This window comes from Xenopus tropicalis, chromosome 4 (genome assembly GCF_000004195.4).
Source record: "Xenopus tropicalis strain Nigerian chromosome 4, UCB_Xtro_10.0, whole genome shotgun sequence".
Taxonomy (NCBI): Eukaryota; Metazoa; Chordata; class Amphibia; order Anura; family Pipidae; genus Xenopus; species Xenopus tropicalis.
The window spans coordinates 62,688,851-63,842,283 of NC_030680.2; the positions used below are offsets into that span (position 1 = coordinate 62,688,851).

The 1,153,433-nt window shown below is 37.3% G+C and overlaps 3 protein-coding genes across 6 annotated transcripts; 1 reads left to right on the top strand and 2 right to left on the bottom strand.

Moving 5' to 3' along the window:
* Positions 1 to 2,328: 2,328 nt before the first annotated feature.
* Positions 2,329 to 79,059, bottom strand: top1.2 (DNA topoisomerase I, gene 2). 4 transcript variants are annotated; one of them, XM_018092952.2, is made up of 19 exons: positions 78,994 to 79,059; positions 64,318 to 64,599; positions 63,378 to 63,430; positions 63,016 to 63,126; positions 62,684 to 62,750; positions 56,602 to 56,750; positions 53,076 to 53,191; positions 50,962 to 51,083; positions 34,475 to 34,597; positions 32,233 to 32,420; positions 20,013 to 20,157; positions 15,610 to 15,753; positions 14,423 to 14,608; positions 13,457 to 13,525; positions 11,351 to 11,465; positions 10,466 to 10,593; positions 7,802 to 7,896; positions 6,544 to 6,693; positions 2,335 to 2,653 (listed from the first exon to the last, which is right to left on the bottom strand). In XM_018092952.2, the coding sequence occupies exons 2-19, from the start codon at positions 64,579 to 64,581 to the stop codon at positions 2,551 to 2,553; spliced, it is 2,328 nt and encodes a 775-aa protein (XP_017948441.2). In that variant the 5' UTR covers positions 64,582 to 64,599; positions 78,994 to 79,059; the 3' UTR covers positions 2,335 to 2,550.
* Positions 79,060 to 99,342: 20,283 nt separating this feature from the next.
* mlycd (malonyl-CoA decarboxylase) lies at positions 99,343 to 151,579 on the top strand. The gene is given in 5 exon segments (NM_001126941.1): positions 99,343 to 99,946; positions 113,144 to 113,256; positions 117,089 to 117,245; positions 124,842 to 124,991; positions 149,867 to 151,579. Coding segments are annotated over 5 exon segments (1,530 nt in total). The 5' UTR covers positions 99,343 to 99,364; the 3' UTR covers positions 150,395 to 151,579.
* Positions 151,580 to 386,171: 234,592 nt separating this feature from the next.
* cdh13 (cadherin 13) lies at positions 386,172 to 898,772 on the bottom strand. The gene is given in 14 exon segments (NM_001103078.1): positions 386,172 to 387,604; positions 403,914 to 404,132; positions 406,644 to 406,877; positions 419,945 to 420,087; positions 460,329 to 460,582; positions 462,967 to 463,149; positions 492,570 to 492,710; positions 538,937 to 539,115; positions 586,383 to 586,527; positions 624,489 to 624,641; positions 659,643 to 659,759; positions 704,173 to 704,381; positions 784,286 to 784,397; positions 898,687 to 898,772. Coding segments are annotated over 14 exon segments (2,142 nt in total). The 5' UTR covers positions 898,732 to 898,772; the 3' UTR covers positions 386,172 to 387,596.
* Between the last annotated feature and the right edge of the window lie 254,661 nt (positions 898,773 to 1,153,433).

The window sequence follows — 1,153,433 nt, forward strand, 5'->3', positions numbered from 1 at the left end:
TGAGAGAACAAGCAGTTTTATTTTAAAAAGCACAAATAAAAGAATGATGGTGCATTACGAAGTTGCTTGCTTTGTTCCATAGTGGCAAAATCTGCATTTTTTTCTGACTACAAATCCTTTAACAGCTTGCTTTCAAAACATACAGGAAGAGTCCTGATAAAATTAACCATTGTGTGTATAAAATACGGACATTAGACTGTAAGCTCCTCTGGAGTAGAATAATCCCTAAAGTGCTGCAGAATATGTCAGCGCTATCCAATAATTCAACAGCAATAATGTTTTCAAAAAATATCCACCATACATGCAATAGAGGGCACTGTACACTTTGTGTGAGTCATTTGGGAAGCCAGGATCAAATATAATCACAACTGAAAGGTCTATGCTCACTCCCACTCTTGCCACATACTGATCTGAGAGCGGATATATTTATACAAAGTGCAAAATCTAGAAATAATGCCACTGGCAGTTCTAAGTATACAACAAAAAAATAAGTAAAACTCACTTGATCCCTTCAAGCTCTGCCTAGAAACTCTGTGCAATAAATCCATCATATTATCAAATAAAATATAGTGTGGTCTTTTAATTAAATAAAATTAAATGAAATATATAATAATAATGAATATTTAAGTAAAACTGGTAGTAAAGGTAGAATAAGGTAGCAATAAGGTAGAATAAGTAGCATGTTCAGAATTAGACTGTTGCATTAATAATGACAGATAGGATGGACTTTTTCGAGAAAGGACAAGCTATGTTCCCAACCAGGCATATAAAGTGTGGGAATGGAGAACATTTGTTGACCCACATTCAATGTACTTGTTTATTGTGTGTATGTTATGGTGCAGTTATAATCCCTATTACCTATATGTAATTTGTAGCTTGATTGTTCAGCAGGATTAGTAATATTTCTTCTCATGTTTAACACAACATTCATAGCATTACACTGCAATGAAACAGAAAGCAAAAGTAAACTGTTGGGAGAATTTATATGGAACATTACAAGACCCATTCCTAAAGTAAAACATTGAATATCTTTCTTTCTGCATTATGTTTCCCACTTTAATAGCTGTGAAATGAAATCTCAAACGGTGTCAGGCACATACATTTATAAGCCTATTTTATGGGCTTATCGGCTAACCTAACCGTTTTTTCCCCATTGAGCTTAAATCAGATCTTAGGCATGATTGTGCTTCCCATTGGGCACCATATTACGGAGCCCATTTCATCTAAACCCAAAGTGAAGACTTAAGTCTTAAATAAAGCTCCTAGGCACACAGAGAACACCTCGAGGTAACACTACACAACTGAGACATGTAGAGGGATCAGTGATAATTTGCTACTCAAGACCTTGGGTAAAGCTCAAAATGGATAATCCACCCAATGTGTCATGGGTAACTTCAATTACTTTTTATGTATTAGTACAAACAAGACTAGTTTTAGTAGCATTATGTCACAAATGCATATGCCTTAATGTTTCCTCATTTTCTCAGTCTCTGCTTTACAGAAATCACCACAGGCACAAAAGGAAAAGGCATATAACAGTGTAATTCCTTCTTTAAATACTATATGATTCAAAATACAATCAAATAGATACCCAGAGTGTTTTTTTTCTATCAGGGGGTTAATTGAAGCCGCATTTGAAAGACTTTAGTGGATTTTTCAGCTATGACTTTACACAAGCTCTTTCTATGTGTCTCTATAAAGGATCTATGGAGTTATAGGGAATAACCCCTAGGTCAGTGATCTCCAACAGGTGGCTCGGGGGCAACAAGTTGCTCACCACCCCTTTTGTTGTTGCTCCCAGTGGCCTCAAAGTAGGTGCCCATTTTTACATTAGAGTCTTGGATGCATAGAGATGCAGTTTTACTCCAAGCTTAGGCTTGCTTTTATTTATTTTTTATATAGTCGCCCTAGGCACAGGCCCTGAGTGCCTCTATACAAATACTCCTCTGATCCCCAAAGAACCTTTCTCATGCTTGTGTGACTCACCAACACTTTTTACATCTGAATGTGACTCACAAGTAGAATAGGTTGGGATCCCTGCCCTAGGTTGTGCCGAAAGGTTTTCTATGTGCACTTTCTCCTTGAATCTGTATTTCTTTTAGCTGATACTATGTGCGTGCTGCATTTTTTTTGAGGGAGCTGCCAAGTAAAGAGGTGCTGCACTGCACATCTGTATTTTGGGGTTTCTTTTGTTGAAAACAAAATATATAGAATATCAAAATAGATACAAAATATTTCTGCATGTCCATTTCTCTCTAACACTTTTAAGAGACGTACATTTAATCACCAGTCCATAACTATACAATAAAAAGGAAAATAATGGACAAATTTACATAAACCTTTGGGGAAATTTATTTAAAATTACGTTTACACAACACAACACATAACAGAAAGTGACTTTTTTTTATAAAGAAGTGCAATAAAATAAACCTCATGACTGCTTTGTCAAGAAGCAATGATCTGTAGGTTATAAAAACAAGATTACTATGCATTTGTACCATACAGCATAGCAATAGTGCTTTTAAGAATGAACAACATCTAAAAATGTATTTAAAATATAAAATCGGTTTCGGTCATGTCAACGGCCCAAGCAAACTTGTCCCGGTACGTCTTGTTGTAGATTTTTTCCAGTCCAACAGTCCATTTCTTGCACCTTTGAAAGAGAAAAGGTAGATGTATTAAGTGCATTGCACATATTAGTGCCACATCCAGGTAGTCAGACACTGCCAGTACTATTTAGGAATCTTGTATCGTATGACAACAGTGCTTGTTATTGTTACAGTAACTGGGAAATCTATGTATTTAGACTGCATAGTGGTAACAAATTTAATTTTATTTTATTTTAATAACTTGGCTTAAATAAAGATTTCCCTTATAGTTTGGTTTATATAATACAGTTATAGAATCTGTCATCTAAAATGCTCAGGACCTAGGGTTTTCCAGATAAGGAGCTGTTCCATAATTTGGATCACCATACCTTAAATCAGTAGACTTAAACATAAAACAAAAATCAACTAGGATTGTTTTGCCTCCAAAAAAGAGTAATATCATCTTAGTTGGGATCAAGAACAAGGTACTGTTTTATTATTACAGAGAACAAGTAATTAAAAAAACAAATTAAAATGATTTGCTTACAATGGGCACTATGGTAGATGACCTGTAATTTGAGGCTTTCCAGATAAGGGAACTCATACCTGTTTATTATAATTAGCCTTCCAACCCGCCCCCCACCAAAAAAAATATTCTTTTTGTTAGACCTTTCTATACAAGACTTTGGTTTTGTTGTACCCATATAATATTGTTGTCAGAATCATAAGTTGTGTAATGACCAACGTGCCCCCTCTTTAAACATATGGTCCTATTCTACCTGGTGGCAACCACTGGTTATATGGTTAAAATAACTTTACTTAGGATTTGAGCACCCCAGTAATTTGTTATTGCACAGTGTAGGTGGGCATATTGTAACATATTTAATTGTCTAATGTTCTGTAATAATTAAAACTAACGTTTTCCATATGACATATACATAAAGATATACATTGTGACTAAAAGAATGGTAAGTTCTTTCCTGTGAGGCAGGGTTCAAAAACAGGTTGGGTGTTATAGCTAAAAACAGCATAGCATATATAAGACATAAGAGCCATGAATATCCTGTAAATTATATGCTTTTAGATGTTGCTTAGTTATGTCATCAGTTACAGTATAATCGATGCTTAGTGATCTGTAATCTGTCACATGATTTACTGACACTTATTGTTATAATAAAGTACTCCCTGTTGGAAAAATATGAGGATATTAAAAGTCACCTCAGCGTTTCATGACCTGTATAAAAGCACTCCACCGTTGGCCTCATGCTTTTATATGGTCATGGGACTCCAAGGTGACTTTTACAATAGGGGGTACTTTATTCACTATAAAAATTATTTTACCTTCAATAGAAATGTATCTAAGGCACAATCTGATTTCCATTTTGGGATCAGGAAGGAATTTCCCCTCCATGACACTTAATTGGCAAATGGCCTGCAGTGGTTCCCAAACAATGGGGCTGTCCCATCTAACAAGGCCTGGATCACTTAATGGATAGCTATCTATGGCCAGGTTTGTTCAGAATACCAATGGTTTCCATATATCGTTAACCTTTTAATGGGCTTAGGGGGGTCCAGGCCAAGTGAAAAAAAAGACCGAAAACCACTGGTCTAGATCAATTTGTGGAGGCTTTTAAAAAGTTAATCATGATAAATGTGAATTTCTTCAACTTAGCTTTCTATGTTCCCAAGTAGCTCTGTAATGTAAAATATTTAAGTTGTGTTCCAGTTTGAGTATTATTGTAGAATTTTGATAATAGTAATTATAGAGCGTGTGTGTAGATAAAGCCATTTTTATTAGCATTCTCCAGTACGCTGGCTTTCAATGAACAAAAAAAAAAAGTTTTTAAAAAATGGACAGACAAAAGAGAAACCTGTATTACTTGACCTAGTGTACTACAAGCACAGTGAACTGGAATTCATTTAGTAGAGACAGAAGCCCCAGTTACAAATCATACTGTATCCCTCCTGTCACTGTACTCACTTTGAGGTACAATTAACTTTTCTGTTAGCAGAAGGTCAAACTAAAAGTACACTTGTGTCTGCTGTGAAAAATCATCAAATAGCTTTTATAAACCATAGGAAAGTTTCAAAGAAACCAATGTTTAATACACTTCAGATTTAGTATTGCTGATAGCAACTGTCAGTACAGACTGAATCTCAATTTGCTTCATTTTTGGAACTATTCTCCAGTTTATTTTTCTCTACAGAAAATGCTTTTCTACCTGAGTGGAAAATGCTTGGGCAGGGGGATTTTTTGTGCCAGAGTGTTTTAGATTTTTATCTGTTAATCTGATTAAAATGAAGTAATAGAGTGAGGAAACTATCCTCCCTGTTATATTTGTGGAGGACTTGTGCTTTGTTTGTACTGAGAAGATAACATGGAATGATACCAGTACCCAAGTAGTACTGAAAGTGCTTGATAGTGCTTGACTGCAAAGCTACGATGTTAAAGGGTGGGGGTGTAGGAAAGGAAAAGCTGTCTGAGAACAGAAAAACAGGCAGCTTGCAGGACATTTAATAGTAGTTTTAAGGTGGGACAGAATTGATGGATTGCTGGAGGAATAGGTCTTTGTGTACTGTATATAGTCAGTGTGCCCCTCCTCAGATATGTGTGCTGTCACATGTCTAGTCCTATTAGTAAGAGATAATTAGAGACTTAAAAGCTCATTTACTAACATAGCTGTTAATTGCAGACATCCAGTTGCCAATAACAACCAAGCAGCAATTAACCTTAAACAAAGTACTACAAGGTAGAAAACAAAAGCAAATCTCTAATTAGTTGCTGCGGGTAGCTGCTAATGCAATTAATTGGTTCATACACCAGCCCCCAAGCTTCTAGTTAGGGCTTACATTAATGATAGTCTTATGGTAAACTGCTAGTTTAAATGAACAAGCTGGACTGGGGAAGGCCCAGGTAATTAGTGGATGCACACAAGGAATACATATGTAATGATACACCTGAAGGGCAGCTATTGAGATTGGCCAGTGGTTGCTGACAAGGAATGTGAAAAAGTTAGATGTGTCCATTAAGCTCTGGAGAGTACTCTCGATTACTAGGGGTTACACTTAATACAGGGGACTTGTTCCAAGCAAATTTAATACAGGGGACTTGTTCAAAGCAAATTACATACTGCTAGGGCATATAGTTTATGAAAAAATGGAGCATATTCAATGATGCATTCAGGGTCCCCAGCACATTAATTTCAATAGCAAACTTACTGTGAGCAATGCTTCAATAAAGCTAACTCTTATGTTTGTTAATGGTTCTGCTACGGTTTCCTAAATTAAGTTTACATGTTAGTATTCCTCCTTAAACATATAGTACCTATTAACCGACAGGACCAAAAATGCTACTGGGTCTTAGTCTTTCACCTAAACACTGTGATGAACCCCTGGTAGATCACTGTATCCATACAGATAAAACAGTTTCTGCCACCAATGCAAACATTCTTTTTATATATTTTAAAGCCACCAGAAGCATAATTGATGGACTATAGATAGTGCTGCGGTGCTAGACTGGTTTTACAGAAACCATCTCATGGTGAACATCTGTGTCTCCAATGTTGTTCTTGATATTGAATTGAACCAATGTTTGTGGTCAAAATAGCAATGTCAAGAGGGCTTAGCTCTTATTTGTATAGAAGATTTGGTATGCTGAATACAATTTAATCAGCAAAGAGGATAAATGTGGGAGATAATGGCTCAATAGTAGTGACTAAAGGCCAGGAAAGGCACAGCTTTCTGTATTGCTATACTTACCTTACCTTGTAAAAAGCTATAACTATGCAGTGTTTCACCTCCCTCCATGATCTCTCACATGGCACCCCATGAAGGACACACAATGCATTCTAATAATAATGTATCACTCTTACTCCAGTGTTGCTAACATTTCTCTTTAGACAAAGACACACCAGTTAATATAAATGTGGAAAGTAAGGGAAGTAATGACACTGACCAGGCCACAGAGATCCTGGGATCCAGATAGTTTAGTTTGGAGGTGCTCAAGGCAATCTGTTTATTCTCTTCTCGGTCAGTTGCCTGCACCTCCATTCTCATGAGTTGCTCCTCTGCTCTCTGCACTCCTCTTTTCTTAGACTCTACAACTCTGCATGCAAACAGTAGTTCTTTTTCATTTTAAGTTTCATAATGAGAATATACAGTAGAAGCAACAGACTCAAAATAAGCACATTTTGCAATTACATGTTACAATAGGGTTGGTACCCTATCTTAAAAAGTTGGGGCAGATTTATCAATGTGTGACATTGAAAAATGTACCCACTCCATTCCTATCAGATTTTTAGAAGCAAATTTATCAATGGCTAAAAGAAGTCACCATTTGATAAATACACTTCTAAACATTCCATAAGTATTGACAATGGGTGAATTTACTGTGGTGAGCTTTTAATTTCACACTTTGATCTCTCCCTTTGGTTTCCACTACAAAGAATATACAATATTCCATCACTTAATTCAAAATTAAATTTGAATCTTTCCTCTTGGAACACTAGCATGAATATAAATTATTTGTGGCACATACAGATTGCCCCAAACAATATAAATAGCTGCACTTACCTCTAGTTTTTGTAAGTTACATGCTCACCTATACTGGGGCAGGGGGGTCACCTGTGCCTCTTAACACTTGGCTATTAATAATTTGTAAGATGGGTGCAAGCCTATATTCAGGTGACACCACATAAAATATACATACATGCATTAGTCTTACATTATAAAGCATAGGATGGTTTATTTGAAAAAGGCTATTATAAAGGTATCTGCAATAAATTTTAGGGAATTTAGTAAACTTAAAAACCCTTACCAGGAATAAAAAGGAACACTTGTAACTATACTGTTTTATTAATAATCTTCACAGACACAGAATGGAATATCAAGCTGTAAACCAAGGTAATGATGGATAACTAGATAACGGCATATCCCAGCATTCCTCACAGTATGTGCTATACTGGATGTTGTACAGGTCAGCAATGTCTAAAGTGCTGAAGGCTGTTGGTTGTTCATATATAGAACAAAAATGTATATAAGTTTGTCCTCTAGACCTGGCATATGCAAGCTAGTGCTCTCCAGCTGCCATGAGGCCAGCCAGCAGGGGATGGACAGTGTTGGGAGCTTAAATTCAACAGCTGGGGAGCTTCAGGTTGCTGACCCATGCTTTAGCTAAATGCCACTATTGTGACAAGTCATAAAAAAAAACTTACTTATTAAGCTTCTCACTCTCTTTTTCTTTGGCCTCTTTTTTGGCTTCTTTCAGCTCTTTCTTTGCCAGTAAAATCTGTTCTTTCTTCGCATCAATCTGAAAGGAGAAATCTTGACACTTATAAACCCCTCACAAACCATTAGGAAAAGGTGCACAATGCTTTATGTGCTGCAATATCACTAACTGAGACTGTAAAATAATATCTTATTTTGTTGGCTAGTAGTTAAGAACATCAAATGCACACTGCAAAATAGAGAGATTTTGCTTTCACCCAGCAGTATGATTGCCCTGTACCTGAAACCGGCAATGCCAAGAAATAACTCTTACAAACTGCCTCCAAGGTAATGGAGTTGCTTAAGACAAGTAGCGCTTTCCACCAGCATTTTATTTGAAGGGTTTTTCATTTTTTTCATCATTAACAAATGTGCACAATTTCTTTTGTAAAGTTGCAGATAAATCTTCCATTAGTTTTGTTGTTTGTACTAATTAATGGGATATAAAATGCAATTTATTTAATGGATTGTGTTGTAAAGGGGCTTTTGCAGGTATACAGCTCAAGATGCTCTCTTTTATTGTATTTTAGTGTCATAGAAAGCATTATACACTATAATAGCATGCAAAAATGATCTTATTTATCTTCAACGCTGAACAAAAAGCAAACAGAATAATGCTGCCAATACCAAAGAACAATGGAAAAGATGTGAACATTCCATCTTGTCAAGTGCCTACATTTAAAAAGGGGTTACAGCCTGGAATCATTGTTAAAGGAATAGTTCAGTGTAAAAATGAAACTGGGTAAAACAGACAGACTGTGCAAAATAAAAAATATTTCTAATATAGTTAGTCATAAATCTATAAAGGCTGGAGTGAACGGATGTCTAACATACTGGCCTGAACACTACTTCCTCCTTTATAGCTCTCTATGCTGTTAGCAGTCAGTAACCTATAGGGCATAACTGTTTAGTAAGTTTGCTTTTGAATCTGCCCTGCATGCTCACAAACTAAGTTAACAGTAATGTCCCATGTGGCTGCTCCTGAAGTCACTGACTAAGAGGTTAGAGAGCTGAAAGCAGGAAGTAGTGTTCTGGCTATTATGTTAGGCATCGGCTCACTCCAGCCTTTATAGATTACATTTTTGCCTAGCTATATTAGAATTTTTTTTATTTTAACACTGAACTGTTCTTTTAAAGTACTATATGATTAGAGTGGGCTGTAAAAAGAATGGGGGGGGGGGGGTCAATGAGATTGGCATAATGAGAAAACAGAAGGTTGCTTGTTCAACAGCAGTTATAGGGAATACTAGAAGGATTCATAAGGTTGCCGGTAACATGCTACTATGTACTAAGGTGGCTATATGTGATCATGGTACGAGACATTTACTGCACCAAGTACTCAGTGTGATGAAAGCAGGGCCGCCATCAGGGGGGCACAGGGGGGACAGTCATCCCGGGCCCGGACGTTTCTAACTTTAAAGGGGGCCCGGCCGTGCTAGAGTTTTCTTAGCTCGGGCCCCCTTTAATCGAGTCCGGGCCCTCTCACTACTGGCGTCCGCCGCTATGTCCCGCTGCTCTCTGCTCCATCTGCGCTTATATAAGGTTGCGCCCCGTGCGTAGTGACGTCACACGCACGGGGTGCAACCTTTATAAAAGCGCAGATGCCGTAAACAGCAGCGGAACATAGCGGTGGACATCAAGGAAGCCGGAGGAAGTAGCAGGGGAACTGGAGGAAGCAGCAGGGGGACCGGTGAGGAACTGAAGGATGCTTGGGGGAGCTGAAGGATCTTTGGAGGGCCTGGAGGAAGCAGGAGGACACTGGGGGGGAACTGGAGGATGATAGGGGAGCTGAAGGAAGCAGGAGGACACTGGGGGGGGAACTGGAGGATGATGGGGGAGCTGAAGGAAGCAGGAGGACACTGGGGGGGGGAACTGGAGGATGATGGGGGAGCTGAAGGATCTTTGGGGGGGCTGGAGGAAGCAGGAGGACACTGGAGGGGGGAACTGGAGGATGCTTGGGAGGGCCCTGGAGAAAGCAGCAGTATGCTTGGGGGGCCTGGAGGAAGCAGGAGGACACTGGGGGGGGAATTGGAGGATGCTTGGGGGGGCCCTGGAAAAAGCAGCCGTATGCTTGGGGGGCCCTGGAGGATGCTGGGGGGGAGCCGAAGGACACGGGAGGAAGCAGTAAGCAGCGGGGAGCGGGCCATAGTATGAGTAATTTGGGTGAGGACCAACAATGTTTTAGGGGGCCCTGGCTACCAATGTTTTAGGGGGCCCTGGCTACCAATGTCTGTGTGTACTTTGTATTGATGGGAGGGGTCACTGGGGGAGGGACCATTGGGGGCGTGGGAGGGCCTAGAAAATTTAGTTGTGAGGGGCCCCGTGATTTCTGATGGCGGCCCTGGATGAAAGGATTTAACAGAATTATCCAGTGATGAAAAGGTGGGTGCCTTGTGTTCTTATGGTCTCTGCTGCAGGAATTACTTTAAATAGATACACTCAAATACACTGCTATCACAATAAGGGTTTGTAAAGTCCTGATAGCTTGTAATATTTTCCTATTCAATTAGCCATTAAAAGTAGCACTTCAATTCCATTTTGTAGGTTTCTTTGTCAAATTAACTGTACCACTGACACAAATATTAACACATGTAATGACTTTTCTCTCTTACCTTAGATTTAAGATTTGCCATAGATTGATCAAAGGTTTTTGGTGGTGCCCTCTGATGGTTGCACAGAATTGCAACCGCTCTGTTAGCTCTGTTATATGATAAGATCTTTGAAGGCATGCTTTCTTCAGCTGTGGGAAAAACAGGATTTCCAATTCAAATTTACATTTTCAACATAACCAGGGAGATTTAAAACATTCAAACACTGAACAAAAACTAAAAAGGGCAAGTACAACCTGGTCTTATCTTATTAGTCATCAGGCATAGGGCTGTGCCTGAGTCAAGAAGCAGCCTGGTTACTGAAGTTACAAGCCCCTTCTGGGTTCAGCCAACTACCCCAAGCCTCCAGCTTAACTTTTGTGAAATTCACTACACAAATTATATTGGTGCACCCAGACATTGGTGTCCTGTATCCTAGGGAAATACAATGCAAATAGAAACAAAAACAGAAATGTTTTGGTCCCATTTTTGCCATTCATGATTGCTTCATGAAACCAAGACAGTTGTTGGGACATACTAAGCTTATTTAGTTCTAGTACTTTATGAGCAGAGCTGCAAAGTGCCAAAGATGTTAAACAAAGTAACTTGTGCTAAGAGTACAGAAGTGGGCATAGTACCTAGGTGCGTTCATAAAAAGTGAAGACTTTGGGCAGATAATAGTCAAGGGTCAGGTTTGGAAGAGCATTTTCACTTCCTGTGTGGCATCGGATGAGGTGTTATGATATTAATACCATGTGGGTGCCAATTTGGGTTCTGCTTGGGTGTCAGTGTAGATCCATATGGTCTCTAAATGTTGTTGTAGAGCTGGCTGCAACTCAAAGCCCGCTGCTAGAATACATTTTACTTTATAAATGGTGCTAGACAAATAAATAAATCATGGCTTCTTACGGTCTGTGAGCTCCTGGAGCTGCTGCTGCAGTGTAATCGATGCGTTGTATGTCCTGAAAACCTTTGCAGTCAGTCCTTCCATCAGTGACTGCAGGTGCTTGTTAAGCAAAGGTGTCTATGGCAGAAGAAACAATTTATGAGAGCAATGAGCTCATATCAACCCACACACTGGCATGGTACCAATAATGTTAATGGTCATTTTTTGGGGAATTTTACAAAACCCCATCAATGAAAAATTACCCAGCAGTGCATTTTGCCTAGGGTTTTTATATTCTCCTTTAGTATTTTACATATAGAAACAAATCAATGCCCTTCACTATCCATATTTTAACCTTTATATTAAGGAACACCTTACATAAAAAGTAGGTGTGCCATAGGCCTTATTATTGTAAATGAGAGCTAATTCTGGTACAGATTTCAGCTTAGGTTAATATCACACATGTAAAAATTATTTTTATGGTTTAGTTAACCTATTATTCCCCAGTAGATATGATAAAAAAACAATCTGTATCAAGATACAAGTAAAGGTTGGCACTCTGATATTGCTCTCTGATAATCAGCCCATGGACTGAACAGTGTGTGTGTGAGGGGCCATGATTGTTTGTACTAACTGCACAAATGATTAGAAGATTCTCTTTACAGCCTCATCTGCAGATTACATTTTCTAAACTGCCCATACCAATCAATATTCATGTATTATGGAGTGATGGGACACCATACATTCAAAAAAATAATTGAACAAAACTCTTTGGCCACTTTAAGGTAGTTGGTAGTAATATTCCCTGGTGGCAAAAGCCATGAGGATTTTCGGACAATGTAAAGGAGAACTAAAGCTTAACTAAAGAAGTAGTCTAGAAATGTTATACATTATGTTTTGGGCTTCTGTACCAGCCCAAGGCAACCACAGCCCTTTAGCAGGGAAGGTCTGAGCCCCCAGAGATGCCCCAGTAGCTCCCCATCTTCTTTTCTGCTGCTTCACTGCACATGCTCTGTGCTGCTGTCAGTTACTGAGTTAGGGACCCACTCACAATATACTGTATAGAATATAAATGTCATAATACAACGCGGATTAGTAATTATAATTATTAGTACATGGCAGCTCTGAAACCAGTGCAATTAGCATCAGCCCTGTAATGTCCGCTTATGACAGGCCAAGCTCATTTTCTGCTTGATAATTTGTAACAACCCCTAAACTTAGCTTATCAACAGCTGCCCAGAGGGCACTGAGCATGCGAGTGTCACTAATAACGGAATCCAAAATGGGGAGCTCCTGTGACAAATGTAAATACCTGAATCATTACTACTACAGAGATGCTGAGACTTTAGACTGAAGCAATCAGTTCAGTTTAATAATCTGCCATTTCTAGCCATATTCATTTTTGGGGTTTAGTTTTCTTTTAAGTATTTCTGATTAAATGTAATACTTTGGTCTCTATAACTTTATTATGTGCACTGATGCAATTAGAAGCTACATTTAGGCTTACCAGTTTACAGTGTTTTCTAAAGTCACAGCTAGCGTTCCACTAATCTCCACTGCCAGACTTTATTTGGATAGGTAGAGCTACAAATTCCCAGCATAGTATAAGAGATACTTAACATAAAGAGAACACATTTCCACAAAAACAATTCTTTTGAATGGCCTCAAGTGTGTCTATTTCGTCTGCCAATAATTAATTTGATGCATACCAAGCAAATGGCTAAATTAATTGCTAGAACAAAGCAAATTAGGAGAGGTTTGGATGGAAGCCAAGCATACTTATATCTTTTGAATGGAAAATGTCTTTTTCGTCTCCATAAGCCATCTATTATGGTTCAACTTGTTTTATGACATAATGGGAAAATAAGCAAGCTTTTGCCTGTCAATGCATAACTTACAGTTCTGCAAACGTCCAGGAAGCCTGCATGCAAAAGGGAGATTTCTAGCTTCTCATATAACTATCTATAAGCTCTGTTATCAGATCAGACAGCAGGTGTTGAGTGCCTACTCTCTCCATGGGACCTTTATAGCCAGCTGCTAAACAGGGTATTTAGCCAAAACTGCCAGGTTCAATATATCTTTGTTAATCAAGACCTCACAGGAAAGGTCTGTAAGGGGCTTATACTCACAGACAGCCTGTCAAATAGATCATCTCCTTCCTGCTTGTTCTCCATAAACAGCTGGAGGTTTTTAAAGACCTGAAAAAAACATAGCAGATATACACAAGTGAGATTTTAGTTTAAGATGGGGAGGGAGTACTGGTTAAGTTTTCCTGAATGTGGTGATAAGTCTATTTTACTAAACAGTTGTTGCTATGAAGTGAAAACTAGTATACTGCTCTAGGAAAACATATGTGCATCATAAGAACATCTTCCCCACAGCCAATACACCTCAGTGTTCATCTTAGTCTCTTTATACAGCTTGCTTGCAGGCAGGCTTCTCCCTACCCCTTATGTTGGTGTTTTTACTACATTTTGTGCATCACATGCACAAATCCACTGTTCTCGGATTTGGCCGAACCCCTCGAGGATTTGGCTGAATACCGAACAGAATTTGAATTTACGTATGTAAACGAGGATGAAAAATCTGTAACTTCCTTGTTTATGTGACAAAAAGTCATATGATTTTAAGGATGCGGTTCGGCTAGGAGCATCGTCCAAATTTGAATCCTGCTGAAAAAGGCAGAATCTTGGCCAAATCCCAAACTGAATCTTAGATTTGGTGCATCCCTAATTAACATACTAGGTTTATGTTAACTAGACATGCCATCATATAATACCCAAGCACAATACACCTATACCTATACTTATACCTATTATAATACCTAAACACAGTATACCCATACCCATTATAATACCAGATACAATATATCCATACCCATTTTGATACCCATCACAATATACTTATACCAATTTTAATACCCATTATAATACCCAAACACAATATACCCATAGGCATTATATCAAGCACAATTTACCCATACACAACATACCTATATCCATTAGAATACCCAAAAACAATAAATTCATACTCATTATAATACCCAAGCAAAATCTACCTATGCTTATTAAAAAACTCAAAGAAATAAATTTTACCTGCTTTTCCACAGGAACTTTGTTATAGTATCGAATAGAGTCTTTACCCAGGAAGTCAAACTCAACTACATACTTGTCTCCATCAAGTTCTGGGTAAAGCTTTATGTGCTCCACTCTTAGGGAGCAACAACCAACTGTATCAGCAGTCTCTCCTTCTTCCTTTTCATTACCTGCTCTCAAAGCCAGCTAGAAAAAAAAAGACAATATAAAACAAAGAAATAGGATATGTAAAAAATCTACTGAAGTTAATTATATCTTAGAACTGTTTTTTACATGCTGTAATATAATCCAAGAAGTTAAGGTGGAGGGTATTGTATGTATAGAAAATGTGAATATTCTTCTTTAAAATGAGATAATTGTAAAGAGACAAAATACACTCACACAAAAATAAATGCAACATTTCAATTCTTTTGAAATTTGTCTGTGGACTACTTATATTTTGTATCAAAACATTTGAATATTGCCCCATAATTATTCTTCTAAATGAACTACTTATAAAAGATGACATACAGAGGCTGATTAGCCAGCATATGTGAAGGTGTTTTTTTTTTGCACAACCATTCCTTCCTCAAGGAGGCAGAGGAGGAGTGGGATTTGGTAACTTGTTGGCTTTATTAGCTCAGATGATTTTCTACAAAAACACGGTAGAGCCCTTTCAGACATCTACTTGTTTTATACAAGCAGTATAGCTTATTGGCATTATATAAGATTGGCTCTCACAATAAGGTTAGATTGTATACAGATGCAAGATTTTGAATTCATAGTTATTACCCAAAGACGTGTTTGTACATTCAGAATGGCCTTATCTATAAACACAAGGACAGAACCCAAAACTGCCCTATAGCTCCCACTGACTTCACCGACAGCCTGGCATTACTAGTACAGGTGGTTCTTTGAGATTAGAGAGCCTTTACTAGCAGTGTCAGGTGATTTCTATTGAAGTCAGTGGACGACAGGTGTGGATTCAGGCACTACCCTGCCAGATGAAATACCATAGCCATTATAATTTACACCAGTTGTATCTAACATTTTACACAGTTTACTAATTACAACAAATTATATAAAAACGATATACAAAGTTATCTATGGACCAATAGGCAGTTATATGAAGCATACATTTATTTCTTGTAGATTGCAGAGAGAGAGAGTGAAATTACCTATTTTATGGCTACCTGCCTATATCATACCTTATCAATGAAGTACAGAGCCACGGCCCGCTGACGCACTTTCATTTCCTTGGATTTAAAATTTTCCCGGTATGTCTTCCTAATTGTTACAACATGATGTTTCAGCTTCCTAGCAACTTCATACTTCTCCCAGTCTTTTTCTCCCTGAACTCGCAAAACATTAGTAACTGTATATTACAACACACAAACCATATATCCACACACAAACATATATAAGAAAGGTACCTCATTCCTTGGCTTATGTGCATACCTTGCAAAAAGAAATCTTGCAATACTCTGAATCACACTTCTAAGGATCACATGTAGGGACATATGATCAAAATTTTACAATCTCCCCTCACAAAAAATAATTACATAGTTACTATGATAACTTATACCCTCCATGGACATAAAGACATGTAAACAAAAATACCAAAAAGCCAAGATTTTTATATTCTATTTTTTTTCACATTCAAAAAAGTGTTGACCTTAAACAACGTGAAGGAATGGGAAATATATGGCAACACTAGATGCATAACAAGCAGTCATATGAATATTAACTGTAATGGCTGGTGCATCTATTAAGCACTTGTACTACTCTCTGGTCAACAGTCAAGAAACATGATAAAAATTGATTTTGTTTTGTTATTGATTTAAAAAAAGTAATAGAAGTCTACTAAAACAAATGACACTTTCATGAGTATGTAATGGTGAACCCAGCTATAGATATGAAGCAAGGAGCATGCACAATAAGAGATTTCTTCCCAGCTACACTAACTCTTGTCTCGACTCCTTTACAAATGGCCTTCTGAACCTGTCAGTTTGGTGGGAGAAGAAAAAATGAAGCATTATATCTTAAAAACAACATTCTTTAGCCAAGTGCTAAAAGCAGCAAGAGTTTCCAAATTTTCAAGGGGAGGGTGGTATAATATTTTGAAACATTTCAACTAGATTAACCTGAACACAGAACCTAGGATATATAACAATTTCCTGCTCCAGTACGTTTCTTTTACAGTCTCAACAATTGTAATATTTCTCCTTTACACAATCAAAGTGTAATCATAGCCTGTGCTTTAAAATGATGACCATTTTGCTCCCATATCATCCAAATGCTATTTACTGTATGTTATTTGGCTTCTCCTTTCTTTACGTGTCAGCAGATGCTTATTTCGGCCAGTTTCCTTTAACAGCTGTTTGCTATTTATTGGCATTTGAAAGCGATTTTGGACGTTCTCAACAATGCGTGAAATAAAATCGTATTTTATTACCTGTGGCAACAAGACTAACCAGTAAATGTTCAAGGTTGCCAGCTACAGCAGACAGTTTCGCACATTCTGAAGCTTAAATCACTGTTCTCTGCCAGCAGAGATTTACTCAAATAATGAACATTAAGCATTCATGAGTAGTAATAAAAGCTACACATTGCACCTCTCTTGCGCTTCTTCACTATATATTTTTTGGCTGCATACAGTTAAACAGTTTATATTGCTGCCACATTGCAGCACAGTTCTTGCATGGCAGTTTAGCTGAGGCATAGCACCTACAACTATATCTAGTCTTTGCTGCTTATTGTAAAGGCAATTCAGAGGAAATAAACTGGAATTGTCTTGCCAAGGCTTATGCAGTCCAAGCAACCAGGTGTGCTGACTGGGATTTGTGCATTTCACACTGTCCTATATGCACATTCAATAAATGTGTAAATAAAATTTGCATTGTATAATTGCATGTTATTTACATGGACAGCTGACTGGGGTTTTCCAGTTAGGGGGGTTCTTTCTGTAATGTGGAGAACCATCCTTCAAATATAGAAAGATTGTCTGGATTTATGCTAGCTTAGGTAACAAATGCAAGGTACTGTCTTGAAAAATGAATATGTTGTTTTAATAGGACATGTTGGGAATTCTTATTGCTGAGAGCTTTCTATAAACTTGGCAGTGATTTCAGTTTCAGCAGTATTTTATTGGTGCATATGCAACATGTTTTGAGGCACAAAGAACTTTTTGAAGTTTAAGAAAGGGCTTTCTGTAGGGCTTTCAAGTACGTTTTTTTGTAACTTGTATAATTGTGTTTCATGATAGGGTGAGATATCTTGTAGGTATTCTGTTCTTCTACCTTAACTTTGCTTTATTCCTAAAACCTATTCATTTTCCATGTGCCATAATCCATAGGCATATTTATAACATCAGCATCTACCTGTATGGAGTGTTTTTCTCAGGCTACTCTAGTTCTCTCCCTCACTTTTTCTCCCACAAAAAATATACAGGCAGGTTAACTAGTTACTTATAAATACCTTTTAATAAAGTGCTGTGGAATGTGCCAACACTATAAGTTATCATTTAAATTTCATATTATATATAATAGACAAGATCCATGAATATCTTGGAAAAATTATCCTTGCAAAGGTGCTTAGTAACGTCATGTGTCACATGACTCACTGCAATGTATTGTACTCCTTGGTGACTCATAAAATCCTTATACTTGACAATAGGGGTGCAATATTCTCTATATAATAAAATCTGTGCTACATTTTAGGAGTTCCTAATAATATAGTTGGCAGTTTGTTATGTACTTATTATGTAGTAATATAGAATGACGATACCCAAAATGTGTTACCTTTGTGATATGCAAATAAGTATAGGTTAAGATCCCATTCTTTTACAAAACCTCTGCTTAACTGATTCACTGATCACACCTTTTTCCATAAATATACATGCTATGTCATGTCACTGTCAAATAAGGTTCAGTGTTGATGAATGAGTTATGCACTTTGGTAGAAATAATATAAACTTGAGTAGTAAACTAAATGGTAATGTGTTGGGGGTCTCCTGAAAAAAAAGAACAACATGTTGTATACTGTAACTCCAGGCAGTAGCTACTAAAGCAAATAAAGTGCTGTCTTGAATAAAAAAACAGCATTCATTTGAGTGATCACAACACAAGTTTGCTTTTTTATAGGTCCCTGGTAAGGCCTCACCTTGAGTATGCAGTGCAGTTTTGGGCTCCAGACCTTAAGAAGGATATTCATGGCCTGGAGAGAGTGCAACTAAACTAGAAAATGTAATAGTGTATTTAAACTAGGCGGTTAGACTGTCATGGTTGGGGTTGTTTTATTCTCTGGAGAAATGTTGCTGGAGGACAAATATTAGGGGGATCTTTGTTCCCATTGTAAAAAAAAAAAGTCGCTCACGTCAAAAAAGTTGTGCAGTAGCCGTATTTTGCTTATTTTTTTCAGTATTTTTTCAGCAGTTTCATGAATTTTTCGCCAAAGCAAAACAGGGCAGACTTGCTCTTCACTGCAAGCCACTGAGCAATACTCTATGGAGTCAAAGTATTCTGGTGCAAGTAATCAGCAGCCCTGAGTTGGCAATAAAAAGAAGGAAACTTCTAAATAACATGAATTTTTGGTGGGTCATCAAGCAGGACCATCCTCAGTGGAAAATTCCTATGAGATTGTCCAGCAACCTGACATCCTAAAAAATGTCCACATCCTTCCTTGTAAAGGTAAAGTAAACCTTTAAATTCACTTCATTTTGGATTTTTAATTACTTAGCCTTCTTTTTTGTCATTCAAAAACTGATTGGCATTCAATTTGTACATTGTTGTTTTTAATGTTAAATAGCTGTTCTTCATATTGAGACCCTTTCCTATTTGTTTTCTGTTTTGTTTACAGTTGTCTGGTTGTTAAGGAAGTAAGCCCATCCAGAGTAGATGCTTAATTCCAAACTAAAGAGTTAAAAGAGAAAAAGAAAACCCCACACAAAATAAAATATGAAAACCAGCATGTAAAATTTAATATAAAATTGTCCCTTTTGGATTAAATTCCTGGTAGAAATTTAGAGAAAGCAACATGGGGGTAATTTAACACTGGGCAAATTTGCCCATGGACAGAAACCCATTGAAACCAAATTGTTGCATCTTTTGTTCTACCTGCAGTTGGCTGTAAAAAGCCAATCACCGATTAGTTGCTATGGGTCAATGCCCATGGTTTCCTTCTGCACAGAATAGCTCAACTATGTTTGTGGCTTTGCACCATTAGAGCTTCCACAAACATTAGTTAACAAAGCACACACTGCCAGATAATAAGAAACAGTCAACTATTAAAATAGACTTAACCGCAAATATGAATTAATTATCTGATATAAACAGCGGTCCCATCCTGCTAAGGACCATAGTGCACATATGGTCATCGCATATAGAGGATGCATAAAGCCATGTGTGAACTCATCAGAACATGTTTTAGATTTGTCAAACTTTATAGCCTTTATCATGTTAATACATGTAAAACTGAAAGCCAGCTATTGTCAAACAAAAACATCACACTTATCAGTTTCTTTAAGTAGGATGATTTGCTTCTGTGTGCTTACTAATAAACATTCTGCCAGTAGGACAGCAATCTAAGTGGCTATTGCATGAGAATAATTTACCTTCAACTTGGAGTTTGCATTGAGCATGATGTACTTCACTGATCCTTGTACATTTTCTGTCCATGATGCCAACCAGGTAACAGTGTTGTCATGGCGCACCTCTTTCCATTTGTGCCCAGGAGGTGGCTCAGGGATTTTTGAGTCTCTGAAAGAATAAAAAATATATGAAATATGAATATTTCAAATACAGATATAGGATCTTTCAGTAATTTGGATCAACTTGCAAAAATCATTTAAACATTAAACCCAATAGGATTGTTTTTGGATACGGATCCATGCAGTTTAGTTTGGATCAAGAACAAGGCACTGTTTTATTATAACAGAGAAAAAGTAAATCATAAAAGTAATCAATGTTTGCTTGAAAGATGGTCTATTCATAGATGGACATCCTGTAATTTGGTTCTTTCTGGATAACTGGCTTCTTGATTGAATTCTATACCTATAGTTGCTTGGTTTAGGCAGAAGGTTTTGTGCCAGCAAAAACACAAAACTATGAATGTACCTAGAGAGAGAATAAACCTATTACTGCAGAGAGAAACCCTCCATTATTATTCTGCTTTTTTTTTTTCTAGTCGAACAGCTTATGCTGTAAAGCTTTATAAAAGCCAAAAGCAAGTTTATGGCCAGGAGATTCTGATAATTCTGTACGGAGATAAAATAACAAGAAAGTACATTCACCACAAGATTGGAAGTTATACAAAACCTCAGAAAACCTTGTGGTTTTCAAATGGCCATATAAGCCATTAAACAACATTTTTCTTTTCTTTCTTTTTTATAGGAAGCAGGACTCCAGAAGCAAGATCCAGAAGCATCAATATCACAAGCTATTACATCCCTTCACAGTAAAAGGAAACGCATTTCAAATAAATTCGACCTTGAAGCTTAGAGCAGTGAACTGGAAGTTCAAACCACGGCCAGGCTGAACTGAGTTGCGGTAAGGTCACAGGTTCAGGATTTGGCTGGGAGTGGGAGAAATGAGCAACAAATATATATATTATATATATATATCAAAGATATAAAGAGAGAAAAATGTTTATTTATCCTCTGTTATCAAAAAACATAAATACGGCAATGTGGCAATCTGCCCTGTAGATGGAGCTGTTGCATATAAAATATAATTTTCAGAAAACATTTAGGACTTTTCTGTGTGTAAAAATGTATATGCTATCTATTGTCCTCTTTTATTAGTTATTATAGAAAATAACGAAGCAAATACATTTAAAAAGAAAATCATTTTTATCCTTCCACCACTTATTATTTGGTAGACTTTTACACTTGGCAGTTATAGTAAAGTTAAAGTTAAAGATCTAGGCAAACTGGAGGGTTTAACACAAAAGGTTAACTGGTACCCAGCAAGAAAATGACTAACTGGGCCAGAAATAATTACAGTCAGTCTCAAGAATAAGTGCAAAAACGCTATGCATATTGTTTATTACTGGGCTGCCCAACCATTACCTTGTACGGCGATTGTGCATCACCACATTGTTGCATATTGGAACCCTTGGGCTGGTTGGAGTCGAAATGCTTTGGAGGGCTACAAGTCTCCAACAGGACAGTCTTTATATTGATATTATACTGTATATTACAGATTTCAGATGTTTAACAGGTATTTATGAGTGCATCAGTGGAAAAGTATGGTGTGTCTATTATTAGGGCACTTTAGGTAGAGTAGGAATATGTTCTAAATGCATTTAGAGTTACTGTTCCTTCTATTGTGTGTATGCACAATGGATCCCTTAACTAGATATGGCATCAAATGTGATTATTTCAGGAAATATGTCCAGTGCATACCTAATGACATCCAGTGGCTTAGTTACTATGTGCATTAAAAGGGCATTTAGAAATGACACTATAGCCTGGCATTAAGGAAGGGAGCGCAGCAGATCCAGCACCCCACAAAATAATCCCAATGCAATTCTACCCCATACCTAGTTTTCTAAAAGATAGGATTTCACTACTTACAGTGAAAATAAATTAGTACTGGGGCAAACTTTGGGGCAAGCACTTGCCATAAAATGTCCCATCATACTTTGCAGCTGAAAAGGGTGTTAGAATGATCTATTTAAATGAAATGACATCTGAGCCAATAATGTTTTTTCTATTTACATCAGCATAAGTTAGTATAACATTGACAGGATGATTATGTTGGAATATGAGTATAACTGGATTAGTGCCTGACAAAATCAATGTACAGTTTAATTATTCCATCATTATCATCATTTATAAAGTGCCAGCAAGTTACGCAGTTCTGTAGAACAATTAATAACAAATGGGGGTCTTATAATAATTTAACAAACAAGCGTAACAGAATAAAATAGGATCATGATTATGGATTGGGCTGTGCCTAAAAAGATGGGTAAGTGAACACAATACCACAAGATGTGCTTTTGCAGAAGGTCAGCATTTGGGGTTTAAACTATTACTGTCTATGGGATGCTTCTGACTGGTTACTCACCAAAATAGTCAGACTTCATAATGGAATAGAATATGTGCTGTACATATGTGTATGGTTTGAATAACTTGGTTCAAACTTGGTTCAAAGATTCTTTAGAACTCAAAGGGGGTTATGGAATAAAAGTCATAAAGTTAATGTAATAAATGGTCTTAAGTTTCTACTATGTTAGTATCAGCAGATAGAATTTTTTGGTCACCTGTTTCAAAGAAAACATCTTATTGGTTGCTGTGAGTTACTGCACCTGGGCAAACTTAGTGCCTTTTAATACATGTGAGTATGTCAAAAGGGGGTTAAATATTTTAAATGCATCTTTTTTTTAAAAAAAAATATTTTAAATGCAAGATGTGTGTTCTGGTAACTTAATTGATGCTTTTAATTGTGTAATTTGCTTGTTGGGTTAGTGAGACCAAACACGGTAAGTCACATTGTACTAGCTGGGATCTCTACTAAGTGAAGGCACACACAAAGGAGCCTGTTAAAAAAAAAAATGAATCTAAAAATAGCGAAGTGAAGAAATAGAGGATTTATAACTACACCCTTTACTGCATACTGTAGAACTGTAAACAAAATAAAATGACTGGAGACCCAATTCTGCATTTCTCTACGTGAGCAGTTAGCCTGAACCTGGGCCAATCATTTGGACCTGTACAATCAGGCCATTCCCTATGTGTAGCCAAACTGGATCAACAGCCATCAAATTATTGCACAGGATGATTTGATATACAGTAATTCAGCCCATGTGTGCCCAGCTGTATTTTGCAGCTGTCACTTGCTTATATACCCAGGTCCCTGACAGGCCAGGGGCTGCTGTAGGATGCCATAGACAGTCACTATTTATTGGGCTAGTGGGGGGCTGGGGCTGTTTGGGCCTCTGTGTACTTGAAATGCCAGGGCCTATTTTTTACCCTAGTCCAGGCCCAGTCCCTAAAGAACATTGTATATCACTTCAGTTGCTTTAATTTATTCACCAATAGAAAACTGGTCCTATTGTAGCAATTTTTTTTTCTATATCTAATTTTACAGTAAAAAAAAATCTTAAATATGTATTCTGCAAATAAAGATAACAGCCAAACAATGAATTATTAACCTTTAGCATTATCAGAACTGTAGTCATTTTCACTGTACTGTTCCAACATAAACACTAATATACTACTTTTTGGTGACTTCAGTAAATTTATTTGCTTCTGACTGTTCACAAGGTCAGGCTCTCACTTTGGAGTAATCACAGTGTTTGGAGAAAAAAAAAAATTCAGAACAGAGTAATAAAAGAATGCAGACAAAATGCAAACATCAAATGGCTCCGATAGACCTTTATCATTCTCTGCAATGGATGTCCGGTATCCGAGAGATGACAAAATTACTTTCTCTTGCTAGTCTAACAGATTCTTTTAGAGATGAACATCTAACCTATCTCCTGTAAGTATTGATTCAGGAAGGACAGGATTGTTAGATAAGTTTTTTGTGAGAACTTCTTGCAGCCGTGTAGCTAAATTCATTGTATATTTTATACACTGTTTAGTTAAAAATTAAACAAAGCATATTCATATTGTCATACAGCAATGGCAGTGAGGGGAGTATACAGTTGTTTGCACACTGCCTTAAAGTGATACTGACAGCCAAGTAAAACATTTTTTACACCTGCTGTTGTGTTTTAATTTGTATCAGCTTTAAATTCCTTATAAACTATATCTGCAAAGTTTTTTCGCTTCATGATTATGGTAACACGAATTACAGACCCACGGAGCAGCCATGTTTTTTCCCCTCTTCCGGGTTTTAATTTAAATGCCTCCCAAGTGAATAAATATGCCCAATCACAAACCTGCAATGCCCCTTCTGCTTTCTGCCGGTGTTTGACAAGCTCAGCTCCACTGTTTATGTGTAATGGGGAGGGGGAAGGGAGAGCCCTTAGAAGCAGGCAGGCACGGGAAAGCTATTTAAATTCTTCGAGCAAAGAGCAGAGAGGGGGCACAGCCCTTTGAAGTAGGCAGGCAATGGAAAGATCAAGCCTGCCTGCTATCTAGTTCACAATGCGAGGAGCGAGGGAGGGAGGGGGAACTCTTTGAAGCAAATGGCAAGCTAAATCCTCCCAGTTTATGACGTAGTCCTTTTGACAGATTGAGAGGCTACAGTCGGGTTGCCAGACAGTCGGGTTCAGGATCTTCAGTAAGATTTATATAGAGAAACAGGACTTTTAGGAAAAAACAGTCAGCATGGCCTATAGGTAGGTTTGGAAGTAGGTTTGGAAGTAGGTTCATATTTTTAAAAGAAACTTTTTGGTGTCAGTATCACTTTAAAGCATCTTCAGGACAATAACGTTTACATATAGAAAATCAAACATTTTAGGATTTCAAACACTGACAAACAGTGCTGTAGAAGAATCATACTTATTTAAATGTATTGTTTATGCTGTGTTTGCTTTACCTAAACTATTTTAGATATTTATTCAAAAAAAGGCCAATTTGATCATCTAGCAATACTTAAAGGACATGTAAACCCCACACACAAAAATGTAATCAGTGAACAGCCTCTTTGAAATTTTTCAATACCTGCAACTCTGGTTGTCCAGAGGTTAATAATAAGGCTGCAACATCTCCTTAATCACTTAGATTTCCTTCTCCTCCTGTAACCCACTCGCGCCCCCCCCCCCCTCGGGAATTTGCTTTGATTCTGGCTTGTCAGGCATGGTCAGTTGTTCTAAACTCAGATTACTAAACACGCCCTCCAGTCTAGAACCAGTGAAGACATGGCATTGCTGGTTCCCATAGAAACTCAGCTCCTAACCCCCTCTCGTCAGCTTAGCTTAACCATTACAGTGCTCAAACAAAGTAGAACTTTTATAAAAGACAGTTCTGCCTGTGTGAGCCTTGACCCTTGATGAAATTTATGCAGAATAAGTGTCTGTGTAACCCCTTTTTGGCTAAAATTTGACTAACCACGGCTATGGACAGAGCATGGGGTACATTGGGACTCTCTTTCAAAGGAATGGGCCTTCGCTATGTGGAAGGAATGGGCTGGATGGTGTTGTTGTACTACAACTCCCACTGGTACTGTGTAGTGTATTAGCTCAAAGTAAGTAAGATGGATGCCAGGAGCTCTTGCAAATCAAGCTGGTAACTCTTTATTGTCCAAGACAAATGTTAATGGTACAAGTAGCAGTCAATACTCACAGAGACATGCAGATATAGCAGAACCCACTGAGGATAGTAAAGGAGGGTACCACCGGTTTATTCCACCTCTTTTGGAGTATGGGCAGGGTAAAGCACCTGTCAGCTCAACACCACTTTGGAAGGCAGTCTGGGTAGTTATTCCAACTTTGCCGGCTGGGCAAAGAACAGGGTTTATACTAACCTGTATCCTGTCACTAGTCCGTGGCCCTAAGCTAAGGGAACATTGCCTAGTGGAAGAAATACTTCCAGCTGTCTTCTAGTTGGGGCTGAGCTGCCCTTACTATATAGATCTGACTGAACTCACTCCTTCTAGAGGGTGCTATAACAAGGACTGCTATTCTGTCTAAGCCTTGTTCACGGGGCCCTGTCCCCGACTTCTCCGGATAAGATAGTGGTATCTGGGGTGATAATGGCTGTACTGGGGCCTGTTGCTGCACCCAGGCTCGATGGACTGTTTCCTGGTAGCAGACAGGCAGCCAAAGAGGAAGCCACACCACCTTGCTAGACAGTATATGAGGCTGCAAGGGGTGTGGACAACCATATGGGCCAATAAAGGATAAGAAATAACTATAAACTGTTACAAAGGCTTCTGTCCAGTAACAAGGGAATATGTGAAGAGGCAGGGATATCACTCCATAGGGCACATAACCCTATGGGTCCCTACAATTGTGTATGCTCTTTGCAGATTTGTAACTGATGATGTGTCAGAGAAAAAATGGCTGCTGGGTGAAAGCCGTTATTTGCTTTAGCAAAATGTGATGGTGCTGGCAAACGAAAGGGGATATATGCAGTATAAATTATGCTATTTGGGTGGGGAAGACCTGCTCACCTGATATACATTGTAGGAAAATGTAGGGTTTACATGTCCTTGTTTGCAAAAATACAAACTAAATTCAACTTGCACTGCCAATAAATTAATTGGCCCCATGGAGCACATTTTCTACTGTGTACTATTTGGTCCACAGTTAGTGGAAGCACTGGCCTCTTCTGCAGATTACCGGTAGAAATCCCCCCCTTCCCCACTGGGCCCCAGAACAGGATCTGCAGAGCAAGAGGAGCATTTCCTTAGTATAAGGATGTCAGTGCAGTTGGAGGTGCTCTGTACAGAGACGAAAAGAATATGTGCTGGAGTATGGGTTTACATTTGGGTTGGGGGCCTCAGGGGCCTTGGAAGCAAGTTTGCAGTGAAGGCCTCAGAAGCGGGTTGGACACAGGTAGGGGTCTCGGGAGCAGTAGTGGGGACCCTTAAGGCAAGGTTACCGGTGGGCCCAAAAACCCCAGTCCGACAAAGCCCAATACTAAGTAAAAGTAGGAGGTAAATTTATTGTATAATAACCCTCTACCAACTTAATTCTACCTAAACAGTACACACCTCTTTTCAACATGAGCTCAATGAATAGGGCTTGTGCGGAACATAATTTTTGCCAAATTTTTTTTTTTCATTTTTTTTTTCAGTTCTGGCACTTTACAAGAATATGAACCCTGTTTCACTTAAGTATTTCCTGTCACTTCCTGATCCCGAAGAACTTCAAAAGGAGCTGATAAAACTAATCACCAGTCCACTGGGAAGCCCCTGATAATGAGCTGCTCAAAGGCTGCTGCTTTGATAAGGGAGGGATTTGTTCAAAGATAAATAGCGAAATCCGAACAAATTGTCCTTATCATAAAAAGGGAGTTATAAGGTCAGTAAAAATAGTCTAACTTTTCAATCAGTGCTTTATAATGGCAAAAAATAGGAATAGATTTTTTTTTATAAATTAAAAGAATAGGCAGAATGTAATTTTAAAACACATCCTATTTATTGTGTTTATTTTTAGTAAAGGTGTTTTTAGATGTATAATGTCCCTTTAAACCAACAGGTTCATAGGTGGATCGTGGATATGTAAACACACCTGGTTAATCCAGCCCTGTGGCCATTTTAAAAAGAAAAGATATTAAGTGTCCGACATTGCAAAGTATTGGTACTTGTATGCAATAATTCCTTGCAGTGACCATGGCACCACACCGATCAATTTAACCTTTATCATATATATTTCCTGTATATAACAATTTAGGGACGCTTACTGGGGAACATCCTATGCAGCATAACTTTGCAGTGTAAGGTGGCAGTTATGAGGTGAAGCATTTCTTCATGTAAGTGAGGTTTTTTTAGGCGATAAACAAGTGCAATAAATATTGTCAAAAAAAAGGCTGTTAATACTATTTGACTTTTTCAGAGAAGACACAATATGATGATATAATTCCTTTCTATAAATATGCTAGAGGATTATACTGGCAAAGGATGAAAAAGGTCACACAATCATTTTTCACCTTCTGCAACATAAATATATCTACATACTATGAGAGCAGCACTGATCTTAAATATGAAGGTAATTGCCCTTTCTAATGCAGCCACTGATGAGTAGGAAGGACTCTACACCCCAACACAAGACTTAAAGCACACAACAGATATTTTTGCAATGCAGCACATGGTGTAGGATTTAAGGTTTTACTTTTGGGCAGATGAATCTTAGAACCAGGATTAGGCGTCAGATCTGATTTGTTATGAAAACCTCAACTCTAAAACCTTTCTAAAAATACCGGCTTTAAAGCCTAGTACCTACTGGCGATAAAGCCTGGTTCCTACTTGTAAAACCGCTTTAAAATCACCGGCCATAAAGCCCCTGCTTCCAAAGGGGGAAAAGCTTAGAATTCTCATTTGACCACAAAACTATCAGAGTTACAGTATGCACCACAATACAGCATAAGAAAAATTATTATTATGCTCTATTTCAGTGCTGTCCAACTGGCGGCCCCCTCTGTGTGGCCCCCCCACCTGTCTGGCTGCTTTGATGGCTTACTCTTGTGTAAGCTTTAAATGGTATCAGTACTGTCATTAACTGGTCCCCTGCATGGTTCTCACCTCAGATTCAGGCTGTAATCCCTCTGTATTGTTTAAATATGTAATCCCCTGTGTTGTTCACACCTTTTAATCTATGCATTGTTCACCCCCTGCAGTGTTCACACCTCAGGCTCAGGCTGTAATAACCCCCATTGTTCCCCTGTTCACACCTCAGGAGGAGTAGAAACCCACAAATAATCCCTGCATACTACAAAAAGAACATATACTGAGGTGGTACTGCAATTAAAAAGTTTTTTAATATATAGTTATTGTGCAGACTGTAGGAGCAGTGCCAGCATTGTGTCACTGTATGCTGCCTGTGTGTGCCATACGCAGAGTATGGCACACACAGGCAGGGTAGGGAAGGCAGAGTATGGCACACACAGGAAGAGTAGGGCAGGCAGAGTATGGCACACACAGCCCAAGTTTGGCACAAACCAGCCAAGAATGGCACACACAGTGAAAGTATGGCACACGCAGGCAGGGAAGGCAGAGTATGGCACACACAGGCAGAGTAGGGCAGGCAGAGTATGGCACACACAGGCCAAGTTTGGCACAAACCAGCCAAGACTGGCACACACAGTGAAAGTATGGCACACGCAGGCAGGGTAGGGAAGGCAGAGTATGGCACACACAGGCAGGGTAGGGAAGGCAGAGTATGGCACACACAGGCAGGGTAGGACAGGCAGAGTATGGCACAAACCAGCCAAGAATGGCACACACAGTGAAAGTATGGCGCGCAGGCAGGGTAGGGCAGGCAGAGTATGGCACACACAGGCAGGGTAGGGAAGGCAGAGTATGGCACACACAAAGGCAGGGTAGGGCAGGCAGAGTATGGCAGGTTTTTGCTGTACTACAACCATTAATATGGGTATGGTCATGTGATAACATGGGTGTGGTTTCAAGTGGGTGCGGTTTCAAAAAGGGGAGTGGTCAAAACTGGCTTCCATTATCGGCCCTCCACCACGTAGGTCGGAAAAATTCCGGCCCTCGGTACAACAGAAGTTGGACAGCACTGCTCTATTTAATTGAAAACTATAGCAGGTGTGCTACTTCTCAGAATCCATGCTATGTCTATTGGTATCAACATTTACCAGTAATTCAGTAAGGACTACAGATACATTATTTATATACAATTATACTGTATAATATAATAAAGAGCTTTAGTTACAAAGTCATGCTATAGTTAAAATGAGTCACAGCACTTGAGTGGTACATTAGCAATTGTCATTCCTTCAGTCTGGGCTATAATAATCAGGCATCATTTCTCCACATTGTGAGCCATATAGTGTAGTACAGATGCACACAGTGTTACTTGGGCACACAGTTATTTGCACGAACCAGACCAGAAACAAAGTGACAAATTAACAATGACCACACAAGTGTACAAAGCATAAGAGGCACATGTGCAAGTATAGAGTATCTATAGTTCTAGCAAGCCATAAATCACAAGTCTAGCAGTGAAATCCACAGCCTTATCTTTAAGCACCCAGACTGTTTTGCAGTGAGAAAATAACAGATTTTAAAGACCACTAACTAAAAACCATAACAATCTATTAACCTGTTCATTGTCTTGCCTCTAACAATGGCTCAGAACATACTCTGTTCTGGCTGACAGCTATGGGGCTGCATAAATGTCTTTGTGCTTTGATGTTATAGCATCAGTTAATAGAATTTCCTGACCTCTGCAGAGTCACTGATAAAAGGGGAGTATTTGCTCTGATTTGCAATGCAGTGTGTTAGAACATGAGGGAGAACCTGTATTTCACTGAAAACATTCATGATATGTTAAACATGAAGAAATACCAAAATAATTTTAGTATCCGAATACATACTAGATGCATACATTGAAAGCACATTTTAAGTTTTCCTTATCTCATCCTTACCACCAAAGGACAGTTATTTTTTCTAGTCCTAGCAGATTACCATGTGAAGTTCCATTCTAAAAGAAGCAAAGAGCCTCACCTTAGGTCACAGCAAAAACAGGGAAGGGGATTGCATGGTAGCACTTATGAACAGTTGCCTGTTTTTCCAATCAAAATTATCACATGATGTAAATGCATTTTTGCACCCCTTTAGCCAAAAGATTAGTGCCACAGAATATGAATCATGTATATCCTTGTAATCCCATTTGAGAAGAGGGCAAGAGAGAATGGATTCATTGATAGTAAGAGTAACGGGGGGGGGGGGGTGCTCCTACAGTTTGGGAGTATGTTTCCAATGCCTGGAAGAACTGAGGAAATTGTCAGTAGGGATAAATGGCAAATGTATCTGAACATCTGTTCATCATTTTTAGGCTTATACTGGTAGACTAGTTGAAGAGGGTTTAGTATTCATGGGCTCTTATCAATATAATGTCTAGTAAGTAATATATCATGACAATATAAAAGGCTCGTCCCAATGCCATGCTGAGTGTTCCCCACACATAACCATAGATATTAATAATGCTTCAAGCCATTTTACACCTTCAAATGCTGCCAGCACAATTTCATATACACTTTTATAAGATTATAGCAGATATAGCAATTTCCAAGCATTAAATTCAAAGATAGATCTCTAGTAAACCTCTTAAGGGAAAAATGAATAATATTTCTTAATAGATTGAATTTGTAAGGGCCTAATATGACAGAGGGGGATGAAAATTATTAAAGCACATACTGTACCTTGAAATGTACAGTTATTTATTGGTATTGTTTTTTGACAAAAGGAAAAGGGACAGCAATTTCCCAGTTAAACAAATGGTATAACTACACAGGGACCAAGACTAAATAGTTCAAGCAATGGTGATTGGTGAATATATATGAGTATAAACAGCGAGATTATTAACTATAACCATAAAAAACCTTTAAATTAAATTTAATGTGCTGTAAGCAGTTATATTGACTCTTGAAATAGCATTAACAGCAAAATTAAGTTATCACTCATTGAATTGCAGAAAACTGATTCTCCTGTGCACCATTTGCCAAGATACGCTACTAAAGAGATGGACCCATCTGGGACAGAATCTCTCTATTTATTATAAACAAAAGGGTGGGAAAGCAAAGGACCAGGTTAATGTACACTCAAAACATATGGGATGCTTTACCATGTTCTTCATAATGAAGTTTTAATTTTGGTTAAATAGTTTATTGATGTTGTTTAATAATTCTCTGCTCCAAACAACATAGTCAAGCTGTTGGGATATGTTCAAGAACCTATACACTCCTTAAAGTGATACTGACACAAAAAAAACCTACTTTTTAAAATATTAATCTACATCAAAAGTTACCTATAGGTCATGTTGATCGTTTTTTGCTGAAGTTTTTTTTATGGTAACAATATGGTTATAACTGATACAGAATAGGTAAATGTGTTAAATCAGTCCTTTTTTTCAGTGTACACAATAGAGGAGCCAGAGTTCCTAGGCCCACCCCATAGCTGCACTTTTGGTTTAGCTCATTCTAGTCAGTGGGTGACACAGGATATGGTACATGAAGTTACTCAAAATGAGTGTGAACAAGGCACAAGGGCCAGATAGGAAACACCCTAAGCTGAGAGAGCTTATTTCAGTGCAACCCACTGTAGTACGTAGGAGGCTAGGGAAGCTTCCCCAAACCTGCTTTAAATCAGAGCACAGCTCACATTTAAGTCAGTCTATGTATGGTCCATCTCCTTTTCCGCCTCCCCAAATGAAAAAAAATTCACCCTCCGCCTATGATGTAGTAAGAAATGACCTACTTGCTACAATTGATTATAATATCTTCAGGGAGTATCCGCTTCTTCAACATCCCCTGTTTGGGGTGGTCTCCTCGTCCACGGAATAGTGCTGGAGGCTCAATCTTAAAGTTTCCAATTCTCTCTCGATGGTGATCCATGCTACAGTAACCATACTCTTGCAACAGTTTTTCATTTTCCTCTTTGATTTTCTGCCAAAATTGTAGGTGGTCAGAAAAGGAACACAAGTGCAGCACTAAGGTAATCAAACTATGTTTGCACATTAACAGAAACCAACTTGTCCAGCAGTTTTTTTCTAATTACCAAATTTTACATTTCTTGTAGTCTTAAGATGGCCACATACAGTAAGATTTGATTGTTTGGCCAGGTAACCACACAAGCAAATCTTTAGCATCTTTCATGCTAAATGCAATTGCTTGGTCCTAGGGCAAAATGATTGCATTACAATAATGGGGATATGAAAAGTCAGAGCGATAGCTGCATCAATAAGCAGATGTGGTTCTCGATCCGTCATAAAAATCAAGCCCGCCCAATCAACATCTGGTTGATTTTCGGCCAGATATCAGTTGGGGAGGCCTTTCGAAGGGCCCTATACACAGGCAGATATACTGCTGAATGAGTCTGAAGGACCCGAATAGGAAGCTTAAATCTGCTTGTGTATGGCCACCTTAAGGCTGTTAAATTATTTTGGTTAGTTCATTTTAGAATCCAAAAGGACCAGGAAAAAAATGCAGAATGATAAGTTTGCCTTATATCAGTCAAAGATGCATGTAGTAATTGAAGCAGTAAGAAAAAATGATAAACCATGATATCTTTATTACATAACTGCATCTACATTTTGGACTACTCTTCAAAGGAAACTATTAAAATGACTGGGAACTGAAGTTTGCACAAATAAGCAACCCCTCGTGGTTTCGTTTTAGTAAAAGCATTCCAGACTAATAACATGCTCTGGAACCTCATAGGGACTGAAAATGTTGTACAGTGCCATAAATAAAGGCTATACCACTGTTATACCTTTGCTCCAGAACTTCACGTATTGCCTTTTAAATTGTGCTTGCCAGATGTGATAACTGAGAAGTACAGAGAAAATTACCAAATACTTTTTTCTGCCTTTTATAGTCTTTTAAGTCATGGGATTATTCTAGGCAATATGTGCTAAATAAAGGCAGTGTAGGCAGGGAGATCTTATCTAAGCTCCTGTTATTTATACATTAGATTTCATGATAAATGGTTGGTGCTGTTTTTCTTCAAAATTGTGATATGATGTATGCAACCTATACAGCAGAGTACAAAGATCAACTAGAGGTGGCTGCAGCAAGTAGTCTATTCTGTGTATATTGCTGAAAACAACACACACTTAGGTTATGATGGTGCATGGAATAGGAATCTTCAAAAATACCGCCATCCTTTGGCTCACCAGCCATTTTAAACATTGAAAGAATGGCATATTGGACAAGACAAATTATAATTTAAGTCGGTAATGGTCACAGAAATTTGTGGAAAGGAAAAAATATATACAGAAATGAAGATAACAGTAGTCCTTTATATCCGAAATATTAACCTTGTTTTTTTAGTAACTTTACTAACTGCGTTCTGTACACTTGAATACCTTCAGCTGCTGTAATCTGGAGCTGGAGAACGTGTTAGTAATTTGGTCACACACTTTCTCTGCAGAGATCTTCCCCTGTTTTCACAGTGCCCTGATAAGATCACATTTAAAGCTTTGGACACGGTTCCTTATGGACATTTGTACACATTAGAAAATCATGGACAGAGAACAGTCGATGGGCTGCGGAATTAAGTGGCAGGTGTTGCCGCTCATCAGGATTTAGCAGCGTTGGCAAAGCTTGTTTCAGAAAGCACACAGTGCCTGGCTTTATCTAGTCTGGCTGTAATCAAAGCTATTAATCATATAGCCTGAAATTCACAAATTCCAGCAACTTTTTAACATTGAGACCATTTATCTTTGGGAAAAGGAAAAATACAGGTTTTGTTGCATTTGGAATGGCATGTTGCTGATCATAAAAAAACTTGACTTTAGCTTTGTACTGTAGAAGTAATAACCCCCCCCCCCCCCCATTTACAAATGAAATTTTCCAGGTACTCTGTTTACCTATAGAAGGGCAACTTGCAGTAATCGTATGTAATGTGTAGCTCTTCCAAAACCCTTTATTTTTAAGCCATCTCAGTGGCATAAACCAAGAAATAGAATCTTTACTGCCATTATGTAATTAGTTCTTACTAGTTTATCTTCTTTTGATTTATTTTTCTTTTCCTCCATTTTTCCTTTGTAGTAAGTAAACATTTCAGTAAAATCACATTTGGCCAGGTCAGTAATCACCATCCTTTCTTCCAATGTCATCTCCTTAAAATAATAAAAATATTAAATTTACACATCTATACATGTATCCTGATCGCAATGCTGTATCACTTAGTGCAGTGTGCTACAGGCCAATAATTTTTTTTTTTTTTTACGGATTAACAAGCACGACATAGTCTAAGCATTTTTTTCTCTCTTTTTTTGATTTTCACAAGATAAGTGAAAAAGTAAAAAAACTGAAAATGTCAGATAAAAAAAAAGAACAAAAATATACAAAATCTTGAATAGATGTATGGAATTGCGAGGGGTAGTAACTGTATTTTTACAATTGTATTGATGCATGGGGTTAAGTAGTAGGAAATAAGGAGTTATCCTTGTATAAGTCCCAAGGTAACCGCACATTATATTATATCTATAAAGCCAGGCAGTCATCTAATGCATTGATTGGATATAGCCCCGCCCTAACCCAGTGGCTCTCAACCTTCCTAATGCCGCAACCCTTTAATACAGTCCCTCATGTTGTGGTGACCCCCAACCATAAAATATTTCCTAAGACCATCAGAAATATGTGTTTTCCGATGGTCTTAGACGACCCCTGTGAAAGGGTCATTCAACCTCGAAAGGGGTCCTGACCCACAGGTTCAGAACCAGTGCCCTAACCTGTCACTACTTCAACTACATCATAGGATTGGCTATATCCATGACCTGAAGGCTAAGGGTACACTGTTTTGACTGCCGCTGCTGTCTGATGGAAATCAGAAGCAGTCAAAATAATCCTGTCGGCCTGGTACAGCTTGTAATATTAATGAAAAATGTTCCTGTATGATGCACATCATATAGACAGACCTCCATGCTCAAGCAAATGTTCTTGCAAGTGTGTGTTTGTCAGCCAGAAAGCTTTCATGATTAATATTACAAATAATGACAGGTGTATTGGGACATTTTGACCATGTTCTCTGTCTGGCAAATGTCTACATGCCAAAGGCCTAAAAAGTGAATAAAAGAATCTGCTCACTGTTATTGTGTTTATAAAGAGGAAATTAATAAAAAATTCTGAGAGGACTAGATATGTTGTTCACAGGGTTATTTGCAGAAATACCATTATCAAAGAAAAATTATTTTACTAATAGTGTTGAGGAATGAATGCTTCCCCTAATCGGGAGTGCAGATTTTATTAATATTGTAATTAAGCAAATAAAACCTGACTACCTCTTGTCAGCATAAAAATTTTACTCCAGCTTTGGCAGGTGTTGCTTGCCTTTCTGTTGCCTTGCACTGGATGTTACACTACCTAAAAATTAGTCTCCTGTAATCTGAATTTTTTGTATTTCCAACACAATTAACCTCATTCCCATCCAGTTTCCATTTACTTTTAATCAACCTGCATACAAACTATTGGTAACCCTGGTACTTTCATCTGCTCAACATTGCTAAAATTCCCCCTCACCATTGCTTATAAACAGTCCAAACAACCATACACTACCATATATTATTTTCTGGCTAAACTACTACAGCTTTGTGCTTTTAGGCATTTTGCTTTAAATCACATTAAATCTTATTTTCTTCATTCTGCTTTAATTGCTGCTTGACTCTCCCAAGTTATTTCACTTTTCATATCAGCATTTTATATTTCAACAAGTTTATGTGTCAATTGTTCTCTATCCTTTTAGATTGTAAGCTTCTGTAGTAAGGCCTGTCTAATAATACACTCTTATTTTTAAGCCGTATTTGTTATGGATATGTTTCTATACATTATAGGAAATTACAGTGTTACTAGTAATGAAGAAATACAATCTGCAATAGTCTCCTAAGCCCCCCTCCAGCCCAGCATCATGTAATAGTTAGACATATTACTACTCAACTGTAAGGAAAGTGTCAGTTTAGCCAATATGTTAGATATACTTTAATTGTAAAGTAAATGGTGATGAAGAACTACTGTATAATCTTTACCAACTAGAATCCCACTACTCTGAGTAGCACATGTAGAACCTACTTATCACCTATAGCTACAGTTATAACTTCAGCTTAACTATCAGAGGATTCACCAAAAATGGGTATTGGTCATGACCACAAATAAAAGCCTTTTTTCATTCTGACCATACAGGCAGCACTAAACACTATAAACCAATGAAATTTAATGGGTGGAAATGGATTGGCTGTTGGTGGCTCCGCTCACTTGTCTAACCTTGAATATGTAGTCAGTCAGTGTTCAAAGTTTGGGAACCCTGACATAAATAGTGTGAGAAAGGCAGCAATTTAAATTTAAACCAAAAAAAATAGGTGATTGGCTGTTGGTGGCTCCACCCACTTTTTAAAACCTAAAAATGCAATCCCCTAGTGACCCTGGTGTTAATACTGGGGGAATGGCAGCAGGTTAAATTTCCCCATTGAAAGTCAATAGTTAAAATCTGATTGGCTATTGTTGGCCCTGACCACTTTTCTAAACTTGGAACATAGTCACCCAGTGACAAACTGTGCAAAGTTTGGGGACCCTGACATTAAACATGTGAGAATGGCAGCAGTTAAAATTTCCCCACTGAAAAATGAAAGTGATTGGCTTTTGGCGGCCCCACCCACTTTTTCTAACCTTGCGTATGAAGTCACCCAGTTACTGACTGTGCAAAGTTTGGGAACTCTGGCATCAAACCAATAAAGTTCAATAAGTGAAATCTGATTGGCTGTTGGTGGCCCCACCCACTTTTTCAAAACTAAAACTGCAGTCCCCTAGTGACCAACTGCACAAGTTTGGGGAAGAATGGCAGCAGGTTGAATTTCCGCCAAGTCAATAGGTAAAATCTGATTGGCTGTTCACAGTTCCGCCCACTTTTGGGCATCCAACAATCATCATATTTTCAGGCTGAGCCCATGACTATTTGATTCAAGTTTAGGGAGTGTAGCCTCAAAGCTGTAAGATTGGCAGCAGTTTCAATTTCCCCATAAAAGTCAATGGGTGAAATTTGATTGATTGTTGTTGGCCCCTCCCACTTTGGGATCATCCAACAAATGTCGCTGTTTCATTTGGGGTGACCCCATTATTATGTAATTCAAGTTTGGGGGGTGTAGCTTCAAAGCTGTAAGCGTGGCAGCAGTTTGAAATCTTCCCTGTCAAAGTCAATGGAAAAAATGGGGGGTTCGGAGCCGTGCCACATAAAGTCGGGGGGGCCGGATTGCTTAGAAAAGAACAAGCAACCTGCTCCGCTATAGGGTGAAGAAGTGTGGGGAGTTTGGGTGTTGTACCCCTAGAACTTTAGGAGGAGTAGCGTTTAGAAAATGGGGGGCACTAAGAATTATAAGAAGAAGAAGAAGAAGCAGAAGAATAAGCTGAAGTCGAAGAACAGTATGTAACTGTAACACAAATAGAAGAGCCCAGCCCCTTCTTACTTTTAAAATGTATACAGCATGATGGATAAAATGGATAAAACAGATCTTATCAGTGGCATCAGACTGTAGGGAGAATATGCCTTTAGGCTTCTTAGGGCTGTGGCACACGGGGAGATTAGTCGCCCACGGCAAATCTCCCTTGTCGTGGGCGACTAATCTCCCTGATATACCATCCCACCGGCGAGAATGCTGGTTTCAACAATTTCTAAAATTGCAATACAAATGGTTACTAATGCCACATAGGTTCTGCATGGTAAATAACCTGCAACGGGCAGTTTACTAATTACCCAGTTCTCATGAAGTAAACAATATTGGAAACTGTGACAGCGCACTGCCAAAAATGTGCATATTGCTTTAAGAACCCATTTGTGATGGAGGAATCAATTTAAATGGAATCAGCTCATTAAGGAGTTTAGGTATTTTCCATTCCCGGTCTTTTTATTATCTGCATAAATTAATTTGATCAGATTCTAATCTTGCTTTAATAAATTGTCTCCTGTTATTTCTTATAAGAATATAACGTCACAATTTTTTCTTTAACACTTAATCATTTCACTTTTCACTAACTCACTTCAAAATTATTTCATTAAATAGATATTTTGATGTAGCCTTTCATTCTATTTTTGATAAAGATATGACTGTAGAATTTATTACTTTGTTTTATAATAAAAGATTTAAAAAACTAATAACCTGTAACTATATAAAAATGGCTGAATGTGAAGTCACAATTTCCTTTTACTACAAATAGTTGACTGTGTTTGTAAATGTTATTTAAAATGTAAAGCCACTTTAATCAAGTGAAAAGAAATGTTTTGGGGAAAGAAATTCTATATTGCATAATATACAAATGTATAGGTCCCAGAATAAAAGATACATTAAAAGTCTACAACACATTACTTAATTGCAAACGGCTTGGGCTCTTTGATCACTTTGAAGAGCTCACAGTTTAATAAGGTACCATTCTTTGAAGCTGGATACAATTGAGATGAGCCAATGAATAATACTACGGCCAGCAGATTTCTAAATGGAAATATCATAATACAACTCACAACTCTAAAAACAAATGCAAGGAGAATGGGTATTTCAATTATGTTTTGAATTGTTGCACTATACTTTCAGCTTCTAATTACAGATGAGCTAGATGACACTTATTAAGTTCTGGGTGGCTTTTTTGCATTTTTAATATTCTATGATGATTTCTATTCCTTCTATTTTGAATGGGTCTTAAAGAGTTCCCAAACTAATGAAACTGTAAACAGCAACTTGAGCATACTGTGTTGGAATAAACATTTTGCTCTAATATTAAGCACCATGGAGCCATTTCTGCCACTTAGGGTGACCACTTAACGCTACAGGACATAAAGAACAGAGCAACTGAGTAATCCTTTAAAGTTTTACTAAACAGAATGAGTAAGATTTAATGCAGCAAACCTCGAACATCATTTGAATGATTGTATGCTTCTGATAAACCTGATAATTGCTTCAAAAGGCATAACAGCAGAAAATGTGTTTGCAAAACAAAGTGGGACGAAGAACCGGACAGCCTATTGAGATAAGATGCATAAATCGTCTTGTGCTTACAATTTTATGGTTTCCCAAGGAAAAAGTACAGCTGGCAGGCAATTACAAATCTCTCAACTCTACAGCATTTCACTGGTTGCATTAGCGCTTGGAGATTGCAACATGCCATAGGCAACAATACTTTATATATCAGAAGACTGTTCAAGATCTTAAGACATCATAACAATCAAATAACCCAGAAACCATTTGTTTACCTAAAGGAAGGTAGGGGAACTTGAACAAAAATGTTCAAGTGCAAATTTGTTAACTCATTGATAGACTTTTTTTTTGTGTTATATATACATACTCACACTACTGTATGTATATTGTAGAAGCATCAATATTTGCCTTGTTTTCACTTAAATAACCTTGAATCACTCACAATGATTGTTTTAACAAAATAGTTCATTTATAACAACCAAAACTTTTAGAATTCTATCAGTTTTGGCACACAAATTTTGCACAAGCAGAGCCAAAAATTGTTTTGGCTGTACATTCAAAACTAGAAGTCAACTGGACGTGATGCACTGCTTTCTGCCCAGCAAAATGATTGTTTCACTAATGAGCATTTGTTTCCACTGAAACAGCCGACCCTGAAATAGATTCAATCAAAAATCTACTGGTCCCCAAAGTTATTGCTCCAAAATGACTTTTTATAATGCTTTCTTGTCAGCTATTTTTTTTATTTGTATTCTGTATTTCTTAGCTCTTGGATACTATCAAGTCTGTAATAGGTACATACCTTTGTCCCAAGTCTCATCATCACAGGGGACCTCTCCTCCTTGCTGAGGAGGTAATTGGTAGATGTTTTTAAATATTTACATCAAGGATGTCCAGCCAGCAGTTGTTGGCCAAGACATACCTGATATATGTATATTTTGCCACAATTAGCTGGGAGTTTAACTTTCCATACAAAATTGCTGGTTTTAATGCTTTCTAACAGAGCAATTGCAACAGAACATTTAGTTATCATTACATTATTATGCAGAAAATCAATATTCAGTCCAAACTTTAAGAATAAAAAGGCAATATTCAGACTGGTTAAGCCTAAAATAGTAGTCAAAAATAATCAGTCAAACAGATTTTAGGTTAAAAAAAAGTTGTTTGTCCTCACATTAAATGAAGAATATGTTTCAAGAGACCAACTGACAGGTATACTTTTTTTACATCAGTGGAATTGCTTCAATGTGGATGCTGTTGAACCTTGCCACAAATGTGCCTATAGAATGAATTTACTTTTATCTTGCACCCAAGCAACAGCTACAAATAGCTATTTATAGCAGCAAACCATTTTATGGTGATTTAAGAACATGCCTAGGGATGCACCAAATTCAACCCATGCATCATTATGGTCCTCGAGACTGACCCTAAAAAGTGTGTATTACACTCAAATTTTCTAACACTAGAGAAGACTTCATATGCCAAATGTACAAAAGGGATTTTATTATTCTGAACAAATAGGCGCACATTTATGATTGCTGAAGCCTTTCAGCTTGAGCATTCAGAAAAGAAACCCTATGGAACTCAGGGTAAAACCTTGTCAGAGCCGACTTTCTTGAATAAAAAAAAGTTTGGCAGCTTTTAAGTACAAACTTTATATTTAAAGGGATACAGTCATGATTTTTATGGAATACTTTAAAAAATAAAATTTTATGCTTGAACCAACAAATGTATTTTTTGTTAGCTGTAATATTGGTGTGTAGGCAGCCATCTCAGTGCAATTTTGGCCGAGTCTGAGATTTCAGAAGGAGCCAGCTCTACACATTAGAACTGCTTTCAAGTAACCTATCATTTCTCCCACTCCCATGTAACTGGAGGAGTCCCAAGCTGGACTTCTTACTATTGAATGCTGTTCTGATATGTACTGGGAGTTGCTCTCTTGCTACCTTCCCATTGTTCTGCTGATCGGCTGCTGGGAGGGGGGTGATATCACTCCAACTTGCAGCTCAGCAGTAAAGTGTTGCAAAATGCTAGAGTGCACACCTCATCAAAACAATAGGAGAGGTGCAGAACACTGGAGAAAACCCATTCAGCATCCCCAAAAATAATCACAAAAGCAAAGAAGTATCTGCACACTCAAAAGAATAAAACACTAAATACAAAAGAAAAATTTATTGATTACAGAAACACAGAAAATATAGCCCGACGCGTTTCAAGCCAATAAGGGGTCTTTGTCAGGGGCATTGGGTTGAAAAGCATTGGGCTTTATTTTCTGTGTTTCTGTAATCAATACATTTATTTCTTTTGAGTGTGCAGATGCTTTTTTGCTTTTGTCAGCTGTAAAGTGTGACTGAAGTTTATCAGAGCACAAGTCACATGGCTGTGGCACCCTGGGAAACGAAGAATATGACTAGCCCTATATGAAATATCAAAATTAATATTAAAAAAATCTATTTGTGTTTTAAAAAAATGGATTTTACTGCAGGATTCTGCTGGAGAAGCTCTATTAACTGTTTTGAAAAAAAAAAATGTTTTCCCATGACAGTATTGCTTTAAGAAAGCCCGCTTTGGGAAAATAACCACAACTAAAAAGGTATTTTTGCACAAAACCCTACGTCAATTCCTAAACGCACACAGGGTTTCCTTTATGAGCTGAAAGGCTCAAGCACTCATATGTGCACCTAACAGTTCAGCATATTAGATACTCCTGTTTTTGGGATATTTTATATCTTTTGTATCATACTTAAAAATACTGTTTTGTTTTTTTTAAAGAACAGGCATTATATAAATGCATATGTAACATTCACAATAACCTCTGCAATGACCTGCTAGCAGTATCTGCTATGCAGTGACAGGTATATGATCCCAGATGCTTAGTCTATGGCAAGCAGCCAGTAATTTCTTTGACCCAAATAATTCAAAATCCATGGGGCAATAAATAATGTCTTTCTGTGCAAAAAAAATGGCAAGTTTTTTTTTAGAAGTCATCAGTTCTTTTCATATTTATTCTCAAAGCACATTTTCCCATAGGATATATAGGTTGCCAAGTCTCCTGATAAAATAGGCTTTTCTTTCCATAGGGCAGGTTTAGTACACTTTTTACATGACATGATAAAAAAGCTAATCCAACAGCATAAGAGTATACTAAAGTGAGTTTGGTATATCATCTCTGCAATGGGATCCAACTTCAGCCAAAAGGAAAGCATCTGTCTGCACAAGGTATTGAGGAATTACCTGTTGTGATGAGCTGAGAAACAATTCCATTAGACTGATGTAGTGCAGAGAGATTGGACGGATCTTTTATAGCATATTCTGCAATGTGTAACACTTGTATGTCTAAAGAAGCTTGTGACCACACAAATAAAATGCCTTATTAAAATAAAAAAAAAACTAGAAGCCTTAAATCAAAAAACCACACTATCCCCTACTTGGATCAGTGATTCATTTGCTTGTCTAGGCCTCTACCAAGAGTAGGTTTTCCTTCCATTTTATTTTTCCCCCAAAATGCTGATAAACCACATGGTCTGCAGATATATTGCATCCTTTTTATTTAATGCTTGCATAGCAATTGACAGAATAAATGTAAAAAAAAATCCTAAGATTTGCACAATATCAAGGAGGTTTTTGTGAATGACTAGGTGGGCAAAATCCTCACATTAAGCAGAGCTGTGCCACATTGGCACTATAACTTATACCACAACTACCCTCTAGAGGGCAGAAGACATGGCTTAATGAGGGGCCTTTATTACAGCTTTGTCTTAATGAAAAAAAAATGATGATGTATTGCTGTATTGCTATCTTACTGTTAGCCAGTATTGAAAACTTGTGCAAAAAAAAAAAAATGTGAAATGGAGTCACTGGGTGTTTTTTTTATTCATGTTTTCCCATTGTCAAATGCATTAAAGTCAATTGTCATTTTGAATCTGTATCAGGAGGAAAAATTCACTCATTAGTTGTCAGCAATCTGGCCAGTGTTTGTTTTATTGCCCCCTTCACACACTGGAAAATATAGCCTTTATTAACCCATCTGCTTAAAGGCAGAAATTGTGGAGGTCCAGCAGTGCTTGGACATAAAAAAAAACTAACTTTGTACTTTTGTCTGTTGGAGAAATTATGCAAAATTTTGAACTAAAGAAACAGAAAATACACACATGATCATGGCACATGGGTTTGATAGCCTTCCAACTGGTTATCATGCAGAAGGGATACACTGCAATTTCTGTTTCCTTTAAAGATTAGTGGGGTTACCAATGGTGTGTGTATATCTATTTGCATGTGGTGGTGCTATTCTTTTGCCATCTATGAAAGGAAATTGCCATAGCAAGGGATGTTTTTCTGAATGTTATATTGAAATCTATTTCACCCTCAATAACATTTGAGTTTCCAGAAACAGCAGACTACTTGTTTACTTTGAAGTGTTGGATGAGCTATACTCAACTTTCAAGTAATGCTTAAAAATCAAAAATACTTTTACTTTAAGAAATACCAACTATTTCAAAGATTCTCACTAGTGCAAAGGTAGAGCAGAATAATAATTAGAGACAACTACTTGGGCATAGTAATTATCCCCTAAATGCGACTGACCTTCCAAAGTGTGAGCCGCTCTACTGTCATTTAGCAAAGTCATTTATTTACAGCTTGGGAGCACTTTGATAAGGGCAAGCATGTGTTATATAAAATAATTTAACTGCCAGAAATCTTTGAGTAAGATTAGATGCATTACATTATTTTGTCTGGATTCGCCAAGCACATCATAAAAGCATGAAAATTTGATTAGGGATGGGACCAGCAAAGATAATCAAATCCCTATTTCACACAGTAAGTTATCATAAAAATATTGTCAAATATATATGCTGCCTCACAATAGCCCTTTCAATATCTGGAGAGCTGCTTTTTCTCCCATGTATTAAACCAACACATCTGCTCTGAGCATTATTGGTCCTTGCTTATTAAAATGCAAGATGGCACATGGTCAGGATCGCAGGCGGTCTGTTTTTACACTTTCGTTATGTACAGATGAAGCAGATTATAATAATGCAGACAGTTCAATTAGCTCACCGCTTAAATGGGAAAATGATCATAGCTAACTGCTGCAAATAGTTTGGTTAATACTGCTATCTAAAGAAAGACTAATTTCAAGAGAGGGTATGTTGGATACAGACATGGAAGGCCTAATTTTGCTGATCAGACTAATAACAATGGGTCAGCTGGTCGTGCCACTACATTGAAGTGTGGGTCTATGCGCTTCAAGGTATGTTAAACCCCATAAACATGCAAAAAGTGATCACCTGTGGTGCAAGTGCACCAGTGCTCAATTTTGCCATACTGCAAAGTGGCTTTCCTAAAGACTGATGGTATATTTTAGTGAGGAAATGCCGTATGTTAAGCGAGTGTGTGTGGTCAGCTTTACAGATTATTTTAATAAAACAAACTTATGCTGTTTTAGTATATTTTGGGAGCACGGTAACTCAGCCTCTTGGTAGCCTTCGGCTTATTTTTGCTGTTATTTATCAAGAGCTGGAATGTCCCAAGCTGGCTGTGCTTACTTTAAGGCTAGATACACACAAGCAGTTCTATGCCGCTCATGTCCAGAATGGAAGACAGATTAAGGGAAGGGTCTAGTAATTTCCCAGTGTGTGTGCACATGCAGGATAAAAATCCACAGCTCAAAAACTTCTGAAGCAGAAAAATTGTTTTAGAAGTACCCTTTACATTATTATTTTGTTCCCGTCCACCTATATATTAGAAAATAACTAGATCCTTAACTCAAAAGCAGAGGACAGAAGCTAAGGAGCATATAGCACACATGTACAATGTATGTAGCATCAAGAAAAACTAGAGCATGTTACATAAACATTTTATTACATATAAATGTGTTTGTTTCATGCCTGTGCCTGTAAAGGCTCATCCTTAATTTTAGTCTTTCATTTTAGCAGCAATCTACCCTGTTGTTTTGGCCAACCAAGTTCTTTTCCCTGCATTTCATGAGTTACATTATGCTATTTCATATCTTCTCTGTAACATGCCTTTGTTAATTGGCAACAGTTGAGTCATTTAGGATAAAAAGGCAAAATGTAAAAAATATATGAGGACAGAAGCGAAGGAACAGAAAGAAAAGCACTGCATACATTTTTCATAAGCAAATTTTAACAAAGCAGATGTCTGGCAACAGGCGTACTGTGAAACCATGCCCTGAACTGGCAGTAGTATCATCAATAGAAGGACAATAAAGACAGAAAAATCTTAAACAGGTCAAAAGACGAAGCAGAGAGATTATATTTGGCTCTTGAAAAAGACACTAGCTAGTCATGTATCCCAGCCCAGCTGTGGTAGTGAGTGCTAATTCAAGAGGTAAGACTTGCTTAAATCACAATGCACACAAGGATAGAAATAGGAATGATTATCTGATATAATTGCTAAATTTGGTTCCTGTTCTTACAAAATCCATATTTTTATCGGGTTCTTGGATAGCTTTAGCCCTCTAACTGTAGGCGATGTAGGCCACAAGACATGCCACACACTTCTAGGCAACCTTTTGGGCTTACTGTATACAGTGCAATTTTTTTTCTCTTTTCCAGTAACCTATTGAAATACCTTATGGTCTCTTACTATTCTACCTCTGCTACAGCAATTTAAACCAGGTGTCAAAATCATTACCACATTATTCACCACCTTATCCTCTCATCACTTTTTTATCACCTTTGGATGGCCGCACAGTATTGGGAGAATTTACCGTAAATTTCTTTCTCAGATTGGCCCTGCATGTAAATCCAACAATCAATATCATGAAATTTCACAATCAAGAAATAAAGTTAAATGAGTTTCACCAAAATTACCAATATAGCTGTATGTTACCAGTGCAGTGTTGACCTCACCTTTGGGTGAGAAAGAAATGAGAATAATTGTTAACAAGACATAGCAGGGATTTGTACATTTGCCTAGAGGCAGCACAGAATGTTTTTTTCCCCCCTCTGAGGCTTCGGTGGGATTTTTTTGCCTTAAGATTGGCTAGCAGGAAGTGGGTTTCATTTAGACATAAAAGGTTGAAAAATAGTTTAATGCGTCTTTCAGCCTAAATTGCTATGCTAACCCAGAAAACCCAGAAAATTAAGCCATTTAAAAGCCTTTAAATTAAACACTTCCGCAATTTCCATTCTTTTTTTCCCTAAAAAGCAACTAAGCAATATGCACTATGTTAATATAATAAATTTGGGGGGAAATTGGTAAGAGGAAAGTCTTGTGATATTGCTTTGCTTTGAAAAAAAGTAATCTGTTGTGGGGACCAGCAAAAAAATTTGAGAGGTACAGTTTTGCAAGTGGTAATATTTTACCATGCTGTTTTGCTGGAAAAAAAAATTCAGCCTGTTATGACTGCACCAAGATCAGCTCACGAGATGTCCCTGCATCAAGATTGGCACATCCTACATCTCTGCATAAAGATCGACAGGTCTGACAGCTCTGCATCAAAGTCAGAACATCAGAGATATTATGTTGCCTTATGGCCAGTGACAATCAGAGTAAGCATGCACAAAACCTGGCACAAAAGTCCTTTGAAGATTAAACAGGAAACCTAATTTATTTTTTAATTAAATCATCCATACCTGATATAAATGTATTTAAAGATCTGAGCTATCAATCATATATTGCCTGCCCCGCCTCTATGCCACAGGCATAGAGGCCGGGCAGGCAATATATGATTCACAGCTCAGATTTTTAATAACAATTACTTTAACTTTCAATTCAGCACTTTCTATAGATCACCTGTATGGCAAATGCATACGATTTTGGGGGGGGATACAAAGCTTGCCTTAATAACAAGTGCACACAAAATGGCGCTGGCTGTGACTACTAATTCCAAGAATGAAGGGAAAATAAATTGAGTAATTGATATAGTGTAAAGTTTATTTTGCTCTACTAACAATATACAAAAGGATTTGGAATTATTTCTTAGGGTGACAGGTCCCCTTTAACCACAAGGTAAATTCGCTTTCCCATTGACTTCAGTGCATTTTTGGGAAGTTTCACATTTCAGAGAAGAGAAATGGGCCAGTTCATGCGTCAAAACATTGGAATACAGTACTTTCTACTTCTGAAACTTTAGCTCGACTGTCTGTGGGCAGAACTTACCAGCAGATGGTAAGAAAATTTTAAGAAAAGTTATAAAAAAAGAGTTAACTTATAAAAAGAGTTAACAGATTGATACTTTGGTGTATAAAGGCATTTTTTAGCCATGTTGGCTTTGTCAGAATGTGTACTTTCCAAAATGTCTCTTGGGGTCTCTGTACAGTAAGGATCTTACGACACATAATATGCAGTCATGGGGCTCTTTTTGCAGAAACTGATTTGGCAGCTGAGAAAAATACATTTTCACTATTTTCATTTGAGGTCTGTACATACCACATACATGGGTATATCTATGCATATTGGGTATCAAACTATTCATTAGACCTCTGGTGTTGGAATGTGTACTTTCCAAAAATCCATGGTTTCCAGGGGTCACCTTACTTTTTTTGCAACCCTATGACCGCATAAAATTTGTTTATCAATTAGGTAAATGAAAGCCATGAAATTAGTATGAAAAGGTATATTATGGGGTCATATACTTTGATAAACCTATGCACATTGGCCATCAGACTGTTCAGTGGACCCCTGGTGTTCATATTTAGTATCTTGGTATCTAATGATATGTAGGAAATGTTGCAAAGTGGAAACTTTGAGGTGATTTTCAGGAAGAATCAAAATCACCAATTTTAGGAAAGCTTTGCAGCTAGGTACATTAGAGCAGAAAGACTTGTATACCCATTTTGGATTTAGGGGAATGTGTACTTTCCAAAAGTATATGGCTTTCTGGGGTGAGCATACCTTTTTGTAGCTTCATCCCACATAAAATTATGTAAATGTGTTGATTTTGCAGGAGCTAAAATTACAGAAACATGAGGTATCTTCACCTTGGGGCCCCAAAAGCCACATACTTAGGTAAACTTATACAGATTGGGTATCAAACTGCTCAGTGGACCCTGGAATTCATATTTAGGATGGTTAATCTTGATACCTAATATGTGGGAGAAAAGATGCTGCAAAGTGGAAGCTTTGAGGTGATTTTTGGAAATGCCATCAAAAACACTAATTTTAGGAAAGCTTTGCAGCTTGGTACATTGGAGTAGAAAAACATGTGCAGTCATTTTGGATTCACTGGACTGTGTACTGTACTTTCTAAAAAATATATGATTTTCTGGAGTGAACCTGCTTTTTTTGTAGCTTTAGCCTACATAAAATATGTTGATTTTGCAGGAGCTGAAATGACAGAAATGATAGATCATATAAGGTATCTTGGGGCACCTAAAAACCACATACTAAGGGAAACCTATGCAAATTGGGCATCAAACTTTTCAGTGGACCTTATTATCGGATTACCTTATGACCCGTAGGAAATAAGATGCTGTAGAATGGAAGAATTTATATTTTTTTTATAAAAACCGATACATTTAGGCAAGCATTGCATTTTGATAGTTTAGAGTAGCCAGACAGTTTTACCTATTTTAGATTTGTCTATCTGTTCAAAAATGTATAGTTTTCTAGGGTAAACCTACTGTTAGTGGAAATTTTGGAATCTAAAGTATGCAGTTTTCTGGTGCAGTGCTTTGAAAATTTGGTAGTGTACTGCTGGGAGTTTCTGACCTATAAAAATGAGAAATCTCCATAAAACTATATATGCATTCAGGAGACATAGGACTTTTCAGAGCAGTTAAATTTTCATGCATAAAAAAATTTATATATTTTTTCTTATTTTTTAGACATTTTGAAAGCTTAGGTTGTTCTCAAAATAACAATATATTGTTTTCCTGGATAAATTTAAAGCACCCCAAGTAAAGGCCCCTAAAGTGAAAGAGAAAAAGTGCAAAATGTTCAAATTGTTTTGCAATAAAAGTGCCAGAAGCGCCAAATCGACTGGCAGTGAACAGGTTAAATTTCCTTTAACTCCCTTTTACTGGATAAAATCAACACAGGATAATATGTCTCAATGGTTTCCCTATAAGTGGATTACATCCCTTATACAGTATTTCATTAGAAAAGTAATATACTACAAAAAGCAGCTAACCGATTGTAAAACAAATATATGAACATGCAGAGCTAATTAACAATAGCAGTATATGAAAACAGCTGCTTCAATCCACAAAATAACAGACCTTTTTAGCATGTATGTGTGAAAATAAATGCTACAGTTCGTATATATCATAAAATGCAAGTTCAGAGCCCAGAAAAGCTTTAAAATAAACACTCAAGTCAGAAACCCTAAAATGAAAGATAAAAAAAGCCCTATTTGAAACCAGACTCACTGCACAGCTGGTTGAACATATTTTTCATTTATATGACAAAGAACATCAGAGATTTGAGAACGTAAAAAGGTCTGCACCTGGAAAGAAAAATAAACCAGTTCTGAAGAGAACGACCTTTGCATCTACGCAGACTTCATCATACTTGGGAAAAATTGGTTTTCCACTCAGAGTCTAAAACATACTGCATAATTTGCGTTATACTACAAGAAACTAACAAAGTTCATCAGAAAGGAGGGAAAAGGTGATTTATTCAATGCCACCTACATTTTCAACATTTCAGTTAATTTCCTCTAGGATGTATTTTTCAGTACAAAAAGGAAGATCAGGGTAAGAAATTACATTTACAGTGTATTCACAGATTTGAAGACGCTGCTGAATGTTTGGTGAATCACCAAATATGATAACAAAATAGGTAGGACATAATGCAGTGGTTTTTCCAAAACATTGATACTGTTGTCAAACTACTGTATATGCTCTTACTTTTAGCACATACACAAATGCACAAAGACTACAATTTGTATAACAAAAATAATCCTGCTTATCAAGCCCTAAAAGCTTTCCTTTCTATATTTCTACTGAAATCTACTCTCAATAAAAACATGGAGTACTCATCTCCATGGATCGTACCTGTCCATTTTACAAAATTGCAAGGTTGGTTGCAACATGGGTAAATATGCCAGGCTCAACAACACAAAATTAATTGATAATCACAAATGTACAAAATAGTGGAAAGGTTGGGGGTGGGGAAAGTTTATCAAAAGTTATGGTTATGACACATGTAAGCAAAATTGTGTAGAGAAATTATGTAAAGAAGCAGGACACATCAAAATAACAATTTAGACCTAATGGTTTTTTAGTTTGTAATTAAAATACCCATTTTGCCTCTAGGTGGATTAAGCTTGTAATCAAATCCTTACATCTTATTCCATCTTTTAGTCTATTGGTTCCTTTTACTAGTAATTTAATGTATCCTCCATCAATATTGGTGCCAACCCCTCCTGTGAAGTGTTCACGGAAGCTGTGGAAATGTACTGTAATGCTGGAATGCGTAGCATATGACAACCAGATATTTGCTTGCACTATTATCCAGAACTAGACAATAAAGAAGTTGATCCCAAAGCTTAAAACTACAGTCTTTCAAGTTTCTGTATTAGGGAAGTAGCAGTTTATTTGTGATTGTACTTTGGTTACCTTTCTCCAATCCATAAAGTAGTTATTGCGAAAGATTTCCTTGGTTGTATACTCGTGGTCTAACATTTTTGCAAAGAAACTAGCCACTTCTTCTGCTTGTAGACTTAATGGAAGGGGTTTACCTGTAAAAAATGACCAGAAACAACTTTTAACCTTATAGTTCAATTGATGTGCTTTTATTCAAAGTATTGCCCTGTCCATTGGTACCCTCATTTCCTCTTATTCACAGTGGTTCCTATTTAGCATGAATCTTTACCTTCTAAAAGATAACCCAATAGACAACACTCGTACATTACTGACAAGAGATCATAATGGGATTCAGAATCGAACTTCACTTTATTCAGCAATTCTGTTGCAATGTGCTGAAAAAATGTTGTAGATATTGCATGCCTCTACCCAAAATTCCTTATATAAAAGGTCAACATCGTTAACTTTTTGGTCTTAAGGCAATGCAATACACACATTAAAGTCAACTGGTTCCACTGTTGAGATTATGTGGAATGCAGTGTCAGGACTGGCTCGTCTGGACACCGGGCTTTCCCCTCCTAGCATCTTGTGGGTTAAAACAGTGCCTTTTAGGCTATATTAATCAGTTAAACAATTAACTTCTCAAACATGGTTTTCCTCAATAAGAAGCCATGGTTTTACTTGGCTGGTGGGCCCTCGATATCAGGTTCTCTGGTGGGCCCTTGGCTCAGCTGGTGGGCCTTTGGTGTCCCAGTCTGACACTGGTAATATGTAACTAGTTATTGCTGCAGTATGAAACTATTTACTCCAGACCTACACCATGGAATATGCAGTGTCAAGGGTACACTCCAGAAAAGTTAATTATGTGTCGTTCACATTGTCAGGCTAGCTATACACGCTAGTTTGGATACTAGTTTGTACTTTCTGCCATTACTCTAGACTGACATGTTACAAAGCAAAACAGATTGCATAAATCAGCATTTTAAATGATAAAGTTGCTGTGTTCCTCCCTTTAGATGTCAATTCGTATTAATCTGTTAAATGAGGCACTAAATTGCGTTAATCTCTAGCTCGTAATTACAGAAAAGGAAAAGGAAAACAACAAATCTTTAAACTTAGTTTTTCAATAACTCTTTAAATATTTTATTTTGCCTTTCAGGCTACAAGTCTATGGATTACATAACCAAAACAGAACTATTCAATGGATGGCAGACTAATGGACGTGCCATGTCAGTGCCCCATAAGGGTCCATTACATGGATACCAAATTCTAGAGCAGGGTGAATTGAATTTTTAGGTCTCTTTTTGAAAATGAAATTTCCTAGTAATAACCCTGATGTCTCAATTATAAGGCACAGAACAACAAACTGGAATGTTCTTAAAGTGAAAGATATCCAGGAGTGTTTTATAGCAAAATTTAATTCTGCTTAATTGTACTAGGAACAATAAGTTCTCGTTCTGCAAACAAAAACATTTGCCTCTGGTGTTGCCTCTGGAGCTAAAAGGATACCTGAAAAACAATTGTAATTAATACATAATTTACATTGTAAAATCAAAGTGCTGGTACTAAGTGGTACTGCAAGCCGGCATTGCATAATCTAGTAACAGAAACACTAAGTAGGTGGAGTTACGCTACAAAATGGGGCACAAATCTATATCAGAAAAGACGTGAAGATTCTTAAAAATAATTCTTCTCTCCATTTAATAGAGAGCCAAGGCTTTTCTTTACAGTAATCACCCCAAAAAATCAGTAGGGGTAATACACAAACATTAATTCTAGCAGTCAATCAAATCTTTTGCTTCAATTTTCAAACTTGTAATAGTGTTTTTTTATTACAGGAATCCCTTCATAAGAAATGAAAGTATTTTAATCATTTATTATTGCTAGATGAAAAATGTAAAGCTCATTTGCCCTTTTTATTGGAAACTTTAAATCTAATTATTTGTACAGTAAGCATTTTCAATTTATTTTTGGTTGTAGTAAAATATTTGTCCCAGATGGCTAGTGGTCAGATTTAGCAAGGGCCTAGTGTTTTTCCTTTACCTGATATTGCAGCCAGAGAAACCTGGATTAAGAATAAGTAGTTTGCAAAATCATTACACAGAACATTAAGACCAGATTAATAGCATTCAGGATGATTAATTTACCATCATAGTAAAATTTCACACTATCCGGCAATGGCTCATAGGGTGGAGCAAAAACAGGACCTTCATGTTCCAGAAACTTCCACTTTATGCCATCTTCGTACTTTTCTTCCTCCCACCTGCCAAAACGAATATGAAGCATTATTACATTTTGAGATACCTGCTGGGACACATCCATAAGACAAACGGCCTTTCACAAAAAAAGACAAGATGGATTTGGGCTATGTTAAAGCTTTCATACTGCAGATCCATCTGCAGGATATTTTTACAATTCCCAGGAAGATCGTTGGCACATTTTGTAGTGGCTGGTGGCATGATATTTTTGTGCAGACTATATTTTTTTACTCCCACATGGAAGGAGAAAATGAATTCATAATGGCGCAGTTCCATTAACCCTGGCATCAAAGTCTCTGCTGTCAGTAGTAATCGAAAAGAATGTTGCCTAACTAGTTGTTTCACTAATTTTATGCCTTTCTACAAAATATAGATTATAAAAACAACATGTAAAAAAATGACCATGCAATACAATGAAATCTGATCTTTTGGCACATAGGCATAATTATTTGCCAGTAACAGCTTTGCACTTTAGCAATCTTTGTTTCATTGTAGTCAGAGTTCCATACTGAAAGTATCGCTAGAATAGAAAACTTTAGTCTGTCCTGACAGCAACAGGGGTTCGTCTAAACTCTGCAAGAAATAATGTGAACACATGAGCTCAAGCAGATTCAATAACAAACCTTACGTTTTACTTAACTAGATAATTTATGACTCTAATTCCATTCCATCTCTTATTTGACTTAATATTTGGCATATGTAACTGGAGATGCTTGCCTAACAGCAGCAGCAACTTTTTTTTTGCTCCCCAACATAAGTCAGCTCCTGCACAGTCTCAATTAGTATCCAGTCTTCCCTCGGGCAAGACTTTTTTAATGGTATCATGGCCTTGACCATACCTATTTAAAGGCTAGTATACCCTCTTGTTCAACAACAACTTGTCCTTATTGTTTAAATCAAGAAAATGTTTTTTTGTTATTTTAGAACCAAAGAGGGCAAATGGAGAAAGTTCCAACTTTCAGGGTTTACAAGATTGTTTTCAAATGCGATAGCACAGATAGATACTTTATTATGAACATCTGCTTATCTGTAAGAAAGTACAGTCACAGCATAAGGGTGAAGATAGAGGGCTGCTTATACAGATCTTACCTCTATACAAACCTTTATTATATCTTTATTATAGGGGAGGTGGTGATTGTAAAAGTAAAAAAGAGTGCTCTGATTTTACACAAAAAATAGTATGTTTAAATTAATAGGCAGGTATTTTTTTTAGCATAAGTGCTGTATATTTTGTTCTTGCACAAGCTTGCTCCTGCATCTCATTGGGGAAACTGTGATAAACTATATGATAAGATGGAACAGCTGCCAAATCGCATACCTTTATTTCAAGAACATTTTCATTTGCATTTTGGGAATCTTTTGCAACACATAATTAGCAGTTTTCTGGAATTGTACCTTTTTACTTTGCAGAAGAAAAGCGAGCGTTTATGTTGGGTGGCACAGTGGTGTTTGGAGTATAAAAAGGGAGAATTGCTTATCACACGTTTAGGAAAAAAATCAGATGGTCCAATTTTAAAACATACTGTAATCAGCTCATCACAGTAATTGGATATTGAAAACAAATGCAATCATTCTGAAATCAGAAATGCTACTTTACAAATTAACTTTTTTCCTGAGGTTTCTGTACAAGGGAAGACGGCATAGCTAATTTCACTGCTCCTGAAGCTTAGGATTTAGCTTTGTGATTCTGCCGCTCTCTTTTTTACAGTTAAAACAACCTGTATGATCTGGGGTCCATCCGATCCTATCTTGTCAGACTTGATATTGAATCTGCTGAAAGCCTTTTATCTCAGCATTGCTATAAAACAGCAAAGATAATAATTCCTTTGCTTCATAATCCAGAAACAATGCCCAGAAGCTTCAAAGAAAAAGACAAATTCTGCTGTATCTAACACAAAGGAAATGGAATAAAACTTGTGCAAGCCATCTCAAAATCCTTTCACTGCCCGCTGCCAGACCTGCATGGCTTTGGCAAGTTCAGCCATTATCCACAGCTGTGTTACATTTGGCTAACAACGCAAACAACTGTATCAAAGTCACACATTCTCTGAACAGCCCTGAATGAAATGCAGATTGCTAGGAAAAATCAACTTTGCCATGATTTCAATTTGGACAGTACACCTTGAAATGGAATCGTCTTTTAATTGAAGTTTACTTAATACAGGTCTAAGGAGACCAACATGGACAACATTTTACAAAATTTCCAAGTTTCATGTTTCTTTATTAAACATGATTGTTATTGAGTTTAAACATGCTGAATACTGAACAGCTTCTACAGGAGGAGTGTAATCTTTCACCTCATAAAGAAGAGATTGCAGTGTGAAAGGAATAATAATAATAATAATAAGTCGAAAGGGCTTGAGGGGGGTATAGTGGTGGAAAGGGGGTGGCATTTAATTATTTGTGTTTCAGGCAAAGGAGAGGTTTCAGGAGATATCTTTACACTGGCTGCAATGGTTTGGGAGAGGGAGTTGTTTGGAACTCTAATGGCATATTGTCTTTGCTCTTGTAAATATAATACAATAGGAATGCAAATTATATATATATATATAGGTTTAAAATAAATGCATATTTTGACGTTATTTACTTTTATACTAAACAATTGTTAGTAAATCAGGCAAATCACAATGATTTCAGGCAAAATTCTTTGATTACTACTGGTGCCAAGTTTTCCTCCTCCTGCCCCTATTGAGACTTTTCACCAGCTGTCAAAGGAAACTCCTAAAATATGGCACCTAACCTAATAAAGCAAAAGTCACAACAAAGTGTGAAAACTGGTTGCTATTATGGCAACTACAAATTTTCTTTATATATAATCATTATTCTTCATAAGAATTAAACCAATTGATCACCAGGCAACTAAATGCATGACTTGCAAGACTTTTCATTTCTGCTGCCAAGGGAGCACTGACTTCCTGAAAACCTTCATCGGTTGCCAGGGTCAGTGACCTTCACACCTTATTGATCTACACTTTATATAAATAGCAGCCATTTTTGTATACTGGGCTCTAGGACCCAAGTGTACATACAAAGGTTGATGGAACTCAAATGCCTATCATATAAGAACAGGACATCAGTTTCCAATAAATGGTTTATTTGTAGGTGCTGGTTGAACTTTAAACTTGACGAAAATATAATATTTCACTTTATATCTTTAATAGTCTTACAGTACATCTGACCCTATGGTTATATAAATCAAATGTGTGTATTATACATACACTTTTATTTATGCATTATAGTATAATACATATAAAACAAAAAAAATAATAAGTCACCTTGGGGTTCAACAAATAGTATGAAAAAACTTGAGAGTTATTGCTTATATGACAATGCATGGAGATAGCCATCTCTATTAAGGGAATACTTCCCTATTATACACAGTATGGTATCTTTATAATAAGGAGAATATAATTACCATCTCCAACGCATCTGCTCTTCTTCTTCTTTTTTCTTTAATTTCAAAGCAGCTGCTGCTTCCTTCTCCTCTTGTGTTTTCTTTTTTGCCTTGATTGCACCTTCTTCCTTCTTGGGTTTTTTATTACCTTCTTCCTTTTTAATTTTTTTCTGCATTGGAAAGAGACATGTCATTTAGCCTGCGATCTCCAGCAAATAATTATGTTACATTATTGTTGCCAACAGTGCTTATGTAATAACTGATTTTTGTTGTTGTATGTCATAACAAAAAATGAAAATATTGCATGAAAATCTATACTTCTATTAAACATTGACTGGACATTGGTAGATAGATAAATAGTATAGTATGAGCAATGACATTACCGGAAGCCTACCAGAGATTTAAAAAAAAAAAAAAAAAACTACCACAGTTTTTCCCCCCATTTTCCATAGACTACAAATAGATTAAAAAATTACTAAACTAGCTGCTGCTGTCCCTGCACTCCTTGCGGGTATGCTTATTTGCAGTCAAGAAATAGCTGGGGCGCAAATAGATTCATAAATGGAAGTCAAAACTGTGCGGTTAGAGGCCCCAATTAGGAACAGATGGCTGAGCCTATAGACCTATACATACCCACTAGTGGCCTAACTAGATGCCACACATGAACATTCTCATCTTCCCACACACAGAACATGCTAGGTCAGTACTAAAATTAGTAAATTGGCATTCAACCAGATAACGTAACTATGCCCATACATTTGACCAGATGAACAAGCCCTGAGCAATACTCTAAGAATAGCTTCAGATTAGTACCTCAAATTTGTACCTCAAATCCTATGGCACACCAAATGTTCTGTTCATTACCATATTTCTTCCAGTGGAGAAACGTGACTGCCCATTGACAAGATTATCAAAAAAAGTACTTTTCATATGTTTTTATAGAATGCTCTGTTTTGACATTGTCACAAGGAGTTTAGCTGCCAGTTGTATGCTATAAACACTGCAGGTTTCATTGGAGACATACTATATTTCCATTACTTGCCACTGAGACAATAAAATCTATTTCTAGTTAACTACATGCAGCAGTTACTAAACTCCCTATGTGACATAAGCCTTTTATATATTGCAGTAATGCTTCTCTTTTTCTGCTTCAATTGCTTAGCAAAACTTTACTGTATTTAACAAGTCTGATCATTGGAAAAATCAGAGAGATTTAAAAGTGAAAGGCAAGCCTAAGACACTGCAGGTGCCAATTTGTTAGGAACCCCACAGTGTATTAAATCGCTTGTCACTGGGCTTTTGCTTCTCTTCAGAAGATAACAAATTGTACAAGCCTGGTGTGCTGTCTCTTTGCCATGTTGATATCATATACTTTTTCCCCCCGGGGGAACCCTGACACCTATAGACTAGTACCCCCATATGTAATATAAGGCACTAAGTTTGCAAGGTGCAGAAACCCACAGCAACAAATTAGATATTTTCTTTTAAACAGGTGACCAGTAAATGTTGCTATAGGTTGTTATATAATCAGTAGCAAACTTTGCAAAGTTTATTACATCACTTGTGCCTGCGCAGTACAGTACATTTTTAGACATTACTGTGCACCAGTGCAAGGGATCCCTGGGAATAAAGAGTTAAATGGCTGTGAGGTAATCGTTAGGTTCCTGTGATTTGTCCAAAGACAAGCACCAGCCCAGTAAAAATGTTGAGATAATTCATGTTAGTCAATACCACCCCCCCCCCCCCCCCCATGTATTGGGCTTCACTTGGCTTTTTAAAATACAGCTAGAAGCACTGCAATATTTTTTTTTTTTTTTAAATTGTTCATGATTTTTTCAATGATCGGTTACCCATATTATTAATATATTCTAATCTCCATGTAGTCTCCAATCTCCTGCAATCTCCATGAGGGAGGGATGTTGGGTAGCAGCTTGAGTGTTCAATGTCAGGTCAAAAATGATAGGGATGACTACAGACCTGTCTATTGCAATGGGCAGCCCAGATTAACCCTGTGGATAGCTTTATTATATTGGCAAACCCAGTAAAATCTTAATGCACGCTACATAATATTTTGTAGGACAGGAAATCTTTGTTAAAATGCATATGTTAAGCAAGTGGAGAAAAAAAAAAATCAAAATATGTTGCTTTTTTCCTACTCATTGCTACAATAGTGTGCCTTAGCTGACATCTAAAAACTGAAAAGAACAGCTAGGACTGGCATTGTAAATGTGAAAATAAACATTGAAAAACTGACAAGCATTTCATGTCTATAGAATCTGAAGATTGAAGGCTATTCTTTCGCCTGAAAGGCTCTTGTATGCAGGATAGCATTTGCTGTTTGTGTGTATGCGCATTGCCTTCAGTGGCATATTCATTCCTTAATGCCTCACACCAGCGCATTGCCATTAGTTTCTAGAAAAGCATTTACTCCCAGGGAAACTAATAAGCCTTCTGGCCTAAGGTGAAAAACAGTTTGGAACAAACTAAACAAAAAATACGTTTTGCAGGGAATGTCAGTGGAAAGGTTTTACAACTCATTATGTAATATCTATTTTCTTTTTTCTTGTGTGTCTAGTTGCTTGTCATTTGTATACTAAATAACCTGTAGTTCTAAATTTGGAGAGATTCTTTGATTATACACAAATAGACTTCATAGTGAAAGAGAGGTGCATGTTGTTTGAGGCAGATTTTGGGGGCAGAGATTAACCCCAATATGGATAAAGCAGAAAAACACAAAAACTATTCATAAGTATTGTAAAAATAGAGATTTTTACTAAACTAAGGTCCATCTGTAACACTGAATAGGACTTATTTACTAATGGAGCCAAGGTGTAAAGTCCTATGTATTTTTCCCACAATGCAGCTTTCCCCACTGTATTTGCACCAATGCTGTCAGCTGCAAATCTTTTGTGTCTGACAAAGTTGGAGCTCTATGCTTATGGCTTACCTGAGGCTCTCTTGTGCCTTACCCTGGGTGCATTATTAAAGGCACATTTGGCACAAGTATGCAAATCACAGTTTGTGTGCAACAAGATCAATGCACCACGTGGGAAACAATGCATATTCTGTCTCCGAAACAGGCCAGATGCACAGTGCTTTTAAGCAAATCTGAATGCAATTGGTCTGGCTGTGAGTCCACCATGACTATGTACATAGAATAACACCATACAGAAAGCGCTTGTGTCCTATATATACAGCACTGTGTAGACCTGCAGTTTTGTAGGCATAAAATATACATTGCACCCATTCTCATTAATATGCTTAAGAAATGGTGTGCAATTGAATGGCATGTAATAGAATGTCCATGCCTTACCCATGTAGTGGCAATCATATAGGTGCAACTTGTGTGACATTTACACATTTTGCCTGTATTTTAGCATTGCTTGTAGCCAAGCAATGCTAGCCCCCATTTTAAATAAGTCTAATACTATATATACAGGTAATTCATAATGTTTCACGCACTTGCTTAGGTACACTATAAATGTAGTCTATCATTTGCAATTTCATAGGTCAAGAAATCATTCTGAAGACTTTATAGTTCGAAAAAATCAATTGTATAAATCATAAGCAATAAGTTCTGCTTCGGTCACTTGAATGGAGTGTGTGCCAACAATCACCGACAAGTGGGGCATGTTGGGAAGCCTTCAGGTTTGATATCTGTGGTGTTGCTTTCCCTGATTATTCTTGATAGGCACTCACTAAATGCATCAACATATGCAAGAATTACAATTACAGGATAATGTTATTTATATATTCCTGCATTAACTACAGTAACAAATGTTAGCAGGGCTTGTATATCACTGTCTCACCAACAGAAACTTTCCCTTTGCCACATTTTTATTCTAAGCAATTTTATTTTATTCCATTATTCTGAGGCAGTTTACAGTTTTGTTCAAGATGTCATTCTGTTGTTATGCACTATTTAACAATACAAAACGCATGCGGCATAACATTCTGCTGGAGAGAAAAAAACACCAATACTTTCCAAATAAACCTTTCACTGTTTCCAGTTATTTAAGAGATAAACAACTTTGTACTACAGTTGTGATTGCTTTTTCAACAGAGTCCTAAGGTACATGGCTAATGAAGTGATGTCAAGGACAATCATATAAATATAAATTGTTACGAGGACATTCTGGTAGCATATATCAAATAAGATTCTTTAAAAGTGCATGGTGAAAAGAAATCCAAATTACCAGTTTTAACTATTCCCACTTAGACAGTTCCAGTTTTGTTAATGGAGCAGGGAGGACTATAGGTTACCTAGCCCTGTTCTAGAAGGTTAAACTAAAAACAAAACAAAACAAAAACTCTTTAGAGTTAGATCACCACACAAGACAACTATGATTTTTTTTTTTTTAAACCAAGAGTGAAGCTACATATGACCGATGTGTATTACAAGTATGATTAAACATGAGAATTCTCTATTTGTAGCTCACAACATGTACTATTCAGCTTTGATCATGCAGCAGATCTCCACAATGCGTATGTATTAAGGTGGCCATACACGGCCCGACTATAGCTGCCGATATGGGTCCCTTGGACCGGTTCAGCAGCTAATCGGCATGTGTATGGGCAGGGCAGAGCGGCCTGGCCGACCGATATCTGGCCTGAAATTGGCCAGATCTCGATCGGCCAGGTTAGAAAATCCGGTCGGATCGGGGACCGCATCGGCTCGTTGATGCGGTCCCCGATCCGACTGCCCCATTGCCGCCCACATAATCCGATCGTTTGGCCCCAGGGCCAAACGATCGGATTATTTTTTTTTTTACCTAAATGCTCCCCGATATCGCCCACCCGTAGGTGGGGATATCGGGGGAAGATCCGCTCGCTTGGCGACATCGCCAAGCGAGCGGATCTGCTGGTGTATGGCCACCTTTACTTGTATGTTCTGATGTATGTTTCAGATTGAAAAGCAGATCTAATTTACTAATCAGCTCTGTAAAAGGTTAATCTTTCAGGTGTTTTGTTTGAAAGTGACATGATTGGAGAGATCAAGCATACTGCTTGGCTGTTGAAAGTATAATTTAACATTCCTAACTGTTGCACCATGTAAGTCTACTACAGGTTTCTGATGTGTATAGGGATGCAATAAATCCAGGATTCAGCATAGATTCAGCCTTTTTCAGCAGAATTTGAATTTGGCCAAATCCATGACTCTGGAAGAACCGAATCCTTAAAATCAATAGACTTGAGACTTTCTGTCACATGCAAATTAGGATTTGGTTTGGTATTCGGCCAAATCCTTCGTAAAGGATACTTGGTTGTTGCACAATTCTTTAGGGTAACACATAACACAATGGGGGCATAGAGAATTTAGTTTTAATACACATATTTGCACTTATTTTGCCCTGTTTTCTCTGTGCACACCATTTTTAAAACTGCATACAAAAGAACTTTTGTGCAGATGGCCAAAAAAACAATTTTAATATAGGTTGGCTAGATCAGGCCATCCTTTAAACTTGCCAAACTACATAGTTGGTCTTGCTTGAACTGCAAGCCAAATAAATCACAAAGCTTTTTGGTAAATAACTGCTTCTGCCACACCAAAAGAACCAAGTGCAGCTGAAGCAAGACTAGTTATATAATTAGATGGTCTGTTAAATTTTCAAAAGGGACTCAAATAGGATGAGATAGATGGCCAATGCCACTAAATATCACTCAGACTAATCAGTCATATTAGTCCATTTGTGGCTAGCAGAGTATTGCTATGGTAGTTAATCCAGTCATACACACCTTGAAATCTAAGTAATTTTGTATCCCATATTTTATGGAGGTGGTCATTTTTGATTAGTGGCAGAATTAGTACTGCCTGGTCCGAATAAAATGAAACTCTTTGTAGCAGTGATGTTATTTGGATTTAGCATTATTGGGATCTTAAGAAGCCATGCTGGGCATACACAACTACATTTCCTCTCACTCTGGCACTACCAGTCATCAAGTGAAAGACTGTGGGAGTGGTCAATGCATGAACCCACCCCATACATCACACTACTGCTTATTGCATAATCAGGACCACAAATGAACACACGCCCAAACGAGAAATTACAGCAGCTGTTCTAGTATTTCTCCCCCCCCCCCCAAAAAAAAAGTAAACCTTTACCTTTTTTTGTGGTTTAGTTTCTGTTTCAACTCCATCTGCATCTTCCTCTAGTTTCACTTTCTTAGACCTATAAGATGCAAAAAAGTTTTATTAGCAATATCTTCCAAGTCATTTTATTACATACATAAACTACGTTGCATTTAATACATTTTATTTTAACAGGGATACGATAAATAGAAGCAACGACAAAACATATGGGACTAAGAACTGTACTGTAGAGGCAGGTTTATTTACACTGCACAGGTTTTTTCTGCATTGCAATATACATGATGCATTCTGAAGGTATATATTTGTTTTTGATGTAGGATAGGGGAGGCATATGCCAAACTTACTTTGACAATTCTCCAGCTTCCCCTTGTCTTGCTCGTTTTTTCCCTTTACTTTGTTTTTTAGCAGGTGCAAAGTCTCCATCTTCATCAGGTTCTAATTTGACAATCACAGAACTAAAATGAAAATAAGCTTTAAGAATAAGTGGCAATTCCAAGTACTGCAAAGCAACTATTACTTATCAGTATTGTTAGACTTGTGGCCCACTGGCAACTAGTTAACTGCACCTAACTATTTGCCAGGCAAAGTTTTTTGTCTTAGTTGGGTTAAAATGTAACAAAGCAAAACTATTCATTGTGTAACAGAGCCACATTCGTTTTTTAATAACAAAATGTAGTTTGTACTTGGAAAAAAATAATAGTTATACCTTGTCTGAGGGTCTTGTTGCTGAATTTCATAGTGCTCAGATGAATTCTTTTCCTAAACGAAAATAACCAATTACCTAACAAGCTATAGTAAATATTGATGATTGCAGCTCCATAAAACAAGAATTTAGCAACAATTTAATGTACCAGTGAGTTATGCTGCTGTAACCTGTGTTAGTAGTTGATCAACAGACAAAGCCCAATACATTCATCCCTATAGAAGAGGCTTTCTTAATAGGGCAAAAAGAGAAACAGTACAGGCAAGCTAAATTGCTCACCATGTCTCTTCTTTTACTTTGGAGTCCTGGCTTAAGAGAAGAGAGACTATTTAGCGTTACTGTGAGGAAGTAAGTTTGCTTGTACATGTTCTCTTTTTTCCTGATAAAAGGCCATTTTCCTATGCCTGTTACCTTGTTATTAACTAAAGGGTACCCTGAACAAAGCGTGGGCCTAATGATAATGTTCAACAACCACTGTCTTACAGTGATCGACAGCTACACAAATATATTTCACTGTGTAAATGCTGTATTTTGGGGTTTGTCAGTTGCATCTATACCCCCTGCACATCTGCATAAAGAGTGTTTTGAGGAAATGTTGCAAAAAAATGGGAACATAGAAAAAGCCTGGCCAGTCAGTTAGGTAGAAAGCAACAGAGATTAATGTGCATGTGGGGTTTGTCCATTGGGAGGAAAACAGCAGCATTCTGGTGCATTTTTCTTCTCATTTTATGCCATGTAAGAACGGCATAAGTAGATGTATAAGCACAAAGAACCTTCTGGAAGTCTGAACTTCATTGTATTAATCTAGGACTTCTATAACCCACTCAATATAGCCTCTGAATAGCCTGGTGACCCATTTATGAATCTCGACAAAAAGATTACATTTTTGTAATATAATATATAAAGATAGGTTATTCATGGAGAGTGCTGAATTAGTATTTACCTTTTTTTTCTTGCTATCTTTTTTCTTTTTTTCTTTTCTTTTATCCGATTTTATTTCTCTCTCTTCAGCTACTGGCATGTTATTCTCTTTCCCCCTTTGTCTTTGAGTTTCGCCATCCTGCACTGCTGCTTTTCCTTTGTCCTTCTTTTTGGCCTTCCCTTCAGGTTTTGGCTCACTTTTTAGTTTCTTTTTTTTGTCTCTTGCTTTCTCAGGTAGATTATGAAAAGAAACAAGATCTTCAACTGGCAGCGACAGCTGTGTCATAATATCAGAGGCCTTTTACTATAATGACAAAAAATTACACATTAGATATTAAAGTGGATGGATCCACTAAAAAACATACAGTACAACAGGTAGTGCAAATGACAAAATGAGCTTACAACTGCTTTTTGATCTTTAAAATTTGTCTATTTGTTTCTATTTATCTGCAATTATGTTTTAGCAAAGTTTTACTGTTAATGTCTCACTTGATTTATTAAGTACAGTTGATATTTAGATTTTAGATCATAAGCTCTACTGATCAGGACCCTCTAACTGCTGTTGTACACCTTGAAAAGGTTGGCCCTTCATAAATAAATAACAATAAATAAGGCAGATAAATACTCTAACAGTGCACACAGTATCTGGACTTGAGTTACCAATACTGGATAAGCAGCTCATTACCAAGATTTTAAGAACTTTTAATTGCAGACCCCATCAGGCACATTTGCTCTTGCCAGGAACATGCTTTTAGTAGTAGATATAAATTACTTTAATAATTGGAAAAAAAATTGTTATCTTATGCCCACTAGTTTGCGCTATTAGACCTTATGATTGCTAGATCTCGAGCGCTTAATGTAGAAAAATAATGTTTTCACTAAATTCACAAGACATCACTGCCCTGTGCTTGCAAAACCATAAGACAATGGGACCAATTAATAATAAATGCAATGGTGCACAGCCAAGTCCCATATAATGCATTGCAAATGCTCTTCCAAGCACCCATGGGTACAAAAGATTGGGTATATGGGGCATTTTGACTGCTCCCCTGCTCTGGTGAAACAGCTCCTATCCCCTTGCCTAAGTGAGCATTCCATAGAGGTGATACAACTTTCACTGTCACATATGCCAGTGTATGCAGCATGCTTCCAATAGTTCTCTATAGAAACCAGTGAAAGAGGGATAGGGGAAGTTAGACTGCCCTTGTCTTCAGCCTGAGCATACTAGTGGTCAATATCCCCTGTGTGCCATTAGCCTTAATGGAGAATGCAAGTCAAAATTTAAAAAGCATACTGCCCAATAGTCCTCCTATTGTTTAGTAAAAACGCCACACTTTTGGCTCACCTAATCAAATATTTACTCAGTCACACTTACTTCACATTTTCTAGAACAGGCAGCCATCTCTAAAAAGGTATTCTCCCTTCCTTTCCCTCCTTGCTTCATACTGCACGTGTTTCTTTTTTTTGTTATTTATTGTTTTTATTGGTGAATAAAATGAAATTAACATCAAAAAAGTTACATTGATCTTACATTATACCGTATGAAGTATAAAGAAACAAGGTACAAAACGTGCCAAAAGCACTAGAATATGAAGTAACACTGTTGTGTTGTTTCCATAGCAGGTAGGTGAACAATAAACACAGTTTCACCAGTTTTTTATTTTTTAACTATCTACAACTAAACAGATCTAACAGAAGGATAGGGTAAAGAAGTGAAAAAGAAAATGAGAAGGGCAAGAAAAGAAAAGTAGTCAAGGCGCATAAAAAAGCATATCAACAGATAGTGTATTAATTATTTAGCTGCATCCAAAGCCTTACAGCAGAGACGTTTTTCAAAGAAAATTCCTAATTGGATTTTCCCCTACGTACTTGCTGTTATTCCATAAGTCCCATTTTGCGTGGTACTTGTGCAGAAGGTGATTATTTCTAGCATTGAAGTATTCCAAGATGCTGTGATTATTGAGAATTATAGTTACCTCTTTTAGTGAAGGAGTCGTGGTCGACTTCCAGCATCTTGCTATCAATAAACGCGATGCAGCTAGGATATGAATTAGGAGCCGTTTTTTGTTCCAGGGAATATGGTCTAAATCTAGATTAAGGAGGGCCAGTCTAGGAGAGATTGGAATATCGATCCGAAATAGCTCTGAAAGGATGGGGAGTATTGTAAGCCAGAATTGCGATATCTCAGGGCAGTCCCACCATATGTGAGTGAGCGTTCCAATTTGGTTGCAATTTCTCCAACACTTGTTAGATGCGGTAGCCGGGAAAATTCCGTAAAGTCTTGCTGGGGTCATGTACCATCTGTACATTAATTTCACACTGGTTTCCAGAAGACGGATTGAGCTGATTGAGGAAAAGAGAGTGGAGAAGGCTTTATTCCAGTCAATAGGCTCTATTGCTGTATTAATTTCAGATTCCCACTTTTTCATGTAGGAACTTGTCTCTTGGGGGTTCATTTCCAGAAGCAGAGCATAATATTGCGAAATTTTAGAAGGATGCTTTAATAAGTTAAAAAGTCTTTCTTGGTCTGTTGATAAGGCTTTAAGTTTCTGTAGCGAATTGGTTTTTAAATAACTAGAGAGTTGCAAGTAGGTTAAAAATGTAGTATTTGGGACTTTGAACTTGCTCCGAAGGTATGAGAAGGGCTGGTATATGCCCTTTTGGAACAGGTCTGCAAAGGCTGTAATATTTGTTTGCATCCATGCATTTAGGTTCAGATTATCTATTAATTGTTGAAACCCTACCATAGGGAAATGTGAGTAAAGGCCGTTCTTCAGGTTGTCGTTATGGATTAAAGAGTCCCAAATTTTTAGTGAGGCTTCTGTAGTCGGTAGGTAATCTTGTTTCCCCTGCCGTAGTTTAGGGGGAATCCAGATGACAGAAGTAATTGGAGTACCTGTAGTAGGTGTAGCTGAAAATTCTTGAGATAACCATTGGGGGGGATTGATGGTGTCAAAAAATCGTTGTAGGAAATTGAGATGACAAGCCTGGTAATACTTTTTGAGGTTGGGCAATGCTAAACCACCATTCCTTTTTGAGTTTGACATAGTGCTGTATGCTATCCTGGGTTTCCGTTTTTGCCAAATAAATTTGGTTAGTAGACCTTGTAGCGATGTGAAAAATTTGGCCGGAATATGGATTGGTATAGTTCTGAATAGATTTTTAGGTAACAAGTTGCACTTAATTGCTGCCAGGCGTCCTAGCCATGAAATATCTTTATACATCCAGTCCTGGGTAAGTTTTTGGAATTTAGAAAACATAGGTGCAAAATTATCTTTATACAGGTTTTTCACAGAAAAACTAACATGAATACCCAAATATTTAATGGAAGACTGCTGCCATTCAAATTTGTATAATGACTTCAATTTCACCAAAGTATGGTTTGGTACCCATATCGGGAGAGCTTCTGTTTTAGTAGTGTTGATTTTATAGTAAGAGACAAGGGAAAATTGTTGGAGTATTTGAAATAGGGCCGGTAAGGAGTTAATAGGATCTGTCATTGTGATGATAACGTCATCTGCAAATAATGAAGTTTTACAAACATGGGTGCCAATTGTGTATCCTTGGATCAGTGGGGAATTACATATAGTTTCAGCTAAGGGTTCCATAATAAGGGCAAATATCAGTGGAGAAAGTGGGCATCCTTGTCTGGTTCCATTGGTTAAAAAAAAGGGGGCTGAGTTAAAACCGTTTGTGAGTATTTTAGCGGAGGGTTTGGTGTATAAGGCCAGGGTGCTATTTAGGAAAAAGTCAGGGAATCCAAATTTAATTAAAACCGTTTTAAGGTATGGCCAAGCTACACGGTCAAATGCTTTTTCAGCATCTAATGATAAAAGCAGGCATGGTATTTTATTAGAATTGGCGTGGAGAGCAATGTTAATTATTTTCCTTGTATTGTCCGGGGCTTGCCTGGTTGGAACAAAGCCCACCTGGTCGTTCACTAAAGGCGTCTTTAATAAAGGATTTAATCTAGTGGCTAATATTTTTGCGTAAATTTTTATATCTGAGTTTAATAGGGAAATTGGCCTATAGTTGGTTACTAAATTGGGATCTTTCCCTGGTTTCGGTATCGTAGTTATAGTGGCTTGGAATAATTCTGAGCGAGGAGAACGGTTAGTGCTTAAATTGTTAAACAATTGCGTGAGCAATGGGGAGATACTGGAAACAAGCTTTTTGTAAAAATTATTAGAAAACCCATCAGGACCGGGGGCCTTGTTATTTTTCAAAATTTTAATTGCTTGTAAAACTTCATTTGCTGAGAAGGGTTGGCTTAAGGTATCTTTATGTTGTTGCGTTAGTGTTGGTAGAGAAAGAGAGGCTAGAAAGTTTTCAATATTTGTTTGTGTCGGTTGAGCTGTATGTGGGTCCTTGCTGAGATTATAAAGAGTAGAGTAATAATTAGCAAATTCTTGTGCAATTTGTGTTGGGTTAGTTAATGTTTTGCCATCTTTAGTTTTGATAGCTTCTATTCTTGTTTTCGCTCTTGCTTCTCTAAGTTTATTGGTCAGCAGTCTTCCACATTTGTTATCATCTGAATAATATTTTTGCTTCAGTATCAATAATTGGTACGCCATTTTTTCAGCATTTATGTCATTTATTTTCCGTTTTAGCATTGTCACCTTTTGGGAATTTGCCTCCGTGGGTTTTTTCTTAAGTTGGGATAATTCTGTAGAGAGTTGAGCATTAAGATCAAATAATATTTTTTGTCTCTTTTTTTTTTGCTCGGAGGTTAGGGATATAATATGACCTCTTATAAAAGCCTTATAGGTACACCATAATAAGTCAGGACTATAATCCGATGAAGGGTTAAAGGATTTAAAGTCCTCAGTGAGTTTAGTTAAATATTCTAGATTTTTTGGGTTAGATAAAATTGAATTGTTTAGTTTCCATGAGATATTAGGAGAAGGAACTGCTGATAAATTAAGCCGCAAACCCACGGGGGCATGATCCGACCAGGTGGCAATGCCTATATACACTTTGTCCATATTTTGTAAAAGGAAAGGATCTAACAAAATCAAGTCAATACGAGAGTGAGATAAATGCACATGGGAGAAATATGTAAAATCTTTTTCAGCGGGATGAGCAGCTCTCCATGCATCGTATAGGCCATATTTTTTGATCGCTTGCTTTAGACCTTTTGCTAAATTCAGAGGCGTGCGTAATGCTTGTCCTCTAGGGATTGGGAATTTATCTAAGTAGGGGTCTGGAGCTATATTAAAGTCTCCTAAGACTATTACTTGTCTGTGATCTAAAAAAGCGTCTGGGAGTAGTTTAAGCGCTTTATTTACGAATTTAACTTGGTGTGCATTTGGTGCATATATATTGAGAATAGAATACTTATGTGTATATAGTTCAAAATTTAACAATAAAAATCTACCCTTAGGATCTTGAAATGTTTCCTTGACTGATATCGGAATCGAATTTCTTATTAGTATGGCAACACCGTTTTTTTTGACTGGAGCGTTAGCATAAAAGGCTTCAGTATAAAAAGCAGATTTAAAGATTGTGTGTGAATGGGCTTTGAAATGGGTTTCTTGCAGGCAGAGGATATCGATTTTTGAATCTCTTGCCCAATTGAGCACAGTTTTCCTTTTCTCAGGACTGTTAAGTCCTTTAGCGTTTATTGAAACTATGTGAAGTTGCATGTCTAGTTGGGACAGGAGAAATGGAATAAAATAAAAAGATATCACAATATTTCAGTAAACTAATATTACGACTTGACCTCTTAAGAAAATGCAACCGACAGAGAAAATAAAAGTAATAAAAGAAGAGGAAAGAAAAGAAAAAGAAAGACTTTAAGTAAAGCTCTAAACAGGTAAGTAACTGCCCAACTGCAGCACTAAGGGCTTGCTTGGGCGCTCTGTACAGCCAAATCAGGCTGGTGCTATAGCTGCACAATCCAGCCAGTGGGGGGAGAAATCCAAGTTAGGCCCGACCTACACCTATCCAGATAAGATAATACATCCAAGAAACCAAACATATAGGGAAGGTTGGGGACCAAGCACAAATATGTAATATATAAAACAGAAATTGCTACCTGAACCTTATTAATAAAATCACATCGTTCATGTTATCTTTAGTGAAAGAGGTTCACCCATTTTAGTTAAACAATGCGCATTATGAACTAAGGGTTTCCTCAGGTTGGAGCTGGTCGCTGCTGTTGCTTATCCTTACGAGGAGAAACTGTTGACCAGTCCAGTGACCTTTTTTTAGGTATTTTCGGTGTAGAGATATCCATTTGCAGGTCTGTTAGGCCCCAATCCGTTAAGGCTGCTATGGCTTCTTTAGGGGTTGAAAACAGATGTTGGGATCCATTCCTGAGAATAATAAGTTTCACTGGGAAGCCCCATTTGTAAACTATGCCATGGTTACGTAGTATATTTGTAGTCATTGAAAATTCTTTCCTGCGGAGCAGGGTGTGGGCTGATAAATCAGCATATATGTGTAAATTTTGGTATTGCGGGGGCAGTTGTGCTTTGGACCTGAAATGGTTAAGTAGACGGTCCTTAGTTGTGTAAAAGTGGATCCGGACAATTGTATCCCTTGGAGTGTCAATAGGGAGATTTTTTGGTTTAGGAATCCTATGGATTCGGTCAATCATAATTTCAGTGGGAACGAGATTCGGCAAAACTGTAGATAATAAAGTGTGGAAGTATGAAGGTAACTCTTCTTGAGTTATTTGTTCTGGGATACCTCTAATGCGCACATTATTCCTTCTTGCGCGATCCTCTATGTCAGCCATTTTATCTTTCATGGCTAGTAATTGCTTATTAAATGAGTTTAAACAGTCAGAATATTGGTTTTGGGTGCCACGCACCTCATCTACTGCTTGTTCCAAACTGTTTACCCTTTGGCCAATACTTTGCACATCCGTGCGTAGTAAATGGATGGCTTCATTTATATCTGCATTTAGTGAGCTTTTGAAATCAGAGAGTAGCTTTTTCATTACACTCACAGTTACTGGAGCCAGGTTTGCCGTTTCCGTATCTTCCGATTCAGAATTACTCTCCTGTGCAGTAAGCTCAGAGGATTCGGTGCCATCTTGTGTCTTAGGCGGCGTCTGTTTTGCTTTGGCCAGAAAAGGAGTCAAGTCCTGCTGGGGCGGTTTCTTGTTCCCCCTCACAGGCATCGCTGATGTGAGTATAAGAGGATCGCTCTATATTCGCCGGTTCTTTTCCTTTATAGCCGGTTTAGTAACGGTTCAGGGAGCAGAGCTACACTCACGCGTCCGGTCTCATCCGCGTCTTGGCCACGCCCCCTCCTGCACGTGTTTCATTCCCTCCCCCCCTCCCCTCTGCCAGATCCACTTCTGATTGGCTGGTGGGCATGTGTAGCTCAGAACAGGAGACAGGATCAAGTTACACACATGCTCAGAGAATAGGAAGACTGCCGCTGGCAGCCTACAGGAAGGGGAGAGAGATTTCAGTGATGTCACTGTAGTCTTCACACTGCTGTAGGCTGTCAGCACCATATCTCAGAAGCAAGCAGGGATTAAGATATGCAGTAAGTACTTAAAAAGAATGCCTTTAGACTTACTTTTAATTTATATTAACCTTTCATTGTACTTTAAGCTGTCTGCATGTTCAGAATATTAAAGTAATTGACTTCATAATGTGCAGGGTACTGAGCTTTTTTTTTTTTTACTTATATTTTTCTGTTTATTTTCTTAATGAAAATAAGAGCATGTTACCAATATTCTAGTCATAATTACCAGAAGCTATCAGTCAAATTTAAAATATATTCCTCTATTAATATCGCATTTAAAAATATACAAACTTTAAGACTGAACAATTTAATTCAACAACATCTTTCAGAAGACCTTTGTCTTATTCTATTGCAGACATGAGATAAATCTTTAAATACTATAGATCATTAAGAACTTACTTAAAAAGGCATCTTGAGGGTTACAGACATGTTTTAGGAATTCCAATCCTTATTATATCAAAGCAACTAGTAATATTAAAATAGGTTAGGGCTATCATAAACTGAGACTTCTGATAGCTACTGTGCAGAGACAATCTGACTTTTTTGAACCTCGATTACAGCGAATAGCAAGCAGTGTAAGAGGCCTTGTCCAAAATTATAACCCTAAAGTAAGCCAAGTATTGCTAACCCTGCTTCATTAATGTGAAGCACACACCAGCAATGCATGGCATTTTTGATTTTGATGGGACATGTGAATTAAATCAGTTTCTAATTCCAACCCAAAATCCAATCTAAGTGTATATATATATATATATATATATATATATATATATATATATACATACACATACATAAAACCCACATGTGTTGCTATGTTACAGAGTTTCAGTAACCACAATGGAAATCAAATGCTTATTATACATCACAAAGCTTTTTGGGATTCATCTAGGAGCAGTAATGGCTTTCACCAGTCTTTAGGTGGTAGGCAGCAGTTACATAAAGGCACACTGTACCATATTAGAACTGCAGAAATATAGTTACTTCAAGTTATTTCATGGGTAATTTAATTTCATCTAATTCTCAAGTTGTTCCTTTTCTTTTATTTACTGCATGCAGTTTATGTGCTGATTTCAATTTGAGTAAGCCTTGCACAAGTGTAGGATTATGCAGAATTCTTGTGGGCTAATACCACATGGGGCAGATCCTCAGCCTGCAGATAAGCGGAGGCTGAGAATCCACCACTTTGCTTCAAAAATCTTATTGTTGTGTCTGCATCCAGAGCATTGCAATGGCCTGGGTGCAGACACACTATATGGAATTTGGTGTGAAACTGCTTGTAAATGCAGTTTAGTGATAAATTCCACCAAGTCTGCCTACATGCTGAGCTATTGCATCAGCCCCGTGTGGCACTAGCCTTATACTTTTTAAAGCATATGCTGAGGATTGATTATAACTGTCCCTTTCTAAAAAGCATATTTATCGTTTGTAATCTTTCTTAAGATAATTCTGTGATGATCTTGTTAAACTTGATATCTTGTGTATTATTTCCCCTCATGGTTTAAGTTCTTGCCCTAGGATAGATCAAAGCCTATACATTTCTAATATATCACACAGATATGGTTTTGCCTTTGAAGGAAAGAAAGGATTATTTTATTCTCAGCACACGATTCCAATGAATGAAGATTTCCATTAGTATGGTAATAAAACTGTACAGCCCAAGAACCGCTTTATTTGGTAACCCTTATTAGGGATAATACTAGGATACAGCATATGTGTTCCAACAGAATTGTTAATTGAAATTGTTCCCTTTGTATGTTTGGGGGGTGAAAATGGTTTACAAGCTATGTTTATTTAAAAAAAAAAACATAATTAAAAGACATTAACACCATCAGAATTAACCGATATCATCAAGTTACATTAGCCTTATGTATGCCACTAACAACAGCAAACAAACAATAGAATAAAAGATATGGAGAAATAATCACAAAAATCCAGTATGAAATTTCCAATCAGTGTTACAGACTCAATAGGACAGTTATAATTTTTCTGTGTGATTATGCTTATTTTTGTTGCTGTAATATTATATGGGCCAAGATCTCCTGCATCCATAATCGTCTGCCTGGATTCGAAGCCCCCCTTGAAACCCCTCATGCCATCTTCTTCTGTTTTTTGTTCAAAAAAAAAAAAAAACTCTGGTATGACAGGAGCTAAAGCTCCAAGTTAATTTGTAATAGCTGTTCTATCAGGTCTAATCTGTATTTGATACAGATTTCTGAGAAACTCTTCAGTTGGTACAACCGGGCATAAAAGGTCTGCTACACAAACACTGCAGACCATACTGTTTATCTTTGACATTCCTTGCCCCACTGAAACTTACAATCTAAAGTACCTACTATCACAGTCATACATATATGGTTGATTTCATCAGGAGCCAGTTAACTTGCCTGTATATACAGAATATAAAGTGGGAACTTGCACAGATAGGAAGAATGTACAAACTCCTTACAGATAGTGCCCAGAATCAAACTCACAAACCCAATGCTACAAGCCAGCAACGCTAAATACTTAGCCACCTCTGTAAATTCTGCCACCCAAAGGCTATCTTTTGGTATATCCAACTGATAAACTGAATTTCACTGCAAAACTGAGTGAAAAAATTGGCTCATTCCTACTTCAGTAGTGTACAGCTATGTGACTTACAGCTGTTTGTAAACTATGACTCCCAGTATTCCATTGCATATCTTCGTATGCCTGGACATGCTGTTTTTGGTCTAAACATAAAAACAGTCACATATCCACAAATACATTGCATAAAAAATATGAAATCACATTTTTGTTTCTTGACAAATGTGATCTTATATACACGTTAAATTATGTATTTGTTTTTAATCAATTGCTCATTTATACATGTGTATGTTCGCACTCACATCCCACTAGCATAATACAGGTCTTTCAAGAAGTATTCCCAGTAGTAGATACTTGATATATGTTAATTGGTAATTAATTGTTTACGGCAGATACATGAATAAAATTCCCTGATGTTTGCCCTTGGGTGCAGAAATTAGGGTTTTTTCTATATGAAAAGATCATTATAAACCCTTATTAGACAATTACTAAATGCAGTTTTGTTTTTTTTTTAGATTGAACAAAACAAGACCAATTTAAGGTAATTGCAGTAAGAGGAGAAAAATTAATTGGATTTTCAGGAAGACATAAAACAAATTTCCCTTGGCTGCGGTGGAGACCAGAGAGACTTTAAGTGACTACACATTGTCAAGTCATTCAAGCTTTTCAAAGACACAAAATCAAACAAATAGCTGGAACATAAACTGATAAACTGCAATTCTGCATCTTGCTTGATGAGCGTTATAAGGAGTCCAGTGCATTAAAGGAGCAGTATGTCTCTCTTGTAGTTTTTTTTTTTCTTTTTACAAAATGAAATTTTTAAGGCACTTTGACTATTACAAGTCTTGAGATTTATAGAGCACTGGTTTCAGAAGCCCTATTTTTGAACAAAGGTCCACAAATAAAGATGAAGACCAATTCCAAATTGTCTCAGAATATTACTACGTTATACTAAAAGTGAATTCAAAGGTGGACAACCCCTTTAAGTGCTAAGTGCAGCCAATCAGCAATTAGTTCTGAACAGACTAAAAGCTGCAAAAAAAATAAATATGTGAAGTTTAGTGCCTACATACATTCCGCGATGAGCAATCTACATTTTTGCTATTTCAGATGAGATGTGTGCCAGATGTGTGTGAGATGAAGCAACTTGGACAAAGTCAAAAACTACGGGTTAATGTCAAACCTACTTTCCCTAAGATATATGTCACCTAGACAAGTCAGTGCCGAGATGTAACAAAGATTCTTAACAGTGGCATAACTGTAGAGGAAGCGTACCATGTGAATGCAGATGGGCTTGGGAGACAGGGGGTGCTGGGCACACAAGCAGGCAGGGGGTGGGTAGAGGGTCCGTGTAGGGTTGGCTGTGCACACCAAGCCCCTCTGAAGATATTTTTGTTGGGCGGCTGGCACCACCTAGTTACACCGCTGATTCTTAACTTTGGGTTGGGTCCCAAATATGGGTGCCTGTGCTGTTTATGGTGTACTTTCCTCTTACAATAGAAAATAGGAATAAAAATGAGGACACAAAGTAATTTTAACGTGGCAAAGCCAAGTCTCAAACTCATTTTGGATCTTCTGAGAAAAGGTTAAAAAATACTAATCTGTAATATTTAGCTTGTACTAAATTACATTAAATATAGACATATGGAAATATAACCTCATACAAACCATATCCCATTACCTGAGGGGCTTTTAAAATACTGGCTCTTTCGAAAGGAGCTATAGAATATTTGACTCTTAAATATTGCTCTTCATCGATATAATGTAATAAAGACTAATGAATAAAGAACATCAATTGTCAAAAAAACAAAAACAAAAAAAGCTCAGGAATACTCCAGGACAAATTACAAATTCAAATATATGCAATGTAACTAATGAAAGCCCTTGCAGTTTCCCCCTTAAAGGTTTATAGATAATTATTAAAGCTTAACCAACACCAGTGATCTTGAAGTCAGGTTACAACATTGCAGATACTGTGTTTTATGTCTTGACATATTCCCATATGACCTAGGCAAACCAGTTATCCAGAAAGCTCTAAATTATGGGAAGGCCGTCTCCCATAGACTGCATTTTAATCAAATAACTCATTTTTAAAAATGATTCCTTTTTCTCTAATAAAAAAACAGTACTTTATCCTAAATAAAATACAATTAATTGTTAATGAAGGCAAAACAATCCTATTGGGCTTACTTAATGTTTAAATAATTTTTTAGTAAATGTAAGATATGGACATCCAAATTACAGAAAGACCCCTTATCCAAAAAACCCTAGGTCCTGGGCATTCTGGATAACAGGTCTTTTACCTGTATAGGCATGTAACAACACCAGTAGTTCCTTTATTTGCCTAAATCTTGTAGATCATGCAATCGATTGTTTAGCTCAGGGATTCCCAACCTTTTTTTTACCTGTGAGCCACATTAAAATGGAAAAAGTGTTATGGAGCAACACAATCATGGAAAAAGTTTCTGGGGGTGCAGATAAGAGCTCTAATTGGCTATTTGGTAGCCCCTATGTGGATTGGCAGCCAACCAAAACTTGCCTCCTTACCAAAAATTCAAAAATGGGCACCTAATTTGAGGCCAATGAGGGCAACATCCTCGGGGTTGGTGAGCAACATGTTGGTTACGAACCACTGGTCGGGGATCACTGGTTTAGCAAAAGCACAGTTGCAGTAAAACAACTTACTGTGGGAAATTCTCTCTCTCTCTCTCTCTCTCTTAGGGTGTACCCATAGAATTTTCATTTTGCATTTGCTACGTGGAGCACTTTTATGCATTCCACCTCACAGAAATGCAAGTATTAACTGTACAGTGGGTCCTTAGCCATAGATGTGGGAAAAATGCTAAAAGCAACAACATTGGTTTAAAGGACAATGAAAGGTTAATATAAATTAAAAGTAAGTCTAAAGGCATTCTTTTTAAGTACTTACTGCATATCTAAATTCCCAGATCCCTGCTTGCTTCTCTGAGATATGGTGCTGGCAATTAAAATACACTGCATGACAAACACATGTAGGCATATGTCTTTACATAGGTGCAGTAACCCCTAGCCCTCTGTAAATTGGTCAAGTGGTATAATACTAAAATGGATTCTACACTGCCTGCTATCAGAATTGATCAAATAGAACCGCAGCACCAAGATTCTGTGTGTCTGATTGAAGTAGATAAAGAGGCAGCCTTTACAACAGTGAGATAATCAACTTGTGTGTGCTGTTACTGCTGGATGATTAGAGCAGTAGAGATTAAATCTTTTCTTTAACTCGCCTTCAAAAAAATAGCAAATACTTAGCTGCAGATGCAAATGATACATGAGGTCACCGTTTATTGCTTTTCTTATCTAAAGAGCTTTCCCTAATTTTTTTGGCACGGAAATTAAAAGTGTGTTATTTTTTGTTACTAATATATATTTTGTTACTAATACATATATGTATATATGTATATATGTGTATATGTGTATATATATATATATATATACATAAATAGATATATATAGCAAGACAGTGAGCCGCACACACCAGAACTGTGCTCTTCCTCAGTGGTTTTTTCCCTGAGAAAGAGCACAGTTCGTGCTCGAAACGTTGGATTTCTTTTCATAAATAAATTTGTTATTTTTTCTGCAAAGTCCCGGTGTGTGCGGCTCACTGTCTTGCTGTATTTTTTTGCTAGCACCCCGGGCATTTGAGCTTTAATAGGGTGTGCTCAGTTTATATATATATATATATATATATATATATATATATATATATATATATATATATATATATATATATATATATATATATATATATATATACACAGAGTACCGCACACATAGGGACTTTGTGAAAAACAAAAAAGATTTATTGAAAAAGATCTTTTTCAATAAATCTTTTTTATTTTTCACAAAGTCCCTATGTGTGCGGTACTCTATCTATTGAATTTTTTGACCAGCACCGAGGGCATTTGCCTCTGCTTGAAGGGTGTGCTCCTTTCTGTTTCTTATATATATATATATATATATATATATATATATTATATAACACATACATAATTCTATATAATACACACAGCACTGACTGCCAAAGTAAGGAATATGTGACCTGTAGCGGAGATTTGAACTGTTTTTAGTAGAAACAATCTACACTGCATGGAGTGCCATAATAAAAAAAAAACACATTTTCAGTTTTCTGCAAGTCACTAGTGTTGTATAATAATGTAGCTTATGCATGTAGCAAGTTAAAAACTGATTGCATGGTTTGCTTTAGGCGAATATCTGCACAATGATTTGTGCATTGTGCTGTTAACCCCAAATAATACAATGAAACCTAACTTAAGTTCCTCACAGGGCCCAGGCTTAGTAAACTAAATCTGCAGCACAGACATTTGTCATAAAAACAAATGAAACCCTATCTAGCTTACTACAAGTAACGTGTACAGCATGGCCCTTTGACTTGCAGTCTAGCAGTGAAAATTACTTGAAGTGAAGGCTTGGTGTGTGTAGACAATTAATTAGAAAAAATATAACTTTAAACTAGTCTTTCGCCTTGCTACCTGTATGCATCTTACCTGGAGCACAATATATGGCTCCCATGTGAATAACTTATAGAGACGGTTTTATTTAATGACTGAATGATTAAAGACAGAGTAACATATCAAATGAGCATACTGACCTATTTTGCAGAGAAACAAATGCTTGGGTCTCTGACTAGGGACATGTGGTGGGAGGATCCCATTTATCACCTCTCCTGATGAATCAGTGGGATTTCATTTTTAACCATTTCCTGCCAAAAATTAAACTGCCAAAAATTTTTTTGGAGATATACCTAAACAAATTTTGCAAGTTCATTTTATACAGTTCACAGAAAATCAAAGGATTACATTAGGAGACCTTAATAAAATCTACCAGTTATCTTTTTAGCTAGTTGTATTAGGCCGTTTCTAGACCTTGGGCTAAACTCCACGGGACATTTTGTAGGATGGTGTTGGATCGAAAAACGCATCCTACCTAGGACCCAAGGGGGATGTTGTTGCATGGGTAAAAATATAATTGGACTGATAGAAATATCTGATGTGTAAACTACAAGAAAGATTTGCCATCTTTCATGTAGTTTACACACGCTGTTGGAAGGAATTCTGCAATAATTTTGAAAAAATTATTTCCTTTTTCTCTGTTATAATAAAACCGTACCTTGTACTTGAGACAAACTAAAATATAATTAATTCTTATTGGAGGCAAAACTATTTTATCAGGTTTATTTAATGGTTACATTATTTTTTAGTAAACTTAAAGCATGGAGATCCAAATTACAGATAGATCCCTTATATGTAAAGCCCAGGTCTCGAGCATTCTGGATAACAGGTCTCTTACCGGTACATGAATATTGCATACACCAATAAGCCCACCAGTTTACATGATGAAGCTGTCTGGCCAGTTTAAGCATCAATTACTTTTGCATTGTTTTATCCAGAGAAACACACACTTTCTTCCTAACAACCTATTCATTGATTCAGATATGACAAAGCTGGTTACTACACATTGCTCCACAGGCACAGGCTTAAGGTAAAACAGTGATTTTGATAGAGAAAATGATCTCTGCACATTGTAACACTTGCAATGTAATTTTCATAGGCCTATTTAGTAGAATGTTGGCACGTAATGTGCTGCATCACAGAGGTACCTGGCAGCATACAATATGGACAGCCTTAGGAAGGGCTAATACACAGGATTTTATCTTAATAAAAGACAGAGATGTTTTACTTAGAAAACCTGGAAAGTTCTTAGATGGTACATTATCCATATTATTTAAGAGAACATTGATACACTGCCTTCAACATATGCTGTATATTATAGGTACATGCCACAGAACCATACTAACTCAACAGTATGTCTGTTATATATTAAGGGGACAAATGATCATGCCCCAATATTTTGTACTGTGTGACAATAATAGTTATTGCTCAGTAAAAATATAGCAGTCAAACTGTACTAAAATTACTCCCCTAGACAACTGTTTACCCCAGTATGAGTTCATAAAGGGCAGAATGCACAATGGGGTTTACGGCCACCATGTTTGGAAGTAAACATGTTTTAGTTTTTTTCTGGTTCTCTGTCTCTCAACTCAAAGCATCTGATCCTGCTTCCACTGCGCATTGTGCATGCCACTTCTTGGCATATTGATAAATGGGAAAAATACATTTAAAGGGAATGTTCACCTTTGAGTTAACTTTTAGTATGATGTAGGGAGTTATATTCTGAGACAAACTGCAATTGTTATTCATTTTTTTTTATTTGTAGTTTTTTAGTTATTTCACTTTTTATTTAGTAGATCTCCAGTTTGGTGTTTCAGCAGCTATCTGGTTGCTAGGGTCCAAATTACCTTAGCAACCAGAGAGTGGTTTGAATGAGAGACTGGTATATTAATAGGGGAGGACCGGAATAGAAAAATAAGTAATTAAAAGTAAAAATAACAATGAAACTGTAAAATAATTAGAAGAAGAAGGCAAATAATTAAAAAAATAAATAATGAAGACCAATAAAAAACCTGCTTAGAATTAGCCGTTCTATAACATACTAAAAGTAAACTTAGGGCTCTGGAACACGGGGAGATTAGTCACCCGCAACAAATCTCCCTTTTCACGGGCGACTGGTTGAAATCTTGGTGCCGCGTATGCCATCCCATCGGCGATTGACATTTTTGCTGGTGGGATAGCAATTCGGGGAGATTTGCGAGTGCCAGAGCCCTTAAAGGTCGTGTTTTTGGGTTTTTACTGCAAATTTTTTTTCATTAATGCTTTTTAAGTTTGCATTTTTTGATAAATGCCATTTGTGAAAATGAGTTTATTTGTGGTTTTAAAAAATATAAAACCATGAAAATCCAGATGTTAATAAATCCCTCCCCAAAAGTGGGGGGTCTGATGGTCACATATTAAATGCACATTCCTTATCACATAATTAAGTAAACTGATACTTTAATCAGAATATATAATTCACTATGAAACTGTAATTTAGGGAAGGGAAGTTTAACTATTTGAAGCTTGCCATTGTGACTTTTGCTAGATTCCTTGTATCACTATATAAAACAATATTGTTTCCTCTTAAGGTTAAAACAATGCATCTGCCATTTCTGGTAGACACTTCATTCAAAAGTAATTGCATGTCAAATATAGGCTTGGAAATGTGTCGCTTCTCACTAGTTTTAGCAGGCTGCAGATTTTTCCCAAAGGCTACAAAGAGAAAAGCACAACAATTTGAGTTACATATTCCTGAAATCCAACATTAGAAAGTAACAAAATTTGTTGGTCTATACCCACTATACCTAAATGTAAACAAAAATGTGATACATGCTCCTGTTTCACTTACCTTTAACCCTTTTACTGCCAGCCGTTTTGGTCAAAGCGGAACTTGTATTGCCAGACAGTTTTTGAACATTTTGCACTGTTTCACTTTAGGGGCCTTTCCTCGGGGGGACTTTTAGTTTACCCAGGAAAACAATATATCGTTTTTTTTCAGAATAACCTAAGCTTTCAAAATATGGTAGAATTTTTGTGTAATTCCAATTCTCTAACAAGATATAGGCTTCTAAATGTCTAAAAATGCAAAAAAATCAAATTTTCCATAATATAAACACACATACTAGAAACAAAAATTATTTTATGCATGAAAATACAACTGATTTGGAAAGTCCCATGTCTCCTGAATGTGCCAATACCAAATATATATAGTTTTATGGAGATTTCTCACTTGTATAGGTCAAAAACTCCCAGCAGTACACTACCAAATTTCCAAAGCACTGCTCCAGAAAGCTGCATACTTTAGATTTCAAGGCCAAAAATTCCACTAACAGAAGGTTTATCCCAGAAAATTGTACATTTTTGGAAAGAACAGATGTGGGGAATCCAGAATAGGTAGAACTGTCTGTCTACTCTAAACTATCAAGTCGCAATGCTTTCCTAAAGTTATTGGTTTTTATCAAAATTTGTGATTTTTTTTTAAAAATCGCTTCAAAGCTTCCAGTCTATAGTATTTTATCTCCTACAGGTCATAAAGTAACCAAATAAAACACCCTAAATATGAACGCCAGTGGTCCCCTGAACAGTTTGATGCCCAATATGTATAGGTTTACTTAAGTATGCCCCAATGTGAACATACCCCCATATGATCTATATTTCAGCTCCAGCAAAATCAACACATTTTCATCATTTATGTGGGATAAAGCTAGTAAAAAGTAAGCTCACCCCAGAAAGTCATATATTTTTGAAATGTACACATTCCCCCGAATCTAAAATGGGTACCCATGTCTTTCTACTCCAAAGTACCAAGCCGCACAGCTTTTCTAAAGTTAGCAATTTTGATGACATTTCCAAAAATCCCCTCAAAGCTTCCAGTTTGCAGCATCTTATCTCCCACATAGCATTAGGTACCAAGATAAATTTGAACGCCAGGGGTCCACTGAACAGTTTGATGCCCAATATGTATAGGTTTACCTAAGTATGTGGCATGTAGGGGCCCCAATGGGAAAATACCCCCATATGATCTATCATTTCAGCTCCTGCAAAATCAACACATTTACATCCTTTATGTGGGATAATGCTACAAAAAAAGTACACTCACCCCAGAAAGCCATATATTTTTGAAAAGTACACATCCCCCCGAATCTATAATGGGTAAACTTTTCTTTTTGCCCCAAAGTACCAAGCTGTAAAGCTTTCCTAAGTTTGCAGATTTATATGACATTTAGAAAATCGCATAAAAATGTTGCAATTTGCCGCATTTATCTCTAACAATTTCTTGATAAAGATCAGATAAAGGCAAATCACCCAAATAGGAACATCTATGGTCTACTGAACAGTTTGGTGCCCAATATGCATATATATACCAAGGTCTGCGGTATGTACTGAACCCAAAATGAAAATAGCGAATAAGGATTTCTCGCCTGCCAGCTCAGCTTTTGCACACAGAGCCCCCTGTCAGTGTATTATGTGCCGAAACTTCCCATAACTATACACAGACCCCACAAAACCATATATTTTTGGAAAGTACACATTCTGACAAATCCAACATGGGTAAAGAGTCCTTTCTACACCAAAGTACCAATCTGCAGAGTTTTCCTAAAGTTATTGGTTTTTATGACATTTCAGAAAATCGCGTAAAAATGTTGCAAAATTTGCAATTTCTTGCATACAAAGGCAAGTCACCCCAAATAGGAACACCAGAGGTCTACTGAACAGTTTGATGCCCAATATGCATAGATATACCAAAGTCTGCGGTAAGTACTGACCCCAAAATGAAAATAGCGCATATGGATTTCTCGCCTGCCAACTAGCTTAGGCTAATGCCGAAAAGCGCTTGCTGAAAATTACAACCTAAGCCTCCTACATGTGCCTGCACTCGAATAAATGGAATACGCTCGGGTGCAGGCACATGTAGCCGAAATACGCATAAAAACGCGAGACTTTCAAACTCTCGCGTTTTTATGCGTATTTCCGCTACATGTGCCTGCACCCAAGCGTATTCCATTCATTTGGGTGCAGGCACATGTAGGGCAGAATTTTTGGCAGGTGTTTTTCTGCTTGCCGAAAATATCAGCCCTATGCCTCATCTGACATCAGCCTTAAGGTGAAACCTGAGTGTTCACGAGTGTGAGTCACTGTGGATGTGTGAAAGTCACAGTGAGAAACCCCGTAAAGGTTCCAGAGTGTGTAAGTAACCTTGGAAGTTGAGAGACCTGAAGAAGGAACATAACCCTGAACTGTTTATGAACTGTCTTATGTTAATGTTGGGAAGAATTGGCCCTAAATAAACCTGTGTTTTGCCTGAAGAAGTGGTGTCTCTGTCTCTATGCTCCAGATCCTCTGCAGGCCTGCCTACCATTGCTAATTCCCCCAAAATTATGTGTACAGGCAGTCAGCGTGTCACAATAGATATATATTTTTTTTTATCCACCAATACAGAGCCTTGTGTGCCCATTTTCTAGGTATAAAAATAAATAAACTCTACCTGAGGTACAGGGTTTATGTGATTCATTTATTTGTCTCTAATTTTTTCTTTCCAGACAAACAAACCCTATGCCCCTTTTTCATTATGACAGAGCTAAGATGATATCAAAAATATTGATATTGCATGGCTGATTAGAAATGAGTTCAGCTTCTTTCCAAGAAAGAAGTACATTCTACAGCATGCACCATATATCATATTTAGTAATCATATTAGTCTGTGTGAGTAATTAAAAGAAGGCTAATGCAAAATATTGATATATGGCAGCATTAATGTTCCTGCAGCATTTTTTTATATGCCCTTTAGTTAAAGAAGTAAATATGACCAATGTATTTCACATATGCCATGTTTTAACATGATGTTCCAGCTACCATAGGGGCCCTTACACATGGCCACGTACATGTGTATTCACACACAATGGATTTCTTTTTGCATCCCACTGCAAAGGTAAGCAGGTGTTAATTAACCACAGTAGGGTCAGTGCTGAGTGGAACTCTCTGAAATTCTGAAAGTCAAATGCCGCTTGTTGGTCTTTAGCCTAGGGTCCTGCCTATAAAATAACAATTCTGTTACAGCCAGAGAACTTGGCAAAACATGATGCAATATAGGTAAATCTGCAACCCAAAACAATACGATCTACAGCATAGACACACTGAGACATATATTTCTATCTCTATGCATTTACGATTCCTGGCACTTAAGGGCTCAAATATAAAATTGCAAAATTCTTTTATATAATTTAAACATATCAATTTTTAATACTGTGAGAAGTAAAATGCACCAAAGGAATTAATAGATTTTGTGTTTTAAGGCGGTATTTACAAAGACACAATTTTTTGGGTTGGAACTTTTTTTGTCGACATGCAGGCCATTTTGTACAATTATGTACTGTAATACCTATCATCTCTATTTGCCACTTTCCTAAAATAAAGCCAAATTATAGCCTCCTATGGTCCACTAGTTACTCTGCTGTTTAATTTCATTATATGCCTCTGTACCCACTGGCACTTAAAAATTGCAAAGGGGCTGAGAAATATGAAGCTTATCAAGGGTCTTATATCTCCAATATCTTTATTTGATATTGATATTTATTTTGTACAGGTATGGGATCTGAATTACAGAGAGGTCATCTTCACAAAACTATCACAAAAACTCTCAGTAATCCAATATAGCAGGGCAGAAGATACCATTATAATGCCATTATGTACAATCAGCTTCAAATGCCTGCACTTAAATGATCCCCTCTGTTTTCTTCCATTTGCCTAAACTTTTCCTTGTTTCCCCAACTAGAAAAAAAACTCTAAAAATAATCAAGAAGCCTAATGTTCTGGAAAAATGGTAATTTATTAAGAATGTAAAAAAAAGATTTAAAAATGACTCCATTTAAGTAAATGTGTTACTATGTTAAATTATATTTTTCTTTTCTAATGTAAAGTTCTTTAGGCTGAATGTGGAGATTTTAATAACATCCGTATCTCTGTCTTGAGGAACAGTCTATTTCCATTTCACTCTTGTTAGGGATGATTGCAACACACATTATAATTTAAACAGTATGAGAGTTTAATCTCCCATAAATTAGACAGATTATTACAATGGACATATTATACTGGTTAAATGAATGGCTTTGTACCTTTACAATTACAATTACAATCAGTATTTCTATTCTATCCTTTTAAAATTAGTTTATGAGTAGTTATTTGGTGTGTGGGAGTTTATTAAAATCTTCTTACCTTGTAGTGATTTTGATTAGTTCATGTTCCTTAGCAATAACAGTATTTTCATCTGTATAGTCTTGGTACCAGAGCTATTATGACTTCATAGTGTCCTTCCTAAGGTTGTAGTAAACTTATATAGTAATGACATTTTCTAAAGTCTCTGTATGCAACAATATAAATTTTGCATGCAATGCACTATGAACAGTAAATTGAAATGACTTGCCTTCCATGGTGCATTGCACACAAAAGGCAAAAGTCAATTGATCTCATTCTGCCCTGGGGGTCTGTACCCCAATTAATAACTACTAATACAGGAATAATATAGTGTTTTTTTTCTGCCTGAAGCACTGGTTTCTCCTACAACAGATATAAACTCAGATTGTCACATGGTGAAGCTAAAACACCTGTGGGTATAGAGCACTGATTTCTCTTCTTTGAGTTAAGCATTAGGTATAATAATGTAAGAACAGTTTAACAAAAAAAAAGTCTTTCAAAGACTAATATGTTTTTTCTTCCACATGAAACTAAGTCAAAAGTTTCAAAGGAATTTGGAATCTGATTAAATGCTTTGGTGGCACTCCTTGGGATATGACCATCGCATAGGGAATAAGAGTTTGTGTTGGGTCTGTTCCATTGTTACATACTATGGGAAGGGTGAGAGGCAACCTGATTCTAGGCAGCCCAGAAATGTAATTCAGCACAAGGTACAGGATATCTGTTGAGTGTTATTATGTTACTTTAGTCAATTTTTTTTTTATCTTGCAGGTTTCACAGAGGGTTTACAGGAAATATAATAACTATATACATTACTACAGTATATATTATCTGACCTGGAAAACCATTTAGATAATACTGTGTTAAGCAAATATAATCACGATACAGAGTTAAAGTTGACACTGTGTTACAATAGTAATTTTATAGATAACAATTGTTCCTGTTGTCAGTTTGGGGATCATAATATGGAAGTACTAGCAGGGCCGAAACTAGGGTTAAGCAGAAAAGGCACCTGCCTAGGGCACAACAGTGAGGGGGAGCTAGGCAGGTACCGCTTACCCCCACCACTGATTTTCTGTGCTTCCACATCTGCACGCTGTCTGTGTGATTTATGCGTTGCGCTCGCCCCCCCCAACGATGCAAGAGATCTCGCACACAAAGAGGGGAGGAAGGGGGGGGGCGCAGCGGTGGGCGTGAAGTGTCGACTGGGTCGCCTAGGGTACCTGGCCGGCTATATATTAATATAGTGTATAGATTCAGTGTGTTTGTTTACTTTGCCTTATCCAATGTAATAAAAAAATAATGCAAAGTTTGATATAGGTCTAGTCACCTATAGCCATCAATTAGCAAGTAGCATGCACTGGTTATTTAAATGAAAAACAGCTGATTGGTAACTATACTGGACAAATTTTGCACATTTTTTTACATTCCCCCATTTATCTATTTTACTGTCAGTGCTAAATCAACCACATAAATTCTGAAGTATTTTAGACAATGAGTATTTGATCTTGCATTGTCCTATATGACACAAACTAAGTAACATAGGTCTTCTGTTTTTTGCCAAAAAGGATCCGAAAAACAGCCTTAAATGGTTTCCTCCATATAAACATAGAACATAACAATACCTTTTGCGACAAAAAATTTCTATTCTACATAATATTAATGTTTTTCATGACTAAGTAAGCACTTTTGCATTCTTACGATAGTATCCCTTTAAGTATCTGAGTAACTGAAAGGAAAAATACTAAAGTATATTTGTGAAACCTGGCAGCTCCCCTTTAATGCCCTAACACAACATTTGTACCTAATAAGAATTAATTGCAGACAAGCATACAAACAAAAAAAACAAATAATTTATCTTTTCCTACTTTTAAAACAGAAGAATGCAGCAGAACATTGCATCTTTCAAAAGAAGCTAAGTATGGTTATTTCTACCATGTTGACTGCCATAATACATAAAACAAAATGAAATGCTGGATTAAAACCGTGTTATATAAGAAGTCAGACTGTAGCTGTGCTAGATATTAGGGAGACCTTTACTCAGCTTCGTGCCCCTGTTTATGTGAGCAACTTAAATTACAGACCCATATCATAAGTCACTTTGTAGTACTCTGGCAGGCCAATAAAAGCAATTTTGAAGCAGTATTTTTTCTACCATCCATATATTGTTATAGTACTCATAAAAGAGCTCAATAGCAGCGTTCTGCTGTAAATCAAAATAGGTTGTAGGGTAAAGAATTGTAATGGTTAACCACAAGAGGAATTTCACAGAGGGCTGCAGTAGATAGTGTAAAATATATAGCAAGCCTTTGCAAGGAGCAAAAGTATTAATTTTCAACCCAAGGGCAGAATATGAAATTCCCTGACTTTTGCTCTTTTTAACAGTCTAAATTCAATTTTAGATTTCAGCAAAATCTTTTTAATGTCCCAGCTAGTTACATTCAAATCTCTTCTTCCCTAAAAATGTTTGTGAGGAATGTTTAAAAATGTGCTACATATGAAAATACCTGATTGCTGCACTTGTGCAAATTAGTATCTACCAGTTGTAAGATAATGAGCCTCTAAGGTCTTTGAATTAGTCAGTAATAGTGCTTAGCAGGCTCCATCATTGCCATTTGTGACACAAATGTTTGTCTAATGAATGTGTTACATGCTCATACATAGTTCCAAAGCACACAAAAATACATAATGAATTACATTGAATATTAAATACTATGGGGCACATTTACTAACCCACGAATCCGAATTGGAAAAATTCCGATTGGAAAACGAACATTTTGCGACTTTTTCGTATTTTTGCGATTTTTTCGGCGCCTTTACGACTTTTTGGAAATTGTCGCGACTTTTTCGTTACCAATACGATTTGCGCGAAAAAACGTGAGTTTTTCGTAGCCTTACGATGCGCTCGTATCTTGTCGCGACTTTTTCGTATTGAGCGCTCGTAAGCGGCGGGCGAAACTTTCAGACTACAGCTCCAACCTGCTCCAACCTGGCCCAAGAAAAGTCACCATACTGAAGCTTGAATGAATCCAAATCTTTCGTACTCGGCACGAAGGCTACGAAAAAGTCGCGACTTTTCGCGCAAGTAGTAACGCTACGAAAAAATCGCCAGATTTTGCGCAACATTCGGAATGGCAACGAAAAAGTCGCGACAATTTTCAGAAAAATCGCCAAATACCGATCATTACGAAAAAAACGCAATCGGACGCATTCGGCCCGTTCGTGAGTAAGTAAATGTGCCCCTACATGTTAGAAGACAAAAGGAAGAAAATCACTGCCCCACAGAGCTTACAATCTAAGTTTGTGGGTATCTTACAGATGGAGGATAATAAGAACTGCAATTTGCAGTGGCTGAGGCATTGGCGCATAGGGACTAAGATTAAGTCCAACACTATTTTAATGGTCAGAGATGTAGTATTTCAGTTTAGTTCTGAAGAGATTTAAGGAGGATTCTCTTTGGAAGAATTTAGCGATTGAATTCCACAGCAACACCACAAAATGAAAATGTTAAACTATAATGTACTGTTGCTGTGCACTAGTAAAATTTGTGTGTTTGCTTCAGAAATACTACTATAGTTTATATAATCAAATCTGTTGTGTTGCAATGGGTGCAGCCATTCAAAATGGAAAATAGGAGAAAAGGGTCATGTTACATAGCAGATAACAATAATCTCTGTAGAATATAACGGAAATCTACACAATTTACATGTTAGCTGCTATGCAACCTGTGCCTTTTCTCTTCTTTTTTCAATTTGAATGGCTACCCCCATGGCTACACAGCAGCTTATTTATATAAACTATAGTAGGGTCTCTGAAACAAACACACACCTTTTATCAGTGCAGGACAACAGTACATAGTATATTAATTACTTTGATACACTTTCATTTTTTGGTGTTACTATTCCTTTAAGAAAACACAGGAGAGAAAGATAGGAAAAAGCAGTGAGAGTTTCTAGTGTAACAAGGTGGTGGATTTGAGAGGAAATGAGGAGTGTATGGAGACACAAGAAAATAGTTGTATTAAGGGGAAGAGTAATGAAGGGTTTTGGGGGACTTCTGCTCCTTAGTGAGAATTTTTAAAGATGGCACATGCGGCAGGAAAAAGCCAGGGGAAGCGCTGGACAAGGTGCACATAAAATACGTATGATGTACTATGTAATGGGCTAATGCTAAATATATACTATTTTTTTCTTTAACATTTACATCTCCTTTAATCATGAAGGGTTTTGTTAATCATGAAAAGGATTTTGTAAGTTACTCTTTACTTAAAGGGGTGATTCACCTTTAGGGTAACTTTTAATATTATAGTATATAATAGTTATAGAATGGCCAATTATGAGCAACTTTTCAATAGGACTTCATGTTTTATATTTTGTAGTTTTTGAATTATTTGCCTTCCTCTTCTGCACCTTTCTAGCTTTCAAATGGGGGCCAAAAACAATTGCTCTGTGAGGCTACAGTTTTATTGTGTACTTTATATTACTTATATTTCTACTTTGTCCCTCTCCTATTCATATATCAATTAATCTCTCAAACCACTCCCTGGTTGCTAGGGTAAATTATACTAAAGGTTAACTCAAAGGTGAACAGCCAGTTGAACTGGTAGCCATGATAACATTTTCAAAAGTGAATAGGCCTGATCTCTCCAAGATGAGAGTAGGGGGATTCTAGCTCACACTACAGTGGAAAAGGTGGAAATTACAAATGTCAGTTGGTAGTAAATTGCAGTCATCTAGGCAGGATAGAATAAGGGTAAGAATGATAATGCTGTTGCCAATTTGCTAGGGTAAATTGGATCCTAAAATGTAATATCTTCATCATACTAAAAGTTAATTCAAAAAGGGAAACAACACCTCTAATGAGCATGCCATCAGAGGTATAAATATGATGTATTTTGTTTGTTAGTTTCCGTTTTGAGATGGTATTGATTCATCCAGGAGTTGATTGCAAGGAGGTTGTCAAAAGTCTGACAGTCAGAAAGTATACAGTGTTTTTGTTATTCATCTTAAATAAACAATATTACATTTATTTGGTTCACCCATTCCCTGAGATGACATGTAGGATAGATTGACCTGAACCGGAAAGAGAATTATGTTAATTCTGATTGTCCTACCACATACTGCGGCAAAATCTGCATCTTAGAGTTGTCTGTATCTCATTCATTAAAAGCAAAACTAATTAATCATTTCCACATTATGCTGAGCATTCGCTTTATACTCATTTCTCAACATTTTAACAAAACAGCACTATATTTAAGCTGTAAACAGTGAGCAATATTATGATTTATGAGTTTTTAGAGCTGAAAACCCCATAAGGACAGTTATGCAATCCTTACACATTACACAAGTTGTCTTGACTTTTGACATACTTTAATAAGTAAGGTGCAGTAATGTTGTAAAAGTTGCAAAGTTTGCAAGAGGTCTAATTACTGTTGGACTGGGACACCATGGGCTTTTCCGAGGATCTAATATCAAGGGCCCACGAGCCAGAGCTCTCAAATCTTTTCTTCTTTTTGAGAAAAAAACCCCTGATATTCCCATGTTTAAATGTACGTGATTAATAAAGCCTAGAAGGTAATGTTTTTGCCCACTAGATGCCAGCTAACTGGAGAATATGGAAAACATTTCATTCTATTATTATAGAGATATCAAGCAGAGTTGCTGCCTCCAAAGACACATTCAAGACTAATTTGTATGGGCAGCTGTGATCCCCTGCATATTCTGTTTAATGCATTATTGCTAGTACAAGCTGAGCAAGAGCACACAGCAATGCAGTGGATACAGACAGACTGCAGAGTGTCAGGAACACACCACTCTCAGATGCACATGACACCGGGACAGGGAAACAAGGGGTTATACTCAGTCACCTTTCACACAGGTTAGACTAACATCAGACACCCCCAAACACACCACCGCCCCAAATAACTATTCACTGCCACCATCTATCATTAACAGGTGATAGAAACCTAATCTGAATATCTCCCTGCTCTTTACAACAGGTATAATTTCTTAATACACAAATGTATCACACACTCTCTCTCACTGTAGTTAGGGTTAGCTTCTATTAATTTAACAAGCACTCTAGCAGCCAAATGGTTAAATTACAGTCAAATACACTCTCCTGCTAGCAGTCAACTAGTTAATTAGCATTTACACAGACAATTTGCCCTCTACCCACACGGACAAGCAGTTAATACATTTTAGGCCCAAACATCATACAAGCACGTGAGTCTTAGAGCCAAAGGACATAACTTATTAAATTTTATATTTAATATTACAAGGGTAAACAGTGCATTTATAAAGATATTACAAAAAGAGACATACACATTATTGAAAACAGTAAAAAAAATAAAAGGGAATAAAACACAGAGAAACCCTATGTTCGTTACCAAGTTAGGAATTTCCTTTGTGTCCTCCTGAGGCAAGAGTTTGGAAACCTGAGCACACAGCCCAACAGAATTGGAACCTCAAGTATGAGCTATCAGTAACTGGGTCTGTTGCCCTTTTATCCCCTGCTGGGACCCTTCCTCATTACCATATGCATGAGATGGGAGTGTCCAGGAACTTGTGCCTTGTTACCCCATGTAGAGAGCTTGCAATTCTCAGGCCAGTGTCTTGTCATGTAATATTGGCACTTGCCCGTATGCAATATTATTATGAAAATATGGACTTGCTTTAACCCATTTGTGGGCGATCAGAATGATACCAAACATGAGGGGTGTGTCATGTTTCAGTCCCCCAGAAACTATCCCTCCAAACTGGTGGGTACAGGCAGTCCCTGTTTGGTATCATTAGGAAGCATGTGACTTCCTCATTACCAATATATGAGGATGTGAACCCTAAAGCAAAGGAGATATGGATCCCTTTTTATAATCCATATTTTCTCATAGCTGTTCCCTCCTGCTGTTCTTAGGTCCACAATTGCCTTTCTTTGATCAACAGATCAAAGAAACCAATTGCCCCCACTTCCCTTGCACAAATGGTCTGGCTTCGAATTGTCTGCTAACCCTGATAAGTTTGTCGCCTTCCACAGTCCCTTGTTGCATATTTAATTAATTAAGGGTCTTTTGTGGACCCAAAGCCAAATGTTGCCAGGTTTAACTCTGGACATGCCAGGGAAGTACAATGCTGGGGTGACACAGAGGATAAGTCAGAGAGATTGTGCAGGCGGAACATCTCCATCCAAGTACCGTTTTCAGCTCAGCTTTTATGGTTGTATGCAAATTCTTCCCAAAAACTCCCCCCTGCCAGCCCTATATTATTAACAGCCTCCCTGACTTCTCCTGCTTATCTATAAGGCAATACATTTGCCTTCATTTATTTCCCTGACCCCATCACAGACATCTATACTAACTCTTTCCTGTCTTTCTCACTGGTAAGAATAAATGAAAACACAAGCAGAGCCTTGTGAAAGTAGAAAAGTTACTATTCTGCACTCTACAAAGAAAGTCAGGGCCCACCAGGGAAAAGTCCCCAGGCCAGTCTGACACTGGGTCTAATGACCCATAATAGTCAATAAAGTGTTTGCTTCAAAACAATTGACTATGAAATCTGATGATTGGTTCTATGGGGTATTAGGGCTGTGACACACGGGGAGATTAGTTGCGGTGCGACAAATCTCCCTTGTCGTGGGCGACTAACCTCACCGTGCCATCCCACTGGCTAGAATGTAAATCGCTGGTGGGATGGCATACGCGGCGGCACGATTTGCCGAAGTCGCCGAAATTGCCTTGAGAATCGCCCGCGACAAGGGCATTTATTATTTCCTAGTTTCTCTGGTACTGATGGAACACGGAGAATGGCTCATTGGAAGAATAATTTTAATATACTAAGACCACTTTTATTCAAGATTGGAGTTTATTTTTCTCTTTACACTATAGTAATATGGATCTTTTAATAACCAGGGAGGGCAGTTTTATGCTTTTGATAACCAGCGAGGACGGTTTGTCCATGAATATAGGCTCTGATGTAAAAAACATTTCACAGACTCAGTCAAACAAATAGTTCTGAAACAATACTAATACCAAGTATTAGTCTACTTTTTAACCCTATCATGATGTTAACTCTATTTAAAATATTATATGTAATTATATGTTGTTTAATGTTAGAAAAATACTTTAAATAAAAGCACTTTAGATCCTTCCCTTAAGTCTGGCAAAAAGGAAAAGGCTTTAGCCTCACTCTTTTATCATGTATTTCCCGTTTCATGGCTGGAGTAGCAAGAGGCAAGTAGGCAGTGCTTTTGTATGATGTAGACATCAGTGTTCCAAGACAATATACAAGTAATCTTAAGTTTAAATGTATGATATAGTTACATTTTTGTACTGTGTTAAATGTCTGCATAGTTGATCACGGTTATCATTTATATATAAATGACTAACTTTCTGAATGGCAGCAACTTACTCAGTGCTTTACAATATTATATAACAAACAGGGGGTCTTACTGTGATTTAACAGCTAAGCTTGTTTTAAAGTTGCTAGGTTATGCTCTAAAATCACTCATACCTGCACACCTAAGATACATGACATTCCAAATAGGTACGATTATTATATCAATTTGGTGAGAAAAACTTGTCTTTTGGTTTAGCAAGTGAAAACTCCATTGATGTCTATGGGAAAAGCTTTAATTTAAGTAGGAGATATGGTTTCTTATCTACAGTATTTGCATCCAGCCCATTATGTTTCATGCACCAGTTTTTTTCTAATGAAAGTTTGCAAGTGAGAGTCTTCAGCGAGGACTGTAATATGGTCATATGAACACAAAATGTCAGAGGACAAAAACTTACAGAAACAGAGAACAAAATCATAGGGATTGTGCTTTAAAATTAGGGCCATTTGGTAATTATTCTAAAAAATTCAAATGTGCTTGAAAACTTATTGAGTTATCGTAAGTATAACATCAAATGGTTTGCAAATAAAATACAAATGCAGAATGGATATTTCAAGTAACTAAAGGAATATATGCTGTTTTCTCCTGTCTACATAGCCAGTAAAATGTCAACAGCGATTTAACAAATGCCTACCTCATCTTGCTGAATAAATCTCACCATATGTGGTAACAATTACAGAAGCAAGGTTATCTGAATGTGAAGACATGGCAACTGCTCTTCAGCAGTCATGTGATTAAAATATCTTGCTGTAAGGAAAACAGAGAATAGCATTAATACCCTCCTGGCATGAAGCTGTAACCTTTCCTCTAGTCCTGTGTGCTGCCAAGTAGGTTTGAGGTTAGGGAATTTACACTTGCTTAGATGAACCTTGACAGACAAACAAATGTCATAAGTAGCAAGTCTGCAAAACAGACTCATTACACAAAAAAGCTTTGCTAACTGAACAATTCTTACATACACTTTTTATGACTGATTTTGTTTTCTCTAGCATATATATTTATATCTGGATGATGAGAGTACTGTCATGCCTAAACACTTTCATTTAGACTTGCAGGGGTTAAACTAGAGAAGCTACTCCATAAACATTCTGCCAGAACTAGAAAACAGATACCTAACAGGACTGGATATGGGTTCAAAACAGTATTAGCTGTCAAAGAAATCCAAACATGACTGGCTCTGGGTACTCGGTTTGTCAATTTGGAATATCTGGGCAGGGGCAGGTCACCCAGCATTGGTATTTGGTGTGAATGGAACCACTGGGAAAAAATATGACCAATAAATATGATAAAAACACTCTCTATTTTGTTACTGAAATCTCTAATAGTCAGCTCTTCTGACTAATAATTTGGATTTACTTTGGAGGACCAATTTAGATTGGAAGTTCATCCCGTTTGTTTCCCCTTGCCTTCAGGAAAAAAAAGATTTAGTATTCCGGTACAGTATTGGTCTTCTATGCTTTTTTCTTTTTATTTTAAAACTGTTTGTATTATTTTACTGTATGTCTTTTTTAAATATTGTTGTATTACTGCACTGTTATACCTTTTATAAAATTAAATATTAAATGTAATAAGTTTTGTCCTTGATGGTCTAAGAGACCCCTAGCCTAAAAGTGTGTAACAGTAAGCCATAGCTTTCTGCATGCTTGCTTTATGTGGATTAACTATTTGACTGCGGTTTGAAAGATTGAAAGAGTCTGTGTGTCAATTACATTGACCCCTTTAATACTAGAGGGCTTGGGATCTCTCATCGCCAGTGTGAAAAGTATGAAAGTGGTGGCAGCAAGTTTTGTGTAAATTTAGTGGGTATGGTTGGTCTTTTGGGTACTGGGATGCTAGTCTAACCTGGGTGAGACTGAGCTGGTGACTAGTGATGAGCGAATCTGTTCCGTTTCGCTTCGCCGAAAAATTCGCGAATCTTTAAAAAGATCCGCGAAACGGCGAAAAATTCGCGAAACAGCGAAAATGTTGTGCGACAAAAAAAATTTGTCGCCCGCGGCTATTATTTTGTCGCGCAGCTATTGTTTCGTCGCCCGCGGCTATTATTTTGTCGCCCGCGGCTATTATTTTGTTGCGCGGCTATTGTTTTGTCGCCCGCGGCTATTATTTCGTCGCGCGGCTATTCTTTTGACGCCCGCGACAATCCTTTTTTGACGCCGGCGACAATTTTTGGACGTGCTGCGAATTTTTCCGCGGCAAATTTTTTCATCCGTTTCGCGAAACAATCCGCCAATGGCGAAACGCGGAAATTCGCCGCGAATCCATGCCTGGCGAAACATTTCGCCCATCACTACTGGTGACCCATTATAGCCATGCCTAAAGTCATGAAAGTGACATAATTGTGACAACTACCTTACAATATAGTTCCTTCACCACATCAAAGGGTCACACAGCAACTCTTGTGATGTTTTAGCTACTCAGGAAATTTTCTAATTTAAACTCCCATAGTTTCCAAGGAAGATAAAGTACTTGCCTGAAAATCCATCTGCTAACAACTTCCCACACTCACTTGTTACTGAAAATGTCCAGGCAGACTAATAGTCAAAAGCTCACATAGACACTGGTTAAAAATGTATGTTTCAGGATTTACAGTACATTAACTTTTTCCCAATTTATACTGCCTGCAACCCAAAATACACAAAAATACACAGTCATACATAGTGCTGGGCGGTAAACCGGTTTAACCGGTATACCGGTTTTTAAAAAAAAAAACGATATGGTTTTTAAACATACCGCTACACCGGTATGCGCGCCTCCTGCTATTTTTCTTCAATTATATCCGGGTTGCGCCCGTGCGCATGTGACGTCAGCGTGCACGCAACGTCGCTAGGACGCATCGCTGGAGGAACCACAAGTTGGGTAAGTTCTGCTGGGGGGTTGTGGTTGGAGTTGTGGGGGGGTTGTGGTTGGAGTTGTGGGGGGTTGTGGTTGTGGGGGGGTGTTGGGGTTGGGGGGGGTGTTGGTGTTGTGGGGGGGGTGTTGGGGTTGTGTCGGGGTTGTGGTTGGGGGGGTTGTGGTTGGGGTTGTGGGGGGGTTGGAGTTGTGTGGGGGGGTTGGAGTTGTGCGGGGGGGTGTTGGGGTTGGGGGGGGTGTTGGGGGGGGGGTCGGGGTTGTGGTTGGGGGGGGTTGGGGGGCCACCAATATTTATTATTTATTTTTTATTTATATACCGTCAAATACCGTGATACCGATATAATTTTGAAAAATACCGTGATATAAATTTTTGGTCATACCGCCCAGCTCTAGTCATACATACAAAAAACACACAAGTATCATACAAACTTCCCATAAATTGTGCCCTGCTTGGTACTGAAGCCTGTGTTTGCTTGTAGGCTGTTTGTGGTCTAGCAAAAGCACACAGGTGAAAAACCACAGAACAACTTCATATGGAAATGCATTAACGCATGACAAAAGTATGGATGCTTTTGTTCAACAAATGATGTAATTTACATGCTACAAATCATGTGTTATACATATATGCACCAAAAATCAGCATTACAACTTTCATCCTAAACACTGGCAGTCCCCACAGAATACAATATTGCAGGGATGCTTACCCCGACAAGCTAAAGAACCCAACCTACATATGTTTGGAATCATTTGACAGGCAACTTATACCCAGTTTTTGATACTGTTGGTATAGCAACAGTATCAAAAACTGGGATTGTTGGATGATAACTGTGTTATTTAATTTGTTTGAGTTTACGTTACTTTGTGACTTATACTGATATTTTACAATAGGAGATATATTGTTCACTATATATTTTACAACAGAGGGTACACTAGTTACTATTAAACACAAGTTTCAGAGTCATGTGACACAAATGAAATCACTAAACATTGACTATAGCTGAGCTGACATCAATAAACTGTGTATAATGATATATATTTGTCAAGATAATAGCTTGTCTGTAATATAGAGTAATAAACTTGAAACTAGCCCCATATTAACTATCCGTTTTTTTTTTTTTTATTTCTGTACTGTATGGCCCAGGCGTGGAGGGCAGTTGGATTTACAAGTGAGGTTTGTATTGTTCAGGTACTTTCTACAAGGTGGTGTGAGAAAACTGATTCTCTGACATCTCAGAATTAGGGAAGGAGGGACACTTAGGGGGAGATTTACTAATCCACGAACAGACCGAAAGCATTTTTTTCGTAATGATCTGTATTTTTGTGACTTTTTTATTGCCGTCGCGAATATTTCGTATGTTCCGCTCCTTTTTCGTCGCCGTCGTGACTTTTTCGTATATTTTCCCCGACTTTTTCGGCGCCGTCGTGAAAAAATCGGATTGGTTATTCCAATATTTTGCGCGACAATAGTCGCACAAAATACGACAAAATGGCGTGACAAATACGAACAAGTCGCGACGGCGACGAAAAGACGGCAAAATTTTCATTTCCAATCCGAATTTTTTCCTTTCGGGATTCGGATTCGTGGATTAGTGAATCTCCCCCTTACTAAATGCCTAACACTTGACATGATTGTATCATGCCCATAAACAGATTTTTACTAAGCCCTTCAAACCTTTTTGTTACATTGAAAAAGGCAGTACAAAAGAAAGTCATTAAAAAAAAAAAACACATGCTTAACTAAGGGTGCAAATGACTCTGCTTCTGGTAGGAGGAAGGTAAGCCGTCTGGTTTCTACCAGGCTAATTCCCTAGTCCTGAGGGGTTAACTATCAGTCACTGCTCCGGGTCGCACCTCCTTCTGACCGGCCTGGACTGATTGGCTCTCTTACGCGAACACGCTACTTAGCTCCGCCCCCTGCAGCTCAAGCTGACTTTGGTGCCTGCCTGCTCTCTGTTCTGTGTGTCCCTGCTGGTCGTTCTTTTGGCAGTGACGCATGTGACTTCTGCTTTCGGATTGGTTATTTTCTGTTACTCCTGACGCCAGCCAAGAATCCCGGAAATATCTCACTGTGTGACAACCTTTGGGAACCCGAGCCTTATCATGCGGTTGTTGTCCTTCCTGAAGCCAAAGTACTTGCAGCATGTTGCAGATTTTGGGCTGCCTTTTCCCAATTGCATGAGTCTAGGGCGGCGTGGTCTTGGCTGTGTTCATTATCCCCGCCTACATCCTTATTGTCCAAAAATCTTTGCCAGACAGGCAAACTCACTTACTCCCACCATGGATGAGTTGCTGAGCAGGTCTGTGCCCCCTCTGCCCCCCTATGAAACTAAAGAAAAATGCCCAGCGCCCTCTGAGATCCAGAGCATTAACTTTATGCAGTATTACCGGGCGCTGGATAAGGGGGACAGGGCTTCCTTTCTTGGCAAGTTGGCTACTGAGTTTGGGGTGGACCATACGCAAGTGACCGAACTAAGCAGCAAAGTGGTACAAGCCCAGCAGAAGAGGGATATGGGAACTGTTCTGCAGGTGGAGGACAGACTAAGATACTACCTCACTCCTCAATACAAAGTATTGTTTTCTCATATCAGTAAGCTGGAAGGGGGAATGAAGTTTCTGGTGGATTTGAGAGCTGACATTTTAGAGAGCTTAGCAGCTAAACTCGCAGATGGTCCTCACATTAGGGTAAGAGAACAACATTTTTATTCTGCTAGCAAAAAATAAACCTCAGAAATCCACAGTATGCCACAGGGACTAACTGAATAGGGGTACACGTACACATTCATACTAGGGGTCTTTATAATCATAGAAAGCTATTGCCATGATCTTCAGTCAGTTACGCTCAGTTCTAGTCATTTCTATATTTTCCTATGGTGATGCCCTTAATGAAACAGTATTCTACCAGCATTGAATGCACAAGGCTTTTATTTATAAAGCAGGCTAACATTTTAAAGGGAAAGAAGGCAGGATTTTTTATTTTTTAACATCCAGAAAAAAAGCCAAAAGCCCTACAGACAATCATAAAAGTTGGGAAACTATAAGTATGAGAACTTTGGAGGACAGCTGGAAAGCAATGCTTAGGACTTCAGTAACCACCCCCACGACATATGTACCTTTTATACATCTAGCATAAAGTTATTTAATAATGTCTTCTGACTTACAGTATGTTGAAAGAATTCTTTGACCTAAATTATGCCAGCTTGTCCCTGGTAAAGTATTGCATTCATATGTATATAATCTTTTGTATTCAAATGATTTCAGATTTCAGTTAAACATGTCATATTTTTTTCCAAAATGTTTCATTAAGCCCCTGTAGGAAATGTTCTTTAATGTAAACCATATATAAATTTTATTTTATACCACACTGGGGGTTATTTTCTAAAATGGCATTTTCCCCTGATGATGTAGTGTTTCTAATACTTTCTAATGTGGGATTATTAAAGTGTATGAAAAGGTAGGACATTTTAAATTACCCTTTGGTTTTTGTCTCTTTTTTGTTTATCTTAAGAATACCTACCTATTAATAGAGGTTGATAAAGCCTTAATAAAATGCCATCAAGAAGTCACAGAAACACAAAAGTCATGCAATATAAAACAATGAAACATGTAAAAGCCCGCTTCCCCAAAAATTACCTAATGTATGTGGCATACAGTATACTGAAATCACATTTCCTTATAATTTCTGCATTGCACTAGTATAGTACTTATGACCGCCAATAGCTTTTTTGCTTTCATATTCATACATGTAGACTGGTCAAATATAACCACTGATTATTGACTTATGTTAAAGGGGAAGTTCACATGTAAATAAACTTTTTTCCTCAAACGGGTGAGACTGGGCTGGTGGTGCACTGGAAGAAAACCCTGTAGTGTCCGGCCCTCATGGCCCTGATGACCCAGGACTGCTGTCTGCATGGGGATCTGCAGGCCCCCCTCCATTGTTTAAAAGTGACTGGAAGTTTTCAGAAGGAGGTGCATGGTGGTTGAGGTGGAGGTTGGCCTTGGACACCCCAGTGTGGCTCTGCCATCATGTATTGCAAACAAAGTAACCCATAGCATCCAATATAACATTTGCTTTTAAGGTGACTGGTATGTTCTACCTGCTGATTGGTTGCTATTGGGCCAAGACCTGTAGTAAGCTTTCCACTATTTACTACATATGTCTATAACTATATTATATATGGGACGGACCCATTCAAAGCAACCTCTTTCGGTTGGTGTTTATGGTTTGAATTAGTAGCCTTCCTATTATTTTTGGACTGAAAAAAAAAAACTGACAAAGAATGATTGCTTAGAGAATACAGGTATGGGATCCCTTATCCGGAAACCCGTTACCCAGAAAGCTCCAAATTACGGAAAGCCCGTCTCCCATAGACTCCATTTTAATCAAATAATTCAGAATTTTAAAACTGATTTCTTTTTTCTCTGTAGTATAAAAACAGTACTTTGTTATTGATCCCAACTAAGATATAATTAATCCTTATTGGATGCAAAACAATCCTATTGGGTTTAATTCATGTTTTATTAATCTTTTAGTAGACTTAAGGTATGGAGATCCAAATTACAGAAAGACCCCGGAAAACCCTTGGTCCCGAGCATTCTGGATAATGTGTCCTATACCTGTACCGAGAATGGCCTCTCCTTAAAAATGTATTAACAATTACCGTATTTTCCGGGTACTTGCTTGCAGGGCCCCCCCAGCGTCCTCCACCACCCCTCCCTTTCACTTGATTCATCCGGCTTTAAAGGGAACGGCTTTATCCACCACCCCTCCCGCTCGCCTGCTGCTTCCTCCGGCTGCTTAGGATGCGCCCCGTGCGCGCTGACGTGACGCGTATGCACAGGGCGCAACCAATAAAATTAACCACTGACCACCAATGAGCCTGTAACGCTTTAAAGGGGTCAGCGGTTAATTTTATTGGTTGCGCCCTGTGCATACGCGTCACGTCAGCGCGCACGGGGCGCAACCTAAGCAGCCGGAGGAAGCAGCAGGCGAGCGGGAGGGGTGGTGGATGAAGCCATTACGTTAAAAGCCGGATGGATCAGGCGAGTGGGAGGGGTGGTGGAGGACACTTGGGGGAGATGAAGTATGTGGGGGAGCTGAAGTATGTGGGGGAGGATGTTGGGGGGAGCTGGAGCATGTCGGGGAGGACGCTAGGGGGAGCTGGATGATGTTGGGGAGGACGAGCTTTAGGACGCTGCAGGGGGGAGATTGAGGATATTTTAACTGCAAAAGTTGGGGGTTGTCTTATACACCCAGTCGTCTTGTACGCCGGAAAATACGGTATTACTGATCAGATCTATAGAAACATCTGCATATGGACACTTCTTTAGGGTGAAGACACACAAGGCTACTTAGCAGCTACTTCTCACGGCAACTAAATGCCAGAAAATACCTGCCATAGACAATAAAGAATTTCCTCTTCTTAAACACATGTAGAGACTATTATCATTAATTATCAGCATTGTGTATTTTGTAGCCACGGCAGGTAGCTGCTACTAGAAGCTCTGTTTGTCTTACTCTTAGGGCTCTGGTACACGGGGAGATTAGTCGCCCGCGGCAAAACTCCCTGCTCGCGGGCGACTAATCTCCCCGAGTTGCCTTCCCCCTGCCATCCCGCCGGCGACTTACATTTTATTTTGCTTTTGAACTGTAGTGTTGAAAAAGGTAAGAGACTAAAACGTTGGTTTTAATTCAAATAGCTTTTTTTTTTTTTGCTAGTTCCACGAGTGCAGTGTTTTTTGCCGATATTCTATAATTTTGACTCTTGCACGCGGGCTACATGTTGTAAATGTATTGCAGCCGGCACTTAGTACACCTTAAAACAGCACTCTCTCATCAGTTTGCAGTTAAGTTTTGCATAATTATTTATTTGAAATAGACGTCCAGAAGATCATAATCAGTGTCCCAGAAAAATTTGACTATTCTGTGGCTAGTTGCTAAGTAACAGCAAAAATGTGTCCAGAACGTGAAAACAAAGATTAATATTCAGGAAAAGTCATTTTCTAAAAGATGAGTAAATACTATATATAGTGATACAACACTAATTTATAAACCCCAGTTAAAAAAGCATATTGATGGATCTGATTTTACCAGTGTTTTTAGGGGAGTAAGTTTAGACAGCCTTTTGGGGGCCACTGGTGACGTAGACTAGTATCATGTGAATAGTATGTTTCTGAGAGGATTCGCTCTGCCTGTACCATTAAGTACGTGCAGTTTCTTGGTAGTTTTCTACTGCACAAAGTCACAGTCTTGGAGAGAGACATCAGAATTTTGGAAACTTATCTTCCACTACTCTGCGACACTTGAAAATGTTTTTTATTGATACAAGAGAACCGGTACATATTGAGCTGAATTGGGAGCACATGACTTATTATAGATAAGTCCAACAGTTGCTGCAAAAGAGTGAGCCCTAGGAAACTCCTTAAACCATTATTTTGTCCGATGGTCATTCTAATGAAATAATTTGTCACTGTTTGATCTATTGCTAATCTGGGTATATTGGTGGATCAAGCAGGACAAGAATCTCCTGCAGTCTAGCTATTTAGAAGTAAAACAGACCTCCCATGTTGCAGAATTGATTATTAATCAGCTCTGATGAATACAGCCGGATGCATTGAGTTCTCTGCAGCAAATGGCATTATTTATACTGCATATATCCCCTCGCTTGCCAGCACCATCACATTTTCCTAAAGTAAATAGCAGCTTTCACCCGGTGGCCATTTTTCCTCTGATACATAATCAGTTACATTTAAATCTGCAAACTGCACTTACACACAGACCCTTATTCAGCATACATTTCATCAAGAATGCAGGCTCACACTGGCAGAACTGTCTCAGATAAAAGTATACCTTAGCACCAGACAGTGGTTTTAATGAGAGACAGATGAAGATAAATATGAGAATCCTAAACAGAAAGATAAGTAATAAAAAGTAACAATGAAATTGTAGCCTCACAGAGCAATAGTTTCTTGGCTGTTGGGGTCAGTGACATCTGACAGCTGGAATGACATAGAACAGTTCTGGGCCAGAGTTTTTCCCATTATTGGAAGGCCAATAATGGAAGCTAGTTTTGATCACTCCCCTTTTTTAAACTGCACCCACTTTAAACCACACCCATGTTATCACAAGAGCTTTTAAGACCATACCCACATTAATGGTGGTACCACAGCAAAACCCCAAATGGTTGGTGCTCACTGTAGGGATATCACCCTTCATTCATAAGTAAAAGAAGTTTATTATGTCATATTAAAACATTCCCTTAAATACATATGCCTCCTCTGTGGATAGCACAGTAACCCCAGTGTGTAATAACACACCTTATGGACCATATAATGACTATTTCCAAATGCTAACAAACTCCCAAACAAAACCCCTGCCAGGTTGACCTGCCACAGGCAGCATAGGGCAGGCAGAGTATGGCACACACAAGCAGTATATGACAGGGAGAGTATGTCATACACAGGCAGCATAGGGCAGTCAGAGTATAACACACAGTAAGAGTATAAAGAGTATGCCTTTTTTTGTGGAATAATGAACGTACCACGAAAAAGTCGTTAAATTTTAATGAAATTATTGTGGATATTACGAAATGTTCTATAAGTTAGAAAAAACATTTTCTCAATCGTGCTTTAATGAATGGGCCCCAAAGTGTTTGAAACAAAATAACCCCAACACATCCAATGCTACCCTTTACCGTCTAGTTCATAATACACAGATCGGAACAGTTAATACATTCTCATAAATAGCAAAGGAAAGAAGGAGCCTACTTTGCTTAATTATTCCACATACATTTTGTGATTCTCTGTAGCCACTGTGGATATAAAAGTGAAAATATAATACATAATTAAAAACAGTGCACTGGACCTAATTCTTACTCTTTATTCAGACCCCTGGGTATTAGTGTTCCTATCCTCCTAACCCAACTTGCTTCACATTTCAGAAGTTGTTTAATTAATTAATCTCCCCCTCCTGGGTTTGGGGACATGCTGCAACACCTGAAAATGCAATCGTGTATCCCACATCTTCAAAATGACTAGCCACGGGGCTTTGTCTCCCATTTCTTCTAATGTCGGACTTATGTTCCCCTATTCCATCCTTTAGTTGCCTGATTGTTTGACCCACATGCATAAGTTCACGTGGACATTTAAAGGAAAACTATACTCCCAAACAATGTAGGTCATAAACAAGCTCATATGTAAAACCCTGCTTTATCTAAATAAACCATTTTCATAAAAATATACTTTTTTAGTAGTATGTGCTATTGAGTACTCCTAAATACAAAATTGCCATTTTAAGAATAAAGGGCCGCCTCCTGGGATCATAAGATTTACAATGCACACAAACAAGCCAAGGCACACATACATGCTAGGCCACATCAACCAATGAATGAACAGAGTTTTGCATTTTGCTTCCACATTACTTCCTGTTACTGTTAGAGCTGCATTATTCCTGGTGATCTCTGAGAGAGCACACAGCCCATCACTAAATGGTGGATCAAGGGAAAAGATGTCAAAGGACAATATTTACTGATATATATTCCAGTTTGGTGAGATTCTTTAATAGGTCACTTAACATAATATAAACTATCTGTTGGTTAAGCATTCATTCTGGCGGTATACTTTTCCTTTAAGGGTATGCACAGCATATGAGGACAGGAAGGTGTGATGACCTCTTATTATAATCGTAGCCCCCTTGTGGGGACGGTACGCTGTATTCCCATTTAAACAACTATTGCAATGTTTACACGATAAACAGGGGAAAGTACCACTTTTTTGATCACATAATGTACTTTGTCTTGACACTCTACCTGGATCAACATCTGCCCTAACCAAATTATCTTCAGTGATCTTGCCTTTTTATATGAGATTAATGGTGGCTTTTGTAATGCTGTCCCACTAAGGAATTCAATTCACTCTATTTGTCTGGAGGCTCCCAGTCATTCCTATGTATGTATGTATGTATAACTTTATTTATAAAGCACCACAAGGGTACGCAGCGCTGTACAGTCTTACAGAATACAAAATTACACACAGGGAGGACAAGTGATGTAATAAATAAATACAAAAAATACATATATGTATATATATATATATACAGTGGTATGAAAACCTATTTGCCCCTTCCTGATTTCTTATTCTTTTGCATGTTTGTCACACAAAATGTTTCTGATCATCAAACACATTTAACTATTAGTCAAAGATAACACAAGTAAACACAAAATGCAGTTTTTAAATGAGGGTTTTTATTATTTAGGGAGAAAAAAAATCCAAACCTACATGGCCCTGTGTGAAAAAGTAATTGCCCCCTGAACCTAATAACTGGTTGGGCCACCCTTAGCAGCAATAACTGCAATCAGGCGTTTGCGATAACTTGCAACGAGTCTTTTACAGCGCTCTGGAGGAATTTTGGCCCACTCATCTTTGCAGAATTGTTGTAATTCAGCTTTATTTGAGGGTTTTCTAGCATGAACCGCCTTTTTAAGGTCATGCCACAACATCTCAATAGGATTCAGGTCAGGACATTGACTAGGCAACTCCAAAGTCTTCATTTTGTTTTTCTTCAGCCATTCAGAGGTGGATTTGCTGGTGTGTTTTGGGTCATTGTCCTGCTGCAGCACCCAAGATCGCTTCAGCTTGAGTTGACGAACAGATGGCCGGACATTCTCCTTCAGGATTTTTTGGTAGACAGTAGAATTCATGGTTCCATCTATCACAGCAAGCCTTCCAGGTCCTGAAGCAGCAAAACAACCCCAGACCATCACACTACCACCACCATATTTTACTGTTGGTATGATGTTCTTTTTCTGAAATGCTGTGTTACTTTTACGCCAGATGTAACGGGACATACACCTTCCAAAAAGTTCAACTTTTGTCTCGTCAGTCCACAAGGTATTTTCCCAAAAGTCTTGGCAATCATTGAGATGTTTTTTAGCAAAATTGAGACGAGCCATAATGTTCTTTTTGCTTAAAAGTGGTTTGCGCCTTGGAAATCTGCCATGCAGGCCGTTTTTGCCCAGTCTCTTTCTTATGGTGGAGTCGTGAACACTGACCTTAATTGAGGCAAGTGAGGCCTGCAGTTCTTTAGATGTTGTCCTGGGGTCTTTTGTGGCCTCTCGGATGAGTTGTCTCTGCGCTCTTGGGGTAATTTTGGTCGGCCGGCCACTCCTGGGAAGGTTCACCACTGTTCCATGTTTTTGCCATTTGTGGATAATGGCTCTCACTGTGGTTCGCTGGAGTCCCAAAGCTTTAGAAATGGCTTTATAACCTTTACCAGACTGATAGATCTCAATTACTTTTGTTCTCAATTGTTCCTGAATTTCTTTGGATCTTGGCATGATGTCTAGCTTTTGAGGTGCTTTTGGTCTACTTCTCTGTGTCAGGTAGCTCCTATTTAAGTGATTTCTTGATTGAAACAGGTGTGGCAGTAATCAGGCCTGGGGGTGACTACAGAAATTTATATTGAAATTGAAAATTGAAATTGATAAACCACAGTTAAGTTATTTTTTAACAAGGGGGGCAATCACTTTTTCACACGGGGCCATGTAGATTTGGAGTTTTTTTTCTCCCTTAATAACGTAAACCTTCATTTAAAAACTGCATTTTGTGTTCAATTATGTTATCTTTGACTAATAGTTAACGGTTTTTGATGAGCAGAAACATTTAAGTGTGACAAACATGCAAAAGAATAAGAAATCAGGAAGGGGGCAAATAGTTTTTCACACCACTGTATAAGTGCCATGTGGTATGAGACACAGTAGGAAGGAGGTCCCTGCCCCGTAGAGCTTACAATCTGAGTGGTTGGGTAACATACATGCACAAACTGGAAGGTAAGAGTGCATCAGGTAGGGGCATTTTGCCCTATTCACTTATATACTTATGTAGTGGTGAACTATAAACTTAAACTTAAATTTAATGGTTTCTTATAACAAGCCAAACGCTCACCAAATTAGACTACAGGTCTGGGTGCTTATGCCCCAAACCTCTCGCTCTGTAGGTATTCAGTCTTCATATTAGTACAATTAATATACTACATACAGTTGTGAACGGTTAGATATACACTCACCGCTTCCTCTCAGTGGCCCATGTGCAATGCCCCAGACCCGCAGCAAGGGAAAACACGACCTCAAATCAGGTGTAGAAACATCACCGGCATGCACTCAACGGACTCCAGGACAGCGGTTGTAAAACTTCAAAAAGCTTTATTCAAGGATCCAGACCTGATACGTTTCGTGTGTTGCCACACGTAATCATAGGTACAAAGTCACTTCCTATTTTCCTTATTACATTTTAATAAAGTTTCTTTGTATTATAAAAACAATAAGAACCAATGAATAAAGCAATGAATTACACAAATCTCATTTTTTCTATCCACCTTAGTGTTATCTTTAGGTTACATTATTTGTTCTCTACAGGAGAAAGAAAGAAAGAAAGAAAGAAGGAAAATAAAAAAAGGGGGAAGTAAAGTGAGAAAAAAGAAAAAGAAAGGAAAAAAGAAAAAAGGGGAAGTAAAATAGGAAAAAACCTATGAATACGCGTGGCAACACACGAAACGCATCAGGTCTGGATGCTTGAATAAAGCCTTTTTGAAGTTTTACAACCGCTGTCCTGGAGTCTGTTGAGTGCATTCCTACACTAAGGAATTCAACCTTTAATATATTTCAATGTTTACTAACTATCTTCCCAATTTGTCTAGACAGACTATTATACCCACTCACAAATGATAAACGATCACTAGTCTAAAAATTTGCCTGGGAGGCTTTACTTTTCCTTTAAATAAAAATGTATACAATATATTCAATTACTGTCTCATTCATTAAGCTAAAACTAGCATAACAATGCAAATATGAGGTAAAAAACTTTTTATATATAAGATATAAATTAAACTTTTTTTTAATCAGTGTTTTGCTCGTTTGTAAAATTTTAATGAGGCTTTTTGCACCTATTGTTCTAGGGTTAGACAGAAACTTGTCCACCAACAAAAGGCTGCTAATCCCCATTAATATGTTATATATGTCATATATGATCCCACAATGGGGCCCCTACCAGAAGAGTGAATTGGAGACTGGGTGAAACTATAACAATTTCTGCGTGTGAATCTGGAGAAAGTGTTTTCCACCACTTTTACTCCAAAAAAGGACTATCTCCACTTTTGTGAATTCTCCTCATGTGATGGTTTCAAACACTATATAACTCGATAACCACTAGGAGGCAATGTTATATTTGAATACTAGAAGGCTATGGTGTACAACAGTGATCCCCAACCAGTGGCTCAGGGGCAACATGTTGCATCGCCTTTGGATGTTGCTCTCAGTGTCCCCAAACCAGGTAGTTATTTTTGAATTCCTGACTTGGGGGCAAGTTTTGGTTAAATAAAAACAAGATTTACTACAAAATAAAGCCCCCTGTAAGCTGATAGTGTGCAAAGAGGCACCTAATATCCAATCACAGCCCTAATTTGACTCCTCCATGAACTTTAATGGTGCTTGTGTTGCTCTCCAAGTCTTTTTTATATTTGACTGTGGCTCACAAGTAAGAAAGGTTGGGGACCCCTGGTGTACAAGGACTGGGGCCCACTGGGATTTTACCTGGCATAACGGTGGGCCAGTCTGACCCTGTGTGTTGACAGAGAACTAAGTGGGTAATAAAAAGCCCTACTTCAAATTTTTTCTTGCACCACAGTTTGCTGTGTGTACCTCAAAATGTGCCTATTCAGGCATATTTTCAAGAATATCTATAACAGCAAATATATATATATATGGAACATCTGCACCACCACCAATATATTTTGCAAATTTGTATGTGGGCACACCTCTAACAACTGGACTAACTTTTACTGGTCTCAGGTTGAATTCCCCCACCCCCTTTCCTTCCAAATTACAAAAGGACCCTCTTATCTGGAAAACCTCAGGCCCCCGAACATTCTAAATAACAGGTCCTATACCTATATCAAAGTCAATACAGTGAAATACTGTTAACTTGTGTTAACTTTGAGAAGATAATCTCTTTAATACAAAAAAAAAATTAAAGGAGAACTAAAGCTTAACTAAAGATGTCGGCTATAAATGTAACTTATTATTTTTTTTGCTTTAGTACCAGCCCAAGGCAACTAAAGCCCTTTAACTGGAAAGTTCTGTGCCTCCAAAGATGCCCCAGTAGCCCCCTATCTTCTTTTTTTTTGTTGCTGATTTGAAGCACATACACTGGGCTGCTGTAGTTTCTGAGCTTACAGACTGACTAATAATATACTTTAAATACAGAATATAAATGTCACAATATAAGGCTGATTAGTAATTTACACATATGATTAGTGGATGGCAGCTCTGAAACCAGTGCTATTAGCGTTAGACTTTAATCATCAGCCTGTTAGGATCAGTTTATATGACCAACATGATTTTCTTTGCTTGATAATTTGCGTTGACCCCTAAGCTTAGCTTTTCAACAGCTGCTCAGAGCACACTGAGCATGTGATTGTCGCAGACACTTCTAACAGAAGTGTCCAGTTTGGTAACCCCCTGTGACAATTTTAAAGGCCTGGATTATTACTACTGTAGAGATGTTGAACTTAAAGACCGGTTCAATAAGTTTATTATATAAAATATGGCATGTCTAGCCATATTAATTTTTAGGGTTTAGTTCTCCTTTAACTTAACTATCTTTTTAAATGAGGTTTATGGTACATCTTTGTTCCTTGGTGAGTCAGTGTAACATGCAAAGCAATTTTATACTTTTCTGAAATATCTAATTACTACCTCGAGATACAGCATCATTTTTCCCACTGTACTGGTAGATTATTTTAAGTCTAAATTAAATTTGGTATGGGCTACCTATAAATCATTTTCTGTATTGTCATATTTGTACATTATAAATCTTTTTTTTTTATAAAATCAGAGAACAGTTGGCATACATAGAAAAGACTGAGGGTGCTTTCCCACTTACTTTACTCAACTCTTCTAATCTCACTGCATTGTTCTCCATTCATTTGCATTCGGTAGATGTACTTCAGCTCCTTATCGCTGCACTGAACACAGCTTCCTGACTTGAAAGCACCCCAAGGTACACACAATTAAATCTTCTGATTTAATTGAGCCCAAACATAAAAAGCTGTGAAAACATTTCCCACTTGCATTGAATAAGTAAATATTCTAAGCCAATAAACTCTGCTATGCTTGAAACATTAAAGGAATGTAGCATTTTTTCTAAACTGTTCTGGAAGAACTATTCATTTCAGTCTTTGCTATTCAGTGGTTTAAATTTAGCTAAATCCTTATTATTGTAAATATATGTTGTCATAGTTTTGATTCAAGCTTTATATTTTTAAAATATCAATAGATGTTGCACATTACATTTTGAATACATCCGTGATTTTATTATTACTTTGAAAATATCAGATAATCACTTTTATTGAAAAAAAGTGGAAGTGCCCTTTATTGGGGGCACAACTGTATTGTAGGAAGCAAAACACATAGCAAGTCCTAGAGTTTAATGGGCTTTAGAAGTTCTATCAGCTTTTCTCTCATCCTCTACAGCAGAGGTCCCCAAACTTTTATACTCGTGAGCTTAAATTCAAATTAAAAGTGTGTTGGGGAGCAACACAAGCATGAAAACATTTACAAGGGTTCCGAATACTATGATTGGCTATTTGATAACCCCTAAGTGGATTGGCAGCCTACACAAGGAGCTGTTTGGCAGTATACCAGGTTTTTAATACAGCCAAAACTTGCTTTCAAGCCATTAATTTAAAAATAAACACCTGCTTTGAGGCCACTGGGAGCAACATATTAGGAGTTGGAGAGGCACATGTTGCTTACAAGCCACTGGTTGGGGATCACCGCTCACCTTGTTATTTTAAGTGCCAATTACTATTGAAAAGACTGGATAAACCTGTCTTTTCCTGTGTTTTGTGCTTTGTCATTAAGCTCCTTAACCCTGATCCAGCTGTATTATTAAATCCCTGTGTTCCTTCAGTCTTTCTTTTCTTGATTTTGTGTTTTCAGGTCCTATGCCAAGCTTCCATCTGTAGTTTGCCATACCCGTGTAATGGACTTTTGTCTGTTCTAACAAAACTGCCTTTCTACCATTAGGCACTGGACTCCTGTCAGTCTGTGTCCTTCGTGCCCTGACAGGTCCTTATGGCAACCCCCTGCCCCCTACGCCTTTCAGATGTGATATGTATTTGGTTTTAAGGGTCAATTAGTCAAAATGTGACTTTTTCAGTGGGGGTGGCTACTGTTTAAAACCAATTATCCCACTGCAGGTATTGATTACATTTGTGTTTTTAATGGTTCAAGTATCTACTGAATTAAAAAACTGACCTGAAACTAAAAAGGTCCCCTGTTGCAGTTGCCTTCTAATTCTTTCTCTTCCATCCCTGCCTTCTTTTTTTTCTTTTTCTTTTTCTCTAATTTCATCTGGCAACCTATCAATCAATATATGTTTAAATTTTTTGTGATAATCTCAAGAAACTAAACCAAAGCCAAAAATCTGCTGTGTGTGGCTGATGATTATTTTAATAATTACTGCACCTTTTTTGGAGATGGGTCTATACTAGGCCTTTTTTTGCTAACCATTAGTTGCACAGAAAAGTATTATTCCCTTTTAGAGCCCATTTTATGCCTTCAATCATCACCATGAAGCAGAGTTACCTTCCTAAAACAAAGTTAACTGTTACTACCCTGTGTATGATCCTATCTCATGCTAATAGTGACCTTAGTGGACTTCTCTTTTGCTTTTTATTTACTTTTAGAGAAATTAAAATGTTGTAAAGAATAAAAAGGGGTTTCACTGATTTATATGCTTTAATCCTGCTACTAGTTATGTGTAGATGAGCGCCAGTATGTTATTCATATTCATACATAAACTTCTGTTTCTTTATTTTTATAGGAAATGAATGGGGTGCTAAAATGCATGCTTTCGGAGTGGTTCTCTGTAGGATTTCTTAACCTGGAGAGGATAACCTGGCAGTCCCCATGCGAAGTGTTGCAAAAGATCAGTGAGTAAGTCACCTGAACAGAATAGATTTATTTGTACACTTAAACACCAGTTAATATACCCATTGTTTCAGTAAGGAATTAATGACTGCTGTAATTAAATAAAAGTGCCTAGCGTTTGATGCTGATAAAGTGTACTAAATACTTTGTCTAAATGTTGTAGTAGTATACAAACAATAACATTTTCTGTTCATCTTAATTTAAAAAAAAAAAAAAAAATAGCTTGTGAAGATTGATCTAATATAATTAAAGATAAAGTAAAACCTCCAAGGCTAATTTTCCATTTTGCATTATTGTGCCCTGTACAGGTATAGGATCCCTTACCCGGAAACCCATTATCCAGAAAGTTCGGAATTACGGAAAGGCCATCTCCCATAGACTCCATTCTAATCTAATAATAAAACAGTACCCTGTACTTGATCCCAACTAAGATATAATTAATCCTTATTGGAGGCAAAACAATCCTATTGGGTGTATTTACTGTTTACATAATTTTATTAGCAGACTTAAGGTAGGCGATCCAAATTATGGAAAGATCCCTTATTTGGAAAACCCCAGGTCCCAAGAATTCTGGATAATGGGTCCCATACCTGTAATACATTCAGTTTTGCAGAGCTGCATCACTTCCATTGATAGCTTGATCAGTTACTGGTAGCATGCCTACTAGCTCAGGACCACTGGTCGGCTTTTAGACTTTCTGTTTGGAATCCCACATAAACCTGAAAACAGGATGCCAATCTATTTTTAAATTCGAGTTTAGTTTTTTCTTGATTTGAGAAAAAACACAATATTTAAGAGTATTTTTTAAAACCTCCTATAGTTACAATTTAGCATAAAAAAAAACAGAAAAAAATCGGCAAGTATATATATTCTATAGAAGTCAATGGAAATTGTCTGTAAGAACTTTACTAATGTGTTTATTTCCTAGTTTATTAAAATATTATAGATTTTCAGCCTCATTAAAAATCTATGAAATAGTATGGTTTTTGCTTGTGTGCTTGTTTTTATTGTTGTTTTCTTGTTTTTTTTTTTTAATAAGCTAGTGTAATAGTGGGAAAACGTTGGTATCTTTTGGTCTTTTCCACGGTTGCAGGGGTTTTTTTTTCATTGACTCTGAAAAAGAGTAAATCTGCCTGCCCTTGTTCTAGGGTAATACTCTCATTATGGCACACTACAGGGCAGTTTGTGTACAGTTCATCAGAATGAGGAGCAGGAGCAGCTTTAAGTTGGGAGGAGTTGCAAACATTGTTTGCTATTACCCTTATCCAACAGGCAGATTGTAAATTGAACATAGTAATAGGCAACATACAATAAGGTACATAACAACAACAACAAACATTTGTAAAGCGCTTTTCTCCCGTGGGACCCAAAGCGCATACAGACAAAATACAAACCGGATTCCAAAAAAGTTGGGACACTAAACAAATTATGAATAAAAACTGAATGCAATGATGTGGAGGTGCCAACTTCTAATATTTTATTCAGAATAGAACATAAATCACGGAACAAAAGTTTAAACTGAGAAAATGTACCATCTTAAGGAAAAAATATGTTGATTCAGAATTTCATGGTGTCAACAAATCCCAAAAAAGTTGGGACAAGGCCAGTTTCACCACTGTGTGGCATCTCCCCTTCTTCTTACAACACTCAACAGACACATCTGGGGACCGAGGAGACCAGTTTCTCAAGTTTAGGAATAGGAATGCTCTCCCATTCTTGTCTAATACAGGCCTCTAACTGTTCAATCGTCTTGGGCCTTCTTTGTCGCACCTTCCTCTTTATGATGCGCCAAATGTTCTCTATAGGTGAAAGATCTGGACTGCAGACTGTCCATTTCAGTACCCGGATCCTTCTCCTACGCAGCCATGATGTTGTGATTGATGCAGAATGTGGTCTGGCATTATCTTGTTGAAAAATGCAGGGTCTTCCCTGAAAGAGATGACGTCTGGATTGGAGCATATGTTGTTCTAGAACCTGAATATATTTTTCTGCATTGATGCTGCCTTTCCAGACATGCAAGCTGCCCATGCCACATGCACTCATGCAACCCCATACCATCAGAGATGCAGGCTTTTGAACTGAGCGTTGATAACAACTTGGGTTGTCCTTGCCCTCTTTGGTCCGGATGACATGGCGTCCCAGATTTCCAAAAAGAACTTCGAATCGTGACCCGTCTGACCACAAAACAGTCTTCCATTTTGCCACACTCCAGTGAAAACGCCTGAGCTTGTGGATCTTGTTTAGAAATGGCTTCTTCTTTGCACTGTAGAGTTTCAGCTGGCAACGGCGGATGGCACGGTGGATTGTGTTCACTGACAATGGTTTCTGGAAGTATTCCTGAGCCCATTCTGTGATTTCCTTTACAGTAGCATTCCTGTTTGTGGTGCAGTGTCGTTTAAGGGCCCGGAGATCATGGGCATCCAGTATGGTTTTACGGCCTTGACCCTTACGCACAGAGATTGTTCCAGATTCTCTAAATCTTCGGATGATGTTATGCACAGTTGATGATGATGGTAACACCTTTCTGATATTGCTCCACTATCTTTCTGCGCAACATTGTGGGAATTGGTGATCCTCTCCCCATCTTGGCTTCTGAGAGACACTGCAACTCTGAGAAGCTCTTTTTATACCAAATCATGTTGCCAATTGACCTAATTAGTGTTATTTGGTCTTCCAGCTCTTCGTTATGCTCAAATTTACTTTTTCCAGCCTGTTATTGCTACTTGTCCCAACTTTTTTGGGATTTGTTGACACCATAAAATTCTGAATCAACATATTTTTCCCTTAAAATGGTACATTTTCTCAGTTTAAACTTTTGTTCCGTGATTTATGTTCTATTCTGAATAAAATATTAGAAGTTGGCACCTCCACATCATTGCGTTCAGTTTTTATTCACAATTTGTTTAGTGTCCCAACTTTTTTGGAATCCGGTTTGTAGTTGTAGATACATTTTATGTTCACTAAGATGAAACTGTTCTTTGCCATATACAATCTATTTGTTTATTTAAGGCAGGGAGTGTGCAAGCATTAAATTGTAGACATATCATTCAGGGTATGCGATTTCTGGATTTTTATACTGCCTCTTTCCCAGGAAAAGAGTTACTGCTAGGCCTGGGCTGGCAATCTGTGGATTCTGGCAAATGCTAGAGGGGCTACTGTAAGATGCCATATACAGTAACTATTTATTGGGCTGGTGAAGGGCTGTTTGGGCCTCTGTGCACTTGAAATGGCAGGGCCTACTTTGAATCTCCGTTCAGGCCCGAATACCTCGAAATGTTTATTGCAGAGTGCAGGCAAACATATAGTTTCCAGGGCTTCTTGCCTCCTTCCTTACTGGTAAAATGCACTGGTAAATACCACATAGGAAGGGGGAGAAAGTCCCTAAAAACATTTGGTTTGCCTTCACTCTGCAATAAACAATTGGAGGGATCTGACTACACCACAAAAGTTGTAAGTGTGCGCCCTTCCTGGATTTTTCTGGATATCCTGCATACTGGGCCTTGTAAGACTTGAATGGAAAACGTGTTTCTACAACAACCATGAGTGTGTTACATTCCATTTGTCAGGAAAAAAAATGGCTAAGGAATGCAGTCTGGGTTCGGAGCTCATCAAAAAGCAGTGGGTTAAGGTCTGTCATGGGTTAAAGTTATTTGACCTGATCAACACTACATGCAATAGTAAGTACCTTTAGCCTCTATTTGTTGATTTTAATGACTTTGTATTTATAGCGATGAATTCAAAAAAGAAAGAGGACATATGGACTTCTTCAGAACTTGACACCTAAGGTCCACTTGATTGTTTAAATTTACTGTTTCAGTAATAAAAAATATTTCTGCAGGTATGAAGCAGTCCACCCTGTTCGTAACTGGACGGATATGAAGCGCAGAGTCGGCCCATACAGAAGATGCTATATGTTTGCTCACAGTGCAATGCCTGGAGAACCACTAATTGTATTACATGTTGCTCTAATGCAAAATATTTCTGGCAGTATCCAGGTAATTTACTAATACATCTCAAATACCTGCTCAAACTATGTAAGCATGCTTTGCAAATAGTTTACAAGCTTCAATGATTACAATTTTTTTGCCTTAAACATTAGAGTACAGTGTATAATAACAGGAAAAAAGACCTACCTTGTTTTTTAGCCATTCATTATATGCCAGTCATTTCTATTTATTTTTGTAAAACATTGGATATTTAGACTTTATGTCGTTGATTATTTCAAAGACTGATGGAGAGTGGTACTTGTTACAGGAAGTAATCCATCATCCATGTCCCCTTTATGTGATTGGTTAAAAGATGTGCCTTGCTTTAGTTGGTTTTATCTGAGCTTTTTTCTTATCTGGATATGCAGCCTTTCCAGGGTGGATAAAGGGTTATCCCAAACTAGAGGTGGGTAGAAAGAGCCCAGTAATAGAACAGGAATAGATTAATGTATCTGTCGTTCTATCGATCTATCTACTGTAGATATATCTACAGTATCTGTACTTCAGTTGGTTGTATTTGAGGGAATAAAGCTATTTAAATGCACCCCTCCCTACCTCTGTTCCTCCCATTGTGTATTTTTATTTTCTTGGTATTTGCCTTTTTTTTGCCTATTGTTATTTTTCACCTTCCCTTCAGAGTAACTTTGGAGGCACAAGTATTCACACTATAATGTATGATGTCTCAACTGCTAAAGAAGTTAAGCATATAAGTCACATAATTTCTAGCCAAAGTCTTAGTTTTGTTTTGTTTGTTCCTCTTTATGCAATATTCCCAGCATGTCTTTATATGTCAGTATAGATCTTAATCATACATACATTGATTAATGAGCAACTAAAGCCTTGTAAAAAATCCTGACCGCTAAAGTGGGGCACTGCTGCTATGAGGTGAGCCAGGCCTGGATTGGTAATCTGTGGATTCTGGAAAATGCCAGAGGGCCCATAGACATTCACTATTTAGTGGGCTGGTATGGGGCTGTATGGGCCTCTGTGAACTTGAAATGCCAAGGCCTAATTTGAATACCAGTCCGGGCCTGATTTCCCCTCAGGTGGCAGCACCCCACAAGTTACTAGGGGTGGCAAAAAACTGCTTCTGGTATCTTTAAGAAGCAAAATTCTGATTTTTAAATTAGAGAAGTAGCACCTTCTTCTATCCTAGCATTGTGTTTTGATCCCCACTGCTACCATGTACCAGTCGCTGATCTCACATGCAGAATTTACAATGAAGTACACCATGAAACACACTTTTTTTAAATTGTGCAATCTTTGTTGCAACATACCAGGGAAGTGGGAGGGTATGCGACAGCTGTCAAAACACAGCAATGGACTTGTAGATGGAGCAAGACCAGGGTGAAAAACTGATTGAACTAGGGTCAGAGGCACCATATGCAGGAGGTCTTGTACCTCATTTCTGCCATAAAAGAGTTAAAAGGTTTTGCTGGTACAGGTATGGGACCCATTATCCAGAATGCTCGGGGCCTGGGGTTTTCCGGATAAGGGATCTTTCCGTAATTCGGATCTCCTACCTAAAGTCTGCTAAAAACATTATTTAAACTGTAATTAAACCCAATAGGATTGTTTTGCCTCCAATAAGGATTAATTATATCTTAGTTGGGATCAAGTACAAGGTACTGTTTTATAATTACAGAGAAAAAGGGAATAATTTTTACAAATTAGAATTATTTGCTTATAATGGAGTCTATAGGAGATGGCTTTTCCTTAATTCGGAACTTTCTGGAATTACCGATAAGGGGTCCGATACCTGTATATGCTGGTGTGCTTTTTTCCTGCATAAGGCTCAACTGGAATGCTCATCTTGGAAGTGGCCTGGAATTTGAACGCACCCTATACAGTATAAAAAAGTACTCAGTAGACCACCTTTATTTGTTGTTTAAATGGAAGCCATAGCTAAAATAAGAGCTATCGCTAAATAATCATATTTTGGGGGGGCGAGGGAAGAAAATGTACTTGGTTTGGTTGGTGTTAATTAATACAGAGCCTCTGATTTAATAAGGAATCAAAGCCTTTGAAAATATTGAAAAAAAATGTTTCGAATTTGCTATGAAGAACATTTTACTTCAGTAACACTTAAAAGTATCCATGATAAATTTAAGCAGTGAAGACAAAACCTGCAAAATACATACAAAGGGATGCAAATTTTTAACAATAAAGGTCCGGATCCTTACTAAAACAGAAGACTTCAGCTTAGAATCAGGCACTTAACCTGAAATCATTAGCTCTTTTTTGTTGTTTTATTTACTTGCTTAGGCAAGCAATACAGACTAAATATGTGTTAAAAATAATAACAAAAATCATAATGTTTAACCTTTTTAGTGCCACAGGACGTAGAATCTACGTCCTAGGTACTAAAGGACCTAAGTGCCACAGAACGTAGATTCTACGTCCTGGTGCACTTCCGGTTTTGGGAGCGGAGAAGCGGCTTTTCAAGCCGCTCCTTCGCTCCCCGCTCGTTCCCCAGCCTCCAGACAATAGTCAGAGGTGGGGAACTAGTGGCCCCTGTGGCGCGATCGCCCAGGGGCCCCATAAGAAAAGGCAGGCACGTGAAATCCATGCCTGGATTTCACGATCGCCTTCTGCCTTTCTCTGCTCCCCCCTCTGCTGGCCCCCCTGCTTCCTGCCACTCCTACTCACTGCCGGACTGCTGCTGCTGCTGCTGTCTCCCTGCAGATCCACGATCTCCTACACAAGTAAGTGGCAAATACACACAAAAACACACACATAATACACTAATAATACACACTTATACTCACTGTGGTAGAATGGCCCAACAAATGAGAGAAAAGGTGAGTTTTCCCTTCAAGTTCTCCATAGTGGGAGATGTAATCTCTAAGGGAGAGGATTATAAACCGAGAAGGGCTGCTCTGTTTAAAAGGTTGTGCTGTTTGGCCCTGGAAGCCATAGGGTTCTGGATAGAACAAGCGGATCAGGCGATCCATTCCAGCAGTCCAGCTCGCCTATTGGAGCATACTTTCCACAGGAAGGCTGTCCTATGGAAAAGGTATTTAATGCTATAGAGATTGTGAGACACTCTCTCAGTGCAGGGCACAGAGCAGGAAGGATACCTCTCTGTGTCAGGACTCCCAGAGGGGCTGGGGGTGCTGCCTGCCATTGCACGGAGCAAAGGCAGCCCAGACTTGAGAAAGCTGCCAAGAGACTGAGGATCTAAGGAGCTAAAAGGAAAGCCAGGAGGCTGAGCTAATCCCCACAGTGTTGTGAGTACAGGGGTGACCCCAACATTTGTGTTTTCCCACTGGTAGTCCAAAAGGGGCCCAGGTTAGTGAGGTAACTAATCTAATATGTGAAGGTAGCGCCCAGAGGGCAGGATTTATTTTTATGATTTGTTTTTGTATGCTGAAATGGGCACCCCTGTGTAAATAAACTGCCTTAAAGCCAAGAAAGTGTCTGTCCTGGATCCCGCTAGTTTACATCACATTTACACGCAAACACATACATTTTAGGGGAGTTGGGAGATTTCAAACATTCACAACACTTACACTTACACACACTTACTTGCATACATGCACACAAAACACATTTTACCTTGTGTACACACTCACTTACATACTTATGTAATTTTGTTTTTTTTTGATCGCATCGTTTTTATTCTTGCCTGAAAAAAATGTTTTATTGCCATTGCGGATAGCTTATTCACTAACCGCACTGCGCAATACCTTTTGTGTATTATTTTGGTGTTTCTACTACATTTTCTGTGATTTTGGTGCATTTTTAGGTGTTTTATTGGATGTTTAGCCATTTCATTACATTTTCAGTTATGCATAGTTGTTGTTCGCTTGCCTTTGTCTGTAAAACTTATTTGGCCAAGCCAAAATACTCAAAAAAAAAAAATGATTTTAGTGATTTTTTTTTATTTTTATCAATTATATTGAATTTCACATTGTTTTTTTATTACTTGACTTTGCACATGCATATTTTGTCTGCTGTATTTCAATTTGGCATCCTGTGTACCCCACATAGTTTTGTAAATCTATGCATATTGGGCATCAAACTGTTCAGTAGACCCCTGGCATTCATACTTAGGGGCACATTTACTAACCCACGAACGGGCCGAATGCGTCCGATTGCGTTTTTTTCGTAATGATCGGTATTTTGCGACTTTTTCGTTACCAATACGATTTTTGCGAAAAAACGTGAAAAAATCGCCAGATTTTGCGCAACTTTCAGAATGGCTACGAAAAACTCGCGTTTTTTCGCGCAAGTCGTAATGGCTACGAAAAACTCGCGTTTTTCTCGCAAATCGTATTGGTAACGAAAAAGTCGCAATCATTTCCGAAAAGTCGTAAAGACGCCGAAAAAATCGCAAAAAATACGAAAAAGTCGCTAAATGTTCGTTTTCCAATCTGAATTTTTCCAATTCGAATTCGTGTCTGAGTAAATCAGCCCCTAAGAGTGTTTTATGTTGATACATTACAAAATGTGGGGGTACATAATGAGGTAACATGCAAGCTTTGTGACAATTTTCAGAAATGTCATAAAAACCGTTCTATTTAGCATAGCTTTGTAGTTTGGCAGTTTGCAGTAGAAAGTTGTATTTGCTCATTTTTGTTTTGTCAGAATGTGTACTTGCGGAAAATGTATGGTTTTCTAGGGTCTCGGTGCTGTTAGGGGGTCTTATGCCACATAATACACGTACCGGGTGCAAAAATTGCATGAGCCGGAGTGTTTTTATTTGGGTGCCCCTGTACGGCACGCAGTTTGGCCAATATATGCATATAGGGCATCAAACAGTTCAGTAGGCCACTGGCGTTCATATTTAGAAAGTTTTATGTTGATACGTTACAAAATGTGGGGGTACATTATGAGGTAAAATGCAAGCTTTGTGACGATTTTCAGAAATGCCATAAAAACCGTTCTATTTAGCATAGCTTTGTAGTTTGGTAGTTTGCAGTAGAAAGTTGTATTTACCTATTTTTTGTTTTGTCAGAATGTGTACTTTCGGAAAATATATGGTTTTCTAGGGTGTCCATACTGTTAGGGGGTCTTATGGCACATAATACACATACCGGGTGCAAAATTTGCATGAGCCGGAGCGTATTATGTGAAAATTCATATGCACTATTTTTATTTGGGTGCCCTTGTAGTTTGGTAAATCTATGCATATAGGGCATCAAACTGTTCAGTAAACCCCTGGTGTTCACATTTAGAATGTTTTATGTTGATACGTTACAAAATGTGGGGGTACATAGTGTGGAAAAATGCAAGCTTTGTGACGATTTTCAGAAATGTAAAAAAAAAAACGTTCTGTTTAGCATAGCTTTGTAGTTTGGTAGTTTGCTGTAGAAAGATGTATTTACCCATTTTTGTTTTGTCAGAATGTGTACTTTCGGAAAATGTATAGTTTTCTAGGGTCTCCTTGCTGTTAGGGGGTCTTATAGCACATAATGCACATGCCGGTAGCTTATATTGCAGCTTATACACTTTGTATGCACTAACTTCCTTTTTGGGTCTCTAAATGCCAGATACATCGGTGATCCTATGCACAATGGGCATCAAACTGTTCAGTGGACTCTTGGCTTTCATATTTAGTGTGTGTTTTCTTGGTACCTAATGTTATGTGGGAGATAAGGTGCTTGAAAGTGGAAGATTTAATGTGATTATCAGGTAATTATTGCAATTTTGGGAAAGCATTGCGACTCTGTAGTTTGGAGTAGAAAGACATGGGTACCAATTTTGAATTCGCCCGAATGTGTACTTTCCAAAAATATATGGTTTTGGGGGGTCAATGTATTTTTTTGTGTTTTTACCCCACAGAAAATGCAGTAACGTCTTGAATTTTCAGTAGCTAAAGAGACCTCTGGGGCAATTTCTATGCACTAACTTCCTTATGGGGTCTCTAAATGCCAGATACATTGGTGATCCTATGCACAATGGGCATCAAACTGTTCAGCGGACCCTTGGCTTTCATATTTAGGGTGTGTTCTTTTGGTACCTAATGCTATGTGGGAGATAAGGTGCTTGAAAGTGGAAGATATGATGTGATTTTTAGGTATTTCATCAAAACTGGCAATTTTGGGAAAGCATTGCGACTCTGTAGTTTGGAGTAGAAAGACATGGGTACCAATTTTGAATTCGTCCGAATGTGTACTTTCCAAAAATATATGGTTTTGGGGGGTCAATGTATTTTTTTGTGTTTTTACCCCACAGAAAATGCAGTAAATGTGTTGAATTTTCAGTAGCTAAAGAGATCTCCGGGGCAATTTGTATGTACTAACTTTCTTTTGGGGTTTCTTAATTCCAGATACATTGGTGATCCTATGCACAATGGGCATCAAACTGTTCAGTGGACTCTTGGCTTTCATATTTAGGATGTATTTTCTTGGTACCTAATGTTATGTGGGAGATATGATGCTTGAAAGTGGAAGATTTGAGGCGATTTTTTAAGAATTTTCATAATTTTTTATAGAAAATGCTAAATTCAGTAATGCATTGCCGCTTGGTACTTAGGAGTTGGAAGACATAGTTACCCATTTCGGATTCGTCAGAATGTGTACTTTTCAAAAATGTATGGTTTCCTGGGGTAAACCTAATGTTCCAGGATTTTTGGCTTTGGAATGTAAAGTATGCTTTGAAAATGTAGTAATTTACTGCTGGGAGTTTTTAATCTATAGAAGTCAGAAATCTCAATAAAACTATACATATCAGGTATTGGCACATTCGGGAGACATGAGACTTTCGAAATCAGTTGATTTTTTGTCCATAAAATATGTTTCTGGTATAAATCCCTATACAGGTATAGGACCCATTATCCAGAATGCTCGGGACCTAGGGTATTCCGGATAAGGGGTCTTTCCATAAACGTCTGGCACTGAGGGGAACTGAAATGTCAAATTCTGCTGGCACTTAAAGGGTTAAAAGCCTCCATGTCTGGTAAAAAAAACAAACAAACAATTTTCTGTTTGTTTGTTTTTATTTTATTAGCAGTAAACAAAAAAAAGATGAAGTACCTGCCTCTAAATGCAGTTATTAAATAATAAAACACAATTTTATACATCAGAATTTTCTTACTTCTTACTTTATCAGCCATCGGTTATGTCATGTGAAAGAATAGGAACTGGTCATTCACATTTTTTATTTGTAAATTAGTTGTACATTATGTCTATAAAGATGTGTCATGGAAAGTAAGCTATGCTTTGAAATTTAAAGTGGGATGTGTTCACACATCTTCTCCAAGTGTCAATGAAATCACTTTTTTTCACTTAAGTTCTGTAATTTTATTCATACTTAAGCTCCATACATGGGCTGATAATAGTCCCCATGAGGGTTGTTAGCTTATTGACCTGCATATGGAGCCAAAAAGCTGCCTATCCTAACAAAATCTGTCTGAAAATCAGCTAGGTGTGTCTTAGGACAGGTTACATTTAAGGAAGAAGAATATCTCATTGGCCCCTTGATGCAGTGCCCATTATGATCTGATTATTGCAACTTTGCTTTATGTATTGGAATGTATTACTTACTGTACACTGTCCTAATTATCGAAAGACATGGCCAGTTATTACACCCCGACCTTTTTACATAGAAAGTAGAACCTTATGCATATAAATATGTTGTTTTCATTTTTACATTTTACAGGCAATTGTGAAAGATATTCCTTCTTCTGAGGCTGAAGACGGAAACAAGATACAGTCAGCCATATTTTATTCTATAAGTTTAACACAGCAAGGCCTGCAAGGAGTGGAACTTGGGAACTACCTTATCAAGCGGGTAGTAAAGGAGCTGCAGGTTGGTGAATGTACATTGATATTTGTTACATACTTAAATAAAACGCATAAGTGGATGGTATTAATCAGACATTTTGTAAATATAAATATGTTTAATATATATGTATGTAAATATAACAGTTAAAAATATGAAATATAGAAATTTGTTTCCACTTCTTTTACAAAGTGTTGATGATGCATACTGCATGCAGATCTTTGCTCACAGGTACATAATAGGTATTTACATCTCTTATGACATAAGACATTGTTCTCTGGCATGATTTTGTACCTTATTTTACCATAAAGTGCTCTATATTGTAATAAACCACCCTCAAAATGCTAACAAAGAGCCCCTTTCCTAATTTATACACACATTAGATTTGGTAATGTCGGAGGAGATTTGAAAATATTGGGGATGTCTGCAAGAAAATCCAGTTGTAACAAGGAATCATTCTGATAAATGAAACATCCAGGCTATAGTCCTGTTTTTAGCATTTTTTTTCTAATCACAATGATTATTTTTCCAAGCCACAAACCACTATAACCACTATATATTGGTCATAGAGAGCAAAAATGTAACACAGATATTAGATATATATATATTTCATTTTATCCATTCATACTGTGTTGTGCATACATTTTCTGGAGCTAATAACCAGAGATCAGCTAATCTCATCAGATTTGCTTCTTCTGTGATTTTGCGAAAACCAGTATATATTAAAAACTCAGGACAAATAATTGCATCTAATCATGTTAATAACAGTTATATTGTATTTTTTAGCCATTTAACCATTTACCGGCCTGATACATCTTTTTTTCCCTTTAAACAAAATGTATTTTTTGGTGTTACTGTTCCTTTAACGATGCCAACTATAGCAAAAACCTTGGGGCTGATTGACAAACATAGTTAATAACTTTGTGGTACAGATGCTAGAAGCAAGTCTCATGGATCTTTCATTGTGTGTCACTTGTCAGTTGCTTTTCCATAATGCTGTGGTGCCTTTGGCTACTTTCTAGGGCATACTGGATAGATTTTAAGCATGTTCAGCCCATACCTATGTAGGGACCCATAGGTTTAAGCTCCCTATGGCTTTATCCCCTACCTCTTCACAATCTTTACTGTTATTGGGCAGAGCCCTTATACTCAGGTTTCAGTTATGTAACTGTATTCCCTATAGGTTTATACAGGTTGACCACTCCCCTTGCAGACTGATATAGTGTCTAACACGGAGGAGTGGCTTCCTCTTTTGGCTGCATGCTGTGTCCCAAGCAGAGCTCCATCTGAGCCTGGGAGCAGACTGTAGGCCCCAGAAGCATTTGTACCCTAGGGGACCATTTACCCTAGTGAAAGTCGAGGACAAGGCCCCGTGAATGAGGATAAGCAAGCACAGCAGAATATCTAATAGCACTCTCTAGGAGAAGTGAGCATAGTCAGCTTTAGCTAGAAAGGGCAGCCATTAGCCCCACCAAAGGAGACACTAAGGGGCTGATTTACTAATCCACGAATCCGAATCCTGAATGGGAAAAAATCGGATTGGAAACGAACATTTTGCGACTTTTTAGTGTTTTTTTCGTCACCGTCGCGACTTTTTCGTAGCCGGTACGACTTGCGTGAATTGTCGCAACTTTTTCATAGCCATTACAAATTTCGTGAATTGTTGAGACTTTTTCATAGCCATTATGACTTTCGTGAATTGTCGCAACTTTTTCATAGCCATTATGACTTTCGTGACTTGTCGCGACTTTTTCATAGCCATTACGACTTTCGCGAATTGTCGCAACTTTTTCGTATTGAGCGCTCGACAATTCACGAAAAAGTCGCAAATTAGTTAAATGCAGCACTAACTGTTTTTTGTTATTGTAATGCTGTGGTTAAATTATCTATGGCAGTATAACCTTTGAGAAAACTTTGGGCACTGTTTATTTTGTTGACCCTTATGCTTGCTTTAAGTTGCTATCTCAGTTATTACTGTGTTCAGAATGCCTTACATTTTTTAAATTTGTCATGGTTATAGTCAAATTCAGCCACATACACGCCAACTCAGACGTTGGAATTTGTTAAAACCAATGCTATTTCTTCCCTTGGCCATTTTCCCCAATTACTAAACACTTTAACTGCCAGCCGTTTTGGACCAAAGTGGAACTTCTACTGCCAGACAGTTTTTGAACATTTTGCACTGTTTCACTTAAGGGGCCTTTCCTCTGGGGGACTTTTAGTTTACCCAGGAAAACAATATATTGTTTTTTTCAGGACAACCTAAGCTTTCCAAATATGGTAGAATTTTGGTGTAATCCAATTCTTTAACAAGATATAGGCTTCTAAATGTCTAAAAATTAAAAAAAAATCACATATTCCATAATATAAACACACATACAAGAAACAAAAATTATTTTATGCACAACAATACAACTGATTTGAAAAGTCCCATGTCTCCTGAACGTGCCAATACCAAATATATATAGTTTTATGGAGATTTCTCACTTGTATAGGTCAAAAACTCCCAGCAGTACATTACCAAATTTCCAAAGCACTGCTTCAGAAAGCTGCATACTTTAGATTTCAAGGCCAAAACTTCCACTAACAGAAGGTTTATCCCAGAAATTACACATTTCTGGAAAGAACAGATTCCGGGGAATCCAGAGTAGGCACAATTGTCTGTCTACTCCAAACTATCAAGTCACAATGCTTTCCTAAAGTTATAGGTTTTTATCAAAATTTGTGAAGTTTTTAAAAAATCGCTTCAAAGCTTCCAGTCTATAGTATCTTATCTCCTACAGGTCATAAAGTAACCAAATAAAACACCCTAAATATGAATGCCAGGGGTCCACTGAACAGTTTGATGTCCAATATGTATAGGTTTACCTAAGTATGTGGTATGTAGGGGCCCCAATATGAACATACCCCCATATGATCTATCATTTCTGTTCTTTCAGCTCCTGCAAAATCGACACATTTACATCATTATATGTGGGATAAAGTTACAAAAAAGTATGCTCACCCTAGAAAGCCATATATTTTTGGAAAGTACACTTTCCCCCGAATCTAAAATGGGTACCCATGTCTTTTTACTCCAAAGTACCAAGCCGCACAGCATTTCTAAAGTTAGCAATTTTGATGACATTTCCAAAAATCCGCAATTTTGATGACATTTCCAAAAATCCGCACTTTGCATCTTATCTCCCACATAGCATTAGCTACCAAGATAAAAATTTGAATGCCAGGGGTCCACTGAACAGTTTGATGCCCAATATGTATAGGTTTACCTAAGTATGTGGCATGTAGGGGCCCCAATGGGAACATACCCCCATATGATGTGTAATTTCAGAAAATCAACACATTTACATCCTTTATGTGGGATAATGCTTCAAAAAAGTACACTCACCCCAGAAAGCCATATATTTTTGGATATATGATGTCACTTCCTATTACATTTCCTATTACATTTTAATAAAGTTTCTTTGTATTATAAAAACAATAAGAACCAATGAATAAAGCAATGAATTACACAAATCTCATCTATCCACCTTAGTGTTATCTTTAGGTTACATTATTTGTTCTCTACAAGAGAGAAGAGAAAAAAAGGGGAAGTAAAGTGAGAAAAAAGAAGAAAGAAAAAAGGGAAGTAAAAAGAGGAAAAAGAAAAAGGGGAAGTAAAATGAGAAAAAAAGGGGGAATATGAGAAAAGAGGAACAGAAAAGACCCTTATGAAATAAAGGGACTCCATTACAATTATATATGACAGCTTTAATCCCATCTAACATTGAGACCTTGTGGCTCCCGTGTGGCAAGTATGAAGATCCATTTTGCTTCTAATTTTAGAAGCCTTTTTAGTTTATCACCACCTCTATTTGGCATGATTACTTTATCAATTCCTTGAATTCTTAACATGGACACATTACCCCCATTACAAGATGAAAAATGTCGTGCAACTGTGGTTGCTTCACTTTTTGATGCGATTTTTGAGCCTAAAAAGGCTTCTAAAATTAGAAGCGAAATGGATCTTCATACTTGCCACACAGGAGCCACAAGGTCTCAATGTTAGATGGGATTTAATTGTATATATAATTGTAATGGAGTCCCTTTATTTCATAAGGGTCTTTTCTGTTCCTCTTTCCTCCTATTCCCCCTTTTTTTCTCATTTTACTTCCCCTTTTTCTTTTTTCTCTTTTTACTTCCCTTTTTTCTTTCTTCTTTTTTCTCACTTTACTTCCCTTTTTTTTCTCTCTCTCTCTTGTAGAGAACAAATAATGTAACCTAAAGATAACACTAAGGTGGATAGATGAGATTTGTGTAATTCATTGCTTTATTCATTGGTTCTTATTGTTTTTATAATACAAAGAAACTTTATTAAAATGTAATAAGGAAAATAGGAAGTGACATCAGGCGTGATGTCATCTCCACATGCTTTTTAAACTTGTATCAGTTCACTACTGACTTTGTACCTATGATTACGTGTGGCAACACACGAAACGCCTCAGGTCTGGATCGTTGAATAAAGCTTTTTGAAGTTTTACAACCGCTGTCCTGGAATCCGTTGAGTGCATGCCGGTGATGTTTCTACACCTAATTTGAGGTCAATACGCATAGATATACCAAAGTCTGTTGTATGTACTGACCCCAAAATGAAAATAGCGCATATGGATTTCTCGCCTGCCAACTCAGCTTTTGCATACAGAGCCCCCTATCAGCGAATTATGTGCTGTAACACCCCCTAACTATACAGAGACCCCCAGAAAACCATGTAGTGATTTCCTAATTTTCCATGATTTCTAAGTGGGTTTTTCATCGGATCATGACGTGCATGCACCCTGTCTCTCTTTTTTGTATTAATAGAAGCTATCAATTTTTATGAGGCATATTGGATTGCTTTAATAATTAGATTGCATTAATAATTTTTTTTCTTTTTCAAAGAGATTTGTTTCTCTGACAAAAAGCTCTTGTTACTTAACCCCTTACTTAACTTTAGAAACTGCATTATCTTAAGTCATGTTAACTCATTTAGCACATTTATCCTTTCAAAGAGCACCATAGTTTACATAAGACAACTCCTTAATTAGATGGTACTCTGTGATGCAAATTCCTGTGAGTTTAATAATTCTGTTTTAATCGCACGAACAAAAGTGGCTTCTTCTGTATATGCAGCAGTCTACCCCCTTGTTCATCAAAAGTTCCGTTAATAGGGGTTGTGCTAAAAACATTATTTCCCTATTGATTTAACCGCAAAAAAATGTTAGTTTTCATTTCTTGAGCTGGGTTACTGGAACCACTCCAGGTTTGGTCCTTATGAGCTAAATAATTAAATTTCCAGTGCACAGAAAATCCCACTTCATAAAAGACTTCTGCTTATATACCTTTTAAGAATTACACTTTATCTGGAAAAGTGACTTATTATAATAGATAATGTACCCCTTATTAATATTTTTAAATTATATTATAAAATATACTTTGCCGATTATTTGGGTAACAAGTTTTTATTATACATGTTAATATCTTTTTATCTCTATATTACCAATGTTACAACTATTAATTATGCTATTCTCAGTTATATCCATGCCCCTTTTGTTATTCAGATATTCACATTCTTATGTGTCTGGATCCTATATTGTGGTTGTAGCTTAGCTTCACGATATAGCTGCATTCAGATCTGCATTGTCTGTGGATGTAAGCTGTAATTGTAATTAATGGTGTTCCACTATAATTTGAAGGTTATGCTGTGCAGGAACACAAATAAAGGTATGTGCATTGTCGCAACATTGTAACCACATATTGGTTGTTATTTCCGTTAACTGTAATCAAAAGAGAAATTTTGTTACAGTTACTTTTCTTACTTTATGATATTCCGCAAAGTAGATTTTTAGCTTTCGATTCAGCTACTGGATTTAAGCTGAGACCAATGGATTTTCCTGTCAGCCAAACTGATATATGAACCCTTGTTAGATATTGATTAGGAAGGTGAATTTTTTCTTCTTTATGCATCAGCAGCCAATATCTAACTATGTATGAGCACCATAAGGTAGTAGAGCCAGACACATAATAAGATCCAGAAATACCACTACCCGAGCTTTATCTGTTTGCATTTAACCAGAATTTCTAGGATGGTTCCTAAAGAGTGAATGCCCAACCAGTGTTAAAAACCAGTATTCTACCCCAAGTTGTCAGAATAAAGCATTATAAAAATGTGCTTTTTATTGCTATACTTTTAATTGCACTGGGCCTTATTAATTATGTTGTATTAAATATGTTATGCTTAATAATATCTATAGGACCTGGTATGCTGCAAATACTTATGATCATAAAAATCTGTTTATGTTTTATTTAGCTTTGAATTGCTCCCACAATCCCATTTTTGTATAAACCACTTTTACATTGTGTTAAATCCCTCCCCTTCCAGTATATCGAAACTGGATTTGTCCCAGACCAGTTAGGATTATACTAAGGTTGCTCATACATGGCAGTGTATTAACTGGTGACTCTGCCTCTCTATAGCTTTGGCACCCCCCCCCCCTTCCCCCCCGAAGTGATTTTTAACTTTTCGTCTCCTTTAACTGGAGCTTGTTCAGATATTGATTGACTGCATATGGTCCTCAGTTTACGACTTCCACAGTTGTCTATTTAGATGACCAAATTGGGCAATGATAAGTTTGTTTGGCAACACGGCGAGAGAGCCTTTTTTAAACAAATTTAAAACAAATTGCAACTTGTAAACAAATTACAACCAGTACTTTGGGTTTAGGCTTTCTCTGGGTTTCAGTTACAAATGAGAAGGATTCCTTTTTTCCCCCGCAATGCAGCAGTTTTTTCAGAATTCTAGAGTCATCGTGGATGCAAAGTGCAATACTCTTGACACAATTGTAGTGCGCCTACCACAGTTGCATTAAATTTGCTAATTCGTCACTTATCAGGTGTAATTGTGGTGAATATTTTCAGTCTGTCTTTCGTCATTTCCGGAGTTTGGTGTGCAAGTGATACGTGCATCTTATTTTTTCAGTGCACCGTAGCTGCAACAATTTATACAGGGTGCTGGGGATAACCCTGGAATTACTGCCTAGTTAAGAGGTGCTGGTAGTTCCATGGTTCCCATGTGTCTATAGGCACGAGTTAGCACTAAAGGCAAACAGAACTATACAAGAATGATGCAAGTACTTTCATTGAAAGTGGTTTTAAGCACAACTGATCGTGTAAATTGCAGGGAACACAACTGTACTTGGGAATGTAATTGAGCCCTATAATTTCTATAAAGCAACATTATTCTGTAGGGTAAAGATGGCCATACATGAGCAGATTTAATCAGTCAATTTAGCTCATTTAGACCCATCTTATCTGGCCATGTATCGGGCCTGACCCATATCTGGGCGAAAATGAAAAAGGTTTAAAAGATTCTTTTCAGGGAGAGGATTTCATCATCTAATTAATGCTGCCCTTGTGCTGGCTATGCGCTAATGAACAAATGCGTTCAGTTTCCACTTATTCCACATATTCTTCTATTGTTAATCATGAGGTCTAACTCATGACATGCATGCTCTCTGTCCTCTAGAGGTTTTTGACTACTGAAGAGCTCAATAATTTTGGAGGTAGGGCGAGTGACCTGTATCATGAACACATAATATTACATTAAGTTGACAGTGCCCATATTTTGAACATAATGTAAGCTAATCCATATATCTTTTGAGTTAGTCTATTTTAGATGTCTATTGTCCATTTCCCAGGAAGGGAAATTAAAAGGGCAAGGTTAAGGATTTTGAAGAGATTTATTTTAAACATGATATATTTGTTTTGTCAAACTTTATAACCTTTTACGTAAGAGGATTTTGCTTTGTATCATTCACATGTAGGGCTAGATTTAATGTTCTTTAGTCAGTGTTATCGGATGAATGATTTTTTTTAACCATATGAACCTAATCATTGATAAGATTCTTTCACCATGCAACAGACAAACTAGATTTTTTCCCCCTAAATCTTATCTTTCAAACACAGGACTGAGATATTCATAAATCAAGAAGTTTTATAAATAGCATTGGGATCCTTTCTTTTCTTTTTGAAACCAGGTTTTACAGTTGGCTTAATGCTTTCTTAAAGAAAGTAAAGTATAGCACAGATTACCCATCATCTATCTTTTTATTTAATAAAAAATGGACTGATGCCTGAAATCTGTTGAACTTTTAACCTATTTTATGAATTACGTTGTTAAATAAAGTATGTATATATATATATATATATATATATATATATAAAATATTGTACAGATTAATTGTGTCCTTCATCAAGAGTATTTCAGGAAGGTTACAAAATGTTAAGGTAATATTAGTTTAAACAGGTATGGGATCTCTTATCCGGAAACCCATTATCCAGAAAGCTCCGAATTACGGAAAGCCTGTCTCCCATAGACTCCATTTTAATCAAATAATTCAGAATTTTAAAACTGATTTCCTTTTTCTCTGTAGAAATAAAACAGTACCTTGTAATTGATCCCAACTAATATATAAAAAATCCTTATTGGATGCAAAACAATCCTGTTTAATTAATATTTTATTGATTTTTTAGTAGACTTAAGGTATGGAGTTCCAAATAACAGAAAGACCCCATATCCGGAATACCCTTGGCCCCGAGCATTCTGGATAAAGGATCCTATACCTGTATCTAGATATCTAGAATATTTTTTCTTTTCTTTGCCTTTATGCAAACTACACTCTGCTTCTGACCTTTGCCTCTCTTCTCGTCTCATCACTTCATCCCATTCCCATCTGAAAGACTTCCCTCGGGCTATTGCCTAGAATGCTCTGCCTCAAGCTATCTGACTCTCCCCTTCCTTCCAATCTTTCAAACACTCCCTAAAGACATACCTGTTTAGCGAAGATTATTCAAGGTATCTTGATTGATTAGACATTAACTTATAATAAATCCCTTATGTTTAAAATGGGGAAATTCAACCTGCTGCCATTCTCCCAGTATTAACAGCAGGGTCACTAGGGGACTGCATTTTTAGGTTTTAAAAAGTGGGTGAAGCCACCAACAGCCAATCAGGCCTATTGAATTTTCTTGGTTTAAATTTAAAATGCTGCCTTTCTCACACTATTTATGTCAGGGTTCCCAAACTTTGCACAGTCACTGACTGACTACGTATTCAGGGTTAAAAAAAAGTGGACGAAGCCACCAACAGCCAATCCATTTCCACATATTAAATTTCTTTGGTTTATATTTAAACTGATGCCATTATTAAAGTATTAATTCCAGGGTTATTAAACTTTCCAAAGTTTAAATTTAAACTGCTGCCGTTCTTTAACTATTAATCCTAGGGTCCCTAAACTTTGCAGAGTTAGTGAATGGGTAACTGCAGTTCCAGGTGAGGAAAAGGTGGGCGGAGCCACCAACCGCCAATCAGATGTCACTTGTTGACTTTCAGTGGGGAAATTTAAATTGCTGCCATTCAGACAATATTAAAACCAGGGTCCCTAAACTTTGCACAGTGGTTTTTACTATATAACTGTGGCCCAAGGTTAGAAAAAGTGGGCCAAGCTAACAACAGATCAGATTTCATGTGACTTGTTTTCAAACCAACATGAAGTTTGTTCTCAAACTTCCCTTTCTAGTTTTAATCTGTAATCCTTGTTTGTTAAATATTGTAAGACCCCTATTTGTCATAAATTAATGTAAAGACTGTGTAACTTGCTGGTGCAATATAAATACATTATGATGATGGTACTGTGTGGATCCTGTGGGATGTGGGGTAGAAGCAGTATAAATAGAAAGGCTATCATCAGTACATTTGTGGTAAATTGTGTGTAGCTTCTAATAGGGTGCCGAAACAACAAGCACTTACATCTTGTAAATAGGTAATAATAAAAAGTACTGATGTAGAAATACCAACACAACAGCACAGCATATTACATTTCCAGTTTTACTTTAGCCTCATGGATCAATGTTTTTTTGGCTGCTGGGGTCATTGACCCCCTTTTCAAAGCTGCAGAAAGTTAGATGAAAAAGGCAAATAGATCAAAAACTATAAGAGATAAATAATGAAGACCAGTTGAAAATTTGCTTAATATAGGCAATTCTACAACATACTAAAATTTTATTTAATGTGAACCACCCCGTTAAGTGCCCTGGTGTACAAAATGCATACGGATGTTTAGTCTTATGTATGCTTTAAATAAAGTTTGCTATGGCACCTGTCCATGGTACAGGTATAGGACCCATTATCCAGAATGCTCGGGACCAAGGGTATTCCGGATAAGTGGTCTTTCCATAATTTGGATCTCCATACCTTAAGTCTACTAAAAAATTAATAAAACATTAATTAAACCCAATAGGATTGTTTTGCATCCAATAAGGATTATTTATGTCTTAGTTGGGATCAATTACAAGGTTCTGTTTTATTTCTACATAAAAAAAGGAAATCAGTTTTAAAATTGTGAATTGTTTGCTTATAATGGAGTCTATGGGAGACGGGCTTTCCGTAATTTGGAGCTTTCTGGATAAGGGGTCCGATACCTGTATATAAAAGTGTCTGCTACTTTTCTTTGTTACATTTTACATGCCCTTTAAGCAAAGAGAAAAATTAATGAAGAACCCAAAGTTCAACCTTAACAAAATAAATCCGGCAGTTTATGATGAAATATTTACTAAATTATTACATTTATACTGAACATGACTATTACAAAAAATGTGCTTTTGTATTACATGAATATGATCAAACATTACAGTGTTTTCTTGTTTTTATGTTATGGCATCAGTCTGGAATTCCCTGTATACTTAAAACATTAACATAGCATTTACTTTTAATTTGCTTTTCATTTTATAATGACACTTTCCACAGGGGAAAGCAAATCTTTGTAAAATTTTAAGCAGAATTTAAACTGTGTTAATGCCTAAACTTCTGTAATAGTTCTTTTTTTAAGCATCCCATATAAATTGAAGAGTGAGACATATTAATAAGTGGCACTTTCCGGAGAACATCTCCAAATGGGACTAAATTGTTATGGACATTATATTGAATGATACATTGTTTAATGTACAATATTAAAAGCTAAATTGTTCTGCACAATATATAGAATGCTATATATACAGTGGAGGAAATAATTATTTGACCCCTCATTGATTTTGTAAGTTTGTCCAATGACAAAGAAATGAAAAGTCTCAGAACAGTATCATTTCAATGGTAGGTTTATTTTAACAGTGGCAGATAGCACATCAAAAGGAAAATCGAAAAAATAACTTTAAATAAAAGATAGCAACTGATTTGCATTTCATTGAGTGAAATAAGTTTTTGAACCCTCTAACAAAAAATACTTAATACTTAGTGGAAAAACCCTTGTTTGCAAGCACAGAGGTCAAACGTTTCTTGTAATTGATGACCAAGTTTGCGCACATTTTAGGAGGAATGTTGGTCCACTCCTCTTTGCAGATCATCTCTAAATCCCTAAGGTTTCGAGGCTGTCTCTGTGTGTCACGACTAAGCAGGAAACGTCACTGGAAGAAGTCGTTGAGGAAGGACCTCTCCTACACCTCCCACTAAGGAACACAGCCGCTGGGGGTGAAACAGGACTGGAGCCAAGTGAAGGAGTGGCAGGAGTGCCGAACCAGGCGTCTAGGCAAAAACGGAAGGCAATCGGATGGTCAGGCAGGCAATAGGTCGGTACAGGCAGCAGGATTCAGAATCGGAAGTCAGGCCGGGTCAAAATAACAAATATCAATCAGGAAACAATGCTTGGCGTCTTTCACAAGGAAAATGATCACTTCGCAGTGATCCTAGGCCTCTGGCGTCTTTTTAAGCGCAAGGCGCATGCGCGGGCGTCAAGACGCACGCCGGCGTCAGAGCGTGCGCGTGCGTCAAGGCGCGCGCCGGCGTCAGAGCGTGCACGTGCGTCAAGGCGCGCGCCGGCGTCAAGACGCGCGCCGGCGTCAAGACGCGCGCTGGCGTCAAGACGCACGCCGGCGTCATAGCGTGCGCCAGCGTCAGAGCGCGCCCCCTTGCGACCAGGTGGACGGCCACGACGAGCAGGTACCTTACATTGCCCCCTCCCAAGGCACGGCCTCCGGACGTGCACCGGAGCGGGCTTTCCAGGACATCTCCTATGGAAAGATCGAATCAGCCGAGGAGCATGGACATTTCTTACGGACTCCCAGGAATTATTCTCCGGCGAGTAACCCTTCCATTGGACCAAGTACTGCAAATGCCCTCTATGGAATCTGGAATCAAGGATAGCCTGGACCTCGAATTCCTCCACACCCTGCACAGTTACCGGCTCCGGAGGCATCTCCACACGACCAGGGAATGGATTTCCTACCACCTTCTTTAGTAGCGAGACGTGAAAGACAGGGTGAACCCGAAGATTAGCAGGTAATCTTAATTTGAAGGTAACGGGATTGATCTGTTCAACAATCGAGAAGGGTCCCATGAACTTTTGGCCCAACTTCTTGGTAGGACACGAGAGCTTAAGGTTGCGAGTGGATAACCAGACAAGGTCACCAACCTTAAATTCGGGATTTGGCTTCCGTCTTTTATCAGCATGTCTCTTATAGCTAAGTTGTGCTTCTCGTACAGCTTGTTGAAGAAAGTCAAAATTGTGATTTAAAAATAAAAGTCTGTCTTGAGCTGCAGGAACCGACACTTCAGATAGACCTGGCAGAGAAGTGAGGTGAAAGCCATAATTGGAGAAAAAGGGAGTCTGTTTGGACGAGGTATGTATAGCATTATTATACGAAAACTCCGCTAGGGGCAAGAGTGTAGACCAATCTTCTTGAGAATAAGAGGAAAAACACCTCAAGTATTGCTCCAAGGTTTGGTTGGTGCGTTCAGTCTGCCCATTCGTTTGAGGGTGGAATGCGGAAGACAGAGCGAGGCGAATATGAAGCCCTTGGCACAAAGATCTCCAAAACCGAGAGGTGAACTGTGATCCCCTGTCCGAAACTACCACCTTGGGTAGGCCGTGGAGCCGGAAGATCTCTCTAATGAACACCTCCGCCGTTGTAGCAGCCGATGGTAAGCCAGACAAGGGTATAAAATGAGCCATCTTAGTCAGCCCGTCAACCACTACCATAATCGTGTTAAACCCAGCAGACTTGGGAAGATCCACAATAAAGTCCATAGAGATCCTTTCCCAAGGTCTTTCAGGAACAGGGAGGGGCTGAAGAAGACCCATTGGGCGTGAATGTGAATTCTTGAACCGGGCACACGTTTGACAGGAAGTAACATACTTAGCACAGTCTCTCATCATCCCAGGCCAAAAAAAATGTCTCTTGGCAAGTTCCTGTGTCTTGTAAACACCCAGATGACCAGACACCGGGTGGTCATGAATAAACTTAAGTACCTCAAGGCGTAAGTCTTCAGGGACAAAAATCTTATTATTTGCTATGAGGTACTTCTCTTGGCGGACAACATCCCCCGGGGGGTTGACGACAGACTCAGAAGCATACTGGATCTTTTGTAGTAGTTCCGCCTGAAGTAGGAGAAAGTTGGAGGCGTGTAGAATCGTGCTGGAAGACGAATTGTTTTCAGGAGCAGGGAACAGGCGAGATAAAGCGTCCGCTTTCCCATTCTTGGAACCAGGTCTGAAGGTTACATGGAAATTAAATCTGGAAAAGAAGAGCGCCCATCTGGCCTGACGAGGCCGAAGTCTCTTTGCGGATCGTAGGTATTCTAAATTCTTATGGTCAGAGAATACTAGGATGGGGTGAGCAGCCCCCTCCAACAGATGGCGCCATTCTTGGAACGCCGATTTAATGGCGAGTAACTCTCTGTCTCCCACATCATAGTTCTGCTCAGAAGAGGATAGTTTCTTGGAGAAAAATGCAATAGGGTGAAGCAGACTCTGTACGTCATTTCTTTGTGACAACACTGCTCCAATGGCATACTCCGAGGCGTCTACCTCTAGAACAAATGGACGAGTGGGGTCAGGATGCTTCAGAATGGGTGCCGAAGTAAAGCGACTCTTGAGATCAGAGAAGGCTTGCTGGGCCTCAGGCGTCCAACAGAATTTCTTTAGCGAGCTGGTAAGGGCGGTAATAGGAGAAATAATCTTAGAAAAGTTCTTGATGAATTTTCGATAAAAATTGGCAAAACCAACAAACCTCTGCACAGCCTTGCGGCTATTTGGTGTGGGCCAATCTAGAACCGCTGAGACCTTACGAGAGTCCATCGACATTCCCTCAGGGGAGATGATAAAACCCAGGAATTCTATAGTTAATCTCTCGAATTCACATTTCTCCAGTTTCGCGAACAGTTTATGGGCTCGCAAACGAGAGAAAACTTGTTTGACATGGCGTCGATGTTCTTCCAAGGAGGACGAAAAGATCAAAATGTCATCTAAGTAGACGATAACAAAAAGATCCAAGAAGTCCCTAAAAATATCATTCACGAAGTGTTGGAAAGTTGCTGGAGCGTTACATAGGCCAAAAGGCATAACCAGATATTCAAAGTGTCCGTAACGTGTGCGAAAGGCCGTCTTCCATTCGTCCCCCTGTCGAATACGGACCAGATTATACGCCCCTCGAAGGTCCAGTTTAGTAAATACTCGGGCGGAGCGTAGTCTCAGGAACAATTCCGGTATGAGCGGCAAAGGGTATCGATTCTTAATGGTAATTTTGTTCAAATCTCGATAATCAATACAGGGGCGTAAGGAGTGATCCTTCTTTTCAACAAAGAATATACCTGCTCCGGCAGGTGAGGTGGATGGACGAATGAACCCCTTCTGCACTGAGAAGAACTGGTGCTGAATTCTTACTATTAGGTCGCACAGGACAACTGCGAAGGAGGTGGCCCGAAGCACCACAATAGAGGCATAAGTTCATACGTCGTCTGCGTAGTCTCTCCTCAGGTGTTAATGGAGAGCGGATGAGGCCGATCTGCATGGGTTCAGGCTCCTCAGACAACGAAGAAGCGGCCATGGGAGGTGTTGAGGTAGATTTGGGGAACAGGGGTGCTTTGGGGAGCAACCAGCTTGGTTGCGAGACCCCGGATTTCTCCAGTCTCCTCTCCCTCAAACGCCGATCAATTTGGATCACTGTCCCAACAAGCGATTCTAGTTCGTCAGGAACACGAGCTAGCTCATCCTTCAGAACTTCCGACAAGCCAATTCTAAACTGGTGTTTCAGAGCCGCTTGGTTCCATTGGGTGTCCGCAGCGTAGTTGCGGAAATCTGTGATATACTCCTCAACCGGGCGTCTACCCTGGAAGAGGGATCTGAGCGCAGCTTCAGCTGAAGCCTCTCTTTGGGGGTCGTCATACAGTACAGCCATCGCCTGAAAGAAAGCAGTAGAGTCACTGAACAACGGGCTGTCTTGTTCCAGAAGACGGTGGGCCCATGTCTGAGGCTCCCCGGATAGAAGCGAAATGGCAAACCCCACCTTAGACTGTTCAGTCGTATAAGTATAGGGGTTCAAAGTAAATTCCAGCTTGCAGCTATTCATAAAGGCCCGAAACTTCTTGCGGTTCCCAGAAAAGCGCTCTGGCAGAGAAAGCTTGAGCTTGGGCGTCGCTGGCTGAATAGCCCCGGGTGAGGGAGCAGCGGGGACATCAGCGGGATCTCCAGGCAAAGGCTGTAATTGAGCCTGGACAGAATGCAGCCCGGCTTGGAGTTCTTGTACCGCTTGAGTGAGGGCGGTCATTTGCTGAGTCAGCAGTTGCATGGCCGGGATTTCCTCAGCTCCTTCCATACTGGCGAAGTGATACTGTCACGACTAAGCAGGAAACGTCACTGGAAGAAGTCGTTGAGGAAGGACCTCTCCTACACCTCCCACTAAGGAACACAGCCGCTGGGGGTGAAACAGGACTGGAGCCAAGTGAAGGAGTGGCAGGAGTGCCGAACCAGGCGTCTAGGCAAAAACGGAAGGCAATCGGATGGTCAGGCAGGCAATAGGTCGGTACAGGCAGCAGGATTCAGAATCGGAAGTCAGGCCGGGTCAAAATAACAAATATCAATCAGGAAACAATGCTTGGCGTCTTTCACAAGGAAAATGATCACTTCGCAGTGATCCTAGGCCTCTGGCGTCTTTTTAAGCGCAAGGCGCATGCGCGGGCGTCAAGACGCACGCCGGCGTCAGAGCGTGCACGTGCGTCAAGGCGCGCGCCGGCGTCAAGACGCGCGCTGGCGTCAAGACGCGCGCCGGCGTCAAGACGCGCGCTGGCGTCAAGACGCACGCCGGCGTCATAGCGTGCGCCAGCGTCAGAGCGCGCCCCCTTGCGACCAGGTGGACGGCCACGACGAGCAGGTACCTTACACTGTGCAACTCTGAGCTTGAGCTCCCTCCATAGGTTTTCTATTGGATTAAGGTCCGGAGACTGACTAGGCCACTCCATGACCTTAATGTGCTTCTTCTTGAGCCACTCCTTTGTTGCCTTTGCTGTATGTTTTGGGTCATTGTCGTGCTGGAACACCCATCCACGACCCATTTTCAGTTTCCTGGCAGAGGGAAGGAGGTTGTCGTTCAGGATTTCACGATACATGGCTCCGTCCATTTTCCCGTTAATGCAAATAAGTTGTCCTGTGCCCTTAGCAGAAAAACACCCCCAAAGCAAAATGTTTCCACCCCCATGCTTGACGGTGGGGACGGTGTTTTGGGGGTCATAGGCAGCATTTTTCTTCCTCCAAACACAGCGAGTTGAGTTAATGCCAAAGAGCTCTATTTTTGTCTCATCAGACCACAGCACCTTCTCCCAGTCACTCACAGAATCATTCAGGTGTTCATTGGCAAACTTCAGACGGGCCTGCACATGTGCCTTCTTGAGCAGGGGGACCTTGCGAGCCCTGCAGGATTTTAATCCATTGCGGTGTAATGTGTTTCCAATGGTTTTCTTGGTGACTGTGGTCCCTGCTAATTTGAGGTCATTAACTAACTCCTCCCGTGTAGTTCTAGGATGCTATTTCACCTTTCTCAGAATCATTGACACCCCACGAGGTGAGATCTTGCGTGGAGCCCCAGAGCGAGGTCGATTGATGGTCATTTTGTGCTCCTTCCATTTTCGAACAATTGCACCAACAGTTGTCACCTTCTCTCCCAGTTTCTTGCTAATGGTTTTGTAGCCCATTCCAGCCTTGTGCAGGTCTACAATTTTGTCTCTGACATCCTTGGACAGCTCTTTGGTCTTTCCCATGTTGGAGAGTTTGGAGTCTGCTTGATTGATTGATTCTGTGGACAGGTGTCTTTTATACAGGTGACTAGTTAAGACAGGTGTCCTTAATGAGGTTGACTAATTGAGTAGAAGTGTCTAACCACTCTGTGGGAGCCAGAACTCTTAATGGTTGGTAGGGGTTCAAAAACTTATTTCACTCAATGAAATGCAAATCAGTTGCTATCTTTTATTTAAAGTTATTTTTTCGATTTTCCTTTTGATGTGCTATCTGCCACTGTTAAAATAAACCTACCATTGAAATGATACTGTTCTGAGACTTTTCATTTCTTTGTCATTGGACAAACTTACAAAATCAGTGAGGGGTCAAATAATTATTTCCTCCACTGTATATATATATATATATATATGTTATGTTATATGGACAGCAGCTGCCATTTTAGCTTGGTCTTCGTAGCTTCCTGCTTGCAGCTCTAGCTCAGATTACACATTCCTAACGGTGGGGGAGGGGGTGAGTTTCATGAATTCTTATGGAAGGGGGGAGAGAACTGCAGACTCTGGCCCTTGGAATGAAAGATTGTTCTGAGAGAGGAAGTCAGATACCGTAAGAACATGTTTTACAAAAAAAAGGAGACTAGAAAAGCACATTTATTATTGAACTGCAGTTTTATCCCTGTTTACTTAACTGCTATATCTATTTTAGATTTTGCAGCCATCTGACACCATGCTGCCCAGGTGTACAGCCCATGACATTTGCTTTTCCTTGATGTTTTTGGTCCTGCACATTGGGTGCAAGCTTGCAATTTCTGTTCTGAGCACTTTATGTCTGTGCAAGCAGAGGAGAAAGGAATGGCAACGGGGAGCACAGATGTTATAGGAAGCTATATACTGAATTTTACTTCAGGTCTGAATTTTTTAAATGTCCTAGGACATGTAAGGCCAGATTCAGTTTAGTGAAAAAAAGTTATGCCATGTTTCTCACATAAAAAAAAAATCATAGATGAGATTCATTTCGAGAAGAAACACCTTTTGTCCTTATTCAATTCCAGCTCTTTCCTATAGACTATTATAAGTTTTTCTGAATTGAATTTCCTCTCAAATTAAATCTTGTCAATGAGTTTTTACATGATAAACATTTTTCTTTGAATTAAATATAGTTCTATATGACCCTTATGAAAAAAGTTTGTTTCTAGACTGACCTGCTATCAACTCTGGGCTTCCATTCCCACTTAGCAAAAAAGAGAAAAACCACACCTGAAGTTTTGCTGCTTAGATATTGAGACAGCTATCCTATTAACATACATTTTTGTGATTATTTTTATGCTAGCAGAATGCTTGAAATCAGCTAAATAGCCCATATACAGCCCTGGCTTTTGATGACTGACAAATGTTTGGGGCAATATATAAACCCAATATACAAGAATATTATTTAGCAACCGATACAGATATGTGTGGACTCATTAATAGTGGATTATTGATGAATCTAGTCAGGTAGAAAAAGAACAATGACCCCAAGAACAATGAAACCATGCATAGTATTTGTCATCTTTGAGATGCATCTGACATTTTTTAATAAACTTGATTAAAATTCTGAGAAAATCAAAAATTAGCACTTAGGTTTGATACTAGCCAGGGAACTATGTGCAAGGAATGTGTATGTTCTTCCTGTGTCTGTGTGGATTTCCTCCAGCTACTCTGCCCTCCTCCCACACTCCAAAAACATATAGGCAGGTTAATTGGTTCCTGAACAAACTGACCATAGTGTGTATAAATGTGATACAGAATTAGACTTTAAGCTCCCCTGGAGTAGGAACTGATTTATATGGTGTATATAAGGTGGTGTAAAGCACTACTGAATATGTCAGCATGATACAAAAATAAAAAGATCATTATGACACTTAACTATTTTAACCCATTTAAAAAATTGTCTTTGAGAGCAAAGATTGCATTATTATTTTTTAAATACAGAGAGCACATTCTTGAACTCTTACTTACAATTTCCTATAATAAATCATGAAGTATCACTCAACATTCAATGCAAATTTTATCATTTACTTTAATCCAAAATGCATCATGTCAGTGTCAGCAGAAATTTGCTTGAAAGTTAAACAAAGGAATATAGATCTGGTTTCTGAGGCTAAAGCTCATTGTACAAGAAATACTTAAGTTTATAGCTCTTTATACATTGCAAATCATTATGCTTCCCTGTGATAATTATGCCGATTCTTAACAAAATCTGGTCATGTTCCACCTGCTCAGCAAATACAAAATGTGACACTTAGAGATAGAAAAGGAGCTGCAATCTGAGGTCAGGCCTCTGTGAATCTGTTTTTAATGGTGGCTGGGTTTTTGACAGGCAACTAAATATTTATGGATCTCCACCAGAAGCCTTGTCAACAAATGTGCCTACCACATTTGCTGGCCATATAACAGTATACTCTTGTGAATACTTCTTGCTGAAAATGTCTGCCAAGGATAAATGACTTCATTCAAACATGCAATGCAATGTACTTTCTTTTCCATGAAAAGAGATAAATCTTCTGTTTTTTCTTCTCTCAAAGCCATCACAACTATTGTACTTCCAGTTATACCAAAGGCAAAATCAATTGGGATTCTGTAATCCTCGAAGTCACAGATTATTTTAAATCTTTGCCTAGTTCAGATAAGTGACTTTAACTGTCTACATGCCAGCCATGCCTTAGCATAGTAAATGTGTGCATTAAATTCAAATTACTCAGAAGGTGGAGTCTGGGTTTGCCAAAAAATATTTTTTGCCTAATTAAAGAAAAAAACATAATTCTAAGCAACTTTCCAATATGAATTTATTAAAAAAAAAATTAATACTTTAAAAGTCCTTTATTTTTAAATGTAATTGCTATTGAAAACAGTGGCGCTTTTACACAATGTTGCAAAAACCAGTCTCCTCCCTCATGACAGGCCTGTCAATCTGTTGGTTTGTGTTACATTGTTTCAAAAGTCAGAGCCACCAGTGCAGAATATAAAAACACTGCTATATATATATATATATATATATATATATATATATATTGACTAATAATCAATACAAGAACTTTTTTAATTACACATTTTGCTGTTTTTTAAAGTGGACATACTCTATGCCTGAAGGAACCTTGTTTTCATTTAAAAAAAAAAAAAAAATGAAAGGGGCATGGCAGGCCATCAGTTTGTCAGGGTCATGCAGTAAGAATAAGAGTAATCTTAAACATGAAAGAAACTCAAGAGCATAATGGCTGGGAGGGGGGATTATATGTCCTAGTTAAAGTTCAAAAATGAATCTGATTAAGATATTTGGTAAGATCTGAAAAGAACTATTCATGCTTGAACTTCAATATTACATTGTAATAGTGGAAAATAGTGGTTTGTTTGAATTGGGTGTTTTCTGTATTACCATACATTAAAGGAGACATATCCTATAAAAATTAACAATGTACCAGGGAATTGTACTCCTCTAGATATAGAAGGATTGTGCTAAAAAAAGTTGTGTTTTGGACTGATTTATTGAGAAATTCACCCAAAACCCCACTAGCCCCGCCCATCTGTTCCACTTTCTGCTGGCTGAATTCTCTGGATGAGCTGGGGAGCCGGCGGCCCTCAGTACACTGCACTGTAGGATAGGAACCAATCAGCAGCTAGGCTGACCTGATAGGGAACTGAAGCCTGCCTGTGCTTGTGTGAGTGCAGGGCTGTGATTGGCTCTCCCCCTCCTACTGTGCTTCTGGCAGTGACCGTTAGGACACGCCCACCCCTCATTTGAAACACAGACAGGGACCTGAGAGGATCTATAGGGAGCTCCAATAAAGGGGCCATTTTTACAGATAGGATTAATTTTTAGCACAAAGTGAAACCAGCACCGTATATTATTCATAATTGCCTACAAAATTAGGCGTTTTCCCATTTATCCAATATGTCTCCTTTTAAATACTGCAGAGCAAAAAAAATAAAACATTGTAAACACCTAATAGGGTTGTTTTGCAACCAACATTAATTTACGTTAGCTTTGCTGTCATCAGGTACAAGGTATTGTTTTACTGGCATTGCATGCTTCAAGGGGGCGCTATATGAAATGCAATAAACAGGTTTTGCCATAATTTACCCATATATGTGGATCTAATTTAATTTGGGGTAGAGGTCTGTATGAAACCCTTATATTTGATATACTCCTCAGAACCACAGAAATCTAAAGAGGTCTATATTACTTAATGATGCATTTCACAACTAAGTATTAGTACAACTTCTTGCTGATTGGTTATGTCATTTTTCCAAACTGCATTGTCCTCATTAATTTGTTGCTGTCTGGACTGAAAAAAGCTGAAGGCATTAATAGTTATCTAAGATCCTTAAGTGGTGTAGAATTGTTGCTACATTTATATATATATATATATATATATACAGTGGTGTGAAAAACTATTTGCCCCCTTCCTGATTTCTTATTCTTTTGCATGTTTGTCACACTTAAATGTTTCTGCTCATCAAAAACCGTTAACTATTAGTCAAAGATAACATAATTGAACACAAAATGCAGTTTTTAAATGAAGGTTTACGTTATTAAGGGAGAAAAAAAACTCCAAATCTACATGGCCCTGTGTGAAAAAGTGATTGCCCCCCTTGTTAAAAAATAACTTAACTGTGGTTTATCAATTTCAATTTTCAATTTCAATATCAATTTCTGTAGTCACCCCCAGGCCTGATTACTGCCACACCTGTTTCAATCAAGAAATCACTTAAATAGGAGCTACCTGACACAGAGAAGTAGACCAAAAGCACCTCAAAAGCTAGACATCATGCCAAGATCCAAAGAAATTCAGGAACAAATTAGAACAAAAGTAATTGAGATCTATCAGTCTGGTAAAGGTTATAAAGCCATTTCTAAAGCTTTGGGACTCCAGCGAACCACAGTGAGAGCCATTATCCACAAATGGCAAAAACATGGAACAGTGGTGAACCTTCCCAGGAGTGGCCGGCCGACCAAAATTACCCCAAGAGCGCAGAGAAAACTCATCCGAGAGGCCACAAAAGACCCCAGGACAACATCTAAAGAACTGCAGGCCTCACTTGCCTCAATTAAGGTCAGTGTTCACGACTCCACCATAAGAAAGAGACTGGGCAAAAATGGCCTGCATGGCAGATTTCCAAGGCGCAAACCACTTTAAGCAAAAAGAACATTATGGCTCATCTCAATTTTGCTAAAAAACATCTCAATGATTGCCAAGATCAATATCTTGTGGACCGACGAGACAAAAGTTGAACTTTTTGGAAGGTGCGTGTCCCGTTACATCTGGCGTAAAAGTAACACAGCATTTCAGAAAAAGAACATCATACCAACAGTAAAATATGGTGGTGGTAGTGTGATGGTCTGGGGTTGTTTTGCTGCTTCAGGACCTGGAAGGCTTGCTGTGATAGATGGAACCATGAATTCTACTGTCTACCAAAAAATCCTGAAGGAGAATGTCCGGCCATCTGTTCGTCAACTCAAGCTGAAGCGATCTTGGGTGCTGCAGCAGGACAATGACCCAAAACAAACCAGCAAATCCACCTCTGAATGGCTGAAGAAAAACAAAATGAAGACTTTGGAGTGGCCTAGTCAGAGTCCTGACCTGAATCCTATTGAGATGTTGTGGCATGACCTTAAAAAGGCGGTTCATGCTAGAAAACCCTCAAATAAAGCTGAATTACAACAATTCTGCAAAGATGAGTGGGCCAAAATTCCTCCAGAGCGCTGTAAAAGACTCGTTGCAAGTTATCTCAAATGCTTGATTGCAGTTATTGCTGCTAAGGGTGGCCCAACCAGTTATTAGGTTCAGGGGGCAATTACTTTTTCACACAGGGCCATGTAGGTTTGGATTTTTTTTCTCCCTAAATAATAAAAACCCTCATTTAAAAACTGCATTTTGTGTTTACTTGTGTTATCTTTGACTAATAGTTAAATGTGTTTGATGATCAGAAACATTTTGTGTGACAAACATGCAAAATAATAAGAAATCAGGAAGGGGGCAAATAGTTTTTCACACCACTGTATATATATGCTTTGGTTAATACTTTGCACTTTGCATTGCTTTGACAATCTACTATTTATCACCTTGGTTTGAATCCTCTAAGCAAAATGAAAACAAGGTTGGGAGGAAGTCTGCACATAAGACAAAAGGCATGTAAGTATTGGGTAGCTTGATATAAATGGCATTTTTAATAAGCACTTATGACATACAATAATTTTCCCCCCACTGCAGCTGTGGCAGGCAGCACTAAGCTCTTACTCCTGGTTCAGGTGGCCATGTCTAGCAAACAAATGTTGCACTACATGTCCTACAACTTGGAACACATGATCAATACATGTCTACATGTGATGTAGAATTTAGATAACCCTTAGTATGCACATGTCTGTCACTTGGATTCTGCGGTGGAGGGGAACAACTGCCTAGTCTCTAAAGCAGTGATCCCCAACCAGTGGCTTGCAAGCAACATGTTGCTCACCAACCCCTTGTATGTTGCTCTAAGTGGTCTCAAAGCAGGTGCTTATTTTTGTATTCCTGGCTTGGAGGCACATTTTTGTTGCATACAAACCAGCTGTATTTACCAGCAGAGCCTCCTATAGTCTGCCAGTCCAGTCCAAAAAGCCAATCACAGCCCTTATTTGGAACCCCCAGGAATTTATTTTATACTTGTTTTGCTCCCCAACTCTTTTTACAAATGTGACTTATGGGTATAAAAGGTTGGGGACCTCTGCTCTAGAGCATTTTCCCCTCATGTTGCTTGTCTACAACTCCTAGAATCAGTCACCAAATAACTAAGGGTTAAGCCATGGTCGAATATATTAAGTTTAGAAGCCTCTAAAGCTTCTTTAGTTTTAAAGAAATTCACATAGTAAAAACTTGAATTCACTTACTTATCTAGCATTAAAAAGAAAGTAGCAATTTTCTTACATCAACATAGAAATCATCTTAAAATGATTAGCTGCAGTAGTTTTTATCCACTCTATCCTTTATCTCACTGTCTTAGATTGCAGTGCTTCAATATGCTTGCTATTTGCTATGCCTATTCATGTTCGTTTGAGGGAGGTTCTTGGCAGCAAAAATATGCTTTAAGATTGGAGACCTTACCTGTAACTGATTTCTTCTGTTTAGAAAAGGGCTGCTTTTTTTGTTTAGAAAAGTAAACAAAGTGCAAAATGAAGCTTTTAAGCTTTATATCGTACTGTTAAAAATATTTTTTTAGAAAATACACACACACACATATATACCTTTGCAAGTTATAAAGTAGACAACACAGCCTTGGATATCATTAGTTACTTCTCCATATTTTAGCATATACAATTCTTGTTTTCCACTAATTCTGTAACAATATAGCTTAAATTTGTTTTCAAATACATTCGTGTCTATACGATATAAAATTTTGAAGATTATCTCACTAATCTGCTTGTCATAACTGATGAATGAGCCATAGAATGACCTTCTGGAGAGTCCTGTTATCTGTACTCTGTAGACGACTTATCATAACTGAATTGCTGATTTACAGCGTACCACTGCATAAATGGGAGTCTTATATTATTATCTTTGTTACAGGAGACCATGCAAATATTTTGGATATTATGATAGTCTTGGTTTTGGTATGTTGTGCCTGTTTTGCTATGATTACCCCTAAGGGAACTGATTTTCATTAGAGCATTATCTTTAGCGATGTCATATTCCATGACCTGAATATTAAAATACTATTTACCATATTACCCTATTTGGTTAATAATGACATGGTGAAAAATTAAAATTTTTTGTGTTCAGCATCAACTAAAATATATATATATATTTGTTGTATCTTTCAGGTAGAGTTCCCTCAGATTCTAGAGTTTTCAAGCCTTTCTCCAATCCCGGGCTTTACAAAATGGCTGTTGGGAGCTTTGAGCTCTCAGATTAAAGAGTCTGGTAGAACAGAGCTGTTCACTGAAGCAGAATGCAAAGAAATAGAGGACATTACAGGAGGACCGCTTTCCGAATCTTTAAAACGTCTTTTTACAAGCAGTGAATGGATGAGGTGTGAAAGACTTGTGAATGCTTTAGAGACACCTCTTATGCGGCTTTGTGCTTGGTACCTGTATGGAGAAAAGCATCGAGGCTTTGCCCTAAATCCAGTTGCTAACTTTCATCTTCAAAATGGCGCCGTCTTGTGGCGTCTTAACTGGATGGCTGACACCAGTCCTCGTGGAGGAACTGCTTCCTGTGGAATGATGGTGAATTATCGCTACTTTCTGGAAAACACAAGCGCAAACAGTGCTAAATACTTGAGAATGAAACACATAGAGGCCTCTGATCAAGTCCTGAATCTGGTGTCTAAGATGAACAGTAAATTATGATTACTACTAAGACTAAAACATATATTGATATTAAATTAATGGTAGATTAATGTATTTTATCTATAGTTGTCTTCTTCTAAACCTTCTAACTTGTAGAGCAAAATGCTTTGCATATAACAGAAAAAAAACACATTTACATATTGTGCCATATTTTTTCATCAGCATTTATCATGTTGTGTGTCGGCTTGTCGGTGCTTAATCTGTTGCTCCTGAGGCAGCATGTGATACCCTGAAGTAAAACAAGATCCAGCCAATCTGCTTTACAAACTGAATCCATAAGTAGCGAGGAAAGCATTATATTCAAATATTTTTACTTTTCCCATGTGTGGAATTGATTTTACTATAAGGCCGAGGTTTGGTTTACAATCTCTGTTACTGTTTAGAAGTTTGTTGCTGAATAATTGGCAATTCACCTTGGACAACACATTTAAATATATAACTACAGGTATGGGACCTGTTATCCAGAATGCTCGGGACCTGGGGTTTTCTGAATAAGGGATCTTTCCTTAATTTGGATTTCCATAACTTCTACCTACTAAAAATCATTTCAATATTGAATAAACCCAATTGGCTTGCTTTACCTCCAATAAGGATTAATTTTATCTTATTTGGGATCAAGTACAAGGCACTGTTTTATTATTACAGGGATAAAGGAAATTATTTTAAAAAATTAGAATTATTTGCTTATAATGGTGTCTATGGCAGATTGCCTTTCTGTAATTCGGAACTTTCTGGATAATGGGTTTGCTGATAAGGGATCCCATACCTGTACCATAACTGTGTGAGATATTCTTTTGTAGACAAAAGCTTAAAACTTTGCACATGTATTTACATGTTGAAAGTGCCAGAGTTTTAATTCACTTCTGAAGGTTTTAATAAATCTGATATGTGTTAAATGCAAATATTTTTTTAAGTGCAAATAGTAAAAATGTGAAGTTCGTGTTCAAAAAGCAAACTTTAGTAGTTGCTGATTCAACAAATGAGCCACAGCATGAAGGGACTGCCGTGAGGCTTTGTGTTACTGCAAAATAAATATGACTCTTTATAAGCGTCTGATCAAAATGGACATTTGCGGCTTGTGATATATCTGCAAATACCCATGAGCAGATAACATTTTTGAAGATACAATACAAACAGTAATTTATTATTTCATCCTTCTGTAATAAATCAGAAGTCAGCATAAAACTCTGTTCTGTGTGCTGCTTTGTTCATTTTCTGACTTGTGCTGTTTTTTGACCAGGTATATAGTATTACAGTCACAGGGGGAATATGTTGCAGTAGTAAACACACTTTGCGGTATCCAAGGGGTTAAGAAAGCTCAAAGTCATATTCAGGCAAAAAAGGTTGTGGCTAGCAGCAAACAGTGTGGTCAGGAACAAAGTAGGAAGTCGGAAACCAGGAAAACAAGATGAAATAGCAATTTAGACGCACTCAACAAGGAAAGACCTATATTAAGGCATTTGAACCTGGGTCTTTGGCATCTTTTTATTTTTAATGTGAAAGAACAAAGATGACGTCACATGGCATTGGCGTGATGTTGTGCAATGCCATATTGTTTGAGAAGCGGAGTGCTCCTTACCAGAGCGCTCTTGACAAAACTGTAATAAACATTACTGGAACTGTAATATAAGGCTGGATAAATTATAATTCTATTGCATTGAAGTTCTTGTGCCAAGTTTAAAGTGGACCTGTCACCTTTCACAATGCCAAAATTAACTTTAGAAATATAAACTACATTGTTTAAGAACTTATTCTAGATCTCTGCTACCTTTGTAAGCAAAGCCGTTGTCTCCCAACCCGCTGCTGCATTTTAGCTGGGTGCGAGCCGCCATATTGATCCGCCATCTTTATGTTTCACGTCAGTCCTGCTCTGTTTAATATCGCGCATGCGCTGTAAATGAAGGGACGCGTATAGTTCCTTGCATCCAAATTGAGAAACTGTCACCCTCCTTTGCGAGTCTGTGTGCCCCCAAGAATCTGAACCAGTAGCTGAATTTTCAGGTGAGAGTGACAGGTCCGCTTTAACTTGCAAATAGTCCTCCTTTACCAGTGTTAATCTGAAGAAAAGTTCTGCTACTTCTCTGCTGGCAAGTATATGACTTTAATTTGATGCTTGTGGCATCCCTAAAAAATTTTTTCTCCCTCTACAGAAGTGAACATAGCCTTACAGTATAGGAAGGACTGGTGTAAGCAATGAGTTTTGAATCCACATAGGTGAGAAAAGTTCTAATGGTAAAGCTTTTTTCTTTCATTGAGGATAAAAGTAAGTTTGTCCAGAGGATTGTTACGGGCTTAGGATTCATTTACCAACATATCTGCACCTGGGCAGTCACCAATTAGCAATTAGACCGATTCTAATTGGACTACTGCCCAGATAAAAATGGACCAAGTGTTGAAAAATGAGCCTTGGTATTGACAGCCTTCACTACAAATATTTCCAGTCCTTGTCATTGAGGGCCTATCACACTTACATACAGAACAATTGATGGCCTATATATAGAGGGACATAGGTCTTCAGAGTAGGGTTCAGTAGTATGTCGTTCATGGAGAGCAAGGTGGGTACTTTGCAGTTACAATTAAGTTAAAGCTATCTAGAGATATGTATAAACACACACCGAACACTATGCATCTGTGCCATGCCAGCACAGAACCATCATGTAAACATCTGTTCCTATCCACTGTTCATTGTGGAAATAACTTTTGCTATAAATTATGAAGGCATTGTGCCTCTGGCAATGCAATACACTGTATTTCACCCATCTGTATATCTGACTGTTCATCAATAGGCATCTACAGTGCTGCATGTATAAGAAAATCAAAGAACAAAAGAGAATATAAATTGCACATAACCATTTATAAAACAAGCTGTGCCTTTGATTTCCAATAAATCAGATTGCTGTATTCCTGGTGTACTGGTGTAATGCAGCAATTTGGATTGCAAGTTTTGTATTCCATCTGTAGTTCCAAAGTATTTTCTCCTGCTCAGGGTTGGAACAAGATTAATTTATTTCAACCATTGAGCAATAATATTGAAACCAAGCTCCCAGATGTCTGTTACTGTGTCTCCAGATTAACTTGCATTCCTGCCTGCTCACTTTATCTAGTGAATATTCACTTCAACATTTAAAAGCCTTTTTTTGTGATATCGAACAAACAACTGCTGTAGTTTTAGAAAATACATTTAAATTGAAGGAGGCATCTTCATTTGATTAATGTTACCCTATTGCACTGACACAATGGGTACAGCAAAATATGCTGACTGGGAAAATCAGTTACCTAGCCAAGGGGCCATGTAAGCATTTTAAGAGGAATATTAAACTCGTTCCTAAAGCAACTTCACTATAACATAAAATCCCTGAATTCAGCTCTTTACAGGATAAAACAATGACATTCAGGGACAGTGTGATGTTAGTTGCATAGAAAATACATCACAGGCTGGTTTTTATCTCTGTCTTTCCATAAAAGAACTTTACTATTTGCAAAATTGCCTGGTGTGAAGGTTTAAAAAAAAAAAAAAAAAGCACTCTATAGGACTGTCTCTCTTTTCTCCTAATGTTCTGTTTTTAGATTACAAAGAAACCCAAAGGAAAATGTATTTTCCTTTGCACTGATCCTTTTCAATAAATTGACCCTTTTACTACAGAATTTAACTATTTATAGGAAGAACTGCATTCTTAATGGCAATTGTGAAACCCCTTAAACCCTGCAATTACTTCCTCAATAGAAGATGTATAATAAAGTTTGTGTTTTTATTTTAAAGGGGAACTCCCACCCAAAGTTAACTTCAGCTTTTTGAAAATTAAATATGAATATGATAAGCCAGGCCACCTGTTTTCCTGCTGATCTGGCTGACTAATTTGGGACATTGCAAACAGAAATAACCAAATTAATGAATAAAATGTGGCATCCTGGGGGAAATTTAACAGTAGGCGAATGTCCTCAGCCTGCATCCTCATAATCCCACAATTCCCTTCACACATGATGTCAATAAGGAAAGGAACATTGTAGTACAATGCATTGTGGGTTATGTAGTTCCTGCATGCTGTCTGTAAGCTGTAGAGAAGTTGTTACAATTTGTAACATCAGGGTTGTAGTCCCTCCTCCCCGCCAAGATTTTAAGTGATGCAGAAAGAGAACTGTTTTGCAGCTGGATTTTAGCAGCTCTATATACCTGCACTGAAAAGTACAGCTTCTGCTTGAGTGCACATATGCGGAGCGAAGCAGAGATTGCCTTGAAAAACACAAAAGCAGGAATTTTACATCCGGCCTCCTCTCCACTCTGCTCCGTGTACCTGTACTTTTCAGGGCAGATAAACATACCTCCCAACATTTGAAAAATTCAAAGAGGGACTAAAAGAGATGATTAGTTAAATGTTGTTGCAAGCCACATAAGCCAATTCTTTCCCTTCAAGAGATTGAGGGAGCTTTTTCAGGAACAAAATGGCTTACAACTGTTTCTAATGTGTTTGCTGTCATGAAACCACTAATTAAAAGACTATTACACACACATTGTCTGGCAGAATAGCGCTTAGCACAGGGGAATACCCACAGTATGCTGCCAGATAGTCTAGAATCTTTGTACAGGTTACAAGAAAATGCAGGACATTCCATTAATGGACTCATTTGATTAACCTTGTCCCCAGGCTGTCCAGTGGTATTCAACTATTTTTTGTTAGTTCACTAGAAACTTTCTTATGTTTGCCCTGAAAAGCAGATGCCTGATGATGATTCCCCAGGTATGGTGTAATGATAACAATGTGACCTTACTGCCTAGCAAACAAAGAACAGGATCATGTGCTACAACTCTCTAAGAACTATTCTGTTGCGAGTTCTAGACAAACCATAGGTTAGCAAAGTTGTACTTTCAAATTGCAGTGAAATGATGGTACATTTCTTTTGCTCTATATGAAAAATGTTGTAACTCCTACTTCCTATTATTAAAGGTTTTGTTCCCCCTATCATTATGCTGTGTTCTAACTTCTCACTCAATAGCATCAGTCCAGATATTTACTGTTATTTATTTAGCTGTTTACATACATCTGTCTGTATACAGATTCATAAGTAATTATATTCTGTAATAAAGGAGCTGGGAACCCTTTATCTAATAGTAATAATGTCCCTGCGTTCATAGCTAATAGATGGGGGAGTATGTTAATGGGGATGTATATGACTTAATGTAAATATTGGAAATAGTGCAGTGCATGAAACTGAGAGAAAACATAACAAAGAATTGCATTCTTATTCTAAACCAAATTATAATAATTTAAAGAAAATGCCAGATAAAATATCACATCACAAGATTTACTGCATACAAAAGGCTACAGTACATTTTTAATGAAACAATATGCCAAAAGAACAGAACAAAAACCATCACTCCTCTGTGTACTGGGGTGCCCAAGAGAGCCAATAATGGCCATGTGTAATGGAGGTGTTTTGCAGCCAAGCTGTAGTCTGGCTGCCGGCAAGTGACTTCTAAGATCATAAATCACAAGCACGACTTAAAGGAAACATAATATTACAGCAAAAGTTTTGTTTTATTAAACATTTACAAATTCACACTTAGCCTTGGGCTGAAATAAATGTCATTCTCGAGCTGTTTTACTATTACTGTTTGGCTATTGCTTAACTGAAATTGCAGTACTTCTCCATGGTAAAAGAACAGTTATCTTTAATTAAAACCTGGTATATACTTTGCAAGATGTAAATGAACTTACTTAAGCACTTCTCTATTCTTATAAGGCCTGTGAGTGCAGTTCCATTTTGTTTTTTGAGGGTAATAAACAGGATTTCTAGCCACACTTAGGGGCTGATTTACTAAGACACGAATTCCAACCGAATTGGAAAAATTCCGATTGGAAAACAAACATTTTGCGACTTTTTCGTATTTTTTGCGATTTTTTCGGCGCCTTTTCGGAAATTATCGCGACTTTTTCGTTACCAATACGATTTGCGCGAAAAACCACAATTTTTTCGTAGCCATTACGAAAGTTGTGCAAAATCTGGCGATTTTTTCGTAGCGTTAAAACTTGCGCGAAAAGTCGCACCTTTTTCGTAGCGTTAAAACTTAAAAGGCGCGACGTTTCGCGCAAGTTTTAACTCTACAAAAAAAAAAGTTTTAACGCTATGAAAAAATCGCCAGATTTTGCGCAACTTTCGGAATGGCTACGAAAAACTCGCGTTTTTTCGTGCAAATCGTATTGGTAACGAAAAAGTCGCGACAATTTTCCGGAAAAATCGCAAAATACCGATCATTATGAAAAAAACGCAATCGGACGCATTCGGCCCGTTCGTGGGTTAGTAAATGTGCCCCTAACTGTAGGTTAGATTTAAATTGTCAGTCCACAAGACTAGCCTTCTTTTTCTGATTGCAAGGGTGTTTTTCCTGCATTAGGGTCTTGCCCCAATAACTTACCCTGGTATAGATTCTAAAGTTGAATAGAATTTCTGCTCTGCAGGTAACCTGGGAGGGGGCTTTTGCTGATTTTCACCTTGACTCTGGGTAGAATTTTACCTGTTGTTTCATGTCTGAATGGAAGTAACATGGAGCAGAAGCACTTTTTTGAATCATATTATTGTAGCATAAGTGCTGGGACTTTTTAAATGTGTGGGCCACAGGCCCAGATTTGTGGAGAGGCCACAAAGGGTGGCAGAAATTTATGGACGGCATGCCGCCCCACCGCAACTACATTTTTGAATTTAGGTTGGGGTACGCACGTTCGCGCATGCGCACAAGGTGAGGGGGGGTGGCGGCCTAGGGGCGTTCTGGAACAACAGTCCGGCACTGGAGGGCCAGTTTGCTGACTGTTCTGATTTATCTACTGAAATCCAACCTATTCAGAATGTGATTGTTTGTGCAGGGCTGAAAAGTAATGAATGCCATAAGTAATTAACTACTGATCAACAGGAAATTTGCAATATGCCCTTTCACTTGTGTAGACAGATTGCACATTGTAGATGTTCTACACAGCAATTAAAGGATCATCAAGAGTCTCAAACAATTAGGGGACCTATCACCCAGGCATAAAAAGCTGTATAATAAAAGTCTTTTGCGCCCCCCTATTCCCCCTTGAACCAAGTGCATGGGCATGACACATACACAAAGTGGACTGCCTGCTGCTGTGACTGAAATCCAGGACTGAAGAAAACACAATGTAAAAACTGTATATACTGTAAGTATGGTTTATTTTGTCCCTCTAACATGAACAGAATTTGAAATTATATTTTTAGGTTGCTAGGTCCCCTTTAACAAAAATGGCTGGCTGGCAATCTTTTTATTTCTGCTATACCTATCTGCTATAGCTATTCTGCTATAACCTTCGGCATGCATTTAACGTACAAAGTGGAGCATTACATAACATTTTATATGCTTCCACTATAAATATATTCAGTTTCTTCTCTAATCTAGAGGGATAACCATATATCCTTCATACATTTCTGTGAACAACTCTTGTCAACTCCTTGTCGATGGGAATATTCTGATATATACACCTTATTTATCATATCTCGTGAATGTTTCAAGGGCACTCTGGTTCAAAACTGTTTGCTTGTCACGAGTTGTTATTCACTGCCTGAGGAAGGTACTTTCAAAAGTACTGAATGCTGTCAATAAAATACTGCCAAATCTCCCAACCATTGTGCTCTGCAGATCCTCAGATTTCACTCTCTGGTCTGCATATTTTCACTCAAGGAAAACTCAATGGGAAGTTTGAAAAACATTGTGATTACACCAGATATATGAAACTAAATATATTTCTTCATTAATACATTTCAATATATTTTATAAATATATATTCTTATAATAAAATTAAGTGCTGATTTGTTGGTATTGACAGCTGCACTTCCTACTCAGGTGGGAATCTAAACATGTTAATATATCCCCTGAGCACTCTTACTTTACTCAGAGGTGGATAGGTCAGGCAAGCTGAGAGCAACATACAGCAATGCTTCTTTATAGAATTATAGGGCATTTATGGCCCAATCAGAATAAGAATCCTTTGCAGCACAATACTCATTGTATCTGTAGGGAGATGTTACGATTGTCACCATAAGTACTATAAGCACAGGAGAAAATAGATTTTTTTTTGTTGCTGTGGAACAGTGATTCCCACAGCAGTTTTATTGAATTTACCATATAAATATATACCACTCTATGCAGATGAATATGACATATAGCCCAACATATAATAACAGGCACTAAGTCCCCAGCAGCAGTAACCCATAGCTTTTAAACAAGTGACTAGTAAATTCTTTGTGCTGATTGGTTGCTATGGGTTACTGCACCTGGGCAAACTTAGTGCCTTTTATTACACAACCCCCAATGCAGCCTGGACAAGAAATAAAAGTGATCAGGAGAGTAACAGGAGAGTATACCAAAACTGTACCAAATGTCTGTACAGGTATAGGACCCATTATCCAGAATGCTTGGGACCAAGGGTATTCCGGATAAGGGGTCTTTCCGTAATTTGGATCTCAATACCTTAAGTCTACTAAAAAATCAATAAAAAGTTAATTAAACCCAATAGGATTGTTTTGCATCCAATAAGGATTAATTATATCTTAGTTGGAATCAATTACAAGGTTCTGTTTTATTTCTACATAGAAAAAGGAAATCAGTTTTAAAATTCTGAATTATTTGATTAAAATGGAGTCTATGGGAGACGGGCATTCCGTAATTCGGCGCTTTCTGGATAACGGGTTTCCGGATAAGGGGTCCGATACCTGTACTTGCTTTTAATGACAGTCTGATAAATGCGGCCACATATCACTTCTGCTGATGTCATCGATTGCTCAGATCTATGTGCTTGGTCTGTCACATTCCTGCAACTGACATCGCCTAACCAGACATATTTGGGTCAATTGATAAGTGCATATGCCGTCTTTTTAATACTTCCTAACAGATGGCGCAAACTCTTTGGTGGGGTATCCTTTTGTTGTTCACCTTTTAGTGTAATGCAGCTCTCCAGTTTGGAATTTCAGCAGCTACCTGGTTGCTAGTGTCCAATTTAAGCTAGCAACCAGACAGTGGTTTGAGAAAGAGACAGGAATATGAATAGAGGAGGGTCTAAATATAAAGATACGTGGTAAAAAGTAACAATAAAATTATAGTCTCACAGAGCAATATTTTTTGGCTACTGGGGCCAGTGATCCACATTTGAAACTGGAAAAAGTCAGGAAAAGAAAGCAAATAATTTAAAAACTATAAAAAATAAAGACCAATTGAAATGTTTCTAAGAAAAGCCATTTTATAACATACTTAAAGTTAACCTGAAGGTGAAGCACCCCTTTAACAGCTATGTCCTGTCATGCCTCACATATCACTCACAAGTGTGCTGTGCCTTTTGTCACTGGGCGTGTAGGGAACTAAAACAATCTTAACTGGCAAACCTGTAGAGATTCTTAAGCTACCCCCTACTTACTATATGCCTTATAAATATAAAACAGACATGTACATTTTATTTTGCTCCTTAACACAGCAAAACAATCCAATTAAGTTTATTTGATAAATGATTTTTTAGTAGACAAAGTATGGAGATCCAAATTACAGAAAGATGCCTTATTCGGAGAACCTCAGGTCCCGAGCATTGTGGATAACAGGTCCCATACCTGTACTAAATATGTGTATAATCACAAAACCTTTTCCTTTTAATGTTATACTTTTCAGCTTTGGGACAGTAGGGGACCCTTTATCCAACCCTAATGGATTCACAATGAAGCATCACGTAGACCTCCTTTTGATGCAAATAATAATGGCTGAACTACTACAGTATACAGCCAGAACGAAAAAAAACATCTTCTTTCACCTGCAGCTAGTTTTGTTGGTATTTCAACTTGTTGTCTGCAAGAAAAGTTTGATACTGCACCTTGTATCCATTTTGGTACATGTCAGCTTAACCTAATATGAGATGATTCCAATTTTCCAAGCTCTAAAGGTTCCAAATTGAAAAGATGTCAGACATGTAATGTAATGGTACTTTTAAAATATATTTTTCTTATCCCCTTGCCAGCAACAATGTGTCTCAAAATATAAACACTAAATAAAACAGGGTTACAATATACTGGAATTATTGTTCTTCTTTATAGAAGGACACTAAGGGGTAGATTTTCTAAGAATGTGAAATATTTTTTTTTTCCACTGTTTTTTGCCAGAGGTAGAAACTAGTGGTGGAACTATAGAGGAAGTAGACCCCATAGTCACGTGAGGCCCGGACCACGGGATCTGCTTCCTCTATAACTACTAAAAATGTGTGCGCTGGCTATAGATGCACAGCCTTGTGCAATTGTGTGTTCACTTAAGTTATCTGTAATAGAAAATACAGATATAACCTCCCTTTTTGACATGAGGTCATTCAGCTGGGCTTGTATTAAAAAGGTGCATAAACACTTAAGTGCAGAAAAGCAGAGGGAACTTTAGCTTTCAGAATCCATCGCTTCTACAGGGACTAGGGTTAAGAAGGGGTGGAAGTGCCTAAAGGGGCTGCCAGAGAACTAATGGTTTACTCTCAGACTGAGGAAATAATGTATATCTATGGAAACAAAATTTAAAAGTGAATACATTTTTGACAGCTTTATAATTTAAGCCTAACTGAATGAGCTCATGTCAAAAAGGGGGTCTTTTTTTCTGTTTAAGTCCAAATCATCAATGTCCATAAGAATATTCTGCCTAAAAAGTGACTGCAAGCTGTGTTCATGTACAGTTGCAGTTGGTTACTCACTTGAGTTCCATGTACAACAGGGGACTATTTGTGGCATTAGCCTTAAAAGTGTTTCTTTATGCAAACTTATCTAAACCAATGGGATATGCTCTCATTGAGTTCCCACACGGGCGTCTCATTAATCTCTTTCCTCAGTGAAAGCCACACTATCCATCATGTTGTATCCTCTCCTATTCCTATTTCCTTTTACTTTGTAAGTATTACTGTTTAACTGTTTCAGTGCTAGTAACCATTTACAACAATATATGGTAGCCATTTTGTACAATACAAAACACACACTGCATTATTCAAAAGTTAATCTCCAGAACAGCTGATACATGTAATATAAGATGCCATCTCAAAATAAAAAAGAAAGATTTGCTAAAGATCACATGCATATAATTCTTTGGTGATCAATCTAAATGATAAAGGAAAAGATTCTTGTTCACAGCATAAAACAGTTTATTGATAAGCGCTGTTACACTTTTAATTAAAGGGTCTGCGGCAGAGAGAATTTATCTGTGAGAAAATAGTGTTTGTCAGCAGTTTGTCTGGATGTGAAAATGACTTATCAGTAGCAACATGTGGCAGCCACAAATTAATAGTCTATGTAAATAGCATAGATCTATGAACAGCAGCTCTCTTAACACATAGCTAGGCTTTTCTGTGGATTAATGAGGAAGTTTCTTAATCCATAATATTGATAAGTGATAAAGCATCATTTTGGCCTAGGAGAGTCTGTCATGTATGGAATGTCCATGAGAGACTCTTTTCATAGTTATATTACTATTTATGAAGGAAGAGATGGCAGATCTTACAAATTCCCTGAAGAGATATGCATAATTAAAGGGCTTATAACCTTAATAGGCTCATGGATTTTTAAATGTGTAAAAATGGTCTATACACTAATAGTACATAAGTGCTGGAATAAGACTAGGCTGGTTAACTCAGCCTTGCCCTGTTTACTATACAGTGTACCTGCCTCACATGAATAACATACAGAAAGCTAATTACGAGATATAAATTAGCCATAGTTACATAGTAGTTAAAGCTAACTATTTCCTAACTTCTACCTGATTCAGAGAAAGGCGAAAAACACTGAAAGGGGAACATTTCTTCAGGTCTCCAAAACAGCATTCATAGCAGTCTCTCATTTTCTCACTCTCTAACAATGTACCCAACCATTTCTCAAGTGTAATATATTTTAAAACATTGTAATAGATTACTGCCTTCGAACTTAAGCAAGGATAAGTACATCTTAAGCTGTACTAACCTCCTCTTATGTCCTTACTGGTGCTCCCAGTTCTGACACCCTCCAGCTTCACTGTGACTATGTAACAGTAAAGGTGGCCATACACGAGCAGATCCGCTCGCTTGGCGATGTCGCCAAGCGAGCGGATCTTCCCCCGATATCCCCACCTACGGGAGGGCGATATCGGGGAGCATTTAGGTAAAAAAAAAAATAATCCGATCGTTTGGCCCTGGGGCCAAACGATCGGATTATGTGGGCGGCAATGGGGCAGTCGGATCGGGGACCGCATCAACGAGCCGATGCGGCCCCCGATCCGACCGGATTTTCTAACCTGGCCGATCGAGATCTGGGCAATTTCAGGCCAGATATCGGTCGGCCAGGCCGCTCTGCTCTCCCCATACACGGGCCGATTAGCTGCCGAATCGGTCCAAGGGACCGATATCTGCAGCTATAGTCGGCCCGTGTATGGGGACCTTAGAATGGAAGAGGCCACACCGCATAAAAGGAAGGTGCAATATATAAGCCATATTTATTATGAAGCCAATGCAAAGAGAAATAATCCCATTACTTCACAGGTCTTATTATACAAACTCAATTTGAACCTCAAGATGGAAACATCAGTCTTCTAATAACAAGAGATTCCCTTGTGTGCTTGTGACATTTCTATTGGCGAAAGAACAGTACTTCTACTGTAGGCAATCGCAACAAGTCCAGCCTTGTGTCAGGTATCTTTTTCTTCCCTATCATATTCAGCCTACCTTCTTAAAAAATTTGAAAATAAAGTGAGAATGACAATTTATAATTTTGCTACCTGTTAAAACATCTGTATATGTATATATAATTAATCTTTTGGACCTCCATATTCATTATTTCATCTCACTTGCTTTGTTTACATTTCCTGTTGTCAGATTTCTCCCAACCTGTTCCCATACTTCTTTCCGTAGATTTACCAGGAATTTCTATGTTCATATGTTTCCTCCTTCTCCTTGCCTCATTAGTTGGTTTTGCAGTTTAGTCTCAGTAGAAAAGTGGTGATCCTTTATATTTTAAATATACACTGGCAATGATTAAGTCTTCTGATGTACTGCTAGTGAGCAATAGTAAAATGAAATAGACTTACTTAGCTTTGTATGGTGGTGATTACAGGAGTTTCATTTCAATTTAAAATTACATAGGGAGCCAAGCAATTGTTGGTGTATGGCCATCAGGTTTCTTAAACCAAGTTTGATCCAAAATTCTTGCCACCCATTCACAGGTTCAAGACAAAGCTACTGAACCCTGGTGAATGTTCTCTTAATATGGAAACCTCCAACTCCGTACTGACATGTGCAATGTTATTATTATTAGTTAACAATTGAAACAGATCAGCATGAGCTTTGTACCTCTTCAGTCAAGTCATATTTGAAGAGTGTTTTGTCTGATTTTAATGCTGTCTGTTTGCTAAAACCTGGTTATTCTTAAAAATGTATCCTGGGTAACCATACATGTGTTTAATATTGAATGTTTTCCCAGCCATTTATGTAGATAAGGGATCTTGGACTCCAAGATTTCACTGTTCTACCTGATTGTTAATTCCCCGTTTCCTTACTGTATAGCCGCCTGGCCCTTTTCACACCCCTTTTGTTCTTCCTCAATATTCCTCCCTTTTTTCCTACATTTCTTCCTTATTTTGTACCTACTTTTGTCCAACTACCTTTTCAGTATAACCTCATCCCTAAAGCATTCATCTGCATATCCCCACACACATTTCTTCTGTCTTTTACAACTGGCTACTCCTTTATCCTATTAAATCCATATTTTAAACCATTTTCTATTTCTTTTTCCTATCCCTATTTTACACACATCTTTATTCACCTCTAACGATGAGCGAAATATTTAATCCAGGTTTCACTGCAAAAAAATGCCCATAGACTCAAATGCCCGCTCTGTATGTAAAAAATTACTGCGAAAAATGCCCATTGACTTTAGTGCATTTTGCAAATTTTTTCAGTTTCACAAATTTTCCAACAAAGCAGAAAGGGACAGATTTGCTCTCCACCTCCCAGTTTTATACTCATTCTATCCCACAATCTTTCTTTTTTTTCACCCTGATCTTATTTTCCCTATCTAATCAAGCTTCTATTGTCCCTTCCGTTTCTCTCCTTCCACATCTGTCAATCAACAGCACTTGTGTTTTTTTCTCTTTACTATTTTTTTCCAGTTCTAATTTTCACTTCCTTCTTTTTTTATTTACATTTTAGCACTTTTTTACTATCTGCCTTTTCCTTTTTCCCCATTATATTGCCCCTTTTTATCTCACCTTTACTTAACCAACCTATCACGTTCTGTCACATTTGTATTTTACATTACTCACTTCAGCCACCCTCACCCCTTGACATTTCTTTGAGCCACTTTCTTGGGGCGGAACACATTTCCAATAAATTCAGCACTCATAAGCTGTCTCACAAAGGATTTAAAAGGTCTTCTATGCATTGGATGCTCAGTACTTCATCTCCTCAAAATGATACATAAATCTCACAGATGCATTATCTATCCCAAGTACCTTGTTCCCTTCTCATGTGCTTTGTAGAATCTTGAACATCATCTTGGCTATTAGTAAACTTTTCAGTACCACTCATCTGCCTGAGCCCAAACGTCTTGGTTTTTCTACTATTTTGTAGGAAGACTGAAACCCGGATACATTAAGGGGCAATTCATCATCTACAATATAAATCCGATAAAAGCCAATTAAAGAATGCAATAATGGCAACATTATGGCAACATATGGCAACATATGGCCATCTCCATGGGAAGAAATAATGGGCAAGTAACTTTTGTTACATATTTGCTTTGTTCTTTGCTTTTCTTATAGCATTTCATAGGTAGAAGGATTGTCTGCAAAAATATAAAGGACTAATGGGTGTCTGATTAGTACATCTGGATGCAAAGGCTAACATTTCATATCTGAAAAAAGACAGCTTGTGTAGCATTATTATGTGTTATTTGTACAGGCTCACACATTTCAAATAGCACTTTACAAAGACATTCACATCAATCTCTGTTTAGAAACCTATCACACATCAACACTAGGGTCAATTTCATCAAAAGCCAATTAACCTTCCCGTGTGGATTTGGAGGAAACCAAAGTACCTTGAGGAAACTCCATGCATATATGCTGGGATGAAACTCAGGACCCCAGGGCTGCAAGGCAGAAGTGTTACCCCCTGAGCCATCATGCTGAATCCTCAACTGTTTTTACATTATTAATTCATTAATAAACTGATAGTGACTGCATTCTCTTCTATGCTATTTAGTGAACCTGTTTAGTTCTTTCATTGATAAGCTGCAGAAAGCTTTTATAATTAATGTGTAGCACAGTGCAGGCATTATTGTTGAGACTGCCTATTATTGTACATGTTGGTGTACTGATGAATACATTGCCTCATCTTCATTGTACAAATAAAGTGCATAATTTGTGTTCAGTAACTCCAGGCTGTCTCATACAGTGTTATAGGAGAAGGATAAGTAAAAATCACTGGGGGGTGCCAAATATTAGGCACCCCCCAAAGATTGTAATCACTTCCTCTTCCTTCTTCTGTCTTCTAAATCCCTGGGCTGGCACATGCAGTAAAGTAAAAAAGCTGACTTTTTTTATTAAAGTTAAGCTTTTCACTCTACTGCGCATGCGCAAGGGACACAAAGACAGAAGAAGGAAGAGGAGACACTCACTCGCAGCTACCCCGGGCTGGTGTGGGTTTTCTTCTAATAGGAGCACCAGCCCGGGGTAAAAGGTACCTCTTCCACACCGCCTTCAGATATCTTAATGTGCATGGAATGTAACAATTCTATCTGCATCTGTGATTTCCTTCAGGAACTGCCTCCTCTATCCCCATATTGGTGTTTGCATACAAAGAATTTAGAACTGCTCAGTTTGACTTTATAACAATAAAATGCATTGACATCACTGCCTAGGAGTTTATGTTAGTCACAGCTGCCCCTAGATGACAACAACAAATGCACAGCTACAATGGCCACTCTGTCCAGATACTTAAGGTCACTTCTTTCAGGCCTGGTAGTAAATGTGTGGGCTGCTTATGAAGGCACCTTGGAACATCTGTCATAAATGTATTTCATTTACCATATTTACTTGTGGTTATCCTGTGATGGAATTTACCATCATACTGTACATAGTTCACTATTCAAGGAAAAATAAATGGATGCCATCTCCTATTTATACAGTGGAAGGAAATTACAGTACTACCTTGAAACTGCGGAATGTGGTTAACTGCATAACAAACAGAATAGTATTGCTTTTCTATTTCTTGAGGTCACTATTCAATGTAGGGCACAATACAAATCTCCCTGAGAAGCCTTCTCTCTAAAAGATTGCTGATCCCTTCTGCGCTAACCTCTGATCCACAAGTGACCTTATAAGGTGGCCCATAATTCTAAACTGACTCTGGTTCATAGGGCGATTGTCTCCCTGCCATGCTGCCCTAATCTGGATGCAGTGGAGCAATGCTATTCACTTTGCATTACATTTCATCCAGCATACTGTAGCTGCATCCTAAACCGTGAATTGTCGATTTTTATTCATAACATGAACCTGTATATAAATTGCTACTTCAGATTCTTTTGTAGAATTCCTCATGTGAGGAATCAAGGTTTAAAGGGAACCATGCATAAAACCATCTTAGCTTTAAGACTTCAAGGGAAATATACATGTTTTAACTTATTTTGTCAGAATGTTTTCAAAATATTAACACATTATGCTCATTTCCAGAGTCAAGCTTCAAATATTATGGCTAATATCTGGTTATGCATATATTGCATTTTCTACCTTTGAAATTGTTTGATACAATTAATTTCTTTTAGGACTAAATGTGTAATTATGCTAGTAATGTTGCATGGACCATGTTTTAGTGAAAGGATTTTGAGTGATTATCCGGTCATAAACAACAAAATATACAATTTACTCTGTACACTTAATAAAGACAAATACACAAAGGTGGCATATCAAAAATTTATTTTTACTTATAAATAGCAACAATGCAATATAGTTACATATATAAAAAACCATTTCACAAGTGGATAACAGTACATACAGTATATACCACCTAGGAAATAGAAAGAAAGCTACCAGAAAGCAGATACCATTAGGCAAATGAGAATCACTCCAACGCTCCAGCCTTTATCAAGTGGAATTCTAAAATGAATTCTAAGGAGAATTTCCCTGATAAAAGGCTAGTGCTGAATCCATCATTGAAAATATACCCCCTGCTTAAAGAAGTCAACGTCTAAAATATCCCTATAATATTATACAAGAACCATGAACACTCTGATTGTGCCCAATTTTTACATTTTGAACCCTACCTTCAGTGTTGTAAATGAGCCCTATAGCTATAATTAGTGCTTAGTGATATCACTTCTACCATTAAACGCTAGTTGGATGTATTTATGTATAACTTTATTTATAAATCGCTACAAGGAGCACTGTACAATCTTACACTATACAAAAGTATACACAGTACACATAATAAATACAGTGAATAAGTATAAATACACAGAGATTAGGTGCCAGGTGGTATGAGACACAGTAGAAAGAAGGTCCCTGCCCTATTGAACTTACAGTTTAAGTTGTAGTATTACAAAATATACTTCTATACTTCTGTGTACCCTCTATATAGTACATTGTTCCTTCTGAATATATACATATATATATTGGGTTTATATTAATACAGGATTCCAGACTACAACACTTAATTAAGGGATATTTCACAATACTGCAAAATATGGTAAATTTATTTTAAAGGTATCCCAAATCGGTGCTGCCTTTATGATACATAAACATTTATCAGTGCTGTTACCTACAGTATGTTGTGCTATTCTTGGCTGTAGATCATGTCTGTAAGAAACAGATACAGGTAATTGCCACCTCGTTCTTGTTAATACAGTTGCAGATTTTGATCGCTATATTCTGATACAGTGAAAGAACTGTGAGTGAAAATGCCAGTGTTAGTGCTGTTTAAAAATGCATATTTGTTTTAAAATCTGGAGCCAAATCTCTAGCAGGTAGTGGCAGAACTACTGAGGAACTGGGGGAGTGACTGCACAAGGGCCCTGGGCTGTCTCTGATAATGCTGGGGCATGTTAAATGTGCTGGAAACCTCTTTATTGATAAGGAGAGGGGATGGGGTGTGGGTTCTGGGTTGTGGGACTGGGGCAGTGCAAACTTTGCACTTGGGTCTGTTTGGCTTTATTTATTTTACTGATATCAATTTATTTCATGAATTTATGTGGCATATTTACATACCAGTTAACAAGCCTCTTGTTAATTTGCCCTCATTGTATTAGTGATATATAAAATAGTGACTTTTTAAAATATCTGCAAAATGATGGTAATCAAAAAGCTAGAATAACATATACAGTACTGCAGGCCCCTCCGTCATCCAAATCAAGTAACATGACACAGACTTCACTTGCAGTGTTCTGACATAGAATAGAAAATGTCATTTTTCTGATACTGTATGCTTCAGTAATGCTATCTTCACGCAAGAAGTGACCCTTGAGATTTAGCTGTCCCCTCAGCCCCGCTCTTGTTCATCAGCTAGTCATAATCTAAAGCATGATAGAGACATATAGATTTCCTGAGATGGTCGGTACATAGGGTACAAAAACTGCTGAGATGAAAAATCTAATTTACAAAGAGGTCCTGGGGGCAGATGCAAGATATCATATTATTTCTATACAAGCACAAGAAATGGTTAAAAAATAGACTTGAAAATGATTTAATCTAGATACATTTGTAATAACAGTTATCTTTGTAGGACAGCTTGCAAGTGATGGTTAACCATTCTTATCCTGTGGTACCGTTCTGTTCTTTCAATTCCGGAGCCTCAAACAACCTTCTTGAAATGAAGAAAAGCAAACAAGATTAGAGAGCATTTACAGACAGAGGTGAGATTAACATAAAAAATTGTCTTCCAGAATGAATTTCCATATCATTAGAAGAATAGAGCTCCCACGCTCACATCCTTTTTATGCAATTTTATTCCTCGCACACAAACTTGTCCTGCAATCTCCATGTGCATTTACAGAATGAAGTATTATTCAAAAAGAACGTGAAATCGGTGCTGCTTTGTATTCAGCTTCGTGGGTGCAACAAGGATGAAAAAGAGAGAGTGTTTTTTAATCAAATCATTTTTATGATGAAGTTATTATTCTATATTCTGATGTGCAAAGAAATCAAAGTGTCCACACTAAATTAAGGCCTCCCTGACCTTTGTAGATATATTTTCAAATGGGGTTCATGTTTAATGCTTCATATTACTGTCATATCATCTTCTTCATCTGTGTGTGTTCTCCATATCTTCTCTTATCTTTCAGCAATCTTCTCCCCTTTTATCTTCTATATGCTCTTTTTCCCTGCACATTTTATCCTCTCCATTCTATTTGTATGCAGAAATGGAGAGAAGCAAAACAAATCTCCGGTTTTGCAATAAAAAAAGTTCCAGGATACGAAACTGTTGCATCCCCCCTGACAGGATGCTATTTCTCAGACATAAAGCAGTGGAGAGATGGCATCCCTCTTCAAATCCAACACTATTTTTTAACTTATAGAACATTTTGGAATGTATGCGAGAAGTTTGTAAAAATTCCACTAGTTTTTTGTGGTTTTCATTAAATTTCAACGAAAAAACGTACTTTGCGTAAACAATACGAACATTCCGGAATTCAAGAACGCTTTGGTTACACTTTCCTCGGAGATATCTAGGTTTGATCTGTCGAGTGCCATTGAGTCCTGTGGAAGGCTTCCAAAGCCAGACATGGAAGGCATCAAAGCCAAAGAAAGGTTTTCATGGCATAACTAACTTTTCGGCACAAAAATATCGTGACTTTCAGAACGCAATTGCAATATTTTCATACAAACAATAAAAAGGGAAATTTCCTATCATACTTACCGTAAATTTCTTTTCCTGGCCACTACTCATGTCAGCATTACTACGGGTATTTACCCCGCCCCCAATACCCTGTTAGCCCTGTCCCTCCCCCACCAAAGTAATAAATGAACCACACCCCCTTACCACCTTGTCTCATAATTTAGTCCAAAGAGGGTGGGTCTGCTGACATGAGTAGTGGCCAGGAAAAGAAATTTACGGTAAGTATGATAGGAAATTTCCCTTTTTCCTGGCCACCTCATGTCAGCATTACTACGGGATGTACCCAAGCAATAAGACTCATGAGGGAGGGAACAAGAATTTAATCAACAGAAACAGACCGCAAAACTGTGGAAGCAAAATTAGACTGCGAAGAATTCTTTACATTCAAACGATAGAACTTAAAGAAAGTACGTGCGGATGACCATGCTGCTGCATCACAAATCATCGATTCTGGAACATTTGCCTCCGCTGCCCAGGAGGTGGCTACAGCCCTTGTCGAGTGAGCCTTAAGCCCTGCCGGTGCTTGCTTGCCCTGGAGGTTATAGGCTTTTTGGATAAGGATTACAATCCATCTTGCAATCGTAGACTTGGCCGGAGGTTCCCCTTCTCGTGGGCCCCCCGGAATAACAAATAATTTGTCAGTCTTTCTTGAAGACTGCGTCATTGTTAGGTAATGTTTAAGCATTCTGACTGGGTCTAGATTCTTAAGTTTCTCAGGCATGTTGGGACTCTCCGGCAACACCGGTATTACGGTCTCCCGTGTAAGGTGAAAAGTAGAAACCACCTTTGGCAGAAAGGAATCTACTGGCTTCAGCACTACTTTATCTGGCCAGAAAACAATGTCTTGATCTTTCATAGACAAAGCATGTAGAAGGCTGACCCTTGCTGCCGACACTATTGCCACCAAAAACAATGTCTTTAGTGTGACCATCCACAATGATGCCTCTTGCAAAGGTTCAAAGGGGGTTTCGCAGAGAGCTTTTAGGACCAGAGGGAGATCCCAGACTGGAGACAAAGTCCTCTTTGGAGGACAGATTTTAATAATGGCCGAGAAGAAACGTTTCACAATCGGATCCTCTGCCCATTTAATTCCTGTCATCGCCGACAGAGCTGCTACATGAACTTTTAGAGTTCTGTACTGCAAGCCTTTGCTTAATCCCTCCTGCAGAAAGTCCAGAATTTGTGACAAAGGAGGAGGAAAAGCACTGATCTCGGACTGCCTCTGCCACACAAGAAATCTTTCCCAGATTTTGTAATAAACATTTGAAGTAGACTGCTTTCGTGCTTTAAGCAGGGTCGCTACCACCGAGTGGGACAGACCCAAATCTAGGAGCCTCTTGCGCTCAGTCTCCATGCCATCAGAGATAGAGCCCCTGGGTCCGGATGAACTACTGGACCTTGAGACAGTAGACTTTCTGTCACTGGAAGAGGCCACGGATCCGCTATCGCTAATCTCCTCAGCAGCGGAAACCATGGGCGCCGAGGCCAATGAGAGGCTAGCAGAACCACTTCTGCCCTCTCCTGAATGATCTTCAAAAGAACTTGCAGAAGTAGAGGGATTGGAGGGAAAATATAGGCCAGACGAAAATTCCATGTCTGAAGGAGAGCGTCCGTACCCATGGCTAACGGACTGAACCTTCTTGTATAAAAAACTGGCAACTGGGCATTCTCTGGGGTTGCCATAAGGTCTACCTCTGGAAGACCCCATCTTTCCACCAGTATGTGAAAAACTTCTGGATGCAGTTTCCACTCGTGCTTTGACAAGGCTATTCGACTGAGATAGTCCGCCTGTTGATTGTGAATGCCCGGAACATGAACCGCTGTCAGAAGTTCCAGATTCTGCTCCGCCCAGGATAGGATTGGTTGGACCGTCTTCCATAGGGAGCGGCTTTTGGTTCCTCCCTGTCTCTTCACATACGAGACTGCCGAGGAGTTGTCTATCTTTAGTTTTACTGCCATTCCCTTCAAGTCTGGGGCAAATGCTAACAGCGCCTGAAAAACTGCATTCAGTTCTAGAATATTCGATTGTGTGCTCTGCATCGGGAATTCCCATACCCCTTGTGCCACACTGTTCTCTAGGAGAGCTCCCCAGCCCTGAGAGGAAGCATCCGTTGACAGAATTTTCTAATTGACTGGAGTAAGGGGAAACCCCTTGGACAAATTCTCTGGGTCTAGCCACCATTGAAGGCTGGCCTTGAGCTGAGGGGATAGGAAGATTAACTGATTCCAGTCTTTTTCCCACCGATCCCAATGGGCTAGAAAATAGAGTTGGGCCTCCCTCATATGGAACCTGGCCCATCTGGTCATTGGAATGGAGGCTGCTAGCCGACCCAGGAGTGACATGAACTGCCTTGCTGACACTGAACTTTGTTGACAGAAGCACTTTACTTCTTGTAAAATACGAAGTATCTTTTGCTGTGGCAAATTGACTACATTGTCTGCCGTATTGAACTGAGCCCCCAGGTAGATTAGGGATTGAGATGGCTGTAACTGACTTTTTTCCCAGTTTATTAGCCATCCGTGAGACTGAAGAAAAGAGATGGCCACATCCCTGTGTGCCAACAAAACCTCTGGAGACTTTGCGGATAGAAGAATGTCGTCCAAATAATGCCAGATAGCCAGACCTTGCTTTCGTAACTCGGCTATTAATGTGACAAGGACCTTGGTGAACGTCCTGGGAGAGGTTGAGAGGCCGAACGGTAGAGCCTGAAACTGAAAATGCCTTTGACCAACTGCAAAGCGTAAAAAACGCTGGTGTTGTTCTGCTATCGGGAGGTGGAGGTAGGCGTCCTTTAAATCGATTGACAAAAGCCAATCTCCTTCCTGCACAGCTGCAATGATGGTGTTGATCGACTCCATTTTGAATTTCTGCACCCTTACAAAGACATTCACTTTCTTTAAATCCAACACTGGTCTCCACCCTCCCGAGGTCTTCCGGACTAAAAAGAGAAGGGAATAAATGCCTCTTCCCCTCTCCCCAACCGGAACTGGGACTACGACTTCCTGATCCAGAAGCATCTGAACATATGTCTCCATAACTTCCCTTTTATCCCTGGAACGAGGGATTGGAGACACAAAAAAAACGTCGGTATTGACAAAAACTCGATGCGGTATCCTCTTCTTAATACCGCTAAGACCCATTCGTCTGTAATTGAGCGCTCCCAGACTGGATAAAATTTTGAAAGTCTGGCACCGACTCGAGAGTCCTTGGGGAACTGATAGTCAGGAGGACTTCTTAGCTGTCGGGGAAGACTTGATCTTCCCTCCTCTGAGGATTGTGGACTGACCTCCTCTCCAAGAGGATTGTCTGGAGCTGTCTCTGAAGAAATATCTAGATCCAGAAGAGGGGCCTCTCGCCCTACCTGAGCCCCGAAAAAGAAACCCCCTGAACGGTTGGGATTTCGACTTCTTTTTCTCTTGTGGGAGAAAAGAGCTCTTGCCCCTTGTGGCTTTCGAAATGACTTCATCCAACTTTGGACCAAAGAGACTACCTCCCACATAAGGCAGATTGCAGAGGCTTACTTTAGACGCTGTATCTGCCCCCCAGGCCCTCAACCAGAGAGCCCTTCTAGCCGAAACTGACACTGCCATGGATCTGGAGGCCAAACGAGTCATGTCTACGGCCGCTTCAGACATAAAGGCCACCGCCATCTTCACTTCTGATAAGCCGGCACTAATATCCGCTGCATCTGTACCGTCGGACACTGCCTTATCTAAGCTGTCAATCCACAAGGAGACAGCTTTTGCGACTGACACAAGCGCTACTGCCGGCTTACATGAGGCTCCAGCCACCTGATAGACCTTGCGCAATTCAGTCTCGACTCTTCTATCCATCGGATCTTTCAAGACAGATGAATCATCGATGGGTAGAGTTGTCTTCTTAGACACATGGATAACCGCTGGATCAACCGCCGGAGGTGAGTCCCAATCTTTAGTCTCCTGTTCCTTAAATGGATATAACTTTGAGAATCTCGTAGCCAAAGTATTAAAGGAAATTTTCTTTGCTGCCTTACTCCACTCTGAAGAGATAAGCTCAGACACTTCAGGAAATAGGGGAAAAAACTCCTTCGATCTTGAAGAGGAAGGAAGAACTTTTGCCTTTTGTGACTCGATCGTGTCTTCGACTCCAAGAACGAGTTTCACCGCCTTAATCAAGGGGTACACCAAAGATAAGTCAAAAGCTGTAGACTCCTCCTCCTCATCCGAAAATAGATCACAAGTTGAAGCCCCCCCTGAAGCTCTCGACTTCTGAAGAGGATGAAGAAGCTAAATCTTCCCGGGACACTGAAGCTCCGGACCCCAAAGGTACTCCGCTACTTGAGCCTGCGTTTTCCAGCAGTAAACCAAAACAAGACTTGCAAAATTTCTTCCCCTGCAGAGGTGGATCGAAACAGCCAGCACACTCCAGAGGTGAAGCACTGGACTTCCTTCTCTTCCTTTGCGCCGGCTCCGCCATGAAGAGGGCAGGATAAGCTGAAGCGATAAGCAGAGAAGAAAAGAGGAAGAAAACATTAATACTGGGTTCCAAAAAACCCCTGAAAAAACGACAGGAACCCCCAGAACAAGAGGGACCTACCAAGCAAGAGGGCAGCTGTAAATTGAGGCTGTAGGACCACAGATTGAACTCCTTCTTTCTCCTGGTATACTACAGGGACAAAGGTATATAGGAATTAACATCCCCTAGACACCCTTCTATAAGCAAGCTTCACAAGCCAAAGAAATACCTGAACTCCACACGAGCAATGGCAACAGCAAAAACCGCATTTCAAAATGGCGCCTGCATCTTTAAGGAGTACCAGGAGTGTTTGCGTCAATTGCGCGAGCGGCGCGGCACATGCGCACGAAAAAACGCACGTTCGCGGCAAACGTGCGCGCGAAAAAACGCGTGTTCGCAAACGCGGAATGCGGGTGTGCGTACACATATGCGCCTGTGTGAACACACGCGCGATCAACAAATGCGCCCATGCCAAACGCCATCAGTTGGATGCTGGCACGCGCCAAACTTCTGCTAGGCAAACCTCCAGCAGGGCTTCGTGGTCCTACATGCCCAGAAGCAGCCTCTTAGACCACTAACCTGGACAGCCTCGATTCTGGAACTGCACGTCCCAGCTGAGGGGGCTTCATACAACAGTTGCCCTGAATGAATAGCCCTCAGAATCGACCAACCTTTTCAAGCGTCGGCATACGGAAACAGCTGCCCTGACTAACAGATCTGAGGACAAAGCAAAAAAGACAAGGTGGTAAGGGGGTGTGGTTCATTTATTACTTTGGTGGGGGAGGGACAGGGCTAACAGGGTATTGGGGGCGGGGTAAATACCCGTAGTAATGCTGACATGAGGTGGCCAGGAAAAGCAATTTCGAGACATTTTAGAACTTTTTATATGTAATTTGTATATTTACTTCCATGCTAACATGCTTTTTTTTTTGTAGCAGTCTTATCTTTTGATTCTTATAAACACTTTCGGGGGCATTTTCTAATGGTCAGATTTTTTGTTTCCAATTCTGATTTTTTTAAGTCACCAAAAAAGAGAATTCGAAGTTTTCGCAAATTCTCTGCAACTTTTTCACGTGTGCTTTTTCAGGTCAGATTTTTTAATAAATATCAGTCTACTTTGTTGTTAAATCATATTATTATTATTAATAATAATATACTTATCCCTACAGCACAAAAAAAGTGTTATTGTGTTGGTGTTTATGCCTAAAAGGGGTGATTCACCTTTGCATTAACTTTTAGTATGTTATTAAATCGCTGTTTCATAGCAACTTTGCAATTGTTTTTCATTATTTATTTTTTATAGTTTTCAAATTATTTGCCTTCCACTTCTACATTTTTCCAGCTTTCAAATAGGGGTCACTGACCCCAACAGCCAAAAACTATATGACTGCGCACTTACAAATGTATTAATATTTTTACTTTTTATTACTTATTTTAATATTCAGACTCTCTCTTGTTCAAATTCTAGTTTTTCATTTAACCCACTGTCTGACCCTAGCAACCAGATAACTAGTGAAATTCCAAACTGGAGAGCTGCTGAACAAAAAGCTAAATAACTGAAAAACCACAAAATATGAAAACCAAATGCAAACTGGCTCAGAATATCAATGTCTACATCATATTAAAATGTAATATAAAGGACAGCAACCCCTTTAACAGGATCCCAGGAATGTTCATGTTAATCTAATGAGGCACTGGACTTTGGAATTGAGTGTTTACTCTTAACAGGTGGGTAGCTCTTCATTTAAGAATGGGAGTATTGTTTCTGACACTGCAGACTGATCATCTCCTATTAGTGAGTCACACTCAGATGTAAAACTTATTGGTGAACCACACAAGCATAAAGAAAGTTCTTTGGGGCTGCCAAATAATGGCTGTGATTGGCTATTTGGTAGCCCCATGTGGACTGCTAGCCTGCAGGAGGCTCTGCTTGGAGTAAAACTGTGTCTTTCTCCTTCTAAAACTTGCCTCCAAACCAGAAATGTAAAAATGGGCACCTGCTTTGAGGCCACTGGGAGCAACATCAAAAAAGGTGGGGAGCAACATGTTACTCTCAAGCCACTGGTTGGGGATCACTATATACATCATCCAAACCATTATGAGCATATGCTCAAGGACATTATTGGACAGTACTCCTTGCATGTCTTATGTTTTTTTATCTCTTTTGTTGAAAGTTAAATCAAATTTTAAAACATGTTCTGGAACTACATGTTTAATTTGAATATAAAAATAAAATGAAGGTGAATTTTGCTTCTCTTGCTTATAGATGTGGGTACTGTGCCAATATTTTCTGGTGTCATATTACTGTGATAATATGTGCAAAGTATCCCTATGCTGGATTGTGGTAAAGATAACTGTGCCAACGTATGTTTGCAATAACTTTGCTAGTACCTGTTGCCAATATGTCCCTGGATCACACAATAATGCAAATGATCATTTTCAAGCTTGTGGCTTCAAGCAGCGTGTGTAATGTTGTCTGTAATTATTTATATATTGGCTTATTCTTTTTTTTCCCTTTCTTTTTATTGCAGCTTGTGAGAAATTGTATCATTCAGATGGAAAAACCACGGTACTGTGATGAAAGAGCAGAGAAAATAGATGTAGATTAATTAAAGCATGGCATAAACACATTTTGGATTCAATGAATAAACAAAAGAGAGAACCAAGCACCATGTTGTAGCTGTAGGGTCTGTTTTCCTTCAGTGGCTTTTGATAACATAACTGATTTTACATGACAACCATACTCCCTGTTCTACGCATAAATACAACTGCACTTATACCTAAGATGGCGATCAGCATATTTACATGGAAGCCTGCTCTGTTCAAACATGTGAAAGATCTGCAGGGACAATTTAATGTAATTATTGTTTATACATTTGCCGTCTAATTGCCCTACACCCTTTTATAAAACAAATTACACTGTTAATAAGCATGTGCGTCTATGCTTTGATGTATGCTATGGCTTTATCTGTAATCTATGTGATCATACAGAACAGCATGTTCATTATTTCTGAGCGAAAGGATTCATGCAAATCAATATTCATTTTCATCTTGACTACTGTAAAGGGAGAAGAATTAGGTGGCTCCCAAGCTGATGACATCACCGCCTGTTACTGCTACAAAAAATATCAACAATTCTCTTCATAGCAGTGCAGATTGGAAGCTACCAAATGATACATAGCTTATTCTCAGATGCATGTCATTGATTGTTCTAAACGTGCCTATCATGGCTTCATCTAGATTTGCAATTTCTGAATCAATATTTTACATTTGATTTTTACCCTTGATGTCCCTCGTTTCCAAATATAGTGCAAAACACATCAATAGTTACATTCTGGACCTGTAAAATCATTTAATGTTATTATGAAGAAAAAGTAAAAAGTTAAAAATGCTTTTTTTTTTTTTTATAATGAGCAGTAACAATGGTACCTAAATAAGCCCCTCAGTTGGGAACCATTAGAATGTTATTTTGTTGACTACAATGATTACTTGTAATGAAATGTATTTTTTAATAAACAATTATATATATTAAACACAAGAGCCATGAATATCCTTTAAATTATATCCTTATAAATTGTGCTTAGTGATGTCATCAGTTACAATCAGTGTCCAGTAATATAACTTCTGCCACTTGACTCACTGAATCTTGTGTATTACAACCAATAATATATAGTATATTATATCCAGTTTGGTCATTCACATATGAGACCAAACTGTAAATTATATCCTTATAAATGGTGCTTAATGAAGTCATCAGTTATAACTGGAGCTTAGTGATGTAATTTCTGTCACATGACTCACTAAAACTTACCCCCTGTTATTAAATATGAGGATATTAGAAGTCACCTTGGAGTTCCATGACCTGTATAAAAGCAGGTTTTATACATTATACTGTCATGGAACTCCTCAGTGACTTATAATATCCCTATATTATATACTTTATTCACTATATAATAAAATATAAAAATATTAAAAATCACCTTAGAGTTCCATGACCTACTGTATATAACAGCATTCGGAATTCCTCTTTACAATACACAAGCACCATGAATATCCTGTAAATGATATCCTTATGAACGGTGCCTGATGATGACATCAGTTATAATCAATGCTTAATATTATCATTTCTGTCACATGACTCACTGAAACATTGTGTTGTAAAATATGAGGATATTCACCTAGAAGTTCTATGACCTGTATGAAAACACTTGGCCTTTGGCTTTGTGCTTTTATATGGTCATGGGACTCTTTAATGACTTCTAATATGCTTATTTTTTATGATAGGGTTACTATATTCACTATCAATTTTACAATAGTGGGGGCATTATTTATTATATAAATTCTTTTACTTGATTGCATTTGTAGAAAGTACAAGAAATACATAATTTCTAAATTGACTTAATACATTGCTAACCAGAATGCCTACCCAAAAAAGCCTAACTCTGTTCATGTTGGCTTGGCTAGCAAAAGGAATAACAAAAAGTTTATAGCGCAGGACAAGTTTGGCAGCAGTGGCAGTAAACAAACCAGTGTTAAATATAAAAAGTAGCCTAATATGCTCTTCGGCATTGAGAGGCAATAACTAACTACTGGCTGAGAATGTGAGGATGTTAGATTTTGCAGTCAGCTCTTTATATAGACTTGATATACACTGTATGTCTTTTTATTTTTTGAGACGGGAGACTCCATTATGTTATTTAGACCCATTGTATGGCAGCACTAGATGTCAGGTTATAGCTACTCTGTGGTATAGAAATTGTAGATATTCCTGTAAATGTCCTAGTGCCAAGCTGTCAAAAGGTTTCAGCAATTTAACTAAACTTCCACTCAAAAATCTGGGGTTAACTGTTAGGGACAGTTTTTTTAACAGCATAGTAAATAGCTCTAGTTCAGAAATACTAAGAAAAGAGATCAGTTTTCCTTTTATGGTTTACAAACAAGTTTCTGTACTACAACTTGGATTTATTTTAAAATGAGAAGGTTATATAGTTTTTGACTAGTTTAGAGATAATCATGGGAGTTATATTTCACAGCCTGGACTGTTCCTTTTTGCCATCTTACTGAAATATTTCTGTTCCCTTAGAAATTTGTGCTTGACAAGACCTCTGCTGAATGTTACAAAGCGCTTATCAGTTTTCTGTCTTTGTTATTTGCCTAAGAAGAATAAATCATTCTGGGTTAGGCCTTGTGGCTGCATATTAATACATTTTACCACTGTCAACTGACGTAGCCTTAATAACCTGAATAGCCTTAAACCGAGCGCTGAAAAGGTTAAGATGAGGAAATTATTAACTTGGCACCAGGCAAAATAAGCCTCAAAAGCCTTCTGCTGCTTGTGCCTCCGTTTCTTTGTGAAGCTTTATTTAGGCTAGAGGTGCTATATTAATATTTCATAATCCTGGGGATCTTGCTAAAAACAAGGAGATTGAAAAGCAAATCACATTTCACTGCTAACACAGTATTCCAGTATTAGGCTCACGATGGTCAATGGGGAATTAGACTTTTCCATAAGCAAACCATTAAAAATGTGTCAAGGAAAAGAAAGTTTTTTTCAGCAGCATAGCAATTTATCACATTGTCTGGATGTTAACAATATCTTCATGGACAATAAGTCCAGCATCAAGCCCCTTATCTCTGGAATCCTCTGGCATTTTACTGTGTGGTCTAGCAGAAAATACAGTTACAGACATTAGAAGCACAGTTTAGCGTTTTCTTGGTTACATAAGTAAATGCGATTTGTATGTGATATATATCCAAATGAATTTATATGCTCTGCACAGTCAACATGTATTACAGTGTTAAGTGTTTTTGCAATAGTTGTTGACAAGGGATACAGTTGCTGAACAGGTAAAATGAATTAGGGTATAGAGTGCCTAGGACCTTTTAAATATAATAAAATAGGAATCATACAGGCTGATTTATCATGCCTCGAGGATCCTTGTCGGGAAAACTATTGCAGAAAAGGCAAGTGACGTCCTGTACTTGTTTTCTGAAGTTGATTGTTTTTGTTTCCTTCAGATTCTGTTTACAAAATGAGTGTATTTATTTCCAACTAACTGGTTTCTGCAAAAACACCTAAAAGCTGGGGAACTTTTTATTTTTTGCAAAAACAGTCCATGGAGAAATAAAATATATAAACAGGATCAGAAGCAATTCAAGCACGCACAAGTACTCAGTTGCAGAAAATTCAGGAAGTCACTTGCCTTTACCAATTGTTTTACCTGAAAAAGATCCTTGAGACACGATAGTCTATTGTAATGAAATTAAGGGGGGCATGTATTAATGTTCATAATGTTCATATTTTGTTTCATCATAACTTATGTTTTTTTGCTCAGTTTTTTGTGTGGAAAAAACAGACCTTTTTAGGCATTTATTATGCGCCAAAACTGCAACAAATCTGAAAGAAAAAAGTTGCCATGTAAAAGCTGTCGAGGTCATGTAGAAATCAATGGGCGGATCTCCTGTTTTCAATAGGAAGATCTACTTTTGCTTTGTAGCATTAGAGGTTTTCAGATTTTTCAGATGCTCCCTTTGATTAAAAATTTTATTTTTTTTCGTGAAAATTTGCACCAACAAAAAATTTGCAGAGAATAAAAAATGCCCATTGGCTCGGATGTATTTAGAGTGAGAAAAAAATTAGCGTGTCAAAAAAATAGCACGCTTTAGAAACATTCACCATCTCTATTACTACTACTAATCACAATGTTTAAAAGAAAATGATTTTTATTAACAAAAATCAAATTGATCGAATTGGTTAAAAACACACCCTAACCCATAAAAGCATCAGCAGCAACACAGGAGGGGCCTCTCATTCTGAATTTCCAGTATTAAATGTTAAAGTTCCACAGGTATATCTCATATAGAACCTCCTTCACCAAGGATAAATAATGAATATGTAACTTCAGGAATATAACTCCACATCTATTAGTTATTTATTCTGTTTGTATCTGTGGCAAACAAATGGTTTGAAAATTCTCTACAGTGTCTTTAAATTGACTGAGGTTATACCATTATGGGCTGCAATAAATGAATGATTTGTAACGTAGCTGAGTTACTTTTAGCACTACATTTATTAGCACTGATTTATATTGTATCATCACTGAGAGGAAGGCTAAGTGTTTATGCCACACACCAATAATTTTTTTTGCGGATAATTATTTTCATAAAGTATTTATGAGTACTGACGTCCTCCAGCATCAAATAATTAAGAGCATAATGTATACGAGCAGTTCCTATAACATACAGATAAACATGAAACATGATGACATATATTCTTTCTGTATTCTTGAGTTATTTTTGCTGATATGCCAGCATCTGTTATAAGCACAGCAGTTCTTATTTAAATGAATAGGAAGTGGCTGTAGGTGGGCAAAAGTGCTTCAACAGCTGCGGTACTTTCTGAAAGGACTGTGACAATCATGTGCAAGTAGCCTCAGTGTTAGGAACTAACAAGACTTGAACCCTGCATGGCCTGTTTTGTGGTTGTGCAGGTACCCCTGAGCCACAGGACACTAAGCTCCTGTTGTGCCATTACTATTCTGGGAGTTCCTTGTAGCCTTATTTTCCCCCCTTTTGCCAGGTGTTAGCAATTATTCATTTTGTTCCCTTTAAAAGGTCCCTCCCCATTTCATTTGCTCCTGGCTGAATCATTTTGTTCATTTGTGGGTTGTTCCTGAATTGGTTACCTTGTTATGCAAAATGACTATGAAGATTTTCATTCATCCAGGTCATGGTATATCTAGTATAAATCTAAGGCAACTGGACTTGTTAAGTAATCATTGAAGACGTTTCACTGCTCATCCGAGCAGCTTCTTCAGTTCAACTGACTGGTATGGGAAATCCTCAGCATATGAACTCTTCCACTAATCCAATCACAATAGCACTTTGTAACTCTTCAGACAGGTGACATCTGAAACTCACAGAGGTGTGAATGCTGTGTTATGCAAAAGTGTTGTTCCTGAGTTCTTGGTAAGCTGGGTTCCTGTACCTTGAGTTTTTGTTAAAGTTCTCAAGACTCCCTGTTCCTGTCTCCTGGTAACCTGCTACCCCTAACTTGCATAATACCTAGCCATGGGGCTCCAAACTAATGGTGTTAACCTCACACCACCATGACCACTCTGACATTCAGGATAGGTGAATACATTGCAAAGCTCTGCTGTGTCAATTGTGCATGGGAAATATACAGTGCCAAGGGTCTAATGACAGGCACGATCAAGAAGAAGATGGAAAGCAGGATAGTCACATGGGGTTGGTATGTAGCAGTAGGCTCTGACATAAATTGACTGAGAGATGTTTTAGAACTTTACTGAAAGCAAATAAGAATTTGAGGTGGCCTTGATTTTGTCATGATATTACCAGGGTGAGAGAGTAAAGTGGTACTGAAGTGACTCCAGGACTTGGGGTGGGGAAGGTATAGTCTCTCTGTATATAGTGTAATATTTGCTGGGCTTACAACACCATATATAGTGCTCTAGATCAGTAGAGAAATGTTTTTTTCCCACAATATGAGAATGTACAGTGCAGCCACAGTTACCTGCTGGGGTGGGCAAGCAATGAAGTTACAGTGGTGGTAGGGGTAGTGGAGGGAGACCTATCGGGAGAGGAATGCATTAACTTGCCAGTGTAGTTCTCATCCAACTGGACAGATTAACTGCATCAAATTCTGAGAAAAGGACAAAGTTTGTAACATAACACAAATGTGATTACATATTATAAATTTTGTACATTATTTACTTGTCACTAGCATTTACTCATTTCCATGCACAGTACTTGTAGGTAATACATATCATTGTGGCATCTTAGATGCAATTTATCACTAATTTGCCTTAGAATGGTAACAAATTGAACATTTTAATACAGAAACATAATATGGTTCCAAGAAAAGTGTTTGCCTGTCCTTAGAAAATCAAATAGTGCAGTACTGTATGTGTAACTAAAGCAGCATGAAGCAGCATTTGGTAGCAGGAACATACCATTTTTATGATGCATATTTTTTCCAGTAGATGTCTCTCTCTTCAATACAATTTACTTTACATGTGAACAATTCTAATGTGATTTTTTTTTTTAAAATCCAGGCATATACAGCACCTTTAGTTCGAAAATGCTAATTATATTGATACAGTGAAGCTGATTTATGCACCTTGCTATAGTGGTATCTATAAGTTCAATTTTTTATAGGCCATAGGATCATGCTTATTTAGGGGTAAAGACCTTAACTGTGTGCAGCAGCACCGTGCCTGGTGGAGCCTTTCCCAATGAAGGCTAGCCATATGATCTAGGCTTTTTCTCCTCAAAGTTCTGGCTTGGTAATACTAAACGCCAATGCAAGGCACGGTACCCTGCACCCTTTGGCGACATACTGAGGCCCCAAAGCTAGGACTGGCCTCTACAGGCCAAGGGCTCTAGTAACAGGCTTGGGTGCTGCTAGCTGTTGAAAGGAGTGATTTGTTGTAGTACACTAAATAAAATAAATATAAATCATAGCTCATTATGACTATAAAAACATTTACATTTATTAACTGTATATTTCTCCAAGTTAACTAACAAACAGGATAAGGTTATAGTTACTTTGTATAACACCTGTGAAAAGAAGTACTGGGGGTGTCAGTTTGTTAGACACCCCAAAGTGACCATAGTTGCTGACCTTTTACACCAGGACACTGTGCCTCTAACTGGCTTGGGGTAATTTTCTGCAGAGCAAGGTAACTCCATGGTTCTTGTGCTCCTGGGTGTCAAGCAGTATAGGAGGTGTGGGCAGTATTGCACTTCTTTAAAATTTGCGGTACTGCTCATGTCCCTAAACTAAACCTAGACTTTCACATTTGAGAGCACAGGGAGGATCGTGACTCCACCCTCTGGACTGGCCTAGCGTAAAAGTTTGGTGGCTTTGGTAAAATTTAGGGTGGGTTCCTAACATTTTGGCACCCCTAATTATTTTTTACTTTTCTTGCTCTTTGAAGCTCTTTAAAGCCAGTTTCAGTGCTTTGCACATACAGTACAGGTATAGGACCCATTATCCAGAATGCTCGGGACCAAGGGTATTCCGCATAAGGAGTCTTTCCGTAATTTGGATCTCAATACCTTAAGTTTACTAAAAAATCAATAAAACATTAATTAAACCCAATAGGATTGTTTTGCATCCAATAAGGATTAATTATATCTTAGTTGGAATCAATTACAAGGTTCTGTTTTATTTCTACATAGAAAAAGGAAATCAGTTTTAAAATTCTGAATTATTTGATTAAAATGGAGTCTATGGGAGAGGGGCATTCCGTAATTCGGAGCTTTCTGGATAACGGGTGTCCGATCTGCCCTTTTTCTAGTTATTTCAGCAAAATGATCTGCTGCCTGTTTGCTTTATCTTTCATAATAAAGCAATAAGGGGCAGATTTATTCCGCTGCGTTAAAAACGGCAACAAAATTTGCCACATATCGCCAGGCTTTGGCGTATTAAAAACAGCACAAAATCAGCGTAATTCTTTTACACGTTTTTTCTTCAGCTGGAACTTATATAAAAGAACAGCTTAAAATATGGCATTCGGACGGCAAACTTTATTTTCCACAGCTTTTTACACCATTTTTTCGGCAAATTTTATTAGCACAATAAATAGGCCCCTAAATGTAATATATTTCTTATGTCTAGTCTGTTGCATGTGTACTTTTGTCTTATAGGCTTATAGCACCCTACCACAACTGCTACAGCGTTACAAGTCGGTGAGTGCAGATAAATTAATGTTGAAAACAACCTTTGTACACCTTTAAAGATATGGCCAGCTTTATGCCAAAGGTGTATCTCAGTCTTTAACAGTTATGTATGAAGCCATCAGCAAAAGAACAACATCATGGGGTAATGTAATGACTAGTATGTTGTAGGTTTAGTAGCCCATAGCAACCATTTGGATGTTTGCTTTTAAGCAGCAGTAAATTCTACCTGCTGTCTGGTTGAACCAATAAGCACTATAAATATTGATTTGATTTATTCTATCATTTTCTAGATGACCTAATACAGCACACCAGCTGCCCCACCACTCTATATACTTTGACCTCTTTCAGGCACCTGATGTTTATGCTTGTATCCATTCTCAGTTAAAAGGGTACTTTAGTTGGATTGCAGGTCACTTGCCTAGTGCTTTAAAATCACATGACTTTGCGTTTGGATTTGGTTCAGCTGAGCACTTATAATTTGGCTAAATCTGAATATGGAAACAAAGTGCTGAGATTTCGCTAAATCCTGAACCAAATCCTGGATTGCTCTCGTACTATTAATATAGAGCTTTCCATTAGATAAGATATAATTATATATGAATATATAGCAGTCTTTTTGGGGGGGAAGTCTGGGGAAGTCGGGAAGTCTGGAGTCTAGCTGTCCTGGTATCTCCCCTCCCCTGTTTGCATGTCCTCCTGTTCCTGAGATGGGCTAAGGGTGCAGGGACTTCTCAAGATTATAGAGCAAACCTATGGAAATGAGAAAGCTCAAAAACTCAATTGCTCTGTGTGAGTGAATGCAACCTTTCCTGTGGACAACTGTTTGCCACTCCTACCAAACTGCCACATAAGGTAGCCATCTTGTCTCATGGCAGAAATACTCCAGACACTTATATTAACAGCAATGCTTTGACAGAGAAGAGCACAATGGTGCATAAAAGCAAAGCAGAATTTTAAAGACCTTGGTAGAAGCCAGAGAAATGCTGCATTGGATACAATGCAAAATAGATACAAATACAAATGCAAAGTTAGTAATGGTGGAGGTAGTGGACTAAGGGTGAAGAACACACGGAGCTACTAGAGAGGCAATTCTCAGTATTGTCTATAGCAGGGTATTTTCTGGTGTTTAGTACCCATGAAAAAGTAGCTGCTACTAGTAGCTCTGTGTGTCTTCACCCTAAGGATTGTGTGATTTATAGAATTTGTATTTATTATTATACAAGCACAACAAATATACACATAATATATACTGCCAAAACCTGCTGCTTTTTTTCTCCGCAATATTGCCAAGATACGCCCCTTCCTTTCACAAGTAACAGCTAAAACACTAATCCATGCCCTTATCCTTTCCCGCTTAGATTACTGCAATCTCCTACTAACCAGCCTCCCAGACACCCACCTCTCTCCCCTGCAATCAATCTTAAACTCTGCTACCAGGATCCTCCTGTTCTCTCCAAAGAGGGAACCTGTTCATAGTTACATAGGGTTGAAAAAAGACCAGAGTCCATCAAGTTCAACCCATTCAAGTAAACCCAGCACACACAACCTATACTTACCAATCTATACACTCACATACAGAAACTATATATACAACCACTAATACTAACTGTAGATATTAGTATCACAATAGCCTTGGATATTCTGCTTGTTCAAAAACTTCATAAAGGCATTAAAGGAACAGTAACACCAAAAAATTCAAGTGTATAAAAGAAATTCCAATATAATGTACTGCTGCCCTGCACTGGTACAACTGGTGTGTTTGCCTCAGAAACACTACTATGCTTTATATAAAGAATGCAGCTGTTTAGCCATGGGGGCAGCCATTCAAAGGCGAAAAGGCACAGGCACTTAGCAGATAACAGATAAAACACTATTGTATTCTACAGAGCTTATCCGTGATCTGCTATGTAACCTGTGCCTTTTCTCCTTTTTTCCAGCTTGAATGGCTGCCCCCGGGGCTACACAGCAGTTTATTATAAATAAACTATAGTAGAGTTACTGTAGCAAACACACAACTTTTGCCAGTGCAGGGCCGCAGTACATTATATTTCATTTACTTTAAAATTCTTTAATTTTTTGGTGTTACTGTTCCTTTAACAGAATCTGCCATTACCACATCACTAGGAAGGGCATTCCCCAACCTCACTGCCCTCACTGTGAAAAACCACCTACGCTGCTTCAAATGGAAGCTCCGTTCCTCTAATCTAAAGGGGTGACCTCTGGTGCGTTGATTGTTTTTATGGGAAAAAAGAACATCCCCTATCTGCCTATAATCCCCTTCAGCCTCACTTAAGCTCTCTAGCATGGCTGCCTGTTAAGCAAAGGATAGCTTACAAAATCCTTCTGCTAACATTCAAAGCCCTTCACTCCTCTGCTCCTCACTACATTTCTTCATTGGTCTCCCTGCACGTTCCTGGTCGTCTCCTCCGCTCCTCTCAGAGCCTCCGTCTTTTTACACCATCCACACCCACTGCGCTCTCTCGTCTTAAACCTTTCTATCTCGGTGCTCCTTACCTCTGGAACTCTATCCCTGAATCCCTCCGTAGGGAACACTCACCCACTCTCTTTAAGAAAAAGCTCAGCTGTTACCTTCTCGAGCACTAAAACATTATTTTGCCGCTTAAGGGCAAATGCCCATACCTGGTGCACTCTTACCTTCCAGTTTGTGCCTGTATGTTACCCAACCACTTTACACAATTACACAGACTGTAAGCTCTACGGGGCAGGGACCTCCTTCCTACTGTGTCTCATACAACATGGCATTTATTCCCTGTGTATTTATACTTATTTATTGTATTTATTATAACACTTGTCCTCCCTGTGTGTAATTCAGTATATTGTAAGATTGTACAGTGCTGCATACCCTTGTGGCGCTTTATAAATAAAGTTATACATACATACATACATACATACTTACATATACAGTATACATAGTGTGAAACCACACATCGCAGTAGAGAAAGGCACCTTTTATGTGCAAATACAAATGATTGCAAATGAACTTAATATATACAATACTGCAGCAAAGACATAGCAAGCATTCAAATTTACCTGAAATATTCTTATTTCTGTGGGGTGAAACGTCTGATTACCTGCAGGTAGATTTATTATCCTCTAAAGCAGCTGTTCTTCCAGGAGTTCCATGGGAAATTTTGGCTACAGTGACACAAATGGCTGCTCCAGATGATATAAAATCTCTCAGCTGAAGTTAATATTTAGCAAGGTCACCTTAAGAATATGAGCTACAGAATCAGCCATTTCTTTACACCTTGTGATTGACTGGTCTGCCACATCTTGGTGAAAAATTCAATATTCATCAACTTAGCAACAACTCACATTTTATTTAAAACTGCATTTCTTAGATGAAAAAGAATGAATTTCTATATAAAAATGAGAAAAATTAAAGCCCGAGAAACAAGGCTATACATAAAACATTCTCCAGAAATAGACTCATTTAAGGGAACTATATGGAAACCAGATTTTATTTACAGAACATTATTGATACCATTGTATAACATATGAAGTAGTAGAATAGGTTCCAGAAGGTTTAGATAACCAGATTCCTGCCTGGGACACTTATAGACTGAACAAGCTGTGTAAGTGACAAATAGATAGATGCCTTTAGACTACTATTCTCTACATTTTATACTACCTTAATTTATAATATAAGACTACCTTAATCCACTGTGTCCAGCACTTCCCCCTGGTGTTTTGCAGTCACATTTGCCATGTTTGAAAGTTCTTCAGAAGGAGTGGAAGCCCCCACCCTCCTGGGAAAAAAAAGCCTGCGTAGGCAATCTGGGAAGCTGTTTAGAGTAATTTTAAAAATAGAAAAAAAGGTTTACTTATTCTTTAACCTATATAGAAATGGCAAGTAATCCATTATTGGCTGTTTTTATGAAATAATAGTTTATCCCTGGATTTATATTGGGTGCTATATATATTCTACTGCAGCTGGCAGGATGCCCTATGGGGGCTGCATATTTTTCAGCTATTCAGTTAATAGGATATTATATGGAAGCATGAAACTGCCTGTAAACAGGGGTAGGGAATTGCACATTGCTCTGTTTGCCTTTAATATTAGCCTACTGGTCATGTAACTTTGCTATTGGTATTCTGCTTGTACAAGTGTAGGTAATGCTTTCAATCTATTCACTGATCAACTGTCATGTCTGGATTTAATGGAGTGTTTATTGGCCATTTTCCAGTGATCTTTCTTGCATATCTTAAGTTAATGGAATGCTTAGTGGACATTTTTCGGTGATCATACTGGCATTTCTGGAGTTAATGAGTATTTATTGTTCATTTTCAAGTTTTATTACCACCATATTGGGACTAAATGGAGTGTTCATGGGCCGTATTTTAATGATCTTGCTTGTCTGGGATTAGTAGAGTGCTCATTGTCCATTTCTACTGTGATTATACAGCTGGGGTTGATATTTATTTTCTGTAGTTACTGGCACTTCTTGGGATAATATGCTGATTATTCAATTTGTGTAGTAATTACACTGGCACATCTATGGTTAATATGTCCTGCACCTGTGTTACTTAGAGATTATATTGACATGTCTGGGGTCTATATGCTCATAATCCATTGTCTCTAGTAAATATTCTGGCCTGTCTGGGTTATGTTTTGGTAAAGTGAATGGGGTTTCTAGGGTGTGACCAAAAAGTGGGTGTGGCTTTAAAGAATGTTGCTGCATTGTGCATGGTAGTATGATACAGGACAGCCAGTTCGATCTTGGACCAGGGCTTACCAAGGCCTTAAAACAACTCTGGCTAAAACCCACAAACTCGAATTAGAGTTTCCAAAACTCAAATATTTACCATCTAAAAACTGGTGAGTTTAAGTAGAAGTCAATTGGAGCTGTCCTATGCAAAATGTAAGCAATTTTAAAGATGGTAGACTGAATGAAAATTATAAGTAGAGTTCAATTTTGCTGTGTTCGTATATTTTTTATATAATTTAAGCTTAATAGTGACTGCAAGATGAATTCGCGAAAAAAACGACAAAACTAGTTATGGGCGTATATTTTGTGGTGGAACAAATGTTGCATGCCAACCAAATATTACATATGTTCCATTTCTTTTTCAATGAGACTGAAAATTTCAACTGTTTTAATAAACTGGGAAAAAAACGAATTAAATTGCATGAAATTTCCATTGACTTCGATAGAAGCTTTAACTTGCCAGGTTTCTTTCATGTAAATTATTGCTGTTTTTTTCAATAAATAACAAAAATAACAACTATTTAAGTCTTCCAAAAATATTCTTGAACATATTAACGTTTTTTATACATATTTTTTCAATATCTACCCCACTGTGTCCAACATCTTAAATACTGTATCCAAACAGTGAGGCAGAAGTACTTTGTTTGTTATGCCACCTTTAAATGCAGTTTCAGAGCCCTTAGAGTCCTGCCAATTGAAGCAATTCAATTCTAAGCCGCAGCACAAGGCCTGTTTCGCTTGAGTTAGAAATCACATTAATTCAAAGATTATTCCTCTGCATACTGCGCAGCATATTCACAGGTACGTTATACAACTGACAATTTGTCAAGCCCCTCTCCAAGAATTTTTACATGGGGAATAAGATCCAATTTGGATCGGTTACAAGTGAATAAACATAATAAACTTCAAAACTATGCTTCTGTAGCAACAAAGCAACACGCACACAAAAATATCACTGTATGATATAAAAAAAAAAAATTCCAACAAGCGGAACTCAGAATACATAATGGTTATCACAGCACTTTAAAGCAGGGATGCTACAGGTTAGCAAGCACTGCTGGATACCAAAGATAATATATCAGACTAAAGCGATGTACAATTATGTTCATTTCTGCTTCAAAAAGCTTGTAACTAAGTTCTTTAAGTGTGTGAAATGTATGCAGGAGGAGAGCCAAGCCCCTACAATACCGCAGACATAATAGCAGTGATTGCTTGTAAATACAGTAATAATCAAAGCAAGACCAGAAGCGCAACTGTTTCAGAGAGAAGCAATAAAAGTTGGATATGTCTTAGAAGAGAGGATTTATGCCCATTAAATCACAGCAATTATTTTTATTATCTGAAATAATTATTTTGTGATCTATTAAGGGATAAGTAAGCCTTTAAAATCCCCTAAAATTACTCTAAACAGCCCCTGAATAACATACCTTTCTCCCTGCATGCCAATTTATTTTGTTTCTCTATTACTAGCAGCTGAATAGCAGTTTTTAGCTACTTATTTGTCTAGTTACATAGTTACATAGTTACATAGTTACATAGGGTTGAAAAAAGACCAGTGTCCATCAAGTTCAACCCATCCAAGTAAACCCAGCACACCTAACCCACACCTACCAATCTATACACTCACATACATAATCTATAAATACAACCACTAGTACTAACTGTAGATATTAGTATCACAATAGCCTTGGATATTCTGATTGTTCAAGAACTCATCCAGGCCCCTCTTAAAGGCATTAACAGAATCTGTTATTACCACATCTCTAGGAAGGGCATTCCACAACCTCACTGCCCTCATGTCTACTGTGAAGCTTCTTCCCCTTTGCTTTCTGAGCACTCTCTGACTATGAAAACCTCAAAGATTTGCCAACTGGGCATGCTCACTGCCTTTAAAGTGATCATAATCGGAGAGAGGATACATGCTTAAGAAGCAAAAGGGGGCAGGGCTTCGCGCTAAACAAGGAAGTACCAAAAAACTGTAGTTGAACTTGCTGTAATAGAGAAACTAAATAAATATGAATGCAGAGAGAAAGGTGTGTTAGTCTGGGAGCTGTACAGAGTAATTTTAGAGAAAAAAAAAGGTTTACTTATTCTATAAATGGGCATTAAATGGGTCTTTTACATTTTTTTCCCTATCTGCAAAGGTTTATATTTTGAAAGAGTTATCTTTTAATGCCTACCTCTGCTCAGATACGTTTCTGGCTTCTAAAATAATAGCCACATGTAGTATAGGTGAAATTGTGTTGCCACTGACTGCAATTTCTGACCTGATCACACCTATCAATCGATCAAATACTCCAATTTGATCCAAATAACAGTCATTGCCCATAGACTCTATTTTAAGTTTATAATTCTAATTCTAAAGAATGATTTTCCTTTTTCTCTATAATAATAAAAGAGTATGTTGTAAGAAATTACTATCTTAGGTGCCATTATTTGTGTTACATTTGTGTATACATATGTGTTTGTGTCTTTATACATATTTATGTGTTATACACTGTGTATGGGGGAGTTCTACTGATTACTATAAACCAGTTGTCCAAGTCACACCCGAAGCCAAATCTCCATATCAAAGGATTTTTATGTAGATGGTGGTGGGACAGTACATCTGCTACAGGAGCCATAAAAACTCATTACTGTATGTGAGAAACCTTCTCAACAGTAACTGAACAAAGGCAAAGTGTGGTTTTTATCAACTCCATCTGATCAGTTGGTATGTGGGCGCAGTGGCTAAAAAGGTGTATAAAGGTAGAACCTGGAAGGAGCACTGGGAAGGAGCACCTGGGGGAGCATCCAGGGAGAGCATCTGGGAACTGCATCAGAAGTGACTGGGGCAGGATGTGAAAGCTGCAGACCAGAGGAAGCCATGATCAACTGGTTAGAGAAAAGGAACCAGGCCACCATGTTCTGTGTTTGTTGGTAGCTATGATGATGTAGACTATGTGATTAATCTGTGAATGTAAATAATGTATATATATTGTTTTGTGTTAACTAATTGTAACAATCAATTGATTTGCTGTTCAATATATTCATTTGTTCATTGGTGTGGATTATTTGTCTGCTTCTCAAAAGAACCGTAACCCTAGTAAGAGGGGTGATTATTAATATGATAATATTATATTATTATTATTATATATAGTAAAAAATCTTACATTGTACTTGATGATAACTAAGCTGCATAAATCCATATTGGTGGCAAAACAATCCTATCTAATGTTTAAATGATTTTTAGCAGACAATTCTGCTGATCCAAATTACATAAAGATGTTTGTTAAGCAACAAACCCCAGTTCCCAGTTATTACATATTGTCCATCCTATACCAGTATTAACTGTACCCTAAAAATATCAAAGATAATAGGTAGATTTAGTGTGTTTAGGAACCTGTGGCCTTGCTTTGATCAGCATAATAGATATATCATGGCTTTAGGTCTTTGTCCCCCTACTTGGAGTTGTTTACAATCTGGCCACATGGGGGGGGAAAGGCATATTACTTAGACTACTCCTACATACAAGAAGACCACACGGCTCACTGGGGAGAATATGTCTATCCATGACACATGAGGCATAACTAACAAAAAGCTAAACCTCTCAAAGGACCCTGGGATGAGTAGGTCTATTTATGACATGCCAGTCATGGATTTAATGGAAAGTCCCCAATGCATGGGTAGGATGGTGGTGAGGCTTTCCGGCAAGGAACTATCTGGAAGCAAACTAGACAGACTGCAATGGGAGAAAACAGGGCCAAAGAAGAACAGGAGCAGGTTTGAGCAGAAACAAGACTGGAGCAGGAACAGGATCAAGGCAAGAGAGGGATATATATAAGAACAAAAGGAGCACACCCTCCTAACAAACGACTGCCCTAGGTGCTGGCTAGAATTGTAATAAAAGAACAGAATGCTGCACACAAGGGGACTTCTATATAAAGTATATAAGAAATATTGACTAGAGTATAAACCCAAGTGTATAAGAACATTGACATGGACACTGGTGGTCCCTTGATATGGGTTGTTCACACATGCCATTTTCAGTGTGGGCAGTGTGCCTATGATTACAAAAAGGGAATAAACTTTTACCTCTAAATTATTTAACATTTCATTATTTAACATGACAGTTTTTCTATAGATTACTACTTAAAAATGTGACATAAAAGTGAAGTAATAATAGGTTATCTAATCTGGCCTATAGTGTGTAGTTTAACTGATTAAATCGCATGGAAGAAATGGAAATCTCTGTCTTCAATAATGCAGAGCTCGAGTGGGCGACCTTAGAAAGCGTACAGGAAGTAATCATGATTCTCTTGTGATCGACATAACTACAATTCACTTTGACACCAACAAGTCTGATTTCCGATGAATACGTTTCTACATTTGAATATAAATTGAATGCGCAAAATTAATTCTTCGGAAATTGTACTTCACTACATTTTCTTTATGTTAATTTCTACTGGTGAATTTATAAAATACTTGCCAATGAACCTCTGATTTCTAGTATTGCAGTTAAACATGAATTATAAATTAGTATGACTTGAAAGCAGTAATAAAGAAGTACTAAAAGCGCAGAGATTAGTCTTTTTTTGCTTGTGCTTTAATACCCGCATAGTGGTATAGTGCAAACCTACTGTCGGTATCAGTATAACTAACAGTGATTGCTTTCAACAGAGATTTGACAATAATGTGATAGTATTGTAATGTTTATTTTTTTTCAATTATAGAAATCTAACATTTAAGAATAATAATTATGTCCTTTATACATAACCACTAAATTAAGTTACTGTTACTTCAGAACTGGTGATTTGAGGAACGACACAAATTAATTTTCCAATTCATACATCAGAAAGGTTCTGGTTACTGCAAAATTCACTGTTGCTTTCTGCAACTCCTATAGGTGCTATAAAAAAGGCAAATTGGCTTTGGTTCCCATAGAAATTTGATGACAGAAAAAAGAGTAATTTTGTCTTGTCTTCCCATTAAGTTTTCTTAAAAATTGCATCCATGTATCTAATATTTGAATTCCTTTAATGCATTAGTGCCCACCACTTATACAGCAAGGCTATTTCTTGTGTTTATCACCTTACTAGAGAGAAGTATAAAGTTTTTCCCTTCATTAGGTCTATACAGTGCTGTCACACTTTAAAAAACACTTTAGTTAAGATGTTATATGTATCCAACTAGAACAACCAGTTCGGGCAATTAACACTATAACAAGGCCTAGGAGTTCTACACAATCTTGTGTGAGGGAGATCAAGATTCTGACCCAGTAACTGACTTGAAAATTTTCTTTTGACACCTTCTTCAGTCATGTTGAGCTGTTTTTGGTGCTTTGGAAACTTTCCACATCAGTTTTAGTGTTGGGATAGTGCAAAGGGTCTCAGGACTACTATACCAAATGCACAGCAACAGCATTACTGTACATTGGTCAAAAAAAGAAAAAAAATGGTTCCCTGTGGTATCCTGATACCTTTTATTGGCTACTAAATCTTTTTCCAAATATTATTTAATAAAGGCATGCATTAATATTTAGATTTGGAAAGCTTACACTTTCTTTTTACCAAAATCAGCCAATAAACAGCATGATATTACCAGACAGAAACTTTTTATGTTTACTTTCCTAAACTATGACTAGTATGGTACATCTCACTACTAGGTAACACAAAAATAGAGCAGAATAACTCTGCTGCTTAGCTTTACTGACAATATTTATTACTACTTACTGCACACAACAGTACAAATATTAAAGGACATATCAACCCCCCAACCAAAAATGTTATCAGTGAAAAGCCTCCAGGCATTCTTTAAATACCTGCCAAAAGCAAACAGTGAAGCTGCAGCGATCGCTTTATGTGTCTCCCTCTGCACGGCTCTGTAACTCCCTCTCCCCCCTCCCTTCAGAATTCTGCTTGTCTGCCTGGCATGGTGCACATGCGCAATGCTACACCGTTTTTATTGAGCATGTGCATATCAGCCAATATCTGTCTATTTGGCGTGTTTTAATAAAGTTTGTTCAAAAAAAAAAACTCTTCAAGAGATCAGACCTCCTTCCTACTGTGTCTCATACCACATGGCACTTATATATATATATATATATATATACATATATGTATTTATTGTATTTATTTATTATATTACTTGTCCTCCCTGTGTGTAATTTTGTATTCTGTAAGACTGTACAGCGCTGCGTACCCTTGTGGCGCTTTATAAATAAAGTTATACATACATACATACATACATACATCAGGCAGGAGGGGCATGAGCATTTGAAAGAGATACAAGTGCTTGATGACGTCACCACAGCAAAATGGCTGCCGAGTGAAATGCAAAGCAAAGAAACAGAGAATGCTATGGTGCTGGCTGTACAAGGAGATTGTGGGAGCGCAACTAATGCGGTTAAGGAAGGGTAAGGCATCCTATACATTACAATTAAAATAAAAATTCGAGTTGACATCTCCTTTAAGAAATCCCTTAGAACTGTGTTATATACCTAGAAGATAATAGGGTGCATTCACTGTAGTGTGCAAAGTGCAATTTTGAAATCTTTTTTTTCCCACAATGCACTCTTTTTCCCTAGGATTCTTGCATCACTGCAGACACAAACAGGTGATTCTTTTGATGTAATTGTGCTACACCTATTGCAGTTATGTCCAATTTGCCAAAAAGGACACATCTTCATCTGTGCTTAGTAAATCTGGCACAGGTACCCTGAATACTTTTGAAATCTGTCTGGTTTTCTGTGTGCAAAAGACATCTACACCCGGTTCTTTAGGTGCATGTGTGCTATTGATGCAGGGCACTGAGGGGACCCTAGAGCTAGTGCCTGGTCATACGGAGGCGATAGCTCCAGGACTCCCCTGCATCACTAGGCACAGCAGTGATTTGGAACGGAAGGCAGGAGGAACTGATCAGCGCCAAGTGGATTATAGGTAAGTACAAAAGGGATTTCAATGCAAGTAACTTTCGTGGGGACAAGCCCAATTTGCCCACTGTGGATGTAATTTATGCCTGATATGTCTAAATTAACAATATAATTAACGAATACTATACAGACTATGAATTTCTGTCTAACCATGTCAGTCGTATGCATAGTATACCTTTTGTTAAAATGATTGTATGAATGTGCAGAAATGCAGTGTAGTTATTGTATGTAATGATACTGAAAGCTAAATAACATGCTGTAGCAATTCAGGTTTTTATGTCATCAACTTGCTGAGTGAGTCAATAAATTATTTTCTTTTTCTACAGAATATAATGAAAAGAAGCCTTTTGTTTTCCTGATGGTAAAACTCTCTCCCCTCATTTCTCTCTCTCACTATTTTTCCGTACATATCTATATCTATATATGTGTGTGGCACATTTTTACTGTGAGAGAAAAACTGTAAAATATACTTATCTGTCTTCCCCTGTATAATAGTAATAATAATAATAATAACCTTGATAATCTTGCAGCAGTATCTCAGCGTGGTTTCCATTTAGACATGAATCTCAAACTAGTCAGAATAACAGAAGATACATGAATTGTTCATACCATCTGTCAATGTGCTTCCAGCTGAATCTAGTGCCTGCTGCTGGAATATTCTTCATACTTTAAAAACATTTTCAGCCAAGCATTTCAATGTAGGAAAGACTTTGAGACTACAGAATAATTTAATGTTTACAACTCAGAAATGCTTTGCTAATACTGCTGTTTAAGAATAATAAGGTATTACACTGGTATGTATAAGTACCCAGTCCACATTGAATACAACAACACAAAGCAGCAGTCGGCCTGGCATGTTTGTTAGTATAGTAAGATGGGCATGCAATGGCTGTACTCTATGGGGCACATTTATCAAAGTACGATTGTTTCCGAATACAAAAAATTCATATTTTTTCCAAGTTTTATTACTGTGCGTATTTTTTGCGACTTTTTCGTTAATTTGCGCAACTTTTTCACGGTAATTTGTGCGACAAAATCGTATTTGTCACGTCGAGTACGAAAGTTTTGGATTCATTCAAGCTTTGGTATTGTGACTTTCCTTGGGCCAGGTTGGAGCTACAGAGTGCCATTGAGTCCTATGGCAGGCTTCAAAAAACATGCACAGAAGGATCAAAGTCAGAAAATTTTGTAACTTTCGGATTGCCAATATGATATTATCGTGACTATTACAATTTTTTTGTAAGCATTTTCGTGATCATCAGAATTATCGTATCTAATCCGAATTTTACCCATTTCGGGATTCGAACTTTTACTTTGATGAGTCTGCCCCTATGTGAGAGCAGAGAAATGACCATTAAAAGGAAACTGTCATTACTACTAAAACCAACAACACTAAAGCAAATATTTAATAAATCTGTTTTGTATAAATTATGTCCATGGTCTAAACATCTGACTTGAATGAGTTAATGTAATTAAATTTAATTAAACAATGCTACTACCAAATACTAACTAGCAAAATCTAACTTCATCACACAGATTAGTCTGTTAAGATTTATTACACATTAAACCATGCTGGCACAAACCCATTGGATTGTACTGTATATTGAAATGTATTCCAGCATCTTTTCCCTTGATACCTTATTTAAAGCTTTCCTACCACAGTTGTCAAACTAAAACACACCTTTAGTTTTCAGACTAAGAATCAGTCGCTTTTGAATAATGGTAATAAATATTTCACAAACTTGTAACAGGGGCATTTATCCAAAATGTGCATCATACTGGGATCCTAATATTCTTTTTTTTTATCCCTAAGGCTGATGGCAGACATGGCGTAGGGCTGATATTTTTGGCAAGCGGAAAAACGCTTGGAGAAAATACAGCCCTACGCCTGCTACTTGTGCCTGCACCCGAATGAATGAGATACACTCGTGTGCAGGCACATGTAGCCGATATACGCATGAAAACGCGAGAGAATGCAAAGTCTCTCTCATTCATTCGGGTGCAGGAACAAGTAGCAGGCATAGGGCTGTATTTTTGCCAAGCGTTTTTCCGCTTGCCGAAAATATCAGCCCTACGCCATGTCTGGCATCAGCCTAATGCAATCTCATTTGATGGGATGGTGTCAGATTTCTGGAGCATTTGTGTTGGGAGTTTGTGGCAGTGAAGTTATTGCCATGCATACTTCCCTTTTCTGGAAGGCTAAAGGTAATTAAATATCACTAGAATATTTGGAGGTAAATGGACAGACAAAAGTGGTGTTTGGGTTGTATAACCAAAATCTGTAGATTTCATGTGTTACAGCTTTGTGATGGACTGTGCACTCTGTACATCTGTCTAGGGTCCACAGAAAAAATAGTATTGAAATTAATTATATCAGTTAAATAACTTATGGCCCCTAAAGCTTTCATAAGAATGGGCAACCAAAGAGATTTATCTGGTATATGCTCAAGATAAGCTAATTATTGATGGATGAAACTGTCATGTTTTTTTCTGTTTTCTAGTGCAATAAATAGATATTTTTTTTCCAGTGAACCCAAACACTAAAAGAAATTCTAATAATGCCATTAGTGGTTTTCCTCTTGGTATTTCCCACATTTTTTTCCAGAGTGGAATCACAAAATAGCCTTCTTGTCAAAAGCCTGCTCCAATATGTGAACTGGACTAATGGAATGGCCTGCCTATTTTCTCCAGAGCACTCGAGCTTCCTTGACTGGACAACCAAATTATTTGGAAGAGAAAACATTTTCTGTTTAGCAATACCAGGTTCTTACATTTCTCTTTATGGAGAACATGAAGGCAAAACTTGCCTTTTAACATATCCCTTTGGTTACTCCCTCACAGTAGCTAGCACAGTTTCATTTAAGCATAAAGCCTAGCTCTGGATAACACATTTGCTTCTGATGCTGACTTAATAGAAATCAACTGATAAAAATGTGCTTCAGAGATAAATGGGTTTGAAAGGAAGACTGTTCTAATATCCTGTTTTTTTCTCTCAATTTATGACAATGCTGAAATCATTTGTTCCATTTTATTTCAGTGTATAAGATGAGGTTAATTTGCTGTTCATCTGTAATTTAACAATATATGCCCCCACTTACACAGCATATCTATATAAGAAATCATGTATAGAAAAGCGGAGCACACTCAAACAATAATTTTGAGGTCTTACCAATCAAACAGCAATTTTGAGGTCTTACAAATCAAACAGCAAATTATTAAGTGCCCACTTTAATGGCTGTTTGATTTTTGAGATCTTACTGATTATATATATAACATTATTTTTCATCTTTTACTTGCTTACAAGTTTTAATGGCTGAACTAGTATTGTGGGAATCATATATAGGGGCTAATTTACTAACATGGGTAATAAATTGCCTTATGCAGTTTTAGTCTTGCATAGAATAGAATATATCTTGGGGAATTTTTGCATGGAAAATAATATTTATTGTAAATTGGGGTGGTGAAACTTTTTTTTGTAAACAAAGACACAGATAAAAGATTAAGATTTGTCCCTCGGTGTGTGCGACCTGCATGTTTAGGTTAGCTTTCTATTTAATTTCACTGAAGAGGACTGTTGGTGTAAAAAGACATTTTTCTTCTTGAACACTTGAAAAAACCATGGACACTTCTAATGGAGTCTATGGGAGATGGCCTTCCAATTATTCAGTGCTTTCTGGATAACTGGCTTCCAGATTACATATCCCATACCTGTATTTCTGTCCACTGACCAGAAAGAACAGGTAGTATCATACAATTATTTCTAAGAGCAAAAAAGAAAGAAATAAAAGCAAGGTCAGTTCTATAAAACTATGTAATATAATAAAAAGCTTGACTTTATTAATATAAGTCGTGGCTAAAACTACTCTCTGCACTTTTTAAAGTATGTGTTAAAATGATGCTGTAGCTGTTGTTATAATATATATGTTTTTGCAGACTGTCAACGCTATTGGCTCCGTTTCTAAACATTAAAGTTTATTTTGTTATATGTGTTTCAAAATATGCACTCAAGTTCAGCCTCGTGCACATTACTTCTCAACCAGGCCAAGTACAAAACTTACAGTACAATACATAGCAGGTATAAAGGTCAAACAAAACCTTAGGCTAATATTTATGAGCAAATTGGAAAAAATGGTAATTTTTAAAAATATTTTTTAAAGGTTGTAACATCGAAGAATACAAATAATAATATACTGTTTGTGTTTCTCAGGCATGTAGCGCACAGAAACAGCCAGCAATCTATAGTAATAAAAAGAAGTAACATTCACATTTTCAATGTTTATGAAGAAATAAACTTTCCAGAATGGATTTGGCCTATTAAATGTGTCAGAAGTATTTTACATTTAGGACCACATTACCTTTCATTTTCTTATTTACCTTGCACCTCTTCTTATTTACCTAATTTTCCAGAATTCCTGACCATAATTGTAATCTTTTATGGACAGGGTCACAAATATACATGAAATAAATATATATATTTATAAACAGTGCTTAGAAATGTCATCAGATATTATTGCGTAGTTATGTAATTTGTGTCACATGAAACAATAATGTACTCCCTTTTGTAAAACATGAGCATTTTAGAAGTCATCTTCTCATTCCTTGACCTATATCAAGCACTAAGCCTTTAGCCTTGTGCGTTTATATGGTCATGAAACTCCTCAATTACTTCTAATATCCTTGTCCTTATAATATTATGTGATATCACCAGAGTAATGGACTAAGTCACTACAATGGGTTGGAATAAAGAGATTGTTAAATTTTATATTTATCTCTAGTTACAAATGCCCTTTAATCCTTACTTGACCGAAAATATATTGATCAGAATCTCTCTGCTGTCCAAGCAGCAAAACTATTTCAGTAAAATGAGATTAGAGACTATAGACGATTATTCTTTAAGCTTTTTGAGGCCTTTAATTGCACAAATTAATTTCAGGAAAAGAGAAGGAGACCTCAGCGCAACCATCAAGTTGAGAACTGGCCTTGTGGACAGAGTATAGATTTTTAGAAGTCTAAGGAGCAATAAACTCCCTCAGAGGGTCAAGTTTAGGCTGTACGACAACAGATAGACAGTCTTGCTCAGTTCTGTCCACTTACTATCTTGGCCTGTATTAAGTGGAATATTTAATATATACAGTACATATTAATTGAGCTGAAGTTATTCGCATATCCCTTTACTAAACCAGGGGGTGTTAGAAGCACTGGTGTCCTTATTAAGTTTAATCATAACATGCTCCTATTTAGCATGTTGGCTTGGCTCAGTTAGGGCCTGAGGTGGGTTTGCTAATTGACAATAATGTCTCTAAAGGTTCTTTTAATCAGGCATGGACGCTAGTTATTTAAATTGGTCCTTTGTCCCTGTGCATATTCCTTATACTATGGGTCAAAGTTAATTAGAGATTGGATTTAAAAAGTAATTGGACTTTCCTTCACTTTTCCTTGCTAAGAGCTTAGATAAAAATAAATGATAAATCAGAGACATACAAAAGAAGGTCAGGGCCCAGTATAGTTTGAATAGAATGTTTCCAAAACAATAAAATGTTAAAATTATATTAAGTTCTGCCATGATGGTAACCCAAACTCAGTAACGAGACTCATCTATAATTTGTAGGCATTACATATACAGGTATCGGACCCCTTATCCGGAAACCTGTTATCCAGAAAGCTCCGAATTACGGAAAGCCCATCTCCCATAGACTCCATTTTAATCAAATAATTCAGAATTTTAAAACTGATTTCCCTTTTCTCTGTAGTAATAAAACAGTACCTTGTAATTGATCCCAACTAAGATATAATTAATCCTTATTGGATGCAAAACAATCCTATTGGGGTAAATTAATGTTTTATTGATTTTTTAGCAGACTTAAGGTATGGAGATCCAAATTACAGAAAGACCCCTTATCCGGAATACCCTTGGTCCCGAGCATTCTGGATAATGGGTCCTATACCTGTATATTAAGCATGCCTTCTATGTGTCTTTCTTGCTAGTTTTTTGAGTTGAGTAGAGTTTGGCTCAGAAATTCTAAAATAGACTCACTTTACATTTATGTTCTAAGTTATGTGGGTTTTTTTTTACCAGATTTGTCTATTTATAACTTTTTCTTACATTATAACCTTCGTCCCTTCTATTCTTCTCTAACTCATTTCAGCACAGTCTTTATTCTATTTTTTTCTCTACTTTCACTACATTTTTCACATGCTCCCTACCCATTTTCTCTTGATGTCGTTATAAATCAATATTCCTCCTTTCATCTTTCTCAATTATATTTTGCCTTTTCCCTTTCTGCAGGTCTGATTTTTTTCTCCTTTTTTTGCTTCATGCTCCAGACCCATTTTTCCACCCATAGTACACTCTTCTTTATTCTCTTTGTTGCCCACCCATTAGGCTTTCTTGTTTCCTGTTCTACACATTTTTCTTCCTGTTTATCTTCTGTTTATCTTTCCCTCAGATGGGGACAATGGGAGTTAATTATAGCCAACTAATAACATAATGGAGAGTTTAATTTTATTAAATTGCTGTGAACATTTGAAGGAAGCTGGGGAAAGGTTTATTTTTTCAGGGAGCAAATATGACCCACAGTTTTGTGCTGTCTTTGGTGCAGGAGTACTTGTCATCCTGCAGTATTAATGAAATGATTATAGAATCATCAATCTTTTCAAAGTTTTCTGACACTAGATGATTAATAGACTATTTTAATAGTCATGTAGATGCATAAAGGTTATGAAACATACATTCATCCCTGCCAGCACTATTTACAGCATTTTGTCTACTTTTTGCAAAGTACAGTAGGACTCTATATTTTGATTGTATCAGTTTTTATTTATGGGTTAAACGTTTATTGAAAATGGCAGGGTGATGCACTACCATTGGTAGGAAATTCATGGAATGTTTTTCTAGGGCTGTATTTCCAATGCCTTTGCACTGTTAATAAGCATTTAGAATAGAACAATGATTAGTTGTGAAGCGCATTGTATTTTTGTGAAGCGCTGTGAATTTTTGAGTGGATTTTTTAGCAATATTTTTTTTCTCATTACATTATTTTTGTGCTTTCAAATGCATCATTTCTGGTTTTCATCTAAAATGGACCCATTATATGTTTTCAGCTATAGTGAGAAATAATTCTCCACTAATGCAGCTCTGTTATAAAGTCTTTGATACTAATAAGACATTGCACACAGTAAAGTAGAAGTTGACAAATAGTGTGTGAAAACACCAAATCTCATATACGGATAATGCTGACCTGTTTAGTGATGAAGCAATCTTCTAACCAGGCTTGAGATAATATAAAAGGTCAGCAATGCTTAAAAATATATTGCTTTTCTATTAAAATCCAAACTCTAATATTGCCATTCACGGTGCTTTATTACCGTAAATGATTTAATCTGAATTTCCAGTTTATTAGGGAATTTTGCCACCACAGTTTAAACGATCATAAACGGCGCAAAAAAGTTTCTGACTTTGCACCTTCAGTGCATGTTTTTGGAAGCCTCCCATAGAACTCAATGACATTCTGCATCTCCAACCTGGCCAAAGGAAAGCCATGATACCTAAGCTTGAATGAATAACAAAACTTTTGCACTCGTTGCGACTAATACGATTTTGACGCACAAATTGTCGCAAAGCACGAAAAAGTTGCAGAAAAAATGCAGAAAATACGCACAGTAAAAATTTTATTTTTACATTAATGAATAGGCCCCCTAAACTAGCTCTTTCCTACCTTTCTCACCGTTGGGAGTAGATGAAACACAAGCAGAACCTGGAAAGGTAGAAAAGACTTACTCAGTTCTCCAAAATAGGCAAAGGGTCCACTAGGGTCAGGGCCCACCAGGAAAAGTCCTGGTACATTGGCTAGCCAGTCCTACACTGAACATAGGTTAATTGGCTTCTAATGAAATTGACTCTTATGTGCGTAAATGTGATAGGGACTTTAGAATGTAAGCTTCACTTGGGCAGGGCCTGATGCATTTTAATCACTGGAAATCACTGCAGATTATGTCAGAACTACATAAACATGAAGGGTAAAAATAATCAAAACCATCCACACCCCACGCCATGTGAAACTACATAAAATTGCATACCTGTTAAACTATTTTATTTAAAGTATAAAGGAATCAGCATGCTTTACTCACATGTTGATTACTATCAAAAATAAAAGAAGTGCAAAAGTTTTCTAAGGTTTCATCTTCACATAAAAGGAGAACATTTACCTTTTATCAAAATATAATTAAAATCTGCTGGAAAATGTAGTCTATTATTAACACAAAAGTCACCAGACTCCTCAGGTCAAAAGACTAAAGAAAATGTCCAGCCCTGTCTTAAAAGCATTTTCTTTTTAACAGCTTGTCTTGGCGGAGCCTCATACAGAAACCTTTTCACTTTTCCAACCTTTGCGTGACATTGACATCTCAGGATGTTAATAGGAGGGGCAAGCCAAACCTCTGATTTCTTCATAAGGGATGGAAAAAAAAAATAACAAAAACTGTTATTGTAAGAAAGACTTCTAGCTGGAGATGAATAAAACACTAGAGTTAACGATTCTTGTTACTTTGTTCAAAATGTTCAAAGAGCTGCTTCACAAAGAAGCATAAAACGCACAATATGATTTTAGAATGCACATCATATGCCCAGTTTACCATATGGCAAAATGGTTTAAGTACCCCTAGGATCAAAAGCAATGGCTCTAAAGCTATGGATCTGCTTCGAAGAACAATATAAAGCATACACAATTGTTTAAATCTTTCGGTGCGATAATGCCCTTATAACCGTGGTTCTTGTACAAACTTCTAGTAAAACAGTTATAGAAGGCATCTAGTATAGAGGAAATATTAGTTACTGTTTAGTTCTTTTGTATGGATAATAACTTCCCTTCCCATGAGATTAATTATTGCAAAGGCAGCAAAATAAAGTTTAGATTTTAGCGTTAGAGTAGATCCAGTTTGTATACCATGGGGCTTACTAAAATGGCAGAAATCAGGAAGAAAGGAAGAAATAGCGACACCTAATGTAATGTCAAGCGATTATTGGCCTGCGTTTTATCCACAGCAGGGTTTTGCATAAGACCGGGAGCTTTCCATTTCTATATAGCATATGCAAACAAACACAGTTGATTCTTCTGAAAACCGAACAGTCTGGCCCACTGGCAGTGTGGTTATAGGTAACTTGCTCTTGGATTGTGTCTCAGCAACAATTAGTGCAAATTAATCCAAATAACAAAAAGTATTTCATGCATAATGTTCTCTTTTTCTTGACAGTTCTTTTGTAACTAAAATTAAAGCAGACAGCTAGCTCAGCCCAAGCCCCACCCTTTTCACAGGTGGTGACTAATCAGACCCAACACCTGTACTGACTTCTGAGCCATTTCCTATTCAAAAGGTTCCCATACAATTAATGGTAGAGAAGCTGCAACTGCTAGAAAGATTTCCATCCAGGGCCGGATTTCTAATGGGGGCGCCCCGAGGCCGCCCCCCTTCTTCGGCCCCCAAGCGCCCCCCCCCCCGCGCGCATGCGCAAACCAACGGAACCCCCTCGTCGCCGAGTGCGCATGCACAAACAGTAAAGGTCCCATACGGAGCATTGGGGAGATGTCCCCATTGCTCCGTATGGGAGCAAAATGTAAAAAGTGCGCTGCGGTGGGGCGGCATGCTGCCCCTAAGTTTGTGCCGCCCTAGGCCGGGTCCTTTGTGGCCTCGCCACAAATCCGGGCCTGTTTCCATCCAACGCATACTGACTCTATTGAGAGAGAACACAAGAAAAATGTATAAATATCTTAAAATCTCAGTCTGCCAAGGCTACACTTGCTCAATATTTGATAATCAGTCCCTTAACAATGGAGGACAGCATATATTCTAAAATAACATTTTTTGTTTCTATGTTACAATTTTCACTTGCCTTTTTATAAACAGGGATTCAAACCATTATATCATTTACAAGCCAGTAAAAAGAAGAGAAGAAAGCCTATATTTGGGTCTGGGCTTACTACATTCTCATCATACATTGGCATTAATGACTCTACTCAAGTGTAAACACAAAATCAGTAGCACAATATTCTAAATGTAGTATATTTACATTTTGCTTGCGATAAAGTAAATCAGAATGGAAGCTTTATATAAGCTGGTCACATTCCTTGGCTGATATTAATCCCTGCTTGCCAGAAAACCCATAGTGGTAAGCACCTAACTTGTAAACAGACTCATGCCAGATTGAAAGCACTACCATGTGCATTTATTACATTTATTTTGATATAGAAGACAAATATATTAATGCATTAGGTTCATTTTTCTTATTTTTTTAGAGGCATGTCATACAAGGTATACAGGAGCAGGGGAGATTGTTGTTGAATACATTTAACCATCCAAGGCTATAAAAATAGCTTATTGTGTTTTAATCATATTCAGTTTTTTAAAATATTAGAACAGTTGTTCTATCATCCTTATTCTATCTGTTGATCATACACTGCTCGAAAGAAACACAAATGACAGACTTCAGGAATTAATTATTTGATTCCATTGCCAAAATGAATTTGCAGTAAGATGAAATAAATAAATTAAAGAAAAGGTGATAAAGAAAGGTCTTAGCTGCCATTTTCGCTTCTTTCCAGTACTGCTATATCTGAATGCTTGCGGCATTTATATATGTATATATATATATATATATATATATGTATATATATCCTTGAGAAAGGTCCTAATAAGGAACGAAACGTTGGTTTTAACAATATATCTACAATAAAAAAATTTTGATAAAACATTGAAGGGTGTGCTGGCCACAGATGATTATTTTCTATATATATATATATATATATATATATATATATATATATATATATATACTGTATATAATAATTAATATGCAATGTAGAAGCTGTAAAACAGCATGTATGAAGCATAATCAACTTGAGAAGTAACTGGATAACTCTGCACATTTACTAGGCTTGCACAGCTTTTCTTCCCATGCACTTCAGATTCACTGCAATGTGAATTTTTGGTGTAAGTCTTGATATAACTCTGGTATATTCATTTGTTTAATAGTTCATCCAAAGCCTTCACATAAACAATGTATGCCAAAGGGGAGGTGTGGCCTTAGTTTACATTTTTGTAAACACATTTTACACAAAGACTACCCTACACTAGTGATGGGCGAAATGTTTAGCCAGGCATGGATTCGCGGCGAATTTCCGCGTTTCGCCACTGGCGGATATTTTCGCGAAACGGATGAAAAAATTTGCAGCGGAAAAATTTGCCGCACCTCCAAAAATTGTCGCCGGCGTCAAAAAAGAATTGTCGCGGGCGTCAAAAAAGAATTGTCGCGGGCGTCAAAAGAATAGGCGCGCGTCAAAAGAATAGCTGCGCGACAAAATAATAGCCGCGCGACGAAATAATAGCCGCGGGCGATGAAATAATAGCCGCGTGCGACGAAACAATAGCCGCGTGACGAAATAATAGCCGCGGGCGACGAAACAATAGCCGCGCGACGAAATAATAGCCGCGTGCGACGAAACAATAGCCGCGCGACAAAATAATAGCCGCGGGCGACGAAACAATAGCCGTGCGACAAAATAATAGCCGCGGGCAACATTTTGATAAATCTGCCTCTCAGTCACATACCTGTAGGTTGAAAAAAAGCCCATTGAGTTGAAACTCTAATTGAAAGCAACTGGAACATCATCTAGGCAATTTTAAATAATATATGGTGGCTAAATTAATTTGTTTTATAAAATCAAATGTTGCCTAAATTACAACTTTATTGAAACCACCATAGATCCTCTTTGGTCTGAGCAGTGGGTGTGTCTTAATGGTGTAGTAGTATGGTGTAGGCAACCAATCACAGTTCTACCTTCACATAGTAAAAGGTAAATTGCAGTTCTCTGCCAAGTCCACCTGGCTGTAAGCTGCCTCACCATCAGATGGGGATTGTTTCTGGCTTTCCTTTGCAGCCTAGAAAATAACAATTGGAAGTGGAATGGTTGGGTGGTAATAAAAAAAGGTTTTTGTGGAAATTTGTATAAATCAGTAGTAAAGGCAACTTTAATGGCATATTCTTATATTTGTAAAGGTGTATTTTGCAATGGCAAAAAATAGCTTTTGATAATTGACATTTTGACAGTTAGGGAAAATGTATTAAAATTTGAGATACAATTTTTTCTGTCTTAGAAATATTTGACTGTTTTTTTTCAGTCTCAAATGTTTGATTCATTTTAATGATAAGCAAAATTTTTCAGCAGGCATGGATCTATGGTGAATTTCCACATTTCGCCATTGGTGGATTGTTTTGAGAAATGGGCGCAAAAATTTGCTGCTGAAAAATTCTCTAAAAAAGTGTTACGTGCAGTAAAAAAAATGTCACATGCATCATTTTCTGCATTACGCACATTTTTCACCATTTCACAAATTTTTCTGAACAGACAGATTGCTCATCACTAATTAATACCTCAAGTCAATGGGGTATCGGTGTCTGAAGCATTCCAGCAAGTTTTTAAGGATTTTTTTTATAACAGTCAAGATTTTACATCATCATTGAAAATAAATGGAACAGTGTGGTTTGATTGGCTATTTTTCCATCATTAAACACAATTCCAATTTACCCATTTGATATTTTGAACTATGCTAGTAGTCTTGTAAACAAATCTGGTTGATATTTAGTCCAGATTTTTTTTGTGAATGTGTATTTTAAAAAAAGAATCTAGGAAATGTAGAATTGAATTACTATTTTTGAATGTATATTTAATAAATACTTATTTTTAACCACTTTTTGTGGTATTACGCAATTTAAAAGATTTTAAATGTAAGTAAGGATTTCCTAGTCACTTCTTTTAGCTTGAGGACTAGAACATAAAAATTATTCTATTTTAAACTATTGTTTATCCCCAGCTATCAGGCTGAGTACACCAATGTGTTTTCTCTCCTGACAATGAGTCTTTAGTGAAAATTTTGACTTTTGCCTTTCATCGAAGTGCTTAGCATATTCCTTTGTGATTTTCATAATGAGCAAGTTAATGTTGAGTTCCTGCTGTATACCAGAATCCCTACAGCCAGGTGACTTTCTGCTGTATAAATTCTAATAAGCTTAGTGGGTGGCTGGAGACAGAAATCTTTTGACATTTCTGATTCATTATCCACACAGCCTTTTTGTGCCCTGCTGAAGTCAGTTGGTCTCTGGGGGCTCAGAAAAGAAAGAAAACTGACAAAAAATAGACGAAAACAATAAGTGCAGAGCTATTCTGATATTTGTGGCTCTGCATTAGACAATGTATTCTTAGAAAACATTATTTTCTTATCAACAATAACTCCCAACAAATCCATCTGATAGAAGAAAAAGGGCTTATTTACTTTTTTAAGTCTCTTGGCTGCAAAACTGTGATAAAATGGAAGCATAAGAATATGCAAAAAAAGTGAAAGTTTTCAATAATTGAGGTTAAGCACTAGGTATTTTTTGGCACAGTCTTTGCAGAAATTGCATTAGAAATAATAATAAATAAATGTTATTTTATTTACAGACTATTGTAACACAAGTCTTGAAACAACATTCTTTAAAATGTAACAAGCGTATTAATACCAGTCACACTGGCTATTTAGGGATTAGTCTCAATGGAATAGTTTCAAATGTTCCCTGGGTATAAATTAAAATGTGTTGGCTCCATTAGGTCTTATTATAATGGTGGTGTAGAATTGATGCTTAAAGATACATTATACACCCTACATTATACATACCTTCTACCTAAATTTTTAATTAGAAAATGTCAACGGTTTTAGTTATTTTTTGCACTAAATAGGGAAAATGTAATATTGAAAGTAATGTCACATTCTACTTCCTGGTTCCAGTGAGCAAAGTCTAACAAATCAGCAGTTCACTGAAAAGCCTCTTTCTAACAAACCCCTCTTTATCTAAAAACATAGCAGGCTGTAATTGGGGGGCTCCTTAACAGACTGCTGATTTGTTTGACTTTGCTCATTGGGACCAGAAAGTAGAATGTGACTTAACTATATTTTCAAATTTTGCCCTGTTTAGAGCAAGAAATTAAAAAAGAAAACAAAAAACAACAACAGATATTTCCTAATGAGAATAAAAGTTCCAAAAGTATGTCCATCATAAGTCCTATTCATAGTAATTTGTAGTAAAAGGAGGTGCAAACAGTGGAGTACTTATATTGGGGTAGGTAATGAATCTATATCAGAGCAGTCAACTCCCCTTTATTTCTTCTGGAGTTATCCAGATTTGGTGGCTCTCCTGCATTCTCCGTTGCCCCAATAGCATTCTCACAATGTTTTCAAAGTCTCACGAATTCCTGCAGCAAATTTTGGGCGGGTAGACTTTTTCGGCTTCAGCTGCGCTTTTGTGCATGCACGTAACGTCACATCCACAAGTGTGTCAGGGGAATATGTTGGCGCCGCGCTGAAGTGACGCATTCCCCTGTGTAACAGGGCGTTCAGGTTGACAGCTCTGCTATATGCAACATTATTTCTTTTACCTCTGATTACATGTTTGTAAAGTTCACAAATGAGGTATGGAAGGCGTGAGCTCTTATTTGTGCATAATGGTTGCACTGAACTCCACTTAATTCCCTCAGGTTCTTCCAGGCCTAGTCTCTCCCTACCAGCAATTGCTTCTTTCCCTGCCACTAACACTGCCAGACTGGCCAGCCCAGCTAGTTTTCCTTTTATTACTCCACACTCCTCTCATGGTCAACTTTATAAGTTGCTGCCACTTAATGGCCAGACCTGCACATTGTCAACTATACACATTAATAAAATAATCCTTTTATTTCACCAATTTACACATTACAAAAAGTAATTTTCTTTGGTTATATATAATTTATATTTCACATTAACTCTCCAAATTATTTAACGAAGATATAAACCATTAAAGCAAATAAAATCACTTGGTATGCTTTCTATAAAGGGTGGACTTTTTACAATATTTTGTTTTAAGGGTTTACATTTTTTGCAGACAACAGTGACCATTTTTAGGGCCATTCATTGATATTTTACTAATGTCTAAGGTACACACAATGAGCCATGGCACTACCCACTGTGAATTATGCATTTCCACCTTTGTGGATTCAATTACTGTCAGCAAAAATAATGTGCTTGCATGGCCAAGACAATGTACCAGGCTGTTTTTCTTTCGCACTACTCATAATTATTGTTGCCAGAATCCTCCAAATTAGTTGGGTAAAAATAGTTCATTTCTATAATAATCTGATCCTGAAACAGATCTACTTTATTCTTTATTATACAGACAGCAGAGCCACTTTTAACAAAACAAACAGCGCAGCAAGTGATTGCTGCATATTTAACAGTAGACACTCTTCGGTTCACTTGATTTCTGTGGAATAATTTTCAATGGAGAAAAAGAAGGACTATTAATTGCTCAAGCTTGGTCATATTGTTTCAATCTAAGGGGCACATTTATCAAAGTATGATTGTTTCCGAATAAAAAAAAAACATATTTTTTCTAAGTTTCCGACTGTGAGTATTTTTTGCAAGTTTATTTGCGCAACTTTTTCGTACTTTGCAACAATTTACGCGACAATTTGTGTGACAAAATCATATTTGTTGCGCCGAATACGAAAGTTTTGGATTTATTCAAACTTCGTAATCGTGACTTTCCTTGGGCCAGGTTGGAGTGGCAGAGTGCCATTGAGTCCTATGGGAGGCTTCAAAAAACATGCACAGAAGGATCAGAGGATCCTCTGATCCCACCATTTATGACCATTTTGGATACAAAAATTTTGTGATTTTCGGATCGCCAATACGATATTATCGTGACTATTACGATTTTTTAGTAAGCATTTTTGTGATATTTGTGATCATCAGAAATGATCATATTTAATCCGAATTTTACCCATTTCGGGATTCAAACTCGTACTTTGATGAATCTGCCTCTAAATGTAATATCAGTAAAATTGCCCATGAGCGGAGAAAGACATTAGGGCTCATTTATGATGGGGCAAGAAGCAAAGCACTATGATTTTTTTTTGCATTTTGTACCTATGATATCTCCTGGTTTCCCATGCAGGAGCAACTCTTAGCTTTTTACAAAATGGAGTGCACTGGTGGGCTGTAATTAACCCTGTGTTAATAAATCGTAACTTTTCAGATGTAGAATAAAATGGAACTAATAATGTTCCCTTAACATCTTAACTAGAAAATATCATGGTTTTGCTACAAAACTGACCTATCTAAACCCACCTAGTCTTGTTTCAGACTTCCAGACTAGCATTTGTAAGGCATAAAGCACATTTGAAATATCACAACTCTCATGTAATAAAAAAACAAGTTAGTTGGCTGAGAGATTTCCCTTATTTTCATAATTAATTGATTACTGTGTAATCAAGAGACTGTGAGCTGTATAATTAATCTGAAAAATTGCAGCAGCACCAAAAAAAACCCTATTAATGTCCTAGCCATTGTATTACAAATTCTATAAAACTGACATCAAATATAATACTCAAATCAGTGATAATAGGAATAAATTGCACTGAAATTACTTTGGGATCAAAGTATGTATATTTTTTGTTTTAAAATGTTTGAAGCTCTAGTGACATCTGAAACAGAGCCTTATTAATATACAGGTAAAGTCTATCTCCAATAGACTTCATTATAAAGGAATAATATTGCAGTGTAACACACTGTAACTGGCAACATTAATTACCCTCCTATTTGTGTCTGTAAGTTACCATCCCATTTAGATTGTAAGCTCTATGGGGCAGGGACCTCCATCCTCTTGTCTCTAATTCTTAACTTATTGCAACCATACCTATTTATTTGTATTATTATATTTTGTATTCATCTATTACTATAATAACCCCCTGTTGTATTAAATTATTGTTCTGCTGTACATAAGTACAGTACATAAGTAGCACTATATAAAGATGTACATACATACATACACACATACATAATTCAGATTTTTAAAAATGATTTTCTTTTTCTCTGTAATAATAAAATTACCTTGTATTTGATACCAACTAAGTTATACTTAGAAGCAAAAAATCATGTTGGGTTTAATTAATGTTTATATGATTTTTCAGTAGACTTATGGTATGGAGATCCAAATTATGGAAAGACCCTTATCCGGTAAAGCCCAGGTTCTGAGCATTCTGGATAAAAGGTCCCATACCTGTATTAGATTATAAAAATACATCCTTAAAGGGGAAGGAAAGGCTAAGTCACTTGGGGGTGCCAAAATGTTAGGCACCCCCAAGTGACTTAGATCGCTTACCTTGTACCCTGGGCTGGTGCCCCTGTTAGGAGAAAAAAGCACCAGCCCAGGGTACCTCTTCCTTCCTTTCTCTTCTGGCGACGAAATCCGCCGGCCGGCGCATGCGCAGTAGAGTGAAAAGCCGACTTTAATGTTTAAGTTCGGCTTTTCACTCTACTGCGCATGCGCGCGCAAATGAAAAGGAAGTAGGAAGTGCTCGCTGCTACCCCGGGCTGGTGCTGTTCTCTCTGTACAGGGGCACCAGCCCGGGGTAAAAGGTAAGCGATCTAAGTCACTTGGGGGTGCCTAACATTTTGGCACCCCCAAGTGACTTAGCCTTTCCTTCTCCTTTAACATTTGATATTTCAACTTATTTAAAGGACCAGTAAAGTAAAAAATGAACAACTTTGAACGCAGTCATCTAGATCACTATGTGACATGTAGGTGGGGCGGTGTGTATAACCCTGAAGTTTACAGTCACAAAGATACATAAATTGCCTGTGCACCTTTCACCGGGCATGGTCAGGACATTTCTGGATAAGGGATTCCATACCTGTACTACTTTGGGTAAGTCAAACAGAAAGAAAAATGTGGCTTGGAAAATCTCACAACTGTTAAAGGTATTTTATTCATTCTGTATTAAATTAATTTAATGACATTTTAATTGTTTGCTTATATCATCCAAAAAGACATGGTTAAGTTCTGATTATAGATTCAAACTTACAGACAACCTATGAGTTTGCTCTTTTAAGGCTGAAAATAAATGACTGTACAAAGCAGATGAGAGACCACCGGCCAGGAGGATTTTCACTGTTGTTCAGAGCCCCACACACCATCAAACTGAGTAACTAGATTATGTCACATTTTGCTTACAGGGAGTTGAAAGTAAATAAACTTGAATAATGACTTTACCCTACAGGTGATGAAATATACTCTGCAGTAAGAATTATAGCCAAAGACACAATTGGGTCTTCTGCTCATCTATTCTGCAGTGCCTCTGCACTTTCTATTTATTAGGCAGAGAGAAAGTACTGCCAATATAAGCTTAATATTTCTCTTATGACAGAGCAGACCCCCCTTGGGTTAATACATGCTGCATTTTTGCTGTTTACTTCTCATTAAGCTAAATGTTTTATGCAAATGGGCTGACATGAAGCCAGGAGACCAATCTAGAAGGGCTGTGATTTTATCTGATGAGTTCGTTCAGCTGAAATCTGTACTTAATTTCCATAATTACACTGCCCTGTTCTCATAATGTGAACTGATTGCTGCAAAAACTCCAAATAACAGAAAAACGCGCTTGATTTAAAAAAAAACAAAAAAAAAAACATGAAAATGTTCCGTCCCCAGGGTATTGTATTTTGTTTTACAAACATCGAAGTAATTCCTTTCTGCAGATGTCACCTTCGTTGTTTGGGCTGCCTGAGCTAAATTTCTAAAGAATACTTTACAGGCAAATGCGTTAATTTGCTTTATTAACTGTTATGTTGTCTATGGAGTCATGCAATTTAAACAAAAAGCACTTTTTTTCCCCAGCGCGTTTAGTTTCCGTATGTTCTTAATTCATTGGCTGAATTGGTGGGAAAAAAAAAAGGTTGATGGAAATGATAATTTTATTTCCATTGATTTTGTTTAGAAACCATGAAGTGCTAATGCTAATTAAAAGGTTATTATTCTACACAAACACCAATTATGCATTCTTGTCTATTCTTATAGCTTATTTCCTGCCCTACAAACTTCACCAGCAACTGTTCACTGTACACATAAAGAAATGCACTTATTTTCTTGCATGGATCAAATGTAATAAACAGTTTCTGTTATATAAGTATATATTTTTAATAAGCAGAGATTTCAAAGTCAAATAAATGTTAAAGAGCAAGTAGAGAAAATATAAAGGGGCGCTTAAACCTTTATCACCTTCATCCATCATCTGACAAGGGACAATACTGTGCAATTTTTGCTTGGCAAAATTACACTATAATCGAATATCAGAACAGAGAGCATATTGTTATTTATGTGTATGGAGCTTTAAGAATTAATTCTAATGCTTCCAGCAGCAACTGTGTAAAAAAGAATAGGCATTCTTAATGGATGATTTTCTTTAATGGGGGCACTTGCAATAGCTCAGCAATTTTTATGGGAAGAAGCACTGCTATGAAACATGTATGACCCATTTAAAGGAGAAGGAAAGGTTAAAACTAAGTAAGCTTTGTCAGAAAGGGCTATGTAAATACAGCCATAAACAAGGCATAGGCTTCAGCATTCTCCTCTCTCCCTCTCCCCTCCCTTCTCCCTCTTCCCCACTTTCTTCCTTGCTGAGACTAGAGGTACCAGACAACAGCCTGCAAGGAGAAGGAAAGGTTAAAACTAAGTAAGCTTTGTCAGAGATGGCTATGTAAATACAGCCATAAACATGGCAGAAGCTTTAGCTTGCTCCTCTCCACTTCCCTCCTCCCCTCTCCCTCTTCCGCCCTTCCCTCCCTGCTGAGACTAGAGGTACCAGGCAACAGCCAGCAAGGAGAAGGAAAGGTTAAAACTAAATAAGCTTTGTCAGAGATGGCTATGTAAATACAGCCATAAACATGGCAGAGGCTTTAGCTTGCTCCTCTCCACTTCCCTCCTCCCTTCTCCCTCGTCCGCCCTTCCCTCCTCCCTTCTCCCTCGTCCGCCCTTCCCTCCCTGCTGAGACTAGAGGTACCAAGCAAGCAGCAGCCTGCAGGCAGGAAAGTAATGTCAAACTGAGCTAAATGGAAGCAGCTATCTTAAACAAACAGAGAGATTCTAGGGCTGTTTATTCAGGTATGGTAAAGTATTCTACAGAATAAATATAGTGTTCTAACTTGCACTTTTTGGGCTAATCTATTGGCAATAACCTGCCTCAGTAGCTTTCTTTCTCCTTTAAACACATTTTATAAGCCATAAATTATATACCATACCATTCTGATGTTTGATTACAGTGTAATATCAGCAAGAAAAAACTGTAAGGTAATCTCACTATGTTAGATAACATATTTAACATTTGCACTGGAGCATATTCTTGCATATTTAATTTAATTTGGAAAGCCTTCTTTAAAGCAAATGTGGGAGTTTTAGAAATTATTTATACCCTTTTTAAATTTAGTTTTTTGAAAGGGAGTACATTTCTTCTATAAAACACTTTTTCTGTATTATCTCTGTCTGCATTGAATGTAATGGATTTTTGGGAGTCCGTTTACTTTGGCAGGGATTGGCTTTGGACATTTACATTAGCTTATTTAGCTAGGGAGAAGCGTCAGAAAGGGGTACATGGGATTTTTTAGGTCTTCTGTGCAAAAAAACCTCCCATAATGCATAAAAGCCAACAGGAAAAATTCAAGCAGCAATGTGTGATGAATTTGGTCACTGTTTTGCTTTGCATAGCATTATAATTAGGCCCCTTAGGGGCACATTTACTATGGGTCGAATCCGAGTCCGAATTGGAAAAATCCGATTTGAAAACGAACATTTTGCGACTTTTTCGTATTTTTTGCGATTTTTTCGGCGCCTTTACGACTTTTCGGAAATTATCGCGACTTTTTCGTTACCAATACGATTTGCGCGAAAAAATGCGAGTTTTTCGTAGCCATTCCGAAAGTTGCGATTTTTTCGTAGCGTTAAAACTTCCGCGAAAAGTTGCGCTTTTTTCGTAGCGTTAAAACTTAAAAGTTTTAACACTATGAAAAAATCGCAACTTTTTGCGCAAGTTTTAACGCTACGAAAAAATCGCAACTTTCGGAATGGCTATGAAAAACTCGCGTTTTTTCGCAAAAATCGTATTGGTAACGAAAAAGTCGCGTCAATTTTCCGAAAAAATCGCAAAATACCGATCATTACGAAAAAAACGCAATCGGACGCATTCGGCCCGTTCGTGGGTTAGTAAATGTGCCCCTAAGTGTACAGAGAGAATCAAGAAGATGAGGTTAGCATAAGAGACAGTAAAGGATCAGTTAGAAAGGTAAGAAGAAAGCCAGAATGCAGCCTGATTACAGATACCAAGCGAATACAGAATTTGCATCAGTAGGGAGTGAACAGCCGTATCTACTGCAGAGGATAGGCCAAGGAGGCTTTCCTGAGGATCAACCTGAGGATCATATGAAACTCTGAGCAATGATTATGCAGGCCGGAAGCCTGATTGCAATGGGTCTAATAGATTATGGGTGTGTAGAAAGTTAATACATTCCATTATTTTAGGTGTAAGCAGGAAAAGGGAGACAGGACAGTAATAAGTGAGAGGTATGTATAACCAAGGAGGGCCTAACTGCAGTAAATGTTGGACCACAAAGAGGGATGGCAGGTTTAGAAATCAAAGTATTGATTGAATTATTGATAAGTAGCAGGATAGGTGTTTATTAGATCTTTTTGGTGTTTTATTTCTTTATGAATAGTTTTTTAAACTGATTATGTTATTTGGTATTACTTTTTTAAACAATATACACTAATGGAAAGCATGGTTATCTTGGAGAGAGAAAACATCAGACAATGTGGGATCATACATATATTACATACAAAGATGCTTGAGACGTCATTATGTTTCTTTGCAGTCCCAACACATCATACTGCATTGCTTTATTGTCATGTCATACTTGAGTAAAGTCAAATAATACAGAATTCAATTATAATTCTAAACAAAGCCTGGAGGCTTTTGTATCTACAGCAAGCATTATGACATCCGTCAGGATGACAGTGAAGAGTTCTGTGTCAGTATATCAGCTCTAAGGGGTGCCATCAAGGTCATAAGAGGATGACTTTTATTTATAAATATATTTTCAAGGCTTGTAAACAAGACTAGAGGTGAAAATTCTTGTGCAGAATTGTCAAAACTGACTGGGAATCAAGTATAGTATGGACTGCCTGCTTTCCTTGAATCCTGGTAAGTCTCTCAGCATAACAGAATACAATGCAATATATTAGTTTGTTCCATATTGCTGTATCTTCATGCAAATGCCAGTAAAACACAAAAATAAAGGGGGCAACATTAAAGGTGTATTGTTCTACACCTTTTAATGCCCCAATGTCCTGCCCTCCTGTCACCTTTGCATTATAAGCATTCAAATTATATGGGAATATGTATATATATGTAATATATAACTTTATAGTAGTTGCACAAAGCCAGTGTAGACAGAGAGGATATAAAGTATATTTAAGTGGCTGGAATGACAGTATCAAATTTACATAGAATGGAAATACAATACAATGGAAACTGAAATAATATAAATATTAATAGAGTAAGGGGCTGATTCATAAAAGTACAAGTTTGAATCCCGAAATGGGTAAAATTTGGATTAGATACGATAATTTCTGATTATTGCAAATGTCACGACTTTTGACTTCTGACTTGTTTTCATTGACTTGTATTGCCTGCTGATCTCTCCCTTCTATCCCACCCCCCTTTTTGTTGCCTACTTCTCCTGTTGTTACAGTCCCCAGGGCTCTTTGGACACAGTTCTTACAAAACCACATACCACAGCATGATTCAGGGTGTACATGATTTCTTGGCATTAACTTGATAACCTCTTTGGTGTAAACTATTCTACTCAGGCATTTAATTAGCTCCCATTCCCTATTCTATTCATTATCGGTTGATTGGTCCTTATATGCTTCATTCAGGGGTCTTTTAGACACTCCCCTCATCTGCACAGCATCCAATTCTTATCTGCTTACTACTTTTTACTCCTTCTCCCTTACTTGATGGTATAGCTACACTGTATTCTCCCCTTTGCACTCCTTTTACCTTTTTTATCTCTTATATCTGAGATTTTATAATTTCCCAAGGGGACACTTTTAAATAACTTAACTTCTTTACATAGATCTTTGTAACCAGAACTGCAAGCAGAACATTGCATTTACTGCATGGCTAGCCAGGGAAGTGTATCTGCATTGCAACTGAGGCAACCAGCTCATCATTTAATTGCAGAGAAGATAGAATACTGTGAAGGAAATCCAGTTTTGCTCCCAAAATTTCAATTTCCAGGCATACAATGAAACCTGGGTCTTCTCACTCTAATAAAGTAGATGAAAGCAAGTATAAGACAGGTTAGACCAGCAATGTCTTTGATATAGTTGAAAGGTTTAAAGGAATCAGAGAGAGTTCAATAAAAATAAAGATGTCCACTTTTTCATGTCATTTTTCGGCATCCATTACTATTCCCTGTAAAAAACAAAAAATTGATCTGGGCATGACAGTCTCCTTAATTCCAAGCTTTTAGTACTTTGCATTAATGTTGATAAACATTGTGCATAAGGACATTCACACCAAGCCAATGTACTAAATACACATAATGTTCAGGAGACATCTGCTTTAAAATAACTTCCTTATAAATCCCATGATGTAGGGAATTGTTTTTTTTCTATAAAGCCAAGTAAAAATGTAATAATTCAAGGTATTGTTGTTCTGTAAAGGCCACCTTCAAAGTCATCATATTAGATATTGCATTTCATATAGTCAGGTGAAAGTGCTATAGTGCAAGGGATTCTACAAAACATACCTTCCCTGCAATCATCTGCTTTTTTGTATATCCAAGTAAAAAAATCATAATGCAGTCCCTCTACACACCAATGATACATCTATTATATAAAAAGTAACCTTTAGATAAATCCAAGCAGCATTTCTAAGGCCTGGCTATATTTAGAGGGATGATGTTTGGTAAACTCAGTTTCTGTTGTGGAGTTTATTTCTTAAAAAGTATTAAACAAATTGCTACAAATTAACATTTGTACAGCAAATGACACGTGTAGACATAATAGTCTATGAGAAAAAATTAAATTATATTTAAGTGACCATACTGGCAAAAAATGCAACAACCTTCCTTGCCTAAATGAACTGTACCTTTTAGATGATACTACAATCCATAGCCATATAGGCTCCTAACTCACTAGTTCATCAAAGATAGTTCTATCATGTTGCTCAGCAGAGACATGAACCTCAATAGAACCATTTTGGGAGGCTGAAGGAATGCTGCCTGCAAGGGTTTCTCTTGAAACCCATTTTTGCATCTGTAAACTTGTTGCACCTCTAATAGTGAATATTCAGATATACAGTAAAATACGTAGGACATTAGTGAAAGCACTAACTGACTTGTCCAACAATTAATGTCTGCTGCCACTATTTTGACGTCAAAGTAAATATTTCTTGTGAAGCACTTACTGTATCTTCCAATATAGCTCACTCACAGGTATCTAAATAAATACTTCTGGTATTTAGCCCAGCAAAGGTTCTACTTGTGCTAATCTCACCTTCCCACGTACAATACAATTCTCTATTTAATCTTTTGAATAAAAATGGCGGCTGGAATTGCCCCAAAACTGCATTTTCTGCATTTTCTCAGGTTCAGGCAAACCATAGCTCCATGTAAAGAGACTAAAATAAACACCTTACAGCAGTGATCCCCAACCAGTGGCTCATGAGCAACATGTTGCTCCCCGCCCCCTTTGATGTTGCTCCCAGTGGCCTCAAAGTAGGTGCCCATTTTTACATTTCTGGCTTGGAGGCAAGTTTTGGAAACATTGAAACACAGTTTTACTTCAAGCAGAGCCTCCAACAGAGTATATTAGTCCACAGTCCTTATTTGGCATCGTCAAAGACCTTTTTTATGCTTGTGTTGCTCACCAACATTTTTTTACATCTGAGTGTGGCTCACGAGTAGAAAAAGATTGGGGATCCCCTGCCTTACAGGAACATATCATAGTTGCCCACTCAGAACCTAAACACTACACTACCTATTTGGCAACCAGTTGCAAGATGAGGCTGAATGGGCCACTTGATCAGATGAGTGTAACTTATCAGCCATTTTCTAATGTAATGCTTGCTTAAGTTGATCAGTGTCTGATTACATTTTAAAATATAGCATTCTTTTCGAGGCAATCTAGAAAAATATATTTTACTTCTCAATGTAACCTAGTACACTGGTTTTAGTCCTGATAAAAAGTAGGGAAAGCATGGAATGGACAGCACAATTTATCAATATTTTGGGGAAAATATTGATAAATTTGGGGCAAATAATCTCTGTATGTGTATGGTAAAGAGCATTCTCACTGGTGAATACTCTTGCATATATAATTAACATTAGCAGAAGTTTTTCTTTTAATCAAGATTTACTGTTATTACTTCATTGAGCTGACCAGTAGAACATCTTATAGTGTTGAATTTACTAAACTGGAAACTTAAAGTAGAGGAAAGAAAGAGAGTTGGTTGTTATTTAGAGATAACAGTTCTGCTTCTGATCAGCAGAACCCCAGAAACAAAACCGTTTTCCATTAACAACTTTCCTGCTCCAAAGCAAGAGCCCAAGAAACACTGTAATTGCCATAAAAAGCTGCTATTGTGTTATAAGTATAGAAGGGGAAAAAAACTCTATCCAACAAAAAGGCAATCAATTGTTAAGTGCCACGTCTGCTATGCAGTTTCGGAATAATAGCTGTTAAGCAGTTTTAAACAATTAGTTGGATCTGTTGGCTACTTTTGCTAAGTGGAGGAGTAGGTGTCCAAGTGATGGACTACAAGTCTAACACCAATATTTTGGATGTCATTCTAAAATAGTGCCTGTCAGTGTATAAAAAAGGTGTTGAATACTGGGCATTGTAAGGAACAATCATTTTTATGAACAGTAAAGTCATTTTGGTGCCTTTGTAGGAACAGTCGTTTGAATAAAAAGAAGAGCAATTTGAAGACTCTTTATTAGCACTTTTAAATGCTTAGATAAAAATTCTAACTTCTAAGCCTGATCCCATAATGACATAATTAATGTACTGCTGGAATAGGGACTGCTGGCATAAACTCTGCGTACATTTTAAAAAGCTATAGAAAAAAATAAAAAGAATCTTTTGGATTCATTGTTAAGAACTGAATACACATTTAAAGCAGGTGGAAAATGTATTATTTATGAAAAAAGGAAGCCCTTCTTTTCCAGCCGAAATAATTGAAAGTTGTCCAATGTGCACTGCGTGAGACAGGTGTGCAAACAAACATACTGTAGCTATACTTGCAGAATGAGGGTGATGCTACTTTGCTCTGGGCTCACTTTTACCATTTATAATTGTACCTCAGAATAGTGTTCCCTTCCTAATTTCAGTAACCATTGGCCATTTTCACCATTTTTCAAATTAATTTTTGGTGCTTCAGGTAACGTAAAGTGAGCTGATAGTTGCCTTTATATACAATATATACATATAGGTTAATCGCAGTTATCAACACTTATTCAATGTCTTTGACTCTGCACCCCATTTAAAAAAGGGGGGAAAGGGATTTAGGAAATAGTCTTCCAAAGTAGAAACCTCTTCCAGCTACATGTAAGCTCTAGATCAATCATGGCAGCTTTTTTTTTGCTAGGACACACACACACACACGTAAAGTCAGTCCCACACTCAGCACAAAAGATCACTAAGGAGTCACTAGGTACCACAGCATATATTACCCAGTACACCACCACCTATGATTTCTGGGGAAAAAGGGCATTGCAAGAGACTTTAGACTTGGGGAAATCCACACTTTCTTGTGGAATAACAGCAGTGTCATTACACCAGATGGCCTTGTCTGGATGGAAAAAAGTCACAAGTGGCATAGCATACACTCGGTGGAGTTCTAAGAAAACTGCATTTTTTTAAAAGCATATTGATTATGATGATCACCGACCATAACAAATAGGCACTAATTTGAATTTAAATATATTTGCATGATCAGTCAGCAACCATAATTTAAGGCTCTGCTAGGTTTTAAACCAGGGACCTTCTGGTTGCAGGCTGCTCTCCCTAACCTCTTGACCTTTTATCTGCCTACGTTCTCAAATTATATAACCTTTATGAAACCAATTAAACCATTCTCCTGGTAGTTATAAGGCTACTATCAAACACTGCATGAAAAAATCTTATAGATAAGACCACATGAGCTGCTGGACCAGGAAAGCAGCCAGCAAGAACTCATCTCCTATTCATTTTCCCTCTTGTCCTTTTATCTGTCTATGTTCTATCTCTCCTGCAGCCTTATTAGTGGGTTGGGGTTGCCCTATATAAGCATAGCCCTTTTCACAGGCAGTGCCTGAGCATTGGCCTTGTGTTGAGCACTGAGGCACCATCCATAGCTCTAAGTCTTCACCCACTTCATCCGCACTCCTGCCAGGTTCCAGTTTCTTCACCCTCTCCATAAGATTATGGAAAATGGAATTTATTAAAACAACACAAAAAAAGGTTGTTTAGATTACCCACTGCCATATTGTAGTAAAATTGTACGAGGAAAAAACACAAACACATGAACTTAAATTCACATTTAGATATGGAACTTTTCTTTATACTATAGTTATAACATTGTGAATTTTAACTAGCACATTTTTAAAGATCTGCTTGAAGTTGGCATATTTTTTCAGGTGCAAAACAACCTTTTCAATAAGAAGTTGTATGTAGGCAAACTTTGCTTTTTAAATTGATGTATTAATATATACTTCTCTAGAATTAAGCCTGACTGCAAAAAAATCAAAAACAAAAAGACACAGCACAAATCCCACTTTCCACATATCAATACAAATGGGATAAAAATGTAAAAGAAAGGAGTCATGTACACTAAATTGATTCTGTCGCAGCCCAAGTTAATGCACAGCCATTTTACACCTCAAGCAATTGCTTTGTATCCTCTACATGCATAGCTGAACAGCCAAGGCAGAGATTAAATGTGCAATGTGGTCATATTGCATGTGATATAAACTGACAGAATGACAGAGTTCAGCGTCTCCACATGATGCGATCTAGCATTTCTTCATTAAAGCTTTAAAACTGAGCAAATGTATGAAATATAACAATCGGTACAACTGATTCTCTTTTACATGTTGCCCTGATAGAATCTGAGCTGCCACTTGCCAGGTTAGCCTGTTTCTGTCTGATAACCTGTATAGAGAGATAGGACAAACCATACATTAATTTAAAGGCTTTGCACATTAAAACAGAAAACATAATATTTAAAAGTCAAGTATAAAAAACTATAAAAAAAAGTAAGGTTTCCTATCTGCTTCCTATCTGCTTGGGGTAAGAATCACAAGGGGAGACTTCTAAAAAAAATGATAAATGATCAATGATAGTATGCTGGGTGTTATCATCCAGCAACATAAAGGTTGTGTATAATAAAGCTTTTCTTACGTTCAAAAGGGCCAGGTGTCAAATTAAAGAGCAAAAGGATTCTAAAATCTGGACTTCTGTACATATGGCTAGATGTGAATAAAATGAATGTTTAGCAGGATAAAGTCTTCTCTATGTGGAATTTTATATTAGAAAACTCAAAAGTAATTTTTTTTGACAAACAAGGCCAATGTTTATGCTTCATTTACATGATGGTGGCACTGTGTGTCCTCATTCCCATGTAAACCAATTTCTACAAATAGAGTGAAGTACCCATATATTTAGAAAAAAGTAAAATGATTTGTGTACAGATGTTTAAACTTAAAGATAGGCCAGACATTCTCATTCTTTAAAACCTTTACCAACACACGTGCAGCCTTCATTATGAAGGGCTAGACACAGACTGCAGCCCTTAGTGCCACATATATAGAGCACTGTGCATTGAGTTCAGTTTTCTGTGACATACTGCACTGACAGCCACAAGGTAACCATATACTTAGGGCCTGCCATAAGCAGAAGGTAGGGCTCCCTATATCCTCACATCTCTTGGCAGTGTGGCACTCCTGCCTTGCCCTTTGGTACTGAGGTTAATCTTTTAACCAGTTACACATAACATCACAGTCAACTAAAAGGCTCATTAACCATTACTAATACTGGCAGTTATCTTGCATAGGAAAGATATTACATGGTTTTGTCCCAACTAAAGAGTCATGTAGTAAAGAGGATAAATACATCGGGTTGGCAATATCTGGCAAAGAAATATAGATGAAAGGATGAGATCAATAGAAAGAGAGAAAGAAAATGAAATACTTCGTGACAATGCATAACAGAATGGGATTTGGGAGCTCCCTTTCTCCAGCTGCTCTTAGAAAAAGCATTGGAAAGTTATTACTCTTCTATAGGGGTAAAAATAGCACATAGTTAATGAGGAACAATGGTTTGGAGAAGAAAACATTTGTGTGAATGTGGGCCGAATATATATCTTTAGGGATGTTTCTGTCATCCTTCAAGTATATCCCAAGTGATCTTACAGGATAAAATGGGGTTATTTATTTTTAAATAGATGCAATAAGCTTTGTGGGCTGAAAGTCAGATGGGATTAAAGAACTGCTGATTCAATAATTTAGGTTTACTTTACCTTAGCATGAAATAAAGCAAAGTCGGATGCAGTGGCATTTAAACCTTGCTCTGGTCACGGCTTTTAAGACTATTTGGGAGTTGAGTGCAACAGATGTGAGAGGCTGGAAAGAGAGCTGGGAATGTCATTGGGGATTGTGAAGCATCCAAGTTAGAAGATTGCTTTGATGTAGAAAAGAGATTGTTTTTTTTTTTACTTTACAGAAAGCAAATATGTTGTTGATTGGATTTTCTGGACTTTCCCTGGGTGGGAATAGATGCTTGTTAGCTCAGCAATGACTGCATTATATTTAATGTATTTTATGTCCTAAACTTCATGTTTGCACTTGCACTTGTGTTTTTCTGTAATATCTTTACTTTTAATGCTTTATTGATTTAAACAGCACCTGAGAAGACAACAAGTACATAATAATGACCTTTTTTATGATCATTAATTGCATTATATAATAAGTAGCTGTGGTATGAAGCAGTTTATATTTTGGTGTGCCGTTTCTATACACGTTGGCAACTTTTAGTAGCAGGAATATACAGAGAACAAAGGAACATTCATTAACAGAAAATAGAAATTGTTTAGATCCACACAGTGGATTAGTAGGTTGTTGGCTAAAAATAGGTTTTTATATTTTCTGCAGGGCAAGTGTTATGGTTCCATGCAAAACAATATAAAGCTCTTTCTAGCCAGCAGCTAAGTGTTATATTTCAGCTTTATTTACTATTTATTTTCCTAAAAAAGGGCAGTATAAAGGCAGCATTTAGACTGTGAACATATTAAATCATTTAATAATCTTGCTATATATAGTGATCTAAATACTGTCCATGCTCGGAAGTATGCAAAATAACATACTATGACTAGGGTAGTGTCAAGTAGACCTATGCAGATAAACCCCAATTACTTACCATAGCTACCCTTCTGATTCTTTTTCAGCCTGCTAAGTAATAAATCAGAGAGAGTCAGGTTTTGGGATTGATGAAGGCCACAACTTTAATGAACAATTCATATCAATTTAGAGTATAAACGTAAATAGCAAAACCCAAAATGGATTTACAAGGAATGCTTGCCACAAGCACCATCAAGCCATGTCTTTTTGGGCTACCTACCTTGCCGGCCATCCAGCCCCGAGAGGTCCAATAAAGTAGGCAACCAGTGGAAGACTCAATGGGACTTGTGCCCACAGAGCATATAACACCTCCCAGACAGCTACATAGCCATAATAAATTTGGGCATAGTCCCCAAGTGGCAGGAATACATAATCAACATCCTATCAGGGAGGGTGGGCAGGATGTTGCTTAGATAGAGTTGATACCACTTCTGTCACCGCTCTCTTCCTCTTCCAAATGTACTTTGCTGCCCCCTTCTCTTCCAGAAACCTGCTCACAGCCTGCACCTAGCCCTGTCATCCCTGGCCTATGCTACTAGGGAAATATAGTAACTATGTGGTTGTGTGCAGTACATAAACTGGTGAAAAATTGTATTAATTGTTTCCACAGAATGGCTTTAAAACTGTCAAAATAAGTGCTCTGCTCATGCCTTTTATCCATATATGATATCTTTATATGTTGATAGTTTATACTGGATGATTTGTGTAGAGACAGTTTATAATTTAATGTGCTTGATTGCACAAACAAGCATTACATCTACTGGTTCAATTCTTTCTCTCTGCTGTATAATAGAAATATATTTCTCCTTGTTCCTTGTTTTAAAGCTGATATAGTATATGACTTATAAAATATGTTTGTAGAGGATTTGGAACTACAGTAAGATAGGTAAACTTAAAGAATATAGCACTTATTCCAATTAGAGTTGAATCTAATGCCTGACATACTAAACACTAAAGGTGCCCATACACGTGCTGATTTTAACTGCCGATTTGGGTCCTTTAGACCAGGGATCGATCCCCAACCTTTCTTACTCGTGAGCCACAGTCATATGTAAAAAGACTTGGAGAGCAACACAAGCATTAAAAAAGTTCATGGAGGTGCCAAATAAGGGCTAAGATTGGCTATTATGCACACTATCAGCTTACAGGAGGCTTTATTTTGTAGGAAATCTTGTTTTTACGCAACCAAAACTTGCCACCAAGTCAGGAATTCAAAAATAACTCCCTGGTTTGGGGGCACTGACAGCAACATGGAAGGGGGGGGGGTGAGCAACATGTTGCCCTTGAGCCAATGGTTGGGGATCACTGCTTTAGACCAATTCAGCAGCTTATCTGCCCGTGTATGGGCACCACCAATGGCCTACCTGATGAGATCTGCCTAAAATTGCCCAGATCTTAATTGGGCATGTTTGATTTTCCTTCGGATTTGGATCACTTCAACTTTTTGATGCATTCCTCGGTCTGACTGCGCTCGGTCTGGGCTAGGGCCAACTGACTGAATTAGCCCAATATTGCCTGCCTTAGGTGGGCATATCGGGAGAAGAACCTGCATTGTAGCCTCATGAAGCTCTCTACTATATGGTATGCAAATACTGTATTAAATAATTGGATATGACTGCTTCTATGGCAACTCATAAATCACAACCATTAATTTCTACTAAAGTTCAATGCAATTTCTAAGAATACAATAGTGCTTTTCTACATACACACCCTTACCAAAACTGCAGATTAAGCAATAATTGCTAAAGTTTTCACAGTTATTACTGCATTCTGTTTTTATTCTGTGAATAGATTTGAGCTTGGTTTTGAAATTTAGTGACATATCTTTCATACCTTTCACTTATAGGCAGCTGAAGGAAGGTGAAGTATAAAACTACCTTTATTGCATGGGGAATTCATAATTTATATATTTTTCCCTTCTTCAACCTGCAGTTGAAATGGGCTCTCTGAAAATGGGCTGTGCTTTTCTAGGATCTGCACATACATGCTCTAAACCAATTAGCCAGGGTTTCTTTAGATGTCAGAAAAGAGAACAAAGGCATTTGTACCACTTTTTATGCATACTGTTTAAAATAGAGACTGTTTCTTTTTCATGTACATTTTCAGAGGAGTCATGGCATGAAATTTAGCATGGTTCATTGAAACTATTCATTTTTTGTAATAATATCCCATGGAGCAGTATAAATCAGAAATCTGTTATTTTAAAATAGAGCCTCCAACCTAGAACTCCTGTTGGCAACTGAGCAGGTGAGATTCACTGTACCCCTTGCATTTCTCTTAGTGGTTCCAATAATATTGTGTCCTAAAATGACCATATACGGACCATCTACAAAGCCTTTTCATGCATTAGCAGAATATCATTTATTACACTCTTATATTTCACCCTTAAGAACATACAAATACTAATTGTGAACAAATTGAAATATAAAATTTGATTTTTGCTTGTTTATGCATGGGTAAGTGGGAAGAAAATTGTATTTACACCAGCTGTCCTTTCAACATAAATCCAAGCTTGCTTTGGGGTTTCATAGGTTTATTAAGGAATGGTTAGGAAAAGTCTTAATGGCCAGACTGGGGATGATGTTGACGTAGTTGGCTAGCTTAAAGAATATTGCAGTATATAAGTACTGTTTCTATTTTTGCTGACGACACTAAATTGTGCAAAACTATAAGTTCCATGCAGGATGCTGCCGCTTTGCAGAGCGATTTGACAAAACTGGAAAACTGAGCAGCAAACTGGGAAATGAGGTTCAATGTGGACAAGTGCAAAGTTATGCACTTTGGTAGAAATAATATAAACACAAACTATTTACTGAATGGTAGTGTGTTGGGGGCATCCTTAATGGAGAAGGGGATGGAAGATTAATGGGATGGAAGATTTAAACTATGAGGTGAGACTGTCGAGGTTGGGGTTGTTTTCTCTGGAAAAGAGGCACTTGAGAGGGGACATGATTACTCTGTACAAGTACATTAGAGGGGATTATAGGCAGATAGGGGGTGTTCTTTTTTCCCATAAAAACGGTCAACGCACCAGAGGCCAGAGTGTATAGATTGGTAAGTATAGGTTGTGTGTGCTGAGTTTACTTGGAAGGGTTGAACTTGATGGACAACCCTATGTAACTATGTAATATATGGACATAAAATCCCTGTTTTGCTTAAAGGGGAGGACATTTCTTAGTAGTTTATTGCACAGAATATCCTAATGTCCTTTATATATTGATAATGGGTGAGTGCAGAGGATCTCTTGTTCTTGTCTATATGAATTTTGTGGTCACAACCTCATTGCACCCTGCCTAATCTATTGAGCACACCTTCCCCTTTATTGAAAAGTCTTAATGGTAATAATCAAATTTTAAATTCAATTTTTTGTATACTGAATCAAAATGTAATTCTAATCAACTTTTCCATATACATTAATAACAAATGTATGTGGTTTCAGATATATTTGTAAATGTAATTGCTGAGGAAAAGCAGCATCATTCTGGTTGTTTATAGAATCTGAAACTGCAAACCAGCTGATGAAAGCAGAAAGGAATAAAGAAACACTGTTTTAACTGCAATTACATTTACACATATCTTTAAAACCATTAAAAATGTATAATGAATATGTGTTGGAAAGTTGCTTACATGATTTATAATTAGAAAGCAAACATTTCCCCATGCCTCCTAAATACAGTATGCCCAAAAGGCAAAGGTGATGAGTGAGGGGTGTCTTTATAGAGACCTTTTTATGAGTAACAAGTAAGTGAATGATCAATTTTTTGTATTTAAATAATGAATAACAGATTTTGCATAGTAAAATGCTACTTTTCTAATAACATCTAAAAAAAGTTGACGATTGCTGTTTTTAACTAATGAATTGCTCTTTTATACAAATACCGTAGAGAGCAGTACCGGTTTGGGATCCCTTGTCCGGAAACCTGTTATTCAGAAAGTTCCGAATAGACTCCATTATAAGCAAATAATTCAAATTTTTTAAAATTATTTCCTTTTTCTCTGTAATAATAATACAGTACCTTGTACTTGATCCCAACTAAGATATTATTAATACTTATTGGAGGTGAAACAAGCTTATTGGATTTATTCAACATTTAAATGATTTTTAGCAGACTTAAAGAATAAGTAAACCTTTTTTTTTCTATGAGTAAAATTACTCTTAACAGCCTCCAGAATTACCTACCTTTGTCCCAGCATTCTCTCTGACCTCGTTCCTCAGTCAGAAGGTTTTCTTTTTCTTTGCTTCCTTGTGCAGAGTGAAGCCCCACCCCCACTTCCTGTTCAGTTCTTTCTTCAATTCGACAAGGTTGTTGGAGTGGAGAGCCTTCTGCGAATGCCTGGAGGCAGCAGGAGCCAGTCTGTGCATTAGCAGGGTTTTTTTTTTTTGATGAGAGACCTGAACAGGAAGTGGGGACGGGGCTTCACTCTGCACAAGGAAGCAAAGAAAAAGAATACCTTCTGACTGAGGAACCAGGTCAGAGAGAATGCTGGGACAAAGGTAGGTAATTCTGGAGGCTGTTTAAAGTAATTTTACTCATAGAAAAAAAAAGGTTTACTTATTCTTTAAGTTATGGAGTTCCAAATGATGGAAAGATCCCTTATCCCGAGGTCCCGAGCATTCTGGATAACAGGTCCCATACCTGTACTACAATTAGTAAAAGCCCAGGGTGCCAATCTGAATGAGTTACAATTCAAACAGAACTTTATGCTGATGCATTCTGTATCTCACAAGGCAAGTGCTAGTCTATCTTACTAACCAACTGCCTAGTGAGATACACTAGCACTTCAGCCAGATGACCGTTACTGTTTATTTCTTATGTAAAAATGTTTCTGGCTGTCCTAAAGTGGGGGACACATTTCCTAGGGTTTTGCAAGACCGCTGCGTATTAACCTTTCTCTAAATATTAAGGTAATTAAAGGACATGTAAACCCCACACACAAAAATTTAATCAGTGAACAACCTCTTTGAAATCTTTCAATACCTGCCACTCTGGTTGTCTAGAGGTTAATAGTAAGGCTGCAGTGTCCCCTTTATCACTTGGATTTCCTTCTCCTCCTGTAACCCACTTGGCCCCCACCCGGGGAATTTGCTTTGACTTTTGGCTTGTGGGCATGCTCAGTTGTTCTAAGCTCAGATTACTAATCATGTCCTCCAGTCTAGCAGCCAGTGGAAAGATGGCATTGCTGGTTCCCATAGAAACTCAGCTCTAGCTGTCAGCTTCATTTTTTTCCTCCTAACTTTCTCTCCTGAACTCAGCTCAAACAAAGCAAAACTTTTATTAAAGAAAAAGTTCTGCCTGTGTGAGCCTGCATTCTTGATGAAATGTTGCTGAATAAGGGTCTGTGTGTGTATGCTGCTTGCAGATTTAATTGTAACTGATTTATGTATCAGAGGAAAAATGGCCACTGGATGAAAGCTGCTATTTTCTTTAGGAAAATGTGATGGTGCTGGCAAGCGGAGGGGATATATGCAGTACAAATGATGTCTTTTGGATGGGGAGACTTGCCCAACTGATATACATTATAGGCAAATGTAGGCTTTACATGTCCTTTAACTAATTTCCTTTAACTAAGAAATTATCTAATACTATCATAGGCATTACTGCTTGTTACAATTTATACCAAATTTCCCTAGATTAGCAGCTCATTTTGCTGACTTTAGAAAAGGAAAACATTCTGTTACGGCTGATGATCAGCAGATCATAGATTCTCAACATTGGAGACATACAGCTTCTGTAGTACATTCCTTTGGGCTCCTTTCTTTTAGGATTTTTAAAACACTGCTTTTAGTTAAATGCAGCACTAACTGTTTTCTGTTATTGTAATGCTGTGGTTAAATTATCTATGGCAGTATAACCTTTGAGAAAACTTTGGGCACTGTTTATTTTGTTGACCCTTATGCTTGCTTTAGGTTGCTATCTCAGTTATTACTGTGTTCAGAATGCCTTATATTTGTTAGAATTTGTCATGGTTATAGTAGAATTCAGCCACATACACGCCAACTCAGATGTTGGAATTTGTTAAAACCAATGCTATTTCTTCCCTTGGCCATTTTCCCCAATTACCACACACTGTAAATGCACTTGTAATCTTTTTTCCATTATTTAGCAAACAAAGTACCTTCTATCTGCCAGTATAACATTATCCCTAATCCTCTTTGGTGACAATTTTATGCCTGTCCTCCCTAACATACTGCATATGCACAAAATACATGCTAAGCATTAGTGGAACTTGGAATATTATCAAATCATGTGTAGCTAACATCAGCAATGAAGGCATATGTTATTAGCTATGGTATAACTACTATCCTAATGTTACAAGCTAATTTATATATATATCTGTGCAAAGAAAACACTGACACTATCCGCACACATTAAAATAAGTGAATGTATCCTTTGTAGCAGTTAATGGGCAAAAGGGCTTTTCTTTTTACTTGGTCTAATTTGCTGTTTCTATGTGGGGGGGGGGGGGGGGGGTCTACTAACCTGAGTTTTCTCAAGTTTGTATCCTCAGATGCAATATTTTAATGTGTTTGAATGGATACATGTTCAGTGTTTATATTATTATAAAACCACAGTAAACCTTGTCAGACCTATTTGATTCATTGATTCTTCTTTGAACCACCACATCTGAAAGTTCATTTTACATAATAAATGTTTCTCTAATACATATAAATATAATTTATTATTACCCTATATGTGTTTATTGCATGATTGTTGTAGGACCTGTAATGGCATTTATATAGTTACGCCTCATTTTTTCAGCAAAGTATCAGTGTTTTTAGGGTCATGGTACATATACAGGGGTGTCAATATATACACCCTCTAGGGAACTTGTGTGGATAGGTTGTTTAACACTTGTGTTAACACTTAACTTATTTTGTTTACATTTTTTGGTACTGAGCACTAATCCTGTATTTGAAAGGTGTCCCCTAACTCAGCAGTGTTGAGTCTGACAGGTTCACGGTATCATTATTTACTGTGCCATTTGTTAACTTCTACCTCAATTCCCTCCTATCACTTTCCCTTCTATACTTGTCCAGCTGTCTCCTGGGCCTGCCCTTCAGCTATACAGCTCTGAGTAATGCAGTCAGTGCTGTATTTGTATGGCAAGAGTAAAAAAAAAATATACATGTATCCACTTGCAAATCTAACAGCATGTGTTTATTTCATGTTGTTCAGCTTGACGCCAGTTCAAACCATACACAATGTTTTTTCAACGGCGACAGGTTTCGCCGTGAAAAAATGACCATAGACTTGAACACAAAGTCGTGACTTTGAAAGCAAAACAGGACAGATTTATACATTACAAGTGTAACCCAATACCTTCCTCAGGTGTAAATGCCGAAAAATTCTTATAGTTAAATGTACAAGGCAACACTGCTTTGTACAATCAGAACAAACAATCAGAAGCAAATCAAATTGTTACCTTATGGCTTTATTTAACTTTCTAAAAAACAAAAATTTCTATCTTTTGTAATACATTAAGCAAATACAAAAAGCACTTCGAATTTATGTTCACATTTAACACTTTATTAGCAGTATTTAATTTCATAATGCAAAATAATTCCCTTTATAATAACGTATGCCTGTTATCTCCTTTATGCCAACTCAGAAGTGCCTACTAATACTTATGCCACATTTTACTGCATTTTTATTGTTACTCCTCTGTTCATTAAGTCGCATTCCAAGGGCCCACAGGGGCATTTAAGGAGATAAATTATATTTTTGGGAAGATATATGTAATAATTGCAAGCATGGGCTTTAGGAACACTTGGACGGTTGCATCCTTGCATGCAACTGGCTTTGCACTCGAGTTTGCCATGGATGTTTGCGTCAGGCACATTTATGTAGGGTCGTGGATATTACTATTGCAGCAGTGGGGCAAATTATTATTTATAATAAAAGTTAATACTTTTTCTTTGATTCAAAGAAATCACTGAAACCCCCCTCTCAATCGTGATTATACACAAGTTGTGTTCATCAGAATGGGTTGGGGCAATAGTGGTGCTGCAAGTTGTTAGTGATGTGTTTGGACATGTTTTGTGAATTGCATCAGTGAACACTTATATTTGCATCCATTCAAATACTTTTTTACGTTTGCCATTGCCTTCATAAATTAAACTTTAGATTTATGGGCTTATATATCAATCTTCGTGTTTGTGAATTTGAGTGTTTTTGTTCTAATACTAATAAACTCATATTTCAATTGCTTGTATATTTATTAATAAGGAAAACTTGTTTGAATTAAAAAAAAACTTGAATATTTTGAATTTGTGAGTTTACAAACTCAAAAAACTCAAAAATCCCAAATTGAAAATATGTCTTGACTTTGCGTAGAAAGTTCAATTGTAGCAAACAAAAAAATTCACAGCTGCACTCACCAATTTTCTGTGGTGCAAAGTCTCCTAGACGTGTGGCAGCACCCCAACAATGTTTAGAACCAAGCAGAAATAGAGACTGCACTCAAGCAAAATTTCAACTGGGGAGCTTACCCCATTTATTATGCCGATGTACCACAAAAAAATCAACGTTTTGCTCACCACTGTGAGCCTTGATGTCAATGTATTTTGATGACAAGTTGTATACTGTCTTATGTGTAGCCATATCCTTGCTTGTCATCCTGTGTTGACCACCCATTTCCCACCACCCTTTGGTCTTTTCTAGCATCATCTCTCTCTGTCATTTTTTTTTGCTTTGTCTGCTGATGTTCATCCGCTTCGCACCGCCCTTCTTTGATTTTTGCCATTCATCTTTTTCTTACCTTTGTACCTTACACCCTTGCTTTTCATCTTCTGCTGATGTTCATCCACTTCCCACCACCCTTCTTTGATTTTTGCCATTCATCTTTTCCTTAGCTTTGTACCTTACAGCCTTGATTTCATCTTCTGCTGATGTTCATCCGCTTCACACCACCCTTCTTTGATTTTTGCCATTCATCTTTTCCTTAGCTTTGTACCTTACACCCTTGATTTCATCTTCTGCTGATGTTCATCCGCTTCGCACCGCCCTTCTTTGATTTTTGCCATTCATCTTTTCCTTAGCTTTGTACCTTACACCCTTGATTTCATCTTCTGCTGATGTTCATCCGCTTCGCACCGCCCTTCTTTGATTTTTGCCATTCATCTTTTTCTTACCTTTGTACCTTACACCCTTGCTTTTCATCTTCTGCTGATGTTCATCCACTTCCCACCACCCTTCTTTGATTTTTGCCATTCATCTTTTCCTTAGCTTTGTACCTTACAGCCTTGATTTCATCTTCTGCTGATGTTCATCCGCTTCACACCACCCTTCTTTGATTTTTGCCATTCATCTTTTCCTTAGCTTTGTACCTTACACCCTTGATTTCATCTTCTGCTGATGTTCATCCGCTTCGCACCGCCCTTCTTTGATTTTTGCCATTCATCTTTTCCTTAGCTTTGTACCTTACACCCTTGATTTCATCTTCTGCTGATGTTCATCCGCTTCGCACCGCCCTTCTTTGATTTTTGCCATTCATCTTTTTCTTAGCTTTGTACCTTACACCCTTGCTTTTCATCTTCTGCTGATGTTCATCCGCTTCCCACAGGGGTGGGCCAAGCCGACCGGGTGCCCTAGGCAACCCGGTCAGCCAACTCCGCTCACCTCCCCGCCCCCCCCGAACGGCGCATGCGCACCAAAGCACAGGAGGGGGGGGGCGGTGCGATTCGATCGGTCATTGCCTCCACCGCTAATGTTAAGCGGCGGAGGCAATGACAAAGTAGCACTAGGGGTAGGCAGGAGGGGCTCCTGCCTGGCGCCCCTCAATCATTGCGCCCTAGGCAGCTGCCTCTTTTGCCTACCCCTAGTTCCGGCCCTGGCTTCCCACCACCCTTCTTTGATTTTTGCCATTCATCTTTTCCTTAGCTTTGTACCTTACACCCTTGCTTTTCATCTTCTGCTGATGTTCATCCGCTTCGCACCGCCCTTCTTTGATTTTTGCCATTCATCTTTTCCTTAGCTTTGTACCTTACACCCTTGCTTTTCATCTTCTGCTGATGTTCATCCACTTCCCACCACCCTTCTTTGATTTTTGCCATTCATCTTTTCCTTAGCTTTGTACCTTACACCCTTGATTTCATCTTCTGCTGATGTTCATCCGCTTCGCACCGCCCTTCTTTGATTTTTGCCATTCATCTTTTCCTTAGCTTTGTACCTTACACCCTTGATTTCATCTTCTGCTGATGTTCATCTGCTTCGCACCGCCCTTCTTTGATTTTTGCCATTCATCTTTTCCTTAGCTTTGTACCTTACACCCTTGCTTTTCATCTTCTGCTGATGTTCATCCGCTTCCCACAGGGGCGGGCCAAGCCGACCGGGCGCCCTAGGCAACCCGGTCGGCCAACTCTGCCCACCTCCCCGCCCCCCCCCGAACGGCGCATGCGCGCCAAAGCACAGGAGGGGGGGCGGTGCGATTCGATCGGTCATTGCCTCTACCGCTAATGTTAAGCGGCGGAGGCAATGACAAAGTAGCACTAGGGGTAGGCAGGAGAGGCTCCTGCCTGGCGCCCCTCAATCGTTGCGCCCTAGGCAGCTGCCTCTTTTGCCTACCCCTAGTTCCGGCCCTGGCTTCCCACCACCCTTCTTTGATTTTTGCCATTCATCTTTTCCTTAGCTTTGTACCTTACACCCTTGCTTTTCATCTTCTGCTGGCGTTCATCCGCTTCCCACCACCTGTCTTTGATCTTTTCCTTAGAATTGTCTATTTGCTCTGTGCCAGTCTTCTGTTCACATTAACTGGAATTCTCCTTTAAAGGAGAATTTGGAAGCATTTGTAGTGATCCAGAAGTCTTCACTCCGAACTTCTTTTCAGGTACAGTGCAATGATGAGAGCAATAAATAAAATTACAGTAATAAGCAGTTTTTCAAAAGATCTTCCTTTTGATGCTTTCTCACAGCTTTGTTTTTTTGGTACAGGTAAAGCTGCCATCACTGATTGCTGAGTGTTGGTCTCATCAATCTTTTCGCTTTTTAGCGGTTTAAGCCCTAAGGAGCTTAAATCTTCTTTGAATTTATCCACATCTGTAATGAAATATAATAGCTTGAAATCATTTGCTTATTAAAATATTCCTTTGGACACATATACAGTTGAGACATCTGCAAATTTGGTTTAGAGCTAAGAATGTAGCAGGTAGTGAAGAGACCATAAGAATACATACCAAGTTTCTCTTCCTTTTCTACTACATCTTCAGGTTCTAGTTCAATGCCTGAAGGCACTGAATACTCTCTCTGGCTTTCGTCTCCTTTAATAAAAAAGAAATATAATTTTTGATAAAATTAAAGGCTTAAGGAAAGATACTTAAAGGCCTTAGTGTAAAAGAAAACTTACGGAGTACTTCTCTTTTCTGTGTTGCTCCTGTTTCATGTTGCAGCAAATGTTCATCTGGTTTTTGGTCCTCTTCAGGTACCTCTACTACAAATTGTGGTTGTAAGAGGAAGTTCAATTGTTCCTCTGGCTTTTCAGCCTTTACAACCTCAACTGACTCTGATGAATTTAGGGAAGATTCCAATTCTTCTTTCTGAATATCATCTAAACAGATATTTAATGTGTTTTTACAGATCTTTTAATGACATAAAACAAGTCTTTAGGGGTTATGTACAAACAGCAGGGCAGGGTGCAAAGTGCAAAACAGCAGGTACAAGTCACCATGGCACTACAGTTGAGATTTTGGATTTTTTTTCCCTTAATAAATATCAGACATTTGAGTTTTTAACCACAATTTGAATTGTGTGATTTTTAGCACTAAAAAACTTTTGTGTTTGTGTTTAATTTAATTTAATATGATGTAGACATTGAACTATTTTCTGTTGTTTTAAACTAAACCTTAACAGATGATACTTTCCCTTAAACTATTGTGTATGTCTTTTGTGACTAGTAAACATGTTTCATTTTTAAGGATTTTTCCTGGGTTTCTCAAACAGGTGAGTATAAATTGGTGCTACTTTTGATTACATCAATGATCATACACTCAATTATCTTACCTTGAAGCTGCTTGTAGTTGTTCATGTGTTCTATAATTTCTCTTTGGACGCACTTCTTTCGAGGCTGTCTCTTTAAAAATCTATGCCTCAGAAGCTCCTCTGCTGTGGCTCGATAATCAGGGTCTTTCTGTAAGCACCAGCTTAAAAAGTTCATAAAATCTGATGACCTGGAAGCAGAAAATTCAATAACTATTACACTGCAACAGTTGCCTAGTAAAAAATTTGAAATCATCTTTTCAATCAGGTAATTTAGTGAAATAGTTTAATGTTAAAATGCTTTTAACTTTTCTTGTATGAACATTTTATGGACCATTTAGTATGTACACAAAAAATGGCTCACCATTTGCCATATTGCAGAGTTGGTGGTTGGTCTTTGACAATATGATAGTAAATCATGTCCCTTGAAATCTCGCTGAGTGCTAAATTGGAAAAACAGTTTTATGAGAACCTTCAAACTATTTACATTACAAAATTTCACTCGTGACAATTTCTTTCCCCAGTAAATATGCACATAGTATGTTAATTTAACCTCGGAGGCATTTATATGTTAAGCCAAAGATTTAAACAAGTGACAATAAATGGTACCTGTAGACGTGTGTGTATTGTGTGGGTGTATCTTTGTTAGTGTAGTATCAATATCAAAAAGATGAATGTTTGGTCACAGTAAAGTTCTTGAAAAAACCGCCCCCAAAAAAAGATAGGATACATATAATTTAATTTATAGTATACTTTGATATATTGTTCCAAATGTATTGCTTCTATATTGACTTTAGTGCACTAAGACCAGAAGTGGTCAGGTTATACTTACGGGCATATCCTTCAGCCATTTCGATGACTGTGATGCCAAAAGACCAGATGTCGCACTGTAACAAAAAATACAAAAAAATTAAATGCGGGTGTTATCCAACAGTTACAAAAATTTCCAGTGCTGTCAATTAATTTTGCATAAGCCTGTACTTCACATGTAACAATGAAAATTAAACAAAGAATGTATAGGTAAGAAAGATATAACACACCTCAACTCCATATCCTATGTCCCGTGAGTATCTAGAGAGCACTACTTCAGGGGCCATAAAGCACGGGGTGCCTTTAGTTCCTCTGACTTTTTCTGTAGGGTCACTCAACTGTGTGGCAAGGCCAAAATCAACTGAAGAAAAACATTGTACAGCGGTTAATTTTTACTAAGTATAGAGAAATAATAAGGGTGCATAAATATAGCAACAAAATAGAAAAGACAGGAACCACTTTTTTTGTAGTCCTTCTTTAACCATCTAGTCTGATGGCAAATGTGGTACATTTTGTTTGATTTAAAGTCACGTATGCTATAGCCCTTGGCGATGCAAATAAATATGGTAGTTGATTTGAATGACATATTGAAACATTCATGGTTCCATTTTAAGCTTAAAATTTTAAACTTTACTCACTTATCTTAATTTCTGCTTGTTCTGTGAGCACAAGATTCGATGCCTTGATGTCCTGGTGGATCAAGTTGTTTTCATGGAGGTATTTCAATCCCTGTGGACATAAATTACATGCATAAATGGTATAGTATATGAAAACAGACAAACAAACATAGATGTTAAAAATGTAATACAATATACCACCTCTCGGTGCAAAAATGTGTGTTAAAACTCTACATACTTTTAATATCTCCCTGGAGATGTATTTGATCCAGTGTTCTGGGAGAGATTGATTTTCTGTGCTCATGATAAGATCATCCAAGGAGCCCCCTCCACAATAATCCATAACAGTCTAAAATATAAAGAGAAAGTAAGAGTCAATTTATTATAATTTACAGAGACTGCTCACCATTCCATCAGTCACTGCTCCATACAGTTTACAGTTTAACCCCAATATGTAATAAAAGGCAATACAGTTTCCCTGGAGCAATAACTCATAGCAACCAATCGGCAGGTAAAATTTACTGGCCACCTGTTTAAAAACATCTTATTGTCTGCTATGAATTACTGTTACTGTGCAAACTTACCCCCATAAGTTATAAAAGGCACTAAAAAAAGTATTTCTAAACTTTCCCATTCCAATAATTATCTATTACATGCACTCTGCTGAAGTACCCATCCCATCCCAAAAAATATTTTGATAGTGGGTAACCAATCATACAGTTCTTGTTGAAACTGGATTGTACCAAAAGAAGATTTTAGGCACAGGGTAGGCTCCCAAATTTCCAGTTTTCCAAAAACTACGTATTAGTGCCCCCAGCAGAGATCTCAGTTCTTTTCACAAGTTTTATTAATACTAGGAAAAACGAGAACAGTTACTTCTAATATAATTAAAAGAGTCTTACCCATAATTGGCTCTCTTTGGTATGGATCATTGCACAATGAAGTGACACAATATTTTTGTGCCCAGAATACTTATTTATAAGTTGGACTTCTTCAATTGCCTGGGCCTCTTCACCCTGAATAAAAATAGTTGTTTTTTTTAAAAAAAAAAAGCTAAGGTCAAACTGCACTATTGTAGGTGCATTTCATGCTGTAAAAAACAAATACTTTTGTGTATGTAAATCTTTTTTGCTACTGCTCTGTGGAATTCTCTATTGCACTCTTTTTAAGGCCATAAATACATAAGAGTGTTTGCATAAGGCTGAGGGGTATATACTTTGCAAAATCTTCAGCCTGCAGCAGATGCATGTTGCCTATTGATCTGTATGGCCAGAAAATAACCAGACCTATCACCAGCACAACTGTAGAATTAAACCTAAGCTGGTACAGCAAGTTATATATGTTATCTCTTTAACGCTGTTTTTGGCACAGTGTAGAAGTCATAATTAAGTTTTAAGAAGCTTTGTGGCCTTTTAGTGGCATTTTATGGCTGGATAGCAAGTTTGTTTTGCCTTTACTGATTCATTTATGGTATATGCCAAAATCATGCAGAACTGTATCTTGAATGTGAAAGGAACTTGATTTAAAAGAAAATATAGACAAACTATTGGTTTAAGTGATCATGACAAGTCTCTCACCGTGATCGAACTCAACTACAAACGGTTGCTAACATTTAGGGGCCCATTTACTTACTCATGAACTGGCCGAATGAGTCCGATTGCGTTTTTTTCGTAATGATCGGTATTTGGCGATTTTTTCGGAAAATTATCGTGACTTTTTCGTTGCCATCCGAATGTTGCGCAAAATCTGGCGATTTTTTCGTAGCGTTAAAACTTGCGCGAAAAGTTGCGCCTTTTTCGTAGCCATTCCGAAAGTTGCGCAAAATGTTGCGATTTTTTCGTAGCATTCGGATTCATTCAAGCTTCAGTATGGTGACTTTTCTTGGGCCAGGTTGGAGCTGCAGGGTGCCATTGAGTCCTATGGGAGGCTTCCAAAATCATGCTAAGTCTGAAAGTTTCGGCCGCCGCTTACGAGCGCTCAATATGAAAAAGTGGCGACAAGATACGAGCGAATCGTAATGGCTACGAAAAACTCGTGTTTTTTCGCGAAAATCGTATTGGTAACGAAAAAGTCGCAACAATTTCCGAAAAGTCGTAAAGGTGCCGAAAAAATCGCAAAAAATATGAAAAAGGCGCAAAATGTTCGTTTTCCAATCGGAATTTTTCCATTTCGGATTCAAATTCGTGTCTTAGTAAATCAGCCCCTTAGTGGTTTTGAAATAGAAGAAATGTGTTACCTGTTTGAGTTCGGTGACTTTAATAGCCAAGTCTTCATCCTGGCCTTTAAAACGACCCTGTAACATAAGTATGATTATGAACACCATTCCACAAAATAAATAATAATAACAATGATAAAATATATATTTCAAAGGTTTTGGTTGAATAAGAAGTTTAATTTACATTTAATAAAGTTGTGGAGAAAATGGAAGAACAGAATTTTGTATCATTATAATTGGATAAGGGTGCCATTCTCTCTTATGTTACCAATCGCTCCATCATATAAAAGAACAAAGTGAGTTATTCTTTAATAAGTAAAAAAAAAATATCATGAAGTCTTTTAATAAAGTAGATAGGATAGTTTCCATATGCAGGGGCATTTTGGCGGTGTATGCTGCCCTGAGGCGTCCTTTTGAATGGGGTGGGGTGGGTGGGGAGGGTGCACAACTAGCTAAGCTGAAATTCCCTTTTAAAAATCAGCTCTTCAGCTCTTTAAGTTACCACAAGTGGCTTTTTGCCCCCCTGCTAACTTGCAAGCTGCTGCCGCCTGAGTTTCTCTGGCAGCTGAACCCCTGCCCATATGCACATCAGGGATAGCCTATTGCCCAGTCATGCTGGGATGTCTACTTACCTTTAGGACAACTCCATATCCTCCTTCTCCAAGGACTTTTGAAAAGTCAAATAATTCAGTTGGATCCTAAAAATAAATAAAATATTATTTACATGGAAATAATGTAAACATTACATTTATTGAGATAATAGGTGGGTAAATGACAATGGGGCATCCTTTCCAAGTATAGAAAGAATAAAAACATGTGAAGAATGTCCATGTAACTTTAGGCCCTGTTGCTTTAACAGTGGAGCCAATGCATGGCTGCATAATATATATATTTTTTTTTTAGAAATCCACTGAACATTATAATCACACCACCATGCAATTGCTGCCTTGGCAAATAACAGGATACATATAGATGTACAAAAGTGGGAGCCATTGTCAGGAATTCTTAGGACCTTGACTTATTCAGACAATTAATTTTCCCAGATTTGTAGGAAGGATACAAAGGCCTGGGCTAGCATGGCATGCTGGCTGCATCTGATGGTGCAAGTGGCAGAGTAGGTGAAAGTGGGGGGCATGTGTAAGAAAAGAAATGTTTTTATTGTAATATTTTTTACTTACGTCATCAACCACTGTTATCAGTTGTGTTTTGGACTTCTGAAAAGAAAAAGTTATATTATTATTTTTTAACAAAATGACAATTAGAAAGGGGTTGTTCACCTTGAAATTAACTTTTAGTATGATGTAGACATTGATATTCTGAGACAATTTGCAATTGGTGTTCATTTGTTTTAGTTTTCAAGTTATATAGCTTTTTTGTTTAGCAGCTCTCCAGTTTGGAATTTCATCAGCTAACTGTTTGCTAGGGTTTTGCTTACCTTAGCAACCAGGCAGTGATGTGAATAAGAGACTCGAATATGAATAGAAGAGGGACTATATAGAAAGATAAGGAATAAAAAGTAACAATAATGAAGATGGCAAATAATTAAAAAAACTCTAACAAATAAATAATGAAGACCAATTGAAAAGTTGCTACAAATAGTTTATTGTCTAAGATGCAAAAAGTTATCTTAAAGGTGAACCATTGTACTGTATTCAGTAAAAAGAAATATTTTAAAACTTATCTTAAAGGAGAACTACACCCCCCAGCTATAAAAGCCCCCTTAACTGGCCTGCCTCGACCCCCCTCACCTCTCCCTCGCATACTCTGTAACATGAGTATGTGCAGTTGGGGCTATCAGGAAATCAGCTTCAACTGCGCATGGCCAAGCAGGGTCCGTGTCGGCAGTGAGACCTAAACCTTTTACGATGGCGCCCAGGTTCGAAGCTGCGCTGCTCTACATTTTTAAATTGGGGTTTGCGACAGGGGCAGTTTTTTTTAAGTTATAGAGTGTGCGATAAGGGAGAGGTGAGGGGGGTTGAGGCAGCCCAGTTAAGGGGGCATTTATAGCTGGGGGGTGTAGTTCTCCTTTAAAAATATTCACCTTCATGATTGTACTGTTCTAAGAGCTAAATTTTCTGCTTAATTTTGGCCCACCCTAGACATCATAGCAATCTATATTGGAGTTTCGACTAAATTTAATTTCAAATCCCTCCTAAACCCTTTTTACTACCATGGTGTGGTGCGTCGTTCAAACCAGCACAGGTATAGTTAACCCCACATGTACTCTTCTTCCCCCCTGCTCTCCCTAAACCAGGCACAGAGTGCTAGTGTGGACACCTCAGTGTGTCACCGAGCCTACTTTTAACTATTTGATATATTTTAATGGTTAATCAAAGGTTAAGTTTTAACTTGGCCAAGTTAAAAGAGTTAAAAAAGTTAGAAAACCAAAACCAAAGGAAAGACTACTGGCAACTAGCGATGAGCAAATCTGGTCCATTTCGCTTTGGTGAAAAATTCACAAAAAAAAATAAATTGCCATGTGTGTAATTTTTTCGACACGTGCATCAAAAGAAATTATGCGAGTGACTTTTTTTTTGTAGTGCGTCCATTTTTTTATGCGTGTAACAATTTATTTTGACACGGGCGACAATTTTTTGTCCATTTCATGAAAAAATACGCCACTGGCGAGATGCTGAAATTCGCCAAGAATCCATGCCTGACAAATTATTTCGCCCATGACTACTGATTTTTAGTGCCTGTAAAACTGTTCTGAATTCTTACCTTTCGACGTTTTGGAAAACACGAAAATAAGCGCTTAAAAAACTTTGCAGCCATTATCGTCTGATTTCTCACACTGTTGGTTGAGATTATAGAGAAATAGAATAAATTAAAGATTTTTTATCCTACCATTTAAATAGCTAATCAAAGAAAGAACTGATATTTAATAAACTACTAGAGATATTTGCTGTAATTCATATGGTTGTAAAAACTATTCATAACCTTACAAATAGATGGATAGAGTTCTTATGTAGGTCACATTATCAGTTTTACTACAGATTAAATAAAGTAAAGCTGTAAATTACAGTGTATAGTATTATGGTGGTAAAGTGTTAAATATGCGCACTTTCGTGTCTGCAAAGCAAAAGAAAAACCACAGTCTGAGTACCTTTGGAACAGTATGTGATGTCAAAATTGGTGAAATCACAGCATTAAAACAGGAAGTGATGTCACAGTGAGTTAGTGTATATAATGCTTTTATATTAGGAGACTGAAATTTTAGCTAGCTCTCTAGCTTTTTTCAAAGTGAACATGCAAACACAAAGGTGCTTAATAAAAAGATAATGGCAGGAAAGTGCTATGGATGACATAATTGCATGTCTTTATGGACAGACAGATCGGCAAACACAAAAACATCTATATCACACAATAAAACAAAGATTAAAAAATGTGAACAGAGTGAAAATCAAAGGTGCAAACTATTTAGAATACATGGATAACATATGTCATATGATATAACTCCCTGTTTTAAAATAATTTGTAATGTAACAACACAAGCCAGCATATTGACAATCCTGTCTGCCTGGAGGAGGCTGGCTATCACTACATTGTTTAAAAAATATAACCAGGATTTTAATAAATGCTGCTTTCAATAGCAATTATATTTACCAACAACTTTTAAAGCACTAGTATTTTTTTTTGTTTGACATTGTTCTTTGAATGAAATTATTAAATTTGTAAAATGTGTAAGATGTGCTAACCTTCTTGTCTGCAAAGCATATTAGAAACTTAGATAAAGCTTTGGAGCAGGGGGTGATGTCACAGTGATGTCACAATGGGTGATAAGATAAGAGTAATTTCAGAAAGTGTGTTGTCATAATGAGTGACTTCTAGTTATGTGGATCTTGTTGAACAGTCAAAATTTAATAGATAATCTTTAGGCTTTTTCTTATATGAATTTCATTTTGGGCCTTTTTAGCAAATATTTATTTGTATGTATATATTTGAGATTGATGGTCTACAGAGAATTATTGTTCAGTCATTATTTATCTTCTGTGATCAAACCTTTCCTTAAATTTACTCTATTGGTAATGATTATTGGTAATCATGCTAGACCCCAGTTAACTATTTTGGGGCCCAAAATGCGTACATTCAATGAAGTCTTTTTTTTCAAAGCTGCTCCAAATCAGTGATACCTTCATGCCAAAAACAAAAAACGAAACACTGTATTAAATCAACCCCAAAAATATTTTTTGCCTAATAAAAGAAAACTTAATTCTAAGCAACTTTGCAATATACATTCATTATATATTCACCACTTGCTCTCTAGACCCCATGCCTTCTTATCTGCTCAAACACTGTGCTGCTGAGCTTACTCCGGCTCTTACTCATATCTTCAACTCTTCTCTGTCTTCTGGAAGTTTCCCCTCTTCTTTCAAACAGGCCTGTGTCAAGCCCATCCTTAAAAAGGCCACGCTGGACCCGTCCTGTCTCTCTAACTACCGTCCTGTCTCGCTTTTACCGCTTGCCTCCAAAATCTTACAGCGCATTGTCTTCTCCCGTATAACTAACTTTCTTAATGCACATAATTTACTGGACTCGCTGCAGTCTGGCTTTCAGCCTGCGCACTCTACTGAGACAGCGGTGTGCAGAGTTACGAATGATCTTCAGGTTGCCAAAGCAAATGGTCACTTTTCCGTATTAATCCTCCTAGATCTATCGGCTGCGTTTGATACGGTTGACCACTCCCTCCTGATGAAAATTCTGCATTCGATTGGTCTCCGTAGTCAGGCTGCATCCTGGATCTCTTCCTACCTCTCTAACCGTTCATTCACTGTCTCCTGTGCAAAATCTCATCTCCAGTTCCTCTTAATGTGGGGGTACCCCAAGGCTCTGTACTTGGGCCGTTGTTGTTCTCCCTTTACACGCTGTCTTTGGGAGATCTTATCCGTTCATTTGGCTTTAAATATCATCTGTATGCTGATGACACCCAAATTTACTTTTCGACCCCTTTGTTAACAGTTGAAACTGAGACTCAAATCTCTAACTGCCTCCTGGCTATCTCTAACTGGATGAACCATCGCCACCTCAAACTCAACCTAACAAAAACTGAACTAATGATCTTTCCACCTAAGCCTGGTCCTACTCGCCCCTTTTCTATCTCTATTGAAGGCACCCTCATCAACCCTGTCAATTCCATGCGTTGTTTGGGGGTGATCTTTGACTCCAGTCTCTCCTTCTCTGACCATACTAACACCACTGTCAAAACCTGTCACTTTTTCTTACGCAATATTGCCAAAATCCGTCTTTCTCCTGTAACAGCTGAGGCTACTCATGCATGCCCTAATCCTATCCCGACTTGACTATTGTAACCTGCTGCTAACCGGCCTCCCTAACTCCCATCTTTCCCCCCTACAGTCTATATCAGTGCTGTCCAACTGGCGGCCCGCGACCCCCCTCTGTGTGGCCCCCCACCTGTCTGGCTGCTTTGATGGCTTACTCTTGTGTAAGCTTTAAATGGTATCAGTACTGTGATTAACTGCCCCCCCCCCCTGCATGGTTCTCACCTCAGATTCAGGCTGTAATCAGGCTGTATTGTTTAAATATGTAATCCCCTGTACTGTTCACACCTTTTAATCTCTGCATTGTTCACCCCCTGCAGTGTTCACACCTCAGGCTCAGGCTGTAATCACCCCCATTGTTCCCCTGTTCACACCTCAGGAGCAGTAGAAACCCACAAATAAATCCTGCACACTACAAAAAGAATATATACTGAGGTGGTACTTCAATTAAAAAGTTTTTTAATATATAGTTATTGTGCAGACTGTAGGAGCAGTGCCAGCATTGTGTCACTGTGTGTGCCATACACACAGGCAGCATAGGGCAAGCAGAGTATGGCACACACAGGCAGGGTAGGGAAGGCAGAGTATGGCACACACAGGCAGAGTAGGGCAGGCAGAGTATGGCACACACAGGCCAAGTTTGGCACAAACCAGCCAAGAATGGCACACACAGTGAAAGTATGGCACACGCAGGTAGGGTAAGGAAGGCAGAGTATGGCACACACAGGCAGGGTAGGGAAGGCAGAGTATGGCACACACAGGCAGGGTAGGGAAGGCAGAGTATGGCACACACAGGCCAAGTTTGGCACAAACCAGCCAAGAATGGCACACACAGTGAAAGTATGGCACACACAGGCAGGGTAGGGAAGGCAGAGTATGGCACACACAGGCAGAGTAGGGCAGGCAGAGTATGGCACACACAGGCCAAGTTTGGCACAAACCAGCCAAGAATGGCACACACAGTGAAAGTATGGCACACGCAGGCAGGGTAGGGAAGGCAGAGTATGGCACACACAGGCAGGGTAGGGAAGGCAGAGTATGGCACACACAGGCAGGGTAGGGCAGGCAGAGTATGGCACACACAGGCCAAGTATGGCACAAACCAGCCAAGAATGGCACACACAGTGAAAGTATGGCACGCAGGCAGGGTAGGGCAGGAAGAGTATGGCACACCCAGGCAGGGTAGGGAAGGCAGAGTATGGCACACACAAAGGCAGGGTAGGGCAGGCAGAGTATAGCACACAGGCAGGGTAGGGCAGGCAGAGTATGGCAGGTTTTTGCTGTACTACAACCATTAATATGGGTATGGTCATGTGATAACATGGGTGTGGTTTCAAGTGGGTGCGGTTTAAAAAAGGGGAGTGGTCAAAACTGGCTTCCATTATCGGCCCTCCACCACGTAGGTCGGAAAAATTCCGGCCCTCGGTACAACAGAAGTTGGACAGCACTGGTCTATATTAAACACTGCTGCCAGAATTCTCCTCCTCTCATCCAGGAGAGTTCAGGCCCTTCCCCTGCTAAAGGCCTTATCGTGGCTCCCTATTAAACAAAGAATAGTTTACAAACTCCTTCTCTTAACCTTCAAAGCCCTCCATTCCTCTGCTCCTCACTACATCTCTTCCCTTGCGTCTCCGTACGTTCCTGGCCGACTCCGTTCCTCGCAGAGCAACCGTTTGGTTGCGCCTCCAACTACTACTGCTGTTTCCCGCCTTAAACCTTTCTGCCTTGCTGCCCCTTACATTTGGAATGCCCTCCCCGATTTCCTCCGGAGAGAATCCTCCCTCAGTCTTTTTAAAACTTAACTTAAAGACTACCTTTTGGAGCACTCACACAGCACCTGATCTGGAAACTGGCACTTATACTGTAATGTCACCCACTGTGACCTACAGCACTTACATTTGCCCATTTTTGTCTGTTAGTTACCCTCCCATATAGATTGTAAGCTCTACGGGGCAGGGACCTCCTTCATCTTGTGTTTTTGACTCTTATTGCAACTGTACCTTGTATTTATTTGTATTTATTGGTGTACTTTGTATTTATCCATTATCTTTAACCCCCTGTTTGTATTAATGTATTCTACTGTACAGTGCTGCGTACATAAGTAGCGCTTTATAAATAAAGATATACATACATACATACATATTTGTAATGTGTTTCGAGTTATTTTATTACCATCCAAAGAGCACAGTGTATAGAACCCTTGTTAAAAGCCTTCTCTGAAAAATAATATTACACTGACTTCTCCTACATTGCCTGGACATTCACAACCACCCTTGTCTACAGCTTGCCCTGGCCTTTACTATGAACATGACTTTATCTTGACTGCAGGCTGCTCTGACCTCTTGACTCTTCTTTAGTTATTTTAAACTTGCTGCCAGACTAATATTTTTAGTAGTGGCATTGCTTTCAAGGGCAATATAAACTTCTTTTAACCATGGTGTTACATTTCCAATATTTTTGTTTATTTGTTTAGAACTATTGTGTTTAAAATTAAAGATGGGGTATCCCTTTTCCTTCTGTGTGCAGACAGGGCCGGATTTGTGGCGAGGCCACAAAGGCCCGGGCCTAGGGCGGCAGAAACTTAGGGGGTGGCATGCTGCCCCGCCGCACAAATATTCTGACATTTTGCTCCCATATGGAGCGCTGGGGACTTCTCCCCAGAGCTCCTTATGGGAGTTTAAATGTCCGCGCATGTGCGCTTGCATCGGCGCGGTGCGGGGGGAGGTGGTTTATTCCCGCGTGCGCAGGGGGAATTAGGGGGCGGCCTAGGGGCGCCATGGATTTGAAATCTGGCGCTGTGTACAGATGTTAATTTCATAGGGCCTTCACACTCAGCCCTATCCTTCACAATAATATCTTTCAGAACAAGAAGTGGATACAAAGCCATTCAACAGAGGGCAAAACACCACATAAAATCTGAGGCTCATAAAGCTTACAAGTGGAATTTATACTAGTAATACAGACATAAATATTAATGACTATAAAGTTTATATTAGAGAAGAATATTAAGCAGCATTAAGTCATGAAAAAATATTCAAATACAAAATGAAGAGGAAATTGATATTGCAAACAGAGTTAAACTAACGAGATAAGGAATTAATATCCTCAAACATATCAGAACAACAGCAAATTTGTTCATTACCCGTTACTTAAATCTTTAACGAGACAGTTCCGACTGAAATATGAAAACAATAAATTAACTAAAGCTTCTGCCTGTTAAAAGGGATGTTAAGTAATTACATCTTATTTTCTATAATTGCATATTTTAGAAAGTATAATGAATTAATGACTTTGTTTAGTACAAAATATAACATTTTAATATCCCACCTACAGAAAAGTGTCATAACATACCCTATTCCTTTTAGAAGTAGCATTTCTTCTCAAAATCTAGTCTTTTCTGTCATTGAAGACTTCTATGTTTAAATTGTTCCAGTCTCCGAATTGCTGTACTTTATGGTGCCAGTAATTGCTCAATCATAAATATAGAGAGAAAGTGTGTATAAAGGAAATATGGAGGACATGAAGAAAATGTACGCAAAGTGACTTGCTTTGAAAGCTGAAGGCTTGTAATGTAATTATTGTGTAGGTTTTGGAAGTGACTGCTATTTCACTATGCCATGCTAGTCTACTGAAAATCAATAGCTCAAGACAATGAGAAATCATTACGGTCAGCGGCTCTTTGTACTGCATGGTATTGTTCTAGTCAGAAATAAAAGTATTTCTTTAGATGGTCTGCTGGTACATTTCCTTTAAATATGAACCCTATTATTTATATTATTATACTAATAAAGAATTGACATATTCATCAGTGCTATACACTGTAATCTGCATGGTGCTGCTAGTGGTACATCAATGGGGAGATCAACACGGTCAACTTTTAGGGCTGATAAATTATCTGGTAGCTGGTAGTGTGTTGTGACACTAGGTCAAGTTATTATTTAAGCAGATAGAAAAAAATGATAAATACAGTGTAATGGTGATATTGCACATTTTAGGAAACTTCAAGCATCTGTGCTACTAAACACTGCAGTGAGCTGCTGCAAAATACTTTGCTGCTACACACACATATATAAAAATATTATAATCTACTACTGTGCTCAAGTAAAAATCTTGTTGTTTTACACTGCCTTAAAATGATGTGATACATTATTTCTGAAATCAACAAGTTTGTTTGATAATATGCTATAGTAGAAGTATACAGATATGATATAGGTTGCCACCCCTTTAAGATTGCATGTCTTTAGTTAGAACATTTGCTGTCGAATTCCAAACTGCTTCTAGAAGCAGCATCAGCACAAAACATTGGTTGTTGGGAGCACAAGTTTTTCTAGATAAAAGCAGCATAAGCTCAACATCATCAGTAGCAATGCCAGATATCAGCTAAAGAGTTGTAAAGGTCACTGCCATTGAACTGTGGAGCAGGAGGAACATGCTCTTTGGAGTGATAAATCATAGTTTAACCTTCTGGATATCTGGCAGGTGCAGGAAAACTCTACTTGTCTCAACAACCAATTGTGAAGTTTGTTTGAAAAGTGATAATTTTCTTTCCAACATATAAAGCAAATTTGAACTCTATGGGGCTGATTTACTTACCCACGAACGGGTCGAATGGAGTCCGATTGCGTTAAGTTTTAACGCTACGAAAAATGCGCAACTTTTCGCGTAAGTTTTAACGCTACGAAAAATGCGCAACTTTTTACGCAACTTTCGTAATGGATACGAAAAACTCGCGTTTTTACGCAAAAATCGTATTGGTAACGAAAAATTCGTAAAGAATCCGAAAAAATCGCAAAACATACGAAAAAGTCGCAAAATGTTCGTTTTCAAGTCGGAACTTTTCCAATTCGGGTCGGATTCGTGGGTTAGTAAATCAGCCCCTATGAGTTCTGTACTGAATTTGCTGCAATTGTGGAGGAAAGAACTTAACTGGTCTGCACAAAGCCCTGACCTTAACATCAAGTTTTTTTTATGACTGAATGGAAGCAAGCTCACCAGATATCTTCCCAGAAGACTACCAAAGGGAAGACCAGCTTCATATTAATAGTTTTGGTTTTGAAATAAGATGGTTGACAGATGTATATATGCTTTTGGTTCTACTGCGTATGATTTATACAATATGCAATATATTGTAAAAATACTTTATTGTATTAGTGATTCTGTGGGAAAAAAAGAAAATACAAAAATGTTTGCAGTTGATAAAACTAGCATTTTAAAGGAACAGTAACACTAAAAAAAGGAAAGTATATAGAAATAATTAAAATATAATCTACTGTTGCCCCGCACTGTTGAAAGTTGTGTGTTTGCCTCAGAAAGACCACTATAGTTATACAAACAAAGCTGCTGTGTAGCCATGGGGGCAGCCATTCAAAGAAGAAATGGCACAGGTCAAATAGCAGATAACAGATAAAACACCATAATAGTCTACAGAGCTTAACTGTTATCTGCTTTGGAACCTGTGCCTTTTCTCCTTTTTTCCAGCTTAAATGGCTGCCCCCATGGCTACACAGCAGCTTATTTATATAAACTACAGTAGTGTTTCTGTAGCAAACACACAACTTTTAAGTGGAGGGCAACAAAACATGATATTTTTATTACTTTAAAGTATTACAGTTAACTGTAATACTATGGGGAAGATTCATCAAAGTACGAGTTCGAATCCCGAAATGTTAAAATTTGGATTAGATACGATAATTTCTGATGATCGGAAATGTCACGAAAATGCTTACGAAAAAATCATAATAGTCACGATTATATCTTATTGGCGATCCGAAAGTTGCGAAATTTTCCTATCCGAACAATTGTAAATGGCGGGAAAACCTTTCTGACTTTGATCCTTCGGTGCATGTTTTTGGAAGGCTCCCATAGGACTCAATGGCACTCTGCAGCTCCAACCTGGCCCAAGGAAAGTCACGATACCGAAGCTTGAATGAATCCGAAATTTTCGTACTCGTGACAAATACGATTTTGTCACAAAGTATGACAACTTTGCGCAAATTAATGAAAAAAACACAGAAAATATGCACAGTTCTAGAAATTAGAAAAAATACGAATTTTTTGTATTCGGAATCATTCATACTTTGATAAATGTGCCCCTATATGTACTGTACATACTGCAGGCTGATATCATTAGGATAGCATTGCAGCATTGGAGATTCTGTGCTGTTTGTCTGTACCATAAGAGGCTAATTGGCTCATTTACTAAAGAAGTGGAGCACACACAGAAATGCTGATATTTGTCAACTTTTTACCCATAATGCAACATCCCTTCCATAATTCAAACCTAACTGCAACTTTGCAATCAGGTGCTCAGATACTGCAGTCATAAAGATTTTTACTGTTTATTAAAATATGGCAAATGAGCATTGATGAGCAAACTTTTTTGTCAGGCATGGATCAGGAGGGAAATTCCGCATTCACCATTGGCAAATATTTTTGTGAAACTGGCGAAAATTCACCGCAACAAAATTTGCCAAGAAAAATGGTCATTGGCTTTATTGTATTTGGAAAAAAAAGATGTGCACGTAATAAAAAAATTGCTTCTTTAAAAAAAGACACACAAGCATTTTGTGAAATTTTAGTTGTTTTGCAATTTTTTCAGCAGTTTTGCAAATTTTTCAACAAAGCAAAATGGGACAGACACTGACATAAATGAAAAAAGCCACGGTTATAGAATATTACCATCTTAAAATTCATAGGACAAATAATTCATTTTTTAAAATGCAAAACCATCAAAATCCAAAATGTTTAATACTTTTTTTTAATTCATTTGAACTTGAAGGGTTTCTTCTCAATGATTTAACTATGTTTTCTGTCTCAGGTAAATAGCCTTTATCACATACAAAAATAAATGACATCTTGTACAGCCTTTGATTCAATTAAAAGTTATACAAGAGGCCTGGAGCCTGAGCCCAGAGTATTGTTCTGTTATTAAATGAAGCAGCCACAATAATGAATTGTATCAAAGATCACAAGCCTCAGAGACAAACAGCCCTGTACATTTTGCTCCTTCCTGTATTGCTGCAAAGAAAAGTTTTAGAACCCTCACCATCTCCGCATAGCAATAAAATGCGCGTAAGACTAGCACAGAATGTTCTCTGTCCAACAAAGATACACTGTCATTGAAACTGAATAAGTGTATAATAAGGCCATACTTTAAAAAAAATCACACCGCAAATCTCATTTTTTAAGGTTATCTAATTAAAGGGTTTTCTTATAATCACTTATGGGATTGTAGTAATGGTCTTATTCAGAATTCATAAGAGAGAACATTCCACTTAAGAGCCTAAATTGAATTTAAATTGATATATGAACTCCTGGGACTGTATTTCTAACTAAAATGAAGCTCTCCTGGACTGAACCATTTTTTTTTTACAGAAAAGGATGATAGAATAAGAAGCCAGGGCTTTAAACTTTGTAAACACTGGTTTCTCAGCAAAAGTTTGATTTTCCATCAAAATAAAGATGCTTTTTTAACTATTATTGTCCTGGGAACAGGTATGGGATCCCTTATCCAGAAACCCATTATCCAGAAAGTTCCAAATTACGGAAAGGCCATCTCCCATTGACTATATAATAATTCTAATTTTTAAAAATGATTTCCTTTTTCTCTGTAATAATAAAACAGTACCCTGTACTTGATCCCAACTAAGGTATAATTAACCCTTATTGGGGGCAAAACAAGACTTATTCAATATTTAAATAATTTTTAGCAGACATAAGTAATGGAGATCCAAATTACGTAAAGATCGTTTATCCGGAAAATCCCAGGTCCTGAGCATTCTGGATAACAGGTCCCATACCTGTATCTTGTAGTCAGCTTTCACTAACTTCAGTTACAGACATTTAATAGATTTGTGTCTTACATGTTTTATTTGCATAGCAAAACTGATTTTGTTTTCTTAGAACAACTTTCTCATATGATAAGGAGTGGACTTATTTTTAGAGAGACAAGAAAACCACAGCCTTTTGCAGGGAAGGTCTGTGCCTCCAAAGATGCCCCAGTAGCTCCCCATCTTCTTTTCTGCTGATTCACTGCACATGCTCTGTGCTGCTGTCAGTTACTGAGCTTAGGGAACCACTCACAATATATTGTATATATAGAATATAAATGTCACACAATATAAGGCTAATTAGTAATTTATTTAGATTCACATTAAATGGCAGCTCTGAAACCAGTGCAACTTGCATCAGAATTTAAAAATCAGCCCTGCAGCATCAACCTATACTGTATGACAGTTAAACCTGGTCCCAAGCATTCTGGATAATTGATCCAATACCTGTAATATGAAATGTATTAGCAGCTTTATTTAAAGTGGACCTGTAATCTAGGCATTAAAAGCTGTATAATTAAAGTCCTGTTTAGATAATAATAAAATCCAAATTTTTTACACATCCATACTTGTTATAGATGTATTAAAAATCTCAGCTTAATCATATATTGCCTTGCCTGCCTCTATGCTGACGGCACAGCAGTCCCTTTCTCTTTCATTTCTGTGCAATCTAGCTGTCGCTGCACTCCTTACATTCACCCTCCCATCTTTCTGTCTATAATTGTGTAGCCTATGCATGGGCATAAACCTAAAATCCTCCTGTCTTGTGCAGTCATTAGATTTTTGGATAATGAAACCATGGCCTTGATAACAGTTTCCACATAATGGCACCTCTCTGTATGATCTTACTGTGATTTCCAAAAAAAAATTAAGGAAACAGGATTTTAATAAGTTATATAGTGTAAGTAAAGTTTATTTTGCTCAACTAACACAACAAAACAGAATTTGGACTTATGTCCTAGGGAGACAGGTCCCTTTTAAGCCAAACCTATATTGACTTGATTCTTACAGCCAATTGCAATACATAGAATGCACAATGTCATTAAACAGACGCTGTAACCATATAATTCCCTTAATGTTCATGGTGACATTAAATATTATTATACAAAATAAGTATGCTGTTTTATTTTTACAGCACATCAGGGGTTTCAATGTTGTGTATTTATGTATCTTGAAACCTTAATAGGTTTGTAAAAGTTGCTACAGTTATGCTTTCTTGAAATCATTCCCAATGCCTAATTCAGCCATAAATTCTAGGAAGTGTAATAGTAATAAAGTACAATTGAAAATGCAATGTCTTCTCTTGGATATTTGCTCTGGTCAGAATGTTTTTGCCAAGGAATCAGTCCTATGTCCTATGGGTTTTTGTTCTGCCCTGGCAGGGTCGGACTGGGGGGTGCAGGTGCCCCCAGCCAGGCACGTCCCCTAACCCCCCCCTGCAGGGGCCTCCCTAACCCCCCTCGCAGGGCCCCCCTCCCGACGTCCTCCTCCAAGCGCGTCAGGGGAGGAGCGGTCTGGAGGGGGAGCACCAGCAAGGGTCGGGTCTGGGCCGCTGGGGCCCACCGGGATTTTCCTGGTGTCCCGGCGGCCCAGTTCGACCCCGTGCCCTGGATATTCTTGGAACTATGGTTGACTGGCAAATATACTCATGCCTTTCTATATCTTTAGTTTTGTTATACACTTACAATATGGTATGAATATTGCACATTGAGGACATTACAATGTGCAGTGATGCAAAATAAAACCGTTTAAAAAGCATTTTACCTCTAAAAAACATCATTATATATGAGCTGCAGAGAGAGCCTCTCTCTTTGGAGGCTACACTGAAAGTAGAGCTGGGTGTGTATCTTCATTCTCCCACAGGAAATTGTCATAGTATTGATTGACATCTTGTACACTGTCAGGTCCCCATTTCCAATTTGCTATTTCACAGGAGGACAAGAATGGAAGTAAGAGAAAAGGGACAGGACCCAGGCACTTTCCAGGGTTTTAAACTAAGAATATAGTGCAACTTTTAATTATAAACCATTTATTATATATTTAAATAATTTACAAAATTAAGGTATATGTCCCCTTTAATAACTTTTTTCAAGTGTAGTCACTTTCATTTCATGGAAATTATGACTGAGAATTCAGAATTAGTATCTTATTAAGTCTTATGGACCATGGGATTTGAAAGTGTGCAGAGCTGCATAAATATAAACTCAGATCATTTTACCACTGTCTGTACTGCTTTGTCCATCCCTCTTGCAAACTGTGAGCTCAGCTTCCATTTTATTTTTAAGGACAGACAATAAATCTCAGTTAAACTGTCTCTTCTTTAACTCAGTCTGAATCTGAATGACTAAAGGCATTGCTGCCATAATACATTCTTTACAGGGAAACCTATTTTCCTGCGTGAGATGCAGACAATTTTGTACAGAGCAAAGTTTATAAGGGGCAGTTTATAAAATCTGGCCTGTACTGAATAAAGATGAATTTTCTTTTGTTATATGATAGGTCTTCTGTTTGATATAGTTGGTCTTCTGCGACTTTTATTCCTGAAGGAATTAGGTATACAAATAAGACAAATGGGATTTTCCAGTTGAAAAGCTGAACAGAGTGATGTAATTCTTCCTTTTATCTTAATATATGTGTGTTAAAAACCATCATGCTTTCTATTAGAGGGACATTTATAAATATGTGTATTTTTACCATTATATTGATTGTTTTCCACTCTCATAAGTCAAGGTGCCTCACAGCGTGGATAAAAAGGTATAGGGCCCCTCATCCCACAACTTGACTGACTTTGGCATTCTTCCCCCCTCTCCCCATGATGTACTATTTGATTTCTTTTCTTTTATTCTGTCCACGTGCCACCTTTCCTTTCAGTCCCTCCCCAGCCTCCCCAGTTATCCAGCATGTAGAGATACAGATTGCTGAGAGAGGGATACTGAGGAGCAACTTGGTTATTTCAGCAATATTACAGAATATTGTATTGTTTATATTTAGAAAGTTTCTTATTTCCAAGGGATAACAGTTATTGTTATTATTAAATTTTCATGATAGTTCCCTTTTAACAAAGCAGCCATTGTGTTCAAACATAATTTTATATTGTATTCACTGTATTCCCAGCTAAATATGCACAATTCATGCCAATTCAGCACTTAGCACAAGTTGCCCTTAGCCTGGGATACAATTTCATCTTTATTTATTTATTCATGCAGCAGTTTGTCTGGGAGACATGCAAATACAAACATATTATCAGTTATCCACAGCAAACAATCAGCAATTAGGGTTCTTCTGTCGCGGGCAGTAAGAAAAATGTTAATGAATGTCTAAGTGGTCACACTGGGTTACTGCATAATTTTGCAGCCACATTAAGAAATAGATCAAAATGTCTACATATTATATGTAAGATCAGTTTTGCATATAAGGATGATTGTTTTACACTATCTTTGAGTTAATGAGTTTTCTGCTATACCATCTGCTATCTACCTTGTAATTTCCTTTATGCACTATATCAGGGCTGTCCAAATGGAGGCCTGTGGGGTGGATGTAGCCCTCCAAAGCATTTTTATGGCCTCTAATCTACTCAAGGGCTCAAACTACTTTATTGTATGACTCTATCATTTTAATATAATCTGACCCTTGAACATGCTGCATGAGTAATCGTTAGCTTACTTTATGTAAGTAGTGGGATAGCCCTGCATGATATTATACTGGTATGGGACTTATTATCCAGAATGGGATAATCTTGGGACCTAGGGCTGTCCAGATAATTGGTCTTAATGTTATTTGGATCGCTATACCTTAGATCTATTAAAAATTATTTAAGCATTCAATAAACCCAACAGCATTGTTTTCCACCAATATGGATTCATGCAGCTTAGTTAGGATCAAGTACAAGGTACTGTTTTATTATTACAGAGAAAAAAGAAACCATTTTAACATGTTGAATTATTTATATGAATTATTATATATTTAAGTCGTTGGGAGATGACTTTCCTCTAATTTGGAGCTTTCTGGATAATGGGTTTCTGGAAAAAGGATATCTTACCTGTGTCATGGATCTGACATTTGTTGTCCTTATTCAATAATGTTTTTGTAGCAATCTCCTCTAGAATGTCTGTGGAGAGTAAGCCAGGAACTGGAAACGACACGGACATGACAGGGCTAGGAAGGAGGGAACCAGAAGAGGGTGTTGGGGATTATAGGTGTTACAGTTTTCCAGGCTGATGTGGGGATAGGAGGAGACACAAGGGGTTAAAATGGGAAGAAAGTATAGGGTAGTGTCTTTTTAACCTGAACAGCTCATGGTCACCCTTCCCAGAACAAGGGGGTTAGTGGTGTAGGGGGGAAGTATTGGAGTGGTGTCCAATGGGAGGGGCCCCCCTGGGGGAAAAGCTGGTGATACTGGTATCAAAAGTGATGGAAGGGGCGTGAGTTACAGAGGAAATCCGAGCCTAGGAAGGACAGCAGGTGGGCCCCTCGCTCTTGGGGACAATGTGATTGTACATTGACCTAAACTTAACTGTTGTTGGTTTATGTTGGTCATTATTTTCAATAAACCCAAGATATGACATGGTTGACACATGGTTTGGTTTGTTATGTTAAGGAAGGGGAGAGCCCATCAGATCCACCTGTGCCATGTGTTTTAGCCATACTGATGTGAATAATTATTAATAATTCAAATAAATGTATTTTTCCTTTCTTCAAAGTAAATCAGATGCAAGGATATGAAGTTAGCTTACAACTTCATGGCTCATAGCTGACATACTGTATGCTGCAGCTCTATCCTTAAAACGTTGGTGGAAGCCATCTATCCTGCACAGGTACTGTGAGTTTAATTTTGTAAATCTTCACCTTTATCAGACCTCTATTTCTTGGTTCCCCAGCAGCCATGGCATGGGGTCTACTGTCTGTATGGTTACACTCCCGCAGAGTGTTATGTGATGAGCTCTTCTTTCTCTGCTGTGTTTGTGAGATTTCTTTTTAAATAATAATTCACTATACAACTTTTTTCCCTGTCCTGCCTTGAATTTCCTTGTTGGTAAAAAAAAAAAAAAAGCAGATTTAAGATCAAAGTAATGATTACATACCCATAGCTAAATCTAACCAAAAGGCTTTTTCCATGTACTTATTTGTTTCTTTTACGTTCCTTTTTCTACAAGTTATTAGAGAGGTACAAATCAAAGTAATAGAATTTTTAGACAGTATTCAAAATGTTTTATATATTTGAAATGTTGACATTTAATTTTACCTGTTATCAAAGAGAGTTTATTTTACTATTACTTTTTTATGGGATTTATATTTGATGTCTTGTGAATAATAAATTATTTGGTTTAATGGAAAAAAGATTGCTTTTATTACAAACATTATCTTTTAGAGAGGTTGCTTCAAGCATCATTTTGTTAATGAATTTATTTGTAACGATGTAAAAATGTTTTTATTTTATATAACTGTCTCTTTACATAAGAAAAAATTGTAACATTTCTCATAATTGTTTTGAAAGTATTCACTTTATAATTAATGACAAATCATAATTAAGATAATCATATTCTAAGCATAAATAAGCTGCCAGGTTAACCATCAACCTCACTATATAATTCATATCTCAGAGCTCATTTACTATTCATTGTAGGTTGAGTCTGCTAATATCTACGTGCTTAATTCCTGAATTTGCTGTATACAGGTTCCTGATTCCTGCCCTGCCCCTTTTATTGAGATCCTTGTTTTAACCCTGCTCTGTTTCTGTTTATATACAGTATCTGCCTCATGATTTTATGGTTATATCTGGTTCTGACCCAGTTTGTCTAACTATGTCTAGCTCTGTGTTTATTGGCTCCTTCCCTGAGTTCTGTGTTTGGATCCCACACTTGCCAGTCGGAGGGTGGATGTTTAATAAGACTTGACAGCACCTGAGCAGCTGAGCTCCAGGCTCAAAGCCAAAGGTGACTGCTACAGACAGACCTAGACTGGAATACAATTACTTTAGGATTGCCTTACATGACACTTCAATGGGCCATGGATGCTGAAAGAGCCTCATTGCGTCCTGCTCCAGCCAAACAATTGTTTTGTGATCTTTTCTGCATTGAATAAGCAAGAAGGCAAACAACTAAATTCTAGGTGCTATGCAGCAGGCTTCTACAACTACACTGGCAGTGCCTACCAACACACCTGCCACTTAAACGAGAACTAAGGGGTAACAAAGAATTAAGCTAGAAATGCTGCACTTTATGTTTTGAGGTTCTGTACCAACTCCTCTAAAAATGTCCCCAGTAGCTTCACTTCTTTGTGTCTCCTGATTCACAGCACATTCTGCTGACATTACAAGTGCAATTTGCATTATAACTTATAATAATCAGCCCTGTAGCTTGAGCTTCTATGATATTTTCTGCTTGATGATTTGCTAAGCTTTAGCTTCTCAGCAGCTTCCCAGACCACAATAAGCATGTGCAGTGTCACTGACACTTCTAAGAATCTTCCTGTGCACAACTTTGAATGCCTGAAACATTACTATTATAGAGATTCTGTAACTTTAAGTTGATACAGCAAGTATATAAAATATGGAATTTCTACCCATATTTAGGCTTTGAATTTAACAACTTTTGACTATGCATTTTTTAGGTCATGGCCATACACGGAGCAATTTCGATCTTTTGTGCGACCATTGGTCGCAAGAAAGATCACCCCCACCCTCCTATGATGTTCAGGGCTGAATCGTCAGATATGGAGGTAGAAACAATAGATATTCAACCTCCTTCTGCCGATTCAGGCCTGAATGTAGATTTTGCTCAAAATATTTTAACCTGGCCAATCGGCAGGTGGACTGATATCTGCAGCCTTTTGCGATATCGGTCACCTCGTCGAGCCGCCATACACGCACTGAATATCGTACAAAACAAGGTTTCATACAATATTGTAGATGCATGTATGGCAGGCTTTACTCTATTACTTTATGATAAGCTAGACTGCTGTGCTTCTACAGATTTTGCTATCTGCACCCTGGCCAGGGTAGGAGATACTGGTGAACCTCTTGCAATAACAGGAGTGCTGGACTTTCCAAAACATCATGTGACATCTGGGGTTCTTTGATAATGTGGGGTGATGGTAGGTGATTCAGCATGTTCTTAAAATTATAGCAGATGAGCATTTCTTTTCTGTAAACTTATATTAAATGATCAAAACATTTTTTGCAACTTCTTGCTAGTTCTAGGGCTTAAATATATCAGTAGGCCTACAGCTATTATGTCTATAGTTAAACCTGTCCTCACGGATATAGAGAGTGGCATGAGAAAAAGGTGTAACCTGTTTATCTACCTGTCAGCAAGGTCTCAATTCCCTCTATATCTATTCCCTTCTGCATGATGAAACCATGCAGCTTGGGGACGCTCAACTAATACTAATTATTTTGCAAACATTCCTAGGTAGGGATGTAGCGAACCTCACAAAAAAAGTTCGCGAACCCGTTTGCGAACTTCTGCCAAAAAGTGCGAACTTTTGCGAACTTTGCGAACCCCATAGACTTCAATGGGAAGGCAAACTTTGAAACCTAGAAAAGCCATTTATGGCCAGAAAACTGATTTTAAAGTTGTTTAAAGGGTGCCACGACCTGGACAGTGGCATGCAGGAGGGGGATCAAGGGCAAACATTTCTCTGAAAAATATGTTGTTGTAATCATTAATCAGAAAATAAAAGCAGTCCTTACAAGGACTATTGGATTACAGCAGATGAGATCAGAAGGACAGCTGCCCACAGCAGCTACATACAGAGCAGTAGAAAGTAGATTACTAGTCAGCAAAGCAACCTAAACTGCCCCTCAAACCCCTGCACAGCTCTCTCCCTATGCTAACTCATCAAGCACACACAGGCAGAATGTAAAATGGCTGCTGGGCTTCGGTTTATATATCGAAGGGAGTGGTCCGGGGGTGGTCCAGGAGGGAGAGCTGCCTGATTGGCTGCCATGTATCTGCTGGCTCTGGGGTGAGAGGTCAAAATTTGGCTCCAGCTAAGGCGAACCCAAAATTGCGAACCTCGCTAAAAGTTCGCGAACTTGCGAACTTGCGAACACCCGATTTTCGTGCGAATTAGTTCTCCGGCGAACAGTTCGCTACATCTCTATTCCTAGGGTCTCTGCATGTACTGAAGGTGTTAAGGCCACTTTTTTTGTACTTGCTCAAAGGGAAACACCTGTGCTTGAATGACGTTTGAAAAACCCAATTGTGCTGAACTGGAGAGGTCTTGTGGAGGCACAAGTTGTTAGGAAATGGCTTTTTACTTTATCTAGTATGCATCCTTCCTGTAATTAGGAACTTTCTGAATAACGGGTTTCCAGATAATGGATCCTATACCTGTAATTTAAATTCAGAATTTTATTCAGAAAACCAAAGTTCCAAGCATTCTGGATAACAGGTCCGAAATGGATATATGATATGTTGCATGTGGATGTTTTTTTTTGTCCTGATCTCAATTATTGGACATACTAATGTTCTATATAGACTATTGTGTTTTATTGAGCATCAGTTTTACACTATAATTGTTACCATTTTCTTGGATAATGATGGCCCAATGATTTTTAAAGAAATAAGGCTATGCTGTTTTAAAGAATGAAAAATATAAATATATATTTCCCCTGACCACTCCAGCAGTCTACAATGTCCTAAGCTGATAATCACTGGCTCTCAGTAGGTAAATATAAAATGTGAAGCTGGGAACATTTTTCATTAGCTCTAAACTTACTGAATAAAAAATAAGTGTTTATGGTAAAGCAGCATCCTAGCTGACTAGAAAGCCCTTCATTCTCGAAAGTGCTTTAGTACACTGCATTAGGTGTGAGTTACAGTTATTATACTCATTGATCATTTTGATATACTGTGTCCTGCTTTTCATTTCCCAATTATCTTTTTTGCCTATCATCATTATGTTAGTGTCATTCAGGACATTTATAGAACATCCAACTCTCAGATTCAGATGGCTATATCAAATACATGATCTCCTAACAGCAGTCGTGTTTTATTTTGCTGTCAGTTTGTTTTTATATCTAAGAAAAAGTACAGTTGTTTTTAATACTGATACATTTACAAGTGAGTAATTGCTACAAGACAGTTACCGAAGTAAGAAAGTAAGGATGAATTAATTAAATGAAACTAAGCACAAACACTTATGTACACTATATGGCCTAAAGTTTGTGGACAGCCCTTCTAATTATAAGAATAGGTTATTTAACTACATCTGGCAAGGCCCGGACTAGCAATCTATGGAGTCTGGCAAATGCCAGAGGTGCTGCTGTAAGATGCAATAGACTGTCACTATTTATTCGGCCTGTTGGGCTGTTTCTGCCTCTGTGTACTTGAAATGCCAGGGCCTATTTTGAATACCAGTCCAGGCTTGCTTCCAGCATTGCTGACACAGGTGGCACTACAGCATTTTATAACAATCTTGCATGCTTCCTACTCTGTGGTAATAGTTTGCAACAGGCTCTTTCCCTTACAGCAAGGTGATTTCCCTATGAACGAAGCTAGGTCCATAGAAAATTACATTTTAGAAATGTGAGTGGAAATTCTTGGACTGGTCTGAGCAGAGCCCTAAGCCAGGTTTGATCACCCAGCATCAATTCCGAACCTCCCTAATGTGCTTCTGACAGAGAGTAGAAGGCTTATACCTTTGACTTTTTTGGTTAAGAAATGTATTTACCTCTTTTAGGGGCAGTTTGGGTTTTCTGATTTACTCTCCTGCATAGGTGAATGTATAAGTCAGCACTAGGGACACCTGAAGAAGCAAAGTAAAATGGCTGCACAGTTCTCTGTTAGCTTTTCCCTTGACCAGTGCATTTTTTCCTAAAAGTAGCACTGGTTCAGGGCAACGGCAAAGATAAAATTTACTGAGCAGATTATCTATGAATTTCCCTTACAGCATGATGAGCTACTATAATGGTCTGCACAAATATATAATAAACTCTGAAGTTTTGTAAAAATATTCCCTAGATTTCAAAGTCATATATCCAAACACAGGACAAAAAAAAAAGTATTCATTAATGCTTTAATATTTAGAACTTGTTGTTCTTAAAACGTCTGTGCCTGTGGCTACTTTGACTTAGATCATTAATGCAGCAAGGGAGAGCTTGATCTTCTTCAAGATAAAATATACTCCTTTGATACACTGAAGGTCACAGCACCATGTCATAATTTATTCTACCAATGACAGAACAGGAAATAAAGAAAAAGGTGCAGAGATACATACAAATAAGTAAAGAAGATAAAAGTTATTGTTTTCCAACCTAATGTTTTGAAGGATAAATTCCATGTTGGACAGTGTCTTTAAAAATCAATTTGCACTTGCTTCCTCCATAAAGATTTATACCAGTGAAAAAATCCATTAGTATTAAAATGCTTAAAAACTTGGCAGAGTATCTCTGAAGGCATCAATTTCCAGTTCTAATTACAACTAATTATTCACTCAGCAGTTGTACGCTGCTTTGAGTCCCTCGGGGTAGAGAGGTTTGTCTGTATACTTAGTGTAGCATGCATTATATATATTTGTTTTAAAGTTTTCATATCCAGACACTGAGGCAATAAACACATGGGTTTGCAGAGCAAACATCTGGGTGTATAATCAAAGTCACTAATAGCTGTATTGGCAGAAATGCATCCTCAGGAAATAAAATGACATGGATTTTCTGTTTGTCTGCTATACTTTATATTCTGGCCATATTTATCTTCTGTAAAGTTGCAGTTATTACAAAAAGAAAAACTATAGTAAAAGTAGGAGTGAACAGAAGTCCTATGTCACATTTAGCTAAGTTCATACAACTGCTTTAAGACAACTTAAAAATTAACCCCAGGGCATTTAAGAAGTCACAAATTAAGAGGCAGAATACACTTTGGCTCACTTTTATTCCCTGGAACTTTCTAATTGTGCAAACAAATCTTCCTGAATTGAGTAACATGGACGGGCATCATCCCCAGCTTGAGCAGGTCCAGCTCCAAAGTGTATTTAGTTTGGATTATATATGATGCTCTATGGCCAAGGGCTGCACGTGTGCATTTTTCTAAATATGTGATTACTGTGACCCCCCCCCCAAACCCTCTTGAACCCCATAAATGTATTTCTCCCCTCTGCAGTGAACAAACTGTACTCTGTACTCTGCAGTTTGCAATCTATTATCCAAGAATCTGACAACCAAAGGACCATCATAAACAGCATAGGACAGTGTAGGACTGGCTAGAAGGGATGACTTTGATGTAGTTGGCCAGCTTGAAGTATATTGCAATATATGGACAAAAAAATCCCTGTGCTTAAAGGGGAGGGCATTTCTTGGTAGCTTAATGCACAGAATGTCTAAATGTCCTATATATATATTGATAATGGGTGAGTGAAGAATTTTGTTGTTGTGCATTTTGTGGTCACAACCTCATTGCACCCCCACTTAATGGTTTAAAATGTATTTGTTGAGCACAACTTTCCCTTTTTAACTATTGTTTATACAGGAGCAGTGGCCAGCTCCATGTTGTAGCTCCCACCCTTCCCAGCTACAGTCAGGTGATCCCAGTGGAGCCAATAAAAGTGCAACCATATGGGGGTTTTAACCTTGAAAGCAAGTTAGTTGCAGGTAAAACTTAGTCCCTTTGCTAAATGTATATTGAAGCAGTAGAATTCTTAATGAATCACATTCAGTGTAGGACTGGCCAGAGGGGAGGACTTTGACGCAATTGGCCAGCTTGAACTATATTGCAATATATGGACAAACAACCCCCGTTTTGCTTAAAGGGGAGGGCATTTCTTGGTAGCTTAATGCACAGAATGTCTTAATGTCCTATATATATATTGATAATGGTATATATATATATACTAGTGTTCGAATATATGTTTATTTGTACATTTCTGCTAAGAAAACTGCTGAAATCGTCTGAAAATTGTATAGTAGCAAGGACTCAGCATTCTTATCACTCTTCTATCTAGATTTAACTAAAGTTTAAGGCTCAAAGGAAAAGATGAAAGGAAAAATGTACTGGTATGTATTTTATTTGGCACCAAATACCACTGATATAGACGTTTTCTAGCAGGTTCTTAGGATATTTGCTTACTTTTTTGGAACTCTCCTGGATTAGTTAATGATAAAATATTGACAGTATCTTTGGTTCCCCTGGTATAGAGCAAAAAACCACCTCATAGTAGGTGAAGAACAGGCAACAATCTTACACTTTCTAAAGTAATGCAATATACAGTACACAAATAACTGTATTGCTCATTCATAGGTAAACAGAATCAAAAAGAAGGTTTCAATCCTTCCTTAGAAAATAATTGGTTTACTTTTAGTAAACCTCTTTGGTGCCAGGTGCCCAGATCTATATCTGGTATATTTTACAACTGCCCTGTCAACAAACAATACTCTCCAGTTATTACACTATTAACTAATTGTAAGGTAGCATCAAGTGAGGCAAGATCATGAGATGCCATTGTTGAAGAGAAAATGGCAATACAATGCCCCTTTTCTAATACAACCCAGCTTGGCAGATCTGATATGTTATAACATGCTGATGATTGTGCCATTAAGTTAGCCAAATAAAAATTCCTAATATTTGGTACACCCAAACCTGCCAATTTCTTATGCTGCTGTAAAAGCTGATATCCTTGGCTTTTTGTTTGACCAAATATAATTATTCAAGATTTGCTGTAAGCTTTTATTAAAGCAAGCAGTCTATTAATAGGAAGTGTATGGAAAATGATAAATAATATGTGGCAATAATAACATTTTAACCACTCCAATTTTACCTAAACATGAAATATAGACTAGACCCCATTTACATATTTCTTGCTTCAATTTACTCAACAAAGGGAGAACATTGATTTTAAATACCTCTAGTATTATTTGGTATTTTAATTCCCAAATAATTCAAAAAGTATCTTACTAATCATATCCATTCTGTCCTTTCCAGTTTTTTTGCTGATCTGTATTACCTACTGGTAAAATCTGTGTTTTAGAGGCATTTCCTTTATGGAGTGAGTCCCTGTCAAAATCTACCAATACATTTGTAGCATTTGAGCCTTTATATGTAAGATTTGAGATTCTGGCCTTTATTCATGCTAAATTGGCCCCAGTACTTTTTTAAGAGCTGTCACGTGTTCTTTCATGCTCTTTTTTTTCTCTCCCTTTTTTCTTATGGTGCTGTTATTATTTCACTATTTAGTGTACTTAGAAAGTGGTCTTGACACCTAATCTGGAAGATTTTTGTAATGCCTTTTTGGCTTGATTCTACGTTCTTATAGAACTTAGAACGTATGATGATTTTCCATTTCACAAATAATTTTTTGAAAAAAACACCCCTTCTTTAACAATAAACCTGTTAAAGCTAGTCTCAGCTCTTGAAAGCAGCCACTAATTTGCACCCATATTGGCCATTGAATGTAGGTTGCGACAGACAGTACTTATTATGTTCCATAATTCTGCCGGAGTTCTGAGGAAAAAAAACTCCATGTGACTGGAAAATATGTGACTCCAATATGTGTACTTTTCACATTGCATTGCATTTATGACTGAGTGCCCCTTAAGGTGGCCATACACGGGCCGACTATAGCTGCCGATATCGGTCCCTTGGACCGATTCGGCAGCTAATCGGCCCGTGTATGGGGAGAGCAGAGCGGCCTGGCCGACCGATATCTGGCCTGAAATTGGGCAGATCTGGATCGGCCAGGTTAGAAAATCTGGTCCTCGATCCGACTGCCCCATTGCCGCCCACATAATCCGATCGTTTGGCCCCAGGGCCAAATGATCGGATTATTATTTTTTTTACCTAAATGCTCCACGATATCGCCCACCCGTAGGTGGGGATATCGGGGGAAGATCCGCTCGCTTGGCGACATCGCCAAGCGAGTGGATCTGCTCATGTATGGCCACCTTTACTACTTTCTAGTCCTGCGTTATCAGTCCATGTAACAGGTAAAGTTGGGTCTGTTTACACTGGAGAAGAGGCGCTTAAGAGGTGACATGATAACTATGTATAAATACAGTATATAAGGGGATCATATAATAACCTTTCTAATGTTTTATTTACCAGTAGGTCCTTCCAACGGACACGAGGGTACCCACTCCGTTTAGAAGAAGAGAGGTTCCATTTAAATATTCGGAAAGGATTTTTTACTGTGAGAGCTGTTAAGTTGTGGAATTCCCTCCCCGAAACAGACTTGCTGGCTGATACATTATATAACTTTAAGAAGGGGCTGGATGGATTCTTAGCAAGTGAGGGAATACAGGGGTATGGGAGATAGCTCTTAGTACAAGTTGATCCAGGGACTGGTCCGATTGCCATCTTGGAGTCAGGAAGGAATTTTTTTCCCCTCTGCGGCAAATTAGAGAGGCTTCAGATGGGGTTTTTTGCCTTCCTCTGGATCAACTAGTAGTTAGGCAGGTTATTTATAGGCATTATGGTTGAACGTGATGAACGTATGTCTTTTTTCAACCCAACTTACTATGTTACTATCTAAAGTAACCCTGAATTGCCTGGCTTTTCAATTTCCTTTACTAAATTACTAATAGAAATTAACAGAAAGGTAGTGAATTTCAGATTTGTCTTAAATGCATGCCATGTTTTACACAGATTTGTTCATCTCAAGTCTCTTTTCATGCAATTAATATTCCATAGCAGCATTATGAACTATTTAACAACCTGTCTGAAGTCCATTGTTCAGCAGTTTGCTTGTAATTTGGAATCAGCAAGGATTTATTATGCTCCCTCAAGATCAGTGTATTATGGGTGTTACAGAGATTGAACACAGATCTTAATGGGCCTAGACACTCTTTCTGCCCTGACATGCCTTGTTGCAGAGTCTCTGTGGCCCAACTGTTGAATACAAAATGCAGTCACCTTTTCGTAATGCCAAGTTAACGGCATCTTCAATGAATGGAAGCCAAAAGCTGTTCAGAATGGATTAAAACCGTAGAGCAGGACTGATAAGGACTTAAACAATCTTGTGTTGGCAGTAAATGCAACAATTTAACAATTCACAAGATTCCCTCTAGAAATTTCCATTGTTCATTCTGAAAATTGTTGTTACAATAAATGTTCCTTTCTCTGCAGAACATGTTTACTCTTCACATTCAAGTTAAATGTTCTGGATACAGTCATATTGTCAAGGCTTTGTTTACTATCCTTTGTAAAAATAAAAATGACAATTTTTTCTTTTTATTACAATTCTATTGTTTCTAAAATAAAAACTAAAATTCAACAGAAAGAAAAGTCAAATTAAAACTTGCATAAAAATGTACTGCACTTAATTATATTTTGCTGGGGAATTATGCTTACTACAAGTAGTTACTATATGATATGCATTGTATCTCTGTACAGGCTTTGAATAATATAGGGATTAATATAGGGGAAAAAAACAAAAAAAAAAACACAATGTTTATAATGCTGCTTACCCCCTCCAATAATTGTAATATTGCACTATGTACTGTACTGCTTATTCATTTAGTCATTTTACCACTGCACTGATTTTGTGTTTCACAGTTCTGTGCTGGAATTTATTTTTTTTTTAATTTTATTTTATTTTCTATTATTATAGTAATTATAGTTATATATTGCACCTTTTTGATTCAGGAGGACGATATTTTCGTCCCACTGTGTACTTGTAAGTATATTGTTGGGATGATAAAACTCTACTTACTTACTTACTTACTTACTTATTTGTACTTGTTATAAAAAAGGGCAATATGTAGTCCTGCTTTGCTTGCCATTCAATCAGTCACAACTGGGCAGTAACCTCCTTCAAGATTTTCAAAAGGGATTATAACAAACGTGTCCATCGAAGGTGATAATGATGCTATTGACCTGCCTGTCAGATAGACAATTACTGCTTAGGTAAGGGTAAATCTGGAAAATCTGAGTCAATGAGACCTTCTTGAGGGAGAAATAATCAACTCTTTAGCTCTTAATACAGGTATGAGATCTGTTATCGAGAACGCCGTTATCCAGAAAACTCTCTGTAATAATTAAGCAGTACCTTGTACTTGAAATAATTTTTTGACTTAAGACTTAAGGTAAGGAGATCCAAATTACAGAAAGACCCCTTATCCGGAAAACCCCAGGTCCCAAGCATTGTGAATAACAGGTCCCAAACCTGTATTTCAGTTAGACAAATCTATTAAAAAAAACCCCAAGGTATAGGACCTTTATCGTTGACTCCTGTCAATTTGCTTAGAAAGTGCAAAACTGTTCAAGAAACAAGCAAACACAGATTAACAGTAAAGCATCAAGCACCTGCATAAATATTACATACAGGTCAGGAAAAGATAATTTGTCACCCTTTATATGCTGCTGTCATTTCAAATACACTTTTATTATGTACATGCCTGATTAAAAGAGCACCGAACCTCCACATATTATAGTTTATAAAAGCTAATTTACACAGGGAAAATGTGCAAATTAAGTAAAATGTAACTTGCATTAAATAGCTCGTAAATACCTCTGTGAAATCCGATCAATGCAAGAAAAAAATATCAGCATCAATGCATATGATTAGTTTGACACATCAATATTATCCAAGCTAATTCCATAACTGGCATTGCTAATGAAAGAGGCACATATTCAATTTGTGCACTTTGACTTAAAAATTAGGACCAAATCCAATCTTAATATCGCAACCATACCGCGTTTGAAGAAGGTCATTGCAGATATAACCTTCCGCAGAGATTTCAAGTCACATTGACTCACCAAAACATGTTAATAATGGATAAAAGCTGATTTCAATAATACATATGCTACATAATTCATTGTATCTGACAGAACAGTATTTTACAAAGTACTGATAATAGTTCCATGTACATGAATATGGAGTTATAAAGCCTCTATTTCAAGTAAATTGTTTATGGTGGACTCATTGCATAGATTCATGTTTATAAGCCAGAAAAAAAATAACTAGCAAAAAAGTGCTGTTTTATTTGTTCGGTTTATACTTGTAGCTTTTGTCAGCAGCACCTAAATACTATGTATATTAGAGATGAACTCAGGAAAACTATACCCCTAAACAATGTGGGTCTCTATAAAATATATTGCATAAACAAGCTCGTTTGCAAAACCCTGCTTCATCAAAATTAACCATTTTCATAAAAATATACTTTTTTAGTAGTATATGCTATCGGATACTCCTAAATAGAAAACTGCCATTTTAAGAATTAAGGGCCGCCCCCTGGGATCATAGGATTCATAGTGCACACAAACAAGCCAAGACACACATACACGCTAGGCCACATCAGCCAATTAATGGACAGAGTTTTGTCTTTGGCCTCCACACTACTTCCTGTTACAGTTAGAGCTGCATTATTTCTGGTCATGTGATCTCTGAGAGAGCACACAGCCCATCACTAAATGGTGGATCAAGGGAAAAGATGTAAAAGGACAATATTTACTGATATATATATTCCAGTTTGTCGAGATTCTTTAACGGGTCACTTAACATAATATAAACTATCTGTTGGTTAAGTATTCATTCTGGTGGTATAGTTTTCCTTTAAAATATGCATGTAACAGACACATAAATGCTTTTCTTTTATTAAACTATTAGCAGTTTATTTAGTTATGTCACTGCAGTACCCATGAAGAACTGCAGAATTCAGTTCATGGAACACTGTTCCCCCTATGCTAAATGCTTATGCGTGTGCACACAAATTGTAAGACCAGAGCACACATTAAGATTGTGTTATAAGGAATTGTACATTAAAACACAGAGGGTCCTATTTGTTGTGCTGCGTAAAATGAAATTAGCTGAAAAAAATGGTGTAAAATGAATGGAGCGGTTCGCCGTCCAAATGCCAGACTTTACGCCATTATATTACATAAGTTCAATCGAAAGAAAAAATGTGTACAAAAATGACACCGATTTTACATCTTTGTACGCTGCAAAGCCTGGCAATGTGTGACTATTTTTTTCACTGTTTAAATCTGCATAATAAATCTGCCCCATAGTTTTGTATTTTGTAAGTGCACACATGGTTTTAAAAAGTGCGCACAAAAGAAATTTTTGGTGCACTCAGTCAAGAAGAAATTTGAGGGAACATGGTCATGAAATATCATTTACTAAAGAGGTCACATGGTTTTCTAGGTTCATTGCATTAGCTTTCTTATCAGACAACATTACTTTACCTGGAATGGGAAAAGGTAGAATAGACCAAACAGGGAATCTCTTTTCTGGTACCTTTTCAACAGTAGAAGGCAAATTTGGGCTTTTTAGATGGGTTCTGAAATGGTACCAGGGTAAGTGGTAGGATTACATATATACACCAGCAGCTCCTAGAGGTCTCCTGTAATTCATTTTAACACATGAGAAAAAAAAGGATACAAAAAGAGATGTCTTCAGCTTTATCTTGTTGTTTTACACAGTATGATAAATAGGCCCTCAAATGTACAAAGGAGAGAATTCAGCTGTCTGTGTTTTCTTGTAGCAACACATAGGGGCACATTTACTAATCCACGAACATCCGAAAAGCGTCCAAATGCATTTTTGTCACAATGATCGGTATTTTGCGATAAACTTTTTTATAGCCGTTACGACTTTTTCGTAAATTGCCGCGACTTTTTCGTAGCGTTACGACTTGCGCAAATTGTTGCGACTTTTTCGTAGCCGTCGTGCCGAGTACGAAAGTTTCGGATTCATTCAAGCTTCAGTATCGTGACTTTCCTTGGGCCAGGTTGGAGCTGCAGAGTGCCATTGAGTCCTATGGGAGGCTTCCAAAATCATGCAAAGTCTGAAAGTTTTGCCCGCCGTTTGCGAGCACTCAATACGAAAAAGTCGCGACAATATACGAGCAAATCGTAACAGCTACGAAAAAGTCGCGACAATTTGTGCAAGTCGTAACGGCTACAAAAAAGTCACGACAATTTACGAAAAAGTCGTAGCGGCGACGAAAAAAACGCAAAAAATACAAAAAAGTCGCAAAATGTTCGTTTACAATCCGAATTTTTCCCATTCGGATTCGTGGATTAGTAAATGTGCCCCATAGTAAAATGAAGCCAATCCCTAATTCAAACAATATAGGCTCTTGATTGGGCATCAGAATGGCCAAAAAATCCTTTTTATTGCAAACCATGGGAATCACTGTGTCCAGACCAACAAGATTGCAGAATAATGAAAAAAAGTAGACAGAGGCTTTTTTTTTTAAACATTACATGATTCTATTGGTTTGGACATGGCGATTCCTGCAGTCACATGATGGCCACTGTCCGAGATACCTAAACAGATAAGCAATTTAACAGGTAGTTTTACTTTTTAGAATAATGCAGACAGTGATTTTCTGGACAACTTGCAATTTTAATACTTGAAATCATAATATTTTATTTTTTTAGCTATCTAGCTTTTTATCCAGTTTAAAATTTCAGCAGTTATCTGATTTCTAAGATGTAATTGAGACTGAAATTAGAAACTAGAAAATGAATAGGCTTATAAAAAAAGGTAAGTAATTCAAATAACAATAAAATTAAAATTGTAGCTTCACAGTCCAATAGTTTTTTGCCTGCCAGAGTCAGTGATCCTCATTTGAGTCAGAATAAGAAGGCAAATAAAGTGTTTTTGAAACATAAAACGCATTCACATATATATATATACATAGATTTCTGGCCTCTGATAGAATTGTATTTTAATATGTGTCTTAATAAAAGATGATGTCATGTTGTGTGAGGCAGGAACACTCAGAATGCTGGGAGCTTGGACTCTTTAGTAAGCAGGAGAGCCCTGCCAGAACCAGTTTTCACTGATGCCCTTTTGGACACATGAACTTTCTGCTGTGGACTGACAGGGAGAACCTGAACACGACAGAGTGATCCAAAAAGTGTGGTAAAGACAAGGGTTTAACAGAATCATGGTCAAAACTGACAAGGGGTCAGGGAAGGGCAGAGTCATGGACAGGCACAAAGGAAAAAATCAGAACATCAGATAGGAACAAATACCTTGGTGGAACTGTAGGAGCCCAGAGCCAGCTTGGGTAAAGAATACAGGAAGAAAGGGCCTTTAAATTGAATCTGGCACCAAAGTAACATCACAGCATAGCACTGTGCATCAGGACACTCACCCAAATGGATGTTTGCCTCAGGATGCCAAGAAGTCAAGAAGTCAGATGTACACAGAGCATTGTCATGGGAGAACACGTTTTAATTTTTGGGGCTGGTGCTGCTTAGAATGGGGCATAAACCTTTCATAGCATTGTTACTTCACCCAAATGTCGCTGGGCTACAATCTGCTATTGACCAGTAATTTTTTGTCATGGTTAAAATATGTTGGAAGCTGTAAATGCAGCAATACTAATGTTGAAAATTGAAAGCAATATGACTAAATAAAACTTTTTCTCAGCTCCTCAAGGCAAGAGACCCAACTGATGCAGGAGCATTCCTCAGTAAGAGCCCTCTCTGTATAGGCCAAATTTCCTGTTAATGTTTATATATAGTGATGATCTAATTTTTTCTCCAGGCATGGCGAATTTCCGCATTTTGACATAAAAAATTTGTGGGCAAGTCAAAATAGGCGTGGCCTCCCAATGTCCTACACAGACTGAAAGATCTCACATTACCCTGTATAGCTCTGCCCCTCCAAGCCAAAGCCTAGGAAATTCAAACCAACCAATCACAGCCATTTAAAACATGTGGGAGGGGTGCCTATCCTAGCCCAGTCAAGCCCTGCTTCCCTATGCTGCGTTACATGTCATTGGGCCCCAGGTGGAAATGTCAGTCTCCTTTAAGAATCAATCTCTGATATTGCTAGATCCTTTAACCCTTAATAATATGTTGGAGCATGCTGGGAGGTTTATGTACAGCATTTGATTGAAACAATACTACTGAAACAAACTAATTCCCTTTATATTATCTAGAAGCAAGGCGGGGAATGATGTATAATCTCTATAAAGAACTGCTGAAATGTGTTGACGCTATATACAGTAAATACCCGGAAATAACAGACTCGCAGTCTCACACTAAAATGAACTACAAAAATAATCATGTGTAGGTGTCTGTACATATAAACATGCCAGGTACTTTATCTTCATTTTTTTATCTTCAGCCTGAAGAAGGGACTTCTAAATCCAGAAATTTTGCTTTGTAATATTCCTATATCATTAGCCACTAAAGGTATTGCATTTTTGACACTCTTCTTTTGTTTAACCAAAATTACTTTTTCTATCTCACAGTCTAAAACAAGTTTCCATAATTATTACATTTTGTTTTGGTTCCACCATTTCATTTATCGAAAAGCTTTTACCCCCTCAGAGAAAAACAATCTTCATTACATATAAACGCAGCCTTTGGGCCCATTGCACTATTAGTGAAGGTTAATTCAAAGAAACAACAATCACAACTGACTTGCCAGAAGGCTCCACAACTCAATATGTTTTGCTTGAACAGAACCAATTTGTCTGTGTTTATTGTTTGAAAGCTACACTTTAGTCTGTAAGCACCTTCTTAAGCTATTCCCAGTATCATTTACATGTAGCTTAAAACATATTGAGAACATTAATTAAATAGAATTGTTTTTATGTGGAAGGCTGCACCCATGCCTGCACAATATCCCTGCAATAATGACAGCTAAGTAGAGTTACAAACAAAGCATATTGCACATTAATTAAGTCTCACTGATTTATTGTGTAAAGGGGTAACTTAATAAAAGTAAATAATGAAATAAGCCAAAGAAACAGAATTTCAGAAGAGTTATTTGATTTGCATATACAGATGTGGACAAAAAAATGAACAAATGATATATATGTGGCTCTAATACCATAAAATGTACTTCACAACTGTTGTGCTCATACAGACACACTTTGTGCAGAGTAATTGGAGGAGGCTACTACTCTGTTTCTTATGGCTTGTGGCAAAAAAAAAAATATTCTCAGACAAGTGAATTTCTCAGATTTCCAAATTTTCATAACAATGTCAAGTGTATGGATGAAACTAGAGCTGGGCGGTATGACCAAAAATTTATATCACGGTATTTTTCAAAATTATATCGGTATCACGGTATTTGACGGTATATAAATAAATAATAAATATTGGTGGCCCCCCCCACCCCCCCAACAACCCCAACCCCAGCCCCCCCAACCCCCCCAGCCACAACCCCCCCCAACCCCCCAACCCCAGCCATAACCCCCCCAGCCCCAGCCACAACCCCCCCCAACCCCAGCCACAACCCCCCCAGCCACAACCCCCCCAACCCCAGCACCAGCCACAACCCCAGCACCAGCCACAACCCCCCCAGCCCCAGCCACAACCCCAGCACCAGCCACAACCCCAGCACCAGCCACAACCCCCCCAACCCCAGCACCAGCCACAACCCCAGCACCAGCCACAACCCCCCCAACCCAGCACCAGCCACAACCCCAGCACCAGCCACAACCCCCCCAACCCCAGCACCAGCCACAACCCCCCAACCCCAGCACCAGCCACAACCCCAGCACCAGCCACAACCCCCCCAACCCCAGCCACAACCCCAGCACCAGCCACAACCCCCCAACCCCAGCACCAGCCACAACCCAGCACCAGCCACAACCCCCCCAACCCCAGCACCAGCCACAACCCCAGCCCCAGCCACAACCCCCCCAGCCCCAGCCACAACCCCAGCACCAGCCACAACCCCAGCACCAGCCACAACCCCCCCAACCCCAGCACCAGCCCCAGCCCAACTTACCCAACTTGTGGTTCCTCCAGCGATGCGTCCTTGCGACGTCGCGTGCGCGCCGACGTCACATGCGCGCCGACGTCACATGCGCACGGGCGCAACCCGGATGTAATTGGATAAAAACTGCAGGAGGCGCGCATACCGGTATAGCGGTATGTTCAAAAATCATATCGTTTTTTTTTCAAAAACCGGTATACCGGTTAAACCGGTATACCGCCCAGCACTAGATGAAACCACCATTTATATCACTGAAATAGTACAGGTATGAGATCTGTTATCCAGAAACCTATTATCCAGAAAGCTCTAAATTACAGGACAGCCATCTGATATACACTCCATTGTAAGGAAATAATTCTGACTGTTAAAAATGATTTCCTTTTTCTCTGTAGTAATAAAACAGTTGCTTTTACTTGATCCCAACTAAGATAGATTTAATCCTTATCCGGGGCAAAACAACCCTATTGGGATTATTTAATGTTTAAATGTAGCGATGAGTGAAATTTTTTGCCAGGCATGAAAAAATTTGCTGAGTGAGGAAAAAGTTGCAATTGCGTCAAAAAAAGTTGCGGTCACGTCAAAAAAGTTGTCACAACAACAAAGTCATTCCAAGTTTGTAGGAAATTTCAGTGGAAGGTCTGACAGAGCATGGCCATTACAGGTATGGAATCCATTATCTGGAAACCCGTTATCCAGAAAGCCCCGAATTACGGAAAGCCCATCTCCCATAGACTCCATTTTCATAAAATAATTCATATTTTGAAAAATGATTTCCGTTTTCTTTGTAAAAATAAAACAGTACCTTGTAATTGATCCCAACTAAGGTATAATTACTCCTTACTGGAGGCAAAACAACCCTATTGGGTTTAATTAATGTTTTATCGTTTTTTTTTTAGTAGACGTATGAAGATCCAAATTACAGAAAGATACCTTATCCAGAATACCCTTGGTCCCAAGCATTCTGGATAATGGGTTCTATACCTGTACCAAATTTCCCTGGAGGAAGACCAAGGGTTTCTCAAAACTTACTGCTGTACCACAGAGGCAGGCTGTATCCAATTAAGTACCAATGCAGTCTGTGTTCCAAGCTCTACTAACTGGGATCAGTTGTACTCGTTATGCAGCTCATTGCCACAGACCTTGCCATGCATTTCCTTTGAAAACTGCCCTGCTGCCTGCCCTTGCCTGACTGTAGGTCCATATTATTATATTGCTGGAAATTCTGCCTGTATTGTTCCCATGTATCCTGCCTGTATTTTTCCCATGTATCCTGCCTGTTTCTGGATTCTGCCTTGTTCCTTCATATCCTGACTGTTCCTCAATTCCTGTGGGAAAACTCACCTGTTTCCTAAACTTTGCTTGCCTGGACATTGTCTTGTTTTTGTTACCACAACACTGGACTTTTTCTGTTTGCCTCTCCTACCTGTTTATTATCAGCGTAGCTTGCCTATTCTTCTACTAAAGTAAATCCTGAACTGATTTCCTTCTTTTTGGTGCTACAGGAGTCCTGTGCCTCTGCTACATTGGAAAGCAGGTACACCATAATTTGGCATGCCTCCACATAGGGTCAGGACAGACTGGGTTTTAATACCCCTCCCTGGGAACTTCTCCGATCCACAGTCACACAAGATTAGAGATGAGTAGTCACAACTCCCCTACACCAAAATCCAAATCACCGAATCCAAAGCAAAGCAGGCCTCACTAGTCGATAGATGGAACAGCTGTAGGGGTCCTGCCACCTTTGTCCCCTGAAAATATAGAATTTTTTTATGATTGGGTATGTCAGAAGGGGCTAAAATATTAAACCTGTACATGGTCTCATGGCCAAAAGTATTCAGATGGTAGTGCTGTCCCAAAGCAATCAATCCAAATATTACTATTTCTATTGTATATTTATTCTTAAGAAAAGCTAATAGCTAATTGATTTCTCTGGGTTACAACTACATGTTTAAATTACACAAGTTATTTATGGGGAGAAAGCAGTGAATAAGAAAAACTGAAGATGCAAAGGGTCTGTAACAAGACTACAGATATTCCAAAAACAGTCTTAGCCACACGCATATTATTATTGGATGGAAAGCTGGGCAGGGTTAAATATATAGACTGGCAGAAATATATCTATGCAGTAAAGTGAATGTTTTTTTTTTTATATTTTATGATGAAATATATGTGTGTGTGTTAAGTACCATAGAGATGCAAACTGGTACATTCTAGCATATCTCTTTGCTAAGAGTCCAAACATCAGTTAATGTACCCATTAAACCAATGCCCCATTTCTCGAACACAGGTGAGCACCACAGTAACTGGTCTGCCTACAAGTAGTAAACATTTGCAATTAACAGTCACAACTTTCCCTTTTTTGCATTTGTGTTCCTTGTTATGCTGCCAATAAACTCACATTTTACAAAGCAGCTTTTGAAAAGGCATTTTTGCCTCTGAGATTTCTAATGATCTTGCACGCTGGCCATCATTGCATGATAATGTTTTCACCAACAGAGCTTCTCACTGCCAATAAATCATTCTTATATCTGTCATCTCTATTACATTACTTTTTGCGTCATGTCTGACAGTGACAGATTCCCCAACCAGCCTTTATATTTATTTCCTTTGAAATCATCCAAATCAGCATTTCTCTGAAATTTTATGATGTATTTTTGTATTACTGACACAGCATAAATACTGCATCACTTTCAGTTCAGTTAAATTCTAGTATTTTGTATGTGATAGGTGATTGTCATTGTTTCCCCTTGAATGCTAAAAAGTGATAAATTTCCACCCTGGTTATGACTGTATCATACTGTTACCTTGTACAATGTTTACCAGTTATCTGCCATAGAAAGGGCAGTACCCAGCACATTTTTCTGCTAATTAAATGGTTCAATTAACAAATTTAAGAACATTTTTATACATTTTTACTATTGTAGGCAAGATAAAGACTGGTGTCTTATTTCTTCATATTGTTAATAGCCAATAAATCTGCATTTGAAATGAAATCAGAGCTAACAAGGTTTTATTAGGAGATACATGTGGGCATGGAAGAAAAAAAAAAACTCATTACTGATAAGGATTTCATTACCATAAAATACGTTCTGTGATAGTTATGAAGATTTATTGGATAGATAAAGATTTAATTTATGAGTATTTGGAAGTTAGGCCATTTATTCTCAGTGTTAGATATCTCCAGTGAGTTAAAGATTTGGATGGGTGGAGAGATATTTGATTTAAACGTTTGGGGGGGGGGGGGTTCTTGCTAAAGAACTGTAGAGATTGTATGTAATTTATAAAGGTAGTAATTTATAAAGGTAGACTATGACTATATTTTATTTTCCAAAGGCATATGCCTTTGTCTAAATGGAATAGTAAAGGGACAATGAAGTTCACTAAATGTATAAGTTATAAGGAAAAATAATAAATAATATAAGCAATATACTTCCATAGAGGGATATATAAGATATATATTTAAAGGAGACGAAAAGGCTAGTAAAGAGTTAATCTCAAGCTGCAGGCATACCTTCAGTTCTCACAATAGTGCCCTTAAAGGACAAGAAAAAATTGTCGCGACTTTTTCGTAGCCATTACGATTCGCTCGTATCTTGTCGCGACTTTTTCGTATTGAGCGCTCGTAAGCGGCGGCCGAAACTTTCAGACTTAGCATGATTTTGGAAGCCTCCCATAGGACTCAATGGCACCCTGCAGCTCCAACCTGGCCCAAGAAAAGTCACCATACTGAAGCTTGAATGAATCCGAACACTACGAAAAAATCGCAACATTTTGCGCAACTTTCGGAATGGCTACGAAAAAGGTGCGACTTTTCGCACAAGTTTTAACGCTACGAAAAAAATCGCCAGATTTTGCGCAACATTCGGAATGGCAACGAAAAAGTTGCGATATTTTTCCGAAAAAATCGCCAAATACCGATCATTACAAAAAAACCGCAATCGGACGCATTCGGCAGGTTCGTGAGTAAGTAAATGGGCCCCCTAATGTATGAAAGATTGCATCTTCTTTTTATAGTTTTAATGTATAGTATATCAAAAGGACAAATTAAATTTTATCGGTTTCTTAAATGCCAAGACCTTTTGTGGTGAATGTGTTACAAAGTTAAATTTATAGCTATAAGTAAACTTCAGGGAAATGCCCCGGTGAAGACTTGATTGCTGTAATGAAACGATTCCTTTGTGCAATGTACTGAAAATATTAACCTTTCTGCTGAACTAAATGATTTGTTTAGAATTACATGCATTACCTCTGTAGTTATAACTCACATATCTAATTGCATGATGCTTAAAAAAAGAATTTTCCCCAACAGGTGTTTCCCTCAACATACTTTAACAAAAAATGTCTGTAGATGTAAAGTATATTAAAAAAATATTAACGATAAAAAAAAAAAAAGATAGGCTGCAGTCTTTGTACATGGGGTCCCTCAACAATGACACTATCAATTATGTATAATACATACAGGTTCTGCAACTCAGACACTTACTATAAAACCATAACATCTGTTCAACATTATGGCATGTACCTTACTGTTGTGATGTCAGAACATGCATGCAAAAACTGTAGGAATTCTACTTGAAAGGTACAGTTTTCCACTGGAAACCTTGTTATATGGTATTGACATTATAGTTACACTCCTGACAAACTCTTGTAGTACATTACATTGAATTTATCCTTAGGTAAGCCATCACTCAGTGTAAGAGGCAGGATATCAGCTTCAACTGTGCATGTGCAAGCAGAGTCTGTGTCGGCGGTGAGACCCCGAAGAGTCTTCAGTTGGTAAGAGGATGTTGGCCAAGTACGCTGCTGCGCTTCTCTCTATTTTTAGCTAGGGGTTAGCGATAGGGACAGCGTTTAAAATTAGGAACTATGCCATAAGGGAGAGATGAGGGGGTGGGGGGGGGGGCCTAGGCAGTGATAGTTAAGGGGGCTTTTTGCATCCAGGGGCATAGTCCTCCTTTAAGCTTTAAGTCTGTTATAGAATTGCCAGTTCTAAGCCAGTTCTTTTTTTTAGAGTTTTTTTTAATTATTTGCCTTCTTTTTTAAACCCTTTCCACTTTCCAGCTTTCAAATGGGGGTCACTGACCCTATCAGCCAAAAAAAACTATTGCTCCGTGAGGCTACACTTTTATTGCTATTGTTACTTTTATTACTTATCTTTCTGTTCAGGTCCTCTCATATTCATATACCAGTCTCTCATGTAAAACCAAGCCCTGGTTGCTAAGGTAATGTGCAAGCCCCTTTATATTTCTGTCTGTATAGCTTGTTAAATACATTGCACTTATTTCTTCAGGCGACATCTTCAAATCATATTTTGATATTAAATCATTATTTAATTATTAATCATTTATTAAACACCCAGAAAGTCTATAGGGATATTTACAAAGAAGCAGTAAAAAGTGCACCTGGAAATGAACGAAGAATAATCCTTTAAAAACCAGATGTATCTGGGCTTCCTGAAACACTCTAGGCTGATCCATGTATTCTTTGATTACAAGCAGTTCATGTATGACACAGCTGGGTTGCCACACAAAATATGATCATTAACCTTTATAATAATATAAACAATTCCTTTACAATAACATAAAAAACCTTTTTATGGTCACCCTGGACCTGATAAAGGAGTTATGGTGTCACCCATTTCTAGGGTGGCAGAAATGGCAATTCAGCTTCTTTAAGATCCTTCAATCTTTAAAGTTCTGAGTAATTGCACAAAGTGCATAATGTGGAACACTGCAAGATGGTGTTTGTATGGTGGATGGAACAGGATATCTCCAGAGGAATTCTTAAATTGCTTTTTAAGACAATTGTAAACCATAAGTGTCAATACAAACAGTCTCAGCATGAGTAACAGTGGTAATGCTTAGAACAGTGCTTTGCCGCTGTGAGTTATTGATCTACTGCATCCATATGCTTTTTTTTCTTTCCCAAGATAACATCTGGTACAAGGTAAAAACCCTGCTTCTATCTAATGCCTTGGGGTGTAGGAAACTCACTACTGATTTGTGCTGATGCTGTGCCTTGCTCTGGGCCAGGGCTTTGGGAATACGACAGCTACTGAATTGCAGTCTCTTCTGTATAGAAAGATCTGTAGACATGGTCCCCAGAGTCTTTAGTTAATATATGAGCAGCCACATAGGGCTTTGTTAGAAAGTGTTTTGAAAATGGTTTAATGAAGCAGAAATGCAGACTCTACTTTTGATTAACACATTCACAGTTCTTTTAAGATTGTCAGGTTCACCTCAGTCTAAATGCTACTGTATGCTGTAGAAATGTTGATTTACATTACTCAAAGATATTTTTTTTATCCATTAACTTGTGCTATGGCTTTATCAAGGTGCTTAAATTTAGCCTCATACTTGGTACTTGGTGTTTCTCCATTTCTTCTTATTTGAACTTAGTTGAACTCTCTTTTTTCTGTTACAGTCAGTTGTGCCTATCATCAAATTTTCAGTAGGTTTTAAACATCCCTTTTTATCCTACATTGATTAACACCTCAGTGACATGTAATAATAATATTGCTGTCTGCTCCAAATTCCTTAACTTAGACATATATTAACTCAAATTTTCTTCTATTCTCCATAGTGATATATTTTATTCCACTTTTGAGCAAACGCTTCACATTTTCATTTTCGCCTCCAATGAAAAAAGTTAAAGGTATTTTTAGAATAAAAAAGAACTAGATATAGTGTGAGTAAGATGTGAAGTTACAAGATTACAGTGCACCTAAAACTATGGGGAAGAAATTCTTCTTAAAATGCATTTAACAGAATGAATTTAACACTACTTAACAAGCTCAATTATTTTAAAAGAAAAATAAAATAAATGAAAGGGATTCTATCATGATTTTTTATGGTGTACGTTTTATTTTTAAATTACACTGTTTACATAGCAAATAATTTACTCTAAAATTTAAATTTTTGTTCTTAAACCAACAAATATATTTATTTAGTTGTAATATTGGTGTGTAGGCGCCATCTCAGTGCATTGTGCCTGAGTCTGAGCTTTCAAAAGAAGCCATTGCTACACATTAGAACTGCTTTCAGACTACCCTTTTTTTCTCTTAAATAGAGGAGACCCAAGCTGGACTTGGATTTTTTACTATTAAGTGCTATTTTGATATCTATCACAGGTGTCAGGTAGCTGCTATTTTGCTCCCTTCCTATCATTTTGCTGTTTGGCTGCAGGGAGGGGGTGACATCACTCCAAAATTGCAGCTCAGCAGTAAAGTGTGACGCAAGTCACATGGCTGCGGCACCCTGGGAAATGAAGAATATGGCTAGCCCCAAGCAAAGGATTTCAATGCAGGATGCTGCTAGAGAAGGAAAAGTAAAAACTAAGTAAGCTTTATCAGTAAGGTCTATGTAAATACAGCTATAAGCACTAAGAAAAGCTGCACTAAGTCCTCTATCAAAAGAAACACAGAATTTCTTGTCTCCTTTTTTGTTAACATGTTCTTCAGTATCTGACTTCCTCTCTCAGAGAAATCCTTAATTCCTGGTCCTAGTCTGCTCAGTTCTCTCCTCTCTCTATTCTCCTGCTCCCCCTTCCTATGAAAATTCATAAAACTCCCCCTACCCTTAGGAATGTGTAATCTAAGCTATCAGCCCATAGAACTAAAGCAGCAAGCTACAGTATGAAGACCAAGCTAAAATGGCAGCTGCAATCTTAAACAAATAAAGAAAGGTTCTTTACTCAGGTATGGTAAAGCTTTCTGCAGAATAAATATAGTGTTCTAGGTGGCACTAATGTGGCGAATCTATTGGCAGTAAAATGCCAAAATGACTTTCCTTCTCTTTTAACTAAGCACTTTGAAAAAAAAACATGTTTTCCCATGACAGTATTCCTTTAAGCATAAATATAAGTATATATTCAGTTTTTGCTAACTTATCTCTATCTTTAGAATGCTTGAATGTTCTCTTTTATCTTCTATATTTTCTTTCTCCTATTTTATCACCCCACCACCTGCTTATTCTCCTGCTTAACCTTGATGGCTATCTAACAGCATTCAAAAAATACAGGACATGTAAGTAATGTGCTACATTCATTATGACATAAGATTGCTTATGTCTTTCCATCTACTGCTAGACTAAGGTGTAACACTGTTTTATATTATACTGTAGATATGTATTTTATATTTGTTTCACACTAACTTTATATGCTTCAAAAGTTAATGAAAAAATTAGGATCAATGTTACTATAAAGGCTAGATATCCAATCGTTGCCATAATTATTGTTTTTATTAATCCATTAATCCATTTAACAGTGGCCTTTTACATCTTGAAATTAATATTAGCAAATATAATATTAGCAAATAAAATGTAATTTAGAGAAAGCCATATTGATGTTTTATTCATAATGACTGAAGAACATTAATATAAAAATGAGGGAATAAAGAATAAGGATTGGAGATAAATTATTTTATCTACAAAAAATTTAAAATAAGCACAGTATATGTGCAAAAAGAATATTATCCCCGTATCTAGTAGCACATAACAACCCCACAAACAATTCTTTTGAAAAATGTACTAAAATTGTCACAGTCATTTATTACTGCCACCCTGATTTGGGAATAAATGATAATATCATAACAGGCAAATCTCCCTTCTATTGTAGGCAATAATGAATAAGATATGTGCCAGCTAGTGATGGGTGAAGCTATCCTTTTTTGCTTCGCCAAAAAATTAGCAAAACTGTGAAAAAAATTCTCAAAATGGTAAAAAATTCGCGAAACTCAGCTATCGTGCAATCTTTTTCGATGCATGCAACTTTTTTGACATGTACAGCTTTTTGACACAGGCAATTGTTTTTTTTTTAGACACGACCCCAACTTTTTCCTCACTTGTGAATTTTTGCGCCCTTTTCACCCAAACATCCGCCATTGCTGTAACGTGTAAATTTGCAGCAAATTCATGCCTGCCAAAGAAAATTCGCTCATCACTAGTGTCAGCTTTTGTTCTGGCTAGTGATGGGCGAAATGTTTCGCCAGGCATGGATTCGCGGCGGAAAAATTTGCCGCACGTCCTAAAATTGTCGCGGGCGTCAAAAAAGAATTGTCGCGGGCGTCAAAAGAATAGCTGCGCGTCAAAAGAATAGCCGCGCAACGAAATTATAGCCGTGCGACTAAATAATAGCCGCGGGCGACAAAATAATAGCCGCGTGCGACGAAACAATAGCCGCGCGACAAAATAATAGCCGCGGGCGACAAAACAATAGCCGCGCGACAAAATAATAGCCGCGTGCGACGAAACAATAGCCACGCGACGAAATAATAGCCACGTGCGACAAAACAATAGCTGAGCGACAAAATAATAGCCGCGGGCGACGAAACAATAGCCGCGCGACAAAATAATAGCCGCGGGCGACGAAACAATAGCCGCGCGACAAAATAATAGCTGCGGGCGACGAAACAAAAGGCGCGCGACAAAATAATAGCCGCGGGCAACAAATTTTTTTTGTCGCACGACATTTTCGCCGTTTCGCAAATTTTTTGCCGTTTCGCGGATCTATTTAAAGAAGCGAAACGGAAAAGATTCGCTCATCACTAGTTCTGGCCTAAAAATGATCATTAACTTTAAAAATGGACCCTTTATTGGAGCTCCATCTGCTATGGTCCCTGTTTCTAATGAGGGGTGGGTGTGTCCTAACAGTCGCTGCCAGAAGCACGAGTGCCACTGGCACAGGGAGCAGGAAGTGGCAGTGGAACAGATGGGTGGGATTAATAGGGTTTTTGAAGAAATTTTCAATGCATCAGCACATTTCTCCTATATTTAGAGGAGTATAATGCACCTTTAGCAATAAGCAAAAATTATCTGGAAAGAGAGGCGGTAGAGATGGGGTTGCAGATTTAGACAAGGGATAATGTATACTAGAATTCATAGTACTGTGATGTTAGAAACAAGGTGCTTAAAGAACAGGAACTCACACACGCAGCTCATATTCTAAGTAATTCTATGATCTTTGGGTGTTGGTCTGAAACAAAAGTAAGCAGTTGAAGGAGCTCCATGCTCCACCAGACAACGGAGTTTGCTAAAACAGGGTCTTTATTATTCGAAACGCGTCAGGCACCTTGGTTTTAGATGGAATAATAAAGACAGTATTTAAGCAAACTCCGTTGTGTGCTTAGAGCTCCTTCAACTGCTTGTGTTTTCCCCTTCAGCAACGGGTTCCGTGCCTTGAACACCCGAACCACTTTTGGATTCTGGTAAGCTATTTAAATCTTGTTTGATCTTTTTGACTCTCTTTAACTGGTTTGGGATCAGATAATTTGGAGATAGTCTCTGGGTTTATACACCCAAGCCTCCATGTTTTACTGGGTATGATCTGTATTACCATCCCAATACTAACTTTATAATTTACTTATCATTTTACTTTTGGAGTCTATTTTGATTTGGGGCACGTTTTTGAAACAAAAGTAAGAAATTGTTGAATATGTTCGTTTTAAAGGATAAACTGTGTACAACTCAGCATGGCCTAGCTGTGTTCCAGAAAGTTCTTGTTTTTACACTAAATTAGATTCAGGATAAAGTTGGTAGAGGAAACCACAAAGCTTGGAACTTTGGCACATTACAAAATGGAGAAGTGAGCCACTCAGTTTGGAAGTGAATTCCTCATAGCACAAAATGTAAAACAAATAAAATAATGTATTATAAAAGTTTTTTAGTTAACCGAAAATTTAGAATGAAATAAAAAGTGATGCATGGGTCAAATAAATAAATATGTAAGACTTGATCCAAAAGCTAGGGTAGTATGTAATGTAGACTATAATGATATGCTGAATTGTAGAAGTAGCTCTTGTAAAGATTTGAGACTCAAGTTGCTGCTGCATAGCTACTGTTAGATGGAAAGGGGTGTTGTTAAAGGGGTTGTTCACCTTTGAGTTCAACTTTTAGTATGATGTAGAGAGTTATATGTTGAGGCAATTTGCATTTGGTCTTCATTTTTTATTGTTTCTAGGTTTTTACAACAGCTCATTAATTTGGAATTGTAGCAGTTATCTGGTTGCTATGATCCACATTACCTTAGCAACCAGAAAGTGGTTTGAATGAGGGATTGGTATATGAATAGGAGAAGACCTTAACAGAAAAAAGCTATAAAAAGTAACAATAACATTGTAGCCTCACAGAGGAAGAGTTTTTTGGCTGCCGGGGTCAGTGACTCCAATTTGAAAGCTGCAAAGAGTCAGCAGAAGGAAAATAATTAAAAAACCATAAAAAATAAATAATGAAGACAAATTGAAAAGTTGCTTAGAATTGGCCATTCTATAACATATTGAAAGTTACCTTAAATGTGAAAAACCCCTTTATTTAATGAATCATCAGAAACAGTCTGCTATAGAATAAATGCTTACCGACTATTGTTCAACCAAGGAAATGTACAGAATATTTTTGCCCATTACAAATATTATCCTGAAATGATAAAAAAATGGTTTATGTGTTTGTCATTGAGCAGGTAAGGAGCTGCTAAGAACCATACTTGTTACTCATAACCAGCACTGGTACATTTGCAATACGTCTAATACTCTGCTTAATGATGCGGTCCTGCATTAAACATTTCTCTAGTGAGGTACCCAAATTATTTCAGCTGTACATTCTATAAAAATGTAGGTCAAACCTCGTACCATTTATTTCATCTGCAAGCACATTTACCTGGCTAGTGTGTACATCTCACCGCCAACTTTGCTGCTAATGAATGTTTAACGTAGCTCAGATATACTGTGTTTCTGCCATTAGATGACCTTTACTCTATTTAGCATGTATTCTTTTTTTTATTATGCTATAAATATAATGTGAATTAGTGAGAATATGGGCTTTTTTCAGGCTAGAATTTTGCAAATTCTTAAAGGTCTGTGACAGTAACTACTAATTTTCTGCAGAGTTTGTTGGTTTTTGATGTTTATTGGTTTGAAAAAATACACATTTCAACTTGGTTCATGTACTTCTCCAGCTTAACTTGGTTCATGTATTTATCCAGCTCTTCTTTTTGTTTCCACTAAAGAACAATGCACAATACAATACAATTTCACATACAATTGAGATAGAAAGTCTCCGAGTCATTAAACAAAATTTGTAAATCTACAGATTTCCACTCCTCTCTGTATTGTATCTATTACTTTTACTGGATCAGTCTTATTATAAGTCACTTCTCTTTTCTATTTCTATACTACTCTTTGCCTCTTCATTCACTTCTTGGGCATTTAAATATTAAACCCAATAAGATGAATTTGTCTCTAAAAAGGAGTAATTATATCTTAGTTACTATCAAGCACAATGTGCTGTTTTATTATTACAGAGGAAAAAGAAGAAGATATGGTTTAAAATTTTGATTTCTTTATTTAAATGGAGTATTTGGGAGATGACCTTCCTTTAATTTAAAGCTTTGTGGGTAACTGGTTTCCGGATAAGCAATCCCATACCTGTATAAGTAGAGCAACATTCATGTGCCAGCCAATGTTACTGTATAGATTTAAGACATCAGTGCTCATTTCCTATAACATGATAGGGGGCAAGGGCAGAGTGTAAAAGATGGGCCTCCTGCTCAGAAGCACAACTCTTTGCACTTCCATAATGGATAGCTGCATCCGTATCTATTTTAAACACAGGTAGTATGCTCTAAGCCTTGAACTGGTGCAAGTTTTTAGTGTATGAGCCTTAAGGAAAGCAATGTCATCCTTGTCTCGGGCCCCATAGTGAATCAGCACTGTAGACTTTCAGACAGTCAAATTAATATCTTGGATTAGAAGAAGAAATACTGTGATGATTTAATGAATAATAAATATTTGCCCATTTTCAGAACTAGAATTGAGTGCATACACACTCAAGGGCAGAGTATTACAGTTAATAATGCTGATGCCATTATAAATTGTAAGAAAAATCCATTAGACATATCCAACAGAGCCTAAACAAATCCAACAATTTTAAAGTACTGCATGAATGAAGTTAATAATTTTGCCATTTTACACCATGCCAAATGCATTGGCAGATCTGAGAATACAGTAAAGAAAAATAATAGTAGCTAGAGAGGTTTAAAGGAGAAAGGAGTTATTATAGCTCCACAGATGTCTGTCTGTGTGAACTAATATTATATGCACCAAGCTGTTCACAGTAGGAAGCATTCAAGTAAAAATGGTACATCTGAACTACAAGATGCTGATGCAGTGACATTAGGTAAGGATTACCATGGAAAATATAAGGAACCCCAAGCTGGTAGAGGACACTGATGAAACACACTTTATATAAAGGAAGATTTGCAAGAAAGACCGAACACAGCCTAAATCATTTGAACAGAGAAAGATACCTACAGGAACCGGAATCCCAACCACAAAGTAAAAACCCCAGTTGAGTAATTGTAAACTATAAGATACCACATGTGATCAAGGCGGATAGTCACAAAAGATTATGGGTGTACTCAAGCATATTCATGTACATGTTATAAACAGCTCCAGAATAATCTCAAGTGTTCCCCGTTGGTCAATTAATAGCATCAGATAATGCTTTGATCCAACAATACCAAAATTACTTTTCGTCTTATTGGATATATCTGCCATACAATAGTATTTTTTGTTCTGTAACATATAGCTGGTGTTGCTTATATTATTAACACTCAGTTTACAGTCTGTAGGGCTCCCAGACAAAATGTTATGCAAACAACAAATCAAGGCAATATATATTACAGAATCATTTTTAAAGGGGATGTTCATCTTCAGACAATAGTCTGAATATGAAGAGCCCCTGTCAGAAAAAACATTTTTGTAATGCATCTTTATTATTATAAATGTTTGAAGCTACAGACCGGGTTCACTGCTCTGTGCTCTCTTTTAGGAAGAGATCACTAATACCAACTTGCATTCTGCCTAAACAGGAAGTTGACACTGAACTGGTTACTGCTATCTGATTGGCTGAATTTTGTCATCCAATTGTAACAAAATATGAAAATGAAGCAGGAGAGGGAAGGCATGCAGTAACCAGTGAACATCCCCTTTAATTGAAAATCTGTTTAAAAATGTGACATGGAAGTGAGCAATCCGAACCAAATGTCTAAATTAAATATGCTCCATTTATAGTTTAGTGGCCTCTCTCTGTATAGACTATAACTACATCAGTGAACTATCCATATATCAGTTATGCTTTTGGAAAACCATTTTTGGATATGCTCCTACTGACACTAGATCGCACATTTGTGTCATAAAGCAACACTATTTGCTGCAATTTTTTTGTAACAACAATTATGACCCTAAGGGGCACATTTACAAAAGCACGAACGCTCGAGCGTTCATGCGAACGCTCCGAACGTATTTTTGCCGATTTTTTATTCGGGCGTCCGCACGACTTTTTCGCACGGCGCACGACTTTTTCGTACAGCGCACGACTTTTTCGGACGTTTGTACGAAAAAATCGGAAAGGTTTTACCGCTGTTTACATATGTTTGGTACGAAAATTTCGTGATTTTCGGATCACCAATACGATATTATCGTGACTAATACGATTTTTTCGTAAGCATTTTCGTGATATTTGCGATCTTCCGAAATTTTCATTTCCAATACGATTTTTTCCCGTTCGGGATTCGGATTCGTGGATTAGTAAATGTGCCCCTAAATGTTTCCATGGGACAAAATGGAAGATTGTGGCCAAACAGACAGAAAATGTAGACTGAGAACAGGAAACAGAAAGAAAATCAGAAACTCAAGTTGTCAAGTGTTATAAACTAATAAATGGATTTCCTTTCTGTTAACAAAAAATTGGCAAACATGCAAAAAACAAATTTGTGTGAAAATACAGTGAAAGATTAATTACATAAAAATAACATCTTTTATGAAATGTCCAAAAAAATTGTGTCAACATCAATGGTGAATGGCCCCCCTTCTTTGTAAAATCACAAAACTTTGATTGAAGTAACTAACAATTATTGATCTGACAATGCTTTAAAAAACCAAGGCTAAATATTTTGTATCCAAGCTAATTAGTCAGTCAGTCATTATAAACCTTTCCGCAGATTAGGAGAGCTCCTGCCTTATTATGTGTGTGCCTAGTTATGAATTAATCATTTTAAATTATACCTGAGAGACTGAGAGGTACGACTATACAATAGTGTTGATTGGTGTTCTACCAATTTAGCTTTGCACTTGAGATGTGGGTTGGCTCACTTCCAATCCATTTTAGTTGCAGGCTAATGCAGTGAGTACAAGAGCACTGGAGATGCATTCAATTCTACAGTTCATGAGATAGTGGCTAAACAGCCTCTTTGCCAGGTTATGCATTTGCCATAGATTTCAAATTCATAATGTAAAGATTTTGAAAGAAAATTAGCTTATTGGTAAGTTTTGGATTGAAGAATACACACAGCCATATGACTGTATTTAAAACAAATCATTAATTCCATGCACCCTTTTCATTTTATGGAAAATTTTGGAACTAAATATTATTGCTTGAGTAATGAGAGGTCAATAACCATGCCCCTGAGTGGAAGTGGAAGAGCTCTAAGGGGTACAAGAGTGCGCCCTAAGTGTTCATCAACATAGCACTTGTGTTCCAGGGGATGTGCTGCTTTCTGCAAAGAGCTGGATCAGTTCTACAGTATCAGAAGGCACAGCTCAGCCCGACCCTACCACCTGTCTCAGGGCAAGCAGTAAGTACCAGTGATGATTGATCCGCACTCCCAATCTCATCTCCCATGTCTCAACCAAAGTTTAAAATTTAAAGGGTAAACAGCACTGGACTTAAGACCTGGGGGCACATTTACTAATCCACGAATCCGAATGGGAAAAATTCGGATTGGAAACGAACATTTTGCGACTTTTTCATAAATTGTTGCGACTTTTTCGTCGCCGTAATGACTTGCGCGAATTGTCGCGACTTTTTCGTAGCCGTTACGATTTGCTCGTATATTGTCGTGACTTTTTCCTATTGAGCGCTCGTAAACGGCGGGCAAAACTTTCAGACTTTGCATGATTTTGGAAGCCTCCCATAGGACTCAATGGCACTTTGCAGCTCCAACCTGGCCCAAGGAAAGTCACGATACTGAAGCTTGAATGAATCTGAAACTTTCGTACTCGGCGCGACGGCTACGAAAAAGTCGCGCCAATTCGCGCAAGTCGTAACGCTACGAAAAAGTCGCGTCAATTTACGAAAAAGACGTAACGGCTACGAAAAAGTCGCGACAATTTACGTAAAAATTGCAAAATACCGATTATTACAGAAAAAACGCATTTGGACGCTTTTCGGACATTCGTGGATTAGTAAATGTGCCCCCTGGTGTACTGAAGTCATATCATCCTGGTCCCAAGCCCACACAGTTACTCTGGCGGTAACTCCAGAAACAGGGGACAAGATTTCAAATCACAGTTATTACTGAGGGCAATAGGCTATATCGGCAGTATATCGTTACCATAGGCTTAGATTGCCACAAAATACAGATTGAACTGTCTGCTCATATCCCCCATATTTTACAAAAGCCTAACACTGGTTCATCGAATGTACAAAAAGCAATTATTAAGATCTTTTGGGGACAGCATATTGAATTCCTTTATCCAGAGAGTCTCGCGCTAAAAAAGCAGCAGTGATCTGTCTCCCCTGAATCGATATAATAAGATCTATAGCTATATATTTAAAGGTTATATATTTAAACTGTATTTTGCTGTCACAATTTCTGTGAATTTAGTCATATCAGAACACTGATTACATTCATCAACCCTAGACACATTAATTCACTTTTGCCACCTTTCCACAAGATGAACACTTCATTGATGAACAATAAAATATTATGGCCATATTTAGATATTTTCATTCTCAAATTGATACATGAAAAGATGAATGTATGAGAGACCCACTGACCCATTCACCTGTTGCTAGAAGCATGTTTCAAAGCAGAAATAATTATGCTTGAGGAGCATCTCCAATAACAGGAGGTCCACTATACCTATCACTAGTGATGAGCGCGGCTATTGTTTCGTCGCCCGCAGCTATTATTTTGTCGCGCGGCTATTGTTTCGTCGCCCGCGGCTATTATTTTGTCGCGCGGCTATTGTTTAGTCGCCCGCGGCTATTATTTTGTCGCGCAGCTATTGTTTTGTTGCACGCGGCTATTATTTCGTCGCGTGGCTATTGTTTCGTCGCACGCGGCTATTATTTTGTCGCGCGGCTATTGTTTCGTCGCCCGCGGCTATTGTTTCGTCGCACGCGGCTATTATTTTGTCGCCCGCGGCTATTATTTCGTCGCGCAGCTATTATTTCGTTGCGCGGCTATTCTTTTGACGCCCGCGACAATTTTTGGAAGTGCGGCGAATTTTTCCGCGGCGAATTTTTTCAGCCGTTTCGCGCAACAATCCGCCAATGGCGAAACGCGGAAATTCGCCGCGAATCCATGCCTGGCGAAACATTTCGCCCATCACTACCTATCACTATCAATAAGGCATTCTGCTGAAAAAATTGCACAATGGCAAAACATTTACAAGATGTAATAAAATCACTCCAAAATGCTTTGAATTACATTGAGAGTTTTTTCAAGATTTTTTACCCACTTCTTCATTTATCATAGATAATTGCTTGCTTTTTAGTGTTTTCTCTCATTATTATCTCTTTTCACTTTATGGCAGTGATACCCAAGTGAATGTTTGACACTCCACAGTTATGCCAAAAACGCCCAGAACATTAGCATATTTGTAAGTTTGTAATTTCTTTTCAGCACATCAACAATCTTGTACTATTTAGAAGAGCCTGTCAATTGTCACTGTATGGTGGTTTTATAGAAAAAAAAAAAAAAGAATGCATACAATTAGTTAAAATGTTTTTTAACATTCTTTCAACAGCAAAGCAATCATTTTCTAGTAATTATAAATTTGATTTCTGACAATTTGTTTCCCTGCAGCATTTTTTTAAAACTGTTTTTATTGCTTATTCTATTAACTTTGGTTTTACTATGCCAGAGATAACATTTATTGCAAGTACAAGCCACCCCAAACTGCTGAAATAATGGCAGATAACAATATTGTTTTTTAAATAGTCTATGGAATAAGAGTCCTGTAATTCTATTTTACAGCTGCATCCTAGCTTATTATGAATCTTTGTAGGTGGCTGTTAAATTCCTTTGGAGATTCAAATATCTGTATTAGTGAGCTATTCAAATGATATAGATAACTGTCATACTGCACAGTAATCATCATTGGCTTGCTGTACAATTTGCCACTGTGAAGTTTATATTTAGTTTTCTTTATCTTAATATAGTCAGTTAATTTTAATGTTCCCAGTTACATTGGTTTTATTTATCCCATAAGCACATAGCTATTTGAAAACTTTAACAATTACGCATTGCAATTTTTGGCTTTCTCAGAGGGTTTTAACATAAGTGCTAAAAGGATAATTCAGTCACCATCCACAGTGAGGCACAACCCATAATTATCGAGTGATTCACTGATGTGTGTCCGGTGATCCAAATAGGAGCTGCAGTAATGTTATGTCAAAAGGGCTTGTGTGGGCCAGTGTAATCTATCTCCAAATCCAGCATTTGCTCCCTTGCGCTGAAAATGCATAACTCAGAAATACTGCAGAAAAATGACATCTCAAAGGAACTGCTGTTTGTGCAACCAACAGAAAAGGGAGTGAGCACATATAGGTTAAAGAGGATTTAATGTATGTTTCTGACAATAAGAACATAAGAATAAGGCTCAGCTAGGATCATTTACTAACTCAAAGTAAATGCGCCCCTGGACATAACCCATAGCAACCAGTCAGTGATTAGCTCTGTTCAGCCCACAGACGATGGCAGCAATAATGTTATTGGTTACCATGGGTTACTAACAGTGCTTAAATTTGGTTGAAAAAAGTGGTGGAATTCTAAGCGCGGCATGCCAAAAAATAAGCCACACCACTGTTATAATAAGTCCTCCTGCTAACACTTTGTGGTTTCACCCAAGTTATTTTGCTACATCTACTGAGCCAAATATGTATAGATTTATAAAAGTATGTGGCCTGTAGGGACTCCAAGATGCAAACAGTGCATGAAGGTTTTTTTTTTTATTTATCCTGCTTTTTAACCTTTGTTTTACTTTTTTCATTTTAACTTTTTCCCACCATTGTATTTATATTTATTCAAGATTTTTCTTTTTCTGCTTTTAATTTTATATTTTAATTTCCTCCCATTTCTTATTTCACCTAATTGAGTTTCTAATTCAGGCATAACTGTCCGTGCTGCTATTTTTATAATTTCTACAACTTCTACAACATTCTCAAAGTGTTGCAGTACAGCCATGTGGGCATAGGATAGACCAGTGAGCCCCAAGCAGTGGCTCATGAGCAATGTGTTGCTCACCAACTCCTTGGATGTTGCTTCTAGTGGCCTTAAAGCAGATGCTTATTTTTGAATTATTGACTTGTATGCATATTTTGGCATAAATAACAGGTGTACAGATATGGGACCCATTATCCAGAATGCTCGGGACCTGGGCTTTTCCGGATAAGGGATCTTTCCATAATTCGGATCTCCTACCTAAAGTCTGCTAAAAACATTATTTAAACAGTAATTCAACCGAATAGGATTGTTTTTGCCTCCAATTTTTATATCTTAGTTAGGATCAAGTACAAGGTACTGTTTTATTATTACAGAGAAAAAGGAAATCACTTTTAAAAATGTTAATTATTTGATTAAAATGGAGTCTATGGGAGATGGCCTCTCCGTAATTCAGAACTTTCTGGATAATGGGTTTCCGGAGAAGGGATCCGATACCTGTACTAACAAACAGAGCCTCATGTAGTCTGTAAGTCCATATAGGGGCTACCAAAAAGCCAATTACAGCCCTTATTTGGCACCCCTGGGTGTTGCTCACGGGTAAAGAATGTTGGGGACCCCTGGAATAGACTGTAGTTTATGTATGTTAAGGTATGCAGAAGTGCAGAGGAGCAAAAGAAATTTCTGGAATTAAAATAAGGAAGTTCTAGGATTCAAAACGCTTGCATCTCTCCCCTGAAGCGATGCCAATTCACAGAAATAAAGTAGTGGAGGAATGGCATCCCTTCACGTCCATCCCTAATTCCAGCACTATTCACCTAATGAATAGTTCATTGTTTGCCATTTAACAGCTAACAATATATATTCTGGCACCTAGGTGTTAAAGGAGTTAATTGATTTAAGAGCCCGGTGTTCTGGGTGACTGGGGAGCTCTGACAAAATTTTACCAAGCATATAGTAGTTACTTTTAGAATCCAGTGCTGATTTTGATTTGCTATAGCTTTAACCCTCAAGTACTAGTCCACATGTATTGGAGTGTGCTGGGTTTCATACTTTAGCAAAATCTTGGTACAAGGTAGCAAAACAATTAAAAAAATATATATCTTTATTGCAGCAGTCCTGTTTTATATCATAAATGGTTTATCTTTATCAAAGATGTGTAAAGAGACATCACAAATGCTATTTTTTTTATTAAACCTCAACAGGCAGCTGAAAACAGAATCTGTATGACCAATTTCTTTAATGTCTGACTAAAAGCTTCACATTCTGTAGGAACCCAACTTTCAAAATGTTAAAATTGGGCCAGCGTTCAGATCTCCTCAATCCAACAGCAAAAGCTAACCTGCCCTATAAATATCTGCCCAAATTTTGGTCAAATATTAATTGGGCAAGATTGTTTGCCAATAAGTTGCTGTCTTAGTCCGGAAGGATCGATTCACCAAGTTTTATCAGCCCATGTATGGCCACCATAAGCTCTTTGGAATGGGAAGTCATTGTGGGGCTTTTTTGCAAATGAAATGAATGCTTCTAGCCCACCCATAGCAATCATTACTATTCGTTACTACAAATGTTATCAATATTCCTAGAAAGCCCATTTATTGATATTATTGACTGATTACACAGAAACTAAAAATGAACATATAGGATTCAACATCAGAAACCAGTCATTATAAATGATTTGGAATAAAGAATACAATAGGCTTGGACAATGTAAAACACTGATTCCTAAAGATCCTAAAGACAAATTGAATACAATCGATTCAAAATTAGTTTTATTTTGTAATAAATAAAACATTTCATATCAGATTTCAGCCTATGATTACTAGCACTAATTAATATATTGATAATAATTACTGTGAATAAACCTAATAAAATACTGTTACTTTGATAGTCATATCATATGAAGTCATACAAATGATCAACAAAGGAAACTCTATGGCAGCTGGAAGATATGCTAACTACTGTATATACCTTTTAAATTCACATTTTACATGACTTTATCGGAAATGAAGTAAACAAATGTCATTTTACTGATATAGTTATTTCCATCAGTCTGCAGCAGTGTGACATGCATCACTCCCTGAATTATCCGCAGCCTATTAGTTGTCACATTGTTTCACCAGCTATATAAAGAGATGTGAATGTCAAATGCTGTCATTGTTTATCATTCAGAAAAGTTGACTAATGAATGGAATAGGGGGCTAGATGTCAATACAGATTCAGTCACAATTTATGAAACCAATCCAAGGCACTAGGTTGCAGACAGGAACTATTTACATCCGCATACATTAAAATTCAGTTTTTCTGAAGATCTAAAATTTTCTTGGACAACAGTCAGGTCCGCAACAAATGATATCATTATAATTTGGAAAAAATGGCATTTCATTCAATTTCAAGGAAACACTCACTGTAATTGAATAATAAAGTTCGCTTAATCTGATCCACACGAAAAAAGGAAATAGGAATGCTTTGATATGTATATGGAAATTATCAGTAAATATAAATACAGCAAATATCCATAAAATGGCAGAAAGCTTATAAGGTTAAGCCTGCTTATCAACAGATCTGTAATTGCTCCATAAATATTGGAAGCCAAATCCAGATGTGTCTCTTGAAGATCATTACGTTTTTATACCTACTAATCATAAACCCTTTGGTGATTACTTGAAGGCAGCTGCTATAAACATGGGTGTTATGATACAATTTAGGGAAAGAATTTTTTAACCTGTTTGTAGCTTTCCTTTACTGCTTATAATGTTTGCCGTGGTTAACCCAAATAACACATTTTCCTCCGCATTATAGGCAAATAAATGAATATTTTAACCTGCTGTATTATTGTGCTGTCAGGTGAATAAAGGTTACTTTGAGGTGTTGCATAAATTTAAGATGGTAGCAGACTTGGATTTTGGAGGTCCATGTAACAAAGCAATGGAAATGACAATCTCAACACCCCTTACTGGTGATTTTAGAAGGAGGATTCAATAATTTTCAAGGCCAAAGATTTTCCAAATCAGCTTGACCAAAGCCCCCTTTTATTGTTCCATTAATTATGTGCTGCAGTTAATGTGGCTGTCTTTATAGCACAAAGAAGCAGTAGATGCCGAAGGCAAGGTATACAAATGATGTCTGCTGGGAGGGTTTTTTCCCACAAAAAATACAAAAACCCACTGTTGCCCTATGCTAGTAAGGAAATAACCAAGGTGTGCAAGGTACTGCGGGAACTGGAGTCTTGGCTGGAAAACTACTGCTTCATTCTTTAATGGTACATGTAGTCAAAACCAGCAGTGCAAAGAGTAGAAATGGGCAGACAGATCAGTGATGTAACTGCAGTGTCTACTTCCTCTATAGTTGCACCACTGAAACAAATACTGCTTTTCAATTATATTTGCCAAAACTGTATATTTTTTTAGGTGAGAGTTGCTCTTTCATCATACAGAAGCAGTAATAGAACATGCAGTATATACATATTATTTAAGGCAAATAAAATAGATGCATCAGTCACAGTTTATTAATTACATGTAATACAATTGCTAGGTTCAAAATGTGTCCATCAGTGTGAATTTATATAAGAAAGATGTGCTGTATACCAACAATTTAAATATTTTATAGCTGTATTTCTCTGAGAACGAGGTAAGCGATAATGGACGCATTTTGTATGCGATGGGATAAAGACGTAACTGAAAATGCATTGAACTCTGGTCCCTAAATCTTGGATTACATCTTCACAGCAAAGAATGAAAAAGACAGCAATCCAAACACACTCAGCTTGTAAAGACACGCAGTATCCAGAGAAACAAAGAGAGGTCACTGCAGGTAACATATCTAGTCACAGCACAGATAATAAGATGTTGTGCCCAGACAAAAGCAATCTTAAGGCTCACTGAGGCTTAAAGATCCTACTCCCTGCTGCCTTGATGCCTTTAAGCTTTGAAAGTTTCAAAATGTTACCTTGATTTCAAACAATTCCCAATTGGGACCGTGGGAGACTAGCAGAAAATACAATGCCGTTATTCAGGTAAAAGGCTCATTTTTCATATTTTGTCGCTCCAGGAAAATGAAACATTTTTAAAATACTGTAAATTACAGTTGTATTATCATTACCTATTCATTATAAGAAATAATGGGCCATGACAGAGGCGCAAAAACACCACTCAGCAGTGGGTGAATTTTGGTGTTGTGCTGCCAGTAAAAAACTTTTAATGTATATACAAAGAATTTTGTGGAATTGTTTTGCAGACACTGATAGCCAGCCCTGATCTGCACAGGGCTTCCAATTTTCCAAATACTTTTTCCACAGATGCCGTTTATCATTATCTCCTAGTGGGAGATAATGGTGGGAAAGCTAGGAGCATAAGAACAGATAAAAGTCACAATCATCTGCAGCATAATACATAGGGCTATATAAGGATGTATTGAGAACTTGAAATGGCCATGCATGAACCCCATCAAACCCTCAAGTTAGTCTGTCTTATTAAATGTAGCAATAAGACAATGCACATTTGCATTTAAAGATGACCTGATAACCATACACTACAATTTATAGCTTAGGGATAGCCAGCCTGGCTATTTTCAGTATACTCTGTAGCCTATAGAAAAGACTAAGATACATTAGAATCTAATAACCGATAAAACTTGAAAAATGTCCTTAATAGTATCAAATTTTATTTTTGACCTTTTTATTGAAAATTGTAAAGCATATAAATAAATATGGATTTCAAATGAGTGCCGTAGATAGAAAAATCTTTGGCAGTATAATGGGGATTAAAAAGAGAGATGGCTGGAGACACTGATAAAAATAATTATAGGAAGCTGAGAAAATGGCAACATTCTCATTTTTTATAGGCACTAAAAGTCTTAAAAATTGGTTTTATGGAGAAACATTTTAATAACAGTCAGCAAAGTAAATAATAAAATCAGATACATGGATTAATTAATTAAAGGTGCAAAAATTGTTAATGCATGTCTATTTTTTTATTATTTTTTTTTAAACTATTTGGCTCATTTTCTAACACAGTGGCAATTATAGATTTGATTGATCAGGTATACTGCAATGGAAAAATATACAGTATAGATCATATGCTTTCAAGGGCTTCTTTTTTCTCTGTTTTAAAACTGTAGTCATTTACCTGTGATTACACTTTATTTTTGCTTATTGCAAGCTTTATCATCACCTAAAATGTCAAATCGGTTTCCCCTACTGCAAGGTTTAATGTGAATGTGCAGGGTAGTGGAATATTTATGGCACACTTTTTCCCATGGCACAACATTTATAAGATTTAAGGGGAAAAATGTAATAAAAGTCGGTAACGGAAAAATTATTCGCAATACGAAAATGTATGCCTCTGTGTGAAAAAATGTGCCTGTTTAGCGACCACTTCCAACAATGTAAGAAAGTTTGCAAATTTTGTTGTGTGACAGTGTGCAGTGTATGTAATAAAACTTCTTAATGAAAAAGTTGTTAAGTTTGCTTTGTTAAGATTTTCCATAGTTAGGCTGTGTGACTTGTCCAGTATCACAAAGAGTTGCCAGTGGGATTTAAACCTGGATCCTGTTTTCAAAGCAGACTTTATACCTCCCATTGCACTTTTAGTATTTTCGTTGTTCTGTTTAAATAGTGCTTACCATCTCCCCTTGGCCTTACCTATCACTGATCTATCACAATATTAGAAAGCTTACAGTTATACATGATCATTTAATTCAACATTGCAATGGGAAAATTGCTTACCTTTACCATACCAACACTAGCTAGGGGCTGATTTACTAAGACACGAATTCGAATCCGAATTGGAAAAATTCCGATTGGAAAACGAACATTTTGCGACTTTTTCGTAATTTTTGCGATTTTTTCGGCGTCTTTACGATTTGCGCGAAAAAACGCGAGTTTTTCGTAGCCATTACGACTTGCGCGAAAAAACGCGAGTTTTTCGTAGCCATTCCGAAAGTTGCGCAAAATCTTGCGATTTTTTCGTAGCGGTAAAACTTGCGCGAAAAGTCGCGCCTTTTCCGTAGTGTTAAAACTTAAAAGGCGCAATGTTTCGCGCAAGTTTTAACACTACGAAAAAATCAAGACTTTTCACGCAAGTTTTAACGCTACGAAAAATCGCAAGATTTTGCGCAACTTTCGGAATGGCTACGAAAAACTCGCGTTTTTTCGCACAAATCGTATTGGTAACGAAAAAGTCGCGAAAATTTTCAGAAAAAATCGCAAAATACCGATCATTACGAAAAAAACGCAATCGGACGCATTCGGCCAGTTCGTGGGTTAGTAAATGTGCCCCTAGGGATATTCAGCATGACAAATGCTGAGCCTTCTAGAATTAAATTAAAACAAAATTGTCATTTAATTAAATGAAAGTAAAATAAATCAGAATTATGATCAAAACATCTTGATCTCAACTTTCCTGATCATTTGCAAAAATGTATAGCCTTTCGAGAGCGCTGAAAAGAATAGAGAAATCGCAGAGGGACTGGGGAGCTAGCAATATGCTAATGACCTCCAGCACTTAAGGGGTTAATTCACCCAATCCCACATCCCTGCGCAGAGCAGCATATCATAAGGGTCCCCTCCTTGCCCCCTCCTCTTCCGCCTGACTTTCTCCCACGCTGTACTCCTGCTTCCCCACTGCTGCGACAGGAGCTGCATCTCCCTCCCTCCCACCCTGGCAATAATTGTTAAATATAAAAAAAAAAAAAAATTGTATAAACCATTGCTTTGTTATACTTGTTTAAAAAATTGTCACAGCATATGGCGGGTGATAGTCCTTGGCCATTTACTGTAATTTCTGGAGTTAATTGATGTCTGTTACATGCCTGCTGCTTTTTGCAGTGGCCGGCATTCGGTTATAAAACAGCTATAAGTTCAGTAAGATATTTTGGTACATGTGGAAAAACAGATGGCAAGGACTAAGGAGGATGTGTTTTTCTAATAAAGCTGTGGCCGACCTGCACCCCACTTATGCGTCCTGGTGTTTTTTGCTTGGTTTAGTTAGCTAAGTTTCAGGAAGAGAGGGAATAAGTCTCCACAGTCCAGCACTGTGACTTTTGCCTGACTGCTCATTGACATTACCAATTCCATCAGTTCTTGCCACACCACTAAAACCATCGGGCACAATCTATTACTGGCACACCATTCATCATTTTACATTTGCACAATTATATTTTATAGGATTTTCACACAATGCATGAATTATCAGAAAGAATTTGGGATGCAGTATAGAGAAACAGAACAATGAGTTATATAACTAAGGAAGGATCTATTTGCATAGAATGTTAGGAACGTGGGATCTGTATTTCAGTAAACAAATAGTTAAATTCATCCCCTTGTGTATCAGCCAATCCTCTGTCAGGAGAAGCCTTTTATATCTCCTGATCACCTGCTCTTACTGCCTGAGTTACAGGTTTCTGTGAAGAGGGTTAGTTGGTTAAACTGGTGCTACTACCCTGCTGTTAAAATCAGTAATAATCTGTTTAGTATTTAAGCCTTAAAATTCTAGATTTCGTTATTTGGCAAGTTTCTTGATGCTGTGCCTGTGATATTAGTTAATACTAATGTTGCTAAGTTTGCTAGTAAGCGGTTTGTACTTGTTAATTTTTGCTGGTGTGCAGATAGAAACTGCTAAACTTTAACTCTCTGCCACCACTTGTGTTTACCTCTCAGCTTAGACGGAAGTGCTGCATAGGTGCTCCGCTGTTACTATTTAATTGTTACCTTTGCAGACAATTGGCTAAAATCAAACTCCCTGTGAAGCGTAATGTCACCTCCTCTAGCTGTATCCACGCTGTTCACTCACTGCCACCGGAACCTTGTGGTAACAGTGGTAGAAAAACCTATATTGAATAAGGAAAACTACAAAGGAAATGCAATATTCTTCTATTAATAATATATTTCTTTCTATAACTACAAAGGTAAAATAATAAAAACAGATTAGTGAAAAGACACACAAGCATTCACTGCCATTTGATTTTAAAATGCATCATGAAAGGAGAATTATATTGAAAATTATATTGAAAAGATGACAATGTAAAAAATTAAAAGCTACAGTATATATCATTACAAAGTTATTCCTGATTTTTTTAAGGATGAAGACACACAGAGCTACTAGTAGCAGCTACTTGTCGTGGCTTTTTATTTATTGGTCTCTACATGTGTTTTAGCAGAGGCAATTCTCAGTATTGTCTATGACAGGGTATTTTCTGGCATTTAGTATCCATGAAATAGGAGCTGCTACTAGTAGCTCAGTGTGTCTTCACTTTAAAACAGCCTCTCCTGCCTCAGCCTACAGAGTTCCTTTGATTTGCCGTTATATGCAATTAGGCCACACCACTCCCAACAGCAAAAAGGTGGAGAGGTAATGAAATGGAGTAGGAGCTGATGATGTGCATTTTGACATGCAACATTAATAGGAATTCATATTAAAAAAAAAAAATTATAAAAGAAAATATTTTCCCATATGTATCAAATTTTACCCCGCTTCTATTGCTTATTTAAAGCTTGTTACTGAATAAGGCTGAAGATAATGGGAGGTATAGTCCCCCTTGATGAAGCCTATGGAAAATGTTTAGTAACATTTGACTGTAACATATAAGTTGTAGCATCTAAAATACCTAGGAATGGATTTCCTTATCTTATAACTCTAAGAATGTTGTATTTTTGGAAATAAACAAATGTTTTTTTTTATTGAAAAGATAGCTTAAGCAAGGGTGGGATTAAAGAAGTTAGAGAAATGCATACTTGGTTTAAACAGTGATAACTGAAGTTTATAAGGCAGAAAATTTTTGAGAACAGTATTTTGTTGAACTATATAACAGATCATTAGTGATGAGTGAATTTTTTCATCAGGCATGGATTCACAACAAATTTCCACATTTCGGCATTGGCGAAACATCAGCAAAAATTTGATGTGGAAAAAATTTGCAGCGCATCAAAAAAAGTTGCGAAAAATTAGCGTAACCACTGCAAAATAGGCGTGCTCGCACCAAATGGGCGTGGTGATGTCAAAGTAGGCTTAGATTAAACATCAAACACAAGGGGTGACTAAATTGCAATGTAAAGACCAATGTAACTCCAGACAGAAGTTAGGCTCTAAATAGTTAAAGTGTTAAAGTTGAACCAAAGGCTGTACATGATTATTATCTCTGCGATACCAAGGAGCATATAGGGGCACATGCTGGCAGGATTTCTTAGTTATTGTTTTACTTCCCAGGTTTATGAGGACAATGTGTGTTCTGTCAACAGCTAGGATATTTTTATTTAACTTTTGGTGCAGTAAACTCGCTTCCTTACCATGAAAAATAACTACTTCTTCTCCAAGGTTCTGGATACCCAGGTACATTCTTCTGCAGCCAGAAAACCTACAGGAGGCTATGCATAACAACTTGTAAAAACAGCACTGGAGCCAAAGGGTCCATCAACTCCATGTCCACTGCTTAAAAATCACCTGAAGACCCAGTAACCCTGTAGTAAAAGCCATTACTAAGGGGCTATTCATGCTGTGATGCATACAGTACAAGGTATTAAATAAGCTGGCGATTGTAAGGTAGACAGATGCATAATGAGCGAGAGCGTCAGCTCTCTAGTTTTGCACGTGTGTCACACAGGATTGGGAAAGAATTGATCAGTCCTATGAAGGTGCATCAGCACAGAGGGAGGTACAGTATAGGTATAGAGTCTATTATCTGAAATGCTTCTAAACTGAATGTTTCCAGATAAGGGATCTTTCTGTAAATCTTTCTTAAGTATGCTAAAAATCATTCAGATATTACATAAACCAATAGGATTGTTTTGCCACCATTATGGATTTATGCAGCTGGTTTATTATTACAGAGAAAAGGGAAATTATTTTTTAAAATTAAAATTATTTGCATTGAGATAGAGAAGGGTGGATGCTATGTGGATGTGAGAAGTTGGAGTGTGTGGCTGGAAGTGGATTCACGTAACAATAAGTGTTATGTTCATATACATTAGAAAGCAACAACATAATATGTTAAGGATTCTTCTAAATACCAAATCCAAGATAAAATTTGAATATTCTAATTTGAACTAAATTGCCCTCCAAATTAAAATTGTCATCTTCAGCTGTTTAGTCCTTTACGTTCATGTCATGTTTATCTCTAAGATACATATGAGTCTATGGTTTGTCAGATTAAATTTCTAACTAAACTATCTTCCGGAGTAACATGCCATTTTCACCTCTTTTTTTATATCAAATATTTGTAGAGATTTGGTAAAGACTGGGCTCTCCGAAACTTTGTTGGTTACTGTGGGGTGGTAGGGCTTTTAAACCTTCAGACTGTGCCAGAGAAACAGGTAGCAAGATTGTAAATTATTGCAATTATTTATTAGCTGTTTTTTTCTGCAAAAATAATAGATCTGAGAAGTTCCTGAATTGTATTACAGCATTTCATATTGTTCTCAGAATTTAATGGAAAACAGAAATATGTCCTTTTGGCACCGTAGTTTAATAAAGGACATGGAAAGCTACTTCACAAGTAAGGATGGGGACAAAAGAAAAGTACTGAAATGGTTACATAGTTACATTGGGTTGAAAAAAGACCAGAGTCCATCAAGTTCAACCCTTCCAAGTGAACCCAGCACACACAAACCTATACTGACCTATCTATACACTCACATACATCAATCCTATATACCAACATTAATACTAACTGTAAATTTTATTATCACAATGGCTTTGTTTCATTTTAATTTCATCTGCTGAAATGGGGACTGAACAGGTCCATGATATCCTGTATATAAGACTAGACTTTCCTAGTTTAATATAGTCATATTTCTTTTTACGGTTGCTTCTAGCTAATTACTAAATAACAGTTATTTCCCAGACATTTGCCATTGGCTAGCCTATTAGATGCAAACCTTTAGTTAATTTAAAAAGCTGTTAATTTTTACAAAATACAATTAATAATGATGTGAAATTGATAGCACAGGCTATAGTTATGACTTAGTTACCTTATTTAAAAACATACAGTTCAAATAAATTAGTTTACACACCCACAAGTGCAACATTGTAAATATAGTGCTTAATGAAAATTTGCAGCAGAACATTTGTGGGAGATTTGCCAGTCATCCCTTCTCTACTAAATAAAATAATTATATCAAATTAGACAGAATGGGACTTGATAACTCCTTTCTAAAAGATTCCGTTGCAACAAATATATTCGTTTTTATGTCTCAGAGGATGAAAGTTGGATGCTAGTGTTGTTACGAAACATGTTGGAATATTATTGGGGTTAAAACCATAATAACCCCCAATAATACTGAAAGATAAAAAAAAACATTAATATGGGAACAGCACAATACAGTGCCAAGCAAGCAATGTAATATAATAAGGGTGTTATGAAGGTCTAATGTCTAAAAATATGCACTATGTAGAAGGAGAAAATATACGAATCTTGTAATCATTGTGAGTCACTGAAAGTTATAAAATGATCAGTATGAGGTCAATTTTGAACACCATAAGGTATTGAAAAGAGCAAAAAAAAAAAAAGGTTTTCAGGCTTAAGCTTGTGTTGATTTACCAAGAATAATGAGCATGATAGAAAACTTTCAGTACCTTGGACAACTTCCTTCCCATGCTGCACATGAAATGATATGATTATATCTGGAAAGTTTGCCACTAGATGTTGAAACATTGCTAATGGAATTTGCTTCCATTCATATGTAAGAGGTTGCACACTAATCAGGGCAGACTGACAGTAGACATTCCAATTTGTCCAACAAGGACTCAGTTGGGTGAATGCCAGGGTTCTTTGCAGGCTGTTTCAGGTTCTTCTATTCCCATCTCTCAAACCCATCTATATGGACCTTTTTTGTGCATATTGCAGAGAACTGGGAGAACAGGATTTTTTATGATGACATTGGTGTGGTTATGTTATGATAGTGATGGGTGTGGCTTAAATAGTTTATTCCAATAATTATTCAGATACTTTTGGTCATATATAGAAAGAGTATCCAGTGTTTTTTTGATTGACACTATCAGTTTTGCACATGTCCCCTTCCAACTGTTGGTCATCCTAACATCTCTGTAGACAGACTGGTAAAGGCAATGGTTAGCGAGCTGACCAAGCTTCACATTCAAGTACCATGGTATCAGAGCATGCTGTACCTAACTTTAGTTTGCTTGCTTGGTTTGCATGTCAGCTTTTTATGGACTCACTGACAATGAGTCTTTGTTCAAGTAAAAGGTACTTCTATGAAGTTTTAATAGTGTTGCTACACTTTGCTCTTACAAGGGACGTGGAGACATTCCAGCTCAGTATGTTGGATTTCTCTCATTCAGCCCACCCAGTAGGAGAAACAAGTTCTTCTAGATGTATATAGTTCTACTTTTTCATCATCCTTTTCAGGAAATCAGTGGCAAAGACATGGGGGCTTATTCATTAAAGTATGAATTTCGGATTGGTATAAGTACGATTGGCAAAAATTCATAGTAACAACGATAATTTCTGATGTGCATAAATTGCGTGAAAATTTGTGTTGTGGTCGTACGAAAATATTGTGGTTGCGATCTGAAAGTTACGAAATTTTCGTATCCGAAACGGCGCAAAAACCTTTTGGACTTTAAAACTTCAATGCATGGTTTTGGAAGCCTTCCATAGGACTCAATGGCACTCTGCAGCTCCAACCTGGCCAAAAGATAGTCACAATATGAAACTTGAATGAATAACGAAAGTCTTGTTGTAGTTGCGAAAAGTACAACTTTTTTGTTGAATAACGAACGTATCATGAAAAAGTTGTACTTTTTTATCAATATTACTTTTAATTGTACGAAAAGTTCTAAACTTTAGATAAAATAAATTGTTTTATGGCTTACCTGCACTAACCCTGGTATGAAAAACACAGTGGGTTAATTATAGAAATCTACTTACAATTTTTTTCTGCTTTGTATTGCTGCCTGTCTGATGTACTGTGTGAATCTGCACTAAGCTAACCCCTCCTCAAACTAGATGGTAAGCACATAGTAAGTGAGCAGTAACAAACATTATTACATTATTGAAGCATCCAAGGCCAAAAACATACAGTCTTTCAGGCTGATTGTAAAAGGTTGCTACACTTGTGTATTTGCTTTGTTGCTGCTAATTTAAAAACTTTCCTCAACTGATCTAGAATCTCAGTTTATTTGATAAAATCTGACATCTGGTATAAAATGACTAGGAACAGTACACCACTATCAAAATCCATTTTTCTATGTACAGCATCATGCTTTCTAGCAGAGTCACAAAGTACTAATTTTCATCCAATTAAAGGTGATAGTGAGTTGAACACCTGACAAGTGAGCATGAATTATATCAGAAGCACAATCTACACAGGGAATCCTGCTACCAATACCATTATGTATGACCTTGGGGAAGAATTTTGACATTCGTTTTACATAACAAGTTCCATCCAAACAGCATGGCTAATAGACATTTCATGCATCTACAGTTAAATAGACAAATAACCACATAATCTGAACTCCTGTTGCCAATATAATTTAGTGTAAAGATGAGCTATAGCTGTAGAGAAACAAAATTAAAAAGGCTTAAAATGATAGGGTATAGAAATTAACATCCTGACATGATGATTTTAGTGAATGACATTGAAGTTTAGTGGCAAAAACATTGTGAATTCTTAATGCTGATAACCACTGTGACCACTCTAATTACTAGAAAGGAAATGGAAAAGCATAAATTAGCAGAACCTAGATTTGCTGTGCTATGTTTAGGTCTCTTGCCCATTGCATTCTGCCAACAAATCGATGCACAAATTTCTGCTATTTCAAGAGCCTCTAGAGCATATGATGATTAAAGTTCCAATGGTCTGGAACCTTCCTATTCAGCAAATGCTTTGGCAGGTGGTTGATGTAGTGAAGCATATTCAAAATGTGTTAGCTTTGATAAAGTGGCTATTTGCAGTGCACAAGACTAAAATAACAATTAGATGTTTTATAAGTTCTGGAAATCAGTGACAAGAACAAAAACGAACATTCTCTTCATGTGCTTTAGAATGAGGGACGTGGGCATGCTGGTTCCAAGAATCTTTGCCATGTTTTCATCAGTAACATGCTGTTGATGGACATTCTCTTCTAACTGGAACAATCTAGCTAACATATTGCATAGGTTTTACTTAGGCAAATTAATCTCACTGAACAAGGTATCAATAAACACTTAGAGAAACGGAAAAAGAGGAGAATTAAAAATCAGAAAATGGTTCAAACACTTACAGAAATTGGGTTTGTGTGTATATATACTATGTATAAGGTTTTGATTAAACTTAATAATTGGCATGGAATCAATGTTAATCTAGAGAAAATTAGGGGTTTATGGTTTCCATTTCTGATTGCAAGAACGCTATGGGGCACATTCAAGAAAACACGAGTTTGAATCCCGAATGGGATAAATTCGGATTGGATACGATAATTTCTTAAGATCGTAAATATCACGAATATGCTTACGAAAAAATTGTATTAGTCACGATAATATTGTATTGGCGATCCGAAAGTCACAAAATTTTCTTACCAAACGATCATAAAATGCAGGAAAACCTTTCCGACTTTGTTCCTTCTGTGCATGATTTTGGAAGCCTCCCATAGGAATCAATGGCACTGTGCAGCTCCAACCTGGCCCAAGGAAAGTCATGATAATGAAGCTTGAATGATCTGACTTTCGTACTCGGCGTGACAATACGATTTTGTCGCACAAATTTTGTCGCAAAATATGAAAAAGTTGCACAAGGTACGAAAAAGTCACCCCCTATGTGGTGGAAATGGTTGCCCCTCATTCAAAGAGAGGTGCCTCATAGGGCAAGGGTTAAGCACAGGGCCCTGTTGTGGCTTGCACTGCTGGCATTCCCCAACTTGCACATCTAAATGACATGCAATTTAGGGGTTGGGTAGGAGGTAGGATGGTAAGAGGGGGATGCCCACGTGTTTATCACTGCTAAATGCACTGTATTCAAAGATTAAAGCAAACTAGTGTACACAACAACTAAAATGGAGAAAATCACTGCTGTACTGTATTTAGAGATAGGAAAATTGGAAATGTATCCCTGGATTAATCTACTTTTCAGCAGCGAGAAATAAAGGTTTTATTTTTCGAACTATTTTTAATTTAGAAAAGTACGCCCAAATTGTTCAGCTTTAGGAATGAGTACATTTTTTCTATGGATACAAATTAGTGGTAAAAATGTTCACAATTTTAATGCATTTTCCATGAGAAAAAAACAGCCACTGACTTCAATCCATTTGTCAAAATTTCAGCAAATGGGGCCGTTTCCCTTATCATTATTCAACTTATTTCATTCAAACAAATCAAGGGATTTTTTTCCCCAGAGCCACAATATCAGTTTATTCACATGTTTTCTTGCCCTTTGTTCTGTGCTCACTATGTATTACCCCGAGGTAGTGTGTAGCTTGACATACAGCTAAACTCCTTCCTTTATCAATTAACTGAGACAGATTGTTGAGCTTCAGCTTTATTAACAAAGGGAAGGTGTGAAACTGGGGAGAAATAGAAAATGACAGTGCTTGCTATACAGCATAATACAGCATAGCAAAGTGCACTGAAACACTGCAGTCAGTAGCATATATAAACCATACCCCCCAACTGTCCCGCTTTTCGCGGGACAGTCCGGTTTTTACAGTGCGTCCCGCTGTCCCAGATTGTTCAATGAATGTCCCGCATTACGGAAATGCATAACATTCATTAAACTATCCAGGCCAGCGGGATGCGCTGGCTGCAGCCGAACCGCTCCGACTCCGTCTCTTCTTGCGGCTCCTGCTTCTTATTCGGCTCCTCATATGGCGGCGACAGGTCCTTTTATAAGGTTGCGCCCGTGTGTACATGTGACGTCACAAGTACGCACGGGGCGCAACCTTATAAAAGGTCCTGTCGCCGCCGTACGAGGAGCCAGATAAGGAGCAGGAGCCACAAGAAGTCTATGGGGGGCACTATGTATGGGGGGAATTTTCTATTGAAGGTTCTCTCTATGGGGGCAATTGGGGGGCTACTGTGTATGGGGGCACTGTGTTTGGGGGGGCTCTGTGTATGGGGGGCTACTGTGTATGGAGGCACTGTGTATGGGGGGCACTGTGTATAGGGGGCTCTGTGTATGGGGGGCTGTGTGTATGGGGGGTACTGTGTATGGGAGGCACTGTATGGGGGGGACACTGTAAGGAGGGCTACTGTGTATGGGGGCACTGTGTATGGGGGTACTGTGTATGGGGGCACTGTGTATGGGGGGGCACTGTGTATGGGGGGGCACTGTGTATGGGGGCACTGTGTATGAGGGCACTGTGTATGGGGGTACTGTGTATGGGGGCACTGTGTGTGGGGGGTACTGTGTATGGGGGGCACTGTCTATGGGGGTGCTGTCTATTGGGCCATTGGGGGCACTATTTTAACTATTTTAAAAATGAATTTTAAAAATGGGGTGTGGTAATTGAGGCGTGGCCACAAAGTGGGCGTGGTCAAAAACATTTGCCCCTCTTTTTGTCCCTCTTTTCGTTTTTCAAATGTTGGGAGGTATGATAAATGCATAACAGAAGAGAGGCATCTGTAAACCAGCAAGGCTTAGATGTCTGGCCAATAACTGATGATCTATGATGCCATATAACATGAATATAAACTCACATAGAAACATGGAACACAACAAAATAATGCTATGTACTTATAAACTAGGGCTGGGAATTAGTAATACCTACCACGATGCTACCACAAGGCTGGATGGGGTAGTTGCTTTTGACACTGTAAAGATGGAAACTTATTCTGGTCACTTTCTAAACTTACACCTGGTCAGATAGTAAAGTATGGTAGGTTAGGAAGGACATTTATCAAAACATATACAGGTATGGGACCCATTATCCAGAATGCTCGGGACGAAGGGTATTCCAGATAAGGGGTCTTTCCATAATTTGGATCTCCATACCTTAAGTCTACTAAAAAATCAATAAAACATTATTTAAACCCAATAGGATTGTTTTGCCTCCAATAAGTATTATTTATATCTTAGTTGGAGTCAAGTACAAGGTACAGTTTTATTACTACAGGGAAAAAGGAAATCATTTTTAAAATTCTGAATTATTTGATTAAAATGGAGTCTATGGGAGAAGGCTGTTCTGTAATTCGGAGCTTTCTGGATAATGGGTTTCTGGATAACGGATCCTATACCTGTACAAATGAACATTAGTTAAACCAGTAGGTGGCGCAACAAAACAATGAAACAGCGCTGGAGGCATAACACCCTCATCATGAGCGGCCAGTTGTATATTTTGAGGACCTTCCATCGATTACCATGATGTTATAATGATGTTATAAATGTAACCACTGTAGGATTTGGTATGAGGATGAACAATATTTTTCTATTCTGATCATTCCAAGTTCTTATGAAAACATTTTAAATCTCTTTAAATGCTTTGGCTTTTTAGAATGTAGATGCTATTGTATTATATCTTGAGCTTTTATCTTAAGAACCTCCTACATCACACTCTTCATGTGCGATTTACCACCTGTCTCTCCTCCCACCCCCACCAGCATTTATACACTTGAGGCACAATCCCCAGCTGCTTTATATTTTTTCCATTCATCAACACTTTTCTGACAGTTTAAACATTTTATTTATACACACTGACACATTTTTCAAAGTAGATTGATGTGTTTAACTGCCTTATGCATTGAGTGCCAAATTGATCTTTTTGGTGTTAGAACTTAGCAGCTCAGAACCATCTGAATCCCTTAAGGTGGCATTTCCTATTCCTATTACTCTATTTTTTGGGTTTGGGTTCTTTGTCACTGAAAACACAATTTTGTCACAGAAAAAAAGCTAATTTATTATGCAACAAAACCATGGATTCCAATTTTTTAATGAATGACATTCATGCAAATGAGTTTATTGTGGTTTTACAAAAATAAAAAACTATGAAAATCCGAATGTAAATAAATCCACCTCAATCTTTGATGGAAATTGCAAGCAGGGATTCATTCTTCAATATGTTAAACATGAAATGCTCAATATTTGTGTTACATATAAAAGGCACGTTTTTCATTATTCATTAACAATATCAAATCTGTTCGAATTTAGCAATTGAAGTCTTTACATATTTATCTTCCACTGCAAATTTGTTTTTTATGTGGCTTAAATATAGCTATTTACTCATCCCCATGGTCCTGCATATTTCTTTACTATGAATAAGACAGAAGTGACAAGCAATAAACCTCTTAGTTTTAATTCCATTTACTTTAAACTGCCATATTCTGAATATTAAGATATTTCTTTTAAAATATGCAGAACAGCAAGTGTTTATTTGGCCCTCGAGTATTTGTAGCGCAAAGTAATTTGTTGCTCCATATTTGTTAAACTAAATCTTCTATTGAATGTGAATGTGGCTTCGTTAATTAACACAAAGCAATTAGTTTGATTTACCAAAACCTAACACTACATCGTGCTGAAATGAATTCAGCTGAAATTAAGGTGTTTGGTGCAAAGATTTATAGAAACCCAAACCTACCCTCATCTTTTACAAAAAAAACCCCCAAAAATACAAAATCCGGTTACATAGTTGAAAAAAGATCAAAGTCCATCAAATTCAACCCTTCTAAGTAAAACCTATACATACACTCACATACATAAACTATATATACAACCACTAATACTAACTGTAGATATTAGTATCACAATAGCCTTGATACTATGCTTGTTCAAGAACTCATCTAGGCCCCTCTTAAAGGCATTAACAGAATCTGCCATTACCACATCACTAGGAAGGGCATTCCATAACCTCACTGCCCTCACCGTGAAAAAACACCTACGCTGCTTCAAATGGAAGCTCCATTCATCTGATCTAAAGGGGTGGTCTCTGGTGGTCTCTAGACACCCCATCTGTCTATAATCCCCTTATATCATGGAGTTTGCAACAGCGCTGAAAGCTTTGTTTTTTTGACCAAATTCTCACACTTTTCATTAAAGGTAACCCAGTGAGAATGTTTCAATTTTACATTTGCTTTTAAAACCTTTTCTATCCAAGGATAATCTGTATGCATCAGTGCTATGTCCCTAAATATATCTGTGTTAGTTTGTTATATCAAAGAGCATTTGAAGCATCTCAGTGCACACGTTATTTATAATTAATATTAATTCAGTAATCAAAAATTACTTTGCCAATTTTTCGACTGTTGCAAACGGCAAACCTCTCCAATACTAGCTGTGCTTCCTTAATTTAGATTGGGGTTGCGATTTAATTTCCCCTACAGAAAGTTTTTTTATGCCAATGCAGGGTTTGTTATATTCTCTTTATCAATTTGAGGAAAAGGTAGAAAAGAATTTAAAATGTCTACTGTGCTTCTTGCTCCATTCATGAGTACTTTCAATTGTAATTTAATTTACAAATAACATTAAAATCATTAAGCCCTTTGCATTATCAAACAGGAATGGATTACCCTGGATCTGGAAATCTTCTGTCTAGAAGGCTCCAAATAACAGCAAGACCATTTCCCATAGAATTATTTGTTTAAAATGGATTCTAACTTAAAAAAATAAATAAATTCCATAAAGTATAGAGATCCTAATTACAAAAAGATCTCTTATGCAGAAAACCCCAGGTCCCAAGCATTTCAGATAATAGGTCTGTATGTATATTACAAAGTAGTATTACACTTTTGAATTAATATGAAAAAAATTGTGGCCATGGCCTTTAAAGATGCTTGAATAGTAAAAATGGCTGAATTTGATAGTTACATAGTTAATTTTGGTAAAAAAAAGACCAAAGTGTTAAGATCTTAAGGTCTCAATAGCCTTGGATGGTATGCATGTTCAAGTGATCATCAAAACCCCTCTTAAAGGCATTAAAAGAATCTGCCATTACCACATTTCTAGGAAGGGCATTCCCCAACCTCACTGTCCTCACTGTGAAAAACCACTTACGCTGCTTCAAATAAAAGTTCTGTTCCTCTAATCTGAAATGATGACTGAATCAATTAACATTTTTAATAATGCACTTAATAATGCACTTGTCACCACTGTGACTCATGTGAGCTTCCTTAAAACTAGCCCATGTATGACAGGTGCCAGTGCACCCACTACTAAATTAATAAAGGATACGCAAAGTCCTCACAATGTACTGTAACCTGTAGAAAGGTACCCAGAAGGGGGTTTGTGCCTTTATGCTCTTCAATAACACATCTTATCGACACTGAATATTCTTGCAATTTACTGTACATTTGAAGGTCTATGATGCCATGAAATATGTTTCGTTGTTTCTAAGTGCAACAGGGAATATTTTATTACTTATATAAAACAGTACAGCTGGTTCTCTCCTTTATGAGATTTCAAGAATGTGGATATGTATGTTTTTATGGACTGAAGTTTCATGAGTTGCTGGATACTAAGTTTTACTTCTCAAAGTTTTTACTGACATCCTGCAAGGCTGTAAATGACTTAATTTAATGTTGTACCATATTTAGGCAATGTGGGTTAAAATAGAGGAAAATACATTTCCAAATTCTTGTTTCATTCTGGTGAGCGTCATTATCTTTTAATGTAGTTCTACCATTTACTGCATTGGTGCAAAGGCTTACTAGTAGTAGAAAGTAACACCAGCGTGTTCACAGACCAGTAATAACAAAAGGAAGGGAAGTTAAAATGCCTTTAGAAAAACACACATATAATATTAGTGTTAGGTTGGTTTGCAAATAAGGAAGAACCTTTCTTAGTTAATATACATACAATTATTTTACCTCTGTTGGGCCTGCTTTATTTTTGGGTGTTTAATTATTGAACTGAGACAGTCTGATCTTTAAATAAGTGGTATCTTTATTTACAAAAGTATAAAATAAAAAGGGAACTAACTAAGATGGAGGGAGGATGAAAGGGTGCAAAGGGGGGAGAGAAAAAGAATTTACAATGCTCATATATATATAGAAGAAGAACATTTAACCAAACATAACTCATACTACTGTGAAGTTGTGGAATTCTCTCCCCGAATCAGTCGTACTGGCTGATACATTATATAGCTTTAAGAAGGGGTTGGATGGCCACTTAGCAAGTCAGGAAATACAGGGTTATGGGAGATAGCTCTTAGTACAAGTGAGGGAATACAGGGTTATGGGCAATAGCTCTTAGTACAAGTTGATCCAGGGACTGGTCCGATTGCCATCTTGGAGTCAGGAAGGAATTTTTTCCCCTCTGGGGCAAATTAGAGAGGCTTCAGATGGGGTTTTGTGCCTTCCTCTGGATCAACTAGCAGTTAGGCAGGTTATATATAGGCATTATGGTTGAACGTGATGGACGTATGTCTTTTTTCAACCCAACTTACTATGTTACTATGTTACTCTGTTTTCAGGACAGCCACACCCAAAGGACAGTCTCAACCAATCAGGTCAATGTTAGTTGCTTTTGAGATGACATATCTCTTCTCAGTCAGGGAAGGGAGTCACCACAGATCAAATCCCATAGATTCCAATGCTCCAGGTATACCTTTGTTGATCCAGTTGGGTCATTTGCATCTCTTTAATATGAATGTTTGCTGTGTAGTTTTATGGAAGGATGTATTTTGCCCAGACTTACACCTTAGCAATTGCCATGTGATGGCAAGATATCTGATAACCTGTTGTGTGCATGTGGACCCACTATGGAATATCCAACATGCAGTACTCCAGCCTCCAATAAGAATTAAATGTACCTTAGTTGGGACCAAGTCAACTGTTTTATCATTACAGAGAAAGGGAAATATGTTTAAAATTTTGAGTTACTTAAATAAAATGGAGTCTTAAGGGAGATGGTTATTCATGTGATTTGGAGCTTTCTGGGTAACAAGTTTCCAAATAATGGATCCCATCCCTGTATTAATTTTGAAAAAATGATTCCCCTGTATCTTAAAAGTTTTGAAACCATTTTTTGACTTTAGTACATCCAAGATATGCACATTTGAACTCCCTACAGTTTTGATTTTAGCAGAATCTTAAAGTTTCAGGAAGCTTAGAATATAATCTCTCAGTTAGGTGTACTCTCCAGATTGACTTTCCCAAATAGCTGCAATATATCTCTTACTTTGCTGTACTGTGAATATTTGTATCATAAATTCTAGGCTGTGACAATCTTTGTTATGATAGAATGATTTATTATTCCGCTCCTCTAGCATTTTACAACTGTCTCACAATTGCACGCTTCAACTGCCTGTCACCAGCGCCAATATATTCCCCAGACAATAAGGTGCAAAGTTTTTTTTGTGGATGGGAAATGAAAGAATACAAAATGATATGCACAAATCATCCTGCGTGGATTAGCTAATGCCAAGGAAATTATCTGGAAAGCCAGGGATAGAAAATGTATTGTTATTGAAAACATTACTAAATCCTATTTAGTGTTTGTTTGTTTTTAAATATTTTGTTAGTGATCTTATTTTCTTCCATGTATATAAAGATTCTCTGCCAGTGAAATAACTATAAAGAACCTTGTCTGGACCAACAGTACCCAACCATATTCATTGACTCCTCCCTTTGGGATCGTATTCTGGACATTCCATTAAGCAGTTTTATTTGGGGGAACACTGCAATTGTTTTCTTGTTCTTTCCTGTTCAAGGTGCATGTCGTGGGCAGGTTTAAATGCTGTATTCTGCATGTGATTAGGGTGATGTAAATGTGCTATAATAGATGCTTTTATGGTATCCCTTTGAGCATAATCATTATCCATATCAGATTACAATAATGACAAAAGAGTGCCAATACCCACCACAATAACTAAACAAAATATCCATAATTGCTTTTACATTGTCCCCTTTTCTCTATGCCATAAACTACTTTATATAGTTGATGAACACAAGACAACTTAAGACTGTATGTATCTGGATTTGTTTTTTTTTACTTATACCAGTATGAAATGTTTACCATTATTCTTACCATCCAACCTCAGGATTTAGTAAATTCCCATATAATTATGTAAATTCACAAATGAAGCTTAGTAGTTTTCTTGTTTTGCCCACCTCCCGGTATACTGTGCATACAGTACACTTTTGGGGTCATTTATGTAGGACCCAGATGCAAGTGTACTCCTTAGTGCTCATTCATATACTACTTTCATCTGGGGTCTGGCTGCATTGTATAGGGACCTGTACTTCATTCCTGCCCTATGACTACATCTGACTGCACAAATTGTAACACAAACTGGGGAAAGGGATAAAAAAAAGTCGGGGGGGGGGGGGGTGTAGAAGAGCTTGCCAGCATATATGTGCACATGCCCCAGACCTACAGTCTGAGGAGAAGATATACATGTGCATATGACTGCACCTGTACTTCACACCTGCCCTATGACTGCATCTGGCTTGGAGTGCAGAGTGCAGGCAAAAGGCAGGCATGAAGTAGAGGTCCCTTTTGCAACCTGCACCTGCCGGTGCTCCTTAATTACATATCTGAATGATACGCAAGTTAGAGAATGGGTAAGAGGAAGAAGAGGATATATCTGTGTGTCTCCCTCTGCCCAACCGTCCTGAATACAGTGATATTGAACACAGGCAGCACATTATTCATCAGTGAACACAGGAATCGGTGCTCCGTTTTGAAAAACAGAGACAACAGGGGGCCATAAAATAATAGATAAAACATATGATAATAAATACAAATACATAAAAAGTATAATTGCAATAAAGGTTCCACAGAGGTACGTGTCAAAGAAACAAGAGGATGGAGGCCTTACAGAACTTATAATGTTAAGTTCATAGAGCTGCTTTTACTACAGGATTTAAACAATGGCTTATTGGACAAGTTTTTTTTTCCCTTAGACAGCAAAACTATCAGTCAAATGAATTGTGGCACATGCACTTAATTTCTGTAAAGCTTTTATATTTCTTTTCCTAACGCCAAAGGCTTATTCCTGTCTGCAGAATCAGGCTTATCGCAGGTGTAGCTAAACAACATAATTTATACTGTCTTGAAAGAAGGTAGATGTAGAACAAAGCAAAAATCCACTAAGCATTTTCTCCAACACTGCCAATGGCACAGATAATATCAGTGCTTGCTGAAGTACTTTATTTTCAATAAAATTAAAGACACCTCTTTTTGGTGGATGCATCTCAGCATTTGTTTCTTTCTTTGCCTCCAACATGAAACTGTTTATCAACATGAAACTGTTCTGATAAATGCTTAACATTGCAGTGAGAGTAAGCTGATCACAGTTTTAGAATTTTACCATTTGCTGCTGACATTCGGAAATTATCTAATAGAGATATATTGTGCCTCTATTTTTGGTTTGGTTTTGTGAAGCAAAAGATTTATGTGGTATTGAACAACATTGGGGGTAAAAGTAGCTCACCTTTTAATTAAAGTACATTCATATGTATATATACATACATTGTGTAATTTAAAATGCAGTTTGGTTGTTGGGGATCCTGATCCAGACAGCCTTTAAAAAACTCTTCTCTCTAATTAGCCCATCCTCCACTTGGACCTAGTCATTGCCTATTCACTATTAAGTATGCATACTAGCTAGCTAATTACAGTCCTATCTGTCTGTTTCTTATAAACTACAGCTCAGCTATACTATTTGCAGCTCTGTTTATGACTTACTGCTATAATACTATGTTTAGAGCCCAATTACCTATAGGGGAACCTAGGAAAGCAGGTCATAATGTAGTGATTGAATGGAAGGGGTCCCAGGTGTGGGGCAGCAAGAGTGCTTCCAGAAGTTGCCTTCAGTTGCCATCAAGCAGGTGAAAGACCAAGATTACAGCAGCATCCCTCCCTATGGAGGGGTTGGCAAGTTGATGGAGGTGCCCTTGACTTTGAGCCTCAGGGGAGTTGAATTGAATGGGCAGTGGGCAAAGTGAGTTGGTAACTAGTTAGGCCTAGAGTCCTTGTAGGACTCTACCAGCAACCAATCAGCGATTGGCTTTTTTCAGCCAGCTGAAGTATCTGCAAAAAAGTGTTTGTATTGTTTTATGGAGGGAGTGAAAGTACAAGACTCCAGTGCAGCAAGCTTCCACTAAGCATTTTAGATGCAGGTTGAACAATTAAATCACATTTTTGGTTACCATGGGTTACAGCTCAGGTGCAAATTTGCCCAGTGTTTATAAATGAGACCCATTGTCTCCAGACTAAAACTTGCTGAGGAAAGTGAATGGGGATTCATACACAGCCTAGTTATTATAGGCATAGAGTACAAAGAAACATTGAGTTTTATTCAATATATTATGGAAAACAGCAAGGCTGGGAAAAATATAATGGGCTATTTACCAAGTGCAGTTTGTAAAGTACAATTTTTGAATGCAATTTTGCATGTTTTTGTAGCAAAGAAATCCAAAATCAGACACAACTAAGGAGTCAGTTGAAGTAACCATGTATGCAGAATTACAATTACAAGTACTACTAACCAGTTTATAATTGTAATACTTTTTATTATTTACAATTTACATTATGAATACACATTTTACAAAAAAACTTCACAATGTTTCCTCAGATTTAAAATTAGAACCATGGCTATTCTAGGTACATTCCTTACCACCCCATCAGCTGGCCTTTGGGCAAGGTGCTCTCCATGTGCCTATATACCTTATTTCTGTAGGAATATCAAAATTGTGCATAATTGTGGCCTTGGACAAGGGGTATCTAGTGACCCCAAACCTAAATACAAATATGACTGTGGGAAATACATGTCCATTTAAAAGTATTGAACAAATGTCTATTTGATCTGTTCCACCAAAGGACATGCATATCATATCCATTTGACAAGATACAAAAATGGAAAACATTTTATTTTTGGGCTTTAGTAGGCCTACTTCTTTACTGCATTATGGTATCACACTTTTATTCAATGAACACCGTATGGATGTATCTGAACCTGACAATGGATTGCATATAGACTCAGAGCAAGTTTAGGTAGAATCAGTCCAGAGGTAATAGGCCATTGGCTTTGTAGGATGTGGGCAACAAAGACTTAGAATAACTGGAAATCCAATACTTTACCTCCAACATATGTAGAAAAGACATCCTGTTCCCTTAATCCCACATTGCCTTGATGTGAGTAGAAAGGTGGGTAATTCCAGTTGAATGTTACTAGTATCCCATTAGCTGTTTTTAAAACTACTGCCAACCCATGACTGCAGTGATAGTAAGAAATATCACCATTATTCCTTATAACCCCAACCTCTCGGGTTGATCATTTTTCCCCATAGACCATTGACTACTTACACTCCTGCTTATTCATGGTGTAAGATACAACAGGTCAGATGGTTACCTTCAGGCCAATACCATGAAACACAATATACAAAACAAGACAATACAATCACATATGGGGAAAAATCATTCTGCCCATTGCAAAGGAAAACAAAATAAAGGAAACAATTTAAGAAGTAGGTAATTGGGAACCGTACTATCTATGAAAACAATTACTCAGTTACATTTACTGTAGTTGATTAAATATGTAAACATAGTTAATTTTGTGAAATAAAGTTGGGTGACTCCACAAGGTGGTTGTTGTCAAGATTTTGAATTAAAAAAAATGTATTAACAATAAATAAGGAAGGACTTCAGTCATTAGCACAACCTAAATAAGATAATAAAGATGCTTAGCCTGCATGGGCATGAATGTAGAGGTTCCCAGACACAAGCAGCTCCCACAGATGAAGAAGGACAGGGTGGTCTAATAGTATGTTCCACAACTTCTGATTAAACATTATCCAATAGAATTTGTTTTTTAATAAGCATTTTAAAAACATTTGCATAGGCTAAATTTACTAAAATGTGCTTTTATTTTAAATGAAAAAAGCTTGTTCAGGTCCAGTATACCATGAATTCCAACCAGATTTTAACCTGTAAGCCTGCAGTCTACTGCAGTTAAAACAATGAAAGAAAGCATTAGATTGTTTAATATGGGTTATTGCCAGTGCAACCTTTTAGACTTTACCCATGTTTTCTTTCCCATATGTTACAAATCATGTCTATCTTCTGTACACAGTGTTTCAACTTCACAACCTTGAAGCCAACTTCAATTATGATGCTTGCCTGCACTTCTGGTAAGCTCAGCTTGGACATAAATGGCTTCACATTGAAAGCAAACATATGTTTCTTCTGTATATGTTATTGCTGGCCCAAACTTTTAATACCATTATATATAAATGATGATGTAATGTTCCACTGTTAGAATATAAAGATGTGTATGGTCAATGATAGTGCCACTGATAATAACACAGTCCAAACCACAAGTGGTTTTAAAAAGACCTAAAAGATCAGTAATGGCATTCACCACATATAATCTTTAATACATTTTCATTAAGTAGTGCATTATCTTGTGAACTGACAATCAATAACAATAAAAAGACAATTTATTAAACAATAGGCATACAAATAGTACTGCCATAAAAACACACTCGCTCTATACAGGTACTCAGGTCCAGATGCATCCAGAGCGTACCTCCCCCCCAGCATACTGATCATGCCATTGCCAAATGCATTTGATCATATCACATTTCTTCATTATCAAAGCATCATGTGTGTATGGCAGCCCAAGTTTTGGCAATTAATTGCTTAGTTTAGCAATACCACTTTGCATTCCAAAGCTGAACACATATATTGGCCTCAGCCCACTATCACTATAAACGAACATTATAGTTCAACATTATCAAATTGTGCATGTTCAGTAATATGAGTTAAAAAATAGCACTTTTAACTAGTTCATAGTTTAACGCATTAGAAATTGGTGTAATAAGCATGTAATGTTCAAAGTTCAGTGGATTCCATCAATGTTTTACTTAGGGCTGCCTACATGCCATTCATCCTCAATGGCTTCCTCTATGCTTCCTTTAAGAACTTGACCATATTTTTACATAACATTCTACTAAATATCTCAAGCCTATCTGCATACCTTGTCACACCCTATAAAATGTGTACATTCAGTACAATAGGTGGCTGAGAATGATGCTACATGAACACATTTGAACATTTTTAAACATTAATTCATTGATACATTAATAGTTTGTTAATGACAAAAATAACATATTGTAAATTTGCCACTATACAGTAGTGGTACAGTATTTTATATTAAATTGTGGAAGTTAGCAAATATATGTTAATCGATTACAAACATAGTTAGCATCAGTTGACTATTTAATGTATATTACCTAGCACTTTTTTCTACTCATTAACAGCTTTAAATGATTTGCATTAATGAGACTTAGTGAGACAGACTTCCTAAGAAAAAAAATATACTAATGAAATGCTTAGTGATAAACCTAAAGGAAGTGAATCAGAATGAAAAGAACACACAATCCCACATATGTAATAAAAGACACTAAGTTTACCCAGGAGCAGTAACCCATAGTGACCAATAAGATGTTTGCTTTGAAACAGCTGACCAGTAAATGCTACCTGCTGATTGGGATGGATTACTGCTCCTGGGCAAACTTATTACATAGGTAAGATCTTCCTTTACCAGGCAGCTATGGACATTTACTCTTTTTTCTCATTTATTCTTGTTTATCGACCATGCACAGCCATCTTCAGTCTAAAGGCTTCTTGCAATTTAGTGATACAGCTCTTACTGTGCAAAAGAGATGTTACAAAATGGATGATGCATTTACCTAGGCAGTCCTTCTGTTCTGTAAGTGATTAATCTGAAAATGCTTTTTTTTTTTTTTAAATCAACCTTACTTTTTACAGCCAGAACCATAGCCTTCTACCTGAAATAATACAAAAGTAAATGATCAAAATACTAACCTGAGTGGGCATGACTCTAGAAAGGATAACTTCCAAGTGTTTCCTGTCACCTAGTTTTCCATATTTTTTACCCCACCAATACATATCTTTAAATCAACATTAAAATGGCAGTATGGTTACATCTATTTGGCCACAAATTCCTACCACTTAACGGACATTTTTAATTGTTCTTTTTATTTATACGGCAATAAAAAAATTGGTTGGCTTGCTGTCCAGCACTTTGTTTTTCATTTTTGCTGCTTGATATCTCTGCATTTAAATTTCCACCTTTACTGATTTCAAACAAAATCCACAGTACAAAAAGGCTTGAGGGAAAATTTTAATGAACAAATCTGGTAGAAATCTTTCTGAAACAGAATACAAAAAAGGTGATTTTGAGGTGAGACACCTTCCTGTGTGTAACATTCATTTACAATCTTTTAGCAGAGCATATGTTATATTACCAGTGATGAGACAAAGTAATTGGAATGCTAAGGGATACAGAGTTTTACTCTGTTGTTCCAAGCTAAAACTGACATCTACATTGTTTGCCACTTTGTAAGAGTTGTACATTTTCTAGTTCTATTACTAGGGACAAGTAATATGTGATGCATTATAGGAATTTGGAAGAAGCAACACATTTACTTCTGATAATTCCTTCTGTATATGAGTATGTGTGTGCTTAGGGGTGTGATAAAAAAACCAATAAGTTTATAGGTTACGTTTATTTGATAATTTTACACTTGAGAATTGTTACCAAAAATAAATAACCCAACTGTATAAGTTTATTTTTTTTGTCTGAAATGCTTTACCACACTGCTGTGCTTTAAAAATGTTTTACAGTTATAAAAATATTCTCCATGGCAATCTAAAATGTAGTACTTTTTTCTGTGAAGAATATTTTTCTATTCTTAATACAATTTCTTTACTGGAAATAGGTCAATAATTCATGTAAACCCAGAAATAAAATGTTAGCAGTACTGCAATTAGGCAGATTTATTTTAAAAACGATTCCTTTGATTTTTAGAGTCTGAAACTATTTTTATATATGGTTGCTAGATTAGAACTGGCCTCAATCCTGGCTTTGGTTTATTAGACTAATCAGGTCTGAATTATAAAGAAACTAGCTTGTGTGACTTACGTTAGAAAAATACTTCTAGGGGCTGATTTACTTACCCACGAACGGGTCGAATGGAGTCCGATTGCGTTTTTTTCGTAATGATCGGTACTTTTGCGAAAAATGCGCAACTTTTCGCGTAAGTTTTAACGCTACGCAAAATGCGCAACTTTTTACGCAACTTTCGTAATGGATACGAAAAACTCGCGTTTTTACGCAAAAATCGTATTGGATCCGAAAAATTCGTACAGAATCCGAAAATATCGCAAAACATACGAAAAAGTCGCAAAATATTCGTTTTCAAGTCGGAACTTTTCCAATTCAGGTCGGATTCGTGGGTTAGTAAATCAGCCCCCTAGTGTTAATTTAAATATTTACAGACTCAGGGAAGATAATCCTTTAGGTATAGTTGGTGAGATGTTCTAAATAAAGGGGGCTTAAAATGTAAATTAAACATGATTTTTCTGATGCTGGATTCTTTAAAAATGTCAATGAATTAGCCACAGATTTGTAAGTATTATATGATATACTGCTATACCATAGAACACATTTCAAGTTCCAGATTAAGTTTATTTAGTCGCGCACTCCACTGTGGTTCCGTTATCAGCAACAAGCAAGTAAGCAGGCAGTGAAGCAGCTGGGGAGAACTACTATACAGCAGACCCTGAGTTCTTGGCCCCTTGAGACTGTTGGGTCTGCTATATGGTGGTTACATCATTGGTGATGGCAGTAAGCTGAGAGTTTTACTTTTGCAGCATTAGGAGTGTGGAAGAATGGCTGTTTCATGCCCTACCCTGTTTCATTGACATCTATTTCTCCTCCAGCTTTGTATTTATTTTTCACAAGGTATTTGTGCAGTATAGTTAAACTACACATTTAATACATGCTTAATAATGCTGAAAAGCACATATCTGTTCAGTTCAGACTGTACCTTTTTTCATTGACCCCTTGCTACCCACAAAGTACATAAAGCTCATCAAGGAAAATTTCACAACTATCAAATGTAAAGAGTAGTGATCATTTTTGTTTTTTTAATGGAGTAATGGAGTGGGATATGGGGAGGTAGTTTAGCCAAATGTTTAGAAAACTAAATTCTGAAATGTCAGCAATAAAATATTTAAACTCTTAAAAAACCTGAGTAACCTAGTGAATGCTGCTTAGATGGAGTGCTCTACCTGTTCATCATCAGCCTTCTACCTCAGTTGCATTATGATAAGCAAGCTTTGAATGACTTGAATGTTTTGAGATAATCCAAGTTATTATGTTTGTTTTGGAAACTCTTTTAAGAAGAACAATCATCACAAATATAGGTTTATATCATCATTACAAATTCATATGTTTTTTTGTTGCTGCTGTACATCTTTACTGTTTAGTACAAAAATCTTTAAAGCACTCCTCAGATCTCTGTTCATTTTTAACAGTCAGAACTGTGTGTCTGATTGGTTTATGGTCTTAGTTTTTAAGCTTGGGTTTCACATTTAGGAAGAAATATTTGTTTGGATGAATCCAAGCCTAGCGGCTAGAAATTGGTGAAAACGTGACAGGAGTTGCAGTTAAATTCCATGAAGGATTAGGAAGATATTTTGTGGTCAGGAGATTTTTACCTGAACAATATTGCTGCCTTGCTCCCTCTCCAGCTTTCTCATTTAGCTTAACTTGTCACAGCTCAGTGATTATGCAGTGCTTGCCAAGCTTAAGTGACAGTGCCGCACAAAAGCAAATAGTTCTAAATTTCACATTTCACTTTATATAAATATATATGTGTGTGTGTATGTGTTTGCGTATGTGTAGCATAGGATATGTTTTAGTCTTTGCTGTTAGTTAACTTATATATTTATGTGTTCTTTTGCAATATACACTACCACTTATCCATACATCTCCAACCCATTCATTTTTTAATTTTATTCTTTCTGTGGTTCTTTATTTCACAACAAGGGATGAACGTTTTTTTTTTACCTGATATAGATTTACATTTTTTGTGACTGTCAATAATTTTCATTAATCTGCGTAAGAATTTTGCACAAAAAAGCTGTCTGACTTCATGCATTTTGCAAACAGACAAAAAGGACCATTAATTCCAAAGCACTTGGCATGAGAAAAAAATGCTGATTGACATCAATGCATTTGGAGTAAGAAAAGAGTGTCCATTGAATCAAATGCCATTGGCGTGAGAAAAAACTCAAGAAAAAACACCCAAACTTTTTCACCGATTTCACAAGTGTTTCAGTGAAGTGAAATGAGCCAGTTTTGCTTATCACTATTAGGAGTTAGTGCTAACATTTACATGGATAATAGTCCAAAGAGTCCTAATAGTCCAAATATTCATCTTTAGTGAGTGCAGAAATGGCCTCTATGATATTCTGAAAGCTAATGTTTGATTTGTTTTATATGACATTTTATTTAGTTACACGTCTCAAGTGTTTTCCAGAGTAAATCATACAAAAGCTCAAAGCTCTTATGACAGCAGGTAATAGAAATCATTCTGAAGGCAAAGAGAACCAAGATGATATGCAATTATCAATCTCAAATAACTGCACAAATTGTAGAGCACTGTCATAGATGAACATTACAACTTCTGATGTAAAGTGCTTTTTCTCGCAAACAAAAATGTTTTAATTTACCTACTGCTGTATAATGAATATCTACTATGTTACATGTGATATGTTTTGAGAAGTAATTTGTACAATGGGACTTTCAATAAATGATATAGTTTTTATATTGTACCTGACAAAGTTCAACCTTGTAGTGTCCTCTTAAACGCTACTATATTTATAAGAAGATTAAATTGGCACAAAAAAGTATAACTTTAAGAAAATGAAGACATTAGCTTGAGCATGTAAAAAGTACTTCAAAAAAGTTCCTAAAAGAAGACGGATCATCAATGCAACCAAAACTAGCGTTAAAAAAGACCTTAGGTTGCAAAAAATACAGTTCACCACAAACATATCCGCTTTTGGCCTTTGTGGTGTCCAGTCAGCATACGCCTCAGGTTTGGGCAATATGTAGGATCCTCTCCTTTGCAGTTTGTGGGTGGGCTATTACTGACTGGTAGGCAGAAAGTGATGCTGACGGGACAGCAATATCTCCTACCTGTCAGAATGGTGAACTACCCAGTAGTGATGAGTGATTGTGACGCATTCCGCTTCACTGTAAAATTTGCAAGGCTACTGCGCCTATTTTGATGCAACAAATTTTTTGTGGCAAATTTTCTCTGAAGTTTGGCGAAACAATTTGCCAATGGCAAAATGTTGAAATTCGCTACAAATCCATGCCTGGTGAAAAACCAGTCCAACGGTGGGGCTCTAGTTTACCCATCTGGTACAACCAGCCACGTACATTTTTCATACAAATTAATTATGTGCTATGTTTTATCAGATAAGGCTGCTATAAATATGCATATCAATCTATCATATACAGTATATTGGGGTTGGGAAGCTACAGTTGGCAATATAACAAACCCATATTAAATTATCTTGTCCTCATGACTATACTATAGTGACAAATATTCCTATATTCTTAGCAACGTGGTGAGTCTATTACAAGAATAAAATAATGTATAAGTCTCTCCTCTCAATTCCTGTGTATCAACAGTTCCTTACAGCACAGAAATACTTCAGTGTTTTTTGTACAGCTTGAATGTGGGACTATAGGGAAATCAAATATCCCATAAGGATAAAAGCAAATGATTCATTCAATAGCAGTGGCAAGAATAGGGCTAAGCAAATGGTGTCATGTTAAACATTCACAGCAGGAAGACAGCAAGGTACTTGCACTGACATGATGGATTTCCCTTTCCCCTGCTGTTTCTGTCTCATTAAATAAAGTGATTAAAGAGTTATCAAATTTTAATACTTCAAATTGACTGCAGCAGGCAACTTTCTGTATATGTCAAATCATCCTTGAAGATACACAGGCTTTTATTTTATTAAAATTCTGGCATTGACTTTTAGGCAGCAAGGGGAAGCACTAAGAAACATTTTGCTTAATTACATAAAATCTGCAAGTCTATTTTCTTTTTTCATTATATTCTTTGTTAAATTATGTTTTTACTATTGTACAAAGCAGGGGCAGGCTGGTAGACGCATGCAGAAGAGGACACGCCTAGAGGTAAGAGCACACGCCGGTCTCCTGGCACTTGTAACACCATGCCATCAAACCACTCATTTAATGTGCTTTGATTTTAAAGAAAAACTATACCCCCTGAAACAAGACTTAACCCACAGACAGTTTATATCATATTAAGTGGCCTAATAGCGAATCTTACCAATTCTTATAGCAGTTATACAATGCTCATTAATAGATAACAGATAACAGATAACATTCTCATAAATTAAATTTGTCATTTTAACCCAGACTTCTAATTTTACAGTAAAATCCCCTTTTTATGTTTTTCAGGGGACCATGAAAAATGATGTAAAATCAGGGTAATGAGTATATATTCATTTTTTGGACCACAAAAAAATGCTGTAAAATGGGGGGAATCCTAAAATTCGGGTATGTAAAATTGATCTTTCACTGTATGTTGTCTTCATTTCCTATATAAAGAGGGTATAATATTAGGTGGTATTTTTCAATGAAGCAATTTACTGTTAGTATCTGAATCACAATCATATTAATTAAATTGTATTAACAAATACAATACTCACACATTTCCTGGGGTTTAACAATCTAAGGGACTGTTAGAGCAAAATGCTTGGAGATTGGGCAATGGATTGTATTGAATGGAATAAATGTTTATCTTGTGAAAAAATATTTGTTTACAAAAATGTTTTTATTTATGTTTTATATATATATGTATATATATATATATATATATATATATATATATATATGTATATATACATTTTACATTTGATCTAATCAGAAAAAAATGATAATTTGGTCAAGAGCACTATTTCATATTGGGTTCAAAGCAGTTATGAGTACTTCCATTTATATAAATAAACAGAAATATGGGGGGAAAATTCTCAGTATACTCAGTATACTTAGGTTATTTGTCCTTTTAATGCAGTTTTACTGTTGTTAGTCATCTATTTTATATATATATATAAATTTCATTTCTGGGACATCTACATATTTCATTCCAGAGGAAGCTGACTTATAATGACCTGTTAATGTAAACAAATGTGCTCTGTGGAGACAAGTATTCCTGATTCCTTATTACCATATGCCAGCCATCTGACAATAGGAATGTCTGCAAATAGAAATGATAAGAAGACAATTAAGGCAGATGCACATGAATAGTGGAGAAATATGTATTAGCATTGGAAGGGAGAATCTTGCTTTTCACTTTTTCACTCTGCAAAAATATTCAGTTTCATTGTAAAGGTTTTTAAAGCAAAATGTCCACACAATATATAATGGACAGAGAGGAGCACACCCTTCACAAAACTAAATGCCCTGGGTCCAAGTAAAACATAAAATATAAAGAAAGGGTACCGCACACACAGGCACTTAATGCAAAGAAAAAAAGTGTTTTTCACTTAACAGTTTTTTTCTTTGCATTAAGTCCTCATGTGTGTGGTACCCTTTCTTTATATATATATATATACTGTTTATATATATGTATATATATATATATATATATAATCTCCAGAGAATCGGCACTCACCACTCCATAGATACCGCCGGGTGCTGATCAAAAGTACACAACTACTATGTAGCAAGGACTCACGGCAAAAAATATATAAGTAGTCAGTTTATTAAATCATTGCAATTTTGCGATGATTTAATAAATGGACTACTTATACATTTTTTGCCGTGAGTGCTTGCTACATATTGGTTATATATATATATATATATTATTTTTTGTTATTATTATTTTTATTTTTAAATTGCGGAAGTTGTAACAACTTTGTAAGCTAAAAAACAACTTTAAAAAAATTCAGTTAAAAGTGACAAAAATACATGCAAATATCTGCAGCTTTTCAAAATGGGTATACTTCCCCTGATGTTGACTGAGTCCTATATCTTTCTAAATACAGTTAAAGGGGTGATCACAACTCTTTTGTGTATATAGTAAATCTTACTCGTGGTAAGGATAGGTCTGGGTGCTCATGCCCCAGACCCTTTCAGCTTAGGGAGCCATCATGGAACAGCAAAAAATAGCAGGCAGGCACTCCGGATTTCCAAAAATGTAGAAAAGAGCAGCCAAAAAGGAAACGGTAAGCCTTACGCGTTTCGTACCAAAGGGTACTTAATCATAGCCTATGATTAAGTACCCTTTGGTACGAAACGCGTAAGGCTTACCGTTTTTTTTACGTATGGATTGAATACAATTTATACCTTTTTACATTAACTTCCTTTTGGGCTGCTCTTTTCTACATTTTTGGATATCCGGAGTGCCTGCCTGCTATTTTTTGCTGTTCCTATATCTTTCTAGCCCACTGTTGAGTGCAATAATTGTATTGTATACAATTGTATATTGTATTTAAGGCCTGGCCCATACATAGGGGCAGATTTACTTGTCCACGAATCCGAATCCCGAAAGGGAAAAAATCGTATTGGAAACGAAAATTTTGCTTCTTTTTTGTTGGCGTCACAATTTTTCGTATTTATCGTGACTTTTTCGTAGCCGACTCGACTGTATCGTATTTTACGTGACTATTTCGTCACTGTCACGATTTTTTCGTATTGAGCGATTGTAAACGGCAGAAAAACCAATCTGATTTTTTTGTGACGGCGTCGAAAAAGTCGTGGAAAATATACGATCAATTGTAGGGTTGGTTACAAACTAGGCAGGTGGATTGTAAATGCTGTAAAAAAAAAGTACAAAAAAATACACACAGCTATTTTTGTTTTTATTATTTATTTTACAGAGCTGTATAATAAATGGGTGTATATATAGAACATACATGGTACATTCATAAATATAACATATAACTGATACAAGTGCTAAAGAGGGCCCAGCTTACAATCTAAAATTTGCTGTTCAGAGAAAACCTGGAACCAACATTTTTCTTTCTGAGTCGGCTCTTCATTTCTCATTTACACGTTGATGGTCTTCACAGCAATGGTTCAAGTCATCTCAAAGTACCCACTTTAGCCACCCATATCCTTCAGTCAAAATTCTAGGCAGGGAATATATTTCCAAAAAGTAATAACTAATAAACACATATTATTCAATACAATTATATAACTATATATATATAGACAAAACATACAGTACATAAAGTTCCAAAAAATTAGATGCATTTGCATACTATAAGCAAAATGTGACAGATTTCAACCACTTAATTTATAATTGGTAATTAAACTAATTTACATTAGGTTTTTCCAAGAGAGTTTTTGGCTTCTATTAGATAAACTACTGTATACAATGTTTCTACTCTTATTTTGTTATTGTAACTCATATTTAACCAGTGATCTCAGAGAAATTTTAATTAAGTGCTTCATATGGGTTTAATGATACATAATGGACTATTAATTATACATTGTTTTTATATAATTCATGATGTCGCAGTTATGTTTCACTGAGAGTTTATGTTACAGGCTGCTGAAACATAATACATTTTGTGACATTGAAAGATCAGTAATCCTAATTAATCCGTTAACAGCAATTGGCTATTTCTTCATGAATTTCTGTGCCACCATAAAGTACACTACACATCCCCCATGAGAAGCATGGGAGTTCAGCTTATTTAAAGATGTAATCAAGCATGTGCTAATGTACAGTAGCACAATGAAAGGGAAAAAACATGGCAATGTTTAATACACTTTTTTAACAAAGCTTCTTTCAAGGCACATATTTTTTTTATACATATATATATTATTTGTAAGCTTATTAGCTTAATGCTAAACTTTTGAATTCCAAATGTTTAAAGGGAGACTGTGCCATCCCATTTCTATGCTTAGTATAGAAAACATTTATGGCATTTTTCGATGAACAGCTTGCTCTTGCTGAAGCTTTCATTGGTCTTCTATACTAGGCTATTTTTACCCAGCCTTGCACCCACCGATTTTAGATCTCACACCTTATATTAAAGGGTTAATATGATGAAATGGCTCAAATTGTGTTTAACTCATTGCTATAGTATTTTTTTTATTAATTTTAATCAAATTAAATGTAAAATATATACCAGGTATATACCAGGAAATCAACTGGCAAAAATATAAACAGGACTTCTGTTAGAATCACCTACTGAATTACCAGACAGGAGCAAACGTGCTGAGTAAAACATACTGCTTTACAATAAATGACTACTTGATTAAACAATAAGATTTAATAAAGAAAAACTGAAAAACAGTAACAGGCAGAAAACATTTCTTAAGAATGGGCAATTGGTCTTGGTAGGTGACAGGCAAACAGAATCTGAAAGCAGGCACAGGGCCAGGGCAGGCAGCAAACAATCAATTTCCAAATAACAGGCCACGGTCAATTGCAGGAAATCAGAATACAGGGGACATGGGCAGGAACACAAAATCAGGAACATGAGCCTCAGTCATAGAAGATAAGTTAATGACCCAGCTTAGGTTGTTGCAGTCTAGGAAAATGGACATAGGAAAATGTTGTGGTTTCTGCCCACAGCATAAGACCTGCAGTGGCTAAACAAGGAGGAGCTGTGGTCAGTAAACAGCAGGTCCCTGGTTCTAGACCAGGGAGTTCCTGACAACTCAATGTTCTTGACAACTCTATGTTCTTTGACCTATAATATGATTTTGCTCCTGTACAAATTCTCTTCTGCTGTTGGATATATACTCTGCTTCCCTAGTGTATATACCCCAGAAGATACACCTGAATAATTAACCTTAAAGCAATATAAAAGCAGGATTAGGGTTTCAATTGTTTTGCTAACATGTAATATAAATAATAATCCTGGCGTTTTCCAATTTTCCATTTTTATGCAAATATTCGGTTTATCTTGTATGATGGGGGAGGGTATTTTTTCAATGGATTGCTATTGAACATCTTGTTAACCTGAATATGCAGATGTTTTTGTGTTCTTTCCCAAACACGGGTGTAAATATGTGATAGTTGTTCTTTTAGGATTTCCAAACATGCTTTGGTGGTTGTTAGTGAACATTGATATATACACTGATAGATCCTACATAGATCTGGGTTAAGTTATTTGTGTTGGTTTACAAAGAAAAAAGCACAACACATAAAAGTAAAAATTGGACTAGAAGTGGCATCTGGGCAAATTTGTTCTTCTACTTGCATACATGTATATGAACATTACAACCTGAAGGCTTCAGTGAATACAAAGTGAATGTTTCAATCTCTGAATATTGTCTCATTTTGCACCTATGACATGCCACACTAGGGAATGGCAAGCAGTTGAGAGGAAATTGCAGTGTGCAATGCTTTACTGAACCTAGTAAAGTAGACAGGATGAATGACTGAATAACAAGTGTCTGCATACAGGAACACACATGGGGGGAACCTTTATTTTTCCTCTCTGACAAGACAGCTATTTTTACTGGTATAAAAATCAAAATTATTTAAAGTCATCTTTCTATTGATGTGTTTTGACCTTGGTGAAGAACCTCACTCCCCAGTGCTTTGCATTTGATGATGATGCTGCAGGATAATTTTTAACAACCTTTTGTAAGTTGTTGTTTTCATACATATATGTATATATATATTTTTTTCATGGCAACCTGAATAAGAACTTTGTTAAATTAGAAAAAAATGGATCAAAGAGGGTAAAAAACTACCATAGAAAAAAAAAATGAATTAATAAAAACAAGAGCACTGAACAATTAAGTTGCATAGGGGTGGCTATGCTCTCAATCTTAAAGAAAGGTATTAGATGTTAGTAGGGATAAATAGGAAAGACTAAAAAGTTGTAACTTTGTAATTTCATTTAATAAAAAAACAACTAATGAAAACAGTGGAGAATGATGGCAAATGTAGTTTATTAATGTCAAAGTGATGGTGGGAGAAATACTCCACCAGTCAAGTAGTTTATGCTAAAAATCACATAAGCAGCAGCTATAATTTGCCTCCTACTGCTGATGCCATTACTACAAGGCAGAAACACAGAGTGGGAAGTTGCGCCAGAGCCAGAGGGAAGCAGATTTTGGATGGAAGGATTTAAGAGGAGAGGTTGCAGCTCAGTCCCTGAATAAAAGCAATAGACCCTATACCTCTGGCAAGGATTACAGGCTGAGAAGAGAAACCTTTATAGACAAGTAAAAGCATTAATTCAATGTTGTTTTTAAATAATAATGGCACAATGTATTGCTAATGTGTGGCAAACAAAGAAAAAAATATAAATAATACACTGGCAAGTCCCATTTAACTACAGGCAAATAATTAATATCAACACAATGTAAGTAATGTCACTGTTAAACAAGAATAGAGAGATTATTGTGCAATTATTGCTTGTGTAGTGAAATAATGTAAGGGTGGATATACTGCTGTTTATCTGCTTGGAACTCAATAATCATATGAACAAAGAACAGGAAAGCAGGCAGGATATTGGAGGGTCTTCTTGCATTAAGTGGGATGCTAGCCCTGGGAGCCTGAGGAAATGTTTTATCAAGCAGTGATACTTTAAATAGATCTAGGGGCTGATTTACTAAGACACGAATTCCGACCGAATTGGAAAAATTCCGATTGGAAAACGAACATTTTGCGACTTTTTCGTATTTTTTGCGATTTTTTCGGCGCCTTTACGACTTTTCGGAAATTATCGTGACTTTTTCGTTACCAATACGATTTGCGCGAAAAAACACGAGTTTTTCGTAGCCATTCCGAAAGTTGCGATTTTTTCGTAGCGTTAAAACTTGTGCGAAAAGTTGCGCTTTTTTCGTAGCGTTAAAACTTAAAAGGCGCGACGTTTTGCGCAAGTTTTAACACTACGAAAAAATCGCAACTTTTTGCGCAAGTTTTAACGCTACGAAAAAATCGCAACTTTCGGAATGGCTACGAAAAACTCGCGTTTTTCCGCAAAAATCGTATTGGTAATGAAAAAGTCGCGATAATTTTCCGAAAAAAACGCAAAATACCGATCATTACGAAAAAAACGCAATCGGACGCATTCGGCCCGTTTGTGAGTAAGTAAATGGGCCCCATAGTGTTTTTAGGTGTTTACATTGTTCAATACCTTCTTTGGTGATTGTGTAAAACCAAAAAAGTGAAAAAGAGCAGACATGATTCTCACCGTAAGATTCTCTTGTATTACTTGGAGCCTGAAGGATTTGGGAAAAAGTTTTGTTAAGGCTTTGCTGAGTGCCCAATGTTCCTGAGAAGTAATGAAGTGTTTGTTGCTATGCTAAGCAGGAGCTTATACCATTTTTTTCCTTTTTGCAGCCATATGTGGTAACCCTTTTTGCAAACCATTTTTCTTTTAAATAAAGAACCTAGGCTGATCCAAGATTTTAATCTTTGAGTGATAAAGTGTATAACATTTTTGGGTGGTAAACTGATTTACTTTTGCAACAAAAAGTTCTTCCCTCTTATGTCCTCATTTCAGTGCAGGGTAGGCAATACAAATTAATAACTTGTGATGACCCCCTAAGCTTAGTTTTTCAACAGCTTCTGAAAGCTCACTGATCATGTATGTCACAGAATCCAAGATGGGAAATCATGTGGCAACTTTGTAGGCCTGAATCATTACTGTTGTAGAGATGTGGAACCTCTAGGGCGGGGGCAATACGCTTTGTATATAAATTATATATTATATATATATATATATATATATAGCCATATTTATTTTTAGGTTCAGTTATCCTTTTAAAGTCTGATCTGAGCTGAAAGTCAAACAAGAGTTAAATAAAGCAATAGGCTTCCCAAGCAAGTTTATGTTAAATGTAAAGTGTCTTCTATAATTGGGAAAGCTGAAACCTGTTTGTGTTCCAGTCAGCAAGATGAATTGTCAGCAAAATGTCCCTAATTGTTGGAAAATGGTTGGGAACATTAAAGTCATTTGGCCCTTACACAAAGATGAAGATATTAGCAAATGGCTATAGCAGAACACATTCACACTTAGCTGAATAGTTTGTATTTTTAATCAACTTTGTTCCACAAAGATGGAGGAAGACTAAAAATTACTGTACATTTGTATAGCAAAAGGGTTGCTCTGTTAAGAATGTATTTTGGGTAAACTTCCATAGTACATCTAGTGAGCAACTACATAACTCATATACATATATATTCCATAGAAGAGCTCATTGTTAAATTCCAGCCTCCACTTACACCATTAATCAGCTTGCCTCTTTACTTCCTTCCTTACTTCCTTATACTCAGTGGAGAGCAAAGCTCCCACATTCGAATACAGCTGTAATTGCCTAAGGTGCCAGAGATTTCAAATACTACTAAAAGATTGAACATGGAAAATATATATATATATATATATATATGGGACTGAGAACCAAATGTACGTAATTGAAAAAAATGACACTTGTCTCAGTCAGGCATTAAATATTTGTAAAATTTGCTATTGAGAACAGTGTTTGTCTCTCATTTGCTATTCTCTGTATTGCTGATTTGGATTTTTAAAACAACATAACAGAACCAAGCTGCTTACATACTGCAAGAAGCATGCAAGGTACAGTAATGTGGCATTGCATTGATGGCTAGAAGAGACGTGGCTTATGCTACATTGTTTTAAGAGTCTTGAAAGTGCATATTTAAAGCTTTTGGTTCCACAGGCATTGTTACAATTAAGCTGATTGGTTGGGAGGGAACACAATAGCCTTGGGAATGCTGGGAGCCCCAGAAGGCACCTGAAAAAAGGAGGACCTGGGAAGCTGCTGGTATTGGCACCAAAAGTGAAAGGACGGCCATGAGAGGCTATAAACTACTCCTTGCAGCATTCACATAAGAAAGACGGTCCAGGAGAGCAGGGAAAATTCTGTCCCTACTGAGCTTGGACAAGTATAGTGGTCAAGAAGACACCCACCTGCTCCCTGCCAAAAAATAGATTGACCCACTGTTGGTAGTGTCAGCTCTGAAGTCCTGTGTGCTCGCTGTGACCTCCAGAGAGCCAGTCCCTGTGAATAGGCCAACACTGAGAGAATATTGGCACAATACTGAGAGAATATGTGGCCCCTTAGCGATGAGAGGTCTTGTAATATGTTTTATAAGTAGTCCAATAAGAAGTACTTTGGGTAGAAGGTAGTGCTGCCTGTGTTAAGGTCTCTCATGAAGGAACTGTGCCAGGAAGTGAACTATGCCTTTAAATATCCCACCTGAAACTGTATTGTCACTTTAAAAAAAAAAAAAACACTGTTACTCATGTACTGTTTTGCTAGTAAGTTAGATACCCCTTCCTCAATTGCAGACATTATTGTACTGTGTTAGATGCCCCTATATGAAGTTCATTGCTGTTGCAATATTTATATCGCATAATTTTATTTCTGTGTGGAATTTGCTGAGGTGTATTGCTTAGATATCATTTGGTGGTACAGTTAAGTAACAGGTTTCCTAGTTTCTCCCACTTATACTGTGGAGGGTTCCCAGGTTTGACTGATAGTTAGCCAGGAGGCAGGCACCCTGTGTATAATGAAGTGTGATCCTGGATGTGAGGGAAGAGGGTCACACTAGCTATACACATAGATATAGAGAGGTATAGATATAAACAGTATATATAACAAAAAGCTAATGTATTCGCTCAAAGGACTTGTAAGCACTAATGAATATTTATAAACTGACATTTTGGTCTGGACACAGAAATTTATCAAGCAAATGCCTTTTTCCACAGTGGCATTGGGTTGATATTAAATATTTATAATTTCTTCTAAGAATGTACATCTTGTTATGATACCCCTCTGATGTTGTACAGTTGTGCAGGTATGCTTAATGTCTTTGTAGAATGAATACATAGTTATTAGTTTTTCATCTAAATATTCTCAGTTGTGTCTGTGGCCAATCACAGCATTTAAATGTTGACAGGAGAAGAACAAGCCCAGGGAAGCCTTAGAATGTTTAAAAAGCAAATATCAGAAGCAATTTCAGTGGTAACAGCAACAAAATGCAAGAAAGCCTTGTATTTGACAAATGGAAATATTATCGTTTGCCAACAAAGAAAAAGTGGGGGCTAAATTATTCCTTATTTGTTCCATGCATGGTTTTGCTTAAATGTGAGCAAAGTACAATTTTGCACAGTTTTTTTCCCACAATGCACTTTCCCCCAGAAATCCAGCATCATTGGGGTCACAAGGGGATGCTAAACTTGACGCTATTGTTTCCAATTGACCAAAATTAACACAACTGTGCTTGCTTTTCATTACAAATCAGACACAATTGTGTGGAAATCCGTATAATTTCCCGTGAATGGCGTGCAAGTGATGTCTGCATCCGGTTCTTTACACACAAGTTTGCTGTGCCTATTGACACTGGGTGTTAATGGAACCCTGGAGTTACCACCAGGTTAGGAGGTGGCAGTAGCTCCAGGGTTCTCCTGTGGCAATAAGACAGCGCTTGAATCAGAACAGAAGGCAGGAAGGACTGCCGAGCACATCTATACAGAGGTATGGAGCACATTTTGACCCAAATAATTTTAATGAAAGGGGTTTCATGTGCAGCTGACTTAGGAGACAGTTGCGGGCCCATTTGAACTTGCGAACGCAGCTTAGTGTCTGCAGGCATTAAATGAGAGTAAAAATATATTTCTACAAGTAGTTAGTAAAGATCATGACTGCAGTCACAGTCCCACAAATTTCCTCACAGTGATCTGTGTTTAAAACCACTTTCATTAAGGGTATTTGTGTCTGCATGCACTCCTTGTGCTTCTGTATAGTTGCACTCAATACTGCTCAGTCCTTCCTACCTTTCTTTCCAAACTGAGTGTTGCTGCACCTAATGACACCTATGTGTCAACATGGTAATTGGCTCAAAATTGCACTTGAAACTGCATTTTGCTCACTTCACTTGTGGCAGAAAATTTCCCTGCAGTTAATTGCATATGAAACCATTTTCATTAAAGATATTTGCGTTAAAATGTGCTGCTTGCACTTCCATACAGTTGCACTTGACACCACTCAATTCTTCCTGCCTTCTGTTCCGAATTGAGCAATGCTGCTCTTATTGATGCCTATTGCGCTAGAAATTGTACTTTACTCACTGTACTTGCAGACGAAAGGGAGCCCTTTAAACTCTGTAACACATAGCTTTCCCATTAACGGCTTTAATTAATGTTTCAAAACACAAGTTGCTAAAAATGTACATAGACAAAAGGAGCATGCTTGAAAAGGCTGAAAAGAAAGATCTCCCCTAGACTTGCATATGTATTACAAGCTGCGTGTTCTCTAACAGCCTGTAAAGATTCATTCAGTATTTATCAAATCTGCAGAGCAACACATTAGATCAAGACCAAAACATGCAATATGGTGAATAATTTATCATAACTGATTTGGGGTGCCAGAGCATTTCCTAGTGCAGCAAAGCCAGAAGTCACATTGCTTCTAACTCCATAATGAAATGCTCAGTGTGGAATTGATATAATAAGATTTAACGTATGCCAAGTAATATCAACAGCACAATAGGCAATCTCAGTGAACCTTGAATACTAATCAGGCCGTCGGAGCTTGTGGTGTTGAAAATCAGTCCTTTCCGTCACAAATCACAGATCATGCAGATTATTTGCTAATCTCCAATTTGCACCAAAAAAAAAAAGGTTTGTAGAACTCTTTAGAACAACTGTTTTTACAAGAAATGTAATCTAAAAGCACTAATGCAACTAGTCTGGGCTCTGGTATTCCTTTATAAAGTCACCCACTTGTTCTCTAAAAGGTTTGTGTTTTTGTGGTATGCTAATGCTCACACAGTTAGCATATTGCCAAACAATGAAAAATGGTTTTTATTTTGTGATACTTTGTAAAGGCTAGAGATGTCTTGTGTATGGTTCTGTGCCTTGATCTTATTTAGAAACAAGTATATTATTTATCCATTCATAATCCTATAAGGCAAGGGGAATATCACATAATGGTACTCAATATATATAAATAGTGGATGGTGAATTATACAACCAACAATCAAATTAAATCTGTAATTCCATTAAGTAAATGGCCTATGCCTAAGAGATTTTCCAAGTAAATTATGTTTTTAATTTAGGTGGGCATCTTAAGCATTATATCAAATTATGAAATAAATAATATCAATTAATTAGAGCGACACCAAAGAACCAAAATATATTAAAAAGGCAAACTTTATTACATGCGGGCCTAACAAATTCAGAAATACTATTAAAATCATGAAAACAATAACCTCCAGCCACAGTATATACATACAGTATATGTGCACAGATGCCCAAAGCACAGTATAATAGCACCACAAAGTAATCACAATAATGAATAAAGCACTGACCACTGCTATTACAATCATACAGTACATTAATTGGATCCCTGTGTTTAACACTAAGGTTCTACAGGGAAATAAAATTAGAAAACCAACAATATAACATGCATGTCTAAAATCATTATATAGAGACAGTTTTTATCATAACAAGGAGAACGCTGTACATCAGACAAGGCAACAAATACTGACCTGTATTTAGTCCATAAATTGAGCACCTAAAGCAGGGGTGGGCAAACTACTGCCCGCGGGCCACATCCGGCCCCTTGGCCTTTTTAATCCGGCCCGCCGAAGGGGGCGTAACGCTGGCCTGGCCCTGCCCGCCCTGGCCCGGTCTGGCCCGGGGGTGAGTAAATGTGGCCCGTGAGCCAAAAAGTTTGCCCACCCCTGACCTAAAGGCTACTGAGCAGTTCAAAATGAAGTGTGAAGTGAGTAGTTACAATGCCCCTCTGATGTGGCAAGCTATGGGTTATGAAGAGAACTGACACAGTTTTTCACCTTATGGTGCTTTCTGCGGGGGCAAATGTTTTGCTTACACAGTACATTATTAAAGTCATTAAGACCTTGTAACTATTAATGATAAGGGAGGGCAAAAGATGTTAAATACACAATACATATATATAGAGACATATTTAAGCATGGTCTTATGAACCAGCAAGACAAGGATTTATAACCTATAATAAGACATAAGTTGTGCATCCTCTGCATATTAAAAATAAATATACAATGTGTCCTACATATTGCATAGAACCAAGGAAGTGTAGCCCATACATATAGAAATTGAGAATATTAAATGCTTCATATACACTTCATAAACAAGAACAAGGCCATATTATCTATATTGGTACCTGAGTGTCCATGCCTAGGGTAGCTGCTTAGGGGGGCAGATAGAAAAAAAACTGAGAACCCTTTGCCTGCTGTGAAATCCAGGAGGGGAGGACAGTCTTCCAATTTATAAAACAGGAGAAGGTATAAAGAAAAAGAAGGGGCTAAAGATAAAGGGGAGAGTGATTGGGGTGGCTGAGAATTGTTTCATTTTTAGTTATGGAACATAGGTAGTTAAGGGACATATTGGAAGGAAAGTTAATATAGCAGCCTTTCCATGCACTCTGAAGTGTTTTGTTCTAGTGAAATGTATATTAGATGTAAGAAATGCTCTGACTTCTCATTGCAGGAGTAGCAATGTTCTAATGATGCTATACACTTCAGCCTAACTCATGATATTTCACAAATAATTTCTGCTTTCAGTTACTTAGACAACACATCTTTCTGTTTCATTTTCTTCTTTGTTTTTCTCCACTGATTACTTTGTGTTCCCCTTTAAAGGCTCTATAATCATTTTTCCGCGAAATGAAAGGCGCTAACATAATTTTCTTCATTTCTTAAAGAGCATTTTTTTGGCACTATAAAGTATTTTGCACTGTAAACAACACTAGAGAATCAGCGACAGGGATTTGTCTGTATGCCAGTCACATTGTGTCTGTATTCTAAGCACTATTTGCAGCACTGAATATTCTTACAGTGCATTTAGAATATAAAAAAGGGAGTAAGCACTGGAGACATTTAAAAATATTCTTAAATAATTGTTCAGTTAAATTGAAGTTTAACCCCTTCTGTGTCTGGTCTTATAACAAGGTTAGTGAAAAGTCAGATGTACTGTATCAGTCATTCAGCCATTCATTAAAGAATATCTAGGACAGCAAATAATATTCGTCTCATACCTCAACCTAATGCTGGATAATGCTGGATTTCAGCTGTAACTAGGACCAGGGGAATGACCATGAAGATGGCGAAAGACATTCTTACTGTGAAAATCACACCAGCATCCGGATTCCTCAATTACAATTTCAATAATTCTACAACATTTACACTAGATCATTACTTTTGCTTACAATTGCTTTCCACCTTTATATTAATCACATTTAAACATGCATCTTGAATCTCTGCATTTGTGCTTGATGCAATGCTAATGAACTACAATTCCCAAGACCCAGAAGTGATGTGTTTGTACTGTATGTCCTTGAGAGGGATAAGCAATGGTCCTTTATATCCTAGTAATACAGTAATACACATGACAAGGCGACTCCTCAATTGACCCTTTGCCTTGAGGCACCCCACTGAACCCCCTTGTTACATACCTTAATGAAACACCAGGAGACAGAGATGGAGTAAAATGGCCACAGCATTTATTCACATTTTATCAAATAAATAGCCCTTGCCAGCCTAACCCTAGGCAATATTCTAAAGCCATAATTCCATAAGAAGTCTCTACTATGCTCTGCAGTCCCTCGCTAAAGACTTGAATGAGTATTAGACTGCTTCTACCTACACAGAGGATGGCCTCAAACTCTGCTACCAGCAGGAGCTGCATTACCAACCATGAGAGAAGTTCAGCAGCCCTGCTGCCAGTCCTGGATCTGCAGTGTCGCGATGATAGGAAATCCAAGCAGGCTGTCACTTAGCACAAGCAGTAGTAGCGTCTGTATCTATCATTCCACCAGGCAGTCACAGGAGAGAACTTCCTTTCTCCCTCTGCTAAAATTACCTGTGCAGTACTCTGGCAAGGTCCTACTGCTGTTGTGACAAATAAAATTTAAAATTCATTATATTCACTGTTTTGATCCAGAGGAAGGCAAAAAAAAACCAACCTGAAGCCAGTGCCAATTATGCCTCAAGAAGAAAAAAATTCCTTCCCGACCCCATGGCCATCAGAAACATTCCCTGGATTAAGCAATCGTAGTTAACATGAATTAAATACAATGCTGACTCTCAAGTTTATACTGTATATAGATAAAGGAAGCACAATATAACAATACATTCAGAAAAAAAATCCACATTTAGTTATTAATAGATAATATGAGAACAAAAAGAAGAAAAACTCCTGACATTTTGCAAAGTATGCAAAAAGGGGGAGGGTGGGTGGGATGTTTCTACCTGTTTAGAAGATAAGGAAGTGAGTGCTACTTTTTCTGACATCATATCCCTTTTTTTCTCCTGCCTTAACTCCTCCCTCCTCACCTAATCAGTTGCACCTGGTTCTGCCAATCTCCAAATAAACCAGTGCAATCTGGCTGTTGGTTATTTGGATCCCTTGTCATGCAGCCCCTGCGCTTATAGCTCCAGGGCTTTCCTTCAACAGACTATGGGGGAAATGTAATAAATGTTAGTAAAGGAAAAATGTATGCCTTTGTGCAAATTTTATATTGGCTTTGCTAATACAGAAGTTGTCTAGTGACCACTTCCAACAGTGGAACAATAAAATTTGCAATTTATATGCACAGCATATATAATAAGCAGTGTGTATATATAATAAGCAGTATATACTGTATAATAAGCAGTGTATATAATAAAACTTCTTAATGAAAAAGTTATGTTTGCTCCAAAAGATTCTGCCATCTTCAAGCATGGCTTAAAAAGTTCACAACGCGCAAATTAAATTTGCAATGCAATAATATGACATAGCAAAATGCAATATTTTATTCTTATTTGTGTTTATTATATTCCCCAAAAAGTTTTAGAGTTTCTGTAAAAACTTTTCTCTCATATAGTAGCACTCTGATATTTTACTTGATGAACAGTAACAAAAATACAGAGAGAAGAAAACTACAATATGTAATAGCAGCACAAAGTAACCAGTGTTTCTTAAATTCAGTTCTCTGTTGAGTTCTCATTTAAATTGCTGTTGAAAAAAATTTCCGACAGCTATGAAACTTTCCGTACAGTAAAAAGGAGATGTACTGCTCTAAGTGGTTATGATGAAAATTAGAGGGAATAAGACAAAATAGGAGGCTAGCATCTGTCTTTCTCAGGTTGGCAAATGAAGCTGCAGTAATGGATATTGGTTGGTTTCCCTTCTGCTTTCTCAGTGATATTACATTATTGGATGTGCAGGACTGTAACTGAAGTGTAAAGATATCAGAGGAATACAGACTTTATTCAATTTTCTCAGCAAAGCTTTGCACAATGACTTTGAAATTAGATAGCTGTAGAATCGTACTTCCCAGAAGAAGGAAGCAATGAAGATTTTTTTCCTTTAATTACCCATCTTTTGTATATTCATAGATGCACTCTGAAAGCATTCAGCTGCTATACTTTATTGAGAAAAAGATATGTCAAAATCTGTGTAATAAAGGCAGCCAAAATTGTCTTGGACTGATTTTAAAACAATCTTACCTGTAATTTTCCATGTTTTGTTATTGTTAAAGATGATGTATTAGTAGTCATGTTAATAGGAATGAATTCATAGAAGTGACAGGTCACAAGGCAGATTTTTTCTTTACTGCCCCCTAGTTTCTGCCTCTACAGGTAATGTGACAGGAGCAATTTGGCAAACGGCTGAAATTGTGCCCCATTCACTTCTATATCAATTGCCAGCAAGCATGAAAGCAATTACATGTCAGGCATTTGTCTTTTGGAAACATGACTGCATTTGCCGTCATGCTGGAAATAAGCCTTTTGCAAGTGACAAATGACATGCCACTGTATCATATCTTGCAACCAATTGCTATAGAAAATGGGTAACTAACTAACTATTTCCAGGATGACGCATGTAGTAACAACAGGGTCTAGTTGTGGTCTGCATCCTATACTACCCCCTAAGTTAAACATCTGAATGATGCACAAGTTAGGGGACCTGTAGTGGGCAAGAAAGGGAATGTCTTCATGCCTCCCACCTCCCATCTTGCATCAATACAAGCCCTGTTGAATAGTGATGGGTGAAATAATTTGCCAGGCATGGATTCACGGTGAATTTCCACATTTCGCCATTGGCGGATTTTTTGGTGAAACGGGCGTCCGCGTCCAAAAATTGTTTGTCGAATAAAAAAAAATTTGTTGTGCGCATACAAAATGTTGCACGTCAAAAAAAGGTCACACACGTAATTTTTTTTAACACGTGTCTAAACGACACAAGCAAAATTTTTTTGACGCAAAACATTTTTCACTGTTTCACAAATCTTTTATAACATTCACAAATTTTTTGGCAAAGCGAAATGGGACAGATTCGCTCATCACTACTGTTGAAGGCAGTGTGTAATGTGCAAAAAATTGGCATGTCACAACTGGTTTCTGCACTGCTTACTGCCTTGAAGGCCATTTATGACCCCTTCTATCTTGTGAAACTTTGAGCAGAAGCATTAAATGTTTCTGGGTTGGTCAACTGCCACTTTTATCAGTAAACTTAGGGTTATGCAATCCACACATCTACTGTAATAAAAATAATAAATAATAAAGGGAATAATCTTCCAATCCTCATATTATAGCAATATTGTACTATTACTTTGGAACTTTTAAGCCATCCCTATTACCATTTTGGATATATCATTTTTATAGGGGATCTTCAAGTTCTCCATGACCAACACATGCAAGCGTCTCCAAAAGAGCTACAGTATGTAGGACAGGCATAACTGCTGTATGGTTTACACCAGTGCTGTCCAACTTCTGTTGTACCGAGGGCCGGAATTTTTCCGACCTACGTGGTGGAGGGCCGATAATGGAAGCCAGTTTTGACCACTCCCCTTTTTGAAACTGCACCCACTTGAAGCCACACCCATGTTATCACATGACCATACCCATATTAATGGTTGTAGTACAGCAAAAACCTGCCATACTCTGCCTGCCCTACCCTGCCTGTGTGTGCCATACTCTGCCTTCCCTACCCTGCCTGTGTGTGCCATACTCTGCTTGCCCTATGGCACACACAGGCAGCCTACAGTGACACAATGCTGGCACTGCTCCTACAGTCTGCACAATAACTATATATTAAAAAACTTTTTAATTGCAGTACCACCTCCGTATATGTTCTTTTTGTAGTATGCAGGGATTATTTGTGGGTTTCTACTGCTCCTGAGGTGTGAACAGGGGAACAATGGGGGTGATTACAGCCTGAGCCTGAGGTGTGAACACTGCAGGGGGTGAACAATGCAGAGATTAAAAGGTGTGAACAACACAGGGGATTACATATTTAAACAATACAGGGGGATTACAGCCTGAATCTGAGGTGAGAACCATGCAGGGGGCCAGTTAATCTCAGTACTGATACCATTTAAATCTTACTCAAAGGTAAGCCATCAAAGCAGCCAGACAGGTGGGGGGCCACACAGAGGGGGGTCGCGGGCCGCCAGTTGGACAGCACTGGTTTACACTGACTTCATTTTCCTTGCAGTGCATTTATTTAAGTGTATATATTTTGTGTATATTTGGCAAAATATGTTTGTGTTTTTACCAAGCTATTAGAAATATACTTATGTCTAAAAATCATGCTTGCATGGATATTATCAAAATGCAGTAAAGTTAAATACTGTGATAAAAAGGAATAAAAAAATCCCATTTTCCTAATTTCCTCATTTTGAATGGAAAATGAATCTCATGTCTCTAGATATGCTGAAAATAATTTTTTAATAATTGATGTTTCTGAGATGATCAAACATTCTATTTTATGGCTTATTTATGCTGCTTAATTTAATATGGATCTGATGAATTTTTAGTTTCAAAATATTGTTGCTTTTGAGTAACTTTTGCAAAAAAAAAAAAAAAAAATACCCTTATGGTAATTTAGCACACATCAGACACCTAATAATAAGATGCAAAGGAATCTGAATTTCAATTAGAAAGCATGCAAACGTGGTTTAGCTTCAAAGAAATTGCTCATTAACTTTCTAGGGAAAAATAACAGGTTTCTCCTGTTATATTATACAGCTTCTTTTGATATGAAAATGCAATAGTAGAAATACACTGATGACAAGGACATCTCAACAAGTCCTCAGCTGAAGAATGAAGAAAATTTGCTAGGGAGGCTATAAAACCATGGAATGCAAAATGTGGATAAATAGAGCGGAAAAATATTTGGGGTATTTAATAGGAATCTTTTGCATTACAGTATACACTGCATTACATAAATTGGCAATGTGATTTAGTGAAGAAGTAGTTTAAATGAAAAAAAATAAATGTTACCAATGCATGCATAAACATTTCCATTTATATAGCTCCATCCATGTAAATAGGGCTTCAAAGATGTATTGGATATAGAAGAGGTTATAACATATATAAACATTTAATGCATTATTAACATTCTGTAGAAATATAGGAATGGTGCAAATGTCTCTACAGATATTAATAATATTGAGCAGTTGCGGAACGTTATTATAGTATTTCGTAAAGGAAAACTACACCCCCGAACAATGTAGGCCTGAATAAAAATATATTTTATAAATCAGCTCATATACAAAAACCTGCTTTATCTAAATAAATGGTGTTTAAGGTAAACGGTTTACTGACATATATATGACTTGTGAGGATTTGTTAATAGGTCACCTATTATTATATACATTTTATACATGTATAATTTTCCTGTAAAGGAAACATAGAATATGACATAGCTTTCTTTCCCCAAAAAGTAACCTACTTGGAAGTCCACCAAGAACTAATTGCTAGGTTAGCCACTTTAAAATGTGCTGCTATGAAGGTGGGCCAGGTAGAACATCTGTCAGGGGCTTGGAGGAAACAGTGGGTCTAAACTGTAGAGAGAAAAGTTTTGGTTTACCTTAAAAGGATCAGGTTTAGATGAATCAGGCTCTATAAGCCATGCCAGAATGCTAGAATGATATGACCTGGCCCTGGACCTAGGTTGAGGATTTAACATGGGTCTAACAACTCCATCTACAAAAAAATCTGTGCTAGAATTTTGCCAGGTCTGTTTTGCAGGAATAAAAAAAGGAAGCTGTTGCACTAAAAGAACAAACAAACAAAAAAATGCAGATGTTCCTTGCATTCCAAATCAACCAATTGCATTGGAGCCTGATTTGGAGAATTTGTGCCTGAGCAACTGGTAGAATTGATAGTACAATATTTATGGAGAAGTCATCATGCTTTGAAGCAAGTGGCAAATTACGAGGCTTTTCTACTTTGAGGAATGGTTTAAGCATAGTGGAAAGAAGATTATCTAACAATGTACACACTGTTGCAGAGTTTGAAATGCCTTAACTGTAATGTAATTTTGCCTTCCCATGATGCTAATGTATGCTGGTGAAATTTTTCAGTTTTGTGAATGTGAAGTGCAAGTTTACTTATTACTATAAATGATCAAGGAATAGGGATATGTATATAGTAATGCAGCATGTAAAGGCCAGTGCCCTACAGAACCTAAAGGAAGATCAAGGAGCAACGCAGAAACTGAAATGTAGAGGATTGATGGAATTAATCTGTTGTCATTATTACTTACAAGAATTATACTTCCTTGAAGTTAATGACTATATAACATGTTGGCTCAATTTAAATAATTATTAAAATACATTGTTTACTCATTAGAGATGCTCTTGTGTTGTGTCTGGCTTGTGCTAGGTCTCTGAAATGTTATGGAGGTTAGTATTAGAAAACACATAACACAGCATCCAGTAAGCAACTGATATATCTCTTCTGGCACTTACGTATCTCTCACTTCACACTCTGTCTGTTGCTATTTTAGCCTTTCATTTTCAAAGTAAATTTCAAAGTATATTTATCATTACACTGAGGCTAGGCTTTTTAAATGAGTAATCAAAATAAGACGTTCACGGCTTTGGTAATCTAGTCTTGCAATTAAGGCAATGGCTTTTGTCAAGAGTGCCATTTGGTCCCAAAGTTCCTATGTCCTAAAGTGTTGCATGCCATTGGGTGCTTCATCGGGGAAACACAAAACATTAGGAGAGAGAGAACTTGAGAACCATGGGGCACTTGGTATATGTTTTTAGTAAATATTTAATTTGAATTTGTCTGTAAACAAGTAATGTATTTGTGCATGAAACGGCTAACATAGGCTGTTTATTTCTAATATATTGAGGGCCTGGGCAGGGAATTGCACACATAGTTGAGTTTTTTTCAATATAAATGATTTACAAATAAAAATAGAGATGAGCACATTTTTTTTGCCAGGTATGGCTTAGCTGCAAAATTTAGCATTTTGTCACCAATTAATGTTTTGTGAAACTGCTGTGAAAATTCACCAAAAAATCCACCAAGAAAAAACGGCCATTGACTTTAATGTATTTAGAGTAAGAAAAAAGTTGCAGTCACATTAAAAAAGTTACGGTCACCGTTGAAAGTCAAGTGTGTAAAAACATTTGCATGGTTGCCGCATTTTGCAAATTGTTCAGCTACTTTGCAAATTTTGCAGTTAAGCAAAATGAAAAAGATTCGCTTATCACTAGGGATGAGTGAATCTGTCCTGTTTTGCTTCACTGGAAAATGGTGAAAAAAATCTGCAAAGCGGTGAAAATGTCACATGGGCCACAATTTTCTGCTACACTGTGAATTTCTATGTGGTGACTTTTGTCGCCCATATCGCTAAATAATCCACCAATGGCGAAACGCGGAAATTCGACACAAATCCATGCCGGCAAATAAATAATAAAACATAATGGACCAGATTTAAAAAGTCATCTCATAGTTTATAGATGAGATTCAATTTGAGGAGAAAAAACTTTTCTCTGAATTCAGTTTTTCCCATAGACAACAGAGTTTTAATGGGATAAACTTTGGGATAAGTTTTTCTGAATTGAATTGCATCTTAAATTGAATCTTATCCATGAGTTTTCACTTGATAAATCATTTTTATGTCACTGAATTGAATCTAGCCCAATAAATTTTAAATACCATAGACGTTTGCATATTGTTAGGCCTAAAAGCTGACCTGTAGATATTCTGATGTTAGGGCAGTCTATTCGCTATTATCTAAATGTAGATTACAGGTTAAATTTAATCTGTATTGTTTTTCATTTGCTTCCCATATCCCATTTCAGTCTTTTTATACAAGGTAAAAAATATGTTGCTGGATTATACGATACTATCATCAAACAGTTTTTTACCTTAATTTTAAAGAATTGTTCTAGCGGGTTCAAGAGAGAAGAGGAAAAATTACATTATGCTTCACAAGGAGGAAAATATAGTTTAATCTAAAGCTGTTGTAATTTCAAAATGATATAAAGTGGCCTATTTATCAAACTGTGTAAAAAACGGTGATTGAATACATCACAAATCACCATCTGAGAAAATGCACACCTTTATACATTTACCATTTGCTTTACACTGCTTTTTACATCATTTTTCTGAAGTAAATAATGTTACGCATCATGATAAATAGACCCCTTGGTGTCTTTATTGCAGCATGGTTGCACTGAACTTCTTATGAAGGATTTAAAAAAATGCTAAACCTTATTTTTATTAGGGAAGAGGAAAGTGACGTTTGAGTTATCTGCTATAAGCATGATGGAACTTGACATTGTGGTTTATACTGTGCTTTGAGAACGTTTCCGTCCTGACAAATTCTTACTAAAAACAAAGCTAAGAGCAAAACAAAGAAAATAAATATTAACAATAGCCATATTTACCTTTACAAATCAATACCAAACAGTTTTGTGCACATATTACTTTAGGGAAATAATGTGACTTTTCATATGTAATATGATTTATTCCAAATGGAAGGAGAATAGGAAACCTTTCTGAAGTCGAAAAATCTATACCTTTATTCATAATTCATAAGGGCAATTACAACACTTGGGAAATGTTTATCTTTTTTCTTTCACGGATAAAACACTTCAAATGTGCATTAAGAAGCAATATGTGCACATTAAGTATGTGCAGTTTGTTCCCTTGGGTGCTTTACAGTTTTTAAAGTATGCCAGGAAGGGCATTGTATTGATCAAAATTGGAATAAAGGGAACTTACTGTATGTATGTACTGCACATCCTCTGATAGATTTTTTGCCAAAGAACACTTATTTTAAAGAAAAAGGGGAAAAAGTTGGGTGAAGACCCCCAGACTAGCAGATGTTGTTTTTCTCACTGATTTTAGTGAATTTGAAGAATTCTCCCCTAAAATGGGCTTTGGATATGCCTTTAAACTCAGCGCTGGTTGGGAGACACAGGCCCAGGATTTGGCAGTTATACAGGGCTGCCAGCAAATATACACATTTTTCACTGGGGACCCCCATATAAAATGACAACTGGGGACTCCTGTGCCAAACCATAAAGTACTTCATTTTTGCTCCCAGTAGTTTCTTAGAGTTTTGCCCCTCTACCACAGGGTATATGCCCTGCTCTTATCACATAACTGAATTTAATGGAATAAATGGCAATACTTTCTCCTTTTACAGAATAACATTAATTAATAGTTGTAATGCACTTTCCTCTGAAATACCCCAGCTATTGGGGGCAACAGGGTACTTGGTAGGGGCAGTATTGAATAATATAGTGTTTAATTGTTCCCTCCTTACCCTGTTACCCAGTAATACAGACTGACATAGGCCTTACTGACACTTAGGGGCACATTTACTAATTCACGAATCCGAATCCCGAATGGGAAAAAATCGGATTGGAAATGAAAATTTTGCGACTTTTTCGTCGCTGTTGCGTTTTTTTCGTATTTTGCGTGATTTTTCTGTCCCCGTCATGACATTAGCGTATTTTGCGAGCCTTTTTCGTTGCTGTTGCGATTTTTTCGTATTGAGTAGTTGTAAACAGGGGAAAAACCAATCAGATTTTTTCGTGACGGCGACGAAAAAGTCGTGACAGCGATGAAAAAGTTGCGACAATTCGCGACGGCGACGGAAAAAATGCAAAAATACCGATCATTATAGGAAAAACGCATTTGGTCGCTTTTTGGACGTTCGTGGATTAGTAAATGTGCCCCTTAGTTTACGTTTGGGGCTACCCTGAAGCTGGGGGGGGGGGGGGTGTAAATTTCCTTTTTTACAACCTCAAATCCAGACTGACCGTGAGCAGAATATAGATCCATTTAGTACTGTGTCCCTAATGATCTTTCCTTTCACTTACAAGCACTGGAGGAGTTAATCGAACAAGAAACCAATTTTAAAGCCATGGTTTCCTATTATGGTAAAATCCTATATGAATCATCAATCCTTTGAGTGGTTCTGCTTTACAGCATTTTTCCTAAAATTTGTGTCACGCCAAGTATTGCCATTTATATTTAGCACCTTTGTTTTCCTTCACCTTGATTCACTGATTCACCCAAGTATTTTATAAAATGGCCTTTTCTAGCAGCTTTGCAATTGGTTTGCATTATTTATTTCTTTACAGTTTTTTAATTATTTGCTTTCCTCTTCTGACTCTTTTCAGTTTTCAAAAGGGGGTCACTGACCCCTGCAGCTAAAAAACACTATTGCTCTGTGAGGCTACAATATTGTTATTGTTACTTTTTATTACTCATCCTTCTATTCGGTCCCTCTCTATTCATCTTCCAGTCTCTCGTCCATGCCACTGCCTGGTTGCTAGGGTCAATAGGACACTAGAAACAGATAGCTGCTAAAAAGAAAGTGAAATAACCAAAAAATAAATAATAAAGACCAATTGAAAACTGTCTCAGAATATCACATCATAACAATAGTATATTTAAAGGCAAACTATCTCTTTAAGTTCATCTAGCTTACCATTAAGTTACAGAACAATCTATTGAAATTTTCATCTTAGGATTCCAGTGACCCCCTGTGTAACACAGAAAGTTCTTCTGCACTTAAACTTTAGTATGCCTTAACCCTACATATCGTTTGACTGAAAACATTATTTCACTGTAGGAATGTGTTCTGCTTTGCTTTAAACTTATCTTAACTCTCCTTATTTCTGTAAAACATTAACATTATGAATGCAATATGTATGAAGGTTGCATCTCAATAAGGGAAATGTAAAGGTTTTGAAAGGTTTTTTAAATTATAGGATTTGTATGTTAAGCCCTTTGTTACTTTTCATTTGGTAAACATATTCCAAAAGGAGGTCAGGTTATCTTGCCCTTTTCTAATTTAAGCAGCAAGGGATAGCTCTTCATTACAGAAATAGGTATCTGGCAGACCTGTAGGTTAAAGTTCGACTTTAGGATAACTCTATCAGTAATCAATAAGGGGCCTTGACATGAGATTTGTGTCCAAGGGTGGTACTAGCACCTCATTTTAATAACAATTATATTTACAGTTTATATATATATATATATATATATATATACACATTCCAAATTGCACTGTGGGATAGACTGAGCACTTACAGTATCTTTCTTTATTTTGTCCATGGGGTTTTTAGTTTAGGCCATAATGGGTTCTAAAATATGTGTTTTAACAATTAATGTTCTCCAGTAGCAGCTCAAACTTTCACCATAGCTCAGGGATTTGAAAAACTTAATTTCCATCAGCAGCACATAGATGACGCACGAGCACGATCTAATAAAGGAAGATACTGAAAAATATGCAGCACAACGTGGTGTGGCAGATTGCCCCAATCTAACGTGCAGGGCTGCATTTGTGCTTTAAACATCTTTGATGATGGACTCTCCATTTTCTGTTTTTCATTCTTCGTGGTGATTTTACAACTTGACTATCAATTGTTACTATTACTCTACCTCGTTTCATTCTATGGAAAAAAAATACACAAAAATAAATAATGTACACAATTTACTTTAGGAGAGTGTTTTATACTTTATGTCATTTAAACCTGCAAGTACAATCTTTTAATATTAGGCTCTTAACCCTTGTTTAACAAATATAACTGGCAGTTTAAATCTCAGAAAAATTAAGCTAGATATGGTGCACTTTATGCTTAAGGCTACTGTTTATGACTGGAGCTACTGGAGCCCTTAAAAAATATATGTCTCAAAAATATTTTCCCAGAGCTCTCGAATCTCAGATGAGCATCCTGATATTCCCTCCAAGAACATACAGCTGTCCAGAATACAATAAACACATATATGGGTTTAATACATTATGTAGACGCTAAATCATTTGTTGTGGAAACCTTGTTTGCCTTTAATTTATCCCTTTGGCCTAAAAGCACCATTTTAAAAGCTATAGTACACTTTAAAACCTTATTTCATCAAGAAGAACACAGAACAAAGTATGGCAGTATTTGGTTTATATAAAAAAGGGGTTATTTGCTTTATTTATGAATTTTTACAATACTTTCCTAAATATTATAGGAGTATTGAACTTATATAATATCTGTTTTAACAGTACAATACTGTAAATACTAAAATATTGCAGTCTGTTTTTCTTTCTGAATAGATATAAAATATTTACTAATTAGGTATTTCCAGAATTTCCCACACTATGTGCTTTTATTATCACTGTACTGCAATGCTTTAAACATATGACCCACATGTATAAGTGCTTGCAGGTGCAGTTCATTGGCTAGGGGTTGGGTTTAATGAAGCAAGGAAGTCTCACCAAGTGTCTGCTTGGCGCAGGGTATCTAGCCAGCTGGCAGATATACAAGTGTTTTCCACACATCACAGACAGCAGCATGAATGCAATGATGCCTCTTCACTAGCAAAATGAAATGACACAGTGCTTCTGCACAGGGTACCGTCTACATAAAAATGATTCATGATTATTATGGGCTGGGGAGGGTGGTATTATACTATAACTGCCTCCTCTCATGAGATTTTCTTGTTATCATACTGGCCACCATTTTTGTCATAACCTCCTTTCCAGCAGCAGCTGTTTTTATGTACGGAGTAAGGACACACCCAATCCGAAGTACCAGGTAGCGGTACAGGAACAGAATCAGTTTATTTACAGATTTTGACTAACAATGAACAAGAGACAAATCTTCACCACACAAAAAAGAACTGCAGTCTCTTTTCAGCCTTTATTAAAGAATGGATGTACAAAGGGACTGAATATATTGGGTGGTTGGATGATTAAACATCATCCCTCCTACATTGAAAAATCACTGAAAAATCACATTTTCTTTTTCCAGCTCCAGATAACCAGCTCCTGTAACTTCATATGCTTCATTTCAACTGCAGTTGCTCATTGCAACCGGTCAGCCGTTAGTTCAAAGGGCTGATTGTTTCTATGGGCAATATAAGGGCAGTGTCCATTATAACATAAGCTGTCCCTGATCTCTTATAGCTGTACAAATGTAAACAACAACAAAACTGCTATGGAAAAGGATTTGTGAAAGCATTTAAATAAAAAAAATGTTTCACAGAGCAGCAACAAAAAAATTATCTTTTGGGATTTGCTTACATGCCTGAACCAACCAGCATTATATGGAAGGCCATTCTATCAAAAGCTAATGCACAGTTATGTCAGGTATGGCCTGATTGGCTGTATATTTTGAGCCACGCTCATGATCTACCCAAGCCACTAATTGTTGTTAAACAAGACTATAGCAGCAGCACACTAGTACTTTGTGTCACTGCCGTGGATTATTTAACACCTAAGGGTGGCAGCCCTGCAGCTCCTCGCATATCCGCTATCTGGTACTTTGTGCAGCTGTCCCTACCATTACACCACAAAATGTTTATATAAAATAATGCAGCCCCTGCTCCAAGATATTAAGATAGTTAAAGTTATGTGGAAATATTCCAGGAAGTGTATTTTCATTCTATTGTCCTGATGTGCTCTGAACATAAAGTACATCTCTGTGTCTTACAGGGGTTGTTACCTTTAAATTCACTTTTTGTATTAATGTAGAGAATGCCATTCTGAAATACTGTAGTTTGTAAGTGGTCTTCATTTTTTATGGTTTTTGAATTATTTAGCTTTATGTTTAGCAGCTCTCACGTTTGGAATTTTGGCAGTATCTGTATGCTAGGGTCCAATATATCCTAGCAACCAGGCAATGTAAGAGACTGGTTCTATACATACGTTATTTATCTGGGGAATAATGACTTTCTGACAAGATCATACCTATAAACTACTGTTCCTTTTACAGTAAAGATGAACATTAGGGTAGGTAAAGGTCCCCAAGGTTGGATGTCAGACCTGTCTCTGGGGGCAGCATATGGGGCATAGGCACCATACTGGCATCAGTCAGGATACAGGATCACTTTGTGCTTCCCAAGATGCAATAGCTTCTACTTAGAGAATAGTTTAAGGCCCAACAGCCAACCAGCCTGGTCACTGCCAGAGTAATGAATGATTTGTGTTGCTGCCCCACCCATCTGCTCACTGACTAGAAGAAACATGCCCACAATACATACCTTGTATAAAGCATTTCCCCAATTTAAGACAAAGGTCTTCCTATTGCTGGGGCTGAGTGTAACCCCCATCTCTACTCACTATTCAGGCAAAGGAAGGGACACCCTACAAGCTAAGGACCCTCTTGTTTTCACCAGACTAAGCAACAGCAGCAGCACTGACTGAAACCATGGCTGGTGAGCAGATCTTGCCAAGACATATTGCAGCACAGTAACTGCACTGACTCAATAGGTCACACATACAAAGCAAAGCTCTGTGTACATAATAAGCTACATTCTGATAGCCTTTTAATTATGGTACTAAAAAGGCAAAATTGGATAGTTTATCTTGTCCTTGAAATCTGCTTTCATGGGCAGACCAGGGTAAGAACATAACACCAAAAGGTATGTTACCAGAAAACTGCCCATTGAAATAATAATGATATGCACTCAAAGGGGATGCAAACATGCCTAAACAGTATGCCAACATGCCTAAAAAAACTCTTTTGTGCACCCTAAATCTGCAAAATAGGATTTCCAAACTTAATTAACGACTAAATGACAGTGGATCCATATGAGTGCAACATTAGTAACCTTCTTGCAGTGCAATTTGTATCAGTAGTATTTATGTGTGTTGGGGGGACGTGGGGAGCGATTGGAAGACCTTTATGGCCAGAAATGTACTTTTTAAAAAAAGTTTCAAAAAGTTAGAAAGACAACTGTGGAAAGGCCCTTTTTGTCTCTTTATTAAAGCAGCCTTGCAAACCATGCATGATTTCTGGATATACAGTAAATAGACAACCTGTGCCACTACTAATTGCCGTCAGACATTTTCAGAAATAATTTCAACAATAAAATGATTTCCATGTCTTCTACCCAGATACATACTGTATACTGTATATAGTGGATGGTGTATATTTGCTTAAAACAAACTTTCCGTATTGGTGGTTAACTTATATTATATTATGCTTATTTAAATATAAATTACAGGGTGTTTGCTCAGTACAGAAAGATGACTGTATTGTTATATAACAGTTAAATGTGAATAAAACTTGCACATGTTGGTAACAGTATGAAGTCAGTGATTTCTAAGTAAATTGGGCAAATCAATGTACAATATGAAATACAAAAGCAATTTTAGACAGCAAGATTGTAGCACTACAAAATCATGACAGCTGTCTCATAAAAAGAAAATAATATAGATTTGAGTGGCACAAACAAAAGCCTACCTTTGTGTATAGTCTGCATGAGCTGGTTACATGCCAAGATGAATAAGGACTAATATTTTGGGCACATATTTGAACAAACAAGTGAGATATTTTATATTGTATATGCACCACAGAGATACAAAGATTTGTTTAAAGATAATATTATAGTTTGCACCAGCATGAAGAGTATGGAACAACTTACTGAAGCGCTCACAATGAAGAATGTTGTGTTCAAAATATTATTTTTTATCTTATTTATGCATTTCCCCAGTAATCAGAGGCACTGCTGCCATAAGGCAAGTTGGTAACTTTACCAAAATTCAGAATTTTTAAGCAGCCCCACCTTACCCCCCTCTGAAGCTGGACACAGACTCTGGGCAGCGGGAGACAAATGGGGCAGCATCTGAAAAGCTGCCTCAGGCAACACAGTATTGCCCCGGCCAGTAATAATTACTGGGATGTCCAACCCTAGGATTTTTATCATCTCTTTTTACTCATGGAGACCAAGAAAGTGAGGATCACTTCTTCCCTGCCTTATATTTGACCAGCACACCCAGTATTTAAATCACTAATGGGGCTACCAAAAGATCTTCTACTATCTCCATCCCTTGGAAAATCATATCTTGCATGTAGAATACCTTATGCACACATTTTGTCAGGTTTTTATTTTATCTCTATTTATGTAAAATACATGTGCATTATAAAATCCATACTAAACAATTCAAACATAGAGCAATGGTTTTGCACCAGAAATAATCCATCATAGCTTTTAAATATGTTGCCTTAAATTTTAAAGAAGGTTATGATGACTGGTCCTTACTATTAGGATTGGCATACTGTGGATTACCATACTTATTAAAAAAATCATTTCAACATGAAATAAACCCATAGGGATTGTTTTGCCATTCATGCAGCTTAGTTAGGATCACGTGCAAAGTACTGTTTTATTACTGAATAAAAAAGAGAAATTATAATTGATAATTTGAATTATTTGATTTAAATAGAGTCTATGGGGGATCAAGTTCCCATAATTTGGACCTTTCTGGGTAACGGATTTCTGGAAAACCGATCCCATACCTGTATTAGTTAAAAAACAAGCATGATATGTTAATGTTATTTATTGATAATCTCACATATTTAAAAATAGTTGTAATTTATCATGTTAACCTACACACAACCCTCTTGCTTACAATGAATTGACAAAGGGGTAGTATTTAGAAAAAAATGACTTTCTACCTAGTGGTAGGTTTATTATTATTATGATGATGATGCACGCTGTGTTTAATAAATAAGAATGCACACTGGGGGTGTATTTTATAGCCAAAAGTGCTCATTTGCATTTTATTATTGATATTGCTTGCACATTAAATACAAGCTTTGCCATTCAGTTGTGCTATGCATATTTATGTTCTCTATGCATTGCTCTCTGTAGACAGCACAGGGTTTAAATCCAGTATCCCCCTAGGGAATAATAAAATAAAAAAGTTGTAGCTTGCTAAGTCTCACTGAAATTTCCACTTAAGCAATGGAAAGAAATCTCTAGTCCTTTTTATGTTATTCTTTTGAAAACGTTTACAATATTGGCTCCAATTAAGCAGTAAGGTTCCATTCAATGTCAGCATTCGATCAAAAACATTTTTCATCAACATACTAAAGGGGATTAGTGATTTTTTGTCAGCAGGCATGGATTTGCAGCAAAGTTCCTCATTTCGCCATCACAAATTTTTTTGCGAAACTGGGGCAAAAATTTGCTGCCAAAAAAAATGTTGGTGAGACAAAAAAGTTGGAAAGATAAAAAAGTTGCAGAGACAAAAAAACACCCATTGACTTTAATGCATGTGGAGTAAGAAAAATAGTTGTGTGCAAAAAATGTTGCGCATAAAAAAAGTCGCCCATTGACTTCAATGCTTTGAATTTTTTGCGGTTTCACTCATCAACTTGGTTGAATGAGTCTCATGACTGGGCAGTTAATATTGGGGGCTATACATTGTTTCGGAGGGACAGGGGCAATAGAAAAGGAGGAGGAGTGTGTCTGTTCGTTAAGCAGGAATTAAAAGCAAATATTAAAGAGGAAGTGATGGGGGTAACAGAGGGAGCTGAATCCTTATGGGTTGAGCTTCTCACAGATAGTAAAGAATCTACCAAGCTAATTGTAGGGGTATGCTATAGACCCCCTAATGTAAATGAGGAGGAGGAGGCCCAGCTCCTGTTGCAAATAGAAAAGGCTGCTAGTTTGGGGCAAGTAATAATAATGGGGGATTTAATTATCCTGATATTGACTGGGGCAATAGTACTGCCAGGACAGTAAATGGGAACAAGTTTATAAACTTGCTGCATGACAACTTTATGTCACAGGTTGTTGAGGAGCCAACCAGGAACCATGCTATATTGGATCTAGAATGTATAGCAAATGTGCAAGTGGTTGAACCCCTGGGTAATAGTGACCATAATGTTATTTCATTTGATGTTTGGTGCAGGAAACAAATTTACACTGGGGCAAAAAAGACACTGAATTATAGGAAGGCAAATTTTAGCTCCTTAAGGGCAGCGCTTCAGGGCATAGATTGGGGCATTATGTTTTCTGATAAAAACACAGAGCAGAAATGGTTGTCATTTAAAATGATATTAAATCATTACTGTTCTCAATTTATTCCATTAATAAGAAAAAGTAGAAGTGTTAAGAATCAGGATGTGGCATCCTTGCAGCAAGATCTTGACCAACTGGCAATCTGGGCGGCTAACTGGCAGATGAGATTTAATGTGGATAAATGTAAGGTCATGCACCTGGGATGTAAAAATATGCAAGCCCCGTATACCCTAAATGGGACTGCACTAGGCAAATCCATAATGGAGAAGGACCTTGGAGTCCTTGTAGATAATAAACTTGGCTGTAGCAAGCAATGCCAGGCAGCAGCTGCAAGGGCAAACAAGGTTTTGAGCTGTATTAAAAGGGGTATAGATTCACGGGAGGAGGGGGTTATTCTTCCCCTTTACAGAGCGCTGGTAAGGCCCCATCTAGAATATGCTGTTCAGTTTTGGTCTCCAGTGCTCAAACGGTACATTATTGAGTTAGAGAGGGTCAACTAAGCTGGTAAAGGGTATGGGAAGTCTCAGTTAAGAAGAAAGACTGGCCAAGTTGGGTCTGTTTACACTGGAGAAGAGGAGCTTAAGAGGTGACATGATAACTATGTATAAATATATAAGGGGATCATATAATAACCTTTCTAATGTTTTATTTACCAGTAGGTCCTTCCAACGAACACGAGGGCACCCACTCTGTTTAGAAGAAGGGAGGTTCCGTTTAAATATTCAGAAAGGATTTGTTACTGTGAGAGCTGTGAAGTTGTGGAATTCCCTTCCTGAATCAGTTGTGCTGGCTGATACATTATATAACTTAAAGAAGGGGCTGGATGGATTCTTAGCAAGAGAGGGAATACAGGGTTATGGGAGATAGCTCTTAGTAAAAGTTGATCCAGGGACTGGTCCGATTGCCATCTTGGAGTCAGGAAGGAATTTTTTCCCCTCTGCGGCAAATTAGAGAGGCTTCAGATGGGGTTTTTTGCCTTCCTCTGGATCAACTAGAAGTTAGGCAGGTTATATATAGGCATTATGGTTGAACGTGATGGAGGTATGTCTTTTTTCAACACCACTTACTATGTTACTATGTTACTATGTTACTTACTATCACTAAAGGGGATGTAAAACTTCTATTAACAATTCACAGACTATGACCTTTATCCTATTGAACAATATGTTGAAACAGTACACACAATAGTATATTAAGTATATTTTCTTTGTGAGTATTTTTTTGTATATTTCTGCAGCACTGACTATCCATGAGATATCAATATATGGTGAAGTTTAATAAGACTGATATCATACATTCTTTGATTTTGCTGAGGCATATCTTAGTACAGTGTCTGGTAAATTGCTGTACATGGCTTCCGTTTCATTCTCTTGGTACCAACCACTGTGCACAGCAAGCATTCAATTAATTCACACTTCCATCTGCTCATTGAAATTCAGGATTTTGAGTGAAAAGCAGTATCATAAAGTAATATGAAACGGGCTAATAACTGGCACTAATATGAAAGACATCCTTCTTTGGAAAACCATAATAAGTGGCACATTGTTTCCGTTCTGTACTAACAGAGCAACTTATAAAGAATAAAGGCTTGCACGTCTATAATATTTCTGCAGTCAAGTGAACTGGTTCAGTAAACAAGATAAGGATTTTGAATGAACTATGTTTTTAAGAACTGGCTGTATGAGCAGTTCGGCTTTAATTACCACTTAAATCACACTGTAAATGTCAGGAATTTATTTCATTAGCTCTGGAACATTAAAATAAAACAAAACAACCAAAAAATAGAAAACTGAATGTACAATATAGGTGGTTGTGGTTATCAGACAGTGAACTTTGCTCCTTGGACCTTTCATTATTTGTTCAGAAAAGTTAAGAAAAGCTAATTAAACACAGTAAAAAATAAAAATGAAGAAACTTAGCCAGTATTTAGGACACTGGCAGTGAACAGAAATATTGCTTTTCTAAAATCATATATATCTGCTTAGCAGATAGAGAGAGGGAAAGATAGATTATTTTGAAACATTCCAGTTAAAAACATTTATGCACTTTGATAATAATTTCCATTTGTTTAACTCCCCCACAGACAGAAGACACCCACAGACTCGAGGTCTCCAAAGGAGCGGATCTTCTCTCCATATGCCCACCTAAAGGTGTTACATATCAGGCTAATTCGGTTGTTTGGCCTACAACGGCAGGCATCAACAAGCTGATGTGGTCCCCAATCCAACGGAAAATCAAACCTGCCCAGTTGAGATCTGGCCAATTTTAGGCTGGATATCAGTTGGGTAGGCCCATCGGGGGACCCATACACTGGCAGATAAGCTACTGAATTGGTCTGAAGGACCAGAATCGGCAACTGAACTCTGCCCTTGTATGGCTACCTTTACTTTAAAAACATGTCTTAAGGTCATCATACACGCTACGATCTGCCCGCTTGGTGAGGTCGCAAAGTGAGTGGATCTTCCCCCAATATCCCCACCTAGTGGTGGGCGATATCGGGCTAATTTGGTAGTTTGGCCCTGGGGGGTATAGGTGTCCGTTATTTCAGGGACCACATCAACAAGCTGATGCGGCCCCCGATCTGACTAAATTTCGAACCTGCCCGATCAAGATCTGGTGATTTCAGACCAGATGTCTGTTGGGAAGGCCCGTCATTAGTGCCCATACATGGGCTGATGAGCTGCTGAATTGGTTTAAGAGACAGATATTGGCAGCTAGATTTGGCCCGTATATGTCCACCTTTAGTGACAAGTTTGTAAAAACAGTGAGGGATTAAACTAGTTTGTGTAAAGTACCAGTTTTCTGGTGCAAGCATATCCGCACCATCAGCAGAGTCATTTATAACCACTGGGCAGTAACTCAGGGCAACCAATCAGATGATTGCTTTCAGTGTTCAACCTACAACTGAATGAGGAAATCTAACCATTGATTGATTGCTCTTGGTTACTGCCCCACCAGCCAACCCCCCTCCCCCGAACATGCATAAATTAAACCTACCTTAAGCACTATGTGCATGATGTTTAAATGGACACAGTTATATGCCAATTGTTGCACCTAGCTTTGCACCTTTGTTTCTTAATTGATCCCTTTAACCCTAAAAGGATTTTCCTAGGGAAAACAATGTGACTTTTGATAAAGCCGCCCCTGCATTTCAGGTAGGATAAATTCACCAGTGTGCACGTCATGCTACACAGTAGAAATTGACTCTACATGCTCGCAATATAACAGTTCTTTTCGGTTTTTATGAAGTTATCTAAACTGATCCATACAACAGGCGGAGAAAGTTCTGTCAAGTTTTATAGTTGCTCATATTGCAGGTTCTGAAATCTACAATAATAACAACATTAAAAAAATATATAGAACAAACTTTCCCATAGGATGCAGTGAGTTCTGACATGTGTAACTAGCCAATGACTGCAGTGCTTCAGCTGCCCCTGTGACAGCTCCAGGCTAGACTAGGTAAGGGAAAAAAAATTATCATTTTATATTGTTTGCACTGATTTTATGTGGCTGTACAAGCTGTCCTTTAGAATAAATGAATAGTAAAGCAAGTGAAAGTTTTAAATAGAATGTTGCTATGAATCCGAAAAAGCAATAAACTTTATACAGACATTTTCATAAATTAGCATGCCTATTAAACTTAAAAAGCAGTTTTACTAAAAAGGCAATTTAAAATGTACATATAACGCAAGTAAATGATGTTAAATTGTTACATATCCAGATTGTTAGAAAGGGATGAGATAAGACTCAGGGGGATACATGTGCTGCAAGCAACAAGATTCACAGAAGTGAGTAAATTAAAAAGTATTTAAAGATAGAGTAAACAAGGAATATTTGATTACAGCTAAATAATTATGAAGATGATAAAGGTTGCTGGGTATCAGGGTTGGTCTATATGTGCATGTCTTTGGGTATCAATAGTAGAGTGGCAGCTATTTGGTGTTAGAGATGAAGCATTTTGGGTAGATAAAATGACCAAAGTCACTTGACAATAGAGGGAAAATGACAAAGTCTAGCATGAATACTGGTCAGTAAATATAAATGAAAAAAAAGAAAAAAGATTATAGGACTGTATATGCTTAAATATATATTTGGACAGGGTATAAAATTAGCTCTTATTATTGTCATTACAATTGTAAAGTGTATGTATTTAAAAAATGGGTTGATAAATCTCATTACTATTATTATCAGAAGTACATGTAGCAGAAAAATCTAATTTCCCAGTTGGTTCTACCATTTTCCAGGCTGACTTTGACTTTGTGATTTAAGTACAGCGCTTTTTAAACTCCATAGGTCAATTTTCAAACAATTCATGTATATCCCCCAGCCATATGACAATCAGCATGCTAATTTCACAGTAAAACTCAAATCTCATTTAGCATTTCTATTGTTCCTTGTAGCTTCCAAGGGTACACTATTTCCGCTGTGCATTTGAACTAGAACCTTTTTAATCTTTAAAAAAAAATCTCTTATGATATAATTGACAAAAAATTGTAACTACAAATTTCCCTGAGACAAACAGCTTCAGAAACCACTTTCAGTGAGTATTACAAATACTTGGTGATCAAAAAAATGTTGATGTATGCTTATACAATAACCACCATTTTTTTTTAAACAACACATCTTACATAGATGTTGAACAGATAGAAAAAAAAGAAAGAAAGATGATAGATAATAGATAGATGATAGATAGATAGATAGATAGATCACTAAAACACTAAACAAACCAACGTGCAAGTATAGAAAGATGTCCAAATTAACCTCTTAACCACATAATCCCTAACAGTACACCTGGGTATTCCATTACGGCTGCATATTGTAATAATGCAGACCTTACCCTTCTGTTTAAAGTTTGTTTTGAAATTTAACAAGTTAATGGAATTCCTAATGCACCTTTCTTTCATCCTACTGCTTTCCTATAGCATCTAGACTGGAATTACTCTGTACACACCTTATATAACAATATTCACAGGAAGTGAATTTAAAATTGGGCTATGGGGAGAGGAACAGCATTACTTAAGAAGGTTAATTTAGGGGCAAGCTGTAAGGGTCAGGTAGTTACTGTCACAGAAAATTATGTTCTTTACAAAATGCATCAGTTAATAGCACTACTCCAGCAAAATTCTACATTGAAATCCATTTTTTCAAAAGAGCAAACAGATTTTTTTATATTTAATTTAGAAATCTAAAGAGATGCTATACATACAGTAACTGTCTCGAGGCTGCAATGGTATCTTCCAACCTTTGCCAGGCTGAGATATGTAACAGTTTTTGTGCTGCAATGGTATCTTCCAGCCCAGCATTTGCCCAAGCTGAGATATGTAACTGTCTCTAGGCTGCAATGGAATCTTCCAGCCTTTGCCCAGGCTGAAATATGTAACTGTCTCTAGGCTGCAATGGTATCTTCCAGCCTTAGCCCAGGCTGAGATATGTAACTGTCTCTGCGCTACAATGGTATCTTCCAGCCTTTACCCAGGCTGAGATATGTAACTGTCTCTAGGATGCAATGGTATCGTCCAGCCTTTGCCCAGGCTGAGAAGATATATAACTGTCTCTAGGCTGCAATGGTATCTTCCAGCCTTTGCCCAGGCTAAGATATGTAACGGTCTCTGCGCTGCAATGGTATCTTCCAGCCTTTACCCAGGCTGAGATATGTAACTGTCTCTAGGCTGCAATGGTATCTTCCAGCCTTTGCCCAGGCTTAGATATGTAACTGTCTCTAGGCTGCAATGGTATTTTCCAGCCTTTGCCCAGGCTGAGATATGTAACTGTCTCTAGGCTGCAATGGTATCTTCCAGCCTTTGCCCAGGCTGAGATACTGTATGTAACTGTCACTAGGATGCAATGGTATCTTCCAGCCTTTGCCCAGGCTGAGATATGTAACTGTCTCTAGGATGCAATTTTATCTTCCAGCCTTTGCCCAGGCTGAGATATGTAACTGTCTCTAGGCTGCAATGGTATCTTCCAGCCTTTGCCCAGGCTAAGATATGTAACTGTCTCTAGGCTGCAATGGTATCTTCCAGCCGTTGCCCAGGCTGAGATAAATAACTGTCTCTGCGCTAAAATGGTATCTTCCAGCCTTTGCCCAGTCTGAGATATGTAACTGTCTCTAGGCTGCAATGGTATCTTCCAACCTTTGCCCAGGCTGAGATGTGTAACGGTCTTTGCACTGTAATGGTATCTTCCAGCCTTTGCCAAGTCTGAGATATGTAACTGTCTCTAGGCTGCAATGGTATCCTCCAACCTTTGCCAAGGCTGAGATATGTACCGGTCTTTGCGCTGCAATGGTATCTTCCAGCCATTGCCAAGGCTGAGATATGTAACTGTCTCTGCGCTACAATGGTATCTTCCAGCCTTTGCCCAGGCTTAGAACTGTAACTGTCGCTAGGCTGCAATGGTATCTTCCAGCCTTTGGCCAGTCTGAGATATATAACTGTCTCTAGGCTGCAATGGTATCTTCCAGCCTTTGCCCAGGCTGAGATATGTAACTGTCTCTGCGCTGCAATGGTATCTTCCAGCCTTTGCCCAGGCTGAGATACTGTATGTAATTGTCACTAGGATGCAATGGTATCTTCCAGCCTTTGCCCAGGCTGAGATATGTAACTGTCTCTAGGATGCAATGGTATCTTCCAGCCTTTGCCCAGGCTGAGATATGTAACTGTCTCTGCGCTACAATGGTATCTTCTAGCCTTTGCCCAGGCTGAGATATGTAACTGTCTCTAGGCTGCAATGGTATCGTCCAGCCTTTGCCCAGGCTTAGATATATAACTGTCTCTAGGCTGCAATGGTATCTTCCAACCTTTTCCCAGGCTGAGATATGTAACTGTCTCTAGGCTGCAATGGTATCTTCCAGCCTTTGCCCAGGCTGAGATATGTAACTGTCTCTAGGCTGCAATGGTATCTTCCAGCCTTTGAAACAGACAGATAGCAACGGCACTCAGGAGCTTAATACAGGGCTGTGCCCTTCAAATATTTTATTGCAATAAAGCCCTGTATTGTAATAAAAAATATTGTAATATTGTAATAAAAGCCCTGTATTAAGCTCCTGAGTGCCGTTGCTATCTGTCTGTTTGGAAGTTGTGGGGAGGGTGCCGATCCCTCTGAGCACTGTGCACCGAGCGTTGAGTGGTTTTGGAGAGCGGAGGGAGTGCGGGTGAAGGTTCATTTTGCATCTTCCAGCCTTTGCCCAGGCTGAGATATGTAACTGTCTCTAGGCTGCAATGGTATCGTCCAGCCTTTGCCCAGGCTTAGATATATAACTGTATTTAGACTGCATTGGTATCTTCCAGCCTTTGCCCAGTCTGAGATACAGTATTCTTAGTTTCCCAGGTACTCACAGCCATGGGACTTGTGGTCTGATAAACTTCAGTCACACTTTACTACTGTGCTGCAAGTTGGAGAGATGTCGCTCTTCCCCCCCTCCAGCAGCCCATCAGCAAAACAATGGGCAGTTAACAAGAACATTGCTAAGTGTTCCCAAGCCCCACCTAGTTTTATATTTGAGAATAGCCCTCATGGCCAACACTCCACCAGTTACATTGAGTAGGAGTAACAATAGTACATCTGAAAGTAGCTCAGATTTAAAGTGCTTGTTTCTTCTGAAAGCTCAGACACAATGCACTGAGATGGCTGCCTACACACCAGTATTACATATATAAAAAAAAATTGTTAGTTCAAGAATGAGATTTTAAATGGTAGAATGAATTATGTTCAATGTACAAAGTGAAATTTAGTAATAAAAACTACACCATGAAAATTGTGACAGTAAAAGTACTGACTTACTGGTACAGGTGTGGGATCCCTTATCCGGAAACCTGTTATCCAGAAAGCTCCGAATTACGGAAAGCCTGTCTCCCATAGACTCCATTTTAATCAAATAATTCAGAATTTTAAAACTGATTTCCTTTTTCTCTGTAGTAATAAAACAGTACCTTGTAATTGATCCCAAATAAGATATAAATAATCCTTATTGGATTGAAAAACAGTCCTGTTGGGTTTAATTAATGTTTTATTGACATTTTAGTAGACTTAAGGTATGGAGATCCAAATTGCAGAAAGACCCCTTATCCGGAAAACCCTTGGTCCCGAGCATTCTGGATAACAGGTCCTATACCTGTACTAGTCTTGATGCTGAAAATACAGTGCCAAAGGATTCAGCAAGCTCAGTTAGTGCTATAAGCAGCTTCTGTCCTCACTGTCCTCATATAACTGCATTTTCTTAGTAGTATCAGCCAGTGTATAGCACCTAATCTCCATTGGTCTGAACAAGAGATTCATGTGATGAATACTAGGGGGCAGAAGGAAAAACTGCCAGAATTCCCCAGACAGGGTAGGGAAAGGAATACATAGTGAGTTAATAAAGACACTAGTTCATACAACAGCTGAGCATAAATGTAGTGCCAAATCTAAATGAGGAGAGGACTGGCCATAGTTAGGGCTATTCAACAATGCTAAAAGCCTATGATGATATTGTCTTGGATGTTGTGTTATAATGATCCACTGTCCCTTGGTGTTGAATAAACTTGTTGTAGCAGGGATAGAACCTTTTTGATCTCGACTAACAAGATGTATTTTACATTGTCTGCTTTTATGTTTTATATGTAAACAGCAGGAGGAAACCAGAGTGACAAGCCCCTACATGCCCCTATGTATCAACTCAGGAATATTGAGATTATAAGTATCCATGCTTCATACATACATATGTGTAGGTATGGGTAGGTGTGTGTCATACCTCCCAACATTTGAAAAATGCAAAGAGGGACAAAAAGAAATGCTAGAATGCTAGATTTGTTTGGCCACGCCCGTTTTTGTGAACACACCCCTAAATACCACTCCTATTTTCTGGGGGTTTTGAGGTCTTGTTTTATGTGTTATTACAGTTTTGCTAAAAAAGCTGAAATTGCCCTTTAAGCTGCAATTCTCAGTTACCCCAGGAGACCTGTTTAGCTTATTAGTTACAATTGTATCTAAGTGCTTGTTACATTTTCTGGGCTCTCTGCCAAAAGCTACTTTTTTAAATTATGTTTGAGAAACATTGTATCTTTTTTAGCATTCAGTGCAGGTTCAGTGCAGGAGATCAAAGGGAAATGAGAGACTTTTCAGTTATAATCCGGGACTGCAGGCTGAGCTGTCAAAATCGGGACTGTCCCATGAAAACCGGGACAGTTGGGAGGCATGGTGTGTATGTACTCTATGTGCAGCACACCTTTCTCTCACTTTTTTAAATAGGTTATTTCAGGTGCTATGGCTTTCACCCAGGATGTCGATATCATCGATAAACATTTCTTCTTCTTGTCATCTCTGTGTCTCAGAAATTCTTTTAATGATGGCAAAAACTGAATTCCTGAATTACATCTTATTAAATCAGTTAAATGTTTTAGCTGAAGCATCTGCAATTGATTTATAAAGTACTGCAAGAAATGTCAGTGAGTGCTTGTCATATTGCTATTGGTTTAATGGTAGCATAGGTAAAATGTTTTTTGTTTTTAACAGAACTGGTGTGTGCAAAAACCAGTCAACTGAAAAGCTCATAAGGCCTCATTTACAAACTCAGTGCTATGTACAAAGTGTGCTTGAATTGCCAATATGGACACAAATAAGTGCTACTTTTGGTGCACTGCAACAAAGTTACAGCGCACATTTTTTATTACAGCATATAGGCATGAATAATATTACTTCAGTAATAATTATAGGTCCGGACTTGGATTCAAAATAGGCCCTGGCATTTCAAGTACACAAGGGCCCAAACTGCCCCCTCACTGACCCAAACAGCCCCTGCTAGTTTAATAAATAGTAACTGTCTATGGTACCTTACAGCAGCCCATCTGGCATTTGCCAGAATCCCCAGATTGCCAGTCCACATGCACAATGACATCATCAGGGTGGTGTGCCCATCTCTGGCATGGCAGCGTTCTAAGTTGACGGCTCAGGTTAATAGAAGTTGTCCTAGGAAAAACTAAAGGGATTTTTGGAGAGTTTGTAGACCCATTTAAAGTGATGAGTATAATACGAATCTGATGCACTCAAGATTTATTCACTTAAGTTTTTTTAGATTTACATTTTTAAATAAATAAGCAAACATTCAAGTTTGGGGAAATATTCAGTTTATTCAAATAAAAAAAACACTATAAAAGCTCACAAAATCCAATTTTGATAAATTGTCCTCCCCATGTACTTTGAAGGGGATATCACCCTAAAAACTGTTTCTTGCAAATTGAAAAATGTGAAATCCTAAGCAATTTTTAAACACACAATATTTGAAAAACTTCAATGGTTTGAACATTGTAAATTGAAAGCAGGATCTGCCAGGCTGTTTATATTCTCTGCTATAAAAATTCTAAGCTCAGAAATACAATTTACAACTTTAAAAGCCATTTACAATACTTGGTACAGTATTTTGTTTATTTCATGCACAGAATGACACTTTCATCATGTTAAACAAAAACTTTTGTGTACAGGTATGGGACCCATTATCCAGGATGCTCGGGACCTGGGGTTTTCTGGATAAGGGGTCTTTCTGTAATTTGGATCCCCTACCTTAAATCTACTAAAAAAAAATATTTAAACAGTAATTAAACCCAATAGGATTGTTTTGGCTCCAATAAGGATTAATTATCTGAGATCAAGTAAAGTTTTATTATTACAGAGAAAAAGGAAATCATGTTGAAAAATTTGAATTATTTGCTTATAATGGAGTCTATGGGAGATGGCCTTTCCATAATTCGGAACTTTCTGGATAATTGGTTTCCGATACCTGTACCTGATCATTTTAAGATTGATAAAAAAAAAAAATACTACAATCAGCATTAATGATGGGCGAAATAATTTGCCAGACATGGATTTGCGGCAAATGTCCACATTTCGCCATTGGCGGATTTTTTCACAAAATGGGCGAGAAAATTAGGTGGGGAAAAATTGGCAGAGCATAAAAAAATTGCCGCCCGCATCAAAAAATTGCAGCACATGTCAAAAAAAATTGTTGCACGCTTAAACAAAAATGAAGCGCGACAATTTTTTTTGATGCACAACATTTTCGCTGTGTCGCAAATTTTTCACCATTTCGTGAATCTTTTAAAAGATTCACAAATTTTCCGGCAATGTGAAATGGGACAGATTCGCTCATCACTAATCAGCATAGTTTATGCAGATATGCCCCATCTGTGCTTTAAGCAAGCAAAAGGTCAGGATTCCTATTGTTATTACATTGCAACACTGTGTCTGTACAGGTACCACAGGGGACATTTTTAGACACACTTTTCTGTGGAAACTACTTGTGCCCCTCTCAGCACATGGATAAAGCATAATTAGAACTTGCGTAAGAGCTGCTGCTGTTCTCTCACACATACTCTCAAAGGACAATGAGCTAAATGAAAGGATCATTGCTATTTGGTCATGAAAGGGTCAGACAATACTTATTATTACCCTGAATTTGGGGTGTCTTTAATCATGCGGAATGATTACTAGGGATGCCTCGAATCCAGGATTCAGTTTGGGATTCAGCCAAGATTCCCGCTTTTTCAGCAAGATTCAGATCTGGCTGCATGATGGCCAAACCAAATCTGAATACTTAACTCAAGTGTCACATAAACACAGAAGTTGAAACGGTTTCTCTTTAGCTCCATCACGGTGTAATTAGTAGAGTATTTGCCTGAATCTTTCCCAAAGGATTTAGGATTCAGCTGGATCCCAAATTATGGATTTGGTGCTTCCCTAATGATTAAATGATAAAAATACTCTTTAATAAGGTCACATGACTGGACTACACAAAGGGAAGCCAAATGAAAATAGATTGGATGATAATCACAAACATGCAAATGAGATCATTCACTAATTAATCAGTCCAATAATTTTGGACTGATTAATTTTGATGAGGGTCAGAAGATGCAAATTAGAATTGATCTGGAGAAATCTTGGCATGCAGCCATCTTACCTCAAACTTCAAGATGTTTTGAGCTCTTAACTACTAAATACAGTGTCAGTTTTTGAGTTTGATGGAAAAAAAAACATGAAAATAATCATACAAAACTTACACAACTGGTTCTCTGCAATCTGCAATCTTGTTTATTCCTGAGTACTAGCGTATTAATGGAAAACCTCAAATAGAATGATCACAACTGCATGTTGTTGCTAAAAGAAAAGTCACTTGCTAATGAAAATTGCAGACATTTAAGGCTGATGCCACACGTGGCGTTTTTCCGCTGCGTATTTTCTAATTCTCTCAGCGGCTGAAAAACACCCAATATCATCATCCATAGAAATAGCTTGAAAAGACTCGAGGCAAACCACACAATGCGGAAATACCCTAGAAAACGCCTTACCACGGATTTTTCAAGCATAGGCCGAAATACGCCAGTATTTGCACAGCAAGCTATTCCTATGTATACGCAAAGGCAGCTGCCAGACCTAGCGGAAATATGCGGAGTTTTTTGCTATTTCGCACTATTAGCACCATGGAAACGGGATTTGCTTACGTCACCAGTACTAGGCTGAAAAACGCCATAGTCTCGGGCTGTGTGGCTTGTACGGCGTTTTTAGGCTGAGAAAAAACGCAGCGGAAAAACGCCACGTGTGGCATCAGCCTAAGGTTGCAAAATCTAGAAAAACTTGCTTGAAATCTTCATAAACACTTCCCACTGACTCTGCAGCTTTTAGCTGTGTTTTTCTTTCAAATGTACCCATTTTTTAAAAACAGATTCAAGTATAGTCGTGATTTTGTTTTTTGCTGCACTTTTTTCTCAGATCGCTTAAAAGACACATCTCAAGTTTTAATTGTTTAGTATTTTTATGGTACAGCTTATCCAGAAACCCATTATCCAGAAAATTCCTAATTACGGAAAGGCCATCTCCCATAGACTCCATTATAAGCAAGTAATTCTAATTTTTAAAAATGATTTCCTTTTTCTCTGTAATAATAAAACATATCTTGTACTTGATCCCAACTAAGATATAATTAATCCTTATTGGAGGCAAAACAAGCCTATTGGGTTTATTTAATATCTAAATTATTTTTAGCATACTTAAGTTATGGAGATTCAAATTATGGAAAGATCCCTTATCTGGAAAACCCCAGGTCCCGAGCATTCTGGATAACAGGTCCCATACCTGTAATAGCATGAAAATCAGACTATGAACTAGAAGTTAAAATGCTTACATTAACTTGTAAATAAGGAAGAGTAATTTCAGCATGCCTAATCCAAATGATTTTCTCCAATTTACATAGGCCCTTATCTTCTGTTGACAATATATATATATATATCAGAAAGGTATTGCACTCACTAATGAAGTGCAACACTTTGTTTTTCCCTTGAGAAAGGTCCCAAGTGTAACCGAAAAAGTGGGCATTTAGTTCAAACCTTTTTGCTTTACTTATATAAGTCCTTTTGAGTGCAATACTTTTTTGATATATTATCTTGTTTATTTGCACCCAGGCAGCTGATTTATTATGTGTGAGTGCTTCTTTAGTGATCATTTATAAGACAAAAGTACAGCAAATTCCTCCATAATATTACTACTCCATGGGAACTATTTATCAAGCTGGTAAAACTAGTGTAAAATCAATTTTGAATTTCTATAGCTGTGAATTTCTCCATCCATCACAATCGCTCAAATCAACCATTAAAAAGAACTAGACTTTATATTAATAAAGGTGTTTATTTTCTTTTATACTGCCTTTGTAGCCATTGTTTTACACCACTTCAGACATGGTGTAACCCATTAACCCATTACGCCACTTCAAACATGGTGTAACCCATTACACCACTTCAAACATGGTGTAACCCATTAACCCATTACACCACTTCAAACATGGTGTAACCCATTAACCCATTACGCCACTTCAGACATGATGTAACCCATTAATCCACTGAACCACTTCAGACATGATGTAACCGAGGTGCATGAAGTGGTATTAAAAGTGGCATATGAAGTGGCCATGGTGATCACTGGTTCTTATACAACATTTCCAAAGTGAAATTTACAATTAAATTGCCTTTGCATTCCCACAACTTGCTAAACAGGTTCATAGTTATAGTGGATCAAACCTTTGGGTTTAGTGCAAATTAAAAGTACGCTATCTTTTTTTTATTTAATGTTCCTTAGTTTGATTCTAATTAATTGGAGTAATGCATAATTATTCTTTCTTTACTTGCTTTACATGCTTTTTATGAAGACAGTCTGACTTGGCACAATTTTGGATATCACCTCTTTTAATGTTAAAATAGTTTAACATGTCACATGCCTCAGACCAACAGAGGCATGTGACATTGCAGGCTTGTGGGGTGGAACTATAAAGGGGTGCACAGTCAAAACCAGTTACTCAATACTCCATAACTTTAGCTTCAGCAACACTAAGCACAACATACCATTAAAGCCTTTTTTAATCATTATAGTACTAATTATTCAGTGGAAGATGAGGACAATTTGATAAAAGTTCATAGTTTATATGACTGTACAGTTTCCCAGTACAGAATCTGCTGCCAGATCCATTTAATCACCTATCTATACATAGACCAGCTTGAAGCTATTTACCTTATTTGGTCTTTAACAAATAGGATTTTTATTGTTATAAAAAGGAATAATTAATATTATTATCAGTAATAGGCTCATTAACACAACAATCATACATAATAATTTGTGCAATATTTTTAATCTAATCTACACATGAAAAAACTCTACAAAGTATTTAAGGTCTCATAAAAGACAATAATTGATGCAGCTAGAGAAAAAAAATGACAGTTTCAATTATTTTTACTTTGATTTGATCAGTGGCTAATAAACTTTGTTCAGGGTATTTGTGATTGTGAAGAATTATGTTCATAGAACAGCAATAATTAAGTCGCAAAACCGATTCAATTTGGCTACATTAATAGCAAATATGATGTCTGTTGTTGGATAATAAGTTCTGGATTTATAGTAATTGCCCCCCTCCCTTCTTCAGAGTGATATGTGAATATATACCAATTACACTAAAGCTAAGGGAATATATAAAAAGACTGTGAACCAATTTCCACATTCAGGAAATCATCGGAAGAATTTATCACAGTGCTGTCAGGGTCATAAAGTGCTGAATTGCTAAACAGCTCATTATAATGAGTCTGTAACATACTAAATAGCTGCAGTATGCAATAAACAATGATGGAATTGAACTTTTTTTGTTTCATCGGATACAACCTAACAACACCTTCACAAGATAAGACCAGAAATGTATTATATTACCTTGTTGACCTTAAAAAGAAACTTTAGACAAAGTAGGTAAAAGTCCAGAGATCCTTTATTTGAGCATTTCACAAATAAATTACAAGTTTCTTTGCAACCACATCATAAAATCAAAATGCTTATTTACACCTCAGGAACAGCAAGCAATTCAGCAACTAGGGCCTAACAGAGGTGTTTATATGGAACCAGTAGCTGAATACCAAGTTGAGAAAGAGATCATTTAGATGACTGCTGCATGAAACAGAAGAGCAAATTAACTACAAAAAGTTGCATTAAATCACACACATAAAATATGGAAAATGCATCCGGATGTCTATGAAAATTTGCTTAAACATTCATCTTCTCAAATTCTTTTGATTTAAGGTGCAGAATTCAATGGGTGAATTCTTCTATTGTTTTGTTGTGAAACATTAATACAATTATCCAATATAATGAGAGGGGAAATATTAATCTCAAATTAATATAAAAGTGCAGTCAATCAAAAGGATTTTTAGTTACCTAGAATATATCTGTAGACTTTTCTGCAAACATCATACAAAAAAATACAGGTATTACCAGCTTTTAGGTTGAATTGTATCCACATTTGAGAAAACACAATTAGAACAACCACACTCCACATTGTATTTCTTGATTTTGCCTCCTTAAAATGTGTCTTCCCCAAACACACCAATGACACATTAAATAAGGAGGTTTCATTATTTCCTTTTTACACATTGAAGAAAGAGGTACCTATGTTATGAAAAATGCCTTAGCATATGTCATAATGGAATTAATGTTGAAATATTTGTGAAAAAGTATCTCCTAGCTAGTGATGAGCGAATCTGTCTAGTTTTGGTTTGCCGTAAAATTCGTGGAACAACAGAAAAATCCACGAAACCTGGTTATTGTGCAAATTGTTGGTCATGCGCGTGTTTTTTTGTCGTGTGCGCCAATTTTGACGTGACCCCGGCTGTTTTGAAGCAACCCCTACTTTTTTTGACACACTACAGTTTTTCGAGAGGAATTTATGTGAGAGTTTCGCAAAACAATTCACCATGTCAAAATGTGGAAATTCGCTGCAAATCCATGCCTGGCGAAAAAATTTGCTCATCACTACTCCTAGCACTACAGTTATATACTTAAAAAGGCAAAGAGACACAAGTAAAAAAAACAAATTCACTGTGCATTTTAATTTAAAAAGGAAGAAAAATTAATCATTTATTCGCAAATCTAATCTAGAAAAATTCCTTCATGCCCAATTCTGCAGTGGATAAAACTCAAAACATTTACTTTTTATCTAATGATATTTTTGTTGTCTATTATGTTATTTTATGTTATTAATATTATGTTTATAATTTTTAATCTTAACAACAGTCCCAAAAGACTGATATTTTCAAAAATGTAGAATCTTTACCCTGTACAATAATTCATCAAAAATAATTAATTAAAACCAACAGACTAGGTGAATTCCTACTTGAAATGAAAAGCTATGAGAACTATTTAGTATATGAGGATGTGTCAGCTGCAAATTTTACTGAAGCCTTTCTAAATATACTTGAGAAATATTTATATTTTTTGTGTCACTGATCAACCAGCTTAAAGTAGATGGTAAACCTATTGGCTTTACACTGGTATTGACCCCAAGGACACAACAGAGATGTTGTCACAATATAGAGTACATGCTAGTAATGCTACAGGTACATGTGCATGGAAATTATTAGTTTGACCAACTGTTTCTGAGCCAAATAATACAGGAAATGTCTAGTTTTTGGACTCTCAGGTCCCATTAATGGCCACAAAAATGGCCATTGTCTTTGGGTTCCATAGACCAAGTGCACCATTTTGAACAATTTCATCTTAGTTAGCTTTGTGCCATTTTAATAACAATCTGAACAGGTTGGACATTCTACCAATCTGTTTTGGGTAGGTTTAGAAAATTAGGAGGCCAAGCGGCATAGGTCAGATATCTGTATTGATATACAAGGTTCTGAAGAATTTCAAACATGCCAGGTGCTTAATCATCAAGCCTGGAAGTTGTTGCTCATTGTGCCACACTCTACATGTTCACAAAAGGCAGCCTGATTAGGAACAGCTTTTAGTAACTTTATTGTCCAAAAAGCTTTAAGAGGCATCAAATATTGTGTAGCTGCTCTTAATACATTAGGTATTTTAAATCCCCTATGCAACCAGAAATTGTTAATTGTTATGTAAATGTTTTGCTGTATTGACATCACTACTCTTGGGTCATATTACCTCCATCCACTGAACATTGTATACGGCAGGTATGAGTATATGGCATATTACAAGACCTTCATGCCAAGCAGAAGCACACCCTGCATTAAATGCTAGCTGTTTTGTTAGCAGGCATTTAAGAAAATTTAAAATTGAGCTCCCTACGTCTTTGCTATATGACAAGTTATACGGTTGTTCAATGAGAAAATATTGATGAAAAATTCAAGTCTGTGACTTATCCAATCCTTCTCTCTGATAAATATGCTCCATAGTCCTTACCTACAAAAAAAACCATATAGCAGCAGGCCTTGGGAACATGATTAGCTATTAGTGTTCTGTGGTATGAACTCACACGCTGAACTTATGTAATGAATGTCTATTTATCTGCCAAGATCAGAGGAATATCTTAGTACCAGTATGAATAAGTGGTAAAGGAGACGGCTATAAAATGAATTGCAACTATAATTACAAAAGCAGTACACGTTCTCTAACAAACAAGAGATCTGAACTTGTTATTGCCAAATTGTGATGCTGTGTCAAGTGGCTTTTGTTTTTTTTTCAAGGAGTGTTTTGCCAGTGTGTTGTCTTTGCAATAGCAGAAAAAGTTACCGCCCAGTTATACAGCATTGTATCTTACATTGTAACATATTATAACTGAAACAGAGAAGACAAAACAAACCTATAGATAAGTAATTTATACAAACTATTTATTTTTTAAATGAAGTGGTTCATAGAATCTATTTACAAAAATAGCAACATCTTGGGTGTTCCATATTGTCCTTGGGGGATATTTTCCATTAACATAGACATAGAATGCACTGATCCAGGCGCTGGCACACTAGAAGGATATAAATTCATTACCATGCAATCTATTCCAAATGTTTTGTAATACAATGTTCAGATAGGTTTCTATCTAAGTGTGTAACCTTACATATTTTCTGTTTATTACAATCACCTGCTTTGCAGCCACTTTATTATTGCATGTAACTGTGAAGACTGCATTACTGTCTCCATGGGCACAGTAAATGGCCTTTAATTCCCAAGTGTCTTAATGCTGCTTTATGCATACTAGCATCTTCATGTTTAGCTGTTTCAAGGACTTGAAGGTGAAATAACAGTCTTTCAGTTTTCCCAGAGCTAATGATGTGTGTTATATTCTTTTCATTCTATTTCAGTTTAGCAGAAGGGATTCAAAATGTAAGAGAAAAAAATAAAAAATAATTGTGTAACATCAGTGCAGCGAATGGGACCTCATTTATGTATTTGAAAATGTGATATCTTGTGATCTTCAACTCCATTATACCATTATATTAACACATACTAAAAATGTAGCCATCATCTACCTTACAGCATAAGGTTACCAGGTAATGTGAAAGACCAGAAAATCTGACTAGAAGTGCTGCACTGATTGCATTTAACTTATATGCAAGCACTTTGCAATAAGAGTATATTAACATCTGTATTTAGTAGAACTGGTCCTGATTTTTCAAGTGATCTATTAACCTTACTCTAGAAGAGAAGGGATAATGGCCATTTTGCTGCAGATGGAGCTGTTAAAGCTGCTTTTTCTAAGCATTAAGTAGATGTATCAGAATTGACAGAAAGATATAAGGGCCCATAAAAAGGCACAAGGGCAGGCTATTAGTACTCCATACAATAAGTATTTGCACCCATTGCTTCTGCAACCTTCACTTAAAATTAAATTTGGTGCGAGAAGCAGGCCACAGCGCTGTCAGCCGCAAGGGAGCCCTGTACTTAAAAGGCAACTATTGTGAAAATAAAAATGTAATATAACCTTCATCATACTGAAAAAAACAAGTTACTTTTCACTCACTTTTTTTCAAATCACCAGAACTTCTGTCTCTCTACAAGCAGGGTTTGTGCCAAAGTCAGAGATTTTGATATTGCTGGAATCAGTTATTTGAGTCAGCTCTAGTTTATCTGCTAGGAAAGGGAGCCCCCCAAAAAGATATATTGGATCTGTCAATCAAAATCTGACACCCAACTCCAGCATGAAGAGAAAATGAAAGTTAAATGAAGAGAATAAGATATAGGTGCAGTTTAAACGTGAGGGAACATCTTGGAAAAAAGTGCAGAAATGAGAGCACTAGCCTCATGTTACCCAGTTGCAGTTGCTGCAGTTGTGCCTCATATGTTAAATCGGGAGCAATTTCCACAGCTACTACTGTGAGATTCTTTTGGTCTATAGTAAAGTTTCAAATGTATGTCCTTGAAAAGCTGGAAGCAACTGAATGGAATCCACAATGAAAAGTAGATATTTATAGCATTGTTGTAGATTATCTTGGTATTGTAAACGTACCATGTATACTATGTATTGTTTAATTACACAACGTTTTTGTCATATTTACATTATTTGCACCTTTGATTATCTTAAAGTTTCAGGAAGGACCTATTTCTAATTACATTATTTGCAAACCTTCTCTAAGATCTTAGTTGTGCAACCATAGCAAGTGGTTTAAAGAGAGCTATAAGACAACACATTCTACATCACCAAAGCACATTGCATAATCTGTGAAGTGCTAGATATAAAATCTATCTGGATTTAATGCACTTCAAAGACTACCATTTCTTTAATCAATTTTAAGTACAATATGTGGCCTAAAGAATAACGAGAAAAAATACAGTAGAAGTGCTAATTAAAAATGCATCTGTCACTTTATTTTGAAACTAGCTCATTGAATCCAGTAATGCAAAAACACCATCACAAATAGGGTAGATAAGTCTAGTGTGGACTGTAATTAAAGGCACAGACTTTGCACAAGGATTAATACCCATAGCAACAGATCAAGAGGGGGTGGCCAATTTACTCATTTTCAAATTCTAGTCTTTTCCAAAACTCAATTGTGGCTAAAAATCTTGGCTTAACTTGACTGAGTTTTCCTGTAAAAGATTTTGAGGGGGAAAAAAAGCCTCAAATACTGGACATTTATGGAAAATTTCAAATTAGTCACAACATGCCATACAAAAACCTTCTATTAAAAAGTCGATTAAGAAAAAAAAATTAGAGAATAGCTTGAATGCTGAAAATACACCTCTAAATAATTTTTCATTAGCTCACCAGGTTTTAATGTCTACATTTTGAAAAAATGAAATTTTAGTTAGAAATAAAATTTGAACAGAATCTGGATTGCATTTTTTCCCGTAATTATAATTTTCAATTAGTGATGAGCGAATCTATCCTGTTTTGCTTGGCCGAAAAATTAGCGAAATGACAGGAGAATTTGCGAAACAGCGAAAAATCAGCAAAACACCTTTTCTGTCACCTGAGTCTTTTTTTGTCGCATGTGTCTTTTTTTGTTGCCCGTGTCTTTTTTTGGTCACCCGCATCTTTTTTTATGCGACTGTGCCCATTTTTATGCAACCTTGCCCAATTTGATGAGACCATGCCTATTTTGATGTGACTGCAACTTTTTTTGATGCACATTTTTCTGCAGCAAATTTCGCTGAAATTTTGCAAAACAATTCAAATGGCGAATCACTATTTTCAATACATTAGCCCCATAGAATTTAGTGTCACCTTTTTAAAGGCAACATTTTGATTGGCTGCCATGGGTAATTAAACTTTGTACAAACTTTGCACAACTAAAAAAGTTGCCAAAAATACTTTCCTAGGTTCTGTATAATTTAATGAAAACCAATATCTATCAGTAGAGATGAGTGATATTTTCATGGATTCAGTTTACCAGCTTGAATTGAATCATACAGCCTGCACTGACTCATAACATGAAGCAAATCAGTACAAAAAAGAAAAAAAGAGACGGAGGACTCATTCCCACATCACAAATACTAGGATTCTTACAGAATTAAGATCCAGACAAAATTACTTCATTTCTATTCACAATATTTTTTTTTTTATAAAAATTTGTCTTCATCTCCGATAACATAAAATACTTATCTCAACACGCACAAAATTTTCCTTTTTTCATGCTTACAGAATAAAAGATATTTTAAACTCGATGCCTTTTTTTCTTATTTCTCAAAGACTATTAAAAATATTTGTTATTTTTGTTCTTATGTTAAATAGATGTGTGGGTGACATACTGTGGTTTGATATCATGTACTTGCTATAATTATAGACCTATCCCCAAGGAGAAAAAAAAATCAAAAACAGAAATATACCCAAAACAACATACAAGCCTGCAAGTTAGTGGGTGGAGACATAAAGTTTATTACATTAACCTTAAGATAAAGGAGAACTGATTTTAGGTCAAGGAGATCTGTAATACATTGCACACCTCTTTGGCAGAGAATAATACAGAACACCTGCCCTGTTTATATAGTCATATTTCTGTGACGCTCATTCTTTTCTGGTTTTTTTGTGTGGGGTATTTATGTAGTTTTATAGAACAGTGTACAAAGGAGTTTTATTTCTAAAACAAGTTTTTTTTTTTTATCAAATTTCACTCAACATGTAGTTTATCTTTATTGGAGGGAACATGCAAACCAATAAAAAAAGAAAACCAACATCATGAAAAATAAAATTCAATATTTCTGCATTAACATTATGTGTAATGTGGAGTAAAATAGTGGAGTCCTGTGAAAAAATATTTTTTACTTATTAATCCTTATTTTTTTTTTAAACAAGGGCACAGCAGTTCTTATATACTTCATGACTGAGCACCTAGCAAACAGCAAGCATCAAGACATAAATTACAGATTTTCTAATGATACTGTTTTGCAGCCAGGCCTTAAACATATTCTTTTGGGAGCAGCTGACATTAGGTGGCTGGTTTATCAACATTTCATTTTGATTTTTTTTTTTTTGCGCTAAAACTCATGGATTCAAATTTGGGTTTCCATAATAATATTCACTATTTATCATGCTCAAAAACTTGAATGCAATGCTTCAGCATCTGAAAGCTTGTGAGTTCATGTAGAAGTCAATTGTTGTCCTACCCAAATTTAATTTTTTTTCAATTTGAGTTATTCCGGTTTTTTTGACCTACTGAAATGATAAGTAGAATTTTTTTTCACTGTTTAATTTGATTAATTTTTTTATATTTGAGTTTTTTTTAATAAATGAGGACCCATTCAAGTTTGGTATGTTTTAGAGTTTATTTGAATTAGGAAAAAATTAGAAAAATTCACAAATTGGAATTTTGATAAATAGGTAGTGATGGGCAAAATAATTTGTCAGGCATGGATTTGCAGCAAATTTCCACGGTTTGCCATTGGCGGATTATTGTTCAAAATGGGCGACAAAATTCACTGCGGAAAATTTCGCTGTATAAAAAAAAAATATTGCGCACGTTTTTTGACGTGTAAGTAAAAATGTTTTTGCGTGTGTCATTTTTTTTGACTCACGTGAAAAAAATTCTTTTGACAATTTTTTTTGATGCGCAAGAATTCGCAGAATGTTTGAGAATTTTCCGTCAATTTTTTGCAAAATTTGCACATTTTCTGGCGAAGCAAAAGGGGACAGATTCTCGAATCACTATAAATAGGCCTCTAATTGTTGAAAATTAAAGAAAACCATGTCAATTTTAAAATATGTTATGTAGCAGCAGCTGAAAATGACAGCATTACTGTGCAAAAAAACCCAAAAGGGAATATTTAAATAATTGATGGGATAATAATTACTTTTAAAGATGTAGTTTAAACATCCCTATGCAGGATACCTGTACTGCTCTCTTCATCTACCAATTATACATTATAATGTATGTAACAAATATCCCTTTGTGGCTGAAAGTATTACTACTTTTTTTTTATGCTTCCCAGCAGCGAAGCAGTTAAGGTACTTTAATTATTTCTAACAGGCTTACAATGTGTTTAAGCATCATCTTATTACATATTAGTTGCACCGTGAATGTATCTTTAATCTGTTACTTCAACATTCCAGCTCTGCAATGCTTTCTCCTTGTCATATGCTGATTGGTAATCTTATTAACATGAACTCATTAAGAAAGCCTTTAGAGTATTTCTCTAAGTGTCTCGGTTGAGTGGACACAACACGAGTTCTTCAGACACGTTGGTTACAGCCGCAAGTTGTATTTTCATCTGGGAAAATCTCTGGCCTGTGTTGAAATGAAAAACACCCACACAAATCTGACGGATAAACAGTTTAAGGTTTGGTTATGGGTACTATAACATTAAAAGAAAAATATTTACGTTGCTGTAAAAGTAATATTTCTGCCTTGAGAAGGACAAGTTCATACTAATGTTCGTAAGCCTTTAAGCCAAAAAGGTTCATAGTGCTTCTTCAGCAGGGATCCATTTATACAAAGAATGCAGGAACAGATGCTGCCAAGGACTGGTGTGCCATTTCAAAGACTTATGAGGGTGCAAATTAAACTGAATCTGGAGCAGTTGAGGCCTAGTCGCGAAGTAACTGTAAACTGACTTCTTCTGAAAATGTTTTTTTTCTCATTCTGTTGCCATGGCAATGCAGTAGTCAGCTTATAAAAGTCACCAGTACTTACAGATCTAAGTAAGACAAAGAAAAATGAAAAAGCAAAATGTTATCAAATATACATAAAGAGAATGAATTGCATTATTAAATATTTTTTTACATACAGATATACAAAAGTTCTGTATTTTGTTTCAGAGAGATGATGTTTCTTTTTATACCTCAAACCCTATTAGATTAAGACAAAATATGCCTGCTGTAGAGGCATGGTTGGCAAAATCTTAGGGCCTGGGTTTCCTCACCTATCTCTCAATCAAAACCTTCTACAGTAGAGGGCTGAATTTGATGATCATGCTTTTTTTTAACACATGTTGAATGTATAACTTTATTTGTATACAGTAGCTCTCCTGTGCACACAGCCCTTTTCATTTATAATACAGTAATAATACAGGTCAGCAAACAATGCAATACATATAAATTTATAGAGGCCCAGGCTAATGGTTTTCCCTTTCCCACAGGGGTTTAATATTGTTTTGAGTTTACAATATTACTGGGTGAATGGCTTACAGGAACAAATAAGGGTAATACATGCTACTATTCCTAGTGGTTTTTGTGCTGGCCTATTAGTGCCAAGACTGGACCAAAAACCATGCTGGTAAGATCTGAATTTAGTTTTAAAGAAGCTGAGGGAGATTTTCCTTAAGAAGGAATTCAGGGATTCCAGAAGCAAAGAATAGTAAGGAAAATAGGTTTGATATGGGAGATGACAGTAAATATGAAAGTAACAAGATGGAGGAACACAGGAGACAACCAGAAACAGGTGGAGACACAAGTGCAATCAGGAAGTGATGTTTAGAGTAGTGAAGAGCACTGAATGTTAGCTAAATGATTTTGTAATATATCCTTTGCTTGACAGAGCATCATAATATAGATTTGTAACAGTGGAAGGGTTTTTTTTTTCTTAGATAAAAGCAAGAGGATTCTAGCAATGGAGTTTAATTATGACTGGGGGGAGGTGAGAGGTGGACTCCCCAAGAGACTAAAGGTGTAAGTAGTAGGCTGCAGTAATCTAGGCAAGGTAGTATAAAGACATTAATAAGTTGTTTAAATACTCACGATGGAGAAAGGGATGGGCCTAGTCAACAGAAAAAAAAGGATACCTATCGGCAGTATCATTAATAGGATAAACAAAGGTAATGCTAATTGGTTGCTATGTCTTATAAATTAAAAGAAAACAGGATTAGGTTTGTGCATAAAACCAAATCTATTTTCAGAGAATGCTTTTATATAAAAAAATTTATATTGACAATGGCAGTAAAAAATATTATTCAGAATCAAAGAATCAATTTACATTATTGCAGATAATCATTCTTATGTGAGGCTGTTTATCACGGCTTGATCTACTGTAGTCAGTAATGGAAAGGGTGAAAAAAAGGGACTTAAGTAATATCCCTCATACTCCTTATTTTGCAAAGACAGCTATTAATTCTAACCTTACAAAACAATTTCTAAATTCCTACTATTCCATTCCTATTTTTTTATGATTTTGATCTACGGATTGCCTTTTTTGTTTATAAATTAACATTGTATAGTCCATATTAAAGAAACAAGAACCAAGCACATATTTAGATATTATATATTTTTGTTATATTTGTGTGAGTATGATATATACAAACACCTAAAATGTTACAGTTACTGGAAAATGGGATTCTGGGTTATAGCTACCATTGTTGTGTAAACCTTTAACCACCTGCTGTGGTTGGGTTTTCTTTTCATAGCAATGACAAATATTAATGGATTTTAGCTTTTAGAATTGATAGTGAGGCGCTTAGAGAAGTTCTTCTTTATGGGATCCTGTAGTGCTGGTGGCAGGTATACAGATAAAAGACAAGGCATGAAAGGTATTCCATATTGGCTGAGTAACCGATTTCAATCCAACCACTGTATCTAGCAGAAATCATGATTCCAGTCAGCAGGGCAAGGTTTTACAAAGAAAAATTAAATAGAAAACAACTTAGCTGGCTGAAGAGCAGCCAAGAACCTGTCATATTATAATTGCGTTATTAAAAAATGTTTGCTATAGTAATCGTGTTTAAAGAGTATAAAAGTCAAAAAAGAACTAGGACACAATAAGATAGAATTATTAATTGTAGGTGCCAAAAAAAAATTTTTTTTTTTGTGTCTGATTTCACGTGGCTTAGTTACATGAACCAATAGTCTCACTATACAACACACTACTTGATATTAAAAAGAGTAATTACCCATAATTAATTCAACAAAGCATTTAAAATTAAGGTCATATTATGGCACAGCCTTCCTTGTTCTGAGCATAACACCTCATGCTTGGGGAGATCTTATTAATTTTACAGTGTACAATAGGTTCACGTGTCATTCGTGAGAAACAGCAATTGCTGACAAAATTAAAAGGGAAGTATAGGAGTTAATTTGCTCCGGTTCGTTCTAATTTCACAGCCAGTAGACTTTTATCCCTAGAGGAGCAAGCTTGAAGTCAAACACATCAGTTAATTCACATATTAAAGATTGGCAATTAAGAAGAAAATGCATTGACTAAAATGAAAGATTTAAAACTAGAATACTGTAGACCACTGCAGAACTGTTATTAAAACTAATTATATATATATATATATATATATATATATATATATATATATATATACATAGATACAGTTACGCTCAGGGTTTAAGCCACTCAAAATACCACAGAAGTTGTACATTAAAAGGCACAGATGATAGTTCAGTTACAGGACAATACAAATAATTGCAACATGAAAAATACATTTATTTTGCCTCTGTCGCTGTCCCTATAAAATAATCAAACCCCACACCCATGCATGGGACTGCACCTCTGCATGAAGAATGGTTAATCTGCTAATGATATGTATTAAGAAAAGCAATGTTAACATTTCTAAATTACAGCACAACTGCACATTATTGGACTTCTCATGATTTGTGTTTGCAATAATCTTTAATGCATGGACATGAATTTGTGCTGTTAGCAAATCCTTCTAAATTACATTTTATTTATTAATGAGAACCTTTTTCCGATGTATCTTAATAAACCCTATGTCTGCAATTAAATACACATTGTCATTAACCTCTTAATGACCAATCATGATGTTTGAGATCCTGTGCACTGAACATAATATGTATAGTTAGTACAAAAATAAAAAGTAAACCTTGTTTGCTTTGTAAGCTTACATTTCTTTATTAAAGATGGTAATATACATGTATGGGATCTATTACCCAGAATCCTTGGGACCTGGCATTTTAGGATAAGGGATCTTTCTGTAATTTGAAAAACCATAAAAATCATTTAAACATTAAATAAACCCAATTGAATTGCTTTAGTACCAACATGGGTTCATGCAGCTTAGTTACCATCAAGTACAAGCTACTATATTATTATTACAGAGAAAAAGGAAATCTTTTTAATCAAAAGTATTTGCTTAAAATAGATTCTATAGGAGATGACCTTCCCATTTTTGGAGAATAGGTTTCTGGATAAGGAGTCCCATACCTGTATTTATATAACTGCACCTGATAATGAATGATCAACCACCCACAAGAATTGGGGCAAATACCCTGAAAAAACTTTATTTTGCATTTAGCCAGTCTACTGCTGAGCTACAGTTATGTCAACACAGCATTCAGTACAAAATGTATCCTTTGCGCTTGTTATCCCAGGGCTGCTTAGGAAAGGAAACCTAATGGTTAATAAAAGTAGAAAACAAGATGCAAATTGAGGTAGATGAATAAAGGAGGCAAGGGTTTGGATTATTTCTAATTTAATTCCAGATTTTCCTTAGAGCCAATCAGATGCAATTTAATTAGAAAAACATATCATAAGAGCTCCATTGAAGTCTATGCCAAAACTGGGAACTGAATTAACTGAATTAATTAGTGGAGATTTTTTTTTTATTTATTTCATATTGAGTCTTGCCCATCAATTTTTTCAAGCTAAACCATAAAATAACATTTTGCCATGGAATTAAATCTGGCCCAAAATGTGAAATAACTGTCAATGTTAGCCCAGGTCTTGATACCAAAACCAACCAATGAGATGTCTGTTTTAAAAAGCTACTCATCAGCTGCGGTGGCTTACAAGGCCTGTAGCACACTTAGCACCTTTCACTACATGAAGCAAAAAGGGACACTGCAGGAATTATAAGTTTTAGTCAGTCTGACCTTTGTGATTACAAAAAAATGTCATACAAAAAATGAAGCTGTGTTAAGTAACAGTAAACCTTTCTGCTTTAAAAAAATGTATATACTCCTAGAATGAATACTTAAAGGGAAACTGAACTCTCAAACAATGAAGGTCTTTATAAAAATATATTGCATAAATATAAATATATTTCCCTTTAGCCACCATTTTGTGATGGACTATGTAATCCCTCAGAGATCACCTGACAGGAAATAATGCAGCTCTAACTGTAAAGAAGTGTGAGAGCAAAAGACACTACTCTTTCCATTATTTGTCTCATGTTGCCTAGCATGTATGTGTGTGCCTTGGCTTGTTTGTGTGCACCATATGATCCCAGGGGTAGCCCTTAGTACTTAAAATGGCAGTTTTCTATTTAGGATTTCCCACTTTCACATACTACTAAAAAGTATACTTTTATAAAAATGATTTATTTAGATGAAGCAGGGTTTTACATATGAACTTGTTTATGCAATATATTTTTCTAGGGGCCTACATTGTATGGGGTATAGTTTTCCTTTAAACAACATTCACGTAAACAGACAATCCTATTTACAACCATCTGCATATAAAATCATTTTAAAATTAACATCTATTCCTCTTAAAGACTCAGCAAAAAGTGTCAGTTATGAACCCCACTTCATTCAGATTCAGTACACAGACACGGCAACAATCACTTTCTGCTTCTCTTCATCTAAATGCCACACTACGCTTATGCAGTACACTTGTCACAGATCCTGTTTTTAATAATATTTTAGAAATTGTGCAGCAGTCAACAACAATATCAAGAAACATCAAAGTGAGCACTACATCATGCAGCGGTATGCCGGCATTTGGAAATAATTGCTAGGTGGCAGAGAGCACAATAAATTTGGGAAAAATATCACTTTCCTTACAAAGTGGTAATTCAGATGTTTGAACTGTCTGCTTAAAAGCTCTGCATTGTAAGATGTTGGCACTGTGGCATTAGACCAGAATACTAATGAAATAATATCTGTAATGGGTGAACAAGTCTTTTCTTCCAGTCAAGCATCGGAGTATGTAAAAGAGCGAGTATCATTTCTTATGTGATATTCTGCAACATAACATTAGCACTCAGAACAAAATAGCTTTCATCATAGAGACTGAACAAAATGTCAGAATACATTTCTCGCCTTTTCTTTTTGTGCATTATAAATTTGTTTTGAAACAGATATTTAAATGCACCTTCTCAATGAAGACAATTTCGCGGCACCTACGCAAAACCTTCCCAAAACTTTTCACGTCTGACACTTCTCCTAATGTTGAACATTTCCCCCACTGCGCACAACAAGCAAGTTCCGGCAGCCGTACAGGATACATTTCACAATGCACCACTCAGCTTTTTAACGCTTCAAATCATACTCAAAGCATACAGCTAGATTCTAAAAAAGGTCATATTGAAATAAAGAATCAGTGGTAAGTTACAGAGTATGCACGTTTGTCTCAAGGCTGTCTTCAAATATGTCAGGAGATATAGAAGAAAATGGAGAAAGGGAGGGCAGGAGAAAGGGTTGAAATGAAGGCAGAAGATGTGAAGATACTTCCATAGATGTGTGTGTTGAAGATAGATTAATACATGTGATCAGCACATTGCAAAGATAGTGTGCTCCAATCCATACTGAAATGTGTCTATTTTAGCTACACTTTTAGGTACTAAGCACTCCAAGGCTAAGTCAAATTTACAATGGAATTCAATGAAGTTGTAACATTGGTGTGTAGGCAGCCATCTCAGGTCATTGTGCCTTATCCTGAGTTCTTAGAAAAAGCCAGCACTTTACTATGTAACTTCTTTTAGATAGGCTACTACTCTACTCTAGCCATGGCCAGACTGTTTTACTGTTGAGTGCTGTTCCTATATCTACCACTAGATGTGAGCATTTTGGCAATGTACTGTGTAGTTGCAGCTAGAGTCACTGACGTTTATCACCTACAAATAAGTACTGTAAAGTATGAAATGTGTAAGGTAAAGAGTCATGGAGTTTGTATAAGCTTTTTATTAAGGATGAGCACATGTTCTTGCCTGATACAGATTTCTGTATAAGCTTTTTAATTAAGGATGAGCAAATGTTCTTGCCTGATACATCTGCGCTAGAATTCCGCCATACGTTTTGTTTTGACAAAAATGCCAATACTTTCATTACCTCCGCTACTAATCCCCATGAGTTGGATGTGGTATGGAAGTCAGATTCTGATTTCTAAATTGAAATGGAAAGTTTGTCCCTAAAAGCTGCATGTGTTCAATGAGTGCCCACCTGGAAGGAATAGCTTTTACCTTGGAAGAGAATGGTCAGTATTACATGGAAGGAAACGTCTGATTCTCCATGAGCACTGGGGGCAATAAGCCAGTCTCCCACCCATCACTTTGTCTCTCTGCACAGTAACAGGTGTTACAAAGCTGCACCATTCACACAGAAGATCAAATACAGATAAACAGTTTCAGAACCTGACAATTCTGATGCGACTGCAAAATATGATACATTTGTTATAATAGAGCTGGATCATCAAAGAGAGTTTATAATATTTTCTTTTGGAGGTAGATGGTTTGATCATCACTAAACAACGTATTAGCATATAGAAACAAACTATAACAAGTTCTTTTTCACAGAGGCTTTCAACAGGGGTTTCGCTGACAAAAGATTAAAAGCATATTTTAATACTTAACGTTACTTATTTACATTTTATTTTTTTTAATGTCACTTGCTTGTTAATTGTTATACATAAATATATATGCCAGGTGGTAGATACCTTTATTCTCCTGCCAGCAAATTATGAACTCCTCTTTAAATTGTTACATTTTATTGCTATAAGGGGCATTACATAAAGTTCAAAACAACTGCAACTAATAAGCAACAATAATACATAGTAACATAGTAAGTTGGGTTGAAAAAAGACATACGTCCATCACGTTCAACCATAATGCCTATATATACCTGCCTAACTGCTAGTTGATCCAGAGGAAGGCAAAAAAACCCCATCTGAAGCCTCTCTAATTTGCCGCAGAGGGGAAAAAATTCCTTCCTACAAATCTGCCAGATAACAGGTTACTACGATGCAAGCACAACGAGGTTATCTGTTATTGGGTTTATTTGTAAAAAGCTGGTGTACTGAAATAAATATACAGTTCCTGCAAGATGTGGAGGTTTCTTAGCCTGGAGATAAACGAAGTCCAAGAATCTGCCCCTATGCTCCAAAAAGCTTGTTGATGTGCCTGCATTCCTATAGTTCCTCCTTTAAACTTTGAATCAACACCAAATATTTGTATACATGTTATTCTATATAAATATTTTTTAAAAGATAAATATTACATGGATAATTAGAAGTCGGTTAAGCTTGTTGTGGGAAGAAACTCTCAGAGGCTCAGGGATAACCTACAAACTCCTTAAAGATAGTGCCCTGGTTAAATGGTACAAATAGTACCATTTAAAAAACACAAAGCAGTTTAATAATATTTTGTCCTGCATTTTCAAACTAAGGGGCAGGTATATAAAGATGTAAACATGGGAACCTTAATGAATTCCCAGGATTTCAAATTATATCCAGTTTACTAACAATTTTCTATTAGTTGGGGAAGTATTGTAATGAACTGGGACATTTACAAAGCATTTATTGCAGTGACAACCTCAGATTGGCCTACCAGGATAAGGGCCCAGACCTTAGTAAACCCCTGTCATCCTGTTATAGGCCTACACTGTATTATTTCAGATGGCTCACTTTGTCCCAGTATGGCACTGCTCATGATAAATCACGTTTTATTTTCTATTGAAATGAATGACAGGACATGTTGTGCCATGGTGTACAGTGGCCTGCAAAAGCATGTAATTCAACACAATCTGTATCAGCCGAAAATATTCCTTCAGTTATGGAGGCATATGTATCATCAAATAATATCACATAGGTCTGTGTGAGGCTAATTGTAATTGGCTCTGTTTAACCTGGCAGTAGCACCCTCCTTCCAAAAAGTGTATCGAATGGAAAACAACAATTAAAAAATAACAACAAAAAAACCCAGTTATATCTGGAACTCTGCCTGCATTTTTGGTGCATCCCTCAGCAGTAATTATTTGAAAAAAAAAATGTCAACTATTATTATTATTATTATTAATGCTTTAAAGGAGAAAGAAGTCATTATGGCATTTTACTGCCAATAGATTTGCCACATTAGTGCCACTTAGAATGCTATACTTATTCTACAGGAACTATTGCTATACCCGAGTAAACAGCTTTAGAAGCTTTTTCCATTTGCTTAAGATTACAGCTGCCATTTTAAGTAACTTCCTGCCTGCATTCTTGTGGGAGGGGGGAGCAGGAGAGAGAACAGAACTGCGTAGACTCTGGCCACGGGAATTAAGGATGTTTCTGAGACAGGAAGTCAGACACTGGAACATCATGTTTACAAAAAAAGAGAAAAGAAATCATGTGTTTCTTTTTATAGAGGACTCAGTACAGCATTACTGTAAGTGCTCATGGCTGTATTTACATATACCTTTCTAATAAAGCTTACTTAGTTTTCATCTTTCCTTCTCCTTTAAGAATAAACATAATTATTTCAAAACCTTTGCAGCAAATCAGTATTTTATACAGTATGCTAAAGGAGATGACTTCCATATCGCACTATTAGAAAGGTAGGAGTGTAAAATCAGATACTCTACATACAATGTCTTTATATGCTGCGACACTTGTTAATAATAGAGGGTGACTTTGTGATTGATAGGCATAGAATAGCAGTTTCTACATAACAGACTGCTGATTCATTTCCTACTAAAATTGCTCAGACTGACTGATGGCAGATGCTTTGAAGAAGGCTGAACAGGGAGATAAACTTATTTTATTACAGTCCAGAGCAGAATATCTTTGATAGAACGACTTAATACTTGGCTAATATCTATGTCATCTCTGCTATGCAGCTATACAGTAAAAATTCAATTTATATTAATGAATCTGTGCAAGAGCCACTTACACTCACGACAGTTGTGTTTTTTTTATATATAGGCTACTAACATTGACTTTATATTTCTAACATCTAAAGAATATTGATCAGTACCAGCAGACCTTGCAATCAGCCCTAAACATACTATTGAGATTCCAAACACTATAGGGCAGTGATCCCCAACCAGTGGTTTGTGAGCAACATGTTACTCCCCAACCCCTTGGATTTTGCTCCCCGTGGCCTCAAAGTAGGTGCTCATTTTTGAATTTCTGGCTTGGGGGCAAGTTTTGGTTGCATAAACCCAGTGTAAAGCCAAACAGAGCCTTCTATAGGCTGCCAGTCCACATAAGGGCTACCAAATAGCCTATCATAGATATTATTTGGTACCCCAGGAACCATTTTAATGCTTGTGTTGCTCCCCAACACTTTTTCCATTTGAATGTGGCTCACGGGTATAAAAGGTTGGGCATCCCTGCTATAGGGATCCCCCATATAACGAAAGTAAGTTTTTAGACTCCAGGAAACACATGAAAACATTCATAGAAATAATTTTCCCTCTACTTGCAGACAATGGCAGAAGAAGAAGAAATAAAAAGTGTTTCAGTAATTCCTCTCTTTCAAAAATTAAAAAGAATTCACAGAAAATAAACCAAAGTGTTCTGCTCTTGCAAACACTGGGAAGCATTTACTGGGACCCCTGCTAGAACTGCAAGAGCACTAAGGGGCACTCAAAAGCAACTCATATTGTTCTTCACAGTGAGGGAAGCAAGGTTGTGGAATGCTCTGCCAATGATGTTCTAATGTTAAATCCCATTAATTGTTGAGTACTCCTGCGCAGGGGGACAACTGCACTCTGCACCTCCTGCTGGTGGGTGCAGGCCAGCCCTGCCCATACCACCTGCCCTAAGACAGGCCCCAGTTGTGGCCTGTGCACAGAACTAGGGTTAGGAACCTGCCTAGGGCACAACGATGAGTGGGCACCAGGCAGGTACCTTTTCTGCCTAGTCCATGCTCTCTTGCCCCCACTTTGCTTGTCATTATGCAGTACCCCCAGAATGTCACTGTGCATGTATGCATTTCTTAACAAGCATGCAGATGAGGGGGCAAAGATGGTGGCCAGGTATCCTAGGGTGCTCAGTCAGCTTGGCCTGGAGAGACCTGCTGCAATTCATTTTTGCAAGCTGACAGAGGATGATGTGCAAAAGAATGGTCTACTGTGTCTGTGTTTTGCACTTTGCACACTGCCTTCCTGACTGTAAATAACCCCTATTCTCAACAGACATCCTCTGCATGTAGTGAGAGAGTGGAACCACTTTGGGTATATGTGTCTTTAGTAGCCCTTAAACAAACATTATGGTATATTTCCCAAAGTAATCTTATTTTCTGCTGTACCCTTTTGGTCTAGTAACCCATAGCAGCTAATCAGACGGTTTCTGGTCTAGAATAGAGTAATCAAACGTCAGCATTAGCTAACATGGGTCTAGACCTGGGTCAAACTACATGCCTTATTACATTAAGACTAGTGTCACACAAGGAACCTTAGTTATCTGATATAATTGCTGTGTAATGACACATGTTCTAGAGAGAAGTAGTGATGAGTAGTGATGGGCGAAATATTTCTCCAGGCATGGATTCGCGGCGAATTTCCGCGTTTCGCCATTGGCGGATTGTTTCGCGAAACGGATGAAAAAATTCGCCACGGAAAAATTCGCCACACGTCAAAAAATTGTCGCGGGCGTCAAAAAAAGAATAGTTGCGGGCGTCAAAATAATAGCCGCAGGCGACGAAACAATAGCCGCGCGACAAAACAATAGCCGCGGGCGACAAAACAATAGCCGCACGACAAAACAATAGCCGCGGGTGACGAAACAATAGCCGCGCAACGAAACAATAGCCACGCGACAAAACAATAGCCGCGGGCGACGAAACAATAGCCGCGCGACAAAACAATAGCCGCGGGCGACGAAACAATAGCCACGCAACAAAATAATAGCCGCGGGCGACAAATTTTTTTTGTCGCACGACATTTTCGCCGTTTCGCGAATTTTTCGCCGTTTCGCAGATCTTTTGAAAGATTCGCAAATTTTTCGGCGAAGCGAAATGGAACAGATTCGCTCATCACTAGTGATGAGCGAATCTGTCCCATTTCGCTTCGCCATAAAATTTGCGAAACAGCATGAAGATTTGCGAAACAGCAAACAATTTGCATAACACATTTGTTGTGCGATTTTTTTTGTTGTGCCAAATTTTTCCACAGCAAATTTTCATGGAAGTTTTGCAAAACAATTCGCCAATGACAAAATGCGGAAATTAACTGTGAATCCATGCCTGGCAAAAAATTTGCTCATCATTAGAAAGAACAAGCAGTATTGAACATAAGGTTGGTTAACCTTTGGAAAGTCACTGTAAAACAAAGGTAACAGCATGTCTCCTAGGCTTAACATGGGGTTTAGGTCCATAAGGGCAGAGATGCTTCCCAAATGTCTTTTTTGAAGATCATGCAATTGTCTTAGGCTAATTTTTCAGAAAATCCCATAACGCTGGGCTGATTCCAAAGAATTAATAACAATGTACAACGGCTAATTTGCAGGTTTAAAGATTGTGATTCTTAGATTTACCAAAGCTTGCAACTTTGCATGATTTGAATCTGGACATTTTTAAGAAAAGCAACTCATTGGTTCTCCAATAGCATCACAAAAACTGAAACATCTTTGCCAATTATGCAACTAAGATTTTCAGGTGCCTTTGATTAACAGAAAACAGTATACTTTTCTTTTATTACATTTGAAAATGTCCTAAACTGCAGCTCTCACTGCAGCTTTTAAATTGTTTTATTATTGAACATTCTTTTGTCCACAAAATTACTGCCATTTGTGCAACTGGTCTCTTAATCAATAGGCACTGTATGTGCCAATCTGAAAAAGAGTGAACATAAAAAAACAAGAAATTATACTTTATTGCTACTTATTCTACATTTATGTTGTAATAAATACAATTCTTATGCCAACTTGTCACTTTGTGGAACAAGTAGAAAATTTGGTTTATATGGCTAGAGGGTTAATATGGCACACAACAAAATCTCAAATATAAAATGTTTGTTTGTATTGCAAAAAGACACATGTGAGTCAGATGGGAGTGGTTGCAGCTCTAAGCCTGACATTGTCATCTAGTCTCTGATTTACTTACACTGCAATTAAATATAATGGCAGTAAAACAAAGCTAAGGCCAGCAGCTGGTTTTCATTCTCACTCTTTATTGGCTATCACCAATGTTTTGGCCATAGCTGTGCTCTTTGGAAACACTACAGCAGTCACTTCTTTCAGACTGGGAAACACTTTGCATATGGCAGACAGTGGTGGTGACACGTGTGCATTGCTTAGATCAGTGCTGTCGGTGCAAGGGCTGGCATTTCTCTAGCATACATAGTGGAGGGCCACTAATGGAAGCCATTTTTGACCACTCCCCTTTTTTAAACTGCACCCACTTCAAACCACACCCATGTTATCACAAGACCATACCCACGTTAATGGTGGTAGCACAGCAAAAACCCAAATGGTTGGTGTTCACTGCGGGGATATCAACCATCATTCATATGTGAAAGAATTATATTATGTCATATTAAGACACACCCTTAAATCCATATGCCTCCTCTTCCCCTGTGGATAGCACAACAACCCCCAGCACATACTTGCACACCTTAGGGACCATTTAATGGCTATTTCCAACTACTAACAAACCTCTGCCAGGTTCACCTCGTACAGGCAGCATAGGGTAGACAGAGCATGGCACACACAGGCAGCTAAGGGCAGGCAGAGTATGGCACACACAGGCAGCTAAGGGCAGGAATAGTATGGCACACACAGGCAGCTAAGGGCAGGCAGAACATGGCACACACAGGCAGCATAGGGCAGGCAAAGTATGGCACATACAGGCAGCATAGGGTATGTAGATTATGGCACACAGGGGCATCATAGGGTAGGCAGAGTATGGCACACACAGGCAGCAAAGGGCAGGCAGAGTATGGCACGCACTGGCAGTCTATGCTGCATGTGTGTGCCATACTCTGCCTGCCCTGTGCTGCCTGTGTGTGCCATACTGGTACCTATGTTGCCTGTGTGTGCCATACTCTGCCTGCCCTATGCTGCCTATATGTGCCATACTCTACCTGCCCTTAGCTGCCTGTGTGTGCCATACTCTGCCTGCCCTATGCTGCCTGTGTGTGTCATACTTGTACCTATGCTGCCTGTGTGTGCCATACTCTGCCTGCCCTATGCTGCCTGTGTGTGCCATACTCTACCTGCTCTTAGCTGCCTGTGTGTGCCATGCTCTGTCTGCCCTATACTGCCTGTGTGTACATACAGTGACACAATGCTGGCACTGTTCCTACAGTCCGTCTGAGGTGTGAAGAAGTGAACAATGTGGGTGATTACAGCCTGAGCCTGAGGTGTAAACAATGCAGTTGGTGAACAATGCAGGTATTACAAGGTGTGACCAGTAAAGGGGATTACATATTTAAACAATACAGAGGAATTACAGCCTGAATCTGAGGTGTGAACCATGCAGGGGGCCAGTTAATCTCAATACTGATACCATTTAAATCTTACACAAAGGTGCACCATAACAGCAGCCAGGTGGGGAGCCACACAGAGGGGGGTCGCAGGCCGCCAGTTGGACAGCACTGGCTTAGATAGTACAGTTATATAGTTATATTCTTCTTTAAGCATAGCTTACCACAAGTATGCGCAGTAGTGTTTTCAAAAACTGCCTTGTATGTCATTGTTTACAGGTAACCATTTGTTACATTTTGACACATCCCATTGTATTAGTAAGTCACTCCCTCTGTTGTCATTAATTTACACCACATTTTCTGGGTTTCAATTTGTCATTTTTTTCTTTTTTACGTGGGAATCATTGCCTGCCATTTGCAGTACCCTATGCTTCATTGTGGTGAAATGTGAAAATTCATAGCAAATCAATGAAGGACAAAGTGCAAGAAGTAACATAATCACATTGATGTTTGTTATATTTTATGACAGATCATACAGATCAGTAAACTACATTTAAAACATAAATGTCTCTGTGCATTCTATATCTAATGTTCCTTTGGCTGCGTTCATGCACACCAAAGCAAAGGCGCTAATTGGCTGCATTTGGAAGATTCTGATTAGAAATCATCAGAGTATGCCAGTGGAAATATGGTTCTGAATTTATAAGTGCTAGTTTTCCCTAGTTATTACAAATGGCATCTTTTTTGTACTAAACACAGCAAGTGAAATTTTAACTTTTACGTGCTTTACTTTATTTCTCTTCATTATGACCCATTATCAGTGGTACAAAAATCCAAAATCTCACTTGCAGCTAGCAACTGTAGTAAAGAATTTGCCTAAGTATAAATAATAGAGGGTGTTATCATAACAGTCATTCAGACAAATGTATGTAATCCTGTAAGGGAAAAATATCTGGTTTAAATCATAAGGAACATTTTTAACCCTGAGGTGAAGGCAAATACATATTTATTGTGTTGTGTGTAGGATAACACAGCTTTGTGTTCTTAATTAACAACATTTTAGAAAGTGCTCCCGGGCTAGGGGCAAAGGACTGGAGTAGCTTTCAGGCTGGCCAAGCTTTGGGCAAAATGACTGAATTCATCCCAGGTTAAGAACACTTTTGGGATGAAATAAGCCCCTCAGAAAACAAATTTGGCATACAGTTATCCATAAAAGTATCATTTTTTATGCCATGATCTAGAGGATGATTACTGTTACATATGCATGAACAGAAAGACTGATTAAACACTAATACATTTGTTTGGAATTTAGGGTCAGTATCCAGAAAAGCCTCACACTGCATATCATGGAGATTCTTGCAAAGGTGAGTCAGTAGATAACAGAACATTCAGAAATGTCTTGCTGCTGTAGAACTAGCTATGTGATGTGCAATACTCTGCTTCACTTGTTCTTGATGTTTGCAAGTTTAAATTTCTAAATAAAATTCATGGGTTGCGGTTGCCTGGGTTTCATATTGAGAAAAAGATTAAAGCAGACAGTGCTCTTTTAATAAGAACCAAAGTACTATTCCTTTTTGGGAGGTGGGGGGGGGGTTTGAATTGAAAGCTAGTTGGTACATATAAAGCAAATGAGGCCATGCTATTGAAGCTATTATATTGTTTAGCCTATTAGGGTTTTTAATATGTATATTTTTGGGGAACCTTCTGAAACAATACAGTGGGGTTCTCATAGCACATAAAGGGGTTAATGCAGCACACAATATGCTTATTATATATCTAAGTCATGTCTACATTTATTATCTCTTTCTAGTACTGGGGATACAAGATGATGACCAAGACTGCATATATACTGTTTTATTTTACTGTACTCCGTATACTATAGTACATACTTGGCTAGATAAGAGTAGCATCACTTGGGAAATACACCATGCTTTCATTGGTTAAAGGCTGCAATTTGACAATAAATGCTACTATCGAAGAGAGTGCATTTTGCATCATGAAAATATAATTTAAACACACTAAGTTGTCTTTCAATGCAGAGCAGGTCTTATATGAATCTGAATGTAAAGCTTGTGCTATTACAAAGCAACTCTGATTTGCAATGAATATGTATACTCTTTGTTTCACTTTAAAATAGCAGACTTATTATTGTTCTCTCCACACAGTGTGTCCCTCCCCTTCACTTCCACTTCCTGTGTCACAACCTTTCTCATTACTCCACCTAGTGCTAAGCTGCTAATGCATGTTAAAATGAACAGTTAACATTCATGCAGGGATGGATGGAACAACATTACACTATACAGCTTTACATACTCACTGTGCAGCCTCTAATGTATAGGTCAGGTGAGGTTTGGCCAAATTTACAATGCATGAAGCTGTGTCTAGGATCTTTAAGATTTTTTATTATTATCTCTATTTTAATTTACAATAGTTAGAATTATATGTAATTTAAGTTTTTTTTTCTTTCTCTTTACAATTTGGAGTTGACACTTCTTATTTCTTGGAATAACTGCTCCTACAGTAGAACCTTTTAGCTGAAATAAACCTCTCACTTGTAATTTGCTGACATTAAGATGATTACAGAAAAGAGAAAAAAATCATGCTTTTATATTCCAACTGTTACATTCAATACTGAAGCCTTTTCTTTTGGCAACCTAGGGCATTTTAATGACACGCAAGTCATCGGAAAATTGCACTATAACAACTTACAAAACAAACTGGAGAGTGAAAATAGGAGGAGGAGGAACATGCTGACATGGGGAGCATCGGCTGAGCTGCAGTCCATTTTGCTCTTCTTGCAGGAACACACTTGTACTTTTAGTTCTGTGCTGTTGCTCAAAGGAGGCTTCCCAGAATCTGTTACCGTGACCGGCAGATTGTAATTGGCTCTCTTCAGGTTATGCAGAAGACTGACCTTGGCATGGGTATCTGCAGAAAGTCATAGATAATGCATTAATTAGAAGGTACTCTCATATGAAATGTATCCTATACTAACTATAATTACTGCTATAATTGTCACCTATATCTGGGCAAAAAAAGAAAGACATCTACTGCCCAAGGTCCGAGTTTTAGTTACAAAGTCAGTAACTTAGTGCCATGCTGTCAGATACAAAAGGAAATATTAAAGGGGAATTCCACCCAAACATAAGCTCTTTGAAAAGTAAACATAATTTCAAGCAACTCTGCATATACATAATTTAAAAAATATGCAGCCTTTTCATGACTTTAATGTAATAATATAATTTGGAACAGTTACCTAAGCCTGGCCTGCTGATCGGTTTGACTACTTTCAGACTCAATGCAACAGTAGTCAACTGTCTGCCTGCCTTCAGCCTCCATCCTCCAAATCCCACAATTCCCTGCACATGTGATGTCAATAAGGAAAAGAACATCACAGTGCAATGCATTGTGGGTTATATAGTTCCTGCATGCTGTCTGTAAGCTGTGGAGGAGTTATTACAATTTGTAACATCAATGTTTTAGTCCCTCCTCCTCTGCCAGCAAGAGAAGAACTGTTTTGCAGTTGGATTTCAGCATATAAAAATGGTATTTATTTATGCTTTTTGAAGGAACAGATTACTGTGATATTAGGGGTTTGTGTGTTGTTTGGGGATCTTCAACAAATATTAGTTCTGAAGCCATAGCCAGAGTAAGTTGATAAATGTGCACAATGAATATATAAGCAGTCCTACAAAATACACCTTCACCTCTTCAGAGGATAATGCTCGATTACCAAGCTTATTAATAACTGACAGAAAACAGACAGAAACATCTGTTGGGTAAAGTTAAAAATACAGCTTAACAAAATGTTTACATACAATGATGTATTATACAATTAGCTAATCTTAAAATAAAGTGCTTACCTTATACAGGCAGCTGCTTTAAAAGTGTGTTTGCATGCAAGACTATATCCTTTCAGACTGTTTTGTCTATAGTCTTTTCTCCATATGTGATGATTTTGTTGGAACTAACTACCAGATGCAATAGATATTTTCAGTTAGCATGCTGCAATTTAATAGACGAGGACACTATATTCTAAATATGAATTGTTTATTTAGTACAATATCAGCTGAAGGCATGCTGTCATGCATAGCGATGAGTGAAATTTTTCGCCAGGCATGGATTCGCGGCAAATTTCCACATTACGGAACTTTTTCAAGAATGGGGCGAAAAACAATTTTGGGTAAAAACAAAGCAATTTACATGAGTTTTTGCACTTGCACTATAAATTAGACCCTATTATTTTTAAATATGTTGTCTGGTATTACTTAAGCCATTGTATTGAGCTTTCAATCAGTATGTACAATATAGCACAAATTCAACAATGTTCTGTTACAGCACTATGTAAAAATTGACTATTTACTGAAAAGTGGTGAAAAGCAGAATTACATATAATAATCTGTTATTTTGAATCTTTTCAGTCTGCCATGACTTCTAAATGAAGTATGACCCAGAAATGTCATTTTAATCAGATGAAAAATCTCTGCAACATAGGTCATTCTAAGAAATTAATCAACATGTTTGAGGACAGGCAGTAATACTCCTGTACAAACATGAAATAACCTTAGTAAAGGTATAGGATTTATTATGTGGAGTGTTTGGGACTTTTCTGATGAGGGATCTTTCTCTAATTTGGATCACTAACTTTAAGTCTGCTATCATTTAAACATGAAATAAGCCCAATGGGATTGTTTGCCACCAATTTGGATTAATTCATTTTAGTAACCATCAAGTGCAATCATTTTTAAAATGGACATTATGTGAGATTCACGTAATTTGGGGCTTTCTGCATAATGGGTTTCCAGATAAGGGGTGCTATTCCAGTAGTATTTTTTGCTTTCAGAGTCCAGTTTGGTTGCTTAAAGATCCATATGTGGGCTTCTGTGGCAGATATGTGCTTCTTTGGAATTTTTGCTGTCCAAGGTGGCAGACCCAATCCTGTCCTACTGTCCTGTCCCTTTGCTTTCCTTTTTCATGCCATGCCTTTTCAAACCATGAAAGGGGACAGCACCTTTAGTACACAGAGTGGAATTGAACTCTCCTAAACTAAATTCTGGGGATGACTTTTTGCCACCCCTGTCTGAAGTAAAACTTTTTCCTTGCCCCCTTACTATGCATCCTTGTTCTAACCATGTTTCACACCGTTTTGTTAATTAGTAATGATTGATTTTGATTAATGATTAATTAGTATTGATTGATTTATTATATATTATCAAAATAATAGTGCAAAAAAAAGCAGATTAATGATTTGGATCCAATCAAAATGTACCCAAGTACATAATTTATGTATAATAGCAAGTTACAGTACATATTTTTTCTACAATTCCATTTTCTGAGTGCAGATGAAACTTCAATAAAGAAAACATTATCTGCCTGCAAATATTTATTTAAGTTATTTCTAAACAAAAAGAGAAAATAGAATGTTTTCTCCTCACTCACGGTTTAATTGGGTAATTTTCCATGCCTTGTCGGATCCTGTCTGTTTGCTTAACTCAAATTTGAAAGGGTCAGAATTTGGATGAAGGTCCCGGTCTGATGCGCTCAAGATAACAACAGTTAAGTCTTTTGAGTCTTCGCACACATATGCAGAGGTAGGATGTATGAATGGTGCATTGTCATTGATATCCTCCAGTGTAATCTGAAAGGTTCCTGTTCCAGTTGCAGGAGGGCTGCCTGAAATATGAAATTTATCTTCACTAGAACATTATAATAGCTACAAAGTGAAGAACATTTTTCAAAGATACTAAGGTTCCACCCATTCTACCGGTACTGCAAAGCAACCAATTAGCAAGTAGTGTTTTTACTTGAGTACTCTTTGCAGTCAAACGTCTTATTGGTGGTTATAGGTTGCAATGCTATATTCTGATGATGCTATAAAGGTATGTTCTGTAGTACATTGGCATAATATTACATCCACTGTATAACTGTATGCTGCTATTTGCTGCAAGCTTTAGTAGAAATTGCAAGTTGCAGTTTATACAGTATACTATTGTTTTGTACTTCATAACAGGAAGTATAGATTTTTAGGATTTCTTTAAAACCAGGTTAACAGTTAAAACATGGATAGGTCTCTTCCATAAAAAATGAGCCTCCAGGCAGGAAATGAATAGGGAACAGCAGATAATTGTCTAAATATTTATCTGCAAAAAATTCTATCATTCACCATTCTTATCAGCTCAACAAAATTCTAAAGCTCTAAAGCCCTTATTCGCCTTGAGCATGTAGTCCCTGGTGGCCAAGTACAGCTAATTTTCTTCTTCAAGACACAGATTAAATGGATACCTTTATATATTTCTTATAACAATGCTCATTTATTAAAGATTGCTCCACCCTCCACCATATATGTATAGTTGGATATCCATAAATAATAATATCAACAGAAAAATGTCTAATTCTAAAAGGCTGTTCCATTTCTTACTTGCTTGTGAGGGCCATTGAGCATTACATTGTTTTAATCTGACAAAGTAAAGATCACAACTGATACTTTCAGTTGCTGCCATTGTTGTTGTTACAGTTTGCAGACTATAGTACACTGTTGTGGCATAACATGCCTGTGCTATGTGTAGGTTACCTGCCAACATGGGCGTCCGCAGAAAATTTTCCAAGGGGGGGCAAGTAAGCTAGCATCATCCTGCAACAGATAAATATATATATATTTTTTTTTTTTTTGCAGGATGATACTAGGGGAGGCTAAATATGGCCCATACACAGACTGACCTACAGCTAATGTGACACTTAGTGGATTCGCTGCTGACGTAAAAAGTTAACCTCCCAACTACCTCTTGCCGTTCCCACTGACTTCCAGGGATACTGTACAAAAGTGCGGGTGGGGGTGCTTTTTTTTTTTTACCCTAAAATGTTTAGTATTAGTAGTAAAAGTATTCATACGCGCACTTCTGTTAGGGGATCTGCAAACATTTGTGTTTGTGATCAGTTAGCTGAAAGGGGTAGTTCGCATTCGAATTCACTTTTATTTTTAATGGTTTTTCAGTTATTTAGCTTTTTGTTCAGCAGCTCTCCATTTGGTATTTTAGCAGCTATCTGGTTGCTAGGGTCTTATTTACCCTAGCAACCAGGTAGTGATTTAAACAAGAGATGGGAATATGAATAGTTAAGGGGCCTACTTGGAAAAATAAGTAATACAAAATTATAATAATAATAAAATTGTAGCCTCACAGAGCAATATTTTTTGGCCCCCATTTGAAATCTGTATAGAGGCAGAAGAGAAAGGCAAATTATTCAAAAAAATTAATTAGGAAGACCAATTGCAAAGTTGCTAGGAATAGGCCATTTTATAACATACTAAAGGTTAACTTAAAAGTGAACCACCCCTTTAGATGTGTTTATGTTAGTTTTATAGCAAGAAAGGCAGTGGGTACTGACTCCCCATTATATACAGTGAGACGCAGTCTGTATTTACAAACCCAGCACATTATATACAGTGAGAAGCAGTGGGTACAGATGGCAGATATTCAGGCCCTGGCACTATAACACTGGCACTGATACACAGCATTGGCCCCACTGTAACTTACTATAAATGAACAAAACAATGACAAAAAAAAAAAAAAATAGTAAGTGCAAAAAACAACACCACATATATAAACACACAATGAGCTTTTTCAGAGGGAAAGAGTTAACTTACCCTCCATCTGTTAGGGTAGGGGATAGATTATATATTATTATAGATGTCAGGTCAGGCAAAAAACAATTTAATGTCAGCTAGTGATTCTTTAGAACTGTATAGTGCCTGGGTATAGTGCCTGGGTATAGTGCCTGGGTATAGTGCCTGGGTATAGTGCCTGGGTATAGTACCTGGGTATAGTGCCTGTGTATAGTACCTGGGTATAGTGCCTGGGTATAGTGCCTGTGTATAGTGCCTGTGTATAGTGCCTGGGTATAGTGCCTGTGTATAGTGCCTGGGTATAGTGCCTGTGTATAGTACCTGGGTATAGTGCCTGGGTATAGTGCCTGGGTATAGTGCCTGTGTATAGTGCCTGGGTATAGTGCCTGGGTATAGTACCTGTGTATAGTGCCTGGGTATAGTGCCTGTGTATAGTACCTGGGTATAGTGCCTGTGTATAGTACCTGGGTATAGTGCCTGTGTATAGTACCTGGGTATAGTGCCTGTGTATAGTACCTGGGTATAGTGCCTGTGCATAGTACCTGGGTATAGTGCCTGTGTATAGTACCTGTGGGATGAAAACTGCAGCAAAAGTTGAGAGTTGGTTCTTAGGTAAAGTTACAGGGGCAGATTCTTCTTTTCAGTCTTTATTTCTGTTTCCAGTTTGCAAAATCTCCCGATCCCTGTGTGCATGTGTGCTCTGATTGGTCAATTTTACTGTCTGTCAAGGAAGCTGTGCTCTGATTGGTGAATCCACAAGAAGAAAGATCCAATCGGAGCACAGCAAAAACGGGCTTGAGGGGACTGCAGAAACGGAGTAAGGTTTTTGGTTTTTTTGCTACTTTTCCAGGGGGGGGCAAGTGCCCCCTCTTGCCCCCTTCTGTGGACGCCCATGCCTGCCAATTAATCAATTCCTTAAGTGCCCTGTGGACACCATGTAAGAAGTAATGCTCAGTTCCAGGGGTTTAAGAACCATAACTGATAAGCATATGCTCATAAATTCCTTTATTCAGTCATTGCTTAATAGCCTATTAGTATAGTACACTCATAAGAGATATAATATATTTTGCTAACTTACTATACTTTTAATACATGATGCTACATAAACATCACCATATTGTGTCTCCACACAATATTGTATTGAGCATGGTGACTATATACAAAAGTGTTTAGAAACTATGAACATAAAGAAGTTTGATCAAGGGTTTTATCTGCAACTGTAAGCACTGTGCTACAAAAAGTCATTTTGTTTCATATTTCATAAAAGTGTAAGATTTGTATGTTTGTAGGGCAATCTTCTTTAATTACAGTTATAGAGCTACTAAATTATAGTTGCAGGAAACACAGAGCTTCAATATGAAAGAAACATTTGGAATATTCATAAATACTTACTTACAAATTCCCTTTGCAGAACCTTAACACATTTGAAATCTATGAGCTTTCTATGTTATAACAATCTGCAAACTTTGCTGCCTTAGAGTTGCGCAGTGATTAAAGGCAGACTTATTTATCTGACCAAAAATGGTCCCTCTGATTGTCTCAAAACAAAAGGGCTTTCTTATAAACCCATACAACTAGTCATTATAACTACACAGTTCCTTAGAGTGATTGTTTTAGCTTCCAAACAAAATTAATCTTTTTTTCTCTTCATTTAAAGTATTAGTAGCTGGATTTCTGCAAAGCTCTGTGTAAAATATCCTGAGAAAATAGACAATATGCCCAAATCCTTATACCTACATAATGCTCCCATTAATTCAAATAGAATTTTTGATTTTTCTATTAAATGTACATGTTTCTTCTTTACTTCCATTTCCCAGATATATAATATATATATAATCCACAAAAAGACCAGCAACATCGGGATTTTTTTAGTGAAAAACCAAGTGTGTATTTAGTAGGAACATACAGCCAACGACCAACTAAATACACAGTTGGTTTTTCAATAAAAAAATCCCAGTGTTGCTAGTCTTTTTGTGGATTCTATTGTGTAGTGCTGGCTCCTTGTGAAAGCTCAGAATGAGGAACAATGCACATAGGAAAGGACTATCTAGTATAAATAAATCTAAAGCAACTGGACTTGTTAAGTAATCATTGAAGAGTTAAGTGATTGGATTAATGGAAGAGTATATATGCTGAGGACTTCCCATACCAGTCAGTTGAACTGAAGAAGCTGCTCGGATGAGTAGTGAAACGTCTTCAATGATTACTTAACAAGTCCAGTTGCTTTAGATTTATTTATACTAGATATACCACAACCTGGATGAATGAAAATCTTCATAGTCATATTGCCATTCATTTTGGAGAGAATACTCTAAAACTGGTTCGGGAATATGAAAGAACAGCAAGAAAACTTGCAGACTATCGAAACCATCTACGCTTTAATCTCAGATGCAGACATCAGGGAATCACTCCTTGTAGCCTGGGTTCCACTGTAAAAGGTCACAGAGCTACCAATATCTTACAGAAGGTCCAAAAACATCTACTAAATGAACGGGTTAGACAGATCAACTTCACCATTGAGGCCCTTAAACAGAAAATTGAACAAGTGAAACAGAGTCTGACAAAACAGCTACCTGATATAACTCTGGAAACGGTGGTTCAGTTCATTAACCATGCACAGATGGCCCAACACATTAAGGAGTAAAGAGAGGCAAATAAGCAAGTTCACCAACTTACTGTGACGTAGCAGCAGTTTGAAAAAGACAGAAGAACTAACCTGGAGGCAGAAAGATGAGACAGCCAAGAACACCAAGGATACATGGGTTAAGAACCTATCAGACAGGGTACTTACTCAGCCAGAAAAGGATGTGCTAGCCAAGGGGCTAAACTATGCAGTGACACCACAACTCATCACAGCCACAGAATCTGCCATCAATAAAAACCATATAAAGGTGGAGGAAGCAGAACAATTCCGATTAAAAGTGTCAGCTGCCTTGTCAAGTGCCAGAACACCCCCCTCTAACCTTACTACACAAGAAAGGAGAGCTCTCACATCTCTTAGTAAGGACCCGAACATCACCATCCTGCCAGCAGATAAAGCGCGATGCACAGTTGTGCTCAACACAACTGACTATCACTGCAAAATGACCTCGCTACTCAGTGATAGCAATACATATGAACCTTTAGGGAGAGACCCAAGTAGCAGTTACAAGAAAAAGGTGATAGATTGCCTACAACAACTTGAAAAGGAGGAAGTCATTGATCAAGCTTTATACCACTGCCTGTACCCCAGAGAAGCTACACCTGCTTATATGGACTCCCCAAGATACATAAAGATGGAGCACCACTCAGGCCTATTGTCAGCAGCATCAATTCAGTGACTTACAGCATTGCAAAATACTTGGCCAACGTCTTAGCCCCATTGGTAGAACAGGAACACCAAAAAAGGAATAACCGTCCTGAGACAGAGAGAAGGCGCAATATAGTCATCCCATATGTAGCAGGAGTGTCGGAGAAACTCAGGAGAATTTTCAACAAACACCACATCCCTGTATTTTTCAAACCTAGCAACACACTGAGACAAAAACTTGTACACCCAAAGGATCCAACACCAAAGGAAAAACAAAGCAATGTTGTATACACAGTCCAGTGTAGCGAGGAGTGCAGAGACCTTTAATTTGGGGAGACAAAGCAACTGCTCTCCAAGCGAATGGCTCAGCATGAGAGGGTGAACACTACAGGCCAGGAATCTGCTGTATTTTTTACACCTAAAAGACAAGGGACACTGCTTTGAAAATAGCAACCGCTGGTTTGAAAGAGGTGTAAAAGAGGCCATTCATGTTAAAGTGAAGAAACCATGCCTAAACAGAGGCGGGGGACTTCAACACCATCTGTCTTCTACATACAATGCTGTTCTAACATCTGTACCCTGGCAGTTTCAGAACTCTTCACACATCCATTCATGCAACTCTAACAAGTAACACCTGTTTTGAAGAGTTGCATGATACTTTGGTAATCCTTTCAAAGTAACTCCACAGCATTCACACCTCTGTGAGTTTCAGATGTCACCTTTCTGAAGAGTTACAAAGTGCCATTGTGTTTGGATTAGTGGAAGAGTATATCTGCTGAGGACTTCCCATACCAGTCAGTTGAACTGAAGAAGCTGCTCGGATGAGTAGTGAAACATCTTCAATTATTACTTAACAAGTCCAGTTGCTTTAGATTTATTTATACTAGATATACCATGACCTGGATGAATGAAAATCTTCATAGTCACAGGATATATGGATAAAGGATGACCTCCCGTAATTTGGAGTCTTCTAGATAACAGATTTCTGGAAAATGGATATGTGTGTGTGTATGTGTGTGGTTGTGTTATGTCTCAAACTATTCTTGAATTCTAGCTTTGAATCTCTTTGATGAAAACAATTTTTTTTTTACCTTTGATAGGACTAATTGAATTTGTAATTCCAATGCATTCTTGGAAATAATATTAGGAAATGTTGTGTGCCAGAATGAATATAAACACAAAAGAGTATTTGAAATAGGATCATAAAAGTTTTCATGCATTTAATTAAATTGCTGTTTTTTTTTTTTAATTCTAAAAGCATTATTTTATAATGGATTGATAATGTCTGAACCACTGTTATCTTTTTCTTTAGTTCATAATATAAAAAAAAAAAAAAAGATAAAAGAAAAAACATATATTGCTATGTTTCAGAAGCGCCAATGTTATTTATTATATTCATTAAATTCTGGCAATCTGCACATAATATTACTTTTGAAATTTCTCCAGTTACACATAACATGAAAAAATATTACTATAAATAATTACTTCATTATCTACATAAGAGCAGTTGGCACACAGGGTAGCCAAAGAGCTTTAAATGGGCAAAATACCCCATTGTTTAGCATTGGTTCATTTAATATAGATTGACATTAACATAATTTTTGCCTATTGTTTTAATCATAAAAAAAAATCAATATTTTTTGTTAAGAAGCATTGTAGAGATCAAATGAAATCAGAAATTGTTTGCATTGCTAAACATACTCACCTTAAACAGTACCCAGGCCAAAAGATACTCTGCATTATGTGACTTGGGTCATATTAACAGTACATTGGTAGTAGAAACAGTAACTTATCTGAAAGCAGTTATATTGTGTAGTGCTGACTCCTTGTGAAAGCTCAGAATCAGGCACATTGCACATAGAAAAACACTGTTTATATGGATAAAGGATGGGCTCTCGTAATATGGAGCTTTCTGGATAACGGGTTTCTGGAAAATGGATACCTTTGTGTGTGGGTTTGTGTGGTTGTGGTATGTCTGCTTGGGGAATTTTAGAGTAAGGTTTCCAGATTTTTTAAGTGAAATCTGGGGAAACACAGTAAGATGCAGCACACAAAATTTTACATAGGGCTCTCCCACTTATGGTCACAGCCATGCATATTTCTGCAATGTAATGCATGTTCTTCCATATTACCACACAAAAACAGTTATTCAACTAGTTTTTATGGTTTATGCATATATCTTTATGGCCCATGTTTACAAATTAAATATATAGAGCCTTATATATGCAATGGCAACTCTATGTTTAATGCAATAAAACATATTGATTACCTTTTTCTGTTGTTCATTCCATTCACTGTTGTAATTTTGCTCACCCATTCTATCTTTCTGCTTTGATTTACATTGGCAGTGTGCAGATCAAGGAATGTGTAATGAGGGCAACAGATACTCTTACAGATACTCTACGCCATAAAGTAGCTGAATTATAATTCAAAATAGCACTGCAAATAGTTCAATTATACTCTTGGGTCTTTACATGTAATTATTGCAAACCTTATGTTTTCTGAGTTGAGAAGCTACTAAATGCACCCACCTTGAATTCAAAATGGCAGCAACTAAAGCATAAACAATAGTGAAAACCAGCACATACTTCAGCTTAATTTAGTGCTCACGTTCAACCGGATCGGCTCCTTTTATTGCTCATTGCCTCCCTCCACTGACTTGTACCTCCCCAAGGAGCCCCTAGCCTGCTATTAGATGCCTTTGGATGTGGTTTTACAGGGTAAACTTTTATAACATGCACATAGTTAAAAGAGCAGATGAGTTTCTTGGCTATATCAGTTTAAATGGACTGTACCAAAGCAGGCTGCCATCATTAGTGTACAAGCCCTGCCCAACTTCATAACCAGAAGTGGCGAGTCTCTCACTGAGAGTTTATCACATGTGGATGTGCCATCCTGATGTAGTGCGCAATGCTGCTGCTGCAGCTCTAACCATATAGCCACTTGAAAATAAAAGTATTTTTGTATTTCTATCGCCTCCTAAATTACTTTGTTGTATTTTTCTCTGGGTGTAGTAGAGAAGTACAGATCTGCACTATGAGAAAAGTACCTCAAAGTAGTTTAAAAGAGCATTAGAGCCAAAAATATAGTTTCATTTTTGAGCATGTATATGGTCAGGATCGCAAAAGCATTGTGCAGTGTTTCTCTAAGCAGCCGAAGGAAGTACAATTTAAAACTACAAGCTGCAGCAATATCACTCCTGTGTATTTTTATTTTAAAATTGCCAGAGCAGCTTGCATGAAATTAAAGTACTTGCCATATTGACGCACATCCCTAAGCCCTCCTTTTCTGTCTAGCTCTCCTGGCAGAGATACAGAACCACACGCCTTTTACACTACTGACTATCCTGCAAACTGAATGACATTTTTCTTAATCAATAGGAAAGTGTTTTGTATTGGGATAATTACGTTTTAGTGGGGGGACATTAAGAAGCAATACCAATGGGCAGAAATGTCTCCCAGGGACAGCTGTCCAAGGGGCACAGGGTCCTGAAACAGGGTCTTTCCCTGTGGAACGGAGACAGATGGGAACCTTATTTTAAAGCCACAATTTCAGGATACTTAAAGTGGCCAATAAAGCCATTGACCTAAGGGACTATAATGGTTATTGTTTCATATCCTGAGTCATGTTTTTATAAGGGTGATTTTCCACAGCTCATTTAAATGTTACCAAGCTATTAATTTTAGTAATGCATTTGTCCCACTGGAGCAATTCACACCATGAAGCAAAGATTTGAACAGGTGTTATTAAATAAATTACCCCCTATGTGTATCTGTTACATCTTTGCTTCATTTTTGCAACAATTTGACACCACCGTAAGCTTGCATCATGACTAATACTATAGTGACTCCAAAAAACAAATGTGAAATGCGAAAAAAGCAAGTGCAGTCTCCTGAGGACACCAAGCCAAAATAAATTGTCCAAGTGCAGGTTGAAAGGGTTAACAAACCAGAGGCCACCCACTTAGACTTCAGGAACATTATTTCATTTAAAGCAGAGTAGGTGGTTCTTCACAGTGAGGGCAGTGAGGTTATGGAATACCCTGCGGGGGATGTTGCAAAGGCAGATTCTGTCAATGCTACAGATATTATGCATATCTATTGTAATTATAAGTATACTTAATTTATACGTATGGGTATATATAAAAAGGTACTGGCTATCATTTGGAATGGCTGAACTTGGTGAACTTAAGTCTTTTTTCAACCCAAATTAGTCTCAGTTGTCTGCACCCACTTGTCAGCTTAGTGTTTACTAGTTTTTATATGTATCCAACAAAACATCAGTTGTGTAGGGCCCGTGGTTACTGCAATGACTTGGCCCTTGGTTAGTCATAGACTTGTGCAGGGTCAAACTAGGGCCTAGTGCCAAAAGGCCATGCTGCCTTTGCTGACATAAAGAATTAATTGGGAACACTTATGTTAGGTTATTATTGATCAGTACATTTTACAAACAGTAATGATAGTTTATAGGGCTAACTCCTTTTTGTCCTTTAATAAATGTGTCCCTAAATTGCCTGTACAAGTAAATAGAGAACTGAGTAGTTCTGGGTTGAACTGTGACAAATTTGATTTTAACTCTTGATAAATATGCCACCTTAAGTCAAAACAGATAAAGGAATGTAATAAAGTAAAAACTAGAAAGAACATTTGCAACTATAAGAAATAACATGTGCATGTCCTCTTCATTTGACAACTGCAGTGCAAATAATAGACTTGAAGGAGGCATTTTTGGCACAAAAATAATGGCATATACTTTGCACTACAGCATACTTTAAATTGTGCATTTTTTCTGCTAACCGATGAGACACAAAGGGTTTGAAAAACTCATATTGAATGGTGCAAAAAATTAAAAGTGCTCTCATTGGGCATATTTATCCAACTTTCATTACATTATCACAACAGAGCCTTATTTATTTCCTCATTTAAATTCAAAGGAGAAGGTTACCATTACAAGTATATTATAAATGGAAATAACCTAAGTAACTCTGACTAGATTTAGCAAGGCTCTGCTATACTTCTGCCAAAGTAAAACGGAATATCATCCATGAACTCCAATTAAAATGTGCCCTACTGGCTGCAAAATTATAAAAATACTATAAAGCACAAACTTGGGTTAAATTAGCATTATTTTTAAATTTCTTCCCCTCAGATATTTAAATCTAATCTTTGTTTTATTTTCAGCAAGAAAGCCGTGGCAATGTATTAAAAGTAACAATATATGCACCAGGTCTAGTAACTCCACCTGATGTATTCACTTTAGGAAGCAAAATGGGAATTACTTGCTATAGGTGTGGACTCCATCACCCATAAATGGTTCTCTTTAAACACATGTAATGTATTCCTGTAGCAGGTCAGAAGATAAAAAAAACCCATAGCAATCTTTCTGTGAAACATTACTTAAACTCTAAACAAATAAATATCCTGTGTTTTTAAAACTGTACTCATGTTCTTATAGATGTAATTTAGATAGGAATTCACTATCGGATTCGATAATAAGCACTGGAGTACAGCCGCTGTATTAAACGCTGATTTGATCATTTACATTTTTAATCAAGTCTGTGTGATGACATATTAAAGCAATATTTTGTCTGTAATTTAGTTGATTAAAATGGTAAAGAGTGATGCATCTGGAGAATGATTCTTAATTATGGCAGCGGTGACTAACAGATAAGACGATTAATTTTGGTGCTTCAAGTCAAATTGTCTGCTTTATACCAAAACAGGTACAGGCAGAGTGTGCTAATTAATCTGCATGCTCCAAAATAAAGAGAAAAGAATAAAGACTCCTGGATGTGTGCAATCCTGCACATAATACATTGCTACGAGGAGTGGTGCAAAATATATTTCTAGAAACAAAAGTTCTCAAAAAACAATTGACGTCAGCATATAGTAGGTAGGTTTCCTACCAAAATAAATCCACTGTTGAGGGAAGCATGGAGTAACTACATTTTTATAATTGTTAAGGAAAAAGAATAGCAACAGTTAAGGAGAAAGTTTCTAAAATTGAGAGCCTAGTGAGAACATTAAAAGGCTTATTTTTTATGACTTAGGCACAGATTTAATGATAACTCGAGCCTTCCAGCTTAAACAATTATAAAGCAAACCCTGTATGAGTTAAGGAACTCACCCCGAGTTTTTTTTACCCGGGTGGCCTTCCATAAATAAGAAAAAGTTTGACAGATTTTAGGTGCTGAACTTATTATAATTTAAGAAAGATCACTCAGGAAAAAATACCTCAACTAACAGGGTTTTCATCCACAAAATCCCTTGAAACCCATGGGATTTCCTTTATAATTCACTACGACTTTATATCGACTTTTTGTTTACAGAGTAATTGCATTATAGAAAACAAAACAGTTCAGAACATAAAGACTAGTGCTTTCAGCATAATGGAGTAATATAGTAAAGGGCGGATTTATCAAAATGTGAGTTTAGAACTTGATACATAAGAACTCACCCACGTTGTATTCATTACTATAGGAATTTCTTTTTAGAAACGTATTTATCAAATGGTGAATTCCAACTTTCACAGACTGATAAATACAGTTCTAAAAATCCAATAGAAATGAACAGAACATGGGAGTTTATATGTATTAAGCTCTAAACTCACATTTTGATAAATCTGCCCCTAAAAGTATCAAAGGTTGTTCTAGGACTGGTAATTCACGTCAACCATTCAGTCACTTGTATTTAATGGCCACCTAAAGCAAATACCTGCTTGCTGCTGAGAAAAGCATGCATATTCTGCAGTTAAAACAATAGACAAATAAGGTAAATCCCTATTCATTAAACTCATGCTGAACAGGAGGGTATAGTAGCCCTTTATGTCTAGGGCAGTTTAAATTCATCATGATGTATACTTTCCCCCAGCTTTTGTTAACTACTTAATACCAATCACAGTATGAGTGTGAATCTGAGCAGGATGATACTTTCTCCCTACTGCTATTGAACACAGTGGAAATCATTTTACTGTCCAACATCTACCAATAACATTACCACAAGGAAGAGGTGTTGGTTAGCCACCAACAGCAGCTGATAATTCCCCTGCAGGCATACATGTGCCCTTTTGTCTTTGATTACCCGTATTATACTGTAATTCGATGTCTGATTTCTGAAATCATTCATTTTTTTTTTATTTAAAAAAAATCTCATTTTTTCATAAGCTTTGCTGTAGACACAGCTCCTGAAGTATAAAGAGCTAAGCCAGAAATCCACCTTGCTAACATTGGTTCATTTACTGGTTATTAATGGGAAGTTACTTTGGGCAATAAATGTATGAGATTCATACATACAAAGATATTATTTATAAACAGGCTCCCTTTCTGGGTTTTAACTCTATTATTCAGATATACAATACATTTAAAAAGTTAAAACATATACATATTCTTACACACATTCATATACACACATAGAGCATCTTGTCCTTTCCCTCATTTATTATTCAGCTTGTACGACTGCTTGATATTTAAAATCATTAATCATCCTTCAAGGGTTTGCTGTAAAGCAGAGGGATAACTGAAAGCTGCACCTGTGCATTTTTTTTAATCAACACTACACTTCCAATGTCTTCCTATAAATGGTAACCTTTTCTATCATGATATCTTGTCTTCTATGCTCCCAAATGGGAATAGGAATTTATTGTATCCTGCTATTATAAGGTGCCCTATATAAACCAGGTTGTTTAACTATGTGCTATGAATAATATTCAGCAGTGATTATTGTTAATCAGTATGACGGCACTCTAGATTCCTTTGATAGTATATTCTGATAAGTACGGCTGACTGAAATATAAGTTTCTGGGGTATATAGAAATATAATGTGCAATACTTACCATTGTCAATTGCTAAGATGAGTGCAGTATAAGTGTTGTTCAGGACAAATGTTGATTCGCGGTCCAAAGGAGATGTTGTATTGATTGTGCCATTCAGAGGATTAATGTACAGCCAGCCTGCCTCATCCTTCAGTATGGAGTACCTGAATAAAGCATTTATCAGATCAGACAAAAGGGTCTATACGAAGGACTTTCCTTTTTCCAGTTTGCTTAGGACTAATGAAAGAGTTAGCGGGTATTTTCTGTTTTATTTTCATCATGAACACTGTTGACGCATCAAAGAAAGCACATTTTGCCTTTGGTGTAAGAAAAAGACATAGATAAAAAGAAAAAAACACTCTGAAGTCATCAATAGCTATGTAATGACCTTGCTTAATAAAACAGAATGTTAATAAATGTGCACTACTACTTTAAAAAGACAATATGTTCAATAATCATTGTTAAATTAACTGATTACCAATTGCTCGAATACTAGCTTATGGAATATTTCAATATACAACAACAAAGGTGTCCTCTTGTACATTCATAGTCTGCAAGGAATGCTGTCATGCTGGCACATCAGCAAATATTTTATATCTATATTAAGCATGTTCTTTAGGGGCAATTTTATTCAGGAATGTGAATAATAACATGATATGGTGCTTAACGTCTGAGACATCAATATACATATGAATAATATCAAGTTAAGTTTCAAGAAGGCAGTTCCATATATTCAGCCTCCTGTGGCAGTTAGGGGACAATAACACTAGTAAATGAGCATGTCTCTACATTTTTCACTTAATGGGTTTATAATTGCAGTATTTTCATTAGCCCAAGCAACAAGACAGAATTAGATAGTTTGAAAGCACTGTAAGGCTGAGGGCACATGGAGCATATGATCTGCCTCGCTCTGCTCTGCATTTTTCCTTCAGGCAGAGAAAAGCAGATCCCCACTGAAAACTACAGTATCGTCCTGAGTGCAGGCACATGATACAGAATGTAGGTTGGCCTAAAAGACGCAAACATTTGTAAACAGCTTCTTTGAAGTCTTTAAATACCTGCCCTCTGGTTGTTCAATATTAATAATAAGGCTACAGCATCCCTCTAATAACTTAGGATTCCTTCTCTTCCTCTAACTCACTCGGCCCCCACCCTTAGGAACTGACTTTGGCTCTTGGCTTACTGCATGTGCTCAGTTCTTCTCAACTCAGGTTACCAAACAGCCTCCAGTCTATAAATACTTTGGCTCTTGGCTTACTGCATGTGCTCAGTTCTTCTCAACTCAGGTTACCAAACAGCCTCCAGTCTAGCAGCCAATGAAGAGCTGGCACTGCTGGTTTCCATAGAAAATCTGCTCTAGTCGTGTTCTGCAGGAAAAACATGTTTTTTTTCTGTTAACCTCCTGCCTTGAGCTCAGTTTAATCATTACAGAGCACAATCGAAGCAGGACTTTTTATCAATATAAATTCTGCCTGTGTAAGCCTGCATTTGTGATGCATATGTGCTGTTTGCAGATATAAATAGCACTGAAGATGTGTGAGAAGAAAAATCGCCACTGGGTGAAAGTGGCTATTTGTTTTAGGAAAATGTGATGGTACTGGTGAACAGAAGGCATATATGCACTACAAATTGTGTGGTTTGGGTGCCCAATGGTATGAAAATGTAGGGTTTACATGTCCTAATGGCACACAAACCTTTTTTTTTTTTGCTGCTGCCATGCAATGGAAAACAGTGGAGGTCAGCTGCTGACAAATTCCTGTGTTTGTCTGCCACTGTTCCTAATGTTTACTAAATTAACTATTTAGACATGGTCACTGTTTTCTGTTGGACAGCAGCTGTTCTTAAAAGCCCTGTGTTACATTGGCTTTAAGAAGGGGGGCAGCAGTGGAAGTGAGCAGTGTGAAAAGGCTGTGGCAGATAATTTAATGGATGAAATAACAGGAATGTATGAAAATACTGTAAGGTTTTACCCAGACATTTGAATGATGCAAGCTTGCATTAGTTAGTAATGTACGATCCCTTTTTTAATGCCAAAATGAAAAACACACAGTACATGTAAAACAGGGATTATCCTTCCTTTAAACTTCTGCAATAAACTTTTACTGGGAGACTTATATAATATATAAATTAATGTGGATACTTCTTTTTAACACTGACAACTGCACAGAAGAAATTAAATGCGCCATGGCCATGTACCATGCCATTATTCCGTAGCAGGTGCAAACCATAGAATGATATTTTAGTTTATCTGCTTTAGAAACTGTATTCAATACTGTGTTGCTTATCCAGGTTTGGGATATATTATCCAAATAGTTTGGGAACTAAGGGTTTCCCAGACTATGGCCAAGAAGTACGAGAAAGACATTGAAACAAGGACCAACATTGAGTCACTATAAGCAGGGATTTATGGTGGATTATTTAACATCAAGTATGAAGAATAATTTTGTAGAAGAATAGAAGAAAATGTAACACAAGCTGATTTAAATCCTGCTCTAATGTCAAAGCAGAACAGACAACAAGGCAGAAACCCAGAAAATCATGGGGTAACATGCCAGAACATTCCTGCTGCTAGGCACATTGATTATGTGGCAACTGAAAAGTCTGAATAAAAGAAACAGAGGAAAATAATGAAGCATATTGATATGACCAGCAATAAGAACCGATGCCAGTGTACTACAGAAATATAGATTTACCAATTTCATTTGTAATTTTCTTCTGTTTATTGGAGGCCTAGATCGAATGCCCTGCAGTTTTCATCCCTGTACAATGGGATGCTACCAGAAAAGAAAAGAAAACTGGTCACCCGGGAAGGTGGAATAAAAGTAAAGCTGTTTTAGACAAGCTGGAAGTAATCAGTTTAGTGCTCTAGATTAACTACTATCAAGCAGGTGGGGAAATTCAGTTACAATAAAGCAATAAAAAGTGAGAATTTTCAAGAAATATTATGTGAGAAAAGTGCAGAACAGAACAATAAGAGCGATATCCTGGATAAAAGGTAACAGCATATCAAAGACAACCTGAAAATCTCATGCTGACTACCATATCAGGGGATTCATTTTTAAATCTTTTTCAGTGTTCTGTAGCAAAAGGTGCATTACTGATACCGCTGTCTCTGAAAATAATAATTTGTGCCTTGTTTCTCTGTTAAACAGTGAGATTATAAATTCTTCACATTTTTCAGTTATCTTGTCATGTAAGAACAATAAAAAACACACACACAAAAAAAGGAAAACAATGGGCAATTATGTATTCTAACTTCATCCTCCTTAACAGAGATAAAATACAGCAGAAACAATGCAAAACATTTCCCTTGTCAAATTCAGATTCTGACACTAAGAAATTGAAATGCTGGAAGTATCCTTATTTTGCAAAATGTTCAGCTTGTTTGCTTTGTCACGGATTGTCCTCATGACATGGCTAGAAAATTGTTTACAACTGTGCACTGTCAATCACCTATAAAGACACTGGCATAGAAAATGTGTCTTTTCCAGGCAGACATTAGTAATAACAGCCATGTATTGTCATCAGCTCTCTAATTCTCCTGGTAATTTAATTTGTAGCATTTCTTTAGAATCTACTGTGCATAAAAGATCAAATGTATTAGAAAGAAAGAATGTGCTGAGATGTTGGGTATCAAATCATGGCATTGAGGAATGAGATTTATGTTGGACTATGGTCATCATCCTCATTTATTAAAGGGGTGCTGTTTGTACCCCCTAAACTTTTGCAGACCAGTGTTTATATTTATAAAAGCTGCTAAGCATTTTCCTACAAACAAAAGATAAAATCTAGGTTATACATAGATTATTTAGATTTTAAGTAGGTTATATATTTTTACTGGTAGGTGGTAAAGATCATGACTATTAAACCAATAAATGTGTATGATATCTCAGACTTATGTTCAAGCTGTGCATTATTTACTATTCATTCACTAACAGAAAAGTCTACTTTGAAACTGCAGTAAAAATGCAGAAAATAATAGTTTCCAAAAACAAATGACTGATGAACTCAATTATAACCGCAAATGTACTCATATTCAAAACAACTAGGGCAAAATGGGGATTCAAATGAATAAAGCACAAGGAGCAAAGTACAGAGCATAATGACACAAAGCAGCACTAAAATTAAGACCTGTGTTGAGATGCATCTTCCAGATTTTCCTTAGCATCTTGGGTTAATGCAACTGACCTACACCTAGTGAACTGCAGACCAATGGTGTTATTGAGCCTTTATGCATCAACATGCTTACAGTAATGCCATTTATGCACACAATGACTAGAAAATAGTGCACCAATGTGGGCTCTAGTTTGTATCTGTATCAATGAATTGTGCCTAAATTGTTGTACCCACTATTTAGCCCCCATTATGCTTTATTGTAAAGTTAAAGCCTGGTTTGGGGCCTTGCACTCTTACTTTTCCTAACAATATTGTTGGTTGCACCTGCCTTCCACAGTTAGTTAAATAGACTGTTAGTTAAATAGAAAATGCTAGGGGCGTGAGTCTCAGATAAGTAGAGTAGATTGTGACCTATATTGTGACCTACGCATATCACCTATATCTAAAAATACCAGTAAGCAAGTTTTTAGAATAATTAAACTGTACACTCAGTTGCTAAAACATCATCATTCTACAGATAAATCTTATAAAATATTATATGCTCAAAACTAGTGATGAGCGAATCTGTCCTGTTTCACTTCGTCATAAAATTTGTAAAACGGCAAGAAAATTTGTGAAATGGCGAAACAATTGCAAAACGCATTTGTCGCACGTTTTTTTTTTGTCGCCTACGTCTTTTTTTGTTGCCCATGTCCTTTTTTTGTTGCCCGCACTTTTTTGACGGAACCGTGCCCTTTTTTGATGCAAACATGCCCAATTTGTCGCGCAACAAATTTTTCTGCGGCAAATTTTCACAAAACAATTCGCCAATGGCGAAATGCGGAAGTTCGCTGCGAATCCATGCCTGACAAAAAAATTTGCTCATCACTACTCAAAACTTCTTAAAGCTGTAAAAGACAATCCTTTCCACCCAAAGTTATTTTCCAAACACATATCTGGGTCAGCATATCTCTTATTCTTTTGAAAATGTGAAAACATCTTCTCAGTTCTGATCCTTATTACCAGATGACCTGGGATAAATGCAAAAGAAAGAATGCAGAGTATCCTTTCTTGTGCTGATCGGCAGAACAAAAGATGAGCTAGAAAATACATTATTCTAGTTATCTTAAAGCAAAGAAGATTGAGTGGGAATAAAACATATACCAATGCTGTATGTTAGACAATGCTGTATAAGAGCTGGTTATCCTTATCAATAAAGACCAAAGGCAGATCATTGTTGATAGTACCTATTATTTGCAGCTTGGCTGAAATGGAAAAGAGAAAGATTGGAATTCATTTTAGAAAGGCAGCCATTATTGTATAGGAATTGATGTCCCCTGCATGTTTAGTAACAGGTGCCTTCACAGATAGATCTGACAAACAACCTAGCTCGTCTTTAAATTTTCAAAGATTTGTTAAATATACATTTCTTAGATATACTATATTGCTACATGCACTACACCATTTTTAAAAAGAACACACTACAACTATACTGTACAGGGAGACTCAGCTCTATCAGATCCATATTTCTGACTATACGCTGTACCTTGTTTATAGATACCCACTGAAAAAATTGGGGGGGGGGGGTCATGTATGAAATGGTTAGAGTATTCATCAAAGAAAGTTGCCAGTACTCATCTAAATCAATTATTTTGTGACTAGATTAGTTTGCACAGAGTTGTTGTTGATACAATTTCAACTGGATATACAATCCTTTTGTCATTTGACAGTTTTTATAAGAATATAGTGCTTTTTACAAATCATTTTTGTATGGCAACTTTTTATATACAATGCAATGTAGTTAAACATATATTTACGCAATTTCCCAAATAACAGCAAATAATGCCATAAGATAGGGCTGTCCATCTGAACAGACACTGGATGTCCTTCTAAGAGATTTTTATGGAACCCAAACTACTCAAGAGCTCTAATGGCCTATTTGGATTATTTAATAATTTGATCTTAATCTGACCCCAAAACATGTAGAATAGGCCCTGTATATGGAAATACATAAACAGTTGTATAGCATAGGCCTAGGATAAAAAAAAAATCTTTACTGACTGCTTTGTAGTCTTTCTAATAAGCAAACCACTGTCATACAGCACAGTAATGACCCAAAATCCACCTAGGATCTGCCTGCTTTTCTGCCTATAACTAGTGGTGAGCAAATTTTTTGCCAGGCATGGATTTGCAGCGAAATTCTGCATTTTGCCATTGGCAAATTTATTCGTAAAACTGCTGCAAAATTTCACCATGAAAAATTCATGGCCGTGTTGGCTCAGAAAAGTTGGGCAGTACCTGAATTTTGTGATTTTTTTGCTCATCGCTACCTATAACATATCTAGATGTTTTGGATGTATATATACAAAGAAAATGATAAGGGTGTAATTTTACAGACCAGAGGGACACCACAGATAAGGATAAGTCAGAAGCCAGGTAAAGGTCAAATTCACCAAAGCAAGCACAAGTAGGTACAATAGCCAGAGTCAAAAACCAACCCCTCATTATCTGAGACCTATCATGGGCAGGGTGCATGTTTGGGGATTTAAAAAAGTAGACTAACTATGGACTAGTCAGAAAGAATTGCCAAGTACTGTGTATCTCATAACCAAGATCAAAGTTGTTTTCAAGCTTCACACTACAGATGCAATTGAAATGTCTTTCAATCACAACTGATATGGCACAAATCTAAAAAGTTGTGAAAAATTTGACTTTTCAGTTTCACACAAAATCTCGTAACCTACAGCAAAGGGAAACAAAACTGCATTTTAAATCAAACACGTTTAATCATTGATGTTTTGCAATGCAAGCCTTCTCGTACAAGCTACCAAAATGTTACTGAATTTGAATGCCAAGCTTTGTGCATAACCAAGAAAGAATATTTTCCACAGGGTAGAAATAAATGAGAGCTGGCAAACAAGTATTATTTCTGCCAGTAGGATCAATAGAACTTCAGTAGGACAGCAGGTAATGCTGCCAGAAATAAGGATGAAGCCAGCGGGAAACCACTTACAGAAGCAGCAGCAGGTGTATAAATTCTGCTGTTGTCTCCTTTGTATTTTATAGACAAGTAGAGAAAAGGGGACAGCTAAAGAAAAAAAAGTTGACAACTTGATGTATATTAAAATAATTCCATTGAAGTTTAAAGTAGCATAAAAAATAAAACAATAAAACATAGTATTGCAAAAGTGCCTGATTTTGTGCCCCAGTGCTGTGATTGCCCGAAAAGGAAAGCCCTGGAGCAATAAGCGTAGGGACTGCATGACAAGGGATCCGAATGGCCAGCAGCCAGATTACACTGTTTTCTGTTTAAAGATTGGCAGAATCAGATGTAGTTGTGATTAGGTGAGAAGGAATGAGTTAAGGCAGGGGAAAGCTGGGGGGGGGGGGGGGTGCAGAGAAAGGGGAAGGATGTGATGCAGGGGAAGAACTCTATCCCTGAATCCCTCCGTAGGGAAAACTCACCCACTCTCTTTAAGAAAAAACTCACCTGTTACCTTCTGGAGCACTAAGACATTATTTTGCCCAGTCCTGCGCTTAAGGGCAAATGCCCATACCTGATGCACTCTTACCTTCCAGTTTGTGCCTGTATGTCACCCAACCACTCAGATTGTAAGCTCTACGGGGCAGGGACCTCCTTCCTACTGTGTCTCATACCACATGGCACTTATATATATATATATTTATTGTATTTATTTATTATATCACTTGTCCTCCCTGTGTGTAATTTTGTATTCTGTAAGACTGTACAGCGCTGCGTACCCTTGTGGCGCTTTATAAATAAAGTTATACATACATACATACAAGAAGAACTTCACTTTCTTTTTCTGAACAGCTAGAAATATCCCACCCAGCCTCCCCTGTGTGCATATTTTGGAAAAATGTCAGCAGCTTTCTTCTTTATGTTCTCATATTATCTATAAACTAAGTGTGAATGTTTTCTTGAATGCATGGTTTTATTGTGGTTTCTGTAACTTTATACAGTATAAACTTGAGAGTCAGCATTGTATTAATACTATGATTGCTTGATCCAGGGAATGTTTCCAATCACCATGGGGGTCAGGAAGCAATTTTTTTCCCTCTTGAGGCATAATTGGCACTGGCTTCAGGGTGGGTTTTTTGCCTTCCTCTGGATCAAAACAGTGGATATATGATAATGTATTTTAAATTTTATTTGTCACAGCAGTAGTATGACCTTTCCAGAGTACTACACAGATATTTTTAGCAGAGGAAGAAAGGAGGCTCTCTCCTGTGACTGCACTGTGAGTTGATTGATATAGATGCTACTACTGTTTGTACTAGGTGACAGCCTGGTTGGTTTTCTTATAGTCGAGACACTGCAGATCCAGGGCCGGCAGCAGAGCTGCTGAACTTCTCTCATGCTGGCAGAGACAGCTCCTGCTGGTAGCCATCCTCTCTGTTGGTAGAGTCAGCCCAATACTCAGTGGTGGATATAATGACATATGTTGATCTCAAAAGGAAACTATGGAAGTCAAATTCAAGTCTTCAATGAGGAACGGCAAAGCATAGTAGTGATCACTTAAGGAATTATTCCTTTAAAATATTGTGTTGGGTTAGGTTGGCAAGGTCCTATTTACTTTATAAAATGTAAATACATGCTGTGGCCATTTTACCCCATATATGTCACTGATGTTTCATTACAGTATGTTACCTTAGCATGGCTCAAGGCTAAGGGGCTGATTTACTAATCCACGAATCCGAATCCGAATGGGAAAAATTTGGATTGGAAAACGAACATTTTGCGACTTTTTCGTATTTTTTGTAGCCGGTACGACTTGTACGAATTGTCGCGACTATATCATAGCCATTACAAATTTCGAGAATTGTCGCGACTTTTTCATAGCCATTATGACTTTCGTGAATTGTCACGACTTTTTCATAGCCATTACGACTTTCGCGAATTGTCGCGACTTTTTCGTATTGGGCGCTCGAAAAAGTTGCAAAATACCAATCATTGCGAAAAAAATGCATTCGGGCGCTTTTCGGACATTCGTGGATTAGTAAATGTGCCCCTAAGGGTCAATTAATGAGTCCCCTTGTCATGTGTATCTTTTCTAATGCAGAAATAAATTCATCTGTGTAAATGCAGTGTAACTGCAATAGGTCTCCATCTCTATCCTTACTACACTAATGATGTCCTTCCAGAGGCAAACAAATACTCTGGAACACAGCCCCTTTCACTGTCTCCCAAACTCTTGTTTACATACCTCCAAAAAGAAACACTACAAACACATCACTTCTATAGGAAATTTTGCTCCTTATTGTGGCCAAATTTATGCTTTTTATAATGTCATACAGCAAGTGATTGCCTTGTTTTTGTAGCTAGGTTTATTAGGAATTAGACGCAAAGTGAGGAAACCATGTACTTTAAAGGAACAGAAACACCAAAAAAAAATGAAAATGTTTTTAAATAGACCTGTCAACCTAAAAAAGAATACCAAATTATTTTCTATTGTGTTTGTTGAGCAAAATTAACTTTACTTACACTATTTAAATTATTTAAATCTCGCTTCATTCAGCCTGGGAATTTTCAATCACAGCAAGTAGGCAGGCTCCATTTTCTGAACACTGTTATTATGGCATGCTTTGCATTATCCCAAAATTTTGTTTATGTGCCAGAATGGGGGACCTGCTGCACTGGCTTTTCATGTATAGATGCAGAGAAGGTAGGGAGAATTTGAGGAGTATAGTGACATGTAGGAAGTGCTATGAAAAGTGAAAGTAATTGCCTGCTCCACCCTTTATGCCTGAGGCATATGACTGACAGCTGAGATTTTTAAATACCTTTATAACAGGCATGGATTTTTTTTGCTTGATTCCTACTTCACCTTTTATTTTGTAAGCTCTTTTGGGCAGGGCCCTCTTCACCTCTTGTATCGGTTATTGATTGCTTTATATGTTACTCTGTATGTCCAATGTATGGAACCCACTTATTGTACAGCGCTGCGGAATATGTTGGCGCTTTATAAATAAATGTTAATAATAATAATAATAATAATATTTTCATTATTTCACACTTTCCTTTGGAATTTGATATGCTTGCACACTCTGTTCACCAAATGTGGGATGTATGTTCCAAATTGTTTACAGCTCCTCCAGCACTGATTTGAACTATTTGGACATGCTGTGAATCAAGGGGGCTGATTTACTAAGACACGAATTCGAATCCGAATTGGAAAAATTCCGATTGGAAAACGAACATTTTGCGACTTTTTCGTATTTTTTGTGATTTTTTCGGCACCTTTACGACTTTTCGGAAATTGTCGCGAGTTTCTCGTTACCAATACGATTTGCGCGAAAAAACTTGAGATTTTCGTAGCCATTACGACTTGCGCGAAAAAACGCGAGTTTTTCGTAGCCATTACGATTCGCTCGTATCTTGACGCGACTTTTTCGTATTGAGCGCTCGTAAGCGGCGGGCGAAACTTTCAGACTTAGCATGATTTTGGAAGCCTCCCATAGGACTCAATGGCACCCTGCAGCTCCAACTTGGCCCAAGAAAAGTCACCATACTGAAGCTTGAATGAATCCGAACACTACGAAAAAATCGCAACATTTTGCGCAACTTTCGGAATGGCTATGAAAAAGGCGCGACTTTTCGTGCAAGTTTTAATGCTACGAAAAAATCACCAGATTTTGTGCAACTTTCGGAATGACTACAAAAAAGTCACGACAATTTTCTGAAAAATCGCAAAATACCGATCATTACGAAAAAAAACCGCAATCGGACGCATTCGGCCCGTTCGTGGGTTAGTAAATGTGCCCCTAGGTGTTTGCTTTTGGGCAGCAGGTGAATTTTCCAGAATTTGCAGTAGAACGTTGTAGGCTAGGGTTATACCTATAACTGTTATGATTTTCATACATTTAGTTTCAAACCTTGTTTTAGGTCACAGGGGTGTATGAAGGGTTGGTTTGTAAAAATTATTTTATGTAGCCTTTTCATGCAATCTTGAAGAGAAGGTTAAAAAGGAAAATGTAATGGGCTGTTTATCTTGCATCATATGTAATACATTTTTAACCCCTGTATTTTGGAGATATGTGTAAAATGACCTTGCTTGTGTTCTGAAAACTGGATGTAATTGTGCATGCTACTCTTTTTGCCTCATGCACTAATGTGGGCTAATTGGTGCAGGTCGCTTGCTTGCACAAGCACAAATAGGTTCAAGTGCTATGTATATGATATTTAAATTTGTGCACCTAGAACTGCACCTGCTTAGGGTAAATGAGCTTGGAGTCATAGCTTGGAGATTCTATTTAGATATTATTTTCTCTAAAGGACACTGACGGCATGTCATTTTTCACACACAAGACTTTTGGCATTTTATCAGCCTAGATAATTCTGGAATGCTAATGGCAGTATGAGATAAGTGCCACTTATTGTGGGGAGACAATGTGGAAATCTCAGATTTATATTAAAGCTATTACTTATTTCAAAAGACACACTAAAATAGGAAAAAAAATGATTCCAATAATCATCCCAGTGGCTAGTTCATTTTACTCTTTGATATTCCTTGGCAGTTTAGTCATTGTTGAGCAATGTAATAATACAGCTCAGGACTGTTCTGTACCAAAAATGTATTTTTTTTTGTATTACATTTAAAAGTACTTAAACCCTTGAACATTATTAATATAAATGTTCTTGAATCACTGTTGTGAGTGCTTCTGCTATTTGTTTTGTTTCTGGGTTTTATTATCTTATGTTTTTAATAGCATTTTTTTTGCTTAGAATTTAGTACATACATAATTCATTGCATGCTAGGAGCCCACTCGCTCAACTGTGCACAACATTTTTTTTTAAGTGCTCACAAAAGAAAAGTTTTGATCATGTGTCTTTTAATAAATTAGAGGACACACTGGCAGTGGGTCACTTCTGCAATGTCATATACTACATGCTGCAGTTGCTTGAGACAATAGTTACATAGTTACATAGTTACATAGGGTTGAAAAAAGACCTGTGTCCATCAAGTTCAACCCATCCAAGTAAACCCAGCACACCTAACCCACACCTACCAATCTATACACTCACATACATAAACTATAAATACAACCACTAGTACTAACTGTAGATATTAGTATCACAATAGCCTTGGATATTCTGATTGATCAAGAACTCATCCAGGCCCCTCTTAAAGGCATTAACAGAATCTGCCATTACCACATCACTAGGAAGGGCATTCCATAACCTCACTGCCCTCACCGTGAAAAACCACCTACGCTGCTTCAAATGGAAGCTCCGTTCCTCTAATCTAAAGGGGTGACCTCTGGTGCGTTGATTGTTTTTATGGGAAAAAAGAACATCCCCCAACTGCCTATAATCCCCTCTAATGTACTTGTACAGAGTAATCATGTCCCCTCGCAAGCGCCTCTTTTCCAGAGAAAACAACCCCAACCTCGACAGTCTAACCTCATAGTTTAAATCTTCCATCCCCTTAACCAGTTTAGTTGCACGTCTCTGCACTCTCTCCAGCTCATTAATATCCTTCTTAAGGACAGGAGCCCAAAACTGCACTGCATACTCAAGGTGAGGCCTTACCAGGGACCTATAAAGGGGCAAAATTATGTTCTCATCCCTTGAGTCAATGCCCTTTTTTATACAAGACAGCACTTTATTTGCTTTAGTAGCCACAGAATGACACTGCCTGGAATTAGACAACTTGTTATCAACAAAAACCCCTAGATCCTTCTCCATTAAGGATACCCCCAACACACTACCATTCAGTAGATAGTTTGCGTTTATATTATTTCTACCAAAGTGCATAACTTTGCACTTATCAACATTGAACCTCATTTTCCAGTTTGCTGCCCAGTTATCTAATTTTGTCAAATCGCTCTGCAAAGCGGCAGCATCCTGCATGGAACTTATAGTTTTGCACAATTTAGTGTCATCAGCAAAAATAGAAACAATACTGTCTATGCCCACCTCCAGGTCATTAATAAACAAGTTAAACAGCAAAGGCCCAAGGACTGACCCCTGCGGTACTCCACTAACCACACTGGTCCAATTAGAAAATGTTCCATTTACAACCACTCTTTGTACTCTATCCTTCAGCCAGTTCTCTATCCAATTACAAATATTATGTTCTAGGCCAATATTCCTTAATTTGATCATTAACCTTCTGTGAGGTACTGTATCAAACGCTTTAGCAAAGTCCAAGTAGATGACATCAACTGCCATTCCAGCATCAAGGTTCCTACTCACCTCCTCATAAAAGGCAACTAAATTAGTCTGGCAAGATCTGTTACGCATAAAACCATGCTGGCACAAACTAATAGTATTGTGAACTGCAATGTATTCAAGTACCCTATCCCTTATTACCCCTTCCAAAAGTTTTCCTACTACTGATGTCAGACTAACAGGCCTATAGTTTTCAGGCTGAGAACGGGATCCCTTTTTAAATAACGGCACCACATTAGCAATCCGCCAGTCTCTTGGCACCATGCCAGACCTCAATGAATCCTGAAAAATTAAGTGAAGAGGTTTGGCAATCACAGCGCTCAGCTCATTTAATACCCTGGGATGAATCCCATCCGGCCCTGGACCTTTGTTTACCTTTACATGTTCAAGTCTCTTTTGAATTTCCTCCCGAGTGACCCATGCGTCAGTAGCTAAATTACTAGCACTGGGCATATTACAAGGGAAGCCTTCATTATCTGGCTCCTCAGATGTATAGACAGATGAAAAATAAGAGTTCAAAATTTCAGCTTTTTCCCCGTTTTCATCAACCAACGTACCCCCCCGTGATAATAAAGTTCCCACCCCTTCTTGCTTCATTTTTTTACTATTCACATAATTAAAAAATAATTTTGGATTCTTTTTACTCCTAGCAGCAATATCCCTTTCCATCTCTATTTTAGCTTGCCTGATAGTTTTTTTGCATGCTTTATTTGCTTCCTTGTACCTGATGAAAGTTTCTGCTGTCCCAGCTAACTTGAATGCCCTAAAAGCACGTTTTTTCTTACCAACCTCGACAATAACACTTTTATTCAGCCATAAAGGTTTTGCTTTGCGATGCCTCTCCTTGCTTACTAGGGGGATATACTGTTGCGTATACCTACAAAGCAATGTTTTAAAGATGTTCCATTTTCCTTCTGTGTCTAACCCCATGAAAAGCCTTTCCCAGTTGACACATTGCAGAGATGCCCTTATACTGGCAAAGTCTGCACGTCTAAAATTGAGTGTTTTAGTTACTCCCTCATAGTGCTGTCTCTGCAGCATTATCTCAAAGGAGACCATGTTGTGATCACTGTTCCCCAAATGCTCACCCACACAAATGTTAGAGATAAGTTCAGTATTATTAGAAATCACCAGGTCCAAAATAGCGTCATTCCTAGTGGGTTCTTGAACTGCCTGAAATAAAAAGTTGTCATTTAGCATATTTACAAACCTACTAGCTTTTTCTGACTTAGCCACCCCATTACTCCAGTCAATGTCCGGATAATTAAAGTCCCCCATAACAACAACTTGACCCAGTTTTGAAGCCTCCTCCATTTGCAACAATAGCTGGGCCTCATCCCCCTCATCTATACGGGGTGGTTTATAACATACACCAATGATCATTTTCTTTGTGACCTTCAGCCCTACTGAAATTTCTACCCAAAGAGATTCGACGTTTTCATTGGTAATGTCTTTATTACATGGCTTTAAGTCTGACTTTACGTAAAGACAAACCCCTCCACCCTTTTTAATCTCTCTGTCCCTCCTAAAAAGTGTATACCCATTTAAATTCACAGCCCAGTCGCATTTATCATCCCACCAGGTCTCAGTGATACCTATTAAATCATAATTTTCAATACATGCAATAGCTTGCAGCTCCCCTAATTTACCCGACAAGCTACGCGCATTAGCCAGCATGCAGCGGAGATTATTACTTCTCCCTCTGATGTTTACATTAGCTAAGGGAGAATTAGAGCTAAGGCAATTATGAGACTGCTTTCCTTGTAACGGAAGCTCCTTATCTGATAAACTATATGCCCCCCTCACTCCTCCCCCACAACCCTTTGCTAGTCCCCCTACCCCGTCTACACTAATTTTCCCATGGAATTCTAGCTCACCCACCCCCCCCTTGTCTAGTTTAAACACTCCTCCAACCTCTTAACCATTCTCTCCCCTAGCACAGCAGACCCCCTTCCATTGAGGTGCAATCCGTCAGGGCTGTATAGATTGTACCCCAAGGAAAAGTCAGCCCAGTGCTCTAGGAACCCAAACCCTTCCTTCCTACACCAAGACTTTAGCCACGCATTTAGCTCCCTAAGCTCCCGCTGTCTCCCTAAACTTGCACGCGGCACCGGCAAAATTTCCGAAAAAATGACATTGGAGGACCTTTGCCTAATCTTAGAGCCTAGATCCCTGAACTCACTCTTTAAAGTCCCCCACCTACCGTTCATTTTGTCGTTAGTACCGATATGTACCAAGACAGCCGGGTCATGCCCAGCCCCTCCCAATAATGTGTCAACCCGATCAACCACATGCCGAACCCTGGCACCAGGAAGACAGCAAACTGTCCGGTTGAAGCGATCCGCTCGACAGATTACCCTGTCCACTTTCCTAATGATCGAATCCCCTATAACCACCATCTGTTTAGGCCTAGCTCTGCTCTCCTCCCCACCACTACTAGTGAAACTGGTCTCCCGGCTGTTAGAGAGATCAGCCTCACCTAGAACCGCCAATCCAGAGTTCACACTCCCATCTTCTTCACACAATCTGGCAAATCTGTTGGGATGCGCAAACCCTGGAGCAGCCTCCCTTTTCCTTTTCCCCACACTAGATTTTCTAACTGTCACCCAGCTTACTGCCCTATCATCCTTTTGCTGCTCCCCTCCCCCCCTACTATCTGACCCCACTAGTTCTTGTTCAGTTAACAAGAGACCCCTCTCAAGATTGTTGATTGAACGCAGTGTTGCAACGTGTTCCTCTAGGACTCTAACGCGAGCCTCTAAAGTGGCAATTCGCTCACATCCACAACAGAGGTATGCACTTTGGAACTGTTGTTCCACAACTGCATACATGTGGCAGGCTGTGCACTGTGTCAGACCTTCAATGTTGCTACCACTCATTCTCCCAGTTACAAGAACAGTTAAACAAAAATAGGTGTAAGGACTTGTAGTAAATACCTTGTTTTACCTTATTTTTAACTCCCTTAGTGTTTAACTCCTGAGTTTATAACTCCACTTACAGAGTCCCCACTTCAAGAGCAATCACTTACAGAGCACCTACCACCAGAGCAAGCTCCACTGGAGTGCCTGTGGTTCTATTTATGCAGTCTGTAAAGGTGAACTAATCAAACCCCACCCTCCTCAAGCTGAGGGTAATTACAAGGGAATGTAACCTGCTGTAAGCCTATGGATCCCACAAACTTTGTAAATTAGCTCCAAAAACAACAATTACTTATGAAAAAAAATAAATAAAACCCAACAGTAAAAAAACACAATGGTTTTGATAAAGTTAGTAAAGAATACTTATCCCTTTTTAGTTGAAATGAAAGCAAGTTGATTCAACCAGCCACCAGCCTGTTAGTAAGCAGCTCACTGGACTGCCTGTGGTTCTATTTATGCAGTCTGTAAAGGTGAACTAATCAAACCCCACCCTCCTCAAGCTGAGGGTAATTACAAGGGAATGTAACCTGCTGTAAGCCTATGGATCCCACAAACTTTGTAAATTAGCTCCAAAAACAACAATTACTTATGAAAAAAAATAAATAAAACCCAACAGTAAAAAAACACAATGGTTTTGATAAAGTTAGTAAAGAATACTTATCCCTTTTTAGTTGAAATGAAAGCAAGTTGATTCAACCAGCCACCAGCCTGTTAGTAAGCAGCTCACTGGACTGCCTGTGGTTCTATTTATGCAGTCTGTAAAGGTGAACTAATCAAACCCCACCCTCCTCAAGCTGAGGGTAATTACAAGGGAATGTAACCTGCTGTAAGCCTATGGATCCCACAAACTTTGTAAATTAGCTCCAAAAACAACAATTACTTATGAAAAAAAATAAATAAAACCCAACAGTAAAAAAACACAATGGTTTTGATAAAGTTAGTAAAGAATACTTATCCCTTTTTAGTTGAAATGAAAGCAAGTTGATTCAACCAGCCACCAGCCTGTTAGTAATGATCAATATATCACTGAAATAAACCTTATCAGTAGGGAGTTAAGCGCCAGCATGATGTTTGTAAAATGGCCTATCATTAATGTGCAGCTGAGCTCAGTTTCATCAAGGATAAATGCAGTTGCCAGGAAATAAAGAACAAATAAACAAAGATAGAAATTTGGCACATTTGTTAAGAAAGGTGCCTGGTTAGATTAGTGATGGCAAATAAGAATATTGACTGTTAAATAAATAATGGGATTTTTGAAGTTATCTCACAACCACCGGTGATTGGGCAGGTAGCATGGTAGTAACACAATGCAGAGGGGACTATTATGCATGTGCATAAGCTCTGTTATGTTTTATAAAGTTATTTGCTTTTGAAGGATGTTAAAATGTTGCAGCCTTGGGAAATAGTGGGAGGAGACTGGGAAGCTAGTCTCTGTGTGTAAGAAATAAAGATGGTCAACTGTTAACAACCTGCCTGCATTACTGAACTACATCACTGACTATAACAGGGACCCACAAAAATGTAGATGGAGCTGTGAACCTTAAGTTACACAACCAATTGTTAATAAAGTTTACTGAGCCAATATATAGCATGTACATAATATTTTCATTTTTGCCTCCACTGTTCCTCCTTGACCTTTGCTTCCATGCTACTATTCTTCTATTTAACCAGATTACAGCAATGCATATGCTGATAATTCCACTGGATTGCATGGGACAAATACTGTTTGCCATACTGAATCTTAAAAAAGAACAAGCTGATAACATCAATGTTATGTACTGTAGAACATCTGAATAATATTTTTCAGGGGACCAGAAAAATATGGTGGAAAATCCAGGAAAATGTAAAATCAGTGAAATTCCTTACACATTATATGTTGGTGGGACCACAAAAAAAGGTGGAAAATGAGGGTCAATTTAAAATCAGGGGATGTAAAAGTTAATTTTCATCCGTACTTAAAATGTATTCTTAATATTCTTAATACAGGTATGGGATCCCTTATCCGGAAACCCGTTATCCAGAAAGCTCCGAATTACGGAATGCCTGTCTCCCATAGACTCTATTTTAATCAAATAATTCAGAATTTTAAAACTGATTTCCTTTTTCTCTGTAGAAATAAAACAGAACCTTGTAATTGATCCCAACTAAGATATAATTAATCCTTATTGGATGCAAAACAATCTTATTGGGTTTAATTAATGTTTTATTGATTTTTTAGTAGACTTAAGGTATGGAGATCCAAATTACGGAAAGACCCCTTATCCGGAATACCCTTGGTCCCGAGCATTCTGGATAATGGGTCCTATACCTGTATATATATAACAGAATCGACTATATATTTTCATCCCATAAAGCACTAGATAACATCCAAAAGGTAGCTCCATTACATGGTCCGATCATGCCCCCGGTATACCTAGATATCTCCCTTAACACTCTATATCAGAAACATTTCTCTTGGAAAATTAATGATAGCTTTCTGAGAAATCCGGATACCTTGGAAATCCTAACTAAAGCAACTAAGGAATACTTTAAAAATAACACAAACACTGCTAGCAATGCCATAATAGAGTGAGAAGCATATAAATGCTTCATCAGAGGTATAGCTATACAACAAGGTACAAAAATAAAAAGAGAAAGAGCCAACAAGAAACAAGAACTACTTCTCCATATTAAACAATTGGAACTTACATACAAAGCCTCAAGAGCACCTCAAACCCTCACAGACCTAACAATAGCTTGCCATAAATTAAAATCTCTATTACAAAATGAAACAGATAGGGCCACATTCCTTTTAAGAAAACTGTTTTCTGACCATGGTAATAAATGCAGCAAAATGTTAGCCAGAATGCTTAAAACTAAAGAACAAAAAAAAAATCACATATTTAAAAGTAAGTCACCAAACGGGCAGATCCATGAGACACCTAAGGAGATACATAAGATCCTGATAGATTTCTATAGAAAGCTCTACCAGATTACTAACCAAAACATATCTCCACCCCATTCTAGCAACCCGAACATCCAATATAAAATTATTTAGCCGCTTCTCAGATTAGCCAGGGCGACCAGGAGTGGATTATGTCTATGGAATCAGATATGTCTAGTCTGGAATTAGAGCAGGTTATAAAAAACTCCCCTTATGATAAATGCCCAGGCCCAGATGGATTTTCAATGGGATTTTTCAAAGCTCTGAAACCACATATTTTGCTCCCCTTAACTAAAGCATTCAATGAAATAAAAAATGGACACTCCTGGTCCCCAGCTTCACTGGAAGCTCATATCAGCCTGATATTAAAAAAAGGGAAAGATCCAGCCTCTCCAACTAGCTACAGACCTATTTCACTAATAAACAATGATATGAAACTCCTGGCGAACATCATAGCAACACGAATGAAACCCGGACTTTTTAAACTTATACATATGGATCAGGCTGGTTTTCTCCCTCGAAGGGAAACTAGGGACAATCTCAATAAGGTATTAAATGTCATTCTATCTGGAGAGTGTAGCAATACCCCCCTCTTTCTCCTCTCCACTGACGCCGAGAAGGCTTTTGAGAGTGAGGTGGGATTTTATGTTCCAATGCCTGAGGCATATAGGACTAAGCCAGAATTCTTTAAAGTGGATTGCTTTACTCGAACCCCACAGCCAGACTAAAAATAAATGGCACCTTTTCAGAACCCATAAACTTACAAAATGGAACAAGACAGGGGTGTCTGCTTTCCCCACTGCTATTTGTGCTCACACTAGAGCCCCTTCTCTCAACTATCTGTAACACTCCAGATATTCAGGGCATTAAGGTAGGAACCTCCCATCATAAAATATGTGCTTACGCTGAAGACCTGCTTTTTACTCTTACCCAACCTACAACCACATTACCTAGTCTCATACCAGAAATAGAACACTATAGCCTACTAAGTGACTTAGTAAACAAACAAATTAAGTGCACTTAACATTAGCCTTCCTCCCCTCACTGTGCTAGCCCTAAAGGACAAATTTCATTTCCCCTGGACTGTAAACAAACTGACCTACTTAGGTATTCTCTTGACAGCTAACTACAAGGAATGGGTTAGTATCAGTTACTATGCTATCATTCAGGAAATTAGAACCAATATTACCATTTGTACTAAAATGTCATTATCATGGTTTGGCAGAGTCAATACTCTCAAGATGAACATTTTGCCAAGGCTTTGATACATCTTTCAAACCATTCCACTGAAACCACCATCAGACTTCTTCCCCATGATAAACAACTTAACCTGTAAGTTTGTATTGAATAATAAACATACCATTGTCCACCGCTCTGAAACGGAAGGCGGACTGGGCCTACCAAACTTTCAGCTATACCACCAGGCATGTGTACTGCAACACATTACGGACTGGACTTATTATGAACATTGCAGAGCTTGGATACCAATTGAACAAACATATGCAATACAGCCCCTAAAATTGCTTCCAGGGCTGCAGCTCAAAAATCAAGATGGCTCATGGGGCAAGCATCCATTACTTTTCTATGCTTTGAATACCTGGGACTCACTAAAGAGCAAATCTAAGCTAATGGCAGAATACTCACTACTTACCCCCTTAACACACAATCCTGCTTTCCCGCCTGGCTTACAAAAAGGATATTTTGCTGAATGGCAACATGGCACAATATCACAAATCTTCCACTTATGCCCCCAAAGCTTCTCTACCCCAGTGGGAACAAATGCAAAATACACTCGCCTTGCCGAACTCGGAACACTTTAAATATCTACAAATTGCAAGTTTCATATCATCCATCCTCAAAGGTATCACTGGCGACCAAATTTATACAAGTTTTGAAAATATATGTCAACAAAAACTGCCTCCGTCACGCAGCATTTCCTCCATAGATCAAATTGGCTTTCAGTACCACCTCTATGCTGATGATACTCAGATCTATCTTTCCTCTCCTAATATCAACCCAGAGCTTCTAACTCGTGTCTCTTCCTGCCTGTCCGCTATCTCCACTTGGATGTCCCAACGTTACCTTAAATTAAACCTCTTATAATATCTCGCCTTGACTACTGTAACTCTCTATTAATCGGTCTTCCCCTCCAAAGACTGTCCCCTCTCCAGTCCATAATGAATACTGCTGCCAGGCTCATAAACCTCTCCAACTGCTCCTCCTCTGCCATGCCACTCTGCCAATCTCTGTACTGCTTCCCCTACCATCCAGGATAAAATTCAAACTAATGACTTTCACATTCAAAGTAGTCCATAACTCTGCCCCACCCTACATCTCTGAACTTATCTCTAGATACCATCCAACCTGCTTGTTAGGCTCCTCTACTGACCTGCTCCTCAACTCCTCTCTCATTTCCTCACACACTCGCATTCAAGACTTTGCAAGGGCTGCACCCCTTTTCTGGAATTTGCTCCCATAATCTGAGACTTTCTCCCAATCTCTCTGCCTTTAAAAGATCTCTAAAAACACATTTATTTAGAGAAGCTTCCCTTATTTAGATTAACATAACCTCAGTGTGCTGCTAAAAGCAATACCCTGTGCCACACCTCTCACAATTCTGGTCATGCCCATTCCCACACTTTGTGTCTCAACCCTTTCTCCTTGTAGATTGTAAGCTCTTTTGGGCAGGGCTCTCTTCACCTCTTGTATTGGTTATTGATTGCTTTATATGTTACTCTGTATGTCCAATGTATGAAACCCACTTATTGTACGAGCACTTTGGAATATGTTGAGGCTTTATAAATAAATGTTAATAATAAATAATAATAATACCCTACTTCATAAAGAGGGAAAAAACTTTAAATAAGCATTTCACAGAGCTAGAAGGAATACCACTCAAATCATTCACCAGGCAGAGGAGCTGCAGAATATTGGAAAACAATTACAAAATTATCACAGGATGGTACAATGCACCAGTTAAACTTAGCAAAATCTTCCCAGGAACATTGGATAGCTGCTGGCGATGCAGATTGTCACCGGGCACCTTACTATGGGACTGCCCTGAGAAACAAAAGTTTTGGACCAAAATGATAAATTACAGATGAAGATTGACAAAGAAACAGCAACAGTTCTTCTACATCACACTGCCCAGTCTGTCCCATCCTATAAGTCACTCACTCAATACACACTCTTGCAGCTACACTTCTAATTCCCCGCAAATGGAAATCCACAACATTACCTACCATCGCGGAATGGACTCTAGAAATGGAGGACTCATATAAAGCTAAACAAAATCACTGGGCCACTTGGTGGCCCTGACGAGCATACCTGGAAACAAGGACAACAAGTCCAACTAACCACGATGGTTAATAATTAATAGAGAGTGGACTCTGCCGGACCATGTTCCAATTATAAATGTTAAGGGTCACAAGATTACTAAATGATGATGTATGTCGTGATCAGGCTCTCGCCAAATAGAAACTATTGTCAGTTGTGGGCTATTGGCTACTGTCTTCCTATCTAACTTTAGATATTTTACTCACCTGGAACCCTCCCTTCCCCCTTTCCCCTGGTTATTAAAACTCAATCCATTAATCACAAGCAGTTTTGACAACGGACAGTTTGATTCTTTCTTTTACGTTTCTCTTTTTTTTTCTTTTTCATTTTTCTTTTTCATATGCTTAGTACTATAAATGACAAGAGCACTGTAATTTCACTCTGCATCTATGCTCAACGTCACTCTGCTATTATTGAAACACTGTTTTGATATTCTTGTCATTCAAAGCTGGATTGTTTATAAAACCCAATACAAATTTCAAAAATTAAAAAAATATATATATTCTTCCCCTGGGATTATAAGAGTTAATTTTGAGTGACAAAATAAGCTTGGCATAATAACCAACCCCCTTTGTTTTGGTACTATTGCATTGTATTTGAAATGGATCAGTGGATTTTATTATAAGCTTTAACTATTGCCCCTGATTTTAGGGGATGGGAAGAGGCTGTAAGTTTTAAAATTGGTCAACTGATATTTTTCCAAAGGAACTATCAAATTTTAACTTCAAAGAAGTGAACTCAAGCGATGTGTACAGAATCATTAAATAGATGTTCCTCCTAAATAAATGCTCCTGTTCTCCTTTTCTCCTTTTTGATTTAAAATTACAGCAGATCTCAAACAACTGTCTCATTAAAACATTACCAATCTACAGTATTGCCTTAAACAGTATAGGACTATTGGAATGCAAAAGTAAGTGTAAAATTGGTTGCCTGTCTTTCTATTCAGCTAAATAATACATTATAACACATTTTTTCTTCAGTATTTAAGTACAGTTATTGGACCCTTTATCTAGAATGGGACAAGTAGTTTTTTGCATAACCTGTCTAATTGGGATCTCCATACCTTAAGTCTACTAAAAAAACATTAGCACATTAAATACACCTATTGGGATTTTTTGACTCCACCAAGGATTAATTATATCTTAGCGGGGGTCAAGTACAAGCTATTCTTTAATTATTACAGAATAAAAAAAACAATTTTGAAAATCTGAACTATTTGATTAAATAGATAGAGTCTATAGAAGATGGCCTCCCTGTTATTCAGAGCTTTCTGGATAATGGGTTTTAAGATAACAGATCCCATACCTGTGCTGGTTTTCATTCAGGGCAGTTGTAGATGTCTGGGTAGAACATACATAAGCATAAAATGGAACACGGATAGCACCCCTTTAATTAACTATACAATTCCCTTTGCATATTGTACCTAAAGGTAATCAATAATGAACTGCATGTATTTCCCACACCCTCCATCGCTAACCAAGGCATATCTTTCCATTGCTATAACACTGGAACTCTCTAAGAGAATGTTGCATTCTGGGTTATAAGCCCTGTAATGCACAGGCAGATAAATGCCTAAATTTCATGCCATGAATGACAACCAAAGGTCAAAATTGATTAATACTGCTGGAATCATTAAAGTGAATGCACTAATGGCATATGCTAACCCATCTTAACAAAACAGATTATTCATGTTATTAAATTAAAAGCACTATCTTTTATAAATGTTCTACATCAATGACATATTTTGAAGCTTGATAAATAGCTGGGCAAGCTATAGCAGTGCATTAGATAGTGGGTTAAATAGGTTAGAAGCACATTTTTTTTACAGTGAGATAAACAAGTTAAAGTACAACATTTTTTATGTTTCTTGTTTGTAAAACTTTTCTTTCATGCCATCAATGCATTTAATAAATGAGACTCTTTAAACAGACATTATAAAGATCAAGGGATTTTACGAAGAAAAGGAGAGATGCTGTAGATATGGCTTTTTATGGTGAGTAAAACAAATGTGGTCACATTCCTAAAAAATGCTTATATCAACACGTTTTATCCAGCCAAGGATGTTTTTAATTACAATTTTCTCCTGAAAAAGAAAAACGATTCACTGAAAATATTAAACTTTTTATATTTTTCCTTCCCAGGGGAACAGCATGATACCTTCCACTCTTAAATAAAGGCACATTCAAAAGGTTCTGTCAGTATAATGATCCATGACCAGTAAAATAGAAAATGAACCACTATTTATACAAAAGGTACATTTTCAATGCAAAAAAATTGTTAGAGTAGGTCAACATAAAAGTCACATAATATAATATTGTAACAAATTTCCCCCAGATAGCCAAGCCCTATGAGCCTACATTTAGCATTAGCATCAAGTCACTGAGCTCCCTTATTTCATATCATCTATAAATTTACAGGTCCTGTAACTTATTGAAGCAGCAATTAACCCACGATGTTGCCAATAGCCTCTATATTGGTCACTGCATCAAAAATGAATTGCACTTAAGATTCGTTTCTCGCTATGGGACCCAGATCAGTAGTATTTACTAGCCTACATACTGCTGCATAGGGTACAACCACATGGACCAATCATGGTGCTGAAACAGAGAACACTCTGTCCCCATTTTGTAATAAAAGCTAGTGATGAGCAAATCTGTCCCGTTTAAAATTCCAAAAATTTGCGAAATGACAAGAAAATTTGCAAAAAGGCAAAACATTAGCGAAAAGCATTTGTCACCCACGTCTTTTTTTGTCAGCCACATCTATTTTTGTCGCCCGCTGTTCTTTTGACATGACTGCGCCTTTTTCCGGCGCCCAATTTTGCCGCGACGGCGCTCGATTTGACTCGCCTGTGCCCAATTTGGCGCGCAGCAAAAAAAATCTGTGCAACAAATTTTCACTGAAGTTTCGCGAAACAATGGCGAAATGCGGAAATTCGTTGTGACTCCATGCCTGGCGAAAAAATTCGCTCATCACTAATAAAAGCCACTAACTTTGCCCAGAAGCAGAAACCCATAGCAACCAACACGATGTTTGACCAGTAAATGCTACCTGTTGATTGGGAATAGCTAGGGAATCCTTTATTTGTATAATAAGTGTTTTATCAAACATGGGTCAGCATATTAGCTTACCTCTATTCTATTTCCACTGTGTTGCAATATGCAATCACACAGCTCAGCAGCATGAATGTAACAATATTATTTGTATAAATAATTAAACCATCCTCCCCTCCGTAATCATCCTAAGTAGAAGAAATTGTTTTAACTCATTTCTTTCCATGAACTTCCCGTGAGGTATAGATTTGAGTTCTTTAATTGGCATTAAATATTTTACAAACAAATCTTTCTACAAAAATTCAGTGTACACAGCCATACATTTTTTTAATTAGGTGATATAAAGTGAGGGATTGATGGCACAAAACGAATTTTAGGCATCAATAATTATACTTACGTTTAATTAAGATCCAGACTAATGCACAGAGTTTCTCATGGTATGATTTCGTTAATTTCCCAGGATACAAGATCCTATTAAATTTGGCCTTTAACTTCTCTCTAACAACACATGTTAAGCCTCTGATTAAAAATTCAGAGGTGGCGGAAAGACACCCAAAATTAAACTCTTAAATCTGAACCTGAATATACATGAACACCTATAATTAAGCAATCAAAATTTAGAAACTTCATTATAGGTCTATTAATAAATAGTGGCTTATAATTAATAGGGGGCTCCTTTTTCACAGAAAAAAATGAAGCTGGTGAGGGAATTAATTACATCAGATTAATATAGGGCAGTAAAAATTAGAGTCCCTACTATTACTTATTCCTCAATTATTTTAACTAAATGCTCACTGAACGCATGATTAGACAAAGAAAAAGTTTTGAAAGGCACACTGCCACCAACACATAATAAATGAGTATATGCAACCTGCACAAAATGTACCTGAAATATAAAGTGCTTGACTTTCCTATATTATATCACTACAGTCAATTAGTGAAAACTTTAGACGGGAGTTGAGTCAACTAGACAACAAACATGATATATCTAAATATAATAATGGTGCTCATTAGCTGTCATTTTGTAGAATTCTGTCTGGTTTGTTTGCCCCTGCTGTAATGGGAAAGGGTTTAATTTATGAAGATTGTTACAGTGATACAAACTAAATAAAATATGAGCATAGCATGTTGAGTGTCTATGGTTATTTATTTTTTTTAAATAAAATCGAAACTAATAGTAAATTGAGTTTTTCTCTCACTAATACTCTCCAGGAGAAGCATGATCATAATATCATTCCTTCTTGCTAGTGACTTGCCATGCACTTGGATTGGAAATGGGTTGTCTATTGTATATGATTATGTTGGCAGGCATGTATCAATCAGTAATATTAGTCAGCATATTAGACTTAGGGAGGTCATTTACTAAATGGTCATTTTTGTATTTGTCGTTGTGACAAATAAAAAAAGTTGCAGTTTCACAACTTTTCTATGACTTTTTTTTCGCAAGGAGTTTAATTATGGCTTTTTAGTAAATGTCAGACATTCGTTAAAATGTCAGCCTTAGAGTTTTAGTAAATGTGCCCCTTATAGTCACCTGTCAGGTCATGTACCATAGACATCACATTTACACTAAAATATATGGAAAACAGCAGATGGAGAGAGGGAGGACAATTTGAGAGGTCAGTGGCAATCAAATTGCCAAAAATGTGCCATCAGTCTTAGTTAAGATATTTTGAGTAGACAGTTGCATTAACTAAGTGAATTTTAACATGTTGCCAGTGCTGTTAAATCAAATGAAAGATTAGAGGTTATTTTTATTACTGTTAAACAACATGTTAAATGGTATCTAAAAGACCACCTCAGCTTGACATCTATGGGTGCCCAGGACCACAAAGAGGATGCCTTCAAAAATCCTACTTTTTCTAGCCTTAAGGCTGCCCCCTCTCAGCTACTTAGGGAGCCAGCCCACAACTGGATGCTACTGCTCTAAATTATAAAAACATAAATAGTATCATATTCTTAAAGCTGGATTTTAAAAATGTTTGCATTTTTACTAATGGATCTGGATTATCTTGTTACTTTTGATAGTCTATAATAACATGCAATGTATATATGTTAGGGATGCACCAAATCCAGGATTTGGTTCGCAGCTCACAGCAACCTTTAACCCTTCCCTAACCTAATTTGCATATGCAAGTTCATCCCTAATATATGTATCTCTCTCTCTCTCGATACGATCCTTAGAAAGCACTCACGGCATAAGTATCTCGGAATTAAGTCCTTTATTCAGACATAGGGGCACATTTACTTACTCACGAACGGGCCGAATGCGTCCAATTGCGTTTTTTTCATAATGATCGGTATTTGGTGATTTTTCGGAAAATTGTCGCGACTTTTTCGTTGCCATTCCGAATGTTGCGCAAAATTTGGCAATTTTTTCGTAGCGTTACTACTTGCGCGAAAAGTCGCGACTTTTTCGTAGCCTTTGCGCCGAGTAAACACGTTGACACTATAGGGCTGATTCACTAAAGTGCGTTAATTTTTATTGCGCGTTTTTTGCGCTAAAAGTGACGCGAAATTAACGTGCGATTCACTAAAGTATTACCGCATGCGTTAAGTTGCATATCGCATGCGTTATTTGCACACTGAAATAATACTAATGCATGATTCACAAACACTTAGAAGCGCTAAATATCGCATTAGTCTATGCGAAAATGAACACCTACTTGGGGCAGGCGGTAATTATAGAAAAGTACAGTTCATGAGCTTTTGGCAACACAATATGGACTTTGCAGTGGGATTTATTCAAGTCTGTGTTGGCCCTAGAGTGATGTAGCCTCCAGTTTGCAGGGAAATGGTCCTTTTCAGTACAGTAATTTTCCGAAAGTAATGGCATTTATGGCTAACATGGCGTGCATTTTTCGCACGCGGCAAATATTTGTATGCGGTGCGTTGATTAGCGCTCGTTCCGTCAAATGCCGCACGAAAATAGTCTTTGTGACTAAAATAACGCAAGCAGCGTCGCGCGTAAATTAACGCAAATATGCTTTTAGTCAATCGTGCGCTAAGACGTGAAAAATTAGATGCGATAAAAATTTTAACGCATGCTATAAATAACGCACGTTTTAACAAACTTTAGTGAATCAGACGTTATGTCTGAATAAAGGACTTAATTCCGAGATACTTATGCTGTGAGTGATTTCTAAGGATCGTATGTATTTTGTGGGTCAGCACCCGACCTTTGTTTTTTAATTGGTGAGTGCCGATGGTGGAACATTATAAACATATATATATATATATATATATAAATACTACAAATATTATAAGTGCCTGTGTATGATACTTGATTGGAAAGTTGACATAAACCTACTGCGCAGGTGAAGGATTTGCAAATGTCACATATTTTTAAAGAGCTCCAAAGTTTGAGACATGTGCATTATATGACCATGAATGATAAAGGTAAAAGTTGTGTATATGTTAAGTGGTTTTACAGTTGAAAGAAAATTGGCAGTAAGCAAGCTAGAGGCACTGTATTCTGATGGTCCTTGAAGAAAACAAGTGCCCGGGGCAGCAAATCCTTCTATCACACTTTTCAAGGACTGATTGCCAGAAAAATAGTGCTAGGGTAGAGATGGTTAAAAATGAAATGTTTTGTTAAGAGAGAACATAAGTAAGTGCACTCTGAAGTTAGAGTTATATCTGGTCTAGGCAACTTATTAGATTATCTCTATTTTATATAATTTCTGTTTTATGAACCTTCATACTTGATTTTCTTCAGTGATCAAATTAAAATGCTAAATGGTTATTGTGGTTACAGACCCCAGCTATCAGCCAATAAAATCAAATTCACTGTGATGCTTCAGTTTTGTTGTGATTCTAATAGTTACTGCTTATCTTCTTCTCCAGGTCCTCCCATACTCATATTATGGATACCTATATAATGCTTAATTGCATGGGTAATTAAGCCGTTAAAATAGCAAGCACAGAAAAAAAAGCTCATATAAGTAAGAAACCAGAGAATTAACCCTTTCCCTGCCAACAACGTACGGCGTACGTTGTTGCAGGGAAAGAGCTTATCTGCCAACAACGTGCGCCGTACGTTGTTTGGCAGATAAGCATTCTCTCTGCAGAAGCGGCATGTGCCGCTTCGGCAGAGAGCTTTTAAGCATGACAGCCCCCTGGGCAACGAGCCAGGGGGGCTGTCAGGCCGGCCCTGCAACGCGATCGTCGCAGGGCCCCCCCCCAAGCAGCAGACGCATCGCGTCTGCTGCTCTTACCTGCCGGCTCCCTTCTGCTTCCTGCTTCCTCTCACGCCCACGCGTGTTCACGCGAGATGGAGGACAGGACTGCAGCACCAGGACCAGGCAAGCTTCAGGACAGGTAAGGGTCATTATTCTTTGCATTTATACACATTTATACACACTTATACACACTTACATACATTTACACACACATACAGCATACAATTTTGCATTTATTTTTTTTTGTTTTTTTTTTTTGTTTTGCACACATATACACCTATATAGACTTTTATACACCTATACACACTAATATACACACTTACACACTGTCACACAACTTTTACACATGTACACACATGTATACACAAATATTTTTTATTTATTTATTTATTTTTTTAATTTTTTTTTTACCACTTTGTTTTTAGTTTCTTTTTCTTAAAAACTGTTTATTATGACAGCGTGACTATTGGATCAGATATTCTGACCACTGATTACACTGTTGTGTGACTTATTTTGTTGTTTCACTAATTTGCACAATTTTTGTGGTTTTATTGCATTTTTATCCCTGTATTAGTATTCCTGATCTGTTTTTAGCGTAGCTTTGCCAGGTGTAACTTTGGTGTAGAAAAATAACTTTACCTATTTTGAATTCCTCAGAATGTGTACTTTCCAAAAATATATGGTTTCCTGGGGGTCTCTGTATAGTTTGGGGGTTTTACGACACATAATGCGTTGACAGGGGGCTCTGTGTGCAAAAGCTGAGTTGGCAGGCGAGAAATGCATGTGCGCTATTTTCATTTTGGGGTCAGTGAATACCACAGACTTTGGTATATCTATGCATATTGGGCATCAAACTGTTCAGTAGACCATAGGTGTTCCTATTTGGGGTGACTTGCCTTTGTACGCAAAAAATTGTGTGAGATAAATGCGGCAAACTGCAACATTTTTAGGCGATTTTCTGAAATGTCATAAAAACCAATAAGTGTAGGAAAGCTTTGCAGATTGGTACTTTGGTGTAGAAAGGACTCTTTACCCTTGTTGGATATATCAGAATGTGTACTTTCCAAAACTATATGGTTTCCTGGGGGTCTCTGTATAGTTTGGGGGTGTTACAGCAGATAATATGCTGAGAGGGGGCTCTTATGCAAAAGCTGAGTTGGCAGGCAAGAAATCCATATGCGCTATTTTCATTTTGGGGTCAGTACACACCACAGACTTTGGTATATCTATGCATATTGGGCATCAAACTGTTCAGTAGACCTCTGGTGTTCCTATTGGGGGTGATTTGCCATTGTACTCAAGATATTGTGTGAGATAAATGTGGCAAACTGCAACATTTTTAGGCGATTTTCTGAAATGTCATAAAAACCACTAACTTTAGAAAAGCTTTGCGGCTTGGTACTTTGGTGTAGAAAGGACTCTTTACCCATGTTGGATTTGTCAGAATGTGTAATTTCCAAAAATATATGGTTTTCTGGGTTTTTCTGTATAGTTTGGGGGTGTTACTGCACATAATACACTGACAGGGGGCTCTGTGTGCAAAAGCTGAGCTGGCAGGCGAGAAATCCATATACTCTATTTTCATTTTGGGGTCAGTACATACCACAGACTTTGGTATATCTATGCATATTGGGCATCAAACTGTTCAGTAGACCTCTGGTGTTCCTATTGGGGGTGATTTGCCATTGTACGCAAGATATTGTGTGAGATAAATGCGGCAAACTGCAACATTTTTAGGCGATTTTCTGAAATATCATAAAAACCACTAACTTTAGAAAAGCTTTGCGGCTTGGTACTTTGGTGTAGAAAGGACTCTTTACCCATGTTGGATTTATCAGAATGTGTAATTTCCAAAAATATATGGTTTTCTGGGTTTTTCTGTATAGTTTGGGGGTGTTACTGCACATAATACACTGACAGGGGGCTCTGTGTGCAAAAGCTGGGTTGGCAGGCGAGAAATCCATATACGCTATTTTCATTTTTGGGTCAGTACATACCACAGACTTTGGTATATCTATGCATATTGGGCATCAAACTGTTCAGTAGACCTCTGGTGTTCCTATTGGGGGTGATTTGCCATTGTACGCAAGATATTGTGTGAGATAAATGCGGCAAACTGCAACATTTTTAGGCGATTTTCTGAAATATCATAAAAACCACTAACTTTAGAAAAGCTTTGCGGCTTGGTACTTTGGTGTAGAAAGGACTCTTTACCCATGTTGGATTTGTCAGAATGTGTAATTTCCAAAAATATATGGTTTTCTGGGTTTTTCTGTATAGTTTGGGGGTGTTACTGCACATAATACACTGACAGGGGGCTCTGTGTGCAAAAGCTGAGCTGGCAGGCGAGAAATCCATATACTCTATTTTCATTTTGGGGTCAGTACTTACCACAGACTTTGGTATATCTATGCATATTGGGCATCAAACTGTTCAGTAGACCTCTGGTGTTCCTATTGGGGGTGATTTGCCATTGTACGCAAGATATTGTGTGAGATAAATGCGGCAAACTGCAACATTTTTAGGCGATTTTCTGAAATATCATAAAAACCACTAACTTTAGAAAAGCTTTGCGGCTTGGTACTTTGGTGTAGAAAGGACTCTTTACCCATGTTGGATTTATCAGAATGTGTAATTTCCAAAAATATATGGTTTTCTGGGTTTTTCTGTATAGTTTGGGGGTGTTACTGCACATAATACACTGACAGGGGGCTCTGTGTGCAAAAGCTGAGCTGGCAGGCGAGAAATCCATATACTCTATTTTCATTTTGGGGTCAGTACATACCACAGACTTTGGTATATCTATGCATATTGGGCATCAAACTGTTCAGTAGACCTCTGGTGTTCCTATTGGGGGTGATTTGCCATTGTACGCAAGATATTGTGTGAGATAAATGCAGCAAACTGCAACATTTTTAGGCGATTTTCTGAAATATCACAAAAATCAGAAAACTTAGGAAACCTTTGCGGCTTGGTACTTTGGAGTAGAAAGACATGGGTACCCATTATAGATTCGAGGGAATGTGTACTTTACAAAAATATATGGCTTTCTGGGGTGAGTGTACTTTTTTGTAGCATTATCCCACATAAAGGATGTAAATGTGTTGATTTTCTGAAATGACGCATCATATGGGGGTATGTTCCCATTGGGGCCCCTACATGCCACATACTTAGGTAAACCTATACAAATTGGGCATCAAACTGTTCAGTGGACCACTGGCATTCAAAATCAGGGTGTTTTATCTTGGTACCTAATGCTATGTGGGAGATAAGATGCTGCAAAGTGGAAGCTTTGAGCGGATTTTTGGAAATGTCATCAAAATTGCTAACTTTAGAAATGCTTTGCGGCTTGGTACTTTGGTGTAGAAAGACATGGGTACCCATTTTAGATTCGGGGGAATGTGCACTTTCCAAAAATATATGGCTTTCTGGGGTGAGCGTACTTTTTTGTAGCTTTATCCCACATAAAGGATGTAAATGTGTTGATTTTACAGGAGCAGAAATGATGGATCATTATGGGGTATGTTGACATTGGGGCCCCTACATGCCACATACTTAGGTAAACCTATACATATTGGTTATCAAACTGTTCAATGGACCACTGGCATTCAAATTCAGGGTGTTTTATCTTGGTACCTAATGCTATGTGGGAGATAAAATGCTGCAAAGTGGAAGCTTTGAGCGGATTTTTGGAAATGTCATCAAAATTGCTAACTTTAGAAATGCTTTGCGTTTTGGTACTTTGGAGTGGAAAGACACGGGTACCCATTTTAGATTCGGGGGAATGTGTACTTTCCAAAAATATATGGCTTTCTGGGGTGAGCGTACTTTTTTGTAGCATTATCCCACATAAAGTATGTAAATGTGTTGATTTTGCAGGAGCTGAAATGACAGAAATGATAGATCATTATGGGGTATGTTCACATTGGGGCCCCTACATGCCACATACTTAGGTAAACCTATACATATTGGTCATCAAACTGTTCAGTGGACCCCTGGCATTCAAATTCAGGGTGTTTTATCTTGGTACCTAATGCTATGTGGGAGATAAGATGCTGCAAAGTGGAAGCTTTGAGCAGATTTTTGGAAATGTCATCAAAATTGCTAACTTTAGAAATGCTTTGCGGCTTGGTACTTCGGAGTGGAAAGACATGGGTACCCATTTTAGATTCGGGGGATGTGTACTTTCCAAAAACATATGGCTTTCTGGGGTGAGCGTACTTTTTTGTAGCATTATCCCACATAAAGTATGTAAATGTGTTGATTTTGCAGGAGCTGAAATGACAGAAATGATAGATCATTATGGGGTATGTTCACATTGGGGCCCCTACATGCCACATACTTAGGTAAACCTATACATATTGGGCATCAAACTGTTCAGTGGACCCCTGGCATTCAATTTAGGGTGTTTTATCTTGGTACCTAATGCTATGTGGGAGATAAGGTGCTGGAAACTGGAAGCTTTGAAGGGATTTTTGGAAATGTCATCAAAATTGCTAACTTTAGAAAAGCTGTGCGGCTTGGTACTTTGGAGTAGAAAGACACGGGTACTCATTTTAGATTCGGGGGAATGTGTACTTTCCAAAAATATATGACTTTCTGGGGTGAGCGTACTTTTTACTAGCTTCATCCCACATATAATGATGTAAATGTGTTGATTTTGCAGGAGCTGAAATGACAGAAATGATAGATCATATGGGGTATGTTCATATTGGGGCCCCTACATGCCACATACTTATGTCAACCTATACATATTTGGCATCAAACTGTTCAGAGGACCCCTGGCATTCAAATTTAGGGTGTTTTATCTTGGTACCTAATGCTATGTGGGAGATAAGGTGCTGGAAACTGGAAGCTTTGAAGGGATTTTTTGAAATTTCATCAAAATTGCAAACTTTAGAAATGTTTTGCGGCTTGGTACTTTGGAGTAGAAAGACACGGGTACCCATTTTAGATTTGGGGGAATGTGTACTTTCCAAAAATATATGACTTTCTGGGGTGAGCGTACTTTTTACTAGCTTTATCCCACATATAATGATGTAAATGTGTTGATTTTGCAGGAGCTGAAATGACAGAAATGATAGATCATATGGGGGTATGTTCACATTGGGGCCCCTACATGCCACATACTTATGTCAACCTATACATATTGGGCATCAAACTGTTCAGTGGACCCCTGGCGTTCATATTTAGGGTGTTTTATTTGGTTACTTTATGACCTGTAGGAGATAAGATACTATAGACTCGAAGCTTTGAAGCGATTTTTTAAAAACTTCAAAAATTTTGATAAAAACCTATAACTTTAGGAAAGCATTGTGACTTGATAGTTTGGAGTAGACAGACAATTGTGCCTATTCTGGATTCCCCAGAATCTGTTCTTTCCAGAAATGTGTAATTTTCTGGGATAAACCTTCTGTGAGTGGAAGTTTTGGCCTTGAAATCTAAAGTATGCAGCTATGTGAAGCAGTGCTTTGGGAATTTGGTAGTGTACTGCTGGGAGTTTTTGACCTATACAAGGGAGAAATCTCCATAAAACTATATATATTTGGTATTGGCACGTTCAGGAGACATGGGACATTCCAAATCAGTTGTATTTTTGTGCATAAAATAATTTTTGTTTCTGGTATATGTGTTTATATTATGGAAAATATGATTTTTTTTAAAAATTTAGACATTTAGAAGCCTATATCTTGTTACAGAATTGGAATTACACCAAAATTCTACCATATTTTGAAAGCTTAGTTTGTCCTGAAAAAAACCAATATATTGTTTTCCTGGGTAAACTAAAAGTACCCCAGAGGAAAGGCCCCTAAAGTGAAACAGTGCAAAATGTTCAAAAACTGTCTGGCAATACAAGTTCCGCTTTGACCAAAACGGCTGGCAGTGAAAGGGTTAATACTAATTCAACATAGAAATGTAACTTTTAGATATATGATCTATTTGCAAATCTTTGTTTGCATGGTCTGTTTTTTTACAATGTTGCCATATATTATATATCCACCTTGTTTCTATAATAAAGACATAAGAGCAAAATGATGTTTATAAATATGATGACAGACCATATTGGAAGGATTCATTGTATACATTTTCCATACCTTAAAAGAAAAGGAAAGGTACGATCACTGGATGGATGCCAAAATGTTAGGTACCCCCAGTAATTGTAATCTCTTACTTTATACCCCGGCTGGTACTCCTCTTCCTTCTTTCTGTCTTGGTGATGCTTGTGCATGCACAGTACAGTGAAAAGCCAAACTTTAACAAAAAAAACCCCAGCTTTTTCACTATATTGCCCATGTGTTGGCCCAAGATCATAAAGAAAGAAGATAGGAGGAAGAGGATCACTCTTTTGCAGTGACCCCAAGCTGGTGTGGTTTTCTTTGGCCTGCAACCGTTATCATAGCCTTTGTTTCCTAACTTCCCCTTTAAGTATACTTTTTTTGTGATTCATTTGCAGGGTGCCCTTGCCCACCCTCTCTCATTTTCTCCAGTTTTTTTCCCAGAGTGTGTGATTACATTAGCAACTGCTTTGTATGCCATGTTAAGAAGGATATAGATTCATAATTATGGATAAATACAATGATAAAAAAATATATATTTAGGGCAATGCCACACAGATAGATTTTCACCTGTGGCAAAAATTTGCTATCAGAGGCAACAGATGTCATAAAAATGCCATCAACATTTGAATTTAATTGTGGCGATTCTAATGTTAGTGAAGGGGATGTAATTTTTGAAAGAGCATCTCTGGGAGATATGTTGACCAAAGTAGCACATTTTTACAGCAGGTGACAAATCTCTCAAATACCATTTGCTTCACTAACATTAGAATCAGCGCAAATACATTACATTACTCGTGGTGATTCAGCTTAATCATGGGAAAATGAGAAATAAAATAGGTAATTTACTTGCAGCAATTCAAACATTAGCGAAAGGAAAGGCATTTTCATCATATCTCCTGCGCAATATTGCCAAAATCTGTCCCTTTCTTTCTACTGCAACAGCTAGGCTGCTCATGCATGCTCTCATCCTATCCCGACTTGACTACTGTAACCTGCTACTAACCGGCCTCCCTAACTCCAATCTCTCCCCCCTACAGTCTATATTAAATACTGCTGCCAGTATTCTCCTCCTCTCATCCAGGAGAGTTCAGACCCTTCCCCTGCTAAAGTTCTTATCATGGCTTCCCATTAAATAAAGAATATCTTAAAAACTCCTTCTCTTAAAGGAACAGTAACACCAAAAAATGAAAGTGTATAAAAGTAACTAAAATATAATGTGCTGCTGCCCTGCACTGGTAAAAGTTGTGTGTTTACTTCAGAAAGTCTACTATAATTTATATAAATAAGCTGCTATGTTGCCATGGAGGCAGCCATTCAAAGGAGAAAAGGCACAGGCACATAGCAGATAACAGATAAAACACTATTGTATTCTACAGAACTTATCTGTTATCTGCTATGTAACCTGTGCCTTTTCTCCTTTATCCCAGCTTGAATGGCTGCCCCCGTTACTACACAGCAGCTTATTAAATAAATTATAGTAGTGTTACTGTAGCAAACACACCAGTTTTACCAGTGCAGGGCAACAGTGCATTATATTTTTATTACTTTAAAGCTGTTTCATTTTTTGGTGTTACTGTTCCTTTAACCTTCAAGGCCCTCCATTCCTCTGCCCCTCACTACATCTCTTCCCTTGTGTCTCTGTACGTTCCTGGCCGACTCCTTTGTTCCTCGCAGAGCAATCGTTTGGTTGCGCCCCCAACTACTACTGCTGTTTCCCGCCTTAAACCTTTCTGCCTTGCTGCCCCTTACATTTGGAATGCCCTCCCTGATTTCCTCCGGAGAGAATCCTCCCTCAGTCTTTTTAAAACTAAACTTAAAGACTACCTTTTGGAGCACTCACCCAGCACCTGATCTGGGAACTAGCACTTATATTGTAGTGTCACCCACTGTGACCTACAGCACTTATATTTGCCTATTTGTGTCTGTAAGTTACCCTCCCATATAGACTGTAAGCTCTACGGGGCAGGGACCTCCTTCCTCTTGTGTCTTTGGCTCTTAACTTATTGCAACTGTATTTATTTTGTATATATATGTATTTATTGTTGTACTTTGTATTTATCTATTATTATCTTAATAATCCCCTGTTTGTATTAATGTATTCTACTGTACAGCACTGCGTACATAAGTAGCGCTTTATTAATAAAGATATACATACATACATACATATCTGTCACCTGTGGTAGCGACAAATCTCTCAATGTGCCATTATATTATATAGTAGACCAGTCCACAGATTTAAAGCCTTAGTAGTAATGTAAACAGAGCTTTGGCTATTCTTACTTAGTAAAAGAAGATCCTGAAAGAAACAAATCAACTTCACAAACAGTATTGCCTAGCATAGCCTGAACTTAACTACACAACCAGCTTGTTTCTGTGGTAACATAACGGCACAGTTATGCAAATTATTAGAATAAAACTCAATGGGGGTTCTCCTAGTATTACATTTTCTACATGAAAACTCAGGTGGCAACCAGTTCTATTTCTATCCCTAAGAAACACTGTTTGCAAGGACCATTAAGTTAAACTGGCCATATTTTAACCCAGTAAAACTTGGGGCAAAGTCCATCAACCCAGTAATTTAAGTGTATTTATTCATGAGGAAACAGTATGAAAATCACAACAATGCTCACTTGTTTATCATTACTACTACTACTGTACTACTAATAATAATAGTAATAATATGATCACTTTGATTGGAGTTACCGTTGGAAACCAAGACATACTAGGGAAGACCTGAAACAAAAGGTCTTGAAACAAACCATTTCTTTAGCATTTCTTTTAAGCACCAGGGTGTTTTTTTTGTGTTTTACCTAAAGGTGTTCTCTCATACAAACTGTCTGTCTGTCTGTCTGTCTATTTATCTGTCTATTTACATATATATCTAGAGAGAGAGAACAAGAAAAAGATGATAATATTCCAAATCTGCAGCATTCATTAGAGAGAATTACTGCTTCTAGCAAATGCAGTTAATTCACACACCTTTTCTGTAATATTATATAAATTTATAGCTGTATTTTTTAGAGAGCAAATTCTGCTTTTTTAATGAGCGAAACTTTAAAATCCTTATATTTTAAACATATCACTGGGACCTAAAAGGCATTGCAGAACGTTACGTTGTAACCCTATCAACGAAGAGGTTAAAGAACATTCAGGTTCAGGTAATCTAAAATTTATTACAGCACACCTCTAAATGGCTGATGTCTCAAAAAGAGAAATTAGTAATTTATAAAATCATGTGACATTTTTAATTGATTAATTGATTTTTTATTCTTAAATGTTTTTTTATTACAGCTCTTAATAATTAGTACTCATTCCCAAATATATAGCAAACTGAAAAATGCATTTGGAGAATAAAATATTTGAAGTATTCTCTCACAGCTCTTAGGAAACAGACAACTAAATGGGAATAGAGTTCAGTGAAAAACAGTGGTAAAATATACCATTTTGATAAGGTCTCTACAAAGTTAAAATAATGAATTTCCCCAGGTCTGAGCAGCAGAATAAATTTGATATGTTTTGTCTTGTTTCTAGGGATATTGTCATTTAAATAAAACCTGTTTAAAGATAAAACAGGGTTTAATATCCTCTAACATAGTGTAGTTTTGCATGAGGTGAGTATATTTCTAATATTCATATCAGTGGTTAATACTTTGCCTTTTGGCAAAAAGAGATATTCTTTTTTACTTTTTTTGCCAGGACTCCAGATATACACTTAAGATAAGAGAATTAGTTGCAGAATTCACAGATCAAATTTCCTTTATCAGCATGACTCATTTCATTGTTCTGCTCTTCTACCCGAAGAGATCAGGCTCAACTGAATATAAGCAGAGTTATTTTAAAAAAGGGGAGGCATTATTATGTGATCACAGATCCCTCTCTGTATTATACGAGTGCACCAGAAATGACAGTGCGCCAACTAACCAACTTACTGGCTTTTGATAGGTTGTTTCTGAGTGGTCATGGATGATGGCTTTCAGCACCATGACCAGTGCCCTTTTAAATAAGTGTTGAAAAGGGGCTCATTTATCAACACTGGGCAGAATATGCACCTGAGCAGTAACCCATGTCATTGTTCCCACTGCAGCTGAATGGTTGCTATGGTTTACTGTCCAAGATTAGCCCACTATTGATTAATGACTCCCAATGACAGTAGATTAACCGTACGGCAAGGTGCAAAGTGCAAAAAACATATTTTTTATATATCAAAAGCACTCTAGCACTGTATATCAGAAGCACCTAGTGGTTTACACTGTAGCTAACTGAGGATGTCCAAAGCTCTACGACATCAACAGAGAAGGAACTGAACATATTCTCTAAGTTCTCTAAGATACCTACATAACACTATATCATTATTAGGGGAATGAGCAAGGCATGTTTAACATGCTGTGTTAAGAGTTGGCCATCTATTCCTTTGAAGACAAGCAAAATCATCCTCAAACTAATTGAATGTTGTAAAAAAAGATTAATTCAGGCTGCTAAAAATAAGTGCTTGCAATATGATATCTGGTATCCTTTATGGAAACAATTTGCATGGATGCACTTTTTATAGTTACCAAGATCACTGGATGATACTGATTCTTTATGTAAGAGCAATTTGTTATATTGGGTTGATATTAAGAGTGGATCAAAGGCTAAAAATCTTACCTTATGGACTGATGCTGTAGTGTGTCTGGATCGGTTGCATTAACTGTGAACAACTGTGAACCAATCTGAATATTTTCCTTTTTTGTTACAGTCATTGGATCTGGGTGAAATACTGGGCTTTCATTAACATCCAATACAGTTATCTGAACTGTTGCAGTAGAGCTAGATCCATAGCCAACATCAGGGATCAGGGGGTCTTCATTCTCAACCTTGATCAGCAGCGTATGAAATGCAGAAATCTCATAGTCCAGTGGCTACAATACAATGAACACATAATTAACATGAGCATTAACACTATGCTACTTTAGATGACATCTAAAGCTGGTAAACTAAATAGATTAGCTATTATATAACTATGTTCTATTAGCCTAGAACTCTCTTGTGGAATCTATGTCTGACCTCCCACACACAGCTAAGAAGTCAAAAGAAATGCCCATAGTACTTTACACTCACCATTAGCATATAGACATAGGGCCTGATTCACTAAAGTGCGATAAAATGTGCGCTATTTTTAGTGTGCGCTATAAATTTTACCGCGTCTTAATTTTGGTGATTTTTCACACGATTCACTATAAGTATACTTGCGCTTTTTTACGCGCGATATTGCATGCGTTATTTAACTCGCGAAGACTATTTCAATACACGCCAATACTTGCGGAAAATTACTGTATTAAAAATGTACATTTCGCTGCAAACTGGCGGCTGCGTCACTCTAGGGGAAACACAGACTTCAATAAATAACACTGCAAAGTCCATATTTTATTGCAAAAAACTAATTTACTGTACTTTTCTATAATTATCGCCTGCCTGTAGTAGGTGTTAATTTTGAGTAAAATTGAGTAAAAAGACACATACTTGAATAAATAACACTGTAAGTCCATATTTTATTGCAAAAAAATCATTTACTGTACTTTTCTATAATTTTTCGCCTGCCTGTAGTAGGAGTTAATTTTCGCATAGCCGAATGCGATATTTAGCGCGCAAAAGTTATAGTGAATCATGCGATCGTATTCTTTTCAGCGCGGAAATTAACGCATGCGGTAAAACTGGCGTGAGAAATAACGCATGCGAAAATGGCGATTTATCGCACGCGATAATACTATGGTGAATCGTGCGCAAATTATCGTGTCTTTTTTTACCGCAAAAAAGCGTGCGATAATTTTTATCGCACTTTAGTGAATCAGGCCCATAGATCTATAAATGAAAGCTTTGGAGGCATATATTTCCACTACCTTAACATATGTACAGTATAGGTTTACATCATCCTACCCCACTTTGCCTCCTTTGCATTGAATCACCCCCACTGCCTTCCTTAAATCCTTCCCCCTGCTCCCAGAACCTACAATCCCCACCTTTGCACTCCTACATGCACAGGTCAGAAACCTAGTAACAGCAGAGTAAGGAAAATACCAACTGAACAGTACATAGTTGCATGGTTACATACTTAAGTTAGGTTATGTTGAAAAAAGATCAATGTCCATCAAGTTCAACCCCAGTGTACATGCTAAAGTTAACATCTCGGCTTGCGACCTTCTGATTTTATATGGTGACGTCTAATATCTGTATAAATTACAATAGGGGTACATTGCCCTAGTGTGTGTGGTGTGTATGTAGGGTTGGACTGGGCCAGTGGGACACTGGGAAAAAAATGGTGGGACACTGTGAAAAAGAAAAAAAGGTAGGTCCCGCCCCTTGTGGGCCCCACCGACCCAGACACACTCCCTGTTCTTAGTATCCTCCATCCACAAAAAGTAAGGTGGGGTGTTAGAAGCTGGTGAAGGGTTAGATACATGAGATAGGTGTTTGCAACTGGGGTGGGGGTCACTGAGGTGGCAACCCCAGTGGGTCCTGAACATCCCAGTTTTACATTGTGTCTGTGTGAATATGTAATAAAAGACTGAGAAAAGCACAGTTGGCAAAAGCTAAGGGAGTTTCCTTTTCTACTAAGTGATAGTGATATTGGGTACTACTATTATCAATTATAAATAAAATTAAAAATAACACTGGCAGAAAATACAAAACCTCACTGCTACTGTAACCTCTTTGTGTGAGTACTTCTATTGTATTAATAAAGACATATACTTTAATGATACATAATGACTAGGAAATAAAATCATTTGGTATATGGCTAATAAAGATCTGCCTGTGATAATATATTTTAAGTCTAACGCTGTAGTGACAAAGATGAAGAGATGGTTAGTAAGAAATGATGAATATTTAGACGTAAATGGATTCTTTATAATTTTTTTATAAACCTTGAATACTTTATTCAGCCATTTTTATTACACTGCTGTTTATCATAATCATTTTCATTGCAGATGAAATAAATTGGTCATTACTATAATAGTGTAGATCAGTGCTGTCAAACTTCCCCATGTACGGGATGAATAATTAAATATACCACATTTTTGTGGTCTGGATTATATTGAAATGATTTTATATAAAACAAGTCTACAGAGCATCTAAGCAGGCTTGGAGCCAAAAGAAAAGCACCTTGAAGGGTCATCCATCCCACAGGCCTCCTAGTGAATAAACCATATGCATATAATAGTTATAATAATCCTGTGTTTATCATAATAATATATAATATCATATAATACAATACAATTTAAGCTCAAAAAACAATATGATGACTTACTTTGACTACAGAAAGCATGCCTTCATTTGTCTTTGGATTGGTATGGATTTCAAAACTTTGGCCTGGGTTCCCATTGATGATTGTATAAACTGCCTTCCAAGCTCCAGTGGTTGGGTCATCTTTATCTTCCACAGTTAGGTTGACCATGACACCAGTTACTCCTTCTTTAACTGTTGCTTGAAACTAGAAAAATACACAAGTGCTGTATAAAATATGGAGAGTGAAAAGAGATTTTTTTGATTGCTTTCTACTTCAAGCATTAAAAAGTTAAAACTTTTAAAACCTGATCTGAATGTTAATTAGAAAAAAAGAATGTACAAGGACTTTGCTGTTCAGCCATTTTTATGTCAGGAAACACTTTAAGACTGTAGTTCTTGTCACAAATTTTAGTTTAAACTTATCCATTATGTCAATACTCATGACCATTCTTACACTAGGGGGCAGATTTATCAAAACATGAGTTCGAATCCCGAATGGGAAAAATTCAGAAGCTATCTGGTTTCTAGGGTCCAATTTATCCTAGCAATCAGACAGCGGATTGAATCAGAGACAGAATTATAAATAGGAGAGTGACTGAACAGAAAGATAAGAAAAAGTACCAATAACAATAAAAATGTAGCCTCACAGCGCTAAAGAACCCACCCCTAAAGTAGTATCTTAATTACAGGCATGACTTCAAACATTTGTGTGTTTTTACTAGTAGTCCGCAATGGGAACAGTGTAGTGAGGGACTCATCAAAAGGTAGAGCCCATTGGGCAGGAGTTTTTTCATAATTTCTGTTTTTCATGCTTAAATGGTTACCCCTGTGTTGGAAAAAAATGCCTTAAGATGAAGAGAGTGCTGTTGTATATCTCGCAAGCATACAATATATACAAGTACAATGGAAGTGCAACTGATCTGACAAAATTAACTAGAAGAATACAAGAAAGTATAGACTGATCAGGGTACATCCTGGTCCCCTGTTTCAAGCAGGGAGTAAGAAGTCTGACACAGAAGATCATGTATACAGAATAGAAGAAAGGGAATCCAGAGAAAGGGAGAGCAGCAGTTCTGTGAGTGCTTATGGCTGTATTTATGTAGACCTTACTGATAAAGCTTATTTGGTTTTTACCTTTTCTTCTCCTTTAAGCCTGTAGAACCAATGCTATGGTCTTGGTAATCTCTCTTATAAAACTAATTGCAGTGGGGTGGAATAAAGGTAGCCATACATGGGAAGATCTTAACTGGGGATTCGCTCCTTCAGCCTGAGTCAGCAGCATATCTGACTGTACTGTATATAGGGAACTACAACAGCCTACCTGTCAATCTGACAGGTTTAAAGATCTTGTTGGGACCATGATAGCAACAGCTTGCTTATGAAGTCCTTACCACTTTCCATCACTGTGATCTGATTGTTTGACTCTAGGACCAAACAATTAGATCAGCCCAGCCAGTGAAAGATCCAATTGTTTGGCTACTTCACCAAACAAGCAGATCTTTCAATGTATGACCAGGTTAAGCCCTGTGACTGGAAGAAATGCCCTGGTCACTTAGCCAAAGAAATACAGCCATGCTGGAATAAATCTGACCCTTCATATAGTGACCAGTAATTTTCTTTTTGCTTCCATTCCTTCCTTTCCAGGTTTTATCCAAGCCCAGGTCCTTTGGATCAGAACTCTTCTTAGTCAAAGTTTGAAAAATAATCTGGTTACATATTTCAGCATTTTGTTTTTACTTTAAAGTCTCCTATGCATATTTCAAGTTAATGTTCGATCTCTGCTTATAACTGCAACAGTCTCTTAAAATAAAATTTGTCAAACCAATACATTTGTTATCACCTTAGTCATCGCCTTAATCATTTTTTATATACCCAGTTTTATCTTAATAACTGCACATTCAGCATTACCCAGTCCCCTGCCCCCAACATTCAGCATCTCAAAATCACCGCTCAAAAGCAATCTTGTTTAACTCTTATACACAGCCCACATCTCCCATCTAGATTCTTGCAACCCCTTTATAATTGATTTTCTGGTCAACTTTGTCTATCCATACAAAAGGCAACAGCTAGGATTTAACATTTCATTCTCCTGCCTTGGGTTGCCCTTTTCATTCTAATTCAGTATAGAATTACATTTTAACTGAGAAAGAAATTACACTTCACTTTTACTCTGAAATTTTAAACATTGTTCTGTAAGTTTCCCTTCTGCACCCTAAGGGGCTGATTTACTTACCCACGAACGGGTCGAATGGAGTCCGATTGCGTTTTTTTCGTAATGATCGGTATTTTGCGATTTTTTCGTATGTTTTGCGATTTTTTCGGATTCTTTACGAATTTTTCGTTACAATACGATTTTTGCGTAAAAACGCGAGTTTTCCTATCCATTACGAAAGTTGCGTAAAAAGTTGCGCATTTTTCGTAGCGTTAAAACTTACGCTTACAACTTTTTACGCAACTTTCGTAATGGATACGAAAAACTCGCGTTTTTACGCAAAAATCGTATTGGTAACGAAAAATTCGTACAGAATCCGAAAAAATCGCAAAACATACGAAAAAGTCGCAAAATGTTCGTTTTCAAGTCGGAACTTTTCCAATTCGGGTCGGATTCGTGGGTTAGTAAATCAGCCCCTTAGTGCTGGAATTTTTTTGTAAACTCTCCTTCCCAGGAAAGACCTGTTAGACTTTCAATTACCTTGTTGTTACTCTCTGTAAATTGTCACATAACCAGTCCCTCAACTATCCCTAGTTTTTCAACCTGTGGACAATATCACTAAATGCCACCTACCTAACTTTATTATATTTACACACAGAAGGGGAGACTTGAATTATACATTTCTGCAGTTTGTGGTAAGGTGAAAAAAAGAAAGACTTAATTTCATTCCCATGATTGGTGTAAGTTCTTAGAATTAGAAACATGTTTTTATGAACATGGAGATTGATGTGGTTTCTCCCTTTTTTGCAGCTATATGTGATCATAATGCTTACTAGAACAGAGCCTGGGTATAGTAAGAAAGATAAAGCATTATACTAACCCTTGTGCTTCATATTAACTTGCATAGCAGACCACATACAGACTAATTTAATAAGGAACACAATCAAATATGACTGTGGCATAATCATGGCCACCATCATGATAACCTCATGCATAATCAAGGAAAGCTGCAGTTAGCATTTGCTAACTACTGTAAGTAAAAACCTGTTGAGATGCCATAGAAGTCAATGGGAAGTAATTGGGTAAGTTGAAAATTGTGTTATTTTACTGCAATTTTGCACCATTTATAATAAACTACCCTTTTAAATATTAGATCTGCGCTTAAAATTCCATAATTCCTAAGTCACTAATACTTACTGTATGTTTAAGCCTTCACTATCATCTATAAGTTTATATAGATACAGCAGTAGAGAGTACTTTCTGATTTACATTGTATACCTCTGTAGGGTTCAAATTGTTCATAATACTGATTTCTATACCTTTTTATTTATCATGTCACTATGAAGGCAAAAGATGTGGTGCTGAAGCATTAGAAATTTACATCTTAAGGTAAACTTGATGGCTTAGAGCCACAAAGGCTTAAAGCAAAATACAGCAGAGTTTATTATAATTATTTATTCAATATTGTTTGCTTCTAATTAGATCTTTCTGAACACATTTATTCTTTCAGCTTCAAAGGGCACAATCAATATGGGTGAAATTGAGCTTCCAAATTCCAACTGCAATCTTTTCAAAAAGCACACTAATGCAAGTTGACTGAAACAGTCACTTTTCATTTAAATGTATATTTTGAAAAAGGGGCACACATGGGGGCCGATTCACTAAAGGTCGATAACGCTTACCACATGCTTTTTTGCATTAAAAAGCATGCGATAATTAAGTCCTGATTCATCAAAGTCATTTTTCATGCGTTAAGACAGATATTGCATGTGCAAAAAAACGCATTATTTACCTCGCATTGCGTTAATTCTCGCATAGAAATAATACTAACACACATGAAGCATTAAATGCGCTAAATATCGCATTAGTCAGTGTGAATATTAACGCCTACTTGGGGTAGGTGGTACTTAAAGAAAATTGTGGTTCGTGAGCTTTTGGCAACACAACATGGAGTCTGCAGTCGGATTTTTTTCATGTATGTGTTGGCCCTAGAGTGATGCATCCTCCAGTTTTCAGGGAAATGGTCATTTCAACAGTAGTTTTCTGAAAGTAATGGTTACATGTGTAAAATCGTGCGCTAATATAGCAAGCAGCGAAATATATATTACGCACAGCACGAAATAACGCACATGGCGGCAATTAACGCAAGAAAAACACTCATCACGAGTTAAATAACGCAAAAATATTATTAATATTAATGACGCCTGTCCTTTTAGTGAATCAAGCGTTAAGTCACAAAAAATAAGAAGCGATAACATTTTTAATGCATGCTATAAATAGCGCTCGTTTTATCACCCTTTAGTGAACCCCATGGTCAGTTAAAACAAGATAAATTAAATAAAAGAATATGTACCCCATGAATTTCAAAGAATTCAATACATTTCAATAGATTCCATTGTTAACATAGTTGCCTTTACAACTTTAATTCCATTAACATTAGTTATGGGATTCTTTTCCAGGTTACCTGAATTTATCCATAAAGAATTAGGGTAAATCTCTCATGGTCCATTATAAGCTAATAATTATACTTTTTAAATGATTTCCCTTTTCTCTGCAATAATAAAACAGTAGCTTGTACTTGTCACCAATAAAGTTGCATGAATCCATATTGGAGTCAAAACAATCCTGTTGGTTTATTTGGGGGAGATTTATCAACGGTAGAGTTTGATTTTTTATCTTGATTCAAGGTTTTTTAGTGCAAAAAAACTCAACTTATGGTTTAAAAACTCGAATGTCTGGTATTTATTAAGTGCAAAAAAACAGAAACCCAAAATCTTGAATGTAAAAGCTGGAGTTTCTATAGAAGTCAATAGCAGTTGTCCTAGGCAAAGGCAACCATATTTTCAAACTTGAGTTTTCTATATGAACAAGTTTTCCTTGTTAATAAATAAGGTATGCAAGTTTATTTAATTAGAAAAACAAACTTGAAACCCAACGACTGTGAAAAAAGCCCAATGATGTTTATATTAATTTTAGCAGAATTAAGGTAAGGAAAAACCCAAGAATTCAAAATAATAAATCCTATACCTGTACTACAAATGTATGCCATGATTATTAGATCAAAGCCATGACCCTAATTTTAGCCAGGCAAGGAACATTTTTAGTATTTTGATCACAATAAATTAAGGGGTGTAGCCAAGTGGTGGGATTTTTAGCTACAAGAGATACTAAATATTGCCCATTTTGTTATTTTGCAATTTTGTATTTTTAATCAAATATTCTTTTTGTAATCTCTACTTTCCCTTTCATCTAGGGGTAGTTGTAACGACATGGGTTCAATGACAGATCTATAGCAATTTAAAGCATACTGATCCCACTATTACATTTTAGGTGCCTTTGCCGGGATTAAGGGAGAAAGTGTCTTTGTGCCAAATATTCTTTTGAGATGGAGAGCTGACTAGAAATATTAAATAGAACACAAGAGAAATATTTTCACGAAATATGATGATTGGCTTTACGTCGCAAGAATTCAGAGCTATATGATTGCCTGTCAGGAGAGACGATTTGTGATTTACCTTGTGCAAATTAGCATATCAATTCAGTTAAAATATATACTAGGATTCCCAGTTCATTTCTAATGCACAGAAAGCAGTAGAGATTGAGCCCAGAGAGCCAGATAAGAAAGAGAATAATTTTTCTCCATACCAGTATGAAGCCCACCTGTTGGGATAATGAATGCCTACTATTGTCTCAGCTTCATTAATCCGTCTATTGAGCCATGAAACATATATGGGGAGAGATGAAACTGTCTTGTAAAAAATCATTTCTTGAAACAAAACATGATTTTATTATTTTTTAATAAATATAATTAGCTTTCCAAGGGCTACAGAATATACATAAAATAATTCATTCAATGGCTAATTAACCATTTTTATGCCTAATACTAAATGTGTTTTCCACAACCCTGTGGAACCAAAATTCTCTGGGATAGCATGACCGAATATCCATGTGCCTCTTCTTGGTAGGAAGGGTTTACCTATGCAACACCATTTCTATTATGCTAATTGTTAGCTACAGGTATGGGATCTGTTATCCTAAAACCCATTATCCAGAACTTTATGAATTATGGGAAGGCCATGTCTTATAGACTCCATTATAAGCAAATAATTAAATTTTTTAAAATTAAGATATACTTATTCCTTATTGGAGGTAAATGTATCCCACTGAGTTTAACATTCAAATAATTTTTTAGTAGACTTTGTGGTATATTTATCATGCTGTTTAAAAAGTGGAGTAAAACATTTTCAACAACAGTTGAAATCTAATCGCTGATTGGTTGCCCTGGGCAACACCATCGGTAATGCTTCACTCCACTTTTTGCACAGCATAATAAATATACCCCTTAAGATATGGAGATACAAATTATGAAAAGACCCGTATACATAAAATCTCTGGTCCTGAGCATATTCTGGATAGGTCCCATACTTGTATTTAACAATTGCCACCATACTTTGCAGCTAGTGATGAGCGAATCTGTCCCATTTCGCTACATCAAAATATTTGTCAATCTTTCAAAAGATTTGTAAATCAGCAAAAAAAAAGACAAAAAATTGACACACATGTAATTTTTTTTGACAAGTGCTGCATTTTTTTAAGCACACAACAATTTTTTTCTTTACACCGGCAACAATTTTTACGAATTTGAACTTTTACGCAGCGAATTTTGTCACCCGTTACGCAAAATAATCCCCCAATGGGGAAACTCGGAAATTTGCCATGAATGCATGCCTGCCAAATTATTTCGCCCATCATTAATTGCAGCCCTTTACCAAGAGTGTAGGGTGTGTACAACAATATGTACTATCTCAAACTGGCATGAAGTAAAGAATCATTGTATTACAGCTGCTTGAATTATAAGCAGAAAAACTGTGTAGTTTTCCCCTTGTTACAGATGGAATAACATCCAATTTTGACAATAAACCACCTGTTTTAAATGAATTTGTAATACAACATATGTGCTTTTGTGACAATTAACAACTTTATACTACGGACTCATGCCATTTGTTTATAGGATGTAAAGATGAATCCTTTAAATTCCAAATTAAAGGCAGTGGTTTATATGCCACAAATGAATGCACATACCAGAGAACGGCATCCTGTTCCAACCCAGGAAAGCCTATACACACAATTTCACAAAGAAGCAAAGAATACAACAAGATCAGATTTGCTTCTTGTCATCCAAATATATTTTTCATGTAATTACTGCTAAAATGTTTTTGTACTGTAATGAGAAATGGCAAATGATGCAATACATGTTTTTATTTTACTTTGAAGGAGCTTATTTAGGTTTGAGACAAAAAAGGCAGAAGAAAACTAAGGGACAGATGTACCAATGGTCATATTTTTCTCCCCAATTCACTTTTTTTTGTGAATTTTATTATGGGGGCCATTTACTAGTGCTCAGATTTTATTTTCCAATTCATATTTTGGTAGCGCTAAAAGTCACAGAAAAAATGGCTAAAAATCTGAATCCAACAATTTACCAGCAAAACTTGCTGAGATCATGTAGATGGCAGATGTCTCTTCCCTGGGGATCCTTCTTTTGCTTCAAAATTTTAAAGGTTTTTTAAAAAAAAAGTAGAGGTATGTTTTGTGACCTTTCTGCAACTTTTTCCTGTACAGACTTTTTCAGTTCAGACTTTTAAGTAAACGTCAGACATTCATGGACATGAGTTTATTCAAATAAAAAAAAAATGAATAAATAAAGAATATGTTAGAGTTTTCGTAAATGTGCTTCTTTTAATATTTTCCCTTTAGTATATATGTTTTCAGTGGAGAAAGAAATATGGTGGCATAAAGTTAAGGCTTCGTGGGTCTATTAATATATTTATTGGTTTCCAATTTTTATTCCTCCAGCTGTTGCTAAACTACAAACGCACACAATATGAAATGAATAAAAATGAAACAAAGCTTGCAAAGTCATTTTTAGTTGCCTTAGTTATATTAGAAAAGTTCACAGCTTCTTATGGAATTCCCTAGGATACAATATGCAGCTACAGCACTTAAAAAGGGCAGCCAAGCTAACACGTTTTATAGATTGTGTTTCTGGACTGTATTTTTAAAGTGAACACAAATCAGATTGGTATTCCGCATAAAGGCATCACATAAAATTATTTATAATGATCACTTTATTCTTTGACCCTTTTTTTCATCTTGCCAACCAGTAAATTGCAGCAGATGTTTTTGCAGTCTACTGTATGTTAGAAAAGCCAACTAAAGAATAGAATAGGACTCTTTAAAAATATGTCAACTTATACACAAGTTAGTGGCTATTTAACCTATATTTTAAAAAACATTTTTGATCAGGCGCAAGCATACAAGCTGTATTAAAAGAAACACAATCATCCTTCTTTTTCATCTTTTTCCACTAGACTTCTACTGACAAGAACACCGAATCCTAATAATATTAATCAAGGATTGTGCCTATATATATGCTGGGTTTCTTTTTACTTGTTTGTATTGTTCTACAAATACTTCTTATCTTGCAAAGATTAGCAACTTAAAAATGAATGAATGAATAAATATAAAAGTGGTATAGCTTATAAACCTAAAAATGGCAATATCACTTTTTATGCCCATGAAAGTGAAATGCAAGTATAAAGTATGGAAATCCTATTGTATAATACTATATGGGGATAATGTTGGGAAAAAGTCCAAAGTTTGCTACTGGTCTACAAGTCCAAAAATCAAGGAAGACGTATACTTAGGGGCACATTTACTAATCCACGAATGTCCGAAAAGCGTCCGAATGCATTTTTTTCGTAATGATCGGTACTTTGCGACTTTTTCGCGAATTGTCGCGACTTTTTCGAGCTCTCAATACGAAAGCTGCGACAATTCGCGAAAGTCGTAAAGGCTATGAAAAAGTCGCGACAATTCACGAAAGTCATAAAGGCTATGAAAAAGTAGCGACAATTCACGAAAGTCATAATGGCAATGAAAAAGTTGCAACAATTCGCGCAAGTCGTAACGGTTACGAAAAAGTCGCATCAATTTACGGAAAAGTCATAACGGCAACGAAAAAATCGCAAAAAATACGAAGTCGCAAAATGTTCGTTTTCCAATCCGAATTTTTCTCATTCGGATTCGTGGATTAGTAAATCAGCCCCCTAGTTGCAGCAGTCTAGAAATCAAGTCTAGAGTCTAGAAATCAAGGAAGGACATTAAGAGCACATTTACTAAAATGCGTTTTTTTCTGGCTTTGAAACGCAATATGGTATAAATTCGAAGTACCACGATAATTTCTGTAGTTCTAAAATGCCTTGACAATGCTTTTATCGTTTGTATGAAAATATCGCAATTGCAATATAGTCCCCATGAAAGTGTAACCAAAGCGTTAACGAATTCCGAAATGTTTGTATTTTTTTCGCAAAATATGATTTTTTTTCATGAAAACCAAGAAAAACTTGTGGGATTTTACCATAATTTTTGTATACATTCCAAAATGTTCTATCATTTAGAAGTATATCTCAAAATTGTTTAGTAAATGGGCCCCTTAGTTGCAGCATTCACAATGTGCCTTAGCCCTTCAGATGCTTCAGATTGCAATGTTCATGTGGCACACTGGTAAGGAGTGTCGGCAGGTAAAAATTTTAGCCCTTATGAGATGACTGCCACACCTTGCACACAGTAGCCCTCTCTGGATGTGTGTTTTTTTCCTAACAGCTTCAAAAGTAAAGTACTTGGGGCACAAGGTCCACTATTGCTGAAAACCATGAGACTTTGCACCTTACCCCTATTCATAGACAAATCCTTCTGTTAAAATTGAATATGGCTTATAATGTTATTATAATTAATATACTAAACATACTGCACCAGCATAAAGGTTCAGCGTCTCTATTATAGTAATGATCCAGGTCTTTACAGTTGTCACAGGAGCATCCTATCCTGGAAAGTGTCCGTACAGTGAAAGTGAAGTGAAAGTGCTCCGTGCAGCTGTTGAGAAGCTGAGCTTAGGGGTCATTGCAAATTACCTAGCAGAAAATTAGGTTTGTCATATTAACTGATGCTACAGGGCTTATGACTAAATTCTGATGCTAATTGTACTGGTTTCTGAGATCATAAAGGGCTGCAGTTGCCTTAAGTTGATACAAGTGCCCAGAACATAATGTGCAGCATTTCTACTAGCGATGAGCAAATGTTTTCACCAGGCATGGATTTGCAGGGAATTTCCGCATTTCGGCATTGGCAAATTGTTTAGCGAAACTTCCGTGAAAATTCACCTCGGAAAAATTTGTTGCGCTGAATTTTTTTTTGTTGCGCCTCAAATTGGGCGCATCACGTCAAAAAATGGCGCGGGCATGTCAAATTGGGCGCGGTCAAGTAAAAAATTGGACGCGGGCGTATCAAAAAATGGGCACAGTCGTGTCAAAAAAGCGCAGGCAACAAAAAAATAGATGCCGGTGACAAAAAATTTATGTGGGTGACAAAAATAGATGTGAGCAACAAAAAAAGATGTGGGCAACAAAAAGAAATTCTGCAACAAATGCGTTTCGCAAAATTTTTGCTGTTTCGCAAATTTTCCATTTCGCGAATTTTATGATGAAGCAAAACGGGACAGATTCACTCGTCACTAATTTCTACCCTACTGATTTGTTAAGGTTTAGTTTTCCTTTACATTCTCTAATATGAACATAAGTTTGGTTTGATGTAAGATCACAAAATAATTTATCCAATCATGTTGTCTGGGCATGCCTAAGGAAATATATAAGGAATATCAATCAACAGCAGGTGGCTAACACTGATATATGCTACATATTAATGAATGTTTGATGCCTTGCCACGTGTTATATCTGTGTCCTTCAGTGTGTGCTTTATGCATAGCTTACACATACAGCCTGCAGTGGAGATCCAGCTTTATTTATTGTACAGTTCCAATTCTTTCCTCTGCTTTCTCACTCAGGCTAGTACTCTTACTTGTTCCTGTCTTCTTTCCCAGCCTGCCTCTCACCCATAAAGGTATAATTCAATTTAGACATACAGATACTACATCATCCGTTTCTTTTAAACATGCATAAACTCCAACATTAACATAACAGAATGTACAACACAATAGATAGGCTAGAAATGGAATTAGTCAGATATGGTATGGGAAGAGATTAAATCTATCCAATCAGTCTTGATATAGGGCACCTTGGCCTTCTGGGATACCACCTTGTTGAACATGGTTCCCTATTTTCCTGAGACCCACTATCTCTCTTTTGAGATGAAGAGACAAATGGAGGGTTTGAAAATTAAGAAATATCTATGGTTTCTGTTATTTCTGGCACTAAACAAGAATATGAAGCCATTTTCCCTGTCCACTGAGAATCTCCTGATAATGAGTTGCCCAAAGGCTGCTGCATAGATAAGGTAGAGGTTTGAACTTTGAAATCAGTACCTTATAATGGCAAAAAAATTCAATTTTTTCAGAAAGTTCAGTAAAGTTTTAAAATTATACAATTATTTTTGCTAACTGTATGTGTAATGTATAGTAGTTTTGGAAAAAATCTGATTTGATGTATGTATTTGATCTTTAGGTTCTTTAAAATGAGATATAATATATATATAAGCATGCCACAATCAGCTCAAAGGCTTGTGACATTCAGATGGTATTAGCGAGATAGGAAAGTCATTAGATGTTTGCTTTCAGGAGAGGTGCTGACTGGAAAGCACTTGCTGCTGTCTTTTGATTATTTAGTCACATACATCATCTGCTGCAAGTGCATCTCACCTTTTCACTGAGCCCTCTCTGGGTTTGATTAAAAGAAATACTCAGCTTGTGTGATTTGGCAGTCAGAGTGTCCTTGTAGTAAAAAACCCAGAGGTTCCATTTTACAAGCTGCCTTTTATCAGTGGATTCCCAAATGAATTCATATTTTATCCAGACCTGCACAATCCCTGGAGGGAACATTAAACTGTTTGAAGTAGAGTACAGTGTTACATTTCATACAAACACAGGGTCAGGGATTTTGTTCTGGCATCCCTCAGATGTGTTTTTGACAACATCACAAGCAGTCTACTGTAGCAAAGGAATTTTCCAGGCTCCATTAATTTTTTTATTTGAATCTGTTATCTATTGTATTATTAACCATACAAAAACCGTAGGTATATTCACAAAAATATATGTACTCAATTGTTCAGTTAGTGTTCCAGAAAAAAAAGCATTGTCACATTTTTTTCTGCCCATGTTTCCCCCTCAAACTTGAATTTTAATATGCCCCTAAGTCAAGTACCTTTTCTGTTACTTATAATGAGAAAATGCTTACAGTATAGGGGGAGTAGCAACCACATACTTACGACCAGGAAAATAAGTTTTATGACATTTTTGAACATCAGAAATTATCATGGTTACTCCGGATTTTTTCCAATTGTGCTTTTAACCAGCGAAAATTTGTGCTTTAATGAATGGGCACCTTAGAGGCCCATTAATCAACATTCTGGTATTAGTGGTTTTGAAACCACAAGAAAAACACATTCTTACTAAGACCACAAATGCCAAGTAATTTATTAAACAAGCCTAATTAAAAAGCACAAACAAAAAAACAGCAGAAAGTCTTAGAATAAGAGTTTGAAAACCTCAAACTCCTTATTGTCATAATGATTTTTTGTGCACTTACAAACGAAAAAAATGACAAAAACCTCTAAAACCCCAAATTAAATAGAGATTGTTACAATTTGCCTAGGAAAACTCCCATCGACTTCTACATGATTTTGACAGCTTTTAGATGCCAAAGTTTTGCATTAGTGTTTTCCATGGTTTTTACACTTAATAAATTATATTTTTTCGAGTAATTCGTATATTCCATGATTTTTGGCACCCTCCAGGGCCTTACCCTTGGGAATTTCTCTTAACCTGTCTATCCAAGCTGACCATTTTAACTACCCTGTCTGGCTCAGGTGCTACAAGTTCCTTTAATAAAGGTTACACCTTACATAGCTAAACCTATCAAATCTTTCACATGGAAAGATGGCTGAAGGTTTGCCTCATTCAGCTGGCTTCTGTCTTCATGATTCACAGGGCTGGTTTACTTTTTTCATACTCTCTTATGACCCTCCCTCTTAATAGACATGTCTCAAGATTTCTGCACTACCACCGAGAGGAAAGCAAGGAATACTCCATAAACATAGATGTTTAATGCTCATCCAGTCTTTTACTGGATTATTTAATTAATGTGTGGGCTGGTGTTAAATCCTCCAGGGGCTTCATAAATTGCAGTTACAGTGGAAGTTGCCACTATATGTAAAATATATAAATACCCATTAAGTAATTTTTACCCACAATGCATCATGTTTTCCAATAATTTGAGTTGAATTGCAAGCCACACAGTAAGTTGCACTCACCACAATTATGCTCTAGGCTAGGAGTCAGAATTGTGTCATTTCTAGGTAAAATGGCATTACCATGTGATTCTCTTGGCACAAGTTTGCTGTGCCTAATGATGCGACCTGCTGGGGTAGGAACCCTGGAAATACCACCATCATTCAGAGTAGAGGTAGCTTCAGGGTTGCACAAGGTCAATAGTTATACTTGCTCACAATTCAGCAAAAGAGGCAGGGTGGACGCAGAGGCGCTGGGTACAACTATACAAAGGTGCAAAGAGCATGTCTATTCATTGCTATTGTATTTTTAAAAGTCTATTTATTAATAAGTGAAATTAGAACTCACCATTTGATAAATACACTTCTAAAAATCCCATAGTAATGAATAGAATGCGGGTGCGTTTTTATGTATTAATCTCTAAACTCACATTTTAATAAATCTACCTCCAAGTGTATCTGAAAAAAAAACCCAGGTTTGTGGCTTTATATGTTATATTTAGGTACATTTTATGTAAAAAAAAAATTAATACTGATGCCTTTCTATTATGCTGAGGTCCTCTTTAAAATTAAAGGCAAAGTAATCAAGTCTATAATGTAGTTTACATTCACTATCCTTCTGTCAGTATCTCTTTACAGTATTTTACAGAAAAAGAGACCTTTGTTTTACTCAGCCCAAAATATTAAATATTTACTGTTTTCAAACTCTAGATTTGTCAGCATAAAAGACATCTTGCAATAGTTGAATTATTTATTCCACAAACATCAGATAAAAATGCCTATTATTTCCATTTCTTTATAAACTGTATTTGCTGGGAAGTGAAGTAGTGCATTATGTATAATGCACAAATTTTAACGCTATTGATACAGGTGAAAGAAATTTGTCATGGAAAATGAAGAACGTATTAAGGGCACAATAAGTAGATTGTTAACAGGTGTTTTTTTATAGAGGCTGAGTAAAGGGGATCTGCTCTTATGTGCACACCCCCCTGGCTCCATTGGCTTAGCTTTCTGAGATGAGATGTTGTAAAAGCAGTTGCTAAATAGGGCTACATACCTAAAAAGCACTAGTATTCACAGCTGGGCATTAGTGATGTCAAGGGACCCACGAGAACAAGGACCTTATTATTTATTACGTTATGATTACTGTAAAGAGCTGCAAATATATTAAATGAGTTGCTCTTGAGTTACACATATACATTGTTCTTGGGCATTTAATAACTTGTTAAAAAGTAGATAGGAACTCCTAGGGGCTGATTTACTAATCCACGAACGGTCCGAAGGTGTCCAAATGCGTTTTTTTCGTAATGATCGGTATTTTGCGATTTTTTTCGTAGCCATTACGAATGTTTCGCAAAATGTCGCAACTTTTTCGTAGCGCTACGACTTGCGCGAAAAGTCGCGACTTTTTCACAGCTTTCGCGCCGAATACGAAAGTTTCGGATTCATTCAAGCTTCAGTATGGTGACTTTTCTTGGGCCAGGTTGGAGCTGCAGAGTGCCATTGAGTCCTATGGGAGGCTTCCAAAATCATGCTATGTCTGAAAGTTTCGCCCGCCGCTTACGAGCTCTCAATACGAAAAAGTTGCGACAAGATACGAGCAAATTGTAACGGCTACGAAAAAGTCGCGAATTTTCGCGCAAGTCGTAATGGTTACGAAAAAGTCATGACAATTTACGAAAAGTCATAACGGCGACGAAAAAATCGCAAAAAATACGAAAAAGTCGCAAAATGTTCGTTTTCCAATTCGGATTAGGGTTCGTGGGTTAGTAAATGTGCACCCTAGAGTAAAGCTTTATGCATGGTTCCATTACACCAGTTTATTTTAGTTTATTATATACGTGTAACGGGTCTAAGCATAACCCATACAGCAGGGACCCTCAACCTTTTATACCCGTGAGCCACATTTAAATGAAAAAAGTGTTCGGGAGCAACACAAGCATAAAAAATTTCATGGGCGTGCCCATAAGAGCTATGATTGGCTACCTAATAACTCCCATGTGGACTGGCAGCCTACAAAAGGCTCTTTTTGGCATTATACTTGGTTTGTATGCAACCAAAACTTGCCTCCTTCCCAGAAATTCAAAAATAAGCACCTGCTTTAAGACCACGGGGAGCAACATCCAAGGGGTTGGTGAGCAACATGTTGCTCATGAGCCACTGGTTGGGGACCACTGCCATACAGTATTGTGAAGCTTGCTAGAAGGGTATTAGGTCCCCTATCTTAGCAATACTGTTGCATTTTTTCAAATGTTTTAAGGTGTTTGATGCGCAAAATGTATTCTAAAGTAGGTCAATAATATACTTGATATTGCAGGTTATATATTAGGGATTCTGGGAGATGCAGTGCATAACCAATAATTTAAAAGGTTTAATGCCAAATCAGATGGCCCCTGCAGTGTCTGTGGGCTGCAGGTTGTGTCTTAAAAATAGAAAGGCTTCTGAGACTTTTCTTATCATTCTTCTTGGTATAGATGGGAATGGATCCAATCAGATACTGGGTGTATCAGTGCCTGACTTTTACTGAATAGCCTTGAAGAGAGGGGATTTAAATTGTGCCTGGGATATTAGTCTAAACTGAATGAAGTGGAGAGCGTGTGGTTCTCATTTATATCCCCCGAGTGATGAATGTGAAACTATATTTTTTTCTGAAGCAAAGGAAATGGGAAACCAACACAGATTTCTGACACATGAGAAATAGCTTATGAATTTAGATGATGGTTTGACAGAAATAAATTGTACATGTGTTCATTCATTTTAATAAAGCCAGGAAATGACATTCTGCATTTGCTTCTGAGGAGCATGCAATCCTAAAATTATTATCCCATAATAGTATCATTAACATTTGTAATGCTGGAGGCTTGGAGTGAATTTAGCAGACAAATCCAGATTAGAAACATACAAAACTTTAGAGATGTTTTAAAATGTAACCCGGTTCCAGTGAACTTAAACCCCACATTTAAAATACAGGGTTGTTTCCTGGGTAGCACTAGTGCACCAGTTAAATGGAATTCATAAGGTTATTTAGGTTAAAACTCTTCATATCTGCTAATTCTCACAGTTTTCTTACTGATGAACTAACCCCCATATGTAATAAAAGGCACTAAGTAAACCCAGGATGCAATAAACCTTACCAACCAACAAAATGTTGCATAATTACATTATTACATTATGATAGCCCGTTGTATTAATTAGTTTATGTGTTACTCTGTGTCTGCCAATAAATTATGTATGTACTTATATATAATATAATGTCTTTAATATATATATATATATAATTGAAATTATTATTATAAATTGACCAAAACGTTGATATTTGCACATTAAAGGCATTTTTTTATTTTTTTCTAAAGTCCTGTGAGTGTTGAGGTCTTTGTTGTCCACACACACACACACACACATATATATATATATATATATATAATCAAAAATATAGTTGCACACCAGGTATTGTTAGTAAGAAAAAAACTTAATTAGCATCATTAAAAAGAAAACAGGCCAACGTTTTGGTCCCCATCTCGGACCTTTGGTCTTGAGAAAAGGTCCTAGATGGGGACCGAAACGTCGCCTGTTTTCTTTTTAATGATGCTAATTAAAAGTTAAGTTTTTTTCTTACTAAAAATACCTTGTGTGCATCTGTATTTTTGATTTTGTGTATTGGTGGGCTTGGATAGCACCCAGGCTTAATGCTTTTTTGCTTTTTTGTTTTTTTGTTTGGTGTGCTTGAACTTTCAGACTTTATATATACAGTATATATATATATATATTCACGTCATGTGACTAAATAAAGTAAAGTCTCTTTGATTTCTTATGTAAAGTCCTGCGGGTGCGATACTTTCTCTCTCTCTCTCTCTCTCTCTCTCTCTATCTATATATATATATATAGATATGTGTGTGTGTATATGTATTATACATTTCATTTACATTTCTTGCATTGTAATGCAACAAGCTTTTAAGCTATTACTCTAATAATGTTCTTTTTTTTATTGTTAATTTGCTTTAACTAATCAGTTTTACTCTAGAAGTAGCCTACTTCATGCTGTAGTCTAGGTACATAACTCCAGGTTATGTTTTATCACCCATTTTAAACCCAGTCTTCTACCAAATCCAGCAGTGATTCCTGTGACAATCAATTCTGTATGTATGCCAATAAACAAAGCTTCCAATTTGTAACCATATCCAGGTTGTGCTTATTTTAATACTGTCAACAGATAAAGGTGCTGGTTAGGGAAGTATAAACGTTGCATTCTATGGGGTTATGTAATAAAAACTGCTAAGTTTGCTACAGATCTAATTACCTATAGCAGCCAATTAGCAAGTAGCATTTACTGGTCTCCTGTTTCAAATCATCTTGGGTGCTATGGGTTAATGCACCTGGGCAAACGTTGTGCCTTTTTTTTTATATAATATATGAAAGGATGCATGTATACAGTTGTTGAAAGAGACATCTGTCGATCAACCTTGATGTTTTAACAGAGTATGCATATATGTGACACACTGTAAAATAATCTAGTTTAGTACTTACTTCCTGATAAGTTAATATACTTTTTTCTATTTCTATCAGACAATAACAATCAAAAATGCCATTCTTCATGTACCATCTCACGGTGGAGAAAATGTTTCCTTCCTCTAGTCACATAGCATCTCATCTCTAGGCTCTGTTTTCTACTTGTTGTGGGTGGTTTCCCTAGTGTTTTTAATTTTAGTTAAAGAGTAGATAGAAAAATAAACCTTATTCTTCAGTTCTTGCACTCTGTTATGCCCCCAGGTGACACAGGTATCATCTAAATTTCAGCAACACTGTCAGTCTCTGGATCATGGAAACAAGGATTATACATACTAAATAAGTAAAGGGGATTTTGTACTGAATAATATTCCCAGAATATTGTATATATTAAGTAAGGTCTGTGCAGCTGAAAGCCTGCAGGCCGGAGGTGACTTTCCGAGAGATGTTCATGCCCCCACTATTTATACCCCCACTACATAGAGAAAAATAAATAATAGTATCCCTGCATGTAAAAGGTTCCACAGAACTGTATTAACTAATAGCCATAATTTTTGAGAGAAGAAGATATATGCTCATATGCCTCTGTGCATGTGTATAATGCATTGGCCATGGCCAAAAAGAAAGACTAATTTAAAAAGATAACTGTGCTAGTATCTTTATATGTATTTAAAGTCATGGAAAGGAGCAATACATTCCAAACGTCCATTACATAAATAATCTAAATTTATATTCTATGGACAAGATAAATAAAATGTGCTAAAAAAATGCAAAAATAAGCACAAAAGAACTATTAAAACCATGTTAAGGCAATTGATTGTGTAAAGGCTCTGTTTTCTTTTGGTGAAAAATTAATGGCTTTAAAACTTTAAAATGCACAAAAAGAAATGCATACATTTTTTCCTTGATTGACATTTATTATATTGCCATATTTAAGCCCTGAAGAAATATAGCACTGGTTTATGATGCTTCATACACAACTTATAAATATAAACAACCTTGTCACTAGATGCAACACTATATTTTCACTTATTCCTCCACTCTGAGCCAAATAATAATGGTAAATGTCAAAGTGTATAATGCAATAAAAATGCAGGTCATACTTGGACAAATAACATTCAAATTCCCCAGTGCAGATGTGCAGCTGAATAAATGCTGTGTCCTTTGCACTTTATATTAAAAAAATCCTTTTGCTAGCTCAGGTACACGTACTTCAGTACTTGGTTTGTATGTAGAGAGATGAGTTGCTTATTCTCAGAGCAGCCATGATGCTGGCCACTCCACAAACTAAGTAATTAAATTAATGGCACAGTATAATGAGTTGTCATCTCTAAGATCCTTATTGATGCCCATCTATTCTAGACATTCACTGCATTATTGCACAATATTATGGAAAGCTCTCTAGGAGGAATCAACAACACAATGACTGATGGAAATAAGAAGAATATTTTACATGCAGTATAGGAAGGGTACCCGTGACCCCTATTAACTTGCATTGCACACAGTTTAAAGCAATGCTTGTTAATGTCCTGGGTATTAAGGATTTGTTGGGGTGTAAGAGCACAGCACTGCCACAGAGCTCTAACACCACATACACAAAATGGCAAGAGCAAGGGGAGCAGCCGTGAGCTGAGGGGGGAGGGGAGATTAAATGCACCTTGGGGTGTCCCACTTTTAAGTCTGGCCCTGACCAGTTCCAATGGATTTCATGTTCCTAACACATTAAATAAATTATCCTGGATTGAACAGTAAATTAACTCTTACTTAACTCTTATTTTATTAGCTCAAATATAATGCTTACCTTTTTAGTAAATACTAAGGATGCACATCAAATGGATCTTTTAGTGACCCAACAACTTCTATCTATTGAGCCTCTTAATGGACTATAGTTAATTTACTAACACTGTTGCTGAAGTTACAAACTAAAAGCAAATATCTGAATGGATGCTAAGGGTTATGTAAAACCTGTGTTAGTATATCAACCCATATGTGTTGTTAAAGCATGCATTGTTACTGTAGACAAGAAAGCTAAGTAGTTGAGTAATTTAATAGTTAAAGCATTACAAATTAAATACTTATTGATTCATGCATCAGCCTGGTTATTAGAATATCTAAGAAATGGAAAGTCAGCTTTGCAAGATTGTTAAGAAGAGAAAGAAAAGGCACATCTTTTATATGATCTCAATGTGAATTATGCCCAGTGTAAGTGATGGCATCAAGATTTTTTCAGTCCACAGACACAATGATCCCCAGCCTCCCTGCTGAAAGAGCACACAATGTTAACCTTAATTATATTTCCTCTGGAAACCAAATAGTTCAACAGATTCTACTGGACATCTTGGGCATCAGTGTGTGCAATGATAAAGTATCTCTAGAATGTAATATTGTTATGAGGCATAGATGTAAAATGAAGACAGCCAGGGAAAAAAGGAAACTATGACTGTTCTGTTTACTTTATCTTATCATTATTCATTGCTTAATAAAAACCACTGAGGTTAGAGCTATTTTCTCAAACAGGATGCTGTATCATTTCTAATACCTTGTTCTTTGCATTAAATATATTTTTGTTGTGTATTGCAGCTAAATAATCAGTGGTTTTTGGATTACATTCTTTAGCCTTTAGCCAAGTCTTTTATGCTTGCATTTTCCCACATGACAGAATATTTGCTCAGGGGCTGAAGGGGTTGTTTACCTTTGTAAAATATTCACAAATCTAACAATTTGCATTAACAGAATCTTTGCCATATACACAGTTAACAAATATGTGCATGGTCAGTGACCCCTATAAACACTACAGTTGCTGTTTTTGCTTCCTTATATCATGTCACACATAGTACTGGCAGCAGACTTAACTCCGATTGGCTGTGTCTCCTGTCAGTCTGACACTGCTTCCTGTGTTTGTGACAGATCAGCTATTATCCTGGCTTTTGCATTGAAAACCCAGTGGGTCAGCATTAGTCTATAGGATAAACCCATGTAAATGGGACTTTTCTAAGAGCCTAAAGGAATTTTCTCCCAGAATCCTGTTATGACTTATTTGCACACGTATGAGGTGGTCTCCTCAACCCTTTTAGCTTGTTTGTGTATCCCCACTCCTGGCTCTACCTAAGCTGATCAGAAAACCTTGCACTACACTGATGAGCCCCAAGAAGGGTGAAACCTGTCTGTAGTTGGGAATCTGATCAGCTATTATCCTGGCTTTTGCATTGAAAACCCCAGTGGGTCAGCATTAGTCTATAGGATAAACCCATGTAAATGGGATTTTTCTAAGAGCCTAAAGGAATTTCTTCCCAGAATCCTGTTATGACTTATTGACAGAGTGTTGCAATACTAATATATAATATATTATATAAAATAATATAATATATATATTATATAATATAACAGCATGTTAGATTTGTGATATGCTGAGTCTGTTTGCCTATGCCATTGAAAAGGAGACATTAACCAATGACCTTTCAAATTATGCAACTGGTCCAATAGGAAAGAAGTAAGGGCAAATCCTGGACATGATGATCTAGGCATATAGGAGGTTCTCAGTGTGTCAGGTTCAAAAAAGGCCACTCCCATCCCTTCAGAAAACTGATCAGAGAGACAGAAGAAGGACTGATTTAACAGGTATAAACGGTAGATTTTACAGAGGCCTTATTAATTTTTTATGTAAAATAAATTTTCTAATATGCTAAGAGCATTGTTGGCGGTTTAATACGATTCGAACATTGAAGGTGTACAGCCCCTTTAATGTTATATAGTAATTTCGCACATCCACATCTTTTTAAAGTTGCACAAACTAGCAGATCCTAAGTACTAATTGTCCCACATTTCTATTGCTATTATTACTACCATCTGTTCCTAATTTTATGCCTCTTGGTTTGAGAAATTTTATTGCCCTGATAATGCCCGATTTTTTCCCCCTAACTGGGCTATATAATGTGGGGATTCTAAAAATAATACAGAAGGAATAAAGCAGACACTTTCTCTAACAGACAGGTCATTTTGTCCCCTGCTTTGGTGGTGCAATGTGTTGCTGACCACCAATGGTTCAACCCCACAGACACAATCCTTATTATGTTGGCAAGCTGGTCAAGAAGGAATTACATCAGCTGTACAGTATGTATTTGACTTTATTAAATGGGTTGAAGGCTCAACTCACTGGGTTTTACTGTCTTTTGTTGCATCTAAGCCAAGGCTGCAGTGATATGACACATGTTAGCTTGGTCAAGAGAAAGATTACCTTCAACTGGTAACATCATTAAAGACCTAGATGGAGGCAAATATTTCCAAACCTTGGTCTAAACTTGGGATATCATAAGCTGGAGCTCTACCCCAAATCCATGTACATCACAACATTTAGCACACATGTGTTCAGAGTTAAGAGGCTAGATTATCAGCTGCAATCACTTTTCAAAATGTTATTAGAGAAACACTGTCTATGATATCTTCTATAAAATCAGCCAACCATCTCCAGAACATTAATAAAGTCCACAATTTTCTTGAAGTTGTAACATACTGTGGCCATATTATACCTTTCCAGTGTGTCAGTAGCCCTGCAGTAACAAAAAAAAATGCTGTTTGCACCACTGAGCATCAAAAGTCTAGACTGACTAGTGACATCAAGTCTAGACTGACTAGTGACACGGTTATGTCTTATTCCAGTCATTAAAGGAGAAGGAAAGGCTAGTAAAGAGTTAATCTCAAGCTGCAGGCATACCTTCAGTTATAGGTAGTGCCCTTAAGTCTCCCCATATTTCTCCTGTTCAGATGATCAGAAGCCAAACAGTAAGGAAAAACGTTGAGCAGGGTAGAGAAGATTCCCATAATGCATCGCTCCTCCCCAGACTTGGTGACTTGGGACTGTAGGCGGTGCATGCACAGAAACAGGAGTCTCCCCCTAGCGTCCGGTTGCCATGGCAGTGGCAGCATGAGACACAGATGCTGGTAGGGGGAGAGGCAAGCGGAGCGGGTGGTGGCAGTGGACGCAGCTCCAGGCAGGTGCTGGGGAGGCACTGTGAAGCTAGAAGCCGGCGGTGCCGGTGGGTGCTAGAGGTGGTGCTGGACACAAGCCGAGCACACAAGCCGGCAAGATGATGCAAGCGGGGGGGGGTGCTAGTGGTGTAAACAGGACACAGCTGCTGGGGGGGAGACACAGAAGGGCGCAGGGGGGAGCGCGGCAGCGTATGGAGGATGTTGGGGACGCATGCGCAGTAAAGACAGTGAGGAAAGCGGAGTGGGCATCCCTTGTTAAAGATGGCGGTGCCGTTCACTGAAACAAGTATGTAGAATGTAGCAGGTGTATCTCTGTAAATCTTTCATTAGGCAAGCCAGGAATATAGTGTTTTTACACAGCAATAGGAGTACTATTTAATAGTGTGCTTAATAGATTTTGACTTTCCTTGTCCTTTAAGAAAGGATGTGGACATGGGAAGGGGAAATGAGGAATGGGAAAAGCAGAAAAAGTGTATTTTGTATATTGTGTGTAATTTACAACTTACATAGGCTTTATAGATGGGAGAATAAATTCCATACTTGCCCTAGGCCAGTGGTGAAGTTAAGCAGTTTATATAAACCATCAACAAAACTTAGGCTTACTCTCATGGAACATAAGGACTGACAACATGAATTCTGCAAGTTCCTTAGACAGTACAGAGCAACACCTCACTCCTCTGTTATTACACCACCTGCAACTGCAGTCTTTATCAGACAGTTGTGTATCAAACTCCCAAATTGATAATGGTGATCATAACTAAAGATGGGTAACAATAAATGTTAGTGATCAGACTCTTGTCATGAGGTTGAAACCTTATTTTCACCATATTCTCATATAAGTTATTCTCACCATATTATCCTGAACCCAAATCAAGGGTACCATGGTCACTGCTCAACAAAATGGCCACCAAGTAACTAGCAATGTATTCTACTTTAAGAGGCTTTAAGGCTATACATCTGAAGGAAGAGACCAAGCAGATTGTAATGATGATGATCTAAACTGGACACCAGTTGAAATTCAAACAACACTAACAATATGGGGCATATTTATTATGCTGTGTAAGAAACGGCGAGAATATTCGCCACACATCGCCAGGCTTCGCCGTGTAAAAATGGCGTAAAATCGGCGTAATTGTTTTACGCGTTTTTCTTTCACCGGAACTTATGGGAAATAATGGCGTAATATACCGCGTTCAGATGGCGATCTTTTCCATTTATTTTACACAGCTTTTTACTCCATTTTTTCGGCGAATTAGTTTTACACAGCATAATAAATACGCCCCCTGTAGAACCATCAAGCACCAACTGCACCAGGGAATTCACAGATAGCTCAATGCTATTCAAAAAAAGGACATAAGGGCCTGAATCATTGCTTGTACCATACAGATTTTGGCCAACATGGAATAAAGGACTTTGATCTTAAAAGACATTCTCCTGACTGGTGCTGTTCATTATGGACTTGGTAAATACTGTAACACATGATTACTGTTGACATTTGTACTGAATAATTGCAAATATTGGTGTGGAAGAAGTGTGCTGTTTCGCTTTGTTTTTACATCATGTGACAGCACTGAAGCTAAATGCATATGTGACAGATGAACAGTGTATTGGGAATTAGAAGGTGTAAAGCCCACTTTCAGCTCTTCCACCTAAGGATACACTTTCTACCTAAGGAAACACTAACAACTCAAGAATGTTGTTGTCTGGACTTTAATGGCCCTTTAACTTAGATTAACTTTTACATTTTTACATGATCTTCATGTAATTTTCAGCACACTATTAGTCATATTTGTAACAATAGATTTCTCACATCACGCAATTTAGGCAACATAATCCAGATTTGTAGAAATGAAAAGTGTAACTGTCCCGATCTTGCAGTAGCGAATGTTAGGGTACTGTTTGTGAAAATGAGTCTAAATATAGACATACGAATTGCAACAAATGTGGAGCCGCAATTGCAAATAATCTTTGTTAGTAATTTTACTGCAATTAGCAGCCAAATTGCAGCTGTATATTCATCAAGCCATATCAGTTTGTTTTTTTAAGTAAATTAGAAGATGATTCATGACTAAATGGGCATTTCTCTATTGTAATGGAGCGTAAATTAGGCACTAAGAAGTGTTTTATTTATTATCCTTTATTTATATAGAGCTGACATATTTACAAACCCATTTATATGTGTTCATCATTCTTATCCTTCCTCTATGTCAAGATGACAAAGATTTAGAGGAACCAGCCATAAAAGCTGGTTTGCGGGTTGGTCGGTTTACAAAAACTATTACATTTGCGTAATGGGAATTTTTTTTGTGCAAATTTTAACTAATCAAACCTAAATTAAACTTCCTGTGAATATTTAGAGACATACTGTATTTAACACTGACAGATGTGAAAAGGCAATTTACTCAGAAACAGATTATCTGAAAGCAGTTGCATAGTGAAGTGCTGCCTCTTTCTGAAAGTTTAGACTCAGGTACAATGACCTGAGAAAGCTGCCTACACACAAATATTACAGCTAAAAAATTACATCTATTAGTTCAAGAATAGAAATTTAAATGGTAGAATAAATCAAACCATCAAAAAATAATGATATTAACAGGGGCTAGGGGAGTGTGATTATGTTATTTGGTTTCCTATTCAGTAGGTAGATACAGAGCAACTAGTTATTTCCTATGCTCCCTTTAGTGGTCAGTATATATAGCCTACAAGCTTCTCACCTGAAATATTTAACCTTTCCTAAATGTCTCATCATCAGCATTCAAAGACATGATTCCTAGCTTCCTCCTTAATTAGAACTAAGTCCAGAATATTTATGTATTTAAATTACGCAGTAACAGATTTGCAGGGGAAGTATTTTTTTGTGTGTATGTCAATAAGATGGGAATAGTTGCCTTCTCCAGCCAGCCGTTCAAATTCATACTGATGCTGTCTTACATAGGTTAATGTAGGCTTAACTTAGCTTTTTTTCTTGATGGTTCCCTTTATTCACTGATATAAGAACACAGGGTGCAAAATGAAATTAATTATCATAATGTGGCTGATTTGTTAATTATTTCACAAATAATTTATTATTACATGGATTTTTTTTTTGTATACAGCTCTGAAGGAAACAAGTAAAGATTAGTAACCAAAGGAAACACATATATGACTATGTTGCATAAAAAAAACACACTGTGGCTCAGGGTTGGACTGGGGGGGGTGCAGGGCCCACTGGGGCTGCCACCCCAGGGGCCTTGCAGCTCCCAAAGGGCCCCTGCCACCTGCCCGACATCCTCCCCTGAGTGTGTGTAAGTGAAACGCATCAGGGGAGGGACACCGGCAGCCAGGGAGCACAGGAATCGGGTGTGGGTCACCGGGGCCCATTAGGTGCTGTGGCTCATTTACAACTATATACAAAACATTTATAAAATATATTGAAACTAACTATAGATTCATTATTGTACTAATAATTTAGCTCTACCCTCATCCCATGCAAAGCATCTTAACCTAGCAGAAGGATTAAAGGCATGACTTAGTAGAGTGTTTATATACCTCATAGAGAACTGGAAGCCAGGTTGCTGCTGGTTATTCCCTGTGAGAGCATCCAGAATTCTAATGATAGCTGCCTCTGTATCAGTTAAATATTCTATAATAGGCTGTCAGTATATGTTTTTTTAACAATAACAAGAAACTTAAAACTAACATAACATTGTATGAAGATTATTATCAGCTGGAATTGCTCTTTTTACAGCATGGGAGCAAAATGTTTCACTCATCATATCCTGAAATATAACATAATTCTTCCTATAATATAGACTGGTGTAACACCATGATGCAGTATGTTTTCAATTGAACACATTTTGAAAAAGAGAAGGCAAAAACATTAATCTCCAGAAATATTGACATTCTTAGAATTGTGTATGAAAAAGTAAAATGAAAACTTGACCTCACAGCAGCTGTTGCAATATTAATATTCTTTTGCACATTCTACACATAATAAATCCATAAATGGTGGGGATTTCTAAGTCCTCTAGCTTAAAGTGTGTTTTTTCTGAATAACCATAAAATTTTGTGAAACACTTAACTTTGGTTTTCGATTGTACAACTGGAAAGGGTAAAATAGTGTAAGGTTTCTAAGAACAGTATTCATGTAAACTAAAAATCTCATTTAAGCCAACATTTTTGCCAAACAGATTTTTTTTTATGTAAAAAAAAACATGTATTTCATCTTGGAGAACAAGAATAAACTCAAAATGTTATGAAACTTGCTTATTGAAACATTTGACACAATATTAGACTCAAACACCACTTATGATAAGTAAAAAATATTGTACATTTATTTTAATCCATTAAAAAACATGTAAAGGGTCTCTTGGTTTTTATTTAAATAGATTGAAATAAATGTACAATATATTTTACTTATCATGAGTGGTGTTTGAGTCTAATGTTGTGTGTAGTAGTTTTACCCCCTTTTGGTCACCAGGGGGAGCTTTGTCTCACACCACTACATATTTTTTGCCCATTTTTTACTTTTGAGTTCCGGGCATCCTCATTGTTCTGACATTTAATTGAAAAATTTGAATCTAAAAAGTCAAATAAAATTTAAATAAAACCATGAAAAAAACCCGAATGCACCAAGTTTGTATTCTACTCATCATTTTCAGTGGGTCTACAAACTCTCAAAAAAATTAGAAACATTTCAAAAACTTTGAGCTTAATAAATATAAAACATTCAAGTCTTGAATTTAGAGCAAAAAAAATGAAATCATGGCACAAATTTGAATCTGAATGTTGTGAAATCAGCCCTTTTTTTGATTGGTTTATATGTATATGTAACATATATATTTTCTGCTCTTTGAATGAGCCCCTTAGTGCTCTGGGGTCTAACTGAATGTGGAGAGTGTAGTGTCAGAGGGGTGCAAGGTAGCCCTGTCCTTAAGCAGGCAGATCAGTATTTATAGGGGCAAATGTAGATCTTTGTGATCTTTTTTGGACTGGAGAGAATAGCTGCATGGTGGAAAGTGCCCAGTTTGTTCTGCACTTGTTAAATGTTTTGTGTTGGGTGTGTTTTTTATGACCCACACCCCTTGAAAGAACCTATGTGCATTACAGGGTCAAAATCATTGCATCATATGCAGTAAAATATTTCCAAGTATGTATAAGATAGCAATAGCTTTATTAACCACACTGAAATTGGTGAGTCTTTTGTGTTTTGTTTGTCAGTTTTATGTGCCACAATTTAGCTTAAAAGAAGGCTAAACAAGCAAGTGTTTTAGACACTATACAATCCATTATGCCCTTTATACTTTACCAATCTTGTGGTTATTGTGAGAGCATTATCCAGCTAAAGTTTAGGAGTAGCAAGCAAAGTCAACATTTTTCTTTAAAGTTATACGTGCTTTTTTTTTTGCACACATTCCTTTTGATTCTTTTTGGATACATTTTTATCAATACTTTGAAGTTTTATGGGACTAAAAAGTAACACTTAAACAACTCATTTCATAGAGTTCCAACATAGGCTGACTATATACAGTTCTGTTCTGAAAGTTGAAATTTCGTAATTTGTACCAGTGTCAAAAAAAGGTTGCGTAAAAAAAAAAGTGCACAGTACCCGCATTTCATGAATTTTTCACTGTTTTTTCAAAATTTTTGGCAAAGCTAAACAGGACAAATTCATTCATCAATAGAGGTAAACCATAGAGATTATTCAAGGGCAACCAGCACATCCTTATTCATACCCTAAAAGAATTAGAATTAGCATCTCCCCCTTGTGAAACACAATATCCTTAATTTGTATTTAAGCATAGTGCCTTAATACCAGAAGTAGCACATAAAAAAGTCACTTATATAATAATCATAATACTCATCACTGAGCAGGAAATGTTTTCATAGCTGTAACACATTTGGGAGCAAAATATGGTATCCAAATCAAACTCATTTTACAGTTATATAAGTTATATGTGGCTATTTATGAACAATTCCCATTTAAATGACCATGTCTTATAATCACAGCTCTTTGACTTACAATTCACAGAGGTAAAACTTAAGCTAATTATAACTACCTTATTTCATTAGAATTCTGCTTATAATGACCTTTGTCCTCACAGAAAGTACAAAACAATTATTCACATTTTTATCAATCCTTTGAAAATCTAAAAGGATAAATCAAGACAGAAAAAAAATCAAAGCTAAAAGTTTGAAATAGCCATACAACACTTTACATTTCCTGCACTGAGATTTATCATCTGCAGTGATGAGCAAATCTTTCCCATTTCGGTGAAAAACTCTGGAAACAGCAGAAATGTTGCATGTAAAAAATAAATTGGCACGCACAACAATTTTTTGACACACAAAATTTTTTTGACAAGGGCGACAATTTTTGACATGCTGAATTTTTCTACAGCCAATGGTGAAACACTGAAGTTCGCTGTGAATCCATGTCTGACGTATTATTTTGCCCATCACTAACCATCTGTCATCTACCCCAGCAAAGAGCAAAAACATAGCAGTATACACTATAATAGCAGATAAGACCCAACTGCATTATCTGGTCTGCTCTCCAAAACTGCATCTTATCAAACCATTTATCTTAATATATTTCATAATAACAATGTCCCTTTATTTCATGATTTCTATTATAACATTTTCCTGACCATTTTATACAGTAAGAGATGTCAAACTTTTTTTTAAATATTTCCCATGGCCTTACCTCCTTTTTTGTGAATTCAGGGGGATGATCATTTTTGTCATCAATGACAATCGTTGCTGTGGCTGTTCCAATCAAACCAACATCCATACCAGCCATATCTTTGGCTTCAACTATCAGTTCATACTGAGGGGTGGAAAGAGTCTAAAGATAAAAAAATATGAAATAACATTGAGATCAACATGGCTTCTTAGCATAATATACTTTTTCATGTATTTTACTGTAAATAAAAGCAGGTACTACAGATTTCTTCATGGGGTTATATAATGAAGGTCAATGTAAAAAACTACAATAAGCCCAAATAAAACATCTACCACAATGTTTTACTGTCTGCTCCATCTGTATTTTATGTATGAAATATATCGTGAAGAGTTTAAAAATATAACAAAGTTCAAGGTAGGATAAAAAAAAATATTGCCCTTCAACAGTTTCCCTATCCTGGACCTTCCAAGTATAATGCAAAGGAAGTTTTAATTCTCACAACTAAAAATAAATACAAATTTATTTAAAAAAACAACACATTATTAGGGAATCAATATACCTAAAAAATTACCAAAAGCCAAAAATACTGATTCACTTGGAGCGGTGCGTGATTTACTAGAGGCACATTTATTTATGATTAAGTAGATTAAAGTTCTTTTTAATTTGTGTCTTTATATAAGCTTTTCAAATTTGTTTTTTTAAATAAATATGATCTAGCTCTAGTAGTCTATTTCTAGCTTACAGTATATATTTATTTGTTATATTTGTTAGTTTTAGTCTGTAATAATGTCATAATTATCTGTCTTGATGTCACTTTGGAATCAACAAAGCCAGTGCAGGTATTTTCACTCTACCTTATTGCCCAGGACCCCCTGTAAAAAGTGTGAAGCTGAATCAGGTAAAGATAAACTAGCTTGAAATCATCCCCCCCTCAGCCTTACAACTTTCATATGCCTGCCTACGGATAACAACTTTCATAACAATTTAAGAACTTTTGCTTACAATTTTGTGAATGTTACAAAATGCATTTTCCTTTCATATTGACTTAATTTTATGGTTAATTGCCCTTTAAAGGGAAATCAAGACAGAAATGTCTTAATAGGTTTTAAGCAGAAATCAGAAATGTATGAAACTTTATAAGGCTGTATCTGAAGAAAAGGTATAATGTAAAAAAACACAAGGCTTTGTGAAAACAATTCATGCTCAGTAACCATGAAAAAAACTGCTATCTCAGCTATTCCAAAACATTAGTTTTCAAATTACAATGGAAGCATTGAGGATACATTAGTCGTATTTCACAGCGGGGACTTTGCATGCCCGCCGAGTAGGTTGTTTTGTTAAGAAAAAAACTCTTTAGCTTTACTCTATCCAAAAACAGAAGAAAATAGAGCCTTTGCTCTTGCTGTTTTTCATCTTAGTTTTTAATAGATTTCCCTTTCTTCAAAGTAGGGTACTTTTTGAGACAACAATTTGAATGCCAATTTGCTGGCTAATGTTCTTCCACTCAGAAATAGCTGCCATTATTTACCGAAAAAAAATCTTGGGATTGATTCTGGTGCAGATGCTTGAATCTTGTCCATACAATGAAGGAGTAAGAAATAATAAACTATCCTTCCTACCCTTATGACTGGGGTTAGGGAATGCATTACATGCTTTCTTGGAACCTGATTTTTGGATAGGTTGGATACATACTGTAAGTGAGAAAATTGTGCATGAATAAACTGAAAAACCAAAGGGATTTCCTAATTTCAAATATGTATATTTAAACTCATGCAGATGTTATTTTGCATTCAACCATGTTGTATGCATTTTACTTTGTATAAAACATTATAGTAATAAAAATATAATTAAATATAGAATATCAATTTCCTCCCTACGGGTCAGTATTTCAGTTAGCTGACCCAGAAGATTTCTCCTGTGGTGCTTAACAGCAATAATTCAATTAGAGCTGCTTCTCTTGTATTTCGCAGCCAAAAATTACAGATAAGCAAGCACTTGTTTTTTAATGCCCCTATGTTAAATTGGTACTGATATGATTCTGTCAAAGCTATTGATCTTGCTGCAGACATCAACATTGGGCTCTGATGTCCAACCCATAAAATCAGTTCAATAACGCTTTTCAAGAACTACAGGTAAAAGCTTATGGCTACTTGCTACAAGCTGCCTTTGGAAAGAAAAAAATCTCATATCTCCGCAAAATGGATCCACATTCCACAAAAAGTGTGCCTCTTAGTGCTCATTCAAAAAGCACATGTCTGGAGTCTGGCTGAGCTCTGCATGTAGTGCCAGATTAGAAATCTGTAAGTAGGAGCAGAGTGCAGAGCAGGTGGGTGTAAGGCAGCCCTGTCCTTACCTTCAGCCTTTTAGCACAGTGTTAAGTTCCAGCCTTCATCTGCCAGAGCTTAAAAACTTGAGTATTTTATTGAAGCACAAATAAGGGGATGAAAGTTGGGGTGACTGTGTTCATTCCCTGCCTCAACCTCATGAATAGCACTGTAATCATTTGGCACATGATGATCTCTGGACTCAAATTCAGAAACAGGGCAGGGAGCAAATATTCAAAAAACATGGTGCACCCTGCCCTGTACTTGTAAATTACCCCTTATGTTACAGGCTAAGCCATATTTCTTCAAAAATCTATATTTAATCTTCTATTTATCATTCATATACACAATTTGATAATACATTTGATAATAAAATTAACCAATGGTCAAATAATAGAGGTGGAGTCCAATCATTCTGGCTCTGAAAAGGACATCTTGGCAAGGCCTCATTAAAAACAAAAGAGGTCAAACTGAGCTGCATAGCTTTTCTTATTTCAGGCTGTCACTAAAAGTAATAGACATTTAACACTATGGACCATTGTCTTCTGACCTCTGGATATTTAACAATATGGGCCAAATTTTAATTCTGACCTCAACACTTAAAAATGGTGCAGGTAATAATTAACATACACAATACTTAATTTAGCTACCCTTGCAGTAGTGGATGTAGAGCTGCTGACCTACAAAAATGGAACTTTTGTGTTGCTGCCTTTAGTATCACAAATTAGTACTTCAGAGCAAATTAAAGCTTACTTTGTAATTCTTTGTAATTCTATTGTACACCAGCTCATTTCATAATTATAAATAATGATTATGACCTGTTAAATACTAATTCTCATTAACAAGGTGACATATCACAGAATATCATGAACTAAGAAAAAGCTTTTTGACAAGCAAATGAGCAGCTTCTGACATTCTCAAAGAGAAGGTTCTTTTACATTATGGATTAAACTGGCCAGGTAAATATTTCTACAATTGTTGATAATAACTATAGATATGATATCACAACAAAAAGGTTGGGTAACATTATAGAGGGCCATTTACAGTATCAACATTCTCATGTTCATGGTTTTAGAGGTTTTTGAAACCACAAACAAGCTCATTTTCACAAAATCTGCTAATTTTTCATACTGACAAACGAAAGCGTAAACCCCCCCCCCCCAAAAAAAACATCTAAAATCATGAAGCAAAAAAACAAAACAAGAGCTGACTTTTACATGACCTCAACAGCTTTTAGATGGTGTATTTTTATATTTTTACTTTCGGATTTGTCATAGTTTTGTCACATAATAAATCAGAAAAAATCATATTTTTTTTGCACTAAAACGTACATTTTATTACAAAAAAAACATGAATTGATAAAAAAAAATAAAAAATACAAATGTTATTAAATGCCCCCTCATAGAGTACTGTAAAGCTCCGTTGCCTTAACCACTCAATTGGAAATTTATTAAGGTGAAAAGGTCTCTGAAATTGTGCAGCATATCTTCTTCTGTTAGAAAACAAGCCACACGGAAATCTGATTTTGCCTGGACGCACAGTAGATAAAAAAATACTGCAACCCCATTTTTGTTACAAAGATTGAAGGAAGATGCTGAGGAAGGGAATGCTGTTCTTAAAAATAATTTACATTTATGTGTTATTCCCTTGGTAAGTTAAGCAATTGCTTCTGGAGATACTGTAGAGAGATACTGATATTGTTATACAGGTATGTGTCATGTTGGATTGTATTTGTGTTTTGCAGTTATATGAAGCATTGAACTCTGTCACCAAAACACAGAGAGGCAGATTTATCATTATTAGAATTTTTGTATTTTTTGAGATTATATTTCAATACAATATATTCTACTATTGGTGCTATGTAAATAAATTATCATACCTTCTCAATTTTTTAATATACTTAACATTTCTAAGTTTACTACAGAGAGTTTGCAAGATCAGCCTTTATAATTTAGGTATGGAATCTATTATCCAGAATGTTCTGGACCTGTGGATTTCTTAAAAAGTAATTATTTGATTAAAATGGACTCTACATGAGTACTTTCCTTAATTCAGAGCTTTCAATACTGCTGATCAATAGTGATGTGCAAAATTTTTCAAATTTTTTTTTTTTTACGAGAAATTGACGTCCAGGTCAAAATAAAATGTCAAAAAATTACAAGTTTTTTTACGGAGGTGGCAATTTTTTTTTTGGACGCGCAATATTTCTGCCGTTTTGTAAATTTTTCACCATTTCGCGAATCTTTAGAAAGATTTGCAAATTTTTAGGCGAATTGGAAAGGGACAGATTCACTCGTCACTAGTGATCAAAAATCAATTAGTATTAAACCTCTTCCAGACAGATTTCCACGTCAATTTATACGCAATATTTCTGCCGTTTTGTAAATTTTTCACCATTTCGCGAATCTTTAGAAAGATTTGCAAATTTTTAGGCGAATTGGAAAGGGACAGATTCACTCGTCACTAGTGATCAAAAATCAATTAGTATTAAACCTCTTCCAGACAGATTTCCACTTCAATTTATACACATTTATTGTATTATTCAGGATTATGCAGAAACGGATTTCTACAATTATTTGTTTGTACAAACATCAATTTAACTGCCTGTTAGACTTATTTTAAACAATGCTTTTACTGTAAATGTATAAGTAGAATATTTAAGCTAAGGGAAGCAATATAGTGACTTACTTAACTCACAATAAGCTGTATCCCTCTTGCTTTACTGTCTACACAGTTACAGTAAAAAAACAAACCTACACACAGACATAAAGTAGAAAATATGTTTTCCTTTAAGTTATTTTTGAGCAAAAATATACATTTGTTTGAAACTGTTCAGTCCTGTAATATTTCCCATAAATACGTATACTAACACCATTCAACTCTGAGTGCTTCCAATAATTAGGTCCCCAGGATCAGAAAGGACATAAGAGAAAGTTAGCTAATGGGACTAAATTGTCCTGTATAATTTGTTGTTTCCCTCAAACACACATATGTCTTGGAGGACAGGATCTATCTCTAAGGCACTAGACAGCAATGTGAAAGAAAAATACGAAACATAGTTACAAAATATTATTTGGATGCTATTGCTCGTTTTTGATGTTTAACATTCTCATTTCCCCAATGAGATTCTATGATTTATTGTCTGTGAGCCCAGATTTGTATCCCCAATATTACAATCCCTAAGTAATAGAGTAACTCTGTACTAAGAGGTCAAGGAATATCTTGATAGCAATCTGAATATATACCTAACCCATTAGAAATGTAAAGGCTGAAATAAATACAGTAGGGCCCAACATGCCAATGCTACTTGGATTTCAGAATATCATTGCATAGCACATACACCAATACATACAGTAAATCCCAGGGGCAAGCTGAATTTGAACATTGCTTGCTCAGTATTCTTGCTGCAGTTCATAAGAATAGAGTGTATTCTATGCTGTATATTGATTTTTTATTGAAAAATATTTTACCCAATCTTTCTATCCAAAACTTTTTTTATGCAAATTTAAAAATAAAATCATTAACTACTTATCACTAGCGATGAGTGAATCTGCCCCATGTTGCTTTGTGAAAATTCTCAAAACTTCGGAAAAATTCACTACATGGCAAAAAATTCACAAAATACCACGCAAATGCTTTGGCGAGCACACCTTTTTTTTATGTTTTTGCAGAAGTTCCACAAAACAATTTGCCAATGGAGAAATGCAGAATTCCAATGCAAATCCATGCCTGGCAAAAAGAAAATGCTCAAATAGCCATTTAACCATTAATCTTAATTGCTGTACTTTGGTTAAGAAAATTATAAGTTTTTAAATTGTTGATACTTCTTGTTTTTGTACTGAATCTTAAAAAACAAAACAAAAAAAAAGAACTTATTGTAAATATTAAGCTGGGGCTGGATTCAGTAAAATCCTAAGAACAAATGTGCAATTGCAAAGCTTTAATGCAATGTTCACTTATACCTGTGCTCTATTTTGCGAGTGCAGTATGTCCAAAATAAATAACATATATTTGTAGTGATGAAAAATGTTTCCCAGGACTATGATTACCAGACATCATAAAAGTTCAAACACTGCTCATAATACCTTTGGTGGACATAAATTTCACTCCTTATATTGTAGGATAGGCATTCAAAATGTTCCTTTTTAATAAATAAAAAAGAATAAAGCTAATAGTAAAAGGAAACTTAAAGTCCATATGTTCCTTCCTTTGTGGAAAGACTACTACCATTATTTGATCTATAATACTGTATATTTTAGGTAACCACATAATTATAGTTTTGCTATAATGAATGGCTCACCAACAGAGTATACAGTTTAAAGGAACAGTAACACCAAAAAATGAAAGTGCAGAAAAGTAACTAAAATATAATGCACTGATAAAACTGGTGTGTTTGCTACAATAACACTACTATAATTTATATAAATAAGCTGCTATGTAGCCATGGAGGCAGCCATTCAAAGGAGAAAAGGCACAGGCACATAACAGATAAAACACTATTGTATTCTACAGAACTTATCTGTTATCTGCTATGTAACCTGTGCCTTTTCTCCTTTTTTCCAGCTTGAATGGCTGCCCCTATTATACTACCTAAAACATTCTAATTGGCAATTATTAACATACAGTAAATGTTTCTGATATCATCATGTCCAAAATTTGACCCAATTTGCTTCGCCGTAAAATTTGCGAAACTACTGAAAAATTTGCAAAACGCAATTCACGGAATGCGGCCACATTCAGCTGCAGCTCTCCAACTTTTCATTTAATGGTTGAAAAATAGACATACGGTGTATGGGTCACTAAATATATATTTTTAGGCTTTTAAAACATTTATAAAATTAGTGCAGAACATTTTGCATATTTTCCCTGATTAGAGTTAAATAGAGCCCAAAATCTTACCCAAAGAAGTTGTTGGGCCATACATGTGAAGGTTATGTTTTTGCACTTTGTACCTTGTCTTCTTGCATAAATAAACTGCTGCAAGGTCTATGCTCCTTTTCAAAGCAGAGAGATATAAGGCTGCCATGCAATTTAGCACTTATTTTAGTAAATATGCCATGCAATCTGCCATATTTTTTTTCTGCAATCCATTGCAGTTTTTCAGAATTCATCATTTCTGGGGTGGCAATGTTTGTAGCACACTTGTTAAAGTCAGACAAGTTGGGACAGAGGTGATAAATAAATATGCTTATTATAAAAGCAAATGTCTCTTCATATGGGACCTTGTGTCAATCAGATCACTCTCATTCATTCCTTAATAAACATTTGATGGCATGGACTCCCATGGGTGAATATGGGAGGTTATTGTCATACAGGAAGCACCATCCTGCGTAATTTTTAATTTCTCTATCAGTCACAGTAGCTGCTCATTGTAATTGCACATAGCATGATTAGTTAGTGCACAAGTCGAGTTATTGGGTCATACAGCAATTGCTCCAGAGACAAGACAGTTTCGGGGATATTGGCTTGGGGCTTAAAAATATTCTGGAATTCAACTAAAAGAAATAATCAACTGTGACAATTAGGGGTTATGCACATGGGGAGATTTGTCGCCCGTGATTAAATCTGTGATACTGCGGGCGACAAATCTCCCTGTGTCTCATTAGCCTAATGGAATACTAAATATAAGCCACAGTGCACACTGCTCCAATTATAGGTCAGGACTATCCTAAACCATATAGTAAAATGCCAGCTACAGCCACCACAAGCCATCTTTCTGACATAATTCATATCTGTTTTCTAAATAGCTAATATATATATAATATAAAAACCATTCTCATTGTTAGTAATTGTTATTAGTAAAACACAAAACGCAAAATGTAACAGGATTTAAACCAGCTAGGTCCATTTAGTTTCTCAATGTAATGCTTAATGAAACTTAGCACAAGCTATGTGTGCTTGAGATTGGTAGGCAATGGCATATAGAAAGTGTTAAACATCATGTGCTAGGCAACTGATTAACACTCCCTAATTTGTGCAATAATTTCAATGAATGCTGCATTTTTAACACGCATAGATGAAGTAGCCAAATAGAAGATGCGGTCATTTCGCTTGGTGCTGGGTCAGTAAAACTGACAAAGTCATCTAAAGATAATTACAAGTAAGGGAAAAACTGTAAGCATGACAATTTTTATTCTGCAAAATAATAATTTTCTACAATCTTTTTCAACCCTACATGAGCCTTAATGTCTTGCATACTCAGCTATGCTATAATGGATACCCATCAAGCTAAGCACATGCCAGGAATCACTGCTCTCTGGAATGCATATTAAAGATTTAAAAAAGCAAATGTTGGATGCGTTGGTGGACTTTCTTTTCAAGAAATGTATTATATATGTATATCATTTCTTTTACGTTTACCTTAATTAATATAAATTGTATCACCGGCATAAAGTATAAGTGTAGCCCTTATTGTGGAATAAGGGTCCAATTGTAAGTGCCCTGAAATCTTGAATATTGCCTTTGCTGATGTAGAATAACAGTAATATAATATTATCTCTGCCCATACCATTTGATCTTACATTACATTGTGTCTTGTGGCCAGATGCACAGATGCCATTAAGCGAGTTGAGATACTCGCCTCAGGCTGCAGACCCCCTAAAGTTAAAAGGTGTGGCCAAACACTGTAACTGGTAACTTAAAGAGCCAGAATTCCCCTAGTGCCCCTGGCACTAGGGGCCAGAAAGCCCCTGCTTTTACTGATGTAGAATAACTGTAATAAAATCAAATGGTGCAGGCAGAAATAAGGTTATAATACCGTGTCTTGTGTCCAGGGGAGCCGCTGCCATAAAGTGAGATGAGATACTCGCCTCAGACTGCAGCAACCCTAAAGTTGCCAGGGGTGGCAAAAATCTGGACCTGGTAACTTAAAGTGCCGCCGGCTTCTGGCATAGATCAAAAGGAAGCCTGGTAATGAACCTGCAAGCACAAGTATATGTTAACGTAAGCAATGTAGACTCTATGTTTTCTGGCACAAGGAAAATTAAGGTTAATACTACAAATAATGTTACTTGGTTTTCGTTTGACACCTGACAAAAAGGCAAGCAAATGTGCTGTTTAGGTCAAGAGTATTAATTTATTAATGACTGAAACCCATCAGGGTTAAGTACAGATATACAACAACCAAGAATTATTTGGAAATGACATTTAATCCCAGGATAAAAACTGGGTTACATCTGAAGTTGCTTGCTATCAAAATGAAGCAAAGGTAAAACATTATACAGATTTAGCTGCACTATTTATTTGATATCTATTCAAAATTGTTAATGAAAATACTTAATGAAATAATGGTCAGTTGTGGTCAGTATACCCTTGAGGTTTTATTACCTGATGAAGTTGTCATCAGAGTGGAATATTTATTATACAGTGGTTTAAAATAATTTATGCTAGTCCTTTGCAGCTAGGAAATTCCAGTGCTAGATGCTATGAAGTGGGCATGGTACATTGTGAATTAAATGAATGTATACCAATCAAAAGATTTGTTTCCATAATGCTCTTAAGTGACATGAGTGCTTTTCCCCAATGGCAAGCTAGAGGTTTAAGGTCATAGTTACAAAACATGTTTTAATTTTAAAATAATTTTATACTAGTCCTCTGCAACTGTGAAATAGACAGTAAGTAGCCGTGCTATGCAAGTTGTTCCTGTTCCCTGTTGAGGTACAATATGTGTTCCAAATGTATCTTGTACCAATATATATTGAAATTATTTGACCTCAGTTCTAAAAGAATAAGTTACAGATACAGATTCCAGTATGAAAGAAATAAAACAAATACAGTATCAAAAGCTGGGGTGCTTGAGGGGACAAAATTGATCCCCTTATAGTGACTTTAAAATATGTGCAACAACTAGTGATGAGCAAATCAGTCCCTTTCCACTTCTCCATAAAATTAGCGAAACTGCTGAAAAATTCACAAAATTGTGAAAAATTTGTGACATGCAGCTACCACACTACTTTTTTTGTCCTGACTACAGCTTCTTTGCCCCGGCACTACTTTTTGCCTCACTCGTGAATTTTTGTTGCAGTGAATTTTTGCTGAAGTTTTGTGAAAATTTTTTGAGATAAGCTTCAGATAATTTTGCTTTACAGGGAATATACAGAAAATCTTGTTAAGTTAGACATTAAGACATTTATCTGCTGAGTTAAATCCTTAGTATGGTCTGGAGAAATATACATCACCTCATAAACTTAACTCTTTTTCAGTTGTTACTATTTTATATAACTGTCTCTTGGGACATATTCTCAAAGGAGATCATGGTATGATCAGTAATCCTCAATTACTCACAGAAATGCATGCTATACTATGGGGCTGATTTACTTACCCACGAACGGGTCGAATGGAGTCCGATTGCGTTTTTTTCGTAATGATCGGTACTTTGCGATTTTTTCGTATGTTTTGCGATTTTTTCGGATTCTTTACGAATTTTTCGGATCCAATACGATTTTTGCGTAAAAACGCGAGTTTTCCTATCCTTTACGAAAGTTGCGTAAAAAGTTGCGCATTTTGCGTAGCGTTAAAACTTACGCGAAAAGTTGCGCATTTTTCGTAGCGTTAAGTTTTAACGCTACGAAAAATGCGCAACTTTTCGCGTAAGTTTTAACGCTACGCAAAATGCGCAACTTTTTACGCAACTTTCGTAATGGATACGAAAAACTCGCGTTTTTACGCAAAAATCGTATTGGTAACGAAAAATTCGTACAGAATCCGAAAAAATCGCAAAACATACGAAAAAGTCGCAAAATGTTCGTTTTCAAGTCGGAACTTTTCCAATTCGGGTCGGATTCGTGGGTTAGTAAATCAGCCCCTATAACTTTTCATTTTTCAAAAAGTTATTCAAGTTCATTCCTGGACTTGGAGAGACCAAAAGTCCCCATTTACCACTAAGTATATAAATGCTGGAGAATGAATCTGATTTTACCATTTTCCCATAACACAGTTTAAGGTAGAAATCTTGAGAGAGGTATAAAGAATTGACTCAGAGTAAGATAGTGATTCAGAGTAGCAAGATAGTAAAGGTTTAAAGTAACAAATGCCAAATGATGAATGTTCATAGATGATCTGGAAAAGTGGTAATGATGCAAGGAATAAAGAAGGCATGCAAGAATCTATGGTGCAGAGATTACAATAATCCACACATTTGTAATAATGTATAGGTTATTCGAGATATCTAAATTCAAAAGAGCACCTTTTCTGCATAGCAGTTTTACATTTTTGAGATCTTAACTGAATATTTAGCTACGTAAAAACATCATAGGGCTGATTCACTAAAGGTCGATAACGCTTATCGCATGTTTTTTTGCATTAAAAAGCATGCAATAATTAAGTCCCGATTCATCAAAGTCATTTCGCATGCGTTAAGATGCATATCGCATGTGCAAAAAAACGCATTATCGCAATGCGTTATTTACCTCGCATTGCGATAATTAGCGAATAGAAATAATACTAAAGCATGATTCACAAACATATATGAAGCGTTAAGCGCGCTAAATATCACATTAGTCTTTGCGATTTAAAGAAAATTGTAGTTCGTGAGCTTTTGGCAACACAACATGGACTTTGCAGTGGGATTTTTTCAAGTATGTGTTGGCCCTAGAGTCATGCATCCTCCAGTTTTCAGGGAAATGATCACTTTCAGAACAGTAGTTTTCCAAAAGTAATGGTTATGTGCGTAAAATCATGCGCTAATAGAGTGCCCAGCAGGAAATAACGCGGCGGAAAATAACGCAAAAAACCCCCCCGCTCATCACGAGTTAAATAACGCAAAGAACATCACTAATTATGATGCGTGTCCTTTTAGTGAATCGAGCGTAAGTCGCAAAAAATAAGAAGTGATAAAATTTTTAATGCATGCTATAAATAGCGCTCGTTTTATCGACCTTTAGTGAATCGGCCCCCATGTTTGATCAAAATTGTGCTACTGTGAATAAAACGTTATTAATTTTCACTTACTTTCCTTTTAATCATTTCATCTTTATTGCAATCCAAATGAATGAATTCTGCCAGACTTATAATGTATTATTTGTTATTAAAGTCTATATGGTAGCCAATTCCTATATGATCATTTTAGTTGGTGATTTAATGCATCTTTAGATTCTTCACTTTTACAAAATAAAATAGAATAGTTTATGTGTGCACTTTATCTGCCCCATTAATTGCTATTTATGCCTAACATTTTTATATTTTTATTCCATTTTTAACATTGACTTTAAAGCACTTTATGGCTTGTATGATTCACTCTTTTTTTTAGACAAATCTAAAAAAAAAATGTATTAAGATATACTTTAGATCTATGCTATAAGTAGACACACTGTATTTTGCTTTAATTTGTGCAGTTTTTATACCCAAGCTATTCCTTCGTATTTCCTTCTTATATTTATAGGCAAATATGTAAATAAAGCTAAAGGAGCAATTTATCTTCTGTCTTAGATTCCCTATAAACTACAGTTGAAAATGCGTGTGTGTGTGTACATGTATATTCAGGGAACATGGGGCTGAAATCATAAGCCTCTATAGTAGGGGGGTTGCTAATGCTAACCTCAAGAGGTTACCTTTTCAAACATAAGGTTATTACAGTCCTATTACCCTTGTCCAGACTAATAAGCCGTAAGAAAGTAGAAGTTGCAACAGAGCTAGTGTGACACCTGTGTGGAACTTTGTGACCTCTCTTAATTTCCCCATAGACTTCAATGGAGTTTTTTCATGATAAAACAGGGGTTTAATAATTTTCTAGAAAAAAATGAATTTGAGCTAAAAGGTAAAATCTTTTGGTTTATACATTGAAAACGCTATTGCTGTCTATGGAAAAACCTGAAATTGAATTAGACAAATGTTTTGCATTAAAATGATTCTGGTCAAAAATGTTAAATAAGGCATAAACATTTCTAATACATAGTGATGAGCAAATTTTTTTTCACCAACCATGGATTCAGCGTGAAAAATTCATGGTTGCGTCAAAAAAAGGCATGGTCGCAGCATAAAAACAATTGTGCAGTAGCTGCATTTTGCATATTTTTAGCCATTTGTGAATTTTTTTAAGCAGTTTTGAAAATGTTTCGGGTAGGCAAACGGGAAAGATTCACTCATCACTACTAATATACTAATAAAGCCACTAAACACAGTGCAAATTCCATCCTGAATAACATAGCTTACTTGTAGATCAGGCCACAAACAGAGAAACATAAGAATCCCACTGGGATCTTAGTCCTTGCGGGGGATTAGGAAATGATCCTGGGGACTGAAAGAACAAGCTCTTTCGAGAGTTGATTTGATTTTTTCATATAGAACACAAAAACAAAATTATATATCATTGTAGCCACGTAGGGTACATTGCATTTCATTTTCATATTTACAACTTAGTTTAAGGGGCACATTTACTTACTCACGAACGGGCCAAATGCGTCCGATTGCGGTTTTTTCGTAATGATCGGTATTTAGCGATTTTTCGGAAAATTGTTGCGACTTTTTCGTTGCCATTCCGAATGTTGCGCAAAATCTGGCGATTTTTATGTAGCGTTACTACTTGCGCGAAAAGTCGCGACTTTTTCGTAGCCTTCGCGCCGAGTACGAAAGATTCGGATTCATTCAAGCTTCAGTATGGTGACTTTTCTTGGGCCAGGTTGGAGCTGCAGGGTGCCATTGAGTCCTATGGGAGGCTTCCAAAATCATGCCAAGTCTGAAAGTTTCGCCCGCCGCTTACGAGCACTCAATACGAAAAAGTCACGACAAGATACGAGCGCATCGTAATGGCTACAAAAAACTTGCGTTTTTTCGCGCAAATCGTATTGGTAAAGAAAAAGACGCGACAATTTCCGAAAAGTCGTAAAGGCGCAGAAAAAATCGCAAAAAATACGGAAAAGTCGCAAAATGTTGGTTTTACAATCGGAATTTTTCCAATTCGGATTCGGATTCGTGGGTTAGTAAATGTGCCCCTTAGTGTTGGACTGCACCGCTGGGACACCTGGATTTTTTTCCAGTGGGCCCTGACCTAAGTGGGCCCTGTGCTAACTCTTTTAATCTTTTTCTGCTTATGTTTTCATTTATCTCCAGCAGTGGAAGAGATATAAAACAATTTGTTAGGAGTCTGTAATGGGGTCATAAATGGGGGGAAAAAGACAGGAGCCACATTTATTTCCACAGATAATCAGGAAAATCCAGGGAGACTGTTAATTATTTAGAACTGGGAGAGTAGGGAGTTTCTAAGGAAGAATTTGCATGGTAGAAATGGGAGAGCAAGAGCTAACAGGTTGCCATAAGCAGCCATATAACTGGATATAGATGCTCAGCCTGCACACTGTCTGGCCTTATGTAAGTGCTAAAGATGACATTTTTTTCTTCTTATAAAAGCCTTCACAGCAGATAAATTGAAACCAGGGCCTTTGAGCCTCTGGCAAGCTCCTTAACCGTTAAACTGCAGAGAGGTCTTGTGTACACAACCTTTTAATAAAGCTCCAAGTTGATATATCATTTTTTTTCCAATTTTTTTTTTTTTTTTAGTAACAGGTAGTCATTTACAAAACCATTTGAAAAGCCAGAAGCAAATGTAATGGCAGATGGACCTTCATCAAGAACCAAGACCATTTTAACCATACCATGCAAAAAGTCAGATGGAGGAATGAAATTCTCAACATTCTTCATAATAATAAGCTCCCCTAGCCACTACATCAATAAAGCTACCCACTTTGAGACAAATCTAATCGTGTATTCTTTTTTACAAAACACTAAGGTCAGTGTAATCAAACTATTCCAAAAAGATAGATGCAGAATGCAAACTCTCAACCTTTGCCTTATAAAGAAAAAAAAACAGATTTAGTTGTAGGCATTCCTACAGAAAGCACAAAATCCATTTACTCTTTGGGATGGTTTAATTATACTGGCCTTGGTACTTAATGAAGGACACTTCCACCAAATTTGCCTAGCCAAGTGTGGAGGTTTGACAGTGTAGAGGTTAGGGGTAGTAATGAGCAAATTTTTTTGCCAGGCATGGATTCGCAGCGAATTTTCACATTTCGGCATTAGTGAATTGTTTCTCAAAACTTCCGTGAAAATTTGCTGCAGGATTTTTTTTTTGTTGCGTGTCAAAATTGGGCGTGGGCGCATCAAAAAGAGCACGGGCGACAAAAAAAAACACGGGTGACAAAAATATAGATGTGGGCAACAAAAAATAGACATGGGCGACAAAAAAATAGACACGGGCAACAAAAAAGATGTGGGCGACAAAAGAAAAATCACGTGACAACGGGACAGATTCGCTCATCACTAGTTAGGGGAGCTGCCTTATAAGAAGTAGGTTGAGGGTTTCATTCCAGCATCTGGCTTTTTGGTTAGGTTATTCATGAATGACCATCTAGATTTCCCAACCAAAGTATAGAGCCTCAATGCTGTTGTGGTTAGGGGAGATGGCATATAAGTGGAAGGTTTCATGTTAAATTCTAATAGGAGTTTTAGGATGGCTTATAGTGGCCATGGATATGCATGAAGGACCATCTGCCACTACATTTGTCTATCAAAGCAGCCAGTGCTGCGTCAAGCCGGCCCGGCGCCCTACGCAACGTGGTTGGCTTGGCCTGCCCCCCCCGTGAGTGTACGATGCATGCACACAGAGCGGCAGGGGATACTGCAGTGAGGGGAAAGGGCCAGGAACTAGTAGTAGGTGAAAGAAAAGGTACCTGACTGTCATCCCCACCCCAACATTGCACCCTAGGCAGGTGCCTCAATAGTGGGAGTGCAGAAAGTTATACATTTGGGCACAACTTGGGTGCAAACTAAAAAATGCAAAAATGCATTGTCCCTGGTTTGTGCCATTTTGCTAATATGGATTCTCCCATATTGAAATGCTACTATTTTAAGTATTAAAGTCTGTCTCTTTTACCCCCACACTTCCAGCTACAATTAGAACCTGCTTCTTTTACACAAACTGTTGGCTCGAGTTAAAAGATTTCAAAAGTAAATACACTATAAAATTGCTGACATGCATGCTAATATGAAAACAGAAAAGTCCACTCAACATTCCTGCCAGATCTAGGCCTGCATGACCACCTCAGAGAAGATCAATGCCGTTGCTGGCAAAATCTGAAAATATTCAACTTTCTTCAGACAGATCTATTTAAGATTTAGCAGGCAAAACCCATAACGAGCAACTTAAGTTTAATTACACAGTCACTGTAATCTTGAATGTTTAGGTGGTAGTGCTGAGTGCTGATGCAGAAGAGCAGGAGGCCACTAATACTCATAGGAAATGAATGTGCAAAGTAATCAAACACATTCATTTTCATTTTGATCATAAAACTTGTCCTTTAAAAATAAAAAACAAGTCATAATGCCTGATGCTTTTGAATACATACAGCTGCCTGACTTGTTTCATTTTAATAGCGTGTGCTTGCTAAAGCTCACTTTAAGCCCTTCTGCACTCAGAAGTAAATGAGACTATACAGTTACAAATAATTAATTTCTTATGTTACTTTTAAATATCTTATACTGACAACCATTTGAATTACATTGCAAGCATTTGTGACAGTGAAGAGGTTAATGTGGCACCATACAATATTTATGGATGTCCATGGAGCAGATATCAAATTCCTTTGAATTAGTGGTAGAAATGTATTATACATCAGGAGAGAAGTTATTACAGGGAAAAGCATACTCTGACACAGCAGAATTTGATTTCATAAATCACTCTTGCATGTTTTAAAGTCCCAACGAGAGAACTTTGGTAGTTATTTGCATTATTTTTCTTTCATCCTTCATAGAGAAAGTTTTTTCAGCTAGTTAATAGCCTATACAGTTGTCACTTTAGTAGCCTATATATCCATTCCACATTAAACAAATAATAGATTAAAGACTATGGGGGTTATGTAATAAAAGACAGTAAGTTTGCTCAGGTGCAGTAACTCATAGCAACCAATCAGCAGGCCTAATTTACTGGTCATCTGTTTCAAAGCAAACATCCTATTGGTTGCTGTAGGTTACTGCTACAGGGCAAAATTAGGGGTATATTTATCGTGCTGTGTAAAAAGTGGAGTGAAGCATTACTGGTGATGTTGCCCAGGGAAACCAATCAGCAATTAGATATTAGTTAGTAGAGATGTAGCGAACTGTTCGCCGGTGAACTAATTCGCGCGAACATCGGGTGTTCGCAAGTCCGCAAATTTGCGAACTTTTGGCGATGTTCGCCATTTTGGGTTCGCCGCGTTTTTTTTTTGCGCCGCGTTTTTTCGCCTCGGTTTTTTCCGCCGCGTTTTTTCGCTTCGGTTTTCGCCTTTGCGTATACATAGGAATAGCTTGTGGTTTTTTTTGGCGTTATTTTTTGGCTTTTTTTTTTGCGCGTTTTTTTTACAAAGTATTTTTCAGATAAATTTCTGCCCTTGATCCCCCTCCTGCATGCCCCTGTCCAGGTCGTGGCACCCTTTAAACAACTTTAAAATCAGTTTTCTGGCCAGAAATGGCTTTTCTAGGTTTTAAAGTTCGCCTTCCCATTGAAGTCTATGGGGTTCGCAAAGTTCGCGAATATTCGCGAGTTTTGGCGAAAGTCCGCGAATGGGTTCGCGAACATTTTTGGCGATGTTCGCTACTTCCCTATTAGTTAGAAAACCAAAGCAAAGCATTTGATTGGCTGCTATGAGCAACTTCCCCGGTAATGTTTTACTCCACTTTTTACACAACATGGTAAATATACCCCTTAGGGGCTGATTTACTAATCCACGAACGGATCGAAAGCGTCCGAATGCGTTTTTTTCGTAATAATCGGTATTTTGCAATTTTTTACGTCGCCGTCGCAACTTTTTCGTAGCCGTTGCGAAAAAATCAGAAAAGTTTGCCCGCCGTTTACTAGCGCTCAATACGAAAAAGTCGCGACAATTCGCGCAAGTCGTAACGGCTACGAAAAAGTCGCGACAATTCGCGCAAGTCGTAACGGCTACGAAGAAGTCGCAACAATTCACAAAAAAAATCGCAAAAAATATGAAATAGTCGCAAAATGTTCGTTTCCAATCCGATTTTTTCCCATTCGGGATTCGGATTCATGGATTAGTAAATCAGCCCCTTAGTGTCTTTTATTTCATATGGGGGCAAGTCTCTACACATGACCATAGGGGAATGTATGTGTATGTATGTGTGTGGGGGGGGGGGGTTAGTAGTTCAACAGCTGAAAGTCCTAAGGTTGAACAATAATATAATGCATTACTTTCACCATCTTGCCATGATACGTCTTCTACCCTTCTCACATCTTGTCTACAATTGCTACCCTGCAGATCTGTTCTGTGCTGGGCCCAGCATGTGACCATATTTGGTGCCTCTACAGATAGGTCTGCAATTTGATATAGTTTTAGAACAAACATATATAAGAAACCCAGGCACAGCAAATGAAGATTATATAGTCTTGAATACTGTACAATGCTGACTATTGATGAACCAATGTATTTGTGTGTTTACCATTAGTCCATAGCAGTTCCATTATGTAGTGCTGGCTCCTTCTGAAAGCTCAGACTGATGGCTGCCTACACACCAATATTACAACTAAAAAAAAAATACATTTTGTAGGTTTAAGAAAAAAACTTTAAATGACAGAGTGGATTATTTGCAATGTAAACAGTGTAATTTAGTACACCATAAAAAAGTCATAACAGAATCCCTATTTTTTTGTAAACTGTACGTCCATGCATTATATAGCACTATGGCATATGGTGGCACTTTATAAATAAATATTATTTCTTTATATCACTGTGCTCCTCTCATTTCCCCCCACCTTACAGTCTATAATTGTGTATCCTGGGCATGGGCATGTGCATCAGGGCCCCCATTCTGGTGCTTATGCAAAGCTTGTTTTAATGACAATGTCCACAAAATGGTGCCTGCCTGTCAGCCTGCTATGATTGTGAATTTCAAGATTTATATAATTTATATTGTGTAAAGTAATGTTTATTTTGCCTGACTCGCACAATAGACAAGAATTTGGAACTATTTCATATGGTGATATGCCTCCTTTAAACCAAGAAAATTAATTAATTAAGAAAATCCAGTTTTTTCCACGCTCCTAAAATTTATAGATAAACTGACTTCTGAAGTAATGGTCCCTAGTGAGTATGGGGAGGTGTTAATAAAATAAGACTGATTCCCATTAAGCCTAATGTGGTAGATATATTCTCTGCAAACTATTAATTAATATGTTTGTGCTAGAAAATTAAAGAATAATATTAGGATTACCAATAATTAATTTTACCATGCCGTGTGCTTTAATGAAAGAAGACTTGTACTTCCAAGCTGCCTTTCTTGTTTACAGTTTGTGCTGTGCAGTGTTAGGGTCCCTGGATAATAAGATTACACTGTAGTACTAGTAAAAGTGCCATAAACTCTTTCATGAAAAGGACCTCAGGCTGTTTAAAGGAGAGGTTTGTTATTCCTAGGAGGTGTTTTATTCAAACGTTATTGCAGGAGAGTCAGTGTGGGCTGAATGTATTGCTCCTTTGTGGGAACATTTGTATGCAACTCTGATAATGGGGTAGCAGAAAAGGGTTAATGGGGGTGGGAACGTAAAATCCCATAGGTTAGTATAGATAATATAGAAGCAAGATGCAGTGCATTGCTTTCCTTTTCTCCCATACAAATGTCCACAATGGCTCTATAAAAGGTTTCCTCTTTACAGTACATAAATCAGCCAAAAATAATGGAGCTAGAACAAAAGGCTAATAACTGGCACTATTGTTCCTCCTAACCACAACCTATTCCCCTTCCTGATCACTTACTAAGATGTGGCATAACATGGTAATGGCATTGCTGGAAGGGTCATTTGATATTAGATTGAGTGCCAGAATAATGATGAAATGATATAAATAGCACCCATCACCCTATAACAATAAGGAAAACCCCACTCCTCTTTAAAATAGTTTTTCATCACAAATATGTAATAATAATAATGTAATATTTGGAAACATGCCAACTTGTTTTGCATATTTTTCTTTCTAATGTTTATTTGAATGTTTTTGATTTAAAGAAAAAAAAGTGGTTCTGTGGGTTGCAAATAAATGTGATGTGAGATTTCAAGAGTTGGAATGGGTTTGAAGTAAACGTCTATAGGAAGACAGAAATAAAATATTTCCTACATAACTTTCAGTCGCATTTATGTTGCAATCAAAGGCAATAAACAGGATGTTTTTACGTTTGTGAGTCTAAATTATGTACCAACCTACAGAGCCCTTTATAGCTTGCTTGTAAGCAGCCTTCTCTGGACATAACTAACCATGAAATTTATAAGCAAAATGTTTCTCAATTATATTCTTTTCATGCACTTGGTTGCTCCTGTCTTTTATCAATAAGAAATTCCTACTGCAGACAAGTAATTTTAAAATGGTGCCGTGGGTCAAATGTTCACTGAATGTGCTTTAGTCAGTAGAAATGACAAATAAGGACACTGAAAATATAATGTACTTAAACGTGGTCGGTACATCTATTGACTGGCTCATTAATAACCTAAGCATAACACACTAAACATTTGTAATGTGTAGCAGCAGGCTGTGGTGGCAAGATGCCTGTTTGAGTTTAAAGACAACTGAGCAAAATATTTTAGGTGCATATTCTCGAAAAAATGTTCATTTGTAGCAATATTCAGTATCAGATACAAAAAAGTGGTGTGAAAAGTTTTTTTTAATATTATCATACACTTTCCAATACATTTCTGATGTGCAGACTTGAAGACAGAGGGATATTTAAGACAGGATAACTTAACTTTATATAGTGCATTTCATTTTATCATCTATAGCACACAAATAGTCACAAAATAGATGGAAAAAGAACACTTCTGTGTGAAACATTACTTCTTTATAGGTTTCCCTGTAGCCCTGAAGCTTTAAACGTAGGGGCTGCATGACAAGGGATCCGAATGACCAGCAGCCAGATTACACTGGTTAATGTTAAAGATTGGAAAAATCAGATGCAGCTGTGATTGGGTGAAAAGCAATAAGTGAAGGAGGGGGAAAGCTGGGCTGGGGGGTGGAGAAGGATAGGGATGTGATGTCACAAGAGAAGGAGTTCACTTCCTATCTTCTGAACAGGTAAAACATCCCACCCTCCCCTCTTTTTTGCATATTTTGTAAAATGCCAGGATATTCTCTTCTTTATGCTCTCATATTACCTATTAATAACAGAATGGGAATGTTTTCCCATATGCACTGTTATATTGTGGTTTCGGTAACACTATACAGTATGAATGTGAGAGTCTGCATGGTATTATTTATGTTAAATGAAAGTCAAATCCTTGATCCAGGGAATTTTCCGATCGCCAGGCGGGGTCAGGAAGGAATTTTTTCCCTCTTGAGGCATAATTGGCACTAGCTTCAGTTTGGGTTTTTTGCCTTCCTCTGGATCAAAACAGTGTATATTTGTTAATGTATTTTAAGTTGTATCTGTCACAGCAGTGGTAGGACCATGCCAGAGTACTGCACAGGAAATTTTAGAAGAGGGAGAAAGGAGCTTCTCTCCTTTGACTGCACGGTGGGTTGATTGATACAGACGCTAATACTGCTTGTGCTAGGTGACAGCCTGCTTGGATTTCCTATCATCGAGACACTGCAGATTCAGGACTGGCAGCAGGGCTGGTTGGTAATGCAGCTCCTGCTGGTAGCAGAGCTTGGGGCCATCCTCTCTGTAGGTAGAGACAGCCTAATACTCAGTGGTGGATATAATGACATAGTGCTGATCTCAAGTTTTCAATAAGGAACAGCAGAGCATAGTAGTGATCTCTTATGGAATTCTGGCTTTGAATATTGCCTTGGGGTGAGGCTGGCAAGGTCCTATTTATTTGATAAAATGTAAATAAATTCTGTGGCCTCTTTTTACCCATTTCTGGCTCCTGGTGTTTTATTAAGGTATGTCACAATGGGGTTCAGATGGATGGCTGAAAGCGAAGGGCAATTGAGGAGTCCCCTTGTCATGTATAAAGGTGTTGTTCACCTAGGGGCAGATTTATAAAAATTCAAACAGTTGAATTTTAGCAGTTGGAATTTAAATACAATACTTTGTGAGGATAATCTTTATTCTTTGCCAAAATGTCAATCCTTCAAGTTCTAGGTAGTCAAATTAAATTCTTTCCTGTAGTTCAAAAACAGGACTGAATTATAACACCCTAGAACAGGGCTGTTTAAAAATTTAATCCACTGTGTTGTTCACACCTTTTAATCCCTGCATTATTCACTCCCTGCAGTGTTCACACCTCAGGCAAAGGCTGTAATCACCCACATTGTTCATCTGTTCACACCTCAGACTATAGGAGCAGTAGAAACCCACAAATAAACCTTGCACACTATAAAAGAACATATACTGTGGTGGTACTGCACAGGCAGGGTATGGCACACACAGGCAGGGTATGGCAGGCAGAGTATGGCACACACAGGCAGGGTAGGGAAGGCAGAGTATGGCACACACAGGCAGGGTAGGGAAGGCAGAGTATGGCAGGTTTTTGCTGTACTACCACCATTAATATGGCTATGGTCATGCGATAATAGGTGTGGTTTCAAGTGGTTTCAAAAATTCTGGCCCTCGGTACCACAGAAGTTGGACAACACTGCCCTAGAAAATCAAAAGCTCCCTGAAAAATGATGAACTTTGCATTTATTTTAATGCAGCGCAAGTTTTTAGATAATTTTATAATAATTTAATTCAATTTGGGAAACTTCTTTTCTAACCACTTCTGTTCAAAGTAGTATGTAGAGTTTGCTGCACTACTATTTTTGTGAGGTATGTTCCCAGACACAAGACATGCTCACTTTTGCAAATGTTGAATATTGTTTTGTGGTATGTTGTATTACTTCTTGCTCCTTAACTACAGTTCATATGCGGTTGCAGAACATCAACACCACTCCTTCAAAACTGGACTACCCACTATGCTGCACCTAGTTACAAACTGACCCTTCTGATTACCCAGTGATCACCTTTCATACTGAAAGAAAGATTGTGCATTGTGATGGAAAAAGATGAAAATCCACCTTGTATAGGTAATTTTCCTTAGTATGTTAATTTTCCATAGCCAATCAAAATTAGTATTCCTATCCACAGTCTAGGCAATTCAGCAGTTTTCGTGCTATGACTTAAATCTTTAGCCCTGACAGTCTTTAGGTGACGAGGGGCAGACAGAAATGTATTTTGCTAGAGGAGGCAGAATTTTAAGGTATTCCTTTGCCTGTACTTTCTCTTGAAATAAAATACATTACGGACAAAAATGGTCCATATTAAAGGAGTATCCTTCCCCTTCGTTGATAGATTACGAAAAGGAGAAACTGGATTAGAATTTCTACTGTTACTGCCAAAGTGCTAGATTTAAGAGATTTTATACCAGAAGCTTTAAAATAAAAATCAAAAATGGATGTGTATAATGTGCCAAGAAAAAGAACTTAACCACCTGTCAGAGTTTTCAGTATCCAGCAAAATGTACAATTATTTCAGCTTGTTAAACTGAAATAATAAAAAAAGAGCTACAAAATGTAACAATGGTTTGCCTTTAACCTCTTTCTTTACAGAGAATGCACCAGCGCTTCATGAATCATTCAGGCCTTACTGGCCTTAATATAGCAATTTATTACAGTATTATCTAGGTTTCTCTTTTTTTTATAAGTGGCCCTACATCTCGTATACTAACCTAGCTAACCTACTTTTTTAAAACACTAAAATGGAATTAAATCCCAAAGCAATATATGTTTTTTTTTTCTTTTTAGCTATTTTAGAAGATGATTGTTTTATTTGCCTTATTTTAGCACACACCTAATTCTCTTTACAATTCACAATATAATAGTGGCAAATGATACCCTTAAAACATTCAGAGCAGAGATCAGCATGCCATTAGAACCAGTTTCTATAAAATGATGAAGCCAGAAATGTATTCTATCATTTCAGCCGCAAATTGGCACCTTTACTCAACAAATGTATAACCTACAGAAATGGAATAACAGGTGGGTTTGATTCCGTAGAAAGAAAGTGAATTGAGAAAATGCTCCTGACATTTTTAAGAAACAGTTACAGAAACAGACAAAGCTGTTAGTGCTGCTGAGATCCAGACTATTCCTTAGGAACTCATAGGCATAGAGGTTATACGAAGACATTTGTTTATCAAGCCAACCTTTCCAAAACACTGTTGTGGTTTGTAAACTATGAGCTTAGCTTCCCTGGTGTGTTTAAATGCTATTGATAAAGGGCCTGTTAAAAACAATTTAGTGAAGTTTGGAGCAACTGCTTATTTTCCTGGTCTGGATACTCCAAGACCTATTTAGGATGGTGGGTGTTATTTATAGATAGGAAGCCGTTATTTATAGAACAGTAAGTTTATTTTTTTACCCATTTGTCACTTTATTGTACACTAAGTAGGTCTGCCTATTCAATGGACTGCAACGAGAACAGAACCAAATCAGTGGAAAAAAGCCAAGTCAGCATCTTACAAAGGCAAGATCCTTTCACAACCCAAATACTTATTTAAATTTCATGACTTAGCTTCTGCCAATTGCTTGTTTCCTTCTAGAAGGGCATCCAAACCATTGAAACCAAGTTATTATTTATTATACCTTGTAGAGAAGGCCAAAACTATCAAACATTTCAAATTGGGTATGAATTGTGTGGGAAAAAAATTCAGGCCATGTGTTGCCAACATTATAGATATTGGTATCCAACTAGGAATATTTATTTTTATCATTTATTATTACGTGTTATTTAGTATAACAGATGCAATTACTAATATATATTCTGTTGGGTACAAAATTGTGTTTACATGCTGTATTTCAAAGCGTGCCAAAACTTTGTGATTCTGGTAAAAAGAGCGCATTGTGAAAAAAGCATGGTAAAACATGGCACCTGTTTATCCACATTAAATCTGGGTCACTGTCTGGGGGCACAAGACCAACTAGTCTGACACTATCTAATGTATCTGTCTCTGTTGCAGAAGGGAAACTGACTACACTAATAAGAATCATTATGCAGTCAGACACTTTAGTGTTTAGTGTCCAGCCTACACAGCCCACAATTAGTGAGGAGCGAAATTTCTCAGCAGACATGGAAATGTGCCCTTTTTTTTTTTTTTTGCGAAACCACAGCAAATTTTTTCCACCATGCAAGAAATATGCACCTACTACCTTTAAAGCATTTTGTGTTAAAAAGAACTCTGCAAAACCTCGATTGATGTTAGTGTATTTTGTGCAGACAAAAACACCCCATGCCATAAAAATCAACCACAAACATGCTAAAGCTGTTTCACAATTTTTTTTCAGCAAATTGGGGCACATTTGCTCATCACTACCCACAATGAACAACAACAAACTATGCACAATAAAGAACTTGGACTTGGTAACTAAAAGGTGTGTAAGGTATATTATTCATTCCAACTGGAAAAGAAAACCTATTTCCTTAAATAAATAATGCATTAACACATTAGATGATTTGTAAAAAATGTTTCATTTCACAAAAGACACACATGCACAAAAAAATAAATAAAAAAAAAACCCCTACAATATTGATTTCAACTTCCCATTCATGATAGCTGGTTAAAGAAGATTCATTTATGTTAATTAACAACAAGAAATGCAGACCAATCATGACAGTCTATTTTGTCTAAATGTCTTTGACAGCTGTTGCTACAGGGACTATTTTAAATGTAAAACAGCTTTCCTGATTTGCTTGTTAAACAACTGTCTTAAATTAGATTAAAACACTTGGATGTAAAATCTCTAGAGAAGCCTTCATCTTTTGGACTGACAGAAGAACAGAGTAGATCTGAAGACTATACAAAAATTTTGCTTGAATTGATGTACTATTTTATGCTAGATTTTACTGCAGTAAAAAACCCCAGTGTTCACTGCTCAAAAAAGGGAATCTTTCACATTGTTCAGTTTTACAGCTGGGTTGCATACAGATATTTATAACCAGGGGCAAACTGCTTTATGGGTCACCTCATGGGATATAAATGAGAAGGCTGCAATCTTTTCAACAAAATGTACTGAATACACATAACTGTATGTCTAATAAGTGCCTGCATGCTGCACTGTTGTTTTTCTTCTTCTATATTATTGGGCACATTGCACATTTATGCTTCAATCTAAATGTATCTAACATTCATTTATTCACAAAATACATTTGCTATGAATTTGATTCTTAATGTTCACGAGCTCAGTAGAAAGCCATTTTCCACTGATGAGTTGTAATGGAAGTCTATGGCTAGAATAATGTTTGCATTGTTCTTGCTTCCACCCCTTATACTGGTATAGTTTTTAATACATTATTCATGAAAATGCAAGCCTTGTATAAAAATGACACATTTTGAAAAGCAGCAAGGACCAGAAAAGTTTCTAGGCAATTGGGTTCCCAAGGTATGACTACATAAAGCGACTCTCTACAAAAGTCAAACCTCCAACAATTTGATACACAAAGCTGACATTTTCAGAGATTGACAGTCAGCTGCCAATTGACATTTACATAGACAAAAACCTAGCTCTATTAGCTTCCACACTCTTAGCTGCTCCTCTGTATCTCTCTTCTCGCCAGAACTATTTTAGAGCTGTCTTTCTCTACCTACTATCTGCAATCACAATTTTCCACACCCCTTAAAACTATTACACACACACAGTCAGACTGGGGTACCTGGTACCCGACTTAAGGGCCACCACCGCTCCCTACTCTACCCCCAGCTACCATGACTCCCTGGTCCCACTGCGCTACTTTTCTGTCAATTAGACAATGGGAAAAAAAGTAATGATGGCCATGCATTCCACATTGGAATGCACAGCCTTCTTTAATTTTTCTTTAATCTTTCCAAAGTTTTGGGCAGGTGGCAGGGCCCAATAAACTCAAGGTCCATTGGGGGTTTTCCTTGTATCCAGGTGAGCAAGTCTGACCCTGTTGTCTTTTTTAAAAGTCTCTCCTTTGCAGCAGGCAGATAAAGACCCACAATACATTTTATGCACATTGATTTAAAGATGTTATAGTGTTTGTTCCTAAGCATTGCTGGCCTGTGTTTACCAAGTATAGCTATTAGTAGGAAGTGATAGGAGATCCACTGCAGCAATAGGTGAGAAGTAAAGGGAAATGGACAAGGGTAAACTTACAGTAAAATACACAAAACTAGCCTAGTGTACTAGATTGATTTATTTTTAATCTGCAACCCTTTTTATTTAGCTTCGTATATTTGTCAAGGAGTTGCCGGTCAAATACATTTCTGTGAAATTTGTTCTTTGTCGGAGTGTAAACATTAATAGACATTTGTGGAGTGGATATTGTTTTGATGCTGTTAAGAATAAAACACCATGGCTATCCATCTATCACGGATTGCCTTTTACTCCGGTAATTGAAGACATGGCTGTCACACTGCGGCTGCGGCTTTAGGGAATTTAAGATGAAATTGCATGTGATGCGTGAACTGAGGCACATATGAAGTCACAGGGCACAGGAGGTTATGTTAAAGTTCTCTACAAATAAATACCTATTCCTTTAAGTTGTTCTGAGGAAACAATTCTAGAAGGGCAAGCCACCACTGATTGTTCATATTTAGAGGTCAAAGCTATTCCATGACCCTTGTTCCTTGGGTCGGTTTTGTTTACTTACCACAATCAAATAAGAGATAGTAAGAACTGACTGAGATAATACTGTATTCTTACTGATACTTTTGTTGCAGTATATTAGGGCTCTGGCACACGGGGGAGATTAGTCTTTGAAAAAAGAAAACTTGGGTTTGTACATTAACACGCTTCTCTTGTTATGCATAAAGTACCTGTAACAATTATGCACAGAGCTGTTCATTTGTCTGACTGCTACTGACTGCTTATATGAAATCATTAGAACAGCATTTAAAAACATGTCTTAATATCAAATATTTTATTTAAATCCCCAAATCTAACAACTAACCCTGCACACTGTATCTGGACTGACTTTAAGGGCTCTGGCACACGGGGGAGATTAGTCGCCCGCGATAAAACTCCCTGTTCGCGGGCGACTAATCTCCCCTAGTTGCCTACCCCTGCCATCCCACCGGTGAACATGTAAGTCGCCGGCGGGATGGCAGACGCGGCAGGGCAATTTCAGGGAATCGCGAAGTCGCGCCGCCGCGTCTGCCATCCCGCCGGCGACTTACATGTTCGCCGGTGGGATGGCAGGGGTAGGCAACTCTGGGAGATTAGTCGCCCGCGAACAGGGAGTTTTATCGCGGGCGACTAATCTCCCCCGTGTGCCAGAGCCCTTAAAGTCAGTCCAGATACAGTGTGCAGGGTTAGTTGTTAGATTTGGGGATTTAAATAAAATATTTGATATTAAGACATGTTTTTAAATGCTGTTCTAATGATTTCATATAAGCAGTCAGTAGCAGTCAGACAAATGAACAGCTCTGTGCATAATTGTTACAGGTACTTTATGCATAACAAGAGAAGCGTGTTAATGTACAAACCCAAGTTTTCTTTTTTCAATTTTGTGAGATGTTTAAATCCCCTGGTAATCAGAGTGTGAAACTGAGCATTATTTATTTATTTGTCTCTCCATATACAGAATCTACACTTGAACATTTGAGGCAGTCATTCTAGTGATACACAAGAGAATCATCATTTAGAGTAGCTATCTGAAAATAATATCTGAGATGCAATTTTACATCCCATATTTCTGGGCTCTTGGGTACACACAGCTCATATACTGTAGCTATAGAAACTAAAGCGAATGAATTGCCTGATGTGACCAGCATCATAAATTTGGATAGGTTGGCCATGTAAGCAACTGATTACCAGGAGTAGTATAAAATAACTAAAATGTAAAAACAGATCCATCTGCCTATCTAAATTTTACATTTTTCATACTATTTTAGAACAGGGATCATTATATTACTAGACTAGAAAAATTATTCAATTAAATGTCTATCGTCTCTATTTTTTAGAAAGATTTGGTATATACAGTAAATGCAGTCAAACCAAAGCTCCGAATTATGGAAAGGGTATCTCCCATAGATTTTATTTTAATCAAATAATTCAGATTTGTAATCTTGTGCTTGATCCCATCTAAGATATAATTCATCCTTTCAATCCTATTGGGGTTATGGAATGTTTAAATATTTTCTGGTAGCCTTAAAGTGATACTGACACTAAAAAAAAAAATGACTCTTTAAAATATAAATGTACATTAAAAGTTGCCTATAGGTCATGTTGATCATTTTTCACTGATAGAGCTGCTTTTGTAAGTAATTGTTACTTGAAGTTCCTAAACCTGACTGTTTTGTCAACCTGACTATCCCTTCTCAGCCTGTCAGTTATAGCTTCTAATGCTAACGGCCTCCTGCTGCACAAATATGGCAGCCCCTCATAGAGGAACATGGGAGATCAGATAGGTAATGTAAAAGCATTGAGCAAATATGTTAAAGGAAAAATTATGAATAGTATGCAAAGACAAAGTTATGGCAGATGTCAAAGAAAGATTTATTTCTGGTGTCAGTATCTCTTTAAAGTATAGAGACTAGTGATGAGCAAATGTTTTTGGCAGACATAGATTCACAGTGAAATTTACCATTGCTAAATTGTTTCGCGAAACATCTGCAAAATGTTGAAGTGAAAAATTTGCTGTTGTGTCAAAAGAGGCATGATCACATAAAATAAGGGCATGGTCATGTAAAAAAAGTCAAATCTGTCAAAAAAAAGTTTGCGTTAGATGCATTTCGCAATTTTTTTGCCGTTTCACAAAATTTTTTGTGAACTTTTCAGTGAAGCGCCACGGGACAGATTCGTTCATCACTAACTGAGATCCAAATTATGGAAAGACCCCGTTTCCAGGAAAACCCCAGGTTGTAACATTCTGGATAATGGGTCCCATACCTGTATCATATAATAAAGCACTACAAATTTAGTGTATACGTTTTACACTAATCTGTGGAGAATTCATTATTTTTCATCACCATTTTTGAATGTTCAGTTTATTTATTTATGTATTTATTATTATACATCTTTAGTTAACAGTTCTGGCAATATTTTTTGGGCTGCTGATGTAAAATACTTTTAAATGGAATTAAAAATTAATTATCGCACTTCTGCCCCCGGAGTTGTAAATGACCCCTATTTTCTGTCATGATTTAATTTTGTGTTCTGTTTAAATGTGCCTCTGGAGAGTCCCAGATATTTTTTGACCATCAACCATCTGAGTTCCACCACAGTTATGTAGCAAAAAAGCATTTAGCATGCTGTCACTATTAGGGGCACATTTACTAACCCACGAACGGGCCGAATGCGTTCGATTGCGTTTTTTTTTCGTAATGATCGGTATTTGGCGATTTTTCGGAAAATTATTGCGACTTTTTCATTGCCATTCCGAATGTTGCGCAAAATCTGCCCATTTTTTCGTAGCGTTAAAACTTGCGCGAAAAGTCGCACCTTTTTCGTAGCCATTCCGAAAGATGCGCAAAATGTTGCGATTTTTTCGTAGCGTTCGGATTCATTCAAGCTTCAGTATGGTGACTTTTCTTGGGCCAGGTTGGAGCTGCAGGGTGCCATTGAGTCCTATGGGAGGCTTCCAAAATCATGCTAAGTCTGAAAGTTTCGCCCGCCGCTTACGAGCGCTCAATACGAAAAAGTCGCGACAAGATACGAGCGAATCGTAATGGCTACGAAAAAGTCGCGTTTTTTCGCTAAAATCGTATTGGTAACGAAAAAGTCGCAACAATTTCCGAAAAGTCTTAAAGGCGCCGAAAAAATTGCAAAAAATACGAAAAAGTCGCAAAATGTTCCTTTTCCAATCGGAATTTTTCCAATTTGGATTCGAATTCGTGTCTTAGTAAATCAGTGTTGTAATCATCATTTAATCAGCTAAGAAAACAATCATAAAACATTACAAACTTGTATTATAACCATTTAATTCTACACATCCCATGCAGATATTTATTTAGTTTCTGTGCAAATACATATACATAGATAAATGGATCAACATTTTTTATCCTGCGTATTCCCATCAATCACTTAAAAAAGTTATGTTAATATTTGTTATATTGAATTGTGAATGTATTTTTATTGCAGGCCAATACACTGACCTTGGTGAGCCTGATGTGTAATACATGGGGAAGAAATCTCAGCTGTGGGAACACTGTAAATTGTTCTTTTTCACTAAACAAACAAAACTATTGATTTTAAATAGAAAGGTCAAGAGAGAAGGAAGATGGAAAAATTGTAATATGAGGTCAGCCATGAGTGAAGTACCCTGCAGCTTAAAATGTTGATAAACCCCACTATATATGATTATGAGGCATGATTAAAGCCCAAAATAAAAAAACAAGAAACAAGTTTGTCCTTGTCTTAAATTCATTATATGCAAAACTTACAAGGTCCATTCCCTAATTAATTTCTCAGTAGGTATAACAGCATTAATGGGAGCAAGTCTTAGCATGAACTAGATACATTATTCTCATGATTAACGCGTATAAATTACATTATTGTGTAGTAAACATATTAATGGTACAGATATGGGGCCTGTTATTCAGAATGCTGGGGACCTGGGTTTTCCAGAAAAGGAAATCTCCATATCTTAAGTCTACTAAAAAATAATTTAAATATTAATTAAACCCAGTAGAATTGTTTTGTCTCCAATATAGATTCCTGCAGTTTAGTTGGGTTTTATTATAACAGAGAACTCATACAAGGAAATTATTGTTTATAAACAATGTTGCTAAAAAAGAAGTAAAACTGTGATTGGAATCTTCCATTATAATGTAAATGAGGCCATCACCAAATTCATAACATGTATGGGACCTGGGGTTTTCTGGATAAGGGGTCTTTCCCTAATTCCCTACCTTAAATATACTAAAAAAATAATTGAAATCCTAAATAAACCCAACAGAATTAGTTTTTCCTCCAATAAGGATTAATTCTGCCTTAGTTTGTATTGAATACAAGGTACAGGTATGGGATCCCATTATCCAGAAAGTTCAGAATTACAGAAAGGCCATCTCCCATAGACTACATTATAAGCAAATAATTCTAATTTTTAAAAATGATTTCCTTTTTCCTTGTAATTATAAAACAGTACTTTGTACTTGATCCCAACTATGATATAATGTATCCTTATTGGAGGCAAAACAAGCCTATTGGGTTTATTCAATATTTAAATGATTTTTAGCAGACTTAAGTTATGGAGATCCAAATTATGCAAAGATCCCTTATCCAGAAAACCCCAGGTCCCGAGCATTCTGGATAATAGGTCCCATACCTGTACTGTTTTATTATTACAGAGAAAAAGAAAATCATATTCAAACATTTGAATTATTTAATTAAAATTGAGTCTATGGAAGATAGCCTTCCCGTGATTTTGAGCTTTCTGGATAACAGGTTTCTGGATCACAGATACCATACCTGTATAAGGAAAAGCTTAGTATATAAAAAAAAGGGCTATTCAAATACAATCAGTTACTTGAGAGAAAAACAGTTATATAAACACTGGATGACTTCATAAATCCAAAAGCAGAACTGTGAAAAAAAAAATCTTATCAACTCTGAATGTAGGAAGAGTATATTCATGAAGGTGGATGCAGCTCTCTGTGCCCATTTCAGTGAACTAAGTCATGTGACAATATATTAAGAGGCTGATGTAAAAAAATTTGAGATCCAGGAAAAAAATATGAGCACAAAAAATGGCAACACACAAGGTTTGCCAGATCATTAGAGGTGGAAAGACATAGGGGCACATTTACTAACCCACGAACGGGCCGAATGCGTCCGATTGCGTTTTTTTCGTAATGATCGATAATTTTGCGATTTTTTCGGCGTCTTTACGATTTTTGCGTAAAAACGCGAGTTTTTCGGCGTCTTTACGATTTTTGCGTAAAAATTTGAGTTTTTCGTAGCCATTACGAAAGTTGCGCAAAGTCGCGATTTGTTCGTAGCGTTAAAACTTGCGCGAAACGTCGCGCCCTTTAAGTTTTAACGCTACGAAAAAGGTGCGACTTTGCGCGCAAGTGTTAACGCTACGAAAAAATCGCGACTTTGCGCAACTTTCGTAAAGACGCCGAAAAACTCGCGTTTTTACGCAAAAATTGTAAAGACACTGAAAAACTCGCGTTTTTACGCAAAAATCGTAAAGACGCCAAAAAAAATCTCAAAAAATACGAAAAAGTCGCAAAATGTTCGTTTCCAATCGGAATTTTTCCAATTCGGATTCGAAATCGTGTCTTAGTAAATCAGCCCCATAGGGTAGATGCATTAAAGTACCAGTTTAGATTCTTGGAAATTTCTTGTTTTTTCCTTAGCAATTATCCAACATTTACTAATATTATTCTTCTTGATTTCTTGGAGCTTTTGTAAGAAAGAATAGTCTCTCTTTCAACAGGAGAATGGTAAACATGGCAAAAAAATTCCAAACATTAAAAAGTGCATTTATAAAAAGTGATATTTCTTAAATATGGCAGCCTTTGTTTTAGCGAAAGTTTGCCTACAGTTTTGCATTTTCTAACGAGAAGTAGTCTGTGTACATAATGCCTTATGTCCACCTCCTTCCTTATTTTATTGTCAGCAAAGACAGGTGCTTGGGCTCCTTCTAAAGTTTTGGGTCACCAATCTGGTTTGGTCTGCCCACATTTTAAGTCACATATGACATTTGTGGTGACTGTATTGGAGTGGGAAGAAATAAGGGCAGCAGTTAAAGTTGGGAGCAAGTGAGAAATATTCAGGGGCAAGAGTTCCAAACAATGGCAGGGTGGGGCACGCAGGTATGAAGATTTGGCAGTGGAGCAGAGTGAGCAGGACAAAAGGGGCCCTGGTGCATGGAATTTTAATTAACAAACATACACAGTAGTATAAGGTAAAACAGTGGATTCTAACTTCACAATGCAACATTTACAATGATATAATTTACAGTATGGTACAATATTCTGGTTTATTGTGTAGTCCAACACTTTGGTGACATATGTAAAACTATATAGCATAAGTATGTGTCACCCTATGATTAAGTTCTTTCAGGCTGTGGAGATTCTGTGGAGGCTGTGGACATGTTGCCTAAAAAATGTTTTGTTTTTTTTAACCTATTTTTGCTGGTTACCTGTGTGAATCCTAGAGTGCCTAGCTCACATATTGAATGTCTCCATGGTTTTGGTGAGGGTCTGTGGCTTTAGCACCTAGACCACACCTTAATCTTGGTTTCAATTTTCAACTTTAAAGTTCTGTGTTTAGCATAAACATTAAAATGATCCATGAGATGATGAGGAGAATAAAATAAGCTATAATCTGGATATGGTCAAGATCCCAAAATCCTAAATGCATTATACAGAGAACTTTAGCCCCAAATATATTACATACAGTAAGAGGTAATGGGTCCTAACACCAGACACACATTTACTCTTCAAAAACAAGGTTACCTAAAGCTTTGCTGTTGCAATGTGCAGGTTGACTCAAAACCTGTGGTAGTATAAGGACCCCGCCCGAGTCCTTTCTATGCCCTGCTTCCACCTGTGGTAGCCTTTATTCTTATTCTTCATGACCTCAGAGGTGGGGTAGGGCTGGTACAGTTCTATAAATAGAGGAGGATTGCTGGTTCAAGTTGAACCGGAGTTAGGAGTGGGTAAGTTAGTGTTGGGCGCAGGTTGACTTTTTGTTGACCCACACATCACTACTGTTGTTTATGACTGGGATGTAAGGATTTGAAATTGGTTTGAAAATAAATGTTTAGAATAAAATGTTTGCAAGGGACACATTACATATATTATTAAAAACTACACCATCAAAATTGTTACAGTATCCCTTTAACTGAAGGGCTCCTTTTGACCACTTTCATTACATATATTTTTTTCTCTTAACTTTCTGAAAAGCAATACACAATATCATACCTTTTTTTGTTTCTGTCAACTAATAAAATGTTTTTTATTATTTTTATTTATTTTTATTCCTTTATCTGAAACCATAACATCCTGCCTCTTTAGACATAAAAACGATACAGCTACAAAGGGAATTGCTTCCACCAACCTCCATCTAAAGAAGTAAAAGAAAAAAAACCTTGATGATTGCTTAAAACTAACAGTACACCAGATGGAGACGGCACTGTGCCTTCTAATGGCAGACAAGCCACTGTTCTTTCTCTCACTTTCTATATATATATATGTGTGTGTGTGTGTGTGTGTTGATTATTGCTAAGTTCTTTTTTTCATTATAGCACACTGATGTAATGAATTTAATTCATTTAATTTAGATCTTATGAGATAAGAAAATTAATTTAGATGTTAGCCCTGTGAGAGGAAGAGAATGAGCAATACCGCGTTTTATTCCCTTCAGTGCTGGATGTGACACTTCAGTTCTGCGGTGAGAAGGTCTTGCAGTCACATAATATAATTAATATAATATAATGAGATTTAAAAATATAAGAAATTTAAGGCAGACATTTATCCAGTCATTGTATTAACTAATGTTGAGGATTCTGTTATACAAAGAAGTAAAAATATGACTCACATATATTTTGCTGAACAGCTATATAGTAAATACCTTGAATACTCAATGAGTGTATTGTAATACAATCCTGTGTGGGTGGCACACTCTTAAGAGCAAAGTGCAAATGGTATATCACTGCCTCTCGTGGTGTGGAAAAGCCTGAGATTGGAAAAACTTTAAGGCAACACAAAAAAGTAATATTTAGACTGAAGAAAAATGGGCTAACCTGATTTATAACCATAAAATATCAAATAGCAATCTGCACTCAGATGCAAAAAATATTCTGGGGTTATATGGGGGTGTTGCACAGTTACAATTAATGTATAAAAAATATTTTAACAACTTCCAACATATCATAGAATATACTGTATGTGCTGAGGCACACACTTATAGGGATTACAACCTGGGTGCAAATCAGAAAAACGGTGTAAATATGTAAAAAATACTGATGCACACCAGGAAACTTTCATCAAAAAAAGATACTTATTTTATTTAGAACGCCGTTTCGGTCCTCACCCGGGACCTTTATCAAGATGGTCCTTTATCTACCTTTATCAAGATATATATATATATATATCCATACACAGTATATTCTATGATATGTTGTATATTCATAAAATATGTAATACTGCTATCTCTCCAGTCACTGGGTGCACCTGGTAGATGTATCTATCAAAGTTAATGAATGTAACATAAGTAATGTGAGTTAATGGATGTAAAAGCAAAATCAAAGTTCCCGTATCAAGTATGCAGTGAACCTTAGAGGCTGAATTGATTGTGGTGTGCAAAGAACTGAATGCATCTGGTACTGTAGAAAATCCATTTTATGAATGTTTACTGTAGGTAGTATTTGGATACGCATAAGGATTAGACATACCAGCAGCTTAAACAGATGGGGCAGAGAACAACAAGAGGAATAAATATAATCCTCTCTTTGTCAGAATGTGATGCAGCTTTAGAATTTCCAGGGAAGATGCACAGATGGAAAGCATATGGGGAAACCTCTAAGGAACCCCAGAAAGAGAGAGAGAGCAAGAGAGAGAAAGACAGAGAAAGAGGTAGAATGCAAAAGAACCATATGCTGATTAAATAAATTTGCACTTTTTAGGTGCAAAAGTGAGAAAGAAGAGTTTGAAAAGACAAAAGGTAGTCAACTTTGAAATATGAAACAGAAATTTTAGATATAATGTTCTTTGAACCTTGCTTGGGTAACTTTTTTTGCAGTCAAAAATAAAAGAATTATTATGTCCCAACTAGTTTTAGTTACAATGTAGAGAAAGGGAAGAAGAGCTTATATAACAAACAGATTAGTAAGACAGGTGACAGAATGATAGAAGGCTATTTTAGGCTAAATCAGAAGTGTATACGCATGAACTGGGAGAATGTCATAATAATTTAGTGACCAAAAGATACAGATTGTGATATGTGAATGGCAACTCAATTTGGATTAATGTAAATTTCACAGCTTGTATTCATTTGATTTTTGCATTCATGCAAGTTGGCTGTCAATTGGTCGAAAACAATATGTTAAGTACCTATGTGTTATAATAACCATAATAAAATAAATATATTTTTTTTTATATTACGGTTAGACATAGGGGCAGGTTTATCAAAACACAAGTTCGAATCCTGAATGGGAAAAATTCGGATTGGAAACAAAAATTTATGAAGATCGCAAATATCACAAAAATGCTTACGAAAAAATCGTATTAGTCCCGATAATATCGTATTGGCGATCCAAAAGTCATGGAATTTATGTACCGAACGATTGTAAACAGTGGCAAAACCGATCCGATTTTTTCGCGCAAAAAATACCAAAGTGCCAAAAAAGTCAGCAAGGTACGAAAAAGTTGTGGAAAATACGATTGGGCCGAGCGAACGAACGCTCGGAGCGTTCGTGGATAAGTAAATGTGCCCCTTAGAAGTTTTAGGGGCTTGTTTATAAGTTTTCAAATTTGTGAATTTAAGTTTGTTTTTCTAAATCGATAAAACTTGCATATTAAATGCTTACTTATTTATTAAAGTGGTAAACTTGTGCGAATAAAAAAAACTCAAGTACTTAAAAATTTTGAGTTTCAAACTTGAAATAAACTCAAATAAAAATTGAATTCAACATATGGCTTGACTTTGCCTAGGACAACTCCCAGTGACTTCTATAGAAACTTGCAAGCTTCTAGATGGCAAATTTTTACATTCGAGTTTTTGGGGTTGTTGCACTCAATAAATACCAGATATTCGAGTTTTCGAGCCATAACTCAAATTCGAGAAATAAACAAACAAACTCGACCGTTTATAAATCACCCCCTTAGCATTATATATTCTGTTTTGATATAGTATTATTTTTGATTATTCTGCTATCTCTTCTCTCACACATATAGCTAGTGATGAGCACATTTTTTCACCAGGCATGGATTTGCAGTGGATATTACGTATTTTGCCATTTTTTCATGAAACTGTTGCAAAAGTAAAAAAAATCAAATAATCAAAAATATTGACAAAGGGGCAGTTTTAGCCTCGAAACGTTGCATGTTTCGCAATAGAGGATTTTAAGGGCAGAGCCCTGGATTAAGCCCTCGAGTGCCGTTGCTTTTTTCGTTTGGATATTGTGGAGAGGGTGCCGATCCCTTTGAGCGCTGTGCACCGGGCGTGAGTATTGATTGAGAGCTGAGGGTGTGCGGGTAAAGGTGTAAACTGTGCACATTTTTTCACCAGGCATGGATTTGCAGTGGATATTACGTATTTTGCCATTTTTTCATGAAACTGTTGCAAAAGTAAAAAAAATCAAATAATCAAAAATATTAAAAAAAAATCACAGCTGCATCAAAAAAAGTTGTGGTCACGCCAAAAAAAGTCATAATAGTCAAAAAAAGTTGTGCCGTAGCCACTTTTCATGAATTTCCCACTGTTTCATTAAACACCCCCTAACACCATGGCAGCATTAATGGAATTAAGTTTTTTGCTGTGCTTTTTGATACATTAAAACTCTAAAGGCAAAACCTCTTAGAGCCAACTTGAATAGACTGGCAGAGAAACCATCACAGCAAGGGTGAGAAGGACTAAGGGCTAGTTCTCATGCTAGTTTTTCCAGCAGTGCAATACACTGGAAGGAACACATCCTATTCTTCTGTACGAGCCTGTACTCACACAGGCACATATACAGTAAGTGCTGACTACAGGTGCAAAGCAACATGCTACATTCCACCTGCTTCGACGCTTATATTCTTTTGATCCTTAGCCCTAAGAGGTGCCAAACAGCCTTTATAATGTAAGACATGCCCTAAAGGCCTTCTTTCAGACATAGCATCTTATGCTTTGAGAATGCTTTCATTGCATGTCTAGAATTGTCAAATCTCTTTGACTCCTTTTAGCCTTTCGCGCCCTTTTCTTCAAGTCCTACCTCCTTAAAAGCCATGATCTAATATCTTGCACTGATGAGATTGAAACAGGCTGTCTGTATAAAGATATATGGCTCTGAATTATTAAGTTGTATCTGTGCTTTTAAAGTTGCGGTTCAGAGTGCATAGTTGGCCACAGGGACATTAAGCAGTCATTTGCATGTCTCTGCCTATAATTTCTTAAGTGGGGTAAAAGCCTGTCATTTTTGGTTTGAAGGCAGGCTGTGTGTGTAGCATGAGGCATGTAATTAAGTTCTGATTTAAGAAGGCTCACTGCCTGACTGGAATACATTTGAATATGTAAACCCTTTATAATACAGTAGCGCCAGTCATTATTACAAAAGAAATCAAACATCTTGAGTATGAGATTGAAATTATTAGAATGGATCAATATTAAAGGAATTGTTCCGTGAAAAAAATGAAACGAGGTAAATAGGTAGGCTGTGCAAACTATTTTTGATATAATTAGCTAAGAAGTTAACTTATAAAGGCTGGAGCCTTTGCAGCTCTCTATCCTGTAAATCAGTGACCAATCAGTGACTTGAGGTGGATCATAACTGTAACATAACTGGACATAACTGTTTGCTTTGGAATCTGACCTGCATGCAAAGGATCAAAAGCAAACTAAATTAACAGTTCTGTCCCATGTGGCTCCCCCTCAAGTCTCTGACTAAGAGGTTAGAGAGCTAAAAGCAGGAAGTAGTTTTCTGGTTATTATGGTAGACATCCACTCATCCCAGCCTGTATAGATTGCATTTTTGTTTTTGCACAGTCTATTTACGCAGTTTTATTTTTACACTGGTCTGTTCCAATATAACAAATAACAACGTATAATTCTCTGGTAGGTCATCTTTAAGTACATGTTTATGAAGATACATTTAAGAAGCTTTTTATTCCAGACCTTTTCTTTCTAGGGCGCAGTTCCTATCATTCAATCATCTACGAGTATCATACTCTTCTTTTGCATTTTCCCACAATCTTTTTCATGGTTAGTCTACCATAAAAAGACCATGAAGAGTAATTTTACTCTGTTCTGCGTAATTTAATAATATCAGAACATTACATGATGTACTGTATATAGTTATAATGAGACCAATTTTTTAGAAGGTTGTATAAGAGTACAGATTATGTTATATAGTCTTTGGAAGTGTGGAAAATTCCTCCCCTAATGTATATATATATATATAGTAATTACAAGGCAGTGATATTATAGAAAAACCATACATGTCATAGTATAGTTTATTAGCAACTGTTTAACAAGTAATGGCAAAGTAATGCTTATCTAAGATAGTATTTGTGGTGACAGGTGCTTCAAGATAAAAGAATTTAATTACATCTAAAGTATGCCCTTATTATTATCTGTTTATTTATTTATTTGTTTTTGTTTTGTTATATGGGCACTTAATCCTAAGAAGAAACAAAAATGTCATGTCAAGTCCTTTTGTTGTTTGCCACATACCCACATTTAAGACTTTGCAAGGGCTGCACCCCTTCTCTGGAATTTGCTCCCATAATCTGTCAGATTTTGTCCCAATCTTTCTGGCTCCGAAAGATCTTTTGAAACACATTTCTTTAGAGAAATTTACTCTAATTTAACTTAGCATAGCTTCAGTGTGTTGCTAAATGCAACAGCCTATGCTCTATCGCCTTGGCAACTTCTGATCTTGTTCCTGGCGGAACATTTTTAAAATTAGTCTATTTTTCTCTCTTTTAAAAAAAGATAAACACCCTTACTCCATGCTGTACTGTATCACCTGATAAAAAGCTTTGCTTAATTAAAATAAAATTTCTCTTAATGCAGTAGAAAAAAGTCAAGCTCAAATGCTTGATTTGAAAATGAATTGTTATTTAACTAATGGAAGGCTTGGGAAGTTTGAATTGCTGCAACCCTCAAAGTAAAAACCCCAATTATTAAAGTGCCCTTGTCAGCCAGCAGATACCTACCATTCTTATGTATATGAGAAACCTTCTGCCAATGACAGACACTGGTGCCATTATGGGAATTAATCAGGAACATAGAAGGAATTATTTCTGGTTGATCTGTATCTGACAGCCATGCCTGCCACAAGTCATGCATCTGCTTTCTGTATAAATGGGAAGAGGCTGCAGATGTGGGAGGCATTTTGATTGCATAGCTTTACCTGAGAATCACAATGCCCTGTTTGCCATTCATAAAAACAGAGTTATTTAACTGGAGGTCAGTTCCCTCATCTATGTGTATGACATTTTAGTTTTGTCATCATTCAACCCCTATAAATGGCTCCAACTTTTAAGTCTTTTGAATTGTATAATACCTGAATTGGACATATGGTAATTCCACCCACATATGAGTGCTAACTGTAAAACTTCAAACATGGACTGTCAGTATTTGAATTACTAAGAGTTCCATTGCTAAACCCTTTTATAAGGGGCCAATGCCAAGCAGCCTGTCTTCCAAAAATAAGCCAAAATGTGGAATTGTAGCCTCTATGAATCCTATGAATGAAACAACACCATCCGAAAGTAGGGTAATGTCTTCCATTTCCCATGATTAAAATATTATCCTGCCTTCCCTGGGCTGTGATAGAAATCATCAGCCTATAATTTAAATTGTACTGTATGTTCTTACAGTGGCTCTAACCTTAGGGCTTGTTCCCCATGGATACTCATATGCATCCGACAGGCTTCTTATGAATCCCAATAAGAAAATTACTCTAATTAAATTTAGAGACAGATTCTATAGAGAGTAATTAAATTAACATTCTTAATTCAATTAATAATATTACATATATCTAATAATAAGTAAGGCACAAATAGTACAGTTTATTTATATCACAAATGACTGGGCTCACACCTCACATATCTCCAAATCATCACCTTACTTTTATGCTTTAGAAAACATATGCATAAACAATGTTATAAACAATATTGTTATTCATAAATTTAAAGGGGATGGAAGATTAAACTATGAGGTGAGACTGTCAAGGTTGGGGTTGTTTTCTCTGGAAAAAAGATTTGCGAGGGGACATGATTACTCTGTACAAGTACATTAGAGGGGATTATAGGCAGATAGGGGGTGTTTTTTCCCATAAAAATGACCAGCGCACCAGAGGCGCAATATGTTTGCTCCTCCAGTTTAACCAATGACCTCCTATGAAATGTTGGTCTGTTCAGAATTAAAAATTAATTATTACATTGTTTTAACATCAATTAATTATGGAAGTGGAATGATAATATTTTAAGAAGTTAGTAAGAGATGATAAATGGAAATGTAGATAATATGTAATTCACTGAAAATGAGAAAACAAACAAAACTCATTAAAATTATGTTTCTGCCAACAGTACATTTTGCTCCCTCATATTTGCCTCTCTGGAATGAGCAAAGTTTACCTCCTGTAAATAAGTAGGATGGAAGCAGGTGCAACTTGTCAGTGGCAAATGGGGTCCACATGCCCCTCCATATTGGTACCCTATTCTACAAGTGAATCAAAAGCCCTGTACATACTACCTGCTGATGGAGTGGAGGGGCTCCCTTTGACAGGTGTTTTATTGCACACCCACAAGGCACATTTTTGGTAATTTTATTGCCCAAGCAGTTAGTAGCTCCATGGCTAATAAAATAAAAATAAAATGCCCAGAATTGCTTCCTATGGATTTCAATGGCTGTTGCTTGCATGCACTTGGCCTAACGTGTTTTGTGTAACCTTGCTGTTAACGACACTTTCTTATCTACTATTAACCAATCAATAACAATAAATCCGCAGACAATTCCAAAGAACCAAATGTATATATAAGAAACCAAAAAGCTAAAAAGAAATGTGCAAGTTTCTGTAGTCACCGAAAATGCGAATATTTTTAACATTCAAGTAAAATGTGAAGATCATTCACTGTAAAGATTAATATCTTTTCATTAAAAGGAAACTGCACAGTGAGTTCAACATTTGCATATAGATGGATTGAATAATAAAAGTATCGACTGCTTAAACATGCTTATTACATAAAATGGAACAGAACTGTGATCAGTTTGTCCACCTTTTAGCACAGACAACAAAAACAATTCAACAGTTTGTATTCTTCAAAAGTCAACCGGGATGGAAAGCTATTTCTATAAAGACAGATTCAAAGAGAAGACAGTAAGTAGATGGGAATATTAGTCTTTACATGCAGTTATTGGCAATAAAGTATTGTCTGCACATGGCCAACAGACAACGCTGTATGTATTATATTATGTGAACATTCACTGGGATAGTTTAAAATGGTCATTTATGACCTTTCCAGTGAGCAACACAATTTCAAGCACAATCTCCATGCTTTTTTCCCTACAATGCAGTGTTTTGCCCCAAAATTCCAGCTGTGTTGTTTTGTTGTCTTGTTGTCTCGCATATCAAAGTAAATCGGATGCAATTGCTCCAAATTTTCCATATAAATGCAAACTATCTACTGAATGGTAGTGTGTTGGGGGCATCCTTAATGGAGAAGGATCTAGGGGTTTTTGTAGATCACAAGTTGTCTAATTCCAGGCAATGTCATTCTGTGGCTACTACAGCAAATAAAGTGCTGTCTTGTATAAAAAAGGGCATTGACTCAAGGGATGAGAACATATTTTTGCCTCTTTATAGGTCCCTGGTAAGGCCTCACCTTGAGTATGCAGTGCAGTTTTGGGCTCCAGTCCTTAAGAAGGATATTAATGAACTGGAGAGAGTGCAGAGACGTGCAACTAAACTGGTTAAGGGGATGGAAGATTTAAGCTATGAGGTTAGACTGTCGAGGTTGGGGTTGTTTTCTCTGGAAAAGAGGCGCTTGCGAGGGGACATGATTACTCTGTACAAGTATATTAGAGGGGATTATAGGCAGTTGGGGGATGTTCTTTTTTCCCATAAAAACAATCAACGCACCAGAGGTCACCCCTATAGATTAGAGGAACGGAGCTTCCATTTGAAGCAGCGTAGGTGGTTTTTCACGGTGAGGGCAGTGAGGTTGTGGAATGCCCTTCCTAGAGATGTGGTAATGGCAGACTCTGTTAATGCCTTTAAGAGGGGCCTGGATGAGTTTTTGAACAAGCAGAATATCCAAGGCTATTGTGATACTAATATCTACAGTTAGTATTACTGGTTGTATATATAGTTTATGTATGTGAGTCTATAGATTGGTTAGTATAGGTTGTGTGCTGGGTTTACTCGGATGGGTTGAACTTGATGGACAATGGTCTTTTTTCAACCCTATGTAACTATGTAACTATGTAACTAAGTCCACCTGCAGTGATTTGCTGTGTTTGATGTGAGAATCATGTGTGCGCCCAGTTCTTTAGACACAAGTGTGCTGTGCCTTTCGAGGCAGGATGCAAAGGGAATCCTGCTCTGGAGGTGGCAGTAGCTTTGATAGAAGCAACTATAGGTAATTTAGAACATAAGGCAGGAAGGACTGGACAGCACAGAGCATAACTATATATAAATGCAAAGAGTGCATTTTGACGCAAGTACCTTTAATGCATGGGGTTTTATCCACAACTGACTGCAGGGAAGTTTGTACAAATGCTACTCGACTTCTGATTATAATTGATCCCTTAAGTTTCTGTTTATACATCCTATGTACACATGGGTGATAGTATATAATACTACCCAAAGAATGGAACAAAGTGGCTATAATGTATATGGTGCCCGTTCTATAACAAACAATAGTTTAAATTTATTAATTTATTTATTAACCAGAGGTTTCATTAAGTTTCATTGGTGTGTAAAAACCACATTTTCATACGCAAAAGGCTAACAACAACAAACCTTTCAATATATATATACATAATATATGTGTGGCAAATATGTAAAAGACTGTTAATCACTTCTAATATAATCTTGATCTATTAGCCCTTTAAGTGCCAGGACACATTTCATTTCCACTTTTTTTTCCCACAACTTTGAACATTTTGTTTAATTCCATTCTGTAGCAAGATATACGTAGGGCTCCAAACATTTCTGACTTGTACATTTTCAAAACATTTCTCCAGAAATCAGCATACATTTTTTTTAACTGGTGAGATGGGTGGTCAAAATCCCAGTTTCGGTTTCACTGTTCTAATTCAATTTTATCTGCACAAACACAACACAATAGGTACCGTATATACTCGAGTATAAGCTGAGTTTTTCAGAACCAAAAATGTGCTGAAAAAATCACCCTCGGCTTATACTCGAGTCGGATTAAATAAAAGCAGGTTTCAGAGAGATGTCACTTGTAAAAGTCCCTGCCAGCAATCGCGATTAACATTCCAGGGGGGCACAGTTGTCCCGGGCCCAAACGATTGTGGATTTAAAGGGGGCCTGGCCGTGATATAGTTTTTAAGCCCTTTAAAGAGTTACAGGCCCTTGGCTCATTGGTGGTCAGCGGGTAATTTTATTGGTTGCGCCCCGTGCGCAACCTAATAAAAGATCTACAGCTGCGAAAAGTGGGACCTAGGAAGAGACGGGGGACACAGGCAGAAGCAGCAGCCGGACGCAGCAGGCAAGCAGGGAGGCAGACGAGGCAGGCAAGTGGGAGGGGTGGGGGAGGATATTGCGGGGAGCTGGGGGATGTTGCGGGGAGCTGGAGGATGTTGGGGAGAATGCTGGGGGGAGCTGGAGGATGTTGGGGTGAGCTGGGGGATGTTGGGGAGAACACTGGGGGGAGCTGGAGGATGTTGGGGGAGCTGGGGGATGTTGGGGAGAATGCTGGGGGATGTTGGGGGGAGCTGGATGATGTTGGGGAGGATGCTGGGGGAAGCTGGAGGATGTTGGGGAGGACGCTGAGTTGGGTGAGCTGGAGGACGCTTGGGGGGGGAGCTGGAGGATGTTGGGGAGGACGCTGAGGGGAGCTGGAGGATGTTGGGGAGGACACTGGGTGGAGGGAGCTGGAGGATGCTGAGGGGGGGAGCTGGAGGATGTTGGGGAGAATGCTGGGGGGAGCTGGGGGATGTTGGGGGAGCTGGAGGATGTTGGGGAGGACGCTGGGGGGAGCTGGAGTATGTTGGGGAGGATGCTGAGGGGAGCTGGAGGATGTTGGGGAGGACGCTGAGGGGAGCTGTAATTTTATGGGTATTTATTTTGATTATTGAAACTTAGCAGTTGCTGCTGTATTTCCCACCCTAGCCTTATACTCGAGTCAATAAGTTTTTCCCATTTCCTTAGGTAAAATTAGGTACCTCGGCTTATATTCGGATCGGCTTATACTCGAGTATATACGGTAATAAAAGCTATGCAGAAATATAAAATATTTAATTATGAGAATATGCGTTACTGTAATTTTTGTATTATTCTGACATTGTTATTCACATACTCGCTTACCTCACGGTCTAATAGTGCTGGGGAAACAACGGTGACAATGTCGCCCTTCTCTGGATCAATGTAGAACATGTTTGGTGATGGCTTATCTGGAGTCTGTCTAAGAATGTTATAACGCAGCACGGCATTATCTGTTGTTGGATCATCAGCATCAAAAGCTATCATATGCATCACTGTGGTTCCTGAGAAAAGAAGATAATTAGGTTTATTATAAAGATGGGAAAGTCTATATGCAACTCTATGTGACTGTTTTCAATAAAAATGTTCTGTGCATTAGCTACAAAAACTCTATACAGATATCCAGTTATCCAGAATGCTCGGATGAGCTGTTTTCCAGAAAGAGGTCTTTCTGTAATTTGGATCTCTATAGTTTGTCTTCCGAAAAATCATGTAAACAATGATTAAACCCAATAATAGATGTTTTACATCCAAAATATACAGGATTTATTATATCTTGGCATCAAGTACAAGCTACTATATTATTATTATAGATAAAAAGGAAATCATTTAAAAAAAAAATAATTATATGATTAAACTGGAGTCTATGACAGATGGCCTTCCCATAATTCGTAACTTTTTGGATAACAGGTGTCCAGATAATGTATCCCATACCTGTGTACATTTCCTGTGGGTATATGGCTGATTTGAAAGATAACATATTTCTGCAGTACCAGTCAATCATTTATCCCTTATAAAGATTCTAAAAGCTTTTCACAACAAATTAGGGCATGTTGAAATCACTTTAATATCAAAACAAAACAGCAGAAGAAAATTATTTTCTGTCTGAGTCCTTCTATTTTGTACACATGATCTTCTGTGTAAGACATTCTTCTCTTAGCAAAATCTTTCAGGGCACAGCACAATCCTGTTCAATGTGCTCCTCTCTCATTTCCCCATCCCTGCTCCTCCTCCAATCTCTGCTGTAGTCTGAGCTGAGAGTTGTTCCAAAGAGCAGCATGCAGGCAGGAATGTGACAGTCAGAATAAGCTAAAATGGCAGCTGCTATCTTAAACAAACAGAGAGAGCTTGTAGGGCTGTTTGGTAAAGCATTCTCCAGAATTAATATTGCATTCTAGGTTGCCCCATTGTGACTATTGGCAATAAAATACCTCAGAGCTTCCCTTCTTCTTTAAATGTAATATTTTGACATGCTGCATTGGGTGTTGTCTGTAATGACTGTGTATAATTTAGCCTTGCACCCAAAATGATGGGTTACTTTTGATTATGAATCTGGTAATACCCAGACATAATGTTAAACATTACCTACAAATGTGTATGGGGGATAATAACCCTTCTATTGCCACTTTGATTTTCTCTGAAGGTAATAGAGTATGCATTTCCTTGCGTTTTCCCTTCTGTATGCTCTTTCTGTCAGTGTTGTCATTCTTTCTACTACAACCTAAATTTTAATATAATGTAAATGATTCATCAAAATGCACGTGTTAAAAATATTATTAAATAATGGAAAACAAATCCTATTTTATATGTTCCTAGGGCATTGTGGAAATAACAAGGCTTTTAACTGAATGATGCAGACTGCATTTTTGGGGCCCATAGAAAACAGAAGAATCTCCCAAAATTATCATAATGTTTTCTTTGAGTGAACTGTTGCCCATAAAATGTGTTCTAGTTACAGTCGAAATCAGGACTATGCTTTATATAATTTTAATTCCCCTTACTTTTAAGAAGGCATTAATGTAAAAAAAGAGGCAGAAGCAATACCTTCCAGAGGCGCTGCTGCCATGAGTTGAGATGAGAGACAGTAAGTTACCAGATGCAGCAACCAGGTTTCTTCTGGTAACTTCAAGAGCCTTAATTCTGATTTTTAAATTGGACTCTGCACTAAAGATGATGACCCCCCTTGATCCCCTCAGGCACAACTGGGGGGCAGCATGCACTAGGCTGCCTCAGGTCAGCACTTACCACCAAAACGTCCCTGATAACTCCTATGTTTAATTCTTTATTTGCTACTTGTCGATACCTATACAGTTATCCAAAATTCTTGGGAGCTGGTATTTTCCAGGTAAGGGATCTATACACATATTGTCTGGCCTCTAATGCGGAATAATTATACCTTTGTTAGGGAAAAATACAATGTACTGTTTTATTATTACAGAGAAAAAAAGAAAATAAAAAATTAGAATCATTTTCTTAATATTAACTGATGGGAGATGGCCTAAGGCTTAACTGGGGAAAAATGGACACAAATATCACAATAGTTTGCTCATCTTTCTATGCAGCAGGCCACAGGGCAAGCAATTGGGATCACCAGCTTACCCAATGGCCTACTTCGAACCAGCTCTCAGCAATATTAATTCCATATATATATAAGTATTTATATCATTTGATTCCATTAAACACGATGGGGCTGATACATCAAAGTACGAGTTTGAATCCCAAAATGGGTAAAATTCGGATTAGATATAATGATTTCTGATGATCGCAAATGTCAAGAAAATGCTTACAAAAAAATCGTATTAGTCAAGATAATATCGTATTGGCGATCCGAAAGTCACAAAATTTTCGTATCCGAATGATCGTAAATGGCGGGAAAACCTTTTTTTGACTTTGATCCTTCTATGCATGTTTTTGGAAGCCTCCCATATGACTCAATGTAACTCTGCAGCTCCAACCTGGCCAAAGGAAAGTCACGATATCAAAGCTTGAATGAATCTGAAACTTTCATACTCGTTGCGAAAATAAGATTTTGTACGAAAAAATTGAGCAAATTAGCGGAAAAAAAACCCGGTGAAAATATGCAAAATATGAAACCCTAGAAAAAATATGTATTTGTATTCGGAAGCAATTGTACTTTGATATATGGGCCCCTATATTTATATGTGTAGCAAAGTATTTACAGGAAAAACTGCAACTACAGTACAACCATGAACAAAAAAGGAACAACAGATTAGCTGGTTTGATGTATTAAGATGAGGCACTGAAAATTACAGCTAATGGACTGTGTAAAAAATATATGTCATGCTGGATAATGAAGTTTTATTAAGGCCATTTAACTGTGAAGACAATCTTATATTCTGATTTTATTTACAGAAACACTGCAGTTAGCCTGCCAAGAGTGTCCAATCCATTCAGATAGAGCAGATATATATAACAAGGCTGATTAACATGCCAACATACAGTTGCTCAAAGTATCCCATTAGCCACCTGTAGGGCACCAAATAAAACTCCTGTTGTTTGCCAGTTGAAATAATTTCTTCTTAGACAGAACTGCTGTGCTGGTGACCCCCTGATCCAAAAAGAATCACTTCTGCACTTAACTGTCACAAACAAATAGCACAGGGAGGAATACATACAGATTTTGTATATAACATGTCTTACAAACTTGAAAAATTTAACCTATACCAGTGTATTTGCCACTTTCTGATGTCAAATAATAATGACATGTATTGGTCATGTTATTAGACAGTACAGACATATTTCTCACAGAGGGTACTGTCCCTTTAACAAGTTAGTATCCCATTCTGTGTACAGTACCTCTAAATCTATACACAAGTTTTTACCCAAATGCCCACACCAGTAAATCTTTTATGATCATATATGAAGTCTTCTGTGACTAGTGATGAGCAAATCTGTCCTGTTTCACTACACCGAAAAATTGAGCAAAATTGATGATAAATTTGTGAAACACAGAAAAATTCTCAAAATGAGGCTACCGTGCCATTTTTTAGATACGGCCGTGACTTATTTTGACTTTTTCCTCACTTGTCAAATTTTTGTCACTACAAATTTTTGTGGCAGTTTCGCAAACAAATTTCAATGGTTAAATGCAAAATTTGGCAGCGAATGTAATCACCAGGACACACCACAGGAAACTACACTGACCAGGAGTATTTCTATAGATGCCTATTGGCAAGAGCTTCCTTCCTCATCTGCCTTTGTTCCTCTGGCCTCAGGTAAACACCTGCTTTTTGCTCTACTGCACGTGCCTGCTCAGGCCAGAACAAAAAGAAGAAGCCAAAAAGATGACAACGAAGATCTTCTACAGAGAATCCCATGCCGGTGCAGTTTTTAGCAAACAAGAGTATTGGAGCAGGGTATGTATGTATGTATATCTTTATTTATAAAGCGCTACTTATGTACACAGTGCTGTACAGTAGAATACATTAATACAAACAGGGGGTTAATAAGATAATAGATAAATACAAAGTATTACAATAAACACAAATAAATAAAAGATACAGTAGCAATAAGAGTCAAAACACAAGAGGATGGAGGTCCCTGCCCCGTAGAGCTTACTATCTATATGGGAGGGTAACTTACAGACACAAGTAGGCAAATATAAGTGCTGTAGGTCACAGTGGGTGACACTACAATATAAGTGTATGTATGTATGTATGTATATCAGGTAAGTCAGTGATCCCCAACCAGTGGCTCAGGGGCAACATGTTGCTCACCAACCCCTTGGATGTTGCTCTCAGTGCCCCCAAACCAGGTAGTTATTTTTGAATTCCTGACTTGGTGGCAAGTTTTGGTTGAATAAAAACAAGATTTAATACAAAATAAAGCCTCCTGTAAGCTGATAGTGTGCATAGAGGCTGCCTAATAGCCAATCTTAGCCCTTATTTGGCACCTCCATGAACTTTTATGGTGCTTGTGTTGCTCTCCAAGTCTTTTAACATTTGACTGCGGCTCACGAGTTAGAAAGGTTGGAGATCCCTGAGGTAAGCAATCTTAATCACTGGGGGAGCGATATCTAACATTTTGGCACCCCCAGTGATTTTAACTTTAGTTCTCCTTTAAGCAGTATTCTTTTTTTTTTTTACAAGTGCATTCTATTTCCCACAGTATCTGTATTGTATATGTATTTCAGTAACACAAAAAATATATATTTAAAAAAATAATTTAAAAGTACTCTAATACAGTTTGTATTACAGCTGTATTCCAGGGATTTCATTATTTCATTTTTTTTAATTCTATAATTCAATTTAGAAGGTCCTTGAAATTCTTGATAAACAGCTATGGAAATCTGGTTCTTAGTGCATGGCTGTTGCTGTACTTTTAGTACCAGTAGTTTGGTGCTTACACTTGAGAAATTTAATGCATGGTGAGTGTCTATGTCATGGCTACATTAAAAGACCCTTTATTAAAATGGAAAGTGTTATATTTCATAAAAGCATACTGACAATAGAAATGTTTTTAAGATGTAGCCATTGTTTTTCAATACATAAAACAGTAGGAACATAAAGCAGGCAAGGTTTAAAAAAATGCAAATCTATCAAGACTCTGAAGCAATTGTATCAACGCATCGTGCACAAATAATCGACGCGTGCGGAAAAACGTACGCCATATTAGCCATACACGCCAATACTTTCGTAAAACTACTTTTATGAAAATGACCGTTTCCCTGCAAACTGGTGGATGTATCACTCTAGGGCCAACACATACTTGAATAAATAACACTGCAAAGTCCATGTTGTGTTGCCAAAAGCTCGTTAACTGTACTTTTCTATAACTAACGCCTGCCTCAAGTAGGTGACAAAATTTAATGCATGCGGTATGCAACTTAACGCACTCGATAATACTTTAGCGAATTGTGCGTTTTTTTCGCGTCTATTTTAACGCAAAAAAGCATGCGATATGCTTTATCGCACTTTAGTGAATCAACCCTTTTGTATCACTATTCACAGACCTATAGTCATACTATAGCAGTGCTGTCCAACTTCTGTTGTACCGAGGGCCGGAATTTTTCCGACCTACGTGGTGGAGGGCCGATAATGGAAGCCAGTTTTGACCACTCCCCTTTTTGAATCCACACCCACTTGAAACCACACCCATGTATCACATGACCATACCCATATTAATGGTTGTAGTACAGCAAAAACCTGCCATACTCTGCCTTTCCTACCCTGCCTGTGTGCGTCACACTCTGGCCTTCCCTACCCTGCCTGTGTGTGCCATACTCTGCCTTTCCTACCCTGCCTGTGTGTGCCATACTCTGGCCTTCCCTACCCTGCCTGTGTGTGCCATACTCTGGCCTTCCCTACCCTGCCTGTGTGTGCCATACTCTGCCTTTCCTAGCCTGCCTGTGTGTGTCATACTCTGCCTTCCCTACCCTGCCTGTGTGTGCCATACTCTGCCTTCCCTACCCTGCCTGCATGTGCCATACTTTGACTGCGTGTACCATTCTTGGCTGGTTTGTGCCATACTTGGCCTGTGTGTGCCATACTCTGCCTGCCCTACCTATGCTGCCTGTGTGTGCCATAATCTTCTTGCCCTATGCTGCCTGTGTGTGCCATACTTTGCCTGCCCTATGCTGCCTGTGTGTGCCATACTCTGCTTGCCCTATGTGTATGGCACACACAGGCAGCATACAGTGACACAATGCTGGCACTGCTCCTACAGTCTGCACAATAACTATATATTAAAAAACTTTTTAATTGCAGTACCACTTCAGAATATGTTCTTTTTGTAGTGTGCAGGGATTATTTGTGGGTTTCAACTGCTCCTACAGTCTGAGGTGTGAACAGGTAGACAATGTGGGTGATTACAGCCTGAGCCTGAGGTGTGAACACTGCAGGGGGTGAACAATGCAGAGATTAAAAGGTGTGAACAACACAGGGGATTACATATTTAAACAATACAGCCTGATTACAGCCTGAATCTGAGGTGAGAACCATGCAGGGGGGGGGGGCAGTTAATCACAGTACTGATACCATTTGAAACTTACACAAGAGTAAGCCATCAAAGCAGCCAGACAGGTGGGGGGCCACACAGAGGGGGGGCCCGCGGGCCGCCAGTTGGACAGCACTGTACTATAGTATAGTCATAGCTCCCTCATCTACCTGTAAGCAATTCATTATATAGGACTCCCTCAGGTGGGCCCGTGTTGTCAGATGGAGAAAGGGTTAACCACTTTGATATCACACACACACATAGGTAAATCTCTAAATAACTCATGCACCAGTCATTAACTGTTTAGTATCTGGATCCCAAACAGTTACCGTATATACTCGAGTATAAGCCGAGTTTTTCAGCACAAAAAATGTGCTTAAAAATTCAGGCTTGTGAGCCACTTGAAATCTACAGCAGGTCCCGACTTGAAGGTAGTGAAAGCCAAAGTGTTTGTATTTTATTCTGAAACACCTACCTATTAAGCTGCCTGTCCACATGACTACAGCATTCGCCTGTTCACCGTGCAAGCCGCACAACCACCCCCTGTGTAGTTGGCCGTTCGCGTGTGCGCCGGCGCGAACACGAGCGCACACGAGCGCACACGAGCGCACGCGAACGGCCGACCACACGGTGGGGTGGTTGTGCGGCTTGAACGACTGCTACAGCTACAGAGTATATACGGTGCGTAATGCAACATGAGGCTGCTTGCCTCTGCTACAGAGAGTCCATAGAAGTACAGTACAGCAAGGTGAGTACAGGAAGGCTATGTATATACGGTATCAGCTAATGAAAGCTGTCCCCTTTAGTGCTCTTAACTGAACTGTAGTGGTACAGATCCTACAATTGAATCAAAACAAGACCCCTTACTACTTAAGGTGGCTAAAGGGTTTTTAAAGAAAACACATGATTTTCAGCAGTACAGATGGCCATATTTATATGCCTGACTTACTAAGGAGCACTGCAAGCAGAGCTGCTGCCTGTTTTCCCCTATATAAGTGTGCAGCCTACTTCAGAAAGCCTCCTTTCAAGCCAGGAATTTCAGCAGCATGCACGCAATGCACGCACGCACGCATGCACGTCCACGGTGGGGGGTGCTTTGGGGGGCTTACACTCGAGTCAATAAGTTTTTCCTTTCCAGTTTTTTTAGGTAAAATTAGGTACCTCGGCTTATATTCGGATCGGCTTATACTCGAGTATATATGGTACTTAAATTGGTACAGAATGCATTCCTTTTACAGTGTTTTAATAGTTTGCCGTGATGGTATTGGGCACAGGCAAAGCATTAATTACAACTAGTGGTAGTACTCTCGTACAAATGAACTAGTCCCTATCTTGGAGGATTAATTACAGTGGTGCTTTTCAGTGGATGTGTCTGTTCCTGAACCTGAACACTTGAGACCATATGCTGGCAGCTGGCACTTCTGCTCTCCTTGTTGGAGCCTCTGGCTGCTGTACTAAATACCCTAAACCTAATTTTCACATTCCTAGTGTAAGCTCTTAAAGAATCATCCCTTATACTCAATACTCCTACTGAGGCCTTCTACCTCAGGCTCTCCAGCACCGTCTATCCCCCCCTCCCCAACAAGCGGGGTAAAAAAAGACAGAACCACACAGTGGTTTTAAAAGACTATGGACATCTGAGACCTTTGGCCAATTACAGAATTGCCAGGGAAATTCTACTCTGGGATGGGAAACAGCTTTGTCTCTCCCAACTCTGAAACAACCCCATCCTTTGGCTTTATTAACCCTTCTGGGGATTATTTAAAGTAAAGGTGAGCAAATAATTTACCATTTTTCAATTCATCAGAATGTGTTCAACAGCTTTATTCAATCAAACTTTATTTTATGCCAGGGAACATTAACGTTTAACAGAAGTGCGGAGCTCTAACACCACACCTAGTCATTTACCCTCCTATACTTTGTATTTATCTTTAACCCCCTGTTTGTATTAATGTATTCTACTGTACAGCACTGTGTACATAAGTAGCACTTCAATAAAGATATTCATACATACAAAACTGACAAGCACTGTATAAACATATATGCAATGCAAATCTATTAGGGATGCACAGAATCCAAGATTCAGTTTGGGATTCTGGGATTTGGATTGGCCAAATATAAGAGTCTGGCTAAACTGCATCCAAATACTTAAAATCATGTGACATTTTGAACAATGAAACTGCAGCCTGTGCACGCAGTTCTTTCCTGCCCTTCCTTTTCCTAATTCACATATGCATGGGTTCGGCCAAATCTTCCTTGAAGGATTCAGGATTTGCTATATTTTGAGTTGACTTGTCCTTTAAGGTAATTGTATTTTGCGCTAACCAAAAATCCAAAAATAGGAAAAAAAAAGCTCCAGCAGATTAACTGCAAAACATTTATTATGGGTAGTGGTAACACGACATGTTTCGGGTTAATACCCTTTATCAAGTGTATTTATTTGCGCTAACCATCATTGCCTCTTGGTAAAGAAAATAGAGAGTAATAATAAATCAGTCCTAAGAGTTATCGTTATGTCAATATGTACACACAAACTAATATCTTACATATTCTTTATTATGTTTTTTCAAATAAATTCCAGTAGTTTTACTAGATCTGCAATCCACTTAACTGAGCATTACTTTAGCACTTAAGAAATAAAGAAAAACATTAAAACTATATTTTGCAAGCTGTCAAATCAAGTAAATGTTGTTGCTGCCAAGGGGATGAACAATAGTATATGCTATAAATTTTCACTTACTGCTTATTCATTTACTTACAACTTATTTATTATTTTACTGCTTATTTATGTTTTATCACAACAAAACCCACTGCATTTTCTGCTTTTTTTTCAGATAGAAAATTACATGGTAAGCCCACAATAAATGCAATATTTAACAGAAAATTATGAAAAGCACTGCAAGATTTGCTTTAATTCCTATTTATTTATTTATTTATTATATTCATGCATATGCACTAATTCTAACTAGTTATATATGGAAAACTATAAATGTCAGCCACTTTTGTAAAGAGAAGTGCTACAATATACAGTATACATGGCTCATTGAATGGAGGCTGTGACAACAGGGAGAAGATTGGGAATTGTGGAGAAAGGAGGGCATGATAGAGCAGGAGGCTATTAGAGGCTAGTGGAAGGGGTAGACCCATAGGGAATCTGATTTAAGAACAGAAAGGAAGGTACTTGCTTGCTGTAAGTTCCTATCTAAGAGCAAAAGGCATCTGAGAGGTGTTGTGGTTCATTATGGATGATACGTTTAGAAAGCCTGCATACCCGCCATGGTGGAGGGATTAAAGTGGCTAGTGGCTGGTACAGTTATTATTATACATATGGAGATCCATTGCCAGGGACATAGGGTTAGGCATGGCATGGAAACTTGTCATTTGTTAAAGAGGGGGGCGTGAATGAGAGCGCTGCCCATACTAACTTATCTATACACTCACTGTTAGACATGCTTGTTCCAGCAAGGAAAGAGGTTAACTGAATGTTGTGTCTGTCAGAGACTATTTATGTATAGGACCCCTGTGACTGCAGTTCCTTGGTTTGGGTGTCTGTAAACCTGCAAATTGTATTTGGAGCTTTACTAAAATCTCGGTGTTTGATTATTGGCTTGTCTGACCCTGTTTTGTGAATAATCCATTTGTACTGTGTTGGTTGTTTGTCTTACCATTTATGACCTGGCTTGTGACAACCAAATTTTTTCGCCAGGCATGGATTCTAAGCGAATTTCCGCATTTCACCATTGGCGAATTGTTTCGCAAAACTTCTGTGAAAATTCGGCGCAAGAAAATTCATTGTGCGTAAAAGAATTCAGACTCGTGTAAAATTGGGCGCGTAAAAAAAAGGGCATGGTCGCCTCAAAAATGCGGGGGCGACAAAAAAAAAAAAAGGATGTGGGCGACAAAATTGCAGGACAAATGCGCTTTGCAAATTCTCCGCCGTTTCGCAAATTTTCTTGCCGTTCCGCAAATTTTATGGTGTAGCGATTCGCTCATCACTAGAGCTGGCCTGTCTGAATTCTGAGTTCTGTAATTCTTTTAACTGTACTAAAGTTTAGTTCAGCAATTCCTTCTGCCTGTCTGACTTTTGCCCCATCTCTAGCAGTTTCCAGGCTGCAGGTTTCTTGTGCTTCAGCATTAGCTAATTCCTTACCTAAAAATTACTTACCTAAAAATTACTTACAAAGTATTTCCTTGAACCAATGCAGGTCTCAGCCATTGGGATCTAATTATTGTTTGCCCTTATAAACATAACCCTCACATACATAAACTATGTATACCAACATCAATACTTTTTATAGATTAGTATCACAATAGCCTTGGATATTATGTTTGTTCAAGAAATCACCCAAAGCATTAACAGAATCTTCCATCACATCAATCGGAAGGACATTCCCCAACCTCACTGACCTCACCGTGAAAACCCACCTACGTTTCTGCAAATGAAAGTTCCGTTTCTCTAATCTAAAGGGGTGGCCTCTGGTGTCTAGATGATTTTTGTGGGAAAAAGAACATCCCCTATCTGTCTATAATCCCCTCTAATGTACTTGTATAGAGTAATTATGTCCCCTCCCAAGCGTCTTTTTTCCAGAGAAAACAACCCCAAACTTGACAGTCTAACCTCATGGTTTAAATCTTCCATCTCCTTTACCAGTTTAGTTGCAGTCTCTGCACTCTCTCCAGCTCATTAATTCTTAAGGACTGGAGCCCAAAACTGCACCGTATACTTAAGGTGAGGCCTTACCAGGGACCTATAAAGGGGCAAAATTATGTTTTCATCCCTTGAGTCACTGCACAGAGAGCACTTTATTTGCTTTAGTAGCCACCGAAAGGCACTGCCTGGAATTAGACAACACGTTGTCTACAGATCCTTCCCAATTAAGGATAACCAGCACACTACCATTTAGTATATAAGTAACATTTATATTATTTCTACCAAAGTGCGTAACTTTGCACTTTTCAACACTGAACCTCATTTTCCATTTTACCGCCCAGTTTTCCAATTCTGTCAAATTGCTCTGCAAAGCAGCAGCATCCTGCATGGAACTTATAGTTTTGCACAATTTAGTATCATCAGCAAAAACAGAAATAGTACTTTCCATGCCCACCTCCAGGTTATTAATAAACAAGTTAAAAGCCCTTGCCTTTGTCAGGGCTAGTCCGTAATAATAAAAAAAAAAAATTAACAGAAAGGGATGCAGTAACTGTCTGTTAGAATGCAAGCTGATGCATAATTCTGGAAAACTTTAAAACTACAACCAGGATTGCGGGGGCACTCCAGTGCTAATTAAAGTACTCCTAAATACTGTATGTGTGGTTTGCACATGTCACCTATAATTTACATAGACTTACATGTGACCGCCCCAGCTGCCTTCATTCCATGTCCTGTTACAAATTTTGTGGGAGTGTGCATCCATTGATGCATAGAAACCCTGGAACTACTGTTGCCTCCGAACAGGTGGCAGTAGCCCCAAGATTACCACAGCAGCCTGCTTAATTGATGCAGCAAACTTGTGTCAAAAGAATCGGGCACACACATTATTTTGATGGCAAGTGGCAGAAATAATGCCACCCAGCCATTCAGCACAACTGTGTCCAATGGCACAACTGTGACCAATGCATACACCCAAGTGTTTACATTTTGAAGCATAGGACACAATCAGACACATCATCCCCTCAAGAAAACAAGACAATCAAACATATTCATGTATTCATCTCTGCTAACACTGTTATGTTTCTGTATGCAGTATAATGAAATTATACTAATATATCCTAATGCAGTGATCCCCAACCAGTGGTTCGTGAGCAACATGTTGCTCACCAACCCCTTGGATGTTGCTCTCAGTGGCCTCAAAGCAGGTGCTTATCTTTGAATTCCTGACTTGGAGGCAAGTTTTGGTTGCATAAAGACCTGGTATAATGCTAAACAGAGCCTCCTGTTGGCTGCCAGTCCACAGAGGGGCTACAAAATAGCCAATCACAACCCTTATTTGGCACCCCCATGAACATTTTTCATGCTTGTGTTGCTCCCCAACTCTTTTTACATTTGAGTGTGGCTCATGGGTAAAAAAGGTTGGGGATCCCTGTCCTAATGCATACTCAGTGCTCTTGACACACAGATGTTGATCAAACGTTTTGGGACAGTTATCTGCCCTTAAATGAGGATGATCAGAGTGCTGTCCCAAACTGCTTGATCCATGACTGCTTGATCACATAGCAAACAATTCGGCATATTGTACTCAACAAAGCAAAAATCTCAGCACAGTGTACATGACCCTGGGGCCCTTTATATTACACTTACCAATTGAGGCAGCTCTGAATATTGACATTAACTAATGATAACCTGCTCTTTTATTAAAAAAAGCCTTTGATGATCACACAAGATAAAGTTCTTATGCATTCCCCCATGCAAAGCCTGGCACAAACAGCAAATCATTAATAACCTGCTGTCATACCAAGGTGATATTCTACTTAGATTCCATCCCAGTGATAACAGCAACAAATTATATTGTAGGCAAGTGAACTGGTAATTTCTGCTTTACCCTCTGGCTGTGCTGCTATACTATAACTAGCCACAGACCACAGCCGTCAGCTTGATGCAACATGCATAGTTAATTCATAGTGATGCAAATATGCAAGAAGGAGTGGTGACTTTACAACTCACACCTGCTTTTTCTGTCTAGGGTCAATGTCTGTACTCTCTGTTCACAGACCTCTAACAGTCTTCTATACAAATGAGGTTGCCCCATTTTAAGACTGGCCCTGGCTTTCTTTGGTAAATATACTGTTTTTTGTGATCACTAGGACATTTATGAAACACTAGCCTTACAGGAGGTCTGTACCTGTAGCAAGGCATAAGGAAGGATCATTACCTGGTGGCATAATTGCTAGCAGGCCATTAAGGTAAGTGAGCAAACTGGTGGGCCTCCTTTCTCCCAGAAGTTTATCTCCTACATGCAGCATCCAACCTGCTTACTTTGTATGGCAGTAAGGCAGTAGAACACTTGCCAAAACATATAGATGCAGCATGGTTGCTGTTGTCATGTCTCTTCCAGTTACCACACGTGAAAAAAAAATAATTCCAAGATTTGCCACTAGGTGGTACAATCTATGGAGATTTCTATTGTGTTTTGCTGGCAACTCTTTGCATTCTAGACATGGTGAGACAAAATGTGAAAACTTGCTGGCTGCATCTGTAGGTTAAAATGATAACCTAATGTGGTGTTATGGACATCTCTGTCCTTGTAAGAGATGATGTTCTGGTAGCCTGCCTTACATCCCCATTCAATGAGGCCATGGAGTGTGGCTAACACAACAGGTAGCCCATTATCAGGGTAAATCCATTTTTCTAATCTTACCAAATTGTGGTACTCAAGCTGTAAGCTGATACATTCTTACCGAGTCCTGCCCAGTTTTCCTAATTAGGGAAACCAGGCAGGAGGTTTTGACCCAGGCAGCCCTTCCAAAAACCGGGCTGTCTGGGTCAAAGCCAGACAGGTGGCAACCCTAGTTGCTTGCCATGCCTTACCACCCTCTTCCACTGGGATTTAATGAGGAGATTTTAACACCATGGAAGGTGATAAAAAAGTATATAGGTAGAGGATGTAAAATCAGTTTCATCCTTAGGTTGATAGCAAAAGTAACAATTCTGATATGGGTATTATGGTGTAAGAGACGGATTTATCCAGGGATTTGTTCTTCAAAGGAATTGCATTGGTGTATAACAATGTAGCTGTCAATCATGGCAGTAATCATATGAATATATAACCACAATCCTTAATTGGCAGAAGGAAGGAAGAATATATGAACTCTGATTTGCAGTATGCAGTTAACTTGTATTATGTTATAGAATGAGTACATTTTCATTTGACCTTCATTATTTTTTTAAAATAGGTCTCATATTTTCCTATGTATTACACTTCTTTTGATCTTGCAATGTGAATTGTTATCTGGTTGTTAGTATCAATGACCCTGGCAACTGCTCTGAGAGGCTACAATGTTACTCTTATTTTTTATTGATTATCTTTCTGTTCAGGGTCTCTGGTATTCATCTCCCAGTCACCATTGCATGGTTTTTCAATTAAGTGGGAAATCCAACAGTAGCCTCCACTCTGAGCAGCAACCTAGAGTCTCACACTAGTGGTTGCTTTTACTGACAGAAACAAGGGTAAATATCTGACCTCCATCCACAACAGCTGTTTTAGAATAACAGTACAGGGCTAAATGAATATACAGTATACAGAGCGGTTATATTAATAGATTGTTTCCAGATCCAGCATAATATGTGACACATACTTCTTAAATTCTAAAGTCTGTTAAAACTACATTACATGTTTCCAGATTTTAAATTTAATTTTGGGTACCTTAGCTAAACAAAACTAGCACCTTACACAATTCTAATTTCATGAAAAAAAAATTCTACTTCATTTTTGGTTAGCTGGCTGATGATTTTCGAAAAAAAAAAGAAAGTAAGACTTTTTTTTAGATCAAAACTCCACAGTAGTATAACTTATGTAACATATGTAATGTATTGCAGAAACTAGCTTTAATTATATTTGGATTCTAGGGTGTACCAAAGAGTTAGTTATTTTTTATAAACATTGAATAGAATGGAGTAGAGAAAGACGAGAAGCTGGAAGCCTACTGAAAGAATACATTTACACCTACATATTTGTTTACATTTTAGATTATTATCATACATTGTTCCCACTGAAATCATTTTTGTGATGTGGTTGCAGGTTTTCATAATGAATGTGGAAGAAATGCTGTTAATAAGCTAGAGTGTATGCACAGGTAGGATTCTTTAGAAAGGCAAACCAAAGTGCAATGGCATCATTTGGATATAACCATGTCTTTGTGAGAGCAGGAATTCAACGAGGAGGCCTCCAAACAGGCCTTACATGTTATATTAACACATAATCATATTAACACAGAAGTCATTAATATAACAAATAAATGCGTTTGTTATCTGTTTTTGGACATAAATACATTTCTACTTTGTATTTTACAATGAGTGCCTGTTCTCTACAAATGATTGTTTCCACTCCTCTAGCTCCCAAGACTTAGGGCTGTGCACCTGAGTTCCCCTTTGAATTTAGTAAGTTCCTAACTTATATCTGTACTACTTTAATCATATTGTGACTGATCTTCAAAAGCCTTTTGCCATGAAGTACCATCTTACCATATATAATAACTAATCTACTGTCCACAGCCTGGAACACTAATTTTCAGGTATCTGGGCTGCACCCCCCTCTTTGCTGTCTGGAATTTGGTCAGGACCCAAGCATTTTTACAGACAAATATATATATAGCCATATTTATTTATGTACTTGTTCTTTGGGGCTGCTTGCTTCACTATTTTGGAATCCCATTATTCATTTTTTAAAACATTACAGTATGTATATATATATATATATATATATATATATATATATATACACACACACAGCTAAACCACAGATGACAATGATAAATATGTAAGTGTTTACATTTTAATATATGCACATTCTGTTTCAAATGATGCAAGACCTATACAGAACAGTGCAAATATATCTTAACTTTCATAAGTCAATAAATAAGACTTCTAGTTAAGATTACGGTAATATTGTGCTAAACTTTCCTTTCTCATCTGCAAAATGGTAATTTGTTCACAGCAGGATATGATGTACATATTTGAAATCATTTTCTAAAGTGCTTTAGGCTCTACTGGCGCTAAATAAAAATTAGAACACTGAGAAAGCTGCAGCAAAATATCTTTGAGGTAATAAAAGCACAGCATCAGAAAAATAAAGAGTATAATGTGTATGTAGGATTATTGATTATTGATTGTAACAATGGCAGCATCACAGTCAAGATCACAATGCTGTCATGGCTTGACTTCAGCTGATTACATTACACAGTAATACATTTAATATGAAACATAACAACAGTGACAGATATAATATATGTTACCCAAAATGCTTTGATCCTAGGTTTCTTTGGATCAGGTGCTTTTTGTAGTTTGGTGTAATTTGGATCTCCATATTTTGAGTCTTCTAAAAATCATTTAAACATTTAATAAACTCAATAGGATTTTCTTTTCCCATACTGTTTTATTATTACAGAGACAAAGAAAATCACTTTAAAAAAACAAGAATTATTTGTATTGATGAGCGAATTTTGTCGCTAGACATGGAGTCACAGTGAAATTACTCATTTTGCCATTGAAGAATTTATTTGCAAACTGCGGCAAAAATTCACAGAGACAAAAAAGTTGCCAGAAGAAAAATATTGCAGAGATAAGAAAGTTGCCGCAAATTTTTTTTTTTAAAAAAAAGCCCATCGAGTAAAAAAAATAAAAGTGTGCATGTTGACTTCAATGCATTTAGCAAATTTTTCAGGCTTTTCACAAATTTTTCATTGAAGCGAAATGTAACAGATTTGCTTATCATTATTTATTTGCTGAAAATAGACTTTATGGGAGACTAACAGAGTTCTGGATATCTGGTTCCTCTGGATTCCATACCTGTACCTTTATTGGCTAATAATTTCAGTTCATTTTTTCAAGCTAAATACTGCAAATAGGAAACAAAAAACCCCACAAACAGTGCAATTTTTGTCTCTGTTTGTTGCAGTGCATTTGCAAACATCTTTGTTCATACTGTTAAAAGTTTGGTGATTTCTTGCTGTATATCTCTATTATTTTCTGTAGAACCTGACAAGGTGGTTTTGCAGTCTTGTGGTTGTGGCGCACAGTTGATTGGTGTGTGTAGTACTGCTTTGAATCTGAACTGGGCTCAACTTTCTTTTTGAGCATTTTTATTTTGGGCTTAATAAAAAACAAAAGGTCCTTCTTTAACCTTTTTACTTGTATTGCCAGACAGTTTTTGAACATTTTGCACTGTTTCACTTTAGGGGCCTTTCCTCGTGGGGACATTTTAGTTTACCCAGGAAAACAATATATCGTTTTTTCAGGACAACCTATACTTTCAAAATATGAAAGTATTATGTAATTCCAATTCTGTAAAAAGATTTGGGCTTCTAAATGTCTAAAAATGAAAAAAAAAAAATCAAATTTTCCATAAAATAAACCATACCAGAAACAAAACTTATTTTAAGCACAAATCTACAACTATTTTGGAAAATCCCATGTCTCCTGAGCGTACCAATACCAAATATTCATAGTTTTATAGAGATTTCTCACTTGTATAGGTCAAAAACTCCCAGCAGTTTACTACCAAATTTCCAATGCACTGCTTCAGAAAGCTGCATACTTTAGATTTCAAAATACCAAAAATACCACTAACAGAAGGTTTATCCAAGAAAATTATACATTTTTGAAAAGAACAGATTCTGGGGAATCCAGAATAGGCACAACTGTCTGTCTACTCCAAACTATCAAGTCACAATGCTTCCTAAAGTTATTGGTTTTTATCAAAATTTGTGAAATTTTTAAAAAATCGCTTCGAAGCTTCCAGTCTATAGTATCTTATCTCCTACAGGTCATAAAGTAACCAAATAAGAAACTCTAAATATGAACGCCAGGGGTCCACTGAACAGTTTGATGCCCAATATGTATAGGTTTACCTAAGTATGTGGCATGTAGGGGCCCCTATGTGAACATAACCCCATATGATCTATCATTTCTGTCATTTCAGCTCCAGCACAAAATCAACACATTTACATTGTTATATGTGGAATAAAGCTAGTATAAAGTACGCTCACCCCAGAAAGTCACATATTTTTGGAAAGTACACATTCCCCCGAATCTAAAATGGGTACCCATGTCTTTCTACTCCAAAGTACCAAGCCGCAAAGCTTTTCTAAAGTTAGCAATTTTGATGACATTTCCAAAAATCCCCTCAAAGCTTCCAGTTTGCAGCATCTTATCTCCCACATAGTGTTAGGTACCAAGATAAAACAACATAAATTTGAATGCCAGGGGCCCACTGAACAGTTTGATGCCCAATATGTATAGGTTTAGCTAAGTATGTGGCATGTAGGGGCCCCAATGGGAACATACCCCCATATGATCTGTCATTTCAGCTCCTGCAAAATCAACACATTTACATTCTTTATGTTTGAAAAGTACACATTCCCCCAAATCTATAATGGGTACACATTTCTTTGTACTCAAAAGTACCAAGCTAAGCAAAGCTTTCTTACATTTGCCGATTTTTATGACATTTCAGAAAATCACCTAAAAATGTTGCAATTTGCTGCATTTATCTCACACAATTTCTTGCGTACAAAGGCAAATCACCCCAAATAGGAACACCAGAGGCCTACTGAACAGTTTGATGCCCAATATGCATAGATATACCAAAGTCTGCGGTATGTACTGACACCAAAATTAAAATTGCGCATATGGATTTCTCGCCTGCCAACTCAGCTTTTGCACACAGAGCCCCCTGTCAGTGTATTATTTGCCAAAACTATACAGAGACCCCCAGAAAACCATATATTTTTGTAAAGTACACATTCTGATGAATTCAAAATAGGTAAAGTTATTTTTCTACACCAAAGTTACACATGGCAAAGCTATGCTAAAAACAGATTAGGAACACTAATACAGGGATAAAAATGCAATAAACTAAGTCACATGACAGTGTAATTAGTGGTCAGAATATTTGATCCAATAGTCACGTTGTCAAAATAAACAGTTTTTAGGGAAAAGAAACTAAAAACGAGTGACACGGGAAAATAAAAAAAGTTTGTGTAGACATGTGTGTACATATGTAAAAGTTGTGTGACAGTGTGTATGTATGTATATGAGTGTACATGAGTGTGCAAAATGAAAAAAAAAGCTGCTAAATGGTGTGCTGTATGTGTGTATAAATGTATGTAAAGGTGTGTGTTTAAATGCAAAAAATAAAAACACTTGCCTGTCCTGAAGCAGGGATCACAGTCCTGGTCCTCCTGCTGCAGTCCTGAAGTCAATGGGCCTGTTTCTTGGGGAAAGCAGGAAGTGGGGTCCAAGCAGAAGACGCGATGCGATCGCAGGACCAACATGACAGCCCCCTTGGCTCATTGCCCAGGGGGCTGTCATCGCTAAAAACTCTCTGCAGAAGCAGCATCTTTAACTGCAAAACAATGTGCGAGGCACTTCGTTGACAGCTAAAGTGTTAAACATAATTTGGGGCCTGTATACATAACATGAATTTTGTATCTTTTTGGCTTTTATTTAGAATACATCAGACCAGATTTGTTTATAACACAAAGTGTAACTTTAGATTTAATGATTTTAAGATGATTCTGTGCTTTCTGCTATGTTGGTACAGTTTGAAGAAGGCCCTTTCTTATGAGCACAGTAATGACCCATGCACAAAGCAAGAACTGTACAGAATGGGATTGCTAAGAAGTAAAAGGTCTGGACTTGCCAGCACAGAGCCCTGGCCTAAAACCAAATGAACACCAATGGGATGAAATGGAATGCAGACTGCAAGTTAAGCTGATCTTCTACATCAGTACCTGGCCTTACAAATACTCATGTGGCTGAATGGAAGCAAATCTAACCATACATATTCTGACATCTAGTGGAAAGCCTTCTTAGAAGAGCAGAAGTGGTTATATAATATGCTTATTTTCAAAAGTGGTTGTTGGACAGGTAGGAAAAAGGCAACAAGTAAAGCCAGATTTGCTTATAACTTAATGGGTCTATTCTTTTTACCAGTTTAATTTTAACTTTTTGTAAAATATGCTTTTTATGGCCCCCTTTTTTTTTTTTTTTTTTTTACAAGAAAACACTTTATTAGCTTTAAGAGACTGGTACTGATGTGCCAAAAGCTAGAGAGAGGTAGCCAGATGTTCCAAGTTACTAGTTTTGGCTGACCCTCAACTCAAATAAAGGGTACAAGGCAGAGTACAAAATGGGTGTAGTAGAAATGTGCCAAGGGTTGCAGCACTCCTGTTTAAACTGACTTTTCTAAATGAAAAATGTTCCTGTAAATGGCAGTTTCCATGAGAACTACTCTGAACAGATAGATCTGTGCATACAGCTGCCTACAGACTTACTGTTTCTAATTTGCAGAAAAGTTAAGGCTGTGACTCAAATAAAGGTTACAGGGTAAAGAAAAGTTGTAGTAGCAATGCACCAAGGGTTGCAGCTCTCCTGTTCAAATGGACTTCTCGAAATGAAAAATGTGCTTGTGAATGGCAGTTTCCATGAGAACTACTCTGAACAGAAAGCTCTGTGCATACAGCTGAATACAGACTTGTATCTAATTTGCAGAGCAGTTGAGGCTGTGATGAAATAGCTGATGATTATGAAATTATCCTAAAGAAAAAAGGATGAAAAATGTGCATGAAAGGCAGAAGGTAATACAATTTGATAGATACGTCAAATATGCAGCTCCACTGTGGAGATCTGACCAAAATCTCCTGAAGGTTTTTGTCTTTTCCATATGAATAGTTTTATCCTATTATTCTATTTTTATATTAGCTCCGACTCTTAATTACCCAAAATATTTACAATATGTTTTTGAGTAGCTATATAAGCCAAAGTTAAAAAGTAATACATACGTAATATTATCATTTATATTAATTAATAAGGGACACTGTGGCTCTGCTTCATTTTCCCATTAAGTGAAACGGGGGTCAGTGTGCCACAATTAATAAAAATGACATGATTAATGATCTTGGTAGAAGAATTTAAATCAATACAGAAAAAGATGTGTGTTAAAAAGTGACCATAGATTGGATTTCTAGCCTTTCACTAACAGAATCAAAACCTGGGACATCTCCTTTTTGGAAAGTTTTATTACTATGACAAATGTGGCAATGTATTATTCTTCCACTGGTTAGAACTTTCTTTTTCTTTATCATTTTTTCCAGAATGCATTCGAATAAAATGCAATAGTAAATAAGCAATGGGGCTGTGCAGTAGTCAGAATTTGAAAGCTGGCACAGCATGTATGTCTCAGATAATTCTCTGGATTCTGTTGTAATGAAGCAAATATATTTACTGTTTTAATGTAATACTGAAAAAAATGAATTATCATAGGAGAGTCCTGTAATGACAGGGATGAGCTGCACCTTCTGAGTTTTGATACAATGCGTGGTGCAGAGAGCAGCACAATCCTGGGCACAAGTGGATATGAGCTACAAGGTGCACTTTACTTTTCCCCAGGAGTTTGGTGAATGACCCCCATAGAAACAAAGTTACTAACACTTAGGGGCTGATTTACTTACCCACGAACGGGTCGAATGGAGTCCGATTGCGTTTTTTTCGTAATGATCGGTATTTTGCGACTTTTTCGTATGTTTTGCGATTTTTTCGGATTCTTTACGAATTTTTCGTTACCAATACGATTTTTGCGTAAAAACGCGAGTTTTCGTATCCATTACGAAAGTTGCGTAAAAAGTTGCGCATTTTTCGTAGCGTTAAAACTTACGCGAAAAATGCGCAACTTTTTACGCAACTTTCGTAATGGATACGAAAAACTCGCGTTTTTACGCAAAAATCGTATTGGTAATGAAAAATTCGTAAAGAATCCGAAAAAATCGCAAAACATACGAAAAAGTCGCAAAATGTTCATTTTCAAGTCGGAACTTTTCCAATTCGGGTCGGATTCGTGGGTTAGTAAATCAGCCCCCTAAAGGCAGGCACCTTCATCCCTCACTCTTTCCCTTTTCTAGCTTTAACACTCCTTTGACTTCTTACTTGCAGAATCTTGCAAATCTTTTGGGATGCAACTCCCATTAACTCTTCCCCACACTAAGGTATTCTTTACCCCCAGCACTACCTGTCCCAGCTTGGTCCTGCATAGGTCATGATTATTAGTAGCTTTAACCAAAACTTTTATAGTGGTAATTTTTATGGTAAGTCTTGCCACTTCTGAAAAACTTGCTGTAAGGCTGATGTCCAATGGGGAGATCAGTCACCATGGTTGACTACTCTCCTCGAAATACCTGTCCACTGGCAGTGAAAGAAAATATGTGTTGCTTCATTTTTTCCGAAGTCACACAAAGTTTTCTCCTGCAGACATCACGTGACTTTAGAAAACAAAGCAAAGCATATGCCTGTATTTCCGGGGAAAAGGCTTTTTGGGGAGATTAGTCGCCCGCAGTAAGATTAACTGCAGGCGACTAATCTTCCCATGGGCCATGAGCCTAACCTGTCTAGTCCCACTAAACTTTGCTAGGACAATATTAAATCACAACAATTTAACAAACAAATCAATTTTTAAATAACAAATAATAGATTTTTTTTTGGTGGTTACATTATTATTATTAGTTGTAGTAATAATAGTAACTGTACAAAGGGTGTATACATCAAATATAGAGTTTACATATAATACTAACTGGACCCTGCTTGTTAGAGCTTACAATTAAAACCCATCTTTGCTTCCCAAGCTAAAAGAAAATTAGTACATGAGTAAGTCTCAAAACCTTCCCATAACTATGAAGCAGGAACAACAAAATGGCAAAAGTTGAGGAATAACTCCTGTGTCTGTTTCCGTTAATGTAATTTCTCTTTTCTGTCTTGATACCAAGTAATTTTGCTATAAATCCCTGTAGGCTCAGTAAAACACTAGAAGTCTACTTGGCAACGCATAAGACAACAAGTTTAATGACAATAACACTGAAGGCTCTTGTGACAGGAAATTGCACTTTTGCACTTGTTCAGACAAAATGAGATTTGAAGGTTGATGAGATTTTTTCAGCTGAATGTTCCACACTTGACAGATAAAAATGCACAGAAGTGGCTCTTATTTCATCTACTCCATAAAGAAGCATGCAGTCTGTATCTGGCAAATGCTAAGCAGAATATCCAGAAGTCTATAACTTGCCTGTAGTTCACTTACTCTCTGTACATTTTCTGATCATCTCAGAGTAGACACAGAAAGAATAATGACCAAACTTGACCAACTATATTTATTTCCAATAATGGGCTTGGGTGTAGGCCATGTAGCCCATGTAGCCCATGTAGCCAGGCCCCCCCTTAAAAGTTTTCGTGGGGGATTCACATTGGTGTGAGCCCCCACTAGTTCCACCTTGGTTTATTCCCCTTGCTTAGCAGCATTTTTTTGTTTTGTGTGTGTAGATTTTTTCAATATTATTTCAACTACACATTTCTTACATTTTATTCTACAGTTCTGCCCAACTTTTATTATGAATGGAGAGTAAAATACGGAGACATTTTGCATTTGCTCTTAATTTTTATTATTTGTAGTTTTTTATTTCACTTTTTGTTTACCAGCTCTTTAGTTTGGAATTTCAGCATCTTGTTGCTAGGATCCACATTACCTTAGCAACCAGGGGGTGATTTGAATGATTTACTAAAATATGAATAGCAGGGGACCAGAATAAAAACACAAGATATTAGAAAAGAATAGCAATAATATTGTAGCCCCACAGAGCAATAGTTTTTTGGCTGCAGGGGTCAGTGGCCTCCATTTGAAAGCTAGAAAATAGCAGCAGAAGTAGAAAGTGTTTTTTTTTTTTGCCTGTGTCTTTTTTTGTTGTCCGCCCTTTTTTGACGCGACCGAGCCCTTTGTTTACGCGACTGCGCCCTTTTTGAAGCAACCGTGCCCAATTTGACGCGACTTCGGGCCTTTTAGAGGCGTGACAAAATTTTTTTAGCCTGAATACATTTTCCACGCAAGTTTTCGCGGAAGTTTCGCAAAACAATTAAGCAATGGCGAAATTTGGAAATTTGCTGCAAATCCATGCCTGGCGAAAAAAATTACTACTAGGCAGGGCAATACTGTATATCCATATGGACCTAGATTTACATGTAGTTATAAGTTTTAAAACAGTAGTTGCAGCTTTGAACTAGGTAAATTAAATATTTACTATCAACTGTCTGAATAGGAAAGTGTTTATATTTGCAGTAGAAATTGATGCTAGCTAAGGGTTCGAGTAAAATATTTAACGGTAATTTTAGTAAATTTACTGCTCTTTGCAAGGACTGGAAAACAGAAGAAACATAAAAAGGTTTCATCGTGGATACTGAGTAATAATAAGAGCTGTATTGCATTATTAAAAAAGCACATGTTTCAAAAATATAATTTTTACTTTCTAATTTACAGTTGTTACTCTTTTGTACACATTATGGCAAATCTCTAGTGACAAGTCAGTACTTTTCAAACCAATTATATATAGCTTCATATAGAATCTGTAGTTGTTTTCTGTTTGTTTACCCAGCAATAGATTATCTCTGCTCGAAGATGCAGCATACATCTGTTTTGCAAACTGGATCTCATTATATATTTCAATTTCATGTTAAGCACAATTCCCACAGCATACATTTTCCTAAAAGCTGCTTTCAGTTATGTGAGGAAAGTCGATTTGTAAGGGGTATGTTTAGCTACAGATTCCAATTTGCATTCTGCTAAGAGGGCTAAGAGATCAGGACAATACTGATGCTATCTGACTTCTGGAATAGAAAATGAAAAGCACTCAGACTTCTATTGCACAAAAGTCATTTTCTCACCCATATTTGTATTGGAACACATACTGCTAATTCATTGCCTTTGATCTACTTTATTTGTTTGTTCAGGTTTATGAAAAGACAATTAGCTTTTCTCTAAATGCATTTTCAGATAAAATGGCGTTTTATCTTTTTGTTTTTCTCAAAATGCAAATGAATTAAAAGCAATAGCAAATAAGCAATGATTCTACTAAATCTGCATGCACACAAAAAATACTGTAATAATTTGAAACGCTGGCATGGAATGCTAGAGCTTGTAAATCCCACAGGAATGAAAATATACTTTTTTTGCTGACATGTAACAGCTAAATAATAAATAATTGGTATGAGTACTTCTAGTTTAATGATGCATTCATTAACTGTATAGATGATTTTGAAAGATAAAGTCAGAATTACATATATAGATATATAACACATAGATATTTTTTATTCCTTGGATGCTTGAGGAAGAAGCAATCCTCCCTCCCTTCCTTCCTTCTTAAATATTTTCTTTTTTTTAAGATTTGTTCTCTTATAGGTGAGAGCAGGAGGATTGCAGAGGTGTCAACAAGTCCACTTACTACTATATGGCTTAATATTTTACCTATGCCCTGCCTAAGAGAAAAATATAAGAACTTGTTTAAGAAAGAAATCAATTGTTTTTTTCTATATAGCAAGCAAGAGGCTTTGACTGTATTAACATGATAAAAATGGAGAGGATAAAAATGGGAAGGATTCAAGACCACCCCCCCCATGGCAACATGAATATAAATAAGGGAGCCAGAATTACGTGGAAATATGATATGTTCAGTTTTGGTTCAGTTCAATTTTAGATTGCATTGATTCATCAGGGAGAAGATAGCTAGGAGACAAAGATCTGAAGAATAGGGGCTTGAGGTACCCCCACATCTATTTCAACTTCAGAAAAGCATTCATTAGCATAATTAGCACAAACAAATAATATTCTTTCAGTAGAATATAACCAGGATGCAGACTTATTGTGCATACCAAGGGAATGGAGAATTCTCATCAGAAGGGAACTGTTAGCACTATAAAATGCAGTAGGTAAATCGAGGAGGATAAAATTAAAGAAATGTCCTTGGCATTCTCATGTGCAACTTGACATGAGTCTGTCTCAGCAGACTGTGTAGGTTGAAAGCCAGACTGCATTGGGGTTTAGCAGATTATGAATATGAATATTCAATTTCCGAATTTAAGAGGAGGAAGAAATAAAAGAGCATTGACTATGGAAAATATGTTTTATGTAGTGTCCTGTGACTTTTTGCAGATTGTGTTACAGAAGTGCCATAATCCTAGTATTTATCAATAATAGGGTTATTGCATGGTCTTATTAGACAGTTTGATGCCTGCGATCGAATTTTATTTTTAAAACTGGAGCTGTAGCACCACTTTATGTGTTACCTGTGTTTCCTTATTATACCCATCATGATGCAAAGAAAGTAAACAAATTTTTGTTTGGCTGTGACAGCCAACAGTACCACCTAGAGAAAAAGTAATAGTTACTTGCTTGTATGCTAGATGCTCCATTTTAAATAAAAGTATTTCCCAATCTGCTTTATGGAAGGTTTATTCTTATTCTTCTTTCTTAATATTGGCCCCTTTGTTTGCTGTTGGCACTATTGCCCTTTCTGGAAAATATTTAGGTAAAAGGTAGTTTTGTGTTGGCCCTAAGTACTAGATCCCAATTTTTTATATTGTGGCCATTTGATATTCTACTAAATAGAGTGGGCCAGCAAAACCTTCATGGGGACTAGCACAAGGAATTCTACATATTAAAAGCCAAGTGATCAGATAAGTGACCAGTTTGCCAAATTTAGGTTCAATCTGGCATGTGAAGTGGAGGTAACACAGAATGAGCCCAGAGGAAGCCCAAGAGTCTGTGAAAGAATGAATAACAATTAATACAATGCATTATTTTGTTTAATAGATTATTCCTGTAGGTAGATGAATCCTATTAACTGATTTTGATCAATGGATTTTACCAATATGATCTATATGGAATCTAAGTCTATTTCACTCAAAAAGTCAACTCACTTTTTGGAAGACAACATCAAGCAACTATTATGGCTGCTGACTGGGTTTTGAATAAATGTTTTCTGAAAAAGTAATTTACCACCAGTACAGGTAAATCCATTGATCAAAATCAATTAGTAGCATTGATCTATCTACTAACACTATTCCAAGGGTTTATATTGACATGAAATAACTTGAAAAGTAGTTTTTTTTCTTTTTTTTTTACTTTCTGGTCAAGGTTGAATAGGTTCAGAAGAAGCTGGGCAAGGATTCTATGGCTGAGTCTGGTGGATATTATCAATGATATTCAAGGTGGCTAATAAGATTGAATGTCATTATTATTTCCTTAGGGGGAAATATATATTCATAGCCTCTGGTTTGTTAAAAATAATTTTGAAATTGGAGATTTCTTCAAATTGTTTAAATATGTTCATAAGATTAAGTAGTGACATTTTTGGTTCAGTAATAACAAGTAAAAAATAATCAGTGAATGCTGCTGTTTTATGTTCTTTGTTGTTCACTATAAGACCTGTTATATCTGGGTTATTTGTTATGGTATTCAATAAAGTTTCCATTACCATAACAAAAGATTGATAAAAGGCAACCTTGACAGGTGCCATTATGTATTCTTATTTCGGGAGATAGTATACCATTAACTGTCATCTTAGCTGTATGGGTGTTGTTAAGAGCCATGATTCTATTGACTTTTGTATCTTTTATTCTGAAACCATATAGTGTTGATTTCATGAAGGCCCAGTACACCCTATCAAAGGCCTTCTCGTGGTCAGTTGCTAATATCATTGATGGGATGCCTTTTTTCTTTGCATAGTGTATTAGTTAAATTAGTGTAGTTATAAAACAATGTAGTAGAGCAAACACTGTACCAATATATTTGTTGAACCATTCCCCTTGCAAGGTCCATCTCTCGATTGTCATTCTTTTCGTTGTCCCAACCTGGAAGTGGGGTACCTTCTATGTGCAGATTTTTTAGAAAAGCTCCTGTTTCATTTGATAAACATGTCATATACTGGATGCCGTCTTTTCTTGATATGAGGCAGAATGAATACCCCCATTTGTACATAATCCTTTTTTCTTTTAGATTGCCTGTGAGTGCTTTCAGCTATTTTTCTTTTTGAGCAATGTTATCTGAGAAATATCTTGAAATATCCAGAAATAGATGGATGCTGTTTTCTTTATAGGTTAGATTGTTCACTTCTCTCAATTTTAAAAGAATTTCTTCTTTTATTTTATAGTCATGAATGCATCACAGTAGAGGGGCTCCTTTTGTTTCTGGAACTCTGTGTTCAATGGTAATGTAGCAGAACAGTATGTATTTCTTCTGCTTTTACTATTTAAGGGACTCCTTTGACTCTTATGTTATGAGTGTCCTCTGTTGTCTAGGTCATCTACATGAATTGCATCTTTTCCATATACTGTTTCTGTAATCTCAGTTTGGTCTTTAGGTGTTTTTGATTGTGTATAAGTTTGCTCTGATTAGTATCTATTGGATTAATTATGCTGTATGTGTTGTGGTGCCTTTTATTTTTTTGCATTTCTCTGATAGACTTAGAAGGAAACTTACTCAAGTAAGTATGTAAGTCCGTTTGTTCCTCTCCCTTACTGTGGTTATCTGATGTGCCCAGCTGCTGTGGGTCCCTCTCCTCTTTTTGCTGCACTAATATTGATGCCATTTTGTTTTTAGCATGAACGTCTCTTTTTAAACAGCAGCACTATGTCTTTTTTAGCACTTTCTCGTTGGCTGGGGTGCTTTCCCTTTTGGGTCTAGTTTTATGCAATTTCCCCATGTTTTTCGCACACTGGATCACCGGCCCAGATCTTGGCAGCACGGAACTCCAGGATCAAGTGACCACTACTCAGTCAGGCAAGCCACACACCCCAATAATCTACTAACCTCTTTATAGCTCCTCCAAAGCACAAAATACGCACACATTCAGAAAGTCAGTTTTGGATATACACAGTGCTAAAACAGTAAAGGGAATTTCAAATAACCTTCACTGCGCAAGCTACATTAATCCAACACAAGGCACCAAGAGAGAAGCCAACTAACAAATGCCAGGTAATGTATTTAAAATAGAACAATTTAATACTCATTGGATTAGCTTATTGTTCCATCTAATGAAAGAAAGTAATTCTATAAAGTGAATATTTTTCCTAAGTTAGAATAAAAGAAAATGCTCCCTAATGTGCAAAAGGCTGGCAGCCTCAATTTATTTTTATCTGCATGACTTCTTAAATGGAAAATAGAAAAATTGGGAGACTTAAAAAAAATAAAATAAATAAAATAAAATGCTTTCTTTAAAGGAGCAATGCTATACTGCAAGTCATAAAACCACTTGTTAAAAGTGAATTATAAGCATTTTCAGCATTTACCTGAACAGCTTGCATCAGTAGAAATATATGAATGTTTCAATTTTTTGGGACATTAATTTCTAGATGCATTTTTTTTTAGCTATTACTACATAATTGAAGTCTAGTAAAGCAAATCCCTCTTAACGATAATTTGTCATGTATTTATCATAGGGAAAAAAACAGATGAGTGTAAAGAGTGTACACCAAAATATAACCTTCATATAGATGAACAGCAGTTAAAAGCCATTAAGCAGCCAGTATTAAAGACCATTTCAGGGCCCTTAGTGTTTATGAGCATGTGTTACTGATAATATTAACTTATATACTGTATTATTCTATTTGGGGTCAATAGACCCCTAATAATTCACCTAACATCATATTTTCAGCTGATGGTGAAGTTGCAATTTTAGAAGGATAAAAATAATTACATTGAAAGTTTTCTCTGGGAGTCCTTAAAGGAGAAAGAAAGTTACTAAGGCATTTCATTGCCAATAGATTAGTCACAATAGTGCAAGCTATTTTGTAAAATGCCTTACCATACCTTAGAAAACCTGGAATCTCTTTCTGTATATTTAAGATAGCAGCTGTCATTTTAGCTTGGTCTGGCATGACTTTCTGCCTGCATTTCTCCTGCTCTTGGTTCAGATTACAGCAGAGATGGGAGGGGGGAAGATGGGAAGTGAGGGGGAGAGAGGAGCAAACTGAGCAGGTGCGCGCCGTGCCCTGAAGAATTTTGCTGAGAGCAAGGAGTCTGACACAGAAGATCATGTATACAGAATATAAGGAAAGAACTGTGGTTTTTCTTTCCACAGAGGAGAAAAGAAAAGAACACATGGGGCATCAGCTAGGATAAACACATTGAAGTCAAGGAGCATTTTTTGCAGCAAGTCTATAGTTTTTTTTTTTGAGAAGAACATTTTTTGATGGTTTCGAAAAATTAACTGCCAATGGTGAAATACTAAATTTAGCTGAACTAATGAATAGCAAATCTATACCATTACTAGTTCTGCACCATGGACAAAATGCTTGCAAATGCAACTTAAATATATAGATGCTGGGGCTTAGCTTTGTTTAAATCTATTGAATTTTATTTTAACTTCATCAAGGAATATTGCAGCTCCCACATATTTTCATAGCTTCACAGTTCATATCACAGTTCATCCATATTCTTCTCTAACTTACACAAGCATAAAACGTATGACATTCCAAGTAGATGGGCCCTATTAATTAACCCTTCAGTGGCCTAGATTTAATGCAAAATTGCTTCTAATGAATAAGATATTCCAGGAATCATGACTTTATTCTTTATACAATTGAGCTAAGCTAGTGGCTGTGCAGTGCTGTAATGTAATAATCTGCACAAAGATAAAACTCACCTTATCATTACTTTAGAGAACAGTGAATTAATGCCATACAGCTATTTGATTTAATATAGTCATCATTTTGAAAATCCCTCACAAGTTAAAAGATTTAAAGGACATTAGTTCAGTATAACCGGAAAATTTTGAGCACTATAATCCACCATAATACTGAAAACAAAGTGTGCGGGACAAACCCTTTAATTTCTAAGACTTTATTTCTTTTTATATAAAAGCACAGCACTAAACGTTTTGTTTTTTTTTTGTTTTTTTTTAAACAACAAAACAGACAGAGTGTAATATGACTGTGGAGACTTCCCTCCCTTCCTGAACCTGAATAACTAAACCAAGTGAGAAAAAACACCAGGACACATATAAGTGGGGTGCAGGTCGGCCACAGCTTTATTAAAAAATACTCATTAGTCCTTGCCATCTGTTTTTCCACAAGAACCAACACATCTTAATTAACTTATGACTGTTTTATAACCGAATGCCGGCTACTGCGACCACAGTGGGCATGTAACAGATATCAATTAACACCAGAAATTAAATGGCCAAGAACAGGCTGGGAGGGAGATGTGGCTCCAGTTGCAGCAGCGGGGGAGAGGGAGTGAAACGCGGGAGCAGCAGGGCGGAAGGGGCGGGGAAGCAAGTAAGTCAGAGAAGGAGGGGGAAGGAGACCCTATGCCATACGCAGTTCTGCACAGGGAAAAAGATCGGGTAAGTTAACCCCTTGTGGGAGGTCATTTGCATATTGCTTGCTCCCCAATCCCTCAGCGCTTTCAATATTCTTTACAGTGCTCTCCGAGAATAATGCCCCTCTTTTGTAATTTAGAAGGATATTAGAAGTCACCAAGGTATTCCATGACCCTAAAAATATTACAGAACTCTTAAGGTGACTTCTAGTTCACTTATCACTTAGAGGTATATATAGGTATATATATATAACCAAAGCAAGTCTGCACTCACGATATCGTAGATGAAAATGCCTGGGTGCAGTCCATGAAGTCAAATAACACAAACATCAACTGGCGAAAGATTCGCACTCTCAGGGCTTATGTGCAAAAAGTAGAATTTTTATTGAGCAACAAAGAACTCTTGTTGCTCAATAAAAATTCTACTTTTTGCACATAAGCCCTGAGAGTGTGGATCCTTCGCCAGTTGATGTTTGCATGATGTTTGCATATATATATATATATAATATATAGTATACAGGGAGGAGCACACCCTATACCTATAAGTCCAAATGCCCTTGGTGCAGGTCAAAAGACAAAATTATAAAAAGTGGCCTCAGGTTTCCTCAGGTTTGTCCCTGAGGAAGATCACAGATTGTGCTCGAAACGTTGGAATTTTTTCAATAAAACCGCTTTTTCTTTTGTATCAAGTCCCTATGTGTGCGGCACTCTTTCTATTATATATAATATATATATATATATATATATATATATATATATATATATATATATATATATATATATTAGAACAGTTAGAACAGTTAGAAAACCAAAGCAAAGCATCTGCTATGAGCAACATCACCAGTAATGTTTTACTCCACTTTTTACACAGCATGATAAATATACCCCATACTGTAGGATGTATATTATTACAACATATTATGTAGAAGGTAAAAATATCACTGATGCTTATACATAACTCCTGGAATTAGACCAGCATACTTTCACTGCCCACTCTGCTTTCCCTGCCTTCAATGCAGTCCAGCTCCCCTGTGGTTCCTTCACTCTCCTGTACAATTATGTCACCAGCCCCCTTTGTTTTCCTGCTAATCCACAAGTTATACTGGTTAGGCACCACAGGGGCATTTAACCAGCTTCTTTACACTTTTGCCCATTTCCTAGCATCAAGCTTCTCATCCATTCTGCTCCCCTGACATCTGACCAGCGCCTTGCTAAATCCTTTACAGTCTTGCACATCTTCCTCTTCTCCTTGTCAGCAAAGCCATGAATTTGGGTGGATTTCAAGGAGGTTAGGATAAGTAACACTGTTTGCTAAAACTTTTCCATAGTTTTTCAGGGTTAAATTCCCAGCATCCCTTCTTCCTACTATTGATTGAGTGAATCTGTCCCATTTCGATTTGCCAAAAAAATTGCGAAACGCTGCTACCACACTTTTTTTACGCACATGACTTTTTTGACATGACCATGTCTTTTTTGATGCACATGGCTTTTTTGCCACGGCCATGGCTTTTTTGACTTGAAGGAGATTTTTCCTCACTTTGTGAATTTTTGGAGCGCTAAAACAATTTGCTAATCACTATTCCTACGCAAGTCAAGACTGAAAATTAATTGGTTGCCAAAAAGTCTACAAAAAAAAATCAGGCCCAGTGATGAGAGAAACGATCTGACTTTGCTTCACCAGAAAATTTGGAAAAAGGAAGAAACATTTGCTGAAATGCATTGAATTCAAAAGGATGGTGAAATTATATTACAGGTGTGGAATTTTTAGCTCTGCAATAACATAAGCATTGCCCTACCTTGTTAGAGAAGCTCCTTTCCACTATGCTACAACTGTTCCTTTTCACTATGCTACAACTGTTCCTTTTCACTATGCTACAACTGTTCCTTTTCACTATGCTACAACTGTTCCTTTTCACTATGCTACAACTGTTCCTTTTCACTATGCTACAACTGTTCCTTTTCACTATGCTACAACTGTTCCTTTTCACTATGCTACAACTGTTCCTTTTCACTATGCTACAACTGTTCCTTTTCACTATGCTACAACTGTTCCTTTTCACTATGCTACAACTGTTCCTTTTCACTATGCTACAACTGTTCCTTTTCACTTTGCTACAACTGTTCCTTTTCACTATGCTACAACTGTTCCTTTTCACTATGCTACAACTGTTCCTTTTCACTATGTTACAACTGTTCCTTTTTACTTTGCTACAACTGTTTCTTTTCACTATGCTACAACTGTTCCTTTTCACTATGTTACAACTGTTCCTTTTTACTTTGCTACAACTGTTTCTTTTCATTATGCTACAACTGTTCCGTTTCACTATGCTACAACTGTTCTGTTTCACTATGCTACAACTGTTCTGTTTCACTATGCTACAACTGTTCTTTCCACTATGCTACAGCTGCTCCTTTTCACTATGCTACAACTGTTCCTTTTCACTATGCTACAGCTGCTCCTTTTCACTATGCTACAACTGTTCCTTTTCAGTATGCTACAACTGTTCCTTTTCACTATGCTACAGCTGCTCCTTTTCACTTTTCTACAACTGTTCCTTTTCACTATGCTACAACTGTTCCTTTTCACTATGCTACAACTGTTCCTTTTCCCTATGCTACAACTGTTCCTTTTCACTATGCTACAACTGATTTCTTTTCACTATGCTACAACTGTTCTTTTTCACTATGCTACAGTTGCTCCTTTTCACTATGCTACAACTGTTCCTTTTCACTATGCTACAACTGCTCATGTTCACTATGTTATGAGATTCCAATGCAGCTTTGTGAAAATTTTGCTGCAAAAAGAACCAGGTGAAAATGTTTGCTCATTCCTAGGAACCAGCCAGATTATCAATTCATGTTTTCACAAATTAGCAAACATTTTCATGAATCTTCTATAGAATTTTGCCAAGTGTTTTATGTTGCTGGAGGAAAAATCACGTAAAAAATGCAAGAAAAAATGACTCAAATGCATTTTGCATGAGAGAAAAGGCTTACTGACTACAAAGCATTTGGAGTGAGAAAAATGCCCTTTAACTCCAAAGCATTTGAAATGAGAAAAACTTCCATTGATTCCAATGCATTTGGCACGAGAAAAAAAATGCCTTTCGATTCCAATGCATTTGGTAAAATTGTAGCATAATTGCTAATTTGCAAATTTTTTAAACAGGGCAGTTACGTTTATCAGTACTTAATTCCTCAGTATTGTAATTTCTTGCTTTAATGGAATTGACTTTCGTTATGTGTGTATTAGAGTGCATGTAATAGAGAAATCAGATTGTAAACCCAATGTAAAGTGATGATTTAAAGGAACAGTAACATCAAAAAATAAAGTGTTTTAAAGTAATTAAAATATAATGTGCTGTTGCTCTGCAAAAAAATGGTGTTTTTGCTACAGAAAAGCTACTATATAAATAAGCTGCTGTGTAGCCATGGGGGCAGCCATTCAAGCTGGAAAAAAGGAGAAAAGGCACAGGTTACATAGCAGATAACTAGTAGATAAGCCCCATATAATGGGGTTTATCTGTTATCTGCTAAGTAACCTGTGCCTTTTCTCCTTTGAATGGCTGCCCCCATGGCTACACAGCAGCTTACTTATATAAACTATAGCAGTCTTTCTGAGGCAAACACACCAGTTGTAGCAATGCAGGGCAACAGTACATTATATTGTAATTACTTTTATACACTTTCATTTTTTGGTGTTACTGTTCCTTTAAATGTTTGTCCTCTCTTTAAATTTCTAAATAACATTTAATAAAATTACAAAACAAAACCTCACATTACAATATGCTCCAAACCTCAACAGTCCAAAACACATTTGCATCTCATGGGGCTCCTACGATGAACACATACTTCCATAAAAAAATATATATTGTATCTAGGGATAAAAATAAATTAAAGCGTTTGGTTGAACTATACTGCATCAAGGTAGAAGGATGTTGTGAAATATAAAAGAAGCCTACAATAGTCTGCAGCTGAAGCAGTGAAAATGTTAACATAAAACCAGTGTCCTCCTAAAGGAAAGGATCATGCTCTACACCTTGTCAGCCAGCTCTAACCATCACAAGTGAAACAGCATTCTCAGCAAATGTTTCCTTGGGGACCTGTCGGCTATGAAATGTACCTCCATTTTGTTGTCAAAGTGACAGTAAGAAAATGCTCAGCACCAGATGTGCTCTGTGAAACCTACTTAAAATTCAGCAGGTCACAAAGCCAAAGGCATGACTTGATTCGTTCTTACAGGTAGGATACAGAACGGAAGAAAAAAAAACCTGCAGGCGCTTGAAAAATCTAATTATTTTTTAATGAAACTCTTTTTATGTATTTCACTGCTTTGGTTTCAAAGGCAGCAGCTAATTTAGCAAAAATTGGCTGGAATAATGTTACTGACATTTTTCTGAAAGTAAGTAGCTTGTGCTGTAGCATGTCACTCGCAAAAAGAAAATCACTTACAAGTAAAGGCAGTCTCTCAACACATATTAATGAGTTTTAAGTAGAACTAAACCCCCAAAACCAGGATAAAAGTTTCAGAATCTCTATAACAGTAAAGATTTAGGTCTTTAAAGTTGTGCACAGGGGGTCTTTGGCACAGATCTTCCCTGCCAAAGGGCTGCAGTTGCCTTGGGCTGGTACAGAAGCGCAATACATAATGTACAACATTTCTAGCCTCCTTCTTAGTTAGCTTTATTTCTCCTTCAGGAAACAAGTCCTTTTACAACTGTTAATTAAAACTTAATCTGACATTAAAAACATGTTCTGTGTAGACACACACAATTTTTTCCACCAACAGGAGAACATACACACAACTCTTTGCTAGGATGGGTGCTCCCTAATTATTTGAGGGAAGGCTCATGCTGTATCATTTACACAATTTTTATTAGCTGAAACAGTTCTGCTACAAATATCATACAATTCATTTTTTGCAAGATGTTTTAATGCCATACAAACCTGAAGGAGTACTCACTGTAGGGCCAAAATGTTTTATAAATACATGTACGTACATAAGTACACAATAACTTAGTGTTCCTTTAAAATGAAAGAGAACTACAACTCAGTAAAGACTGAAGTGTATATTTATCATGCTGTGTAAAAAGTGGAGTAAAACATTACTGGTGATGTTGCTCATAGCAGCCAATCAGATGCTTTGGTTTGGTTTTCTAACTGTTCTAATTGCTGATTGGTTGCCCTAGGCAACATCACCAGTAATGCTTCACTCCACTTTTTACACAGCATGATAAATATATCCCTTAGTATATAAATGCTACACCTTAGCTTTTGGCCTTCTGTATCAGTCCAAGGCCACATTAACCATTAGAGATGTAGCGAACTGTTCGCCGGAGAACTAATTCGCACGAAAATCGGGTGTTCGCAAGTTCGCAAGTTCGCGAACTTTTAGCGATGTTCGCAATTTTGGGTTCGCCTTAGCTGGAGCCAAATTTTGACCTCTCACCCCAGAGCCAGCAGATACATGGCAGCCAATCAGGCAGCTCTCCCTCCTGGACCACCCCCGGACCACTCCCTTCCATATATAAACCGAAGCCCAGCAGCCATTTTACATTCTGCCTGTGTGTGCTTGATGAGTTAGCATAGGGAGAGAGCTGTGCAGGGGTTTGAGGGACAGTTTAGGTAGCTTTGCTGACTAGTAATCTACTTTCTACTGCTCTGTATGTAGCTGCTGGGGACAGCTGTCCTGCTGATCTCATCTGCGGTAACCCAATAGTCCTTGTAAGGACTGCTTTTATTTTCTGATTACTGATTACAACAACGTATTTTTCAGAGAAATTTTTGCCCTTGATCCCCCTCCTGCATGTCACTGTCCAGGTCATGGCACCATTTAAACAACTTTAAAATCAGTTTTCTGGCCATAAATGGCTTTTCTAGGTTTTAAAGTTCGCCTTCTCATTGAAGTCTATGGGGTTCGCAAAGTTCGCAAAAGTTCGCACTTTTTGGCAGAAGTTCGCAAACGGGTTCGCGAACTTTTTTTGTGAGGTTCGCTACATCCCTATTAACCATTTAGCAGGGAAGATCTGTGCCTCTGAAGATTCCCCCAGTAGCCCCTCATCTTCATTTCTGCTTATTTATAGCGCATACGGTGGGCTGCTGTCAGTTACTGAGCTTAGGGATCAGCTTGCAATGTATAATATATACATAATAAAATTCACTACACAAGGCTGATTAGTAATTCATTCAGACTCACATTACATTTCAACATAGAAACCAGTGCATTCTGCATTAGAATGCTTGAATAATCAGCCCTTTTTTAATCATATCTAACCTTAAAACATGAAAAACCACTAGTGGTAATTTTGAAGGCCTGGATCATTACTGTTATGGACTTCTGACACTCCAAGCTGGTAGGAAATCCAGTATATAAAAAAGAGCATTTCCAGCCATATTCTCTTTTTTAGGCTTTAATTCTTCTTTAACTAGGCCACATATTTATGTTGACCACATTTAAATCTTTCTCCTTTGCTTGACATGGAGGCATATTCACTCAGTATGATTTTGAGAAAAATGTTTAAAAAAAATTTAAGTTAAATACAATGTTCTTTACAGAAGTCTTAAAGGACATATAAATACACATCTCAAGCAGAGAGAAATGCTACATGTATATGTAATTATGCAGTAGATCTTATAGGAAGACATAGAGAAATCACAGCATGCAGCTTACTTTCATTTGGCAGTGAGGCAGAAAGCATTTTGCAAATAAAGATATGGAAACAGTCAGCTTGATACTAAGTAACTTTCCTGCAGGAGAAAAAGCGGGAATGAGCATTAAGCAACAATATGTCTTGGATTTGGTAATGGAAAGCCTGCAGCTAATCAGATGTGTCCTCACCTATTGGTTACAGCTGGGAAATGAAGACAATTAGAGTCTTATGGATAATTAGGAAAGAACAAAATCAGCCCCCAAAGAACTAAACAAAATGAAAATGTATATTTGTATAGGAAAGGAATGAAACATATAATACAAAGCAACACTCATTAAGGAGCTCAAATGAAATGCAATAAGTTTGTCCCCCCTTTTAAAACAGAAAACATATTTAGCAATCTAGTTTTATGAATAATTGCCAACAAGGGCATTTGTCTTGACAGTCTGGATGCCGCTGGTAAACTTTTAACCTGTATCCAGCCACTGTTGATGTTAGAAACAAATTTCAATAATTTTATTTAAAGGTTGTATAAATGTACACCCTACATTTTCCTACCATGTATATACAGTAAGTTGGACACATCGCCCCCACCCACACCATACCTTTTGTATTGCATATATCCCCTCTGTTGGCCAGCAGTGTCACATTTTCCTAAAACTTGGTGGCCATTTTCCCTTTCAGACATCTTCAGTGCAAACATGACATATGCGCTGTAAAGTTCATGCAATGAAGGATGCAGGTTTACACAGGCAGAACCTGCTTTGATTAAAAGTCCTGCTTGGATTATGCCCTGTAACAGTTAAGCTGAGCTCAGGAGAGGAGGTTAGGAGAAACATTTGTTTCTCCAGCAGAGTGCACAGCTATAGCAGAGTTTCTATGGAAACCAGCAATGCCATCTCTTCACTGGCTGCTAGACTGGGGGGTGTGTTCGGTAACCTGAGTCAATAAGAACTGAGCATGCTCAGTTAGCCAATATCCAAAGTCAATTCATAAGGGAGGAGACTGAGTGGGTTATAGTAGGGGAAGGAACCCTAAGTGATTAAGAGGATGCTGCCTTACAATTAACCTTTGATCAACAAGAGTGGCAGGTATTTAAAGATTTCAAAGAGGCTGTTGATTAAATATTTTCGTCGGGGGGTTTACATTTCTTTGAAAGAGGGATACCCATTTTCTTTTTCCTTGATCCAAGGTAAAGGTCTTGAGGTCCATATCTAGAGCAAGCAATAGTTATTTTGCACCAATATGCCCCACCCAAGGATAAATAAAATTAAAATTAAGTATACATGCTTTACCTTTCACTTGCCATGGCAAGGTCCCTTTCAGTAAATGTATTTTATATATACATTGAGTGTCATATAAGTTGCAGTAAATACTGCTTATTTTCCTTCCTGAAATATACAGCATTTAACAAAGGGCCCAAACATGAATTCCCTTTAATATCTGTTTCTGATTCAGATAGATGCTTGAAGGTCATATATGCTACGTACTCTATCAATAGATAGAAGGTGCCTAGAAGCCTAGAATTTTACCCAGCAGCAGTCCTGCTTTGACTTATTGGAAATCCCAAACAGTGTTTTTTTTGTTGGTTAAGGCATATCAGCTTTAATAAAGTGACTTTTAATAATATTATAAGAAAGGTCAACAGTGCATGTGCAGATAAAATATAATAAAAAAGAGACCAAATATAATACTTTAACTTATAGAGGTTTCTATATAGAGCCATAAAGACTGAAGACTATTACATGAATAAGGCAGGAATACTTGCGTATCAACTGAATATAAAGGTCAAGGGCAAAATGTAATAACATATATTTCATATATTTACAACTTTATTTATGCAGTATATTGTACTTGATGATAACTAAGCTGCAAAAAACAATATTGATGGCAAAATAATCATACTGAGTTTATTTAATGTTTAATTAAATTTATTTTTTAATTAATTAAATTAATGTTTAAATGTTTTAGTCGACTTTAGCTATGGTGATCCTTGTTACAAAAAAATCTGGAAAACCCCAGATCCTTAGCATTCTGGAAAGCAGATCCTGTATATCATTTAAGGAACCTTTTCATTACATTTTACTAACAATTAAACAGTATCAAATGGTACTGCCATCTCCTTCTTGGCTCTGTTTTGCTTTTATAAGTACTGTAAGTTTTCTTACATATTCCCCATGTTTACTAAGGCACAGACTTCTAGTATTGTAAGGTGAAAAACAAATGAATCTCTTCTATGTCCTTCAATAACATTAGCAGCAGTGAAATGCATATGGGGCGTTTTGACTGTTTTGCCTGAGGGCAGTGACACTGGCAACCCCCAAGTGCCATAGCCCTAAGCTGTCTGAAAATCAGGACATTTTATATTTTCTCTGCCCTTAATTCTGGCAAAATGTTTTTGTTTTGCTTGGTAATACAGTGGCAATACTGTAGCTTCATTCAAATGCAATGCAAGGGATTTAGGTTCCTCTTGCAACAATGACCTTGCTAACACTTTAGTGGAAATAAAAGATGAATATTTGGTTAAACATTTTGCAAATCAGCATTACTGGCTTGAGCAGCATTAGAGGGTTGCTTGTGCAGCCATATAAAAACAAATAACAAAGTCAATTAAACATGACCTGAGGAGGATGTTAAAGGGGGTCAAGCTCATTATAACTGTGATGGACAGCAAACCTAAAGAAAATTGTTCATTAGTAAAATAGTTGAAATACAGCAGAAACTAGAACACATTAATTTTAAAAAAATGTTTAATTTCTAACTCGGAATTTCTCCTTTTACCTTTCATCAGATAATCTGTAAAGGGGAGGAATTCAAACCAGTTATAACTCAGTTTACAAGAGAAGAGGAGGATTGCAGCAAGTCTGGATAAAGTTTATAGCTAAAGCAAAGGCGGTTTTATTTCCACATGTTCATGATTATAATTTTGTCAAAGTGCGAGATAAAAGGAAGACATCAGCGAAATTGCATCCAGTTAACCTGCCACCTTTAAGCAGGACATAAAAAATGTGCTATGCATAATTAAAATATGCAATGTAATAACTGTTTAATGAAGAATATTACATTGCGATATGCTCATTTTTGTTCTTGTTTATGCAATTTTTTTTTATTAACATCCTATATTAAATTTCCCCCTGAATCTGCTTGTTTTTGCATGTCTTTGACAATGAGCCAAAACCAGTGGGAGACGGTAATCAAAATCATAAATGGAATAAAAATATGCATTATGGGCATAACTCGTTTTTAAAAACATTCTTGAAAGACGCAAATTTTTGACAGATAAACTGCACTGGAACAAAGGATAAAACTTACAATTATTTTTAGGGCAAAAGGGCTGTTAACTACTTTGTGGGCCTGCAAGACCTTTATTAACTTTGGTAAAAGTGTTTGTATTGTGCATATTTATGTAATTTAGGTATTTAGGTACTTTATACATTTATTATATGTTGGCCTCTATGAATAACATACAAGGCTCACTAAAACTTGTGTATTATAAACAACATTCTATCCCTGTTGTAAAATAAGATGATATTATCATTTTATACACTAATACATTTATAAGTTAGACTTACTACTGTTCATTAGTCATATTTAAGGATGAGCAAATTTTTTGCCTGGTACATTTTCATGGACAAATTTGCACCAGCAGCAAAATTACTCTAAGGGGCTGATTTACTAAGACACGAATTCCGACCGAATTGGAAAAATTCCGATTGGAAAACGAACATTTTGCGACTTTTTCGTATTTTTTGCGATTTTTTTCGGCGCCTTTACGACTTTTCGGAAATTATCGTGACTTTTTCGTTACCAATACGATTTGCGCGAAAAAACGCGAGTTTTTCGTAGCCATTCCGAAAGTTGCGATTTTTTCGTAGCGTTAAAACTTAAGCGAAAAGTTGCGCTTTTTTCATAGTGTTAAAACTTAAAAGGCGCGACGTTTTGCGCAAGTTTTAACACTACGAAAAAATCGCAACTTTTTGCGCAAGTTTTAACGCTACGAAAAAATCGCAACTTTCGGAATGGCTACGAAAAACTTGCGTTTTTCCGCAAAAATCGTATTGGTAACGAAAAAGTCGCGATAATTTTCCGAAAAAATCGCAAAATACCGATCATTACGAAAAAAACGCAATCGGACGCATTCGGCCCGTTCGTGAGTAAGTAAATGGGCCCCCAAATCTGCGCTAGAATTCTGTCATGCAGCCTGTTTATTGGGGGAAAAATGTGACCGGTTGTGTCGGAAAAAAACCCCCAATTATAATCTGCCCCTTGCTGTATACATCAATGAATGAGAAGGGAGCCCTCCCAGGTTTTCCCCTGTCTATCTAAAGAGCTGTCCATCCCCAGATTTGGAAGAAATGGGCAACATGGGAGCCTTTTGTCCTCTAAAGAACAGTTTTAGCATAGAGGAAAGAAAAAACATTTTAACTGCAATGTAATTTCTCCTTCCTTTTGACTCATGCATTTCAGCAGATTTCTGTTTTATTACATTTTTGGCACAGTGCAAGTTTGCTTATCACATGTAATCCATTGTTTTTACACTTATGGTAAAATCTAACCCCCATATGTAATAAAATGCACAAAGCTTGCCCACTAGCAAGACCCCATAGCAACCAATAAGATGTTTGCTTTTAAACATTTGACTGGTAACTTCTACCTGCTGATTTGGAGTCAGAAAAATGTTGCATACGTAAAAAAGCCATGCAGTAGCCTCGACAAACGCATTCCGCAAATGATTGAAAATCGGACAGGTTTGCTCATCGCTAGTGCATGTACTGTTAAGAATAAATTGCAAAAGTTTTCAGTGGAATAAAAACAACAACATTTATTGGCTCAAATAAATATAAACATGAACATAACTCATAACAAAAGCATACTATACCAAAACATGACCAGGTGCTTCCTAATCTCCTAACGCGTTTCGCACCATGTGGCGCTTCATCAGAGGGAGGTCTGTTATGCTGTATCACAGTTAAATGAAATGTCTCAGTGCTCAGTGAAATGTCCCTCAAGTAAAGGGAAATTAAATATATTATCTACTTTGACATCACCCTAGTTGCAAAATTCTGAAAATGGCGGGATGCTGGCTGGGCTTCACAATTCAGTAACAGCTCATTACTGTCACAACCAGTGGAAAAAGCTTATAGATATAACCACCACATTGGTTCTTAGGGACCACTGGCCTTAGTGTTTGCAGTAGGGAAAGGAAATATAAATCAAGCTAGGCACTGGCATACTAAGGCAAGAGTGGAAGAAAGTCCAAGTCTCAGCACTGCAAGGATTAATGTACACAAAGTACAAGGAACAACAGTAGGCAGATCTGACAACCAAAGTCATGGAGGCAAGGGTCAAAGCATAAACACCTCAAGAGCACATACTACAGACAGAGTGAACAACAGGGTATAGAACATCAACAAACTGGCCAATAGCTCTGGCATCAGCAGGTTTTAAAAGTTTAAATTTTGTGCCAACACACCATTATATTGTTCCATTTATTTTTAATGAGTTAGAAAACTTAAATGCTTTAGTCAAACTGGGAAAATAAAATTGTTGGAGACAATTCCAGTTGACTGCTATACAACCTCGCCAGCATATACTTGCCAAGTTTTTTTGGTGACCTTTAGCATTTTTTTCTTTAACAAATCCCAACTGTTCGAGGTATCAAAAAATACTTCTCAAGAAAAAAAATGCCAACTCCATTTTTGATGAATAACCCCACAGTGTACAGGAATCATTTCTGCTAAATATACCTTATCAATCTGAAGAACAGATATAACCAAGTCTTGTAAGTAGTAAGTCTAATATATTACATTTGCAATGTAATATAATGTGATGGACTACATTAATGTACAGATTTCAATAAAGAAATAAGATTCCAATGAAATATCAATGTGTTTCCAATATTACTAACACATACGTATTTTCTTTTAACCGGCAGCAGGTAATTTGAACTGGGGAGTCCTAATTGATTCTTAGCAGTTTTACTTTTATCACATTTATTAACACTTCCCTGATGATTAGAGAAAACTTTTATGAGAACCGATTTAAAATGTGCAAAGTAAATTAATGAAATTCTTTTCTATTGGGTATTACCCCCCTTATTGTTTTGTGAAACTCACTGAAAAATTTGTTGCACGTCAAAAAAAGTCACAGTCACATCAAAATAGGCACGGACAGAAAAGAAAAGATGCGGGCGAAAAATTGTGTATTTTTTGCCATTTTGCGAATTTTGCTATTGTTCTGTGAATTTTTAGGGGAAGCGACATGGGACATCACTCATCACTAGTTATGGGTATTGTATATCTAATAGCTGGCCTGAATAGCGGCCAAAATACATAAGAGCAATAAAGGAACTAAACACCCCAGGCCGTGATACAGGGCATGCAGCCGGGTCCCCCACCCCCCCTCTAGACACATTTTTTAGTGATGAATTCGCACTAGTGCAAGTGTCCCCACACCCCTCCCCCCCCGAAGTTCTGCCACTGGAGAGGTCCAACATCGGGACTGCACCCATCTTCTCCCCCCATACCACCATATCCCACACCTTGGTTGGAAAGAAAAGCCACAGTTGTTTATTTAAACACCATAACTTAACATATATAACATTAGAAACTTGTAACCAAAGCTCTTGAATAACAAATATTTTCCTTAACCAACAATTTTGACTTACTCGCCCCAAGAGGACTGACCCTGCTTCCAACTGTAAATCCTGGTTCCTGCCTCCTTTCTCCCCAGCCCTATACTGGGCTGCCTACCTTCCCCCGGACCCCAGGCCTGCCAAGCTACTTCCACTCCTTTCCCCGGGGCTCCGTATAAAGGTACCCAACAGCAACTGTAACACACTCTGCCTCATAGGAAGAGATGAATCTGCCAGCTGCTGTTTCTTCTGTTGTTCAGCACCGACTTAAAGGTAGGCCACACATCACTCTGTGTACTGTAGCTCTGCCCCTGTCTAGGTGATGCCCGGTCAATTTAAACGACCAATTATAGCCCCCATGTAAACAGCAGGGGAAGGGGTGCCCTCCTAGCACTATCAAGCCCCTCTACCCTACACTGCATTATGAATTATTGGGCCCCATTAAAATGCAGAGGATTTATGAATAGTGATGAGCGAATCTATTTCGCTTCGCTTCGCCATAAAATTAGCGTAACGGAAAGAAAATTAGCGAAAAGCAGAAAAATTCGCGAAACACGTTGGTTGCAGGATTTTTTGTCGCTGTGGCTATTTTTTGTCGCCCGCACTTTTTTTGACACCGCTGCTATTTTTTTGTCGTCCGCACTTTTTTTTACGCGATGCACCTTTTTTTGACGCGACCGCACCCTTTTTTGACATGACTGTGACCAATTTGTCAAGTGACAAAAAAAAATTCCCTGCCACAAATTTTTCCATGGCGAAAAAAACAATTTCGCCAATGCAAAACAATTCGCCAATGGCAAAAAAATTCACTGCAAATCCATGCCTGCCGAAAAAATTCGCTCATCACTATTTATGAATAAAACAAACAATGTGTAAATTAATTTTGAGGATAGAGAACAATTTTGGGGAGGTGTAATCATTGCTTCTGCTTCCTATTATTCAATCTCGACATCTTTACTGCAGGGAGCTAAATTAAAGACACTGTTGATAATTAAATGTTTATTCTTGGAAAGAAACTGAAATCAAAAGGAACGTCATTCATTTCTTTCCAAAGGAAAGCAAAGGACAATTATGAACCTTGTGTAGTTAGCAATACATGCTGTGCAGGTGGCTTTTCTTACTGTTGTTTTAATGCAACATTTTGACTTCCTTGCCTATTAGTGATGTGTGGGTCGATACCTGCAGGACCCGTGGGTTAACCCACGGCTTGGGCGGGTTTGGGCCGACCTCGGCACATCAATTGTGGGTTGTGGGCAGGTTCGGGTTGAGGTCTTCTGCTCAATCTCCCCACCCATGACCTAAAACTGCCAGCTTCCTCTTCCGGCTCTCTAATTTATAGGTGTGTGCCTGACATGCCCCGCCCCATTTGTGGCGTAATTATGGGGCGGGGCAGGGTGGTCGCAGGTCTATATACTATATATTCTATAGATAATAAGTTCAGACAACCTTCTGTATCTCATGGGGAAGAAATGCTTTTATACTAGGGGGCTGATTTACTAACCCACGAATCCGACCCGAATTGGAAAAGTTCCGACTTGAAAACGAATATTTTGCGACTTTTTCGTATGTTTTGCGATTTTTTCGGATTCTGTACGAATTTTTCGTTACCAATACGATTTTTGCGTAAAAACGCGAGTTTTTCGTATCCATTACGAAAGTTGCGTAAAAAGTTGCGCATTTTGCGTAGCGTTAAAACTTACGCGAAAAGTTGCGCATTTTTCGCGTAAGTTTTAACGCTACGCAAAATGCGCAACTTTTTACGCAACTTTCGTAATGGATAGGAAAACTCGCGTTTTTACGCAAAAATCGTATTGGATCCGAAAAATTCGTAAAGAATCCGAAAAAATTGCAAAACATACGAAAAAATCGCAAAGTACCGATCATTACGAAAAAAACGCAATCGGACTCCATTCGACCCGTTCGTGGGTAAGTAAATCAGCCCCTAGGTTTAGAAATGTTATAGAAATCTAAGCTCAATGTTTGGTGTGTCAGTATTATTACTTTACTATGTATATGTGTATTGTTTAGCCCAGAGATATAAAGGGACAGTTTACCTTCACACAATATAATGACAAGTTTATCAAAGATTGGAAAAGATTCATTTCCTCTCTCATATTCTTGCCTGTGTAAAAAATGGCATTTTCCCTATTTATCATTAAAGGGATGATTCACCTGGAAAGAGTCAGAGAAAGAAGTCAAATTGTTCAAAAACTATAAATAATAAAGACCAATTGAAAAGTTGCTTAGAATTAGTAAATAAGAATCATGTTACTACTAAACGCCCTCATTGGGACATGAAATGAAAGAAAACATTTCTGGGTGGAGACTGATGGCTACTTTTTGTTGAAAAAACAAAGCCCCCTGCCTATAATGTACTGTAAATATACAGTGTGTGACCAATATGATTTTGGCGTTCCCTTGTGTAGGACAACATGCAACAAACCACATGCTCAGGATTTTTTCTGTCGTATGCTGCAGTTTCAAGAAGCAAAGATAAACATGTTTTTGGAAAACATTTGTTCCCCTTTGACTCACATCAATACACGTAGCAAAATATTTACATTGCAAAAGGTTTACTATCTCTTGACATTACAATATAAATTATACAGCTGGAATTCAGTTGCATGAACAACACATTGAATTTAGTTACAAACATTTATAAACAAGTTTATTTTAGGGTTTCTCACCTGTTGGTGATCCTTCCAACACATGGCCAACATATGGTCCCTCTCTAAAGATTGGTCTGTTATCATTTTGATCAATTATAAGGATTTCAAGGTCAACAGGGCCCTCAATAGTCTTTCCATTCTCATCAGTGGTTTCAACTTGAAGCTGTTTTAGAGATGAAACAAAATTAGTGAAACAAAGTGCATCAGTCTGTTGTGAAATAATGTAAAATGTGTAAAACATCATTTTGCTTATTAGGAATAGAAAACAGTTACATTTATGTCTGATATGGTGAATCCTCTAATGAAACAGTATTTTGATCCTGAACTACATGATATTTATACAAGACAATTCTTCTCAACTTAGAGAATAGAAAAAAAATCAAAGGTAATTTAATAGAACACCGGAATAAAATGTTTCTTACACTAAAATCTCTGAACCAAGTAATACATTTATCACCAATAAAAGAATGAAATCTAGCTTTTGGCTATTATTTCATGTATTATGATCCATAAAACATATTGATTGCTGTAGAAATATGTAGCTCCTATTGCAGGTATCATTGGACTGCAGATATTTTATTAATCAAATATTCAGAATTAGACAGTTAATAAAAAGCCCCCAATTACCTTTCAAAAAGGAACAGGTCCGTTTTAATAGAAATATTGTGCTTTCTAGAAATTATGCTATTTTTTTAAAGGTGCAGGCTAAATGGGAAGTATGCAAAGTATATGGTCAGATTTATTCTTTTTCCAAATCCTAGAAAGTCCAAAGCCAACCAAGGCTGCCACCTCAGGGGCCCCCAACCAAAGTCTCCAACTCTTACACCATCATCAGCCTCCACCCCCATTGCTCACGCTCTGCTTGCCCCCTACTTCCTCCTAGTGGCTGTGATCAGGTGTGGGGCTGGAGCACCCAAAGTTCCAGGTGTCTGTCCAACCCTATATCTGCATATTGCCACGATTCAAAATTGAGTAAAATAAAAATCTTTCAGTTAAAAGGCCATTAAACATTATAGAGTATTTTCATTGAAACGGAAATACAAAGAACAAAGCCGAATTCTGATGTGGTCATTAGGGAATAAAGGAATAAAAGCTGGCGCCTGGATCTCACGTACTTTAACGTACTTTATCAGTAATCCATGTAAGGGGCTAATGGTTACAGTGTCAATACTGTAACAGAAATAAATGAACACTCCAAAAGACATTTCACCAAACAAGTGCCCAGCATGCATTTGGAATTAGATTAGTGTTACAACAAACCAAAACATGATTTTATCATAAAAGTACCCACATTTAAGGGCCCATTTACTAAACAATTTTGAGATAAATTTGTATTTTTTCTACATTATAGAACATTTCGTAATGTATATGAAAATTTTGGTAAAATTCCACAAGTTTTTCATGGTTTTTGGTACATTTCGATGAAAAAAATCATATTTTTCACAAATACGAACATTTCAGAATTCATTAACACTTTTGTTACACTTTCATCAGGACTATATTTTCACAAGGTTTGATCTGTCGAGTGCCATTGAGTCCTATGGAAGGCTTCAAAGACAGAACTGTTTTCATGGTGTTTACGAACTTTACAGGCCAAAAATTTCGTGACGCAATTGGGATATTTTCATACGAACGATAAAAGCATTGTCGAGACATTTTAGAAGTACAGGAATTCAAGGCCAGAAAAAAAGCATTTTAGTAAATGTGTCCCTATATGTAGGAATTATTGGTTGATTCAATTTCTCCATAATTCATATGTGCAGGGTTGCAAAGGCACAAAAGGGTTCTTTGTATGTTGCTTATCTCAAGATGGCAGTTTGTGCATGGCTAGACTGACATAAAGTACAGGTATGTACTCCTGTTGTTGCAGTTTTCTTCTGTTTGTTAGCAGACAATATGTACAATATACAAGTTGTGCAGGGAAGACCAGCAGATCTCTATTTGTTATAGAACTCCAGTATAGCTCTAAAAGTTGATGTAATGCCCTGAATTTGCTATAAAGGCATTTTAATTGTAAAGAGAAAATTGTTCCTGCTATTTTTTCAATTCAAGTGTTTCAAATTAGTGTTTGTAGACCCACTGAAAATGATGAGTAAAATGTGAATTTTATGCATTTGAGTTTCACTTTTTTATTCTATCAGGTATTTCAGATTCAAATCTTTAAACAATAAGCAAACATTTAAGTTTTGTAAAGTTTGAGTTAGAAGTGAAAAACCCCCACAAATTCTAATTCTGAAAAATAAGCCCCCCCTGTGTTGTGCTGACTACTTGCTACACACAGTAAAGACTTCTCTATTTGTTTAACAAAACACAACATGCTACATTTACAAAAATGGGAAACTTTATCTAAGGTGTACCATGAGTGCATGCACAGAGATGTTGCTTGGGGAGGGGCTACTGACCAACTAATGCAACAACAAGTGGAGGCAACAAGTAGGCAAGGGAAGGCAGACTAGAGGGAGGCAGGAGAGGTACCTGCCCGCCTTTGCTCATCACTAGCCATTATTTATATTACAGTTGTTACAGCAATACCAGTTTAGGTAAAGGAAAACATTTTCACTAATCCTCTTTAACAAACAAGCCTAATTTTATACAATAGTATTTTTTGCCATTAAATCATAAAAGTACTGTGTATATTGCATATATTACTTAACTCACAAAGAAGGAAATCATACTAAGAAATGACAAATCTTTAATAGTAATTAAGATTGTGATAAATAGTCACTGGAATTCACACACTTTTTTTTTAGTACAGGTATGGGATCTGTTATCCAGAATGCTCAGGACCTGGGGTTTTCCGGATAAGGGGTCTTTCTGTAATCTCCTACCTTAAATCTGCTAAAAAAATTATTTAAACAGTAATTAAACCCAATAGGATTGTTTTGGCTCCAATAAGGATTCATTATATCTGTGAATGGGTGGGATCAAGTACAAGGTACTGTTTTATTATTACAGAGAAAAAGGAAACCATTTTTAAAAATGTGAATTATTTAATTAGAATGGAGTCTATGGGAGATGACCGTTAAGTAATTCAGAACTTTCTGGATAATGGGTTTCCGGATAAGGGGTCCAATGCCGGTAGTTGTTAATTTAGAAGAACAAGTGAAAAGTAGAGATTTATTTTCTGGGGAAATCATCTGTCATGTTTAGTGGAATGCAATGTGACATGACAAATACTGATGCCGTATAGTATTAGCCTTTATTAGTATTAATGAGTTCAACCATTATTGCACAATACAAAGAAAAAACCCTACATAACATTCAAAGGGTAATTTATAAATTAGGAAGATGCCATATAACAAGAAAACAATGGAATGTACAATATATATATATATATATATATATATATATATATATATATATATATATATATATACAGTGCCTTTGGCACTTGCAAATTTCCAACTTCCATGCTGCTCCAAAGAACAGCTGGATATATGCCCATGTCTGTGATATTTAACAAACCACAAAAGGGCTATAGCTATACCCAAGACTTCACAGAACAAGCCCCTTGTGTTCATTATTTGACTGGGAATCAGCCATGCACACAAGCAGATTCTTGTACAGTCTTGTATTCAAAGAATTCCCTTAAGACATCATAAAGAAACAAAAAGCTGCATTTATTTCTGATATGAGGGTTTTTTTTCATATCAGCTTTTTACAGTAAAATTTATTTCTAGCTCGGTTATAGTGCTGTTTTATAGTTTCTGCCATTCCAAATACTCTCATCACAAAAGAGAAGAATGTGATTCATGTCTTGTCAACAACATTGTATAATATTAGAAGAACATTTAGAATGCACAGGGGGAATTGTATGTTTATTTGAGGGCATATTAAAAAATGCCCTTTAATTTGGAATGTGATGATTCTTTCATTTTGGGCTTTATCATGTGTATCACCTCTGCCTATTGTACTCTGATTTTGAAGTACCATAAATATAAGCTTTATCATGTCCTTGGGACACTCTTGCCTGAAATTTTCAACCATGCCCCCTTTTAGGCAATGAATTCCGCTTTCTCACTTGGTTTAGGAAAAAAAGCAAATAGAATGGCTTCAGAAGTTGAACTTTAGATTGAAATGACTGAAGTTAATTGTGGTTGAGACGATTTAACCAGTCTTTGACCGAAATAAAACAATTTCACTATTCAGCAGAACTGTGTTGTACATGTCTTTATCTTTTAGAAAGCTTCTCATGGGCGTTTATTTAAAAAAAAAAATCCTAATTTAGTTTGTGACTTAATCACAGTTCCTAAATGCTTTAGAACAGTGCTGTCCAACTTCTGTTGTACCGAGGGCCGGAATTTTTCCGACCTACGTGGTGGAGGGCCGATAATGGAAGCCAGTTTTGACCACTCCCCTTTTTGAAACTGCACCCACTTGAAACCACACCCATGTTATCACATGACCATACCCATATTAATAGTTGTAGTACAGCAAAAACCTGCCATACTCTGCCTGCCCTACCCTGCCTGTGTGTGTGCCATACTCTGCCTGCCCTACCCTGCCTTTGTGTGTGCCATACTCTGCCTTCCCTACCTTGCCTGTGTGTGCCATACTCTGCCTTCCCTACCCTGCCTGTGTGTGCCATACTCTGCCTGCCCTACCCTGCCTGCGTGCCATACTTTCACTGTGTGTGCCATTCTTGGCCTGTGTGTGCCATACTCTGCCTGCCCTACACTGCATGTGTGTGCCATACTCTGCCTTCCCTACCCTGCCTGTGTGTGCCATACTGTGCCTTCCCTACCCAGCCTGTGTGTGCCATACTCTGCTTGCCCTATGCTGCCCTGTGTGTATGGCACACACAGGCAGCCTACAGTGACACAATGCTGGCACTGCTCCTACAGTCTGCACAATAACTATATATTAAAAAACTTTTTAATTGCAGTACCACCTCAGTATATGTTCTTTTTGTAGTATGCAGGGATTATTTGTGGGTTTCTACTGCTCCTGAGGTGTGAACAGGAGAACAATGGGGGTGATTACAGCCTGAGCCTGAGGTGTGAACACTGCAGGGGATGAACAATGCAGAGATTAAAAGGTGTGAACAACACAGGGGATTACATATTTAAACAATACAGCCTGATTACAGCCTGAATCTGAGGTGAGAACCATGCAGTTAATCACAGTACTGATACCATCTAAATCTTATACAAGAGTAAGCCATCAAAGCAGCCAGACAGGTGGGGGGCCACACAGAGGGGGGTCGCGGGCCGCATGCGGCCCGCGGGCCGCCAGTTGGACAGCACTGCTTTAGAAAATGAAAATCTGAACGTCTTTTTTTTGGGGGGGTGGGAGATATATGAGTGCTTAATAAGTATGATTTATGAACTTTTGCGTTTATGGACTGTGTTTTCACACTTGTTTGGGGCTTCTACTGATGTTTAATAGATTTCCATAAAACATTTATATGATATACTTGCAATTATCGATTCATTAATTCTTGACTACATTTTCTATTTGACAAAATGGATACTTTTTAATCAGGGCACATGGTACAAAGTGCAATTTTCAGGTGCAAATTGCCATGTTTTATCACCACAATACAGTGTTTTTTTTCCCCAGAATTGAACCTTAAAATCAGTGTCCATTTCAGGGTTTGCCAAAACACACATTTTGCAAATAGGGTTATCATCTTTTTCTAAGATCTGTACCAGCACGGCAGGGGCAGGCACAAATGGGGACTCTTTTTATGATGTAATTGAGTGGGGTTATGACGTTGAAATCAAGAGTCACATCAAGTGTGAGATCTAAATAGATAAGCAAAAAGAAAAGAAAGAGACCGACTGGGGGTGGATCTGAGGAAGACTGGGACTGAATGGACTACATTGCCAGTAAATTAATAAAACTAACCTCTGCCTTGGCTGGTATTTTATTGGCTAGGCTGGTGAAATACCAGCCAGGCGGCAACTCTACTTGCAAATTGTGTAAGTTGTGTCAAACATTTTTTAGACATGTGCATGGCATAATTTCCAGTGAGCCAATGTTCACAGCATTAATAAAGGCTAGTGGGACCCTGTAACTACTGCCATGTCTACACGTGTGGTACAGTAATTCCAGGGTTTTTCTTGAATCAGTGAACACACGTGTTCACTATTCATCAACACAGACTGGGAGGATGCTTTGCTGCTTCCCACAAGGAGCATTTATGGGCACCGGTACTTTTTATGAATGGCATCATTGCATGCTCAGTTTTTTGGCCATCATAGCAGATTGCCCTTGTGCTTGCAATCATACATGAGCCTAAATGCCTTTTGCTCAATGAACCCTGTTTATCCAGGAAACCCCCAAGTCTACTCATAATAGATATTATACCTACTGTATATTGCATCTTACTGCCTAATTGTATATGATGAGTGATACAAAATCTAGAGTACTCATGCTGTTTTGTTTTACACTACTTCTCTCCATGCCATAAAGGATCCCATCGCTTTTTGTAACTGTCTATTGTTATGAAACATATCTATTGCCTCAAGTTTTGTTACTAGTTGTTTAGACCATTTTCTTTGCAGTTTGACATAAAGCATTTTCTCAGTCTTCTGTTGGTTTTAATCCCCCGTGCCTTCTCTTATATTGTTTTTTTACCTTTTCTCTGCCAGTGGAAATGAATGTATAGCTCTACTGAGGTTATCTCTGTCAGGTCTTTACACTTTCTTATGAGTTCTTTGAAAAGACAGCAGCGTGAGCAGCAATAAAAACTGTTAGACTATTTCATATATATTTTTGGTCACTACATCATGGCTTCACATTAATCTATCTAGTATATGTTGTCAGTAAACCAATAATTGTATTAATTTTTAAAACACAGAGGGGGTAATTTATGACAACCAATAAAAGCGCTCATTTAGCCAGCGCTTCTTCCCAATCAGGCAGTGATTTGCACCACACGGCAGATAAGAAAATCTGGCATGAGGTCAGGGCCCTATATACATATATACAGGTATGGGATCTGTTATCCGGAAACCCGTTACTCAGAAAGTTCTGAATTATGGGAAGGCAGTCTCCCATAGACATTATAAGCAAATAATTCTAATTTTTAAAAATTATTTCCTTTTACTCCGTAATAATAAAACAGTACCTTGTACTAAATCCCAACTAAGATACAATTAATTGTTATTGGAAGAAAAATACTCCTATTGGGTTTATTTAATGTTTACATAATCTTTTAATAGACTTAAAGGACATGTAAAGCCTACATTTGCCTACAATGTATATCAGTTGGGCCCACCTCCCCCACCCAAATGGCATTATTTGTACTGAATATATCCCCTCCGCTTGCCAGCACCATCACATTTTCCTAAAGCAAATAGCAGCTTTCACCTGGTGCCCATTTTTCCTCTGATACGTAATTGGATACATTTAAAGGAGAAGGAAAGGCTAATAAAGAGTTAATCTCAAGCTGCAGGCATACCTTCAGTTCTCTCAATAGTGCCCTTAAGTCTCCCCATATAAAAAACACTGAGCTGTGTAAAGAAAGTTCCCATAATGCCTCACTCCTGCACAGATACCCTGACCAAGTGAACATGCTCAGTTAGTAAGACTATGGGGCTGATTTACTAACCCACGAATCCGACCCGAATTGGAAAAGTTCCGACTTGAAAACGAACATTTTGCGACTTTTTCGTATGTTTTGCGATTTTTTCGGATTCTTTACGAATTTTTCGTTAAAACTTAACGCTACGAAAAATGCGCAACTTTTCGCGTAAGTTTTAACGCTACGAAAAATGCGCAACTTTTTACGCAACTTTCGTAATGGATAGGAAAACTCGCGTTTTTACGCAAAAATCGTATTGGTAACGAAAAATTCGTAAAGAATCCGAAAAAATCGCAAAACATACGAAAAAATCGCAAAATACCGATCATTACGAAAAAAACGCAATCGGACTCCATTCGACCCGTTCGTGGGTAAGTAAATCAGCCCCTATGAGTCAGCTTCCTGCTGATTGGCTCAGATCCACATTCCTAAGGGGGGGGAGTGAGTTCTTAGCATTCTTGAGGGAGGGGGGAGCAGCCGAGAGAGCAGAAAGCTGCGTGTCTCTGGCAGAGAAAAACAGACACAAATAATCTTTTGACAGAGAAGTCAGTGCAGCGTTTCTGTGAGTGCTTATGGCTGTATTTACATAGACTTTTCTGATAAAGCTTACTTAGTTTTTACCTTTCTTTCTCCTTTAAATCTGTAAACAGCACACACACACAGACCCTTATTCAGTGTACATTTCATCAAGAATACAGGCTCACACTGGCAGAACCGTCTTTGATAAAAGTTCTGCTGTGTTTGAGCTGAGCTCAGGAGAGTTGGTTGGGAGAAAAAAATAGAAGCAGCCAGCTAGAGCTGAGTTTCTATGGGAACCAGCAATGCCATCTCTTCACTGGCTGCTAGACTGGAGAGCGTGTTTAGTAATCTGAGCTTAGAACAACTGAGCATGCCCACAAGCCAGAAGTCAAAGCAAATTCCCGAGGGAGGGGGCCGAGTGGGTTACAGGAAGAGAAGGAAATCTAAGTGATAAAGGAGACACTGCAGCCTTACTATTAACCTCTGGACAACCAGAGTGGCAGATATTTAAAGATTTCAAAGAGGCTGTTCACTGATTACATTTTTGTGTGTGGGGTTTACATGTCCTTTAATAATATCATTATTTTTGATGGTTTGATTTATTCTACCATTTAAATTTCTATTCTTGAATTAATAGATGTAATTTTTTTAGCTGTGATATTTGTGTGTAGGCAGCTTTCTCAGGTCATTGTATCTGAGTCTGATTTTTGTATGTGGGGTTTACATGTCCTTTAAGGGATGGAAATCCAAATAACAGAAAGATCCCCTAAAACCCCAGGTCCCAAGCATTCTGGATAATGGGTCCCATACCTGTATATATATAACGTTGGAATAACAAATAAACTTTATTTCTTTTTCACCATACTTAAGTCCTGTGACTGCTTTATATGACAGTCTATATTTACTCTTTTGTGGTGTGCACCCAGGCACTCTCTCTAATAAGCGAGTGCAGCTATTTTCTGCATTTATATATATATATATATATATGCCTCTGAGGGCCTGTGCCTAGGGCAGCAGCTTTAGGGGATGGGCCTCAGGTTCCTATATAATTGGTTAAATGTAAAAAAAAAAAAAGACCTCCCCAGCCGCCGGATTTACCCAGGAATCATCTGGCGCCTGGGAAGCTTCTTCTCTTTAGCAGAATATGTGCCCCCAAAGATGCCCCAGTAACTCCCCATCTTCTTTTCTGCTGATTCACTGCACATGCTCTGTGTAGCTGTCACTTACTGAGTTTAGAGACTGACTTAAAATATAGTGTATATAAAGAATATAAATTTCCCAATACAAGGCTGATTATTGAATGCATGACAGCTCTAAAACCAGTGCAGAATTTAATAAGCCCTGTAGCATCAGCTTATATGGCAGACAAATTTTATTTTCTGCTTGATATATTGCAGGCACCCCTAAAATTAACTTTTCAAGGGCTGCCCTGAGACCACTGAACATTTTGACTGGTTCAATAAGTTCAGTATATAAAATATGGCATTCTAGCCATATTCATTTTTAGGGTTTAGTTCTGCTTTAAGTTTCTAACTTCAGCATGTATTGCTTGACAGTCAAGAAAGCGTTAAGGAAATGTTCTATAATTAGAGTTAGGGAATTCTTTAGCATTTGCAGGTCAAATTTTAGTAAATCTTCCCCTAAGACTGAGTTTGTAGGAGAGCTGCAAAAGTGCACAAATAATTTAAACATTAAATGCAGGGTATGATCTCCAGACCTAACAAGAATAAAATAAAATTGCACCTAAACATTTACTCTTTTTATAGAGAGCACTTTGCTAGGAGAGAATTAGTAAAGAGATGGAAGAGTATTATAGGGTTATGAGGAACAAGAGAGAAGAGGAAAATAAAGGAAATGAAAAGAGAAAAAAAAGGTAGAGAACAGTAGCAGACTGAGGAATGGAGAGAAAATGTATATATTCAATAATGTGGGGTGATACAGAATATGCTGGGGTTGCACTGTGTTACTTCACACAATACAAAGGCAGGGTGCTGTTTGCAGAAGCTGAGAAAATTTATATGCACTATTTTGGGGCCCCTGTATTCCATACTTGGTAAATCTATGCATAATGGGCATCCAACTGTTAAGTAGATGGAAATAGCAAAATGGCCTTGCTTTAAAGTGTGTGAAACCAGGAAGCGTTGGTTGGCAAGGCATATTATATCAGTAGATGTGGTTTATATTAGTGGGAGGGGCTTTTTGCCACGCCTCTCTACGCGCAACAGACATAGAATCCCTCCCCCTTTTTGGCTCCAGTTCATGGACTGTCTTATCCTGTAAGTATAAAGTATAAAGAACTTCTGCTTAAGTTTATCCTTATATTGTTGCTAGCCTGTTAAGCTTTTGTTAACTACCGCCACACACTCACATGTGGTTTTACAACAGAAAACCACCAATTGATGCAATTATGAAACTTGCAGGACCATTGCTTCCACCTATCTTTAACATACTTCTGGGGAAATGTAATAACAGTCGTAAACGGAAAAAAACCCATAAAAATAGGAATAAAAATCCACACTTAATAGTCTTCACTACACTGTTTATTTTCACCATAAACCCAAGAGTTTTTGCAAATAAGAAATAATCAGTACAGTAAAATTCAATAAATTCAGGTAAAGACATTTTAAGCAAGGTTTTATAACGTTATTAATTAAACCATTGCTACTTGCTAATAGCAGATCGATTGGGAAAGACACAATCTAGCAAATTCTCAAATCCGGGAGGTCAAATTGTGCTTGGCAGGCACCAAAGTTGCACAGCAATGGATCTGTTCTGCATCCAACAATCACAGAAACTAATTTGCTTTGTTGCAAAGTAATTAGTAGGTGTCTTTGTATGCCATTTATTTGACAGCTTTTTCATTTTCTAGCGGTTTTATAATTTGACAAAGGCCATTACAGTCCTCTAACTATTCTCTAGATATGACTTTTCCAAGGTTAGTTCATTTTATTTAAATGACCTCCAGTAATGGTAATTTAAGATGTATATTAATTTCTGCTGTCAAACCTTTCATTTAATGCATCAATAAAAAAACTTGGTAGATGCCGAGGAAGAAATGAAGTGTCTGCATATTTTATTAATTAGCATATTTGTTTCACATGGGGACAGAAGGGATAATTATGTATAGTACTTTCGTGTAGAAAAAACAATTATCAATTCTTTCACTTGCAGACAACCCATTAGGGTGTTGACACCTGAATAGACACTGGTTTAACCATTTTGTGAAAGCATTTTAACTATAGATGAAATGCTCAGGCTTTTAATTTATTTAATTTATTAGCAGCATTTTTGAATCTAATCAATCTATATTTTGACAGGATTTTATTAAAGTTCAAATAATATAACCCACCCAATATTGTTATGCTGCACCAACCACACTACAATTGTATATTTGGCACATTTCACACTGGCAAATTTTTTCATGAAACTGCTGTGAAAACGTGCCACAACAAAAAAATTGTGTGAGTGAGAAAAAAGTTGGAGTCTAGTCAAAAAAGTCGCGGTTGCACCAAAAAAATTGAGGCTGTGTCAAAAAAAAGTTGTGGTTGCATCAAAAATTTCCTGGACAGATTCGCTCATCACTAAAACCAGACCCTCCAAACCAGATAGCCAATGAACAAATAGCAAAGTAATTGGAAAACAACAAAAAAAGACCAAATGCATATTGTCTCAGAATATCAATGTATACATAATACTTAAAGTTAATTTAAAGTTAATTTTCAAATTGAACTACCCTTTTAAGTATGGTGCATAGATTGGACCAAATTTTATGCCTCTTAGTACTCCAGCACTTTTACTATAAGGTTGCCATTCATCCCCGTTTCACGGGGACAGGCCCCATTTCAAGAGCCTGTGCCCCGTGGGAAATTGCCCCGGGAAACGTCCCTGTCAGCTGCCATTGCCAAAAAAATCCACGTGTATGCTATTCATAATCCCCGTTTGAAAATCATTCTAATTGAACACGAAAAATGCCAGTCATGGTTTACTGGCTTTGCCTTGTGATTGGCCAAACGAATGAGGGGCAGGAACTATTATAATATATATATGTGTTCCAAGCACGCAGTTGTGCAGATTCTAAGTTAAGATGAGCCTGTTGTGTTGAGCGGTGCAGGTAGGCAGGGCAGCATGGTACTGGGACTCAGAGCCAAGCAGCAATATAGAATAAATGAAAACGATTTGCCGTTAAGCTATAACTGCTGCTTGGCTCTGAGTCCTGGAATTCTTGCGTGTGTTGGAGCTTGACCGGGTCAGTGTGGTCGTCGTGTGTGAAATGGGACACAGGGGTGGTGGGCAAGCCGAACGGGAGAGGAGCCACTTGTACATCCTCCACATTCCACTTTTACATCAAAATCAGAGGCTGCTTACAGTAGTAAGGATTTATGTCAGAGGAGCAGCCTGACTTTTTTTGCCTGCCCCATGTTTTAGTTTTGAGCGGTGGTGAGTTTTTTTGCAGATTCATGTATTGCTACAAGTATTATTGGGCTGTTAAACAAGTTTTATACAGTATATATACTGTATATACCGGTATATTAAATAAATCTCAGCCATCGTGTGATTCAAAATCTTTGTGTATTTCATTTGCATGTACAACAAATGTTTCGGTCAGTTGTACATACAAATGTAATGATACATGAAGATTTTGAATCACAAGTCCCTTGTTGCTGGTTGAGATTAATTTTTCTGCGTGCTGTATTTCAATGCAGCTACATTGTAGTGTGATTGGAGTGAGGTGCTGTTTTTTATTGTGCAGCTGCCCTGGGGAAATATACAGAGGAGGAAAAAATGTGGGCATGACCTTAAGTAGGAGTGGTCATAAAAGTGGGTGTGACCTTGCAAAAATTTTGCTCCTATCATGTCCCCGGATTTTAATCTTAAAATCTGGTCACCTTATTATACTGTATGAGCAATAAATGAATGGTGATGTATGTGGCATGCAAGAGAGGTAGGGGACCTAGGGATACCACTTGATCAGTATTTTACCAACATGCTTGATGCCAATGGTAAAAATAGAGTAGAAAGCAACATCAAAAAAGGCCAGGATTTTTAAAAGAGAAAACCATGTGGGCAATATAACAGGTCATCAGCTAGAAAATAAAGGGAGTATTTCTCAATATTCTAATTTGTGAATTTGTGCTTGTTTTTCTAAATCAAATAAACTTGTATATCGAATAGTTGCTTACCGTATATACTCGAGTATAAGCCGATCCGAATATAAGCCGAGGTACCTAATTTTACCTAAGAAAACTGGAAAAACTTATTGACTCGAGTATAAGCCTAGGGTGGGAAATGCAGCAACTACTGATAAGTTTTAATCAAATCAAAATAAATACTAATACAATTACATTAATTGAGGCAACAGTGGGGTATACGTTTTTAAATATTTATTTAAAAGAAAAACAGTAAGTGAGCTCTGTAAGCGGAGAAGAGGGTCAACAAAAACAATATGAGTACTACCCCACGCTCATTGCACATTGGCAAACTGGCAGCAGACCCGGTCCCGGAGGGATGTAAGGGGGAATAAGTATTGCTAGTGGGAGCCTAGGCCAGGGCACTGGAGGGTCTGGTTGCAGGTGGCCTAATTTGCACACAAAGGACAGAGGGTGCTAGTCTAGAGGGACCCATGGCACCCGACTCGAGTATAAGCCGAGGGTGACTTTTTCATCACATTTTGGGTGCTGAAAAACTAGGCTTATACTCGAGTATATACAGTACTTAATAATAAGGAAAACTCATTAGAATAAATGTTTTTTAGAGTTTATTGGAAAAAGAAGCATGGTATGGGGTGTAATGGGCAAATACAACAGATATGAAGAATATATGAAAGTAAAACAGGTTATAATATAGTAAAAAGAATGTGCTAGGAAAACAAAGCAAATCAGCAGCGGTTATCTATTACTATTTATTCCTTCATTGTGACAAGCTACTGTTGCTTGTTGCGGCAGAACAAGTCAGCATTAGTGATGAGCGAATCTGTTCCGTTTCGCCGAAAAATTAGTGAATCTTTAAAAAGATCCGCGAAACGGCGAAAAATTTGCGAAATGGCGAAAATGTCGTGCGACAAAAAAAATTTGTCGCCCGCGGCTATTATTTTGTCGCGCGGCTATTGTTTCGTCGCCCGCAGCTATTATATTGTCGCGCGGCTATTGTTTCGGCGCCCGCGGCTATTATTTTGTCGCCGGCTATTGTTTCGTCGCACGCGGCTATTATTTTGTCACGCGGCTATTGTTTCGTCGCCCGCGGCTATTACTTTGTTGCGCGGCTATTGTTTCGTCATCCGCGGCTATTATTTAGTCGCGCGGCTATTGTTTCGTCGCACGCGGCTATTATTTCGTCGCCCGCGGCTATTATTTCGTCGCCCGTGGCTATTATTTCGTCGTGCGGCTATTATTTCGTCGCGCGGCTATTCTTTTGACGCGCGCCTATTCGTTTGACGCCCGCGACAATTCTTTTTTGACGCCGCCGACAATTTTTGGACGTGCGGCGAATCCATGCCTGGCGAAACATTTCGCCCATCACTAGTCAGCATTACAAATGCACACTGTACTGACCATTATCTATAATAGAGTCTTTGCTGTCAAAAAAGTAGTACAGTACTATAAAACTCCATATTGTTCTTCTTAACCATACCTGCCTCCAGCTTCCACAATAAAAAGGATAAACTGAATATATCGTTGTGGTTCCCCAAAATCTTGAGCCCCAGTCTGAAGATGTGTCATTTTGCCACATGCCCAAAGCACTATTTTAAAATGTTTGATTTGGGTTGACTACAAATATAAGCGCAGAAGTTATTTTTATAATAGTTTCATTAGACACTAAACATAGTGATACACAAGTAACCCCGCATATCTAGTATAATTTGCAGCACATTTGCTTAGATGTTACCATGAAGCAGCTTGGAATTGGCCATAAAACAGCAAAAGAACATTTTCACTCAGATTTTCAGATTTTACCCAGTCATAATTTACATAAATTAAGATTTTATAAAAATCCATTCAGTTAATTGCAACTCTTCTGTCACCTGGAGGTTCCTAAGTGCTGCCATACTGGGTGAGTTATTATTTTATTTGTGGAGTTTTACTAAAGGGTTTAAAGTTTTCATTTTTCCTTACACTGTCAGATTTTAAAGTCCCAAAGCAGTGCTTAAGACAACTGAACTGTTATTTCCCTGAGGCTTTTTTACATTCAAGTACTTATCTGATTTCCATCAATTTGTCTTCTCTGCTAAAATGAAATTAGACAATATTGATCTCATTGTGAGACATACAGTGGATCTCCATTACCGCAAACAGAACATGGGTTTTAGAAAAGAAAATCTAAATAGAAATCTAAATACATAGGTGAACAGGGAGTGCCCTTATTATAATAAAATAACATGTTTTATCATTCAAGCTGGATACTTAGCAGGAATCAGCGGCAACCAGTATAAAATGAATTCACTGGGGCACCAATAATTATTATACAGAGGTAAAATGTGATTTCAAAAGTCCAAAAAAAGTTTATTAAAAAAATAATAGTGAACCAGGATTTATTTCCTCTTGCCATGAAACAGAAGAGTCACAACTCAGTTTTTATGACACTTATATTACTGTTAATAAACTTTGAGCACTATTTTATGATTATTCTATAGTCTCTAAGGAGAATACAGCATACTTTTGCTTACTAAGGTGAATTATAACTAGAAATCCTGTTCAATAAAGTGCTAACATGAAAAAGACAAAAGTAGATATGTACAATGTTAGAGAAAACACAAAAGCCACAAACCTGGCACTATACACATGCTTTGTACTTGATTGACTGGTTTCCTTGGAAACTGAAGTCAAATTCCATTTTTTTTAGAGAGAAATAAAAAAAAAAAAAGAAGAAAAAGAAAGAACACTCCCCTTTAAACAATATGAGATTTATGGAATGTTTATATTTTGGGGACATTTACTTTCTTCCCCAATTAAATTTCACCTCATCTCCTGAGATTTTGATTGGAAGAAAAAAAGCAATTGTGGGAACACTAAGGGGCACATTTACTAACCCACGAACGGGCCGAATGCGTCCGATTGCGTTTTTTTCGTAATGATCGGTAATTTTGCGATTTTTTTCGGCGTCTTTACGATTTTTGCGTAAAAACGCGAGTTTTTCGGCGTCTTTACGATTTTTGCGTAAAAACACGAGTTTTTCGGCGTCTTTACGAGTTTTGCGTAAAAACGCGAGTTTTTCGGCGTCTTTACGATTTTTGCGTAAAAACGCGAGTTTTTCGTAGCCATTACGAAAGTTGCACAAAGTCGCGATTTTTTCGTAGCGTTAAAACTTGCGCGAAACGTTGCGCCTTTTAAGTTTTAACGCTACGAAAAAGGCGCGACTTTGCGCACAAGTGTTAACGCTACGAAAAAATCGCGACTTTGCGCAACTTTCATAATGGCTACGAAAAACTCGCGTTTTTACGCAAAAATCGCATAAAATACGAAAAAGTCGCAAAATGTTCGTTTCCAATCGGAATTTTTCCAATTCGGATTTGAAATCGTGTCTTAGTAAATCAGCCCCTAAAGATTCCCTGTAGGGATGAGAGAACATTTTTACCTGTTAAAAAACTTTCGGAAATCCATGCTAGAATTTCCTTGTGCTTTTTATTTCACAGCAACAACAAAAAACCTGCCATTTTTTACTCTGGAAAAAACGCCTACATCATTATCATTAGTCCCTTGCCTTCCATATCAACCAATCAGAGCCTTGACCAGCCCATAGAACAGTTGTAGCACAGTGAAAAGGAGCTTCTCTAACAAGGTAGAGCAATGTATATGCTATTGCAGCGTTCAAAAACACCTTAACTGCAATGTTGTTTCCCATTGACTCCAATGGCGAAATTTGTGTTCACAAATTCTTCAGCAATGCAAAATGGGTCACACTCCCTAATTAGAAGGGGTCTTTGTAGAACTAAATTAAATAGCTATCACCATAAGGGGCACATTTATTAAAAAAATCACACAGTTGTGGTAATAAAATTGTGCATTATAGTGGCTCATCTCCATTGCGACAACTGCAATTACTGTCAAACTAACCATGTTTGAGAAAAATTCCAAATGCTTTAATAATAATTTTCTTAAAACACAGAAAATACACATTGTACTTTTCCTGCAAATTCCTTCTTTTCACTCATTTAAAAACATTTGAGGAGTCAGGAGATATTGTGATTTTGAGTTAAAATCATGATAATCCACATACCTTGGGACCTATGGCATCGTAGTAGATCTGATCTTGTCCAATTTATTGATTACAACCTGTCCTTGGTTTAATCCCTGGTACTCTGCTATCAATCCCCCTTACGTATGATCTGGCTAGCCTTCGCTTAGTACCACACCTCCTCCCTTGTGTATGAACTGGTGAGTCTGATCATTCTGCTGCCTCTTTTGTTGCTAATTATGGGGCTGATTAATCAAATATTGAACTGGGCAATTCTGAAGGATTGTCAGCAGTTCAATATTTTCCACAATGGGTGAATCATCATTGGTGCTTCATAAAAATGAGTGAGGCACAATATGCCTTTAATCTGTATCAATGCTGTTTGTGTCCCCCTTGACTTATAAAACATATAGGGTTTACTTACTGCTTTAACTTGGAGGCAAGTAACATACAGTAGGTTGAAACTTTTAATCAATTTGTTTCTATTTGAGAAGATAAAAGGGATTGTTGTGCCCTTCCTAAACAGGGATTGTTTCTTCAATATATTACAATAAAAAAATTTTACCTACTCAGAATTATCTCTTTAAATTCCAAAAACCAGATTACCTTGTGAGGGTGTAGTGGAACTATAACAAATGAAGAGGAAAGAGAAGATAACTCTTCTAAGATCTATTCAATTTTACTTTTCTTGAAGGAAAAAAGTACCGCTCCAGATCACTTCTATTTACTGCTTTTTGTTAAACTAATGTAATAGTATTTATTAATGCAGTCCCCCAATTTTATTAAAGTGACAAGTGCTGTAATTAAAGTCTTTTATATCAATAGTACAGAAGAAGAATACTTAAATTATTTACAAATCTCAAATACCTACCAAGGATTCTTGGAATTAGAAAGAGGCAAATTAGCCAATTAAAGGGCCATAAGACACACAGACGCCTACTATTACTTCAAATTACTACCTCAGCATCTGGTTAAGACTCAAATAAAAAGAGATTAAAAGGTTTGAGAAGAATGTCTGACTTGTGTTTTGCCAGCTTTATCAAAGGCAAATGGTGATATTTTAGATATTTTTAGATATTTTTAATGACTTTTGTTGGTAGATATTTCATATGTGAATGATATTTAGAGATGTAGCGAACTGTTCACCGGCGAACTAATTCACGCGAACATCGGGTGTTCGCGAATGCGCAAGTTCGCGAACTTTCCGCGTATGTTCGCAATTTGGGTTCGCCGCGTTTTTTTTCGCTGCATTTTTTCTCAGCCTAAAAAACGCTGCACAACCACACATGGCGTTTTTCAGCCTAGTACTGGTGTAAGCAAATCCCGTTTCCATGGTGTCAATAGCGCGAAATAGCAAAAAACGCCGCGTATTTCCGCTAGGTCTGCCCGTTTTTACGCAACGCTTTTTCAACAAAGTATTTTTTAGAGAAATTTTTGCCCTTGATCCCCCTCCTGCATGCCCCTGTCCAGGTCGTGGCACCCTTTAAACAAATTTAAAATCAGTTTTCTGGCCAGAAATGGCTTTTCTAGGTTTTAAAGTTCGCCTCCCCATTGAAGTCTATGGGGTTCACAAAGTTCGCGTATATTCGCGCTTTTTGGCATAAGTTCGCGAACGTGTTCGCAAACTTTTTTTTTAGGTTAGCTACATCCCTAATGATATTCTTTATTTATACTGGTAAGTGGGTTACAAAAACAAAAATATATCACTGTTATAGCAATAAACGTTAGAGATTTTAACATGTTTAAGGATGATGATGTAATGGATATTATCTCCATTTACAGTGGTGTGAAAAACTATTTGCCCCCTTCCTGATTTCTTATTCTTTTGCTTGTTTGTCACACTTAAATGTTTCTGCTCATCAAAAACCGTTAACTATTAGTCAAAGATAACATAATTGAACACAAAATGCAGTTTTTAAATGAAGGTTTACGTTATTAAGGGAGAAAAAAAACTCCAAATCTACATGGCCCTGTGTGAAAAAGTGATTGCCCCCCTTGTTAAAAAATAACTTAACTGTGGTTTATCACATCGGAGTTCAATTTCTGTAGTCACCCCCAGGCCTGATTACTGCCACACCTGTTTCAATCAAGAAATCACTTAAATAGGAGCTACCTGACACAGAGAAGTAGACCAAAAGCACCTCAAAAGCTAGACATCATGCCAAGATCCAAAGAAATTCAGGAACAAATGAGAGCAAAAATAATTGAGATCTATCAGTCTGGTAAAGGTTATAAAGCCATTTCTAAAGCTTTGGGACTCCAGCGAACCACAGTGAGAGCCATTATCCACAAATGGCAAAAACATGGAACAGTGGTGAACCTTCCCAGGAGTGGCCGGCCGACCAAAATTACCCCAAGAGCGCAGAGACAACTCATCCGAGGGGCCACAAAAGACCCCAGGACAACATCTAAAGAACTGCAGCCTCACTTGCCTCAATTAAGGTCAGTGTTCACGACTCCACCATAAGAAAGAGACTGGGCAAAAACGGCCTGCATGGCAGATTTCCAAGGCGCAAACCACTTTTAAGCAAAAAGAACATTAAGGCTCGTCTCAATTTTGCTAAAAAACATCTCAATGATTGCCAAGACTTTTGGGAAAATACCTTGTGGACCGACGAGACAAAAGTTTAACTTTTTGGAAGGTGCGTGTCCCGTTACATCTGGCGTAAAAGTACCACAGCATTTCAGAAAAAGAACATCATACCAACAGTAAAATATGGTGGTGGTAGTGTGATGGTCTGGGGTTGTTTTGCTGCTTCAGGACCTGGAAGGCTTGCTGTGATAGATGGAACCATGAATTTTACTGTCTACCAAAAAATCCTGAAGGAGAATGTCCGGCCATCTGTTCGTCAACTCAAGCTGAAGCGATCTTGGGTGCTGCAGCAGGACAATGACCCAAAACACACCAGCAAATCCACCTCTGAATGGCTGAAGAAAAACAAAATGAAGACTTTGGAGTGGCCTAGTCAATGTCCTGACCTGAATCCTATTGAGATGTTGTGGCATGACCTTAAAAAGGCGGTTCATGCTAGAAAACCCTCAAATAAAGCTGAATTACAACAATTCTGCAAAGATGAGTGGGCCAAAATTCCTCCAGAGCGCTGTAAAAGACTCGTTGCAAGTTATCGCAAACGCTTGATTGCAGTTATTGCTGCTAAGGGTGGCCCAACCAGTTATTAGGTTCAGGGGGCAATTACTTTTTCACACAGGGCCATGTAGGTTTGGATTTTTTTTCTCCCTAAATAATAAAAACCCTCATTTAAAAACTGCATTTTGTGTTTACTTGTGTAATCTTTGACTAATAGTTAAATGTGTTTGATGATCAGAAACATTTTGTGTGACAAACATGCAAAAGAATAAGAAATCAGGAAGGGGGCAAATAGTTTTTCACACCACTGTACATATTTCAAAAGAGTGGACAAATCCACAACCACTGCCTCGTATTGACCAGGGTTGGACAGGGCCAGGGGAAAAGCTGGAGAAACCTCGGTGGGCCCTGAAACCTCAAGTCCCCTGTCTGCCTAGACCTTGGGGCCTCCACGATTGGGGTGGGCCAATAGGTGACGGCCCCTGATGGAAACTATGTGACAGAGCTGGTACATGTGGCTTTTGAATTAACTACTCAAGAGTAGGTGGTCACTTCACTGCAGGTTAAAATAGGTTAGTGGGAAAAAATGTCCTATGGGACACATCTGGTTAAGTTCAATAATTCAGTTTACTTTGTTTAGCTATACCTTTTTGTCTCACTGATAAATCAGTTGCAGGCATCTTCAGACAGCGGGTTATTAAATGACAATAAACATTTCAGATAAAGAATAATTGATCGGACTTTGTCTTGTAAAACAGTAGCTCTGACACTGAGTGTAGCTGGAAGTCTTGTCATAAAGCATGAAAGGACTTTTACTGTTGCCAGAAAGAAAACAAAAATAGTCACATGAGTACCAGCAAATGGATTGACCTATGCTATAATTAAAGCTAAAATCATTTTCTCCTGAAGTAAAGAAAAATATTTATTTTCAAGACTGCACTACTCTACAGAATATTAAGAATTTAACTCACATATACAGTACAATTTTGGAACTATGGATCAGGCCCTAACTTTAAAGCAAACAGGAGAATTAGCACTGTGCAAACTGTGCCAAAGTGTATTTCTGGTTCAAATACTATGATGTTCAGCCACATCACTATATAGAACAAAATAGGAGCTGCAGGCAGGTCAACATTTTGGGGAGTCTCCTTGTAAGGAGGTGAAATATATTTTATTTTTATAATGAAAATACTGCAATTGGGCAATGTTTGGCCAGCAGGTGGCAGTGGCACCAATCCATAAGGTTGGTCTTTAGAGACATCCCCTACAGGAGCTTATAAAAGAAAGTGCCTGAGATGGAGGCTTCCTCTTTTGGCTAAAGAAGTGATGGAAATACAGGCAACTGGGCCAATCCTAAGGAAAAAGGCTGGACATAGCTAGAACTAGGGGGGTGGAAGTTCAGTGTACTAGAATCAACTAGACGCTGTCTAATCTGTCTAGTATCAGTGGCTCATGTTTGTTGTTGCATATGAACAGATAATCAGAATAGCTTACAACCTGTGGAAAGATGATTCTTGTCTTCCCTTGTTTAACAGAGTTTTCAAATTGATACATTAAAAAAACCCTAAAGGTATTAGGCTTTAGAACTGTAATGTTTATTGAAGGCACAGCTAATGGCCGGAAATAAAATTAAAATCCAGGAAATCTCAGTTCCAGTCAGAGTATTACGGAGATGTTTAAAGATATCATTAGAAAAGTCATTTCTACAAGTGAGATTATAATATGTTTGCAGTACAGTAGCAAAGGAAGTCTTGCAGTCAAGGTTCCATTAATGCCAAGTACCTGCCATAATTGTGCCGCTTACTTAAAAAAAACTGTTGTTAACTGTGTGTAAATAAGTTGGTTGTATTTTCATGCAGCTATCGCTTATTATTCTTAAATATGTTAAGCACTCTGTACAAAATCTTTTTAATGTCAATATTTTAGCATTCAAATGCAATTTAAGTATTCCAGTAATAACAGGTTAGTGTCTATTTTGCAGGCAAAAACTGGAAAAAAAGAAAAAAAAACCCAATGCAAATTATAATGCATTTAAAACTGAAAGGAATATAATAGAATTGTAGTCTTTGTCCACATATAGAATTTTCTAATCAAGCAAGAAGAGTATGATTATACAGCTTTAACCTGACTTCCAATTTATATGCTAACTGTGTGCCAAATACAGAAATAAAACACACAGAGGGGTATAAGTTTTCAAAAGGTGAAATAGATCTCAACACAGTCCTCCAGTGTAAAATTCTGCTGCTGCTCTAAATTCACTTGTATGGGCATTTTAGGGTGTGATATTAGTATTTTTAAAACACAGATTCAATTCACTATTAATAATCATTTCTAGAGGTTTATTTATAATGGACAATTTGCAGCAAAATTGCTGCTGCTGCTGCTGCTGCTGCAAAAGAAAAAAAAAAAGATTGTATCTTCCACACAATATATTGAAAAAAATTACATTGAAAATGGAAGTTTCACCCACCTTAAAGCTATTGAGATGGTGTGAAAATCAATGAAGAGCGTATCTTAAGCATTCAAGCAAGTGCAAAATGATTCTGCATTAGGGATTAAGCAAAAAAAATAACTACAAACAATTTGCAGTGAAATCTGTGCAAATTGTTCTGAAAATGTGGGGGCAAATTCACCTTTAGACAGATTTACTGAGTATGGGTGCAATCACATCTACTGCTTGTGCTGCCTGTTATTTCTGTCTGTGTATTGGGGACATTTCTGTCTGCAATACACAGACAGAAATGTTTGGCTGTCATTTCTGTTGGCAGTGCTAATGCCAAGGAGGAGATTGCTTCTGCTTGGCACAAGCATCGTTGACAGTAATGACAGCCAGGGCAAGCAGGAGATGTGATTGGATTGTACATCACCTCATACTCCGCACACTCCTTGGTGTAACCTTCATTCACTTTTTTATCCAGGACTTTTTAGACATTCCATTAGAAATTCCCAAAGCCCCCAGGAATTTAACTGCTCATTTAGAACCAACCTCTTCATTTATGCTTATAACTTGAGCCCTCAGCTATTTGCCCACCTTTCATAAAAAAAGCATTATTTTGTTTAAATACCCTCTAACTGCTGCTTTACATCACCAATATCTAGACCAAGAAAACCACAGAGCCCCCCCCCCCCCTCATGCCTTAATCCACTTGCCTTAACTCTACAATGTGTATTTGCTTTAATACAATCAACATGCCATTGTTTTAAGGTGTAAATTATTATATGTTGTTTTTGTATATACAGTATATTGTACTATAAAAAGTACTGAGGGAGACAATGACATTATATAAGATATATAAATAAAATATACTAAAGTTTGATAATGTTGAAAGAAATTTACAGAAGCAGAGAAGTTTGGAACAAGAAATAACATCATTATGGGACAAGAAACAGACTGCTTACAAGCAGCTCCAAAGTCAAGGGACAATGGATCAAGGCATAAAGTGGCAGAAACCTGAGAGGAGAGATAATGGCATCTATGACTGCTCAGCAACAAGCAAGGTAATTACAAACTTAATGGAAAACAATTAGGCAAATCCAAGATGGAAAACAGTTTAGTGATAACAGTAAATACCAATCATGGTAGAAACTGTGGCATGCAGAACAAAAATGCAGCTATGCTTAATAAATCATCATAGTTATTTAGATAATATATTGAATATGTGCACATGGAAACTGCAACTGCAATAGTTTCATAGCAGGTGAGAAGATTCATTGAGGAATGCTATATACTCAATATATAATTTATATTAATAATATATTTAAGTCTTAACACCTTTGATTATAGAAAGCTTAAAGGAGTCACGATTAATGTGCTAAATTATACATAGGCAGATAAAACCAGTGGTTTATGCAGTCCGACAAAGTCATCATAATCATTTATTTATGCAGAGCCAGCAAGTTGTGCAGTGCTTTACACTAATTTATAGCAAACAGGAGTCTTACTAATTGAACAAACAAGGGTTACAGGGATCAGAGGGCCCTATTAGTAAAAGATTACAAGTGTAACATTATACTTGCCATGTCTGAAACAAGTTGTACCATAGAAGGGCATAACGTGCCATTAAAGCCTGCTTCATCTGCAAAAGGGCACCATAAATAAGAATTCAGATTTACTATTATTCTTTAAAAGTGATCCTCTTATCTGGAAAATTCTATGCCCCAATGAATATGAATTAATACATTTCATAGTTATCTAAATCTTTGGCTTTACTAGGATAGTAAAGGTGACAAGAAAGATCTTTTATCTTTTTTTTTAAGTGTTACATCACTCACTACTGAATAGAAGAGTACCGATGAGTGGGGTACAGGCTTGAGTTAAAAACTGTCCAGTTTTCACCCAAACAGCCCTGTTTTTGGATGGGCTGTACAGGTGAAAACAGCTTGTCTGGCCCCCTAATGTCATAGGCCCACCCCTGAAATATCAGCCACCCTGCCCATGACATCATACCCCTGCGCCAGATTATCAGTTCCTCCCAGACTCCCAAGTCGTGAAAGGTGCCAACCCTAGGTTAAGCGAGTTTCTGGAAAGAAATAGCATATGCAGCTATGGTTATTGCATACAATTAGTAGTACATGATCCTGGAAAATAATTAGGCATCTTCAGACAGCGGGTTATTAAATGACAATAAACATTTCAGATAAAGAATAATTGATCGGACTTTGTCTTGTAAAACAGTAGCTCTGACACTGAGTGTAGCTGGAAGTCTTGTCATAAAGCATGAAAGGACTTTTACTGTTGCCAGAAAGAAAACAAAAATAGTCACATGAGTACCAGCAAATGGATTGATCTATGCTATAATTAAAGCTAAAATCATTTTCTCCTGAAGTAAAGAAAAATATTTATTTTCAAGACTGCACTACTCTACAGAATATTAAGAATTTAACTCACATATACAGTACAATTTTGGAACTATGGATCAGGCCCTAACTTTAAAGCAAACAGGAGAATTAGCACTGTGCAAACTGTGCCAAAGTGTATTTCTGGTTCAAATACTATGATGTTCAGCCACATCACTATATAGAACAAAATAGGAGCTGCAGGCAGGTCAACATTTTGGGGAGTCTCCTTGTAAGGAGGTGAAATATATTTTATTTTTATAATGAAAATACTGCAATTGGGCAATGTTTGGCCAGCAGGTGGCAGTGGCACCAATCCATAAGGTTGGTTGGTCACATGGAAACTGCAACTGCAATAGTTTCATAGCAGGTGAGAAGATTCATTGAGGAATGCTATATACTCAATATATAATTTATATTAATAATATATTTAAGTCTTAACACCTTTGATTATAGAAAGCTTAAAGGAGTCACGATTAATGTGCTAAATTATACATAGGCAGATAAAACCAGTGGTTTATGCAGTCCGACAAAGTCATCATAATCATTTATTTATGCAGAGCCAGCAAGTTGTGCAGTGCTTTACACTAATTTATAGCAAACAGGAGTCTTACTAATTGAACAAACAAGGGTTACAGGGATCAGAGGGCCCTATTAGTAAAAGATTACAAGTGTAACATTATACTTGCCATGTCTGAAACAAGTTGTACCATAGAAGGGCATAACGTGCCATTAAAGCCTGCTTCATCTGCAAAAGGGCACCATAAATAAGAATTCAGATTTACTATTATTCTTTAAAAGTGATCCTCTTATCTGGAAAATTCTATGCCCCAATGAATATGAATTAATACATTTCATAGTTATCTAAATCTTTGGCTTATGACTTACTAGGATAGTAAAGGTGACAAGAAAGATCTTTTATCTTTTTTTTTAAGTGTTACATCACTCACTACTGAATAGAAGAGTACCGATGAGTGGGGTACAGGCTTGGGTTAAAAACTGTCCAGTTTTCACCCAGACAGCCCCATTTTTGGATGGGCTGTACAGGTGAAAGCAGCTTGTCTGGCCCCCTAATGTCATAGGCCCACCCCTGAAATATCAGCCACCCTGCCCATGACATCATACCCCTGCGCCAGATTATCAGTTCCTCCCAGACTCCCAAGTCGTGAAAGGTGCCAACCCTAGGTTAAGCGAGTTTCTGGAAAGAAATAGCATATGCAGCTATGGTTATTGCATACAATTAGTAGTACATGATCCTGGAAAATAATTAGTTGTCATTTGGGCTTAGTCTGAGTTTTCTGTAAAGAACTATGTAAGAATTCAAAGTTGAAATTTCAGTATACCTAAATAACTATTACAAATTACAATGATTTTCACATTCCATTTCTGGGGGCAGATAAAAGAAAATAATAACTTGAGAATCTGAGATGACAGAGCTTTACATAAAGGCAGACTTCTTGTCTTCAATAGGTTATGTACATTAACCAGCTGACAAATTAATGTTCATGTTCACTAAGTGATGATAGTTCTAACTGAGCTGTTTGTTGGGCAAGAGCAACTACTAACTCCAGTAGCATCATTAGCAAAAACGATTACTCTGCTGCTGCTAGTCTGGTAATAAGCACAGCAGTCAATCAAAGAAGGCTCTAAAAATATACAATAGAATCCTTTGTGTTGAGTTGCTGCTGCAATCTCCTCACATTATATCTCAGTAACTATATTATTCCCTTCCAATATGTCAAGGACTGAAAATAGGCTTCTGCTATTTGCAAGTGAGGTCCTTGAGGTAGCTGCAGTTAAAGACAAAAACACTATTTAGTCTTGATCAATAAAATACCATTACAGTTTTCTGTTCCATCCTTTTGACGGCTGCTCTAGAACAAACGTGCACAGTTCACGTGTAAACATTATTATAGATAAACGGCTTTAAAATAGTTTCTACATAGGAACATGCAAAATGTGAATACAGTTGATGTGTTGACAAGCCTTTCACTGCAATAAAGGGGAATGCATTTACTTGGCACTTTCATTATTGCATGTGATGCATAAAGTACCCGTGATTAGTTGTGTGCTTTTCCCTTTGGCAGTGTACTGTGCATGACATTCTCCAGCAAGATCTACTGGATTTATATGACATGCTGTTACTATTTATTTATCCATTTTTCAATCTATGTTTTTAGGCTTTCTTAAAAAAAAAATTACTTGGTGTATCTAAAAAGCATATAACAAATATATAAAATTATAGTTTTAATTAACTATGAATGTTAGAACTTGTTTACTATCAGATGGAGACAAGTGGTGGTGTGGGTTCCTCTAATACTTTTAGGGAAACATTTACTAACCCACGAATCCGAATCCGAATTGGAAAAATTCAGATTGGAAAACGAACATTTTGCAACTTTTTCGTATTTTTTGCGATTTTTTCGTCACCATTCCGACTTTTCGTAAATTGTCGCGACTTTTTCGTAACCATTACGACTTGTGCGAAAAGTTGCGACTTTTTCGTGCCCGTTACTATTTGCTCGTATCTTGTTGCGACTTTTTCGTATTGAGCGCTCGTAAGTGGCGGGCGAAACTTTCAGACATAGCATGATTTTGGAAGCCTCCCATAGGACTCAATGGCACTCTGCAGCTCCAACCTGGCCCAAGAAAAGTCACCATACTGAAGCTTGAATGAATCCGAAACTTTCGTACTCGGCGTGAAAGCTGCAAAAAAGTCGCGACTTTTCGCGCAAGTCGTAGCGCTACGAAAAAGTTGCGACATATATTGCAAAATATATTGCATAAACAAGCTCATATATAAAACTCTGCTTTATCTAAATAAACTATTTTCATAAAAATATACTTTTTTAGTAGTATGTGCTATTGGGTACTCCTAAATAGAAAATTGCCATTTTTAGAATTAAGGGCCGCCTCCTGGGATCATAGGATTCACAGTGCACACAAACAAGCCAAGGCACACACGTTAGGTCATATGAGCCAATCAATGGACAATGGACAGACTTCTTCCTGTTACAGTTAGAGCTGCATTATTTCCAGTCATGTGATCTCTGAGGGCGCACACAGCCCATAACAAAATAATGGCTCAAGGCAATATTTAGTGATATATATATATTCCAGTTTGGTGAGATTCTTTAATACGACACTTAACATGATATGAACTATCTGTTAGTTAAGTATTCATTCTGGGGATGTAGTTTTCCTTTAAAGATAACTATAAAACCATGGGTATGAAAAAAGTAAATTCTTTTTTAAATAATGTGGAGAAAAGGCAGGGGCCCAAGCCTTATATTTGTACAGTACCACTTGTCTTCACTCACAACTGCAATTGCATTATGGGCTTATTTGCTACTAACAAGGAATTTTCACTTTATGAAAACTCACACTGCATGAAAAAAATAATGTTGGTCTGTTATATGCATGTATGTATGTATGTATGTATGTATGTATATCACCCAATTAATACTCAGCAGAAAACACAAATCTAGGAAACATTTGTTTTGGTTCTTGATGCTTACATTTGAAAACAACTGTATCTTTGCCTACAACAACACGTTATTGCCTTTGCCGTACTCCTCTGATGAAAACACTGTTAACAGCATAGCATTCATTTATGGCATATAGCATTCATATATGGAATTCCAAACTACGGCCCGCAGGTGAGATCCGGACCCCCAAGGTAATTCACCCAGCCCCTGCTGCGTCCTCACCCCTGGCTACTACCTGTCTGCCTCCTCATTGGAGGGGGCATGACGCAAGGATGCAGCGGGGAGTGGGAGGACGCAGCGGGGAATGGGGTAGCAGGGAAGATGCAGTGGCCCATAGTTTGAGGACGTAGCAGGTAGTGGGGAGCAGGCAGCGGGAGTGGCCCATAGTTTGAGGACGTAGCAGGTAGTGGGGAGCAGACAGCGGGAGTAGGCCGTAGTTTCAGGGAGCAGTAGGGAGCTAGAGCGGGCTGTAGTTTAAGGATGCAGCTTGGAGCGGAAAGGGGGGAGGCAGTGCCATAGTTTGAGGGCTATAATCCAGCCCCCCAATAGTCTGAGGGACCATGAACTGGCCCCCTGTGGGCCTCTCTTTTAATACAACATAATAAGAAGAAAAAATTAAAAAAAAATAAATAAATAAAGTTCCCTGAAAGCTAAGTAGTGATAAGCAAATGTTTTCACCAGGCATGGATTTCACTCGATTAATTTTTTAATGAAAAAAAAAGTCAAAAACCTGCTGCAAAATAAGGGTTGCCAAAAAGGATGAAAAAAAATGCATAAATTGCAAAGCTTTCAAAAATATTATGAAGTATATTTACATTATGTATGATTGGCAGCTCAGATTTTTTAATTACAATTACTTTATCTTTAGTGGTGAGCAAATCTGTTCCATTTCACTTCGGCGAAAAATTTGCAAAACAACAGGAAAATTTGTGAAAAGGTGAAAAATCCACGAAATGCATTTGTTGAGCGACTTTTTTGTCACCCGCATCTTTTTTTGCCGTGACCGCACCTATTTTGCCATGACAGCACCTATTTTGCCGCAAACGTGCCCAATGTGTCGCGACTGCGCCTATTTTGACGTGAGCGTGACTTTTTTTTGACGTGCAACAAATTTTTCCACCGCAAATTTTCGCAGAAGTTTTGCAAAACAGTTCACCAATGGCAAAATGTGAAAATTTGCTGCAAATTTTGCAGAAATTCACTCATCACTATTTATTTTTCCATTTAGTCCTTTCTAGATATCACCTAGATGGCAAATGCATAAGATTATTATATAATAGTGCTCACAAAATGGCGCCAGCCTGCTGTCTGTGACTGTAAATTCCAAGACTAAAGGAAAAAAAAATTAAATCATTCATACCGTGCAAGTAAAATTTATTTTGCTCTACTAACATGATACAAAAGAATTTGGAATTATTTCTTTGGGTGCCAGGTCCCCTTTAAGGAAACAAGGGGAGGAAAAGTAAGAAATAATATTTGAATTTGATAAATATAAATTGATATTAACATAAAGGTGTCTTACGTGTCTAAATAAACACTTTTTCTGTACCAGTGTGATGCAGTGTGCATATACTGTAACATGGCAGAATATTTAATCAAATCATTAAATCAAAATAACTACACTGTAGTTATATTCTGCTTTTGCACCTGTATAATCAACAGCTAGCTTAAAGTCTTAAAGAATATAAGGCACTTTAAAATCCAACATCTGTAAAACTTTTATATCCTGAAGCAAATTCATATCTGCTGTATTTTGACAACTTTCATTTATATTACATTTTCTGGGAACGGATTTCTTGTTTCACAAAAAAAAAAAAAAAAAAAATCCACTGGGACCTGTTAAAATGGATATGGTATATTGCAGTTTACTCTACTGAGGTTATTCAGCTAATAAGGATAGACCTTTCTGCTCCAGAATGATAGCCCATTTTCAAGAAGGATTAATTTTTTCATTTTAATGGGCATGTTATGTTTGGTATGTAATTCTTGCTAGTGAAAGGCAAACACGTTAGGAAAAAAACATTTTAAAAGCAAATTCTTCTAGTAAATTATTCCAGTTTGTCAGTATTTACACCAGACTAAAATTATTGTCCAAATTTTCTATATTTTCATTGTATGGGATCTGTTATCCAGAAACTGGTTATACTGAAAGTTCCTAATTAGGGTAAGGCAATCTACTATTGACTGAATTGAATCAAATAATTGCAATTTTTTATAATAATGTCACTTTTTTCTCTATCAGTAAAACTGTAACGTTTACTTAATTCCAACTAAGATATAATTAATCCTTATTGGAGACAAAAACAATCCTATTGGATTTAATTATTGATGAAATTATGTTCTAGTAGGCTAAAGGTATGGTTATCCAAATTACGGTAATTCTGGTAATCTGGAAAACCTCAGGTCACATACCAGTATTTCTAAAAGTTTAGTGATACAATACAGTTACATAATGGAAAGTATTCACTTTACTAGAACCCAGCTATCTCAACTTTCAACTGACCTATCACCGCACCTAAATATAAGTGGGCCATACAAATCATGAACTTTCAACCCATTATGCTAAAATTAACGTTCTACCTACCTTTAAGTTAAACAACCCTTGGGTGACCACACTAAGACAAACAGTACTTTATTAAAGTTTTCAAAATGTATTAAGCAATGCAATACAGTATGGTATACAGGTATGGGACCTGTTATCCAGAATGCTCGGGACCTGGGGTATTCTGGATAAGTGATCTTTCTGTAAATTGGATCCCCATACCTTAAGACTACTAAAAAATCATTTAAACATTAAATAAACTCAATAGGATTATTTTGCCTTTAAGGACTCATTATATTTTAGGACCAAGTACAAGGTACTCTTTTATTATTACAGAGAAAAAGGATCATTTTTAAAAAACATTATTATTATTATTATTTACTTAAAATGGGGTCTATGGGAGATGGCCCTTCCGTAATTCGGGGGTTTCTGGATAACCGATTCCATACCTGTACATCGTTTGACAATAGCTGACTTGTCCAAACAAAGGAGTACTAAGTATAAACTTTTTCAGAATAGGATAGTAGTATGGAAGCATGTAAATCAGGTGCTGTGTTGGCAGTATATATTTCAGGCAGAAATTGTAGCCTGTATAGTAGTTGAATCATTACAAAGGTGGGTGGGTAAACTTCGTAGTCCCCATAAGGACCAGTTTTCAATGTATTGCTTTATTGTGTCCTGAATATCATTAGTTCCCGACTCAAAGGGGCAGATTCATGAAATCACGAGTTCGAAACCCGAATGGGATAAATAGGGATTGTATACGAAAATTTCTGAAGATCGCAGATATCACGAAAATACTTACAGAAAAATCATATTAGTCACGATAATATTGTATTGGCGCTCCGAAAGTCACAGAATTTTTGTACTGAACGATTGTAAACAGCGGGAAAACCTTTCTGATTTTTTCGCGCAAGCGTACAAAAAAGTCGTGCAAGCGTACGGAAAAGTCGTGCAGGCGTCAAAAAAGTCGCTCAAGCGACGAATAATTCATCGAAAATACGCTCGGAGCATTCTAATGAACGCTCCGAGTGTTTGTGTCTTAGTAAATCTGCCCCATATAGTTGTTTTTAAATGAACGCTTTTCTCAGTTACCACTTGTCACAGCAGGATATAAATCTTGCATAGTATAATGGGTGATTTTCATTGGCTAGCAAATAAACTACTATAATACACACTAAAAACAAACAGGTCAACTGTTTTTTTTTTTATCATTGTGCATTATTTTTTAAATAAAAATATATATTTGCATTATTTTTTAATAACTGTCAATGAGCTTTGCTGATTATAACATAAATCTGTACATAAAATGTTTTGTTATTGTTTCAGCATCTCAAATAGCTAATTAGAGAAAGAAACAAATAATACTAATCTGTCCATGGGATTAAAGAGTCTTGTTAGTATTTATACATTTTTGTCTCAAGGTTGCAAATTAGTTTCTTTTTAAAATACTGTGCATGACCTCAATTTCGCAGGAAACATACTCAAATAAGAGTTTTGCCTTTACTTGTTAATAATGATAATGACTGATTTGGACTCATAGTACAATGTATAAGGGTTCTTCAAAAATTGCGCGAAAGGAAAAACAATAGAAAGAGAAAAGAGAATAACATTGAGTTCACATTGCACTGACCTGATGAAGTAATTAGTTACCTCCTGATATTATCTGCATAATTAAATTCAGCAAGTAAGCCAGCTAACATGGAAAGGATTAATGAAATGGTCTGGCACATATTTTTATATATTTGTGTTCTCCCTTATGTGCAGGCATTTTTTCTTGACCTTTCACTTGGTACAAGAATTTATCATGATCAGAATAGGATCATAATTGAAATATTTTAATCAAATATTCTTAGGGCTTCATTGTACACTTTTGGTATAGTTAGATTTTCTTCAAAGTTTGGTCATTTTATTATTTATATTTTTTATTTCTGCACAAGACAACATTTTGTAATATTTTACAGTGAGCACAGCAACCAGGATAATTGACTAATATAATGTTGAGGACTTAAGGTGGTTCACCTTTACGTTAAATTTTAGTATAGTTATAGAATGCCCCATTCCTAGCAACTTTGCAATTGGTCTTCATTATTTATATTTTGTAGTTTTGAATGATTTCCCTTTAAATTTTTCACTTTTTCAGCTTTCAAATGGGGGTTACTGACCCCAGCAGCCAAAAAAATGTTGCTTTGTGAGGCTACAATATTATTATTATTACTTTTATTGCTTATCTTTCTATTCAGTCCTTCTCCTAATTATATTCCAGTCTCTAATTCAAACCACTGCCTGGTTGCTAAGGTAAACAAGTCCATAGCAACCAGCTGCTTACATTCCAAACTAAAGAGCTACTGAACAAAAAGCTAAATAACTAAAAAAACACAAAAAATAAAAAATGAAACCAATTGCAAATTGTCTCAGAATATCAATGTCTAAGTCATACTAAAGGTTCATGTAAAGATGAACAATCCTTTTAAAGAGTTAAAGGACTTACTAATCCCCCCTCAGAAGATAGATGGTAAGTTTTCTAATTGTTATTATTATTACTATTATTATTATAATATTTATTTATAAAGCACCAACATTTTCCACAGCACTGTACATAAGGGTATATTATGTACTAGGTAAATTTGGAAGTAATTTTATGCCCCTGCGCTTTATGCCTGGGTATATCATTAGAGTTATATCGCTTGCTATATAACTTGTAGTTATAAGGAGCACCACTAATGATTTCCTTTAAGAATGGATATTGCAGACAATACAGATGTACAGTAAATGCATCAGGAAGGTTGTGGCATAGAAGAACAAAGTTCAAGTTAAATAAATTGTTACCATTCTTCCCATCTAATTTCAGGTAACTACTAGCATTGTTATGCATGCCCTCGCTGAATCCCATTTAAACTATTGCTACCTTCTTTTATCCTTTTTTCAAAAGAATACGTTAAAACATGTACTTTAATTTCTGTCGGAATACACTTTTCATTACAGTAACTCATCCTTCTGTACCTGAGAATCATTACTCTACAGAAAATAGTTCTGCACAACATAGTATATTTCAGCATGAGGAACAGAAATGAGAGGTCTTTCTGAGATGATTTAATATCGATGCCCTCATTGTACTGCCTGCATCAAGCTTGTCCACTTTTTTTTCTAGATTAATTAAGCATTTGTGTCAAGTTATGGTTTAGATAAACATAAAACAAGCCATAAATTGATTTGCAAGAATATTTGATTGGTATAAATTGTAAACAATATGAACGCTACCTAAGTGACAGGCAGGAAGGACAGGGGTTAAGGTTAGACTTGTGAGCAAAGAGCAAGGGGGGAAAGTTGCAGGAGCGGGGGCATATAGAAGGGGTTGCTGGAAGTTCCGCTTTCTCTTGCACTGCCTAACAGAGGAAGAAATATCCTGCCCTCCAGCCCCATATCAGGTTTTTGGGTTAAATGGTTTAGTTACAACTGGGGTGTGGCAATAAAAAGAAATGCTTGCCAGGTGGCAAGGGGCTTCTATTCCCCTGCTTGTAAAGTGTAATTCAGTACCCCCTTGGGTATTGGTCCCAGGAGGTTGTGGTGTGGAGTGAAGCCTATCTGCTTTCAGTTGCCTGCCAGAGTGTGGCTATGCCTGATGGCTGGTATGGCAGGTTGGCCATTCACTTCTATAGCTTTACTGTGGGCACACATTCCAGGGGTGCCAGTTGTATTAATATTTTTGTGTAAAGAAAAGCTGTGGCCTATCACATCCATCCTGCATGCTGAATGAATTCATTCTGGGCTGGAAGTAGAGTGGCTAGTTGGGTTAGTTTGGTAAGCGACAACTGGTTGTCTTGGCACTGCCCTGGTCAATGAATTTTCAGCAAAGTTTCCATTTACAAAATATCCTCCGTCAACAAACTGACAACCATTTACTTGATGAATTTCTAAGCTATGGGCATTCATATCTGGAAGATAAGTCAAGATAAGATAAGAATATAGTTTAAATAAATATCTTTCTGCACAGCAATACATACACCCCTATGTAAATTGGTACTAACGATTAAAGCATTAAAAAGCATCAAAAAGAGAGATCTATTATTTTTCCATTTAGTCTGATTTACCATTCCCTGCAACAGTTTGATTGTACCTTAATTTAATTTTCCAAAAGAAAATTTGACGCTAATTAATGGAACTTATACATCCGTTATCAGAACTTTAGATATCAGACTATAATACAGTATTTCCACCTTATTATCAGCCATTAAATTCCCTATTCATATGACTTATTTTCTATCCTCTTATTGTGATTGTGAAGCACAGTAAGACATAAGCGGGTTTCCATGTCAAATCTGCATGAATTATATACTTTTTGCAAAGTCTAAGGCTAAGAAACTAAATTAGCCAAACACAATAAAAGCAATATTGTGTAGTTCCAAGAACATCTACAAATAGATGCCAATCTAGAAAACATACTAGTAGAGGGGGCATTTACTAAAGCTCAATTTTTTTGGTTTGTATTTTTTAACTCAGGAAGTCTGGTTTTGTTTGCCACAAAAAAAAAAAAAAATCAAATTTTTTTTGCAATTTATGAGACAAAACCACAACAATTTCAAATGCTACAATAAGCAGCAACAACCTGTTGAGATCATGTAGAAGTCAATGGCAGATGTCCTTTTACAACTGGAAGATCTTTCTTTGCTTCATGTTTTAGAGGTTTTTGGTTTTTTTTGACACTGGCGTTTGTGTAACAATAAGAAAAAGCCACAGTTTTTGAGTGACAAGTCAAAAAAGTTGTGGTTTTTAAGTTTTCTGCAAATTTTTTTTTAGTTTAAGGTTTTTTTAGTTAAGATCTTTTGATAAATGACTGGCTTTTGTGGAAATGAGTCTCTTTATTTCTAAAAGCTATAAAACCTTCAAAATCCGAATGCTAGTAAATGTTATTAAACCTTTGGTATCTCAAATAAAAGGACCATTTGTGTGATTGTTGCTTGGTTACTTAGTTCTTGCCAAGAAATGTATAGTGTGTTCTTTATACAAATAAAGGTAACACAGTAATTTGAAAAGAGCACAACTATATTCAGATAAACTCCAAAAAGGCTTTATTATGGGTGACACAAAATATTTTGGGCCCCAACATGCACTTTGCAAAGCATTTTGCAATTTATCAGCCTATAATTATGCTTCTCCCTATTCTGTATGGATTTTAAGTTATAACCATTGAAAAGGCTTTGGAAGTGACAGCATAAAGTTTTTAAACAGGGAAGACTGCCTTCTTACAGTTTTACCCCGAAAACCAGAAAAAAAGAAAAAAAGCATTCTGTATATTTATTTTCAAATCCAACTTATTTACCACCACAAATAATACTAACCATTCAGTTTTATATTCTGCAATAATTTTAGCTTATAAGAAGCTTTTTTCCTGCACTAAAGCAGACACCATAAGCTCTTCTAATTTTTAATTCTGGGACACAGTATACTGTAGGTTTAATCCACCAAACATGTTCCAGTCAGAGGGGTTAGTTTAAAATTCTCTAGGACAGCTGCCCATAGCAACCAATCATTAATTAGCCACCACAATCTATAACGTTAAAACAAATATTTGATTGGTTTGTTTCAGCAACTACACTTGTGCACTGACTATGTTTGAACACAATCCTTGGGCAGATTTGAAGTGTGAAATTGAGCTCAGCACTGTAACCCCCCCCCCCCCCCCGTTCCCTTTCATTCCTATGGTATTTTTAGAGGTGCATTTATCAAATGATAAACTCTAATTTTCACCTATTGAATAATATGGCTCGAAAGATCCCATAGGTATGACTAGAGGGAATTTTACCTCTAATTTCACACTTTGATATATCTGCCCCTTAGAATTTAGATTCTGAGTCCAGCAAAAACTGTTTAGTACATTTATAAATACTGTACATCCACACTTCGGGCTAGAGCTGATGCGTAAAATGCTAAACTGTATATTTGGGTAAATGTACATAATGCATTTGACTAAATAAAGAGTTTAGTGGTTTAAAAAGCACTGTATATGTTCTAGGTTTATTTTTCAATGTGACCAAATAAACACCTATGTTATTATATCAGCTTCATAGATAAGGGTCTTTTCTCTTACATAATATTTTTTATGCAAAAGAATCCTGTATGAAAGTGCCATACAGTTTGCAATGGACATTTGCTGCAATTGTTCAGTGCTGTTTAGGGTCTGATCCCATGATACCTTTAGCATGGAAACAATTTTCTACACTTGAAAATAGTACGGTATCGGACCCCTTATCCGGAAACCCGTTATCCAGAAAGCTCCGAATTACGGAATGCCCGTCTCCCATAGACTCCATTTTAATCAAATAATTCAGAATTTTAAAACTGATTTCCTTTTTCTATGTAGAAATAAAACAGAACCTTGTAATTGATTCCAACTAAGATATAATTAATCCTTATTGGGTGCAAAACAATCCTATTGGGTTTAATTAATGTTTTATTGATTTTTTAGTAGACTTAAGGTATGGAGATCCAAATTACGGAAAGACCCCTTATCCGGAATACCCTTGGTCCCGAGCATTCTGGATAATGGGTCCTATACCTGTAATTATAATAAGGAGCATATCTGATTTTTTGCTTAGATTCCAATTGACTAGGTCCCAGACTTAACCTGGATCCCAGAAGGCCCTGCACTTATGTTTAGTATATAGGAACATTTACATCATATTGTATATCAGGGATTTTCTGCAGTTTAGATACCAGAAAATCAGTCACCAGTCTGCTGGAATAATTCGCAATAAAGAAAGGGCAAAAGCTACTGATAAACTGAGAGACTAACCTTGGGGACAACTATTCTCACCTTCAAATGCATTATTTACATTTAAAGACTGTGTTGTGGTTTGTATTATGTTTCCAGGGTGTTCTAACAAAGGTTTCATTAACAAAATAGAAGGCAAATGAGAAATGCAAATGTACAATATATGACTAACATTCTTACCTGATACGATGGAATTGCCTCTCTGTCAAGGGCTTTCGTCACAGAGACCTCTCCTGTGTTTTCATTTATTCTAAAAGTTCCCTTGGGCTCCTGATCCACTCCTTTGCCATACAATCGTATTTTAGAGCCTGGTACGCGATCACTTACAACCACCTAGGAAGTAACATACACAGTCAAGGCAATTTATAGAGAGATTGATGGCAGTCGAATACTTATTAGTTATAAGGAATCAAATTATACTGTAGGTTCTATGTGAATAAAAATGGATCACTTTCAAAATACAATAGCATTAAGTGTCTACATTATTGTTAAATATGGGTTAAAAGTTTATTCCCTTGAGGCATTTTTGCATTTCAGAAAATATTACTAAACCTACAGATAACTAAATAAGATGCAATGTTACTATAAAGTAACTGTTTTGAATATATTTGAGTTAATCAGCAGTTGTGTAACTATGGCAGTTCCAGCCCCATCACAATGCTTTTTTTTCCTGACAGCACATTAGAAATCATGGGGGACCTGTGACATGGAAATAATTACAGGTGACACCCCCCCTCCCCCAAGGTGACCAGGTTTAGCAGTGATGAACAATAATTAAGGAGCTGGGAGTAGTGACATAATACCTAACCAAGATGGCAAGTACAAGTACAAGGCTATTTTAACTAGAAAATAGATTTTTTTTACTGACCATATACAGACCAATCTCTGGGCATTAAGGTGTTATAATACCTGTCCTTCATCTTAAAAGTAATACTGGTTCCTAAAATACACATGAATCTTAATATTAATATGTAACAATGCTCCCCAAATTCTTTTCTATAAGAATGCCACCAAATCTCCCCTAGCCCAGTGCTGATAGTCCAACATGGCTTAGCTGCCAGGGAGTGCAGGATCTGTACTATCACTTGTGCTGGGTTGGAGCCAGCACCATCCTTAAATAGACTGGAGTTCTGCTTACATTTGTACTGAAGCCTATAGAAGTATCGCACTACCCCAAGAACCTCTTTGCTCTTTTTGCACATTGTGTCTTGATGTAATGGTGGGTTGCAGAAGCTTGACGGCACACTTCTAGGCAAAGATGTTTGTGGCTATGCTTGCCTACTTACATTGACACTTTCCTTTCTATCAGTCGAAAAGTTGGGTTTACTCTGTATAAGTAAAACCCAGGAAGTTGCCCTTCGTTTAAAGCCTGTTTGGCTGGAAACAGCCCAGTGATGTTATGTCATGTCCCCTCTTAGCTTCTTATTTTGAAATTATAAATACAACAGATGCCCTGCAGGAGGCAACTGGGAGTTTTTGGGCAGGCTGCAGTGAGAATATGGTTGCTTAGGCAAGATTTATACTGTAAACTCAGCCAATAATGCTTCCCCAGAAGCTTAGAGTAAAAAAGAAAACAGAAAGTTTATATACAGTACATTCAGCTGTCAATATTTTCATTAAGCAAATCCACTGGGGAAGTAAAAAAAAAGAAGTACTATGGCAGACATTTAATAAGTAATTATATAGGCTTAGGCAGGATACAGAGGCATGTACTTTAAGAAGTTTATTGAAGCAGTCAACTCTGTATCAACAGTTCAGTTACAGAAAGGCCACTTTTAAAAGCCAGTGCACATTTCAATTTTCAGAAAAAGTTTCTGTCACACACCAGTTGTGATTTACAGTACTGAAGTGACAACAGTTGGAGGCACAGTGTTAAATCAGTTTGAAACCAATTAATATTATAGTTATAATATTATAGCTATAATTGGCTATTTGGTAGCCCCTATGTGGACTGGCAGTCTATAGGAGGCTCCATTTGGCAGTACACCTGTTTTGTATGCAACCATAACATGCCTCCAAGCCAGGAATTTAAAAATATGCACCTCTTGGGTGCTGGAAGCAGCATTATTGCTTGTAATAGACTCTGTGGCAGATGACCTTCCTCGATGGGGAGCTTTCTGGATAATGGGTTTCGAGATAATGACTCTCACACTTGCACCACGAAAACCCAGTATATAGGCTGTTATATAGTTTTTTTTAAGTACATTTTCCAGCTGCATGAAAAAAAACTTTTGTCTTATTTAAGCCATTTGCCACCAAAATCAGAATGAAAGTATTAAATAATCCTTGATTGGAACTTTGACTAATGGCAGTGCTCCAAAATTTCTATTTACACCTACATGCTGATGAGGTTTAAAGGAGAACTAAAGGTATAAATCCCAGGGGTGTCAACATATTTGGTACCTCCCAGTGATTATAATTTCTTACTTGATACCCCGGGCCTGTGCCTGTTAGCAGAAAGCATCAGCCCAGGGTGTTTCTGTAGGAGCTTATTTGGCACAATCTTTTTCCTTTTCGGTCTTCTTTTCTCCAGGCTAGTTGAGTCTTCACATTACTGGGCATGCACCTGCCCTGAGCAGTGGTGACAATGAGCTTCTACAGAAATATCCTGAGTTGGTGCAGTTTTTTTGAATTTGACAATTTTTATTGTTTTACCATCACAAACAACAACATGATACTAAAATAGCCTATTATAGTAAGTATCTTAAGGCTATACACCTATATATGAACCATAACTTATGCTCTTTGCAGAGCACGCTTGGGAGAAGGGAAGAGGGGGGAAAGAGAGAGCAAGGAAAGAGCGTAGAAGAGAGAAAGGGAGAGGAAGAGGGGAAAAAAAACAGAAAAAAAGGACAGAGTATGTATAAAGAGGCAACCCATGCAATAGCAGTGAAAACTTTCATAAACCTTTTACTTAACCTTATATTCCCTCATAGTTTTTCTTTATAGTTTTTCCATAAGGACCATTTTTTGCCATACATGTTCATAGCAAGTTGGTGCAGTTTTTAAGTACCACCTTTTCACTGTGTGGGGCATCCCAGACATGGTCATTTCATGCAAGACGTTTAAATAGAGTAGGGTTTGCACACAAAAAGATGCATAGGCACTGTGGTAGTATTAAAAATCTTTTATATAGCATACAAAAGTTTTAATAACAAGGCAATTTTAATTTACAAATTTAGCAAAAAATACACCAATTGAACAATATAATACATACCACAATAACTGCACAGGTAAAAAGGACACACAGGTTTAGCGGATACGCTTGCCACAAATGAGAATTACCCCAACGTTTCGGCAGAGAGCCTTTCTCAAGGGGAATCCACAGAGAAAGGCTCTCTGCCGAAACGTTGGGGTAATTCTCATTTGTGGCAAGTGTATCCGCTAAACCTGTGTGTCCTTTTTACCTGTGCAGTTATTGTGGTATGTATTATATTGTCCAATTGGTGTATTTTTTGCTAAATTTGTAAATTAAAATTGCCTTGTTATTAAACTTTTGCATGCTATATAAAAGATTTTTAATACTACCACAGTGCCTATGCATCTTTTTGTGTGCAAACCCTACTCTATTTAAAAATATTGTTGTGGTTCCCTGTATGGGGGAATTTTTTCTGGGTCTTTTTGCACCATATATACAATTTTTCTTTATTTTTTTCTATTTATATGCAAAGTGAGTGCCCTCCATTTATGTATATTTGTTATACATTTCAGGCAAGACTGTCAGCAATGGGAATGAGATCCTGATCACCAGGAGTCAAAATTGACTTGATAGCACCTAAAAATACTTTAACCATTTGCTAGTGCAAGCAGGAATGGAATCTTGACTAAGTAACTAAACAAATATCACAAACTAATAAAATTGGATCAATATCATCCAAGAAAAGATCAACTAATACCAAATCAATAAAAAGAGAGGGAAGGTTTTACTAATGAATATAACTTGCATGTAAAATGTGCAGGGTTTTTTTCCTACGGAATTAACAACAAAATTATAATTCTACCAGTCAGTCACCCAGTGATTCTTCTGGCAACCCCAATGCTCTAAGACTGGCATGAAATAAGAATAGTTTGATGCTTCTTTTAAATGGGTAAATCATGAGGGGGATAACAAACCTTCATTAATTGTGCATGGATCTTATCAAACAAACCTTTCAATCTCAATAAAAGTATGGATTTAGATAAGAGTAAAGCAGTAGATGTAAAGCATTTAGATTTCAAATGGTGCCACGTGGGAGCAGAGTTATAATGAGAGCATGAAAGAGAAACATGAAAAATACACACTCTGTATTGTGCCTTTTTTGCTAAATGGGTGCAAAAATTACAAGGGGAAAAAATTCGCAGAGGGAGGAAAAAGTCACAGTTACATCAATTTTTTCGGAATTGTTTGGCTAATCTTTTCCCAGTTTTGCGAATTCCTCAATAAAGTGAAACAGGACAGATTCACTCATCAGTAAAACCAATAGCTGAATGATCCAATTCATAACACAGTATAATATATATGCTAACAGCCACAAATGTTTATATACATATGGTACGTATCATCTACCATGTAGTTGCAATGATGTTTAGCGTTTACCAAACCTAGTGCAAAATATATGGATTAGCCTTTGTTGACTGAGCGAGATGTACAGATCTTTTTTTTCTTAAATGAAAACTTTAAGGGACTGTAGGTCTCAGTCTAAATATATTTCAGAAAACAGCTCATAGGTAAAAGCCTATTTCATCTAAAAAAACATTTAAAAAAATGTACTTTTTAGTAGTATGTGCCATTGGGTAATAAAAAAACAAAAACTGCCATTTTAAGTACTAGCTGCCATCCCTTGGGATCATATGATTCATAGTGCACACAAACGAATCAAGGGCACATATTCAGTACATGCTAGGCCACATCAGCCAACGAATGTTCAACTACTTTCTGTTATATGCAAGAGCTGCATTATTTCCTGCCAAGTGATCTTTGAGGGAGCACACAGCCCATCACAAAATGGTGGCTCAAGGGAAAAGATGTAAAAGGGAAATATTTACTGATATATCTATATTTTCCAGTTTGGCAAGATTCTTTAATAGGCCAATTAATATTATATATATCTGTTGGTTAAATATTCACTCTTGGGGTATAGTTTCCCTATATCAAATTTTGAATAGAGCTGGACTTTCCAATATAAGAGTACGCTTTTGGTATACAGGTGATTTGGGTAATTTATAAATAATGATACATTATTTATGTTAAACTCACTGCTCACTCTTGCTTTTCTTTTTAACTATAATTTACCTTTTCAAGGTTTTAGATACTAGTTATTCTCAAAACGGCATGCATTTAAAAAAAAAAAAAAAATTATTGTATTTTATATGACAGAATATTAATCTAGAACAATCATTATTCCGGGAAAGGATTGGTTTATTCAGGCTTGATTGAATCTACATTTTCTAATGAAAAATTGGCTTCATTTGCTTGATGCGACATAAGGTGTGCTTTAAAATGTACAGGCTGCTATTTATCTACTGTGTAATGGCCAGAAAAATGATCATTACTTTTGAACATCAAGTTGCATTTTCTTCTCTCTGGCTTTTATCACTGAACTTCATAAATATTTTAAGCTTAAAAAATAGTATTCATCTTTCAAGAGCAATGAGGCAGTAAACCCTTGCTGGCCATGAAAGAGATTCTTCTCCCAATGCATGCAATCATTAAACTGGGGATTTAATCAGTCAATATGCCATAGAACAAAGCAAATGGAACACATTTAGGGTTCTGTAGATCAATAAAGCTGCAAGATGTAATCAGATAAAATATGTGCACATTCACCCTTTAAATGAAAAATCTGATATTTGATTGAACTGTTGAACGAATACCCCTACTATAAACTAGCAAATAAAGGTACAATTGGATTAAATTAAAACAGATAATGTTGATAAATGTTACTTTCCCTTTAGTTCCCTTGTTTAGGCTGTATAGTTCAAGAGCATACAGTAACCTAATGTGACAATAAATACCCCATCTCCTCTTTGGCACTGAAACAACATTATAAATGAAATGTTCTGCAGCAATTGTTGTATGTAGGCAACTTATCTCAGTGTAAGTAATCTATATGCTAGCTCCCTCTATGTGTACCTGCTGGTTAATTATGTTTTTATCTAATTTTCTAAATTAAATTGAATTGTAACACTTTTTACATGCTCTATGAAATAAATCATGTATAATGATATATGTACAAAAAATAAAAAACTGAATATGTATGATCTAAAGACTTTACAAAAAAGCAGACACAGGAACTTGACACTGAAGGGTCAGATTTATCAAAATGTAAGATTAGAGCTCACCACAGAAAAAAATCACCCACTTTCTATTCATTCTTTTTAGAAGTGTATTTATCAATGTATGAAAGTTACAGTTCCATTTACAGTTCCAGTACAGTACCATTTGATAAATACACTTCTAAAAATCTCATACAAATGATCAGAGAGTGGGTGATTTTTTTCTGTGGTGAACTCTAATCTTACATGTTGATAAATCTGCCCTTATGTATTACAAGACAAAATAGCCAGAGTTTGAATAATACATAGACTTTTTTCCTCACCATCTTGAATTGCAGCAGATGGATACCGTACTGTATAAAGTTTGATATATATATAATGTACTTAATTGTACTGTATAGTGTACCATAATCAGGGTTGGACTCGGGGGTGCAGGGTCCAGGCCCCCCATGTGGCCCCGCACCCCCCCAAAGTACCTCTGCTGTCCACATCTCCCGCACCCTCGCAGGGGCCCCCGCCATCCGCCCGACATCCTTCTCTAGTGCATAAGTGAAACACATCAAGGCGTTTGGGAGCGGTAACAGGGATCGGGTCTGGGCTGCCGGGGCCTGCCGGGTCCCCAACCCTTATAACTCAGCCACACTACTTGTGAGCCACACAAGCATGAAAAAATGTTCCCCGAGGAAGCAAAATTAGGGCTGTGATAGGCTATTTGATAGCCCATGTGGACTGCTGCTCTGCTTGGAGTAAAACTGTGTCCCTGTGATTCCACAACTTGCCTCCAAGCCAGAGATTTAAAAATGGCCACCTACTGTACTTTGAGGCCACTGTGAGCAACATCAAAAGGGGTGGTGAGCAACATCTTGCTCACAAGCCACTGGTTGGGGATCACTGTTGTACAACATATCAATATTATTTTCAAGCATGGATTCGAGGTCTTAAGATGGAAATACATTTGTAGATCTTTAGTTCCTTGCCAAACTAGAAAACCTTGACCTGATTATGCCAGTTCAGAGCAGCTGAACTACTGGTTGTTAAGTGGTCTTTATCTGACCACTTGAAAAAGGTTCCCCTATGTTGCTGAATTTAATCTGCAGCATCACTATTAAAAAGGAACTTATTACTATGCATTTTCCATATTTAACTGAATGAAACCTGAGACTTTGATTCTTTTTCCCCATAAGGGATGAATCTCTTTATATTATAACTACATAACATATACAGGTATCATACTAACTAGATTTCCCAAGTAAAGCATTTTGTGGAATTCCGATTCAATAATGTATTTAGCAGGTTACTTTTTCTTGTATCCTTCTATTTTTCTGCTTAAAGTGGTAATCCAGAAATCTTTAATGCTCCTTGGGCTATTTTCAACCTAGCATATATTGAAATACTTACTAGAGGGATGCACTGGCAATCATGTGCTACTCGTACAGCTCCTGTGAATTTCATCAGAGACTTTCTTGTTTCTAACTAACAAGATTGGAAAATTATCACTGCACATTTTTGCCATTTGTAGAGGATCTGCTAAACATCTTGGGCTTAAATATCAAGACATTTAGGGGCAGATTTATGAAAGTGTAAAATTAGAGCACAGCACAGAAAAACTCACTTTATATTCATTCCTATGGAATTTTGAGAAAACTATTTATCATTTTAACCATTTTATACATACACTTCTCAAAAATCCCATGGAAATGAATAGAAATAGTGTCAAGATTTTCTGTAGTGAACTCTTATTTCATACTTTCACAATTCTGCCCTCAAGTTTTGTTATTAGTCAGAGCATATGACAAAACTAGATTGTAAGACATCCAGTACCCATTAAATACCACACACTGTTTTGTTGCTTTTCTCCTTACAGGTTTTAATAGAAAATGCCCTTTCCCTTTATACTAGCATAAGAACTTTATTACTTCATATTAAAATGACCAAGTAATACCTTATCTACACTGTCAATGGAAGGGCATCTGTTTGTTTGTATTTATTGAATTCCATGTAACAACAGACAATACAAATGAAACTTTCTTCATATTGCTACACTGGAAATATTCTCCATGGAAGCACAATAATGAGCCATTGAATGCACTTAGTACAGAAAATCCGAAATTCTATGCTGTTCAAAATAAAGCTATCATGCCTGGGTGGGGAAGAGAATGCCAAGTTCTCTTTGGATCAAAGGATAAGGATATTTGTTTCCTATAATCGCTAAGGTCACTTAGGACCAAGGGCTATACAGAGAGGCTCAAAGGGATTATTGTACCAATATACAACCATTGAATAGGAGGGCCGTGTACCACATATTCACTCATTAGTCTTCCTAATGGAAACAATATTTCCAATAAATAGAATAAGAAATATGTTCAGTGTAGGTTAAATCGGGGAACTCTTATTTCATAAGGGTGCTGGTGAGTTGGGAATAATTTAGTAGCAACACCTGTAGGGGATCTAACTACCAAATTCTTTAAAAATTTCATGTTTCATGTATTTTCACATGTAGGCTTCATTATTTGTTACTTAATAAAGCCTAAGCAGCTAATTAATAAAGTGATTAAGTAGCATAATTATTATACTCAAATCAATAAGAATATTCTTAGGTAGTGATTGTGGGGTAGGGAACAAAGGACACAAAGGGTGAAACATATGTCAGCTTCTGCCTGTTTTTTGCACATCATGCTCTGTCCCACTCTCTGTAAATAGGGTTGCAATCTTTTTTTTCACGTTCATACCAGAATTTGGCTGGAGATGCAGGTAGGGGTGTCACATTGGGCAAGGGAATGGGTGGAGTGAGTGTGGGAATGGGCGGGGTATCCTTGGGTCTGGCCTTATAAGGGGTACTCGTATTCATAGGATTTTACAAATTTACCAGCAATTACATTGTAAATCTGATCCTGGCCCCAGCTGGTGATTTACTCGATGGGCTGGTCAAATACCTGCCAGGTCGTAACCCTATCTGTCATATGACATATACTGCAAATAAAGATAGGATAAAAAGGACTGCTCTGCATTTACTGTCAACTCTATAGGTAATGTATGCAGAACTCATATTGATGCAATTCAAGTATATGATACAAACACACTCCTGTACTTTCACCTGGTTGCCAATGTATGTATGCCTCTTCTGATAAATGGTACACAACTGTGGCTACTAATAATGTAAAACTCTGGACCTACCAACACCCTGGGCCTGGCAGTACCCCCAGGGCTCCCTCAGCAGGTTGCATCGGTACACTTGCACCTAGAGAACTAGATGAAATTGGCATGTTCCGGAAGTGACACAATATAAAAATGTTAGCCAGTACTTACATCTTATTTACATCAAAACTGCATCAAAAGTGCAATTGCATCCTTGCAAGGCAGCAAATGAGCTGAAACTATGGAGGAAAATGTTTAATTTTGGGTAAGACAACATGGAGATTGTGTCCAAAACTGCAAAACTGTACACTGCCCTTGCCTTTATAAAGGACCCCTTATAGTGTCTTTTCAGGGTAAAAATAGGCATTTACTGGTTTCAAAATGCACAATTCTTACAGATATCTAAATAACAAAATGTATGTGGGGTCAGGCTTAGCGATGCATGTAATTTTACATAATATAAATTTAGGCTGTGCTACATGCAAATGAAAGCCAAATACATTTCACTGAGCAGGATATTTGGCCATATTAGATGAAAATCATTAGATGAAAACCAGCACCATACAATGTTTTTTTAAATTTGGTATAGGGTTTTGGTGCAGATTTGGTGTTCTGCTGTCCATGTAACCACCTCCCTGCTGTAATGAATAGGATACACTATGCTACTGCTACATGTGCAGTGAATGTTAACATAAATGACAGAGCAATTGGATGTATAAATGCTAATTTCTACATTTATTTCTTATGATTTTTGGTTCTCAGATGGTTGCTTTCCAACAGCTTGACCTGCTCATTCATGGAAACCTTTGAGCCCTTTACTAGATAAATACCTCAATTATTAAATGACATATATATGTATATTACATTTTCAAACCTGACTACTCAAGCATGCTGTATTATTTTGTAGCAGATAATATATTACTTACTGAACTGTCTTGGTAAGTAATAAGCAGGAGTCAAATGGCTTTCTGTACACCTGTAAAGACTTGTTCTTTTACAAAATAAGTTTGCCAAAAAAAATAATTTATCTGGGCGTGCTGGACAAATAGATATACATAAATAACTTGTTCAAATATTGCCACGTTGTTGGTGTTACTGACCCTAAAACAATGACACTCACCAGGTCTAAAGATGTGTGCTAGAGGCACCTAAACATAGGACAAGCATTACTAAAAATATTGTTATTACTAATAGAGGACTTTGCATTTAGTGTCTATTAAGGACTAAGACATGAAGAGCCAGTTGCCGACTTTAGTATTGTCTTTAGTTGCCTTACACCAGCTACGCATTTATTATTATTATTGTTTTACAGTGATCACTGCAGGAAAAAAACTTACTTACGGCACAACTTTTTACAGAGCATTCTCAAGGGCTGACCTTGTGCAACACTCTTCTAAGCTATTACAGATGAATGTGGTTTTCAAAAGCACTGTATATATTAGTAGTATTATTTATTTTGAACCTATAATCTCCTTTAAAGGCTTTGCCAAGAACAAAACCTTGATCTATAAGGTCATATGGCTATTTCTTGCTCTACAAAGTACCTCCTGTTAAAATAAATAAAAGACAGGAGCATTTATAATGTGTAAACAGATATCATAAATATTAACTGAAACGATTTATCAACAGGAAGCATAGCCTTCTTTGTGAGGGATTAAAGGCAACCAGGGAAACTAATAGAAACCTTGAAATTGAGAAAAAAAGCTGTGTTCTACAAAATGTACTAGAGGAAAACTCCTGTAGAGCATGAATGAGTGACATACATACATACATTTACTCTTGTAAATCCAATGTTCTTATTATGCTAGTCCAGGAAAACTGTAAATAAACCAGAAGGGAAAAATGTACTCGTTATTTTAATGGTGCATTTGGGACTGGTCATGTAAATCCCTGGTTATGGCCTAAAGTTATTGCAGCTTAATAATGCACCAGTAGATGAAGGATATCGGTAAATGAATAAGAACTCTTCTATATAGGCTAATATGCTATTTAATTTGAATGTGAGCAATTGTAAAAAAAAATGAAGTATGGCATTAGATTTATTTCTGCATTTTAACATGTCCACAGGGGCTGGAAAGAGCAGGGGCCACAACTATTCTAGGGCACCTTTTAATTCAGAGCAGGTTCCAAATATACTCCCTCCATTCTTTCCTCACCTAAGGGGGTTCGTGAGTGATTAAACTGATCATTGAGGTCCATGAGAAAGTTTTTTTGCTTCTTTGATTTGATGAAACAAAATATTTTGCAATAATAAATTTATTTTTCATTTCTTAAATCTATGTAATAACAGCTAGGATAAAAAAACAGGATAGAAACTAGAACGGGGTTTTTTTGTATTTTTTTTTTTTTCAAAACCCACTGGGATACACTATCCAAAAGATAGGTAGAATCCAACAACATATCATTTTAAATTATATTACTTACAATATCTATACTGAAGAGATATTGTGCTTTCACAATATCCAGGGTCCCCAGGAAGTTAATTTGGCACTTCCATACAAAGACACTTATGGGCTGTCATTAGCAACAAAAACAGACTGTGGTGGATCAAACAGGGTTAAATTCGCCACTTAAAAGCTTGGAACACCACGGTGCATTTCCATAATCCGATTTACACCCTTTCCCAAATGCAGTGTACATTCCGAAGATGTAATTATAGATTTTTCACAGTCACTAGTCCCTTTGGAAACAACTTCAGGCCTGTGTGCTGTGCTTGGAAGGTCAAAAAAAGAAGATAACATTTTTTAACTGTGAAGAAATTTATCTAGTAGCTACAGGTACTTGTTGGAATGGATCCTAACAGGATATAGAGGCAGCAGTTGAGCCTTGATCAAACCTATTTACTCCTTAAATGTTTTACATTTGTTCTATAAATCACTGGAGGGACCACATCATTGAACAGTTCCAAATAAGTAAAATTAAAAACATATACATACTGAACATACATTCATTTTGAGATTCTAAACAGAGGCAAAACTGCCCATTGGTGTCTTTATGACACAGGTATAGGATCTGTTATCCGGAAACCCATTATCCAGAATGTTCCAAATTACAGGAAGGCCATCCCCTATAGAGTCCATTTTAAGCAAATAATTCTTATTTTTAAAATAATGTCCTTTTTATCTGTAATAATAAAACAGCAACTTGTACTTGATGGTAACGAAGCTGCATCAATCCATATTGGGGGCAAAACAATCCTATTAGATGTATTTAACGCTTAAATGATTTTTAGCAGATTTAAGTTCTGGTGATCCAAATTATGGAAAGATCCCTTATCCAGAAACCAAGGTCCCAAGCATTCTGGATAATAGAGCCTATACTTGTACTATGTTTGATGTCATTGGCTCACATTTTGACAGCAGCAAATAATACTTTAATGTTCCCTGGCAGACTAAAAAGAGATACATTAAGATGCAGGTAATGTGACTATAATGGAGCAAACAAAAATAGTTGATGTTATGTCGTAGGATTAACTTTCAATACATTTAAGTGATATATAGTTACTACATTTGGTCATTTATCAACACTGGGTAATTTTGCACCTGTGCAGTAACCCATAGCAACCAGTGAGTGATTAGCTTTTTTTCAGCCAACTGCTGGTAGAACAATGAAAGCAAACATTTAATTGGTTTCTTTGGGTTACTGCCCAGGTGCAAATTTGCCCAGTGATGATAAATGAGCCCAATAATTGATTTTGCTGCTGGTCACATTTATAGATACGGGTTATAGACCGAAACTTGATGCAAATTAAAAAAAAAAGAAAGAAAATCCTAGTTATCCATACAAGTATTGTACAATACTTGTTATGTGTCAGTATGTCAGTTGCAATGGATTTATGCTCACCAGACTAAACATACATTATGGGGCAGATTTATCAAAATGTGAGTTTAGAGCTTAATACATTAAAACTCACCTACATTCTATTGATTCCTGTGGGATTTTCAGATGCATTTTTATCAAATGGTGAACTATAAATGTCACCCATTGATAAATATGCTTCTAAAAATCCCACAGGAATTAATAGAATATTCATATTTTATGTGTTAAGATCTAAACTTGCATTTTGATAATTCTGCTCCTAGATCTGATATCTAGAAAAAACAAAAGCAGAAAAAAGTTTTACTACCCCCAATGCTGCATTACACAGCCTCTTAGGAGTCACACAATTAGCATATAGGCAGGTACTATTTTCCTCAATCTTTATAACATCCCAAAATCTAAAATATATACCAGAAAGGGGGACCCTAGGTACATGCTTTTACATAGGATACACATTTATAGACAATGAGAAGGGAAGGGGAAAGTGAGGAGTGACTAAAGGGGTTGTTCCATTAAGCACAAGGTACTGTTTTATTATTACAGAGAAAAAGGAAATCATTAAAAACATTTGATTTATTTGCTCAAATTGACTCAAAAAGAGATGTCCTTCTTGTAATTCCCAGCTTTCTGGACAATAGGTTTAATAACATAAATGTATTTTTATGCAAGGAAAATATGTTAAAGACACTTCATATGTGCAAACCTTTCATATGATATATAAACAGCTTATATACCTTATATATGTATATACAGTGTGTATATATATAAACACATATATATATATATATATGTATATATATATATATATATATATTCTGTAGAAATGACCAGCAACACCAAGTTCTCTTGAGAAGAAAACATGAATTTTTTAAACCACATAAACAGGCTGTTTATGTTATTTTAACAATACATGTTTTCTCGGTGAACTCAGTGTTGCTGGTCATTTCTACAGTATTGGAACCCTTTACCGTGCACCCAAAGTGTGATATGTAGCTGTGTGCCATCCTTTGTGTGTGTATGTGTATATATTGTATCACTTAGATTGTAAGCTCTACAGGGCAGGGACCTCCTTCCTACTGTGTCTCATACCACATGGCACTTATATATATATACATATATATATTTATTGTATTTATTTATTATATCACTTGTCCTCCCTGTGTAATTTTGTATTCTGTAAGACTGTGCGCTGCGTACCCTTGTGGCGCTTTATAAATAAAGTTATACATACATATATATATTATTACTTAGCATATAGCAATATAATTATTGGACTGCTGCAAAATATGTTAATATGCTATCATTCTGGAGGAAATTATTTTGATTTCTAACATTAATTGTTGTACAGGTATCAGACCCCTCATCCGAAAACCCATTATCCAGAAAGTTTCCGAATTACGGAAAGGTCATCTCCTATAGACTCAATTTTAATCAAATAATTCACATTTTTAAAAATTATTTCCTTTTTCTCTGTAATAATAAAATGTACCGTATAAAAAGTACCTTGTACTTGATCCCATCTAAAATATAATTAATCCTTATTGGGGTCAAAACAATCCTTTTTTTGTTTAACTACTGTTTAAATAATTTTTTTCAGTAGACTTAAGGTAGGAGATCTGAATTACAGAAAGACCCCTTATCCGGAAAACCCCAGGTCCCGAGCGGTCTGGATAACAGGTTCCATACCTGTACTGTATGTAGAAAAATGAGAGTGAAAAGATATTTAGACAATTCCCTTCACTGCTTCATTGTTATGAATCACTCATTCAACTAAATCACTCAACTGAACTGCCAAAAAGTATTATCATACAGCAGCCAAATAAATTGTTTGCATGTTGTAGTAATTAATTTTACGGTTTAAAAGTCAATGACACCACTGATAAATTGTATGTATGTTGTAATGACATTGTTGATGGTTCTAAAAATAAATGCCATAGCTTGTTGGTAATTGAATTGTTGTGATTCCATGCACATTGAGCATTGAGAAAAAATGATCCAGTTCAACAGAAATCCCAAAATCCAAATTTTGAAACAATATCCCACTCTGGCACTATTACATACACTTAGGGGCTGATTTACTAACCCACGAATCCGAATCCGAATAGGAAAAATTCCGATTGGAAAACGAACATTTTGCTACGACTTTTTCGTAAATTGTCCCAACTTTTTTGTAACCATTACGACTTGCGCGAATTGTCGCAACTTTTTCGTAGCCGTTACGATTTGCTCGTATCTTGTCGCGACTTTTTCGTATTGAGCACTCATAAACTGCGGGCAAAACTTTCAGACTTAGCATGATTTTGGAAGCCTCCCATAGGACTCAATGGCACTCTGCAGCTCCAACCTGGCCCAAGGAAAGTCTCCCATAGGACTCAATGGCACTCTGCAGCTCCAACCTGGCCCAAGGAAAGTCTCCCATAGGGCTCAATGGCACTCTGCAGCTCCAACCTGCCCCAAGGAAAGTCACGATACCGAAGCTTGAATAAATCTGAAACTTTCGTACTTGGCGCGAAGGCTACGAAAAAGTCGCGACAATTCGAGCAAGTCGTAACGCTACGAAAAAGTCGTGACATTTTGCGAAACAGTCGTAACAGCTATGAAAAAGTTGCGACAATTTACAAAAAAATCGCAAAATACCGATCATTACGAAAAAAACCGCATTCGGACCATTCGTGGATTAGTAAATCAGCCCCTAACTGTACCATTACAAGACAGTTTAGATACAAAACATGAGATGTTTTCAGTAAAGGTAATAATACCTTCACTAATTAAATATATTTCAATTACCATCTCTCTTCAGATGAAAAAAACTTCAGATTAATGTTTTAAATTAATTTAGGTTATGCAAATTCAAATGCTGCAGTAAATTATGAAAGAAACAGTATATCACTAAGACAGCCCACTTTCATTTGTTTTTAACTCGTCTTGTTTTAACGTGAAGGATTTTTTGTTTGTATCAGTCATCTTTAGCATTCCAGGTTTCATTAAATATGTCAGAATTATTTTAAAATCACTTGCATAATTGTGGGGATATTTTGAACACACCTTTAAAGGAGAACTAAACCCTAAGAATGAATATGGCTTGAAATGCCATATTTTATATACTGAACTTACTGCACAAACCCAAAGTTTCAGCATCTCAATAGCAGCTCCCCATCTTGGATTCTGTTAGAAGTGTCAGGGACACTTGAATGCTCAGTGCGCTCTGGGCAGCTGCTGAGAAGCTAAGCTTAGAGGTCGTCGCAAATTATTAAGAAGAAAATGAGGCTGGCCTGTAATATAAGCTGATGTTACAGGGCTGATTATTAAATTCTTATGCTTGTTGTACCGATTTCTGAGCTGCCATGTAGTAATTATCTGTATTAATTACTAGCCTTATATTGTGACATTTATATTCTATATATACAGTATATTGTGAGTGGGTCCCTAAGCTCAGTAACTGACAGCAGCACAGAGCATGTGCAGTGAATTAGCAGAAAAGAAGATGGGGAGCTAATGGGGCATCTATAGGGGCACAGATCTTCCCTGCTAAAGGGCTGTGGTTGCCTTGGGCTGGTACAGAAGCACAAAACATAATGTACAACGTTTCTAGCCTACCTCTTTAGGTAAGCTTTAGTTCTCCTTGAATAAAGTGGAATATAACAACTTTGGGAAAATGCACTCATAAACAGGCAGATAAAGGGTGAACTGATTTGCTGGCCACAGGTTCATCTCTCAAGAATCCTTTCTTGCATACTGTACTCCATTTTTCTTTTTTTGCAACATTCACTTCTGTCGGGAAAGCCGGCTGCATTTCAGCAATATGTGTCATATTTCATAGGCTTGTCACATACAGAGGACAGCCTTAAAGATTCTAAAATGAAGAATAACTACTGCTAGAATGAAAACCTGTTCAATCATTCAGTTCTTTGACTTCAGCTGGTTTTCTGACTTACCTTTAGATTGTGATTGATGGCTCCAAGCAAGTGTAGTGTTAGACTGCCACAGCCCACTCTTTCCAACTTATTTATGATGTTGCAGAAATGGTTTAAATTTACATGCAAAGTAAGAGCCTAAAGCATATCCAATTTATCCCCTCACTTTCTGAAAACTATTAACACCTTTGCTGCTGTGAGCTACTACTTTGCCTTCTATCTCACCCACAGCCCTATGCAGTGTTTGTTGCAAGACCCTTGGGCAGCGATGGGATTTAACATCTTTTTAAAGATTATTTCACTTTACTTGAAAACTTTCACAGAACTGAGATTTTATTGTTATATTAAACATTTTTAAATAATCTACTCTCTTTATCTTTATTCGTTCTGCCTTTTTCTGCCTGTGTTTCATAAAGAAAATAAAGCGGTTTTAAACAAGATTGTATTGATTTTTGTACAGATCTAGCCATAGACAAAAGACATGATATCCTTACATTTTTAACATTGCTACATACTGTATATATACCTGTATATATACTGTGAATATACATACTGTATATATGTATGTATGGGGCCTGTTATTTAGAATGCTTGGGACATGGGGATCTTTCCGTTCTACAAATCTCCAAACCTTAAAAATTATTTAAACTATAATTAAACCCAATAGGATTGTTTTGCCTCCTGTAAGGATTAATTATATCATTGTTAGAATTAAGTACAATGTATTGTTTTATTATTTCAAAGAAAAAGGAAATCTTTTTTAACAATCTTAATTATTTGTAGACTAAAAAGCAGTGGTGTATACCCACAGTCATAGTGCAAAGTACCTATTTGCATCTTATTACAATTTTTCGGGAGCTACCTGTGAGGCACAATGCAGTCCAGCATCAAATTTATATGAAAGAAGGCACAACATCTACTTTTTCAGTTAGATGGTATTGATGTTCCTTGAGATCAAGGGCCAAATGATCGGATCACATCAACAGCAATATTCGCCATCGGGGTGAAGACCCCATACGCAGGCAGATAAGCTGCCAAGCCTGAAGGGAATGTGTATGGCTATACACAGTCCCTTATATGTATATTTTAATAAGTTAGACCACTAATTCTGCTATGCAATATCCACTATTAATAAGTCCCTACTACTAATAACAGCAGAGACAACAATGCTCTCCACAAACACTCAATGCCTTTCAATAAAATTGCTGTGCATATAAACCCAGATCTCAAGAGCATATATCTGCTGAAACTGTTATGCTTTCCATCCTGGGCCATAATAAATAATAATTGTATGCCAGTCTAGGAGTGATGGATACAATTTCAATAAATTATAACATAAGCTCTACAGATCTGGATTCCATACAGTACATGGCAATTTCATTGAAACACATTGAGTGCTTAGCTGGATGAATTGTAGCATAGTAGCCTTGTATACATGGATACATTTCTGTTATTCCAGTTGGAATATTTGGATTCATGATATCCTTACTGATTTATAGGAATTCTTTATTTGCTGTCATTGATTCATTTTTTTATGCCTTTGCTCCACTAATTTGTTGGGTTTCTCATGTAAATTACATTTTATAAGGTCATCTAATTACATTTTCGACCACTATATGTTTTTAAGGATAAGGCAGTGTTACATTTTTACTTTGACAGAGGTTATTGTATTACAAGTTGTAATACATGTATTACAACTTAAGTCTACATAAGAAAATGTGTGTGGATACATGTTATTGCATGTGGATGAAGACTGTTACCTAGGACTGCACCCAGGCCAGGACATATATATATGTGTGTATGTACTGTATGTATGTATATATATATATATATATATATATATATATATATATATTCAGTATTGATGTGTATTATAACACCTAGAAAGATCAACAAAAGGCATGCCTTTTATTTTCCTGCAGAAGGTCTTGTCTCATGCTGGGTCAGCTTTTACAAAGGGGAAGGATTGTAAGTTAGTAACTGCTGTTCTCTGTACTAAAAAACTAAAATAAAAGTGTTAGTCAACATATATAGTATATATTCTCAGTGGTATCATTCTTTCAACCTACTCATGCTGTAAACTGCTCTTATCTCCTTTTTGACAAGTGGGCCATAAGACATTTTTTGAAGCTTAATTAATTTTTGCTTAATTTGTTCACTACATGAAGAAGTGCATTATGTGTAGTTTCACAGACAGCAATTCCCATTTATGATGTATGGTGTGCATGTGTGTGTTGGTGAATGTAGTTAAATATAGGCTCTTTACCCTCTCTCTCAGTTTCTCATATCTGGTACACAGGCCATTATGCAGTTACTCAGGTCATCGACCATAGCAATTAGACACTAGTTTGGATGCCTGACTAGTTTATATATTAATGTATCACATTTTTAATTACATATTTTCTATTTTGTTCATCTTCTACTTCCCCTGCATTCAAACAATTATACGGATGACAGGTTTACTGACTATAAATTCTATAACCTAAAACGGTGGAAAATGCTTGAAAAGCTTGATTCATACAGAAAAACAAACATAAACTATTGCTTCCAGGGTTTAAAGGAATACCTCTCTCTATTAAAAAATGTCAAACCTATTTCATGTGTATAGGTTATTGAAATATAGACAGGTGTATAAATAGGTGATACACCTTCATACTGTAATTGTGCCTGGCATGCCTTTTTTGCTGAATCATATGCAAGGGGACCTATTAATGCATGCCATTTATTTTAAAGGAGAAGGAAAGGTAAAAACTAAGTAAGCTTTATCACAAAGGTCTATGTAAATACAACCATAGGCACTCACAGAAACGCTGCACTGAGTCCTCTATCAAAAGAAACACAGGATTACTTGTCTCTTTTTTTGTAAACATGTTGTTTGGGTATCTGACTTCCTCTCTTAGAAAATACTTAATTTCTGTGGCCAGAGTCTGCGGATGTTCTCTCCTCTCTCTTCTCTCCTGCTCCCCCTCCCATAAGAATTCATAAAATTCACTCCCCCCCTTCCTTAGAAATGTGTGAACTGAGCTATAATGGCTAGACTGCAAAAAGGAAGCTATTTAATATGGCAGCTGCTGTCTTAAGAAAAAGGAGAAAGCTTCTAGGGCTCTTTACTCAGGTATGGCAATGCTTTCTGTAGAGTAAATATAGTGTTCTAGGTGGCACTAATATGGTGAATCTATTGGCAGTAAAATGCCAAAATGACTTTCCTTCTTCTTTAACTAACAAATGGAAAAACTCACATTTATTTACGGTTATTGCATATGGTTTACATTATTTCTATAATTATAATAATTTCCGCTCAGTGACTACGTACATCCTAAAAAAATGAGGGAATGAGGGTACTTCTTGGACACAACACTCTAATGGGAACCGTATTTTCTCCATACAACTGTAATGGTCTTTTACCAAAGGTTCTACCATTTAATCATGTAGACTTCTGACATCTGTCCATATACCACTGGACTAAACAAAGTGGACCCATTGTGTAAAAAAAACCCAAAAAAACTACAGCACTACACCCAAAACCTAATTGGGTCAACAGCAGAGTGGATACCGGGTCTGGGCTGGGATTATAATAGGCCCTGGTATTTGAAGTACACATAGGCCCAAACAGCCCCCACCAGCCCACTAAATAGTGACTGTCTATGGCATCCTACAGCAGCCAGCGCCTGATTTCTACTGGTGGCGCCCCCTATGCACCCCCCCAACAGGCATTTGCCAGAATCGACAGATTGCCAGTCTGGGCCTGGTGGATACATAAACCTTTTTTCTTTTATTCAAGGCAAAATAGCACAAAATCAGATGTTTTTTTTTACTTTATCCTCCTTTGCTATCCCTGAGGGGTCCTTTACAGAGAGTTTCACCCAATAAAGAGGTCAATAAGCCTATTGATAACCATGTCAAGACCTAAAGTCTCAAATTTTAATGAAAGGTAAAGTGGTAGAAATCAAACAGATTCTTCCATTTTAAAATATATATTGAAGATTAGAAGTTAAATAATAATTTTTGCCCAAAAATTCAGACTAGCTATGAGCAAATTGTATATATAACGATATAATAATGGAGTACAGGTATGGGACCTGTTATCCAGAATGCTTGGGACCTGAGATTTTCTGGATAAGGGATCCGTAATATGGATTTACCTAACTAAAGTCTGCTAAAAATCATTTAAATATTAAATAAACCCAATAGGGCTGTTCTGCCTCCAATAAGGATTAATTATATCTTAGTTGGGATCAAGTACAAGGTACTGTTTTATTATTACAGAGAAAAAGGGAATCATTTTTAAAAATCAGTATTATTTGCTTATAATGCAGTCTATGGGGGATGGCCTTTCTGTAATTTGGAACTTTCTGGATAATGGGTTGCCAGATAAGGGATCCCAAAGCTGTAGTATGTCTATTTTTTATAATTTATAAAGTGCTACTGTGTAGACAGACTATTACTTTTACACATTATCTGTAACATTACAAACATAGGAATAGACATTATGAAAAACTAAATAAACATAGTAACATACATAAATATATATATATATATATCAATCCAAATGGTGTCCGCACTCCAAGGCTCAATATTTTGCGGGGTGCTAGCCAAAATTATGTCTGTATAGAAAATAATCATCTGTGGCCAGCACACCCTTCAATGTTTCATCAAAAAATTTTTATTTTAAATATATTGTTAAAACCAACGTTTCGGTCCTTATTAGGACCTTTCTCAAGGATAAAAGAGAAAGGTCCTAATAAGAACCGAAACATTGGTTTTAACAATATATTTAAAATAAAAATTTTTTGATGAAACATTGAAGGGTGTGCTGGTATTTTATATATATATATATATATATATATATATATATATATATATATATATATATAGTAGCACATGTTAAGAGGTATGCCCTGTAATGCTTACTAATGAAGCTCTCCCCTACAAATACATTTTTACAGTAATTTTAAGATCTATATATCATTTTAAGAGAGAACAAATGATTTCCTATAATGCTATCAACAAGTTGTCTGGTTAGCTCAATGAAAATTCCAATATAACACAGGGCGAGATTGAGCTACTGCATTCTTCAGTCTAAGAACTTTACCAATTACTGCCACAGGTCACTTTATCATTGTTGTCAATGGATATTTTTGCACACTCTCCTGCAATCACTAAAATTCCATTAAGAGTATTGATCTTCTCTCACGAAGAAAGCATACTCTACAATCACTATCAACCTGCTGTCACAATTCTCATTATTTTTCTTACGGTTACTCATCTCTCTCCACACTAAAACACAACTCTTCCATCTCCCAGCTAATGAATGGCATCCTTTCTTCTGCTTCCTAATACTTAACTTCTTGTGACCACAGCCTCAACTGCATACTATTCCAACAAGTCCAAGTATTTATAATGCAGAATAATAAATAACGTGTAGATTTCATAGACCAAACCTTCAAAAATGATGACTGTTTAAGAATATACTATCATTAATATAAAATGATTATAAAAGATGATTATATAAAGTGATTAGTATATATAAATTAGTATATCATGTCAGAAGAACAGAAGAAAGTAACAATTATCAATATATTTGGGGTTACACTAGCCTCCACACATACATATTTTTTTATACAATTCAGACAGGTTTTCATAGAACTCACACAAAAATATAATACAGAGATGACTAATGACCATATTTGTGTTAATGGGTAAGCAACAAAATACATAGTTATGTAGTTAATTTGGGTTATACAAAGACAGAATTCAATCAAGTTCAACCCTTTCAACCCAGTGTGCATGGATAGATAGATGATAGATAGATAGATAGATAGATAGATGATAGGTAGATAGATAGATGATAGATAGATAAACATATTTATAATATTTACAATAAAGATATTGGGATCACTATAGGATTGTATATTGTTCTTGTCCAAGTCATCCAAGCAACTTTTAAAGGCATTACTTTAATCTTCCATCACAGCACGACCCAGCAGGGCAGCGCACAATCTCTCTTCCCTAACCATGGAAACCCATTTGTTAGTTAAATAAGCACAGTCATACTATCTTTGTAAATGACCATACATTTCTGTCCAAATCTCCTAAACTCCTGTGCATGAACAAAGTTGGCCGATGTGCTGTTGGTATTTAAGCATCACTGAACCCAATGAGGGTGTGAATACACCTTTTATACAGACAGTAAAAGATCCTTTGCACTCACAAAGCTCTTCCATCTCCTAGCAATTACATATTTTCTTCTGCTTCATAATACTTGACTTCTTGTAATTACACAACTGATCCTATATTCTCCCACATATCAATATGTGAAAGCTACTAAAAAAGTATTCTCCCCTCTAAATGAAACATATATGTGTGTTCATATGCTGAAATATATTTAACTTAGAATGGCCAGTCCAACACTTACTTTCACTTAAGTCATTATTAATTCTAGTATTTCAATGCTACATAGTTACATAACTACTGAAGAATATTTTTTAAATCCTTTTGCACAGATGATGATTGAGATCTCAGGTGAAATTCTAGATTAGATAGAGAAATGCTGTGCAATCTCTTGTTTTAGCCACACTACTACACTTTAAAACAGGATCATCCAAAGAGCAGTATAGTACTTCTTGGAAGCTTACTGTATATACAGAACTTTCCATGTGCCAAAATATTAGGCATCCCACAGTGATTATAATCACTTATCTTGTACCCCGGGTCGGCGATCCTGTTAGGAGAAAACTGCACCAGCCTAGGGTAGCTACGAAAGAGCGATCCTCTTCCTTCTCTCATATTTCTTTGGAATATTGGAGCCAACGCATGTGCAGTAGAGAGAAAAAGCAGTTTTTTTTTTTTTTTTGCTCAAGTTCGGCTATTCACTCTACTGTGCAAGTGGCATAAGGACATAAGAAGAAGAGCTACTCTCACAGCTTCTCCAGGCTGGTGTGGTTTTCTCCTAACAGGAGTGCTCCTGTTAGGGACTGGGGGGATGCCTAACATTTTGACACCCCCAGTGATTGTACCTTTTCTTCTTCTTTAAAGCGGACCTGTCACCCTAAGAAATAAGTCCAAATTATTTTCTATATTGTTAGTTGAACAAAATAAACTTTACTTACTCTATATAAATAATATAAATCTTGTTTCCTTCCGTCTTGAATTACTCAATCAAAGCAAGCAGGCAGGCACCATTTTGTGGACACTGTTATTAAGGCAAACTTTGTATCATGCCAAAATCTTGTTTATGTGATAGAATGGGGGGCCTGATGCCCAGGCCCATGCACTGGCTACACAGTTAGATAAGGAGGAGGGAGGGGAGAAGTGAGATGTGCAGTGACATCTAGGAAGTGCTGAATGGAAAGCTAAAGTTATTGTCTGCCCCGCCTCTATGCCTAAGGCATAGAGGCGGGGCAAGCAATATATGATTGACAGCTGTGATTTTTAAATGCCTTTATAATGGGTTTGGATGTGTTAATATAAAAATGAATGTGGGTTTCATGTTTAATTTGAACAGGACTTTTATTATACAGATTTTCATGTCTGGGTGACAGTTCCACTTTAAATGATAAATAAAATATACAATATATAGTACTTAAATATAAAAAACTTACCATTCATGGTTAGGGTAAGACCAAAAAAAGACTTAGGGGTTATGTAATAAAAGCCACTAAGTTTGCCCAGGATCTTATTGGTTGCTATGGGATTACTGCTCCTGGGCAAATTTAGTGACTTTTATTACATATGGGGGATACCTTTTGAAATAAATTAAATTTATTTAATAATACTAAAGATTTTGGGACTAACTATACAATCAATTTCAGACAATCCAAGATGATTAGGATTCACTATGGAATAATGATATTCCAGGGAATTGTGTTTGATTAAATCCACTTCAAGACAGACCATTCAGCTGCTAAACTTTGGTTTAGATTCTGTTGCCCTCCGTAGGATACATGGCAATGCAGATTAACTCAACATAGAAATAGGAAATGTAAAAAAAAAATTGCAGCATGACAAATATAAGAAAATCAATGAGAAGAGAAGCAATATGTCAGCTCTTGCTCTTCTGCACAAATTGAAGTAACACATCATTTTGTGGCCCATTAGACTGTAGTTTTGTATTAATGCGCAGCAATACACGTAGCTGTAGTTTTATACATTAGGAGGTTGCATTTTTGTGTAAAAAGTTGCCCTTTTCAACTTTCATGTTACAGCAGATTAAGCCATCTACGAGCAATTACTGTTAGTTCCAGGTCACTGATGTACAGATTGATTAAACTACCTGAAGTCATCCTTGTTAATACTCTTACTAGAAGAAAGCCTGGGACAGTAAAATGTATCCAAATAAAAGTACAGTAGAAAAATGTTTTTACATAGGATTTAAAGCAATGAGTAATATAATTTGAAATGAATACCTAAACAGAATCCAGGGAATTGTATTATTATAATTACCTTTGTTTATATTGTACCAACATGTTCCACATCGCTTTATGGAGATTATATACAATACGCATAAGTTTCTGTCCCAGTCAATACAATGGACTATACCCACATATAAATCTATTATAGATATAATAATAATAATTATTATTATTATTACATTGGACGGCACAGTCAACAGGTTAAAAAATACAAATATACTGTTTTTCATAATATTTGTTCTTCTCCTGAATAAGCAACATTTTCACTTAATGGCATAAGATATAAAAGCCCCCCACCTTCAAAACCACTTGTATCTATCATAATAAAAAAAAACTGTACCCTGTGGTTCATATAGGTAATGTGTTATAGGGGGCTATAAGGGACCTTGCTATGCTTTTGAATGACTTTATAAAGTGCTTTACACCGTCTAGAACTTGCAAAAGAGAAATAAACCAGAATAACTCTCACTAAGATACCCCTGTATACTTTTTTGTTGTTGGTAATACAAACAATTTCAGTTCTAATATTTACTTTATACATATTTAAATATACCTTATTACTAATAGAACTATCTATAATGGAAATCAAGATAACCTAGTTTAGCCACTCTGAAATGCACTCTACCACAAATAACTTTGCAGCAATCAGCAATTAAGGTAGCTATCATTTTGGCCCACAGCATGCACTAAAATGGCCTTGAATTAAGCATTTGACTCTTCAGTGGCAATAACTACTTTTCCCTTGAAAATGAATTTCATTTTGCTGAGCTTTGTAGCACAACATGCATCAGAAAGGTCTGCTTTAACTATACATTTATGGAAAGGAACTTAGATTGGGTAGCTGACATTGCTAGATGAGCCAGTTTCTTTAGTTAACTTGAATCTGTAATTTGCTATGTCCATATTTTATATACTGTATGTAACCTCCCCAATTCCGAAGCAGCAATTTATGGGCAAATCTAAATAAGTGGTGTAAGAGCTAGGTTCAGCTTCGGGACCTTTAAAGATTAGCATACTAATATGATTATTCTCAGTTTAATTAAAGCAATTCAGTCAAAAATACAGATAACATCATCTTAGTTAGACTCAAATTGAAATTCTGAGGGCTATGCTCATCTGCCCCAGATATGTATAGCTTCCAAACACATTGCAATGTTTTACTGTGATAAATACATAAATACTGTCAGTTTAGCTCAGAATCACATCTATCTGATCACGAGTCATGTATTGCAGCATATTTATTAAACAATTTGCAGATGCAATTAAGAAATCATGGATATAAATCCAAACCTTAATTCATACCCAAATATTATAATATACATAGGGAATACCTATGTGTTGTACCCCTTTCAGAGTGCATTTTAGGATATTCAGATTCTTACTAGCTTCTTTTATACTGCCTATGTAACTGGTTGACTTGTGTGATAAATGTGTTAATATATATACCTATGATACTGCTGAAGTCATTATAAAACAGAATTGATTTTTTGTGTCTCTTAGTCAATATGTAACTGTGTACCATTATCAACTTTTATGCAGACATTTAACTTCCTATTGACTTTAACATTAACTTGCTAGGAAAGTGTTGTAAGCTATAACAGTTATTGCATACCAACTCCATACTATGTTTTCCTATATCTACTACCCTAGCTATCTTTCTTTCTTTCTTTCTTTCTTTCTTTCTTTCATCTATCTATCTATCTATCTATCTATCTATCATCTATCTATCATCTGTCAGGGCACTGTTTGATAGATAAGACTGATTTATTTGGTGTTGCTTACTATTGTTTCTAGTCAACTATTTCACTGTTATCTCAAATAATACAATGTAAGAAATCACATTGTATTTTTGCTAGATGAAATATTTAGTAGGGTTCTAGGAAACTAATAATATATTTATTAATCTTTATTTCTATATATTTAATACAGTTTCACAGATTTATTTGTCAGTTATTAAACCTATAACATATTTTTCCGGCTGCAAACAATATATACTCTTGCTTTGAGTCACTGAATAATTTTGACCTGCTTTAATTGGCTGATTGTAGCATAAGTCATCAATAAGCAATGCACATAATGTGAATCTGAGAGATTTATATTCTACTGTATATATTCAGTATATTGTGGGTCAGTCCCTAAGCTCAGTAACTGACAGCAGCACAGAGCATGTGCAGTGAATCACCAGAAAAGAAGATGGGGAGCTACTGGGGCATCTTTGGAGGCACAGATCTAAACTGCTAAAGGGCTATGGTTGCCTTGAGCTGGTGCAAATACCCAAAAGATAATGTGCAACGTGTCTACCCTGCTTCTTTGTTAAGCTTTAGTTCTTCTTTTAAAAAAAGAAAAAACTTCGGTTGTCCAGGTGGGAAAAAAACAATATATAGCTTTTTAAACTAAAACTTGCCCCCAAGAAATGACCCTAAAGTGAAAGAGCACAAAATGTTCAAAAAAGTTTAACATAATAAACTGTAAATCTCATCTGACATTTTAAGGGTTAAGTAATGTCCTTTTCCTGCTAAGGCTGAATACTGCTTTATTTGGCTGTACCTACACTTGTTTCTGGCAGGATCACTAATTAGTTGTAACAAGAGATCTGTTCTTCGTGCCAATATGTATTTGGTATAAATGCTGTTAATTAAAATAAGTTAAAATGTAAAAGTTGTTAAATGTTGCCTATTGGAAAGCAAGTGATGTGGATTGGCTTGTCACAACAGACTAATTATCAGACTAATTATCAGGTATGCACTTATATTGCATCTACAAAAAGGTAATTTATATTGAGCAACCCATTTATATCATTTTTTAACTTCTAAAGAAAACAATTGGCAGTGAGGCTTCTTGCTTGAAATCATATGCCTTGTGGGTTGAAAAGGGAAATACCATTTGAAAGTAAATGGTTAATCTTTTGCATTCTGCTTCCTTTCACAAATCTGGTTCTGATTCAATGCATAAAAATTTCATATCAGTCTAGCACTGAGCTCTTGGTTAGGATCGTCTACTGCAGTGCTAGCTATTGACCTTCACCCTTAAGGTGGCCATACACGCACCGATATTATCGTACGAAACCTCGTTTCGTACGATAATCGGTGCGTGTATGGCATGTCAGCGAGCCGACCGATATCGCAGGAAGCTGCTGAAATCGGTCGGCTCGCCGATCGGCCAAGTTAGAAAATTTTGATCGGGCGCCATAGAAGGCGCCTGACCAAAATTCTCCCTTCAGAGCTGAATCGGCAGAAGGAGGTAGAAATCCTATTGTTTCTACCTCCTTACCTGCCGATTCAGCCCTGAATGGTGTGTGGCGGATCTGACGATGTTTCGTGCGACCGACGGTCGTACGAAACATCGCGAGATCGCCACGTGTATGGCCAGCTTTAGTCTACTACCCTTAGAATTGGCTTTTCATGCTATATAACCAGGCTTAGCCATATATATATAGGAAGGGTGTAAGCACCAGTAAGATTGTCTTTCTGTATACTGTACAGAAACCAAATCTTTATTGTCTAAATAAATTAAACTAGCCAATAAGATTTTAACATTTATTCTTAACCCTCCCTGCATTAATTAATTTGTGAGCCCCACCTGGGCCTATTCTGAAGGCCACTGACATAGCAACATATTGGAAATGATTACTATGCATTGGTACTAGTGATGAGCTAAATTTCCCACGTTTCCGCCATGAAAAAAATCTATCATAGATGCCAATGTATTTCACAAATGTTTCGTTTTTTGCAGATCTTTGCGAAGTGAAACGGGACAGATTTGCAGACCAGGAATTTAGCCTATGCTATGTTACACAGAATAGCACCCACAGGTATATGCAGTAGATATAGATAGTGAAGGGCTTTTCCATGGTATTTTTTTTGTCTTTTGTAAATAAGTAACAAAACAAACAAAAAAATAAGCACTATGTTTTATTTATCACCAGTTTTGTCTAAGAATCAACAATGTAGATAACTAGATATTTAGAAACCAAGAAACCAAACTATCTTTCAAGGTAAGACTCTTGAAATTCCAACAGGTTAATATACTGATGCATAACAAAGCCTATATTTCCAAATGCAATAACCAAGCAATAGCAGACCCTCTTACAATTTATAAAGTGGATGAATAATTTTAATAGTAAAGTATATCAAATAGCTTCATTTTTGGAGTGCATCTGTGAAGTCCTTATAATATGACCATGTTGCTTTCATAAATTGGGTCTGAAATGTGTTACTACCAAATATAAATTGAAAAGCTTTAGATATAAATCTTTTCAATATAAGTTAACATTGCTCATGGATGGAGGTTCATGTTTAATCCATGGGAGCAAAGTGGTTTATCTAGCTGCGGCTAAGCAAATGCACAGAAAAGATATAATATATTCAGGCTTGGCATATTGTCACATTTTTCCGACCAAATAAAAAACTTTATATCCTCTAAAATACAGAATAAAAGTTTATTCCTATGAAAATATTTAAATTCTTATGAAAGTAAGTTACTATTGCTTTCCAAATGTGTCTGCTATGCCTTGACAAATACAAGGCAGGAAAACAGAAGTGTTATCGGTGGAACTAACTGATTTTAGATAATATGCTCAATAGGCTAGATCGATAAACCTAAAGTATTCTTACATCAAAGTTACAATGTTTATTATTTTCTCAAGTCTAGCCAAGGATGTACTCAAATCATCTGGTGATTGGTTGAAACAAAATATTTGGACCATTTGCTTGCTGCTTGTTGTAATGGATGAAAAGACCTCTCGAACTGTCTCTCTAGAACTCCAGAAATATTTAGTTTTCTGTGATAACAGAAATAATATACCCAATGCAAACAACTCCTGCATTGTTGGAAAAACTCTCCTTGGCACATATTTTATTTATTGGAACCTTAGTGAACCACAGATGCATTCATATCACATAAAGGAATAGACAGCTCTTCTTTTTGTGGTTACACTAAACAAATAACTTATCAAAACTATAGATGTGTAAATTTCCAATGTATATTTATTTATATTTAGATCATATTTTCTGGCACTATAGACTATATACCACTCTCTGTGTTCTACAATTATTTCTGTTTTCCATTTTTTCCCAAATCTACTCCTAAACTATATTCTCTTTTACATTTAATTACACAGATGGAAGTTAACATATAGAGGGAGCCCATGAGGGCTTTTCATTCTGCCTTTTGAAAAAGCCAATGGCCAAACGTGTGTCAGGGCAAGTGTGGGGGTCTAATTTTTTAATTCTATTTAAACTTAAAGATGCTAATGTATTATTATGGTAAGAGTAAAGGAACAATTTATGATTGCTTAAGCCTTTTGGTTCAAAAGGAACTCACACTGGATTTGGGGGGGGGGGGGGGCGTTGAGAAAGAGCTATAGTCACAATGTAGTTTATGAGCCATTTATTACACTGCATAGACCTGCTTTAAATTTTGGTTTTGTTCCATAGTAATATTTTTTTTCAATAAGAATTTCTTTCCATCTACAGTACATTTCTGTACACTTAATATGGAATGATTGCTTAAGCAAAGGAAAAAGAGAGAATAAATTACACATACTGTGCATAATTTTTTCCATTAATTTAATTTACTAGCTGCATTTGGCCATCATTCCTGGTAAAAAAGACTATCTGGTCAAGTTAAGTAATTTTAGTAATAGTGTTTTCTGCAGGAGATGGGTTGGCAACAAATTGGATTTAATCTAAACTGTATACCACAGGCCTGTATGTAGTGTAGTGTAGTTACATTATTTTTACACAGCCCACATGAAAAATAACCAGAAATAGTTACATAAGTTGGGTTGAGAGTGCAGAGAGTTTGGATAATGTGGTACCACTATTTAAAAAGGGATTCAATTCTCAGCCAGAACATTAAAGGCCTGTTAGTTTAATGTCAGTGGTAGGGAAGCTTTTGGATGGGATATTAAGTGATAAGGTACTTGAATACATTACAAATCACAATACTATAAGTTTGTGCCAGCATGGTGTTATGCTTAACATCTTGCCAGGCTAATTTAAATGCCTTCCATGAGGAGGTGAGCAGGAACCTAGACCCTGGGATGGCAGTGAATGTGATCTACTTGGACTTTTTACTTGTTTATTAATGAATCCTGAAAAATACACCAGACCGCAAGGAATCCTGAAAAAAGTGAAGAGATTTGGCAATCACAGAGCTAACTTATTTAGTACCTTGAGATGAATACCATTCGGTCCTGCATCTTTTTTTACCTTTACATGTTCTAGTGTCTTTTGAATTTCCTCACCAATGCACCAAGAGTAATATTAGAACTCGGTCGGTTAAAAAGTAAAAATCCATTAGCTGGTTCCTCAGCTGTGTAGACAGAGGATAATTGTTGTCTAATCTTTACTGAAAGTGAACAATAGTCCTCTTCCAGTGCTCTGTTTATATGTATATATCTTAGGGAAATGCACGCAAACCAAAATAATGTTATACCAACTAATAAAAAAAGTAACAAATTGGTATAGATATTCACACTGACTGACACACTTTGCACTTGTGCTTGCATTCATACATGGGCCCTATAAAATCAAATGCATGCACCGGTCAATTGTATTTCTGCCTTGAGAAGAGAGAAACGTGTCTCCGGTAGCTTGGCTGCAGAGGAGCTGAATAAGTTACATGTTCTCCAACAGTCTAGCCAGTTATGATAGGCAATATAGCAGAAGGGGAAGTTCAAAATTATGTAACTATATTAATCAAAGTTTTTGTCAGCAATGCCAAGCATTATTATGTTTCATTTCACTGACCAAGTCAGTTGTGAGTAGGATTCAATTATATTTTATAGGTGTTATAAAATAGTGTTATGATACTTAGCACTTAATCTAACAGTACCTCAAGCCATTTGGTACTTTAAACAAAGTATCACATATCCCTACTTTAGCTTAAAAAAAAACAAAAAAAAAACATAGCATAAAATAATTAATAATCCCAGTAGTGTGAAAAAAGTAATAAGTGCTAAATTCTGTTTATAGAAATGGTAAGCACTGCTAATAAAACTGTGATATGTCTTTAAGTCATGTTCTTTTTTTTGTAGAAAGCTGAATTTAAATGTTGGTGCAGCTTAAAAAAAAAAGAAAAATATTACATAGAGCACCAAGCTTTATTGCTTCGTCAGTTCTATCTGAAAAGCCACCTCCCATGGTTGGAGAAGTCATTAATTTTTCACCAGCGCAGGTAGCTTTTGCCCCCCACATAGGTTCCAAGACATGCTGTTTTCTGTACAGTACAATTTAGCAGTGATGCAGCAAAAAGAACTACACAAAATCCCAGATTTCCTAATGCACTTTGCTTTACTTTTCTTTTACTGACAGCTTTGAGCTTCTGTTGTTAACCCAAAAGGTCAGCACAACTACTAGATAGGAGCATTCATACATCTTTAGCCCATGCTGTGCCCTAAAAGCAGCATTTTCTGCATGTGCAAACTGCAAGGGGTTGTTTAAGAAGTGTACAGAAGCAAAAAAAATGTTTCACAGTCCATTATTATTTCTTCAAAAGAAAATAATAACTGCTGTGGTCATAGGCTAAAATGGTAAATACAGACAACCTATTTTAAATCTCAAGTTCTAAATTTTATTAAAAGAGCAAAACAATAGATTTTAAGAAAGTTCTTCATTCAGTATAAAATTGCTAATGTAGCATACATTGCAGACAAATATGATAAAGGCCTGATAGCAAGGTGGCCAAATATTGCAGGAACACTTAGCATGTCATAAAAACATGATCTATAAATGTTAATGCTGCACTGACAAATAGCCCGTGATTGTAATTATAGCAGAACTGTATGCCCTGCTGCTTTGTATTTCATTTCACTTGATGTGGACAAATAAATTGGAAAAGTAACATATGGATGGGGACCAAAAATTGAATATCATATCCCCTGCTTGTATCAGCAAGCCAGGGAAGGGACACATCAATAACAGTCGGCATTTGTCACCTACACCATCTGGTCACAAAGCCTGAAGCTGCCAAGAGTCTATTAAACATTTTAATTTCACTGTCCTCCCAAAAGATTTCAAATCCTTTGTGATTAGTCAACTAACATTTTATAGAACAGCCTGCAAGAAAAAAAAAAAAGGCAAAAGAAGAACCTAGGATTTAAAGAAATCACCTACACAGACAGTAAATACAGTTAGTATAGTGTAGTTGTGGCGCAGGGAAAATTAACTAATTATTAATTCTGATGATTGTCATGTCAAATATATCACTCAGTTTAAAAGGTCATTTGTGCTAGATTTGGAAAAAATAATTACAAAACACATTTCTTTTCAAGTACTATAATAATATATAATGATCATACAAACATGCACAAATACCAGAGTGTTGTTTTGTGTTGCACCCCTAAAATGTGGTGAATTAACACATACAGGAATCACTGGGTATTTGCCAGAATTATGAAATTTGATAGCTGATTAAAGAGGAGCACCAAAGCACAAATATTTTGTGGATAAGGTAGAATTCTGCTGAATCCTTCCCCAAAACGTGATTGAATACCAACATGTAGGCATTGTTATTTGCATCATCATATAGTCAACAATCAAAATTGTTACTACCTTCAGTTTTCCAGTCACACTGGCAATATGGCCGAGATTTAGCTCATCACAATACTAAACACTAGGTTAAACCTGACTCGCACTAGGTTAAACCTGATTCCTAGATCTTATTTAATTTAATTATGTTGCCATTTGCTTTAGGAATAAGCGCAGGCACTTGACTAGTAGCACTAATGAAAATCAAAGCTGCAATGTACATGGCTGCAGACAAAAAGACTGTAAAAGATGCAATTCAAGTCACAACAACTATTTTTCATATAAGAATTTAATTAGAATCAATAAAATAAGCAATTAGGGACACTGGAAAATAACTGTACAGGGGAAAATATGAAGCAAGAAGGTAAAGCGAGGGTTATATTATAACAGGGATTGATACATCACTGAAGGTTTAAAAAATTGTCTCTTGTTTCTGCATTTTTATATCTTTTATTATCTTAAAGGACTGTAGATTATCTTTCTAAATTACCATATGTTTTTGCCAGTATGCTTTTATGGACAACAAATCTTGCCAGACAAATTGAATTGCCTGCTACAAGGAGGTGAGCAGAAATCTTTAATACTGGGGTGGCAGTGGATGTTATCTATATAGATGCTAAATTTTTTGATACAGTACTGCACCGCTGTAGAGGACAGCATGCATATGTAGCAAAATATAAATAAAAATATATACATACATAAAATACATATGTATATAGTTTGTATATATACAGATTATAGTTGGTATAATCTGTTCTGTCTCGTCCACATTGCTTCCCCATTATAGCAATGTCCATGGGAGAATTATTTTTGTTTTTGTTCTTTTTTAACATTGTTTACATAATTTACACTATCTTCTTAATCCCAAGAATGCTTTGCATAAATCACACACTGAAGTCATGGTGTAGTAGACACCCACAGATTTATAGCTGTTTATTCTTATAATTATTAACTAATAGAGCAAACATTTTAATTAAGCTGAGTAGTACTTTTGCTCCACATCTACTAATTATACTATATTTTCTAGTTTCTGCTTTTAACAGAGATTTTCATAGCTTGTAAAATTCTTTCTCAGACGCAAAAAACTGCTTTAACAACAAAGAACATAACAGAAGCTCAACCAGAAGCCGTGTGAAATGAATGTGATGAAACATTTCCAATCTGGAAAAGGCAATACCCATAAAATAGCGTTGCACTAAACCTGGCGTGTTGAATGGCATTTTGTCACTTTCTCAAATAAAGTTCAGGTTTATAACTGTAAACACTTACCCTGCCGACAATTTTGGGAAAGGGGATTCTTTGATTCTCTGGAATTGAGATAGAAGGAGCCACAATTGCTCTTCTGTGCCTCAGGAAAGGAAGGTGCCTTGGGACCTTAAGTACATTCTGTAAATATGAAAAACATGGTCACAATATTGTTACTTATTGTTATATATTATTACATTCATTTTAAGAAACAGATCACTAATCGTTATTTAAAAAATAGTGACATGATATGACTATGAAGATTTTCATTCATCCAGGTCATGTTATAGCTAGTATAAATAAATCTACTAAAGATACTGGCCTTGTTAGGTAATCATTGAAGACGCTTCACTACTAATCCGAGCAGCTTCTTCAGTTCAACATGAACAAGTCCAGTTGCTTTAGATTTATTTATACTAGATAGTGACATGATAATGTAGATTAGTTCATTTTTAAAACAAATATTTTTTTGCTGGATTTTGCTATATAAACATTTTACTAGCATTTAATCTGTTATACACATTTTGTCTTACTTTACATCATTCCCTGTACTTTGAATATATGTTGCACTCTTCTACATTATGTTAAAGGAAACTTTAGCCTTATTAATGGTATTGTGTCAATATCAATATATTCTAACTACTATTACTCTTCGCCAGTCACCAGAATCTGTAAGTAGCAGTGAGAGACATTTCATAATTCCCACCTTTCCATAATTATTAATAGCACTAGATTGCGCAAGGCACTGAAGGAACCCTGGAGTTACCACCTGGTCTAGGGGTGGCAGTAGTGGTAGTTTCAGGGTTCCCCTGTAGCAATAGGGATACAAACTATAGGGAGGAGTGAGGCGTGCATTTTGCTGCAAGTACCTTTAGTAAAAGTGGTTTTGTGCACAAATGACTGCATGGAAAATTGCAAGTTGCCCACTGCGCTTGCAGACTTAAGCCTTTATACATTTTATTTGGAGATGTACATATATATAGTTGAAGATATACCACTACTTGTTATCCTTTGCCTTATTAATAGTATGGCATGATTAATGGTAGTACTTGGTTGCCAATGAGCCAGTTGCAATGAATGAGATTACCTTTTAAACATGGCTGAAATGTTTTCACTTAATTAATTTTTAAATTGCTTCAAGATCTTTGTGGAATTTTGCAGATTTAAATAAATGATCAAGCTTGTATCTTGTAACAGGCAACATTAGTCTTAGCTGAGAAACTTCATTATAACTTGTCATGGGAATAACCAAGAATGCTGTGAGCATATTGATTTGTCACAATGAGCTCTTACAAGGCATCTCCGCGGTGGGCATTCTAACGCTCATCATTAGCTACCACACAAGCAGTCGCATTTCATGTCATTTAGGGGCTCGGATAAATTATTCTTGATAGTGTCAAACTGTCTAGCTGTGGACGTGAAATATAGAGCTGAATTGCTCCCTTGTCTAGTATTGATCTCTGTTAAGTATTTCAGGTGTTTGTTTGGAGAGGTTCGACCCACAGTCCCAAATGCCTTTCTGCCTCAGGTAGAGCACATACTCAATAAACTCTAATGCAAAATTGATACCAGGCATACACATAAACTAGAATGCATTTCGCTCATTAGATTAAAAATGAAAATCTAGATAAATTCCATTGAGAGCAAGTGTTACACCATAAAGCTAAAATGGAACATTTATTTTTAAGATAAATATGCACAGCACACACTTTTAAGGAATAAAATACAAAATACAATTACAAACATACAAACAAATATGCATAATCTTAAAGGACTTTTATCCCAGGGATAAGAACAATAGCCTGGGTCCCTTTTAACTTTGGTCCCTACAAATGGTAGGGGTTATCTAGGGAATAACCCCACCCTGTTCCTTTTGGGCAGAGCATAGAACTGCTCTGCAGGGTACCATCACCAGGATACAAGGGGTACCTCAGTCAGGGGCCCCATGGAAGAAGGGTGACTCAAAAGATGTAAATATGTGATTTGAAAGTTGCAAATGGTTGGGACTTAGGGATTGGGAGGGATTGGGGTGGATACTGCGGAAAGTTTCACATACAGTAAGGTAAATGTTTATATTTAATCTACCATCCATCAATATCCTATGCTTGGTCAAAAGATTACAGCAAATTCCATTCCCAATTTTGTGACCTACCTCATATACCATTAAAGGAGAAGGAAAAGTAAAAACTAAGTAAGCTTTATCAGAAAGGTCAGACCCAGATTTGTGGCGAGGCCACAAAGGCCCAGGCCTAGGGCTTCAGAAATGCAGGGGTGGCACGCCGCCCAGCCGCAGCAGAATATTTTGCATGCATACTGTACGGAGCAATGGGGAGAAAACACACAGAAATTTTAGCGCGTCCTCTCCCCAAGGCTCTGTATGAATTAAGTGGCACGGGGGGGTTGGCTTGACACTTGGGTGCCAGTTGGCAAAAGGGGGCGGCCTCAGGGTGCCCTGTTTAGGAATCCGACCCTGAGAATGGTCTTTGTAAATACAGCACTCACCAAAAAGCTTCAATAAGTCCTCTATCAAAAGAAACACAGGATGTCTTGTCTTTTTTTTTTTTGTAAACATGGTATTGGAGTTCCTCTCTCAAAAAAAATCCTTGATTCCAGGGGCCGGAGCCTGGGCAGCTCTTTCCTCTCTCCCTTCGCCTGCTCCCCCCTCCTATAAGAATGCATAATAATTCACTCCCCCTCCCATCAAAATGTGTGATCTAGTCTACCAGCAGCAGGAAGCTACAGAGACCAAGCTAAAATGGCAGCTGCTATCTTAAACAAATGGAGGGAACTTCTAGTGCTCTTTACTCAGGTATGGTACAGCTTTTTGCAGAATAAATATTGCGTTCTAGGTGGCACTAATATGCAAATCTATTGGCAGTAAAATGCCAAAATGACTTTTCTTCTCCTTTAATTCATAAGCTTAAATAAACCAAAAGGCTATACTTTTTCATTTTGCACAAACCATTGAAATTGTTGCTTCCTATCGCTCACCACTGATTTATTTGTGGGTTTCAAAACCTATACACTATAAAACTATATTTGAAAAGGTTTCATAGTTACATGAACTCCACTTCATTTTTGTCCTCAGACAGCAAACGTTAGATAGTGGAAATGTTACAATGTGCTGCGACAGATAAGAGCCCACTAAATCCTTCTTACATATGAGATGTGTGGCAGTTTGTAGTGCTGCTGCCAAAACAGGAGAGATAGCAATAACAATGAAATTCAAATAAAAATAAAGAAATAAAGTATACAAAATTATTACATGAGTAATTTAACCCACCCCTTTCCTTTTAAGAGATTGCCAATGCTCATATAAACCTCAATCTCTATGGTAAATCTCTTCCTAGTAGTGATAAGCTATTTTTTCCTCCAGGCATGAATTTGCTGCGAAATTCTGCATTTTGGCATTGGCATTTTTTGTTTTTTCACAAAACTGGAGCAAAAATGTTCCGCAACAAAAAGTTAAGTCAGGGATGCATCAAAAAAAGTCTCACACGTCAAAAAAGTTATGCGATAGCTGCATTTTCGTGAATGTTTTTATTTTTTGCTCATCACTACTTTCTAGCAATATTTACTGCTTACAGAGCTGTGCAGCAACCAGTACAGATATAGGATGCCTTATTTGAAGACCCATTCTCCAGAAAGGGTTACAATTATTTCCATTTTCTCTGTAATAATAAAAACAGTTGCTTGTACTTGATCCTAACTAAGCTGCATAAATCCATATCTATGGATCCTATTGAGTTTATTTCATGTTTAAATGATGTTTGTACTGTAGACTTAAGGTCTACAAGGTCTTAAATTACAGAACATCTCTTATCCCGAAATCCCATGTCCCAATTTATGCCCATAATCTGGCAGGCCCACCGGAGGGCCCCATTCATGGCCAGATCAGCTGCTAACTCAGTCTGAGGGGGCCTCATTGACCTTTAGATCCTATAGATCAATCTTATCATTTGCACACGCCCCCCCCCATGTCTTTATGCAGCAATTTTTGCTCTTTCATGCAAGCATTGGTCGCATAAAAGATCGTTCCCACCCTCCACTGACATTCAGGGTTGAATTGTCAGATATGGAGGTAGAAACAATAGAAATGTTACCTCCTTCTGCGGATTCAGCCCTAAACATAGATTTTGCTTGGGCGCCTTCAATGGCACCTGATCAAAATCTTTTAACCTGGCCTTTTGCGATATCAGTCACCTCATCGAGCCGTCATACAAGCACCAAATATCGTACAAAACAAGAGGGCTGATTCACTAAAGTGCGTTAATTTTTATCGCACACTTTTTTTGCGTTAAAATTGACTCAAAAATTAACGCACAATTTCATGCAGAGATAACACTAACACATGATTCACAAACACTTAGAAGCGCTAAATATCACATTTGTCTGTGCAAAAATGAACACCTACTTGAGGCAGGCGGTAATTATAGAAAAGTACAGTTCATGAGCTTTTAGCAATAATATATGAACTTTGCAGTGTGATTTATTCAAGTCTGTGTTGGCCCTAGAGTGATGTAGCCTCCAGTTTGCATGGAAATGGTCATTTTTAGTACAGTAATTTTCCAAAAGTAATGGCATTTCGCACGAGCCAAATATTTGTATGCGGTGCGTTGATTAGCGCTCGTTCTGTCAAATACCGCACGAAAATAGTCTTCGTGACTAAAATAACGGAAGCAGCATCGCGCGTAAATTAACGCAAGTATGCTTTTAGTGAATCGTGTGTTAAGATGCGAAAAATTAGACGCGATAAAAATTTTAACGCATGCTATAAATAACGCATGTTTTAACACACTTTAGTGAATCAGCCCTAAGGTTTTGTATGATATCCTCGGTGCGTGTATGGCCAGCTTAAGAGTACCTTCTATTATACCTGTTTGCTGTCCTTCAGAGAAAGAGAAGTTACTAAACCTAACAACAAAGAAACATCTTATAAAACTGGAAGAAATGCTTTTTCTTCAAGTGCACAGGAAGAGAGCTTTTGGGGATGCATAATCAGTGTTATAGCATTGCCTACAAAATGAAGTAGTGATGAGGTTGGGTGCTATGGGATATGCTATTCCTTAATTACTTTTATTTGTGGCACTGATCCAAATGCCATTAGCCATCCAGAATGATGCCCAATAGTCTAAATGGACAGAGCAACAGCTGTTGTAGTGTACGTTTAATATAAAAATGTTGTGTTTAGCTGCCTCTGTTCATATGAAATGTGTTTTGTATCATTTGCTTGCATACAGCATATACACAGACGCCTGTTTCCGCTGCAGCTGGGAGTAACCCAAGAAAGCAGTATAGCCTTCTGGCAGTTACAGCTTTAATTTACTTTTTTTACCTTGTGAATGCAGTGTACCCTTTCAATTTCTTTCAGAACCTCAGAGAACTGCATTATTTCTTCTCATTCAATAAAATCATAAAAGGATCAAATGGGATTCTTATTGCTTCTCTGATATCACTAGCTGTACAATGGCAAAACCATTAAAAACTCCCACACCAAAATCCAGCAGCAAAGATATTGATGAGTGCACAGAGCCTCTGGTGCTCCCAAATGTCTGGGAGGCTATATAAAAATCTACTTTAACTTTAGCTCTTTCAAAGCATTATCTGCTTCTTTAGTTACCAATATGAACATTTCAGCAGTTAAATAGAAATACTATATCACAACTATGTTAAAATAAAGCTCAGTAAGAATGTCTGACCTGTACAATTAATTGCTCATTGATTTTGTTTTAAAGAAATATGAAAAGCGGCAATATATAGCTTCCTTAATGATTCTGAATCAATATTAATGTATCCTTCTGCTTTTTTTTTTTTTTTTAAAAAGCAATCTGTCTGGCTGCAGTCTAAAAAGCCGACCCTTACCCATATACACTATATGGTCAAAAGCAACTCTTTCCCAAGAATATTAAGATGTAATGCAGTTAATGTATGCAAACTGTACTGTGCATGTCACCAAAGGGGGGACGGTATAGTGCAGTGCCTAAGGCAGCACAGGACAAAATTACAGCCCTAACCCCCTATGCCTCCAAAGTTTACCATCTGTATTTTGCATTCAGGTAGGTATACTTTTGATGCCAGTTGAAATGCCATTTATCGCTTCACAATATTGCACATGGCCATGTTTTTCCCATAATGATTCTCTTGACACCATTTTGATGTACTTATTGCAGTTGCATCTGAATCACCAAATTGGATTGATTTTATCTTGCGTACAGTTGCACCAAATGTTTTTTAAGTCTACCTGGTGTCCTTTCCAGTGTTTGGTATGTGAATGACATGTTGCCCTATTCTTTCAGTGCACATGTGCTGCACCTATTGATGCAGGGTGCTGATGAACCCTGGAGCTACCGCCTCGTCAGGAGGTGGCAGTAGCGGTAGTTTCAGGGTTTCCCTGTATTAACAAGTAAATTATAGGGAGGAGTGAGGCGTGCATTAAGGCGCAACTGTGCTTGATTCAGAATGGAAGGCAGAAAGGACAGGGTGGCACAGAGTGCAACTATGGAGAAGTGCAACAAGCCCCGCTTTGAAGCAAGTACCTTCAATGAAAGTGATTTTAGGCGCAACTCACTGCAGGAAAAATAATAACTTACCCACTGTGCTTATGGACGTAAATAAGCCGTGATATGTTTCCACTGCCAATGTCAGTTGCTTTTACACCACTGCAGCTGATTTGTCATGGCACTGTAGGCTTGTTTGTATCTGATCAACCATAAAACCCCCATGATTCCTATGAATAGTTCTGAAACTTACATTGACAGATTGGAACTCAGCAGTGAGTAAGGACATGTCATTTTAGACGGAGCATCTGAATACTTTTGTCCATGTAATGTAGGTTTAATAAATATGCTGTTTACTGTTTTTACTAACAATGATCTGTTCCAAAGTAGAAATTGAATTAATATGGTATACCTCCCAACATACAGTATGAGTTTAAAAAAGCACTTTTTAGGCCTTTCCCTGATCCACACAGCAACACGTAAACATGCCCCAATTTGCACCAACACCCTCTGACTTTCTAATCTAGCTCTAGGGGTAGACACCTACCTAGGGCACAGTTCGCTTTGAATTTGCAGGCAATCAGGAAGCCAGAAGAAGAGTGAGTGACAGCTTAGAGGGCTGGACTGGCGTGGGCTAGCTAGCTGCAGTAGTGATGCCTGGGGAGTGTTAACGTTAGTGACAGCTGGGGGGCACTGGGGTAGGAGGGCTAGTGGCAGCAACACGGTTGGGGGTGGCAGGGATAGCAGGGTTTTGTGAGTGTGCAGGGGGCATGTTGGTGGGGTGCCAGGCCAAGTATGTATGTATGTATGTATGTATAACTTTATTTATAAAGCGCCACAAGGGTACGCAGCGCTGTACAGTCAAGTAGTGTTTACTGGGTGGCAATACTATTTGCCCGGCCCTTTTAAGCTCTACCTCTTTTTGGTAGGACATTGGACTGGTAGGTATAATATATTGCAATGCTAGGTTGGCCTGGTGATTTATAGATCAAAAAGTTATTATCATCTAAATATTTCCCTTTCAAAACATATTTCTGTTTACTTTAAATGCACTTATTTTCATTGCTGGATAAAATACCATTACGAAATACATTAAGTTTTCATATGATTAAACTGCTGTTGTATTTGTCTTTTAATCACTGTTACCACTGTCAGAGTTGTCAGGGGCACACTGGCACATAGAGGGGTTAAACCTACCTGAGGCCTTCCACCAATCAAATGCTAAGGAAGGTTTTTTAAAGACCTTGCCTCTGTTCGCTTGCTGCCTGAGTAAACAGGTTTTGTGTGTTGAACTGGGGTGTTGTAGAAAGCTTATTTCGATTAGTAATTTCCAGCTGTCAGTTAGTATTTAATCTTGGCCTGTCCAACTTTCATTTGTGTTGGTCTTTGGGTACCATGTTGTCTGGCTTATTGGTTATGACCCAGCTATGTTCTAGTTTCTGCATCCGTTTAACCTCTGCTACTCCTTTATTAGTTCCCTCATTGTGTATGAACCTCCTGACTACAAACTGAATCTAGTTCTGTCTCATCCCTTAGTTCTGTACCTCCTCTCTTGTGTATGAACAGGTATATCTTACCATTTCTCTGCTCCTGGTGTTCTCAGTGAGCCCACTCACTCCCTGCCTCTCTGGCACATTTTGAGTTATAGTTCAGCATCTAGCTCTATTCATAAGCAAGGAGCTGCGACTTGTTAATACAATTCCTGCACTGTTGTGGGAATATAATTCTTCAGGGTCCTACATTCTGTACTGGTATTACAGGCTCAGCCACTGGGATTGAGTGCTGGTGTCTTAAACCCTAACACATGTGGCCATAAAGATGTTCCAATAACTATTTCTTCTGTTTAGGACAGTCAGGTACGAACACTATCGATGTAGATCAACAGCCCAATTTACTCCCTCAAAGACAAAAAAAAGAGTTTCATAAAAGAAACCAAACTATTTTTCTTTTTACAGTTCAAATGAGGCCATTTCTGTTTTGTAAGATGTGACCTTTGCACACAAAAAAGAACAAAACTAAGTTTAAAACTTTAGCAATCTTCTGTACCTAATGGCTTTGCTCATACAAGTAAAAGCCTCAATACCTTCTCTTGCTGTGGTTGAGAACTTTATTTTTATTTACCTGAGATTCTTAAGTAGCACTTTAGAACTATGCACAAGGCAAAACTTTATCTCTAAACTCCACATTTTCCTCTCCGAGCCAAAAGAAATGGAAGTGAATTTTTAAGCTCTGTCAGATGGAAATGTGAAACAATAACAATACTTGTGATGTAAGCAAATAAGGCAAGCATGTGTGTGTATTGGTCGTTGATTGTGCATTTCCTCATTTCATTTGCCTTTATCGAAATCCTTCTTATCTAAACTTTATATCTCCTAGTTTAGCTCCAGAGTGCCATTTAAGGGCCTGTATTGATTTGCATGTCATTTCCTCATTTTGCTATGCTACTCAAAAAAGATATCAGCTCTGACAAGATAATGAACTCCAGGAGAAACGCGAGATAAGCCAGGAGACAGCTCGAACACCTGTCTTACCCTAATCAGCTCGCTTTAGGCACCTTTCTTTGCATTATCACATAAATATTGTGCTCTCACTAACTGGTGCCAGTCAATAATGCATACCTAAGTGGGATTCTCTGCAGCTGTACAGATCCCTCAATTGCTCTTTACTGCCAGTGCAAGCCGGTTTAACTCCTTCAGCATGTTGTCAATAACATACGCCAAGAGAGTCAAATAACTAGATCAACTAGCAGTAGTTATATACATATCTACATCATCTATACTAATAATTAATCTGTCATATTTATGGGGTGCTACTGCTAAGCAATGAAATACAGTCACCCAGTTATATGTGGAGGTTTAGTGAAAAGTACAACATACATATATGGGATCTGTTATCCGGAAACAAGTTATCAAGATTTCTCCACATTATAGGAAGGCCTTCTCTCATAGGGGTATATTTATCTAAGAGTGACGTAAGAGCTTCTCGCTCGAGCGAAATATTTACAATCTTTCATTCTTCTCCATGGCATTTTTAAAAGAGTATTTATCAATGAGTGAATAGTGATGAGCGAATCTGTCCCGTCTTGCTTCGCAGAAAAATGTGCGAATCTAAATGGCGAAATATTTGCAAAATGCAGAAAATGTCCCACGTCTAAAATAATTGTCACACATGCAACATTTTTCTGCAACAATTTTTTGCGCCCGCCAAAAATCCATATCTGGCGAACAAGTTCACCCTTTGACAGCTATGCCTGTAAAAATGCCATAGAAATGAATAGGGAGTGGAGTCTAGTGGCAAGCTCTTACTTCACTCTATGATAAATATACCCCATATACTCCATTTTAATCAAATATGTATTTCCTTTTTTTCTCTGTAATAATAAAACAGTACCTTGTACTTGTTTTAATCTATAGTGGCTTTATATAAGTTTATATGGTGAACTCAGTATTGGATCCAATTTTTATTTGTAGTTTGGGAGACTGGACAGCCCTTTATTGTATTATAGACCTGTATTTGTAATTAATATTTTAAAGACCTCATTATGTTGCCAAACTTTGCACTTCAGCAAGAAAGAATGATTATGTTTTTTCAATGAAATATATCAAGAACTACAATCAACATGTTTTATTCAGAAACTAATTTGAGTCCTAAGGCACAAACAAGAACTCCTTTATACAATATACACCCATATTTCTTGATTTTCACTGAAGCATGTAATGTTATTTAGCTAGTGCCAAGAACGTGTTTAGAGCTTGCAATGATCGCTTAAGGGAATAAACCCACATAGGTAAACAGAAATAGAGAAACATAGTAGAGATAAGAGGCATGTAATAGAAAGGGAGGGAGCAGACTTACTCAATATGATGTAATGAATAAACTAGGTTCCACAAGTCACTCTTAGAAGAAAGGAAAAGGGTATCTGAAATTTAGCCCAGCTGCATTGTGGTCAGCTACAACTCATGACACATAAATTAGCCAGAACAGTTACCAGATTTTTCATTATTATTCTGTAGCCAAAAAAATGATTTCTGATGCATGAATCAATAGTGGTGGCAAATGGCCTACTGGGTTTATTTAATGTTTACATTGTTTTTTTAGTAGACTTAAAGGAATAGTTCAGTGTAAAAATTAAACTAAAAGTAAAATATATAGGCTGTGCAAAATAAAAAATGTTTTCAATATAGTTAGCAAAAAATCTATAGAGGCTGGAGTGGGCAAATTTCTAACATAATTGCCAGAACACTATGTGCTCCTTTAAAACTCTCTAAGCTGTTAGCAGTCAGTAGTGACTTGAGGGGGGGGGAGGCATAGGGACATAACTGTTCAGTTAGTTTGCTTTTGCATCCCATGTGGCACCCCCCTAAAGTCACTGACTAAGAGTTTAGAGAAATGAAAGCAGGAAGTAGTAGTCTGGCTATTATGTCAGACATCTGCTCACTCCAGCCTTTATAGATTACATTTTTGCTTAACTAGCTTTATTAGAAATAGTTTTTATTTTGTGCAGTCTATTTTACCCAGTTTCATTTTTACACTGAACTGTTCCTTTAAGGTGATCCAGTTGATAGAATGGAGGTAGTTCTCCCAAGCAATACTGGCCTTAAAATGAAGGGACTGCAGAAAGGAAAGACTAAGGTTAGAACTACTCCCTGAAGTTCCCCTGAAGGGGATCCGGACCACTAGAGAGTATTCCAATAGGTAAACTTAAGCTTACCACCTCTGCCATCACTAGGTTGACCATCTGACCTATATTTAACTGGCCCAGCTGGTAAATCACCCGCTAGGGCCGGGGTCAGAATTACAAATTTACCAGCAATGTAAATGCTGGCCTATTTCCCCACCCAATTGGCCCTTTCCATGCCCACTCTGCCCATTTCCCCATCATGTGACATCATTGACCGCCTCCACCTACTTCCCTGGCACAAAGGCTGGTTTTACAAGAAAAAAAGGTGGTAGTCATCACAGTGGTGTCACTGTGTCCATGATCTGCTTAAGTTACTTCTTAATTTACATACCTCATAGGGAGGAAGCACTACAGCTGTCAAAATGCCCTTTCCCCCCTGTCAAAATTTCTATATGAAAGAATGGGAAATGCAGTGCATATGGCTAATGCTAGTAGCGACAGGAGGGGGCAAGTGGTCAAAGCATTGTACTTATTCAGCCTTTTCTGAGAGCATGGCAGAGGTCAGAATGCCATGTGTGCAATAACCTGAAAGGAAAGATTGTATAGTGTTACACCATGCCTTGGGTGCTCACACAGACAGAAGAAGAGATTGTTTCTAGGATAGCACAAAATGTATTTTTATTCAATTTAACTTTACAGCATGCATGAGTGACTGCCACCCTGTCAGTATTTTACCCAGTATTGTAACGTTTTCTAGCATTAGCTCCAAATATGTAAATAAAGTATTTGTTCTTAAATGGATAAACTCTTGGCACACTGTTGTTTCCACTACGCATTTCAGTTTCTGCCTATAATAATATTAAGCAAGCTTTCTGTATTGTGTTTATAATTTAGTTTCAGTGATGCCTAAACATCCCTTCTGGCTGTTTATTTGTGTGGAATGAAACTCCTTTTGAACAATATCCAATATAAAACATCTGGAAGGGAGGCAGTGCAACTATTGCCTGCAACATATCAGGTCGTTTCAGAGTAAAGATTGGTTTTCTCCTATTTACATTTATTTGCTCTTCCACATACAAAACCAATTAATGGTCTACTAACACGCCACATTGCACATTAGACTTTACCTCTAGAGTTTGAATGCTTGTTGGTTTTATGTTGAAATACAAAGCCCCTTTATCAGATCGTTATAATTATCCTGTAACTCTCAACACTTACACCCTATGCCAGTGCTGTCCAACTTCTGTGGTACCGAGGGCCGGAATTTTTCCGACCTACGTGGTGGAGGGCCGATAATGGCCCCTTTTTGAAACCGCACCCACTTGAAACCACACCCATGTTATCACATGACCATATCCATATTAATGGTTGTAGTACAGCAAAAACCTGCCATACTCTGCCTGCCCTACCCTGCATGTGTGTGCCATACTCTGCCTGCCCTACCCTGCATGTGTGTGCCATACTCTTCCTTCCCTACCCTGCCTGTGTGCCATACTCTGCCTTCCCTACCCTGCCAGTGTGTGCCATACTCTGCCTTCCCTACCCTGCCTGTGTGTGCCATACTCTGCCTACCCTACCCTGCCTGTGTGTGCCATACTCTGCCTTCCCTACCCTGCCTGCGTGTGCCATACTTTCACTGTGTGTGCCATTCTTGGCTCGTTTGTGCCAAACTTGGCCTCTGTGTGCCATACTCTGCCTTCCATACCCTGCCTGTGTGTGCCATACTCTGCTTGCCCTACACATAGGCAGCATACAGTGACACAATGCTGGCAGTGCTCCTACAGTCTGCACAATAACTATATATTAAAAAACTTTTTAATTGCAGTACCACCTCAGTATATGTTCTTTTTGTAGTATGCAGGGATTATTTGTGGGTTTCTACTGCTCCTGAGGTGTGAACAGGGGAACAATGGGGGTGATTACAGCCTGAGCCTGAGGTGTGAACCCTGCAGGGGGTGAACAATGCAGAGATTAAAAGGTGTGAACAACACAGGGGATTACATATTTAAACAATACAGCCTGATTACAGCCTGAATCTGAGGTGAGAACCATGCAGGGGGGGCAGTTAATCTCAGTACTGATACCATTTAAAGCTTACACAAGAGTAAGCCATCAAAGCAGCCAGACAGGTGGGGGGCCACACAGAGGGGGGCCGCCAGTTGGACAGCACTGCCCTATGCATTCTCTATCAGGTACAGATTTCAGAAATGTGCATGCCACCACACCAGTGCTGATATGTTGGTTGAAGGGGGACATGGGCACATGCAGATGACGTGCCCTGGCTGCACTATTCCTGGGATGGGGATAGGGTAGCCATATTTGCAAAATAAAGCTTTAGGCGAGCAGTCTGCCTGAATATGTGCTAATTGGATACAGAAAAAAATAGACTGGAATAATGTGATGGGAAAACATGTTTTTATCAAAACGCATCAGTTAATAGAGCATATCTAGCAGAATCCTGCATTGAAATCCTTTTTTTTTTTTTTTTTAGCACAGATTTGTTTATATTTAGTTTTAAAATGTCACATGGGGCTAGCCATATTCTTCATTTCCCAGGGTGCTACAACCATATGATCTGTGCTTTGATAAACTTCAGTCACACTGTACTACTGAGCTGGGAGTGATATCACCCCCCTCCCTTTCCCTCCCAGCAGCCGATCAGCAGAACAATGTGAAGGTAGCAATAAAGCAGCTCCCAGAAGATATCGGAATAGCACTCAGTAGTAAGAAATCCAAGTCTGGCTTGGGACTCCTCCAGTTACATTAGGGAAAACAATAGGTTACCTGAAAGCAGTTCTAAAAAGCTCAGACTCAATGCACCATAAAAATCATGACAGTATCCCTTTAAAGCCTACAAAAAGGAGGACTTTTGTACCTTTTCTCATAAACCAAAATCAACTGAACAGATGTAAGGTTCTATAAAAAGACAGAAATTGAAATTTAAACAGTAGCTATATACAGCGGTGTCTGTTCCAATCATTTATCATGCAGCACATCCAATAGGCCAGTGATCCCCAATCAGTGGCATGGAAACAACATGTCACTCACCAACCCCTTGGATGTTGCTCCCAGTGGCCTCAAAGCAGGTGCTTATTTTTGAATTCCTGGCTTGGAGGCAAGTTTTGGCTGCATAAAAACCAGATGACCTACCATACAGAGCCTTCTGTAGGCTGCCAGTCCACATAGTGCCTACCAAATAGTCAATCACAACCCTTATTTGGTAACCCTGTGTATATTTTTTATGCTTGTGTTGCTCCCCATCTCTTTTTACATTTGCCTGTGGCTCATGGATAAAAAAAGGTTGGAAACCCCTGCTATAGGCACTTATCTAAGTCTGTGCTCTGTGCTTAGTGTTGGGGGGGGGGGCACTCTATTTTTACTGCATTACTGTACTTCTGAGCTAAAAAGAACTTAATTTTGGAAAGATAATAAAACACAGATATTAACTTTAAACCAATTGGAAAAGACTAAGGGTCATATTTATTATGCTGTGTATGTAAAACGTTTTCGCCAAAGAAACGGCATCAAAAGCTGTGTAAAAGGAATGGAGAAGATAGCCGTCCGAATGCCAGATTTTACATTGTTATTTTACATAAGTTCCGACAGAAGAAAAAACCCATAAAACAATTATGCGGATTTTAAGCCGGTTTTTACATGGCAAAGCCTGGCGATGTGTGGCGCATTTTCTTGCCGTTTTTTACAAAGCATAATAAATATGCTTCTTAATAGGGACTGATGCCACCTCAGTTTTGCCGCAGTGCTAAACGTGCTAAGGATTTCCAGGGGGGTATGGAAACCAGACATTTCGGAACTGGCAGTCTTTTGATTTATACCAGTTTTCCCATGAAATGCAATGGGATCTATGAATTGCTCCAATTATGCCCCACATGTAAGGATATTATTATACACTGGCAAATTTCTACCCAATAGTGATGAAGAATTTTTTTCGCCAGGCATGAATTTGCAGCGAATTTATGCATTTTGCCATTGGCAAATTGTTTCACGAAGCTTTCATGAAAATTCGGCACGGAAAAATTTGTCGCGCACAATTTTTCTTTGCCACATGTCAAATTGGGCGCGGTCACGTCAAACCGGGCGTGGTTGCGTAAAAAAAACCACAAGTGAAATAGACACAGGTGACAAATAAATCACGCAACAAATGCATTTTGCAAATTTTTTGTTGTTTCGCAAATTTTATGGTGAAGCCAAATGGGACAGATTTTCTCATCACTACTACCCAATGGTGCAAAACGGCCAAATGGTGCCAGTTTAGCCTTAAATCCCAACTGTGAATCCCATTTATGAATCGCTTTGAATCAAATTCAACATGAGCTGAATAAATAGGGCTTGTGCTGAACACACTTTTTTCCAGTTGTTTTAATCATGAAATATCTCTTGTTTACAGTTTGCCCTGTTTATACTTAGTCCAAAAAATAAAAAAAAAATCCATATAAAACTACAAGTTGAATGCATGTTCAGCGCAAGCCCTGTTCAATGGAGGGACTTACTTTCCCTTAAAGGACAATGAAAGGTTAATATAAATTAAAAGTAAGTCTAAAGGCATTCTTTTTAAGTACTTGCTGCATATCTAAATTCCCAGATCCCTGCTTGCTTCTCTGAGATATGGTGCTGGCAGCCTACAGCAGTGTGAAGACTACAGTGACATCACTGAAATCTCTCTCCCCTTCCTGTAGGCTGCCAGCGGCAGCTTTCCTATTCTCTGAGCATGTGTGTAACTTGATCCTGTCTCCTGTTCTGAGCTACACATACCCACCAGCCAATCAGAAGCGGATCTGGCGGGGGGGGGAGGGAATGAAACACATGTGCAGTATGAAGCAAGGAGGGAAAGGAAGGGACAATACCTTTTTAGAGATGGCTGCCTGTTCTAGAAAATGTGAAGTAAGTGTGACTGAGTAAATATTTGATTAGGTGAGCCAAAAGTGTGGCGTTTTTACTAAACAATAGGACTATTGGGCAGTATGCTTTTAAAAACACCAAATCTTGGCAGTTTATGGTTTCCTTCAAAAATACAGATTCATTTGCTAAACTCTATTGGTAATTTAAGAACTTTTCCTAGTCGTGTGATGGCAAGCAATTGGGCACTTTTTCTGCCCTTTTCTGTTAGGAACGTGTTTTTTTTTTTTTTTTTCAAGAATTTGCCTTTGTTCATTTATCCTTGAAAAAAGTTCTACTTCTAGGAGAACTAAATTTAATTACGTGGGTTTACTCTTTGGCTAAAGATGTACATGAAGGTCAGTGTACAAAAGAGGATAATTGGCTCAGTGTAGTTCTGGGTTAAGGGGACTCTGAAATGACAATTTATTCCATTGAATGAAACAGTTCAGTGTACAGGGCTCAGCTGTTCTGAGAGACTTGCATTAAAATGTGTGCAGAACCTGATGGTGTTTAAAGCCTCATAGAAGTAGAGTTATGAATAAATATACAACAATATGCAGGTTAGAGATGTAAAGTAAATGCATAAAGTAGCAACAGTATTATTAGACAAGGCAATATTGTCATTTGTATTCTATCATTTGATCATTTGTCAAGTTGTACCGGACCGGGGTGAGGGAGGTGAGATTTTTAAAGGGTAATTTACTCATGCCAGGTAGTGTGCAAAGTGCAGTATTTGGAACAACATATTTTTTATCCACAATGCAGTATTTATCCCAGAATTCCACTGCAATTGTGGCTGATGCGTCCAGTGCACGTGGCTGATACATCAAAGCCAATATAATTCCGTATGTTTGCAAATAGGGTGTAAGTTGTGGCTAACATTTACAGAGTAGGGATTTGTCACTTCCAATGTGCAGTGTTAAAATGTCATTTGGCCCGAGTCTGCTGGGTCAATTGACAAAACCCACTGTGAGGATTATAATGAAAACGTTCAGGGTGGCATTAGCTGCAGGGTTTCCAGGTGTCAACAGGCACACTTGTGCCAATTCAGCAGATTTGCCACTTTAGTGCCACCTAGAACACTATATTTATTCAGCATAAAGCATTACCATACCTGAGTAAAGAGCCCTAGAAGCTTTCTCTGTTTGTTTTCTCTGACTGCAGCTGCCATTTTAACTTGGTCTTTATAGCTTCCTAGCCATTATAGCTCTGATCACACATTACTAAGGGAGGGGGAGTGAGTTTTATGAATTCTTATGGGAGGGGGGAGCAGAAGAGGGGAGACAGAAGAGAACTAAATGAAGAATTTTTCTGACAGAGGAAGTCAGATACCTTAAGAACATGTTTACAAAAAAGGAGACAAGAAATCCTGTTTTCTTTTGAAAGAGGACTCAGTGCAGCTTCTGTAAGTGCTTATGGCTGTATTTACATCATGGGCGTCCACAGAAGGGGGCAAGAGGGGGCACTTGCTCCCCCCTGGAAAAGTAGCAAAAAAAACAAAAAAAAAACCTTACTCCTTTTCTGCACTGTCCCCTCAAGCCCGTTTTGCTGTGCTCCGATTGGATCTTTCTTCTTGTGGATTCTCCAATCAGAGCACAGCTTCCTTGACAGACAGTAAAATTGACCAATCAGAGCACAGATGCACACAGGGATCGGGAGATTTTGCAAACTGGAAACAGAAATGAAGACTGAAAAGAAGAATCTGCAGCTGTAACTTTACCTAAGAACCAACTCTCAACTTTTGCTGCAGATTTCATCCCACAGGTACTATACACAGGTACTATACCCAGGCACTATACCCAGGCACTATACCCAGGTACTATACACAGGTACTATACACAGGTACTATACAGTTCTAAAGAATCACTAGCTGACATTAAATTGTTTTTTGCCTGACCTGACATCTATAATAATTTATAATCTATCCCCTACCCTAACACATGGAGGGTAAGTTAACTCTTTCCCTCTGAAAAAGCTCATTGTGTGTTTGTATATTTGTTGTTGTTTTTTGCACTTACTATTTTTTTTTATTTTTGTCATTGTTTTGTTCATTTATAGTAAGTTACAGTGGAGCCAATGTTGTGTATCAGTGCCAGTGTTATAGTGTCAGGGCCTGAATATCTGCCATCAGTACCCACTGCTTCTCACTGTATATAATGTGCTGGGTTTGTAAATACGGACTGCGTCTCACTGTATATAATGGGGAGTCAGTACCCACTGCCTTTCTTGCTATAAAACTAACATAAACACATCTAAAGGGGTGGTTCACTTTTAAGTTAACCTTTAGTATGTTATAAAATGGCCTATTCCTAGCAACTTTGCAATTGGTCTTCCTAATTAATTTTTTTGAATAATTTGCCTTTCTCTTCTGCCTCTTTCCAGATTTCAAATGGGGGCCAAAAAATATTGCTCTGTGAGGCTACAATATTATAATTTTGTATTACTTATTTTTCCAAGTAGGCCCCTTAACTATTCATATTCCCATCTCTTGTTTAAACCACTACCTGGTTGCTAGGGTAAATAAGACCCTAGCAACCAGATAGCTGCTGAAATACCAAATGGAGAGCTGCTGAACAAAAAGCTAAATAATTGAAAAACCATTAAAAATAAAAGTGAATTCGAATGCGAACTACCCCTTTAAGCTAACTGATCACAAACACAAATGTTTGCAGATCCCCTAACAGACTGCGCGTATGAATACTTTTACATACTAAACATTTTAGGGTAAAAAAAAAAAGCACCCCCCGCACTTTTGTACAGTATCCCTGGGAGTCAGTGGGAACGGCAAGAGGCAGTTGGGAGGTTAACTTTTTACGCCAGCAGCGAATCCACTAAGGGGCACATTTACTAATCCACGAATCCGAATCATGGATGGGAAAAAATCATATTGGAAACGAAAATTTCGGAAGATCGCAAATATCACGAAAATGCTTACGAAAAAATCGTATTAGTCACGATAATATCGTATTGGCGATCCGAAAGTCACTAAATTTTCGTACCGAACAATTGTAAACAGCGGTAAAACACTTCTGATTTTCTTCGTGCAAACGTACGAAAAAGTCGTGCGTCGTACGAAAAAGTCGTGCGGACGCCCGAAAAAATCGGGGTAAATACGCTCGGAGTGTTTGCATGAACGCTCGAGCGTTCGTGCTTTTGTAAATGTGCCCCTAAGTGTCACATTAGCTGTAGGTCAGTCTGTTTATGGGCCATCTTTAGCCTCCCCTAGTATCATCCTGCAAAAAAAAAAATATATATATATTTATATATTTATATATATATATATATTTGTCTGTTGCAGGATGATGCTAGCTTACTTGCCCCCCCTTGGAAAATTTTCTGCGGACGCCCATGATTTACATTGACCTTTCTGATAAAGCTTACTTAGTTTTTCCCTTTCCTTCTCCTTTAAATTTGCCAGTTACCTCATTACAGAAACATCCTTGCAAGAAACTGACCCTGCCCTTGCAGTGTTATACATTTCTGTGGAATTATGTATAATAATACAATAATTTATGGAGGAAATGGTGCAATGTAGTGAACCTTTTTTATGTTTGCCAACATCTAGTAACCCATAGCAACCAATCAGATGTTAGTGTTAAAACTGATGACCAGTAAATACTAAGGGGCTGATTCACTAAAGGTCGAAAAAACGAGTGCTATTTATAGCATGCGTTAAAAATATTATCACTTCTTATTTTTTGCAAGTTAACGATCGATTCACTAAAAGGACACTTGTCTGAATTAAGAAGTGATGTTCTTGGCGTTATTTATCTGGCAATGAGCGATTTTAAGCAATATTTTAATGCATGCGCAATAATTTCCACCGCGTGCGATATTTTTCGCCGCACTTGATATTAGCGCACGCTATTACGCGCGTAGCAGTTACTTTCTGAAAACTACTGTTCTGAAAATGCCCATTTCCCTGAAAACTGGGAGGATGCATCACTCTAGGAAGATCACATACTTGAAAAAATCCAAAAAACTCCATCTTGTCAACACAACAATCACCAGCTCCAATTTTGTTCAGTAAATCCTATTCCTACTCAGTAATTATCGCCACATTTTACGTGTTTAACACTTCAAATGTGTTTGTGAATCATGCGTTAGTATTATTTCTATACGATAATTACTACAATGCGATAAAAATAACGCTTTGCGATAATGCGCTTTTTAATGCATGCGATATGAGTGATAAGGCATGCGAAATTACGCTGATGAAACGGTTTTTGTTGATTTATTTCAGTATTGTAAATATTTGGACAGTGGGGGCAGTCTGTTGTCCTGATGAGCAGTGAGTATTTTGGAGATCCCCTGAGGCTACTGTGTGCAACTAATGCTTGGCCACTGTATGTGAGTGTAAAGTTGGAGACTTTCATGTTGTCAGCCTAGGACCAACGCAGGCCTATACTGTGAGAGGTAGTCATGACATAAATGTTGCCTTGAACCACAGCAAACTTTATTATAGGCTTGTCACAGGGGGCAGACCGAAACCAATTAACCAGCAATGCACAAGTTACACAATTGTATGAGCATGGGAGACTCTTTCTTTTTCACGCTTGTGATACATATACACTCTACAATTTACACTAAGGCAGGGTTACACACTTAAACAACCATTTACTGAAGGACAGGGTGAACACTCTAGGCCAGTCAGGTTACAGACACATTCCAGGCAGGCAAATCCAGCAGCACAGCCACACTTCCCCAACCTTCCATGGACCAGTTTCACCCACAGGGAATTCCATGTCACACTCCAGTCCTAGCAGTCCAGTACTCTCCTAGTACCCCTCTGCCCTAGTCTGCATAGGCATTCCATTCCTTTTTAAAGGTTGTTCAGTTTGGTCCCTACTCTGCCTCTCGATCCCCATATGTGGCGGAGCCATGGCTACTAAGCCACTACCTCCTCATTGGGGTGCCTGCCACCCTTTCTAAAAAGCCTCAATTTCTAAAGTACCTAGTACTCCTTTACAGGAGACCCTTCCTTTCTAACTGGGTCCTGGGGGCTTCTAGAGAGGCATGCTGTGAGAATCTGCATAAGTAATGTGCATTATGTAACTAACATCCTTGATTCAGCAACCAGTGCTGTCACCTGCCTCCCTGCAAGAAGCTGTTAATAAAGTTTGCCTGGCACCCTGTATACCTGTGCATTATGCCTCCTTCTTACAGTAAAGGTCATCCACACGCATCTGACTGTAATGGGTGTCTGCCAGCTATAAGTAGCCCCGTTACATGCTGATTAGTTACAGTCAAGTAACATATTTAGGACCCTTCATAACATTCATTGCATTTACCCCTTTTCTTTGTCTGGTAGCACAAAACAACTAATCAGATGTAGCAGATTAATAAATAACCCCATGCCGACTGGATCCAATTGAAAAAGACTTTGCACCTGTTTTCATACTACCCACATACCATGTCACATTCCATTTCTACCAGTAATTTCAGAGCTTCTGTATATCTCAACTGGTTGAAAAAAATGAGCTATACAAGATTATGCAGCACTAGAATTTCAAAGGTGCATTGGTTTAAACAAATTAAATGGAGACTTAGAAGGGAATGTTTGTCATGGAGGTGCTGTACGCACTGAATGCACTCTGTGCCCTGAGATGTTAGAGTATTGTAAGAGCGTGGGGTTGTTAGCTGTATCCTGGCAGCAATGTGCCCAGTCACTCCTGGATATTTAGCTGCCATTTAAACACATAGCTTCCACCTGTGGCTGCTACATTTGTGTTTATACCATTACAAAGAATGAGAGCCAGCTTGCAGCTGCTGCTTTATTAAAAAAAATCTTTGCATATTAATAATGAAAACTAGGGCCAGAAATGACAACCAATCACAAATTTCCACTTGGGACTTGGGATGATATCAGGTTAGTGCTTGACATTTCTAGGCTGGGCTCCATGATGTTTCTAGAATTTAGCAGGCAGGAGGGTTGCCCTTCGTGTAGATTTCCCAAAGGGAAAAGATTCTCGTCACACAAAATTGCTTTAACCAAAAGATGTGACTGGAACTAATTGAAAAGAGAGCTCCAATACTTGAACCAGGGAGGGGGTGACATGTGGAGGTACGGTTATCGACCTATTAACTCTTACAACAATAACATATTTCTTTTTGCAGTTTCTTTTTTTTTTTAAATCTTTTTTTTCGTGCACCTTTGGGCATATAAAACTTCTGCCTGGCAATAATGCAATTCAGCGGCACCAATCTATCTTGTTTATGCAGCTTTTAGATCAAAACCACAGACATGCAATTTTTTTGCATAAGGAAAATCCTCACCTATGCTACTTCATTTGCATTTGAAAATTGATTTTAGTCACTTTGGGATTTTAGGACAGCCTTTTCTTTTTCCAAGTCAAGCCACAGCCTTCCAGAAAGATAAAACTAATTATGTTACTCCAAAACAAGTTAGATATACACAGTATGAAGGTTTTTTTCATGTCAGGAGTGTTCCTGTTACTTTCTTACTGATACTTAAAAGGAAATGTGTCTTTTGATCAATTCTTCAGAACTAAACACAAATAGAAACTTGTCATAAGACAGGAGATGAGTCTGACCTAAATTAATATAAAAATTGTGTTAATTATTTTATTTTAAACAAGGTTAGAGAGTCCTTTAAAAAATATTTATATATATATATAATTGAGTGCAGTAAGTTCCCGCAAGTTCTTATTGAGTGCATTCAATAATTTTTTGTTTTGTTTAATTTTACATACAGTTATTACTAGAACCTGAGATAGATGCTGGTACACAGATAAAACCTTTTCATCTTTGTGAGCAAGGAATTGTTTTAAGCTAGTTATACTCTGCAGGATGTGCTCATTTGGTGACCCCTATACCCATAGCTACCAGTGCACCGGGGCCAAATTGAGATGATCTGACGCTTTGGCTTCCTGACCAAGGATCAGATCATAATGGGCCCACATCAACATGCCGATATGGCCTTCACTTGATGCGTTTTTCTACAAGGCACTGTATCTGCCAGGTATTGTGTAGGCCTTTTCAAGGCCTCATTAAAGACCAAATAAGCTCTTTTTATTGGCTGATGTATAGCCACCTTTATAATGGGTAACACGCTTAATTTGATATGTAATTTTCTACTATAGTAGTAGAAATATACTTCACTAGGGTGTGAGGAGAACCTTTTCCAGGCATCGCTAGCACATTTGTTTGTGGGCAATAGAGTAAATTCAAAACATTTTACATTCATGCCTAAGCCAAAGCTTAAACCATTTTATTGGGAAAAGCAACAAAGGGCAGAGGAAAAAGCTTACTGACAGCAAATAATCAACTAATATTTTGATGCATTTCAGTAAATTAGCCATTCTTGTTATTTAAAGAAGATTTTGGACATCCACCATAGATGAGCAAGGGGTTGACCTTCTTCTTGGAAAGAATCTGACATCATACATAATAAGACATGTCTGGAGCTATTACCCATATTGGTTGCTTCACATATTTGGAAAGATTCCTTTGCCAGCCAGAGAGATATCTTTGGGTTTTGACCCGGCCTGCCTGATTGATTCTTGTTAGCACCCTCAGCCCTTCTTCAACAATTTGGTTCCCTTGCTCACTCAGAACCTTTGCCCTGGTTCTCTCACTTTAAGACCTGGCAGCACCCAAGTAGCGGAGGGCTCTAACCGAAGCCAAAGGTGGCTGTTATAGGCAGAATTGTGAGCTGTGATTGGGACCTTGGCAATTGTTCTGGGCTTTGGGTTACCATTCATGACACAATTCTAGTGTAGTTCAATTATTGATAAACAGACTTCATCTTTCCCTCCAGTACTTAACTTTTTATGACATTAGTTCTTTAGTGTCTCAGTTTAAAAAGCCCCTTTTAAACCCTTGCATTTAGATGGCAGCCTTTTGTTTAGATATCAGTTCCAAGCTCTTCTTCACCTAGCTTGATCAGCTTTGGGTTTGGATCTTGTATAGTATGGTACACACAGCTTCAATATAGAAACAGTGAACAAGGCTAACCACATGGGTTTATTATCGGAAAAAGTAAACTGTATTTCCAGGTAACCATTTAAGAACCTATATCCAGCCCTATTTTATGTAAAAAATAGCTCAGCCTTCTCCTATTTAGTTTGTTTATTTTAAATTCCAACATGTATCCCACCTGTATTTGAATAGATGCTTGGGCACTCTTAAGTATACTGAATTTCCGAAAGAGTTGGTACTTGGCCTATAGTTGCCAATGAGACCTTCTACATGTACCCAAGATGGTGAGGCATATGTGGCCTTCAATGGTTATAAATTATCCCATTGACATTGGACACATTCCCAGTGTTGATTTGCCCTATAATAGAGCAGGACTTGGCACGCTGTTGTGCTGTGATTGAGGCATGGATTTCCAAACTGTAGTTATGCATGTGCCCCCCTTTTGACAGACATGAATTGCTAAATACTATTTAAAAAAATAAAAATTTAAATTTACCTTAAGATAAGAGGGCCCATTTACTTAGCACAGGGTGCACTTTGCACCATGACCTGCATTTATAGCCCATGGACACAGGTCTTTGCATTTCAAAATGCAAAGACATGTGCCTCTCCAATGAATACAGAGCTGCTTGTGCCATTCAGATGTGCAAGTTAGGGAGTGCCAGCTGGAATAGGATGCGTCAGGGCCCTGTTCTTTCCGCATATCCTATGGAAGTTAGTAAGTTAACTCTACACACACAGTCATATTTTCTATAAGTATACTGGTTTTATTTTGTTTTATTGTTTTTTTCACATTTCATATTTCCTGAACTTTCCTGCTTAATGTTTGACTTCACCATGCTACAAGCAAAGTAAACAAAATACTGTCTCTGCCTTTCAATAAAAGATGATTGATCTTCTGTTCTGTGCTACAGTCTGGAATATAATTTTTGGAGAATGCATGAATGTTCTTTTTTTTTTTTAAAGGAATACTGTAATAGGAAACATGTTTTTGTTCAAAACACAGTTTATAAAGCTTCTGCAGCAGAATCCTGCTTTGAAATCCATTTTTCAAAAACACGAACACATTTTTTTTTATATTTAGTTTAGATTTTCACATGGAGCTAGCCATATTCTTCATTTTCTAGGGTGCCACAGCCATGTGACCTGTGCTCTGATAAACTTCATTCACACTTTACTGCTGAGCTGCAAGTTGGAGTGAAATTATCCCTCTGCCTTTCCCCCCCAGCAGCCAATCAGCAGAACAATGGGAAGGTAACAAGATAGCAGCTCCCAGTAGATATCAGAATAGTACTCAATAGTAAGAAATCCAAGTCCAGCTTGGCTTCTTCTGAAAGCTCGGAATCAGGCCATGCTGAGATGACGCCTACACATCAATATTACAGCTAAAAAAAATTTGTTGGTTCAGGAATACATTTTTGTAATGGTAGAGTGAATTATTTGAAATCATGACAGCTCAAGCAGCTAGATTTTTATGGTATACATTTCACATTGTGTGCAGAATGAGCATGGTACTACTAGTGCTTCTTATACTAAGTTGCATCCAACCCTGTGGATGCAAGCACCCATTAGGCCCCCTCCCCAGAGCACTTAGTTTCAAGGGATGGTGGTGCCTGTTGAGCAGGTTGCACCTTATGCTGGCTCTATCTGACTTTTGCATTTAAATGACATGCAAGCTATAGAACATGTCAGGGGATGCACATGTACCACCTACCTACAGCCCTCTTTCCCACAAACACAGTCAATGTTGTATTCAGAGTTACACACAATTGTTTGTGCTTTATTCTTGCCCCATCTTTTATAAATGAAGCTGAAAGTGTCTTCATTTTTGGTTTACATCAACAGATTCTAATAGTGAAAGTAGGCAGGACCTCTACATGACAACATAAAGAGAACACTATAAACAAACTGATTCAATGACTTTCTTACCTTTGGAAAAACTGTAGTACTGACAACTGTTTTATTCATGGCTGCAAGCATATTTTGCCTGTAATTAAACTTTCTAAACTTATATATTATAATCTCTTGTTATATCATGCAAAGCCAGAGGGTTAGACTTAAAATCACTAAATTGTTTAGAATTTAGAAAATATAAATCCTGACATGAAAAGTAAATAAAGCAGTAAATGTCCATGTGAATGAAGTCTAAACAGAGGACATTTATCAAAACAACTGATGGAATTGAGAACAATCTAGTGTAACCTTAGGTCAAGAAGTGATACATTTATCAAATGCCAAGTAGCATTTATCAAGTGCCAAATAATGGCTGGCTGCATCAGCCACTGAGTTGGCAAAGCCTTACAATCATGTATGTGATCCCAAGCCACCACAAGCTGGTATAGGAATTTTATCCTGAGTTTGCATGGCTCTGCATAAGGCATCTAAAGAGCATATAGTTATGACACTGTGTACAAAAATGTCACCACATTAAAACGACAGTAAATAATCCTGTGTAATTATAAAGCTGTGTAATTATAGTGTATGTATGTGTAGCTAAGACTATAAAATATTGTTAAACACTTCTTTTTACATACATTTTATACTTCTATTCTTTGCCAGATGAATTTGTCCCATTTGTCTGAGGTGGCATATAGCATATAGCATACAGAAAAAAATGAAACTACTACAATGAGCTCTTTGAATTGGATTTGTTTTGTGATTCTTATGCATGGTGTTCACTCTTAAGGACAATGAACAAATATTTTTAAATACAACATATCACAGTCACAGTTTGCTAATATTTTCAGCATGTTTGTCTCCTCTTCCTTGTGTCTGGGAGCCCTATTTTTATACCAGTGCATTCATTATATATGAGGTCAAAATGTTATAATATGGGACACCCAAGCTCTCATTAAATTGTTTGGAAAAAACAGGAGGCAATTTCACCCTTCATCTGTGTGTGTGCTACCTAAACAGCGCCTGCTATATAAATTATAATTTGTTAGGGATTCCCAGCAGTGTAATTGTTTTCAGCCTTAGTAACACTTTTCTGATGGTGAAGGAAATTGCCCTGAAAGTTTTAAGTGTTTAATGAACTGACACGTATCTTAATGCAGATCAATATGATAATCAACAGAACTGCATTGAACAGTCAGATTCAGTTCTTTTCTATGAGTGTTAGAGTTCAGTATGCTGAAATTGCCTAAAAAGTGGCCACAAGCATAGTGTTAAATTTAATGCAATACTCTTTTATGGGCACTTTCGGGATCAGTAAGAGTAATTTTATCCATTATTTAGGAGAGGAAACTATCATTAAAGCTCATAAAAATAATGGAAACGGTTGAAAAATAGCTTCCTTAGTAGTTTAATATTAAGCCTTATATGTTCTTTCAGTATCTTTGAAAGCAAAAGCATTTGTTATTCAAAAGATTCTTTAACAATACTGTTGACAATTGTTCACTTGGCACTGCAAGGAAATATTAAATATACCACTTAATGTCAATCAAGTAGGGACACATTATTTTGGAAAACTTGAAGGTGTCCTTACCTGTCAACGTTTGATTGATACTAATAATTATTCTAACACATTACATTGTGGCCTTAATCTCTGGTGCTTATCAGGGTAAAACTAAAAGTCATTGTTCAATCCAACTATAGAAAGACTCTACTGAGTAAGTAAATTGCAGTTTAAAAACCTTAAAGGCAATCATCATCACATTATTTTGAAGTTCTATAAGGCAACTGTCAACACATTGTTGCAGTTTTATGTTTCCTTCATGCATTCCTAATTTCTGTTTCTTTTGCAACTTGCATCAAGTCAAGGACAAAATTAAATTAAAGTGGGACATGTACAGTAGGAAAAATGCCTAATTTTGTGTTCCTTTGTTTGTTCTCTTAAAATGGCCTATGCAACACCAATAGGCAGATTTTGCATGGTTGAGCATCTGTGTATAAGGCCACAGAACTTTCTCAGCACTGTAGTTTTGTGTAGGACTTTGCTTTTTCCATTAGGGGTTTCTGGTAATTGCACATTTGATGTTAGTTGTAATGGAAACAGGAAATTTGGTCATTATTGTAATGGTTATAATGTGCTTTGTTTGCTTAAAGAATAATTCAGTTCTAATCTTTCCTGGCATGTTGCCATGCCTTTAAGTTATAAGTGGTACACTGGATCAGAAAGCAGCATTATTATGGCTATAATTGTACAGCTTGCTCCATAGTGAGATGATTGACTTGTAAATAATACAGAATTGTCACTTCAACAAAAATACTTTCTATTTACTTCACTAGCTTAAACCTGGTGAAATGTTATTCTTATCTGCTAGAGGATGAGGGTGTCAGGCAAAGTGAGAGAAGTAGTCAAAGTCATTGAAAAGCCATTGAAATAATGAGATTTTAATGACACTTTACTGCATCAACAGTGGACTTTGCCAGAAACTATTTGAAGCTTTATAAATAGCAATACAAGCATCAAGGGAATCTGGCAAAGGCAGTAAACATTACATCAACCATTTATGAATATGACCCAAAATGAAACCAACTTTGATGGTATAATTAGCCCACAAGGTATGAAATAATTTGGATTTTCCATAAAACCTTTAAATAAAGATTTATAAAAAGGCATACATTCCATAATCATAAGAAAGCATCTGAGATTTGGTCCAAATATACCTCTTTATGGAAAGACACCCTATCCTCTCTCTTAACTAAAAATCAGCTACAGTAATGAGCAAATTTTTTTGCCAGGCATGGATTTGCAGCAAAATTCCTCATTTAGCCATTGGCAATTTTTTTTTGCGAAACACCCGCAAAATTTGTGGTTGAGTGAAAAAGTTGTGGTCATGTCAAAAAAGTAGCACTCGGCAAAAAAGATGCATTACATACATTTTTCGGCACAGCAAAACAGATTCACTCATCACAAGCTACTTTAAGAGGCTGATTCATAAAAAACCATAGTCGAATTAGTCTCATTTTTCCCAAGATTTTGCATGATTTACAAAAAAAAAATTAAAAAAAAAATTAAGCCACCTAAACACTTGTCTGACATGTCATGGCTCCTTACCAGTGATGGGTGAAATAATTTGGCAGGCATGGATTTGTGGCAAATTTCCACGTTTTGCCATTGCCAATAATATTTGGTGTGTAAAAATTTGCAGCATGGCATAAAATTGTTGCCTGCATCAAAAAACTTGTTGCACATCAAAGAAATTTTGGTGAACCTTTTCAAAGATTTGTAAATTTCTCCATGAAGTGAAACGGCACAGATTCGCTCATCACTATCACAGACATACTTATTTCCACACAGTTTCATTACAGAGACACCACACCTAAATATACAGTATGATTACATCCCAGCCAGTGAGATCTTTGTCCTTCTCTAGGGCAATGGCAAACAAGGATATTAGTTGCCCCCTAGTAAGAATGTATTTAAGGAGATAAGTCACCACTGCTAGTGGAGATTAATTGTGGGGTCACATATCCTTGTGTGCCATCGCCCTTATTGGTAGCAAAAGTCTAAAACTAAAAACATTTAATGTGACTTTGTAGTAGAACTCCCCAGTGTCTAGAACCAGGGATCTTTCATAAATGTTGTTATAGATCAGACTTTCTCATTAGCCTATCCCAATCATACCAGTTTGCTCCTATAATTATAATGCATCAGTTTTTAATGATCCATAGAGATAGTTCATTAATATGATGGCTGGCCCATTTAAACACTTTGTCACATGTCAGTAAATTAGTGAACTCACTGACATACAGTGGTGTGAAAAACTATTTGCCCCCTTCCTGATTTCTTATTCTTTTGCATGTTTGTCACACTTAAATGTTTCTGCTCATCAAAAACCGTTAACTGTTAGTCAAAGATAACATAATTGAACACAAAATGCAGTTTTTAAATGAAGGTTTACGTTATTAAGGGAGAAAAAAAACTCCAAATCTACATGGCCCTGTGTGAAAAAGTGATTGCCCCCCTTGTTAAAAATAACTTAACTGTGGTTTATCAATTTCAATTTTCAATTTCAATATCAATTTCTGTAGTCACCCCCAGGCCTGATTACTGCCACACCTGTTTCAATCAAGAAATCACTTAAATAGGAGCTACCTGACACAGAGAAGTAGCCCAAAAGCACCTCAAAAGCTAGACATCATGCCAAGATCCAAAGAAATTGAGGAACAAATGAGAACAAAAGTAATTGAGATCTATCAGTCTGGTAAAGGTTATAAAGCCATTTCTAAAGCTTTGGGACTCCAGCGAACCACAGTGAGAGCCATTATCCACAAATGTCAAAAACATGGAACAGTGGTGAACATTCCCAGGAGTGGCCGGCCGACCAAAATTACCCCAAGAGCGCAGAGACAACTCATCCGAGAGGCCACAAAAGACCCCAGGACAACATCTAAAGAACTGCAGGCCTCACTTGCCTCAATTAAGGTCAGTGTTCACGACTCCACCATAAGAAAGAGACTGGGCAAAAACGGCCTGCATGGCAGATTTCCAAGGCGCAAACCACTTTTAAGCAAAAAGAACATTATGGCTCGTCTCAATTTTGCTAAAAAACATCTCAATGATTGCCAAGACTTTTGGGAAAATATCTTGTGGACCGACGAGACAAAAGTTGAACTTTTTGGAAGGTGCGTGTCCTGTTACATCTGGTGTAAAAGTAACACAGCATTTCAGAAAAAGAACATCATACCAACAGTAAAATATGGTGGCGGTAGTGTGATGGTCTGGGGTTGTTTTGCTGCTTCAGGACCTGGAAGGCTTGCTGTGATAGATGGAACCATGAATTCTTCTGTCTACCAAAAAATCCTGAAGGAGAATGTCCGGCCATCTGTTCGTCAACTCAAGCTGAAGCGATCTTGGGTGCTGCAGCAGGACAATGACCCAAAACACACCAGCAAATCCACCTCTGAATGGCTGAAGAAAAACAAAATGAAGACTTTGGAGTGGCCTAGTCAAAGTCCTGACCTGAATCCTATTGAGATGTTGTGGCATGACCTTAAAAAGGCGGTTCATGCTAGAAAACCCTCAAATAAAGCTGAATTACAACAATTCTGCAAAGATGAGTGGGCCAAAATTCCTCCAGAGCGCTGTAAAAGACTCATTGCAAGTTATCACAAACGCTTGATTGCAGTTATTGCTGGTTAGGGTGGCCCAACCAGTTATTAGGTTCAGGGGGCAATTACTTTTTCACACAGGGCCATGTAGGTTTGGATTTTTTTTCTCCCTAAATAATAAAAACCCTCATTTAAAAACTGCATTTTGTGTTTACTTGTGTTATCTTTGACTAATAGTTAAATGTGTTTGATGATCAGAAACATTTTGTGTGACAAACATGCAAAAGAATAAGAAATCAGGAAGGGGGCAAATAGTTTTTCACACCACTGTATATGTAATTCCTTGTGATTTTATGTAAAAGAATAAAGTATATTTTATTGAACCGATGAAGAAGCTCAATGTGCACCACCTGGGAATGACTGATTGATTAAATAATCTTATCATACTTTGGTTCCCTCCTAGCAGCAGTTGTCTAATTTGGTGCCAATAACTAGAGGGTGGAGCAGTGGTCCGTTTAATAGAAATACATAGTTTGTGATATGTGGACTGAATTACAGATACATTTTATTTCCATATTAACAGCCAAGTACAGGTATTAAGCATAAAGAAGATATCTCATAAATATTTTCTCTTGCACTCATTTATAGATGCTCTAAGGGTCAAAAGTTTTATTATCATTTTCACTCAAATGCCTTCAATTGTTTGAAGCCTTTTCAGCTATTTTTGTAATTGTGTGAAGTAGAGATTAAACGATTCAACTAGCAAAGCTGGGAAATAGTTCCTTGCGATTTCCTAGTAAAATAAATTCCCTTGAATACTTTGAAGGTTAAAAGGAATTTTCATTAAAAAAGAAAGCCAATTTCAAACAAAACATTGATTTTTCTTACACTATTTATGTAAGTCTATATTTGTATTCATTTTATCATTTGCTTTATGCATTTGGGAAAAAATGTACATCTGAATTACTCATAGTATAATAACGTAAGAAAACCATGTGTGGCAAAAGGTATTTCAAACACATGTACTTCTGCATAATCACACTCAATGTTCCAATGATCTTTTATACTACAACAATATAACAGTAAAAAATCTACAGGATCATACATTATTAATAATATTGGTATATTAACCTAACTTTAAAGGAGTAGAATAGATTCATCTTGAAACTTTAACCTGAAAGAGTTATGTCGCATAAATATGCTTTGTGGCTATCTCAGTGGTTCAACTTTCTATCGATGTGATGAGGCAACAAAGAGACCAAACTGTCACACATTGATAAAGGGGAGTCTTCATTGTTCTAAATCTATAGTTTAGTGGATTTTGCCTTTAAAGTCCTATTTCTAAATAATTAATGTTTTTCATATACTGCAAAATCCATTGGGCAGTTTTCCTTCTATCTTTTTTTCTTTTAAAAGTTCAGAGTTTTTATTGCTGTTATTATTTCACAGTTGCATTTGTTCTTTCCTAGCTAACCATTTTTATCTTTCTAATTACATTAGTCACATGCTTTAGTTAGCAGTTCTGTTAATGTAAACAGAGATTTGTGATATTGCAGTGGATTAATTGATTTGGTTATGCTGTGATGTCACACCAACTGTTACTTCTCCACCATGTAGCTTTCTGAAAGATGTTGTCATTTTGTTCCAATTTTTTAATGTTTTAAAAAAAGGAAAAATTAATAGAAGCTTCACTACATGAGAATAAGAAATGTTATATATATTTAATTATTTCAAAAGGAAATAATTAAGTTAACCTTTATTATTCCTATGTCAGCACCCTATCTAACATATAGGATTTCATACAGGATATGGAGCATATAATGATAATATATTAGAGCTTGTTGTGTATAAAAAAAAACCTTTTACATAAAAATTGCATGTATTGGGTATACATAAGTACAAACCAATTGCATTATCCTCAGTTAACATGAGGTACCATGAGAAACTGATTCTCATCTTTGTTAATATCATCATACCAAAGGATCTGGATCCATTGCAACTGTGTATCGAGCAAACAAATCAACTTAAGACATGAGTGCTCCTGCACTAGAAACATTTTCAAATCAGAAAAAACCCTAAGCAATAATAAATCACAAGCATAAGAAAACCACAGGGATGCTGTTTACATGTTTACATCTAATCTATTCTCCTTATACACCCATGACTATTCAGCTTAAGTGATGAGCAAATCTTTTCTTGAGGCATGGATTCACTGCAACAAAAAATTGGTGGGTAACAAAAATTTACATCAAGAGGTCTTGTGACAAAAAAATATGTTTTGTGCATAAAAAGTCGCTAAGTGGCCATATTTTGTACATTTTTCACCGTTTCCCATAGTTTTTAGCAGTTTTGCAAATGTTTTGGCGAAACGGGACAGATTTGCTCATCAATATTCATCTTTGATGGCTGTAAGGTCTTTAAATTCAAAGATGACACTACTGAACATAAAAACAGCATCCAGACGACTAAAAATGACATTATCCAACATAGCAAAGCCCACAAACTTGTTCCAAAAAACAAAGGAAACAATCAATAGAGACTGAACTTGGTGGACTTTAGTACTTTCAACCCAGCTTACCTATGTAACTATGTAATGTTGTTCAGTAATTCACCACAATAAGAGAAGCATTCCCTTCAAGGAGTCATAAGTACAGCGGATCAGATCACATTGCACTTCACTAGCCAACCTAATTATACAAAAGTTGAATCACAAACATTGTTAATGACCCTACCAATTTATGGTCACAGCCTTCTCTTGTAGCACAACCATAAATAAAATCTAAGACACACAAAACTGTATAAACAACTATAAATCCATCCATGATGACTGGCAGAAAACTGTGGCATTTTGCTAAACAGACAAAAAAGAAAAAATGTATACCTCGGGTAAAGAATTTATACATTGTCTAAGCAAATAGGAAAAGGGTCTAAGAATGAATGTAAAAAAAAGAATTAAAAAAAAGGAAGGTAAGGAAACAATAATGAAAGCATGTTTGAAAAAGTGATTGGAATAATACCAGTGAGGTTTAGTGGTGCTCCCTTCCCCTTAAAGGAGAATGCAAGTCAAAATTTAAAAACCATACTGCCCAATAGTCCTCCTATTGTTTAGTAAAAATGCCACACTTTTGGCTCACCTAATCAAATATTTACTCAGTCACACTTACTTCACATTTTCTATCTGTTTTCTAGAACAGGCAGCCATCTTTAAAAAGGTATTCTCCCTTCCTTTCCCTCCTTGCTTCATACTGCACATGTGTATCATTCCCCCCCCCCCTCCCCTCTGGTAGATCCACTTCTGATTGGCTGGTGGGCATGTGTAGCTCAGAACAGGAGACAGGATCAAGTTACACACATGCTCAGAGAATAGGAAGGCTGCCGCTGGCAGCCTACAGGAAGGACAGAGAGATTTCAGTGATGTCACTGTAGTCTTCACACTGCTGTAGGCTGCCAGCTCCATATCTCAGAGAAGCAAGCAGGGATCTGGGAATTTAGATATGCAGTAAGGACTTAAAAAGAATGCCTTTAGATTTAATTTTAATTTATTTTAACCTTTCCTTGTCCTTTAAGGGAATAAAGTGCATCTTTCAACCTTACCAAGCTTGAGTGTGGATGTGCATTACAGCTTGCATTACAACTAGGGCAAGTAAGTCACTGGCTTAATCTAAGCTGGGGTGTACAGGACCCCGTAATTTAGCCATTACAGGCTTGATCTTGTGTTGGATTGCTCTAGAAAAAATAGTTAAGGAGGCATGTGTAGAGAAGCACTAACTTACAGAGAGAGAGAGAGAACAGAGAGAACAGAGAAGCACTAATTTATATAAATAAATGTCATGGAATTTGGATAGGTCACCAATAATAGAGGTTTCCAAATGTAAATTGCATTGCAGGTGTTCTCTAAAGTCAAGTGTAAGGCACCCATTTAAGAGTACTTATATACTAAATTGCATTGTATACACATACACATTAATGTTATTGATTCTGCAATGATTGTCATTTAGAACTAATGTAACTGGCTATGTAGTATTGTACACAATCTTTCCAAATAAAGGTATTTTTGAACTATTGTATGTACTGTAACAAAGACTAAAAAACCAAGGTGATTTAATTCAAACACATAATTTTGCATTTTAGAAGCAACTATTTTTTAAAGAAAGTTTTCTCCTTCTGGAGACAGAATATTGCACACTGAAAGCAAAGTTCTAAAACTTTCTGTGTTGTTGTGTCACATTCATCAGAATCGATTTGACTGTTGGAAAAGTTCTGTGCAAAGAGAGAGAATTACTACCCAATAGACCAATTCACCCAGAACTATTCCTGCCTGGGGGAACAGTGGTGATATTGCATGCACAAATACAAATATTTCATCAATTCTGCCTTTGAGAGTCAGAAATCTTCCAGTTTACATACAATCCTTCACTGTTTATGCCTGGCATGGAATCAAATTTTAACCCTCTGATTCCAGGAATTCAACCTTTACTTATTAAAGTCCTTCTGCTAGCAAAAGGGATTAATTAAAAACACACTTTTTTTTTACATTGAAGAAGAATAATAATGATTTCAATTAAAATTTTCCTGCGGCAGGATTCCCATTTTTTTCATTTATGCATTTGGCTGTACGTGAGAGAACTAAAATAACACAATGTCAGAAGAAACTACAAAGCTGTCTGCATTGCAAATTGTATTCCTAACCTTAAATTAAAATAGTTTTACAGGACAACAGTTAAAATATATAGCTTCTTAAAACAACAGCTATACGCACAATGAAAACAAATGGAAATACAACTGAAAAACAGAAGATATGCAAGACCTAATTTTCAAACATGTATTTGAAGGTATACAAAGAGAGCACAACACGAATATCAGTTAGAAATATATGGTATTATTACCAGTAGTCCATTGCTAACATACAAAAAATAGCTTCATCTGAACATCACAACTTTTTTGATAGTTACATAGGGTTGAAAAGACCATCAAGAGAGTCCATCAAGTTCAACCCTTCCAAGTAAACCCAGCACACACAACCTATACTTACCTATTTGTACACTCACATACATAAACTATATATACCAACATCAATACTAACTGTAGATATTAGTATCACAATAGCCTTGGATACTATGCTTGTTCAAGAACTCATCCAGGTCCCTCTTAAAGGCATTAACAGAATCTGCCATTACCACATCTCTAGGAAGGGCATTCCACAACCTCACTGCCCTCACCGTGAAAAACCACCTTCACTGCTTCAAATGGAAGCTCCGTTCCTCTAATCTAAAGGGGTGGCCTCTAGTGGGCTGATCGTTTTTTATGGGAAAAAAGAACATCTATCTGCCTATATTCCCCTCTAATGTACTTGTACAGAGTAATCATGCAAGCACCTTATTTCCTGAGAAAACAACCCCAACCGTGGCAGTCTAACCTCATAGTTTGAATCTTCTATCCCTTTAACCAGTTTAGTTTAATAAATAATCTATTTTTTCACTTCAATCAAATGAAGCAATGAATAAACTTATGAAGTGATTGGAGAAAAGAAGCTAACCAAATATATACAGAAAAATCTTCTTCAACTAGGACTAAATGTTCTTTCTTGCCTGCCTCATGCACTTTAAATGAAAATAAATGGTATTAATATATAGGGTCTGCTCTATTTTTTCCCGTCACATTTCCAGAACAATATATGGGCACAGATTATTTTGTTCAGACAGTCTGATTTATTTACATACAGTATTCCTGATTATTAATTTATGTGCTATCTGCTGTATTTGTTATCCTGTCAAAATAAAATTACATTTTTCCAAACACTAAAAGGGATTAATTGCCCCACTGGCCATATTATCATGAAAAATGGTAGGATAATTGCATGGGTTTACAGCGCAATATCTCTTGAGCTAGGAATCTCTAAGATATTGTCATACCCTTGATATACACATTAAGAAAGACCAAAACAACTATTTATTTTTATTTTGTAAAATGCAAAATGTATTAGTTTAATGTGCTGCTTAGATTTGTAGATGGCTTAAATATGCTTTAAAACCACTACCTTATGAGGGTCATTAACTAAGAGCCTGGATGCTAGTGCTAGACCATTATTCTAAAAGCAATTGAGTCCAGAGCCTGGCTGTGCATTGCACCTAGTGCCTAAATTTAGAGAAATGCAGGACAGCGCAAAAAACATAGCGGATTACAGCCATTTTTTTCACATTGCACTCTGCTCTAATGTCTCCTTTGGTTGTATTGCAATCCTGTGTTGTTTGGTGTCTAATACTTGTGTGCATTATATGTGTATACATTAAAACATGCATGCATATATCTTAACTACATTATTTTATCTTATAGAAGTTACTATTAAGGGCAGATTTATTATCATTCTGATTTTCATGGTTTTCTAGGTTTTTGAAAGAAAGACTAAACTCATTTCCTCTAAAACCACGAAATTTCTAGTCATTTATTAAAAAAAACAGAATTGAAAAAGCATGAAAGAATTACATTGCTGAACGAAAAGGAAAGCCATACATTTTTTGTGGTTTTTATGTTTTCCATGAATTTTCATGGACTTTTAAATGAAAGAAAAAAAAATCTCTAAATGTCAAATTAAATAACTTTGACAGCTTTTAGATTTTTGTATTAGTGTTTTCCCGTGGTTTTTATGCTTAATAAATCATTAAAAATGTCTGTTTTTTTTACAAGGAAAGTAGAGTTTTAGCGCAAGAAAATGAATTGTGGGGAAAAAAAGAAATATGATTGTTAGTAAATGCTCCCCTTAGACTTTTTGATTTCAATCCTCTTATCCTTATCATTTAATTAAGGCCTATTTTTGTTCTAAACACTATATTTAGGAGCTGGTTTGTATTTTCTGACCTTGAAAGTTGTATAAACTTCAAGTTTATATACATCAAGTTTAAATGGACATTCATTTCCATGAATCCTCTTTTTTCCCAAAAAGGAATTGCCCCAGCAGCCATTTTAGGAGCACTGGCATCAGTTCTTGGAAAACAATAATGTGTTGGGGCTTAACTTCCCCTTGAAACTGGGTGAACCAGCAAATGATGGGATTAATTTCCCCTTGAAACTGGGTGAAACAGAAAACAATGACGGGATTAACTTTTCCTTGAAAATGTATCAAGGACAGGCTGTCACTGACTATTCTTCTTCTACTTTGCTAAGCCTCCATAGCAAGTGGTCATCAGACTATATTGGTAACCTCTGCTTTATAGGCCTCTTATAACCACACATGTACACAATCTAGTCTTCGTTTCCGGTCTTTTCTGCTTCTACTTGTCTTGTTTTACCAGTTGGTATTCTCCATACCAGCATTCTTTATACTGTAGATCTCTAGGTAAGATTTAATATAGCAAATATCTAGAAATTTCTTCTTTAGATCCCAACCTGCCCCCAAAGTAGCACACACACTTTGGGGCATTGTCTCTTCCATTCTACTATACATAACATATTCAATAGTTCTTAAATATATAGAATATTGTTGGTAAACTAACAATGCCTTAATATAATGTCATTGTGCTTCTATGACTCCTCTCTATACACTCATTATTGGTTCTTGTTTTATAATCCAATTTAATGACTCAATTTAAAATTCTCTGCTGTGTTCCAAGATTCTTACCTACTACAAAGGCCCCCTGAATGAATTAAGAAACTAATCTAATGTGATAAAGCTTTGGGACTTCCTGTTTTAGGCAAAAAGCAGACAGTTTATATTATGTTAAGGGACCTATTAAAGAATCTCGCCAAACTGGAATATATATATATATATATATCAGTAAATATTGGCATTTTAATCTTTTCCCTTGATCCACTATTTAGTGATGGTCTGGGTGCTGCAAAAGACAGAACTCTGTCCATTCATTGGCTGATAGGGCCTAGCATGTATGTGTGCCTTAGCTTCTTTGTGTGCACTGTGAATCCTATGATCGCAGGAAGCAGCCCATAATTCTTAAAATGGCAATTTTCTATTTAAGAGTACCCAGTAGCACATATTAATTAAAAAAAGTATATTTTTTATGAAAATCATTTAGATGAAGCTATGTTTTACATATGAGCTTTTTATGCAATATATTTTTGTAGAGACCTACAATTGTTTGGGGGTATAGGTTTCTCTTTAAAATTCAAAACCTTATTTTTTCCTTCCAGCAGTAAGAATGCTAATAGCACAATGTGAGACAAGGCTTCTTTTGCAATTGTAAAGCATTACATTACCAGTTATATATGTAAAATACTGCACTAATACATAGCAAGGTACTGCATATCTAGTCCTGCTTAAGACATATGTACAATTACAATACAGGTATGGGATCAATTATCCAGAAACCTTTTATCCATAAAGCTCTGAATTACAAGAAGCCCATCTCTCATAGACTAATAGATTCAAATTACATTTTTTTAAATTTATTCCTTTATCTCTGAATAATAAAACAATACCTTGTACTTGATCCAAGTAAGATATAATTAATCCTTATGTGAGGCAAAACAGGCCTATTTATTTAAAGTTTAAATCATTTTTTAGTAGACTTAAGGTATAGTGATACAGAAAGATCCCTTATTGCCCTTATTCCCCTAACCCCAAGCATGCTGAATAGGTTTCATACCAATAATAGTAATATTTAATTCCTATATATTACACATTAAAGCCACCTTTATCATTTACCATAGAGTTCAAAAGTCAAATTGGAATCATGATTTCTAGAGCAATTCCATTAGTATAAAGGAGCAGTTGTACAACACAAATAAGATGCTGCTTCTAGCTGTGACTCTAGCTCACCTGGTGGTTACCCGAAGCACATCAGAGTGCTTACAAATATTCTTTATCAGTTGTGGGCTGCCATTAGCCATATAATCAGGGAAAACTTGTTCAAATGAAATATTTATGGTCCTCCAGTGTCTCTAGTGCAGCTATTTAAAATGCATTTGTCTCTATAAAATTAAGCATTAAGCGCTTTGATTGGAATTGTAATGGGAAGCAGGAAAGAATCATTTGAATACTAAAGCTGTTGTACAATTGTTGGATTCAGCAATTACATATATATGAAGAAAATTATCTAGGTGCAAAAAGAATGATTGGTTTCCTTGTAATAATAACAAGGTCTTAATAGGCCTGTTGGCTGTTCTATTTCTTTTATCACTGTCAAATGCAAATAAATCGCAAACACCTGATAATTACAGAATTGAGTCAAAAGGCCAAGTAGAACAATAATACAAGCTGAAAGAATGTAAACACTTAAAAAAAATTGTATTTCTTAATTTCTGTCTTAGTGTCTCACTTGTATGCACATCATTACTGTCTGGATATTACAATATAACATTATCATTTTTTCAAAGGGTAAAGAAACTCACTATGATAGAGCTTACATTTTTATATCCTTATCGAACAATGGTGCATGCATTCTATGATATATACTGTAATTATGAGAATTAATAATTATGAGAGAAGAGTTTTAACCCTTCAATTATGTTTAAGCTGTCCTGCAAGGCATTAAAGCTAACCATTATTTTACCCTGCAATGTTCTCAGGAGTTGCCTATATAGTAATTTCCTTCTCTTCATATCTAAATACATTAGTGCTATACAGTACAGCCACATCAACCGTAAGCCAATGGTATCATATCATTTTAGTGTCCCAGGTTTACTCTAAAAGAAATACATTTACCAGATATAGAATCTGTTAGGCAGAATGCTTTAGACCAGAGATCTTTCTGTAATTCGGATCGCCATATCAAAGGTCTGCCTTTATTAACTCTCGGTTATGGCAGCTTATATGGAGCAAAGCAAGGAATTTCAGACTGTTAAAGGTGAGCTCCATCCAAAAACAACTTGAGCTTTTTGAAAAGTAAACATTGTTTCTTTATTATTTGTGATTTTTAATGTAATAATATAATTTGGAATAGTTATCTAAGCATAGCCCTCTGTTTTCCTGCTGGTCTAGCTGACTTTCTTGAAAAAAAAATGTAACAGTAGTTGGCTTTCCTCATCCTGCCTTCAGTCTGCATTCTCCAAATCCCACAATTCCCTGTACACATGATGTCAATAAGGAAAGGAACATCACAGTGTAATGCATTGTGGGTTATGTAGTTCCTGCATGCTGTCTGTAGGCTGTGGAAAAGTTGTTAAATGTTTTAGTCCCTCCTCCCCTGCCAGGATTTCAAATAATGCAAAATAATAATGCAATAAAAAAAATAATGCAAATAATGCAATAAAACCAGCAGCTGAATTTCAACATATAAAAATGGTATTTATTCATACTTTGTGAAGGAACAGGTTACAGTGATAGGTATATTAGAGGTTTCTGTGTTGCTTGGGGCTCTTTAGCAAATATTGGTTTGGAAGCTGGAGTTCCCCTCAAATAAATTACATTAGATATAGAATTTTAATTAAATGAATAATAACAATAATATAAGTGCCACTAGTATTGGAACAAGCCACTTGCTTTTAGAAGTAGATAAACATATATAAGTGACAGGCTTGTTAATAAATGTGGAACTTTGGCCCAAATAAATGTAAAAAAAAAATACAAAACAGAATATTGTACACTTTAATAATAATAATAATAATAATAATAATAATAATTCCTAATACATTTTAATAAAATATAATATTAAGTATTTACAGTTTTCTCTACACAGAATCTTTTTATTATCTGGACTAGACACAAAGCTTTCTGTGACATTTTATGCTTTCTAATGCTCTTGATATGCAGGCCTTTTGTGGACCTTTAATTCAACCTTTAAATGTTGAAATATATATATATAAAAGAACAACATAGGTAATGTTAGAAGCATTCCCTGAGTAGAATACGTTATCTGCAAGACCAATTCAAGTTAAATCATCTTCTTTGTTGGGTGCATGTGATAAAGAGACCAATATGAATAATTAATTTATTAAGTATGGGAATTCATCTATAGTTTGGGGAAGCCAGGAAGCCAGTTATACTCCAGCTGTAGTGACAATAGAATAACTGGTAATGTCCTTAGTTTGCCTTGCTGTGTTTGACATTGAAAAAGCTGCAGCATAATAATGTCTTTCTTATTAGAGGCCCATCTGCTAATAACATTATCTGTTGTGACCCTGGTATTATCAAATTTCCATATTGGCTCCTTGAATGTTTCCTGATTCCCTTTTCTTTAAAGGCTTTGCTTTGAAATATCATTGACTGTGAGAGTTCAACAGATGCACATAACATTAATGTAAACTGACCAAGACAGATTTCACACAGATCTCTACAGGGGTTCTTGCATGTGTACCCCCTAATGATATAAAGCAAAATACTTCTCTGCCCCAGAGCTGGTTTTACCCCTCCTTTTCTTTGCTTACCACCTGGAAATTCTTTTTGTGTGAACTTTGCTGCAACAATATGCCGTCCCTAGGTGCTCCCTTCCTTCTAATCAATGTTTTGCTGTTTCCGTTTTGAGACGAGCTATGTCTTTGGGGGCAGCTAGATTCCATTTAATCATTTCTACTCACACTGTTGTGTATAACTCCGGGATGAAATTGCTCAAGCTGCCGGGCTGTGTGCAGCATATTTCCTTTCTAGATTTGCTTTTTATTAAAACCAAAAGTACAGTATAGTAATGTTGCATCTTGAATTCTTCTAAAGTCTTCAACTCTGTTCTTTTAATATGGCAATTACCAAGGTGATTACTGCAGCATTTCCACAAAGTGCATATAATAAGGATCCTTCACAAGTGTAGATTTTAACTAACATCTTTTAAAGGTAGCCTTATTGGTGTAATAAAGGATAATTGGTTCAGACTGTTTACTATCTATGTAGAAATAACATGCAATCAACTAACTGACTAAGATTTTTAATTTGAGTTAAAAACAAGTTACTAGGCACAAAAGGTAGTGAGCTTAATAAAAGAAGGTAATAGGCAATAAACAATAAAATCTTTCAAACTGGCAAAGCAGCAAATGACCACTAGTAATATTTGGATGAGAAAAAATGTTATTATATATGGCTTAAGTGCTTACTGGTTATTTAAAGAAACTTTTAAGAATTTCAGGAAAGTTTTTAGCTTTTGCCTTTGATCATTCAAGGTTAGAATGAAGGCTAATTTACCAATTTGTTATTCTCAGTTTGGTATGGTTACTGTTACTAGGGCAATTAGCAACGAAGGTTATATACACTTTGACTACATGTGCCATCAGCGCAACTATCAGGAAGGTACAGGGGGTCCCAAGATGGAAAAGTGTGATTTACTGGTTGCAAAGGGGGTGAGGATAGTGTGTGGGGGCAGGGCTGCCATTGGGGAGAAGGGTGCAGTGTTGTGCCAGGCCCTGTGAAATCCAGTTACATATAAAATTACGCCAAAAAGTACACAAAAACTGGCTAAAAAACTACATAACTTGCCTAGAAACGTAAGTAACTTGCATATCAAGCAATAGACAATGCAGAGAAACTTTGCAAGAATAAACTCCACTGACTACCAATGAGTTAAAAAATACATAAGCTAAATTCCACTGCCCCCAACAAACTGACTGACTTATTAGCAAATTAATTATTTATTTTATCTATTTATATGAACTGATTATTATAGAGTAACATCAGCTTTTAATATTGGAATCTATTTACTGAATTATATCAGGATGTTCTACATGAACTTTCCAGGAAAGATTATTAGGCTTCACAGCAATATCATTGGGCCCCTAAACTTTTATGTAACTTATGCAAAAACTTATGTAAGTTCCATATCCATCAATGACAGTGCAGAGCAGGGGCAAGTAGGTGTGAAGGGGCTAAATTTAGGGCAAACTCCACTGACCCCCAATAAACTGAATGACGTATTAGTCATTCTTATTATGAACTGCTTATTTTAGAATAACATCAGCTGTTTATATTGCACACACAAAGGTCATGGCCAAAATGTTGGTACTGCTTGCGTTCATGGGGTTCCTTATATAATTAACTTATGAGGGGACCCAAAGTTTCTAACACGGGTACAGTTTTGGCATCGCTGAGGAGTGGCCAGAGTGAATCAGTGGTGGGAACATGCATGTAAGGGCTTTTTTTTTTATTGGGGCTCCATTTTTCTTTTTGCCAGGGTCCACCCAGGGTCAACCACCATGATGGCATACTGTAGGTATCCAATGGTGTAAAAACTGAGGCCTCTTAAGGGGAGGGCTCCTAATTAATGATGGTGATATCCAGTGATATTGAAAATAAATCCTGTAGGTGAGTCAGGCCTCAGAAAAACAAATAGAAAAGGGACCAAGCAAGAAAATGTGGTATTGAAAAACTTGAGAAATTAGAATTACACAGGTATTATTAGTTAAGTTGCACTGAAATATTTTTCTTTTCCTTTAGCTTAAAACAAGGGAAGAAAATATGAAAACATTGCTTAGTCATTCATCCAGCCATATATTACAATATGTGAGACAGGAAAAAATATCACACCTAACCATTCATGCCATACAGAAACAAATGTTCTTTTGGGGTTTTGTTATCACTTCTGACGAAGGCCAATAGAAAGCCAAAATATTTCTGTGAAATGCTGGATAGATTAGACAGATGATTGATAGATAGATAGATAATAGATAGATTTGTATACTTCTATATGTTTACACTGAATACTTGAATACCCAAGTGCGTTAATATTACCTTTGAGGAATTGTGTCTTTCCTTTCTTCCAAGAATCTTTACTTCCGCCATATCATCTGTATGAGGAGACCGTGCATGGATAAATAATACCCGTACCACTTCTGTAATATTCCTTAGCGCAATTAATGACCCATCAGGTTCCACTTTAAAATCAGGGTTTGAAACTTCATATATCACCTCATCATTGCCGCTGCAGTCATTGAATTGTACTACAAGAGAGATATGAGAAAACAAGCAGGTTAATATAATGAACATCCCAAATACTGTTACGTATGGCTACAAACCTCTATCATTTTTACCCCCTTGATCCTACAAATGGTTTCTAATGCTTAGTATTATCTAATAAAGCCCACAGCATCACATCAATAGCTAATACATCAGTGTAACAACATCTATAAATGGTCTAGATAAAGATCAAAGTTTGGGGAAAATAATAAACTAGTTCAATATAACAACCTAATAAATGTAACAGGTTTGGTTCAAAGGGAATGTTTCCTTTTGAACATACTATTGCACACTCTCAGGAATCAAAACCATAATAGATACACAGCTAAGAGATCTATAATCCAGAAACAGTTTATCAAAATAAAAAAAAAAGTTCAAAGAACATTCAAAAACCATTCTCTACAGTTAACTGTATAAATAAATAATTCTTCATTTTGACTGATTCCTTTTATTCTTCAGAGATACCTTATTACTTCATGTGCTGTGTGCTAATTGCAATTTTGAGTGCAAATCTGCATGTTTTTTACCCATAATATAGCACTTTGTAACATAACTTCTATGTAATTGTGGCCATCATGACACAATTTCACCCAATGGCACTAATATTTGCTTGTAGTTCTGCTTGCAAGTCAGTTGTGACTATTAATGCAACCCACTAAAGGGAACCCTGGCATCACTGCCATATTCAGGCTGGTGGTAGCTCCAGGGTTCCACTGCCTCAATAGAAGATGCTGTGCTTAGTTCAGCAGAAGATGCAGAATGGACACGGTGGTGCTTGATGTAACTATAGGGAAATGCAAGTACAGGTATAGGACCCATTATCCATAATACTCAAGGGACCAAAATGATCTCTCTTGTTCTGCTTGGTTGTTTTATTGATCCATTTAATGTTTTGACTCCCTGGTTGCTGAATTCCTGCTTTATTAGTGGACATGATTTCTGTTTAACCCTTGCCTGTACTACTGTGATTTCCCTTGCTGTTCTGACCCTGCATGTTTATCTATTGCCGACTTCATTGCTGCTGACCCTGCCCTGACTTTGCCCTGATCTCTGCCTATAGGTTTTGTACCAGGATTGCTTCTAGAAGTAACCACCAACACCTGAACTTTTACTTTGTGCCTCTCTAACAGCTCTCATGAATCTCTAAACATCACCACAATTCTCCAGGGCAATAGAGCTTCTTATGATGGTAAAGCTACATAGATGACATCTGCAGCAGTGCTCCCATGACAACTTGGTGGACTTCTTAATACATTAATTACAAGACTGACTTTTACCATGTATAAACACAGGTTTTTCTTTTTAGATTTTAAATTTCACTGGTCTACGAAGATTTACTGTAAAATAATAGACAGATGGTCTCTTCATATTATCATATAAATGTACCACTGCTTTATTATTGGACTACATCACTACTGAGAATATGAAAGACTCTTCAGTTCCAGCGCTATGAAGAGAACAGTAAAATATTTAAGAAATAAACAAACTATTTTTAGTGCTTTTAGATTTTTTTTTTTTTATAGAAGTTTGTCACACTGGGCGAACTGAACCAAAGGGTAAGGAAGAAGTGACATTGCTTATCTCACCCAGGGAAACATCTGTATTATTTTGCAAAAAAAGGATATTTCAGAAACAAAATAGCCACTACACACATTAAACAATATGGCTATATGTTGTTACGCAATCAGTGTTTTAGTGAAATAAACCCCAAGAGTTTGGCTAATTTCTGCTCCAATTAACCAGCTGTTCTGGAACTATAAATCCCATCATTAGCAGCAATCGGTGAGAGGCGCCTGAAGATAGATGCTGTAGTTCAATAGCAACTAGAGAGGCAGTGGCTGGATATGTTATGTACCACTGTAATACGCAGCAGAAAGTTTTTTGAAAAAATGTATTATTTTTATGATGCATGGACACTGAAAACTTAGGGCTCATGGACAACCAATTGCCGTGCAATTTCTGAAGCTAATTGTCATATGTTTTGTCCATAATGCAGCATATTTCCACACAACTCTCCCATCTGATAACAATGGCATTTGATGCATCAAAATGAACTCGATTGCAGCTGCACATTTTTCTGAATCTAATGCTAATGAGTAATGTATCAGTGTTTGCAGATGACACAAAACTCTGCAGACCAGTCAATTCTATCCAGTATGTGACATCCTTGCAGCAGGATCTTGACCAACTGGCAATCTGGGCAGCTAAGTGGCAGATGAGATTTAATGTGGATAAATGTAAGGTCATGCACCTGGGATGTAAAAATATGCAAGCCCAGTATACCCTTAATGGGACTGCACTAGGCAAATCCATAATGGAGAAGGACCTTGGAGTCCTTGTAGATAATAAACTTGGCTGTAGCAAGCAATGCCAGGCAGCAGCTGCAAGGGCAAACAGGGTATTGAGCTGTATTAAAAGGGGTATAGATTCACGGGAGGAGGGGGTTATTCTTCCCCTTTACAGAGCGCTGGTAAGGCCCCATCTAGAATATGCTGTTCAGTTTTGGTCTCCAGTGCTCAAACGGGACAACTAAGCTGGTAAAGGGTATGGAAAGTCTCAGTTATGAAGAAAGACTGGCCAAGTTGGGTCTGTTTACACTGGAGAAGAGGCGCTTAAGAGGTGACATGATAACTATGTATAAATATATAAAGGGATCATATAATAACCTTTCTAATGTTTTATTTACCAGTAGGTCCTTCCAACGGACACGAGGGCACCCACTTCGTTTAGAAGAAGGGAGGTTCCATTTAAACATTCGGAAAGGATTTTTTACAGTGAGAGCTGTGAAGTTGTGGAATTCCCTCCCCGAATCAGTCGTGCTGGCTGATACATTATATAACTTTAAGAAGGGGCTGGATGGATTCTTAGCAAGTGAGGGAATACAGGGTTATGGGAGATAGCTCTTAGTACTAGTTGATCCAGGGACTGGTCCGATTGCCATCTTGGAGTCAGGAAGGAATTTTTTCCCCTCTGCGGCAAATTAGAGAGGCTTCAGATGGGTTTTTTTGCCTTCCTCTGGATCAACTAGTAGTTAGGCAGGTTATATATAGGCATTACGGTTGAACTTGATGGACGTATGTCTTTTTTCAACCCAACTTACTATGTTACTATGTTACTATGTTACTATGTTACTATTGCACCTGACCGTTATCAGAGTGGGGATTGTAGCATTTTCGGGGCTCAGCGTTATTATAACATTTGCAGGTGATTCACTGGTCAGAATTTTATTGCACCTGTTGATGCAGCCTAAAAATAAATAACAAGGTGTTATTGTTATGCCCAAATAAAAAGTTAAAAAAAGGGGAAATAATAATAAATAATAGATAAATCCAAGTAACTGTAGATATAGATTGTCTCAAAGCTTAAACCCCAGTCTGAGGGTTATGGAAATAACCAATAAATGAATTGAAGAGTGAGAACAATCAAAATTCCAAGAATCTGGGAAATTCTGCGATACATCTGCAACATTTTGGTGTGAAAAAAACCGTGGAAAAGGTTACAGCGAACAAGAGAATGTAAACAAAATGAAAAATAAAAATTGTTAACACAGCAACCTATAACTGCAAATACTTCTTTTGTATATCAATATGTGTATTTGCCAGGGATTGTTACTGTTTCACAAAGCATGTATAAACTCTAGTAATGAGTCTGAGTAATGAGAAAAACTGTTATTGTTTCACAGTGCAGATACACATTATAGTAACGAGCGACTCCAAACAAAAGTATCACCTTAGTTGGTCTCCCAATCTCAGCGTGAGCCCCACCTCCTATCCTCCTATGAAATTAGTGCTTCCGCCATAGCCGCAATTATAATACAGAGTAACCACGCACTTAAAAAAGTTGCCTATGTGCAACCTACCCGACCCCCCCCCCCAACAGCAACACCTGACGCGCATTTCGTTCTTCACCTTTGTCAAAAGGCAAGTAGCATTTATTGGTCACCTGTTTAAAAATATGGTTGCTATAGGTTATCTTTGAAAAAATATATTCAGGTAAAGCAGGGAACCCCAACCTTTTATACCCTTGAGCCACATTCAATGGAAAACGTGTTGGGGAGCAACACAAGCATAAAAATGGTTCCTGATGGTGCCAATAAGAGCAATATTTGGCTAACTAATAGCCCCTATGTGGAATGGCAGCCTACAGAAGGCTTTGTTTGGCATTATATTGGGTTTTTATGCAACAAAAACTTACCTTAAATCAGGTGCTCATTTTTTTTATTCCTGATTTGAAGGCCACTGGGAACAACATCCAAGGGGTTGGGGAGCAACATGTTGCTCACAAGCCACTGATTGGGGATCACTGAGGTAAAGTTATAAAAGCTACAAAGCACTCAGAGCTTGCACTTTTAAAAAGCCTCTATTTAGTCAATCAAAATAATAAAATCCTTTTTTAAAAAGTATTTTAAACCATTTCTTTAGACTGTGGTCCAGATTCAAATGTTACTATGAAACAGAAATGAAAAAAATAAAATTGGCAACTTTGGGAAAATCCTTTGTTAAACAAAATAGCACAAAGGATACTATTCATACACTTGGAGCATATAGAGATTAACTGTAATTAATTTTACAGCATATTATATGCAAAAATGACAACAACAGCGTGCAAGCCAGTATCCCCACATAATGGCTGTTTTATTTTATGCTCAAACGCCTTGTTAAGTGCAGAAATACATTGTGACAGCTTAAGTAAGAATGTAACAGTTAATTGTAGTGACAGTTACGGGGTGTGGGAGGAAGCATGCAGCCCTGTGTAATCAAGATAATAATGGTTTATGACATACTGTGCTTGCTCTTTCACAGCACATGCTCCATTAATGTTCATCTGACAACACTGAAGCTTTGAACTTGTTTGATTCCAGCTAAAACACACGCTTAAACTGATGTTAACATGCAAGCTCCTATGTTGCAATAATAAGGTGTGTGTCATTAACAAATATGCCTCTAAAAGCTTTTATACCTTGACAGAACCTTTAGTTGTGCTGTTGTTTGAGGTGATTTTCAGCAAAGGGGGTAAGCACTTTAAGCCTTTGTATTGCTCGTTCCTAATCAGCTTCAAGTGCTTTGCAATACAAATAATACAAGATAATTGCCTCGGGAAGAAAAATAACTTTGCAAAAACTGATGAAAAGCAACAATGTTGGTATATAAGGTTCATATATATTCATACCTTATGTATCTGGTAACTTACCGTTTCAAACATTAAAAGAAAACTTAAAGTGTAATACAACCAAGGGATATATCTGGGATGGACATTGCCTCCAGGCTTTAGCACTCTCCCCGAGTCTCTAGTTCTATGTATATAAAAACTTATACACAACTATTTGAAAGCTAGGCAATACTTGTAAACAGGTTATACAGGTATTAGATCCATTATTTAGAAACCCTAAATCCAGAATGCTTCAATGTACAGGAATGCTATCTCCCATATCCCATAGTCCATTTTATGCAAATAATTCTAATATAAAGAAAAAAATTATTTCCTTTATCTCAGTAAAAATAAAACAGTACCTTATACTTGATGGTAAAAAAGCTGCATGGGTCCATATTGTTGGCAAACCAATCCTACTAGGTTTATTTCATGTTTAAATGATTTATAGCAGACTTAAAGGGGACCTGTCACCCTAAGAAATAACTCCAAATTATTTTCTATATTCTTAGTTGAGCAAAATAAACTTTACTTACTCTATATAAATAATATAAATCTTGTTTCCTTACTCAACACAAAGCAAGCACTTGGGAAACACAATTATATGAGGAGGAGGGAGGGGAAAAGTGAGATGTGCAGTGACATCTACGTAGTGCTGAATGGAAAGCTAAAGTTATTGTCTGCTCTGCCTCTATGTCTAAGGCATGAAGGTGGGGCAGGCAATATATGATTGACCGTTTCATGTTTAATTTGAAAAGGACTTTTATTATACAGCTTTTTATGTCTGGGTGACAGGTCCACTTTAAGGTATGGTGATCCAAATTATAGAAAGATTCTTATCCGAGAAACCCCTGGTCCTAAGCATTCTGTATAATAGATGAAATACCTGTATTTTTAAACCTCAAAAAGATATAAACCAGTTTATTTAAATTAATACTGTAAAAGAGGTCCTTTTTATTGTAAAAAGAAGATTATTTTGGCTAAAACTTCATACTCAGTAATGTGTCTGGCGCACACGTTGCACATCATTTACAAATTTTTAAATAAAAATATGATAGGCCTGTGTGTGCTAAAGGCATCAAAAAGGTTCTGTCTTAATAAAGATATGACAAATCCCATTGGCACACTGGTAAAGATATATTGCAATAAAATCCTGAAGTGATATGCATTATTCTTGTAATTTGAGGAAAGCATAACCCAAATAATGGCTAGTCTTCTTTAAGTGGAGAAATTTAGGGGGTGGGGGATGTAACAGTAAATAATTATTTCTAATAACATACCTTTTTGATTTTCTGAGAGTGGAGTGTAAGACTACTTGATAATCCAAACAAAATAGTCATAACTAAAATAAGGATGTGGCCAATTTAGCAAGCTATACCATATTTATTGGCTTTGTTTAATTATATATTTTTCCTGGAAAAATATAGAACAACATTACAGTATAGCTGTTAGGAGGGCAGCAGACCACTTAGCTCGAAATGAAGAATATGAGAGACTAAAGCACAAATAAACATTAGTAAATGGTTGGATCATGTATCAGGAATTCAGTAAATAACCATTTCATACTTATACTTAGTATAATTCCTGTTTCTTTTTTCTGCATCATTCTACGACCCTATACTTCACATTACTTTGCTGTAAAACATTAGCAGTATAAAAAGGGGAACATAAAGTAGGCAAGAGAGCATTTCAGCACCCTGGACAGGGTGCAAGTCTGTTTTACTGTCCACACTTTCTTAGTGATTTGGAACATCCTAATACATCATACCAACACTGCATCCTCACATTTGTGTATGCCACTGGTGACCAAACTGTATAATTTGTACCCTATATAATATGTCTTTGCAATTATGTTGACCTTTAAGCTACTAAACACTTCTCTTCAGTGTTTTATGCTCTCTGCAAGCTGATAGTTCTGTAAGTTGTGATTAATGGCAGTTGTGCGCAAAAAGCAGGGCTGGAACTAGAACTAGGGATAGGGATAGGAAGAAGAAAAATGTGCTTGTGACCAACTGGGTTGCCCAGGACTCCAGGCAACCAGGTACAAGTGTTGCTCTGTTGTGCTACATATTGTAATTTTTGCGCAAATACAAGGATGGGACCTGTTAACCAGAATGCTCAGGCCCAGGGATTTTTCGGATAATGTGGATCTCCACTTTAAGTCTACTAAAAAAATCATATGAAGATTAATTAAATAGGATTGTTTTGCGTCCAATAAGGATTAATTATATTTTACTTGGGATCAAGTACAAGGTACTGTTTTATTTATCATAAATCTGCCTTTTCTTTTTAACAAAAAGTCATATGTAGTTTATTATTCATCTAATTGACTTTTATGCCTTTGATTATAAATAAAGCTGTCAGCGCTAACTGTTTAACAACAATTTAAGGCACTTTACTGCAATTTTTTTAAACGCTGGATATAAGTTAACCAACGCTATGCATTATTTTAATTGTTCATTATTTCTAAAGCAGGGGTGGGCAGACTGTTGTGCTCCTACTGTTGTAGTACCCCCTGCTAACTTGAAAGCAACTCAAAAGCTTTCCAAAGGAAAAGAATAAAAAAGAATAAAACATATTCAGAAGCTAGCAATCTCATGTTGAAGCGAGAACCTTGTAGGATATATTGCTTGCCCTATGTTACAATTACAATGTTTGGCAGAAAGACAGCTATTATATAAAGAGTAATAATGTTTTACAACTGTCATATCCAAAAACACATAGCTAGACTTTGTGCTGTCAGATCCCCTGCACTGGAAGCATTTTTAAATTTAACAAAACTACAGAGTTCAAAAGGCTATGAACTCTTTGTTAATAAATCATATCTGCTGTGTGTTGTCTGGCAGATGGTACTTTTGACAGAAAAGTTTAATAACTTAGCCTTAGGCTAGAAGCATTGATCTGGAAAAGTATTTTAGTGATTTGCAGATAACCGGCAAGAAGCATCGTCCACCCTTAAGCTAAACACAATAGCATTATTGCCCTCTCTTGTGTCCTTTAATAACACTGACTGAAATTGCACATTCAACTAAATTGATCTTGAATTTTACCAATGCACAAATGTTAAGAAAGGGAATCAATCAGTATGACCTCCTTCAACCCAGCTTTTTCACAAAGTATTAAACAAATAGAAGTTCTGTATCTGAAATGAACTTCCTGCTGAAATGGGCTTATGGGCTTTTGAAAAAAACTACTGATAAAGTGCATTCCCAAAAGCAAATGACCGGAAAATGTGGATGGAGCCTATAAAAATCACTTAGGTATCCTCCCAAAAAGTCTGTGCTAAGTTGTCACACCATATACTCAAAGTGAGAGAGAGATTAAAAGATTGAAAGTGTTGACTCGGGAAAGTCATGTTAGGGGTGACTATGTGTGGACTAATTTTTCTGATGATTTGGTGTTTCCTGAGCACAGCATTCTCTGTCTTGGTCCCACACATGTGCAGCAGCATAGTTGCCCCACACTTTTAGGCTGATGTTACCATGGCCAAATACTGGAACTAGACAGGGAACTCTTCCATAGTCATATCTGAATATTTGCAACAGCATTGCTGATACTTGCCTTAGGCTCATGTGTTGGTGGCCAAAAGACTGGAACTAGACTGGGAACACTGTAGGACTATTTGAAACTGTAGCTACATACTTTAATCGTATGGCAAAGGGGTCAGAGACCTCTATTTATTTATAGGGGGAAACACCTTTATTCATCCTTCATCCTCTATTTATTTATAGGGGAAAACACCTTTATTCATCTTATTGAGGAAAGTACTGTGGGATACAATCTTGACAGTCTAGTAATGAGCAAATCTGTCCCATTATCGCTTCACCATAGAAATTCACAAACACATTTACAATGGGATATTTTGGCTGCACCTTTTTTTCCAACTGCAACTTTTTTTTACAATACAATGGAGTCTACTGGCAGGTTTTGTAGCAAAACCTGGCGAAAAATTTTGCTCATCACTACTTGAAACCACTTACTAATAATTTAGGCAAGAATACATGCCCAATAATACAGCTAAGGGGTCTGAATTACAGCTAGGCCATCTACCATAGACTCAATTTTAATTAAAAAATTACAATTTAAAATAATTGTCTTTTACTTCCACTTTTATCCTACAAATTAAACTACATTTCCAATAGATTTCTAATTATTGTATTATTACGGTATTATTCCAGTTAGATATGCACTGAACCCAGTTTTTTGGGTTCGGCCGAATACCGAGCCGAATCCGAATATAATAGGCTAATTAGCTTATTAGCATATGCTAATTTCTGCTAATTAGGAATCAGATTTGGTTCGAACGGGAACCGTGGATTCGTCCGAAACCGAACCCTGCCAAAAAATGCAGAATCCTGGATACTCAAATACTGAAGCAAATCCTGGATTCGGTGCATCCCTTATTCCAGTAGCTAAATTTAACTCTCCTCTCAGGTCCCCTGTCCAATATCTGATCATGCTTTTCCTATGAAGATCTTATCTGGTGTACATCTCTCCGGACTCCTACTAAAAAGTGGAGTGAGTGGGTCAAAACTGTTTGCCTACAGGGCCAAATTCTGGGTAATCTATTTATTGCATCCGCTTCTATATTTACCTACTTGAAATACGCAAATCTAGAGGCCTCATAATGGTGGTATTTATTGTGAGGTTAAAACCATGGACACAAGTACAGTACCTTTGTGAAAGTGAATGTGGCCTAAATTTTGCATCCATTTTAGTGCTTTGCAGATAGCTCTTTCATTCATTCGCTAATAGACCCTCCAGTACATTTATGGTAGATTTCTAATCATAAAGACAACAAACTTTTACAGGCCCCCATATTAATTCATAACTGAATCCTTTGACACTTTTTTAAAATCTCTAATTTCTAAATATATCCAGTGCATTATCAAATCACAACCTTTATCTAAGGATGTGCTATACATATTATGATCCTGTTTACACAGTGCCAACATATTCCACAGCAGTTTTTAGAGATTATTTATCATTTACATTAGTCCCTGCCCCAATGGGACTTGCAATCTAGGTCTCTATCAGATTGATGATGACCTGTGTAGATTTTTAGAGTGTGTAAGAAAACTGGAGCAACCAAAGGAAACCCTCATAAATAAAGAACATATAAACTCCTTTCAAATAGTATCCTAGTTGAATGCAACCTAGAGGCCATAATGTTACCAACTGTGCTACTCACATGGATGTTTTTTTGTGCAGTAACTGGTCAGAACCAGCTTACTTCTGGCATGTCAACCAATGGAATAAAAAGTTAACGTCTTAAATAATCTTGAAAAATGTGCTGCATTCTTGCATATTTCTACCAGTTTAAAGTAAGCTGCCAAAACATAATCATCATAATCTTCTATTTTTTAATTTTGTGTGTTATTTTCTGCATCCCATTTCTTATCTAGTTATGCAGACAGTTACAAAATGAGTAATCCATTATCCATTATTTAAGTGCTGCATCACCATCTCCGAAAATAACTCCACCGGGAAAAATATGCATTTATCATTTATACATTGCACCTTTCACTGAATACTTTCATCATGCATACGTTGTGGAACAGTTTTATTTATAGCTTTTCCCTCTAGCAAAGAAAGATAGACAATTACCTGAAATAAAGCAAAGTGAGAAAAATAAGATTTAATTTTCCTGTTGAGCAAATAATGATGTATCACAAACAAACCAACTGCTCTTTAGCTACAGTTCATGATGCACCTGTGGAAGTAAAGTGTGTCTAACTGGTGATTATTGCTACAGGGTGCCATTTTATGATGCCATCAAAAGCAGACGTAAATAAAGTAGCCTCAATGCAGAAGAAGCGAATACTCTACCATTCATTAGGCATCATCTTTAAGTGGAGATTACAGGAGACCTATTGTGTGTATATAATTAGCAACTGTGGCAACTGACATTGAACCCAGGTGAATTTTACAACCAGAGCATCTAACAATAAAGAAGTGATGCAAAAAAGTGCTGTTGATATCAGTCAATAAAAGTATTGCAACTATCTATCTACTATTGTTTTATCTGGAAGTTGTTCATGGAGACAAACTGTCTATTTTTATTATCAGAACTGACATTCAGCTGTTTCAGCTATTCCAGGTACTGTATGTGGCAAACTAAGTTACTGGTATTGATTTTACAAAAACAGAGGTTGCAAAGTAAAAAATAGGATCTAAGGGCCCTACTCACAAGTGCTTACAATCTAAAGGATGGTAGAAAAGGTCCCATTGCATATAAAGGTTTAGAGTAGAGTAGGAAAACAATTTCAGGTGAACAAAAAAAACAAAAACAAATGCCATTGACGTGGCTGCCCACTATCTCCACTCCTCCTTGCTCTGGCAATTGAGCCCATAGCAATAACAGTGAGGAAGGCATCAAGCTGTAAGGGCCTCAGTATGTATGCAGTGAGGGAGAAAGTATCTCTGTATGCAGATGATGTGCTCCTGTACCTTAAAAAAATGGCATCTTCTCTGCAGACAGCAATGTAGTTAATACAGGAATATGCTAGACACTCTGGACTGAGGTGAACTGAAGGAAATAAGTCCTCTGCTCAATCGATCAGCCCATGGTCCCTATTAGTTCTCTGAACCCAGACCTACAAGTTACAGACTTGTTTAAATAATTACGCTAGCAGATACACAGTTAATTTCACTAAACCTAGAACTCATAATCCAACACTATGATAGGACTGTGGACATAGAGCAGATGCTTCCACGTACACTCAGAGTGAACCCAAAGTGAACCCTATTAAAATGATCTTCCTTCCTAATTTCTTATATGTTTTTTGAAACATTCCAATCTACTTGTTCTTTCTACGAATAAGAAAAATCACCACTAGCTTTATTTGGAACAATAAAGTCCCATGTATTTCGAAAGAAACATTATTTGAATCTATGACAGGGGGGCCTAGAACTACCCAGTCTTCAAGGGTTTTATATCACCTCCAAGGCGGCAAATATCCACTGGTGGCTAGCACCAAATGCTGAGAACCCAGACATGTCATTACAAGCTACAATATTGGATTCAGTGAAGGCAATGCAGAATGCCCCACAGGGAGCACAATAGGATATATGACGCAATATACCCATCATAAAACCCATCACAGAACATGGCAAATTGCATTGCAAAGGCTAGGTATGGACCCACCACTGCTCCCTCTGTGAAATAGTAGTCACCTAATTTACTTAGACCAACTCCCCCAATTTATATCTGGCCTATAGAAAGTGTTAGGAGGCTTGGGGACATTCGTGAAGAAAACCTGTTCCCTTTTTATATTGCCCTGAAGAATAAGACCTCCTTAGGTAATATTAGACTGTATCAATACTTTCAGTTACAGAAGGCATTTGAAGACCAGTTTTGGGAGGCCTCCTTAGTCCTTAAGATGTACTAGATCCCCTAGAAAATCTGCTGGGATGGGAGAACCCCCCAAGCTGGTCTCTCATATATACTACTTATTGATCTCAGCCCCTCAAGCCTCCTTTCATAGGACATACTTTAAATGGAGAGCACTCCTGGATGGGGTAATAGATGAATAATGGGAAGAAGCGACCAAGAACTTGTATCATTTTTTCATATCCTCAATGGACAGGATAATTCAGTATAAATTCAAATTCCAGGTCCATCTTACCCACGCCAGATTAAAGGCCACAGAGACACAGTCAGTTACCAAAGGTGCCAAGTTGCTCAGGCAGGTTTTCTGCATTTGGTCTGGAGTTTTGGTTTAGAATTTTGGTTAGATATTACCATCTATATGATAGCTTTCCCTCTCTTCTCTCACCGTACATCAGTTTGCTAGGCATCACAGAGGACATAGAGGGCATATCTTCCAGATCTCTTCTTTACTATGCACAAAAATGCATCATACTCAGGAGGAAACAGAGGATTGAGCTGAACAATGTCTATTAAATTGACATGCTTGGCTAGAGGGTGCCCAGAGACTATGGCTAGAGGGTGCCATAGAGACTATGGCAACCATGGCTAGAGATTGAAGGAGACCCACTGCCAGGAATATATGACACTTGAGAACTGACATATTGAATTCTTATGTTTGTAACCTTAACAAACTAGGCAAAATGAGACTGTCTCTCCCTTCTCTTTTCTTGTTACCTTTTCTATCCTCTTTTCTATACTATGGGGTTTTGTTTTTTGAAAATAATAAATAAGCAAAGGAATTAAAAAAATTAAAAAAAGATTCTCATCTGTCGATAGGGCTTATTTTTCAACACTGGCAAAATTCACACCTGCACAGTAACCCAAGGCAAGCAATGAAATGTCTGCTGAGGCTGAAAAAGACTGATCACTGATAGGGATGGGAATACTTTTTCAGCTGGTAGTTTTGTGGCAAAATTTGCATTTTTTGCTTGTTGCGAGTATTTTTGCAAATTTGTGGTACAATTTCTCCATGCATTTTGTTTACCTAAAAAAAAGTGTAATTTTGTCTAGGAAAAAAACACACAAAAAAACAGAAATGGTATTATTAGAATTTCCCTACGTGTTTTGTTTCAATAGAAACAAATGTTTTTACACTGAAAAAACATGTGAAGAAATGCCGGTGGTAATATTAGAATTTCCCTATACGCTTTGTTTTGGCGGAAAAAGAAACATGTCTCTTTCGTGCTGGGAAATAACACCGGAACCCACTAGCTTCATTGCATTTGGCAAAATGTTGCAATTCTGTGGCTTTCTTGCCAGTTTTGCGAATTTTTAGATTTTGTTATAACATATTATTACAGTAAATGATTTAGTTCTTTTAACTGCATTGAAACACTGTACACAAAAATGAGCGTAATAGATCAATGTCCAATGTAATTTGATGTTCTCCTCAATTAACTCCTGTTCCTTTTAACAATACAAATGACATTACAGGCATGGTATCTGTTATCCGGAAAACAGGTAGCATTTAAAAATTGTAGGTTAAGAGCAATTCAGAGTTTTCCTGCTTGTGTTTTTCTCACCTCTCATGTTTAAAATATAACTGTACAACAATATTATGCAAATTTAAAATAAAATCTTCTGCAATAATAGTACAACTGCCAAACAGCTAAAATGAAGCACACCATAGGAAGAATAATACTAAACTAACTCCATTGCGTGTAATATAATATTTAACTGACAAATGTAACCCTGTTTTGTTTTCCGCCCAAGTGAATTAAATGCATTTCATCCTTACTTAATCTTTTATACAAAGGATAGGTACAAAGTTTTTACAGAGGCCCAGAGAAAATGTTATTTTGTTATTATGTTAACTTCTCAGTGTTTATCCTTTTGTTATAAATATGTTTTGCTTCAGCTAGACGATGATAAATGGGCAGACATAACAAGTGATTTGTATAGCTTCCTGATCTCTACCGTAGATAGAATGATTCAGTTTAAAATAATACATAGGACTTACATTACTCCCCTACAACTAATGGCCATGGGGAAAAATCAAAGCACTTTTTGCCCCAAATGCCAAATGGCAGACGCTGGGTTTTTTCACTAAATATGGGCTTGTCCCATAATACTTGAGTATTGGACAAATGTAACTAAATACTTAAATGAACAAATTCCCCTACCGGGAATTTTATATCCAGAAGTTTGTCTACTAGGCTTAATTGATGACCTAGTACCCTTGAATAAAACTAGAATGCTACTCAGATCACTGTATTTTTATGCAAAAAAAATGGTGGCAATGAAATGGATGAGTCCTCATTCACCCTATATCCAACATGGATAGAACTTGTCAATACCAGACTCCCACTTATTAAACTAACATACTTTACCAGGGGCTGCCCCAATAAATGTGATAATGTATGGGAAGCCTGGATAGTAACATAATAAGTTGGGTTGAAAAAAGACATACGTCCATCACGTTCAACCATAATGCCTATATATAACCTGCCTAACTACTAGTTGATCCAGAGGAAGGCAAAAAAAACCCATCTGAAGCCTCTCTAATTTGCCGCAGAGGGGAAAAAATTCCTTCCTGACTCCAAGATGGCAATCGGACCAGTCCCTGGATCAACTTGTACTAAGAGCTATCTCCCATAACCCTGTATTCCCTCACTCGTACTAAGAGCTATCTCCCATAACCCTGAATTCCCTCACTTGTACTGAGAGCTATCTCCCATAAACCTGTATTCCCTCACTTGCTAAGAATCCATCCAGCCCCTTTTAAAGCTATATAATGTATCAGCCAGTACAACTGATTTGGGGAGGGAATTCCACAACTTCACAGCTCTCACAGTAAAAAATCCTTTCCGAATATTTAAATGGAACCTAGAGGCTCAACCTGAGGCAAACCCTACTATATAACCTCGAGACTCAGGAACCAATGGACTCCGCACTTTTCTGTGGTCAAAGTGCTGTATATCTCAATGTAGTGCTATTTGTGTTGTTAAGAAAACAAAATAAAAACCTTTAAAAAATATATATGTTTTGCTTGATATGGAGAATAACTCGCAATGGATATCTCCCAACCTACTGAAGTTGAGCATAGTAATTTTTAAAACATTCAGTTATTTCCCATGAATCTCTTGTTAGTTAGATGTTCTAAGTTGAATTCCTAGGTAATGATTTTATTAATATTGCTAGAAATAATACAATATTTTGGGGATAAATATCCAAATTGTATAAGACTATAGTTATCTTGCTAACCTATAGGAGTAAGAAGGAAGTTTTTCATACTTGCAAAACTTTTGATGGAATTTGAACGGAAAGATATTTGAATGTTTCCATTTAGTTAAGAGTTTTGGAAGAGAACTGACTACTTATTCCTAGGACTTGCTTTTGTATAAAGATAGATTAGTTACTCTTTATGTTTGCAGGTAGTCCCCTAAAGAATATAGACAGCTAAACTGGGTTCTAAATTGCAGTTAGAAGGGGAAACTGTTTCCTGATCCTGTGTGAAAGTCTTATCCAGGCAGTTCCATAATATAACTATATTTAAGAGAGAAGCTGATAGAGCTCACTCTTTTTCCTCTAGGATTCCACTTGGGCAGGAGGGTGGAAGAAGTTTGGAGCCTAGGTGGATGTAGACCTAGTGGGAAAAGTTCCTTTTATATGAGAGCTAGGTTCAAGGTATTTAGTGAGCAGCCTGATGCTGCCACAGGGAAAGCAGAAGGATTAGTGTCCTGGGTGTACTACCCTCAGGATAGGGATTCAAGTGCACAGACTTAGGGTTAGATGCTATAGAGATTGATGCTATATTTCTGTAGATTAAGCAGTTGTTTGTTTTAAGAACATCTGGAGCACATTTATTGATTGCATCCCAAAAAGTTCAGCACACCCTGCTTCCAACACTATGTGAGGGCCCACTCTTAAGATTAGGAGTCAAATATATAATACATCGGTTTGGCTAATAGTATTTGGTTCACAGGGACTTCCAATAAGCTATACCCATACACTTTTAAAATTATGTAAGCATTTGGGCATACCTGGGTGTCTACTTAGACAAAGATGGGAGTGATATAGCAGAGATACATGGGAGAATTATTCAAGCTAACAGAGCTTACTTTGCCCTTTCACATATGTTTCACTCAAGAGATATCAACAGGAACAAAATATCTAGGCATAAAACCATCATTAGTTCTACAGTCACATATGGCTGAGAAACCGAGAAACGTGTAGGCCAGGGCCCAAACTGGTCTGTAGTGCCATTGGAGAAAAAGAGGCATTTGGGTATTGATGCATGGGTTGCTTAGGTATACTTGTTCAGCAAACCCTTCATTGTTAGGAAATAATAAAGGAATATGTTTGTGGAAGTGTACAAACAGTTTACAAAATTTGAACCAAATACTGTATAGTGTCCACAAGCAACCAATGTGATTTGTGATTTCATATTGGTAGGTTTCTAGAACTGAAGCAAACCTATTGCTACAGTCTTTTAATGACATTTGGCATCTTTTGCTTTTTGCTTGTGAAAGATTTACAAATCAAAACTTTCTTTCATTAAAAATGAAAACGTTAGAATATTATCCATTATCTATCTTATGGTAAAGTAGTTAATTAGCCAGTACATATTGATTAATGCTGAAACAACTAATAATTTACCCAAAACTGGCAAAGCCATTTTTTGTGTTTGTCTTTGAAACTGTTCAAGAATACAGACTTTTCTTTTGAGGACAAATAATGTATTTATCTCTATGAACTATGAAATTAACATCCCCACAACTGTTCATGTTTTTCTTATTTGCATTTTCTAATCATTCAAATATGTATATTACTCCAAACGCACCAGCACAGTGCTTAATGACTGGTAAAGGACAACAACAAAAAAAAGTTCTAGTGTCCTTCTGGGGCCTATAATCAGAGCTGGCTTTTACAGTAGGCAGCTGGTGGGATTTTAATTATTTTGGGCACCATAGGAGATCACTTGGCCATCCACAAGGCCATGCATAAATACCCATACACTATAGCTGTCAATCATCATGATACCTCTTAAAGTTATGCTCCATTACCTCAAGAATCAGACCACAGACTGACAGTTGCACATCCAAAGTCTTTCTAAAACATAATGCTATTGAAGCTATCCAATGTCAACAGTGTTACAGTTTATGCAGCCATGACTGAAAGTGTGCAGTTCCTAATGCCATTGTTTCTAAACTAGTAACACTAATGTGCCTCCTCTGTCCAACTTCTCACAATTTATGATTGCCAACTTATGTTTGTTGTCATTTTATAGTGCATTAATTTAGCCCATCAAAATCTTAAACAGTAACTAAAATTTGAATGCTCCTTTTTCTCTATGAAGTACAATGTACAATTGGGCTGCTAAACACTCCTCTGTGTACACTCTGGATCATCTCATTACCTTCTCTTTACTGGGTGATAACCAACAATGTGCCCTTCCTATCCTAGTGATATCATGTCAGTGTGGAATGATATATTTTAAGGTTGGTTGATGCTCTACTTATGCTGAATTCCAGTATCAAAGGTATTCAGTGCAGGGTAAGGTATAAGATCATTGTTCCTTATAAGCCAAGCACACAAAACTTTTAAGGTCTGGGCACACAGCAAATTGTGGTTCACACAACAATTTTTCTGACAAAAAACCCTTGAGTATTTAGTAAAAGTAAATCTAGAGCTTACTGAGTATCATTGAAGACGTTTCTTTACTCATCCAAGCAGCTTCTTCAGTTCTACTAGATATACAGATGCAACCAAGTTCCATATTGTCAAGTTATGTCTCTTCCAGTTAACACAGGGGAAAAAAATACCACATTTGCCACCAGGTAGCTCATGGTCTGTGGGATTTTCTGTTGTGTTTTGCTGGAGAGTCTTTGCATGCTACCATCTAGAGGCCGGATTTAACACTCAAAAAATAGTGTTTGCTAGTTGGCTGCATCTGTACCATGACCTATCTATCTATCTATCATCATCATCTCTTTAAGCTCTGTACTGTAACATATAAGGCGCAAAGTTTGCTCCAAGTCTGGTAACGTAAAGCAACCAATTAAGTATTTGCATTCAACCTTCAAACAAGTGCCACCATTTATCTATCTATCTATCTATCTATCTATCTATCTATATATATCCACAGCCTCGGCAAGTCTTGATAAAGGCAAAAAGTTTTATTTACACCCAAGATATTAGTCACAGCCAGTGACATTCTTTCAGTAACTGTATGCATAAATTATTTGAGTTCCATACTTACCTATCTACGTCCGTTTACAGCTACACCAATATTTAAAGTGTTTTCTAGCAGAGACAATACAAGGAATACCTATAGTGCACAAGGAGAAAACAAGCCTAGTATCTGCAATCTTTATGATGTTGAGTTCATTATAGTGATACTGGGAAGTCAGTATACTTCCAGCCTGGTACACTTATCTATTCAAATAGCAAATAAGAGGGTTTCCTTCATATGAAAAACATTCCTAATAAAGCCCATTGCAAGAGAGTAGTGTCTTCTGATAAACAGAAGCTGTCCCTTGGGAATTATGTATGTAAATAAACTGTCATCTGTAAGTGTCAAAATGCACTGCAAAGCAATCACTCTCAGGAAATTACTTACACTCTGATACAGGAGAAATTGAAATTGCCAGCGCTTCCCCTGAATGATTGTTGAGAAACAAATTAATTTAAAATCTTTTTTCATTTAACCAATTAGCTCTGGGTCACTTTTTTTCCAAGCTCACAATTAAAATGATTTGTCTTTGAGGTGTGTTTCACATTCTGTGATCTGTCAGCTCATAAGCAATCTCTATTACAGCATCTGAGTAATATGGTTCCTTCCTTCCCTCTAAAATGAAAAGGGTCATTTCAGTCAAACATCGAGAAGTTGGCTATATTGGGAAGTTAGCTTTAGGACATAAGTATTTAAAGAGTGCTTAAACCCTGACCAGTAACAAAAAAGAGAGCCATTACAATTTTATTTCTATAATCCTATTTGCATTTAAACTCATGTTAAATAATCTGTCCTACTTTAGTCATTTGGAAATCCAGACGCAGCAGGTACAATACAATTCTAATACTTACCAAATAGGACTAACGTGATTACAAATGCAATGGGATGTATGCTTAACAGTTTTAAGAGTTTGTACCATTGATGTATTTTTAAATATGACTAGCAGGCTGAAGGCAGGTCACATACTTTTCTTGGGCATTTCACTTGCATTTCTTTGGTAACTAATGTGAAACAGTATCTCACCGAGGTTTTAGCAGTACTCCCAACCTCATTTACAACCACTAAGTGCAGTTGCAGTTGCACAATGTTGTGCCCAGTTGCGCAAATATATCCCATTTATTAATGGTGCTCATAGTTAAGCTTGGCACCACTCAGTTCATCCAGCCCTTCTTGTGAATTGCCCAAAGTGCGCATATTGATGCACAGAAACCCTGGAGCTACAGCAGCTTCCAAATGTGGCAGCAGCCTTAAGGTTCCCAAAAGGTTCAATAGACTCATCACACTTGTGTCTAGATAATCAAATATGGATGTTATTTTGAGAGTGTTAAAATAGTAATACTAAAGGTTTTTACTGTAACTGCGTCTGATTTGTGCCAAATTGCCAGCAATTGCTCACATTTAAATATGAGGCACAACAGCAGCAACATAAGGCAGGAATTATAGAAAAGAACACTTCATTATGAGTATACATACATGGTGAAATTGCACTCTGTACAATGCACTCATTTTGGATCGTACTTGAGCTCTTATGATTTCACCTTTCTGCTTACTAAAAATGAAGGTTGTAACACAGCTGTGTGCCACATACCAAGAAAGGGAAGAATGATAAATATTAGACAACATGACAAGGAAAGCACAACATTTCAGGGATGTGACCCCAGGTAGGATTCGCACCATAATCTGATATGCCAAAATGGTCAACAACCAGAAATGATGTCACCTGTGTCTGATTTGCGATGCATGCACAATTGAGTTTATCTTGGCAAGTTGGACACAATTGTGAAAGGCGCAGTGCAATTGCATAAGGAGCACTGCCCCTTTGCAACCACAATAACACTGGAATTCTGGGCAAAATGCTGCATTATGGGGAAAAAACATGGTGATTGAGCTGCAAATTGGACTTTGTTCATTGCACTTGTGGAAGTACATGAGGTCTATAATAAATTCATTAGCAGATATTGGGTTCCTAGGAATAACAGTCAAATGCTGAGTACAGAAAGCAAACAGTACTTAACCTAGACCGCAGATAGCAATCTATTTCATTCATCACTGGCAATTAGTGATGAGAGAAACAGCAAAATGCATTGGAGTCAATCGGAAGGCAAGATTACATTGCAGTTAAGCCATTTATTAGCCCTGTTAAAGCATATACATTGCTTGCCTTGTTAAAAAAGGCTCTTTCCACTACACCACAACTGTTATTTGTAGGAAAAGAAAAGTGTCCCATTGTGCCAAGGCTAAGGCCAGTCCATAGTCAGGAAAGGAAGATCTTTGATGTCACTGCCATGTGATCACCCATGTACTCACCTGCCCACTATGAAATATATGTTCTAACACAGTAAACCATCAGGCTGTATGATCATATAGAGCTGCCAAATATGACTCCAAGGTACATTTAATTTAGACTAAAACTGCTTATTGCTTTTCCATGTCTGTTGATAAAAACTGAGCTTTATGTATTTTATTTAAGCACATTATGTTCGATGATCATTGAAATAGCCAATATACATATGAGAAGCTAGACATTAGTGGGAGCAGGGTCAGTCATCACTGGATATAGGCTGATCTGGGCTGGACCTTAATCTAACTTTCCAAATTAACCTAATGTCCCAAATAAACTTATCTAGACCTTAAGCCTATGTCCCAAAATAAAGTATATAAATCCTAAAACCATTCTCTCAATTGTAAATGGCCTGGAGGTTGCAATTTACAAGGCAAGAACTGTTACCATTACACCATCATTCTGGATGGTATTCACTAAGTATTTTTCTTCAAAACACGGATTTCACGTGAATCCATACTAGCTTATCAATAATTGAATTGATGAGCTTATCCAAAAATATCCAACCAATAAGATGATTGGTTTTAAACATGTTCCCTGTAAATGAAATCTGCTAATTGTTTGCTATGGATTACAGCTCTATGCAGATTTAGTGTTGTCTATTACACAACTCCAGAGTGTTGCTCAGTGTTGTTGGGAAATGTTTCAGTCTACATGGAGCTGCATTTAACTAGAACTCAATAAAATAATGGGTATTTGCATAGGGGCCCATTCATGAAACCACACATTTTCACTAATTAAAAGCACAATTGGAAAAAATTTGGAGTAACCACGATAATTTCTGATGTGCGAAAATTGTGCAAAATTATTTTCTTGGTCGTACGAAAATATCCTGGTTGCAATCTGAAAGTCACAAAATTTTCAGATCCGAACGATCATAAACGGCGCAAAAACCTTTCTGGCTTTGAAACTTTAATGCATGATTTTGGAAGCCTTCCATAGGACTCAATGGCACTCTGCAGCTCCAACCTGGCCAAAAGATAGTCACAATACCAAAGCTTGAATGAATTCCGAAATGGTCATAGTCTTTGTGAAAAATACAACTTTTTTTGTGGAAGTTAACGCAAATCGCGAAAAATTTGCGTAATTTTAACAATATTATTGTGGTCATTACAAAAAGTTCTGTTTGCATTCAACCTTCAAACAAGTGCCCCCTGCTGATTAGTTATTATTGATGGCTAGACCAAAAGCATGCTTTGCACAACTGCCTAACCATATGAAATCATAAAGAAGTGCATCACTTAAAAAAGGGAAAAATGTAAACACAAATGGATGAGAAAGAGGCTATACTGTATATATAACAAACACGAGACACAACCTGTAAAATGCACCCTTACAAACTGTGGCTAGTGAATTATGTGAGTTACACACAAACACACGTGAGTGCGCACCTGTGTATGACATACTTTTTTAAATGTGTTCTTATGTTCTTAGATTTAAATACATATAAGGCCTGCAAGCTGTACATGCTGCATTTTGAATGTGGCATACTGTGTTTTTCACACTTGGGGCTAAGTTGGGATGGTGCTGCAGAGATTCTACATGTTTAACCCTACCATGTTGAATCAGTATGGAGTCATGTAAAAAATATTTCAATATTTACAGCAATACTAGTTACCCATAGCAACCAGAAATATACAAGTGTATGCCACCTGCTGGTTAGTTGCTGGGGATACAAAACCATAGTCAAACAGTAATGTTTATCACATAACTCTTTAAGTCTTGGCATTACTGTTAAGAATATAGCTAGGAATATAGTCACAGATAGGCAAGTTAGATACTTATCTCTGTGTAATAAAAAGTACCAATAATTATTTAAAAAAAATGTCTATTTTGGATCACCCCACATTATACTTTGGGTTCAGGCACAGTGATGTTAAGGTCATTTTAAGTTTGCCGATTCCTTTATTACAGAGACATTATTCAGCATAATGTAGGTTGTAGAACTATATTTTGTGTAACGATCTTCCAAATCTCCTTTATCTAGCAGAGTCAGCTGGGTTTTAAGCTTTCTAATCGTTACTGTTATCTTGTTTTCAAATTATCAGAGGCTGACTAGTGGTAACAAACCTGAATAATCTCCATCTGAATATTGACTCGCACACCAAGATCTGTCTGGAAGAAGTGCAGAGAACAATATCATTAAAACTGCACCATGTAATCTTCCGGTATACAGGCGCTCCCTGAGAATATTCCACTCACATCAGATGCTGCCATTCACAGCTCCCATGAAGACAGGCTTTGGCAGCCTCTACAAAGGAAGTGCCGCAGGGGCAAGTAAGCAGTGTCAGTCAGGAACGTTTAGGCAAATTTGGAATATGATTTCATATGCAGAAGGAAACCTGTCTGATCAATAAAGTTCCCCCCTTCCTTTATTTTATGCCTCTGCATGCTAATAAAACATTAATATAAGGAGTAGCAAAGTAATAATGCATTTCATGTTAATTAACCGCTGTACATTGTTTTTCTGCCGCAGTTAGCAACATTCTGTTTTCTAATTTACAGGCTTCTTTATAGCTTAAAATAAATAAAAAAGATTAAATGATTCATCCAGTTGCAATTTGTTTTAAGCTGATGTATAAAAGCGCTGGAGGCATAACAGAAACCTAATTATTAAAGCATTTGTAATTTCAGCTCCTAACTCTAACGCTGCACCAGCCAAACTCCTCCAGCTTTTTTCTTCCTTATCAAACAGCAAGATGTCTATGCATTTATATTATACTACCTGATATTATTTTCTAAGCAAATGGCAAGAGAATGGGCATAGTGCTGATCCTGTGTTTAGGGTTAGTGAAAAATAACTAGAGCAGAAGCATTTGGAGATGGAGTTCTTACTGGGCTTTTATATGTGATTACACTCTATAACAGCACTGAGATTTCACAATAGGAAGTACATTTATATGACCAAACCAATGTCATCTTCATTAGAGTGAACACTTAGAGGGGCAGCATACTCCTTTAATCAACTTGTTCAAAAACGGAGCAACGTTTTTGTCTATTTTAATTACACTTTGTTATTTCTTGAGCTACACAGGGCAAACAGGGAAACTGAATATATTCATCTTTGGTCCTTGTGAAGTAGATAATTATATTACCAGTGGAAAAAAAAAATTCCATTACCCCTTTGCTGTGACTGTTTTGGCTTATAGATAAGGAATCCTTTATGAAGGACTACTGAAAACCTAATTATCTACCTCACAAGAACCAAACATGGTGTAGCTTCAATTTCCCTGTTTAGCTCAATAAATAACCAAAAACATAGATTACATGTAAGAGTGAAGACACATGGAGCTACATAGTAGCAGCTACTTTTTTATGACTACTAAACTCCAGAAAATACCCTGCCATAGACAATACTGAGAATCGCCTTTGCTGAGAATCACCACATAGAGAAAGTTATCAGTAAATGATCAAAATTGTCTATTTTAGTAGTTGTGACAAGTAGCTGCTGATAGTAGCTCTGTGTGTCTTCACCCTTAGGCTCTACTGGTAATTAAGTCAGGAACCTCCCAGTTTCTGGCTGTTCGCCTGAATCCTAGGCCAGTAGAACAGCTTGTAAATTCCTATCTCTTTCTCATACACTCTTACCTAGCCTTCCCATCACAACCTAGCAGCGTTATTGTCAGCTAGTGATGAGCATCGGCAGGCATTGATGCGCAGCAAATTTCCACATTTTGTCATTGGCGAATTGTTTCGCGAAACTTCAGTGAAACTTCGTGCGGTACAATCCGGCGCGTAAAAAAATTCCATTGCACCTCAAAAAGCGCAGGCAAAATAAAAAAGATACGGGTGACAATAAAGACACGGGCGACCAAAAAAGACACGGGTGACCAAAAAGACACAGGCGGCAAAAAAAATGTGCGACAAATGCGTTTCTAAAATATTTTGCCATTTCGCAAATTTTCTTGTTGTTTCGCAAATTTTGTGGCGAAGTGAAACGGGACAGCAAGCTGTGCCATTTTTAAACCCAGCTCCTTCCTCACTTTCTTGCCTAAACCACGCTGGAATTGCAACATAAGTGCAAGTTTAAAAATGTGTCATTCCTTGTAGCTGAAACAGAGCTAGATTTGCTTATTGGTCTAAATATATTACCAAAATGCAATTGGATTTTATTACCAAAGTGCAATATAGAAGAACGTATAAGTCTTTGTGTAATTTGACTTCTCACTCCATTTCATCTCATAATAAATGTTATTACCTTCATTTTTAAAAGTACAGTTGGATATTAAAGTCTTTTACACTGGCTATAAATGTTTAATTCTAGACTGTTCCGGTGCTTCAGAACTTCACAAATGAGATTTCTTTTTGCGTATGGTAACTGTGTGTGTTTCTGAAGAATAAACTAACTGATTCCCAGAGGTAATTTGTTGACAGGTTTCAAATGACATATCACAGAATATTTATGCATGAGCTTCAATCAACTTGGTGGGCTCACTGTCTGTGATTCATTCTCCAAGTAAATTAATAATGAAAGTACCAATATACTGAAATCAGCTTTGTAACTCAGCTGTGCAAAGCACAATTTTGATAAGTGTATTCTTCATAAGAGGAACTGCTCTTTTATGCCGATAGATGTACTGTATATTTGCATTTAGTTTAATTGGGTTATTCTGATGTTCTACCATTGACATTATATTAAAATGTATCCTATACATTCTTTCATCCATGCACATTTGCCGAGTAGATTTGGCAGTAAATAAGGACATAGCTAAAAAGCTAAATGTAAACTCGCTTCATGAAATTTCACATAAATAATGTGCACTCGGAGATCATAAATAGGTAAATGTATTGGTTTTAAAGTTTCGAACAAGCCAATGGACCAATATCACTACAAACAGATCACAGAATACAGCACATTGACACCAGAAGAAAAGTTTATCTAAGTAAACTTGTGGGTGCATCTGGCTCTATCCCCCATATAGATAGATAGATACATAGATAGATAGATCAATCATGTAATCACATAGTACAAACTGTGTCTGTGTAAAATTATATTCTTCTCTCAATACCCACTAAAGGATTTCTCCTATTAAACCAATAAAGGGAAATATTCTAAAAATGTAATGCGCTTCTAATGGAAATAATAAACTCAATGAAACATTCTGCAGTGTTTCTAATATAATTAAGTTACTCTATACTATCCCCCTCCCAGTTGTCTGTCCCTCTACATGCAGCTTTGTGTCAGAGTTGGTTATTTTGAAACAGTTAGCTCTAATACATTGTCTAGGCAAAGAAGAAAGCTCCTAAATGAAGACAGATTGCTGAGAGGTCTGTTTGAAATGGTACTGCATTTTTAATATTTTAGTTGATTGTAGGACTCAAGAGCGTGCCCCTTAGGCCTCATTCTAAGATCACTTGTGCCCAGGGGTGTGCTGTTCTTTGCAGGGAGTGCTGAATCATAAATCTGGCAATCCATGACCTTTCCACACTGAATGGGGCATTGTGAATTTCCACTTTTATTTTTTTAGTTGCTTATTTCATATTCAGTTTTCATTTGTGTTGTCGATAGTGGAATCTTTGGCAATGGCAAAAGAATCAGTACTAGTACTAGTATCAGGTTCTTCTTTGTAAAGTGGAAAATGTACATAGATGATACTTAAAGGGCTTAATATCCTTTGGAGTATTAAGTTTCATACTTTCACACACTTAATATGATAAGTGTGTGAGAAACTTCAAAGAAACTTGTAAATCTAAAACTCTGATTTTGTGATCTTGCAAGGAAGTCCTGTTTAGGTTTACGCTATCCTTATTCCCCATTGAATATAAAGAAATTCATATTTATTAAATAATATTTATTTAGCACAGGAGCGGGAGCTATTATCTGGAAAGTTCCAAATTACAGAAAGGCCATCTCCCAAAGACTCAATTTCAAGTGAATAATTCAAATGTTTATATATAATAATGAAACAGTACCTTGTACTTGACTCCAACTAAGAAATATTATTAATGCTTATTGAAGGCAAAACAATCTTATTGGGTTTTTTTATTGTTTAATAATTTTTTAGCAGACTTGAAGCATGGAGATACCCCTTATCTGGAAAATCCCAGGTCCTGATTATGCTGGATAATGGATCCCATAACTTTATTGTATTTTAACATTTTTGTCTCCTTTTCATAATCTGTTATTTCATCTCTGAAATGTTGGAAGGTTTTTATTAAACTATAAGGCGCAACCTAACATTTTAAACTAAATAAAGCCAGACACTAAAGCTAATAGTTTTCTTCCTTCTTTACAAAAATAATGAAATTTATACTACTATACTATACTGCTAAGGTATCTAAAAGTATTTTGTGGAATGCTTAGGACCTAGGGCTTTCTGGATAAGGGATCTTTCTGTAATCACCATACCATAAGTCTGCTAAAAATCATTTAAACGTTAAATAAACCCAATAAGATTGTTTTGCCATTTATTTATATGCATTTTCATTTTATTGTGGACATATTTAACAACACTGTAAACTAATTGTTTAGACCAACCCTTTCTTTTAACATGAAGATTTGATTGTATATTTGTCCTTTGCCTTTGACGGTTCATATAAGGCTTAATTTAATTTGATAGCTGGCATTGGTACATGAGGCAATATTTCTGTTTCAATCTTCTAACGCTTAGATTAAATTTTACCGCTGACAGCTATTCTCATCCAGAGCTTTCTGTATGGAAAAAACACATTAGCCATGTCTTGTATTTCATTAAAAAACACAAGAAACTGTATTATGAAAGAGAGTTCCAGTTAAGAATAATTTTCCTTTCCTTGCTGCCTGCTGCCTTTAAGTATTTAGATCTCCCAAATCTGCATTGCTGGATAATTGGATTGGGGAAAAAGTGTAGGTTGTATTGTTTTACAAGGTAAATGTGAAACATTCAGTAGTTAATGCTTTGCTACATGATAAATCTTACAGCAGCAGTTTGCTTTCATTTTAGCAAAATGTATTTTTGTGATGTACTATTATAAGGCTGTTGTTGCTTAATAAAAATTCCGCGGCATTAGCTGGGAAGAGGGAGCATCACAGGTTGGATGCACCTATAACTTAAATTTCACAGAAATCTGTAGAAATTCAGTGCTTTTATGTATATTTTACATAACTTGTAAACTTGTTTTTGAATGATGCATGTTCCCCATACCCCTTAAACATAAAGAATGACAAAGAATGAACCTTCTTACATTTGTATTTTTGTTTATTTTTTGTTAAGTAATTTATTATTCTCCTAGAAATGGTACCCAGGAATGGAGAAGGAATTACATGTAGACTTTACAACTTTTGTTGTAAAAATACACAGTAATACATCAGCCTGCTTAGTTTGCACTGTGTTTCCCCCAGGCTCTTCATACCTAAAGAATAGGTGGCTTTAGGTGCGATAAATGAACAGAGGTAATTCTGTTGCTATTATGTTCTGCTCTTGAAAGCTTTTCTGGGAGAGTCTTTTGAGAGCAAATCTTTGCTTAAACAGTAATTGGAAGAAAGGAATGACTGGTGCTGATTTCAATCTTAGATTACAGTGTAAGGAACTGCTTGTCTGAACTTTGATCATTCCAAGTAAAGCTAAATAAAATACAAATTCATTCTGTGACAGCATGCCTGGTCTCACTTATCTTCAGTGAATCCGGTAATTGGGGCATACTGGAAAGCATCACCTCTTGGGATGTAGTGCAATTGAAGTGTTACACACTGGCTGGCACAGATAAACCTTAAACCCATAAATATTGGAGAAACAGTAATGCTTACTAGTATGAATGAGCACACTCTATCAATACCATCCTGTAGTATTTGTCTATGGAAAATATGTATACCTGAATATATCATTGTCTTCCTATTTCTATAGCTTAGATTTATATTTAGATTTATCTTAATAAATCTTAAACCTCTAAAAACCCACTCATGTTCTATTCATTCCTATGGGATTTTTTAGAAATATCATTGTGTGAAAGATAGAGTTCACCATTTGATAAATGTGCTTCTAAAAATCCCACAGGAATGAATAGAATGTGGGTGAGTTTTATATATTAAGCTCTAAACTCACATTTTTTATAAATCTGCCCCAAAATGTGTTTCAATCCTGAAAACAAAATTACTCTCCACCCACAGATAAATATTTTTAGGTATTTATCAAATTTTCTCACATAATCTTGCTGCTCAAACTTGCTGAGATCCATGCAAAATAATGAGAACATCAGCATGAGTTTGAATTCAAATGTTTCTATTTTCTATTTAAAAATTCTTGAGAATTATAAGAATTCTTGAGTTACTGTACCATTAAAATGGCCCAATAAAAAACATCATTCAGTAATGCTTTAAGACTCAAAAAAATATATACATATGTGTGTGTGTGTATATATATAGATTTGTCCCAGGGTATCTTGAAGACCCCTTTAATGCTTAACAGCCTGCAGTGTTTTTCCTTAATTATGATGGCCACTCTGGAAATTGGGTTATTTGGAGCTAAATGTGACTCTAAACATTAAGTATCTTTTATCAGTGAGTTTTGTATAACTAATAATAGATGGAGATAACATCATTTGCCCTTTTTTTACACCTTCGTTCTCTATAGATCAACACGAAACAATGTGGCTTTACATGATTGATAATTAGTATTTAGATGTGTATAATAGATGGGGATCATGAGGAATATCTGTCCAGATGGACTGGTGTCCAGTCTGGTGATATCCTATATGTTAACATGATGTAGTTATTCATTCTGCTTAAATGCAATGGTTTTGATCTTTGAGCTATAGGTTTTCTCTTTCTTTTTGTTATTTTTTTAGTACATGATTTTAATGTTATTATATTTGCATTTTGTTCTATATGTTGATTATATCACTGGTCACTATGTCACTTTTTCTACGCCACCCTTGTAAGATATGGCAATCTTTAATCAGCCATGGGTTTATGATATAGTATACTTACATACTAATTGTTACATTCTGCTCTTATTCTTGTGTGATGCAGAATCCAGTTTAAGTATCTGGCACTAGCACTTTCTCTTTATGAGATTTATTATTACACATTTGCATGTTTTTTACCTTCAGGTCCCTGGGTGGGACATAATCACTGTAACCTCATCACATAAATTAGATGTTTTAAATATATACTTGATAAGGGTGGTATATCGCTGTATTGGTATGAACAGCGATACATTAGGAGATTTTAGATTTGCACTCAATGGGTTAATAGAGTTTTAAATTGCTTCTATGCACTGATTGGATCATGTTTGTATTTAACCATGCACCTCACTTCCTGACATTGTCCTGATGACGATCCTATATGGATCGAAACACGTAGACTTTCTTGTTTAATAAATTATTCTATTTTTATATTTTCCGTGAGTGCTTTCTTAGAGACTGTACATGAATTTATGGTTAGCACCCGGACATTGGCTACTATTTTGGTGAGTGCCGATATTTGGACAGTATATATCAGGTATAAGGATAAGGGGTCTTTCCGTAACCTGGAAAAATAATTTAAACATTAAATAGGATTGTTTTGGTTGCAATAAGGAGTAATTATATCTGAGATGGGATCAAGTACAGGTACAAGGTACTGTTTTATTATTACAGAGAAAAAGGGAAAAAGGCTACCGGTATATGTTTTAGTTTTGAATAAATCTACAGCAGTATAGGTATTCCACTGTTCTAGTAACAAATATCAGATCTAATATCACATACTACATGATAAGAAAAACACAGATGCTTGTTTTATAAAACTACTGTTGTAAAAATATGAAATAATATGTAACAGTACATAAAATAATCTTGAGGAATCACTGAGGCATAATGCCAGTATATTAATTTTTAGTCACGGGAGCACCTTGTCCACCTTCTGGAGTCAGGCCTCTGTATTTCACAAGGGTTTCAGAAAGCAGTTGTAATTAAGCATGTGGATCATTAGCTTTAAGTGATACTATATAAAGTAGATGGCATCATGTAACCTCAAATCTTTCATTATGCATTTAAAAGGTCATAGATTCAATTCCAGGTTAAGTTGTTGTTGCGGTTGCATTCTTAAATTAAGTTAATAATAACTAAATCCTGCTAATGATTGTTATACTGTATATATCTATAGGCATTTTGCCAGTTCTAATTTGTTTTAATTATTGAGCAACACAAGTACTTTTACCAAGTGCATTCCCCAAAATATAACTGGGGTTGTAATAAAGAACAGTATTTTGTCATAAGTTCAATTTACAATTTAGCAAATCCTTTTTCCACGGTTTTTGATGAAAGTTTCCCATTAGCTGAGAAAATACAGATAGGAAATATTTGACTGTCTTGTGCTGTTCTGGAATACTTTAGAAGGCAAAATCTCTCCACTTTTTATAACAGACAAGACCAATAAATAACTGTGCTTTAGGAACTGTTCAGTTGTTGGCAACATCCACTGGGGCCGATTCTCTAAAGGGTGCAAAAATATTATCACTTCTTATATTTGGAGAATTAACGATCGACTCACAAAAAAGACACTTGTCTGAATTAAGAAGCAATGTTATTGTCGTTATTTATGTTGCGATGACATATTTTTAAGTAATATTTTAAACCATGCACTATATTTATGCGTTATTTGATAGCATGTGATATTAGCGCGCTCTATTACGCACGTAACCATTACTTTCCGAAAAGTACTGTTCTAAAAATAACCATTTCCCTGAAAACTGGAGGTTGCATCACTCTAGGGCGAACACATACTTGATTCTCTTCTTCAGATTCCAGAAAAAATCCAACTGCAAACTCCATCTTTTCACAGTCAATCACCAGCTGCCATTTTGTTCAGTAACACCTACTCTTGGGAGGCGTTAAGTTTCACAGTACCTATCGCCACATTTTATGCTTTTAATGTTTCAAATATGTCTGTGAATTACGCGTTAGTATTATTTCTATTAGATAATTACCGCAATGCGATGGAAATAACACTTCACGATAATTGGGGTTCTTGCGATATGAGTAGTAGCGCATGCGAAATTACTTGATGAACACTTTTTACTGCATAAAACTACTGTATGCGTTAACATGAACGACTTTTAGTGAATCGGCCCCACTATATTCAATATGGAGTCCCCTTAGCTAGTTCATTCTGTTTGCACAGAATTATGGAACTTAGCACACACACACACTTTGTTTAATATTACTAGACCAGCAACATTTATTTTGAGGCTTATGTAAAATGTTTTTGGGGGAAACAACACCCTTCCTGATCTGAGGAAGGGGCCCCCACTGGGTGTATAGGCCCTGGAATTTCAAGTAAACAAAGGCCCGAACAGCCCCCACCACCCCCCTAAAAAGTGACAGTCTATGGCATCTTACAGCAGCCCCTCTGGCATTTGCCAGACACCACAGATTGCCAGTCCGTGTCTAGTGTAAGGAGTGTGTATATTCAAACATAGAAGATTTTGAAGGCTCCAGTTAGAAAGTTAGATATCTACGCCATATTATAATTAAGATCTAGGGATTAGGAATATAACCAAAAAGAAACAGAAACTGAAATATACTCACTGCATTTTTATGTAACAATCTACTGAGCAAAAACAGTTCAATTGAGTATACATGGTATCTAGTAAAAACCTTTCTTGCAACCTTTCTTAAAACTGCTTATATATTTTGTTGTACTTTAAATAAAGTACAGGTATAGGACCCATTATCTAGAATGCTCGCGACCAAGGGAATTCTAGATCAGGGGTCTTTCCATAATTTGGATCTCCATACCTTTAGTCTGCTAAAAAATCAATAAAACATTAATTAAACCCAATAGGATTCTTTTTCATCCAATACGGATTATTTATATCTTAGTTGGGATCAGTTACAAGGTACTGTTTTATTATTACAGAGAAAAAGGAAATCAGTTTTAAAATTCTGAATTATATGATTAAAATAGAGTCTATTTTTGGGACTGTTTTGTATATGTAAGCATTCATTGCAGCCTACTTTTCCTGGGTCAGAGGTTTTAACAGCTGTACATAACCCATTACAAACAGTGTGATGACTAACATATAAACTTCAAAGCAGCCTGGCATAATCCCCCCAGTGGGACAAGAGTTCTAAACTGCTCAGAACAAGCACAAGGATACTGATAAACCTTGAATCTAATTTGGTTGCACAGTGGGTATAAGATGAGATAGACTAGGGTGGCGGAAGACATGTTATATTAATTACCATGTTTTCATATAGTCTCAAAAACCAAATATTTTATGAGTGTGCTAAAAGTTTTTTTTTGTTTGTTTATTAAGATAAACTATTAAATATACATCAAAGTTAGAATTAGAAATTTTGACAGAATAAAGATTGGGATAAAGTTGAAAAATTCAAAGTTTTATATAAGGATTTGCATTTTTATATACACTAGAGGTAATTTTTTCTTGTATAAAGGTTTAATGAGGCCTATAGCACTTACAACAGTGATTCAACAGTGAATAATAGCCAGATGTGTAGCTGTGTTTGGGCCCTGGTTCTGCTTATGTCACTGATAAACATGTTCCAGATATGTTTTGGTAGGAGTGAACCATAGCAATCCAGATGTTTGATTGCGAGATAATGCAAAGTCTCGCGCTTTCATGCGTATATCGGCTACATGTGCCTGCACCCGAGCGTATCTCATTCATTCGGGTGCAGGAACATGTAGGAGGCGTAGGGCGGAATTTTCAGCAAGCGCTTTTATGGTTGCTGAAAATATCCGCCCAAGCCTCGTGTGGCATTAGCCTAAATGTTGCCAGATGATTGGTTGCTGAGAGTTTCTACAACTGGAGTAAAATGTTACACCTGTTATTGCATTTATGCACCTTTTAACTCTTTAACCTTTTAACATATACGGCAGGATAACATAAATATATGCATTACCTTGGAAAGAGAGAAATAGAAAAATTCTGGAATAGAAAAAGTAATATCATTGGTAGATAAAGTATTTGCCTGTTCACAATTCTGTAATGACTACAGATTAGTACAATTTTTTATTAGGTTGCTAAAAATGAAAGTGATTTTCTATTCCAAAAACTATTTTCAAAGTGAAAGAGATTGTAATCCTAAACAATATTTCCATAGTTTTCAAGTGTCTGTCTAGATTCTCTGCACTCCTGGGGCCCAATGAACCGGAACACAGTATAGGGAAGCAGGGTATGATGGGGCTAGGAGGGCAGCCCACCCCCCTTCCCCCTTCCTCTTTATTGGTTTCTGGTCTGGCCATTGAGAGCCCTGGATATTTCCTGGGCTTAGCAAGGGGAGGGGCGATCAGGACAGCCTACAAGCATGCCTAGTAAACACCTCTTTGATCATCTTTACAGTCAAAGAAAAAGGGTTAAAAAATTAAAGGGGCGTGGCTTCAGGTTAGACAAGGAAGTAGCTAAAATGAGCTGTACTTGAGCTGCTTGAGTTATAGAAAAAACACGAGACTCAATGCAGGGAGAAATGTATGTTATTTTGAGGGCTGTCCAGAATGTTTTAGAGGATTTTAAAATGAATCCTTATCCTTTCACTCTTGCTCCCACTAGTAAATACATTGGTCATTTTATGTAGGTGTAACGGATCTTTTTCATCGTTTGAATAATGTCATAAGCAAGAAACTGAATTAACTATTACATGTGTGTGATTTATATGTCATTTATATATTTATATGTTATTCTTTTGCATTGCTTATTCCATGTAATATGACGGCCACTTCTATGTGTATGGTGTGTCTCTTGCCCTTTTCCCTATGTGAACAATGAAGATTAAATGATAGAGATTGTGTTTAGAGATCTTCAGAATATAAGACAGCAGTATAGTGATTTGAACTAAATTGGGAGTATCAGTTGAAATGAACTCACCCTTCTGCCTATAGTATGAAGCTCCTTGTCTGCTCTTTATTCATAAACTATTTTGCTAATTTGTAACAAACAAGAAAAAACTTCTAACATATGGGGGAAACTTGGATAAATATTACCTAGCACATCTGTATGGTAATTGTGCCCAGGGAGTTCAGAATTTAGTAATCTAGCACATCTTTAAAAGCTAAAAATATAGATGAAGAAAGCAGGTTGATTGTGTTATAGCAATTTCTTCTTTGCAGTCGCTGCCATAAAAGAATAAGATACTCCAGCGTTTAAAATTACAGTCACTTATCCAGCATTTTTTTTCTGTAAATAAAACAAGAGCTATTACACCCTGAAGTACTGAAGTAAATAAGATTAAAGAAAAAAATATTAAGTGTAACAGCTGAGCTTCAGTATGCTGCTGCAAATTATGGCTCAGGAGACTGACGGTAAAGATAAATACTACAAAATGTAGTTACATAGACTAAGAACGCAAAGTGACAAACTAGTGGAACATTTAACAAGAGCTATCGTTTCAGATTCAGGGATGAGGCCATGTCTGTCAATATCACAGCACTCAAACTTCATCACAACACTCAAGCTGTATACTGTATATACTGTATATACATATATATATATGTGTGTGTGTGTGTGAACATCCAACAAAGTCGTCACTCATGTAAAAAGAAAAGTACTGGAGCCTGGGTGCAGGTCCAAAAAAGCAGAAGATATATATATATATATATATATATATAGTTTGGTCATTTCTCTATAAGGTACTATGGGATCAAACTGTAAATTGAATTTGCTGTTTATAACTTAAAGAGACAGCAGTTGCCATTGCTGCACTCTCTATGCAGTTTTTTCTCCAGCATTTTCCCCTCCCATCTGACTTCCCCCCATATCCTTACTCTAAACTGCACGGTCACTTGCTCCTCCTTCTGCAGTTTTGTCTCCTCTTTTCCTTTCTTTCAGTTCTTGCTCTCTCTCCTACCCTCTGTTCCTCTCTGATCTTGCCCTGTCTGCTGCTCCCACCCTTCATCCACCCCCGGTCTTACTTCCTCTGCCCCCCACCCTCTGTCCCCCTTCCTCTGCCCCCCACCCTCTGTCCCCCTTCCTCTGCCCCCCACCCTCTGTCCCTCTTCCTCTGCCCCCCACCCTCTGTCCCTCAATGGTTTTGCTCCTTCTTCTGCTCCTAACCTCCATCCATACATCTTCTGGTCTCTCTCCCTCTGCCCTCCAAGCCTCTATCCCTCTCTGCTGTCACCCTTCATCCATCTCTGGTCTTGCTCCCCTTCCCCTTCACACCCTCAGTATCTCCTTTCTGCTTCCTCCACTCTTATTAATCCACAGCAACATAACATGCTTGGCCAGGATGTCACTGAAGGCAGTAGGATCAAGGGAGGAGAAAAGTACAGAAAGAACACAGGTACATCAGTGTTACAGGGAAAATAAAAGTAAAAACAGCGAAGGAAACAAAAGGGAACAGACTGAAGTGCGGTGTTCTGTAGAATGAAATAAAGCAAAGGCAGATAGCTCCCTTGCACAAAGAAACACTGTAGATTACAATGAATAATGCACTCCCTACTGTAATTTATAAAGATATTGGAAGCCACCTTGGAGTTAAATAACCTGTATATAGTCACATAACTCCTCAGGGACTTCTAATATCTGTATAAATTACAGTAGGGGATACATTATCCACTATGTATATATGACAGAGTCCAGAAACTGTTTGTGTGCTGCTCTATGTTGAATTTAAAGAAAAATAAATTCATTTTTGCAACATATTGAAGACCAAATTAATAGAAGAAATTGTGTTATTTCTGAGTCAAAGGAAAGTATGTTTTGCGTACTGTGTCACAAGGCTGCAGATTTGTTATTTTAAAGGTCTTAAAATGCCAAGGTGACTGGGTATTACATTTGTGTAAAATAAGTTATTCCTCATATTGTTCTTGTTCTTTAGAGAAGTTATTAAATATTATGGCCTTACTCTTATTAATGAGCACCTAGTCATAAGTTTGCTGCTTATTTCTTGGACCAGTAATGTGTCATGTAATGAGCACTGGACTTAGTTATATTATTTAGAATATTCTAAAGAGAAACCTGATTTAAATTAAATAGAAATGTTCCCTGTGTAATAGTACATTTTATAGTGTTTCTATGTTTATATTCTTGGCATGATCATTATAACAATATTGAATATTCACAAGCTTTTTATTTTTATATACCTGGCAAGCAATGTTTTCACATTTTTTTTATTTGCGATCATTTTTTTTTCATCACAGCAAAACAGTCATGGGTTTTTTTTTCTCTGTGACAAGAGGCACTATCGAGTCTGTGTTTACAGGTTTGAGCATACCTATGTCTCTGATCCCAAGTACTTTAGCAGTGACGGTCCCCACAAATTGTTGGTCATATGCTGGAGTGGGTGGTATTTGTATGAAGACCAGGTAAGCAGTTCAACAGTTAGACAATAATTTTCAAATTTGCTATATACTGAAAAGTGATGTATAAACTAAACATAGCTATAGCTGATATTCAGCATTTACAGATCTACAAGACTGAGGGGTTCATTTATAAGCACAAGTGCAGTGTGAAATGGGCAGTTTTGAGTGAGAATTGCCATGCCTTTATCTAAAATTCAGTGGTTTTCCCCATTTTTCCAACATATTTGTAGCCATGAGGGGACACTGTTCTTAGAGATTCCATCCAATGCACTAAAGTGTGCACAACTGTACTTGTTTTCACTATGAATCAGACACAATTTGTTGCCACAATATGATTTGCTCCACTTGCCATCAAAATAGTATCTGCATGTGATTCTATTTGTTATTTTTAATATGGCAGTAACTCCAGGTTTCCCCTTCAGAAAAAGGCATACTGCATGTGATTCATCTAAGCAGACAGGGGGACAAGTACTGTACCTTTAATGAATGGCAGCAATAGGCGGAATGACTGTGGCACACATTACAAGTCCACAAGTGCAGTTGCACTTAATAAATGAGCAATTTATTCCATCAGATTTTGCTCAGTAAGGAAATTATGGAATACACAAAAAGCATTAGAAGTAATAAATCATGAAACATAACCAACGTAACCAACTCAGGACTGAAAGTCAAGGAAACCATTTCATGAGCACAGCAGGCTTGATTCAGTCGGTGGGAAGCGCACTGTACCATTGCATTTCTGAACAACACATTATCTTTTTATAATCTCCCATAAAATACATTAGTAGTTTTGAAAACTTTTCAGAAGTCCAACATATTGTGCTGCTCTAAATACAAACAGTGCGCTGAGTATTTCCTAGAGAATGGGGAGCAGTGAAGTAAAACACAGAGTGTGTCTGCATATATTTATTTGAGCCTCTATCTTACAACAGATATCTCTCTGCAATTTAATACATATATGTTTGTACATCATTCCATTACAGAAAAGTGATACATCAAATAATGCAAACCATGGAAACTGGGGGCTAAAGAGTATGGGGCAAGTAAGGCAAAAAGCCAAAATAATTTGTGGATTAAGACTTCCTGAGGCTCCAGACAATATCCATTAGATGGATCCCGCTGGCCAACTGTGCCTGGGCCCATCCTGCATTACAAGATTGGCAAACCTCAGCATGAACAAAATATGCAATTATTATCATATCATGTCACTTTAATGCTGCTAACCAGTCAGCAGGTAGACGTTTCTGGTCACCTGTTTAAAAGAAAACATGTTTTTGGTTGCTATGGGTAACTGCTCCTGGTCAAGAGTTAAAGGACAAGGAAAGCCTCCATTTTACCTTTTCTAGTATTTCCTATCACAGACTCACAGATTAACAGAGGAGTAAAATCTGACAAAACCGTCTCTAAATTTCTGTTACCAGTGGGCTCACTCATTAAATCTTGTATCACAGTTTATAAACCTTTCTTCTTGGAAATATATAGGGTCTGGTGCTCAGATATGTATTTAAGCTGACGGGCAGTTTGGCCTGAAACCCAGCAAGTAATCTTTATTTCCTATTATCTTTATTTTATTTCTCAATTTTTATTTACCGATCTGAAGGCTCCCAGCCAGTCATTTATTAGTAGAGAATTTGTAAAGAGATATATTTCTCAGCAAAATTGTCACAAAACCCAGAGCTATAGATTTCATGTTAATGCTTTCATTACACCAGCTTTAAAGCCATTTATGAAAAGAGATCAATTTCTTACTCAGGGCGGACTGTCTTTGCACTACTGAGTGGATTAGACAAGCTACTTAGCAATTAATAATCCATTCTCTGCTTTATACATAATGACTGGCAACTGTTACTGCCAAAGCTCTCAACTTATGAATATAGACAATAAAGTAGCAAATAACACAATAGATTTTTAGGTACACTAAGAAAAACCTATTTAGAAGGCATGCATTAAAATCACTGTGATTGTGCAGTTCATCATGAATGGAGCATTTTACTTTTACATAAAGCAGGATGATATGGCATAATTCAGCAATTCTCTACAGTTTAGTGTTTCATTCAAACTGAATTTTGTATGTAAAATCAAACTGGCCAACAGAATAGAGTAATTATATACTACTACAAAATTATGTGTGTGTATATATATATTTATACAGTGTATACAGATATGGCCTCTATTATCCAAAATATTTTGGACTTGGTGTTTCCAGACAAGCGGCCTTTCTGTAATTTGGATCTCTATAGTTTAAGGCAGAGATCCCCAACCTTTTATACCCGTGAGCCATATTCAAATGGAAAAAGTGTTGGGGAGCAACAAAAGCATGGAAAAAGTTCCTGGGGGTGCATATAAGAGCTATAACTGGCTATTTGGTAGCCCCTATGTAGACTGGCAGCCTATAAAAAGCTCTGTTTGACTTTACACTGGGTTTTATGCAATCAACACTTGCCTCCAAGCCAGAAATTCCAAAATGAGCACCTACTTTTTGGCCACTGGGAGCAACATTCAAGGGGTTGGGGAGAAGCATGTTGCTCATGAACCACTGGTTGGGGAATACTGGTTTAAGGCAACTAAAAAATAATTTAAATGTTATATAAACCCAATAGGAGTGTTTTTCCACCAATAAGGATTAATTATATCTTAGTTTGGATCAAGAACAAGATACTGTTTTATTATTACACAAAAAAAGAAAATATGTTTTAAAAATCAAAATTTTTAATTATTTGATTCAAATTGAGTCTGCTGGAGATAACCTTCCCATAATTCACAGCTTTCTAGAGAATGGGTTTCTGGATAAAGGATCCCATACACATTTTGTTAATTTTAAAGTATCAAGCACATTGTGCTGGCTACAACTCCTCAAATGGCTGTATTAACTCTGGACTTATGGGGAAAACACCAAAATTTGGGTATAAAACATGGCACTTTAGGGTCCACACTTCACTTGAGGTCATAAATGACCCTTTATAAGTATGTATGTATGTCTATTTTTATTTATATAGCGTGTTTAGCACTGTACTTTAAAACAATACATTAATAGAACAGAAAAAAAATCAATATAATGATACAATATAAATAAATACAAAATACAATCACATTCAAGAGTGCTAAGTGTGACAAGAGGAAGGGGTTCCATGTCCCACAGGGCTTGCAATCTATTGGATATGTTGAACTGTTTCCATGAAGAATATTGATTTGTATTACCCTTATTTTTTTCCACTAATAGTTAATTTTTAATAAATTTACTCATCCGTATATTGTAGATAAATTTGTTTTTAATATATATAAATAAATAAATATATATATATATATATATATATATATATATATATATATATATATATATATATATATATATATATATATATTTGTGTTGTGTGGCTGTAAGGCTTGACATTTTAAGTGCTGTCAGTTGATGAGGCTTCATTACCCTAGCTACCAACCAGCAGTTGTGGAATAGACTCGAAGATCAATAATAGTGTGTCTGAATATTATTATACAAAAATAAGAATAGCAATAACACCGAAGCCTCACAGTCAATCTGTTTTTTGTTTGTTTGTTTTTGCTTGTCAGGGTCAGTGACCAGAGCAACCATACAGTATTTTTATTTGCAGGCTAGAAAACAGCAGAACAGTAACATAACAAAAACAACATTTAAACAATGAAACATTAGAAGTTTCCTAGAATAGATTTGTCTGCAACATACTAAAACTTATATAAAAGTTTGAAGTTTGAAAAAACGTATGACCACTTTGGTACCTACTAAGGGAAGTGTATTATGTTGAAAATCAGCAGCCTTGCCACGTTTTATGAAAGAGGTTTTTCTAGCTATTCATATACCACAGAATTTTGTCACAGTTTTTAAATATCATATCTGAAATCCTATATTTACGTTGTTTGCAATAGAAAAGCTGTGAAACGCAGAGGGACCGATGTTACAGTAGATGTAAAAGCACCAGTCAGTCAGGGTTGATACACAGAAATGGTCTATGAATGGCACTCAATACCAGTCAGACTGTATTCGACTGCACTGCAATCCTTGGCATTGTAGCCAATTGTCATTCCTGCAGTATCAGGAATTAAAATCATAGCAATTCACCTCCCTCCCTACCCTAAATGGCAGGTGGCAGCATTATGGTGTTCATCTTCTCTGTAATACTTGCCCAGAATAAATTCACTAGCTCCCATGGAACCAGATACGTGTGACAATACACTTGTATCATTTGACTGAATGATAATATGTATATTCATACATTTCTATGAATTCTGGACCACTTTAGAAAACATTATATTTTAGGTCTCACTTTATCTTTAGCCAAACTGAAACACAAAGGATTATTTTCAGCTCATTTTCAGAAATGGCTCTGAGATGGTAGGGTACAACAAATCAAGACTTTGCTACCAAGGTACTTAAAAGTATTTAAAACTGCAATGCTGAGTAATTTTATATTTCACTTTTTTTGTTACTGTATATTTAAGTAACATACGTTTCATTTCAGTTTTCACAGCTGTGGGCACATTAAAAGCAAAGGCATTTACAAGGAGTTTATGAAAGCCTTTGACAGTGTAATCCATTGGCATCAAATGCCAGCGCTCATTATGTCAACAGAAAGCAACCAAGGAAGACACAGACCTTGGCATTAGAGATTATCCCTAAAGCTTTCGTTTTCTAGCTATAATGCATTGTGTCTATAATTCACACTAAAACAGAAATAAAATAGTTGAGAAATAGACAAAGAAGAACCTTAATTGTTTTAAACATAGTTTGTATCTGTTTAAATAAAGAAATACATGCTCATGCCTTTAGTAAAGCAATAAATGCTGATACAAGCAATACAGCTATGGTATTTTATATTCGGAAAACCTAATAGAGTCCACAGAGCCCATTTTAAACAAATTATTCATTTTTTTTAAAATTGCTTATTACTTATTCCTCTGTAATAATTAATTCCTTATTACGTATTCCTCTGTAATAATAACAGTAACTTGATGGTAACTAAGCTACATAAATCCACATTGGTGGCTATTGGGTTTATTTCATGCTTAAATATTTTATTAGTAGCCCTAAGGTAAGGCTATAGTATTTTAAAGGTTGCAAACATTTTACTGGGTCTTATAAGTGTAACAACTAATCAGCAGCTGATGAGCAATTTTTTTCACCAGGCATGGATTTGTGGCAAAATTCCATATTTTGCCATCAACGATTTGATTTACTAAACTGCAACTAAAAATTCACTACATTGTGATAAAAAAAGCAAAAAAAAGCACATTGACTTTAACGTATTTGACGTGAGAAAAAAAGTTATGCACATATAAAAAAGGAGTGAGAAACACGCCTATTAACTTTAATGTATTTGGAGGGAGAAAAAAAAGTTGCACGTTTAAGAAAAAAATTGTTGCGCATAAGAAAGTTGTCACCTGTTGACTTCAATGAATTTGCCATTATATTAATTTTTCTGCAGTCTCTCTAATTTTTCAGCGAAGCAACAGATTTGCTCATCATTACTGGTAATTACTCATAACTACATGTTATCTGTTGTAAAGTTTGCAAATTTTACTACTAATAATACCAGATATGCTAACCCAAATCCAAAGTGATCTGAGTGCATCTTGGCCATATTTGCCCTGCCCCCAGTCACACCCCTGTTTAACTCCCAATTTGCCCTCAACTGGACAATTTTGGAGGACTTCAGGTAATGCTTCTACTGTATAAATTTGAAATCAAAAGAAAGGGCAAGTTAGGTTTTGGGTGCAAATTACTGGCAGTGGGTAACAAACATGTTATTGCAGGTGACTAAAACAGGGTGACTCCTAATAAACTGAACTATACCCCTGAACAATGTATGTTTTTATAATATATTGCATAAAAAGCTCATGTAAACCCCTCATCATCTAAATAAACCATGTTCATGAAAAAAAAAAAAAAAAAAATATATATATATATATATATATATATATATATATATATATATATATATATTTTAGTAGTAGTATGAGCCAATATGTAATCCTAAATAGAAAATAGCCATTTTAAGTACTTAAGTCCCTCTGGGATCATACAATTCATGGTGCATACAAACAAATCAGGGGCACACATACATGCTGGTTTTGTATTCATTCTGGGGGTATAGTTTTTCTTGAATACTTATTTTAATTCATATTGCATCTCATAAAATATAAAATAGTACATATCTAGGCAGTTTTCAGGCAAAAGTTGCCAAACACTTATGCCACATGCATAGCCCAGTAGTCCCGATATAGGAGGGATAGTCCTAAATCATGGACCCTAAAGGTGTGAAACTGGACAAGTCGTGGGGTTTCTGGTACATGATGCCTAGGTGTTACATATGGTTTTGTCCTAAAATGTTCCAACAATGATTTATGGCAGGAATGCAATAGTTTAAATGTCAAAAGACAAGCACTAGTTAAACCTGAACATATTTAGCTTTCTATATAACAGACTGCAGTGTTACATATAAAAAGAAAATAAAGCTTACTACTGTATTATTGGCATATAGTGTGATGAATGGGAAAAAACGATAAACAATGAACCTCTGATCAAAGGTGGTGAGTATAAGATAGAGGCAGCTGTGCTGTATGTATAACACGGTTATATGCTCCGTTTATAACACTTTGGTGGATTTGTTGATTTCTAATCCTTTTGAAAACTAGCATGCTGATCAGCTCCCATTATTGGTTAGCCAGAATAAAATTTTTGGCACACAAATCTTTCAAACTTTCAGTTGCTAATTGGGGTTTATTTACTCAGTGGGGGTTCTGAGGACTTGCTGGCTAAGCCATGGAGTTTTTTTTATCTACTTTTAATCAGCAATTTACATATTGGGATTTTGTGGGCATGAGAGTGCTAAGTGATCAGACCTGCCATACACTGTACATCTATATTTCAGGCTGCAAAAAGAAGATGAGCTGATGCCTGGTGTAATGTAATAAATGTCACAAAGTAGGAACCAGGTCAAATTACCTACTACAACTGAGCAGCCATCTTTATCCTCTATACATTATCCACTAATGTATAGAAGAATCACACAACCTGTAAATAACTACCTTCAGCACACAACTTAGTTGAATTGATTATAAACAGAATCTGTCAACCATATTTTAGAGGCAGAAATTCAAAGAGTTTCAAAAAAGCAATGGGGGGAAATTAAAATGAATGGGTGTTTTTTCGTTGCAGCATTCTCATGTGCCTTTTTTTCATTGCTAATTTTTTCATTCAAAATACACTGGAGTCTGTGAGCATTTCTCACTGATACTTTTTTAATGCAAAAAAAAAAAAAAATAGATATTTTTTGCTGGTTTTGCAAAAATATTCACCAATAGCAAAATACAGAATTTCACAGTAATTCTATACCTGGAGAAAATTTTCACTCATCGCTAAACCATGCATAAGAGCATGAATAAAATGTGCTTGTAAACTGGTGTAGTTGGTAAAACTGTGTGAAAAAATGAATGAATATCTCTATGCAATTTTACTAACTGCATTGGTTCTCTTCATGCTTGCAGATACAGGTATGGGATCCCTTATCCGGAAACCCGTTATCTAGAAAGCTCCAAATTACGGAAAGCCTGTCTCCCATGGACTCCATTTTAATAAAATAATTCAGAATTGTAAAACTGATTTCCTTTTTCTCTGTAATAATAAAACAGTACCTTGTATTTGATCCCAACTAAGATATAATTAATCCTTATTGGCTGCAAAACAATCCTATTGGGTTTAATTAATGGTTTATTTATTTTTTAGTAGACTTAGGGGCACATTTACAAAAGCACGAACGCTCGAGCATTCATGCAAACGCTTGGAGCGTATTTTCACCGTTTTTTTAGGGCGTCCGCACGACTTTTTCGTACAGCGCACGACTTTTTCGTATGCCGCACGAAAAAATCAGAAAAGGTTTTACCGCTGTTTACAATTGTTCGGTACGAAAATTTCGTGACTTTCGGATCGCCAATACAATATTATCGTGACTAATACGATTTTTTCGTAAGCATTTGCAATCTTCCGAAATTTTCGTTTCCAATACGATTTTTTCCCATTCTTGATTCGAATTCGTGGATTAGTAAATGTGCCCCTTAGGGTATGGAGATCCAAATTACAGAAAGACCCCTTATCAGGAATACCCTTCGTCACCCTTGGCATTCTGGATAACAGGTCCTATACCTGTATTTTCTTTTAACAGACTTTTCTATGTCCAGGGTCAAATATCAAAACATAGGTTCATAGGTACACTCTGGTGTATGCTCTTTTATACAGGGGCACGCAGGAGTATTTACATATGAAATGCATACACAAACAAGAAAGTGTGTTATTGTACACAGCACAGCTTAATAGATTGCAAGTACGCCATTTGTATATGCTTTTTTGATGTAAACTTAACAATGCATGTTTTTACTATGCTATTATTTGCTGTTTATAGCCAACCATGGTGGAATTGTAAACAGTTCTGGGTAGCCAATACATACGAGTATACGAGTATACACTGGGAGATAGCCTTCCCATAATTCTATAATTCAGAGCCTTCTGAATAATGGGTTTCTAAATGATGGATCCCATACCTGTAGTATGGTATATAAGTATGAAAAAAAAAATATTATAAGTGATGTGATATTCCCTTCATCATCCACATCAGGTGCTATTATAAGAGATACAAGATTCATTCAGTGTTTGCTTTAATAATTAAAAAGGCCAAAGACCCCCATCCAAACATCTACACAATAAAAGCAGTTATCTGCTATAGTATTGAAGTAATCACAACCACAATGTTGTTTCCATTAACACTTTTTCTATGCTCTTTTGCCATCATAGGTGCTAAATTGCAGAAGTGCAGTTGCCAAAAGCAACCAATCAATAACTAGCTTTGAACAGTCAACTATAAGTTAGAAAATGAAAGAAAAATCTGGTTGCATTGGGCAACGGCACTGGTGTAGTTTAGTACCTATGCTTCCATTTTTGCACCACTCTCCTTGGTATTTAATAGCACCAGATAATGAGGTATTGCTAGTGCAAAGCACTGGGGACATAAATCAATTTAGGGGATTCAAATGAGGAAGGAGAGTTCATTTCTAGAGGTAATTGAATCACCACAGTGCTTTATCAATGAGCCATTCTCATTAACAATCTGTAAAAAGAGCTGACAAGTTTTAAAAAGAATTTTGAAGACAAGGACCACTTTTCTCTAACTGAAGAACAACTTTATTTTCTTAGACCAAATGTCTAATGACCAAGAGGCCTCTACAGTGTTTGCACACTAATCTAGTTATTCAATCACATGTAGTTGCTTGCTGTCTAACATTTCACCCAATATCAGACTCTTTACACTTGACTGATGACAGAAGATAGCAGCTGGAAGATACACTGCAGAAGTAGACAGAATCACAATTGCAATATTTACACAGATATCAACCGGTTTGCGAGATGTGATTTTATAATGATTGCATTAGTTACAAATGAGTTTTGCAATTAAGAATTTAAGGAAGAAAGTTTGATCGATGGTGAAATGTCGGATCAGATCCCGTATATTTTGCGTGTCAGGCCTTCAGGCTTAATTAGTTGCAGCTGAACATCACAATTTATCCTGGCTTGACAAACTAGATGGTTAATTAAAAAGTTAATGTTAAATTTATCAGTAATTATAGCTTTTTACTTGATGAATACCATACAAATATTCTGATTTCAGGAGATAGAGAGCATGGTAAGTGCCAATGTAAGCAGCCCCAGCATAATGCTAGTTTCTATTTAGATAACCATAAATTTCCTTGCAGCACCAATGCTACTAATACATAATTCTATGGTGAAAAGTCTTTTTAGGAATTCTGGGAAAATGGTACCACAGTTGGAGAACCACCGGCAGTTCACATATGGTATATTTACTACTTTTTTACTTCTATATTTTCCAATTTACATTGGGGATTCTGCTTGCTTCCTTTCAAAGGTTGTTGATTTTCAACCCCCAGCATCAATATTTTTAAACTGTCGAAGGGTGCTGGCAGCTGTTGTTTAATAAATAATGAGTGTCACAATTGTTAGCATAGTAGCCTTGCATTGCCAGGGCCAAGGAGGTAGGATCACAACCCGGAATATATACAAGTTTATAGAGGTTAAGGAAAACCAAAAAAAAGGAGCCCAGGAACTTAATTAATATGGCATAAAACTGAACTGAATAATACAGTATACAGTGCTCAACAGGACATGCAGCTACACAATATATATATATATATACTCATTTACCACTCAAAGTTAGTTAAAAAATGTAAATTTATTTTAGTCCATTAAAATCAATAGGTTGCCCATGGATATAGCCTATTGCATTTCATGCTTACCCAGAATTAAGGACTATGCATGAAATGTGTTGGGCGATATCCATGGTCTAGCTATTGGTATTAATGGACCTAAATAAATTTACATTTTTTAATTAACTTTGAGTGGAATATGAGTGTATATATATTGTAGCTTTTATAAAGGTTCATGAACTAAGAAGAGCTTTCTTTTAGCCTTTTTAATTTTTGTAGGGGTATATTATGCTTATGCTTCATAATTTATTGTCAATTTATGCCATGTTAGTAAAAAAACATGGCACCCTAGCAGAATTCTTGGAAAAAATACCCACTCCTAAATCCTCAAAAGACTCATTCACTTCAAAATCCCAGCACCTTTACCTTTATACACAAATCCACCACCAACCTTCCCCTGCCCTGTTATTCTACAAATTTCACTGTATGCTTTGCTTCTGCTTCCAAACCAGAAAGTATACTAGCTTTCTTCACTATCCTGCACATCTCTCTGTATCTTTCTCATGCTCAGTTTTCAGGTTGCCATTTCCTGTTACAGAGCAAGCACAGTTTGTGATGTAGTCTGTTTCGCCTTGCTGGAAAATAAAAAGTGGCCTGCATCAATACTGACTCACCTACCATATTCCTGCATCAAGATTGACTGAGCTTCCTCATCCCTATGTAAAGATTGACTCACCTTTCACAACCGTGCATTAAGATTGACTCTCTTGCCTGCCATCCCTGCATCAAGACTGACTCGCCTGCCATATACCAGCCTTAGGAGTGACCCGCTCTTGTCTCATCCCTGTTTCAGGATTAACTCGTCTGACACATTTCTACTTCAAGACGGATTCACCTGACATCTCTTAGTCAAGATCAGCCCATTAGAACCTGTACTATGTTTCTATGCTTTTCGGCAAGTTTGGAGAGATCAGGAAGCCTGCACTAAACCCGGCGCACCATCTGGATCCGCTGGCAAAAATACCTTGACCACAAAGTGATTTCACCTTCCCATTGACTCAAATGCATTTCAGGAAAAGTTTGAAGTTTTGTGATATGCCTGCAAAGTGAAACAAGCCCATTTCACTCGTTACTAGTGGTAACAAAAGAATTTAAAAAGGAGAATTAGATATGGAGAGATAGCTGAACTATATTGAAATTGCAAGCTTATTGTCAATATTTGTGTACACTAAACTTCTTTATTTCTTAAGCATAAAAACATTGTTTCAGTGCTTTCTGATTTTTTTTTTGTATTTAAAAACAATTCAATATTGTATCCCAGTGGGTAAAAATGAAAATACAAAATACAGGGGCAAAATTCCAGAGAATGTTGGACTTGCTAAAAATATTTTTTTTAAAAAAATGTTTTTTTTTTCCTTGTTGATTTGCAGAAAGCTTTAGATTCAGAATAATAGAAGATAGATTGATACGTCAAACCTGTTTACCTTTCAGAATACTAGTAGTTTAATATAAATGGCTTGACTATCAGCTAAAGGCAGGGAACATGCAGTTCTATGCCTGTGTTTAAGAAGCAATAACTTGGGCAACAAAACACTCAATGCAAGAAAATACTGTAATATTACATAATATGGAAATCTAACTGTCAGTAATAGTGCCAGGGAAATACTTATGCAAAGCAAAGATCCATCTGTTCCAACATATGTACAGAATTGGTTAATATTCTTCAAGGAGCTCAGAGCAGAAGGAAAGTTTTCCACTATAAATTAAAGTTTCTATAACATCTATCTAATGCTACCACTTCATTTCAGAATGACATACAGTAATTTGAAATAAGAATCGTTGTAGAAGAGGGAGTTGTACTTAACTGAAATCTGACAGATTACTTTAATCTAATTGTAGCCATAAAATGCTGCTGGAAATTCTGATTGTGCTGCACAGAATCACTTTTGTTCTGCAAAAGATTTTATTTTTAAATTAGAAATATCAGTTCATTTCACATTTTACACATTTTGGCCAACTATTTACTGGATTGAGCACAAAGGGCATTAATTGGCCAAATGTCTTAGAATACAAAGATGGAGTACACTTTGCTTTGACATTACACAGTTTGTAGTATTAAACATAGCGCAATGAGAAATCTGGGCTAACTATCTAAATAAAGTTTGCTCCACCTATGAATATGAATTTAACATGTATAAATGGATCAGAATCTACACACAAAACAGATATTTAATGATAGCAGAAGTAGGTAGTGTAGGCAGATAGGCCCAAGGGCACTCTACTGTATCACAAATTGATAGCCTTGCACTCCAGCTACATTGCTTGGTGGACTAGAAGGTTGTTTATTTATACTAGGTGCTCATCTTAACTTTTCATATGTATTTTATAACGAGTAGCATTTGTGATACCATGTAATGTGTAAGAACGAACAACTTGCAGTTATTTAGATGATTCAAACTATAGTACAACTCATAGCTACCTACCAACAAGCAAAAGCTTGGTGAATACTGTGAACTCTAGTGCCACCATTTTGAAGACCAAAAGCTGACTGTCTCTGAACATTGCAATGAATTCTGGAAATAAACTTGACAGCCATTGTGTATATTATATAGGTTTCCAATTTGTTAGGAGTATATATTCGCAAGGAAAGTCTTGTTTTAAAGACGTATATCTTGTTTGAAAACTCAACATATGGATTTAAGAAGGACTTGTATCAAAAAGTATTTTTCTTAATGTTATTTCATTGTTTGTTTACCCTTCAATTTTGTGTCCTTTAATCTTTAATATATAGATCAGCTGTGTAATATTCAGTATGGTCTTGTACATGCCCATATTAAAGCATTATGCCCCTTGCAAACTCACCGCAATGGATAAATAGAGATGAAGAATAATGTGTTCGTAATTACCAGCCAAAGAATATTAACATTACCTCAGATTTGAATCTCTTCTAGATTTCATTCATAGCTACCTTAAAAAAAAAGGTTGGGACTGGGATTTAAAATAGACTCTGGCATTTCAAGTACACAGAGGCCCAAACAGCCCCCACCAGCCCAATAAATAGGGACTGTCTATGGCATCTTACAGCAGCCCCTCTGGCATTTACCAGAATTCACAGAATGCCAGTCTGGCTACAAACATGAGAAGATTTTATTTTAAAATCACAAATATCAGTTGATTTTACATTTTCTTGGCCAACTGTTTACAAGATTAAGTACATAGGGCAATAATAGATCTGAGTTCACAAGATATAAATATGCAGTATACTTTGTTTTGACATCACACTTTTTACACTGTCAAAAAAAATGTGAATCAAAATAATGGTTTAAAACTTTTTATAGTTTTTTTTTCACCAGCTGCTAATTTTTTTCCCAGGTCTGAGAGGGCAAAAAAAAATTTTTACTCTTTGGACAAACTTTGAATAAGTTCTAACTCGAGGAAGCCAACAACAACATTTTCTGTTTTTCAAGTTTTTTCCATTTAAAAAACCTCAAAAATCTCAAATATGTGTTTATATATTTAAAAACTTGGAAAATGAAATTGCATGAAAACATGAAAAAACAACTCAAACTCAATGAAATCCAATTCTATCCATCATTTTAAATGAGTATGGCAAATTTCAAATGAATCTTAAAAACTTGAATTTAAACACAGCTTAAATACAACTTCCATTCATGTGCTGAATAAATAAAAATTAAATTAAAAAGAATTCACAACTTTTGATTGCAAAAAAATGCAATTGTGGTAAATACTAGCCAAATTCTGATGTGAGAATTTATCATGTACATTAGGAACAGATTTATTAACAATTGATGCCTAACTAAGAAATCAATAAATGTTGCTGAGTGAGTTTTTTCTATTTTGATTGATACATTGCCTGAGTGAGAAATGATTAAGAAAGGTGTTGGCTGTTTGCAGTGAGTTATAGTTGGTGAGACAGACAGTTGTTGAGAGGATACATTAAGTTGCTGAAAAAGCTCAGAATACTGGGGAAAAGTTGGAGAGGAAAAAGTATAAGACAGCAGAGTTGTGAATCTTCATGACCTGTATAAGGAGTTGGGTGTGTGAGTCAGAAAGAAAATCAACTGGCAGCAAGTTTGGGCAACAGAGGGATAAAAACAACCCTAGGTTACTCTGACAGGTGAGTGACAGGCTTATTATAGCACAAATATATTTCAGAATATGAATGCATGAGCATTATTTATTTTAACTAAAATAATCTATCATTTAAAATCATCTGTTTTTGAAACATTGAAACTCTACAATCAACTGACATTCCTAATCAAAAAACTTGTCAGGAGGTTTCAAGAGTGGTATTATTATGGGTTCTTGAAAATATAAATTGATAATGGCACCCTCTGGGAAGTAAAGATTGCGTTACACATTAGTTAGAGATTAGTTCAAGGGTGAGAGTCTGTCACCATTCAATTTACTTTCAATGATTTACATTATTGCACTTTGAGGGGCTGTCATTCCCTTCAAGGTTGAAGACCAATACCCTTTTTTTCATGCTGTTGGTGTTTATTTATAATAATCAAGATTTTTAATAATCAATTAAGTCATTTATAGAGGTCAGACTAAACATGCATGTGTTTAATAGCCCCCATTTCATATTCCAGCAAAAAAAGTAGCCACGGGCGACAAAAGAATAGCCGTGCGACAAAAGAATGGGCGTGCAACAAAAGAATAGCCATGGGCAACACAAAAATAGTCGCGGGTGACAATTTTTTTGACGCACAACATTTTTGCCGTTTCGCAATTTTTTCGCCGTTTCGCAAATCTTTTGAAAGATTCGCTAATTTTTGTGAAGTGAAACAGGAGAGATTCGCTGATCAATAGCTGACATTCCACAAGTGTTTGTATCTTTATACCTCAGCTATTTTCTGACCATACTGTTACCCTTTTCTAGTTTGTATTGTGTTAAGGAACATGTTCTTGTAGTATAAACGATAATATCAGTGTAGGGTTGTAGGGTAGATACATACATTAGGTAGATAGCAAGGTATACAGTAGTTGATACTACAGGTATGGGATCCCTTATCCAGAAACCCATTATCCAGAAAGCTTCTAATTACAGAATTACAGAAAGCCAGTCTCCCATAGACTCCAGTTTAATCAAATAAATCAGAATTTTAAAACTGATTTCCTTTTTCTTTGTAGTAGTTAAACAGTACCTTGTATTTGATCCCAAATAAGATATAAATAATCCTTATTGGATGCAAAACAATCCTATTGGGTTTAATTAATTTTTTATTGACTTTTTAGTAGCCTTAAGGTATGGAGATCTAAATTACGGAAAGACCCCTTATCCGGAATACCCTTAGAAACTTTTGCTATTCAGACAAGTAATGTTAAATATTCTTTAACTTATATCTGTTCAAAAAAAGTGTGTTCAACCACACTCAATCTCCTCCCCCTTTTTTCTCTACTCTTTCCCACCCCCATACCATGTTACTAGTTGGCCAATCAGACCACACAGATATTATAAATAGAAAAATAGTCAAACACTCTTCAAGACAACTAACCAAAATAAAGTTAAGGAAAGTTCTTATAAATATTAAATAGATCAAAATGCTGGAAATCCTCCAGAATTCCTCACTTGAGTTAATATTGTCAACCCTATGTAACAGATTTGCACCTGATACAATTTGAAAGAATAAATGTAAAGTGTGTTGGGTTGGCTGTTACAAATGGAGCTGTGAATTCAATTTTGCCTGATTTTGGCATTTCCAAATTTATACTTCCAATCATCACATAATTTAGGGAAATATAATTACAATAAAATATTGCCAAAGCATATAATTTTTTCAACACAGCACACTTCATAAATTCAAATTTGAATAGCTAACTGCTAATTATCTTGGAGGACTTTGCCAGAGTGAGCATTACTAACTTACTGTGCTGTCCTTTCAACTAAATAGCATAACCAAGCAGAACCTGTAACAAAACAGTTGTGTTATAAAGTGTGCATAACTAAACTACATCCTGCTTATTATAGACTGAGGCATAGCTGTAAATAATATTAGCTGCTAGAAATAATGTGACCTCTGAGGCAGGGAACACCACCTCTCCATCTGTGTTCCATTACGGAGAATCTCAGCAGAAGATCTTATTATGAAAATGGATGGGATCAGATTAACCAGGCAGTCACAATAATTCTCTGCTACAGGCGGCGTAGCATTCAACAAATATGGGGAACGTTTCCAAGGCATTTTTCTTTTCATCCATTTTGTCTTAGAGAATTGGAAGGCCAAGCTATTATGTATCCAGAAAAGCTCTCTGCAAAAAGCACACACAGAAAAATACAATTTTGTTTGGATGTGTATAGCTGATTATTTTCATTGCAGCCAAAGAAAAAGGCAATTTATTTTCTGGACTCTCTAAATTCTGATGAGTAGCGTTAATGTGCTTTTAGTGATTCAACTGAAATATGGCTGCCAGGGAAATCAGGGGCTTGTATTTGTGTGTGGTACACAGTGATATGATATGGCAGCAACAATCTAGAAAGGTCATCTGATTCCATGCCATTAGCAAGCACTTGTAAAACCTTCTGTCCTTAATGCTTAACTTTAAAGATCAGAAAGCAGCAAGTCAACACACTGTCTGGATCATTATATCATTGTTAATTGATGACATTCTGATCTCTCAGGCACTAAACTTAAATTATAAGGTTCATAAATGTCTCGATAGTGTTCCCAAACACATAAGCAATCATGAATAAAGACCTCTTAACTCTTAAGAACCGGGTTAAAGAACTAATAATAACAGGTATTGTGTTGTTTCTGTGTTTTGTGGCCTGATCAATCTCCCACCATAGTCATAATATAAAACTAAAAAAGTGAAGTCCAGAATGTAAAGTGCCATAAAAATGTTGTTGTGGAGCTCTCAGTAGACATCTGAGATCCATTTTGGTTCAAATGCATAATGAGATACATACAGGAGCGTTTTAGCCACTGGTGCCACCCTGAGGCAGCCTAAGGTATGCCGGACTCCCTCGCAATAGTGCTCTGTAGCAACAGCACGCGGCGTGGGCACTTTACAGACGCTGGCTGCATGTGCACATCCACCAATACAGAATTATCCATTGGAGGTTAAATAGTTCTACCTGAGGGGGCACAATCCATACAAAGATGGCCAGTAAACTGGTCCCTTTTGCCTTTTTCAGTCTGCTGTTCTTCTTTTTCTTATTTCCTTTTTTCCATTTTTTTCTGAACTGTTCTTTACTGTCATTACCTGTTTTAACCCAGATTTTTTAGATGATTTCATATGTTATAGTCACTTTACTTGTTTGTTTACATGTGGGAGTCAGCGTCAGGTTGCTTAGCAACATGTTTTGGCGCCAAAACTCCCCTAGTGTGTTTAAATAGATGTGGGAGGGAGAAAAATGTTTGTATACTCCAGATAAAGGTTTCTGTATGAGACCAAAACGTTCAAATGTTTCTCTTTTTGCATTTACATTTTTGTTTTATAATTTTATAATAAAGTCCTAGAAGTGCTGCCCTTGTTTGTGTATTTTTTGGTACTATCTGCATATAGTCCACTGCACTCACCCATTATCAATATATATAGGACATTAAGACATTCTGTGCATTAAACTGTGTGTCCATATATTGCAATATATTCAAGCTGGACAACTACATCAAAGTAATTCCTGTTCTGGCCAGTCCTGCACTCACTTGGATCACGCCATAGTTACACCACACTTTTGTGAAAGGCATCACAGTGTTATGACACAGACTTATAGCTATACACCCTTACATCAGCGTTAGCTATCAGGCCAAACTTCATCCCATATGAGGAATACATCAAGCAAATTCTCCAGGGCTCATATCTAGTTATTGTGTAACTACAATACCACAAGAGGCAGAATATTGTCATAATCATACTTTATGCAGTATGTTAGTTAGGAATCAATTTCAGGAAAAGACATGAAACGGCTCTGTTCAAACAAAAGAATCTTCATATACAGAGTTGATACAGTACATGGCTGTCAAGATATGTAGTGTGCATGATTATTTCTCCATGTCATACGATCTATGTAGATGAAATAACACAATGAATTAAAGGGGACCTGTCACCCAGATGAAAAAAGCCTTCATAAAATAATCAAATTCTTGTTTTGACTTAAACATCAATACCTGTTATAAATATATTTAAAAACCTTAGCTGTCAATCATATATTATCTGCCCATCTCTAGACCTTAGGCATCACTTTTACTTTCCCTTGGCCTTCCTAGATGTCACTGCACTCCTCACATTCCTCTTCCCTATTCATGGTGTATAATTGTGCAGGGACTTCAGGCTCCCATCACATAAACAAGATTTTGCGGTGATGCAAACTTGCCTTATTAACAGTGCTTCCTGGTTCTTCCTGCCTGCTGTGATTGTAAATTCCATATCTGAAAGAAACAAGATTTAAATAATTTCTATAGTGTAAGCGAAGTTTATTTTACTTAGCTAACACTATAGAAAGCATTTTAAATTCTTTTAGGGTGACAGGTCCCCTTTAAGGATCATTTCTCCCAACAGAGATCTTTACAGTGAAGAGTCAGATGATGGAGTTGCCTTGCCACGACACTGCCCGGAGGTGGGTCATACCCACTTAGACTTGTAATTCACTGTCCTCTAGTAGATAACTGCTCCAGCCAGTGGGGGGGGGGGGGGGGGGGGGGGGGGAAGGGTTCTGCATTTAAAGAAACAGGAAGTTTGGTGGATTTTTAAGACACAGTCTCTATGGCCCAAGGTCTTAAACAGGGATAACTACCTGTTTTACTATTTGTAGTATGGATATATGATTTCTTATGTGTTTCAGTTATGGTCCCCCAAGTACAGAAGCAGATGGACAGATTAAAATCATAGAGGATTTAAATAAAAGAATATGAATGTGCTAGGTTAGCGTAAATGTTGGGTAATAAAAAGTGTTACATATATATACTTATTGTATACATAGATAACAGGATAGTACTGTTTTATTAAGTAATATACATGAGTGACAGGGGAAACAGAGTTTAGCCCAGTAGATAACACTGACATACGAGTGTATAGCCCTAAAGTCTGTGCAGAGTGACACTGGGATTCTTTATGCATCTTTGATTGGTATTTGTGCACACGGGGCAAGATTTTGGCATATGCCCTAGGCTGGCAGCATATGGTGCTGGGTGAGAGTCACAGTTACATAGTAAGAGTGGAACACTAATTGTCTGGGCAGCCAACATGGCCAAGACCTCCATGCCGCATCAATAAAATCAATTCTTTTGTTTATTTTGTAGTACTGTGAAATGTTAAGACAGTAAAATGCAAATGCATAGACAATCTTGAAAAATGAATCTATATTTAATATCTATCTATCTTTCTATCTATCTATAGTAAATGATGGCTTTTTGGTAATACAACTGATATGCCCCTTTGTTGTATAGGGCAGAGAAATCTGTTCAAATCACACCATAATGATAGGGGCATGAGTTTAGTATTTGTTTTAAGATTTGCACCATAAACAGTTCCAGATGGGTAACACAATGGTTACATTACTATGACTCTCTTTTTGGCTTCAGTTACAATATAATTCAGCATTTCAAATGGCCACATGGGAAGTGAGTTTAAAAAATTGTACAATGTCAGGTCAATACTATTCAATCTAATAATGAATAAAAGAACATAAAAGTGGAATAAAGATCTTTAAGGTTTTCAGCCAATTCGGCAACCTCACCTGCCATTCACAAGGACCCAAGGGCCACATGCATTTTAAAACAAAAGCTCTGTTTATCCATACCTGTAATGGAAAACCTGTGGCTAGAAAACAAAGCACTTTTCTCTGTATTGAAGAAAGGATACATAAAATGAACTTTTTGTTTGTTTGTTTGTTTGTTTGTTTGTTTTGTTATGCAAAAGAATATTGGTCAGTTATTAGACTGACTCCCCAGACCTGCTGCTTGTTAAGATGAACCTTCAAGGGTTGCCAATAACTCATCAGTCAATTTATGGGCTGTCACACCATGCTAATGGGTATTTTCTTCTCCATTCAGGTAATGAATGCTTAATAATTAATTTTGACAATCAGCTTTTATTATGTTTTCCTACAGTTTTTTTTTTTTTTAAATATAAACAGTTTTCTAGTGTGTTTGCTCAATCAAACATGTTTTCCTAATGCAAACAACCAGGGTCTGAATTAGAGGTAGGCAGAAGGGGCACATGCCTAGGGCAGAACGATGGGGGGCACTAGGCAAGTACCTCTTTCTTAGCTTGCTTCTAGTCCGGGCCTTGTCCCCCCCACCACCCACATGTCCATTACCTCCCTCCTGATGTCTTTAGCATGGCTGCACAGGTGCACATGGGGAGTGGAGGCAAGGAGACCGGCCAGGTTTGTTAGGATGCCCAGCTGGCTTGGCTTGGTGCTGCCAATAGCTCAACCACAATGCGTGTCAGTAAAATATGTTTCAGCAAATATCAGTGACTCACAACATTCGTGTGTTGGTTGCAGTTAAAAAAATGCTAGGTTGAATAGTAAAATCTTTCTTATATAAATATATATTTGAATGTTGAATGTTGCATTATTTTATGCATTGGGCCAATCTGAGAGCCTGTGCTTGCAAATAGCAGTATGATCTGATTTGGGCTGTCAGGTTCAACAACTGAAACACATAACATCCCATACGATAGCACCTGACTTAAATAGGCATCAGTTGATGTAAGGTATGGACACAGGACCTCCATTTCTATTTTTCATTTGAACAGTTCACACTTGCATAGAAAAATGAAAATAATATGCCTGCGGCTTTATTCAAATAAGAGGGAACAGATACAAATAACTTGATTACCTATAATTAGTTCATCCTGACAGGATGATGATTAGCTTGGGATCCATGTATCCAGTCTGCAAATTGCTGGTCATGCTTTGCATCAAACTTTTGTTTCAATTTGTTAAACTCACTTGTGTGGAACAATCTTCATTCATGATAAGCCACACACAGGCATTTTCCTTCATTCAATATGTGAAAAATGTGCAGTAGCAATTACAGAATTGTCTGTTTGCATCATATGAAGCATAGATAAATTGTATACTGATATGCTGATTTGTTCCAAAAGCGTCTGCCTGGCTGTGTACCAGTCATGATGCCTAGTAGCTAAAATATTAGTGGTTAACAAAATATGCTTTTAGAAAAATGAAGGGAGGTTAAAATCATATGAATATAAATAAATACACCCTGAATGCCATAAATAAAGATTAAAGCATTAATAGCTTTGGCCTAGATTTCCTAACTACCAAATTAATATAAGAGTTGCTGATTCCGTTCTGTTGTTTAAAATGAGAAAAAGACCACATGTTTGCTTTCTATGTAGGTCAGATTCAAAAGAAAACAAATATTGCCTAACTGTTATACATATTCATACCATTGAGTCAAAACGGGCTCAGCATTTTTAGCTGGGAGAGAGTGGGAATAGAGCTGATTTAACTTAGTTAAGGTGAATGAAGTAAAGTATGTACAGCACAGCCATCTGCAACAGATTACCCAAAAGCTAGGCTAGGCTTATACACAGTTTTTAAATTTTTATTTTATTTATTTATTTTGTTTTAAGCTGATTACCTACACCCCATGCCTAAATACAATGTACCCCTTGCTTATAGATGGATGCATTTGGTATCCACCATCCCTCTTCTGAAACAGAAAAACAGCCACGCGTGTCATCTGCTTCAAAGTCTAACACACATATAGTAGTTACTTACTTAATTAAAGGCATACCTCATATGTAGTATGAATGAAAGTTCATGTTATGCACAGTCATTCATATTACAATTATTATTTTTTATGTTATGTACATTATACACACCTAATGCACTTATATGTTGTTTCATCTGTATATGTATGTGGTTTTTCATTTAATATCAGCAATTCAAATAGAAAATGTGTTTCCAATTACAAGACAGTGCTCATCACAAGTCATCACAATGGCAAGAGAGTTCTACTTGCATCTCTGCTTAGCACAGGGTGCATACTAGATTACAGATCTCAGTAGTGTGCATGCCAGTCATTAATATTTTGTTTTGGAAACACAAACAGGGTATCAGGCAAGTGATTACACTCACTGTGGGGCACCTTACATTTGGCACCCCCTCAGTGATTAAGACTTTCCTTTTTCTTTAAAGATCATAAGTGAACATCAGTACACTGATGTAGTGCCTAATCAGTATACAGTAGTTATAATGGGCAAAATGTGTTCTTGGGGATCTGAAATATTTGATGTTTTATCGGTAGTCAAAATATGAAAATCAACGCATATGACAGTATTTACCTGCTGTTTAGTATGTGCCTGAGTACTTAATCTGGCAACCTTTGGTGCTGTTTCTGTTGGGTCAAGCTATAACTATAGTCCTTAAGTATTTACAAGTATAGCTTGTAATTTTTTTGACATTTCAGACTGCATTTTAATGTGTATTTATCTTCAAATGCAGCTCATGCATGTGACTGAATGATATATCAGTTTGTCAGTGCTAATCCGTTATCCTAGAAACAGCACATAAGCACAGATTTACACTTCGTTGCAGTCTAATACACAATTCCTAATTTTTTACACTTTTCCTGAAAAAGCTGAAGGGTCTGTACAAGATTTTCTTACTGTAAGGGCAGCATTTAGTGTGTAGGGTTCAAGTTTAAAGTTAAAAGGAGGTCCAATAAACTAACATCACATTATGGAGTGACTAAATATTATACAAAAAAAGTAGTATTTTACCATTACCAGCGGCACTACTAGAGCACTAAAGGGCACACAGTTGCTCCCCATAGGGCTCATGCATGGAACACTTTCACCTATCACAATGCTTTGTGTAGTCTGCACTTTGCACTATGCTCTAGATTAAGAATTGGATGTTAGATGCAGTGCATAATACACAAAGACAAAATGCAAACATGGAATGCAGGCCAAGCAAAAAACTATAAAAAAAAAAGTACACAAAAGATAAGTGACTGGTTTAAAAGGCATATAATTTGCTCTGTCAATTACTGCATATGTAATAAATGAAACCAAAAGAGGGGGACAATGTGCAGATTCAGTAAAAATATACAATCTTTCAATAAGTAAGCCACATTTCCATACTATCAACTGAAAAGTCTTACTTAACAATATGTACATCTGGCGGTGTCTAGCTAAAGGATTTATTGTATCCAATCTGAATAGCGAGCATATGGGGGGAAATCACATGCCAGTTCTGTTTATCTTTCTGTAGTGGTTCCCTGGAAATTTGTAACCTTAAATCCTATTGTGGTGGCATCTGGATGCTTAGTACTTGTTATTCTAAGCCACATCCTTCTCCCTAAATGGGGATAAAAATGAACATACCAATCACAGGGATAGCTCAGCACACTGGCAACCGACTTTTAAGACGGCAGCAAACTGCAGTGTTAACTAAAGCTAAGTGACATTTCTTAGGCTATTCTAGGCTCCATGGTTTGAAAACTAATTATGTTGTAAAGGCAGTATCTCAGCTGCAGAATTTTAAAATGTGCCAACCTGTGCACGGTGTCTAGTTTTTAGTTGTGCCTCAATACAAAATGAATGTTGGTACCTGTACATACAACGTTACAATTAGAAATGGACGCTTATTTACAATTTAAATGTAGATACAAAACAAGATAATACAAGATAGTTGACAATTGTCTCTCATTGTCTAATTTGCAAAACATAGGTGTTTCTTCAGTAGGAATATAAGCAGTTTATCTTGCACTGGTACATATACAGGTGCTTTACACAGTCCCCGTGAACAGACATCTGCTTGGCAATCTAATTGGCCAAAGAATCATAAGCCCTTTGCAGTTTTTCTCCAGGGTGCCTCTGGATATTTTGTATATTGTAATGACAATATACATAATGTTAGTTTGAACGCACCTAAAAGCTTAGACAGTAATGGTGGTAGTTTAATTGAACTGTGTTTTAAGACCCATAGGTTGGGCATCATGAGTGAGGAACTTTTTTTTAAGTTTTGTTCCCCCTAGCATTAGAACAAGATATTACATGGTTCAGTGTAGAAATATTTTCTATCTACCCTGTTAAAAGTCTAAGGGAGTAAAGTAATAATAATGCTCTAGGGCAACCAATTAATTTACTTTAAAACAATAACATTTTCTGTTTAGATGCTGATAGAATAAGTTTTTTTGAACCAAACCTTTGCATTGGTTATTACATGTACAACTGTTATTAAATACCCATTCCTTGAGAGTTCTCACAGGCTAAAGTGGCATAAGCGAAGAGGAGTGCCCCAAATTTACTCTTTAGTTTGTGGAACAGAAACTCTCTACCCGCTTACACATAATTCTGTCACTACCAGCTTCTCCCCCCAATACTTTACCCACAATAAAGACAATCAGACTGGAATGTAACAGGTCACAGCTTTCATTAACAAAATAAAATATAAATACATGTATTAGCAATATCAAATGTCTACTTTCCTAGTGAAATGCCTACCAACATGATCAGATGGTTGTCTCTCATGCAGGAAACTGTGTGTAGTAGCATTATGTGAGCTGGTAAGATCAGGCAAACAATAATACCTCCATCCTTAAAATCTTGTCCCAGTAGATTACCACCCACCAAACACTGTCAAGCACTGGAGTCTACCCCCCCCCCCCCGTAAGCCTTTTACTGCCTCCACTGTATGTTATAATGTTACTTGGTTGCCACACAGTTATAAAAGGTCTACTTCTATCACTGTGATAATATCCCTATCTATCTTTACCACACTTTCTCCTGTGACTCTCTAACCCTTTTAACGCTGTAGAATTTACAGCACTAACATACACATATCACTGTGCCGACATTGTAAATTCTTTAGCTTTAGGTCTCCTTTTGATCTAGGCCCTGACAAGGAACAGTTAAAAATTGTTCCTTTTCTTTTTTCCAAAGCCCTTGCTTTGCCATATTTCAATCACTTTTAAACGTTGTCATGGCAAGGTCTCTGCAATGGATACTTGCTGCAGATGAATTCCATTTGGAAGTGCCTAATGACGATGACCCTAGATGTGTTCTGTGTAGTGCAGCAAATGCTGAAATAAATTGATATTGTGGTTTATGTTTCCTGCAGTTAAACTGCTTCTTTTTTTTCTGCATGTAGTGTAATAAAGGAACCTCTAGACACTTGCTAACGAGATGCTACAGGACAGATGAAATATCAAATTCCACAAAGCTCAATGAAAATGTTAGATATTTTAAATTTGTTTTCCTGTATTATAATTGTTATAAAATATACCTTTGGTCAGCTTCTAGTTTATCAAGATTTCAGGTGCAGAGGAAGACTTTTGGCTGTGTAGGGGGACAAATTAGCCATCCATGTGAGTAGCAACTGAATAGCAGGTGAGGGCTCATGGTTAAGAACAGTAGAAAAGGGCATGGTAGGGGATGGTAGATGTAGACCTCCCCTAATGAGATTTTCAATACTTTCCAGTTGAAATCTGACCATATATATATCAATCAAGAAGGCAATTATTTGGGCCCTACACACAGGCCAATAGGAAACACCAGCTAGTGTATGGCCAACCTAATTCCTGCACCCTGCTCAATTTTCCTCTGTCCATCATAGCCAAACTATTGAACACCTTAACTAGTCAAGATTTCCTTTATCTGTCCCTGAGCATGATTGAATATTATTCTATTAAAGGCACATGTTTTTAACTGGGGGAATCCAATTAAATATGTAATAGAACATACTTTTTAAAAAAAAATATTGAGAGCAGTAGTAGGGATTTAAGTTGTAAGATAAATGCCTTTTCTAAATAGAGATGTAGCGAACTGTTCGCCGGTGAACTAATTCGCGCGAACATCAGGTGTTCGCAAGTTCGGAAGTTCGCGAACTTTCCGCGTATGTTCGCAATTTGGGTTCGCCACGTTTTTTTTTCCCGCTGCGTTTTTTCTCGGCCTAAAACCGCCGCACAACCACACATGGCATTTTTCAGCCTAGTACTGGTGTAAGCAAATCCCGTTTCCATGGTGCTAATAGTGCGAAATAGCAAAAAACGCAGCATATTTCCGCTAGGTCTGCCAGCTGCCTTTGCGGTTTTACGCAACGCTGTGTCAACAAAGTATTTTTCAGAAAAATTTTTGCCCTTGATCCTCCTCCTGCATGCCACTGTCCAGGTCGTGGCACACTTTAAACAGCTTTAAAATCAGTTTTCTGGCCAGAAATGGCTTTTCTAGGTTTTAAAGTTCACCTTCCCATTGAAGTCTACGGGGTTCGCAAAGTTTGCGAATATTCACGCTTTTTGGCGTAAGTTCGTGAACGCGTTCACAAACTTTTTTTTTGAGGTTCGCTACATCCCTATTTCTAAATTCACAACACATAGCTTAAATATATGCAACAATAAAAAAGGTTCACAATGCACACATCTTTCATGAACAACTTTGCTAACATCCCCCAATATATGTTCTAAATCCCTCATTTATAAAAGTATTTCCTTTTGGTGGGTAGATGTACACGTTCTCTTTTATCCTTAACCCTATTGAAAGCACACTTCTTTCAGCAGCTGTTTAATGTTATAGTGGTTTTTTGTGGTAATGATTTGCTATTATGGTGTATTCAGAACATAAGGTTAAAATGTGGGTAAAGTTTGGTGAGAAAAGGGATAGCAGTGGTTGAATTTAAGTTTTGAATTTAAACACTGTGGACTATGTCCTTATCCACAGACTCCACAGTGCTTAATTCTAAAATTCTCATGCACATTCAATATCTGTTGTAATGTATTGGTTTTATCGTTTGCTAATAATTTAGTCTTCATACATTTAGCTGACTTGTTTAAACATGTAAAAAATCCCAATCCCTGCATTATTTTAATAAAACCATTTGTATAGTCAAGTGATAAAAATAAGCAATGGCTTTTGAAGCCAGAAATGACATTTAAACTGGTGGCTGATGAAAGTTCTGTAAGCTATATGAGCAACCACAAGAGATTTGTCCTTTTTAAATGTCTGGTTTATTTGCTTAAAGCTGTACACTCTTATTGATGGCATTTACAAACTCTCAGTAAATAATTTTAAGAGGCTGTAAGCAAGTGTAGCAAGAGATGAAATGATCTGATACAGCGGCGAATTGATGTAAAGGGTAATCGGACAGCTATCTTTATTCATCTGTCTGAAGCAACTCATGATTGAGAGACCAAACATACGCATATGGACAGATTGTGTTACTTCATGCTGAATGGAATATTTGATGGCAGTCAAACAAGCTGCAGATAAAAGGGGACTCTGCCTTTATATATTGCAACTGATTTGGTAAAAGACATTAGTATCTTATATGGCTGCTGTAAAAAATAATATCCAAATACATATTTCCATGACTGCTTTTAAAAAATCTGTTCATAGGACCTAGTGTTGTGTGCAATTTGGGGTAAATGTATACTTAGGGGCACATTCATTAAAGTACAACAGATCCAATTACAAAAAAATCTTATTCTTTTTTAAGTTTACAACTTTTACATATTTTTTGCGATATTTTCGTTAATTTGCTCACCTTTTTCGTATTTTGCGTGACAATTTGTGCGACAAAATCGTATTTGTCGCAACGAGTATGAAAGTTTCAGATTCATTCAAGCTTCGGTATTGTGACTTTCCTTGGGCCGGGTTGGAGCTGCAGAGTGCCATTGAGCCCTATGGGAGACTTTCCTTGGGCCGGGTTGGAGCTGCAGAGTGCCATTGAGCCCTATGGGAGACTTTCCTTGGGCCAGGTTGGAGCTGTAGAGTGCCACTGGGTCCTATGGGAGACTTTCCTTGGGCCGGGTTGGAGCTGCAGAGTGCCATTGAGCCCTATGGGAGACTTTCCTTGGGACAGGTTGGAGCTGCAGAGTGCCATTGAGCCCTATGGGAGACTTTCCTTGGGACAGGTTGGAGCTGCAGAGTGCCATTGAGCCCTATGGGAGACTTTCCTTGGGACAGGTTGGAGCTGCAGAGTGCCACTGGGTCCTATGGGAGGCTTCCAAAATCATGTACTGAAGGTTCAAAGTCAGAAAGGTTTTCCCATCGTTCGGATACAAAAATTTCGGAGCTTTCGGATCATAAGTACGAAATCTTCATATTCAAATGAACGGAATTTGTGACTTTTGCAATTATCAGAAATTATCGGATTTCATGATTCGGATTTGCACTTGCACTGTGCCCCTTAATCTCAAGATAAATCTGTATTTTGGAGTTCTCTGTATAATGGGTTTCTACATATAGTAATAAAGTAGATCCCATTTCTGCATATGAAAATGGGTTACATCCAAATTCCATTCAGGGGTTAGACTTCTGGTGTATTAGTTTGAATGACATGCATATTCGGATTATATGTTACCATTTATATAAATTGAGTTTTTTTTGTTTTGTTATTTTTTTTAGATAAACCCTATAATGCAAGCCACAACAGAAAAAAAACTCTATCAAACCCCTTGGACAAACACTACTCACCAGCTCCTACACAATGCTGTCCAAAAGGGTAATTTTATGATAGAACAAAAGATTCTACTGATCATGCACCCATATCGCCCTACTAAACCCCAGTTATTTAACACTTTACATTGTCTATGTAATGATGCAAAATATGTAATATTATTGTTTATTATATGTTCGTATCAGTTGTTACCTGATTTGGTCTGATTATGCAACAGATCAGCTGAAATGGTGGCAATAATAAAGAAACTAACCTCTTTAGGGTGGACCTAACTCAAATACAGACTCAGTATAGTGTATAGCAGCAGGGAGAGAGGTCATGTTATAGATGTCAGGTAGAAGTACTGTGACATATGAAAATACCAAATCGTGCTTGTTGTCCCTAAATATATGTCTAGTACTATGTCTATGTATGTGTTTCTACCTGCAGCCATATAGTAATATTAATGTTACCAGGCATTTTTGATTCTTCTTTCTTTACTCAATCTAAAGCTTCCCCAGGGGTGAATACCTAAATGATTTAATAGCTTACTGATGTTTAAGAATTGTGGAAAGCTTCCAACTGACATTTAGAATTTGTAGATTAGGATGGTAGAGAAGAAATATATAGCTACAGCTTTTTACTAGCATTTAAGACAAAAATGTACAGATTCTGTGATGATGAACAAAGAACCCTACCTAATCCAAACTGTAAAATTATACTTGCCTTATCTATAAAAAGATACTATCTTCACCATCTTTATATGCTATTATGTCTTGCAAGGTTCAGTTTAATTTCTAAGATACAGAGAATTATGGCAAAGGACAGGGGACATGTTTTTTTGTTTTGAGTTTGGTTTTTGTGTGAACATGGGAGAATCAAATGAAAGCACCAGATATTACTCCTGCAAGCAACTGATGTGGAACATATAGAACATATAACTTGAAATAGTATATGTTTGACTTACAGGCCAGGGAAAATAGAAGGAGGCAAATTATAAGGAAGTAAAGGGATATTTTTATGGAAAAATGGAAAGTCTCTGAACCCTCATGTCGTGCTTACTGAAAATGTCTATGGAGGGGTTATTACAATGTCATCAATTCATCAAGAATATATCTTTATTGTCATTGTCACATAGTAAACAACGAGATTTAAAAGAAGCAAGCAACAACTCAAAGTGGCATAGTAAAAGATAATATCAGTCTACTGTTACATATTTAAAGCCATAATTGCTCTTGGATAAAAGCTGTCTCTCAGACGATTAGTTCTGGCTTTAAATGCTCTATATCTCTTCCCTGATGGCAAGAGCTGGAAGAGACAGTGGCCAGGGTGAGTTGGGTCGTGTGCAATGCCCAGAGCTTTTTTCCGGCAACGGGAGATGTAAATGTGTTCCAGGGTTGGGAGCGGACAATCAATTATCTTCTCTGCAGATCTAACAACCCTCTGTAGTGCCTTAACCTCTTTGGAGGTGCAGGCACCGAACCACACACATAGTCCATACGTAAGTATGCTCTCGATGGAACAGTGATAAAAGGCAAGAAGAAGATTTTTAGGTAGATGGTTTTTCCTCAGAACTCTCAGAAAGTACAGTCTTTGCTGCTCTTTCTTTAACAGCCCCTTAGTGTTTACACTCCATGTCAGATCATCCTCCAACTCCATTCCTAGGAATTTAAACACTGAAACCCTCTCCACCTGCATTTTATCAATGATGAGTGGTTCAACGTTGGTCTTTTTTTCCCTAAAATCAATGACCAGTTCCTTGGTTTTTTCAATGTTCAGGAGCAGGTTATTGTCTTTACACCCCTCTGACAGCTGTTCCACTTCATCCCTGTAGTCCATCTCACTCTCTTTTCCAGAGATAAGTCCGATCACCGTAGTATCATCCGCAAACTTAATGATTTTATTTATTCTACATTTTTTTTAGTGAGATGCTATTAAAATGTATTGCATTTCTTAGGCCATATACCCAAAAAAGGTTGTTTCTATTTCATAGGAACAAAGAATATTAAACTATTGTAGAATTTACCATTAAGCCAGCAGGGAATGCAGAAAAAGCAGTATGCAAATTCCCCATAAAGAAAAGCATGCTTGATCTTCAGTAGTACCTTTTTGATTTGACTTTCCCAAGAGAACTTGTTATAAGAATCATATCCAGTCAAATCTTAAATGTTTCAAGGAGTTTTGACTTTCTTTCCTTTTCCCAAGGATTTGATCTTTATCTAACTTTAAAGGGCTGGTTTCTGCATACTTTATAATCTGTAGGGGGAAAATAGTGCAATTTAATGCAGAATATTTATACCTTTCTCTCTTTCTGACAGGAATCTGCCAAACCTAACTCAACAGCAATAAAAACAGGTAATTATTTGTCTTCTGATTCTTATTAAACATATGGAAACAAATGATAGTATTTGCCTCTGTGTTCAGTTCTTTATGTGTCTGCAGTGACTCTATTATCACTTGTCTTTTGTATACTGTAGAATTATTGATATTTATTTTTTTTTCATCCAGAGCTGTCAACCTTTAGGGTTAAAAACCATTGACAGAATGAAGTGATGTCCCGCTGCTCAAAGCATAGGATCTGGCGGGAAGAGACGCAGGTTCTATGCCGGCTGAAAAGCAAACCACCATTAATTATGTTTAAAGGGGCATTACAAAAAAAAGCATTGATAGATTCCCTGCATGTATGTAGTGCTTGGCAGGAATCCGTAACACAACAGAAGACCACAACAAGTGCATCCATTTTTTTTCTCTGATATGTCACAGGCAGCACACCACATATCCTGCAATGAACAGTCTTTTGTTGACTGATCAAGGGCTGTATATACAGAAAAGAAAACAAGCATGTTCCAAATATGTATTTAATAGGATTCTGTCATTATTTTTATGGTACACTTTTTATTTCTAATTAACACCATTTACATAGCAAATCATTTGCTCTACCATTTAAAGTTTTATTCTTGAACCAACACATGTATTATTTTAGTAGTAATATTGGTGTGTAGGCGGTGAGCTTAAAGAGGGAGCCAGAGCTACACATTAAAATTGCTTTCAGGTAACTTGGATTTTTTACTATTGATCAATCTCTACTGGGAGCTGCAACCTTCCAACTGTTCTGCTGAATGGCTGCTGGAAGAGGGGTGATATCACTCCAACTTGCAGCGCAGCAGTAAAGTGTGACTGACGTTTATCAGAGCACAAGTCACATGGCTGTGGCACCCTGGGAAATAAATAATATGGCTAGCCCCATGTGAAATTTCTAAATTAAATATAAAAAAAAATCAGTTTGCACTGCTAAAAACAGATTTCAATGCAGGATTCTGCTGGAGAAGCTCTATTAACTGATATGATTTGAAAAAAAAGGAGGTTTCTCATGACAGTATTCCTTTAAATACAGTATCACACACTTACATGGATGTGATTACATTGAAGACAACAGCAGGCACTGTCTCTGGGTAAATAGCTTTAAAATGAGCACAGCACCATAAACAACAATGTCAGCAAAATTCTCAGACTTTCAGAATAAGTTTATAGCTCTTTTTATTTCCCTAGGAATTTTGCCATGTCATATCCTTGGCTAATTAATCCTCTCAGACTTCATTTGATCTACCAATAATCCCGCAAGAAAAGACAATTAGTCCACAGCAGCAGAATCAAACATCCAAAATATGTCCTACTGACTAATCCTGGGAACACAGTTAGTATAGAGATTTCTCCGCTATAACAGATGACATATTCACTGCTAAACATTTGGCCATTGATTTGGCCAATTAGAAAAACATCTGGCCTGCTTCAGCCAACCAGAAACTCACACATTGGAAGCAGTCAGATGGTTGACCATAATGTGACTGGCAGTTTTCCAGAAATCACTGTAACCTCAAAGTGAGTCATTTACTCAGTCATATTAAGAACAAAGAACATACTAAGCTGGTTTCTTATTTATAAGCTGTTCTGTTCAAAATTATCTGTCCATGAAAAAAATGATTCACTTTTCATTACCGTAACAATAATCTTCATCTAATTAGTGTCCGTTATAGAAACAAATATAATATAATCTATGTATTTGATGTTACATAATTATCTTACAGTGCAATTAAGCATAAACCATAAATAAATCCAAATGACCTTAGCAACCAGGGTGTGGTTTGAATGAAATACTGATTTAAAAAAGGATATTTTACTTAACCATGAAATGGTACAAATCTTGGACAGAAACCATCTTTATGCCTTTTAAGTATAATAATTTGTTTTATATGAAGTTTAAATCATCACAAATATTGTTTGTCTTTGTTACAGGGATGGCATCACACTGAGAAGAAAGACGTGGCCATTGAAGTAATTAGTGACATCGAGGTACAGTTCTTAGTCTTAGAGGCCCATTTATCAACATTCTAATTTTTGTGGTTTAAGAGGTTTGGAAAACTTTTGGATAAGGTTGGAGAATTCCCTAAACAGCTTTAGCATGCCACCCATTTATAGACAGAGCAAGTTAGTAGCCCGTGATACATCTTGGCTACCGCAGGTGACTAACTGCTAATTGTTGCTAAGAAATAAAGATAACAGTCAGATGTTATTCTGTTGTATAATAATATTGCAGTTGTTTATAAAATAAAATAAAGATCAGACTTTGTAGTTGCTAAATGTTGTTTCTGTTAATTGGAACTAGGTGGAGGAAGAAATCCATAAAGAACTGCAAGTTTTAGGAAAAGTTTCAGGCCACCAGAATTTCCTGCAGTTTTATGGTGCTTTTCATCAAAAGGTCACCATTATACAGAGTTATATATGGTCCTGCTCCAACTCTAACATAGAATACATGGTAAGTCATTTCCACAGAAATATGAATAATGAGTGAGAGTGGAGGGGGTTCATACCATTTTTCCTTACCATTTTTTTTCATACCAGGTTTTTCCCATTGAATGATTCTCACTAACACTAAAAATGATAATTATATGACAATTTATTCTTTCAGGAGTGATGCATTCTGGGGGTTTCTTAACTTGTGCCTTTAAAAGGATGCTTACTACAGGCCAAATGCAAGGCAACTCCCAACTGACCCATTTGTCAACAACATCGATGAATAGGTGGTCAAACTGCACCTGCAAAAAAGTAAGGGCAATTGCTAATTTTCTGTTTAATAAATATGATTTATAAACTATAAGTACCTGCTTAAATAACTTAAGCATATTTATATTGTTGGACACTAGGGGACTGATTTACTAAGACACGAATTCGAATTGGAAAAATTCCGATTGGAAAATGAACATTTTGCGACTTTTTCGTATTTTTTGCGATTTTTTCGGCGCCTTTACGACTTTTCGGAAATTGTTGCGACTTTTTCATTACCAATACGATTTGCGCGAAAAAACACGAGTTTTTCGTAGCCATTACGATTCGCTCGTATATTGTCGCGACTTTTTCGTATTGAGCGCTCGTAAGCGGCGGGCGAAACTTTCAGACTTGATTTTGGAAGCCTCCCATAGGACTCAATGGCACTCTGCTGCTCCAACCTGGCCCAAGAAAAGTCACCATACTGAAGCTTGAATGAATCCGAACGCTACGAAAAAATCGCAACATTTTGCGCAACTTTCGGAATGGCTACGAAAAAGGCGGGACTTTTTGCGGAAGTTTTAACGCTATGAAAAAATCGCCAGATTTTGCGCAACATTCGGAATGGCAATGAAAAAGTCGCGATAATTTTCCGAAAAATCGCCAAATACCGATCATTAAAAAAAAAACGCAATCGGACGCATTCAGCCCGTTCGTGGGTAAGTAAATGTGCCCCTAGGCCTTAAAGGTGGGATGGGAGAAGCTTAAGATTGAGATATAAGGTGAAAGTACTGCCTGTGCATCTTACCCCAGTCTTTGTTACATCATTAACTTGCCATTTAAGGACTCACAATTACATTTTTTAGTTTTTGTAAATTGCATGAGCATTAAACAGAGATCCACTCCTTGACTAACACTGAAAATCTTCCGTTGGGTGCAGAGAGTTGAAGCACTTTGCAATGTTCTAGGCAAGGGATGGAAAGGATTTAGAACATGCAAAGCTGCAAAGAGTTCATTTCTGAGCCAAGTAAAAACACAGAACAGCCAGCTTGTGGAGCACAAAGAGAAATGGGACATGTAACAACTGTTGCCTAAAGCTTGCTATTAGAGGTAACAAGAAGACTTGCCAAGTACCTCTAGGAAACATTCAATAGACTCAACTGAATCAAATATGATTCCTGCTAAGTGAAGTTAGAATTAGGCATAATAAGTAAACTAAAATAAAAAGCATAATATTTAACTAACTTATAATTTTTTTTTATATAGATAATTATTATAGAAAATCACTAGAAAGATCCTAAATGCAGAAATTTAAATTCCCAATGTCCTTTGTAACTTAACCATCTTCATTGCTATTACAGGTATGATACCCCTTATCCGGAAACCCGTTATCCAGAAAGCTCCGAATTACGGAAAGCCCATCTCCCATAGACTCCATTTTAATCAAATAATTCAGAATTTTAAAACTGATTTCCTTTTTCTCTGTAGTAATAAAACAGTACCTTGTAATTGATCCAAACTAAGATATAAATAATCCTTATTGGATGCAAAACAATCCTATTGTGTTTAATTAATGTTTTATTGATTTTTTAGTAGACTTAAGGTATTGAGATCCAAATTACGGAAAGACCCCTTATCTGGAATACCCTTGGTCCCTTGCATTCTGGATAATAGGTCCTATACCTGTACTAAAAAAAATTCAATAACAAAGTTATTTGTAAATGTAATTGCTATTGAAAGCAGCATTTGTTCAACTGGTTTTTAAAAAATGTTGCAAATGCCAATTTCCTCCAGCAAGACAGGACCGTCAGTCTGCTGCCTTGTTTGCTTCAAAGTCAGAGCCACCAGGCCTCTGACTTTGAAAAGGACAGGAAAAGGACAGGCTAAACTTTTAATGGCAACTATATATACAAATAACTCAAAAACCACTAGAAATTTATAATGAATGTATTTTTGAAAAGTTGCTTAGAATGTTATTTTATTTTATTAGACAAAAAATGACATTATGGGTTGACTTGTCCTTTAAAGAGTAATAATTCAACAGCAGAGTTACAAACTGAGAAAGGAAAGGGTAGAAAAGAACATATAACCAGAGAGGACATTAAAAGAGAAAAAATCTAGAAAAATAAGATATCAGTAAACATCAAATTAGATTTTGGTCATAAAGATATGGGTGGCAATTTTTGTGGAGCCTGACTTCCCATACTTTGTTGTAGCTGTCCAGTGTGTTATCTTTTGATGCTGCTATCTTTTCCATAATGATTATCAGTTTAAGAAACTATTTATTTAACATTAAAGAGATACTGACTCCAGAAATGAAACCATTTTTACATCTGTCATAACATTGTCTTTGCATGCTATTTATAATTTTGCCAAAAAAGTATTTGTCCAAGCTTTTACATTCCCTATCTGATCCCCCATGTTCCTCTATGAGGGGCTGCTATATTTGTCCAGCAGGAGGCCGTTAGCATTAGAAGCTATAACGGACAGGCTGAGAAGGGATAGTCAGGATGGCAAAACAGTCAGGTTTTGGGATTTCAAGTAACAATTACTTACAAAAGCAGCCCCATCAGTAAAAAATGATCAACACTACCTATAGGCAACTTTTTTATGTAGATTTATATTTTAAAAAGTTGTTTTTTCATGTCAGTATCACTTTAAGGGCCACTGCAAATGTCTATTGAGAGTTGTAGGATATTTCTGCAGAAGCACAGTTCCAGGAGTTTGCAGAACTTCCAAGTTAAGAATTTATATGTAATTACTGTATATAGGCTGCCTTTACTGCAGGACAATGCCACCACATATGCCTGTATGTGCCCTGTTGTCCATATTTCCAAATGCTTTATCGAATTTTGCTGTTTAAATTCCACTGCTGTAATGGCAATTAATTTTTATCATTGAAGTGTAGACAAGACTTGTTGTAAGTCTGTTTCCCACTTAAGCATACAGGGATGTTTGTGCTTTTTTGGGAGAGTGAAGGGTGTAGCATAGAAAGATTATCTGTTTGGCTCATAGACTTGTATTGCAGGTGAATTCCATTGCAGTCAGTTGCCTCGAAAGTTTCCAGTTTTGGAGAGTTGCGGATAAAAAGTGTGAAGCTCTCTAGATATGCATAATAGACTTTTTAAAAATAGAATGTAATTCTTCAAAACTACTTAAGGAGTATAAGTATATATTGTATCTATACCCCTCAATCTCCATGTGGGTATATGTAGATCCGGTGTGATAAGGCAGAACACAAACACTGGTATTAGAGGTGATTAGAGGGTATTTTATGCTCTTTTATGTTTACTGGTACACACAGACATCATTTTGATGTTAAGCTCTGGAAGTGACCCATCTCAGTGCATTGTGCCTGATTCTGAGCTTTCAGAAGGAGCTAGTGCTACACAATAGAACTGCTTTCAGGAAACCTATTGTTTCTCTTACTCCCATGTAACTGGAGGAGTCCCAAGCTGGACTTAGATTACTTACTGTTGAGTGCTATTCTGATATCTACTGCCTTCCCATTGTTCTGCTGATCGGCTGCTGGGAAGGGGGTGATTTCACTCCAACTTGCAGCCCCGGCATGACTGAAGTTTATGAGAGCACAGGTCACATGATTGGGGCTGTTAAACCCAGAACAAAGTTGCTCCAGTAGAATCATGTATTGAAATACATTTTTCAAAGAAGCGAACAGATTTTTACAAATTTAATTTTGAACTTTGACATGGGGCTAGACATTTTTTTAAGTTTCCAAGATGTCCACACAGTGCTCTGATAAACTTTAGTCAGTCTTTACTACAGTAATGCAAGTTGGCGTAATATCCCCCCCTCCCTTCCCACACCAGAAACCTATCAGCAAAACAATGGGAAGGTAACAAGATAACAGCCCCTTGACACCCGTATTGCTAAAAATACTCCTATGCCCAACAGGGACCCCCAAAATTAACTACCTAGTGGTAGATATAAGAATAGCCCTCAACTGTAAAACACCAAAGCCTGGCCACACCTCCTCCAGTTACATTAAACAGAAGAAACAATAGGTTACCTGAAAGCAGTTCTAATATGCTGCGCTGGCTACTTCTGAAAGCTCAGAATCAGGCACAATGCACGGAGGTGGCTGCCTACACACCAATGTTACAAATATTAAAATACAGTAATTGGTTCAAGAATAACATTTTAAATAGTAGAGTTAATTATTTGATATATAAACAGTAATAAAAACAACACCATAAAAACTGTGACAGAATTACTATACTATAGTTACTACTATAAATACTAGTTATAGTACTAGTTAAATACTAATATTACTTAATATACCTGGAAAATTGTCAATGTTTTTATTTTTATCGCTCAGTGGTTCAAGCTATGGCCCCTGATTGTAAGCTATATTTATATGTTAACTGGCATAGAAAGCTGGGCACTTCTATTTAAATTGTCACATTTTCCACTTATACTTGAACTCATCCTTTTCAAGATTTATTTAAAAACTATAGTAATTTGCCTTGGAAATGTATTCTAAGCTGGGGGAACAATGATAAAAATATTCCCATCCATCACAAACACTGTTGGAGAAGTTCTTTTATTCTGAAATTCTATTTTTGATCCATCAGAAGTTAAGCACATAACATAAAGTAAGCAACAGGTAAGCATCTTGTCACAAAAAAAAACATTTGAGTCCTTATTCCTAGCGCTGCCAAAGCTGATTAAATACATTGCTGTCAATTCTTATTCAGCACATTAAATAATGATGGCATCAACCAAGTAAGTACAGTATCATTACTGAATGCTGATGTTCCATACAGCTAGATGTGATCTTGTGCTTTGATGTCACTTCTGCTCTGACACAGCTCTGAGATTAAAGATGGATCACATGTAAATCTATGCATGGAACAAGATGAAATAAAATAAACCATATTTGAAAGTTTCTTAAGAATGAATAACCTCAGGGAGGTGAAGGTATTAATTAAATAATTCAGCATTAAGATTTATTATCTGTTTTAACCAAAGCTGATACGGGTACTTTTGTATTCTGACCTGATTTAGCTTATTTCAGGCCTTTCAAATACAACTCAATATAATCTCATGCAGGCCAACAGCTAAAAATAAACCAATGAAATAATACATGGCATATTGACAGTATTCTCTAGATTCAAACAAAATGGGAACTGGGAAGTTATATACAGGATTATGCAGAAGACTTTAAAAATATAACAAGATACAGTATGAGAAAATTTCTCCTGTGGGAAAAACACCATTTGTATTCAGCATCAAACAGGGCGGAAAACTTGACTGTTGATAAACCTAAACTTTACAAGAACAAAATACTTTATTCTTTTTACTGCTTATATAGGGGTGAAACAAAGTTGTACCATATCATAAAATGTATTCAAGGCATCCAGCCTAGTAGGTCACAAGCAGAATATGATTTTGAAGATTAATTGAATCTTCAAGTGATTCATAGCATGGCATCTGGGAATTTTAGTGACCATGGTTTTAAAATGAACCATAATGATTATGCTATTACCCCATGAAAATATCCATTATTCTTCCATGGTAGATTTCTAACTTGTATCTTAAACCAGAGTTGGCGCTCTCATAAAACAAATTGTCAAAATATGTGAATTAATTGTATATATTTTTATTAGTGAAATTACAATAAAATCATATACACATGATAATACCTCATAATAAAAATCCAGATAGATACACCAGATAAACCAACATTTGTTATAAGAACTAAGATAAATCAATAATAGCCAGCATGATAGTTCATAATATAGTTAAAAAATTAGGGAATCAATATAAGATCAGCACAATCAGATTAAAAATTGAGTAAATAAATAGAATGCATCTGTATGAAAATGGAAATATATAGTATGTAGATAATACACATAAGCCCTATCCTTAATTACACAGTAATTAAAACTTCAGCAGCATTTGTTTGCCAAATCCGGCACACAGTGAATAACCGATCAATCTTTGAGATGTTTCCCCAATGAAACTCAATCAGGGGAAAAAGCCTAATAGAGGAGAGTAGAATCTCTAAATAAGCGCACTAGTCTGAAGCGTATATAGTTATGCTAAGTATTCCAAAGATAGTGCGCACTAATACCACTCGAGAGTCAGCCCAAATAAAAATAAATGTAAAATAGGCAGTGAGTACCCCTGTGCTTTACCAAAAAAGTCAAATGTTACCCTTGGTCCCGGCCGGGAACTTACTAAAGGGTCGCCCCGTCGGAGGAACCCGCTTCCACACACGGCGCAGCGCCGAAAGGTCCCTACTGCTGACGTCACAGCTATGAGCCGAGGTAGAGACTACGGGTCCTCCTAGGTGACAGAATCCTCCAACGCGTTTCGCGCACCTGCGCTTAATCATGGAATGTAGATTTCTAACTTGAGTTTTTTTGTTTTATAATTAATATAAGTGCGGAATTTATAGTATTTTTAATCCTCTTTCAATTATTCATTGTCCATTAAAACCCCTGGAACAAATGTCATTAAATTATTTTTCTTCTATAAGTAAATGTCATGCTAACTAAATGAGTAATGAGGTATCTGACATGATTTACAGAAACATTTGATACTCTTTGCTCTTTAGGGTAATATTTTATCACCTTGGCTTTCCTAAAATACAGTGACTAATATCACAAGGGAGAATGAAGGCAGAGTTTTAATGGGCACCAACAGACTCATCAATGTGGTGATACACAAAATATAAGTTAGTTGCTAGATTCTGGATGAAGACTAATATAGACCGGTGGCAGAAATAAATCATGGATAAAGTAGTAATTAATGCTCAGGGTCCCACATTCACTACAAAAGAAAAAACACTGCAAGTAGCCATAGGCCAGTGATGATTGCTCCATAACAAATGCAAAGGGGCAATAATCTCCAAGCATAGGGCCTTCCCTCTGTAATTAACAACACTATGCTATACACAGCAGTGCTGGGAAATGGCCAGAAAAACAAGTTAAAGAACAAGTGGAGTAAATGGCATCATGCATAATAATATCTTAAAGCCCACTATTTTAAAGGTAGATTATAGATTTTATTCCTGTACCACCATGGGAAATGTAGACATTTTCTATTACATTTTAAAGCAAGGGTAATATTACCTTAGCCTATGATTGGATTTTTATTTGGACATATAAAGGATGTATCCCCAGCCAAAAGAACAATTTAAATGCCTCTCTGCAAATTTTACATTTTCATTTTGGAAAGCTATAAAACTGAAAGCCCTATAGACCAATGTTTTTATCTAAATGTTTATTGTATTACCAGTGGGAAGGCCACTAATGAATATAGATGCTTTAGCAAAAAAAAAAAAAAATAATAATAATTTGCAGAAGAAAACAGTGCAAATCTAAATATGCTTTCATAGGCTGCTCAACATTATTAAAGCCTTTTGTAAACAAGGAATCAATGATAATGCAGACAGTTGTAATGGAATTTTATACTTTAAACAAACAAACTTTTATTTTGGCTGATAAAAGCTTTCTATGTCCCAATAAAGATAATGGAGCTCTTGGAACATTTTTGATGGGCAAATAGCTGTGTGCTGCTTTTATTATTTTGCACATTTGCACATCCCCTTTTAAATGCAAATGATTTGAAGGTTACATTCCGATTCAGAATCTGCACACCTTACATTTTATAAAGTTAATGCACATTACAAACTGTAGGTGAAAAATATATCTATATTTATAAATACAGTTTATATAATTTATCTGCAACCATGATAACTAACACCAGACAGGATTATAAACATCAGATTCCATTTTTGTTTCAAGAATACACATAATAACACTACAACATATGTCACAGTTCTAAGAGAACATAATGGAGAACTATTATCAAGGTTTTGCCATTTGTCCTGTGTCAGGTCTCAGCTGAAGTAGGTTCACCTGTCAGTACTTCTATAATTGTGTCATTCTAGCATTACTGACAATGGCTCAATTAAAAGGAGACAAGAAAAAATACTGTTTTAACTTCCTATCAGAGAAAATGACAGGTAGAAAGTGGTTTGTATGAATAAGCAACCAAACACTTGTAGTAGAGACTGATTCCAATACAACAAATAACATAAGCCGTCAAATAAGTCACGGCCACATCAAAAAAGACGCATGCATCAAAAAAAGTTGTGCACATTACAGCATTTTAGCAAAATGCTTGCTCTAGCCCTTTCAGGTTAATGCCATTGTAGCGATGTGGGAAGGGTTTGCCTTACACCTTGTGCTACTCAAAGTCATGGATAGTGAAGACCCCAAATCACCCCATGTTCCACTCCCCTAAAGCTGTTTTTGAATCAAGATACTGTGGCTTCATGAAGTGAAAGAAAAATCCATTAGTAGGCATATTCTATATAAAACAGGGCCTGAAGTAGGGGTAGGCAGAAGAGGCAGCTGCCTAGAGCACAACGATTGGGGGGCGCCAGGCAGGAGCCTCTCCTGCCCACCCCTAGTCTGTGCTGTGCTCTGGTTTCATTGCCCCCGCCACTTGTCATTACGCAGCAGGGGTAATGAACTATCGGTTCGCATCTCGCACACCCCCCGCGATGCGATAGTGCAGGTGCAGGGGCGAGGTGGCCGACCGGGTTGCCTAGGGCGCCCGGTCGGCTCAGCCTGCCCCTGATATAAAATGCATATAGCTTTTTTTATTTCTTAATGGTACTATCCTTTTAACGTTCTAGAAAAAGAATTGAATTAGATCAGTAGCACTGAGCATGCTACAGGCAAAGGATAGAACAAAGAACAATTCTGAAAATTGCATTAACAATATTCTAATGAAAAAAAGAGCACAGCCATGAAAATCCACATTATTCTAATCAGAATTAACTGAATTTATTTAACTGAAATTTGAAAAGTCATACATTTTTAAATTATCTATAATCAATTAACATTTTTCAAATAAATATAATTGCCTACCATTCAAAACAAGTTGATCCTCTGTAAATTCTGATGGCTGCTCTACATAGAATATCTTCTGTTGGAATCCCGGGATGCACTCCAAATCATTTGCAATGGCAAATACCAGCACCTGGGGGAACCAAACAATGCATTTGAGAATCAAAAAGATACAATAGAAATTGGCAGTCACATTAAGCACTATGCAAGCGTGCTCTCTAGGAATAAGGTAAATAATCTCAGTCTCATTAACTATTATATTAAAGACACCCCATGCTCTTCAACAAGGCAGGAGCAATGATGATTATTACTGTTAATTTCTAAACCTTCAGTGTTTCCTTTAGAACTGTACAGTGTAATTAGGAATTATAATATAAACTATTTGAAATATTCTCACAAAAAACTAGCTACCCCGATCTTGGTTAAAAAAAAGGCTATTAGATTCTAGTACAAATCAATTACCTACAGTTAAACAGATAATACAAATCAATTACCTACAGTTAAACATTTATTAAAACATATCCAAAATAAATATGTAGGAAGCGCATGAAAGATAAAACTAAGTCCAATATGTTAGATGCAAAATATGACACCCTACGTGAGTATATAACACATCAAAAATAATTTGAAATGCTTGGTGCAACTGTAAAACCTCCACCCGGCTGGTTAGGTAAGTATGCGCACTCACCAGACTCACCAGAATTTAACCATTCTCATGCCAAAAAGATAACTCAACAGAAGATCCAACTGTGAAGGGTGAATATACATACTTCTCCTCTCCAACTATACGATAAAGAGGAAAGAAAATGTATATAGTGTAACACAATTTACTCACAAATGTGAGTAATGTAATTTAAAAGTCCATTTATAAAAAATGTGTTACACTATTTACATTTTTTTTCCTCTTTATCATATCGTTGGAGAGGAGAAATATATTCACCCTTCACAGTGTGATCCTCTGTTGAGTTATGCTTTTGGCATGAGAAAGTATATTCACCCTTTACAGTTGGATCTTCTGTTGAATATGCTCTGCGTCTCCCCTAGCTCTTAGTACAAATACAAAATGTACAAACTGTGGCTCAAAGTACTATAAACAAATCTTCTAAAAGTAAGTGAATCAAAGTACGAAAGAATGCATGTAACTAAACAAGACTATGCTGATTGGCTCAGATCCACATTCCTAAGGGGGGGGGAATGAGTTCTTAGCAGGGAGGGGAGCAGGAGATGGGAGACAGGAGAGAGCTGCATGTTTCTGGCAACAAAACAGAGAGACAACAAATCTTTTGACGGAGTACTCAGTGCAGCATTTCTGTGAGTGCTTATGGCTGTATTTACATAGACCTTTCTGATAAAGCTTACTTAGTTTTTACCTTTCCTTCTCCTTTAACTCCTTTTAGTATTGATTGTAAAAGCTACAATATCTGCAGGGACCCTGTCGCTGCCTAAATGAAATATCAATATAAACTAGAAAGGCCCTCAAAGGAATATAATTTATGATGGAAATACTTATCTAGTAAATTTCTTGAAAAAAGGGTTAATAGGCAAGTAAATATTTAGTCAAACAAATTCTACTTAGGAAAACAGTAACACCAAAAAATAAAGATGTTTTGAAGTACTTTAAATATAGTTTTTTGTTGCCCTGCACTGGTAAAACTGGTGTGTTTGTTTTAGCAATACTGATGGGCAGCAAAATTCCGCACTTTAGCAAATTATTTAGTGAGACTGCTGCAAAATTTGCCATGACAAAAAGTTGTAGAAAGGAAAGGAAAAAGTTGCAGTTGCATCGATGAAGTCATGCAGTAGCCATGTTTCGCTCATCACTATTCAGTAACATTAGCCATGGGGGCAGCCATTCAAGTTAAAACAGGGGAAGGGGGGGGCGGCAGGAAAAGTTTATTTAGCAGATAACAGTTATATAGATTAATATATTCAAACTTTACAAAGTGAAAACAATTAACATTTTTTGACTTAGTACTTAGTCCTTTACCTATCCTCGAAACATTAACATTCCACCTAATTACAGAAATCGTTTATTGATTTGTGTTTATAATAAACAATGCAAAAACACATGCAAGAATAAATGTCCTAGAAACATAAGTATTATCTTACAGAATGAAACTGAAGGCATGGCATGGCTTAGAACTCCAAAATTACATAGCAATTTCTAATATATTACTGTTCCCTGGCATCATCGGTTCATATATGTAATAAACTGTACATCTACAAAGCAGTAAAAGACATCATTAGAGAGCACTTTAGCTGCAATGTAGTAGCTGTACAGAAACCAAATGAATCAATGAGAGTCTGAGATAAAAGTCAAAAGTAGGCTGGTATTAACATACCACTCTGCATCTCTGCCTCATAGGAAAATGAGGAGGCTTCAAACAAAAGATGATGAATGGTGGAGACTAAGTAAAAGAAATCAGTAAAACATACAAGTTTGTTGTGACAGATGCAATATAAAAAGCAACAAAGGTCTGGATAATCATAACATGGGGAAGAACATACCACATGCTCTTTGAATACCAGTAACAGTGTTAATGAAAAAACCCCATGTGGGGTAACTGAACTGCGTTCAAACTACTTATTTTATTTTATTTATAGAGCTATTTAATATGCAACGTTGTGCACATATTTATGGTATTAGTATGTTAAATGTATTTCAAAGGAACATATTTTATGCACGGCAATAACAACATTGACCTGAAAAACAGCTTGGATGGATGTAAATGCCTCCTGTTGGTTGGACATACTGTACCATATGTTCTGCTAAAGGGCATCCATCTTATGTCCTAGGGACATCAATGCTATTAGAGAGACACAAATGATGCTAATAATTGGCATTAAAGGAGAAGGAAAGGTAAAAACTAAGTAAGCTTTATCAGAAAGGTCTATGTAAATACAGCCATAAACACTCACAGAAATGCTGCACTGACTTCTCTGTAAAAAGATTAGTTGTGTCAGTTTTCCTCAGCCAGAGACACACAGCTTTCAGCTCTCTCCTCTCTGCTGCTCCCCCCTCCCTCAAAAATGCTAAGAACTCACTCCCCCCCCTTAAGAATGTGGATCTGAGCCAATCAGCAGGAAGCTGACTCATAGGAGCAGATTTATCAAAACACGAGTTTGAATCCCGAATGGGAAAAATTTGGGTTGGAAACGAAAATTTCTGAAGATCGCAAATATCATGAAAATGCTTCCGAAAAAATCGTATTAGTCATGATAAGATCGTATTGACGATCCGATCCAAAATTAACGCCAGAAACACGTGTAAAAAGTTGAATACAATAAATGGCAAATTTATCAAGCTGTGTGATTTATATTTCGCTGCCATACCACCAGATTTTACACCATTATTTTATTCCATTTCAAATCATAATCCATTAAAGTCAATGGGAAAAATTCAAGTTCCAACTATGTTGAGGCGGAAAAAATTGTTATATGTGAACACCATACGCGGTCACCGAAAATCAATACACAGCTTGGTTAGTACACCGTGATGACTGGTGATGTGTAGTATATATTGTCTCCTTTTTTTTTTTTTTACACTGCATCATCAATAGACCCCATAGTGTAGTGGTGAGTTGTGCTGTGAGATATCAACCGAGCACACTTCATACTGATTTTATTTTCTGTTAAAAGTCACAAAAGGGAGAGGTTACACAAAAGAGAGCATTTTAGAGAATAAGGACAAAATAAGCAGTATTTATTGGAGACAATGGCCAGAGGATAAAGAGGTAAAAGTATTGTAGTGGTAAAAATATGCAGTGCCATTATAAAAATAACATTTCCATATAGCATCTAAAATGTAGTACTGAAATCTTTGCTATTTGAGTAAAAGAAACACCCTAAAATGCTTAATTTTACCATATGTAGTACGAGGACTTGGATATGCAGTATCATATCATGCACCATGATGCAATTATATATTTCACAATCATAAATTGTCATTTCCTGCTGGTGGGCAATGTAACTTCTGCCTGGACTTGAAAGTAACTGATTAATCTCAACAATTGGCCATGGATGGGTCACAACTCTCAAGTATACTCCAAATAGTATCTCATTAGTAATTACCTATAACATTAAAAATATATGAATCTCCTGGTCGCTGGGTATCCCCCCTGGGTACCTATGGGGAAACAACAAACTCCCCCATTTCCTTACGAGCCAGAGGCTTGCATATGTTAAATATCTCTGACAAACAGACCATGAGGGACCCTTTCTAGAGCTGAAAACTGAAGACCAACTACCACCAAACATGCTATTTCACTATATCCAGCTATGGCATGCCTTCCAGGCCCAGTTCCCAACTAGATCTGTAGACATATCCCAAAGCACACTGGAACACTACCTCCAACAGCCCAAACTATTAAAAACTGTCACCCTAATATATGCGATCCTTCAAAAACCTGGAAAGGCTCCATTTGAAGTGAGCATCAGAGATTCTGCAATAGATAAGGAAGCCTGGAAGGGAATATTGGAGCCAGTACCGGAAACTTACAATATCCAACAGCGACAGGCTAATTCAGATAAAATTCCTCCACGGAGTATACCTGACTCCCTACAGGCTGGCCAAAATATACCTGGGCACGCCAGATATTACAAATGTGGAGTTGAGGTGGGACCTATCTATCACATTTTCTGGGATTGCTTCCATATGGAAAAGAGACCAGACCACCAACCCTGGCATGGTGAAAAAAGACTATAAACAAGGTCCTTTCCCTGCAGAAAGCAGTGTATATGGCCAAGGGATGCCCGGATATATTTATTGCAATTTGGGGTCCATAGCTGTCATTACCTGACACAGAGTAAATGGGGTAGTGTACCCCGTGTGAATAAGCCCAGATCATTATACTGCCTCTCAATTACCTCAAGCAGACCTAAAACAATCAATGGCTTGGCTGTTTGATTATCTGAAACCAGATGTAAGACAATTATTTTTTCTTCTCGTGTCCTTTCTTAATGTTCTGTTTAAAATAAAGATCCAAAAATAAAAACATTAAAAAAAGTATATAAATAAAACATAAAGACATAAATAGACTAACAAGCCCTATGGGCTGCAACAGTCACAGTATATTACCTATGCCTGGTTGATCTTTTGTAACTTTTAGCAGCTACTTCAGAAACCAAACAGGTCTCTGTAAGTGCTATAGCATAACTTTAATTGTGTCTTATCCTTTATTATGCTTTAAAACAGTCAGTGAGAATCCTTTAGATAATTTACCATTCTTGTTTTGTCATACTTAGGTAGAGCTTCTTTCTTGTTTGAGGCTCAGTGAGCTCCAATTAAGCATTTCTGTGTTGCAGATACCTTAAATCTAATAGAATGCTGCATCATACACAATGTTGGCACATCTTGCTTTTCATAGCCAGCAGGATACGTGTATATACAAGATTCACTGTACCTGCAAATTACCCTCTACTGAATCTACTGTAAATGATATCCTAATCGCAAAGACCAAATGACACTTTTCTATTCCAATCTTTATTATTTTGTTTACCATCTCATTCTGATCTCCATACTGCTGTTATTTGTGATCCTACATTTTCTGTCTCTTGTGTTTAAGACATTTTTTTTACTCATCTTAGTGTCAATGTGCCTCTGTATGTGGTCATCTGTTTTCTTTTAGGGAGACCCCATCCATGACTTTAATTATGATTAATATGCCCAGATATATTTAGATGACCTTTCACTAACCACTGGCATTCAAACCATGATCTCAAACTGACACTTGGCTATCTCTACCAAGCTGAATTTAGAGCATCTAAAAACTGAACCTAACAAAAACAGAACTCAGTTTCAGAGCTACTTTTTCATTTATAGTACAAGTATAGAATATATTATCTGTAATGCTTAGGACCTGGGTTTCCCCACAGAAGAGACATTTCCATAATTTGGATCACCATATTCAAAGTCTGCTAAAAAAAACTATAAAAAACTATATAAAAACTAAAAAAATTAAATAAACCCCAAATGATTGCTATGTCTCCAAAATGAATTAATGCAGCTAAAATATTTATTCATACCCTCAGTCTATCCTGCCTAGACTACTGCAACCTGTTTTGTAAAAGCTTTTCAGAATTGATCTCCCCCTAGAGTCTTAAACTCTTTAGATCCGTCCTTCTCATCTCACCCAAGAGAGGACTCGATCCTCCACTGTTGTATATTGTGGTTCCCTGTTAAACAAGGTATAACTTACAAAATGCCCCTTCTAACCTTTAAATACCATCAGTTCACTTCACCACATCTCTTCACTTGTGTTTCTATGTGATCCTCAATTTCTCCTCTGTTCCTCTCAAGGCCACTGCCTTTTCATACTACCCTCCATTTGATGTCTGCTTAAACCTTTCTGTCTTGCAAGTTCCTTATCTGGACTTTCATCTCTGAATTTCTATGTAAGGGACATATCCTGAGCCCTTCAAAACAAAATACAAACTACTACCTAAAACACTACCATAATTTTGGAGCTTACAGACTAATGCCCTATCCATTGTAAATAGCTACACTTATCTCCTTTCAATTTGTGACTTTAAAGATGGCCATACATGGGGACTTAGCCCAAGTTGGCAGCTAATCTGTTCATGTATATGACCCTCCAACAGGCCTATCAACCAATAACTAAAAAAATGGCCAGATGTCGATCAGGCAGGTTTTACAATCCTGCCAGAACTGGGACCGCATCGGTCCATTGATGCTTGCCCCCCACCCCCTTCCCCATGGCCTGCAAACCATCACTGTCATTTGGCCCTTTCGCCAGATGGTCAGATCTGTGTGATATTGCCCACCACAAAGCCTTTACATGTATGCCCAGCTTTCGTTACTTAGACTGCATGATCTACAGGACCAGGGTCTTCTACTTCCTAAATTTCTACCGTGTATTTTGTGTCTTTTTAACTATATATATTTGCTTTGCTTGCAGTGCTTGATCCCCCTGTTTTTACTATTTATGCTTTGTAAAAATGAACATAGCCGAGTATACAAGTAACACTATATAAATGTGCACTTCCACATAAACAGCTGTAAACCCTCTCCAGCTATTTTGAAAAACATAATGAATGATGCCAGAGCAGATGGAAGAACTACTACAATAGAGCAGAATAGGCAGAAACAGCTTCTGCAAATTCAGCTCATGGCATGCACTACTTTGTAAAGGCAATGCCCATAGTACATGCTCTATGTACTCCAACCCTCCCCTGATCATTCAACAAACTGTCCCATTTTAATTTATTTGCAACAGAACAAAATGTTATCGTACTTAATGTCTAACGCAACATAAATGTAAATTATCACCAATTTAACTTGCAATATGTAATTGGAAAGCCATCTGACAGACATTTTGTAGCCTCAGATTCAGCAAGTAATCATTTTAGCAGAATGTGGAAAATCTATCCAAGTTGTAAAGAAATATGATATACGTAGGTCTGTCTGCTTGTGGAGCCTGCTGCTGTATGGATTTGGCGGATGATTACACCCATTTGTTCCAGATATAAAACTCATCCCATCATAATTCTACTTTTAATCAGGGTAAAATAAAATTACAATAAAAGGAGGAGGAAGGAAGAAAGATATGAGGTTAGCCTTAGGACCCAAACATGAAATAGAGGAGGTTCTGTATAAACTAAAACAATACTTCTATATTAAAAGCAATAATGATAGATACAATCTATAAAAACAACTGTAGCCTGGGGAAAAGAACTTCTCACATTAAAAGAATGACCATAGCTACTGACTGCGAGCAACACTTGCAGAAATAGGATTATAATTGTTGGGAAATTAACTTGGTAAATTATTGTTCTGGATGTGAAACACTTTTTTATAGCCAATATGTGGGCAAACCATTTATAATATGATAGCTATTCCATCTGGCAGACTACATAATATGAGAAAAAGGTGCCACCAGCCCTCTTGGCAATCTGTGGACTCAGTTGTCAACTTTTCCATTTCATTCCCAGGGGGGCTTATGGAAAAATAAAATTAATGATGTGAGCCATGCACTTGTTGGAGCAGTTGCTTCAGCTAAACTGGATGAGATTAGAATAATACATGTTTGTATCTGCAGGGGATACATTACATGCTTGTCTTCCTTTGCATTGGGTCCCTTTCATTCCTAGCATTAATTAGTGTTGATATATAGTATTCATTAAATCAACCTAAGGTGCTGACCATGAGCCCCTAGGCTTTAAAGGAGAACTAAAGCCTAACTAAAGAAGTAGGGCAGAAATGTTGTACTTTATGCTTTCCGGTTCTTTACTAGCCCAGGGCAACCACAGCCCTTTAGCAGGAAAGATCTGTGCCCCCAAAGATGCCCCAGTAGCTCCCCATCTTCTTTCCTGTTTATTCACTGCACATGCTCTGTGCCGCTGTCACTTACTGAGCTTAGGGACTGACACACAATATACTGTATGTATAGAATAGAAATGTCATGATATAAGGCTAGTAATTAATACAGTTAATTACTACATGGCAGCTCAGAAACCAGCGCAACTAACATCAGAATTTAATAATGAGCCCTAAAGCATCTGCTTATATGATATACAAATGTAATTTTCTGATGAATTATTTGCAACAACCTCTAAGCATAGATTCTCAAAAGCTGCTCAGAGCACACTGAGCATGTGAATGTCGCAGACATGAGGAGCTCCTGCAACAAGTTTGAAGGTCTAGATGATTGCTGCTATTGAGATGCAGAATCTTCAGGCTGGTGCAGTAAGTACAGTATATAAACTATGGCATTTTAAGCCATATTCATTTTTAAGGTTTAGTTCTCCTTTAAGAGGTTCCATAGACCTCCGAACTACAACCAGGCAATTGGCAGATGAAGCATGGTGGTTAAAGGTATAATCCATTCTGTTGCATTTCTTCTAAATTAATCAATATGTAACTGAGAAGCTATCCCTAAATGTGAGATATTAAGTACCCCCGATTTAGGACTATTCCCTGAGTTATACACTCTGTCACTCAATCTTTTTGGTTCAATCTTTTTGTTTGACAAATGACTCAATAACTAGCAGTAAGTAGGGGCAGCAGGCTGTAGATATAATTCTATGCTGGGAAATGTAAATTAAAATGTATAATAGTAATAAAGATACTGAGTATTTTAAACAAATCACGAAGAAGGACATGGGAGGGGGATGACTTGGATGGTTTTAAAATGTGTTTATTTGGACCTTAGGAATTAGGGGTCCTTGTAGCGTGACTTTTCTTCTTCTGAGGGTTCTATGCAATGAGAACAGAAGGAAACGGGGAAATAGTATAGATGAGATCTGTGCTCACTAAGGGGCACATTTACTAACCCACAAATCCGAATCCGAATTGGAAAAATTCCGATTGGAAAACGAACATTTTGCGACTTTTTCGTATTTTTTGCGATTTTTTCAGCGCCTTTACGACTTTTTCGTTACCAATATGATTTGCGCGAAAAAACGCGAGTTTTTCGTAGCCATTACGACTTGCGCGAAAAACGCGAGTTTTTCGTAGCCATTGCAATTCGCTCGTATCTTGTCGCAACTTTTTCATATTGAACGCTCGTAAGCGGCGGGCGAAACTTTCAGACTTAGCATGATTTTGGAAGCCTCCCATAGGACTCAATGGCACCCTGCAGCTCCAACCAAGAAAAGTCACCATACTGAAGCTTGAATGAATCCGAATGTTTCGTACTCGGCACGAAAGCTGCGAAAAAGTCGCGACTTTTTAACGCTACGAAAAAATCGCAACTTTCGGAATGTCTACAAAAAAGGCGCGACTTTTCGCGCAAGTTTTAACACTACGAAAAAATCGACAGATTTTGCGCAACTTTCGGAATGGCTACGAAAAAGTCGGGACAATTTTCCGAAAAATCGCAAAATACCGATCATTACGAAAAAAACGCAATTGGACGCATTCGGCCCGTTCATGGGTTAGTAAATGTGCCCCTAAGAGTGTCCCTGTTGTTTATACAAAACCAGTGCTGCATTTCTTTCTGTACTTCCCGAACTTGTCAGGTGATCCATGTGAAGTACAATGAATAATAATATCTGACAAGGACATTTTATTTATTGGAACAGTTTTCAGGTTGAACTCAAACCAATTTAAAAAGCATAGCAAAATTGTGTTGGAATTCTAAACAAATCACACTTGGTTGATAGCAGGGCCAGGCAGATTAGAGATGATTCTGATGGACACGGGCAGCTTCATATAAACCAACATTCTTTCTTTCACAAAGTTCAAGGCATTTTAACTAGTTCATTGTACCAAGGGAAAAATGTCATACGGTTCTTTAATATACTATATTCGTAAGGGGGAGTGGAGAGGAACAAAGATGTAAACATTACACCATTCCTAGACATTACACCTTGTTTTAAATATAAAACACATAACATTTTAATAAATAAAAAAGCATGCACAGCAACTTGTATTCAGCTAGATCCCATATTGTATGTCGGTGCATCATTTTGCATCACTGACTGTAGTTTATGATATGAATAGGAGTGCTGCTGTTTAAAAGGTAATACACCACCTATAGCATTTCCCAACAAGTGTCTCACATAACCTAATGGCGTGGCTGCAGGGTGACGGCAGCCACCAAGATTTCTAAATGTATTTTCTGCTGCTTTTTTGAGCCATGGAATATCTAATACCCAGCTGTGGTCAGCGTAAGAAGGATCTGAACATTGCCATATCCATCAAAATATTTCTCGACTACAGCTCCCAGCATACTCTGACATATTTTCAATTATTAATTAATGCTGGGACCTGTTGTCCAGCAAGAACAATACTGTTCAGTAGAACTTGCTCTCAAATCTCCAGGGCTAGTGGTGACATTACTAAAAGAGATATTCTCCATTGAGAATCCTGTCTTTTCTGAGTATGCATGGCTTCCTGTTGTTTGGTTAGGGGATTGTAACCTAAAAAGCACTAGGTCTGTACTTCTAATAATCACCAGAGAAGCTTTTTGCATTTCTTTTAATACTTAGGCTTCCAACTTTGGAGCATTAGATATATGGAAGAATTTTGGGAAGAGTTTTCGTCTCCTTAAGTTATGCCAAGCTATTAATATGCAGAGTGAAGATAAATCTAGGTACACATTTCAGCTCTCACAAGCACCAAGGAAAGGAATGTCACGTTCAATTCCCTCCAGCTGAGATGAGCTACAGTTGCCAGAATCCTATAATAGCCTGCTGGGACTCATACTTCATAATAACTGAAAAGGCACCAGTGTGACAGAACTGCTCTCTGTTAAAGTGGCATAATAAGTCTGTAGCTTTCAGAGTTTCAGAGTAATAATACTGACCCTTATCGAACCCCGGACCCAGTGTCACGCTCCTTCCTGCCTGCAAACAGTACAAGTTGCTAGCATCCCGATACTCAGTGGTGCTGAGCAATGCTGGCAACTTCTAGTTGCTGTAAAAATCAGGAATCGCATATCCTTTTCTTTATTTTTTATTGTGCCATGCATACTCATGCTACATGATTCAGGCATAAAACATATATCAGGACTGTGGTATGCAAAAAATGTATTGACACCAGTGACAACAGAGTGCTTATGGCTTATTTCGTAATTTTGTAATTTGCACTGTACTGGTGCAATTGCCATAGCAAGCAATCAGCCGTTGTTACAAAATGAAGTGGGCTAAAATATGTAAGCTCACGTGCCACGTCAATGCCCCTTACATAGTTACATGTTGAAAAATGACCAGAATCCATCAAGTTCAACCCTTCCAAGTAAACCAGCACACACAAACCTATACTGGCCTATCTACACATTCATATACATAAACTATATATACCAACATCAATACTAACTGTAGATTGTTAAATCACAATAGCCTTGGATACTATGCTTGTTCAAGTAATCATCCAGGCCCCTCTTATAGAATCTGCCATCACAACCTCACTGTCAAAAACCACATTTGTTGCTTCAAATGAAAGTTCTGTTCCTCTAATTTAAAGGGGTGAGTCCTACACTGCCTATTAGCAGTAGTGCATTTTTGTTGGGGGACAAATGATTTTAAATGTACTATATAATTAGAATGCTAATAGGAAATACAGGATTCACATACAATGAGAGGCCTTGACGTGGCACGTGAGCTTACATCTGTTAGTCAAAGTGTGGTACGAACACCTAATTTTTGTTATAGTTATTTCTAAAGAAACTGTGCACTGGTAAGCATTCTCTAATTCAGTGCTGTCCAACTTCTGTTGTACCGAGGGCCGGAATTTTTCCGACCTACGTGGTGGAGGGCCGATAATGGAAGCCAGTTTTGACCACTCCCCTTTTTGAAACCGCACCTACGTGAAACCACACCCATGTTATCACATGGCCATACCCATATTAATGGTTGTAGTACAGCAAAAACCTGCCATACTCTGCCTGCCCTACCCTGCCTGTGTATGCCATACTCTGCCTTCCCTACCCTGCCTGTGTATGCCATACTCTGCCTTCCCTACCCTGCCTCTGTGTGCCATACTCTGCCTTCCCTACCCTGCCTGTGTATGCCATACTCTGCCTTCCCTACCCTGCCTGTGTGTGCCATACTCTGCCTTCCCTACCCTGCCTGTGTGTGCCATACTCTGCCTTCCCTACCCTGCCTGTGTGTGCCATACTCTGCCTTCCCTACCCTGCCTGTGTGTGCCATACTCTGCCTTCCCTACCCTGCCTGCATGTGCCATACTTTCACTGTGTTTGCCATTCTTGGCTGGTTTGTGCCATACTTGGCCTGTGTGTGCCATACTCTGCCTGTGTGTGCCATACTCTGCCTTCCCTACCCTGTCTGTGTGTGCCATACTCTGCTTGCCCTATGATGCCTGTGTGTATGGCACACACAGGCAGCCTACAGTGACACAATGCTGGCACTGCTCCAACAGTCTGCACAATAACTATATATTAAAAAACTTTTTAATTACAGTACCACCTCAGTATATGTTCTTTTTGTAGTGTGCAGGGTGTATTTGTGGGTTTCTACTGCTCCTGAGGTGTGAACAGAGGAACAATATGGGTGATTACAGCCTGAGCCTGAGGTGTGAACACTGCAGGGGGTGAACAATGCAGAGATTAAAAGGTGTGAATAACACAGGGAATTACATATTTAAACAATACAGCCTGATTGCAGCCTGAATCTGAGGTGATAACCATGCAGGGGGGGCAGTTAATCACAGTACTGATACCATTTAAAGCTTACACAAGAGTAAGCCATCAAAGCAGACAGACAGGTGGGGGGCCACACAGAGGGGGGCCGCCAGTTGGACAGCACTGCTCTAATTCATTGTGTTAAGCATTCTCCTTCTTTTTGTGTACATACAAATAATGGCTTTTTATCATTTCTAGCAGCTGGGCAACTCCAGAATTTGGTTTAGACTGAGTCCTGGCAAAAGGGTGCTACTAGCTGCTGGTCAGCGCTACAGTGTGGGTTAGACTGAGTGCTTTTGATTTCCTTTTGTGTTTCATGTATGAATTGCAGTCAAATATTGCTTCTAGCTGCCAATCAGCCTTTAAAACAAGGAATTACTTACAGGTGTATGTTAATGAGCTGGGGCTTAAAAGCTCCCTATTTGCTCACTAGAGCTTCTGAGTTAGGGTAAGTGCAAGATGGTTGTACTGCGCTGGCACTAGAGTGTTTTTAGCAGCTGGTCAACGCTATAGTGTGGGTTACACAGAGTGCTGGAAATTTCTTTCTAGACTTTAAAATTCTACTCAATGTTAAAGCAAAGATCTGTTTGTTTGTAATGGCCAATTATTTTCACTACAACCCCAATGTACAAATATGTCATCCATATTATATAGTATCTCAATGAACTGAGGGAAAGTCTGAGCCAGAGAGATACTGGGGTCACATGTGATACTAATCTTTTACATATACCCTCCAAGACTTCCTTATGGTGTCTCCTACTGCACTGCAATTGCAGGCCAAGGGGCAGATTTATCAATGATGGTTATCCATCTGTGAACAATATTTGGCATTTCATATTTAACAATGTACTTTTTTGTTCTGGAACAATTCATTAGAATCTTTAACCCCACTTGCTTGGTAAATCCTAAATGTCCCCAAGCCTTATTTTTTATTCTGCCTCAACATAAAGGACAGCAGTGACTGGTTTTATTAAATTAATGCCACCTTTGCCAATGTTGGATTGTGAACAACATTCCACAAAACTGCAACCCTGACATGCCCACTTTAAAAGGACCTTTACAGTATTGCACAATTATCCATTTATCATCACCAGTCTCTGAATTTAGACATAAAGGTATTGGATCCTTTATTTATGAGCTGTTATGCTCTAAATAGATAAAGATCTGAAACCTTATTTTACCTTTCCAACCAGTGCAAGAGAGGTGCAGAGTTTTACATACCACTAGACAGTATATTCTTTGTAAAAGAAAGAGTAACCCACACTACATAATGTGCATTTTTCATAGGAAAAAAGTAGTAGAAGAAGTTAGTATTTCTATATTATACCACGTAGTTGCTGTTTTAGGAGAGACTTAGGCAAGGACCACATGGAAAGCCATGAATGTACTGTGCTAGGAAGAGGGGGGAAATGTGTCAAAAGCCACAATGAAGTCCAGGAAGGAGACCCTGTGGAAAAGGAATATTCACCATTGGATAACCTAAGCTCAGGTGCTGTAGTAGTAAGTTTCTACAGAATATGGCTACAATCCTGAGTAGCCCTTTGCTCCACCAAGGAGATATAATGGGACTAATATAATGGGGATACTCACCAAATACAGATCCCCACATGCTAAGTGTAGGGGTACAGCCTAAGTATTTCCTTAAGAGAAGTCCATATGTACACTTTTAGTTTATGTGTGAACGTCTGTAGTAAACCTGTAGTACAATACACTTGTGTCCTACTGTACCTTCCTCCAGGGGCCACCCCTAAATATAATATGACTTAGTAAAACCTGTACTCTGCTGTGAGGTACCAGCAAATCTAGATCTTGCAATGTATAATACACTATCATCTTTAATGATATGCAAGAGAACAGTATATTATATAAGAAAATTAGACATGTCTAAGATTGATATGGTGTAGGATGATAAAAAAAAAGGTTTTTTTATTATCGACAATATTCTAAGACTGCAATTTCAAACCCTTTAAATTCAATGTTATCAAACTACATATATATAGTGTCTGCACTCCAAAACTTTGCGGGGTGCACAGCCAAAATTTCAGCAATAAATATTCCGTGGCCGGCACACCCTTAAAATTTATCATAAGTTTATTTAAGACATATTGTTTTTAAAGAATCAAAGAAGAAACAATATATCTTAAATAAACTTATGATAAATATTAAGGGTATGCCAGCCACAGAATATTTATTGCTATATATTATATATATATATATATATATATATATACACTAGCTGCATACTGAATGGTAATCATCTTAGAGGCATGCTGTGGGCTGCTCTGCTTTCTATGCAGTAGGCGTATGAATTGATTACAGTCAGCCATGCTGCATGTTTATTTTAAATGCATTCTGTATATAGGTAATGGGGTAGCAACGTTATTGAGGTCTGTCAAACAATCTCAATATTTTTTGATGATCTATGGAAATGTAATCATACGCTAATGATGTAATGTCTATGCTTTCTTGTTTATAAAAGGCAAGAATAATTTATGGCAACATACCTTAGTGTTTTCAAGTCTGGATTCATCATACTGAAATACCCAAAGGATATAACCAAATTACCAAAGGAGATGGGGGTGGACTATTTTACATTTCAACAAACATTTGATATATATATATCAGTCCAACAGAGCAAACATAAGCATCCCTCCATAAAATCCTGCCCTCTCATAAACTATATATGAGAATGGAAGTCTAGTTTGAATTTACACACATGCTTTACACCAGACAGCTTAATAGAAATAGGAGCACAGTCTCATTTTGCCCATTTGTTTACAAACAGCAACTAACAGGTCTACAGTGATGTAATTGTAACTGTATGCATTTAATTGCACAGTATTATTTTCCATTGAGGTTATGTAATAATATTCCCAAAGTTTGCACTAGGTCTAGTAACACATAGTAACCAGTTAGCAGGTAACCTTTACTGGTGCCTTGTTTGAAAGAAAATATCTGATTGGCTGTAATGGTTACTAGTACATAGGACTTATCATGGTAGCTGGGTTGTAAAAACCCTTATTTGTTTTAATTACAGTGACAGTTCGTTTTTTTAGACATTTCGCTTAAAATGTCTTATGGGCCTTTGGGTCCATAAGAAATGTGTCCAGTTGTGGAGCTATCGAATGTAAGCCAGGGGTCAAAAATTAATTAGATTTTTGGCTAGGTTTAGGGACAAATAAAATAAATAGTAAAAATGGAATTAGAATAGATTCAGGGATACATGTACTGTAAATCTGTACCTGAATCCAACCCAATTCCAATAATTTTTTGTTTGGTCTGCCATGTAAATATATAAATATGCTCATTAATTACTACAAAGCCAGGTTTGTATAAATCATGGCAATTACTAAACTGAGCATCATTGTGCTCAGTTTTTCCAGAGATCTGTTCAATTTTGGAGACTTTTCTTGGCTCTGATTCACTGTTTTGGAAAGTCTGGCTCACAGTGTATACTTATTCAGTGTTTCTAATCGATGCACATTCAACTGGAAATTGTACAGTTAAGTAGACTGGTCTAGCCTTCGGACTTGATGGCATGCTATAATTTCCATCCTCTATCTACTTTCCACCATGCCCAATCGACTTCTTGAGAAATGAAGCTTTTCCTAGAACTGAATAGGAAACATGGCTGGAGATGAGCTGTTTGTGCTTCACATTCTGAAAATGTGTTCTGAATTTGTTCCACTGCCTTTAAAAACCTCTGTTTTGTGGTGGCTTAGCAATTAAAGCATACAAAATCCCTGCTTGTTGTTTCCTCATTGAAATTTTGAATTGTTTTTGATTATTGAAATGTCATACTGTAAATTACAGAATAGAGAAATTAGAAAGACACGTCCTATAGCTTTAACTGAATACTGTTTTTAAACAAGTTCTACACTTTCTCTTTCATTTCTAAAACTGCCATGTTTCTAAGAGCAGCAGTAAAACATCTATGCAATAGCAATTTATATTATTTATGTATTTTTTTATATTGAGAGACATAAAGAACAAGATAGACAGAGAGAGAGAGGGGTCAGCGAGAAAGAGGATTTCTTGGATTTAACAATCCTCTTACATTTACTAAGACTTATTTGAGTAAAGTAGAAAATAATTGTGTGGAATAAAAATGACCCTGCAAAGCTAAAAAGGCACACAGGATTAGATTGATTACAAGTAGCATAAAGCAAGAACAAAGCTGACAAGAATTGGCAGCAACCACCTTGAATAGGTCACCTACACTAATTAAAATCTCATAGGGCTAATTATTCCCTAGACAGGCTTAAAAAAGAAAAATAATATAAAGTAATATAATATAGCTATACCATAATGCAAGCACTGCATCTGCAGCACAAAAGAATACTGGCCATGTATTATGTATACCTGGAACCCTCCGCTGAAAGAAAACTTTTTATTGCACATGATATGTAGTAATTTACGATTATAATAGTGATTAAAGGAAGTCACAGTCCGCATAAACAGCAGTCAATTACAGGGTGGCTCCAAAGTTTGGTCTGGAGTAGTGATGAGCAAATATGTCCCCTTTCACTTGGCTGAAAAACTAGCAAATCTTACAAAAGATTTGTGTAATGGCGAAAAATGAATGAAACGCAAAAATGTCCCACAGCAAAAAAAACATTTTTTTGTTGATGCAGGCAACAATTTGGCAAATTTTACCATAGCGAATTGTATTGCCTATTTCGCGGAACAATCCGCCAATGGCCAAACACGAAAAATTTGCAGGAAATCCATACCTGACGACATTTTTCACCCTTCCCTAGTCTGGACTACAAATACTAATTCAGATGTATTCCTTTCCTTGCATGAATGTTATGCACCCACATATTCTGCAGCACTTTATGGAGATTACATATCATTCACACCAGTCCCCGTCCCAGTGGTCCTTATCATATCTTTTATATTCACACTGTTGTCAATTATGTATCTTATTATTAACCTGCATACAAAAGCATGGGGAGAACATAGAAACTCCTTGCAATGTAGGCCCTGGCTGGAATCAATCCTGGAACCACAGCTGCAAGGCAGAAGTGATAAGCAAGATAAGCAAGATAAGAAAACCACAGCCCTTCACATATTATGTATGTATGTATGTATATCTTTATAAAGTTCTACTTATGTATGTAGCTCTGTACAGTAGAATAAATACAACAGGGGGTTATTAAAATAATAATAAATACAAATAAATACAAGGTACAAGCTTGCAATAAGTTATGAATCAAAGAGACAAGTTGATAGAGGTCCCTGTCCCGTAGAGCTTACAATCTAAATTGGAGGGTAACTTACAGACACAAATAGGCAAAATTATTAAGTTAATTTTACTATTACTATTAATTTGTAGAAGTTATTTGTAGAAATGTGTTATTTAGCCTTGTAATATGATCAATCTGTTTATCTTTGGATTGATCATTCCATAAATGTAAATAACTGTGCCCTTCTTTGTTGACTGGGGACAGGGGTAAGTACTGAGTCTGAATTATGCTGTAGCTTCTATACTGGACATGTAATATAGTTAATATATGTATATTTCACTAGTTGCTCATTATATTTCAAAGTATAATTGCATCTGGAATTACCTTTTATATATTTACTGTATAAACAATGTTCAGTGGGTATAAATAAGTCAAAGTCTATCAACCGCAGTGTTACGGACTGTAGTGTAGAGGAGCCTGTAGTAACCTCTTAGGTGTGGCGGGAGAGCCCTGCCAACCCTGGGATTCACCAACAACCTTTTGGGGACATGGGTCCTATACATGGCCAAGGTTATAAGTCGCGGTACAAAACGGGATCAGGAAGAGGCAAAGTCAAATCAGGCAAAAGGTTGGTGGCAGGCAGCAGAGATTTGAGAGTTAGTAACAGGCAAAAATAAAAAAAGCAGTAGGGCAAACGAACCAAGGCTTTAGCTAAGATCTATAACCACATAACCTGCTTGGGCACTTAAAACAAGCAGAAAACAGATAGTCAAAAGTGACATCAGCGCGTCTGCTGATATCATGACGCATGGTGCAGCTTTACTGCCCATGTACGCGTCTAAGGCCAGTGCTTGCCAGAGCGTGCCGAGGATGGGCGCCCGCAGGAGTGTACTTCAACAGAGGAGACCAGGGACTGGCACGCATCAAGGTAGGAAACGCAAGCCTGTCTCCCAATGCTCCTTACACACAGTTTATGAAAACCAGCATAAAGCATATCTGCTTGTGAAAAATACATAAAATAATATAAAAATAATACAGAATTATTTGTCAATATACAATTATTACTCCTCAATCAAAACAGTCCAGCTAGTCACAACTAATCAAATCAAATAATTACACATATAATAACATATGGCATATCTATTCATTTGTGGGCTAAAACTGGTAAGCTTTGCAAGCAATATGAAACTATTCTGTGGGCACAAAATCTACAATATGAAGGTGGATAAATCTAGATCAGTCTGTGACTTTGCTAGTCATTCATACTAAGAAGTTTGGTCCAGTTCTGACATTTAAAGAAGCATTTTTGTTTATAGAAATGTACTGAAGTATTGTGATCACTGTTGCAAATAAATAAACTGTGCAAGTGTATCAGTACACTATTAATTTCCATTTTCTATCGTGGCAACAGCTTCACAATAGAGAAATTCATTCAGAACTGGGTAACATTAGGAGTTCCTGAACCTCTTTTCAAAGCACAAAAAGGAAAGAAAAAAGGCTTTCAGAACAATTTCAGACATTCCATAATTTAAATGCACTATTCAATTGAACGGCACACTGTTAAAATTCTTTGACTACTCAAATCCATAGTTTTGAATGCTTTAATGTTGGTGCAATTCTTCAACATCTTAATGTTAAAATATTAGAATTCTTTGATGTTTCATGAGATATCAGCATTGGTTAAATGTTAATTAGTGGCAAGGTGAACATTTCATATTCTTTTGTTAGAGGGTTACTCTTGATCTATATTGGATATTTTCCAGATTGTGAGCTTTAATGGGCAGGGACCACCTTCTTTCTGATCATGTCACACTGGGGGCCGATTTGCTATACAGTAGTTTGAATGGGGAAAATTCAGAAGGATTCCTAATTCAATCTATGTTAAGACTGATCAAAAGTGTTCAGACTGTAAGAAACATTTTTACTGACAATCAGGAAAGCTTTGAAACATTATATAAAGCCCGTACTGGTGCCAATTCCACACAATGTGTTGGCCTACTTTAAACAGTTGAATGTAATTTTTAGAATTGAGCATTATTTCCTATTTATTTGGACAATTATTTTCTGTGCTGAAACAAATTATACCAGCAAGGAAAATAAATTACAATACTAAAATAATTGTAGGAAATTATAATCTCTTTAATTAACTATTGATATGCAAACTAATATTAAATGTTGTATGTAAAGGTTCGCACATTAAATGACAGTGTTTAATGATTTCAATATTTGGGTTAAACGGTAGATCTGAGAGAGGAAACATCACATTCTGCTCAGTTATTTTTTCTCATGCAGTTTAATTGCAAGGGCACCAGACACAGGCAGAGGGCCCACTGAGATACGAAGGATGAGAGCAACATTGAGGCATGACTGTAAATTCTCATACAGATAATGTACCTTGGGGCCCTTGTGTAAGAGACATTATTTTTGGTTGAATCCTTTGTCATGCTTTAGTTCTCTAATGTTCAATCCCTTTGCGGTGACTTAAAAAAACAAAGAAAAATAAGAATATGACTCAATGCTAAATTATTCTATTTTCCTCTCTGAGCAGAATTTAGGTATACTATAATGGAATTTTAAAAAACATCTGTTTTCTTGCTTTTTGTAAACAATGTATTGTTGTCAGTATGTTCCTGCTGAACCCTGAGAGGTTTGAGTGAATCCCAGTAGTGACAATCCTTTATGTGTGTTACTAAACTCATCAGTGTCTTCAGCTATAAATAAAGTGACAGATTTCACAGGTAGCATCAAAAAAAGAATTTGAATTTCAGTGTGCGAGTATAAGCCATTGTTGTATTAGCATTGCAGTCACTTTGTGTTACTTACAATGTTGGTAAAACAAAATTACATTTTTTTATTTTGGCATATAACATAACTCAGGAGCACGTATAGACCATGACGTAAATGTTCACAGTGTGCTCTAGGTTATTTCTAAAAAGCACTGTTTCATTTCCAAACCATCACCAGTGATGTTTTCCATGGCAACCAATCGGCAATTAAGCCGCCCTTACATGCTCCTCGTTTCATACGATATTTGGTGCATGGTATATGGCAGCTCGAATAGGCGACTGATATCACAAAGGCTGTGGATATCGGTTGTCTCATAGATCGGCCAGGTTAAAAGTTTTTGATTGTGCGCCGTTGAACATCTGAAATGACCTTTATGACCTTCATTTCTTGTAATTATACTTTGTAATAACAAGTGTGTTTTTAGATGTGTGTCCACATTTTGTAACCGATAGCAACCTATCAGATGTTTGTTTTGAAATAGATGACTAGTAAATGCTACCTGCTAACTGACTACTATGAGTTTCTGTACATGTATTAAAATCTCCATGAGTGTCAGTCTGTCCACCCTCTGATTCCTTGTAACATAAATGTTGGAAGAAAAGTTGGGACTGTTTATGCTGTAGAACAGAAGAGAGTATTTACTTAACGTACATGTTGCCATCAACAACCTGGGGTTTTCATTTGCAACAACAGGGCTCATGTACGTGAAATTGCGGTCCCTGTAATTTTCCTGCAGTCAATTTGCTATGTAAAAAGTATTTTAATTAAAGGTACTTGCGTCAAAATGTGCTCCTTGCTTTTCCATACAGTTACATTCTGTGGCACCAAAAAACAAAAAATAGAGATTGCTTGCCAAACACCTGAAATGGCAGCAGGCAGGCTTAGAAAATATTTGGTGCAACGGTGCACAGTTTGCAGTGAAACACACATGCAGTTGAGTTCTTTTGGTAAATCAGACACAATAGCACCAAGAGCATTCCCTTTGCAGCCCCCAATGATGCCAAAATTCTAGGAAAAAGCTCTGCATTGTAGGAAAAAACATGACCATTGCCCTCAAAATTGCACTTTGCTTATCACACTTGTGGACGTACATGAGCCCTAACATTTTCTTGTGACGCTCCTGACGACTAAAGCATTACTTCTGCAATGGTTTTACTATATGTTATGGAAAAGTGGCCTCAAAATAGACTGCAAGTTGCAAACATTATTCATGCTTGACTTTGCCGGTGATTGCTAGTTTAAAACACAGTGAACTGTAAGTCAAACATTGACTTCCATCAACAACAGGTGCCCTGTATAGATTTTAAAATAAAACAGTAAAATTGTAGTTACCTGGTGCTATACTGCTGTTCAGAAAGAATAATTTTACTTAATGGAACATTAAATCAAAGGTTTGTTAGCTTTACTGTACAAGGAGTGGGTTTCTCAAATGATAGCTGTGCCGCTTGTCAGACATCTAAAGTTCATGATGCAGAACTTACACACTGGCATTGTTAGAGAAGTTTATTCTTCAATCAAATGCTTGCCTCACTCCATTTAAAGATGCAGTTTATCCATTGTCTTTTTAAAAATAATACATTGAAGCATATAAATTCAACATCTAAAGTATGTGTCTTTTAGCAGTCACAGGGGATCATTTATAGAATTTGTGCAGCACAGAATAATTCATGCAGTGAACATATTTGCCCTTTCCATGTTTATATTTAAAAAGCTGGACAAGACTGGTGCATTAAATGTGCAAACATAATTGCAAATTTTTTGTTCACAATGTGAAGGCTTTTTAATATGAATTTCTCGACCCGCACATAACTAATGGAAACCCACACCCCCTACGAATGCTGGTCTCTGGCCAGAACCCAATGGCAATTTATCTACTGTGCAAGGCAGGACGTAAAGGGCAAGAATATGGATGACTGAGCCCTTTTTTTGCATTTTGCTCTCTGCCTTGCATACACATGTATGGGACTTGTTATTCCATGCGTGGAAAAATTTGTTGCACGTAAAAAAAAAGCAGCAGTCGCATCAAAATGGGCACGTCGGGGCCAAAAAGTCATAGCGAACATGCTTCGCAGATTTTTCGGTGATTCGTTCATCACTAGAAGTGATTTGTTTACCTGAAATCCATTGGGCAACTAAGCCCAACCTGGACATTTTGTAGACTAAAATTAACAAAATGGGAGAGACACAAGAATTCTTCTGAAGCTAGCTTCTATTTACTGTTTTTAGCATTTTTCTAAAAGGTAAGTTTTAAAAAATGAATCAGTTTTATTTGTCTCCTACTAACTCTGTTAACCTGTTACATTTAATACAAAGATTGATATATTTCTCAGTAGCATCAGAGAAATGACTGCAGCTAATGTAATTGTAATTACATTAGCAATTCTCAGGGAACAGATTCTCAGGGAGCATGCTCAGTAGGGATTCTGCATCTGGGAAATATAGCATATTATGGGAAACATAATAGGGGCCAAGCAAGACATTTTTGAAAAATGTACACAAAAAAAAGAAGAGACTGAAAATGCCAATTTGTCTGTCGTACTATTTTAATTAACCGTATATACTCGAGTATAAGCCGATCCGAATATAAGCCGAGGTACCTAATTTTACCTAAGAATACTGGAAAAACTTATTGACTCGAGTATAAGCCTAGGGTGGAAAATGCAGCCACTACTGCTAAGTTTCAATAATCAAATAAATAATAAAAGAACACTCAGCGTGACCCCTGTGAACTCTTCATAAATATATCATGTTGGCAGCTGCAGATTTTATAAAATACATTTGTGCTGGATCTTTTTGTGCTAGATAGATGATAGATCATTTCAGATTTCAGTGTTAAATAATATTATAATAATATTATAATATTTCAGCCAAAGAAGCAGATCTGGCTGTGTATAGCCGCTATAAGATGTTTCCAATAACTGTTTTTACCAGGTATGGGACCCTGAACAATAAACCATGACCTATGCTAGATGTAATACATATAAATATAAAAGACAAAGCAGCTGAAATAAACATAACTTATTCAAGTACTCGCTTAGCAGTTAGTACTTGTAGCTGCTTATATATAGGTTTGTACCTAATTGTAAAATAACACAATATAATTAATAAGTAGTACAATGGCATTGTAATTCAGCAAACATATCTAAATAGAATGATCAGCTTTACAGCAGGCTTACAAGTAACCGCTAGTATTGTAGTTTATTTCATTATCGGGGGATTATATAGACAGTAACAAAGGCATGGCGTGCCCATTAGGGAAGGCTTTGCCAGGGACTGAGCCAATACTGGAGCAGCAGCTTCCTTGTAACGGGAACTTCATTCTCCTCGGTTATTTCCCAGCCTTACCTCCCCTTTAGCGGCCTGACCCTTCTCTTCTGCTGCTTTGGTTCCTATAGCGGCGCCGCGTCTTGTGGGATGGCTGCATGTGCACACGCATGACGTTCGCGTGCGCGCGCGCGTGACCGAGTTCACGGGGGGCGCGCGCCAAATGCCAGGCAGTCAGGCAGCCTATATTCACTCGAGTATAAGCCGAGCATGAGTTTTTAAGCACATTTTTGTGCTGAAAAACTCAGCTTATACGCAAGTATATATGGTAGATACGTTTTGTAAAAGTGAACTGCTCCTTTAGACGTGTCTAAAATATAAGATACATTTTATAATAAACAACATGTATTAACATTGTGCTTTTTATGTGTGTTGAAGTCAAAATTCCTCGGGAAAGTACATTAATCATGATGTATCATAAAATGTTTTGCTTTCTTTTATTTTCTTTATCTAAGTTTATAGATCTGTGTAATTCACAGGAATACTAATATCCCTGTTCTGCAAGATGTGCCATTCCCAGGGCCTTATATACTAGTGATAGCACTGTATTTTTGGAGTTAAAGCAACCAAAATGACAGCCCTGTTCCTCCTACAGATTTTCCCATAATTTAAGCATCAGTGTGGTACATTTGCATTCAATGTATCAAAATGTCCTTACTTGTATATGTGTGTGTTTTGTTGTACTGGATGCAATGGAGATGCCAGTTCTGACGCTATGCATCAAAATGTAATCTGAACCCAATACTTCAGCCAAAACTTAATTAGGTATTTTGACCCTGCCCCCAGTGGAACTAGTGCAACTAGTGCCCTGGAAATGTTTTATCCCAAAAGAGAATCAGAGTGCGTTGGCACCTAGGGCCCAAATAAACAAGTGCAAGGATAGATTTTGGGTGCAAGTGGTGTCTTAGCGTGTTTTAGAACAACCTCAGCTGTACTTGTGAGTAGTAAATAAACCCATATGACTTCTCTAGTGCTCTGGGAAGTTTGGGGGCTAAATTTTCAGGATGCCTTAGCCCAGGAAACTGAAACAGATATAATAACTAAAAGTTATATGAACTTTAGAGAGCATGAGTCAGGGAAAAGCATCAGAAGCATCTTAATCCAGTTTAATCATGTGGTAAGGCAGACTTGTCAGAAGCACAATGTGCAAAATGAAAACATAAAGGTACATGGACAGGTTGTACAGAGTTAAGATGGATAACGGCAGGTACTTAAATAGAAATAGTTGATAAAGCTGTATTGAAGGAAGAGGAACTTATTCACGCACACTATCTGTGCCTTAGCTATTTGTGGTTTCAATTGGAGGGTGAAAAAACCATTATAAAGGGCAAGCCAATTGTACTGCTGTCAAAAAGCTTTTTGTATTTACTGAAACTATAGTCATACTTCAACCTGCCCAAGGTACATGACATACTGTGCTTTGCACTGAGGAATTTAGCTTCCTCCTACAGTATATACAACAGTTAATTACTGTAGGTAATAGGTCCATCAAGTTTTCACAGTGCTCTTGATTAATGATATATAGAACTTAATGATGTGTCAGTTACACAATTAATTTGATATTCAGTTTATATGTATTTATCTTATAATTAAGGTTATTTATGTTTTTAAACAGTGTGAAAAATACTTCTTCTCATTTCAATCCAGAAAGCTTTTTATTCTCTTGATGTTTTAACAAAGGCCTTGAATTAAATGAAAGAAGACATTTTTATGATTTGTAATATTAAATGTATTTTTTTAAAAGATTTATTGCATGTCCATCATTGTCATTACACAGAAATGTCCAGTCCACGCAATAGAAGCTTCTTGTAGATTAGAATCACTTTCTGCCTTTAGACAACTTAGTGCCAAGCTAGCTATCAGAATGGTACAGAGAGTAAAACTGTTTGGCACTGTCATTACTGAGACCCTTGGAACAATATTAAGTAATGTTTAGTTTGTCATAAAAAGTAGATTCCAATGATACATCTGAATGTTTCATAAATAATGCCACTTATTAGTTTCATAGACCTTCAGTATATGTCATTTCAATTACCTAACATACTCCCGATAATGCAAAGCAAGTGTACCAAACTAATGATGAATATGGTAAGAGCAAGGCTGCTACCAACGTATGAGGCAGCATTGATGCCCTCCTAGTTCAGTATGCGGGACTTCTTTAGTTCCTTGCATTTGACCTCCATTGGTATCTCAGGGCAAAAAATTGGGCAAAAATTCCCAGTACAAAGTTTGCTGCTGATGCATGTTAACAACTAAGTTCCATCTATCATTCCAATCACCTTAGACAGTGGACGAATGTCCTTAGCTCATGACAAAGTTACATTGTGTTTAAGCTATTCTGCCATAGTTCCAAAAATATCTACAGCAAAATAGTGGTTACCCCAAGTCTTTCATTTTGGCTTATCAGGTGTATCTAAGAGAGTTAATATGCTTTCTCCCCAAATCTCTCCCCACAGTTTGACAACACTGCTTTAGATGATCACACATATTAGCATAAATGAATGTAGAAAATTCATATTCAACAAACATGGACATCTGTAATAGCCAAAATAACTAAGCAGAAGAGTTGTTAAAACAATTCAGTTTCATTAAATAATCTCAGAATTTCTTATATAGGAAAAATGGTAGCCTAATCCTTGCAGCGCTTTTATTGCCACCATGCTAGTTGGTTAATGTCTTCTTGGGCCAGGGACTACCAAACAGCTACACCAATGTAAACCCTATCAAAATAAATAGTTGACTATAAGTAAATATGAGTTATTTGTTATTGTCTAAGTCTTAGTTTCCTTTCTGGCATGTCTTAGAAATGTGTGTGTGTATATATATATATATATATATATATATATATATATATATATATATATAAATAAAATCCTTAGACAGCTCCTCACTTCAATTAAAATTACAGTAAGAGGAACAGGCCCACATGAAGATGTTTCTTTAGGAAACAACCCTACTGAGACAATTGCTTTTCATCAGCTCTAACCCCTACATGATTTATTTTCTGCCTCTTCCAGGCCAATAACGACAATAGCAAACAATGTGCACTTAGAGCCATGTGGAACAAAGGCTGCCTGTGTGTAAAAGCTTAGAGGGACACAATACAACAAGGAAAATGTAAGATTTCAATGATGTATTTAACCTCTTCCATACATTTCTCAGATAATATTTTAAAGCTGCTGGTTGCAGAATGCGCATGCTGCTTCTAGAACAGGGGGCTCAAACTCAATTTACCTGGGGGCCGCAGGAGGCAAAGTCAGGATGAGGCTGGGCCGCATAAGGGATTTCACAAAAAATTGGCTTTCAAGGGATAATGCATGGCACGGCGGGCGGGAGCTGCTGATTGCGGAAATGACGTTATGCCATCATAACAGTTATTATGGGAAGACGTTCTGTGTGCACAATTAGCTCCTTAGCAGCTAATTGTGCACACAGAACGTCTTCCCATAATAACTTATGATGGCATAACGTCATTTCCGCAATCAGCAGCTCCCGCCCGCCGTGCCTTGCATTATCCCTTGAATCGCAATAAAAATCGCGATCCATTCATTGCTTTTGAGAAGGCGTTGGTGCGGGCCACAAAATATTGTACCGAGGGCCGCAAATGGCCCGCGGGCCGCGAGTTTAAGACCCCTGTTCTAGAACATCTAGCAAGAATCAAAACACACACATTTTTTACATGTCCAAACTGCTGGTACATTTTATAATATACTTGGGCTTATTCACATTGCTATAGCATTGGCACATACTGTATCTTTCATTCTTACATTGCTCTATATACATATATAAATGATTTTTATGCATTTCTGCAGCAATAGAAACATACTTAAAGCAACCCATAGTGCAGGAATATTTAGACACAAGATGGCTACTTTACTAATTGCAGCAGCAAGCACTATGCACAACCATAGCAACATACTGTAGTTAAGTTGGGTTGAAAAAAGACCATAGTCCATCCCTTCAGTTCAACCCTTCCAAGTGAACCACAGTGAACATAAATAAACATATTTACAGTATACAGACCTATCTGTATCCGTATACTATATACCAATATAACTATAGCTATACTAACTGTAGCACTTAAGATCACAATAGCCTTGAAGTTTATGCTTGTTTAATAAGTTATCCAAGCCACAATTAAGACATTAATATAATCTGCCATCACAACATTACTTGGAAGAGCATTCCCGAATCTCACTGCAGTTCCTCCAATCTAAAGGGGGGGCCTCTGGTGCGCTGATTGTTTTTATAGGAAAAAAAGAACATCCCTTATCTGCCTATAATCCCCTATAAAGTACTTGTACAGAGTAATCATGTCCCCTCACAAGCACCTTTTTTTTTCTAGAGAAAACAACCCCAACCTCGACAGTCTAATCTCATAGTTTAACTCTTTTATCCCTTTTACCAGTTTGATTGCATTCTGAAATCTCTCCAGCTCACTCACTTATAAAATTCCATCCTTCAGTTTTTCTGTGCTAGGGCAGAGTTCTCATCCAGGTTGTGGTGGCACCTTTAATGGTGGTACATCCAAAGCATAGCATGGAGCGCAGTACATGTAGCATTTACCTAATGCCTGATGCTAAGCATGTGCAATAAAGATGGAACTCTGCAGAAAAACGGAAACTGAAAGGTCATAAAGTTGCCATGCCATTGCCTTTTACAGTAATAAGTTCTATGAGACTGGTAAAATTGGAGTAAGGAAAATATCATAGCATAGCAAGTACGTGCAAGCAAGGATGACATGTTTATTCGATAATGATGTTTTATGACAATATTTGCCTAGGGGTCCATCCCCAAATCATTGCGTGTTCGTACAATAAGGCCTCACCCTTTTTACAGCTGTGGCTGCCTGCACTAACTGTGTGCTGGTAATCATTTTCCTATTCTGCAGTGCATGGGCGACAACCTGTTTCATAGCGAGCACTAATAGAGTCTTTGGTGTGCTGGTGATTACTTGATAATACGAACACGGCAGCCTATGAATTAAAAAAAGATACCATTTTTAACCTTAATCATCCTAAACTTAACATTAGAATGCATTCTTGAAAGCTTAAGGTGAGAAGTAGCTTTATATTTTAAACAAATATAGAACAGAGGGTATTTGTGCCAAATCACTTTAAAATGATTTTCATAATTTCATGCAAACGGCTTCACACAGGTGCTGATCTCAGATCAGAATGATTTGCTACCCTCATTACCATCGGATTTTGGCCTGCTCCCTACTCGGCTGTGCTTGGCAGGGGCATAATCATATTAGATGCGAGATCCGCAAGATTAATCCAAATTTACAAAGCTACTGAAAAAAAATGGTGAATAGAACATATGAAAAAGAGGGTTAATTAATGCAAAATTTCTGTTCTGCTCCCAGTGCAATTAGATTATGGATGGCAGAAATCTTTTAAGCGTTCCTTCTGGTTAATAGTATGGAAAAAATAATTACTATCAACTGTACATAAGGTTCCTTAAAATGGTTGCATTTGTCACTTTTTATACTCAGAGCTGTCATTAGTTTTAGTTAAAATGTATTTTGTCGGGGGGTGGTTAATGTTTCTCTTTGCTCAATGGTAACACTTAATTTGCGATAATGTATTTTTTGTCCCTGCCTGAATGTAGCTTTAAGTGATTTGTGTTATAGAGGATTTAATTGTAGTGAATATATTTATGCAATTCTAACAGCTATTTCTTGCCTTTTCTGAAGAAAAAGGAGAAGAAAGCTTGTAACTTTAATTGGGTGTCTTAGGCCTCCCTGCACAATTTAATGTGTTCAAGATAAGGGGTCAATTTATAAAACAAATACACCTCACATTGCAGTTTGTGTGCCAGACATAGTCACATGAAAGCCACATATTCACTGTCTGATTTTATGCAGTCGATTTGTCTGTTAAATTCTGGCATAAAAAGTACAGCTGTTATTTAGAAGAAAAATCCTAACCCCCATATGTAATAAAAGATGTTTGCTTTTAAACAGGTGACCAGTAAATTCTACCTGCTGATTGGTTGCTATGGGTTACTGCACCTGGGCAAACTTAGTGACTTTTATCATCCCTAATACTATTATTGCCTTTTCAGTTATACAGTTCTGTTATCTAGAATGCTCGGGACCTGGGGTTTTCTGGATAAGGGATCTTTCCATATTTTGGATCTCCATACCTTAAATCTACTAAAAAGTAATTTAAAGATTAAATAAACCCAATAGGATTGTTTTGCCTCCAATAAAGATTAATTATATCTCAGTTGGGGTTAAGTACAAGGTTCTGTTTTATTATTACAGAGAAAAAGGAAATCATTTTTGAAAAATAGAATTATTTGCTTATAATGGAGCCTATGGGAGATGGCCTTTCCCTATTTTGGAACTTTCTGGACAACGGGTTTCTGCATAATGGATCCCATATCTGTACCTGTTTTATACTGGTTCATGCACCATCATTTTGCTTTAGCCTGAAATTTTCCTATATACTTAAAGTGTTATGTCATGACTAAGTAAAATACTTGTGTTAAATAAGACCATCAGGTGGTGTACAGATAATGCAAACAATAATACATTCTGCAATTAGTTCTTTTTAATGAATAATAAATTCATAAATACATGGCTTAATACATTTGCTTAATAAATGCTCTAAATGGAGTCTAAAAGGAGCTTATTTATGACCTGGAAGCTTAATTGCCCAAGTGCAGTTGCCAATGAAAACCAATCATTATTTATCTGCTATTGTGCAACTGCACCTATGTTAGTAAAGTTACCCTGAACTCTTGCAGCCTATATTAAGAAACTTTTCTTCACTCGCCTGAGTAAACAAGATCAGTTCTATGAATCCTTTATTCGTTTATAGAACAGTCACTGGGAGTTGATAGGAGTTTTGACACCAAATAGCAGGAGATTAGCAAAACGCTGATCTTCCAAGTTTTAAAAAAGTAAGCAGAAATTTAATCATACACTGTGGTTGCTAATAAAAAAGAATAATAAAGCTTGTTTTTTAATGTCTTTTTAGGCTGAGCAAAACTAAATGTACTTCAGAGAGACAGATGTTAAGGACAAAAGTAAAGCAAGATTTCTACAATTTGTACTGACAATTTGACCTCTGGAAGGTCAATAAATTCATATACCCTTGTCAGATCGAACAGCATAGCAGCCCCCTCTCTTATAAACACCACGAATAATACAATAATAGGGCACTATGGGGCACATTTACTAAGACACGAATCTGAACCGAAATGGAAAAATTCCGATTTGAAAACGAACATTTTGCGACTTTTTCGTATGTTTTGCGATTTTTTCGGCGTCTTTATGACTTTTTCGTTACCAATACGATTTGCGCGAAAAAACACGAGTTTTTCGTAGCCATTCCGAAATTTGCGCAAAATCTGCCGATTTTTTCGTAGCGTTAAAACTTGCGCGAAAAGTTGCGCCTTTTTCGTAGCGTTAAAACTTAAAAGGTGCGACGTTTTGCGCAAGTTTTAACGCTACAAAAAAAGCGCAACTTTTTGCGCAAGTTTTAGCGCTACGAGAAATCGCCAGATTTTGCGCAACTTTCGGAATGGCTACGAAAAACTCGCGTTTTTTCGCACAAATCGTATTAGTAACGAAAAACTCGCGACATTTTTCCGAAAAAATCGCAAAATACCGATCATTACGAAAAAAACGCAATCGGACGCATTCGGCCCGTAAATGTGCCCCTATGTGTAAAAAACATACAGGGAATGCAAACTCTATTTCTTCTCTTTAATGAATTTGGCTAAATATAAAAAAGCAGAATTAATCCAGCAATGCTTTATAATAAAACCAAAATCAGAATCAGTGTATTAAGTAATCCCATTTACATCATTACCAGTGACCAGTTCCTGCTACCTAACACATATTTTTATTTTATCCCAACTCCAACCCCTCGCCCATCACAACTGCTCTCACTACCATTTGTTCATACAAAGTCAGTAACATTATATTCTGTATAGTAAGGCGTAAAGAAAAGAGACCAAATTCTATAGCAGAGAATGAAGAGCAGAATGATAAAAATGTGTGATGCATGCTGTGTGGGTTTATGCTTAGCAGTATAAATGGATTTCTGATTACAGGTTAAATATACTAAAAGCCTGTGACAGAATTGCTGGCAAGATCTGCATCTAAAAAGGGATTTACTATATCAAACATAATATTTGGCCAGAAATGCTAACCACCCACCATATAGTTACAGGCCATATAAGTGTAATTAAGGTTTTCATTCAAAGGTTCCTAAGACAAGCCCCCATATATGACTTATGAGTTTGCCCAGTTTGTAATGGTGACCAAAAAATGCTACCTGCTGAATAGTTGCTATAGGTGGTTGCCTTGGTGTTTAGACCTGTAGCAAACTTTGCACTCCTTATTTCATACCCCTCAGCACGTAGTTAACCCTGTTGTAATGTAACCATGTTAAATAGTGATGAGTGAATCTGTCCAGTTTTGCTTCACCATAAAATTCAGGAAACGGCAAGAAAATTCGCGAAACGGCGGAAAATTCGCAAAACGCATTTGTCGCGTGATTTTTTCGGAAGTTTCGCAAAACAATACGACAATGGCGAAATACGGAAGTGTGCTGTGAATCCATGCCTGGCGAAAAAATCACTAATGCTAAATATTAATTTTACCCAATTTCCAGTAAGCAGAGAATTGATAATTTTACTGGACCTTTTACATACGCCCTAGTCAATGTGATGTAACTAAGGCTAATGCCACACGAGGCGTAGGGCTGAAATTTTCGGCAAGCGGATAAATGCTTGCCAAAAATTCAGCCCTACGCCTGCTACTTGTGCCTGCACCCGAATGAATGGGATACGCTCGGGTGCAGGCACATGTAGCCGATATACGCAAGAAAACGCAAGACTTTGCATTCTCACGCGTTTTCGTGCGTATATCGGCTACATGTGCCTGCACCCGAGCGTGTGGCATCAGCCTAAGCTAAGATTCCAGGCAAGGAACACTAGGAAATCACGGAAATTATTTGGTTTAAGCATGGTGCTTCCCACCAAATGAAACATGCTGGCACAGAACACTTCCACTGTCTCATCAACCATAAGGCATAATGTATTAGCAAGACCAAAGTCTATTAACTCATACAACGAAAAAGTGAGTAGTATTTATTAGTCATATGTTTAAAAACAAACATTTTATTTGCAACTGTGGATTTCTAGACCCTCATATTATATTACCTCCGTAATGGGGTTGTCCAGTTTTGAGTTAACTTTTGAAATGATGTAGAGAGACAATTTGCAATACAACTTCATTTTTTATTACTTTTTTTCTCCAGTTTGGAGGTTTAGCAGCTATCTGTTTGCAAGGATCCAAATTACCTTAGCAACCAGGCTGTGGTTTAAATAAAAGACTGATATATGAATGGGAGAAGTAATATAAAATAACAATAACAATTTAACTGTAGCATTACAAAGCAATGAGTTTTTTTTTTGGCTCAGGGGTCAGTGACCCCCATTTGAAAGCTGCAAAAAGTTAGTGGAATAAAGCACACAATTCACAAACTATGAAAAACAAATCATAAAGACTAATCGAAAAGTTGCTTAGAACTGGCCTTTCTACAACATACTAAAAGTTAACTTAAAGGAGAAGGAAAGGTAAAACCTAAGTACGCTTTATCAGAAAGGTCTATGTAAACACAGCCAAAAGCACTCACAAAAAAGTGCTTTTGATAGAGTCCTCTATCAAAAGAAACATGGGATTTCTTGTCTCATTTTGTGTAAACATGTTCTTAGGGTATCTGACTTCCTCTCTCAGTACAATCCTTCATTCCCTGGGCCATAGTCTGTGCATCTCTCTTCTCTCAGCTCTCTCCTCTCTCCCTTCTCTAGCTGCTGGTAGCTCAGGATGTGTAATCTGAGCTACCAGCAGCTAGAGCTGCAGCAGGAAGCTAGGAAGACCAAGCTAAAATGGCAGTTGCAATCTTAAACAAATGGAGGGAGCTTCTAGGGCTCTTTTAGGTATGGTAATGCTTTCTGCAGAATAAATATAGCATTCTAGGTAGCACTAAAGTGGCTAATCTATTGGCAGTAAAATGCCAACATGACTTTCCTTTAAGTCTTTAATGTTATATATCAGTTAAGTTGGCAGTTTATCTTATGCACAGGTTCTCCCATTTGTGTTAAATTCCAGTAGTCAAGCCATCACACCTGTTATGGATATACCATAGCCCACTGTCAAACCCACTGTGCACTTTTTTTGAGGGCACAGTCGCTTGACAAAATCACTAGTACTAGCAAGTGCTCAAGAAAGCTATGTAGCATAGTAAGAAGTAAGGCACTGGCCATCTAATGATAGGGGACAGTTGCAATTAAAAATTCAATTTATTTGAGTTTGAGGTGAAAAAATGAGACACCGGTCAAGGAGTTATTTTTGGCACAAATATATGTTCATTTCTTAAAATGTATTATATGCAATGATATCGTCTTTTGTAATGAGATCAGCAAAGAAGTAATGAGCAACATCCCATTTCTATTTGATCCCAAAGACCATATATTAAAGACATAAAAATATATAAAGCCATTCACTTTGCCTAACTATTATCTTATATATTAAGAAAAATGCTTGCCAATTTTACTCTGCAAACTTCAGAAGAGGATATTATTATGATGGTAGCCTCTTGCATCAGTTTAACCAAAGGTCCTTCAAGACTTGTGCAATGTTGCTTCAATAACGTATCGATCAATTTATCTATCTATAATTATAAAACCCTCTTTTGGATAAAATCAGCATGTTTATTTTAGAGCTGAATCTTCAGGTTTAATTCCCATTTAAGGTATATTTTTTCTGCTTCACTGCCCAGCCTGTTTCTTCACCGTGTCGTAGGGAAAAGATTGACAAATCTACAATGGGTATAAGTAGGGGAAGATATATTCTATTGTGGAACATAACAACCCCCCATTACACAGCTTTTATTAAACTGCTGAGTCCCTGTGTCAACCTTTCACAGTAAAGAAGAAAATGGAGTCAGCAAAGTCAGTAGCAGGCAAAAACAGGAAAATATCGGGCAACATATAAAACATGGTTCCAATTATATCTGTGTCATGCAGTGAGTCTTTAATATACTGTTCTGTCTGTCACACTTCAGCACCAAGGCAAGGACTATATTAAAAGGACAGCAAATATATCCCGACAACTGATTTCCAGAGTGTCATCACTTTTAAGAAATGATAGTTAGTAGTTATCACAAAACACAGCAGTGCAAATCTTTGACACATGAAAGGCTTTACTAATAATAAAGATAAAACAAATAAAAATATTTAGATTTTATAGTTTGGATTAACAGATCATCAAGTGCAAAGTAATTTAAAATGTTTTAAGAATTTACAGTTGCCCCTGAATGTCTACACACTGTATTCCTCCTTCCAATTTGCCAATGGAGAGTTCCAGGTCACAAGACTGACCCCAATACAGCTAAACACAGTGTGTGCTTCATAGCATAAAATATAGCTGTCTTTTTCTGTTTATTTAATACTTTCATAGGTTTTGTTGACTATGTTTGAGAGTGGAGTAATTATACAATTATATTATTCAATGTGGGCTTGGTTCCCTGATTATGTCTTACCCCATATCCCACCACTAGAAACCACACAATCTGATAAAACAACTTGTTTCAACAATGGAGTAAAATTATTTCATAAACTGCAATATCTGACTAAAAAGGGGATATATGGGAAGTTCTGAATCACCATTTTAAATGTAATGCCAGTAACTGTTTCACTGCCATATTCAAAGCTGGGTAAGGAAAGAGAATGTAAGGATGAAATGTAGCTGTTCTATTTCCAGGATACAACTATATGGGCAGCAATGTGGCTGTTGTTAAAACATTTCTGTTGATAAAATAGCAGTTCCATTGTTTCAGTTTACCAAGCATTACGACAAGCCACATTAAAAAAAAATTCAGTATCACTTACCAAAGCAGCATACAATTTACTATTAGCTGCACCTATGTCATGAGCAGGTTTATGAGCTGTAGAAACTAAAGAAGTGCTGCTGGGTGGCAGCTAGCCATTGTTGGACCCACCCCAACATCTTACAGAATGTGTTTGTAAACACGTGTAGACCACTTTAGTTAACGGTGCTGCTACTGGTGCCCTCTTGGCTTACTTCTGGCGCTAACAGGAGTCCTGAGCCCCCGCTTACTATGGGGGTAACAAGGAATCTTTACTCTTAATGGCGTGCCTCCACCCAGGGGTGATGTTGTGGGACTATAACTCCCACCCTGGGACCTGATATTACACTGTAACCTTTGTCAGGGACTCCACACAACTCCCGGAACCTTGCCCCTCCCTTGGGGTAGTTGCTTACCGCCAGATAGGTGATCCCTGGTGCAGAAAAGAGCCAGACACACGAGGATAATGATGAACCAGATGAGTGTCTTTATTTGGGCAGAACCTCTCCAGGAGTGGCATACATTCGACAAGGCATATACTCCCTACTTCACCTTAAGAGAACCTCTCTCCTGTTGGGTAACCTACAGTACTCCCGCCAAATGATCCCTTTTAGGTGCTCCCCCGGTACTCACGCCGAGAGACCCTCTCTTAGGGCTCTCCCCGGTACTCTCGCCAGGCTGACCCACCTACCTAGACACTTTAGGCCCTGCTCTCCAGCAGATGTTTTGCTGGGGGATCTTAACCCCACTACCACTCCTGGAGGGGCAATATCCGCCCATTCTAGCTTACTGACCTACATGTCACTCCTGGAGCAACCTATCCCAGAAATTACTGTCTACTAACTGAGCCTGGTGTACTCCTCTACCAGAGGCAGTCCCAGGACTAAGAACCCACTGCACATGGCTGCATCCCTTTATATAACCTTGCACACCACCCTGTGGCTGTAACCCGAACTGCAGGGATACTCCCTGTTAACTACTGATATCCCAGACCAGTGCTGTCCAACTGGCGGCCCACGACCCCCCTCTGTGTGGCCCCCCACCTGTCTGGCTGCTTTGATGGCTTACCTTTGAGTAAGCATTAAATCAGGAGTGGGCAAACTACGGCCCGCGGGCCACATCCGGCCCCTTGGCCTTTTTAATCCGGCCCGCCGACGACGCCAAGTCTCATCACACGAGACTTGGTGTCATTGGCGGGCCGGAATTAAAGAGACGAAGGGGGCATAACGCTGGCCTTGCCCTGCCCGCCCTGGCCCGGTCCGGCCCGGGGGTAAGTAAATGTGGCCCGTGAGCCAAAAAGTTTGCCCACCCCTGCATTAAATGGTATCATTACTGAGATTAACTGGCCCCCTGCATGGTTCTCACCTCAGATTCAGGCTGTAATCCCTCTGTATTGTTTAAAAATGTAATCCCCTGTGTTTTTCACACCTTTTAATACCTGCATTGTTCACCCCCTGCAGTGTTCACACCTCAGGCTCAGACTGTAATCACTCCCATTGTTCACTTCTTCACACCTCAGACATAGGTACTGTAGGCAGAGTATGGCACATACAGCCAGCATAGGGGAGGTAGAGTATGGCACACACAGGCAGCATAGGTCAGGGAGGGTATGGCACACACAGGAAGGGTAGGGCAGGCAGAGTATGGCACACACAGGCAGGGTAGGGCAGGCAGAGTATGGCACGCACAGACAGCATAGGACAGGCAGAGTGCTGCCTGTGTGTGCCATACTCTGCTTGCCGTATGCTGCTTGTGGGAGGTGAACCTGGCAGGGGTTTGTTGTGGGAGTTTGTTAGCAGTTGGAAATAGCCATTAAATGGTCCCAAAGGTGTGTAATTATGTACTGGGGGTTGCTCTGCTATCCACAGGGGAGGAGGAGGCATATGGAATTTAAGGGTATATCTTAATATGACATAATTCTTTCACATATGAATGATGGTTGATATCCCCACAGTAAGGACCAAGCATTTGGGATTTTGCTGTGCTACCACCATTGTGATAAAATAGGTGTGGTTTGAAGTGGGTGTGGTTTCAAAAAGGGGAGTGGTCAAAACTGGCTTCCATTAGCGGCCCTCCACCATGTATGCTAGAGAAATTCCGTCCCTCGGCACCGTAGAAGTTGGACAGCACTGTCCCAGATCATACCAAGTGTCCTATTAACCATTACCACCCTGGGGCCTGTCCTAGGAGTGACCATCCTACTGGGCCCATTTTTGTCAAACCCCTACATATGTCAAGCCAGTCAGTCATATAAAAAACATAATGAAATCTCTTTGGAAAAAAGTATTAATAAGCCTCTAAGTTAACATCTTTATCAATGACAGATCCCTTTATCTTGTCTTTAACTTGGACTTTTTTCCTGTTCATTATTACATAGTCACCATTTTCCAGCTAACAGGAACTGTACAGAAATAATTTTAAACAGTATATTCATGCTTGGATTTTATGGTGAATTTCAGGGACTAAAATGATGGCATAAAACGAATAAAAAATATAAATATCTAAACCCTTGCCAAATCTTTTTGATTTCACCTGCATTACCCAAATTTGCCTTTACTAAAAGGAATACTGTCATGGAAAAATATGTTTTTTTTCTTTTTAAAAAAAATGCATCATTTAATTGCGCTCCACCAGCAGAATTTTGGACAGAAATACATTTTTTAAAAGAGCAAACTGATTTTTTATATTTAATTTAGAAATTTCACATGGGGCTAGACATGTTCTGAGTTTCCCAGGTGCCCTCAGTCAAGTGATTTGTGCTCTAATAAACTTCAGTTAATCATTAGGGTGAAGGCACACTGGGCTACTAGTAGCAGACACTTTTTCAAGGCTACTGAACTCCAGAAAATACCCTGTCATAGACAATAGTGAGAATTGCCTCTGCTAAAGTACACATATAGAAAATTATCAGTAAATAATCAGCATTGTTTTTTTAGTAGCCACAACAAGTAGCTGCTACTAGTTGCTCCGTGTGTCTTCACCCATACTATTGGAGAAATATCAACCCCTCCCTTTCCCTCCAGCAGTCGATCAACAGAACAATGGGAAGGTAGCAAGATAGCAGCTCCCATGCCCCACCTAGTGATAGATATGAAAATATCACTCAGTTGTAAAAATACAAGTTCATTTCACCCAAGCCATGATTCCTCCACTTACACTGATTAGGAGAAACAATAGGTTATTAAGTTTATCAAAACACATGGGGGAAGATTTATCAAATATTGCTGAAGAATCCAGAATGATGTCCACAAGTACAATCATTTCTCATTTAGCAACACTTTGCTTCCACTCAGTACATTTATCAATTAGGATACCTTGATTAAGCTCTAAATGCAAAACTAAAATGAGCAGTAACAGCCAATAAAATGGTCCTCTAAACCTAGTGTTTCATTCTGTAAGCCCCTATGTTAATGTATTTTTATTACAGGTATGGGATCCATTATCCGGAAACCCATTATCCAGAAAGTTTTGCATTACGGAATGCCCCTCTCCCATAGACTCCATTATATGCAAATAATTCTAATTTTTGAAAATAATTTCCTTTTTCTCTGTAATTATAAAACAGTTGAGATCAAGTCCATATTGATCAAGTCCATATTGGTGGCAAAACAATCCTATTGGGTTTATTTAATGTTTAAATTATTTTCAGCAGACTTAAGGTAAGGACTTAAGGAAAACCCCAGGTCCCGAGCATTCAGGATAACAGGTCCCATACCTGTACCATAAAACAATGTTTTTGCCATTTCTTTTTTTGATACTATGAATATGATATTAATGGTGCTATAAATGTAAGTCTCTAACATTCAAAATCCTGGGGCATTGTATGGTGTCCGTAGAAACATGGGCTACTTACAGTATAATGGCTGGAATACACAGGCAAAGCTGCAGCAGGGAGAACACATTCCTAAATTAGCTTTTAGCCTTTTAAAAAAAAACACCATTAAACTATTCCTACAGCTTTATAACCTGGTCCTAAGACAAATTCTCCAGGAAAGGTAAGCTTAAAGAGGCCTATTAACATATAACAAGTGAAGTAGACTTCAATAAGAATTGCTTATTATAATGTTACATAGGCCACTTTTAACTACACAATGCAACCCTTCAATAACTAACAATTCAATAACTAACAATTATAGTTACTGATAACCTGAGTTTTAAAGATAACTGAATTTTCAAACTGAAGTTGTCGAGGCATAAAATTGAACTGCCCTTGAAGATGCAATACCACTAATGACATGATTTATCAGTAAAGTGTATGATGATATGTGTGATGAGTTGTACAATATTTTTTAGCAAGAAGAGTCCTTCATGAAGATTGAACATGTCAACACAGGGCACAGGCAGACCTTTCATTAGCAATAGATGTTTGAAATCATCTCAAGGAGCCACTGTAGCCTTTAATGCTTAGGTATAATCTGTTAGATAACAGCCTTGGGAGTTTTTTATGCACGAACAGTGACCTTGAGTATAGCAAGGTTAATGATAAGTGTATGTTCTCCAGAGCCCTCTACTACCAATCCTTATCACTTTCAATATTTGTCAAACTGCATCTATTCCCACAAATGCACTCTGAACATTCAGTATAAATTTGAAAAATACAGATGTGCTTATTGGAATCAGATTGATAGCTGTATAGATGGATGGGAAGCAAGACAAACTTATTTAATCTATAAAAATATTGACAAATAATCAGAGCAGGAGAAATTAAAACTCACTGAGACATTTGCATACAACGAACACAATTATATATAACCAATATTAACCAAAGAGGCTGTTAAAATAGAATAGAAATAGAATTGACAAAATGAGAGACCATATAAGAGGCCAATTTAAAGAGTAAATTCCATTAATATTTAAAGATTGTATTTTAAATGTACAGTTAAAATAAAACTATTTATATGTTTTAATGTTTTTCTGCATTAAAACTAAATGTTATCAAATAAACCCATGATGCCAACACTGAGCAATAACAGTTGGGAAACCTCATTTTGTCAAAGGCTGTATTACCGTCTACAGCCCCTTTGATTATATATAATTGTGTTAGCAGTATGCTATTGTCTCTATGAGCTTTACCCAGCTTTAGAGAGATCTACAACCTTCAGCTGCCCAGAATAAGTTCTTTTACTTACCCCCCCCCCCCTTTACCTGTAGCAGCAGCCCCATTTTCCTCCTACCTTAGATGTGTAGGAAAGTAGGGGCTCAGCCCTTCTCTACAGTTTGTCATTTCCAAGCATCAATGTTCTGTGTGAAGGTAAAAATCCCCAGTGGTACAAGAATATCAGGTGGTTTACAGATTGTTTAAGGTCTCATGAATTACCTCATAGAAGGGGGCAGATGGTGACAACAACATGTAAAATGCCTCGGTACATAAAAAGTGAAGAAATAAGATCAGACCAGGGGAAAAAGGGACCCCTATTCACAAGGACTAGCTAGTGGTAGAATAAATCTCATATGTAGCATGCCTAGGAGCTAAAGATACATTTGGTAAAGAAGCCTGAAGCTACACCCATTGTAGATGGTTTGTACCCTGGGTGTATTTCAATAGTATAGTATGCAGACTAGAATAGTGGAGAATCCTTTGAATCTTAATAATTTACAGTAATCAGCATAATGCTCCATTACAAACAACAGCATAACAATAGCCCCAATGACTTGGCCAGTGTACCAATAACGACACAAGATAATAATGTTTTACAAGGAGCCTATTTATTGTTTGTAGAGTGTTGTGTTCGGCTGGGCAAAACTACATGACTCACTGGCAGTTACTGAGTTTTGAACTAGTTTCCCCTTACGGAGGTCCAAGGAGTGCAACTGTGTCCGTACACCAAGTCTTAATTATTCATCTCTTTGCTGAGTTCACTAAATAAAAACTGCATGTTTCAAACATGTCCATGGCATTATATTGTGGCTCCACAATCTGGCATTGGCAAGCCTCCCTATAGCTTGTAACTCCTGTTATTGGGTGGTCTTGTGTGCCTGTTTCCATTTAGCAGGGATATTGTATAATGTTAACAATATATTACATAGTAAAATAGTAAGTTAGATTGAAAAAAGACATACATCCATCAAGTTCAACCTTAATGCCTATATATAACCTGCCAAACTGCTAGTTGATCCACAGGAAGGCAAATATACAAGTTAAATTATTATTAATAAAGCTATGACTTTTTTTTACCTAAGCAGTGCGTTTGTGTCAGCTCACCATTTAGTTGGCCAAATAGTGTATTTAATGACGATTAAATACAGGGCTGCCTTGTACTCACATAACTTGTGTTTGAGGCATTTTGGTGCAAAGCACAGCTGGCTAAGAAACCCCATTCTAACAAGTGCTTAAGGAATCACAATAAGGTGTCCAGCACTTGTGTCTATGGTATTTTGTACCTGAGGTCTCATTATTATACATTAGCATGATATCAAAGTGTTCAGTGAGATATTACTGCAATGCATCTCAGTTTATATCAGTTATCTATTGTGGCAACGAGTTTTAATTCCATTGTAACATTCTGCAGTCTGCTAATGTTTTTCACTGTAACAGCTGCAATCTCTCTGTGGTTGTGCATCAAAGAATTCATTTAGAGGCTATCAAGCAGAAAAAAGAAAGATAGCAAGGTGTTAAAGATTAATACAGTTTTTCTAGGTGAAGCAAATGCCACACACATGCTTTGTAAATATTCATGAAAAAGCCTACATTATGCATGACCATTAAATGTGTTTGCAACATTCACTTAAAAGGAACAAGTTTGAGACTGCTCGGCAGCGATCTAGACAAACAAGATGGCCCAGGTCACAAGGGTATCCTGAGCCGCATTTATATGAGAATCATTTTACTGTCAAAAGCAATGTGTGTGAGATCAATTCAAAGCATTAAATCAAAATCTGTTCAATACATGCAAATATTCTAAATGTGCATCCTCTCCACATGAATCCAGCAGGACCTGACACTGAAATCAGCAGTGCTTAAATCCTTAGAATAGGTCAGGTAGTAATTACAGTACCCTATGCACCCCGGGAGAATTTAGTGCACCTTTTCTTTTTTTCCTACTTGTATGAACGTTTCATGGGGGTCTAATAACATGTTGGGACGTTGATGTGACTTGTAGAGAATTCAGGTTAATTGACCCTTGCCAACACCACAATGGTATAGTTTTATAGTAGATTTATAAACTGGAGGGTCACACAACAGACGCAGAGCCTTTTATATACATTCACTTCACATTTTTCACATTTTTTTCTTGCTGCAGAACCTCAAAGTATTGCATCATAAGGTGTCAACCTAAAGCTTATACTCCTGGTACTCTCCATCTACAGGGCCTATCCTGGCAAATGGGTGTCCAGCCCAAATTGGCAGACACTAAGGGGTCCTGCCAACAATGAGGATGTTTACAAGACTTGTCTCTGTCACTGGGCTGGTACTGACATTAGTATGTGAGTGCTCAACAGGGTGCTGACCTCATTAAACTCCTTTATGGAGAAAAAGCTGCAAGGCTAGTTGCTCTATCTGTGGCTTTCACCAATGATGAGCTCCACAGATCCCTATCACAAGATGGTCAAGTTCCTCTAGAAAAATTTCCCTAGTTTTTATCTCCTTTCCATGGCAATCCCTTTACCTGACTGAAGGTGGGCAAACACAGCAAAGGGATGTTAGTGCCAAAACTTGTAAGTACAATAACTGAATTTAAAAGGAAAACAATAAGGGGCATTTATAACTGCAAAAGCACACCCTTTAGTGCTAATGCTTGCTTGATTTGACACAGATGCAGTGTTCTGCTCTGCAACTAGCACCGGATTGAAAATACAGTTTAAAGTTCAGAGTACAGAGGCTAGCGACACAGGGCGGCCCAGTTCTTAGCGCTTGTCATAGGGCAGATTGTGAGAACAGATCCATGTTGCTGCTCCCTAACCTGCATGTTGATATGACGTGCAGGTTGTGGGATGAATAGGAGGCCCACCCCTCATGAATACAGTGATGCAAGCAGAACAAACAGAACCACATTCATGGGGCAGCTGCAAGTCTATGCACTGTTTGGAGCATGCAAACCAGCAGTTGTTTATTTAGTATTCATTCCTGGGTGCAAAGTACAAAAAATGGCAGATTATGCCTACTTCGCCCAATATGTACCATTAACTCATCTTACACTCCCCACTTCTTTCACATAGCAACATTATTGTTGCCATTCCAAACTTTGTGACTTGCCGCAAATATGTGTGAATATGGGAGAAATTTGGAGATTGGAAAGACTCTAAAAAGAGATATTAAGGGTTATCTACTTTTACTCCAGATACAAGCGCAAGAGCACTAAGGTGAGCAAAAGGGTAGAGGGATGGGAGAGGGTACTGTATGTCTACATGTCTCCCCCTCCACCAGAAACAGACAGCACTGTATTTATTGGGTGAACACTGCTGCAGTTTTTCTAAATGCAGGACAAGGGGCAATGTATAAAAATATGGTGGATCACTCCTATTTATTTTTTTTTTTGTTTCACTTCGTACCCTACCTTGCACATAGTAAAGCACCTCATTGTTGTAGGGGCTTCGTAACAACTACTAATACAAAACACTTAATTGTGTTTCATTTGGAAATGTGACTCCCTCATTTCTAAACATAATACTGACTCATTTCCTGATTTTGCTTTTATGCCCTCTATCTTATTGTCTGGTTTTAGCTGCAATGTTCAAAGTCTTTCTATTGTATTCCATTTGTAACAAAAGTGCATTGAAAATCTTTTCACCCAAGTTTGTTGTCAACAGCTGATGAAAGATGTGAAATAGTGCTACTAAATAAAGAATCATAAATTACGTTTTGCAGCTATGGGCACATTCTGCGTGTTTACTTTTTGGTGCTTTAATTTCCACTTTAAATGCCAGCTTGTAGCTGTCTGTTATTCTCATGATCTTGTTAGTAGCTGCTGCCAGTTTCCAACTCTGGGGTATTGTTCCCCTATTATGTTTCAAATACATGGAAATGAAATGCAAGATTAAGGTTTAATTATATATTTGGAACCTTAGATGCCTGGACCTTGAATAATAAGAGCTAAATATGCTTGCTATACTGCTAAAGATTCTTTCCATTGATATACTTTAGGCATGTTCCTTGGATGAGGCAATTTGCAGTAATACTGCTTATACAAAAGAAATTTCTTTTAGAAAATAAAAGTGTTGGATATATCAGCTAATTCTTTATTGTATTCATTTTATGAACCCGCAGTGTCAGCTGGAGTCTATGGAGGTTACACTGCGAGACTGCTAAACTGCTGCATATCAGCACAATCTAACCACCATGGGCCTAATTTATCAGGGTGCATCTTTCTTCAAAGCACTGAGTTTGGCATTAAACGTGGTTTTTTTTTCAGTAACAAACAAGTTCGGCATTGATCAGAAGCTGAGTGCATGCAGCAGTGATTATCATTGTTCAGAGTTATTCGAAGCAAGGCACTAAATCTGAATGTTAATGTGGAAAGAAGGTGCAGATTATAAATTCACCTCATTGTGGGAAATGCTCTCACAGGGGGGATTTAGAGTTTTCAGTTTTGAAACAGGGATATATTTTCATATGGAATTATTCACAGTACTAAATGTAAAACAAGGTAAATTGCCATAGACCTGCAATATGATGACTCCGAAATAACCCCACATAATCTCAGTCATGATGCATCAAAAACAGCCATAATTTGTTCCAAATCAATATTCTGACAAATTCATTGGCTCATCCTAACCTGGAACATTTTGCATTGTAAACAGTTCTGAAACTAGAAACTGGACCAAAACTCCATTCTTATCCAATGAGCTTATCTATGATTTGTGTGTATCTGAATTGTGTCATTTAAATATATTTCAAATAAATGTGTGCTAAATTAAGGTGCAAAGAATGCAAATCAGAATTTGGTTGCTAATGTGTTTATCTCCATCAGGAACATCATCCACTTTGACAAGTATTTGTGGCTTTTAGTAAGTTATCAACAATTTTGACTTTTATGAAGCGATTGAGGAGAGCAGTAGGATCTGGAGCCGAGTGCTCAGTAAGCACATTTAATGAAAACAACATAATTAGTCAATACTGTACACTAAAAAAAGACATATGTATTACTAATGGAAACACAAACAACACTATACGGCTCATATACAACAGTTACAGCTGAATAGAAAAAGGCACTTGCTACTTGTGTTGAAAGCCAATCCTTGCACTGCACAGTTACATAGTGAAGTTGGATTGAAAAGAAGACCATCAAGTCTATCAAGTTCAACCCTTCCAAGTAAACCCAGCACACACAAACCTATACTGACCTATCTATACACTCACATACATAACCTATATATACCAACATCAATACTAACTGTAGTTTTATATACCACAATAGCCTTGGATATAGTTGCTCTTGGCACTGCTGCCTCTGTCCTGTCTCCTGTTTCTGATTGAGCACATGTGTACCGAGTAATGCTGGGGAATGCTGGAGCTGCCGTCACCTCAAAGGTGGCAGTAGCTTTAGGGTTACCCCAGCAGTCTGTGTCAATAGGTGTCATGTCCTGTCAAAACACATAAGCAACTGAAGGCACAAATATGCTGGATTTATAAGCAAAAGCTGCATTGCAGGAAAAAAAAAATGGCGGCATGCCTGAAATTATGCTTTGTACACTGCAGGGCACAAAATATAACAAGAGCTGGGGATAAGGGAGATGGTTAAACAGAAGTACAATTAAGAAAAAGTGTGTAGGGGTGGATAATTTAAAGAACAGATAAAAAAAAAGAGACGAAAGATCCAAGAGAGAAAGAATTGGATGCCATAAATATCAAGAGACAAATACAGACAGGTTAAATTACTAATACAGGTGCAATATTGGCCACAGCAAGTACTTTATTTGCTTTGGGTAACTGCACTTCATCAGTACATCACCTATGTTAGTAAGTTAGTACTAGAAGCACTTTAATAGCAGCTTGTTTTTAAACTTTTTTAATTTTCTAGTATAGAATTAGTTGATTAAATAGCAGGTACAGTTTGGAATCTGTTATCTGGAATACTTAGAACATGTGGTTCTCTGAATAAGGGTTTTATTCCCTGGCTTAACTATAGAAGAAGTAGACCCCCTACCTAGTGAAAAATTGTTTGTGGGGGCAAAGCAGTGTTCAATTGTTATGCCACTCGGTCTTTCTGTAATTTGGTTCACTATTTGATATTGAAGATCTTTTTGCTTAAACAGTGTCCAATGGTAAATACTGTCGCATTCATGTATTTCATGGGATTCTGGATAATATATACTATACTATGTATATCTAGTGTATAGTATAGTATACAACAGACTTGCCCACAGACTTCATCAAAGCAAGGTGGACTGGAGCATTGGTACCACAAGTAGCTGCATGACGGGTGTAAGTACCTTTTGTGAATATCGTCAGTGCATTCTAACTTTTGCATCCAAACTAGAGCATCGCATGGTGATTTGTGGTCTCCTTGAGGGGACTAGAGAGGGGCATTATAATATGGAGAAATAGCCCATGACAAACCTGTATTATTTACCATAATGGGCACTATTTTTCATCCATATCTGTGCATCACTTTTAAATTACAGTGAACATAACGTGATGTGCACCAGCAATTGCACTGGTATACTAAACAAAAAAACACTGCATTTTCAATAAAAAAAAACTGCTATTTCTGTACAATAATTGCACTTACTTGTACATTGTGCTGCCTTCTTAAATGAGCCCTAAGATCAGTAAGAAATCAGACTGCGTGAAACAGATTATTCCAAGGTTAGTGTGAAATAAAATCTTTTACAAACAGAACATTGCCTGCATGTACAATTAGACACAGAATGCTTTTTTTACATGAAAAAATGAACACCCACTGTTCATTACAGAATGTCCCAGCATCAATCAATTTTTATTGGACTACCAGAGGAAAATGTAACATTTCTGATTCACTTGCGCAAACCATCTTTTTCATAGTGTGTGATTGATAACATCTATCTTAAAGATGCTATGCGTTACGATATATTTTAAATTACCGTTCTCCTTAACGCTTCTGTTATTCAGAATTGCTATTCCAGAGTTGGGAAAGTGAACATTATGTGCTGTTTTATCTCTTCTTATATTAAATGCAACCATTACCTTTAGATTAAGCTGGCAGAAAAATGATTTCTCAATAGCAGTTCAACAAAAGTTTGGTTACTTCTGAGGTTTATAATTAAAAGAACAAAAGAACTAAATAAAGGTGGGGAGGGGGGAACAGCTGACTACTTAAAGTACATTTGTCACCCTTAATGCATGGTGAGGAATATGTTTCAGACTGGCTGGCTACACAGTGATTGTATTAGGAGCTAAAAAGGAATTTGCAACTCACAGATAGACAGCCTTTGGTTGTGCGGCCCTAGCAAGACTTCCAGAATGCCCGAGAGGGGTGAGCCAGGAACTAGGGAAGGACAGGGCCATGACAGGGCAAGGAAGGGGGGAACCAGAGAAGTGTTAGGAATTATGGGGGTTGTTGTTTGTTGGGTTTCCTGTTAAGATGAGTGGAGACCTGAGAAGGAAGGAAGTGAAGGGGCAGTCTCTTTTATCTTGATGTTGGTCCCCTACAAGCAGCTTGTGGGGCAGGGTGAGTAAACCTGGCAGCAGAGAGCCTTATACATTATAGCACAGAGCAGGGGAACCCTGTAGCACTGAGACTTTAAATGTGTTTCTGGTTTACTAAGAGAAGAAAGGAGAAATGTTTATTTTTATGTTTCTTTTTATGGATAGAGAAGCTTTTGTTGCTCTAAATGTTTCAACAAAAGATTGAATTGAATGTTCCCCGCAATGTAAATGCATTTGTGCTTGGCTCTACTTATCAGAAAGATACTAATGTTGATCTTCTGTATTATGATTTGATTATGTATGGGCAGGATTAGTGCTCAGTAAGAATATTTAAGGCCGTTTTTTAAAAACTGTCTAACAAAAAAACACTCATGAAATCACCAAACATTGGCATATTAACACCATGGTACTCAGTGTAAAATCCAATGTACCTATAAAGGTAATATAATTATATGCACTTGCATACCCGAGTGTAAAATTCTCTTCTCTAAAGAAGATAAAACTTGAAAAAGGAACAACAGATGCAGTACAGTGTGCAGCCTGCTTTTCCAATGTTTCTTTTTTACACCTTTTAAACTATTGCAGACTAAATTTGACCCATGGGTTACAACAGGTGTGGGTTGGTAACATAAATGATGGTGTTTGATGTTAAAAAAAAAAGTTAGAAATATTGCAATTAGCTCTTTGGATAATTTCTGCTAATGCAATGCATGGTGTTAATTGGTGTGTAACAACAACAAAGTAGCTTTATAAATATGCTTATATGATTATTTATTTTGCACCACATTTCAGATGGTTTAAGTGTAAAATCATTTTATACGGCTTTAGATATATGCTTGGCGTTTGCACTGTGTCACATTGTCCTCTGCAATAGATTGTATTATGTGCCAATGCCACCTAAGGTTAATGTAAATGGAAGACATCTGAACACTCATAGTCTGATGTCCAGGGCCTGGATGAGTTCTTGAACAAGCATAGTATCCAGGGCTATTGTGATATATCTACAGTTAGTATTAGTGGCTGTATATATAGTTTATGTATGTGAGTGTATAGATAGGTAAGTATAGGTTGTGTGTGCTGGTTTTACTTAGAAAGGTTAACCTTGATGGTCTTTTTTCAACCCTATGTAACTATGTACTGTAGAAATGGACCCTCAAATTTATTTCATGAGTTAAGTACTGTATCAGCATAGGTAATCTCTCATGTATACCATATACATTTTATAAATGTAAACTGTAGCTGGATGGATTTCATTGTCATTTGAATATATGTCTAACTGATATAACAGGTGCATAGCAGCAATATTCTTCAGCACTTTCAGTGCTGGGTATTAGTGTACAAGAATGCCCAACCCCTCCAAATAACCCCATTGCATATCTATACACTTTCATATATATACTATATACCAACATTAATACTAGTTGTAGATATTAGTATCACAATAGCCTTGGATATTCTGATTGTTCAAGAACTCATCCAGGCCCCTTTTAAAGGCATTAACAGAATCTGCCATTACCACATCACTAGGAAGGACATTCCCCAACCTCACTGCCCTCACCGTGAAAAACCACCTATGCTGCTTCAAATGGAAGCTCTGTTCCTCTAATCTAAAGGGGGGGGGGGGGGCTCTGGTGCGTTGATTGTTTTTATGGGAAAAAGAACATCCCCTATCTGCCTATAATCCTAATCTAATTTACTTGTAGTGGGCTCTATTAGCCTGCACCTCTGGTGGGGGGAAGTAATTTCAGGGTAACATGTGTCCTTCATTTACTGGAACCCCAAACTACACTGCATATTCAAGGTGATTCATGGGTCTGATGGGTCTGAATGTAACCATGTTACTGTTAACAATGAATGCTTCATCATCATCAAGCAAAACGACAGCCAGGTTCAAAATTGCACAATGAGAAAAAGATTTGCCTAGCACCATGCTTTTGCCAAATTGCCCTTAACCAACCAAAATTACCAGCAGAGAAAGGTTTAGAAGGATTAGGTAGAAATGGTTTCATCAGATCAAAACCATGTGAATAGCCCTTAGGCCAAAGAAGATGTGGGGGCTGAGAAAAAGTTAATGTAAATTAGCCAAAATAAGTTTTAGTTACTTCGTTTTTCAGATAATCAGGGTTTAGAGTTTAGTGACATTCTCCTCAAAGAGGTGACAATTGTGTTCATTGCCTTTCTGCTTGACATAATAATTTCCAATACTTAAAACAATATGTGTTGATGTTCATTCTACCAGGCAAAAAGTGGTGTGAAGTGCCATGTGCCAATGTTATTCTCTAGCACATTACACTGTAAGACATTGAGGAACTGCATCATAATTGTGTTAAGTGATGAAAACATTGAGTACTGACACCCCAAGAGCATTATTTAGTGAGTAACAGTGGACACTCATTTCCTAAGTACATTATCCAGTGACAGTGCAATGCAGAGGAAACTGGCACCCCATGCAAGATACATTGATGGCTGTAGGCAAAGACCCCCCAAGAATCACACCAAATCTAAGAAGCATGGAGCAATAGTGAAGGTGCTATATAACAACAGGAGAGAGCTGAACTGTGACTGCAGTGTTTAGATAGCAAATTCAAACTGCTGTGAATTGCACTGCTGCAGTTAAACTCTTTAAGACAGTTGGTAATTGACATTTTTGGGGGTCCCTGTGATCTGTTTCAAACACCTACACAATAACATATTTTGGCATCAGGGTTACTTTAAAGGGGCAGTAGACAACCTTGTTCCACATTAGTTCGGTGAACAGGGATTGTGCTAAACATGCTTTTTGCCTAATACTTTAATCACAGATGTGATGCTATGCACTGCCACATAAATCATTGGTTTCTGTAAACCTATTTCATTATGGCTTAGACCCACAACCCACAATACAAAGTGATCTATGTGTCATCTGTAGTAAGCTACTGCTTTTTGTCTGAAAAAATGATGCTTAGCCACAGATATGTGTTTTGTTATACACTATTTCCATTTTCCCTGGGCATCAGATGTAAAAGGAATTATTCACATTAGCAGCATATGGGCCCTGCAGATGCACAGAAATGTTAAAAACATACCTGCATGAGCCATACTTCTTAACATTTGCTAAACTAAATTTGATGAAGTGGTCAGAAATTTGCCTTATCTTGAGGAGGACAGATGGTACTCCCACAGTTTTTCTTACTTGGCACATCAGAGCTTGTATTGTGAGTAATGTTATCCAGTATCTACAAGTGGGTAACTTGTTGCACATCCTTAGAAGGCAACAAGAGTTTCTCAAAACTTAAAGGCTACACAGAAACATGTGATTTTCTCACTGCATCACTTACCCACTATTGATTTTTTAAATATATATATATATGGGTTGATTCACTAAAGTGTGATAAGCGTTATCGCATGCTTTTTTTGCGTTAAAATTGACGTGAAAAAAACGTGCAATTTGCTAAAGTATTATCACATGCTTTAAGATATCGCGTGCATTAATTAGTGCGCAACCGAATGCGTTAATTTTACCGCATTCGTTAATTAGCGTGCAGAAATAATACTAACGCATGATTCACAAACATTTAGACGCGCTAAATATCGCATTAGTCTATGCAAAAATTAACACCTACTTAGGGCAGGCAGTAATTATAGAAAAGTACAGTTCATGAGCTTTTGGCAACACAATATGGACTTTGCAGTGTGATTTACTCGTGTAGTGCGACAAGTAGCGTGCTGCGTTAATTAGCGCGTGTTGCATCAAATACCGCACGAAGATAGTCTTCCTGACTTAACGCAAACAGCATCGCGTCTAAATTAATGCAAATATCCTTTTAGTGAATCGTGCGTTAAGACGCAAAAAATTAGATGCGATAAATTTTTAACACATGCTATAAATAGCGCTCGTTTTAAGTGAATCAACCCTATATTCTTTATTTTCGTTTTTATAAAATTGGGAAAATTCAGAAGCAAGAATAAAAGGTAGGAACGTTAAAGGAAAGAGAAGGCGGCCATGAAATATCTTATGTTGTCCAGGAATACAGGCATATCCAATTGATAATAATTACATAGTGTTTGCAAAATATTATGTATTTGAATGATATGAAAGACATAGGCAATGCTGCTTCCATGACAACCAAATGAAAACAGGAAAATTGAGCTGGAGAGAGTGCAGAGACGTGCAACTAAACTGGTTAAGGGGATGGAAGATTTAAACTATGAGGTGAGACTGTCGAGGTTGGGGTTGTTTTCTCTGGAAAAGAGGCGCTTGCGAGGGGACATGATTACTCTGTACAAGTACATTAGAGGGGATTATAGGCAGTTGGGGGATGTTCTTTTTTCCCATAAAAACAATCAACGCACCAGAGGTCACCCCTTTAGATTAGAGGAAAGGAGTTTCCATTTGAAGCAGCGTAGGTGGTTTTTCACGGTGAGGGCAGTGAGGTTATGGAATGCCCTTCCTAGTGATGTGGTAATGGCAGATTCTGTTAATGCCTTTAAGAGGGGCCTGGATGAGTTCTTGATCAATCAGAATATCCAAGGCTATTGTGATACTAATATCTACAGTTAGTACTAGTGGTTGTATTTATAGTTTATGTATGTGAGTGTATAGATTGGTAGGTGTGGGTTAGGTGTGATGGGTTTACTTGGATGGGTTGAACTTGATGGACACAGGTATTTTTTCAACTCTATGTAACTATGTAACTATGTAACATAGGCTAAAAGGCTAATATGTTTGCAGCCCTGCTTATCATGGACTATAACAGTACGCAATATTGTTTTATGCGTTGCTTTTTTGGAAAACTATAGCAACCACAGTCAACCATAACAAAACAACTCTTTCCCAATCCTTTAAGGAACACAGGCTCCACTGATGCAAGAAGATTTTCCAATGACAACCCTGGGGAAGCTAATGTAGATGATGGCATGGTGCCATGTCAGGTTTTTTTTTTTTTTTTTTTTAACAGGGATTAGAATCACTGGGCCATGACTGACATATTGGAACCCCAGGTGAAATGGGTTATTTTTGTTCTTTATGTGCTTACTTTGGAGAGACAGAAGACACTTATGGACATCAATTTTCAAGTATTTGAATTCAAGAGTGTTTTCTAATTCAGATAAATTCACATTTAATAAAAATTGAATGCTTGTTTATTTATTAATATGGAAAAATTGAATACCTTGAATTTGCGAGTTTACAAACTTGAATAAAACTCGAAAATCTCGTACTGAAAATATGACAACAACTCCTATTGGCTTAGATGCCGAAGTTTTACATTTGAGATTTCAGGGTTTTTGTGCTTAAATAAATATCAGGCATTGAAGTTTTTGATACAGAATTCTAATTTATGGGGAAGTTAGGGCCTTTACATTTCAATCAACCTAAAGTGAAAGTGGATGTAATTAGAAAAAAATACTAAAAGGTGCAACTTTATCAATAAAACAATTACTGTAGGTCAAACTTAATCGAAGTAGTGAGCAAAGAGTGATAGGATGGGGGTCACACTGTAGAGTGAATATTAACAAAATATTTGACCAACATTCCAGTTATTATGCCCTCTGGTAACTTTAATAACTGAGTATCAAATCAGCACTTATTTGATGCCCTATTAAAGTTGTACTAATGTAGCAGTGGAACCAAAATCCCCAAATGGTAGTAATAGCAAACTGGCTACTCAAATATATACACACTGCATGGTGGATCCTAAATACCAGTAATAATCATACAAAGCTATAGTGAGAATTTTTGAAAAATAAAATATCAGTGCAATACAGCAGTGCTCAGTTGCAGTTCCAAATAAAAAAGGAACTTCAAGCCATAATGTACTAACAAACAATTGTTGTGCCCAATTCACTCACATGCCTTTATAATGATACAGTGCACACTTGTGTTGTATGTTTATCTCTCCAAAGAGTAAAGGTCCCCATACACGATGCGATTTCACTCGTTGTGCGACGAACGATTATATCGACAAACAATCGCATGGCAATCGGGTTTCCATACGATATGCCATCCGCGGGCAACGATAATTTGCAAAAGATTTCATTGTATCATTATCGTAAAATACGTACGATCGTACATCTACGTACGATCCAATGTCGTGGCGGAAGCGGTATTTATTTATTTATTGTAAGCTCTTTTGGGCAGGGCCCTCTTCACCTCTTGTATCGGTTATTGATTGCTTTATATGTTACTCTGTATGTCCAATGTATGTAACCCACTTATTGTACAGCGCTGCGGAATATGTTGGCGCTTTATAAATAAATGTTAATGTAAATGTAATATTTATGTTCGTTGACTTCCACTGCTGGCAATCATGACATGCGCAGAGAACAATCGTTCGAAAACAAATGTCTGACACTCACACCAACTGGCAGATTTTATCGTTAAACGACTAAAATGTTTAAACCTGGCCGATCGATTTTGGGGACGATAATGTCGGGTCGATTAGTGGGCCAACGATCGTTCGCACACCATCAACTATACGATAACTTAACGATAGTATCGGATCATTCGGGAATCGGTCGTTTGACAGTAAAAAATTGGCCCATGTATGGGGGCCTTAAGACTTGTTCAAGACATGGTAATCAATTTAATGACTTCTATTTCAAAGACCTGCCTTTGTCTTCTCTCTTCAGTTACAGGCTAAAGGGAGGAAGGAGAGGGTGAGGGTGTATGCAACCTACTCCCAATTCCTGCAAAATTGTAGAATTCCTAGGGCTTGCTAGAAAGGGCAAGGTTAGGGACAGACCACAATATAAGCTAGTTGGCACAGGAAAGGCCTGGATACTTATGCCCTAGTTCTTTAAACCTGAAATTTTGGCAGATACGAAAGTAAACACTTATGATATCCAATTTGTTATTAAAGCAAAGTAAAAACAATGTTTTATGTAAAACAAGACAGATAACTTTTTTTTTTTAACCAGGATGTATTCTTATTTTTAGCAGAATAAAGAATGTGTTTGGAAATGAAATGATTCATTTGAATTTGCTTTGAAATGCAAATAACTTTGCAATTAGTTGTGAATTTCTGAAGAGGTGCGCCAGGCATTATTAAACAAATTCGAAAAATGAAGTTCAAGTGTCTATCTCTAAGACAAAAAGCCTCATGGGTGGAAAGCTTTATGGAAAAGAGTATGATGAATCACATGAAGTAAGTTTAGCTTTTATGCTCTGTTTATTTTACTGGTCAACAGTATATCTTAAAGAAAGAAATATCCTATTGCATTATGTAGGCAGTAAAGAGTAAGTTTTAAAAAATGAGGATTTTGGGCTGGGTTAACCCCTTTTTTTAATGGACCAGTCTTTGTCAAAGTAGGGGTGAAGCAAGGGCTTTGCAAGGGCTATAAGGATAGGAGCAAGAGAGAATGTTTTATTAGTAGGAAAGCACCCAGTACTTTTGTTTGTCTATAGGGCTCAAGAGTCTCTGTATTACAAACCGCAATTATTCTGCTTGGTTGGAATTTCACTGTAACAAAATCTGGTATTTTTGGTAGTTTAAAAAGTTTTTCGAAAGCAGGTGATGAGCAAATCTGTCCCGTTTCATTTCGCCAAAAAATTTGCAAAACGACAGAAAAATTCTCAAAATGGTGAAAAATCCGTGAAACATGTTTGTCGTTTTTTGACGTGGACACGTCTATTTTTACATGACTTTTGTTGACGAGCGACAAATTTTGTTGCAGTGGACTTTTGGTGAAGTTTCGCAAAACGATTTGGCAATGGCTAAATGCGGAAATTAGCTATGAATCCATGCCTGGCGAAAAAATTTGCTCATCACTAATCAGCACATGCATAGGCCTTGATTCAGTAACACAAGCATATTAAAGATTGGCAGCATCACAGACTTTCTGGTGTCTTGGTCTGCCTGGTCTGTCCTGTAATGGGCTCCTAGCAACAAATTATGAATACTTTTTTAATTAAAATTTTTATAAATTCTAGTATTTAAATATAAGAAGGATAAAATATTATTCTTATTTTTGTATCATTTTTGCACTAAGGTATAACCTACAACACTTATGGCTCTCTATGCTAGCCTTAAACACAAAGAAATAGGTGTTAACAATATCACTGACAAGAGAGCTGCGGTTCAGAAACCTCTTAAATTGATTTTTAAAATCAAGTCCTTCAGGGCCAGTGGACCAATTGATTCAATAAAAATCTTGTCTGCTCTGTTTACACTTTATTATCACTTCTTAAGTTTTTTTCCAGCCATAAAACCTAAACAGCACTACACCCCCTTCTGAAGTTTGATAACAGTGAATATTGGCAAGCAAAAATGTCACTATCTTGCATCTATAATTTAATTTACGATGCCTTCTTTCTAGAACTAGGTGATGCAAAAGGCAGTTTTATGAAAGTTTACATTCCCTTTAAAACAAACTAAAACTGTATATACAGTAAACTTGCAGATGACAATGACCAAAGTCAGATGTGCCTAAAATGGATCATGCCCTGTTCTCAGTGCTGAGGGAGTCATGTTTTTATTATAGAGGGAGTCCTGTATTTAATAAAAACACAATAATAAAGACTTAGTTGTATGGAGTTGAGTTGCCTTTCTTGTTCTGCACATAAGCCTTAATGCCTTTCTTGTATTAATAGTCAGAAGAAAATAAGCTCTACAACTTTCAAAACAGTAGAGAGGAAATATAACTGTTCTATATATCACAAAGTGGCATTTTGATTTTTTTTTGGGAAAACAAGCACATATTTTAAATATAGCTACTCCTTAAATGAATTTATGTCAGCTACATCATTACATTGTATACTATATATTGTTGCTCCCAGTATTTAGTCTTGGCATTGATAAGGCACTGGAGCATACTTTTATGCATTTATTCTGTATAACAGCAGTTCAGGACTGTGTGCTTGTACTTCCAGCATACCCTGATGTCTGTATTACAGCAACCGACAAAGTATATTGAAAACATAAATTGATAGCAGATAAAACCACTTGTCCTACATAATCTTCCAATCTCCTGCCCACTGCAAAAACCCAGTTTCCATTAGCTTCTAGGAGAAAGTATCAATCTTCTAGTTTAAAATCTGGTCTTGAAGCTAGATACACGAGAAGATAAACCTACCACAAGCTTCATTGTTCCCTGTGGTGCTTTATTAGGTGATAAGTTGTGATTTTCTCCATTTTCATTGCTTTCCCACTGTACCAGCATCATGTGCTATTATTCTGTAAAAAAGATTTGTTTCCATCCTGTTAGGGGTGCAATGAAGCATTTACATGTGTGTAAGAAGACTGCAAAATCGCTTTCTAAATTGTTTCAAAATACCATATAAGAATTTGATTTCCAAACTGAACAATAAAATCAATATATGGCATTTTTCCCTCCAGGTCGCCAATCCATTTTAATGATACTTCTTTAAATGTCATTCCTGAAGATCAAAATGTTGTTAACGCACATAATGGATAGTATTATTAGATTAAGTCCCAAATGTACTGAGTGTGCTGGTCAGTACATCAAAGAATAAAAGAGCCCGAACCAAAGCTGTACTACAGATGGAGTAGAATGTGCTTTCGCAGACATTAGGCTCTACTGCCATGATCTTTAGCCTATTGAAATCAATGTCAATCTGGTGATCCACATACAAGCTGCTCTATGATTGTATTAAAAAAAAAACTTGTGAGCTATTTCCCCTTTGCCAAATGATTACTGATATGTTCATTCATTTGCAGAATAATGATAATATCCACATATTACCAGTATTTTGTTTTAGTTTCAGGAACTGCACCCAAACATTGCACTGTAGACAAAGGCACATAGGGAGTTTATCGTTAAAGGGGAACTCCAACCAAACACAACTTTAGCTTTTTGAAAAGTAAACATAATTTCAAGCAACTTTGCAATATACATCAATTAAAATATGTGCATCATTTTCATGATTTTTAATGTAATGATATAGTTTGGAAAAGTTACCCAAGCCTGGCCCCCTGTTCTCCTGCTGATCTGGCTGACTAGTAGTCAACTTTTCTCAGCCTGCATCCTCCAAATCCCATAATCTGCACACGCGATGCCAATAAGAAAAGTAACAATACAGTGCAATGCATTGTGGGATATGTAGTTCCTGCATGCTGTCTGTAAACTGTGGATAAGTTGTTACAATTTGTAACATTAGTGTTTTAGTCCCTCCTCCCCGCCAGAATTCCAAATGATGCAGAAAGAGAACTGTTTTGCAGCTGGATTTTAGCATATAAAAATGGTATTAATTTATACTTTTGAAAGGAATAGATTACAGTGATATATTGGTATATTAGGGGTTTCTATGTTTCTTTGTGTGTATAGGGTGTTTTGGTTCGAAGCCAGAGTTCCCCTTTAATACAATGTTGGACTACTGATAGACATACAAGACTACATTGGCATTTCCTCAATTTATTACATTTCCTGCTTCACTTCACAAAGAAATTGCTAATTTTTTGTTTGATTTTTGTGATGCGTTCAAGAACTAAAATATTACCGTGACACTGGTTAATCAATGTCCCAGTTGTACGCACTGATTGAAGATGTCACAACGCCTTGATTGTCATTAGGGAAATATGATTTGAATCATTGTTTGTCATTTTTGTACTGCTTGAATCCTGCTGATTGGAATAGTAACCACTAAAATCTGTTTACTTGCAAGTTTTCAGGCAGAAAAGCCCAAAACAAATATTTGCAGTTAATTGCAGTTCTTTGCCTTTAATGGTGATTGCACTAATCCCTTTGAAATAAGACTTGATGTTTCTGTAATACTTAATGAGTGATTTGTTACAGCCGTGCACAATTAAAGCCTCTGCATTTCAGTTTCAAGTTTTATATGTTTTTTTTTTGTAATTCAGCCTTGAAAGTTCAGTGGAATTCATTTGCATCTAATGAGCTGTCAGGCAAGGCATCAGACACATGGACGCATATTTTGCATGGCATGTTATGGAGAAGGAAGGATTTTATTTCTTCTCAACAATAAAAAAAGTTATATTTTATTATTTTTGTTGTTTATAATGCACCTCATCTGCTAGGTAAAAAGGTGCACAGGTTTGAAAAATCGCACAATAAATTTTAAATTCAATTATGAAATCCTGAAGTGCCCTGATTGCCTCCTTGAAATTCTTATTATAGTTGCACCATTTCAGCCCTCTCAAATCACTGAACAGCAGGTAGTTTTTTTAGTGCTTTTTAGAACTCATTGGACACACATCCGGCTGCAATCGAAGTTAGTTCATAAGACATAATGAGCAGCAAGATTTGATTTTCTCTCATAAATTATATCTATAGGATTAGGCAAAGAGCCCATTGGTCTTGAAGGGCCCCTTGGCAATCAATTGGTTTTTGCATAGTTCATTAAGCCTCTACATCCTGGGCAATGTAGAAGTGTAGAAATACTGGGCGGCATGAATTTGAGAAACCTTCCCTGATGCCCACTTGTACCTGACTAATGTCCCAGCTTACTGCAAAGTCCCAGTCTCTAGCTTTGCTTGTGTTTTATATTTTAGTGTAAAACTCCAGTTTGCTTCATGTACTGATTTACATTTGTTCTCCCTAAGAACTGCCAGGGCTTGCAACTTCCTACTGTGCCATTTATCATTAAGGGAAAGCCATCCTGATCAAGTATAAACATATGCAGCACCGCACTGCTGCTGGGATAAGGAGGAAGGGAATAAAATATATTTTAGACACACCAAGACCAGCTTAATATAAGTGTAAATATGAGTGGAATCTTACAAATGGCTTAATGTACTGTTTATTATCAATGAATATTGATACATGTGCATATCCACTAGAACTTCTAAAGATGATTTTTAGGGTAAAAAATTTGAATCACAGTAAAAAAAAAAAAAACAAGAACATTTGATAAATAACCCAGGCATTGTAAAGGAAACTATAGTCTAAAAACAAAATATTTTGAAATTTTACAAGCAAGACAATTACTGGTCTTGTAAGAGCTCAAAATCCTGACCAGAACTTAGGTAGGTTTCCAGTGGGATTTATGTTCCCATTGAAAGTCAGGATTCTATTGGAGGTCAGGATGCTTTGCTATAAACATGGCTATCAGCCATAAAGCACAACAAATCAGCTGCTTTATGAGAGAAAGAAAGGACATCAAGTACAACAAGGAAACATTTTTAAAGGTTTAGGCCATGCTCTGGTCAACCCAGTCATATCCAGCTACACCCAGACACAGGCAAAATCTAGAACCTAATATCCAGTCAGTGCCACCCCTTTTTGAGTCGGTGATCTGGGACTGTTCTGACCAAATGAAAACTAAAAGCCATGTAATAAAGACATTACCAATAGTGATGAGCAAATCTGTCCCGTGTCGCTTTGCCATAAAATTTGCGAAACAGCAAGAAAATTCACAAAATGGCGAAAAATTCGCAAAACGCATTTGTTTCACAATTTTTTTTGTCGCCCGCATCTTTTTTATTATGCGTGGCGAATTTTTCCACTCCAAATTCTCACGGAGGTTTCTCACTAATTACCAATGAAATGTAGAAATTTCAGCAGGGCTGAAGGCTACAAAGAAAATTATCATTGGTGTATGCTATAAACCCGTATAGGTGAGGGGGATGAGGCCCAGCTACTGTTGCAAATGGAGGAGGCTTCACAACTGGGTAAAATTGTTATTATGGAAGACTTTAATTATCCGGACATTGACTGGAGTAATGGGGTGGCTAAGTCAGAAAAAGCTAGTAGGTTTGTAAATATGCTAAATGAAAACTTTTTATTTCAGGCGGTTCAAGAACCCACTAGGAATGATTCTATTTTGGACCTGGTGATATCTAATATTACTGAACTCATCTCTAACATTTGTGTGGGTGAGCATTTGGGGAACAGTGATCACAACATGGTCTCCTTTGAGATAATGCTGCAGAGACAGCGCTATAAGGGAGTAACTAAAACGCTCAATTTTAGACGTGCAGACTTTGCCAGTATAAGGGCATCTCTGCAATGTGTCAACTGGGAAAGGCTTTTCATAGGGTTAGACACAGAAGGAAAATGGAACATTTTTAAAACATTGCTTTGCAGGTATACACAACAGTATATTCCCCTTGTAAGCAAGGAGAGGCATCACAAAGCAAAACCTTTATGGCTGAATAAAAGTGTTAGTGTCGAGGTTGGTAATAAAAAACGTGCTTTTAAAGCATTCAAGTTAGCTGGGACAGCGGAAACTTTCATCAGGTACAAGGAAGCAAATATAGCATGCAAAAAAGCTATCAGGCAAGCTAAAATAGAGATGGAAAGGGATATTGCAGCTAGGAGTAAAAAGAATCCAAAATTATTTTTTAATTATGTGAATAGTAAAAAAATGAAGCAGGAAGGGGGGCTCAGTTGGTTGATGAGAACAGGGAAAAAGCAGAAATTTGAACTCTAATTTTTAATCTGTCTATACATCTGAGGAGCCAGCACCCAGGATAAGACTAATATGTATTTTTTACTGTTGTGGACCTCTTTCAGTGGTCTTCTCTTCATGTGGTCTTATAATAGGTAGGTATGACATGATTTGTAAGTCCTGATCTGTGGCTGTACCACTTGTATATGCCTTCTACTATGATTTCATTTATACCCGTCCTATTGTTTGCTCCGATTACCTTCATACAAGTTGTTAATACAGGGATGGGATCTGTTATCCAGAAACCTGTTATCCAGAAAGCTCTGAATAATGGGAAGTCCATCTCCAATAGACCCCGTTTTAATAACATAATTTTATATTTTAAATGTATTTACTTTTTTTTTCTTTTTTCTCTGTAATAGTAAGTACAGGTATGGGATCAGTTATCCAGAAACCGATTATCCAGAAAGCTCCGAATTATGGAACGCCCGTCTCCCACAGACTCCATTTTATTCAAATAATTCAGAATTTTTAAAATGCTCCTTTTTCCCTGTAGTAATAAAACAGTACCTTGTACTTGACTCCAGTTGACTCCTTATTGGATGCAAAACAAGACTATTGGGTTTAATTAATGTTTTAATGATTTTTTAGTAGACTTAAGGTATGGAGATACAAATTACGGAAAGACCCCTAATCCGGAATACCCTTAGTCCCGAGCATTCTAGATAATGGATCCTATACCTGTACTATTATAAGTACCTTGTACTTGAGCCCAGCTAAGATATAATTAATCCTTACGGGAGACAAAACAGTCCTAGTAAGTTTAATTTATGTTTAAATAATTTTTTAGCAGACTTAAGGTATGAAGATCCAAAGCACAGAAAACCCCAGGTCCCAAGCATTCAGGAAACAGGTCCCATACCTGTATAAAAATAGCGTTGACAGCAGTAGTACAGACTGAATAACATGTTACATATTGAAAAAAATGTAATTAATGCAGTATGAATGAGGTTTTCAGGCATAGAGAAACTATTTCTGCACATACCTGCAAACTGTTCTTTTTATCAAATTAAATAGTAATTCAGTATGGCTGCATGTATAATGCATGAGCCTTATAATACCACATACATTTATGCACACAATTATGAAATATGAAATCATACAATAGGTCCAGAATAATTTTGTTACCATAATCGCTTAATATGATTTATTTCTATGTAATCACTTTGACTGTACAATTGTAAAATGCTGTTTTTCATTCAAAAAGTGGGGCTTGCATATCGGGAATATTATAAATTCCCACCTACATATACAAAGACAGACAAAGAGAAATGCCAACATGTATATATACAGTATACTGTGGGGCTTGCATATAGGGAATATTATACATTCCCACCTACATATACACAGACAGACAGAGAGAAATGCCAACAGTATACTGTATAATATAAAGCTACCTACAATTGCTATTACTACCTGATAGGCAACATCTACCCTTCTTATAAAAAAAAAATCTTATATTTTATTAATTTCCTGAAAAAGAATGATATGAATTCATAGGATAATGCAAGAATAGGAGAATATTCTCCTTTCAATATGAAGCCACCATTACATTTACCTGAACTGAAGTACTTCAAGACAGCCTATTTATTGAACAGAAAGAAATAGTAGATAGTAATAACAGTAATAATGTAGACTGATCTGTTGCCATTTATGGAGAATGCCCAAGCCAAGAGAATCAATATTACAGCTCCTGGCAATACATATAAATTACATTTTGATTTTTTTGCCTAGACTGAGCTATGCATATTTTTGCTGTGCTGTAGTGAAAGACAAATGGTGTATTCATTATACATTTACAATTGTATATTGCCCTTTTAAACCAGCTTAGAAATCTGCAGGTGTATTGAAAGGGCATGGTTTCTGAAGATGGCATTAAGTAGCAAATATCTGGGCACATATTTAAGACATATATACTTATATTAACTCTTAAATTCACATTGTCACAAACTGCTAACTAGGTTTCTGTGCTCTTCTTATATCAGCTGTTTAATAGGTGACTGATATGGATATAAATACAGTGCAGCTTGCTATGCTAGAAATGGTAAAATAAAACATTACAGTTTTGTCTGTGCTACGTCATTATGGCTTTCATATTTTAGATTTTTTTCAGTTGACTGGAACCTAAATATTTATTCAGAGTATGGTAAACCTGACTATATACAGTAGGTCTCTGGGGGGGTTGTACTTTTTCTATATGCTTTAGTATCCTCTGCAAATGAAATCAGCCATTTTTTATATAGGGATAACATGCAAACATAAGCTATAAGTACCCTAGTAAGGACACTCTGGGAAAGAAGCAGCACTGAGTGCAGACCTTAAAGATTCATTTAAATAAGAAAACTCTTCAAAATTATATGAATTAAGAATATTATATTGATATAATACACAGGAGCTATTAATATCCTGTAAATTGTACCCTTATACACAGTGCTTAGTGATTTCTGTTATAATTTGTAGATTGTAAGCTCTTTTGGGCAGGGCCCACTTCACCTCTTGTATCGGTTATTGATTGCTTTATATGTTACTCTGTATGTCCAATGTATGAAACCCACTTATTGTACAGCGCTGAGGAATATGTTGGCGCTTTATAAATAAATGTTAATAATAATAATCAGTGTTTTGTGATGTAATTTCCGTCACATGACTCCAAGCTGAGAGACGTCATTTGCTAGATTATGTATTCCCTTGTGAACTTTATCTTTTCCTACTAATCTTTTATATAGATCAGCACCCAAACGTGTTTCAAATACTTAGGTGGTAACCTAATCATGATTTATTTGTTGAAACCAAGAATTTTCTTATATTACTATCCTTTACTCTTGAACCTCAGTCTGGGACTATGGAAATTACTGGAAACGTTATTTTACATTGAAGGTGGGCATCACAAGGAGCTCTTCAGGAACCATTGTTAAATTGTTTGATAAAGTATTACAGGTGTTATACGCTATAATGTGTGAGGGGTTATTTCCTTGAGATATTACTGCAATTCTGAAACTAAAAGTGCTCTTAGCACTACATATATCATATATTTGAACAATTCTAATCTATTTTATTTCAAGTGGTCCATTTTTTTTTGGGGGGGGGGTTCAGAGCCATATGATTCTGAGCTGATGGCAAATAAGCATTAAAGAATCTAAACTTTCTACTCAGTTCTATTTAAACTCTACTTGTTAATAATGTTTAAAAAATTCTCTTCTTTAGTGTTAGAAAGCTCTCAGTGAATAAATTAACATTTTTTTTTACTGATCTCTCTTCTCATCCCAACTGTGACTGTTTAACCAGAAAAAAAATCGACAACTGCCTACACTTTTTTTTTAAATACCTTATGGCTATACATTAATTTATATGTCTGCGTCTTTATTTTTCACTCAGCCGTTTGCTCATTTATATGTTTGTATTAGCTTGCTGACATTGTCTCTCTGATTTCTAAGCGGTGTGGCATTTTCAAGTGAGAGATTCAAACAAACAGATGTTACAACTCAACAGGGGATACCGTAAGTCTGTATGGGTTATAAATTGAGAAGAAGGTAATTTATCTTTTAAGAGTCTCATTTTTCTATGTTAGAGCATTAACTAGTATAGTGACCAACTGCAAGACTGAAAGTAGAAGTCTGTTTAACACATTTTCATGATGAGTATATTTCCCTTCTCTGCATGCAAGAGCAGTTGGCAAACTCTGCCAACCAAAGTGAACATATTGTCTTAGAAAGATCTAAATTTTGCATAAATCATTTTGATGCTAAATTTCAAATTGATCTATGAAGCTATTCAAATAGATTCACACTGTGACTGAGTGATTTGTACCTCATTAGCTAGAAGAACAGGTTTTGCTATATTTCATTATGTCTGTTCATATAATGCAAAAAGTGTCTTGCTTTCTCTCATTTTAGAAATTAAATTGGGCAGAGCTACAGGGGGTTCCAGTACTTATGTAATAAAGACCCCTGTATATAAAATACCTGAAAGGCAGCGGCATTAATACTGTATGCTTACTCTGCTGTATACTGGGATGCTGCAGAACCTCAGTTTTAGTGTCCTTTTTTGGATGAAAGGTAATGACATTTTTTTGTCAACCAATTTCGACAAACAGAATTTATTGGAAAAGCATCTGATTTCCTGCTATGGGTAACTAGAAATGGGCAAAATGGTGCAAACTTTTTGGGGCCCACTTACCAACCATGGCCAAAGTCACACTTAAAATGCAGAAACACTGGACCAGTAACAATGAATAGTGATGAGCAAATGATTTCACCAGGAATGGATTCACACCAAAATTCCAAATGTTTCCATAGTTAAAGAAGGAAAGGCTAAATCCCTGGGGGTGCCAAATGTTAGTCAGCCCCCAATGATTGTAATGATTCTTACCTGAAACCCCCGGCCGATGCTCCTGTTAAGAGAAAATTGCACCGGCCAGGGATAAATGCAGGCGAGTGATCTTCTTTCTTCCTTCACCTTTCACATTGATCCAGGGCCCCGCGCATGTGCAGTTGAGTGAAATAGGCAGCTTTTTTGTTAAAGTTTGGCTTTTCACTCTACTGCACATGCACGAAGAGAAACGCTCACTTGCATACACCCTACTCGGTGCAATTTTCTCTGGGAGTTTTAGGTAAGTGATTATAATCACTCTGAGATGGCTAACCCCCCTCCCCAGTGATTGTAACTTTCCTTCTCCTTTAATGTATTTGGAGTGAGGAAAAAAAGTTGTTTGTGTAAAAAAAAAAAAAAAGTTGTGCAGTAGCTGTGAATAAACACATATTTACTTTAATGCATTTGGCAATTTATTTCCTGTTTCACGAATCAAATTGGTTCACTAATAGGGCCAGCATAAATTCTATACATTTTATTTAGGGGCTGATTTACTAAGACACGAATTCGAATCCGCATTGGAAAAATTCCAATTGGAAAACAAACATTTTGCGACTTTTGGTATTTTTTGCGATTTTTTCGGCGCCTTTACGACTTTTCGGAAATTATCGCGACTTTTTCGTTACCAATATGATTTGCGCAAAAAAACGCGAGTTTTTCGTAGCCATTCCAAAAGTTGCGCAAAATCTGGCGATTTTTTCATAGCGTTAAAACTTGTGCGAAAAGTTGCGCCTTTTTCGTAGCGTTAAAACTTAAAAGGTGCAACATTTCGCGCAAGTTTTAACGCTACGGAAAAATCGCAACTTTTTGCGCAAGTTTTAACGCTACGAAAAATCGCCAGATTTTGCGCAACTTTCGGAATGGCTACGAAAAACTCGCGTTTTTTCGCACAAATCGTATTAGTAACGAAAAAGTCACGATAATTTTCCAAAAAATCGCAAAATCATTACGAAAAAAACGCAATCGGACGCATTCGGCCCGTTCGTGGGTTAGTAAATGTGCCCCTTAGTATCCATTCATCTTCAACAGGTCCAGACTGGGAATCAAAATAGGCCCTGGCATTTCAAATCCACAGAGGCCCAAACAGCCCCCACTAGCACACTAAATAGTGACTGTCTGTGGCATCTTACAGCAGCCCCTCAGGCATTTGCCAGAATCCACAGATTGCCAGTCCAGACCTGATCGTCAATATTTTAAAAACAAGCCACCGTGGCATAATCCTGTAGAAGAATATATCATTTTTTGACTAAGCATTGCTTTAAAGCAAATTTACTTAAAGTATTTTGATATGATTAGACTGTGGCTAGCTCTTATTTAAAACTTTAAACACATACATGGCATGTCAACTAAAATTCTCAATAAGGGTCAGTTTAGGTAAAGAGGTTAAGTTGCTCTGTACTGAAACCCACAGCATGAGGTTTAGAAGAACATTCTATACTTTTAATCCAAACGCATTATAACGATGGCACAGTCAACCGCTATGGTGGTGAATGTTATCCAAGCAGGTAGATTGCATCAATTCAGAAATCAAAGGGACTAAAACACGCACTATGTCTGCTGTGCCTTGCCCCACTGGTCCGTTGATGGATATATTCATACATTAAAGTTTGTTTTGCAGTTATATTGCGTGCGTTCTCTCATAACATTTCTATTTAATACCTTATGCTATTACTATAATGGTAGTGCTAGGGATTTCTGCATATATATAAAGGTTTAATCACGATTTTTATTTCAATAGCCCCTTTAATTTTTAGATGAAGCAAGTGTTCCAGTAATCTCTGGATTGTACAGTAGATTACAGTATGTCTAAAGAAAGAAGACAGCTCATAACTTGAATGCCACACACTGCAAGTAATCCAGTACTATGGAATCTGACTCATGTACTTTAAAGGTCAGACGTTTTTATTTCTTCTCCTCACAGTGTGATGAAAGTCGCACGGAAAATACAAAAACAGATTTCCATTAATGTTTTATTTATAGAACTAGTTGGTTTTACAAATGTTAAAATTTAGATTTACCTATGCTTAATTCCTTTTTTCCTTTTTAACAAACCATAAGTATAAAAAAAGTGATGTTTGATTACAAAAAAAACATTAATTATTGTAAGATGTATGTATATATTTATGAGCTATTAAAAGACAGATTAAGGGTGGGTTAGGGCAGATTTTTAAAAGTTAGTGCAATAGTTAAAGTCTTTATGTGTTCTCTGTCCCTTAGGCTCCCTTGGTAAGTTACCAAAGGCTTTTGACAATCAGTGCACTGGTAATGCACTCACAGGGAGCTCAGCAGGTTGAACTGGCATTCAAAATAGGCCCTGAAATGTTGTCTGTGGCATCTTTGAGCAGATCCTCCGGCATTTGCCAGAATCTACAGATTGCCAGTTCGGGCCTGGAGCACAGTGTAACACAGTATGAAGCGTCATTACCAGTTGCTTCAGGTAGGTGGCATGGTTCCTGTTGTTCCTGAATAGCCACCAGCATGAAGGCAGGACAAAGCATCCCAAACTGGAAGGAGAGATCTTTACTGTAAATTAAAGAATCAACTCAGTCCTTCATGTGGCTAAAAAAACCCATAGACATGAAAAAAATGTAATGGATCCCATTTACCATTATACTTCTTCAAATGACATTGTAGGCCGCATATTGTCTAGTATTCAGATTACTATTGATGTTCTCTCATTTATGCAGAGCATTATATGCTATGAATATACTGCAGTGAAGTTGTTTGCAAACAGTATATATGTTTTGGGTTTTTTTTGCTTTCTTATTTTCCGTTTGATTCTCACATTTCCCTACTCACTCCCACTCTCTTTTTGATTTATTTAATATTTAAAGAACATCAAGGGCTATGGGGAAATAAATGTACACAGCAACAACGAGAAGCAGCTGCACTGCTACGGCATATACCCTTAGTGCCTCTATTATTAATTCAAAGTGCTGAGGGTTACATTTCTTTCTTCCTTCAAAAGTGAAGCAATGCTCTTGTGCCTACTAATCAGGAGCCTCTGACACCACACATCTATATAGCAGGAAGGTTACTTCAGTACAACCTAATATGTCTACGAATCTCACTTTTCTTTTTTATTTTATTTATTTCCAGTTAGTTCCCACAAATGTTGTAGTTTACGCATGCAAAGGTGATGGCAGCACATGCATTAAGTCTGAGTAAGGGAAAAAAAGCTAAGTAGCTAAGGGGCCTATTTATTATGCTGTGTAAAAAACAGCGAGAAAATTTGCCTCACCATGTAAAAAATAGCGTAAAATCAGCATAATTTTTTTTATGCATTTAAGAACTTATGTAAAATAACGGAGTAAAATTTGGCGTTCAGGCGGCAAACTTTTTCATTTATTTTACACAGCTTTATATACCATATTTTCAGCTAATTTTATTTTACACAGCATAATTAATAGGTCCCTAAGTGTGCTCTTAAGGTGGCCATACACGTAGCAATTTAGATCATTCCCACCCTCCTCTGACATTTAGGGCTGAATCGTCAGATATGGAAGTAGAAACAATAGAAATTCTACCTCCACCTACCGATTCAGCCCTGAATGTAGATTTTGCTCAGGCGCCATTGTAAAATCTTTCAAACTGGCCAATCGACGAGTCGACCGATATCCGCAGGCTTTTGGGATATCATTCGCCACTTTGAGCAGCCATACACGCACCGAATATCGAACGAAAAGAGGTTAGCACTCTTACACAGAGCAATTCTGTACCTCATGCCCATTTTTGCACTTGCCTTATACTTCAAATATAACCACTACTATGCTGAAGTGATAGTGATAAAAAGTGAAATTTGAAAAAAAAAAAAAAAAAACAACTTTGTTATTATTTTTTTTCTTTGTTCTGTGGAACACTTGCCTGTACCACTGCATTTCTAAAAATTGTATTTCTTTCCATAAGGTTATTACAGCATGAATGCCCATAGGTGATCTAGCAATAACAGAGAAGCAAATACAAACAGAAACGTACCTAGTAATCCATAACAGCTCAGCTCACACACTGTAAATTAATCTCCTCCTCTATTACTTTGCCAAAATGTCCCTTTCCAATGAACGTTAGATGGTGGGAGACAAATGAAACTCAGACATTAGGAAAACCAACCAAGTGTGCAATTATAGTAATAAACCATGTCAGATTGTATGTGTCTGCTTATTATACACTGTGTTATACACTCCGCAGCCAAGAAGATAAAAAGCTGTTGCCCAATGTTAAATATAAACAGCTGGCAGCACTGCAAACTTCATTTGATTTTTGATATGCCTTATATGTTGCAATTTGTACCATATTACAGTTTGTCTTCTGCTCTACAGAAAGCACTTGCTGACTGAGCTACAGTGCACTCATAGCCATCAATTTATAAAGAGGTTCTAAAGGCCATAAAGAGCCTACAAATGTTGCTTTAACAGAAAGAGTTATTTCATAATAATCATTTTAAAAAATAATATTATTAGAATTAGAATACTACTTTCCATGCTCTGCAGCCCATACATGTTCTATTACTGCACTACGATCTATCTAATTTTGTTTGGATGTATGCAGGTACCCTACAGATTGTGTCTCTGGGAAGAGAAGGTATACAGAAGAGATAATTTGAGAAAGTTAGGTACTGCACATGGAGCTTTTGGGTGTGGCAAGGGGGACATTAATAATAATATAATACACAAGTTTATTGGTGCTTAATAATATCATTTCTGTCACATGACTCATTAAAACTTGTGTAAGTAAATAATGTTGTAAAATACAACAATATTGAAAGTCACCTTAGAGTTTCATGACCTGTATAAAAGCACTCTTTCAGCTTTGTGCCTCTATATGATCATGGAACTCCTCTGTAACTTGTAATTTCCTTATATTTTGTACTAGTGGGTACATTATTTACTTTATAAAACAGGTATGGGATCCCTTATCCGGAAACCCATTATCCAGAACGTTCCTAATTACGTAAGGGCCATCTTTCATAGAATCCATTATAAGCAAATAATTCTAATTTTTAAAAATGATTTCCCTTTTCTCTGTAATAATAAAATAGTAACTTGTACTTTATCCCAACCAAGATATAATTAATCCTAATTGAAGGCAAAACAACCCTATTCGGTTTATTTAACATTTATATGATTTTTAGTAGACTTAAGATGTGGAGATCTAAATTAAGGAAAACCCCATGTCCCAAGCATTCTGGATAACAGGTCCCATACCAATACTGATAAAACATACCCATACTAGACCTATCCTTGCCTTCTAATTGGGTTATATATTGGGAATATGCAGAGTTTTAATCACTCTCAGTCAGCAGGTAGCATTTAGTGTACACCTGTTTGAAAGAAAACATTATTGGTTGCTACGGGTTACTGCACCTGGGCAAACTTTTATGACATATAAGGGAAGATGATAGGTAAAATTGATGAATGCAACTGAATCCATGTTTTAAACATACAGATGCTATACAAAAATACATCCAAGAACACTACCCAAAACAGCTTACAATCTATTTAAGTTATTGTTTAAATGTTAGTCCCCCAAAAGAACCCAATTGCAAGCAAAGTATAATGGAAAGAAAACATCAATAAAAACACAATCTTTGTCTTTCATGTCTACCTTTGAATTTTCTGGCTTGGAGACAAGTACAGAGACACAGTTTTACTCCAAGCAGAGCCTCCTGCAAACTAGCAGTCCACATGGGGCTACCAAATAGCCATTCGCAGCCCTTATTTGGCATCCCCAAAGAACACTTTTTATATCTAAGTGTGGTTCGTGAGTCAAAAAAGTTGGGGATCCCTAAGCTATCCTATTGATGAGTGTCAAAATCAGCATTAAATTGGATTAAAACTTTAGTAGGTATAGACCTACTGATACTTTGACCCTCACATATTGGCCTGCACTCAGTCAGTGTCAGTAGCAATATATTTGTACTTAACTGCAGTGGAGACACTCTATAGGATAGTTTAGCAAACTTAGTACCAACTTCAAGCAAAGACAAAACATTAGAACATTAGAACTATAGGGAAAGCTTGTTGTTTTTACTGTGTAATATGCACAAATAAGCAAAAATGATCTTGAACAGCACCACTTGTATTCTTATTTAAAATGTCTTTATTTCATACATGTTTTGGGGCATTGCAATGGCCCAAAAGATGTATGTAATAAAGGCATTATAAGTAAAAATACAAGTGGTGCTGTTCCGGATCGTTTTTGCTTGGATGTGCCGATGGTAAGTGGCCATTGGGGAACCTGCATCTCAGAATAGAGACAAGGTATTGTGCTGTCTACTATCTTCAGTAGTAATATGCACAAATACTGACAGTGTTTAACTGTTTTGGGATAGAAATATAGGCCTTGTTGTGCTGAGACCTGTTGCTCATGCATATATATATATATATATATATATATATATATATATATATATATATATATATATATATATATTGAATGGAGGTATGTACTGTAGGTCAGATACAAAACATTCAGCACTGATGTTCCATGCAGACAAGGAAAAAATGTCAGAAATACCAGTGGGGGAAACAGAATGCTATGCAAGAAGAATGCTCCATTTATAAATCTATTAACACCCGTTTGCACTGTTCCTTTTACTTAGTCAGTACACTCTTCAAAAAACTGGAGCAATCAATTTACAAGTACAGAAACCAACACATAGGGGCCGATTCATTAAAACACGAGTTCGAATCCCGAATGGGAAAAATTCGGATTGGATACGATAATCTCTGAAGATCGCAAATATCACGAAAATGCTTCTGAAAAAATTGTATTAGTCACAATAATATCGTATTGGCAATCCGAAAGTCGCACAATTTTCATACCAAACGATTGTAAACAGTGGCAGAACCTTTCTGAATTTTTCGTGCAAGGGTACGAAAAAGTCGTGCAAGCGTACGAAAAAGGCGCGCGGGCGTACGGAAAAGGCGCGTGGGCGTAAGAAAAAGGCGCGCAAGCATGAAAAAATCTGCAAAAATACGATACGAGCGTTCGTGTCTTAATAAATTTCCCCCTTACTAACAGCACTGGCTTAAAATACAGACGAATTGCTGGAGGATTCAAATGGAAATCTGGTTCTGTATGCAGCATGCCCAGACCCAACGAATTGCTTACATGAGAATAGTACCCTGTGCAATAGTTTCTCCCTAAAGTCTTTCATTTCATCCATAGTTTATGTTTAATTTTTTAGACAGAACAAGCTGATGGTGCTTAATACCCTAGCACTTTTACAAAAGAGAATTAACACTGACAGCCAGGAATGAAATCATGTTTTGTTTATCAGATACTAAACAGCTGCTCAAGGTACTGCGGGCAGATGTTGCAAAATGATATTCAACATTATGTTCAATTTCAGCTGCTACAATAAATGGCATATAATCAAAGATCTCTCTTCTTTATTTAATGATTTATTTTAAGAAATGTCCTAATGAGATTCTTGATAATGTTTGCGCTCACAATTTTTCTAAATACAAAAACATTTAATTTTGTACAAAAATTGTTGCATAACATGGTACCCAGATGCCTTTTGTACATACATATAATCCTTGACTACTGCATTTGGGAATACAGGCATGGAACCTGTTATGAATACCTGGAGTTTTCCAGATAAGGTATCTTTTTATAATTTGCTTTAAGTCTACTTAAAAAAAACATTTAAACATTAAATAAACCCAATAGGATTGTGTTGCACCCATAAAGAATTGATTATATCTTAACTGGGATCAAGGTACTTTTTTTAATATTACTGAGAAAATGGAATACATTTGTAAAAATTAGAATAATTTGTTTAAAAAAGAGTCTATAAGAAATGGCCTTCCCATAATTCAAAACTTTCTGGATAACGGATTTCCAGATCCTATACCTGTATCCATTTTGTGAACACTGTTATTGAGATAAGCTTTGTGTCAAAATCTTTTTTATGTGCCACAATGTGGGACCTTACAGACCATGAGGAGGGAAGGATAATGTGTAGTGACATCTAGGAAGTGCTGAATGGAAAGTGAAAGTGGAGCAAATAATGATTGACAGCTGAGATTTTTTAAATAGTTTGATAATAGGTATGGATGTTTTAATTAAAAAAGAAAAGAAATGTGGGTTTCATGTTTAATTTGAAAAGGACTCATATTGTACAGCATTTATATATGCGTGACAGGCCCCTTTTAAGTGAGAATCATTTTGTTCTATGCTACAGTCAAAACAGGTCCAATAAAAAGGAGGGTTGGGAATATTACTGCTATGGACATTGGACCCACCTTTCTTCAGAATAATTTAGTTAAAGCTAGTTTCTTTAGAGTAACTATGTATGTATGTATGTATGTATAACTTTATTTATAAAGCGCCACAAGGGTACGCAGCGCTGTACAGTCTTACAGAATACAAAATTACACACAGGGAGGACAAGTGATATAATAAATAAATACAATAAATACATATATGTATATATATATATATAAGTGCCATGTGGTATGAGACACAGTAGGAAGGAGGTCCCTGCCCCGTAGAGCTTACAATCTAAGTACACTGGGACATTGTAAGTTGTCACCATTCAAGTGCTGGCAAGTGCTAAAATCTTTCTTTCAGGACTCAGTCCCATTGAGCGCCAATGTACAAGTTACCTACACATCCCCCAGCTCTTTGCCCTTGCTGCAGGAAAAGGGTCAGTTCCATACAACAGCCCCTCTCTAAGAACTTTATCGGGGGAGATATCAAAGCGATTTAAGCAAATGCATATTGCATCTTTGTTCATAAAATGTCAAATAAAATTATAATCATAGTTTAATTGTTCTTAAACTTCATAAAAGTACTGCTATTAGGCTACAAATCACAAAAATAATTGACTTGTACTATCAATCATAAATTTCTCTGTAAGTACCTACATCTTAAACACATAGCTTTGGAAGTCATATAGAATTGTTAAAGCACTGATGGCCTAGAAAGCCTCTCTCATATAAATGCACTATGCAATAGAGAGGGAAATGCTTCATCTAAGTAAATGCAAAGGTAAACCAAAATAGAACTCCAAACGCTCCGGACACAGGGGTGTATGCTTAAAAGCAAGTCTTTATTATTCCATTTAAAACCAAGACGCCTAAGTTAGGCGTCTTGGTTTTAAATGGAATAATAAAGACTTGCTTTTAAGCATACACCCCTGTGTCCGGAGTGTTTGGAGTTCTATTTTGGTTTATCTTTGAGGCTTCTCCCTTCAGCTGTGGGTTCGGGGCTCTATTAAACATCTGTTTATACATATACGCATATACAGTACTGTATAATCACACACCCTAAATGCATCAGCACCAGGCACCAGCATATAGCAGAGTTAGCAAAATGCATGTTGTACAAATATATTATAAAAAAACAAAGAATGAAATAATATAAGAATAAGGTACAAGCAAGGCAATCTTGTATGCTAGTTGCAAGTGGCTTTTCGAGAACACTCACATTTAGAAAGAATCAAAAAGTCATCAAGTATAATAAATATTTTACTAGGAATCTATATCTGCAACAGCATTACCCACTGCTTCTCCTACAGGAGGTTGCCAAATAAAGAAACATATTACAGCAATGAATTCAAAGGACATTATGTATAAAATAGCTACATCTCATTATATTTCATGTTCCAGTACTGAAACTGACAAAAGACGTAAAAAACAAGGAATCAGGTGACTCTTAAAGGGAATCGCCAGTATCAAACCACTTCTCATCAATTTTCTTTTATCTCAGTACATCCAAGTATCCAGTACACTGCTCTTACATTTCTTTGTACTTGATATTTATGAAACATAAAGTATTTGATGTTTTGAAGTACGCCATAGCAGTAATGAGCAACTTGCAAACATGTAAAACCTGTGCCCCCTGGCTAGTCAAAAGGGCTGTATATTTTAATTTTTCTCACTGGTGAAAAACCCTATGCAATATTAGGTTTTCTGTTGCGCCACTTAGCATTTGAGGACCTCCATTAATCACATGGAGGAGGCAAAAGGCCATCCAGCTACCTGTTTGCCATCACTGTTCTAAAGTATACTGGCCCAATGGATGGTAACTTTCACACATGTAGAGAGAAATACAGTGTGTACTGAGGTTAAGGCAACAATTACTCTCAATATGAGTAGCCATGAAGAGCAGGGAATAGAAAGAACATATTTTAGGGGTGCAAAGAGTCCAGGATTAAGCTAAATTTCAGCACTTCTTGCAGGATTTGGATTTGACCATATCCCTTAATAAGGGATATGGTCAAATCCAAAAGTTATGATCAAATCCAAAAAGTTATGATTCAGGAGATGCAGCTTTGTTAATTGTGATTACATATGAATATGTACATTCATTTTTTGGATTCAGTTCAATATCTCAGGAATACTGGATTTGCTGCATCCCTAATTAATGCTGCACACTTCTCCTAACCTGACCCTGAGTTCTTTCTAAAAATCAAGACAGCCATCTTTAAGCACTTTTAATATGCTGTGACACTAACAGATGCCTTGTCAAAGATCACAAGAAGATGTCTGAAGGCATCACCACGGCACCAGCGAATCACTGAACCTGGGAGCCATCTCCAGAGATTTCCACACAGAATACAAGCATCTGACAATACAGGCTTAATTGATGAATGTGACACACAGACACACTCCGTTTCACATTGAATTTAATGCAGAGCTTTGAGCATTGTCTTCACTAAAGGCATCAATAATGCTCTGGTCCATCTGTAAGTTATGGTGCTCTCTAGATAGTTAAAAATATGCAAAACAAAAAAAATAAATGCTCCTGCTAGGATAGATGAAGGACACAACTCAATATTTTTAATATTGCACATGTTTTGAAATGAATTTTTGCGATAACAAGGTGTTCCATGCTACCTTGAATTCTTGCACACCATGCAGATCAATAAAAAGTTCTCAAACACTATAAAATAATATATAAATGTGTTTAAAAAAAATCTCTGCATTGTCGTCTTTCATAAAAGAGACAAATTTGAAAACATTTCCAAAACAGCAAACTACTTTTTATGAACTGCGAATGCCACTCAGGGAGATAATCCAAGAAGAAAAGCTTTCAACTGTGATAAAACGAGAATAAATTCACTGTAGTTTTTCATAGGATACGAAAAGACTGCTGTTCTATAATCTGTAAGAAACAATTTAAATGTAAACAGCTTTTCCTTAGGGTAGGGGGAGGAACGAACCTATTTGGGGTTAAGATGAATCTATGAAACATCCAGCAGTCAGTAATGTGCCGTTGATAAAGTAATAATGTGCGCAAAAGTATCCTGACAATGGAAAGCTCATTTCAGTACCATTTATGCCCATCCAAAAGATCGTAGGTATAAAGAGATTTCTTATATTTCATGTCTTTTAGTAAATGCACATAATATACACACTGAGATAAGCATTACTGAAAATAATACAATTTTTATATGTTTTTCATCAAACTCCTCCTTGTGAATTATGGCTCTTTATAGATATTATGGTATAATAGGTGCTCCTTAAGGAAGATACGAGATATAAAGGCAAAGTTATATGCTTTAATGATGCTGCACACAATGAATATTAACACAACTAACAAAATTGTTAGATATTGTGTAATAAGTGTTCCTACTTTAAATACAATTATGTACAGCATCATTCTCTGAACTTATCTCTAGGTACCATCCAACCCGCTTGTTACGCTCCTCTACTGACCTGCTCCTCAACTCCTCTCTCATTCCCTCCTCACATGCTCGCATTCAAGACTTTGCAAGGGCTGCCCCCCTTCTCTGGAATTCGCTCCCACAAACTGTCAGACTTTCTCCCAATCTCTCTGCCTTCAAGAGATCTCTAAAAACACATTTATTCAGAGAAGCTTACCCTAATCTAGTTTAGCAACACCCTGTGCCACACCTCTCACAGCTCTGGTCATGCCCATTCCCACACCTTGTGTCTCAACCCTTTCTCCTTGTAGATTGTAAGCTCTTTTGGGCAGGGCCCTCTTCACCTCTTGTATCGGTTATTGGTTGCTTTATATGTTACTCTGTATGTCCAATGTATGTAACCCACTTATTGTACAGCGCTGCGGAATATGTTGGCGCTTTATAAATAAATGTTAATGTAATGTAAAAAATTCATACTAATGTAGTCAGTTGTAAAGGCTTGTAAACTGTCTTTCCTTTATCGTCTGCCTGTGTATAATATTTCTAAGCAGTCACTTATTTCCTATGTACTGTACATTTGGTCATATCAGGTCAAGATTATAAACTGTATGTAATAGGCCTGACAAGAACACTGTCTTTATTTTTTATGTTAATAAGCATTACAAGCATACATTAGTTGCAGATTAAACTCCCACGTCTAGCCCCAGTACCATACTTAGGTACTTAGGTAAGTAACAGGTATGTAATTTTACCCAAGGGAAATAAACCAGAGCAACTAATCTGAATTTAGTTTTAGTGAGTATGCAAATAAATTGCTACACTGACTGATGTGGGTTATTGCACTAATGTTCACCTAGGTAAACAAATGGCCAATTAAATCATATTTCCCTTTGTTCTTGTCTTATTCTCCTTTCATTCTGTTCATACACTCCCCCCAGCTTTCCTCACCTAAGCTTCCCAGAAGCAAACATGCGGTATGCCTGTGTTTGGAATAAAAAATACAGCTTTTCCAGTGCAGTGTAATGTACAGGCTGCTCTTGAGGAAGCCATGTCAAGTATGGGCAGCATTGTGATGGTATTCTCATTGTGTCAACAATGGATGTTATTTGGTATATACTGTATGTGGCAGTTAGTGGCTGTATATAAATTATTATATAAATTATGTTGATCCATTGAAAGCCCATTGACATCATGCTGTTAAGAGTGACTTGGATGACTTCTTGGAAAAGCATAACATCCAAGATCTACATTTAATTGACATTGTCGTATAGGCATGTGTATATATATATATATATACTGTATATACTCGAGTATAAGCCTAGTTTTTCAGCACCCAAAATGTGCTGAAAGAGTCACCCTCGGCTTATTCTCGAGTCGGCTGCCATGGATCCCTCCAGACTAGCACCCTCTGTCCTTTGTGTGCAAATTAGGCCACCCACAACCAGACCCTCCATTGCCCTGACCTGCTCCCAAATTCATCGTCATCTACCATCCTCACCTGTCCCATTCTGCACTAGACATTGCACTTTATATACGATATAAACTATATATATTTTTGAAGGATTTTAACTCTTTGTGTTTTAGCTTGGTTGCTGATTGAGCTAAGGGGGTAGTACTCTTAAGGTATCATCATTGATACCATATTGTTTTTGTTGACCCTCTTCTCCACTAGAGCTAGTTTACTGTTTAAATATTTAAAAACACATACCCCACTCATTTAATATAATTTTATTGATATTTATTTTGATTATTGAAACTTAGCAGTAGCTGCTGCATTTCCCACCCTAGGCTTATACTCGAGTCAATACGTTTTTCCAGTTTTCTTAGGTAAAATTAGGTGCCTCGGCTTATATTCGGATCGGCTTATACTCGAGTATATACGGTATATACAGGTATGGGATCCCTTATCCGGAAACCAATTATCCAGAAAGCTCCGAATTTTAATCAAATAATTTAGAATTTTAAAACTGATTTCCTTTATCTCTGTAATAATAAAACAGTGCCTTGTACTTGATCCCAACTAAGATATAAATAATCCTTATTGGATGAAAAACAATCCTATTGGGTTTAATTAACATATTGTTGATTTTTTAGTAGACTTTAGGTATGGAGATCCAAATTACGGAAAGACCCCTTATCCGGAATACCCTTGGTCCCGAGCATTCTGGATAATGGGTCCTATACCTGTATATATGTGTGTGTGTGTGGGTGTACTAAAATGTTTCTATAGGTATGAGTGTACTTCATATATGCCTTATGGGAGGTCATTTGGAGAGGGTGAACCTGATGGGCTGGTCTTTTTTTCAACCCCGATTAATTATGAAACTTTGTAACCATCAAGAAATTCCACAAAAAGCACTTGATCATAAATTTAGGGAGTTTTATTCAACAGCGGAGGTGCAGCAGGAAGGACAACACCCAATATTAATTACTTCAATAAGCACTAAGCAAAGTTAAGTAATCTCGACTTACTGAACACTTCACTATTCTGCTCAAAAAAACAATAAAGCCTACATTTTTTTTTTTTTTTTTTGAAATATTATTCAATTACATGTAAGGTTAATATAGAAAATTCTCTGGGTAAAAAGCCAAGAATAAACTTTTAAAAGAATATACATATAGTAATGTAGGAGCCATCTGCAGACATGAGAAAGAAATTATCTGGAAATAAGAAGCAAACTAACCATACAAAAATTGAATCTTTCATCACTGTAATGTGCTTTGTATTTTTCCTCCTAAGGACCATAAATACCATATTTCATACATCCCCAAGGACTTCAAATAAAACCAGTATAGCAGATGTCAAATGTACTTGATACACTTTGAGTCACAAGGCATTTAAAAATGTGTGTGCTACACAGCCCATATAGGGCAGAAAATGCAGATTTCAATGTCATTACTGGTTGCTGTATATTCTGTGCCAAGCATAATAGCTACTTATTGTATTATCAATTACCCACAAGAGAGAGAAAAAGGCACATAGAAATTGACTACTTTTCAACCTTTATATTCAAAGGAGAAACTGTATCTCAGCACAGTACTGCTCACAAATGTGATTTTTTTTTTTTACCTTTGCATCACAGTTTGTGTTCTATTGTCTCATACACACTGAATCTTCATTGAAAGGTCTGCAATATCTTTAATTTTATACAGTGTTATATAGGTTTTTTTCAGGTATATACGATGATCAGCGTCTCTTTACTTATGGCTTATTTATAGATCTCAATTGCTGCCTAGGGATAGTAGGGAGTTTAGTTCAGGGTCTATTTAATAAGGTACAGCTGGAAAAATATAAGCATTTCCATACTGGAAATAGTTGTGCCAGAGTGTTCCTTATTTTTTTTATATATTCTTTATTTTTGCATTTCAACATTGGGGAAGGGGTACAGAAAGAAGAAGGGATGGGGTAAAGGGGGGGGGGGTGCGTTGAACATTTACAATCATAATCATTTGTTCCTCGACTGACAGCAAGTTCTTACTACTTTGTGATATTGCCTTCCATGGCAGTCATTTCTATACATCATCATAAGAAGTTGTTAACACAGATTTCAACATATACATTCTTGTTGAAGAATTTTTAAAATAAGGGAAGGGTGTCTTGGTGTGTAATACTAGGGAGGTATCCATTTCTTTAATACATTATTGGTCTAGTTTGTTCAGAAATTCTGTCCATGATGACCAGATTTTACGGTAAGTATGGCTATTGTTATGTATTGGTAGAGATAACTCTTCCAATTTCCTTATTTCTTTTACTTTTATTAGCCATTCCTTGAATGTTGGGGAGGAGGATGACTTCCACTTCTGGGGAATCAGCGATTTTGCTGCCTGCAGTAGATGTAAGGTAAGTGGATCTGATAGTGTGTTCTTTTTTTCAGGTATAGCGTATAGTAATATGGTGGGTGCATTTTCCATTGTAATAGAGCTGTGTTACGTTTTGTATTGTCTCTAATATCTCTTTCCAGAAATTTTTCAATTCTAGACATTTGAGCCAGATGTGAGTGTGTGTACCCTCTGTTTTGTTACATCTCCAACAAAGGGGGGAACTATTGGGGTATATTTTGTGTAATTTAGCTGGCGTATGGTGCCATCTAGTGACTAGCTTGTATATTGCTTCATTAGTTCTCATGGCTCTTGACGCTTTGGGCCTGATTCACTAAAGGGCGATAAAACGTGCGCTATTTTTATTGTGCGCTAAAATTTTTACAGCGTCTTAATTTTGGCGATTTTTTGCACAATTCACTATAAGCATACTTTTTTACGCGCGATATTGCATGCGTTATTTAACTCGCGAAAAGACTATTTCAATGCGGTATTTGCCGGTACATGCGCTAAATTATGCGAATAATCGCCGCATATGAATGGTAGCATAGAAATAGTGTATAAAAATTGTTGCCGCATATAAATGATGTATATAAATATTAGCCACATATAAATGGTATCATATAAATAGTAGATGCTTATAAATAGTAGCCACTAGTGATGAGCAAATGTGTTCTGGTTATCTTTAGTGAAAAATTAGCAAATCTTTCGAAAGATCCACTAAACGGCAAAAATGTTGCGCGGGCAAAAAAATTGTTGCTGTGACTATTATTTTTTGATGCTTGTATAAATTTTTGGATGTGCGGTGAATTTTTGCGGGGCAAATTTTTTCATGCGTTTTGCCATTGGCGGAATGTTTTGAGAAACGCATGAAAAAATCCGCCACGAAAAAAATTCAATGCATGTCCAAAAATTCGCTGAGAATCCATGCCTGGCGAAACATTTCATCACTTGTAGCCAAATAGAAATAGTCGCGCAAATGAACGCACGCCATGTTAGCCATACACGCCAATACTTGCAGAAAATTACTGTATTAAAAATGAACATTTCGCTGCAAACTGGCGGCTGTGTCACTCTAGGGGAAACACATACTTGAATAAATAACACTGTAAGTCCATATTTTATTGCAAAAAATCATTTACTGTACTTTTGTATAATTTTTCGCCTGCCTGTAGTAGGTGTTAATTTTCGCATAGCCAAATGCGTTATTTAGCGCGCAAAAGTTATAGTGAATCATGCGATCGTATTTTTTTCAGCGCGGAAATTAACGCAAAACGGTAAAACTAGTGCGAGAAATAACCCATGCGAAAATGGCGATTTTTCGCACGCGATAATACTATGGTGAATCGCGCGCAAATTATTTTGCGTTTTTTAACGCGAAAAAGCGTGCAATAATTTTTAACGCCCTTTAGTGAATCAGGCCCTTTATGTGCTAATTTAAAGATCTTGCCCCATAGGTTTGGTGGGATTTCAACATTCAATTCTTTCTTCCATGCTAAACAGTGGGGTATCTGGTATGTTGCGGGGGTGTCGTTTAGTGCTTTATCTACTCCAGTGTTTGAGTTTATGGAGTCTACAATTTTTTCCCAAGGGGTTAGTGTTCTGTTCCATTGTTTGTTTTTACTTGTGTGTATAAATGTGTGTAGCTGATTATAATTCCAAAAATCTCTAGGATGGGAGCCCCATCTCTTTTGTACCTCTGCTAAAGAAATTACCTTGTTGTCTTTTACAAAATTGCTGATTCTCGTAGTCCTCTCTCCCCAGTTACTCCATCTGGAGAAAGATCCTGGTTCTATGCTGGGTTTGAAGTCTGCGTTATAGAGAGTTCCTTATTTTATTAACCCAATGGAAGCAGGCAGGTGGTTTGGGTTGCTTTATTGGTAGAAGAAATATGCCAACACAGAAAATGCTGTGTAGAATTAGCCATGGTTCAGTTCAGCCAATTATTTCAAATGTTTTTATTGTGGGTAAAAACCTATAGAGGTATAAGAACCATTATCCAGAAACCCTTTATGCAGAAAGCTCCAAATTACCGAAGGGCCATCCCTATAGACTCCTTTTTAATTAAATAATTTAGATTTTCTCTGTAATAATAAAACAGTACCTTGTACTTTATCCCAACAAAGATATAATTCATCCTTATTGGTGGCAAAATTTTTTTATTGGGTTTATTTAATGTTTAAATATACACAAACATTACACAAGTAGTACACTTGTCCAGTGGTGCAACAGACAGCAGGGTGCTTCCAGCATTTTAAATGCAAATGTCGGCTCCAAGGTTGGAGAGTAGGCTGGGACTTTTAGGTCAGTGGGCAGTGGGGGGGAGTTTATTTCTTTATAAAATACTTTAAGTCCCCATATTCCCTGAATGTAGTATACAGTTTAGGTATAAAGTATCAGTGGTTTTGCCAGAAAATTACAGAATTACAACAATTGTAATCTGCAATACAATTAAAACAAATGAATATATAGAGGGGCTATTGTGGCAAGCAGAATACATACAGCAGGCATTCATGTGTGATTTTCATCTTCAATGATGCTTTATATATGACTTACTGTATACCATGTACATGTCGTATACTCCACTTGAATATTTTTCCTATAAGTTTAAAAGATATAGAATACTTTGTAATATGACCTTGTCTCAATTCTCCACTAAAAGAAAATTACTGCACCATCACATTGTCAAGCTACGGCATGCTGAAACTGCAGGTTTTTCTTCCCTAAAACTTGAAGAGAGATCTTATTAGCTGATTTTTAGAGTCATCATAGCAGCCAAATATTCAGTGACTGATTGCCAAGGGAATGGAACTTTTGAAGGGAATTTTAGTAATTAAATGCCAGAAATAGAGAAGGTTCCATTGCGTGAACACAGGGAAATAAGACAGTAACACACCACAATGACTAATGCTCTTGTCATTAAAATAATAAAAAAAAGGTTAACTTGAAATGCGAGTCTGCTATCAATACTTCTTACATGGGAGTTAGTCCTAGCAATGAGCTGTCAAAAATACAGGTTATTAAACACTTTAATCAAGGTTTGCAGTTACAGTATACAAGGATCCTAATATTCAGAAAGCTCCAAATAACAGGAAGGCCATCTCCTATACAGTCCATTTTAAGCATATATTTTTTTTACTGATTTCTGTAAAAATAAAACAGTCGTTTGCACTTTGTAAACTAAACTGCATGAATCCATATTGGCGGAAAACTATTCTATTGGGTTTTTTATGTTTAAACGATTTTTTTTTTTAGCAGGCTTAAAGAATGGTGATCCTATTTACAAAAAGATTCCTTATCTAGAAATCCCCAAGTCCCTAGAATCATAATAGATTTTATACCTTTACTGCAAAACACTGTAGTTTATCCATACAAAATAAAGTGGTTTATTGTAAAATCCAGCATTTCAGTCACATGTTGTGACCTTGGGTAAGAAGGTCATACTATTTATATAAGTATTTGACCAAATTTTTGCATTCTACAATACACCATAAATGAAATTCTTTTGAGGTTTTTGAATTATATATGTGGTGATTATTTTGCTGGCACCCAGGCATTTGTTTTAATAAAAGTTATTTTATAAAGTATTTTCCCATATTTCCATCATTAGTCAAGGTAAGGAGGAAGGCAGAGCTAGCTGTGTTTCTTATATTAAATGTTATACCTTATATATGCAATGTCCTGACTGGTTCATTCTGTGCATATGGCAAACAAGATATGTTGGTAGGTTCCAGGGAGCAAGTACTGCAGATGCAATACATAAACTCAAAAATGTCTTACCAGAACAAGAGTACAGTATTTACTTCCACCTTGTTGAAACAAAACTGATCATTTAATGTGGTTGTACTTACAGTAAAAGGCAATACTTGAAGAGAAATATCAATAAGAATAAATGGCTCAGACAGGGCCTAAGGCCTGAGTACATATAGGAAGAGCAGAATGAAAGCCTTCGCTGTTCAAGTACTCAAGAGTTGTGCCAGTTGTACTAGAATGAATGTGTACAGCACTTACAAAATACAATTTTTGTTCAACTCTCAACTGCCTCCTTAAACCAAACACATATGCAATCCGCAAACTTCAGTCATGACTGCTCATCTGATCTGTGAAATACATTGTAAGCCAGAACTAGCTACATTGTGATATGGCAAATTGCTAAATTAGCCCTGCAGCATCTGCATTAGATTTAGTAATTAAGAAACGTCGGGAAAATACCTAGGTTAACTCTGCAATCTATGTAAAAATATTGTGCAAATATATCCCATTTTTAAAAACTATACTAATATTATTAGATAGTATTAACACAGCTTTAAACTCTCAGATGAAAATTTCGTCCATAGGGCACTATTTTCCAACTTTTGCCACTTTATAAATAAATTAAAATTTCCAAAACATTAATAAAAAGTTTATGTTCATATTTCTATTTAAATTAAAAAGGGTTTAACTTCCTGTTTTTTTCCCATAGACTTCTACAGAGTTTTTATGTAATAATCAGTGAGATACATTTTCCTTATTGATTTGCATCTGACTCTAGGGGAGAATCTGAAACTGACTAAGGAGATAAGTCTTCATTGAATCTGACCCAAAATGTCTTAAAGTGATACTGTCAGGCACTAAAAAATTTTTTTACACCTGCTGTTATGTTTTAATTTGTATCAGCTTTATATTCCTTATAAACTAAATCTGCAAAGTTTTTTCACTTCATAATTATGGTAGTACGAATTACAGACCCACAAAGCAGCCATGTTTGTTCCCCTCTTCCAGGTTTTAATTTAAATGCCTCCCAAGTGAATAAATATGCCCAACCCCTTCTGCTTTCAGCCAGTGTGTGACAAGCTCAGCTCTGTTGTCTATGTGTAATGGGGAGGGAGGAGGGAGAGCCCTTAGAAGCAGGCAGGCACAGGAAAGCTTAAGCTGGCCTGCTATTTAATTCTTCGTGGGAAGAGCAGAGAGGGGGCACAGCCCTTTGAAGTAGGCAGGCAATGGGAAGATCAAGCATGTGCTATCTAGTTCACAACGCCATGCAATGCTATGTGAGGGAGGGAGGGGAGGTTAGCTCCTTGAAGCAAACAGCAAGCAGAATCCTCCCAGTTTATGACATAGTCCTTTTGACAGATTGAGAAGCTACAGTCAGGTTGCCAGACAGTCGGGTTCAGGATCTTCAGTAGGATTTATGTAGAGAAAAAGGACTTTTAGAAAAAAACAGTCAACATGACCTATAGGTAGGTTTGGAAGTAGGTTCGTATTTTTATAAGAATTTTTTGGTGTCAGTATCACTTTAAGATGTCTGTATTGAAACTGCGGTATTTTCTACCTGGTGTTTGGTTACTAAGGGGTACTAGACTGTGCAAATTGTCAATATTTTTTTTAGCCATAACGTAGTAATATGTACCAGAATTTCAGTTGCTGGTGCCCTTTAAATAGGATACACTACAATTTGTGCATAATAAACCAATGAGGGTAATAATCTGCATACAATTTGGTAAATCATGCACGTTGTGTTCGCATTTTCTTTGCATCAGCAGGAAACACTCTAGAACGCCAGTGCCCCTAATGTGGAACATGACCTTAGTGTAAGACTCATTAGGTGCAAGTCAATTGCTTGTGTAGGTGCAAAATCCAAAGTAGGAAGTAGCACCTTCTTAAGGCAAGTGTTATTCCAGGGCACCTTGCACTTTACATGGCAAAGTCAATGCAACTGGCATTTTGGTGGAAGTATAGAGGAACCTGTATTGATGCAAGTACTTTCTTGATGGACGCTTGTATTTATACATTTATTTTATTTATGCATCAAAAACTTTAACAGCTAGGTTACTTAACTGTATTTATCCAAACAAGCAAAGCCAGCAAATACCTAGGGGCACATTTACTAAGCAATTTTGACATAAAGTAATGGGTGTTTGAATTCATACCATGTTAAGTTTATACGACTTAAGGCCAGAAAAAAAATGAATTTTAGTAAATCAGCCCCCCTAGTGCCAAACACTAAGATTGCAGAGATTCTTATGTACTAGAAAAATGTGCCCACAATTTATAATATATTATATTAGGAATCTTTTATATTCTTTATATTGTTGGTTAAATGTGTCCAATCAAAACTAACAATAAAAGAACACTAATATTAATTTCATAGCACTGACTGGTTTTCAGTACATTTTGTTTTGAAAAGAAATACATTTTTTTCTCCTAACACTAATGTGTGCATTCAAGGAAAATTAAAATAAATAAAAGCATTTACATTTTGATGCAATTGTAAGTAAAATTGAATGTAATTAAAATTATAATTATTTTAGAAGCAGAAAATGCTTTCATTTGTGTTTGGTATTGTTGGGTTATCCTATATTCTGTAAGTCAATTAGGAGAAAGCCAATTGAGTCCCTACTTCCTGTGATTTTTGGATATTTGCTGCTTTTGTACAGTATGGGCCTGATTCACTAAAGGGCGATAAAACGTGCGCTATTCTTATTGTTCGCTAAAATTTTTACAGCCGCTTAATTTTGGCGATTTTTCGCACGATTCACTATAAGCATACTCGCGCTTTTTTACGCGCGATATTGCAAGCGTTATTTAACTCGCGAAAGACTATTTCAATGCGGTATTTGCCTGTACATGCGCTAAATTACGCGAATAATCGCCGAATATGAATGGTAGCATAGAAATAGTGTATAAAAATTGTCGAAGCATATAAATGGTGTATATAAATATTAGCCACATATAAATAGTAGATGCTTATAAATAGTAGCCACTAGTGATGAGCAAATGTGTTCTGGTTTCTTTAGCGAAAAATTAGCAAATCTTTCGAAAGATCCCCAAAACGGCAAAAATGTTGTGCGGGCAAAAAAATTGTTGCCCGTGACTATTATTTTTTGACACTTGTATCAATTTGTGGATGTGCGGTGAATTTTTGCGTGGCAAATTTTTTCATGCGTTTTGCCATTGGCCGATTGTTTTACGAAACGCATGAAAAAATCCGCCGCGAAAAAATTCAACGCACGTCCAAAAATTCGCTGCGAATCCATGCCTGGCGAAACATTTCATCACTTGTAGCCAAATAGAAATAGTTGCGCAAATGAACGCACGCCATGTTAGCCATACACGCCAATACTTGCGGAAAATTACTGTATTAAAAATGAACATTTCGCTGCAAACTGGCGGCTGCGTCACTCTGGGGGAAACACAGACTTGAATAAATAACACTGTAAGTCCATATTTTATTGCAAAAAATCATTTACTGTACTTTTGTATAATTTTTCGCCTGCCTGTAGTAGGTGTTAATTTTCGTATAGCCGAATGCGATATTTAGCGCGCAAAAGTTATAGTGAATCATGCGATCGTATTCTTTTCAGCGCGGAAATTAACGCAAAATGGTAAAACTAGTGCGAGAAATACCCCATGCCAAAATGGCGATTTTTCGCACGCGATAATACTATGGTGAATCGCGCGCAAGTTATTTTGCGTTTTTTAACGCGAAAAAGCGTGCAATAATTTTTATAGCCCTTTAGTGAATCAGGCCCTATATAGGGAAGAGGAACCTCTGAACCTAAAAACATTGTAGATGTGTTACTGGAGACATTTGGCTCATATCTCTCAGTTCTTAGTGAGTAGTGACCTTTGGAGAAAAAAAAAAAGAACAATGTTGTTGTTGTTATTATTATTATTATTATTATTATTATTATTATTATTAACAACAATAATTATACTGATAATACTAATAATAAGTATTATTATTATTATATTTCCCAGCACTGTACAATAAATGGGTGTATACAGTCAATGCATAGATTACATACAACCTAGTGATGTGCAGGTTGACCCAGGGGTTTACCCTTAGGTCAGGTGGGTTAGGGTTAAAATTTGGGCAACCGTTGCAGGTTCGGGATAGGTGCAGGCCAGATTGGGGCAGTACACTCTTCCTCTGCTCCAGAAGTTTCCCTATCTTGGAACCAAAGGCATGCGCAGAAGTAGTGTACAGTGCAGAAAGACGCAGGTATGGGTTGGGTGAAGATTTTGGGAGTTAAGGTTTTGTGGGTTAGAGATAGGTGCAGGTTGAGTATTCCTGACCTCCTCATCACTAATACAACCAATGCAAGAGTTTAGGACCCCGACTCAATAGTGCTTACACCAAAGGTTCAATTGTTTTTTATACAAAAAGCTCGTCAAGTCAATTTTTTTTATTTTATATCCTAAAACTATGCACAACTTCACCTAAGTGAAAAAATATATATGTTACCACACTAGTGCAAACACAAAAGCATTTTACCTTTTCCCATTGCTTTTTTTTCTTTAGTGGAAAGTATTAATGAAAATCATTGTATCTTTGGGTCAACAACTTTAATGCCTGCCCGGCCTTCTATTGTTGGCCAAGGTAGAAATTCATGTTTAAATGTTTTTTAATCTGCTGGAAAATTTAGTACAATGCAAATCTATGAAAGACTAGCACTCAAGAGAAAAGAATGGTAAATAAATGAGAAAGTAAACTCCGTTTTTTATTAATTGGTGCCCCATAGTAAGCGACCAGTGATTTGAATGGCTCTCATAAATAGATGTGGAATCTGCTGGCTAGCAGGAATAGTTTAATTTTCTTAGGTTACCTCAAAGCGTTGCCTTTTATCCTTTAGGCAAATTAGCAGGCTGCCCAGTATTCGTAAAGCAAATGTAACATTATCTATTATCTTTGACTGGCTTTTCTTTTGAAAGTGATTTACGTTAGCATTGTGTGACACAGCATGACCATTTTTCAGGTGTGCTTTCTAAGCTTTACAATCACAGGCAAAAAATGAATTGTTATCGATCAGCCTGGGCTATCTGTGGTGCTGAGGACAACATGTTGTTCAATTGAAAGAGATGTATGATGTCCTTCAGCTGACGGACTCCTATAGAATTGCAGAGCTGAATCAATATAAACTCTGAGAGGAATACGTATCAAAACAAAAGTTGAGCAATTCATAATTCAAGTGATTTATATAGAATACAAGGAAAAGCAAAGAAAAAAAAACAACTTCTAGTGCTTACAGAGAAAATGTCATAACAGTAAGGTTAATAGAGCTCCAGTTCATAAACTTAAATCTCTGTCAGATTAAAGTCAAGATTACCTGAACCCTGAAGCCACCATACCAACCTCCATTTTCAAGTATGGGATCTTTTATACAGAGTTCTTGGAACCTGTGGTTTTCCAGATAAGGGATCTTAATAATAATAATCTCAATAATTTTTGATGTAATGTAGGCATTTAAATCTACTAACATTTTTTTTATTTAAAAAAACACAAAAACAAAACGGGATTGCTTTGCCACCGATATAGATCTATGCAGTTCACTTATAATCAAGTACTACTACTACTATAGTAAAGACAAAAAGGAAATCATGGGAGATGGACTTTCCATATATCGGAACTTTCTGGATAACATGTTTCCACATAATGGATACCATATGTGACATAACAAATTGTATAAGTTGGATGAAACTATTAGATATTTCTGTTTATGCTGAAATGTACCCCCTGCCCCCTCCTACCTGTCTACTTACCTTTCTATCTACCTACTTACCAACCTACCTGCCTACTTACCAACCTACCTGCCTACTTGTCACACCATACCTGTAAACAGAATGAATATGTTAAGATCAATGACAAAATATGCATCACTGGAAACTTACAGCACAGACCAAGTCCTAAACAGAAAATAAGTCAACATGACTGAATGCACAGATCGTAATTCTAAAGCTATTAAAAGAATTCTTAGGCAAACTGAATGCAATAGCACTAACAATATGGACCATACAACCTCCAGTTCAACTAACAGGCTGGTGGCTGACTGAATCAACTGCTTTTTCAATTCAACAAAAAAAAGGGATAAGTATTTTTTATTAACTTTATTCAGAATCACTGTGTTTTCTAACTGTTGGGTTTAAATTTTTTCAAAAGTATTTGCTCTTTTTGGTGCCAATTTACAAAGTTTGGTTAACTATAAGGCTTACAGCAGGTTTGCCAGAGTTACATTCCTTTGTAATTACCCTCAGTTTGAGGGGGTGGGGTTTGATTAGTTCACCTTAACAGACTGTTGAAATAGAACCACTGGCACTCCAGTGGAGTTTGCTCTGGTGGTAGGTGCTCTATAAGTGATTGCTCTTGAAGTGGGGGCTCTATAAGTGGAGTTATAATCACAGGAGTTACAAACTAAGGGAGTTAAAACAAGGTAAAAAAAAAAAAAAAAAAAAAAATTTTTTTTTTGTTTATTTAATAGCCTTTTTTCACAAATTTTTGTTTAACTGTTTCTGTAACTGGGAGAATGAGTGGCAGCAACATTGAAGGTATGACACAGTGCACAGCCTGCCGCATGTATGCAGTTGTGGAACAACAGTTCCAAAGTGCATACCTCTGTTGTGGATGTGAGCGAGTTGCCACTTTAGAGGCTCGCGTTAGAGCACTAGAGGAACAAGTTGCAACACTGCGTTCTATTGACAATCTTGAAAGAAGTCTCTTGCTAACTGAACAAGAACTAGCGGGGTCAGATAGTATGGGGGGAGGGGAGCAAGGAAAGGATGATAGGGCAGTAAGCTGGGTGACAGTTAGAAAATGTAGTGTGGGGAAAAGAAAAAGGGAGGCTGCTCCAGGGTTTGCGCATCCCAACAGATTTGCCAGATTGTGTGAAGAAGATGGGAGTGTGAACTCTGGACTAGCGGTTCTAGATGAGGCTGATCTCTCTAACAGCCGGGAGACCAGTTTCTCTAGTAGTGGTGGGGAGGAGAGCAGAGCTAGGCCTAAACAGATGGTGGTTATAGGGGATTCGATCATTAGGAAAGTGGACAGGGTAATCTGTCGAGCGGATCGCTTCAACCGGACAGTTTGCTGTCTTCCTGGTGCCAGGGTTCGGCATGTGGTTGATCGGGTCGACACATTATTGGGAGGGGCTGGGCATGACCCGGCTGTCTTGGTACATATCGGTACTAACGACAAAATGAACGGTAGGTGGGGGACCTTAAAGAGTGAGTTCAGGGATCTAGGCTCTAAAATTAAGCAAAGGTCTTCCAATGTAATATTTTCGGAAATTTTGCCGGTGCCGCGTGCTAGTTTAGGGAGACAGCGGGAGCTTAGGGAGCTAAATGCGTGGCTAAAGTCTTGGTGTAGGAAGGAAGGGTTTGGGTTCCTAGAGCACTGGGCTGACTTTTCTTTGGGGTACAATCTATACAGCCCTGACGGATTGCACCTCAATGGAAGGGGGTCTACTGTGCTGGGGGAGAGAATGGTTAAGAGGCTGGAGGAGTGTTTAAACTAGACAAGGGGGGGGTTGGTAAGCTAGATTCTTATGGGAGAGCTAGTGTAGATGGGGCAGTGGGACCAGTAAAGGGTTGTGGGGGAGGAGTGAGGGGGGCATATAGTTTATCAGATAAGGAGCTTCCATTGTTACAAGGGAAACAGACTAATTTTCACCTTAGCTCTAACTGTCCTTTAGCTAATGTAAGCTGTAGAGGAAGAAGTAGTAATCTCCGCTGCATGCTGGCTAATGCGCGTAGCTTGTCGGGAAAAATAGGGGAGCTGCAGGCTATTGCATGTATTGAAAATTATGACTTAATTGGTATCACTGAGACCTGGTGGGATGAAAAATGCGACTGGGCAGTGAATTTAAATGGGTATACGCTTTTTAGGAGGGACAGAGAGATTAAAAAGGGTGGAGGGGTTTGTCTTTATGTAAAGTCAGATTTAAAGCCATGTAATAAAGACATTACCAATGAAAACGTTGAATCTCTTTGGGTAGAAATTTCAGTAGGGCTGAAGGTCACAAAGAAAATGATCATTGGTGTATGCTATAAACCACCCCGTATAGATGAGGGGGATGAGTCCCAGCTACTTTTGCAAATGGAAGAGGCTTCAAAATTGGGTCAAGTTGTTATTATGGGGGACTTTAATTATCCGGACATTGACTGGAGTAATGGGGTGGCTAAGTCAGAAAAAGCTAGTAGGTTTGTAAATATGCTAAATGACAACTTTTTATTTCAGGTGGTTCAAGAACCTACTCGGAATGAGTCTATTTTGGACCTGGTAATATCTAATAATACTGAACTTATCTCTAACATTTGTGTGGGTGAGCATTTGGGGAACAGTGATCACAACATGGTCTCCTTTGAGATAATGCTGCAGAGACAGCTCTATAAGGGAGTAACTAAAACGCTCAATTTTAGACGTGCAGACTTTGCCAGTATAAGGGCATCTCTGCAATGTGTCAACTGGGAAAGGCTTTTCATGGGGTTAGACACAGAAGGAAAATGGAACATCTTTAAAACATTGCTTTGCAGGTATACACAACAGTATATTCCCCTTGTAAGCAAGGAGAGGCATCGCAAAGCAAAACCCTTATGGCTGAATAAAAGAGTTAAGGTCGAGGTTGGTAATAAAAAACGTGCTTTTAAAGCATTCAAGTTAGCTGGGACAGCGGAAACTTTCATCAGGTACAAGGAAGCAACTAAAGCATGCAAAAAAGCTATCAGGCAAGCTAAAATAGAGATGGAAAGGGATATTGCAGCTAGGAGTAAAAAGAATCCAAAATTATTTTTTAATTATGTGAATAGTAAAAAAATGAAGCAAGAAGGGGTGGGAACTTTATTATCACGGGGAGGTACGTTGGTTGATGAGAACGGGGAAAAAGCTGAAATTTTGAACTCTTATTTTTCATCTGTCAATACATCTGAGGAGCCAGATAATGAAGGCTTCCCTTTTAATATGCCCAGTGCTAGTAATTTAGCTACTGACGCGTGGGTCACTCAGGAGGAAATTCAAAAGAGACTTGAACATGTAAAGGTAAACAAAGGTCCAGGGCCGGATGGGATTCATCCCAGGGTATTAAATGAGCTGAGCGCTGTGATTGCCAAGCCTCTTCACATAATTTTTCAGGATTCGTTGAGGTTTGGCATGGTGCCGAGAGACTGGCGAATTGCTAATGTGGTGCCATTATTTAAAAAGGGATCTCGTTCTCAGCCTGAAAACTATAGGCCTGTTAGTCTGACATCAGTAGTAGGAAAGCTTCTGGAAGGGGTAATAAGGGATAGGATAGTTGAATACATTGCAGTTCACAATACTATTAGTTTGTGCCAGCATGGTTTTATGCGTAACAGATCTTGCCAGACTAATTTAGTTGCCTTTTATGAGGAGGTGAGCAGGAACCTTGATGCTGGAATGGCAGTTGATGTCATCTACTTAGATTTTGCTAAAGCGTTTGATACAGTACCTCACAGAAGGTTAATGATCAAATTGAGGAATATTGGCCTAGAACATAATATTTGTAATTGGATAGAAAACTGGCTGAAGGATAGAGTACAAAGAGTGGTGGTAAATGGAACATTTTCTAATTGGGCCAGTGTGGTTAGTGGAGTACCGCAGGGGTCAGTCCTTGGTCCTTTGCTTTTTAACTTGTTTATTAATGACCTGGAGGTGGGCATAGAGAGTACTGTTTCTATTTTTGCTGATGACACTAAATTGTGCAAAACTATAAGTTCCATGCAGGATGCTGCCGCTTTGCAGAGCGATTTGACAAAATTGGAAAACTGGGCAGCAAACTGGAAAATGAGGTTCAATGTTGACAAGTGCAAAGTTATGCACTTTGGTAGGAATAATATAAACGCAAACTATCTACTGAATGGTAGTGTGTTGGGGGCATCCTTAATGGAGAAGGATCTAGGGGTTTTTGTAGATCATAAGTTGTCTAATTCCAGGCAGTGTCATTCTGTGGCTACTACAGCAAATAATGTGCTGTCTTGTATAAAAAAGGGCATTGACTCAAGGGATGAGAACATATTTTTGCCGCTTTATAGGTCCCTGGTAAGGCCTCACCTTGAGTATGCGGTGCAGTTTTGGGCTCCAGTCCTTAAGAAGGATATTAATGAGCTGGAGAGAGTGCAGAGACGTGCAACTAAACTGGTAAAGGGGATGGAAGATTTAAGCTATGAGGTTAGACTGTCGAGGTTGGGGTTGTTTTCTCTGGAAAAGAGGCGCTTGCGAGGGGACATGATTACTCTGTACAAGTACATTAGAGGGGATTATAGGCAGTTGGGGGATGTTCTTTTTTCCCATAAAAACAATCAGCGCACCAGAGGTCACCCCTATAGATTAGAGGAACAGAGCTTCCATTTGAAGCAGCGTAGGTGGTTTTTCACGGTGAGAGCAGTGAGGCTGTGGAATGCCCTTCCTAGTGATGTGGTAATGGCAGACTCTGTTAATGCCTTTAAGAGGGGCCTGGATGAGTTTTTGAACAAGCAGAATATCCAAGGCTATTGTGATACTAATATCTACAGTTAGTATTACTGGTTGTATATATATAGTTTATGTATGTGAGTGTATAGATTGGTTAGTATAGGTTGTGTGCTGGGTTTACTCGGATGGGTTGAACTTGATGGACAATGGTCTTTTTTCAACCCTATGTAACTATGTAACTATGTAACTATGTAACTTGTTGCAATTACCAATGCTCAGCAGAACAGCTGCTTAATAAAACTGCATCTAGTCACGTATTGCTGGCTTAACTCCATCCCATGTATGTATTTATTTAATTTAAAGGATGTTATACACAGAGTCCTTTGAAAACATAAGATATGATTTTGGCTGGAAATATGGGGGGTGCACAGCCAACTGCAATGTGGGAATATCACTCAATTAGATGTGGGGTAGAAAATGAAAGAAAATAATATGTAATGGTAATTGGTACCAAAAGTTATATATTTGGAATATCAGTATTTGCACCGATTACTGGAAACTATGGAAAAATTATTTCACCCGAAACTACAGCTCCTAATGTACTTTCTATATATTTATATAAAACTTTATTTATAGCAGTACTAGGATAAGCGGCTGTAATACAGTATATGCTCTTTTCCTTCTTTGTTGGAACTTTTAGTATTGTGAATTAAGTTCTTGACATCTCCGGAATGATATATAAACCACAATTTCTTTGCAAACTTGATATATATAATTAGATTTACTTCATTTGACCATTACAGCTTAGCTGACAGATTTATGACTTATTTCACTGGATGAGAGAGGACTGGAACGTGGCAAGATCCTGCAATGATGTCTTTTTTTTAAAGCCAGCAGAAAATGTAAAAAAAAAAGCACATAAGCGCTTTCTTTTTTTTTTTATCATGCTACTGTTTAATGTGCCACATCAGGAAACTTTTAGAAAATCAATGTTACCCAGGTCTTTTGGGATACCATTTTAGAACACTGTTAACTCTAGATATGCGTCATTAAATCCAAAACCACAACTCATAACTTTCCTTATTAGCTCTTTTTATGATCACTGTACTTACTTATTTCTTTTTCCATGGTGAGGGTACAATATATACTCAATACTGATACACTAATAGTCTCATAGGTATAACTTCTTACATTTTCTGGAGGAAGAATCTGTAACTGTTATAATACACTAATATATTTATCACAATACCCTGATATATTTATCACAGATTGATTATCATACACTGATTATAGTAGAACAGAATGATCATTTAACACCAAACCCCTAATTTTAAATGGCCACCTTGGGGGTAAAATACATGTATATTAAACCAAGTAAAATGTGTAATAATTGTTACAATCATGTTCAAAATAATTATATGGTTATTATACAGGATTGCCTTTTATTCCACAAAAAATATGAAATGATTTGATTTAAGCGAAATCAACATAAAACTAAAACATTGATTTAATAAACTACAGTTTTCCATACAGTTACAATATATAATATATATACGATATAATATACAGTATGCCTGTTTTAGGTTTAAGCTATGTTTATTATGGTTATTATACAGATTAGTCTGTTCCCAATTGACCACAAATATTCCTCTTAAATGCAGTTCTATAGCATTGCTTATTTGTAAATATGTATGGTATTTATTTATATAGAACCACAATTGTAAGCACTGTTTTACAATCAAAATGACATGCACTGACTTTTGCAAAAATTTTTGCACACGTTTTGCGGGAAAAAAATCCACCAATGACGAATCGCAGAAATTCGCCGCAAATCCATGCCTGGTGAAAAATTTTACTCATCACAAACAGGCATATAGTTATTGTGTTATAAAGTAACAATAAATAAATCAGTGCTTAAGAGCTAAGAGCTTTTAGTACCTAGTTTGGATAAGGTCCTTGCCCCAAGGAGTTTACAATCTATTTGGAACAGGAAACAAACAGAAACAAAAAGGGGTGGGGTATAAGTGCATGGGATAGGGGTATATTGCTGTAGAGGAAGGCTAGCAAAGTGCTTCATCTAGAAGGTGGTTTTTAAGGAGCTTAGAGAAAAGTGTAAGTGTGGGAGCTTTCCTGATACTAGATGATAGCACATTCCAGAGACGGGGCACAATCAATAATTCCTAATTGCTTATCCATGCCTCTCTAATCGGTAGTCATCTCTTGCTTGCAGGCAGCCAATTCCTGAGTTAACCCTTCTCTGGCCCCTACAAGCTGTACTGCTAATTTGAAACCAAGCATCACATTCAGACTTGGAATCTTGGGTGGCTGCTCACTTTCACCTTGAGAGACTGTTTGAAGAAGAGCAAATGAAGGCCTTAGTTGGTCTTAGTGAAGATTGTTTGCACATGAATGAAACTGGCTACAGGATGGGGTACAGAGGGTGGTTGTTAGAGTTCAAAATGGGGTCCCGCAAGGCTCTGTATTGGGTCCACTTTTATTTAACTTGTTTATTGATTACTTCTGGGCGGCTAAGTGGCAGATGAGATTTAATGTGGATAAATGTAAGGTCATGCACCTGGGATGTAAATATATGCATGCCACTTATACTCTTAATGGGACTGCACTAGGCAAATCCATAATGGAGAAGGAATACTTAAAGATTATAAACTTGGCTGTAGCAAGCAATGCCAGGCAGCAGCAGTAAGGGCAAACAAGGTTTTGAGCTGGTATAAAAGGGGCATAAATCCGTGGGGGGAGGGGGGAATCTTCCACTTTACAGAGCCCTGGTAAGGCTCCATCTAGAATATGCTGTGCATTTTTGGTCCTGTGCTCAAACAGGATATTTTTAAGTTAGAGAGGGTCCAAAGAAGGGCAACTAAGCTGGTAAGAGGTATGAAAAGTCCTAATTATGGGCAAAGACTGGCCAAGTTGGGGTTGTTTATATTTAAAAAGAGAAGCGATTAAGGGGTGACATGATAACTATGTATAAATATATAAGGGGATCATATAATAATCTCTCCAATGCTTTATTTACCAGTAGGTCCTTCAAGCAGACATGAGGGCACCCATTCTGATTAGAAGGCGGTTCTATCTTAATCTACAGAAAGGGTTTTTTACAGTGAGAGCTATGCAGTTCTGGAATTCCCTCCATGAACCAGTCATACTGGCTCATACATTATATAGCTTTAAGAAGGGGTTGGATGGCTTTTTAGCAAGTGAGGGAATACAGGGTTATGGGAGATAGCTCTCAGTACAAGTGAGGAAATACAGGGTTATGGGAGATAGCTTTTAGTACAAGTTGATCCAGGGACTGGTCCGATTGCCATCTTAGTAAGGATTTTTTTTCCCCTCTGTGGCAAATTAGAGAAGCTTCAGATGGGATTTTTGCCTTCCTCTGGATCAACTAGCAGTTAGGCAGGTTATATATAGGCATTATAGGCATAAAAGGGTTAAACTTTATGGATGTGTGTTTGTGTTTTTTTTTTTTTTTTTCAACCAAACTTACTATGTTACTATATTACTAAGTAAGGGCACTTGCAAGAACACGTCCGTTTTTATTTACAAACAGTAGACAATTAGTTTATCATTGGGATCCTATTATTGCCTGTGTGAGTAATTGTAAATGTCTGTGTGAAAGTATATATGTTAAACTAGCTATTAATGTCTGACATAGACTGCCAAGCTGGTTCCTCTTAAAGAGATACTGACACCAGAAATTAAACCTTTTTAAACATTGATTATAACATTGTCTTTGCATACTATTTATATTAATGATTAATAGGGTATGGACTGGTGGTATGAGTCCTGTTTGGCTGGTACCACCACTTAAACCTCATCAAATGAGTTACAAAGTGCCATCTTGGGAACTTTATGATCATATACATGCTAATGAAACCCTTGATTTTGAAAATGTATGCACTTGCAAATGATTCATTATTACTGAAACGTGGGGCAGTCTCCTTTTTTGTATGAGAATGCATATGCTTATGTGAGATTGTATGCATGATGACATGCAGCAGTGCAGTTATCTGTGTGTGACTATCTTTCCCTGTATGAGTGCATTTGTCTGTCTGAATGTGTGCTATGTTTGATGTTATAGAAAGATAGCGTTTGTGGGTCCAAGTACTCAATATGTTACACTTAAATGTTTGCAGTACCTAATTCTGCATTACCAGAAACCCACATCTTTATGTGCTTTCAATTGCCCATTATGGTATATCGTATACGTATCAGCATGAGATGTGTTTTTATCTGATGAAAGCCAAATGATCTATGTTTTTTAATTTTTAATATGGAATATATATTATAAATGGTAAATCAAGTTGAGGATAACTAGTTTTGCAAGAAATCCATAAAACAATGACTATTATATTCCTTTGGATGCAATATAGTGGTGTCTAAAACTTTAAAACTGGTGCTCACACACTGAAAGCCAATAATGATATTTGCCTCAGGGGAAAACGCATATTGATTTTGATTACAAACCTGAAATTTCCATTGCTGGAAACTGGATTTGTTAACATGAATATAATAAAGTCGCTTGAAGAAAAATTCCCATTTCAGCAGCTATAATAGGATTTCCTTCAATCTCTGTATGGAACTTAGAGAGGATGCAACACATTCCACCTGCTGCCACAGGGGACTCTGGGAAATCAGATATAGCGATTGAAGAAAATATACTCAGATTTGTAGTCCAGCCAAATTTCATTTTATTTAATTTACTGGTTTGTGCATGATATTTTGAAACTGTAGAGTCAAATTGCCATTTCATGCTGAAAGTGTATGATATATGCAGTACTATGAGGCTGTATTGGACCTACTTAGTTAATTAATCCTCTTTTCCTTCCTCTCTTTTTTCTCCACCTAAGGAGAACAATCTAATTTTATAACATATGTATAAAAATGCATTTTGATGCTTTCTGGAACATCTCCTGACCTACCAAAGCAGCACAATTCACTGTTAAAAGCAGTACAAACTGCTTTGCCTTAACTACAAAATAACATTATTAATTGAACAAGAAGACATATCTCAAGCTGTAAAAATGTGCATTTTGTTCACTTGATTTATAAAGGCAAGTTCATTTTGTGTCTTCATATGTCCATTTTAAGCTACATCAAAGCTACTGTGATATAAGGGGGAAGCATTACAGTTTGCCTCTCTAAACAACACCATTCTTTCCTTTAAATCTTTCAAACCATTAAGTCTGATTGACAGACGACCTTGCATCAACACTCAGCAGGAAATGAAAGACATACCAAAACCTAAGAAATCTACTGCTTTTACAAATAGTTACAAGTGAGTCATGGCTCCAAATGAGAAACAAGAGATCCTTGTTTTGTTAAAAAAAAAAAAAACAAAGAAGAAAATTGGGCTGTAGAAAAAGATGGCTCTAAAAGGAAGATAGTTGGCGCTTATTCTAACTTGCACAAGTACAGTTGCCAATAGCAATTAATGAGCAATTACTTTTCATTGGTGTTAGAAAATAAGAACTGATTGGCTGCTGTTGGCAATGACACTTGTGCAAGGCGGCAACTATGTTTACTCTAATATGTGATAAAGTATAGGTAATCATATTATAGTACAGATAAATACAAGTGACAAGTTTGCATAACACCTTGCATCAACATTCAGCAGGAAATGCTAATATGTGATAAGGTATAGGTAATCATATTATAGTACAGATAAATACAGGATCCCTTTCTCCAGAAATCTCTGCATTACAGGTCATAGAGTCCATTTTAAGCAAATAATTCCTATTTTTTTAATGGGTTCATTTTTCTCTCCCTCTCTCTCTCTAAGCTTTATGAATCTATTTATTAATTGGTGACAAAACAATCCTATTGGATGACTAACTGGCTGTTGGATATCCAAATTGCAGAAAGATCACTTTTCCAGAAAATCCCAGGTCTAAAGCATTCATGATAGTACATCCTATATCTGTAATAATAAAAATGTTTTACGTCTGGCTAGTATCCATACAATAATCAGTTTTATTAATTTTTGGTCAAAAAGGGATCTAAAACTACAAATATTTCTACATAAAATCACATTTCCATATTATGATTCTACCTTCCATTCTACCTTTAATCACTTCATATTAGGGAGCTTATGACCAAGTAATGGTTCCACTTGTCATATGCTTGCAAATCATAACACTTTTTGAGAATGGCAATAGAAGTTATCTTCTGTGCATTTTCTTGACATCAAACAGACAAATCAAACAAAGTCTGACATGCATTAAAAATGATCACTCTGCATGAATTTAAGATCAAGGGAAATTTTCCCTCTGTAACTGCTTTTACAGCTGAAGTTTTGCAGTGATTTATTTCAAAGCTTTGCTATAAAGATCCGCAGCCTTTTTGGTGTACAGGGAGCCCTCTTCTGGAGACTTGCAAAAATCTAGAGAAATTTTCTGTTTTACCAATGTTACATTCTGACCTTTTTTTTTTTTTTTTGCATTGTAAACCAAAAAAAAGTCAAATACATCTTATTAAGTGCTACATTTTGAATAATTGCTACGTAAGAATAATCAAAATTCCTTTTAACCTCCATGGATAATCCAACTTTAGCATAAAAGAGCACTTAAAAGCCAGATATATAGATCAAAAGATATCTATCCTCATTTCAGTGTACAGACTCAGGTCTACGGTATGATCGGAACAAAGGAAAGGATATCATTTGCAGGATTTGCCTAAGGCTTCACTGGCTGTATTTTATTTTAGAACAGCTTACTGAGCTAAAAGTATGAACTTAAAAAAATACCTAGTAGCATCCATAGGGGAAACTAATTCTTCTTTTGTTCATCTGTTTGAAAATACAAAACATATTCTATGAAGAAAACTGGGGGTACCATGATTAAATAAGGGCACAATAAAAATAGAATTAGAAACACAAGACTTAATAGCCTCTAAGATGGTATGTATATTTCCCACTAACTGATGGAGAAAGTCACTGGTTGTGAAAAGGGAATATACATTGAAAAACATGAGTTGAAGTCATATTTAAATACTATACTGTAAACACTTTTTGCAATGCATGACTTACAGATAGCAATGTAAACCAGTTAGGAAATTGGATGCAGAAGATTAACCATATATATTCTGGTTTTGATGAGAAAAATCTGGTTCATAACTGGCTTAATGGTTCCAATCTTTCAGCCTCATGCTAAGGTTAGAGATATACCAGGCGATTCAGTCATCATTTCAATGTTGCAAAACTCAAGGTGACAAAAAGGCCAGGATGATCCTTACCACTATAGTCAATGAGAAACTCTACAAGTATGCCACACAGGTCTGATTACCACGCAAAAATGTGTTATCCGGATTTGACTAACACTTTCTGTTGTTTCTGTTGACTATAAAAAAAGAAACAAGTTACTGCTTGCAGTAGATTCCCTATGCAAAAATAAAGGTGATTTAAAAATGTTGGAATCCTCTATGGGACATAAATATAAAACTACCCATAAGTCCATATGTAGCCCTTTTCTGCTGCTGAAAGTAAATCTTATGCCTCCCTACTGGGCAATAATAGAGAGATAAAGTTGACAAGTTTGCAGAACACTGTAACCTTAAATAACTTGCAGACATATGGACATCTCTTTATATGGACCCTGAGGTACCATCCATCACTAGGTGAAGCCCACAGAGGTATATTACTCCAGGAATGTATAGTTTCCTGATCCTAACCACTTGGGTCCCTATAATGGCAGCATTGACACTGCAGGGAACTAAGCCTCAATACTTTCCTCGTCAGAGTCTGCTCACTAACATCTCCTACACCTATCTTCCTCTCCTGGAGTGAACTATAACAGAAACTGACCTGACACGTACTTCTCCTTTACTGGCACCTTCATCCCAGGTCCTCCAGCACCACAGCACTTGCTCCAGCAAATATACAGACCAAAAAGAGGTGGAGCACATGGAACCTTCTCTTTGTATTAAATAGAGCAGTGGCATCTTCTGGCCAGATCCTAAACTGCTAGGAGAATACTTGAACACAGGAAAGGAAAACAGCTTCCCTTCTATAACTGAGAACCCAATCTAGCCTAGAGGACAAAAGGACCTAAAGGTTGGCATCACCATTACCCTCCTCCATCATATTTTCCTAGTTGTATTACTGTTGTCTTTCTGATTTGCTTATTTTCCATCTCACATTATCTTTTTCAGTTTCCTCCTCCATTTTAATGTCTTTTAGATCCATTAAATATAGATGAAAATATGTAAGGTAATTCTACCGGCAATACAGAAAGAGGTTTTTTCCATTCTGCAAGCAATATGCACACATTAGTTCTCTAAACACTGCATTTAGAAGAAACCTCTAATAAAGGGAAAAGCATTGCTTCTTTTTGTAGCTGAAATTGATTATTGACTAAGTAGCAGGAAAAAACTTCTGTTCAAACTTCAAAAGTGTTCTATGCTTCAAAAGTCACCAACTCTGAATAAACTGATTGTGATAAGGCATAAAGTCAAATGACTGAAAACCTGGAGGAAGCCTTTCTAAGCCAGGTACATGTTTATCTTAAGGGTACTGATGTTCACCTTAGAGATTTGGATTAGAAATTGAGCACTACATAATGTAGGGAGGTGGTTCAACCCAATTGTGGTAAGACTAGTATACTGTGAAATACAGCATACTGTGTTATAATGTATGGATGCAGGTAATTGCTTAAAAATATTTTATTTTCATATGATACTTAAATGTGTTGAATAGTCCTGAAAATGATGCTATACTGTGCATATGCCTACATATTGCAGTGCACTGGTCTAGGTGATAAAGCATATATTATGCACCATATCTGTAATAGAAGCACCTGTACTCTGAGAGGTTAGTTATTATTATGGATGAACAAATACACAATTTTTGGATTTGGCCAAATACCAAATTCTCCACAAAATATTTGGCTAAATACCAAATTAGATTATTACCCTATAAACAATTGCACCTTTGCAATGTGAACAAAATGAATTATATAAAGCTGTCCAGAGCTTTTATGTCACAAGTGTTCAGCCAAACCAAATGCGAATTGTGTAAAAGGTGTAAGTCTAGGCCTATATATAACATTGTGATATCACTTCAGGATACCTTACACTTTAGTTAGTGGTAAGCTATTACAATTGGAAGTTATAACTCTGTGGCATTTTAAAGCATTAGGTACAATGTTTCATTTACATTACATACAATTTTAAATGAATGCTTGGCATATGCATTTAGTTTTCTGTAGGATATTTAGTGCACTTTATTTAAATCTGCTCACTTTATACTAGTAAAAAGTCAGTTTGGCTGCAAATAATTTCTTAAATGATTATTAGTGCATATCTATGAAAAGTAAATGTTAAAAGAGAGAAAGAGTGGTGTAGGCCAGACGCATGGTATAAAGCTGGTTAGAAAATGATTTTGCTTTTGACCTACGAACTCCACCTTCAAGTGTGGAGAGGTTGGATTTACTGTATCAAAACCTCACCCCAATCCACATGTTTAACCTAACAGGCTAAGATCTAGCGACAGGTAGTCATCATAGGCAGCTTGCTGTTTGTGTTTGTTGGGGATGAAGAAAGAAGTGCTGCTCTGTAGAATAATTATTGACTTCTGGCAAAGACTGGCACAAACTTTCCCTACCAAAATTGATGTCAAGCGACATCAACACCCGTAGGACCTGAGCTCCTTCTGCCACCTGCAACCTAACCACCCCACTTCCGCCTACAGGAGCAGCTATTTATATACACATGCCTGCCTTGCTCCACACCTTCCGTGAAGTCAGAGATGGGCATGTTGGGCACAGGTATATAAAGGGCCACAGAGCAGTGGGCTGGGTTGGGCGTGGGTTGGGAGAGTGCGAGTTAAGGTTGAGTGCGGGTGGAATTTTTGTAAAAAGTTTTTCCAAAGTAACATAGTAAATGAGGTATACAAAGCTTTTTGTAGTAAGCCCTAATTAATTACACATCTTTATACAGCAAGGCTTTTAAAAAAATAATTTACTAAAGAAATGTACTGATAAAGAAAAAAGAGATGCTGAACCCAATTTGTAATTTAGTACCATATGGGTCATTTATTATAGTCTTTGCCCTTACCCTCCCCATAGTAAATAAGTCCCCTAACAAAGATGTATTGATAACTAATGCTCTAGTAAGACAAAAGTATTCTATAGAATTTTACACATTTTTTTCTCCGAATATATAATATAAAATGTGTTTCATGTTTAAATTCTATCACTTTAGTACCCTGCAATAACTATTTGCAAACAGGGTTCTCTGGTCTTGGAAGGGTTCACACGTCAGGTGTCCATTTATATGAAATGTGCTAAAATCCTCTCGGGCTGAAGAAAAAAATAGAAGCTGCTTGTTAAAGAACTGAAAATGCAAAATGAGTGAAATGTGGAAGAAATCTAAGGATGGATGCCAAACGTGTTTCATTAGGTACTGAATAATGGAAGGATGTCTGTTACTGGAATATGAGACTCGCACTACTAAGCTTAAAGGCATAAAGGGACTGAGAAATATTTAAATATGGATACTGCATAATTTAGAGTGCTCTTTTCTATTGAATGTCGATATATCTTTGATAAGATGGAATATCTTTTTTCATAACTATAATTTGTAACTCTGACAGGGCACTTCCTTATCTCTTGATAAAAACATGTTCATATTACAAGATTTTTAGTGATTATCAATCATTACTGAAGGTTACTTTGTGGTTATAGCATTCTGTACAATAAAACCAAAGAACCTCACATTCACTGGAATGATACTGGACTTTTCTTTAAATACACAGAGTAGTTTTGAGTCAGTGCTGGGAGTGGAGAAGGATTGTGGTGGGATATTGTACCTGGACTTAGAGTTTGTCCTTATCAGACAAACATGCTTTTTTGTGCAGCCTCTGCCATTGGAGCAGAAAACCAGGAGAGGGATGCTGGGCCTAATGTGTCATATATTGCAGGGATCAACCTTAAACTTTTGAAATACTTAATATTTACAAATGATTGAGGCCCTTGCATTTTACCCCCCTTATATTCTTTTATCATTATATATTTGATTTTGCCTTTCAAGGTAAACCAAACCACTACTATGTTGTGTTCCAAATATTGCTGGTCTGTGTTCCAATAAGAAATGGAATATAATTTCAAGAAATATGGCTAAACCTAGGAGAGTCACATTTGCTTTATATGCCATGATATGAAATTAAGGCTTCTTAATTTTACTTTTTGCTCCTACTTTTGTGTGGCCATCAGGTCCAGTGTGCAAACCATTTTCAATTGTATAGTAAGAAAAATTATTATTTCAAACTTAGAACAAATTAGAACAAATTTTCCACTGCTAGACATTTGGTTTGGCATGGGGTACAGTAAAGAGAGGTGTGTCCTTAGACATCTGCATTTCTTTAAGATGTTTCCAAAATTCCAACATTTTTAACATATTTTACAAATGTTGTTCCATAAGAGAGTGACCCATATACTAGAAGACAAGACAAGATAATCTACAGAAAAACTCTGCAAACAGGCTTGCCAAAAGAAATTTGCCAGGACATTAGTGCTTGTGAATCTAAAGGTTCCTACTTTCAAAAAGACATTGGCTATCTCTAAAACTCTTTTACATGAATTCTTGTATAATAACATTGATAGAGCCTAAAGTCAGATACTGTTTAAATCAGATACATCTAGAACTAAAGCTGGACATATACATGTCTATAATACTGTACAAAATGAAATTTCCTATGATTTTCAGTATGTGAATGGTGGGCTAATGATCCTGATTGTTTCCATAGATAGCAGTCAGTTCATGGATTGGCCACATTTAAAAACCTGACAATGCACCATATCTACCAGTGTATTGTGCATTGGCAGATTAGGAAGTGAATAGGAACTGCAGTTCCTCTTCCCTTCCTGCTCTTGCAATCATTTGGCCTGTCAGCCTGAAGAAACTGAACAATACTCAGGCCATTAAGTGGTACAGTATCTGTCCATTTGTCCCTATCTGTCTATTTGGCCTTTAAGCGAATTGGTTGTATACTGTGCAAGATTGTGGTGTGTATGGCCATTTTAAGGGGGAAGACTCATGGGGATATTAGTCGATGCAACTTTTTTGAAAAAAAGTCAGTCATGGCGACCAGTTATGGTGACTTTTCCACCGTAGGGTACTGTATAAGTCGCTGCTACTAATCACATGCCAGTTTTTGCTGTGTGGATTACTCGCTGCGACTTTTAAAAAAGTTGCGCCTATTAGTAGTCGCCTAGTGTGTCTTGGCCCTTAGTCATACAAGGCATTTAAATGCAAATATACTACAGGGACAATCAACACATGATTTGGCACAGGCTGGTTTCCACCAACATCAGTGTCTATATTTTTATATGATAATCTCAGGTGCAAGGGGTGAAAGTGAATTGCAGTAACTTTTGAGTGTTACAATTCTCTAATGATCTTTTAAAAAAAAAAACAAAAAAAACACAGTAAAAATACTATAATATTAAATGAATACATTTTTTTAAAAGAATATAAAAAATATACAATATATAAAATATTATGTAGCTCAAGAAATACTATACTTTATGTGTGTCAACTGAATCAGTAAGCGGTAATATTTTGGTGTGGGCACACATATATATTCTCCACATATCTGCAGTTTTTATGCATGTGGAATTGAGCATAAGCATTTTGAGAAATCATCCATAAGAGAAACTAAAATGTGACATTAGTCTTGGTGTCTCGGTAAAAAGCTCAGTAAAGGCAAACTGTAAGACAATAACGAATCTCATAACCAAAATGAAGTGAGTGATGTTCTTCCTCCCTGCTCCAATAGGGTGCATGTATAAGTGGTAACAAAACTCTTCTTACTCTTCTCTGTCATTAGGACATTTCTTGCACCACAAGTTGGACATTGCACACATCAATTATTGTCTAATTAGTTTTAAATTCTAACCACTAATTGTATAATGAGAGCCACTTCTAATTCTATAAATAATTAAGCACAATAACCGGCATCAAACATTACAAAATATCATGCTGATCAAATATCAGGTGCCCAGTGCAGAATCTGCAGTTCTCACTTCCACTTCTCAAACAATAGAGATGTATTAAAAACCTGTGATGCTGTTTGGCTCAAAACCAATCAATCTCACAATTTAAGTGATAAAACCATGTGACATCTATAAAAAATGAATATACAATGTGTTAAGCTGTTGCCAAGGGTTCAAATGATCCCATGTTTACATATTTAGACAAATTATGAATTGGCTGAAGGTGTTGACAAAGCTGCCCAAAATAACATTTTCCTCTGCGGTTTACACATGTTGCTATTTAAAGATTACTCAGTGCTTAGCTAGTAATTAGTTAGCTTAATTGCCAAGTGTGTTTATGTTTCACAGTGATGAAAAGGTGGAATAGGCAGAATATTATCATTTGTAACATGCACTGCAAATAAATCTAGCTTTCTGAAAATTAGGTCTACACTATCCAACAACACTTCCGCTGCACGTGTGAGCACGTATAAAGGTGTTTTTCCATATATGACTGTTTGTTCAAATAGTTATATAGTTACATTGTTTCTTTTTGAAGAAAGTCAAATGTCTATCAAGTGTGGCGCAAGGCGGCACATCACTATATGAAGAGAGGCAAGTTTATAACAACGACATATTCATAAAATAGATAGAAAATTGTCAGTACTACTACGTCAGAATGACCACAAACATTGCTTCTGTAAAACTGCCCCCAGGAAGGCCCAGTTCAAATTTGCGGTGCAATAATTGTGTCATAGTTATATAGCAGGTCTTTCATTGTATATAGACTTTAGATGTTCAGTTATCTAAGTCAATAAAGTTACATTAAATTATTTTAAACGCTGAATCTGAATCCTGCAGAAATTGCTGGGATTAAGCCAATTCTATATTCAGTGTATCTCTAGTTCACACGCACAGAAAACTAGGGTACATCCATGTTTTTTTTGCGTTGACAAATTAAGATTTGTAGCATAATGCATTTGAGCTAATTACAGTCAGCTATGCAACACATGGATTTCATAATATGTCAGAATGAGAACAACAACCTTTTGCATTTGAAAGGTTACAGAAATTCAAATGGACACTCATTCATTCCAGTTGTTTTTGGTGTATATCACACAACACAGTAACAAACAGTGTGCTAAGGGTCTTTCTGAAAAAGTAACTCTTCTTGTAAAACTTAGTTTTGTCATGTGACAAACCCAGTTTTGTACCTTGCAACAAAGGTTCAAAGATGCCGAAGATTCAATTCCAGCACCTCTCCGATGGATGCAAGAATGCAATTCCAGCACCTCTCAATGGATGCAAGAATGCAATTCCAGCACCTCTCAATGGATGCAAGAATGCAATTCCAGCACCTCTCAATGGGTGCAAGAATGCAATTCCAGCACCTCTCAATGGATGCAAGAATGCAATTCCAGCACCTCCCAATGAATGCTCGAATGCAATTCCAGCACCTCTCAATGGATGCAAGAATGCAATTCCAGCACCTCCCAATGGATGCAAGAATGCAATTCCAGCACCTCCCAATGGATGCAAGAATGCAATTCCAGCACCTCTCAATGAATGCAAGAATGCAATTCCAGCACCTCTCAATGAATGCAAGAATGCAATTCCAGCACCTCCCAATGGCTGAAAGAATGCAATTTCAGCACCTCGAAATGGATGCAAAAATGCAATTCCAGCACCTCCCAATGAATGCAAGAATGCAATTCCAGCACCTCCCAATACATGCAAAAGATGTTTATAAATATGAAAACCACAAAACTACTAAATCCTCCCTTACAAATAAGGTATTTCAAGCTGGATTTGCAGGGCTCACAGTTGTTTTTGGTGTATATCAACATTCCAGTTGTTTTTGTTGTGTATCACACAACACAGTAACAAACAGTGTGCTAAGGGAGGGGTCTTTCTGAAAAAGTAACTCTTCTTGTAAGACTTAGTTATGTCATGTAACAAACCCAGTTTTGTTCCTTGCATCATTTTTATTGTGAGCTGCAAACGAATTGTGGGTGCCAAAGATTCAATTCCAGCACCTCCCAATGAATGCGATTCCAGAACCTCCCAATGGATGCAAGACTGCAATTCCAGTACCTCCCAATGGATGCAAGAATGCAATTCCAGCACCTGCCAATGGATGCAAGACTGCAATTCCAGTACCTCCCAATGGATGCAAGAATGCAATTCCAGCACCTCCCAATGGATGCAAGAATGCAATTCCAGCACCTCCCAATAGATGCAAAAGATGGGAATGAATATGAAAACCACAAAACTGCTAAATCCTCCCTTACAAAAAACGTATTTCAAGCTGGATTTGCAGGGCTCACAGTAGGATTGGTGGGTATTCCTTGATAGCACATGTGCACATTACATTGTGTGGGCAAGTTAGTAAATTATTCCAGTGTGGCAGTTTGGTAATTTGTATACTTTTGAAACTTTTTACACACCTATTTGTGCAGACCCATAGGATAACAGTCTCTGGTAGCATTCTGTACCTGCTGCTTATATATATTATAAGAAAAATACTAACAAGTCACAATGATCACAACAGATTAGGCCCTTTGCTCCTCCTCGAGCACTATTAACAGCAAGTTTGCAGATGGCATGCCAGGTCAAACAATCAGTATGCCAAAAAAATTCTGAGATCCTGTGACAGATCAGTTAATAAAGAACTGCAATTTCAAATTCCCACAAGCTTTCCAGTGAGTATAGTGAAGTACAATACAAGTTGGTGTAATCTACATTACAAGCAATAAGTGATTGAAAAGCACTTTTTTGGGAGGAGTTATATTACTTTTTTACAACCAACAATTTGAAACATAAACATTTTTTTCTTCCATTTACAGTAAATGCATGCCAGTCCAACTCACCCCACATTGGTGCATTTTATCACACAACCTCTATAACATACAGACTCCTATATACTGTAATATTGTTTGCATAAAAACAGAACATACTTGTTTGATGATATTGACTTTCAGCTGTAATCTTCAGCAGAAAGCATATGGCTGGGATTGTTTTAACTCCACTACAGCCTAAATCACCCTTCTTGCAATCTTTCCCCAAAGAAAACCTTGCAGTTCAGCAGTATAATTACTGTAATAGTACAAAAAATCCAATAGCCTAGTTTTTATCTTCTCAAACAAAATCCATTTTATTCATGCTACACACCCTGAAAGGTATTGTGGACTTCACAATAGCAATAGCTATCACCAAGCGTTATTCACAAGGCGGTGAGAATTTTGTATCTGATTTTACTTTTTTCCCTATACAGAAGTATTCATAAAGTACCGTTAGCATTCTGTGCCTGTTCTAGCAGAATTCTTTGCCCTGTATGATTCAGATACTAAACCCTCATTCCACGACACTGATACATCAATTTTTCACAAAAGCAGATTTGTTTAATGTCATTGGCTCTTTCCATGGGACACCATCACAATCCATCTGAGTTGAAAGGCACTGCCTGTGTGTAAGCTCTGTATGGTCTTTATTATATTGCTCCGTTTCAAGACATCTCCAACTACAATCAACAGAAATGACCTCATATACTCTTTCTCCAGCATGCCGTGCCTCCATACTATCACAGCTCTTATTTCACTCCACATATTCATGTAATGAGATGACTGGGTATGTGGATGTTGATCCTTGTGCCAGCTGCACAGGCATTATGACTGAGACATTCCGGAATAACTTTCCTTTTGTTAGATATCTGAAACCAAATGCCTTCGTGTTTTTATATGTCTGTCTGCTGCTTATGTGTTTTCCAAGATACTTTATTGAACAAGCTTAGACTGGAATGTAATGCAGTTTAATTAAGCTTGACTTTCCTCTCCTTAGAGTTTAGGCTTATTGGAAACTCTCTTCCTTTTGGAGTTGGGCACTCATGCTATATTTTGTTTAAAAAATACTGATTAATCCATTCCTTGTCTATTAAATCTGCCAGTCCACATAGATATACTTAAATAGTTTCCAATGATATATATTAACATAAAACGATATAATAGTATTAATCACCCCCCTTGACACTTCTCTTGCACATTAATTCACACGCCTTATTAGCCAAAGTGCACATCAGAAAAAACAAAAATCTTTCCTCCCTTAACTTAATAATTAAAAAAAACATTTCTACTTAATTGCCCAAGGACACACATGCCCATACTTCAAAGCCAAGTCTTAAAGCACAAAGTCATCTTTTATGTGCAGCAGTTAAAAGAAATCCCCTTTGCTAAGCAATGTCTCATCTTTATTAACCCCAAAAGGTTGAGATGGGATTTGGAGGGCTTGCTGTGTTGGTGGTAAAAGGGTCCTACTTATCCCAAATAATGATTGCCCTAGGCTGCAGGCAATCTATAAGATTTGATTTAAAAAAAAAATGCAGCTTTTGCAGGGAATTAGCAAAACGTGGGAAGATCTGCATGGTGGGAGAAAGCTAAATCCCCAGCAGTGAGTGACAGCAGCAGCAGCAGCAGAAGCAGCAGAGCTATGCCTGGATGGAACAGCTATTTGGCTCCTGATATAGGGCTCCCTGGAAGCCTTAATAAGGGAAGGGTGTGGGGTTACAGTGCAGGGCTATGTACACAGGAGAAACTAAAAGGCAACAAGCTACTTTATAAAAAGCATCAAAGGTGTGTGTATGTAGTGTCTAGCCAGTTACAAGCAAGTCGTTCCCCTGTGCTCCAATGCTCCAAATAGCAAACTTCTGAGAAAATACTGGCTCCTTTCTACACAGAAGCAAAGGCACAACAATCCATAGACCTCCTCGGCATGTTAATGGGCAACTTCACATTAAAGCCAAAGCAGAACATAGATTCCCCCTCCTCTCACCCACCGCTCGGATCTTCAACCCCCCCCCCCCCCCCAAGTTCCAAAGCTGCGTCCCCAAATCCGTGCCGGGGCGAATCCTCTGCGGTAGTGAATGTAAGGTAAAAGGTTTGTCATGTCCACAACGGTTGGTAATTTCCCAGGAGAGGCGCAAAGAGCTTAAAAACCGAATCATTGTCATAAATAGCGTTTCCTCACTTTAGATCCATCAAAGGGCGGCACGACAATAGGAACCCCCTTTCCGTCTTCCCAGTAACCCCATTCTTACACCAGGACTCCGCGGTCCCGCTCAGCGAGTCTCACCTGCATTGCAAGAAACACCAGGGGCAGGGGGGACTCGTAGTCTCCAAAGATTAAAGAAGCAATAAAACCACCAGAAACGGGACGAGAAGCGCAGGGAAACAGAAGGAAAAGCTTTGCCTTACCTGGGACAGCACCATGGACAGGGCGACTTGCGATTTGTGATCCATATTGCCGAGCTAGCAGCGACTGGAGGCGTTTTCATTCATGCACTGAGGCTGCACTGTGCATATTTGCTGTGCGAGAGGAGGCTTTGCCTTGAGAGGCAGCCAACTTCCCAAATAGATCAGCAGCATCATCACAAGAGCATTGGATGGCGCCTGATGACCAGAACCAATGGCTTTCCAACTTGCATTTCATCTCAGCGTATCCCCATATTGGAATGCTCATATTGGGTGATAACAAACACCACATTTCTATTAAATGCTGTGTCTCCCCTTTATTTCCCACCTTGCAACTACTATGGGATTCACACCAGGCAACTGTGCCTTCACTGCAGTGCCATCATCTTTATTGCAGAGAGGTGAATGGAGATACAGTGATCTGAGTTTGTTTAAAAGAAATGGCTTGATATAAATCACTGGATTCTCTCTATAAAAATGGAAAAAAGGGGGAATAAATTCATTTTGCAGTTAGGAGCTGAGCTCCAGGGAAGGATGGCTGCCTGATCCACTTAGTTAGCGGAAAGTTCATTTTTGGGGAAAATGCAATATATAAATGGTGTATTTTGTTCACACAGAAAAATATTTGTCTATCTGGATGTCTGTATTTATTAAATATTGTATTTATTAATCTGCCTGTACATACAGTCACACATACATACAGACTCACACACACATATACATACACATACTCACACAAACATACACACACACATACATACATACACACACATACATACACACACACACACACACACACACATACATACACACACATACATACACACACACCCACATACACAAATGCACACACACATACACTCAAACACATACATACAGACTCACACACATACACTCACTCACACACACGCATGCATACAGACTCACACACACATACACTCACACACGCATACATACACTCACACACACACACATACATACACACACATACACTCACACACGCATACATACACACACACACACATATATACAGACTCACACACACACCCACATACAGACTCACACACACATACACACATGGTACATACAGGCACACACACATGCATACACACATACTTACATACACACATACACACACACACACACACATACACACACACACATACATACATACATACATACACACATACACACATACATACACACACACACACATACACACATACATACATACACACAAACACACATACATACATACACACACACACACACACATACATACACACACATACATACATACATACACAAACACATACACACATACATACAGACTCACACACACACAAACATACATACATACACACTCACATACACTCATACACACATTGTATGTATTAATCTGTCTGTAAATGCAGTCACACTCACATACATACACACACACATACAGACTCACATACATACACACACACATACAGACTCACATACATACACACACACATACAGACTCACATACATACACACACACATACAGACTCACATACATACACACACACATACAAACTCACACACACACACACACATACAGACTCACATACATACACACACACATACAGACTCACATACATACACACACACATACAGACTCACACACACATACAGACTCACATACATACACACACACACACATATGAATCACAGTATCATATAAGCTCCAAAGAAAGAACATGTCAGTTCCACAGGCAGATGTCAAGTTATTCTCTCATTAACAAGTCCTATGTTAGAGAATCTACTTGGCAAATGCCAGCCAGCAGAATAGAAGCATTACTCACTGTAGCCTCCACCCCACCCTTCTTCTTTTTTTCCTCCGGCATCCTAGAAAAGTATTTGTGAACCCTTCATGGAAGGAATTTCAATTGGCATTCAAGATCTAGCAATTCCTAATGTAAGCCATGCCAATGACAGTAAGCTCATGCATCAAAATTAAGTCTTTGTTTGGGCTTTATATTACTGTAAACAACTGGCAACTGCGAGAAATGAAGCATTACCATGGAATAAATATACTATCAGAATTGTACTACTGCAACATCCCATAGCATCCATTCAAAAATGTAATGAATTTTGTTTCCATTACCAGATCAATGCTAGTTGCTGACTGACTGGTTAGGGCAACTCAACAAGTCATATGGGGAAACTGTAGACAAAACAACATTACATACAGGGAAACCTTTGCAATACTCCATATATAATAAAAAAGCATGCCTGTTGCCCAGATGCAGGAGACTGTAAAAAGATATTTGCTGTTTAAATAGGTGACCAGTAAATGTTACCTGCTGATTGGTTGCTATAGATTATTAGACCTGGGGCAAACCTTGAACCTATTATTACATGTCACTTTGCACCTAATATTTTTGTATTTTTTTCAAGGATTGGTCCTATGGGTCTGAGCATGGATCTAGGAGGGGGATGTGTGGCCATCAGACTCCTTTCCCCCTGAACACAGTCCCGCCAAGGGCCCATTTGACTAGGGTGGAGTCAAGTGGACCCTTCAACCTTGTGGCAAAAGGGGGGTTTGAAGTTCTCTTTGCCTCTGGGGGCCTTATGGCTGGCCAGTTGAGGATAAAAGGACCTATCTAAGCCTTTGGACAAAGGTTGGTCTGAAGATTTCTTTATTTTTCAGGAATTCTTGCTGGAAGACCATGAGTTTTTGGTGGGCTCTGCCATTTTTAAGGCAAGGCTGTTTGCAACCTTGCACTTTTTGTTTTTTTATGCACTCTTTTTGGATCATTTAAAGCACTTTTGCTTGTTTTCAATAAAAATACATGTTTACACATATCAGTAGAGTGTAATGCACTTTTAAAACTGCTGCAAGGGGCAATTAGGGACAACATGCTCATGGGACAGTAAACGATTTTGCAAGCAAAGAAAATAAACTACAAAGTTTAGTGCTTTGCTCATTGCAAGTTACAGAGAAAAGTCAAAGTATTGAAATAAGACATGAACAGAGAACCAACAATTGTAAGAAGGGTTGTAATCTCCTAGGAAGCAGATAGACAGCACTATGATTGGTTAGCTTGTATGCATGCTTAATAGTGAATTAGCAGGGACAAGAGCCAGTGCTAGTGATGAGCGAATTTCTTTGCCAGGCATGGATTCGCAGCGAATTGCTGCATTTCGCCATTGGCGAATTGTTTTGTGAAACTTAGGTGAAAATTCGCTGCACGGAATTCTTTTTGGCGTGCATCAAATTGGGCGCGGTTGAGTCAAAAAAGCGTGTGGTCGTGTTAAAAAAAGGTGCGGTCACATCAAAACGCAGGTGACAAAAAAGACGCGGACGACAATAAAAAATCACGAAAAAAATGCGTTTCACAAATTTTTCGCAGTTACGCAAATTTTCACGAATTTTATGGCGAAGCGAAACGGGACAGATTCACTCATCACTAGCCAGTGCTAGTCTGAATCATCATAACACAAAAACTAAAACAAATAAATAAGCAAAATGCATTAAACAATTAAACTCTTTTCAAATAAAGGGTAATAATGTAAATAGGCATTCACATAACTCGGCCTACAGTTCCTTAGGTAAGGATTTTCTTTATTGGATTAAACATAACAGTGAAATGAGCATGAGCCATATGAATACTTTGGGGCTGATTTACTAACCCACGAATCCGACCCGAATTGGAAAAGTTCCGACTTGAAAACGAACATTTTGCGACTTTTTCGTATGTTTTGCGATTTTTTCGGATTCTTTACGAATTTTTCGTTACCAATACGATTTTTGCGTAAAAACGCGAGTTTTTCGTAGCCATTACGAAAGTTGCGTAAAATCTGGCGATTTTTCGTAGCGTTAAAACTTGCGCAAAAAGTTGCGCTTTTTTCGTAGCGTTAAAACTTACGCGAAACTTTGCACCTTTTAAGTTTTAACGCTACGAAAAATGCGCAACTTTTCGCGTAAGTTTTAACGCTACGAAAAATGCGCAACTTTTTACGCAACTTTCGTAATGGATACGAAAAAATCGTATTGGTAACGAAAAATTCGTAAAGAATCCGAAAAAATCGCAAAAAATACGAAAAAATCGCAAAATACCGATCATTACGAAAGAAAAACGCAATCGGACTCATTTCGACCCGTTCGTGGGTAAGTAAATCAGCCCCTTTGTGTAAGAAGCCTGTTACTGTATTAAATCTACACTTGATTGACTGCCTCTTGTCTGAAAACCTCTCCATATCTTTACTATTTTCATTATATGAGACAACTATACTTAAGGGGAAGGTTTGTGCTACATGCTGATGGGGTAGTAGACATAAGTGTCTTGCGGACCCCCCTTCCCCTTTGGTTAAAGCATTTACTGTAGCTTACTGCCTCCTGTGCAGAACTGAAGGGATAGACACATGTGCTACAAACAATGCCTATGTTGCTTGACCAGTCGGAAAACTGCAGCAAAATCTAGCTTGACATGCTTTATATAGTTAGTTGCCTAATGGATCAAATATAAATCTATGCAAGGCCTTTGTTGCTCTGTATTCTATGGATATGCTCACAGCCACAATTTGCTTGTCCATAGATTGAAACTCCAAATTGTTATTACATAGTCAGGGGCACTTCATCATTGCTTTGAACTGTTATTATGGGACATATTCATTTAATCAAAGTTACACAGATATGAAGCTTCCGTAAATGTAACAAATACCTGCGGTAGAAATAAGTTGATTTTAAAGTTCATTTATTCAAACACACATTTTAAAAGGCTTAAAGTAACAATTTTTTGAAAGATTCTTGCCCTACTTGCTGTTTTGGATATCTAGGCAAAAATCACACAGAAAAAAACATTATAACTGAAACACATGATACACATTCCTGCTGCTGGGCCTCAGGCATGTGTCTGGGTAGTTTGGCAATAGTAACAGTTGCATGGAAGATGTAAAAAGAGTTTATGGGCCCCCTTTAACTATAACATTTATTGTTTTTGCTAGGACTGCCATACTGCATGTGCCGTGCTATACAATTAATACAAACATTACCAAATTGAAGGTATTGAAGGAACTGAAGTCATCCAACTCCACCCATTACAATTCCTTACTACTCCAACACAGTACATACTGTAGATGAGAAATGGACAACACGTTTTATAATTGACTTAACCATATCTGCATCAAGCAGTAATCACTATTAAAAATGTTCCCTATTTTCCTATTTTGTCAGCTGGGTCACTGATCTTATTAACTGGTAAAATTTCAATACATTAGTTCACATATTTTTCTGCAATATTATAGAAATGCCAGCAAGTAATGTATCAAAATGTAACAGTATAATGTTGAATATTGCCCTTTTACATCTTTCCACTTGAGCCACCAATTTATGATGGGCTGTTGTACAGTTATTTTTTCATTTGTTACATTGCTGACATTCCTCTGATACTGCAGAAAAATCAACTAATGGATCAAATTATAACAGTTTATAAAGTGAGTCACCAGGCCCAGACTGGCAATATGTGGATCCTGGCCAATGACAGAGGGGCTGCTGTAAGATGCCACAGACAGTCACTTTTTAGTGGGCTGGTGGGGGCTGTTTGGGCCTCTGTACTTGAAATCGTAGGGCCTATTATAAATCCTAGTCCAGGTCTGGTAGTCTCTCATATTACTTATAGGAAACATAGCAGAGAGGAAAGGAACTTATTTATTGTAAAACCTTCTTTAAAAAAGGATAACAATATCAAAAGCAATGGAAAAAGTCATCATTTGTAGTGTAATACTTTGAAACAAACAATATTCATAAAGGACAAATGGCCCTGTAAAGCAATACTTTTTTAGATAATAGTTGCACTATTTTACAATTACAGTGAATCTTTCCTGACTGTTTAGGGCTGTGTTATTTTGTAGGTCTATAACAGGGTATTTTCTCTGTATTTTAATATTTTGGAAACCCCCACCAAACCATGTCATGGTTCTTTTAAATGGGAAATGCCATGGAAATGCAGTGGTGTAAATACAGGAAGCAAACTCTATGGTCTTGGGGGGCACCACAGGGTTTGTTCCCTCTATAGCTCTAAGAAATCCCCCCTCCCCAACTGGTCTCTTTATCTACATGGTGTGAGCATGTGGGTGGAGGTTAGGGCCTGGTGGGTGGAGTTAGGGCCTGGTGGGTGCATGCCGGGCCCCTCCAAAGATCTGTTTTTAGCCGGGGTGGCCGGTGCAGCGTTCTTACGCCTCAGCCTGAAAGCGCAAATACTGATGCTTTTTAAGCCAAAAATGTTTGTGTAAAAAAAATACATTCAGTTTTATAACTGGGAATTCAGATTGTGTTTATGTGCCTTTTCTACATAAGCCCAAGTGGATGAGCTTATGTCACAAAGTTCTTTAACTCTCTTTACAACCAGGGAATAAGCTTCAATTTATAGGTATTCTGTACAAAAATATCCTTTAGCCACCCTGTCATCCTGCTGTCAAGAACACCTCTGCAGAATACAAAGACAAAATAATGAAAATATTTCAGAATTAATGAATGTATTATGTAAGCTGCATAATGCATATTTGTGTATGATAGGGATCATATATATTGATGTGATGCAGAAATAATGCACAGTCCAATCAGTATTCCATTCACTGCATGTTAATAAATCTAGGCCGCTGATGATATACTTGCTATGATGGTTTTGCTTGGCCAATTTTAGATTTTAGTTTCTTTCTCGGCAATACATTTCTATTGCCTCTGGCAGTCAAAGGGTCACGGCTGATTTATGATCACTTAAAAACAAATAAAGCAGACAGAAAAACAAATGCTTTCCCTTAAATACATTATTCTATAAGAAGCAAAGATTTTGTTTTCATAAACGAGCCACACACAGCGTTGCATTTTCACACTCCTGGCACCAGATGGTTTACTGAGCACTGAGCAGGCAGTGGCATCTTAGAGAGAGTTGATTACATTTAAATTTCACCCATCTTCTTTGCAAACATCCTATTCAGAGGCATAATTAGTAATCCCTGGAGGATGGGAAGGTGAAGAGCAGGGTTTGATGCTGATGTACAGGTTTCTTTACATAAAAAAAAAATTACATTTCTACTGAGAGAATGCAGTGCTGCATTAGTAATAAGAAATGATTCCGAAGACCATCAACATATAATAAACAGATAATAGAAAATATACAAAACAAATGGAAGACAAGACTGGGGTGTTTTTAGATGATTTTAGGCTACATAATAATATTGCTTTGTTATCAGGAACAACACAAAGGTGCATTTATGGAAATAACTATTATTTATACAATATACTTGTATATACAGAATGATAAAGACCTATAGAAACATTGCTTTTGTCAACACCGAGAACCACATAGGTGTTACTAGACAATGCACTGGAAAAACTAATGACAGCTTAAGGTCCCCATACACTACCCAACCTACGGGTGGGCGATATCGGGAGAATCCAGGGTAATTCGATCGTTTGGCCCTGGGGCCTATGGCGGGCATAGGTAACGAGCCGATGCTGTCCCCGATCCGACTAGATTTTCTAACCTGCCCGATCGAGATCTGGCCGATTTAAGGCCAGATATCGGTCGGGCAGGCCCGTCGGGCAGGTACTATCGGCCCGTGTATGGGAACCTTAAGACACACAGAGCTACTAGTAGCAGCTACTTGTCACAGCTACTAAAATAGACTATACTGACCTTTTTACTGAAAATTGTCTGTTCATGTGTTTTAGCAGAGGCAATTCTCAGTATTGTATGGCAGCGTATTTTCCGGCATTTAGTAGCCATGACTGCTACTAAGTAGCTCCGTGTGTCTTTACCCTTAGGGTGATTTGGGTCAATCAGGCCTTGCTCAAGATGGCTATAGGTCAGGTCTCTGTGCAGGCCAGTCAAGCTATTGTACTCTATTATCAGCTAACCCATTCTGTATTTGGAACAGGGTTATTATCCTGCCAAAACAGGAAAGGATCTTCCACAAACTAACTGCAAAGCAGAAAACACAGATGTGTCAAGCATCTCAGTTGATTTTGTAGTGATGGGTTTGGCTTAATCAGACTATTCCAATAAGGAGAAGGGTGTCCACATACTTTTGGTATTTGTAGTGTATTCTTCTAACAAGAAAGGAGTCATTAATATTCATCCAGTTTTTTCATGAGTCATAATTTACAGTTTAATTTATAGCTTCAAAACTTGTTAATTTTAGTATTTATTAAAAAAAAAAATGTTTTCTTTGCTCTTATTAAGAATACTGTTGTCTAGCCATGTAATGGTTAAAGTGTATTTATTAGATTTAGTTTTGGTTGTAGTCCAAAAAATGACCCCATTACTCACCAGAGCAATGATGTTCATACAAATGAATGACCAGTAAGAATTGAAAATTATTCATCTGAATTTTCTGCCCTTTAAAATGTGATTCTGACACTAGTCAAAATAAAAGGCAGACAGCCTTCCCCAAGCTGTGTACTGTACCTTAGATTGCTTGTTAAATGTCCTAGTAGCATAGGTAAGGGGTGGGCGGATAGCAGGATAGTTAAAGGGGTTAAAGGAGCAGTTCACCATTTTGTTAGTATAATGTGGAGAGTGCCATTTTGAGACAATTTGCAATGGAAAAAGTTGTCATGAATAGGCCATTCTATAACATAATAAGTTAACCTAAAGGTAACACTGTTTCAAGAGAATGAACAATTAATTTATATGCCACTTACTAAAGAGCTGATCTGTGACCTGCAGGCAGAATGCAGAACACTTCTTTTGTTCTGATGTGAAACTGGAAGCCAGTGCATATCTCTAGAATTCAGGGGTGTTTACTAACCTGCACTTTTTTGTGTGTTGTTATTGTTAATTGATTGCAAAATCTGCAAATGGATTAACTGACTGGATTTCTGGATTTTGGAGCACATATGGTGACTCTGGTAAGATTAGTACCAAATGCTGGATTTCGAAACAAAACCCCCCTGAGTGGCAGTTTTTGGAGATATTTGGACACCTATACTAACTTACTGTATATCTTAGAATAACAATAGCCTTGGATATTATGCTTGTTTAAGAAATAATGCAAACGACTCTTAAAGGCATTAAGAATTTGCCATCACAACATCACTGCCCTAACTATAAAGAACCACTGATGCTGCTTCACATGAACGTTTAGTCTAAAGGGGGTAGCCTCTGGATTGTTAATCTTTTCTATGGGATAAAAGATTCCCCACTGTCTGGCTATAATGTCCTCTACTGTACTTATAAAGAGTAACACTGTCCCATGTATCAAATGCTTTAGCAAAGTAAGTAGGTCACATCCACTGTCACCCCAGAATCTAGGTTCCTACTCACCCCTCCATAGAATTATATTTGCTGAGGACTTCCCATACCAGTCAGTTGAACTGAAGAAGCTGCTCGGATGAGTAGTGAAACGTCTTCAATGATTACTTAACAAGTCCAGTTGCCTTAGATTTATTTAAATTAGATATGCCATGACCTGGATGAATGAAAATCTTCATAGACATACTCCCCATTGAAGGCAACCTGAATTAATTGCACATAAAACTATGCTGGCGCTCATAGGGGGCCATATACTAATTTTTTTTTTTCTGATTCAGATTTTTTAGAGCTAAAAGTCGCAGAAAAAATAGTCATGATTTTTTGAGATATACTGTGTAAAAAAACGGATAGCAATCTGAATCCAACAATTTACCAGCTAAAACTTGCCCAGTTCATGTAGCAAGTCCATGGTAGATGTCCCTTCCCTGGATCCTCCAAAAACATTCATGGAAATGAGTTTATTCAAATTTTTAAAAATAAAAAAATGAGAAAATTTTGAGTTTTAGTAAATGTGCCCCATTGTATTGTGATTTGCAATGCATTCAAGTATCTTATTACTTATTACCCCTCTAAAAGCTTTCCTACCATTGATGTCAGACTAACAGGCCTATAGTTTTCAGGCTGAGAACGAGATCCCTTTTTAAATAACGGCCCCTTATTAACAATTTGCCAGTCTCTTGGCACCATGTCAGACCTCAATGAATCCTGAGAAAATAAGTGAAGAGGATTGGCAGTCACAGCGCTAAGCTTGTTTAATACCCTGGGATGAATACCATCCAGTCGTGGGTTTTTGTTTACCTTTGCATGTTCTAGTCTCTTTTGCATCTCTTTTTGTGTCCACCCACTAATGCATGGATAGCTAAGGTGGCTACAGGCTAACATGGCTCTTTCTTATGTAGCATATTTTAACTTGTTGAAGAGTTAAAATATTAAAAACCAAACTTATTGTAATTTGGAGAAATACGTATGAAGACCCACAAGTAGACAATTTTTTTGCAACATTTAGGATATAGACCTTCTTGTAGACATTCTAGAAAGTAACATAACACTATCTTTCTTCTCATACAGTGCTACCATTTATTTGCAACTTTCTCCACAATTGTTTGGAGTTAAGTATATAAGTAAAAACAATTCAAAAAGGTAAAAGTATTAGTTGATAAAAATAAACATGCACCATAGCTTTCTGGGCAGAATTTTTAATTGTTTTGTGCAATTGTTTTTTAAGCTTCTTCATAACCATTAAATTAAAGACGGACCTTATAACAGTAACTTGTAATTTCACATAGGGTGATTTTATCTCATAAAAGAATATAGATATGTTTCTAAAAAATGACTTCTAGGTAAAATGAATCCCTTGTTTTTCCATGCAAAATGTCAAACAGAGAGAATATAAAACTATACTCTGCACCTGGGAATTTTAGGTAGCAGTGTGCAATTATCCTCTTTGCCCTTTGCGGTGATAAATATTTCAAAGGTATCACAGCTGTAACAACAAGTAAAGATGCAGAGGCTAATTTACAATGTATAACCCATGATGAAATAATAATTTTCCATTGGTAAAATAATAATAATAATAATAAAAAAATAATATATATATATTTTTTTATTTTATTTTGCAAGAACCTGACGAAAAGGCAAACATATTCCTGCAAGCCTAACCATTATGATTCCATCAATGTGAAATATTATATAAAGTTGGATTTTGTAGGATAAGTCTTAGAATAACAACACGGAATGCTTACTAAATTCTGGTACATTTTATGCCTTTATAAACTGAACTGCTTTTATAATAGCTTTTTTTTATATAAGAGCTTTTAGCAAGCAGTGCCTAGGCAGCAGGAATCTGTTTTCACTTTCATTATATGTATATTGAACTGATGATATAGACTAATTTGGCTTATAATGATCTTTCAAATATTTTACTAAAATGCAGAAAAAAGGTCTATTTTATAAGAACTGGTTGATGTACAGTAGAATACCTCTATTTTTGTCCAAAGAAAAACCAGCTTTACTAGTTTTACTACCAACTGAGAAATCAGTTGAGTGATAATTTACACATCCTGTATACCATATGTTGTGCAAACTGTGAGCTTTGTATAGTTAAAACAATATCTCTGGGGAGTACTGCGATGTTTCTTTTTTATTTTTATGGTAAATTCTGTTATTTAGTTCTCACTAGCTATTTTTTTAGAACAGTGGATGCTTTGTTAATACATCCCTGCAACAGACTAGTGTTGGTATTGTTGGAGGAGAAAGAAAGTTGCAAAAATGTTCGGTACCCCAGTGATTAAGATTGCTTACCTGATACCCTGGGCCGGTGCTTCTGTTCTCTAAAAACTGCACCGGTCCAGGGTATTTCTGCAGAAGATCCTCATCGCCATCTTCTTCAGAGTCTTTTGTCTTCTTTTTGTTCCTTTTCAGGTGGGTGCTTGAGGTGGCTCTTTCACTCTAGTGACCATGTACATGCCCTTGCCCTAACCAAAAGAGGAAAAAAGACTGCACTGAAGAACAGAGCAGAAATACCCAGGCCCTGTGCAGTTTTCTGCTAACAGGAGCACTGGCCTGGGGTATCAGGTAACGTATGTATGTATGCATGTATATCTTTATTTTTTTTTTATTATTTTTTTTGATGAAGCATGTTATCCATAACATTTATTACATTTGTACAGTGTGAATTCAATAAAGTAATACAACAGCGAAGATACAAAATACGTCTTCATTTACAAAAGGCTTAACTTGGTTATGGCTTCACCGAAATTATGCCTAAAATAAGAACTAACAAGAAAGAAAAAGAAAAGGGAAAAGAGAAAACCAAACCAATAATGGTAATAATGGAAACTGATAGAAGGGGGAAAAGATAGAAAGAAGAGAGAAGTATAAGCATTGTTATGCTACGGATGTGGAGGCAAATATGTAGTAAACCAAAAAGAAATAGAGAGCGCTACTAGGTCTAGGTGAGTTTCTCTAGTGAATCGGGGGTTTGTAGGTAAAGAGGCTTGAGGGTAATTAATACAAACAGGCTGGATTGCGTTTATCTGAGTATTTAGTAGAGTTCCAAGGGTTCCATTTAGCGTGATATTTATGCAAAAGGTGGTTATTCCTAGCATTATAATATTCCATAATGTTGGTATTGTTGATTAGAGCTGAGGGAATTGATGTTGATTTCCAGTTTCTTGCTAGTAGGAGTCGAGAAACTGTTAAAATATGTGTTATCAGACATTTTTTGTTCCACGGGATGTGATCCATGTCTAAATTTAGGAGAGCGGTTCTGGGAGAAAAGGTGATAGACATTTCAAGTATTTCTGTTAGGAGTGAAAATACCATGGGCCAAAATTCTTTGAGCTTGTGGCAGTCCCACCATATGTATATCTTTATTTATAAAGTGCTACTTATGTACAAAGCGCTGTACATTAGAATACATTAATACAAACAAGGGGTTATTAAGATAATAATAGATAAATACAAAGTATAACAATAAATACAGATAAATGCAAGATAAATACAGTTGCAACAAGTTAAGAGTCAAAGACATAAGAGGATGGAGGTCCCTGCCCTGTTGAGCTTACAATCTATATGGGAGGGTAACTTACAGACACAATTAGGCAAATATAAGTGCTGTAGGTCACAGTGGGTGACACTACAATATAAGTGCTGATTCCCAGATCAGGTGCTGGGCGAGTGCTCCAAAAGTTTAATTTTAAAAAGACTGAGGGAGGATTCTCTCCGGAGGAAATCAGGGAGGGGATTCCAAATGTAAAGGGCAGCTATTAACATCACTGGGGGTGTCTAACATTTGGCACCCCTCAGTGATTTAGTCAGTGTTGCAATGTGCAAAGTGAACCAACACTCTTTGTAATTTCAGAATGTAGAACACTACTTGCTTAGATGTCCTGTGTTGATATTATATGTTTCCATTTTCATGGCAAAACAGACATAATTGAAACTAGGCCTTTGGAAATTCCACTGAGTAGCTACCAACCATTAATTTGTTTTTTTCTCAGCCAGCTGCAGTTAGAACAATGAAAGTAGCAGTTTGGCCATAAAAGCCTCAAAACCTCAAAACATAAATCACATTTGGTAGCAGAAGACAGAGCTTGGGGTGCTGATGCCTTAATGCAGGTTGTGTAGTCGTTCAGAGAAAATAATATATATATTATGCTAAACATTAGTTGGGATTCCCATCATTTTGCAAAAGAGCATTTCTTGGCTTAATTAGGTACTCTGTAAGTGTACTAAGCTCCTATCTGACTACAGTTAATGGTTTATAATTATTTGGAATGTCCTGGCTCTGTTTCATGCTGATTGTCAGACTATTCTTCCTTCATTAACTCTACATGACATTTGAAGTAAGTTTTGTCTTAAATGCAACCACAAAGCAACACGTCAGTCTCCTCTTGTGAATGTGGTCCATTTTTCATCTCTTTCTTTACTCATCACAAATTCAATTTAAAACTAATATTTATTGCTATATATATATATATATATATATATATATATATATATAGTCTAGACACTGTGCTAGATAAGCATTAATCTCTCTCAATGTTTAGCACTGGAGTAAAAAAAAAACTGGAGTAAAGGGTACCCAGCATGCTAGGTGGTCCGGAAATGGCAGGCAAGCCCGCAAGTACAGCATCCAACCTATTTGTGCTTCACTTACGGTATGCTGTTGAGTGACACAATAGGCAGAGAACATGCTCTGCCTAAGCAGTTCAATTGCACATCAGGCTAGTCTGCAGTTTTTACAGTTTTTACACAAAGCTTTAGGGTGAAGACACACAGAGCTACTAGTAGCAGCTACTTGTCACAGCTACAAAAATAGACTGTGTTGATCATTTACTGATAATTGTCTCTACATGTGTTTTAGCAGAGGCAATTCTCAGAATTGTCTATGGCAGGGTATTTTCTGCTGTTTAGTAACCGTGACAAATAGCTTCTACTAAGCAGCTCGGAGCTATTCTGCCAGGTGGGCAGAAAACAGAGACATTGTTTCCAGAACATGTCTTTTATCTCTATTTTATTCCTAACAGAAAAAAATTAAATGCACCTTTACTTGTAAACTTATACATTATAAAATTAATGTATTATAACTTATTATAAGTGCCTTTTAAATATGTTTTCCAAAAAAAAAAAATCTCACAAAACCAATTTGGCGCACACAAAGTGCCACATTATGTAGAATACTCACATTTGCTGTATTGTTTTACTGTCTCTTAAGTAAGGTTTATTTTAGCTGGCCAACATTCTACATTTTTGCACTTGGTGTCTCAAACAGCTAGCTGGAGAACAGCAATAAGAACACTGAAAGGGCTGGTTTTAAGGCATGCTCCACCTGGTGGCTGAAGGCAGAATCTAGTAAGTAATATTTCCTAGTTATTGATAGGGTTAAAATGTAAAACTCAATGACAGCAAGTGGCAGTGCTTCCTTGTTCTTTTAAAAGTAACATTAACAGGATGAAAAAAATCTGCATTTTTCTTCACTTTTTTCTTCACTGTTAAGCCATTAAGCAATCAAGAATAGCTAAGCTGAACTGCTATAGGTTGAGGTTTCTGTAGGCAAATAAATGAAATCAGTTGTGCCAGCACAGTATTATAAAACTAGGACATTAAACCACAATTTTCCCCTACAGGTACTCAATAGGTGTATCTTCAGTGCCAATGAATAAAGTTATTTTAATTGGCTCATCATTTAGACTTAAACAACAGCAGTTTCACTTATTTGTAATGTCCTTCTATGAAATCCTTGAGGGTAAGTTGTTTATCTCTGAAAGGTTAAGTAATTGCCTAGAAATGTTCACCATGTATTGGTCCCATATTGCGTAACTGTGAAGCCATCTGTGGGTTACTGTAGGCCATTTATCACAACATTTCAAACACATACAAATAAATTAATCTACCATCCATTTTATTGTATATAACCATGCTTTTGCTAGTTCATTTATTATATAGATAAACTGATTTGTTGGAAAGCTGTCCAGGTAATAATGGGCTTGGTTTGTGAAAATGTATTAAAACACTTTGCTGTTCTTGTTTGAGGTGTGGGGATGTGGAAATCATGTTATCGCCATCCTTTCTCTTTCATTCTGCCATGTTATCTGCAGGATACAGTAATGCCCATGATAAAATCACAGTTACAAATAGGGCATATTATTATATATTATTATTATTTTCTGATGTGGTTTCCACAATGCAAGTTACACACTATTTATTTTAATAAGGGAAAAAGTGTCTGTATGTGCCAAAAGCATAATAAAATTGTGATCTTGTATCATTATACAGTTATAGGATATATTATCTGCTCGGGACCTGGGGTTTTCCAGATAAGGGATCTTTCTGTAATTTGGATGACCACATCTTATTTCTACTAAAAAATATTTAAGCATTATATAAACCCAATAGGATTGTTTTGCCTCCAGTATAAGATTACCAAATTTCCAAAGTGAGATCTGGGGGCAGAAAGGGGTTCCCGGGGGGTTCCCGGGAAATGCTTTCAGAGGCTGGGACACTTGCCAGGGTCAATTTTCCACAGGGACAGGAGATCTAAATCAGTGTTAGTCCCCCTGAAACAGGGACTGATGGTAACCTTACTCCAATATGGATTCCTGCAGCGTATTTACCATCAAGTACAAGGTATTGTTTAAATCATTAAAAAAAATAGAGAATTATTTGTTAAAATAGACTTGTGGGAGATGAGCTTCCTGTAATTCAGAGCTTTCTGGATAATGGGTTTCAGGATACCTGATCCTGTATTATGTCTGTTTCTGTATGAGAACACATAAGAGAAATGAAGGGAATGATATATGTTTGTATGTGTAGGGAAAAGAATAATGAATATGAATAGAGACAAGAAAACAGTTTGGAGATTGGGCTTGTCATTGCATGCTGTTCTTAATAGAAAAAAGGCACATAGATATACATATTCACATTTGGTTGACCTTTTACGGTTGTTTAAGAACAAATATTGTATAACCTCATTCACAATTTCCTTCATTTTCATGTATGTCTGTGCTCTTTAAAAAAAAAAAAAAAAAAAAAGACATTACAGCATGTTTAATAAAAAAAAATTGGAAAAAAAACTGTTCTTTGCTGAAACTTCAACCAAACCTGTTGCTATGCAACTGAGCCCTTCAAACCTGTGTCTGTTACTTTTCTACTTTTGTTTCTCAATTTGAAACTTTGAAAAGTCAGTTACATGGTGTGAAAGCCTGTGCTATGCTTTTCCTGTCTCTTACTTTTTTTTTGCTAATGATTGTAATTCTTAAGAAACAGCATTTTAATTATATAAAGCCTGGGGGTCCAAGTAAAAAAAAAGGCTACAAAGGCACCTACTGTATTAAGTGCTACACAAACTGCCACATAATGACAAACAGAAGGGAATGGTTTTTATTGTAAATCTAACTAATCATGTAACTAATCTCAGCATTGGGATTTGCTGGCTTTTGAATCATTTTCAAATCATTGGAAAATATTTCTCTATGACTGCCAATTATACATTTATATATATGTGTGTGTGATGTAGCAATAGTAAACATTAATTGAGTAATAGAAATATAATTTTATTTGTAAACACATGAGAAAGTTATCAGTTTCATACTTTTGAGAATTTATCCAGCACAACTTGTAAAATAACTGTATGAAAGCAAGAAGGCATATTCTGGAATAAATGGACAGAGCTTAATTAAGGGCTAGTAAAACAAAATAATTTTCGACCTTTAATTAATTAAATGTTAAGTTATGCTGTCTATGATTATTGAGTCAGGAAAAAGGGAACAATCAGCACTCTTAAAGGACATGCAAAGCCTACATTTGCCTACAATGTATATCAGTTAGGCACACCTCCCCCACCCAAATGGCATTATTTGTACAGCATATATCCCCTCCGCTTGCCAGCACCATCACATTTTCCTAAAGTAAATAGCAGCTTTCACCCGGTGGCCATTTTTCCTCTGATACATAATGAGTTACATTTAAATCTGCAAACAGCCTACACACACACAAAGGGGTTGATTCACTAAAGTGCGTTAAAACGAGCGCTATTTATTATTGTTATATGCGGTAAAAATTTTATTGCTTCTTATTTTTTGCGACAACGCACAATTCACTAAAAGGACAGGCGTCATAATTTAGACGCGATGTTCTTTGCATTATTTAACTTGCAAATGAGTGATTTTCTTGCGTTATTTCCTGCTGCACGTGATATATTTTGCTGCGTTCGATATTAGTGCATTATATTACGCACATAACCATTACTTTCGGAAAACTTCTGTTCTGAAAAATACCATTTCCCTGAAAACTGGAGGCTGCATCACTCTAGGGCCAACACATACTTGAATAAATCCCACAGCCAAGTCCATATTGTGTTGCCAAAAGCTCATCAACCACAATTTTCTTTAAGTACCGCCTGCCCAAAGTAGAGGTTCATTTTCGCACAGGCTAATGCGATATTTAGCGCGTTTAACGCTTCATATGTGTTTGTGAATCATGCGTTAGTACTATTTCTATTCGCTAATTAATGCAATGCGAGGTAAATAACGCGTGCATTTTTTGTGTGCATGTGATATGCATTTTAACGCATGCAAAATGACTTTGATGAATCGGTACTTATTTATCACATGCTTTTTAACGCAAAAAAAGCATTTGATAATCGTTATCGACCTTTATTGAATTGGCCCCAAAGACCCTTATTCAGCATACATTTCATCAAGAATACAGGCTCACATAGGCACAACTGTCTCTGATAAAAGTTCTGCTTTGTTTGAGCACTGTAATGCTAAAGCTGAGCTCAAGAAAAAAAAAACTGAAGCAGCCAGCTAGAGCTGAGTTTCTATGGGAACCAGCAATGCCATCTCTTCACTGGCTGCTAGAATGGGGGTGTGTTTAGTAATCTGAGCTTAGAACAACTGAGCATGCCCACAAGCCAACAGCCAAATCAAATTCCTGAGGGGAGGGGAGTGAGTTACAGGAGAAGAAGGAAATCTAAGTGATTAGGGGGATGTTGCAGCCTTACTATTAACCTCTGGGCAACCAGAATGGCAGGAATTGAAAGATTTTAAAGAGGCTGTTCATTGATTACATTTTTGTGTGTGGGGTTTACATGTCCTAAGTTTCTGCATGTACTCCAATTTCACTTAGCAAGATTACTTACAAAATATTAGGGGGCATTAGGTACTTTGTCACTAGACCATCCTTCAGGTTCCTTATAGGGTAAACTGAACACTGTCTACTTGTGCATATAGCTAAGCTTATTGAAAAAGTTTATTGGGGAAAAACAATAAATATATGGACATTAAAGGGGTAGTTTACCTCTAATTTAACTCCCCATTTCCTGTGAATACTTTCTTGCATCAATTTTCAGTTTCTACAGGTAGATTTTATGTCTTGTATGTCACAAAAATTTGCAATGTTTCCATAATTACCATTTCTTAATTTTATCAGTAATTAAAGGCACTACGTTTGCCCAGGTGCAGTAACCCATAGCTACCAATCAGCAGGTAGAATTAGCTGGTCACTTGTTTGAAAGTAAACATCATATTGGTTGCTATGGGTTACTCCTACTGGGTAAACTTAGTGCCTTTTATTACTTACAAATGCAGTAGCAGGCAATCAGCAGATAATAGGGTTATGTAATATGAGGAGTAAAGTTATTCCTAAGGCCAATGCCACACCATGCATATGGCATATATTTTCGGCAAACCAAAAAACGCTTGCTGAAAATATGTGCCATACGCTCCTACCTGTGCCTGCACCGAATGAATGGAATACGCTCAGGTGCAGGCGAAATACGCATAAAAACTTTGCATTCTCTCTCATTTTTATGCATATTTTGGCTACATGTGCCTGCACCCAAGCGTATTCCATTCATGCAGGTGCAGGCGCAGGTAGAAGCCTATAGCGCGTATTTTCGGCAAACGCTTTTCGGGCTTGCCGAAAATATATGCCATACGCATGGTGTGGCGTATGTTGCCCTGCACTTGTAAAACTGATGTTTTTGCTTCAGAAACTCTACTATAGTTCATAAAAATAGGCTGCTGTGTAGCCATGGGGGCAACCATTCAAGCACAGTATACATAATAGATAACAGATAAACTGTGTAGAATCCTATTGTATACAACAGTAATTATCTGTTATCTGCTGTGTAACCTCTCTCTTCAGCTTGTTTATATAAGCTATATTTTTTCTGAAGCAAGCACACCAATTTTACCACTGCAGAGTAACAGTACATTATATTTTAATTACTTAAAAAAAAAACTCTAATTTTTTGGTGTTACATTCCTTTAACCCTTTTACTGCCAGCCATTTTGGTCAATGCGGAACTTGTATTGCCAGACAGTTTTTGAACATTTTGCACTGTTTCACTTTAGGGGCCTTTCCTCGGGGGGACTTTTAGTTTACCAAGGAAAACAATATATCGTTTTTTTCAGAACAACCTAAGCTTTCAAAATATGGTAGAATTTTTGTGTAATTCCAATTCTGTAACAAGATATAGGCTTCTAAATACAAAAAACAGGGAGCACTCACCAGGATAGGTCCCGCTTGTACAGTGTCCCGTGCTGACACATCCAAAAAGCGCCCCCGATCCAGGCGTAATAAGAAACAACAAAAATTAGTATAGTAGGATGGAGCACGCCAGGACTACTGTGATAATAAAAATATTTATCCTTTATTTGTCGCTTCCATTAAAAACACATTACATAATTGAAGAACTGTTACTCCCCAGCTTAACGCGTTTCGTGGCTCACGGCCACTTCATCAATATTGCTTCTGATGAAGTGGCCGTGAGCCACGAAACGCGTTAAGCTGGGGAGTAACAGTTCTTCAATTATGTAATGTGTTTTTAATGGAAGCGACAAATAAAGGATAAATATTTTTATTATCACAGTAGTCCTGGCGTGCTCCATCCTGCCATACTAAGATATAGGCTTCTAAATGTCTAAAAATGCAAAAAAAATCAAATTTTCCATAATATAATCACACATACTAGAAACAAAAATTATTTTATGCACGAATATACAACTGATTTGGAAAGTCCCATGTCTCCTGAACGTGCCAATACCAAATATATATAGTTTTATGGAGATTTCTCACTTGTATAGGTCAAAAACTCCCAGCAGTACATTACCAAATTCCCAAAGCACTGCTCCAAAAAAACTGCATACTTTGGATTTCAAGGCCAAAATTCCACTAACAGAAGGTTTATCCCAGAAAATTGTACATTTTTGGAAAGAACAGATTCTGGGGAATACAGAATAGGCACAACTGTCTGTCTACTCCAAACTATCAAGTCGCAATGCTTTCCTAAAGTTATTGGTTTTTATCAAAATTTGTGATTTTTTTTAAAAATCGCTTCAAAGCTTCCAGTCTATAGTATCTTATCTCCTACAGGTCATAAAGTAACCAAATAAAACACCCTAAATATGAATGCCTGGGGTCCACTGAACAGTTTGATGCCCAATATGTATAGGTTTACCTAAGTATGTGGCATGTAGGGGCCCCAATGTGAACATACCCCATATGAACTGTCATTTCTGTCATTTCAGCTTCTGCAAAATCAACACATTTACATCATTATATGTGGGATAAAGCTAGTAAAAAGTATGCTCACCCCAGAAAGTCATATATTTTTGGAAAGTACACATTCCCCCGAATCTAAAATGGGTACCCATGTCTTTCTACTCCAAAGTACCAAGCCGCACAGCTTTTCTAAAGTTAGCAATTTTGATGGCATTTCCAAAAATCCCCTCAAAGCTTCCACTTTGCAGCATCTTATCTCCCACATAGCATTAGGTACCAAGATAAAACACCCTGAATTTGAACACCAGGGGTCCACTGAACAGTTTGATGCCCAATATGTATAGGTTTACCTAAGTATGTGGCATGTAGGGGCCCGAATGTGAACATACCCCCATATATACTGTCATTTCAGCTCCTGCAAAATCAACACATTTACATCATTATATGTGAGATAAAGCTACAAAAAAGTATGCTCACCCCAGAAAGCCATATATTTTTGGAAAGTACACATTCCCCCGAATCTAAAATGGGTACCCATGTCTTTCTACTCCAAAGTACCAAGCCGCACAGCTTTTCTAAAGTTAGCAATTTTGATGACATTTCCAAAAATCCCCTCAAAGCTTCCATTTTGAAGCATCTTATCTCCCACATAGCATTAGGTACCAAGATAAAACACCCTGAATTTGAACGCCAGGGGTCCACTGAACAGTTTGATGCCCAATATGTATAGGTTTACCTAAGTATGTGGCATGTAGGGGCCCCAATGTGAACATACCCCCATATATACTGTCATTTCTGTCATTTCAGCTCCTGCAAAATCAACACATTTACATCATTATATGTGGGATAAAGCTACAAAAAAGTACGCTCACCCCAGAAAGTCATATATTTTTGGAAAGTACACATTCCCCTGAATCTAAAATGGGTACCCATGTCTTTCTACTCCAAAGTACCAAGCCGCACAGCTTTTCTAAAGTTAGCAATTTTGATGACATTTCCAAAAATCCCCTCAAAGCTTCCATTTTGAAGCATCTTATCTCCCACATAGCATTAGGTACCAAGATAAAACACCCTGAATTTGAACGCCAGGGGTCCACTGAACAGTTTGATGCCCAATATGTATAGGTTTACCTAAGTATGTGGCATGTAGGGGCCCCAATGTGAACATACCCCCATATGAACTGTCATTTCTGTAATTTCAGCTCCTGCAAAATCAACACATTTACATCATTATATATGGGATAAAGCTACAAAAAAGTATGCTCACCCCAGAAAGTCATATATTTTTGGAAAGTACACATTCCCCCGAATCTAAAATGGGTACCCATGTCTTTCTACTCCAAAGTACCAAGCCGCACAGCTTTTCTAAAGTTAGCAATTTTGATGACATTTCCAAAAATCCCCTCAAAGCTTCCACTTTGCAGCATCTTATCTCCCACATAGTGTAAGTTACCAAGATAAAACACCCTAAATTTGAACGCCAGGGGTCCACTGAACAGTTTGATGCCCAATATGTATAGGTTTACCTAAGTATGTGGCATGTAGGGGCCCCAATGTGAACATACCCCCATATATACTGTCATTTCTGTCATTTCAGCTCCTGCAAAATCAACACATTTACATCATTATATGTGGGATAAAGCTACAAAAAAGTACGCTCACCCCAGAAAGTCATATATTTTTGGAAAGTACACATTCCCCTGAATCTAAAATGGGTACCCATGTCTTTCTACTCCAAAGTACCAAGCCGCACAGCTTTTCTAAAGTTAGCAATTTTGATGACATTTCCAAAAATCCCCTCAAAGCTTCCATTTTGAAGCATCTTATCTCCCACATAGCATTAGGTACCAAGATAAAACACCCTGAATTTGAACGCCAGGGGTCCACTGAACAGTTTGATGCCCAATATGTATAGGTTTACCTAAGTATGTGGCATGTAGGGGCCCCAATGTGAACATACCCCCATATATACTGTCATTTCTGTCATTTCAGCTCCTGCAAAATCAACACATTTACATCATTATATGTGGGATAAAGCTACAAAAAAGTACGCTCACCCCAGAAAGTCATATATTTTTGGAAAGTACACATTCCCCTTAATCTAAAATGGGTACCCATGTCTTTCTACTCCAAAGTACCAAGCCGCACAGCTTTTCTAAAGTTAGCAATTTTGATGACATTTCCAAAAATCCCCTCAAAGCTTCCAATTTGAAGCATCTTATCTCCCACATAGCATTAGGTACCAAGATAAAACACCCTGAATTTGAACGCCAGGGGTCCACTGAACAGTTTGATGCCCAATATGTATAGGTTTACCTAAGTATGTGGCATGTAGGGGCCCCAATGTGAACATACCCCCATATGAACTGTCATTTCTGTCATTTCAGCTCCTGCAAAATCAACACATTTACATCATTATATATGGGATAAAGCTACAAAAAAGTACGCTCACCCCAGAAAGTCATATATTTTTGGAAAGTACACATTCCCCCGAATCTAAAATGGGTACCCATGTCTTTCTACTCCAAAGTACCAAGCCGCACAGCTTTTCTAAAGTTAGCAATTTTGATGACATTTCCAAAAATCCCCTCAAAGCTTCCACTTTGCAGCATCTTATCTCCCACATAGTGTTAGGTACCAAGATAAAACACCCTAAATTTGAACGCCAGGGGTCCACTGAACAGTTTGATGCCCAATATGTATAGGTTTACCTAAGTATGTGGCATGTAAGGGCCCCAATGGGAACATACCCCCATATGATCTATCATTTCAGCTCCTGCAAAATCAACACATTTACATCCTTTATGTGGGATAATGCTACAAAAAAAGTACATTCACCCCAGAAAGCCATATATTTTTGGAAAGTACACATCCCCCGAATCTATAATGGGTAAATATTTCTTCTTGCTACAAAGTACCAAGCTGTAAAGCTTTCCTAAGTTTGCAGATTTATATGACATTTCGAAAATCGCATAAAAATTTTGCAATTTGCCGCATTTATCTCTCACAATTTCTTGCTAAAGATCAGATAAAGACAAATCACCCCAAAAAGGAACACCAGAGGCCTACTGAACAGTTTGATGCCCAATATGCATAGATATACCAAAGTCTGCGGTATGTACTGAACCCAAAATGAAAATAGCGCATAAGGATTTCTCGCCTGCCAGCTCAGCTTTTGCACACAGAGCCCCCTGTCAGTGTATTATGTGCCAAAACTTCCCCTAACTATACACAGACCCCCACAAAACCATATATTTTTGGAAAGTACACATTCTGACAAATCCAACAAGGGTAAAGAGTCCTTTCTACACCAAAGTACCAAGCCGCAAAGCTTTCCTAAAGTTATCGGTTTTTATGACATTTCAGAAAATCGCCTAAAAATGTTGCAATTTGCCGCATTTATCTCACAAAATTTTTTGCGTACAAAGGCAAGTCACCCCAAATAGGAACACCAGAGGTCTACTGAACAGTTTGATGCCCATTATGCATAGATATACCAAAGTCTGCGGTACGTACTGAACCCAAAATGAAAATAGCGCATAAGGATTTCTCGCCTGCCAGCTCAGCTTTTGCACACAGAGCCCCCTGTCAGTGTATTATGTGCAGTACCCCCCTAACTATGCAGTGACCCCCAGAAAACCATATATTTTTGGAAAGTACACATTCTGATGAATTCAAAATAGGTAAAGTTATTTTTGTACACCAAAGTTACACCTGGCAAAGCTACGCTAAAAACAGATCAGGAACACTTATAGAGGGATAAAATGTGATAAAACCACAAAAATTGTGCAAATCAGTGAAACAACAAAATAAGTTACATGACAGTGTAATTAGTGGCCAGAATATCTGATCCAATAGTTACGCTGTCAAAATAAACAGTTTTTAGGTAAAAGAAAATAAAAACAAAGTGGTAAAATGAAAAAAAAAAAAAAAAAAAGCAAAACAAAAAAAAAAACCAAAGTGTTTGTGTATACATGTGTGTACATGTGTAAAAGTTGTGTGATAGTGTGTAAGTGTGTATATGAGTGTAAATAAGTGTATAAAAGTGTGAAAAATGAAAAAAAAAACAAAATAAAAAATAAAAAATGCTAAAATGTGTGCTGTAAGTGTGTGTAAATGTATGTAAGTGTGTATAAATGTATATAAATGTGTGTCTAAGTGTGTAAAAGTGTGTAAATGCAAGAAAAAAAAAAGTCCTTACCTGTTCCTGAAGACCCGATCGCTCCTTGCTCAGTTGGGCCGGCGCTGGAGGAGAGGGAGGAAGCAGGAAGCAGCAGACGCGATGCGATCGCGTCTGCTGCTTCCTGGAGGGTCCTGCGACCCGATCGATCGCAGGACCCTCATGACAGCCCCCCTGGCACATTGCCAGTGTATGAGACACATCGTTGGCGTTTAAGCCCTTTAACTGCCAGCACGTATGAGATACGTGCTTGGCAGTAAAAGAGTTAAGTCTCCTTTTTTACCCTTACTTTTGAGAGTTTAATATTTATTTTTTGTTATTGTCTTCTCTTTAGAGTCCAGTCTTTATAGACTTCACACTATTCTGTATTGTGATTCTGCCTCTCTAAATGTGGATTGTAAGTCAAACTACCATTACTACTGCGTTTGATACACAAACATTAAGCTTCACACACAAGACTCGAAGACTTATCTTACATTTACCAGTAGTTTATACATTTTGTATTTAGTAAACAGCTTGAGAGAAGACAATGATCTTAATCAGATCAAGAACATGTATAATAAGTTTCAGCGCACAAGTAAGTAGTCTGGTGATATTCGGTTGTCCACAAGAATAACAGAGACATTCCTGAACAAGAACATAATAATCTGAGCATGTATGAATGTACTATATATATACAGTATAATCAAAGATTATTATTTCAGGCTTAATGATAACTCCCGCTGCTTTGTTTTTGTAGTTGTTCAGTTATTTGAAAAAAATTGGTTGACTGATTGGCTGAATCTCCTGCCGCAATCCTTCATTCAAAACTGGCTGCCGTATCAATTTGCTGCCCTGACAACACAGTTTGTAAATTATCAGATATTTCAGTTCAGTTGAGAACCTTATGAGTGCAAATGTGAATTTCTATAATGTAAAATTGTAAGGTGTATTGCCGGTCCGGCGCATTCTCCTACCTTGGTTCACACTGACCAGCGGGTGAGTCTCAGGGCTCCAGTGTGCATTCCCCTACCTTGGTTCAGTGCATTCCCCTACCTTGGTCCAGTGCATTTCCCTACCTTGGTCCGGTGCATTCCCCTACCTTGGTCCGGTGCATTCCCCTACCTTGGTCCGGTGCATTCCCCTACCTTGGTCCGGTGCATTCCCCTACCTTGGTTCACGCTGACCAGCGGGTGAGTCTCAGGGCTCCAGCGTGCATTCCCCTACCTTGGTCAAGTGCATTCCCCTACCTTGGTCCAGTGCATTCCCCTACCTTGGTCTGGCACATTCTCCTACCTCGGTTCACGCGGACCAGAGGGTGAGTCTCAGGTCTCCAGCATGCATTTCCCTACCTTGGTCCAGTGCATTCCCCTACCTTGGTTCATGCTGACCAGCGGGTGAGTCTCAGGGCTCCAGCGTGCATTCCCCTACCTTGGTCAAGTGCATTCCCCTACCTTGGTCCAGTGCATTCCCCTACCTTGGTCCAGCGCATTCTCCTACCTTGGTTCACGCTGACCAGAGGGTGAGTCTCAGGGCTCCAGCGTGCATTCCCCTACCTTGGTCCAGTGCATTCCCCTACCTTGGTTCACTCTGACCAGCGGGTGAGTCTCAGGGCTCCAGCGCACATTCCCCTACCTTGGTCTGGTGCATTCTCCTACCTTGGTTCACGCTGACCAGCGGGTGAGTCTCAGGGCTCCAGTGTGCATTCCCCTACCTTGGTCCAGTGCATTCCCCTACCTTGGTCCAGCGCATTCTCCTACCTTGGTTCACGCTGACCAGCGGGTGAGTCTCAGGGCTCCAGCGTGCATTCCCCTACCTTGGTCCAGTGCATTCCCCTACCTTGGTCCAGCGCATTCTCCTACCTTGGTTCACGCTGACCAGAGGGTGAGTCTCAGGGCTCCAGCGTGCATTCCCCTACCTTGGTCCAGTGCATTCCCCTACCTTGGTTCACTCTGACCAGCGGGTGAGTCTCAGGGCTCCAGCGCACATTCCCCTACCTTGGTCCGGTGCATTCTCCTACCTTGGTTCACGCTGACCAGCGGGTGAGTCTCAGGGCTCCAGTGTGCATTCCCCTACCTTGGTCCAGTGCATTCCCCTACCTTGGTCCAGCGCATTCTCCTACCTTGGTTCACGCTGACCAGAGGGTGAGTCTCAGGGCTCCAGCGTGCATTCCCCTACCTTGGTCCAGTGCATTCCCCTACCTTGGTTCACTCTGACCAGCGGGTGAGTCTCAGGGATCCAGCGCACATTCCCCTACCTTGGTCCGGTGCATTCCCCTACCTTGGTTCACGCCGACCAGAGGGTGTCTCAGGGCTCCAGTGCGCATTCCCCTACCTTAGTCCAGTGCATACCCCTACCATGGTTCATGCTGACCAGAGGGTGTCTCAGGGCTCCAATGCGCATTCCCCTACCTTGGTCTGGTGCATTCCCCTACCTTGGTTCACGCTGACCAGCGGGTGAGTCTCAGGGCTCCAGCGCGCATTCCCCTACCTTGGTCCAGTGCATTCCCCTACCTTGGTTCACTCTGACCAGCGGGTGAGTCTCAGGGATCCAGCGCACATTCCCCTACCTTGGTCCGGTGCATTCCCCTACCTTGGTTCACGCCGACCAGAAGGTGTCTCAGGGCTCCAGTGCGCATTCCCCTACCTTAGTCCAGTGCATTCCCCTACCATGGTTCACGCTGACCAGAGGGTGTCTCAGGGCTCCAATGCGCATTCCCCTACCTTGGTCTGGTGCATTCCCCTACCTTGGTTCACGCTGACCAGCGGGTGAGTCTCAGGGCTCCAATGCGCATTCCCCTACCTTGGTCTGGTGCATTCCCCTACCTTGGTTTGTGGGACCAGCGGGTGAGTTTCAGGGCTCCAGTGCGCATTTGTGCATGCGCTTGCACAGGGAAACATCGCCACCTCTTTTTATGTCATTGATCTGTAATATATAAGTCACACCAGACTATTCTGGGAAATAATCCCAAAGATCTGCAAGAAAGTCCAATTTACATGGGTTTATCCTACAGGCTAAAGCCACCCACTGGGTTTTTAAAGCAGAAGCCAGGATAATAGCTGATCAGACTCCTTACTACAGATTGGTAGTTGTAGTGTAGTGCAGGGTTTTCTGATCAGGTTACATAAAGCCAGGGATGTACTGTAAATCCACATATAAATCATAAGGGTTGAGGAGGCAGCCTCATCCATATGCAAATAACCACAAGGAATTCTGGAAACTTATCTAAAAGAGCTCCAAGAAAATACCATTTACATGGGTTTATCCTATAGGCTAAAGCTCACCCACTGCTTTGGAGTCAATGGAGTCACCCAAAATGCATTGGAGTCAATGGGCATTTTTTTTGTTGTGCCAAATGTGTGTATGTATAACTTTATTTATAAATCTCCATAAGGGTACGCAGAGCTGTACAAGCTTACAAAATACAAAATTACACACAGGGAGGACAAGTGATATAATAAATAAATACAATAAATATATAGAAATGCACAGGGAATAAGTGCCATGAGGTATGAGACACAGTAGAGCTTACAATCTAATTTAATAATCCCCACACACACACTCGATAAGATATTTTTTTCCTGGTGAAACAAAATGCATGGTGAAATTTTAGTGCAGTTTTTGAAAATTGTCGCCATTCACAAAACTGCAGTTTTCGCCCCCAATCTGTATTAGGCAAAAAAAATCACCCATCCAGTATTTCATAGCAGCAAGGATAGTTTAACTTTTACTTGAAATATTCTTAAACCTTTTCCTGGTTGTATTAAACTTCATTGGATCTTAAGTTTCCAGGCAATGATATGACACTGCTTCAAATTAGTAGACAGACATCATAAAAATGAAATAAATAAAGACATCCCAATTAGCAAGACTTGGAGAAATGTGTCACTGAATAACTTGTGTTGGTAATTTGATCCTTAGGCTCCTGTCTACACACTTTGGACAAATTGATCTAAATCAAATATATTTTAATACATTGTGCAGAACAGGACAGATTCCCTCATCACTATCCCCCTAAAATATTTAATATTTTCCCAGATTTTATACCAATTTTTTTCTGGTCAAAAAGTTGCGTACATTCATATCGGTGCCAAAACGATCCTGTTGTGTTTATTTAATGTTTGATTTTGTTGTGGGTTAGGTATAGTAATCCCAACACCAAAAAAAAAGACTTTTATCTGGAAAACCCAGGTACGAAGAATTCTGGATAAAAGACCCCATATCTGTTCTTGAAATAATGATTTATTTTAAATCCTTATGGACGTGTACTCCACAAAGGTGAAAAAAAGAAATAAGGACAAAGAATGCAAGAACCCCCACGGGAAAAGAAAGTCATGCTCATTTGCTCTGTGTACACCCTCCATTTTTCAAATGTAACTTTTAAAAAAAAACTTGTTATAACTAACACTCCTTTACCCATGAAAATAAGTTTAAGGTAAAATTAGTTTACACTGTTCCAGAAAAAAATAAACCTTTTAGCCTTTCCTTACTCTAGTGCATTCCTGACTAGAAGTAGAACCAGAATGTTAATGGATTTTGTAACAAAAAGGTACATTATTTTGATGATATATTTAATTTATCCAGTAGCTGACCTACATGAACTATATTTATGTTAGCTATCAAAATAGTCTCATTTTCTGTTAATGTAAAACAACAAGCACATTCAGAAAATAACAAAAAACACAAACAAACAAGATTTCCATTACTCTTCCCAATGCTATATCTTTTAAAAACACTCACTTAGGCACGGAACTATTATACATTTTACCATTCCTGATGGTAGTAGTGTTAGAATGCTCATACTTTAAAAACATATTCAGTTCCACCAGTTATGACTCAGTGTTACAACAGAAGGCAAACTGCATCAATTAAAAGAGAAATTATTTTTTAATTAGGAAAGGAAATGTCTGCTCAGTAAGATTACAGCTATGATAACATTCTCAAATCATTTTAGAAACCCATCAGAGCTAATTGTTGTCATTAATGCTAATAATGCTTTAAATAGAAAACTGCAAGGATCGAATGTATTACACTGATAATCTAGTGATTATAATAATAGTAAAAGTAATAATAAAACAAAAATGATATGTTTAGAAGTCTTAAATGGCACACAGTGCAATGTGCCACTCCATGCCTCCCCAACATTTCCATACTGTAACAGCTAATTATTAGCTTATGCATGCTGGACTGTAGCTCTTTAATGCTCAGATGTTCCTGAGCCGCAGAACCAGAAGCTGCCATGGACAGTTGTAGTTTAGCTTATTTACAAATTCCATGCAGAAAACAACAGTTTTCAATAAAACGCTCCTATCCTTTATGTAAAAGGTTTTTGTATCAAAATCCACTACTACAATGTTAATTAACTAAATAGTTTTGAATTGTGTTTGTAGCTGAAAAAGAGTCTCAAAATAGTCTGTGAAATGGCCATTTCACACCCGCTAAATTTTGCAAAGAACACAATCACGCTTGAGTAGCTTCACACTCATCGTAGCAGTCTTCCATTTAACGCATGTTACCCAAACAACAGCTTTTGTACAGAAAGGACTTTACACTCGCAGAAGCTAATATCTATGATATTTCTCACCTTTTTCTTGTAAAGAGATCTTACCATGTGTGCCATCAAATTTATTATTTTTGACAGTGAATTAACTATTGTTTTATCAATATATATTACAAAATATGGAATTATGGCCTCTGCTGATATATTTCAATACATTTCATTAAAATTAAAAAGTACAACTTCACTAAAAATTACTATTAATAAAATGCACACTATGTTCAATATATCTTTAATGGTGGTTGGCAAACAGCTTATTTTATTGAAATGTACAGTAAGTATTTTTTTTTGAGGCAGAGTCTAAGAAATATTGGGCTATTGCTTCAGTTCAGAAGAACATTCTTTAAAAAAAAGCCTGGCTGTTTAGCTCACTAAAACATTCTATTTATTCCAAATGCTACATTATAGCTGGTTAAAATCAGGTCAGATCCAGCACAACCTCTATGGTGAACATGGAACTGAAATGATGTTGTTTGTGTGGTACTGTAAGGCCAGGGATGACCCTTGGTTACCTAAAAAAATGTTAGTTTACATTCATATGACCAATTGCAACAAAACAAATGAAACAAAACTTCTCAGGGTCCTCTCCTCCAGTGGAACTTAAACAAGTACAGCTGTTTTTTTATGTAATGATCCAGCACATTTCAGGGACCTGGCTCTTGTTACTTGATGTTACCAAAAAATCATTTCCACATATAATTCAGCAAAAGTTTTAGGAAGCATTTCATAGTGTGTGACCAAATGCAACACAACATGCACCAAGGGGTTTTCAGGTGCTGAGTCTGGACTCTGCCATACAATTACTACATGCATGCCCATCTGACCAATTAGATTGTATCATTCCATCAAATTAATACTCAGCTGCACATTGTAGGAAAGGACAAACCATTTACCTAAGGTTTTATAAGGTGCTTAGCTTAGATCTACCATCTGTTAGCCCCCAAATCATATTTTGGCCAATGAGATTGTGCCATTCCATAGTATTTAAGAACTAATTAGCAGGGCATTGTTTCAAACAACCATACATGTAATGGTTTTCAAGTGTGCTGAGCCGTTTCTGTGACCTATTTGCCTGCAAACCTTATTGGCTTGCCAGCTGATGTAGGGTGCAGCTCAGCCTACCTATCTGACCAATTACACTGTGCCATTCTAGAGCACTGGGAAATTTCTTAGCTGGGTATATAATGAAATGTATTTCCAGGCTGTAACCCAACAACTGGCTTAAAGCTGTTTTCCAAGCTGCTGACCAAATTCTGCTTTATGGTGCATGTACTCCTAATGGCTACCTTTTGTATTTCTGTTCAATGAATAAGGTTTAACTTTTGTTTTGGTTAAGTCCATAGCTTAGGTAGAGATTGTTTTATGACTGCTAAGTACTGCTAAGGTCCAGTGTATTCTTAGATCCTTTTTACCATCTCTTTTTTTTAAGACACAGTGGGTGCTCTCATGTACAGCATGTGTTTTTAGGACCTACTATGGTTAACACTGTTAAAGCAAAATCTTACCTCTTTCCAGTCTGCTAGCTATTTTGCACTGGAAAATTGGTGTGCTTGTTCCAAAGTGCAATTTCCATGAAATGCATTTTTCCTCAAAAGGAATTCATTCAGTTCAGGTTAGCATCATTCTCAAGTCTCTCTTTCCAAGCTTTTCAGCTTCACTGGTTGAGGAACAGTGTGCAGATGTCTACTTTGTGTGCTTAGGTTGCTGCTTCTAGCTTTAGAATGCATTTTCATATGAATAGTCCAAGGCAACAAGTTTTAACAGCATTGACATTTTTAGCTTGGCTTAGATGTTGCTTGTTTCTTTTTGTGGCTTCTAACATTTTTTTTTTGTGCACTGAAATGAAGTCATCTTGTTTTTGTTTTTAATTAGCTAATTCATTCTGTATTCATCCTGCACTGTTGCAGATACATGTTTTTGCCTCTGTTTTTAGTTACATTTGGAAGTAAGAATTCAGTGCATACATGACCAGTTGTTAGCCAGCCGCCATTACATTGACCTGGGCAGCGTCAAGGCCACTGGTCATCCTTACCTTTGCTTTACCCTATATTTTCCTAGTAATAAATAAAGACACTGATACCCAGATGGATTTTAAAAGCCCACAACTTTTATTTACAATATTAACCAACAACTGTGGCTCTATTAAATTCAGAAATTGCAATAATATGTCAAGGAAATAAACACCCACACACACCCTGGCATTGGCAACATGACTATGACCTGTTTAATTTCTCACTGCATCACCAGACTTAGTCGTAAGGACTGTATATTTCGTTTTTAATGCTCCTGCCCTCAGGCCTGGGCCTAGGGCCGCACAAATTTAGGGGTGGCATACCACCCCGCCGCAAATACATTTTTAAATTTGGCTCCCATACGGAGTAATGGGGACCTCTCCCCACTGCTCCATTTGGGAATTGAAATGTTCGCGCATGCGCACACGGGTGGGCGAATAACGGGGGCAGCCTCTGGACACCCAGAAGACAAATCTGGCCCTGCCTGCCCTATCTGAAGTATTCGTTTTACATTCACTTGTTGCCAGAAACTGTTCCTTCAGTAGCTGAAAGTCAGCTTCTTTCTCTCACTGTTAAAACAAGCTTAGTATCATGCCAAAATGTTTTTTAAATGCCATACTGAAGGACCTGATGGAGTCTACTAACCTGTGTTTCTTCCTTTTAAATTCATTCTGAGGGAATATGGTATGGCTATCTGTGTCTTGATTGTGCTATTATACACTTTTGTCTCTTGTCAAACTACCTAACCACTTGGTATATATCACATAAAGTTATGCAATTCGCAGCTTCTCACTGCATGCTAAAATAAAGCTTTCTATGTAACCTAGAGACAACCCAAATACTATTTAATGTTTAATAAACCCAGTATGCCTGGGGTACCTTAATAAATTAATTACTTAAAACAACACTTTAACCTTTTTACTTGCATGTTTCAGGGCCTACCAACACTTTTTCTTTCTTTAAAATACAACCTAATTTGCCAGAAGGCTGTTAAATCTACCTTAGAATCTATGATATTTCAAACTTTTTCTTCCTTCATTACTTTTCAAGATTTGCAAGATATGGAACACTTGATGATTTGATGGTTGATGATACTTGTGCAGTTCCTCAAACAGTAGCAGAGTATAGGGCAAGCACAAGGCACAAGTTTAGTTTACAGTATTTACTACGTGCAAGGCAGGGTGCTATGTGCATACAAAATGTGCACAATCCACCATGTGTACTTAATTTTCTTCATAGTCTCTGCATTCCAATCTGACCTGCATTCCCAATATGAATATGGCAGTGTTATATTCAAACAAAGCAGGTGAGGCAGGCTCCTAGGAGTCCCCCCTCTTTCCACCTACTGTCATTTAGACACACAATTGAGGGAGCAGAGGCTGCTACAGGGCCCTGTACTATGGGGCTCTCATATTGTTCTGTGTCTGTATGTATGTATTACTATATTTATAAAGCGCCACAAGGGTACGCAGTGCTGTACAATCTTACAATATACAAAATTACACACAGGGAGGACGAGTGTTATAATAAATACAATAAATAAGTATAAATACATAGGGAGTAAGTGCCATGTGGTATGAGACACAGTAGGAAGGAGGTCCCTGCCCCTTAGAACTTACAGTCTAAGTGGTTGGGTAACATACAGGCGCAAACTGGAAGGTAAGAGTGCACCAGGTATGGGCATTTGCCCTTAAGAGCAGGACTGGGCAAAATAATGTTTTAGTGCTCCAGAAGGTAACATTTGAGTTTTATCTTAAAGAGAGTTAATGAGTGTTCCCTACGGAGAGATTCAGGGATAGAGTTCCAGAGGTAAGGAGCAGCGAGATAGAAAGGTTTAAGACGAGAGAGCGCAGTGGGTGTGGATGGTGTAAAAAGACAGAGGCTCTGAGAGGAGCGGAGGAGACGACCAGGAACGTGCAGGGAGACCAGTGAAGAAATGTAGTGAGGAATGAAGGGCTTTGAACATTAGCAGAAGGATTTTGTATGCTCTCCTTTGCTTAACAGGCAGCCATGCTAGAGAGCTTAAAGGAACAGTAACATCAAAACATTAAAGTGTTTTAAAGTAATTAAAATATAATGTGCTGTTGCTCTGCAAAAAACTGGTGTTTTTGCTACAGAAAAGCTACTATATAAATAAGCTGCTGTGTAGCCATGGGGGCAGCCATTCAAGCTGGAAAAAAGGAGAAAAGGCACAGGTTACATAGCAGATAACTAGTAGATAAGCCCCATATAATGGAGGTTTATCTGTTGTCTGCTAAGTAACCTGTGCCTTTTCTCCTTTGAATTGCTCCCCCCATGGCTACACAGCAGCTTACTTATATAAACTATAGTAGCCTTTCTGAGGCAAACACACCAGTTGTAGCAATGCAGGGCAACAGTACATTATATTGTAATTATTTTTATACACTTTCATTTTTTGGTAAACAAATAAATTAGGTTGAGGAGACTGCCTCATTCAGACAAAAGCAAACAAAAGGAATTCTGGGAATGAATTCCAAACTCTTAAAAAATCCCATTTACATGGGTTTATCCTATAGGCTAAAGCTCACCCACTGGGTTTGAAGCTGAAGCCAGGACAATAGCTGATCAGATTCCCAACTACAGACCGGTTTCGCCCTTTTTGGGGCTCATCAGTGTAGTGTAGGGTTTTCTGATCAGCTTAGGTAGAGGTTACTGTTCCTTTAAGTGAGGCTGAACAGGTCCCCTCTTCGGAGAGAGCAGGAAGATCCTGGCAGCAGAGTTTAAGATTGATTGCAGGGGAGAGAGGTGGGAGTCTGGGAGGCCGGTTAGTAGGAGATTACAGTAATCTAAACAGGAAAGGATAAGGGTATTGATTAGTGTTTTAGCTGTTACTTGTGAAAGAAAGGGGCGTATCTTGGCAAATCTTGGCTAATCTTTAGCTATAGGGTACAATGGTGTTGATAAGTCTGCTTTCTTCTTTCAGGCAATGTAAGGTTGAATGACTTGACTAAATGTGTCTTATTTATACCTAACTAATGCTTTCAAATTTACAACTAATTGGCCTAAAAAATTCTGTGCTACACAAGGAATTGTTTTTGGGATTGCAAGAATCACAGAGTGTTTTTCAATGGCCATTAATTTCCAAGCAACTTATGGCAGCCCCAATAAGTTGCTTTTAAAGGTTTATGTAAGAACATTTTATATAGAATTAAACAGTATTGAATGTTTCAGCAAATAAATCTCTTTATTTGCAGTTTTGCATGAGCTTCCACCTTGGGGTCCTAGTTGGATATCTACTGATGGTCACTTTGGCCTGCTTCCTGTACAACTGTACCTTAGCCTGGCAATATAGTGACATACGCATACAATAAATATCTTAATTTTAACTAAATGGGACAATTTCTGTGGTGTCTAATTATGTTTTGTAGTAGCTTGCAGTAAACAATAAGATAATTTTAATGTTAAGCCTATTTAAAATATTTTACTGAGATTTAGATTGGTTGCTTAAGGCGCGAGTCTTCGTTGGCGAAAAAATCTGCTATTACTTGCTGTGTAATAGAGCATTGAAATATATTCCACTTAGTATGCGCTGTCTTTGTATTTACACATCTAAAACAGATTTTACACTTGGCTACACACTTCAAAAAATTACACAGCCGTGATATTAAATATAAGTATTTCTGTTGGAGAAACAGATATATTAACACTTTACCTGCCACAGATCATAGAATTTATGGCACTTTTAGGCGACATTTACTAAAATGCATTTTATTCTGGCCTTGAAACCCGATATAGTATAATTTCAAAGTAACCACAATCATTTCTGTAGTTCTAAAATGTCTTGACAATGCTTTTCTCGTTCATATGAAAATGTTGCAATAGCGTTCCACAAGTCACAAAATTTTCGGCTCGAAAAGTTAGTTATGCCACGAAAATCTTTCTGGCTTTAATGCCCTCCATGTCTTGGCTTTGGAAGCCTTCCATAGGACTCAATGGCACTTGACAGATCAAATGTGTCGAAAAGATAGTGCCAATGAAAGTGTAACCAAAGTGTTAACAAATTCCGAAATGTTCGTATTCTCTGCGCAAATTACTTTTTTTTTTTCATGGGAATTTACCGGAAACCATGAAAAATTTTAACAAAATTTTTGCATACATTCCAAAATGTTCTATAATTTAGAAAGAATACGAATTTATCTCTAAATTGTTTAGTAAATGAGCCCCTTAGTCTAGTACCTACACAGCCGCTCACAGGGCTACTCTACAGTATCAGATGGACCAGAGCAAAAATTTAATCGGTGAACTTTTACAAGGAACTTTTTGCCTTTTGTGCCCAATTTTGTGAACCCTGTCTCCTGGTGGGCCCTGGGTGAATGTTGTTTATTTAAATGGAGCTAACTGCCAAAGGTGATAAATTCTGTTTTTCAGTCTTTATTCTGTGTGAATTGTTTCATATACTTATGTTAAACAACAATTAGTTTTTCAAGATAGTGACAGTAAGTTTTAAATAAGTTATTCTAAAACAATTGACACGCTGTACATAGTATCCAAATACAAAATACAGAGTGTCCAAACCTAGTATTCATTTAATTTTTGTTTTCACTGCACAGGTTTATCTAGTGCAGATACAATTCAGCTGAATTGAAAGAAGTGTAGACATCTCCCCAAAGTTGTATAAGGGAATCATTTGCAAAGTTGGCACTGCATAAATCAGGAATGATGTACTGTTCCGTATTTACAATAATAAAGAGACAAACTATGCCTGTGCTGAATAAGTGTCTTTTTTTTCCAAGGAAAGCGGTCAAAATAATGATTTGAAATTCAAACACAAAAATACCCAAGCACTTCTAAACTATGGCACGCTCAGTACTAGATCCTGACTGGAATCTGCAATGTGTGCTGAATCCACAACAATAAGGCAGATTCAAGTCAAGAAACATTAGTTAAAGAGAAGATACCATAAGTGATGAAAACTGAAACTTACTTCCAGGAAGCTATCTTCACATTATTTAGCCTGAAAGTATTATCTAAACCTAAAATATGGGGTATAATATGCACTTGCAAAGTAGGATAGCTCATTTACAAATGCACAGTGAGTTGCATGTAAAACCACTTTCACCACGTACGGGTGTCAAAATGCGCTCCTTGCACACTTGGTGACAGTCAGTTCTTTCTGGCTTCTGTGTGCTACTGCTCCTATTAAAAAAGAAGTAAAGTCATTTTGCCATTTTACTGCCAATAGATTGGCCACATTAGTGCCACCTAGAACGCTATATTTATTCAGCAGAAAGTTTTACTATACCTGAGTAAAAAGCCCTAGAAGCTCCCTCTGATAGCAGCTGCCATTTTAGCTTGGTCTTGGTAGTTTCCTGCTGCAGTTATAGCTGTTGGAAGCTCACATAACACATTCCTAAGGGTGGGGGCAGTAAGTTCTTATGCATTCTTATGGGAGGGGGGCAGGAGAAGAGAGGGGGAGAGGAGAGAACTGAAAAGACTTGTGCCCCAAACCTGAATGAGCCCTAAAAGAGAAGAAGTCTGATACCAAAGAACATGTTCCAAAAAAAGGACACAAGAAATCCTGTGTTTCTTTTGATATAGGACTTCTTAAATGTTGGGCAACCCTGGAGCTACCGCTTACTCTGGACCCGGCAGTATCTCCAGGATTCCCCCAGTGCCCTGTGTCAATCACCACAGTTCAGTTGTGCTGAAAGAATAGGGTGTGCGTGTGACTTGAACACTAGGAATGGTGCTAGGCAGACATCAAAAATAAACTGAGCGGCTGCAGTAATGTTGCCGAATTTGATGCAGTTGCATTAAGAGTATTGTCACTTTGCGAACTCAATGCTGTGGCAAAAAAAAAGCATTGTGGGAAAAATTGAACATTGCACTTTGCCCTACCACCACCTCCTGACCAGGCAGTAGCTCCTGGGTTCCCTAAGCACCCCGTGTCAATCACTGCAGCTCAGTTGGGATAAAAGAATAGGGTGCACATCTCACTCACACAGGAAATGATACTGTAACACCTATTTGGCTATAAAATGGCCAACCCAGGCTAGTAGCGTGCTGTAGAGCATGTGTTACATGCGACCTTAATGCACAGGAGTGGGCCTCCGCTACGTGGGAGCTATGTCAGGGCTAGATGATGTAGTTGAACTACAACTCACACTGGTGTTGTGCAATATATTGAAGTAATAGGACGCCAGGAGCTCTTGCAGAATAACTGGATAGTACTTTATTCGTCCAAGACAAAGGTAATCAGGGTTATCAATACTCACGTAATAGATGTTATACAGTATGCAGTTATACAGTTGATGTTAAAGTTGGATAAATAGCAGAAATATGATGCTCCCCTGTGTATCCCTTCTCATCAAGAGGTTGGGCAGGTAGAACAACAACAGCGTGATAGGTAGGAAAGCTCACCGGCATAGTCCCATGCTCTTTTGGAGGTTAGGGCAAGGCATATTTGCTAACCTATTTCCCTAGCACTTCTGTGTCCCTAATCTAAGGCCAGTAATGCCTGTTAGGAAGACTACTCCTTTGCTATTATCCTGGATGGAGCAAATGGCTGCTCTTTCTGTATAATTCTGTCTGAACTCACCACTTCTAGAGGGTGCTATGAAATATGCTGCTATACTGTCTTTTCCTCATTCACGGGGCCCTGTCCCCGACTTAATTTGGATGGATATGTGGCTTACTGGGCCGGATCTGTACCCAGGCTCGATGGAGCTCTGCTTCAGGTAGCAGATCAGCAGCCAAAGAGGAAAACACTTCCTTGTGCAAGACACTATATAGTCTGCCAAGGGGAGTGGTTAAATGAGCTAAACCTGTAAGGGATAGCTTTAGAAACTGTAACCTGAGTATAGAGGGGTCTGCCCTATAACAGTACAGATAAGGAAAAGTAGGGAAGTAAAGCCATAGGGAGCTTAACCCTATGGGTCCCTACAATACCATAGGGCAGACACCCAATTTGCGAGTTGTGTTCATTTTGGTAGATTATATTCAATTGCAGAAGGTGCATCACAAATGCACCAAGAGTGTCTTTGCAACAGCAATGATGCTGGAATTCTGGGGGAAAATGCTACATTGTGGGAAAAAAATCATGTTGATTGCGCTCAAAATTGCACTTTGCTCACTGCACTTACTGATGCACATGTACTCTAATGTCTGTAAGAGGCAGCTTATTTCTCTGAACTCTAGATATTTTCACTTTACATTTATGCCCTCAATTTTCATTATACTAAATTAAAAGATATTTAGAAACAACAAAAATGCCCATTACTTTTTACTACTTAAAAACACGGCTGGCATCTTATTAGATTAGACCTTGAGGATGTGCAGTAGCACTGGGCAATATTGGCTGCCAGTGGTCCCTTAAAGGAAAAGTATACCTGCAAACAATGTAGGTGTCTATAAAAATATATTGCACAGAAAACTTTTATGTAAAACTCTGCTTTTTTAATAGTATGTGCTATTGGATACTCCTTAATAGAAAATTGTCATTTTAAGCATTAAGGGCGCCTCCTGGGATCATAGGATTCACAGTGCACACAAACAAGCCAAGGCACACATACATGCTAGGCCCCATCGGCCAATCAGTGGACAGAGTTCTGACTTTTGCTTCTACACTTCCTGTTACAGTTAGAGCTGCATTATTTCCCACCAGGTGATCTCTGAGAGAGCACACAGCCCATCACTAAATGGTTATATATAAAGGAATCTCGCACTACACAAAATTTTAGGGTGCACAGTATTTCAAAATTCGTAATATAAAGTATAGTGTTAAGGACACGATAAGAGTCAGAAACTGGCACACCTAAAGAAATTAATTAAAATATAACTTTTACTTTAGAATATTTAAAAATTGTGATAAAATTAATAGAAAAGTCAAGAAAAAGAGAATTAAAATATATATCACACACTGTTCGGGTACTATGTCTGTTGATTGCACTCGTAACTTTTTTACAGAGTGTCTATACTATTATGTGCTACACTAGGAAGTGTTTCTGATTCTAATAGACCTGAAAGGGTGTTTTAAGCTGATACCTTTAAGTGTATCGGTATTGATACATAAGTTTGGAACTTTCGTAACATATGTAGCAAAAACAAGAAGGGATTTTCTATAGTCTCTTATATCGTTTGTTAATCCTAAGAGAAACAGTAGCAGTTCCCTTTATTAGCTGGAAGAGCTTCGAAAAGAAGTTTGCAATATACCAGTATGATAGACTATGATAGTACTCAGCCGATATGTTTTATATATGCTTATTACCTCCTTTTAATTTCTGGAAGTCAGGTAAGTAATATCAAGCTTAGCAGGTAAGTGATGTCAAGACTTAATCAAAACACAGCGAACCAGTATAATAAACTTTATTACTTTCCCATTCATGTGTTGTGTGAGTGTTTATTTTCGCATATTTATATTGAATCTGATCAGTTGTGCTTGTAGCTAAACTGATACGATCCCTGCTATCACCTACACGTCAATGCACCCCTGGCTTGATATGTCATAAAACACCCAACGGATTTGAGACTTTTAAAGGTTTTGCCACTGGTTCAAATTGTAGCCAGTTCCAAATAGTCGTATGCTGGGGCAATACTAAGGCTTTCTAAAGAGGCATATCAGCCGTTCTTTATGCAGTCTCACTCTAGAGGTTTATCAGATTGTACCGACTCTTAATTATTCCTTTAAGTTCTAGTATGAGATTTGGTATCAGGTACTTAGAGGCTTATTACCTCACCCCGTCAAAGGCCCAAAAGGGATTCTCACAGACCACAGACCAGTGATTAATATTGTATTTCTATTGCAAGTTTTTCTAAACGGCGATTAATATTGTTATCGCTAATAGCTTAGTTACCAGCTTAAGTCACTCTGTTATTTTCTTGCACCTAACAATTTATGGTTGCATTTATATTACAAATTTTACTTGGACGGCAGTTATTATTCCCCAAGTAATTTGCTAATTGGCTGCTTAGATCACACAAGTGCTTATGCTACGAACGACAATTTTTGGCGGAATAACGGCGTTTTAATATTACCACTTAATCGGCGGGTCAAAATAGTACAAGTTACCACATACTTCACTTTTGGCAATATTGCCTTTACTAATTGAGGGATCCTGGGCCTGCCCCTTAAGTTGTTAACTTAGCCTTATAAGTATCACGTTTGCCCCGAGATTTTCCAGTTATCGCAATATTCACAAATGCTATGTCTCGCAATCAATTTCAACACAGCTGTAACAATTCGCGTATTATATCATAGTTACGGCGACCTCTCCCTATTATCCTCTCAATTATCAGCTTTTTATCCGTTCCTTGCCACAAAATTCTCCACTGGAAATAGCGAGACTCAGAACGCCCCCCAGGGGCTACTTACTGGAATGCCTGTGCCTACACCTCCCGTGAGTTACCTCGGCACAGGGCTTAACTAGTGATTTACGCCGAAGAAATATCAAAGTTCCGGTTTCGAATTACTACTTCAAAAAAGGACACCAGTCTGCATTACTGGATCGAATACATATCTTTGTCCTAACTCCCGTGCCTACCACCACAATTTTTACCTCGGCACAGGATTGAGCTGCATAGAACCCGGATTCTAATTCCGGAATTTATACTTTAAAAAAACCCGTCTACATTACTGGGTTAGGCATACGACATTCTTCCACAGCCTGTGCCTACTACCATGATTTGTACCTCGGCACAGGGTTGGAGCAACTAAATGCGATTGTTGCAAAGTGCAGACGCTTGCGTTCCAAATTCAGAGTCTTAATTCAACAAAAAGCATCTGTCTACATTATTAAATCAAACGCACAACACTGTCCCAAATACTGTGCCTACTACCATAGTTTATACCTCGGCACAGGTTTGGTATAGCTAATTACAATTATTCCCGAATATAAGGCCTACCAGCACTTCCGAATAGCCATGCAACCAGTCTACATTACTGGTTCTTCAAGTTAAAAAACTACAACATAATTTCTGTGTCTACAAACATAATTAGTATCACGGCGCAGAGTACCCGCAACAAGTGTGTGAAACGCCAACGCGCGTTTCGCATAGAGCTTTCTCAAGGCGAAATCTGAGTGTGGTCTGTGAGAATCCCTTTTGGGCCTTTGACGGGGTGAGGTAATAAGCCTCTAAGTACCTGATACCAAATCTCATACTAGAACTTAAAGGAATAATTAAGAGTCGGTACAATCTGATAAACCTCTAGGGTGAGACTGCATAAAGAACGGCTGATATGCCTCTTTAGAAAGCCTTAGTATTGCCCCAGCATACGACTATTTGGAACTGGCTACAATTTGAACCAGTGGCAAAACCTTTAAAAGTCTCAAATCCGTTGGGTGTTTTATGACATATCAAGCCAGGGGTGCATTGACGTGTAGGTGATAGCAGGGATCGTATCAGTTTAGCTACAAGCACAACTGATCAGATTCAATATAAATATGCGAAAATAAACACTCATACAACACATGAATGGGAAAGTAATAAAGTTTATTATACTGGTTCGCTGTGTTTTGATTAAGTCTTGACATCACTTACCTGCTAAGCTTGATATTACTTACCTGACTTCCAGAAATTAAAAGGAGGTAATAAGCATATATAAAACATATCGGCTGAGTACTATCATAGTCTATCATACTGGTATATTGCAAACTTCTTTTCGAAGCTCTTCCAGCTAATAAAGGGAACTGCTACTGTTTCTCTTAGGATTAACAAACGATATAAGAGACTATAGAAAATCCCTTCTTGTTTTTGCTACATATGTTACGAAAGTTCCAAACTTATGTATCAATACCGATACACTTAAAGGTATCAGCTTAAAACACCCTTTCAGGTCTATTAGAATCAGAAACACTTCCTAGTGTAGCACATAATAGTATAGACACTCTGTAAAAAAGTTACGAGTGCAATCAACAGACATAGTACCCGAACAGTGTGTGATATATATTTTAATTCTCTTTTTCTTGACTTTTCTATTAATTTTATCACAATTTTTAAATATTCTAAAGTAAAAGTTATATTTTAATTAATTTCTTTAGGTGTGCCAGTTTCTGACTCTTATCGTGTCCTTAACACTATACTTTACATCACTAAATGGTGACTCAAGGGAAAGGATGTAAAAGGGCAATATTTACTGATATATATATATACATATTCCAGTTTGGCGAGATTCTTTCATAGTTTATATTATGTTAAGTGACCTATCTTTGGTTAAAGGACAAGGAAATCCTTTATCCCAAGTATCCATTCTGGGGTGCCTTCATTTAGGTAAAACTGCTGCTGCGCCATGTCACAGGCGCCATATTCATACATTATAAAGATGGCCGCCATCTATATTATGCACATGTGCCAAGTTTCTTTGCCTGCAGAAGCGTAATGGGCTGCAGAGCTGTTTATGAGATGGGATGTGCGCTGGGAAGGAAGCAGGAATAGAAGGGAAATACACACCAATTGGTGCAGAGAAGGAATGAGTAAGAAGTGCTTGCCGATTGGTGTATATCTTCATGCTTTCATTGTGCATTACCATAGCAACCGGTTGCTATTGGTGCATGCTAACTGAAGGGCGGGCATTGCAGGGAATACAGTGAGCGCTCCTGCTTCCAATGTAAAAGGCACGTTCTTCACATGTTGTGCAATTAAACGAAAACGGCGCAAAAAATACGCACAGTACAAAAACTTAGAAAAAATATGATTTTTTTGTACTCGGATTCAATCATACTTTAATGAATGTGCCCCATTGTGTTATTGTGTATAATCTCCCATGTGTAATAAAAGGCACTAAGTTTGCCCAGTAGCTATAACCCATAGCAACCAATAAGATGTTTGATTTTAAACAGGTGACTGGTAAATTCTGCTTGCTGATTGGTCCATTACTTTGGAATTTTGAAGATAATGCTCTATGCAGTAACACAAGTCTATTTTAGGGAAACCTGGAACATCAGTAAAATTCTTCAATATTTGAGATGGTAATGAGGAAATAACTACAAAAAAAGCTTTAAATGATTAAAATACAAAGTAGAAAATAAATAGTTTTTCATTTTTTAATTAGTCCCAAAGGTAATTACAGCTTGCTTCACCCAATGAGTACCTAACATTGCTTTATTTGTTTTTTTCTTCTGTTCGTTTTTTAATAGCCCAACTGTGTGCATGAGAAAATATACATTATTATAAAAATGGTTTTCTACAGAAAATATCTGTAATATATTATGACTACAGGGATTTTATGCAGCCTACATTTTCTGCCATTTTAGTTGTTCAGTGAAGCAGAGACCAAAAAATGGAAGTATAATTCAAGGATTTTGAACAGTCTGATAAACAAACAAGTGACTTCTTGGCTTTTTGTTTAGACTGATGCTAAAAAATTACTGTTTTAGTGACCCCCAACTGCTATATAGCACAGAAGAAAATAAGGGGAAATAAACTTTTATTTATTTTTTTAACCTAAAGACTGCTTTCGGAGAGCTGGCCATTTTTATCCTTATAAATATACCACTTTTCAATTATGACCTGTGAAGGCACTTCTCCACTCTTGCAAGCCATCATAACTAGACCGACACACAGCGAAGGGCGTAAAATCAATTTTACAAGTTGCAAATAGAGATATGTTACACACTTTAACAAGCTGTGAATTTGTACTTCTGCTGCATATGAATAATGTTCATAACAATCAACAGGAACATGAGGTGATACCATAAAGTTCATGTAAATCTGACGTGATGTGGTGCTTCCATTGACTGTTGTGCCATTCTGTTTAAGTGAAATACACAAATTTTTTGTAATAAATAGTGATGAGTGTGATGTTTCACTTAGCCAAAAAGCATTTGAGTCGACTGGAAGGTAAAACTACGTTGAGGTTAAGGCATTTTTAGCTGTTAGAGAAACTTCTTTCCACTATGTTACAATATAGGGAAAAAAAGGTTTCCATATTGCCAATTTATTCCAAACATACTTGGGACCTGGACTGGCAAGAGAATCAACCCCCGTTTGTGGGCTTGCATACCACAAAACATGTTAGCAACTGATTTTTTAGAATGCTTTTACTGCTGGTATTACTGCATAGTGGTTAAGCAAGATATTTTATTATTTTTACTCTATAATATATGAGTAGTATGGTTTTTACACTTTTACACTTCCAAATAATCATTCAATCCCAGAAACCTCTGTTTATGAATAAGATCCATTTTCTTATGGTTAGGCACAGCACAATATTACAGGAAAAATTTAACTTTAAAGGAGAAGGAAAGGTAAAAACTAAGTAAGCTTAAAATACAGCCATAAGCACTAACAGAAAAGCTGCACTGAGTCTTCTATAAAAAGAAACACTGGCTTTGTTGTCTTCTGTTTTGTAAACATGTTCTTTAGTATCAGATTTCCCCTCTCTCAGAAAAATCCTTTATTCCTGGGGCCAGAGTCTGTGCAGCTCTCTCCTCTCTCCCTTCTTCTGCTCACCCCTCCCATAAGAATTCATAAAACTCACTCCCCCCGCCCATAGGAATGTGTGATCTGAGCTACCAGCCTCTAGAGCTGATGCAGGAAGCTATTAAGACCCTGCTAAAATGGCAGCTTTTAGCTTGGTCTTTAGCTTCTACTCAGGCATGGTAAAGCTTTCTGCAGAATAAATATAGCATTCTAGGTGCCACTGATGAGGAGAATCACTTTCCTTCTACTTTAATATATAGGACTCATTTTTATTGCTCCATAAATGGAGGTTTAGGTGTTTTTTTTTGTCTCATAAAGTGTTCTTATAATCACAGAATTCTATCATAGGAATGATAGAATTTTCCATTTTTTTTTTTTTTTTTTTTTTGAAACGGCCTGTGGTTTTTTTTTTTGTTTATTCCATAAACCTATCTTTTATATAGGTGTCCTGCTATTTTTGTTTTACTTCTTAATTCCTGAATAATTCTAGGCAATATGCTCTGCACTGAGAATCTACTATATTTGCTAAATTTCTTGGTGTTCTACTCAATACAACTCTTTAGCCACAGCTAGATATACAGTAATTGCATAACTGATCCAGTGTAGAACATTCTGATAAGAAAACCTAATGAAGCAAGAGAAGTAATAGATAATAGCAAGAGAGGCAATATATTTGAGAGATAAAAATGTAAAACTTTGTACTTTTAACACAGCTTCACAAATTAAAGACCCTATATTTAGAAACTCCCAGATCCTGAGCAGTCTGGATAATGGGTCTCATACCTGTACCATATTTCATATTTTCATAACGCCAAGTTTTTAACCCACAATGCAATGTTGTCCCCATATTTTCAGCATGATGGCAGTCACAAGGGCAGTTGTGCTTGGCTCAATTGTGTTTAAATACATGCAACAGTGCTTTTGTTATGTGAATAGTACACAATTGCACTGAAAATCTTCTGCATCTGGCTGGCATCTAACTTCTGCACCTGATTTTTGTTGCACGTTTTGATGCAGGTCGCAGCCATCTTTGCACTACTGCACCTATAGTTTTCAATATAATAATAATGTACAATGGATGATACACTATCTCATATAATGTACATATTCAATTCTGTAAATGCAAGAATGATAACATCATCAGTTGTGAAAAACTTGTGCTACAATCATTTCAGGCAAACTGCCATGCCTCAGTCTATGCTGCAAGCAAGCCAGTAATCAAGCAAGCAATCAATGACATTTAAGTCGTTAGTATAAGCGAGAGGCATAGCCCTTCTGATCAAGACTGGTAACATTCAAAACATCATAATATGTAGGAATGTTAATTTAATTCTAGAGTCTATACCTAAGCCACGGTCTCTTAATTCATCAGTATTGATGAGTGAATCTGTCCACTTTCACTTTGCAAAAAAATCGGCAAAATTGCTGAAAAATTTTAGAAATGGTGAAAAATTCGCCAAACGCATTAAAGTTAATGTGCAACAAATTTTCTGTGTGACATATCTAATGTGGGCAACATTTTTTAAGCACAACTTTTTTTTTTTTTTTTTACTCCATATGCATTAAAGTCAATGGGCATTTTTTGTATCAGCAACATTTTTGTGTTGGCGACTTTTTGTCTCGGCAAATTTTTTGCACGACAATTTTTTTCTGCACTTTTGTGGAAACATTAGCCAATGATGAAATGGGGAATTTCGCTGCAAATCCATACCTGCCAAAAAATCCGATCATCACTATTCATCAGAAGAATACTGATTTTCTTCATGTTTTCCATACATACTTTTATTGAGCAGCAACTTATTACATATGTATCAAATATTTAAAATTGTCTTTCAGTTTAAAGCCACTCTTTTCTGTGTCATTGGTTCACGTCCTCGTTTGGTCCATGGTGGCTTATCACCATTTGACAGTCAGGAATGACTGGAATGATTCAGTTTTATTTCCCCGAGGATTGGTGCCACAAATTGACACTAATTGCCGCCTCACTTGGCAGTCTAAGCAGAGATAATAAGAAATGAATTAGTCACAAGTCTGTGCATCGACCCTTAAGCCAATCAATTATAGAGAAATAAACGGACATAAAATATTGACATTTTTAAAAACAGTCCCATTCTGGCAGGAATTCTCTCCATGTGTACTCGCTATTTACAGTGCTTTTACACTTTTTATTCCCTCTAGAACATGTGAACAATAAATGTATTAAAAAAAGGTCAGACCTCCCTTATAGGATAGAATATCTATCATATACTGTACCTGTCTAATTTTGATATATTCTTTAATGACCATGAAAAAACACAAGTACTTTGTAACTCACTAAAGGTTTTACTTTATAGTCAAAGTTTTGCTAGTTTTAGCATATGTGTGATCTCCCATTGGTACTGTTCATACAGCGGCCTTCCTGTCTTTTATCCCACAGTACTTATTTTATTACAGTAACATTTGTTACTAAATTAAGGGAAAATGATCTATGAATACCTGGTGCTATCTTCAGCAAGTGGACAGGACAGCACTGAATTGGTATATATGGCATCAAAATGCATTTTCAAAACCTCATATTAAGAGGTGGATTTATTCATTTTTGAGAGTTATACACTTTTGTTTGAATTTTAAAAATGTTCTTAAAATGTGACTGATGAAATAAAACATGCTTTACACAAACTGCGTCAAAATGTCATAGTTTCCTTCCTACTTCCTTCCTACTATGGCAAAATGTAAAAAATGAGAAAGAAATTAAAATAAACAAACTGACCAATGCTCAAAACTGTACAAGTTATAGATGAGTTGCACAGCAATTATGTATAATAGGCAAATAAACAAAGAGAAATCCCCACAGTTTAGCCCAGTCTGTGGGTGCATGATAAAAAGTTCAATAGAAAAAATATGTGAGTTCCCAAAAAACAAAAGAATCAAAATAAAGATAAAATTAAAAACTCCTTTATTAGGACAAGGATTAAGCCTAACACATTTCATGCCTGTTGGGGCACTTATTCATAGGTTGTTGGGGCATTTATTCATAGACTAAAACTTGCCTTTTCTTGGGATCAGCCAGTGCCTGCCACAATATTGATGTATGACTGAGTGGGGCCAAGCACAACTATGGGGAAGTGGTTTTTGACACAACAACCTTTAATGAAAGTGGTTATATGGGCAATTCACTAAAGGGAAAAGTGTCAGTTGCCCACTGCACTTGTGGATGAAAGTAAACCCTCTAATCTTATTTTATAATATGCAAACCATGTGAAAATTTCTTCTACCAATATTCTTCCATTGTTTGACATAGAGATAAACTGGATACAATATGATACATAAAAAGGCATCTGAAATGACATTAAGCATCTCTCTGCTTATTTAATGAAATATCTTGCTTGGCATACATTGCCTAGCCTTATTCTTTCCCTATCTTTCCCTGGAAGCCCTAGTTTAATTTCTTCTCCTGTATATATTAGCTAGCTATCATTTAGTACATAGCTATCTGGGTTTAGCTTATTAACTGATGCTTCTATTTTTGAAATGCAAATTATATTTAGTGCAAGGGTGCTTTGGTTATTAATCTTTTGCAGCTTGAGACATCTGTAGCCTATGGGGGCAGGCTGTGTATTCTAGTAATGATGATGCTCCCTGTTTGCACAACCTGTTATTTGAATTAGCAATATTTAGCATTTTTATATCGTAAAATGTCTCCCGTCCTATTTTTTGTTCTTGCTAAGTTAGAAAAAAAGTATTCTCTATAACACACAAAAATGTTTCAACAGTTATTTTCCTTGCTAAATGCAAATTCAATTAATGTTAAATAGAAGACTTGCTGATTAATCAGTCACACTGAATTTGGACGTGGCTTGCTTTGCTGGAAATAATTTGCTTCAAAAGTCCGGATTGACATTGGCAAAAGCAATTATGATGGGACTAACAAACCTTCCAGGCAGCCACACCTGACAACTCATACACATAAATCTACTGATCTGTTGCTAAGTCCTATGAGAAAAATGTATTCAAAAGAGGACATAACTAGGACATAATAAGCAGTGTGGGATAAAACACTGAATGCACATGGGATATTTGGCACAGCCACAAAGAGAAACATTAGTTAGTGTGATAATTCAGCCAAGATGTCTTACCTGGGTTATTACTATCCTCTGTAAGTAACACACAAGAAGTACTATGATACTGCTATTGCTTATTGTGTAGTCTATACTTACATGGCTGCAGAAGTTTAACAGAATAGTACAACAAATAGCACATACAGATTTTAGGTGAGAAAGGCAATAAAAGAAAATGAATATTGAAAGGAATATAGGACATTAAAGCGTTTACCTTTATTTATTTATTTTGAAGTGCTTGGCTTCCACGGGGACTGAAAGCAATTTACATTTCCGTGATGGCGAGCAAAAAAAGAAGAGAGAAAGAAATAAAATGTAAGAGTATAATATTGTGCATTAGTGTGAATGAGTAGATGATGTTTAAGTGCTGTGTGGATTATATTAACAAGACATTGCGGTGCTGTTTAGTAAATGCAGGGATAAACAAGTCAGTTTTACAAGGAAGAAAGATATCATATGGTCTAAAGAGATTTCCAGACACCTGCGCCTGTGTGAATGAAATGATGCCACATTCGATGATTCTTTATGAAGGGATTGCATCAGGATGAAGTTGGAATGACAAAGCGATGTGAGCTGATAATGACTCTCGCACAGCACACTGACCCTCACTATAGGCTCTAAAGCTACTGCGTCTTAAAGTATTTTACTATACAGTCTCTGATCTTAATGCACTCTTTGATCATCCATCAGCATGAATTCATTTATAGAGGTTGCTAAAAGCTCCTAGAAAGGTTATGTTGGGAATGGCAGTTCAGCATCAACAACTCCTAATGTATCTGAGGCCTGGTAAAGGGGTGGCTCACCTTTAACTTAACTTTTAGCGTACTACAGAATGGCCAATTCTAAGAAACTTTTTCATTGGTCATTGGTCATTTTTTATTTGTTATAGTTTTAGAATGATATGCTTTTCTCTTCTCCCAAGAATCCAAAAAAACCCTATTTTTCTGTGAGGATACAATTTTATTGTTACTTATTATACCTTATTACTCTTTCTATTGAGTCCCTCTCCTATTCATATTCTAGTCTCTCATTCAAACCACTGCCTGGTTGCTAAGGTAAACACAACACTAGAAACCAGATAGCTGCTGAACAATCTGAAACTCATTTCCATGAATGTCAGTCATTTATCAAATGATCCAAATTGAAAAAGCACGAATGAAAAAAACACGGGAGAAAATGTGAGAAATGCATGTGACAATATAAAAACTGTGACTTTTTTGTATTGTCGCACAAATGACAGCTTAAAAAACAAAAACATCTAAAAACACAAATCAAAGAAAGATCTTCCAGTTGTAAAAGGGGTATCTGCCACTGACTTCTACATGATCGCAACAGGTTTTTAATGGTGTATTCTTGCTTTCAGAGAGTTTTTTCGCATAATAGATCACTAAAGCATTGTGGTTTTTTTCCTGTGATTAAATTGTATTTTGACGCAAAAAAAACGAATTGTTAAAACAAAAAATCAAGTGTTAGTAAATGATCGCCTAATAATCAGTGTAGAGGTATGGGACCTGTTATCCAGAATGCTCCGGACCTGGGGTTTTCCGGATAAGGAATATTTCCGTAATTAGGATCTCCATAACTTAAGTCTTGTCACGACTAAGCAGGAAACGTCACTGGAAGAAGTCGTTGAGGAAGGACCTCTCCTACACCTCCCACTAAGGAACACAGCCGCTGGGGATGAAACAGGACTGGAGCCAAGTGAAGGAGTGGCAGGAGTGCCGAACCAGGCGTCTTAGGCAAAAACGGAAGGCAATCGGATGGTCAGGCAGGCAATAGGTCGGTACAGGCAGCAGGATTCAGAATCGGGAGTCAGGCCGGGTCAAAATAACAAATATCTTTTTAAGCGCAAGGCGCATGCGCGGGCGTCAAGACGCACGCCGGCGTCAGAGCGTGCGCGTGCGTCAAGACGCACGCCGGCGTCAAGGCGCGCGCCGGCGTCATAGCGTGCGCCAGCGTCAGAGAGCGCCCCCTTGCGACCAGGTGGACGGCCACGACGAGCAGGTACCTTACAAGTCTATAAAACATTATTTAAACATTAATTAAACCCAGTAGGACCATTTTGCCTCCAATAAGGATTAATTATATCTTAGTTGGGATCAAGTACAAGATAGTGTTTTATTATTACAGACAAAAAGGAAATATTTTTTTTGAAAATTGAAGTATTTGATTAAACCGCTTGTAAAGATACTTAGCTTTCCAAGGGGTTAAAATGTGCACTTGCAGTCTCAAACTTGAAGCAAAGTATTGTGTTTGCTTCTGTGGTTCTACAAAATATTTAAATAAGAATGCAATTTTCTAAGGGAATTAACTAAAAAGGTTGAGTGGAAATAAATCACCTCCTACTTTCCTCATTATAGGAGTAAAATGATGCTTAGCAACACATTTTCATTTTATGCTTTGTACAGCCCTGATAAACTACAACATTATTGAACATCCTCATGCTGTTATAATGAGCGATTGGTTGTACTGTTTTACCTAAAAAAGTACTCTCTGCTTCACAAACCAAAAAGTATTGAGATAAGCAACCATTAAGTTGCTTAACGAAAAAAATATACCCCCAGAATGAAAACTTAACCAACAGATGTTAGTTTATATTATTATATTAGGTGACCTATTAAAGAATCTCGCCAAAGTGGAATATATATCAGTAAATATTGCCTTTTTACATCCTTTCACTTGATCCACCATTTTGTGATGGGCTGTGTGCTTCCCTCAGAGATCACCTGACAGGAAGTGATGCAGCTCTAACTATAAGAGGAAGTAGTGTGGAAGCAAAACACAGAACTCTGTTCATTCATTGGCTGATGTGGCCTAGCATGTACAGTATGTGTGCCTTGACTTGTTTGTGTGCACTGTGAATCCTATGATCCCAGGGGGTGGCCCTTAATTCTTAAAATGGCAATTTTCTATTTAGGATTACCCATTAGCACATACTACTAAAAAGTATATTTTTTGAAAATTGTTTATTTAGATGAAGCAGGGCTTTACATATGAGCTTGTTTATGCAATATATTTTTTATAGAGACCTACATTGTTTGGAGTTATAGTTTTCCTTTAAAGGAGAAGGAAAGGTACAATCACTGGGGGGGCAAATGTTATATGTGATTATAATTACTTACCTGATACTTTAACAAGCTGAACTTTCACAAAAAAACAGGTTTTGCATTCCCCTGGGATCACAAAGAAAGAAGACAGGAGGAAGAGACTCACTCACAGCCCTAGGTACCAGATAGGTGATCAAAATCACTGGGAGGTGCCTAACATTTGTCACCACCCCCTGATTGTACCTTTCCTTCTCCTTTAAGAATACCTTGTGCCCATTTTGTATGCCAGGATCAATATTGATATTTACTGTATTGTGCTTAGGCTTGAGCCTATGCTGAACATTGGCATCTACTGCCCTTAGAGAGTGTTCTTTATCCTATCTTATTCTATCACTATACATCATACCTGGGGGAATGTGTTGACCTGTGCCTGTACCCATCTCCTGTCTAAGTTCTTTAGTACAGAATAGGATTTCTCATCTGCAAATGTGAAATCAGTTAAGCCGCAGTTCACTCAAAAATGGTTGTCCTTGGTGGGTCTGCCAAATGTTTCTTCTTATTCTTTTACCTATGGTTTTTTTTCTTAGTTACACAGAAATTGTTTTCTCCTGGTAGTCATGAATATTTGGGTGTTAATTAAATCTATTTTTTAACATACTATTATCTATCCTTTACTTATTTTTCTATTCAGGTCCTCTCCTATTCACAAATCAGGGTTTCCCCCAGTGTTTTAGATTACTAAAGATTCATTACTACCTGAGTTTAGAAAATCACTTGCTATTCACTGAAAAATTGTTCCTTAAGGCTTACTTAATCCAGCTGATATGTGTCAGATGTGTGTACTGTGCAAAGTAATGTGCCACTAGGGCGCCCTGTTGATCCCCCCCCCAATGCGCAGCCACGAGCGCGCATGAGCATATATTTCAAGTCCCATACAGAGCAGTGGGGAGAGGTCCCCATTGCTCCATATGGGAGCAAAATTTAAATATATCTGCCGCCCTAGGCCTGGGCCTTTGTGGCCTCTCCACAAATCCGGGCCTGAATGTAAAGCACATCATTGATTAACAGGGGAGCCAATAATGTACTCCCATACTTACTAAAGTAACCTATGTGTAAAGACATCTGTGTTTGGCTAGGACTGATCTCAATTTTAAATGTTATGCTTCCTTTATTAACTATAATGCAGAGATACAATACTAATGTAGGTGTAGGGGTAGGAAAGTCAAGGGTATAGGTAGTTAATTAATTTGAGTCTTTTGAATTTTGCCATAGTCGGGTATTGGGAATGTTGTCATTTTGGTTCATCCTTGCTTGAGTTGCTTATTATCAATATACCATTTTATTTGATTTCTGAAATGTGTTACTACTGCTTGCCCTTAAAGTCTAACAAATTATCACTAAGCAATATGGGTCAGATTTTAAAAGCTACCATTTATTTAGAGAATTTGTCTTTGCAGCTGTCATCAAACTCTCTGTGCTTTTTTATGGGTTTTGTGCATAATCCCTAAATGAATTTCAGCAACTAGAGAACATTGGGTCACAGATTCCCCAGCAAACCTTAAAAAGTTTATGCAATGCCTACACATTTGACCTGACCAGCAGCGGAAAAAAGTTTTCTAGTTCAAACCAATGCCCAGTTTATGTAATAAAATTTACTGAAAAATCATTATTTTAAGAATATCACACTGTGAAATGTGAATTTCTGTCTTTTTTGGTTAATTTCTGCTCATTTTGCTCCCCCCCCCCCCCCCCCCCCCGCTTTACAACTTTAAGATCCCTATTATTTCCCCCCTATTTTAAGTCCTAAAAATGAAATAATGCTAATCTCACGTGACATATTACACATAATATAGAAACTGTAAGAGAAACTGGACCAGCAGTGGAATGACTGGTTATTGGGCCCCACAGCAACATCTATGAGCCCCTATGCTTATTCAACATATTTTTTTGCACAAGTTACTGTATGTAAACTATGTATGTTTAGGTTCAATGATCTGGCTTTGGGGCCCTATAACTAGTCAGAAGTAGTAAAATAAGCAAAAACTTAAGTTTAAACTTTGGGCAAACACTACTGTTCCCCAGTGCACTGTTAACTAGCACATTAGTTATTGGAACTCTTTATATAAACTGCTAATAATAAACATCAAATCTGTATATTGCACACACAAAGTTTTAGTACTGCACTTACGTTCAAAGGGAGCCCATATAAATAACTTGCACATGGCCCAAAAGTTTCTGATGGCAGCCCTGTTGGGCAATCATGGATTTTGCTTGTTTGGCAGTTTATAAATGACCCGTGTGAATACATCACTGTGTATTGTGTGCACAGTGTGCCCCCCAGCGTTTATGACAGGCACAGTGTGGCCACCCCAGCAGACACAGTGGGGTCACAATATAGTCCCACTAGAGTTTCATGACAGATACAGTTTAACCCCCAAGCCTTTTTTGACAAGCACCATGGGGAACCACCAGTGTTTAATGAAAGGCACAATATGGGTTCCCAGGGTCTCATCACCGGCCCTATACATTTCACAACAGGCTTAGGGGCATTTTTATTATGCTGTGTAAAAAACAGCGAGAAAGTTCGCCACACATCGCCAGGCTTCACTGTGTAAAAATGGCGTAAAAACAGCGTAAAATTGGCATAATTGTTTTGCGTGTTTTTTCTTCCACCGGAACTTATGGAAAATAACGGCGTAATATCCAGCGTAATATCCGGCATTCAGATGGCGATCTTTTCCATTTATTTTACACAGCTTTTTACTCCGTTTTTTCGGCGAATTAGTTTTACACAGCATAATAAATATGCCCCATTTCACAACAGGCAGTTGTTCTTAACACAGTTTGTCCAGCACCAGATTTCTTATCCAGGTGCCCCTAGGTTTAAACTTGCATACGGAGCAGTAGGGAGAGGTTCCCATTGCTCTGTGTGGGAGCAAAATTTCAACATTTTGGTGCGGCGGCTCAAATTTGTGCCACCCTAGGCCCAGGCCTTTGTGACTTCTCCACAAATATGGGCCTGGCCTTGCCCCCAGAATTTCATGAAAGACACAGTTCCCCCCAGCATTTCATGACAGACACAGTGTGGATGGCAACCACCCTTTGAAAGTGTTACCTTGTAGGGCAGTGCATAGTTAAGTTTCTTGAGTTGCTACTGGGGAAGAAACTCGATCTGAAACAATAGCAAGTCATTCAACCATGTGCTATGATTAGCTACAGACTTTTCTCCATTACAGCAAAACTTTCTGCCAATAAGCCTTCCTTCCTGCCCTGCCCATCTACACCCTCTCAGCCCCTCCCTTCCCTACCCCTTCTCAGCCCCTCCCTTCCCTACCCCTTCTCAGCCCCTCCCTTCCCTACCCCTTCTCAGCCCCTCCCTTCCCTACCATTTCTCAGCCCCTACTTTCCCTACTCTTTTTCAGCCCCTCCCATACCCTACCCCCTCAGGCCCTCACATCCCTGGCCTCCCAGCTGCTTTTTCTGCCTGCTTTGTGACATTTTCTGGGAATGCAGTAGGGAAGCCTTTATAGATAGTGTAATGTACAATCTCAGTATTACTATGTATAGGGATTGTTCAAAATTACACTATAATGCAGTAACCATCAACCAGTGGCCCACAAGCAACATGTTGCTTACCCCCTTGGATGTTGCTTCCAGTGGCCTCAAAGCAGATGCTTTATTTTGAACTCCTGGCTTGGAGGCAAGTTTTGGTTGCATAAAAACCAGGTGCACCGACAAACAGAATGTCCTGTAGGCTGCCAGTTCATATAGGGACTACCAAATAGCCAATCATAACCCTTATTTGGCACCCCAGGAACATTTTTTATGCTTGTATTGCTCCCCAACTCTTTTTACATTTGAATGTGGCTCATAGGAAGAAAAGTTTGGGGACCCCTGCTATAAGGTAACAATTGAGAAAATAATACATCAAAATACATATGGCCTGGGTTTTCAGATAATTATTGCAGTTTAAATGCTGCCCCAGAAATACAATTCCACCAAGGAGAGGACAGGGGTAGACATATAGGGGCTGATTTACTTACCCACGAACGGGTCGAATGGAGTCCGATTGCGTTTTTTTCGTAATGATCGGTATTTTGCGATTTTTTCGTATGTTTTGCGATTTTTTCGGATTCTTTACGAATTTTTCGTTACCAATACGATTTTTGCGTAAAAACGCGAGTTTTCCTATCCATTACGAAAGTTGCGTAAAAAGTCGCGCATTTTTCGTAGCGTTAAAACTTACGCGAAAAGTTGCGCATTTTTCGTAGCGTTAAGTTTTAACTTAACTTTTCCAATTCGGGTCGGATTCGTGGGTTAGTAAATCAGCCCCATAGGCTCTTCCAACAGTAGCAGTTGTAAATGAACCCTATATTATTGTAAGCCTCTGTATCTCCTTAGGCATTGCTACTGAAGCTACAATTTACTTTCTAGGAGCTAGATGTTCATAATTACATTGAACAAGCTTTTATCTAACCCCCACCTCCATAAAAAGGGCGTTCCTCCTAGAGGGTGTAGGAGGCAAAGTAAGGATTAGATTAGGTATGTATGTGACTGAAATAAAATTCTTTTTAATTTGAAGCATATCATTTTGAGGCTTTTCTAATATTCAAATGTCATTTCTACTTGAACTGTTCATTTATGTCTAGAAGGTAGCAATAGAGATTATATTATATTGTCATAGATAGCATACAATTAGTGTCACATTATTAATTTAAGAAGCATCATTATATGTGCTCACAATATGTAGATGGGCGGCACACAGTCACCTTTAATGCACTTTAACATATCAGCCAAGCTTTATCCTTTTTATAAGCTTTTATGATTTTTCATTAGCCTATACTTACTTGTAAGAGCACAAAATAGGTGGCATAGTTGGCACCATTTGAAAATATTTGGGGGGGATTGATTGCTTTTCTGCTAGTGTGTCATACTTTTTCTACAAGGGACCACATATATACTGTACATGGCATAGTAAACTGAAGCTGAATTGTTATAATATTAGTGTATGATATTTGGCAACAAAGGAAAGGAAAATGACTTGTGTGTTTTTCTATTATGTGTCCATGCGTTATGTGTATTAAGTGTTGTATCCTAATTACAGAATACCACATACAGTTAGTCACAATTAAGGTTGCCATACATGGGCAAAATCAGCAAACTAATGATTTGGACCCTTCAGAGTGATTCGGCAGCGTATCTGCCTGCTTATGTGACTGTGTATCTGACAGGCCTACCCAGCCAATATTTGCCCAAAAATCCTCTAGATGTCAATCAGGCTTGATTTTCCCGTTGGATCAAGGTACACATCGACTCATTGATGTGGTCCTCACTCCGATAGCTCGTATTCCTGTTCTTATAATCCGATTGTTTATCCCTAGGGTCAAACAATCGGATTAGCTCAATATCACCCACTTTAGGTGGAAATATCAGGGGGACGATTCAATGTTTGGCAATCGTATGGCAGCTTTAGTTAGTTAGCTAGCTTTTTCTCCAAGATTTTCCCTCTCATTTGTAAAATTAATTTCAAATGTTGTAATATAATAAAACACGGGGAGAACAGAAACCTTTCTTCAAATGAACTGAAGCAATGAACTGCTTCCAATCACTAGGCAGAAGATAGTGAAGTAAAAATATCTAAAGGGGTAATTAATTAACATGCTCAATGTGTAAGGTGCAGTTTTTAACTCATAATGCTGTGCTTTTTTACCCCAAAATTCCTAAAACTATGGGCAGTAGCAAGTGTCAAAAGAGGCAGATAGACACAGATGCCCCCTCTAGTTGTTTTTGATTACTAGACCTGGGTCCTTTTAATTAAAAAGCATGCTGGAAGTCCAAAATAAAATCACCAAACTGTTCATAATAATGCAGCGGAAAGAAAGAAACCAAGGAAAGTGTTACCGTACAAATAAAATTGAGCAGATAAACTGTAACTGAGCACCAGCAGGATACAGAATCAGAATAAGCAGATTTAACAGATTATGTTTGCACCTTACCAGGTAGCTGCCAGGAATGTCATTACACCTTTCTTTTCAGCACTTAGTTTTAGAACATTCTGTACAATATCTGGAACAGAACAGGATAGATTATTTAAGTTTGTACATTTTATTTTGTTTTTCTTTCTATGGCACACAAATTGCACAGAGCACTTTTCCCAGCCAGTCACAACATGTATAACATAGTAATTCTACTGTAGGTGTAACTCTCTTTCTCTCACATATATTTTGGACACAAGCTTTGTATAACAAAGTTATTGTCATTATAAAAGGGAGCAGAATTGCCAGCTATTCTGACATTTATCAGCACTAGCACTAGAAGAAAAGGACCTATTAGTTAATACGACATATTACATTTAAGCTGGCTTACTCTAGCTCTGCTTGAGCATGCTTGCCTGGGACTATGGATGGAGTTTTTTTTTTTTTTTTAGAAAGCAATGGTATTTTTTCTACCTAATCAGGGATGCACATCTAATCTTTGTTGCAAATTGTTATGGATGGTTAGGTTACATTGTATTGCTTTATTACAGGGCCAGGGCTGTAACTACAGACCCACAGCTCCAGCCCCCACCTAATTAGGAACAAAAATGCTAAAGCCAGGCATCTACCTAACTGTAAATCATAGCGGTATTCCCTGTGGGCTCCATAGGAGCGCTGGGTCCTCATGTAGTTGCAAGGCCTCAGTGTACTACAGGATTTTGTGGAGGAATCCATGTGTCAATGAGACTAATTCACTAATCAGTCACAAGCACACCTAACACTACACTTTAAGCCCAACCCCTAGGGACAGGTTAGCCCCGCTTCCATCTTGCTTCCCCTTCCCCACATTCGCAGGCACATATATTTTGGTGCCCATAAAGTCACCAGGAATACCAGAAATTTGAGACTAATAGGGGCCTCTGAGAAAGTTATCTTAAACTGTTAATTCCCTTGCATACTCCTCCATAAAATATAAATCCAACGTCCTTAACCTTTCTCCTTTTTTGTCATGGTGTTTGCAAACTTATTTTTTGTTGCAAATTGGTTTTGTAAAGAATATGTAACCTCTATTCCAGCTCAATAACTGCCTTCCCAGACTAATGCCAATAGAACGTAGGTTACACTGGACTCTCTCTCTCTCAGAATGGGCGAAAAGGAAAGTGAGGATGTTGTGCAACTACACTTCTTTAGCTGCTATACAGAAAAATAAAGGCAGAGGACACCAGAGGTTCTTGCAAACAACAAAACAGAAAGTGTTTGTTGAACATCCACAGGGTTTACTAACACATGGCTTCTCAGAGGCAAGTGGTACAGGCAACATTACATGTACAGTGTAATGTAGGCTGATACTTCCCTGAGGACAGACTTGGCAGGAATCTCATTTCACCTCTGTAACACCCTGTAGGGGCCAGGATCACCTCAGGGAGTTCCTCTATCCTGATTCCCTATCCACTGGGATCCCTTTACTACAGACAATATGGCCTGGGAGAGATACCTCCAAAACTGCCACTCCTATGTTGGAGCTCAGAACTGCTCAACCCTAACTGCCTTACACTCCAATGTACTGATACAGGAGCTACACCTGCCACTATCTAATGCCTCATTCACAGTGCCCTGTTTTTCCCATCTCTAACTGGGCCCATGCATGGGCTCACAGCAGACATCCACCTTGTTCTTCAGGTGGAAGCAAAGAGGAAGGTGCCACTCCTTTCCCAGCTCTATATCAAAGTGAGGCAGGAAGTGGTCACCCTACCTGCTAGACAATAGCATACATATGTAAATTAACTTAGATGCATTCCATTCTGCCCAGCAACTAAGGGAACTGAACCTGTAGGGATTTAAAGCCATAGGGGCTATTAACCCTATGGGTCCCTACAAATATATAATTATCGCATAAATATAAGGTAATTGTTAACCCCACTATACAGTATGACATAAATGTCACATTGGATTAAAAACAATATAGGTAGCTATATATATATCTATAAATCAATGATCTATATCTAAATCTATATTGCCCCCTACATGGTATGTGCAGGACAGCTTTAATGGTGGGTCACTGAACAAGTTGTGTTCCGGAAAAAATGTTGAAATGACTGAAATATTGTTATATTTGCAGTGAAAGCTGGTGGATTTGATAAGAGTCTTTTTATTGAGAAAGGTAGGCCTAGAGCCTAGTTTTAAGTGTTTGTAAATTGTTAATTGGAAAAGACACTCTATGCCACATGAATTCTTCATCTCTTCAAACCACCAGGGTACCTTTAGAATGACAGGTAAAGATTTGGCATATAATTGATTTGTAATTTTTTAATGGAAAACATAGTCATGAGCACATAGACGCACACAGGCATCCAATTTGCGTACTCAAAAATTAAGCAGTATAATTATTTTAATGACCTTTATGTCTAATTTCAATTATACTGAAGACCAGTTGCTGGTCTAGGGGATTTTGTATAACTTTAAACCAGGCATTTAAGGTAAAGATTATAAAAACCTCACTGCAAAACAGCTGTTGCTGAAATAAATAAATGATTAGGTTGTAAAAAGTACTGATAGAAACAGGACTAGAAGTGAAAACAGTGGATATGAAGAACAGCTCTGAGCAATTTCCCTGGGAGCTGACTATATAAATATTAGTTCATAGACCTAAAAAAAAGATATAAGAGACATACAATAGCAATTGAAAGGACTGGTGGCATTAGCTAATGAACAAAAAGGAAACCACATTACTTTTGGATTAGCAGAGCAATATTTATAAGGGGCATTAGGATTACATATACAGTACAATAGATTAAGAATTGCAGAAGTGCAGACAACTGTGGTCTGAGCAAATGGGACTTGGGCATTCATTTGCTAAGAGGATATAAGGTTTAGCCTTCCAATGAATACAATTTAATACTGACAGCGAATAAACTATCAACAGTGGGTTATGGTATTTACATTAAATAGGTTGTATGGTAAATAAATGGCAATAATTAATATTATTAATATGAGAAAGCAGATGTATTTTACAGAGGTGGCAGATAAAATGAAGTTAAGATATACCAAGTACAATAATAAAAAGTTTTGTAAGCCAACCTGCTGTATAATATTGGCTTTGTTGACTATTCTAAAAGCTTTCTGTCAAATCATTGATTGGTGGCCTTGACTTTGACTTTGTTTCCTGTGTTTGCCCAAGTTAAAGAGGCAATCTACACTCTCTTCAACACAGGCCCAATAAACAGAAATAGGGAAAATGTATTCCTAAATCCTATGTACTTGGTTCAAATGTCCTTTCACTTGTAAAAAGGGGCTCTCAAACTGTACATGATCAGATTCAACAATGATAAACGTTACATTTCTGCATGCAAGGTACTAAAGTGTGTATGCAAAATATGTAAACCTTTTTAATTACATATATTGATGGGTGTAGGTGTTTGTAGGGGGAGTAGGTGGATTTCTTGTTTGTTTGTTTAATTGGTCTGAACAAATGTCCAGAGGCGGGGCTGTGACATCATGGGGCAGGGAGGAGGTGGGGATGTGATGTCACAGGGGTGGGGCCATAAGGCTATGATCGCTGATTGGCCAACCTCTGCGTCACTGTTACTGAACCTTGCCCGGTTTTCCTAATTTGGTCAAAACTGGAGAGGTGGCAACCCTAGTTGTTATAGGTTACTGCTCCTGGGCAAACTTAATGCCTAATAACTTATTACATATGGGGATATGTTCCCTATCACAAATCACACTCTCCTGGATCAATTTCCTTATAAGTCATTTTACAACAAAGCTGCCTGTTTTTTTGTTTGAACAACAATTGGAGTGGAATTACGCTCTTTATTTATTCTGGTCTTTATTTCTGGATTATATGTAGGACCTTTACCTTTTTTGTGGTCCTTAAAAAGTAAAATGAAAACTAGCCATGGGGGATTTTTGGCTTTTTTATGGTTTTAAATTGTTAGATGATTTGGGCTTAAATGAGGAAGTAAAAGCCTGGCCGTTCCCTACAGTCAATGGAATCTTAAATGATTTTAATATCCACAGGATCCTCTAATGCTTTTTAACCATTATATAATTATACAAATTATTCGTCTTGCAGACAAATTAGCCAGGTTGCAAATAAAATGTGACTTACATTTCAAGGTTAGTCACTGAACCTCCTACATGAGCTGATCATCGACTGTTTATCTTGTTTCAGAGAGAACCTTTATTAATATGCACCATAAAGAGAAATAGTCAGTTCTCTTGAAAACATATACATTACAATAGATATCACTAAGGGCAGATATATAGTGAGGAGGTCTTTTACATGCTTCTTTATTATATAGAAACACAATTGCTTCTGATTGGTCAATTCCTACAGTTACATAAAGAATGTGCAGAATTCAACTCTGTTGAAAATAATATAGAAACATCATTTAAACAAGAAAGGATTTACAGTATATGTAACTACAATTCCCAACATAACCAGTTAACCAATGTACCTGTACATTGTTCTAGACCTGCAGAAAACAAAGCGTATAAAGGCAATTTTTGTGGTCTGCTGATTATCAGTTAGAGCCCTGATAATAATGATGCTGTAATCCAGGGGTCCCCAACCTATCTTACTCGTGAGCCACAGTTAAATGTGAAAAAACTTGGAGAGCAACACAAGCATCATAAAGTTCATTGAGGTGCAAAATAAGGGCTAAAATTGGCTGTTAGGTAGCCTCTATGCACACTATCAGCTATTTGGTAGTAAATCTTGTTTTTATTCAACCAAAACTTGCCACCAAGTCAGGAATTCAAATATAACTACCTGGTTTGGGGGCACTGAGAGCAACATCGAAGGGGTTGGAAAGCAACATGTTGCCCCTGAGCCACTTGTTGGGGATCACTGCTGTAATCTATGGCCATGTTGCCCATTCCCAGTTTTGGAAGTATTATTCAAACTGCCATAAGTTCTTTCTATTTATTTATTTTTGTATTGGAGGGGCAATTTTTTTGTATGTGCCATAGGAAATATTTCACTGCTAAACTATATGAAGCTTTGCACGGCATGATATATAAATACTTAAAAAAAGTTTTATTTCACCTGATACTAAAGAACAGTGTGCAACCAATTCAGCTATATAACAGGGTCACATGAAGCAATTCTTCAGCTGATAAATGATCTGTATTTTGAATAACAAGGGAATATTAACATTTATCAACTCAAAAGAAGACTGACTGACTCTGCACATTTATTAGTCTAGAATTACAGCCAGGCAATGTCCCAGTCATGACTTGTAAGCTGGTACATAAATTCATTATATTTTTCAGCGTGTTTTGCATTGTTGTAAACATAATTCTGTATTTATAAAAATACAGACATTTCAGATGCAGTGTATATCCACTTGTTCCTTGGGAATACTGGTGATATAATATTTGATTGAGCTGAGATTTCCAGTTTTTTACTAGCAAGTATAAAGTTTAGGTTAAGGGGATACTATCATAATTTTTTTAAGCGCGGGGGCTGCATGACAAGGGATCCGAATGACCAGCAGCCACATTACACTGGTTTATGCTTAGAGATTGGCAGAACCAGGTGCAACTGTGATTAGGTGAGAAGGAAAGAGTTAAGGCAGGAGAAGGCTGGCCTGGGGGGCAGAGAAAGAGAGGGATGTGATGTCAGAAAAAGAAGCACTCACTTCCTTATCTTCTGAGCAGGTAGAAACATTCCACCCACCCTCCACCTTTTTGCATATTTTGCAAAATGTCAGGAGTTTCTCTTCTTTTTGTTTTCATATAATCTATTAATAACTGAATGTGGATGTTTTCCTGAATGCAGTGTTAAATTGTGCTTCCTGTATCTATATACAGTATAAACTTGAGAGTCAGCATTGTATTTAATTCATCTTAACTACGATTGCTTGATCCGATCACCAAAAGGGGTCAGGAAGCAATTTTCTTCCTCTTGAGGCATAATTGGAATATAAATTTCAAAATTAAATATAAAAATCTGTTTTTGAAAAACCGCAGTGTCCCACCAGTACCTGACCCAGTTAGGGACCCAGTGGTTAGGTTAGGCTAGGTTAGCGCGCCTTAAACGTAAGGCTGACCCCTGTGCTAAAAGTCTGTAAAAAGGTACATAGTCCCTAAAGAGAAGGAGAGAGTAGGGAAGTAGGCATCAGGCTGGGGCCCAGTAACCTGGGGAACCTTTACTGTCAAGGAGTGTGAGACATGTTTGATTGTTAATAAACTGTTAAATGTTGGTGTGTGGACGTGGTGATTGTTAATAAACTGTTAAATCTTTGTGTGCGTTTATATATATATATCTAAAGTAAGTACTGCAACTCCTAAGCTGTGACCGTGGTGTGTCCCAGAGAGGGCACGGGACACTGAGTAACGAGAGGGAGTCATATTATTGTGCCGCACAGACCACTTTGGGCAGGTAAGAGCATGCATTTGTTTTTTTCAGCTGCTATTTAATGATGACTGAAACTGGCCTGCTTTTTGGTTCACGTCACCAAAAAATTTGCAAAATAGGCAAATATGGCAACATTTTACAGAAATGCATTGGAGTAAAGGGGAAGGTGAAATTGCCTTGCATTTCTGTTAAGCCATTTTTATAGTAACTCTGTAACAGCATATACATTGCCATACCTTGTTAAAGAAGCTCCTTTCAGCTATTCTACAACTGGTCTTTATATACAAAATGGCTCCATGTTGCCAATTCCTCCCAAACATGACACCAAGACAGCTCCATAGACAGGGGGAGGGCTCCAATCTGTGGCAAGCAGTGGAATAAAAGGGTGCATAACAATGATATCTCTTTTCTGGCAAAACAGCAAACATGACAATATATACTGTATATATATAATATTTCATATTTTATATCATATTAATATTTTATAGTGGATTAGCACATTTTCACAACTTGCAAAACCATACATTTGGCTTCAAAACTATGTTGTGCAAAAAAAATGTGACTCGCTTTAAGGAGAAATGCTTTCAATGCTTTCTCCTTTTATATCCATCTCTTGCTCCCAGCTTTACTCTTTGCATTCTATACCTTATAATTCAGCATATATTTGCATATTACACTGAAGGGAGGAGTGACCATGGACCTTATTAATAAAGCTTTGAAGTAGTAATGTTTCCACTAACATAGTAACATAGTGGATGATATTGATAATCTATTCATGTCTATCAGGTTCAACTTTTTTTGGACCTGTCTAAGATCCAGAGGAAGGTAAAAATACCCCATCTGAAGACTCTAAAAACTCTGACTCTGATTTGCCAGAAAGGAAAAAAAAATTCCTTCATGGCTTCAAGTGTTGATGGGACCACTTCCAGGATCAACTTTGTACAAAGAATTTATTTCAGTAACCTGTATTTCTTTAATTTCTAAAAAGGCACCCAAGCTTTCTTGAAGCTAGTTCATGTATCGGCCAATACAACAGCCTTGGGGACAAATTTCTGCAACCACAACTGCTCACTTTAAAAAGCCCATTTTGCTTCCTAAAATTAATGGATACCCTTGTGTCTGCTAAAATGATCTGCTGGCGAATAAAGAATCAGATAGTTTATTGTATGGGCCCCTTTTATATTTATACATAGTTATCACATCTCCCCTTGAGCACCCCAGTGTTGTTAAAATTATGCATTAATAAGTTCCCATCAAAGTCAGAGGGATGTCAAGTAGATAAAAAAAGGTATAGGAGAACTGCAGTCAAAGCACTAACTTGTTACTAAAATCTTATTTTAAAGGCATTTCAACAACTATAAAAAACAACAGTAAAATACTTTCTCATTTATTAAAAAAAAGGTGCTTTATCCATGGAATTTGTGAAGTCTGAGTTGGCAAACAAATTAAGTGCTGGGTAAATAGCATGTTGAAGTGTGTTTTTTTTTTTTTTTTTTTAATAAACATGGCAAAGTACATAAATATATATGAATAAACATAAACATATTACATAAGGCTGATAACCACAGGGTTATCTAATGGGCAAAGTTTGACCAGGTCTAATTACACATAGCAACCAATAAGATGTTTGCTTATAAACAAATGGCCAGTGAAGAAATCCTGCTGATTGGTCGCTGTAGGGTAGCACATTTTGCACCTTTTATTACATAAACCCTGTAGTGTTTTTCGAATGCAAATTTACTATTACTTGAAATTTTGAATTTGTAAATGATTGTATAATTTTTTCATTGTCTTTGCATTTATTGTATCTTGTTAAATCTCAAATGGTGTGTTTGAAACTACAACACATTAAAAAGCCTTTTAAAACTTTATATTTGGGGAGCACTAAATCTTTAAAAATTGTCTTGTCCAGTAGGTGTGAGATATTTCCAAGAAATTCAGCAAACCCCACATTCAGGGGTTAATATGTAACTGTGCTAGCAGTGCTAATAAGACAAGTTTAGTACTGACAATTGCTCCAACCATGAAAAGAAAGTTGCTGTAAACTGCAGATTATTATCTGGCCAAGAAGCTGTAAAAGGAAACATTTTGGCTTTGACCCTCAGCTATTCATGCTAGAAATTAGATGGTTTCTTCCTATTATGATGAGTTAATGTCTTCTTAACAAGCAGCTTTCTCATTTACTAACATTTTCATGAACTTGAGCCATCTGTATTCATTATCATACATTCTACTTAAAGGTAGAAAAATCCATCAGCAAAATTGCAAGAAATACATAATATATATTTAATCTTGGCATTAACTTGTACAGAGAAAAGTGAGTGCCTTCTGCTATGGCAACAGGCTGCAGATCAAAGCATACATTTAATGATGGGATGGTAAAACTGGTAAAACAAAATTAAGCAAATAAATTGATTTTACAGGATCTGAACACAGACAAAGCATATTCAGAAGCATGATACCCATGAAACAAAAACAAGCCCTACTGACTTAATTGGCCAAGCTTGCATGTATAAGTTTACTGATGATGTTTGCTTTCTTTATGAATACATATGAGAAGGGGTTTAGAATTTAATGAACTCAAGCCATTTTCCCCAAACTTACACTAATGTGACCAATCATCCATGTAACATATATTTAGACTCATCTATTGCTGGATGAAAAAAAAATCCTTCCTGGCTCCTAAATTGTAATTAGACCTGTCCATAGATCAGCTTTAACAAAGCACTTCGGGAGAGATTCAGGAGAGGATTCTCACAAAAACCCTTTTCAAATATTAAAATGGAACATCCTTTCTTCTATTCTCATTGGATACCCTTGTGTGCTGGAAGGACTTAGCTGTAAATAAAGCACAAGACTTTTTTATGGTCCCCCTATATATTTATAAATACAAGCATGGGACCTATTATCCAGAATTCTCGGGACCTGGGGTTTTCCGTATAAGGGGCTTTTCCATAATGTGATGAGACAGATTTGCTCATCACTTCTAAAAAAATAACCCAATAGGATTGTTTTGCCACCTATAAAGAATAATTATATCTTAGCTGGGATCAAGTTCAAGGTACAGTTTTATTATTACAGAGAAAAAGGAATTTTTTAAAACATTAGAATTGTTTGATTACAATGTCAGTCTATCAGAGATGGCCTTCCCGTACTTCAGAGGTTTCTAGATAACAGGTTTCCCGATAACAGATCCAATACCTGTAGTAGTTTTGGAGTTATAGGGGGGAATTCACGAAAGTGGAGAGAGACCTTTTTTGGAGTAAAAGTGGTGGAAAAACTGGTGGAAAACACTTTTTCCAGATTCACAAACAGAAATCCGCCTAAATTCCGACTCAACCGCCACTTTTCCGTTTTTGGTGAAAGAAAGACAGTTTACAGACACTTTTGTGAATTTGTTGTTTAAATGACATTTATACGATGTTTTAACATTTTTTCCCGACATTTTCAAAATGGAGTAAAGCTCAGTGTAACTCTGTCAGATCAATTCTAAACTCTTTTGTTTCACACCTAAGGTAGGGCCCCATTGGGGGATCGTTAACATATTAATGGAGATTAGCAGACAATTGTTAGGGGACAAGTTTCTGTCTCACCCTAGAACAATAGGTGCAAAAGCCTCATTAACATTTTATAAAGAAGTAAAACACTGATTAAAAAAAGTTTAATTTATATCTTATATATAAAAAGTTTTTACCTCACATTTGCATTGCTATGCTAGTTTTAGCTTAATGAATGAGGCAATAATACTTTTTTTGTGAATATATTGTAAACATTTTTATTAAAAGGAAAAGTAAAGCCTCCCAGGCAAATTTTTAGTTTAAGCAGCAGTGTCCCCTCTGTAATCACTTCACTGACATTTGCCCCAACTTATCTGTGCCCCCATAGCATGTCCAGAACTACAGAGCTGCCTGACAGCATTGGCCCCCCCACCTTATCCCATCCATCATCTTGGTGATCAGCAAACAGCACATACACACTGGCACCCAAACTGGGATATTGACATTTTCCTAAATTTCATAAAAGAGGTTTTGAGCCTAGGTGTATGCCTATAAGAAACTAAAACAGCTGCATAATGCTTGAGCATCTATGGTGTAAAAAATGATAATATTGCCATTAAGGATTTGTTCTTCTTTGATAGTATTATTTTCTTGATTGTTGTGTGTCTGCGATAAAAAAAAATCAAGTAATTTATTTCCATAGCGGAGGGCTGGGGTCCTGTTTTTGATATTTCCAGCTGTAAGCTTTCAATGAGCCATTTTCACATTTTCTTTAGAAACAATTCCCAAATGTCCCCCTGCCCCCACTCCTAATATTTCATGCAATCCATGAAAATGTTGTATGGAAATCTTCCTTTGCTGTAGAAAGACTTGAAAGACAATTCTGAAATTCTTAAATGTCAGTCTATAAATTAGATGTCATATTAAATATCAGGGATCATTAGCTAAATAATACACTCTTTATGCTGCCATCCCATCTGAATGTAAATTTCTCATAACATTCTAGTAGTTAAAAAATATATAGGGAGAACATATTAAGTTTCTAGAGTCAAAAACTTCAGCTCTCTGAATGTGTTGCAAAAAAGTGATCAGTGATCAGCATACAGAAATACAGTAGCTACTTTTTGGCAGGCCCTGGGGCATACCTTCTGTAGGGTGCAAAATTCCATGTGACCTTAAATAATACAACAATTAAATTGACAGAAGCTCTTATCTGACATAGTACATTCATGGAAAGTCCATAACTGATCCATAATGGACTCGAAACAGAACACTACAAATTAAGGCTTAGACGTGGAGATTCATATTGTTTCTAATTCTGAGGAGAAAAAAATGTAAATTATTAATCACTAAGATAATTAATCATTGTCTGCTATCTGAGATGCCTGGTGATGTTTAGAGTTCTCACTATAGGTGAATAACCTTTAAAAAAAAAAGAAGATTAATTATTTCATAAGACAATCTATAAAGGGCTCATTCACTAACCATTGATTTTTCATTTTAAACTTGATTCAGATTTTTTTTTTTTTTTAAAGTCACAAAGAAAAACAGCTGCAACTTTTCTGAAATTTACTGTGCGTCTAAATGGCTAAAAATCCAAATTCAACAATTCCCCAGATTAAACTTGCCGAGTTCATGTAGTCAATGGCAAAGGTCCCTTCTCTTTCCTTGAATTTTTTTGTTTGTCTCAAAACTTTACAGGTTTTGTCCTAAAATCCCAACTTTTTTGAAAAAGTCTAGTTTTTTATGACTATTCCTTGCGACTTTTTATAGTAAATATCAGACAATCAAACTTTCAAATTTTACCCTGCTAAAAGACGCAACTTTTTCAATATTTACTATGCAACAAAATGGCTAAAAAGCCAAATTCACCAACTAAAATTTCTCGAGATCATGTTGAAGTCAATAGCAGATGTCTCTTCCCTTCACTGGAGGATGCTTCTTTGCTTCAAAACTTTATAGGTTTGAGGATTTTTTCGCGTTTTTTTGTGCGGCAATTTGAAAAAGTAGAGGTTTTGGTGTGACTTTTTCAGTTCAGACTTTTAGTTTAGGTCTGCTATCACAGTTACATTCTCCTTGCTGTCAGTTGTGCAAAAAAACCCATTAATTAAAGGTACTCACTTTCCTGTGTCCCATACTGAATCAAGAGCAGTTGCACCTATTGATGTAGAGGAACCCTGGAGCTACAATCACTTCAGAATCAATTAGCAGCTCCAGAGTTCCCTTAGCACAGTGTTTATATAGGCACAGTGCACTTGCATCTAAAGAATTAGCCACATGCATAGGGTTACCACCTGGCCGGTCTAAATGATACTTGATGCCATTATTATTAATAGGGAAAGAACTTAAAAATATAGGAAGGATGGTAATTTTTTCCAGAAAAGGTGGCAACCCTACGCACGCATTACTCATGTGGAACCCCAGAAATGTTGTAAACTGGACTTATGGCTAGCACAATTGTGTTAATATTGTGTTAATACTGACACACTGCCTGCAATTGTGTGAAGCACAAAACCCCCTTGGGGGAAAAACTCCTTAATATAGGAAAAAAAACATGGTGAAAGCTCATAAAATTACACTTTGCCTGTTGCACTTGCAAATGTAAATCAGCTATTTTGTGTAGTGATGAGCGAATCTGTCCCATTTCGCTTTGCCATAAAATTTGCGAAACAGTAAGAAAATGCCCGTGGATGCTGCGGGGCAAGGTAGGTTGGGTGCCAAGGATGCCGGATGCGGATTCGATGCAGAGGAGGGCGTGGCCTGCGCTCGGCGGATAGAAGACATGTTCTAAGGCTTAGAACACGTCTCCTATCTGCTGAGCCAAGGCCACGCCCCCCATTATTTTTTTTATTAAAGATTTGGCAGCGAGCCAGATGCAGCCATCAAAAGAGCCACATCTGGCTCACGAGCCATAGGTTCCCTACCCCTGCCTTAGATGCAAATGCAGGCAGGTCCAGGCTGGCAGTATGTGGATTCTAACAAATTCCAGATGGGTTGCTGTAAGATGTAAGAGGCTGCTTGGGCCTCTGTGTACTTGGAATGCCTATGTAGGATACCAGTCCAGGCCTGACTACAGGTATGGGATCTGTTAGCCAGAATGCTTGGGAGCTGGGTTTTTCTGTGATTTGGATCTCCTATCTTAATTTTATTAAAAACAATGAAACATAAAATAAACCCAATAGGATTGTCTTGCCACCGATATGGATTCATACAGTTTAGTTACCATCAAGTACAAGGTACAGTTTTATTATTGCAGAGAAAAAGCAAACTATTTTTTAAACAAAATTAGCATTGTTTACTTAAAATGGACTCCATGAAAGATGACTTTCCCCTAATTCGGAGCTTTCTTGTTATTGTGTTTCTGGATGAAAGATCTTATACCTGGAAGGGCTCTGGCACACGGAGAGATTAGTTGCCCACGACCAATCTCCCTGTTCGCGGGCGCCTAATCTCCCCGAAATGCCATCCCACCGGCAAAATTGTAAATCGCCAGTGGGATGGCATACATGGCGGCGCGATTTCAGTAAAATCATGTAAGTTTCATCTCAATGCCATCCCACCAGCAATTTACATTTTCGCCGGTGGGATGGCATTTCGGGGAAATTAGTCACCCGTGAACAGGGAGCTTTGTCGCGGGCGACTTATATCCCTGTGTGCCAGAGCCCTAAAACAACTGAACTTTGCAATGATGAACATAAGTAATGTATTAATAATAATTAAAATATAGCAGTGTTTACTTAGCAGTTTGAACTATACACTGGCGTATTTAACTGAAATATTTTTGCCAGCATAATATTGGCACATGTGTTTGGTGTGTACCTCAGTAGTTTTTTTGGGTATGGTTGCCTTCCTCCCATGGTAGAACCAGTAGGGAATTTTCTTTTCCAACTCATGAGTTGAACAGGGTTTAAGAGGATGAGGTGAGGGCCAGTACTTTGAGTCTGCTTGGGAACTTTGTTAAAACTAGTGATGGGCGAAATGTTTCGCCAGGCATGGATTTGCGGCGAATTTCCACGTTTCACCATTGGTGGATTGTTTCATGCAATGGATGAAAAAATTTGCTGCACGTCGCGGGCGTCAAAAGAATAGCCGTGCAACAAAATATTAGCTGCAGGTGACAAAAGAATAGCCGTGCGACAAAATAATAGCCGCGTGATGAAATAATAGCCATGGACGACAAAAGAATAGCCGCGTGACAAAATAATAGCCGCGGGCGACAAAATAATAGCCGTGTGACAAAATAATAGCCGCGGGCGGCAATTTTTTTTTTGGCGCACAACATTTTCGCAGTTTTGTGAATTTTTCGCCGTTTCGCGGATGTTTTGAAAAATTCGCTAATTTTTCGGCAAAGATTCGCTCATCACTAGTTAAAACTTCTCTTTCAATATTCCATGTGACATATAATAATGCTACAGGGGTACATCTCCAAAAAGATACACCTCATTTATCCAAATTGAGTCCTTCAAATAGAAGCTCCAATTGCTATAAAGTAATACAAATGGGATAGTCTTTTCCCGGTGATACTGTACATGTAGTAGTAAACCCCAAACAAAACTAGAATGTATTTTTGCTTATGAGCACTGCATACTATATAGGGATAATCATTGCAATACTTATTGGGAACATTACTATATTTTAGTGTGTACTACTTTAAGGACTCAATTAGCATAATTTGTGTGTACCAGTAGGCTTGACAGGAAATAGCAACAAACAAACACAAAAAGCTAAAAAATAATAATTTTGTTAGAGTGGCTGAGAACAACACCTTGTTTTATTGCAGATTTATGTTTTTGTTTTGTTAAAAGGAACTGCAGACTGTCTCTCTCCTGTGCATATATTCATTTTACTAATTTTACATATTGCTTTTATTCCCCATACTCTAGGCTTCACATAAAGTTTTAGTGTGCTTTAATTTCTTTATAGGGATGCATAAATGCATTCTCTCTCTCTTTGGAGATAAATTATCGCAAACAAATATAAAAAGTCTGGTTTTAATTTTGTTACAGATTTTTACATAAACTGCCACATGAGACATGTTTAAGTTACTATGCTTGTAATGTGTAAAATGCTCCTTGTTTCTTGTATGAGCAGTTAGATTTAACTATTCTGTTTGTTTGATTATCATACATTTGTTTTTAGTGAATTCATAAAACCTTTCTAATTATTGCATGTAGAAGTCTATATAGGGGGATTTACAGATCCCAAGTGCAGCCTGCAAAGTGCAATTTCAGAAGCAAATCGCCATGGATTCTCCCATAATTCTGCATTTGTCTCCATAACTCCAGCATAATTGTGGCTGCGCAAAGAGTTGCAGAAAAGAACAGAATTAACCCCCATTAGATGCAGAGTAGCTATAAACTCTCTAGTACAAACATTGGGGTTGGGTGTCAAACCCCAAACCTGTAGCCAGAGCAAGTGGATTAAACTATATCACCAAAATATGAGCAGGCACTCATAAACTCACAACAAATAAATTAGACATGGCAATTAATCATAGGCCAAACAGGGAGTTGTGCTTTGTGTTGAATGCGTAACAAACACAGTTGTGCATACATGTCATAGCAAATGGGTAACATTTTAAGAGTCAATTCTGGTTTTCGAATTGGCATTTGCATGTAATTCTTCTTTGTCTACTGTGCCTATTGATTAAACCCACTATGGGAACCCCGTCATTACAACCATGTTCAGGGTGGCAGTAGCTCCAGGGTTCCATAGCATCAATAGCCACACTTGTGCGTGGTGATTCAAAAGAAGAAGCACTTGGCACAACCATACAACTGATTTGTATTTTTGTTTTGGTGGCTATTCAGCTAGGTCATCAGATTAAAGTTGACATTCCCTCTTAAATTCTATAGAGTTCCTACAGCCTATGTAGGGAAAGCAAGATCAAAGAACAGCAGCTCAGTTCAAGCAACCAGGGAGAAGAGAGCAAAAGCATGGGAAGTCGGAGCCCTGGCTTAGAAAGGAGCTGCTCTAATTTTCAATCTGAAGGGTTATTCAGAGACAGTATTAATAAGCAGGTCAGGTCATACATAACAGCTCAGGAAATCTCATCAGCAGTGATTTTATAGAAAGTGTAACCAGGAGCCAAAGTCAAACACAGTGGGTTATATCTGAATAAAGTACTGAAGAAACAATAGAAAGAAAAGGAAAGCTTGCACCTTCCACACCAGTTATACTAATCAGGTAGGAGTCATCAATGTTTGCCTCCTAATGTTAGATTAATTAGAGTTAGGACGAAGGGAAAATGTGCAAATGAAGTATAGACAAATATAAATAAAAGACGGAAAAGGAAACACCACACAGGTGGTCCTGATCAAGACTTCAAATTACTGCACCATTAACCCAATTATTATCAGGTAGATCAAATAGTCCATTAAACTGAAATGATAAAACTTAACCTTTATTGCTAATCATTAAAAAGGAAAAAAAAACAAAATGGAAAGATGTGTGTCATTACTCAAATCCCAATTAAAATTCGCAAAGGTGATTATCAGATATAAAATCTGCTATGAGATATGGTAGGGCCGCTGTTATCTAGCCTTTAAGGGCTCTGGTACACGGGGAGATTAGTCGCCCGCGGCAAAACTCCCTGCTCGCGGGCGACTAATCTCCCCGAGTTGCCTTCCCCCTGCCATCCCACCGGCGAACATGTAAGTCGCCGGCGGGATGGCAGACGCGGCGGGGCGATTTCGGGAAATCGCCGAAAAAGCCTCTAGAGCCCTAAAAGGTGATACAATGAATATTAAGGCTCTCAGCACTTAAGTGTTCCTGTGGAGACAGCCAGAGAAAAAAGCCCCTTTGAGTTTGCAACATATGTTGCCAATTCAACTCGTAGAGTGAAAGGTGTAAAAATGATACAATAAGTACCAAAGGCTCTCAGCACTTAAGCGTTCCTGTAAAGATACCCAGAAATAAACCCCTTTAAGTTTGCAACAAATGTTGCCAGTTCAAGCTCATAGAAAGAAAGGTATAGCGTTTCTGCCCCTTATCTCATTTCAACACAGAGAAAAACGGAGCCTGTTAGCACATGTATTTGGAGGTGCACATATGCTCAAATTTTAAGCTATAAATTAGCAAATTCATCATACTGAAGAAACAAGCCTACTCTAGGTCAAACAGGCCTTATCAAACATCCACTAGAATCAGAAGAACACACTAGCTACTAGATTGCTGCCACACACTGGATTTTCACAAAGAAACCCTTTTGCTCAGGCAAGGAGCAGACAAAAGCAGATCCTATAAAAAGCCTCCTCCAGCAGATGATTGGAAGAGGTAATTTAACCCTTAGTGGACCAAACCAGACATCTACTGGCACTAATTAGTGCAAGGAGCATGTTTGGAGGAACACACTGTACCTTCAATGAATAGTGTCACTAGATAAAGCAATTGTGTCCATTTTATCCCCACTCCAAACTCACCAGCACACCCTGGCCTTTACACTTTCCACCTTTCCACCTGGTGCACAGTATTAGGAGAGACTTCGGCACTCTCCACCACGTCTGACGAAGGGGCGTGCCCCCGAAACGTTATATAGTTTGCTACTATAAAAAATTAGCAGGGTTTATCCTGCTTAAATTAAGTCCTGTTGTGCTGGTATTTTTGTGCTGTTTGCATTTTAGCTCCACCACAGCTGTGCTGAATTTGTAAATGAGCCCTTATTATTTATGTGTCTTCTCTTTTGTTAGACTTATATTTCACACAATATTTAGTTGCCACGGGAAATATATATGTACAGTATATAAATAGATATATATAATTCAAAAAGGTGACCATCACTCCTCTAGATTATTATACATTATAACTACAAATAGAACCCCAATTTTATGCCACCAGATTTTACAATTTACAATCTAGAATGAATGCAGTGTTGCTTTGCTCCTCGGCAAACATAAAATCAGAGCACTACTGTATATATAGATAAATATATTTAAATTTGTGAATGTACTTCTTTTTTGGTCTATTTAATGTTTAACATTTGAAAGAAATTTGAAAAGAATTTTAATACTGTATATCTATCAATGTAATTATCAGGCACCATTGGCAGAGTTGGCAGCCTGTTATCTCAGCCGGCAGCAAGTGATCAGTCTTTGCATGCAAAAAGATACATGATTTACTCTCAAGTATTTCACTGAGTGATCACCAGTGTTTTAGGTCTTACAAATGTAAAAGGTGTGAGATGAACATGATCAAGGTGTAAAGAAAAGATGCTCAAAACTGGCCATTCATAGCTGTATGTTTTGCCTTTTCCCTTAGCCTTCCAGGAGCAGAGGCTAAATGAAAATGCATTGGAATATTCCAATGAGAATTGCACAACTGTGTAAATCTGGCTCCATGTTCTTTGTTCTTGTAACTGGAGCTTGAAGCTTTACGCCCAGTATTTCCATCACAGAACAAATAAACAGCAATGAATCCTTCCTCCTGCTGTGTCATTTAAGTGTAAAATATATAATCTCCATAAGTAAGATAATAGTATGTTTACTGATATAGCACTGGTAAACAGCCTTATTACTGAGGAATTCTGTTGCATCTGCAATTAACTTTTTTTGCATCAGCATATTCATTGGTTAATAATCTAACTTCTGTAAATAAGGTTTTTGGTCACAAGCCGTTTAAGTGGTACCTGAGGGCAGCAGCCGCTTTTAAAAATCACAACTGATAAAAGATCAGTCAGAAGGCTCTGCTTCTTTGCTTGTACTGTAAAGGTCCCCATACACGGGCCGACTATAGCTGCCGATATCGGTCCCTTGGACCGATTCGACAGCTAATCGGCCCGTGTATGGGGAGATCAGAGCGGCCTGGCCGACCGATATCTGGCCTGAAATTGGCCAGATCTCGATCGGCCAGGTTAGAAAACCCGGTCGGATCGGGGACCGCATCGGCTCGTTGATGCGGTCCCCGATCCGACTGCCCCATTGCCGCCCACATAATCCGATCGCTTGGCCCCAGGGCCAAATGATCGGGTAATTTTTTTTTTTACCTAAATGCTCCCCGATATCGCCCACCCGTAGCGAGCGGATCTGCTCGTGTATGGCACGATTCTACTATACTATTCTACTATACTATTCTATGCATTCCCCACATGTACTAATAACCCATAACCTAAAATATGCCAGTCCCCAAAAACAGCCTACCGTCACTTTGGTTATTCCTTCTACATAAAAATGTAGCCATTTCTAATAAATGTGAGACAAATATAAAAGAAGAAAAGCTAAAAATATGGATTGCTAAAATGGCTAAAAGAAAATATAGAGAGGGAGGACACTATAATGGGAGAAAGAAGCAGAATCATGAGGAGGAAGTAAAGAGAAAATGAAAACAGCTATGGTGAGGTGAGTAATATGGATAGGGGGGTTACATTACAAAAGAATGGAAAGAAAAGTAGCAAAAGTATGGCACACAATGACAAAATGGAAAAGCAGGGGACATCAGAAGAAGGAAAAATGTAGAGAGGGGGCAGAGGAAAAACACTGAGAGATGGGAACATACAGTAAACCAAAAATGGAAAATTGGTGGTTCGTTGGAAAGGTGGCAAATATAACAAAAGGAAAAGCAGCCTTTAAAGTGAAGTGAAAAATGGAGGAGCAAAGGTAAAAGAAAAGACAAGAAAGGAATTGAGAAGAAGCCACTGGATAACAAGATGAGCCATATATACATATATGCTATTTGAAGAGTTGGATGCCTTTTTAGCAAGGGAGAAAATACAGGGTTCAAGATCTTAGAATAAAGTTGATCCAGGGACTGGTCTGATTGCCCTCTTGGAGCCAAGGAATTTTAGATGATGTAGTGTTTTTGCTGTGCTGGCTTCCCTCATCTTTCTGATCTGCCCTACCAAAAAATACACTGCTGCCTATGCATTTAAGCGCACAAAACTGATAAGGGCACCTTATAAATAATAACAATACAATTTTTTTTATATGCACCTTCCTGTACTCACACTGTATATACACTCATTTAACAGGGTCTTCCTTTCATTGGACTGATGGGAGGATTTTGTAAAGAGGCTTGAGTATCCTATGCCTCAAGGGAAATCTTATCACATGCACAGCATGCACTTAGCAGTTTTAATGCATGTATATCATATCATCCAGAGGCGGAGAAAAATCATGAAGCCTTGAATTAATTATGAAGCAAATCAGAATACTGTAATGCATTTCTCCTGCTCTGTATCATGGCAGGGATTAAAAGGCTGAGAATATCAGCATACTGCACATCGTTTCAACTCTATACCATGGTTTGCATTTATAATTCTCAGGGTGTCATGGTTTGTGTCTTCTTCTATAGTCTTGCTAAGGTTTATATTGGATAGTGATACCATTTCTCTTTGCTGTATATGTTTGCTGTGGGTTATAATACCATCAATCATAATATTAGGAGTGACATAATGCACCTTGCCTGATCTATATTAGTTGATGGTAACAACACCATCATATGTCATACTCTCAAAACTTCTATATACCTTGGCTGTATTTTATAATGCTATCATGCATTTCTACTGCTGTATATTCTGTCTGGGGGTTATATTGCCCAAAGTACAATATTAAATCCATACCACTGTGGTAGAGAGTTATACTTTATTACACTCAACCTTTGCCATCTGAAATATTTAAGGTCGAGTAGAAGTCAATAGGAGCTGTCCTATTCAATTTAATTTTTTTTAGCTTTTTTAAATTTTTTGAGACCCATTAAAAATACAAATTTTAAGGTTATCAATTTTTTCTCAGTTCTATTCAATGGTGTTTTTTCTTCATTTGGATAAATAAGCTAACATTGGCATGTTTAGAATTTCGAGTTTATTTAAAGTAGAAAAACTATTTCACAAATACAAATCTTGATAATTAGGGTTCCCAGATTGTTTTTTAATGTATGGTGGTCAGGGACTCACATATAATACAAATGTTTAGATGATAATATAGTTGGAGAATATAATTTTTTTTTTTCAGATGCTGAGTACAAACTAAAATAACTGTAGGTTTGGTAAGTCACTGCATATAGACACAAGTTTTTCCACATCTACATTATGAGGTTAAAATGTTGTCTGTGCCTCCTTCTGGCACTGTTCACCATTCTTATTAAGAGGACAGATCCACACTACAAACTTTTACAATACCTTCACAATAACTGCAATGCCTCTGAGCTGTCACCTTCTCGGTTCTCGAAAAAAATAAAAGAAATAACAGCAGCTGCCTCTTGCTTTATGGCTTATATCTTAGTTGTCTTTTTAACAGAGTATTCTGTTATTGTGGTCACAGATTCTCGCAATAAAGAGTATTTGTATTTTTTCTAACTTTTAGAGCTGTGCCTATTTTCTTTGATTTTTTTGTTAATTTCCTTGACTTTTTTGTGCTTTGTGACAATTACTGCGACAAAATTGTTTTGTCGCAACAAGTATGAAAGTTTTGTTATTCATTCAAGCTTCGGTATTGTGACTTTCCTTGGGACAGGTTGGAGCAGCAGAGTGCCATTGAGCCCTATGGGAGACTTTCCTTGGGCCGGGTTGGAGCTGCAGAGTGCCATTGAGCCCTATGGGAGACTTTCCTTGGGCCGGGTTGGAGCTGCAGAGTGCCATTGAGCCCTATGGGAGACTTTCCTTGGGCCGGGTTGGAGCTGCAGAGTGCCATTGAGCCCTATGGGAGACTTTCCTTGGGCCGGGTTGGAGCTGCAGAGTGCCATTGAGCCCTATGGGAGACTTTCCTTGGGACAGGTTGGAGCTGCAGAGTGCCATTGAGCCCTATGGGAGGCTTTCCTTGGGCCAGGTTGGAGCTGCAGAGTGCCATTGAGTCCTATGGGAGACTTTCCTTGGGACAGGTTGGAGCTGCAGAGTGCCATTGAGCCCTATGGGAGACTTTCCTTGGGCCAGGTTGGAGCTGCAGAGTGCCATTGAGCCCTATGGAAGACTTTCCTTGGGCCAGGTTGGAGCAGCAGAGTGCCTTTGAGTCCTATAGGAGGCTTCCAAAAAACATGCACTGAAGAAGTCAGAAAGTTTTTCACAACATTTCCGATCGTTCAGATACGAAAATTTCTAACTTTTGGATCGTACCATGATATTTTCGCACAAGCACGATGCGATCTGAAATTTTCGTATTTAATAAGAATTTTTCCAACTCGTAGTTTTTAAAGTCCGAAATTTGGACTTTGATAAATCAGCCCCTTAATTTCTTTAGTAACTAGAAACCATTTGCTACTAACTGGGCCAGCATAAGCAATAGCAAAAAATGAATAAATGAGACATTTTTAGGGCCAGATTCCAGAATAGGGTCCTCCGAGGCCGTCCAGTTTTGCTGTCCAGCCACCTCGACCACGACAACCCACCTCCCTGAACGTGCATGCCACTGAACTCACATATGAAGCAGTGGGGAGAGGACACGCTAAAGTTTCTGCGCGTCTGGTCCCCATTGCTCCGTATGCGAGCCAAATTTCAGCGCGACTGGGCGGCATGCTGTCCCTAAATCTTTGCTGCCCTAGGCCCTAGTGACTTTTTAGCAAAATCTGAATTGGATTATTAAAATCAGACAGTTAGTAAATGGCCCCCATGTGTTAACCTATACAATAGACATACATGGTTAGGTTCTTTATAAATACAACAATTCAACCACAAGTTTCATTAAATATCACATCAAATGATCAAATTTTTTAGCTATAAGAGCAGATGCTAATATGAAAAATACCAGATGGACTATAATATGTGCAGGATTATATTCTGCTTTCAATATTATCCTTACATAATTAGCCATAGGATTTCTGGATTTGTTCTTTATTTTTTATTATTTTATTGCCATAGTCCTATTGTTGTGTATAAAAACATATTTCTTAGAACTTTAAAATGGTTTAATCAGTTATTGAAAGGCTATCAATGCAAAATCAAGGGATACCAATAAAGTATCAGAACAGAAATTCCCCTAAAAAAAGACAAAGGGTAAGTGCCATTTTAGAAGGATCATATGTTATACCTATTATATTCTTACTTGGGGGATTCCAAACACATATTCTGGCTAATTTACAGGGTCCCCAACCTTTTTTATTCGTGAGCAACATTTAAATATAAAAAAGTTGGGGAGCAACGCAAGCATGAAAAAAGTTTCTAGGGGGTGACAAATAAGGGCTGTGATTGGTTATTTGGTAGCCCAGTGTGGACTGGTAGACTACAGGAGCGTCTGGTTGGCAGTACATATGGCCTTTAGGCTTCCAAAACTTGCCTTCAAGTCAGAAATTAAAAAACAAACACTTGCTTTGAGGCTACTGGGAGCAACATCAGAGGGGTTAGAGAGTAACATGTTTCTCGTGAGCCACTGCTTGGGGATCACTGCTCCAAGGTATAGTGACTGAAAAGTTGATCCTCTTTGTATTCTTAATATGAAAACACAATGGTCCAAGACAATAGACAACCAGTGCTAGAGTACGTACAAATTAAAGCCCTATGGAATAATCTGTGTGGAGCTATCTTATGTCAAAATTATCAAACATGAAAAAAAAGAGAATATACCCTTAAAAGCAAAAAAGTTGCAATACCCATGGTGCTAACTTTATACATATGATCTGGTCATGTCCCCCTATAAAGAGATTCTGGAAGGATATAATGGGGACCCTGGCCCAAGGACTGTGCACCCCCCAAATAGTAGGCCCTGTGGTCTGCCTACTAGGGGGTCATTGATGATATAATACCTATTAATGCCAGAATTAGACTCAGCACTCTTATGGTTTATGCACTCTTATGGTTTATGCACTGGATGGGGAACAGCCTGCCCTCCCTGAATTTCTGGTCACAGTTAGTAGATAGTGCCCTCCTGCTCATCAAACTTACATATGAAACACTTGGAGCTATAGACAAATTTGAGATAGTTTGGGGAGACTAGTGTAACCCTGACCCTTTGGGCTTGTAACCTCCAATGCAGGCTAATACTAGCTATACTACTGTAACGCTTCAACATACATACCTGCCACCAATAATAGATCATCCTAGTAAATATTGTACCGATAATGTCACCATATTGCAACATTGTTATTGATTCAATGCAGCCAGTTGTATAGCATTGTTAATATCTTTTATTTTGGTTTGATATATGTATAAACTCAATAAAAATTCACCTTTAAAAAAAAAAGCAAAAAAGTCAAGCTGTTCCCCACCAGTATACACCCTCAGCACTATTAATACAGTAGGTACCTGAAACTTGCAAAGAAAATAATGATCCAGCAGGGTAAACCAATAATGGCAAATCAATACAATATCATATACAAATGTGAGTGGGCCACACACAGGGATGGCCTGGTTAGCAAGTTCACTCAATGGTAGAGCACAATATAATTGAGCAACCTCTGTATTTTTTGGTCGCCCCGTGACCCAACACAATCCCAAATTAGGTCACTGGTCGGTTTGGTTTTTATTTTGGATGATCCACTTAACAGTAGTGATGAATAAATCTGTCCCATTTCACTATGATTAAAAGTTTACAAAACAGTGGAACAATTTGTGAAACTGCAAAAATTTGCACTGCAACTCATCGCTACTCTTCCATATTGGAAATAATTATTTATACCATTTAAACTATTTACGCAAGCTAGTATGGCAATTGTGAGCTTTTTAGATCACAGTAAAAAGAAGGGCTGCACTGATTTAAATGTAATAAGCTGTCAGTTAATGCACAATTTGCTGCCTACTGGCAAGGCCAACAAAAACAGGAAAATCTAGAACAATGCAGTGCTTCTGTGGCTTGAGGGTCAAAAAGAGTGGGATATAAAACTTTCCCCATAGAGATTAAAGCCTTTCATTGCCCAGTCTGACAATGCTCCTAAAGCAAGTGCAACATGCCAGAACAAACAGGTTTTATAGGCTTCTAAAATGCAGTCCTTTTACTATCACAAATATTTCCTTTTTATTTAAAATGTGTTAGATGGAATCTAGAGTAACATTTGCTATAAGTATTAGATAAAAGCACGTTTTTGACTGCTTTGCACCTCTTTTGTACCTATTCTTCTTCAAAGAAGAAGAAAGCCATGCTTGCTATGTAACATTTTGCTGTTTTGTAACAGTAACAGGTTTTTTTCAACTGATGTGTCCATTGTCCACCAAGATAGTAACCATATTTTCCAGTACCTTTTATAATCCATAAGCATTATACAGAATTATTTGTGCAAGTACTTTAACACATTTGATCATTCTGCTGTCAGACATCTCTCTAATGACTAGCTATGGCACTTTGACATTAACTTAGACTTCTTTCTCATTACATGCCCATTAGAGCTCTTTGGCACAATTGGCAAGTTTTTTTTCTCCATATGGCCATAAAAATTATCTAGCTAGATATGTGTTTTATGTTCACCAGACAAATAATCAATAGGAGCTGAGTTGAACTATCTAAATCACAATGGAAAATGGCTCATTACTTTGCTGTGAAAGTAAATCATGGCAGGATGGGGATATTTTGACCTCATTAGTTTGCATTTCAAATGTGTCATTATGACTAATTATACTCGCTTTTGTCATTAATGACATAACTGCAAACATTTCAGATAATATTTTGCAATGATAAATTCTGTGTTCTGTGAAATTCTGCTTTAAATTATTCATTGTAAAAGTATTCTGCACTTGTACTGGGATTTATTTTATACCTATCTGTAAGAGCACAGTACATGGGAAACATTTTAAGGAATAATCACCTCTCCTGGGTGAAGGGTGGGACAATAGGTATTGTATATGATATTATACTTTGTACAAGCCCTGTTTGGGGAATGTAGGGCTGGGGCAGTGAATATCTATCTTCTTATGGTTTTAATACAACACTGGTTTTAATGGTTTTAATACACACAGCAGCATTAGGAACTTAAAAACATCTACATGTGCTGTTGCTGTAGAACTGTGTTTCTTCCAGGAGAGATATGAAAGGACCACAGATCCAGATCACCAGTAACTATATACTATGGAGCCTGTCATCTGAAACACTTCTTTTGATATCTAGTCTACGCTGCAAAAATATAAACCAACTCCTGCCAAATGTAGCAACTCAACTTTTCCTTTTCAATAAATATTTTTAACTTCCATATAAAACCACCATACATTTTCCTAGGTGTGCAAATAAAGGGCAGGTTTAGGAAAGGCAATGCATTAATGTTTTGGACCGGCAAGAGATGCACTTTGAACCCCCATACTGTCCGATAACATGAGCACAGTTTTTAGCTTACCTCCAAAACAAGATGTTTGTTAACCCTTTTTTTAGTTGCCACTGAGACTCTTAGTGACAAAAGGCAGCTGCATGACAGAAATTAGTATCACAATTGATTAAGGGTTGCAGCATGAAAGGAACATGTAGTGCAAGTGACAGACGGTCATAGGATGAATGACTGGAGGATCACAGAACATAAGGCAGAGGTTTGCAGCATGAGTGGCAGAGGTTTGTTCTCAGTACAAATGACATGGGTTCAGAGGAGGTTTGAATGGCAGGGCTTTGCCACACAAATGATGGAGGTTTATAGAACAGGTGACAACAGTTTGTAGCATGAAAGATATGTTTGTTACATGAGTGACAGAGGTTTGTAACATGAATATTATAGTTTCCTTTATAGGTTTGTTAAAGGCTTTCCCTTCAAGAGGCAAGAAAAGCAAAATATATATTTTTTTTTAATCCAAAATGGAACATTTTTCTAATGCATTATAATTAGCTACTTGCTGTAGATTTTGTACTAAAATGACTCAAAGTTCCTTCTACCTGTGCATTCACGCTCTACTGCCGATTACCTACAGTATTAAGCTTGCATACAAACTAACCAACTGCAATCCTATCTGTCTGCATCCTTCAGTCCTGCACTACTCATGACTGTTCGATGCCCTTATGTGAAGCAAGCTCCACAACTGTATATTTGTCATTTGCATATGCAGAATACATAAAAACAGAAAAGAAAGGTGGAAAGAAAAAATATGGTACTTGGATTTGGTTCGGGATTCGGGCCGAATCCAGGCTTTTTTTGAAGGATTCGGTTTCGCCTGATTCCACGGTCCCGGCCAAACCGAATCTGAATCCTTATTAGCATAAATTAGCGTGTGCTAATTAGCATTAGGAAAGGGTTAAATGGTCGGGGTGGCCATTTTTAACCCCTTTTGATTTAATTAGGATTCAGTCGGGATTCGGCCAAATCCTTCAAGGTGGGTTCGGGGGTTGGGCCGAACCCAAAAAAGTGGGTTCGGTGCATCCCTAGTTTCAATATTATCTTGTTAGGATGTCAGTTCTAAACACCACAAAGACTATCCCTATTTGGCATTACTTATTAATGCCCTGGCCTCAATAAAGAAGCAAGGATGCAAAGAGTAGGTGGTCCTGGATAATAAATATTAGACTCCAGGCAATCAGGAGTCTTGTAAACAGATGCAGTAGAGATTATAGGATAACTTGAAATTTTGATACCTACTTTCTGTACTTGTGTAGAGACTGCACTTGCAATGTAGAAGCTCAGGTCCTAAATGAAAAACATTATGGAAGACCACTAACTTATTTTATAGTTTGTGATTAGTTTCCCTTTTCATTTATGTAGAGGACAGCTGGTTGTAAAGTAGGTGTTTTCTTTGCTGGAGCTTTTTAACCAGTCACAAAGTACCCCAAAACTACCATTGCTGTTCCATCCATTTTAATGGGAAAACACCAGTACAGATGCCTTTAAGCCCCAAAATGCTTGAGCATTGTATACTGGCAATGAATGAACCCCATGTTCCTTCAGCCTTAAAGGCCAAAGGTGGCACAGGGGTTTTCCGTTTATGATCATAAAGTTGCAATCCCACTATATCACATTTTCTGTTGTGTACTTAAATATTTGTTTTCCAAAGAATAGCTACCAAGCAGGAAGGTGCCAGCCTGTGAAAAATAAGTGGGACCCCCATATTGGGTTTTATGTTAATATGGTTTGGTGGCTTTTCAGTTTTTTTGATCATATACTTGTAATAATAAAAAAACCCTGATTTTACAAAATGTTCACAAATGCACTGAATTGTGTAATGTCTAGCAGCAGGAAAGAGTAAGTGATCACTTTTGTGTAATTTGTCTTTACTGCTCCAATAAAAATTTGTAAATAGCTCTAGTAGATGAGAAATAATTATATTTGTGAGCCTTTTTACTTGACCGGCAATCTAAACTTCCTGCTAACATGGCATATGCACTTAACTAAATTATTTAAAAACAGTAAACACATAATTTTGAACTAGTTTTACTGGCTCATGTTATCAATTACTTGGACGCTGCTTTCCAATTATTTCTTAATATGGAACATCCAATTAAAACCTGAAGACAGAATAATTTACAGAATCAATTATTGTACAGCTCTGTATATCATGTCTACAGCCAGTGAATCAAAGATTATAATACTGTCCATTTGTGTTATTTAAGCACTGGATCAATAAATAGCATTTAAGTTTTGTACATACTTACAGACCATAATACAATGTGACACTTTCCTTTTCTGTATACATTGGTCAAATGAAAACTATGTCAGGATGCAAGAGGATTTATATACAAAGGGGAAAAACACAACAAATAGGGAAAATGTTTTTGTCTCCAACCCCACAGATAGCACAACTGAGCTAACTAACGTTAAATGCCAACAAGGCATGCAAATTACATTTTTCCCACTTAAAGTAACAGTCTGTTACAATATGAATCATGCCCTACAGCCTAACATACAAGTGGAGTGTGGGATTTGTATTTGAATTTTTTTAGAAGGTGCAGTTCTTCGGCTTTAAGAATCTATCAAGTGCCTCTGGTGCTGTAGGAAGGAACCTGCCAAGTTCTACCTCCTAATAAGACAAACTGCTATTTCTGTCTTTCTTTGATCTGAGGTTGAACGCTAGCATGAAGGAGCCTCAATTTGCAGTTTACTGTACTGGATTAGGAGTATAACACTATACTTAAACTGTTACACACCTTGCACTAATAGCTAGGGAATATAATAACTAGAGATGTAGCGAACTGTTCGCCGGAGAACTAATTCGCGCGAACATCGGGTGTTCGCAAGTTTACAAGTTCGGGAACTTTTCGTGATGTTCGCAATTTGGGTTCGCCTTAGGTGTTTTTTCGATGAGTTTTTTCTCGGCCTAAAAACGCCGCACAAGCCACACATGGCATTTTTCAGCCTAGTACTGGTGACATAAGCAAATCCTGTTTCCATGGTGCTAATAGTGCAAAATAGCAAAAAACGCCGCGTATTTCCGCTAGGTCTGCCAGCTGCCTTTGCGTATACATAGGAATAGTTTGCGTTTTTTACGTAACGCTGTGTCAACAACGTATTTTTCAGAGAAATTTTTGCCCTTGATCCCCCTCCTGCATGCCACTGTCCAGGTCGTAGCACCCTTTAAACAACTTTAAAATCAGTTTTCTGGGCAGAAATGGCTTTTCTAGGTTTTAAAATTCGCCTTCCCATTGAAGTCTATGGGGTTCGCAAAGTTCACGAACTTTTGCACTTTTTGGCGTAAGTTCGCGAACAGTTTCGCAAACTTTTTTTTTGAGGTTCGCTACATCCCTAATAATAACCCTTCATTTGGACAAATCCTTTAGCACAGGCCTCCATACCTTCCTATAATATCTCAAACTAATTTTAACCAACAAAATAATCCTTTTGTTGCTGCACAAATCCCCTACTCCGAGAGCTAATCTGCAGTTACCAATCATTTCTAGATAAACTGTTACCCCCATATGTAATAAAAAGCACTAAGTTTGCCCGCTAGCAGTAACCCATGGCAACCAAAACCCAACAGAGGTTTGCTTTTTAACAGGTGAGCAGTAAATTTTACCTGCTGATTGGTTTCTATGGGCTACATATTCCCCTTTGATCTTTGTAATGGGAATCTGAGAAGGAGGGACCTATTCTCTGAAGAATTGTCTTCCTTCTAGAGTGAATTTGAGGTTAGTGTGCCCTTCAGAATATATTTACATGACAACTATAATACCCAGAAGTACAAGTTGTGTATGTAGTGAATAAAGTGTGTATGAAGAAATAATGTAGCTCCTATTCTATCTCAACTAGAAGAAAATTAAAAGTGGTCATGGGACTATGACTGCATGTTGAATAACTATGTTTTTTTATCCTACAAAGGCTGAACCCCATCTGTAGCTTACAATGTTTTAACTGCCTCTCTACAACATCAGAGAATCACTTTATCTCAGGATGCCTTTATTCCACAAGTAGCCTATTTCATTATCAGCAGATTCTGTTAGAGTGTGGTTCTCTGCATTATCAACTAAAAAGATTCCACTAATGTTTTCTTTCTACTAATGTTTCTTCAGCAACCTTCTACTGGCTGACATTTCCAGCTGCTTTAAGAGTTGACTAGGCATCCTTTTCCTATTCCTGTATGGGGCTTTCTGGTGTCATAATCGAGGGCAAAGAGACATCTAGGCTCATTTATAAACAATGGGCAAAATTGCACCTGGGCCGTAACCCATAGCAACCACCACAGTGCGTAGCCATTTTCAACCATCTGAAGGTAGACCAATAAAAGCAAACAGCTAAGCGGTGGTCAGGAGTTACTGCCCAGGTCCAGTGATTTTAAGGAACCTCAACTGAGGCCTTCTGTTCTACACAAGAAAGTTAACAGAAAATTACAGAAATGCCTAACAAGGAAGCTGGGTCTTGTACTTGGTATTTATTCATTTATTGTTTTGCAATATATAACAGCAGTATGAACAGTGCCACAGTTTATATAAAAAAGGAATGTAAAGAATGTGACTGGAGTACATAGCCCTCAGTATTTGGTCAGCAATCAAGAACAGTAAAGATTTTGGTTGAATGTCTTTCAATGTCTGTCAATGTTTTCTATTCTTAATAAAAATAATTCTTTTCATCTTAACATTTCATTAGAAATAATATTGTTAGCAAGTTTTTTTACTGTTACATTTAAAATGCATTGTGTTTATTCCATAGCTATAATGCTATCAATTACTAATATATGTGAAAAGCCCTAAGGTAGAATCATTGATACCTTTGCATTTGTTATGACAGGTAATTTATTCTGTATGCAATCTAAAATCAAATGACTTTAACTTTAGATAAGATGTCTATATCTAGCACTTAGCGTGAGACAGCTTTGAGAGACGCACAGTAGAGCCTGAGAGAGTGTCGAGCATTCTATAATTCATATCATGAATTTCTGTCAACAGGTTGACCTACTCAACAGCGCTGAACAATGCATCTTATTTTATATCATTCACTGAAAGATAGAGGCCCTTAAAAGAAAATATGTTGTAGCTAAGGAAACTGCAGGCAATATTTTTGTTTCTAAACAAGACCAGGTAAACTATGAACAGCCGAGCCATTCTAAAACCATCTACGGTAAAAGCTATTGCTGAATAGTTACTGCAAAAAAAAAAAAGTCTTTACTGTTGGAGGATTGCCTTTATCATGATACTAAGGAATGCAAATGATTTAGAATGTAACCTTTACATAATGAAAATGCAAACTGTATAGAGACAAAACGGTATTTCGAATTACCTCTCAGATGCAGCTTTGTATTGTTATGTATTATGTATCTTTCTGATCAGACCAAGCAATTTATCAGGTACTATACTATAATGTACCTTACTACAAGCAAACAGCCCACTTGGTGGTCTGAAAATACCAAAACTTAACTTAAGACATAAGCAGTCCTATCCAACCTAATGGGCCAAATATCTAACCATGTCTATGGAGCACTTGGGCAGTCTAGGGGCTATAAAAAGTCATTAGAGAGGCAGTTCCCACCTACACAAACTTTAGCTGAACAGTCAGGTCATATGGGCTTTTATACAGAGGTTTATTGTAGCTGCTCACTAAATTTTAAGTCCTATTTACAGCATAGTAGAGAAGAAGATCCCAATTAGTATTGTGACATGCTGACTGCCTGTACACGTAATTTTTGGGGGAATTAGCAATGGTAGGCAGGCAGGCTTGCAGAGGATCTGAAGCATAGAGACAGGGACACCACGTCTTCAGGCAAAACACAGGTTTCTTTAGGGCAAATTCTTCCCAACATAAAGCTTAAAGGAACACAGTTCATCAACATACAGTTCCTGGATATAATTTGTCCCTTCTTCAGGGCTCTCACCTTCCAGAGTAACTCACACTCAGGCTTCACCTTAAGCCTTGCTGACACTTCTCAGCTCTCATCCGCCTGGTCACAACTCCCTCTGCTCCTCGCAGTGGCAGGAGGCACCCCCAGCTCCTCTGGGAATTCCTAACACAGGAAGGCAGCCTTCCTGCCCTGTGCCCCGCTCTGAGAGTGACCTCTCAACCCCCTGTGTAACCTCCAACTCAACCCCCTGTGTAATCACACAGCCCTTTTATGTGCTGCTCACCTGCAGCCTAATCAGGCAGCTCCCTACAGCTGACCAACTGAAAATACTAAGTGGAGTATGGAATGGAGGGTCTTTCCTACTCTACCTCCATTCACTCCAGGGACCTATTCATTTGGCTTTTCCTAAGCCAGTAACATAAATACAGCATCACCTGCTGCAAAACCAGGCATTTTACCTGGTGCTACTTGTATCCCACCTTTTTTTTTTCAATAACATTTTTATTGATCTTGAGATTCTAACAGCACAAAATATCATGTCATAAAGTCAGATGCCAAAACATAAAGCATATTCATTGTTACCAAACAGATGTCTGTTATTGTTACATGTTAATGAAAAATAAAAGGTAAAACGGAAAATCACATAAAAATGAAAAGGAAGTTAACAAATCTGTTAACATCCTGTTGGTTTTTTTTTGGGGGGGGGGGAATTTTTAGATTAACCAAAGCAGTAATTACTGTGAAGTAGTAGGAGACAAAAAATAGATCAGAAAAGGAACCAAAGTGCAAAGCAAAGTGAAGTGGAGAAGTAGAGGGAAAAGTAGAGAGAAAAGTAAAGTACCAGTCTTTTTTTTTTTTTTTAAAGGATAAGGATAGAGAGAGCGAGATATCACTGGGTAGATAGGTATACCGAGAAATACAGAACACAAAAAAAAAAATCAGTTAATTGGTCGAGTTTAAGTTGTAAGTACATTAAACAGGAGATCTTGTGTAGAGAGAAGTTGCGTAGACTGAAAACCATCTGAGTAAGAACTGTCATTCCAATTTAACCATTTAGAGTAGTATTTATGTAATAGATTGTTATTTCTAGCACAGCCATATTCGAATCTGTTGGTTTCATTTATCAGGTTAGTTAGTTCTACAGAGGACGGCGGGTGTATTGATTTCCAAGACCATGTTAGCACCAGTCTAGTTGCAAGAATATGTGTGATCAGAGTTTTTTTATTCCACTGAATATTATCCAAGTCTAAGTTTAACAGCGCAATTCTCGGTGTAAAAGGTAGAGAGGTGTGGAGAAGCTCCTGTAGCATGTCAAAAATAAATTTCCAATATAAAGAGAGTTTTTTGCAGTCCCACCAAATATGGATAAAAGAACCAATCTGTCCACAATTCCTCCAGCATAGGTTGGAAGCTGAAGATGGAAAAATTTTAAACAGCTTTAAGGGTACCAAATACCACCTGTACATGAGTTTGATACTTGTTTCTAACAGGCGGATTGAGTTAGTTGTAGATGTAATAAGTAGCAAAGCGTTATTCCAGTCGATTGGATCAATAAGGGAATTTGTGTCTTGTTCCCATTTATTCAGATGAGAAATTGAAGTGTGCGGTTCAATTTGTAGTAAAGCGGAGTAGAATTGAGATATCCTTGAAGTTTGTTTCATTAAGTTGGTAAGTGCTAGTTGATCCTTTGAAAGGTTTTTAGGTTTCTCAGGATTGTGCATTTTCAGGTGTATCCCACCTTTAACACTGGTGGAAATACACCAAATAATGATCTTTTCCCATTGCATCTCTCTATGAGAGATTCAATAAACACACTACCACACATATCACATTAAAAAAAAAAATCTAGTTCTGCATATGCATATAGTTGTATCAAATAATATAATAGTACCTGTAATATAACTTCTATGAACAGTTCAATGAGAATTCTGTTTCTTTATAATTTCACACATTCAGATTGAGTTTTTATCGAGGTTGTGGTTTTTGGCTCAATTTGTGAAAAAGATACTTAAGAACATTTTGAAACCTGTTATGGTCTCAATTTATTGAAGCAAAAAAAGCTAAAAAGTTTCTATAGAAGTCAATGGAAAGCAACTTTATTTATTTGGCAGCTTTTTCAAACATGAAATGTAATGGAACAATGAGTTTTTTGCTTGTATATAACTTTTTTTTTTATAAATTAGCCTAGTAAATGGAGGCAGGAGAATATTAATTAGGATTTAATTAGGTAAAGCAAAGTATTGTTAACATTTCCAAACAGTGCATTTGCACCCTGAGCCCCTTTACCTTCAAAATGTATTTGCCTGACTTCAGAGACTTGGAAGGTGAAAAGGCAACATAATGTAGAAAGAGGTACCTCTCCTTCATGCTTACAGCCTGTGCCTGTAGGTGGGTGGTTAGTAGGCATTTGCCTGGTGCCCCCTACTTGCAAATCATTATTGAGGGTGCAAGGAGTTTTTGCATCAATGTATTTATTTCCTTCTCAACGTAGGTAGATCTTACTTTATGCTTCTGAAATAAAAACATTAAAATATACAAGATCGGATTTGCACTGCAGCGCTGATAAGTGTATGGAGCCTTAGCATTTCATACAATAAAAGTTTAGTTGATATAATTTGTCCTTTATATTTTCAATTACTGCAAAACCTGGAGATGCAGACACCTACAATACATTTAACTTTAACAACTGACCTCAATGGGTCACCTTGAAACCTACCCCTATTTGTAAAAATATATACAACTATTACAGGGATCTATTGCTTCAATAAAAATTCCACTTCACTGGAGAGGACATTTGATAAACTGTTTCTCGGATAGCCTTTAATTATTTTCTTCATACAGTTTGAGATATTGGGACAGATTTATTTACATTCTGATTTTTATGAATTCAGTTTTTCAAGCCAGAACTATACTCATTTCCACAAAATCACAAATGTTTAGTCATTTATTACATGATCAAAACAGAAAAACAAACAAGAAACTTTTTTGGCATTTTTTCGTAGCGTAGCGTAAAAAAACCCCCAAAAACCTCTCACACCACAATGCAAAGAAAGATCTTCCATTTGTAAAAAGGACATCTGCCATTGACTTCTAGATGATCTTGACAGCTTTTAGAGGGCGTATTTTTTTCAGATTTGTTGCTGTTTTGTTGCATAATGAATCCTGAAAAAATGTTTTTTTTTCACAGCAAACTCAGATTTTGCTGTAAAAAAATACAAATTGTGAAAAAAAACATTGAATGTTATTAAATTCCCCCCTTAAAGGAGAAGGAAAATTCTGATCACTGGGGGGTGCCAAAATGTTAGGCACCCCCCATTGATTTTATTCACTTTCCTGATACCCCGGGTCAGTGTCCTGTTAACAGCAAAAATGCACTGGCCCTGGGTACCTGCAACCAAACGATCCTCTTTCTTTTCCTGCCTTTGCGCCTCTTACACATGTGTAGTAGAATGAAAAGGCAAACAACAAGAAAGTCGCCTTTTTCACTCAAGTGTGGGCCCCGGGATTCTGAAGATAGACAAGGAAAGCAAGAGGATTGCTCAGTGGTGTGAACCCCGGGCCGATGCAGTTTTTTAATAATAGTAGCACCGGCCTGGGGTATCAAACAAACAGTTTATTAAATATATCGAAAGCTATAAGAAAGACATTAAAAACATACAGTATTAATGACACAGTTTGATAAAAGGATTCACATAGTTACCCTCGTATTATAAAACGTGTTTTAGCACAATATGTGTTGCATTATTTTCTATCACATTAGAGCCCTGAGGGTCGAGTGTTGGTGTCCTGGCTTGCTAATTGGGACTGGCTGCCCTCCAAACTAGGCAAGCAATCTATAGCTTTGTTCGACAATGTGGCAATGCATGTGCAGTAGAAAATCCAATGAAGACAACTAAAAACGACTTTTTGTTAAATAGAGCATTGGCATCGAGCTCTATGCAGGAGATAAAATCCATAAAATAAATGTAAGAAAACTGCAAAATGTACACCTGGCACGAAGACCTCTGCAGTACAAAAAGAATGCCTATTTAAAATGCTTGCTCATCCATTCTAACATATCTCAACCAATAAAATGACTGCCAGAAGCTAGGAAGAGAGCAGTAAATATATTTAAGGGCAAAACAGTTCATATGTTGATATCTAGGTCTTAACATTTTCTACAGTATCTGGAGTTACATAAATCTTGTTGGCCTGGCCTCAGTTGTTTTATTGTAGATGCTGAGTTTCAGAAGCTTAATTCTAATAAACAGTAAAACAGATGCAGTACAAACTGTTTCTCTTGATCTGATTTTATTTCAGCCTCACAGCAGTGAATAAACCATAGCTGTGGTACAAGTATGGAAGAAGGTGGAGGCTAGCAAATGACAGCTGAAGAATTTAAATCATGCTGGAGACATTTGAAGAAGCATTGCACAATTTGCTTATGGATTGAAAAATGTGTGAGAGGTACTTTGTATGAAAGTCGAGCAAGCATTCTGCCATTTTCCTGATTATTCAGTCCCTGGATGGCACTTTTCATTAGGGCAATAATCAGCTCTCCAACTCATGTCAGTGGGAATCAATCAGTGGTCTGTAGCTGTTGTTTTTTATGCATGTATAATTTTATTTATATAACATTTACACAGTGCTGTACATTTTTACAAAACAGTAAGACTACAAACAGGACAAATAAAAAGTTTGATTCTGGGAAATGAAAAAAATATACAAACGTTGATAAATATGCCCCTAACTGTTTAGGCATCTTCTATGCACTTCCTGGATGAAGTTAACTGTAGAGATGTTGATTCTTACTTAAGTCAAAAGCCTGGTATCAGTAGTCTAAACTGCAAATATCTCACAAACCGATTAAAACCGATAATAAATGTAACTAGAGTTACTAGAGTTTTTCCAGCAGAATCCTGCATTGAAATCTGTTTTTCAAAAACCTCAAACAGGTATTTTTATATTTCATTTTGAAATTTCACATGGGGCTAGCCATGTTCTTCATTTGCCAGGGCACCACAGTCATGTGACTTATGCTCAGATAAACTTCAGTCACACTGTTTAGCTGCAAGTTGGTCACCCCCTCCCTTTCCCCCCAGCAGTTGGTCAGCAGAACAATGGGAAGGTAGCAAGATAGCAGCTCCTGGTAGATCTTAGAATAGCACTCAATAGTAAGAAATCCAAGTCCGGTTTGGGACTCCTCCAGTTACATGGGAGTAGGAGAAACAATAGGTTACCTGAAAGCAGTTCTAATGTGTAGCACTGGGTCATTCTGAAAGCTCAGACTCAAGCACAATGCACAGAGATGGCTGCCTGTACACCAATATTACAACTACAAAAAAAATACATTTGTTGGTTCAAGAATAACATTTTGGTATTTTCTGACCACCTGGTGGGCTGTTTGCTTGTAGTAAGGGACATTACAGTATAGTACCTGATAAATTGCTTGGTCTGATTCAAGAATAACATTTTAAATGGTAGAGTGAATTATTTGCTATGTAAAAAGTTTAATTTAGAAATAAAAAGAACACCATAAAAATCATGACAGAATCCCTTTAAAGACCCTGTGGTAAGAGATACCAGAGCCACGGAGGCTGCTCATTAGTAGCTTACAAACTACTCTAATAAAAGAAGCTTTGATCTACAGTATATTCTCCATATGCTATTGTCCTAAATGACTGAGGTGATGTTACCTTATCAGAGCATGTTGGCAAAAAAAAAGAAAAAGGTACTGGCGCTGAAAAGTAATTGCAATGGGGAAGAAGTCCCTCGTGTCTAATATGTTAAAAAGAATCAAACTATGTTTCGGGGCATGCCCCTGAAATGTCACACACCTGTTTGATCCTTTTTGACACATTACACATGGGGAAATAGTTCCCCATTGCAATTGCCTTTGAGTGCCGGTACCTTTTTTGTTTTCCATCATTGTCTGGGAGAGTGCCCAAAGGATTGTACACGAGGAAAACAGCTTTAGAGGTCCGGGTGTGCCTATATATATCATATGAATGTACACAAAGGCTCACTGTGCAAAATAATCAAATCCAAACTGTTATACTTAATATAGGGAAAAGCAATATTAATTTAAATATTACCATACATAAATCCAGTTGGAAACAGATTTATATCTCTAAGCACAAGAGCTTGATTGCCTCTAGATTACAGAATGCATTTGATACAATGGCATTATACACCTAAGAAGCCAACTCAAATGTTTAAAACAGTTAAAGATATTTGCTAGAGATATCAACAAGATAAAGGTTCACATAAACATATGTGGTCTACAAATGTTTTGGAACGAGGTATTCCATGAAATGAAAAGGTCTACTACATTCACAAGCTAATAATACTCATGAAGTAATACATAATAAACTACTATTTTTTTTATTCAGGCAGCTAAAGCATTGATTCCAAGGAGGTGGAAATCTTCAAAATCTTTACTATAATGGTTTCATTATATAGAAGAAACTTTGAAAAAGGGGTTATGGGGCAGGTACCAAAGCACCTGGGAGCTCTGGTTCAATATAAGGAAATAGAAAAATAATTAAGATAAAATCAATGGATATTCTAATGAAGTATTAATAAGGTGACTTTTATTGGTGAGCATAATATGTGGGTCTCTAATTTATGCTGGACTTTGTGTTGTTTTATATTTTCTTTGGTTTTTTTTTATTCTCTTTTCTTTTAATTTTTGGTTATTTTTTTATTTTGTACCCTGCATTCTATTTTTGATTGAATTTTGAATAAAATAAATAATAGAATAAAGAATTAAAAAATATGTATAGGAAAAAAATTGAATGTAAATCTTGCTTATATAATAGTTTATACACTCCCTTACACGGCGTGTACATAATTTGTGTGTGACGCAACACTGAGGTAATACAGATCTACCACCTTTCATGCTTCTTTCAGGTCCACATGCAGCAGAATATAAAAAACAGATTTAACAATATTAAATCAAGAGTCAGGCCTCTGGACCTAAACATATGCCATTGCATTTACTCTTGTGAGTGTCATGGAACTGTGAGGAATGGTGAACACATTTTCTAAAATTTCAATACAAGGCCTGTCCTTCAGGTATTAAATAATATGTCCATCTATCTGGCTTCAGCATATCTAGTTCTCTCTGAGAACCATATGGCCATACTGGGAGGCTGGACAAACATGGAGCATCTATAATCTACATTATCTAATATGTCTAGGCATGACTCTCAGAAAACAGGAATGTGCTAGGAGGTAGGGTCGAGAGCTACTAAGCAATGAGCCTAAGTAGATTTTCTGGCTATGAAAACATTTACAGGGAAACACAGGCTTCTGTACCATATTTCCCTTCTTTGGATTTTTTCTGGCAGTCAGTCACCTTCCACTAATGTTTGCTTGTTGAGTTTTGTTATATGGGCACTGGAACTGTACACTATATTAACAACATTTCAGAACTCTATTGATCTGTGAAACTTTTGCTGAGTCCTTGCAGTTGTTTTTACTAAGTTAGTATAAATAGTCTATAGCAGTGCTGTCCAACTTCTGTTGTACCGAGGGCCGGAATTTTTCCGACCTACGTGGTGGAGGGCCGATAATGGAAGCCAGTTTTGACCACTCCCCTTTTTGAAACCACACCCACTTGAAACCACACCCATGTTATCACATGACCATACCCATATTAATGGTTGTAGTACAGCAAAAACCTGCCATACTCTGCCTGCCCTACCCTGCCTGTGTGTGCCATACTCTGCCTGCCCTACCCTGCCTGCATGCCATACTTTCACTGTGTGTGCCATTCTTGGCTGGTTTGTGCCATACTTGGCCTGTGTGTGCCAAACTCTGCCTGCCCTACCCTGCCAGTGTGTGCCATACTCTGCCTTCCCTACCCTGCCTGCGTGTGCCATACTTTCACTGTGTATGCCATTCTTGGCTGGTTTGTGCCAAACTTGGCCTGTGTGTGCCATACTCTGCCTTCCCTACCCTGCCTGTGTGTGCCATACTCTGCTTGCCCTATGCTGCCCGTGTGTATGGCACACACAGGCAGCCTACAGTGACACAATGCTGGCACTGCTCCTACAGTCTGCACAATAAATATATATTAAAAAACTTTTTAATTGCAGTACCACCTCAGTATATGTTCTTTTTGTAGTATGCAGGGATTATTTGTGGGTTTCTACTGCTCCTGAGGTGTGAACAGGGGAACAATGTGGGTGATTACAGCCTGAGCCTGAGGTGTGAACACTGCAGGGGGTGAACAATGCAGAGATTAAAAGGTGTGAACAACACAGGGGATTACATATTTAAACAATACAGCCTGATTACAGCCTGAATCTGAGGTGAGAACCATGCAGGGGGTGCAGTTAATCACAGTACTGATACCATTTAAAGCTTACACAAGAGTAAGCCATCAAAGCAGCCAGACAGGTGGGGGGCCACACAGAGGGGGGTCGCGGGCCGCATGTGGCCCGCGGGCCGCCAGTTGGACAGCACTGGTCTATAGAGATTTCCATTACCCTCATACTTCCATTACCTGAATATTCTTTACTACTCTACAGAATCTTTGCTAGAAAAAGGAAATAAACAGAGAAAAACCCAGGAAAATTTGGATGGTCACTGCTTTGAATGTCTTTACTCTGTATTGTGCAAGAAAAACCAAACACAATAGCTATTTAAACATTAAGAATTACTCACTGAATCCAAGTTGTAAGAGGGTATTCTGCCCTTTCAACAATGAAAAATTGAGTTCTGCGCTAGAGCTTTACTTCATGATAATTACAAGCGCTCTCAAATTTCTGAGGATCAAATGGTGTGAAATAAATCTAGAAATGCCTTTATTGATATATAATCTCTGTGAGAAACTGAATATGCTACCATATTGACTCAAGGGATGAAAACATAATTTTGCCCCTTTATAGGTCCCTAGTAAGGCCTCACCTTGAGTATGCAGTGCAGTTTTGGGCTCCAGTCCTTAAGAAGGATATTAATGAGCTGGAGAGAGTGCAGAGACGTGCAACTAAACTGGTAAAGGGGATGGAAGATTTAAACTATGAGATTAAACTGTCGAGGTTGGGGTTGTTTTCTCTGGAAAATAGGCGCTTGCGAGGGGACATGATTACTCTGTACAAGTACATTAGAGGGGATTATAGGCAGATAAGGGGTGCCCTTTTTTCCCATAAAAACAATCAATGCACCAGAGGTCACCCCTTTAGATTAGAGAAACGAAGCTTCCATTTGAAGCAGCGTAGGTGGTTTTTCACGGTGAGGGCAGTGAGGTTGGGGAATGCCCATCCTAGAGATGTGGTAATGGCAGATTCTGTTAATGCCTTTAAGAGGGGCCTGGATGAGTTCTTGAACAAACAAAATATCCAAGGCTTTTGTGATACTAATATCTACAGTTAGTATTCATGTTTGTATATATAGTTTATGTATATCCTACCCTTCCTTTCTTTTATTACTAAGTTTACCCAGAAGCAGTTACCCATAGCAACTAATTAGGAGATAGCATTTACTGGTAACCTGTTTAAAAACAAAAATCTAATTGGTTGCTATGGGTTACTGCTCCTGAGCAAATATAGTGCATTTTATTACATATGGGGGTATATGTCTATGCAGGAAAAGGTGATGTAAGGGCTAGCATGGTATATGTCTATAAATAAAAAGTGGCAATGTGAAGTAGCTGGAGTTGCTTTTTTCTAATACACAATTACAGAGTTTTATAATGCTAATTTCTAAGGATTTACTTTACAAACTGATGGATCTCAAGTAACAGATGTGTTGTAGGGTGTCGTTGTTCTTTTCTTTCTTTCCCTTTTTGTGCAGATTTTACAGAAAAGTCCTTGTTATTCTTTCAGTAGCTGTTAATTGCAGCACATCATAACACAGATCTATGAAAGTGGATTTACTTTCACTGCATTACATTTAGTCAAAATGTAAAGAGAGCTGAAATGTTTATAAGCAAATACTAATAGTTTATTACAAGCAACTTGATTAAATTGTGATGATTAGTAATCTTATTCAATTACACAGTAATTCTGTTTATATTGCTAGCAACAGATTGATAATATGCTCTGCACTCAAAGCCACAGGAGCACAGTGTTTTTAATGCACTAGGTATTGGTACAGTAAAATTGCTTTCATAAAGGAGAATATTGTGTAGGATTCACAAACAGAGATAATTATGTATATAGCACAGAATGTACAATAGAATCCATGTATTGTTTTCAGTAGGCATTCGGAAAAGCTATCAACTTGAGAATAATGAGAGTAGCATGTACCTGTACTATCATTCTGAAGGAATTTCACTGTCATGGGGATAAAATGCATCATTAAAGGGAAGATAAACCCTTTCTGAAACTATCTTTTTCACCCCCTAACTCTGCAAAGTTGCATCCTATAAGAATCATCCCTATTAATGCTGTCAGTCATCCTATCAGCTAACATATTGTGGTTACCATGCAGTTTAGTTTTGCTTTCTGATATAACATTGTGACCAGTGTGAAAGAGAAGACATTTACAAATTGTGTAATAACAACAACTGGATAGGAACCCCAAAAAGATTACTGGTTATAGCCTAACTTTTAATTGAAGAAGGAGAATCGTTGCTAACACTGGTCTTCACAGTTGCCCTTTTGGGGCCCCAGAACCAACAGGAAAACCACAACACCCAAGATAAAAGACTACATTAACAATGATAAAGCAAACTCTTAAACCAGATAAGTAAGAGGTTATTGAAGGAGACAAGCTATGTGGTCCACAACAGGTAAGGGTCAAAACCACAAAATACAAAATAGTTAACAGAACTTGAAAAAGATCTGATAAAGAGAAACCAACTAATGCAAGGATGCAATGTTTGAAAGAAAGATTTTAACACAAGAGTTGACTATTCTTGTTACTAGAGTACCTCAGGAGTCCATCCTTGGTCCTTCGCTTTTTTAATTTATTAGTGGCCTTATGTTAAGCATTCTAAGTACTGCCTATATTTGCAGATCATACTTAAAAGCTATATGTATATGCCAATTTCTATAGGTTCCATGCAGAATGTTTGCAGAGAGATTTGACTAAATTGGAGAACTGGGCAGGTAATTGGTAAATAAGGTTTAATGTTAATAAATGCAAGGATAATATAAATACTAATGCAAGTTAAACTGTGTAACTCTAGATTATGTCAGACAGCGGCTACTAAAACAAATAGAGTACTGTCTTGCATAAAAAGGAAATTTGCTCGGGAGATAAAATTATAATTTTGGTTCTTTATAGATTGTTGGTAAGACTTCACCTTGAGTATGCAGTGCAGTTTTGGGCTCCCGGCCTTGAGAAGCATATAAATGAGCTGGAGAGAGTGCAGAGATGTGCAACTAAACAGGAAAAGGGATTGAAACTATTAGGATAGACTGTCAAGGTTGGGTTGTTTTCTCTGGAGAAGAGGCGCTTGCAAGGGGATATGAAGAACCACCCCTTTAGATTTAAGAAACTGAACTTTCATTTAAAGCAGGACATTTGTTCCTTATGGCGAGGGCAGTGAGGTTGCGGAACGCCCTGCTGGGTAAAGCTGTGATGGCAGATTCTATTAATGCATTTAAGAGTGGCTTGGTTGACTATGTGTATATATATTTATATAGGTATGAGTGCATCAATAGATCTGTATAGGTATTTGTATATTGATGCACAGGGGGCCACTTGGAGGGGTTTAACTTTAAATTTTGTCTTTTTTTAGCCCAAATGAATTATCTAATTGTGTAATAGATGCTGGGCTTAGAAATGACAGAGAAGCATCAAACTGTACCCTCCAATTTCATAAATAGCACATCATTGCTGTTAAGTAATGACAAGGTTCTCACAATGACATAGGACACCAGAGGAGTGTGCAGGACAATACACCCAGTAGTATGCTGGACCCCCAATCCAGGCAGAATTCACTCAAAGTCAGGGTACAGGCAGGGGTCAGAACCAGACAGACAGGACAAAATGCGCACCCAGGAACTAGGGTAGATAGACCTATAATGGGCGTGGGAGAAACTGGGAGGTAGGGATTTATAGGCTACACAGAGAGCACCAGTAGCCATCATTCCTGCCTGGATAACTAAGGATATTAATGAAGTGAACCAGGATCCCAGCAGTCCTGCTCAGATAGGTGAAAGGCAAGGAAACTGTATATCAACCAGTGGGTTTCTGATTCAAATCCAGGCAGGATGTAACAACATGGATATGAAAATCTGAAATTGCACTTGCTGATTTCTTTGGTGATGATCTAATGAAGCAAAAAGAGGGTTCTTATTGGACAACTCTCTTACTTAAATTGGGCTGCTGGCCCTGGAAGTTTAGCAAAAAAATTTTTTTTCTAATCCATCACTGAATCTGCTGTAATATGTATTAACCTGCTATGCTGTGCTTTGTCTTCCACGTGACACCAGATTTACTCATGATATGGAAGACTTTATATAAAGACAATCCCTGGCATCATAAGGAAGAGAGAGAGTATCACATGGAAGGTTAGAGAGATCCTAAGCAGGGTCGGACAGACCCGACCCTTACCAGCACCCCTCCTCCCGTCCGCTCCTCCCCTGACGCGTCAAATTTGCGTGCTCGGGGGAGGACATCGGGTGGGGGGCCCTTCGAGGGGGGTGAGGGGGGCCCCTGGGGGGGTTAGGGGACGCACTTGGCTGGGGGCACCCGTAGGGCCCCTGGGACGGGAGCCCCGGTGGGCCCTTCACCCCCCAGTCCGACCCTGATCCTAAGATCTGGTAAAGTTAATGAGTTTCAACCAACTTGTCCCAATAGTTGCAGGTGTGGTTTCCCAAAGTTAGTCAACTTTCTGGTAAGAATCTGCTCTGTATCAAGCACATTCCATACAGCCAATTCTCATATTGGTGTGTATTCCAGCAATAATATTCACATTCACTGTGCTATTTCCCCACATAAGAAACAGGTTTACTAAGGAAAATGTTCTGTTTCAAAGAGATGAATACATTTACTTTACACATTGTGTGTGCAATGCATATTGGTACTGGGCATATATATATATATATATATATATATATGCTAATAATTTCTACTGAAACATTAGTCATTATGGTAATGAGTGAAATCATTGGAAAGGTTGACATTGCCTTTAAATTCTTTAGATCTGGATAGTTAACTTCTGGGAAAAGGCATTTACTTTGACTTCACACAATCATGATAAGCTATATGTGGTGTCAGTAAGATCATCTAAATATAATATCTCATATAAAATATTTATGGAGCATGATATCACCTGTTGGAAGCAGAGGCCCCTGGGGCTTGATATGGAAAATGTCAGAAGCAGGTTTTCCTATTAAGTGTCTTACTGACCTATGACCCAAACATAAAAAAACATTGCTGTCAAAAGACCAAAACCTTTGTTAAGGCTAATGCCGGATGGAAAAATAAAAACTGTCAAATATTTAATGCAGAGATTAAACATAAATATGTCAGCTAAAGCTTTGTGTTCAGAACATAATACAGCTGTGTTTTCCCAATATTTAAAGGGGAAATAAACATTATAACATTGTTGTTCCTGCTAATTTGCTTAGATTACTTCACCATATTCCATCCAAATTTAAAGGGGTAAATAATGCTGGGGGCAGTTACCTAACATACACTTTGGTACCACTGGACTGCAATATTCATTATTCTTTGCTCCTTACACTAGATGAGTCAGTTTGAATGTGTATAATTGCTTTCCATATTCATTTTCTCTACATTTCCAATTGTGAATCTGGACATTGTGCCTGACCACTTATTGTGACATAAAACATTGTAGTCATCAGATATAATGGTTGGTTAGTTGATGGTTCAAGGTGCAATCTAGCCATAGATAGAAAATTTGTAGCAGGTTGTAGAAACCTTGTTTGTGCATAGCAACATTGTGCTGAAATAGGATATTGACGCCACAAAGTCTCAAGTCATTGCTGGTCCATGGTGCAGTGGTATTGACACTCTCCAGCTGATGCTTGCATGGAGCAATAGTAAGCTTGTGTACATCTGCTTGCCTATGGGAACCCAGTATGTTTAGCTATCTAATTTATCTTGTGCTGATGTTTTTTCCACAGACAGTTTGAAATTTGGCAGCGAGTCCATCTGAGGATTTGCAGTTACCAATTTGCAACAGAACTATTACTGCTCTTAGACATTTCCACTTGATCACTTCACATACTGTAGTCTGTGGGTATCTCTAGTAGGGCAGAATTTTGACAAACTGACTAGAAATTTGGCTACGTGTAATGGTGCCAGATTAAATGTCACTGACCTGTTCAGTATGGTCTTTTTTCAGTGAATATTTGTTTCTGTACTGATTTAATCCAATCTATATATTGTTACTGAAAATGTCTTAGAGTATCATTAATTACAACTAAACAGCAGAAGTATAGTAAATATAAGTATGGTTCTATAGGCAGCATACAATGACCTTTTTAACAGACCTAGGGCTTTTTTTTAAAAAAAAAACAATGTCAAGTATAGCAAAATGCTAAAATTGAAAAAGCTTTGTTATAAACTGGAAAATGGCTCCTTTTCTGTGATCTTTATTTGACACATATGGCATTATCAGAAGAACCCAGTATAAAACACCCAGTAATAAACATAGCCTTCGTATTCAGCTGTGCTAAGAATATGTTTGATGGAGGAAACACATTTGCCATATTATTTGCTGTTAGTATTGAGATGCAGATATTGTGTTCTTAAGAAGCAAAACAATAGAGTTTTTCCCAAGGATAGAAAATAGTACATTGGGTGAAAAGAGCATTGAACAACCAACATGATAATTTAAAAGACAAACAAAAAAGAACAAATAGCAAGATGGATTTATAATGTACAGCAACCAAACATGTAAATGAGCTTGGAATATTCATGAATCACAAGTTGCTAGCACTATGACACGAAATGATATTCTTATAAAGATGGTATTTAATAGGGAAAGCTGGCACTTTGAATAACAAAGGAATTTGCAGGTGCCAGATGATAAAGCAATGGGCAGTATACTAGCCATTTTAGAGGGCTGAATGCAGAGGCTGACACTGCACATGCAGGTCCTGGATTTCATTTTGCGGGTGAAGGTTAAGGGCAAGATAGAATAATGAAAGGTACATTTCTCAGCTTGGTTGGTGCTCTGCTGAGTTTGTGGACACTTTTCTAAATGAGAAAACTCATTAAACTGGATTTTACCAAGTAAAAATTTCGACATTCCCCAAAACAACAGCACTGCCTCTATCCTTTTAACTTTCACATCATGTCAGAATGTCCACATATTAAGTAATAAACAATATTCTGCAATAGTTAAAGGGGATATAAACCTTTTTTGCAACTGACAGAGTAATAGCAATATGACTTAGTACTCACCCTGTCACAGGGAAGTGTGGAACCCAAACGAAAGCGCTTTCCTCAGGCAGCATGAATACTTAGTCACTGAAAGGAGCAGGCTGCATTTCTTTATTTGCTTCCTTGCTGTGGAATGCATGAATGATCCCCCACAAGGAACCATGTGAAGAACAGTCATTTGTAAGAGCCCTTGCTGCCATGTTTGTAGTGATTCCAATGCTCACCTACCAAAGAGAATTTTCAAGCGTTGTGTTAAACACCCCATCTGCCATTGCCTTGGTTCTAAATCTGTCTTTTTACTGTTATCTAACAAATTCCATTTTCATAAGGATGAATATAGAGCTTTTTAATGACGAGAAGATTGTGTGGAACCAAGTCAAGTCTAAATACTGCTGTAGAGTAGATGTAGGAGCTGTAGAGTCTCACTGTAGGATCCTTTAAGGTGGCTATACATGGGCATATAATGCACCAAACATGGTATGGTCAACTTCTTATTATTCTAATCACAAAGAAGAAAGTTAAGAGGTGCTGTGGTTTCTATTCACTTTCTCATCTGCTCATGCCGCATGACCTGGTTGACATAGTGCAGATTAAATTATTTTACCTTGCCCTAATCATGGAATCATCAATATCCATATTACATTGATATCAGTGAGGATCAACAGGTCCCCATGCATGTTCCAACAATCACAGGAAACCTTGTTTCAAATGATATTATTGGCATGTGCCTGACAGGGTTAATTTGCGTCACTAAAATTGGGGGACTTGATAAAAACAGTGCAGAGTTGCTTTAAAAATGTTCCTTCGCTCCCAAAATCCTTAACCCTTGATAACATGCTGAAGAATTCTGGAAACTAGTACTGTACCATTTGGGTGGAGCAACACTCCGATGGAAGGTTTGTGCCCCCTAAAACAATTACAACAAACACCTCCCAGCATGCATATGAAAGGGAACTTTCAAGAATACATTAATGGCATCAGTGAGTAAGTTATAAATAAATTGCCTCTTGTGCTCACCCTGCAATTGGCAGAAACTTCACTAACCCATTTACCAAAATATTAATATCTTTTTTTAAGCCTAAGAACCAGTCACGTTGAAAAGCTTTTTGATACCCAAAAATGTTCCTATTAATTTTATGGTGTAACAGTTCATGGTACCTTATCTATAAATGGAAGAAAAATTCAGAAAGAGACAGATGTACCAACAATACCTTGAAGTGTCTCAGTGTCAAGGTTATAATGTGATGTTGCCCTGCTTGATTAAAGACTAGGAACGCTTATCTAATAGAATTTACAGTAAAAATATGGTTCAAGACAGTGACCTTTGAAGCACGAGAATGCTGGGAATTTGATAATGCTTCTACTGAAAAATATCTCACAGTGCATCTAACACCTAACACATATCACTATTTGCAGCAGCCTTTACTTCCATGCTCTTTTCTAACCAGAAAATGCAATTCCAGAAGGAAGGACATTACTCAAAGATGGTTAAATCACTTTAGACAAATTATAGCCATATACTTTTAAAGAGTCAAAAGAGTTGGCTGAACTTTTGCCTGAAGCATTTAACTTTCCTGGATAATACAGGACCAATGCGCTGTGTGTCCTTGTTCCCTGAGAGCACTAATCATTGATATAAGTAGCTAATGAAAGTAGATATAAGAGTCAAGCTTTTATCAAACTATAAGACGTTATGTTATTGGACATCCATTGCTGCATTTGCTGCATTGAAACATAATCACGCATTAGTGAAATTATCTAAATACCAGCCCGTCTCATTACTCTAGTTCCAAAAACACAACAGACTTATTGGCAGGATGACAACAGGTCAGATAATAGCTTTAAATAATTTGTTAGTAAAGCCTGCAATACATTAAAAGTGTCAAAGGGAAAACTGTAGAGGAAAGGTCAGTTTTAGAGAATTAATATAAATAAATATAAAATTAACTTTTATTGATTGCCATTCATTAAAAAATCTTCCATCACAGTTAAAAGTGTTGAACTAATTAACTCATTTATCAAAGCTTAAGAATGTGTCAATTTGTCTGTTCTGTGGGGGGAGCTCAGCAGCAGAACTGAACTGCAACACCCCTCTGCATTGTTTATCTCAGAAGCAAATTGCAAATAGAGAATTAATGGTTTGGACATGTTTTTCTCTGATGTTCTGTGTAAATTACATAACTTTTGTAAGCTGGATTCCATTTGTTAGGGCTCTGGTACACGGGGAGATTAGTCGCCCGCGGCAAAACTCCCTGCTCGCGGGCGACTAATCTCCCCGAGTTGCCTTCCCTCTGCCATCCCACCGGCGAACATGTAAGTCGCCGGCGGGATGGCAGACGCGGCGGGGCGATTTCGGGAAATCGCCGAAAAAGCCTCGCGAGTCTTTTTCGGCGATTTCCCGAAATCGCGCCGCCGCGTCTGCCATCCCGCCGGCGACTTACATGTTCGCCGGTGGGATGGCAGAGGGAAGGCAACTCGGGGAGATTAGTCGCCCGCGAGCAGGGAGTTTTGCCGCGGGCGACTAATCTCCCCGTGTACCAGAGCCCTTAGGGTTCCTCAACTTTAGAATTAAATAAGGGGGGAATTCAAGTGGGGGGACCTACAAACCTCATCTGCATGGATGCTATTAAGCCATGCCCATAGACAGGAATCAGGAGTTCATTTTTAAATGTAGCCCCTTATTTGTTGGTGTTATATGCAAAGGGGCACTTTATTAACACTGAGTTTAACAATGTGACATAAAACTCTTGGGACCTGGGATGTAGGGTTACAAAGAAGTTCAAAAATGAAAATCTGAACTTAAGGGAGCTAGAATTGTGTAGTTTCCTAGCAGGTTTCAGAGAAAAACACTCAAGAAACCCAATTATCATTCCTGGCAACCAGTGACATACTGTATTATATTACAAATTAATTTCTCCAAAATTCACCTATGCCATCTTGGAAAATATGTTGCCTGAAGAAGCTAAATGTCAAATTGATATAGTTGGATCTCCAATGAATTCATCCATTGTTAGGCAGATCACTAGGTGCCAACAATGGGAATGGCATTTGAGGGGCTCTATTAAAGTAAGAATTATACTGTTTCAGTTTCTAAACACATATGATGTTAGTTCTCAGTTGAGATCTTTGAGGAACCTTCTATCTCCCACACAGCAGAAATTCCTGCATGATCATGCTTATATGGACTGTGGTGGAAGTTTTTTAATGTTTAAAGCATAGGCTTAATACACAGGTCAATCAGAGAGAAGGGCTGCAGGGTTACAGACTAGTGATGGACAAAGCTGCTATTTTCCAATTTGCTAATACATTTGTGAAAATTCCAGAAAACCATGAAATTTCTCCAAAATACGAGAGGGAAAAATTATATTGCGGTTATGGTGTTTTTAGCCCTGCCATTGCATTTACATGTGCCAAAAAGACAGCAGGGAGTCTCCATGATCTGGGATGGTTTTTTGGAGTGCTATTGACATTAACACTGGCACACAGACAATTACAGTATATGGCGGATTGTGAATTTACAGTGTGGGATCAATACAGTTCTATATATTGAGCAGTGTTAAAGCCTAGGTGAAATGTGCTGTCACCAGTAAAACAGCATGTAACTGTGTTTGATTGTTTGCATATGAGTTACCATAATTGATGCAATTAATCATTTTAAAATTATCCATAGATATCCCTTGTATCAAACGTAAAATCTACTACACATGCTAAACATTTTTTCCTCTAACGAGTCAATATTTCTATATATTCATAGCTAACTGCTTATTTGTAGTAATGAAACCAAGCAGCATGCTGCAATGAATTTTTACCAGGTGCCACTGGGTAAATTGGGTCACTGTAATTTGTCTGATGTGGCATTGCAAAGCAGCAATAATAATTTAACACCAAATTTTTAAATTCACACTTCAGTGCTGCTAGAGACAGTCAAATTCCCAGCCATCTGCATTGTTTCGAGCACATCAAAGATTCCAGCTTCATATTTCTTTCCAAAGTGCTCTGTTATACAAGGCTAAGATTTTAAGAGGAATTCTGCCTATTGTAGTGATACCCTTAGTATAATCTGAATATTTGAAAAGTGGTCATCCATAACTCATCAACTATGGTATTTTAATATGAAAATATAAGAAAATATATACAGTATGTGTGTGCGTGTGTGGATTTCAGGCACCAAAGTGGTTAACGAAGGGTGCCTCAGACTGTGGAGAGGTGCAGGGAACAGTGAGGACCCCTGGGAGCTTTTCCGGTTTTTTAATAATTGCTTAATGTGTTTTTCTGTATGTTTCAAAAATAAAAAATTTTACCTTTTATTGCCTATTATAAAACTTAATTTATGTAGCACCAACTAGGTCTAAAGCCTTATCCATCACTGGCATCAGTCCTTGCTTTAGGAGCCAATAAACCTCCTGATTAACAAAGAAACCTTTCTAGCCTAAGGTACTGCTTCTTATCAATGGGCTTTCATTTTTTGCTAGACTACCCAGCAAAGTATGCTAAGTGATGAAGTATAGACAGTTTATACCTGCCCCTATTGCAAATATAAGTAAATGCATAAGTACCACAATTCCAAAGATGCATTACTTTTACTCCTCTCCTTGTCATACTAACACTTGGCCAATACTGTGGTTATTGGTATTACCTGAGTTTTTGGTATTACATGGGTTTTACATGGATTCTTGTGCAGTGCACTTTGGTCTGAAATGGGAGTGGTACCATAGTACCTATGGTACCCCCATTTTAAAAAAAGCAGATATCCACAAACATGAATTCACAAACTTTAAAATTGATAAATAAGCCAGTAAATGTAGATTTTAGCATGGCAATAGCCTTGGATGAATAGCTATGCTTGTTCAAAAACTCATCCAAGCCCCTCTTAAAGGTATTAAAACAATTGGACATCACAAGATCACTAGGAAGGGCATTCCCCAACCTCACTGCCCTCACCATGAAAAACCACCTACGCTGCTTCAAATGAAAGTTCCGTTCCTCTAATCTAAAGGGATGGCCTATGTACATTAGTACAGTTCATAAATATTTGGTGTCATAAAAAGAACATAATGAGACTGCACTTTCATTTGACCATAGTCATGCAATGATGCAGCCAAAGTGAAGAACATCTTATTTGTTCCACAAAAGCAAATCGGATGGTATGTGCTGCATTCACTATACTGTGTAGATAGCGTATATAATCAAACGGGACTTTTCTTGCATTGAACACAAAGCGCTGTACACTAGGGATGTAGCGAACATCTCCAAAAATGTTTGCGAACCCGTTCGCGGACTTTCGGCAAAACTCGCGAATATTCGCGAACTTTGCGAACCCCATAGACTTCAATGGGAAGGCGAACTTTAAAACCTAGAAAAGCCATTTCTGGCCAGAAAACTGATTTTAAAGTTGTTTAAAGGGTGCCACGACCTGGACAGTGGCATGCAGGAGGGGGATCAAGGGCAAAAATGTATCTGAAAAATACTTTGTAAAAAAAACGCCAAAAAATAACGCCAAAAAAAAATGCAAGCTATTCCTATGTATACGCAAAGGCAAAAAACCGAAGCGAAAAAACGCAGCGGAAAAAAACGAGGCAAAAGAACGCGACACAAAAAAAATGCGGCGAACCCAAAATGGCGAACATCGCCAAAAGTTCGCGAATTTGCGGACTTGCGAACACCCGATGTTTGCGCGAATTAGTTCGCCAGCGAACAGTTCGCTACATCTCTACTGTACACTTGTTGAAGTTTACAAGGATTTGTCACAGTGAGTCAAACCAGGATATCTAGCATGAGATCATGCATCACAGGTTGATTTCTCAATCTGTAGGCCAACTCCTACTCATTAAGCAAACACAGCATAGCTGTTCTTGTTAGGCAGAAAAACAGCAAATAGCTATAGATACTTGAAGAATTCCAGTCTGCTTAAAACCTAATATGCAATATATACAGGTATGGGACCCATTATCCAGAATGCTCGGGACCAAGGGTATTCCGGATAAGGGGTCTTTCCGTAATTTGGATCTCAATACCTTAAGTCTACTAAAAAATCAATAAAACATTAATTAAACCCGATAGGATTGTTTTTCATCCAATAAGGATTAATTATATCTTAGTTGGGATCAATTACAAGGTTCTGTTTTATTTCTACATAGAAAAAGGAAATCAGTTTTAAAATTCTGAATTATTTGATTAAAATGGAGTCTATGGGAGATGGGCATTCCGTAATTCGGAGCTTTCTGGATAACGGGTTTCCGGATAAGGGGTCCGATACCTGTATATATATATGACCCCTCTGGTGGTGAAATGTTTCCTGTTCATCCTTCTTATGTGGCACTTTTCAGGCGCACAGTCATGAATTAATGAGTAGACAACAAAAGCTGTTTATCATTACTGAATGACAATTGCTATTATTTCTCCAGTAAATTCTGCTTGATGATAGAAAATACGTCTTGTTGCAGCTTAAAATACAAACCTTGTTTTCCGTGTAAATCTGAAATTTGTGCAATGAAATGTTACACATATTACACGTACTCTGAATTATGAACAATAAAGAAAAGTAGCAGAGAAAAGGTGACAGGGTTAAGGACTCCCCAGATATTAGTTTCAGCATGTGGTGTCAAGTATAAGATTTAATGAGAGCTTAGACTCAGGGCAAAGAATTTTGCAGGGATTATGCTTTTGCGGTATGATGGATAGTGAGCTCTGGGTTGGCAGTCTATGAAGTGAAATAACAAAGTCATCTTCTTAAGCATCCAGCAACTGCTAAAATCTGTGCTGCTTACATTACCCTTTCCACCACAAAAAATAGCTAAACAAATAAAACATAAAAACAGATATTCATTCCAGTATTAAGGTTAAACTGTGAAACAGTACAAAAGAGCACAGCACAGTGTTGTGAACTGGCTTTGAATTAGGCAGTGGAAGGTTTTATATTCCCCACTCTCATTCTTAACAGAAACAAAATTCCTTCACAAAACAAACGGCATTCATCTAGTCAGAAATATTTCTATTTTTTGGTTCATAGGAATCTGTGTGTCCAGTCGGACTTCATTACTTTTAACTGGATTGACTCTGGGCCATCTGCTTTTTCAATGAGTTTCTCTAAATCACCTAGAAATAAAACAGCCTTGAATCTTAGCAGATGAGTTTGGGAATGAGACTCATAATTATTTAGAGCAATGAGAGTCCTGCTGTAATTAGTGTAGTCAGAGAAATCAGCTGGAGTTTCTGATTTAGAAGCAACCATATAAAAAAGTAAAAGTAATACTTTGTTTTAATCCTGGAAATTATTGAGGTTTTTTAATTTACAAGAAAATCTATTGGATGAAACAAGTATTCTAGGTAAAGGTGATAAAGTATGGAAATGGTAAAAGAAATTATATGCTAGCAGACTGCTACTAATATAATTTACTGTATATTGTATGGACTACTATAGAGGTTCAGAATGCTCCATTTATTCTGTAGGGCTGGTTAGCTCCAGTGATTCCTGTGTGGGTGAGTGATTTTATGTCCTTGCTATTATCTCACTAGATGACCGCAGACCTGATTTTAGTGAAGGGTGGAGTGATCTTATTACAGGTTTGGGATCTGTTATCAAGAAACCGGATAGAAAGTTTGTTATCCAGAAGAGTTACAGGAAGGCCATCTCCTGTAGACTCCTTTATAATTATTTTAATTTTTAAAGATGATTTAAAAATTAAAATAATTGATCCTTTGTACTTGATAATAACTAAGATAGAAACTATATATATATATATTAATTCATATTTTAATGATTTTTTATTATATATGTATAATATTATATTATTATGGAAGGGGGTCTGCTGTGCTAGGGGAGAGAATGGTTAAGAGGTTGGAGGAGTGTTTAAACCAGACAAGGGGGGGGTGGGTGAGCTAGAGTTCTATGGGAAAATTAGTGTAGATGGGGCAGGGGGACTAGCAAAGGGTTGTGGGGGAGGAGTGAGGGGGGGCATATAGTTTATCAGATAAGGAGCTTCCGTTACAAGGAAAGCAGTCTCATAATTGCCTTAGCTCTAACTCTCTGTTAGCTAATGTAAACATCAGAGGGAGAAGTAGTAATCTCCGCTGCATGCTGGCTAATGCGCAAAGCTTGTCGAGTAAATTAGGGGAGCTGCAAGCTATTGCATGTATTGAAAATTATGATTTAATAGGTATCCCTGAGACCTGGTGGGATGATAAATGTGACTGGGCTGTGAATTTAAATGGTTATACACTTTTTAGGAGGGACAGAGAGATTAAAAAGGGTGGAGGGGTTTGTCTTTACGTAAAGTCAGATTTAAAGCCATGTAATAAAGACATTACCAATGAAAACGTCGAATCTCTTTGGGTAGAAATTTCAGTAGGGCTGAAGGTCACAAAGAAAATGATCATTGGTGTATGCTATAAACCACCCCGTATAGATGAGGGGGATGAGGCCCAGCTATTGTTGCAAATGGAGGAGGCTTCAAAACTGGGTCAAGTTGTTATTATGGGGGACTTTTATTATCCGGACCTTGACTGGAGTAATGGGGTGGCTAAGTCAGAAAGAGCTAGTAGGTTTGTAAATATGCTAAATGACAACTTTTTATTTCAGGCGGTTCAAGAACCCACTAGGAATGATTCTATTTTGGACCTGGTAACATGGTCTCCTTTGAGATAATGCTGCAGAGACAGCTCTATAAGGGAGTAACTAAAACGCTCAATTTTAGACGTGCAGACTTTGCCAGTATAATGGCATCTCTGCAATGTGTCAACTGGGAAAGGAAAGCCCTGGAGATATAAGCGTAGGGGCTGCATGACAAGGTATCCGAATAACCAGCAGCCAGATTACACTGGTTTATGTTTAGAGACTGGCAGAACCAGGTGCAACTGTGATTAGGTGAGAAGGAAAGAGTTAAGGCAGGAGAAGGCTGGCCTGGGGAGGGGCGGAGAAAGAGAGGGATGTGATGTCAGAAAAGCACTCACTTCCTTATCTTCTGAGCAGGTAGAAACATGAGGCAGAGCTCTCTCTGTAATATAATGTTATTAGCTGCAGTATATACACACTTACTCCTCACTATACTGCTGGCTTTGGGGGTAGAACTATTTGGGCAGGCTGCTTGTAGTCTTTTGCTGTATATTAACTGTTTTAGAGCAGTTAATCTCACTGTAGCCACTCAGGCAGCATGGTAATCAGCCTGGGCCCAAAAAGTATCCTCTGTATTGTATAGAAATCCAGGCTGTGACACTGAGCTGCTGCTACTGCAACTCATTACAGTATATAGAGAGCTGTAACTATAGTATACAGAGAGAGTTATAGTTGGAGTATACAGAGAGAGTTATAGTTGGAGTATACAGAGAGAGTTATAGTTGGAGTATACAGAGAGAGTTATAGTTGGAGTATACAGAGAGAGCTGTGAGACTCAGTCAGGAATAGGTGCAAAGCCTAAATACAGTAACTGGCCTGGCCTTTGCTTTATTATGCCTACCTATGATATAGTATATCCATAGATATAGTTGATCAAGCAGCCTGATTCTGACCTCAAATTTTACTGGGTTTATTAAGTCCCTAAATTAATCTCTGTATAGATGATTTGTCCGTGAGAGCTTCTACGTTAGCTATATATGTATTGGGGCATCATTCCTGCTGCCCCTGTTATATCCTATAGAGGCTATAGACTCCTTTTCATTTGTTCGGTGTGCCTTAGGCAGAAGTAGCTTTACTGTGTTTACATATAGGTATATAGAGGGATTATAGTACAGTTGCCCCTGTGAGTGTATCATAGGGAGTCTGCACACAGTAGCTTCAACTTTAACAGCAGTTTGCTTGGCTCATATGCTATTTGGGGAAAATGTAGCTTTTCCTTGATTTTTCCAGGTGTTCAGGGGGCAGTGTTGCCACTGTAGATGGAACCTACATACAGTAAAATCCTCTGTTAGTATGCCTAGTAGGTTTGGATGTACCAATAGGAAATGATGCAATACAGAGCCTGCTTATTGTAGCTTGGAACAGATGTAACGTAGTTTACGGTATTTATATATGAATATATATATATATATATATACACATATATATATATATACATGTGTGTGTGTGTGTATAATATATCACATAGCAACAGCATCCGGTAGGTCCCACAGAGCCTAATTTATATATATCCGGGGCAGATAGAGTTTTGCCATATTTGCAGATATGAATGTAATTTATCAACCCCCTTTTTTAATCATACAAGGCCGGTTCACTATGCTTTACTTCCTTGGTGCCCCTGGGGCAGATACAGTTCTACAGTATGTATATATACTTGGGTTGCAATCAGCAGCACCAGTAAAAATATCATTAAGCCCCTGCAAAATGTTGCTTTCAGTTTCACAGCACTCAGTTTGTAAACAACTTGGGGTAAAACGCAGTTTCACCATATTTGTGCATATATAATGAATTTTGGCAGCCCCAGAGATTATATAATACAAGACCTGCTCACTACAGCTTTCCTTTGAGTGCCAGGGGGTAGAGGTACTATATTTATATACATTTAGGTTATTATTTAGCACTCCCTGGCCTATATCATATAGTGCCTGTGCAATGTTAGCCTTCACTTCTATAGAGCTCCGTTTTTGGTTGTATAGGCAAAAAAGCAGTTTATAACATTTTGTAAACGTGTAGCAGCCCCCATTTGATTACACCTTTCGTACCTTCTCAGTGCTATAATGTAAGTCTGTTATACTGCTAATTTAATTATGAAGCTTGAAATTGTTTAACGCAGTTAAGATGTATGCAGTTTTTTGGGTTTTTTTTTTGCTACGTACTGTTTGGCAATATTGGCAATGTTACCCTTAATAGAATAAGCTAACATAGTATGGCGGCTAACACATCCAGAGACTGCATCAAAAGTAAAGCTAATGCATAGCCTATAACTTGTTAAAGTTATCACAAAATTCGCATGAATGCTTTTAGACTTAAGGTTAGTGCTTGTCTGGGTATTGAATTCCTAGATAGATTTTTAGTTCTTAGAAAGCTTGGATTACATGGGGGGGCGAACAAGGTCTATAGGTGCAAGCAATCGAGAAACGAATAGCCCCCATCACAGTCATGGCAAGGCTATCAGTTACAATAATTATTTCTGTGGCTACTTGTCACTACAGTGGCCATAATATCAAAGTCCAACACTAATGATTTTAGCAGAAGCATGTTAAATCTCACGAAAAGTGTTGTATGTTGCTCTGACCCCAAAGTGGGTGTCTGCAGTGTGGTGGTCTAACCCCAAGGTGGGTGGCCGCAGTGTAGTGGTCTAACCCCAAGGTGGATGGCCGCAGTGTGGTGGTCTAACCCCAAGGTGGGTGGCCGCAGTGCGGTGGTCTAACCCCAAGGTGGGTGGCCGCAGTGTGGTGGTCTAACCCCAAGGTGGGTGGCCGCAGTGTGGTGGTCTAACCCCAAGGTGGGTGGCCACAGTGTGATGGTCTAACCCCAAGGTGGGTGGCCGCAGTGTGGTGGTCTAACCCCAAGGTGGGTGGCCGCAGTGTGGTGGTCTAACCCCAAGGTGGGTTGTCACAGTGTGATGGTCTAACCCCCAAGGTGGGTGGCCACAACATTTCCTTAACGGCTACGGTGATAGCAGCACGTCAGAAAGGTCTGGTAAGCTTACCCTCTGAGCTGGGGAGTTTTGTGTACAGAGTGGATGGACTACTAAGGAAGCAGCATGGCAAAGCAGCTGGTTGACATTACCCTCTATATGTGGCCTTCTGAGCTAGGCACCTGCAGCTGGAAGGAGATCTCTACAGAGTTAATGGACTGCTTGGGAAGCAGCATGGCAAAGTGGTTGATTGACCTTACCCTCTATGCTGGGCCGTCAAAACCAGGCACCTGCGGCTGGAGGGAGGTTGACCTTACCCTTTATGCTTGGCCCTCTGAACTGGGCATGTGCGGCTGGAGGGAGGCTGACCTTACACTCTTTGCTTGGCCCTCTGAACTAAGCACCTGCGGCTGGAGGGAGGTTGACCTTACCATCTATGCTTGGCCCTCTGAACTGGGTATGTGTGGCTGGAAGAATGTTGACCTTACCCTCTTTGCTTGACCCTCTGAACTAGGCACCTGCAGCTGGAGGGATGTTGACCTACCCTCTTTGCTTGGCCCTCTGAACTGGGTATGTGAGGCTGGAGGAATGTTGACCTTACCCTCTTTGCTTGACCCTCTAAACTAGGCACCTGCGGCTGGAGGAAGGTTGACCTACCCTCTTTGCTTGGCTCTCTGAACTGGGCTTGTGCGGCTGGAGGAAGGTTGACCTTACCCTCTTTGCTTGGCCCTCCGAAACTGGCCATGTGCATCTCGAAGGAGGTATCTACAAAGTGGATGGGCTGCTAAGGAAGCAGCATGCAAAGTGGTTGACTTTTTCCTCTATGCTGTGCCATCTGAGCTAGGCACCTGCGGCTGGAGGGAAGTCTCTACAGAGTGGATGGGCTGCTATGGAGGCAGCATTGCAAAATGGTTGCGCTTACCCTCTATGCTGTGCCATCTGAGCTAGGCACCTGAGGCTAGAGGGAAGTCTCTACAGAGTGGATGGGCTGCTAAGGAAGCAACATAACAAGGTGGTTGAGTGACTCTACCCTCCGAGCTGGGCATGTTCAGCTGAGGCCCTTCAGACCAGATGAGCAGGTTGACTTCCACTCCATTATCAGTAAAAGAATGGTAAGTTTAGTATCCAGGATGGAATCAAATTGGAATCAAAAAGTCTGTTTAAGCATCCTAATTTACCACATAGGCAGAGTAAATGGTAATTTGTTGCAAGATAATGCTACCATCCAATGTAATATGCTAGTTGCTTTGGTGTTTATTAAATATTCTTGTTGTTTTGTTTTTTTGGTACCCATCCAGTCCTCTAGCACTGAACTGTTTGGTTTGGCATGGCAGGTAACCTAGTGGTAGGTCTGCCTTGCTTTAACTTGCCCACCCGATATACAGCCACAGGAAGGTGGCTGGATTTGCTGTCAGTACACATGGTCACCGATTATTTTAGCTGTATTTCAATAAAGCAACCTATTCATGTTTTTTGCACGTATATAATGTTAAGAATATTTTACCAGGCTAATGCCTGCATACATATAATGTTAAAAAACATTTTATCAGGCTAATGCCCAGTTTTATTACATCCTGGGGTACAGTATGTTTGTTACATAGAACATGTTTTTGTGTATTTTATGACTATATTATACATTTTCCATGTTTTATTACCTAATAAGCAATAATTATAAAGGTATGGTGGGGACGAGCCCAACTGAAGGTTTTCAGTTGAGCTCGCTGTGGCGGTAGGACCTTGCCAGAGTACTGCACAGGTCATTTTAGCAGAGGGAGAAAGGAGGTTCTCTCCTGTGACTGCACGGTGGATTGATAGATACAGACGCTACTACTGCTTGTGCTAGGTGACAGCCTGCTTGGATTTCCTATCATCGAGACACTGCAGATCCAGGACCGGCAGCAGGGCTGCTGAACTTCTCTCATGGTTGGTAATGCAGCTCCTGCTGGTAGCAGAGTTTGGGGCCATCCTCTCTGTAGGTAGAGGCAGTCTAATACTCATTCAAGTCTTCAGCGAGGAACGGCAGAGCATAGTAGCGACCTCTTATGGAATTATGGCTTTAGAATATTGCCTTGGGTTAGGCTGGCAAGGTCCTATTTATTTGATAAAATGTGAATAAATGCTGTGGCCATTTTCTCCACCTCTGTCTCCTGGTGTTTCATTGAGATATGTAACAAGGGGGTTCAGGGGGGTGCTTCAAGGCGAAGGGTCAATTGAGGAGTCCCCTTGTCAAGGAAAGCCCTGGAGATATAAGCGTAGGGGCTGCATGACAAGGTATCCGAATAACCAGCAGCCAGATTACACTGGTTTATGTTTAGAGACTGGCAGAACCAGGTGCAACTGTGATTAGGTGAGAAGGAAAGAGTTAAGGCAGGAGAAGGCTGGCCTGGGGAGGGGCGGAGAAAGAGAGGGATGTGATGTCAGAAAAGCACTCACTTCCTTATCTTCTGAGCAGGTAGAAACATCCCACCCACCCTCCCTCTTTTTGCATATTTTGAGAAATGTCAGGAGTTTCTCTTCTTTTGGTTTTCATATTATCTATTAATAACTGAATGTGGAATTTTACCTGAATGCATTTTTATATTGTGCTTTCTGTATCTTTATATGGTATAAACTTGAGAGTCAGCTTTGTGTTTAATTCATGTTAACAACGATTTATTGATCCAGGGAATGTTTCCGATCGCCCAGGGGGTCAGGAAGGAATTTTTTCCCTTTTGAGGCATAATTGGCACTAGCTTCAGGTTGGGTTTTTTGCCTTCCTCTGGATCAAAATAGTGAATATATGATAATATATTTTAAGTTTTATTTGTCACAGCAGCGGTAGGACCTTGCCAGAGTACTGCACAGGTCATTTTAGCAGAGGGAGAAAGGAGGTTCTCTCCTGTGACTGCACGGTGGATTGATAGATACAGACGCTACTACTGCTTGTGCTAGGTGACAGCCTGCTTGGATTTCCTATCATCGAGACACTGCAGATCCAGGACCGGCAGCAGGGCTGCTGAACTTCTCTCATGGTTGGTAATGCAGCTCCTGCTGGTAGCAGAGTTTGGGGCCATCCTCTCTGTAGGTAGAGGCAGTCTAATACTCATTCAAGTCTTCAGCGAGGAACGGCAGAGCATAGTAGCGACCTCTTATGGAATTATGGCTTTAGAATATTGCCTTGGGTTAGGCTGGCAAGGTCCTATTTATTTGATAAAATGTGAATAAATGCTGTGGCCATTTTCTCCACCTCTGTCTCCTGGTGTTTCATTGAGATATGTAACAAGGGGGTTCAGGGGGGTGCTTCAAGGCGAAGGGTCAATTGAGGAGTCCCCTTGTCAAGGCTTTTCATGGGGTTAGACACAGAAGGAAAATGGAACATCTTTAAAACATTGCTTTGCAGGTATACACAACAGTATATTCCCCTTGTAAGCAAGGAGAGGCATCGCAAAGCAAAACCTTTATGGCTGAATAAAGGTGTCGAGGTTGGTAAGAAAAGACGTGCTTTTAAAGCATTCAAGTTAGCTGGGACAGCAGAAACTTTCATCAGGTACAAGGAAGCAAATAAAGCATGCAAAAAAGCTATCAAGCAAGCTAAAATAGAGATGGAAAGGGATATTGCAGCTAGGAGTAAAAAGAATCCAAAATTATTTTTTAATTATGTGAATAGTAAAAAAATGAAGCAAGAAGGGGTGGGAACCTTATTATCATGGGGGGGGGGTAAGTTGGTTGATGAGAACGAGGAAAAAGCTGAAATTTTGAACTCTTATTTTTCATCTGTCTATACATCTGAGGAGCCAGATAATGAAGGCTTCCCTTTTAATATGCCCAGTTCTAGTAATTTAGCTACTGACGCATGGGTCACTCGGGAGGAAATTCAAAAGAGACTTGAACATGTAAAGGTAAACAAAGGTCCAGGGCCGGATGGGATTCATCCCAGGGTATTAAATGAGTTGAGCGCTGTGATTGCCAAACCTCTTCACTTAATTTTTCAGGATTCATTGAGGTCTGGCATGGTGCCGAGAGACTGGCGGATTGCTAATGTGGTGCCGTTATTTAAAATGGGATCCCGTTCTCAGCCTGAAAACTATAGGCCTGTTAGTCTGACATCAGTAGTAGGAAAAATTTTGGAAGGGGTAATAAGGGATAGGGTACTTGAATACATTGCAGTTCACAATACTATAAGTTTGTGCCAGCATGGTTTTATGTGTAACAGATCTTGCCAGACTAATTTAGTCGCCTTTTATGAGGAGGTGAGTAGGAACCTCGATGCTGGAATGGCAGTTGATGTCATCTACTTGGACTTTGCTAAAGCGTTTGATACAGTACCTCACAGAAGGTTAATGATCAAATTAAAGAATATTGGCCTAGAACATAATATTTGTAATTGGATAGCGAACTGGCTGAAGGATAGAGTACAAAGAGTGGTGGTAAATGGAACATTTTCTAATTGGACCAGTGTGGTTACTGGAGTACCGCAGGGGTCAGTCCTTGGTCCTTTGCTTTTTAACTTGTTTATTAATGACCTGGAGGAGGGCATAGAGAGTACTGTTTCTATTTTTGCTGATGACACAAAATTGTGCAAAACTATAAGTTCCATGCAGGATGCTGCCGCTTTGCAGAGCGATTTGACAAAATTAGAAACCTGGGCAGCAAACTGGAAAATGAGGTTCAATGTTGTGCAAAGTTATGCATTTTGGTAGAAATAATATAAACGCGAACTATCTACTGAATGGTAGTGTGTTGGGGGCATCCTTAATGGAGAAGGATCTAGGGGTTTTTGTTGATAACAAGTTGTCTAATTCCAGGCAGTGTCATTCTGTGGCTACTAAAGCAAATAAAGTGCTGTCTTGTATAAAAAAGGGCATTGACTCAAGGGATGAGAACATAATTTTGCCCCTTTATAGGTCCCTGGTAAGGCCTCACCTTGAGTATGCAGCGCAGTTTTGGGCTCCAGTCCTTAAGAGGGATATTAATGAGCTGGAGAGAGTGCAGAGACGTGCAACTAAACTGGTTAAGGGGATGGAAGATTTAAACTATGAGGTTAGACTGTCGAGGTTGGGGTTGTTTTCTCTGGAAAAGAGGCGCTTGCGAGGGGACATGATTACTCTGTACAAGTACATTAGAGGGGATTATAGGCAGATGGGGGATGTTCTTTTTTCCCATAAAAACAATCAACGCACCAGAGGTCACCCCTTTAGATTAGAGGAACGGAGCTTCCATTTGAAGCAGCGTAGGTGGTTTTTCACGGTGAGGGCAGTGAGGTTGTGGAATGCCCTTCCTAGAGATGTGGTAATGGCAGATTCTGTTAATGCCTTTAAGAGGGGCCTGGATGAGTTAGTACTAGTGGTTGTATTTATAGTTTGTATGTGAGTGTATAGATTGGTAGGTGTGGGTTAGGTGTGCTGGGTTTACTTGGATGGGTTGAACTTGATGGACACTGGTCTTTTTTCAACCCTTTGTAACTATGTAACTATATTGAGATCTAAACTACGGAAAGATCCCATAAAAACCCAAGGTCCAGAGCATTCTGGATAAAAGGTCCCGTATCTCTACTTCCAGTGTTAAACTTGTAGTTAGTACAATTTGTGAAGTTATTCCTCTTGTGGGCATTGAAAAGGACCTAATATGGATAATAAGAAGGGCCATCTTTTAGTGTGGCCCCTCACCTGTTTTGGTTCTGTGTTACTTTTGTGCGAGCTTTAACTGGTGTTCACAACTGAGATTCAGGCTGTAAACTCCTCTATTGTTTACACCTTATGGGTTTGAATTGAGCCCGAGTGTATTTATCTCCGCCAAATATGAGTTAGGTTTTCCACTGATTTACAGCCCCTCAATCGTTTATGGATTGTGTTCAGAGTCATTTTAGACAAATTATCTGGTCAGATAACATCTATATAAAAGTTTAGAGTACAGTATCTGTCTATCAAGTTCAAGGCATGGATCCATTTGGATGTGGGTTGAAAGATGAGTCAAGTGCTTGTGCCTGAAGAGGAAGATGTTTGGGTTTAACAAGGGATTGAGGTCTGTTATCCTCTAGTAGCATTGGGTGAGGGAATTCGAGGGAATTTAACGCATAGACTTTCATAAGGTGTTAAATCCCTGACCAAGTTTAGAAGTAGCAGGGCTCATTTACAAAATTTACTACAAGGTGAAAAGAAACAGACACAAAGCACCCTGGTTTTTATGTTTTGTACTTTCCTCCTTGCCCTGTAGGTTTCCTCATTAAGATTCTGCTTCTGGCATAGTAAGTGAACACTAGCATCTAACTTGGAGAGATACTCCTTCTTGGAAAGGTCCAGGAGTGGTTACTTGGAATGCACAGTGTGAAAATTAGATGCAGGACAATTATATCACTGTAGATTAGGTAGATTAGATCTTTAGATAGTAGTTGATGGGTCTAGATGGTTTCTATATTTTTTGCAATATCTTGTTTTCAAATCAGGATGAAGTTTGGCTAAAAAGGTTTGCATTAGTTAATGCTAATTAATTTAATGCTGACATTTGTGAGAAGAGTGATTCCTAAAAGCCTTGATGCAAGGATGACATACCCTGGATAGGTCCAGTAGTTCTGCATAGTTGTATGGCATAATGTAGATAATAGATGACAAAAAGATATATATTTAGATAGTTGGCAGATAAATAGATAGATTATAGATATACAGATTAATAGATAGTTTTGCATAGTTGTGTGTCTTAAAGATTATAGATGACAAATAGTGATAGATAGCTAGATATATAGATAGTTGATATGTAGATACATAGATATTTGATTGATAGATAGATAGATAGATAGATCATTCATAGAGAGGTAGATAGATAGATAAATAGATAGACATTTGATAGATAGATAGATAGATGATAGATAGATTATAGATAAATAGACAGATAGTTGATAGATAGATGACAAAATAAACTGTGGATTAGTCACTGCTTCTGAAAAATAAATGTAAATATTAAATCAAACAAAAAATGGCATTGCATTTTCAGATATTTCATGGAGTGTTGGGTTTTCAGAGTGTTCTTTTCATATACTGTATATGCTATTTACTGTAAGTTTAAGCTCCAGAGAGATATGTGGTCAGCCATGTAAAGACTGGGACATTTTACTTCTTGAGGAAAATTGTATTACTTTTTTTTTTCTTTCTTTATCTGAATCATTGGTTACAAGATGTGCATTCTGAAAGACTGAGCTGGACAGACAATTTTATTCCTCTAGATAACTATACAACTATGCAGAGTTACTCTATATAGAAATGTTGCTCTAGGTGTACGATTGATTGATTGATTGATACCTAGAATGGCAGCATATGAAATAAAAGCAGAATTTTTAGGAACTACTTGAATCTCTGCTATTTATATTTACTTTTAGCTCCATGGACGTATACAGTATTTAAGTTCCAATATCTGATAAACAATGCAAGCACTTTATATACTGGTGGGTATGCTTAGATTTGCTTAGCTGTTACCAATACCTAGAAAATACTGCTGTAGAGTGTATAATCCATGTGTACAGAAAAATATTGGGAGCCTGAAACATAGTAATGTGGCATATACAGTAGCAGTAGAAAGAAAACAGAAAAGATCTTTTGATCAGGAAATTACACAACTATAGTTGTAGGGGGTTGCAAACCTAGTTTTATTAGGGGTACAGAACAGCTGATGTTGTAAAACATCACCTATGTTTAAAGAGGAGCAGCGGTCAACTCCATGTTGTAGCTCTGAAAAATGTATGATGAAGCAGTAAAATTCTTAATAAATCTGGTTAAAGCGAGTCTAGGACTGGCCAGACCAGGAATAATGTTGACAAAGTTGGCCAGTTTGAGCATTTTGTAACATATGGACAAACAATCCCTGTTTTGTTTAAGGGGGGGGGGGGGGCATTTGTTAGTAGTTTACTAGACAAAGGGCCTGATTCACTAAAGGGCGATAAAAATAATTGCACGCTTTTTTGCGTTAAAAAACGCAAAATAATTTGCGCATGATTCACCATAGTATTATCGCGTGCGAAAAATCGCCATTTTCGCATGGGGTATTTCTCGCACTAGTTTTACCGTTTTGCGTTAATTTCCACGCTGAAAAGAATACGATCGCATGATTCACTATAACTTTTGCGCGCTAAATATCGCATTCGGCTATGCAAAAATTAACACCTACTACAGGCAGGCGAAAAATTATACAAAAGTACAGTAAATGATTTTTTGCAATAAAATATGGACTTACAGTGTTATTTATTCAAGTATGTGTTTCCCCCAGAGTGATGCAGCCGCCAGTTTGCAGCGAAATGTTCATTTTTAATACAGTCATTTTCTGCAGGTATTGGCGTGTATGGCTAACATGGCGTGCATTCATTTGCGCGACTATTTATATTTGGCTACAAGTGATGAAATGTTTCGCCAGGCATGGATTCGCAGCGAATTTTTGGACGTGCGTTAAATTTTTTTGCGGCGGATTTTTTCATGCGTTTCGCAAAACAATCCGCCAATGGCAAAACGCTTGAAAAAATTTGCCACGCAAAAATTCACCGCACATACAAAAATTTATACAAGCGTCAAAAAATAATAGTCACAGCAACAATTTTTTTGCCCGCACAACATTTTTGCCATTTCATGGATCTTTCAAAAGATTTGCTAATTTTACACTAAACATAACCAGAACACATTTGCTCATCACTAGTGGCTACTATTTATAAGCATCTACTATTTATATGATACCATTTATATGCTACCATTTATATGTGGCTAATATTTATATACACCATTTATATGCGGCGACAATTTTCATACACTATTTCTAAGCTACCATTCATATGCAGTGACTATTCGCGGGCGTGATTTAGCACATGTACCAGCAAATACCGCATTGAAATAGTCTTCGCGAGTTAAATAACGCATGCAATATCGCGCGTAAAAAAGCACGAGTATGCTTATAGTGAATTGTGCGAAAAATCGCCAAAATTAAGCCGCGGTAAAAATTTTAGTGCACAATAAAAAAATAGTTTTATCGCCCTTTAGTGAATCAGGCCCAAAATGTCTTAATTTCCTATTTATTGATAAATGAGAGAACCGTATAAAATTATTATAAAATAATAATAAAACATTATTATAATTTAGTGATGAGCACAACTTTCCCTTTGTTTGCTATAGTGACCAGTTCCATGTTGTAGCTCTCTCTCATATTCTTCATTGATGCCATCTTGTCTGGTTGCATTTAACTATGCTTCAATTAGCCTTTAGGTTCCACAAGCCGCTTGAATCTACAGAAAATGAAGCCTAATTTCTTTATGGTTCCTAAACCAACCCTTTTTTAGTGGTTTTATGCTTTTAAAACTGTTGATAGTGTTGAAGTTCTCTCTCATCTAAAAGTTACAGCAGAATCAGATCTACATTACGGGCCAATGCATTGGTCATTAGGCATAAAATAACTGTCATATAAATCACTATAATCTAATCACCATAAGTACTGTACATATACTGTAAAGTAATGATCCAGATTTAAATTGATTCAGAATTTCCCCATAGATTGCATTGCCTGTCCATGTGATAAAACCATTAAAACAAATACATACACAAGTCTGTTTCAGGTTAACAACCAACAGACATAAAATGGTCGATGTAGACCTTTGCAATTCACTTTCAGTTTGAAGCCTTTAGTAAAATGTTCAAGACAACATCAGAAAAAGAGTCCAACTATAACAAGTTAGACAACCTGAATGGGGATTCAAGCACAACCTATTTATTATAGGGACAGTTAGAGTTTCAAACCTTGTATAATTTGATATAAAATCAAACCCTTACATGTAAAGAAATACACAAGGATACGTTCACAGTACTCATCTCCATATGTCTATATAACCTTTATCTGCAGGAGAACCAGTGATAGCAGATCTGAGTATGCTGGACATACTCAGTATGTGTGTGGCAGAAAAACTAAATGCATTTGTGATAAAGAGCATTATATTTTGGCATCAATATTTGCAGAACTGTAAGTGTTGATTGGGCAGGGTTAAAAATCCCATTGGGGCTAGGATTGGTTTGGCACATTGATGTGATCCTTAGAGATGTAGCGAACCTCACAAAAAAGTTCGCGAACTTCTGCCAAAAAGTGCGAACTTTTGCGAACTTTGCGAACCCCATAGACTTCAATGAGAAGGCGAACTTTAAAACCTAGAAAAGCCATTTCTGCCCAGAAAACTGATTTTAAAGTTGTTTAAAGGGTGCCACGACCTGGACAGTGGCATGCAGGAGGGGGATCAAGGGCAAAAATTTCTCTGAAAAATACGTTGTTGACACAGCGTTGCGTTTTGTGCTGTAAAGGGCAGAAATCACGCTACATTTCTAAACTTGTGTAATAAACTGCTTTAAAATGTCCGGCGTCTACATGCCAATCAAGTCGTGTAAAGGTTACAGCCGGTTCACACGCAAAGACAAAACGCCACAGTAGTGGATACGGAATATATTATTGCTGGTGGAAAAACATCGCTCAGGTGATTATATCACTACTATGTGTAACGTGTTCAAGCACACACAGGCAGAATGTAAAATGGCTGCTGGGCTTCAGTTTATATATGGAAGGGAGTGGTCCGGGGGTGGTCCAGGAGGGTGAGCTGCCTGATTGGCTGACATGTATCTGCTGGCTCTGGGGTGAGAGGTCAAAATTTGGCTCCAGCTAAGGCGAACCCAAAATTGCGAACTTCGCTAAAAGTTCGCGAACTTGCGAACACCCGATTTTCGTGCGAATTAGTTCTCCGGCGAACAGTTCGCTACATCTCTAGTGATCCTCACCCCGACAGCCTACACCCCATCAATGTGATTCGATCTTTTGCCCCACGGGCCAAACAATCAGATCAATCCGATGTCTCCCACCTCAATATTGAGGAAAGATTCACTCATTTGGCAACCTTGTCAAATGAGCAGATCTTTTAGTGTATGGCCACCTCAAGTAGGGGGTAAAGGACTTTTGTAAGGTCATGCTGAAGAGTGATATCCAGGGAGTATACCCAAATACTTTGCCTTGGGACATCTAAAATAGGTATTCTTGCCCTAGAAATGTATATAAATTCATGAATGCCTAAAAATAAGTCTGTATATGTGATAAATTATATACAGCTGTGGGGAACCAGATATGAAACGTTCATAGTGATGAACATGCAGTTAAGTAAGAGCTTGGGTGTTTGGATTTGTGTGCAAAGAGCAGATACAAGGCAGACAAGCCAGTCAGCAAACAGTACTATGTTCAAATTTCACCAAGACATTCATCATTGCTTCAGAGTGAGTCTACAGTTAGCAAGGCTGCATTTGTGCCCATGTTCCCTTCAGATCAGCTGCTTGAGTTATTTAGGGGAATACAATAAAAGTAAAACATAGAAATAAGAACAAAGTTTCATATTTAGGGAAGGCCATCTCTATCCACCAGCCATGATAAGGGCACTAGATAGAATAGAGTCTTTGGGATGCATCTGCCAGCTGGGAAGAGCCTAACAATATCTTAACAAGCGGGTGTGCTCTGGTGACATAACACAGCATTCTGGTGAGCTCAGCAATCTGAGGAAAATTGAATCAGGAGGCATGAAGCAGGGTCATCTGCCACTAAATTTGCCTGTCCAATGTTTAGAGGATAAGGAACAGTGTTAGATTAAGGAACCAAGGGCCCACCAACCTTAAACATTGGCAGTGTACTCCAACCTAGCTGGTTCTGGCTTGCCAGCACTGATGAAATGTCACAGACATTACTGGGCCGGTGCAGCATTGCCCCTGCTGGGAATGCACTGTCTACTACAAACTCACATACTTGTTTTAAGGTGGAATACTTTTTTTTTTAAACTTTTTTTTTTTTTTGCACACATAGCATACTGTTGCCAACTGTACAATGCCTGATCTTTATTCCACTAGTAGATGAGATGCAATGGGTTTTCAAAACCTACAATTAATACAGAAAAATTGTTTGCACAATGGAAAAACTTGTTTAACTAGCGGATATATTTTCTGTTAATTACATTTATTACAATGCCCCAAAAGTCTTCTCTGTACTGCAGCTGTCGAGCTATCTGCTTGACAAAGCAAAGCTTTTTGTGAAATTAACTGCTAGCAATTCAATTAATTCACAGGGAAAAGGGCATGGATGCGTGTGCTATACACTTGAAATTAAAGGCAACATCTATACTATTGCATATTGTCCAGTTACTAATCTCATTTCACAAGAATACACAGATAGTCAAAATGTAAGTGCTACTGAAGGGTACCTGTATTAACAGGGTTACAATTGGATATGGTATCAATAAGTAATCTATATGCCCCCGTCTACTGCCATTAGTGAAAGATTAAAGGGGAACTCCAGCTTTTGAACCAAATGGCGGCATAGCTACTCTGGGCCGGGCCCCCCTGCAAAAAAGTCTTCGGAAGGGCTTGGCGCAGAGAAGCAAACCCTACCAGCCCCTGGCCCCTCTCCCTTCTCTCATCCCCCAGCCTGTTCATGTATATCTCCTATTCAAGGGTGGGCTGGGTGCAGGGATTTATATGGGAGCATGCTGTATGTAAACATGCCATGTATCCCCAGAGGAAGCAGGGTCTCCTTCCTTCATTGTTATGCCACTGGAATTAAATTTGTTAAAGAGCCCCTCACAACATAGAACACTCAATATACTGTTATCTGTTCCTTCAAAAAGTATGAACAAATAATATTTTTATATGTCAAGCTGCAAAACAGTTTTTCTCTTTCTGCATCTTTTAAAAAATCCTGGCGGGGGGGGGGCTAAAACATTGATGTTAGAAATTGTAACAACTTCTCCACACCTTACAGACAGCATGCTGGAACTACATAACCCACAATGTAATGCACTGGAATGTTCCTTTTCTTATTAACATCAGGTATTTAGGTAATTGTGGGACAGCCAACTACTGTTACATTTTATTTGAGCTTAAGTAACTGTTCCAAGCCACATTATTACATTAAAAATCATGAAAAGGCTGCATATTTTTTAACTGATGTATATTTCACAGTTGCTTGAAATTATGTTTAACTTTCAGAAAGTTAAGTTGGTTTAGGTGGGGTTCCCCTTTAACTGATATTTAAGGGTTTTCATATATGAAACATTTTGTTATGTAACCAGGATCAATATATTCTACATAAGAAAGCTCCCCTTCACTAGCGATTCAGCTCAGACAAACACAAATCAAAGAAAACGAGAAAGATTGGTTATCTGAGGGATCATGGAAGTTCTATACTTTATTAGTGCAGCTCTCTGATTCTCATCTTACAGTTAATTGTTAATTCAATTGACAATTTCATTTGAAATAAGACAAAAAGGCATCTGAAAGGTGATCCTTTAAAAGTTAATTCATTCTTCTTTTAGAATCTGATTTAGTTCTGGATTTTAGAGTCTTCTTTTTAATATAAAAGTAGACATATTTTATTATACTGTCTATGAAGCAAGGAAATTATGTTTGGCTCCCTTATCAGGCTTTCATTTTTTTTAAAGCAATATACATCATGCAGTCCCTCAGTAAGCAAATATTTGATTGCTGGTGTAGGCTTTGTTAGTCTGCCGGCCGCAGTAAATGATAAAAAGACGGCTAATTGACTAAATATTACTGTTTCAGAGAGAACTAAAGTTTAAAAAAGGTTATCGCTAAGAATGCTTTACTTTTTATACTAAACGTACTGTTCCAGTGCAGAGGATCAGAAGCTGTACAACAGTAAAGGAAAGCCCTGGAGCTATAAGCGCAGCATGACTAGGGATCAGAATGACCAGCAGCCAGATTACACTGGTTTATGTTTAGAGATTGGCAGAACCAGGTGCAACTGTGATTAGTTAGAAGAAAAGAGTTAAGGCAGGAGAAAGCTGGACTGGGGGGCGGAGAAAGGGAGGGATGTGATGTCAGGAAAAGAAGCACTCACTTCCTTATCTTCTGCACAGGTAGAAATGTCCCCCCACCCTCCCCTTTGTTCTTTTTTTCCACATTTTGCATTTTTTTTTTGCAAAAAATGTCAGGAATTTTCTTCTTTATGCAGGAATTTTATAGTACAGGTATGGGACCGGTTATCCAGAATGCTCGGGACATGGGGTTTACCGGATAAGGGATCTTTCCGTAATTTGGATCTCCACAATTTAAATCTGCTAAAAATCATTTCAATACTGAATAATCCCAATAGGATTGTTTTGCCTCCAATAAGGATTTATTATATCTTAGTTGGGATCAAGTACAAGGTACTGTTTTATTATTACAGAGAAATAGGAAATCATTTTTAAAAATTAGAATTATTTGTTAATAATGGAGTCTATGGGAGATGGCCTTTCCGTAATTCAGAACTTTCTGGATAATGGGTTTCCGGATAAGGGATCCCATACCTGTAGTGAAAAGGCTGATTATTAAATAATTCTGATGCAGAATGTCCTGGTTTCTATGCTGCCATGTATTGCTAATCTGGAATAATTACTAATAGGCTTAGCTAATTATTATGTTGCAATATATACTGCTAGTCGGCCCATCAGCTGACAGCAGCCCATGGCAGGATCAAGAACAGGACAGTAGTGAAGGCACATAAGATGTTAAATCCTTTGATTGCCCACACAAAGAGATTTTTTCATACCGCCAATCAAAGTGACTTATAATTGTGGGATAATATGTAAATCAGACAAAACAAGGCACCCTATTAGCAGTTACTTATCAAGAAATAAGAACCCCAAAGGGACATGGTGACATGACGGACTAACCAATCCTTTTTCCAAAATACACATTAACAATCAGCCCACTAACCAATGATTGATTTCAAAAACACGTTCATGTGTAAATAAGTAGTCAACATTATTATTTATTAAATAAAAATTTCATACATAATGGAAGTGTAAACAAAGATGCTCAAATATGAAACAATAGTATCCTATAGATCAAGGTAAATTCTTGACCACAAATATAAAAAAAATGTAGGAAATTACTCAGTCTATATTCAGTCATTCTGTACCAAGTTTTTTTTTTTATCAGTTTATTAATGCCTCTATTTTTGCCTACTCTATGTATCTATCATTAATTTATGTAGACTGTACTTTCTATTTATTTAAATTCTTGTTAAATGAACTTTTCAAACCTCACAACTCGCCAGAAGTTGCCTCACATGGGAACTTCGGGTGACCTCGGAAAACTGGAGCGGCGCGTATGCTATCTCACTAACGATTTACATTCTTGCCGGTTCAGGTAGATTAGTCACCCACGGTAGCAAAGATTTATTTCAGGCGACTAATTTTCCCATCTAACACCTCTGTGTGAAGACACGCAAAGCTACTTAGTAGTAGCTACTTGTCACAGCTAATAAATGTAAGAAAATACCCCGCCATAAACAATACTGAGTATTGCCTCTGCTAAAACACACAGAGAGACAATTATCAGTAAATGATTAGCATTTAGCTTTGATTAGCATTGATTAGTAGCTGCTACTAGTAACTGTCATGTCTTCACCCTTACCCCTATATGGATGTATGTACAGGGCCTGAACTAGGGGTATGCAAAAGAGGCACGTGCCTAGGGCACAATGTTGGGGGGGCACTAGGCACATGCCTCTCCTACTACCTATTCCATGCCCTTGTCCCCCCATAGACATCTTCAATATGCCAATAGCACGGTTGTCGCGCTTATTCTTGCTCACTTGTCGTGCCCCCCCTTTCCCTCGCTGCCAGCACGTATGCACTCTATTGGGAACGAGTGTGCACATGGGTGCTGACAGAATAGGGTAACATGAAGGGAAAGGGTGGTGCTGTGGGTGAGCTGGCCAACCGGGCTGCCTAGGGCGCCCAGTCACCCAGGCCCGGCACTGTGTATGTATAACTTTATTTATAAAGTGCTACAAGGATATGCAGCGCTGTACAGTATTACTATATACACAATTACATACAGGGAGGACAAGTGTTATATAATAAATAAAATAAGTGAGTGTAAATACACAGAGGTTAAGTGCCATGTGGTATGAGACATAGTAGGAAGGAGGTCCCTGCCCTGTAGAGCTTACAATCTAAGAATGTAAGTACAGGCTATATGTAATAACAGGCACTAAGTTTGCCCAGGGGCAGTAACCCATAGCAACCAATAAGATGTTTGCTTTTGAACAGGTGAGATAACCAAGGCAGATAAGATAACCAAGGCAGGTTTATCATAAAAGTGCTTGACCAATGTGGCTGAAAATGATTAAATATGATGGATTGTGGATTTCCAGCTTTGCATTTCCTTACTTGCTTCTTTTTTTGCATTTCCCTACTATAGTCCTCACCTCAGTGGACTAATTCATAAACTCAGGATATTGCTAAAACAATCCCTGCCGCCTGGTTATTATTTTCTATATTGCGATTGTTTCTGAAAATTGTTACTGAAAACAGTGTGGAATAGTATGATAACACTTTGCTCAGCAAGGATAGCATAGAATCATAATGAAAGGTTGTGACATTCTCAGTTACCGTGACATATAAAAATGTAATGTAACTACTCCTGTCTTTCATTCTGCCTCAACCAACTGGATTGCCCATGAGGATAAAAAAGGGCAATTGATTTTATTTTTAATTCCATTGCGTTACATTTTTCCTGCTTTTGCCAGTTAACATCCAAATGCAGCTGTCTAATATTTTAGTCACGTTATTTATCTACACAAAACACAGACAGACAAAATTGCTGCACGCTAAAAAAAACTCAAATAAAGAAGAGGAAGAAATATGCCTTCAGAAAAGGGGGGAAAAACGACTAAAATGAAATATGTGGTAATCTACTGAAAGGCCACCGCATTTTACTGTTTAATTATGAAAATTTTTCTCTTCTGACAAGTGAAATGAATTTAAGCAGCCATGCATGGTGAGAAAGTTGAAGAGTCTGCAAATTAAATCAAAATCAGAATGAAAAATATTACCATGGGTTTCGTTTTCAACATCAAGAGAGTCATCCTTTACCTCTGACATTTTACAATAATCCATCAGAAATGTGATTGTTGAGATTTCTAAGTAATGCTTTTTTCGGTTTGCAAAGTAATAATTGATAATCTGAAGGTCTAAGCAAATACAATAAGTCTCTGAACTGGAAGTCAATTAAAGTGTTGAACATAAAAAGCCGAATTTGTCTGTTTTATATGCAACCTGATCCTGACAAACATGTAAAAAGCATCAGGCAAATATTAGTTCTAAATTTCCAACTCTTTTTGGTCCCTGGGTATGTATTTAAAGCAATCAATGTATTACTGGAAGAAAATGATCTGATTAGATGCCTATATGAGTTCACAAGGAAAAATATTTATTTTTAGGCTAAGATGAAATGTAAACATCAACCTTACAAGCAGAATGGCTGTGTAGTCCTGAACAAAACCCTGTAATCAAATTCAGCTTTCTTTTTGGCCTGGAGGGAGCGCACAGCAGGAAATGTTTTCAAAGATTATCAAGGACATCTCTGAATACATGATGAATGAGAATAAATAATGAAAAAGACTTTCTGTCTAAGTTTTGGAATTTTTTTAACTCTTGTCTGAATGATAGGCAAGCGATTACCTGAGATCTGTTATATAATAAACTTTTCCCAAATGCCACTCCTATTATGAAAAGCTATCCACCTACCCTTCAGGGTGCATTGGGGCTAAACCTTCAATAGCAGTGCTGATTTATCCAAATGCTGCTGGTTTACAGCTCTGAGCATAATTCAATATAATAACAAAGGTTAATGTGTGATAAAATGTGTAGCTAGACAACAGCAGGGCCAGGGAATTGAGAAACTTGTCTCAGACGGCAGTGTCCCACAAGTTACCAAGGGTGGCAAAGAGCGAAATTCGATTTTGGCTCTTCTAGTGCAGATAGTGCAATTGTGCTCTCTGCACTAGTGATGCAACCTCTCTTGATCCACTTAGGCACTAAAATAGTAAGCGTGGGTGTTAGTGATGAGCGAATCTGTCCTGTTCCACTTCGCCATATAATTCACGAAACGGGGAAAAATTTGCGAAACGTATTTGTCGCACCATTTTTTTGTCACCCGTATCTATTTTTTTGTCGCCCACACTTTTTTGACATGACCGCGCCCAATTTGATGCGAACGTGCCCGATTTGACACGCAAGGAAAAATTTCGCCCGACTAATTTTTCCGTGGCGAATTTTCACGAAAGTTTCGCAAAACAATTTGCCAATGGCAAAATGCGGAAATTCGCTGCAAATCCATGCCTGGCAAAAAAATTTGCTCATCACTAGTGGGTGTGCAAGGGTGATGGTGTCAGCTAGGCTCCTTGGGGAGGCACTAGGTACTGAATAACTCCTGATCAGGGTAAGATACTTAAACCCACATTGCTAGCTAAAACTTTTCCACTTCTTTAGGGCCAGAGAACAACTTAAGGGGGTGTTGTGTCTGTTGCAAATGTGGTTGCTGTGTCAATATTAAAGGGGTGGTTTACCTTTATATTCATTTTAAGTATGTTATAGCAACTTTGCAATTGGGCTTCATTCTTTATTGTTATAGTTTTCGAGTTATCTACATCTTCCCAGTGTTTAAAGTAGAAGGAAAGGCTAAGTCACTGGGGGTGCCAAAATGTTAGGTACCTCCCCCCCACATGTGATTTTAACCTCTTACCTGAAACCCCCGGCTGGTGCCCTTGCTAGGAGAAAACTAAGGTGTATAAGGACAAGTGCTCCTTCTTATGTTTTTGAGTGGAAAGCCTACTTTAACAAAAAAGCCAGCCTTTTTCTCAACTGTGCATGCATCGGAAGGTAGAGGAACGCTTACATATACCCCAGGCTGTGCAGTTTTCTCCTAACAGGAGCACCGGAGAGGGGTATCAGGTAAGAGATTACAATCACTGGGGGGTGCCTAACATTTGGATTTACCCTTTGCTTCTCCTTTAAATGGGGCCACTGACCCCCAACAGCCAATTGCTTTGTGAGCTTACAACTGTATTATTATTGTTACTTTTTATTACTTTTCTTTCTATTCTATTCCTCTCCTATATATATTCCAGTGTCTCACAAGCACTAGTCTAGGTCTAGTGATTCTCATTAGTATGTTACTTAAATACAAAGTCTGTGGGATGTCACCATAACACCAGCATTAGAAGTCATTTTTGCAATTAACAGTGCCTCTTCCCAGCCATGATACATTGTGGGCCTTTGAGGCTAAGAAATAAATAACAGATTAAGCATTTAATTTGATGAATGTGTTGGAATAAGTAAAAGCATTATTCAGAGGAATTAAGGGAGCAATAACCTTGTACATTTGTAGGTTACTTATTTAACAAGCTGCATGGTAATGCTGATCTTTTCTGTGCCCATTGAGATGGATGGTGCCATCCAAATCAAAGCTGTCCTGGTAATATCAAGGGGCATGACATTTTCACCGCTAATTATATTCACAGTTATTACCATTTATTGGCAGCAGATTATTAATCCATTAACCTTGTCACTTGATTTATTCTTTTTTTCTAATATTGTACATCACCTCCCACTCTAGTGAGTGACATATGCATCCTATTAATGCTACTCCAATTACGAAGCCAAAACCTAATTTTATGAACAGCATATTCATTTCACAACATAGATGGGTACATTTTGTTCTTGCAGCTTTTCTTACACTTTAAAAAACTTTTTTAGGTGTGTGTATATGATCACAAACATCAACACAAATAAAGACATGCACACGCAGTATAGTTTAGTATATTGATGCTAAATGGCTGGTTCCAGGGTCGGACTGGTCCAGCAGGACAATGAGAAAAAATCTAGTGGGCCCCTGCCCCCCACTGTCCCAGACCTGATCCCAGCTGCCCTCCTACCCCACATGAATGGACGGGGGCACTGCTTGGAGGCATGTGGGGGCCCCTGCAGGGGGTGTGTGGGGCCCCTAGGGTGGCAGCCCCGGTGGGTCTGCACATCTCCAGTCCAACCCTGGATGGTTCAACTTTAAGTTAACTTTTAGCTTGTTATTGAATGGGAGGTCACTGACCCCAGAAGCCAAAAACTATTGCTCTGTGGGCTGCAATTTTATTGTTATTTTTTATTAAAATGATGAAAACAGCAGAACTCCGGTTGTTTTGAAAAATGTGAATCTTTACTCAAGTGCCAAAGGCAACAAGTTTGGCACTTGAGTAAAGATTCACATTTTTCAAAACAACCGGAGTTCTGCTGTTTTCATCATTTTTGTATTTATTTGCCCGGGCAGTGGGTACAGCATGCACCTGGGGCAGCAAGAAGCTATTTTCACTGTGTAAGCACATGTTAACTGGTTCTATCTGTTATTTTTTATTATTTATCTTTCTATTTAGGCCCTCTACTATTTATATTCCAGTCTCTTATTCATACCACTTCCTGGTTGCTAGGATAATTTGGCCCCTACCAGCTAGATAGTTGCTAAAATTCCAAACTGAAGAACTGCCGTACAAAAACAATGAAAGCCATTAAACATAGAATAACACATGTAGCACTTATACCAATATCTGCCTAGTAACCTATAACAACCAGGTACTAAAGCATTTACTGGACACTTTCAATGCAGTCATTAGCTTTAATGCTGTGCTTTATGTTATAAATCACTTGTTACATAAACCCATGGGTAAATATGTTAAAAGAATGGCACATGATGAGCTCTAGGTAATAATGAGGAATGGGCCTTATTTACAGATGCATCAGTTGCTAGTCCCTTCATCCTCATACATCAGGAGTATATCTGTGCTGTGCGCCTCAAGCTAAATCCACCGTGAGGTGCAGAGCATAGTGTTGGTGGACACAAGGCAGCCCTATAATTACCACCTGGCAGCTTTATGAATATAGGGCTGTATTCATATGGAAACACACAGTGTTGGACTGGGCCCCGGCAGCCTAGACCCGAACCCCCGGGGTACTCCCACAATCCTTTGGTCTCCCTAACCCACATGCCACAGGTAACTTTCATTCAGGCGTGCTGGGGGAGGTGGTAAGAAAGTGTTGGGGGCCCCTGCAGGGGGGTATGAAGGTATTTGGGGGTGCAGGGGCCTCTGAGGCAGAAGCCCAGTGGGCCCTGCACCCCTAGTCTGACCCTGGAAACATAGGTCTTTGCGCTCTACTCAGAAGGCCAAAGAAGCTTGTTGTAGCTGCTGAAGCTGCTGTCAAGTAGCAAATGTTGACATCTGTAATTAGAAGTTTTTCAGTCAACTGGCTGTGGCCAATTTAGACATTTGCAGTCGTAAATGACTTAACATTACTTCTAATTACTCCTAATCCCTAAATAAGTGTTGGGAGTAAAACATGTAACACTACAGGGAATAGGAATGTGCACAGGGTGAGAATCCACAACAGAAACATGACTCTAGCACGAAGGGTTTTTCATGACATAGCAAAGCCAAAAATTTGTCAGCAGTACTAGCATTTCAAAAAAGACATTTGGTACCATACAGATAACCTAAAACTGTTGTGGCACTACCTGTGGAATCAAGCCACCCATTTCATCATACTTCTGAGCTTGACCTATCATTATAATTAATACCTAATAGGCTTTTGCCAATACACTTTGAATTCATGAAATTATTAATCAAATGTATCAGCTTTTTATTATGGGTGTTGAATAAGATCTACATTTCTTTATATAATAAAGCCATCCTGCATTGAGCTAATATGATGGGACTTTCAATGGCTAATTCAAAAGTACATTATTACTAAATTAAACATAACTGTTGAAAGCACAGACCCCCTGATTTTCTCCACTTGTCCAACTTAAAAATGACCCATGAATCACAAATCTCTGCATGTGACCTTTCAGCAAGAAATCTACATAGTGGAAATACTGCACAGTATTTTTTTTTTCTCATAGCACCATTCAACAATCTATACAATTACCTCCTGTGTAGTCATGTATCAAAAGCTGTAGCAAAATCTAAGTATATATCTACTTCAAAACATTGGTTGAAGTTTCTACTAACCTCTTTAAAAGCAAATTATTCCATTCCATTGTGACAAATGCCTGCATAAAAGCAGTGCGGTTCATATATATATATAATAATGTTATTCAAAGCACATAACTGAATATTATCTTTTAAAACTATTTTATTGGATTTACCCCAGCCAAATGTTAGATCGTCATACAATGTGAAGGCTTAGTCATGTATCAAGTAATCTGCAGCTAACGAATAACATTTATTCGGTGAAGAATCATTTCTTCAAAGTTGACAGGAATTAAGCACTGTCAAGGTTGCGTGGGATTCATCTTTTTGATGTAGTAAATCCGGAGGTGAATCACTCACTATTATGCATGTCAGCATAACTCCAAAGCTGACAATCCAAACAGCTAATACAGGCAGTGATGGAAGAGTGTTCACATTAACTGGAACAATGCAAAACTATTAAAGCAATACTGACATGAGAAAATAAGTTTCTAAATAATACAGCAATTCCATCGCCAGTCCCTAGTATGTTGCAGATAGCACTTATTTTATTCCAAGCACTGTATTCTCAGGGCTAGAACAGACTAAAAAAAAAAAAAATAGACTTGACTGATTACCAAGTACTACAAGTCAAGATGCTGCTCATTATTCCCTATAGAAATGTGTACTTTATGGCTGCTCTAGTCCCGGAAGAAAAAAAACATTTTGGAAACAATGTCCCATTCCCAGGATTTTGGTTACTGTGTATGGCACTGTTGCCTTACTATAAACTCTTCTATAGTCATTATTGGCACACAGAACTTTAGCAGTTTTAACAAAGCAATATTCTGGAATGTTTCTCCTTATCAGTGAATGCAGCTGGCAAACACAATTGTTCCTTGGATCAGACACTTTTCTACTAATTTTTGTTTCGAATTTGGAAATGTACAACACTAATATTGGAAAAAAAACTTCATTATAAGTGAAGGTGTACTTATATTCCTATTAAAACTGTAGCTGCCTTATATATATGCTATATGTGGTAACATCAGAAGAGTAGACAAAAGCATAATAAATATATACTATGTAATCAGTTGGAAAATCTTTTCCTTTGACTAAACTTAAAGAATTTAAGTTTCTGCAGATACCTGGTTGAAAACATAATATAAAAATACTTCCCAGTTAGTTTGGTACAGGGATTATTTTAAAGGATAAAGACAGAGACAGATGTGGGGAAATGCAATTAAACTTGCTGGCGTATCTGACTCTCTTTGGCAAATTGATTTGAGCCCTGTGAAGCAGGTTACTCAACTTGTTACCTGCACCATCTGGCACTGATCAAGTATTCAAACTGTCAGACTATGAAAGCTGCCTTTTCTGGGAAAAAACAATAAGTGCAGCTTAACTACTTTGATAAAACCACTCCAAAATGATGCATTTATAAGAATTCTTTTAAAATGACACAATGTACTCTTATGGACTATTGTGGTCATAAAGATTTCAATATTATTCTGACATATTTCTTTATAATACACCAGTGAAAGTTCTGCTACTTGCTTCAACTACTAAATTATTAGCATTATTAGCACTAAATTATTAGCATTCAAAAAATATAAATCGAATTTGACCCAAACAGGTTTAGAGGTGTGGGAACCTAATGGGACCAGATGGCATTGGTCAATGTCTGACCACTTTGCAAGGCTGTTTCTGCCATGAGGCAATGTGAAATATACAAAAAATTGTAAATGAAAGTTTAGTTTGGATAAGCCCATTGAACTCAGAAATAAGATCATTTTGACAACATCTCACTGAAGATTAGAAAGTGGTGGCCATCTGGTGGATTTATATTAAATTCCCATCACCTATAATTATTACAGAGTAATAGTAAACTAAATGAACTGTCTGCAAATAATTCCAATAGCACAGACAAATTGCTTTGCCTGGAAATATAGCGCTTGGTGGATGATGGTTGCAGACTTTGCATAGATTAAATCTCTTTCCTCCTCTACCTGTTTGAATGGTAGAATCTATAGATGGCATTTTTATTTATTGATCAGGGAAAGATGTGACACAATATATATCTATACTGAAAGAATTATGTTGTTTATAGATCAATACACCTAAAATTATACTTTAGATTAACAGTTTTTAAAGGAATCTGAAAGTGTCATTTAGCACAGCAAGCATTATAATTAGAATATAAACCCTCTTGGTACTACTGCATAACACCATCTCCAAAGATGTGGCATCTGGCCCAAATTTACATTTTACATACCATTTCAGTGTACAACATGACCTTAGGAGCCATGATACCTGCTGTGTATTACACAAATATTATATTAAATAAAAGAGAATTGTAATTGAATCATAACGTAGAAAAGACAGAATATGAAAAACTAGGTGTATATCCCTATCAGTAAGCCCCTGCCTATTTCCAATGTAAAAAGGGCTAGAGGTAATGCTTATACTAGCTGGAACTTTAGCTCCTGTTCAAATCATAAAAGTTGTTCCTTTTTCTAGAACTCAGCTATTACAAATAATAAATAAAAATTAAATAAAAGATATGATCCGTTTTAGATCAAATTAAATTGGTTTTGTCCTAACTGTCTGGTCTTTAAATTTGATTGTTTGATTAGAAATATCAACTAGAACTGTCACACAATACCTTCACAGTGCAACACTGTCAGACTCATTATATTAGGTTGTGAATACTTTTCCAAGTAGCATACTGATCTCTCTTAATAGAGAATCCTTGGTATCCTTAACCACCCCCTATTATCGATATTATCTGTAAATTCAGTTTTACTTCATTTGGAACCAATGCCATGGCAACTTAAAATACTTTATTGTGAATCCATCAAAGCATTTTGCCTCTGACTCTGTGGCCTTTAAAAAACTGAAAAGTCTGATCTCATTTTCTCTTTTATCATTTGCCACATTGGAATGCTTAGAAACATATTGCTTCTCTTAGAAATGATATGGCTTATGGATAAGGCTTACTGTAGAAGACTTATGAAGATCAATGACTTTATTAATATAGATTTTTATATATATATATATATATATATATGTCTTGGTTAGCCCTCTTCCTGGGGTCAGACTCATTAAGTCGTAGAAAGTGAGAATTAGAGTCTTTTTACCCATTAGAGGACTTCTCTACCTGCAGATTGATGGTATAACCCTAGGCAGAAAACTCTATATCTAGCCTAATACTGTTTGGGTCCTTAAGGCAAAGTGTATACCTCTAATGCTTTGTTGTCCCTATGTTTTAGAAGCATTGCTTTTAGTCTAATGCATAATTACTAAGTCGTTCACACATAACACCAACTAATATTAGCACTGCTTACTTTGTACATTAATGAAACTATTCTGAAAAGCAAGAATTGGTATACACAATTATTCTAAGGCTTGAGATTTTGCAGTACAAATAATTTCTTACAACCAACATAAACTAGCAAAATGGGCCTATATAAAATTAAATTGTGAATATAAAAAATGCACATATTGGCAATAAGAAAATATTTTGTTTTTAGATACAGTATTTTAGCACTGAACATTCAGATTATATTGCCTAATAGCTTTATACTTTGCAAATAAGACTTTATAGTAGATTCAAAGAGATCTACTATATGTCCCCAATCTATGATTGAAAAGCTATATATTTGTCTTATTTATTTTTTTATATCTGACCTAAAATTAGACTTGCCCTTTTTTGGAGAGAGCCACAAACAGTCCCTGAGTTAGAAAGTGAAATGAAAAAATGTTATAAAGTTGAATATTTTCTAAATAGCATCTCAGAAAACCTGAATCTCTGCCAGAAATAATGATTCTAAGCAAAATGTTATTTTCTAATAATGTGCCACACTGCATGACAAATCTGTCCAGGAATCTCATAGGTCTGCAAGGCTAAATGCCATCTACTGACCTCAATTTCTGTCATAATTAAACTGCTCCATAATTACTCTGAATAATCTATTTCACAACATTACTATCCTCAACATATTTTGTACTAAATTAGTCAAATATCAGAGAAAGCCCCAAAGCAATGAATATTAATTATTTTGCTTAAAAGAACAAATCACATTTCTCTAAAGAGCAGTGTAAACATGGGAAAAGTTTGCCCAAATTCTATAACCCTTAGAAAGTGATCAGGGTCTGATGTGTGCATCCTTTACTATAAAAGTTGCTGCTTATTTGATACAGGGTCCTACAGGCTGAGGCCAATTTTGCCTCATGTACTGTATGTATTATGCAGATACATAGACATTTGCCTATATGGGGCAAATGTGTATGTATGTGTATAATACAATACAGTTTTAAAGACAAATAAATTCAGATTGTGTCTTGTTCGTAGGATCAGTCTTCCAATAGTATGAACATTTTTTTAACAAAAAGTCTGTGCACTTTCAATTCTGTTTTAATTACAGCCAACAATTCTCAAAAAACAACCAATTCATATCTATTGAAGCACATTTCATTTATAGACTCTCAGGGATTAGTTTGTGAAATTATCAGCAACTACAATGGATCCAGAAATCAGAGGCTGAGAACCAATGTTTTCTTAGCAGTCACAGAATAGTGCATGTATAAAACAATAATCCTTTTTAATAAAAAAGAATGCAGGACAACCAAATTCGAGAAAACATGTAAAATAAGGCTGGGCAGAAAATGACTTTCCCCCATAGAAATGAATATTGCTTAACAGATAATATAATAGCTTTATTTCTCTTCTGTTTGTCTCTAGAAGTAGATTTTCTTCTCTTTCCCTCTTGCTTTTACCCTTTTCTCCACCTTCTGTTATCTTTCTCCTCTAATTTTTGTCTCTTATTTAATACTTAAACTATAAATATGATAATAGAAATAAGACATAAAGGGTGGCCTCATATACAGTTGAGCTCCAAACATCTCCGGACACGACATGCTGCTAAAACCAGGTCTTTATTGTTCCATCTAAAAACTAGACGCCTAAAGGGTGGCCTAGTGCTTTATGATAATAAAACAAGTGCTTAGTAAAATCAGATGAAAATCAAAATCAGAATAAAACATAATCAAGGAAAATATTTACAGCATAATATAACTGCCGAACATTGAACAATACTTTCCCTTTTAACAGTGGCATAAGGCATATGACTAGAACTAGAAAGACAATGAGGTAGAAGATAGGAACTGAGGAGATGCAAAATCACGAGAGTAAAAAGAATGGAGGAGAGGCCCCCATATTTATGCCACCATGAACTTTCAAAAAATATATGGGGTGATATTGGGTTTTTGTGGTTTTGCAGTAGCTGAAATGACTAGTGATGAGCGAATCTGTTCCGTTTCGCTTCGCCGAAAAATTTGCGAGTCTTTCAAAAGATCCGCAAAATGGCGAAAAATTCACGGAACGGCGAAAATGTCGTGCGACAAAAAGAAATTGTCGCCCACGGCTATTATTTTTTCACGCGGCTATTGTTTCGTCGCCCGCGGCTATTATTTTGTCGCCTGTGGCTATTATTTTGTCGTGCGGCTATTATTTAGTTGCCCGCGGCTATTATTTTGTCGCGCGGCCATTCTTTTGACGCCCGCGACCATTCTTTTTTGACGCCGGCGACAATTTTTGGACGTTCTGCAAATTTTTCATCCATTTCGCGAAACAATCCGCCAATGGCGAAATGCGGAAATTCGCCGCGAATCCATGCCTGGCGAAACATTTCGCCCATCACTAGAAATGACAGATCATAAGAGGGTATTTCTTTTTGGGGCCCCTACATGCCACATTCTTAAGTAAACCTATGCACATTGGTCATCAAAGTGTTTAGTGTACTCCTTTGGTTCATATTGAGGATTTTATCTTGATACCTAATGATGTAACGGAGATAACATGCTGAAACTTAAAAGCTTTGAAGTGATTATCAAAACTGTTATCAAAACCACTATCATCAGTAAAGCTTTGCAGTTGTGTACCATGGAGAAATGAGACGTGTATTCATTTTGGATTTGGTAGAATGTGTACTTTGCAAAATTATATGACTTTTTGTGGTAAACTTATTTTTTGTGACGGTACCCCACATAAAATGCAGTAAATGTGTTGGTTTTGTAGTAGCTGCAATGACTGAAATAGTAGAGAATATGAGGTATTTTTTTATTTTGGGACCCCTACATGCTCCTATAGGATGAACCTATGCACATTGGGCATCAAATTGTTCAGCAGACCCCTGGTGTTATGGTGCTTTATCTTGGTACCTAATGATGTGAATTTGGGAACCAGAAAAAATGTGCAAAACACATTCAAGTCAATGAGCGTTTTTTCATGGATACTGCACAACTTTTTTTCCTATGGTAAATCTACTGTTAATGACATATTTGGCCTTGAAATCTGAAGTATACAGATTTATGGAACAGTGCTTTGGAAATTTGGTAGTGTACTGCTAGGAGTTTTTCACCTACACAAGCGCGCAATGTGCATAAATCTACATTAAGGAGACTTGGGACTTTCAAAATCATTGTACAGGTATAGGATCCATTATCCAGAATGCTCGGGACCAAGGGTGTTCTGGATAAGGGTTTTTTCCATAATTTGGATCTTCATACCTTTAGTCTGCAAATAAAAACACTAAAACATTAATTAAACCCATAAGGATTGTTTTGCCTCCAATAAAAGTTAATAGTATTTTACATGAGATCAAGTACAAGGTACTGTTTTATTATTACAGAGAAAAAGGAAATCAATTTTAAAAATCTAAATTATTTGTTAAAATGGAGTCTATGGGAGACAGGCTTTTTGTGATTCAAAGCTATCTGGATAGCGGGTTTCCGGAAAACAGATCCCATACCTGTATTTTTGTGCATAATAAATTGTTTGTGATATGTGTTTATATTAAAAAATATATTTTTGGTTTTTTTTTTTCATTTTTTAGACATTTAGAAGCCTATACTGTATCTTGTTAAAAAGTGGAATTACACAAAAATTGTAGCATATTTTGGTATCCCTGCCTCCTGTCTGCTTCCAGTACCAATTCTTTTTCTCTGTAATGTTGGTATCTGCAACTGTTTCTGAGCAACATCTTTAAACCTATGGTTATCAAGTGGATGCTGGGAGTTATTCTTCGTCAACTGCAATGGCAATAGTTAATCCTTAATCTGGTTTTTGACAAGAACTATATAACTTAATAAAACATGGAGTGCATTTTCACAATTCATATTTTGTTTTCTGTGAATTTCTGAGCATGTTGTGCTCTTGAAAGTGATATATTTTCAGCACAGCATTTCACAAGGTCATTTTTCATGTTCACATTTACAGGAATAATCTGGTAACCTCATGTTATACCTATTATTGTGCAGACTTTTTCACTCAGGAATGAAAATCTTCTTCACTTAGATATGCAATGGAGCATAGATCGTTTCCCCTTTAGCATAATACATCTATTAATATGACTGAGCAACTAATTGGCCTAAGAAAGAGATCTGTAAATCAGACACTGACGTAGAACTAGTGGACAGAGTTTGCACATAACCACTGTTATTTTCTTTAAGAAAAGATTACTGCTGTTCCTGTGGTCTTGCAGAAATAAGTAAAAAAAGGACTGTTTACTGTATAGTATATCAGCATTCCCTTTAAAAAGAGAGGTCTAAGAAAAAAGGGTTTCTATGGTGCTGTGCTAAAATCTATGAGGCTCATTAGGTGAATGGTGTAAATAAAGGGCAGAAAAAGAAAAAACAATTATGTTTAAGGAATATGTCTGAGGCTACCACTGAGCACAACTTGCACCAGTGAGGGAAGGGGTGGCAGGTGAGCAGGATGTACTGTAGGTGTGAATTAACATTCCATTTAATTGTGTACAGCTCAACAGGCACAACAGCAAACACCAACAGATGTAACAACACTTAAGGGCTTATTTATCAGTTTTTGAGTTTGTGAATTTGAGATTGTTTTTCTAATTTGAATAAACTTGCATTTCGATTTTTTTCCAGACATTTGCGTTTTTGTACCATAATTGTGCAAGTTGTAGTGTTAAAAAACATGAATACAAAAACAAAAAACTTAAATGTTGATAAATCCCCCCCTTAGTTCCTTATCAATGTTGGTATTAGGCGCATGGCTCTCTTGTGTCAGAAACCAGCACATTGGCACACAGTGCTAGTACAGACACAAGAGGTACAAATTCATTGAATAAACAAACAAAATTTCTTGTTCAAAGAGAGTAATAAAGCAGCATGCATATAAATGTATTGTATGCAGCATTTTAACAGGCATAATTCTGCACCTATTTTAACATCTAGCACAGAACCCAGAGATCATTAATGAGCCAACTGACGCTAACTAGTGATGAGAAAATATTTTGCCAGACATGGATTTGTGATGAAATACTGCTATTTTGCCATTGGAGATCATTTTCACAAAACCGAAAATTTTGAAATTTAAAGAATGCCTGAATAAACGCCAACTGACTTCAATTCATTTGGAGTGGGAAAAAATGCCCTTTGACTTCAATGTATTTTGTGCAAAAAATGCCAATTGACTTTAAAGTGAGGCCAGGATGCCATGCGCAGTGTAGAAGGAGGGCCTACATGACAGGGCAGGCAACGTGAGCAGGGATTGGCCAGGCTGGGTCACAAGATGTTCTGCTGGTGAAGAGGGGGTGAGAGAAGGAGAGCAGACAGTGACCGCGGGAACCACATCAGCCATCTTGACAGGGCAGCAGCTATCCAAGTTCCCAACCCACCCCCCCTACTATGTATAAAAAAGAGAAGCTGGCATCTTGGATTCAGTGCCAGGGGACAGAAAGGATTTGTTGGATATGGTCAGTTACTTCCCCAGGGCTTGGTTCCTAGTGGATTGTTTAAGTACAGTGGTGTGGATATTGCAAGTCACGCGTACTCACTGAGCTAGGTACAAGTGGCTAGTGGGTATTGCTGGCATTTGGAAGGCAGACTGGCAGAGGGCCTTACCAGTTTTTACAATTGATACAAGTGTTACAATGTTGTACTATGTTATGCAACAGTACTAACAGTGGTTATGTAATACATACAATGTTTCAATGTTTACACATGACTGTAATGAATAAAATCTGTGCCCATATCATCCAACAAAAGGTGATGACACACGTGATAATTTAGTGGGGGTTGAAGGGAGCGAGCAATGGGCCATGCCCACTAGTCATGGAAATTTTTCATCATTTCATGAAATTTTCTGTAGTTATGCAAATTTTTTGGCAAACAAAATGGGAAAGAATCACTCATCACTAACATAAATGAGTTTTACCTCCTTTCTTAAAATTACTTTTAAAGGCTCCAAATACTCCAAATACCAGGAAAAAAAAATATTTTTTGTATTTTTCAATTGTTTTTCTAGCAGCAAACCACCCTAGGATTTACAATTTCCAACTGTAACAAATTTGAGGCTGATGATGCCCTGCATTCTGATTTCTGATCTTCTGCAGCATTCTCACAGAACAGTTTGCAAACGATAACTTCATTTGCATTCCTCTGAATTTTTGTTGCCAGCAGCAAAATACTAAACATTTTTCGATTTCAGAAGGTAAAAAAAACAGAAATGTTTCCTACAGCTAGGACTGGAACTTTATCTCAAAGAGATAAAATAGGACTAGGTGATACCACAGCAGCTGAAAATAATGTTTAACCTACACAATGCAATGACTTGGGTGGTGGGGGGCCTATTTTACAACCTACCTACCGGTGCAGAGCATAACGTAATTGTAGGTCCCTCCAGTGATAGAAGACTCTCTGACAAAGAGATGTTAAGATTATTTTCTTTCTATTAAAGAGTTTAAATCTATCACACCAACAGAAAGATAAACATGAAAGAAGACTGGGTACAGAAATTCTCTTTTAGTGCAACAATAAAGCTTTTAAACAAATACTCAAATACTATTATTGTTCATGTTTTACACAATGAAATCTAATATGTTTCTTCATATTGTCTTCATAGAATAATCTGCTGTTTGATCCATGAACCAACTTGCGCCTTGTAACTTTATGAAAAGTTTTGTCTTCTAGTTAGGAGAATGGCATTTTTTAATTGTGAACGTTTGCGGACTCTTTATTGTGCAACATAAACAAAATTGAATAAAATTAGCAATGATTGCAAATCATGCCAGATTCCACAGAATAAAATAATGTTAGATTTGCTGTGGGTTATCAACAAAATTTTAAAGACCTCATTGATATCGTCATTCTGTCTTTAATGACCTAAGGGCTTATACACTTGGATGTTTTCCCATATTCTGCTTTGTATAGTTTCATGTTGCAAATAACTGCTAGATATTGTGGTTTAGTTATTAAAGCATATGGAAAACAGACAAAGAGATGTGCTATATCGATTTCATCAGTTACATGAACCTTGATGATTTGATAGATGTTGTAAAGAATATGAGAAGGCAGTTTCAGTATATCTGTAACATATATGAATATAGGTGGCTCTTTCCAAACATACAAATAAAACAAATATATATTTGGAATTTGTATTTTGCTGATGCATTTTGTTTTTAATTAGCCCCTACATTCTACATTTATGAAAATGTGATTTTTTTTTTACAATTCACATTTTTTTGCACCAAAATACAATTTTGTTGTGATTTATTATGCGTCAAAACTGTGACCAATGGAAAAAAAAAACACCATCTAAAAGGTGTAGAGATCATGTAGAAATCAATGGCAGATGTCCTTTTTGCAACTGAATGATCTTTTTTAGATCCGGGGTTTTAGAAGTTTTGGGGTTTTTTTGCATTTTTTTCTACAAAAAGTCACGTTTTTGTGTTTTTATGTTTTTATGTGTGTTTTCTCATTTGTGCTTTTACAATTCGGATCTTTTGATAAATGCCTAGACATTTGTGATTTTAAAGGAAATATCAGTTGTGGTTTAAAAAAATTCTAAAACCATGAATATCAGAATGTTGATAAATCTGCCCCTTAATGTCTTATTTATTTTAGATCAACTGAAAACAACTAAAACACTTTCCAAAAATTCACACAGGCATATGGTAACTCATCAATGGAGACTGTAAGGAATTTCAAAAAAATAATGTCAGGACATCACGTGGCAGAATTGCCTAAATGGGCCCATTAAATCAAAGCCCTGGTGTACGTACAATCCTGGATTCCCCAGGAGGTCACATGTTCTGCTTCCCCTGCTGTTATACCCATGACACCACACTAATAAGATTATGATCCTACTGGAGGCTTCCGAATATGACTTTCATCATGTAAAACAATAAGACATGATATAATGGGTTTATATAAATCCAAAACTTTGCAGCCGGGCATGCAGAACAACTTTCATTATGTATTTTTTCCATTTTTACTGAATCCAGGACATACAGTATCTTAAATTGTTTGTACTATAAGTAGCTTAGCAATCTCTAATTAGCTTATCATGTTTTGGATCTGCAGATAAGACCTGCTGCCGCCAATCCAGTCAATTATAAATCTACTGTTCATTGCAAGTCGCATGATAAGGTAGAGAAGCAATTATTTACCATCAAATTTGGCACAATTTTTATCAGCAGTATTGCAATTAATATGTGTATATTCCAGGTCCAGGCTAATTACTTTCTTTTCCTCCTGATTCATTTGTATTAGCCCTCTTTTAATACTCTGCTCCGATGTAGGTCAGCATTGTCTCTTTTTCTAAGCTACTTAATCCCTTTATCTACCATCACAACCTATATTGATTAATTCGCCTACCTAAGTAGGACTTTGTGCTGTAACATTCAGCACTCAGTGTGAAACTACCATTATTACTGTGCTGAAAAATTCTTGTCAACCAGAACTGTTCTCTCAGGCAGAATTACTATTTCTGCTGTTTCTTTTATATAATGATACCAGATATAAAATGTATACTGCAGTTCTGTAGACTTAAGAAAGCCATGTTAACTCTGAATTATATAGAATCGTAAGAGTAAATAAGCATATGAAAAGATAGGAAACTGTAATACATTTGCAGGGCCATATGACTGATTTATGTGTTATCTTTAAGGTTGTTTCAACTTGCATAGAGCCTGCATTACTTCTGTAGGTAAAATCATGTTCAGATGGAGTAGAGGGCTGTGTAACTGAATATACAGTATATGGGGTTTAGATTCAGCCAAACCAAATCCACACCCTTTATGACATGACTTAGATGAAATGTTTATGTTCAGATTAGTTTTTGTTATTTTGTCCAGGATTATATACAAAAATCATGGTTTGTACTCAGCATTTGTCCAGATCTCCTTAACTTATCCTTAATGCATTTAATTTGATATACACTCGCTAAGAATCAACGTAATTAAAAGGAATAGCCAATCATCGAATCCATCATCTGCACCTATTCTAGTCATTCATTCTCCCAACCAAACAACTGCCAAGGGGTGCTAGAAGGTGCCTTTTGACAACAACTAAAGGGTAATATGTTGTTTATGTCTCTTTATATGATACTACACCAATTAGCAATATACTAGCTCTGTACTTCTGTCTCTGCCCCTTGTAAGCCCTGTTAGATAACAAAGTATAAGCCACTCAACAAGGGTTTGTTGTTAACTTTTTTTAAAATGATAGTCTGTTTCAGAGACTTGAAGAGGCCCAAACAACTCTAAGCTGAACAGTTTTAAATGCAGATGAAGCAACTGAAATAATAGGAGAGATCCAGTTGAATGATATAGGTGTGTGAAATTTAGCACCAGAAATAAGACTTTGTAGATTACACTGTGTGCCTTTATTGTTTAAACATAATTCTGCCATGCTATTCTACACTTCATATACAGTAATTGGCATCATTTTGCTTTTTCTGTGTTCTCCTTTTTTTCATTTTGTGAAATATGTCTTTACTGAACTTTCTTAATCCAACTTCTAATTTTAATTCTAATAAATGTGCTCCTCTGGAGGGGTAGTGGTTTTCTCTCACATCTTCAGATTCAGCACCCCCTGATAACTTTAACCTCACACACCTCATAAAGGTAACCCCCCTAAAACACATAAGCCCTCAGCACTCAACTTACCTGTCCCTTTAAAGGGGAACTCCACCAAAACACAGCTTTGCAATATACATCAATTTAAAAATATAGACAATTTTCATGAGTTTTAATGTAATAATATCATTTGAACAGTTGCCTAAGCCTAATCCCTGTTCTGATCTGCCTGACTACTTTGTAACTCAAAACTCAAAATGCAACAGTAGTCGACTGTCCTCAGCCTGCCTTTAGCCTGCATCCACCAAATCCCACAATTCCCTGCTCACCTGATGTCAATATAGAAAGCAACTTCAGCATATAAAAATTTTATTTATTCATACTTTACAATACAATAATAGATATAATAGGGGTTTCTGTGTTGTGTGGGGCTCTTTAAAGGAGAAGGAAAGGCTAAGTCACTTGGGGGTGCCAAAATGTTAGCCCCCCCCCAGTGATTTTAATCGCTCACCTTTTACCCCGGGCTGGTGCTCCTGTTATGAGAAAACCGCACCAGCCTGGGGTACCTGCAGCGAGTGTTTCCTCTTCCTTCTGTCTTCGGAATCCCTGGCCCGGCGCATGCGCAGTAGAGTGAAAAAGACGACTTTTCAAAAGTTTGGCTTTTCACTTTACTTGTGCAAGTGAGCGTGGATGGAAGAAGGAAGAGGAGACCACTCTTGTAGGCACCTCAGGCTGGTGCAGTTTTCTACTAACATAGGCACCAGCCCGGGGTAAAAGATAAGTGATTAAAGTCACTGGTGGGTGCCTAACATTTTGGCACCCCCAAGTGACTTTGCCTTTCCGTCTCCTTTAATAAATTTTGGTTTGGAAGCCAGAGTTCCCCTTTAATGTCTTATTGTTGTGACACTTTACCTTGAAAAATCAAATACCTTACATATCTGTAATGTCTGATACATCCCTAGAGGCCTGTGAAATATTAAGGAGATGTGCCATTTATAGGGAAGAAAGGCTGATAACATATTGAATGTTCCTGTGATTATTATAGTAGGGTACCTGTTAGATCACACTGTGACTTGTCTCCATGGAAATCAGTATGAGTTTTATGATTAATGCTAATTTTCTGGTGTTCATCTCTACAGAAGTTTGTGATTATTGCAGATAAAAACTTAAATAACATTTCTGTACAATTAATTAACTTTGCTTTTCCAAACTATAAAACATTAGCAGTGTATACTATTCTCTGCTTTTATAAGGTATCTTTTATAACGATATTTTTCAGTAGCTAATAGTACTGATTGAGTTAAGCTGCTGGCTAGGTTAGTAAATATACCCATCAACCACATTTGAAAACATTTCACATGTTTTGTCATTTGTTTACAAAACAGGTTGTGCAAAACCCACCAGATTTACCCAAATCACTGTTTTCTCTGCTTACTATAATACAACATGGCCACAAACCCAGATAAGCTTTCAAGTGTTGTTTGTATAGTGTATGACATAAGGATTCCACTATTTACCACAGCCAGGTAAACTGAGACAACAACTTTTTTTTCCAAAGATGAAGAACTTTATTTAGATTTTCAGGCACAGAGACAGCAAGTGGTAACATAATGTACCCAACGATTAAATATTGTATAGGGTACAGCCAGCAAAACACTTTTTCCTATGCCCTTCCTCCTACCATTTTTACACACTCTGTGTCTGTGTACTTTACTATAAGAGCTTCACAAGTCATACAGTTACAATCTCATTGACTAAAATAAGGAGATGTTTGATTGGCTGACAACAAGACCCAGGTCTACTAACCTAAAGAAACCAATCAAATGCTTCCTTTTGAACAGCTGACCATATATGTACTAAAATGTAGTGAACTAGCTTACATAAGAGTTAGGGTAGTTTTCACACAGACTAAAAATTACTGTAATAAAGGAAAATGAAAAGAAAAAGAGTCCCAAAAGACTGATCGTAAAGGAGAAGTAAAAGTAAAAACTCATTAACTTGTTCAGAAACACCTATGTAAATACAGCCATACGAACTCACAGAAATGTTGCACTGAGTCCTCTATCAAAAGAAACACTGGATTTCTTGTCTTCTTTTATGTAAACATGTTCTTCGGTATCAGACTTCCTCTCATTTAGGGCTCCTTCAGGTTTGAGACACGAGTCTGCGCAGCTCTCTCCTCTCTACCTCTCCCCCTACCTTTTTTTGCTCCCCCTCACATAAGAATTCACAAGAATTCAGTCCCCCCTCCCTTCAGAATGTGTGATCTGAGCTACCAAGGGCTAGAGCTGCAGCAGGAAGCTACTGAGACCAAGCTAAAATGGCAGCTTCTGTCTTAAACAAACACAGGGTGCTTCTAGGGCTGTTTACTTGTTTACTCAGGTATGGTAAAGCTTTCTGCAAAATAAATATAGGGATCTAGGTGGCACTAATGTGGAGAATCTATTGGCAGTAAAATGTCAAAATGCCTTTCCTTCCTCTTTAAAATCTTAGTAGCTGGTTACTCCTAGGGTTGTCACCTCTCCTGCTTGGGTTTTCCGGGCAGGGAGGTGTGATGTCACTGGAGGCGTCACGAGGCTGGATCACTGACATCACAGGGCAGGGCTATAACATGGCAATCGGTGATTGACCAATCGCCACATTAGTCTTGGAGAATCTTGCCCAGTTTTTCACATTGGGAAAACTGGCATGCATTTGGCAACCCTAGTTACTCTGCGCTGAGTTAACATGCTGCACCAATGCCTTGTGGTTATATCTGTAATCTTAAATTTGTTCTGAAAAGTTCACTACCATGCCTTCAACTTTTTGCACATGTCCAGCTTTATATCTACTCTAGGTTTGTTGAAAACTCTTTGTACAATGTACATTTTCAGCACAGTGCTACTTTTTTCAGTTTGATGGCATGACAGCAATCTGTTTGTGTACCCTGCGTGTACATTCAGCTGAAGATGACCTAGTGGAAAAATCAAAAAGTCTTTAAAGAAGCAAAATTTCTGGTGCCTCTTTTTAAAATATTTCTGATTGGTGTGCAAAAGCCTGTTTTTTAACTGTTTTGGCTTTGCTAACAGGGGACCCTATGACCTGACTCAGTTTGAGGTATGCATAATATGGCACTTGCTAACAATTACACCGGAATCCTAGGTAAGAACGCTGCATTGTGTGTAAAATATGTGGCATGTTGTGCAAAAATGTAAATTTTCAAGCAGTACCAGGTTAATGGGACACTACGCCCCCTTTTTCAAGATTATTTGAATGAATAGAACTTAAGGACTTCTGCTGAGCATACATTTTACCTGTTGTTTTAATTAGTAAATATGCATGCTTTTCAATGGCAGGGCAAGCCAGCAGGGCACCCTAGGGCGCAAAGACACAGATTTGAGGAGTGGGTGGATAGATAAGCCACAGGACTTTACAAGACTATGGGTAGGCAAAAAAAAAGTTGTATACTTACTGCCACTCCCTATTGCACCCTAGGCATGTGCCTCTTCTGCCTACCCCTTGTTCAGGCCCTGAAGCTTTTTTATTTCTTGCACCAAGCAGGGACAAATCTGAAACTGAAAGTAAAGCCACATTCTGCTTCCTGGTCCCTACAAGCAAAATCAAAACAAATCTGCAGTCTGCTGAGAAGCCTCTGTATAATGAGCTGCTGGGGACCCAAGGCCAGCCTCCATCCTCTAAAACGGATTCCTGGGAGAACTGAGAGACCAAATACAGAATATGAAAAGGCAACTAAAAGCAAAATAAAACATGGCGACAAAAAACTCAGCATAAATGAAGCAGAAAGAGATTTGCAGAGTATGGTACATAAACAATTAATTGTATTTATGTTCAGTTAGCAAAATGCACTTTTTGAGCAATAAAATGCAATTTCAGCATTATTGTGCCCCGAGGAACTTTCCTATTATGGTTCTGGGGCCTGATCTGGTAAATAGGATAGCTTTTACAAATGCATTGGTTTCTGAAAGCACAGTCATTAAGATAAATAATAGGCATTTGACTTCAAGCAATAGCCTGAAAGCACAATCTCAATTAACAGTTTGTATGTACTGTACAAAAAGTAAAAGAATACAACATTTCATGAACTATACATGAATACCAGGAAGATCACAGAAATCAAAGCTATGCAGAATGTGCTTGTAAAAAAGCAAACACATTATAGAGATGAGTCCCAAGTGTAACCCATTCTTGCTTGTGTCTAGAGGAGCAGAAGAGAGTAAAGGATCATTTCAGAACCTTGCTTATTTCAGGGCTGTCTGCCTTTAATAAATAAACACACGTAGTGTAGGAAAACAAACAGAATAAACAGTGCATACTTAAAGCAAAAATATACCCCCCTTTTTCAAGTGAGCCAATTAGAGATGCTACCTGGCTGGTATTTTACCGGACTGGAAGGTAAAAAGGAGACTTGCTGCAAATGTTATTGATAGGGAAAAAGGTTTTAAGGAGACATATTATATTCCTTTTAATATAGACAGATTGTGCTTAAAAAAGATGTGGTTTGGGCTGATTTATTAAGAAATCCCCCCAAAACCGTACTAGTCTCACCTATCTGTTCCTTTTTCTGATGTCTCCTTTCCCAGGCTGTGCAGGGGAGCTGGTGGCACTCAGCACTGTAGGATAGGAGCCAATCAGCAGCCTGGCTAAACTAATAGGGGACTTCCAAAAATGTGGCAACCCAATCTCAAGTTCCAGACTCCAACCCAATTTAACAGATCATGATAGTCTTTTCCGTGCTTTTTTGGTGCCATTTTCTCCCCCACATTAATCCATTGTGAAGTGATAGATTCATGCATACATTTATAAGAAATGAAATGAAAAAATAATACCCTATCCACTAAAAATAACCTTATCCACACTACTTCTGAAAGTGTTACACTTAACGTGTGGGATTTACCTGATGGCACGGGACAAACCTGAATCACTCCGCAGTGGTATAGGGAGAGGCTGGGTATCTCGTTGCCTTCACCTAGTGGGATCCAGGAGTGCACTTACGGGTGGCCCCACTAGGAACAATAATAATGAACACACAGTACTTGATAAACAATAACTTTATATCTGAAATAAAAGATGAAACTAAAACATATAACACTTCTATCCAAGCGGAAATTAGGGCCACTCTAATTAACTTTACCAGAGCAAACTCTAACTTACAGCACTAACTAACAGTGTAGATAGTTTCTATAAAATGTCACTTTAAACATAGATACTAACTCACAAATCTCTTTGGATGTGTTCCACTGAATCTTCAGGCAAGTCTGTAGGTCTCTCTGGGTACAGGGTCTGCCTTCCCAGTACCAGCCTGTTTCAAAGATTAGCTTCTTGTGGGGGGAAAGCCTCCTGGCTTCCTCTGCCAGGTTTTCCAGCTTCATTTTCCTTTTGGTGGCTCCCAGGCTGCTTTGCAACTTCCCACAGCTCTGATAGTGCTGCTTAGCAGTTTTCTAGGCAGCTGCTGATAACAGATATGGTGGCTCCCATAAGAAAATACAGGATCAGTGCCTGCTCCCCTACAGGTGACAGCTACAGGAAAGGTATAAGTGTGGGGACCCAGCACTCCCTACATACTTTATACATTAAATAAATTAATATAACATTTTTAAAAAAAAGGCATTTCCCGATGCCAATTTCCCCCAAACATATGTAAAAATACATGTAAATAGGCTGTTTTGCTCTATATTTTGCAGAAGTGCAACCATTTACTGCTAAAGTATTCAGCGTGGAGTGCCATTTTTCGCAACCTGCTCTCTCACTGAAACTGAAATCCCTTTCAAAGAATCCAGAGCTGGACTTGGGCCCACCGCCCAGCCACAGTGGCTCCTGCTTCGCTGTGCTACTTACTTTTTTGTTAGTAATAAAATTGGTCTTGAATTCCCCAGTAGAACACCTGGCAGCGGAGCGGTGGTGGTTGGGGGCTGGTGGCTTGTGGGCAGATGGCAGGGCCTAAGAGAGTCGGAGCCCACTGGGATTTTTCCCGGTATCTTATTGGGCCAGTCTGACCCTGAAATAGTCATATTCTTGTGGTATTTTTAAGATGATCTCTTGACCCAAAGTAATCTTTTTAACTCTTTATAGAACTTAAAGGAGAAGGAAAGTCAAAATCTATTAAGCACACTATTAAATAGTACTACTTTGTGCCACATATGAATTGCGCTAAAAGTACCCATTATTCCCCATATATAATAAAAGGTACTAAGTTTGCCCAGAAGCAGTAACCCATAGCAACCAATAAAATGTTTGCTGTTAAACAGGTGACCAGTAAATTCTACCTGCTGATTGGCCATTATAAGTTACTACTCCGGGGCAAAGCTATTGCCTTTTACTACATACCCCTTAAATGTTACAGCACCTATGATAACGTGCTTTATGGTTATTGGCTGTAGCTGTGCAAATAGTCCTTGACCAACTTTTTATTACCTACAAATCACAAAATGAGAGCAAATACTGCAAATTGATTTAGTTTAAATTATTCTGTTCAATAACTAAGTTATGAAAAAAAGGAAGATTTATGAAAAACATGTGACATTTTCAATCACACGTGTAGCTAACAAATATTTACTCATCCACACATACATGTTATGTGTCCCCTATTAAGGGGAAAAAATATCCCCCAATGTTTTAACATGAGTTTCTAGTTTCACATCAGAGGCATCTGTTTGTACCAAAAATTGACTACTTAGTCACAAAGTGGCTTTTAGCAACTTAAATTATTTTTCAGCTTCTAGATTCCATTTTACCATCTCAGTTATTCTTTGTTAAATCAGTCAAACATACTGTAATAGAGGCAACATTTGGGATAATCTTTCAGTAACATTCAACAATGCCTAAAAATGCACTTTTCTGCACTTTTTTGATATTGGTTGTGGTCAGGCATGAATTGACTTTACCTTATTTATCTGTGGCTTAATGACTCCTGTTCCAATTGTATACCCATTCTAATGCACTTTTTCTTATATTATTTATCAAATGTATTTATGGTACACACAACACAAAATATTTTTGACATAAGCCACATTAAATTGGCCCTACATAAGATGGGTAAATAAATCTAAATTAAAAAAAAAAAAAAAATCTATCAAACAGACATATCATTATAATTATTATTATTAACATTTATTTATAAAGCGCCAACATATTCCGCAGCGCTGTACAATAAGTGGGTTTCATACATTGGACATACAGAGTAACATATAAAGCAATCAATAACCGATACAAGAGGTGAAGAGGGCCCTGCCCAAAAGAGCTTACAATCTATAATGATTATAATTGTAAATAAAAAAGTGAGTTACAGATAGAACTTCTAAAATCCTAGAAGAATTGAACATTGCCTAGTTTGTCATCTGAAGCACAAATTGTTTAAATTGTCTAACAAACTCTTACTTATTTCTATGTGGGTCTTTTTCTGTCTATGTAATATTGAAAAAAAAAAATACTGATGGGTTTTATATAACGTCATTTTGACTTTTCTTTTCTGTGTGGTGCCAATATTGTTTGTATTTTATACTTATATTTAATTCTAAAGCATTTTATAGCTATCCATATTCTAGAAATCTTTTATATCTGTCCCTGCCCCAGTTGAGCTAAAGGAAGAAGTAGTAAATGTTGTTAGTGGAAAAAATATAGCACTTCATTTATCACCAGAAAAAAATAATGCACATTTTATAGTTGTAAACTGTGTACAGTGTATGTAATAAAACTTTGTATATGAAATGCAAACTATGTATCTGGGATTACCTCCTGCTTCTCTCCAGGTAAATCATTGCTAAATGCAACTTTTTCTCAACTGGGCCCTCAAATGAATAGTGGGGAAATATATCTCCCCCATGCACACTTTCAGAAGAAATCTGGATACTATTTGTCCTTGAGTAACAACCATTTTATTTAAGAACAAATATATTCAAAATTAAAAAATGCTTCACTTTATACACTGGCATAGCTTCAATATAAACTACACTTATTTACTTATAAAGCGCAAAATGGGTAAATATAATAAGTGCATTATAGGTTTATTTGACCAAATGTGTTCACCCCCACTGCACCAGTTAATTCAGTAGTGCCTTACATTAACTAAAGTCATCAATAGCTGGGTTACTTTTTCCCAGTTCTACTAATGTGTCCTCTATTCCATTCTAGCATTCAGGCATCTCTTCCCAGAGGCCTTTGCCTCAGCAAAATCACTTCTTTAAGTGAAATACAAAGAAATAGAACTATGGGATGTCATCTCTTTCATTTGGAATACTCCACTAGTCCAATGGAAACACATCCCTTCAAGACAATATATATTACAATTTTGGGGGACCGAAATCAGCAGAGTAACAATCGGGCGGCAAAGCCCCCGTAAAAAATCGTTGGTGGAATCCGGCGTGCACAGAAGCTTGCACTACCTGCTCTCCCCGCCTGCTGGATCACACAGTTGCACAATTTCAAATGGGAGGCTGGGGAGGAAGGATTTCTAACATATAAAGGAAGCAGACCTCACAGTATTCAGTTACAACAGCTATCTGGTTGCTAGGGTCCAAATTACCTTAGCAACCAGGGAGTGGTTTGAATGAGAGACTGATATATTTATAGGAGAGGACCTGAACAGAAAATTATGTTATATAAAGTAACAATAACAATAAAGTTGTAGCCTCAAAGAACAATAGTTTTTTGGCTGCCAGGGTCACTGTCCCCCATTTGAAAGCTGCAGGGGTTAAAAGAAGATTGAGTTAGAAAAAAGCAAATAATTTAAAAAGGATAACAAATAAATGTTGAAGACCAATTGAAAAGGTGCTTAGAATTGGCCATTCTATAACATACTAAAAGTTAACTTAAAGGTGAACCACCCCCTTTAATCTTCAGCCACTGGTTCTCGAATGAAAATGACAGTGGTTTGTCATCCATTGATATGAATAGGACCAGGCAAAGGCTGGATATGAATTCCAGATTGTTAAGTGAAGGAAGAGGTCATGACATTTTCCAGAAACCCCCAAATCTAGTATGACTTAAACCTAATATTTGGACCAAATGGCCTTTGTATCCATACAGAAGAATGTCTGTTATGTTCCTTTTCCCTAGAGAGTCAAGTACGAAAGCCATGCATATTTTCTAGCTGAAAAGGTGGACCACATTCTTGGGAGCTTGGCATTCCCGAAAGTCCACTTGTATGCAAAGGGAAATACATGTGGAGGCACAGGAGCTTTAGGGTTCTAAGCAGCGACTATAGTCAATCAACCAGCCAGTCAATGAACTGGATGATTTTACTCTCTCTTGAAAAGAGTCCATTCTGAAACACTATTGAATGAAAGGCAACAAAAATTGGGACATTCATTCAGGCACCTAAGCTTTGCAGATCTGACTATAAAGTGTTTTGGCACTAAAACTATATCTGTCACGTTGCAATGACAGAATAATGTGATAACAGACGCTACCAAATGCCCATGGGTAATAGGATTGGCAAGCATCATCTGTGTAAGTTCTCATGTTGTGAAGTTTTGGAGTGTGGAAACAATTGGAAAACCCATTGACAACCCACAGAGACTCAGAGAAGTAACAGCTTGCAGACAGCACCCTTGGTGGAATCAATTTCAGAACCAAGCCACTGCCATGCACTTGCCATTTCTTTGGCCAGACAGCAATGCTTACTATTGTACCCCAATGCCGAGGTTAAGCACCCACAAATGTCTATTCTATAAACCGTTATATTCACTCTTATAGCATATACCCCTGGGTGTATAATACAGGCCAAAAAAAAGGTGTAGGACTAAGGCTGCAGCTTTAAAGGAGAAAACATGAAATCCTGCATTTTATTTATTGTTTTAAAAATCTATCTTTTATTATTGATGATTTACAGGCTAGAAGCTGAAGCTACAATGCAAGAATATTTGGATACCACATTTCATAACAGCTAGGTTGTGCCATCTTTCTCTGACTTCCTACCATGGGCAGAACAAGCTATAAATACACCCCTGACTTGTGTTTGTAATTCTTATAAAATATAATGGTTTGTGTTCCATTGCTTCTATCTATTAAGTTTAAAAATACAGTTTTACCCACAGAACTTTTAGTGAGATGATCCCAAACACTATTGTTCTAAAATGCAGTATAAAATATCCCATTAAACTGTTCAGCTGCATAGTTGATAGAAGTATCTCTTAGCCATTGCTCTCATGAGAAGTTAATGGGAAAGTCGAAAAAACTGATTAGAAAGAAGTGAAGCCATTAAGCAAGAGAGCAAAAGAGCAAGACATATAAACTTGCTATCAGTTTAAAATGACAGTATGAAGGTTGGAAAAGGGTCTTTGGTAGCAGCAGGTGTCTTCTCTTTCAATGTGTTATCTTGAATGTGTGATGATGGGGGTTCCTTCACCATCTGGTGCAGTGAAAATATCAGATCCGCAGAGTACTTTTCAGTAAGATAAATGTTCTACTGAGTGATAAAGCTGGGATATTGGGTGTGCTTTTAGCTATGCCAGTCAACATCCCTCTTCAGATATTAAGTCCAGATTTGGGATATTTACATTTACTGGCAATGACAATAAACACTATGCAGATTGAAGTGCTGGAGAGCGAATGTTACTAAGTAGAGAGCATTAAGTGAATTAGATATGCTGTCACACCAAAGGGAAAAAAGCTTTTAAGAAGCTTGGAGTAATCAGATTATATTCAGATCCAGTTCTAACAGTAAATTAGATCTGAACATAGGTGTGAGAATAAAAACAGGGTATATAAATCTCAAGGAGTAAAGCTGGCCATGCACCTGAAGATTCCTTCATTTGAGAAGGTGGCCAAACAAGCAATTTTTTTCCAATATCTTTATGCTGGGCCGTATGACCGGATCATAACAGAAGCCAGAGCAAGCCATTGGAAGAGGATGATGAGTTCCTTGCCCAGAGAATTTTTAAATCTGTCTGATAGATATCTGGCCAATTAGCTTATATTTGGCTATGTATGGACAAAGTCACTAGGGGGTGCCAAATTATTAGGCACCCAAAGTGAATGCAATCACTTACCTGATACCTCCTGCACCAGCCTGGGGTACCTGCAAGTAAGCGATCCTCTTCCCTCTTTTGCATTTGTGCAGCTTGCGCATGTGCAGTAGAGTGATAAGCCGAACTTAAACAGGGAAGTCTGCTTTTTCACAGCCCTGGGATTCTGAAGATAGTCAAGGACAGGAAGAGTATTGCAGTTGAATGAACCCCAGGCCGGTGCAGTTTTCAGCTAACAGGAGCTAGGGAGGTATCAGGTAAGTGATTACAATTGCCCAAGGATTGCCTAACATTTGGCACCCCCCCAGAGATTGTAACTTTCCTTCTCCTTTAAGGGCTGCGACACAAGGGGAGATTAATCAGGCTACAATAAATCTTCCTTGTCACAGGCCACTAATTTCCCCGAAATGCCATATATATGCAGCGGCACGATTTGCCAAAGTCACCAAAGTTTCCTCTCAAGGCAACTTCGGCGACTTTGGCAAATCATGCCGCCGAGTATGCCATCCCACCGGCGATTAATCTCCCCGTGTGTCACAGCCCTAAGGCAGGCCTAGTAAATGCTGGACATCCATTGTTAATATTGCCATGATGTCATCAGAATATAAAGGTTGTTGTATGTTATTATTATTATTGTATGTATTTATTATTACACATATACACATATTTATAAAGCACTAACATATTAGGTAGCTCTGTATAATAAATTGATATATATATATTAAACATATTGATGTCATCCAAAAATATACCGGATAATCAATACAAATGGTTACATGAACCCTTCCAAAAAAGCTTACAAGTTAAAAAGAAAAGTGGTATGGGACACAGGGTGTGGGGAAGGGCAGGACCAGTAGTTAGCAAAGTGAGAGATGTAGCATAAGGGTATTGCATTTAGCAGCATATGGTGCACACTGAAGCTAAGTTAGAAAAGATGTGGGTAGACTTCTCTAAAGAAATGCGTTTTAAAATATATTTTAAAGACAGAAAAACTGGGAGGAAAATGAGAGAGCAGGCAAACACAGGAGTGAATTCCAGGGAAAGAGTACAAAAAACAACGTAAAATCAGCGTAAGTTTTTTACCTGTTTTTTTTCTTCCACTGGAACTTACAGAAAATAACAGAGTAAAATCTTGCGTCCGGAAAAGCGATGTTCTCCGTTTATTTTACATAGCTTTTTACTCCGTTTTTTTGCCAAATTCGTTTTACACAGCATAATAAATATGCCCCCTGGTGTATGATAGAGAAAGGCTAATTAAAAGATGGTAAGGGGGTTATTTAGCAACAACATTTTTTTCCCGCGATTCAAGTTTTTGCATTAAAGACAAATATGGAATTTAATAATTACTAAAAAAGCTAATTTTTGATATTTATTACGTGAAAAAAACTAATGTAAATCTAATCTAAAAGCTTGTGAGGTCACGTCAGTGGGAGCTGTCCTCGTTAAAACTTCAACAAAAAATTTTCATTTCATTCAATCACATTTTTTATCATCTGGTTTTTTAACAAGTAAGGTAATATTCACTTTTTTTTATTTGAAAATTACACAAATATGAAAAATATGCCCCTAAGAGTGAATAAGATTTTTGGTGGCATTGTGGGCAATAAATTATTGTATTCTGAAAATACTCCTTAAATTAAAGTGACATGATTCACAGTAGGTATTCATTGGTATTAAAAGCAGAATCAAGGATAGCTCTAAGGCACATTTTGTCAGGAACCATCTGGGTTCAAGCCGTAGACTGTGTGCTTAACTTTGCCTTCACTAACCTCTTGAGCCACAGGGGGGTGTTTGAGTTAGTCTTGGTCTGTCCTGCTGTGGTAATTTGCTTCTCTGCTCCTGCATCTCTCTTTCCTCTGCCTACCTCGTTACTTGCATGCGCCAATGATCATGTAATTAAGGGGCTTTATAAGCCTGATCCTTACAATGGGTTATTGCTTGATCATTGAGCCTCCTACCGGTTTGTTTATTGTCCTGTTCCCAGTTCTGGAGTTCCCCAGTCCCCGCTCTGTTCCTGAAGTCCTTGTCCTGTTCCCTGCCTGCTTGCGTATTGATCTCCTGTTACTGACCTTGGCCTGTTCTTCGGATTTCTCCTTGTCTTCAGCCTGCCCAGACCACGACTTGTTTACTGGACTCTCCTTGTTCGCTGCCAGCCCAGATCTTTGCCTGTATTACGGACTTGGTTGTTTATTGTTTGCTGTCTGCCTCTGACCATTGGCCTGGTAAAAGGGACTTGCTTATTTCTTACACCTTGCTCTAAATCTGTTATATCATCATCATCATTCATCATTAATAAAATCACCTTCTACATAACAACATGTTCCTGGCTTATAGCCAAGTTAAATACCCGCTTTACCCGTGTTATACAACACATAGGCTCCTAGCTGCCAGCCATTTACCTCTGGGCCCAATCTGAAACATTTGGTATTGAAATCCATATGACTTGATCAGTTTGCCAAGGGAGATCATATACAAAGAGAATAATAAGTTTAGAAGTGTTACCTTTATAAGGCTTGTATACTAAGCTGATAAATGTGCACATTATAAAATTTAGATGCAACTAGCCATATTAAGTGCATACAAAACTTGTATGCACCTCAAAAATTCTTCTACTGTATGTAAATGTAACATTCTTTCAGTGGTGAACAACATTAGCCATCCGTAATGTTCATTTGCATACCATTACCCACTGTGCTCCATAATGAGCATTTCCTCCATTTTAATTTATTGCAGTGCGTCTGTAAAGGCAGCCCTTCTGATTTAGGTGGTAGTTGAAAATGAACCAAGAATGCAATTATTGTTTCTCAACCTCACGCATGAGGAATGTTAAAAGCTGGGACAATCTACCACATGTTTACTATCTGTGTGAATGCTTCTAATTTTGTCTAATGCTACTGAAATGCAAACAGCTTCTTTATCATGGCATTTGCCTAAGGGAATAGCAATGACTGCATGACCTAAACTAGCTAAATTAGTAGTAATTTTGTCAATTGTAAAGAAAGTTAATTGTCCCTATTTTTTGTAAGCATTTAAGCTGAGGCACTTAAACTGTTAAGTTGTGTTGCTATTTTTTATCCTGATTATCAAATTGCTTGAAATTCTTATACTTCCGTATGGCAAGTTGGACTGCTTGTTGTTTGTTTTTGCTGGATAAAAAAATTACCCAGGGAACATATCATGCAAATTTCTTGTAACCCAGACTTGGTAATAGTCATTTTTTTGTCTGATTTCCTCATAAATCAATGTCACTAAGTGACACATCACAAAGACCAAGGTCTTCAGGCCATGGATGTGATTGGTAGCAAAAACCCAATGGGCCACTGAGATGATAATGATTTGGGACACAATATAAAGCCACCTGTCAACTAAGTGTGCAATTCGATAAGTGCCTACAGCCACTGCAGAACCCACTTTGAAGTTCAGATGTCAATCATAATGTACATTCTTGAAGTTATGATGTGTGACGCTGAGGGACGGAACTATGGTTGACCTTTATATTTCTTACAAGTTTATGCAACTCCTGATGGCTTTCGTTTTCTGTTTTCTTGTATCCTGAATACTTGAACTTTTCTATGTGTGAAATATTTACTAAAGTCACAAATGTTTCCATGCTGCCTTTCATGCTGTTTACAAATTAGCCACTAACATATACTATCAGCCAGGTAAAATATTCACTCACTGTTATCATTGGGTATTACTATGCATTACTTCTGCAATTCATTTAGATAAGTACAAAATCATACTTAGCTGAAACATTAAATTGTAGGGCCAGTAGGTATAAGTCATGGCAATAGGAGTTCACGTATGCTTAAATTGAATTATTTTGCTAAATAAATGTGCAGTCTTTTTTTTTAGTTTAGTTAACCTCTTCTTACAGACAGAGTAAATGTTCTCATTATGTACTACCATATTTGCTGTCTACAACACGAGTTGTGTATAGTTCTCACTATATGTATGGAGAAGTGGCAATGATTCTATATGCTATCTACAATGCAATTGGCATTAAGCTTAATAAGAAGTAATTCTGGGACTTTTGTTCCCTACAACTGAGTTACAGCAAAATATGTAGAATCACTACATTGCCATTGTCCTAAAAATGTTAATTAACAAAACCAAGAATTTGCATGTAATAAAACATAATATTAACAGTATAACAGATATTGTGCCAAGAGGATTAGACAAAACAATATTGAAATACTCACTTCTCCGACTTTGAGATAAATAATGGTTAAAGCAAGCCTTTGCCTCACAGATGGGCCCCTTTTATAAAAAGGAAACCTTAATGGAATACAATTTCATTATAAGCTCTCAGTTCCCTTAATTTAAGTGGACATACTCCTCCAGAACAAACATCTGATTGTTCAAGGGTGCCATTTGCTAGTCTAATTAAATAAGAAAGCAAGGAATGATCTGTTGGTTCAGCTACAGCTAAAGTGAACAAAAGCTGGTAATAACATGGTGCAGATAGTGATGATCGAAACTGCCCATTTCCCTTCATTGAAAAATTTGGGAAAAAATTGCACTTAAGTGTTTTCTCACACGGGGAGGCCCATTTACCAACATTCTCATTTTTGTGGTTTTTGAAACCATTAAAAAACGAATTTTCTCTAAAACTACAAATTCCAAGTGATTTATTAAAACAGCTTTTTTAAAAAAACACAAATGAAAATGAGAAAAACGTGAATTTTCCATTTTGTGTCAAAAAACCGAAAACCATATAGCAAAGAAAGGATTAGCCAACTGAAAAAGGACACCTGCCAATGACTTCTACATAACCTTGACAACTTTTAAAGGAACATTTTTACTTCTGGATTTGTGGCAGTTTTGATGTATAATTGGGAAAAAACGTATTTTTTTCCTTAAAAACTCAATGAATTAGTCAATGGGTGTTTTTCTTTTTTCTGCATGAAAAAATTTTCCCCAGCAAAACAAAAACAACTTGCTAAAATACAAAGGTGATTCACTCGTCCCTAGGTGCAGATAAATAAAACTTGAAATTTATCAGGCAGATTAGAGCTTATTACAGAAAAACTCCCTTTCTATTTATTCCTATGGGATTTTTAGAAGCAAATTTGTAAAATGGTGAAGATAAGTTTCACCTATTGATATATTGTCCCAAAAGTCAAATACTGCACATTAAACACATCTTGGGGATGTTTTAAAAGTTTTAAAATAGTAGGTAGACATGGAACTAGAGCAGGTTAGTTCTCATGGCACAGGTATATTCTCTGCTAGCAACCACTAAGAAATTGCCTATAAATGTCCATGCAACCTGTCATTTTCACTAATGGAATATGTCTATCAATGTGCTTGGATTCTATTAATGCAAATGATAGGCTATGCTATCAGGTTTGAGTGTTTCTTTGAAAAATACCAGAGTTATAAAAGCTTCTTGTACCATGGGCCTTATGGCAACCTACATCTTTACAATAACTACAGCGGTGGTGAGAGTTCATTACACAGTCTGGAGTGGTTTATTCTTCAATTCCTTCCCACATGAAGCAGGTAGTTCAAAAATGTACTGGGCACCACAAAATAGAGCACCACAATGTTATGGTGACCAACTAGCTGAATTCATATAATTTCATTAATTGTCAGTATGTGATATTACTATATAAAGGTTACATTGGTGCATTTTTGGAAAAGCATTTACAAATATAATAAGGGTTTGACAATATTATGTTCATAAGTCAAGTTATGAATGGTATTTAGTGATGAGCAAATCTGTCAGAATAAATTGTGGAACGGTGAACATGTTTGACTTTTTTTGCAACGATCGAGTCCATTTTGATGCACCCGCACCTATTTTGATGCAAATCCAAGCCTGCCAAAAAAATTTGCTCATTAATAATGGTATTATTATTTTCTGCTTTATGCTTATAATCTCCCTTTACTGATGTGAAGGTGATATGATAATCATAATATATTACAGTTCTGACATAACTTATGTATTATAATAAAAAAAATCACAAAAATGTATAAAGATATGACAGGGATGTCCTAGGTGCAGTTCTAGAGCTCTCGGCTTCATCTGACAGCTGACGTCCCAGTTGTAATATAACTCATCCATTGTATAGTGCTGAATAATTTAATCCACCTAAAATGTATTAAGATGTCTATCTTAAAATTCTACAGCTATAAATGAATTACTGGAAGCTAAAAACATCCTCTGACAACCAAAGCTTTTATTAACACTAGAGGTATTTCAACACAGTTAGAGGGCAACATGCTAAAAAGCCTCCTGCAATTCCCAAGACTTATATAAAAGAACAAGGCCACAGGCCAACATGTGTACTAACTTCAAACACACAGTCACATTACTAATAATAAATCATGGCATCCAGACTCAGGAATGTGTAACAATAGAGAGTTGTTCTACAGATGAATACTAAACATTTAGACCACATTCTGACACAGTGTCAGCAGACAACATTAGCCCAAAGATTTTTTAAAAATGAGGGTTAATCTATTGAGAAACATCTCAGCTGATTACCAGGAGCTAAAACGTGTATAGTTCATTTCTATGCTAACAGACTTGGCTTTTAGTTTTGCATCACCTTCTCCATGCCCCAACATTTACAGAGTCATGTACATGAAATATGGAAGCAAATGATTTGTTTAAAAGCTTCCAAACAAGTAGGCCTCAAAGTGTTTGAAGTACAGCTGCTGACTTGTGAATAGCTGAGTAGTAGTTGTTGTTATATTTTATTAGCTCCCTCTTATAGGAACAGAACCATGCAGCATTTCCACCTCTTAACACTCACATTATATGCAGGTCTGTTATAAGTATATAATTAGTGATGAGTGAAACTGCAATTTCACCAAATGCATAGAAGTCAATGGAGGTTAATGAGCATTTTTTCTCGTTTTTTTTTTTTTTTGCACCAAATACATTGGAATTAAATAATTTTTTCTCGTGTCTTTGTCAGGGCCTGTTTGGCTCCTGTTGGCTTTGTAGTCATGTTAGATCCAGGTAAACAAATAGTCCAAAGATCATATTCCCAAATAGCCCAAGAATCATATTCCAGGCACAAGTCAGTTCAGGCAGAAAAACAACAAAGTCAGGATCAGGCAAAAGGGTTAGAAACAAGAATGACAGTCCACAAAAGTAATTTAGAGGGCACCCAGAAACTTGCTATATTGTGGCATTGAATCCAGGTCCTCAGCATCTATTTATTTTGAATTTTCATGCCAGATGTAAAGACATCACATGGCAGTGGGGCATGACTACAGGATGAGCCGTCACAGTGATGTTGCGGCCATGGGCGATGCCCACCTTTCAAATGAAGCAGAGCACTCCTGACAGTCTTTTCTCAATTCTTTTTCAACAAACAGATGGCAACATTTTAGCACAGAGTCATGATAACGTGAATTTCCCAGCAAATATTTATTAGGAAAAAAAATCCACTAATCCCTAAGTATAATTTATAATATTATTTTATTTAAATAATTGTGTAATTTCATTTTCTTTCCAAGTTATGAAATGTATGCAAAGTGACATCCAAATATGTTTACATTTTTACTGTAAATTAACTTAAGTTATGCCATCTGTTTATCATATTATAAATATGTTTATCGGTGAGTCTGGTTTGAGCATCAGTAGGGGAAATCTGCAGAGCTCTAGGGAGAACTGTGAAACAAATTGTTACCTACACCCTGTTAATGACCTTCAGCAAACACATTTGTGATCTAATTAATGAAAAGCACTGATAATCCCAGAGGATAACCAGTGGCACTCTGACTATACGAATGATGATGGCCAAAGACTGTCTAACAGAACACTCAGCAATATTTACTACCTGTATTCATATGCATTAATATGCTTACATACATACACCCCCACTACTAGAACTTGAACTTGATTGATAGTATCTTTATCATGTATGAAAAGAAAATAAAATAATAGGGGTCATTTAGAATGCCCCATGAAGTGTGCAAAGACCCCAGTTGGCCAGTGGAGTCTATCTTTGTCTTTCATTTAGGTTGCTGTGCCATTTGCAGCCTATGCAGTATTACAGAATTATCCAGAGCTGTTAAGTACAATTTTTGATGCTATTATTTACCATTAGTGATGGGCGAAATGTTTCGCCAGGCATGGATTCACGGAAAAATTGGCGTATCACAGGGTTGGATAAAGCAGACCAACTACTGCTGCTGCCAACACCTAAGCTCTCTACTGATTATTACAAAAGAAATGGACCAAAATCAGCAGATCACTAATGTTGAGCTGAACTGCTGTGTTGAGCTTTCACCAGAAATTGTCAAAACCATTAGAGATGTAGCGAACTGTTCGCCGGAGAACTAATTCGCACGAAGATCGGGTGTTCGCAAGTTCGCGAACTTTTAGCTGACTAGTGATCTACTTTCTACTGCTCTGTATGTAGCTGCTGGGGGCAGCTGTCCTGCTGATCTCATCTGCTGTAACCCAATAGTCCTTGTAAAAGCAGTGTATTACACAAGTTTAGAAATGTAGTGTGATTTCTGCCCTTTACAGCACAAAACGCAACGCTGTGTCAACAACGTATTTTTCAGAGAATTTTTTGCCCTTGATCCCCCTCCTGCATGCCACTGTCCAGGTCGTGGCACCCTTTAAACAACTTTAAAATCAGTTTTCTGGCCAGAAATGGCTTTTCTAGGTTTTAAAGTTCGCCTTCTCATTGAAGTCTATGGGGTTCGCAAAGTTCGCAAAAGTTCGCACTTTTTGGCAGAAGTTCGCGAACGGGTTCGCGAACTTTTTTTCTGAGGTTCGCTACATCTCTAAAAACCATTACATTTTGCCAAAATGCATAGCCATTGTCAATGAAGCATTTTTATTTCTGCAATTGTTAAAAAATTGTGATGAATGAATCTGTCCCATTTTGCTTTGCCAAAAAATTTGCGAAACTGCTGAAAAATGTTTGAAACGGAGAAAAATTGCAATAAGCAATGAAGTCAATAGGTGCAGAATTTCGCTGTGAATCCATGCCTGCTGAAAAATTCACTCATCACTATAAGAGAGGCTCCTTTTACTATAGTACAGCTTTTCTTAATAAAAAAAGACTCACATATTGCTAATTGCTTCCAAACACAAGAAAGCTCCCATTGGTTGACATGAAAGACAAAATTATAGATAATCATGACGTCTGCATATATATTTTTTTCTGCCCAAGAGATAATGAAACAGAATTCATGGGCAAACTCTAGAGACTTACAAAAAAACATTTTCTGCTGCTGGTAAAATCTCAAATTTTCTTACAAACAAAAGGAATTCTGGGAATGAATTCCAAACTCTTAAAAAAATCCCATTTACATGGGTTTATCCTAAAGGCTACAGCTCTTTTTAAGAGTTTGGAATTCATTCTCCGAATTCCTTTTGTTTGCTTTTGTCTGTATGAGGCAGTCTCCTCAACCTTATTTATCAATTTTCTTACAAAACTGTACTGGCTGAAATAGTTTGCTCATTCCTACTTAGCAGTCGTTTAACATTTTGTGCATAAAGGGATACTGCATGGAAAAACGTGTTGTTAACAATATCCATCAATTAATAATGCTCCACACACAAATCAAGGTTCTTTTTAATATTTAACTATAAAAACACTGGCCAAGCCATTCCAATAATTCCCTAGGATTCCTTCAGTCTGCTGAATTGTGCTATGATAAGCTGCATTCTTTCTTTATTTTTGCATATACTGTATATACTCGAGTATCAGCAAGAAAAATGTGCTTAAAAACTCATGCTCGCCGTATACTCAAGTATATAGCCTGAATATAGGTTGTGCTGGCATTGGGCGTGCACACCGCACACCATTATCACCCCCCTGTGAACTCGCATATTCGCGTGTGCGCGGCTCTAACAGGCAAGATCAATACATTGGGGGATGTCTGGCTGCATGCGCGGACCAGGGCACACGCAAACGTGTGTGTGGAGTTCTGTGTGTGGGAGCTCATCTGGGAGGATCTATACCTTGGGGCTACCTGGCTGCGCCCAGCAGGAAAACGGACCGAGTATTGCCCTGCGACAATGGACTGCCACGATGCCATAGTGTGCGTGTTACAGGTGAAAAAGGGGTTGCTTCAAGGGGCATTAAAGTACATTGCTGGGGGGCACGGCACCAATATTTTCTTCTTCTCCCTGATGTTCTTTGCATGGGCTTAGGCTGTCCTGCCAAATATACCAGGCCGCTCCAATTTTTATAGAAAAGGGTCATTATTTTAGGCCACCTTTCCCTAATCTGCAGCTGCCAGCATTATATATTTATGAAGAGTTCACATGGGGTCACGCTGAGTGTCCTTTATTAATTATTTGATTATTGAAACTTAGCAGTAGCTGCTGCATTTCCCACCCTGAGCTTATACTCGAGACAATAAGTTTTTACAATTTTCTTAGGTAAAATTAGGTACCTCGGCTTATATTTGGATCCCCTTATACTCGAGTATATACGGATCATAAAAAGATAACAGGTTTCCCTTAAGGGGGACCTGTCATTCAGACATAATAAGCTGTATAACAACAGCCCTGTTCAAATTAAACATGAAACCCAAATTCCTTTTTTATTAAAACATTCACACCCTTTATAAAGGCATTTAAATATACCAGCTGTCAATCATATATTGGCTTAGGCATAAAGGTCAGACCCAGCACAGGGTCAGCACTTTTTAGATGTCACTGCCCTCCCCATATCCCCCTCCCTCCTCACCATCTAATTGTGTAGCCAGTGCATGGGCATGGGCATTGGGTCCCCCATTTTGCCACATAAACAAGATTTTGGCATGATGCAAAGCTTTTCTTACTAACAAAATGGTGCCTGCCTGCTTGCTGTAGTTGTGTAATTCCAAGACTGAAGGAAATGAGATTTAAATAATTTATATAGTCTGAGTATTATTCTAAATAGTCTAAAGTTTATTATGCTTAACTAACCCAATAGAAAATAATTTGGAATTATTTCTTAGGGTGACAGGTTCCCTTTAAACCTTCCCTGAAGGATTCAGCTTCCTGATCTGGTTCCTTGTTTCTATGTGTTTACTTGTGCTAGCTGTTCTATGCTCCATTTGGAGTAACAGGAGATATGTTAGTACCCATTACTCATCAATACAGGTACTGCAAAGTTAAAAGGAAAAGTAAGTTTTAAAAGGTGTCTTATAGTTTCCACTCAAACCAAATCTCTTTTGGCCCCTAGATCTCGAACATCCCAAATGATTAGTCCTGGTAACACTGTCAGTTATCTTATTATCAATCTGACAGTAGTTTCTATTTTTCTTCCAGAGAGGAAAGGCAATTTTACAATAAAGGTCACGCCTCTGCAGTGTACAGGCAGGTAGAAATGGGTTCAGGACTTCACTGTTTACATCCCTTGCGGTGCCAGAGCGATTGCTAATTACTGTACAGCAACATAATTCATAATTCAAAACTTTAATATCTAGAGGTATTACACATCAAGGGGGTGATTTATCAATGTTTGAATTTAAATATTTGTCACTATTCAATTTTTGTTGCACTAAAACTCATGAATTCAAATTATGATTTATAAAACTAAAATGTCTGATATTTATTAAGCACCAAAAATACAAAAAAACTCAAATGTAAAAGCATCTAAAAGCTTGCAAGTTCTTGTAGAAGTCAATGGGAGTTTCTCCTAGGCAAAATTTAGGTTTTCACATTAGAGTTTGTAAATCCATTGGAAATGATGAGTATAAATGATGAGTATAAATTCAATGTATTTAAGTCTTTTTTCATGTCTTGATCAAATGTTTATAGTCAAAATTTTAAATAAATAATCAAACATTCGAGTTTAGTAAAATTTCAAGTGTATTTGAATGGAATAATAACTCTAAAATTCACACATTTCAAGTTTTACTATTAGGCTTATTTATCAGTTTTTGGGTTTGTGGGTTTTAAGATTGTTTTTGACTAAAGTTGCATTTCGAATGCTTGCATATTTTTTAATAAGGAAAACTCATTTGAATATAAAAACTCAAATATCTTAAACTGAAAATATGGCTTGACTTTGCCTAGGACAACTCCCTTTGACTTTTACATGAACTTGGAATTTTTTACCTTAATTATTAAATACCATAATTTGAATTATGTGAGTTTTAGCATTAAAAAACTTGAATCATTTAAAAAAAACTTAACCTCAAACGTTGATAAATCACCCCCTACTGTATATGTCTAGGATAAGAGGGAATTTCTTCCTATCCTAGAATGTAGATAGATACAGTAAAAGAAAATATTCTTGAATGAATGTTAAGGCTATTGTCATCCAACAAGCATCTAAAGCATATTGAAGTCATGGCAGCTCCAGGAATAGGAGCCCATGGTATCAGATGTTTACTTTCAAATGGCAGACCAGTAAATGCTGCCATCCACTTCAATACTATTGGTTGCTAGACCTAAGCCAAATTAAACACCAGAGGGCTGATTCACTAAAGGTCGATAAGTTTTATTGCACGCTTTTTTGTGTTAAAATAGACACGAAAATTAACGAGCAATTCGGTACAGTATTACCGCATGCGTTAAGTACAGTAATTTTCCGAAAGTAATCGCATGTATGGCTAACATGGTGTGCGTTTTTTCGCACGCGGCGAAATATTTGTACGCGGTGCGTTGATTAGTGCTCGTTCCATCAAATACCACATGAAAATAGTCTTCGTGACTAAAATAACGCAAGCAGCATCGTGCATAAATTAACACAAGTATGCTTTTAGTGTGTGTGTGTGTTAAGACGCGAAAAATTAGACGCGATAACATTTTTACCGCGTGCTATAAATAACGCATGTTTTAACACAGTTTAGTGAATCAGCCCTCAGGTATTACAATATCCACTTAGTTCTTATATACTGATATAGATTTTGCTTATTCTAGTTTGAAAAACAGTTGTGACTGCCTCACTGAAAGAATGCGACTAGAGCTCATACTAAGGGGCTTATTTTTTAAATATTGGTCTGGGGAATCCTGAAAGATTGTCAGCAATTCAATATCTTATTTATCAAAACTACCCTGGCAGCAAGGAACATTTTCTAGATGAGAAAGTTTTTAGCAAATGAACATTGCACTGATCATTATCAATGAGATGAGCACTGTCACTTGTGCACGTGTGGAACAAGCATTTGGACAATTATTTTAAACACTGGATGAAATCAAATTTACAGAGCTTTGATAAATGACCCCTAAATTACAGAACAAATAAATGTCTGCAGTAATTTGTGAACCAAAGCTGTGACACTGAATATATCCCATAATCCAAACCTTGACATTTTTAAGAACAGAATGGCAGCTTATCCAACAAAGCTCTATATCGTGCAAAAAATTTCCATCACATGGTACATAGATTACATATTCCAGCTCTGTCTCTAGTGTTCGTACAAAGACATTTTCAGAAAAGCTTGTGGTAATTGGGACAGTTAATATTATTTCTCTCTACACCAAAAGCTTGTCAGCAAGCCTTCTACTTTTTGTTACAAAATGTGTTTCTTTCTGGTTTTCTCAGTGATAAGCAATCATTAGAAAACTCTAGGGCGAGAAATATGGCTTTGCTTAGTGACTTTATCATCTAACACATCATTTCATCATTCTGGGACCCCTAACTGGAAATAACATACTTGGTAATATGCTATATCAAGTGGAGCTGTATATTTTATTTGTCAAAAGACCTTAATCATAAGGAAATGTTAACTTTCTGTCAGAAGAGGTCATTTTCAAATGGCTACAGTCATAAACCTTAAATTCATGTAGAATGCTCAAAAACACTAATACAAGCACATTGAAGAAATAAAACAGCTGGTAATTGTACCAATTACCAAGATAGTGAGAGTCAGCACGTTAAAATGCCTTGAAATTATATTGAGGAACAGAACATGTTGAACATGTCGGCAGCATCATTACAGGGTACAAAGTATTTGTAGATGATAATGAATTGAGAAGAATAGTCTTTTAACTGCATAGCCTCGCCCTATTCAGTAGATTGTTATACTTCAAAGCCAGATGGCTTCAGTTGTTACTAAGCACAACACCCAACATACTCTGTTCCAAAGATCAAAAAAGTATGTGATTAGTAAAGGGAATGGACATATAAGTTTCTAGTGAGCAGTTTCCTGCTATAGAACAACACAATATAAATTAATCATAAGGTATTGAAAATAATAAGGCAGAATGATTAAAACTTGTTGCAATCATTTTAAGTTTTGGGCTGTAATAAGTTTAGGCTGCTATGAAAACACATTTGAACCACCCAGTTCTTGCCATAGAAGAAAGCATGCTGTGAAGCAGCAAAATATGTAACGATTGCATACTCATTGAATTTCTGTTAGTATTGTTAACTCTCTCCCATATGTAATAAAAGGCTGGTTTGCCCAGTAGCAGTAACCCATAGCAACCAATAAGATGTTTGCTTTTAAACAAGTGACCAGTAAATTCTACCTGATAATTGGTTGGTATGGGTTACTGCCCTTGGGCAAACTTAGTGCCCTTTGATACATAACCTGTAAGTATAATTACACCAATACATAAGTGAAGTCTGACAATATCATGCCATGCTCAGTTTAAGAAATAACAAAGAAATCTATTTCATAATCACAAGGTAGATTTATCAACGGTCAAAAGTGTTTTTTGCCTTAAAAGTCATGAATTTGAATAACGATTAGCAAACTTGAATTTTCGATTTATTTGATTTACTTATCAACTGAAAAAAACACAAAAAACCTGAATGTAAAAAGTTGGCATCTAAATGCTTTCGAGGTCATGTAGAATTCAATAGGGGCTCTCCTAGATAAAATGTTACCTATTAGGTCAATTTGAATTTAAATTTGCGCTTTGCAATCCATTAAAAATTATGGGAAAATTAATTTGAGACACTCATGTTTTTTATGGTTTTATTCAATCGTGTTTTTATCATTCAAATTTTTTAATATATAAACATTTGCGGTTTTTTAATTTGATTTGTTAATCGAAGTAGAAAAAAATACAGAAATAACAAATATGAATTTTGATCCATTAGCTTTCAAAAGAATAGTCAAACACTGTCCTGTAAGTCCTATTCACTGAACTGATGTTAAAAAAGGAGGTATACTGCCCCTTTAGTTTAGTACATTTTAGTTTAGTACATTCATACATACATACATATATACATACATTCATACATACATTCATACATACATTCATACATTCATACATAGTACATTTAGGTTTAGTACATTCATAAACAGGTCGTTCCTTGAAAATGTGGTACTAATGGTCACTGCCATATTACACAAATATGCATTTGTTTAAAACTACGGGTATGGGATCCCTTATGCAGAAACCTGTTATCCAGAAAGTTCCAAATTATGGAAAAGGACATCTCCCATAGACTCCATTATAAGCAAATAATTCCAATTTTTAAAAATGATTTCCTTTTTCTCTGTTATAATAAAACAGTACCTTGTACTTGATCCCAACTAAGGTATAATTAATCCTTAATAGAGGCAAAACAATCCTATTAGGTTTATTCAATATCTAAATGATTTTTAGCAGACTTAGGTTATGGAGATCAAAATTACGGAAAGATCCCTTATCCAGAAAATCCCAGGTTCTGAGCATTCTGGATAACAGGTCCCATACCTGTACTAAAAAAACTAAAGGCCAAAGTAACACCCGAGTCCAACAATACCCAGTCACAAGCCATGATCTCAGTCTAGTTGAGATGTTCTATATTTGAAGTAAAGTGCACAACTACATCACTAACCTGAAAAAGATTCCTCCCCAAGTTTGAAAAAAGTTTGCAAAGGATACAGTACTTATCTCAAGCTATAATTGCTGCAAAAGGTGCCTCTAATAATATGACGTATGAATACTTTTGCACGTAGAATTTGTTTTGTAACATAAAATAATCACACATTAAAAAAAATGAATCTGAGTTTCAATGGTATGGAAACAAAGATAATAGAGAAGACAATTTCAGTGTAGAATTTGTATTTCAGTAAAATGAGAGAACTGGTCAAGGGCATAAATGCATTTGCAAGGTTCTGTTTATATACATTGCTTTTTATTCCTTGGTTTATCTGTGAAACTGCATTGCCCAATCACAAAAAACAATGTTTTCCTGTAGAGCAAAGAATTAAACATTTGAAAGTACAAATTAGTTTTTTTGTGCTGTATAAACAGGGCTGCCTTCATTTTGCTGCTATTTACCACATTGTATTTCCACGCTTCCCCTAACCAGCATGTAACTGCCAAAGACTTATTGTTTCTTAGATTTTGTGACTTATCTACACAGCGGGCGTGAACACACCAATGATAATACCTGCCAGGCTTTGACCAGATTCGCTATATTTCATTTATCAAAATCAAACTCCATTACGAATTATTTTCTTGTCTCAAGCCTATAAGCATAGCCCATTTTATTTTTCCTGTCACTGACAGAGCATCTACATTGCTTTTCTAACCACAACAATCATTGACCCGCAATGTAAGCATGGACAAAAGTTAAAATCTGTCATCCATCTTGAATTAGATGTTCTGGCCTGTGTCTTTCAGACTACACAGGTAGACTATACTGACCTGCTTTGTCATTTCCATTTCTTTGTTTGACAGAACTTTGTGCACTTTGTCAAAAAGAATATTCAAACTATGTTATAGTGATTCTACAGAATAAAGTTTATCCATCTTTACTCATACCTATAACCCTTGTAACAACCTCATTAATTAATATTAACCTGAGCAATTATAGCTTTTGTCAGCAGTCCTGAAAACATTTCTTTTTTTTACTTGTTCTTTAACAGTACAAGTATTTTGGAATCTAATGTGTAATTTTCACTGTCTAAAGTGTCAGTTATAAAATATAAAAATGTAACCTTCCTGCTGTTATTCTCATTCACGTAATTCAAAACCTATATTTATGCAAAAATTACCACAAAATATGTAATTTCAGTGATCTGATACATTAACACAATCTTTGAGGTTATGCGCCATAGAGATGAAATAATGTCCTTAGAACTGATTGTTTGTTTCATTTATTTATCTGGTCTGGAAGCAGGAAAAACTAAAAACTTTTATTGAGACTCAAAACCTTTTTGTAATCCATAGTAATGAGAAAATGATCAATGCCTTGTCTGTGTGTCATCATCATTTCTGAACCCTAAGTTGCTACTGCAAACAACAGCTCTAGTGGTTCCTTTTCCAGTAAACAAAAGATCATATAATTATTATGTAGGGAGAAGGTCTGATCTTTTTTGTGCCACACAAAAGTTCAGGGAAGGCCCTGTGTGGAGTAATATGTTTAGGAACCTGCCTTTCCAAAAAAAAGAGTTTGTTTAGGTCATATCAACAAAAGGAATTCTGGGAAAGAATTCCAAACAAGCTCCAAAAAAATCCCATTTACATAGGTTTATCCTATAAGCTAAAGCAGAAGCCAGGATAATAGCTGATCAGATTCCCAAATACAGACTGATTTTGCCTTTCTTGAGGCTCATCAGTGTAGTGCAGGGTTTTCTGATCAGCTTAGGTAGAGTCACCATGCGGTTTCACAAACAAATCATTGTTGAGGAGACTGCCTCATACAGATACAAATAAACAAAAGGAATTCTGGGAATGAATTTCAAACAAGCTCCAAGAAAATCTCATTTACATGGGTTTATCCTATAGGCTAAAGCTCATCCACTGGGGTTTTAAAGCAGAAGCCGGTCATATCAAAATGTATATAAAGTTACATAAATGCTTACTACTTACTAACAGTTTGGTGTCTGAATAAAGCAAAAACAAAAAAGAAATCAACAAAAAAGGAATAAATGAATAGTAACTTTAATTATCTGTTATTTTAAAGTTACATAGTTGAAAAAAGACCAGAGTCCATCAAGTTCAACCCTTCCAAGTAAACCCAGCACACACAACCTTTACTTACCAATCTATACTATCACATACATAAACTATATATACAAACATTAATACTAACTGTAGATATTAGTATCACAATAGCCTTGGATATTATGCTTGTTCAAGAACTCATCCAGGCCCCTCTTAAAGGCATTAACAGAATCTGCCATTAGAACATCACTAGGAAGGGCATTTCCCAACCTCACTGCCCTCACCATGAAAAACCACCTACGCTGCTTTGAATGGAAGCTCCGTTCCTCTAATCTAAAGGGGTGGCCTTTGGTGCATTGATCACTTTTTTGGGAAAAAACAACACCCCCTATCTGCCTATAATCCCCTCTAATGTACTTGTACAGAGTAATCATGTCCCCTCGCAAGCGCCTCTTTTCCAGAGAAAACAACCCCAACCTCGACAGTCTAACCTAATAGCTTAAATCTTCCATCCCCTTAACCAGTTTAGTTGCACGTCTCTGCACTCTCTCCAGCTCATTTTATCCTTCTTAAGGACTGGAGCCCAAAACTGCACTGCATACTCAAGGTGAGGCCTTACCAGGGACCTATAAAGGGGCAAAATTATGTTCTCATCCCTTGAGTCAATGCCCTTTTTTATACAAGTCAGCACTTTAATTGCTTTAGTAGCCACAGACTGACACTGCCTGGAATTAGACAACTTGTTATCTACAAAAAACCCTAGATATTTCTCCATTAAGGATACCCCCAACAAACTACCATTCAGTAGATAGCTCGTGTTTATATTATTTCTACAAAAGTGCATAATTTTGCACTTGTCCACATTGAACCTCATTTTCCAGTTTGCTGCCCAGTTTTCTAATTTTGTGGCAGCAACCTGCATGGAACTTATAGTTTTGCACAATTTAGTGTAGTCAGCAAAAATAGAAACAGTACTCTCTATGCCCACCTCCAGGTCGTTAATAAACAAGTTAAAAAGCAAAGGACCAAGGACTGACCCCTGCGGTACTCCACTAACCACACTGGTCCAATTAGAAAACGTTCCATTTACCACCACTCTTTGTAATTTATCCTTCAGCCAGTTCTCTATCCAATTACAAATATTATGTTCTAGGCCAATATTCCTTAATTTGATTATTAACCTTCTGTGAGGTACTGTATCAAACGCTTTAGCAAAGTCTAAGTAGATGACATCAACTGCCATTCCAGCATCGAGGTTCCTGCTCACCTCCTCATAAAAGGCGACAAAATTAGTTTGGCAAGATCTGTTACACATAAAATTATGTTGGCACAAACTTATAGTATTGTGAACTGCAAAGTATTCAAGTACCTTATCCCTTATTACTCCTTCCAAAAGCTTTCCTATTACAGATGTCAGACTAACAGGCCTATAGCTTTCAGGCTGAGAACGGAATCCCTTTTTAAATAACGGCACCACATTAGCAATTGGCCAGTCTCTCGGCACCATGCCAGACCTCAACGAATCCTGAAAAATTAAGTGAAGAGGCTTGGCAATCACAGCGCTAAGGTAGTTTATTACCCTAGGATGAATCCCATCCGGCCCTGGACCTTTGTTTACCTTTACATGTTCAAGTCTTTTGAGAATTTCCTCCCGAGTGACCCATGCGTCAGTAGCTAAATTACTAGAACTGGGCATATTAAAAGGGAAGCCTTCATTAGCTGGCTCCTCAGATGTATAGACAGATGAAAAATTTCTGATTTTTCCCTGTTCTCATCAACCAACTGACCCCCTCATTATAATAAGGTTCCCACCCCTTCCTGCTTAATTTTTTTACTATTCACATAATTTAAAAATAATTTGGGATTATTTTTACTCCTAGCTGCAATATCCCTTTCATATCTGTGGTTTAAAATTTGTTCAAGGTTTTCCTTTCTCAGGTGCTAAATCACAACGTTTGGTGGAGCTAAAGGGCTTACAGCAAGTTTGCCATAAGCTGCAATACTTTGCAGTTATAGTCAGGGCCGCCATCAGAAATCACGGGGCCCCTCACAACAAAATTTTCTGGGCCCCACCCTCCCACTGGCCCTCCCATCAATACAAGGGATACACAAGCATTGGTAGCGAGGGCCCCTAAAACATTGGTAGCCAGGGCCCCCCTAAAACATTTGTGGCCAAGGGTTACGTTTTGCATTAGTGCCAGGGCAGGGACCCACTAAAACATTGCTAGCCAGCCCAGGGCCCCCTAAAACATTGGTGGTCCTCCCCCAGTGTTCCCATACAATGGCCCGCTCTCCGCTGCTTCTTGACGCCCCCCCCAGAATCCTCCTGCTTCTTCCAGGGCCCCCTAAGCATCCTTCAGCTCCCCCCACCCAACATCCTGCTGCTTCTTCCAAGCCCCCCCCAAGCATCATCCACCTTCCCCCAGGGCCCCTCCAAGCATCCTCCACCTTCCCCCAGGGCCCCCCAAAGCACCCTCCACCTTCCCCCAGGGCCCCTCCAAGCATCCTCCACCTTCCCCCAGGGCCCCCCCAAGCATCCTCCACCTTCCCCCAGGGCCCCCCCCAAGCTTCCTCCACCTACCCCCAGGGCCCCTTCCCAAGCATCCTCCACCTTCCCCCAGAGCCCCCCCAAGCATCCTCCACCTTCCCCCAGGGCCCCCCCAAGCATCCTCCACCTTCCCCCAGGGCCCCCCCAAGCATCCTCCACCTTCCCCAGGGTCTCCCCAAGTATCCTCCAGTCCTCTACTGCCGCCGCCCTTCTGCTTCTTCCGGCTCCTCACCTGTGTCAACTCCGGCTTCATTTGGATCTTCCACTACGTCCCGAGCTCCCCGCTACATGTGCGCTTTTATAGGGTTGCGCCCCGTGCGTGTGACGTCAGTGAGCACAGGGCGCAACTTTATAAAAGCGCACATGTAGCAGGGAGCTCGGGACATAACAGCGGACGCCAGCAATGGAAGTAACAGGGCCCGGAGTTGATCGAAGGGGGCCTGAGGTAAAAAAAACCCTAGCACGGCCGGGCCCCCTTTAAATGCCCGGGCCCCGGACAACTGTCCCCCCTGTGCCCCCCTGATGGCGGCCCTGGTTATAGTCGCCTCAGTTTCAGATGTGTGGATTTTAATGTATTGCACCTGACTGCGAATGAAGCCCCTGGGACTGCTGAGGAGCTTTCTTGTGTGGATAGCTGCTTTGCAGGTGAGTTCAATAAGAAGGGTTCCGGTTCCTAGACAACTGGGTATGGTGGAATGCACCTCAGTGGGAGGGTGTTTGCTATGCTTGTGAAAAGATTGGCTAAAAGGCTGGAGGAGTAGGCAAGGGTGGTGCTTAAGTTGTGGCATTATGGAGAAGTTAGTGTAGATAGGGCTGTATGATTAGAATGGGGTCATGGCTGAGAAGTGAGGGGGCATGTAATATACCTGCTAAAAAGACCCCACTGTTGATATTTTTATAACAGAAATGATATATCTACATTGTAACTTTAAGGGGCAGATGTACTAAAACTAGAAGGCGTTGAAACACATATAAACTTGAATAAAACATAATCATTCTTGCATTTATTAACTCACAATACTGTTGGTAGGGTTGAAAAAAAATATTGAGTTTATTGTCTGAAAATCACGATCTGTCGAGCTGAAATTTCAATAGCTGTTCATTTCCATTAATCCTCTTTATTTTTCCAAAACAGGAAGTGCTCCAGCAGCCATTTTAGGAGCATTCTTAGTATTTAAGTTTCACTTGAAACTATGTGAAATAGAAAACAATAATGTGATTAAGTTTGTCTTGAAAATGTGTGAAATAGGAAACAATGATGGGATTAACTTTCCCTTTAAAATGTGCCAAGGACAGACTGTCACTGACTATTCTATTCCTCTACTATTCTAAGTCTCCATAGCACTCACAGGTTCCGGCATCTTAAACCTGGTCCTCATTGTTTTCAGTTTCACCTAGTTTCAGGGAGAAGTAAATCCCCTTATTGTTCTCTTTCACTCAGTTTCAAGGGGAAGTTAACACCCTCGCTGTTTTCTGTTTCACCCAGTATCAAGGGGAAATCAATTCACTCACAGTTTTCTGTTTCACATGTTTTCAAGGGGAAGTTAATCTCATCATTGTTTTCTATTTCACCCAGTTTTAAGTGAAACTTAACACAATATTGTTTTTCAAGAATGAGTGCCAATGCTCCTAAAATGGCTGCTGGAGCAATTCCTGTTTGGGAAAAATAAAGAGGATTTGTGGAAATGAAAGTTCGGTTAAACTCAAATTTTTCGAATTTTAACAATACTTTCAACTCGAAAAATTCAGGATTTTCAAATGTAAACTCGAAATTTTCATAGGAATGATTCAAGCATTATCACAACATTTTATTAATACAACAATGATTGCGTTTAATTTGAATTTATACCATGTCAAATTTATACCATGTTGAATTTATACAACAACTCAAGGCCAGAAAAAACAAATTTAAGTAAATCAGCCCCATAAAGTTTTATAAATCTCGAACTTTTGTGTACTGCAAAACAACACATACGTAAATCTTGAAAAAAACGAAACAAAAAATGTAACTTTTCTCAGGAAACCTTAGTAAATGGGCCCATAAGGGTCACATGGGTTCATTGTCGTCTTTCTTCTATACCTTAATTTCTTACTATTGTAGTATTGTATGGTTTAGGAATGTTGAATAAAAACTTTAAAATAAATAATGTAATCGTCACTGTCTCCTTGCAAGTGCCCTGCACAATTAGTGAGCTACCGTTAATTGCATGTACAGTATGATATAATCAGTATTACAGAGACCTGGTGGGATTAAACATGATTGGGCTATAAATTTAGGTGGTTATACCCTTTTAAGAAAGGACAGAGGGATTATAATAGTTGTAGGAGTTTGTCTTTATGTATGCTAGACTTGAGGCTACTAATAAAATTATGACTAGTATATCTAAACCACAAAGTAAGTGAGGCGAATGGCGCCTGGCTGCTTTTACATACAGAAGTTGTTATAATGGGTGACTTCAGTTATCCAGACATTGACTGAAGTAATGGGGTATGCAAGACAGAAATAGCTAACAGGTTTGTAAATATGCAGGTAAGCATTTAGTAAACAGCAATCCGTGACATAGACTTATTTGAAATGATGTTGCAGAGACAACTGTATAAGGGAGTAACTAAGACTTGTATTTTAGACGTGCAATTTTTGGCAGTATAAGGGCATCTCTGCAATATAAGTTTTCCTGTTAAACACAAAAGGCATGCTGAATGTCTTTAAAATGCTGCTTAACAAACCTGTCAGTATATTCTCCTAGTAAGCAAGGAAAAGACCTTGCAAAGCAAAACATTATGGTTTGTTAGAAAGGTTAGCATTGAGGCTGCTAACAAACAACTTGCATTTAAGACGTTTTAATAAAAACAAAACAGCAATAAAAAAAAAGCAAATCAGACAAGCTAAATTATATAACTAAATATGAAAATCACAATACTATGTTTGTGCCAGCATGGTTTTATGTGTGGCAGATCTTGCCATAATAATTTTATTGTCTTTTATTAGTGTTGTAAGTGGAGTACTGCAGAGGTCATTCCTTGGTCCTTTGCTTGTTCATTAATGACCTGGAAGTGGGCATTGGAACTACTGTGTCTTTTTTTCCCCTGATGATTAGTGATGAGCGAATGTTTTCACCAGGCATGGATTGCCAGGGAAATTTCACATTTCGCCATTGGCAAATAGTTTCACTAAACTTCTGCGAAATTTCACTGTGAAAATTTGCGGTTGTGTAACGCAATCACGTAATAATAGGGCACGGTCATGTCAAAACAGGCCTGGTTGTGTCAAAAAAGAAGCAGTCAAGTAAAAAAAGTTGCGCATGTGAAAAAAGTCATCCTGCACCTGCGTTTCAAGAATTTTTCTCTAGTTTGGAGAATTTTTGCCAAAATGCCATAGATTCGCTCATCACTACTGATGGATACCAAGTTGTGCAAAACTTCCCAGTAGGAATTCCAGGCAATGTCATTATGTGGCTACTAAAGCAAATAAAGTGCTGTCTTGAAATAAAATAATGATGAAATCATGATTTTGCCCCTTTATCGGTCCCTGGCCTCACCTTGAGTATGCAGTGCAGTTTTGGGCTCCAGTCCTTAAGATGGATATCAGTGAGCAGGACAGATTGCAGAGACGTGCAACTAAACTGGTAAAGGGGATAGAAGATTAAAACAATAAATTTAGGCTGTCACGGTTGGGCTTTTTTTCTCTGGAAGAAAGATGGGGACATAAAAAACATAATTTTGCCTCTTTTTAGATCCCTGGTAAGGCCTCACCTTGAGTATTCAGTGTAGTATATTGCTCCAGTCTTTAAGAAGAATATTAATGAGCTTGAAAGTGTGCAGAGATGTGCAAATTATTTGGTAAAATGAATGGAACAATTATGAATTGATAATCTATTTTTTAAAAAAACTATTGAAATTAGACATGCATTGCTATTGTACTGTATGTCAGTATACTTGCTATCAAAAATCCTGCCCTTAAAATGCCCTTTCTTTCATATCTGCACTAAAGAAAAGAAAAATGCAAAATAAAAATGGATCCGTGATTGCTTTTTCATGCTTCGTGCAAGACAAATGAGATTACTAACCAAATGGTGTTTAATAATAACATGACAAACCCATTCATTCTAGTTTTTACTTTGTTTCAAGGGTATTTTTGTATTTTATTTTACACATGTAAACACAGCGCATAGACTCCCCTTAAATAACTAAAAAAATGATCTTACACTGCTACTTTCAAGCACATTATTAACACAATTCCAGGAACTGATACATTAAAAGCCTATAACCTAATGATTGCATCTAAAAATGGTTGTGTCATCTGAACTGCACATTTTATTGTTCTCGTAATTCACCATTTGAAGCTTTTTCAAAGATTTAAAGAAATATTTTGCAAGATCGTCTGAATTTGAAATATATTAGTTATATTAAATGTGTGTGCTTTTAATGATTTTTTTTTTTGTACTTCCAGGCTTAGGGCCACATTTATTAAGATGTGTAAAATATATGGCAAATTTATAAAGCTCGCATTGTCTTGAATCACAGCATTACAAAGTGTGCTTTTTAAAGTTTGTGGGAAAATTGTTATTATACAGTTATTTAATACCATTCTAGACCTGCCATAATCCACTGAAATCAATAGGCATGTTCAATCAGGAAATCATTTCTTGCATGCTAAGTGATATAAACATTTAATGGGAGTGTTTAGATGGCCTACACCTATTTTCCCCCAGAAATTTATACTCATTTATACATCCTAGTAAAATACCGCTTTAACATGGTTTTGGTGATTTTGGTGAGAATAACATTAAATTATGCTTTACAATATGTTCCCTTGGTAGTTTCCAGCTGGCAAATACTGTAAGTCCACAGGAATCCCCTGAGAGTTGACATCAGCTTTGGATAGCCCAACCTTACCCAATCGACTTCATCCCCACCCTTAGGTAAATACGTAATTTGTACTATCTTTGCTGGCAGGTAATTCTAAGACATATTGTTAATATTATAAGCAACAAATCAGGGATTTTCCCCATGTTTGACAACTGTTGTAATATGCCTCCATTTGTTTAGTCACAGGACATTGCCAGCGTGCAATGTTATTGATGTAGTTTAGAATTAGCTGCTTGCTACGACAGAAAATTTGGAAAAAAGAAAGAGGAAGGAAGAGACTGAAGAAGATAAATCTGCTGAGGGATGATCAGGGATAAAAGAGAATTGAAGAGAAATAAGAGCACAGAGTAAAAATGTCAAAACAGGATATAAGGAGATGCATATAGACAGTAGAGATCAGACTACAATGGAAAGGAGTAGAGCCAGAAAAGTATAAACAATGGAAATTGAAGAAATTGGAGGTACGAAAGACTGAATCAGAAAAAAATGGAGATCTGAAGGGAAATAAGGGGAGAAAATGGAAAATAAAGGATTAAAATGATATTAGGGAGACAAAGGAAAAAGACAAGATAAGAGAAAGAACAGTAGCAATGATTGAAAGTGGAAATGGTACAAAAAAAAAGAAAGGTCAAAAATCAGAACAAAAGATAGGGAAGATGTTGTTTCCAATAGATATGAGAGGAAAAATAAATGAAGTAGATACAAAGGTGAAAGCAGGAGGACAAAAGGATAAAAAGAAAAAGTCAGAGGAAAGAAAATATGAGAGAAATGAAAGAAAGACTGGACAAGAAAAAACTTACATAGGAAGTAAACTATAGAAAAACATTTTTAAAAAACGGGATTATTTCACATCACAACAGGTAAAACATCGTTAAAGAAGGAGTGATATTAAAAGGAAGGAAGAAAAGCATAGCAAAATGTAAAGAACTTTGGTAAAGAGAAGTAAAAAACAGAAGGAAACAAGGGGAAAGGGCACAAGAAATGTAGAAGGCATGCAATACAACTACATCCCCCAATCTACAGGAGTGCTGTCCAACTTCTGTGGTACCGAGGGCAGGAATTTTTATGGCCTACATGGTGGAGGCCCCATGGAGGCCAGTTTTGATCACTCCCCTTTCTTAATGACACCCACTTCAAACCACACCCATGTTATTACAAAAGCTTCATTCATAAATAAAATAAGTTCATTATGTCATATTAAGACATACCCTTAATACATATGCCTCCTCTGTGGATAGCACAGCAACCTCCAGCACATAATTACACACTTTAGGTACCAAATGATTAGCATATATCTATTTAGCTAACAAACTCCCTGAGAAACCCCCTGCCAGTTCACCTCTCACACCTCTCAGAGACAGCATAGGACAGGCAGAGTATGGCACAAACAGGCAGCACAGGGCAGGCAGAGTATGGCACACACAGGCAGCATAGGGCAGGCAGAGTATGGCACACACAGGCAGGGTAGGGCAGGCAGGGTATGGCACACACAGGCAGCATAGACCAAGCAGAGTATGGCACACACACAGGCAGCATATGGTAGGCAGAGTATGGCACACACAGGCAGCATTGGGCAGGCAAAGCATGGCACACACAGGCAGCATTGGGCAGGCAAAGCATGGCACACACAGGCAGCATAGGGTAGGCCGAGTATGGCACAAACAGGCAGCATAGGGCAGACAGCATATGGCACACACAAGCAGCATAGGGCAGGCAGAGCATGGCACACACAGACAGCATAGGACAGGCAGAGTATGTCACACACAGACAGGGTAGGGCAGGCAGTATATACAGTGACATAATACTGGCTGAGGTGTGAACAGGTGAACAATGTGGTGTGCTGTCTTGTGGAAGATATTTTGCATACTTGGTTGTCCTTCCAAAGATTTTGTCAAGTAGTACTTGGCTAACCACCCTTATGAAGTTGAACAGCACTGACTTAACTAAAGGGAAGGGATGGGAGGTACACATGCCATCAACAATCACTGAGCACCTACAGGTAGAGCTCACATGTCCTACAAATTTCAGCATTAGTAAATTGCACATAAGGTGTAGCGCATGCTATTTTCATGTGCCCATTATTAAGCTGAAATTCTGGGAAAAGATTTACAGTGTGGGTAAATAAATGATCATTTGTGTGCATTGATAAATTTCTCCTTTTGAGAGAATATGCTATTGAAGCTGCATACTGATATGGGGGAGAAGAGGGGCTGCATACAACAATTTTTTTTTTAGGCCATTGCAATTTTATATGACAATTCTAATATGCCCCTATTTTGACTTATCCTATTTACTACAACTACTAGTGATGACCGAATTTTTCTGCCAGGCATGGATTCGCAGCAAATTTCCACATTTTGCCATTGGCGAATTGTTTAATTCTTTATAAATTTCTACTATCATGCCTCAACTCTGCCCAGTCAAAGGCCAGGCAAGATTAGTACAGTACTCATCTACAATTCATCACAGCTATAGAAATTGCACCCAAGTGAAAAATCAGCCCATTCTTCTTGGTATCAAAATTTTAGTATTCAGCAGGCCATAAAAGAAAATAATTAAAGCTAAAATTTAAGAGCACTACTAAAAACCCTTTAGCCTTGCTATATCCTATCATGAATACATTATTGGACAGTTTTGCAAGTCAAATCCAACAAAAAAGAATACATTTTTCACAACTCAAAATAATAAAGTAAAACAAAAAATAATCTCTGCTGTTTAAAACTTTAGTTTGTTACCAGCCAATTAGTGAGCAGGACTACTAAACATAAAAAATATCTCTTACACAACTAAACTTCCTTTTTCACAGTCAACTCTTCTCAACTCAGACAGTATGCAGTGTGCTCCACAGTATAAGATGCAGTATTCTGTCGCTACCCTTAGCATCGCACTTCCTTCCTCTTTCTGTCTTGGCTCTCTACTCCTCTACCTAGGTCGTCTTCAACCCCAACCTTGTCTAGCTGCAGTCGCCTGCTTTGCTCAGCAGAATAGCAGAATAGTTGACAGACAGTGCCATCCCTCGGCAGGCACTTGAAGGCATATTTATTATAATGTGTGAGCGAACATCACTGGTGATGTTACCCATAGCAACCATCAGGGATTAGATTTGAACAGTCACCTAAAAGTTAGAAAACAAAACCAAAGATCTGATTGGTTGCTATATGCCCCTTGGTCTTCAGTTGAAGCTGCTGTACACTCCTGTGGGATTGTTCATATGCTGATCTTGTGATCTTTCTCCACTACACAAGAACCCAGCTCCTGTACACCAGAAGTAAGCAAGGGTTGACATTAGAAATATTGTTGGGTCCACACACCCCTTTCAGAATAGTAGTACCTAGTATTTCAGCTGGAGAAAGACATAACCATTGCTATCCATATTTCTAATACATAGGAAACAATTGGAAAATATATTTCCAGTGGGTGGGCGAAGAAACAGGGAAAACCTCTTATACCTTTAGTACCAAGACCTATAACTAAGCTATGTACAGTATAAAATTCTCCTGTACAAGAAAAGTGTATTGATTCCAGAGTCTTCTGCTATTTGTCTTGAAATAATTTGCAACTCAGCAGCTTGAGAAATTAACCCACTAATAGGCTTAGGTCTCGGATGAAAATCTTCTAGCTAATCACAGTTGTTGTACAAGAGCCTTTCCCAGTGGCTTCCTAATTGGCATTTAAAGTCATGTCAAATAACATCCCCTAGAAAAGCTGCCTTATTTCAGACACGAATAATGCATTAATCCAGTAGGCATAGCAACTGAAACTAATTTTGTAGAATACAAGGAAGCTGGACCAGGCAGGAATAACTGCATATATGCTATTATTCGCACAACATGTTTCAGCTTAGCAAGAACCCTTTATCTAGTGTGAGTGCAATCAGTGCAAACAAATTGAAATACCCATCTCACAGGAAATTACATCACCATTACCCTATCTCCATACCACAATAATGTTAACCCTTAGGTAATCATCAGTACGAGTCCAAGGGTTAATGTGTAAAGAAGTTAAAAGTTAAAAGCAAGAAAGCAAAAATGTTAAAAGCAAGTTAAGGGACTGCCTATAGGTAATACATTTATCTTAAGTGGAATCAGTGGAATCTAGGTCCACAGCAAAATAATTAGACAACACACAGTTTTTGCTATCACCCCAATAGACCACCTTCCATTTTCCTGATCAGTAAAAATAGCTGATCAGCTGCTCTTCAACTTTGCTAACTACAGTTCCATCATTCAGAAAGGAAACCCAATAGAATCTAGAATCTGAATGTTGAGAGCTATAACAACAGTAATTTGTGGCCCACAAACTATTCCTGTTCGAGGCATACACTTATCACCTAAACTCCCAATTCTTTTATGAATCGGGTTGGTACTTGAATCTCGCATCCTACAATAACATTCTTTTGCAAGTAGATCCTTGCAAAAGAAGGAATAAGTATATACAGGAATGGGATCTATTATCCAGAATGCTTTTTGTAATTTGGATACCTTTACAGAAACCTCTAGTCTGCTAAAATAATTTAAACATTAAATAAAGCCAGCAGGATTGTTTTGCCACCAATATTGATTCATGCAGCTCAGCAAACAAACTGGTATGCACTTGGGAACATATTAGATTACCCTTGGTAAACACTGCTACGTGTAATGCAGCCAGTATTTAAAAAAAAAAAAAAATCACACACTAGATGCACGTCAAGAATTTATGAATAAACACCTCATAAAGTATCATACAGTATCCAGCAGATATCTACAGTACCAATTTTCACCTACCTTTGAGGTTTTCTCAAAGTATTTGTAGCCAAATGTGGGCAACAACATCAGATACATTTTTGGTGTGTGTTGTTTATTTTAAATTATTCACTTTAAATTGATAGTACACACTACTATTAATCATGCAATTCAGCAAAATATGTATGTTTAGGAAGAGATGTTTTACAATAGTGTTTTTGCTGGCAAGAGAAAGGTCTGTTCAGCACCTTGGACAGTGCCTCTTAAAGCTGGAGTTTAAATAACTCAATGGTTTATATTGATATGGGTTAGGACAGATACACAGTATTTCTTTTAGCTATTGGCATGTTGAATCTATGGTTGTATGTGATCATGAAAGTAATCTTCTCTACAAAGTTTTTTAGAATATGTCCCCTGTAAAGGTTTGCAGTACAAGATTACAGTATAAAGTAATAAACTTTGCAGCACTATTATACATTTAGAGGGATGGTATACCCCTTTGTCAATATGAGTTCAATAAATAGGGTTTGTGCTAAACATACCTTTTTCCTATTGTTATAATTATGAAATAACAATGGTTTTTGTTATTTCTTGAGCTAAACAGGGCAAATAGGGAAACTGAAGCTACTGAAGTCAATCTTAGCCCTTATTTGGCACCTCCATGAACTTTTATGATGCTTGTGTTGCTCTCCAAGACTTTTTACATGTGACTGTGGCTCATGAGTTAGAAAGGTTGGGGATCCCTGACATAGAGCAATGCAGAACAGTAATATATGTTTTAAGTATTTTTAAATGCCACTCCTTACTCAAGCACTGCCAACTGTTGTGCTGCCCAGGGGCCCTTATGTCTTGTGTTTTCTTCAGACTGGTCAAATCTCTCACTCTACTCATCTAATTCATAGATTTGATCTTTGAGAAGTAGGTAATTCGAATACCAGAGCACAAATAATCCTTCTGTATTATGGAATTCTGTGAACAAAAAGTTTGCTCAGCTCAAGCCATTGCACTCATGTTGAACAAGTAGATATACAGTACTTCCCCTTTAAGTCAACAAAAATCCCACTGACTGCTGTGCTAGTGAATAAGCTATGTTAGCTAGCATGCTGGCACACATATTGCTTGCAACAGTAAAAAATGTATTCATGTTGGTACTAACATTTATTTTTAAAAAACCAATGTGTTTCCACTCTAGCCATCGTTGTGATTTAAAAGCTTTATTAACATTATCCTAAATAGTCCATCTAGGACAGAAGTTCCCTATTACAGACATTGTAACAGCAGAGAGCAGTTGCTAGCCTGCTTTCAGATTAATTGGAGAGCTCGGATATAGGCCTCTACAATGATATTAAAATAGAACAGTGTCCAGGGAACGGTCAAACTTCAAATGAGGATGTCTGTTACTATGCTTCTCATTCGACAGCTTATATTCTCTTTCTGGCTAGTGGGTGGACAGCTGGACTGATTTACTGCATTTTTTTCCATGTGTGATTGCTGCACAATTATACCAATAAATGACTCTGTATGTGGTCCAAATGCACAGTAAAAACAATACAGCAGGATAATGGGAAGCTCAGATTTATTTTTCTTTTCTGAATGTATTTCAGTTATATGCAAGATTCATTTTAACAGTAATAAAACAGGACAAAGACTTGCAACCCTTCAGAATAGATAAGCCTGTAGCAAGGTTACTGTTTCTATTTTCTAGATGTCTGAGATTTTTCCTGTGGTTGTTGGTTTTGTGTGTGTGTGTATGTATGTGTGTGGGGGGTTCTTTTTTTTCAAATTATCTTTTTATTGAGTTTTAATGCAGTTACAAGAAGTCCAACTGGACATATGGCATAGATAGAAGTATGTTATGTCAAAAGCAAATCTCATCAGATAACAGTACGACATGCAGAGGTTGGTCAAATTAATATGTTGAGGCTCTAGGATATATTTCCAGTTAACCTAGTCTGTAGCAGTGTGTCATATACGGCTCTTGTATTTCAGCATAGAGTGAACAGTTGCCATATGGCAGTGAGGGTTCTTTTTATATTTAAACTTTCTGCTGTTAGATCAGTCTGTAGTTCACTTACAGGTATGGGATACATATAAATTCCTGCTCAGTAAAGCAAGTTTTACTGAGCAATAGAGATCATGAATAGTGATGAGCGAATCTGTTCCGTTTCGCTTCGCCGAAAAATTCGCGAATCTTTGAAAAGATCCGCGAAACGGCGAAAAATTCGCGAAACGGCGAAAATGTCGTGCGACAAAAAAAATTGTCGCCCGCGGCTATTATTTTGTCGCGCGGCTATTGTTTCGTCTCCCGCAGCTCTTGTTTCGTCGCCCGCGGCTATTGTTTTGTCGCGCGGCTATTATTTCGTCGCCCGCGGCTCTTGTTTCGTCGCCCGCGGCTCTTGTTTTGTCGCGCGCGGCTCTTGTTTCGTTGCCCGCGGCTCTTGTTTCGTCGCGCGGCTCTTGTTTTGTCGCCCGCGGCTATTATTTTGTTGCACGGCTATTGTTTCGTCGCGCGCGGCTCTTGTTTCGTTGCCCGCGGCTCTTGTTTCGTCGCCCGCGGCTATTATTTTGTCGCGCGCTATTGTTTCGTCGCCCGCGGCTATTATTTTGTCGGCCGCGACTATTCTTTTTTGACGCCGGCGACAATTTTTGGACGTGCGGCGAATTTTCCGCGGCGAAATTTTTCATCCGTTTCGCGAAACAATCCGCCAATGGCGAAACGCGGAAATTCGCCGCGAATCCATGCCTGGCGAAACTTTTCGCCCATCACTAATCATGAAAACTTGGTTGTTTTAAATTTAAATTCATTTTAGCACTGAAAAGCACTGATTCTTTTTTCCCAGCAAGGGTTTAGACAAGTAATAGTGCTCAGTGTCCCTTCCTTTTGTTTTGTTTGCAAAACGCTCTGGAATTCTATGCTTGTCTCTAAATGGCAGCAGAGAGGGCAGTTGCACAAAACCATCTCCCTTCTTCTTCCACTAAGCATGGGCCCATCTGGGTAATAAAGTCCTGTGTGACCCATGTCCCATGTCTATCATCATAAGCACTATCAATTTCTTTACGACAACATAGAGTTACTCTCTACATATATATATATATATATATATAGAGAGAGAGATATACATATATATTTTTTTATATATATATATACTGTATATATATATATATATATAGAAGTCCAAGAATTTGGTGCACACCAGGATATTTTTTAAAAATTAAAACGTTACTTTTATTTAAACATGCTGTTAAAACAGGCCAACGTTTCGGTCTCCTCCTAAGACCATTATCAAGACCACATACACAGTTAAAATCAGCAAATAAATAGATAAAACCTCTAGACACTCCCCCAAGCCCCACACTCCCATCCCAGTCACATGACTGAATAGTTAACCCTGTAGGCTACAGGGTTAACTATTCAGTCATGTGACTGGGATGGGAGTGTGGGGCTTGGGGGAGTGTCTAGAGGTTTTATCTATTTATTTGCTGATTTTAACTGTGTATGTGGTCTTGATAATGGTCTTAGGAGGAGACCGAAACGTTGGCCTGTTTTAACAGCATGTTTAAATAAAAGTAACGTTTTAATTTTTAAAAAATATCCTGGTGTGCACCAAATTCTTGGACTTCTGGATAATTAGACACATGGAGGTAGCACCCAGGTGATTTATATTACGGGTTTGGTGTGCTGAAAATTTTGTGGACTGTATATATATATATATATATACTGTATATATGTGTATTTGCACATCAAAATATCAAGACCTTTAATCATTATATACTCATGAAGCCTTTCATTCTTCTCAAAGTGTTTCTCAATATAGAAAAATGGGGTTCAAAGAGAATCTGGTATGTGTCACAACTGCTAATTTACCATATGCGTGTTGAATTTGTAAATCAAACAGAACATTGGAAGCATAACTGCACAGTTTTCTTTTTTTTCTTATTCAAAAAAAAAATAATGAATTGTTCAATTCATTTGCCAAACAGGCAAACATTTTGCATAGAAAACCATTAACCTTTTAACACTTTTTAGAGACAGCATGGTATGTGAAAGGAACAGTAACACCAAAACATGAAAGTATTTTAAAGTAATCGAAATATACTAATGAACTATTGCCCTGCACTGGTAAAAGTTGTGTGTTTCCTTCAGAAACTCTACTATAGTTTACATAAATAAGCTGCTATGTAGCCATGGGGGCAGCCATTTAAGCTGGAAAAAGGAGAAAAGGTACAGAGTGTACAAGGTTTACAGAGTTCATTTGTTTTTCTGCTATGTAACTTGTGCCATTTAGCCCTATTTCAATTTGAATAACTAACCCATGGCTATTTAAACCTTTTCCTGTACTTTTACTGCTTCCTGCATATATGTTTCTATACCCATCCCATCTTGCTAAAATTGAAATCCCTATTGATGAAACCAAATTATTAACACATACTTATAAAGAAACCACATATTCCACAGCGCCATACAATACTAACACCTTTGATACACTTTGGTACAACCCACATGTAGCTACGTTAGGGAGACATCATACATTGTGCAAAAAAAACCTATATTTATTATTCTTATGGTTATTATGTGATATATTTCTGTAGAGTAAGCTTACCATTCGTCCCCGTTTCACGGGGACAAGCCCCGTTTCAAGACCCCTTGCCCCATAGAATATTGCCCCGTAAAGCATCCCCGTTATTTGCAATAAACTTTAAAAATCCCTGTGGAACACTAACAGCATTCCCGTATAAAAACAAACCCCATTGGACCCGTAAAATGGCATTAAGTTATGTTCCTTCTCTCTCATTGGCTACATTTTGGCGCCAAGGAGAATAGGGCTTGGCCCTAAGGCTATATATAGTTGTCTGTCCCCTAAATGCACAGTTGCACAGCTGATGGAGTGGAGGGTGGTTGGTGGGCAGGTGAGCGGTTGGCAGGTAAGCGGGCAGGGGAGCGGTTGGCAGGTGAGCGGGCAGGGGAGCGGTTGGCAGGTGAGCAGTTGGCGGGCAGGGGAGCAATTGGCAGGTGAGCGGTTGGCAGGCAGGGAGCGGTTGGTGGGCAAGGCAAATTGGAATTGATTCGGAATGTTGGCAGAGGAGCGGTAGTTAGTAGTTAGAGCAGCAGCCAGCACATCTGGAGTTGTAGACACTGGTATAGATATGTATAGCTATATAGATAGATATGTAGATATATATATATATATATACACATACTCTATCAGTGCCTACAACTCCAGTGCAACAGGTATATATACACACAGATTACTATGACTTTCCAAGGTCCTGCATATTTATCTGATTAAAAAAATTGATAACCTCACTATGTATACAAGGGGGATAAAGGACAAACTTGTTCAGTGCTGGGAAACTGTGCTTAAAGCTCCCAACTCCAATTGCAGGAACAGAGAACATGGAGCCAGATTTACAGAGATCAGCTGGGATTCTCATTGGAGGATTTTTCATATTTTAAAGCAGCCCCTGGCTCTGGAGATTTGGGGAAAAACTATAGAAAACTTTTTTTGCGCAATGTTGCTTTAAGATTAAGAATAGAACCCTCCATTATATTTTATATTATTCTGGGAGTAATAGTCAAGCAACAACATATTTTAAGTTGAAGCGTGTAAGAATTTAAGGGTGTGTACAGGGAAATGGGGAGTGGCCAAACTATATATAGTGTCCCCGGATTTCACTTTCAAAATCCGGTCACTTTACTGTAGAGTTGTACAGTTCAACATCCATTGGTATAGTTTCCCTCTAACTTTTAACAATTCAGTAACCAGGAAAACCACTCCTGTTGCTTACAGCTCAAGAAAGGTAGATGAGCTGCTTCATCAAGCACATTTGATTGAACAACAAATATATCCACGACTACACTCAACTATAACCACAGGGAATCAGCCAAGGATTTCATCAATGTATTTAGCTCTTATTAACCCCTAGTTAATGTTCTAAAAATATAAGTTGCCTTAGACCATCTTACAATCTAAATGGATATATTATTATTATAAGTATTCCATTTATTTTCTAAAATGTAAATATTTTCCACAGTGCAGGGCCAGAACTAGGGGCGCAACGATTAGGGGGCACTTGTCATTAGCGGTGGGGGCAATGACCCATTGCAGCGCACCCCCCCTTGGACTGCGCATACGCACCAAAGCACGGGGGGGTGAGGTGGCCAACCGGGCTGCCTAGGGCGCCTGGTCAGCTTGGCCCGCCCCTGCCACAGTGCTGTACATAAGGATACATAACAGACTAATACATTAATGGGCTAATTTATCAAAATGTAAGAATTTAATACATAAAAACCCACCCGCATTCTATTCATTCCTTTAGAAGCCTATTAATTAAATGGTAAAATCTAACTTTAATGCATTGATAAATACGCTTCTAAAAATCCCACAGGAATGAACAGAACATGGGTGAGTTTTATGTTTTATGTTTTAAACTCACATTTTGATAAAGCTGCCCCTAGTTAATGGGTAATGTCCGCAGGCTTACAATCTATAGGGTAGATATATGACAAGCATGTAACCTTTTATGAAATAGTTTTCTATGCAAAACATGAAAAACACAAAATATTTAAAATGCATATTATGATGCTTACCAAGAATGTAAAATATTTAATATGTATATTATTTTGCTTAGCAAGAAGGACAGATAGCTTGTTCAACCCCTTATTTTCCAGGAAATAAATACATGTTTTTCTAAATGTTTTTTTTCCTAGCACAAATAAAGAAATAGAATGCAGCACACTAATCTTTACTAGCTGCTGACTGCCAAGGTCTGAACCACCTAGGAATTTTTATTTAAATAGATTGTAAAAACCCTTTCACCAAATAATGCATACCTTCAAAATACTAACATAAGGCAACGAGTTAGTGATATTCCATCTGGGGCAATTCACATAGTATACGACCCATACCAACACCAAACCCACCCCCCAGAGTATAGTCAGATTCCAATGTTCAATATCCGTCCATACTGACATCCTTCCCACCCCCTCCCTATAAGAAAGGACACTCCAAATTGAGTCCAAAAGTCTGCTTGAAATTTTTCACACTCCCTCCACCCTAACCCCGTCCCCCACCCAAAAATATCCCAAACTCAAAGCAAAACAGGATGCCATTTTCGTCGAAGGTGTGCAGAGTAAAACGTAAACATTGAACAAACATATCAAGGCTCTTCCAAAAACAAAGCAAAAAGAAATAAAAACTAAAAAAAAATGAATTTTAGAATATGAAATCACTCCATAGGGCCATAGGGCTATATTTGTAAAGGATTTTGATCTTTCCATCTAGGAGTGCCTAAACCTGTCCAGTTGCTTGAACACTGTGATATAGTTTGCCAGTGATTGACTATAATTCCATTATCATGTTCACTGGCCAACATATGTTTATGCTGTAAACATCATATGCAAAAGATTGTAGGATAAACTGAAATAATCATTGTACTGTTTGTAAGTGAATGCTGAATTTCAGCCTCAGATCTAGGCATATGAAAATGTTCTTGCATTTTAATTACGATATGGAGAATAAGGGTGTTTTAAGACCCCCTGCTGATCTCCCCCCCCTCCAGTGATCAATTTTCACTGGCGTGAAACACACAGCAGCATGATATGAAAAACACAGCAAGGGGTTCTATGGATGAAGTAAATAAATAAGGTGATTGCTGTTTTTTTCTCCAATTTCATTGCTTTTAAAAGAATAAAAGTACATATTAAGAAGCAACATTATTAGCAATTCATTTGAAATTGTTCCAACAATAGTGTTGTGCCCTTCACCCTTACTTAATGGGATTATGGTGTAGTCATTCAGCTGATAAGGAAGTGATCATGGATACAGCAGAATAGCGTTCTACCCTTACTATCCTTGAAGAGCAAAGACAACCATCACGCATTGTCAATACCAATTACTTTAAAGGCCGCTCTTATAAAAGCAAAGTCTGTTATGTATGTGGACACACAATAGCAGGATGTAATTTGCTGCACAATCCTCTGTGGAAAATCTATGCAGGTTATTAGTTTTGATAAGATATGAGCAGGTAACATGCTGGCAATTCTCCAGTTTTAAACAACATTTTTTAGACTAAAATTAATGAGTAAAAACTTTAATATAATGAATGTAACATGAACCAAAACTGTAACTGCTCTTGATCTGGGAATGTGGTAATTGATCCTGCATTTAGGAAAAGGTATATTAAGTACAAACATTGAATGTGAAGGGTTTCCCTACCAATGTCTATGCACTGTATTCTGGCTAAGAACTTTAAATTGTAACCTTTTTATCCTTTATATGTACCAAACTTAAGAAGCTTATTCATTTCATTCTATTTATGACCTTTAACAAATAAATTGAAGTTTGAGTTGTATTTTTTGGCTGTTATTTCATAATCCCTTTATAGAACTGGTGTATATGTCAGATTTAAGTACCAAAAATAGTCATACTAAAATTGTCCTCTCCCCTACCATTTCGTTACCTGCAGTTAGGTCTTTCCACATTGGTAACAAAGACACAGGTTAACTGTAATCAGTCCATAAAAAATGAATCATGCAAAGTGCTTGCTATAATTGTGAGTTAATTAACTTTACACAGAACAACCCAGTATTCTTTTGTCACAACAAAATGTATGATTAACTTACTAGTCATAGATTCTTCTTCACTGCTTTATTTTCATTATGTAAGTTATTCAAACAGAAGGATGTCTTGTAGAGGTATCTATGGGATGTGCCACTGGCAAAACAACTAAAAATCTGACAGAAGGGACAATAGGGCCTATATTAAATCTAAATTATATGTGTAATTGATGTGTTTACTATTAAGTACTTTAAATATATTAAAGGGACACCATTATCAAAAGGTCCAGTCACTTGGGTCAAGTGAAATTGCCATGTTACTGAATAGGATACAAGCTATTAAAGCAAAGCGTGTATTGTGAAGAAAGGCTTACATTCAGTATTCTGAAAACGGTCTTAACCTTTTCTGAGCATGTGGTCAGAAATGAGCAGACAAATGCCACAGGGACATTATGGATTAACACACACAACAGAATGATGGAGTCTCTCACGTTGATTTGTGTGACTTGTTTTTCCAATATATTGGCATTTTTGGTATCACACAACTATCAGGAGTTACAAGTGCCAGAGGTGCTTCTTATTCTAGAAACCAAGGTCACACTTTGGTTGCGTTAAGCAAAGTTCGGCAGCCACAAAGATTATCTCAATCACAGCCTTCTGGTCATGCTATTGACTATTTCGATTGACATGCTATTATTATTTCTAGGAATGATATCAATAAATCTACCTGTGGTCAAGTATGCTATGAATTTTCTACACAGACATAGGAACATCTATAGTATTTACAGATGAGTGTACAGAGGCCTGACTGGCTATTTATAAATGTATATATAACTGAATCTAGTCAAAGTTCAAATAATTTCATAATTTGTGATAAGACTAACCAACAATATAATGTGGTGCCAGTCTGCTCATGAACAGGTCACAGGCACCAGATAGGGAATATGCCAAAAGGAGAGAATGCACAGAGCTGATCTAAAACTACAGCAAAATAATTTTACTAATTATTCATAATCCATTAGTAGTATGGGTACCAAATAAAAAATACAAGACTACATGGATTGAATCTATGTGCCACATAAGCAGATGCCCAGTTAGCAGCTACAGCTACTAGCAGCTAATATGAACTAGAAGAGCTTTAAAGCAATCTATAAAAACTAAATGGAAGCAGTTTTCATGTACTGTACTAAAAATGTTAGCTGTTCTAATAGTATTTCCCCATTCTTTGGCAAAGTGGTGTTGCACACCTAGAAGACTTAACTGCCACTAGGGATGAGCAAACGTTTCTTTTTGGTACAGTTTTGTGGCATAATTTGCACAAATCCTCAGTGTACTCAGACTAGGGATGCACCTATCCACTTTTTTAGATTGGAATACCGAACCAAATCCGAATCCTAATTAGCATATGGTAATTAGGCTTTAGTAGGGTTAAATGTTGGCAACAAATTTTCAAGTCACGTGATTTTTAGGATTCCGTTCGGCCAGGACCGTGGATTCGGCCAAATCTGAATCCTGACGAAAAAGGCAGAATCTTGCATCTCACCAGTGTCGGACTGGGACCGCAGGGCCCACCAGAAAACCTTAGACCCTAGGTCCATTCTCCAGCTATTTTTCCTTCTTTCCTTGCCCAACCTCTTTATTCTCCCAGTCTCATTTATATACATGCTAGCATCTATTCTTCCATCTATGTCTCTACTTTGTTCCCATTCAGAAATAGGGAACAACCATGAGGTAGGCCAAATGGTCAGGAGCAGGAGGGCTCACTTACACCTTGGCCCACTGGGAGTTTTCCTGGTATCCCTGTGGGCCAGTCCAACACTGCATCTCACCAGACACACCCTTGTTGATGAATTCATAAAGCTATGTAAGACAATAAAAAGTCTAAATTTTAAAATCATAATATACAAGTAAAAGGCAGTGGATACAAGAGTAAACATGAAAACTTTTTATTTAATCTAGGCTAAATTACGTGGGGTATGGGGAAGTGGTGACTCTGAACAACTAAAATAATATACCATTAACTTTCTGCATGCTCACTGTATAACTATAATTTTGTGGTTGTTGACCTACAAAAGATTTCATGCATATTAGGCTGTGCTTTTAGAGACTGTACCCTGTGGTTTCTCTTTCTCTTTAGTTTCTATCTTTTAAAATGTTTAATGAGTATATTTATCAGTATAATTTTTTTTAAAAAAGTCTTTAAAGATGCATTAGCTAATAATCTGCAGCTGTATCTCCTAAAATGCGATAAATGTAGCACATGAACTGAAGATAAACATATATCGACAAATTGTCATGTAGTGAAACAACACCTTTAGCTGCACCTCTAGTAACACCCCATAACGCTGGTAGAAAAGCATCAGAGTTGACATGAGCTTCGAAAATTCATGCAAATGGGATATAATTTACTTCGGGCCACAGTCACCTATTTGAATGTCTGTTTCTGACTTTCCCCGCAGTTAAACATTTTCAGGATCTGCATGGGTCTGGTATAATCTATATCCTTCATCTAACATTATTTGAGGGATTATTTTTGCCCATGACTACGAAAATAATGTTATTTCAGTTATAACAAGAAGCCCCTTCGTCTTCTGTCTTTATTTTTTCATCAGAAAGAAATACAAGCTTGGTAATCAATAGTTACGTTTTTCCTACAGAACTTTATATTAATTATATGTACTCACTAAATGAGACAGTAATGAGGAGTGGGATATCAAATCAATTCCTCTGTCCAGATTGTTTATTTTCTTCCCTCTGATTCTGATGAGACATGCGCTATGAATCAGTCTTGCTGGGTTCTTCAAGGTCTTTTCAGAGCTCTGCTTAATAGGTTGCCTGTTAATTTTACTATCATTATGAGCCAAAATACACAGAACAAATGGTACTAAAACTGTTCGAGCTATCCCTCTATTTACATCACGATAATAGGATTTCATGGCTGAATAAATCAAAACAAGAAAACTGGAACCCCCAGCAGTTTAGGTGACTATTTAAACTTAAATACACAGAAAGAGGGTTGTGGGAGCACTCCAAGGCTAAATAAAGTATACAAATACAATGGAAGTGCGACTGGCCAAATTAACTACAAGTATACAAAAAGAGAGGGGAATTGATCAATGCACATTCCCTGGTCCCCTGTTTCATAAGTAAATTGTCTATGCTAGTGCATGTATTGACAAAAAACAGGGGTTTTTAGTTACAAAATTATGATCATAAGATTGGTAAGCCACCATACCACTTACCCCGTATGGTGGTCCGATCTATTTACCTCTGGTCATATTTTTCAAAGGCTGGCACTCCCGTGCACTGTTGCCATTCTTGACCTGGGGGCTGGTTTGAGTCAGAGGGCTATTTAAACTTAGAAAGTAGAAATATATATTTCACATAGCAAAAAGAGCCATAGAATAGTTCCCTTGATCATTGAATTAATATTAAAAGGGATGTTTACCTTAAAAGAACATTTTATGGTGATGAAAATAATGATATTCTAATAGAACTTGCAGTTCGTATTTATTTTTTCATTAAAGTACATAACTTTTTCTCCTACATCTCTCTGGAAGATCATATTTACCATAACAAATAACAGACTAGCCGGTGAATAGAAGATGTTTCTTGTTGGCCTGCTCAAAGTGTTTTAAATCTAAACTAGAATAGGAATGCAAACATTTCAAAAGACATTAAAAAAGTCCAATCAAAATATCAGAGTCTTCATCAGGTTTCGTGTCTTCATCCCACTAATGGTTAAACATAAGGGGACAATTGAGCAAAAATTGAATTCAGGTTTTTTTGCTCTAAAACTCGTGAACTAAAATTAACATTGTCAAAATTGAAATGTTTGAGATGAATTAAACATGAACAATTTGGCATTATAAAGCTGGTGACTTTATGTAGAAGTCAATGGGAGTTGTCCAAGGCATCATTTAAGCTTTTTCTTTTTTCAGTTATAGTAGTTTGGATTTTTTTTAATTGAAATTTCACAGGGTCATTGAAAAATAGTGGGTAAATGGGATTTAATGTTTTTTCACATTTTTGATCAATCAGATTTTTGAGAGTTTTTTTTTAAATAAATATGCATATATTCGAGTTTTTTCTTGCTTTGTGTTGCAGCAGTAAGGAAGACACACAGAGCTACTAGTAGCAGCTACTTTTTTACGGCTTGTAATCTCCAGAAAATACTGTGCCATAGATAATACTGAGAATTGCCTCTGCTAAAACACACATAGAGACAGATATCAGTAAATGATGTCTAGTTTAGTAGCCACAACAAGTAGCTGCTACTAGTAGCTCCGTGTGTCTTCACCCTAAAGCTCACAGGATACGTCAAGATAATATCAACGGTAATACATACTGGTATGGGATCCCTTTCAGGAAACCAGAATGCTGTGAATTATGGGAAGGACCTCTTCTATAGAGCAAAAAATTCTCTCTGAAATAATAAAACAGTAGTTTGCACTTGATCCTAACTTGCATGATCCTAAGTTGCATGGCAAAACAATCCAAGAGGAATTTTGTCTCCTCTGTGTACACCCACCTCCCTGTTTTCTGTGATCCTCACTAGAGGCATTAATGTATATTTTTTAGCTCCAAGAATCAATCATTAAACATTACAAACAAATACCTGGGTGGAGATTTATCAACGGGCAAGTTTGATTTTTCTCCCGATTAAATTTTTTATGTGCTAAAAAAACTCAAATTCGAGTAATGGTTTAAAACTTGAATGTCTACTATTTATTAAGTGCAAAAAAGACCCAAAAACTTAATCTAAAAGCTTGCAAGTTTCAATAGAAGTCAATGGGAGTTGTCCTAGGCAAAGTCAAGCCATATTTTACATTAAAGATATTCAAGTTTTCGAGATTTATTAGAGTTTGTCAACTTGAAAATTTAATTCGACACAAGTTTTCCACAGTAATAAATAAAAGTAAAAAATAAAGTGAGCATTCAATATGCTACTTTATTTGATAAATAAATAAGACAAATCCTCAGGAATCCAAATAGATCAGATCCCCTTCCAAACAGTTTACAGATTCTTTATAGCTAGAGTGAACCACTATTAGGAGTAAATAAGTAAGGGGTAAGTAAATAACATAAGTATATTATTATTAAGTTTAAAATGTCTATTAGGAACTGCAAATGGGGCAGTTTTATAGAAGGTTTATGTACCTTTTAAGTAACACACAAATAAGTTAGTCCTCTCTCCTTTCAGTATATGCTCTTTAACAAGTGTCAGTACCATACAGAGACAATATTGTACTGCTGTGTGTAACCCTCTACGCTCTAGATGAACACTAGTGTTTCACAAAAATAAGAATTATTCCTGTAGTAAATTTTTTGTTGTCCAAAATTGAAATGTGGTGTTCAGAAACAGAGACACTTGAAAAATGGTTTGTAACTAAGCAAAACAAGGTAAGCATTTAGTGAAGGAATACAGTAGGTTCTCACAGTAGAGGGTGAAATCATCTTTTCTTCAAAATGTCATAGTAACTGATGCAGCACTGCATATTTCCAAATACTTTCTCAATATGCAGGCCCATTTCTCTTAAGGAAAACACTGTGCTTTCTGCCTACACAGAACCTGTTAGGCTTTTGCCTTTTCCTTTGCAAAGAGCTTGCAAAAAGCTGGCGCTATTTTGTAGCTACTGTGTCTTCTGGAATTTCATCTGATAGGACCATGTAAGGTGGTATGGTTACCCATGTGGTGTAGGTCTAAGAATGACTGTACTTTGATGTTTTCCCAAGATGAGGGTAGTAGGTTTACAAGTCTCTTTGCTATCTAAACCATTCATATAGATAGGGATTAGAAAAATTGACAAAACCATTAGTAAAATGGAGAAACTTTGTGAAATGCATTGTAGTCTATGGGAAGGAAAATAAAATTTCAGTTAAGGTGGTTTTTACTTCTGCAATAGCATATACATTGCCCAGCAACTGGTGTTCATAGAAAAAAGGAGTTTTCATCTTACTATTTTCTTTCAAACATGGCAGCTGGACAGCTGGGCTGGGAAGGGTTTAGTCCAACTGGTTGATGTGAAAGGGTACATAATCATGATGTAAGCATTTTTTCCAGTTCAACAGGTCGCATTTGTTTCTCACAAAACAAAACAAAAAAAGACAAAATTCTAGTTTGCCCATATATATATAATGAATCTTACTAATAATATAAACTACATGTGAATGCATGAATACATGGTGAGTTTAATGCACATTTTATCAGAAATGATTATTAGTGGAAGGCTTAGATATTTATTATGCAATTAAAGAACACCAGCAGTCCTTAGCCTGCATTCACCCCTACCATTTAATTGGCACACATAAACAGCTCAGATCCAATATTTAAAATACAATTAGAGGGAAAGAACATTGAATAATAAATGCTACAAATAAACATATGCTACAGTAATGTATTTAGTAAAAGTCATTTTATATCAAATTAATGTTCGAACAGCTAAACAATACGTGCTGAAGATAATAAAAAAAGGCACTTTCATATCAATGTTTAAAATAGGCAACAATCTATCTGATTACTGGTGGATTATTTTTAGTTTTCAGTCTTTGCTCTCAGCCTACAGCAAAAATCTTTTTCTGGTGTCTTATTGAAAGGTTCCAAATAGGTGTTGGAGCCATGAGAGGGCCACGGTTTTCTAAGTTTTTATCCCCTCTTTTGCAGATACTTATTGGTAAGCACTAGGGGTGGGCAGCTGCCTTACGTATTTTAAGTGAAATTATGAAGACACACTTTTAAGGGGGTCAGTAACCCATAGCAACCAATCAAATATCTGTTTATTGGTTGGTAACACTAAACCTTTCACAGTGGGGCCGATCCAAAAGACTCCCAAAGGGGGATGATGTGTAAAAGGGGCGGCATTTTAAAGAGAAACTTATGTTGCTTCAAGTCCTGGATTGCACAGGAGGCAACATAAGGTTTATGTTTTCTATTATTATTATTCCTCCTCAGCTGCGGGTTCGGGGCTGTGAGCACCCGGACCATTGCCGGACTTTGGTGAGCATGCTGTTTCTCAGACTTTAAACTACATAAGAGATAGACTCTAAAACTTGAGCGGCAGGCCCGGGGTTTAAACACCCGGGCCTCATCGAACCACGTGGTACTTATAGTTTGTTAGTTTATTATATCTTTTTCATGTTCTTATTTATTTGTTCATTACTTATTTATATTGTTTCTGAGGAATTTTTGTTTCGCTTCAGGGTTTCCCTTAGAGCGATCTTTTTTCTTTTCTTTTATGTTTTCTATATACTGTATCTGTATTTTTATTAGCTGTATTTGTCTTGAGAAAGGTTTAGCAACTCTAGCAACGGTCTGTGTTTTTTTTTTTTTCTCCTCTTCTTATTTTTTTTAGCGCTAAAAGTTGCCAGAAAAATAGAAAAGCTGAGACCTACTATGCAACAAAACTGTGACAATTCTGAATCCAAAAATTTGCCATCTAAAACTTGTCGAGATCATGTAGATGAGAGCAATGGCAGATGTTCCTTACGTTCCCTGAAAGATCTTTCTTATCTTTAGAGGTTTTGGGTTTTTGCTGGCTTTTGTGCAATAATACGAAAAAGTCACAGCTATCATGCAACAAGTTATTGTGAATTTTCTGCAACTTTTTCCTGCAAGTGCCTTTTTAGTTCAGATTTTTTGATAAATGTCAGATATTTGGATTTAAATAATAAAATTAGAAAAATTTGAGTTTTAGTAAATCTGCCTCCATATGTGTGTGAGACAATTATCTGGTTATTTACTGTAACATATTTAATTCACCGAATCTTTTTCAAACGTGCCATTCTCTGCTTTGAGGCTTGGGAGAATATAGATACAGGCTAACATTTGTGGCAAGCTAAATAAATGCTTTTTTCACTGGTTAATGTCTGGTATTGCAATTTGTGTCAAAAAATTAATTGTTGCTATGAGAGAATTGTAATTCAAAGATGAGATAATGCATATACCTGTATATAGCGGCTTTAAATATATTTTTTCTTTTCAGATGGCAACCATTTAAATAAATAGGAAATATTCTTAGTGTTGAGTATATAAGTCCTCATGAGAGACTGAAAATAAGGTACAGTGCCATTTTAAGAAAATGTAATAATAGGCCAGAATGGCTCGCTTGTTTATGGTTCCATGTCATTATTTGGAGATTAAAATCCACTACAGACCATCAATGTGTGTTGCTTTATGGCTTACTGCCCTCGGAGAAATGTGTTCAGTGTTTTTAAAGGAGCTCCATGGATTTTATCTGCTATTTTGGTATTGTTTTTGTTAATGTTTACAAACTGCATGTAAAAATAAATATTTCTAGTGGTTAAAAAGAAAATTAATATATAGAAAGTCTAACCTGTGTGTTGAGAAACAGAAAATGTCTGGAGCAGCACAAGGGAAGCAGTCAGATGTTTACAGTGTTGCCAGAGAGATATTTTGTGTGCCAGTGACTGAGACCCAGTGGCATGTTCCCAAGGAGACTGCCAGAGAAATGACTGGGAAATGTGTTCCTAAAATATCGCCAGATGGAAAGTGTTGACCTTCTGTAACCCAGTAATCCAAATAAAACACATTAAACTGGAAAAATTAAATGCACTTTAAATATAAACCAAAGCGGTTTCTTGGACAAAATTCATTAAAAAAAATCTGGAAGCATTTCCCCTGAGATGTGGGTGGCTTGACTCACACTCGATGGCTTTTGTGTATATTTAGTAGTTGAAGCAAATTGCTTAGAGAAAACACGCCAATCTCTTCTACAGTCAAAGAAATGATTACTAGCGATGAGCAAAATTTTTTGCCAGGCATGGATTTGCAGCGAATTTCAGCATTTCACCATTGCCAGATTTTGTTTTTGTGCAATGGGCACAAAAATTCACCAAGGGAAAATATTGCTCATCAAAAAAAAAAAAAGTTTTTTGAGTTGCGTCATTTTCGTGTTTAGCAAATTTTTCCAATGTTTCACAAATTTTTGGTCAAAGCAAAACGGGACAGATTCACTCATCACTAATGATTAGAGTTGCCCAGAATTATGTCCTTCTCTGCCTTTTATTCTTTGAGACCAATAGGAAACACCAATATCGTCAATAATAAATAAGTACCTTGTATCTGATGATAAGCTGCATGGATCCATATTGGATAATTGGGTTTATTTTATGGTTAAATGTGTTTTAGTAGAATCAGGGCAGAACTAGTGATAGGCAGAAGAGGAACGTGCCTATGGCGCAATGGTAGGTTGGTGCTAGTCACCCCTGTCTTCCTACCTAGGGGCATATTTATTATAATGTGTAAGCCAGCATCACCAGTGATGTTGGCCATAGCAAGCAATCAGCAATGAAATTTGAACTTCCAAGTTAGAAAACAAAAGCAAAGATGTGATTGGTTGCTATGAGCAACATCACCGGTGATGTTGGCTTGCACACTATAATAAATATGTTCCAGGACCTCTGCAGTCTTCTTAAGTTCCTGACCAGCCCAGCTGCTCCTCTCCAGACCCATTACCGCTCCATCTCCACCCCAGACCACCCCCCCCCCCCCCCGACTTGTTGTGTAGCAAGAGTAGCAGGGCAGTGGTGGAAATTGATTTCAGAGGTGGGGAGGTAAGAGGAGGAGAGGGAGGAATGGAGAGGAGTGAGAGGAAGAAGTGACAAGCAGTGAATTCTGCTATGGGGGAAATGAGCCCAAGGCCCAGCACTAAGTAGAATTAAGGTTAGGTAATCAACCCTTTCAGTGCCATAGATCATAGAATTCAGCATCAAAGTATCACAGTGCGAACACTAGATTTTATTTCCTCCTTTGCTCAGTTCTAATCAAAAGAAACAAAACTAAACATTTATGCTTATGAAAAAGAAGAAAGTTACAGGGAAGCATTCAGGCTGATGGCAGCCAGTTTAATTCTCCACCTGAGAACATGTAGCTGAATCTGCTGCTGCTGCTGCTTCCTTTCTATTAAAATGGGTTAGTTCTGAAATCATTCAAACAAATGTATTCAGATTGAAAAAGCTCAGATGAGAAGCACCAGTTTCTGAGCTGTCATGCCTTTCCCAGTCATATGAATACAAAGCTTTTTTTTGTTGGGCATGGACTTTATCAGCTCTAAACAAAGTCTGATAATCTATTTCAGTTTAATTAAACCAATCCTCTTAATAGGGAAACATATTAAGGATTTTTTTTATCTTATGTGTATTTGTCATTGCTGCATTTCTAAGACAAAGTCAAAGACATTAATCAAACTGGTTGCAAAGTATTATTTTCAGCTTACTGTCAAAAACAATAAACAAAATCTGTCATATTATCATTTTCTTAAAATAGTACACCACTTTATTTTCCATTAGTGATTATTCCAGCCTTTCTATTAATCCCTTTCTAATTAGCATGGAGGCAAAAAACAAATATCTCCAGGCCAAAAGAGATGCGCCTGTGGAAATCACTGTGGCTATCTGAAATTTTTTGGACAAGCGGTTTCATGTTGTACTCCATACAATGCAGCAGGAAATGCAACTTTGAGATGGAAAATTATTCCTTTTACTTTAGTAATATGCCAGAGATTTTGGTAATATGCTGCCTTAATATGTACCTATGGTTGCCATCTCTTTTATACCAACCATATATTGAATCTACATTCTACATGGCTAATAAGCGAGACTTTGCATTCTCTCGCGTTTTCATGTGTATATTGGCTACATGTGCCTGCACCCGAGCGTATTCCATTCATTCGGGTGCAGGCACAAGTAGCAGGCGTAGGGCTGAATTTTCGCCAAGCGTTTTGCCGCTTGCCGAAAATATCAGCCCTACGCCTTGTGTGGCATCAGCCTAATGTGTGGCCAGTATGTCTACCCCCTGTGCTGTTTGACACTCAATGAAATGTGTCCAAATAAAAAGATACATAACTTGGTCTTAGGTCTGAATAGACATCGTTTTTTTTTTTTTATCTGTTTGCTATTATACACTATATAGCTGGTGACAGGCAAAGATGTGCCCTGGGTACAAATAGTCCAAATTCCCGTGGGAATTTACTTGCTCTCTAAATTTTTCCCAATGACTTGAAATAAAATAGTGTAAAATAACCATGTAAAATACAACAATCGGGCAGCATAAAAACAGTTTAAAATTGGCATTTATGTTAAACCACCACAAATAGTTTTATACTACATGATAAATAGGCCACTTAATCCTTTTTCCACTGGCTGATCTGTTCCTGTACAGTTTGGACCATTTGTAAGCGATCAGCTGCCTATTTAAAACTGTTTCAATACTGGGCTCTGCCTTTGTAGAGGTTAAAAGCAATTGACAAGTTATTATAATAGAGACTTGATACAAAACAGTATGTACTCTCTGAATGCATATTACATTCTGTCATTTACAGGGTTTTATATTCCTGGAACAGGCAAGAAATACTGACATAAGACATTTTAATCCCTTTAGCTTCCAATGAAAATCCGCACGGATACAGCATTATACTTCTTGGCAAACCATCTTTGGAGATTTCAGTATCTGAATTCTGTACAATTTGGCCTCTGCTGTCACACAGATATGTTTCAAACTCTCCTTTTTCTTCAAAAACATATCTTTTTATATTAGGAGATTGTTGAAAACTGTTTAACTTTGTGCATTTGGTCTTAAGCTGTAAGCAGGCTAAAATTGTCTCATTACCATCACTTCTGCCTGCTAGCACACAATAAATCTTGCTTGCGGAGAATAAATCTTTGCTGGTATTACAAAAGCAATACACTACTTCTAGATATTTCTCAACCATGGCTAAATTACACCCACCGTGAACCTTATTATTATTCCTGCCAGCATACAGCATTCACATATATGCAGTCCTTAAGAGAGACAGGGAAATCATCAGTTATGCTGATCAATTAAGGAGACCATAGCTCACATTTGCTATTGCTCATTATTTGGGAGCATTCTAAAACTATCTGTGCATTGTGGAACTGGGTAGATTTTTTTAGAAGGCGAAAAATATGTAGAAATGTATTGTATTTATGAAGTTTGTGTCTCACAGCTCACTGTTAAGTGCATTTAATGCAAGAACTCTCAGCAAGTCAGTTGGGTCTTAAAAAAAATAGCTCCAGTTACATAAAGTCTTTCACATTTTGTTGTTGACAAAAAAAACTGCATATAGTACTTCTTCACAAACAGAATTGAATAAATGACTTAAAGAAGAACTACCTCTTAACAATGAAGTAGGGTAGAAATGCTACACATGATGTTTTGAGAATCTGCACCAGCCCAAGGCAACCACAGCCCTTTAGCAGGGAAGGTCTGTGCCTCTGAAGATTCCCCCAGTAGCTCCCCATCTTCTTTTCTGCTGATTCACTGCACATGCTCTGTGCTGCTGTCAGTTTACTGAGCTTAGGGATCAACTCACAATATACTATATTTATAGAATAGAAATGTTACAACAAAAGGCTGATTAATTCATTCTAAAACTTTAGACTGGTGCAGCAAGTTTAGTATATAAATCCAGCATTTTTACCCATATTTTTTTTAGGGTTTAGTTCTCCTAAATTGCCTAAACAAATCACCCCAGCTTGAGTTCCTTTGGTCCTTCTCTATGTTAATGGAATATGGGCTACAGTGGTGGTTGTAGCAGAGGTAACCAAGCCAGTGGTATATAGATGGCCAGCATCTAAACTAGCATTTAAAAATGCTGCTGCAAACTTCAATATGAACTTTTGCTAAATGTTGTGTGGGCATTTGGAGTAGAAAAATTAAGTAACTCCTAGCATGCCCAGGTGACTTTTGACCACCAATATTTGTAGTTAATAACTAGTTAAGGGGTCTCCTGTTGGAGATTCTTGCTATATAAAAGTGTAAGTGCAGTGTGCTAAAGGTAATGTTGGATGTAATAAGCCATGTTTTTTTTTACCCACAATGCAGTGTTTTCTTCAGATTTTCATTTGATGCAGTTATGTCCATTGTGTGAAAAGGTTCTGATTGCACATCTGCAGGCTTTGGCACATTGTACACAATTGTTTTTAACATTTTTGGAGTTGTGATGGCACATTTCCAGTGCTCACCCTCACAATAATGTCTGCACATGCTCTTTATAAGTCTGCTGGGGCTACTGATGCAGCTCTCAGTAGGGGGCCAGTAGGTCCTGAATTCCCCAGCATCAACATGTGCAGTTTCTGGGCACTATTCCACAAGTACACACAAGTGTGCTGAGTGTGTTTAGGTGCAAGTAATGAATGGAGTCAATATATGAAACAATTCATTTTTTTCAGAGCTTCATTGGTAATAATTAAGCCCAATAACTCTACCAGTTAATATAATGAAATCACTATAGAAAAAAGCGGAGATTAGAACTGTGTAAGTACAGTTTATATCAATACACTGGCAGTGTAAAAGCTGCACACATGGAGAGTAGTAGTAAAGGCAAAGACAGTAATTGCAATTCTACACTATTAAGGCAAAACGCAGAGTAGTGAAGTTCCATGTACCTCTTTTGCATTTTAGGAAAAAAAACATAGTATACATGCATCCTTAAGTACCTCACATAAATTTAGGACATGGATTTAGCCTTTACATTATTTCTTAAAAAAAAAAATACACCAATATCAGAAGGCCAGATATTTGGAATCAAATTCTGTACAAACTCTCTACATAAAGTTGTTCATAGAATAGTAATGGTACAGAGGAGAGCTACTAAATGGTACATAGTGTCAATAAATTTTAGGAAAACTTAATTTGTAAGATATGAAATGATGTTAAAAATCAAGTACAACAAGGGCAGAAGCAATGTTTTTCAAGAAGCAGATGGCTATAGCTAGAGGGCACAATCTTATGTTGGAGGGAAGATGTCTATTAACACATGAAGTAAAAAAAGAAAAACATCTGTAAATTGTAACCTTAATCTGATACTAGAATCCATTAACAATATAAACTGTAAATTAGTTTTACATGTAAATGACTTGTTTAGTTTTGATTGGTGGTTATTTGGGTATGCTGTTCAAGCACATTATATGGACTCATTAGGGCTCATATTCATCAAGGAAGGCAGTAAGCAAAGTACAGAAAAAACAGAAAAATCTGCCAATTTTGGCCAGACCTGTGGCTGCACCAGTGAATACAGTGTTTTCTGCATTCAGCATCAATGTACTGATGTGGGGCAGGAGACACACTGCTAAATTATACAGGTGGTAAGTACGGGGCTGGCCTGCACCTGCCAGTGTTGTATTCTGCACCTATTTCCCAAGTTTAAGTAAATGCCCAAGTTTTGTGCAAATATGGATCAATGCCTACTAGTAAAGGAAAAAAATTAAGGTCAGTGTGTATATGACTAACATAAACCCTTCCCTTCCCCATACTACCCAGAAAGCCTTACATACTTTATAGCACATACAGCATGTTCACACTAAAGCCAGAAGCTGAGTACACACCACTATTAACTTCATTTCGAAGCACAAACTAACAACAAACTGTACATTTTAAGCCAAACATATCTGTATAAAGTATAATTTGGTTATAATCTTCCATCTTCTAAAAAACCTTTGGCTCCTAACATTAATGCTTTCCCAATATAATGATTGCTGAAACAAAAGTTTGTTGTAACCTATGTCCAGTACTATGAGCAATATTCAATAACATTAAAAATAACAAGTGTGTGTTTGACTCACCCCCTTTAACACTGTTATGGGGGGGGGGGAAATAGCTGAAAACATAGGCTGTAGGACAACGCAATGCAGAGCTCAATGGCTGATGGGGGTAGTATAAATAATAACAGTAGTCCTGCTGAAGACACCCTGTAATTATAACCTCTGTTGGGAGTCCTAATAAAACACTGACAGCATTACTTTCTAGCCTTCAATATACTCTCCTTAAAGTGCGTTCCCTGCAGCCCCCTATCTACTTGGGAAATGGGTTGATATAATAAAAGCAATTATATGCCTAAGAATGGCATTTCCACCCTACTTTTCTTGTGGTGTATATAGTTCACTCTTTCGATAATTCAATGAATTGAATTGATTGTTGTCTCTAAAACCCGCAAGTGCTGACACTTTTTTGTTTTTATATATACATGTGTGTATATATATATATATATATACAGTACACTGTATATATACAGTGAGGAATAAAAGCATTTAAACACCCTGCGATTTTGCAAGTTCTCCCACTTAGAAATCATGGAGGGGTCTGAAATTCACATTGTAGGTGCATTCCCACTGTGAGAGACAGCATTTAAAAAAAAATTCAGGAAATAACATTGTAAGATTTTTAAAGAATGTATTTGTATTGCACTGCTGCACATAAGTATTTGAACAACTGAGAAAATCAGTGTTAATATTTGGTACAGAAGCCTTTGTTTGCAGTTATAGGGGTCAAACATTTCCTGTAGTTCTTGACCAGGTTTGCACACACTGCAGCAGGGATTTTGACCCACTCCTCCACACAGATCTCTTCTAGATCTGTCAGATTTTGGGGCTGTCGCTGAGCAACATGGAGTTTCAGCTCCCTCCAAAGATTTTCTATTGGATTTAGGTCTGGAGACTGGCTAGGCCACTCCAGAACCTTGATATGCCTCTTACGGAGCCACTCCTTGGTTATCCTGGCTGTGTGCTTTGGGTCATTGTCATGTTGGAAGACCCAGCAATGACCCATCTTCAATGCTCTGACTGTGAATGCTCAAAATCTCACAATACATGGCCCCATTCATCCCCTCCTTAATACAGTGCAGTCGTCCTGTCCCCTTCGCAGAAAAGCACCCCCTAAGCATGATGTTACCACCCCCATGCTTCACAGTAGGGATGGTGTTCTTGGGATGCAACTCATCCTTAATTTTCCTCCAAACACGGCGAGTGAAGTTTAGACCAAAAAGTTCTACTTTGGTCTAATCTGACCACATGACTTTCTCCTATGCCTCTTCTGGATCATCCAGTCATTGGCAAACTTCAGACGGGCCTGGACATGTGAGGACATGGGCAGGGGAACCTTCCGTGCAATGCATGATTTGAAACCATGACGGCGTAGTGTCCTACCGACAGAGACCTTTGAAACTGTGGTCCCAGCTCTCTTCATGTCATTGACCAGCTCCTCCCTTGTAGTTCTGGGCTGATTCCTCACCTTTCTTATCATCAGTGATACCCCACAAGGTCTTGCATGGAGCCCCAGTCCTAGGGAGACTGACAGTCATCTTAAGCCTCTTCCATTTTCTAACAATTGCTCCAACAGTTGATCTATTTTCACCAAGCTGCTTGGCAATTGCCCCGTAGCCCTTTCCAGCCTTGTGGAGGTCCACAATTTTTTCTTTGGTGTCTTTTGACAGCTCTTTGGTCTTGCCCATGGAAGTAGTTGGAGTCTGACTGACTGTGGGGTGGACAGGTGTCACGGTCGGCACCCAATGCCAGAACAAATGCTAAGCACCCTGGTCTAGGCTCGTGCTTCGCCAGTAGTGTGACCGCCTTTGGCTTCGGGAGGAGCCCTCAGCTACTCAGATGCCACCTGGACTTAAACGAGAGGTGCAGGGCAGGAGTTCTGGCCAGCAATGGGGCACAACAGTATAAAAAGTCTTAAGGCCAACGGTCACGGTACAGACAGGAGTTAGAAGATACGAAGTCAGACAGACCGGGTCGAGGCAGGCGGAAATCGAGGAACGTCAGGCAGGCAAGGGTCACACCGGGTAATCAGTCAGAAGGATTAAGCAGAATCAGTAGTCAAAAACAGGCACGGGTCAGGATACAGGTATTCAGAATAGTCAAAGCCAGGCAGGGTCAAAACAGGAATCAGGAATAGGTAGACGCTTAAAGCACAGATATAGGCACCAGAAATAAACCTATCACGGGCAAGGAAGCATTCCAGAAAACCCCTTTAAATACCCCTTTAATTTTTCAAATATGGCGCCATTGCGCGCTGACGTCACGCGCCAGCATGCCTGCGCCTTTAAATAGCCGACGTGCGCGGCGCGCGCGCATTAGGAAGTAGCCGGCTAGAGGAGCGGCTCGGCAGGCGTCCCTGCCGATGGTGCGGCGGGCGTCCCCGCCGCACCAAAGGTAATTTTATTACAACAGGTGTCTTTAAAGAGCTCAGACAGGTGCTACTAATTTAAATTAATGAGTGGAGTAGAGGTGGACTTGGATATATATTGTGGGGATTTAGCTGGTAGCAGCCGGTAGCGGATGGAAAGCTAGGCTTCACAGACGAGACAGGCAACTCTGGTTTGCAACCAAAATGATCAGGCTCCTGCCTGTGTTTTATTTTCCACAACAAACAATATATCAGGATTTGGTGTTTAAAAGTAAAAAGTTAAACAAAACAAAGTCTCACTAGACTGTAGTTTCTCCAAATGGTATGATCAAATCCTCACTGCCAATGTTTGGCAGTCCTCTTCTGGAGTCCCAGAATCGGGGTGTTTGTAACCAGTCCAGCGCACCCCTCACAGCCTCTCCCAGAAACTGAACACTTGCTGCACACCCAGGCTCACCATAAATGCTTCAGGTGTTGCCTAATTGGCTGCAGCATTATCTAGCCATACTTCAGGGTCCTAGCCTCTCCTGCCCTGGAGATTTAAAGGAGCCAGTACCTCAGCCTGGGTGCTATATACCTGCCATCCAACAGACAATTCTCACTGAGACAAACCTTTTTGTTTGACCACATGTTTGAGTGCCAGAAAGACAAGGCTTGGTGAGAAGCCTAAGTGTGCCAGAAGCTGGTGAGCTGGTATCCCAGGAGGGGAGAGACAGCAAGGCTGAGTGAGTAGCCCAAGTGTTCATGACTGTGAGAGGTCATTGGGGAAGGTGAGAAGTCCCGGGAAAGGGTCTCAGTGTGTGAGAGTTACCCTGGAAGGTGAGAGCCCTGAAGAAGGGACAAATCATAAACATGTTTGATGAACTGTTTGTTGATGAACTGTTATGTTTATGTTTGGTGGAGTGTGCCCCAAATAAATTGTTTTTTGAGAGAAAAACGTGGTGTCACATGTGTTGTCCCAGTCTTTTGTGTTCAGGATCCTCTGCTACCTGCCTACCATAGATAATTCCCCCAAAAATTACATGTACAGACAGACAGCATGTTATACTCTGAAATTGTCCGCACTCCTTCTCGTGATGATTCAACTTAGCATGGGTGCTGCATAAACCGAGGTTTGGCTATGAGGAGCTTTGCAGCTTTTGAATTTTGTAACAGTAGCCCACCCTGAGGTATGCCCTGAAATTGTGCTAATGGGTATGCTCCAGCAACACACCCTGGTGACACCCCAAGTCCCCAGTAACTAGGCACAGCCTTACTTTATTAAACAGCCGAAGCTGTAGGAAGGTATTGGTTAGAACTGGTATTTTGAACAATGCAGAAAAACTCAACACCCCTACTTAATATTGTGATAACAGTAACAAATCCTAAAGCCCCCAGCTTAACCCTGGTGTGCACACCCTAAATCCCCCAACACATTGCCAGCTGGATATATTGTAGTGTGTACAGGTGGAGGGGTGGGGCTTGTGCACAGAGCACATCAGCCTAAAAAAAACACAAATATAAACTACACTATACATTGAACTTGAAAATTGTATTCTGTCTGTAGATCTGTGGCCAACGAAACATGCAGATGTGTCCCTTGATGAAGATGTAAAAGGTGCTGTCTCTAAAGCAGTTGGATGTGTAAGAGCACTGCTGTCAGCCCTACTTACAACCCTTGAAGGTGGATAAGGTAACTGTATCCCTGAAGTCACCTCAGTAACTCTGTGGACTGTAACAATACTCATAGATGGTGGCTGTAGTAAGTAGGGAGACATATCTGAGTGCTGCAGAAACATCCAGCGACTTCCCAGTCCATAAAAGCCACGTAATCTCCCAGACAAAATAAAAGCTTAACAATAATCTCCCAAATTGGCAAAGCAGGGGTTAAACGCAACTCACAGTTCAGAAGGAATCCTGTTTCTTCTTTCACTGAAGCTGTCTCCTGATCAAGATGGCTGACAATCTCCAACCTACAGGCCTCTGGGACCTTGCACCCTTTTCCTCCAGGAAACAAGAGAAAGCTACTCCCAGCAAGCTGCACACTGTTGTGATTATTAGCAGTCTTTCTCTCTGGATGGTCACTAAACAGGCTGGAACACAAACTGCTAGTCTCCCAGCACAGCACTTCTTTCCAAACTGGTTCATCTCTTCTTCTTCTCTTCTGGTTCTCTGGGCTGGATAGCTATTGGCCTTCTACTTTCACTTCCTGTAGTAAAGGCTTGTATGAAGTGTAACCCCTATTTTACTGTAATAACAGGCGACATCAGCTAGAATTGCTTTAGAGCATGGGGTACATGGGACTCTACACGCCAGATGGGCTTTCGCTATGTGGAAATATCCTTGGGGTGTTGTGAAACTACAACTCACTTTGGTTCTTTTGTGGTAAACCAGAATGTAACTTGTTTATTGTCCAAGACAATGATCCACAGGGTTATAGTAATATTCACACAGAGGAGATATCAGGCAATTGACTTATGGAGTCCCCCGGTTTAGGCTACCTGAGCCGAGGGTGGAGAAGGTAAGGACCACTAACCAGCACAGCCTCCCTGTGGACAGTAGCCTGGACCAGTATCTATGTCCTTAGGGTGTCCCTTAGAAGCCAAGGATCCCTCACAGCCAACTATGCATCATAGATAGAAACTGACCTGATACCTGCACCTTAACCATGTCCTGCTCTAAGGCGACAGTGCCTGTAGGGAAGAGTACTTCCAGCTAATCTCTCCTGGTTGGAGCCAGAAAACTGCTCTTTCTAACTAATCTCACTATCTCACTTTCCTAGAAAGTGCTCTTATAAATTACCCTGATACTCACTACTCTTCATTCATGGGCTCCCTGTTCCCCGACTTCACAAAAGCTAGATGCAGACTCTAGGGTAGAAGGCTTTACTGGGGCCCTGTTGATCCCAGGCTCATTGGAACTTCCACCTGAGTAACCAGATGCAGCCAAAGAGAAGGACCCACCCCTTTGCTAAGCACTTTATTGGAGTGCCAAGGGAGTGGTCTACCTATTAACCAATAAGGCACATATGCTAATGGAACACTAGATATATGGGTCTCTGCTCAGTAACAGGACAAAGAAAGAACTAGTAGGGCTTAAAGCCATAGGGACGTATTAAACCTATGGGTCCCTACAGAAGTGTAGTTCTTAGGCTTACTAAAACCCCAAGAAAATAGTGCTGTATCAAGTATCAAATGCTTTCGGACTCTGTGTTGTCAAATAAGGGAGAAATCTAGTAATGCATTGTCCATATTTATTTATAATTGTCCCACATAGTAGGGGGCTACATAACTTAACTATGTATATGGGTTTGAAAAAACCCAGTGGGCTCTGGCCCTGGTTGCCCCCATTGGCCACAGATCTCTCTCCCCGATGCACCGAAGATAAGCATTATCTATGCTTATATGCTTTAAGATATGTATGATTAATTAGCATGTAACCCATTATTTCCTACAGCAAACAACCCAACCATGCTGTTTGTTAGTAATAATAGCTGACTTATGGTGAAAAGAATTATACAGCCAGTGAAATTTGGCTTTGCAGCTTGAGCATGTTGTTTGCAGCCATAAAACGTGTTTGGGGAACTAAAATGAATCCTTAACTACAACTGAAACATGAACATAACTAAGACTTTTGGAGTTATTAGAAATATATTTATATATATTTATAAGTATATTTTAGGAGATGGCAACTCCTAGTTCCTGCATTGACTAGATTAATAACAGAGTTGGTGGGTTAAATGTAACCACAAATGAACAAAATTCAGGTAATGCTTCTGACAAAATAGCACTTTTGTGCCAAATACATTAATAAGCCTTATTTTCTAATATAGAACTCAGGCACTCGGTGCAGTAGCAAAAAAGGCTAACAGCTCTGTGTTGTCAGTTTAATAATCAAAAGAATTGTAAATATTAGATGGCGGCTGTGTACAAGCCAGTGATGTGGAAAATAGTTACAAAGAAGTACATCTGCATTATTTACACTGTTTCCTTGTTTATTATTTATTTACTTGATCCAAGCTAAAATGAAATATAAAAAAAATGTTGCTTCTGTTTCTAGATATTGATTTAAAGGCACCCTCATTTGTAATCTATAAGAGAGAGACTGAAGCCTAAAGAATGAAGCTTAAAGAGCCATGCTTTAATAGTTCCATTTTTATTGATGATGGCACAATGCACTGTGAATGCCTGGCAAATCAGTATTTTACTTACTACATACATTCCTGGTCAACTGAAACTGTTGGCTCTAAAACCAATTATAACGAGGAGCAACCAGCCAGGTTACAAATGGGAAATCCAGTAAGATTCAGTAGGTATCACAAAACCATAGTTTTATCTTCTTTGCTTCTTTTTTTTAGCTACTTTTAAATTCTTTATTGTGACTTATGCAGTATATATTAACAACTGTGATTCATCCCTTGGGGAGCATAAACAGAAAAATGAATCTCTGCAAAGCCTGCTTGGCACGTTATAACCTTGTACAACAACCACACTCATTTTGTTGCCAGAGTTTATTCAGATAAGAATCAAAACTAAAGCTGGGCATACACGCACCGATATTATCGCACAAAACCTCGTTTTGTATGATATTCGGTGCGTGTATGGCAGATTTATGAGACAACCGATATCACAAAAGCTTTGAATATCCGTTGTCTTGCCTTTTGGGCACCTGAGCAAAATCTGCGTTTAGGGCTGAATCGTTAGATATGGGTAGAATCCCTATTTTCTACCTCCATATCAGACGATCAGCCATAAACGTCAATGGAGGGAGCGAACGATCTTTCCTGCGACCAACAGTCACTGGAAAGATTGTAATCGGTAGGTGTATGGCCACTTTAAGAGCTGAGAGAACATAAGAGCTCATTTACTGTAGGGCAAGGAACTAAGTGCAAAAAACAGTGGAAATCAGGCTCATTGTTTGCACTATTCCCCTATAACATGCTAATGTTTCACCAAAATGCACAACTCCTGGTTACTGCAGCTCTTAGATTTTCTATATCCAGTGTATGCTAGGCAGGAAGTAGGCAGCACACAGCTTGTCCCTTCCCTAAGGTGCACAGGCTAGTGAGTGCCAGTAAGCGCATGGTGCAGGGGGCCCTGTAATCATTCACGTGGCTATGACAGGTGTCAAGTTGAGGTTTGAAATTCACCCTATGGAGCTACGATTTGCTCTCTGCAATGGTTTTTTAATATGGCACAAGTTGCTGAGCATAGTCATTAACCTGGATACAAATGTCCTTTGCAATTTTAGTGGCAGTAGCCCTATAGCTGTTGTATTCAGTTTTTTTATGCTTGGTGAATCAGCTATACAAACTAAAACTTGTCTCCAAGGCAGAAATTAAAAAAATGGCCATCTACATTGTGGCCACTGAGAGCAACATCAAAGGGGGTGTTGAGCAACATGTTGCTTGCAAGCCACTGGTTGGGGATCACTGGATTAGACTGTGCCCAGAGTGCATCAGTGAAGCTAACTTGGAAGTAGGCTATGTGCCCTAGCTGATAAAAAGTTAATTTCTAAACTGTGAACCTGACCTTGCTGACCTTGTGGTGGAACAGTGTCTGGATGCGGCCCTGGGGTAGTCAGGAAGACTACATTCTCAGTTATGGAAAAGACTATTATATTTTGTGCTGCTATATGAAGACAAGCAGCCTGATGTGATTTAAAGTGGATAAAGTAAAGGCATAGTCCTATATTTTTTTGCATTTTTGTATCCCATTGTCGTACCATTATAAAAGCTAATCTTCCAACAATATACAGATAGCTATTCCCACCTACAATTAAATGTGCAGTGGCATGTGTCTAGTTATATGGATGTTGTGTATGTTGCGCAGGTTATTAAGTTCTCAACATAAGCTTTAGCAAAATATATAAAGCAATGCACTTATTATACCATCAAATTCACAGCATGACTATAAGAAAACATAATAAAGATTCATTTTGAAATTTGCTTTTTAGTTAACATCCACCATAACACAATGGTTTTTATAAATATAATAAGCAACCCAAAGGAAATTAGAATTAAGATGGCTTAATGAGAAAAAAAAAGTTAATAGGAAAAATTAGGTTTTACAGTCAAAGGGTTGCTGATGCAGTGAAGCCAATGCCACACTATATGGATTGTCCATTGACTGAGAAACACATGGGTGGGCACAAGCTCACAACTGGTTGCATTTTCAGCCTGAAAACTGCCACCCCAAAGGTAGTGCCATATGTTGCTGTTTCCTGGCCTGTGTATAAAAGCAGAAAAACAAATGCAAGCTGAGTGAAATGTAGCACTACCCTTAAAATCTATTGGAGGCACCACCAGAAGTTTCAGGTGTTTCTCTACTAAAAGAAATATGATAGTGAAGAATCCACTTGTTGTCACATTAGGCTAACCACCATGCATGTTGTTTTTAATGGATTAATAAAGCCATTTTTCTAAAGGGATATCCTGCTGCCCGGCGTATTTGAAGTCTTTTACTTGATTTTGCCTGGTTCCTTTCCCTAGCTACGGGTTCAGGGCTTTATGCACCCGGACCACTTTCTGGACACAGTGAGTTGTTTTTTGACTGAAGATACCTTTGATTTTCGTGGGATTCTAGACTCCTACTACATAGCGTTAGACCTGGGGTTAGAGATGTAGCGAACTGTTCGCCGGCGAACTAATTCGCGCGAACATTGGGTGTTCGCAAGTCCGCAAATTCGCAAACTTTTGGCGATGTTCGCCATTTTGGGTTCGCCGCGGTTTTTTTTTGCGCCGCATTTTTCTGCCTCGGTTTTTTCCGCCGCGTTTTTCCGCTTTGGTTTTTCGCCTTTGCGTATACATAGGAATAGCTTGCGGGGTTTTTTTGGCGTTATTTTTTGGCGGTTTTTTTTGGCGGTTTTTTTACAAAGTATTTTTCAGAGAAATTTTTGCCCTTGATCCCCCTCCTGCATGCCACTGTCCAGGTCGTGGCACCCTTTAAACAACTTTAAAATCAGTTTTCTGGCCAGAAATGGCTTTTCTAGGTTTTAAAGTTCGCCTTCCCATTGAAGTCTATGGGATTTGCAAAGTTCGCGAATATTCGCGAGTTTTGGCGAAAGTCCGCGAACGGGTTCCGAACATTTTTGGCGATGTTCGCTACATCCCTACCTGGGGTGTATACACCTGGGTCTTTTTGTTTATCCGGTACAGATCCATATATACCCACTTAGTATTTTGTGGATGTCTATTTAATAGTTAGATAAGTTTACTTACTTTATACTTATTTAATTTTATTTTGCCATTATTATGCATTAGGTAAATATATTTTTTTCTACTCCTTTGACCAGCATTGTTTCTGTCACAAAATGGTATACTGTCTTCTTGACTATTAACTGAAATAGCAGCAAATATTAGAAATGTGTTCATTATAGACAGGAAGGATTGCCTCAGGTCATTTTAGTAAGTGTCCTGTAATTGTGTATCCTGTAGCTTAAGAGCAAAATTATGGAGCAAAGACTTTTTTCCTTATTTCATTTCTGGTTTGCCTGTTTTTATACTGAAGTATTTTGTTGGCTAGAGAAGAATAATTGTATTGTGCCATTAATGCTTTTGAAAATGTTTTTGAATTAGGCTATAGCTGATAATTGCTTTAGAAGTTATCACCATTTACAATACATTCAAACATATTTTTTAGCGTATCATTTTGTTCCTTACATTTCTCAGTTCATGTACTGTTCTCTTCATAAATAAATGATTCAGATCCTTGTCTCTAAGGAACCGTTTTGAAATACTTATTATAACTATGGGTTGATTCTTCTATTCTAGCCTATTAATAATTTACATAAAGAATCCAAATCCCAAACATATTTAAGCATGCACAAAGCTTGGTTTACCTAACCTATGGTAATGATTACTAGAGATTCAATCAGTGTATTTATTGGCAGCCAACAAAATGGCAAATTTTACAAGTTGCATCCTTTAATAGAAATACATAGCAAGGTCAAACCACAGATTGGTTGTGATTATTCCCTGCCCCAGAATACACCTTGTTTTGTTAAGTTTGGGAAAATTGAATTTATTATAATTTTTTCCCAGTCTTTCTCCTTAGTAACATAAAAATTTCATGAGCCTTTGGAAAAAAATATATAAAATTGAATTTAGAGTAGACCGGTGTTCTAAAAAAAACAATCTTAACACAGGACTCAGCAGGAATAACATTTGTTTCCGAGTACTGACCTTTTATGAAGCTTACATTAATGCTGATCAGTGGGAATCAAATGCACTCTAAATGAATAACTTGCATTCAGCACAGTTTGATACTACTTTCTATGTATCATAACGTACCGGTGTTAAAGGGAAATAGTTTAGGGGCAATTTACTATTGGCTGTTTTTTTACTAAGCACTAACTATTGCTATGTTAAAACCATTGGAATTTGGAGATTTACTAAAACTCAAATTTATCTTGTTTTAGTTTTTTGAGACCAAAAAATCCAAAGTTACATAGTTACATAGGGTTGAAAAAAGTCCATCAAGTTCAACCCTTCCAAGTAAACCCAGCACACACAAACATTTACTGACCTATCTATACACTCACATACATAAACCATATATACCAGCGTTTTTCAACCACTGTTCCGCGGCACACTAGTGTGCCGCGAGATGTTGCCTGGTGTGCCGTAGGCAGGGCCGCAATTTTAACTTTCAAAGGAGGCCCGGCGATGCTACAGTTTTTCTTAGTAGCTCGGGCCCCCTTTAATAAAATCCGGGCCCTGTCATTGGTTGCGCCCCGTGTGTACGGGTGACGTCAGTACGCATGGGGTGCAACGTTATAAAAGGGCCTGTGTGCGGTCGCGTGTAGGCAGAAGTGCAGAGGCGGCACGCGTGAGGGGAAGATGCTGCTGAAGCCGCCGAAGAGCAGAAGTAAAATGCTGCTGGGCACCAATGTATTAGGGGGGGCCATGGGGCACACTGACTTATGGGGGCACTGCTGCTGGGCACCAATGTACTAGGGGGGCTGGCTCTTGGCACCAATGTACTAGGGGGGCACTGCTGCTGGGCACCAATGTACTAGGGGGGCTGGCTCTTGGCACCAATGTACTAGGGGGGCACTGCTCTTGGCACCAATGTACTAGGGGGGCACTGCTGCTGGGCACCAGTGTACTAGGGGGGCACTGCTGCTGGGCACAGAGTTCAATTTTTTAACATTTTCTAATGGTGGTGTGCCTCGTGATTTTTTTCATGAAACAAGTGTGCCTTTGCCCAAAAAAGGTTGAAAAACACTGATATATACCAACATCAATACTAAGGGGCACATTCATCAAATCACAAGTTCGTATCCCGAAATGGGTAAAATTCAAATTGGATACTATAAGTTCTGATGATAGCAAATATCACGAAAATGCTTACGAAAAAATCGGAATAGTCACGATAATATTGTATTGGCGCTCCGAAAGTCACAAAATTTCTGTAAACGATTGTAAACAGCGGGAAAACCTTTCCGACTTTGATCCTTCTGTGCATGATTTTGGAAGCAATCAGGAATCAATGGCACTCTGCAGCTCCAACCTGTCCCAAGGAAAGTCTCCCATAGGACTCAATGGCACTCTGCAGCTCCAACCTGTCCCAAGGAAAGTCTCCCATAGGACTCAATGACACTCTGCAGCTCCAACCTGTCCCAAGGAAAGTCTCCCATAGGACTCAATGGCACTCTGCAGCTCCAACCTGTCCCAAGGAAAGTCTCCCATAGGACTCAATGACACTCTGCAGCTCCAACCTGGCCCAAGGAAAGTCTCCCATAGGACTCAATGGCACTCTGCAGCTCCAACCTGGCAAAAGGAAAGTCACGATACCGAAGCTTGAATGAATCCGAAACTTTCGTACTCGGCACGACAATATGATTTTGTCGCACAAATTTTGTTGCAAGGTACGAAATTGTCGCAGAAAATACGCTCGGATCGTTCGAGCGAATGCTCAGAGCGTTTGTACATTAATAAATGTCCCTTAAACTGTAGATTTTAGTATCACAACAGCCTTGGATACTATGCTTGTTCAAGAACTCATCCAAGCCCCTCTTAAAGGCATTAACAGAATCTGCCATTATAACATCACTAGAGGAAGGGCATTCCACAACCTCACTGCCCTCGCTGTGAAAAACCACCTACGCTGCTTCAAACAAAAGTTCCATTCCTCTAATCTAAAGGGGTGACCTCTGGTGCTTTGATCGTTTTTGTGGGAAAAAAAGAACATCCATTATCTGTATATGATCCCTTTAAATGTATTAAATTATGTCCAAAGTGCCTTTTTTCGCAAAAAAAATCTACCCTAACCTTGACAGTCCATTCCTATAGTTTAAATCTTCCATCCCCTTTACCAGTTTAGTTGCACGTCTCTGCACTCTCTCCAGCTCATTAATATCCTTCTTAAGGACTGGAGCCCAAAACTGCACTGCATACTCAAGGTGAGGCCTTACCAGGGACCTATAAAGAGGTGAAAATATGCTTTCACCCATTCAGTCAATGCCCTTTTTTATACAAGACAGTACTTTATTTGCTTTAGTAGCCACAGAATGACACTGCCTGGAATAAGACAACTTGTTATCTAAAAAAATCCCCAGATACTACTCAATTTAGGACCCCCCCAAAACACTACCATTTAGTGTATAACTTGCATTTATATTATTTCTACCAAAGTGCATAACTTTGCACTTTTCAACATTGAACCTCCATTTTGCTGCTCAGTTTTCCAGTTTTGTCAAATCGCACTGCTGCAGAGACAGCATCCTGCATGGAACTTATAGTTTTGCACAATTAGGTATCGGCAAAAATAGAAACAGTACTTTTTATGCCCACCTCCAGGTCATTAATAAACAAATTAAAAAGCAAAGGACCAAGGACTGACCCCTGGGCACTGGCCCAATTAGAAATTTTTCCATTTACCACTACTCTTTGTACTCTATCCTTCAGCCAGTTTTCTATCCAATTCCAAATATTATGTTCTAGGCCAATATTCCTCAATTTGATCATTAACCTTCTGTGCAGTACTGTATCAAAACTCAACTTTTTCAACTTTTCCCATGATAACTGTGATTTTTTTGCATTGTCACACATAAACCAGTGTCAAAAATCCAAAAAACTCGAAAAGTACAAAGCAAAGAAACATTTTCCAGGGAAAGGAAGGAACATCTGACTTACATTAACTTGTCAGGTTTAATTGTCTAGGAAAAATTTCATAACAAATCACAGAAAAGATGTGCCTTTTTTTCCCCACAACTTTTTCAGGGTTTGTGACTTTTTTGGTGTCAAAAAAAAGTCACAGGTTAGTAAATGCTACCCTACTCCAGCCAAATAGTCTCCATATAACATGAGTTTGTATTCTTGTGTCTTGGACACCAGAAAATTGTGGCACCATAACTAAATGTAAATAAGCATTAAATGGTGCAGAACAACTGTTCGCCTGAAGATACTCATACTTTTTCCAATCAATTTAATTGTTCATTTTTGGTCTTAAGCCATTTTTTGATTTTACAAGAAATTTGTGTTTGATATTCATTTGATTTTTGCTAAGAGAGACATGTAAGTTAAAATATAATGATGTCAGTAACATTTCCACAGGAAATAGTCTAAAATCATTTTTCATTTTTTTTTTTTTCAAACTCCAATCAGCAGAAGAATTGCTCCAGCCGGTCCAATATGAATAACAAAACACATCCTTCATGCAGTGGTGAATTTAACCATGTCAGTTAAACTCAACCCAACACTAGTAACACTGGGTTTGAGGGTATTGTCCTAAAAAATGAATAATGTAAGCCTGATAATAAAACAAATCCTGTATCAAATTCTGTTTATTGATAGGACCATAACAGTACAACTTAAACTGGATCATTCAGGGTTTTTGTGTCTCAAATTCCTTTAAAACACAGACTGAAGGTTTTCATACTTTATGTTATATACAATTACACCAACTGATTTCTTTTTAGATACAAAGCAAGAGTGCTGGGTGATGAGATCACTGCAACATGCTGCTTATATCTTTTGGAGCTTCTCAGAGATTCTGATCAGCACATGAGCAATGGGTTGCAAACACAGCACATTGTATTGCAAGGGAGCAAAAACCATCAATAGTTCCAACACCTTTGTGTTGTCTTCTAGATTATTCAATCTCTTTCATTAAAAATAAAAAAAATATATATATATATATATATATATATATATAATTTTTTTTTATTTATTTATTTTTTCTGAGAATTTTTTTTCCATTGTGAATTTTTGGCACTTTTCTACAAAAATAATTTTTTCAAAATGCAAAAAATGCACATTTTGCAAAATGTGGAATTTCACCGGGATCAATGCCTGGCAAAAAAATATGTAAGCACTAGCTAAAAGAATTTCCACTCAAGGGCTAGAAATATTTAAGAAAACTGTAAACATCCCCAGAGCAATTAGTTCTAGTCAATATGCTTACAAAATGCACACCCATTACCAATAAAGAAACAATAGGAATAACTTACAACAACAAGGAAAAATAATTCATACATCTGTAAATGCTGCTTAAAACTGTGGCTTTACCTGAAAAGAAAAGGTTTAAAACAAAACAGAAAAAAAAAATTGATTATCATCCACTCATTCATGGTGTGGCAGAATCATACAAGGTTCAGTCTATACAGAGAAAACTCCCAGTGGGGGTCCCTAAACTTTTCCATCTTCGCCTCTAACAGAGAATCAAATGTTGAGGATACACCAAAAGTAGGTCACAAAGAATGAAACATATTTGTGTCACATATAAGCTACTGTGTAACATGGTTTTTGAGGAGCATTATTATTCATTTCATTCTATTCATTTCAGGTCTTAAAGTAAAAATGTAAAAACTGTAAAGGTGAATCTTTCATTGTATCTATTATTATCAAGTCTGTCTTGTTTCTTGCCAATTTCTGTGATGCCATTCTGTCCAAATACTAACTGTACAGACAGCACCATTACTATCTTCAATTGCTTCTGTATTTTTTCCAATTACAATAAAAGCCATGCCCTATATGTTTTCCCTGTTTTCTGAACTAGAGTCATAGCTCACAGAGCACTCAAACCTCTTTAGCCTTTAATTGGTGTCAGAGACAAAGGGCCATCATTTATCAAACTTGCTCAGTGCAGAAAACTGTGCTAATATTACATTTTGACACCCTTTTGTCTCCCTTGTAGTTTCATTTCAGCCTACGTGTTAATGTGCCCCAGGGGCAGATCCTGGATTATGGGCTAGACATTAAATCTCTCATAGTTATTTAGCATTAGTTTTAATGTTGTGCATACAATGTATTCTTCTCCAAGAATATGAGCAATCATAACCTAATTTGTATTCTCCATATTGAAAATAGGATAGAGGCATATTTATTTTCCCATTGAGTGAGGTGTTTTAGGCTCAACTTGCAGTTATTCACTAATGAGTCACTGGTTAGTTAGTGGACTCCATATCACCTTCTTTTAAACCTGCTTTTGATTTACACCCATCAGAAGGAGCAGGAAGTAGGAATTTGTTTGCACTCAAGGCTCACATGGTCATAAATGGCTCTAGTAAGTACTATTCTGTATAAAATTGTAAGACCTTTGTTGATCTCAGCTGTGCTTTAGTAATTATATTTGTTGATGAATATGACAGCAGTTTTACATAAATATAATATACTGCCAGCATTCCAGGATTTCCCAGGCTTCTCCAAGGGTATTTTACTCTACCCTCTCCACTAGCTCTACAGTCTGGTGGGTGTTGCCTAGTAAACAATGCAGTCTCCTCATCAGAATATACAACAGTTCTTACTAGCTGACCCTGTCTATCTAATACTACTAGATCATGCTATAACACAGTGGTCCTTAACCAGTGGTTTGGGATCAACAAGTTGCTTACCAACCCCTAAGATATTGCTCCCAGTGGCCTAAAAGCACGTTCTTATTTTTAAATTCGTGGCTTAGAGGTAAGTTTTGGTTGCATAAAAACCAGCTGTACTGCCAAACAGAGCCTCCTATAGGCTGCCAGTCCACATAGGGGCTACCAATAAGCCAACCACCTTGGTACCCCCAGGTATATTGTTCATGCTTGTGTTGCTCCCTAACTCTTTTTACATTTGAATCTGGCTAATGGGTAAAAAAAAGTTCTTTCCCTTAACTTCTACCAAGATGTCCTGGCTACCTTAGGGTCCTGGCTTTTACTAACTAAGACCTCCTGTCCTAGACACTATAGCAGCAAAAAAATATATATATATATTCCCTTTTATAGATTAAAGAATAGCCACAACACTCATGTACAGGATAATCTCCCCTACTGAAGAATAACCTATGCCTTATGCACCATTAAAATGGCTACATATCCAGCAACCAAAATTAGTTTTAAAGTTTTAGACAGCTTTGCAAACACCACTAACTTCAACCTGTTTTTTTTTACCTGGTTTTGAATCAAGGAACAACAGTTCACGTGTAGTAATAGGAGGAAAAGGTAATTCTTTCACTTAACAAAGCACCGGTAAGAACCATCAGGAATATGCCTTGCAGTGTTGATCTTCAGTGCTCAACCATGAGCTTTATTTACAGGTAGGTCCTTCCAGAAGCCACAAGGGTACCCATTACAATTAAAAGAAAGGAGGTTCCATATAAATATTCAGAAAGTTTTTTTTACAGTGAGAGCTGTGAAGTTGTGGAATTCTCTCCCTGAATAAGATGAACTGGAAGCCATTAGAGTGGCTTCAAAAGGTTTTTTTTTCCCTTCATCTGTATAAAATAGGAGTTAGGCAGGTTTCATATAGACATAAAAGGTTTAACTTGATAGACGTGTGCCTTTTTCCAACCCAAGTTACTCTTTACTATGTAATGGTATAATAGGCATAGCTTATGCTGTTAGTCAGTCTAAATCTTCTTCAGGTTGTTTTAATTTTTCACTTAAATTTAGCCCACATATTTATATCTTCAGTGCTGAGCCAAGCCAGCCCAGTGCCCTAGGCAACCCAGCGGCCTTCTCGTCCACCCCTCATGTGCATGCATGCACCTTAGACATGTGCCTCTTCTGTCTACCCCTACTTCCAGCCCTGATATCTAATAGACTGTTGAACTACAAGTCTAAGCATTCTGTGCAAACTACAGCGTGCTTCAACCAGTGCTGCAGAGCTGCAGTTCGGAGATCTAAGTGTTAGCCTAACATCTATTCATTCCTGCTCTTGTGATGTTTTGAATTGTCAGATAATGTACATTACAATTAAAATGTTCTCCATGCAACCTGGCAGTTTAAATATAATTGTAAGAGCTTGTTGACATTTATTTATCTTATTAGAGAAAATTAACACTGGGAATTGCATTTTTCATTTCAACATCACATGCTATTGTGTCTCTGTGTTAAGGGGGTGCACTTAGCATGTGTTAATAACCAGGACTATGAATAATCAATTGTTTTTTTAATACATCAAACAATAAAGCATTTCAGTCAAAATTACTGTATTTTATCATACCCTTTGCAACAACAAAAAAGTGATGTCTATTATTAAAGCCAATCCTCTTCGATTAAAGTTTTAAAGGCACACATTGTGTAGAAAAGTACACACTAGCAAATTCAGCATTCCCTCCTCAGAAATTTTGTGACAAATGGCATTTCATTTATATAATTGATTAGCAGAGGGAAACCAAATGTTTTTTTCCAGTCCCTTCTTTTGCAGTTGATGGTGAACAAATAACAAGAGATATGCAATTCTGCATAATGAAATCAAATCTAATTATAAGCAACAATCAAACATACAGTAATATTTTCCAAGATTCTTTAAGTTATTTGTAACTGTTGTTTAAAGAAATATCTAATATATGGCTATTTGAGTCTTGGCCAGTTGTCTTTGTTATTGTTCACAAAAAGTTCACACAGTTCTCAAAGTGTCAGTCGCCAAATTGTAAAGATTTCACAGATTTCGCACATTAATAAGCACATAATTTTATTTTTTAGTTCTACGCCACCAAATTTTTCAAAGTGTTGTATACAGGGTAAAAAATTGAGATGAAAACGTTGAATTCCCCCCATTGTCTACTGTTACATTGTTTTAATTCTACATGTAGAAAGGAGAAGCACTATGGGAATAGCAAGGAACAGACAGATTCTGCTTTAAATATGCTTATAATTGTATTTTCTTTCATTAGGCAGAATGTTGTTAATATTATTATAATTGTTATTAATATGCTGCATAACTCTAAAGCCATATATAGATAGATTAGTTACCAGTTGTTGTTATTTCTCATATTAAGTTCAGGTAACCATGAATGTGAGTACTAGGAGGTTGCCATGCTCTGCACCTCACTGTAATCTGAGCCTAGCCATTATTGATCACAGCACAACTGTAATTCCCAGTGCCTGAGCTCGCACCACCTCAGCCACATGTATGCAAATGAAGAATTTACAAGATCAGAATGTCAGTTTCCAAATCAAAGCCATTATTTCAAATTTGAAGCAACACTGAAGACAACACACCTGCATTCAACACACTCACTGATAATTGAAGAGATCCAGAGTGACATTTATTTCTAAATCTGAGCCAAATTGCTTTGACTTCTATGGTTCCTGGATGAGTGCTATTTGATGCTCATGATATAATTATCTGCTTAATATAAAAGTGAAGGACTCACAGGTGCATTGGAATTCTGAACAGTTAACAATGTTGACAATGGCCATTTTTAAATGAGAGAAACCATCAATTTCTGGCTCTTCTAAAATGCACTTTGACTCAGCCCTTCTGGCACTTCAGAGCCTAATGAACATGATCATGGACTACTGCTTTCTCTCAGGTGTTGCAGCTGCAGGGCTATTGCAACACCTGGTGTTTCTCTCCTTTCTCCAAGTAAGTTCTGTGTATTGAGAGGGAATTAGTAATTTTAGATTTGTTTTGTGTTGATGAAAAAATAATACTGTGTTCAGATTATGCACTAATTATATATTATTTATTAGACTGTGCCTTAGTAACACACAGCAAATATCAGCAGTTTGCTTTAGTGCAACAGCACAGTTCTAATAATATAAGAAAACAAACATCTATCACTTGATGTTTTTATACTGTTGTAAAAGTTTATTGTTAATTGTATGAATATTTGATAAATGGGAGTGAAATAACTACAGCTGGCCAAAAATGGGATAAGAAGGATATTAACAAACCAACTACTGCTACTTTTGTTCAGTTTGCTGTGCAGTAGTGAGGACTCATGCAGCTTCAGCTGATGACTCCATATGCATACAAATTAGGCATCCTGATTTTCCTTTTATAGATGATCAAATAATATTTTGTTTATTGATGTTTAGGAAACATTGCAACAAAGATTTGATCAAATAATAATTTCATAACATAACTGCACTGAGTATTTTTATTAAAGATATTGTGGGCCCAATCGACCAATGGTGTACTGATTGACAAGCAGTTATCTAGGTATAATTCGAACCTAAAATGATGGGGGTGTAATTTCAATTTGCTCCTATTTTAGACTTCTGTTTGTGCCTCCAGTATAATCAAGTGCTCCAACTTTTTTCCCCCAATTGCCCTACTAACTATAAAGCAGCACTTGCACTGAGTTGGTGGGGAGGGTGCTGTTACACCCAGACTGATATAACAGGTATATTCTTTTTACCCTCACTGCTGGGCCTACAGGTGAGGGCACCCAAGGCAATGAAAGAGCAGAGACTGTTTATAAAGTGATACTGACTCTATTATCAAAATAATGACTATATCTATATCTGTATCACTAAGAAAATGTTTCTGACAGGGACAGAAGAGATTAGTCCTGGGAGATGATTTATTAAAAGCTTATTTCATATAATTGTTTTAGATAAAGAACAAAAAATGGACCCGTTAGTAAAACAGACAATAACCTATGCATAACTTATTTAGCAGTAAGTGCTTGTACTGATGAGTGTTTTTGCCTGCGCTCCCTTGCGTTGGCATTCTCCTGCATTCCACCACAGTGGAGCACAGGAAGAAATGCACCCCATTCTTCTGTATAGGGCTGTACTGACACAGTAAAAAATCTTTTCAGTGGAGAACATGGGATCCATAACTAAAAGATGTAAAAGTTTTCTTTTCTTTGGGGTGGTGAATGTTGCAATTTTTACAATAATATGCCATTGGTGGTTCACTTAGAGAGCCATCTGGGATTGAAGGGGAAGTCTGAAGGATCTGCAACAGAACACAACATTGTACAGTCTAAGTAAGAGTTAAAAGCCACTAAAAAGATGCATAGACATTACCCTTATATATCTTCCCCTGATTGAAATGATACCCATACTAGGTATACAGATGAAAATAGGTTAGAAACATAAAAATTTTTGGTTTGGTTATTAAATCTTTGCTGGTGGTTTCTAAACACACCTGTCTGTCCTAAAAATGTTTATTTTAAGTGCATTGTATAGGCTGCATTGAGGTTCAAATGGAAAAGTGTTGACTTTCCCTCTTAATCGGGTAATTGGGGGTAGTTGAGGTTAGCGCTGCTATTTATTCCTCTGTGCTACCACACCTATTGGCTCTTGTATATCTAGAGAAATGACACAAGTCTGGCTGTTACCTCTATGTGAGATGCCACTAAAGCCTGAGAGAGTGCCAAAGGGCATGACAGGGGCCTGGTGAAAGAGGCAACCTGCAGGGAAGCAAATGCTGTGAAAGTCCAAGTACTGAATGGTGAGACAGAAGGCGACTCACTGGAGAGCTTCAGCAAAGTAAAGTAAACAGAAAGGTATTGTAGAGCTTATTTGTGTGTAGGAGAAAACCCATACAGGCCCCAATGAGTGAGGGTTATTTATCTTTTTAACCAGAGACTTATGGAAAAATGACTATACTTTATTACAACTTTTGTGAAAGCTGAGCTGCTGAGAATAAAGTGAGAAAACTGTTTTAAATGGCAATTTGGTGTCTCTGCCTTCACCCTGCCACTGTCATCTTGAGCAAGTCTCCACAGCTGTTATGGAAGTGGCCTTACTAAATTCCACAGGAATAAAATCTTGGTAATTTGTATGATATTAGATGTGCATCCCAGTCCAATGCCTTGGTTTATACCTGGTAATGAATATTACCTTGGACATCCTGCACTCTTCTCCCCTCCCACTCTTGTCTTGGTGGACCAACTTGCTGGCTTAACACATTTTTGGATATCACAGTAAGCCTATAGTTCTCCCTCCCTCTTTAAGTAACAACAAGTTTAATTTTTCAAAAACAGTTCTTCTCTCCTGCATGTCTCTAGGTCCAGTGAAGAACGTCTGCCAAATCTCTAAATTTGCTACAGTAAATTCTTGAAAAAGAAGTAACTGTATTAGTTTCCAAAATGCACCCACTAATGTGCATTTATTATTACTTACCTGAAACTTTACAGGCCTTATTCCAAGCTGGTACCTACAAAATGGAAACTGTTGACTTGGCCAATAGGTACCGATAATTCTGTACGAAACATGCAATTATTGGTACATGTTAATCCTGACCTATATCTCTGTAGATACTGTAGTACTACCTACTGTAGCAGGTCTGTTTGGGAATTGTGCACAATGTCGATATGTTCATGGTGTGTTGGCATATGAGAAAATGAAGAGGAACTGCAACCCTTCTCTTTTGTTTGTTCTTGTTGTACAAATGATCAGAACTAAAGTAACGCAGCTACACTTGTATGCTCTGTCCATTTGGTCTGTGGGCCGATCGGTGAAGGGTGTACCTGGAAAGCCTGTGTATGGCCGCCTTTAACTCTGAGGGGGACATTTACTAACGTCTGGAATTTTTTTTTTCATGATTCAGACATTTTAGTGCTACAGCTCAAAAAAGTTGCGGGAAAAAAAATTGTGACTTTTTTTTGTGAGATTTATGTGACAAATTCCAAATACAAAAATACTCCATCTAAAGCCTGTCAAATCAATGGCAGAGATCCTTTCCCTTCCCTGTGAGATATTTATTTGCTTAGAATATTTAGATGTTTTCAGATTTTTGATGCTGGCTTCTGTGTGACAATATGAAAAAGTTGTATTTATCATGCAACAAGTTGTTAAAGTTGCAGTTTTTATGACTTCTCCAAGACTTTTTCACACACATGCTTTTTCAGTTCAGATTTTTTGATAAATGTCTGATAATTATGTTTGATAATTAGTGTATTTGAATTTTAAAAAAAAATTGAGTTTTAGTAAATCTGCCTCCACGTGTTTAAAGCTTTTAGAACAGCCACTACTTTCTCAGCAAAAGGGGTTCTTCTTTAAAACATATCTAACGCATGGTATTTTTTAGGAAAAATCCAGTTCTTTCCTTGATATACCAATTCAGCAACACAAAACCCTTGTCAAAAACATGTCTATTTTTTTATTGAACACCTCTGAACAACTTTGAAAGCAAAAGGTAAAATAATGCTTTACTTGCTGCAACGAAAAGTGAAAAGCAACAAGATTTTAATATAGTATTTCCTCCTTGTACTTATAATATCTAAATGCAGCACGTCTAAAGAATATTGAATGCATTTTCCAACCACTTTGACTGGGTAAGAAGATGTGGAGGGGGAGAGAGAAAGAGTGCATACTTTGTATTCCTGATAATGCCTGGCCCTTAAGGATAAAAACATATTTTTCATGATACAGCGTGCATTCTTATATAGTGATAAAACTAAAAGCGCACACATTATCTTTTTCGTTTTTTTTTTACATTCTTTTTGTAAAGAAGTTTCTGTGTAGCAAGGGGTGACCTGACAGTGAAGAAAACATTCAGCCAGGCATCCAATTCATGTAGCGTTAATATGCTTAGTTCCAGCAGTGCTATAGCGCCCTCTTTTGTGTAGCAGCATTTACTGAAACGTAAAATGAATATAAAACAGATATGTTTTAGCTTAAATCTGAAACATGCATACTGCAAGCTATTTTGGCTGGGTCTAGTAGTTTGTTTTCTACAAATGCTAACTTCGGATTGCTTGCTAGGGTTTACTAGACCAGAGCAAATATTGCAGCTTATATTACATACATTATTACATTACCCAGCTAAAGTATATACATATTGCCTATCTTTAAAGAAGTAAACAATAAATCCAGAGGTTCGGATCCATATTATCTTGTAATATTATTGTAGTAGCCAAACTCATTTTATTCACACTTATCCCAACAACAGCCTTCATGGGCCACTTCTATGAAAAGGGCACTAAGCCATTAAACCCCCAGAGAGCTTAGTTTTCTCATAAATAACTTTCTGCTCTCTGAGCACCAAGACATGTGGTCCTGTCCTAACAATGGTTTTTCAGGGTCCCCAGAACTGAACTAGGTTAATTTGCCTTGGGCTCTAAAATTTACCTCCCATCTTTCTTGAGTGGGAACATCCAAGTAAAAGAATATGACTCCTTTCTTTAATGAACAATAAGGTCAATTAATAATGTGTCCCTCCATCATCTGTCCACTCTTTTACCCTATGGAATTTCTCACTGGGAAATAGATTCCATCCTATACTAAGAGGGGGTTAATTTTAATATATATCATGGTGTATACTAATCACTACATTCGTACAATTTAACATTTGAAATAAGTTGGAGGAGGAGGATGACACATCACATACTGTATAGCCTGAGGTGCAACAACATTGGGAATGCCTGGGCATCCTTATTGGTTCACTGTGCTAATAGTCTCCAGGTTTTATTCTAGATGTAGACAAGATACTTATTGCTAAAGTAACAAACAGAGATAATAGTAGGTATCTTGGAGGCGCCACTTTAGAAGGACATGACATTGGGTGTGGCTTTAGCAGTTACAGACTTTGTCCCTCTACACTCAAGCTAGGCTAGTATAACAGAACCCTAACAACATACATCCATAAAATTCATTTCCGCCAGGCACAATTCAAAGTTGTGCAAAACCACCAACTTTCATGCTTCAAACACACTCCCAGAAGTCAAAGGGTTAGTTTCCACTAACTCAGAAAGGACACCAACAAAAAAGGGGCAAATGTAATTTAATTGTTAATTAATATTCAAATAGGCAAACATTTCCTTTCAGCATGCAGATGGTTAAGGCACACAGATACACACTTTCTTTTCGGGTATGGGTTCTTTTAGAACAGCAAGGACAGACATTCATTTTTATATTTAACATTGCAAAAAGTATAATAGAGCATATATACAAAATGATATTACAAAAGGGGCAGGCATATATATATATATATATTGAAAACCATGACTGCTATAGTTTACCCCTTATACAGTAGGCATGATAATGAATTCCTTAAAAAAGGTTTCCTCTGCTCTAAACAGAAAGTAGGATAACCAAAACTAGGGCCTGGCTATTCTTTATTTTCCATTTGACATCAGTGGTTATTAGATTTTTAAAAGTGTTGTTCACCTTCAGATTAATGCTGATTAAGTAATTTAAAGTAAATATGTAATGTATTTGTATAAAAAATTCTCCATTGTTTTTAAGATTTTTACCTGTGAAGTTAGGGTTTCTTTCTATTGCAGGGATTACTAGAGGAAGTATCAGTACGTTGAAACACTGTGTAACGCTTAGTACTGGCAGAAGGAGCTTCAGAATAAACTGTGCATGCAAGCATCTCTTAATTGTAATATCTTTTCTCCCATTAGTTCTATATCTTTTTTTTTTTTTTAATTCAGGCGCTTATTGAATTTTAAATTTCACAACATTGGTACATTCAATGCATTATTTACTTCCATTGATTACAATATTGAGTACTTAGAAACAGTATCTTGCATGTAATTAGTAGATATGCATCAATATATGAACAATTAACATAATTTAGCAGTGTTTGAGCCATTAACTAGTTCATCCCTAGCTATGCATTGTATGGTTATATCTTAAGTAGCCCAGTCAAGCCATTTATCCCATATTTTGTGGTACTTTTTGGGGTTTTCCCTTTTCTGATAGATAAGGTTTTTCAGTGCGGATATATGTTTGGTTTCTAAAACCCATTGGGAGGGATTAGGGGGTACAGTGGGTTTCCATTTCCTTGTAATAAGTTTCTTTGCTAAAAATAATGTTTCATTAATAAAAATACTTTGATACCGTGTGTCCTTTATTCCTATACCAAATAATGATACGGGTGGAGATCTAGAAAGCTGTATGCCTAAGACAGCATCTAGAGTGTCAAACACCTCCTTCCAGTATGATGTTAGTGCAGTACATTCCCAGACCATATGGATAAAAGTGGCATGTTGTATACTGCATCTAGGGCATTCAGAGGGGGATTCTGGGAATAGCTTATGTAATTTGGCCGGGTAGTAATAGGTTCTTTGTAAGAAATATAGATGGATCATACGGTCTCTATAGTTTAAAGATGCCAATAGGGGGGATTCCAACATCTGATCCCATTCCTCATCATCGCAACGCCCAGTGTCTTTTTCCCATTTATCTCTAAGAGTATCTAAGGGTTTATTATGCAGTTTAGCATAGAGTTCAGAATATACAGTGGAGGAAATAATTATTTGACCCCTCACTGATTTTGTAAGTTTGTCCAATGACAAAGAAATGAAAAGTCTCAGAACAGTATCATTTCAATGGTAGGTTTATTTTAACATGGCAGATAGCACATCAAAAGGAAAATTACTTTAAATAAAAGATAGCAACTGATTTGCATTTCATTGAGTGAAATAAGTTTTTGAACCCCTACCAACCATTAAGAGTTCTGGCTCCCACAGAGTGGTTAGACACTTCTACTCAATTAGTCAACCTCATTAAGGACACCTGTCTTAACTAGTCACCTGTATAAAAGACACCTGTCCACAGAATCAATCAATCAAGCAGACTCCAAACTCTCCAACATGGGAAAGACCAAAGAGCTGTCCAAGGATGTCAGAGACAAAATTGTAGACCTGCACAAGGCTGGAATGGGCTACAAAACCATTAGCAAGAAGCTGGGAGAGAAGGTGACAACTGTTGGTGCGATTGTTCGAAAATGGAAGGAGCACAAAATGACCATCAATCGACCTCGCTCTGGGGCTCCACGCAAGATCTCACCTCGTGGGGTGTCAATGATTCTGAGAAAGGTGAAAAAGCATCCTAGAACTACACGGGAGGAGTTAGTTAATGACCTCAAATTAGCAGGGACCACAGTCACCAAGAAAACCATTGGAAACACATTACACCGCAATGGATTAAAATCCTGCAGGGCTCGCAAGGTCCCCCTGCTCAAGAAGGCACATGTGCAGGCCCGTCTGAAGTTTGCCAATGAACACCTGAATGATTCTGTGAGTGACTGGGAGAAGGTGCTGTGGTCTGATGAGACCAAAATAGAGCTCTTTGGCATTAACTCAACTCGCTGTGTTTGGAGGAAGAAAAATGCTGCCTATGACCCCCAAAACACCGTCCCCACCGTCAAGCATGGGGGTGGAAACATTTTGCTTTGGGGGTGTTTTTCTGCTAAGGGCACAGGACAACTTATTCGCATTAACGGGAAAATGGACGGAGCCATGTATCGTGAAATCCTGAACGACAACCTCCTTCCCTCTGCCAGGAAACATACAGCAAAGGCAACAAAGGAGTGGCTCAAGAAGAAGCACATTAAGGTCATGGAGTGGCCTAGTCAGTCTCCGGACCTTAATCCAATAGAAAACCTATGGAGGGAGCTCAAGCTCAGAGTTGCACAGAGACAGCCTCGAAACCTTAGGGATTTATAGATGATCTGCAAAGAGGAGTGGACCAACATTCCTCCTAAAATGTGCGCAAACTTGGTCATCAATTACAAGAAAGGTTTGACCTCTGTGCTTGCAAACAAGGGTTTTTCCACTAAGTATTAAGTCTTTTTTTGTTAGAGGGTTCAAAAACTTATTTCACTCAATGAAATGCAAATCAGTTGCTATCTTTTATTTAAAGTTATTTTTTCGATTTTCCTTTAGATGTACTATCTGCCACTGTTAAAATAAACCTACCATTGAAATGATACTGTTCTGAGACTTTTCATTTCTTTGTCATTGGACAAACTTACAAAATCAGTGAGGGATCAAATAATTATTTCCTCCACTGTAAGTTAAAGATAAGACCTCTAGTAGAGCTTTGCATTAGGCGGTCTGTTAATGAATATTGAGCTAGTAGAATAGTATTTTTGTTGTTGTGAGCAGCTAAGGTTTGCGCAATTCCATCTTTAATAGCATGAACTAAAAAGGCTATGTCCTGGTGGAGAGAGGGAGGGAGTGAAGGGGAAAGGTTACTAAAAAACGTTTAACATTACTTAAGTGAGCAGAAAAATGATGGACAATTTAGTCATAAACAACATGAACTGGGGGGGGGGGGGGGGGTAATGCCTTTGGTAGATACATGCAGGGGGAGGGTATAAATGAGTGAGTGAGGGGGACAAGGTGGTCAGGCTTCAGCTCTGCATGGCTGGGTTTTCCAGACAAACAGGAGCAATTAACTCTTACATTGCCATCTCTTTACTTTTGTTACTTGCTCTCAAACAGCTAAAGTAAAAAAGTAAAGGAAAGATTAATTTATATAGCCAATAAGAACTATTCTGCTGCTGACCAATAAGATTATAGTAAGGGCAAGTAAGGTTTGTGATGTCACCATGCTCCTACCTGACCTGCACTGCTAAGTGAGAAGACACTCCTCCCTCTCTAAATTGGCCTTTAATATCTGCCTGCAACTGTAGTACATTCATTTAACGTGCTTTCAGCCAATTAGATCTGAATTTGCATGGCAACCTGAATTATCTTGGTGGGGGTAACATAATTTATAGTATTGTCAGCTTAATGAAGGTGGACAAACAACCCCTTTAATGAAAATTGCTGCAGACATGTATACCATATCTACTGTATATATGGATGAAATGTATGAAATGTACCCAGTATTGCCCTATGAAATAGATATTACTATTACTAAATGTGTTTCAAATCAATATGTATATCAACAAAGTACATGCTCTGATTGCCAAAAAATGACACTTATAGAATGTGTACTGGACATCAAGACAATGACCCATCAATCTTGTGATGTAGAAAATGCCACATGTAAACCAAATCATTAGTTGGTCTAAAACTGACACTTTATTTGCTTATAGTGTTTTTAATTACGAATATATAGCATGCAATCTAAATAAAAATGACTAGCATATAGGACCATTAAGTCTAAAATAAATATTTTCCAGTTAGTTTATCTTCTCAAAAGGGTGTGTACGCATGTGGATTAGTTCAAAAGGGCTCTGTCCTACACATTTCAATGCTCAAACACACTGCCCTTCTGTCACATTTGCATTTAGGTTTGTTGCTGCTCATTTTCTTTAATTTAAGCCAGACGCATGTTTGGATCACCTACCAATGATTTCCCTGCAAATAAAACCTGGCAAATGTGTATTTGGCATATTAGTAAAAGCTAAGAATAGCCACAGCTATGAGTTTGAATCTAGCCAGACACTGTGAAAAACTTTTTAATTGGTACAATCCTCATCCAACAGGTCTTCATAGGCCCAGTGTCAGGATCAGCCAGGATTCGAATACCACTTGGGGTGTTCCTGGCAGCGTGTGTTTGCCTCTTGAGCCACTGGAGGCATTTTGGGCTGACTTTGTCTGATTCTTCTATTTTCTGTCTCCTACTTTCTGTCTGCTCCCTTTTCTCCGCCCACCTCATTAACCTCATGTGTTTCCCATCTCCTAATCTTCACCCTTTATAAGCCTTTCCCTGACCATTGCCCCTTGCTTGGTCATTAATTGTTTCTTGTGACCCTGCCTCCGTGTTCCCTGTTCCTGTGACTATTCTTGTTTTCGTTCTGGTTCCAAGCTCCAGATTTCCTTGTCCTGTTCCTGCTTTCTGCCCTGTTCCTGTTCTCTGGTGCCCTTCTTAGTTCTGCCTTGATTTCCCAGTTCTGACCTTGGCCTGTCCTTGACTTCGCTTGTCTGCCGCTTGCCCTGACCTTTTGCCTGTTTTTGGATTCCGACTCTGCCTGCCGTTCTATATTCAGTGTATATTTCCATTGTGTGCACTGTTACGCCACAAGTGATTAAAGTTCTTCACTATTATCATGGCCTCTGACACCAGTTCTGTGATCTATTGTTACACTCTGGGTTACCCAGTCTTCAGGCTCCCACCTTCCTGGTACTCCACGGTGTCTCCTCAGGGAGATCGTGACACCCAGTGTATGACCCAGTGCTGAACCAGGCCCAGATATGTTTATGTGGTGACCTCGCTAAATGATGTACAAGTGAATGGCCACTTTTCTACTTGTGATCATCTCCATATTACTATCACTGACCCACTGATCTAAAGCTTGGAATATTAATCCATGTACCAACACAGGGCTATTACTGGCCATTATATGGGGCTCCTTTGAAAACCAGTGTTAATATATTTTATAGATATCCCCAGGTAGATTTGAGCATGCTGTGTGCACAGTATAAAATATAGACTATTTACAGTGCTTCCTGAATCATTCTTCTTCTTCTTCTTTTTTTTTTGGCTAAGTTGGGTTCTTTTTAAAAGACACAGCACAATGGATGTCAAATCTTATCCTAAACAATAACAAAAAATCAAACTGGAAAAGCACTAAATGAAAATAAAACTATTTCCCACTGTTAAATTGCTCCGCTAAGTATCTTCCTAAATATCTGAAAAACCTCTCATTTGATGTTCCTTAGATTTCAAATTGGAGTGCTGCCAGGCTACATCCTCCAATGCATGAAAGCAATTCATAGATGAAAATTTGATTTAAAGGGTCTTTTTGTGAAGGAGTTACAGCTTTTACCGAACTTTGCATATGAAAACAAGAATCCCAAGTTAGATGTTTATTGATATGTTGAATATGGCACCTGCCTTTTTCACTTGAGAGACAAATTTTAGTTATACAATTGTATGTGCTGGTGGGAAGCCAGACAATCATAAGACTGAATTACATTTGTTCAAGCTAAATTATATGTTAGTTTCATACAGTTCTGTCAAATGAGGGTTTTTTTTTTCAGTCCTAGAAACCAACATTTTCCAGTGCTGTTGAAATGCATTTGATAGGGATAGCAATCTCATTACATACTGACAAAATTGACTTTTCTAAATGGTTCATTCAATATTATGATGAGATCAAATGTTAGCCACTAAATGGAGAGGTCATGGAAAATGGGAAACAGGATTAAAGTTATACTTGAAGAACTTTGTGTGATCCCTGCCTTTGTTATTTAATAATGCTGAACTGCTCATATATTTCAGAAAGAAATTAAATAATGTAGAATGGTATTTACAGTTGATCTAATGTTGTATAAGATACTGCATAAAGTAAAATTATAGACCATGCTAATACTGATAGGCCAGTTATATTAAATACCCATGCTGAATGAAGAAAGATTTATTAATTATTGAATTTGTTGATACAATAGTATTCCAAATGTAAATCTCCCTTAGTCAACTGTAGTGCTGGATTGTTCCTGCATAATGCAATGTTATGTATGCACTACAGCTTCTTTGTGGGGTGGGTGAGCAACATACGCGTTTATCCCTGTGTTTGGTTGTGTAATATTATCAGGACTAGTAAAATTAAAACTTTGTTTGTCTCTTGTCTAAATAAAACCACAACTTGTTTTATGTTATTCAGTGAGCCTTAGATAACACATATTCATAACCTGCCTCTGAAACAAACACTGTTTTTGATTTGTTACATTTGAGTATATGTGTATGTTAAATTTTGAGCAATTTTTTTCAAATAGTAGGCGAAAAGCCACATATATGTTAAGTGCTTGCCCCCTTAATCTTCTCTAGTTGTATATATGTATGCATATATTTACTTATGTAGTGGTGAGCATTAGTGATGAGTGAAATTTTTCAGCAGGCATGGATCTGCGGCGAATTTCCGTGTTTTGCCATTGGTGGATTTTTTCGCAAAGCGGACACAAAATTTGCTGTGGAAAACATTTGCTATACGAAAAATAGTTGTGCACATCAAGACAAATTGATGCACGCATTATTTTTGTGATGTGCACAACAATTATTTTACATGCACTGCAAATATTCCACCATTTCACAAATTTTCCACCATTTCACAAATTTTTCAGTGAAGCGAAACGGGATAGATTTGCTCACCACTAGTGTGCATTGTATGATACATTAATAATACAAACAGTGTAATAAATATATCATTATATTTCAGTATATAAATCTATAAGCAATGAAAGCAGAAGGACCACTGCCTAGTCTGTATTTTATCTAGTCTACTCTATAGATAGGAGGTTATTAAAAAGAAATTCACATGATAAACTATAAAATAACATTTTCTCTTTTTTTTTTTTTATATCTGGCCCATAATAAGTAACCCTATTTAACATAAAATATAATAATAAATAAACTTTTTTTTAGAATTCCACATTAATTCCAAAGAATAGGATCTAGTTCTGTATGGCTGTTATCCACAGAATACCCTGGGCTTAAAAAACTAGGATACAATCAGACTAAGAAGGAATGACTCCAATTAATTCAGCTACACATATCCCTTATGCTATCAACAATATTTGAGCTATTGCAGAACATCTGTGCTAAAAAGTAATCTCCACTAGCAACCAAGTTTTAAAGCAAAATCTCTAATTGTGCTTAAAAGCTCTGCCTTATCAAAAAGTTATTCATTTGTTCAACAGCATGAGCAATTACCAAAATGCTAATTATTAATATAAACCACATGACAGCAGAGGTATCTACATCCCAGGATAATAACAGTTCAGCTGTTTGACATAATTTCAAGCAATGCCCAAATCACAGCACATAAGTTCATGCACAATATGGTGAACCCATTACATCTGTACTTGTAATATTTATACTGTATGTTTCTGGTCAGTTTCCTCTGCCCAACCTCAGAGGGGCCACTCTGAAGTATGATAGACACCCTGTGCTTCATTTTCATTAATGCTAACAGCATTCAAGAAGCTATATCTATGTAGATTTTATATGTCGACAGTGTCCAGGTCATTGTTGTAGCTCTCTTCTTTTCCAAAGTACAGTAATAGTGCTATTAAATAGAAGAAGTTGAAGGGAAAACCCACCACTACCCAGATTCCACAATTCATCTTCCATTTTGAGTTGCAAAGCATTAAATAGTTGCAAGCCCAAGAAAACCATAGCCACCAGACAGCTGTTAAAAGTCCAAATTTGGGAGCTAAAAAAAAATTTTGCATAATATAAAACCACAAAAGTAAGTAAAGACCAACTACAAACAGCCTGTGAATACCACAAGGTAGTTAAAGCTAATTTCAAGGTGAGCTACTGAACTAATGCTTTTAATTTAGAATGGTACAAAAGGACATAATTAAGCTCATTTACTAACGAAGGGTGTATCTTAAAGTATAATACCTTGTCTATCCAAACATGATTCGTAAACTCACTGGAACCAGCATTCGTACCAAGGAACAAAGTACAAGGTGCATAATGAGAAGGAAGTAAAGGAAGATGTGCAGGCTGGCCCAAAAACCATCCATACATCAGAAACAGGTCACAGGCTGGTTTGGGCTGACCTCTTCTGCCTCCCTCCCCACCTGCAATGTAACTAAACCCCACTTCCTGCTCTGGTGGGTTGACGAAACTGACTTGCACCTAATAAATGGCATGCCAACATGGAAATGCACGATTTACCTGCGGACACTGATAGACTTGTTAAATTGCAAGCAAGGTGTTGGAGATGTCTGCCCAACTTGAAGAAATGAATGTGCCTTGTATGTTACAGAGATGCACAGTCCTCATAACTGTTCTTATGAATCTACAAATCTCATAAAGATAGAAATGCTTTGTGGACAGCTACCACTGAAACTGGGTTTCCTTGGAAGGGTTGAACTTGATGGTCTTTTTTCAACCCTATGTAACTAAGTCACTTCGCTGTTTCAATAGTCTTTGCTTTTTTGTTCATTGCTGTTTGGGCAACAGAGGCTCTATATTTGGTGCAAAGGGTTTAAGGGACAAGTTTGCAGAACCTGCAGATTAAGAAAGTGTAATATTCTTCTATGCAGTTTTATATTACATGAGTATCACCTTTTTGTTAATCCCTTTATATTTTCAGTTTATCTATCATCTGTGCAAATCATTCTTGGTCATAGAGAACAAAGGCTCAAACTCTATAGGGCCAATTTATCAAAATTTGCAGTTGTGTTTTTCTGGATTTGAGAAAATAACATGGCAAAAAACACTGACACAAATATACTCAAGAAAAGTTGAAAAGTTGAGATTTATATAAAGAAAAAAACTGCAAGAAGTTGCAAGAAAAAAGTAATTGCTGGCGAGCTTCTATAGAATCCAATAGGAAAAATGTTGCTTGTGTTTTGTCATGGTTTTTTCCATTATCATAGGGTTTTTTCTCGAACCCCCCCACCCCAACTCTCCATTGCACAATACTCTTTAAACTATACTGTGTTGGCAAGTACAGCACATGTAACCTGCTTTTTCTTCATTTTTATTATTATAATAAAAGGCTCACCTACAACCCACCCCTGTACAATAACCTATAGCATCCAATAGCCTTTGATCAACTTACTGCTAGCAGTCTAAAAAAAAGCAAATCGCTAATTGGTTTATGTGGGGTCAATTTGCCTTGCGTTAGTTACAGGTGAACCACACATGTCTTAATAATGTCTCACACTATAATTCTATTGTACTCAGCCACAGATTTCAATGAACAGTATGTTTCGGGTTTATGAATCTTTAGCTATCTAAAGATTTTACCGAACTGCTGGGGAAAAGCCTGGAAAATGTTAGGGATTCCAATTCAACCTTTAATAAATCTTCCCTTTAATTTCTGACCTCCTTGTCCCATCTCTACTAATCATTATATGATCCTAAACCCTACGCAGAACATATTCACCTTCATTTCACACGAGTAGTTAATCATATTAGAAACAATATGACAATTACAGTATCCTGCTACATCCCATCTTCCGCACTGTATTTGAGCTTCTGCATTTCTGTTTTAATTAACATCTGATTAAGAAATGAATACATCTTTGACAGATTATGAAACTAAATACTTGATATATTTTTTATGTTGTCTATTAAAATGCATCTATGCTATCTATCTATATGCTATCTATGTAATGTTATATCATTTGAATATTTTTATGCCATACTAAGAAGCACAAAACAATAATTACATGAAAAAGTGTAAGATTGTTTCTTCTTCTTTAAAGACATGTACAGAGAAATGACACTGCTAATCAGTCAGGAATTCATTTACAGTTGAAGGAGAATGATCCAATATATGAATAATTGCTCCTCTCAATGGAGGTCCTAGATAATCTTATTTTTTTTAGTGCCATGAATTTCCTAGCTGGCATAGCAGGGGTTGAATCAGCCTGTGATGGTGGTAATTGTAACATGACTTTCATTTCAAAGAGATGAGCTGCAAATGTCAAGAAAATCAGCCCTGGAAGGATAATGCACTTCAGTGAGAAGAGAGACACGAAGAGTCTCGGGCAGTAAATGCCTGATAGAGTTGTCATGGTAATAGGGCACTTAAGAATCCGGGGTTGCTGACAAATTAGAGGTAAACACAAGAGAAAGAATTCAATTGTGGAAAAGAAGGTACATGAAACTGGTTCGAAGAGATAGTTAACTCATTCCTATTCCTGAATAGAAAAAGTATAAATATGATGCAAGGACATGTTTTTGCTAATGTAGCTATATAGGAAATATGTATTTTAGGCATCTGTTATGCACAGCTAATGTTCTACAACCTGGAATATGTAGAATGCTATTGCTGGTGTAAGTGGTACAATAGCTACCCCACTCTTATTTTCAAATATATTCCAGCTATAATTTGCACTTTTGCTCTCACTGTAGATACACATAATACATGGCTTTTGATCAGAAACAAATCAACAGAGTAGTTTCAACAAGCAGACATTTGTCTTGGCAAGATCATAAACTTCAAACAAGGTCCTACCACCTTTACAGTGGCTTAACTACAGAGGAAGCAGACCCTGCACTGTTGGGAGGGGGGGCTGGCTCTGCTTCCTTTGTAGGGGGGCCCATGTAATATGCAACAGATGCAAAATCATGGGTTTGTCATTTTTTCCACTTTGTGTGTGACCTGTGTTTTTTCATGTCATGGGCAACTGGCAATTTTAGCCATGTGTGATGGGGCCCTGAAAAAGTTTAGCGGGGGGGCTTCAAAATGTATGCCATTGCACCTTTATATTTGCAAAATAGCTTTGTCAAAATAAGATCCTGTTTCACCTATTGGTCAGTCATTTCATTGTTAGTAACATATTACACTAGTGATGAGCAATTTGGGCAAGGTGCAGGTAAGAAAGCCATAGTAACTTGCACTCTTTCAAATGCATGATATATAGCTCATGTGGTCAAGCACTTTTACTTATCAGCTTGGGACTCTGGTGCTGAGTTCAGTTACAAAATAGGTAGCATCTCTATGGAGTTTGTAGGTTTTCTGCATGGGCTTCTATGAGTACCCAGTTTTTTCTGCATTGCAAAAACACACAGGCAGTTTAATTGGCTTCTGATCTACCTCAATGTGTAAATGTAATAGGGAACTAAGGCAGTAAGCTCACTGTGGCAGGGACCAATGCAAATAATAAGCATTCTCTAAAGCACTGTAAAAATGTGTTGGCAGTAAATTTAGGCTAATAAATAAATTATTTGCTATAACTTTATACCAATTATATCTCAAACACTCTAAACAACTAGAGTTGCTGTTGTTACCCAAGGAAAAGTAGTGTATGTAACAAAGCACTAAGCTATAATATAGGATCTAAAATCCAGAATGCTTGGAACCTAGGGTTGTCCAGATATGGAAACTTTCCGTAATTTGGATTACCATACCTTAACTCTGCTAAAAATCATTTAAACATTAAACCCATTATGAATGTTTTGCCACCAATATAGATTCATGTGGCTTAGTTGGGATCAAGTACAAACTACTGTTTTATAATTTGTCTTATAATGAAGTCTATGGGAGATGGCCTTCCTGTACTTCTGAGCTTTCTGGATAACATGTTTTTTGATAGGGGATTTCATACCTGTACTTTGCTTTCAATGTGTGGTCAGAGTCTCAGCAAAGAAATACTAGCGGCAGCAAGCAATGTGTTAATAATCTTTCTACACTTAGCATTCATTATGCAGTTAACATCTTTTACATTTTGTAGTGTCAGATATTCTACCCTTGGGATGTTTTAAGCTGTTGGCCAAAGTGACTTTTGGATTTTTAACCGTGAGCAAGTCATCTTTCCTTACATACTAATTAGGATCAAAGCTATATTTCAATTGGGTGACTGCATACGCTCTTTGTCTGAGCATCCCTACATATTCATTTATCCCTCATTGTACAGTAAGTCAAAGGATGTGAGCACAAGGATTTGTGGTGACACAATGAAAGGATGTTCTCTGGCACTTAATGTTATCCATTTTTGTTAATGTATATACTAATGTTAAGGAACTGTGGGATCATATATCATTGTAATATTAAAATGTCTGATGCTGACAAAAGCAATTATACTTTATCCCAGTAGAAATATTCAACTCTATTCATTTTTAGTTACGTGTACAGAATTCCCTTAATACTGTAAAGTCTGAAAACAAATTTTTTAACCACCCAGTGCAAACATGGTGAAACCAACTTGTGCTCTGCACCTTTTGCCCCAGATCACAAGTCTGTCTGCACTCTGAGTCAGCATAAGGGCTCAGTAGGGGGTACACTCACTAAGGGGTACACTCTTTCACCCCTTAGTGTTCTTAAACTGTTGCCCAAAATCTCAATATATTACCACTATAATTTTGCATCTTTATAGGTCCCTGGTAAGGCCTCACCTTGAGTATGCAGTGCAGTTTTGGGCTCCAGTCCTTAAGAAGGATATTAATGAGCTGGAGAGAGTGCAGAGACGTGCAACTAAACTGGTAAAGGGGATAGAAGAAATAAACTATGAGGAAAGACTATCAAAGTTGGGCTTGTTGTCTATGGAAAAAAGGCACCTGTGAGATGACATGATTGATGATTCTATAGGTAATGTTGCTCCAACCAAATATTGCTGGGCTTTCATTGCTGTATTCTTAATCAATGAAAAATGTTTTCTCTACACTCCACCATTCCTGTACACAGACACTTGGGGGCAGATTTATTAACATTCCAACTTTAGTGGTTTTAGAAGAAACTAATATCCAAGAAAACCACAAATATCTAGTCTTTTATTAAAAGGTCCTATTGAAAAGCACAAACAATATAAATATAATATAATATAATGTAAATTTCAAATATTAAAAGAATATGAAAACCACAAATTCTCCTTGGTTTTTATGTTTTAGAAAACACACCTTTAAAACCATTAATTAAAGATTGTTACAATTTGCCTAGGACAACAGTAATTGGCAGTAATAGGACACATTGAAAATCACATGTAGATAGAGTGAGTACAACCCATTTACAGATATTGTATACTACACTAATGGCTGGATAATTAAGTCTCTCATTGCTTAAAATAGACCTACAGCTGTCTATGATCTATAAATCTTAGTAGTAGTAAATCTAAAGACCTAGACATATCACTATTAATACTAACCCTACCACCCTTCATCTATATTTACAGTACTGTTAAAAGGCATAGACTTGAGCATCACGGAAGTCCTCCTAGCTAAATTATCTGGTCTGGTCACATCTGTTGTTTTTCCCATGTTCTGGAGGGTGGTATAAACATTTGGCAAAAACATTACACATAACAAATTAAAGTATGACAGCTCTAATATTTGCTTATTATAAAATGCATTAAATCAAGACAATATTCTTTGCTCAAAATTAAGCAAAGACATGATGAACAGATAACACACAGACACAGATAACAGAAGGTAGGTTAATAGCTTCCAGGACCATAGCAGAGCCCTTGCAGGGCAGAGCAGAAGCACAAGTCCTGGGCAGGACCAGACAAGGCAAGTTTAGAAAACAGGCCAAAGGGTCAGCAACAGGTGAGTCAAAAAAGTGATCTACATTAAGGTACCCAACTACATCAGTTACATCAGTATTCATGTGACAAATCATGGCATCACGGTGATGTCACTATATGGATATTAGCAAGTGCAGAGGCTTACTTACAGGAGTGGTTATTCACCAAAATATTGCTGAACTAATAAAGTCCCCAGTATTCTTCACGTTCTCAAGGGCCACCAGGTA

Excerpts from the sequence above, each read along its gene's own strand:
- top1.2 (XM_018092952.2), bottom strand. The coding sequence starts at position 64,581 with ATGACACAGCTGTCGCTGCCAGTTGAAGATCTTGTTTCTTTTCATAAT. Across the intron at positions 32,421-34,474 it reads AATCAAAAGAAGATAAACTA|AAAATCAAAGAGGAAAATGA; the intron begins GTAAGAACTAAT and ends CAATTTTGGCAG. Across the intron at positions 20,158-32,232 it reads ATTATAATCAATTGTAGCAA|AGACTCAAAAATCCCTGAGC; the intron begins GTAGGTCATTTC and ends TTATTCTTTCAG.